General features: G+C 41.0%; 18 protein-coding genes and 3 long non-coding RNA genes across 125 annotated transcripts; 11 read left to right on the forward strand and 10 right to left on the reverse strand.

Annotated features, from left to right (window-relative positions):
• Nucleotides 1-18,348: 18,348 nt before the first annotated feature.
• Nucleotides 18,349-26,757, reverse strand: PLAU (plasminogen activator, urokinase). 2 transcript variants are annotated; one of them, XM_058841943.1, is made up of 11 exons: nt 26,737-26,757; nt 25,067-25,177; nt 24,450-24,501; nt 24,171-24,275; nt 23,496-23,661; nt 23,142-23,227; nt 22,837-23,026; nt 22,053-22,207; nt 20,975-21,115; nt 20,261-20,409; nt 18,349-19,421 (listed from the first exon to the last, which is right to left on the reverse strand). In XM_058841943.1, exons 2-11 carry the CDS (start codon nt 25,124-25,126, stop codon nt 19,227-19,229), a joined length of 1,299 nt encoding a protein of 432 aa, XP_058697926.1. In that variant the 5' UTR covers nt 25,127-25,177; nt 26,737-26,757; the 3' UTR covers nt 18,349-19,226. The 2 variants fall into 2 exon arrangements, with proteins under 2 accessions (XP_058697926.1, XP_058697925.1); XM_058841942.1 differs by lacking the exon at nt 26,737-26,757 and adding an exon at nt 26,599-26,710.
• Nucleotides 26,758-68,884: 42,127 nt separating this feature from the next.
• LOC131580575 (uncharacterized) lies at nt 68,885-83,967 on the forward strand. Its single transcript, XR_009277895.1, has 3 exons — nt 68,885-69,030; nt 82,070-82,233; nt 83,737-83,967. It is a non-coding gene; the product is annotated as an uncharacterized LOC131580575 (long non-coding RNA).
• Nucleotides 83,968-98,732: 14,765 nt separating this feature from the next.
• Nucleotides 98,733-217,831, forward strand: CAMK2G (calcium/calmodulin dependent protein kinase II gamma). 12 transcript variants are annotated; one of them, XM_058842104.1, is made up of 23 exons: nt 98,733-98,943; nt 100,782-100,876; nt 151,803-151,862; nt 166,950-167,004; nt 167,571-167,636; nt 170,443-170,515; nt 173,706-173,808; nt 174,681-174,764; nt 175,629-175,723; nt 178,270-178,392; nt 180,637-180,720; nt 181,371-181,413; nt 189,175-189,215; nt 197,857-197,889; nt 201,871-201,939; nt 203,560-203,604; nt 204,235-204,283; nt 206,314-206,427; nt 208,045-208,170; nt 210,615-210,690; nt 211,174-211,268; nt 212,346-212,591; nt 215,112-217,831. In XM_058842104.1, exons 1-22 carry the CDS (start codon nt 98,879-98,881, stop codon nt 212,576-212,578), a joined length of 1,827 nt encoding a protein of 608 aa, XP_058698087.1. In that variant the 5' UTR covers nt 98,733-98,878; the 3' UTR covers nt 212,579-212,591; nt 215,112-217,831. The 12 variants fall into 12 exon arrangements, with proteins under 12 accessions (XP_058698087.1, XP_058698091.1, XP_058698089.1 ...); XM_058842108.1 differs by lacking the exon at nt 208,045-208,170; XM_058842106.1 differs by lacking the exon at nt 201,871-201,939.
• A 5,194-nt stretch (nt 217,832-223,025) lies between these two features.
• NDST2 (N-deacetylase and N-sulfotransferase 2) lies at nt 223,026-354,961 on the forward strand. Of its 5 annotated transcripts, none has more exons than XM_058842071.1 (17): nt 223,026-223,208; nt 247,811-247,907; nt 250,690-250,768; nt 303,357-303,416; nt 329,115-330,507; nt 337,560-337,647; nt 337,827-337,981; nt 339,486-339,671; nt 340,069-340,197; nt 345,589-345,771; nt 346,578-346,674; nt 347,864-347,987; nt 349,423-349,597; nt 349,827-349,997; nt 351,341-351,450; nt 352,899-353,001; nt 353,156-354,961. In XM_058842071.1, exons 5-17 carry the CDS (start codon nt 329,515-329,517, stop codon nt 353,279-353,281), a joined length of 2,640 nt encoding a protein of 879 aa, XP_058698054.1. In that variant the 5' UTR covers nt 223,026-223,208; nt 247,811-247,907; nt 250,690-250,768; nt 303,357-303,416; nt 329,115-329,514; the 3' UTR covers nt 353,282-354,961. The 5 variants fall into 5 exon arrangements, with proteins under 5 accessions (XP_058698054.1, XP_058698053.1, XP_058698052.1 ...); XM_058842070.1 differs by lacking the exon at nt 247,811-247,907 and adding an exon at nt 316,517-316,603; XM_058842069.1 differs by lacking the exon at nt 247,811-247,907.
• A 4,782-nt stretch (nt 354,962-359,743) lies between these two features.
• On the reverse strand, nt 359,744-416,378 carry ZSWIM8 (zinc finger SWIM-type containing 8). Of its 4 annotated transcripts, none has more exons than XM_058842066.1 (26): nt 415,716-416,377; nt 395,053-395,206; nt 393,791-393,885; nt 388,886-389,058; nt 387,059-387,166; nt 384,206-384,287; nt 383,470-383,590; nt 382,923-383,124; nt 381,868-382,043; nt 378,513-379,521; nt 377,586-377,717; nt 376,883-377,062; nt 375,408-375,591; nt 374,748-374,846; nt 373,704-373,828; nt 372,223-372,454; nt 371,808-371,960; nt 370,617-370,839; nt 370,141-370,430; nt 369,189-369,412; nt 368,406-368,888; nt 367,650-367,818; nt 365,231-365,314; nt 363,713-363,832; nt 362,586-362,764; nt 359,744-361,411 (listed from the first exon to the last, which is right to left on the reverse strand). In XM_058842066.1, exons 1-26 carry the CDS (start codon nt 415,891-415,893, stop codon nt 361,208-361,210), a joined length of 5,379 nt encoding a protein of 1,792 aa, XP_058698049.1. In that variant the 5' UTR covers nt 415,894-416,377; the 3' UTR covers nt 359,744-361,207. The 4 variants fall into 4 exon arrangements, with proteins under 4 accessions (XP_058698049.1, XP_058698048.1, XP_058698050.1 ...); XM_058842065.1 differs by having other exon boundaries at nt 365,231-365,404; nt 415,716-416,376; XM_058842067.1 differs by lacking the exon at nt 365,231-365,314.
• A 646-nt stretch (nt 416,379-417,024) lies between these two features.
• Nucleotides 417,025-425,106, forward strand: LOC131580439 (uncharacterized). The gene is made up of 3 exons (XR_009277872.1): nt 417,025-417,507; nt 419,452-419,661; nt 424,461-425,106. It is a non-coding gene; the product is annotated as an uncharacterized LOC131580439 (long non-coding RNA).
• A 1,373-nt stretch (nt 425,107-426,479) lies between these two features.
• LOC131580438 (neurotrypsin-like) lies at nt 426,480-445,199 on the reverse strand. Of its 2 annotated transcripts, none has more exons than XM_058841626.1 (17): nt 445,025-445,199; nt 444,602-444,792; nt 442,524-442,569; nt 441,079-441,315; nt 439,700-439,823; nt 438,812-438,987; nt 438,324-438,471; nt 437,317-437,495; nt 436,790-436,931; nt 435,532-435,734; nt 434,421-434,562; nt 433,972-434,177; nt 433,336-433,414; nt 432,970-433,092; nt 432,150-432,430; nt 429,239-430,637; nt 426,480-427,687 (listed from the first exon to the last, which is right to left on the reverse strand). In XM_058841626.1, exons 2-16 carry the CDS (start codon nt 444,671-444,673, stop codon nt 430,327-430,329), a joined length of 2,469 nt encoding a protein of 822 aa, XP_058697609.1. In that variant the 5' UTR covers nt 444,674-444,792; nt 445,025-445,199; the 3' UTR covers nt 426,480-427,687; nt 429,239-430,326. The 2 variants fall into 2 exon arrangements, with proteins under 2 accessions (XP_058697609.1, XP_058697610.1); XM_058841627.1 differs by having other exon boundaries at nt 444,602-444,895.
• Nucleotides 445,200-448,782: 3,583 nt separating this feature from the next.
• On the reverse strand, nt 448,783-451,417 carry CHCHD1 (coiled-coil-helix-coiled-coil-helix domain containing 1). Its single transcript, XM_058842006.1, has 3 exons — nt 451,231-451,417; nt 450,613-450,731; nt 448,783-449,465 (listed from the first exon to the last, which is right to left on the reverse strand). Exons 1-3 carry the CDS (start codon nt 451,370-451,372, stop codon nt 449,355-449,357), a joined length of 372 nt encoding a protein of 123 aa, XP_058697989.1. The 5' UTR covers nt 451,373-451,417; the 3' UTR covers nt 448,783-449,354.
• Nucleotides 451,418-458,894: 7,477 nt separating this feature from the next.
• Nucleotides 458,895-468,046, reverse strand: FUT11 (fucosyltransferase 11). 3 transcript variants are annotated; one of them, XM_058840846.1, is made up of 4 exons: nt 465,738-468,046; nt 463,831-464,456; nt 462,473-462,602; nt 459,990-460,127 (listed from the first exon to the last, which is right to left on the reverse strand). In XM_058840846.1, the coding sequence occupies exons 1-3, from the start codon at nt 466,800-466,802 to the stop codon at nt 462,521-462,523; spliced, it is 1,773 nt and encodes a 590-aa protein (XP_058696829.1). In that variant the 5' UTR covers nt 466,803-468,046; the 3' UTR covers nt 459,990-460,127; nt 462,473-462,520. The 3 variants fall into 3 exon arrangements, with proteins under 3 accessions (XP_058696828.1, XP_058696829.1, XP_058696830.1); XM_058840845.1 differs by lacking the exon at nt 462,473-462,602 and having other exon boundaries at nt 458,895-460,127; nt 465,738-466,849; XM_058840847.1 differs by lacking the exons at nt 459,990-460,127; nt 462,473-462,602 and adding an exon at nt 460,174-460,778.
• A 150-nt stretch (nt 468,047-468,196) lies between these two features.
• SEC24C (SEC24 homolog C, COPII coat complex component) lies at nt 468,197-506,634 on the reverse strand. Of its 5 annotated transcripts, none has more exons than XM_058840840.1 (25): nt 506,532-506,634; nt 498,816-499,018; nt 495,777-495,860; nt 493,250-493,391; nt 492,234-492,412; nt 490,556-490,795; nt 489,124-489,254; nt 487,866-487,934; nt 486,092-486,203; nt 485,143-485,270; nt 482,444-482,582; nt 480,425-480,540; nt 479,025-479,149; nt 478,576-478,767; nt 477,431-477,524; nt 475,677-475,793; nt 475,036-475,206; nt 474,553-474,649; nt 474,144-474,289; nt 473,616-473,754; nt 472,678-472,796; nt 472,115-472,294; nt 471,286-471,477; nt 470,776-470,865; nt 468,197-470,337 (listed from the first exon to the last, which is right to left on the reverse strand). In XM_058840840.1, the coding sequence occupies exons 2-25, from the start codon at nt 498,988-498,990 to the stop codon at nt 470,197-470,199; spliced, it is 3,318 nt and encodes a 1,105-aa protein (XP_058696823.1). In that variant the 5' UTR covers nt 498,991-499,018; nt 506,532-506,634; the 3' UTR covers nt 468,197-470,196. The 5 variants fall into 5 exon arrangements, with proteins under 5 accessions (XP_058696823.1, XP_058696822.1, XP_058696825.1 ...); XM_058840839.1 differs by lacking the exon at nt 506,532-506,634 and adding an exon at nt 506,069-506,201; XM_058840842.1 differs by lacking the exons at nt 495,777-495,860; nt 506,532-506,634 and adding an exon at nt 506,069-506,201.
• Nucleotides 506,635-508,972: 2,338 nt separating this feature from the next.
• Nucleotides 508,973-547,859, forward strand: SYNPO2L (synaptopodin 2 like). The gene is made up of 4 exons (XM_058841235.1): nt 508,973-509,292; nt 522,910-523,061; nt 525,571-526,232; nt 541,267-547,859. The coding sequence occupies exons 1-4, from the start codon at nt 509,188-509,190 to the stop codon at nt 543,600-543,602; spliced, it is 3,255 nt and encodes a 1,084-aa protein (XP_058697218.1). The 5' UTR covers nt 508,973-509,187; the 3' UTR covers nt 543,603-547,859.
• On the reverse strand, nt 514,225-521,264 carry LOC131580236 (uncharacterized). Of its 2 annotated transcripts, XR_009277834.1 has the most exons (4): nt 521,156-521,264; nt 514,900-514,980; nt 514,671-514,774; nt 514,225-514,314 (listed from the first exon to the last, which is right to left on the reverse strand). It is a non-coding gene; the product is annotated as an uncharacterized LOC131580236 (long non-coding RNA). The 2 variants fall into 2 exon arrangements; XR_009277835.1 differs by lacking the exon at nt 514,671-514,774 and having other exon boundaries at nt 514,228-514,314.
• Nucleotides 547,860-553,719: 5,860 nt separating the features above from the next.
• On the forward strand, nt 553,720-569,458 carry MYOZ1 (myozenin 1). Of its 2 annotated transcripts, XM_058841609.1 has the most exons (6): nt 553,720-553,909; nt 556,017-556,118; nt 557,028-557,209; nt 565,547-565,781; nt 567,902-568,061; nt 568,889-569,458. In XM_058841609.1, the coding sequence occupies exons 2-6, from the start codon at nt 556,043-556,045 to the stop codon at nt 569,118-569,120; spliced, it is 885 nt and encodes a 294-aa protein (XP_058697592.1). In that variant the 5' UTR covers nt 553,720-553,909; nt 556,017-556,042; the 3' UTR covers nt 569,121-569,458. The 2 variants fall into 2 exon arrangements, with proteins under 2 accessions (XP_058697592.1, XP_058697593.1); XM_058841610.1 differs by lacking the exon at nt 556,017-556,118.
• Nucleotides 569,459-575,242: 5,784 nt separating this feature from the next.
• On the forward strand, nt 575,243-668,600 carry USP54 (ubiquitin specific peptidase 54). 6 transcript variants are annotated; one of them, XM_058841474.1, is made up of 24 exons: nt 575,243-575,601; nt 577,704-577,802; nt 624,997-625,089; nt 627,922-628,023; nt 634,561-634,695; nt 635,804-635,917; nt 636,080-636,162; nt 638,040-638,145; nt 640,428-640,574; nt 641,901-642,050; nt 643,323-643,491; nt 644,733-644,903; nt 648,856-648,987; nt 649,295-649,675; nt 650,709-650,943; nt 651,687-651,826; nt 652,855-653,028; nt 656,007-656,126; nt 657,271-657,463; nt 659,711-661,158; nt 663,419-663,537; nt 664,648-664,788; nt 666,278-666,464; nt 667,177-668,600. In XM_058841474.1, the coding sequence occupies exons 4-24, from the start codon at nt 627,991-627,993 to the stop codon at nt 667,833-667,835; spliced, it is 5,037 nt and encodes a 1,678-aa protein (XP_058697457.1). In that variant the 5' UTR covers nt 575,243-575,601; nt 577,704-577,802; nt 624,997-625,089; nt 627,922-627,990; the 3' UTR covers nt 667,836-668,600. The 6 variants fall into 6 exon arrangements, with proteins under 6 accessions (XP_058697457.1, XP_058697455.1, XP_058697456.1 ...); XM_058841472.1 differs by lacking the exons at nt 577,704-577,802; nt 627,922-628,023 and adding an exon at nt 621,771-622,595; XM_058841471.1 differs by lacking the exons at nt 575,243-575,601; nt 577,704-577,802; nt 627,922-628,023 and adding exons at nt 598,219-598,354; nt 621,771-622,595.
• A 9,115-nt stretch (nt 668,601-677,715) lies between these two features.
• On the forward strand, nt 677,716-725,099 carry PPP3CB (protein phosphatase 3 catalytic subunit beta). 8 transcript variants are annotated; one of them, XR_009277917.1, is made up of 18 exons: nt 677,717-678,114; nt 688,650-688,850; nt 691,200-691,324; nt 693,390-693,501; nt 694,359-694,504; nt 699,814-699,953; nt 700,047-700,124; nt 700,224-700,318; nt 701,797-701,922; nt 703,897-703,974; nt 705,486-705,512; nt 708,437-708,521; nt 709,369-709,466; nt 714,919-714,948; nt 716,599-717,156; nt 718,834-718,892; nt 719,507-719,578; nt 724,731-725,099. XR_009277917.1 is itself a non-coding variant. In XM_058842092.1 (15 exons), exons 1-15 carry the CDS (start codon nt 678,045-678,047, stop codon nt 716,775-716,777), a joined length of 1,590 nt encoding a protein of 529 aa, XP_058698075.1. In that variant the 5' UTR covers nt 677,717-678,044; the 3' UTR covers nt 716,778-718,310. The 8 variants fall into 8 exon arrangements, 6 of the variants coding, with proteins under 6 accessions (XP_058698075.1, XP_058698078.1, XP_058698076.1 ...); XR_009277918.1 differs by lacking the exons at nt 714,919-714,948; nt 716,599-717,156 and having other exon boundaries at nt 677,716-678,114; XM_058842092.1 differs by lacking the exons at nt 718,834-718,892; nt 719,507-719,578; nt 724,731-725,099 and having other exon boundaries at nt 716,599-718,310.
• ANXA7 (annexin A7) lies at nt 721,819-734,860 on the reverse strand. 2 transcript variants are annotated; one of them, XM_058842098.1, is made up of 13 exons: nt 734,783-734,860; nt 733,230-733,287; nt 730,317-730,533; nt 729,892-729,993; nt 728,768-728,808; nt 728,421-728,523; nt 728,045-728,139; nt 727,258-727,371; nt 725,846-726,016; nt 724,209-724,379; nt 724,025-724,100; nt 722,688-722,800; nt 721,819-722,176 (listed from the first exon to the last, which is right to left on the reverse strand). In XM_058842098.1, exons 2-13 carry the CDS (start codon nt 733,284-733,286, stop codon nt 722,054-722,056), a joined length of 1,383 nt encoding a protein of 460 aa, XP_058698081.1. In that variant the 5' UTR covers nt 733,287; nt 734,783-734,860; the 3' UTR covers nt 721,819-722,053. The 2 variants fall into 2 exon arrangements, with proteins under 2 accessions (XP_058698081.1, XP_058698082.1); XM_058842099.1 differs by lacking the exon at nt 734,783-734,860 and adding an exon at nt 734,499-734,610.
• Nucleotides 733,553-762,091, forward strand: LOC131580667 (myb-related transcription factor, partner of profilin-like). 13 transcript variants are annotated; one of them, XR_009277920.1, is made up of 5 exons: nt 733,553-733,642; nt 733,691-734,189; nt 746,246-746,346; nt 752,419-752,485; nt 761,730-762,091. XR_009277920.1 is itself a non-coding variant. In XM_058842102.1 (2 exons), the coding sequence occupies exons 1-2, from the start codon at nt 734,834-734,836 to the stop codon at nt 761,745-761,747; spliced, it is 234 nt and encodes a 77-aa protein (XP_058698085.1). In that variant the 3' UTR covers nt 761,748-762,091. The 13 variants fall into 13 exon arrangements, 1 of the variants encoding a protein (XP_058698085.1); XR_009277922.1 differs by lacking the exons at nt 733,553-733,642; nt 733,691-734,189; nt 746,246-746,346 and adding exons at nt 734,917-735,049; nt 757,294-757,410; nt 759,264-759,539; XR_009277927.1 differs by lacking the exons at nt 733,553-733,642; nt 733,691-734,189; nt 746,246-746,346 and adding exons at nt 750,931-751,024; nt 757,294-757,410; nt 759,264-759,539.
• Nucleotides 739,877-745,075, reverse strand: EIF3F (eukaryotic translation initiation factor 3 subunit F). Its single transcript, XM_058842101.1, has 8 exons — nt 744,771-745,075; nt 744,607-744,677; nt 744,407-744,486; nt 743,187-743,324; nt 742,016-742,107; nt 741,677-741,813; nt 741,426-741,539; nt 739,877-740,664 (listed from the first exon to the last, which is right to left on the reverse strand). The coding sequence occupies exons 1-8, from the start codon at nt 745,048-745,050 to the stop codon at nt 740,587-740,589; spliced, it is 990 nt and encodes a 329-aa protein (XP_058698084.1). The 5' UTR covers nt 745,051-745,075; the 3' UTR covers nt 739,877-740,586.
• A 44,768-nt stretch (nt 762,092-806,859) lies between the features above and the next one.
• SORBS1 (sorbin and SH3 domain containing 1) lies at nt 806,860-967,940 on the forward strand. Of its 50 annotated transcripts, none has more exons than XM_058841498.1 (38): nt 806,860-806,958; nt 847,439-847,497; nt 887,045-887,151; nt 903,479-903,534; nt 904,351-904,416; nt 904,654-904,709; nt 906,392-906,487; nt 909,439-909,558; nt 911,056-911,082; nt 911,253-911,368; nt 913,609-914,415; nt 915,005-915,376; nt 918,269-918,410; nt 923,137-923,166; nt 924,397-924,572; nt 925,341-925,404; nt 926,539-926,613; nt 926,937-926,999; nt 929,891-929,938; nt 930,050-930,173; nt 932,139-932,253; nt 935,432-935,515; nt 938,196-938,261; nt 938,838-938,939; nt 940,268-940,317; nt 943,198-943,373; nt 947,237-947,322; nt 948,867-949,034; nt 950,472-950,518; nt 952,012-952,126; nt 952,230-952,355; nt 953,386-953,580; nt 955,508-956,236; nt 957,553-957,669; nt 962,836-962,895; nt 963,530-963,720; nt 964,863-964,975; nt 965,777-967,940. In XM_058841498.1, the coding sequence occupies exons 8-38, from the start codon at nt 909,441-909,443 to the stop codon at nt 965,842-965,844; spliced, it is 4,770 nt and encodes a 1,589-aa protein (XP_058697481.1). In that variant the 5' UTR covers nt 806,860-806,958; nt 847,439-847,497; nt 887,045-887,151; nt 903,479-903,534; nt 904,351-904,416; nt 904,654-904,709; nt 906,392-906,487; nt 909,439-909,440; the 3' UTR covers nt 965,845-967,940. The 50 variants fall into 50 exon arrangements, with proteins under 50 accessions (XP_058697481.1, XP_058697465.1, XP_058697478.1 ...); XM_058841483.1 differs by lacking the exon at nt 904,654-904,709 and adding an exon at nt 840,499-840,559 and having other exon boundaries at nt 806,870-806,958; XM_058841482.1 differs by lacking the exon at nt 904,654-904,709.
• Nucleotides 967,941-970,304: 2,364 nt separating this feature from the next.
• PDLIM1 (PDZ and LIM domain 1) lies at nt 970,305-1,013,266 on the forward strand. Its single transcript, XM_058841531.1, has 7 exons — nt 970,305-970,469; nt 982,300-982,451; nt 992,212-992,296; nt 1,002,275-1,002,465; nt 1,008,012-1,008,166; nt 1,011,017-1,011,134; nt 1,012,733-1,013,266. Exons 1-7 carry the CDS (start codon nt 970,374-970,376, stop codon nt 1,012,917-1,012,919), a joined length of 984 nt encoding a protein of 327 aa, XP_058697514.1. The 5' UTR covers nt 970,305-970,373; the 3' UTR covers nt 1,012,920-1,013,266.
• A 2,001-nt stretch (nt 1,013,267-1,015,267) lies between these two features.
• HELLS (helicase, lymphoid specific) lies at nt 1,015,268-1,039,875 on the reverse strand. Of its 3 annotated transcripts, none has more exons than XM_058841736.1 (22): nt 1,039,779-1,039,875; nt 1,039,587-1,039,708; nt 1,035,873-1,035,995; nt 1,034,488-1,034,547; nt 1,033,960-1,033,996; nt 1,033,803-1,033,867; nt 1,033,292-1,033,333; nt 1,032,228-1,032,452; nt 1,030,617-1,030,799; nt 1,030,219-1,030,362; nt 1,029,445-1,029,641; nt 1,028,680-1,028,776; nt 1,027,587-1,027,748; nt 1,026,935-1,027,077; nt 1,025,618-1,025,756; nt 1,024,143-1,024,226; nt 1,023,936-1,024,055; nt 1,023,482-1,023,598; nt 1,022,425-1,022,584; nt 1,020,090-1,020,186; nt 1,019,815-1,019,891; nt 1,015,268-1,015,481 (listed from the first exon to the last, which is right to left on the reverse strand). In XM_058841736.1, exons 1-22 carry the CDS (start codon nt 1,039,807-1,039,809, stop codon nt 1,015,453-1,015,455), a joined length of 2,454 nt encoding a protein of 817 aa, XP_058697719.1. In that variant the 5' UTR covers nt 1,039,810-1,039,875; the 3' UTR covers nt 1,015,268-1,015,452. The 3 variants fall into 3 exon arrangements, with proteins under 3 accessions (XP_058697719.1, XP_058697717.1, XP_058697720.1); XM_058841734.1 differs by lacking the exon at nt 1,015,268-1,015,481 and adding an exon at nt 1,017,646-1,018,173; XM_058841737.1 differs by lacking the exons at nt 1,015,268-1,015,481; nt 1,025,618-1,025,756; nt 1,026,935-1,027,077 and adding an exon at nt 1,017,646-1,018,173.
• Between the last annotated feature and the right edge of the window lie 18,824 nt (nt 1,039,876-1,058,699).

Here is a 1,058,699-nt window from a genome sequence, read left to right on the forward strand (position 1 = left end):
AGGTTTGAGTCACACCACATTGACAAAATTACTTGCTCATCTCAGTGGTTCAGCTGCTGTTATGTCTGATTTTGAGTGTGCATGTGTTGCAATGTTTAATTTAGGGCGAGAAAAAAACATTATACTCACTTATGTATAGAAAATTATTTATGAGGTAATGATACTATGTAGCCTGATTTGAGCTTTCGGGAACTCTGACTTCAAGGACTACAAGCATTTGCAAATGTAGTTAATAAAAATTATTTAGAAACATAGATGGCAAGGAGACAAAGAAGCAGTATAAAATTTACTCCAAATCAAGATTCTACCTCTGAATTTGCTAAGACTCTCCTTACATCTACGTCCATGGAATTGATTTTGTCTCTCTCCTAGGGATCTTCAGCAATCCCAAGGGATTACTTCAGGGTGAGCTAAAAAATGTTCTTGCATTATTTACCAATGACTCATTTGTAACCATCTGCCACTCCTCTTCCTTGAGTAAATATTGGCAAATGTTATTGCTGCAAAAACAAAAGTCAGCTTTACATCACAGCTTTCTCCAATACTGGCACAATGGCTGTGCCAGGATAAGGCGAAGTGCTTTTCTGAAAGCTGTAAAAAACATCTGGGGCTTTCTCACATAATGCCAGTAAGAGTAACCCTAAAACTGCCATCTGATGAGGGGAAAATCAGGGCTGAGGTCAGGCAATCACAAAGAATCTATTCCTCAGTTGTTGCAGTTGTGCCAGAGGACTTGATCGTTCCACCTTGGCAAGGAACAGTTTTATGGCTGGAAGAATAGAGCACAGACAGATGATGGTTCTGTGAAATTCATTTAGGTTCTCATCTCTGAGAGAAGTTTTTGGAGGCTAATGATGCCAAGTGTTCTTGTTTTCTTTCTTTTCAATGCCATGAAAGAGGAAAGGCCCCTCATGTACATTGCTTTCATGCTGTGAGATGCAGCTGCATTTAATTTCTATGTTTTCAGCTTCTACTTATTCTTCATTGTAGAATTGTGAAATCCTCTGTGACCTGATGTTGTATATAAATTACTCAAAAAGTGGCATCTAGGTATAAAACAGCAGACAGTACTTTTTTCCTGGGTTCTAAAAATTGGCCTGTTTCTTTCAAAAATGACTACAATATTTTTGCTGCATTCTTACACAGTGATCTAAAATTATATCTTCATTGATTTGGCACTTACCAGCTTTCCTAAATAAGACATTACAAGATCCTTAATGGATGTACTTTTGTGGCTCAGTAGCGGACTGGCTGCTGCTGTTTGCTTTCAAGGTAACCTTTCATGTTTGCTACATTTTCTGAATACTTTGACTGTGTGCCCAAAACCACCAAAGACATTCATCCTGCCCCATCTAACTGCAAAGGCTATTTCAGCCACTCTGAAGCAATGATGAACAACTTGATGAGCAAGTGAGGTTGTCAGAAGAGGAAGATTTGTCTAAGTGGGTTTTTTTCTCTCTAAACTGGTACTTACTCAATGCACACCAAATTCTGTGCTTTGTTGTGTAGAGGTGACCTGCTAAACCTGGGCAATTTAGCTTGGCTACTAGAAGCAGTGCAGTTATATGAGTGTGTGTGTGTCTTCACCCTGGCTAAAATTCTTAGCTTTCTGTTCAGACTGGTCATTCTGAATAGAGTGTCAGTCAAGTGAAATGCTGCCTAGCCAGCAAGAGGAAAGAAAATACATTACTCTTTCGTATTTTCATGTGTTATCCTGGTGGATTCTGGAAATCGGGTATTAGGTCCTTCTAAGCTGGTTTTGGCTTTTCAGTGAAGAGGAAATCACTGATGTGGAAGTGTACTATATCCTCCTTGCTACATACAAGCCTAGAAAATAAGCTTTACTTCTAAGACTTAAAACATGCTTCCACATGAAGAAAAAAGGTTCTTAAGAGACAGAGGTAATATTGCTGGGTAATATGTAGACCTACTTTGTGGAAATTAGTTCTTTAGTACAATTACTGGTTAATGAGAAAATTCTTAGGAATAGGCAGGAGATATTTAAAGACTGAATTATAGCCTGTGGTTGACTACAGCTTGAAAAGTAGGGCTACAGACATGGTGTGTGAAAAAGTCCATTTAAAACCATGCTCTACCATATTTAGAATCATGTAGGATGAAAATTCACAGTAAATATTCATAATCTATATTCAAGTATTAGAGCAGGAATTTAGATTGTCCTGAAACCTAGTGTTGTTACGGAAGTATGGGAATTATTTTCCTGCTTTCATTGCAGAGGGAAAATAACACTAATTTTGGGAGCTTGAAAGATTCTGCAAGGCAGAATTAAGTATGCTGGTCTAGTTCTGTGATTCTTTCGTTTTGGTCAGCATGTGAAAGTGAAATGCAAATGTTAGCAATCTTAGAGCCACTCAAATTTGTCTTCTGTTCAGTTTGCTTAGGCTTCCCTGTGGATGATCTTTAAAATACATTGCATCACAAATACAGTTATACAGGATTCAAGTATGGTAATATTGCGTGCAAATTCCTCCTCTCCCCCACCATCCTGTAAAATCATGGGATTTTTTTGTGTGATCCAGGTTTTTTTCATTTATTTCTTTGTGTTGTTTAAGGAAACACCTGAGGCATGATTTTACTTTTTCTCTCCAACCATGAGGAATACAATTTTTCTTGTGAGTGAAAGCTTAAATCCTTTGACTCTGGGCTCTGAGCTTAACAACAATTATTGTTACAAGTTCTCATAGCTTTTCTTACTCCATTTTGGATGAATGTTATTATTTCTAATTGAAGACACCAATAATACCAATGGTATTAAATACCATTGGTAATTCACAAAAAGCCTATTTAGATTGTTTTGCAATACAGGATTCTTGTTGACTAGGCTGCTTGTTTTCAATCAAGTCTTATCTCTGGCCATGAAAGAGATGCTGAGGTGAAGGAAGACAACATTGCAGGTTCAAAATGGGGACCTAATTTTATTTTCTATATTTGACACACAAGCACCAAGTGGGAAACACAATTCAGTTGATTTAATTGCTGTGCCATGATCTTTCCCAGTATGATAATAAGCACTTAGCAGGTTGGTGGCACACTCACGAAATTATGTTAGTATGTACTCTGAGGTTTCCTTTGCTGGGATCTGGGATGCAGAAGCACCCTTTCACCTCTGTACACAGAGAATAGAAAAAAAACCCCAAAACCTCATGTTTGCTGCATATCATCTTCTGGCATCAACATTTGCCTTCCTGTTGTCATGCAGGTTTGCATCAGAGGATTTCCCTAAGCTGTCGTTATCCTAGGTCCTTTGAGATCAATGTCTGCTGAAGGAAAGTAAAGACAGCTTTCACACTCAGATCTTGCTTTGATTGTTGGTATAAAGTCTTGTAGCCCCTACACAAGAATTACCACTCATGAAATCTACATACCTCATTCCTTTTGGTTTATATAGGGTTTTAGCTGCTTTTTTTTAATTAAAAAAATATTACTAATGGCTAACTGTGAATGTCAGAATATCTTTATATGAACATCTATCTTCACAACCAGTATGCCATTTTTAATGCATTAACTTCCCTTACAGATTCCAAAGGAGGACTCCTCTCCCTGTGCATTTCCTTTGTGTTGGAATCACCTGTTTTAGTGAGTTTTCTGTCTTCATCCACCATTAAGCTTAGCTTCCTTCTGAACATGTAAGCAACTAGCTAGGTACAGAATACATGACATTTTAATATTGTTCACTTCAATTAGTTGTGTAGCTTTTGCAGAAAATTCAATCAAGGCATCAATTTTAGGCTGTGGTGATGATAATAAATTCCCTATTTAACAGAATTTATGCTTTCATGCTTTTCGACATGACATTTTAATTAATCAGTATAAGTGCTAATGAAATAATGAAGTGGTTTGAGCCATAGAAGATAGCTATCATCTGCTAAATACTATGTGAGAGACAATAGCAGGACTTACCAGATGGATGCATAAATTAATGTGGCTTCCCTGAGTTTATGGTTCTCAGCTTTTTTTATTTTGTATTTCCATTTGTCCCAGGAATGTGTCATAAAATGAAGTAACATACAGCATGAAAGTCCAGTGCAGAAAGTTAATGCTTAAATTGTGTAATTACAGTCAGCAAAGGATGTGATTTATAAGTATAATTAGTTCTTACTGAATAGTCTTCCACTATGCATTGAAATGGGAGTCTAGTCCACACAAGAATACAGATCAGAACCTACACAAGGTGTAGCTCTTTGATTCACCCATGGCCTTGATAAACAGAGGAGATGAATAATCTGGCTTTTCATGATGTGCAGGGCTTCCAGTCTCAGTCTGAGAAGCAAAGCTGGAACCGCAGGCATTCCTCCCTCAGTCAGTGATTGAGCTCCATTTGTTGCTTGGAGCAGAGGAAAGTTGCAGTCAAGTTGGTGACCCGTTAGCAGTCCCCCTGAATCTGGCAGTGTTGGCTGTTTGCTTCTGGTAGGCTCCACTTGGGTGCAAGCACTGTCTAATTAGTCATGAAGAGATTTGTTGAATTATATTCCCTTTGCTCTCTTGGTCAATGCACTGAGCAGGAATCTTTTAGCAGATATTGACGCTGACTCATGGGACTTCAGCTGATGAGGGAGAAGTCTGTGCATCTGGCGCGCTCAAGGTCATGTCCTGGGTTCATGTGTTTGTGGGAAAGCACAGAGCTGCAGGCAGCTGCCTGGAAAATGTGCACTGCTGCCACGTCCGCTCCTTCTGATACACCACGGACAAGGCACAGCAAAGATCCAGAGGAGAATCCCAGCACTGCAAATACATGGAATGCAGACTGAGGCAGAGGTGTGAAAGTGCATAAGCTGAGGCCTGATTGAGTGAGTCATGGAGTCAGAGCAATGAGACTTGACAGGTCTAAGTGAGGAAAGGCCCGGAGGGGCTCTTCAGAGAAAGAGCACGATTGCTACCATAGCACAGTTCCTTGTCAGCCTCTTGCTAGAGCTGCAGCCTAGCCTTGAAACTATGACTTGCAAATGTTTGCAAAATATAAACTGCATAAGAAATTCGGACTTGGGCATTTTGTAGTTCTGAATCTCTTGACAGAGGGTTGTCTTTGCAGGACTTTGATTATACTGCAGTATATTTATTTCACAGCTAACTGGACTTTAGGGTAAAAGCAAGTTGCCAGATTCTGCCTCTGGAATGAGTGCAATGGTGCCTGTCAGATTTTTGGGAGCTGCTGGTGTTGAGGTGAGGGCTGAATATTTGGGCTTGATCCCGAAAAACAATTTCAAGTCCTGCTATTTTATTCATTAGGTCATAATCTAGACAAACAGGGTTTGCAAAAGATTTTATTTTTTATTTTTTGCGAGATTCTTCAGGATGTATTTTATATTTTGTAAAATAGTTGTTTGAAAAATGATGTGCAACATAAATACTATTTATGAATTTGACTCCAGCTGAGGAAGACACATGCAGAGGAGATAGAAAAAGATGCATAATGAGAAATCTGATCTTAACCTACTCCTTTGATGGGTTCATGCTCTTTAACTCAAGAGATACCCGTAAGTAATAGAATTTTTAAAACATTTAACTCACATTTTTTAGACACTTAACCTAAATCACCAATGCATTTGAATAAATATGTTTAGCCATTTCTTTGTAACTAACATCTGCCATAGTGTTTGGTTCCCCAGCATTGCTGTTAAAGCAATTGCAGGGTAATTTATTCTACACCTACTTGAGTCTTGTCAGTTCTGAGTAGTCAAGCAAGTCGACAGCTTAGTTTTTATTCCTTTCCTGTCACAGAGGCAGAGAAATAGCCCTGCTGCTGGGCTTGTTCAAAGATGAAATTGCTCTGGAGTCTCATTAATATAGCAAATCAATATGTTCTCCTGAACTGGAATGTTTTATGTACTTTGTCTCTCCTCCCTAGGAAGACACTATTATTTAGGAATCAAATTTAACCAGCAAACTAAAATTAAGTAATTTTCCCCCTCTCTTTATATATTTCTCTAGCTAAAAAGTATTCCAAGCAGTATTCTAAATTATTCAAAACTCTGTAGTCTGTGGAATTTTCAATCTGATGGAAACAGCTGAAAAATAAAAACCACATGCTCCACTGGCTCTGCATACAAGAGTCTGCATTTTAATCCAGAGCTGCTGCATACACTGTGGCATGTGCCCCTATCGTTTGGTGTTGACATCTGCATTATGATGAGGGGAATTATTCAAAGGCAAATTACTATTCAGGGTGGTAGTGTGAAACAATGAAAATGAGATTGCCAGAGGGGAAAATATATGCAACAGTTTGTATAGTTAGGGAAGAAAATTGGATTCATTTGCTGAAGCACTGCTTTCCTCTTTAGCAGAGTTTAACTCCTTTACAACAGCTAGAATAAAGCTGTGACATGTTTCATGACAAAATTCAAATACTTTTTCAACTGATATAGTTGTAATGTTTATGGACCTAATCAGAAAATGTCCTATAAGTAGGAAATACTTCGTTTAGAAACACATCTACACTTTGTTGGAACAGTGGAAATAATTTGCATCAAAAAGTAAAATACTAAAAGAATTACCACTTTTATTAAGCTGTAAATGCACCAATTTTCCTTTTTTGTTGTTGCAAATGGAAAAGCTTTTCTTTCAATGAATACATGTGGATCTTTAGTGAACTGGACCCATTCACATGCATTGTGAATATTCTGCCATGTCCTGTGTTGGTGAACTTCATAGCTCAGGATATTTATTTCTGTCCCTAAAATAATTTTCTTCCTTAGCTAACCAAGACAGTCTGACTAATAAACATTGAAACACAGTATAGACATAGAGGTTGGTTTCTACAAGTTTGTGCTGTTCTACACCTCTTTTAGAAGTAGAGTCCCAACATTCTTCAGCTACCCAACCATTAAGACATCCTAATAAAACTTTCGGAAAGTTGTCCTTGCTGTGTATTCTGCTTCTGCAGAGAGGTTATGGATTTCTTCCTATGTTTAAAAATTATCTACAATAGCCATAAAATTAAAGAGTTTCTCTGTAATTTTTGGTCAGAATCCCAGTTTTTCCCATCACATCTCACAAAACAAGATATTTAGAGCACACCATTTTTTTATAACTCCTTGGCAGAGCAAATTTCCACCCATTTTTGAAAGATTTATGGTAAAATGTAGCTCTATCCTAATTGCTGCTTCTGAGTCCCGCTTCCTTTTTCTTACATTGTCTGTCCAGGTATTTTACAAGGGACTTCAGTACCTTCAGTACAGCGTTCCCATTTAATTTATTTACTTCTTGAACAATGTGCCAGACCAAACACTGGCATATGGACACATTTCAACTGGTTGCTAAATAAGCAATAGACACGTGTCTCTCTCCTTGAGGGCTGTTTGCTTACCTGCAGTTTAACTTCACTTACGTGTTTTCTAACTGGTCGCAGTAACATCCTTCAGGTGTGATTACAAGAGCTCACAAAATCCCTTATTGACCACAGAGATAAATTTAAAGACACAAAAAAGAACTGGAAATTCAAATTTATGACCTGGGACAAACTGAATAATGGTTATAAGGCTGATTTTACTTTTATTAATGTTAGACGCGTTAATGTTTTGAGTCTTCATTTATACAAACAAAACACCCTGGACTGAATTGTTTCTTTTCCAGCAAGAATGATGGGTTTTATCAATGTACATTTTCAACAGAAGAAATAAAGTAATTGTTACAATTTTATGATTACTTGAGAAAGAGTAAGATACTGGGGGGTGGGGAGAGAGGAGTGCTGGGCTGTGATAAAAAGAAAAGGCAATAAATAACCAGATTTTTTTAAATCTTCTATTCATGCTGTATAGCACCTTTTCTTCTAGTGGAATTGTGCACTTTCTTTGCAATTTTGCAGCTTTCTTGCAAGGGGAAGCAGAAGGACAGGCACTGATCTCTTCTCTCTGGCTGCCAGTGATGAGACCCGAGGCAGTGGCATGATACTGTGTCAAGGGAGGTTTGGGTAGGGTTTTAGGAAAAGGTTCTTCACCCAGAGGGTGGTTGGGCTCTGGAACAGCTCCCCAGGGCAGTGGTCACAGCACCAAACCTGCTAAAGTTCAAGAAGCGCTTAGACAGTGCTAAGGGCATGTGGTGTGATTGTTGGTGCTTTCCTGTGCAGGATCAGGACTTGGACTTTGATGATCCTTTTAGGTCCCTTGCAATTCAAGATCTTCTGTGATCCTATGATTATAGTAAGAAAATCTGTTCTATATATATATGCATGATATGCCTCTTAATGTAAGGTAGACATACTTACCCAGTGAATAGAGAAATGTTGCAACTGTTAAAACCTATTTCTAGATATGGATAAGCACAGAAACAGGAAGGGAACACACAAGTTAGAGTAGGTTCTGTGGTGAAAAGACCAGGAGTACACCCCAAAGTGTGCAGGAAATACATCCCTGGCTCTTGCAGTGTCCATAACTACTCTTAGACTGAACATCTGATGCTGAGATTTGAGAACTGAATGTTTGATAGCTGAAGAGTGATGTATCTACACTGTGTTCCAAAAGATCTGAAGAAGTTATGTTCATGCTTTGAAAGGCCCAATAAGCTTTGATGTCAGAGAGTTAAAAAATCAGGAGCTGTCCATGATGAAAGACACTGGTAAAACAATTAACTTATGTAAGCCAATAAGGGTGTTTGCACTAAGGTACAGAATTCTGTTTTCATACATATGCTAGAAGATACCAGTTCTCTGGACTGTGTTCATCCCAACATCAAGCAACATACATTAAATATCTCCCTTTGCTGTGGCTTTAGTAACCTTCCTGCAGATGCTGGAAGGCTGCCACACAGAGTAGGCACAGCCCAGGCAGTAAGAGTAGGAGCTTCTTCAGCAGGGCCTGGGAATGATGGCTACTTAACTCCCATCTTTGGCGTGAGAGATCTTTCCTGTGCAATCTTGAGTTTGTGTAGCACATGTTAAAAGGTCATATGAATCTTGTTGAAGAAATTGATTACTTGAAGACTGTTAGCTTTCATTTAATTCTGAATAACTGAATGCTCTATAAGGACTTCTATGCTGAATTATCTTCACATTCTTAGATAAAATTTGTTCTTTAGGGAAAAAAACAACCTATTTACTTATCCTTGGAATTTAAATCACCAATTTTTGCAAAACATATCAATTCTAGACATAATTTTTGAAATCATTGAAGATTATGACAATTATTTGTCTCTAACTTCTGAATCAATACCAGTTGCCACAGCTTGGTCACATTTGCTGTCAAAACACAGTCCATCATATATCTCTAGCAGAAATAACTCTAAAAGGAATGGACAATTTGGCATAATTTTAGAACTTAAGTGATGCATAAGAAAGATCAACAGTAACCTAAAAACTGGGTGATTTTTATGTGCTGTGCTCTTGTAGTGGTCTAACAGAGTAAATAACAAACCTATTTAAATGTTACAAAATCTGTTTCTAATGAGGGTGAGTAATTTGTGAGAAATGCAGAATATCTCAGCATTCATGTTTGTTTGTATCTGCAGAATGAGATGAAATAAGTCTTAAGTTTTGTTCATTTGCTTCTTTAAGCAATATTGAGTTCTGTTCATGTATGAAGAAGAAAATGATCTTTAAAGTAATCTTTAATGGAATGATGAATTAGGGTTCTTTATCATTGCTATAAGTCTCATATTTCTTACAAATATGTTAATTTGGTAATTCAGAGCCTGAAACAGTTTCTTAATCATACCATTTTCTAGTCATGGATGCTTTAACAGTTTCTTGTTTCCAAGAATGATGATGTTTGGGTCATGGTCTTCCTAAAATTTGTTGACAAGTAATAACACAAATCAGACAACTGTAGCAAAGGGGTGTGCAGACTTAATTATTAAACACATTCAAGTATTCTCTGGCTGGATGTTCAGCTAATCTTTGTGTTACACCTATTTTGATATTGTAATGCCATTTTTACTTTCAGAATGGGACAACTTCTTGAACAAATTGATAAGATTTGTCATTTTTGCTATGCATTGATTCCTGAATAGATCACAATAATTAGTCAATGCAAGATCAGTTGGGTTCTGAAAATGTTGATGCAGCTTCTGGTGGCAGCACGTTTTCAGAAATCACTCGACTGTATTTTGCTTCCCTGCCTGAACATGCCAGATGTGAGGACCCATGAAAAGTAAACTGTAAACAAATTTTGCCTATTATCTGAGTGTGTTTGCATTACCTTAAGAAAACAGAAAGTAGAAACTTTTCTTTTTTAAGTAGAAACTTTGTGGGTGTTGTCTTGACGTCCAAAAATCCAAGAGATTAAACCAATTTAAAGCAAATTGCGCTATGTTGTTCTAACTTGGGGACAGCTAAGTGCTTGTCACTGTGTGTAGCAGGTGACAGAAGCGGTCTGGAGAAGAGTCAGCATCTCTCAGGCCAGAGCAGCGAGTTGGTTCCTACTTAGACGTGGCCACACGGGCTGAAGTTAATATTCTTATAACAACATGGGAATCACTACTTTCATAAGCGGGGCTTACAGCCTCGCACCAGTGCGGGTGCCCGGGGTGTCTCTTGGGGAAGGCACCATCCCCTCCCCATGGCATTTGTAAAGCAACACGCACGGCCGCCACAGCCTGGGCCGCTCGGCTGTGTCCTCGCACGCCTCGCTGGCCGGGGGCTTCCTGCCACCGCTGTCCCTATCCCCCGTCCCGGTCCCTCCGTCCCTGTCCCTCCGTGCCTGTCCCTCCGTCCCGGTCCCTCCGTCCCTGTCCCTCCGTCCCGGTCCCTCCGTCCCTGTCCCTCCGTCCCTGTCCCTCCGTCCCGATCCCTCCGTGCCGGTCCCTCCGTCCCGGTCCCTCCGTCCCTGTCCCTCCGTCCCGGTCCCTCCGTCCCTGTCCCTCCGTCCCGGTCCCTCCGTCCCGGTGCCGCGGCCGCGAGGCGCGGGCGCCCCCAGCGGAGCCGGCAGCCCGGGCGCGGCGGGAGATGCTCCCGGCCAATGCTCTCAAGCGGCAGCAGTTGGCGGGCGCGTTTAATGATCCAGCGCTTTAGAGCGGCTCAGGGAGGATCACTGTCAGCGCTCCCATTTAACACAATTATAACTGTTACTCTTCTTAGGTAAGATTTAGTATTGCAGCCTTTGCTTGTGTTTTGTGTGCCAGATTATCTTTGCCTGTTTCTGTCGAACTCGTGCTTTCTCGGAGGAAAATGGTTTTGTGGTGTAGCACGCTTTTGCAGGTTCTTCTTAAACACTTTTCCTGCTGTTTCCATGCCTTCCACGACTTCCTGTGAATGTGACACGAAATAACTTGCTTTTGTTTGCTTTTGTTTGGTTTTGGTTTTGGTTGTTGGGGCTTCTTGGTTTGGTTTTTTTCCCGTTTGTTTGTTTATGTTTTGTTCAGGAAATAACTGTCTTTGTTGTGGCAAGGGGTTCTCATAAGGACAGCGCTCTGGCCATTCTGCTGCTGTAAAAGGTGCTAGCATTACCTGAACTCTAGACAGATCAGGAAAATGCAGGATCAGAAATGTCAGTGAGGAATCACGGACTCGTCTGGCAGGATCGCAGTTTGAAGTGCCGGGTTATGCACGTAAATGACTGAGTAACTACTGTTTGCCCCATGCTCACCTTTTTATAAGTACTGAGGTGGAAGGGGGGGCAAAGGTTATGTTATAAATAAAACCACTTCTCTGTGATTTACGTGCTCAATGAATTGGCTGTGCATTGGCTGCGAGCGACAGCGTCTCCTTTTCCGAGGCTGTTCCCCCATCTAGCGGCAGGTCTGTACCTTGGCTGCCGGGACACGGATGGAGATGCTCGAGCCTCGCTGCCCGCCTTGGGCACAAAGCTCACTCATGGACTCGAACAACAGCAAGTGCGGCCCATCAGAGTTGGAGTCTATCAATAAAATAGAGTTGGAGACCAATCAATAAAAGATATACTTATTTTTTTCTGCAGATGTTCATAAAAGTTTTAATAGAGAAGAGTGTGATTTAAAGTCAGGGAAAATGCCTTGTCTGCTGGAGCTTTATAAGTGTGAGATTATTTCATATAAAATCAGAGATGAGGCTGACCCAAACACTTAGTACTAAATCTGGAGATAAGAACTCGATCACTCTTGTAGGTCATTCAGTATTAAATGATAAGTGCTATATTTACATTCTCCTTTTAAAACATTATTTCTCTAATAGCTCACAAATCTCCAAATTGATCTGATTACCTGTAGCTTTGAGCTGAACACTTTTACACTTCTTTTATCTAAAGCTTAATGTATAAACCCTGTCTTAATCTTTATTTCCATACCAAGACTCTGTTATTAAAAATACAAGACTAAAAGTTCAGTTTGGCAGTGGGTTTGTTATTAATAAAAATTAACCATTGGTTCCAGTGCAGTGTGGTTGGGTTACTGGTAACCTTCTATGAGAGAAAGCTCCTACAGAAATGCTCATTTGCCTGGAGACTGTAATGTTAATTGTAGTCTCCAGGCAAGTTTAACAGATACCAAAGAAAACCCAATAATTAAATAGAATCTGGTCCTGATTGTTCCTATAGAAACTAGAATATACCAGCAGAAATAGCTGTTTTCTCATTCAGGTTGAATGCAGGAGCTTAGCTGCTGGAGATTTGTAGGATTCTTTGTGATTAAGTCAGTAAAATACATTAGATATATATAAAAACTCCAGCCTTTGACATGAATGTTTAGTAGGAAAAAGTATTTGTGAAATCTTAACTTTGTTACCACAGTCTTTGTAGCTGTAAAATTGTCCCATCAGGCAAAGATAATTAACTTATTTAAACTGATGTAGTGAAAACTAATAGTTCATTATACATCTATACTTGTTTCGTTATTTATACTGACATGAAGTCTATCAGTGTAAATGCCAGCACAGGTATGTATGGCCTGGCCGTGCAGTCTTGCATATTTTCATTGAGAGCCTGTATCTGGTTCCAGAGAATTCTTCAAACATTGCTGCTTTGTGGCATTTTCAATTATTAATAATGCATCTTTTTATTATTATTGCAGGTTTGTTGATATAAAGGACTGCTGACATAGATCACTGTCAGGTGACAAGCTTTGTTTTTAAGCTTTGCAGTTTTCAAAACGCTTATAAACTAGCATCCTTGGAGGCTGAAATCCACTGTTTCTTTTTTCTTCTTTCACCATTTATCATCTTGTATGTTTGACAGCTCTGTTGCCTCTCAACAGTCAGCATTTTTCTTGGCTATATGATTATTTTCATGCTTGAGGAGGACATATGTGTATTTTATATCTAGAATAGGACTGTAAAAATAAAAACTGTTCCAAATTTTTAAGAGTAAAGCTAGTGGCTGATATAATTTTCCCTCTGAATGTTCTAAAATCCCTTTAATGTAGTTTTAAGGCTGAGTTGAGTTGACTGTCAGAAAACATTTCTGTAGCCTGTTTCAGGTACAGAATGAAAAATTCTCTGATTTGTCTCTCCAGTTAATAAACAAAAGATCTCTTGATGCTGTGTGTATTAAAACAAGCCCATTGTAAATAGATGATACAGTTAATGTAAGACAGAGTTTTCTTAGAGGGCAAAAGATTTAATATGTAAAAAATAAATAAAAAAATCTAATGGCAGTTATTTTAGATTGAACTGGGTTGTTCTGGAAAAATATTTTTAATTTATCTGTGTATGTCTAATTTGAAACTAAATTAGCAGTTGTTTGTTCTTCAAGAGGATACATAAAACGTGATGTCTTTAATCAAATACACCTGATCCCAAATGGAAGGTGTCTAAGGGAAATAATTTCTGAGGTAAATCTATTCAATTTTGAATGGCAGCTACTTAAACCCCCTTGCTGTCCTGCAATGTTGGCTCAGGTACCATGCAGCAAGTTCTAGAGCAAAATTTGAGATGGTCACAGGCAATTGTTTAAGGCAGTCCTTCATGTGGCTGGGGCTTCTGTTAACATAGCACGTAAGAACGTTTAAAAATAAAAATATTATTCAACCACACAAATTTGCAATGTGTCAGACTTTGCAGGTGCATTTGAAGATGAAGGAGTTGGAACATCACTGAAGAATTTTTATCATGGGTGCTAACATGATGTAGTAATGCCAAGTACATGCTGTGATCTTCATGGGACAGCTGCAATTTCAACAGCTGTAGTGATGTTCTGGTTTATGTCACTTGGGGATGCTTTGTTTTAATTTAGGCTAAAGTTTTGTGCCACAAGGCAAGAAAATTTAGGGAAGAATTAGTGGTAAGTAATTCTTAACTACAACTGTTGATGTTATGAATTTACTGCACTTAGAACATCCCAACTGTGACTAGCAGAGATACTTTGGTTCATTTCTAAAAAATGTGAGACTGCCCGTGGATGTGTAAATGTGTCCATCTGGTCTCTGAAATTAGACTGTAACCAAATCCCAAAATGCATGTCTGTGACTGGCAAAGTCTCGTGGTTGCCTGTAATTTTCTTCTTCTTCCATGATTGCCTCTTACAATACTACTGAGCTTTGGGAGATTTTATCACACACCCAGAGGCCTCTAGCTCAAAGCATAATGAGGTAATTCATGTGCATGATGCCAAGTCATAGCATTACATACAAACCACTTTTCAGTCACTCAGTAGAAAAAATAACATTTCCACTATCCAATGGGGGATAATAATTTTACTCTCTTGCCAGTTGCACATGTTATTAATTGACATTATTTTGTCCAGTGGGACATGGAAACAATTCATTTGATTCTAGTCCTTTCTAGAATATTATTTTGTTAAGGGTCACTGAAAGTTTTGCTCAAAACTCTTTATGGTTATTAGTCTACCATTAAGAGGTTTGTCTTTAATTGTTAATTCAGAAATCCAGACTATTTTGTCTCATAGGACCCATTTCTTAAAGTCACTTTTTAAAAAGATGGGTAAATTGTGTTATCTTATTTCTAAATTTCCCTGCAATGTCTGTATTTTCATGTGGTCACCTTAGTCACTGAGCATGTTCATTGATGTCATAATAAAGCAGTGAACCTGAAGTTAGATGATTTCTCGAAATACCTTTCAGTTGCATTGCAAGAGCCCAAACCAACAATTTTATTTCTGTTGAATTTTTTCTGGAAAAATTACAGTGGATGAGGCTCAACACCACTCAATTCCATTTATTTCATGCTTCACTACTCTTACCAGTTAAGTAATTTCATAATATTTCAGTTCAATTTCCCTTCCTGCAACCAAGATTATTGCTTTTAACCCCATCTCTGGAAGACAGAGAAAACAGTTTATTCCCTTCTCTGCGTCAGCCTTTCCCCTTTTGGAGAAAATGTTCCTTATAGGTTTTGCTTCTCTAGATAAAATAAACTAAATATTTTCAGTCTTTTCTCCTTGCCATGTTCTGGACCACCGATTACTGTTGTCTTCTCATCAAGAAGAATGACACTCAAAACAAAACACAGCTGAGTGTTTGCCTTGTCCTGAGGTTTACAAACTGTGCTGTGGAGTATGTGTCAGGATGTTTACAGTGTTTTACTCAATGCTGTTGACTTAAATCCAGCCTGTGGTCTGCAATGCCTTCTGGATCTGTTTTAATACCAATCATCACTAATCTACTTCTGTGTGCTTGGTTATTCCTGTTCATCTTCATGATCTTGTTAATTTTCAATGACTCTGGACTGCTGAATTCACTCTGGATTCTGTTTGGATGCTGGTATTCTCACAGTCCTTTCCAGCTTCAACAATCATTAGTGGATCCTACCAGGCAGATGCTGCCCAAATCTGAATGAGTCAACTTGTTGGCTGTAGCTATGGAACTGCACACAGGAACTGAGCTTACTGCTCAGGTGGGTCTGCATGTGTTTTCATGCTTTTGGGTCTACATCTCATTTTGCTTTACATTATGTACACAGTCCTTATTCCTTCAAATTCATGCATTTCCACTTCTCATAGTTCTATTTCATTCACTTGCCAAAAGGTTAAACAGCACAATCAAAATTCTGTTCAGATCGTCCACTTATGTACTGCATGAGATGTGATGGATTTGAAAGGGTTATGCCAGACCAAGTTTGAACCCAGATTATTTTATTCAATGAATATGTAGTGTTATAAATATGTAATTTTTTTTACTTCAGTTTAAGATGGAGATATCTGAAACTTGAAATTACAAGAGTAATGGATGCAGAAAGATTTGATTCTCTTTTTATGGATAAATTCTGTACTTGTTAGGCCTAAACAAGAGCTGTGGATAAGTGTCAGAAGCGAGCCAAAGGCTTAGTGACCAAATAGTCATTTTGGAATTTTAGTTCAGGTTTCAATATGCACAAACAAAATCCTCTCATGCACACAATTCCACATGGAAGTGATGTAACGAATAGGTGACAATGTACTACATTTCCTCATCCCTTAGTTTATTTAAAATAGATTCTATTTTTAAGTGCTTTGAGTCACAGTTTCACTTCCATGAAGAAAGCTTCAGCTATATAAGGTTAAGTGGTCTGCTCATTCAGGATGCATCATTTCCTTCTAAGAGCTGACAGGTTCAACAAGCTTCCTCTGTGCTCTGGCCACATCGGATACTGCTTTGTCCTCTTTATTTGATATGTTTTTTCTGTGGCAGGATTGAAGATAAGTAGGAACTTGAGATCATTTTAGTCATGCTTCTAAGGCTTCCGAGAGTATGATCTCTTCACTTGGGCTGATGCCCACCTCTGAGCTGTTTCTAAGTATTTGTTGGACTCCTAACCTGCTCCTCTCTATTGCCAGCAAATACCTGGAAGCAATTAACCCATATATTAATTAAGAGTAGCTTTATGATCTCAGATTTTGTCTTGCATATATATTTGTACCCAGCAGATATCTAATATCTTCCAAAACCATTCTCCTTCCATTCATGCTCTTGTCATTCTGCAGGGGTGTTTGCCAGCCTCCATGCACAGTTCTCTAGGCTTTCTCTCCATCTTCAGCAGCACCTCAACCTGGATCAACACCTGCTCAGTCTCTCTGACATGAAAAGACAATAGTTCCTGTGGATGCTGTTGCAGAAAGAGGAAGTTTTGCAAATCTGTGCTTGCATCTTTGCCCTTCATTTTTCCAGGCTCTAATAACTAGCCAGGTATCTGAGACTGTGGGGCCAGAGCATGCAGAGAACATTAAAAGAGACTTATATAAAATGGGATAGCAGACAGTGCAGAGCTGTATGTATAGTGTATGTTCATCTAAAGAGTTATTTTTGGTTAGAATAACTTACCCAATATAAACTAAAGAACAAATAAGATTGCACACCCAAACAGCTGCTTTCAAGATCCTGTCTTTATTTATACTTTGCCTAGACTTCAAACTGAAGGAGTATCTAAATGCACATTCTATTTATCACTCCTTTTTCATTCGTAATGATGCAAATAAGTTGAAATTCAAATTATATCTCTGTATAGAAAGACCATAGAGAAGTTGATGACAAATGTGCTGTTCATTGTAATGAAAATCATATGCAATTGCCATGAAGGTACTTATAAGTCTCCACCTGTTGGGGATTCACCGAGTTAAGTAATTTAATAAATATTAAAGTAGAATACTGAAGTAAGAAATTTGTAGCATGCCAAAAGATGCTTAAATCCTAATATATTTTTGTCTAAAACAGTATTACCCATTGCTTACTTTGGGCATGAAGGAAGTATTCTCTGCCAGCACTGGTCAATCAGTCCTGGTACTTGCTGTCAAAAGAAGCAGTAAAGAGGTGTTTTCTTCTCTGTCTCCAGGTCTCTCGCATGTGATCTCTTAACTCATTCCCCAGAAAAAGTGCAATTGTAACTAACTCCCTGCACAAACTTTAATCAGGAGTCCACAAACTTTCCCCAAATAGCTCTACCACAGGCAGAGGTTGACTCTCCTAAAAAATTTGTTTGCAGACCCCAACTACAAAATGGTTTGCAATCCAGCAATCATCACATGTTTCAGTAGTGCTTGATGTCCCTGTCCAGCACCGGCATGTCAGGGCATTAGTCACAGTACAGTCACACAGTTGTTAACTCTCACTCCTGTCAACTCTGCCAGGCAGAGCTGTGGGAAAAGGGAAGTACTGCCCCACCCATTTTATAGAAAGGGGACTGAAGTATAAGGGCACATGACTTAATAGCACTACACAGAGTGGAGGTGTTACCTAGTTCAGTCTTAAGTCTCAAGGACCAGACTTCATCAAGATTCTTCTTCCTATAATTCCATCACCAGTGTAACCAGATTACACCAAGCTACAACTGTAGTATTCTTTTCACAAACACCTGTGTGCTTTTTGAAAAAAGCATTTACCTTATGCATGTCAAATACTTCACTAATCAGGAAGTTCAAATATTTATGTTTTACTAAGGAAGATTACAGTCAGATTAGGACTTAATAATGACAATCCTCTTGAGTCATACCCTTCTATTTTTTAAGAGAAGAGAAACAACACATAAGAAGTTTTTTTTTTAATGATATTTAACATCCGTAATACAAACAATAAATTAAACACAGTAAAAATAATTAAATAAAGCTTGAGGTTCCAGCCCTCATACAAATAATTCAAATCTACAAAACAAAGACAAGTTTAAAAATAAACCCAGACTAAGTCCTGGAGACAAAAAAAAAAAATCACTTCCATATAATCTCAGTAAAATGAATGGAAAGAAATTTCTGACTTTTGATGCCTGCAGCATTCAACAAATGCAAAGTCCTTAAATCTTCTCCAGGGTGCATAGGTACATGTAGACAGGTTGCATAATCAGACTTCCCAGGGGACCTACACACCTTCACATGTGACCTGAAGTCCAGCAAGTTTCCAATTTGCCTTCTTGCAGCACAGTTCTTAAGTGAAATACATTAAGAGTTTGTAATGCTGACTCAGCTACTACTTTTTTTTCCACTTCTTGGTGCCAAGTCTGATCACTCCCTCAGTACTGGTCTTAACAGCTTAGGTCTGTGGGACTTGAGAGTTAGTATTATTCAGTACAACAAGGGGAGATTTTAGACTCAGTTTATGTAGAAAATGAATGCTTGAGTTTAGTAAGTTGAAACTGTATCAATATTTCCAGAGCAAATGCTGGTTCATAAATGAAATAGACAGCTAACTTGCTATGCATAGTATTGTGTATGGGAATACTCATTTAAATGTTAAATATTTTAGCTTCCCACTGAGTGGTTTACAGGAAATTCAGAGTAGTAAGATAATATATCAACCATCTCTCTGCCTCATGCCTCAGGAGCACTGATGTGAGTGACTGAACACACACGCATTCAAAATGAAAGCCTCTTATGACATTCAGGTCCTCACTGTCCTGGTGTCAGTTTAGGCTGAATTTTGTTCATTTCAGTCCAGCTGTAGAAAAAAGGTCACTTTGGTTCAGGAAGAAAACGACTCTTGGCAACTAACCCATTCATGCTGGAGTCAATCCAGTTAAGGTATTGAGTAACTCTGGTGTAAACACCAGGCTTGTTTTCCTTTGCACAGCCATCTCCCCAGCTGACAATCCCATAAACCATCATCCTGCCATTGTGCTCACAGACCATGGGGCCACCGGAATCTCCCTGACAACAGAAAGAGAACATATTAGGTCATTTTCTACAGATGGAGCCTGTGATTATTGCTTTTCTAGAGTTAAGCAAGCTAGTAAGAACCTGTGAGCTAAAGCTTAGATCTTTGAGAACATTGCTTAGATGGAACAGAAGGTTTGGCATTTGCTGTGACTTGAACACTCTAAAGCTGAGGAGTTCTCTACTTCCCCCTATTAGGATACCAGGAAAATAGTAACATTGGAAAACAACCCTCCATCCCCACCCTAACTTTATAAGCACAGATATTAGACTAGTGCTACAAGGTGAAGGCCAGCATGCCCAATTCTTCATCACAGAATCAACTGTCTCCCTGTGCATAAGGTACTTTTACACTTGAGGACACTTGTTCTTTTCAGTGGCTCCTATGGCCACCCTGCCCATTAAGGTACAGGGAAATAAATCTAGTTTTGATGAACCTGGAGGAGCTCAGTGTCCCCTGTAATCTATGCTTGCAAAGCCACAGTTAATTGTGCAAGCTGAGATTAGAACAGTTGCTATACAGCTCTGATGGATATCTGTTGGTTATTGCTTGAATAGACTGAAAATAAGGCCTTGAGGAAAAACAGTGGCTAAGATACTGCATTTCTTGCACCTCCAAAGGAAGGCCTGGAGAGGGCAAAACCTAACTCTGGGTCCCAACTTTATTCCAGATGTCCAGCCACACTACAGGTCATTACTATATCCACCTGACACAGTAATTTCCAGTTACATTACATACTCTTGTGATTAGTAGAATTTTAAAATGCCGCTGACTGATCCATGTAGTAGTATGCATGTATTAGAAATTTTAAAATAAACCAAACCAATTTTACCTTGCAGGCATCAATCTGCCACATGGGATCCCCAGCACAGACCATGTTGTCAGTAACTCTAACATTGTCATAGTATTCATATTTGCATTTTCTCTGTGATATTAAGTTCACAGTGGCTGACATCAGTCTTTGAGCATAGAAGATGTCATCTGCAAAAAAGAGTATTTCATTATTTTCATCCTCCAAGACACAAAAAGAAGCAAGAAACCCTCCATAACAATCTCTGCATTTAAATTAGCTTAACCATTTCAATTCTCCATTGAGGTTCTTACTTCCACCTTATGAAGTATTGATTTACTTTTACTGTTAATAAGTTTCAAAGAGAAAAACAAATGTTCCAAATACAAAACAGTTTCATTTTTAGAGAGGAAGAATTCAGTAATTTTTGATGGAAATTCTGCACAAATACAATCCTTTACTAATCCTCCCACATGGCTTTAATTTTTTTCTGCTCCTCATCACATCAGGAATGATAAAAATTGTGGTCTACATCTTGGCTTACTTTGTATGGTTGACGAGTGAGAGAAGCATCAGATAGGAAATTCCATAGACAACTAGAGAAGATGATAGCAAAGGCCATCTTCAAGAGATTCACATGGAGTACATACAATAGAGAGGAATCTTTTTTCAATACTTCAATGATCATGGTATAAAAATCATCATATTCCCACCATTGTGGAAGATCAACTTTGGGAAGAGAAGTCATTCACTTACAAAAATCTTGTTTTCCATAGCCAGCTATTTCACAGTGGGTATTCTCCTTCAAGTAAAGGTTCCTCTCTGGCAAGCAGACTGTTTTGACATACTTGGATTCTCTTGCACACTGTCCAGAAGTTGTCCTTATCCTTATCAAAGCTATGAACCAAGTCAGAAAAGATATAGTTAGATATGTAAAGCAAGTTTTTATTCTCAAGTTCTGACAATAGAAGTATTTGGTATAGTTAATGGGAATAGTTGCAATTATATTTACTTCTGCTTACACAAGGCTCCCCTCATTGCTTTTGGAATGAATCATTACTTAAGAACAACAACATAAGTTTCTCAACACTAAAACTGACAAATGTTCCAACTTGAACTTGCTTCCTCAAAGGATAGGGGCTGATAGCTCAGGCAAAAGAGTCTTCTGCAAGAGTATCTTTAGATGTTTTAAAACATCAATTTTCTGACTGGCTGTAGAGGGTGGCACCCACTACCCTGAATGGCTCACAAAGATATTCTTGGATATTCTTTATTTTAGCAGCAGAAGGACTAATCTGGAAGGGGTGATAGAGTTCTAAAAGTCAAGTGCAAGAGTGGCAAGTCTGTTCTGTGCAAGTTGAAAAAAAAACATCTCTGAAGTAGTTGCTTTAGGAATAGGCTTGTGAAACCCAGACTTTTATAAATAAAGTCTGAATTAATTCAGGATAACCTTCAGCTAATGAGGAGCCTGATATGACATTCCCATGCTATATGATAAAACCTACACTGCATGCATTTTTTTCATCAGTTACTATACATACAGTGTGATCTCTAGACACATAATAAAACAGCAGAAATGGAACACTGCCACCAGCACTTATGGAAAAGCCGTATCTTCCACAGGTCCTGAGACTGCGTGCCAGGTAATGCATCTGGTATGTACCACAACCAAAACTTATACAAGTGCAAAAACTGTCAGCATAGGCCTAGTTTTCAGGCTGTTCCTGTTCCCCTTCTTCCCATCTCTGGGTCTACTTCTTTTAGATGTATACCACGATTATGGAGCCTTCACCTTTCCCAGTGTTTTAAAAGCTCTTATTAAGATGACACTTACCAATATCATTCTCATTGCCACCTGTGTCATCTGTAAAGTCAGGGTGAGAGATGATCTCATCAACCATGAATACTTGTTCCTTATCATCAGTGACATTCAGTATGGACTTTCCAAGGAAGACTTTGTAGACAGATTTGTTTATTGGTCTTTTTGACCTGAGTGAGAATAGAGAGATTGATGAAGACCAGTGATTTCTGAGAGTAAAGTCAACAGCTGAGATCCAGTCCCAGTTCTGTTTCATATTTATATTGATGCTGATAAGTAAAATTTAGTCAGCTTTGAAAGTTGATCCAATATTCTGAAGGAATGCATCCTGATCTTCCATTTGAAGGGATTAAGACAGATGTTCAGACATTTCAAAACATGGGTAACTAGCAGCTACTAATGCAAGGCGTTGGCATTAAGAATCCTCTGCAGGATGCCAAAAGGATCAGCTTTCCACAGAAAAGTCAACAAAACCCACTCATAGATGTATTGCACAGCTCATCACCCTCTGTACAATTGTGAAGCTTGGGGAATGGCTAATAAGGTAAAAATGAAAACCTAGCACCAATATACACTAAGTTGTTTCAACTTCATCCCACCCAACTGTCCACATCTTGCTAGCTCCTTCTTCTAGATATGGGCTCCCAGAGGTTTAATGTTTCTTTTGCCGCTCTTGTTTTGTTCAATCAAAGGGACATTCTTACTGTGGTGCATTCCAATGGGCTGCTCAGGGAGCATTGCACCAAGAAATCAGTTGAATAAAGTTGCAAATAAGTAGCCCATGGAGCTGGAAACTCACGGAGTGTGGAAACAGTGCGCTGCTGTGAGCACCCAGCAAGGGTCGATGAGGCTGCCGCCGCACAGGAAGTGGTCCATTCCCCTTATGGTTTGGAAGATGCCAGCTATCCAAGGCTGAGACTCAACCTCTGCCCGACTACCACCAACAATCTTGAAGCTCTTGCTGATACTCCTTTGACCACATGTAGGCCCTGTGAAAAGAAAAGTTTTGTTCAGATGTTCTTACAAATATAGTCCAACCTTGTGCTATTACAAATAAAATTAAACAAACAAACCACCAATTGTGTTGAAACTAATATCACTTACCACACTTCTCTATGTTGCAAGGTGTTTCTTGAATGACAGATCCCCTTTTGGTGTAACACCAGGGCTTGTTCCTTCCATTTGGGTTCCTAAAAGGAAAAAAAGGTGGTGTTTTCATAAAGACAGTTCTAAAAAGTCACAGTATCTTAAAATTTCAGGTCTTCTGAAAAAAAACCAAAATATTTTGTTGCAAGATATGCCAGGGGAAAAAGGTGCTTTGGAAAGTCACTTTTCAAATTTTTAATCAATCATTCAGCTCCATAATGTTATTTTTTAAAAACATGCTTCTCACTGAAGCACCTCCAGTTCTAGAATATAGAATAGAATTTATCACAGGAGGAATGATGCTTTCCTTACCTGCAGTAGCTGTGCTTGCCCAGCCCAAGCTGCAAAGCATTCTCTGAGTAAGCATGGTAATGACCCCTCCTGATTAGTGAGGGCAGGTTCCATGGCAGACATTTGTCTTCTGTTGCCATCCCTCTGTAGTCCTCTCCATTTTCAGTATAGCATGTGCTGTCAGTGTCTGAGAAAATATATATTTTATTAGCAGCATGTTCATGTTTATAATTGTTCTGTGACAGACATGAACAAATCCTTCCAATGAAAAAAGTTCTTGCATTACACTCAAAAAGAGATGCAAAATCTAGACTGACTAGATATTGTTATTAAATTTGCTCTGTATGGATTTTGAACATCAGGTATCTTATACTTTAAAGTGCACATATTAATTCTTTAACAGTTTAAGTGAACTTCAACATCTGATAAGTTCTTCTGCTTCTGAACACTCAAACTAGTTAATTTTTTCCACCCCAAACTAAAAAGTAAGGTTTAGGAGGCAGGGACAAGAACTAGAGATCGCGGCACCAACATTTACTTGCTTCTCCTCATTTAGTCTGTTAGCATAAACTGCTGAAGACTATCCAGTCATGTTTCTAGGCAATACTTTCACTTGGCATTGCATATTAATTCTTTGACTATCTTTTAGACCTTTCCAATCAATTTAGTTAGCATTAAGGAAGACAGATACTCTACCTAGCTCACAGTGAATCCCAGTGTATCCATCTGGACATATGCAACGACCAATTCCACTAAAGAGGTAATAGGTAATGCACGTTCCTCCATTCAAACAAGAGCATTCTGTAAGTAAAAGACATCACTAATTATAGGCAGAACATATGAATGCAGATATGAAATGTAATTGAAATTTAAGTTTTAGGTGTTTCAGTGTCATTAAGGGTCTTCCTTCTTGTATGAAAGCAAAAGTACAGGATAAGTTCTTTTCAGGTTCAAATAGAACAGGCAAATGCTTACCCTTGTGTTCTGATCTGCGTTTATATAGCTTGTAGTACTTCCAGCTATAAATCTACAGGAAAAGAAAAAAAGGATTTATAAGGAGGCAGCTCCTTTTATGTGGTTTGATCACCTTTTCCCTACTCTGTTCCCTACTGCATACCTACAACAGTTTAAGTTTTTGCATGTAGCTACCTGCTGAACCTGCTCTGTGGAATCTGGATATGAATGAGAAGTGGAACCCTAAGCAAAACAGAATGGGGAAGGAAAACCAATCCCATGTCATGCAAACTAAAAACTACCAAAAAAACCCAAGCTCAGGAAAGCCCCACTGAGCTGTGCCACTGCATCAGGTCAACAATGCAATTATTTATGCTGTAAGAACCTAAGCAGCTCTTAATGGTCACTGTTCCTAAAACAAGGAAGGCAACCTCACCCTCTACACCAAGCAGTGCAGCAAAGAAAACATTCATTTTGGTGACCTTGGTGCTTCACATTTGTGCCACAGAACAAAACCCAGAAAATTTATTCAGCAATTGATTCTTGTTCTGTCCTTCAAGATATCCCCTCTGCTTTGTAGACTGGGTATGCCATTCTCCATGAAATAAAATTAGGCTTCTGATATACTGAAAACTTACAGACTCTAGTCCCGTGACAAGTGTGCCCAAGGTTATGGTGATGAAGAGGAGTAACTTCATGCTGTTAGTTAACTTCTCCCTTTGTTCTTCTTCTATCTGAATTACTTGATTCTGAAAATAAAAGAGGAATTTAGTGTCATGCTGTAGCTTGCAGCATCAGCTTTCTTGCTTCTATTGTCTTCAGCTGGTTTCAGAATAAATTACAACAGAACTTGTTGAAGAGTTAAGCATTTACTTGCAGCAGGATATGTGCTTATTGTTTATATATATTAAATCAGAGGTTATACTTTAAAGCCTTTTTGTACAGGCAGCAATACAACCTGATCTTTTTTTAAGAGTGTAAACGAAGCAGGGAAAGAAGTTGGAAAAATCAGAATTCCACTTTTGCAGTATGGGCTGAAAGTTGGAAATTGGCAGATGTATTTAGCTGCTGCCTAACTGTCTGTACCTATTTAACTGACCATTACTACCTTCAAGGAAAGCATTGAGCATGCAACTTCAGGGTCTGAAAGAGAAAGCTCCTTTTTTCAGTACCTCTGTAGTTATCAGCTACATCTTAGCACTCCAGTACATCTGGCTACCTGACCGAGTGCCTCTGACCACTGCCAACTCTTTGAAGTCTGCCAGTGATGTTGCCTCACTAATTTACAGTATTAGAGGCTTACAACATATTCTGTCTTGATTTCTTATATGCAGCTGGATCCTGTGGCCAAGCATGTATAGCAATCTTGCAATCAATGGCAAATAATTTTCTTGCAATAACAATGGGGGTACAATAAAATCCCATATATCTTTTTCTCTTTTCTAAATTGCAATGTAAGTCATGAGAATATTTTTAAGCATTCTCACTTTTAGGAAACTGTAAAACTTGATTTTTAAAAGATTCCATGGAAATCTCAGTTACATTTGCAATAGCAAAAAAAAAAAAAAAAAAAAAGCAATGCAGTAGAAGAGGATGTACAGAACTGAGCTGGTGCTCAAGACCTGCTCCACACTGTACCTGCTTCAGGTTTCTATAATGGACTAATTCCAGTTTTGGTCCTGCAGACTGAGTACCTACTGATATGTGGATTGCACCTTCCAGTTTGACTTTATATAGAAGAAATGGAGTACAAGTGCTCTATAACTCATTACTGAACACCCCAAACACACATTAAGTTCACACACTCAGTGGTGTGAACCAAAACACTGTATGGAGAAGATCTCTAGATTCTTTTGGAAAATAGACATTATACAAATGAAAATGCTAATGCAGATGCAACATTTGCTTGTAAGCAGGTGTCATAATGCAAACAAGCAAATCATGCCTCAGGTACCTGGCTGTGCATGCTTTTCAGATTCAGATGAAATTTCAGCAGATATACTTCCCTTAAGTATTATTATGGCAATTATTTTTAGCATTTTCGGCAGCAATGCAAGTAATTAATTCTCTGGTACGACAGTTAGTTTCCCAGGCCCAGCCTGCACACCACAAACAGCAGTACTGCTGATTCCTTTAAAAATTCTGACATACTGTGGCAACTAGAACTGACCTTCCCCGCTACTGCAGCGCAATAGCTTTTTTTAAAATTTCAATGTAATTTTAAGGAGCAATCGCTTCGTCCCGATCGATTTAGAGGCGGCAGCGATGGCTGCAGCTGCCGAGAGGCTCTCAAAGGCACGGCACTTACCGGCGGGGCTGGCGGAGCTGCGGCGGCTGCCGGGGCGCAGCGCGGCCCGGGCTCTATAAAGGCCGAGCCGGGGCGGGGCCGCCGCCGCTGCCGCCCCGGGGAGGCTCCGCACCGCCCCTCGGCCCCACCGCGCCGCAAACAAAGCTGACTCAAGGAGGAAAAGGTTTATGCCGCTTTTTGGTTTCGGGGAAGGGGGGTACGGTCACGCGAACAAGCGGCTTTGTACGGGGCAAGATTTCTGAAAGGGGCTCCTTGGTTTCCCCGCGGCGCTCAGCAATTCCTTAGGGACATTTATAAAAACAAAAGAGAAATATGAGTGAGAGCTATGAAAGGAATGACTAGGAACGTGCCTGGAGATATGACAGAATGATAACAGTGACAACCTGTATGTATATATGCATTAGGAATAAACACAGAATGAAGCATGCCTGGAGATACGAGCAAATGTGTATTTTATTCATATGGTGCTACCCATAATGAGAGAAGCGCAAGTGATCTCTTAATTAATAGAGGATTAAATTCTTTCAGGTGTGGGTTAAACACAGCCCGCTGGGAGGGAGTATTGGGTCAGAATGTGTGCTTGAAGCGCTGGGTGTGTTTGCAGAGAGCTGTCTGCAGCTGAAACGCAGGGCACTGGGGCGAGTAGGGTGCACTTCTCGGGCCAGCTGGAATCTGTAGGGACACGGGGCTTACGGCGGGGGCTAAACTCATCTCCTCCAAATTGCTTACGGTCCCTTGGCCCTGAGCAATCTTCTGTCTGTGAGAAAGTGGTAGTGGTTTTCCTAGAATTTCTGTCTCCCAAAGAAGTATTCAAAGCAGCTGATTTCATGAGGTCAGGATGGAGATTTGAAGTGACAGATGTCTAAGAATGCAGACCCAGCACAACAGATAGCCTTTCCTGGCCCAGTTAAATGTGATTTTGTTCACATTTATGCAATGTTATAGCAATGCAGTGAATAACAGCAAACCAGTATATAATATTTGTGGGTGTATTCATAGGGTTTAGCTTCAGGTAGTGCAGGTGACTAAGTTGAGGTAGGTCTCCACAGGCTGTGTAGCTCATGAAGAGCAGTTTCTTTAGAGGTCAGGTCAGAGAAGGAGTTGACCTGAAATTCCCTCAAGAGAAATGTTTTCATAGCTTGACAATTCAGAGCTTAAGGAGACGACCTACTATGTTTGCCATGTAACAACTGGTGTGAGTATGGCTCAACTTTCTTCTTCCCTCCCCATTTTCTACCTCTGTCAAGTCTGAAGTATAACCATGCTTTTATTTAGGTACTGTCTGCTTACATTATCTATTCCCTTCTGTTCAGATCTTCAGTCTCACATCAGAACAAATATCATGTTTGCAGAAAGCACACCGAGTTCACTGAATGGCAGGAACTGAGCCAAGAGAAACAGCTCAAGCTGGAAGTCCATAAGTGAATGTAGGTAAGGCATAAGCCTTTCTGAATTTCAGGAGAGAGATTTGTCTCACATTCTGTGGTGACTTACTGTATCGACATCACAAGTAATTAGACCCTCTAAGAAAAAGGGCAGAAAGTATCAGGGTAGAATTGCCATGGCACTCTCTTCATTTCAGAGGAGTGGCTATCAACTAAACTTATCCTAAGGAATCAATTCTGCAGAGGGGGAAATAATCCAGATTTTGAAAGCAGTCTGGAACATTTACTCAATTAATTTTAATAGACCAACCTTACACATAGTAAATGAAGAATTATGTCATGGTTTGATTCAGCAAGGAGAGCAAGGAAGAGCCTGGATGCAGGAAGAGGAGGGGTCCTCCGGCCTGGACAGCAGCTCTCCTTCCGCCTTCATGTTCCCAAGGAAGAGTCTCTAGGCCTTCCACAAACTGTCCTTCTGGGGAAAAAACCCTAGAGCAACTGTGTTTCCTCTTTTATATTTTTGATTCCTGAGAAATGTGATCACTTATCCTCTCCCTGAACCTTTGACCAAACTATGCAGATGTCCCTGTTCCTCGTTTTCTCCCTAAAACCTGCAGGTTCGCACTTGTTTTCCAGATCCAAGAACCAAACACTTTTGTTGTCTTCACTCTGACACAAGATACAGCAGGATTCAGATCTCCCTTTTTCTACCTTTTGTCATATACTCAGATTTTACTTAAATGCTGCACTTCTTAAGTGCATCTAGAAGGCCCCCAGGAGAAGTGACTTGGGCTGCAGTGTCACTCTGTTTCAATCAGACTGGTGACAGCTATGGATTAGAAATTCTGATGTGCTTGCAGTGCTGCTTTAAGGCTATCAAATTCCTGTAGTCTAAATATTTGTGCTACCTGGATAGGTAAATGAGTTATAGTTAACACTGGACTGGACTGAACTGAAAATGTAGTTTAGAAGAAAGATATCCAAGCCAGCTGCAAATAAGTTTGTTTTGGTGTTCCAAGTAACCTCACAGCTGCATTGTCTCTCTGAGCATTAAATGACTCTTAGGGAAGTAGAAATGCCTGAGATAATTTCCAGTGCCTAGATTCACTGAGCTGGCCGATGGCTGGCACAACAAGAGGTGAAGTTTCATGTAAAAATAAATCCTTGGAACCTTGTTATGTGCCCTGCCTTAAGGCAGAAACCTTGGAAAATATGTGGCATGGCACTTCTGCCATGTCCTCCACCTGACCTCAAAGCTGGACCTGCCAGCACAGATGGGAAATTCACATGCTCAGGGAGTGGGAGGGATGAAACAGGACCGGTTCTGCTACCAAGGGATTTTTGGTAGCTTCAGGGTCAGCATTTGTTCTCTATTGCATGTCTCAAGAGTTTAGAAGGGCCTGGTTATAGGCCATGTCTTCTCTCCAGGATAAGATTGTGATGGGACAGAGGAAAAGCATATCTTTATAACTCAAAACCAAAGTTGTTTGGATAGAACAGTGAATAAAGTTAAATGCCTACTGCAAGACTCTCAGTGGAAGTGGAACTTACTTGCCCAGTAGATATTGATTATGAGAAATCATGAGGCCTAAGAGAAAAACAGTTGTACAGACTGATGAACAAATTTTGTGTTTTGAAAGCCACATTGTGCTTTCCACAGTTTATTTCCTTTCTTTTTACATGTCTGTGGTTTCATCACTTTAGTCTCTTATCAAAATTTGGCAGAGGTGTAGGCAGGATGGAAGGAAGAAAGACTTGGGGAAAAAAAAGAGGTGGTAAAGGAAGTGCTAGAGTGACCTTGAAGAAGGCACTTTACCTGCTCAGTAGGAGTACAGCATCCACATGAGAAACTACTACTCACAAAATCTCAAGTCATTCGCTCATTTTTGTTAAAAAAAGGGCTTTAAAAATAGGGCTGTTAAAAATAGGGCTTTATATACTTCTCTCGTTTGCACCTGGATTATATCACAGAGTAAAGAAAATTTATACACCTATATGAGCTCCGAATGTGAATCTGTAGTCATATAGAACTTCCATAAAATAGAAGTCAGATGCAGTGGATCTAACCCTGAAGGGCAAGTAGTATCAGACCCACAGCCAGGGTTACTGTGATTTTGTGTTTGAGTTTTCAGTTCCAAATAAAAATCTTGCTGATTCTTTTAATTTATTGTTGAAGTAACTTGAATGTTTCAGACTAATCGGCCAGCCTGACTTAGCAAATTTAGGAAAGATAACATTCCATTCCAGCTAGATGAGAACACTGACCCTCAGAGAAATACAGGGGTTTTATCTCATGGTGTTGCACTGAAAGAGATTGTGAGGTTTGCATTGTTCTGCAGAAGTTGCTGGGGTGGAGGTATTATTGGTTACAGTGTTCATTTTCACAGCTGCTGATGAAATATTAAAACTCAAGAGAAATACCATTCAATACATTGACTGGTGGTCCACCAGTAAACCCCAAAAGGCTAGAACTCTCAGGGAGATAAATAACTCTATAAGTATTAGTAGCAAGAACTGCTTCAGAAGTGCTGTTCTACAAGGTAAATATAGGCCTGAGGCTTTATATTGCCTGAAGTCTGGTGGTCATGTGGTACAGGTTCTAGTTTCTATCCAGTGTAAGCAACATCAGAATTAGTCCTTTGACTAGGAAAAGTGTGGTTTGACGACACGAATTTCAAGTCCTCTCTACTCATGGTACATTATGAATGGAGAAATTTAAATTTGCATATGAGCAGTAATGTGTGCTTTCACCTCTGTCATCTCAAATGAAAGAGCAGGGTTAAGCCATACATTGATTATTTGCTTTGTGAATAAGAATACCAAAGCTAAGAAAACACCTAGAAGTCATGCCAAAAGATTGACGTGACTTGTCATCTCTAAAATGATAATAGCTTCTTGTTGTCAGTTTCGTTAAAGAAATTAGTTTGTCATTGAATTAAGTAGCCCAGCTATGGGTATAGAATTAAAAAAACATAGTTATATTTACCATTGCTTTGTGTATTGGAATGTAGTTTCGAACTCAAACTGTATTTGGTTACAGTTTATTTGGGATTAGGGTAGAAAGGATTTTAAGTCAGTCAGAAGGTGTGTTACAAGTTGAAGGGAAATTTTCCAGTATAAAGTTGATTTAGATTATTTTGTCTTCATCTTGAAAAACATGGGTACTTTTACAGTAAAACATTTTGTATTCTCTCTCTGATGTCATCCAAGTTAAATTTTTTAATCAGTTTACTTCTAGCTCTTGAGATAATAACTGGAATTACTGAATAAACCATTAGATTTTGAAATGTAAACAAATAGATTTCAAATGTTACATTATCACTATTCATAAAGTTAAAAATATAAAGCTAACTCTTTAATCTTATTTTCTCAAATTACTATTTATATGAGTCCCAGGAATTTCCAGAGTAGCTGATTTTAAGTTGAATGTGATTCATAAAAATTCTTGTACTTTAATGACTCTTGATTACTTGTCAGTTGTTTGTGGTTGGAATCTGAAGCAAATGGTGATCTCATTTCCTTTAGGTACAATTCAGCTACTCAGGTTTCTTTATTTAATTTTATTTTTCCTTTTCCTTGCTGCCTGCTGCTTTTCCTCTTATCTGTGTTATCTGTGTGCCAAGCAGAGCAGAGCATTCTCACTCGAGGGCCACTGGACTGTCTCAGATGCCTGTGGGCACTGCTTGTGGCTTTGCAGGCGGTGGGAGTAGCCAGGCTTTATCTCTGAGCTAAGCCAGTGTCACCTTGAGCGCCTGTGAAATCCCCGGCCACGGGCCTCCTTCATTCATGCGTAGAGAGCAGCTGCCACACGAGTGTTCTTGCTCTTGTATACAGTGATTTGTTTTCTCAGTGAGCTGTCCGGATACGGATACTTTTCAGAACAGCGATGATCACATCTGAGGGTTTCTTCATCAGCTTGATGCGCACCTGCTTTTCAACTATGTTTTTCATTTAGCATTTATGAAAATTCATTGATTATGAAAATCATCAATCTTTGACATTTGATCAAATTGCTCATTTGAGACAGCTAATACGTAAAATTCAAAGATTAGTTGAGCTACATATCTTGCATCCAGATCATAAATACTTGAGAAATATGTTTGTGTTTAGGTCTAGGCCTGTCTTTAGTTGAAATCAAAGTGCTGATAGTCCAGGGGGAAACATGAAAAAGTCTGAATGTAGAGGGCAGAAAACAGTAACAAGGATATTTAGGGATTCAGTTGTGTTTCATTTGCTGATCTTAAATCCTGAAGTAGAATATTTTTCAAAAGAATCCTTTTTCTACCCTGCCATTTACTGATCTGGAATAGCACATTAAAATCTTACATTGGAAATTTACAGAAACATCTGATTTTGGACTATTATTTCTGCAGTGCGTCAGTCAATCAGATGCACATTCCACAGGAAACCCAAGAAACTGAAAGCATGCCAGTTAGCATATTTCTGGAGAAAAAAGATTTGCTAAAATCTTGGAAGAAAGCAAATTCTGGGGATTGACCTCTGCAAGCTGTGTCCCAGTGATGGTGTATCCAAGGAAGCAACATACCCTAAATCCCCTGTGCAATACAGCCCAGGCGAGAAAACTGGCACTGTTCATCTCTGGGAAAGGCTGCCTGGGAAGATCATTTAGGATTCCACTCCCTCTAAAGCATTAATTATCTAAATAAATACAAGATACAGGAAAAATAACTCCTAAATCTTGACATTAATGACATTAGTAAAGGACTGTTCTGAAGAAACTCTTAGAAGAAAAAGGCAGTTCTGTGAATATATAGTTGAAGGAAAAGGTTACTAAATGCAGAAAAATGGTAGAGCCCATAAAGCAGTACTGCTCTGTTTGTCAGGCAGTCTCAATAGACTTGCAAGTGAACAGCTGTTAAACAATTCAGAGGACAGAGTTTTAAGGAGAAAAAATAAGTTGCTTCCTGGGTGCTGTTGAATAACTGCATTTTTCCTGCACAAGCTCATAAAGAAACTGTGCTGAGAAGAAAGGAGAAACAGAATTAACTTGGGTACTCTTGGGTAATAACAGTGTGTATATCGGGTGCTCTAATAATAGTACTTATCTTCCCCCACCACCACTCCTTTGGATGTTTTGGCTGCATTCTTCCTTTTTTTTTTTAGTTAGTTTCCTGTAACTTATTTCTAGTATGGACACTGTGATATTCTCCCTAATCTTTGTTTGCTGATTGTTGTTTCAAGTTTATAGGCTTTAAGTAAATACATCTCTGAAGAAAGCTGTGTTTGCTCCCCTTATCCTGTCTATAGCAGTTGCAGATTTTATGGACAAACAGGGTGGACAAAAAAGAAAAAAAAAAAAGCCTTCTCATATATCGTAAGCCCAAAATAAAAACAAAACTTTAAAAAATAGATTTTGTTTGCATATTTCTTTTTTCTTCTTTGTGCAAAGTCTTCCAGAGGGAGGTTCTGGCGTAGTGACCTATTATCAGTACCAGCAGGAGTATTCCTGCCAGAAAACAGAAATACTTTCTGTCTCTCCCCTCTGTCTCCATGGCTTTTACTTGGCAGTACCCACTACTTGTGCCATTCTGTGATTTCGGTTAGAATGGTTGGAAATGACAATGTTTTCTTTCTTCTGAAACATAAGTGGGTTATTGACCAAAATATCTCAAGATACAACAAAGTCTCCATCGTGTGTCTTCCCATTGTTCCCCAAGAGTTGCCAGGAGCGTGTTCGCTTCTTTCTGTGGAGCAACCAGTGAGGGAGACCATCATTTACAGGGGAGATGAAGGCAAGGTGGAGAGCAGACTCCATGCTAATAAATCTGTGAGGCTCAGCATCTTGGGCTGCAGGCTGATACTGTTGTAGTCATGATCAGAAAGGTAGGGAGGGAAGTGGGGAGATGGGGCAGAGGCAGTGTTAAATGTTACTTGCAGGGACAAGGGTAAGACAAAGATGTTATTGCCAGAAATGGAAGAACACACTGCTGCAAAAAGTTGAAAGATACTTATCCATGGACGTAATATCAGAAAAATTACTGTGTGGACAGCGCAGGTTGGCCACACATGTTATTCAGGAGGACTCAGCATCCAAAGGATGAGTGTGAGAGGGTAGGCCTAGAGGATAGGTCATGAGGTGCCCTGAGAGTGAAAAGAAATTACGTATCATTGACTCAGTGAAGAACAGGCATTAGATACAGGATGACTTGATCGAAGAGAATTCCACAGGAGATGCCTTTGCAGGAGCTTGTCTGAGCACAGACAAGAGAAGCATAATTGCAATTTACAAGGCTTCTGTCAGGCAGAAAAGTTGCATTGCTTTCAATGACAGCCAAAGAAAGTGGAAGATGGTTGTTTTGGACCCAAAAGCACAAAAAGATGGAGCTCTGTTATAACTGAGTTAGATCTTATGAAAGGTCTTACAAAAAGGTACTACCAGAGAGATGTTTGAATTTACTCTTTGACAGAGTTTACAGAAAGTTTACTGTAGAGATGTAACATTACCCACATAGAGATGGCAAATCAGTTTTTGTTTCCAAGTGAAAAAAAAAAGGGGAACCAGAAGAGAGCATTTCAAAGCAAAAAATTCTGTGTTAGTTGAGTATGAAGGGATTCAGTGAAGAAGAGAAATGTGGAATGTGGCCAGCGATATGTAAAGGAAGCTTCCAAAGCCCAAAAAAACAAGGACAGAACTCTGCCTCTGAGCAGTTCTGCGAGAATAGTTTGAATTCCATGCAAGAAGAAGATTGGAGGAAGCCTAAGCTGGAGTTGGAGAAGGAACTCCACTTATAACTTTGATAAGCTCTAAGGAGATCACCATATGAAGGAGTTGCAAGTGTACAGTGGGATATTGTTAAGGTAAGATTTAGTGTAGGAAAGAACTGGATTTTCCCTCATGGCACCTGGTGATGAACATTCATATTGCCATCCAATAGGAAAGCTTTTGTAGCCCATATGAATTCCCCTGAGATAAATGGAAATTCCTAACAAAGTCTGTGTAATACAATTCATTATATGGAACTACTTCTATGAATAAGCATTACTCAGTGGTGTAAGGAATGTCAGGACAAATCCTAGGCTACTGTACTATGCTGTACTGAATATTACTTAAAATCACCTTGCACTGCACTGAATATTATTTAAAAGAAAAATATCTTAGGTAGGTGCTCATTTTCTGTTCATTTAAATGGAATAGGTCCAGAATACCTCCTAAATGAGAGACATGAGCTCTCTTCTGAAACACATTTATAAGCTCAATTGCTCCATAGCATTTTTATACTACTCTAACAGTGGTCAGCATTTGGCCTGTAATAACTCATTACTGTTTTCTTGTATCCACCAAATTACAGAAAAAGCACACTGTAGAACATATATTCCATTGGAACAGCTTTTCCTGAAAGCTATCAGTTGTCTCTTGGGCCTCAGATCTATTTCTCTCTCAGCAGGGTCTCATCAGGAAAAGGTGGAGATTGGCTCCGGTTCTAGACCAGCCCTTCCACAAAAGATGGAAATTCATGCCTTAGACTGACAAGAGCCTGGAATCCAAATCTTTCCTTTCAGGGTAACTGCAAAAAGTCAGTGCTGCTGCTGCTGTCTCTTTTGTCAAGCTCCTGCTCTTAGAAGATAACTTCACATGCCTTGAGAAGGAAGGGTGCTTCTAGTGCAGGTACTGAATGAAATGATTCTACAAAAATACCAAAGGACCTATTGAATGTTTTTAGAGGGTGCTCTAAATGGGACATAAGGACATCAAATAACTACTTTAGGCATTCTGAACCAGGTCAAGCAACGTTTTTTAAATTTTTCTGTGCCTCAGTTTGGTACATATGGAAATTAAGCTGGTGCGAGTGATGATTTTCAAGCTAAATTCCAATAAAGGCAATGTAGGCTACTAGGTCACTTGCTTCAGATAGTTTTAGGTGATTAATTGCTATTCCTCTGCCTTTCATTCTTGCTCCTGTGTGATTCATAATGAAAGAGGGATTTATCTTGTCTTTCACGGTGTGGTGATATATTAGTAGGTGATTCCACAATAGTATTCAGTGCCAGGCAGAGGTGTTTCCCTTGATCCACAAAGCATGTCACCACATTAACATAAGATCATTCCTCAAAGAGAGGTTCATTAAACTCACTCTGCTGCCCAGTTACAGTTTCACAGCTCTCAGTTCCGGAGCAAGATAATTGGCACACTTGGACCTCTGTGTTTCTGTGCATTGACTTCTATAGGCATGTGTGACATTTTCTCCCTAGCTGCAGAGAGTGATTCCTAAAAAAGAATGAAAAAAAAAATACAAAAGAGGAAAGACACACTCATTTAAGGAACATAAGAAAACCACAGTCAGAGCATGTGACATTGAAGTCTGTGCACACATATATCAAGAACTAAAAATTGAGACAATTTGTGTAAGTAACTTCAGACTAGACGATAGCAAACTTTACGTTTAGCATCTTCACTAAAACCCTATTCTATGCAATTATTCAATTCTATTTAACAATTAGAATATATGTATAAGCTCTACTACATATATATGTAGTATTGACAATTCAAAAAGCAAGAAAAATAGTGTAAGCTGTGTTTTGGTTGTTAACAAATGACATGGACATTTTACAGCAATTTCATGAAATGAAAATAAGAGTAGATACCTAAACATCTGGTGTGACTCATTTATGAGATGATTTCTTCAGATGTTAACTGGACCAATGCTATTAGAGCCAGCAGAGTCCGGGAGCTGATACTCATCAGAAATGCTGAGAAACCCTTGATTTGACAGGTAGTTCTCTGAATCATGTCATGAAACCTTCTTTAAAACATGATTACTTTCTGAAACAATGGTAATGCTTCTTTTAAAGAAGTCTTTCTAGGAGAAGAAGGAGGCAAAAATCTGGGCAGCTGGAAGTCAACATCTTGTTTTCTTTTTAGCTCTTGATGAAAAAAAAAGGTATTTATAAGCACTACTTTTAAACAGGTAATTAACAATAGGAGTGTGTACGTATCTACTACTCTTATTTCAAAGCCCTGGAATGGTAGATCTTGTGAATGGCTGAAGGAAACAGTGAACTCCTGAGTTCTTGTAAAGTATGATTGTCATCTCATCCCTACATGTATTTCACAGCAGGGCAATTATTTGCAGCACAATGTTAGATTGTGGCTATGGGAAATAAATAAATACTTAGTAATACTTAGAAGATGCAGTTTCAGATGTATAGTAATATTGAGAATGCTGTGATCTATTTGGGCTGCCTGTATAAGCTAAAATTCTATTAAATGCAAAAGATTGGGTTCAACTCTTAGTGTCTGGCACATATGCAGCCCACCTTAGGTCATCTCAGAATTTCTGATTTGAATTTTTGAGTTTGCCAGTAGTTCCTACTTTCGTCATTCAGGTGTGGAATAGGGTGTCATTGCTGTTACTCTACTGGCAAAAATAATGTCCTAATTTTTTGACCACAAAATCTCAGAGTAATTTGAATGTTTTAGCAATTCATGGTTAGGCTTATACATTTGCCTTCTCATTCCACTATTCTCCTTTCAGACAAGCTTCTTCAAAAATCTAGTAGTCAATTGAGGCTCGAGACTAGTAATGTCTTTCAGAAGGAAAAGTGACTTACTGCCAATTAAAGAAGATATGAAATATTGGCTACTTTGGCAGACATGCAAGTAGTCAGATATATTTTAAATAAGCCCTCAAAGGAGAACTTAGAACTGGGCTAACAATGAGTAATCTAAACAGAATTACCTATTACTTACTTAATCAGCCTGATTTAATGCATATTCCTAGGACTTGACAAACATCTAAGCACAGCTTGCCAAAACTTTTGCTAATGGAAATCATAGCAGGGTAGTCACAAAACTGTAGGAGAGTGCCTAGGCTTGGCAGGGTTGCAGAAACAGCTCTGCTGTCCCTTGTACAGCTGAGGTGGTTTGGACTGGCATGCAGGCATGACCTCATGATAAACTGACTGATCCTCACTAGGAATTAATCATTTGGCTACTTGCAGCCAGCACTCTACCACCAAGGGGAAGACGCTGCTGTCTTCCTTTTGCGTATCATAAGGGCAAGTACATTTATCAGCACTGTTGACCAGAGACTTTGCAATGAATTTATGAGCTGATTTCTGTAATTTCTGATAATTGTACCATGTAAAATTTCCCCACTAGTAATTTATTTGTTTTAAAGATTTGTAATATTACAGTGACCTAAGAGTTGCTTGTTTTGGTTTTGTCTCTTTCTCAAAGTGTTGTTCAGCCAAAGATATGGAACTCTGACTCTCAGAAAGTTTGAGCTATCATGGCTTCCTGGTAAGGAAAAATTATCCCAATCAATAGATGTCCATTCTCATGAATTGTTATTCATTCTATCCATAACAAAATCCTTTGCTGTGCCATTGAAGGAGGACATAAAGCACAAGAAACATAAAGATGGACATGTTTTCTCAGTTTTCTCTTAAAATAAAACCCTTATTTTATCTTCCTAAGAAAAAAAACCATATAACACTTATGAAATGTTACTGCATTTGAATAACCTCATTTAAAGACTATGGGATGGAATAGTGCATTTTGAACAAATATTACACAAATTGTGTGTTCTGAGATGTTCTTAAGTTGTGACTTTCAGCTAACCAGCCAAGCAGTCCTTGGAAATACTACAGACACCAAGAGTCCCGCAGGAAGTGGTATTTGTGATTCAGTCAGCGGCACCTTGCCCACTGAGTCAGTGTTGAGCCAAGGTCCAAATGCATTTCTAGAGTGTGGAATAAAATCTGAAGTCATGACTGCTGCAGCCACTGGGAAATTCACTAAACTATTGACGAGAACAGGGACATTAACCGCAACATCCCAGATTCCAGACAGGGATAATTGCAACTTTCCCCCACTTCACTGGGAGAATAATTCTTCTAATTTTCTCTAAGCCTTGTACTTTTTTTTCTGCACTTAACAGATCACCATCCTCTAGGTATGTTGGAAGGGTGAGATGTGCAGCCTGTCTTTCTGTGGGCTATGCTGGAAATGCCAGGTGTGGCACCTGCAGCTTTGCAATTCCATGACTTATCCCACTTGGAGATGTCAGTGGACACCATCGTTGTAACCTACCTGAGCTTTTCCAGCTAGTTCACTTTTGCAGCTGAAGGGATGTGCTGAGGCATTTGCAGTATGTTTCCTCTCCAGGCTCATGACCCACTAGATGTGCACAGTGACTCAGAATAGCCTTTTCTAAACAAAGTCTTAATTCATGGGTAGGAATTGAACAGATCTCAGTGAAGTTTTAACCAAAGATGCTCCACATATATGATCTTTCCTATTGGCTTTCACATGTCCAGTGCAGAATTCTTGTCTACTCATTAGGTTTTCTGGTGCTTTCTCTTTTTTTTAACCCAGTTGTTATATATACTTTAAAATTTAACAAAAAAAAGTCTTCAAAACAGATGTTTAATGTCATTCATTCACACACTAATTTACATGAAGGTTTATGGCAGTAAATTCTGGCATCCAGATTTTCAAAATAATGCCAGAAGTTTCTGTGAAAAATCACAACTGCAAATCTGAAGTTGTCCAACAGGCAGTCTAAGTGCTGTGACCTTGCATGTAGCTGATGACACAGTGCTTAGAATTGTAAATATTTTTCATGTCCATTGTTCACAGAAATATTTTTATCCTTTTCCCAATTTTAATTTTTTGTAATTGTGAAATTATATCTACCTGCATTTGACTTAAATTTAGAGAAAAATTAGTAAGACTTCTGGCAATGCTTGTTTAGGACTGCTAACATTTTGATTAGTGTCATTGCTAGCTACATATAAATGGATCAAATTTTGTAGCAGGTTGATGTGGTTTGGAACATTTAGTTCAACTCTGTATGTAGTGGCTAAATGATTTCTAGGGTTATGGAACATATTAAATATTAGGTAGCTAATTTAGCAGGGAGATAAGTTTGTTGACATGTGAGTTTCTCTATTAATGTTGGGAATGTGTTTAAATGTTACATCATCTTGGCTAGAGGGGGCTTATCAGCAGGTAATGCAGTAGCTTCCACAGCAGACTACAAGACATAAAGATGTCACTTCCCTAGATTCACTTCCCTAGACACAGCAGTACTACCTCTGGGCACAGCTGGATCTGAACTTGCAGGTCCAAGCTTCTGTTCTTCATTCCATTGGAGTGAGGAATAAAGAATTATTCAGTGTGAGAAACAGTGACAAGATTTCACTCTGAAACATATCAAGAAGTTCTCATGCTGTCATATGAAGAACACAGGGATTATGCACAGCACACCAGTCAATCCTGGTCTCTCCCCTTCTCCTTCCTTTACCTTTCCTCCACCCTTCAATACAAAAGTTTCCGCTTGGTCATGGAGGAAGTGAGGGAGCCTGGATGCCACCACAGGAGAGAAAGCTAGAGGAAGGGCTGGGTGACTTAGTCAAGCAAAGGGGAGGAGAAGGAAATGGGCATTGAAAAACAAGGTTCTAAATACAGGGCTTTGGATGAGAAATATGTGGAAACATTTCTTTAGAAGTGAGGAATGGGAATAATATATGCAAAACAGTTAAATCATGTGTATTTAGTAAATGGAGATTTCAAGGCCCAGGGCCTTGTGTGAGACCAACTGCCAGCAATAAGAATTTAGGGCGTCAATTCTCACTATGTATTGTAGCAGAAATGCCTACTTGTATGGAACACCTGGTACCACTTTGCTCTACAGTCCACCCACATGACAGTCTGGTTGACCATAACTCCATTTTGATCGGAATCCTTGCTGATGCCTTCATCTGTCATATCCTGCCTGTTGCAGCACCTTTCTTTGTGGCTTCTCTCTCTCAGATATGATGATTTAGGCTGTCTGCATTCTATCACTTAAAAAAACCACAACACAAGAAACTGATCATGTCATATCCAGTTACCATATTGGTGTACTTTGCGTGTGTCTATTAGTATCTGTTTAGTTAGAAAACCAAGCAATTGTTGGTATTTATACTGTGCTAACCTGCATCAATGTATTTCGTGTTAGCCCATCCTAAGGTTTTTTTCCCTCTTTTTCAGATCTTGGCGTAAGTGTTGTTTTTAAGGTATTTCTTCAACTAGCACTTCTCCCATAGTTTCAGACAGAAATGCTGGTATCTTACACCTGTATTGCCATAGCCCGGAAGCTCACAGGGTGCAGGTGATGAGTTGGGTCAGTTGGAAGAGCTGTGTGATCACAGAGGGTGGAGCCCCTTTGCAAGCACAAAGGCTTCCTGAAACATTCTGCTCTTAGGGGCTGGCAGAAAAGAACGGAAAAAATAGTAACAGCATTACATTTTATGACCTGACTACCTCTTTCCTGTCCTGAGCTTCCTTTTGGATATTCTTTCACATCCTGGGCTGTATCAAAAGCAGTTTGGCAAGAAGTTGAGGGATGTGATTACCCTCCTCTAGTCCACTCTGGGGAGACTCCACCTGGAGTTCTATGTCCAGTTCTGGGGTCCCCAGCAAAGAAAGGACATGGACCTGTTGGAACAAGTCCAGAGGAGGGACACCAAGGTCATCAGAGAGATGAAGTGTCTATGAGGCAAGGCAAGAGAGATTTGGGATTGTTTAGCCTCAAAAAGAGAAGACTTTGGGATAACCTAATTGTGGCCTTCCAGTGCTTGAAGGGGGTACATAAGAAATAGGGAGAGAGACTGACTTTTTCAAGAGTACATAGTCACAGAACAAAGGGGAATGGCTTAAAGCTGAAAGAGAGTAGGTTTAAATTACATGGTAGGAAGAAATATTTTTCTGGGAGGGTGGTGAGGTGCTGGAACAGGTTGCTCTGAGAAGTTGTGGAAGCCCCATTTCTGACAGTGTTCAAGGCCAGTTTGGATGGGGCTCTGAGCGACCTGGTCTAGTGATGTGTGTCCCAACCCACAGATGGAGTTGGAACAAGATGATCTTTAAGGTCCTTTCCAACCCAAACCATTCTATGATTCCTAGCCTTTGGGGAGCTGTGAAGATGCCAATACATGATGAAGTACTTAGTTCAAGTTGCAAGGAAGAGTTAGTAGTTGAAGACTTACTGGAAAGATCTTGTGTTGCCAAGTAGCTAAGGCAGCTAAATCACTTTAAGAAGAATTTTTTACAGTGTATCAGTGAAAAGTCATTGAGTGAATTGAGTTTCTTGTAGTAGGCCAGGTTCAAGAATAAGATTTTTTGCCCCTTCCTGCACTCCGCTGTTTCTGAGCCTCTTGGTATTGTGAACAGGCAAATGTTATCTACTTAAGAATTAGAAGAGAAGAATTATTTCACCTTCTCCTTGGAAAAGCAGGTTGAAGATAAAATGGTTAGAGTATATAAGATGAACAGCTGGCACTACTCCTTGATGGCTGTTTACATTGTGCTTATATATCACTTACTTACAGTGGACCTCTTTGCTTTATCCAGCCTGATCAGCAAAGAAAAATTAGGTGCTGTCTCCCCTAACTTCAAGCTTATTAACCAGGATACACACTACTCTCTGGAATGAAGATTAAGAGACTGAAAGTCAAATATTGAAGAGAAATGTGTCTCTTACCCACAGATTTTTTTTTTAGGTATATCAGGGCCACTTCCCCATTTCCTTCAGACACATAAACAAGAACACCATATTTAGTACCACAGGAAATTTCTGTTTCTTTCACTTCCTGGGAAAGTACTTTTCTTAATTCTTTTTTTCCTGTAGTAAAAAAAGCTCTGCTAGCAGATTCTTCTCCAGTGGTTTAGCCTGCTGACAGATGATTGTCAGTTCATTCCCTGAAAGCAGCTAATGGGCTTGTTTCCGGATGCAGGAAGATGTTACATTTTCACAGGTCCCTTTTTAGACATGAGATTTCTTTCTGAATGTGTGGCAGTAGGCATAGCCTCCAGATGAAGACTGCTGTCAGATGCAGGCCTCAATACCTGCATATTACTTGTCTGCTGAAGATGCTCATACAGAAGCATCTTGCCTGTCTCTGCCTCACATATTCATTTACCTTAACTTCTTATCTATAAGTGCAGGGGAAAAGGAAAGCAAATTTTTCAAGGTCATAAGCATTCAGATTGAAGAGTAGGACAGAGACCTGCCCATTATTCTAGTGCTTGAATTTTAAGCCTGAGGTTTCCCCAACTGTTGCCTGAAGAGATCTAGGTTATTATTTGGTACAAGTTCTCATTTTGCTGTTTCCAGTGATCTTAAAAAAACCCACAAAACCCTAACTTTTTGACACCTAGCAATGTTAGGAAAAGATAAGCTCAACCATCTCCCCTCCAGCCTTCCAGGGAGAAATAAAGTAACTTTCAGGCCCACTGGGTCAATGTACCCATCTGCAATTTTCAGGAGTACCACAGACAGCAAAGACTGGTGCTGGAACCATCTGCTGGAAACAACCATATCTTTACCATTACAGCCATTTATTCATACCAATGACTGCACTTCTCTACTTCTTTTTTGAGTTTCCATGGCTTGCTAGGGAGGTCATGAATGTAGATGAGAGGTGTGCATATGTTTTCAGCTATGAATCAAAGTAATGTAGGGCAAGCTCCTGCTGAGGTGTGATTCACTTGATCAGGATATTTCTGAAGAGATTTTTGTCTGCTTCATGGACAGAAAGTCAAATACTTTAGAATGGATGATATTAAGGTCATTGTCTCTGATGGAACTTCATACAAATTGAGTTCCTTTTCCTTGTTCTTGTTACAAAATAAAATGGTAGAAATGAAAGTCCAGGTTTAACTCTTTTGCTCTTGACAGAATTGGGTTCTGTTTCCAAGTTGTGTTTTTAAATGCTTATGAACCATCAGCTTCAAAACATGAGAACAAAAAGTTGATAGTTTTGACCTTACAAGAACTAGGATGTACCAGACATCCTGAAACCTGTTCCATTTTTGAGGTAATGAGACAGGAATGAGTTTCATATTGTGAAATTAGTCTGCTTCAATTCTCTCAACTAGTAAAATGAATTATTTTGCCCGCACAATTAATAAATTTGATTTCTGTAATTAAAACATCATTAATCCTTTCATGGAAATAATCTCATGAAGGCCTTGTAAGGAAAATAATTTTTTTAATGCAGCTGCTTGCCTCAAAAAGTAGCAAAATGTTCCACAAAGTATTCTTCCATGAAGATCAAAAGTATCTGCCACACCTGGAAAAGATGTAAAGAGAAAGAGTTTCATGGAGGAAGTCTAGAGATCATCTTTCCACTGCACTGGGCTGGTAGAATGGGAACTAAACCTATTGCCAGTAGGATATTTTTGGGAGGAAGCACCTTTCTTGGAGTTCCAGGCTGATCAATAAACCAGTTTTCACCTGAAAGTAAGGTGCAGCTGGGTATTTTCACTCAAGCAGCAATAAATGAAAGAAGTTTATATTTCCCATATTAATTCTAGAGTTTATCTGACATGATAGAATGACAGGTTGAAATGACATCATGTTCTCACTAGGAAAAAATTGTGTTGCTCCAAAGATATGCAGGAAGCACGGTTTCTGTAATATGTTTAAAAGTAGTCTGTGATAACAGAATGAAAGAAATTGTCAAACTCTAAAGCAAGGGGCTTAATTATGTTGTATTGAAAAGCAAGGTGTACTGCATATTATTTTCTGTCCTTTTATGGAAACTGTTTATTTTCACTATTCCAAACGAACCAAAATTTGCAAATACATATATTTCAGGGAATGCTCACAACATGAGTTTCTCAATAAAATGCCTTGTGTGCTCTTACTGCTAATCTGCAACATCTCAGAACTCACCAGTGCATCCTGCTGCGTGACATAGCGTGGGCATTTGGTCACGTTGTGTTTGAACTGATTTGGGATAAACAAGAGGGGGCTGTACAGTTTTGTTTAGATTTTCAAGATTTTTAAAGTATGATAAGAATAGCCCAGTGTGTTGAAATAAATGCCTTGTAGAGTTCAAAGTCATTGTTGGTTTATCTTGTAATCTAGAATTAATCCTGACAAGAAGTATGTAAACACAGCTGAAATTGATTAAGATATCTTCTTGGGTAAAAAAAAAGAAAGAACGAGGTTTGGGCTGGCTTCTTTTTAATATATGTTTTTGAAATAAAATAGTAGCTAACGAAATCGTTCTTAAAATTATTTAATTAGTACTTGAATTACCAAAGTGACCATTTAAATATAGAAAGATTGACCAGGTAAATTCTTTATTATTGTGACAAATAATAAAACAAGCAGGCTTTTGAAGAAAGATTTGTAGCTGTCATATACCATGTACAGTTCTTGCTAGATTTGACACAGTTTAAGGAACATAGTTATTTTAGGGCACAACCTAAAAAGAACTAGTTAACTCCCTGCAAACTGTATCTGGAACATCCTGCAATCCAGATGGGAAGCACAGTTGACATAGGTAATCCTGAGGCAGCTTTACACTTGCTAGTTTAGCTCCATCTAGAGCTGCAGAGGCATGGAGGTTCCAGTGTTAGGCCTGGATGCCCTTCTGGCCATGCAGAGCTCAAGCTGCCCCAGCTGTGCTGTCAGCAGTGAAGAACTTGTGCTTAAAGCTTTTGGGATATGTTCAGACAAGTTGTATTGCCACTGGATTGCCTTGTAGACAGATCAAGGGTGAAGCCCACTCAAATCTCTGCTGCACAGCCAGCCCAAGTTACAAGCAAGCTGCTTGTCTGTGGAGTCGACCACTGTTTCAAATCCATAGAGCAAGTCTCATCGATCTCCAGTTCTCTTGCAACTCTCTTTTGCCAAGGCTCACAGACAGATCCTCTGAGCAGCACTGTCCTGCTGCCTGCTCAAGTGCCAACTCCATGATGATCCAGACTCCAGGCATAAAGGCAGTGGGATAAATTATATTCTCACCTAAAAAGCGTGTGTTTCCGTGTCCTACATAATTTTTGTATCTCAGTTCTGAAATCAGTGAAGCTGTATGAGCTTCTGCCATTCAGTTTGCTGAGGTGCGTGAAACATACTGTACTGAGGAGGTTTGTCATAAAATTACTTGTTGACTTTGGAGTGCAGGAAGCTCTTCATTGAATCACTAACCTAGAAGAGGAAAAGCAAGGTAGTATGAGCAAAGTAGCTGACTGATGAAGGACTATGAATTAGTCATATTTACTGTAGAATGTCATATTTACAGTAGGTTGTGTTCCTAAGATAGATGAGGGTACTCTGAGAAATTTGTGTGAAAGGTATCAATGACTTGTCCATTTTCCTCCTACCTCTGTCCTGTGCACTATCTTACCATGTTCAACTATTTTCCCCAGCTATCTCATGATGGGCAATCTTTCCCTGAGCAGGCCAGAATATCCTCCCACAAAGCAACCCTTGTACCATCAGAGGCGTGTCCAGCGGAAACCATTAACCCAACTCCTCTTCCATCAGCTCCCCTCTCCTCTTATGGTTTTTGTTTGCCTCCTCTCATCAGATTGTTTGCTGTTTGCTGCTTGAGCCAGTCATGTTGTTATTGAAATAGATTGTTTTTCTGGTCTGACTGCCGTGTGGAGTTGTTGGACTGGAAAGTTGTGTCACTCCACAAAGATGGGGCAAAAAAGGAAAATATCCTTTACTTATTATCTAGCTGTATGTTAAATGCTGCTGATTCAACTATGTGACCCACCAATTTATTCACAGTAGAGAGAGTCTACAAGAGTGAGGGGATCACGAATTGCAAGGCTAGACCTTTCAGCCTGGTTTTGTAAGTCAAGTTACTATTTTCTCCTAAATTGCGAAAGAATTTGAAAATTAAGTCTTCCTATTCATCTTGGTTCCCATCTATGTCTGAGCATTTCTATCTGATGATAACCCCGCAGTCAATAACCAGTGTAGTTCTCTCAAAGACATACTGTAAAACCTCTTGCAGCTGTTTTTTAACTGCTGAAGTAGAGGTGGAACTCAGAAATTGATCACATTACCAGCTGGGCTGAAAACTCAGGCACATTAAAGTACCGAGTCCCCAGACAGGATTTCAGTGAAAAATCAGTATTCACAGATGGACTAAAGAAACTGTCACATAGTCCTCACTCTCAAATTCTTTCATAGACTCAAGGAAAACTTGTGATTAAAAGTACATTAGCAGCTTGCCATTTTAACTTTCAGGGATTCCAAAAAGAACTCAGGCTGTTATATCTGCAATCTCCTGCTTATTGTTTCCCATGGGCAAAGATATAGCCTAGGGCTGTGCAATCTTGACAGCTGATGCCAATTTTGGAAAGATACTGTGGTACAGATATTGTGCTCGTCACACTGTGTTTTAAAAGTAAACTATTCAGTGCATATAGGAAGAAATCAGCCTTGCATTTTTGTTACTAATGTATGAATATTACTTAAATAATTAGAAAAATTCCTTAAAAGTTGTAAACATCTTACACTGTAATGAAATAGCTCAGTTTCGGACTGGTCATTAGACTGATCATTTACAAATAGTGAGTCAAAATATGTCCCAAGCCACACCCTTACAATGCCACTGACGTCACAGTTACTGACCTTCGAGCAGTTGTATTCACTGTTCTCAATGATGCAATTAGGAAATGTAATGATGGTGGTATTGTATGCTACTTTTACAGAATCAATAGTTGTAATAGTGAGAGCTCTGGTACAATTAGTAGGAGGAAGTAGCACTAATAGTCACAGCAAGCAAATACTTCTCTGTGTTCCTTTTGCTCAATTTTTCTTTTTGTCTTTTGTTTTTTTTCTTTTTGATAAGGAAGAGGGCCAACTGTTTTTAGTCACTTGACTACTGGGGAAAAGGGCATCCAATTTCAAGCCAGCTTTCCCTCAGTCCACTATAAAATTCTTACTAAAAATAGAAGAAGAATTTTATTTGCCTTTCTCATTAAACAAAATTTGGAGTATTTAAAGGCTTCCTAGCTAACAGGTCAGCCCTTTTTAAGAAGAAAAGACAAAATTAAACCCATGTCCATAAAACTGTCATATACAGTTTAAAAATGGAAGAGAGACTAGCTTGCTGTTTTTTCCTGTTCTCCAGTGTAGGTGAGAGGTGGAAGGAAAGCTGTGGCAGCCAGCTACAGCTAAGGGTATAGATTCCACTGATTGCCAGCTGGAGCTGTCATCTCCCACACCCTGATCCTTCCTGTAAAGACAATCACAGGAGCACATTTGATTTCTTGCAGCTCTGGTCATTACTCATTTCCAGTTGTGCCCTGGAAATCACCTGCTCTACACAACTGCTGGCGCTTTACCTGCACTGAAACCAATCCCACTCAGAAATGTAAGACAGAATCTCCTTGCAAAGTTTTAAAGTTCCCCTGAATAGTCTCAGGGTTAAATTTCCATTACACATGATCCACACTAAAAAGCCTAATAAATGTACTCTCTTTCTGGGGAAGACCAGTTGCAAACTGCGTCTGATATTCTGCATACATGAATGCATAAATAAATGGTTTAGCTGCAGCAGGAGGCACCTAAAGTTTAAATTACATGGTTTATAGGTCAGTGGAATAACAGGGTACAAATTTAAGTCTTGAGTTCCATTCCAGGGCTCAATTTAGATATCTTCAGTCAAATCATGTGAGCACTGAAGTGCCCTGAGGGCCGTGTGTGTGACTATGCATGATGCTTTTTGGTTTCATTATTTCCATTTTTAATGGTTCCACAGTGATAAATCCCCTCAACTACTATTTCTGAAAATATTAAGAAAAGTAGTAGCCTCCTGTTATAGAAAACACAAGGTAGTTATGAAAAAAATCATCAATAACAGCAGAACCCTTTGAAATTAAGAGCTTTTCTGATACCCATATTTCTCTGACTCGTATACCAGATTTTCCTTGAAAATTTCAACCTTATAATTTAAAACAAACTATAAATATTTGTATTTTTATGTTGTGGCACATTCCACATTCTTTCTTAGCATTTAATGTGTTCCATTTTGTAAATACAAGCTATTACAGGAATCCTTAGTACTTACTAATTGGAACAGCTTTGTTTATTCATTGAGTTTGAAATAAAGTGGCCTGTCAGCCAAAGTATACAGTTCTTCCCCCAGCACTTGGGACGTTGCATTTGCTCGCGCCCCTGCTCACTCTAATGGAGTCAGGAGCTCTGGGTCATACATGGTACATTAGTTTAGTTTGGGTGTGGAGTAATTTTTAAGATTACATAAAGGACCTCAATATGTGTGTTCTATATTTAGAAATAAAAAACCTAGCGAGAGTCATGTGCCATGCCAACAGGGGAGTCATGTCCATAAGGTGCATGGAATTACCTTGAGTGCATTGAAGTGCTGAGGGGTTTTTTGAAATGTGGCTACTTCAGTTCACCTTGTGAACAATTTTTTGCAGTTGGCACTTCAATTTGATTTTTACTCAAGTATCTTAAGCTGATCACCCTAAAACTTTGTTTTCAGGTATTTTTTGAAAGCTCTTGCAATCTATAAATATTTTCTTTATTAGTCCTTCAAAAGCCTACAATAGAATAAGATTTTGTGGTTTTAAGTATTTTATAGATGCATAGAAAGTCATGCTTTAAAAAAAATCACAACTCAACTAATACACCATTATTTGGTAGGAAAGAAAATGAGAAACTAAGTTATGGGAAGTTCAGCTGGCAGAGCGAGGTAATAAAACTGAAATATAGAAAAAGGAATCAGTGACACTAAAATGAAGATTTCCCAAATAATTACCATCAGCTACAAAGTCAGTTTCTGTGTCTGTCATCTCAACTCACAGAAATTTGCCCACCTAAGAGATATCACAAATATTAACAAATTGCAATCTTCAGTCTTAAAGATGACATGTCCATCACAAGCAGACTTTGCTATGGTATGCCATGGAGGTAAATTTTGTGAAGATTAGAGGTTTGTGTTTGATTGAGTTTCTCCATTTGAGAAACAGTAAATCAGGAGTTGTTTACTTTCCACTGATACATGGTATTGGCATTCTGACTGGAATGTTTACTGGCTGCCAAAAATGTGTTTATATGCTAGTTCTTTACAGAACAGAACACTTGAGAAGTGAAACTTCAGACTTTTAAAAACAATATGTGCATACTTAACAGCACCAGTCACATCTGCTTCTTCCCAGCTTTAGCACTATTATCAGCCATCATCTGTCAGCTCCTGGAATTAGTTTCTCCACCAGAAGAAAATCTGGATTATTGTTCTTTGAACTATCATCAGTCAGTACTGATAATGTTACACTTTTCTAAGTCAGATATTTTACAGATCCTGCATTTTTTAAGCAAAATGTTGTTCAATTTAAGTTGAAGTGTCCCAAAAAAAGAATCCTGTAAGGAAAAACAGCTTCCTATGCGGAAGACAGAGTCCAGCAGCTGCTAATGGTAACAGTGTCTTAATCTGATCACTGTGAAATAAGGAACAAATCTGAAACTGTAACTATTTGGAAGAAAGACTGCCACAGAATACAGATGTTAGAGTAACCGAGGCCCATTTTTTTTTAAAGTAAATGACAAGTGTCTTCATGTGCTGCTTTATGATGATAGATATTGTGAGTCAGTAGCAAAAAACCCTGAACTTCTGTGGAATTCCTGCCCCTGAACTGGAAACATGGTTAAAAAACTTCCTGCATATAAGTTTCTATCATTACACCCTTAAACTTATATTCAGTTAATTCAACAAAGATCTCTCATGTATCCAAAGGAATGGATAAATTTCAACAATTCTTCTGCCATCAGTCCCTTATTTTCATTTTGATATGTCTTGGAACAGAAGGAGAAAAGGCTAAAGATCTGCTTGTCTTTCTCTTTCCCTCAAAGTGTTAATGACTGAAGATTGCCCTTTATCTAATTTGATACTAATAGGAAATTCTAAATGACCTTCAACCTGTTTTTCTTTGAGAAGGAAACACACTTCTCCAGGCACCTAACAAGGGTAATACAAGGATAATTAGGAGATATAAAGTAAGCAGTTTTCCTCTGCTCTACATACACAAAGACTTCTCAAATTCAGTGGGGATTAAGATGGGAATATTGGAAAAGGCAAATATCATCCTGCTGGACAAATGAGGTACAATAGAGATGCTAGTGCCTGCTAGAAAGAGTAGAGAAGAGTAGAGGCCCAGGGGCCTGCTGGGAAGAAGCAGTTTAATTTAAATAAAAACAGCATCATTCTGAACTCTGGATGAATATTCAGAGTTTTTTGGACCATGGGTGTTAAGTACTAACTTTCAGAATCTTTATGATTTTGCCAGGGTTAAGTTAAACATAAATTGAAATTATGGCATCTGCTTTCCTCAGTGGTTAAAAGTGTACTTGCTTTTTTTCCACAATGAACTGCTTGCTCTGGTACCACCCATTAAATCACAGAACCATAGAATCACATGTTGGAAGGAACCTTAAAGATCATCTTATTCCAAGCCCATCTGCCATGGGCCTGAACTTTCACTAGACCACATTGCTCAGAGCCCTGTCCAACCTGGCCTTGAACATTTCCATGGATGGGGCACCCACAGCATCTCTGGCCAACTTTTTCTAGTGCCTCACCATCCTCACAGTAAATAATTTCTTTCTAATATCTATTCTAAATCTGCTCCCTTTCAGTCTGAAGCCATTCCCCCTTTTTCTGTCACTACATGCCCTTGTAAAATGTCTCTGTCCCACTTTCTTGTGGACTCCCTTCAAGTACTGGAGGGACATAATTAGGTAACCCCGAAGTTTTCTCTTTTCCAGGCTGAACAGTCTCAATTCTCTCAGCCTTGCAGCAGAGCTACTCCATTCCTCTGACCATCTTGGCGGCCTCTTCTGGACTTGTTCCAACAGGTCCCTGTCCTTCCTGAGCTGGGTGCTCCAGAGCTGGATGCTGTGCTGCAGGTGGGGTCTCACCAGAGTGCAACAGAGGAGAGAATCACCTGCCTCAGCTTCCTGCCCATGCTGCTTTAGATGCAGCCAGGATACTCTCGGTTTTCTGGGCTGCAAGTTCTCATTTCCAGGTCTCCCACTGCCTCTTGTGTAAGACTCCTTTCCCCTTTCTCTCAGTGTTCTGCTGTTCATTATTCTATCCTTAGCCCTCTTCAATTCTAGCATAGTAATACTACCACAAAGATTTATACTAGTATAGAGATATTATGAAATATTTCTACTTGCTTACCATTGGTAAATCTTTCTAATGGAACCTGAAAATTTCTTCTAATCTGAAATTTTGAAAAGTTAAAATTGTTAAGTCTTACAGATATGTTCCAAAGTTGTACATAATAGTGATCCTCTTGCAACTCTCAGGGAAGAATAGTGGACAGGTGCTCTTAATTTGTATATTTCATAGCTTTTTTCATCACCAAGAACACAGGATTTAGGTATGTTAAAACTTCTTGGTTTCTGAGAACAATCAATGCTAATTAAACTTGAACCACTTATTTGATGCCCCAGAAATTTCCTTCTGACAGACTTGAGCATAATGAATTCCTGTATTGCTTGGAGCTCTGTGTTCTGCCCATGCAACAGACCTGTCTCTTCTCTTTAACAATATTAAAATCCTGTGTGCTTTACTGTCCTTGTCAGGTTCTAATCTATAGGATTACTTAGTTGTTGCTGACATGCACGCATAGAATCTGACACTTGCAGCCACACGGCTCTGTGAAGTTTACCCACCCAAAAGCTTTCAAGGGATAGATTCTTGTTCTTAAATGCATACATTAAAATCTGCATTTGAGTTAATTGTGTATAAAACAGGCAGAACTAAGTTCTGAGAGTCAGTCATATAAATTAGGGAAAGAAGAAAAGTATTTAGATGAACTTCTTGCATTAATTTCTTTTGAAGTTTCATAGATATCTAAATGTATAGTGAGGGTCTGCTATGCATCATCTTTTAGTACCAGTGCTTCTGCTGATGCCAAGAAATACATAAATCAGATCTTAAAGTGCCTGTATTAACAATAGACTTCATGGTACACCTGATCTGGATAAGAAGATTGGATATAACACCATGCAAGTACAGCTCTCTAAGCAGCCTTCCCCATGTTTGTGGGCCAAGTGATGGTAAAATTCAAGGCATATAGTGATGTACATCTTTTGACAGTACTGGTGCCAGAGCAAGCACTGACTGAGTTTTCCATCCAGTTATCAAAATATTCAAAGTCTGAGTTTTACAGGAATTAGATATTGATTTAGTTGTACCAAACACAGGGTCTGAAAAATAAGGTTCCCCTTGAAGTACTTCTTGACATTTCTAATGTATAAGAAACAGCACGGCTCTCCTGAAGCATGTTAGTGTTCCTCCTTAGAAGCCATAGCATATGGCTTCTTCTCAGGTGTCACCTTATCTGAACTGGAGGCCACACAGCAGTATAGGCCACATGCTTGCAACCCATATGATTCATTCCTCAGATCCAACATAAAAGTAAGCTTTCTTTGCATGTTCAGTTCTTCTGATGGCAAGGAAAAATTTTTAGATATATCTGCCCCTTTGTGACTTTGCTGATCTCCACAGGAGCAAAAGATTGCAATAGCATGAGCAAGAGGACTGCATAACATCAGTCAGGTTTTCAACATATTTTTCAGCTGCTTCCTTTATTTACGCTATTGTAAATAAGTTTATGCAATCGTGACTTGACGCTAAGTCTCTCTTGCTTTACATAACTGTGGGCTGCCTTTCCTAACAAAGTAGGATGTGACTTAAGTAGCCTTTTAGACTGTCAGCCTTGTAGGGTCATCTTTATTCATTTCCTCTGCACAGATACTTCATTCCGTACATTGAGGCCTCTCTTGGTCTGTTATGTGCAGTTTGTTAGTGACTACTAACCCCCAGCCAAGTTGCATTTTCTCTTTCCTTTGAATTTACATCTCAGGTCTTGACTCATCTATCCACATTCCTTCACAAACTTTGTGATTTTGTTTCAGAATTTTTCCCTCTGGCCTGTCTTTTTTGGTGCCCCACTTTTGTGGCATTGAAGACTTATTATTTGACACTTGTGCTGCTTCAAAGAGTCACTGCATTGGTAGGATGGATCGTGTTTGATCCTGTATCCATGTATACTCAATTTCAGTTAGTTTAAATTCCTTTAAGAGGAAGTGGAGCAAAATACAGAAGTTTGAAAAAACATTTTCTCCATTGAGTTCCAAATAATTGTTTTGGCTACATGGTGAGTTTTGAAAACTCATTAAAGCCACACAGAACCCTTTGATGGATGAAATAAATAAATAAACTGAAATACAATTTTTTTAAGGGATGAAGAGGTAAAATATTACAAATAATTCAGAAAAGGGTTAATGCTGTAAAATCAAATAAAAGAATCATGTACCAGCTTAAGTTTATTGGGAAAGAGAAGACAATGACTGATTTGGTTAGCTTAGAGGATCACAAGATGTTAAGAATCATGAGGAAATGTAGACAATTGCTGTGGCTGCAAACCAACTTTCTGTATCTATCTTGTCTATTAATTTTGGAGATGCACCTGTCTTAGACATGCTTTCTCCTTGTAATGTACATTAAAAGAAGAGATATCAAAAAGAGGGGTGCCTGATCAAACCAGTAGTTTGGAATGAGCTAGTGCTGTTAGGAGGTAAGCAGCATCTCAAACTTCTGAATTAACTTTAGTATGAAGTAGAGGAATGTTAAAAACTATGCTGCTCCTCAATTAAAATTGCTGCAGATGGGGATCATAATTAGTAAGTAGTGCTCTTGTGTTGAAAAATATTGCAAGGTTAACTCAGTATTTTATACCACAAAACCTTAACTTTATTCCCAACAATTTTTTGAAACTGTAGCTCCAGTAGAGAGAACGTTGAAAGATGATATTCTCAAAGTATGAAAGAAAACAGGTTTTACAAGGGTAAATGTTGCTTCTCTTATTTGACCATGTCAATAGAATAAGGAATGAATATGAATGAGATTATATAGTTCTGTTCTGGAATTTTGATTTTAATATGCTAAAGAAATTGAATAATCTTGTGGTAAGAACCAAAAAAAAATTTGGAATGGAATAAAATAAGTAACTTTTTTGACCTTCTGTTGTTTTTCCCACATATTGGCATGGCTACTCTGATGGCATTGATGTGGAACTAAACCATGATTATACTGGTTTGCTCTGTAATGGAAATAGTCTTTCAGATCTGCTTCAGCTGTTGGTTTTTCTGTTAATTGCTTATGGGATTCATGGCAAAGCTGCATAATTCAGGGACATGTTCAGAGACCTAGCCAAACCTACGAAATAAAATAATCTTCCTGTAAGTTATGAGTATATGGAGACAGCTGTCACATTGTTTTCTTGACTAGTTTTAAAAGCTCAATAGTATTTATCTGACAGGATTTTCTCTTTTTTTGTATTACATACAGTGTGATAGTTTGAAGTACCTTGAGTGCAGTTCTGGCACTATGCAATGTAAATGTATCACCATAACAATATGCTAGAGAAAAAATATGTTGAAAAGGACAAATGGAGTTTGGTGAATCAATATTGCAAGTACTGTAACACCTAGAAGCTCAGTAGTTAGTGAGATTTCATGCAAATAATTTTCAGGTACTTGTGAAAATGCTATGATATGTTCACATGACCCAGTGACTAGGTATGAAGAAATTAGAAGTGACTCATGAAATATTTGCAAACCAGAAAAACCTTCAGTGTGAGTGTTAAAACCAAACCCATGTACAGTGCAGTCTTTCCTTTACAGGGCTATACCAGACTTTTTGTTGTATGCAGAAGCATGGGATTTTTGGGGTAGACATTGTTACCATTCCTGTGATAAACACCCTATAGCATCTTTTGTTTCCAGATACCAGTGATATACTGGAAAAATAGATGTTTCAGAAACATCTTTTCCATTGAAAGAAGCATTCAGGAGTACTCTGTTGAAAGCTAAGGTATGTTCTTAAAATTCTGAGATTAATCTGAATTTTACTAGTTGAATTCCTGTGCAAGTGAAGCAACTTTTCCTTGCCTTTATCAAATGAGCATGGGTTAAGTGAATCTTGAGAGGCACAAATGCCCTACTGGGATGAAGCTGGCATGTTTATAAGTTACCTGTCTTCATCTTAGTTCAGCCACGTTAACCAGTGGAGTTCTATATTTTCTAAACTCAGTTACTTGTTGTCTGAGATCGGCCAAGAAACATTTGAAGGGGTTTTATAAAAAGGGATGTTAAAATCTCCAAGTCTGTCTTTTCTCCAGGATGTACTACAGATGTGCAGTAGTTTACTCAGGATTTTAAAGAGCTCTCCATGAGTCAATGTCCCCAGTATTGTTCTTGGCCCTTTTTTCAGAGCTGAGGTTGCTGGGTCCATCCTCTGTAACCTCTGGTTTTCTGTGTTTTATTACTTTGGAGGCCTCATTAAAAAACCATTCCTGTTTGACAATTTGTCTGTTAATATGTTTGCCTTTAAGAACATAGAATATCTTTGGAATTTCTTGCGTGTTAACGAATTCTGTCAGATCAGAAGAGGCAGATAGGAAAGTTCATTCAGAGTGGTTATTACAGATGCAGAAAGGTGAGCAAAAGCCATCATGTTACCACACCAGTATTTTGTGTCTTACCAGTGTCTTCATCAAATTGAATGAAGGGTAACTCTCCTTTCAGACAGATTTTTACAGGCAGTAAAAGCTCTGTGCCAGTTGTCTCTCTTATCCAGCCAAGAACCCAAGATTTCCCTGGCTGCGGGATTATGTCCATGTTCCCTGTCAGAATCCAAGTTCTCCTACTGCTTGTAGTGCTTGCACTGTGTAAATCTAGTTCCTCAGCAGATGGTGGGAATGTCTATTTTTTCCTCTTCTGCAGCCTGCTCTTTGCAGGATTGTAATCAGGAAATGAGGTTCAATCCATTGATCCCAGAACTCTGAGTATGGAAGAGATTTATGCACACTTTATTTCTCTCTTATTTTGAATCCTCAGTCAGCATAAAAATGCTCTTATAAGGATTTTCATTGTAGTAATACTTCCACCTGTGAAAATGGGTCTTTAATTTTAGATGTTCTCATGAAGAAAATGTATTTTTGGAATCTAAATATCTCTTACTTTATGGAAGTCATTGAAGATCTTTTATCCATTATAGATCTTTTATCCATTACATTTACATTTTTAAAAATGAAAGGAAATGAGGATTGTGTTTTTCCCGGTTTTCAGATATTTTTGAGATTTTATGTCAACTGGAGACATCTTCCAAATAATACCAAAATAAAATATTAATAAAATACTGTTAATTTTAAAATCTGTGTGTAACAGGATTAGCTTATATGCTTTCTAGACAACATACTACTTAACCAAGTACCTATTTTTTATGTATTGACAAGGAAAATAAAGTTTTGAGTATATTGTGATATATCTGTTTAGTGACTTTTCTTTGATAGTCATGGTTTTAAGGTTCAATATTCCCAGGAAATAAGGACTGAAACTTAGGGAAATTAAATAAACCTGCAGTCATAGCAAATTCTAATTCCTAGGTTTCTGAAGGCAGTGTGTCTCACTGAGGCTTTGGGCTGTGTAATGGATTATAGTGTTAGGCAAGGAATTAATTTATGGAAGGAATGTTTGTTAGAAAGATTTGAGGTTAGTGTGTCAAAGACTTAACCATTTCCATAATAGGCACAAACCAGAGAATATACTTTTTTTATTGCTGGACAGAGAAGGAACTTGTGTTAAAGAGGAAGAGAATGATTTCCTTGAGGTTCTTTTTTTCCCCATGTTAGTATTTTTGCTTCGCATATCATAACATAACAGGAATTGGTAACATTCACATCCACATGGTCTTGTGAGAAGGATGTCATCTGAGAGGCAGAGAGTTGTACATAAATTTTTAGATTTGTTTTGTTTTATTGTCTGAAGTTCAGGAATGATCCAGCTGCAATAAATTGTTGAATGATAAAAATTAATTCCATTAAATTATAAAAATCATATTCAAAGAAACCTTGGGTTCATCCCTCTATCCAAAAGCAGGGCCATTCTATCTGTGGCATTGTTTCACCTGCTTTAAAAAATGATGATAATATTTGATATTCCTCATCAGTTTTTTCTGATGAAAACAGGCACTCTAACTGAAATCCATTATTTGTTGTCCTGTCTACCATGGGCATTTAAACATTTTATTTCTAAGCTCCTCATGTACTGTAAGGTTTGTATGACATCGCACCTCTTGCCTGTGCCTGTGAGCGGTGTGTCTGATCTCTGTTCTTTCCTGAACCCCTGAATGCATCAGCTGGGCTCCTTCTGTCCCCTGCTGCTGTGTGCCCTTCTTGGCACTTAGAGCCAGCTCAGTGTTTCAGCTTTACAAGTGCCCGAGTGAATAGTAAAGTAGGATTATTTCCTGTGTTGATCAGGCCATATTCCCATGCAGACAATCAGTACAATCCCTGCTGTTTTCACAACACCATGATGTTGTTGACTCATCTGTGAATGATTATAACCCTGGGATCTCTTCCCACAGACCTGCTGCTGGGTCAGTAGGATCCCAACTAGTGCCTCCTTCTCATTGAAGTTCTTTTTCTTGTATTTGCCAAAAAAAATTAGCATTTTTTAAAAGTTGTTTTTATAGTTTGCTAAAAATTCCAAAATTATAACCTGACCTTCACCAGTATTTGAGCCTGCATGTTGAATAATAATAATTTCTATTCTACCCTTCTTGGTGTTTTGAAAATATTGAACAGTTCTGGGTCAAAGGCAAACTAGTTTTTAAAACCCCACCCAGTGAAACCCCAACCCATATCAACTCTGGCAATTAAAACAAAAAAAAAAAAAAAAAAAACAAACCAGGTTTCTCTTGTTTACTCTGAAGAACATTTAGTGTGCCAGGATAAGAAATCTGGTACTTGACTGTGCAGGCCAGCCTGCAGAGGCTGTGCTGTTGGTGGCCCAGGAAAGGAATGTGATGAGCAGCCTCCCTGCACAAAAGGGAATTGAGGTTTGGTTCTAGATGGCTGCTGTGATGGCCCTGCTCTTCACACTGGGCAGGCTGAGTTACAAAGGTTGACACAGAGGAGCCACATATTCTTTCACAAGTCTACAGGCACCACAAAGGAATAAGAGAAAGGCAGTCTCACATTCTCTATCCATAATCCCTATTTAAAAAGTGAGACTATTTAGCATTGCTACTATAGTTCATCTCATGCTCAGTACCATTAAGTTGCCAGTCTTAACAATCAATATATGAGGGATAAAAAGGAGGAGGAAGCTGGGAGTTTCCTTGATAGTTTTGGGAATGCATACCAATTTGCTCAGTTCTGTGTGCAAACTGGGGTTTTCTTATAGAAAGAAATTGAAATCCAATGTTCTGTGCTCTCTCTTGGCTCTTTCTAGACTCTCTCTCAGTTTAGGGAAGTTAATTCTTCTGTGTTTGTGTTTTCCTATATGACTAAAATGATCCCGAAATGTGAAAATGAAAGGGAGGCTTGAGAGGTCAGGTAACCTCCCCACTGAGGTATCATTAGTTATAAATAGTTATTCCTGGGACATATTTGTGTTCAAACCTCTGGTGAATGGAACTTAAAATCTCCACAGCTAACTTCTTCAAGAACTCTTTTTCCTTAGTAATGCAGTGTTTGTTCTAGCCCCCACATATTATACTTACGTCTTGTTTTCCCTGCCATTAAAGATGGGGAGAAGTGCATCGCTATTCTTTTAATAACATCTTTATCTTACAAACCTTAGACCTTGCTTTTTCCTCATGGTCCTTCATGGTTGTATCTTTCCCAGAAGCTGTCACCCAAATTTCTTCAACCTTTTATTTTAGGCCATGCTTTTTAGTTGAGTCAGCATTCATGTTGCCCTTCTCTGGTCTTTGTCCAGTTTGCCTTCATCTTTATTTTGCTTGTATTCAAAACAATACCTGTTGTTCTTCACCAGCATTCACAATGTGTCTAATCCACAATGAAACTGTACATTTAGAATAAGTTGAGATGTACCATTTTTATAGCCATCTTGATGTAACTACTTTATAATCATTTCAGTATGGTAGGAGAGCACTGCGTAATTAAAATGCAAATTGTGTTGAATTCAAGAAACCATTTCTTACAGACCTTTCTGTAAGTCACATGTGTTGGAAATGAAAAATCTGCTTAAATACATTTCTTAACCAGAGTTTATGCATTTGAAGTATTTTAACTGGAAGAAAAAAAAATCTGTGGTGTTTATACTTCATCATGATGCTGTGTAACCCTTGCAGTTTTTGGAACTTCTCAAATTCTTGTTTATCACATATTGACTGTGGTAGACTGGAAATAATTTCTTTATTTTTAGCAGCTTGCCTACACAATCATGCAAATCTAGAGGATACAGTTGTCAAAACTTCTAAACATAAATACCATGGAGTTGATTCTGCAACTGATGGAAAAGTGCCGGAACTGGCACTGACATGAGGGCAGCTTGACATTCAAGGTGAAAGTAATTTATTGTAGAGTGGTTACAATGTACTGAACAGAGGGTTTGCATTGGGGAAATTGGTGTTGCCTTCTTCTATATTTCCCTCTCACAGCCATGACAGCTAAGCAAAAACTGGAGGTGAGACAATAAAACAGCTTAATGAAGGATGGATAAGATTTTTCTGGTTTATGTTCATGTTCAAGGTTTTTTATTCATAGGTCACATTTAAAAAAAACACTTTTCACTTTCCCACCACCCTTTCTTTTGAGAATAGACATTGTATCATCAATGACTTATTTCCAAATATTGCCCCACCACCTTTTCACAGTGGACATTGTCTATTTCTTGATTTCATTAGTCACAGGCTGTCACTTCTTTTCACAGAAATGGGGAAGAAGACATCAAATCACAACACATTTGAACCCCCTCCCCATCCCCCAAGGACATATTTTTACAAAAAGAGCTGGCAGCATTTCAGAGTTTGTAGAATTTTTCCTTTCCCTATGGGTTGAATCAGACCTTGGCCAAGAAAACCCAGTCATTAAAAACAAACCATTGTAATAGCAATGCAGCTGTCAGATGTAACATTAGGCTGTGAGTGGTATTGTAGGCGGTGCCTCTAAGTAATTGTTTTGTAATTTCATTGTTAGCGAAGAGCTTAGGGATAAGGCTGAGAGAACATGACCCTTTAGAGACCATGTGTCCTCCCATGTTCAAGTCTGTTCCATTTGCCCAGAGAACGTGCCAAATCTGCTTGCGCTAAGTTGTGTCATCCAAACCATGATGCAGCCACTCACTATTGGTCACTGGTAGCTCTGACATCACTGCTGCTGAGAGGAATCCACGTCCTGCAGACATCGCGCCAGACGCGGTGCGGAGATGTGTTAATGCTGCCCTCGCCCCTCGGTGGGGTAACAGTGTGCTGGTGCACAAACTGATGCACAACCTGTTACCAACTAATGCAGGCAACTCAGAGTACATCCAAAGGATGTTGCATTTTAATGCTTTGTGGGGCTTTGGCTTTTTCTTTCCAGAAGTGAATCTTACAGTGATGGACCTATCTTAGTGCAGGTAATTTGCCTGGGGAGCAGATAGAGCGGTTAAAACGGAGAAGAGCAGCATGGCAGAGCAGGATATTGAAGAGCTCTGATGTCAAGAGGAAGTGTTCCATCCCACAGTCTGCCCAAGTGCGCTCCAAACAAAGCACGTGTCTCTCAGACACCATTTCCTGGTGTTAATAAGTTAATAAGTGGAAGTGGTCTGCAGAGGAAGTGATGTGTCTGTCACAAGTTTGAAAGTACAAGGATTTGAGGACAGCTGTAAGGACTGCAGCTGTCAGTTCAGAACTATTTTATAAAATTTGATTTCTAATTCACCACATTGCTCAGAAAGACCTTTTTTGCTGTTGTTGAGTTTTCTTTTGTTTGTTTGGTTTGTTTTGTTTTTGCTCTTTACCTTCTGAACATGTCATAATTTTTACTTGCATAAGAAAGTTGGAGGTGCTGAACCCAAACCCACTTACAAGGCACTAGTTAAGGGAGTAAACAAATTAAATCAGCCACAGTCAAGTCATGCAAGCCACTCCTTTCTCCTGAGGCTGAATATAAGGAATTTGAAGAACTCCTTAAGTTAGTTGCCCAGCAATGTTGCACCTGCACCTCCACCCCTACAGCACAGATTCAGGGAACACAACAAGGAGGAAAAACCTATTTTCATTTCAGAAATTACGAAAGTTTCAATACAGAAAGCAAAAAAATTCAAGAGTTTTGAGTTCATGCTGGTCATGTTTAATAAAGTCATGGAAACATTTGAGGTGTTACATAGAGACCATGTCACGAAGTGGACCCAAAGGAGTCTGTGTAATAACTCAGTTTCCTTGCCTGGCTGGGTGCTCCTATGAGCTAATTATAAGGGAGCTGCAAGCCACCCTCGTTTGTCAGTATTGCCAAGTTTCACAATTTCATGGCAACAACAGTTGCTATAATACTTCAAGGTTTCTTGGTGTATCAAAGCAGTGGAGAATGTCAGTTACCTTTTTTTACCTTCCTGATTATTGGAAAGAAGAATTGAAGTATGGGACCATGGATTTCATACAGGAAATCATAGGACCCACTAAATATTGTACTTTGCAAATGTCATTAATTGAAGCAAAATATTTCTTTAAAGCATCTGAGGTTATAATTTATCTCCTTGCAGTCATTATCAGGCTCCAGATTGATGTGATACACTATATTACAGCTGGATAATGCCATGTTGTGGTAAAGAAATGGTGCAAACTCTTGCCAACTGAAGATTTCAAGCTTGCAGTGATGACTTGTCTTCCTCTCCTGGCCACTCATCAATAGAGCCAAAAAAATGAGTTGACAGGGATGAATCTGCTTTTCTATGGATTTTGGTTTATTTTTGTATATTCCATTTCAAGTTTAAAACCACCAGCTTCATGTAACAACTGTATGTTGTGTGGAGTCCTGGCCTCTGCATCAAAGTTTTTAAAGAACAGGCATCCAGTGAAATATTTATAATCAGCAGGCCCTGTAGTGAGTCACCAGTATGAGTCACTGACCCAGTTGTAGTGCACGGGATTGTGAAAATGGGGTCAGATTTCCCTCTGCCACACGCAGAGGGTACACTCAGACTGGCATCTGCACTGTGCCAAAGTGAGGATGTGGCCCTGGATGGTGGGTACTGGTGTGACCACAGAGCGTGTCTTCAGAAGTTTCTCCACAGGGTGAAGTTAAATGAGATGCCACATGAACTTGAAATTAGAGATTGCCACCAGCAGCAACAGAATCTTTACAGTCCTGAGCACACTGACCAGTGCTCTATCACCACCAACAGCATTATCATGATGTTTTCCAGGGACAGTTATGAACACAGCCAAAGGGGGCTGTCAGGCAGGTTGCACGGTGGTGGTTCCACCACCTGTCCATCTACTGAGCTCTTAGTGTTCCCACACAGTGAGGGACAGAGCACCCTAGGTCAGCTATTGAAATGGCAAGCTTGCCCTTATGTATGGCCACCTTCTGCCTTACCTATCACTGCCCCTTGTAAATATTTCTGAAATGATGGACACACATTTTGTCAGTTGCAGACATATGTTTGGTTTTGGTAGAAGTTTGATGTAAACCAGAAGGTTGTTAGGAAGGCTTGATTACATTCTGTTTACTCATATCCAAGCTCATTTCCCACTGGGAACTGGGTGAAATGTATTTCACAAACACTGTGGAAAGATCAGTTTCAGGCATCTTTCCATGAAAACGTTCAGTGAAAAAGAGCACTGTGGAAATTTACAGTGAGAATGTATGCACTTCACAGGTGATGTACCAGGAGCTGCACAGCACCCTGGTGTGGGAGAGACTGTGAAAAGAGATGAGACTGGCCAGTAGCAAGAGCCTTACAGAAAGGAAGAGACTGCAAAAGAAAGGGCTTAGTTGCAAAACCAGTCCAAGGGTGAATGTTATGGTGTGGTGCCCATTCACAGAGCAGCTGCCCTCAGCTTGACCACCAAATTGCTAGACAGTGAACTCAGTGAATCTCAGTTGATTGGACCAACCAGATGTCATAATAATTAATTCCTACTGTCCAGTAATTGAAAACAGCATAGAGACAGCAATTTCTTGTTGACAACATTAATACAAAATCATCTTTAGCTGGAAAAGCCTTGGGTTTTATAGTTTTGAATAATGCAAAAGGAAAGAATAAAATTCTGGATTTTAAGATAGGCTTTGCTATTAGTGTTCTCATCTCTCAGAAGGGACTCGCTCAGCAGCCATAATTCTAAAATACCCCTTTGAAAGCTGGTGTCTGTGTGTAAGGCAGGGCTTCTTCACAGGTATTTATCTGTCCATTAAGAAGAAATAATTTCAAATCATATTTCACAAAATACTTTGAAATTTTATAAAGTATTTCCACAAACTTTACCATAGGAGTGCTTTGCTTCTTTTTGTGTCAGTTCTAACTTTACTACATAATGTAGTATAAGTTATCCTTGAGGTAAATTATCCTTAGGCTGATTTTTTTCTTATTTAAATATGATATTTTAATGTGTATTTTTGTCTGTTTGGCTATTTAAATGCCCAAATTGCACTGAAATGCTTTAGGATCAGAGCACACAGCTCCTGTAGAAACTGTTGCCTCTGCTGGTAATTCCATCGTTCAAAAGATCCAAAGTGAAGATTCTTGTCTGCATATTCCGGTTCTGTTTCTCATTTTATTTGAAGGATGTTAAAAATGAGGAAGGCAAGGATTGTGGTTGTTGATATGCATAACAATGCATGAAGAGTGCTGCATCTTCCCTTTTTTAGGATAAAAGCCTTTCTGTAAAGTAATATGGCAGTCATTTGCATCTGATCTGTAATGTTCAGGTCTTTTAATTGACTAGTAAAGTATGGTCCTCAGGATACCACAGGAATTTAATTAAGAAGAGCTACTTTGTTTACATGGTGCAAATGGGAGCAAAATTTACCTGCAGCTGAGACACCACTGAGATTTATGTTTTTCATCAGAAAAATAATACTATCACTTCTAAGATTTTCTATATATTTATTTAAGAACACTATCACTTCTAAGATTTTTATGTTTTTAATTGTAGATAGTTTAAGAAATTGTTCATTAAAGAATTCACATATAATTGTTGCAATTACACTTTTTTATCCTGCCTTGCACTTTAAATGGAAATCCCAGAACTTGGTTTTACAGTTCTTTGTTTGCCACAAGAATGTAGGGAAATGGAACAGACAAATAATTAAGGCTTTAGCTTTAATGGGAACTTAGGAGTTTGGTTAATTGGTTTTTTTCAGTACAATTGATACTTAGTATTATTAAAAAACCAAAACACACAAGAACAAACCAGCCAAAACCAACCAAAAAAATGCAAACATCTAGCACTTAGTGTCTTAAATGCAATAACAAATATTTCTACAGTTCAGCACTTGTGAGCAACCCTAGAATAGCAAACCTGTGCAAACAACTCAGATCTTCTGAGAAACTTTGAAGTAAAAAGTTATTTTGTACAAAACTCAGCACTTTGTGACCATTAAAATAATGGCAAACCAATGTTCTCATCTCAGCACTTGCCTGCTCCTCTGCAATAATATGCCAGTGTGAATGTATGACAGAAAAAAAAACCCAAAAACAAAAAACCCAAACACTTAAAGATTTCCAAGTTCATATGAAGTGAGTAAAAATAGATTTGGTCATTTATAAGTGCATTTTATTATATACAGAATCAAGTGCAAAAGGTTATACCTGGGATTTTGATATGCTGGAATACTTCTAGTTAGTACAGGAAAATGTGATTTTTTTTTTTTTTCTCCTTACCAGAATTCTGAAACAACATTAAATAAAGAAGGGTGAGCTAGGTTGGGATAACTGAAAAGCTGAGATTAAGAATTTGTTCCTTTCCAAAGCAACTTCAGGGTGTAATTCTGTTCACCAGCGCCCTGATGCTTCCAGGGTGCCTTTCTGGCTTTTAGCTGCCTGGTGCAGGAAACCATTTCAGTGGAAACCTGTGCACTGTGTGTAGCAGTGTGGCAGGGACAGCTGGACAAACTGCTCCAGTCTACAGAGCAGGCTTCCCTCCCCATTCTTCCTGGTCTGAAGCATGACTGCCCCTTTCCCATGTTCCCTCTCCCTATTTCTGACTCATTCACTATTTTTTTTTTTATATGTGGAAAGGAATTGTGCAGGAGAGGTCAGAGCTGCTTCTGCAACCCTGTGCTGCTCACACAAAGGCGGTATCTGGATACCCCTCACTCACACAGTGCTCTGCAGACCTGGGGGACAAAAGTATCTGGCTCACAGCAGACTTTTTTCCTACAATATTCAGCTCCTCTCTATGTCTCATCTCCTGGTGGCACTGGAGGAGGGGAAGGAGAACAGAGCAGCTGGATTGGCATTCATCACGTGGCGACAAAAATAGAAAATCACCATTGTAATTTTGGTTTGAGTTCTATGAGATTCAAGGGTTTTTTTCATGATGCTTATGAAAGTGACCTTTAACAAATGTTTTGTGGTCAAATAAACATAGAACTTATGGAAAAGTAAAGTCCAATTGTGTACAGAATGTTCTCAACTCTTACATAGAAGTGGGAATCTAACAATTAGATTACTGATGAACCATCGTAGTCAGAAAGTGTTTCACAAACTGAAGTTAGTCTGTGGAGTATTTATCAGGGATTTAATCAGAAAAAGTCTGGAAATTCATCTGGAACACAAGCAGCCTTTGTTCAGCAAACTGCTGACTTATTCCTTCAGGCAAATTTTTCCTTTGGCTGGATTAGTTAAGCAAATAACTATGCAGAGTGCTTAGTCCTGGGTTTGCAATTCTGAAGGAAATTTATCTCCTTTACAGGTGCACTGCATATGGAGTATGCAAAAGCAAGATCAAAGTCACAGTCTTTGGGACTATGCTGTGATTCAGTAAAGCTCAGGTCCTTTGAAACAAAGGAGAACTCTGGTTCTGAGTTAGCACAACTGCTGGTGGTCATCACCAGGTGGTTAAGAAACACTTTCGGTACCACTGAAGTCCTATTCATATTTTTCTGCCCTTTTAAACAAGGAAACAAGATTGAAATCTGGTATTCTGATTCTAGACTCCTGAGGCAAGGTGCTAGCAAGCTAGAGGGCATTTTGCTGTACCAAGTAATTCATGAATACACAAGAGTTGTCCCTTAACTGTAAGATAATGGCCAATTAAAAATATGGTTTTGGAAAGCCCTGTAATAGTAAAAGATCTTTTAACAGACAATGAATTCAGAGGAAGAGGACTGTGTGTGCAAGTGCTTGGCAGTGAGCTAGCTCCTGTACAGACAGAGTTAAAAAAGCCAAATACTTTTCTTGGGGAAAATAATGTAATTCTCTCTGTATGCCTTTTAGGAGTCTGCAAGGGAATGTCAACATCAGAAGAGATGATGTAAACATTCTCCTGAAATATCTTATTATGTTACTAGCACTACCTGAGAGATCAGTTTTGTCCAAAGGTGTCCAGTGGTGTCTTTACCCAAGTAAGTCTTAAAGTACAGTCCGCAAGTATTTGTCAAATGGTTAGAATATGTTTTTCTTTCTTGGCAAAAATTCATATTTTCATTTAACCCAAGATGTTGCATTAATTTTTTAATGACTGCCACTCTGCTACAGAGACTTTTTCAATGATGTACCAACTGTGTACTCTTTGTCTGAAAGTGTCCTGTGTACTGGATTTTTTTTCTCACAAACTTTCACAGACCCATTAACTCAATCCCACCTCCTTTGCCATTAAGATATTTGAAATACCATGCTGTGACCACTACAGACTTGCCTGCAGCTGATTTTGGACTTGGGCAACACCCAGTTGTTGTTCATAGGCCTGAGTGATGCTCTGACTTGACTGGGCCTGTGTCTTGTTCTGCAACATGCATTGTATTGTGCAGCTCATTGCACCACTTTACTTCCCCTGAATTCCCTTCCCCATTGCCTTTCCTGGCTGAGTGGCAGAACTGAAGTCAATGAGACTGTCTAAAGAAGGAACTGGTCACATCTGCCTTTCCTGTTGAGCTTTTCCCTTTTATAGTTTGAGTAGCCCATGAACACATTAAGGAAAGCTGGGGAGCCGTTTGCTACTACAGAGTACTTGATGCACTGTAGTGGAGATGTCTCCTAGCACTCCCTCCCTGAGGGCAGAATGGAAATGTGGAAGCATGCCTGGGTCTTACGAGGGGGTCTGAGCATCACAAGTCAAAGCCCACATTAAGGTAGACAGCGGATAAAGATGCCAGACCTTTCAGAAACCATTTTGAAAACTATGAGCAAAACAGAAAAGCAAACAGTAAGATAATGATACACACTAATGCAGACATGCCCTGCACCCAGGTGAGAGGAGTTAACAAAAAGCTAGGGTGAGCTTCCAGGAAGGACTACTCAAAGGCTCTGTGTGGGGTCTGAAGAGGTTTGGGAGTCTGGAGACATCCTGAGAGCATGAACAGAGGAAAGTGTAGATCATATCTTCAGTTAAGGCTGGAGGGACTGGGAGCTCTTTGGAAAGAAAATGGGCTGTGATGGAAGCAGAGTTTGGTGTTGCATACATGAAACAGGACTGAGGTTTGCAGAAAGCTTCTCATGCGGTTTTGGATAAAAACACACCAGCCAGCCCCCTGAGGAGAATGTGGAGAGACAGGGGTCTGCCTGCCAGCTTTCCCCATCAAAAAGGGAAATGGTCTTAGCCTGTCTTGCTCTAGAGACCCTTCAGTAGATTTTCCAGTTTATTGTGCCTCATGTATTCTGCCTTTCAGGAGCTCCCATGTCCTTCTCAGTTGTATGGAAGGATCATGCAGACAAGGTTTGGCTGAAGGGAAAACAAATGAGCCAGGATTCATAGCCAAGAGAGAGGAAGTTCACCTTCCTCTATTTCTGTGTCATATCTTACTCTTTTACACCTGTTCTTCAATGGTTTTGTTTCCTGCTGAATGTTAGCTCTTCCCCAGCTGCAGCTGCCTTTTGGCAGATCTCTCTCAGATGGCCACATTGCTCAGTCTGTTTGGCCAAGGTGATATTTGATAGTGACAACATCCAAGCCAGCACTTTTAATATAAGTTACTCACTATCTTTAGCTGTATCTCTGTGATGAGAACTGAGATTACAGGGTTGTGGGAGAGAAGAAAATGGCAACATAATGGAAATTAGACAGAATTCCCACCTTCTTTCCTGAAACATCTTGACAACCTGTTGGGATTGTAGCCCTTCCAGCTCTGGCTGTCTGTGGAAGGCACCCCAGCAAAGATAAGGTAGTTCTGACTTTTTGGCTGTCTGCCTTGTGTCCTGAAATCTTGCTAAAGGAAAAGCCTTATAATCTGATTTCCTTTGGCAGTGTATAGTATTGCAGTTCTTCGGGGAACATTTGTTTCTTTCCTTTGGTTATTGGAGGTTTATTGGCTGTTTCGTTGAGAAAAGCCCAAACGAGCAGATGTGTTAAGGTGGGTGTCATTATTTCATTTAATGCACAGGCTTTTCTAACAAAAAAGAAAAACTGTTGAGGACTGGCCTTCTTGTTAAACTTTTGAGACAGTAGAAGCTGTCTGGCTTGACTCATGGGTTTGACAGAGGAGTTAGTAAGTTTACATGAGGACATTCTGAAACATCATGAGACTGGTAGTAGCTAAATATAAGACAAGTCTGTTGGTGCCACCCTGGGAAACAGAACTCATGGGTGTGTGGCACAGAGACAGCAGAGCCTGCTGTGCAGAGGCAGACAGACTGTCCCACTGAACTCTTGCAAGCAGTCCAGGCAGTCAGACTCAGAGTTGTAGAGCTGTGGCTGGACCTAACATCCAGTACCTGCAGGACTTTAGGGAGGGAAGAGGAAATTATAAAAAAACTTAAGAATTAGTAGGAAAAGGAGTACAGATAACTAAAAACTGAGCATTTAAAGGGATTCCAGATTCTAGGGTTTTGCAGCTTTGAACCTGGAAGGATTCTCACCTAAACTAAACATAGATCAAAACAGACAGAAAATAGGCATTTGCTGCTTTTCTTTTGACTGCATACTGATTTGACTTGCTACCCTATAGCGACTCTACTGTAATACACACAAGCCCAGATATTTTCTGATAATAAAACTGTAGCTTGCTAATGCTTAAGGAGGTCTTAAGGATGCTGGTCTTCTTCAGGAAGAGAATGGTGTGTCCTGCTTAATGCAGCTGGACAGAGTTAACCAACCAGAGTATTTGCTGTACAGAACAAGCCAGTCTCACCACCAAACAGCAGTCTCCAACCCCGGGTACGGTATTAAGCTTCTCTTTGTCACAGGTATAAGAGATGTGTTCTGATTTTAACCTGCCTCAGAACTGGCTTTCAGTTATGGATGTAGAAGGACTGTTTTGGAATTTGACTACCCTACAGGTAGCTCTCTCTCACTGAATAGTTTGAGAATTTAACTAGATTATCTTCCTCTGACAGTCTTGCTTGTGCGTGTACCTGTGTGTGTACCTCTTGAAACTTAATGTCTTCTCAAGCTGATTCTCAGCTATCCAATCAGGCTACCAGGCTACTTCCTTTTACCCACTACTTTCTTTACTTTTTCTTTCTTCCTAAGAACCTGAAATCTTTGTGGTTTATATTCTTAGGGCATAGCACTTCAGCTTCTCATTAGTACTTCCAAAACTTAAGGGAAGAAACAGAAACAGGAGCATGTGTGTGGGTACAAGCCCATCGTCAGTAAGAGTCACATAGCAAGTTTCCTCTTTCAGTGACTCCAGAAAAAGCATGACCATCACAGTTTGCAGGTGGGGACTGTTACAAAAAGAGAATGAGAATTAAATTGTGCCTCGTATTTCTAGCACCTGATCGCTGAGCTGTATGAAAAAGTCGCAAAGAAAGCAGCTGCCATAGTGGAAGTTAAAACATACTAACTTCCAAGATCTGAAAAACATAGGCTTTATTATATTTTGGTCCAGACTTGAACTAGGGGGGATATATTGAAAAGAAGTTAAAAAATCAACCATGTGTCTCAAGGATCATGTGACATATATTTTCAGCAAGCAGCCAGAGGGTGGGGAAACTCCCAAGTTAGCAATCCCATGAAAATTACCATATTCAATTGGAAGCACCCACAGAATGTCCATCTCCCTGTAGAAACTGGTTTTGCTGCTACAAGCACATTCATGCTTAGATCATTATCTACTCAACAGTTCTTGATTACTTGTACTTCAGAGGAAATGCTGTGTGTGTTTTGAAGGTGGATGGCAGAGAATGTGAAGACTTGCTTTATGTTCAAGTAATTTAAAACAATATTGCACATCTATTTTAAACTAAAACATCAGTAGATTTCATATATACCGTCTTATGCCAGAATCACTCTCCCTAGCCCTTCAAGATTTAAAAGAATATTACAGACATAAAAGATAAAATTAAACTCTTCTATAATTTTTCTATATTTCTATGATAGAAATAAATATTTTAGAACAACTTATTCAGGACTAGTCATATCTATGGACTTTTTTTTCTCTCCAGATCTTGTTATGTGAATAACAGTCCCAAGTGTTTCTGTTTTGGGTACAAACATGTTTCAAAGATGTTTTCAGCCTATAGTTCCAGGTATCATTGTATTTACAGCTTCATTCTGCCTGACCACTTCCAAACAACTTGTTTAGAAGAGAGCTGTAATTTTTTGTTAGTACAAAGAAAAATTTACTTATGTATCTAGAGGACAAGAGTCACAGAGGGAGGACATAACAATAAAAGGCCAGCATGCAAATTATTCTAATAAGTGCTTAGCAACTTCCTTGCACTGAAGCAGACACACAAGTGTCACTACTCACAGGGAAGCAAAATTTCAGTTCATGCCTCTCCTACTCTGGACAGATCCTCAAAAATTCTATTCACAATTGCATATCCTGTGGTGCTGTTCCACTGCAAATATGTGAGGCCTCTGACACCTGTTTTGGTACCAATTATGTGACATTTCTTACTTTTTTCCAGGTACATATATGAAACCCCATTAGATGTAACTCTTAGCCCCCTGCAAGCAATGCAGTAGCCATCAAACAGGCAAGGCAGTCAGATAATGATCACTGCTAGCATCCAGGTGCTTTACAGGGAAGTTGCAGCAAAGTTCATTATCTCTTGCATTACCTTTAAGGTCTTGCCTGGAGGCCAGTACTGAAATCAGACTTCCAGCCTGCCAGAAAATTCACAAGTACTTGCTAAGTCACCCTCCCTGCCCTGAAGACTTTCTATTCTAAAAAGTCCCTTTTCTATAGATAGAAAGGTGATGCATAAACCAAATCCAGACTCACATTTTGCAGCAGGTTGACACTGATTTTCTTGATGTCTTACCGTGAGAGAATCAGGAGTATTTTCTGCCCTGAGTTTCAGCCCTGTGTCTTTCCTCACCAACCTCTTTTACAGGCCAGAAAGACACACGGTGTGCGACTGAAGTATTTAAGTCACCCTATTCAATGGGGAACTAGTGGTTATGAAAAACATCCAAAATTGCAGATAAAATGGATATGCAGAACCCCACTCAGTTCCTATAAAAATGATTATTCTCCCAAATATCATGTTTTCAACAGAGATCAGATTGGGGCTAGTTCTTTTCTTTTCTTTTCTTTTCTTTTTCTTTTCTTTTCTTTTCTTTTCTTTTCTTTTCTTTTCTTTTCTTTTCTTTTCTTTTCTTTTCTTTTCTTTTCTTTTCTTTTCTTTTCTTTTCTTTTCTTTTCTTTTCTTTTCTTTTCTTTTCTTTTCTTTTCTTTTCTTTTCTTCTCTTCTCTTCTCTTCTCTTCTCTTCTCTTCTCTTCTCTTCTCTTCTCTTCTCTTCTCTTCTCTTCTCTTCTCTTCTCTTCTCTTCTCTTCTCTTCTCTTCTCTTCTCTTCTCTTCTCTTCTCTTCTCTTCTCTTCTCTTCTCTTCTCTTCTCTTCTCTTCTCTTCTCTTCTCTTTCCTTTTCTCATGGAAAATCATGCAGTTTATTTCATCTGTGTGAGAAAGGGCAGGATGTTTTGCTGGTTTTTTCATCATGTGTGAAAAATAAAATGTTGCCAAAACCTACATTGAACATACTTCCTTAAGAAAAGCAGGTTAAATTACATTAAGCCTCAAGGGGTTTTAGTCACTGTAGAAAAGTCAGTCTGTAGTTTCTACTATACCAGCAGGTTGGAATGCCCATACTTGCCCAGAATATCACTTCTGTATTATACTGCCTTCTGAATTTTATTTAACATATTAATCTCTAACTACAATTTCTTTTTCTATATGTGAGATTTTGGAAACTCATACAAAATCCTTTGAGACAACATTTTATCTTTCTCTCTACATATATCAAAGCTTGAGCCAGAATTCCTTAAATCTGAAGTATCTGTACATGAAAGGAACAGATAGTGTTGAACTGGAAAAATGCAGAAGTCTGATAGCATCTCAATTAGGTCTCATATCTTTATGTTGCTGGGACATGAAACATGAAACTACACTTAAAAGGAAAAGTTAGGCAATGAAGGTGATCCCTGATTGCCACTCAAGTTGTTTAAAGCTTTTATCAGCTCACTGAATGACTGTTTAAGAGATGTAACTGCTCATCTTGCAGTCAATGATATGTTGTCCTCAGTAAACGTACTTAGCATAGAAGAACGGTGCTTGCTTCTGCACACATCTGTGTAAGTTATACACATGCTTTCACAGCAGATTTTCATGAAGCACCTGCATGAAAAAAGGTTATTAGAATCAGTCTTTAATTCCTCAATGCATTTTCACATTTTTTTAGGATTTCGCAGGGTGTAAAAGGCTCTAAAAACAAATATAAGTAAGTCATCAGTAGTGAAATGTGGCAGTTGCAAGTTTTATTATTTGAACGCTGACAGGTCATTTCCCCTTTGCCTCTTGCATAGACTGTAATAGTATCACCAGTCAGCGCCAGCCATCTGGCTTGTCAGCAGAAGGGCAGGGAAATCACACAGTAGGCAGGGAAAGCTTCTTCTTTCCTTTCCCAGGGAAGTCCATGACAGGAAACAAAGGAAGAAATTATAAACCATGATCAAATAAGATAGAATCATCCACTCAGGAATTTTGTTCTCCTTTCATTGGCTGATGAGAACAAAAGGCTCAATGTTTAGCTGCTCTGACCTCGAGAAAGCCCAGTCAGTTCTGTGAGCACTGAGGCTTTAATGGTGACTAAAAGTAAAGGCAGAGAATGGTTATGTTCCAAGGGACTCCATAAGTACAGTATGTTGGGGATGGACAGCACTTCTACCAGCTGTGAAAGACTATTGAAGAATCCATCTTTGCAGAAAAATTATATTGCCTAGAAATTTGGCTTTTTTCTTGGTGCACATCAGTCTGACCCATGAAACAATGTGCAGCATTTCAAATACACAAATATGTCACCAGACCTCAACAAAGCCCTTAATTATACAGTGGTTAGGGAATTACTACATTGCTAGGAGCATGAAATGATCAGTAATATCCCACAGCTGTCTGAAGAAACCTTTGTGCTGCTGCCAAATAGTTTGTGGGGACATTAAAACAAATAGTGAATTCTCAGCAAAAAATTAGATTGAGCTCCATTACTTACAGAGAACAGCAGTGTTTCTGGGCTCCAAATTTGGGCAATCCTACCTTGGTCCCTATTCCACTAGGAAAAAAGGGCACTTAAAACCTTTTCTCTGTTCCAGGGATGTTGATACCTCTTTTATCCCTGCTTTTTATTGGTGTATCTTGGCTGTTTACAGTGTGTCTTGTCAATTTGTCTCTTCTGCCTTTCAAATACTTTTAGCATGCTTGAGTCCTTTTAGAGTCAGACATCAATAGCTAGAATGAAGACCCTAAGGGAGTGATAAGTTACCAGATGCAAGGAATAGGTCCTCCTTGGATGTGATTTTACAATTTTGTTGAAAGCTTGAAACTAGTGGAGAAATGCAAACTTGTGACATCCAAAATTTTTTTTGAAACATACATTTTTTAATACCAGGAGGCCCGTTATTTCCAGCCTGGTCAGTGTAGAATGGGAAGATATTACAGGTATGGAATGAAGAGAGTTATTTTTGGAAGCAGAGTTGAAGAGTTCTAATAGTTAACCTAAAAGAGTAACATCAAACAACGTAGAAAAATGTTATGTAGAGCTGCATTATTTGCTATAATCTTCTTTTGTTGCTTTAGGTGAGTCAGAGTTTTTCAGGTTCTTACTGACATTTCCACTTAGTGGACTATAAACCTGAGTTACTGCCTAGACATGCTGTGCAGTTTGACTAATGACTATGTGAGAAGCATGCTGCTGTCCAAGATAGAAGATCTTACAGATATGAAAAGCCAAAAGTGTTTTTAACAGATGAGAGTCTGAACATCCACAGTACTATGGCTTGCTTTTGTTCGCTTTGTAAATCTTCTCGACAAATATGCAGACCTTCAGTCAGCCATTCTCTGAAATAATTCAGAACCAAATCTAGCAATTCAGGGGCCAAATTTTGTAATGAAATATCCTGACACTTGTGTTAATAGCACTATCAATTACTAAGCATCAGTCCTGGGAAGGTCAGGTGGTGTTTCCTCAGGGGTCCTGTTGCACAGGATTAAAAAAAAAAAAAAGAAGAAGAAGGAAAAAAAGAAGAGTTCTGTTGTAGGAAAATAGGCTTTTATTATATGCCTCTATGCCATTTTGGCTTCATAAAGTCTTTTTCAGGCTTGCCACTCCTTGCTGACACATTACCAGGTCACCTCCGCTTCCGTCCTTTTGCTCCGTTTTTCCCAGGCAGGCCACCCGCCAGGTCTTTCTGGACAAGTGCCATGCAGTGAGCTAAAGGAGGTCTCCTCTGCAGACCAAGGATTCTTCAGACCAGATAGAAATTTATTAAAGCTGCTGGATTTTTTTAACTGCTTTTATGGGCCATCAATACTACTTGTTCATATCCTTTTGTGGAACAATACATATGGCTTCTTGTGAGTCAGAATGAATTTTCTTGGCAACCAGCAATGTTCAGGAGGTGAATTTGCCAAACCCTAAGTTATTCAGTGGACTTCTGTCTCTGGGGCATTTTAATCTCTGCAGCCATGAGGTTCTTGAAGAGTTTGTGTCGGGCAGCACCCTCATTGCACAGGAAGATGGCTTTTCCGCCTGCCAGTTCTCAGTGCATTTCCTGCTCAATTCTCTGTCACTGCTTACAGAAAAAATTAGTAAAGTGGCCTTACCTTGCTTGCATAGGTTTCTGTTGTCTGTGGCATGAGTACTGCTAAGAAAAGAAGTACCAAAATGCAGATGTATCTTTGGAAATTTTCTTCCAACTTTTCAAATACCTTTGCCTTCAGTTTATTTTCTATAAAGACTTTGCATGAGTTCCCAAGGGAACAGCAGGAGTTGGTCTCACCTTGTAATGTGACAGATAATGACACTCTCAGCATCTGGAAATGTGCAGCATGGTGAATGTGTGTGTGGTTTTAGGAGGAAATGGATCCTCGTTTCCTTTCACACTGCTTTCCAACAGGATGATCTTTTCTTTCCTTCATTGTATTTATTATTAATTACAGACATCCTTTATAGGATGGCTTATCTCCTTCCTCCCTGGGATAATGTTAAACCTTCAAGGAGCTAGTTTCTTGCAAATAGTGAAGTACATTCCTTTTCAGGGCATCATGAATATAGAGTAGCAGTATATCATAATATGCTGAAAACCTGGGAATTCTCATTCTGTTCTGTGGATGGAAAACAACCAGAAGAGCAGTTCTACTCTCACCTGCTGGAAAGAATGCTGGTGGGGCATGTAATTGATTCTATTCCTGCAAACTGTTGATGGAGAAATTCAGACACATCATCACTCTTTGTGCTTTAGCATGTCTGAAATTGAAATTTGAGCCTGAATGTTATAAGGGACATTTCTCATTTCTAATGAGAAAAGCAATGAATGATTCATTTTCTTCTACAAAGACTAAGAAACTCTGGCTGCAGGCTAGCACCTTTGTACACCACTGTCTGTGTACAGGTGAACATGTTTGAAGGTGCTGATTCACATGCTATGTGACACTGCATTACAGTTTTGTTACTGACAGTGGCTTGGGTAAGTGATCCTAGAGAAACCACAATCCCCTCTGATCAATGGATCAGCTACTTACAGCTTTATTTACTTAATTAATTTATCCTTACACTCGTTTTCAGGCCTTGTGTTTGTGGTGAGGGTTAGTGCATTTCTATAGAACTAATGAAAGGTTATGGGCTGCTGTAAAAAAGTTGCATTTAGAAGACATTTTAGTGTGATCAAGTAATTTTTCATACCATACCAGCTTTTGAGAAGGAATCCCTACTTATTTGACCAACCACACATGGATCATTTTCTTAAAACAAATGAATAATTGAAGTGCTTTAATGTGTAGTGAATTGTGAGGGATTTTTCAGTTCTATTTTCTTTTCCTAAGGCAGAAATGCCTTACAACATGGGTATGTGAAGAATATGCTCACTGCCTTCAGTCACTTTAAATTTATGGTGCTTCACTTTATTGCAGGGTATGTGTATTGGAGAAGGTTGGTAACCAGAAAGGTACAATTAGCTTACCTTAATGATGAACCTACGAATAAAGCTGCTGCAGCTGCAAGTGTAAATGGATTAAGCCACTTTAAATCTGATTTATACAGAGTTAGCTTATACCTACAAGTAGCAGTTTAGCCTATACTTAGACAAAACACAGGGACATGGATCCTATTGGTAACCTCAGAGTGGACATTAAAAATTACCCTTCAAGCTTCCTGCTTGAATCTATTCCTTTCTTACTTGGTACATGATAATTGGGAAAGCAAGGCAAGTACACACTCCCTGAGTGGTGTTGGGGGAAGGACCTTGTATGCAAAAAGCTACATGACAAGTGTTCTCATTTCTTTCCCAATTCATTAAGCAATGCTGTGCTTTTTGTTGTGTCTGCTTTCCTGCTCTCTCATGTATCAGTGAGGGGTTTTCCTTCTCTTCAAGCTAAGACAAGACTGAGGGAATGCTGAGGAGCTCATAAAAATATTGCTTTTGAACAACTGGGAAATTCACTGATAATTATAAGTGATGACCTATTTGAGTTGCCTCAATAACAAGGACAAACTAGTCCGCTACAGAATCTGTTAATACAGTTATATATTTCACATGCTTTTAGCAATGTCAGCATAGATAGATACTTGATCTATCCAGTTTGGCATCCTGCCTTTTGACCTGGCTGTTAACTGAGAGCTTGGTGAGTAGCACAGTTTCCAGTCTCTTCTCTCACTCTGAAAATGCACATAAGCTGCTTTACTGTAGTAGCCAGTTTTGTGCCTTGGAGAGACCCTGGATTAATGAGTTGCAAAGCTAAGTTTTAGTACCAGCTCTGTCACTGACTCACACATTGGCTGTAAGAACCTTCACTGCTGTTGGATTATTTAAAATGTCCAGCTCATTCATTTAAAGCTTGTCTTTTCTTAGGATTCTTGGGATCTTTTGCAGAGTTATTGTTTATTTTCAGTTCAAATCAAATCTGTTCAAATACATTAAAATTAACTCCCTGAACCAACATCTTAAAACACGTCCTTTAGCTGCAAGTGTCTGCAAATGCTGTGGATAGTCAGAAAGTCAGCTGTCTGTCAGGCTCAGCAAGTGTCAATCTGTTGAGTTGAAGATCTGCTCCTTGGCTGAACTCTGCTTGTGTGCCATGTCATCTGCATCCTCACCTCTAGGAGATGAGGATGAAAGCATAGTGTACCAGTGAAGGATGGAAGAAGGCAGCTTTCCTTCCCTTGCACATGGCTGATGTATCTGCTAACACTGTATGTTACACAGACAAAAAGCTAATAAATACAGACACAAGACCAGAGGGTCCAAGGGAACAAAAAGCAGTAAGCAGTAAGTACATACAGGTGAGTCTGTAGGAAGCTGGGCACCCAAGGAGTGGAGGGTGTAATACTATTTGAAGAGATCTGGAGAATTATTAAGGGCACAGAGATGACCAGATGAAAATGATACATGTCTCCATTGGCATTTACATGACAGAAGCTATTTATGAAAGAAGTGTCACTTAAGGGAATCCCTGGAACAGACTGTTCAGATTGTGTCCAGTGGTTTTAAGTATGTTTAGGCTGGAAATTGAAATTCTGTGACTATCACAGCTATATTGGTCTGGGGCACCTTCCCAAATGATGAAATGAGGCAAAAAGCATGTTGCTTTTTCACAGATAAGATCAGTCATTTTAAGAAACAGGATGTTTTGAAGTGGCTTCCTTCAAAATCCAAGGCTCAGCATGTCCCCTCATCTGATATTCTTAATATTTGTTCTCTAGCAAATTAAAACTTTACTTTTCTAAGGATCCTTGTACTGGGTTCTTATATGTTTGCTTTTGAGCATCTGTGTTTGGATAATTTAATCTTTGTTTTCATCTCTGTCACTGGACTTCTTCAAGGAAACCAAAATATTTTTTAGAAAGAAAAACAGTGCTATTAGGCACAGGCTGAAGACATAAAGGAAATACACCATGCAGTGTAATCTGCTTTTAATTGGTCATATCATTCAACTATTGCTAGTTAGAGAAAATGCTGGAAACAACATGTTTGGCCTCAGAAAAACAAAAATGTGTTATAAAAAAGTAAATATAGAAAATTGATAAATCAGAGTGAAACTAATCATATGGAAAATCTCAGCAAGCAATCATCATGCAATGGCTAGAATAATTTCAAGTGTATTAGAGGTACAAATGGGCTTAAAATAACATGGTGCTTTTTGCTTTGAGTTACAGCATTAATATGATAAAGCTTTGATTCTTTACTGCTGTATTTACCCAAAAGAAAGACTAGCTTTTTTTAAAGTTAAACTACTTAGGAAAAGTAATTTTCAGATTCTGTCATTCTCCCTTTAGGTCAATGTGGTAATTAATATCTGCTTTTTAAAACAGAGCAACTATTCAAAAGCTTTCTTTTTTTCATTCATTATGTAGTGTGTAGCCACAGCACAAAACCATCTCGTTGCAAAAAACTAATTTTGCTTCTACTTTTCTTTCAAAGTTGTTTTCTTTGTCATATTGTTAGTTTGTGCTGTGACAACCAGTTAGGCTACCTGCCAGTTATACTGGGAAATTTTCTGATATCCCTTAAATGCCTCAGCTATTAAATGGCTGTAGGAATATAAGTTATAGATCAAAGCCCCATTATGTTAAGGAACGGCACAAACACAAGGAGAGGATCCAATACTTTGCCTTAAAAAGCACAGGCTAAGTGGAGTAACATTTTAAGTGCCTGTGTCTAGTTGGTCAGCTGGTAGCACATTTGTTTTGCATCTTACCTCTATGCAGGATAGTGGCAATGTGTATCGCTGAGCCAGCGGGCCACTGAAGAGGCTTTTCTGCCTGTCTTTTTTTCTTCAGATAGCATATAATAATGCATTGGCTACAACACTGAGCTACACTTTTGCTTTCTCACCCAGGATTGATTTCTGGGGTTGTATGACACAAGGTGAATGTGGTTGGTGTTTGCTACCATTGCTCCATGCCCCTCAGCAAAGGCAGGCCAACGTGGCCCAGATGCCAGGGTGGTGTGTTCATCACCCCAGCCCTGCCAGTGGCACAGGCAAGGCAGGCTTGTTTCAGACAGAGCTGATCTCTCTGGGTGACTCAGGGTTGTGCACTCTGCACCTCCATAGATCTCTACAGAATTGGCAGCCTCTGTGTGTGTGGTGAGGAGCTGGTGATATGTGCATGTGCTGAAAGCACTCAGCAATTTCCATTTTAGATTATAGGAAGTTTGGGGGTGCATTTTCCAGATACAGTTGGTTCATTTGTGAGTCCCAGCTAGGCACTTGTCCTGTAAGAGCAGAGTTTCCAGGAAAGCTTTCCATCCAAACAGGTTTTTTGATTAATTCACAATGAAAATTAAAGCTAGGTCACTATAGGCACAGAAATATGAAGGGACTTCTGCTTACCCAAAGCAATCAAATAAATTATAATTTTTCATCCAGCATAAAGAAATATAATAAGGAGACCTTTCTTTTTCACCTTTGTGAGAAAGGGAGAGGGCTGCCAGGGAGCAGCAGTGGCAGGTGCTCGGCAGGGAAGGTGAGCTGGAGCGCAGTCGGTGAGCAGGGAAGGCTCAGCGCCAGTGTCCAGCCCCAGCCAGCACAGCTGCCAGCTGAGCACGGAGTGGCACGGCTGAGGTCAGGCCGGGAGAGCAGCGGGGCAGGGAGGTAGAGACCAGACACGTCCCTTGACACAGCCTGGGCAAGGGTCGAGGCTGAGGGTTTTAGCTTCAGCACACTCCTCAGCAGTTGCCTGGAATAAAACTGCAGGTCCCGGTTTCCTAATCTGAATCCAGATTACAGTCGAACACGATCAGCACAGACCTGGAGCACAGGCACAGAAACCCTGGGGCAGGGGAGGTGTAGGCAGGGTTCTGGCAGGTAGAACTTGCACAGTGCCGTGTTGCCCTGGCTCCAAGGACTGGGTGGTGAAGGTATGGACTTGCCTCCATTTGCTTAGACCTGTTCCCTGTTTATGCAAGAAAATCTGAAGTGCCTGTTTATTTGCAGACATTGTTCGTATCAGTAAGGTATGGCTTTGGCTTTGATTTTAACAACGTATGTAAGTGCAAGTGTTTGGGGTTTTCACTTATTTGTCAAATTAACAGTTCAAAACCCAAAATCTTTAGAAGAGTTTAAATTACCAATTTGCCTATTTCTGATGTGTGGAGAGCAATTAATCGTATCTACTACTTGCACAGCATTATTCAGATGAATTTTAGGGAGAGATATCATTGTTGTGTATATAATCCAGAGGAGGAAAACAGGTCTCAGTGAGGTGAAACAAGAAGTGAGCCTAGCATGTGTGAGATCAGTCTTCCAAGAATCAATATTTGGCACATGAAAACAACCAGGGGTCTCTTAATTTCATTTTTCCCCAGAGATACTGAACATCCAGAGCTTGCTTTGAAATTGCCAGGACCTCAAGCATTCCTGAAAAACAGTTCATACTTGTCACTCACTTCTAAATAGAAATGGTAACTTCTGGTACTGCAGTTTGAGCCAAGCAATATGCATACAGAGAATTCATACCTAGCTCTTCTGGATTAGAAACTGGGATCCATGATTGAAAATCATGTTTACAACCAGGTTTATTGTAAAGTTTGTGGGTATTTTGGTGTGACAGGATGAGAGCAGTAGCTTTGCTCCATTACTGTGTTTGAATCTGCCAGTTTGCACTGTAAACTTGCTGATGGTTTCTTCCTCATTTTCTGAATTTTCCAGCTCACAGCTGCAAAAGAAAAGCTACACAATGGAGTCTATACAATACAGCTTTGCTGAGGCAAATCTTCTTAACCTTCCAACATGCCATTCTCTTTTGGCTCGTCTCTTTCTAGTGAAAAACGCACTCTGCATTTGAGGCTGAGGCTCTACACAAGCCCCAGGAAGTGTATGCTCTTGGACTCCAAGGGGCTGGATGAAGCAAAATGAACCATTTCCCATCACACAGGAGCACCCAGCTGTAACCAGCACCCACACTGCACCTCCAACCCATTTCTAGGTGAGTCAGTGTCACAGAATACCAATTGCCTAGTGGACTGAAGCAAAGAATTTCCTTTATACATCACCAGCTGAGACCAGGGGCTGAAACCTTTTTGGAGCTGCTTCTAGAGGGACATTATCCTGGAACTGGAGTGCTCCCAAATATATGAGGAACCCCTCTGACCCTTCAACCAAGGTGTCTTGCTGGCTACCCATTTCTAACCCAAGTACTATGTTACTAATTTCCAAGATGGTTCTTGTTGGACCAAATAACTTGTGTCAAATCTGATGTTCAGTTTTGCTTTTACAATAAGAATTCATTAATTAATATCACCACAGCTCTGTGGCTATAGCTGGCTGCTTTCTGTAGGGTCTTCTAAGGAAGGGCTTAGGCTTCTGTGGATACAGATCCAAGATAAGCAGTGAATCAGGCTCACTTCTTTGGCTGGATAGGGCACATCTAAGATCCTTCCTTTTCTTCCTCTCTCCCCAAGATACTGACAAAATTTTGCAGAGATGCCTGCAAAGCACATTGTGAACTAGATCTGCTGCACAGCACAGCTTATTAGTGCAGCTTGCCAGTCTCTTCCAAATATCACAGTTGTCTTCACATTTTGAAAAGCAATTAAAATCAACAGCACATAACAGATTACAGCTGTAGTAAACATTTCCCTTGGCCATGGCAAACAGCCCTGGGAACTCTAAACTGCAAACAACAGCCCCTCCTCCTGTTTGCAATGGGGATGCACATTTAGGTTCAACTGCAAAAACCGTTTTTCTCCCAAACTTTTGTTTGTCCTTTGTAAGCCACCTGGGGAGCCATAACCTCCAGAGCACTACATTTACAAAAATTAAGTTTCCTGTGCAAACTGGGGCTCATTATTCTGGAGTTTATGAAAAGCACAGACTCTAGTAGAAACAAGTATTAATCATGGATTGCTGAGAGGGATGCACACCCTACATAGTATTCATTTCTCACTGTCTAGTGAGAAACTCACAGGTTTATCTGGTTAATCCCACACACTGATATTCATTAGCTAAATGAATACACCCACAGCCAAACAGCATGAATTTGCGGGGTTGTTAGTTGGCATAACTTCAGTGACTGTTAACAAGCCTTCATTCTTTATATACCAGTTGTCAGTCAGAGCCCTGTTTGTGATTAATAGGAGAGATAACTGCTATCACATCTTGCAAATAAAGAGATAAAAGGAAAAAAACCATCGGGCTTTTCTGAGGCTACTGTGGAGCCAGTGACTTAAAATATGACAGCTCCAGGTCTATATTTGCAAATGTGAATTTTCTGATGGCATTGACCTTTCCTTACTGGTCACAACTCCTGTGAGGTGCCTTAGGCCATAAACAGAGCCTGTATTTGAAAATAATTTTTCAAGAATAATGAGCTCTCAGAGCCTGCGTTAATTTTAAACTAGATGTTGCCACCAAAGCGTGTCATATTTCACGATGTATTATCCTTTTGCTCTTTGATCAATTCCTCCTTCTTGTTTGGTTTACAATTAAGTGTCTTGCCGGAGATTTCCGATTTTGATTGGATTTGCTGATTACCTGTCGGGGCATTGCAGGAATTAAGAGTGCAGGAGGGTGATTTGTCGGAGGAGGGCGAGCAGCACCCGCAGGCGTTCCCTCACACACCTCAGAGCCACAGCGGCCCTAGCCGGGCGGTGAGCGCTCAGTTTCATCCCCCGTGCTACGGGCTGGGCTTGGGGCTGAGAGGGACAGAGCTTCGCTTGGAAATCTACAGGAATCTTCAGTTGCTGCTCAGGTAGCCAAAAATCCAAACAAAGGCGATTCCTACATCCTGAATAAACCCGTTGATTTATTTGAAATTTGTACGTCAGTGTAAATTTTTGAAGAAGTTTGAACGGGTTGTGTATTTTAAATCTTTAAGTCAAATTTTAGAGACTACTAAGGACACAAAGTACGGCTCAAAAAACCCCCAATCTCATCCGTGTCACATTCTGAACACCTTACGGATAAACCTAAATGCTGTTGTGTCTTCGGCCGCAGGCGGGCAGCGGGCGGGACCGGGATAGGCCGGGATACTCTGGGATAACCCGGAATAGCCCGGGATACTCTGGGATAGCCCGGGATACTCTGGGATAACCCGGAATAGCCCGGGATACTCTGGGATAGCCCGGGATACTCTGGGATAACCCGGAATAGCCCGGGATACTCTGGGATAGCCCGGGATACTCTGGGATAACCCGGAATAGCCCGGGATACTCTGGGATAGCCCGGGATACTCTGGGATAGCCCGGGATACTCTGGGATAACCCGGGATAGTCCGGGATACTCTGGGATAGCCCGGGATACTCTGGGATAGCCCGGGATACTCTGGGATAACCCGGAATAGCCCGGGATACTCTGGGATAGGCCGGGATACTCTGGGATAGCCCGGGATACTCTGGGATAACCCGGAATAGCCCGGGATACTCTGGGATAGCCCGGGATACTCTGGTTTAGGCCGTGCCCACAGAGGGGCCGCGGCGCTGTCCGGGGGCGCCCCCTGGCGTCCGCCGCCGCCCGTCCCGGCCGCGGGCCCCGCCGCGTTGCCCTCCCCGGTGTCAGCGAGTGTTTCCATCGCTCTTCCCAGGTACACGGAATGGTCTTGCTGTCGCGAGTTCAGTACCCTCGGATTGCTCTAGTCTTCATCTCGCCCGGTTTACCTGTGCCGGGCATCCCTGTGGATCCCTCCCCTCTGCGGTTCTAGGAGTGCTGCTTGTGCTGTTTCTGAACAGGTGATTTGTGAAAGCATAAATTTCACTTCGTTTACAGCAAAATGTCTTGTGGGACCAGAATTTAATATTTTAACCCTGTTAGGAAATTATAAAGGGAATTACATTACTGTAGCTGTGCGTGTGTGTGTTGTGCAAAGGGGAAGTTTGGAAAAGGCATTAAAGCTCTTTCAGGCGTTGGAGGAAAAGAGTATCTCAATAAATATAAACAAAGTTAGAAGACTGTGCAAGAAATTGCTCTGAAGGTGGCAGCCACTTAGGTATCCTTGGCTCTCCCAAGGGCTGCATACCCCTGCTCAGGGTTCTGATCTATTTGTGCAGGCCCGGATGACAGCTGGAGGGAGCATTCAGAACCTTGCTTGGGATTGAGAGATTTTACCCAATTCCTTCAGAAAGTACCAGCTCAGTTCTGTCCAGTCCATGACAAGGCTCAGGCCGTGGGGTAGGAGGGTGTTTCTGACTGGCCCTTTGGGGAGCACAGGATGGCAGCAGCATTGTGAGGAACTCTGTAGGACCATGTCACCCTGTTGTTCTGAGGCCTGCTAGCCTGATACTCACCTAGCAAGCCTAAGGCTACCTGGCTTGGTGAATTCCAGGGGACAATACCAGGACTAGCTACTTAATGGAAATGTTTACAGCACTTATCAGTTTCTTTCTCTTCTTTCTTTCTTTCTCTGAATCCCCATGTTATTTTATATGCAAGTTTCACATCACTTTAATTTGTTACCTTTCTAATTTGAAGACTCCTAGTTTACTTAATGTTCCCTGTAAGAGTGGTGTTCCATGTATTTAACTATTCTTGGTGCCCTTCTTACTTATGAATAGCAATGATCAGCTCAGAGTTCATAATTTCATACATGAAGCTGGAATTTTTTTCTCCTCAAGCATCACTTGACATTTAACTGCAGTAAATAGTGCAGGCAAGTGAGAGGGAGCAGAAAAAAGCAACATGAGTAGAAAAGTGTGGGATGCTGCCTTCTGGGGGCAGTGTGTGCTTGTGTAATTACAGTAACTGTGATCAACTTCATTTCTCAACTGCAAACACATGGTGGTTGTTTGAGAAATTCCTCTTATGCTCGAACTACCTCCCCACAGGGTCTAGTCTGGCTCTTTGTACCTCCTGTGCTCATTCACAGTGGGGCCATTACTTGAGTAATTAAGTAAATCCTTCCCCTTCCTGCAACCTCTACTTCCCAAAGTTTTGTCTCTTTTTACTTTAACTGTCTTTGGAGTAATTTTTTTTTCACAATAGCTAGGCATGTTGATTTTCCCTTATTCCCTACTCCAACAGAGGGCTATTTAAGGGGTACTACAGGGATATCTTTTGTGGAAGCTAGAGTTTCAGTAAAGATTGTCTCAGCAAGCTGCTAAATCCAGTGATCAGAGGTTCTTCTGCCTGTTGTGTGATAGAAGCAAGTGGCATCTTCAGCCTGGAAAATCCTAATTCACATTAAACTGGCTGCTGAAAGGTAGACTTTGGGGTCTTTGATGTCTCCTGTTACAGCATATATGCAATACATAGCATCATTAATTTCTGAAAAGCACAAGAAATTTATAATCGACATAGATTTGATTATTGTAGTACAGTGCTTAGAAATGTCTTGCAGTAGCTGCTGTCTGAGATAAATACAAAAGAAAGTAGTACCTCATAGCTAGCCCAGCCTGATGTTAAATCTGTAATAATTTTCAGGGAAAATTACTTAAGTGAATTATGATGGCATCATGGGGTATGCTTCTGCATTTGTTCTTGTGCTTTCCCCACTCCTTTTTATATGTAGTATTAAATGGCTGTTTAAAACAGGTTCTTAGAAATTAAATTTGTATATATGTACTTGGCTATTTTGTATAAATCAGGTATTCTCCTCAAATAGTTTAGTGGATATTTGTCATTTCTCCTCTAAATAGTTAAAAAATACCAAGCGATAATTTCCTAATGGCCAAAAATCCTTTTAACCTGGTAAACCAAATCTAAATAATGGTTTCTGATTTCATCATTGAGGTAAATGACACAGAAAAGGGAGAGAGAAATTTCTTCTCAGTCCCTTCTCTAAACACTCTTTTGCCTTGATTAGGAGTTCTGCCTCTGTAATGATGTCCAGTCATGACTTACTAATGCAACTCTCTTATTATCTCGTTGTATTGTTGTATATCACTATGTAAATACTTGCTGACCTGTGCAACCAAGAAGCCCATCTCCAAAGAGCTCTGTTTGTCACTAAGAAGGCACAAAAACTGTTCAGGGGAAGAAATTGTTTATTATAAGAAAGCAGGATTATCTGCTTCAAGATCTGTGGTAAGGTTTGATTTTAACAAGGAAACACTGGCAAATGGGCACAAAGAGTTTTACAGAAGCAGAGGACAACAAAAGGAGAAGCTGTGGTGTCGAAAGCTGCACAGAGCGCTGAGGCTGATTGAAGGGAATGTAGCTTTGCCACGAGGGTAATTCACAACTCCTTAAACTGGAAGCGTTTTCTTACCTAATTAAACCGCAGGGTTGAAATGACTCTTGTAGATGTGGTTTTCGTCCTCTGGCAGTTTAGGGGTATTGACAGCTGGGGTCTCTACAGCTGGGCGAGGTCTGTGTGCGGCTCGGGTCCCGCAGCCGCCGCTGTTGCCGCACTCGAGGTCAGGCTCGGGAGCGGCTCTGCAGGGCGGGCGCTGCCGCGAGGGGTCTCCCCACGGTGCTTTCCTGAGCATCTCGAGTGCCTGCCCGGGGATCAGAACTCCTCCAGCGCAGCACGCAGCTCAGCCGATGCTCTCCTCCTTTTCTACTAACATTTTTGACTGTTAAGGAAGAAATTTGAAACTATTTGGTTTGGACTGTTTTTCATGACATTATGTACTGTGATCTCCTGATGGTTTTCACTGTCTGTAGGTCTTGAGATCTTGCCATGTTATGCTTGTTCTATAAACACTAAATTGCATGGGCAATGGATCGCAATTTTTCCCACAGTGGCCTCTTTATTGCTTGAATCAGTGGTAGTAGGACTGTTCCAATAGTCACTGACACTTTTTTTCTTCCTCACCCTTCACTCAGATGTCCCACATCCCACAGATGTTTATACAACCTGTATCTTTTCCCCTGCTGCTTCTTTAATATTTACTGCTAGGAAATGTCCCCATACAATACGCATGGAATAAGTACTCAGCAGTGCTTCCCTTCCCTCTCAGTTGTCCTGGTGGACTTACATGAGAATGGGTCCCTGCAAGCACCAATCCCAAAGGACATGCCTGCTTCCAAGGTGGAGCTGAAAGCCACAGATCAGAATCCTGAATGTCACTTGTCACTTGTGCTCCTGTTCCCAAAACAGTTTCAGAAGCAAAAATAGTCCCAGAAGCAACACACATGGTCAGGGTGGCACACAAGCCCAGCATGTGTGGCATGTTATTCACTGAGCCTGTGCTGGCAATTGGAGAAGTTATGCTGCAAACTTGAATTGTGAATGTCACTGTTGCTTGGGCTTGGGTTTGAGCAAAGCTCAACCACTCATAATCTTTATCCTTTTCACTTAATACAACATTTGCTATTGCTCTGGCTATATGCTTTATAACGAACAAAGTTCTAGCTGGAGAAAGGTGTTGGAAATAGAGGGGGCTAGGTTCTAATCTCTAGCATTGAGATGATTTCTGTAAATTTGACTTATTAGCAGGTGGACAGAGACAAAGAAATAATTAATTTAATGCTCAAAGTGTGCATGGTGTCCGTAAGACCTCATCTCTAAATCAGTTGGATGGTAATCATAGCTCAAAACTGCATCCATGACAATGTTTCACATACAGAAAAGAGCTGCTGATCTAGGCAGTCACCTTTGTGATATCAGTCTTGGTAAATATGCTTTACAAAATTATAAAGAAAGTTTCAGCTATCAAGAAGTGCATACCATCCCAAGAAAGCAAGAGGATTAGACCCTTGAGACAAAAGGGTGAAAGTATAGATTTAAATAAATAGGCAATATTTAGGTTTAGAAAACATCTAAGTTGTTGACAGAAAAATATAAATATGATACAAAGCTCTCCTAAAGCAAGAGAAATGGAATCTCAAACATTTTGTGTGTTCCTGTAAAACTCTTTAGTTTCACTCTGAAATGGTAATTCTGTATCATAATTAGTGACATGCAAAACAGCTAAGTTTTTAACTCTCCTGTTCTCTCTTGCCAAAGGGAATTGTGGGCTAGGAGTAGGACTTTCAAATTCTCAACTGGCATCATTCATATGTCAAATTAATTACCCCGGCTCCTGGACTTGAGGACCATCCAGTGCAGTCAGGGACAGTCCAGGTTGTGCTTTCACCTACCCCTGTGCATATCTAGGAATATAGACAGATGCCAAAGTGAGACAGATGTTAGTTCTGTGAATTTTAACTATAGCCAGCAGGTGTGATTTCCACAGGGAGCTTGCTCTTCCCATAAGAATGACAACCAAATGTTACAGCTGTGTGGGATCACTGAGTGCACATCCTCTTCCAGACTCACTCAGAAGCAAAAACTAAATGGAGTTTGGCTCTTAATTGTATTGACAGCATTTATTTCCTCATGTAAACATCAAATGCTTTGTCACGCTCTCTCTCTGACACACCCTAGCCTATCCTTGTTTGCCGCATGGAGCTCACTCTAAGTCAGTTCCTCCCTATTGTTTCTGGATCCTTGGCTTTTACACATATTGTGTGTCTTGGAATATATATGTGAAAACACCTTTCATCTTTCTTTGCAGTTTATGGTATCTCTGCTTTTGTTCCCATTTGTGGGACTGCAGTACCTACATCCACCTGGCCTGTGCACCATCCAGTCACATGTACACGAGCACACCTCAGCATGAGTCGCCTTATCCACATCTCCGTGACAAGGAGCACGGTTCTGCTTCATGCGCTTGCACACACTTCTGTGATTTGCAAGTATTCAAGAAACAAACAGCCATGAGCTAGCATCTTATTCTCTTGCTGGGATGTATTTTTTCACTGGTACTTCTCAAATGTAACATAAGGTCATTAAACATAGAAACAACACCCTCCTCTGCAGTATAGAAATTAGATACTTGAGGGCTTTTGAATGTGCAAATATTTGTGTTTCCGCACAGTCAGGTGTGTTTGCCTACTGCCCTTCAAAGGCAGGAAGTCTGTGTCACTGCAGACTCACAGTAGTGGATTCTTAATGGGGATCCCAACCTAAACTGACAGATGTTGGGTGTAATTTTTTTAACCTGTCAAGAACCATCTTTTTTTCTTTTGCATTTTACTCTTATTTACAAGATACAATGAACAAAGTGCACTCAGAAGGAGGTGTAGAAAGCAGTAGCAGTCACAGCCACTCCATAGAAAAGAGACACAGGAACATAAGGAAGGTTTAGTGAGTTTTTAATTGTTAATGGCACTCCATGCCAAGGCATAATTTCTGGGAGAAATCTGATGAGAGCTGCATGTTTAATTCAGAGTGGCACCACTGCATTACCTTCACCCAAAATCAAGATCCACAGGAAAACGTTTGTATACGTTCATGTTGGAGGAGCAACCTGAATTCTGCCTTCCCATAACAGATGCACTCCCATGAGGTCATGAGAGAGTCACTGTCCCACTCTCTGGCTCATTTCCCTCACTGTAAAACGTGATTTACTTCACTTATCCTCACAGGTTTTGTGGCTCTAATGGGGAGTGTAAATCATTATTTTACTTTTGCTCTGGCTGGGAAATCAGGCTTTTCTCACTGTGTGTTCCCTATTTGTTACACACAGGCAGAAATGAAACCTGGAGAAACCGGAGTCCAGCTGCTAGGTGGAGGTTTTGCTGCGGTTCTCAAATACCCTCTTGCTGCTCTTGTTGGCTCAGGCTGTATTTGTAAACATTCACAGGCCCTCTCCTTTGGATTGTTCCTTGGAGCCAGATTTTCTTTTGATGTGAAACAGGATGTGTGTGTTAATTAATTTATTTTACTCAGGGTAGAAAATCACTGCCAATGTTCTTTGAAGAGTCCTGTGAGCCATCTCTCCCATTGTGTAAACATTCAGGCAATTTTGGTTAAAATGTTTATTTTTTTAAAATGATGCATAAATGTTAAACTGGCTGTTTTACAGTGGAGAGGTTTTACAGGCTCTTTTAAAAATGTCAAGGTCATCTTTAAACTGTTACTGTTTAAACTGAGGATGTGAAACACTGGACCAAGAGGATTCAAAGATGAAAAAAGGAAAACCAGTATTTTCTGCTAACAGGTGTTATTTGAGAGTTTTGTGCTGGTGAAAGTGATGGTGAAATACTCTGGAGACATTGCTTCTGCATCTACTCCTTTTTGACTACTGTGGACATTGTTAGGCAAAATACACCCTTCCTGCCTTAGTCCTAAATTTGAAAGGACTTCTGCCTGGTGATGACAGGAAAGCACAGGCTCTGTAAATGTTGACTTCCTGAGACTGCCAGGAGGGGCCAGTTCACGCCAATTTTGGCAGTGACGTTTGTGCTGTGGAAGTACACTACTTCATGGCTTATAATGGACCAGGAGCTTTGATGATTAAATGTTGCTTGTAATGTCTCCAGATTCGGAGTAATCTCTCAGGATAAAAGGGTTTGTGAATCCCAGTGCTGGATAATTCTGTCATGTTACATACTCAGCACTCCCATGAGGGCAAGGAGCACAGAGTGTTCTTTCTCAAAACCAAAAACTTTCAAGCTGCAAGTTTAACAAAATTAATAATAAACCTCTGTATTTTTAAATAGCTTTCTATTCTTTTGTGTTAATGTTAAATAACTCCAGTCACAGTTTGATGTTTAGTTGGTAGGGTGCTATGATTTGAGAGTTTAAAACTGATCAATGACATGCTACCTGACATACACAGTATTTTACCAAACAAGACCAGACAGGTGCCTTGTTCTGAATAGACTGCAGTTGGAGATTGATCCGTCAATATACTATTTGACAGCAAATTCCCCAAGGGAATGATTTGGTCTCTTTGTAATCTCAAGAGTCTGCACACACTTCAAGGTATCTTTGGTGTTTAGCATTTTTATTCTGAGACAATAATTCACATTTAAATCAAGATCTAATAGAAAACTCAATGGAAGAAGTTTAGTATCTCTCCAAGGACTGTGCCATAAGCTCAACTGAGATGACAAGATGGCAAAATGGATAGTGTGAGATACATTAGTTTATCTTAATTTGAATAGAATTCAAATAGAGCTAGTAAAAGCCAAATATTTTGATGACTTTGGTTGTGAGAGTTAAACTGGAGGTTTTCTCAGCACTCTGTGCTCCATTTTAAAAAGCAAAAAAATAAAATTTGTTGCAGCTGGCACTAAATGGAAGTCTTTTCTTTCAGCAGTAGCAATAGATTGCATTGACTGATCACTGGAAACCAAACTGCTCATTTCTCATTCCTTTTGGTTATGGGTGAACCCCAGCAATGAGGGAGTTACTTGTTCATATTCTTCTCAAAACTCTGAAAGGCAGCATTCAGCTCTTGTGGCCTGTCCATCCATCATCTTTTTTGCAATATTAGCCTTTCCTTTGACAGCGACCTTAATTTAAAAAGAGGGAGACCCCATTCCAGCATGTGGCATTAGTTTTGAGTATCCATTCAGTAATCAATACCATTCAGCATGGTATATGTATAATTCCATACAATGTTTTAAGTTGGTGGAGATATCTGGGATATAGGGAGAAATCTGTGTTCATCCTTTACGTAACAGTCATTGAGTCATGCCATCTTGTTTAAACAAACAGTGTGAATCTTAAAATAGCCCTTGAACATTCCACTGCGATGGCCATATTCAAATGAATGTTCAAGATGTTTCCCCACTATCGTATACCCACAGAGTAACCCTTCAGTGACAGCAGAGCTGCCTGGAGTCACTATTAAGCTAAACTGGGCACTGGTCGCATGGATCTGTTCACTTCCTCTGGTGAAGCAGGAAAATCTGTTTCTCTGTCATCCATCCACCAAGGGAGGCAACAGAAATTAAATGTTTTGAGGCTAACCTCATCTGAGAGTGATTTTAGCGTACCAGTAACTGTTACTGGATAGTTATTAAAGGAGCTTGTGGAACATGACTTTGTTGCCATATAAGTGGTGGGAAACACTGCTCTTCACCTGATTAACTGTTGATATTGGCCAGTTTCAAGAAGATAAAAATGAAAACTTGGGAGTTTTTTAATGCATTGTTATTAATATTCTTATAGATACAGAACTAGAGGAAGTTCTTGTTGCTCACATTATTTGTCTGACTTTCATAATCCTTTCTGTTTTCTATAGGCCCCTATGGATAAATTTCAAAGGATAATTTAGATGTGATAAAAGCATAATATGTTGTAAAACTGATCAGTTAAGAGAGCAGCCAGTAGACATTGCAGCTCAGCATTCAAAAATTGTTTAGTTACATTTCTCTAGCAAAGGAAGTTTCCAAGAGGAATCTGGAAATGTGAGTTCTGGAGCTCACTCAGTTTCTGACCTAGAGCTCATGCTAGTGTTGAAGGGACTTGAATTTTCACGAGACGAGAAACACAAAATCAGGCTGCTGTAGCCCCTTCTATATGTTTTGTGGATAAGTACTGAGCTCTTCCAGACCATTCATGTGTTATCTTCCATTAGGTTTTGCCTATATCATATGTAGTTGTGCAGGAATCCAGAACAGCTTGTGAAATCTGTCAATAAACCTGATATTGATCCCTTATTAATGTAGGATAAGGCTGTGGAGAAAAGATAGTGTGGAGTGACCTTTTGCCAGTTAAATATGCTGAATGTGGAGCAAATGCTTCCCTTTCCTAATTAGGGACCTAGTCCATGCTTCTGAAATCCAAAGTTGCAAGCTCTTCAAGCTGAGAGGAAAACACCTTGTGTCTAGGTGACTTGGAAAAATCCCAGTGAAAGACATGTGCCCCCATGGCTCACTAGGGAGGCTGGGGAAGCAGGCAGGCTGCTAGCTGGTACACAGAGCCTGATGCACCCAGGCACTGAGACCCTGCCAGACACAGCTGCCCCCTCCTTGCTCTGAGCTCCTGGGGCAGTGACCCCCAGCACTAAAGAGCAGGGATGTACAGAACAGGGCTGGCTGCTTGCTCACACTACCTACTGACCCTGTCTCGTAACAGTAGAAAGCACACAGAGACATTAAAATAGAACAAATTTGCAATGAGATCAGGTTATATGTTTTATGAGCCATATAATTAACATGCGACACTCAGAGCCATGGGATATTATTGACTTAAATAGCTTAGTAACTATCAAAAAGGATTAGGCGTTGACATGAAACAGAATAGCATGTGCACTGACACAAGCTAGGATCAAAATTACAGGGGCTACCAATCCTGGTGCTTCAGGGCATATTTTGATCATTAGCTTGGGGTCAGGAGGAAAGCCACTCTCTAATCAAGAAGCATGCAATATGCACGTGGGTCATATTACACAGATTTCTTTATTGGCCTGCTTTGATTCCTTTCCCTTTTCTGTCTTCCTTTCATACCCTTCTCTTCCTCCTCCCTTACATTTATCATCTGGAATAGGTCACTACTCAAGACAAGACACTAAACTAGATGGATGGCTGAATAGTCTCTACTAATAGGGTAATTTAATATTTGCTTCTCTCCAGAACTCTATCGTTTATTTCAAATATAAATTTTATATTCATTCACTAAAAAGTTCCTTTCTTTCCAATCTTCTTTCTATGCATGCTACCTTTTATTTTTATCAGCCTCATTTATAAGTCCTCAGAGACAGCAAACGAATGTCAGTTTGGGAGAAGGAAGAGAACAACCAGGCACATTAAAGAAAATTGATTTTCTTGGTAGATACTCAACAATGTAAGTAAAAAAAAATAAATTAAAAAAAAAATTGAGATTTTGTATAATCAACATGAATAATCACCTAAGAAAATAAGGGGGCTTTCTTCTGTGAACATGAATGTGAGTCTATGAACAGTAATGATAAAATGATGCTTCATTTAGGTAACTCTCATATTTCTTTGTAGATTCAAAAGCAAGAGAATAATTAATAATTTCAAAACTTTTCCTCACCTGCCAAAAAATTGCTCATTTTGAGATGATGGAATATTTCACACAATTTTAGATGTTTGGATATTTTGTTTTGTATTTTCCTTTGTTACTATACTGAACTAGTGTCAGGAAGCCCAAACAATATAACAGGGCAGATTGAATTTTATGCCCTGTAACATCTCTGTGAGAGATAAGGCCTACCTGGAGCTACTCACTTTAAAGAGGCAGGCTGGAGAGCAGAGGCATAGAGATAAAAATTGGCTGATTCTTTGCAGGACCCCCAAGTTAATAGCAGAAACCAAGAAATGTATGTTTAAAAAATATGCCTACTCATTTTCTTTATTCCAGGTTTCTTTTTTGCTACTTGCTTTCAACCTCCCAGACTGATTTCTAACTCCACCCATTCTTACCTTACCCTTTACTTTTGCTAACACCATTTCTTCCTATCTGGTACTAGCCAGCACTGCTCCACTTAGCACACTGATACATGCTGCCCTTGGGCTTGTTCAACCTTGCTGGAAAGATGCTACCATGCATTTTCTCCAGCATCCTTCTCATTTTCCACAGTAGTTTGAATTCCAGTTAGTTTCTGTGAAATATTTTTTAGTCCTTCACTCTGCTTCCCTAAAGACCAAGTCTTTTGTGTTATTGTCTTCCCACAGACATTCTTCAACATACCAAAGCTGACCTTAGGCTCCATGGACAGATGGGGCCTGATCCGAAGTCCATTAACATCAGAGGAAATGTCCATTTACGCCCATGGGCTTTGCATTAAATCCTTTGCATTTTACTTACTTTCTTTAGTGCCTCTTACTCAGCTCCAGTTATTAAAATCAGATTATTACCTCACAGATCCCTGACAGTTCAGAGTACTGTATAAGCCAAACTGTGCTACTTCAAAGATAGAGACCAAAACTGCCACTCTGATAATGTGAAATCTGCAGCTGGCTCGTACCAGAAGCAAAGCATTACTTCCAGATTTCAATCCTGCATATAACTCAGGTCAGGATCTCGCTTACTGTTCATTAGCTGAATCTCCCATTACTAGTGCACAAGCTCTCAAAACCATTTTTTACTGTTCAGGTATTTTCTGGTCCCTGCAACAATATTCTGACCAGGCACCATCCAGATTCACCTCTGTTTGCAGTTTTGCTCTCAGTACAAGTAGACTGGAATGTCAGCCAGAACATCAATATTTCTTTCTGTTGACACAATACTCTCTTATCCATATTGCCACCCCTCCTCCTGCTTCATTTTGTCTACATTCCTTTTAAAAACTCTACTCCCATAATTTAGTCTCCCACTCAGTACTTGGTTTAATCAAGTCTGTCACTCAATTTATATCCCACTTCTCACTTAACACAAGTTTCTCAGTTAGCAATCTGTTTCTGTAGCACTTGCTATGCAGAACACATGGTTAGCTTTTCTTTACACACTTACTCCTCTGTTCCCTTTCTAATTGCCAGACCTCACTTTTCCTTGTAGCACTTGAAGATGAGAAATGTCCTCTTCTGTCTCCCTCTTTTTACATTCCTTGTGTATTTTTATAGGACCACTGCTATCAGAGCTTCTCAAATATCATGGGGTGGTTTGTGTAGAGCACAGAACACTTCTTGAGTCCAGTTAAAACAGTCTTCAACTTCAGAATAGCTCTCAGTTTAATACATAGCTTTAGGTAAACCTCTCCTGTTGCTGTACTTTTTGGTCATGGCTCAGCTGCTTTCCTCTGCTAAGATTCACTCCCTCTAGCTGCTTATTCACTACAGCATGATAAAATTTGGTCCTTATCCTCCACTCTCAGTTTTGTGTTGTTGGAACAGAGCCCTGTTCCAGTTCCTCTGTACATTTTAGCATTGGGGAAGGGGTTGCATATTTCCTGATGACATCGCCTAGCGCAACCACAGCACAAACTTAACAGCTCACTTTTGCTGCACAAAGGACGTTTAATGTCATTTTGGGTGGTGGAAATGCAGTGCAGGTTGTGTATCAGCAACATTGTCCACCTCTGTATATATAATCTCCCACTTGAATTTTGTGTTATCAGCCAATTCCCCTGGTAAGGACCATGGGTTGTCAAACTGCTTTCCTCCTTGGCTGCAACTGTTCTGTTAAAGAAACTGGTGGACCACCAAATGAGGCTGTTGGAACAGTTTTATCTTGGCAGGAGCCCGATCAACTGATACCTGTTGGATAGATCATTTGTTGGTTCTCTGAATTATCCAGCTGTGTCAGCAGGTTTCCAGGTTTAAATGCTGGCATGGTGTAAGATGCAGAATGCTGTTGTTTCATAATCACCTTCTAGAGGTATTGCTTTGTTGTAATGCTACTGTTATGTTGTCCTACTTTTGCTATCTACTTTCTGCATAGGAGGAGGGAATTTTTGCCCACTGCATCACTTTGGTGTAGTCTTTGCAGCAATGGGCTGGCTGCATTTAACCTGGAGACAGGGAGCAGGGGGGGATTTGCAAGTGGCTGCTGTCACTGCTTTTCATATGATTGAATAAGATGATGATTTCATAGTCCAGACACGGCACAGAAATATATGGTACTTACACAGTACTCTTAATTTTCAGATCAGTTTAATGCTACTCCTGGCTTATGGTACACTCATCTGTCTCTCTGAATGTTCTTAACACAGCTTGCACTCCCAGTCACGCAGGAGAGGCCAGTGCAGCCCTTCCCTCTCTGGCTGGATCAGCGACTGCCCTATATAAATCTGCATATTAAGCAGATTTGGCAATTGTTCAGACAGAGACAGACTCACTTAAGTAAAAGGAGAAAACAAACTTGCTTATGAAGGCACTGCAGCAGCCCTCTCAGATGCTGTGCTAGTAGAGACAGCACAGTGACTGGTTTGTTTTCTTTTGTAGTTGGGAGACTGATGATTTCTGTTTGTCTTCTCCGTCCAAGTTCCATCAGCATAAACCACGCGTGTGCTCGAATGCCGGTTCTCACTCTCTAACAGTTTCAAGCCATTTCGCGTGTTACCGCTTTACCTCTGCACCAGATGGTTCATTTCCTCGGGGACTTCCACACGCGTCCCCAAGGTCGGGCAGCCTGACAGCGCTCGGGAGCACAGGGCCCAACTTTGAGGTGGATCCGCAGAAGGGCTTGAGGCCCCGCTTCCCCCGGTCGCGGGCGGCAGCGCAGCGGGCCGGGTTCCCTACGCTGTGCGCCGGGCTCTGACCGCGGTCGGGACGGGCGGCGGCGGCCGGGAGCAGCGGCCTCTCCCTCCCCGCGCACGGAGCGGCCGGAGCGAGCCGGGCGGCTGCCGCCGGCGGGCCGCGACACGCAGGGGCCGGGTGGCCCGGTGCTAGCCCCGCTGACGTGCGCCCGGGGGAGGGCGGCGGCGGCGGCGGCGGCTCCCTCTTCCCTCCCCTCTCGCCGCACGCAGGAAGCCTATCCGGCCGCGGCTGGCCCGGCGCCCCTCGCGCGGGGAATTAAGAGAAATACCCGCGGTGCCCCCGGCCGGGGTCTGCTCCGGCCGCCTGCGGAGCGCGTGGGGAGGGGGCGAGCCCGCCGCAGTCCGCCCGCCCTTGGCGCGGGGCGGGGGCGCTCACTGCAGTGCCCGCTCCGCGCCCGCGGGCGGGGGGAGCGGCCGCGCCCCGGCTGCAGCCCCCGGCGGGCGACGGCGCTGCGGGCGCCCCGGGAGCGCCCCCGGCGGCCACACCCCGCGGCGGGCCGGGGCCGGCGGAGGGAGGGGGCCGGCGCGGGGTGTCTCCGAGCCAGTTCTCGCGGTGCTGGCCAGGCTCAGCCTCCTTCCCCTCCCCGGCGAGCGGTGACTGTGCACGGCGGAGCGGGGAGCGCCGAGCCGGGCGCCGGGCGAGCCCGCGCCGCCCCGCCGAGCCAGGAGGAAGGCCGCCGAGCAGCGCGCCCGCCCGGCCCGTCCCCGCCGCCCTGCCCCATGCCCCAGCGACGCTGAGCCTCCCGCAGCCCGAACATGGCCACCACGGCAACGTGCACCCGCTTCACCGACGAGTACCAGCTCTACGAGGAGCTTGGCAAGTACGGAGCCTGCTGCGCGCCCCGCGCCGCGCCCCGCCGCTCGCCCCGGCCCCGGGACCCACCGGCGCTGCCGGGAGCACTGTGCCGGCGACCCGGCTCTCCCGGGAGCTGGAGGAGGATTAGCTGTCGCGCTGTAATCCTGTTCTCCAGCCCCCTGTCCACCCCAGCGGCACAGCCGCCGGAGGGAAAGGTGTTCCTGCCCTCCTGGGTCGCCCCGCCGCAGCGGGTGTCCCTGCAGCCTGTCTCGGGCTGCGCGCTCCTGTTGCACCCCGAGATTTCCTCTCTTCCCTCCTTTCCTTCCTCAGAACCTGACTGCCCCGTTCTCCTTCCCGCATCGTCTCCCAGCTACACGTTGCCGTTCCCTGCAACTGTTTCTGCGCTGGGACGCGCGACACTGTTACAGCCACTCCGCGATGCTTCAGTACCCACTTCCTTGTCCCTGTGCAAGGACCAGGTGCTGCTGCACCGCGCTTCTCCTCCCTCCCCGCTTCCTCGCTTCTTCCCTCCCTCTCTCCGCACTTGTCTCCGCATTGGCAGACTTGCTGCTGCACCCTAGGACAGGGCTTTGCAGGGGAGCGCAGTTGGGCAGGGAAGCAGCGCAGAAAGGGCCAGGGTAGGATTATGGGGACAGTGCTTTCGTGGGTGCTGCTGCTCGCTCCCTCCCTTCCTGCAGCAACTGCTGGGCTCTGCTGCATCTCTTCTCTCCAGCCCGGTGTCCCTGTCCCTCCCCACACTGCTGCAGCTGTGTGTCACCAAGCCCGGGCCCGAGTGCTGCTGCTCACCTTGATGCTCATTGGTTTGTATGTAGAGGTTGAGGAAGGGGATAAAAAGGCAGGACTCCGCAGTATTGGACGATTCAAGCTATTTTAGGCTCCCTGTAGGACTAACTGTATGTGGGGCCCTTGTGCAGCTTCTGTTCCCCTCTCTCATAGTTGAAATGTGGACATTTGTCCCTAGACATGCGTTTGCATTCCTGATCTGAAGGACTTGGAATTCTCTGCTAGTTTTCTCATTTGTCCTTTCCACTTTTCACATCTTTCCTGTAAAGCTAGTTGTTCTTCTTTACCCACCATATTTTTTTGTTGTTTTTAAAAAATAAGGGGCTGTTTCCAAGTGCTAGTTGTGTAGTCCTGATTTTCAGTCTCTATCTTTTCACCTTGGTCTCTGTTGTATTCACTCTTTTTCCTCACAGAAATCCTTCCCCCTCTCTCAGACCTCTTCTGCAAGAATAATTCTCTTTGGAATAGTTGTACTAATACTAATAGTTTCAACTTGAGAAAATGTAGAAAACCTTGTAGTTTTCTACTCACTTCATTAATAGCTACCTGCTTATCCCCATTTTGCAGGTGGGTTGAGGGATATAAGAGAACTAGTAACTTCGGCAAAGTGTTGCAGTGATTTTGTGAGTGAGTTTGCACTTGAGCATGGGAGACATGAGTCCTGGTTTTGTGCTGTGACTGCTGGGGGTGCCGTCTCTGGGAGATGGACTTACCAGCTAGTGTTTGCAGTGCTGTTCAGGGCTGTTTGTCTCCTGTTTATTAATCCCTTCATGTCCTGTTTCTGTGCCTCTGTGGTGTCTCTCTCCCCACTCTGTGCTCTTCCTACTGAGCTGTCTGTGAGGGGTTTTGAGGAGTCCTTAGGAGGCTTGAGTACCGTATAGACTTAAGTTTTTTCTGATCAGACAGCATGCATTGTTCATCAGATTCTCTGGTGCTGTGTCCCTCCTCTGCATGTCTTCTGCCCTGTCCTTAATCTGGTCCACTCTGGGGACAGGATTAATCACTATTATATTCTCATTTTCGGTTTCATAGCACCTACCCTCTTTATTTTTCTTCCAGGGGAGCCTTCTCTGTGGTCCGCAGATGTGTAAAGAAAAATTCTTCACAAGAATATGCTGCAAAAATCATCAACACCAAAAAACTGTCAGCCAGAGGTTAGTGTCTCTATCTACCTTTTTTCCCTATATAGTAGAAAAATACTTCACTGGAGTTGAGGCTGTTATACATTCAAGGGATCTGGAGTTGCTTATTTCAGTCATTATTTAGGCCTTTCAAAATAATTGAGTTGTGTGGCAAAGAAGAGATTGAAAGAAGGTAGTGTGGGATGATAGAAAAATTCCTCTGTCTGGAAATGGATACTCTGTAAAGTGATGTTGTCTTTTTTCTTCTTGAGATCTTCTTCTTCAAGCTGAGCTAGAGGTAGATTCATCTATGTGTATGTGTGTACCAATCACTCATAATAAAAAGAGGTGTTGCAGACTTATTTTGCTGAATGTCTTTTTTACCTGGGAGATCTGTCTTACCAGAACAGATGTGATTATTTTTTTGAAAGATAGATGCTCTATGACTTGCTTCTTTCATGTTCTCATTAAAGGTGGTGTGTTTAGAAGCTAAAAAGTCTGCCTTCAAAAGCAGAAATAGGTTGGATGGAGAAATCTTGCCAATTTGACTTCTCAGCATATTAGAACAAGGGGCTTGTGCTTTCATTACTCCTGGAGACTTGTAAAACCTGGAATGAGACTGTAGTGTTATGAAAAGAGAAAAAATCTAACTCTTCCAAGCTGTAAGTCTTCTGCTTTCCAGGGATGTATGTATGTATAAAGGGTAGTAGACCATATAGTATGAAAGGAATATGTATCTTAATGTGTAGGGAATCACTACAGGGATTAAAGTTGCCCTGTGGTTGGGGTAAATGAGAGAAACTGAACTGCAATGAAAGATACTGAAAACAGGGAGTGCGACAAGTTGAGATGCCAGAGGCAACTCTCTCTGGAAAAGGTGAACAAGAAGAGTTGTAAGTCTATAGAGGCCTTTCAGACTTCACAAAATTAATGTATGAAGCCCTTGACTATCTTGCTAGTTGAGTTGAGGGCTTAGTAGGGGGGTTGACTGAGAAATAAAAGAGAAAAGCGTGAGGAGAAAGCAAATGATATTGAGAAATTATTTAGAAGTGAATAATGTTTTGCCTATTCCTTATAAAAAAGAAAAATAGAATATATCTTCTCCTTTTTGCCAGAATATGAAATGTGATGATAAGAGCAGAAGGCAGCTTGAAGAATATGAAAAATTTCCATTTACTGTAGTTTGTATGGTTTGTATGAAAAAGTAGTGTCCGTGGTAGTGTGCTGTGAAGCAGTGATTTTTAATTTTTTTTTTTTTTACTTCTGGAAGCAAGCATATGTGCTAAGGTGTTCGGTATTTAGCCTGAGTGAGGTCGTTTTGGGGCCCATCCTGTGGAGCCCTGGATTGTTAACAAGGTGGCTGCAGATCTTTTGAGAATCAGTGTCCACTCAATGGTCACATGCAGTGCCTGCTGATGTAGGTGGGATATCCAATCTCTTGAGTTCAAAATTAGTTCAACTTAATATGGGAGAGGTTTGAAGAGTGGCTTTGCTTTGCTGATGGCCATTAGTGCCGTGTTTGCTCCGCAGACTTCCCTGTCCATCCTGTGGTGAAGACTGAAGCTCAGGAGAGCCATTTTTCAGATGTTAGTGAACACCAGGCTTCTTGGAGGAGGGAGGGGGCGGTTTGATGAACTGATCACAAAGGGTAAACTGTTATAGTACGAAGGACAGGGTATTGCAGTTAACTCTGGAAATAAGAAAAATGGGAAAAATGCAGGCTGAACACAGTTGAAAATCCAAAAATATATTAGCTGAAGTCCAAAACTCGCAGAAAAATTGATTCAGTTTTTAAGTGTTTGGTCATTTAATGAGTTACAGAGGGAGAAATGTATAGATTCTAATTTTTTTTCATAGTAAGGTGATGACAGTTTAATGACCCAACAAGTAGGAAAAGTATGGGTGAATATAGGCCATGTTTTGATCTGTACTTAACTGTTTAGATTTCATACCTTCCTATAAATAAAATACATTGAGGCTGCTAGCCTGGTCTTCAGCTAGTTAACTTGAGGCAGCTGGGAATGATATGCTTAAAAACATACTGGTTAGGTAGGGTAAGCGTGGGACGAACCAAGAATGAAAATGTATGTTTCTGCTACTACAGAAGAGATCAGAAATTATGGACTGATCAGGTTGTGTTGAAGTTTTAACTGAGGATTGAGGAATCTGAAAAGTGGATGGTGACTTCAGCTGAATATGTAGGTTCCTCAGTTATTCCAGCTGTGCTTGCTGAGAGCTCAAGGGACAAGTACAGAAAGTACTTATAGTAAAAGACTTGAGTATTTTGATAGGAAGTTAGTGAATTCACCTTGGAATAGGTTTTTAAAGCACTGAAGGAAAAATGTGTGCTATTTAGACATTGCAGCTGTAAATCAGTGATTAGAGAGATTCAATTCAGCAACCTGAAAATGAAAGTCTTGCGAAAAGGCATTTTAGAAAGCTATCTCCCTGAGGAGCAGAATTATGGTGTTAATTCTGCAGCATCCTGGATATGTGTTGCCTGCTGTGTCCTTTCCCCAAGCTGGCACTTCTTGGGCTGTCCATGTCTCTGCCCATCAGTACCTCTCTCCTGGGCACCCAGCTGCATGATGTCCACTGTGCAGGGTAACCCATCCTCCTGATCTGCCTCCCATGCTGATGGTTTTCTTCTAGGCATGGTCACAGATTTAGAATATGCCCTTATGTGGGGAAAGCCAGCCCCTCTCCAACTAAAGCATAGCTACATTTAACATATTTTACTATCTTTAGCAGAATTTGAACCTGTATGGACACCTGATGCAGTATCAGCTACTTCAGGAGTCAGCATCTTGCCGCTGCTGTAAAGTATAGCCCATTGCTCCTTCACAGAAGTTTTGCCTGCTGTAGTGCTTTCCTTGATTCTGTTCAAGGCAATGGTAGCAGAGCCTTGCTCTCCTCCTGCAGTATTTCTTGTTTTTCAGTTTTTCATTCAGTGTTTTTCAAGACTTGTGATGAATACTAGATAGCTAACTGGGAAGTGCTGAAAAGCTTACTGTACGTGTCTGAAAAGGAGGAAGAGAAATGCTTCAGGGTGAATTATATGCAATGAAAGAGTAAAGACTTGAAGAGGCATGGTGTTTTACAAGGCTTCTCTGTGAAAGCAGGGAGGATGGACAGGGTGTTGGTCCAGCTTCAGTCTAATAAACTTGACCCTTCATAAAATACCAAGTCAGCTGTTGGAGTCTCTTTTTCATATTGTCTGTGATTTTTGGATGCCTGTTCTCTCTTTTAATAAGTTTTGTCAGTAAGAGCTGGTCTAAATTAAAATTAGTATTTTGGCTTTGGTGAAGTATTTGTTATTATTCATATTGTGTTGATGATTAAGACTGCCCAGTGAAGATCATGTCAAGAAGTTTAATGTTAAATAGGGCCCAAATGCTTGTGGAAAAGGAGAAGAAACAGACTTCACCTTAGTCAGTGTTCAGCTGACATATAAGAGCAGCAGTTATTACACATGGAGGAAATACAATGCTTCAGTCATCTGAAATTCCTATGGGATTGAATACACAGACTTTTACCAGCGCTATGAGTAGAGGGAAGTAATAACTGTAATTTTTTGAAAGTTGTCTTGGGGCTTTCACCAGAATACTTTTTGAACATAGAAATTCATAGCAAGTACTGCTACAGTGGAGTTCAAATAAAGTAAAATTACTTGCAGTGATCAAAAGATCAAGAGAGAAGCAGCAGCTTTAGTAACAGTAGGGAGATATCCCAAATTTGACTTGCCAGCATATACTTCAAGAGAGAGTCTGGCTTTTGAAAGAGGTAGGCAGAGCTTTAGGATTTGATAATTTTTAGGATGTTTTTTATACCAAATATTATTTAGTGATCCAGCCACCATCTGTAGTATTTCTGCCCTTTTTTTTATGTACAGAAGGAAAAACCTCTGTGCATTACTTCTATTGTTAAATTTAATTTGCTATTGAAAATCTGTACCTTTTAACTCTTGCAAGTGACGTCTCATGATGAAAGAATTAAAAACAGCTGTCTTGTAAATTAGTCCACTTCACTGTGCTGTCCTTACTGTGGCTTTGCTTTTGACTGTGAAATAGATGTGGCCTCTCTCCCTGCTTTTCATCTTTCCAAATTTGTAAACCAGATACGAATTTGCAGTCTACCGAGTTATTTTGTTGTTGTTCCTGTAGGAGATTATGTGGATTGTGGGAGGAGCAGGGAATTACTTCTGTGTATCAAACCCCAACAGAAAAAAAACACTCTTTATGCTTCCAGTTCTGCCTTTTTTTCCCACACCATTATTGTCCTGGCTTTTGGTACTGTAGTGGTTGCTGATTTGGGCTTTACAGTATGCTGTGTCGAAAGCATCAGCAGTAGTTTCCCTGGCCACTAAAAAGTTGAGCTTGAATGCTGCAGAGGAAGTTTAGCAGCATCAGTCTCTAACATCTCTCTTGATCTGTTCTGTACGTGTTCATAGCTGCTGCTTGCATTAAGACTCCCTTGGACTGCTCTTGAGGCTGCCAGGTTTCGAGTCTCTGTGGGGCACCGCACACCGCTGGAACTGGCTGTGTGCAGGCTGCTGCACTGCAGCGGGGCCGCCAGCTCTGCGAGGGCAGGCAAACCCGACAGCTGATCACAGGGGGCTCAAATGCAAAGCCAGACTCGCATAAAAGTGTCCTGTCATAGATGTCCTCTATGTGTTCTTGTGTTTGCAGGTTGAGGACAGATGTCCTTAATGCAGAGGACGAGAAATCAAACAGTGTCTGCTCAGCCAAATCAGGTCCAGTCATTTGTTTTGGGAGAGAAGCTGCCCTTCCTGCAGCATGGGCTGGGTGAAGAGCTTCCCTGTGCCCCAGCTCCACCCTGTACCTCCCCTTTGCTGCCTGCAGAAGTCTGAGGGATGCTGTGATTAGGAAGCATATAGAGCAGACCAGCTGCAGTGGGTTGGAAATGTTTTGGAGGTCTTTGCACTCATGGAAGGAATCAGAGAGCAGAGCAGAGTGCTGCACATCCCCCAGAGCAGTGTACGAGGCTGGGAACCGCCTGGTGGAGTGACTGTAAGAGGCTGGGTGCTGGGGAATGGGGGCTGCAGGGGAGCAGTCTGTTCGTGGAGTGTGCTTGTGGGTAGCAAGGGGCTGAACTCTTCACTCTGCACCACAGCACACGAGTGCAGCAGGGGCTGGTGGTGAGGCTGCTCAGCTGAGGTCAGAAACAGCAACCCTCTATCTCCCACCAGCAGCCTGCCTCCCCCTCTTCTTCCTACCTGCCTCTGCTTGCAGTCCCCTGCATAGGGGAAGAGGGGTTCAAAGAGTATATATCTACATATATATATACCAGTAGTGAAATTTCATTGGAAAAGTTGTTTGGAGAAGAGGAGGGCTTGTGCAAAAGAAGAGACCCTGACCTTGGAGGAGAGGCTGGAGCTTAGTGGGGGGCTGCTGATGGTTGGCTTGGCTTTTTGCCTGTCCCAACATACCAGTACAGGCAGGAAAATGCCCTGGTGTGAGAGCCAGCAGAGATTGTGGGGGTGGCAAGTGGTGGAAGCCATGCTTTACTGTGGCTCGCTATGGCCAGAAGCTGGCTTCCTCTCACTGTGGACGTTAGTGATGGTTGGGGTTACCCCAGGTTGCCTCTCAGTTTACGCTGTATATTTTATAAAGGAGCTGGAACAGAGCAGACAGGATTTCAGCTTGTGTCTGTCTTCTCAGTGGTCACATTGAGTATTAAATTTCCGGCATTAACAATGACGAGGCGGGGGGGAAGTGGGCACACAGATTGGGCAGGAATTCCTACTGCCTCGAGGTTAGAGAAAGGAGCTTGGTGAGAGAGTCAGGTTTCTTGTTTTCCCAATATAAACTGGATTTGTGTATGGCAGAAATGTGATTAGACTAACTCCTGCACGTGTCCCAAAGCCCTTGGCTCTAGAGCATTTACTCTGATCAGCCAGCCATGGTTGAAATATTTGTAGGTATCCCTGCAGTGAAGAGTAAGATGCTGAGCAGCCTGTAGATATTTGGGGCAAAGAGGGCTACTTCAATTTCTTGTAAGAAGGATCCAGTGAAAAAACTGTGTGCTTTTTTTGTTGGTTTTGTGGTATAGCACAGAGAATTTGTCTCCAAATTTATTCCTTCTCTAGACAGTAGCAAAATCATCACTAGCAGAGGGGGATTCATCTGTGGATCATAAAAAAATTTTTAAAGAGTGCCCTCCTCCTCCCCAACAATGGGTTAGCACCACTGTTTCACTGTTTTAAGAGAGGACTACTACTACTACCGTGCCCTTCAAGCATTCTAATTGTTCTGGCCCCCCAGATTGAGTGAAGACAAAGAAGGGGAAGCATGCTAGTGCAAAAATTTCTCTCCACTGTGCTGTCTGTGAGCACAACCCTGACAATGAAGGCACCACCCCCCACTTTTTCTGATCTGTCACCTATTTTGGTATTTGAGGTGTTTCATTTTGTTTCCTCTGTTGGACTCTCTTGAAAACTCCTGATTTTTACCAACATAACAGATGTAAAAAAACCCCACATTCATTTGCCAGTGTTTGACTATAGGGTGAGCTATTGCTGTTGGCTTAGTTGGGCAAAGAGGACAATATTGCCTGGCACCAGGGTCACCAGCACAGGAATGAAGCCTGGAATGCTGTAAAAAAGAAATGTGGAGTATCTCACATCATTGTGTGTTTGCCTGCAACTGATGTGATGTCAATGCTCAGGGTTACCCTCTTTGAGAAAATAGAGGTGCACTGATTTCTGATGGGCAAATGCATCCTTAAAATTTTGAGTTGCTTACTAGATGTTCTGGGGTTTTTTTTAGTGTATGGAGGAAATGTGACCCTGTAACTTCAACTGCTGTAGTTGCTGCTGATCCTTACAACAATAAGCTTAATGCTTCAAAAATTTGGGCCCTATGAATTAGGCTGACATCATGTTTCTTTTCATACCTTATTAAATACCACTTTATACTTCGATAGTATCTCCCCAAACATTCTGGTATTGCTGCTTGCATGATTTTTGGAGAACGGTTGCTGAATACCTCTGAAGAAGTGGGCTAGCAGTATCTTAGAAGTAAGCTTTCTGAACACTGAGGGTAGCCAAAATAAGTGGGGCTTGGATTTAACTTTCTGCTGAAACGGAGTCTGTAGTTGTTAGATTTTGATTCCTTGTAGCTTTTTTCACCTATTACTCTCCATCTGCCTTTCTTTCCTTTTTAATTTTGAGTTTGTTTTGAATGTTCATTTGTTTCTCATGGATCAGTTACTTTAACCCATCATTATATTAATTTATAATGCTTTGATTGAAAATAGCCCTTTAGTAATGCTGCTTTACTCTCCTTCCCTCCCAGAAAATATTGCACAATTTCTGTTGCTCCCACAATTTATATGAGCAGAGTGGGAAGTTGGCTGTTGGTGCAAGTGGCTGATTACTGGTGTCTGAGACTAATACAGTGATGCCAGGAGAGCTGGTTAGTGTTGTATCTTGCCTTTTTATGATGGAATCAGGAGAGGAGGAGACGACGGTGGTGGCTTTACTGCTGGCATCAGGATCTGTCTTGCTTCTGGCAGAGTCAGAGGGAGAATTCCCCGTCTCTGAGATGTGAGTTGAGTAAATGTGATGACCTTTCAGAGAACGTGTGCGTACATCTAACTTTCACGTTATGTTCCTGAGATCATGAGTTACATATCTCTCTGGTGATCCCCTGTCCTGCTGCTCCTGCCCAAATTTCCCATCCTGAGTTAGCTGTTGTCCAAGCATCCACAGCCATGAGCCCTTGTGGCTGGGGTGTGCTTACCTGTGACATTGGGACAAGTCCAAGTCAGTGTGGTGCTTCAGAGAAGCTTGCTAGCTAATCTTTTCTCTTTGCTAGAAGCCACAGGTGATTTCAGTGTTAAACACAAAACTTTTCTTTCTGAGACAGCAAAGGTGGCATCTCTTTCTGCAATGCTGTTGTTTGTGTGATTCTGTCAGAGTCACAAAAATTGAGCTGAGAATTGTCTCAGTAGGCATTGTGGGAATGAAGACACAGTTAATTTTAAAGAAAAACAAACACCATGTAAACTTATCTCTGAGGGAGGTATATGCTTGTGAAGATGAGCCTGGGAGTGGCCGCAGCTCTTTGTAGGCCTACGAGCCAAAGGCTAAATGGCAGATCAGGCAGGGAGTGGCAGCCTGCCTGCTGTGGCAGAGCTGCTGGGTTATCTCTGGGGGCTGTTGCCATGATGACAGTGGCAAATAGGGACTAAAAAATTTACCAGATGTATGTGAGCCAAAGGATTAAACTTTCTCATAGAAGAGAAGGGAGGGGAGGAGGGTGGGTGATGATGTATTAACAAAGGACAGTATCCTAGTGAGAAATACCAGGCTCACTCTCCTATAGCTCCTGGGATGGCAGGGGGGAATGCAGACTGGCATTCCTCCTCCAGTCTAAACTCTGAGAAACACTGCTCTGATAGATTTCCTCATTGAAGAGAGGGTTAGTGCACCCTGCTTCCACTGCATAAGTCATTGGGATTTGTGTTGCTTAGGCAGGTAGAAAGGGAGAAATGGGAAAAGATGGTCTCTCTTCTTTAGTATTTTTTTTTCCCTATATCTACAAGTAACTCTAGTTCTTTACTTTGTGCTTAGCGATTTTCTGCACTAGAGTTCATGCAAATCAAGTTTCAGTGTTGCCTGAAGGTTGCAGACTATCAAACATGGTTCTAACCAGCCTGCACTACTGTCATCAATAGCACAAGACTACTGTCATTGACAATGTCTGATGCAAAACCATGCCACCACTACTAGGGCTAGGAGCGGTCTTGACCCTGCATATGCTTTTGTTCCCTTCCCAGAGCTGGGGCAGTATCCCTGCATATCAGAGTTGATAGCGTGGTGGGCAGGCAGTGCATGAGAGGCTAAGCTTGGCAGCTTTCCCTCCACTGAGGGAGTCTGAGGAAGTCCTATTACTACCCTGTGCTGCAGCGTCCTTTGTGGAGGTTGACCACGATAAGGACAGGTCCTCGGAGAATCAGTGATTTGCAGCTGCCTGAGGAGCACGGAGCTGGTGAGGGGGAGACTGCACTCAGTGCCCAAAATCTTAGTGCTCCACAGTAAAAGGTGGTATCACTTGGTTGTTTGCAGTACTGAAAATTACCACATTACCTTCTGACAGGCAGCTTCAGGAATGACCTACCTGGTTGTGCCTGGGAAATTTCTGAACAGCAATATACTGGTATAGAATGTTTGTCTGAAGGCTTAGTAAGATAGAATTGTGGTAATAAAAACTAGTTTCATTCTAGAAGGGCTTCTTCAACTTAAAACATTTATTTACTAAATGAGACATTAATATCTATGGAAATTACTGATATAGTTCCCACCAGGCCAAATCCCAGTGGACTTTTTAAGCTCCTGTGGATACAGGCCATATGTGAGAGCAAGGATTTTAAGCCTCCAAAGCCAGTTCCTGAACGCCTATAGAAAGGATTCTTCCCTTTCCTTTCCTTCACTTCTACTCCTCTTCTAGGTACCTGAGTTAGCTGGTGTAGGCTGCAGCTTGTCTTGTGGAGTAACTCCGTGTTTGGATGTGCTTTATCTTCTGCAGTTACTGTGTCATCTCTGATAAGTCAGTTAGTGTAGACTGTGGTAAGTGATAGCTGTGAAGACAGAAATGTCATTTCTTGATGTTGAAGACAACTCTTTTTTGAAAGAGGTTTTCTCAGTCCCAGGGGAGCAGTGAGAAAAGGAGAAGTGGTCTGACATAGCCTGACGTCTGAGGTGAAAAAAAGGAGATTGAAGAACTAAATCCTTAAACTTAAGCATACTTCCTCTGTTCCCTGTTCTTTTACAGGGACCTCTTTTTCACAAGGGGTCTCCTTGCTTGTGCAGCAGAATATAGTCTGTGTAAAGTTTCCTGCAGCTCTGGAGATGAGTGAGATGTGTGTGTTTATCCAGCTCTGTTTGCTGCTAGAGACCTGATCTCATACACCTGACTTGAAATGTGACTTCATAGGGGACAGTCCAGTGCTTTCTCTGGGATGCACTTTCTAGATACACATTTCAAATTACATGGGTACCCTGGAAGCTTTTCCGGGGAAAACAGCTTCTTAAAACTCATCCTATATTGGTCTCCAGTGCCTGCCAAATAAACTTTGTGTTTCTACTGTATTAGAACAGCTGCCATTCTGAAAACGTCCATGTGTATCTTGGTGTGGTTTTTTAAAAAAAAATACTTATTTCATCATATTCCTTTATGTCAAAACACATAACATTTCATGAGTAATGGGCCAAGAAATTGCCCATTGGCTGGAGGAAAAAATAGATGTAGAAGGAGGAACTTGTCTTTACTGGCCCTTGTAACCCACAGGGACTTGCTGGAACATTTTTCTTGGAGGCTACTGGAGAGTATAGCCTGGTGGTGCCAAGCAGGACTTTTCTGTTGTTTGCCAAAAGAACTGCTGTGCTCTTCATTTTAATTTTGCCTGTCTCAGGTCCAGTCCATGTAAGCTTTGGGTATCAAATGTCCTCTGTTGAGATTGTGTCAGAGAGATTAGGAACATTGAAGTTGCACAGCTTTATTTTATAACTGGTGCCTGTGCAAAAACAAAGCTTGATTGTGATGATGTGTTTCTTCACTGCAAGTTAAAGTAGTGATTCATAGCTCCTGCATTACTTTAAATATTCCTGATTTTTGGATTGCAGATTGAAAAGTGGCTTTCAGCTCTGCCCATTTTTGTTTGACTCGTGTGTCATCTGGCGTAGAATCTGCCAGCTCTGCAGATTAGGATATTGTGTTGTGTCTGCTGCTTGTTATGAAGTTGCCTGGATTAAAATTTTCAGTGCAGAGCAATGATCCACAGCCTTCTCTGTCTGTCTGAATTGCTCTTGCACTTAATAAGGATGATGTAGAGGAGTGAAGTGTTGGTCAGCTTGTCCTTTGTGTGAAAGCGCTTCTACAACAGTAGACTGGGAGTTGAGCTCTCATAACACATTCATCTTCTCCAGACGGCCAAGTTCAGCATCAGAGATATGAAAAAAGAGACACAAGGCAGTTGGGTTTTTTTACTAATGATTATCAAATATTCCTAATAAGCTCAGGTGACTAGTTGCTTCTAGCAGTTTGTTGCTGCAGACCTGGTTACAGTTTTAAGGAAGCACATTATGCCTTGTTAACTCTTTGTGACTATGTACATTTAGTTTCTTCAGTAATCCTGAAGCTGAGCTTAAAATTAACTCTTTGTGACTATGTACATTTAGTTTCTTCAGTAGTCCTGAAGCTGAGCTTAAAAAGCTTTCCCTTCTACCACCTCCCAAATAGTCAAGAAGTTTCTTATGTTCCCTGATGACTTAAGAAATGTTAATTTCACTTCAAAAAGTTTTTTCTCGTTTTTTTCACACAGCCAAAATTTCTTCCCTGTATTGGAAACAAAAACTTGGGTCTCATGGTTGCAGTTACCTTATCTGAAGGGGTGGCAGGGGCTGGCTGAGGAACAAGGCAACATGCATCTCGACTGAGCCAGAAGAACTTAAATTCTTCCTTCTGCATCTTTGAATTCCTAGATCCTGCATTGCAGTGAGTTGACACTGCTGAGATCTGCCTCCCCGTCACACTGTTACCTTGTCTGCTAACCAGCAGTAGTCTGATACTTACTGAGCTGGTTCATCCAAAACCACCGACACTTGATGTGATCAGCTGATGGGGACAAGGGAACTTATGTCCAGAAGTAAGCTCACTTGGTGTGGTTTCTCTTTGTTAGGCTGTGTTCTTCAGGATTCTCTGTGCCTAGTGGGTTTCAGACAGAGCTGCTGGAGTTCTTGCACAGGTACAGTTGCTGTGTATGCAGCAGAGAAGGTGCTGATACGGCTGTGCTGCCTTTGGAGCAGCTCTGTGTCCTACTGTCTCACTTACTGCATGTCCACTTTAAGAGAGTTCATCTGCAATGCAGCTGTTAGCAGGGAAGTTCTGTAAATCAAGAGGGAGTGAGTGCAAGTGAGCCTAGTGTCTGCAGTTGTGGCTGGATCCTCCCCACAGCATGGGAAAACTTGTTCAGAAAAGACTTTTTGCAGGAGGAGAAAGGGATGGCAGCACAGTGCTGATGGTAGGAGCCCCTCCCTTCTGTGCCTGTGTATGTATCAGCTGCTCAGGAGCAGGAAAACACAGAAAAGCACAGTGTGACAGCAATCCTGGAACTGGAAAATCCTGTCATGCTTATCCCCTTCTCACTCTGCCACAGTCTAACCAGGTGTTTGCTTAGGGCCAGTCCTGTCAGAATGTCTTTATAGCACACTCCCTTCTTACACAGGATGTCCTGTTAGAATTTGGAGCTTGTTGTGAGCTTCTGTACGTCACTCAGAAGTGCACAGAGGCCCCATGGGTTGCAGGTTTATGACTGTGTTGTCCTTCATTGCATGGCTGTCAGAGGGACCATGTGCTGGTCCAAAGGGATGATGCCAGGGAGAAAGCCCACAGCTGGAGTCAGTTGGAGTGCCCTGGCTGTTCAGGTGTTGCACCTGGCACCTGGCACTGCTGCTGACTTGGAGGAGGATGAGAAGAGCCATGTGTGCAGTAGGCCTGCTACAAGTGGGGTAGATGAACCAACTGAGGGGAACTCTGTGAGGACTGCAGCCCCACTAACACATGTCAGGGAGCCTGGCTGGGGAGCTTGTGGTTTTAAGCATGTGGCTGAGGAGTGGATGACTTGTTCTGCTCTTCCTCTGCCTCTCTTCTGCTTCTCCAGCAAGTAGAAGCTCCTTGAAAGACTGCCTGGCTATCAGCCATGAGAGGAGCACTTGTGCAATTGCTTCCTGGTTCCCCATCCACAAGTTTCCGAGGATATTCTGGTGAAGAAATTCCTCTGTAGCTCACAGGGATCCATGGAGATACCTAGGGTCCTGTGGGCCGTTGCTGGAGGAGAGGACGCCAGAGGACCTTCCTTCAAGGTGGCTGCAGCTTAAGGGGAGTACATAATGCTTTTCATTCTGGTGCTTAGCAGGCAAGGCTTCCTCCTTCACTGTATTTAAAAATCTTCTGGGCAGACTTGGTTCCAGATTTCTATTTCAATTTCTGTATTTCCACTTGGGAAAGCATTTTCAATTGGCAGTCATTGGTGATGCAGAAAAATTTGATGTATGATTCACCACCCACTTTTCCTCTTCTGTTTCCTTTCTGCTCTCCTGTTTTCTGGGCATTTGTTGTCCCTTTCTTAATAACCAAATTGTGCTAACTGTGTGTAAGCAATGTTCCCTCCCCTTTTGCTGAGGGACTGTCTGACTCCTTGTAAGAAGTTATTTTTAGGGTTTGCTTCCTGGGATATTCTACCCGTGGCCAGTTATGGTGATGAAAATGTCACTGAGATGCAGAAAGGACTCCCAATTCATTGATAGCATGCCTGATCTTTCTCTTGTAAGGGTGCCCATGGAGATCATGAGTTCCTTACAACTACATTGCCAGTGCTCAGGGACACAGCCCCAGTGACTGTGCAGCATAACTGCCTGTTAAAAGCACAATGGGCTTCTGAATTAGCCCAGGGGAAAAGAAGAAAACAAGAAAAAATAAATTAAAAATAAGTAAAGCCTTTCTTTGGTTGCAGTGGAGTTTGTTTCTGCCCTTTTTTTTTGTGTATAGGGATGTCAGTGCTGCAGAGCTGTGTGTCAGTGTACCGGGCAGTCCCTCTCAGGCAATTTGCTCCTTGTACTGGATGTATTATGTTGCACTGGGTTGCTGCCAAATGGCTGGTACCGGCTAGAGGAGAAGGTGTGTGCTTATTCTTTTGAAACACCTCTCCCACCCCATGTCTGTGGCTTGCAGCACCCAAAAAAGTTGATCTTTATGGCAGCTATAGCTAACTAAGCATGAATGTAATACAGGAAAATTACAAATCTCAACTGACCAAGGCCATGGGCTGACAAAATACAGTCCCTGGTGTCAGTGTTGGTTTAAGGAGCACCTGTGTCTTTCTCTGAAGATGGCTGTTCCCTCTGTATTGCAACATATTTCCTTTTCAGTCCCATGCCTTGGACCAGGAAAACAAGTTCAGAAGAACCATTCAGTAAGGAATTACAGAATTCCTTGCTTCCTGTGGTAGGGCTGGGCAGTTATTAGCCCTCCAGGTAGATTGGAGACCTATTTAGATCTTCGTATTTTTTGGAGCAACCGTAGAAGGGGTTGCTTTAGTGTAGCTCTGGAAACCAGGATCTTCTGCAGCTGGGTCAGAGAAAAACACATGTGGAGTGTTATGTTAGTGATGTGGAGATGTGGAAATAGCCTTCGTACACCTGTATCGTACTCCTAGAAAAGCAGAGCCCCTTGAGTAGCTTTGGATCAAGGCAACAGAGAAGTTTAACTTTGTTTTCAGGCCTGATGCTGTTGGGATCAGGAAGCCGTGTGGCTGCAGTGCAGGGATGGCGACAGCAGTCTCGAGTACATGAGTGCTGTGCCTGTGCAACACAGAGACTTGTGAGCTGCCCACAAAAAAATCCAGTTACAGAAGGACTGGGGAGACTCCTGATTAGATAGCATCTTCAGAGTTATCAGTGCTTAGAAACTCCTCTTATGCTTTTACATTCGAAGAGTTTATTTCCATGTGTGTAACATACACACATAACCCTGTGTAAATTTTTATGTAATTCTGACATTTGAAGTTGTTTTATCGAGTGATAACTTTTATTATGTCTTCTTGCTGTCTTGCTTTCATACAATACCTTGAAGTGTCTGAGCATTTTATATGCACAGGATGAAGTTCTTGGACTCTTCAGGAGCCGGAGGCAACTACACTGTCTCTTTCCCTGCTACCCTATGTTCCTGACTGCCATGTGGATTTACTGAGGTTTGCTCTTTGGTACAGAAGTATTTTGGTGGCTCTGCTACAGGTGGTATCTGGCGTGGCACATGTGTGCATTTTTAAGTCTTCTCTCATTGAAATGCCCGGTTAGCTGCTATGTATTTACAGCTTGCTCTGCTTAATTTAAAGTTCTTCTTGCATCGCTAGGGGAACTTAGCCTTAAAATAGATGGTTTGACCTTTTTTTTTTACATTATTCTAATCCCCTGAGGCTTGATGTTCCTTCTTGTCAGAAGAGTGTATTTTAACAGAGGTATTATCTTATTTGGAGAGAAGTCATTCAGCACTGGGATGCAGTGCCATTCATCTGTGCCTTTAAGAAGATTTTCTATTTAGTTTACTTCCCTCATTCATGTCTCTCAAATGTCAAATCAAGGCAGCATTTCCAGCATCCTTCCTTTTCCCAACTGGCTGGAATGGCTAAAAAAGAAGCAATGTATATAAACTTGGTGTTGCATGAACACAGGCTCCACATCATCTCCTGTAGTGAAGGATGGCATTATGCAGTGAAGAATGATGGTCTGCTGCATACCAGTATTAGGAGTATACAGAAATTCTGAGGTTTTGGCTCCCTCCTGAACATCTCTCATTTTTGTTCAAGCATAAATTTCCTTGGTTCATTCAAAAGAAATCCAGCTGTTTGGTGACCAATGGCTGCATTATCATCTAGCATTTTATTCAAGAGCCACACTGTACAGACATATTATGAGAAAACTGGGGCTGGATGCAGTAGGTCTGCAGGCTTGGACAGCCCTGACAGTGATGGCTGAATTAGAGTGCATTGGGTTTGAGAAGGAGCTTGTGTAGCCCCTTGTGCACAGGGACAGCATTATGGTTTGTGTTCATATGTTGGTAAAGGTGGAGTCAATGCCAGGAACTTCCCCTTCCAAGTAGGGTTTTTCCCAGGGTTTTGTTAATGTGCTTTCACCTGTGGATGTTTAGTCTTGTTTTCCAGGAGCTTGGTTCTCTTTGCCCCTGCTGCTTTGTCCTTCCAAAATTTGTATTCCCCTACCTGAAGGAGTGTTATCATTCCACCACAATGTGCTCCTCTGCACCACCAGGAAAGTGTTCCTGAAGCATTTTCTTAACCGTGTACCTTTGGTCTTGCTTTGTTGTTCTCCCTGTCAGCTATGTAATGCATCAACAGGTTTCATTAAGCATCCTTTATCCTCCCAGTACTACTACTGGGCAGGGAAGTATTAGCCCTGTTTTACACTTGGAAATACTGAGAAAGATGTAAATTTTCAAGTGCTTTCCAGAACACTTGGCAATGAGCCATGATGAGTTAGGAAAAGAGTCCAAGTCATATTCTTTGCTGTAACAGTGATAGGAAGAGTGTAGGTAGGAAAAAAATCTGTGGGCATTTGGCAGAAAATAACGTGGGCTAGAGCATGTAGTAGTACAAGGAGTTGTGGTCTAGTTTGCTGGTTATAGGAATAATATTTTGATGTGTTTTCTGTACTACTTTTCACTCTGATTTGCTTACTGTTTGTGTAATACAGCTCCAAAATATGTTATATTTGGTATGCCTTTGGACTCTCTCCCTTTCTGTGATTTTTCTAGGTGAAGAGGATTGAAAACTCAATCAGAAGTAACTGCTGTTGGTACAGAAGGCACTTACATGACAATAAACACACAATGGTTTGGTGTTTGTGTATTTGAAGACCAATCAGAAAAAATTAAAGGAGGTCACTTAGATGTAAAATTGTTTCTGAGTATTAGTCATAACTGCAGGGACAGTAACATCTGCAATAGTTTGTTTTCTGAAGTGTGTAAAAGTAAAGTGGCAAAAATGAAAACTTAAATCTCTACGATAAGCAACTGTATCTAAGAGTTGAGAAAACTCCAATTTCATGACAAGAATTTAGGTAAACTCTAAAATTATCAGCATTTTGAGATCTAAGTAATTGATTCAGTTGTGAAAATTCGGATTATGGAATGCTGTCAGGCAATTGTTCCTGCCCCACTCTTGCTGTGTCTTTTTGGCTAATAATCTGTTAGTGCAAAGGTTTCTGCCTTCCTGGAGAATTTGGAAACATCCATATTAATACGTAGTTAAGGCACTGGAAGTCTTTCTGCAGGAAACAGCTGTAAGTACACAAGGTATACCGCTGCGAGCCCTCTTGACCATATGATAATGTCAAACTAATATGAAGTCTTCAAGAGCAGAACATCCTTTACCACCCAGGAGGAATAAAATCTTGTGTGTGTTTAAGAAGATTACTGTTAGCTCAACGGAAGGAATAATGAGAAGTTATGGGACAGAGCTGAAGACCTGTCATTAACTGAAGGCCAGTCCAGGGGAAAGAATAAAAACCGTGAGGGAATGACCAGAAAGCTATTCTGCACTTAACAATATGTGTGCTGGGGATACTGCTTACTTTTCAAGTAGTGTGATTCAGGTTTTGTTTAGAAGAGAGTTAGAAACCAAACTGTGGCAGTGCTGCAAGGAATAGCCATATAAGAGGGAGAGTAGAGGGAAATAGTAGGGAGAGGTGGAATGTGATTAAGGTTAATTAAAGTACTGTGAAAACTAGTTAGACGCGCTGGTCTGCCCTTTCTGTAATAAAAACAAACATGGTTATGCAACAAATTGAAAATTTATCTTTTCAATAATTTATTTCAAATTTATTGCTTTTAGACAAATATTGTAGATTAGAAAAAATAATTAAAAACTTGTGTGTAATTTAAGTCAGCGTATTTAAGAGGAATGCTTTTTAAAAAGGCCTTACAGACTTATTTCTTTAGGTTTTTTGTTTTTTGCACTGCGAGATTAGTCTCTTCTTTGTTTTGTACAGGGTGACTGGGATCATCCTGAAACATAGAGAAGTGTCTTTTTCTTTTAATTTACAGTTGTTTTCTTCATAAGTTCAGCAAAGAATACAGGCTTCGCTTTGGAGAGGAAAGTGCTCTCCTAGAACCAGAGCAAGAGAGTGAAAGATGGAGGAACGGGTGCATATTCGACTCCAGCATTGGGAATGATTCATCCTGTGTCTTGATACAAAAAAACCCAAACAAGCAGGAGAAACCACGAAAACCAAACAAAATGAAACAATAACAACAAAAAAAAGCAGCAAAGGACATCCAGACGCTATCCTTTTTCAGTCTGTCTTTTCTGCCATCTGGCTGTCCTAATGTTCCAGCATGTTGCAAGTTGAGTTGTTGCTATCCTACCTGAATTAGCAGGTTTCAGACACCATTGGTAACAGAACACGAGGCAAAATGAATTAGAGGTCTGGCAATGAGTGTATATTAAATTTAGGAGCTGACAGTACTGCCTATCATGACTTGACTTTCTCTACTTTTGGAAATTGTATTTCTCTTTTTGTGCTTGAGCTTTGTTTTCATCTTTAGCAGGTTTGCATAGTGTATAATGCTGCTGAGGACTAATGCTCATGCATGGACCTATGCTAGCACTATTGTGCATAATGTTTTGGCCTCCAGGTTGCAAAGAATTTTTCTGCTAGTTTGTTGGGTTTTGGTTTGGTGGTTTTTTTTTTTGTTTTTTTTTTTTTTTTTTTTTGTTGTTGTTGTTGTTGTTGTTGTTTTTTGATGAGGGACAGAGGAGAAAAGGAAAGTCTCAAAAAATGTAGCAGTCCATGATGTTGTTTTTAGAAATTCTGTGTGGTGCAGGTTTATATAGAAGACACTGAAGAAGCATTACCCTGCCACCCCCAGTTTTTTACCTCCTATGAATAAAATAATGTTAATACTGTGAAGGAGGATATGAAGCACTGTTCTTCCAGGCTCAGTCCTGTGAGCAACCTCAGTGTGGTGCATGGTTGAGCATAACTTTTCACACTGGAGCTATAAACATTGTTCTGCTTCTCTCTGTGGATGATATGCTGGCCACCTCCAAACAAACAGGGTGTCTGTTCATGACTGGAAATTCACTTTGAATTAAGCAATATTTGAATTGAAAGCTTGAAGAGTATGATGTCAAGCCTTCTTAATGAAAAATGATATTAAAATTTGCTAGCTGTTTCAATGCACAAGTTGTAGTGGTGTCAGCTGTATTACCGACTGAAAGCCCTGGTGATTCTACAAGTTTTGTGAAGCACTGAAACATTGCAACAAGTGGGGAAGGTACTTCTCTGAGTCTTGAGTGGATTTTAATTTTCATGGAATCCCAGAGTCATAGAATGGCCTGGGTTGGAAAGGACCTTAAAGATCATCTAGTTCTAGCCCACTTACCATGGACAGAGACATCTTTCAGAAGTCCAGGTTGCTCAGAGCCCCATCCAACCTGGCCTCAAACACTCCCAGGGATGGGACAGGCACAGCTTCTCTGGGCAACTAGTGGCAATCCCTCACCACCCTTACAAGGAAGAATTTCTCCTTAAATCTAATCTAAACCTCTTTCAGTTTGAAGACATTCCCCCTCATCCTGTTACTACATGCCCTTGTAAATAGTCCCTCTCCATCTTTCTTGTGGGCTCCCTTCAGGTACTGGAAGGTTGCAGTTAGGTCACCCTGAAACTTTCTCCAGCATGAACAATCTCAGCTCTCCCAGCCTTTCCTCACAGGAGAAGTTGATTAGATCCCTCCAACCAACTTGGTGTCCCTCCTATGGACTCATTCCAACAGATCGATGTCCTTCCTGTGCTGTGGGCTCCAGAGCTGAAGGCAGCACTCCAGGTGCACGTTGTTGGCTCGTGTCCAGTGTCTCATCCACCTGCACCTCCAAGTTCTTAGCAGAGCTGCTCTGGATTGGTTCATGCCCCAGCCTGGATTGATACCTGGGGTTGCCCCAGCCAGGTGCAGCACCTTGCACTTGGTCTTGTTAAATGTAATGAGATTCCCATGGGCCCACTTAGTGAACTTGTCCACATCCCTCTGAACATCAGCCTGGGCTGACTCTTCTAGGAAGAAGCCAACTTTCCCTGTGCTCAGTAGTTCTGTAGCTTCATAAAAGTGAAATTCTTGTTCAGGCTTCTCTTTGGGCTTCCAAATATACACGTTATTTCAGACTTTCAGCAGAAGTGAGAGTTCACTCTTCAGTCTGTATGTGTGAGTGGGGCAGGGGGGAAATATGTACTTATTTCTTTAAGTTGCTTATGTGCCTGAAATTTGAGGGTGTGGTTGCATATCTTTATAAATCCATGATGTGATTTCTAGCCCCAGAAAGGTCTGAAAGTTTGACTTGAGTAAAGCTTCTGTTTTAAAATGAAGTGTTGTTCATTTTTAAGTCATGAGGTATAGCTTAATTGCAAACTGGAGATCTTTAAAACCATCCTTCTCTTAACTGTCTACTAATTTGAAGTAACTGTGAGCCCAAATGAAGGGCAAATAGTGTTTGGTTTTGAATTATTGGTATTTATGGAAAGGCAAACTGTTTCCTTCCCTCCTGCCCTTGCCACAATAAGGGCATTGCTTTTGTGCAGTGTAAACTGCATTTAGTAATGGTCTTGTGCTTAAGAGCTTCTGGTTAATGAGACCTATTAACAATAATGAAAAATGGCATCCTTAAAGTGCAGAGCTAGTCAGAAAAATAATTCTCCAAGAATGACTGGATGGCTGTGTACTCTTTCTTGGCTTATTTAATTTAAGGGGTGGGGGAGGAGCACAGTCTTGGCTCTGAAACTAATTATTCTCCTACAAATGTGCCTGTGATCTGCAGTTCCCGCTGGGGATTTGCAGAGCTGGGGCTTCTAGAGCTGAAGAGCTACTAAAGACTGAGCCTAGCTGAGACTGGGGCATGTAGGCTTGGCTTTGCTTTCCCAAGCCTCAGTGGGAGCTACAGTAGTAAAACCCCTTTTTTTGTCTGTTCAAATGAGCACATCTGAGTCAACAGCACAGAGCAGTTGCACGGAGTAGAAAAGTGATTTTTTTCATAATTATTCATCTGGCTATGTTTATATTTTAGTGTGTTGCCACCTCCACATCATGTGCTGTTTTAGTTAGACAGGATATGCATTGCTTTTCAATATGTGATTAATCCTGCTTAAGGACAGGGGAGGATTGGCAATGATTTTGTTGAATTTGAAATACAAAAACCCCTACATTCCTGCTTAGGAAAGGACAGGAGGAGACTAGCTGGATGATGGCTGTTCATATGAATAAATAGTAAGGCATTACAGGGAAAGTCTAGAGAAGTGGAAGTTACCTGTGTCTCTGCCTTGGTGTCCTCCCAGTCAGTACTGCACTCCCATTTAGTGGGAAATTTTAGTAATTTCCTTTTCAGCTAGGACAGCCTGTCATGTCAGCCAGCAGACTTAGAATAACTTCACTTAGTATGGGACCACCTTGTCCATCTTCACTGAGAAGGATTTCTCTGGTTGTTCTGTTACTGCTCTGTTTGTGCTAATTACAGCTCTTCGTGGTTATAGGTGTTCTGTATATTGGGAGAACTTCCATCCTGTGGGACAAAGTGGGTACATTTTAGGACAAGGGAGAGATTTTCATGTAAAAGGATGTTTTTTCTCCCACCAGCACTGATTGGTGAAGACAGACTTAATTTGTTGGTTCTGTACCTTGGCTGCCAACTCAAGCTAATGGTACCACACCCTTCAGGGTTTTAATTGAGCTTCATCTTCTAAGAAGGCACCATCCTATTAAGTGCAATCTGTGGCAGGATCACGTGCTCAAAGCAGTCTTAGATGGATGGATAGACAGTGGCGATTCTTCGGGCTCTTTATCCTCTGGTGCTAAGCAGAAAGGTGTCAGTGTCTGCTCACAGAGAAGCTCTTTTTGTGCTATAAAGAGAGCATTTCAAACCACTTAGTCCTTGCCTCTAGCAGGTTTTGGGAGGTTAATGTAATCTTTCGGGATATATTATATGCTAACATGTGTGTCCTTTGTGGAAGAGAAGAGTTGGAGTGTTTGCCACTGAGCGCTCAACCCCTACTGTAGGGACTGTTGAGCCATCTGTGGGAGACAATCACCTTCATGAAAAGAAAACAGGCTTCTGAAGCTGTTTCTGTGGAAATTGGAATCCAGTGGATACCTAGGGCATGCAGGAGCATTGGCTAGCAGCTTCCTTTAAAATGGAGCCAAGAAAGATGCTGCATGGTGAGCTGCTGCATCCCCAGGGGAGCTGTAAGATTGTTAGACAGGAAACAGGCCAGTGCATGGAGACGGAGGTGGCTGACAGTGAAGAGGGGAGCAGAGCACTGATGAGGGTGTGCACAGCAGAGTGCTGCTGTGTAGGTGAGAGAGAAATTAGTTCTTGGTGCAAAGTGTTTTATGGCCTGATGGCCAAAGCCACTCACCAGTGCCAGTTTTGTGTGCACATTTGGCCAGATTTTCTTCTCCAAGTCTTGCTCTCTCCTGCTGTACACTGCCACAAGTCCAAGATTTGTGAGTTTGACCCAGAATTGCAAGGATATGCCTCTGCTCTGTTTTCTTAGACTGGTGTGTTTGAAAAGATTGGGATTTCCTTACTGAAAAATCTAAACAGAGATGATTTCCCCTAGAATTTCATATCTTCTAATAAGGTGCTAACAGGAGGAGAGGAAAAAGTAATTCAGCAAACCTGAATACCATGATGTAAGCTTGTGCTAAAGCTTGCTCTTTATTAATTGCCTTTTGCTCTCCTTAGCTTGTCTGTTTTTGAGGTGGAAGCACTGAGCACCCATGCATCCACTGGGCATAATTTATCTTGACATTCTCATTGTCAAGCACTCCTTGAGATCAAACATCTAATCATGCATTCTCTAATCATATCTACGATGTGGCTTCATTACTAATTTGCATAGACAATGTTAATTCTGCTATTTTTTTAACTTCTAGGTATTTTGGAACAGAACTTAAGTATTCCATTTTTAAAAATGTGTTGTGCCCACTGGATCTATATAAATGTTCTTCCTCTTTCTCTTAATTGACTTGGTCATTCAGTACTGCAGTCCAATGTTTTATTATTCATACTCCTGGGTTAACTGTTGGCTGGTAGGGAAGGAAGGCTTTTACATCTATGAATCCTTTGCTAAGAGATAGTGTCTTTTGCAGTAGCTGCTACTTCTCCTTCTATCTCCCTTTCTATGACTTGTGAAAAGTATGCAGAAGAGCATGGAGAACAAAGACACAGTTTGTCACAATCTGCCATTGCTTCCAAGATGTCTAGAATGTTTATTGACTACGGTCAATCGGGATAAATGCCTGGGTGCCACTTCAAAGTGCATTTAATTTTTGGATATTACAGCATTGTTTCTGTGTAGCTGGTATGGAAGAGGAGACACCAAGAAGTGTCCTTTATTAGAAGCACCTACATCAAATGGGTGTCTCTGGGGCTATATTGCCCTTTTCCTTAAAAACCTTACTTCATAACTTGTGTAATAAGGTGATAAGGAAGTCATTGCATTTCTGTGTCTGCTGAGGCTTGGTATTAAATTCAGACAGAAAGCCCAATATCCCCGCTTTCTTTCTTTCTTTTTTCTTTTTTTTTTCCTTTTCCCTCCTGTCTGTCTCCATTCTTTTAGGAGTAGCTAATGTCTGGTCAAAGCAAGTCAGATTGTTGGTCAGGCATCATCTGTGGAAAAGCAGTGAGTCCTACTGGGCCTCAGCTTTTTAGAATGCAGACAGTCTTGGATTGTATTTCTGTAAAATGGTGTATTCTGTTATGGCTGGAGCTATTAGGCTAAATTAATTGTTGTTTAAAGCATCTGAAAATCCAGTGCTAGAAGTTGTCATAAGGAAATGCTAGGTGTTCTTTTTGTAGAGAATATGAAATGCTAAATCCGTATTTTGTTAGAAGGGTGTTTCAAATTCTTCTTGATGCTTAGTCATGACCTGGCTATATGTTAACATGCATTTTCTACATAGTAAATGCAGATTTGAACAATTTATGTGCTGAGCAGAAGGATCTTTCCTAAAACATGAAATATTCGCTAATAAGCTGTCATGTTTTGGGTGACTCTGGTCTACTGAGGTAGATGATTAGAGCTGGTCTAGTGATGCCCTTAGAGCTTTGCTAATCAGAATCTTATGAACTGAATCAAGAGCAAATACTTTATCTTTGTAATAAAATTTCATAAGCTGAGGGATCTCAAAGTGCATTCCAAGCTCATAGTGGTAATAGGACTACTGAATTGCAGTCATAGGCTGGGGAATCACAGAAAGAAGCTGTACCTTAAATTGGAGCTGAATCTGAATTCTCCTATTGCATAACTCAGAAATGATAAAGACAGTTAACATGTTGGGAACATGATGGTTCAGCATAAAATCAGAAGAAATAATAAAGCTTTTTTCTTGGAGGTGGGGAGTGGTGATCGTTATTGCTCTTTTAAAAGTGTGAGGATCAGTGGGAAGCAGCCTTGCACTGATGAACGCAGGAAGATGCAAAATAAAGATCTGGTGTATTTTTGCCAAAATATGACTCATTGTTTCTCTTGTCCGAATTATATTCCTGGGAGCATCTGATCACCAGAGAGTTGCAAAGTGATTTTGCCCAGTGGTTAAGACTAAAGGATGCATCTTGTTATCATGAAGGAAACCAGAAGTTCCTAAGGACAGTCATACATAGTCTTATATTTTGCCTTATATAGAGCAAAATATATTTACTCAGCAGAAGGCAGAGAAGACTAGAAAAGCACCTTAGAGCAGCAGACATTTGGTTTTCTGAGATACGTTGCCCTCTTTCAGCTCTGATGTTCAGAAAGCAAATTGCCCCAAGTCCTCCTATATGAGGACCTGCTTATTTGATAAACAAAGCAAACTCTTCAAAATCCACTCTTTTCCTGGTAAAATGGGTGTTTTCCCTCTCTGGACTCTGCTTATCTTGTCTTCCCTGCGCTGCAGATCAGAGAGGCCAAGACAGGTTTATCTTAGCCCACAGCAGTGCAGCCTGCCATCAGTGTGTCTGGCACAGCGCTTCCTGCCAGCCACAGCTCTTGTTTCTGAAATGCCTTCCTCTCACACCTGCCTGGGCAATTTGGTAGCTGCTTTCCCCAGACACGTCTTCACTTTCTTGTTCCTGTGGAGCCATCTTCATGGTTTTTCTCTTAGTGTGAAGAATTATGTATAGGCTATAATAAAGAAGAGCTTCTCACATAAGCAGTCACTGATGTGCTTTTCTGGATAAGTTGCTGTCCCCTTGAAATTTCCATTTCTTTTAATTGCAGAGTCAAGTGTCCTATTTCTCTAATATTTGAATAATTCTTGATGTGCGGCTCCATTCTGTTCTTGTAGGGCAAACTGGGAAGCTTTGACTCTCTCCAGTTTTAACTTTGGATGCTGTAAATGCCTCAGTGCTCTGACCTGGTGGTTTCCTGATCAGGTAGAGCTAGGGAGAGAATTGCTCTATGTGCTTATAGACATAGGAGAAGATGCTGCTCCTTTCAAGTTCTCCAGTATATAGAATGAATGAGAGGGAGCTAAGTGCAGATTTAGGAGTTGGTACACTCTAGTTTTGGCTGTTCTTGTTAAAGAGCAGTAGGCAACCTGGGGGACATCAGGCAGTGTCTGTTCTCATGGGAGAGGTCCTCGGTTCTGGCTGCAAGCAGCCAACTGAATAATTGCTTCTTGGGAAATCGCTGTGTTTCACTGACTGCTGAACAGCCCATCTCTAAACACTGCTGTCTCAATAGCAATGTCCTATTTGCCTCAATACAATCCAGATCACATGGGATATCCTGATAGTCTATGGATGAGGTTTTATTTCTTTCTTTTAGGTGCAGGATCTGACTCCTTGCAAATTTCAAATAAATTGCTGTATTCCCACTTTACTTTTTTGATCTCCAGAACTGAGTATTTTTCTTCAGTAAATGATGAGGGGATGGTAAAATAGATATTCCCTATGTACTTATAAAAATGATGGCCTCTTTATGAGTGCCAGAAGTTATGAAGGGAGAAGATCAGGGGAGCTCTGAACAGTTTTCTCTTATGATGGATCAGAAACTAGGGGTAATTCAGTCAGAAGACTAGAACATCTTATGGTCTGACATGAACTGTATGTGAGCAGTATCTTGGAATGTCACAGCAAAGGGTAGTTGAATTGTCCCCCATAGCAACATGAGCAGTCTCATCCAGCATGAGCTCTGCTGCTGCTGAAAGAGGCAGCCTTTCTTCTGACAGTTCCTTCCTTGCACTAGCACAAATTCTTTATATAGGTGTGTGGTGAACCAGGTTAATGATGGATCAGTTCAGTTATCCAGTTCAGTGCGCTGCTGCACAAGTGCTTGCGTCAGCATCAGAAGTAAAGAGGATACAGGGCCATTAGCGAGAGGCAGGGGAAGGATGTGACTGCAGTGACTGCCAGCTTTGCAACAAGGCAAAGTTGTCCTGAACCTGCTGTTGGACAAATCTGCACCACACACAGTGCCAGAAGAGTGATCTCTTTTTTTCATAGAGATACTAAAAAAATAAATCTGTTTTTATCTTAGCTCTGACCTTTCAGGGGAGGAAGTCAGGGTACTACATCAGTGCTATAGTGGGTTGTTAGCTTCTTCAGCTGTGCCACTGAAACCCTCAATTCCAGTAGCTTACCTAAGGAATCAGAGATGCTGTTGTATCTCTATGCAGCTGAACTACTAAAATGCTATCTAATGTGTGTATGGGCTTTTTTGGAGGAAGGGTGAGGTTCTTGAGGCTTGTCTTGCTGTGGTGCTAGCTTTGCTGTTCGCTAGCCTTTGCTGAAGGAACTCTTCTAATGCAACATCCTGGAATTGCTATGCCTATGAAATTTATTTACTGGTAGACGTGATCCAGACAGCAAGGAAGACCAGCAGAGGTTAGTATCACCTTTAGCAAGGAATTTTAATGTTCTGGAAGTGTAGTCTTGATGGCGTTTTCTATCCCCTCAAACCTCCATATCAGGTGCTGAACCCAAAATTTGGGTCTGAGGTTGGTCTTGTTATCTATTTAAAGCTACTTGCATGGTTGAAGAGAATGTCATACAGTCTTAAGATCACTTGAATGAAGAGATCTCTATGCAGTGTCTCCTTTGTCTCTGTGGGAAGTCATTTCATACAATTCAAGAGCTGGGCTCCAGGAGTGGGAGCGGTTATCTACGTGATCCCTCGCAGTGTCATTGCCCACACGGTGAGTCACTGGTAATGCCTGAGTTCTTATTTTTAGTCCTGTTGCTGCCATCGCGCTGAAACCATTGGCCGGTAAGAGACTTAAGCGAGGAGATAAACATGTTAATCTCCCTAGACCTTCCCCCTCAGCTGCTGCCTCTCTGCCTTTGTGCATCTCAAGATGCAGCCTTTCCTGGACCATTGGGCAGAATGATGTCCCCTGTGTACCCTGGTGGGACGTCACGCAAACCTTTTTTTCATGATTAAGAGCTGGAGCTGGGAGGAATGCCCTCCATGCACGTGGGTTTGCATGTGCAGGCAGGGCAGTGTGCTTTGTCAGCGAGTAATGCAAGCTGGGCAGGCTGTCACTGTTCACCCAAGCACCTTTGCCATCGGGGCTTTACAGGGAACATCCACTCTTTCCTCGGGTCCTGTCACCCGAGTGCCTTTCCCTCAGTTCCCTTGGGAAGAGTTCTAAAACAAGCTAACAGGATTATTTTGTAAAAGCTTGCTGTACTTGTAAGCAAGTATGTTCCTTTTGGTGAGTTTTTAAAGTGTCCAGTTAAATTCTTGGGTGAGGCTTCTGATCTCTCTGATATATTATTTTACTCCAATAACTGTTTTGCATTTATTCTTATGCTTTCTGTTTTACTAGCTTTCTTGACATGACAAGATAGAGGATATGGGAGTACTAGTGAGTGCTTCTTTGCCCAGTAGTGGGCTGGTAAAGATGTAGACTGAATAGAGTGTTTTCTTCTGCCCTGTCCTTTATGTGCTCTCTTTCCTAGATACTTCTGATCCTGCAAAATTAACTACTTTGCAGATCCCTAGTGTTCCAGCTAGTTGTTTTCTGTGGTTAATTTTGTTAGCATGTGTGCCTCCATCTTTGGGGACTCTTAAACAGATTTACACTGTGTGAATTTTAAGGGAAGAAAGGAGTGTGTTCAGCTCTTCTACGGTTTTGTTAGCAGGGTTGATTATTTTCTTAAATTATGTATTTTGAGGGTTTTGCTTGGTGAAGAGAAATGAAGGAAATACAATCAGCTGGTGGGGATTTGTTCTTGTTCCAGCAATAACCTGAGCCCTTGTGGACCTCATTGTTCCAGAACTCCCAAAACACACATCCATAGCTAGTAGCACTGTGTGTTTATGGGTGATCTAGTTTCTTTGGCTCAGTGGCCTCGGGTAGCCAGCTGTAACTCGTAATTTGAGTATGGTTCAGACTTCTGAACTCCTGGCAGCATGCTGGTGGTACAACAACCACATGCTTAACTGGGATGGAGTTCAGTCCTGTTGATGATGGCTCAGTTGTTGTCATTCTTCTGACCTTCCTGGTCCAAAGCCTCTTTCAGTTCTGTATCCTCATTTTTGTTCCTGTCTATGTGCCTTTGAGGGTGGCCCAATCTTTTTAAAATTCAGAATGATAATTTTGGAAACCTCTTTTCTTTCTGATGCCTACCTTTTGGAGGGAAAATAATGAAGTGCTGGATGATTGAGGCCTGGCCTCTTTTTTGTTTGTTTGTTTACAATCACTTCTGCCTGTCAGACCTGGGAGAACATTAACTCAACCTAAGAATAGCACACTCAAGTATAGAGTTGAGCCATAAGTTGAACACAGTATGAACAACAGTACTGCCCCATCCTGCTGGGTGATGTGGTGTAAAAAGGCAAGTGAAGGAAGTGATCACAGTTTTGTATGAGGAAGTAGTGCTGCCAGCATGCTGAGGTGGGGGACCAATCCTGTGTGTGACTGAACTCACCTGAATCTTTTCTGTTCATTGCGCTGAAAATGAAATTGATTGTGGACAGTGGAGTTCTGAGAGAGGAAGTGTAATCACCCACATGTGCTGTGAGCTCCTGGAGCTGTTCTTCATGTGTCTCTCCCTTTCAATGTGTTTTTCTGTTGTTAGTATTATTGTTGTAAAATTTTGTTTCTGGATGTGTTCAGTGTTTGAGGGTGAAAATGCACAGGACTGGACAAGCAAAGCATAATTGTGTATGCACTGAGTGCATAATTACACTCACTGAGTGTATTCTCCCTCTCACTGTCTCTCTCTCTTTGTCTCTCCAGTCATTTTACTGTGCTACTCCTAGTCTAAACCCAAGTACTAAGCATCTGAAGCTGATGAAGAGAGCTGAATCTCTGCTGGTAGTGTAGCAGAAGGTGTGATTGCAGCATGAAGGACATAGCTCACTAACTTTATTCTCAGTGGTATAGAGATAATAGTATTGAGGTCCCAGTGATGTGGGTTTCAGTGGAGCCTAGCAGCTTAGGCACATATGTAAGTCCCCAGCAGGCCTGTACAATTTGTGTTCAAGTCTATGAACCCCACTATTACTACTCCTGTAGTAATAGTGAGGTGTAGTGCTAACATGGATATGTCTGTTCATGCTGTGATTAAACCTTTGATTGTGGAGTAGACATCTCCATAACGATTTGAGCTCTTTTGCAAGGACAGAAGGTGCCCAGCAGGAACAATATCAGAAGCTGGGTGTCTGTCTCCTGCTCATCAATGCCAGTTCCAGAGGAAACTGTTATGCAGTTTGCTTTTCACTTCAGTTTTACACCATCTCTCTCTCTGCTTTTAAAGTGAAGGTCTTGGCTTATCAGAGGACAGCTGCTCATGATATCCCCTTGCACAGGGTCTCGTTCACTGAAGTGTGAGTTCCCAGCCTCCTGGAACTTTTCCTCCCTCTAACCCTATGGAGAAAAATCTGTGTGATCACTGGAGTCCTTATAGGCAACAGCTTGTCCACGATGCTGGATTCATCATCATCAGATCCAAGGGATGGCTGATTTCTGTCCCTTAGTTGAGGTGAGGAGGCAGATGGATGGAAGACACTTCAAGAGCCGTCCATCTGTCCATTCATGGCAGAGCAAAAAGAGGGTTCTTGAAAGCCAAAGGATTTTGATAGCCTGAGTCTGTGCTAGCTGTGGTGTGTTAGGGGTGCTGGTGTTTTTAATGTCCTGGAGGTTATGAAAATTAGTACCATGGCTGTAGTGTGCATGGGGAATTACCATTACTCTCATGGCTTATGAAATGTGAAAATGTTTGCTTTGCTCCTCCACTCACCTTTCCTGCCAAATGAATGAAAATGCAACCGTGGGAATTACTAGCTATGTTGGTGTCTTAAGTTTCAGCAGTGGGATTGTTGGGTTGTGGTTTGTCTCAGGGATTTTGGTTTGAAGAGGCCTTGGTTTTTGTTGGGATTTTGTTGTTTTTTTTTCCCTCCCCATAAAGCTCCAGAGAAAAATGTTCTTGGAAAGGTGACTCAACTCTGCCCCATGGATGTGTCAGCCCTGCAGCTCCCCAGGGCAGATGCCTTGAGCGCTGCAGAAAATAGGGGAGAACTATGGGAATATTAAGGCTGAGACCAAGATCACCTGATTCTTGAAATCAAAATAAGAGATACCTGCTGCTTCCCTGCATGTTCTGGGTGATCTGTTAGATCTTGTGATAGGTTCTGAGAATTTAATTTTTCTGGTGCTTGGCTCTTGACACAAAGTTCACCAGCAGTATTGACTGTGATCATTGCAGTCATGGCCATGCAGAAGTTACCCTTGTGTCCCTACCAGAGACCTTTCCCTGCCACCTGGGTTTGTGTCTGCTATATGCTTCCTCCAGTTTGCCAAGCAATTTTCAGAATCTTTCCTCCTGTTCACTTGGAATCTCTCCAGCTGTAGATCTATCAAGACCCTCTTCTGAATCAAAGGTGTTTCCCCACTCTAGGTATCACTGTGGCTTCATGGATTTATTCAAGGCTGCTGTTAGCATCTTGGACTCTGTTGAAGCAGGAAATGGACAGTGAGGGCCATTTATCATTTCTGGATGGGATGCAACTTTCCTGTTGCATCCATAAGTGTGGTCAAGTAATCACTGTGAAAATCCTTGCTGACCTGTTCTTCAGGACTTGTGCAGCCTCTTTTTCTGGATTAGACAGAGACTCACCCAGGAGAAGGAAACAGCTTGCATGCAAACTGATGGCTCAGCCACCTTCTGTTGCTCCTTTGCAGTAGCCTCAGCTCCATTTGAACAGCTGCTTCTGCTGGGCACTAGAGTGAAATCCTGTCCCTCATGGTGCAGTTCCCTCCCCTGCTGACTATTCCACAGGCAGACATCCACAGATGTTCTATGCTGACCATGCCATGGACTGCCACTCTGAGCATTCAGTTTTTTAGTGTTCCTCAGTTGGACACAGCTCTGGATATGCTGCCTGTGTTTTCCTTCTTTGTTGTGCTTTACAGCTAGTGCTGTGCTCTGAACCTCTCTTGTACTGATGCAAGGAGTTCCTGTCTCTGTTCCTGTGAAGCTCTGCAGCAGGAGATGAGAATTATCATCCAGCTTTTGAATGAGGGTACAGCCAGAAGGGAATTAGCCTCTGACGTATGGTTGAAGGGACAGTGAACGCACATCACTGATGGCATGTGGGCATAGGTTAAGAAGGTCAGGATAGCAAAGCAACATGTACGTAATCCCCTTGCTGTTTTGTGTGAAGATGAATGAGTGGCTGGGCAGGGGAAGGAGGCAGAAAAATCACTGTTAACAGGGCAGACTAGTGTGATTACAGGTTTGATTTTTGTGGATTTTTTTAACAGGAATGAACAGGTTTTTAGTAAAACATGCACCAAGCTGGCAGCCCTCTTCTCAGGCATTTGTGAACTTCCTAGAATTGCTCATATGAACTGAAGGCAGATTCCCCACAGCTCAGAAACTCTTGAAAAGTTGATAACAGCTCAGCATTTGAAGGGACAGCATACTTACTCTGTGACTACTCTTGCATTCCTCAGCCTGCCTGACCTTCCAGCCCTCTGGAATGCTAAAGTCTCTGCAGGTGCTGGTAGAAGCACAGCAGCAGCATTTCCTTGGTGCTTCCTTCATTCTGAGGGGCCGGTCCTTCTTGCTGCAGCTTTTCCTGTTGGCTGTAGCCAACACAGAACAAGGAGGTGTGCGGGAAGAGATGATTCCTGTCGAACCGCTGGGGATGAGGTGTGCTCAGAAAGCTGGAGCAGGTATAGAAGCCAGGCAGAAATACAGTGTAGTCCCAACACTTCAAACTGCCCTGGCTAGGGGAGAGTCTCTGTGTATTTTGGGCTTTCTGCAGCATGCTGCAATTTTAGGGAGGAAAAGAGGAGTGGCTGTGTTTTCAAAACCTCTGAATTGCTTGCCTTGCACTCTTCCTTTGTGGATGAGCTTTCATGAGAACAGTGACAGCTACTAGAGAAGCTGCAGCCTCAGGATTTTCCTGCATCTTCCTCCCACCAGAGCTGGTGGTACTGTTTTGATGTATGTTTAATAGACCAAGCCTTGAGACAGTGTGGGCCAATGCCAACTGGAAGGATCCATTTTCCAGCTGCATCTTCCTAGTCAGTGTCTGTCAGGGAGCAGAAGACAGTGCTTAGGTGGAGGGATATGGAGACCCTGTGCCATTATGAGCACTTTCTGGAAGGAAATGTGCAGCAGCTGCACTTTGGAGTATGGAGGCCTTGTCTCCCATGGAAGCTGGGAAGATAGAGCCCTCCTCAGCTTCCTTTGGAAAAAACACAGTGGATGACTAATGCACTCTTTGTAAATACAACTTATCCTATCAGTCCTATCAGTGACTAATGAAGGCTTTTTTCTCCCTTCCTCTCCTGTCTTACTAATATAAATGCAGTTGCTCAAAGCTCTCCTTTCTCTTGTTTTATTTTATTCTTATCAGTGGCGTAGCGGGTGATGCAGGTCATTTACAAAAAGCAGCTCATTGCCCCTTTTTCTCATGTGAAGCTTAATTCTAGATGATAATTTGTGTATTCTTATTTTTAATGAGGGTCATGGTGCACTCCTAAAGTGATTTTCTATTCCATATGCTGATCTTTGTTTCATGTAGTGGAACCTGTGTCATGTCTACAACGCAGGAGAATCAACCCTTGCTTAGATTTTTTTGGTTAGACGTGTGACAGTATGCAGTTTGTCCTGTACATTTGGACTGTGCTCAGACACTTGCTCCTGAATGCACACCTAATCCTTGTGAAGAGGCATCCTATTTTTTTCCTGGCATTCTACTAACAGACAGCTGCCAGCCTGCAGGTTAGGAAGCCTGTGGGTTCGCTAAAAGCTCTTGGAGAAAGCTCACTATGCTAGTGCCATGCTGTCTGGCCCTCACAGGTACACACAGTATGCTAACAAGCATAAAGAACCAGAAACAATATTCACCAAGATTTCTGAGGAGATACAACTCATGTGGTAAGCACATTATTAAAAAGAAGGACTTGTAATTCAATAGTAAGCTTAGTTTTAGGTGGAAACGGTATATCAAATAGAAAAATTGCACACAGGAGTTCTCTGAACCCTACTCTGAATTGTCTCCATGTTATCAAAGGTTATTCATTATTGGAGACAGATCTGTAAGAGACTTGGAACAATACTGCTCTTGAGTGCTGTCTTGGTTTGGCAAGCAGATTCCATAAAAGTCTATCTGACCTTCTCACATTGACCTTTTCTGAAAAGAAATCTAGAAAACTGCTTGTAATTTGGGTCAGGTTGTTTTGCACGTCAGATATATTTCTATTTTCAAGGCAGCAAGGACAGGAAAAGATGCTGTCAAATACTGTCCTTCCAGCTCTGCCTTGTGAACTTTCTGGAGGGATCAAAGAAGAGCAGTACTTGACCATACGTCTTCTTTTGAGAAGGCCATCAAGTCCATCTTCCTCCTTTCTGCTCTGTGCAAACCAGCCTGTGTAACATTCCTCTGGCAGTTCTACGTTGCTAGAGCAGTAGTTCACATGTCACTGCAGTATTACAAAGGAGAATTTTTCAGAATTTGCTCTGTTCTGTTTTGTCCTTTGTCAGGCAGGATCATGCCTCATTTTTTCTCTGTTTTGCTCTGCAGCTCCCATCCTGCCCTTCCCTTCATCAAATCATGACTTGTTCTCTTTGGTTGCTCTCTCTGTCTGTCCTGGTATGACACCAAGTCTTCACTGTGGCCTTTCCCCACCCCCTCTTTATATCCAGCTTATCACTGACCTCAGTTGCTGCTCTTGTGGCAGGGTAGCTGCTTGCTCTTGCCCACAGCTGTACTCGCAAGTCTCTGGAGTGCTTCTAGAAGTGAATCATAGAATCACCAAATATCCTGAGCTGGAAGGGACCCACAAGGATCATTGCAGTCCAGCTCCTGGCACTGAACAGGACCATCCCCAAGAGTCTCACCAGGTCTCATTGAGAGACCTCATGGAGCATTGTCCAAACACTCCTCGAACTCTGTCAGGCTGGTACTGTGACCACTTCCCTTGGGAGCCTGTTCCAGGGTCCAACCACCTGCTAGGTGCAGAACCTTTTCCTATCCAACATAAACCTCCCCTCAGCTTCAGGTCATTTCCTCAGGTCCTGTCACTGGTCACCAGAGGAAAGATCAATACCTGCCCCTTTGCTTCCCTTCACACGGAAGTTGTGGGTTGCAATGAGGTCTCTCCTCAGTCTCCTCCAGATTGAACAGACCAAGTGACCTCAGCCTTTCCTCACAAGCCTTCCCCTCAAGGTCCTTTGCCATCCTCACAGTGCTTCTTTGGATGATCTTTATATGTTTCTTAAATTATGGTGCCCAAAATTACCCCCAGCACTCAAGGTGAGGCCCCAGAGCAGAGCAGGACAATTCCCTCCTTTGCCTGGCTGCTGATGCTGGCCCTGATGCCCCCCAGGACACCCTTGGCTCTCCTGGCTGCCAGGGCACTGCTGACCCATGTTCAGCTTGCCATTGACCAGGACCCTCAGATCTCTTTCTGCAGGGCTGCTCTCCAGCATCTCTTCATCCAGCCTGTACACAGGTTCAGCAATCCCAGTGACTTTCTCCTCCCACAGACCTTTTATCTCTGAATACTTGGTCTCCTTGACAGCTCAGTGAGCAGTCTCTTGCCCTAGGCTTCAGAGTTAGGCTAAAGAAATGCCACTCTTAAATGTGACAAAGTGTGATTGATTGCACAAGCAGGACCTGAGCCAGTTGTTATGAATCTGCCTCTATCACAGATGTATAAGCAGTGGGGCACGTGGCGTATGTTCTGTGCTCAGGAGCCAGATGCTTAGGGAAGTTAAGCAGAGATTAGATTTTAGAGTGGTATTGGATGGACCAAGCTGACCGATAGAAGAAAATAAAGAAGTATTCCCAGGTCTCTAAGTCCACTGATTGATTTGTCCATTGCTGTATTTTTACATGAGCTCAGTATAGTGGGAAGATGCTTTTCTCTGACTCTTCACAGTTCATTTAGTCCCTGGACCATTTTCTTCTAAAACAGGGATTTGCTGTTTTAGGATACCTTTGCTAGAGCTGGGTGGAACACAGAACTTTTTAGGGCAGGACATTTTTGCATTTTCAGGAGACTTTAGAAGTCCCATGAATACATCATTATCTTGGGCTAGCCTGCTTTTTTGGCACATTGGCATTGCTAGCCAGATGTTTTCTTGGAACAGGCAGCAGCATTGGGTGCCTCAGAAGAGCCAGTGAGCTGGAGTACCCAGCTGGAGACTGGACAGAGTGCTTGTGACTAGTGTAAGTCAGTTTGCTTTGCCTGTCTTAGGGTATAATATGCAGCATTTTGTGTTTTGACCACTCTTGTTTTATTTATTCTCTTGCTGTTTCTCAGTGTATGCTGTGTTGGTCTGAAGGCTGTAGAAATTATCTCTTTCCTCTTCACTTTTTATGCAGTAAAGGAGCTCAGATACGCTTGTTTAGGTTGCAGTTTCTTTAGAGAAACCTGGCATCAAAGCTTTCAAGCAATTCCACCTGCATAGGAAGCTGTATAAAGACTGCACAAGTAGTTTAATCCATTGACCTTTTGTCAATATTAAGTTATATCAGTGACCCTTTATGAAGCTATTGCATGTAGGCGTACTCGGTAGGATTTGTTGTTACCATGCTCTGGGTGCCCTGTGCAGCACCTTACTTGCTGCCTTGTTCTGCTCTCTCTTCTTCGTATATTCCTTGATTTTAACCGTGTGTGGCAACACTGTAATCCTCCCATCATGTGTTAAAAGTTACAGGCCAGGAAGTTTTACAGGTTCATCTAAAACGATGGGGGTTTTTGGGGCGGGGAGTGTGAAAGTCACTGTAAGATAAATCTTCAGGCCAGAGGGAAAGGTGGATTAGACGAAGGATATTCTTTTATTTCTTTGGATTATCTGAAATACTTGTGATAATGATCTGGAGGATATTCCTGTGCAGTCTTGGTCAGTTTAAACTGTGAGTACAACTGTGTTTTGCCCATTTGTTTTGCAATTTCACAACCAAGAGTCATGAGGGAAGTTTTCAGAACTGTGTGACACAGAAAGCAGAATTTAGAAAATTGAAAAACATAGCATTGTTAGTCTGAAACTTGGAGTTTGTGGCCTGACCTTTTCTTCTTGGAATGAGCTAGCCAGCTTCTGTTTCTGAAATCCTTAGCATCCAGCATGTACACCAGTGTTGTAGATGCAGCTAATTAAGACTCTGTTCCTTTGAGATTCTTATCCTTTTCTTGCCCTGTTCCTTCTGGTGTATTTGTACACTTGGGAAATCAGAGTAAAGAAATCTGTCACATTCTCAGGGGGTGAGGACAGTAAAACTTCAGTAGCTCTCCCACAGGGATTGCATTGGGCACAGGACTTGCTAAACTCCTTCACTGAATGACTTGACTGCAGGATTTGCAGCTGTGGTGCCTCAGTATTACAGAGTTTGAGGCTTTGTCTCACAGAGATCTAGCTAGCTGCAGTGTCTGTTTTAGACAAGTTCTGTGTCCTTGGTGCATCTCTAGTGGACATGTTACACATGGTATAGCCTTGATAGGATTTGCTCTTAATTCTGATGCATTTTGTGCTTTGGGTAATTCTGCCTGCATCCTAAAGTTCTGCATCAAGGTAAGGCAGACCTGATGTGATCTCTCAGGACTTGTTGCTCAGATGGTACAAGCGAGCAGCCTGCACTGTAAGCAAACTAATGCCAGTGCAGGGACTCAAAGCAACTTCCTACACAGTGTCTTTATTACTATTTTTATTATCTATTTGCTTTCACACTTTTTTCAGCGTTTTGTGTTTTCCTTGCCTAAATGGGTGAGATTTATAATGCATCCCCACCTGCCTGGGATCTCAGCCCTTGAGGGACAATTCCTGAGAGCAGGAACAAGGGCAAGAAGAGATTTAAAAGTTGATGACAGCCAAATGGGAACCCTCTGAGCCCTAGTGGTGATTGTGACTAGCTCTCTTGCTTGCCCACTCGCACAAGGATGGTGTTGCTCAGTGCAGGCTTTGTGCCCACCAGCAGATGAGCAGTGGGGATGCTGCGGGCATAAGAGTTGGTTTGCAGCACCCATCATCGACTGGCAGCAGCATTTATCTAGGCCAGCAGGGATGCAGGGAGTGAGTGACTCACTCGAGGATTCATGCGCGCTTTCCCCCTCTCCTCCCCCCGGCGCAGCTGTGGCTTGGTCATCAGCCATTTGGGAACTAGCAGCTTTATTTGGTTGCTGTTTGCAGTGGGCAGTTTCTGTTAGGGTTGTTAATTTTATCAACTGCTTTCAAAGCTGACTGACTTCAGAGAAGACTTAGAATTGCCTTTGCTGCTCTCCTCTCTTTCCCTGCTCATAGGGCTGTCACCCAAACAGCTGATCTGGCACTGAACTTGGCTGAGGAGGTGAGAACAAGCAAATGGGCTGGAGGCAGAAACTTCCTAAGCTTATCCGCCAACAGCATGGTCACAGTTTTGGATGGTGGCTGTTGTGGTTAGGCTGAGTGCCCTCTCCAGGCACTTCCTTGGCTGTGGGGACTGGAGGGTCTTACGGCTTTGCTCCAGCTGTACAGAGAAACATGTTTCAGTGTGGTGGAGGAGTGAATACGGGTACAGTGTGAAGAATGGGAAATTGTTTAAATAATTGTAAAATGAAAAACGGATTAGCTTGTGATGATAACAGTTGCTAAACTAATCAGAAGTAGTCAGACTTAGTTTCTGTTGAACTGTGGGTGACATGGTCAGTAAGGCTGCTGAGGGTTATGGCCCATGAAGAACAGCAGCCTGCCTGGGACAGCCACTGTGCTGCCCTTTGCTCCCGTTCACCAAGGCCAACAAGTCTCATCTCTGAGCTGGGATTTCTCATCTCATATGATCCCGCTTTCCTTATGCTGCCCCTTTTGGTGGGTTCTCTGTCCTTCCCATGCTCCATACATGTGGCTTTGTCTTCCCTCTGGACACTTCTTTAGTTGTCTTTGTCTCCTGTCTCTCTTCCTGTCTACAAGTGCCGTTAATGTTTTTCTTTTAGAAGCACATTTTATGCTTGCCTTTCCCAGGGCCCGGAGGACATGCTTTCTAGGCCTTCCTGCCCTCTGGCTGCTGTCACTTCAGATCCTGGCTGTGTTAGATGTAAGCAGCTTGGGAGACTTGCTGTCCCCAAGTCCTGAACAGTGCTGCTTGCTCTGCCACTGCTCCCCTCCTCTGCTGGGTCACAGAACCCAGGAACCTCTTTTTCTGCAGAGACCAGTCCTACAGCACAGGTGGATATTTAGCCAGTTATTTATTTTAGGTAACGGGCCATACTGCTTTTTTCCATGCTCCTCAGCTGTCTGTGAGCTTGTGAGTTATGTATTTCTGTGCTGGGGCTGCAGCAGTATCTTCGCAGAATACCTGTAGTCATCCTCTGCCTGCTGTGCTGAAGGACTGCGCTGTTTGGACACACTGCTTGACAGAAGAACTGCAGAAAAGGAGTGAGGCTTAGGAAGGGGCAGGGATCACCCTTGCTAGCGTTCCCCTTGAAATGAAGATAGCAGTTTTAGTGATACTTTGAGCGAGGTCCCAAGTCTTATTTTGCTAGACTAGCTATTCAGGTAGAGATAATAAAAAAAGTAAACATAACAAAAAAAGTAAGCATAAGGACACATTTTTTTACTGTGCTGTCTGCTGTGAATGGTGTCTGTTCAGAAGCTTCTTCTACCAGGGAGTGCTGCAGTCTACAGCCCACCTTTGTGCTCCACAGAGCTCATACTGGACTGTGAAGGCTCCCTGGGCACTGGCCATAGGAGAGACCATGCTTTGCTGTCTTTTTTTGATTTGAAATTCAACCCCTTTGTCAAGATAACATTTGTATGGCAGAAGTGTTCCTTTTAGGTCAAAGCTGAGGCTGCCTGGTGGGTAGTGTGGAGAAGTTTTTTTCTCCCACTCTTCTCACTTGTGTGTTCTGTAGACAAAGGAGGGTTTAGTCTTCAGACATGTTGGCTCGACATCTTAACCGCCACCTCATTAAAACTGAATCTCAGCAGAGAAAGTTCCTTTGTAGCCATCAGTGCTAGTACTTTAATAACTGTTTCACTGCGTTTCCTTTCTCCATCTGACACACCACCCTTTCCCCTCTCATTTTTTGCCTCAGATGGGCAGCAATTTACGGAGCTGTGTACTCTGAGATAGCATGAGGGCTACGGTTTCAACCCCTCATCTTCAGTCTTTCTTTGTGGTGAGGTGGACTTCATCAGTGAGAATGTTCTGGGTGTGTTGTCTGTTAATCAGTAAATCTGACCATCTCTTGAGATTTGCTAAGTGTCTATTGACTCGATGTGGTGCTGTGCAATTGAATTCCAAAATGAACCACATAATTTAGATCCAAATCACAGCAAAAGGCTTGGTAGATGTAGATGACCTTAAAATTAGTATTACGGTAATGTAGCAGCATTAAATGCCTCCAGGCAAAGAAGATCCAAACTGATCTAGCCAGGAGCATTAAACACTGATCAAAACAAGAAATTAACTTAGCCAGAAAATAAATCAAAACTGTGGCATAACAGCTGCTTTTTTGGAAAAAGGTGCAAGTCAGGTGCCTCATTCCCTGAGAATCTGAAAGCAGGCATGGTAATGGAACAGGGTGACCACTTTAAAGCTGTTGTGCACACCAGATTGTCCAAATCTGGAGCTTTCATGTGAAGGAAGCTATTTTCAGGCTGTGCTCTTGTCAAATGCAATGTAGTCTTTGTTGGGTGGCAGTTCCCAAAGAGACTAAATATGGGGGTTTTTTAAAAAGAAAAATATTTTTTCCAATTCTGAACACCAGAACTCATAATAAAAATTCCTTAGGTCCTAGCATGCCATTGAAGTCAGATTTTGTGCTTCTCAGAGTGAGACATGATGAGGTATCACAGCAGTACTAATGCTGCCCCTATCAATTTTTGCTTTGAGTGTTCAAAATCCATTAGATCTGAACTGCATTGTTTTTATCTTCATTTCTCTTTCTGCAGAGGGATGAAAAACAAGGTAGTGAAAGACTCAGATTCCAAAGATCTGAATTTGCTCACAGACTTGTCACTGACATGTTCTCTGGTTAGATACCTCTACTTTTCTTCTCCAGCTCTTTAAAGGTAGGGAAAGAAACCTTGTTCTTCAAGGGTTTTGTGGCCTTACAAGTAAATATTTGTTAGACACCTAGAGATTCTCCAAAAAAAAGGTACCATGGAAGTAGTTGTTCATTTATGAGCATATTTTGTTTGTTTTCTAACATATTTTTTCCACCATTTAATTATCTGTCTTTTAGAAATTGCCAAAAATTCTATTTTCCCAAATCTCTGCTTGTGCTGTATAAGTCTAGGGGCAATTCAAGAGAGGTCTCCAGAGGGCACCTAAGGAAATATATTATTGTACAACTCTGTGTGAGCTAAGAGATGCTGCCATGCATATTATCCTGTCCATATCATTGCAGAAAGCATATAGAACCCACCCAAATTTTAAACTGTGTATTTCTTTAAAAAAACACTTGTCCCCTCCCAATGTTTCTGTGAGAGCATGTTGGGATGCTCTTTATTTAAGCATGCATCCTGCAGCCAGCCTCTTGGATCTGAAACACTCCCCTCAACTTTCTAACCGAAATATTGTGGTGTGTTTGTGTAAGTTAGCATTGTTACTGCAGCCTCCTGCCTCAGCATCTCCTAACCCACAACTTCTCCCTTTCTCTGGGGGAGCCGTAGCCTTTGTAGGAGAGATGAGCTCCTTGAATGTATGCCTTCAGTGGGTCTGCTGGGATGCAAAGCTGGTGCCACACCTGTTTTTGGACATGATAGTTGGCTGTAGGTATGTGAGTTGCCAGATTCTCCTGTTGTGCATTTGCTCTGCACCTCTGCTGTGAGAGTGTCTGGGGGCAGGGGCTGTGGTGAAGGAGGGGTGTTGGTGGAGGATCTGCTCTTGGTCTCAGTGAAGTTTCTGGTAAGCTGGTCACATGAAACAAAAAATACATCGGCTCCCTTCCCCCATACACCGGCGTGTTTCTTGGCTCTGAACCCAAACTAGCAGCTGAGCACGTGATTTACTTGTAAAATGCAGTTAAAAAAGAAATAAATGGTGCCCTTGCAGATGGGAAACTGGGGATGGGAGAGCAGGACTGGGGCTGCCATCAAAAGGAAGAGGGATGTCTCCGTCTCTCCCTGAGTTGTTAAAACTGGGAGGATGTGGGGCTGCAGAGGAGAGTGCAAGCTAAGGGAGGCACAATGGAGGAAAATGTGCTGAACCACACAGCCTTAGCAGGGGAAGGAGATGTGCGTGCTGCCTGTGGGGCAGGGACAAGGGAAGGCAGGGCTCTGTTGCACACAGTGTGGGGGGCTGTGCTTTGAGAGTTGGGCTACACAGCTACTCCGAACTGAAGGTTTTCTTGCAAGATACAGAGTCTGAAATGACCGTGACAGAGTTGTAGTCATTTTGTTCTGGTTTGGTGCAGGAAAGGGGAAGCTGTTTGATCATTCACAGCTGGGCAGCTCAGCATCTTCTGTTTGAAAACTCCATTCATTTTGCTAGTTGTGTTTGTACCCCACGGTAATATGCCCAAGAAGAGCTAAAATAAGCTGTTACACTCACCACACACTTAGTGGGAACCTTCAAGCAAATGTCCCCAACGTGCCAGGCTGGCCAGCAGGGCAATTGCACCATTCCAAGGGGGTGTGCAATTACACCATGTTTCTTCCTCTGTCGGGGTTGTGATGGGTACACTAATGCCTCCTGGCCACAGCAGATAAAATAAAATAATTTGTGCCCTTTGCTGTGCTTCTGTCAGCCTGACAGCATTTGTGGTTGATGATCTCCATTGCTTCAGATTAGGAGGAAGGTGGCTACATTTTTGTTCTTGTCAGCTGGAGGATGTATTCCTTCAGAGGGGAGCTACAATCTGCTGCCGCAGGAATTGTTGCCAGTACCTCCCACTGCAGCACTGAATTTCCTTGTGTTCCATCCCACCTTGAGCAAGGAAGAAATTTGTAAAGCAAGAAATGGCATTCTTTGCAGTAGCCAATAGAAGTGGTGGAGTTGGTGAGTGATGGGTAATTTTAATGGTCACTTTGTAGAACTCTTAATTATTGCAGTGGACTGTAGAGCCCAACTTCGTGGCTGTAGGTGTTAATCTAGCACACAGCTTTGCAGGCAACCTCTGAGGTGAAACATTTCCATCCTACTCATTCACCATCAAACCTGGAAGGATACTTCCTCCTATGACTTGCCTCCATCATAGTGGCGTGAAATAAACTGATGGTTAGCAGGGAAAAAGAGGGGGAATGAAATTCAAGTCAGAGGCTCTTGGAAATTCTTCATTGTTTTTTAGCAACTAAAGTAAATATTTGATGGGAAAAGCAGATAATAATAAAGCAGAATAAAGCAGAGTTGACACAGGCTTTGTATATCCCATTGGCAGCATGGGAAAGATGACTGGAGAGATGGAGAGATGTTTATCTTGCCAGCAAGAGGGACTGATAAGCCCTGAGAAATGTGGACCACAAACAGGACTCACACATGAGATAGCATGCATGTCATGTCAGATTTTATTGAACACTCTGACTGGGGCCTCAGTGGTGCTTTGGCCTCTTTGGTCAGTTGTTCTGTAGGCAGGTATCCTCCACTCTCCTAGTGCAGTCATGCTGCTGGCTAATTTCTCAGTGCCTGCATTGACACCAGGGCTTCCAGCTGAGTCCACTGGGCTCTACTTGGCTCATTGCACTTCGCTGAGTAAGACTGGGAAGAGGAAAGTTTTTAAAACAGCCTGAAGAGCAGGGGATGCAGGAGCCTGTGGCTCGTGGGGAGGGGCCAGTGTGTATTGTGGAGGGATGTCTCATGAAGGGGTTTACAAAACTTCTCTGGGTGCTGTAGCAAGGTCAGAAGGAGTTCCCTTTAGCGAATTCTGAGTTTAGCTCAAGTTTGAAGCCAAGGACTATGTCTGCAGTGGATGGCTGGGGTGCTTGCTCCTTCTGCTTCCTGAATGCCCATGTGGTTGTATTTCATGTTGCTTTGCAGTGCTGGCTGTGGTCAAACTTAGGCAAGAACCTCAGCAAATGGTTAACATTCTCTCTGAGATAAAGAAAACACACAATATGTCTTTATCTGTGCCTTTGTAGGCAAAGAATAGCATGTTAGGCTTAAGCACACTTAGTCTGCTCACATCATTAATTGCGACAGAGATTGCTCTCACCTATAGCAGTGAGCCTGTGCTGATTCACTAATTTGACCTCCTTTGACTCTTGAAGTTCCTGGAAAGTTGCTGGTGGCTGTGAGAGCGCAAGCTCCCCACTTCCTCTTGGTGTGCACATTGGTGTGCTGCTGGTTTGCTTTATAAGGTGTACAGTAGGTACTACTCAATGCATGTGCTCTTACTAAAAACAAGTGGATAGGAATTCTCTTTCCCTTACCAGGTCCACCTGCTGGATAATTCAGAGAAAATTTTTGGACAAGTTGTTAGCTGATAAACTGAAAAATATACATGTGAATAGAAAAGGCAGCTTTGAGTGACAACAGGTGTAGAAAGTACAATGTCAAAAGGTGCACACTATGACTTTTTTTTTAAAAATTCCTCTCTTCTAGGTATTTTTAATAACTGTTTTTCTTGGTTTTTGCCATTGTTGTATACATATTAATATCTGCCTTCAATCAGATTATCTTTGCAAGGTAAGTACAAGGTAATGAAATGCAGGAAAAGAGAATAAATTGCCTTGGCCCACTCTTCAGGGTGCTCATTTGAGATACAAATAGAATTACTTAAACCATCTTGACTTCTACTCTGTGGTGTTCAAAGTCTAATTTCTGCATTACTTGAACAGAAGAGTGGAGACTGTGCTAAGTTTATGTAGATTGTTCCATTTAATTTGTTTGTTTTTGTTTTCCAGTATAGTAATACCAAGGGGTTCACAGATGCTAATGTGTGTAAACTAGTGTGTGTGACCAACTGTGTGGACTTCAGGTTGTCTTTAAGATCAGTGTGCATATGTACTGTTAGGGGTCGTATTACACTTTTACACATGGAGCTGTTTGTTTCTGCGAAGTTGTGAGAGCATGGGAAAAGGCTGTTACAAGGTGTTATGTTAGTGGTTTTACTGGAGGAGAGGCTTTCAGAAAATATGTTTGCCAGCATTTCTTGAAAGAAATCATATATTTGTTTATTGTGTCATGTTGTCACTTGAATCTCCTCCTTCTGTCTGTTGCTGAAGGCAAGTGATGAGGATTTTGCCACTGTCTTATTTCTCTAGCTGTCAATGGCTGAGAAAAGTGGAGCTTGGCTCTTTCATCTTTACATGCTGGCTCCAGACGTGTCTTCCCCTCGGTGACTTTGTGGTGCTTGCACAGTTGCTACAGCAGAGATGCTGGAGGAGCTGTTTGGGTGGGGGAGCCCGTCTGCCCTCGCACCTGGGACATCGTGGCACTGGGATCATTCTGCACTGAGAGGCTGGAAAACAGACTCTGGCTTTCAGAAATGTTGCCTGCAGTGGCAGTAGTATGCTTCTACAGATTTATTAATTTTAGCTGGTCTTTGAGATGGCAATGTAGAAACACTGAAATGGGAGGGAGGGATCATTATATGCTTATTTTCTTTGCATTTTTCCTTAGGCATCTGCTCTTGGCTCTTGTCAGAAAGGATATACTGAATCGATGGGGACCTCTGGTCATTCCTAAGGCCTAGGATGATTTTTTATATTTGTTTGTACTAATTCTGCAGATGGGGAAGTGGTGTCAGTGTGAGACTTGCTGGTATTCCTGTTTAAGGTGGTTGTGTGGTATGGCATACTGTCCTCTGCTACCCTGTTGCAAATGCTGAGACATCTCAGTTGTTCTGTAGTACAGTCTTGCTGGAAAAAATAAGAGAATATGGGGAAAAGTCTGTGTCTTGAAGTGCAGGATAAGAGAACTAGCTCTCTTTTGCTGGGAATGTTTCAGAGAGGAAATTTAAATTTAAACAAGCATGAAGGAACCTGAAGGTTCACACTAGTCTCGCACTACAAAATGTATTTGATGTAAATTCGATTTCTGTCTTGAAGCAACTCAAATGATATCCTAGCAGCTGGCACCAATTGACTATCTCCCGGAATTGGCATGATGACAGCAATCAAACTGAATTTATTGCTTTGAGTTTGATTCTTCTTCCGGACTCTTCCCTTTCTCAGAAATGTAATCTAGAATTCGTTCCCACAGGAATGATAGTTGCAAGCCTCCTTTAACAGCAAGGACAGAGCATGGTTCTAATGCAGGTTGAAGACAGGTGGACTGCAGAATTGAGCAGCCAGATTGTATATTCCAGTTGAGAATAGGAAGATTATGCATTTGTAAAGGGAGGAACACTGTTTTTTATTTCATGACATAGATTCTTATTACAGAGCTGATTCACATCTAAGTGTTAGTTTTCTTGATGCTTCTTTTTACTGCTTTAGGAAAGAATCTGCCTTTTCATTGAAGTGGCTAAAATTTAGGCTGCTAAAAATTATCCCGCTCTCCTTTTCCTTTTTCCTTTCTTAAGGGAGGTGTACTAAGTAAAGAGTGAGCCTCAGCCACAAGACCTCAGTATAACTGCAGTTTGGTAAAGTAAACCAGTAAATGCTGCAGTAGATGTAGTCCTTTGCACAGGGAACTATTTTGAAACAGTGCTGTGTTTCTGATTCTTGTTGAAGAAAGTATGTTAGAATTAAGTTTTTTACACTTTGTTTTCTGGTAGGTGTGAAATTAATCACTTTTACTGATGCATCTTTGTTTATGTCAATAATTGTTGTGTCTGGTATTTCAGTTAGTTTTTAATGCTGGCTTCTACGTCCTCTTGTCAGAAGAGGGAATAACCTGAAATAGGTGTGCTTTTGCTCACATTTGTTCCTAGAGCAATTTCAGTGTTCCTTGGGCAGGTGGAGGGGATGGGATTCACAAAGGGCACTTCTCTTTGAGCCTCCCTGGCCAGTGATCCATAAGTGGAGCTTATGGCAAAGCTGTGGCTGGAGAATGTTCACATGGCAGCTGCCCATAGCTGCAAGAGGACCCCTCTGTGCATCTCTTGGGAGCAGGAGTCACTCAGGGCATCACACCTCTGTCAGAAGTCGGGGGATCTTGTGCTGTGCTGCCAGTGCAGGGTGGCAGTGTTGGCTCCTGACACCTAACCAGCTCCTCCTGCTCTCTGCCTCGGGTTTGGCCCTCACCCCGCCTACTTGGGACTAATCTCCTATTTGGGTTTGTGGTAGGAGTCATTCTCCAGGCTCTGCCTCTCATAAGCATACCTCAGCTCCATGCAGACAGGTTTCCCTGTGCTCACCTGGCAGCCCCTTGTCCTCAAACAGTTTCCTAACAGGCTGATTAGGCACAGTGAACTTTTTCTTCATCTTTTTGTTGTTGTTGTTATGTAAATGTTCTCACTTTGCAGCTCTAGATGACGGGGATTTGTAGATATCCTCTACCCTGTCAGTGTCTGAAAATGTTCTCCAGGTGTTGGGTACCCTTGTTAGGAGAAAGACCTGGTGAGGATGAGCTGGGAACTATTTCCTTGGAGAAAAATGGAGCCCAGAAATTTGGTCTCATGTTATTCATACATCTCTGCCACCACATCCTTGGGATATCAGACAGAACTAGTCAGACAATAAAATTACTTTCTTAGCAAAGAGTAAGAAATGTGCATCAATATAAAACCAGTCATATTCCACACTCTGCTGGAAATTTCCAGGTGTTTGTGAATTTTATTTCTGTTGGGTACACCTTTCTTTAGCATCAAGTTATCCTGAGTATCTGGTGAAGTTTGATGCATTGTGGAAGATTGGGACAAACTATGATGGTATTGGTCAGCTGCCTTCTGTACTCAGGCAGGGTTGTTGGTTTAACCTTCCCAGTTAGTTTCTTACAGCAGTGACTTTACTGATTGTGCACAGCTGTTTCTGTCCACCCATTGTGCATGAAGAGTCCTGCCTCAGTGAGTAGACTGCATGTTTGTGTAAAATGCAGCAGTTTCATTTTTATAGGTCCTTAACTCTTACAGATTATGCTAATACAGCCACTCTCGTTTTCTGTTTAAGTAAATTCCTAGCCAAATCAAAACCCATCCCAAAGAAATCTCAGTTCTTTTAAAAGACATTTTCTCATCATGTATGTTCTAAAGAAACCCAGCAGTAATGTCACTAGAGTGACAGTGCTATGTTTGCAGAGCAATGATGTTAAAGGTACTTGGGTTAAATGTAGGTTTACATGCTAAACAGAGATACAAAAATCATATTGTATAAAGGACTGATAAAGATAAATAGATATTCACACCTTAGTTTGTGTATCAAAAATGAGCAAGTTTTCTCTTGTTTTTAATCACCATCTTCCCAAGTGTTTACATTTGAAGTTTTGCTACAAAAGAGATTCATAGACTGCACTTTCCTGTCTGTGTAGATACTCATTGCTTCAGACTGCAGATAGAATAATTTTCCAAATAGCAAGATTTTTTTTTTTTTTTTGGCTGGAAAACAGTAAATGAATATTAGATGAGTGTTTGTAATATCCTGTACTTAAGTTTTAAGCATCAGCTATTGTTCAGAGCTAGACAGCTCTGTAACATAGCAGGAAAAGAGCTTAATGAAATCCAATATTTGGAAGCAGAAGGTAGATGAATTCAGACTTGGAACAGCAGTGCCGACTTTTAACAGGAAGGATAGCTAACATTTGGAGTAATTTCTGTGGGTGTATGACTTTATTTATCACTTGAAGTCTTGAATGTGAACCCTTATGTTTTCTAGAGGATATACTTTGTTTTAGGCAAATTATGGAAATTACTGGTTGAATTTCACAGTTTTGTGAAAGGTGGGAAATAGGCCCAATGTCCCAGGCCTAGAATCCTGTAAGGTAGGTCAGATGTGTTGTGTTCCTGTTAGCTATGAGGTATTGTTCCACTGTGCATTAGGAATAAACACCTCCACTCCGTAAATGACTTGCAGAAATAAGTTTTATCTTTAGGGCAGAGGGAGGAGAAATTATTTCTTTGCAAGCTCTTGGTACGGAAGGGATCTTTTCATTGTTATTTTAATACACTTAAGACTACTTTGCATTTTAAAGTTTAGAGAGACCCTGTATAAAAAAAGTGTTAAAACAAACACAGTTACTTCTCTGCTGGACTTTAAAAATTTGGATGTTTTGTCTCCTACTGGAAACAAACCTTTGTTAGACCAGAGTAAGGTAGAAAATTGAGATTCTGTTTTTATTCCTTATGCATTTAGGTACCAGGCTGTTCCCCACAACTACCAAATTGACTCTGGTGCTGATTTGATAAAAGTCGAACGTTTAGACCGTGCCAAAGGCCACTGGGTGATGAAGACCTTTGGGGATGGGGGAGCATTTATCAAGGCACTGCTTGGGCTGTGTGCTGGTGCTGCCTGGAACAGGACGAATGATCCTGCAGGAACAGGAGCTGTGATCCTCTAGGACTCGCGGCAGGAAACCCGCCCAGCCTGACCTTTCGCTGCTCTCAGTTGTGGCGGCTGACTGCTGCGGGCTGGTGCTCCCGGGGCTGGAGTGTGCTTTTTCTCTGGGAGTTGTGCTTGAGTTAGCCTGTTTTGTTGCCCTGGAGACAGAAGAGTATGGTATGCTTTCCCCCCGACCAGAAATAGTTTCCTGTACCTTGTGACCGGAGTGCTGTACTCCTCCTCTGGTCTCTGGCCAGGCTGTGTGGTGCTGGAGGGATGGGGTGTGGGGTGGTGACCTCTTGTCACAAGCTCTGGTGTGGCTGCTGCCCATGAACACTAGCTGCCCTGCCAGCTCCCCTCCCTCTGCACGATGGTGTAGGATTTCAGGGGAGCAATTGCTCTTGATTTACATCTCCCATGGCATTTTGATGGTTATGTCATTTTGTTTGAGCCTTGCTCCTGTCAGCTGTCTGTCCTGACTGTCAGGACTTGGTAGCTGAGTAGCACGTGGTGAGCTCTTGCCTCTTCTTCCCCCTTTGCTCAGCTGTTTTTGCTGTCTGCTTCTCTGTGTCCTTGTACTTGGGAACAGATTCTCAGCAAGTATAGCTGTGCACGAGGGCAACGTGATCTGGGTGGATGAAGGATCCCCTTCTGTGGGAGTTCCAAGTAGAGCTGAGGGGGAAAGTGGGGAATTTGCAAGGCTGAAGCATACTAGCAGGCTGTGGATATTTTATCTTAAACTGTTGTCCTGCGGTGAGAATCTATCCTGAGTGCAGAGTGTGCAGCACGGTCTGTTACTTTGCAACTGTGTTTTGCAAAACTTCATTTGTGAGAGATGCTGCTAAAAGGGAAGCAAAGACACCCCCACCCCTCCCAACCAATGCAGATGAAAAAGTGCTTGCACTGCACCAAGGCCTCAGGAGCATGGAAGCTCTCCAGGCTTTCTTGCTGCCTGGTATTTTATTGGAGAGTGGTTCTGGCATAGAACTCTAAAATATATGCAACAACAACAATAATTTTCAGGACTGAGAAGGAAGGAGAGATGAAAGGAGTAATTTACCTTCCCCCATCCCTGAACAATAGCAGATGAGGATGTAAGCACATCTCAGCCCTATAAAGTATTAATTGGGACATTTTCTATAGTTCAGCAGTGGAAAAGAAGACAGGAATCGTGCAATGCCCTGAGCTTCTATTCCCAGCCTGGGAGAGAAAAGTGTTCTGTGCTGAGATTTGGCTCAGTCTCTGTCTTCTGCTCATGGGGAAGAGAACAATTGCCCAAAGCCTTCTTTATAGAGGGAAGGGAGGATGATGCATATACCAAGGAGCTGAACTGGCAATTTTCAGGTAGAGTAGTGCAGTGCAGTTGTGTTGATATGGATCTCTAGTAGGGTTCCTATAAATCAAAGGGTGCTGCATTCCTACCAGTGATCTATTTGAGTAGTCCAACCAGCCAAGGGTCCTGCTTACTCCTGAAGGTCTGTGTGTCACAGGGAGGCAGAGTCACACCTGTGCTGAAGGTATGCTAGAGAGAAAATGTCAAGAGTGGGCAGGGGCTGCTACTTCCCTTTGCTATGTTCTTCAGATGGCTGGAATGGGAAATCCAAGGACAGGATGTTCTTGTCTTGTTCTAGGCATCTGCATCCACAAAAGTCTAGATTTTAGCAGCTGCCATGGCTGCCTAAAAGATTTTTGTCTCCCTCAGTTCCTTTCAGTCAATCTGTGCTTGTCCAGGGTGAGCATTTCACAGGAGAAGATGGGGGTGTTGTGGTGTAAATTCAGGAGTCAACCACTGCTGTAGTGAAAAGTCTCAGGGGCTAGAAAGCCCCCTGCTTCTTGGCTGAGAAAGGCAGAGTTGCTCCAACTTCTCCTTTCCTTGAACTCACGCATTTTTTACTCTCCTTGATATTTTTCTTTAATCCAGATGAATGTCGTGCTTGAACTGATGTTGCCTTTGGGCTGGAATAAGCAAACTTAGCATTTGAGCAGAACTTCTTGCCTGGAGATTTCTAAGTGCATGATCAGCATTTCACCAGTGAGTCTGTCCATGGGTTCTGAAGTATGGTTACCTTTACAGTTCACTGAAGCTGGCAGAGTTCCCTACTTCATGTGCTGGCTGTGCAGTAGCAGGAGCTGTGTATTTCTCCCTCCTACTCTGCCCTTCTTTCGCAGTGTTTCTTTGGAGTGGAAGCAGTTCCTTGTCCCATTTCATGTGTGTTATTTCTTCTGAGACTTTTTCTCCTGGTGTCCAGCACTGGAGAAAGGATTTCTCCCTGAAGGGGTCTCACTGGAAGTGGCTTTGCATATTTGGGAAGCTGATGGAAGAGTGGTGCCTTTCATTCTGCAGCTAGTCACTTTGAATCAATGCAATACCAGTTTAGTGCTGGCTTTGATGTGGGAGCAGTAGTCCTTGTGCAGCCTCAGCTACATAGCCCTCACCTGAAATGGTTGTGAAGTTTTGGGAGACAGACATATTCCAGCTGTTCCCAGCCTTTGGGATGTCTGCTGGGTCACTGTATTCCTCTCTGTTGAATATGAGCAAGAGCTTAATTAAGGCAGAGTTGTGGTGCCTAACACCTTGTTTTTTATTCTCTTTCAGATCACCAGAAACTGGAACGTGAAGCCCGAATTTGCCGACTTCTAAAGCATCCAAATATTGGTAAACTTCCTTGAGCTCAGAGGGGTGGGGGTGGGACAGGAGTAGCAATGTGTCTCAGCTAGCGTGCTGTAAGAGAGCAGATGTATTCAGAATGTTCATAACAGCTCATCAAAGTTGCCTGTTGAAGTCACCTCAGTAGTTTATCTCTTAGACAAATTCTGCATCCAACCATGTCCCATTCCTTAGCAAACCCATTCCTTAGCATCCTGACCCAGTCGTTCACAAAGAGTATTGTGTTCCCGCCTGCTCACCCCTGCAGAGCTGTCCCTGCTCTTTGGGTGATGCATGGCCCTTGTCTGCTCATCTGACATTCCACAGTGGGAGTGAGGTGTTGTGTTTGTTTCCCCTACATCTGTCTTCTGTTTGTTCTCCTTGGGCCTTACTGACATGCCAGTTTAAATGCTGTATTCAGAGACATGCCTGAAGTTAAAGGGAGGTGGGCTAATACTTCAGCTCCTCTCATTGCAGTGGCCGCATACTCTGAAAACAAGAGACCAAAACTGAATTGCCCATATTGAAGGGGGGGAAAAAAAGAGTACTGGAGCAAAGGGAATAGTTTGTCTAAAAATACAGAGGGAGGCAAAATAAGGCATAACATAAAAAACCTAGCTTATTTACTGAAGTGTAGAGAGAGGGCATGGATTTTTATCTAGTTCCAAAGCACCATGGAAGCTTGGACCATTAATAATCCTCTTTTTAGCTTTTTAAAATAAATAAAGCCTCTAGGATCCTAGCTACAATCTGATTTGAGCTAATTTATTTAAGAAAACATTAAGAAATACCAAACTGCCACTTTTAACCAAACCACAGTTAAATATCCATTCCTGGGAAGACTATGATGTATTACTTTGTATTACTTTTGCATAACTCAGTCAGTGGAGATAATACTTTAAGGGCATCTCTCTGGTCTTCTGCCTTTCAGCTTTGTAATCATTTGCTCCTGTCCTCTGAAGGTCTGGGAGAGGAAAGGTGCCTTAGACCATACCCCATGGACTGGCATCTGTACTCTGTTCCGTGTGTGATGAACACGCAATTTCCACAAGCTCAGGACCTCACAAAGTTCCTTAGCAGCAGCTTTTAATCAGAAAGAGCTTTCTTGCATCTGAGTGTAGCTGTGGTATGGCTTGAGAGGACCAGGGGCCACCTTCTGCAGGAATTTGCACTAATGAATATATTAGCCAGTAAATGTATTTCTCGGCAGTATTCAGAGTGACTGAAACTCTAGTTTTTGCACTTTATTTGCTCTGTAAGACTTGCTATACTTTGTTTAGTAGGTGATCTCACTTTATTTTGACCTTCACTTGCATCATCTCTCCTTTTCATAATTTCTTACATCTTTTCTTTCCAAACCTCTCACAGAGTATATCTTACACACGTAAGAAAAACCACTCTTATAAGTAAACAGCATGGATAGAGAAATGTATCACATTCCTGGTTCAATTCTACACTTGTAACAAGTGGCAGTGCTTGTCTCCTGTTCTGTTGTGGAAAAACACTGTTTGGGGGAATGTCAGTGGTCCTTGCATTTTCTACAGAGACTTTCTTGTCTTCCTAGAAAGAGCAGTTTTTCTATTAAGAAAAGGAACTAGTCATTGTAAACTCACTGAGTGCTCACAAATAAAAATAAAGGAGTTAATTTTTATGCCTACAACACAGAACCAAAGTGTGTTGAATAAGACCTCAAGAAGACATACGGTTCTTTCAGCAGTCCTGTGAAAATCTTTTATACCTGGCTGGTTCCAGGCGTGTTTGTACTTAAAAACCTTTAATCCTTTCACAGCCTCTGGTGGCAGTATTTCAAATGTTTAATTTTTCTGTCAGTTAAACATTAAAAACATAATTTGCCTTTCTCTTAGCTTGTTGTTTCTAGTTTTATCTGGAGTATCTGTGGAAAGTAGCTTTTCTTTCTTATAACAATCTTCTACATATTTGAAGACTGTTATAATGTCTCTTCTTAGTCTTTTTCTTCAGACTAAACAAACCTAGTTCTTTCAATCTTTTCTCATATGTCATATTTTCTAGACCTCCAGAACTTTTTTTCCTTTTCCCCCTCCTCCTTCTCTGGACTCTCTCCAGTTGCTTCATATCTTTCTAGAAATGTGATGCCCAAAACTGGACATGACAGAGGTCGTGTCACTGCTATCCAGAGGGGAAAGAATTGCACCTGAAAGCAATTTATCTGTCCCACCCAAGATGTTTGTTTTGTACAACAACCTTTGAAGCTTTTCATTTAAATATATTGTTTATACATTTGTTTTCTGACACATTATTGGTCCGGACTACTTTCTGCACAACTTCTGGCAAACAAATAATTTTTCCATCTTGCATAAATGAGGATCCCTATTGAACTGTATATTAATTTTGTCTTTATTAAAAAAGACACAAAGAAATCCAGTCTGTGGGATCCCCCCTCCACATTTGTCAAAACCATTTTGATTTATCTTCTGGTAGTTTAAAAGGGTTGCAGCTCCCACAGTAACATGCTCTATAACAGCAATGCCATATATTGAATCATGTAGATAGTTAAAAACAGCGTTGAATACTGTTGGACTCCAGTCAAGCTCTTGAAGATATCACTTGATACATTGTTCCAGTTTGACAACGATCAATTCTGAGTATTTTTCAATGAGTTGTATATACTGTTGTCAGCTAGTTTTGAATACACATTTTTTTCTTAATTGCTTGTGGAAAGAGCATGTAAGATGCTGTCAGAAGCCTTGCTGAAGTCCAGATGCTACATGCAGTGCTGCTTCCATGTGCCCTGGGCTTGTTATGTTGTCATAGAAGTGAAACATGTTGTTCTGATATAGTGGGTTTTTTTCCTTGAAATGTGTATTAGCAGTTAGTAATCACCTAGTTACTGGCATTCCATGCTGTAAACTCTTGTGGGTGAGTACTTAGTGTGTTGCCTCAGTGTGAGCTATGTGATTAACACTGCACAAACCATAAAGAATTCTGCAGCTTTTGCACTTGCTTTCCATTTCAAGTTTTGTTGTTACTGGTTTTGTTGCAAACTGTGTTGCAACAAATCACGGTCTTCTGTGGTGACTGGAGCCTGTAGTGAGTGAGTCTGGGGCAGAAGACTGAAAGTTAGAACTCTATGAGGCAGACTGCTTTTCTCTCTTGCCTGTATACAGGATATAAAGCAAACCTCTTGTTGAATTTGTGGTCTTATACATCTACTGCCAGACAGTTGATTCTGGACTGCGATGCACTGACTGTAACACTGCTACTCTGATAAAATTCTCTGATACTCTGATAAAATAAAGATTTCTGTAGATACAAAGTAGCAGTGATATTTCCATTTGCTATTGCCTCCTGAAATGAGTGCTTTCCAAGTTATTCTAACATGCCTTCATCAAATATCAGCTCTAATTACAGCTTTGGCTCTGTAGTTGGGTATTTGCCTTGTCTTTAGATGCACATTATGGCCAAGGTAATCACAGTGGAGTAATCCTCCTAAAAGCTTGGTTGCAATAAGGTTTTTTTTATCTAGACAAAAGAAAGTTGACTTGAGGCTATTTTCTTCTGTTTTCCAATTTATGGTGTGTGTGATATGGAATGTGTCATTATAGCTGGTCATACTTCAGTAGAGGAAGGACTTCTTTCCCTAAATTTCAGTTTGTTCTTTGTCCTTCTGACAGCTTCTAGAGAACTTAGCATTCTGGCCCAGAGAGCCATTTGCCAGCCATGGTCATCAGATACAGCAGAATTGGACAGAGATTAGTCAGTGATCTGTTCTTTTCAAAAAAGGCACCCATTACTGAGGATATGGGTATGTAAAAGAGGCAGAAGACAACATCATTAAAACCCCACTGTCCATAAAGAGATAAAGTGCCTGTGGAAGTTGGCAAGAGTTATGGCTCTGTGGGAAATTCCACTTCTAGAACAATTTAGTGCTCCATTGATTCACTTACGTGTAGTTCTTGTGACATTAGACATGGACGTATTCGTGAACATGTAAAAGAGAATGATACAGCTGCTTCTCCCTTGACCCCTGTTTTCCTGGAAAGAGGCAGATTTCTATAAGAACACTCATGGCCCTGACATTTCATTTGCAGATGCTATGCTGACTGTGCTGCTGAAACTTGTGCAATTGCTAAGATCAGACCTAAACTTAAAATGTCTTGAATATCAACTCTTGCTTACAGGAATAGCTCTTTTGGTCTCTTGCTTAGTTGAAAACTTTAGTCAGGCTGAAAATCTGAATTTGATTTTTAAGTCCTATAGTTCATCCACTAAAGACACTGTCTTGTGGAACATTCATTTTTTTCCCATGCTTCCTGCTACCCATCAAATGTTTAAAGCAGTGACAGAGCTGGGAACCCTAGAATCTTTCTACAGGTTTGTTCAGTGCAGATGTGAAGTTCAGAAAAGTGTTAAATGTGACCTTTCCTGTCTTAGGATTCCCAAAGCAATAATGATGCAAAATTTCATCAAAATCATCATTCATAGCTTTGGAAAGTCTTTTCTAGCCTTGTCCTACAAAGGTAAGGCTGTGGCTTGTTCAGTGTACAGAGCAGAAGTCTGTTCTGTGTATGGATTTTGTCTACAGTGTGTACTAGGTGTTAGCCTTCTCCTAAATTTTTTTTGTTATGGCAGTCTAAATATGAGCCTCTTCTCTGGATTTGTCACCACTTGATCTGTACTCTTTCTTAGGTATTTTTCATCCAACTGTACAAAAGTAGTTCTTGAATATCTTTTGTTCATAGTTGGAACCAAGCACTTCTGGTTGGTCATTGTGCCCCAGCTCATGGCAGGCCATTGCTGTGAAGAACTGCATGCACTTAGGTCTAGAATAATAAAAACACATCTTTTAAGAGAGGTTGGTAGTAGCCCAAGAGCTAGCACCAAATAATTTTTCTGATTTCTGCCTTTGTGTCCTCTGCTGAACTGCTTCAGAGTTAATTTCTTTGAGGGAGTTTATAGCAGTGGTGAAATGCTGTCCTCAGCATCTATCAGAATTATTGCTTTTTCAGGTTTTTCCTACTTCAGACTTCTTCTCCAAAATATACTTGCACCTGAATTCTTCTTATTTTAACTTCTATCCGTTGGCTTTTCTCAGCATAAAACCCCAATTTTGGATGTGTCCTTATTTAAAATGGGGAGGAAATGGTATAGAAATCTCCTGTGAATTAGAAGAATTTCTTTTGACCCAGTTGAGTTTAATTTCCTTTGACAAGTGGTCTGTCCTCCCAGTACCTCTGAGCTGTGGGAGCGATTTTGATGGATGTGTAAAAGAAAAGGGCTCCAGTTTGTGTGCCCTTAAATGACGATTACAATTGAGGTGTGATGTGGAGCAAAGACAGAAAGAAGGATGCTGTGCTTCTGTGTACAGCCCAGCTGGAGAATCCCACCATGCTCATTATGAACCTTTGTGGGAAACAGGGTGCATGGGTCACGTCTGCAGACTTAATACTGGGTTTGTTGTCTTGATGGTATCAGCCAGAACTTCAGGTTCACTCATTCCTCATTTTAAGATACTAGTCTTGATAACAAAACCCTCAGTATTTCCCCCGACTGCCATTTGAAATGTTTTCTTATCACCTTTTCATTAACAAGAGATTTGAACTGCTTCCTTAGTGAACAAGAAAAAAAAAAAACGTAGGCTGTGTTTTGCTGTAAACAGCAGATTTCCTTGTTTTCATTCGGCTGCAGGCATCCAGACTGCCTTTGCAGTTGGGACAGAAAAGATGTGATGTGCAAAGAATAGTTAAAATGTTGGGGGTTCTCCAGTGTTTTGGCCATGATTGCTGCCCTATGAATACTCAGGGGTATCCAAGTGGGATGCTCCCATGCATGGCTGGCTGTTTAAATCTACTGCCCTGTGATTTCTGTTGCTGGGGGACTGCTTCTGGTGCAGAGGGGATGGTATGGGGAGGGTGGAGTAGGGGAAAAATAAACCTTGTAGGAAGAGTTACGCTTTGGAACTTTCTCAGTTACTGAGCAGCTTTTCCTTGGAAGTGTCATAGGGCTGTCTGAGAGGACAGCAAGTTGCTGAGCTTCCTAAGAGGTCAAACAATAATATTCTTGGACTTATGCCTTTATCCTGCTCGCCTCCTACCTTGCCAAAAGGAAAACAAAAAAAAAAACCAAACACCAACAAACACTCAAAAATCCCTCAAACAGACTATCAGCTGAAGTGAGCTCCTGCTAGAAAGTTTGAACCTTTGAGCTGCAAGTTATCATTTGTTATTTCCAGTCTCTGCACTGTTAGAGACTTAGGTAAGTGCCCATGCATGTTTGCCTGATAGAATGCTTCCCAAAACCCCAGGCAGTCTACCTTTTAATTTCTCATTCTGATTTTCACAGTTAATTTCACTATTATTTGCCTCTGTTTTCTTCTTTTACTGCCACCTCTTCCTACACCTTTTCCTGTAGTTTTAAGAAAACCATTTCTCCATAATCCATCTCAATGTGGGAATGGAGTAATGATTGCATTTTTTTCCTTGCCAGGGGATATATTTATTCTGTACGTCTCTCTGGTCTGTACTAGAGACATATTTGGATTCCATTTTTCATCTATTTAGCTGTGAGATTTATCTGTATGCAAGCAATCCCTTAAAAAACTAAATAGTGGGACAAGGGCCAGATTCTATGCACTCAAATGTACTGCAAAAATCAGAGGAGGATTCCCCTACTTCCTCCCTTCCTCCCCAGCCTGAGGAATGGAGGGAGCCTCCTTTGGGTTCCCTCTGCCCGAGGGCTGCTCGGGCAGGGGGTGGCTGCACTCTGGTGAAATCCTGCGGCCTTTGGAGCAGAGCCCACACCTGTGCCAAGGGGGCACGGCCATCCTGGGCAGTGCGAGGCACGACTTGAGAACATCAGCTTCACACAGCAAGGTTTGGGGATGGCAGGCAGAGCACCTGCCTGCATGGATTCATCCCTGATGTCAGGAATGCCAAGATGCAAAGCATTGTATGAGAGATCCAAAATTTGTCGTGGCCACTATCTGTATTTTATTAATTTTAATAAAGTGGGTGTTCTCTGCATATTTTTTTCGAGACACCAGTGTAGCTGGCTTGTTATTATTTTGGGTGTTTTTAGAAAAAGCTTTCATGTAATACTAGTGGTTATCAGAAGTACTTTGCTTATCTGCTATGTGGCTAATAGGAAATTATTAATAACAATTCTGGATGGTTGTGATTGCACTGTTATCAGGAGAGCAGGAAATATTCCTGTGAATGCACTCTTTTGGCTCATCTAATGTTTAAGTAGGGCATTCTAAGTGTTATGTATCATGTGCTGAACTTAGCTTTTCAACACAGACATTGTAAAATCAAAGGAAAAATAACATTTACTTGGCACTGCAATGTTTTTTAAAAATACTTTGTGCGGGATTTTTTCTTTTTACTTTTGCTTTTTACCTCTGCAGAAAGACAGGTTTCTTAACAGGAAAGGTACTGTTCTTCCTTCAGCTCCTTCTATGCTGTCAATTTCTGTGCATAAGGGAATTTCCCAACTGGGCACTGTCTTAGCCTCATTTTTTGGGGCTGGAGAGTTAAAAAGGTTACAGTGAGAACAATGGTGAGGGGGACAGGAAACCCACCTCTGTGCTTGTGGGCCTTCTCGTACTTCCTTAGCACTGTTCCTTGTTTTTCTTTGCAAAGCCTGCAGCAGCTTGGTTCTGCCTGAACCTCAGCAGGGTGTTAACACATCCTCCTTCTCTTCCATTTTCCGAAGCCTTGGAACTGCAGTTGGTGTGAAATGCAGTGTGTTTGGGGAGTTTACAGAGAGCTGGTATATGTCCAGCATACTGTGACCTCGCTGTGCCAGGTTTGGGAGAGGAGGGAAGAAGAGCACGTTTCTGAGGGGCTGGTGAAGAGCAGCCCGCTGTGTCCTGTTAGCTAACTGTCCTGCTGCTGCTGGTTACTGCTCTGGCCATTAGCTGCTGGGACAGATGATTTCTAGAGGATTATTTCCATTACACAATTTAATGCTTTTTAATAGCAAATTTTTAATTAAAATGAGAGTCCTTTTGGAAGCAGCCTGAGCAGCTGCAGCTGAATTCTGCGTGTTAAATGTAATTAGAGAAACAGCTGGGGTGGGAGCTGAGCACTCAGCTCACAGGCAGTCACAGGTTGGTGGCGGCTCCTCGCGGGACAGACATCCTGAGTGATGTGAACCATGCAGGAAGTGTCCTGGCACACAGCCAGGCTTGGAGATGGTGGGACAGTTCCCGTCTTGGCTGCCCAGGCTGGTGAGCAGCTGGGGAAGCAGAGAGTGTGGGTGGTAGCCATCTGCGTCAGTTCCCTTGTCACTTGTGCTGCCACGGACGATAGTGCTCAGTTTGCAGTCTGTCGGGCCGTGTGTATTTGTATCTATAGTTTCAGCACCTCCTGGCACATTGCAGAGTATCAATGGAAGAGGACATCAGGTGGGTTTTACCCTTCAGTTTTATTCTGCTTCTTCTGGTATGCAGAGTTTCTCGAAATATACCCTTGCAGTGTTTCTTACCTCGTCCATTTCTCCATGATACAGGCAAATGTCTGATGTCTGGTTGAAAATTACTGAAAAGTGAAATTGTGATTGTTCCTAATGAGTGGCTGATGTTTAAATGTTGTGGTTCAGTCCAGAAGATCCCAGAGCACTTTTGAGTTTGCAATACTAAGGCTGCATGGAAGAGTTCCTGTGTTGCCATTACCATGACCCAGGAGACAACCATAAACCTCTGCATTGTCTTGTATTGGCTCTGCAACACCGGGAACTTAATTTGAGAGCCCTAAATATTGCATAAACACAGCACTAAGATGTGTGTGGGTGCAGAGGTAGTTGGCTGATATCAAAATGCTTTACACTTAGGAGCACCAGAGAACCTAGATTTAGCAGACATGATTACCTGTAGCTTGAACACTTTCCCTAAGGACAGGCAAAGACCACTGATATGTAGGAGCAAGCAGATTTCAGCCCATGTTACCTTCTCCTAAGCAGAGATGAGTGATTGCTGAATGAAGATACTGGGAATTGTCCTGTGAAATTCTGCTTCTGTACTTGCTTTTTGTTGCAACTTTGGAAACTTCTTTGCTATAAGACACTTATTTGCACCAGGTTGCCAGAAATCACCCTGTCTTAACAAGAGCCTGCCTGCCCCAACCATGGGCTAAGCTCCTGTACAGCTCTGCTCCACTATTTCCTGTGGATATGGGATACAGGAAATTTTCATCCTGGGGCTTATTGGCAGGCATAAATACCCCTGGCCTGTTGTGCTTGATGTAAGAGTAAAAAGATAATAATATTCAGCACACTAGACAGAGTGAAAGGGAGATGTGGGTCAAAGCTAGGCTAGGCATATTCTGTGTTTGTGTGACCCCCAATACCAATTAGCATATTAGATGACCTTTTCAAGCCTGTTGCTTTTCAAGGTCTTATGTTCTTGTAGTTTGAGTGAATTTTTATAAAATTTGATAGCTCTTTTCTGATTTCTTCATGATTCACTTCAACTTTTGCATTCACAGAGCCTTGCTTTGCGTGACTCAGCAGTAATTTGCATTTGTTGTTAGGCTGGTGCAGTTTGTTATGAAAAAGATTTTCCTCTTATGTTCAGTTGGTTTGTATCACACTCAGGCATCAGAGAGCTGAGTCTGTCTGAACAGGGTCACTTTATTCAGGCATGGAATGCAAACCATATGGCATGACTGTTAATGCATTGCTGTTTTTCACTAAAATGCCTTATTTTCTCTCATTAATATAATAGCTTATCAGTATTATTTCTTTCTAAAATAAAAATTATAAGTGACAAGGATTTTGAAACACTTTGATGCAGCAGCTTTAAGTTCTGCTCTTGAGGCAGGATTTCCAGTGAGATTCTGAAGACAGCAGGCAGGGAAAAGTGATATTCACAGCAGATGTTCTTAGAAAGTGCTTGAACTCCTGGCACACAGCTGCTGTTAGGTTCAGTAACTGCAGCACATCCCCTTGAGCCACTCAGTGTGGTATCAGGCTCTTTGCAAATGTTCTGTATTGAGTTAGGGCCTTAGACCTTACACACACAAGACAGAAAAAACTTGGCCTAACTTGCATCAGGGTGTGCTGAAGATCTGAGTTTTTTGGGGATAGGGAGCCATTTGGTCACGCTGTTTTTGTTGTTATTTGCTTTTCCAAAAGACCAGTGTTGTGGGACATGCTCCCTGTACAGGTAAAATCAGTTTACATAGGATAAGGCTAGAGAGGAGACTGAGAGAAGAAAAGGATGCTTAAACCAGTTAGCTAGGTTGTGTCTTTTGTGTTGTGATGCCTTACAGCTCTTTAACAGTGCAGTTACATATGTGCATTTAAAATTGGAGGGACAGCTTTGAGTAGCAGACGCATCACCCTTGGTGGAGTACCACTGCAGTACCAGATTCGGGAGAAAAAAACATTAGGCTTTCCTTGTGGCTTGCTGAAAACATGGTTTCATCAAGATGCTGTATTGAAACCACTGCTTATTCCTCCCAGAATCTATGTGCTTCTTGGAGGTATCATCCAAGTGGTGATGCACACTTTCTGCTGACTGAGCAGCTGGTTGTGTTGGAAAGGTTTCTACCTACCAGTCTGTAATTGATACTGCTCTTTTGCACAGCATTTGTTCTGGCAGTGCTTACCAGTGCTCTGGGGTTTTAGGTTTTATTTCAAAAGTTATCTGTAAGACTTGTCAGTCTTACAAAATTAGATGTGCACGTGAACTCTATAAAACCCCTTTTTTTGTGGGTGTGGTTGGGACCTTGGTTTTTTTCCTGAATAAAACTTTGGGTGAAGTCTTTCCCCATATCCTGTAGTTGATTTAGTGCCTTGTTGTCTGACTTGCTTCTGTTTTCTTTCTTACTCCCCTCTCTGTTCTTGTCAACCTAACCATTGTAGTACATCCATTAGAGATCTTTGAATGGGAGGAGTCATCAGGTGACTCCAGCTGTGAGTGGTGTTGGCAGGGTCTAATTTCCTACATCCGTAAGAATTCCCATGTTAAAACGGTTTGAATTGCTGCTTCTGGGTAACAGAATCAGCTAATAGAAATAATCCACCTCATCTTCTGGTGAATAGAGTGAGATGAGCTTCCTTGGCAAATACTGATCTCTTTTTAGTTTGGTTGTATTTTGAAAGACACTCTGTTACTGTTGTGCAGTTTCCCTCTTGCTGTGACTTAAGATGCTTTCTGTGATGTGTGCATTTGTCTAGACTGCCATGCTAGACACATGCATCACTGGTCCCCTGATGAGAGGAAAAAAAAAATAGTACTGTATTATTTTTTGAAGAAAAGTTTAACTGGATTAATACTTTTGTTTTTATTTCTCTGTTTTTCTTATTATGGATAATCAGGTTTTGGGAGTACTTTGCCCTGCAGCATCTCCATATAATTATATTTTTCATTCTCTCATAACCTCTGTCAACAGATTATACAGATATGAGCAGCTTTTGTGGGCTCTGCTCAACCACTGTGTTAAAGCTGAACTCGTGGTAATAAAGGAGCTGTCAGATGGTGTGTCAGGACCAGGAGCTTGTGGAAGAAATGGGATCCTTTTTTCATGGGAAGATGTCTGAGACAGAGGACAGCCCAGCATTTGAGTTTTGCTCTTGGAACTGGCTGTTCAGGAACCTGTGTTCTGCCTTCAGGTGGAGGACATTTGCACAGGTTATCTTTAAGCAGAGAGGGCTATATTGTCTGGACACTGAAGGTATCAGATGTTTTCTGATGTTTGTTTATCTTCACAGTGAATACTCACACAAATTGTATCATATTTTTGAACCACTAAAGTGGAGACGAGGCACAGAAACTTTTAAAATGCTTTTTATCATTCAGTTATTTCTGAATATATGCCATTTCATGGACTAGCTAAATAGTTTTGGAAAAGGCAGATCATGTTTTTAAGCTAATCATCTCTTAATTAGGGATGTCAGCACTGTAGTAGAAAGCAGGGCATTTTAAATTTGCATGTCAGCAGAGTGAACCATGACCTCAGAGCTGTCCATTGCAGTCTCCTTGTTAGTCAGGAATGCTCTTGTGACTCTGCAGGAGGGTAGGTAAGCAAAACTTTAGTGTGAAAGGACACAGGTTTTATTTCTGTTCTGCTACTGGATATCGCTTTTGTTTCTTTGCATCAGTAGCAAGTTAGGGCTGGAACTGAGATTCACAAGAGTTTTGGTATATTCAGACTTTCTTTTATCCTTTCTGACTCCCCTCATTGCTGTCCCCCCTCCACACTTAAAGCCTACTCTTCTGAGCTGTCATTAATTATTCTGTGCAAGGTGGTGATGCCCAGTGTAATTTTTCTTACAGCTTTTCTGGATTTCACTATTCTACCGTTACTCCCTGAGCTGTTACCTCAGCTGATAAAATCCCAGGCAGATTTTGTTCCAGCATCATTGTAAGCTGTTGTGAGGAGGCAGCTCCCTAGTTAATGACCTGTGTCCTGCCTTGAAGGCCTTCTTTTACTATGCAGCCCTAGGGTGGTGCACAACATCAGTATTTATGAACTGTCTCTGTTGTCCTGTCATGGTTCCTCACCTAAGGATGCAAGTGGTGTTTTACTGTCCTTGAAGGCTCTTTTTGCTGCCTCTGCCAGTCTCTGCCAGCTGAATTGCTACTTCCTTCCCTTTTCATAATGTAGCTGACAAAATTGCCTTCCTCAGGACAAAGGAATAGCACAAATCAGCTCATTTGTGTTTTATTTTCTGATGTAATTTGCTGCCCAAATCTTTGAGTCAAAGTTTCTTACTTCTACCTGCTGACATGTTTGCATGTCTTTTTCAAGGCTGCTGTTCTCAGCATGCTGGTGGCTGTACTCCTCCATCAGGATATCACTCATGCCAATCTCCTCTGTGTTAGGTGTTTCTTGCAGTGCTTTGGTGACCAGTCAGGTGCCAGAGGAAGGAGAATGCTTTTTCATGCCCACTGAGCATCACCAAACATTACCTTGTTAGTACATTCAGCTTTCCTTGAAGCTTCTCCATCTGTTCATAAGGTCTCTCCGCAGACTTTTGCCTGTGTTCTGGACTTCAGCTCTTGTTGATATGCTTTAGTCCTGCTTTCACCTCAAGCAGTCTTCACTGGAGTGAAAACTGCCCTGCACTGGAAAGCCAAGTGTCTTTTTCAGCTGCTTTCTGTCCTGTTCCTAGTCGTGAATGGAAATCTTCTCTCCTAGGAAATACCTTTCTTCTCGCTTGTATTTTTGTAATGCCACCTCTGCTGGTTTCTGCCAAGTGCTTGGGATGCAAGTTTTCTTGTAAACACAAATTTGTGTTGCAACAAAGTTATTACAAACCCAACTAAAACTGCTCACTTGGAAGAATTTTTTGTTAGCAGCATGATTTACAGGACATGGTTTGTCAGGGTGATGTGCCTGTTCTCAAGTGTTAGGAACAGCGTGTTGCACCTGAATGCCATTCTGGCTTGTTTGCATCATTTTGCTGAATGGAGTGCTCCTCCCAAACCCTTGCAGTTAGATATGCAGTAGAAATGCTAAGGAAAGCAAACTGGCCAAGGGACCAGGTCTGAGAACTTGTAGATGAAGGGAGGAAAAATATGGGAATCAACAGGCAAAAAGAACAAGGAAAGAATTAGATCCTCTGAGGAAGGGTACTGGCAGTGGTCCCTGCACATCTGTGCTACTCTCTCTTCTGGGTTTGAGTGTGCTTGCATCCATGTGGAAGGGTGCCTTAACAAAGGAGAGTTGCAAGGAGTAGAGAAGAGCACTGACAACATGTGCAAAAGCTGTTCCATACGTGCTAAGTGCTAGTTTGAAACATTCCCAAGACAGTGATGGTAGCTGACTTCATGCACTGATAAGAGGTGCAAACTGACTTCTTGATACTGACAGAGAGAAAATCATGATGCTGGGAAAATCAGGACAGGTCGTCTGCATTGTATGTGGAAGAGAATGGAAGATAGGGAAGAGAGGCAAAGGTACCATTGAAGTGACAGAGCAGGATAATGAGATTTTTCTTGTAACAATGAGAACCATCAACGCTACTTTGGTCAATACTCAATTACAAGGTGTTAAAGTGACTGAGACCCAGTCTTGTCTCAGCTAGTTACTTTACTTGGGTGAATCAATAGGCAAAACCTATAGATGGTCATGTGAAGAAGACATCTTGTTGTATTCAGGATGTGAAGGTTTAGGAACTGGGTCAAAGAGAATTGCTAACTTGTGACTGATTGGCAGGGAAAAGAGTGAAGTTCTGCAGCAAAGGAAAAAAGCAAAAAGTAGGGTTTATGTAGCCCTATAAAGTTTCTCCTCTTGGGTTACAATAGGGCCTAGGTATCCAAGAATGGTCAAAGAAATGGAGATTTTGATTCAGACAAGAGAAATGTACTATGCTGAATGCATAGATAAAAAAGCTATTGCCTGTGTGTAACATGGGGGAAGGAGAACAGAACCTCAGAGATCCCAAAATATCAGGGGTTAGTGGCCCGTCATGGGCCTGAGACATGGAACAGTAAAAGATGAAAGTTAATTTAGGCAATAGGAGCAGAGTTAAGGAGGGATAGCTGAAGGTGGAGGAAATTTTGAGAATGTGATCAAATATGTCTTTAGAAACAAGCAGGTCAGAAAATGAGACAAGAAACTGGTTCTGAATTTTGGGTAAGGATTTGCAGTGTAAGTCAGAATGAAGTGAGGAAAAACAAGTAACAGAAGAGAACATTGTTGGGCCTTACATATAAATGGCAGAAAGGAGACCAATGGTAATGACATGCAGGTAGGGTCAGAAGTCAATTTATGGATTGAAGGCTTGTTTTGGGATTCGAGAAAAGGTTTGTTTTAGGAAATAATGGTTTGGGAGAAATGCCAAAATATGAGCATGTAGGAAAAAGTTGGCAGATGTGAAAGGAAGATACTGAAACATTAGAGAGGAAGAAGGAACAGGAGGTCAAAGATACTCAGAGCTTGTTTTGACGCTGGAGAGGGGTGAATGCATGTGCAGGACACCCATCTGCTCCTTTGAGATAACAGAAGGAAATAGGTCACTAAGGGAGCACACAGAGTATAGGGCATGGGGAATTAATAGACTGAGTGTGTTGAGGGAGAACTTGGTTGTTTGCATGAGTTTGATTTGTGAAGTGTCATATTTGCTACATACTCTGTAAATCTCCAATTCTTGATTATGTTTTTGCAGTGCGACTCCATGACAGTATTTCAGAAGAAGGTTTCCATTACCTCGTCTTTGATCTGTAAGTGTCTGTCTCTGATACTTCACCAGTGATGCAGGCATGATGGTGGTTGACTAAGAGTGGAATAAAAAGAACCTGCATTAGTATAATTCCCCCTTTCTCTTTTGAGACCTGTAAACACCTCTGGTGCATTTGACAAAAATCCATTGTGTGATGGGGACAGACCAGGAAGGCTCCTGGCACCAGGTGTAAGTGTGGGACGGCAAAGAATGTCTAGCCTGTGTATGGAGACTGCTTGATTTTTGTCTCTGAGGCAGCCCAACATAGGTCAGAGGAGGGCTGTCCTTCCCAAGCTCAGCATACACTAAGCTCAGCAGAGGTGTGTGGGCAATTCATGCACAGTGTGTCAGCAGTGTCCTGTATACACTGCCGGTGAAAAGGCAGTCCAAGGGCTCAGATATACCAGTGCTGGTGCCATGTGGTGGAGCTCTGCTCTGGCTCCCCTGTAACGCAGTTTCCCCCTCAGGCTGTGGCAAAGGCCCAGGTGGGTGGCCATATACATCCTGTGCAGCCTTTAACTGCACAAGCATGGGCTCTGTAACATCCTTGGTTCTTTTGCACTCCAGGGTTACTGGTGGGGAGCTCTTTGAGGATATTGTTGCTAGAGAATACTACAGTGAAGCAGATGCCAGGTAAGACTGTTTCCAGACCATTCCATGCATGTACAAGGGGAATGAGTTTCCTGACTGCTGATGTGAATGTGGCTTTTTTCTAACACTCATCCCCCTTGTCTGGGTGAAGCAGATCCTCTTTCTTCTATTAGCATGAACTGATTGTCACCAGACAGTCTGACTCAGTACAGCTCTAGCCCCTGGCCACTTGCAGACATTGCTGTCTCTGCCCCCTGCAGATGCTGTGTTCTTTGCTGGGAGAGCCACTGTTAGCAGCTTTGTCTACCTGGCCTTTTTGGTGGCTGGTCGCAGTGTGTCCTTAGTGAACAAACATAATGGAGAGCTGTGAGGGTGCTGCCTGCTTGGCCTTCTTCTAGCAGGGTTTCCAGTGATGTGCCACTGCTGTTGGGCAGATCCATTCAATTTGCCTGTGTCTAGGTAATGGTTCACAGGGCAGTGAGGAGAGGGGGCTTTGAAGGCTGTGTTTCTGTGGAAGCCCTCTCTCTCTGACTGTCAGCTGGTCAGTGCAGTGACAGAATATGAGAGAGCAACCTTCATATTTTAGTGTTAAAAAGATTTAGAGTTATGCCCTTCTGTTCCTGAATGTGTCCCCTCTCTGCCACGTGTGAGTTTCCTGAAGTGGCACGTGCTTGTCCCTGTTTATACAGGGTGGATGTTATGTGCAGCAGGAGCTGAGGATGTTGTCTGATCCATCCGTCTGCTGGACATGCAGCATCTGGAATCAAAGCCGGGATTAGGCCACTCCTGTTCTGCTTTTGTATGGCCTGGGAGTGGCCAATGGTGACATTTCACCCTGCTTATTCTGCAGTCATGTTCTTATCCCATAATAACCCTTGCTGAAGCAGAAATCCAGGGAGCCATGAGAAGAGAGGAGTAAGAAGGAAGTAGTGGATACTGTGGCAGGTTGAGCTTGGTAGGCAGTACTATGAGGAAGATGATACTGAGTGCAAGGAAGGAAAGCAAGCATGACCTGGAGTGTTGGTGTAGGTACTGCTAATGGAGTCTGCAAGCACTGATTTTCTTTCCCCGTGGTTCATTTACATCCTCTGTCTTCTGGGCATTACAGGCTTTCAAATGAGACACTGCCCTGCGTGCTCTGCCAGGAGCCATCTGGTGATTGGGAAGGCCAGTGAACTCATCAGCTCTGCTGGAGCTCCTGGCAGAGAGGTCTGAGAGCCCCGTAGATGTTTTCAGTGGGGTGTACAGATCTTGTAGGCACAGCATCTCAGATGGATACACAGTCAATCATGCTGCTCTGCCTTGAAGTTGGGAAGTTTTGAGGTTATCAATCATAATCCTTCCCCTGTTCCTCTAGCCAGTGCATGTTCCCTGAAGTGCTCAAAAGCTGTCAGTGACTGACACTGCTCAGGAAAATTATGGCAGGGTTAGGGGAAAAGGAGGACTGTCTGTTGCTCTGTGAGCCCTCCTTAGGGTGCTCAGCCCTCTGAGTGTCAGCTGGTCAGGTCTCCAAGTGCCCACAAGATGACAGAGTGAAACTCCTCCCTTTCTCTCCCCATGCTGCGCTGAATTCCAGAGCAGTCTGAGAGAGCGAGGGAGCGAGGTCTGTGCCAATCTGCCGTGTTTGGCTCGCCTGGGACACCTCACACTTTTGCCATTTTTGGCCAGAAAATCTCTCTTGCTCAGACTCAGCTCTGTTCTAATTATACATTTTTGTTTTGGGAGCAGGGAGATTTTCATGGATTCCGACCCTGAGGATCATACTGCCAGCTACAGAGGGGTGGGGGTAGCAAATACACAGTGCTGCACCTCCTCTCCTCTTCCTCTCCTCACCCTCTTCCCATCTTTTCCTGTAGCCTTTTATTCTTCCCTCAAATATTTTTCTCATTTCAAATTTGTTCCTCTGAGATTTGTAGAAGTCAGCGAAGGGTCTGAGAGATCCTACAGTGAGAACATAGACCTCTCTAAGTTGTCCACATCTGCATGCTTACTGCCCAGCCATAGTTGTCAAAATCCCTATTCCATTCCACATTCACCCTTGGGAGCCAAGTTAAATATGTAGTGGAAGAGATCGTTCCAACCTGGAATCTCACCCATGGGTGGATTGTGCTGTCGTTATGCGACAGGTGTAAATAACATCTTGTTTTTGTCCCTGTGGTTTACAGCAGTGGGAATGGCAGAGACAGGGTTTTCTGTGAGCTGGGGGAGTGCAGCATGCTGTACTTAATGGAATGAGTCTGCTTTTCAGATTACTAACCCCTTAAGTGGGATCTGTACTTAAAAGGCACCCAGCAAGCGGGTGTGTGTGCACATTGTGTATATAAAGTGCTTGAGATGCTGCTCTGAAAGCTTTGCAAACTGGCAGGCACCCAGGCGTCGTCATCTTGAATTTGCTGGGGGAGGCTGCTGCTCTCCCAAAGTTTATTCTTTGCTCAGGACTAGCCCAGTGGAATGTTTCCTGGAGTGATTTGGTCTTGCTTGCATAATTTTGGCTGCTGTTTGAAGACACTTTGCCTTGGCTGTTCTGTATGGGGTGGGCACTGTTGGCTGAAGGAACAAGTGAGAAGTTTAGTATGATGGGAAGGGAAGGAGGGAAATGATGGGAGGTAGGAGAGAGGTTTTGTGGTCCTGCTAGAGAAAAGATGTTTGGCATCCTGTTGCTGGGGGGGACTGGGGTTGTTCAGCTGTGATGGTGCTGAGCTGTGGCATCCAATGATCATGATGAAGAGATTCAGCATGAGATCTTGAATGCCCCCTAGTATAAATATAAAAGTTAGAGAAATAGTTCTGGGATGAGATGTTAAATGTGTGTGCATAACTTGGTGTGTCTCTCCCTTTTATCTTGCAGCCACTGTATTCATCAGATACTGGAGAGTGTGAATCACATTCACCAGCATGATATTGTGCACAGGGACTTGAAGGTAATGTTTCCTCTGTGCTGTGGTCTGAGGAGAGCAGCCAGGGGATCATTGGAAGAGGGAAGACAGGAATATTGTGTTGCCAGCTGGCAGGGATTTTTGTGTGGGTTTTCTTGGGTTTGGTTTTGTTTTGATTTTTGTTTTGTTTTTTGGGTTGGTATTTTTTGTTGTTGTTGTTGTTTTTTGGTGGTTTTTTTGTTTTCTTTTTAATTTGAACTGGGTTCAGGGGTTTCTGAAGCACAAATTTGCTTCTTCAGAGTTTTCAGGAGGGCTAGAGGGTGTGCTGAACTCCCAAGGAAGTTTTCAGTCTTTGTGAATCTTGCCAGCTCTCAGCCTCTCTGAGGCAGCTCCAGGATGGAGTAATTGTGAATCTTGGAGAGAAGTATGCTTCCAGAGAAACTTGGGTAGGATTCATTATAATGAAGGACACTTTCTAGTTTTTGATTGAAGAGATCTCTAGAGACCTGGAGCAATCTTTGTTCAATCTGCCAGGATGAGTTTGTCTGCGCAGAGCATGTGTATTTTTATTCTGCACTGTTGCCAAACGCATGCCACTGAGCTAGGGCAGAGATGTTCAACAAGATTTTTTTGGAGTTATTTCTTTCTTCTCTCATCAGTAGAAGCACTTTTAATCTAAAACCAAAACTGCTGGCCAGTTAAGGACTGATGAATCAATCATTTGACACATTATAACACATTTATAGCCCCTAAGCCTCTGTAGTGGAGTCACCTAAACTCCCCATACTGGGCTCCAGAATGAAGAGATATGTGGGGAAAGTCTGTGTGCCCTGGAGCCTTCTCTGTCTAAAGTGGGAATGGTGATGGTCACCAGCAGTCCAGTTAAATTAATGCAGGATGACACCTGCTACTAGTATTGGTTTGGGCTTGTTAAACAATATTCAAGAGGGAGAGTAGAAAAATATTTTGCAGAGAGCAAAGTAAAAGCACACTGCAAGCTTAGTGGCAGTGTTCCTGTGGTGTTTTGATCTAGTGGAGGGTCCTTTGTGTTTCTGACAAACTCCCATGCAACATTTTTGACCTTTTAATTCACTACACTGTGAAAAAACGCAAGTTATCTACTGTGGACTGTGGCTGATCCTGATTAGACCCAACACCAGTTCCCGAGAAAGCAATATCCAAGAGGCACTGCTGCCCAAAATTAGGAAGTATATGAAAAACAATAATGTTTTCTTGTACGGAAGTTTTCCTTGTGTTCAAATATAATCTCGTTTCCTTTCAAGAGTTTTGTTTGTAGGAAAGCGAGCAATTTGTTCAGAATTTATCAGCTGCTAGACACTCCCTGCTGCAGCTAATATGTTTCTTCTGTTGCTTGCTCTGGTTGACTGAAACCATCCAGGCCTGAGGAGTGACCATTCCTTTTAGCAATGAAAATTCCTATGCTTTTTATTTAATATTTAGCTTCTTTCCAAAAGCTTGGCCTTCAGAGTAAGTGTGTAATCACTGCAGAGCCTGCTTCAAGTAAAGTTTTGTCTTTTGCACCTCACTCTCATAAGCCTGTCTTTTGGCTGACATGCTATTATTAAAGAATGTCAAATGTTGAGCTGCCCATAGGGGCTATAAGAAATTAGGGAGTGCATTCACATCCTCAGCAAAAGGTATGTGAAACCTGAGACAACCCATATGTTGGCAAACATGCACATGGATAAGCAACATTAGCCTTAAGTTGTTTGCTTCTAAAACAGAGCTACAAAGTACTTAACTAGCACAAGTCTGTCTTAAATGTTGCTCTTTTTTAGTCAAACTAAGCCCAGGTGTGATCTGGAGTTGGGAGGGTTTTTCAGAAAATTTCATTGATCTTCTGTTTTAGGGTCTTATTTATAGTGATGAATTTTCACTAGAGTAGCTTGATTACCACAATCTTTTCTTCTGGCTGTATAGTGGAGAGCCAGTGGCATCCAAATGTTTTGAGACCCGGTTGTCTTTCCTTCCCTGCTGCTTGTGGCAAGGACTGTGTTGAGGAAGGCTTTTCTCCTTTCATTCAAAGCAGAAGCAGGCACTTGCCCAGTACTTTAAGACAGATGAGTGAGCAAAGCATCTTGGTCTGTCAGGCAGAACAAGGATAAAGAGCTGTTATGGGGTGAAAATAGTGAGTCGGCTGTAAAAAAGACCTTTATCAGATTTGTGAAACTGAGACAAGCCCCTGTTTCTGGATTTCCAGGCTTCCATCCTGCTCAGTTAAAAAATCAACTTGATATGAATTGCACAAAAGATAAGAAGGGGACAGGATGTTATCTACGTTTGACCTGCCCATCTTCAAGTTGATTTTCCTGCAAAGCCAGAATAGCCATCACCTTAAAGGCTTTGGGGTCTCAAGGGGTCCCATGTAGCTAACTGCTCTGGTGCTTCAGAGGAAGCTGCCAATTCTCAGTCCAGTTTCTGGAGTTTTGTAAAGCCTTGTGCTGAAGTCCTCTGCTGGAACACAACAGAATTATGGTTTGAGTGAGATTCGTTCAGGGTGGAAGTGTGAGGGTCTCCCATTCCTGGCACATGGAAAAAGTGACATGGCTGCTTCTTGTATAGGTGATGGCAGCAGTAGCAAGACAGAATATTTTATTCTATTGTAAATGTGTAGCATGAAAAAATTGCTTACAAGAATACTCACTGTTGTGCTGCTTATGCCACTTTGATGCCGAGACTTCTTCTGTAAGGGATGAAAACTACTGCCTAGCCAGATGATGCCTTCCCACATTACAGCAGTGTGTTTGGCAGCCCTTATTAGCATCATATTTACTTTTTAAGTGCCTTGGGGACTGTCTAATGTTCAAGGGGAGAAACATCACTGCAGATTGTATCTCCTGCATTGTCTCTCCCCTCCCCTTTCCCCTCCCCCCAGTTATCCTCTTTGAGGAGGGCAGAATCGAATTTTGGCTTAAGTGCTGCAGGAACTGTACTGCCAGTGCCCTCTGGTGTCAGCATGTAATGTATGGGCTGGGTTGGAAGAGGCTCTGGCTCCCACAGAGGAGCCAGGGGATTTGTGTTAGACTTGACAATTTTCTGCCACTCTAGGTCAAGGCCATTCATTGCTGTTGCTGTATCTTCACCGGAACAGGTTTAGTACTGCATGCTAAATTCAGTCAGCAGGTGCAACTGAGTGATGTGACTACTAGGTGAGAGGTTTTAACAAGGATGTCAGTCTTTCATTCTTACTCTCTTTTTTCTTTCTTCTCCTCAGCCTGAGAATTTACTACTAGCGAGTAAATGTAAGGGCGCTGCTGTCAAACTGGCTGACTTCGGACTGGCTATAGAAGTCCAGGGAGAGCAGCAGGCCTGGTTTGGTAAGACTGTTTGAGCTTTCCCAGCTTTGCTCTGCTGTTTTCTGCTGGCTGGTTGAGTTGCATCCTCCTGAGTATTTTCTCTCAGCTCTTCCAGCACACTTCTCTGTATTTGGCTGTTTCTTTTTCAAGCATGACAGCTTCTGGGTCTTAGGCACAAGCCTAGGTGAAATAGGGGAAAAAATTATAAATAAAGACAGAAAAAATGGCTATGTGTTTCTCTATTTTTCTTCTCAGTTTACAGTAGATGCTAATGTCAGAGATGAATGCAGCTGCTAAGTTTAGACCCTGATCTGAACTTTCCTACTGCTCAGAAGTGTAGACATCTGGAATTTTGTTTGGTCACTTTACAGAAACGCATTTGACCTGGCCTTCCTCAGGCACATTTGGATTTGACCCTATCTTTGTTTAGTTAAAACATAATTAGAAATGAGACCTTTTCAGGCTAAAAATCAGCTCTGAGACTCTGCAATGCTGCAGAGATTCTGGGAAAATGACTTCTCCTGGTCTCCCCATACCACTTGGCAATTGGATGTGTTCCATCTGTGTCTTGTGTTTTCAAACTCCAAGTCATTATATGTAACAATGATATAAAGCCTGGCATACAAGTTTGTGCCCAGCTGGTTGACATGGTCCCTCTTGTCTGTTTTTCTTGCAATACACAGGCACTGGATCCCATCTGATTTTCTGCTTTATTTTGGGGTTTTTTGCCTCTTTTTGTTGGTTTACCAAGAGACAGCTCGAGCAAATATGAGATAAATGATGGGAGAGGAAGGTTTTGGAATTTGTTCGTTTCCACTAGTGGATTTTGTGATATGGCAAGATCTCTTCTGCTTGAGTACTCTAAGTACTTCATGTCATCCATTTTCTGGCAGGGTTTGCTGGTACTCCAGGCTACCTCTCCCCTGAAGTCTTAAGAAAAGATCCTTATGGAAAACCAGTGGATATATGGGCATGTGGTAAGATTCTGACAAAATATTTTACACTTAAACAACATCATTCCGTGTAAAAGAGCAATTCCTTGTAGCCTGTTTCTGGGAGGGTGCACAGTGCTCCTTCTTACTGGGTGGAGACATGAAGGCACAATTGAGGATAAGGACCTTGTGTCGATGGAATGAGTACTGGAGCCTTATTTGATTCTGGCTCCTAATCTTTTCCTCGGGCCATCTATCAGATGTTTGAAACTCAGGAGATTCGACCTGTCTATGCTTTGCAGAGTCAGTAGTTTAGATAACTATAGCAATTTCCTATTATACTAACTATGTAGAAGATGAAATACTGAAGAGGGGTGATTTTTTGAAAAAGAAAAGAAGTGTAAATGTATCTGGGACTGATAAGTTTAAAGATTTATGATACCAGTGTTGCCTGACATGGACTAAATGGTTCACTGCAGGCCAGGAGTGTCAGCTTTGTCAGTGTCATTTTTGTCTCAACACCATGCATAGCAAGCATCTAAAAACAGAGTCCTTCCTAAAATGTTCCTTGCTGCCCAGGAACCCTAGGAGATGTGGCTTCATCTTACTCAGAGCAGCTGGGAGTTGTGACTTGCCAGCCATGGTAGCCAGAGAAGGGTGGAAGGACATCGTGCGGCTCGTTCTAGCTCCTGGCACTGGCGTTAAGAGCTGAACATGAAGTGCCAGGGTGAGGTTCAGCAGATGACAGATTTGTACTGTGTTTTGCTATCTCAGAAGGCTAAATATGATGGCAAATGAAGATATGGAGCAATCATTGCCTTGGGGACTGTCAAGAGGGAAGGAAGAGGGGCTGAAGGAATAAATGGCGTATTAGCCTAACCATAGTGTATCTGTGTCTCTCCCTCCCAGGAGTGATTCTGTACATATTACTAGTGGGGTACCCTCCCTTTTGGGATGAAGATCAGCACAAACTCTATCAGCAGATCAAAGCCGGAGCCTATGACGTAAGGGCACTTTCTTGCTGAGTACCTGCATGGGTGTAGAAGCCATCCAAAACATGGCACTATCTTACCTGGCGTCCAGCAGCAGGCCCCAAGCTTCTGTGCAAAGTGACGTTTGACGTGCTCGTACACCTCGTTGTCTTCACTGCCTGGGATGCAGTCCTGTCTGAGGCTACTGAAGGGATACGTGGAAAGCGTCACAGTGGGCACTAGAACGCTGACACTTGTTAGGGCAATGGTCTCTTCTGGTAATGCTAATGTTTTCAGTGGAGTAGAGGGAAGATAGAATGAAGGAGCTTGTCTTTGTCAAGGCCTAATAAAAAGTATGGGGATGTATTCTGTAGAATAATAGCTTAAATTATGGTCTTTTACTCCTCTGTGCCATAGTCCATGGAAAGCATGGAGCCCAGTGAGAAGACTGAATGGTGGGGACCACTGGAGTGCTGGCTTTGTGGTGGGGATCATCATGGTGGATTGGGTTGGAGGCTCTGGTAAAAAGCCTAGCAGATCACGGAACACTTCTTTAGAGCAGAACAAAACTGAGTTGTAAAAAGTGCCTGAAAGTGGAATAGCAAGGGAGTTAGTACTGAGGGAAGCAAATGTGATATAAAATGTAGTTTGGGTATCACAGCTGTAATGTTTGACATAAATTCTTCCATGTAAGGAAAGGCTTGAGAGGGAAGAAGGAACTCCTGGAAATCCTAGCTCAAAGCCTGTGAGCATGAATATCAAGAGGAAGTTGGGAATTCATTTTCTAGGCTGCCCTGTGGTTTGCATTAAACAAAAATTAAAACCCCAAAAGGTGAGGGTTCTGCTGGACTCTTCCTGCCAGTTACCTCCCAGCTTCTGTGCTTGAGACCATGAGAGCAGCTGTACTGGTGAGAACAAAGGTCTGCCTATGTCCTCAGTGGCTTTCTGAGTGAAAGCAAAGTGATGTCTTTGTACTTGATAGCATTAAATGGATTTGTGTTCTCCTCTTGCCTTGCTGCCCCTCTAGTTTTTGTGTTGTTTGTTCTTATTTGAAGTGTTTTTGAATTAATTATATCAATGGTGATTTTCAAAGCACTTCAGGGATTAAATACGTCTTTGTGTAAGTCATGAAGAGTGAAGTACCTAATCCCTCCATATCTATCTATGGTTTTTGAATACTTATCTATAGTGAACAAATTTCAGTAGATTTTTCCCTCATTTTGCCTCATAGAAAACTGCTGCATTTTACTGGTGCACCTTACCCAGCACCAAGGGGCCAGTATGCACAGGACCAGTCCGTTGTTTTCCCTTGACCAGAGAGGAAATGGCAACAATGAAAACAGTGATTTTTTTTTTTTTCCTTTGTGCTGTTGGGTAGGGTTTTGCAAGACATTACAATAAATTTCAGAGTTCAGGTGTGAGGAAAGTGTCCTTGCTTGAAACTTCAGTATCATGATTTTTGAGTATCCTCTTGCAATGTTTGCAGAACAAATTGTATAATGCCTTAGTGATGCCTGTGAATGCAGAAAGGAGATTATATGCAAATCAAATATGGCAGGTATGTTATATGTTATGACCCAACTGAATAAAGTGATAAAAAAATATGAGAAAAAAAGATGGAATAAACTTTTTCTAAATTTTGTAGTACTGTAAGGAAATGTTTTCAGAATAAATCCATTTTTTTCTCACACTTAAAGACAGGGAGCTTTACCCCAACAGCATATTTGTGTTCTGAAGTTCACCTGTATTTGTACAGTAGATTCATAGGATTTAATCTCAGCATGCTGTCATCCATACCACATACAAACCTCTGCAGGATGGTGTACATATCTCATCTTTATCATTACTGGAATTATAGAAGAAAACCGTTACCCCTAATGGATGGTCACCAGCTGAAATACTTTAAGTTCTTTTCTTTGTGTTCATACTTCTGTATTCCCATGCACTGTAACATCTCTCTTGCCCCTCAAGTAACGATCTTGGTATGGTAGGTGGTTGCTAACAACTTGCTGGTGGGTTGCTACACCTAAGTGGCTGGCATTGTTCCAGGATACTGTGTTTTATGGTGGGAAAAGTGCACCTGATGGGATGTTCTCTGTTAGTGGGTTTTGTTTTTGTGCAGTTTTGCTGTAGTTAAGTGTTTGTGATTTTCCACAAGTTGTTAGAGCTTTTAGCATGCTGGAGAAAGAGACAGGTGGGGTAAAAAAAGACAGTGCCTGTGTTTTTCATATAAGAGCTTAGTTTAAAAGATCTGTGACTTTACTTTTTTGACTGTAGAGTGTGAAAGAAATTCAAAGGTCTGAGTGATTCCTAAAAGGCTTTTAAACTCTTAATCTTCTTGCTTATGTCTGGTGAATGGTACAGGTGTGTCCTGCTCTCTGGTACCATTCATTTGCTGGATTCTGGATGATTTTTGTTCAGAATGGGTTTTCACAAAAATCGGTGGGTTTTGCAAATGTGTTAGCCCTGGTATCAAAAGGGCAAAGGCTGGAATTTAACTGTGTAGCAGGGGAGAATCTCTTCTGCTAGTAAAAGATATTTCTATTCAGTTCATCATCTGTTCCTTCTTCCTCTTTTAGTTCCCATCACCTGAGTGGGACACTGTGACTCCTGAAGCCAAGAATTTGATCAACCAGATGCTGACGATAAACCCAGCAAAGCGTATCACAGCTGACCAGGCTCTCAAACACCCATGGGTTTGTGTAAGTGTTCTCCTTATTACAGGTTGATTTGTGATTTACCTTGAATGGACATGCCAGGAAGACTTGAAGGACCCAGTATATTTCAGATTATGTTTTTTTTTTGGATACTGACCTTCAGCAAGCCAACTTTGTCATGCTGTGGTGCTTTTATTGCCACAGTAGTAAAAAATATTTCCTTATTCTTTTAGAATTTTGTCAGTGTCCATAGTTTCTGGTTTTTTTCCCCCCACATCTTTTCCAATCCACAGCATCCTAAAATATCAAATGGAGTTTGGCATTAGACAAAAAAATTAGGACCATTTTGTTCTTCATCTCTGCTTCAGTTCATGGCATAGCATCTTCGCAGTATTTGAGGCATTTCTGCTATGCTGCAGCTTAACTGGCTGTAAACTTGAAATCAGCAAAAAATCTTTTGCTGTTCTGTGTATGTGATTTCTGCCTTGCCAGACCTCACACATAAGTATTTTTCATCTTTTGCAAAGTTGGCAAGGAAATCCCAGAGCACAGCTGGGTGTGGGTGTAGGGGAGGGCAGCAGTGATGTGCTTTTATCTCTGCAGGATGAAATACTTTCACGTAAGTCTAACCAGATGCTCTGGTTAATACCACAGCATACTTCTGGGATGGGTCTAGTGTGCTCCTTTGCTCATTTGTTCTTGAGAAACTGTGGTGGTTGTGTCCTTATCCACAAATTAACAGATAGCAATTTAAAGTTACTTATGTGAACATCTGTCTAACAGGAGTGTCTGCTGTAAAATGATGCAAGTTCCTTGGAAGTCAAAACTTCACACTAGCTGAGGATTTCATCCTTGCATGCTTGTAATCAATTGCAGTCCCTGTGTATTAAACTTTCCTCCCAATGCCTGTAGCCAAAGTTATATTATGATAGCCCACTCCCTGTGGCAACTTTCCTTCTCTGAGCTAAGGAGAGTCTGATTTCACTTCCCAGCCATGTCAGCCTCTTGCTGAAACTGCCTCCCATTGAGTCTGTTGTTTCCCTTTGCTTTGCAGTCCCTGTGTACACAACATATGTTTCCTTTCTGGATGTGTATGGCTCCTCTAAAGTAAATGTTGTAGGAAATCTAAAAAAGTTCAAAAATTTATCTGAGATACTGAGTGTCTTAGCATCACTGAACTTCTGAGTTATGTGTCCTGATTCTTGTAAGTGCACATTGAACAACTGGACATCACTGTCTCCCCTGAAGAGGCTGGAGGAACAGTGACCACCAGAGCTGTTTGAGGACACTTCGGCTACATTCTCCCCACTCACTGCCATGTGTACTACAGTAGGTGACCAGCTTTGACAAGAGGATCAAAGCAGAGACTTCCCATGAAGCTAGCTGAATATACACACAGTTTACAGTTCTTTTGGGTATTGCAGAATTTTTTCCAAGCAAGAGAAAGTTAGTGGAGACTTTGTTCACAGTTATCTGCCAGTTTAGAAATTCACCCATTATCCTTGTAAAGGGAATTCAGGCTTGTGGTTCTCTGCAAGAGTAACAGCTACTTTGGCATCAGTCATTGGCTTCCTCATGTGCTCTAAATGCTTGGCAGTATCAGTCTCTGACTTCCTCTTGTGGTCTTAATGGCTGCAACACTTCTGGGAAGTTGTCTTTTTGCAACTGACGGGATTCCAGTCTGCTGTGGATGACAGATGTGCACCACTGCATAGAGATTATGCTCATTTTTTTTACATTGGTACAACAGAAATACATGATCTTTGCTCTTACATGCTGAGAATCTGTTTCTTCAGTACTGATACAAAAATGCCAAGGCTTTTGCTAGTCAACCTCTTACATTTGGGGGGTTGCCATGTCCAGGTAGGCTGTTGCTCACAGGTATTCTCTTACTGCTTGAAATTTCCCTTTCAAGCTGTAACTAATGCAGCCAAGGTCTTTTCTGTAGTGCCTCTAACTAGGTTCCCCATGGGTATGCTTGTTAATTTGATTTTGTCTTCATACTATCTTAAATCCTGTGTGTGCCTGAAAGGCAGGGAGCACTGATTCTGAGCTGTACCTCAGTCATAAATTTCTTGGGTCCAGTCCTGTCATAGCCCAGCTCGATTTGTCTCGATGTGTCTTGATGGAAGTTCTCAGGTTATGAATTAGTTGAAGTATTTTGCAGCCAGGCGGTGGTGAGAGGCTTGGCCATGTCAGCCTGAATGTCTTGATTGTGTGCAAGTGGAATGAACTTCCCTGGCTGATTTGGTATGGGTATGTTCTTGATCTTCTGTTCCTGTTTTTCAGCAACGATCCACTGTTGCATCAATGATGCACAGGCAGGAGACTGTGGAATGCTTGAGAAAGTTCAATGCTAGAAGGAAGCTAAAGGTAAGTACATCTTAATTTACCTTAAGTTTGGTTTTAGCTCTCTGAATTTGAGGTTAGTGCCTTCCTAGCAACAATACTTTCTTTCATGACTAGCACAGTGTTAGAGAAACACCTTATGTGATCCTCCAGTACAGGGCACTGAAGTAGTGTACTGAGGAGCTGTGTAATTTCTTTCTGTAAGCTCTAAGCTTCCCATGCCTCTTCTGCTACATATTCACCCCTTGTACTTTCTGCCAGTGAGTTGAAATAGTGCAGCTACTTCTGGGACTTTTAGTTCTGAGCACTCTGCATCTTCCAGTACTAGTGTTACCAGTTGCCTGCAGCTGGGGCAAAGCCTCTGGCCTGTGCACAAAGCAGCTCTCTTCTGTGTGAAATCTAGGAAGCAGCTATGTGTTTAATTCTTAGTGCCATTTTAGATTTCCTCAGCTATCCTGCCTGGCATCTAGCTGCTGCTCTAAAAAGTCAGGACTGTGAGTGGTCCCATGTCAGGCCTAACAGCCACACATGGGAATCCTGGATACACTAGGGTTCTTCAGGGTAGCAGTGGTATCCCTCAGCATTGATAACTGATGCATTGTGTTCTCTGTGGGTCAGCCCAACCCCTTTCTCAAGTAGCATTTTCTGTTATCCCTGCTTTGTCTTCCCCACAGGGTGCAATCCTTACGACAATGCTTGTGTCTCGGAATTTTTCAGGTAAGTCCTCAATGTTCCCATCCCTTCCTTGGTTTTGTTTTGTGTGAGTGAGCTGGAGACTATTTTAGCCATTTTGGGATCAAGTAGGAGGGGAGAAAACATTCTTTCAGTTCATCATGGTGATCACTTTGTCTGAGCTGTTGACCAGTGTGAAATAGGAAATTATTTATTTGGAGAGGAGCACATGGTATTGTAGTCTGGTACAAAAAATAAAGTCAGCTTCCATAATTGTCTCATGATATTTTACTAGCAAATTACTTGTGAGAAATTCTAGCTGGTATCATTAGCTTTCCCATCATAAACCAGGAGTGAAGAGCTCTTATTAGGTAGGAGTGTTTCCTTTAGGCAGGGACAGGGAAGTAATATTGGTCAGAATAGGGACAGGACCTATTTGGGTATTGTATTACTTTGACTCATCAAAAATGGGTCTGAAGTGTCTAGCTATTAGTTTTCCTTCTTGGAGTCTCAGAAGTGGTTTTCATCCTTTTAAATTTAATGGCTGGTAGTCTGGCTCCCACCCAACTGCATTACGTAGTGCATTTACTGAAAATGCAAATCTCAACATGTAAATCCATGCTTTTTGGAAGATTATTGTCTTGGCTCAGCATACCTAGGTGACGCAGTCTTATCTGTGTTCATTTTCATTTGGGTAGAAAACCTCTATTTGTAAGTGCCTTTGGTTTATGGGACCTTTATTTTCTTAACCCTCTTTGTAATTTTCTTTCTCTTTTAAAAGAGCAATCATTGAATGCATGAGTCAGATTTTTATTGCACCTGACTACAGCTGCTTTCAAGTAGAAGTCTGCTATATGGATTAAATTATGATAGAAGTGTATTCATTTCATCTGGCCATTTACTAATGGTGGATACCAATACTTATATTCTGGATGTTTTTACAATAAACTTGTAATTGGAATGAAAACCTCTGTGAAATGATCATCCCAGCATACAAAGTGCACATTCATGCACACATTCTTTTGTGAACTCAAGAAAGTGTTTTTAACCTTCTGTATGGTGATATGAAAAAAAAAAAAATAAAATAGGTGAAACCATGCTACAATTTAGGGCCAACCCTCAGCAACATCCAGACATTTTTTTCTTGGTTCTTGTTTTCAGGTAGACCTGTGCCAATATGTCAGCATTACTTGTGGCTACAGCAATTTCTTTTTACTGCATTTCTCATAGTTAGGCCTTAGAGGGACAGAGTGATTGTATCCATTCATCTGTCCCACAATTGTGCTATTACAGGACTTAAAAATTCTGTACTGTTTTCTAAGATTGATTCTGAAATAACTGTGTGAGGGGCTGTGGCACAATGATAGGACTTCTGCAGGTCTGTTCAGAGCTAAACATTTTCTTGGGCCTTCTGCTGGTGTTTACACAGCTCATTTTTATTTCACTTAATTGATGATTCTGAAATAGACAGGGGCTTTATTCTTTTTTTTATAACAGAAGTTTTAGATTAATTTTTGGTCTGCAAATGTTGTCACTTCTAATGAAGCTGCAGAAGTGCTTGGGTAAGCAAATCTCTTATGGCTAATATTTTGACCAGGTGAAATGCCAGCAAGAAGGGTTCTCCTTAGTAGTGTGTGACCTATAGAGCCACTTAATCCCTGAGCTAGTACTGAGGAGGAAAAAGCTTGCTCTACTCATTCTTCTGTGTGTCAAGGACTGAAGCTGCTGTATCCACTTCAGTTAACAGCTGAAGGAAAGGAAATCCTAGGTGGCCCATAGTGAGTGCAAGGTTTGCAGTGTCACTGAGTTCTGCTTTGAATATAAACCGTGATGCCAAGAGTGAGACACTCAGAAAAACTGTCCAGAAAGAGATGTTGTGGATTTAGATGCAAAGCCTCTGTTGAGAGTAGCAATTTCTTACATTTTTATGTGTTTTCAGAGGGGTGAGATCATCTACTCCTGTTTTCTTTACAGGACTTTGTGTAATATGAGCTTGACTTTTTTTTAAATTGTAATTATTTTTTAATTTACTTAGGTTTTCTAGTTGGCTGCAGTTAAGTAGATACATCTGCTGGAATTAAAGAATAAATACGTGCGAACTGAAAGTAATAAGTTAAAAAACTTGTGTGGGAACCTTGGGTAGAGCTCAGACTTCTTACCATGATAGGCATCTAACTGCACTGAAGAGTTCTGCAATAATATTTGTTTCTTTCCCTAACCCCTTAAGGGGTTTTTATTTTCTCTAATTGGGTGACACTATTTTGTGGGTTTTTAAAAGTCCCATTCCCAGCAGACAGGGAACTAGATTTATGAAGAGAGAAGCTTCTTCCTGCCTGGGGATGAGATCTCCTAAAAGCTTCTTTCACAGATGTTTTATAAAAAGAGGAAAATGAAGGCTCATGTGACCCCAGTATCAATTAATTAGGCATGATTGTACTATCTGCAGGAAATATGAGAAGACTCCTTTAATCTTGTAGTCATTACTATCTCCTATGTCACATTTTGTAATATGGAGTTCCTTCACTGTGTAGGCCTGTGACAAATTGTATTCCTAAAGAATCTCTAGCAGTACTCTTTCTTTTTAGCCCACCAAAAATTCTTGGTTTTTACAAAGGAAAAAAAAAAAGTTTCTGTTCTTTTGAGAGTAATTTGTTGCTTGCTATGTGCCTTGTGCCCCAGGCCAGTTAAGTTAAAGGGTATCTGGTTTCTTTCCCCAGTTATGATATATTCAGCCATTTAATGTTGGCTGTTTGTGGTTCTTTTTAGAAGATTACATCTCAGGCCAGCTGTAGGCTATTCATTAAAAGCAGGTAGTTGCACTCCTTTCAGTATAAGTCAGGAAGTTGGTTACAATAAGGGATTTATAGCTTCTCACTACACTCTGGTAGGTGTTAATTCAGCTGCAAGAGAGAACAATGCAATCTAAATTTTGCTGTAGGATTGTCAGGGTCACACATAGGGTGATCACTTGGATGTTCACTTGGGTGTTCACTTGGAGTTTCTGATATTCAGATGATCTAAGCAAATGCTGCTGTGATCTGCATTCACTTACTGAATACAGAAGTGCAGTCAGGTAAATCAACAGATTAGGTCATGTGCAAGAAACTCCTAAATCATCTTCTGAGAAGTAAATGTAAATGTATTACTAGAAGAGAGTTGGCAAGGCTTTTAGAGATTCCTGCAATATTTAAGGATGCCTGGACTAATTTGTGTAGATGAAACTCTAAATAAGCTTGCTGTAAGCTGAGTGAAAGGATGGGGAAAAAATGGTTTTCATCTTAGGAGCAGCCATCTTCACAAAATGCTGAGAAGTGGCTTTTCTCCGTAAGCTGATTTTTATGCACAACTTACAAGTGGCCTATGTGAAATTCTTAGTACTGTTTTCCTAAATGGATTGCAACTGTTTATTTGGGGAGCTGTTCAACAAGCTTTCACACTGTGAAATTCATTTCTAGCACATGGTTCAGCACAAGTCCTGTGTTCAAAATAGATCCTAACGCAAACATTGCAGGTAATTAAGCCTGAAACCTCTATTTTTAACTGATGTTGAGCTTTTTTCTAGGTTATTGTCACTTGCTCAAGTCTGTTTTGTGAGGGAGTTACTGTGGCAGAGTGTGACAGGAACTTGTTACATCTCTCCAATGTGCAGGTTTGGGTTTTTGACTAGATAGGTGAGGCTCAGAGAGGCTGGAGGCAGATTCAAGGAGCAGAGTTCTTTCTAACTAAGTAAAGAAGGCCCAAATATGCCTGTGCATATTTATAGAGTAACCTGTACAGAGACATTTTTTAGCTGACTAAAGAGCAAGAAGGAGGAAATAATACAAATACTGAAGTGGTACTGAAATAATTTGCTGTTTTGTTATACCTCCCTTCCAGAAGCATGAAACTGAATTTTTGCTGTGTGGTTTGTTTTTTGGGTTTGTTTTTTTTTTGTGTATATATATGCATATACATACATATCTACATCTACACTCAGGATGAAAATTGAGTTATTTTCTTTAACTGAAATAAGTATGTGAAGTTTCTAAAGTGCTATGTTAGGTAGATATTGATTCAGGACCAGAAATTTGTATTTCCTGGTAGGAATCCAAAGGTATGAAAATATGGAGAGGGAAAGAATTATGAGGTATTTTTAGAGATTTGATTAAATAAGTGTAAAATCACTGGAAACCACATTTCCCAAGCAGAAGATGTAGTCACATTTAATGAAAAATTAAGTTGTTTTTAAGTGTTTTCTCTGTGTGGACCTGCCAAACTTCCATTTGCAACTTCCTAAAGTGACATGGATTTCATTACTGCATGTGTTTATCACTATAGTCAGAGAGTCTGATTTATCATCAAAAATGGATGTAAATGATTAGAATAATTTCTTCTACTTCTAGAAGTTCCTCTCTCTAAAGTTCAGGAAAGTTCTGTGAATACTTTTTACTGTGGTGTTTGTCCTTAATAAATGGATATTCTTGAATTTACACTGCATTCATGGGCATTGTGTGATGGTAGCCAGAAGTGCCTCTTGTGACTGTACACTGACTGTTGGCTCCCTTGTGGTGACCCCAGAAGTGGCATCAAATTGAGAAACAGTTAATATGATTTTCTTTGAACTGAGAATATGATAATGACAAGCTGCAACTCTGTGTCATTGGGAAGTCTGTGTTGGTATGATATAATTTTTATTTTATCGAGTCTCAATAAAGTCCAGAATTCTTCAGGTAAAAGTGCTTGTGTTTAGAAACCAGAACTCAGCTTGTTTGTTGGACTAGCATCATAAGTTAGTCAAACTTAATAAAAGCAGCCTCAGCGTTCTTCCTGCATCACAAAAATAGAACTCTCTGGAAGCGTAACTGAAGTGAGAAATGTAACTGAGTTTTGGTAGCTGAGGACAGGGCAAACCAAGGCACAGGCTGGATGAAGGGCTGCTCTCTCTGGAAGAGGAGGAGTGGGGCTGGCACTGGGAAAGGCACTATCCGTGTCTGTCTTTGGAGTGAGTATTTCCTCTTCAGTCCCCCCTTGGCCCTGGTGCATCCAGAGTGTCTGGTGTTTATTGCTGATGAGTTCAGCATTTGGGATTTCTGTTTCTGCCAGGAGCACGGTCTAGAGCCCAGGCTGTTTAATATGGAGGCCAGAACTGAGAAATGTGGGGAGAGGGAGGGGTATGTGCAGGAGATGCCTTTTGTGTTTCTCTTCAGAGATTAATTGAAGAGTGTCTTGTTAAGTCAGGAACAGAACTGTTTATAATTTACAGGGTTAGCAGCATGTGCTTTCATGTTCCTTTATTCTAGAAAAACTTTTTACTTCTAGAAGTTAAGAGAAGAGGGAATTGAATCCCTTTAACATATAGAGGAAATGGGAAAGACAGAAAAAATTAATATTAGCATCCATGCCTGGAAAACCGTAGAGCATTGCTACAAGATCATTTCAGGAACAGCAAAGAATCTGCCTGCATGTGTCTTTGGATTTTTCCCCTCCTGTTGTCTCTTTGCAAATCTGCCTGTCTTCTAAAAGGATTATTATTACAGAAAATCTCATCTATTGCTTATGCAGAAATTCCTCTTGCATCCCTTTTATTTCTGTCTTGTAACTTGTACAGGCTGATCTCTGGGTAGACCTGCATGCTTCCCTGTTCTCTGAGGTGTCTGAGTTATCTTTGTGTGTAAATTTCACACATTTCACAGGCTCTCCAGCTGTCTTTATAAACCACAGTATGATGCATGAACCAAATACACCACAGACCAAGTTTCTTTCTACAGTGCTGGGATGCTGTCAGGCCTGTGGGAGAGCAGTGTGTGTCATGCAGAGGTACAATCAGGGAAGGAGGCTGGACAGGCAGGCTGCACCAGGGAACACAGATCAACATTACGTAGTGCTGGGCTGGACAAAGGCACTCTCAGCTGAATTTGCTTTGATATTGTAGAACATGATTTTAGCTGTCTCCTGTCCACAAAGACAAATGTGAGGTTGTGGGAAAACTGCAGAAAGTGTGAAAAATGTTTCTTCCCTCCTTGTCTCTAGGATGTGCCCAGAACATATGTTGGTACTATTTTGCTTCTCTGATGGTGGTTTTGTTTGGTTTTTTTTCACTTCAAGGATGTCCCATTTGGCATATTTGTTATATTGCAGAATCCTTTACTCCTTCTGAAGTGTTGTAAGACTGTAACAGTCTCTTGTTTTCTGAAGTTGTTGTGTGAGATGCCTTGATGCATGTGTGGTATGAATGCTGGACCTCTTTTGACCCCATAGTCACATTGGTCTCTTCCTCACTTGCAGGTAGAATCAAGTCAGCCTTTGTCATGCCTTGAAGGTGGCAAGAACTTTTGCCTTGCAGTCTTACAATGTTTTAATATGTGTACACTCAGAAAAGAGACTGTTGCAGGGCAGATGAATTGCTTTGCCCACCTCCATGTGTGCACATTGGAACATTGTGTTTTGACACATCACATTCAGAAAACCTCTGCATGAGGTTCTCCCAATGTTCTTGGTTTCTGAGAGCTGGAATGAAAACAAAATTGTAATCTAGCTTTATACTTGCATTAGAGAGTAGAATTAGAAAACCAAAGATTCTAGTAAGCTTATATGGAGTGCCACCTCTTTGTTGGGAGGAGATGCTCTAGTCATTTGCACCAACTCAGCTAAAATTGTGTAGTTAATCCATGTCTGTAGGGTCTTGTAGGGAAGGCAGGGTGGAAAATGACATAAAATTTGAACAGTTGCTTAGGTATTGCAAAAACCTTCTTTGCCTAACATCGCTGCTTCTAGAGGGACTGAGCACTCTGTGGAAGCTGATCAGTATGTCTTTGGAAATTGAACACTTCAACAGTCATGTGAGCATTGTCTTAGGTCTTGCCTTTTCTCTAGGCCTTATCTTTGCTGCACCTAAAACCCAGGTGCCCAGACACATAAGTTTCCCAGCAGCTGCTTAGGAGAGTATGTGTTGGTCCAGGAGCTGTCTTGCATGCTGTTTACAGAAGTTGATACATTCTTCATAAGTAGACAAGAAATGGTTTCTATCTGTTGAAGTTGTAGATGGGGTCTTGCTGTTGAAAGTCATTGTTAATGTACCACTTTGCTGTAATAGATGGAGCATCTCCTTCATCACTCCCAAGTGTTGCTTCTGCCAGGCATTTGTTGTGGGCTCTCTGTGTGTGCTTATCATTCTCTGTTTCACTGGTTGTTCAAGTTGAGCACAGCAGAGAATCTTTACCTTTCAATGAAGAAATTCAGCCTTGTTCCCAGACTCTTGCCATTCTTCCTTTTTGAAACGATTTTCAGGTGCTTCCTTTTGCACTTTTTCACCCCCTTTCATTTAGCTATCCAGCTATCCCCAGAGAAACTGTGAATAAAAGTAATTAGAAGGCTTCTGTGTTATCAGCAGCCCCTTTATAAACCAGGTCTGTTTTGTGAATGGATGCACTTACAGGTGCAGCCTTGATCCTGTTGTAAAAATCAGACAGGTTTCTTAAGCTTTTCCCCCTGTAACTGCTGACACTTCTGGGTGGGGTTGCAGTGTGTGAGTGGAGGATTGACAGAGAAGCTCTGAATTACCACTTCAGATGTGGTCTTCTTGAGGTGGTGGAAGTGTAGTATTTTGCCTGAATAAGTGAACAATAGTTAGGATAGATGACCCTCTGCTATCGGGATGAATTTGATCAGTGACGTGTCCTGTTTTCCAGGTCTCTTGCTGCCAGTGAGGAATTAGCAGGATGGTTGTCCTTCTGTAGTTTTGTGCATTTTTGAGGGATGTGGCAGAGAGAGAGAGAGAGAAGATAGTCTTGAAACCAAAATCTGACCTACTTCTGCTTCTCTCCACAGCTGCCAAAAGCCTGCTGAATAAGAAGTCAGATGGAGTGAAGGTAAGTTCTTGCCTTGCCATTTCACTGTCTCTCCCACCACCTGAACAGAAGGCAGCCTTTCTCTCTGGTGCCTGTCCCCTTCCAGGGTAAAACCACAGCCCTGTCCTGTGGCTGGGATTGCTATAAACAGCATCTTGTTATGGAACCCTGGGTGGGATCTTAGTGTTCCTTATATGCATAAGTAGCTAAGTGCACTGTTGCAGCAGCAGGAATTCCTTTTCCCCTTTCTGTGATGTATGGAGAACTGGTCAGCACTGGATTACAAAGACCAAGGACTTGCTCAGTTGTGACACATGCCTCTGACTAGTCTGTTCTGTTCAGTGCTTTGGACTGTGAAAATTGCACATACCAATTGTGAGTGACTGATGATATACCCAGCAGACCCCATGGAAGTTTCTTGGTCTACTCACTTGGACAGATGCTGAAAGTTGAGCAAGAAGGGTGGGGAAGGAGGAGCCTCCAAATGTTCATGTTTGGCCCAACCAGAAACTGAGGATTGTGTCAAAGTTCAGCTCATGTGCCTGAAGTTGAGACACTCTCCTGTTCCCTTCTGAAGAAATTTTTTTTTCCCCACTTCAATGTCACTGTCTGTGTTGCATGGTCATCATTTAATTCTGGAGGTTACAGGCCAAGGCTCTGTTGTTGCAGGCAGCAGCCCTTTACCATCTGATACTGCAGGAAACACGATTATAAGCTAGAGCATGGTCCTCCCCTAACTGTTCTGAAGGATAATTGTCCTCCACATGGAAAAGAAGAGTTGGGCTTATTTACTTGCATTTTCCTTTGAACTCCAAACCTTTCTCCACAGCTGTTAGGTGGAACAGTTCATCTCCTGGCTTAGCACTGTGGGCAGTCTTCATTCTTTCTGTGCTGGGGGCTGACATTCACACTGTAGGACCAGCACACTTGTACTCTCCTGCTCTCTGAGCCCTTCTCTGTTTCAATGAGGCTTTGTTCCCAGAGGGCTCACAGTACAAGCAGGCTGCTGGAAAAAGAGGTGTTTATAGAAGAGTTGTGTTTGTTTTGGAGACTGCTCTAATAAAACATGCATCCTTACAGTTCTGTGGTATTCTTTCCTATTGACATCCAGGTTTTGGGGTTTGTTTATTTTTTGATCAAAATACTCTGTGAAAATGCTCTTCCTGCCATAGGATTCTTGTCTTTGAAATGTGCCTGCAAGAGTGAGCTTTTGGCCTTTGCACCAGCCTGCCTCTTGTACAGACATGCAATGAACACATGCACACTAATGCAGCAAGTGTGTTAGAGTTGTTGCATCTGTTGATATTTAAAACATTACAGTAAAATTCCGGTAGAATAAGAGTAGATTATCCCAAATGTTGTGAAATGAGAACCAACAGGTGCTTGCTTCAAAATCCCAATGAGACAGGGGAGAAGTAATTGGAAAAATAGCAGGTATCAACATCCCTACATAGTTTTGTTACTTATCTAGACAAGAAAAGACTTTCTTTTAGGATTCTTGATTTCTAACAAGCTTTCAGGGAGTATCATACCTTGGATTAAAATATTTTAAAAATTGACAAAGAATGTACATATAAATCTCGAAGAACCACTTCCTGGTAATGTAGTTACAAGGAGACCCTGTACAATAGAACCTTCCAGCTCCACAGAAAGCTTGTGCTGTTTGGTTCATGGAGTACATGATGTCTTCCTCTGTGAAAAGGATAATTCTGGATTTACTTTTCTTCAGCCCTTTGCTGTATATGTTGTTTCTCGTATGTGTAATTGAATACTTTGATAAAGTGGAGGTTATATTAGGGAGCATAGCATTCTCTGTTCATGGTGAATGAGATTGTCCTCTAGAAACCACTGCTTCTGTAGGACACTGGAGACCTGCAGTCTCCAAGTCTGCAAGCAGCTTCCTCCCTCCAAAGGGTTATAGCAGACTGGCTTTGCAGTGTGAACTGCAGTGTTGTCCATTGCTCATGGTCACCCTGGGCTGAGGGCCCCCAGGAGGGGTGTTGAAGCTTCCCATTTTTCCTAAATGGTGTCTATCTTCAGGTGTGGATTTTGAGTCCTCATTTCTGTAAGTGTCAAAACTCAGAAATAAGTAATGTATTTCTTATGAAAGCTCCTGTTAAAGTAACTGTCTTCAGTTATTCTTCTGCTCAGTAATACAGACTTTTAAAAGTCAAAGTTGTTTTCCCCCAGTGCTAAGCTTGGACAAGACAGTGAGTGCATAACGGTCTCTGTGTGTTTGTAGGACATCCTTAACACTTCTGTTGTAGGATTTCGGTGTCTACATGCTTATCTCTTTCCTTGCCCTCCTGTAATGGGTGCTGCATCCCATTAGAAGTGTAGCTTTTTACCATGTCCATTTGCTTGTTGGAGCAGTACTGGCCCATTGGCTGCTGGAGACAGTCTTTGTGCTGGTCACTGTCTGCTTGGTGGCCTCACCATTGTGACCAGCATACTTGTCATGTGTTGCTCCTTATGCAGGAAACTTGGAATTTTAGCTCCACTCACTTTCTCACCCTGTACAGTTCTGACAAACAACTTGTGGCAGTGTCTGATTGAGGTAAGAGCATCTGGTCTTACTTGTGGCAAATGATTATTTTCTGCCCATTGCAGTAGTGCAGAGCACAAATACTGTGGCTTGAACACCAACCAGGTTTTCAGCTTTGTGGTATCCTTTTCACTCCCACTTCCTATATAAATTATTCTACATCAGACGTAGGTTTAGAACAAACACTGCATGCTGTAGTTTTAACTGTAGTCTGCTGCTGACCACATGCCATCTGGTTAGGCTGTTTCTCATGTTTCCTCCAGATAAGAAGACTGGTTTAGAATGTTGAGTTTTCTGTTTGTTTGTCTCTTACAACCTTCTTGGAAATCAACTCTTTATGGATATTTGAGAGAAAATATGTTTCAGTTTCTTCATTGGTTTTATCTGATCCAGGGTGACTATGCACCATAAGACTGTTGTCACAGGTATCCACAAAGTAGATAAGAATGGAAAGAGTATTTCTTCCACTAATAGATTATTACACTAGTGTAAAACTTAATGGCTTTAAAGACATTGAGAAAAAAGTACCACCAGTTCATGTTAATTTACTTTCTGTTCAAAGTAACTTCCCCTTTTTTTTTGGCTGGTATTTAGAGCTGTCTGTGCTACAATCCTGCATTGTTTGACAAGGATAGTAGGAATTTTTATTACATAGTATTACACAAGCTTGAGTGAGACATATACATCTTTCTCATGCTTTATTCCCAATAACTTCATGAAAATGTGCATTGGTGAATTTCTGATGCAAACTACAGCATGTATGTCCTGACTTAGCATAAATGAGAGAGGAATGATTTAATAGTCATATGTGGTGATATGAGCATTTAGTGTGAATTGTGTTGAGCTGATACATTAAAAAAAAAAGGGCACAAATATGTTTCTCTAGCAATAGACTCAAATCCTTCACTGAAGAAAGTTTAGGACTAAAGCAATGAGGGTGCATGCATTTTACTTGGATCAGACCATTTTAGAAGGCACTGGGAGAAGCTTAAATCAGGAAGGGAAGACGAGAAAGAAACTTTTTTTTAAAATTCCAATACTAGTGTGTCCACACTGGGGTTGTTTTGATAAATTTCCATGGATATGACCCTCCCCTCTAGCAAATTCCTTTCCAAATTTTATTTGAAGCTTTCCTGGTTTTAATTTTGCACTGTTGCTTCTATTTCAAGTACTAATTCTGCTAATTGGTAGATATTTCATCAGCTTGGCACTTGAGAACTTTTCCATTATCTTAAATAATGAATGATTTAAACTGCCTTGAATCTTAAATTCTGCCTGCTCACCAAACCTTTGTAGTGCTGCATTTACTTTCTTCAAGCACAGTTTGGATCCAAGCTGTTGGAGTAGCTGCAGGATGGCCCAAGTTTTATCCCCAAGGAATATGGTTTGCTGATTTCAGTTCCAGAAAGTGAGGCTAGAAGATACTGAGTGACGAGTTGTCCCTCTAACATACCACATATCTTGTGGTCATCACTGTAGGTCCCAGGTATTTTTTTAAGATTCTAAATTTATGAGCAACATTGTGCATCTACCATTTTATAATTGACTTTAGATAGTTTCAAAACAAATTTACTTGTTTTCTTATTCCCCTTTCTTACTGTATTCTGGAGTTGCCATCTACTGCAAGGTGAGAGAGGGGATTAAGGAGTGGGCTGGGGCAAACACCTGGATGAAGATTAAGGACACTTTATGCAGAGTGTCCTTCCTATAAGCTTGTCAGGGTCTGGGCTCCCTGTCGTTAGTGTTACAGTCCTACTGCTGATTTTTTTTAAAATTTGTTTGTTTGTGGTTTTTTTTGTTTTTGGGTAGCACTTCAAAGAGTTATATTCTCTTTTTTCCAAAGGGGTATTGCACTTCCTGCTGTTGTGAGAGGTGTTGTGTGTTTCGCAGGGCCTGTAAGACCTGTTTCTATAAGCAGAATTTTTTCATGCACAAAGTATTATTTTCAGTTAAGCATGTAATTGTAATTGTTTTTAAATTGGTCCTTCTCTAAACTCTTTGTCAGTTTCTTTTTTTCTTTTTTGTTTACTTCTGACCACTTGGGTTTGTGACTAGAATTTACAAAATTATATCAGTAATGTTCTTCAGGCCCACTGTAACACTATGTAGATAGTAAATTGTGGAGCATGCTGTGGGATGCAGGAAATTTTAACAGCATTCACTTGCAATGCTCTGCCAAGTCTGATGATTTTCTACCTTGTCTTTCTGCCACATGCACTCTGTTTTCTTTCCCTGTAAAAGCTGAATAGCACAGCTGAAAGGAGAATTCAACTGAAAGTGGAAAAATCCATTTATTTGGTATAACAAGGTTAATGTTCTAAAATCTGCTCTATATATTACATAACTGCAAAGAGGCACCAAATACCATTTGTTCTGCTGTTTGAAAGGAATATTGCAGTAAGTGTACATTTTATGCCTGATGTATACCAGCTTTCCCTGCCCTTTGCCCAGTAAAGAGTATGTGGGGAAGGAAGTATGCTCTGGCATCCTCTGTAAACTGGCATGGCTGCTGGGAAGCAGCTGGTCAAAGCATGCCTTAAACAGAGAAGGCACAATAGAAAGGTGAAGCAACCTATGAAATCTGCAAGGGTCAAGTAACATTCATACCATGACTAGTGGGAGTTAATGTTCCTATCTCTGCATCTGGACTTGTTATAATCTTAAAGCCATACTGCTTAAACATTCTTTATTGTAAAGCTGAACAGGAAGAACCCAAGTTCATCTGAACAGCAGAGTTTTGTGCTGAACTGTGTTATGCAAGACACCTAGGGAATGCTTCAGATCTGTTTAAGTGCTGACATCCAGTAGCACATTATATCCACCTTTGATGCATTCAGTTTTCTCACTGCATTGTTGTAATGCCTAGAAACACCAACTGAGATCAAGGGTCCAGTGTGCTTAGCTAGTGGTGGCTAAGCAGAAAATCCCTGCCTCTTAGCTTACAATTTAAATAGACAAGCTGACAAAAGGGCGAGAGAAGATGGTTTGACAAAGATTAAATTATTTGCTCAGCATCACACAAAAGGGCTAAAGCAGAAGGAGAAATAGGACGTCAAATTTGCTGGTTCAAGATGACTCTCACTATGATGATCTGCTTTTAGTTCAACATTTTTTTCCTATCTTAAGTTCTGAAATTACTATACTCTCCATAGGAATATGAGTTGCTGCAAGCATGATATTTTATCGAAAATACTGTCACTATCAGGCTGGGGGAGAACTGTATGTAGAAGACAGAAACACAAAAAGCTGTCATAAATAAAATAGCCATGTTAAGTTCCCAGGACTGTGAATGGGACCTTGCTTGGAATCACTCTATTTCTTACAGTATGTTTTAGTATGTGTTATGGAATGATTCATGCTCACCATTTCTAGTATTTTTTTCTGCCATGCTGAACAGACTGATTCTTCAGGTTGTCTTCTGTCACCTGCTGACTTCTGTTGGTTGTTACCTAAAGCAAGTCTCTTCCTTAAGTTTCACTGTAGAGAATCTGCTCCTCTTTCAAGACGAACACCTAAAATTCACACACGTAATAAAAATAGAACTGTAGCAAACATTCATCCCTAGGTTTGTTGTCTGTACTGCTTTGGGAGAATGTTTTGTCACTCGAGTGTAGGGAAACCCTTAAAGTGATCAGTGAGGTACTTTACCATAGGCTGTTTCTGCCTTTAATAATTTTTTTTCATTCCCTGGGACATCTCTGCACTGCCTAGAAGCTCTTAGAGATGTATCTGTGTTATGGAAGGGAAAGAGAAGTCTATGACTAAACTTCTGTTCTCTTATTTACTTTGCTAAGTTGCAGTCACATTACAAGAAGAACAAAAAGCTTTGCTCACTCAGCTAGTCACCTTGGGAAGGTAACAATAGATGGTTCTGATGCAGCTGTTAAGATTTATTGGGAGGTTGATCTGGTTTTAGTAACTTCCTTGTATATGATTTGACTGAATAAGTTTTGAGGCTTTAGCACTTACTGCCAGTGCCTTATGTTGGCATTTTCTAACCTGTCTTGTGTTTTAGTAGTATTTTCATGCTCTGTCATAACACAGACCTCACTCCTCGCCCTTTTCACACTGCCAACCTAGCTTTTCTTCCCTGTGTTATTATAGTAGCCTGTAATAATGTGCTTTCTGGGATTTCTACACTATATCATTCCCTGTAATAGACTAACACTGTTTTAAATTTAGCTTGTACTCTAATTAAGTTCTGATCTGCAGAGGGTTCTGTTTCCTCCTGTGTCAGTGTTACTTGTGCTTCTATGTAGGATGATGTTTGTTTTCTGCATGGTTTGGTTGATTCTTTTCATATTGAACCTTTTGCTTGTATCTTAACATTTTCTGTCCCTTTTTTCTCTTTTGTAACTTACTGGAAGTCTGTATGAATTTCAAATGATTTTGTCTTTCTTAGAGACAGGTTTACCTTGGTATCCATATAGTCTCCTTTTGTCTGCTGCAACTTACAGGATACATTAAAAGTAAAAACTGAAGTTTTCCATTTGTGTGAATTTCCAGTTTTCCCAGTTAAAAATTCCCTGTTGTGATGGGGTACAAGGATTTCTCTGGGTTGATGGCAGTCTAAGCATTATATTCATGCACTGGTAGTACATGCTATTTTAGCTCTAGCTTGAGAAGCCTGTGGAGAAGCTAAATTGTCCCGAAAGAAATGAGAGGAAACACAAATTTGTAAACCATGTAATGGCAAGCCCTATGTTGTGCCTCCATGAAGTGGAAGATTTGTGAACCAAATGCTGAACAGATTAGAGCCTGTACTGGAATTAAAGAACAGATGGAGGCAGAAGCTTTGCTGGTTTGAGTCTGCTCATGCAGCGGCTATGTGACTGTGGACTGTATGGTGTGATTAGGAATGTGGTTCTGCGTGTGAGGTGAACATAGGCACTTCTGCTTTCAAAGACATGCCAGCCTGCATGTGTGCTTGAGCTCTGATATGAGGATAGCCGGATGAAGGCAATATTCAAGGTAAGAGCTGCGAAGGCTCAGTAAGTGTATGAAGTGGGGAGCTCCAACTCCATGGCCTGTTCTGCACTCACAGGCTGCTCCAGGGGGTGCTGTGGTAGCGTGCAGGAGTCCAGAGCTGCAGAACTGTGCCCAGTCCATTGTGGGTTTTGACTGACGTGAGGTGTGCTGTCCTATACCACTCTGTGGGCTAGACCATGGTAAGCAGCAGAGCAATAGCCTGGATAGTACCAAAGGGGAAGGGCAGGTGGAAAATGTACATGGAGACAGCAAGGGGAAGGCGTAGCATTGTAATGCTGAAACACCTGCAAGGGTCAGCTTGAACTAGATGGCACTCAAAGTTTAGTGAAAGAGGAAGGAAGTGCATGCTGAGCCTCATTTACTGGAGAGTGCAGTTTGGTGTGAAGGTGTCTTTGAAGATGACTGAAGATGCCATTGAACAAGAGTAGAGTCCAAGAAGGTTGAGTAGTTTGAACCTGTTCGTTCTTCTCCCAATGCCTGAGAGTGCAAAGTGTTCTGGCTGTTGAGTGCTTCTGTCTTTCTTGTTTGAACATCAGTCTACCTTACCTCTCCAATCAACCCCAAATTCTATGTGAGGGAACCTTTCTCCTCCCCATGCTATGCACACAAGTTCCCTCTTCTTTCTTTAGCCTCTGCGTGTGCCTTTCTGTTGTGGCCTCCTCCCTATCCTCTAATTTGAGTTGCAAACACACCTGCATCCTCCAAATGTGGACACACAGGGGGTTTCTGCCTACCTCTCAATTTGGCTGGGGAAGCTGCCCCATTTTCTGACGTGGGAGAACACAGAGAGACACCCCCTTGTATCCCACATCTTCTGCATATATATTGCTCTCCTTCTCTCCTTATATCAGTGTGTGGGGCACCTATATTCTGACCTCAGTGTTTGAGGGGATGGGGGTCTTCAGCCCTGCCCTTTCCCCTGGTGTGCAGTCGTGTGCTTTAATGGTGATTTCTCTCTCTGTTCCTTTTTTCCGTGTCTGTGCATTTCTGCTGGTGCTTATACCTGCCTCAGGGGAGCATTATTGGCAGGGGGGCCCTTGCTGGCACACTAATGTGTGAATAGTTTCTGTGCTTTTCTTCTCATCTCCTCTCTTCCCTTCTCTTTCCCTCTCTCAATGATGTGTCCAGAAAAGGAAGTCGAGCTCCAGTGTGCATTTGATGGTGAGCACCTCCCGTAAGCTGCCTGCGATTCATGCCTCCGCCATTTTCCATGCCATGCACGCTCGGCTTGTGCTCATCACCCTACATAGCATGTCCGTGCAGGGGGGTGGCAGGGGGGATCAGTGTGCACTCAAGGGTCCATGTCCTCACAAAAAGGGCTCTGTGATCCTCTGGCCACATACAGCTCCCATTTTGTGCAGAAAATCCAACTACTGGCAACAGTTTGACTTTTCCTGCTCTGAGTGTGAAACAAAAAAAGACAGTGGTTCTCTTGGGCTCGGCAGAGCAGGTGTGTGCCTCATCTGGACACGAGGCTTTGTCATTCTGTTACAGAGGTGCCAAAAAAAGGAACAGGTGCTTTGCCTGGTGTTGGTGCTGTCATCCTTGATAGGAGCACTGCAGTGTAGAACAAACTGGGAGTCGCTCCAAATGTGGCAGAGACTGATGGGGCTCCACTGTTCAGATGAAATGTGTGGGCACAGCACCACTGGGCAGCTCAGAGCTGCCGGTCACTTCTTTTTTTAGCATACTTACTGAAAAGGTTTGTCAGAGCCTTTATAATCCAAAATTTCCTTTTGTCCTGACCTTGTTTATGTATCCCAGCATGACCAAATACCCAGTAACTGCCTCCCGTGTCTTGTACATTTCCTTTTTCATCCATCAAGGTGTTTGACATTTATAGAATTTGTCAAAAAAAGTAGTCAAATCCACTCTCAAGGGTCCAAAGAGGAAATTGGCCAGTGTCATATTGTCAGAAGTCATACACAGCCCCACTGACATACTTCAACACCAAGATATGAACTGTAACTAAAGTACAAAAATTATTGTATTATCTCCTATGCACAGAAAAGTAACAGAAAAATATTTCTCCCCTGTTTCAGATAGAAGTGGGAATGTTACAGTACCAAGAAAGCAAAATAATGTTATTTCATTACTGCCTGGAAGATATTTCTCCTCTTCCTCCTTCAATGATACATTAAAACTGTGTAAAAAAAACCCACAAAAAAAGTAATCCCAAAGTACTGCTTTGAAAATCTGAAGTGACTCACTTTTCACCAGCCCTGCCTTTTTGCAGGGCAGAAGTTTACTGTGCCTTTCTTACTCTTCCTTTTTGCCCACTGCCAACAATACTTAAATTGCCTTTGCATATTGTTTTAAAGCAGCTGGGATATGTAAGCCATGTAAGCATCAGCTTCTGAAAACATGAAAGCAGTGAAAGTAGCTGAAAAACCAGAGACAGCCCATGTGTTGGTAGATCCTTTCTTTTAGTCAGCTACATGTGTGTGTCCCTACGATATGAGCGCTGGTCTGTTTTCTTTCTCTTGCACCCTCTGTGTTGTTCATGCCTGTCTGTCTGTCTCTTGTCAGGAAATGTTGCCAACTGCTGTGCCAAAACTAATCGTGTTACAGACCTTAAGAAGGGCCTAGCACCTTTTTAGGTGAATTGGCCTCTTTCAACTTGATTTGTACAGAATTACCAAGGATTGTACCCTGGCCAGTGAGTGATGTTGGCTGGCAGCAGGGAGGAAGGAGGGGTAAGAGTTGGCTGTGCTGCCTGCATTTCTGGGAAGGGAAGGCTAGCTTTTTCCAGGGAAGAGCAGTTGGCTAGATGGCCACATGACATGAGTGTGTGCAGGAAGCTCAATATGTCAGATACCTTCCCCCACCTGAGAAAGAGATGTGAAAAAAGTGTAGGCTAAGCTGCCTCTAATTTCATTGGGACACTATCCTGTAGTAAAATGCTATCCAGTTCTGGACTAGCAAACATGATACATGATCATCTTCAGCCCACTGGCTGGGGAAGAATATCATGGGTGAGCTGGGTGCTCAGCGCAGACTGGAAGGCAGGCTGTGTGCTTTGGGTGTGAGGGGGTTTGCAACTTTGTAAGGCAACATAACACTCCTAACAGGCTCTAGTCAGCTTTTTCTTGGAATGGTGGCTTCCTGGATGTTTGTTTAGGTTTTGGTTGGTTTTTTTGTGTTGTTTTTTTTGTTTGTTTGGTTGGTTTTGGGGTTTTTTGGGTTGGTGGGGTCTTTTGTTGGTTTTGGGGGGTTTTTGTTAGTTGGTTGGGTTTTTTTTGGTTTTTTTTTTAGCTTAGTTTTGTTTAGGGTTTTTTTTTTCTCATTTGGTTTTAGTTATAAAGCCTTCCAAAACACTGGAATTATTTTTGAATAGCTTCTTTCATACTAATTTTATCTTCTTATCCCAGTGGACTAAGAAAAATGGGTTACATTCCTCTAACTGGAAGGGGTTTGGAAGATAGATCTCTGCATTAGGATCACTGTTTCTGAAGAAGTACAAGAGCCTCAGTGCTGTGTGGAGAAGTGGACCATTGTCAGAAGTTTGATTGTTTTTGTACCACAAAATAGCTTGAGATTAATTTTTTCAGGTTGATCTGCTCCTCTTTTACATCCACAGTGACCTGTCATCTCTTCTACCATCAGGCTGGAAATACATGCATGAAAAAAACTCTTGAAAGGCCAGAGTCTTAGGACAATGCAGGGATGTCTAGAAAGAGGCAGCAAAATGTAATTTCTGTTGTATTTCTCCTTTCTTAGGTTGGAGTTTGAGTGTATATGTTCTTTTTTCTCCATGGATTTCTAAAGAGTTCATTCCTGCCTCTCTCTCTCTCTTCTACTTTCTCCCCTCTCCACCTGCCCCATCTTCATCTTTTGTTTCTCCTCTCTCCCTCTCCAAAAGGGATAGTTAAGCTAAGACATGTTGCTTGTGAAGAAAAACCGAATTGTTAGTAGGTGTTTGTTAAGTCTTGGTCTTATAAGATCTGTCACTGGTTGACATAATTACACCTTTGGTAGATGTTTTCCAGCTTAGCATTTGACTTTCCATTCTTTGTGGTGTTTGTGGTGTGGTGATGAGGGCCTGATGTTTTGCAGTATGAGTTTGCACTCCCTGAGTGGGATAGAGAGCCTCTGCAACGAGGGCACACTACTGTGAGCTCCCATCAGGTACCCTGAGCTGTAAACTAAGGAGTGTGAGCGAGGCTCCTGCAGTGCCAATTTTGACCTTGCTGCTGGTGTCTAGCAGCAAAAGAGACGTAGCCTGGTGTGGGAGTCACACGTGGGCTGGATTTGTGGGCTAGGAACTCTATACTTATGGACACAGATTTGTCTTCCTACAAACAGACTTGGCTCATTCCTGGTGTACATGACTCAGTGGGATGGTTCTTTTCAGCAAGCTGGTGATGGCTTCACTGTTGTGCTGTATGAATGCAAGAAACAGAGATTTTATTCTTCTACTGCAGCTACAAGAGAGTCTGAAGAGGGGAAAGATGAAAAGCTGCTGGGCACCATCCAGAGAACTTCCTACTTGGGGAACTATATGGCCTTTTCCTTACGTCCCAATCCCGTTCCTTTCAATATTTTGGTCCTGAAGTCTCTTTGTTCAGGTCACAGCAGGGATACTACATATCATACATTACCTTTTCTCTACCTTTTCTAGGGCTGATCACACTTTTACTTGGATCAATAGATTCCCTGGAATTCTCAGCATTATCACATCCCTAGAACTGTTTCTGTACACTTTGGGCCACCTCAGACTTGACTCTCATTTTTGCCCCGTTTGAGACCATGACTATTGTGTCTCTCATTCTGTAGTCTCTTCCTCTCAGGACAGCTGCCATCTCTCATTTTCCTTCACCAGATATTTTTGTTAGTGCTCATTGCAGGATTCTCTCCACCCCTTTGGGCTGCTGCCTTTTTGCCTTCTGTTTTCCTTCCTTATAGCTCTAGCAGTCCATTCATATTTGGATTTTGGTACATCCCTTACAACTTCTATTGCCTCTGGGGGAAGGATGATGTCCAGCAACCCAGGCAGCACTCCTCCTTCCTCCATCTTCTTGGTGACTGAGCCTGTGGGGAGGGTTGGGTCTGAGGCGATGGTTGGGGTTGAATCAATACTGTCATTTTCTTGCTGCCTCTGCTGCCCAGCAGGGAAACTAAAACCATGTTTTTCTGTCTCAGCCACAGAGCAACAACAAAACCAGTATAGTAAGCACTGCAAAAGAAACACCCCCAGTGCAGACGTCCATGGTATCTTCCCCAACCGCTATTTTTTTTCCTGTTTGTTTAATTTTGATTCTGTCCTCTCCCCTTCTTCTCCCAAACCCTTTCCCGAGTGCTGCTTGTGCCACTCTGTTTCAGCTTATGTTTTGGCTTCGTTCTGTCTGTGTCCCTGTGCTGCTGTGGGGCCTGATCACAGCCTCACAGGCTTTGGGATGGGGGTGCTGAGCAGAGCTGTAGTTGGGTGTGGGGATCGCAGCTTGCCTGGACTTCCCCGTGTGCCACCCCTGTATAGTTCTGTGTGTCCCGTTCAACTGTTCCTGCTGGCTTTGGGGAGGATGGTTTCAAAGAAGAGAGTGTCAAGCTCCATCCACTCTCCAGCACTCAGGAAAAGGAGGATGGACTTCAGGACACCAGGGAAGAAAGGACATACAAAGGGTTTTTAGAAGAATCCTTTGCTGGCCTATTTGGCCTTCTCAGTTGAGTGGCTGATCTCCTGTAGCTCACTGACTTGCTGGGCTGGCATTTTCTGTTTGGCCTGTGTGCAAGTTCTGCAGTACCAGTACAGTGCCAGTGCCAAGTACATTGAACAGCACAGCTTGGGTGTGTGGCCTGCCTCAGTACCCATGGAAGATCAGGCAGTGCAGTGGGTGGCAGAGGCAGATGGGTGAGTGTACAGCACTGCCCAGCAGCCCTGATGCCCTTGCTGAGCCACCCAGCAAGAATGACAGCAGTGGGAGGAGATGGTGCAGGATCCTGAAGTCTTTTCCTGGTAATGAAGGGATGAGTGCAGGAGCTACTTAGTACCAATAGGCCTGGTAGCTGCTCTTCGTTGTCTGTCTCTGGAGAGTTGGATTTGGCATTTTTGGGGGCACAGGAGGGTGGGATTTGGTGTTGGGTTTTTTGTTGTAGGATGAAGGATTCTTGGGACACTTCATAATTTTCTGCTTTCTTTTCACTAGCTTTGTTCATGATGTTTTTGATATTGAGAGAGCCTTTCTAAATTATTAAATATGGTTATTATTGAGATTGGAGCTCATTTCAGAGACTTTTATAAAAATGTGCCTTTTTCACAGTTCCTCAGCAACTCCTCTCTGAGAGGCATTGAGGTGGTCTGGCTCATCCTTTTTTTATTATGAAAATTATGAATGTCCCTTTTTTAGGGTAAAATACCCTGCAACCTTTCCAAAAAACTGGGAGACAAAGGCCCCAGCCCAGTTATCCTTTCTTCAGCTATCCCATTATCCTTTCTTCCCCCTCTCCTCTTCTGAAGCATTTTCCAGTGAGGACACTGTTGAGGGGTCATTACTTCATGAATGGCTGCAGAGGGTGCAGACTGGCTGCTTGGTTGCCCCCTGGTGTCTGTGCCAGCCTAGTTCACTGGAAGCGAATTAGGAATTAGGGGCAGTTGCAGGGAAGCTGGGGGCTTTGTCTCCTTGTGACTTTAGCTTTTAGTGCAGCCTATCTCTTAATGAAACCTGTGCAGGAAGTGTGCGCGCATGCACGCAGGCACATGTGTGCTGTTTGGAGTTTGTGATTTGATTTGGTTTTTTTAATGTCAGCCACCTTTTTTTCCACTTGCTGGGGAGTGAAAGTAAATGAGAGAATGCTTTGGAACTAGAGTTTAATGATTCTTCCATCCTTTCCTAGGAGCCTCAAACAACTGTTGTCCATAATGCTACAGATGGCATAAAGGTAAGGGATGGAAGTGTTGCCAGAGAAACCTCTGCTTCTCTCTTGTTCTTGTCTTCGTGTACCTTAATTCAGTTCCTACCTTTCCAATGTCTGGTTTGTAGCATGCTCCTGAATACTGCTGACAATAGACTAGAAGGGTTGTGTTATATGGCTGTGGATCTCTGAAGCAGGCTGAGTAAAGACAACTGTTCAGATATTAACACATCTTTCCTATTGTAGTGTATAATCACCACTCTCTTTCGTATGTGGGATGGAAGAGGAGGTATAGGCACTTTTTTTTCTTCTGCAAATGGACACTTCTTCTGAGAAATGAGGAAGCCTAGGAGCCCTTCTTTAGCTTCTTGTGGCTATTCTTCCAAGCAGAAGCAACTCTCATTAGATTTCATTTGACAGAGTTTGGTAGCTTCCACACTTGTAAAAGTTAATGGCTCGAACATGCAAAAGCTGAGCAGAGATGCTGTTATGTTTTGTATTTGGCCTGCTTACATCCAAATCTTCCTTGTATCATCCTCTCCCTTCCATCCCTGCCAACGTTTTTGTGCTTTTCCCCATCTTTCTTCGCAAAGAAATCAAACTATTTGCTCATGCTCCAACTGCTGATGCCTGGTAATGCTCTGTTCTGCTGTGCAGGGTTCCACAGAGAGCTGTAACACCACAACTGAAGATGAGGATCTGAAAGGTAGGTATTTTGCCTGTAATTTCTAATACAGTTAAGTGTAGGCAAGGGATTCTAGAGATTCAGTCATTGCCTTGAGCTAGCTTCCCAGATTTCTGTCTGACTCAGTTCATAAATTCGCCATGACGCTGTCATTCCTGTCACAGTGGGACCGTGCATTGGGGAACGGTCTGACTTGGCCTCTGTGGTATATAAACACTGAGCTAATTTGTTTTTGTCTCAGAGTTGGAATTCTTTTCTTGCATATATCATAATCTGTTCATCTCCAGTCCATTTCTAGGTGTGGAAAATCCCTACCAGTCCCTTGAGGTTTGGTCTCTGCTTGTGTTTTTGTGCTTCCCTGTAGATTACAGGGAGTTGAAACCTCTCTGTTACTACTCAGTCTCCCTTTTCACCCCTTTCTGGGAATCTTTCTTGTGATATGCAAAGACTTCCCTTGTTATTTTTTCTCTTTGGGTTTATTTTTTTTCTAAGATGAAGATCAGTCTCAGCCTGTTGTCCTTGACTGAGATATCAGTAGAGGGAGAGGCTGAGATTTCATGCCTTTCAGTGACCATATCATGAATATTCTGTGCTTGTAAAACTCTTTAAATGAAGGAGCTCCAAGTTCCATATCTGCTTGTGTTGTTTGAGCAGCTATCTTTTGCGTAACCTCCCTAATGAAGGATGAGCAGACATTTTCCTGAACAAGCAAGTTTGGGATGGATGAAGGTAGTTTGCATTCTGAGACAAATGTGTTAATAACTTGCATTTTGAGGCAGAGGTATTCTCATGCTCCCTGTAGTTAATCTGATTTACATATCCAGGGAAAAATCAGTGCTGACCCTGTGATGTAGCAGCATTGTCACCTCTGTCAGTGGGGTAGTTCCTGATGCTTTTCCCATGGCTTGTCACAAGCTGCTGGCTCCTCTTCTGAGGAATCACAGGGAGCAGAAACACATGCCAGTGAGTGAATGAGCTCTGCAATACAGATTGTTTCAGATAAGACCTGGCCTCATTACAGGACAGTGTTCTAGCTCCTACCTTTTTGCCAAAGAGTAATCCATGCCTTAAGAACCTAGCTTTGAGGGACGGGAACTGGATGGGTTTCATAGTGTGGTAATGAATTTGATTTATCATCTCTTCTGGATAGCCATCCAGAACAGGTATTTGTCCAGAACCTTGTCTCCTGTGGCACTTTCTATTCTGGAGAGGTCCCATGGCTGAGCTAGCAGAGCCAATGGGTGCTGTAAGTCAGGAATACAAATGCTGTGAGGAAAAGAAGTCTAGAACTGGAACAGAAGGTGGGGAGGAAGGAAGGAAGCTGGTCAGTGTATAGAGTTTTATAGGACTACATTGCTACAGATCAAAACTGTGTTTTGGGTTTTTTGTCAGAGGTTAGAAAATTTTGTTATGATTTTAGTAAAAGGGAACATTTGAATGGTGATTGGGAGGGAAAGAGTTTTCACAGTAGTGGTTTGTGCTGTGGCCAGCTCCGGTAATTTTAGTCCTCCAGTTTTAAGTGTAGCTGTGTTCACCAGCGTTCCTTTTCCATTCCTGCCCTTACACATTTTAAGATAAGCAAGCACTTGAGCAAAACTAAGTAGACCAAAAGGTTTGGGAGTGTTGGAGTTCTCAGTGTTCTGCATAGCCATGGCTCTCTGAAAAGGGAAGTGTTTGTGCAGTTCCTCTGCCAACTTCTTGTTTTAAATAGACACCAGGATACACAGATGAGCTCTGCTGTGCTGTAGGAGACATTGTCTTTATCCATCAGCCACAGTTGCCTCAGGGATTTGTTGTTTCCACTGGGGTGGGGCTAAAGGCACTGTGTGTTGTCGTTCTTCCTCTGCCCCCCTGCCCTTGTGTCATTCTAAATTGCACAGCAGGTTCATGTTGTAGAGCTGTCTACTTGGCTTTGCCCTGGAGGATACTCCTGCATGTTTTGTGCCCAGCATTGTGGTTTCTTTAATGTTCTCCTATTTCCTTTCTCTTTTTTTATTTACTGAACTTGAGTGTTTTGTTTGTGTTTGTGTTTTAATTCCCTGCCATGCTAGCTCCCCCTCTCTCCACCGGGGACGGCAGCTCAGTGCTTGAAGGACGGAGGCACAGTGAGAGCAAAACACAGACTGAGTCCATGCAGTCCCAGCTTTCTCTCTGTTTCTCAGCCAGTAAGTCCAGGGGTGCAGTGCTTCACAGCATCTTCTTCCCACCCCTTCCTTCATCCTTCCCATTTCTCCTTACCTAAGATTTTTCCTTTCCTCAACTTCCTTCCAAAATGTTGATTTTTCATTTCCAGTACTCCAGAATAAAAAGAAATCATCTCCCTTCCTGCAAAATACCCTCCTTTGCACACTGAATTTTTCCAAACATTTCCTTCCCTTTCTGAAAAAAAAAACCAACAAAATCCAGAGCCTCATCCTAGCTAATTTCATTCACTTGCTTTCATCTGGGTGAGATGTGGAGCTCTCTGTAGAGACACTGCCTTTTGGGGTTTCCTTAGGCAAGTCACTGCATTTCTCAGTTTTCCCTGTGGTAAATGGGGTCAGTGGTGCAGGTCTGCTTATGGAGGGGATGGACTGAATTCAATCTCACTTGTCAGAACTTCTGAGCACCTCAGACATGGATGGTGCTCAGAAGTACCAAAGGAACAAACAGTTTTTTCAGACTACTTTAAGGTGCTTTGAAAGGGAGGCTGTGGCTCCTGGAAGACCCCAAAGCATTTTTTAATCCATTATCAGGTGCTTTGAGTGAAAATCCTGTGATAATGCTCTGAAGAGCATTTGTCTGTCATGAGCTTCACCTTGTGTGTTTGTGTTGCTAGCACAGTTAAGTGTTACCATGGTTAGTCTATGAATTATAGGAAGTTCTGCCTGATATCTCCTGAACTTGCTGGCTCTGTTGAGGACCCTGTGGCTGAAAAACTCTGAAAATGCATATGAAAAAAGCTATAAGGTTAGAGAAAATCTAGGTGGAATTCATAGCCTTTCTCCTACACAGGCATTCTGTACTAGCTGCCTGACTATTTAAAACAATAGTACAAGGATTTTTAGTGTGAGCTGGGAACATCTTGGAGTATTTGATTTTGTTCAGGTCAGTCTAGGAAGGAAGAATGAGGTCTGTTCCTGTCGTATTTCCCTGGTTTTCTGTACACAGCATATGATGCAGCAGTTGGAACATCTCTGTTACCTGTTTTTGAAGTGGCTCAAAGGATTTCAGACTGCTGGTTTGTAAGGTGTAATGGGAAAGGTGTTTTGCCTAGCCAGAATGGAAGGGAAATGATCTCTTCTGAAGTCCTTTTTGCTGTGAGCTGTGCACCACTGCTGTCTTCTTAATTCCTTGCTCTTAGCAAGGCTCTGCTTGGTACACTGAGGAGTGCCGAATTGCTTCTCTGCTAAGGGCATCAGTGTTCTCCCACTTTGCTTCCCTCCAAGCTGAGGTTTGCAGTGATTTGGATATCACTACTTTCTTGAACCCCACCTTGTACTTGCCCTTGTGCTGCTCTGTCACTACTCGGATCACTGTTTTAGGTCACCCTCAAACTTCCTCCATCATTAGTGTAATTCTGGCTGTGCTTTTTGCACCAGTGCCCGGGTGGCCCCTGCCAAACAGTGTCGGGCCAAGTGATGTGACAGAGGCAGGAGAGCAGGTAGAAGTTACTGGGATATGGATGTGTCTGTGTGCCGACCGGGGCTGGGGCTGTGTGTGTCTTTACTTCTTTGTTGGTTTTTATTTTACTTTCTAATTTTTGTTTGTTTATCATTTTAACGCTTACATTTGTTTTGCAGCTACACAGTCTTGTGAAGAGAAGCTCCATGCCTGGGACAGCCCAGGGCAGACATTGGAGTTAGAGCGTGCTCGGTCGGAGCCTTTGCTAACTCCAGTAGTTCCCTTTGTACTTAACCGAGCACCGTGTAAGTTAGCAGCTGGGTAGCAGTAGTGGAGTAGTGCGATTCACGCTAGTTTCCCTAGATGTAAAGCTCCCTCCTCTCTGCTCCCCTGCCCCTCTCCCCGTCCGTCCGAGTGTGGCCGGGGCTGGGCGCTCCGAGCTGGCGCGATCGCTCCCGCGGGGGCGCGGCCGCAGGAGCCGGCTGCGGGAGCGGCGGCGGCCGCTGGGGGGCGCCACTCGCAGGGGAGGGGAGCGGGGCCGCCCTCAGCCCGGCCCGCCCCGGCCCGGGGGGAGAGAGAGCCGGGCCGAGCGCTGCCCCGGCCTCGAGCGGAGCCCGCTACACCGCGCTCCCCGGCCGGCGGTGTAACTGCGGCGGGGCTGCCTCCTGGGCTCGCACAAAGCAGGGTGGAGCAGCCGCGGGCCATGCTGGATGTCCGTGCTGGTGCATGTCGCCTCTCGCTTGTGCCTCTGCCGTGCCAGTTCGGAGGCCCCGCGGATTCACCGGGAGCGGCAGGCGCGAGTGCCGTCCCCCTGACATCCCGAGGCTCTCTGTCCTTCGGACAGTGTGGTCACCTCCCGTGTGCTGGTTCTAGCCGGGACATGAAGTGAAAGCCAGGAGATGAGCAGTCTGATGGGATGGACAGGCCTGATGGCACTGCATGAAGGCACCTTGGAAGGACATGGAGATGTCCTTAAGATGAGCCAGCATGCCATGACTGTGGTCTGTAGACTCCCTCACTCACCCCAAATGCAGCCTTTCCCATGGACTCCATCTTCTAGATATTGGTGGTGCATGTTTGGAGGTCCAATAAGTAGACCTTCTTCATGTGAGAGTAATCCCAGACAACTTGCTTGTAAGGACATTTTTCAAAACAGACATAGCCCACTGTGTCATTTTGACCCATTCCCTGTGTATCTCTGTGGAATATGTAGAAGTGTATACAGCCTGCATAGCAAAACCAGCCACCTTATTGTTATGAGCCAGATGTTCCTTTTGGCTCAGTAGTAAAACTCTCTTAACTGATTCCCAGAGTGGGTATGGACAACTTGCATAGCCAGTGAGATTATCTTGCTGCTGTTTGGCTGCACTTACCAATGGTAGGATGAGGTGCACGTGTGGATGAAAGCTTATGGGCAAGGGGGAGAGCAGTTCAGAGTTGTATCTTCTGGCATTTAGAATGGAATTCAGCTTCTCTCACTTGAATATCTAAAGATGGTAGGTTGGATTTAAACACCATCCTCCTAATGTCAGGCATCTAAGATGCCTACATGAGACTTCCAGAAGTCCCAATTTCTTTCAAGGCCCAAAGGCATAACAGTCAGGGGACTGGTTCCATTTCAGACACCTAGATTTTAGATGCTGAAGGGCACGAGAATAGCACTTCAAGTGGTAGGAATTGTATATTATCTGACAACATTGAACAGAATGCTAGACAAACCTCTTAAATGTCTGTATAATGTGCAGAAGAGTCTACCTACAGGTGTGGGGAAGGTTGAAGAGATGTGAGATTGTGCATATAGGCTCAGACAGAAGTATGGTGCATATAGCAGTCATAGAATTCTGTTGTTTAACAGACCTGATTGAAACTTTGTAAATCTTATGAATTCTTGAGGCCAGCATGGATGATGGAACACTGCAGAGGGGATGGGGCCTGGGCAATCTGCTGTGGGGAACCAAGAGAAGAGAGTACAGAGGTGCTGGCCACATGGGGGCCAAACAACAGTAGACAGACAGCCCTTGTCTTCATTCATCTTGAAATCCAGTGTGCTGGGCTGACTTAAGGGCAACGCTGTCAGAGTGCTGTAAAGAATTGTGCCATAGGGATTGGCAGAAGATAACTGCCTGAGGAACAGTGTGCGCACTCAGACATAGCTAGCACCTGCTCATCCAAACCATCCATCCTGCTGCCATTGTCTTCCTAGCTTGCAGAAGCCATCCTTACATGTCCCAGTTGCTTGTTTGCAGCATTCACAATAGCTGAGGTATTGATGATGGTGATAGGCAAGTTGTTGGGAGACTCTTTCCAATTGGCTTGATCTGTGTGGTGGCCATTTGTATGTGGCTACTGTGGTGAGGGTTTTCCACATCTTATGCTGCCAGACAAGTACTTCACATGGGCAGGGTCACTGGCATTCATTGACTTCCCAGACTCCCCCAAAGCAGCTCAGGCTATCATTAAGGAGACACCTCTGGTGCCTTAGACCTTTCTAGAAGAAAAAATTGGTATATGGTTTCTTTATTTCCTTTTTTCCTGCATTATGGGATCACCATTTCCCTTTCATACCACTGCCCCCCTACTCTCATGTGGATGACTGTCTGTGCTGCATATCTCCAGAATGCAGGGAGCAGCATCCTATGAGATTTAGACTAATGGTGCTCTACAAATTGCTTGTAGGAAGCACCCACTAGCCTCATATTTCTACTGAACTCTTCAGCACAGCTAAATTGCTCTTTCTGCTTGTTCACAGTGCGTAAGCAAGAGATCATTAAGATAACAGAGCAGCTGATAGAGGCCATCAACAATGGAGATTTTGAGGCTTATACGTAAGTAGAGATGCTTTCTGACAAGTTGTTTATCAGTTGGTGTGCAAGTAATGCTCTGGCTCCTGAGTATGAGGAGCTGTCATGCAATCAGGAATGGTAAAAGGTTTTATCCTTCTTAGCCTACATCAGTTAGGAGTAAGGGATGTAGTAGAGCTCTAAATGAATATCAAGTCAGGTATCAAACAGCAACAAGAACAATAGGAAAATGTCCTGGGTTTGTAAGAAAAGTACAGGGGAGGGCATCGAGAAGAACAGAAAGAGAATAAAAGAAAGGTCAGTAACCTAGAGGTTTATTTCATATGAAATGCCATCTAGTTGGCTCCTCGAGTTACAGTAGGGCTGAGTCTTCAGGAACTAACTTCTTGGAGTAGGGAGATGTAATTAGGTGGACACAGGGTGTGAGTCAAATGGCATACCATTGACTGTGTGAATAGCTCTTGGGCTGAAATGCAAACTGTAAACCAGTGCTGCTTTTCTTTGCAGAAAAATCTGTGATCCTGGCTTGACCTCATTTGAACCTGAAGCACTGGGGAACCTGGTTGAAGGAATGGATTTCCATAAGTTTTACTTTGAAAACTGTGAGTGGGTAGATTTGGTGACTCTGCTCTTCCTTTATGTGACATCTAGGGGGGAAAATTCGCCTTGTTTTTACCAGTTATCAGAATAAGCAGGAACTTGATTGTGCTTGGGTTATGATGCATTCGTGAAAGCTGGTAGCCTTTTGCCAAAAAGCCTGATCAGCAACAATTTCAATTCTGTCTCCCACATCCTTTCACTCTAGGCATACAGTCTGCCAGGTGGAAATGTTTTGTACCTGGCACGGACTGCAGGAGCTTTAAAAGTTTGAGGCACTGGACTTCTTATTGATATGAAAATGGAAAAAAGGATCATATTTTGGTGGAATCAACATGTACATTTGGGGTAGACATACTGAATGGTCAGGCATAAAGATGTTTTCGCTTTGAGTTTTCCCTGGATGGTTTGAGATGAACACCAAATGAACCTTTCACATAGACATAAGGGTCACCTTGTCAGCCTGGGGCAGGAAACAGTTGGGAGAAATGCTATCATTTATACTATGGGATTTGTCTCCCTTCCTGGATGTCTCAACAGGGTGAGATAATTGAAATTTAATTCCTGAGCTGTTCAGTCTGTTTTGTTTTGGGGGTTAGTCAAGGTCTTTAGTATGGGCAATATGTAGTTCTTTAAGTATGCAGAGACTTTGTCTCTCTCAGCAACCTATTAGGGAGTGATTTTAACACTTCTCCGAGGTTTGCTTATATTTAATGCTGCCCTGGCTTCAAGATCTCCTGATTACTGACTCCTTTGCAATGATATTCTGTAAGTGAAAGGTCTTTTCCCATAACTGAAGAGATCGCAGTGCTGATATTGAAATGGTGGCGAGTATGCTTTGCAGAGGAAGTGGGGGCAAATGGGCCAGGGGACTCCTGGCAGTAAGTGTGCAGTTCCTAAGGAGTACAACAGGTGATAGGGGAAAGAATTGCTTGGATTTTGCCTTAAAATTTGCAGGAGCAATTTTTTTGGCATTTCAGAATCCAGTGGAAGGTAAGTAGAATATAGAAGATGTTGGAGAATGTGGGACGCTGTTCCTTCTTAGTTGTAAAATGAATCTGATGTTTTGCGTGTCCTGCCAGTACTGTCGAAGAACAGCAAGCCAATCCACACGACCATCCTGAACCCCCATGTCCACGTCATCGGGGAGGACGCCGCCTGCATCGCGTACATCCGCCTGACGCAGTACATCGACGGCCAAGGCCGGCCCCGCACCACGCAGTCAGAGGAGACCCGTGTCTGGCACCGCCGAGATGGCAAGTGGCTCAATGTCCACTACCACTGCTCTGGAGCTCCTGCAGCACCTCTCCAGTGAGGATCAAATACGGGTATGGATTCTCAGGGCAGCAGTACATCACACACACAGCTGAGGCTGCTGTGTGTGAGAATTCAGCATTCAAGGCTGTTTACCTGGCTGTGAGATAACCATATTTAGTTGTCTGTAGGCTGAAAACTTCAGCTTTTAGATGGTGTTCCTTTAAGTCCTGTCCTCTGGACTTAGTATGGTTATCTGCTATTCCTGGCAAATGGGAGTCATGTGCCAGACAGCTGTTCCTGGGCATAGGTATCCTTGTAGCACCTGTGCTTCCTCCCAGGTGCCCAGGTCTGTGCTTGGACAAACGCCTAATCCGGGGCACAGTGGAAGAGTGTCTCATGCTGTGCACAGGGTGGCCCTTTCACATCTACCTTTCCATGGGGGTCATTTCAGAGGATTTTTTTTTTTATTATGTCATCTTCTAGAAAGGATATTGTAGAATTCATACAGGGCAATATCTGTGCCATAAAGAGTAAGAGTTTATTCATATAAATTTTATCACTGATTTTCTGATATACAAAAGCTATTTAATGTACCATGTTGAGAAAACTCAGAGGGGAAAATAATCTAAACAAATGATAATATCAGAGGATTTAAAATATCCCCCAGTTAACTTGCCACAATTCAGCATTGGAAGAAACATGACTCTAAAATATGTCATGAAGAAATGATTGTTTCTTGCTTGCTCCTGAAGGACATCAGATCCATTTACTTCTTCAGCATTATGGCATTCTGGTTTATTGCCTTAGTGGTTTCTTTTAATTAGATGTACAAAGTCTTTCTGCATCCTTTTGTTTTATGTGAAATATGTCACATTCATTTTATAGACCAAAGTTTCCTAATCTTAGGACCTTTTAACTAAATATTTTCTATTTAAAGGCAAACACAGCAAATATCTACAACTGGGAAGCAGCCTTTTTTTAATGTGGTCATTTAAGGATGAACCAACCACTCAATTATAGTTGCTACTTGAGTCCTAGTTCAGTGAACAATCTGGGACTAAGCCAAGAGCAGTTTGTATTCAAGTGTTGTGAGGTATTCAACCCTACTGAAGGCAGTGGGAAGGAATGTGAACTATCACAAGCAAGCTGCAGAGGTCACAGATGGAATTTGAAAAGCAAAAGCCAGTTGGGGGCACCAGAAGCAGGGAAGCTTTCAAGAAAGCTGGAAAATCAGCTGAATTTCCAGGGAGTAAGGCAGAGAGAAGGATAAAGCCTTTGCAGTAAAACAAAAAAAACTTGCATCGGATTTCATCACAGAAATGTTGAGGGAGATGTCTATCCAAAAAAAGATGCAGAAGAAATTATTAAATTAAAGGTCAGTGTGGCTCAGTGACTATGCCTAGGAGTTCTAAGGAAATTTAGAAATGGAAAGTCTGCTGCAGTAAGAGGTGTGTTTCTTGGCTGTGGAAATGCTGAAGCCCTCCAAAAGTATGTGCTGGAGGGTTTCTGAAAACTGCAGAGCAGAAGCTATTTCCAAACCACAAAATGTTGGTTAAAACAATATTTAAAAATACCCTGTAAGCTACTAGAAGTTGAAGTATTTGCATGCATTTCTGGGTTCTGAAGGAAGTGTACCCACAAGCAATTACAAATGGGGTCAGTGTGGGCAGCCCCCATCTGAATGTACTGAATCATTTTGAAGCAGTGTTATCCCATGTGCAGTGAAAGCTAAGGATGAAGAATGAATGAGGTGAGTAAGAATGCTTAAAGAGAAATTAGTGGTTTCTTCTCACCTGGAAAGCAGAGTTCAGTTCTGGGTAAATCATCTCAAAAGGAAACTGCAGCCAGAAAAGAAGTTTGATGTTAATCAGAGGACTTTTGAGTAAGGAGAGAGTGGGAACCAAGAAGGAAAAATACTAATAAGGGAGAATCTACAAAGATTTGCAAACTGAGAAATGGTAGAAAGAAGGGTTTGGCTATACTTTCTTGACAAGATAATGCTAAACAGATGCAAAAAAAAAAAAAAATTTAAAATTTATCTAAATAAATCCAGTAATTTGGCACATGAAGGTTAACTAGGAAGGACCTTTGCTAAAAGCAGTCACTAGGGTTACAACTTCACAAAGCTGCAGAAAAGCTCATACATTTGTTTAAATATTAAGAAAGTTCAGAGACAAAATTACTGAAGATTTGAAAAATAAAAACCCTAAGAAAAATAGAATTATCTTTCAGTTCAAGGCAAAAGCCAATGCAAAGTGAAGCTTCAGTGGAAACTTCTTCAACTTCTGGGTTGTGGCTATAAGAGAGTGCGCCCAGGGCTGCTCCAAAGCAATAATACATTTTAGCAATTAGTTGATTTTCATTGGCACACTCAGCCACCTGGAAGAGGAAGTGAGTGCCTCTTATCTTTAGAGGTCTCCTCATGAGCCCCAGTTTGTGTTGTGTTAGGGGCTTCTATCTACACCAGATAATTAGCCTGTAGAAAACTTGTTTTTTTAATTGTGTACAGCTAACGTATGGCTTTATTTCCTTCCATCTTCCATCCTGTTCTCCCCTCTCCTTTCTGGGTGGACACCTCTTCCTGACTGCAGCAACTTGTGGAGATACTCAGCTGGAGGGCAATATCTTCTTAGCAAGCAGCTCTGGAGTGCCTGAGTGACAGCAACGGTCATGTCTGTTTTGACGTTAAAAAAATAAATACAAATTACAAACAGGCAGCAGCCAAATGCACGAAACCCTGCATGCATCTGATGCTCCGGGCACTGCCTTTCTGTTGTTTTCCATGGATCCATCGTGTCTGTTTCTGCTGTACGAAGGTGTTTTTAAATCTAAAAAAAAGGACATGTTGTTTGTATAAAATAATAAAAAACAGGAATAATGCTAAATAAATGACAGATTATCCAACATGCCCCTTCCCCCAGGGCTAAGAAAGTGGCAGCAGCCGGAACATCTTTCAGAAATGAAGTGAGGGGGAAAGCAAAAGTGAAGGAGAGAGAGAGGGAGAGCAAGAAAAGGAGGCAGCTTGAACAGCGGATGGTTGAACTGTGCTCCGCAAAGCGATGGTGGAAGTTAATACCGCATTCGGGCTGTGCTGCAACCACAGTCGGTGAGAGGTGACAAGGAGACCCCAGAGGAGCCAGTGTGAAGACTGGGGTTCAAGGGAGAGGAGGTGCTTCTCTTCCTCTTGCCCAGCAGTCTGACTTCAGCCTGTTTCTTCTTCGATTTCTGCACAGCAAGAACGCTATGGAAACCTGGTTGCTCGGCTGCTGGATCCCAAATCAGACTTTTCTTTTTTTTTTTTCTTTTTTTTCTTTTTTTTTTAAGAAATAAAACAAAATGGAATGTTGATTTAAAACTAAAGATGGAAGTAGGGATTTAAAAATGGGTTTAAGTGAATATAACTTGAATAGAAGCTCGCTCTTTAGTGATTCTGGTTTTAGAAACAGCCACTACCTGGACAAACATGGAGTTTTGAAACCAGCTTATTTAATTTAACAAAACAAAAAAACATTTCATTAAGAGCAGAGATTTTAGAGGAAGAGGGTATTTGTATGGGATTTTCTATTTTTTTCCTTTTTAGTAGCATAGTTGGGATCCACAGTGCTGCAGAACACGTGTTCCTTAGGAAGCAGACAAAAAACTTAGTGTTATGTTCTTCATGAAAACTTGCACATACACTCCTATATGAGGCATAAATAGCGTGTGTTTTTTATACTGAAATATATGCACCCGTAGAATTAAAGGGGTTGCCTGGCCTCCTGTTTGATTTGTTGGTCTCCAGTAAAATAGCAGTGGGAGCCAGTAGCCCCAGCCAGGTGCTTCTCCCCACCACTAACCCATCTGATGTTTGTAAGTGTCATGTTTCCTAGTGTTTATTTGGGTAATTTTTCTATTTTTTACAGTGATGTTGTAACAGAGAAAACTATCAGATCAGAACCTCAAAAGCTGTAGCTGAAGGAATCCAGGCCACCCCCCGCCCCATGTTGCCTCTGGGTGTTAGAGGATACCTCATGAAGCAGAGGGGAAAGGGAATGAGCACGTGATCTGATGTTCGTCCTTTGGGCCAATTCATCTTCCTTTCTTTTCTTTGCTGCAAAAGGAGTTCAGTTCCTTTCTTTATTCATTGGGTGGGAGATGTGGAAGTGTTTTGTTGACCTTACCAAGGAGGGAGCCTAGCCCTAAGAAGAAAATAGCCTTTCTGGCAGACCTGACGGGATTTGTCGTGACCAAGGGAAGGCATCACTTGCAGAAGTTGGAATGGGCTTCTACCTGAATTTATTTACCCCTAATCATTTTTTTGATCTCTAGAGGAAGTTAAAATGGTTGCCTTGACAGCATACTAAGTGTGTGGCAATCCTTTAGGAGACTGTAAAAGAAAGACAATTTGGAATTTGAATCCTTATTCAATAAAATGCAGAAAATAAAAGCTGTTGCACAAAGTGGAGCTGTCACTTTGCAGGAGATAGCTGCAAAGCTCTGTTCCCTTTGTTGGAGAGGTGCTATCCCATACCAGGTTTAGATCAGCTAACCACTGATGAAGGAAAAGACCATTCATACTTCCCAGGTTTGTTTGAACAAACACCCTTTTCTTACTCCCTCTGCTATCCCAGGGGAAGAGTGAGGAGGGGATTGAACCCATGGGGGGGCAAACACTAGATTTCATTATTTCAAAACATTTTTAAGACAGCTCTAAGCCAGTGAGTGAAGTGGAAAAGTAAAAAGCCTTGATATTTCATTCAGAATTTTTTTTTAAGCCACAGAGCAAACTGATTACAACTATGCCATTTAAAAAAGGTAAATACAAAACATTATGCATGCCTTCTTTCGGTCTGATCTTCCTTGTCTCTTTACCTGATGATTATTAATAGTTAAAAAAGAGAACCCTCTGTATTAAGTATATGCATCTTTCAGAGAAAATTTTAAAAGAACAGAACTGTTGGGATTTTTGTTTTTGCACAGTCTTGGAGACAAACTGTTTTGGATTATTTTTTTTCGTTTGTTTGTTTTGTTTCCTTTTAAGTTAATGAGAACCTTAGCTTGGTATGGCCATTATCAAACACAGCTGTACACCTTTAGCATTCTTAATGTTCTCTTATGGGGCTAATGTAAGCATCTATATAATATATATTATAAATATCACATTTTAAACAGGAAATGGAAGGCATTTGATGCAGAATTTTTGCATGATATAGAAACAATTAAAGTTAGCTAGTGTTTGTTTGTTTGGTCTGAATGTTGGTAGAACCTTCATAGCTTTGTTACAATGAAACCTTGAACTGAAGATATTTAATAAAATAACATTTAAACAGTGTAAAGTTTGGATTGTCACATTTTTCTCCTAAACCATGGAACAATATGAAGTTGGTATCAAGATACCAATTGGGATAAGAATAAATTGACAGAGGAGCTTTTTTTCCCTGTGTTATTTAAAAATGTGATGTTTAAGTGGTACCATCCCTAAAAGGGTGGAGGGGAGAATACTAGCATTAAAAACAGCAGGATGACAGAACCTGTTAAAATGACCTTGATGGCATTTCCCTGGCAGACCAGGGATAATAGGGAATTTCTGCTTTTGTTCCCAATAGCCTGATCCTTGGCAAATCTATGCTGTTACTTCCCTTCCTGGTCCTTGTTTTCTTCACCAATATTTAAGACCCCTTGTGGGAGAAGCTATTTTGCTATTTGGTTTGCCTGATGAAAACATGCTGATCTCGAGTTGTGTCACATAGTTATTTATCAACTGGTGTATTTTGTATCCTAGCTGGGATGCTCCTGCAGAGGCACAGAACTCTTCAGGTCCAGCACTGTAAGCATCATTTCTTAAGAAGTTAAAAGCTAGTTGGATTTAATTTGTTTTGTTTTTATACTGCCTCTTGTTATTAGCATTTCACATATGCCCTATTGAGTAGACTTTGTTCCACTCAGGCCTTTGCTGCTTTGCCGTTTCTCTGTTATTTGCCACCTTGCAGCTCTCACCTGCTCTGCTCAGGTGGCTGAGCCGTGAGGCTGCAGCAGGTGCTGCCCTCGCCCTGTGCCAAGCCCCTGCCCTGCGCGGCTGGGTGGGACAGACAGGCTCAGGGCTTCCCACTGTGCTACCCCCGGCACAGGGACTGCGGGACTGCGCGGGGGACGCGCATCTCTTTGGCACTGCCTGCAGCTAAGGCTGAGGGGCTCTAGCCAGCATGTGCCCCCCATTTGGCTGGCCCGGCTGGCCTCCATTCCCCTGAGCTCTTCCCAGGTGTGTCTGGGAAGCGCCGCAAAGGGGAGGGGATGGCTTTGCCTTATCACCGAAAGCGAGTTCATTGTGCTTAATCCCCTTTAACTGCAGCAATTACCCAGTAAATAGGTGTCAGCTGTTGCTGCTTAAAGAGATGATTACTTTTGCTGCCTGATGAAACAGGAGGAAAAGAATCGTCCTTAGTGTTTAAAAGGAGAAGGTAAGAGTTTTATAGTCCATTTTACTGGGACTGAAGGCAATCTGTTCGTGCCCAGAAGAAATGGCTCCTGCTATTTCGGGAGCAAAGAGACGTTCTGCTCTCATTTCTGACATACGAGGCAGGAGCATTCATCAGGTAAGGTTTCTCCTGAAGCAATTAATCCTGTCTTAATGATCTTTGAAGAAATGTTGCAGTATGATCCGATAAGCGCTAGGAAGGTAATTATAAAATTAGTGATGATCTCCCGTGTTTTTAGTAGCTCTTTTAACCAGGATAAAAGTAATTTAAACACTTACTGAAAGCGAAATAGTCAGACTAACACTCGGGTCAAGAATATTTATTGTAGCATATATATGGGGCCTGTTTTATGTCTTACGTTTTAGCTGACAGCAGGGATTTGGAATGGTACTTCCCTGCATTGTAAATAGCTCCAGTATTGAGCTATCAAAGAGGGATATTCCTAGAACCTTATTTCCCAGTATGCTATAGCTGGTTAAAATCTCTTCATCCTATTAGATGAAGTTTTGCCATCTTCCTCCCAAAAACAAGTGTCTGAGCATGGTTTTTAAGTTCCCTCCTACCTTATGCACGTGGATGATTGTATACATAGGGGGGTTACTCAGGGGGAGGCCTGTAATTGGTAGCTTTTATTTATGCCCAAGTAGATTTCCCTTTAAACTAGAATTACTCTGCTCCCACTTGCTGGGCTAGTGGTACAAAGGCCTGGCAGGATGCTCCTATGCTTATAGTATCTATGAGATGTGGAGGGAAGTGTGAAAAGAACTGGACCCTGAATGTCAATATCCTTTCCATTTTATTATGAAAATTGTTACTTCTTATTTATGTGCAATTGATAACGTAGAAAAACAAGCAGAGCATTTGACTAATGATTGGGTTTGCTGTGGCCTTGCAGGATGACTGCAGATAAGCCAGCTGTGTGCTCTCTGCTTCAGCGTTCCCATTTCTCCATGCAGATGATAAGCCTGACCTCTGTAGAAACCCCTGTAAGAGACTGATGAACAGTGCTGCAGAGCAGCTAGGTGGTATTGCTGCTACACATAACAGATGATTTCTTTTGCCTGAAAATTTGAAAGGTTTGGGACTGCAGATTAATGCACCTGGAATGCTTGTTTATTTGGGTTTGGTATACATTTATTTAAGAGTAGAGAAAGGTGATCCTTTGGGGGCACTTAAAGCAGCTTGAGTGGAGGATTATGAATTTTTCCCTTGAGATCCTTAGTGCCTGAGAGCTCCTCACCTGCCAGAATGTCCTCTTTGCCTGCTGGTAAGGAATAGGAATTAACTGGTTGGTGTGTAGCACACTGAAGAATTTTAAGCCAATTTCTTACGTACTTCATAAGTATTAGAAAACAAAAACGCATATGTTCATGATTTTTAAGGCAGACTGGCTACAAGGAAAGGATGGATATAATTAATAAAATCTCATTCTGAAAGTTTCTTTTGCTATAGGAGGGTCCTCTAAAGCACTGGTGGGTGGTGGAAAGGTGGTTGTGCCTAATCTGTGGTAATTTATATCATTTTACCATAATTACCCATGAATGGATGGGCAGGATGACATTTATTCACAGAAAACCATTTTGTTAATGCATCATATGACTGTGTGTTGGCAGACTTGGGATTTGGCCAGTACTTGCAATGAAATACTGTCTCATCATGGTTTATTTCTCCTTCACGCTTCTGTGGGAAAGAGTAGTGCTCATACCAACAGAGGACAGCCTGCAAAAATGGCACCAGGGCTCTGCTTCAGAGGCTTGTTTACATTGGAACGTGCTATAGGTTACATCAGTAGTCAGAGCAGTGCTGCTGCCTTATGGTTGTTCCTGAAAGCGTTTGTTTCTTACTAAATGTCTAGAAGTCCAAAATAAAGTGAAAAAATTACTTATACGAAAAAAAGATATGTTCTACTAAAGTGACAGTTGAAATTCATTGCTTTAGATTCAGCATATTTTTCTTGTATAAAAAAGGCCCAAACTTGGCACAGATAGTCTTAAATGTTTTTAAGAATTGTAAATAGATTTCAGTCTTGTTCATTCCAAAGCAGTATTAATGCTGAAATTCTTTTATATATGGTAAATTAGCAAGTTTTAACACTTTCTAATCTGTTAGAATATCAGTAAAAATCTTCCATACCTGTTATGAAGACTGGGTTGAGCCTCAACAGAAACATCTTCAACTTTCCCTTTAGGAAGAAACCTGCCTGAGCCATTAAATAGAATATCCAGGGAAAGACAGTTTATGTAACCTTAAGAAAGAAAAAATGCTTCAGTGAAGTGCAATGTTACCAGGGATAGCACATGCTAAGTGAGGTAGGCACAGAGCAATATGATGACCTGGAAGATGGCAAACCAAGCACTCAGAGTGGTTTGGAGTGTGAGGAAGCTGGTGCGGGGAAGAGAGCGGAGGTGCAAGATGGGGCTAAAGGTGTCTTGCAAGTGAGTGGAAGATGTTATACATGAGGTAGCCAGAAAGGCAGTGAGGACAGTGGGATGGAAAGTTTTGTAGTGAAATGAGAAGGAAAGCAGGTGAACTCTGCTGATGGTTTGAGGAGGGATTTGGAGACATGGGGCATATTCTGGGGTAGTTTCTTCTGTGGTGCATTTAAGTGGAGTTTTAAGCTAATACTTTTGCACCTGTTTAGCAAACTATAGTGTACAACATACCCTCCTGTCACTGATTTCCCTCCCTCACTGTAACTGAGATAGGCTGGACTGAGGAGGAGATGGGAACTACCAAAAAACTTTTTTTTTTTTCTACCAGAACACCAAATCGTGCTTTGAAATGGTAAAGCCCATTTCACAGAATGTAGTACAGGATGATAAATGCTACAAGCACATGACACAAAGTGCTGAGCTGCCACGTCGTCCCTCTGTTGGCTCAGATTTGATCAGCTGTTTTGGAAAGTGCAAGGTTTGTGGTAGACTGGGCATCACCTGTTGCTGCCAGACTAGCTCTGGGATGGCTGCCGGCAGGGGAACGATATTAATCTGATGTGAGCACTGTGGCATGTGTTTGGATTAACTCAACAGAAATGCAATCACGTGTTAAAATATGTGCTGATGGGTATTTTGGCAGCACAGACCTGTGTGATGGGACTGCAGGTGGTGGGAGCAGCTGCCTCATCAACCTCTGCTGAGGTGGGGTGCTGTCAGCCAGAGGCAGAACAGGCTTTTGAAGCATGCTAGGATGTGACTGCTCATAGCTTTGTCTGCTTTTCTTCAGTCTTTATAATTCCCCTGCTAACATGGGCTTAACAGGCTCGCAGAAGGCTGGTCAGTGCTTCAGGTGCAAATTGATTAGCTGAAGATTGAAAGCCCTCTATAAATGTGTCTGTAAACCATAACTTTTGAGCTTTTAAAACTTTTCAATAGAGGAGCAGGTTCCTGTACAGCAAATCTACATATTGCATTACGTTTTGGAGGGTTTTCTGAGAATTATTCACAAGGTGCCAGCAATCCTCTGACAGCAGGATGGGAAGCAGTACTTTGCCAACATGAGGCCTTATTCCCTGAGCACTTGCTTCTCCTTTGCTTGCTCCTCTTCTGTCGCTTTTGACCGCTGCAGGACCCAGTAGCGTTAACCTGTCCCAAATGTTCGCTCTCTGCAGCGCGATGGGTTCTTCCTCCGCAGCAGATCCAAAATCAGGACCGTGCGACAGCACTCCCAGACTACTGTCCACTCTCCAGCCTCCCCTGAGAATAAATGTTTCTGTGATGTGGCTTCACATCCCATTCTGGCTTCCTACTACAATTTCCTCCACCTCTTCAACGTAGCAAATTGCACCGTGCTTGTTGGTGTTTCTTGGGAGGCTGCTGCCGGCGCTGTCACAGCAGTGTCAACCCCTACCTACCGCTTTCCTGGGCATCTCACGCCTCCCGACCGTGCCGGGCAGCAGCGGGCCGCGGCCGCCCCCGGTCCCCGCTCCCGCGGCCGCCACGTGTTTCCTTCCGTGCGGGGCGCGGCTGCGGCGGCCGGGCTGCGGGACCCCGGCCCGACCCTCCCCGGCGGGCGGGGCCCCGCGCCCCTCCCTCGCCGCGTCCCTCCCTCCCCGCGGAAGATGGCGGCCGGGCGGCGCGGCGGCCGCGGCTCCCCCAGCGGCCGGACGGACGCGCAGCGCCCCGGAGCCGGCGGGCCGCGACCGGCCTGAGCTCTGCTCGTGGCGCCGGGGGACGCCCGGCCGCTCTCCCTCCGGGACCCGTGTCCTGCCCGCTCGGCGGGGCCTCCTTGCGGCAGGTGAGGTGGAGGAGGAGGAGGGCAGCGCGGTGGCGGCGGCCCGGCCCGGTCCGGCTCGGAGGGCGGCGGGGCAGAGCGAGCGGCGCTGGCGGGGCCGGGGGAAGTTGTGCCGGCCGGGGGCGATGGTCACGGGTGGGGGCGGTCTGTGAGGGGCGGCCGGTGCGTGGGAGGAGGAGGCGGGGGGGGCCGGGCCGAGGCGGGCGGTGAGGAGGGCGCAGCCCCCCGCCCCGGAGCCACCTGTGCGGCCGGGGGGCCCCGCCGGGAGCCCGGGAGCTCCGGGGGGCCCGTGCCCCAGCACGCTGCTCCGTTGCCGACCGTGCCCGGGCCGAAGGTTTCGCAGCCCTGGCCGGCTGCTTTTGGCCGACGCCGGGCCCCCGACACGGGGCTGGGAGCGGCAGCCTCTGCCCCATCGCGGCTGCCGCCCCTCGGAGCCCCCTGTGCTCCGGCCGCCGGCGGGGAGCGGGGCCCGGGGCCGGAGCTGCGCTCCCGGCCTCGCTGCAGCTTTGTTTACCCCACGGCGTCGTGTTGCGGGCGGCGAGGTTGCCGAGTACGGCGGGACCGGCGCCGAAGTAGTCGGCGTGCACTGGGGCAAGGGATGCTCCTGTCCCCGTGGTGAGGCTGCGGCTGCACCGCCTGTGCTGCACACGCTGCTGTCTGGGGGCTGCGCTCGCAGCAGGCCAACCGTCGGTACAGCTGTGGTACTATAAAGACACAACAAAAATTGCGTAAAGAAAGCTGATGGAACGTGAGGAATCGTTCCTGTAGTATTTCCCATCGTCTTTTAGTTGTTAAAAGATTTTTGCAGAGGTGAAGTGATAAATAAAAGCATGAGACATCCCTGTTTGCTTATGCAAGAGTGAGTAAACTGTGTTGCCTGAATTAGAAGTGAGCAAATGTCACACATCTGAATTCAGCCACAAGTTATACTGCTCCACACTGGGATCCTTTGTGACCAATTTTGCCAGAGAAGTATTCAGAGTTGTTAATTGTATGTGCATTTCTCATTAGGAAATGTAACTTTGTCCTTCGTGGAAGAGGTAAACTAGAAACTTTTGATAAATTGTTCAGGTTATGTGCAGACAGTTATCTGTGGTAATTGGGCTGGGAAATTTTGGCTGATGGTAATATGGAGGGACACATCATGTACAAAAACACCCAAAAAGACAGAAAAACGTTAGAAGCTTAGCATCAGCCCCAAGAGTTTGTTGGCCTGGGTGTCCACACGTGCTGACATTGCCCGTGTGAGCTGGCTCTGCACCTGCACAGTCATCCCAAAGCCAAGCCCTGTAGAGCTGCTGCACAGACACCTGAGGTGCTCTGTCCACAGTTGGGTTTGTGCAGGGTTTCTGTGTTTGACTTCTCAGTGCAGCTGTTCTCATGGCACTGAGATCACTGATCTGCTGACAGAATGGACATAGAAAGGCATTTTAGTTGGTTCTTCACCCTGCACAAAAGTGATTGTGGTGTGTTGAGATTGTTGGTTCCAAAAACAGCCTGACTCCAGTAAACCAGTTTTGAGCCACTGGAAGATCTCGGTGCTTGAATCTGGCAAGCACCATAAAATGGTCTAAAACCTTTCTGGCTGTCAGCAGCTGTGAAAATGTACATATCTCTTACAGTTATTATCTTGTCTGGTTGCTGCTTTCTTCCTAAATTTTTCTTCCTTACCCCAAACTCCTCTTTCTGTTTGTTCTTTCCTTTTCGTTTTTGTTCTCCCCTAAGCACATGCTACTGTGTTTAGGGGAGAATAAAACTTCTTGAACGTGGTTTCCTAATGGGTCTTCTCTTTTTCTGTTACAGTATTTCTTCAGCCTTTGTAAAACTGAATTTTTGCATGTATATGTGAACTATGTAAAACTTGAATTTTCAAAAAAGGATACAGCTCAGAATGAGTTGAGAGCAAGGGCACAGAGCAGGAGTAGTGGTACATCTGTCCATGTCAAATTTTTTGCTCCAACTGCAGAAATGACTTTTGCTTGTGGGTATGGGTTCTCAGAGTGGGGACCCAATCTGGCAGCAAAATGAGGTTGTGATACAGAAAAATTGAGAGTCAGTGTTTTGAGGTATGGTGTAATGTGCGATTGTTTATCAGGATGTGTGTGTGTTCCTGGGTAAGCTGTGTCTCCCAGCAGCATCTAGTATTGCAGTGATGATGGGATCTGCTGCATGGATTTTGCATAAAGCATGTCTCACTGTTGTGCCTAACCTTCAGTCTGATCTGCATCAGAATTCGTGTAGGGGTCTGGTAAAAATAGCGTGAACCTACTTTTGTATTTACATTTCTAATTCCATGTTTGTTTTTAAAAAAATGGGGGAAGGGGAAATAACCAAATGCAGCTGAGATTTCAATATGTCGTGAACCACAACCTATCTCCCCATCACTCAGCCTTGTTTCAGAGGATGGAATGACTGTCTCAGATCTCTCCGTGGTATATCTGGAATATGTGGTGATTGTCTGAGCAGAGCTGCACAGATAAGATAATCCATTTCATTTTAATTGGCAGAGTTGTTTACACATGATCTCTTGCTCATTTTCCTCTTTTAAAGGAATGCATATCTATCCCTGATTACAGCTCAGGTCAAAATCCCTCAGCACTTGTAGCAAATCTCCTTTAATTGGTCTCATTTAGCTCTCATAAGGTTGTGCTTTAATTCTCGCTCTTCTGAATCCTTTTCCCCAATCTGTAATGTAATTTATTACAGGATATTTTATAGACAAGGGAGCAGCCTCTGGCTGTCAGCAACCTTTGCAGTGTATCAAATTTCCAGCTCAACAGGCAGCTGCAGTGGAGTTTGTGGGTGCAAGGCAGTGATGCTGCAGCAGCAGCACACAGGCAGTCAGTGGTGGTGGCACCGGGAATGGGTGCAGGGTTTGTCCTGGATTCTGGAGATAATTGGGGTGAATGCTCCTGTTTGTTCTCTCTGCTTCTCTAGTCTTATTCTTGCTTTGCTGATGCAGGGGTCTTTGAGTTCAATTTTTTCCTTTCTAGCTGTCTTTCAAATCTGTTTCAAGGCAAATACATCCAAGTTGCTGCTGTTTTCTGATGACAGGCTTTAAGCAGCACAGGAGTGATGGAAGGCAAGTACTGGGAGCATATTTTAGAAGGCCCAAAACAACATTAGCTGTCTTTAGAAAATTCACTGTGACTTTGCTGAACACAGTTGCTTTGGTTAATTGAACATAATGCAAAGAGGTGAAACTGCATTTCATTATGCCTGTGCTGAGGCACTTCACCTCTGGCCTGTAACAGCACAGTCTGCAGGCACCCTGCGCTGGTGCAGCTCCTGCCTGATCTCTGGGTGTTCTGACATCAGCTCTGAAAGTCTCAAAGTCTGGGTTTTGTTTTTCTTTTTTCTCTCTGCCTTTACACTGGCAATTTTCCCACTACAGCAAAATCAGGAGGGACCATGTTCCTCTGCTTCAGCTGCTGGAGATGGCAGGCTGTGTGGCGCAAGCAGTGAAGGTACAGACAGACCTTTTGCTTTGCTGATCCTGTTCCAGAAGCAGGAATCTCCAGTAGAGCTGTGGAGCACAGTTGTCTTAAATCACCACTGAAAGATTTAGTGGAGTGTACAGATGAGAGCCCTACCTGTTCTTCCTGCATAGTGATATTTAAAGGTCTTTGTCCTCTGGCAGTTGCTGTTTGGGAACTGTTTTCGATATAGACTCATATGCTGAAAGGAAATTATATAGATCACTGGACTCAATCCATATGTGCTCTGTTAGAAATGCAGAAGAACTCTCTAGACAAGAGTGATGAATTAATCTTCTGCAACAGGAAGACGCCCTCCATCACGTTCTCGCCTGCTCTAATATTTTTAGTAAGCTAACTGATTTAGCAGTGAATGTGAGGGTTTTGGTAAGATTGTAAGTGCAGTTTGGACCTTCTCAAAATATTTGTGGCTTATGCTGGGCAGTGCAACAAGATCTGTTTTCACAGAAGTGGGATTTGCTGTTTGCTTGTTTTTTAAAGCTGCCCGAAGTCTTCAAACGAGGAGAAGGGTGGGCACACTTTCCCTATATAGACTCAGTGTGCTATTAAATTTGTCAAGTAAAATGAATAGCACAAAATAAGAAAGGACAGCTTCATGCAGCAGTTGCTTATGTACTAGCAGCACCAAGAAGATGTTTGGAAGTACCTGTCTCTTCCAAATGTGTTTGTAGCTGTGTGTAACCACAGCTGTTCTTCCTGCTGGGGTTGCAGATGTGGAGTATCAACAGTGCTTGCAGCTCTTCTCAGGCTGAATGTTACCACCTTAACTTAGTCTATGATAATGCCATCTTCTTTCCATTAAGTGAATTTTATATTTGTCATTAAATAGAAATTATGAAGTTATGCATTGCAAGTAACTGTTCAGCTACCAACATTGATATTTTTTTCTCCAAAGTCAAAGGAAGTTGAAAAAGGAGAGATATGTTTTGTCCTTTGCTCAGTGTACAAAACTTGTGCAGATCCTAGTGCTGGTGGTCCTTGTGCTTTGTGTGTCCCACACTGCACTTAACATCTACAGCATTTTGTCACACGTTTTGAGTGGGGAGTGGAAGTGAGGGAGTGTGGGATACAGTTGTACTGCACTAGCCTGATCTGTTTTCTCTCAACACTGTAGTGCATTATTCTGAATTTTTTTATTTTTTTTTTCCCTTTAGAAATATTTCCATTAGTAGAAAAGATTGTCCAGGGCATTCTCTCTAAAGCAAGAGAGAGCAGGGTCTGTCCCCTCCTCTCCTACCTTCCCATCCTTGTACAGTAGCTCACAAGAGGAGTATGCCTTCTCAGGAAGGGCTTCCACAGTGGGAGAGAGAATAGGTCATAAAGCTGCATGTGTTAGATGGCACACCAAGGCACAGCCCTCTCTATAGTCAGAGATCACTGCTGCTTTTATTTATTGATGTATGTTTTTTCTCTGTATTCAGTTGTTAGATTGGGAGCTGGGTTGGCATAACTGATGCAAGAGGGAAGGAGGAAAGAGGGACAGCAAAATGACAATTTTATCCCTTCTTAATCTCTTTTTGCAGTTCTGGTCTGCCATCTGGTCAGTCTCTTTGAAAGCATACAACCCCAGCACCCTGTCCTTACTCTTCTCTTTGTTTCTCCATTCTCCTACATCCTTCAGTTCCACATTAGGAACTCTCCAAGAATATTGCGCTCCTCTGAGTGGTTTGTGTTGGGAGGCTCCTGTGTCAGGACCATTAGATTAGGTGATGGAGCAACTTGTTTTCCTTTGATCGTGTTTCATTTTACGGTTCCAGATGATTCCATTAGCCTAATATTTTATTGGTCTTTAAGCTTGTCTCTAATTAATGCTAATTTACTTGGCAGTACTTCTGAAGTAAAATCAGAGCTTGCACGTGGGTTTTTAGAGCTCTTCAGCAGTTCTTAACTCTTGCATTTTCAATCACTTTGGTATTAATTCCTCAAAGGAAATGGTGGAATGATTTGCCTTAGCTGTGCTACATTGTGAGTAGTAGAGCTCAATTTAGAAAAGCAGAGAAACTTGAGATTTACTTCAGAAAGGTTAGAAGAACCACAGAACATTTACAAATGTCTATTTTTGTTTTAAGAATCTCTTATTGAATGACTTTGCATTTGTTCCCTAGCCCTTACTGGTGCTTTAGAATGAATGGAAAATTTTATATCACAAAGGGCTTTAAAGCAGTCAGATCTGGCTTCTCTTGGATGATGAGAGTTGGACTCATCTGATTAATGTGAAGAATACAGCTCAATTGTCCACATCTGAGCCAGGCACTTTAAGTTCCCTTTATGTTAAGGGTATGTTAGGGCACTGTTCATTTCTAAATCTCCCCTAAACTGGATGTCCACATTTGTTGAGGTGAATCACTTGCTGGAAGCGTTTTTTTTGGGGGGGGATTTTAATTTTTTTTTTAATATATTAAAAACTGAGAATGTCATTCCAGATGTAGAGAATGTCAGCAGCGTAAGTATCTGAGCAGAAGCTGAGTTGAACACCTTCCAGAGTGACAAAGTTGCTCCTAATCCTGGACTGCTTTTCAGTGTAGCATTTTTAGTATCTTCACCATTAATTATGTAAAATTGTCTCTTCTGATCTTAACTACCTTTCCCATATTTAGAACATTCTTTTCTGTACATTTTTCTTTTTAAGCTAATGCTGATGTGGGGATTCTGTGCCACTCATGCTTTATTCTAAAAGCTTTTGCAAGTGCTGACTGTTATGGCTTGTTCTGCAGATGTCCATTGTCTGTGCCCTTGCCTCTGTGGTTAAGTTGTTCAACAGCCAGGGTTCCATTGGAAGTCACAGCCAGGACCTTAATGTGGTCTTGGACAGCCATGCCTGTCCCAGAGAAGTCCAACCAAATCCTGGGTGTGTCTTTGATTCAAAATCTAGCTGCAGATATTATAGTTGACTCAAAGCAAAGAGAATGTCAACATGTCAGGTAATGGCCTATGATTTTTTTTCTGTAAAGAGACCAGTTTCTTTCCTGCACAGTCCATGTTTTGCACTGCTGGTAGCTTAACTTTGAACAAATGGTAAGGTCAGGTTTGGAGTGGCCCAGCACAGTGACCACATTGCATGACTGAGATGAATAATGTAATTTCACAGCAAGCTGAATACCTCTTAATATTTAATGGCCCAAGATGAACAAGGAGCACAGCAAGACTGGGAACTCTTGTGCAATCTAATAAAAGGCAGAAATTTCAGTGGAGAAAAGTTTGGTGTTTTCCCTGACCCCTTAAAATATCATCCTCTTGAATCCGTTATCACCCATGTTTTGTTTGTGTTTCTTTTCTGGACATCACCTGTGTGTAGGTCAGTTTAAAGTATAGAGATGTCTTTGAAGTGACATCCTTTGTCTCAGCAATGGAGCTATAGAACAGAAAGCAAGATCACCTAACTGTTGGAAAACTGTTTGTCCTCCAATTGTTGAGGGCTGCAGAGGTATTAAAAAAAGCAGACAGAAACTAGTGTAGACCTTGCATCGATCAACACAGAGTGTCTGTGTGTGAAGACTGCTGCAGCTCCCTGTTTCATCAGCTATGTGAATCCACTTTCAGGAGAATGCTGTGACCTATTGTAGTGTTAAACCTGCTTTTTCAGTGGGATAAAGTGGCATCCTGGCCCAGTCTAGCAGTTGTAAAGAGGCAGATTCATTTCAGCATTGAAGCCTGGCATAAATTGCTAGTCTCCGTATCTGATCTATTGTCCAGAACAGCTTTGAAACATTCAGCTTTCCTCTGCCCCCCATTTTGGTTACAAATAATGTATTTAATTTGTTATTTGTAATTTCATTGGTTTTATTTTTAATTAAATGCCTGAATTCATTCAGTGATACTGAAGCTCAAAATGCATGTGCTTTACTTACGGCTGAGTCATAATCATCTTCCTCGTAAGAAGAGATCTGTCACTGTCTCCTGACTTAGTTTTGTCTGGAGACTTCCATCCATATCCTTCCTTTATGTTTCTTTTTCTGATCTGGTCACTTGTATCAAAGCATGATGTGAATAAGCCTACTTTCCTGAGTCAAGGCTACCATGAAAGTGTGCTGTTATCATGTGCTAGCATCTATATTTTGGTATCCTGTAACTGTGCATGGAACAGGGTGTGTTTCCATGGCCCAAGTCCATGTAAACATACAAACACAAAGCTTTCTGCAGGAAAACTTGCTTTGCCTCAAACAAAATATTGATGTTTGCCTTTCCCAGCATTACTTATAAATCCAAATTCCTCACTAACCACACACGATGCTACAGTGCCTGTGGTAGCAGGCAGAGCTGGAAAGTTCTTTTTGGTCTTGTGTTGTGTATGTGGGCAGGTTAAGAGTAAACTGGTGTTCAGGAATTGTCATAATTGCAGTTGGTGTTGAACATAATGTTTCTCTGAGGTTGTTAACTCACTTGTGTGTAGTAGAGCTATGGTATAATTATTTTTATGTTAGTCCTAGTATTTTCCTGTTGCTAAATGAAAACAGGGTGAGGATGCCCCTTGAACATACTCTTCTTGGTTTGCATTTAAACTGATACTACTGCTGAGGAAAGCAATCCAATTCTATAGTGGCGCATCTCTGTATTGGCGCAAGAACTCAGCAAGGAGGACCAGGAAACTCACGTGGAAATTAAAATAACAGAACAAAACCAACCTCCTTTTTTGCTATGTTACCATTCTCCAGGAGGGAAAATATAACTTATCACTAAGAAACCCAGTCAGGCTCAAATGCTCGTGTAGGTGCACACCACAGAGTACCTTGAGGATAAGATGAATTGATGGCATGCCAGGGCCCCTGTCTTTGGAGGAGAGGAGTCACCACCTAAAGATGTGCCAGATGTGTCACCTCAGTTCAGTTTCACTTGGGGTAAGAAGAAGAGGAGTCTTGTGCTACTTCTCTCTGTATCAGTCCTGCAAAGTTTTTAAATCTAGGTTAGCCTTAACTAACAGCGCTCATGAGAAGCTCTGAAACAAGCAGCATGATAACAACCAAGCTCTATGCTCAGTGGACTGAGAGCCAGGAACTGCACTCCTTCATTGCTCCTGTTCTTTTCCACTTCTAATTGGACACTGGATTCATTTTTATTTTTCTTATTTCTTGTAAGGGGTAAGATTAAAGAAGTAATAGCAACAGTAGTTTCTGATGGAAATGAGCCCTGGGGAAGAGAAAAGTAGTAATTTTGATCAAGGTGCAGACCAGTCCTGAGTTCACAGGTTCTGCACTTTATTTTTATTTGCATCTACCCCAAGACTTCCCAGCTTCTCTGATGAGCAGTACTGCATTCTTTATGGTCCTGTGCAGTTTACCAGAAAGATGTGACACATTATGTCAGAAAACTAGTTATGTTTCTATGGAATTGTTCTTGGGCTTGTTTTTTCCATATCTTGTTAAAAAAAAACAAAAAACCACAACAAACAAACCAAAACCAAAGAAAGAACAAATCAACCAAACAAAAGCAATGTTTCTGTGTTTTCCTCAAGAATTTCTCTTAGCACCCCTGCACAGGCAGTATGTCCCATGATACTATTCTGGACAGATCTTTGAGGACTGAAATTGTTGGGAGTGCTCAGGCCCCTTCCCCTTCCTGCAATTATATCTTCCTGAAATACATCCTGTGCAAGGGTGAGGATCAGCTCCAGGCAGTGCTGGGAGACAGGGCAGTGGAAATTGATACAGTGTCTGCACTGGAGGCAGGGTTGTTCTTGAAGGGTATGTCTGCGAACGTGTTAGTCTTAAAGTATCTGGGTACTTCTAAAAATGAGCCAACTTAAGAAATAACAAAAATTCAGCCAAACACATCATCATACAGCTCTAGGGTGTAAACCACAAATGCAAAATTCTGGTTTTCTCTGTTGTTAGGCTTTATCTGGAGAGAGCATTTGGTGGGTGTACAGATGTTGTTCGGTCTTCATGGGTTAGTGATTTAGAAGCCTCATGCTTGATCTTCTAGGATGGGATGGGTAACACCAAGCCTGAAAATGAGTGGAGAGCGCTGCTTAGTTTGTCCTGTCTTCACAGCTCTTTCACACTGGTGTTTATACAGTCTCTGCTAGCTGCTCTCTGTTGGGATACTGTAACTTTTCCTGGGGCTCTGTGGAGTTCCATCCTCATTTGCAGTCATGACCTTTTACCCTGGTGTCTTCCAGTGTAGCTATGAATCTGCTGGCAGAGCTGGAGAAGTGGTTGCAGCGCTTGTGAACACAAATGCCAGGACTTTCATGATAGCCAGAATAACATGAGGGAGCTCTCAGCCAAGTGAAATAGGAATGACCTTGTATGCACAGACATGAGGATATAACGCTCAAGTCTTAAAATCTAAATTTCCTAAAATTAATTACCCTTAGGTAATACTTCTTAGAAAATCTTACCTAGCTTGATTCCATCTGTCTTGGAGGAAAAGAAGGGAGATGCAGAAAGAAATGTGGGTTGAGGGGGTTTTTTTGTGGAAAGTTATGGGAACAAGCTGGCTACTGCAGTGAAATTCATCCTGAGAATGTGAGGAGACTTCTTATCCCTTTTTTCTGCTTGTAAGGCTGGCTTCACTGAGACTGCAGAAATCAGTGTGGAATACAAGAAAAAAGTAGAAACTAGTTTTGTCTGATACTGATCTGAATCTAGCTTTGAGTTGGTAATGCTGGTGCAAAAGATTCTTGGTCCTATCACTGTCACACAAGATCATCTTAAACAGTGATGAGAAAGTGTCACACAAAAATTCTTAGAAATGTTTGTTAATTTTTATTTGGTTTGGAAATGACAAATTCTAGGAAGCAGTACTTGAGAGCAGTGAGTGCGGTGTTTTCCCCTGTCGCAGTTGCTCAGATATATTGTCTCTCTCCTGGGGAGCAAGTCATACAATGCATTTTTTTGGCTTGGCAAGCTTCTTGCAGGAGGTCAGCATTGCCATTACACTGCTAGCACAGCATAGTCATGCTTTAAATGTACTAGCTGCAGAGGTTGTACATAACTACTGACTTTTTTGAGTGGTACAATATTAAGTATTCAGCTTGAGGCCTTTTATGAAAGGGGGCCTCATTGGCAGTGCCACGTGCTGTAAAAATTCTGTTCCTATTTAATGTAGCTCATATTGGGTATAACTAATTACTGCTAGGGCTTAAAACCTTTGGTGTATGGTGCATCTGGGAGCAGGTAGCTATAAGACTGGGCAGAGGAATCGCCTTTCTTTTCCTTCTTCAGTAAAAGCTCTTTCTTAGTATAAAGGTCCAGTTGCTGCTATTTCTTGTATAGTGTGCAAAGCACAGCAGTATGTGGGCAGCAAACTAATGCAGAGTGTTCTCTTGTCTAGTGTTTCATTGTTCTTTCTGCCTGAGGCTTTGCAACCTTGGTCTTTTTTAGTTAAAATCTTTAAACAATGGATTATCTGTTTTCTCAGGCTTTAGAGGATTTGAAATAGTAGTCACCCTTAGGCATTTGGCTCAAGATTACAGCAATAAATACATTCATCAGAGCCCCCTGGCCCTTCCAAGAGCCAGGCAGTTATAAGATTACCTCTACCATATTCGTCTGCTTCTAACTCCAGTGAAGTGTGTCACCCTGTTAAGAATTCGAGGTAAGCCCTGCTCTCCCTGAGCCTTTGCACTCAGATGGTTTGTAAGAACAGGAGGGACTGTGTGTGCTGAGGTTGAGAGCACCTACAACAGGCAGACTTCATTCTTGCTGCAATGTTGGCTTTTACAGCATTACCAATTTGTATTTTCCAGGAGATCAGAAACCTTTTTGGAAAGCCAGCTTTGCTTCTTTTCCCCCAAGGTCCAGCAGTCTGAAAATTTCATATGGCTTTAAAATTTTGACATTGGAATGTAATTTTAATCAATATTGACATTTCTGATCTTTGTGTGCCAGCTGCTATTTTTCTGAATGGTTCTGGGACTGGAGGGCCCTGTGCCAGAGATTACAAACCAGTTGCCACCCAGTTGTGATATTTGATGGGGCAATTTCTGTAAGAGTGCTTCCTGATTGCACTGTTTAAAGAGTCAAGTGTAATGTTTTTCTTCTGTTACTATGAGATCCAAGGTAGTTTACAAATATTGGACATTCTGCTGAGGAGAAAGCATTGCTTTGGAGAAAGATGTCAGCTGTCAGAAGGAGACCCAAAAGTTAGTTTCAGCAAAAAGCTACGTTTTCTAAAGGAGTTTATTTCTGGGTAGAAGAGCTGTTGTGTGAATTTGCTTGGTCAGTGCTTTGCACAGCGGGGCTTACCTCTTCTAAAGAGAAGCTTTATCTCAGGAAAGTTCATTGCATACAGAGATCTGGGATGTCTGTATATCTGTGAAGATTCTGCGCTTAACAGCTGCTATTAATTTTCACCAAGTGCAATTTCTCAGCCTTCTGAGCTGTTGTTATCACACCACATCACGTTGCTCATCACAATTAAATAACTTGTGCTGGTTGGCCACTGGCTTTATCAAAAGACTTTCCCAACACAGGTAGGCTAATTGGAAAAAGAGAAAATTAGATTCTCTTTGGCTTTTGTACTTTTCTTCATTTTATTTCTTCTTTCCAGCAAGAAAGTAATGATAAACATTTATTAAACTACACCGTGTATTTTCAAAGTATATAACACACATTACCTTTGCCTTGGAAAACTTCCGTCTTATTTTCAGCTAAAGGTAACAGTATTTAAAGTGTTTGTAAATAGAACAAGTCATCTTTAGCACTTTGTCACATAAATTTGTATCAGAAGATGGTGGAAGCACAGGGTCTTTTTGGGGATTAGCCATGCAATGTTTGCAGCATTTCTTTACTGTAGTTTTAGTCTTTACCACCATTCCTTAATTTGCTTTCCAGGGAAAAAGTATTATCACTTTTTTTTTGAGTAGGTAGATAAGAATTGGTAACTTAGCTGAGCAGTGTAGCAGGTTTGTTTTTGCTGTGGAGAGTCTTGGTATGGCAGCTGGGGTATTTTTTTAATATAGATAGTGAATATAAACTATTGCAAAAATGCATATCTGTTACTATAGTTTTGACTCTCAGATAGAAGTATATATACAACATAGATGTAGTATGTGGTTAGTGATATTGGCATCACACCTAGAATGCTCTGTGTTCCCATGAGAATTAACCTAGAGATGCAATGTCAAGTGAAGAGCTATATCTTTAGCATGTTTAAGACTTTGTAGGGCTAGTTAGAAATGCTGAAGGTGCCAGCACCACTGGGCATGTGTGAGCCTGGGCCTGAGCCTGATATCTCCCCTGGATTGCAGATCCATGCCTGTGGGTATGGTCAGCACTGGAGCAGCAGCAGAAGTGAGAAGCAGTCCTGTAGCCTGGGCTCTGCAGTTTCTGTATGGAGGGGGGAGGAGGGAGCTCCTGTACTGGGACATCCCAGAGCTGTGAGCTGGAGCAGGCCAGCATACAGACTGATGGTTAAAGGAGATGGAAGCTGAAGCTTCTAGGTTTGTGGGAACTATGGCTGTTGAAAAAGGATTCCAGAAACACGAAATAGTGAGTTGGAAGGAACCCACAGGGATCACTCACTTAAGTGAGTGACCTATACAGGGATTACAACCTTGTTAGTGTCATGCTCCAACAAACTGAACTAATCTCAGTCTGATTTGAGGATATGAATGGGGTCCATAGAAATGGCAGATGTGCTTAGGTGCTACTAGGCTTTTGGGTGCTAATGAAACAGAAAATAGTGTGTCAGGAGGGTACTGCATCTGTCACCTTGTGTTGCCGAAAGAGGAATGTTAGGGAATGCACAGATGACCAGTGAGGACGGGCAAGTGTGGCATGAGGAATCTGAGAAGGTTAGAAGGAAAAGACAAGTTTTGGAGGAGAAAGGAAGATGAAATTGCTAAGACAGATAGCAGAAGTAGATACAAAGCTTTGTAGCATCTGCCTGTGCCTTTGATGGAATCTAGGCCTCTGAATCTGAAGATCTGGCTGTCAAAGAATACCGAAAATATTTTGGCAATGCTGCTTCAGTTCTGTAGTTCTTCCACCCTGAGAACAACCACTTATGCTTGCTATAACTTAAACTTAGCTCAAGATACCCCTGTAGCTTATCAGATGATTGCTCAGCCCGTGTGATACCAGCGGGATGCTTGTGGAGTTTGTAATTTAGGATTTTGCTTTAGTGTAGGAATTGTAGACAGGAGAAGGAACACACGTGGAGGCATGTGTATGGATGTATTCTACCACATTCAGAAGGTGTATGAACCTTGTAAGATAGAACATTTCAGAATTAATTTTGTTTGAGCAACTTTGATATGTCCCTCTTAAACAAAACAAGTTCTAACTTGTATGAATCATAAAAATACAGTGAAAAAAATCAATTTTTAAAATTTGTTCATTTAATGCTACCATCTATATGTGCTGTATTGTAATTAAGATAGAAAGTATGCTACAGATTGAGGGTTATTTTCTATCTCCTGGTATTAATTGACCTTTTGGAACCAAACTGTGTGACTAAGCATTGTTTATCTATTACTTCTTGCTGGTGTTTAAGAGTGTTATGTGCAGTTTACAGCTTTGAAATACTCAATCTTGGGAGCTGAGCTTGCTCAGACTTTTTTCTCTGTCTTTGGGGAACAATGAGTTGGGAAAAAAAACCCCATACCTTGAATTACTTCCTGTATGTTGTCCTTTGGTCTTCCCTTCTCTGACAACAGCATTAGTGTCTCGGCCTAAATGATAATTAGGCTTTGCTAGCATATGGGGAGAAAAATAAAGTAAGAACTTTTAAGGGAAAAAGGAAGTGGGGAGGTTGAGGGTGGGTGAAGCACTTAATATAGAGCTATGAGTCAGCAATTTCCTTTGCAGTCATCTTGGCCAGATGGGGTATTTTCTTTTACCTTATCAAGCCAGCCTCTTTTTTCTGTCCCGTTTCTTTAAGGGAAAAAAGCATGCGAGAATAACATGTAGTGACACAGGTGATTTCTTTAGGCCATGGAACTCAGAGCCAGGTGACAGGCAAGAATCCACAGTGGGAAAGCAGATGGTAGGATAAGTGATGGTTGGATCCCTCTCCTAATCTGTCTCCGTTTCCTAACAGCCCAGATCACTGAGCACCTTGTGTTTGTGTTGCCCGTGAAGAAGAAGCTCTAACATATTCTAACATAATAACTAACGTGCAAAGTCTTTAGACAAGTTACTGTGAGTGATTGAGAGGAAATCCTTTTAGACTCAAGACTGAAGCAATTGTTGAGGTATGGCTCCCTTTTCATCCTAGTGCCATATTATCAGAAAGTAATTTCACTAGTTACACTGTTTAAAGTTTCCTTTAGAGGGGAAAAGACTATCACTGTATTATTGCTTTCTACATCAAGAATTCAACGTTATTTTCCAGGAGAATTGCTTCGTTTGTAATTTATATATGTAGATATTTAAAATCTGGGTGCTCTTAGTAGAGTTACTGTTTTTTCTGTAGACCTGAGTATCTGGTTACATTCATCTTTGTTTTGCACTTGATGTAGTTGAGCACTCTCCTGTGGTCTGGTACTTCATTCTTAAGCAGTTCTGAACAAAAATATCTGTGTGATCAGTGGTTCTAGATACTATAACTAAAGCAGACCCATTTTTCCATATTACCTAGTTAAAATCCACATCTTCATATGGAAGAGACTAGAGAAGTTAACACTAAGTTGAAGCATTTTTTTTGTTGTTTTAACATATTGATCAACTCTGTGCCATTACAAGGCCACATTATTGTAACACTACTGCTGACAACCTGCATGCAAATTTTGAGGTGTCTGCCTCTTTGGTAACTTTGTTGAAAGTGTTTGTTTGGAGTAGTCAGCCTACAGATTGAATAAGAAGTATAGGATGCAGCAAACGCTGGTGTTACTGCCCGTTTACCTGTGGCTGGTGTGGGCTTCATTTCCGAGGGCTCTGCAGGGCTGGTTGTGAGCCACCTGCCCTTAGGGATGGAAAGAGGGCTGGTGGTAGAGTGGGCATTAGATCTCCCAGAGCAGAAAGTTGGGGCAGGAGACAGTCACAGACTTGGCTGATGGATTTAAAAAAAACAAATTGCAAGTCAGTCACCTTCCTCTACCTCTTCAGCAGCACTCAAAATGAAAACGTTGCTGCCTACATTTTTCTATATTAAAGGACAAACTCATTATGCCAGGTGTTGAGGATTGGAAGAGAAACTTATGCAAAAAAGGGAAAATAAATGCAGAAAGCTCCTTTTTAAAGTGTTTTTAAAAGGAGATCTTGATTTATGATTGACCTTTTCATTTTGCACCCAGTGTTGAATTCGTCTGTTTTGAAGTTCTGGGTAGTTTGTGCTAGAAGTAATTATTTGGGATCAAATGAAAAATGGCATTTGCTTAAGGACTTATTGTGGAGTGCTCTTGCCTTTTATTTCATCTGCATAACATACACTGATGGAAGGTGTCTGTGGTATCTAGTACCCTGCTTCTTGGCTCCTTAATTTGCAAGGAAGTATTTTTATTAATTTGTCAGTACTATTTCAAGGAAAGGTAAAAACAGGTGAATTCAGTAGAGCACAGATTACTGTGGAAATAGTTAAACTGAGTTTCTCATGATGGAAGGAAAGAAACAGGAGAGCAGTTGCTTATCTACACAACAGATCTTTGTCCTTTCAGTGTTTGTGGGTCGATTATGTATTGTTTGTTTTCAAACAAGAGCTGCTAAAACGATGGTTCCCCAAGTATGTGTCTCTGAATTGTCACGAATTCACTGGGAGCATGTGTGCAGTGCAAGGGAAGCAGTAGATGTAATGTCTGTGTCTGCTGCAGCAGAGGGAATAGTCAAGCATATCTTCACTTACAGCCGGAGTTGACAAGGAGGAGCTCAGTATCTATCATATTTAACTTCTTAGCATTAGATAAACATGCCAAAAATGCTGTTTCACTGACATTTTGTTGTATGAACACTTTGAATGTCTCTGACTCATCCAGGCCGAACATTCTTTGTCATAACCTCTCTCTAAAGAGACTGTTTTTTGTATAACTTAAAAGCACAATATCATCTCTACTTGGTTGTTGCCAGCATCAAATGACTTGAAACCATTGCATAAGCTTTTGTCATTTCAGAGTTAGTGGTGATTTCATCATTTCATCATCAGAAACATCCTTTAATTTGAAAACTGTTGAAGCATCTAGAATTGTTCTTCTAATAAATGGAGAGATTATTTGCCCTAAGTAAAACCCTGATGGCTAACATCAGGGAGATGGTACTAGATGTCTTTAGCAGTACTTAGATATCCATCCATGTTTTTGAATTGTCAATACAAGAAAAGCTGAAATCAAGTTAAGAGTACCTTTGAAGATGGACAGCAAGTTATTTAATCTATTTCAGGGACACTGTTAATTGCAAGAGATAAATTAATAGCTATGTGAGGCATTTTACCAGGGGAGAGGGTCACACAGTTCCTGTCCAGGTTTTCAGATGATGGAGAGGAAGCCAGCCAGTGCACTGATGAGGTTTGGCTTTTGCTGTTCTAAGTAGTTCTGGCCAGATCAGGACAGAAGATCCCGTTCATGACAGTCAAAAGTATAAGAAAATGCTTTACTCAGCTGTTTTAACCGTTTGTGATGGATGAAGAGATGAAATTACTGTATTGGAATCTCAAGTGAGTTGTTCATTGTATTTCTTTCTTCCTGTCAATTAGTTGAGTAATCTCAATAATTTTTATGTACTGTTTGACTGTTTTTTTGTATATGCTACCTCAGATTTCTGTAAAATGGCATCATGAGGACACCAGCTGCTTCAAACTTGACATTCTGCAGGTAGGAATCAAACATAAAGGCAAGTTCAAAAGAACAGCACTCCAGTGAATGGCTAATTCATGCAGCTGTTCCAACTGTCAAGGGAGGCATGAATCTTTCTGGTATACCACAGCTCTGCTGACATGTTCAGAAAGCTTCATATTTATCATCCTTTCTCGTGATAATGGTATTGCTGGTCCTGTTGTTCCTAGGCCTGGGTGTTGAGCTGTGAGGAAGATGCTCTGAGCTCTGCCCTTCCAGCCTTAGTGCAGGGGCATATAAAGGGTAATCCTGCTGTTGGGAAACATAGGCAGAGAATGTGCAGTGCATTGTCAGTATCTTTCATACTGATTGCAGCATCTTCATGAATTACTGTGATTGCAGAGTCATTTCTATTTGTGAAATCGTTTCTCTGTAAAAAATATCTTGTAAAAGGGATATTGATGATATTTTGTTTGATGTAATGGCTTAGTTAGAGATACCTTGCAGATCAGAAAGGGGAACTGTCAATGATACTGGAAAGTAACAAATGCAGTTCTGGCCAAAGGAAATATATTTCAGTACACAAATTAGTGTGTGGAGTGTATTGCTAAAGTACATTATTTAGGTTAAAAATGTGTAGGGTCAAAAGTAATCTGATATTTATGTGTCAGTTATATAGACAAATCCTGCAAGTGAAAACAAACTTTTTAAGGTCTTCTGGACAGCTTCCTTGAGCTCAAGGTATCCGTAAGTGTAAACAATAATAAGAAGGAGTACTTTTCCTTATCCCCATTTTGCAAATTTGTCTCCAAGGCTTTTTTCTGCTCATCTTTGAAGGAACTGGACAGTACAGATTGTAGGAACTGATGTGGGTGAGTTTTAGGCCAAATTCAGAATGAGTTTATGTCCTGTATTTTTGAAGTGTTTTAAATAGCTATGATTCTTGTCAGTTCACAAAACAATTACAAATATCCCATTAAAAAAAGGTGTTAAATTCAGATTATTATACTGGTGATAAAGTATTTGGTAGAAATGTATTCTGCATTGCAGATAAACACTAAAAATAAATGCAGAGTTTTGACAGAATTGAGGAAAAATGTTGTTCAAGGGCAGCCCGGTTTCCCTTTTTTTTGTGATATGCTCAAGATCTATAGCATGGAGTATACATATAACAGAGAGTAGGCCTGGTTGTTACTTGGATGGGTCAGGCAATGGCACATCTTGTTCTCCCACCATGTTCAACTTAAACCAAGTCCAGTGTTAGCACATTTTGGACAGAAGTGCATGTGCTGTTGTGTTTGTCTAAACCTTTGTCCTTGTTGAGAAACTGAGGAGAGGTTACAGGCCTGAGCCAGTGCTCAACCCTTGCTCCACAGGAGTGTGATTTGTATGTGGGCAGTTTCTGTGCTTGTCACAAACACAAAAGTATTTCCAAAGCAGTTGCTACCTCTCCTAAATGATTAGTCTTCTCTTTGGGTTTTTGGGGGGCAAAAAGGTAATATTCAGATCCTTATTGGTGTATTTGTCACAGTTTTTAAAAAAATCATTTGCTTCATGTATTTGGAAACTGCAGTTTATGAACAGAAGGTCAACTCTGTAGTTGAAGGTCAAATTACTGGTACTGTATATGGGAGTTGTTTGCTATCCATTCAATCATCAAGTGCCTGTAAATTAATGACACCAGTGTGTACCACTGTTATAGCACGTTATCTTATGGCTGTATAAAATTAGGAAGACTTGTCAGCAATAGAAGATCTGAAAAGAAGCTGTTTAAAACAATACAAGCATTATAGTTTTGTATTTGTGGGCCTGGCTTATGCTTTTTCACCTATATGCTGAAGTTTCTTGGCTTGATCTCTGTGCCTTTTTTGTTGTGGTGTTAGATACTGGCCTCTCAGACAGGCATGACTGACCTGATGTGCTATCACAGCTTATAAATAGCCCTAGAAAATTAGGGTGTACTCCCAGTTAGGGCTGAGCTCTGTATGTTGGAATTGTAGTGGTGGGTCAGGACTGGCATGGTAAGGTGCTGCTGCCAGGACCTGAGTGAGGTGTGTTGGGAGGGGTTCTTGGTCTCAGGCTTGGAATAGTAGATAAGGGAGTGGGAATGCATAAAATGTGCATTTTAACTGATGTTTTCTGGTTTTTAGTTTTCCTTACTTAAAAATTCACTCAGTGTGTGTTGATTAGTTTAGATTCTTTACTACTGCCTTGACTTGTATTATTTCAAAGTCCCAATGGTTTGATATGTTAAAATATTTCTGTATACAGACTGCTGGAAGTACACAGTGCAAACAGGGAAAAGAGAAGCCTTTTCATAGAAGGGTGCAAACAGAATACATTTAGATGCCAAAGGCACCTTTGTGTAACAAGTGTTATTTAAGAATGATGTTCTTTTTATTATAATCCACTGGAGAGCAGCTAATACTATTGAAAACGTACTGTTTTGTATAGATGTATGATATTTTCTTGTCTCTCCTCTTTCAGCATATGGTCATTGTGCACAGTGCTTTATTGCCATTTCTTCTTGTCCCACTATTTTCTTTCATATCCTGATTTTCCTTCTCAGTGCTGAAGTCAAAATATATATTGCTAAAACTAGAGTTTCTCCTTTTTTGTATCTTGGAGAATAAATTTATTTTTGGAATTGTTTTCATCCAAGCTGAAATTCTTTCTGCTTTCCTGCAATTTCTTGGATACCACAGTTGAAAGGATATTGGCCGTGTATTAGTGCATATGTGGCTGAAAAGGATACGTGGAAGCGAAAGTCAAAAGCTGGTATTTTCTTTCCTTCTGTTTTTTAAGACAGAAACTAAATATAGTGAATATTAAACAGATGGCTATGTTGTCACATAATAAATATTTGAAGAAAATTAAATTGTGTCCTGCTTGTTTGCTGACGACAGTTCCAGCCCCCATAGTAACAGCAGTAATAATAATAATAGGAGGATTTACAGTGTATTTATGTTTTAATTCTCAAAGTGAGCTACCTAGCAAGGTCACTTAAGGAGATATTTTTTAATGTGGGAAAGATAAGAGATGTACTTGAGGTCATCCAGCATGTCAGAGAGTCTCTTCAAAGAGCACACAGGGTCCCCTTGACTTCCAGACTGTATGTTTCCATTTTAAACCATGCTGACTTGCAAATACTTACTCAAATACTTCCAACAGAACTTTGGGCTTTGATGTGTTTATTTTTTTCCTTAATTCCAACCTAGTTGTTCATAAATGTGAAGTTGCCAGGAGGAGGTAATAAAACCAGACTTGCATTCCTGTCCAGTGTACTCGAGCAAAAAAAACCCTGCTCTGCAGGTCCTCCTGAGAGTTTTGTTGTGAAGAGACTGTGGTGGATGCCAGAGAGATGACGAAGACTTAGCTGAAATGAGGGGTTTTATTTATACAGCTGAGTTTCATCTTGTGATATTAATAGCATACAGGCATTTCTTTTGGAGAGAGGGGATGGATACTGTATTTAGCAGAGGTCGGTGTGCTACTCTTTCTGCCATGAGCCAGAAAATCCCATTGCCTTTAATTGTTCACATGCATTACCTGTCTTTACTGGTAGGAGTCTTGTAAATCATTCTGATGTTGCAAGTTTGAAAGCTCTGTAAGAGATACAGGATGAGGACAAGAGATGTAATATTTCACGTAAAGGTGAGAAGGCTGGATAGAAGATCAGGTTCATGGCAGCAACAAAGTTCATCTGGCCTATGATCCTCCTCCTTTTCTCAGGATTCTGCAGATGTGTTGGGGAGCAGCTGGAGGAGTTTATGGATTGTCTCAATTACCCATTTCCTGCTAACTTTTATTGATACTTTTCCATCCTCTGCAAGTAAGTATATCACATAATAGCAGTGGAACTGGTACTTATCACATGGTAATTTGCATGATGGGAGTAGTTTGCTGCTGTATTGCAGCAGAGCATATAATCTGGGGGGTGAGTGGGATGGTTTCTGGATTTGGGGGTGGGTTTTTTCCAGTTGGTGGGGAAACAAGGCCTGGAATTCTTTACTGCCTCTGTAAAAATTTGTCATCTGCTCCAGCTTAAAAATATATTAATAGTATCCTGAGCTCTTACATGCATGGTTGGTCCTGTTGCCTGGATACGAACATAAAGTGATTAGAAAGATATCATTAATATGAAGTGAACAAAATAGGTCATAAAAGTACCCAGTTATATGTTTTTCCTAAGTGCCTACCATGTGTGTAGGTACTTGACTCTTTTGCTTGCTTGTTGCAGATTGTGCTTTGCTGTAATGCTGCATTAGGCTTTTCACTAAGCTGCAAGTGTAACCTGTGTGATATTTTCTGCCAGCTCTTTCTCTGTGGTTTCTTCCCTGTTCTTTGAAATACACCCTTTTCAGTTTTTCTCACATCATTTGTGCCCTTCTGTGGTCTGTTACCTTTGTGTGTCTGATCAAATGCTGTTGTGTCTCCTGAACTTCTTTCAATATGCAATTGTACTTTTAGTTTCTGCATGCTGCATTACTCTTCTTGGTAATATATGCACTGTGTCACATAAAAAGTGTTAAAAATGCTACAAAAGCTCCTTGTATTTTAACATCTCCCTAGGGTCTTGTGATGGATTTGTTAGGGCTCTGGGGAGCTGTCCCTTTCTAACCTAGTTTCTGGTTTTAGCTGTTTGCTTTTCCATCATTTCCTGCAGCATTTCCGATTTTCTTCATAAAAACGTCTAAAAATTCATTATACCAGTCTTAGCTTTTTTTGCATGCTTTTTTCCAAGTGTAGATGAAAATATCTGTGGCTGGCTTGCTTTTTTTTTTTTTTCAGTTACTCCTTTATTTCTTAAAGTCTGCACGCTAACTTAAGGTGTGTTTTTTTTCTTTCCAGCTGTTCTAGTGTAGCACTCCATCATACTGTAGTTTTAAGAGTGAAGAAACTAAAGCAATTTTTTAGTTCTCCTGATTTAACAACAGCTGCTGGAGGTGTACTGCAGTGACAGTTCCTAGTTTCCTTCAGCTGTGAGATGAGGTGTTTGCTTAAACCCTACTTTTGTAGGCCTTTGGTAGGAGCTGGCATGAACTTAGGAGAAGAATGAAAATAGTGCTATTGGCTTCCTAAATGCAGGATGGTAAAGAAAGAAAATATTTCCTGCTTTCTTTTGGAGAATTGTTGCATGTTGTTTGACCTCCACTATTACTGTGAATGAGTGTTAGGTGCAGGCATCATATGTGTATGTTATTTGGTGATAAGGGAGAGGACAGGAGGATTGTTTTGTGATTAATGAGCTGTAACTGTGATTGGAAAATTGGATCTGGGCCCCTTGCTCTGCTTTTCATGCGAGCTTTGGTAGTTCACTTCATTGCTGTCTCAGTTTTATTTGTGCAAAATTTGGATAATACTTCTGTTCTACTTGTATGCTGTATCCATTTCTTTTGAAAAGGGTGTGGTACATATGCTGTACCACATTTTGTTAGGCATGCAGAAATCTGATTCCATATACACATACTGTTGGAATCTTCGAATGGTTTTGGTTGGAAGAGACCTTACCTAGTTAGTAGCCCTCCTGCCATGACCAGGGACACCTTTCCACTAGCCTAGGTTGCTCAAAGCCAATCCAACCTGGCTAAAACACTTCCAGGATGGGGCATCTGCAGCTCCTCTGGATGACATGCATTACCACCCCCATATCCTGAATGAAACCTGCCCTCTTTCATTCTAAAGCCTTTCCTCCAAGTCCTGTTACTACAGGCCCTTGTAAAAGGGGCAGCTGTGTATTTGTAGATACATAATATGCAACAGTCCAAACCTTGGCTGGAGCCTTTTTGCGTGTGCTGCAATGTAACTAGAAGTGACAATATAGCTGAAACAAATGATACAAAGTTTTCTCAACAATTTGGTCACAAAATACCATTTCCTGTTTTTTAGGGTAGGTGACATTTTTAAGTGTTGTCATAATTACTGTGTGAGGCTTTCAGATGTCATATATCCATGCACATATATAGCAAAGAAAGATTGCTGTCTGTCATTTCATTACTTTGTTTCTTTGATGTCACTATCATTTTATTTTAACAGCCAGTCTCCTTTCTGGTTTACTTTGAGGCATAGAATGCACTGATAAGAAATAAAAAAGGAGAAAGAGAATGCTGTATCCAGCCATAGAAGCTACATGTCTAATACGGTGTTCTGTTCTTAGTACCTAATCAGTTGTTTTGGAGGAAGTGATAGAATTTTTTTTTTTTTTGTATTACAGAAAGTTGATCAATGGAAGAAACCAACCAAGAAATTACTCCAGTCTGAGCTCAGATCATGTAGGACTGTTGTAGTCTTTCTCTCTTCTGTGTTCTGGAACAATTGACTGCTGCAGATATTTTTGCACACCATATTTTAGGAAGGATGAGGGCCAACTGAAAGTAGCTCAGGAGAAAGTAAAGAAAGAAAGAAAGTAGAGAAAGAAAGAAAACATGACCTACCAGGAGAGAATGGAACAATCAGGATTATTCAGGTTGGAGAAGCTACAATAATTGAAAAAATTTTAAGTGTGCTGTGTAGAGAAGAAAAAAATTGTCTCCTATGTTCACACAGCCCAGAAGTAAAGGGTATAAATTGTATAATTAGAATTCAGGAAAAGCTTTCCAACAGCACAAGCAGTTAAGCAGTAGACTGGATTGCCTAGAAACCAGGCATACTCTGTCCTGGAGGATACTAGCAGAGATTACAGGCAAATGTGTTGGAAGTGCTTTAGGTGTTACTGATTCCATGCCTGTTGTCTGTGATTTCAAGGGTGCTGAAATTGTTTCTGTATAGTTTCCCTTCAATTTTAGGTGTATTCTTTACCCTGATAATTTTCATTTAATTTTCTTGAGGATTTTTCTTTCTGCTAAATATTGCTTCAGTCAAGCTGGACTTAAATACATTAAAGGTGAAGGTATAGGTTTAGAAAGTGTATGCTAGAGAATGCTAATATATATAATGTTATTTTTTTTTTCCTAAACATCTTGTTACTTTTTTTACAATGCTGATCACTGTTGATGACTCTTTTCACTGACAGACAATGTAAATTCTTACAGAGTAATGACAGGAAATTTATAGCTCATAATTAAAAATATCTCTTTGGTGTTTATATCTTTCTCATTTTCTTTCTTGCTATGGTCTCAGACTTGTGAGTTCTTCTCTGTTAGAATTTCCTTAGATAATACACATTGTTCTGTGTATTCAACCCACCTCACTCAAAGTTGTGTCCAGACAAAGTTTTACTTAGTTTTTGCTTTCTTTTGAAATTATTTAATTACACCCTGAAAAAAGAAAGTTCCAATAAACAATGTGTTCTTGTATTCCTTTATGCCATCAAGTTTATTTTCTAATCCTTGAAAGAATTCAGCTCCTTGACAGATCTACCTTGTGTTCAATTCATCTTGTCCCCTCAGCTATGCAGAAATCATTCACATGGTCTTAAGGATTCTCCTTCTTTTTGTTTCTGAGAAGTGTTTGGGTTTTTGCAGACTTCCCAGTTACAGGATTTCGGGCTTGCTTTCTGACGCGAAGGTGATGCTTGCCAGTGGGAATTCAGCACAGGACCTGATGGACATTTGCCGTGGTGTAAGTTCTCACACGGCCCTACTCTTCTGCCTCTGCATTATCTGTGCAGAGTGCCATTATACAAGTATTTGTGCAGATGCACAGTGCATTGAATGTAAAATAGAAAAATAACCTGTCTCACCATAGGGCAGCGGCGGCACGACAAAGGCAATGCGCAGCTCGTTAATTTGCGGGGAAGGGAAGAGAGGCTCCCACCTTCTAACAGCACTGCTGGCGTAACTGTATATCATAACTGCCTTAAGAGACATCAGTTTGTGTGGTTTAGTCTTTTGCATTAGATCATTTAGGCTGAGAGTAGGAATTTCTCAACAGGAAGCCACAGAAATGTAAACGTAGTAGTGCTGAAAAATACTCTAGCCATGTGGAGTCCTTGTGTTGTTGTATCTTACTGAAAAATGTAAGGTTTTACATCTTTGTTACAGGCTGGGGTCTTTCTAAACTTGTAAGATGCTGAATGTTAGAAATGAGTTAACTATGAAAACACTAATAGAGGAACTAGAGATAGTAGGACTAATCAGAGAATATCAAAATTAAGTGGGAAGGAACTGGGGAGAATTCAGTCAAAAAGATTTAACCAGAAATGTGTTTGTGTGCTCCAGGGAAGGAGTGGAACTGGAAAAACACTAGTGTTTTCAAGCACCAGAAACATTTCAAGCGAATAGCTGCGCAGGAGATAAATCAGTTTACAGGTGTGTCACAGTAGCAAGAGGTAAATTCATCTGGTTTTGAGTTACAAAAATTAAAGAGAAGTTCCTTCTGGAGCAACTGTGAGAGTTAACTTGAAAGTTGTACAGGCCCAAACTTCTTGTTTTTAGATAGATTTAAATGAACTGAAGAACTTGGAGGGACAAATGGCAAAGGAGTATAGACCATGGGACCCAGAGGCACACATGTTTTCTTGGGCTATATGATGACCAGAAGTGTAGCTGAGAGATGTGGTAAGAGTTTACAGATATTCGAAAAGCACATACTTAAAGGATAGAAACTAATTAAATGGGTAGAGTGAGAAGGGTCATAACTAGAAAGAAGGGAATAAGGTTATAAAATAAAGTATGGAATAGTCTGCCCAAAGCAAAGATTGCAAGAACAAATATATATAAAATATATATAAAAACAAATATATAATACAGAAGACTGGTAGAAATATTCAGGAAATACTCTAACATCAAAGAGTCAGTTTTGTAATGAAAATAGATTAAATAATTTGGAAATCTCTTTTACCCATTTAATTTATGTTTGCTTTTGAGGGATTAGGGCAAGTTGGCAGCCACTCTTAACTCTTTAATATTGCCTCCCTTAATGCTTCCTGCTGATTCAAATCTACATTATTGCATACCAATCTTAGATACTGCCTTTCTTCAGGAAAAAAAGTGTTTTAAAAAGGAGCAGTTGGGCAAACAGTATGGAAAAATATAAGGGGAGAAGAAAGGTAAGTTTCAGGAATGATTTTTCAAGAATGGCATCTTGCTACATTCTGCTTAAAAGCCGTAGCTGCAGATAAGTGGGAGCAAACTAATAGCAGATATAGAAGTCTAATTGCACTGGTTTGTTCCTGTTTTGCACCTAGTGGGGAAGGTCAAGGGAGTTCCTGGACTGTGGATTGCTATTTGTGTTATGTGTGGCCAGCCTGCACACAGTGGGATGGTATGAACAGGATTGAAACCTTTTCAATGTAGAGGAAGGCAGCAGAGAGTTTTTTGATAATGAAATAAAGAGCATCTTAAAAGGCCATTCAGAAAGTCAATTTGGCTGCATCTGAATGGATAGGGAGCAACCCTAGCTGCTCTGTTTGGCTGGTGCCATAGGGTAAATAGTAAAGTTCAGGTTCATTGCTCCCCTCAGTAACTTCTTTGGGTAGGTGCCACGTGCCTGCTGGGCTCAGGTGTCGTGGAGGTGGCAATGAGGAGTCATCACATGGAGCCCCTGCCCCAGATCCTGACCTGGGGGAGAAAGGACTCTCCTGGCCTTGGCATTTGCTATGTGATTTCTGTAGGCTGGAAGGCAGCCTTGGAATTCATCTGAGGAGATTATTTAAAGAATTTTGAAAGTGTACCGGTCTGGGGATGTCCCTTTGCAAAGCAAAACACCCTGGATCTTTGTTTTCAAACACGACTATGAGACAGCAATGTATAGTGTTCCATTTAATTTCTATAGGTGGTTTCTGGATAGCCCCAAGATCAGCTCAGGTGGTCAGAGCATGGTGCTAATAACACCAAGGCTGTGGGATTGATCCCTGTATGGGCCATTCACTTAAGAATTCGACTCGACCATCCTTGTGGATCTCTTCCAACTCAGAATATTCTGTGATTCTGCTGTTACGAAGTTTGCACAAGAATTTCAGTTGCTGCCTGAGCTCTGGTATTGAGGACTTCCTATGAGGGCATGTTTTATCTTTCTCGTTACATCTCAATACAGATGTATTTATGTGAAATTTAAAGCCAAGTTCTCTGGCAGTTATAGTCAAGGAAGTTGGAACTCCCTTGCCTGGTGGACTGTCAACTCTCAAACCAAGGGGTTCTTAGCATATTCTTACTCTTCCTGCTTTTCCTTCTATATACTTGGGGATTGGTTTCAGTGGTTGAGAAATACTGCATTTGCTGTCACTTGACATGTTTTTAGGGAGTCACAATAGTGTGTTGTTGAATATTTTCTGTTTAGAACAAAGTGGTTGGTTTGCAGCCTGTGTGCAATGCTCTTCATACGTGTATAAAATAAAGTACTCTTTGATCTTTCTTTCCTGTGTTATCTCTAATCTAGACCCATTCTGCTTTTTTTCCCCCAGCTGGAGGGTGTGCTTGTGAGCCAGGCATTGTTGACTTTGCTCTGTGTGTTGGCTTCTGAACAAAGGCACTGCTGAAAAGGTGAGTGCTTAACTTCCATCCTCTTTGATGCAGGTTTATGTTCAGAGGAACTGATAAATTCAGATTTGCCAAACCTGTCACCTTAAACTGTATATAGGTTTGCAATGGAGAAAGTCTGATCTACCAGCTCATAAAATTGCAAGCGTCAGCCATCAAAACACTGTGAGACTCTAGTTTAGTGTAAATTGTGTGGCATTTTGCAGCACTGGAGACCAGAGAAGCTGAAAGGTAGGCATGTTTCATCTCTTGAACAGATCTGAATTTAGAGCTAGAGAAATCTCTGAGACCCTGAAAATAAGTGATAAAAATACAATACTCTGCCCCTAATCTACACGGGAAGGGGTGGCTGAGGGGCACGCATGACTACCTGTTTCCTATGCAGTTGTGTGAATTTCTCATAAAATTTTATTTTTACCACATCAACTGTATTCTGAAAGCAGCTGAGGTACCTGAGCATTAACTGAACAGGCTTTTATCAAATTGACAAGACTGTTTGTAAGATGGGGAATAAATTCAATGGCATTGCTTTGCTGTGAGTACTTACCAGGAGTTTTTCAAAACCTTCCCCTTCAGTCAGTGAAATACCGAGTGTGCTAGGCATGTAAAAGTGCAGTGACTAAGGGGAGTATCAAACTTAAATTATAGGAAATAAACAAAACTTTGTTTATAGGAAGTTATTAGTTCTGCAAAGAAGGGTAGATGAGAGTAAATATATTATATTGTAATGCCTCTATTCGTCTGTTGTCCATGAGACTGCATTAGCCATCAACATGCTAAATTTCAGGGTGTATCTTTGAGACCATGAAAGGCAAGGCAGGATTCTCCTCCTTGTTTTGTGTATAGATAAATCTGTCTGGTACAGCAAGATCTTGTTCTGTGTTTCCCTTGCTCTGTGATTTCAATGAGAAGAATCTGACCAAGGACTCTTAAAATCTCCCTACTGAAGGACACTGCAATCAGTAGTCTACTGCATGCAGCTCCAGAAGTAGTTCTGTGTATCAGAAATGTGTCCCTGGCTGACATTTGACACAACAGTATGCATTGAATTTAAAATTCCATTTGGTTTGGCATGTTTCCTCTATGGGTAAGTGGTGAGGTGCAGTCATGAGGAATACAGTATGAGGAAAGATTAGCAAGCAGTCAAGGAAGAAGTTTAGAGGTGGCAGGTAGATGGAAGGATCCATCCTGGAAGAGGTTACAGTTATGAAATTGTAATTTTATTAAATAATCATAAAGAATAATTCTCTGTACCTGGGGGGTTGTAGAGAATAATCATTTCTAATAAGGTTGAGTTGAGCAATTACCATGGTACTCTTGAGGCTAAGCATTTTTGGTCTTTCTACTGTTAGTGGCTAAGTCATGTGAGACTTAGTGATACAACTGAACTGAGTTGGAAATAGCGTTTTGGGTTTTTTCTTCTAAAGCTTGCTTTTGTAGACAAGGCCCTAAAAGCAAGTAAATTGAATATGTTGAAAACTTTAAGGGCAGTTACTGATGAGCTGTGTGTTTTTGTGCTTGTCATCTAGAAAATATGGATTCCTTAAAAAGAGGCAAATTTCCCCCCATCCCAAGCAAACTCCCTTATTTTCCAATGTGATGCTTTTACAAAATATGTAGTCTAAGGAATCTGCATTAAGTTGCTTCTTTACTCTTGTCATTTCTCTCACCCTTCTAAATGAGTTACTCTTTGCCCTCTGCCATATCCATGTAACTGGCTGAACTGGAGACGTGCAGTGACTTTGTGCAGGTACAAAAGCAATATATAATACACAAGCCAGGCTTTTTAATTAGACAGGCTGATGAGACCAGAGATACAAACATTGCTGGATTTAGCGATGTGGTTTTAGGTGTCGAAAGAAGCTGGTTGCTGATCCCTCCTGTTCAGTGGTATCTGTTTCTTTGTGCTTTGATTCATGATGCAAGAAAGCTTGAATATCTTTTTTGATACATGTAGAATCTGTAGAGGGATCTTTGGAGTTCTTAATTAGCATACTGCATTTTCACTTCCTTTTCTGTACCAAGAGAACTGATGATTTGGAAGTGGTTGTAGGTACATAGGTTTACTGTAGGAAAACTTTCTAAGATTCTTTTTAAGATCCTTACTTACAGTAGAAATCCAAGTGCGGGACAAAGTTTTGAACCTCTGTGTTGGAAACAGATTTGAACTTGGAGTTCTATTCTGCTGAGAGCTCTGGGCATGTAGGGCTGTATTATCAGCAACTGCCTGAAGCAGATCCTTCCTGCTGAGGAATCTTTTTCAACATCTCCCTCTCCAGTAAGCGGTAGTATCCTTGTGATTCCTTTCAGATGAGCTGGCCATTGTGGACTCGAGTGTATGAGGGTGGATATTGCGCTGAATTTGGTGTCTCTCCCAAGTTGGCAGGATTGTTCCCAGCTGTCAGTGACTCACAGTAGCCGAGTTGCTGTCTCAGAGTTCAAGTTAATGGAATCTGCAGTTCAGTTCCCCTTGATTTGTTTGGCAGAGATGAAATTTCCCATGAACTAGGAAGAGCAGGAGGGAGATTCCACAAAGTAGTGGCTTTGAATATGTGTTGGGTCTGAAAAATTGTTGAGGAGTGCTGTTCTTACTTCCTCAGCTCTTCCTTGGGAATAACTCCTTGCCAACAGTCATGCTTTCAGGTGTTTCCTTTTGTTTTGTATAGCTTCTTACACGGTACTTATTGCCAACAATCTCCAATTTCCAGAACTGCATTAAATATGTGATAAATGTATGCCACATGTTTGTCATCTTATTCTTTCTCTGAATGGATTGCAAACTTCATTTGGATTTAGAGCTTCTGTTTTCTCAGCAAGGTAACTACTTTATTTATGTCATAGAAGAAGAGCACAAATGTCATCAATGCAGTTAATTCATAGAATTAATTTATTTACTGAGTGAAAAGTTATACTTTATCCTGTCTTTTTTGCCACTTGACATTTTTACCAAGCAGGTTATCTTATGGTAATATGAAAGGATATTTGAAATAACTGGGGTGTACCACATACAATGGGGACTTGGTTTTATGTGTTGATTTTGATAGTTGTTCTGGTAGTGTGTGATTGCTCTAGAGAGCCTGCTGGACTCTGACAGAGCTGTGTTTGGATGTAGGCAGTATTAAGTGCTGCTGAACAGCACTGATTCTTCCTGAAGGATCAGTAGGAATCAGTAGGAACCTTTAAATTTTGTTTATTTTCTTTGAAGAGAACTCTTAGGTGACTGAGAATCACTGTCAGTTTCGAAAATAAATAGGTCTTCTGAAGCTTACTCACCTCTTGTTTCTCTGTTACAGAGTATCAGGATATTGGAAGCAAGCTGAGTCTGAACACTTGTAGCTCAATTGTACTGCATGTAATCCGTGGGCATGTGTATGAAGAGTATTTTTTAGTTCAGGGTGCAGTTAGGAAATGCATGAAACTCTGAGAAAATAGCAGATGTTTGCTATTCAATGTTGTGGCTTTTCTATTTGTTTCTTTTGTCTACCCTTTTATAAGCAACAATCCTGTCTTTTTCAGTGGAATCACAGATAGCGTGATCTCTGTTTCTATGTAGCACAGGTTTGCCACTTCGAGCTTATAGTGCATGGTGTTTGTAGTGAGGTTAAGGACCCTTGCAGGATACTTTTCTCCATTAATACGAAGTACTTGTTTTACTGTCTGGTAAAACCAGATTTTATTATTGTTGTATTTCCACCATCACAGGGAAATATTGAAATAGTTTTCCTGCCCCAGACTTTTTCTCAAGACATGTGGAGGGCAAGAGTTTCACATGTTGACTGCTGAAGACTTGTTTGCATGAAAACATTGAGAAAAGGCAAAATCAACTTTTTACAGCTAGGAAGTCAGTATGTAGTAAACTCAAGTACCTTAAATCATGGTGTAGGTCTCTTATTCAGAAAAAGTGTTTACCTGGGTTTGCTGTGTCTTTAGCTTTCTTTCTAAATACCTGAAGAATAAAAGCTCTGTGTATGACAAGGGATTTTGTAATGATCTCCCCTACTGATGTCAGTCACATATTCAGTTCTGTAGAAGTCATGCAGTACATGCAAAAGTTCTTTATGTTTATCACTTGGATTTTTTCACTTTGGTGTTGTGGCACTGACTTTGGTGGTTGTCCAGAGTCCTAAGAGCAGTCTTTGCTAGAGGACATGTTATAATTAATATCAGACTGATTGGAGTTACCTATTTATGGTCTTAGAAATGTACTAGAAATTGTGCTTAGAAATGTGCAATAGGTGATAATACTGAAAAGATCATGTAGATACTGTTTGTTACCCTGACTTCAACATGCAGCATTTTTTAGTCACTTTAAAGCCTAGTAAAGGATACAAGAGAAGTGGGGGCAGAGAGCTACATACACAAATGAGAAGTACCACAGTACCAGAAAAATATGATTCTAACTTTTTTAAAGTGTTGAATACTTGAGCACATGTTATTTAGGACCCATCAGGCATGCACAGCTGATGGGAAAGAGGAAAAAGAGAGCCAGATAGAAAGCAGATATCAACCTGCACAATTGTCCAATATTTAAGCAAAATGAACTCCAGCTCTGAATTGTCCTCTGTAGTATCATATAGTTTCCTGTTTTTGTGAACTAATATAATTAACTGCAGGGAAACTGCATCAAAATTCACTGTTTCTAGAAGCAGCTTTTTGTGGAAGGGGATATCCCACAAAAGACTTACTAAATTTATCTTGCTTTGTCCTCTGCTCTACCTTATCACTCAGTTATGTAGTTTATAACATTTGTTCTTCCTTGCCCTCTCGATAATTCAGAATTCCAAATCCTTCAGTCATTCTCTCCTTGCAGCTGCTATCTGAATTCATTCCATCTGACTTATGCAGATTGTTTCCATAGACTAATAGAGGACATCTTAGACAAAGCATGTCATCTCATGTTTTGGAAATTAGGAATCAAAAGCATATGTTTCAAGTGAGGAAGGGACTGTCTCCATCTCAGAGTACCTGAATTGCTGTCCTAAGTGGCTCGTCATGTGTCAAAAAGTGAATAATCTGATAAATTTCCAACTGTCATCAAGATAGCCAGTCAAAAAAAGCTTTTAAGACAAGAATACTGTAGACTGTTTCTTTTACTGAGCCACTTGAGCAACTTTGAATGTAAGGGACTTTGCTGTATGTGCACATAGCATCAAAGGCAGTAAATGTGCAGATGTCCTTCAGCCAAGTCCTAAGGGCAGCAAGCAGTCTCAGGGTCAGCTGTGCAGCACTGACTAGTTGGCAAGTTGTTCTTCCAGCCTGAAATGGCACATGGAGCTTACCGTTTGCCATGTCATTATTAAGAAAAGTACACATTTATTATTTTGGGTTCATGATGTTTTGAAAGCAGTTTACAGCTTCATATCTGTTCTCTCTTCTCCTAGTGCTCTGTGACTCTTAACTTGTGTTTGAGCTGTTTTCTTGTTCTCTTTTCTTGATCTGAAATATTTTCCCTTGTCATAAAAAGAGGTCCCTCTTGCTTTTGTTGTCTGTATTGTAACTTCAGTAGCTGAATTTGAGGTACGGTAGTTGCTTTCATTCCAAGGCAGTAGAGGTGAGGAAAAGCAGCAGTGTGAAGTGGGTAGGTGCATCAGTGTAACATGAGAGAATAGTGCGATGATGAAAGGCAATGAACTTCTAACTAAGCACAGGGAGAATGTGTGTGTGTGGTAGAGAGGGAGGTGTCTCAAAAAGCTGTGTTCTCTTGAGGCTCCTGAGTGCTATAATTGAGTCAACATGTCAAAGTGAAGTATGTGCTGAGCTTTGGGAGCAGGGGAAAACTGCATCTTCTGCACGTACGGGTTTGGATGAACCCCATCTTACAGCAATAATAAGCACTCTGCATTTGCACTGCTGAAACTACAACTCAGTGGAATAGCTGCCCAACCAGCCTCTCTAACTGATGTTTCTCTACAAACTGCTTTAAGTCTTTGGTTGGGAAGCTATGAGTAATTTGCTTCTGATTTGCAGATGTGAACAAAGGTGATGAGCAGAAGGGAGTATGACTGAATGCACTATTGAGATACAGGCAAAACAAACTGAAAGGGGTCTTCCTTAATGTATTTCTAAGTCTCAGAGAAACAAGTATCTGTATGTCTTGCCATATTTCTTACGTTGGTGTAATGTTTTGAGGATATACTGACTTTTCTTTACTGTTGGATTTTTGTGTTTTAAATGGATTGAAAAAGGTTGATTACAACCCTTTGTCCTGGCGGTTTGTTGCAGCCTTTGGCTGTGTGACTTCATGCATGATGCTGCACTGGCAGCTCTCTCCTTGGTTGTAGCTCACTGCAGCATTGCTCTAGGAAATCATATGAAATTGAAAGTTTTTTAAAGCCAAAGTTTCCTTGCTAACACACTAATTTTGTCTTGATTGGGTTTTATGTAGAATATCTACCTTTGGTGCTTTTGTATTTTATAAATCGTCCTCACTGACATATCTGATGTTCTGATTGTTTCCATAGTGACAGCAATGGCAGAAACCTGAAAAAGGAAGGTGACAGCACTGTATTTTTAAGATGAACTGTTTTACAGAGGAATGGTTTGAGGGGGTGGGAATACAGTAGCTTTTTTCAAGCAGTAACAGGATATATTTTTTCAAGCAGTAGTACTTAGTTGGAGGTCAGAGGGGAAAGATTTGGTTTGGTATTTTGGCATTTATTTGTGTGGGGAGCACACAATTTAGTTATTTGTGAGCACAAGGTTAATCTGGATAATATGAGATGTTTTCAGCAATGTCTCCTTTCCTGCTGCTCCAAAAGATGATAAAATCTTCAAATGCAGAAAGCTGAAATGTGCAGATAATCTTCACAGGAAAAGTAGAAGTCAATATGCCTGTGAGAAAATGTGTTACATACTTTCATTTCATAATTTCTCTTCCAAATTCATAAACTGAGTGCAGGAGGCTTTTAGCATTAAAAATCAGGCACAAGTCATTAGTGAGAGCTTCAACCTTCTTTTCTCCTTTGGTAAATTCAGTCTGTTGTCTTATTTTATTTTCTGGGAACAAGGCTTTATTCCCTTTCATTACACATCATATTATTTGCATTTGAAAGTAAGATACCTTGAGAGAATATAGGTATTTGTTTAGAGTCCATGCAAACAGAGAGGGTTTTTTTAAAAGCATTTTGTAGGACACACAAACATCCCTAACATTCCCTTTTGTTGTTGGTGTTGATGATTCTTCCTGTGATGCAGTCACTTGAAGCAATTGCCTGAGATATAAATGTATGCCCACTGTTCTTATATCAGCATGGACAAGCGAGAGGAGATAATGTGAGAGATGCTTTTAAATTATGTCAAATATTTTCATTCAGGGGCTAACTTTTTCTCTGAAGCATTGGTTAGCATTCCAGTTGAGTCACCATACCTGGAGATATTTAGAAGATGTGTAGATATGGCACCTAGGGAGTCACTTAGGGACTGCCAAGTCCACCACTTGGTTTGATTTAGGTGTACCTAACAGTGCCAGGTTAATGGTAGGACTGCATCTTAAAGACCTTTTCCAACCAAATGCTTTTGTGATTCAAAGCATGCTTCTCCTGCCCACCCTATCGCAGTGCTTAGGATCTGCGGTCAGGCTGGGGACCTTGTGTCCAGATAGTTCTAGAAAGAGTAAGTCAGGCTGTGCTGCCCATCTCCAGGTGGCAGACATCCTCCAGCCCTGGGGAAATCAAGCAGCCTGGTAGTAAGACACAAGTGCTACACTCCAATTTAACACATTGTTAAATTCGTATCTCTTATGCCTTCCAGCCAAAATATGGCATCATACTGTAAACTGAATATGTGGTACATCTTATTACACTGGGGAAGAGAAGCTGGCAGCTGGGAGTTTGTGTTGCTTTTTAAGCCACACAGGTTAGTTGGTTATCTGTGCCTGAGGCCTCTTAGGTCACATCTGCATTTGTACCTCAGCTGGTTCTTCTATCATTTCGGTGTCTTGGGAGTAGGGTGCATAAAAATGTGATTTATGGTTCTTCTTGATATTTATCTGCAGTGTTCTGGTCAGCTTGTTGAAAAGTGTTGGATTCTGGTTTTCCATTGACCTGAAGGAAGGGGAAGTTTCCCTGTTTTTTACAACTGGGATCACTGTGTAAAACAGGGAAATAGTTTAGAAATCATGGGAGCAGTTAGTTGTAGCAGAAAGGCTGAAGAAAATTGTCATCTGTTCTAAATAATGTCCTCTTATTTGCAGAATGATACTCTTAGGAGGCAGGTTCACTTATAGATACTTGAGTTGTTGAAATGCTGACTTAGAGGGGGAAAAAAGATTGGTTAGTTGGTGTTATCTCTATGTCCCCACTGCTCCCCATCCAAAAAAATCCCCAGCCCATTGTTTTTGTATTATTTACACTGATGGAGATTTAGGGCATTGCTTAGTGCTTTGTCTTAAGTAGCGTCCTGTGTCCCAAGCACATGTTGGACATCACTTGTATTTCAGTAGCATTATAAAATGTAGACATTTAGACATAACTCTGTCATGTGAAACATATTTAATTTCTTCATCCGTGAAGTTTACAGGTTTAAATGCACAGCTTCTTCTGATCCCCATTGGAATGAAGGGGTAGTGTTTTTTCTTTTTTGCACTGCTAGTGATAGCAGTTTGTACTGATTCATTGGTATTGACCCCTCTGCTGCTTGTTAACAGATAGCTTTATTTGCAGAGGTATCACAGTGAGCTTAATTTGGCTTGCTGCATCTTTGTAGCTGTTTTAATCTTATATAAAGTAGATTAAATCCAAAAGGAAATTGGGAACGAAAAGAAAACTCCAAACCTAAACTAACTATTCACATGTAAATGTACCCATTAAAGCTATAGACTGTGTAGATTTAGATAGTATTATATTAATTTCTTGAAGTAGAACTTTCCCTTAAATCTTGGGAAAACATCTGCAAGGATGAAGGCATCTCTTACACATCTTTTGCTCCTGGTTCCAATTACAGGCAGCTGTCTGATTTATATTCGGTGAAAACTGCTAATTGTGCCCTTGTAAACTCTTTTAGTTTAGAGGAAAATGTATTTATTTGCATGAAAATGTTGGCATGTGAAATACTGAAACCCTTTCCTGCAGATAAAAAAATTTAGAATTCAAAAGAAATAAGCCTCTAATGGTCTCCAAAAGCTGTTCCTTCCCTAGCCGGTGGCTTTTACCTTGCCATGTGTCATTAACGTTTACTGCTATTGCAAGTTCTTGGATAGCAGATTGAGGTGACTTTGTGTGCTGGTTTAGATGGCATTTGCCAAACATTGTTAGGAATCTTACAGTCATTTGCTCTTTGTCTCTTATGAAACATGAAACTCTAGTGATGCAAAGGATTTTGCTTTTATTCTTTTTGTTTCTAAAGTAGTAGAGAGTTTCTGTTTTATGAAAAGTTTTTAAAACACTGACCAATAAAACAAAATTAACCTCAAGTAGGTTAAAATTCCAGTCATTACCTCTGATGAATAATGCTGATTCTTTTGAAGAGCTTTTTATTAAAGTCTTATCTTTGATTAATTTTGTGGCACACTTGAAAATAGGAAACAATTGGATTAGTATCATTTTGCTTATTAGAGAAATACGTTTGGATAAAATTACATGCATGAAGTCTACCTCTCCTGTTTTGGGGTGGTGTGTCTGCAGTGGGAAATGCCTGGTAATTCAGTGGCACGGTTGTGTTCTTTACTCATGACACACACAGTGTCATCAGGTCAGCTCTGTGTATTCTGTCTGTACTCATTCCTACCTTGAAATCACTTGTATTGAGAATAGCTCAGAGATATTTCAGCCGTGATTGTCAATTTAAACCAAGATGCTTTGGCTTTCCCAAGTGCTGCTCTCAGAATTTTTTGAGGTCTGGATGATTTTTGTGTGCTTTCCAATCATGTTTTTTTAGCCTTTTTTATTCCCAGAAATTATTTTAATGTATGTTTTTGAAAATTCATGTGCGGGTTTTTTTTTTTTGTTTTTTTGGTTTGTTTGGTTGGTTTTTTTTGTTTTTGTTTTTGCTTTGTCTTCTGAATCTTTATTATTGAGTATCTGTCTTTATCTGATTGACTGAGCTTCCCTCAGGTCTAGGAGTGGGAATGAGAAAGAATTTGGTCTCCACCATTTCTTCATTTCAGGTGAGTCAGTCTGGGACTGGAGCATCTCTCTGGTGTTTTAAAACACCTTTAAAGTTATCTTCTCTGGGAATTGTAAATTCTGGCTCCATCTTGGCTGTGTGGAACAGTGGATGAATACTTAACTCAAAATGTGACACATTTGCTAGAATTTAATGCATCTATTTTCTTTTTTAATGTAGAATGGGCTTGCTCATTTCGCTGTTTTAATGTGGTACTTCAGGGAATAGCTGTAGAAAGCATTCTGCTGAAAGTCATAGCACCTGGGAGCCTTGGGCAGAGCACTGCCAGCAGCGATCAGAGCAGGGAGGTGATCCTGCCCCTCTACTCAGTCCTTGTGAAGCCACATTTGGAGGGCTGTGCCCATTTCTGGGCTCCCCAGGACACGAGAGACAGGGAGCTCCTGGAGCAGGCCCAGCAGAGGGTGGCAAGGAGGATAAGGGGGCTGGAGCATCTGTTTTGTGGGGCAAGGCAGATGGAGCTGGGTGTTGTTCAGCCTCAAGAGGAAATGAGAGGGGATCTCATCCATATCTGTAAATATCTGAAGGGAGGGTGTGAAGGATGGATCCAGGCTCTTCTCAGTAATGCCAGGCAATAGATGTGAGAGGCAGCAGGCACAGGATGTTCCACGGAAAGATGCACAGGAAGTTCTGCCTGAACATGAAGAAAGAACTCCTTTATTGTGCAGGTTATCAAGCACTAGAATGGGTTGCTCACAGGCTGTGGAGTCTCCCTCAGTGGAGATGTTCCAGAGCCATCTGGATGCAATCCCATGCAGTGTGTTCTAGAATGACCCTGCCAGTGCAGGTAAGTGGGACCAGATGACCCACTGTGGTTCCTTCCCAACCTTACCCATTCTGTGGTTCTGTGAAGTCATGTCACATCTTAGTTTTCTTGGTAGGCATGGCAAAGTTTTCAGAGCATCTACTTGAAGAGGGTGAACTTAGCTGTGGGCTCACAGCTGTGGCAGCAGCAGATCTGTTTGTTACCTGGGCAGGAGCAGTTCAGGACACGATGATGTAGCGCTGCCAGTGCTGTCCCAGTGAGGATCACCACTGGTTCACTTCTCTGTACAATCGCTGTCAGTGGAGATGGTAACTTTTGTAGTGCCAGAGTTATGTGGAGACCACCAAACTTGATCAGAACTCAAGTCAGTTTTGTTCTCAGTCAGCCTGAAGCTATTGATGCATTTCAGCTTTTATTATTGCCTGGCAGGCACACATGATGGGCAGTCCTTTGAATCTTGGCTGTACTGTACTGTTTATTCTTCTGTTATAGAAGCTGGATTGAGGTCTTGATTCTGTGTGGGCATGCTTCACCCCTCACTTCAGTATCTCTCAGTAGGGTGCCTTTTGAGATACTAGTTTTGGCTAATTCATAGTAGATTTGCTTCCAAAATGTGTATCTTGGTGTATACTCTTGGTGAGATGCATCAGCATTTCCCTTCTGGTGGCTGAAAGGGAGCACACAGTAGGCACTGTGGTTGGTACGACTCTGTGCTCTTGGACTGGTTTTTGTCACATTTCTGAACATTGGTAACGCTGTCAGTGTCTTCTTTCTCGCCTAAAGCATGCTGCTAGAATAGATTTGGGAAAGCTCTTCATTTCTAAGGGTATAGTTTTTGAATCATAGAAAGACAAGTGGATAATGTTAATAGATGGCAACTCTTTGAAGTACATTAGAATCAACTTCAGAGAGAAAGAAAATCCCTTCCCTGAGCTCCAGATAAACAACAATGCTTTCGAACCTTCAAGAGGATCAAGGTGAAATGCAGTGAACAGCAAGTGCAGGGAAGATGAGTCTGCTTTTATGGCGATTGGCAAAAATACATTCTTTCCTCTTTGTTCTCCTGTAACAAAGCAAAATAACAAAGTACTCTGAGATTGTTCTATGAAAAGAACACAAAAAGCTTTCTATGTTAAATATACTCATCTTAATAGATGGGGGTAGAATATATTTTAAATGGGCTGGAAAAATCTCCTTGGAATTCTGAAATACCTTCAAAACTAGCTGAAAAGAACTGAATTCATCTGATCATGCAGGTGCATTTATTTGCTTAGGCAGAGTTGTGGGAGACTGACATCTTCCAGCTGAGGTGTGTGTCACTCCCACTTTAGTTGGCTGGGAAAGAGTGAATGGAGCAGTCTCATTTCTCATTTTCTTGTTAAAGTCTTTGGGGAAAAAAGGGAAAATCATTCTAAGCCATGGACTTGAAGTGCATTTCAGGAAAAATATGGAAAAATATGCCCTCCTTTGCTAAGGAAAAGACTGTCTCAGGAAGTTAAGTTGGAGAACAAGCAGCAAGTGACTGTAGTATTGTTCCTGCTGAGGTTCTGTTTTGGTTTTTCCAAGAGTCAGCCTTGGAAGAGAAAAGAAAACAATTTTTTTTTCAAAGGGGGAAAGTGATTTTCACAAGCAAGAATGTATTCATGTGGCTTTGAAATGATTGGTGTGAATAAAGGCTGAAATTCAGTGGGCAGGGTTGTGCATTAACATGCCTTATGGGTTGCAATGTCATGAATGGTAAAGACCTATGTGAGAAACTGAAAGCTGCCTATCCAAAATTCAAATGAGTACAATGAAGAAAAATTAATAGTTTTTTAAAAACTATGATCTTCAATATAGATCTTCAATATATTTGTTTATAGATAAGGACTACTGGAAGAACTCAAAACAATTCTCCGGGCCACCTTGAACAAAAAGCTCTTTGTATAAATCATAAGTTATAAAAAAAGTATCACACCAACAACATGTCCCATATGCAATACAAAACTGAGAACAAACTCCAAATTGAGAGGTGGTGGCTTTGGATGGGGGAGGGAGGTTGAAATGTGTTCTTCAGGAAAGAATCAGTGTAAAGAACTGAGAAAAAATAAGATGGCAGCAGCCAGGATTTGCAGAGCTTTTCAGTCCTTTGTTGGGTTATCTTGCATAAGTGCTTTAGCCAGAGACTCTTTTCAGTAGCTGCATGGGGCCAGCTTGGAACACAAACGTGCATGAATCCAAATGTAATTTCCCTGTTGTGCACATTCTGGCTGTGACAGCTCAAGTTATGAATGTAAAATAGCAGGAAAAAAGTTCAGAAGATGGCCAGGCCTGAAATGTTAATAAGAACTGACTTACCATGAGATCCCTTGAGGCTGGCAAAGGTGCTGCCCGAATTTTAAGTTTGTCTGCTTCCATGCTTCATTTTGGTGTGTCTTGGAAAAGAGTAAGTAAATGCCTTGTTTTTATCTGTGTGTCTAAGTGGTTCAGCATAACAGAAGTCATAAACATTTTCTTCCATGTAAGATGCAAAGCAAGCAAAGAGAGTGATGTTAATCCTCCAGTCTGGTTTGTGGTCAGCGCTGGCACACAGACTGAATCGGCATCAATGGCTTTGATCTGTAGACAAGAAGTCCTGTACAGGCAATGACAGTATCTTTTCTCTTTCAGACAGTTCTTTTTTCTGAAGGGCAATAATTTGCAGTTCTCCCAAATTTCTAGTGTTCAGAAGGCATTTGCCTTTCCTCTGGGTAGGATTGGTGCAGGATAAGGGATTTCCTCCCTCCAAATCAATACACTGCTCACAGAACGGAACACCTCATCGTGGCCACGGGACACGCTTGTCTCAGACTGTGCAGGCAAGGAAAGGGCTTTTCTCTCTTCTGCATGCAACTTGCACAGCAAAGAGAAATTGCAAAGTTTGCAAGTTTCCCTGCGTCTTCAACATCGGATTTTCCTGGTCTGTACTCTCGCTCTTTTTTTTTCCCCAACCTCCTTCCATCTCTTGTTACCATGGAGAATGAAATGCCTGTTCCATTCAAGTTGTCGGCTGAATAGGTTTTGAGGTTGATGGATGGTGAGAATCTCTTATCCCTCCTTCTCCAAACACCGCCCCTGCCTGGTTCTTGACATTTCACTTGCCAGAGACTGGCAATCAGTGAGTGGGAGCTGAAAAGGAGGCTGGCAGTGTCCTGCTGAGATGCTCTTTCAGTTTGTGGATGAAATCAGCAGCCGTGAGAAGGTCTTAAGGGCTTCAGTGCAGAGCCTTGTCCTCAAGCTGACTGAGGCATGAATGCTCACTTGAGTGCATGTTCTTGCTTCCCCAGTGCACCCAGGGAAAAAAGAATTCATATGTGAAACCTGTTGCTGCTTATGACTGTGTTTCAAGGGGTGAGGTAACCTCTGCAATGTAAAGGGAAAGGTAAGGAATGAACGAATAGCATAAATGCTCTGGCATAATCTGTTCCTCTCATATATACTTCTTTATCTGAGTCCGTGTCACACCAGAAGTGGAATTTCTTTGCTGCAGTCTGACTTGGGTGGTTTCCTGGCTGTGATGCTGAAGTGAGCAGGAGACTCTGTTTAGTGGGATTCCAGCAGTCCCTGTATGTACTGACTGTGTACGCATGGCATCAGTAACACAGTGTCAAAACAGATTTCTGAATAAGGTACCTTTTAATAACAAATATGTGGAACTGTGGATATTGACAGGCCTGGGGTTGAAATATGAGTTTGGGGATACTGTTGATCTGCAAGAAAGGGAGCTGCAAAGCAGAAAAATTAAAATGATATCTCTGTAAAATTATACAGAAAATATTTGTTTTGTTGTTATTTATTACTTTTCATACAAGACAACTATAGTTTTAGAGGGTATCAGAAAAATTTTTAGCCTATGCTTAAAGGCCTGTCCTTTTTAAGGAGGGGTTGTTTTGACTGGTGACCACTTAGTAGTGATGGTTTGGAAGAAGTGAATACTTGGCATTGTTTAATGTGTAGATTTTGCATCTGGAAGTAAAAGTAAGTGTTATGGCTTTAAATTCTGACATTGTTTCCAAGTAGAAGCATTCCACAAACATGTTGTTGTTGAGAGAAGATATTTGTGTGAGTTTTCTGCTAAAACCTGCTGTTGTCAGGACTGTTAGTGGGTGGCATTTCAGTGTTTTTGAGATCATATGTGAAAATTTGTCCTGGGTGATTTTGACCAGCTGTGTTTGATAAGTGACTGTGAACTTTCTTTCAATACATCTTTTCAGCACCTTGCACTGATAAATATTTCCACACCTTCTATGTATTCCTAAAGTTGCTAACCAATACATCTCTCCACACTACCACCAACAGCTTTTGCATCTGTCTTAGCTCCTCAAGAGTTCATTTTCCATTTGATCCTTTATGTCCTGTTTGTTGTTGGATTGTTGTCTCCCTGCTGGAGTTTTCCTACTGTGCAATTGCTTTTCCTGTTGTGCAAGCTGCTTCCAAAATGCTGGAGTGTTAGATGTTTGGCCACCGGTGTGTTAGAAGGCAGTTTTTAATTCCTGCATCAGAAAGACCTATGTGTATGAAATACATAGGAATATACCATCCAGTTCTTTAAGTAGTTTATTGGAGAGATTGTAGTAGTATTTTTGTTCTCAGAGCTTGGGATTTCCTAGAGGGATGCGAACACAGAGGATTTGACTGCCTGTGACCTTCAGTCATACAAGATAATATATGATAATATGCAGGGCTTTGATTTCCTGTTTGGCTGGGCTACTGTAGGAAAAAATAGATTTTCAAAAACACTGAAGCAGCTTTTTTCTACCATAAATACATTACACATGTCGGGTGGAGTTGAGATAAAGTGTTACAGAGAGGAAAAAAGGGGGAAGTCCATTGGGACAGAGAATGTAGTTTGGGATTAGCTTCCTGATAGGAATTCAGCTTCAAGTTACCATTTGTAAGGGATGGGGAAAGAGTGAGCATCTGTTTTAACATGGTGATTTTGAGTGAGCAGCATCAGCATCAAAGCTTACATGTGTATTTCCATTTATTCTGTTAACCTGCTGGAGTTTTTTGATCCAGTATTATCTTCTTTATGAAAAAAATATACTCCTAGCAGCTTATGGGTTTGCATGAGATAAAATCCCAAATCTTTCTCTCACACTCTGTGAGGATTGTTATGCTAATAATTTTAGAGATTGTCAAAATTTTTTCTGAGTATTACTGACAGGATTCAATCTCTGAAAAAAGATCTTCCCGTTTTCAACATGGATGTATTTAAATTCACTTTGCCTTCTAAGATGCCTCATCTTCCCATTACCAAGATCAACCTTTACTTGATTGGGGTCTTTTGATTTTTATGATTTCTCTGAGGAGAATTTGACTGACTTAATAAACCTGTAATTAGGACATATCGCTGCTTCATTCCATCTGGTCTTTGGTTAAATTATTCTTTGAAAAATTCTCATGTCCCACTCATTTTAGATTCAGGGTTGTTTGATTCCTTTTTCCTGTCCTCCTTTTTTATCTGAATGGTAGCCAGAGCTTGTAATATTTTTATCTTGTCCTTGATATTTAGATGTGGGCAGCTGAAGAACAATCCATCTCTAAACCTCTTTCTGCTTGCTAGATGTTTTATTTCACCTTTTCTTTAGTGATCAGTGCCTGGGTTTCTCTCCAGAGCTTTCCCAGGCAGTGCAGCATGGAACTGGCCTCCTTTGCTTCAGCTCCACTCCTGTCCCTGCTGCCTGGTGCCCCAGGCAGTGAGGATGGGCGCAGCTTTGTTCAGGGCAGCTGGGGAAAAAAGCCTGATTGAGTAGCAGGCTGAAGCTGTCTGTCCATGGGTTTACAAAGACAGGTCTTTGCTGATTGGTACTTTACAAGTTACCTTTATAACCTTAAAATCTGGAAAATTAATTTTAGTTTAGCTTTTGCCAAGGTTTCCTACCTGTTCTGTTTGAGTGAATTTTTAAGCCCTTTATAATAGGCCAGTACAGATGCAAAGAATGAGCATTGTGCTCTCCAGTAACTCATTCTCTTATCTCAAGTGTCATTTACTGGAATCTCCTTACCTTTTGCCTCTTGTAAAATGTAAACTAAATTACAGGCATATAATTAAATCAGCATATTAAGTGTGTGAGGAATGAGAGGCAGTGGGAATTTTGATGGCTATATCCACAGTAAGAACATTAAAATCTAAATCATCAGGTATCTAAAGTATTTTCTAGTGTACTGAGAGCACTGGTTGTAAAAGAACAATTTCCAAGTGGATGAAATGTGTTTCTGTGCTAGGTCAGCACGACAGGCTATCATTTCTCCTCACCTGGCAGAGCGGCTGCTTCATAAACCACGTGGCTGCTAGCTAAAAGACTCAGATGTGCAATATTAGTGCTCATCAAAGAGGGGGACATTTGAATAATTGCTAATTCGTTGTGAGGTTTTGACTGGGGCAAAAAGTGACAGTTTCAGGTACTGATGTATTTGCTTGTGCCTGTAATCCATGTTCAAGTCACTTTGTTGCATATGGCATACCTCATACTTAAAACTATCATCGTCAGTGTCTGAGACTGATTTTCTGCCTCAGTTTTTTTGTCCTTAAGCATCAAGCACATAGTGTTGGTGCTGGCATTATCTAAAGATTCTTTAAGAGCCTTTGCTTCTCAGAAATGAGACTTTTAAATTTATTTTATTTACTTTATATTATGCATAGCAATTCAAGTTCCTGTTATCTTGCCATAACCCAAATTTTGAACACAAAATTAAAATGAAAAACTACAAAACAAAGTACAGAAGGCATGACAAGAAGTGTGATTGATCTTTTTAATGTAAATAGTATTTTCTCTAACCTTAGATTTCTGAATAAGTGTTGATGTCAGTTTACTGTGAAGACTAGGAATAGCAAACTGTTTTGTGAGATGGAGTCAAATTTGGGTGCAACATGAGAGATGCTCCTTGTATTTGAGTGGATTTGTGTAGAGTGTGCCTCACAGCCAGCTGCTGGCTCTTTCAGATTTGTCCCTGTGAAATCCTCTCCTTTAGTCTTGTTCCAGAGCTGTAGCACTTGACTCCAATACATCCCTTTCCAGCCAGTGTGGTTATCTTCTGTTGGCTCTGCAGTGCTCTTCCCTGGCTGTGATACTGGATTGTTATTCTATTAGGAGAGCAGAAGGATAGGAAAGAAGCAGGGGAAGGGATATCTGAAACTAGTATTGGCTGCTGTTTTAAATGAAAATTAACATTTTTCATAGCAGAGAGATACTGTAGGAGAAAGAGGAGAGCATGCTAGGGAGAACTCTTGAAAATGCTGTTTGTGTTTCAGTCTTGTTCATGGTTTTGACTCCTAAGACACATTCAAAGTTTGTTGCCAGTTTAGAGTTCAGAAGTCTGTACAGAAATAACCAGTGTTTCGATTCCATAGTGATTCTTGAGATACAGAACAAGACACACACATGAAAAATGATTGTCTAATTGACTAGGACATTCATGAGCCAGCCTTTTTAACTCCTGCCTTCTCCTTTAGTCTATATAATAAAGATATTGGTTTATGAAAGGTGATCTCAGACTGTGCTTCTCCCAGAAAGCTCAGTGTTGCTCTCATCTGCCGCAGTTACAGCATTCCTGTCCTCAGCACCTGGAATCAGGGAGCTGTAGAGTGCATTTGATAAGCTCCTAAGTCTGACTGATTGATAATAATTTTTTGGTGGATTAGTTATTTGGATAAGCATGCTATAAATAGCTGGGGATATGGGTCCACCTCTTTTGCTGGCAGCCACTAACATTGCTTTATGCTCCTTGCAGAGCTGTTCCCTGAAGCTCTTAACCCTCCACTTTTGGATAACTGAGTACAGCCTAGCCCTAACCCAGTATTATGTTGCAGATGAGTACAGACAAGCTGCAGCATATAAGCAATATCTTGATGTAGTACAAGAACTGTGTGTATTGAGTTATGATGTGAGGAGTTTTCAGACTCAGCTGGGCTAAGTATCATCTGCAGGAGATGATCAGATCAACCCTGGGCCAAGCTGGGAAAACCATAGGTGGAAGCACACTTTTGTTCCATCCTCTTCTGTCTTCTCTCATTATTGGCTCTCTCTTAGGCTTTGCCCCCTAGGACTGACTACCTCTTCCTATTTTGTGGAATCTCAAACTTGAGTTTCCATCTGTGTTTTGCAACCCCACAAATCAGGCATTGCTTGAGGTTAATCACAAACACTAAACCTGTGCTCCCCTGTGACATTCTGCACTGCCTCTGTTCCTGTGCAGCACTGAGCAGCAGAAGCTGCCTGTACACAAACCAGATGTTAGTGACCTCAGCCAGAAAACATTAACTGCTTTGGCAGGGGTGCTGGCCCCATGTTCAGATGAGAACCAACAAGATGTCATCAGGAGTTGCTCTCGTGCCCTAACTTGGAAATTGTTGTTGAGACACTCTGCTTTAGCAGTTGATCTTCCATTACCTTCACCCGAATGTGTTTTTTCTTGATTTATGGTGAATAAGTGGATTTATACAGTAAAGGAGGTTGCTTCTAGTCCCATCTTCCATATTTCCATGTTTTATCCAATAGTTGCTTCAGTTGTTTAAAGTACATGAGTTTGTTACTCTGGATCATGGATATAAATAAATGCCAGAAGGATGAGGCCTTATCAGCTGTGAGCAGCTGTTCTTGCCTTTTCATTCTAAATCTAGACACTTGAAGTGCAGATAAACAACAAAACTAGTTTTTCTGTCAGGTAAAACTTTAAAATTTGTTGGAGTTTGTTGAAGGCTGTTGCATCTCTACTTAAAGTAAACTAGCCATTAGGATTTTTGGGGAAGGCTCTGACCTCCTTGTTAGAGCTCAGAGTTACAGTTCAGGGTAGTGAGTATTAATGTTTGTAGTGGTGTGGTTTTGTAAATGCTGTCTATGTATGGACATATGTCATGCTTAACCTAGTATATTGCTTGCATATATTGGACAGCCTAGAGAATCAAGTCTGATTTCCTTGAAGCTATCATCTTTATGTACTCTTCACAGAAGTGGCTCTTGGGAAATGCCTGAGGGTGCTGGCAAGTGAAGAGGAATAAACTCAGGCAAAGCTTTAGAGGACAGGATTTTAAACACCGTATGGGAAATGCTGCAAATAACCTTTGTTAGCTTGATAGGTTAATTTTTGACCTCAGAATTACTTTGTGGACCCAGAAATTTGCTTTTCTTCTATTTAATTTTTGCAGCTAATGTTGTATTTTCAATGGATACATTATTGAGGTAACAAGTTATCCATACTGAAATCCTGGGCTCAGACCTGGAAGCAGTACATAGGTTTATGTGTGGCTCAGACCCTGAGCTAGTTCACCCGCTGAGCCCTTGCCAGCTTTGCTCAGAGCTACTGCTGCTGTCTCTGTTTTGTGCTTCTGAAATACGGGATGCTGGGAATCTGGCTTTGAAGGTGGTGGAGGAGCATTCAGGAGCTAGCTAGGCTCCACAAGTCACAGATTTCGACTAAAGCTCTGGCTCTGCGCCACTTAGAGCCATGGAGCTGATGATAGCAGCAGGAGGGGTAACTGGTGGAAGAGTACCATGTATGTCCTGTGATCCCTTCTGCTTGGAGACATTTGTCAGATGGGGTTTCTTATGGGGCTGCCTTTTACCTCAGCTGAATTGTCCAAGAACCTGGGGTGCTGCAAAACACGATGCAAGGGCACAGGGCTTTGGCCTCTGTGCAGCAGGGTTTGTGTGTTCAGCCTTTCCAGTTGGCTATTCCCATCCATCACTATTCTTGGATAGTGGACAGCCAAGTTAGCATGCTAGTGCTGGATTGAAGGCTCTATCAAGTGCTGTCTGACCAAGGTTAGAATAAAGTGTTCACTTATAATTTAATCTTTACGCTTTATTTATTGTGTTACTTTTGAAATGTCGTAAAGTACAAGTAGTTCAAACTGAATAGTGACTCTTTAGGTATTCAGGGCTGTATACTCTTAGAAATTACTTTTTTCCCTATTGGTATTGACACTGAGTTATGAAAGTGTTAGAATATGTGCTGGGTACCTAGCCTATGTACTGTATAATAGTACTATAGTGAAGTACATCATTATATACATAGATATATATTTTCAGATGAAAATACTGAGACCCAGATTGCAATTAAGGGTTTACTTGTCTGGCTCTTGGGCAGAATCCTGGGTAGGAAAGGATATAATGTCCTCATGTATGCTGTAGATACTAGTATATTAGGTCTAAGGGTTTTTCTTTTTAGCTTTTTTGTTTTGTCCAGTATGCTCTTCAAAGATCAAAATTTTGTAGTGCAATTATTCAAGGAGTACCTGAGTATGATGATATTCAGGGGATACAAAGATGAAGCAGTAACCTTCTCCAGAGTTCACCTGTAGTTATTTTTGGCACTAGCTTGCTGTACTTTCAAAAGCAGAAACGTTCATTTTGCTTCAAGTGATTTTATCCCCTGGAGCTCAGTGGGAGGATTCTGCACAAGATAGGGAGCTGTCACAAGTTCCATGCTGTGGGTTGCTTTGATGTTGGGAGCTGGTGCAAACTCTACCGTTTCAGAACAATATTTTTCTCGTCATCATCATCACCTTCTGGGAACAGTGGTAATAAGAGCTTATGACTTCTTGTCTCCCAAGTATTCCCTCAAACACGTATCCCTGCTAACTCTTTCTCAGCTGCTCTGCAGGGCTCTCTCTGGCACCAGAAAGCACACATCTTCCAACCCTTTGGCAAGTGCTCATTTCATGTTTTGGTGTGTCTCTCCGGTTAATAAAGTTGTTTTGGAAGGGGGAATTTTGAAAGGAGGAGTGGTCACACTTTCTGGGTTTGATTTCTTTGTTTAATGTGACTACCTGTTTCTGGGCTGGGGCTGGCCACTGAAATGTGCTCCTTGTAACAGAGGAGTGTTGCATCACCTCGGACAGTGCAGAGCTCACTGCAATTCAGCTGATACAGTTTTACACAAGATGAGGGTATCTATGTTAAAATGCAAAGTTTTGTGTTAAACCTGATGTTACATTTCAGCAGAGGAAGACTCTAATCTTGTTACCATGCCCAGGGGGGTTGCAGGGACAGTAACATCTGTGCTTGCTGTATAAGGCTCACAGCTGTTTCAGGGGTCAGTTGGTCCTTCTGTCCAGTGTCTCTGAATAGCACAGGGAATGTGGGCCCTGCACCTTCCTGCAGGAGGCTTTACAGGATGGCAGCAAGTACTGGCATTGCTATGTGCTGAACCATGGTGCTCCATCACTTGACTTTGACTTTTGAATACTTCTGAGATCCAGAGCACTCCAGAAAAATTAGGAGGCCTGTTGGTTGCAAGTGACGGAAAATGAACATTCAAACAAACCCTGATCTTGGTAGGTGGCCATAGATGACTGAAGAGATTGAATCAGGGCTTTAGTGACTGAATATGGAATGGATAATCTGCTTCAGGGAGTATCTTGGAGATCCCTCAGCCTCAACCTTTCTACAGAATTACCATGTTGAGAGTAAGGGAGCATGATTTCCCCTGACTCTCTCTCTTTGTTTCTGTGCTACTTCCTTTTTGCTTATAATTATTCTTTAAAGAAATAACATAAAAACCCCTTACAATTTCCATAATTAAGAAACTCCCCCAACAACAACAACCAAAAAACACCCCAACAAACATAAGAGAGGTGTACAGGAGCCTCATTCATCACCTTTTGTCACCAGACTTGATTTGACATCTGAGACTACAGAGAAAGTTTGGCAAGTACAATGATTTCCCGTGTGGGGGTAATAAGAGAGAAAAAACCTGTCAGTTGAAAACAGCAGGAGCTGCATTAGCAAATATAAATTAAACAGATGGCTAAGATACTGCAGCTGTCACATAGAAGCTCCAGGAAGATTTTTAGCTTAGAGCTGCAGGAGGCTATTTTAAAAGGAAAGATGAAAACAACAACAAAGCAAACTTTTGCATGACGAAAGAGACAGTAGAACCATTCAGATTATTATATGAAATCTATCCAGGATTGTGGTGGTGTTGCGGTTTTTTTGTATTTTTTTTTTTTTAATTTATGTTTTCAAATCTTAGGATTCTGAAATTAAGTTAGTATCAGCTGTTAGATCATGTTCAGATTTTGGTATCATGGGTTTGCTTGTTTAGAAATACTCTTCTGTAGGAGACACTGGCTCTGACATGCTCTGGGAAGTAGGGAGACATGGAACACAAATCATGGCATTTCGATCTTCAACTGTTTGTTATACAGCTATTTCAAGAAAAACTTCTTATGAAAGAATTTTTAAATAAAATGTTTTGGAAAAGCAGTATGGAAACTGTTAACATTTTGGTGGAGGAAGCACCTGCATTTTAATATCTTGCATGTTCAGTCTTAAGGTAACTTTTTTCTGACTCATTTTCAGCTGAGAAGCAACTATTCCTTTGTGAAAGAAGTGCTAGAACAGCACCCAAGTTTATGTTAAAGCACAGACATACGCTAAAATGAGGACAAGTTGGAAATTCTGTGCTGTTTCTCAGACACCAAAAGGCAATTAATTTTCTAAATGTTGTGTCTTAAAGTATTTTCGTCAATTGGGACTGATGGTTTGTTGTAGATTATTTGTGCATAAGCAGAGATTGTTATGCTGCCTTTATAGTTAAAGGGTGATGTGAGTTACGGAGTAAGTTCACCTGCATCTGAAGCCTGTGTTTTACATTCAAAGAAACAGAGTGCACAAATGGATTCCTAGGCAGGCTGAGTGACTACCCAGAGTTCTGCTCTTTGTTTGCTTTCTTTACTGCAAATCTCATGTATTTGTGGCTGACTTTTTAAATCATACTTACTATGCAAGAACTTCTGGATTTTGATTGTACTTCAGCCCTTTGTGCAAAAATATGATGTCTTCAGTTCTGCCTGTTGTTGTGCATTTCTTTACAATAAATATCTTTATGTACTGTTGAATCTAATTCTAAACAACTTCTGTATGGATTATTTGAGAGCTACAAAATCTACATATCAAAAAATTAAATCTTTTTTCCCTCTGTGGTTATCCTTCCTGCCATCATCCCCATAAAGTTTGAGTACAGAAGCCCCAGCATGCTCTGAAAGCTGGTGAACTTCCATTCTATTAGAAATGTGAAGTTCATCACTGAGATATGCCTGCTTTTTACTGGCTAAATCTTTAACCGGTCCTAGACTTTTTCCCATTCTTAGTGGTTCAGGACACAAACATGACAGACGTTGAAGGTCAAAAGCAACAGCTTGGGCTTGTTTATGCGAGCTGGATGAAAATGTATACCCTCAGCCTTCCCATACTGTTCAGGCTGCTTTGGCTGTCTCAGTAGAAGTGATTTCCTCATCATTTAACTGCATTTCTTTTGTGGTTGTGGCTTCATGCGTAAGTATAGGAAAGAACAGCTGGTCATGCTAACTGTTGTTTCTACCCTTCAGAAACTTTGCAGCACTTAAAAAGTCCAGAAAACTAGGAAGGGAAAAGCCTCAGCCTGAGTGTATTTATTTTCTTCCATTTTTGCTTAAGAGAAATGAAGCTGACCTTGAATTGTACTTGAACTTGAGAATTGTAAGTGTGGAGTATCTTTGTCAGGGACAGAGGGATGTTTCAGAGTAGGTGAGCTTTCAGTGGGACGCCTGGCCTCAGCCTCTACATAGTTGCTCCTAGGCTTTAGCTCCCAATGCTTTAGCTAAACTGTGCTGTCAGGATATACACAGCAAGGGAGCAGCTGTCTAGGCAGGACCCAAGGCATACAGGAAGATTCTGCACTGAAACCTGCAAGTTCCCCCTGACTTCTCCTCCTGGGAAGAAACACAGGGATCAGTCAGTGTGATCAGAGGCTCAAGAGAGCTGACAATTAAGAATGGATGGGAAAGAGTTAAAACAGAGAAGTGAGTTGGATGGGAAGAAACAGAGGGGCAAGATAGCCTTGTCCTGAAAGATGGTTAACCTTAAATTTTCCTGCTGAATATCCCAAAGGCAAGAATGAACTTTTCCAGCTGGAAGTGTAATTACTGTCTAATGGCTATATTGTCTTCATCTTCATGCAAGCCTTCTAAAGCACATAGGGCTGCATGGTTATTTTGCTGTAGGTACAGCAAATTGAGTGCTGTCTGACCTATGGCACAGAGCTGATGAAAATGTCTTTTTAGTTTTTGAAACAAGTCTGTGACAAAAATTTTTTGTCATATGAAATGTTAATATTAAACTCTCACTGATTAGGATCAGCTACTTACATGCAAAATATATGATAGTGGAGAAAGAAAATGTCATCCAGCTTTTTTTTAATGCTCTCATGACAGGAAAGTGTATTTTAACTTGCAAGCGAGCCCAGCCTTTTGGTGCTCTAGCTTTGGTGTACAGCTTAGCCAATCTGCAAAAAGATTGAACCTTGATCGTTTTAACCCTAGTCCAGAATTGCCAAGCCTGTTTTTTTAGGTCAGTGTTGTTCTTATGCTATATAGGCAGCTGCATCAGTGACTGAAAGAATATGTAGCAATTATAAATTGCTGCTTATTATCATGCTTATAATTTCAGACATCACATAATTGAAACCTGGGTGGAATAAAACAGCACATCATGTAGTCCTGCTACGTGAGCTGTGTATTCTACAGTGCTATGTCAGTAAATAATGGGTTACTGATTCTTTCACAGTAGTTACAGTAGTCTTTTCTAATTCGTCTCAATAGCAGAAGACTTAGTTTTGTTTTAAAGTAGTTTTAGCTTTACTTTTCAGTGGAAAGCAGTTGAAGAGAACTGCTTAAATTTTGGTACTGAAACCATCCTTCATACGCAAAATAAATATTGTCAAATATGGCAGTTTCTGTCTTTGGATTTTGATCCCCTTTCCAGATTTGAACATGTCTTATCCAGATTAGTTTGTGGAATAATGTTTAGCCAGTTTGTAACCCAGTTTTGAAATATGACTGCCGAAGTCTTACACTTTAGTGCATTGCTTTGGTCTGTTGGATGTTGGAAGATTGCATGCTACTCAGATGGATACGGAGTGACACCTTTCTAAAATTAATACAGGTATCTACCAGAGAAGAGCCTTCCAGAGATGTGAAACAGATGAGTTTCCTTTCCCCATGTAAGGAAGCCCTTAGGTGATAAGGTCTGCTATAGGCTTCTAGCAAGAAGAGGAAATGTTGAAAGGCAAAATGCAGATGCACTACTGCTGATAGCTATAGGTTGCCACCCTAAGCAGCTCAGAATAAGGCCAAGCATGTCTAGAAAAATGGCAAGTAGTCATTAGGGGACCTGCCATAATAGTGCCTCTCCACCTTCGTTAGGAGACAAATAACAGTTTGATATTTGGCATTGTTTTAAACTTGAGTGAGAAAACTGGGGGTTTGAATGGACAGTAATAATAACAGCATAGTTCAAAAGGACCATCGCATGAATTAATTTCTTGTACTGCAGTCTTTCTTCTTTGCAGTTGTATAAGTCGTTTCTAGGCATTCATTCTACTGCTGTTAATACTCTCTTCTGTTTGGCAGAATATATCTCACCAAAGCTTTGTCTTTATTCCTTCAACTATTTTGTATAAAAGAGTAAAGTCATATACATTTGCTGCTAATGGGATCTGTTTACAGAGGACGTTGCTTCTAGCTTGTTCACATGAATAAATGAACACAGATGCTTGGTAGTGTGAAAGTAATAAATACACACCCTTCATTTGCACTCTCCGAAATATGTTGGTCAGAACTACCCCTCAGGATTCTTCAGCATAACTTTTTTTTAAGATTGTGCAGAAATCACCCTTAGTTGACATACAGAATTCTATGCTACGTTCAGTTAGATACCACCAAAAGTGTGTATCTGCCAGTTTAGCATGCTTTTTTCAGGCAACTGGTATTAGCTGTTCCATCAAAATAACTTTTTTGCCTGTGTAAACCACATCTTGACTAGGCAGATTTGCTAGTATAGCTGTTTTAGCAAAGCCCTTCTACTGTAGGAAAGACCTTATTGATAATACTGTGAGGTTCCCACAGTAGATGAAAGGCACAATACAAAGGGCTTTACAAACATGAATTAAGCCTCATGACACTCTTGTGAAATAAATCATTATTCTAGCTTGCCAATGGTCTAGTTTCTTTTAATATGAGGTATTTTGCAAGGATGAGAAGGGAAGGTAGAGGATGCGGTTGGGGAGATTAATGTCTGGTAGCATTACAGTGTTTATAAACAAATTTCTAACCTGTTCCAGTTCCCTGTTTTCTTTGTCTGGTGTTTAAAATGTCCTTGCAAAATCAGTGGTTGAGACTATCAAATTGCTTCTGATTGCTGGTTTCACTGATCTTTGGTAATACCAGGAGTTTGGTTACTGACACCTGACAATTTCTCACTTCTTGAAAACCTAGAGGGCTTTTGTGTATGTGATGTTCTCATTAACGCTGTTTTTAACTACATTGCTCTCTCTGATTTGCATTAGGCTCTTGCATTCTCACTGTTCATGTAGTAGTCCAGTTCAGCAACTGCAAAGGGGGTGGAGAGAGGAAAAAAACTACAGGTTTATACACATGAACGATTTTAAATTCCAGTCACTCAGAGTAGTCTGATATTGTGCTCATCCACATGGTCTTAGTTTAGACATTTTTGTATGTTAATTATCATGTAATCTTTAATTACATGATCACATTCTATTTATTCCCTTTCATTTCTTAGGGAACAAGGAACAGAAGAATTCTGCTGGGGTGTATATTTATTTTCTTCTCTTCCATTCATCAGCATTGCTTTTGAATTCAGCCTGTAAACCTTTGGATCAGGCCCAAGCATTTCTGCAGTTCTCTGTTAAAAACCGTATCCTATATTCTCTATTAATACATCTCTCAAGAATTTAAGAAGGCTATGCAATTTATTCACTTCCCAGTTTAGGGCCTTCAGATGGTGGTAATAGTTTTCACCAAGTATAGCAAGGAACTCATGCTTGAAAAGCTATTCCAGATCTGAAATCTGGGTGATGGTGGAGACATCCAGCCTGACTGGGTTCCCTGTCCTAACTTTTCACACATGCTGGGTAAGTTCCTCTAACTGTTCAGTGGCGTGCCTGGTCCTCCAAGAGGTACTTGATCTAATGGGAGTGTTTCTGTGCTCTCATACTGTTTCCACAGCAACAGCACACTTTCCTTTTTTTCTCCCTCTCAAGGTGACTGTTGCCTTGAGAATTAGACATGTGGAAAAGCTTGGCCCTCTTGTTCTCTACTGAGATTTTGGTTTACACAGGTGAAGAGTGGAAGGAGTAGGATGGGGGAAGAGTGTGACTCTTGGCAGAGGCAGTGTAATTATGAAGTGACAGTGAAAGTAATGAGTCTTACTTAACTGTGGCTTTAGTGTTGATAATGTGATTGTTTTGAAAGTCACAGCTTTTTCTAAACTCTGCATATGAAAGGTCTGGGTCATTAGTGACTGTCATCAAAGCCCTTTGCATGTGGTCTTGTAATCATTTAGAACCCACTTCCACTTCGTGCATGTGTTCCTGTGCAGTATGAAACCATGTGTTCATTCTCCTGTCCCCCTGCCCACAGATACTTTACCATGTGCATGTCACACTAAAAATGCTGTTCTTCTGTCACAGCACTGTGACAGGAGTCATTAGAAGACAGAAGTCACAGACACACTAGTGTGTCCTAGCACTGTGGGGAAGAGATTTAATTGCTCCACTGCAGTAGGAGGTAGATGTTTTGCCACCTCTTGGGTATGGTACTTGCTGTGGGTATTGAGACACTTCCTTTCAAACAAGTACACATGCCTGTCTCAACATCTGCTGCAGTGTGGAGGACTGAGAAACTCAGTTTTTGAAATAATTCCATAGATTAATCCTTTTTTGTACTATTTACAGGTGGGTGATAACAGAAGCATGTAGCTTGATACCAATCTCTTGCTGGGGTTGGCTTTTTTTGCCAGTTAAGAAAGCAGTCTCCTCTTACATAGTGCCTAACACAACACTAAAACAATTGTTTTATTTTTTTTCAACTGTTTTATTTTGCCTCTTTTTCAGTATCCTTGTCCTAAAAAGTAAGCTGTCATATTTTCCTGCAGAACATACAATTTGTGGTGCTGAGCTGTTCCCTGTGTTGGTTTTTTTTTCCTTCCTTTACTTCTCTTCCCTTTCTTAGGAACTGCATGTTCTAGGGAGCAGTGCTGTAAGTGCTGTTCTGCTTTTTAACACACTCACTAATGCCTTATATCATGGAATATTTTAAAATTTGGACAAGTCAGTTATATTAATAATATTGGATTTGGGAATCTCCATTCTTTTAAGAGTGATTGTCTTAAGCAATATCTGTCACTATGTTATGGCTTTTGCAGTAGAGACTTCTACTTGATATGTGTGGTGGTTCTTTGCCATCAGTATTTTAGTGCCTAACAGTTTTGAGTCAGGATGCCAGAACTTTTTGTTATTTTTCTCTGACAAACAGTAAGTGAATGTGTTGACTGGGAAAACAAACAGCTAAAGTATGAAACCACATGGTCTGGGGTTATCTTGGAAAGGCACATTGTTTATAGCTAATCTTTACAGTTCTAAGGCCAGAAATGCACTTACCCATATAATGCTTATCCATCTAAAATGTTAGAAGCTGTTCAGGATTAAGTGTCCAAATCAGAAATGTCATATACATATAAAAGCTAGAAATTAATAAAAAGACCTTTTATTACTTTCTCCTTGTAAGCACATCTGGATGTACTTCTGTTAAAAATCTTACATTTAGTTCAAAGATAAAGAGCATTCCAGTACTGAACCTTTTTAAAATTGAAAATAAGTTTATGATTGCAGGTCTTGCATTGCTTCACTTCAGTTCTTTTTGGTCGCATCTAGCTCTTTTTGACTGAACACTGAAGAAAGTGTACATTTTAGTTTACTCAAGAATTTGCTTATTAAAAGACCAGAGTAAAAAATTCCGTGTCTGTTTAACATTCAGTAATTTCCTATTAAGCTACTTGACACAAGTTAAAATTTATGTTAATACTGTCTTGATTAAACAGCACTCATTATCACGCACTCTGATTTGGCTAAATTGGTTTCCTAGCAGATGTCTCAATAAAGGAACTCACTCTAACATGAGCTCACTCTTGACATGAGATGCTGGAGCATGTCCAAATTAAGTTACTGTATTGCAGTAACGTTTGGCACTTGCATAGCATCTTTCATTTCAAAGCATTTCACACAGTTGTGTATGATATTGGGAAAATGTGTTAGATAATACAATGGCCAAAGGAAATTTATAGATTTTAAAGAGCTAGAGGACATTTAATAATCCCAGCAGATGTCTGGTATTACAATTTTTAGTGTTAAGCACAGAGTCTAGTGGTTTCTAACACGAAACTCAGTTTCCGTAGCTTGCAGACGAAGGTTTGAGTTAACCCTCTGGAGGTCTCTATATATAAAAGTACTTTAAGTCACAGCTTCAAACTACTTTTTGAGTAATGCTTTTCCTCCAGTCTTAGAATCATCAGTGCTCTTCAATCCTCTTTTCTTTCATTTTCTTTTAAAATTATAACCACAGAAAATACTTGTGATTTCTCATCTTTACCTTCAGTTGTTCTTTGGTGACTGCTTGCAGCATCACTAAAGTCTCCTGTCATGTAGGCTTAACCAAACACTGAAGTCCAGAGGACATTTTTTTCCATGTGCAGTGTTACTTCATAGCTATGCATTAAGACATTCCTCCTTTAGTCCTCACAGTTTGTTTTTGTGTATTTTGTTACTTCAGTTTATGTGTGCAGGAAAAGCTAATACAAATAATAATTGCACATACGCAAATTAAGGATTTTTCTGTGTTCAAATTGTTTGCCTATAATGTGCTTTTCCAACTCCCATTTTCCAGCCTTTTCAATGTTTGGAAATTGGATTATAGTTGTATTGTAGTGCAAAGCAGATATCTGACACATGAGACCCAACAAGTACCTGCCTAATTTTTTCTGCTTAAGAATTAGACTTACTACATTTTGCATTTCCTTAATGGTTATGTTTATCGATTGTATTTTACAGATAGTGTAACTGAGTGCAGACACTGAAAGCAATTTGCCTAATATTCCAGTATTTCCTGTAATTCTGGTTCTGTTTTCCTGATTTGATTTGGAATGATTCAATTATGAACTATATGTAATTTCATAGATGTGTGATGTATCAAGTTCGTGGCTCATCAGATAACATTCAGATTCGCCTTTCCCCCCCTGCATTTGCCTCTCTGGACGTTCCTGTAACCACAACTCATTTTATTGTCAAATTTTCCCAAGTTTAATGTTTCATGGGTCATCTTGTAAGGTGGATGTCTATGTTATGTTACAAGGTGAATGCTCCACTTGGATTTCAGCCATCTTCAAAAGCAAAGAGTACATTTTCCAAATATGAAAATGATTTCTTGCATTTTTTAGGTTTCCCTGTAACTCAAAGGCAGATTAAGTGGTTTTGCTTAAATGGAGGATTAATATTCCAGTGCTGAAGGCAAAAGTTAAATCTGAGGAGCCATTAACAACAGGCTGAGAAGGTGGAGGAGCCAGGTGGCACAGCCAGGAGGCTGTGGGGCCAGCCCTCCTGGCCCCCGCTTTGACCCTGAAGCCTCTGTGATCTGTTAGCTGCATTGCTGGTGGGGAGGTGCTAAATGTTGGAGCTCGTTCGATTTAACACTGGTACTGTAACATTTAAAGGAAATGAAGGATATGGCAAGTGAGAACTGAACTGTGAGATCTAGTGAAGCTCTCTGAGGCATTAGGGGTCCTCCCATCGGAGTTCTCTTATATTATTCACGGCCTTTAAGCTTTTAGCCAAGCTGAGCACTCTGCACTCAAGTGTAGTAGTAGAAGGTAAAAGGAAGTTAACCCTATAGTGATACATTGTAAGTTTCTTGCCAAGGCAATCATTTTCACAGTGTGGTGAGGGGATAGGAGCATGTCTGAGAGAGTGAAAAACTAGTTTCAGCTCAGAAAGTGCTCAAGCAGGAGTATTCTGCAATAAACCAGTAGGAAGACCACTTGAACCTATATGCAAGCCCTGGGGTCCCTTCCTGCCTTAGCCTTCCTCATCAAAGTACCTCTTGGAAGTTTCAAAAGAACATATATCTTCAAGCTGTGAGATAAACTAGTACTCAAGTATTTCCAATGATATTATGGAAAGATTTGCGGTAGCAGGTTTCTGTGTGTGTTAAGGCTGACAGAAATAGCCAAGACTTCTCAATGATTCTATCAGGTACCAGAAAACTGTATCTGAATTCTGGCTTGAGTCTGTAGATTTTACTGTGCTTATGATTGTTCATTTGAACACATTTACATTTTCTTGGATCAACTCCTTATGCTTTGGATTTTTTTTTCTTCTTCCTCTCCTTCCTACCATTTTTTATCCCATCATTATGTACATTAGGACTGCATGCTCAAGGGGGCTTTTAGAAAGGGTTCAGAAACAGGAGATTTTTAATGCAGTGGATCGATATTGGTAATTGATCTGGGGTATTAGTGCTGGAGTGGTCTCTTGTATCCAGCTTTTACTCCCTGTCTATTCCCTTGCTCTTCTGAGGTTTCACAGCAAGCATGCAGAATGCAGAACAGATTGTTGCAGACTAGTGGAGAATGACCTCACTAAAAGACTAAGAGTTACACTGGGGGAAGAGTGCAGAAGGTAGCAGTATACAGAAGTCCTTTGCTGGTGCATAAACTTTAAGATGTGTAATTTCAATCTACCGTATGTACCTTCTGTTGATAGGACTAAAATATATTATTTTGGAGGCAGGGAAGATGACATATGGAAAAATGCAATACTTATGCCAAGCACTGGTTAATTTATGAGCACAGAATACCTATTTCCCCGTGTCCTCACACAATCTTTAAATCTAGAGTCCTTCTTTTTCCTTTCGTCCTTAAAGAAAGCTGTGTTGAAGAGTAATATTTTTGAAAGCAGATTATTACTTAGAAGCACAAAGTCTGAGGCTTTTAGTTAAAAGTCAGTTCTGAAAATTTTGCCTTGGAACATATTTGTTTTCTAGGCTGGAGAGAGTAGGTTTTGTTGAAGCCAAGAATTTAATGCATTTGCCACTTGACATAAGTCTTAAAAATAATTTGATTAGAAGACTGGGTTTTGGAGTCCAGCAGTCTGGAATAAAAGGTCTCTCTGAACAGTGTTTGTCTCTATGCTCTGGTTCTCAGGAAAAACTAAAAACATTTGAGCCACAGCAATAAGGACCAAGGGGAAAATGATAGAGTACACAGTGATTAGTTCTAGTTTGAGTATCATAACTGCACCCAGGACCCTTCCTTAAAAGACAGGAAGGAGAAGAGTTTAAAAAACAAAACAACATTCTTGTGAAGATTGCTGCTCTGGGATTGTGCTCTCGATTTTGCAGCCTCATAGCTGCATCTGAAACGAGATGTTGTGATTTTACCCCTTGGACGATTTTCAGGCTATGAAACACTTCTTGCCAGCAGATACCAGCAGAATGTTCTGGAGATCCAAATGTTACTAATGGCAGCTTTCAAGTGATGATTGAGAAACTGTGTTGAAAGTTCTGTTCAAAGTATGTTAAGCATTTGATAGTTAAGCAGTTAAACTCTTTCTGACATTGGTTCAACTATGGCATTTCCTTATAATCACTGCTGATGGCAGATAATTTTCTTGATGTGATGTTGTTGCTCCAGTGTCCTTCAAGACACAGGATCAATAACAAATGCAGTGGAAAAGATGCTGGAAGTTCCAGGAAGTCTGTGTTGAAGATCTTTAGCAGACCAGGCTTTCCTGCTGCTTGGCTGTCGTCTTGAGACACAAGCTTTTACAGGAGCTCTAGTTAATTTTGTGAATGATTGAATGATTGCAAAAATTCCAGTGTTGCTTTGTCCTTCTGTAGGAAATACTTTAATATTCCTTGTATGTTTCTTACTTAAAGAAAGCTCTGTAGTGTTACAGCCTCTGTAATGGCACAAGCAGGTGGACTCCCTGGGGACCTTCCTGCTCAGTCAGTCGTAGCAGGGGCTCTCTGTTCACCTGCCAAGTGTACAGCAGGAGAGCCATGCTGGAATCTCAGTTCAGCCTTTGGTTCCTCCCCATCTTTGAAAGATTACCTGCAGAGCCACTGGGGCAAGGGTGAAAACCTCTCACTTGAAACAATCTCTGTGCTAGTCTCCACTGCAGTTAGCAAAAAGGGAATCTGTTGGGTTTTTATGGCATGGTTCTGGTAGTGGGGAAACTACAGGGCTGGCTTCTGTGATGAGGTATTACAAGCTTCCCCAGAATCTGATGGATCCAATACCAGCTGGTACTAAGATGGACCTGCTACTGGCCAAAGCTGAGCCCATCAGAGATGGTGGTAGCACCTCTGGGGTAAAGTAGTTAAGAGGAGGGAAAAGTTGCTCTGTGCAGCAGCAGTAGCAGCCAGTGAGAGGAGTGATGAGAGGAACAAGTCTGTAGATATCAGAGCCCATGCACAAGGAGGGGCAGGAGGTGCTCCAGCTACTGGGGCAGAGATTCCCCCGCAGCCCCAGGTGAAGACCATGCTGAGGCAGCTGTCCCCCCCAGCCTGTGGATGTCCATGGTGGAGCAGACATGCACCTGCAGCCCCTGGAGAACCCCACAGTGGAGCAGGTGGGTGTGTGCAAAGCAGGCTGTGGCCCCGAGGGAAGCCTGTGCTGCAGCAGCCTCCTGGCAGGGCCTGTGGGCTGTGGGGAGGAGCCCATGCTGGAGCAGCTTTGCTGGCAGGACTTGGGACCCCACAGGGAACCCCTCTGTTCCTGAAGGACTGCGCTCCCTGGAAGGGACCCACGGCGGAGCAGTTCATGACCTGCAGCCTGTGGGAAGGATTCACCTTGGAGAAGTTTGTAGAGGACTGTCTCAAGTGAGGGAACCCCACGCTGGAGCAGGGGAAGAGTGTGAGGAGTCCTCCCATGAGGAGGAGGGAGCAGCAGAGGCGATGTGTGATGCACTGACTGCAACCCCCATTCCTCTTCACTGTGTGCTGCTGGGGGGATGTAGAGAAAATCAGGAATAAAGTGAAACCTGGAAAAAAAAGGTGTTTTTAAGATAAGGTTTTATTTCTCATTATCCAACTCTTGATTTGATTGGTAATAAATGAAACTAATTTTTTCTCCAAGTTGAATCAGTTTTGCCCATGACAGTAACTGATGAGTGATTGCCCTGTCCTTATCTTGACCCATAGGCCTTTCATTATGTTTCCTTTCCCAGTTCAGCTGAGGAGGGGAGTGATAGAATAGTTTTGGATAGAGCAGTTTTGGTGGGCACCTGGCATCAGCCAGAGTCAGCCCATGGCAGGGAAATAAAAAGCAGTAGTCCAAGGGTAACAGAGCAGGGAAACACCATTGCTGTCAGTCAGAAATGTAACAGGAAAGTCCTGCTCTGGAGAACAGGTAAGCTTAGCTTGGGAAATAAGGGGGAGGAACTGCAGAAGCTGGATTTCACATGCAGCATGCTGGCTCCATTTGAGTGTGCAGCATGTCTGCTATGCTTAAGAATGTTGGTATGTAAATAGTTTTAAGCAGGCTTTGAAGTTGGAGCCATGTTGAGTTAAGGTAGAGGTCAGCGTGTAGTAACTGTTGGCTGAACATTGCTAACAGCTTTGCGTACTTTTACATTTTTAAGCTATTTGACAAAAAACATTAGGTGTATGGTTTTTAATAGTAAGTTAGTTTGCAGTTTTATGTGGCAAACCCCAACAAATCACAGAAGACTGTTATTTTTTTGCATCCACAGTACCTTTCTTCATGGCCTAATTGAATGTGTGAAGTGATACCTTTGGGCCCAGATTTTCCCTCCAACATGTAGAGAAGCCTGTATTTACAGTTATAAATTTTAAACTGTGCTTATCAAGGGTTTTAAAGCAAGGAAATCCCAGGAAAGAAAGGAATGGGTATCTCCCATTCAAAGTGGCATAGAGGCGTAATAAAGGCTGTGTCTGGGAAGCTGGTACAGAGCGGCGCTTCACGCGGCAGCCCCTGCGGGCACTGGCAGCAGTGAAACACAGGAAATTTTAAAGAAGAGTATCGATGTAGACAAGCCCAGTGCTGCTCATGTGGAAGGAATTAGTCCACAAGATTTTATCTTCTCTTTAGGTTTGCTATTCTCTGCTCATGTCATACCTCCTCATTCTTCTCTTTCTGACTTCCAGGAGTGCCTTCTTTTGCAGGTGAGGCTCCCCTTCCCTGAGCTGTGTTTGAAGAGGGTGTTAGAGACATTAGCAGAGCCTTGAAGAAGGGTGTGCAGCTGTATTGCCAAGAGCGTTTAGAACACTTGGGATGGTGATTGCTGGGGGCAAAATGCTGCTTCAGACCTTTTAAGATACAGTTGAGTGGAGACTGCACTGGTATAAAGAGGCCAGTATGGGTTGAATGAGCAATTACAGGAGAGCACTCCAGTGCAGGTGAAGTGGGAAAGAAGTATTTCCCAAGTCCCCACACCTCCCATCCTCCCCCACCCTCTTTGGTGGGAATATATTTACGTAATTTGTAAGAAAACTGCTCTCAAATATCTGTAATTTTATATATATATATATTAATATATATATATTTATATATTTTTATATATATATATATATATATATATATTCCCAGGAGTAAAAAAACTCTCAGAGATCTGTAATTTTATGTATATTCCCGTGGGGACAGTAGAATGTGAACCCTTGATCTTTGTCATATCATCTGTCTGTTCCTTCAGATGTCCTTAGTCATTTCTTGCACTCAGAGCTTGCAGAAAGCAACCAATGTCCTGAAGAACTTTTTTCCGGCCCTCTACCTGTGCCCTTGTTTACCTGGGAATTCAGGGATTGCCTTCAGCTCAAGCCTCAGCCTTCAGTCCCAGCCTGAGTGTCATGGCAGGTATGGCTGCCTCCTCTTTTGTCTCCAGCCTTGGATGAGCAAGCCCAGGTCTTGTTCAGTCCTTGACTCCATCTCCTTTTGCTATGAACTGAATGCTTGGGTGACCCTTAGACCTGTTCTGTCACTCTCCTTGCTTGGGATTGTCATGGACCTTGTCACCAACACAGAGCTCTGCCCACCATGTTCAGATATGGTGGGAATGTGGCCCGTAAGTGTCCTGGGGTCTCCACTCTTTCTCTGTTGGAGTAGCCAGCCCTTGAGGTACCCTGACACCATAAGACATGGTGCCAACTTAGTTATTTTAGGTGAGAAAAGTAACCACAAGTGATGGAGCAAACTACCTGCAAGATCACTTTGTCTTTATGAAGCTGGAATAGTTGCAAAGATGAAAACATGAAAGCAGAGGGTTAGAATGTTTATTTTCTTGCTGGTGGTATTTCAGTGGCTTTTTTTTTTTTTTTTTTTAAGCTGTTCCTGCCTGACACAAGCCACCCACACTACTGATAAACAGCATGTGGCACACACAAAAAAAATTCTGTTTTCTCTCTCATCATATTTGCTGCAGGACCAACAGTGGTCTGTCCCTCATATTTAAGGGTCTTGATCCTTAAACCGTATTTGAAAGATCTCTAGAAATGCTCAAAATGCCTACAAAACCCCCTTGATATTAAACATTTTGGCCCAGTATTGTTGATTTATTATCTTACCTTCTGTTACAGTTTTGACTGTATGTCCTTCTGTTGTCTTTTTTTAAGCTTAAACTAGAAGCTCTTTCTTCTGCCTTTCTGTGGCACATTTCATAAGACTTTTTATCACTCTAGCTACAGTGATGTAATTTATATGATCTTTTCTGCAGATGAAACTGCTGCTAGTATGTCTTTTCCATTTTCGTTAGTGGATCAGAGCATCTGTCCATCAAGATTCCAAGTCTTTCCTTTGTCAACAGTAGCTCTGTTTAAGAAAAAACTTCTGTAGAAAATTATTATATTACATTTCTCCTAGATGTTTACTGTTACATTTTTCCTTGGGATGGAAGTGTTTCTGTTTTTTCTGATGGATGTTTATTGTTCTAATTCAAATATTCTACTTACGAATATTAATATTTTATAATTTCCTTAACATCAGTGTAATGCCACAGTAAGTGCTACAGGATAATGGTGTATGATGTGTAACTATGTAATCTCAAATTACCCACGTTTTTGTCTGTGAGTTGCATTATATATTCCCTTGGTCTTTTATTAGGAAACCAAATTAATAGTTCTTAATCTGACCAGCCTCTCCTCTTGACTGTTGAGGATTTTTTCATGTGCTTCTTAAACTGCTTGTAGGATTTTAGAAAATAAAGCAAACAAAAAAACAACAGACTTCAGATGGTTTTCTGTGTTTTTGACAATTAGCAATTTCAATCCATTACTTCAAAGTTCTTCTGTTGTTTTAGCATCGACTGGTCTGAACTGAACAGTGTTTCACAGTGGAATGCACATGTTAGTTCTTGTACTACTCATCTCTTAGTTTCTTACACATCTTAATATAACTTAATGTACAGTTTTATTGTTGCTTTTTATCGAGCACACAGTGGGCCTTCATTAAGGTGTCTAGTTTTTCCTCATTTTTTGAGGTAGTAATTTATTTATGACCCTGTTCAATGAGAAGTATGAGTGGTTATAATTTTCACTGTTTAATACTTTGCTTAAATATAATGTGTTCTCATTTTTCCTCTTCATAATTTAATTCTTCTGAGAGGAATACATGTATATATGAAATTACCGTTTGGATTACAGTTTGTTTGTATTGCCGAAGTGCACAGAGTCCTCCACAGGTCAGGTGCTAGCTGTTTTGGATGCTCCATGAATACAACACAAAAGCCCAAATCCTTCATTTGAACCCATTTGTAAGCTACAGAAATCAGATTTATTAAGCAAAAACTCATTGCACCATTATGTCTATAAGTATCTTTAAAGTACAGCATTTGTGACTTCAAATCTTTGAAATCTTTTTCTACTGTTACGTTTGATTAGTTCAAATAGTTGTATTTTCTGTTCATCAGTATTGTGATTTTATCAAATAGCTTGTTTTACGTCAGTGTTACATGCCATTCTTTCTGAATTTCTGTTCTATATTTTGTACCATGATTTGTATGATATGAAAGCTGTTTCCATATGAATTAGATTCTGTTTTTCTCCTAATAGAAAATGTTTTTATTAGACTCTCTGTAATCCTCTGCATATGACAAATCTTTTCCTACCTTATTAGTGTGATGTATTCTGCTTTGTAGCCCACTGTGATCGCAGCCTGTTGACTTCTGTCATTCTACTGCATTTCAGTTCTGCTTGTTAGGTTGTTCTCTTCTTACATGGCAGAGTAATTTTCTCTCTCTTTTATATCATTCTTCATCCTACATCAGCCTCTTGAGCCACAGATGTTACTGGTCTAAAAATGGGACAGAAATTAACCCTGAACTCAGAAGGCCTCAAAAACTCACTTTTACCGTTTTTGCAGTCTACCATGTATGAATGCATCTTATGTCTCTCACAGGGAGAACATTTTGAAAGGGGTCAGGGCTATTTCACAGACTGTGATTTCCACTTCCCTCAGCTGTGAGGGATACCTGGAGTAACGATGGGCTGCACAGATAAACCAGTTATCAAGATTCTCCAGCTGTGTTTCCCCCACCCTTTTCCTTTGCCCCCTGCCTTGTGGGCACTGTCCAGTGCTGTTGTGTCCATAGGCAGCCTGTACTGGTAGTTATCTGCTACAGACTTGGGGCTTATCATCCACTTGTCAGCAATTGCATGTTATTTCATACCACCGCTTCAAAATCTGTCCTTGTGTTCAGAGCTCCAGACAGACCTTGCTTTCTCACATTACCTTGGTTATAGAGCTGCCCTGTGCTACAGAGGGTGCTGGTCAGTGGGGGAAAGGAGGGGCTGCTGGCGGAAGATCCTTGAGAGGAAAATACTGGGCAGAGTTCTTCCCTAGAGAGTGCAAAGTCTGCATTTCTATTTCTGCCAGGATTCTAAGTAGTGAAAATTAATGTGCTGTGTGTTTGGGCATTTTCTGATGTTTCCTGTAGCAGGAAGCCATAGGATGGCTCCTGTGCTTGCAGCAGCAAGGTGAGTGGTGACATATGTGGGGACCTGATTCCGCTGGCGCTCGGTGCCCGTAGACCTCGTTTGTCAGCACAGCCAGTGCAGGGTCTGCGCAGTCCTCCTCAGTTCCTCCGGTTCAGGGAGCTGTTCCCTGCATCCCTGAGCTTTGCTGGGGTTAGGGGAAGTCTAGACCATGAGACTTTACTTTTTTATTTGTGCAGGGGATGGGGAAAGGGCTGCCTGTCTTGTAAGAACTCTGTTGTGCTGGATTCACTTTCCTCCTGCGTGATTGCACATGGCACATCCAGAGGAGATTGTGGAGGGCCCAGCACCCGAGCAGGGCCATCAAAGGCTCTGTGTGGGCAGGGGGTGGCGAGGCCTCCTCCAGGGCCTGGGGTGTCAGGGCTCATGTGCTGGCTCGTGTGCTCTCGCTTCCCAAGGAACACAGCCCTTCCCCTGTCCTCCTGACAGCTCCACTGGGTCCCCAGTGAACCTCAGCGGGAAAAGACCAAATTCTGTTCATGAATAGCTTCACAGTCCCCTTTCTCCCGCCTACCCTGCTCTCTGCCCTGGGAATGTGCTGCCCACACAGTGACCAGAGAGGAATTTGGAGACATTTGCAATATAATGCCATATCAAATGTTCTGTTCTCACACTTTGTTCTTGAATTTTTCAAAACTGTTTACTATGTATTTCCTTTCAGTTTTCATGAATAAACATACTTCTCTCAGACTAAAAATGGGGAAATGCATTCCTAAATGTGTGAAGCCATGCAACTGTAATAAATTGCTTTAATTATGAATGGTGTGGTTAGTTTCAGTTAGTTTCTGGAAGCCTATTGTGCATTTCTGCCTGCAACAAGTAGCTTTTCCTGTTTGCTTGCTGTTGTTTATCAGACTGGCTGTCCTCCCAAAGTAATCCTTATCCAAATTCTTCACTTAACAAATGCTCACCAAGAGCCTTTTTGATCTTTAAATTCTCAGTGTCACCATGGTTGTTGCTCTGACAGCCAGCAGAAGGTAGAGTCTAGATTTCCTCATTAGGAATTTGGTGTCTTACAATGTTTTTAAGACATGTTTTTCATCTGGTTTATGAGGTTTCTAGAAAAATATAAAGTTTCAGCTCAAGGGAAAGTAAATACAGGTTCAGGCATCTAGTAATCACAGGTAGAGGTCATTATATAATCTTCCTCAGCTCCTGGGAACTTAAGCAATGATCTTGCATGCTCTTCTGTAGTTACTGTTTTTCCTGGTAGGTGCCAAATTCTTTACTTTTTTCCCTTTCCTTCAGTATTTGGGAAGATTGGGGAAATGTGCTATCAAAGTGTTTTGGCTTCCTTATTTTTTGAATGACAATAGATACAGAAGGATAAAATTATCTTATTTTTACTCCTGGCTAACAAATATTTCTTACTTCTTTTTTTTTTCCTTGTCCACTACTGCCTGCATTTGACCTATTTGGTTTTGTTTCACTTGAAAATGATCAAGCTTTTTAACTCTTTCACCTTTTGTAACATAGATAGTTTTGGAGTTACTAAGCTGAAGTTATTCCGTATGACAATCAGTGACTTAAGGTGTTAGGAGGTTTGAGTAAAGGTCTTGCTTTGAAGATTTTTGACTTGAAGTTGATAAGGAGGTAGCAAAGATTAAAGGGAAGCTTTTCTACTTTGTATTAGAGGATTTTCCCTATTTGCAGTGTGGAAAAACTATTCAGAACTGTTGGGATTAAATGCAGAGAAGAACTGACAATAAAGTTTTTCTCTTCTTCTCTAAATAAATGGTTTTTTAGAAGGTTTGGAGTCAATTTTGAGAACTAAAACAACCCTTCACATTATGGTGACCTGTCTGTGCCCACCATATCCCTCATCTTCTCTGTGGGGCTCCAGCAGAGCCATCTTCAGTGATCCTAAGTGTCTAGAAATATCCTTTGTGCAGCCCTTCCCACATCTGGGAAACTGATAGCGTTCATTTATGTGTCTGTGTGTGCAGAAGGGAGATATTTGCTCTTCCTTCCTGAAGCTTTCTCTGCAGAAGTTGCCTTGCTCTCAGGATACAATGACCATATTAATGAATTCATCAATCACAATAATTTGATTAAATTGATGGGGGAGAGGGAGCCAGCAGATGAAACAAACAGATTATTTTAAGATATATGAGATGCCCAATTAGTAACTGACTCGGCATTTAAGTGAAAGTGTTGCTCAAGAGATTTCCTGGTAACCAATGTAATAAATTACATTGTGGCTTTTCATCTTTGAGAAGGGCTCATGCACTGTTATTAGGAACCTGTAAATAAAGCAGTAAGAAGGTGTTGCACATACAAAATATCAGTTATATATTACTTATATAAATCCTTTTTTCTTTTTTTTATGTGCATTTCACTAAGAAATGGACTAGGCTATGGGCAGTATCATGGACAGAAAAATATGGATTTTAAGTCTTGTACAGGTACTTCAGCCATGACCTGGTGAATGTGTGTTCAGGCATATGGGAAACTGAGACTTGAGTAGGAAGCGAGATGCTTTGTGTCACTGAGGTTTTGGGGGCACCCCCCTAGAGTACAGAGATAATGGGAGGGAAGCTCTCTGTCAGGGAGCATATGTTTTTGTGGCGATTACACTGTCTATAGATTAGGACTTCTGGGAGGGAGGGAATGGGAAAATGTGCTTGGAACATAGGACCATCTGCCAGTACCTTGGCATAGTCATTTCATTAATGGGAAGCTTATTAGCTTGAGTCCTGCAGAGATACAGACAGCAAAGGGAGTGAAAGAGACAGAAAACTCATCCAGCTGCCATTGAAAATGGGAAAAGATGGCTCTGATGACCTCTAAAATCTGATTTTATTAGAACTACTTGTGTTCTTCTAGGTAAGAAGGTATCAGTCTTATTATTGTTGCAGAAATTTTTTTTTTCTAAATTTTGTGATGCAGTGTGGGATGTTGTTTGGTAGGAAAAATATTAAAACAGAGGGTGAGCTGGAACAGGAAAGAAGGTGCTAGGAAAAAAAAAAAAGAAGGAACTATAATTTTTAGTGGGAAGTTGGTTTTTTTCATCAAAATCTGCCTTTTCCCTTACGCTTGAGGTGACCTACATTAAATGTTGGATATTTAATATTTGTGGTGATACAGGATGGCACCTGGAAGATACAACCCTGAGAGCATCACCTAGCCCTGGCCTATGCCAGGAACCTTGGAGAGCACACAGTCTGGCCTGTGTTCCCTGTGAGGCAGGAAATTAGGGAAATGCTCTGGTTGGTCACAAAATAGTGTTCAAGAGGCAAAAAGGCAATGGTTAGAGCCTGTGAACTCTCTTCCTGTGCCCTCAGGTACCCAGGTCTTGTGCTGACATGGTGAGTGTCTGAGCTTGTGCTCTCTTCCTCAGTTTTGCTGTCCTGTAGATCAGAAAAACTCTACTTAGCTTGTTTCAGGGAAAGCTCTGCTATTCTGTTGACAGAAGGGTTAAATGCTGTTGTGTTTAAACAGCTCTATTTTTCTTTTGACAGTTGAGCCAGAGTGAGGGTGGTGCAGAGGTGGTGAGGAGCCAGACCCTTGAGTCTGGGTGAGGGTGAGATGGCAGAGCCTTTGCCTGGTGAGAATGGTGGTTGGAACTACAAAGTGATTTGAGCGCTGGCATTTGGGAAATTACTTTCTTTTGGTTTATGCAATTCAAATTAGACTGGTAGTTAAGATGAAGGGAAGGAGTGAGAAAAAAAAACAAACTGTTTCTCATGAAAAGCCTTATAATTGCAGGTGCCTTAGTTCATGGGAGCGCGGATGTGTTCAGGACAGTGTGAGGGTTATGCAGTTCACCAGCAAGATGGTCTGTTAAATAAGGCTGGACATGTTTGCACTGCTAGGGTGGAAAAGACAGTTTCCCCTGATGTTTTTGCTGATTTATGAGGTAACTCAAATGGAGCATTGTCTCTGACTTTGTCTTTTGTAAATCTAGGGAAACAAAAGGAATATGCATTTTCAAAAAAATGAGTAGAAAAATACAGCTTAGGAGTGTCAAAACACCTAAGCAAGAGTGATGCTTAACTGAAAGGAGGTTGGTTAGTCATCCACTTTGCAAATTCTCTTTTTGTATTGAGGATGGAAGAAGATTAGTGAGATGAAAATCTATGTTATTACAGAGATAAGAATGGGTTATGGCTGTGTCCCAAAGGAGAAAGAATTTTTTAATATTATTAAAAAAAACCAAACCCTTTGCTGTGATTCATGTGTAATGCTTAGACAATTACATGCAAAAAACTTATGATAGTAGTGTACAGCATGGTGCTTATATCTGTAAATGTATGTTCAAATACTGACGTAACATAAATTTAGATCCTGACTCTGTGCTTGTTGAATTCAGTGGAAATACTTCTGATGGTTCTGACAAGCATTTGATCAGATTCTCACACCGACACTTGAATGTGTTCTGAAACTCAAACCAAATCCTCTACTTATGAATATTTTTTCTAACTGCCTTAAAATGGAGCAGAGTTGATTCAAAGTCTTTAAAAATATTTGCCCTGCACATGGGACCTTTCTGTGTTTTATCTACTGAAAAAATGATAGTATCATACAGTGATAATACTTACTTATAATGTCACATGACTTTTGCACAGAATCATAGAACCGTAAAATCGCAGAATATGCTGACTTGGAGGGGACCCATCAGGATCAAGGAGTCCAATTCCTGTCTTTGTGCAGGACACCCCAAGAATCCCACCATGTGCTTGAGTGCATTGTCCAAATTGACAGTTCATGTACTTTTTCTCTCAAGTAGTGGAAGAATGTTGTTGGCCCCACAAGGGCATGGTAGGTCAAGGTTTTGGCTCAGTCTACAAGTCTAAAAGGCTTTTCACTTAGTGAAGCCATAAAGAAACCTCCAGCTGGCTGGATGCCTCTCTTAAAAAAACAAGCATGGCCTTATTCCGAAATGATGCTCAGGGAAAGTTGGGCATGCCTCAATGTCTTGGGATGAGAGGAGTGGGAGGGGGGCTTTTGCTGAGATTCCAGTGAAGCCAGCAAAGTCAGATGTTCACATGAAAACACAGGGAATTTAATCTGATTGACTCAGAATTACTGTGAAAGGATAGAGTAAGACAGGGGAAGAGAAAGAATGATGGCAGCAGAGAGCTTTTAACTTGAGTATGAAAGAAAATTAAGAAGGTGAGCAGAAATTTTCATTTCATTGCAAGCACAAAAGCTCCTTTAGCTGTTTATGTGAACTATGAAATTGTGGAGCTTCATGCAGTGTTTCCCTTCCAGCAGAAGAGCACAGAGCTGAGTGCTGCCGGCATTGGGAGTGTTATGTACAGCTTTACTTTAGTGCCTTTCTGGGTCAGTGGCTCTCAAACAATGCCACACAGAGCTGCTTGAGTCGCGCTTCCATGAGTCAATCTGTAAGTACTGACACTTCTCCCTGATCATAACCCAGTGTCCCAGAGAATCTGCAGGCTTTTCTGACTGCTAATCTCAAAGCATTTATGTGCTCCTTGAACTCAGGTTGGTTGATCATGTGTACCTTTTTTCAGATGCCATTCTTCCTTACAATTCAACCACAGTCAGATTGTTGACTTCAAAGTAAAAGTATGCAGCCAAGTCCTTGCACCTTTAGCATTCAAAGAATTGATAATGCTCTCCTCAAATTGTTCTGGCACTGCTCTCTCAATAGCCATAATCTGTATTATTGTCTCATGGCAAATAAAGAAAATTAAAGATTTATGCAAAGATTTTTTTTTTCTGGGCATAATGTACAATAGGATCAAGCAACTGCATAATTTGTAGTCTTTCAAAATAGGTGTGTGCAGCAGATTCTTTTACCTCTGCACACCAGAAAACATAAAGGAAGAGGGATGATGGAGTAAAATAGTGTATTTAAATATACTTCCAAACAGGCATATATGGTAGTGGAGACTTCTCTGGGTGGATCAGGTGTCTGTGTCCATTTGTGAGAAGGTTAGGTGATGGTTTGAGCCTTTGTATAGTCAACCTCAGTGACAGTTGGGAGCCCTGAGGGAGGAGGGAACAGTCTGTTCAACATTCCTCATTGACTGACTGCACCTGCAGTCTTTATCATCAGCAATTAGGTATTTGGGCATTTTGGAAAGTAGTAGCAGTGAGAGCAGAGCTTGAGAAGACTCTGTGGAAAGAGGGTTATCATACCTGAAGTGTGAGGAAAATCCTGAGGATATGTTTGTTTCTGAGCATTGGCTAAGCTGGATTTGGGGCTGAATATTAAGCAAACATGTAAAAAGTAATTGGGTAGGAAGTCTTGATTTTGTGTTTCCCTTCACTCCCCTAAAAGCATGATTTTTTTTTAAAATCTGTTTTCTTTGTTCCATGTATGGAAATAAAACAGGTGTGGATACAGGCAAACTACAATAAGTCTTGCCCAATTTGACTTCAAGATATTATACTTATTCTTCCAAATTTGGATTTCATTCAGGTCTGTGTGTTTGTATCCAGGAAAACTATCTATAAATTTTTACTTGGTTTATTTGATTGAGTATCTCTTTTCATTATATATTCCTTTCTGTGCAGCCAGCTGTGGCATGGCCACTTTTTGGGTATCTTCAAGATTACTACTATGAACCTCAAAGTGCATATGAAGAAAGTTGCTTAAACAGCAGATTTAAATTGAATTGTGGGCAAAAGTCCATTTTCTTTATTGCAGCATGTCTTTACCGTCATATCAAATGTGGTTTTTATAAAAAAATAAAAAAAAATCCTTTATAAAAATGAACAATGTTAATTCTAGTTTTAATGAATTCCTTAGTGGGGGTGTGTTGTAATTTAGAATTGCAGATTCGTATCATTATAGGCCCATGTGTGAGATTAAACAAGGAGCTGTTTATACTTTTTTTCCCAACAGCATCTGAGATATTGGAGGAATCTGCTCTGCAATGTAGAGTGCACATCATTTATGGTATAAGGCAGAGGTAAAAGTAAGCATAAGGAGCCTGAAGAGGCAGCACTGTCCAGATGAAATATTGACAGTGATAAAAGAAAAACACGAAGTTGGCAGGCTTCTGACTTAGTTTTCTTTATTTAATGGAAGAATAAAACGAGAGAAGCAAATTACCCTCTTCCTCTTCAAATTCTCCATGGTAGCTGTCAGCTTCACTGGGCGTCCCCATTTAGGCACAAAACCTTTACATAGCTTTTGGTTGACATGAAGTTCATTCCTGTGGGATTTGGGCACCTGGGTGTTTTCAGGCTGTATGGAAACATAACACATGATTGCCTTTCATGAATCTGGTTATTTGTTAGCTGCTTTTTTTTTAATGCTATTTTTCTTAGGCAATGACTTTGTGACAGATGCAGAGGGACAAGGTATTGCTTTGACCATGTAAGCCATGGTTTACTAGGACCAGGGAAAGACTAGTACCAGACTAGGTGTCTTTAGTTCTTTTGGGTACTCTTAATTTGGTATGCTTTGAGGAGGATTAGCCTAAACAAGCCATTAGCAGAATTGTTTAAATTATCTGAATGGGGTGAAAGGTTTAAATACAGTGCTCTACTACTTTAACCCAGTAATTCAGAGAATACTCAATGCTATCAACTTAATTACAGCATTGCTGCCAGGAGGCAGTGGCTCTGTGGCAGGATGGAAACTGACAGTCATTCAAGATTTATCTATCTAATACATAAATAATAGTTGTTCCTTCTTCAAGACTCTTTTTTGCTCATTAAGGAACAGTCACAAAGGGTGGGAGTGGAGAGGAAGAGAGAATAGTAGCAATGGAACTTAATCAGCTGAGAAGGCTGCTTCATTCCTACAACCTAAGGAAAGCAAAAACAAACGAGAACTAGGAGAGATCTTTTCGTAATATTGTAGTCATTCCCCCTTTCTTTACAAATTTCTTCTCACAAAGGTAACATGACTTTAGCTGCTAGGTTGGAGCACTGGGAAGAAGGTTACTGATAGCTTTTTCCCCATTGACCTTGATTGCAGTTGGTTTGCTTTTTTTGTTTGTCCTGTGACATACAGCTAAGCTGATAGCAGGAGAGAAAAGGGCAGAGGCAAAGACAGCATTACTCTTTTAACACTTCACTGCTTGCATTGGCCTTTCTGAAAATCAGACAGCTGAAGAAGTCAGGGTCGTGGGCATTTCAGAGCAGCAAGTTTGCAAGCAAGCACAGTCATGCTGATGGCAGACAGGGCCTGGGCCACCTGCCCTTCATGCCCTGAATAGGCTTATTGGGAGGAATCCTTTCTTTTGTACAGGCCAGGCAATGCTCCATAAGGACTTGCAAGATCTGAAGTTGGGTATTGGGTGAATGATGAACTGTACTAAGCCCTTTGCTTTACATTATCAAAGTGATCATAAAACCTTAGAATATTCTGAGTTGGAGGGGACCCACAAGTATAGTCAAACTCTGACTCTGCACAGGAGAGCCCCAAGAATCACATCATGGGGCCTGAGAATGTTAGCCAGACACTTCTTGAACTCTGGAAGGCTGGGTGCTTTGACTTTGATGCTTCTCCTTTATCAGATGAGTCTGCTGTTTCTGTTGTGAAAAATTTGCTGGTGAATTACATGGAAGACAACCCCTCATACAAGAGGGAGAGGAGGAATTTAAGAGATCAGTTCTAGAACTTTGAAAATTAAACCGCTTTCTCTTACGAAAAATACAAGCTCACTTGAGAGCTTCAGTGTGTCTCAGAAAACATTTCCCTTTGTAAACCAATTCTGCTGGATGGTAATAAAATTCTGATGAATGGGTAATAAAGGAACTGTCATCGAATCACAGAATGGGAAGGACCTCAAAGATCATCTCATTCCAACCCCTCTGCCATGGACAGGGACCCCTTCCACCTAGACCAGGTTGCTCAGGGCCTCGTCCAACCTGGCCTTGAACACTTCCAAGGATGGGACATCCCCAACTTCTCTGAGCAACCTGTTCCAGTGCCTCACCACTCTCACAGTAAAGAATTTCTTTATACTATCTAATCTAAACCTGCTCTCAGTTTGAAGCTATTCTCCCTTGTCTTGTCATTACATGCCCTTGTAAGTAGTCTCTGTGTTTCTTACAGACTTCCTTCAGGCACTGGAAGGCCACAATCAGGTCATCCCAAAGTCTTCTCTTTTCCAGAAAGAGATTGTTCCAGGCTGAACAATCCCAATTCTTTTAGTTTTTCCTCGCAGCAAAGTGATCCATCCTTATAATCACCTTGGTGGTCTCCCACCTTTTGGACTTGCTCCCACAGGTTGATGTCCTTCCTGTGCTGAGTATTCCAGAGCTGGATGCAGTATTTCAGGTGTAGTCTCAAATAAATATGTTAAGGTAAATGTATTCATGTGTTTTGATGTCCAATGTCCTTAATTAACCACTTCAAGTATATCCTTGCTGCCTAGTTTCCATTTCTTTCACTTGTTTGGAGATTCTGGCAGTGAATGCAGTTTTCTGTGTTCCTTTTCTTGAGTATTTGCAGTTTCTGACAGTAGCATTTTCTGATAATTGTTCCTGGGTTTCACTCATTCCCAGATAGCTTTGTCTTTCCTTTTCTCTATGTATATTTTCCTTTTTTCCAGTTTGATTGCTGCAATCCCTTCATACTGCCTATATCCACTAGAAAGCCAACTCTGTCTTTGCTTATCTTTGTGCAGCTTTGAACTGTGAAACTGCACAATTCTATATAAAGTATCTGTTGAAGAAATACAGACCTCAGGTGGCTGTGGTTTTTATTCTGTATTATATTTTTTGCAAAAATTAACTAAAATTTCCACCATTTGGTAAGCAGGGCTTTAGATTCTGTTTCCTACTCTCTATTTCTGTATTTCTTTCTATTGTCATATTTCTGAAAATGCTTGGATATTTTGACTATATCAAGCTACATTCTCTTTTCCCCATGTATGCTTTATCATTATATATTTTCACTGTGCTTCTAATTTGGGCTTTTAAAATGATTAATATTTTTAAAGTAAGGACAGTCATGTTTCTTTGGTGTAATTACTACAGAGATAGGCAGGGTAGAACTGTTGTATGTCTAGTGTGACTTGGATTGTTTGCCCAGACTGAGGATAAGATCTTCATGGGAAAATAGTTCTGCCTGGTTGGGCTCCCGTGTGAATACTATTCTTCTGACTAAGAGGGCCCTGTTGTATTTGATTAGTGTAAATATTAAGGTTTTTATGCTTAAAAAACTCAAGCATCCTTCTCATTTTCCTGAAAGCTGTTTTATCTCATAATGGTGAAGGGGACCACACACGTGCTCTCATATGTGTCCTGGGATTTCCAGACAGCATTTGTTATACTGAGATTTGGCCTTTATTCTGGAGTGAAAAGTAAAGTGAAACTTCCAGTGTGACTGGTGTTTGAAGAAATAAAACTGTCAGGAATACAAATGTCACTGCTTATTGAGTCTCTGTACAGTGCACACCCTGACTAACAGGAGCTCCTGCAGGAGCCTGCCTGGCTGGCACACAAGCTCCTGAGCTTTCCCACTCCACTGTTATGGCTGGTAAATTTGCAAGTAAATAAAAACATGGGAAAAGATACGATGCTTCTAGAGTTAATGGCATCCTTCCAAAATCACTTAAGTGTGTTCTAGGCAGAGTTTCGTTTCCATTAGTGAATGCTTTGATGCCTAGAGATGAAATGTGGGGTTGCCTCTTCTGTTAAGCATTTGGGAGCTGGTATTAAGCAGCTGTTGATAATGGTGGTAATGTACACTTTGTGCTGAGGGCTTTGCAAACATTCAAATCTGTTTGCTTCTCAGGGATAACATAGGCACAACAGTAGGTATGGAGGAGGGAAATGGGAAATCGTTTGCCACCTCAGTTGGCTTTCTGTGGAAATGACAACAGCGTCATCCCTTTTGTGTTGCTTTAAACCGCTCCTTTAATTTGAGGTTCTGTAAAATAAAATCCTGTAGTGAAATCAGATTTGGCCAATTCCAGCCTCATTCTACTGATAGATTTTTCTGTCTGATTGATGGTATTGCTCTGTTCTTTGTGCTTAATCACTGGCAGCTTAGTAATTATTGCATTCAGTTTAAATTCCCTGTTACCCCATTCAGCTGGCATTAAATTCTGTCCCCTTCTTATCAGGCTCTGTTGCATTTCTACTTGTATCTGTTTTGACATGCCTTAATGGAAAACTGTGGCATAAAGAGCAGTTTCTTCACCTCACTGCTATAACAGTTTTCTGAGTTTCTGTAAGTAGGAGTAAGTTGCATTTTTAAAAGCTGAAGACAAAATTATTTGAAGCTTGCATTCCTCTCTGAGTGTCTCCCCTTCATTTGCTATCTGCTAGTCCTTTTGGGTTTTTTCAAGTTTTCTGTATTCTGGAAAGTAAAACCAACTAGATCAGGGTGATACTCTATCTTGTCCCAAATCAGCACTTTGGTAATAGTTTACATCAGAGAGTGCAAGAGCCAGCCCCTATGGGAAACTTGTATTAAACACTAGTAGTTGGTGTATCTGCTAGTGTGGGTCTTACTGACTACCGTGAGTGTAGAATTTTATAAATTCTGATAATAATTAACTTCCTAATTTGACTGTTTTTCTCAATGACTCTCACTGGATTGTTCTGTGAAAAAAAAAACATTTCTTTAGTTGTCTGTTCTTTTTACAGTGAAATCAAACATTCACATCTTCTGTAGTTCAGTTGTTTCGTGGTTGCATCTGGCTGTTCTGATGTTTACCTGGTGTTTTGGGATCTGTGGAGGCCAGGCATGCTGGGCTTCTTATTCTGCCTTCTCAAACTATTTAGTGAAGGAAGATAAGAATTATGAATCAAAAGAGAAGAGAAAAAATGTGTCCTGCAGAAGGATAGGTTTTTTTTTTACTAAATTAATCTTTATCTAACCAGGAAAAAGTATAAACTTTTGCTCTTGTAATTATGTGAGGAAGGCAGAGAGCTGGGTGTGCTTTACTATATTTACAGGCAGAGCAAGTGTGGTTCTTGTTTAGTAATTGGCTGTGGAGGTACTAAAGATTATTGGAAACTCAAAGGTCAGAATTTTTGCTGAATCAGGGTCTGTGTGAACGGGAAGGCTACAGAGCTGCCTGTGTATCTGTGGCACAACTGATGGGAAAGAGCTGGCTTCAGAGGCTGTCCAACAGGTATAGTGAAATTACAGCAGTCTAGTCTGTGCCATCCCTTGGGGTGATGGTGACTCTTGAGACGCCCTCCCTGGCGAGCGGCTCGGTGTGCCTGTCTCCGTGTGTGTGTACACACGTTCCCTGAGCCCCAGTTGGCTTCATAAAGTACTTCCATCCCTGTGATCGCCAGCCAGGCAGAGGCGTGGAGAAGGGTGTGACTCCCTCCTTGGGGGAGGTTTGTTTTTGTTTCACAGTATACCTAATTGTAAAGGCTTTGGGGAATAGACTACATAGACTTTGTCACACCATTAAAGTTTTACTGAACTGATTTAGCTGTGGCCAAGACAAAAGAAGGTAATATCTTATAGTTTACTTTGTTGGTTGTTTCAAAGACAACAGTATTAATAGGCAGGTGTGAGAAATCCCATTTGGATTGTGCTGGCATTTCCAGTTCTCTCAGCTCATAATGAATTTGCTTGTTCTGTGAACTTTCTTTTTCCTTTGTGGTTCTAAATCCAGGCTCCTGCTTTGTTGACTGGGGGGACCTTCCCCCAGTGCATTTGTCATTGCTCATCTTGCCCCACTCTTTCTGATTCTTGCACAGTTGAGTTTGCTGCAGTGCAGCCCTGTGTCGTTGTCTAGTCATTGCCAACACGGCTGTTGTCATGGCCTCAGTGTGTCCTCATGCCCTGTTTAGTGTAATGTAATCATTACCTTGGCTGTGGAGAGCCAAGGTGCGCCTGCTAAGTAAATGTTTACCAACACTGCTGACGGCTAACGCTGGGGAAGAGAGAGGGAGGGAAAGATTGTTTTAAGTCTTGTTTTATCTCTTTTTTATTTATTTTAAAACAGAACCTTGTTCCTGAGTGAAGCAACTGATGAGTATTTTCCTTCACCAGACTGTGATCAAAGGTAGGTGCACAATCTTTTGCATTTTTATGGACTGATATATCCAGATTTGGTGAGGGGAAGACCTCAAGTCCTGAGCAGTGTCATGTCAGAAAAGAGGCATGGTATTAGATGGAGGATAAGGCTAGACTTTTTTGTTGCAGTGTGAAGTTGCACTCCTCCATCATCCCACTATAAAGAGTTGCAGAGCAAAGAATTTCATGTCTGTTCTTCAGTTGTACAGTTGTCAGCATAAAGTGGCAGATGAGTTAATTTAGATCAAGAAGGAATTTCTGATATAGTTTTGGGATGTGATCGGACTGGGTGGTTGCTTACTGCTAAATATTACTTTATGTAGATGGAGTTACTACTTCCATACCTTCTGGGCAAAATTTGGGGCAATGTTGTTCATTATCCATTAACTCTGCCTTTGAAAAGAAATAGGAAAGATGTGGGCTAAAAAGCTTTTAAAGTTTCAGATTTTGAGTTTCACAGAATCTCTGACCCATGCATAACATCTGTAAGATCCCTTTGGGAATAACTATTTATGTTGCTCCCAGCATACTGGAACTGCATTCATGACTTATACCCACAGGAAATAGCATAAATGTAATTAAAAAATTAAAAATAGAAATACTGGATTGGTCAAAATTCTGTGCTGAAGGAAAGGAGTCCTACTTGCCCTCCCCTCCCCTGCCTTGTTTCTGTCTGGATGAGCAGAGAGAGAAGGTTATTCTTGTGGAGTTTATTTAGTATATATGTTCGAATACTGCACTCTAATGTAGCAAAAAAAAAGCACTGTTCTGACGAGATGTCTGACAGAAAACTTACAGAAATCTAGACTCCTGTGATATTTATAATTTTCAGGTGCTAATATACTTACAAAAGTGTTAATCCTGTTTTAGGATTGGAAGTTCCTACAATCAGTGCAGTAGAAAGAGGAATGCTGTGGTCCAGTGAAAGGTTCTTAGATTTTTTTTTCTTTGAAAGAACAGAGATGATGTAGTTCTGTATGTGTGCTGAACAAATCTGGTTGAAATACTTTTTCATGCCTTAAAGGGTGCTGTATGGATTTCTCAGATTGCTTTAGATGAGTAGACCACTACAGCTTCAAGTGTGCAGAAAATCTGGGGGCAGGGAAGGGAGGATGGAACAGCTCATGACTTAGGCAGGTAGCCTGGGTTTATAGAAAGGAGATTGCAGGAGCTGGTGCTTAGTGCTGCATTCCAGTGTACAGTAGCTGAGGTGGTGAGGAAAGGTGGATATGCTGAAACAAGGACTTTGGGCTCTTTGAACCCTATACATGCTACAATTCTAAATTCCTTTGTATGTCAACCAGAAGCTGAACTTTACCCTAGCTTTTCTGCAATGGCTCTGATTATGTTGCCCAAATGAAAGATTTTTTTCCAGGGCTGATTTCCACACAGCTCCCACTTTCTTTTGGCAGCCACTCATGCTGCAGCTTTATGCTTTTTCACAACCCAACCCTAACCCCGAGTTTTCTAGAGACAAGAGTCCTTGGGCCTTGGTTAGATAAAAGGGTTTTGGAAGAGAGGTATGACCTATGTCATTGGTGTGGCCCTGTTATCATAGCTGATTCCAGTGTGATTCAAATACTGAATCTTGTCTCCTATGAACTTTTTATAGGTGTTGCAGGTAACATTTGCAGAGAGACTAGTAAAGAAACAAAAATAACTCAAAATGTGTGATACATGTTTTTATACTTGCAGTACATTCTTGTGAAGAGTAAAGTGGTAGAAGAAGCTGCAGCTAATTTTGCAAACTCAAGATTTTAAAAAGAGTAAATTACACAAAAATTTGAGATGCAGTAGGATGAGTGTAGTGACTACATTAGCATTCTATTCAGCTTGAGTAGTGGTGTACTTCCAGAGACATGGTGTAATTTTCATGTGTGAAATTGATAAATATTTATAATAAGTGAAATAGTCAAAATATTAATGGAATACTTCATGCATTCTACTAGTGTCAATGTATATGTGGCATCATAGCTAGAAGAGCAAAGGGAGAGCTATGTTTGACTTCAGCTACAGCCACAGTAAATTGCTACTGCACCACACTGATTTCATTGACACAAAGGGTAGAAAATTGGGAAAGACAGCAAAAATGTAGAAATTATAGGAGATGAAAAGGGGATCATGCAATTAGAATATACAGCCAGGTAGTCCATGCAGAATCCATTTCACTCTATATGAGGGCAGAGTTATTGGAAAATTTAAGTTATTATTATTAATTTAAAAGTGGAATTTAGGCTTTCCTTGTGCTAATCTTAAGACTAATGTCTTAATGTTTCCTGCCTATGCCTTCAATATCCCACAGTTAAATTACAGAAAGTGAGTCCCAAAATGCCTGTAGCTTACTTTTCAAAAAACGTTTATTTTCCCAAAAGTCTCTATTTTCCTGTGAGATATCTCAACTCTGTTCAGTTATAGCAGAAATGGAGGGGAAATAACTTCTTTTCTCTTCTATTATATTTTAACTTTTTCTGGTTCTTTACTGTGTCTGTTTTGTTAGTGAGTTCTAATAGGTATTTGTCTGCCAGGTATTCCTTTGCAGTCACCATGTCTGGAGAAGGTTACAGTAAACCAGTTACTCTGAAACTTGTAGAATTTACCTAATATTTTCATTGAGGTCCTGTCATTGAAGCATCTCCAGAGGTGTGCTAATTTGTTTAAATGGTTTGTCTTTATGGCATCATGCCACATTTATGCAATAGGGATGAATTCTAGTGCTTGGACGGGATTTGGTTTTAAACATTTTAATTAGCTTATTGGTCTGAAGTTTGAGAACTGGCACATTCTTGGTGGATTTTTGCCAGTTACGGTTTACATCATTTTAAAGGATTGGCTGTTGCTGAAGATGAGCCTGTTGAGTATTAAAGATGAATACAAAAATGAATTAGCTATCTGAAATTGTAGACACTATGAAGTGTAAAGACCATGTAAGACTAGCAACACCTACTAACCTCATTATCCTTTCCTCCACATAAGCACACTTTGTCCCCAAGTGGGCTTTGGAGATCTGTGAAATAGGAAATGTGAGCACAGCTGAACAGAGACAAAAATTAATTACAAAGCAGAAGGGCATGACTTAGGGGCACTTTCCTCCCTTCTGGGTGTATCATCTGTTTGTCAATTGAGTGGCTTAACTCTGACCCTTTTCACCCTATTCATCATGCATTTTAAATGAATATCATGGTTGGGGAATGCTGCGTTCAATACATAAAGAGCTTCCCCCCCTCCATTAACATGGAAGAGGAAAACACATTATTGTTAGGTTTTCTTCTATAAATGCAGACACATAGTCTTCCCTTCTTTCACCTTCTTTGACAAAATGATTCATGTGCTTAATATATTACAAAACCCTGTTAGTCTCTCAGATTATATTTACTGTATCTGGTATTAAAGTTGTTGATACAAGGCCCACACCAAATTGCCAAGGTCTGTCTGAAGGCCATGCTTAAAGGCTTCAGAAATCAACTTAGGGTTTGATTATGGACAACTTGGAGGGCTTCCCAGAAAAGGCCTGTACAGTTGACAGTTACAAGAGATGAATATTGTTTCCATTGATTTTTAAATTTGTTCCTGCAACCGCTATGCACCAGCCTCTTGTGAGGGTAGAGCAAGAGCTGGGAGCTGAGGCAAATCAGAAGGCAAGGATGACCCCAGTGCAGCAGTGCCACCACTGATGGTTCCACAGGGTCTGAGCATGGCAGGCAGAGCTGGGTCCTGGTGATGACAGGGTTTGTTGACACTCCCAGGCAAGATGGAGCAGCGAGGTTCCATCCAGGAGCTTAAGACAGGGCTGGGGACAAAGCAGCAGCTTTGGGTCTGAAGGCCACCCAGGAGATGGAGCCAAAGACAGAACTGGGTACAAACTACACCAAATATGAGGGCTCTTTCCAGAAGAAAAACTTCCTACAGTATGAGTCAGTTCAGGAGATGAAGCCAGAAACAGGGCTGCAGACAGGTATACCTGCAGCAGAGTTCAGGCAGAAAGCAGGGGGTCAGGCCCAGCCTTAAACCAGGGTGCAGAGGAAGTGCATGGAGGTCCACTAGAGAGTAGTCCATGTCATCAAAGGCTGGCGATGCCCTCAGGTACTTTTAGTTCCTCCATGGGATGAAGGGCTGCTTGCTCCCTCTACTGCCATCTCACACTGATTTTAACAGATGATATAACAGGTACCAATAAAAAAGCCTCTTTGTTTCACTGAAGAGAAAGGAAAGTGTTTTCACTCACGTGTTTATTCTGACTTAAGAAATTGTTGTCTCCCTGGATATGCCCTTCATTCCAAATGGGGTGGATATGGGATGGATAGTGGTTCACTTGTCTCCTGCTCCTAGAGACAGAGGTGTTTTTAGGATACAAAACTTTTACTCTTTGTTTGTTTGTTTTGCCTTGTTTTGTTTCCCCTCTTAATTGCAACATCAACTACAACCAGAGTGGCAAGAGGGACCTTTTCAAGAACCACTCTTGTTTTCTCTTTCAGTGCCAGGAGACAAAAAAAAAAGAATAATATGACATAGCTGTCTTTGATTGAATTTCAGGTAGGGTAGATTTCACCAGTGATTACATGAACATTTAAACCAGCTAGAAATTTACCAAAATATGTGCAAATAAAATGAGTTTATTGAAGCTGAGAAGATTCTACTTACCCAAGACTCCACAGCTGATCTCCTTTCTCAGCACAACCCCAGCCTCCATTATGGCAGTGTTCACATAGCTTGTTAAGACAATAAGCTCTTGTTGGGTTTAACTGTAGTCTTCCTTGTGCTTTGGGGTGGATCTCTGTTATCCTTAGTTATAGAGGAAATTCAGGAGATGAAACTGTTTTTCTGTTAGCAAGCGCATATTGGCTGGGTTAAATGCATCCTTAAATCTTCTGTCCCTTCCACAGCTGCTGAAGTGCATGAGAAGTTTTACCTTCTCCCTTGGTGATCCCTAGAAAATCTGACTTGTGCCCAAGTATCTTTTTTCAAAGAGCTAAGGTAATATATATTGTGTCAATATTTGAGTGAGGAAGGATGGAGGAACTCCAAAGAAATAAATTTTTTTTCAGCTAGTAAGTGCAATATTTAAGTACCTCATTAGTAATCTATCTTTGCTGGTATTTTTTCAGGGAAATTTATGTACAAATATGTTTGGTCTTCGCTGGCTTCAGTGAGAATTTCAGGATTTATGGGACTGGCTACATTATAAACTGTAGCACATGTCTTCCTGTGTCTTTGTAGCCAGAACCATTTAGGCCTTGACTGTTTTTCAAGTGTAATCAGTGTAAAAAGCATCATAAGCCTGAGGTATTTTGAAAAACATGTAACAGAAAAACATAACCTTTGTGCATGGCAAGGCATGAAAAATGTGTTTTGTCCAGCTGTTTAAAGTCTTCATGAAAATTCAAGTTAACATTGTAGTATAGCTCAATAAATGAGAGTCATCAGCAAGGATTATCAAGTGTCTTGCTTTATGAAGTTAGCATTTCAGTATGTCTGTTAGCAGATTTGTTGACAGTCAGATTTTGCTATTTTTTATATTTAATGTTTCAGTGTTGGGTTATTTACAAACTAAGGCCCCTTAGTTGAAACATATTGACCTTGGTATCACTTACTCTTTTAAGCTATTGCTACAAAACACAGCAAGAGGTTTAAGTTTTATGAACATCTTAGAAATTATGCCATTGCACAGTATAACCCTGCTGAGGAGGAAATACTGCAAACACTGTTAATGTTTTTGTAAAAACCATGATTCTTTCTTAAGGTGTAGGGACTCTAAAGGACACCTTTCTTTCTGTCAGTTGTTGGTTCTGATTTTTATATAAATTTTCCAGATTATTGGTATTAGAAGTAGAGGAAAGATACTGGCTGGTCCAGAAATACTGCAGCAGGCACAATTTCAGCCAGTGACAGAAGAGAGACTTTTATCTGAATCTTGACTAGATGTTTAGAGTTTGTTTTCATTTTTCTGGGCATTGCCCTCAGAAGAATTACTTTTTAAATCTGTTTTATTCACAGAGCTAAAAAAAATTACCTAATAAAGACATTGACAACTTTACAGTGAACTAAAACTTCTGAGGATTGGCTTGGTTTTCCTTGTAACCTTTTCTTGGACCCCTCAGCAATGGTCTGCTGATTCTGGTGGAGACCCTCTGCTCTGGTACTGTTTAATTCTGCAGTTGTGCCTCTGCTGTCACTATGTGATTAAAATTGAGTAGAGAATATGAAGACCATGCAGGAGTGTCAGAAAGACCTGGTTGTATATCACAGCCAGCACAGGGCATGTTATTGAAAGACCTATGGGGTTATCCCAATGACTGGGAAGCTGTTTGGGAAGGGGAGACTGTCCTCAAATTGAGCAACAGTAGAGATGGTTTTTTAACGGGAAGCAATATCCATCTTTTCCCCATTTATTTCCAGGGCTCTTTGGAAACAATCACCACAAACTGACACTCTGCAGAGCCACGTTACTGTGTTATGGCAGGGTAATTAGGACCGAAGTGTTTAAAAAAATACGACTGAAATCTCACCATAATTACCTGCTAGCATGAGGACATAGTTCACTTGCCCCTAAATGGTGCTTAACATCAGTTGGGCTCAATTATTCCCCTACTTGCCATTGATCTGGGGACACAGTGGAATAGTTGTGGGAGTTGGCAGGGCATGAGAAAGGGCAGGAGGTTTGGTTAAAGAGGATGAAGAAGAGGAAATCTAGCCTTTGAGAGAAATACTGAAGTTGTGACTTTAGGCACTGAGCAAAGTTAATTGTCTTCCTATATATGGAGCAGCAGTAATTCTTCTTTCTAATATTTTCTAAATAAAAAGATTACCAGCAAGTGTCCAGTAAGCCTGAATCTCTGTAAAACACTGGAGAGTGAAGAAAGATGTATTAAGTGTATGGTGGAAGCCTGTCATGAAAATCTTGGCTATTCTAAAAATTGGTTCTTTGTTGTGTGGAGTCAGAATCTTCTGTCATCTTTCTGATTAGTGGAGTATCAAGAGATTTCCAACATCTGCTGTTTGTATACTGTAGCTTGAATGGAAAGGGTTTGTTTACTGGCTTAGGCGGGAGTTGGAAGCTAAAAAATTTAATGGTTTTAGGTTATGATTCTATGATTTTTTTTTTTGTCAGCATCAGCCATCTGCAGTTCACAAAGAGGCTTGCAGATTTGCAGTGCTGCATTGTAGCATGACATCTATGTGAGAAGTTGTCTTTTTTTAATGAGACAAAATAGAGAAATGTCTCCTCTCTTAGATGTGGAAACAATATTTTTCAAAGGTGCTCAACTTCCATTTAACTTTCATTGATTGATTAGGACAGCAGCTCTAGTTTTATGTGTGTAATCCTTATCCCTCAGCACCTCATCTTTTATTTGCCACTTAGCAATAAATATCTTTGTGTCTATGTGCTTTTCTTTCTGAAAGACTTCAGTGCTTTTTTCAGTTTTCATATTAAATAAATGAATGAAGAATTTGTGCTTTTTTTTGTAATGTATCTTCTAGGATTAAAAAACAATGAGCAAGTCATTGTACCATTATAAGACAGAAAGAATACAAAATCATGTGCCTATTCAGAATGAGTTTTATTGTTAATTGGAAAAGAAAGTAATTTACTCTTAATAAACATTTTAAAACATTTTCTACCTTAGCTTCCCGGGATTTTTTTTTTCTGTCCTGTCAAAGCAATGAGACAGTCAGAAATTTCTTTGAGGCTGACCTTAAAGCTGGACATTCTACAAAAGCAGGTTATATCATAGTAGGTAAACCCAAGAGCCTCTTACTTGACCCTTGTTTTTGATTTTAGTGTTTAGTATGTTACAGACAGGATAAAATTTTAAAGAGGTGCTTTTTTCACTTTATAACAGAGATGGCATCTGATGCATCAGTGAGATTCAGGCCTTTTCCAGAGTGCTCCCTAATACCCTGTAACATTCCATTGCATTAAGCTCTCCCTGTCTTACTGCAGAAGTGTTTGCTGTGCACTGTCAGCTCCTGTTAAAAGAATTCCTCTAGAGATGTGTGCTAGTGTGTCATCCTGTCTGAAAACTCTCTACTCCCAAACCCTGACTGGGAAAGGATGTAATTTTGAGCATACCTGGGGTGTTGCATCTTTGAAGAGCAGAGTATGCTGCTGTGGTCAGAAGTGCCTCCTTTCCTGCCTGTCTCTGCTCTCTATGACACCATTTACTGTTAGGTTTTGAAGTAGAGAGCTGCTCTTGTGCCAGGTTTTCAGGAGTTTAGCTCCTGCGCCACCTCCCAGCCACTGCTACCAAAAATGCTAACGTAGGGGCACAGCATAATCTGAGATTTATGTATTTGTTCTTTTAACATGTTAATTTTTTATTAGTGGTGCACAAGAAGGTGATTTTTCTTTGTCCCTCTGCAGATTTATCCCTGTCTCCAGATTCCAATAATAGCGTCTGAATATACATAGTTGATTTGCTCCCTGCACCGCCCCAAATGAGATCAGTTCCCTGAGTGAAGCTGCAAACCACATTAGGGCAAGAGAAGCAATTTACTGCTGCTGAATATATTTTTCTGAGTGTAGTTTTCCTCATCTTGTCAGCTTGTCAGTCTAGAGGCATCCATAAACCTGTGACAGCTTCAGAAGATGAACTCTGGCAGCAGGCTGTCAGGGTGCCAGGCACTGCTGTCTCTGGGCTCCCTTTTTTTGCTCTTCCCCTTTGCCTGCCTGCTTGCTCTCCCTCTGTCTGCCAGCCTCTCTTTTCTGTCTCACCCTCCCTCCTCTTCCCCCACTCACTCCCCACCTCCCTCTACCTTACTGATGTGGGTTTAGGTGCTGCTGTTCTTGGTGGTGGTACCTTTTCTGTTTCCTTCTTGATCCTCATGCCACTGCAACAAAAGGAGGACTGGCTGCCCATGGTGCAGCACCTGCCTTTGCAGCCTGAGTAGTGAAAGGGAGGAAAGTGGGGCGCTCTGCATCCTCGCCTGCCTGCGCCAGCAGTGAGCTTGTTCAGTCACTTCGCTATAAATGCCTTTGAACTGCTGCCAGATCCCATTGTCTGCCGTGCAAATGGAGTTCAACGCCCTAGCGTGATTAGATGCACAGTGTGTAAGAGGAGGAAGGAATGGAGCCATTCCCACCCTGACGGAGCACCTTGAATCTGCCGTGTGCCATGATAAGATGAGCACTGGACCATGCCTTCCTTTGCACACCGTCATCCTTACCTTCCTCTCCTTGTTCCTGAGATTTCAGGGAGTGACATGGAAGCTTTTCAGAGAGGAGCTGCAAGGCAAGATAGTTTCTGGGGGGAAGGGAGCTGTGCTTTTGGACTGTTTATGTGGGACTGTGCTTTGCCCACCACCTACCTGTAGCTGCAGTATGGTATAGCAGCTAGTCTTTAATGGTGCTTATACTCAGCACTAATGTGCTCTTTTTAATAGCATAAATTTATTTACATTTTTCCATTTGCCTGTGCTTAAAATTGCAGCATCCTTAGGTTCACAAAATTATGTGAGAGATTTTGGCAACACTGAGTAAAGGGAAGGCAGCCACTGCTACTAATGGTTTATCCATTTACCAACTGTGCAGCCCAGCTGCCCTTCTCCAGAAAGGCCAGCTCATTGTATGATTTTTGTGAAGACCAGCTCTCAGGCTTTCTTACTTTCCATTTGGCTCCATGTCTTTCCTTGGGTTGCTGACTGTCTGACCCCTTTGGATAAAGTAACCACATGTAAGGATTTCACTTTTAAAGGTAGGAATTTGAATCTTTGTGCCTATCTTCTCTATTCCTTGTCTAAGTGCTACCTAGATTGTTACAAGAAAACACTGTTTTCTTTCATGCCTTGCTGTTTGACTGCTTGTTAACCAGTCATTATCTGCAAGGACAATGCTTTGAGAGGAGGATGGAGGAGCTGCTATTCAGTGACTGTATTAGGCAGTGCACTAAGTGGAGTTGGCAGGGCTTGTATCTCATACTGATATGCCTGCTATAGTTCCTTGCTCATTAAGCTCTTTGTTAGTTCCTTCTCCTCTTCCTCCCCCTGCTCTCCATTTCCCTCCAGAAATCTAACCTTTCTGCTGGGTTAAATTCAGATTCTGAAATGTGCTGGAGGAGGATGAAATCTGGCCTGTGATGAACTGCTGGCTCATTAATGCGCTTGAGTAGCACAGGGAAGGTGCTTGTAGCTGTGCATGCCTTTGCCTAGGCTGCTGCTCTTGATGCACTATAAATAGACACCCCCTTGAACCTTCATTGTCACTTTGTCTTTGGTACCAGACTGGTAGATGGAGAGATATCAGCAATACTGGTAATTGATGAAATCACTGTAAAAATCAGAGCCATGACAGAGAACATTTTAAAAATCAGTTCATACCTTATATGTTTCCTGAGGACTAAACCGCAATTGCTAGTGTTTTGTCACACAGCAATCTGAATTCTTGTTTGCATCTCAAGAGCAAAGCTAGTTCTGCTTAGTTAATATTTAGCAAGATGAAAGCTTAGAAATGGAAATTTTTATAGATAGTCTTTTTTCTTTCACCACAGACTAGTAAATGATGATCCTTTGGTTAATAGTGTATTTGATTTCTGTTTTTTTTTGTTTCTTGGGAAAAAAGATTCACTTGGAACATTGAGGATTTTTCTCATCATTAAAAACTTCTTGATCCTTGAGCTGACATGTAGCTGTCATTCTTCTGGTCAAGGCACATTAAACAGAATTTGGGTCTTTGAAAGTATTCTTTTATTAACCAGTCACGTTCATGTCAATAGTACAGATGCTTCTGAAATTTGGCCAGACACTGCAGATATAGAAAGCAAGAGCATGGCCTGGAGCATAGACTTGAGACTTTTCACAAGGCCTGTTTTCTTAATGGTCTCTGATTTTTACATCTTAAAGTAATGAATATAAGCTAGGTGGTTAGCCTGCATTGTAAGCAGCGGTGTAGATGTAGCTCTTGCTATCTAAAATCTGCCCTCTGAAATGTGGCTATATGGAAGAGATGACACAGTTTTCAGTTACCTTCTCTGCTCTTCCCCTTCATTCCCCAAATTCAGCTCATAAAGGATGAGGAAGGGTGATGGTCTCTGTTTAAATGATGTCATGTATTTCAGGTTAGCTAAAATTGCAGTGAATTTTTTCAGTGTAGTTTTAGGATTTGGCCTTCCTATAAGCCATCCAATTCAAGAATCCCAAAGATATAAATAAAAGGTATATTTTGATAGGTGTGCTTAACCAAAAGAGAGCCAAAGAACCCTGTTGGATGTTGGCTTGCTGCTAACTCCAAAAATCTTGGCTCTTACTTCACTGCCAGATTCGTCAGACAGCCTCCCATGTGGCTTTTCAGCTTTGATGATTTGAAGGAAATTACTAAAAAATACAAATGATCTTTCAATATAAACATTCTCTACTTTTCTAAACCCTTTGGAATGCTGTGTTAACTGTTCACCTTAGATGAAGTATAACAGAAAGTTGTTAACCCTGCTGCTGTCCTTCACTGTGGAAGAACCATGTTAGACACAGTAAAATGCTGCAGTGTGTCAGAGGTGTTTGGGGAATGCAGCAGCTGTTTGCCTCTAGGCACAGTTAAGCTCTTTGCAAGGCCTCTGTTTTGGTGTTACCACTTGGGTATATATAGACATGTCCCTGTTGTTGTACCTGCTTTCACACACCTGGACCTTGCTGAATTTTTCTTCCAGCAGGGTGAAGTGCCAGTTGTAGAGCAGAGCTGGACAGGAGCATGTATTAGAGTAGTTATTACTCTGTGGGGCACCGGTTTTCTGATGCTTTGTGAGGGAGTCACCTGGTGCAGTAAAGGCATTCAGTTGTGTTTGAAGGCTGGGAACTTTGTCTTATTCTCTGCAACATGCTAAAGAAGGTGATGGTTTCAATAACCTTGTTTCAAAAGAGACAATTGATAGTGTTCATTTGTAAAAAATGTTGGGTTGCTGGAAAGTAGGAGGAGGAAGATGTAAGGAAGGAAGGTCTGCAGACTAAGCCTGCTTGCACGCACAGATGAGCCCAGGCATGAAGTGAAAGGAAAACTGAGCTCTTCATTATCTAATGCTCCCTTAGGGCAATAACAAACTCACTATAAAGTCAGCAAGCCCAGCCCAGGGGCTTGTGGAGAGGGAGCACATATTGTTAGAATATGGCTGGTGCTGGAATATTTCACTGCAAGTATAAAGCCATTTTTAATGCAAAATATTCCTCAAAGGAATTTGGTTTTGTAGCTTGCTATTCAAGAAGCTGCTTTCAGTCAATGTTCTGCCTTCTTCCAAGCAAAAGGCTGTGAAGTTAGATATTGTATGAACATAGTACAGTCTTTATTTTTCATACCTCTTACATGAGCTGAGATTATGCAGAGACCCTCCTTTTTGGAACTGAAAAAACACAAATGGAGAAGTTTACATCTCTCTGCTTTAGTATGTTGTAGCTTTTTAGCCTTTCTGTGGTGCTTAGTGACCACTCTATATCGGGTACTTCATTGTGGAATAAGTAAATAATTTTTATACTGAAAATTCAAATGCAGAATATATTTGTGTAAAAGCCAAATGATCTTCCTGGGACAAGGGATGGGGGATGTGGGAAAGCACATAATACAAACCTCCAGTGTCTCCCACTGATAGATTGGTTAGTATTTCTATAAGGAGCAGGGCTAGAAGATAAGGTGTTACTTCTGAGGTGGAAGCATTCATGGCATTGATTCAGCCTGCAGATGTTACATCAGTTGGTGGACTACTGTTTAGCATTGTGCAGGGAAGTGGAACTTTCCCATAAAAATAGAGGACTCATATCTCTCCTCTTTATTTGTATTCTTAGCATTTGCAGAGTCCAAGGTGATTCTTCATATAAGCAGTTTGACCTAAAATAAACTCTGTCTTCCACCTTTTCAATAAATTAAATGTCACTGCCAGTAGTTTAACCTCCAAGGTGGCTCTTGTTGAATGAATCTGATACCCGTTTTGATGCAAATAGCAGCAGTGAAGGAAAAGAAATATATGAGAGCCTGGAAAATGCAGTGGAGGGGAAGAAAATTTTCACCCCTTCCATGGAGCAGCCTTTATGTTTATGTTGTCAGCAAACCAAGCTGAGTTACAATCCTTCTGCTAATTGAGAATTGATGGAGAATTTTTGACTTTTTGTCTGTCTCAGATCTGGTTCTCTGGAGTGTTTGCAGTAGAGCAGCAAGTGGTGCAAATCCCATCCTTATCACTGTTTTGAAGTTTGTGTTTTACCCAGGTAAGACCAGGGTACCAATTCATTCTGATACATTCACAAAGTGCTGTAGAGGCATTGATGCTCAGCATCTTTGTGTAACGTGATTCCCGTTTTCCGGATGGAGTTCTGGAAATGTGTAACCACATCAAGGTAAAAGTGCAGTAAAGGACTGCAGTCAGCCTTACCCTTGAATTCCTTAGCTTTTAGGATGATGTCTGGCTCCCTCCCACAGAGTACATGAAGCACTCTCACTGTCTCAGAGATTCTTTGAACCCATTTCTGCTGCTTGTGGACCAATGCACAAAGAGGATGTTTAAGATTTTAATGTCCCACCCTGTCTCATCTCCTGTGGTAATGCTGCTTGTCCTTTTGTTCTTCTAACCCTGCAAGAACAGAAAGACGAAAACCAAACGGGGCACTGAAGTTGCTCTGGCAGCTTCTAATGTTGGTCTCCTGAACACAGAATCTTCAACTATAGCTCATCTGTAGAGTTTTTCTCTCTGAATGCTTTGGGAAATTGGCATTTGGGTGAGAGGACAAAATGGGGTCTCTAGTGTTTATGTGTTCAGAAATGAGTTAGAAAACAGTCACCTTGTTTTAACTCTGGAGGAGCTGAGTGAGTGTAGCAGAAAACTTGATAACCCTTACACACGCCCTGTGGCACTGCTGCCCAGGACAGTCTGACTGAGCACAGGAACACCAGGGCTTGAGCCCAAGCGCCACATCCCTGGGTTTTCCTGAGACTGAAATGCCGATGCATTTGTCAGACTGTCACCTTGTGTGGCTGAGGAAGAGATTGATGTTCAGGTCTGCTTTCCTGGGTGGTGTGGGGGCGATGCTGGTGAATTTGCACGCTTGTCCATGCCTCTCTCAGCCGAGAGAGAGGTCAGGCAGCAAAGCCAGCACCTGGCAAGCAGAGAGGAGGCTGGGTTGCATCCAGTGGCAGGCAGCTGCCCCACGATGCTGCCTGGTTGTGTCAACTAAATTGGTTGGAAAAATACGGGCAGGCAGTGGGGAATATGGGCAAAAATAAACATGAAACCACTGGGGTAAGATTCTTGCTATAGGTACCAAAATGTCAGCAGGTCCTCTGAATGTGCTTTCTTTTAACACTTGCAATCACAGATATTCTGCAAGTCATTTAGCACTTCATGGGAGAGTGGGGACAAAGTCAAAGCGTTTCAAATTACTGCAGAAACACTAACCCAGATTCATAATGAAGACTGAATTTTACGGGCTTCATTTCTTTGTTGTATAAGAAAACAGCATGTCTTCCAAAAAACTGTAGTCTTTGTATTTCAGCTACCAAATGAATTATGTGAGAGTTAAGTAGACCAAATCATTAGAGCTAAAATTAATTTCTGTATTTAACTTCTAAATTTAACGTCCAAAATTTTAAAATATGTTTATCATTATATATTTTTAGTAACATAGCTCTTCAAAGTTGCTGTCTAGCTAAAATTTATTTAATTCTTGTGTTTTATCTGCAATGGAGAAGGCAAGGAACTTTGGAGCTGGGATCCAGACTGCCTTTTTTCTCTTATTTGCAGCACTGTTGAGTAGGAAAAGGAGGAAAGCATCATGTCCGGAAGTATAGTGTTAATCTAATCTGAGGCTACAGAAAAGCATAAATTATTTAGTTACAGTGTTGCTGCAAAGTCGAGTTTGACTTACTTGAATGCTAAATGCAGTTGTTTCTCTCCCATCACATCCCTGCACAAGATGTAGTGTAAAGTGATCTGAAAACTATTAAGTATCTATTACTTCAGTGAGATCAATTAGCACGTTTGAACTTGGGATTTCAGCATTAATGATAAAACTTCAGCATTTATAATGTTTCTTGGCATTATTCTTTAATGTAGGTAATCTAAACTATCAGCTAGCTAATACCACTTTTGTCTCTGTGTGGGACACAGTTCACAATTGAAAGGGCAGAAAGCAGTATAGGAATGTAGCTGAAGCATCTTTACTGCCTTATTGTAGCTCTTGCCTTCCATTGCTCCAGAATACTTTGCTCTGGACAGAGGAAAGGGATGAATGCAGTGAGTACAGCAAGCGTGTTACATTTTCACAAGCAAACCAGTAGTGCCTTTAGTCAGGATATGGATGCAATAGTGTTGCAGTGTGTCTGGAATATTGTGTGACATGGTGAATTTCAGAGGTCCAGTCTGTATGAGCCCCCTTCTGTCAGCATTAAATACATAAGCTGTAAGCATGCTGGTCTGTTTCTGGTGGAATTTGTCTTTGAAGATGAGTTGTTAAGCCGTTTAGACCATGGTTTTTTGGTTATCAGAGAACCTACGTTTTTTAAATGTAGGCAAGCTAGACCTAATGTCTTAGGAAAATTCTGTCTTTAGGCACTACTTTTCTGCCTCCTTAAGCAATGTGAGCTGTCATTTTCTCTTACTCCCCTCTGACTTGCTGTGTACTCCTCCATTTATCTCTTCCTCCTACTCTCCACTTTGCATTTTGTTTCATGCTGCCTCCTATTCCTGGAACAGTCTCCCAGGCTCTGCTGCCAAATCCTCCCTCCCTTTCTCTGCTCTTGCGAACTGATTTCTTCCAGCAATCATTCCCAAGTTTACTTGACTAATTGTCTCTCTTTTGTAGCCTTTCTTTCTTACACCTGCTGTTCAGGTAATGTTTCTTAATGTGAGATAGTGCATATGGCAAGATAAAGGAGTGTATTTGCCACTATTTTGTTGAGCACTTTGTTTGCATTAGATCTTCATACAATAAAAAGTAATAAATTCCTGTTCTCATTTTGAGTGCAGAATTTTACACATAGTTCGCTATTTTCTGTATACTGTTAAAGAGCAGCCACATTTTATCTTAAAGTAGTTTCTAGGTTGTGGAGAATTAATGTCTGTATTACAGCAAGTGTTATCAGCTAGCCTGTCTGTATAGGCAAAGTTAAGTTGTGTTGATCAACCTGCATGAAATGAAAATAGAAAATGCTGGGCAAATCTGGTGGTGCTCAGTACCCCTGTCATCGCACAGCTGCAGTGCTGATTATGCCATGGCTGCTATCCCCCAGCATGGAAAAGCTCACAGAGGCAGGCACAAGATGGATCTCCTTGATGTTTCTAAACCAGTTTGTGTCTGTTTCTTTGTGGAACAAGTCTTTCCACAAAAACAAGCATAAGACCCACCATATTAATAGCACTGTGTTGGTAAGTGATTATGTTGTTGTATACAAGTGGTGCATCAAGTTACTGTGCTTTTTTGCAATGCATTTTACCAATTGAATACCTTGTACCAGGCTAAACCAAAAGAAATGTGCTCTCTGTCCTACTGAAGACCTCACCAGACAGGCAGATGCACATTTCTACTTGGAGAGAATTTTGCTTTTCTGGCAGTTCTCTTCTTTCTGTTCCAACTGAGATAATGCAATTGAATCACTGATTTAAAAAAAATAAATTATTGGGATTTCCTGTTTTCAGTTCACTTATTTGAACTAAACTGAAGGTTTATTAAGAAAGCCAAAAAATCCCTGAAAACATTAGTGTTGCATTAGACTAAGTTTCATAATAAACTGTGTTCTGAATGCTTTTTTTTTCTAAAGTCCTGCTTCTGATATCACCTGTCCTTGTCTCTTACTGCTACGTGTGAAACAGAAATAGTTTCATAATTGTTTTATCCTGTAAATACTTACAAAAGCTTGTAAAATGGCACAGACTATTATCTTGACTCAAAGGTTAAGCATGTTTTTTCATTATCAGAACCTACAAGTGAAGTTAATATTAAATTTCTTAATTGAAAAAAAATTTCATGCTTCAACACATGAACAGTTTCCATGTAAATAATAATAATAATAATAAAAATCAGTTTTAAGTAGTTGATTGAATTTCATTGGTCATTTTACTACTACCTGTAAATTTGGGAGAAGAGTCCCCAAGACAGCAGAGTTAATCTCCAAAACCTGTAACTGGGCACCTTGCAGTTTTCAATATGCAGATCAGTTTAACTTCAGCTGCAGTCCAAAACAGATTTTTTTAAAAATTTTGCTCAAAACTCTTGAGCTTTCCTGACAAAACTTCAGTTTTATCGGTGGGTAGATTTGATTGCAAATATGGCAGCTTTTTTTCCTGAGTTGTCCTGGGTACTGTTAATTAGGATGTTAATGAGGTCCTGGGCTTAATTCTGCATGAATAAATATTTTCAAGATGCAGTGTTTGGTAGCAGAAAAAATCCTACTTGTAAACAGTTGACAAATTAAAAATGTAAGAATATAGCACCCACTCTAGTAATTAAGTCTAGAAAAAGGGAGAGAAATAACCTAGTGGCATATAATTACAGTGCATCTAAAAATTAATATATTTGAGATATATCTCTTTTGAAGAGTTGTGTTTCTGTGAGTTGCTTATCTAGAAACAAGGGGAAACAGAAGGTTCAGGGTTGAAATTGTTTGTGTAGTGAGCATGACATAGTGTAAAGTGTGGAAATAAGTGTGTGTTGCCTGCGATTTTGTAGCAATTGCAAACACAGATGGTTTGAGAGAAAATTAAATAATTCCACCCACACGAAGACAGGGAAGTCTAACAATAGGCACAACACGCTGTTTCTCTAGCAGTCCCTGTCCTCCTGTCGCTTACACATCTTCTGTCTGTGGAAAGAAACAGTGTGTGAAGCTGCTGTGGGGTCCATCAAGGCCATAAGGACCACATGAGGCTGGAGCTGCCTTGCCCCACCGTGCAGGGACCTCCATCCACCCTCTGCTGGCACAGGCAGCATCCCCAGCAACAGCACCCAAACAGCACCACTGCAGAGGCAGGCAGTGATAGGTACCAGGGTCAGCCTGGAGTGCCATCACCAGGTGAGTGCACAGGGACCAGTCAGCTCAGCGAGGCAGAACATACTTGTGGCATGCCTTGGGTCTGACCTGAGCTCAGGTGCAGCTCACAGCTCAGGAGGTGGAGGCTGGTCAGGGCATTCAGAGGCTCTTGGTGGGTGCAGCACCCCCATTGAGATCTATTTGAGATCATACTGCTTGTGAAAAAGCAAATAATGACTTTTCATTGCACAGATGGTTGTGAAGGCTTGGAGAGGGCAAAAGAGCACTTTGGACTTGCTCCTGTCTTGTAAAAACCAGGCCTCCAAACCATTGTCTCTCCCAGCCTGTGTAATCTCCAACAACCTCAATTCATGCCTTTTCCACTCATTTTACTTTTCTTCCCATTGCTTGTTTTTACTCTTTTTGCCTGGCCAGTTTTACAGCTTCCTTATATCACTTTTGTCTCTCTCTCTCTTTCTTTTTTTTTTTTTTACAGGAGTTTGCATTGTGTTAAAAGCTGTTTTGCAATAGCCAAGCCAGCAGAAATGTGAATATTTTGTTTTCTGAGTCCAGGAGATTTACTTATTTCAATCACACCAAGATAATAAAGACTTGGATAATTATATACTGCAAAGGCTGGGAGATACACTGTCAATGTTCCACTGGGTGGAAGTCTTGTGAGTAGAACATCTCAGTTGAAGGCAGGTAGGAGGGAGCTGCTGTACACAGCTGGGGAACATCTTCTTTTACAAGCCCAGCAGATTCTGACCCTGAATTTTAATGCAAGTAAAATTCACCAGAACAGGTGAGCACAAGAGCTTTTCTGAGGTTTTAAGATTTGCTAGAGTGTGCTTACAGTTTTCTGGTGTCAGTTTGAACAAACTTTCAGTGTAATGGTATTAAACCTGTTCCCTACTGTAATATGTTCCTAGATAAAACAGTTTGTAAAATATTATCTCCTATGTGTTATCTGACAGGAGGAAGCAACTGAATATAGAAGATCAGCCTCTTGTTAATTAAGGTGAAATTTTCTAAGTCCTCATAGGAAGAATGGTTAGGCTGCTTTCATAACCATTACAGATAAACTTTCATAATATACATTCTATAGTACGACACTTCAGCTCTGATTGAGACTGAATTTTCTTGGTTTTGCCACAGTTTGACTGCATTTCCCCCACTTGATTAAGTTACTTAGGAGATATCGCCAGAGAAGACATTTTGCTTTCTTCAGCAGAATAGTTGGTCTGAATTGTGATAAGCAGGGAGAATGAGAGAATGGAAATGAGATTCTTGTCCATATCTAATGCGGAAGGAACTGCATCTATTTCCTGTTCCCACAGTTGAGTTGGAGATGTTCTGCCATGATAGAGCTTAAGTGTTGATTCCTGGTGAAAGGAGGAAGCTGAAGATGGTGTATTCCCTCCCTTTGGGGTGACTGAAAAATTCACTTTCCACCTGGGGGGGATTGCCTTTGTGTTGCAAGGCTCTAGCCTGCACTGCCTCTGGCTCTGTCCCACAGCTCCATGTGCCTGGGTGCAGAGAGGAGCTGCTGTCTCATTATCCTCTGGTGTGGGAAAAGGGTTGGGGTCAGCAGGCTCAGTCCTGTGTGTCAGGAAAGACACAAAACAGAAGGAGAGGTATGGCCAGAAGGAAACTGCTGTTCTTGTGGTGGCCTGATCCCTAGATTTTGAAGGCTCAGTACCACGTGAAATGAAGGAAAGGAAATGTCCCTTCAGTTATCTCTGAGAAAAGTGTCTCCTTTCTCTCCTATGAGCAGTTGCATTACAGAGACCTGTGCGTCCCTAGAGCAGTTACATCCCCTCAGCTGGTAGAAAGCTCTGACTTGTGTGAGTGCTTCCACTGCTACAATACTTGTAGTCTTTCCTTTTCATTTCAGCAGAGGTGTGCAGCTGCCAAGCTACATATTATTTTTATCAAGCAGCATCAGTAACTGCTGAAGGCTGAAATTTTATTTGTTTGATTTTTAAACAATTCTTCAGGTTCCTTATTTGCAGATCTGCTTCTTAAGCGGGCTGAAAGTACAAGACAACAAACTGTTTTCCCTTCCCAAATTTGTCCTATACTGAGGTTGTGAAACTTGTTGAGGCTTGTGCTTCTGACATTTAACTTGAGGGAATACCTCAGTGTAAAAGTTTGAAATTCCCTTGCATTGGAAAATGAGTCAGGTCAGTTGTAATGACCCTAAGCAGTGAGTGTATTATGATGTGGAGAAGGCAGGGAGCTGAAAACCAGATTTCCTGGAAGCTTTTATGAGGAGGACCTTTTTGTTTTCAGGGGATTGTATTGGTTCATGTTGCTAACAGGCAGTGCTGGGCCATACCTCTATCAACTGGCATGGGAAGAAGTAAACATATTGTTTATTTTTTTGTAATATAAAAGAGCAAGAGAACAAAGGTGTGCTGCAAACGAAGGTATCCATCATGTATCCACATACCAAGTACCTTGCAGGAGTTACTGGATCTCTGTGCAGCCCTCTGCAAAGCTGGCCTGGAGCCGGTCTCTGTGAGATCTCTGCCTTCATGTTGTCTTCAGACTTCACTGCACTGGCACAAGGGTCGATTCAAGGCTGGAGCTGGGTTTCCATTAGGCTGGGATGAGAGGAGCACGCAGATCTGTTTGTTGCTTTTGCAGAAGGTGTGACGTTGCATACCTGTCTAAGGGTGATAATAAAAGAATTAAAGTAATTATTACTTCATTGCACAGGTCCTCTCTTATATCAGACTGTCACATTTCAAGCCTGCTGGCCAGCTGGCAGCTTTCTGGCTCAGCACGGCTCTGTACTGAGAGGCTTTCCCTGCATGGGGACTTGCCCAAGCAAAACACAGAGCTGGCTGGAGGCTGCAGCCCTGTCTGTCAGAGCAGCATGGGCACCATTAGTGTTTCTTGCCTCTTTGATCTGAATTTTGTATTCCTTAGGCAGTCTCTCATGGCAGGATTCGACTGGCAGTGGATGTTAGCTGAAACACATGGCCAGAGCCCAAAAATGAGCATGGCAATTTCATTGCAATGTGGCTGTAATTTCCACAATATTTTTTTTACCCAACATGTGAAATAAAAGCAGCATTCATTCTCCTGAGCTTTCTACTAATTCTTTTGCTGTGTGGCTTGCTGTGTTTTGTTGACACTAACCAGGTTCCCCATCTTTGTGAGAGAGGGGCTGTACCTGGGGGCCTGGCACACAAATACCACCACAGACAAAGAGGGGGCTGTGGTATCTCAGAATGGAGCAGACTAATGAGGAATTTTGTGTCATGATGACACCATTAAAGTGGAATGGGTTGGAAAATCAATCAGATTCCTTCTCTGATTACTGTGTAACTCAATTACTGGAGTCTCCCTAGGGCCCAAGGCAACAACCATCTCACAGGAAGTGCAGAAGAAAGGCCTCTGAAATAGAGCTATTGTGGACTAAGGCAAGATCTTGCTGCTGTGCATTCCAGATGGAGAGATTATATTATGAATAATGAAAAGGGCTGGGGATGTGTACTGGTGACACTGGGGTTTGGGTGGTGAGACCTTCTGTAGCTCAGCTAGGAATGCAGTGACAGTTCTTGATAAAGGTGTCAGATGATACCCAGTATCTTCCATGTGCCTTGGCAAGAATGTACCAGCAGCCCCAAATACTTACATTCTGGTCAGTGGTTTTGGATAAGTGCTGGTCCTGAGCGTTTGTACTGATCTCCCACAATCATTTCCAAGCACTGGAAATATCTGGAGATCAGATGTTAAAACCACAGGGTTGGGCTTGTTGTCTTGCTTTCATATCACATCATTTGCCATGTGGCTTAGCAGCTGATAATTCACAAAGCAGTTTATGTTTCACATTAACACTGTGTATCATTAGGAAACAGAACATCTAAGTTTGATGAAGCCTTTGTCTTAATGCTGGTGATCTGTAGGATAGCTGACCTTACAGCTGTGATGCTCTCTGGTCTAGAGATGCTTTTCTGGCAGGACAGGTGCCTGCTGAGCCTGTGTCCTTGGACCTCTGAACACTTCATTCTTGCTGTGCATTCTGACTGCTGTATCCCACAATTCATACTAAGGCAATCCTGGCAGGATTTCAGACTGGACCTCAATTTATCTAGAAACCTGGTTTTTTTGTGGTGCTATATTCCCAGGAGTTTGATGTCAAAAGAGGACACAGGTATTTTCTTTTCCTTTAAGAGGGAATAATTTACACTGTAATTCTTTTTTTTCCTTTCTTTCTCCAGTATAGATATTTCTCAGCTTTTCTGGTATGACTGGTTTCTGACAGCTCTCTTGCCTTTTAATATAAATTTTGTTCAGTTTATTTGTTTGTTGCCTTTTTTTTCTCTTTTCGTTTGAACCTAAACCAGCTGATGCAGTCCCCAAAGAAAGAAATGCATCCCGTGCCAGCTGGCATGCCCTCTGGCTGTGAAGCCTTGTTAAAGAGATGGGAGCTGACAGATTCTTGAGCAGCAATCTGATACAGGCCTTTTTTTTTTAATTTGTTTTTTTGAGCTCACCCATGTAACAAATGGGGGCTTGTTTGGGAGCTTCGCTAGAGGCTTGAATGGAATCATTGTTATCAAAACACTGCTGTGATTCAGAAGTGCCCAGCAAAGGGGGTTCTTCTCCCTAGTGCCCCTCAGCTGGGCACTGCAGGTGTGGCAGCCTAGCTTAAACTCTGGTTTCATTCTTATTCTACAGAATAATCCAGTTGTCCTGTGATTTGCATCTTTAAACTGATAACTGGGAAACTGAAACTACTTCTTTACAAAACAGAGTCAGTTCAAAAGTAAAAATTAAGTTGGAAAAATTAATGAGTGCAACCAGGGAAGAAAAGTGTTTTCCATGTTGATGCTTTGGGGATAATGAATTGTAAAAGTAGAACCTTGCCAGGCTTTTGCATAAGTTAACATCTTGATTTTCTTACTATTACCCTGGTGTTTAGATTACAAATTCTACTCCAGAAACTTGTTTGGAAATTCGTAGAAGTAACACTTGGACTCCTGAGTTCCTCTTCACATTATTTTCTACTGCAAAAACAACTTTATGTCTAATGCATGTTAAGATAGTGAATCTTTAAATCCAAAATAGGTTTGATTTTTCTATTTTATTTAGTGGGATTGAAAAGCAAAAGGAAGTGAGTTATTTTGGAAGGTAACAACTTGGAATTCTCAGGTTTCTCAAACAAAATTGACTATTATTGGAATGTGAGTGAAGTGTTCAGAATGAATTTGTTACACAGGAGTAGAATGAAGATCACTTCTCATATATGTAGCATTGTGATATGCATGGAGCTGTGTATTACTGTTTTACAAGGAATTAATCTCATAAAAAAGATACAGAATTTTTTGTATGTTTCTATTTTACCTCTCTCTGGCCTGCTGAATTCTGTCTCTGCTGGCTTCTGCCTCTCTGCAGCTTTGGAGCTGTAATGCCAAGCAGGAAGGTGGTAACATTGGGGTCTTCCTTGCAGAGTCAGTACGATGGGAAGGGCTTGTTGTGGGGGTGGAAAGGCTATTTTCCTGGTTGCTTTTGGAAGGTGGCACATGTTTTTGGATACTGTGCTGATACAGTGGAATTCCTGGTGTATTACAGGTACTCGAGATGTTCTATGCTCTGTCTAGGGAATCATATATTCAAAATCAGTAGCAAGAAAAATCTATACAAGTTCTGTTTTTCACATCTTTGTATAGTTATTTCTCACTTTTTCTCCCCTGTCCTTTTTTCCAGTAAAAAGTTAATAGTATATAGAGACAAAACTGAAAGATGATCAGTTGTCTGTGATGAAGAAAACACATCTTGTTGTTGCTGACTGAGGTGAATTTCCAAAGCCAGCTCTGTCATTACAGAGGACCATTTGAGAATGGAGACCCAATCCATTTGGAATCTTCGGAACAGGAATAATTCTACTAAAAATCCAGGAATAAATCTACTAAAAATTCTACTAAAAATCCATCTGCTGTGTTGCAGTGCAACCTTCAATAAGTTTTGCTGTGTCTCAGTTTCTCCAGTGGAAAATTATATGTGTGATATATTTTACATTGACAGTCTACAGCTATTCTGAAAACCTCATCAGGGCTAAGGTTTCATTGTGCACTACACAAACCAGTCCCTGCTCTGCTGGGCTTCTAGCAGAGGAGTTGTTTGAGATAATACTTAATGATCATCGTAAGGCTTGTGTAAACGGCACTCTGACTCTCTTCTGTCTGCTATCATAAAGTTAGCAGTATTACATCTCTTCATATAAAATCTTTGTGGTTTTTGTCTCTGCTTCAAGATGCACCAACAGTTTGGAAAACAGCCTGGTGGGAGTCTTTAGAGTGGGACTTTTTGGCCTCATCTATGAGCTGATAGTTTTCCTGACTCAGAAGGATTTTTTTTCTGTCTAGTAATACATATTACAAAATAAGCATCTGTCTCACAAGTAGTTCCTTTCCTGATGGAGCTAACTGTTAGAAACCCCTGGCTTTATTATAGAAAAGAACCTTATGCATGCCTTAAACTCATAGACAAGCTAGTCTTCTCATATTCTTTGTTTTATCAGGATGGTAGTAACAGAAAAGCTTAAAAATGAGAGGAATGGAGAAAGGATGAAGATACTTCCATTAGTATTATTTGCTATTGCTTTTCTGTGCCTCCTGTTGTTGTAAGTTGTGCCAGTTGAGCAGGTGGTTAGAGGGTCTGTATGTGGTGGAGCACATCTGCAGGAGTTGGGGGGTGACTAAAAAGGCTTTTTAAAGAAAAAAGGTGGTTTAATTTTTACACAGAGCTCATCGTGAGCATGACTGACTTGGTGAGTAATGTCTGGCATTGAGGGTATTCTTGTATTGTTCTGGGGGAGACAGTAGGTGTGCCCCAAAAATGTGCTCATATCCCAGGTAAGGCATCAGGATATTGCTGTGGGTAAGTCACACTGCTGGTAAGGGAGAGAAGACTCTTCTGAGTTTTACTTTATTTTTAAACCAAGGAGAAGTTTAGTTAGTTTCTCTGGTGTTTGTTTTGGATTGTTTGGTATTTGTTGGCTTTGTTGGTGTTTTTTCCTGGAAAAATAACAACATATGGTGAAATAGTCTGCTGCCATGAACACAAAGCAGGAGGTGAGAGAGCTTCGTAACAAGAGGCTTTCATGTATTTGAGACCAACCCAAGTTTGTGTCGTGCTGCTGGTGATTTAAAACTGGCTTCATGTTCTTCAGTGTCATATGAGAGAAGGCGATGAAGGTTTCAGGAGATGTTTCATCTCCAACTGCCACTGAATCAGTTGGCAACCATTAAGTGTACGTGGGAGCCTGTGCCCCCCGCCCTCTGCCTGAGGAATGATGCTGCTCCAGAGCTGTATTTTGAGACCTTTGGAAGAAAGTGAGTTCCCAGGACAAATGGGGCAGCCTTGCAGAAAGCGCTCTCTCCTCCTCTTGTTAGCTTTGAAATATAGGCTAGAATAAAAAGGGTTTCATGTTTTCTGTTCAGTGGCTTGCAGAAAGCTGGGGGAAGGCCAGGTACTTGGCTCTGTTTGCTTTAGTGTGTGAGAATCTCACCCAAGGTGAATGTTGAGTTGCTGTGCACTGTCGGGACCTTTCTTCCAAAGGCCATTGTGGTTGTTCTGTCAAGCTCCCACACAAATGGGGTGTGACACTTCCCAGGGAACGGACCTGCTGATGGGCGAGTGATGCTGCCCACCTATCCCCTGCTAGTCCTGCTATTTCGTCTCAAACCAGTTAAATACTAAAGTCATACTGAGAATTTACTTTTTCTTTTTAAATTGCAGGATGCAAAGAGAAGCTGCCATGATGTGAATGTGAAACAGCTAAATGAGAAACAGGACACCTGGGAAGGCTGAGCTGAAACTGCTTGTGCACAGAATGACAGACTGATTTGCTGTTGGAGACGAGATTCTGGAAACCTTGCTCCTCCAAAGATTTCTGAGTGAGAGGAGAGGAGCCCGAGGAAGCACACAGAAGAGCGATGGGAATTGAGGGCCATGGTTACCTGAGATAAATGGCAGATCTCTGGGAGTCTCGCCTTGTAGCTGTTTGCTTTAGCTTTTTCCCTCTCTGCAGCTGCACTTCGTTTGTGAGCTGCTGCTGGGTACTGCCACGGCGGCACTGGAGATTCCAAGCGCGACGTGGGTCCAGCGTGTGAGGAGGGGGTGAGCCGCCCGCCTCACCATGATTCAGCTGTGGAAAGTGGTGCGGCACGTGCGACAGCTGGAGCTCCACAGATTGATCCTGCTGCTCATTGCCTTCAGCCTCATCTCCATGTGCATCCTGGCTTATTACGTCACTAACAGTCCCAAAATCAAGGAGCCACCACCCCTGCCCTTCAGTGACTGCAGCAACCAGCACCGCATTCTGATCCCACCGCAGGCCAGCTGGAGGCTCACGAAATCTGTGGACACCTCACGCACAGACCCTGTGGTGCTCGTCTTTGTGGAAAGCATTTACTCCCAGCTGGGGCAGGAAATAGTGGCCATCCTGGAATCCAGCCGCTTTAAATACAGGACAGAGATCGCCCCTGGCAAAGGGGATATGCCCACCCTGACTGACAAAGATAGAGGACGCTATGCTCTAATTATCTATGAGAACATCCTTAAATATGTGAATCTAGATGCTTGGAACCGAGAGCTGCTAGACAAATACTGTGTAGAGTATGGAGTGGGAATTATAGGCTTTTTCAAAGCTAATGAGAACAGCCTGCTCAGTGCACAGCTCAAGGGTTTCCCCCTTTTCCTACATTCCAACTTGGGGCTGCGGGACTATCACATCAATCCTAGTGCTCCGCTGCTCTACGTCACCCGGGCTAACGAGGTGGAGCAGGGTCCTCTGCCTGGTGATGACTGGACTGTGTTTCAGTCAAACCACAGCACCTATGAGCCAGTGCTGTTGGCCAGCACAAAATCCTCGGAGTCCATTCCTCACCTGGCTACTCACAAAGCATTACATGCCACAGTGATGCAGGACCTGGGTCTGCATGATGGGATCCAGCGGGTTCTCTTCGGCAATAACCTCAATTTTTGGCTGCACAAACTCATTTTCGTGGATGCCATTGCCTACTTGACTGGCAAACGCCTCTGTCTCACGCTTGATCGCTATATCCTTGTTGACATCGATGATATATTTGTGGGAAAAGAGGGCACTCGCATGAAAGTGTCTGATGTAGAGGTAAAATGCTAGAGTAGATACCTCCAGAAGTTCTGGACAGATTTTGTGTGTGCGTGGTATACCGGGAAAGTCAAGGTGGCATTTAATTTGAGGGAAAGCATTGATTGCTGCAGTCATACAGAGAATTAGCCTGCAAAGATGCTGAGGCACCATGTGTGATGCTCTCAACATTTGCAGGTTTAAATGGAGCACTTTAGGAGCTGGCCTCTCTCAGTTTAAGAGGAAGATGCCTGTGGTAGTATATCCTGTCTCCTCTTTAATGTAAGGACCAAGTATATGCAGGTTTCCTATGCCAACCTATTTGTAGCTGTAAATTCTGCTGTTCAAAAGGAAAAGGCAAGTTGTGTTAGAACAGAAGAATGTATTAATAATATTATTATTATTATTACTAGTGATATGTATAAGCTGTATATATTATATTGCAAAAGCGTAGGCCAGGCCATCCAAACTGATGTAGCCTATATTTTAGCCATCTAGTTTTTCAGCACACAACTAAATTGGGAAAGGAAGAGTTTTCTCTTACCCTTTGCATTCTTCTCATGTCTGCCACCAGCAACCCTCATCCCTGAGCAGGGAATATCAACAAATTCACCAGAGAAACATGATCAGACCAAGCCTTCATGAGAACCATCTCTGTGGCCTCATGATTGAGAAAGAGAGATGCCAGCTTTGTGGTTTGCTTTCCTTGGCAGTTCCTGGAATAATACAGTGACCTATTAGGAAAGGTTATAGGTAAGAGACAGACTTTGTGGAGGAGAGGGAACTAAGACAGGCAAAGATAAAAATAAGTTGGCAAAAGGTAACAGGCTTAAGTGCTCCTGAATCTCTGTGACCTTGAAAGAACGTGATAGTGTTCTGCTAAGTCTGATCCATGTGCATGTGATGCTTCATGGAGCCAAGCGCCCTTTGTATCTCGCCCATCAGTTGTGGTTTGTAGCCATTGAGGCAGGTGCACTGCCTGTTTCTCAGGTGTGCTGAGGTTGTTCATAGGTGCATACTCTGGATTCCCATTCAGAACTTGCCCTCAGGTGAGTCCTGGACGGTACCAGCCATGATGATGGTATGTGACAGCAACTGCTTTAGCATGTTCCCAAAACATCTTCAAGGTGAAGCACCCTTTAAATTTACATCCAAGGCACAAAATATTTGAGGCAAAGGTGTAAGAAGAATACTGTTGTACAAGTTTGGCCCCTTACCTGAACCTTGTCTGTTGAATATTCCCAAGAGTCCTCTTCCACGTAGGACTTCCCTAGGACTCTTACCACCTTTCCTACATGTTTTATGCATCTGTGCAGGGTATGTCTTAGCTCATCTCCAAAGTTTTAGGACTTCAAGGTTTTATGTTGTATTTCTTTAAGGAAAATGCTAACATTTTCTTAATTTCACTGTAGTGTCCCTGTGTTTTGAAGTGCTGAAATGTTCTAAAAGAGCTTTTTTTCTTCTTTTGTGAAGAATCACAATCTTATCTTGGTCATGAGCAGGCCCTACACCCAGTAGTCCAAACCAGCAGAGATTCTCACCTCTGTAGTGTTTGTGCAGGTTACAGACCCATGTGGGAAGACAGGATAGGTGGCCAAAGCTCGTGGGAACAAAGGCTTCTCTACTAATGTTAAAAACAAACACAGACAAGATTATTCCAAAAGATGCTTTGTTTGGGTTTTAACAGGGTGAAATGGAGGAATAATCTGTGATCAGTAAGCAGAGAATCTCAGGCAAAGCAGATAAAACCCAGATTTATCCATTTAAAAGAAGCTCTGATTGCAGAGCCATGCGAGGTTAATGAATTTTTATTTTTTAAAAGCGAGAAATAACTACATGGATTTGTTGATAGTCTCTCACCGTGGGGAGAGAAGGGGATATAATAGTAACGGAACAGCTGGCATTTTCTTTGGCCTTTTATATGAAAGCTCTGTTTCAGGGCTGATATCTCGACACACAGCTCCTTATCTCAAAGCTTAGATTACAGTGGTCAGGGTAGTGGTTTGAAGACTGGATGTTGTGTGAAGGTATAAAATTGACTCTGCTGTCCCATTGAGCCTCTTTGCCATATGCAGGTCCACGTTCAGAGACCTTCCCAGACAAAATGACTATTGAAAGAAAGCACTGAATATAATTTGATCTAATGCATGCCTACAGTATGTGTCTTACACAAGATAAATGTTTTTATTTGTGATGCTTAAAGGAAAGCTGAATAGCTTTCTTCTTTAACAAGAAAAAAGGAATTGTGCTTGCTTTTACTTTAAAGATGATAACCCTTGAGCTCCTGTTTCTGCTGAAGGGCTGCAGCAGGAGCTTGCAGTCCCTCAATAGAAGTGGAACAGTTGGAAGTTGCACAAAGAAAATGTTTTTCCTTTGTAGAGTTTACCAGAGATTTGAGCTGCACATAATTAACAAAACAAAATCTCAGAGAATCCCTTCTCTTTTCAATTTATTCCACATTCAGTCTCTTCTAAAATCATAATCCTTGGAATTTACCAAACCTCCATGGAACTGGCCAACAAAGACAAGCCATTTCTAATGCAAAAGGATCTGGCTTTTGTGATCCTTTCTGGTCATCTTTAGGTATGAGGAAAGAAGATTAAGTAGATGAGGTTTTGCCTCTTTTGCTGGTAATCTCTGCAAGGGCATAAATAGTGAGCAATCATTGCAAGTGAGTCTGAGAGCAAGCTAAGTGAAAATCAAGGGCAGTATTTAATTTTGGATTATGAATGGTGAGGGTGCAGAAGAGAGCCTAGCGAGGGTGACTGTCAGCCAGCTCTTGCCTTTCTGAGTTGTAGAGAACAATCTTACTTGGAATTAAAGTACTCAGCACTTTTTAATTCCCTGATTCTAACACTGCAGGGGAGGTAGACATACCAGTACCACAAGAGCTTTCTTTTTTGCCAGTGTTGTTTTGAGCTCTGCCAGTGCCACTAGTGAGTGGTAAGGAAACGGCAGGAGCTCCTCTCAAGAACACACTGCCTGGGGCAGTATCTGCCAAGACCGTGTTTCTGCCACATGTTCCTAGTATGGTTTGCATGAGCATTGAGAAGAGACTGCAAAAGCACTCGGCTTTCTCCATTTTTTTATCATCTTTTTCTCTTTGTTTGGCCATGTACTATTTTCTTGGAGTCATGTTTTTCTCTTTTCCCAACATCTAACTCTCAGCCTTATTTCCCCCTTTTCTTTTGCCTCTTATTAGAGGGAGCTGAAATAGATAATGTTTAGGGTTTGTGTGGAATACCTAAATTCTCTGAAAACACTTCTGGAAGTTAAAAAATTTTGTAGCTTAAAAAGTAGGGTTGCATTAAGATTTAGCACTATATTATTACTCCAATGCCAAGGACACCTTGTTATCTTAGAAAAGGATTAGGTCTTAAAGAAGCTCTCAATAAAGTCAGAGTGCTGTGGCTTTCCCTGATTTCTTACTCACTCCTGGAATAAGTAGTTTTTATTTTCCCTGGATGACATCAAGAGCTTGGAGTGACTGTTGAGGAAATCTTTGCAGATCTGCCAGTGAGATACAGATTTTAAATGTACTGCAACAAAAGGCACAATTTTAAATGGTTTTCCCCTAACATTTGCTTAGAAGTAAATATTTATCATAATTTGGTATTATTAAAAAGCCTTTTTTAAAATGATGGGCATTGAACATCAGAGAGCAGCTTAGACGTTTTTACCATTGTGTCCAGAAATGTGCTTTGGAATGTGATTTTCTGTCACTTGGGTCTGCAGCATGGCTACCACAGTTAAGTACTAAGGACCTCCAAAAATACAGGTTTGTGCATGGCAGTGAATGCTCTGATAGACTGTGACAAGCGTGTAGCTGGTCTTGCCTTGACGTGGCTTAAGAATTCCTGTGGCCAGTGCTGGGAATCTCTTTGGAGACCCCATCAGTGCCTTGCTGGGGTGAGCCCTGCAGAGCTTCCAGCAGGGAGCGTAGCTGGGACAGGGGCCTTCCTAGCTAGTTAGTGGGCAGGTTTGTATCTTGGAAGGCTTTTTGAAATAAAAGATAATAGAATATAAAAAGAGACAAAAAATATAAAAAGAGATACTTGGATGGATTGAGGGGCAGTTTTCTAGGAATATGAAGTCTACCTTTTAGAGGTGGGGCGTGGTAGCTAAAATGCTAGCCCTTTCTCATACCATGTGAGCAACTAAACTTCTTAAATATGCACATGAAGATCTGTTCACATCTGGCTGCCTGTTTTCTCTCTTAAGGGGTAGCCTGCTCCTCATTTCTTGATTTCCTTTTGTTTAAGAGTCTCAGAGCATGTTATGGATACAAATGAAATGCCACTTGAGTCACCTGTTAAGATATGATTAGTACTATCATATTCATCTTACTTTATGAAAGACAGTGCAGAGAGAAGTGCCATCTTCCAGCCTGTTCCCACACCTGCATTATTGCACCTTACTACAGCTTACAGATGTCTTGGAACCAGTGTGGAATGGGGAACACAGAATGCATAATGTGTTGAAACAAATGTCCAGATATTGGCACCTTAGTCCTCTTCATTGTTTTCAGGGAGACATTTCTTCAGACCTGTGCTGTGCCACCTTACAGCTGTGACTGTGACAAGGACCCAGCATCAGCAGAGGGATGGCACATGATTAGCAATAAACCTGCCAGGAAAGCAGGACTTCATAGGACTCTGTAGTCTCTGAATTTCTGTGGCCCCCGTAGTTCCTCCTTGGTCCCTCCCCAGACACAAAGGATTGCAGCCTGCTGGAGCAGAGCTTTTTGGGATTTATTATCAGACAGATGTGTTGTCATGGTAACCCCAGCCAGGCTTTAAATCTCTTTCTGTGCAGAGGAATGCTAAGCCTCTTAACCGCTGTCTTTCCTCCCACCACTTTCCTACCCAAGCCTGGGGAACCGGATGTGCCTTTCAGGGCAGCAGAGAGAAATGTTGGGGCTTGGGACAGCTCTGGAGAAAGAAAAGAAAGTGGCACTTCCCTGTCTGAGTTACTGGGTCATGTGTTCAAGGTGCTGGTCCCAAATTTGAAGTGATCTTGTACCCACCATCTGGACAGACAGACTCTTCTGAGGAGACATGCAAAGCTCTTAGTCTGTGCTCCCTGATGTGTGGGGTGAGTCCCAGTGTTGGCTGGGCTACATAAGGAGAACTTAACCTCCCACTGCCTGTTCTGGATCTTGTACTGCAAAGGAGGCTTCAGCCATCAGTGTTGCTGGCATGTCACTTTTTAAAAGCACTGCCTGTGTTTGTGGTAGGTTCTGGAGGTGTCACATGCCTTGCATTTATCAAATTACTGCTCTTGGGTGGGGACTGAGGTAAAGATGTGGTAAGCAAGTGGCCATAGAAAAGCTGAAATCTTTGAAATTTGTCCCAGGCATTTGGTGTCACTTAGGTGTTGTGTGGATGTGGGAATGAGGAGCAGGCAATGAAATGTGTCTGTAGGGAAATGTCTGAAAGCTTGGTTCCTTCACAGAGAGCATTGAGAGTGTCTTGTAGCACTGCACATGTAATCTGTGTCTTCCCACCTTGCCATGGTCATGGGCTGCCTGCCTTGAGTGTGAAACTGCTCAGCATATATTTGAGGTGAATGGGTGATTGAAGTGAATTATAGAAGCCATTTTAAAATTATTGTGATGACCAGTGTTTGATTAGCACTGGTTTGATATATCAGTGACAGCAGTGATTTGTCAGGTTATCCATAAAATGTTGGTGTCAAGGCACCTCCATGGAATGAGTGCAGATTCACTGCTGAGGGAGTGGTGCAGCCAAACAGTGCCTTTGGAGTGTGAGCTATGTGTGAGGGCACCTTGCAGTGCTGTTTTGTGCTCCTTGGGGCTGGGGAAGGGCAGCTTGTGCAGGAAGATCTGTCTGTCTTCTCTACACAGTTTGATAGCTCTGTGTGCTTTCCCCAGAGGTATATTCCATGTTTCCTGTGTGATTACATCCAGCCAAAGTCTGCTGTTGAGAGGTCATCACCTTCACCTTGGTGCAGCCACAGATCCTTTCTGAGAAAAGCTATTAAAATCTAAATAGCCCAGACAAGACCGTGTCTGTCACCTGCCAACAGCCCTCCTGCCACTCTGTTTGAGAATTCTCCCACAAGGAGATACACCAGTGACATTTTCCCAAAGCACACAGGTAGTGGCAGAGTGTTCATCTCAAGGCTTCTCTCTTTTTATCATTTTCCAGCAGAAGAAATTTGACTAGAATTAGTTTCTGTCTTACTTGCCTGTGACACACTGAGCCTCTGGGGTTTGTTTTTTGGTTTGTTTTTTTTCTGTCAAGGCTGTGTGCTGTCTTACTCTGTACACTGCTGGACCCTGAGGGTGGTGGCACAAGGCACCTTCCCTTTGGTTAAAGCAATTACTTTGGACATTTAAAGTAATCACAAGGGAGCACGAGAGAACCTGTAGGAGATGTGAGGATTGTGAATGTTGGCTTTCCCAGATTTTCTTCCCAGAATCCAGGAAACTTTTTCTGCTACAAAATTTTGGCACTTTCAAGGGAACGCAAAGTCAGGGATACCTCTCTGCTGTGGCAGGACTCATTGCATGGGTAGTTCTAAGAATCCACCTTTCCTCTCCAAATAAAAGCCCCCTCCCTTTGGATCTCTTAGTTACTGTTCATGATATTATTGACTTCTTTTCCATCATCTGTGTACCATAGGCTGCCACATCCTCCTTTTCATTAGCACATAGACTGAGAAGGGGCAGAGTTTCATTAGCAAAATCCCAGCCAAACATGGGTGAGGAAGGGAGCATTGAGACTGAACCTATAAATAAATCTGTTGCTTTCAAGTGAGATTTATTGTCCTTTTGCCTTAGCACAGACACTCTGGGTCCCTCACATTGAAGTGGAGAGCATGATCTGACTGTGGTTTTAAAGTGGCGTCATTTAGTGCAGTAGAGCTACTTCAAGTAAAGGCTGTGTATGAGGAGCACTTACCTGCTCTGCTGCACTCCAAGGGAAACAATGCCTAAGCCCCAGCTCCTGTGTACCTCTTCAGAATCAACTGGGCACCAGCAGAACAGAGACATGTTACAGAGGAAAAAGTATGAATATGAACATTTCTTTTTCCTTTTGTTCATACAGGCTTTACTGAGCACCCAGAATAAGCTGAGAACTTTAGTCCCAAATTTCACCTTCAACCTGGGCTTCTCAGGGAAATTCTACCACACAGGTAAGCCCCTGACACTCCTTTGTCCCAGCACCTGCACACAGCCCCCACCTTGGGATGTGTGTCCTGTGTGATGCAGTAGAGAGAGCCTGACTCTGTTGGAAGGGGATTAGCCACTGCTTTTAAACGTTGAGCCCCTCTTCTGCTCTTTGATTTTGCACTTCCTTTTCTGCTTTCTGTAGGTACCGATGAGGAAGATGAAGGGGATGACATGCTGCTCAAGCACAGGAAGGAGTTCTGGTGGTTCCCTCACATGTGGAGTCACATGCAGCCTCATCTTTTCCACAATGTCACTGTGTTGGCTGAGCAGATGAAGCTCAACAAGCAGTTTGCTGTGGTAGGGAGCATTGCAGCTTATTTACTTTACAGTGCTAATCCTTAGACATTTTTCTCCTGGGACAGCTTTTTGGACCCCAGTGAACCCAAATACTAGTCTAGAAATTCAGCTGCATTTAAGCAAGGCAGTTCTGGAAGTTCAAATTGATGTGTGGCTTCTGCTGTCTTGAGGGAAGAAACACCATTCACATGCTTGCCTGTTCGATGGGAAATGTTTCCCAGCACCTGCATGGCCCCAGGCAGCTCTGCTGCTTTCCAGGGTGCAAATCCCAAAGTTCTTGTTTCCTGAGGTGTGAACTTGTAGCATTACCATCCAAATGCAATTAATTTACAAACTCTGGCAGTGAGAAAGCATTTCCTTTTCCATCCTTATTCAGTGAGGTTCTGTAAGGAGCTACCTGGTCCTTAGTATAAAATACTCTGTCTCCTAACAGCCCCTCTTCTGGCCTTCCAGACAATGTTGAAGGAAATTACTTATCTAAGAAGCACAGAGGAAATTCTCTGAGTTTTGGCAGAGGAGGGGGAAGCCTTGAACATCCTGCATTGATAGAACAATGTCTGTTTGGTTCTTACAGCTCAGAGTTGAATATAGCATACATGAATACATCGCTGAAAAGAAATGTCCTCTTCACCTCTAGTTGGTTCTTTTGATGGTAATCCCCTTGGGAATAACAGGCTGCTGTCTTGTGTTCCTGTGACACATAGATTAGGAATGATCTTGAATGCAGAGCACAGTCACAGCATTATAGAAACAGTTTAGGCTCCTCCTTTTCCTGGTTAAATAACAGTGCAGTCTTTTGCAAAGAGAGACAAAGCACAGAACACAATTACACATATTTAACATAAAACAGGCTAGCAGTCAGAGAAGGTTGTTGCTTCATTTGGGGGCTCTGGTTTTATCATGCACCACCAGGGCACAGCTGTCATCATTGATGTTGTTACCAGAACCATACAGTGGAATTAAAACCCAAGAAATTCAGAAGTTTCCTGTCATTTTAATGTAGCTCCAGGCTCCATATCTTCACCCACAATAGTCTCATACTCCATGTCTGCTTTTCTTTGAATTGCTAGAGACAATACAGGTCCCAGTCATCTTCCTTTCCTCTATATCAGTTAAGGGAATTTTGTTTTCCTTCTCTAGTGACTCACATCTGGGCATTGTGGGAGTGAGATGTGTCACTAAACAGCATTGATTAATTTGTAGTAACCAGGGAGCCTGACCTGAGGGTTCTGAAATTAATCTGATCTGTCACAGCTGCAAGCTACATGACCGTTCTTACAGTGGCTGTTACCAGTGCTGAATATCCTTGTTGGTACAAAATTGCCCTTATGTTTCTACAGATGCACAAAACAAGAAGTACAAGCAGTATTTCAAGTTTCCCAATCCAGAGAATTTTCATGGTCCTCTGTCATCTTGCTCCAGCTTGGATGCTGTTGCTGAATGTGATTCTTATTAAGGCTATTAGTTAAATACCGAATTATCAAGCTGTGTATTCTGCTTCCAGGAGCATGGGATTCCCACAGACTTGGGCTATGCTGTAGCCCCCCATCATTCTGGTGTTTATCCTGTTCACACACAACTCTATGAGGCATGGAAATCTGTTTGGAGCATCCAAGTAACGAGCACAGAGGAATACCCACACCTACGGCCTGCACGGTACCGGCGTGGATTCATCCATAATGGAATCATGGTGAGCACAGCAGTGGCCACTTGCCTGCCCAGGACAGGTCTTCTCATGACCTGCATCAGAGACCTTAATCTTAATATCACCAGTGTTTCCAAAATCATTAACTGAGGCAAAGAAAAGATACTTGGCTAAAGCCAGTTCTGTGTTTCTCAGAACAATTCAGGGGTCAATACTGAATGGAGAGCAAAACAAAGCCTGTCAAGACTAAACTGAAATCCCAGTGGCTTGTTAGCAGTGATGAGTTAAGTGGTTGAAAGGAGTAGCAAGAGTCCTCTGCACCTATGTCACTTACACCCCTTACACTTTATATTGATCCATAAAGTGCTGCACTGACTCATTCTCATGCAGATGCTGCTGCATCTGCCTCTTATCTAACTTTGACTTTTTCTGATATTGCCAGGTTTTGCCTCGACAGACCTGTGGTCTTTTTACTCACACTATCTTCTATAATGAATATCCTGGTGGCTCCAAGGAGTTGGACAAGAGCATTCGTGGTGGTGAGCTCTTCCTGACAGTGCTTCTGAACCCAGTAAGTTCATCTGAAAGGGGAATTTGTGCACAGCTGTCCCAGCTTATGTGCCTGATATGAGAAAGGACTAGATCTAGTCCTAGATTTGTTGGAGATTCAGTGTCACCCAATCACAGTGTGGGTATCTCCAGTGTTTTGCTAAGGAGATGTGAAATGGAGGGCCAAGGAATTACTTGCTTGTTAATGGTGCTTTGCTTTACACACTGCCAAGGGAGCATCAGGATTGAGTGTGTCGGGAGGTGCAGCACTGAGCAGACAGAAACCAGCCAGGGTGACATGCTGACCATGGGCCACGGCACAGGGGGTGCTCTGTCTTCATGAATCACAAGTGAGATGTGCCTTGGCTCCTTCTGTTCCGTGAGCATCTACTGCCTGCTGGCTTCTCCCCTGGCTTACTGATGAGTTTTGTTCACAATAATTGCTTTTGCTGGGCTTTCTTTATGAAGTATTCTCCCCTTTCTTTCAGTATTTCACTTGAAATTATTTCTGTGTCCTGTTTTTGTGATACAGCTGTTACACTCACGCTTTTTTGTGAGATATGGGTCTAACAGAGGTATTGCCTTCTCTTTCAATACTTGACAATTCTGTTAAGCCACTAAGCAAATGTAGTACCTTCAACACCCTGCAGTCCCTTCTCAGAGCCGTGGATGGCAATCACATGAGTTTCTCACTTTCCACTGAGGCTGGGATGGTGTACTAGGAGGCAAGAGACACAAAAAACCCTGGTCATTTTTAGAAATTCTGAATGGGTAGAATCAAGAGATGAAACTTGGTAGCCCTTTCCAATCACAGATCACAATCTAAAGGGGGAAATGATGCCTTAAGTTTTAGCTTTCACATTTTTTGGATTCCCTGCTGCCTAAGTGTGTAGTTTTGAGCTTCATATTAAGTGTTAGTGAGCTCTCTTCACACAGTAGGTAGACAAAACAATTCTTTTTCTAGCTTGATACCAAGGACAATTGTTACAAGTTTCAGGCCCAAAAGCGTAAACAGTGGAGAGAAGAGAGAAAACAAGAAGGATGGGACTTCATAACCTGAAGCTGTAACTGAACAATTAATTACAATATGCAGATGGAACAAAACTTATAAAAATGTGAGACTTTGTGACCATTTTTAGGTCCATCTTGGGTGTAGCCCTGGCCAGGCCCTTGTACTGCCCAAGGTGTATCCTTTAAGCCTTTCAGTAAATACCTACTTTATCCTTAACTCTGTCTAGCCTCTGTTCTAGGTTGGCCTTCTCAAGGCATCACCTCCTTGTTCTGCTTGTTGGCTGCAGTAGGAAGACATGCTGCTGTTTTTGTTTGTACAATAACTTTCTCAGTTCCCCACCTGAATTTCTTTCTTACTAAAGCTGATTTGACCCACAGTTGCTTGTCCTCAATTTCTCTGAATAGACATTGCCCTGCAAAGTTTAGACAATCATTTTAGAATGTCTATCTTTGTAGTTATTCCTGAATATAATAATGCTTAATCTCTTCTTATGACTTCCACATTTCTACCACCTTCCTTCTCTTTATACATCTTGTCCATATTCAGGCACTGGTGGAAAAGGAGCCATGCAGGCAGATCTGAGAGAAAGTATATTGGTTCTGGCTGGTTTCCTAGGGGAGAACCCTTGAGTACTTGTTTGTGGGATTTTTTTTCATGCAACACCAGTGGCTCTGTTCACTATGTTTTCTTTCATTCCCTCTTTCTTTTGCACCTTGATTGCAGTGTTGAATATGCAGCTTTAGCCACTTTTGATTTGGGTTGTAAAAGACCAACAAATTAGAAAATCAACCTTTTTCCATCAGTGACCTTAATTGTTCCTTTGTCTCTTGCTTTTTCTAGTGTTTAGTAGAACTGATAGGGAAAAGACCCTCACAGTGTGCCCTGGGTGCACCACACAGACAGGCTGTAGTGACAAACAGGCCTGCTGGTACTGAAGGTTAGCCTGTGACCAGCTCTGGCTTGTGTAGGATCTGCAGAAGCTGTGGGTCTATGACAGCCCCAGCTAAAAAGCTGTAAGAGTTTATACTTCCAGGCCTGGAAGCCAGCCTTCTGTCCCTATTGCCCGAGACAGAATTGTTTTCTTTACACACCACAACCAAACCTTCCTGCTTGTTAAAAGTCTGGAGTAAGGAGGAGGTTGTTCTTTGCATTACGCATGGAGTGATCAGTCAGAAGGAAAGAAACTGCTTTTTTCTCTTGACAATTTCTTTTCTGGGCTTGTGCTCCCATATGCTGGGTGAATTGCACCTTGCCCCACTTTGTAACTGTCAAATCTTGAAGCATGCAGAAACAGCCTCTGTGAAAGTAAAGGCTATAGATTTCTCTTGGAAAACCAGTTGCTAGGCTGTAATCCAGAGATCTTTACTGATCTAGGAGGCTGTGCCAAAGAATTAATAGAAACATAGTATCTAGAACTACCCATTAAAATTTGCTGATAAAATGTGATGGTCAAAGTAGCTTGCAGTAATCTGTGATCCAAAAACATTTGGGAAAATTGTGTTCTGGTACAGGATGAGCTTATTTGCCAGATTTACTGTTGGCTCTTCATGGTGACTTAAAACTCTTTCAGACACCTTCGGATGCTTCCCATGTTTACACTTCTGCTTCCTGTTGGCAGTGTAGCATTTCTCTCTGTCAGAGCAGAGTGCTGTGCTCTAAGCTCCTCTCTGTTTGCACAGTGACTCAGACTTTGCATTCCCCTTACTGATAGAGCCATCTCAGGGGCCTGATAGAAAGCTGGCCAGCTCTGCAGCCCCAGCAGTGATCCGCAGCAGACTTGGACCAGGCTCTTTCAGTCCTTTCTGGTGTTTTCAGCTCCTGTTAAGTGACATGGAAGAGTCTCCAAGCCTGTATGTGTATGCTTAACTCCGCAGTGCAAACAGAAGATGTTTGATCTTCTGACTAGTGAACAAGGTCTGATGTCAGAATAGCTGTTGATCCTGAGCACAGGCTGATTGCGTCTCACAAACATTCTGCTCACGTTGCACAGGCCAGTAACTGCTGTGCCCACAGCTGCTGTTATTGCAAGGGTCCTCATGCCCTTCTGTTTCTGTGTGCTAGGCTCTCTGGGACCTTTGCTCTCATTTTTCCTCATTTTGAAAGAAGGGAAATCATAGCCCACTGACAGTAGAAAGGAGGTGAGAGGAGGGGGGTGTTATTTCCAAGTCAGTCTGCAGTCAGTGGGTGTGGATGGGAGGGAGGGTGATGGCCCTTGAGTGTAGCTTATGTCAGAAGTAGTGCTTGGAGCTGCTCTGGCAGCAGCAGCTGTGATGGGGCAGAGCAGGCTGCCAGGCCTTGTTAAACAGTGCACATGTTACAGGCCATGACTGCACGCTCACAAGTCCAGGGAAATGGCTGGGTTTGTCTTCTTCCAAACTCAGTTGCGTGGGACTGTTTGCAGGTGGCAGCATTACCTGTGTGAGTGTTGTCAGTCTTGAGACACAGTTGTTATGTGGGCTGTTTTTTTTATTCTGGAAATCTTGAAGGGGTCCCAGGTGGTCTCCTCTGTCCTCCCTGCTGCAGTATTTGATTTGTGCCAGTGAGCTAGACTTTCATGCAGCAAATTTTTCCTCTGTGTATTTCAGCAGCAAGTCAAAAGGATGAGGCACATTTTACTGTCACAGAACCTTCCTGGTGTCTCCCAGAAAGGGGCAAAATACAACATGTGGTACATCCTTTTGCCACCATGCCTTGCAGTTACACAGATCTTCCTGTCCTCTGCTCTGTGTTGTATTTAGCATATCCTTCTTACATAACAGCGCCGAGCACACGCTGCTCTTTGAAGTGTAGGTGCCAGAGCCTGTCTGGCAGGGCCTCTCTTTCAGTTAAGTAGGGAACCAGAAATGAAAAACTCACAGGCAGACAAAAGTTATAAATCTTGATCTCTACTTACTTTCCATGTGTCCCAGAATCCTACCAGTGTTTTCTGTTGCCTACCCAAAGATTTTGGGTTGTGAGCACCTTATGGACAGAATTAAATTGGTTTCATACTGTCTTGGGGGTGGCTCAGGCACAAAGAGCTACTATCTATAAGTATCTGTTCTCTCACTGAGACCAGCCTATGGTGACACTGGGCAGAAAACTGAATTCAGACTTTCTCAGTGCCAGCAAATGTCTTCATCCCAAGACCATCTGTCTCCTGCTTCCCCTTTTTGCTTTTTTCCTCCTGTGAGTGGGAAAGCCATTCCTGCTCCCTGCCAGGGAAGCGTGTCATTGCCTCCTGACCTTACCTGGTGTCACCAGAACTGAACCCCAGACTATACAGCAGTGGGTGCCCCTGCTGTGGCTGAGGTCATTTTCCCTCCCTCCACTTGCAGACACTGGGCAAGGAGTGCTAAATCAGCCATTCCTTTACTGGCCTCAGTGTTCTGCTTTTGTTTTCTAACTTCTAGCCATGGTGTGGTTTATGTCTAGCAAAGTGCTGTTGTGCTATGGGCACTGGGATGCTGAATTCCATGGGACATATCAAAGCCACACACTGCAGTCAAGCTGACAAGAGTCCTTTGCACTCTTTTCCAAAAGTTAAAATAGTGAAAAACTGACAGGAGGAAAATGCATCTGCTTGAGGGAAGAGATGGCTTGGCAAGACAGGGATAGTGCACAACCTCCTTGAGCACTGCAGTGCTGAGGCAGCTGCCATGCCTGTTGAGTGCCACTTTGCCCATGGATGTTACAGCTTGGCAGGACATTTTTCAGGGGCTGCCTGTGCTGAAGATTCTTGCAGGCTAAAACTTACCAGCTGGTGTCTGTTTCTAGGGCAATATCCTAGTGCCATGTGCCTTTGCAGAGACACTGTTCAGATCCCCACATACATCTGTTTATATTTTAAAGTGGGAGTTGCCACTTTTTTGAGACGTCAGCTCCAAAGAGAATGAAACCTGATGGGCTGTGGGGGCAGGAAGAACTCCTGTGACAACTGTCCTTGTGCTGTGTGGCCTGGCCTGCAGTGTGGTGCCTCCTCCCTGGCCTGCTGCCCTGCTGTAGCAGACTCTGCAGCTCAAGAGGTTGCCCTGGTTGTGCCTTGGGGGGAGGAAGGGAAGCTCCTGTTTTCCCATGATGGAGGCTTTGCAAGGTTTTTGACTAGTAGGGAGTTACTGAGTAAGCCTTGTTCAACTAAATGTCCTAGAGCCACTTGAATAGGATTTTGAAACTGTTCTGGACTTACATCCAGGGTGCAGTTATCGTGCCCCTGCACCATTCCTAGGGATTACTGTGAGGTCTGTGACCCTCCTTTCCCGAGTTCTTGTCTTGCAAGAGCTGTTTCCTTGCAGATGGATGTTTGTCAGCCAAGACAGCCATGGCAGTCTGAGTTGTGAACAGCCTCTTCTGACCATGAATCAAGCTAGGCAGAGACAGTTCTGTTACCTGATTTACCAGTGTCCATGTCTTTTTTCTTTTCAGATCAGCATCTTCATGACCCACCTGTCCAACTATGGGAATGACCGTCTGGGGCTGTACACTTTTGAGAGCCTGGTCAAGTTTGTGCAGTGCTGGACCAACCTTCGCCTGCAAACATTGCCTCCAGTCCAACTTGCAAAAAAGTACTTTGAAATCTTCCCGCAGGAGAAGAATCCCTTGTGGCAGGTGAGAAGGGAGCTTTTACCACTCCTAGTGATTTTCTAAGAGGTGAATCCCACATTTGAAGTGTAGCAAGACTGCTGATCCAGAGTGCAGAGGGGTAAAGCATAAACCTTTTAGGTTTCATTTTTGTGACTTCAGGCTGCCGGTGGCTAATGGCAAGGTGGAAGGGATGGGGGAGTAGGAGCAGTAGGACACAGTCATAGTGTAAACTTAGGGACTGGAATGACTGTCACACATGACCAGGGGCCAGCTTGCAGGCATTTGGGTCATTAAAGGGCTTGTATTAGAGCAAGCTGCTGTGAAATGTAAAGTGTGCAAGCATGAGCCCTGTTTGGTCCTGAAGGAGCTTGCAGGCATGTTAATGTGATTAATCTCAAAGTAATTTCACACTGCAGAATTCATGTTCATTAAATAAAAACACGCTTATTCCATTTTATCCCAGTGCAGCAGCTCTCTGCATGGTAATGAGCAGATGAAATTAACTGAAGGTGATAGAGTTGTCTGTCTGCCAGAAGTTCACAGATGCTGAGCTGTGCTGTCATGGTGGCCCAGCCCAGTGTGGCTACATAGGGCAAGGCCTGTGGTTAACACTCTCAGAGGGACTTTGGATCCCATGTTGCTGGAGCTTTTGAAAACAGTCCCCAGTGTTTTTACTTAACACTTCTTGATGCCTGGCAGAATAGCAGTGTGGCTCTGAAGCGTTCTTCATATGCTAATAGCATTTTCCCCAGAGGACTGTCCCTTCCAGCTTTTCCTCCCCTTGCCATTACCTTCTGTGGTAATGCTTAATCTTATCACTTGTGCTACAGAATCCCTGTGATGATAAAAGGCACAAGGATATCTGGTCCAAAGAGAAAACATGTGATCGACTCCCCAAGTTCCTCATCGTGGGACCTCAGAAAACTGGTAATGTGAATACTGTTATATAGATTGTGGCTTCCAAATCACTCTCAGAGAGAGATGGAAAGGTCCATGCTGTAGATCTGTATGGCTGCCCTTTGTGCAAGCTGCCAAATGGCCACAGAGGACATTTCAGACAATCTCAGATACGTTCTAACCTAAATCTGACCAAGTCTGTCAGTACTTTTTCCCCCTGACACTGTGCTTGGCTTGCCCTACCTGTTTTGGTAAGCTCAGAGAACCTGTGACCTTAGTGTGTCACACAGGCTGTCAGTAGGACTAAGTACACACACCTAGTAAAGGTTAAAATGGATGCCCCCTAGTGCTTTTGTTGCTGCAGATCTGTGTACCCACTGCATGCTCCATGTCACTGTCATTAGGAGGGAGAGAAAGTCCTTAGTCTGATCTCTGTCACCACCTTTTAACTGCTGTGGCATTGTGGTTGGCACTGACATAGCTGCATGTACTGTCCAGATGAGTTCCCTTCTAGGCTGAAGAGAGCAAAATCTCTTCAGCTAAGACCGGGTCTTCAAGCCTTGGCTTTCTGTGTAGTGCAGTGCAACAGCAGTACCAACTATCCACAGCAAATGGTGATCCTGGACTTGCAATAAAGCTTGTCCCAGGCAAGCTGCTGTCCCCTGGCTGTGTCACTGGAAGCTCTGATGGTGTGTGCGCAGCATGAGCCCTTCTGTATCATGACCCAGGCTGGTTGCAGGTGGCTCAGTAAGAAAACCCTTCCTTTGGCTGATTCTTTGTCCTGCTGGAGGCCCACAGCCCTGTGCTGAGTGGGGTAAGGGGAAACAACTACAGCAAAGACAGGCCAAGGCATCTCTGGCAGGACACTGATGTTGTTCCTAGCACATCTCCCGCCCAGGCCACCTCTCATGTGGCAGGTTTGGGTTCTGCCACGTGACACTGTGGCTGCACCACCAGCATGGGAGTAGCTGACATGGGTGTAGCTGTCTTACAAAGGAGGCAGTTCAAATCAACTGCATGAGTTAAAATGTGGATTGAACTTGACTGAGCAGTGCTTGGTGTCACTGCTGTTGTAACTTGCATGAGCTATGGGCTTGGTCAGCTACACAGGAGAGGAATGTGCCCATCTGGGAACTGTTTATTGCAGTGTAGGTAAAACCTTTCATTCAGCCAAAACGTGATGTGTGACCCAGGTCCCATTAACTGGTTCCTGTTGCAGGCACAACAGCTGTGCACTTCTTCTTGACCATGCATCCAGCTGTCACCAGTAACTTCCCAAGTCCATCCACCTTTGAAGAGATCCAGTTTTTTAATGGCCCCAATTATCACAAAGGAATCGATTGGTAAGAAACCTGACACCTGTTCTTCTGTGATGTGGTGCACCCATGTTGCCTTCTCCTAAGTCTCTCTGTATGTCCCCCTCATCCCCCTTAGCGGCTTCTCTGTTTCTGGACAGCTGTTTTCCTTGCTGTTGTTCAGTGCATGTTTTCTGTTTTCCTGGTACCTCAACTGTGTAGTCCCAGGAGCAGCAGAGGTAGTTTCTCATTTTACTGACTCCTCACCAGGAGAGTTGAATGCACTGCTGTCATGAAGTTACTTTTACTTTGACATGCAAAACAGAGGGCATTACAAAGAGTTAAAAACATGTCATTTCAGAGTTAAAACATGTAATATTGGAGGGGACAACCTCCCTGCTATTGTTCTCAGGCCTTGACACTTAGAGCCACCACTGTGTTCTTTGTGCTGGCTCCAGTGTCCATATGCATACCTTGGTGTTTACCTGTAGAAGTTTCCACCTGGCAGGGAAATTCTAGCATCAGCATGGAATTATTATGCCACTGTGTTTCCAGGGAGAGAAAGTTTAAAGGTGTTTCTTACTCAAAGCAGTAGCTTTGGCTGACAGTGGCACTGGCCTTCCTCTGAGGGATGGCTGTGTGGCACTAAGGCACTCTGCTGTGGGATTTCTCCCACAGGTTGTGCGAGATTGACTTCTTTAATCATTTAGAGGACTGTTGAAAAGATTCTGGAAGATGGTTAGTGCTTGAGCAGAGCTCACAGGAGTCAAGCACTAGAGAGTAGTTGCACTAGTGACAGGTTAGAAAGTGAAGGCTTTTACGTGCATCTCCTACAAAAGTCCTCCAGATGGATCTGAGTATAGCATCACATGCAAGGGGAGAATCTTTGTATTTAACACAGAATTTGTGTTTGTTGCACAGCTTAGATTTGAGCACAGATCAGCCTTCCAGTGCTTCAGTCCCCAGCCCCCTTTACCCTCTTACCCTGTTAATCACATATCTTACAGTTCCCATGTTACTACTTTGACAAGCTCCTGGGAGGCAGGACAGAGCTCTTTACCCTGCACCTCAGCTACGGACTGAGGTACAAAGAAACAAATGCTTTAGACACATTTAAGCAAGTGGTTTGTGACAAGGCAGGCAGATGATTCTGATTTTACTCCTGGACAAAATGTCTTTCCTGCTAAAGCCTGCAACTGGGACCTTACCCTCAGGTCTTTCCTTCCACTGCCAGGGACTCATAGACTCTCAGCAAAGTACTTTCTTACCTTTGTATCATTTCTCAACTTTCTTTACCATGTGCCACCACCCCTTTTTGAGTCATGCCTCTTCCAGATCTCCTCTCCTTTGCCCATTCCCTGCGTTTCTGGGGAGGTGCAGTTGTGCTGCAGCTGTGTCTGTTGAAGAGGAGTAAGGACATCGTGGGGACTGTTCCTTTTCTTCTTTTCTTCTGCTGCTCACCAGTCTCCCATCTGTTTGGCAGGTACATGGAATTCTTCCCCATTCCCTCCAATGCCAGCACAGACTTCATGTTTGAGAAGAGTGCCAATTACTTTGACACAGAGGTGGTACCAAAACGTGGTGCAGCCCTGCTGCCTCGAGCCAAAATCATTACTGTTCTCATCAACCCTGCTGACCGAGCCTATTCATGGTATCAGGTAAGTTTGCTGCACTGTGCTGGGGGTAAGGGCCACAGAAGTATTTCAGTGGGGGCAGGTAGAAAGCCAATGGATGTGCTTCCCTAGAGGAGGCAGGATCCCTGCAGGGTGTGGACAGGTTCACTTACAGAGGCACTGGTGGGTGGCTGTGCTGAGTCATCAGGGTCTGCACTGAGAAGTGGAAGGCGGAATCGTGTTCCTGCTCCTGAATCCAGCTTGTGTTTTTCAGCACCAGCGTGCTCACAACGACCCCGTGGCGCTCAATTACACCTTCTACCAAGTGATCTCTGCGAAATCCCAGGCCCCTCAGGAACTGCGCAACCTGCAGAGCCGATGCCTGTTCCCTGGCTGGTATTCCACCCACCTGGAGCGCTGGCTGACGTACTATCCCTCTGGGCAGGTAGGAGACCAGTCAGTAGAGGTTCTTGTGGAGCCCCTTGCAGGTTTAGTGTAGAGGAGAGGGGAACAAACTGATTCATGCACATGTGCTCCCCCCATAATTTTAATTTCGCCTCCTTTCTCGTCTTTTGGAACTAAAGTCACTACTTCCTTTCTCCTATTACGAGCGGGTAAGAAATCAGGCTTGAATGCTCTAATTTTGTACTTTATTGTATTTGTAAAAGGAAACGAGTGCAGGAGGATACTGTGATCTCCCAGAAAGCTCCACAGTACTGGGAATTTCAGCAAGAACAGCAGTGTTAGCACTTGGCAGTCTGCAGTCCAGGGACACTCTGCCTCTTGTTAGTTCCCACGTTGTGAAGCTGTCTGCTGAAGGGAAAGTTCACTGCAGAGATGTCAGGATTCAGTGTTTTGTATACAAATTTGCAAAAAGGCAAATTAATAGACAGGGTAGGCTATTTCAGTCTTAATTCCCAAGAAGTTTCTAAACTATCTATGATAGATATATAGATATCTATTTATCTCTCTCTCTCAAGATAAACATCTATATATATATATATATATATATATATATATATACATATATATACATGTGATTGCTGCGAGTCAGGATATGTTTTTTTCCAAGTTCTTTCTGCTGCTGGGTTTATTCTTAAGACAGTCTGTAATCCAGCAGAGGTTTGTAATGTCCATTTGGTCTCTTATTCTCTGCCAAAACAGCAGAGCCTGAACTGTACGTGACATATCTGCCAAGACTAAAAGAGAGATGGTAAAACATTCTTAGGCTTGTATCTCATTGCCTTACTATTCCTGGAGGTTATTGCTGTGAGGAATGATGGAGCCAAACACACACTTCCTTGTTCTTACTGCAGGTTAGTCTTCAGTTCATGTGACTATTGCTCTGTTCTGTTCTTTGGAGTAGGTAATTTATTAGCACAAATGTTCATTTCCTATGAGACATGTAACAGGAGAATAATTATAGGTCATAGAAGAATACCGAGCACAATGGCTGCTGACATCCAAAAAAAAAAAATATTTCCAGAGACAATCTCTACATGCTGCTCCTGGGGCCTTATTGCTTAGCTACAGGGCATTTGGCCCAAAGACAACTTTATTAAGCAAAGCCTGTCATGATTTACTGCTTTATGGTACTTGTGGCCTATATCATAACTTCTCTATCTGTGGTGACAAATGGGCCACAACCCCCCACTGTGTTGTTCTAGAACAGACAGATTTTGGCTGCCTAAAGTAAACTCACAGGCTGGGGCAGTTGGAGATGGAGGAAGCTCACAGGTGTCAGTCAGCACAAGCTGGCAGAGGCTAAGGCAGCTGTTCTCTTTCCAGCTTCTCATTGTGGATGGTCAGGAGCTGAGACACAACCCTGCCTCTGTAATGGACAACATCCAGAAGTTCTTGGGAGTTACACCGCTCTTCAACTACACCCAGGCCCTCAGGTAGGGAAATAACTCAGTTTTGGGAGGATGCTTTCTCAGCCAGGAAGCCCTTGAGTGAAAGAATACTTCTTGTCTTTGATCACAAGACCTGCCAAGTTATTCCTAACCCTAAAATTAGATTTAGATAGCATGAGATGCTTTGTGGAGACTGGAAACACACCTTGGTGTTTCCTGAAATTACAGGGGAAGGACAAGGTTTTGCCACTGTTGTGGAGAAGTATGAAGTTGTTTACAGCAGTAACCATGATGTTATCTCCATTTGATCTTTGTATTTCAGAAAAGGTGCTGGAATTATTAGCACTCCTTAATGCTTTTTGTTATACCTGTATCTGACAAAAAGTAGAGGTATGATACAAAATGTGTGAGAATCCGCTCATATGGATACCCAGATGGAGATTAGGGCCACACTGCACAGTTTTGAGGTAAAGAGCCTGTTATTAGAGATGATGTGGATTTCACAGGTGCCCAGAGGTGTCTGAGGGAGCATTAGCAGAGGCACCACCTCACTGCTACAGTTAAAGGATGTTACTCAGCCGTGCCTGTGACCTTGCCCACACTGCATGTACAGTTAATCTGAACACATTAAGTGCTGTTGAAAGTGTACTGTGGTCATGCCAGTGCTCACTGGAAATTCTGCAAGCCCACTGAAGATGCTGAATATTATTCTTTGCAGCTGAAACCTGGTTTCACATCTTCTCTGCTGTCGTAGCCTATGCCAGCTGAGGATGGTGGGTGGGGATGCATGCATGTAGGCTTAGAACAATTGTCCTTTCCTTTCACAGTAAAGAGAGGGCAACTAATTCAGTTCTCCCCCTACAGCTGTTTCCAAAGTGGTGGCACATGGCTCCCCAGGGGAGAACAGATTGAGAGAAATGTCAGGTTACTTGAAAGCTTTACTTGCTGCAACACACGTGCTGATGGTGAATGGTGTATCTGTGGCAGTTGTACTGGCTGGTACCACTCAGCCAGGGTCAGAAAATACATGGGATTGGTCAGCTTGCCTCACATTTCTTCAGGGGACTTGCTCAAACCTCAAGCTCACCTTTGGCCAGCTGAAGGGACAGACCAGGCCAGATCCAGACATGGTTCCCAGCACGCCTGTGTTTTAGCAAGAAAAGAATCACTTGACTCTTTATAAACAGGGGATTCTCTAATACTCAACTATAGCAAGGAGATTTACATACACTAAAAAACTGATTATTATCTTTCCCTCCATCTGAACAAACAGTGTATCCATGTTACCTCTGAAATTTGCATAACGCTGAAACAGTCATGTTTGTAATGGATTTCTTGTCAAAGTAGTCCAGTGCTAAAAAAATCCAAGGAACCAATATCACACAATAAATAGGTAAAGCACTGAAATAGGAAATAACTATGGAGTTACTTGATTTCTGCTGCTGCTAATTGGGTATGTGGCTGTATTTTTCAAAGATAAATGTCTTTTTCAGATTTGATGAAGCAAAAGGATTTTGGTGCCAGCTGCTAGATGGAGGAAAGACTAAATGCCTAGGAAAGAGTAAAGGAAGGAAATACCCTGATATGGATTCCTTGGTGAGTAGCTGTCTCAAACCTCTTGGCAACAAGAGATGTAGAAACATCCCAGCAAACCCACATGGCTTTTCCTCCCATCTCTCCTATATGACCTGTGGAGCATGTGCTGAGAGTAACATCTTTCATGCTCATGTGGTTTGTTTCTTCCACACAGTCACGGCTCTTTCTAAGAGACTTCTACCGGGAGCACAACATTGAATTATCCAAGCTGATGAACAGACTTGGGCAGCCCCTTCCAACCTGGCTCCGAGAAGAACTGCAAAACTCCAGCTGGAGCTGAGAGGGACTCCCTTGTCCCCAGTGCCATTGGGATGTGTGGTGCTCCAACGTGTGCTATGATGCCATCTCTTGTCAAGCCAAAACAACTGGACAAAGGAGCAAAAGCAGAGAATGTGCATGTGGAGCCTTGCCCCACCCTTGGAAAGGGCTGCTGCCCCTGACACTGCCTTGGGGCACAGAGTGCAAGTCACATTCTTGAGTATTAATGGTGTACTACTACAATTTGACTTTTACTTACAGGAAGGATTTGGAATGCCTGCCCTACTTCAAGCAGGGGAGAGAGCAGAGTTAACACTTTGTGTGTTTTTAAATTACTTTTCTCAGTCTATGAAACAGGCACGAGGTGGAGTTAATGTTTTACTCCTCTAAGCCCAGAAGTAAAGGCTGAAGAGGGGAAACAATTGAGCCCACTGCTGAGAAAAGAGCAGCAGCTTAATAAAAGGGGAATCTAGTGCAGTGAAGCCCAGCTTTTATCCGTAGTGTATTTGGCACAGCGAGGCCCAAGAACACCTTGTTCCTGCCCATTGCTTACAGTGCCGCTGCGTGGGGATGGTGGGGACTGCACCTGCGGGCACAGGAAGAGACAGATAACCTTGTCTCTCCTTTGCTGCAGTGCTTTGGGTGTCATACAGTGGCTGGTGACTGGTCAATGAATTGCTTTGTTATCTTAGAGAAAAGGTTTGCCACATGTCGCAATGTCTAAAGTCTCTGCAGGGACTTCAGACAATTCAAAAGATAACCAAGGAGCAGTAACGTTCCTGTAGAGCACTTGGGAGCTGGTGTAAGTGCAGCACAGCAGCAGGGGAGGAAGCTCAGGTATTGTAAGAGAAGCCTGATGATACAGCTGAAAGCAGGCAATTCAGTTCCCTGTGTCTGATCAGCTTAAAAAAAATCCCTTTCCAACAGCCCCAGTGCCCCTACCATATAGTCTGGTTTTCATCTTCTTGCACTCCAGCAATCCAAGGAGAAAAGCAAAAAAAAACAGTTAAAAATAAGTCTTGTTCAGATATAAATGGAAGACTTTGCACCAGAAGTGGTTTCCTATGCCCAAAAGAGGCTTCTGCATATGGTAAAGTAAGTACAATAAGGTACTTAGCCTCCTCCTGCAGTTGCTGGATAATTATTCTCAGAGGAAATCCTCCATCATGGTTGTATATATTTTCTTTGAGCCATGGGCTTCTGGAATGGCATGGGCCATTCCCTCCTTCCCAGGCACAGGTGGTCCTTGGAGAGTGCTGCAGAGGGGCAGGATCCACGTTTTGTGGATCAAGAGGTTATGGAAACTTCCACAACTGTCATGAGCCACTTCTCTCCCAGCCAGAGAGAAGTTGCTTCAACTGAGCTTTTCCATTGAGCCTTAGGTATTGTGTATTTCTGAATGAATGGTGCATTTACCGTTGTATGTAAATGTATATAGTATGCAATAGAGTATTTTATTTCATGTGCCCTTGGAAAGGGTTATTTTGTGCAGCCAAAAAATGGATGGAAGGACTAGAAACCCCTCTCTCATTCCTGTCAGAGAGAAAAGCGCAACTTCCTGCACTTGATTCATGTATAGCATCATTCACATTGAATGATAATGAAGAAATTCCTGGCTCTCGAAGCTGAGCACATGTGTCTGAATAAAGGTTAGAAGTAGTAGTAAGTGGAGATTCAATAAATGTACTACTTATTTTTCTTCTTTGTGCTGATTTGGAGTGGTATCATGGACCCTAAGCTGGTACAAGGGTAAGAAAAACTGAAAATCCTCCTCCACCCCTTAGAGCTGCTATGTTTAACTTATGTTTGAAACAACATTGAAGCAGTGTGCTAAAGCTTGCAGCCAGCCTGGAGTTTGAGACTCATTCTCACAGGTTTGCAAGAGTGGTGACTTTGGGGCCAGTCCTGGCTACTGCAAGTGGTTTCCAGCTGCTGTGGCTGCCATAGCAGAGCATAGCAGGTCCCTCCTGTCCAGATGTGCCTGGCACATCAGCCCTTACAGTAAAAACTGGAAGGAAAACATCGTTTGAATAGTCACAGTTGTGAGAGCATTGTGAAACAGTCGTACAGCTCTCCCTCCACCAGACACTTCACAAATAACCCTGGCCAGCAGCAAGGCAGCTGTTTTCACATGCTGCTACAGGAGGTGGAGGATCCCAGGACCAATGATTAAGGGAGCAGCACAAACATTTTCCTGCTCTTAATTCATTATAGGTTGTCACACAATCTCTTCATGCTTTACCTCAGACTGTGGCACATCTTGGAGGAGATGCCCAGTAAAAATAAACATGGTATGAAGAATAAATGTTGGGAGGGGCTCAGTAAGTATCAGTGTTACTTTACTGGTAATAGTGTGTCACGCAAGGCAGACAAGACACAGAAGGACAATGTGCAGTCTCATGATCTATTCCTTCCCTCTCCTAGTTGCTTAATTTCTACACTGCACTAGTTCTTACTGCTTATGCTAATGATGAACAAAGCACCTGCTGTGGTCAGCTCCAAATACAGGATGTCCTTACCTGATGAAGAGCTGTTTGCAAATGTGCTACTGCTGTCTGACAGCAAATGGATGCAAAAATCTCGTGTCATATCAGATGTTCTGTGACACCAAAAAGCCAACAAACCCCATCTTTTTTAGTGAGAGACACTGTGTACTAGATACTGACCTATTTGGTACTAAAACATTCCAGACCTTCACACTTCCATAGTGGAAACAAACCTCACCTCCTTGCCTCACTGCTTCACAGCAGAAGTTTATGGTAACCAGTTCACTTCTAAGATGAGGAAAATGATAAGCACAGGACCTTAAGGGGGTTTTTTGGTAATGTATTAAAAAGTATTTCTTTAGTCGCATGCAACTGACCCATTTAAAAAGGGAGTAAATTGACCCAGGGACCAGAAGGTCAAGTGATTCTAATAGCCAGGTGCATGAAAGGTGAGAATTGGCAAAACAACAATAGGAAACTCTCTGGAACTTGTGTTTGCACACCACTTCAGGAATTCAATCAGGAAGATACTACAGAAGTTGTTTGCTGCCTCCTAGTCAGTATAACTGATTAGAAAAAAAAAAAAAAAAAAAAAAAAAGAAAAAAAGAAAGAGCTGATCACTGAAAGTTGCAATTTTCATTTGATGACAGCACTGCAAAGACAAAAATTCCTGACAGAAGCCTGCACCTCCTGGAAGTCAGAATGACAGACAGGAATCTAACAAGTCACTTGATCAATGTCATCCTTTTGTTTTTCAGCCCTTACATGCAGTTAGAAAGAAAATCTTTTGATTCCTTGCTGATCATTTTGCTGTATCAGTAGTAATATGGCCAGAAAATGAATGACAAACAGGTCTGAACATGCCAAATGAATCAAATCTGCTCAGCCCCCTTGCTGAATCCTGAGAATCCTGGTTTAACTGTGCAGCTGCACACAAGACACCACCACAGGAGCAGCCAACACATGAAAGTGTTTTCAGGCTGCCTCAAGCCAGGAATCCCATCACACAGAAATCCCAGAACAAGGATGCAGCATTGGTACCTACTCTCCATTTATCTGTTTGGTTTTTTTCTTAAAAGCTGTGGGGATTAAAAAACAAACCAAGTAATACTAACCTCTGAAACACTTGGCAGGCTGGTTTTGCTACATAAAGTATTCCTGACACTCATCGCGCCACTGTTCTATGTAGAAAGAAATAACCTATTTTTAGCTTTAAAAAGTGGTTTTCTTCCAAGACTTGGTTTCTCACCTTTCTCATCTCCTTTGTCAGCTCTTGCATCTCTCCACAATGCTTGTAAACCAGCAGGGCCATAGTGGTGACACCATCCCAGCAGTCAGAATCCAGCTCATGGTTACGTCACAGTAACAGGATCATAAATCAGGCTGGGCCATAACCCCTCAGGTCACTGGAAAAGTGCTTTTCAGGACTCAGAGAAAAAGTTCCTGTCTGACTTAAATGAGGCAATGTAAATATAACATGGAAGGAAATGTCAGGGAGCCAGGCCCTGTTTACAATGCACACTATGCACGTATACCAGATACGGACTGGATTTAATGCATCTCCACCATTTTCCCCTTACAGCTCACAATCCCCTTCATGGCAAAAAAGGAATTGTGCAGTGCTGCCTGGACAGCACTAAGTAGTTAGGAATACTCTAACTGGGAGTAGACAATGCCCTCAAGATAAAAAGTCACTTGTTTACAGAGCAGTCAGTCTTTACAAGAAGCAGAAACACTACTCAGTAATGGCAGCTCCTGCCAGCACATGAGGCTCATCTGCATGGTGCCCTCAGGGAAAGCACTCAAATCCTCAGCTCAAATGAAAACCCTCACCCAGAACAGCTCCAAGCTGCACTTCCAGCTTCCACAGATTAATGCTACTTTGGGAGAGGGTGCCTCTACCACTCTACCCCAAGTGCAAATACCTTTAAAATGGAAACAGGAAGCAGAAATGAGTTCAAATGCCACACTTGAATTATTCTGGGGGCAAGGGGATAGTGAGGGGGAGGCAGTTTAAAAAAAACAAAACCACCAACCAAAAGACCCTGCCTTCACCATAATCATGTCAATGGCACTTAAATTCAGGCACAGAAACACAAAATATTTTAAATAAACTGTAGTTGAAAGCCATTCAGTCTATGGCTTAAAAGGACTTGAAAGAAAAGTCATACAACAGTCATGGTAAGCACAAATGCTGAAAAGTCCTGACGGCCCAACTTGCTCTTTTATTTTCTGCGCCTCAGTAAAAAAGTCAGTGGTAGCAGACAGTGAGAACACATTTCTCTTTTGGCATATTCTCTTCCCAGTTACATCCTGAAAAATTCATTTTTTATATCCTTCCCATCTCTTAATGTCTAGGTAAGAAAACAACAACTTTTCTGCCTCTTATAGAAAACTATTTTAAATTTATGCCATGTTGTTACAGCTGACAACTTTGACCGAGAGGTGGTGAAGAACTTCGTGGGTAGTTCAATGGTTACCCCATTTCCAGTGACTGAGATTTGCAAGGCAGTTCAGAGCATTGAGCACTGCATAGCAGTAGCCAAGCTGGTGCTAAATAAGCTGGGAAAGTAAAAGCTGTATTCTGCTCCAAAATACCACAGTTCCAGGCTTGATAAAAACCAAACCCAAGCAAAACTGTTAAACTTTAGTTTCAACAACTCTCCAGAAGGCTAGATCTGAATGGGCTCTCTAAAAACCAAAATACAAATCACAAATAATTAGTAAGGACTGTAAACAAAACTAGACAGAGGGGGGCTTTTCAGCTAATTCCAGCCATACCTGTTGCCAGGCATGGCATTTCATTACAGGACATTACAGCTCCAACTTATCTTGTTCATGGGCTGTAAAGACACGGAAATCCAAAGGCAAATACTGTTCTGCTAACTCATAGTCCCAGAAAGGACCTTCAAAAGAAAATTTTCATGGGCAAGAAAGATGGTAATAGGTGAACATGTCCAGAGACAGAGCCACTTCCTGTGTTGCTGGAAAAGTCCTGGAGAACATTTACTCCAAGTGAAAAAAACACGTGTTAACTGAAAATCAAAGGAAATTCGAGTTGTCTGCAAACTCTTTTACAGCTCTTCTGCTGAAATGTCTTTTCAGAATTTCTAAGCCTATGTATTTTTCCCACTCCTGGAATACCAACCAAACTAACAAGACTGCAGTGGGTAATAACGGGTCTGTTTTAACAGGAAATCAATGCCTCTGGGGCCATCAGGGCTCAATGCCATCTCTTATAAAGCAAAAATACCTCAATAACCTCACAGCCACATGACAAGTAAAAACAATCATCTCCTTCCTCACTTTCTTCTGTCCTTGCTTAGATATATTTCATGGGATGTGTCTCAGGAACAGCAACATATTAATAGACACAGTGGTCTGAAAGCTTGCTTGCTCAGGGTCTAAGTGTATCTTTCCAATCAGTATCACAGATCAGGCTCTGACATTTCATTTCCTTATTCAATCCAAATCCTTAATGCTATATGTCACTTCTGCTCCTGGTACTTAACATTTGGGTCTTTACCCATTTCCCTCCTGCTTCTTTTCTCCTAAAATATGCTCCTTGCTCTTCCACAGATTTTCTCCTATAGCATTAGAAAGGAAAAGATTAGACTTTATTAGACAACTCATTTTTCTCTAAGCTCCTTTCACAGTTCTGAACATGCAAAAACCAGAACACCAGAAAGTATTCTAGGAACCCAAACCTTCACACATCAGACTGTGCTCTCCAGTCAAATCCAAATGTTATTGAGCAAGGTTTGCCCAATAACAGGCAGCTCATAATCAACACAGACTTAATTTTAAAAACCACAAAACTTGACCCATTATCATGATCATCTGCATTTCTAGTTAGCAGGTAACTAAACACCTTACAGAGGAATACAAGGAGCTATAAGAGATCTTTAAATAATTACTGTTGCACAATCAGAACTAGAGGAACCTCAGTCATACTCTGTGGCCCATGCAAAACACAAAGCCAAACCAAAAAAGCCTGTTCATCTCTTTTGCCCTATGCCTATGAGTTACTTTATTCTTTAAGACTACCATTGAAAATAGCAATCAGGCACATATTTCTAACTTGAAGAAACTAAAGCTCATTGGCTAAACCCCAGTAAGAAGCAAAATACATTATTACTGAGAAATTGGATTCTTAACATCCATGAGTCATCTAACTTCCACTTTTAAAAGCCCTGACATTTACGTGCTTATACACTTAAGCTATCTATAATGCATTTTCTGCAATTCTGTCCCTACTAGGTATCTTTCACAGTCCACCAAATACCTGTCTAAATATGTGGGAGCACCTGCTGTTCTGCACAATACTTGGGAAATACAAGGCTCTGCATTACCACACAGTATCAAGGCTAGGAAAGAAACCCAGTGACTGACAGAACTGTAGGCAGAACATCCCAGGTTTACCAGCAACTCTCCCAACACCCATCAGACACGTACCTCAGCCTCTGCAGAGGCACGTCATTCTCAGAGCAGTACCAGGCAAGAAACCTTTGGGCCCCAGAGCAAAAAAAAAAAAATCCAGCTTGTGCTGGATTGCTGCTCCCCAGAGCACAGCAGCCAGGGCTCACAGGAGCTCCCACTGACACACAGCTGGCCAGCTCCTTCGGACTGCCAACATCATAGCAGAGAGAAGAGAGAGTCAGTCTAAGAAAACAAGTGTTTAATCAGGAAACAAGAAGAGACCAGGGATAAGAAACTGATTACAGGAGAGTAATACCCCAGGCCAAAAGAAACAGGATTGTACAACTTGTAACAACCAAGATCAAAACATTCTATGAGCTAGCAGTGCCCAGTGAGGGACACTCCTGAGAAAGAGCCCAAGCACTTCTGGCAGTCTCCAGGCAGCTCAAGCTCCAGCCTCTGTCCTCAGCTGCTGCAGAAAGCTGCAGAGGTGGCCCTGGCCCTGCTACTCCAGTCTCAGCTTCTCTCAACCAGGAGTTGCTGAAAGGGATGGAAGGGAGCACTCACTGTGCACAGCAGTTCCAGCCACTCCCCAACATGGTGTGTGTGGAGTATGAGAAGCCCATTAAAAAAAAAAAAAAAAGTTTACATATTTATAAATGCCAAAATAAATATTTAAGACAGAATCCCCAACCCCCTCTAACACGTGCGTAATCACCCTGCAAACTGCTCGCAGGACAGCCTCCCGGGGCTCAGGGAAAAAAGCGGTGACTACACCACAGGGCAGCCAGCTCAACTTCCTTCTCATTTCCTGATGCTTCTAAAGCCTGCAGCCCACTGAGAAGGAGGAGGAAGAGCGAGCAAAGCAGAGCGCCAACACACAACAGTGCTGGAGAGGAATGTCATGGTATAAATACATCAGATCAGTGGTTTCCAACAAGTTAAAACTAAAATAAAAAAGACACCAGAAGGAAGGATGGTGTAAATGGAACTACAACTATGTTGGGCAAAGGGTTGTGTGTCCGTGCAGCTGCACCCGATGTCATGGTGAGAAGGTGGTCATTTCCAGGGAGACCCTTTGCCACAGCTCCTTCGTCTGCTTGCTGCGCTTTAGGTTCTGGAGAATATCATTGAACTGCATCATGCCCATGGGAGTCAGGCAGAAGGCGCTTCTGGCGCTGCGGATGGCATTCACAAAGTCATCGTAGTCAGCTGGGGTGAGATGGATCAGCCGATGATGGATGTACTGGATGGGAACAGGAAAGAGCCTTAAGGCATTTGCTCACCACCCTCCTGCTGGTAAAACTCAGAAGATTGAGCTCCCAGGGCAGCAGGTCACATAGTCCAGTTACCCACCGGTGGCCCCAAGACTCACAGCTCTGACAGAGAAGAGTATCTCAAAAGCAGCAGTGCTGTATCCTACACCCCAGCACACCCAAGGGCAGTGCTCCCTCAGAGCACCAAAATGCAGCACACAGCATCAGCAAATGCCCTCTATGTCATGAGCACCAAACTGGGCTGTAATACAGCACTCAAGGGCCCGGTAACATTCTACCCCACCAGCACCCAACCCTCACAACCTTCCTTTCTGCAGGCTACACCCAGCCTCGTCCCTGTACACCTCCTTTGCTAAGGGACATGGACTGAGTAAAGTTTACACTAAATTGCTACAAAATATCTCTAGGCTAACACTGTCACTTCTATCAGCCTCTCAAAGAAGGCCCCAAACCAGCAGCTTTGGAGGTCAAATGAAGAAGGTGTCAATTCTCAAAAATAGCATCTAGGGTGACAGAACAGCTAAGCCAAGCTGGACAATATGGCTACAGAATTGCCCTTTGGTCATTTATTCAAGAGAAGCAGGTATATGCGAGGTGTCCTGAGTGCACTGCTTAAAAGAACAGGCAGCTTTGGTATTCCAGCTGGCTTACTGAAACACTGCTTTCAACAAAGCCTGGAATATCTGTACTGGTAGCTGAACAAGCCATTTCCACTGTTGGTGTCAGCACTGGCACACCAGACAGTCATGCCAGGCCTTCGTGAGGAGGGGAAAACACACTACTCCCAACAAGGAAAGTAAAAAGAATGGGCTAGGGACAGGGGGCTTGAAAACACAGCAAAGAAAGTTCAAAAGTTAAAAGGTACATGTAGCATTTGGAGTGAGGAAGACACAACCGCCCCAGCCTTTGTGGAAGAGCACAGGGGGCAGAAGGCCTTGGCAGAAGCAGTACAGTGAGTTCCTTTGCATGCAGCCCCCATACAGGCAAGTGCTGCCTGTTCCAGTCCCTGCTGAGGGAGAAGGACGCATCAGGAAATGGACCGCTTCAGCTCCTTCCCCTCTGCACATGTACACACAGGCAGCACCTGCAAGGCAGGCAATGGCCTGGCAGCTCTGACAGGCAGGAAGATCACCCACACTTTACCTGCATATAAGCTTGCTGGCATCTCTGCACCAGCTGGTGGAAGGCTGGGGTGCGCAGGTGGTTGTGCACATGCGCGGGGTTGAGCCTCTGTAGAGCTTCCATGATGATCTCCTGGAGCACAAAAGGGCTCAGCACCCCCTTGGCTGCACCAACGCAAAACTGATGCACATAGTTTACACCTGCACAGGAGGAAGTCAGAACAACAGTGTTAAGATAACAGACCCACAAGAAACCACATTCCACAGCAAGAACCTGGATCTGGAGCACCTTTTCTGTGTAATGCATCATCCAAGCAGGCTTGGGGGAGACAGTCTAGCAAACTCATGGGGACAGAGAAGATTCTGCTATATCCATCAGGTCTGAGGAGAGACCAGGTACCACACACCTCAGCTACTGGTGTTCCCAAATTCATCTTTCTTTAAAGGAGATGTGAAAGAAAACTAATGTGGCAAGGTAACTAGAAAGGCAAGGATAACACTGTACCTTCTTCATTGTTCCCTGACTTCCCATCAAGTAAGCACCTAGATACTCAGCACTCAGGCTTTAAGGAGGCTGTAGACATAAGTCAAGCTCCCCACCACTTCCTACAGTGGAGGTCTGCCAGCAGGAGCAGCAGAAGCTGTGCCACTAAACAGGCTGTTTTAAAAGGTTTTTTTTAATTTCTTACTGCCTATGAAAGGATTTAAAAAGCTGACAAAAAAGATCCAAGAGCAAAATGGAGATAAAAACAAACAACTCCCCCACAAATAGGTGGCTTGAGCACCTATTGCTATAAACAGTCTTCACTGAAGGTATAAATATACATAAGAAAGAGGAATACCTACAACATAGTGGAAATGGAAAAGAAAGTATAGATATTATAGAATGGAAGAGATACAAGCTCTGAACCCTGTCCAATCTCATGTACTTCATCCAGTGCCTCAAAATTCAACAGCATGCCTATAGAACCCAAAAATGGGACAAATAAGTGGATGAAAGAGCAGCAGGAATCTTCTGAAATGCTCTCAGGAATGGAATCAGTATCAGGCTTGCCCAGTCTTTGAAGTTTCACTCCTTCAAGAGCTTTTTCCCACCACAGCCCAAATCCCAGCAAGTGGATTTCTCTTAAGTACTGCTCTGAGCCTTACCTAACTTTGCAGCTAACCCAAGGAGCCATTTTACATCCTCAGTGTAGGGTGGGCTGCGGGAGAAGTTGTTGGGATGGTCGTTGTGAGCTCTTCGGCCAAGCATCTCCAGAGCCAGCATCCCTGTGAGAAAGGGGCAGCCACAGTCAAGCAGCACTTCTTGCCCAGTAAGGCTTAGTCTAGCATTTTATTCACTGCAACAAAACCTGACTGGCCTGCCCTTCAACAGAAAATTCCACAGCTGCAAAGAGTCCAGACAGAAACTGAAGGGCAATCTTGGAGCCTGCCAGCACAGGAACTATCTGCAAGAACATCTGGATCTGCTGCTCCAGGCTGGGAAACCTGCACAGCCATCACTTACTAGAGCTGCAAAGAGACATTCAAGCACCCACAGCAGCGTCAAGCAGAGAGCCCCAAAGGCTGCACTACAAGAGGTGTCCTGAAAGCAAAGCTTTTGATCTAAATTTTGCAACAGAGAAGCAACCCAAACCAACCTGCTCTGCTGCAAAGACAACAGGCCATCACTGAACTGCCATATTGCCAATCTGCAAATATTTCACTTATGCCATTACAGTTCTTCAGACAAATCCACCCATTTAAACAATATTCAAATACCAATATGTGCCATGTCTTGATCTTCCAGACCATCTTCCCTGCCTGTGCCTCTCTCTTATTCAGGCTATTAAACATCATACATGGCTTGCCATGTACTACTGTGGTATTTTAAATGATATCTGCAACCCCTTGTAGCTAACAAGTACTCTATTCTAGCTTTCAGAAAAAAAGTCAAGCTTTCCTTCCATTTTGTTGCTGTTTCTCTTCCTTTGCTCATTTTAGAGGCTTCCTTCTCCTACACCAAGTATCCACTGTGCCGGACCATGAGTACATACAAGTAGCTTACTGCTATCTAAGCTTAGTCCCAAACCCTAAGACTGATATCCTTGTATCAATTGGTATCTTTGGCAATTCAGGCAGAGACTTTTATTTTCTCATAACCAACGTGACTGGGAAAGGAATGCTAATTACATACCTGCTCTTCACTAAATATAAGTTCCCTCTGCATCCATCTTCAACAAATTAATTGGAGAGGCACAGGGCACTTCCCTTTGTGCATCTGAAGACTCGGATAGTATTAAACTAGAGGCGTGCCCTCACTATCCATGAGCAGCAGGAGCCAAATACCATTTTATCGTATAGTCACAACTTGCACAGTCACATCATTGGAGCCCTGTTCAGGCTCCTTTATATACATTTGCTGAAAGGCAAGATTCTTCCCATTTCTAACCCATTTAGCTCTCCTTTCTGCTCTGATGGTCCTGAAAAGCAATTGTTCAATCTTACAATGCTTGGCCTTCATTTTTAGACTCCATATCTGATCATCAACTTGCTTTTCCCATGTCCCTCAGGTGCATTCACCCCCAACAGGTGCAGTAGCAAATTGCCAAATTGAAAGTGAAAACCTGCAGCCTTTCCCTGAATCCCTCTCAAGGGGGCTACAGAAACCCACTTGGCCGTCCTTACCAACTCGGTATGCAGAGTGGAGGTAGTGCAGACCCTGGGGGCTCACAGGCTGACTGTGCTGCTCATCCTCGGCAGGAAAGCCCCCTGTAACAAGGGAGTTGGGCTGTGAGGACAGAGTTGTCAAGGAAGCACCCTGAATCGCTGGGAACGTTGATCCTGCATGGACACTGCCTACTGAAGAGAGCAAAACAGCAGCATTAGGACCCAGCAGCAGCCTAAAAGAAGGTTTACTTGGGACATCATCTTCACCTGACTGCACCTTGCCAGTGTAGGGTTGTGGTCCCCTAAACAGAACAACACAGCAACCAAAACCCACAGGCTTACAACTGAAATGCAATGGGCCAGGAATAGCTCTATTCTGTTTGCAAGGTGGGCCTGACAGGGTCAGTTACATGTGTCCATTTCTTCTGCAGTATCTCGTGAACATGCACAAAAGCCATGTTTTACTTGTAAATGTGTGTGCTGATTCAAAGGCCTTTGCTATTATTAAATAAGACATTTGATTCTGATTTCTTGTCCAAGGAAACAATCATCTGTATGTCTACACCTGATGAGAAACTGCTAAGAAAACTACTGAGCAGGAACAGAATTAAGTTACTCAAAGATCAAGTCCAACAATATGAGGTTCTTCTATTTCAGCTGTACAACAGCTGTCACTCCATTCAGGAAGGCTGTTACTGGAGGCTGGTCTCCAATCCCTCCTTGGAAAGAACAGTCACTGCAGACACTGGCAGCATGTATCAACAGTAAAAACAGCAAGGAGACTTGAGAAGTTGTCACCTTCAGACACTTAAGTAGTATGAGCAAACTCAAAGGAAATGACAGGTTTCAAATGCAAATCCATTGCATTGTACTACCTAAACTTGTACCACAGCACTTCACAATGAGTCACTAAGCTGCACTCTGACAAGACTCAAATTTATCTGTCTCTCTCAAGAAAGGTACAAAGAGTAAAAAGCAAGGTTTGCTTGAGAACTCCAGAGCACAGATGCCATCAGCTGTGTGCAAACTGTTGCCCTTATTTCACGGCTTCTCTGTGATGCTACTACATCAGCTTGAGCAATGCTCTAAGTTCCCTTTTTCCCCCCTCCATGTTTGCTGCTGAATAGTTGAATACTTGAGAACAATGTCTCCAAGGAAAGATCTGTCTGACCTCCTCAACCAAGGAGACATAGGGCGCCAAACAATGCACGAAGTGGGTCAAAATTCATACAGCATTTGAAGTCTGGCCAAGGAGAATAACCCGTAAGAATGAGCTAAATTATTGCCAGAGCCCAAGCATCACCACATGATTCTGTACTTCAGGAACAGTGAGAAAATATTGTAAGAAATGAAAATAAGTTTATAGAAGCTGTAAACAATGGCAACTGGAAGGGGTGGGGTTGTTTTCTCCTTTCAGTATTTTAAGTGTTCTAGGATGAATTAGCACTTCTGGAAGATTCATAACTCTTTGGAGGAGTACAGAAATGGTTTCTCCCAAAGAAAAGTCACAGCATCAGACTGTGACTAAGGCTGGCAACTATCAGATCCTAAGGCCTTCAAGACTGTTTTATTTGCTTTTGTGGTGGCTTTTTAGGATCAAAATACAGGATAAAATATAACTGAAATGATTCTCCTGATACTCTGAATATGAAGGAGGCCAACACAACTCTTAAGTATTTTTCCACATACCAGTCTTCCAGCACCTGGTGAGTTGCAACACACCGTAGAAACAGGGAAATATTACAGCCTCTCCAATGAGGGGTTAGCAGGGATTGGGGTCAAGCATGATCCACTGGTGCAAAACTCCATGGCAATAACAGCATATCCACAATCCAGTTAACATCTGTCATCCCAGTGCTACACACTACTTGATGGGTTTTCACCATCACTTGAGCCCTAGCATAACACATGAGCAACCATTCCAAATGCTATTGACATGACTGACAAAACATCTGTCATCTCTGATAGTTCCATGTTTGGACACTGGCTGACTCCAATCCTTTCAGGCAGGAAAGGACAGTTAGTAGTGCTTCTGCAGCAGGAGTCTGCCTGCTTCCTGCACTCTGTTCATCTGACCCAACAGAATTGCATCAGTCTGCTCAAGATCATGTATGCTCACCTTGCCCAAAGGAGAGCAGGAATAAAGCTTTTATAGGTTAAAAGTCAGAAAGGCCACAGGGGCTCCAAACATGATTAAGTTTTGAGGCCAAAATAATCTCATATTGGAAATTCAGCTGAACAGAAGTTTCTCTCTGCTAGCTGTATCAGGCCCTCTTGGGAATCACAGTACCCCTTTAAAATGGCGTGCATTTGGCCAGAATTTTTCAGTGCAAGAACCCTCATTCCACCTGTAAGGAATGAGGAACAGGACCTCACTGGGGAACAGCTAAGAGACAGTAAAGAAACCTCTGCTACCCAGCCCAGAGCTGTGACTTACGCGCTACATTGGAAGACAGCGACAGTCCCGTCTCACTGTGATAGGGATGCACCGCGATCTGTGTCATGGAGGGGACGGGCACGCCAGGGAAGGACACTGCTGTAGCTGCCAGTGACGGTGCCGTTACTGAGTAAGGGTATTGCGCCCCTATGAATGCTGGATGGACACCCTACAACAGAAGGTATGGAAGAGTCATGTCTACTTCGCCTGACCACTTAGAAGTAATTCAAAACATCACATCCCCACAAAAGCCCCAGAGCTTGAAAAGTCCAGTCTGAAGGAAGCAAAGGAAGAACCTTGCACCATATGAGCACTACATCTGCTTGCTCCTCTTCCTTTAAAAAACTTAATCAGTTTGCAGAAAAACACCCTTGAGACCTTCAAAAATAGGCAAAGGTTGAAATAACCTTTGTTTTCCCAGTGTAGTCTCTATTTAGCCTGCAAGCTCTCAAGAAGACAAGCTTTCTGTCCAGTGCCTTCTAAGAACCTAGAGAGCAACAGAAATTAAAAACTCTGATGTATTATATTTTATATTCCCTTGAGATTTTAAATGCAGCCACAGAAGGCTCCTTATTGTGTAGATGCTGAGCTGTAGGGCCAAAGTAAGTGTCACCAAACAGGCAAGTGGGAGCAGAAGCTTGATCTCAAGTCATGACACATCTGAATCCCATGCTCTCCCTCCCCACTCCAACATACTCCTCCTGGAAGCAGCCACGCAAGGTCACAGTGAATGAACAAGGAACAGCCAAAACTCACCTGTGGATACGCCGAACCAGGGACCGGGAAGACAGCTGGGCGCGGCATGTGCTGGATAGTGTGTCCAATATACTGGGGATTACAGGGGATGTGAGTCTGAAGGGTGGTGTAAGGGTGAAGACCCTGCGTGTGTGTGTGTGCCATTGCTGGCCCTGCCACCGTGTGCTGCTGGTACATGGTTGACCCCACAGAGATCACTGGCATGACGGTTGCTGCCGCAGTTACTGCAGCTGCCACTGTCACCGTGGTCGGCTCTGAGGTCACCCGGCTGTCTGCCAAGCCACGTGCTGCTTCAGACGCGGCCCGCGCACCACCGGCACTGCAGCCGGTGGCACCTTCTCTCTGGGCTGGCGTGCCACCAACAGTCTGTTCGTAAAGCCAGTACCACTGATGAGCTACTTCAAAGAGGACTTCTGGGTACACACCACCTCCTTTGGCTGCCTCTTCTACTGCCATGCAGGCCTTTTCCAGCATCAGGTTGTCCTGGGAGCAGTAAAACAAAAAAGTTTTACTTTTTTTTACTTTTACAAGAATGTAAAATGAGAAACACAAGAAGGAAAAACTACAAGAGGGGAGAAGTATGAAGCACTCTAAAATGACTAACACTAACACAGCCAGATGTCTGTTGCAGCAGAACAACCAGTGTTATTCATGAAACATAAGAAATCCAGAAAACTGGGATTAAGGCTGGGCAGTAGCAAAGGAGCCAACCCCACAGGTAACAGCAACACATCCTTGATGCCAGAAATCAGCCTCCACTAGCAGCTTCCATATGATGCTCACCTGTTCCTTACACTGCACCAGAGCCCTCTGGATCTCATTTGGGTTCAGGGCATGGGCATGAGGCAGGCAGCTGAGTGCCAGTTCAGCAGCTGCCCGCACCATGTTGGAGTCTCTGGCCCGTGAAGCTCTGTCTGCCAATGATGCCACCTCTGGGGGAGTTAGATGTCCATCCCAACACTCCACCAAGATGTTCAAGGCTGCGCTACCAATCTCCATGGCCTGCCCTAAGAGGAAGAGTGAGAGAGACTCTCACACCACTGTATGCCCAGCACAGTTACAGACAGCTTTCTCTCAACAGCACTCTTCACCTCCCTCAGGAGAAGTGACACAAGCCAGTTGCTTTCCTTAAGGTTCACACCAATTTAGGTTCTTCCTCCCAAAACACAGAACAAACAAGAGCCCTCAATGAACAAACGGTGAGGACACCATTACCTAAGCTAAGCTAAAATGCATTGGAAATTGCAAAAAGTACTCACACTATAGCTGACTGGAGTACCCACAAACCAGTCTGGACTGTCAGTCTATTTCATCATGTCAGGAAAACATGAATTTTCAAAGGTGTGGTTTTTAGGCCTCTAGAAGCCATATGGATAAGCAGTAGGTATGGGTGCAATCAGGACAAGGAAAGTGAAAACTGAATGCATCCAAAGAGCATATTCAGACTTGACAAATGTCTGTCTCTTCAGCATACCTCTGAAGTAGAGGTAAAGACCAGTCTCTATGAGAACTGGACTTTTTAGACTGAAGCATGTTGCAGTACAAACAAGAAAGAGGTCACAAGAATTTTCCAGGCCAAAGTAAGCACCACTGCTGATGAGCAACTACTGCAGCTGTGTGAGATGCTTAGATGGCTCCTACAGCACATCAGCATCACTGTTTTCAAGAGCAAGCTTGCCTCCCTACCCCACTTCCTGCCCAAAAAGTAAGCCTCCCAATAAAGCTTTGCTGTAACCTGTGATCCAAGAGACATGGGAGGAGTAAGTTCGAGAGAGCCAGTTGGGAGACACGAAGTTGTGCAGCCCTAGTGCATACAGCCCAATCTCAAAGGCGCAGAGGTGAAGGTTGCGGTGTGGTCCCTGGTGCCCACCACTGGAGGAAGGGTGGGTGAAGATCGAGGTACTGCTGTTTCCACCTGCTTTGATAAGGACTGTCTTGGCCAATTCAAAGTAGAAGTGCGCAGCTGCCTCTGAGGGCTGGTTTGGGACATGAGGAGCATGGCTCTCCAGCCGCCTCCCTTTATACCTAGAGAAGACAGACAGAGGGATCTTTCACAGACAAGTACCCCAAGTTTGGCAGCTGGAACTCCTGTCTTTAGGGTCCAGAAGAAACAAAGCAAATTTTCCCCATAAAGTATTTCCCAATGCATACGTGCCAGGTCTCCGACATCAGGCCTAGAGGTTGCCTCTGTGCATTAGTATTATTCATTACCTGCCAACTTCCACAGTCTTTGCACGGGCTCCCCCACTGGCTCTCCTACTGCCACTGGAAGAGGAAGATCCTAGTGAATCACTTGAAGAACTGCTGATGCTGTCACTGTCCTGTCCTCTGCCCCAGGATGTTGTTGCCCAGCCCCCACGTAGGGGACGCCGACTGAGCGTTGGAGAACTGTCAGAGGTGGTTTCAGGAGCACTGCTGTCAATACTAGCCATGCCTAAAACACCAGAACCAACACAGAAATGTCACCAGGTCTGGTGAATGCAATGCAGACAGATAAACTACGAACCATATAAGATCAGTTATGTCGGTGACTGCCTTAGGGCTGACAGGAATTCACTGTAAATTAAGAGATATTAAATTAAATCAAATCAGTTTGGTCATAGACATTAGTGTCATTTTGTAGTTCTTGGATTAAAATGCAGAAGAGTCCAAGAAGAAGGTATCTTTATTTCCCCCTTCACACCATCACAGCCCCTCACTCCACCTGCCGAGCTTTGTAGCAAAATATAACAACAAGAAGCAAATATACATACAAAGTCAAGTTCCACAGATTATATGAATAGGAAGAAAACACTTCAGATATATGCTGTACAACCTTCACATCCTCTGCTTCTAACTTATACCCTTCTCAAGAGAAGTGTAGAGAGGCAGCAGCTTCTCCGAATTTGTTTCTAGATCCAGGGGCACAGTGCTGCACTCCCAGAATCAGCAGTCATTCACCTCCAGGTATTTAATCCATCACACAGAACATAACTGGTGCAAGACAGGCATGGTAACTTGCATATAGAAAGGGGCAGGAAATTTATGGAGCAAATCTTATCTGTCCATGTCAAACACCTCAGAGACACTCAGAGACATGCTTCTGCTGTACAGGAAAGGCTGACAAGTAAAATCCCAGAGTCATAGAACAGGTTGCTCAAAGCCCCATCCAACCTGGTCTTGAACACTCCCAGGGATGGGGCATCCACCACCTCTCTTTCTGTGCAACCTGTTCAGAGTGTAACAATAAAGAACTTTATCCTAATGTCCAATCTAAATCTCTCCTCTTTCAGTTTAAAGCAGTTATCCTTTTTCATATCACTACATGTCCTCATAAAAAAGTTCTTGTCTGGCTTTCTTGGGTACACCCCAGCAGACTGACTGACAGAGCACTAGATGCTGTATGAGCTAGTCCATTCCCACCTGTGTGCTTCTTCTTCTGCCTGACAGGTGAACCCCAGCATCTCCCATTGTATCCACCTCGGTTTCCAAGGGCCAGCCGACTGGGGACCTTTCCCTCTTGTTTCAAAACAGTGGCCTCTGCAGCTGGCTCACAGGGGGACCTCTGAGAGCTCTCTGCACAAACAGAACAGTGACAAGGTAAACATCATCTTGTTTCTGTATCTCTAAAACCAGACATGGCCATTTAAAATATACAAATATTAAAAGATAAAGGATTTTTATAAAATAAATGGTATTTATATGAGCAGGATTGTCTTGGTTTTCTTTCAGTTATAAAGATTATCTGACACTAGACCAAGATGATTTAATGCAAGATTTGGAAAATAGGCTGTAACTATGGAAAATTTTAGCACAGCTGTTACAAAGCACTTCTTACCCTGTGTACTCTTCTCCACAAAGTTCTCAGGACTGCTCTGGACTGCAGTGCTTACTGCAGCTTGCTGAGTGACAGAAGTCCCTGGAAGCTGTTGGATAGCTGCAGCAGACTGGGCAGCATGTTTGGAAGGAGATTTTTGACTTGCAACTGTAGGCTTGCTGGATGAGTAGAAGGAACTCAGCGTCTGTGGTTTGTGGGTTTGACTCTCTCTGTCCAGGAGTTTGTCTAAAATCTTTTGCAACAAGGAGAGAAAACAAAAAGGCACTCAGCAGAAGAGTAAGAGACCAGGCATTACCCTAAGACAAAGAGGGAAAATACCAAATCAACTTCTTGTTGTTGTGGAAACTTGGGGACAACAAATTTCATTTGTTGGAAAAAAAAGAAAATGCTTATTTTCTAGAAAATATGCATCACCTTTCTGAACCCACAATGCAATCCACAGTAGAGAGCCATGTGGTCTGCATTACTTGAGGCAGAAAAGACTCAGTGATATCACATTTTCACTTGAAACAGCCATTCTCTTTACTTGAAAAGCACCCAAAACTCAAAAAAAAAAAAAGCAATAATAGTATATCAAGGACAGAATTTCTAACTTTAGTTCTGCCTGATATTGTTGTATAAATCACAAAAATTCCATATTCACCCTTCAGAAAATTCTGTCATACATTACAGAGAAACTGGCAAAGCCACTAGAGAAACTGCTTTATACTGGCCTACAGTAACATTTCCTTGTTCTAATTTATTATGTAATTGGGGAACAATTCATCACCACATTCTAAGAGTTTGTCCACTTCTACTGTTTGTTCTCCATATTTAATCAACACCACAAGTCTGACAGACCATTTATGCGAAGATGATTAATATCACAGTGTTCTTGTTATTCCCTGGAGGAGAGCATAGCAAAAATGCTTCTCTTTTAGGAGACAAAAGACACTAATAATGTAGTTCTTGCAGTGTAGAATTTCTGAACATAAAAGATTAATAAAACCCTTTCTGAAGCTTCAGCATTTTTTCATACTTTTTCTTCCTTTGGGGTGGGCAAGCAGTGCTTTACTCTCTCTCTTGCATAGGAAATTAAGACACAGGTATACTGAACTAGTATATCAAAGAGGTGAGAGGTTAAGAAACAGAGGCTTTGCTAGCTATACTGCTCTGCAAGTCAATATCCCTGCAGCAAAACATATGCAATTCCTGGACCACACACAGACTGCACACCAAAAACCCTTAGGAGTGGACTTGTCTTAGCAATGAAAGCAGTGACAATCTTAAGAAACCTGTGGAAAGAGTGCCTCTCCCAGGGCAATGCACTCCATACAGTCAGGTTTTGCAGCAGTGGATGAATATAAATACCACAACATAGCTTGTAAGACATCAGCATGTGACACAGCAACTTATACTCACTGTCAAAACTACCAAATCCACCAAAACCCAAACATGGTTTTGCTTTCTTTCTCCCTCTCCCCTTTCAAAGGGAAACTCACCTTCTTCAGCTTAGACTGATCATCCTTGTACATAATCATCAGGGCTAGAGCCAGATCCCCTTTCTCCCTTCGTGTGCCCTCACACAACAGAGGATGTTCTGCTTCACTGACAGTTGTTTTCATACCTGCAGCCCATAAAAGAGAGGATGAAGAGACAAGTGAGCTCATGGGACTACACTACATCCTAAGTACCGTCTATACCTCAGGGCTGTTTTATTCGCCTCACTGTTAAAGGCAAAATAAGATTTTTTTCCCCCATTTTCCTGTTAACTTCAGAAATAGGCCATGAATAAACAGAAGCTGCAGTCTGTCCTTAGAATACTAAGCTTGCCACAACTGTCAGAACAACCAGATACTAAAAGGCCACAGGAAGAGTCCAGGCAAGCCTACAACCCTTTCTTGAAACAAGCCTTTTGGTTTCTGCAGATGCTACAAACCAACATTCCAACACCATAAAAAAACCCTCATCTTCTTTCTTTCTTTCAGAAATGAGGTAACAGAACAGGCCTTGTCTAATCCATTTTATTCCTTTTTATGTACTGCTTTAAAACACACTTCCCATACTGTCAACGTAACACTTATATTATCATTGCTTTGTTGTGAAGCAAATAAGGCAAGAATTCAGTATTATGCTAAGATCCTGAATTATATGATAATGCTTGAGAGTACTTCTCTTTCACTACCATTGTCTAATCTCTTCAGAAATGATTATTTTTTTGTTCCCTGAAACTGTCCATTTCCATTGAAGTCCAGGCAATACATATTTCAAGACAAAAGAGCAAGCAGAAAGCTAAAAATTCACGTTACTACCTAAACACTGAGTTCTTGTTCTGTGCTCTCCTTCCGTGTTCTCCTTCCCTTTTTCACAGCTTCACAAGGAGACCTCGACCTTGGCATGGGGAATCCTGCATCTGATTCTGTCAAACTCAGCAAACATTTCTATTTCTGCACCAAACTGGAATGAACTACTAACTCTCACCATTCAAAATGGGAAAGTATGCAGAATATGGATGAAGGCAGACCTCTCTAGTAAAAGATTCTTACCAAGAGCAGCAACAGCTGCCTCAAAACCAAGCTCTTCATCTCCAGGCATTTCATTATTCCAGTTACGGCTTGGGGGCCTGGAGCCTGTAGGAGAAACCACTGAAAGAAGACAACAGAATTAGTGTTCATCTTTCAAAACTAAGACTTCAAAGCAAAATACATTTTCTGAGAGCTTCCTGAATTTGCAGAGCTTTGGTTCTGTTCTTAACCTCATACCAGTTTCAACACCGCAGCACCTTATGGGTTTTTTTTTCCATTTCTCTCTAATCTCAGAAGGCTCCAAATGAGGTATAGTGCCAAGTCAGTCTTCTAATCCCAGGTTACTGCGCTCGTTTTAAATTCTAGATTTAGATTAGCTTCCTCTGAATATAACCAGCATAAAAGCAGAAAAGTCAATCATTTATAACTATTTTACAAATATACATAGAGTGCTGGAATGTGTTAAGTGTGCAGTTGTTTTCAAATGCAGGCAGAAGGTGAAACAGTTCTACTGGGGAACAAAGTATCTTTAAAGCAAGGTAGAGGCAAGTGCAAGCAACATCACATGAAGAATCAAACTTTGTTCATTCTTATACAGAAGACAGTTTCTCTTTGAAAATCCCTCAAGACCTGGCGTCTCAGAATATGCCCTGCACACACTCAGGCCAATGCAATCAGTACCTGGAGTGCACAGGACATCAAATATAAAGCTTGCCAACATCAGAGGCAGGACAGGACGGTAATCACACAATGTTCCTTCTCGCAGTTCCTCAGCTCTTCCCCTAATAGTGTTCATCTCATTGGTGCCCAAGGGAATCTTCTTCAAGAGGGCTGCAATCTCAGATTCCTGATAAGCCAGCTTCACCTGGTAGTATCCACAAGGAAACAGAAAAAAATCTGTCAACAGCACAGTCCCCTGTAGGGAGCAGACCATTTTTCCTTCTCCATAAAGCACAGCAATAGTTTTCATTAGTTTATTAAATTATAGCAATTCTATACAGATAGCCACCTTTACCATTCCCTCCACAATGAAAATAGGTTTTCAAATCTAGTAACAGTCTTGCTTCATACTTATACACAGATTTGTTTTAACTCAAATGATCATTCTTCAGTTGCATACAGAAAAAATGCATCAGCTCTCAAAAGAACATCAGCAGAAGTATCTGACTGGATTAGGCCAGTGGAAAAGGTGGTTACTCATAACTGCAGGAAGAAAGGATGCTAAGTGATACACCCATTTGAGACACCAGAGACTGATTAGCAGAAGAACGGGTACAGCATGGCAGCACACGTGCCATCAGGATGAAGACATTCCACTACTCTGTGCCTGTATTCTCTCTATTCTTGGTGAAAGTAGTAGTTTTCTTTTAGGTAGCAAGTGACTGCCAAACTCAAAATCATCTTATCAGACCATAAGAAGTACAGATAATTAGTGTAATAATTGTAGTTGGTGGATAACTGGCAATGACACACACTCTATGGAACTGAACAACCCTGCAGTGATGAAAAGCAAGGCAGCTGTAAATCACACAGAGGACACTTCTTTTTCAAAACAGGAATCCTCGGAGTAGGAGGATTCCAAGGAGCGTCCAAAATAATGTGCTTGCACAGTGCATATGCTTGTTTGTCAGTGAATGAGATATCAGCAAAAGCAACAATTTTCAAACACATAACAATCACAACAATTCACCCTAAGGAATAACTTTCAAACCATTTCACCATTAAAAATATGGATATTTACAAGTTACTTTGTCTTCCCCCAGATGAGTGAAGTGAAATGAAAAATATTTAAGATAAGAAGTAGGGTGTTCTAATCAAAATAATACATTAATAAAAGATTTTGTACTTATTTAAATATTTTCAGGCCTATAGCTTCATGTGAAATCTAAGACCTGTTGGCACATAAGGCCTGAGCTTCCTATCAGAGAAGGTAACAACAGGTGATGTGATACTGCTAAACATCTTTTTAGCAGATCAACATGTGCTAATGGGATGCATACTCAGTTAATTTAGTTCCACTGCAATCCATTTTAAGAAAACATATAAAAGCACAACCAAACTTCTGAAATTTAAATGCTGAAATTTAAACCATGTGAGCAAACACATTCCAACAGAACAACATTTATGGATACTGTCTTTTTGAGATATTTTATTACCTCCAGAGCCTTGGTAGAGGCAGGTGGTCTCTGCAGCTCCAGAGCAAACATTCCTATTCGGAATGCCAGGTTGTGGTACTCCAGCCGCTCACTCAAGACAGTCAGCAAGAAAGCAGCTTTAGACAAGGTGTTGGTTGCCATCCATGTCTGCTTGCTGGTTGACACCTTGTTCTTTTTGCCCTGTTTGAGGAAGAATTTGTCACTGGACACTTTCCTAAATATCCTAAATGACTCTGTACTTGTCCTCTTATCATTTGCAATAATTATAGACAGGAGAAAGAATAAAATACATTTAGATTTTATTCCTTTTGCTGAGGAATCTCAAATTTCAGTGCTTACCACTGAACATCATTGCCTCCCCTATTTCACCCCAGCACAAAACAGTGGAAGAGCTGGCCTGTGGACAAGACACGTCCCCTGTTGGACTGATGCTGTGCAGGCAGATGCCACACGCCTGTCCCTTCCAAGGGAACCCTTCTGTACAACAAACACTGCTTAGCGTCACAACAACTGAGTTTCCAGAACTTTATGCTTATTTCCTGTCCAACCCTCTTATCCTGAAACAGCAAAACTACTAACATTTCCAGTGATGTACACTATGAAATAGGAGGCTAAGGTTTTGGAGAGAATCACAAGAAACAGGGTCACGTGCACAGAGCTTCAGTAAAATCAAGACTACTGATGGTTGCTGCCATCTCTCTACCTTAGCTGGTGGCTGCTCCACTTTGAGATCTGGAGGGTTGGCCAGTAGGTCTCTAGCAAGCTCTACAGTCAAGCGGCAAGCCTCACTACTGTATCCATGTGCATACAGTGCCTCTGCACAGGCAAACAGGATCTGCAAGAAGGAACAAATGGTCATGTTCAAACCACACTACCCCAGACTGGAGTCAGCCCACTCAAACCACTTGTCACAAAGACTACAAGCACAATTCACGACTAACTTCAGATAAGCAGATATTCTCGGAGTCATTCTTGCCTAGTCTTTCACCACCACTCCTTGAAGCATTCCCCTAAAAAGCCTTTTCTTACATGATTAAGTCCCATCCTCTCTCCAAGTGCTATGAGATCAGAGAAAAGCTCAAAAAAACCTAAACCTCAAACTATCACTATTTCCATGCATTGCCATTTGGCTGCTTGGTTATATAGTTGCAACATGTAAACACGTTTTGTGGTTATTACAGGAATGAGACAGTTTATTTAGACTGCCTCTCCTTTCCAAAGAATTTCTGCTTAAATGGTTGGATTTAAATTTTTCTTGCTGAGCATATCTCAGCCTCATTTTTAATTTCAGATAATTCTTGCCACTTCCAAGGGTGAGACTAGATGAAAATCACATACTGTTTCTCCTACGTTTGTAAACCCTGGAGTGTGAGATGGGACTAACTAAAACTGGGACACACTTGCAGTTAGCACAGAAATAGGGAATCAAGCTTGTGGGAAACAGATGTATGCTACCTACTGCATTAGGCTTGTAGATACCTTATAATACAGTTGGTTATCACAACATTGTAATTAAGCACTTGATTTAACAACATCCTAGGTTCAGGATAACAGCTATGAGGGTGGTGAGACCATGATTTATACAACACATAAAACTGCAAAACAGCATCTTGAACTAGATTCAGCTCACCTCCATCCGGTTCTCCTGTTCCAGAGGCTTTATACCAGCAAATATATCCTGCTCCTCATCAATTCCCCCTTCAGCTTTGTCATCATCTTCCTTGGCTACCTCTTGTGGATTCAAATAGTACACCTGGTAATCATCTTCATCTTCTCCATCATCCCCTCCCCCTGCTGCACCATTCTCTCCCACTTCTTCTGGCTTCAGACTCATGCCACCAGAGTTCTCATCCGCGGAAGGCAGGTCATCGTCGCCACTACCCATCTCACCCACAGGATCCTTGGGGGATTTCTTGGCCATGGAACTGCTCCTGACAGTGGGCTCAGGTCCCTCCGAGAAGTACACTCCACCATCCTCTTCAAAGGCATCCCTGTAGCTCCTGCTCAGTGGACTTTCTGTAAAACTAAAGGTATTGCTGGCTTCTGCCCCCAGTGCCAAGCTGCTGTCATCCAGGCTCATCTCTGCCAAGTCTGGCTCCAGAGAGCTGTCCTCACTGCTCATACGGCGTTTCCCACTATGTTTACTGGTCAAGCCTTTGCTCACTGGCAACTTTGCTTTGCTCACTGCAGTCTTGTAGACAGCTTTATCCCCTTCTGCCGAGAGCCGTCTCAGAACCCTCTGGGGCGTTTCAGAGACAACTTTCCGCTTCCCAGTAAGTTCCTTGGGACGAACCGCCGGCTCCTGGGGAGAAGGCCGCAGCCTGTCCCCGGGCTGCAGACATGGTCCCCCAAGCTCCTGGCTATGGGTCCTACCAGCCTCACAGGCACTTTCTGCACACTGTAACCGGCAGCTCCTCTGCTGGATGGCCTTTACCCAACAGAATGAGTTCTTCTTGTCAGTGCTGCTATATGTAATCCCAGGAATGGGATAAGCTTCCTCCCAGTTGAAGTAACAGGCTTCTACAGCTGGCTTGAAACCTTGGAAGAGCTTTTCTAGGGACTTCTTGTGCTGACCCCTCTTAACATTATCTATGACTTTCAGCTGCCACTGTCTGAGCTGTGAGCAAAGATCCCTGCGCCTAAGAGAAAAAAGAGGACAGGTTAGGAAGCAGACACAAAAAGCACCTGCAACAAACTACTACTTAACCCACAGAACACTTCCTTGCTTTGGCCAGAAACATCATCTGCTGAATTAAGTTAAAGCTAAACACAGACAGCACTAACAAGACAAGCTGAAAAAAGCAAACAGGTATATTAACAACTGGGTTCTAGACAGGTTCATGATCCAGAAACAAAATGTGAACACCACCAACATGAAAGTACAATACAAACCGTGAAGTTGAAAATAAAACACTATCTTCCCTGTTTGCTTGTCTGCCCCTAAATAAGGTGTTAGTGATTTGAGTCTTAGCAGTCTCAGATGAGTGAGTACCATGGGGAACTGCCCTTGGAGACACTCGTAAAACAGTTTGCAGCAGCTGTGAAACAACCCTGTGAATAACCCCAGTTAAGACATTCACAAGCACAGCCTAAATAGCCTACCCAGGGAAGCACAATGACAGATAGGACCACCTAATCTCACTCCCAGGCATTTACCTCTTCAACCTAATGTGCCTATATAGAGGCCAACAATTTAATTTAAGCTTTAACAGGCTGTCCTCAGGAGAACAAGCTGTTGCAAACCATAGGGACAGCCGTAATTGATGTTCAAATAACTCGGAAGAAGCAGCAAGCTGGCAGGACTACACAGACTCACGTTACACAGTTAGCTCCCTGCCCCATATTAACTATGGCAAGAACAAAACAGTTCTTCACTTTCCAGCTCCAAATCTCACATAGGGCCTACGCACTTGAGCAAAATAGTCTAAATGGTGATCTTATTCAAGAAAAAAAGACATTTCTAGAAATTTCACCAGGTGTCTCAATCAACTGCCATTCTGTTTCTGCCACACATTTCTGATGTATAATCCCAATGCTTCAAAAAGTAAAAGAACAAGAAAACAAAACAAAAATTGAGGAGAACCAATTTAGGTGCAAAGGGTATTAGGACAAAAGGGACTAAACAAAATGGACTACTTATATTTGTCCCCTCAAGAAATTAACCAGGAAACATACTGGTAGAGCTTAATCAAAGAGAAGATTTTCAGAAGGAAAAAGGAGCAGGAACTAGTTTGGAAGAGTAACATGAGGACGAGAATATGTGAAGTCTCCTTATGATTCACTCTAAGGATTGGGAAGCACATGTAGAAGAGGGTCCTTGGAGACTATTCAAACACCAAGAGAATAGGTAATCAAGCAGGAGCATTTCAATTATTCATTAGCTCAAGTAGGAGATCTGAGCAAATCTGAACTGCATCAAATAACTCAAATGTGAATACATAGCACAACTTCATGCGTTATTAATGGCCAAAATACTTTATGCTTTTTCTATGTGATTTGATTGATGTTTGTGTTTATTTTAAGCCTCATTCCCAGTTTCCTACATTTTTAAATTTGTCTTCAACTCCTATATTTAGCTACTTCATATTAAACTATACAAGACAGAAACTACATCCATTTTGTCCTGATATGGCTTTCATAGGGCATTTTATTAATATTACACAATTCAGAGAAAGCAAATCCTGTTAATGTGTAACTGTTCTGAAATTACCATCCTGTTTTCATTTGTTCTGAGAAACTTCTGAGAATTTATAGCACATTAAACTAATGCAATACATTTTACACACCACACTTTGTAGACAAGATGTACAAAACAAACTATTACAATGTCAACCACAGTATCTCAACAGGAGCTCTCAGTACCTCCTCTGCTATTCAACTGCTGCTAAATAAAGACGCTGCTAAATAAAGAGGGCAGTGATTTACCATAGCACAATATGGTTTAGAAACCCGCAGAAGCCGCACAATTTTTTCTCACACAATTGAAAACACTGACTGAAAATCATATGCTGGTGACACTGTTTACCAATACACTGCAAAGAACAAATTCCCTAAGAGCACAGAAAGTAAGAACTGGCTCATCTTGAAATACACAAGAGTGAATGTTCTGGGCTAAACAGAATTCCATTAAACTGCTGAATGGTTAAATACAGAAACCTTTAAAATTAATTGATAGCTGGCGCTATCATTCAAATAAACGTTCTCCACTGGGATACTAAAATGTAGAATTACACTCATATGTGTAAGAAAGGACTCTCAGAAAACAAGCTAGTCCTGATACTTGAAGTTGCTGAAAGTACACAGTGATAGCAATTAAAGTAATTATAGTGTTTTGAATGTTACATAGCATATAGTCCAGAAGGACTAATGGTTGAACAGGTACTGACATAACGATACAAATGCAAGAAATCTACAGGATGAAAGTCTTTAGTGTAGTTGAGTATCACAGAAATTAAAGAGAGACAGGAACTGATTCTTGAGCTCACCTCTGTGGACTAATAGTTGGGTCAAGGACAGCCAGCCTCCAAAGAACCACCATCTCATCACACATGCTTGCACAAGCATGAGCAGCTACTTCTGACTGGCCATTGCTGCGCCCTGTGTGCCCACTAGCACTGCTGTGTGAAGCAGATGTTCGCACGCTGTACCACCAGCCGGTTATCTGCAGAAGAAAACGTTCCATGGAGCTGTGCTGTGGCCAACATCTCATCCCCTGCTCTCACTTTATCTCATAATCCCAAGGAAACAGGATTATCTGTTAATATCAGGTTTTCATTTGACTCCAAAATAACTATGACCATTAAAGCAGTATTGGTTTGTGAGAACTAAGGGACTCAAAATTTCTCTGGTTAGAAAGCACAAGCCCAAAGAACAAAACATTCACAAGGTGTTCACTTCCTAGAGGCCTTCACACTTGGAGAGAAAAAGTGAACAAATGTGATAAATGAAGCATTTCCTTACTTGCTCAAAGTCGAGGTATGGGATGGAGCAATAAGGAAACTTACACCACAATTTACATTACAGACTGAGGTCAAAGTCCTGAACTGTCAAAGGAAATTTTTTTTTCTAATATTATTTTAACAAAATTTTTAAAAGTATTGCTTCAATCCACCAAAATATATCTTCCCTAAAGATAACAAAAGAATCTGACATTGTATCACACAACATATGTATTTAGTTTTTATCAAAATGTCAGCTCATACACGACGTGTTTTGTTTAAAAAAAAAAAACAGAAACAAAACAACAGCAAAATAAATCGCCTTGATTGGGAAGAAATCTAATCAAATACGTTGAACAAAAGAAATCAGACTCTACATACTCATGTTAGATGAACTGAGTTATTACAGTATTACTAGGACACCATTAAATCAGAAGAAGAGCAAATTGTAGCATCCTTTCAGTGTGGAGAAGCACATGCATACAACACACATAAGCTACTAAAATAATTGTATTCAGCCATGGGTTGTACAGACACAAAGCACCAGTTACTGGCTCTGCCTGGCTCCTCAAAACATGCCCCCACTCCAAGTAAAGAGATACCTGCTCATAGTTGAGACACTGGTCAGTCAGAATCTCCAGCAAAGGAGCTGCATTGCTATCCCGTCTCTTAAACATCTCCCGCACGATGGAAAGCAAGTTCCAGATTCCTTCAGGTTCTCTTCCTCGCAGGGGACGCAGCAGACAAGCCCACTCAGCAGCAGCTGGTGGCTCAGTGGAAGACAGATACATTGAATTCACATCACTGTACATAAAGCAGAAGAATAAGGAGAAAAAAATTAAATCAAGCAGTCATACAAACTCCTGATTATAATCTGTATCCAGAAATATATTTGTCCTTCAATGGCACAGACACGAGTAACCTAAAAGACAGAATGCATAACAACCTCAAGAACACCACACGAGCAAAATAGTGTACAAACACAGTCTGCTCTACTGAAATAACACTGCAGAAGCTACACAAAAGTACAGTCCAGAAGAGTAACCATGAAACTGAGCATCCTTCAGTCCAAGGCATACAGAGTATATGGTGAATGAATTTACACATCACATGAATGTCCCATTTTCCCTTCAATGGCAAACAGCTTACCTGAAAACAACAGGAGAGGGTCCACAGAATTTATGAAGGGTTTTCTTTATGTTATCACTCAAAGTAGATTCATCTAAGTACCAGGTGCTTTGATCTGAGGCAGAAGGTCCAGCAGTGGGATCTTACAAAAGAAAAACACATTTACAGTCTGTGAGCTTTGAAGATATTTTACTCTATGCGCCCAACCACAGAGCACACAGGCAGTGCTACCCAAGTTATTTCACCCATTGCTGAACACCCTACTCAGAATTATCTTAAAATGCTACCATTAAATTACTTTCAACATTAACAACATTAAGTTAGCAGCTTCTTCTTGACCAGAAGAGTAATGCAGAACTAAAATAGGAATGTTCTAACATCTCTGGTAACCAACAGTTAGTTGGGTGACCACAAGTCACAGCTAACCCAGTCTAGTGTTGCAAACAGTCCAGTTCTAAGCAGGAACTTGGGAGAGGTCCCCTCCAATTAACATTTCCAGGAGTCTCTATTTAATACCAAATTTAAAAGAAAAACACTTTGTTAGAAAGTGCATTGCCTGATGCTCCCTTCCTCTGCAAGCACTCTGAGGTGCCTGTTGTGCCACATATACATGTAAACACCAATACTCATCCCTTTTCCTTGATTTCCATCTGCAATCCAAGCTACAGGCTAACAAATCAGAAACCTGAAGCAATGGAATCATCATTCTCTTCCTGTCTGTGATACTGATTGCTGAAATAAGATCTATTAAAGTTACCTGGGGCCCCACATACTGTGTTGATGGCAGTAGACTGGGAAGATAATAACTCGTCCAGCAAGCGCTGAGCCGTTGGAAGAATCTGAAAACATGCAGCAAATTTTCAATATACACAGTACTTCTTATCCTGCTACACCCAGCCAAAGACTGTGACTGAAGCACTCCAGCAATTTGAGGAGTATGGAATGTAGAGCTACGTTTTTCAGAAAGGACGACAGAGGGTGCTAAAGATCACACAATGGCTACCAGCTGTCACACCTCTCACAGCTCACGCAAGGCTCACTTTCTGCAGTCACACCCTAAGAAGTAAACAAAAGCGTCACAGTTTATTAGCTCCTTTCTCATTTCTTGAGGAATAGGAGCCCACAGAAAGTGATACTACAACTAGTTTTGAAATTTAGGGAAGCCACTGCTGCCAAGATCACCATTTTCCTGCACTTTGAAAGATCTTTACTTCTTGTTCGTAAATAATTTCTCTAAAACCCAAGCAAATGGGAACAGGGGAGCAAACTATAAAATACATCTACACATAATTTTTGGGGCAGACTTTAGCTTATTTACCATCCAGTTAGCAAAGGGATTCAGTAGTAAATGAATGCAGTTTCAGCACTAAACTAATCATAGCTTCTGGACTAGCTCAGAGCATAGCAGAAAAGGTTCACGCTGATTGTAAAATCCTATGTAGATATACCCTTAACATTCTATTTTTGAAAGAAAAACACACAGTAGAAAGAGATTTTTCCCCTCACTAAGTCTGGGCTGAAAGTGTAGGTCCATTTAGCCTTTAGTATGTATGCACAGAACAGGCAAATTATTAACCTACATCATCAGGATTTAAATGACTCGCAACAGAAAGTCTGATATTCCCCACCTCTCTCTGTATAACAGCAGATGTAAAAGATCACTCTTACTGTAAAGAAAGGCACATTCAGTACACCTGTATCTGCAAATAATACAGATACATCTCAAACAGACAGAAAGAAAAAAGCTTCAGAAGGATAGTTTGCATTTCAGTCACCGAAAGAAACAAATTCAGCACTAAGCTATTTTGTACCTTTTTTCCATTACTACATATTTTAAGAAAATTCACAGGTCTCGGCAGTGTCACACCTTAAGGCTGAAGCACCAGGGACCTGCAGTGACTCTCCATCTTTTTTGTTACGACATTCGTGTTTAATTGGAATAGGAATACGAGCTTCATAAGGGGAAACAGTGCTTGGACGAAGAAGTAAGTAATGACTTCCAGCTGCTTTCCCATGATTTTCATAGATACAGAAAACACTTTCAACAGAGATTCTGAAAAACATCTAGCTGCATTTCTATGGATCATCATTCCCTTACACATGAAAGTAATTCAGCATTATAATATTGTACCATGTCATTCACAAACTGGAAATAAGGATAAAATAGAACACATGTACAGCCAACTCTAATTCTACATCATGTAGTCAAAATATGGGGTTCCAAGGAATTAGTGTATCTATCTCCACCCAGAAATCTTGAAGACCAGGAATAAGACTGTTGAAAGAATTTGGGGTGTGCCTTGCCTTTTCAAAGGAATTACACAACTTAGGTTAAGACATCTTTCCCAATAATCACTTAATTTTAGTGTTGGCCAGCATGCATCAGATTATCCAGCAAAATTGTAATAATTAATTCATCCAGATGTTCCTGATGCACAGCTGGTACACGTGATCGAAGGAGAAATAAACCCTGCAGAAAGGAGCACACGCAGAGTGTGCAAACGACTCACATGCCATTCAGGAAACAACTACTACCACTACTAGCCTGTCGAAGCTCTTCCCTATTAAGCACCAGATGTGCCATAAAGCTTAGTCTGAGGAGAGAAGAAAAGCTTTGTCTGTGACATAATGCAGCAAGAAGCACACACTGCTGGTGCTCATCTCTCAGCAACAAAAAAGCAGTATTTTTATATCACTTTCATATTATACAATTCCTCTACTTCCTCTCAGAAGAAGGTTAGTATTTCTTATAGGATGTTTTAGCAATAGAATATCTTCATGTCCTGAGCACAGCACCATAATATGAATTTTAGGCACATGCTGCCAGTAATCTACCTCCTACTTAAGAGGAGTGTGTTACAAATGCACTGCTGAAATGTGACAGATACCCACGCAGGTCAGTTTTTCTCAATCTCCTTTAGCTGAACAAGCATAAAAAAGCTGCCAAGCCCTTTTACCTTTAAAGCAGACATTTCACAATCACTTGGGTACTCTTGTGTATTTTGTGCAAACATTTTAGGCAGATGATATAAATGACCTGACCCTGAACAACACAGATATTTAAAGAATAAGAGAGCAGACTTTGCCTTTGACTAAAAAAATGTCATGTCTATTACACTGAATGATTTTTATGAATCACCAAAAAGCTACACTGGAGGAAGTCAAAAGGTTACCAGTTAGCATAGCAGGTGCATTAGCAAGTGCCCACTTAAGGCACATACAGTACTTTACCTGGGTAATTCTCTCCACTTAACTAATCATACACACAAAAAAGAAACAAGCTGATTTGGGCTGACCTAGGTTTTCAACAATCATGAACTGATTTACTGTGTTAGAACTTTCATAAGCTCAGCATATATTCATGCTGATATGAATAGCCACCACTCTTCTTTCTCCTTTTAAGACACTTCTAATCTTTTACTTGGCATTAGACAATTGTAGAAAAATAGAATAGAAAAACTGAAAAGAGCAAGACCTGAATGCCTTCCCAGCAGCTCACAATTGAATATCATATCTGGTTATTTTCCAACAAAAGACATCATATAAATTGACCCAGAATAAAGGTAATTGAATTTAACAAGTCGTCAGTCAGATGATGGTCCCCACTTACCTGTTGTGGAAGTTCGCTGATTAGGTACTGAGCAAATTTTTGCAACTGGTCTCTTTGTAGCCGAGACAAAGACTCAGAAACAGGTGCTCGTAAGCACACTGCAGATGCCTGAAAAAAGAAAAGGAGACACAAACTACCATTAATGAAGCTGTGTCCAGCAAACTGATGAAGTGTCACAAACATTTACTGTGCCGATGCATGCCACGCTTGGTCTTGATAGCCAATTTTTTTTCTCTGAAATTATGTAGTGTGTTCCAGATAAGATGCAAATAAGCTGTCTAGACTTTATAAAAACTGGTTTTAAGAGTATTTTTTCAAGGAAACTGATGTAACAGCTGTGCTTAAGATCTGTTGTTGCTAGCAATTGCACAAATACTGGCAGAGATTTCACAAACAAACCTCTGAAATAGGACATTATCCCTTAAGCTTCTGGCAAACGAACCAGCTCTGTGGGGGACTGTTTCACAGAATCACAACCATCCCATTTATCTCATTAGAGTTTCTTAATTCAGTCTTAAAATCTCTTTCCATATCTTAGAACAAATTAGATTATAAAAAACCTCACCACTAGCTTCTTAACCTTTTTCACTCTACATAACAAAAATGTCCTGCTTAAAATTTAACCTGTACACAGTCAAGAGCAGTTTCATAATAAAGACACTTCTGATATTTCTTGTCTACATAGAGCAATATACCTTGGCTTGTAACTTGCTAGTGTCAGAAGTCAGTTTATACAAACATAAAGATTCTTTCACTATCACTTTTAAGTGGAAAAAAGATTGGAGACAAAAGAATGCTTTTTATCTTACACAGGGTCCAAAATTTCTGAGTGTAAATAATAAAAATGATGATTTGTTTTCTAGCCTCACTCTCCATACCCATCTTTTAAAACTCAAACTAAGAATTCAAAGCAGAACCCACTTTTTTGCCAGCTCTCCAGTCCTAAGTACAGAAAGTATACTAATATTCTCATTATTTCACAATAGTATAAATTTAAGCCAATTACACTTGTCCATTGTGAAATGCTAACAAGCTTCAGCAGATTATTAGAACTTATTTAAGGATCTGGAGTTGACCATAAGCATGTTAGCTGTAAAATGTTCTGTGACAGCAGAAAATCTTCAGTTCCTTTCAATCATCAAAACTTAATCCTCTGTGTTTCTCAGCTCCCCAAAGCAGAGGAAATTCAACTGTATGCAAGACCAAACCCTCAACTGGCGTGTTTCATATTCATTCTACATATTTTCAGCTTAGGTTGGTTATGATATAAAATGCCTACTTTTTGCTCTATGGAAGGCCACATAGAATAAAAGCAGTCAAATAAAAACATAAACCTGACTTCTTGAAATCTACAAGTCAAAATAACAGTTACCTCAGTAAGTGTTAAAACAAGCTGGTGAACATAAAGGCCAACAGTGATCAAAATTACTTGCCTTCTGCCCTCTGATCAGACAACATAAAAAATGAGCTAAATCCTGTACTTACAAAGACTTTTAATAAAAGACTAACTATTGGTGACCTTCCACTCTTTTCAGAGATGAAGAAATAATGGGTGATTTTAGCATTTAAATGAGAAACAGGAAGGGGCCAAAAGCATTCAGTATCCATCCTTAGGAATCTACACATTACCAAAGGACAGTCTGGAGTTTAGGACCTCAGACAACTCAGCCTGCAGACCGCAACCGTGCGTAGACATTTGCACAATCTGTAACCAAAAGGAGCATCAAGAACCATTTCCTTAAAGAGAGTGTGTGTTGCATAGAACTGTACTGAGGAGAGACAGGGAGGAGGCTCCCAGGGGAGAGCAGAGCTGTGCTAGATGCCTACATTGTGGATGCGGAAGAGACAGAGCGCCACGACGTGAGCACACCACTTGGCCCCGGCCCCGCAGGTGCAGCTGCACGACGTGATCCGGCACCGGTCAAACATCACCGCCACGTTGTACGCGCCCTTGGGGGGCACCATCTGTGGGGGCACCACAGTGGCACTCAGGTGGAAACCTGTGGAAATTCACAAGTCCAAAGTTACTCTTCGGATGTTTGGGGAAAAGGTTCAGCCAGCACAGAAATACAGGTATATGCCATTTAAACACTGAAACAATATGTCTGGCAACAACATCCATATAAGAACGGACATGGATCTAGAGTCTCCAGTACTTTTTTCTTCCCAACCAACTATGGCCTAAACATTAGCAGAGAAGCATAATGTGTTATTACCAACATACCAGCTCTTAATACATTAACTTATTTATTTATTTTATTCTCTAACAGAGAAAAGCAGAACTGGATAAAATCATCCCTGGAAAGTGTCAGGTTTTGTTTACAGGGTCAAAGCTAGACTATACACATTTTAGGCATAACTTCTGTGCTAACTCGCAGCAGCGCAGAATGGGCCAGGTGACTTCTTCAAAATTATTTCCAAGTCAATCAATTTTCACAATTTCACAGTCAACTAAAGAAGGCAGCACTTAACCTGAACATTTCCTTCCACTTTATGGCTTCAAAAACTACCCATTTGTCATAAATTATGCACCACCTTTGCAATTTTGTTAATATCCCTTTTTTACAAATCATGAACTCAGAAAGACATGCAAAACCTCTTGCTTAGACTAAAAACAATGGAGAGAAGAAATTTTAGAAATAACACCTGAATTAATCTAGCCCCATTAATCAGTGACCATAAGCAAAAAAATTACGACAAAGGACTTTAACAAGGCTTAGTTCCATGTAAACTCATGTACAGTGCATATGAGTTGTACTCATAATGCAGCTTCCTCTAGAGATGTTGCTCATCCAGAGGGACACATATGATCAGAAGGCCAGCAGGAGCATGAATCCCTGCCTGTCTTGAAGGTGCCTCTCAGCAGTTAGTCATCTTCTACAGCAATGAGTATCAGCCTCAGAACCTTTTTGCTAATCTGGAATTCAATTTTAGTGAAGCACAGAAAGCACCGGGGCATCAAAGTCATATCCAAACTTCAGTCCAACAGCCTACCTTAAATAGAAAAATATGGCTTGGGACAGATGATAGCTTCTCCATCATGAAGACAAGGAAGTAAATTATAAATCCACACCACTAAGTTTTTATTATGATATCGTGAGATCATAAAAATGATGGTGTTCAGGAATGCATTTGACCTACTAAATTTATTTCATTTAAAATAATGTGCATAATTTCCTCTTTAAAATATAAATATAAAATATAATCCCTACATATGTATTTATATATCTTAATATATATTAAATATTTAATATATATTAAAATATATAATCCAAATACCAATACAAATTTGCCCTTACCTTGCTTAACCTATCTTTTCCGTTCACCACAATTCAAATCCTCTCCCTAATGTGAGTGATTATTTTGATTAGTGCACATAATGCCACGCAAATTCTTCAGCCATTTTAGCAATTGGAACAGAATCAAAACAAAAGAAGGCATTCACACAAAATTACTGTGCTGCTTATTACCAGATACAGTTCTAATTTATGCTCCACATTTGGTTAATACAACCCAAACAGTTCAGCTAGTCCTTCTGTTATACCAAAAGCATCTCAGAGTAATGCTCTGACTTTCAAATAAGCAAATTAAGCATTTCACAAATTGGAATTACAGCAATTCTGTTTCACTCCAAAAAAGGAAATATACAAAAGGTGTTAGAGAAGACAATTCCAGCTACAACCTCTTGCCAAGCCCCTACACCATGACATTCTTCTTTGTTTATGAACACAGTTAACTGGTAATGCAACAAGGGAAGAACACTTATAAAAAGAGACAAAATTTAAGGAGTTTAACATGACATATTACAAGCTCCAAATCAATTTGCTGCTTGACAAACATGTCTGACACTTAGAATACTAATTCAAGCAGCACTGCCCAGTTAATTCTTTTGCAACAGCAATCTTGCTGTACTGAACAATTGTTTGTGGGATGGTACAGGAAACTACATGAGGAAAGCAATCTGGATTATAATTAATGGTTTCTTTTACCAGGAAAAATTAAAGAATCACAAAATTTTGACGTTGGAAAAGAACCCTAGGATCATCTACCCTAAGCATTAACCAGGCACTGCACTATTCACCACTAAATCATGTCCCAGGTTCCACATCAACTCATTCAACATGCCTTTCTCCATTGCTATTTTGTTACTGTTGTACGGACAGTTCTGATGCCCCTACAACAGTAACAGAAAACACATCTCTGCTTAGTTAAGGCATTTTTTTTAAAAAAGGGGAAAGCAAGAGCTGAACAAAAGCTTTTACACAGAAGTACAAAGCAAGGCAATTTTGGACGGGTGTTTGTTTTAAGCCAAGACAGGAGAACCTCTAAAAAGTGGAGACACTATTGAAGGAGGTGCCAAGTTAGAATCCAAACTGAACCTGCTGCTGCCTTCCTCAGCTATTAAAAAGAAACCAAGACTATGACAGAAAAGAAGTCCCTGAAATCTAAACACACCCACTTAATAACAGCGATAATGTCTTCAATGCAATGATATGGGTATGTGACAGCTACAAAGAGAATGGAGGGAGAAGGTCTACAAAAGCCAATCCCATGTGAATATACAGTAGAAAGCTGTTAAAAATTTGGGGTTTGGAATGTAGTGAAGAGGCGCTACTGTTCAGAAATCATGGATATGGATATGCATGTGGACAAAATTACTAAGATTATGCATGGTTAAAAAATAAATCTACAAAGGGAAATGGGACAAAAAGAGCACAAAGCACAAGTCAAGATTTGTCCAACTGAACACAGTATCACAATGCACTGCTCAATCCCTCCTCTCCAAATCAATTCCCCGCTCAAGGGCTGCTTCATTTCCTGTGTTTCTTCTCCCATTTGTCAGTGTATGAAACTCAATATAGCAACTACACACCTTAAAATCATTCAGAGTGGACAACTGAAAATATATTCACCCCATTTCTGCTGCTCCATTTCTGGGCCGCTGTTCATGGAAAACAAATCCCCACAATTAGATACAGTTCCTCTACTAAGGGCAAGGCAACCTTACTATTTAAACAAAGTTTCTTCCCTTTCTTCCACACACATAATCCTTTGTCAAGGATCACAGTTGTTTTTATGTGCACTTGAGAAGTTTTTCCCTTGTATCACTCACCATCTCTTCTTCCTTACTCTTCTGTTCCCCCAGTCACAAGCTTTGCAATAATATTCCTAGCCTTTGTTCATGTACATTGCTTTATACCTCCTCATCTTTTTAATGCATTACTGAAACAAGTGCTGACCACAGTCTTTTACTGTCTATCAAATACTTTGCTCTTTTCCACTGTCTAAGTCCCAGGAATTACTAAATTTCAGCAAGCTGCTTTTTAACTCATTTTCTCGCTCTCAAACATTTGGCTCCTGAAGTTTAGCAGATTGCTTTAGAGGTTTCTCTCAGCACTTCAGTCATGACATTGGAAGATTATAAATGCCCTCAAGAGTCAGTTTAATCCTATTTAGCAAAATTTCCAAATCAATGTTGACATTCCAAAATTACTATCCGGTCCTACTGACAGCTCACTGACATTATAACAAGGTAGTTTTAACTCAGTCTGACTTATGTATGAGTACTGACTTATGTATGAAATCTTATTCTTCGTACATAAGTCACTTCCATTCCCACTTTCACTTCTATTCCCAAAAATTCTTGCTATTGCTATTACAATAGACACTGCACCAGGTAATACCCTTTCAGAAGCTTTACCCTATATTCAGATAACAGTTCATCAGTGTCCTGCAGTTTGCATATTGCAAACTCCCTCTTTCTCTTTTTGTTCTCTCCAAATCTCTATAGTACATGTCCCTTTTATTCACTTTCTAAGGGTTCTTTACCTAAATTTATTCATTTCACTCATCACTGAGGGTTAAGTATTGCTGGTTCTAATAACTAAACAGGCTCACAGAAGTCTCTATCCCCCATCACATGAAAATATAAGAAATTTCCTCCTTAACATTATACAATTTTTTATACTATCATTTTTATTATTACAATAGGCTCACTTCCCACATGCCAAATAATATTCTGATTCTGAAGCTTACACTTGCAGGAAAAAAACAACTGTGTGGGATTGACACCTCAACATACCAGTAGTACCTTTATTTTACATAATACCTTCTGGTCAAACAGCTGTCACTGAAAAAGCTATCACAATATTCTTCTTTGCTTCAAAGGATTTAATGAAAAAAAACAGAGTCCAACTCTTTGTATAGATAAGATTAGCTTCTGTAGTCAAAAAGCATAAAAAGAACAAGATAGGAGAAGCTATAAAACCCACTGTCCAACAAGAAGGATTTCCGTCTGCCAAAATGCTATATTAATAACTGTACTATTAATAAAACTCTTTTGCTACAAGAATAAACCTTCCTCTGTGCCATACAGGCACTTTAGGCATTGATCATTTGATCAGATAGCTAGAAAGTCAAGCTCTCTTTAGCAATGATGAATTTAAGCATTACAGAGAAAAAGGTATCCTATACAGTTTTTTGCAAAATCCTAAAACAGATTAAGGGTCAGAACATTTCTGACCTTTTAGTCCATTTCACAGCTGAGCTGACTGAGGCCAAAATAAAACACAGCATTTAGCTCAAGACATTACAAAGAACACATTTGGAAGGGAGTTTCAGCTAGGATGCCAGAAAACCTTTTTTTGAGACATGGTCATAGCACTGTTGTCCCATTGCAGATGATTTTGGGACTCTGAAGTATCTAGAGACATGAAGCTCCACTCTTCTTACCTATCTGGAGAGGGTCTTTGACAGCCCTCACCCGGAAGAGCTGTTCCCCTCGCTGGAACTCATCTGCACTGCCATTCGCCAGGCATGAGTACAACCTGTAAGACATAAACAGAACGTGTCAGGATCGCTCTGGTTCTGAGAAACTTCACAGTATTATCCTCTTTGCTGACATGGCTTTGAAAAACCCTTGTTATCTTGAATACAAAGTCTAGGTCTCTCCTGCCATTTTGACATTACAATTCAACCATAAAAATCGTTAGTCTCTTTCTAACTGAGTTTGTGTATAGCCACTAGCAGTTTTAGGAATTTCCACCTAAGGCTCTGAAATACAAATTCATTCATAGTCTAAAACTAAGCCTTTATATAGTGAAGTATAGTTCAAGGTCTAACATTAGCATGTCACAGTAAAAACTCCTTCTAGACTAATTATCTGTGTGCTCTTGTGGGGTTTCTTTATATCTGTGTTCATCAGAACAATGAGCATATACTACCAGTTGGCTTCCTCTATTCCTTAGCAGATGATCTTACATCAGCACTTCTGACAGACATTACCTCCCCCACCTGATACCTGAACCTTAGACAAACATACCCAAGAACTTTCAGCAAGACTCTTTCTAAAAGAGTATAGTACCACTACTTTGGAACAAAATTCTGAATGCATAGTTACATGGGTAGACCTCCTATAATATAAAAGCTTCAGCAAAGCTTAGAAATAGATCTAAAACCAGAAAATCTTTGAATATATAGTCACACAGTTAACGTGGAAACATAAGAAATATACTAATCTGACTACATCAGCTCTGATCACTGATGTATTCAGCAAATTTTGATTCTCCTATTTACACGAACAAAAGGCTTGCACAGCACACTCAGCAAGCCCTCTTTGGCAATTTCTGAACCCAGTTAAAGCTCTGACTCCAGCAACCAGTTGAAACTGGAAAGGTGACTTCATAAGACTAATATAAGGACAAAACTCTACAAGCTGGCCCACTGTTAGTCAAACTAAAGGGTGCATTTATTTTGCTATCTTTTACAGACAGAACCTAGATGTTTATGTGGTTTTCCTGGCACATATGCAAGGCAGCTCACCCCAGAATAAAGCCCCATATCACAGCACATCACACAGTAATCTATCCATGTATTACAAAAGGCACGTGAGAGCCACAGAAGCACCAATACTGGACATTAAAAGGACAGTGATTCTCCTCAAGTGAACAGAACCTTTTCTTAAGCATCAGTGAAAAATAAATAGTATTTGTTACCTGATATCCTCCTCATTTTCTGGGAAGCTCCAGAAGGCGATTCGAAGTTGCAGTTGTTCAGGCACTGGAGGATAAACTTTCTCCACCACCTCAAATGGAATGTGAAATGCAACCTGTTTTGCAGAGAGTTCCACCAATGGGATCACCAGCCCATCTTGCAAGAAAAGAAACAAAACACAATTAGCCATTCAGAGAATAAAACTTGTGAGAGGCTAAAGACGTCAAAGCAGGGAGCTCTTCCACTTTCTCTTTTATCTCACCACGTTAAAGACCATTTTTGATGGATAGTAAAAGTCAGCACAGAAATCTCTTGAAGAGTTGTCTCTCAACTCCACATTTGTTTTCAGTCACTCAGGGCGTGGGCACACATCCCAAAAAAATCAGTCCTTGGCCTGAAGAGCTGCATCAGCCTAGCAGTTTTCCTCCTGACAAAACTGACCTCGTTTAGCAAGACTTAAGGTAACCAAGTATTTTTCACCCATTTTGGTTACAACAAGGCAGCAACATTCTGCGAATTCCAGTAGTTTACACAAAGAACTAATACAACATACGTGAACAAATAGCAATGGAATGGTTATATCCAGGAACCTTAGTGTTGACTTTTTTTGACAATATTCTGCATTCAGCTATTTACAAGGTTTTAATTTCAATTAGTATTTGTTGGTTTATTCCCTTCACCTCCATCTTTCATATGATACCTGTCTTTATACTTGGAGTTCTTTAGAGAAGCAACTGGGAATTCATGTGTCAGTGCAGTGCTGACTACACTAGGCTCATGAAGATCTTAACTGAAGGCAATAAGAGCTTTTATATAATACATTTAAGCATCACCTTTCTACCAAACTAACTCCACGTTTTAAGTTTTTATCTGCAGATTAAGATTTCTTATCATCAGGCTATAGAACCCTTATGTTTCTGCTTTGCTCTGACCTAGATTACACTTTATACAAAATGCTAGACTTGTCTTATCTGCAAGTACATCCCTGCTTTACTGAGATCACCTCCTGACCCATCACTACAGCAGCCTTCATTCCCCCATCTTCCAAGCCCCTCATTAATTCAGTTTCAGATATTCAATGTTAAGTCTCTTCACCTCCCTCACCAGGCTCTAAAACACCACTGGAAGCCAGGATGCAAACCAATCTGGCCCTCAGCTTTCCCTCCACACCAGCCTCCAGGCAGTATATCAAAGGAAAACTTAAGCCCTGATGTCAGTAAGCACTTTCTCACCCTCTGCCTAGAGACACCCTCCAGTCCCAAGAGCTGGGAAAGATCACATAAGGAGAGGGCTTTCAAAGTGCACGCACACAGCAAAGCAGCCAACATCTCCCCCAGCACTGAGCAGACCTGACAAATGAAAGGACTACACAAATATGGAAAAATCCCCAGTTTTCAAACATCCACATTTATGTTTGGTTTTTTTTAGTGAAATTAGATTCATTAGCTACTATTCCCTTCTCCCAGACAGAATCAATTTTTACCATCAGGGTTGTTTCTCTACAACCAGTAATTTTTACTCTGTTACAGATCCAGTCTCTGTTTTACAGTGCTAGAATCCCATTCACAAATGTGAAAGAAGCAGATTATAAAATGAACGACATGGCAAAAGGATGTGCCCCTTTCTCTACAGCTAACAGATAAACAAGCTTATAGCAGAAAAGTAATTTCATTTACACTTTTGACAACCAAAACAGGTGTAAAGCTTTCATCAAGTCACTAAAAATGTACTGCTTTTAATTAGTTTCTAAATGTGTACTGTTTTTAATTAGTGAAACATAGTCAAATTAATATCATTCCTGCTGCTACAATAGTAGTAGATGCCACAGAATTGAGTCCAAATTGAGGCACTTCTATACTTGAAATTACTCTGAGCAATGAGAGTTATTTTGCATGGTTTAAAATGCAGTTATTCTACAGAGGTACTCTATTCAGTTATCTCATTATACAATACTAGAAAAGAGGTAACACCTAAACAACCTCTACAAAGTAAAAGACCCAAAAAACTACTTCAGTACTGATTGAAACACCTGCACATTAGTCTGAGAGCTGCAAGCCTTCAGCCTGAATAGTATTCCTTTTTACCATTTCTTTTTATAAAGATCTGGTGCTAGGTATGAAGGTTAGATTAGAAATGCTACAACATGAGACCTCCTCACCTGCTCTAGCAGAAGTCTAGCACAAGTCAGCCAGCTTGATTTTAATAACTGTAGACAGTGAAGTAAGGTAAGGCTGACTTTGCACTGAACCCATTAACTGATTCATCAGCTGTACTGTGTTAGTAGTAATGAACAAAAAACAGGTGGCCAATTATGTGGCATAACTCAGAGCACACAGCTGAAACATCTTCAGAATAAGGCAGTAAAAACAAAATAAAGCAGTAAAACCTGGAGAGGAAAAAAACAAGTCTTACTTATAAAACCATGCACTGTTCTAAAGCAAAAAGAGAGATGGAAAAAAATAGTAGAAATTAACTGAAAAGCAGAAAATACTCCAAGGTGAGTGTATTCACAGTAGCTACCCTGGTACACATGTAAATGCTAAAACTAAGAAGTTAAACTGCCCCAAGTTTCAAGCGGGTAGTTGCCTACTGTAGCCAAGGTGAGACAATCCTACCTGCAATATGGCTCAGAGCAGCATTAGAGGGTCTTTTCCCTTTTTGCTTCTGTAAAGTCAGCTAGATAGTTCTACTTTGGTGGTAAAACTAGACTTTGAATAAAGTCATCCGAGCCCCAAGAGGAGATCTATTCAAAAGGTTTATTTCTGGATACACAAATCCTAGGTTGGTGGATTTATATACTTGTATATAAGTACACTTTATATACTTACATACTTGTAGATAGACTCATACACACTTGTATCAAGAGGTATTATCAATAAAACAGACAAAAGGTACTCTCAGGTTCTATAACAAATATTTTTAGCCAGGAAGTAAAAAGGAAGTCTGTTAAAAAAGTCAAGGAGAAAGCACCACAGCCTTTGCTCAGAAAGCAAAGATAGGTATAGGAAGGAAGACTTCAAATTTAATATTAAAAAAATTATACAGCAGTGAACTCATTCTTGAGATAAAATTATCCAAGGGAGAAGATAATTTTAAATTGTGGAGCAAAACTAGCAAGAATCCCTATTTGCTCTTGGGAAGCAGACACGATCCAAGCAGAATAAAAAGTACATTTCAAGTCTTGGAAGAATAGAGTCACAAGTAGAGCATAAGCAACCTGAAACAATTCTCACAGGTTAAATGACTGAGAAAACCCAGGTCTGGAAGGGATTCTGAGAAGCCATCTAATCTATATCTCCTACCTAAAATGCAAGATCAAGCATATCTGAACCATTCTGAATAAATCACACTTCATAATTTATTCCTACTGCCAGACAGAACATGCAGCTTTGATGAGGACTATCCTGGCTTTTTGCTACTGCTTTACATGAATTACAGGTTTGATTTTTATAGCCATTTTGTAACAGCTAAAACTTTAGCATAGATGCAATTATTCCTGCTGGAGCAACAACAACAAAACACCTGACCCCAAAACAGCCAACACAAGCTGCGCACACAAACCTGCATTTTCACTAACAGAACAACTTCTGTGCCAGCAGGACTTACCACACAGAGATGAATGTGTAGCAGTTGCTTAACCTTTCCTATTACAGGGTAGGCTGTAATAAGTTGCAGCCAACAATTACTCATAAAAACAGATCATGTTCAAAATGAGCTAGCAGTATTCCTTCAGCACAGTAACTGAAAAACAGAGAAGAAATGGCTTGAATAATCAGCAGAACAGGGACCATGAGAATACCAAAGAGCTATTAAAACACAACAAAGTAAAAACAACTGGGCTAAACACTGAATTTATCTATTATAAGGTTATTCCCATTGAGTTACTTTCATTTGACACACATCCTTAAAGTAAACTATACATACAAGTAAATGAATACAAATGCAAGTGAACAAAATTCACAGCAAGAGAAAAGACACGGTACAAAGATAGGACACATTGCTTTCCCTATTCATAACTTTAGAAAAATAGCATGTTAGGCTGCATTATCTTTTCAGAGAGGAGTCTACAGCTTTGATTTTATAGTAATCCCTGGTCCCCATCTGACTTTTCCCCTCACCTTTCTCACTGGCTTCAGTCCTAAATGTAACAGAGAGTAACAAAGTAATATAACTACAGACAAAACAAGATGAAGAAAATTAATTGAATCACCTCTGATATCAAAAGCTAAAGTGAGAAGGCCAGTAAAACCAAGAGGAAATATGCAGAGTTCAATCTTGACTGGTGAAGGAGGTATGAGGGGTGTTACAAAACCTGTTTTACAAAAATCCAGAAAGTGCTGATAATTCTCAAACAGGCAAGCAGAGGAAGCACTGCATTTAATCATAACATACCTAAACCAGGTCCTTAAAAGGATTTGTTTTCTTACTGTTTTCTGTACATTTCCTTCTAAAATTCTGCTGTTGGTTTTAGTTTATTCTCTTGTGAGTTTTTTTACTTTCTAGAAATTTATTCTGAGTTGATGTCTTTAAGAAATAGGTGCCAGGGAAATAGACTTCTTCAGGGCTCAAGCTCGGCAAGAAATATCAGAAAACTTCACATTTGTCTTTAACTCCGTAATACTTGAGAGTGAATGCTGTGAATGTACTTTTAAAACAGTTTCCCAAGGTGAACAGTGCAAAATGAAACATAAGCCTTTTAATTAACAATGTACTTGTTATTTCAAATAAATTATATCCAAGGCATTTAGGCCATTGCTCATACTTTGTTTTCTTCTTCCATTTTACCATATAATCAACATCTTATAAAAAGCAACATGTCTATTAAATATAGACAAAATCCACCTCTGAACTGAGGATAAACCACATGGTATGCACCAGAAGCATTTTGCAAAAGTCTAAAAATGAGATACTTTCTCTTCCTTCACAGGTATTTCTCATGGAAAGCTCCATCTATGAGGCACATGAATTTTAGTTCCATATTCAGAGGTGCTAATTACAAGCAGAACAGATTAAATGGGTCACAGATACAGCACCATCAGTTGATTTTCTATCACACTAACATTTTGCCTCGTTAAGTCCCAGCCCTACAAAGTCAACAAAAAGGGAGCATCAGAAGAGTTGAACTAATATCCTTGCAGCCTACATAAGCAGTAAGGGTCACAAGACACATTTGTGCCTGCTTGCTGCTCTGTGGCTTTCAAGCAGACTTCTGAAATGAGTAGTGAATACTTACACAAAATTTCCAAAAATTTTAGGCAATATTATTAAAAACCATAGCCCATCTATAATGCACTAGTACATAATACAGAGAGATGATGGAATAGTAAGACCATCCTTGAATAGTCTTGGGATTACAATTCTGGGAGTAAATCAGACTGCATACAATTAAATTAATTCATGGTCCAGTCACAAGCAGGACAGCTATGTTTTCAAAGAGATAAAGGAAAAGTTCTCCACCTAGGTGGAAGAGATTTTTCAGCTACTCTGTGCCTGTAGGACTTAGAACATATGGTGGTACTGAACCACAACCACCAAGCTCCGGAAGAAAACTAAATACTTAACATAAAAATGCAACTGAAATAACCAACATAAATTTAACCATATAAAATAAAGAGAGGTAACATACAAGCACTTAAAACAATTGAACTATTCACCTGTAAACACCCATACCAAAATGGGTCAAAGTAAGGGGAAAGAGGATTTGTAATAAAAGAGCGCAACCAGATTGAACAGCATGAGAAATTTCCATTGTAAAGGCTCACAGATGAACTGCTGGAACAGTTCTGAAGCTCTATCATATAGCAAAAGACAGATCAGCTACACATATGCTGAGAGTACACCATCCAAAGAAGCACACTAGATAATGAACAAAAACCTCAGTCAAGATGCCCTCTTTCAGACCAGTATTCAGTTGCTTACAATTAGGGATTAATTTGCCTTCAAAAGATCTCTCAGCTGCATATGATCTCTTCAAATCACACAGCTGGGTCTCAGTGATGTTCAAAGTGAACACACATCACCGGCTGCTTCAGTTCAGCTGGAGCTGAAGCTCTTAGAGCAGCCCAGTGGACACAACGACTGAGCAGACACCAAGAACAGCTACCACTTGTCCCAAATACAACACAAGGGAACAAAACCAGCAGGCAAGTTGAGGGGTGAAGACCCCGAAGCTGAAGCAAGACCCTCCTACATCAGAGCCTGGCAGCTGAACGGACACAGGGAGCTGCATCTGCACCCAGTCATAGTCTAGCTTGACTACAGGCAGAATGAAGCATCTGAAAACCAGAAGACACAATGCAATATTCAAATACTGACTCACAGCTGTCTTCAATTAAAAGCTGTTTTCAATTCCCCTGCTTCAGATTAATAATTCCATGCCATTTTGTATAAAGGGAAAAAACCCACAATGTTCCTTGTAAGAAAAACCAAGCAAACCACAGTATTGCTAAAAAGTAGAAGATTTTCTCCTACAGGTTACAGAAGCTAATGTGAAGATACAGGTTCCTGATTCCCCAACTATTTGTGTAGCATCAATCTTAAGAAAATAAGCAACTCCTTCACACTGAAATACTTGCTGTACCAAGCTACAATAAAGTTTCAGCTATTTGTTTCTCAGGTACTATACACTCCAAACCGATTCCCTGCAAAACACCTCAGCATTCACAAATGGACAGTTGCAACAACAAATGGAGAATAACAGCCTTTGGTGGAATTAATCTGCATGAGTTTTTCACAACTGTAACAGATCAAGAGGGTTTGACAAGACAAGAACAGAGATCAGGTGATGGAGATAGGACACTACAAATGCTACTGCTGATTTACTCTTAATCAAGCATGCTTAGAACACAGACAAGAGAGAACAGTCTGACCTGAGAGCTCCCTTGCTTTTGTTTTCTCTTAAAGTTTCTGTACTTTTTAAATATCCACATACTCATGACAAGCAAGCACAACTAAATAAACTACCTACCAAAAGCAGCAAGGACAGGACACTGTAATGAAACCATCAAGTATTTCAGGCAATCAGCCACAGGAAAAACTGTAAAAATATGTTTTTATCCAAGAGGCTTGTATAGCAGGGTGATATTCTTATCATGGAAGAATGAAAGTATTTATATACACACACATATACACTTTTAATAATCATATTCCTAGCAAGAACTAAGTGTTCAACAAATTAGCAAAATGCTCCAGAGAACAAGGCAAGATTCACTCTGAATCACAGGTATGCTAATTTGTTCACAAAAAATCCCAAACAAAAAGCTATCAGGATTATTTGGTTTTATTTTTCTGTCTATGCAATTCACTCATTAAATATGCACATTAGCCTTCTTCCTGCCTGTAAATAGTGCAGAACTCTCAACTAAAAATCTGAGGTTTGTTCAAATTTAGGAACAAATCTGCTTCTCTTCTTTGCTTTTATCTGTCTCCTTTCTCAATTGCTACTACCCCCGCAACGTTACTAACAGCACTAAAACCCTAATGGGATCTGTGTTTACAAGGCGTTCTTATACCTCTTATTTCCTCAGCGAGAGTTATGCAACTCTATCTGATCACATAAACATTTTGCAGCAGTGAAATGACATTGAAAGTTATGTCAATGAGTTGCAAATGCAGAGATATAAGACCACATTGAAAGCAAAAGGAATTTGGGGGAGGCCTACATCAGCCCTAAGCCACACAATGACATTTTTATGTACAAAACACTTGAAAAGATGAATAAGCAACATAAATTTTTCATTAGCGTTTACTGGATAAGATTGGTGAGATTCATAGCCACAAACCATTAAAAATACAGATCCCAGATGGGCAGATTACAGTCCAGAGCTGGAAACTTCACACTTAACTGACAAACAGCAGCAACTATTACTACACAAATTCCATTACAGACATCACAATGTTTTAAGAATGGCACTTTTTTTAACTCAATGCAAAAAGGGTCATTTTATCACAGGAGGGTGTCCAATTCACCCACAAAGTATCTGACACCTGCAGCAAAAGCCATAGTAGAGTCAAATTTAATCTGAATTCAATTTCTGAAAACTGCTTAACACTACATCACAAGCAGCTCGTATATGTAAGTCAAAATATTTCATGGCTCAAATTATCTTTGGTTGCTGGATTTTGATTTCCCTTCAAAATGAGAGAAGTATGTTATTTGGCTGATGGCATATACGTATGTCCTGGCATCATGACTTCTGCTTCCAAGATCAAGATCATTTAGGAAGCTATAATCAGCTCCTTCTATAAGGCAGGCCTCAATATGCATTAAAATAGCAGAAAAACAATACTTCTATTTTATTTGCACACAAACCCTGTAGAATTGCAGAATATAAATGACCGCAGAGCATAAGTGGGTGGGTTTTTTTTTTTCAAGTGTCAGTAGTTTTAAACCTGTTAAGGCTTACAGTTCCCTTCTGCACATTTCTGACAAACTATTTCACTATAGTTTTCTACATTCACTCTCTGGATGCATACAGAGTTAAAAAAAAACCCACAACTGAAAACCAACTGACTTAACTTTGCTCATCTGTAGGGAAATGACATTACCACTGTTCTAACATCAGTTAGAGAGACTGCACCTCAAAACATTTTGCTAATGAACCTGAGCACCTAACAGAGGAAGAACACCACACTCAGCACAACTCCTGCTGTTTTAATATTAGACTGAGTTAAAACTATTTTATCTTTAGCTTGTTATTTTTAAAGTTAACGTTTTTAAGCATTCCAGCGTCACGCCAACTCCCAGTAACACCTTCACTTGACTTCATGAGACAAAAAAGCCCTAGAAAAAAGAAAGCTGGTGAGGTTTTACAAAGGTAAGCAATAATTGACCAGAGAACTAAAACTCAGAAGATGTACAATGTGTGTTTAAGGTCCAAGATTTCTAACACAAAAATTAATTAAAAATTTAAAGAGGTGCACATCTAAAAACTTTTTGCACTCTGAAGATCAGCTGGCTGAAGAATAGATTTTTCTCTTACAAAAACTCTCTTCCTTATGTACTTAAAGCATCAAAACTACAACATTCTTACTATATCAGAAACCAGATCTCTACAAAGAAGACCACCTTAATAACGTCTTCAGAAGTACAGTTTAAGGAAAATGTAGAACGCTACAAGTGACATTTGGTAACAAAGAATATGTTTGATGAGGGAGGGGGGAAAAAAATGCATGATTTGGTTCCATGACTTCAGGACAGAAACACCAGCACTTTCCTCCATCACTAACTTGAGGTCCTAAGATCTTACTCACCTGTGTTTTGCCTAATGGTTTAAGATTTTGTTGCAAAGGTGTACAGTGCACCCATAGAAAACATCTGCTCTGAGAAAACGTAAGGACCCCTTCAGACACAACTCAAATCTAGACCAGAAAGATGTTTTTTCCATTTAATTCTATTGCTAATCCTATGCAATAACTCTGAAATTCTGCACAAGGCTGTGCTGATGAAACTGAAATATTCTATGGCCTTTTTTTCAACTCTCTACTCTAACATGACTGAGATCCCAAAACTCTGATACCTCTGATTAGGCAGGTAAAGCAGCATTCACAACTTGACAATCTCCTCTAAAAATTCAGACAAGAAAATTCTTATTTCAAACCTTTCCATTTCCTTCCCTAAAAAAATAAATTCATTTCATAAAAAGAGCAGCCTGGGCAAGCAACCGACAGCTGTTAGAAATCCTAAAATAAACAACAGATTTTTGTAAAGCAAGACAGACAGTGCTACAAAACACTGCATTCATGCCAGTGCTGGCCAAGGTTTCATGACAAATTGGGCAGCTTGCATTCAAAATAACTCTACAGCTGATGAATCAGATTAGCTTCAGGCAAGTCATTTCCCCTGCACTGTTACTCCTTGCTCTCTCACCCTGTGCAGAAAGAATTCTGCAAAACCAGGATTGTGCATTCAGAGCACAGAAATCAAACAGCTCCTGCCTCCTGAAAGCAAGGCTTGGTATTACCAGTTATTCCCACTCTGCCCCAGACAAGGAATTTTAAAAGCTCAGCATTTAAAATTCTCCCCAGTGGCCTATGCCCAAAAAAAACGTACAAAGACCAACACAGACCAAATGTTTTTCTGAATGTAGATTATGGAACACGAATATAAATAAAAAGTCTGACTTCACCACAGCTGAGAATCAGTCTCTATCAAGAAGTATTGATATGTTTTCAGACACAAAAGGAAGTCATACAAAACACCATGCAATCTCCGCTATTTCTTGTGCTGTTCTCTACAGCACTATCCTTAGTAACCATCCTTAAGTATAACATGCAAAATTAACCTCTAACCAGCTTTTTTCTTATGTCTAAATAAATGCCACAACAGTATCACTTGCCCTTTAAACAAATGCACTAGTAAACACTGAAAAGCTACATTTACTGAATGTATCAGCAGGACATGAGGCTGATGGGAAAGTTATTGTCTGAAAAGAATAAAGGATAAGGCATTCTCACCTCTAGAGTAAAAAAAATAATTAAACAACTGCAAGGAAGTAGAAGAATGTATCACCTCTTAGTATCACCAACTAGAAACCAAGAGAGGCTAAAATACGTATTTCATAAATGCAAGTAAAAAGAAGTTAAATATCTAAATGCTTTCGAAAAAAATCTTACCTGACTCCTTTTTCTCTCCTTTGGTTTTGTAAAAATCTCCCCAAATCTAACCTCAGTTCTATGGCTTTACACGAGGTCACAGAGCCCTGTCAGTAACATCCTTCAATTCCAGGTTCTCCCATGGCAGTTCCAAGGTGCAGCAGAGCAGCCCCCAGCCAGCCCAAACCCTCCTGCCAGACATAAGCTTCCAATGCTGGCAGTACCCAGCCAGCCTTAAGCCCTCAGCCCCTAGCGATTACATTTTCTCCTACTCAAGATAAAGTATTCATCTGATCATTTGTTAATAACCCACACCTGGAGAAAGTCCCTCTTCTAACAAGAAATAAACTCAGTTCCATTTTCCTCACATCACCTGTAGGAAGAGCAAAATAGGAAAAACAAAACTGGGTACAAAGGCACATATGAAGCAAACAGACATCTATAGAAAATTTACAGAGGGAGGGTTACTTGCAAGCATGTCTATTATTTTCACTGAACCTAAAGCATCCCTGGAAAACTGTGAGGCACTGATTAACTGAAATCCATTACATGAATTTGGCTAGGCAAATGAGTAATATCTCCCAAGATCTGCCCAACATCCCAAGACTGAAGCAAAGTCAACCATCTTCTGAAAAAGTACACAGAATACAGTTCCTACTACTTACTAGACAGGCAAAACTAGCTCCCTGTCCTTGAGAAGGATAAGCAGCTTAGCTGACCCCATGCACTACTGCTTTAAATGCAAGCAAGTTGTCAATGAAACTTTGAGACATTTTAGGTTAAATACAACCTTCTCTGCAAGACTTGCATAAAAGGCCTAAGTTGCAAATATTTTCACCTAGAGCTCTGGTAAACAAACTTACCAGCTACATTTTGTTTTTCCTCCCATCTCAGCATTCACTGACCTAAATATGAGGTAAGAAATGAAATTGCATGCAATATACAACAGGAACTGTAAAGCGCTCTGGAGAATTGCTAAGTGATGCCCTATAGACTTCCCAAATGTATTAGCTTCTCAGAAAAATGGTAATTTAATTTGTACACTTATTAATTACATTCTACCTGCAGGAGTATCATGAAGCTTCAATGTCAAACCCTGACCAAGTATTTTTACCTTACTAATCAATTCCTAAAAGCATGGAACTTGGGCACTGAAGCCATCATCAAGCTATTCAACTAGCCTCAAGCATGGATTAACAAGACTTCATGTTGCTGCACTCTCCAAAGGATGAGACAGATGTGATTTTACCACATAAGAATTCCAGTACAGAGATATTGAAAAGAAAATAAAAATACTAAAGAATCAGTCTTAAGAATCACAGCCGGTGATACACAAAGTCAGGCAAATGGGAACATATGCAGAGAACAGTAAACCTGAAACAAGACATGGACAGACTCTATAAGGCCCAATACTCACAGGTTCAGAAACTTTTCTGTACCTCAACCAAGAATCTCATTTTCTCATACACACTGACAAGATGCCATCAAGAAAGGCTCTAATGCACACAGGCATTATTTTAAATGAATATCTCTAAGAAAGAGTCTAGATGGTATCTTGACTACTTTAGTTTAAGGTCAACTCACTTTTTCTTTCCTTCTGACTGGGGAGACATGCTCAAAGTATTGTCTTTAGAGATCTCAAGTCTAATGAACAGAAAATTCACAATTATCTTTTTCCACTACTTTATCTGTGGGGGGCTTGGGGGGGGTAGGAGCAATACTAATTGCAATTTAAAACATTGGTGTTTTCACGTTCAGGTCTCCATCAATTAATTACTCATGTAATTCTCCAGTATTTCTGGATAGCAAAGAATGATGACCATCTGCTTACATTTTTCATCTCTCAGAACAGAGAAAGAAGCCAGAATCAGTGGCCCAGGTGTTCCCCTGCCCACTGCTGCACTAAGTCACCACGTAAATGTCTTAACCTGGGAGAAAAAAGTACTCCTGGATGCCTCCCTGTAAAGACTTACTGCTTGCAAATAAATTCAGGGTAATATTTCTTTTATCATGCAACCTAATTATATTTTTGTAAAAAAATATAGACTTCTTTTTTATATAGTTTTTGGTTTCTGAGGTCCCTCTTGTTCATTCTGTCAACTATGTTCTCCCCTCCAGCATCCAGCTTTTCTCCCACAAAGGGACAGGATTTCTTCTGAGGACAGATATTTTCTTCTTCCATCCATCTTATCAATTTATTCTTTCCCTTTCTTTCACATGCCAATATTTATCCCACAAGAAAACGAAGCTGGAAATCCCTACTGTCTCACAGTCACAAGATAAACCTAGAAGACAGTAGAAAGGCAAAAAAGTCACTGAGACATCAAGAAATAATACTCAGGTCTCCCTACTTGCAGCAGCTGAATGAGAATGTTAAGATTTTGTTTAAAGACACTTCTCTGCAATACTTTCAGGTTTTCTCCTTCAATGGAAAGAGAATGTCTTAACTTCCAATTTTTTTCTCACACCAACAGAGATTTAGGTTAATACAAAAAAAACATAAGCTTTTTCCAGCTTAAACACGTTCAGCTTTTACCTAATTGATACTGGTAAATACTGACATCTTAATTTTTCTTACTTTTGTTCCTCTGGCAATCTAGAAACACTAATAATGATTCATTGTAGAAGGAATATTTTATTAAAACCAGGTACTTTTCACAGTATCACTTTTCTCAAAATACACAATTCCAGAAGATTTTAATAGGTATATTGCAAGCTGACAGAGCTCCTTTGTTTCACTCTTGTCAAGGACAGTATGTTTCCAGCTCTATGGAAGCAAATATAGATGAACTAAAAATAATCAAAACAGCAAAGTTTCCACAAGTCTTGCCCATAATGTTTAAAGCACGTGGGGAAATGTGGTCAAAGACATCGCTTACAGTCTTTTCTGTTAAAAATGCTACACAACTACCCACAGTCTTGCCAGAAATAAAGAGGAAACAAAGAAGAAAAGATGCATCAAAGAATGCACAATCTCTGAGAAGAATGAGAATTTTCTGATTGGCAATCTTACACTTAACTGCTTGAGACTACACAGCTTCAGAGCAGGCAATTTAAAAATGTGTCATATGGAATTTTGAAATTAGAACCACTACTTCAAGTATTTTGTACATTACGCACCACTGCTGTTTAACATTTAAAAAAATAAAATCCTAAATGCAGTATTTTAGCTAGTTGACATATGTACTTTGAATTTTACATCTGGAGAGTTTAGAAGGATGTTACAAAACAGGAGGAAGGTGGAAAGTGCTTAGTACAGATAAAGGGCATTAAAATAAAGTCGAAAAAAATAACTTCTAGCCCTGACACTGTTTTATATTAGTCTTATAACTACTTTACAGTCTTACACTTAGATAACTAATACAAAAAGTTGTTGGTTTAAAAGGAGCAATGAAATTTTAAAGAAATTATTCAACTTTACGAACCAAAGAATAAATAGGTTTTGACTCTTTGTAAAGTTTCTCATACAAAAATAAACAAAAGCTTCCAAATCAATTATTGATATCCTAAACAGACAAACATTTACTCTAGAAGTTCATTAAAGTATGTAAACATCTTTTGAAAATGTGCATTCATTTTTTTCCTCCAGAACAAAGTACTATATATTACCTAGGACACAGAATAATTAAGAGGAAATGCTCTTTGCTCCTGGTTTATAATGGCATAAGAGACACTGTTTAAATCACTGATATCCATTTCTGTTCCCTCAAAGGTATTTCTGGGGGAGGGAGGAAAGAGGGGTTCTGTGTGTTTGTTTAAAAGACTACAAAACAGAGGTTGACTTCAGAGAGCGGAAAAAAGGGGTCTGGCCACAAGTCAACATGTGAGTTCTGCTCCCACATATCCTGAATTATTTTTACTTTGACTGTATTAATACCTCTAAACAGACTTTCCTAAGTTTGATCAGCTGACTTCTCATTTCTTCCTTCCTCACTAAAGAAATAGAGACTGTACAGAGGGTGCTATTTTTCTGCATATAGGTTATGCTATGGATTTGTTGCTGTTCCTCAAACTGAAATGGAACTCTAAAAATGTAAACTTGCATATTAAATCACACTTAACTTGGGGGTGGGTCTTTCAAACATACAGATCATTTCACCATACAACTAGAAGCAACACCAAACCAGAGCAAGTGGAACACAGACTGCACAAGAGCCCAAGACAATTCTTGAAGCTAGGAGCACAATTGCACCTATTGAACAAGGCTCCCTGGCTTCCTGAAACTTCCCATCACTTTGTGAACTCATCTACTCAGGGAAAAAAAAAATCCCTAACAGGAAAAGGGGGGGGAAAAGAAAGGGATAGGAAACAAAGGCAGAGCACAATTCAGAGTCTAGATCAAACCTGAAGCCTTATCCTTGCTCCCCCAGAGGTAAACATACCACGGAAAAGAATAACCCCTGTAGCTTCAGTAAGCCTGAAGCTCTTATGAACAGAGCCTCTGTAATCTCTGGTCATTGCACAACATGCGGATCTGCACAAGGTGAATGGAAAGAGAAATAAACACAAAAAGAAAAATCCATGGAAGTCAAGAAGATGAGACAAAAGAAAATGAAAAATTTCCTCACAGAAAGGCAAGACATTAAAATAGGCAAAGAACATGCAAGACTTTTTGGGAGGGGGAAAAGAAATTTAACTAAAGGGAAAGGCCAAAAGACCACAGGAGAGATAAAACTGGAGCGGCAATTTAAAATCTCAGTAGTAAAAAATATATTTTCTGATAGCTTCTTGATGTGGTTCCTTCAGTAGCCATTTCTGAAGAGAAGGATACACACATTCAATTATCTCAGAAAATGCAAATGAAGAGACAAATGTGTGAGAATCATTCTCAATTTGTCCACCTTCCAAAAGACAGATGTATTAATACATTGTGAAACCACCTTTTTTTAGAGACAGCTTCTGAAATCTTCATCCCAGGTCCAACACCAGGCACTTAATCATGCCTATCAGTCTTGACAAACCACTGTCTATGCAGCTTCTCTGCAGTGTCTTCAGCAACAACGAACCAATGTTCCCTTTACACCTTGTATTTATTACAAGGCAGTAAGTCCCTTCCTCAACTTGAAGTTTTGCTTCTGCTCCAAATCAACATCATCACTACCTATGGATTAAAGTACAAAAGTAGGTGAAATCCATTTACTAGAGTGAGAAAATATAGAGGAACTTATCTTCTGCTAGCAGCTAAGCCCTAACTTTCACATTACCTTTGCTCTTTGGACAGCTGATCTCTGCTTATTTTTTATCTTCCCTCTTTTATGATCTCATCAACATTAGAATTCTGTTGCTTCTATAAAGAAACTCACTAGGGAGCCATATAATCCCTTTGCTCAACAGTTACTGTCTTGGCATTTTACCAATGAAGTTGGATATACTATAACAGATATTTGAGCTAGAACAGATTTGTCATGTGTTGTATTCAATTAGAAAACACAACCAACAAGAAATATTACACCTGTACCTCCCAGAAATGTGAGTTGACCCCATAATCTCCCTCTTAACAGCAGAAGCACAAATAAAGCAGAAAAAAAAAATACAGTAGTGGCCAGTAACAAAGCAGCAGCAAACCACAGTCTCCATTTCAAGCTTTGGTAGGCTCAAAGAGTGGACACACTTTGGGATGAAACCAGCATTTTTCCCTAATAATACCAAGAGTCTGAAGAGCACAGTATGGATTTGAAAGAGACTAAATATTCCTCCCGCTGTTTTCTTTCTGAAGTTACTTCTTGGACAAGGGTTTACATGAATTTCTTAGTCACTGGCAATCCTGAGGAAGAAACAGTGCTCTCTATGCCATTTATTCTTTGAAAATCAGTCACTGTTCTTTTACCAGCACAGACACTGCTCAGACTCTGATCTCTAAACTGATCATATATTCACCTCAGGCTCTGTATATTCTCTCCCAATTATTTTCTCTATACAACTTGTAGTTCTGAGGCACTGTGCCCAAAACTTCATATTGGAGCACTACCTGCATCATTTCTTAGTCAAGCCTGGGAGGGAGAGAGAGGGAGGGAGAGGGAGGGAGAGGGAGGGAGAGGGAGGGAGAGGGAGGGAGAGGGAGGGAGAGGGAGGGAGAGGGAGGGAGAGGGAGGGAGAGGGAGGGAGAGGGAGGGAGAGGGAGGGAGAGGGAGGGAGAGGGAGGGAGAGGGAGGGAGAGGGAGGGAGAGGGAGGGAGAGGGAGGGAGAGGGAGGGAGAGGGAAAAAGTTTTCTCACTAGCTGCCTACTGAATACAGATTCAACACTCATCAGCACACTTCCAACCAAATCCACAGTGAATAAATAAATACGAAATGAGTAAATATATTGTGAAGGCACTATTTAACAATCCTACAGTATTAATGACAGCTTCTAATGTTTGGTAAATATTTATGCTTCAGAAACTGTGAAACGAAGTACTAAGGGTGGGAAAGAGCTTCGAAGCTTTCAGGAAGAAACAAAGGCACAGTGGGTTTGAAGAGATAATGAATGTGCTTGAACACTTATTCTTCAGAATTCTATCACAAAAATGCTTATGTGAAGATAACAGATGATAAAACACTTGCAGAAAGACTACACTTACTTAAATTACCAATGAAAAATACAACTACTTGAGAAAGTGAGAAAGGCATGAGAAGATCATAATGGCTCCTGGGAAAGAACCGACTGTCCAGAAAAGTGGAGAAAAGGCAGGTGGGTACATTTGTTAGCAGATGGGTAACAAATCAGTGGAATGTAATTTGATATGTAAGAAAAAGACTTAGAGTTACAAACCAGCTCTAAGAATCAGATAGTTCTAAACACATTGCAAGGACATTGTATTTCCAAATATCCATTCACCCTAACTTCAGAGCAGAATCCTCCATTTGCTTGTGCAGTGAAAGCCTCTAATCAATGATGTATACAGGTAATGACTGGCCAAATATCAGTTAGAAGCATGACACCACTCAAAATTAAAAACACAAGGGATAAAGCAAGCAATCAAGGCAATTAACAAGAGAACAAGGCATTTGTAAAACAAACATTCAAAATCATCACAGGACTCCCAATACTCACAAAACTGACAGGTTTCCTCCAGGATTTCAGTGCAGGTGAATTAGTGGAGATTAAGAGTAGTTTCAAAACCTAAGGGCATCCATGAAGTGGACACAATGCATTCCTTCTTCACGTTGGCAATTCTACACTTAAGGAGACAATTCCTTTCAAGAGTGTAATATAGGAAGACTGTAAGAGGACTTTACCACAATAGAAATTAAATGCGAGAAAAATCAACCAATTACAATTCTATTTTTCTGATGTAACTACTCAAGATACCTGATTTTATAAAAAAATCAGTTCCAAGGATTACATTTCTGAAACTCCAACATTCCTCTCCCCCTTCCATCATCTTTCTAGCAAACCAGTGGGGTGATTCACAAACAAGTGAATAATTAATTTTTTTGGAAACCCTCTGTAGTGAATACCATATATATTTGCAACAAGCTACCCCAAGCCTTATTATGAAATTTCCAGTAAGCACGACAGTAATAGTAAAGATACCCAAAGAGAAAATAAAAACTTGAAAAAAAGTAAGAAAGTCATAACTGGTGTGTGTGCAGGTAGTTTGTTTGTTTGTTTAAGAGACAGCTAACAGCACCTCCATCAGTCTTAGGGGGATTCTCTTTGAACCAATTAATGAGGAATTAGACACTTACAAGGACAAACGGAAAACAATTGAAAAAGCTAGAAATCCTTTCTATTACATAACTTGTCTGACTAATTCCACACCAAAACACAGGCTTTTCTGGAGAAAAAGACTAACAGAATATAGTTCCTCTTGTTTCCTCTTAGCATTTAACAGAAGAACCTAGTGTCTAACCTCGCTTTTTGTTTGCATAGGCAACAGCAAAATGGCAAACTGTGGAAATAAAAACACACAACTCAATTTTGAATTATCACATTTGAAATTACTCACTACAATTGACAACCTCAGGACCCAGCAAGTTCTGTGTTTTCTGACTTCAAAACACTATCAATAACAGGTATTAAAACCAACAAAATTGGTACAGGAGTTGTGAAATCCAAGGAGATTCCAGACAATGACAGATCACACGTCAGACCAGACTTACTGGCAACACAACTGTGTACAGTAAAGTACCTGCAAGTGTTCCATATTGGTAGTATCACATGTGACTTCACAGCGTGAATAAATAATTATTTAGGCCACAAATCCACATCCACATTGTTCTCAAAATAACTCTGACCAGAGCCTGGGAATTGCCAACAAGGGCCTTAAAGGAGGCAACAGTATCCTTTCAAAATGTCCCTCCTGTTAAAATAAGACCCTCATACAAAGGAATTAGGTGTCTACAGATAAAACCTGAAATATATGAACCCAGTATAAGGAATAAAAGCCTATGCAAGTCTGCAGAACTCAGAACAGCAACATCTCAATATGGTGTAAATAATTACAATTATCACAGCAATGTTAGCTATTGTGTTTCACACGTGAGAATAGAACCCAAAGACTGCAAATATGTACGATCTACTGAAGTGTCTTTTCCTTTCAGTGCAACAAGTGGGTGCAGCAGAGAGAGCAACTGCTGCTTGATTTAATTCGGTCAAGAGAGCTCAAGGAACTAGGTCAAGACCCAGAAGAACAAGCACTCATACACTGAACCAGTGGAGAAAAGTTGGCTAAAAGCATCTAGAAGTTGGGGAAAAAAAAATCACCTTTGCAAACATGTCTGACTTGCAAAGCCATACAAACCAATTCCATACATCTCTGCCAAGCTAAAGATGTCTTGATTTCCACACCAGTACGTTTTTAAAAATTCAGCTCCTTTCCAGCAAGCTAACACGTGCAACAAGACTTGATGCACAGCATGAGATAAATACATATATGTGTATGCTTTGCCCTATGCACAATGCTTATTTCTACATCCTAGGACTCAAAGCTTTTAAAAATGCCAACACAGTTCCCTTTCTTTACAGCAGTACAATCTAAAACTTAATCTGTTCTGGAAAGCCTATGGTTAATGCAAAGTGTACTTTCTGGTACTAAACCAGTGAAAACTCAACATTTGTCCATAGCACAACATGGTCAATCTCAACTCAATTCAATATAAACTGCATTTTCTGTACATGAAAGGGCAATATTCAGAAGAGAATAAAGTTTTTCAGCTCCAGATAGGGAAATATCAATGAGGCAGGTGATGGTTACAAAGATCTGCAATAACAGGAAAAGTACTGACACTGACCTGACGAAACAGGAGATAAAAGGAAAAGTAGAAAGATTTTGTGTAATTTATGTTAACTGTGTATCTGGCTCTGCTTAGTGCAAACATCACCTGAATTCCAGGGTCATGATGTAGTAGAATAATAGAGAAACCAAGTTTTGTTAAAAGAAGGAAAAAAAAAAAAAATCAAGCAAAGAGCTAATAGCTATATGTTAATTAAAAATAAAATTCAATTGCTAATGTTTCCTATTTTGCTGTCTGCTATTAAATATAAATTACTATCAGCAGAAAAGAAATAACTCTTGAAGCAGGCACACTGCTGTTTGCCGACTTCTTTGTGACAGTGTTATAGCCCTCTTGCTTCACTATTGCAAAAGAAAGAGCCAATTTACTAGAAAAAATAGAAATGCCAAGAATCAGACAAGGAAAATGGACTGCCCTATACAATGATGGCTTACATGGCTTTACATGAGTAGCTTTATAGAGGTAACAAAACCCTCTTTGAAACCTTAGTGTACTTCAATCAAAGCATGTGGGAACCTATGCAGTTGTCCCCAGCCAAGTCTGCAATTTGTTTATAGAAAACAGTTTTCAGATTTCCAAGAGCAATCCCACAGAATCTACTCAGAAGAGCAGCACCACAATACTATGAGTGCATCCAGGTGAAAACTCACCTAAAATACAGCTTCGTCTTAAGAACCCTGGTGAATTTACAGTTTCAATCTTTGGCCAAAAATTGTCCCGACAATGAATCCTACATAGGAGTTCTCTCTGCTGCTCTGACTTTCCTTCTGCAGATCTCCTCACTTACCACCCTCTCTTGCCCCACAACTTCCACGAATCCAAAGAGCATCCCAATGAAACCGGGTGACCTCACCTTTCATTTTGACAGTGGGGGAATTGGGTCCAGCCGATTGCTTCCTCCATCCTCTCCAGTTCTGGCAAAGGCTCTCTGCCTCAGAGATGAAGGAACAAAGAGAGTCTTCTTCAAAGCGATCGGAGTCTTCAAATGAAAACCTCTCCCCGTCCTCCCACTCTGCGAACATGAGTTCCATCACATCCGACAGGCGACGTGGGGAAAAAGAAGAAAGACAGGAACAGCACTGCTCACTTTTAACAGGTGGAGGGCTCTCGCAATACTTAAAATCTCCGTTTTGATTTGATCCCCATACTACAGTACCAGGAAAAAACAAAGTCAGCGCTGTCTGAGATGGGAGAAGCAGGAAATAACTAAGGGGCAGCTGGTAAAAATTCCATGGGGAAAAAAAAAGTTCTTAAAAAAGTTAAAAAATGTTTATGTCCACAGAATGTACTTGAGTGGAGGGAGCTGGTTAGTCCATGAGAGCTGCCTCCAGGCGGGACAGGTGCCTGCCGGGCACTCGGAAGGTCCGAAGGCTCCCGGCGCTGCAGGACGAAGGAAGGGGCCGGCTTCCTCCTCCGGGGCTGCCGTGGCGGGGGGCCGCCGGTGTCTGTGCGCAGGGCCGGGTCTCCCTGAGGTTGTGCTTGTCTCACTCCCGGCGCAGGAACCGAGGGGAGGGCGGGCGGGGGCACCGGCGGGGGCTGGGGGGAAACAACTTCCCTGCCGGTCGCGGGGGCTTAAAAACGGCCCGGTGGGGCCGGAGCGCCCGCGGAGGGGCGGCGCGACCTCCCGGCTGCTGGTCACGGGCACCGGCACCGGCAGCGGCGCGGGCGGGCAAGCGGCGGCTCCGGCCTCACGGGGGCGCGGCCGGCGGCCGGCGGGGAGCGCCCGGCGCTGGTCCCGGCGGGCAAGGCGGGGGCAGCCCGTCGCCGCTCCGGTCGCGGTGGCCCCGCGTTGTCTCTATGAGCCCATGGCCGGCGGACGCCCCCGAGCCCGGCGCGGCCCCGGCGGTTCGCGGCCCCGGCGGGTCCCGTCCCTGCCCGGCGCGGGCACCAAGATGGCTCCGCGCTTCCCAGCTTCACCTGCGACACCCCCCGCCAGCTGAGCGCCGCTTCCGCCGCCGCGCTTCCGGCTTCCGCCGCGCGGGGCATGCCGGGCCGGGGCGATGCCGGGGCAGGAGCCCGGCTGTCCCCCGGGATGGGCCGGGGCTCGGCCGCCGCTCGCCAGCGGGCCGCTCGGAGCCGCCGTGTGTGTTGTGCCTGCCTGCCGCCGCTCGCCAGCGGGCCGCTCGGAGCCGCCGTGTGTGTTCTGCCTGCCTGCCGCCGCACGCCAGCGGGCCGCTCGGAGCCGCCGTGTGTGTTGTGCCTGCCCGCACCGCCGCTCGGCAGCGGGCCGCTCGGAGCCGCCGTGTGTGTTGTGCCTGCCTGCCGCCGCACGCCAGCGGGCGAGCGTTAGTTGTGCTAAAATGTGAGGGTTACCCCTCACGCACCGAAAATGAGTTGCATGAGGTAGAAATCACTCAGCCGTGGTTATCTGATTGGAGGTGAAAGAAATATACGAGTTCTCAGTAACATTTTCTGTTAGGAGAAAAACAGCAAGAAAGAAGATCAAGGGGAATAAAGGAAAGAGGGGACCGTGGCTCGAGTAAGTCCTGTTCAAGTGCAGTGACTGCTTTCCTTCGGCCGAGAGAGCCCCTCGCCCTCAGGGGCCGAAGGGAAGGAGGGGTCTGAGGAGCTGCTCGGGTCTGAACAACTCCAAAATTCAAACAGAAGAGATAACTAACCTGCCAGGTCCATGAGGAATTGCACAGGTTAGTTAAGGTCTTCCTAACCTACCCTTTCCTATCCGAAAGCAGCAAAGGTGACATTCTTTTATTTTATTTTTTTTTCTATAATTCTATTCCTCGGAGTTCTAGGTCGTTGCTCCATTAGAGAGTTCACTGGTAAAATACCAAAGGATAAGTTTGCTGTTTGAGTACATGTCAGCCAAACAGCTGGACCTACACCTCCGTCCCTGTGTTTGTACAGAGGGGAAAAGCAAATTACAGAAAAAAAAAAAACAAAAAAAACCAAACAAACAAAAAAAATAATTACGTACTAAGAAATGGTAAATGTAGAGCTGAGGAAAAGTGAAATGCATCTGGGAACACCACTAGCACTTTCATCTCACTCTAGTCCTTGATCCAAAAGAATCATATTCATTGATGTGTCCTCACAAAAGGTCCTAAGCAGTGCGCCTTGGATCTTAAAGGAAGCTTCCGACATGGTTTGTCCTTACAAATGAAATGCTTCCCAGTTTAAGATTTTGAACATAAAGATGCATTACTGCAGTGTCCATCAGCTGTAAGAGGTATGGTCACTCATTGAAATGTCAAATCCTTCAGTGCCGCCAGGGCAGACATCCCGCAGGTGCACTGGGCAGGGAGGCACGACACCGGGTGAGCCAGCTCAGGGCGATGTGCCATTGCACGGCATGCCAAATTCTGGCTCCTGTGCTGCCTAATCCTACATGAAAGTTGTCCTGTGCTGATGCCTGCCTCTATCAAATCTGTACTGCCAAATAACCTGTCAGTGCACCATGCCAGCAGTAATTCAGGAGAGAGACACACCTGTCTGATAATGGGAATCCTGGCGGGTTACATCAATACCACTCTGAGTCAAGGGCATTGCAGAGAATCTCTGCCACGTGAGAAAGCAAAGATGTACAAAGACACTATAATACTTGGTGCAGTGTTGCATTAAAGAAGGATTTCACCTTAGGGAAAGGTGTTTCCCTAGCAAGAAAAAAGCATTTAGAAGACTGTAGAAATTTCAAAGAATAAAACAATGCAGCTGAAATTTTGAAAAGGATTTTCACGGGGGGGAAAAAGATTAAATGCATTTAATTTATTAAATGTGTCCAAGGAGTGAAGAGGTAACTACAGGTGAAATTCAGCACCCTGACTCAGATGTTGTGGCACTTGAAATGACAGAAATGGGCAGGGAAACACAGTGATGCCATAAGGCTGATGCTGCTCACCAATACCTTCTGACAACAGTATGTGCAACACTGCACTGTTAGATTTTACCTAAATCCAATAGAGAATACATATTACATCAAGAAGGGGCAGAGTAGAGGAGGAATATTAGACAGTGCTAATTATAAGGAAGCTTCAGTATCTTTTGTTTGATTCCATTAAATTGTAACAATTCTCATTGTTACATTCCTTCTTCTTCCAGCTTTGGGATACCACAAGTTACAGAGATTTCCAGAGAAATCTTGCTTTCACTTTCTTAAACATCACAGGCTGAAAGCATAGAAGAGGTGATGAAAACAAGGAGACAAACAAAGCAGAGTGAACATTTGCACTTTCATCTTAAAGTGCATTTCAAGACCCTGTAAAAATGTGTCTTCTGGCTTGTGCAGACCAGGCCTGGGTGTGTTGTTGCCCTGGCCAACATGAGAGAGTGCAGGTGTGAGTGCTTTGCTTCTCCTTGTCCTCATGGCTTGGAAAGGCAGACAAGTTCATAAACACTCATCCATTTTTTTCCCCAGCCAACTTATTGCATGAGACAGGCATGTATTTTCCCTTGTGGATCTTCCAGCAGACAAAAACTAGAGACTGTGAAAAATAGTATCCAACAATTTCAGCAGTATTCTGATAGGAAGGAAGAAAGAAATTCAGTAAGAAATCCTGCAGAAATTTCAAGGTTTCCAGTAAGATGCTTTTTCACCTACAGGGATGTATTTTTTTTCTTTTTCTTTCTTGTTTCAGAAAAATGAAATTGCTGCTCAGAATTCCTCTGTCGCCAGTGCAGACAATTTTCAGAATGTGGCATTCCATATGAGAGACACATATGAGTGCACATGCATACCCTAAAGCAGAATTGCAACATTTACATTTGTTTCCTGTCCTAAGCTCTTGCTGGGGACTAAAAATCAATGAGGGTCTGCATTGCACCCCAGAAGTGCCTGCTTTTCACTGGTGAGTGACTACAAGTCATATCCAGCACGTTTTTTATTTCTGATTGCATGGAAAGTAAAACACATCCTTGCTATGGCTTGAACCTAATACAGAGTCAATAACAAAATACAGCACTCTAGAGATTTTCACTGCAAGTGCAGTGGGACCCAGCTGTTCAGCTCCATTCTGACTCAACAAAGGTTTCATTGTCTCTTTGCATGCAATAATGCACTCAGAAATGCCAAGCAAAGGCAAATTCTTAAAGCACACATATGGCTTTGTGTCTAAGTAATATATTGGATGTGCAGAATAATGGTTTTTTGTGCTCTAGAACTATGGCACTATGGCAAGGTGCCAAAAGTTCCTGTTCCTCCTAGATGATTACTGTTTCATGCTATACCGATCACTTAATAATAATAATTAATAACAGATATTAAACATCTCCACAGACATAACAACCAACCACCATTATTTATTTCAAAACACTAGGTCAGTACAACAGATGGAGCAAATAACTGTTTTCGCACAAAAGAAGGGACAGCACACTCATTGCTCTTTGCTCTGCTTCCAACTAGGCAAATGGCTGTACAAGCTGCACAGAGCTTTTCCAGACAATGCATACTAGGAAGCTGAAAGCAAAGCTGTCCTGAGGTATTATAAGCTAAATTTCCCCCATTTGGATTGAGCATTTTCCAATGTGTGACTAATCCTTGCCACAGAAGACTTTCAGCTGATGTTGTCCAAGGTTCTTTCTCTGGGATCTTAGAGAATATGAACATATGACTGATTAAAGCCTTATTCAAAACTAAATTCACCATTTGTGAGATAAGTGACTGGTACATACATACATATGTGGAAAATGGAGTCAGAAGGGAAACACTATGCAGCAGCTGCTAAAATTACTGTTATACAGCAGGAGACAACAGTTATGGCTAAGACCTCATGCATGAACATAACTGCTACTCTTCAGAAAGAGAAGATGGCATTTACAGATAATATTGCCTGCAAGGATTACTGAGCATATGTTGTCTGGCATCTTGTATTTCACAGGATACGAGTACATTTTCCTCTTCCCTTCACACCAACCTGCAGGAGCGTTTGTTTTTGTTTTCACACTTTCTTCTGCCATTACCAAAGCTGAGAGTCTGGCAGGGCCTAATATGCACTATACATTCACAGATAAAGGCACCAAGCTCTCCATTTTGCAGAGGGGAAAGAAAACTGTTACACTGCAAGTCCTCTTTTCTCTCAGTCAGTATCACATTTGGACATTTCCTCAGCCAGTGTGAAAAGATTGTGGAAGCAGTATAACAATTCTCTCCTTTGTCTAGAGAGCAGGTTAGATACATCATTTGTGGAAACTCAGCAACTGATAACTCAGTTTGTCTAGAGAGTGTATTACCCTATCTAGCAATGTTATATCGTTGAAAGCTTCCTAAGTACTCCAAGAAGCCTCTTTTGATGCAGGCAAAACATAGGTTCCTTAATTTATTTTCAGTTCACCAAAAAATAATCAAGGAAAATTGCTAAATGTGACACTCCTTCTCTATCAATCTAAAACTTCAGAAATCAAAAATGATAATTAAAAATAGCAAGTGCTGCAGTAGCTGACCCTTAACACTTTTGCTGCAGAAAACAGGTTTCTGTATTTGTTTTTGAGGGTACAGTCAGCTGGTAAGTGAAGAAGAACTGTCAGGGAATATAGGAAGCCCATTTGTTCATGTCAAGGCCAACAAACACTGCTCTGCAATGTATGCAAGCAGATCTCACCTAAGTGAAGTGATGCTCTGCTATATTTACATGCTTCTCATATCTTCAGGAGCAGAAGCTTTTCCCCATGCTATGGAACCTGCTCCTTCAGATGAAACTCGCCATAACAAAATTGCCCTAAAGCTGCTTCTTAGCAATGAAGTCCTTCAAAATAGAAATAAAAGGTACATTAGTACTTAAATATAGGGATAAAAGATTGCTAAGAAAAGGTGATTCTAAAATGCAAGAACAAGAGTGTACAAAATTATGGACAGTAAAATGGTATGTATTCTCCACAACCTTTTTCTAGAAAAATAATCTAACCATGGAGTTAGGGATGTAAGGGTTTTTATTTTAAAAATTGAGTTTGTGCTACCTCTCATCAGATCCCAATGGGAAGTTCAATCATCAGTTAAATTGTCAATCTAACATAAGGTTCTCTCACAAATAATGTGGTTGCTACAACCACGCAACAACACTTCTTTTAAGAAAACACACCTGGCAAGTTTTGTGTGCATGAGTGTGGGCAAGGGTCAGTGCTGTTCCAGTTACGTATGTTTGACTGGCCTCTTTTGTGTAAGAAAGAGGAGACACTAACAAAGATATTGTGCATATCATGATGACTGAAAAGTACCTGGGCTGCTAGATACAGAGATACTGAGACAACACCTCATCACTTTTCTTTTTCTGTAATAAGTGATGGGAAATTTTTTTTTCCTAGACCTACTGACTTGAGCAAGTAAGATTTATTGCAGGGTGCTCTGTAAAACAAATCAATCAAGCCTTAAAATTATCTGAATGCTTATTGGTAAAGAGCGTTCACCTATTCTACCCGCAAATCTCATATTCCTGGTGTATTCAGGAGGCAAGCTCTTTCAACAGGATTCTCCTTTATGAGACTTAGCGATTCTCGGATTAAATCCACTGCTTCTATTTTCTTCTCTCTTCTCTAGGCAGGTGATCAACCCTTAGCAGGTACTGGCAGCTGGTTGTTTTGTGCACTGCCTCAAAGGCTATCAGCTTTTTAAGTTAGATCTTCATTTTCAGCCATGTTCCTGAAAAATGCTATGACAAGGTCCTATAAGACTTACTGTCCAAAACTTAAATGCATTTCCCAATATATTTATTTCACATATCTTCTTGGGGGAAAGTAACTAGAATTGTGTAATTCTATCATCACCTTGAGTGTTAAATCTAGCAAACTGTATTTATTTAGGATGGTTAAATGTAATAGTGGTAGGAATTTAGTGAGTAGTGGCACACTCTTTGCTTATTTCTTCAGGAATCTTGTGTGTGGACACTCTTGACTCTTCTAAACAGAGACATCTGATTCAAATAGTGCATCATCCCTAAGTTTCAACCACAAAGTTACATCAGTTTAACCAAATTGTTAAACCCTTGTAACTGTGAAGACAAACATTGCAGGAAAATATAGATTCTCAAGTCTTAATCAACCTAACTGTGGCTTAAACATGTGAGTAGTTAAAAGGCTTTCTGTTGAGACTTCAGCATAATTGTGCTGTGTAACAGACTCTTCTTAGTCTTGCAAGAGATAACAAAATGGTAAACCTGAAGCAAAGGAGCTTTCCTCTGGTGTGTTTGGTTACTGATTCTAGAATCCCACAATCAGAGGTTATAATCCTACTTTACCTCCAGCAAGCCTGTACATGTGAGTGGGGAGGGGGGAAAAGAGTAAGGAACGAACTAAGCTTTAGAAGCACATGTTCTTTTCATACAGCTCTGGTTTACACAGAACAGATTGCAAAGAAAAGGGTTTTGTTGTTTGAAGTGGTTCTGTCCTGCTTTCAAGAAGAAAGTGACAGAAAAGTATAAACTTTTGCAGTGGTTTCAGCTTAGTTGTCCACCTACATTGCCACAGTAAATCGCCCCACACTCCCAGTCTGCAGTGACGAGGGCACTGTCCAGGCTGGCAGGTGGGCAAACAGGAGAGCATGCTTGAGCTGCTGCAGGAGAGCAGTTGAGCTGCTGCACAACTTCTCCTCACAGAAACCCTTGGCAGTATCTGCTGCTGGCTTCTGAGCCACAGAGCTGCCAGGGGCTGGGAACCAAAACATCCTCAGCAAATATTTCTCAACAGGATTAACTTGCTGAAATTTTAATTCCTGCCAGCCTTTTTCTTCTGTTGGGCAGCAACTGAACACGAGCCCAGCAGTGAGTTCCACCTGTTCCCAGCTCAGCCCTTAGCTGCCCTGATGCGTGCTTGAAAGCCACTGCAGATATAAAGGGACAGGAAAAACAAGGTCTTTTGCTTAGCGACACAGAGAGACACAGCTTCACAGCTTCTCATTAGTAAAGCTGATCCAAAGAAGTTGGTTCTTCCTTTCAGGTGACAGGCTAGTTTTGAAAATCTGCAAAGAGAAAGGCACTGCCTTTTTATTTCTGGCAGAAAGTGTGGGATTTGAAAAGCAGGGAGGAGAAAACCAAGTGGTGCTCTGGGGTCTCACCAATTTGTTTGAATTTGTCTGTCCTACACCTGTCCTCCATCAACACATCTTAAATCCAAAGGTTTTTCTAAACATAAATTACTCCAGCTGGACCATCCATATACTTAAAGATTCATTTTGCTGCGTCTGCTTCCTCTTTTCATTTTTGCATATGAACATAATTCCACAGAAACCTCCTACCAATGCCAGGAACCCCTTCTAGAACAGGCCAGTTAAAAAGTAGCACAAGACAGCCCAGCAAACCAAGGCAATTCGAGCAGGATCCTGTCTCCCTCCACTAGAAAGAGGAAATGGTACCCAAGTAAGAATTTTTTTAATGTTAGTGGTGATACCTGAAGGCCCTTCTTCCTCACCCAATGAACAGGGTAGCTATCCTAGTTAGAAAACCATGTGAAGTAAAGCTCAGTTTTCTCCTCATTCATATTTCAGTTTCAAAATATAAAGCTATCTTAGAGTGGCCAAGCTGAAATGAGTAAGGTCATGCCATACGCTCCTCTCAAGCCTTTTCACCACAGGAAGACGGCAGTCAAGTGCTTTAATACAAAATGACTTTTGACAGACTTGTAACCTTAACCAAAGCTTCAACATTGTTTCTTTTCCCAGCAGCAACTACAGAGGAGCACTGCAGGACTGATGGGATGAAACGGTGCCTGCTGACCCATGGAAGGCCAGCTAAAATGCCTGAACTCCGCTTCCCAGTTTTGCACAAGCATAAAGGGAAATGCAGATAGGTGTAGAAAATCCCAAAGGCAGACATGAAGTGAGGGAAGTGTTAACTGCAAGCAGTTCTTTCTTCATTAAGTGCATATTGGTTTCCAACAGCAGGCTGGAGTCAGTACATGCAAAAACTTACACACTGTAATTCTTGGAGTCTGCAGGCATCAGCTACAGCAAGCTCCAGTCCAACCCTAATGACTTGGAAAAGTCAAAATACCTTGCAAGGAGCTGGGCCATGTTTCAAAACAGACTTTTTTAACAGAAATTCATGTTTCAGTGGTGGGGCAGCATGAGTGAAGTATAACAGTGTTCTTGAACCAATGGCTCACTCAAATTGAATTTCCCTTATCCTACTTCCACTTTTCCAGAGGCTGGCTTTGACTCTTAAGAGTGACGACACATGAATTTTAGACTACAAGGAGACTAAGTCATGCCAAACAAGTTTGTATAGAAAGATCACCTTTAACAACAAATTAGACAGCTGATGTATTAAAACCTCTTAACTTTTTTAATTTAATGAGATGACCTGCTCTTTAGCTGTTCCAAATGGCAAAAAATCTGACATTTGAAGATCTGTTGCCTTTCACTGTAATGGTAGCTAATGTGATGCTGACTTTGTGACATGCTTTAGCATGTTGAAGCTTCTCTAAAAATAATGTTAATAGAGAAATTTAATTAACTTAACTCAGTGCTGAAAAAAATCCTAAAATCTGCCCTTGGAACAGATTCCTTTATTAAAAATAAGACAGAGCCCCACACAGTCACAGTATAATCCATTTATTAGCATACCTTGTGAGCCATTGGTGTTGATCCAGGGGACATGACAGCCTTGGCACTTGACTGATTTCAGAGGTACTCAGCCCTTAGTAGAAAAGGATTTTAATAGGACTTGAGTGGGCTACTACACAAAGTTTCTGATGTGGAAAATTAAGTATTCTTCCAAACAAGTGAAAATGCAGCCCTGAAGATGTGTATTAGTGCAGGTCACAGTGCCTTGTTCTACAAGGAATAGTCCCAACTTGGTTACCACCAGAGGTGATTCTGTTCTCCCTAGCTGTATGAAACTCCCTCTGAGTCTATCAAGATATGTTAAATACCACAGTGTAGTTTCATCTCGCCAAAGTTTTCATCTGATTGCTGAACATATACATAAAAATCTGTCTTCAAGTGGTCGATGAATCACTGCAGTTCCTTTGAGGTGGAGGACTCCAGGATACAGGCTTCAGAAAGAAAGGAAAACAGACAAAAGGCAGATCTACCTCTGTTACTCCTGAGATAGCAAATACCCACTTTCCTGGTTCCTCACCAATGACTCCACTGATATCTTTGAGAAACTGATCTGTTATTTTCTGCTACAAGTTTACAGAGATTACAAGGATAATTGACATTCTGTCCAGGTTAATAAACGCTGCCTGATTAATTATAGCATAGAACATAATTCATATAAACCATCAGGACAGTGTTCAGCCACAAGAAAGTCATAAATCTTTAATTCAGCTTCAGGTGGCCAAAGTGTGAACAGGTTTGATAGTACCACTGCAGGCACTGCAGGTCAGGAAGACCCCAGTACTGGGGCAGCCTTTGGAGCACTGGGGTATTCTCAAAGAGGGATAGGAGCAGCACTAAGAGCTGCTCCTTAAATCCTTACCATGGCCATGTTTCTACTCCTGCCAATGCTCCTAGCCACTCACAGTGATGTTCCCTTTCTCACACAACCACGATGTGCCACTCTGCTATGGGAATTTCTCTGAGAGCATCCATGTGGCACAGTGCAGCCACCAGGAACACTGACTGAGCTCTCAGTTCTTGGAAGGAGTGCACATGCATCAGCTTTATCATATGGACTAATGCTGTGAGGGTGGACTGTCTCAGCCTTCCAGGTATGTCAGCACAGGCAAAAGTCCACACAGCTCTCCACGTGCTCCCTGCTCAGAGTTCCCCAGACAGACCTACAGCAATTTCTGTGAGCTCAGTGGGACTGCTGCACCTACCTGAGACACAGGGAGAACTAACCTCAGTGGGTTTTCATTCCCCTGTAGCAAGGCTGCCACCAAGACCACACTAGCAAGTTTAAAACAAGCTCCAGTATACAGACACAGCACTGAAATGACTTACAGAATTGCCTGCTATAGAAAATTTAACTCAAATAATCAGCAGGGGATACAGCCTCCCCTGGCAAACTGCATTCAGTTGTTTACCAAAGTTTAAAGATCCATCAGAAAGAGAAAACACAGAGAGACAGTTAGCATGTTATAAGACACCTAGACAGTTTGGATTGAAGAGAGATAGAGGAAGCCACAGTCTTAGAAAAGGAACTATCTCTAGAATAATGCATAACAGAGAATGTAAAGCCAGGCCCCTTATTTTCTCTCGTGGCTGAGAACACAAGGACAGATGGTACTCGATGAAAACAAAAGGCAATTAATTCGGGAACCATAAAAAGAAATTATGTGCGATGGAGAATAAAATTATAATGGTTTTCATTGCCAGAAAATACTGGAATTGAGAGCTTAGTTAGATTAAAAATAAAAAGTTTAAACATTTATATGGAAGATGAAGGCTGATACATTAAATAGTTTTTAAAAGTTAGGGACATAAACTCTTTAGGGGAAAAAAATTACAAAAGGATAGCGCACAGAGTGTGTACAACACCTAGAGGATCAAGTATTTGTATTTCCATTTTTAATGATGATAATAATAATTCAAGTAATTAATTTAAATGGGTCAAGAACAAAATTCCCCAAAAGGAAAGTTTGTTAAAACTTGTTCAGCACAACACACACATACTATCTTTTGAAACATCTGCTGCTGTCCAATATTACAAAATACAGTCCTAGGGTTACTGAGTGCTGCTCATCTAACTAGGCAGTTCTAGTAAGCCTCATGCACATGAGTTTGATTTGGGACACAGTCCCAGGTTAAACAGTGAAGAGCAACAGCTGTATCCTGAAACAGGCCATGTCAACGTAGGAGAGCACTGACAGGCTTGCCTACAGCACCAGTAAGGTATAAACACAGGCAAAGGAGATTGGATGCTTCCTTCCTTCCTCCTGGCTCATGCAGGACTTGAAGGGTGTTAATTACAAGGATTCTCACAGCCTTCATAGTGATAAGATCTAGGAGAAAGAAATATTTTTAACTAGAACATGGGAATTTCAGAAGATAATGCCAGGCCTGCATCTCACTTGTGCTACATGGCAATTTATGCAAACTCCTGAATGGCCACTCACTAAGTAAGCTTAGGGAAATCACCTCACAGTGTCATCCTTCGGTGTTTCTATGCCTGTTGGGGTTATGGGTATAAACTGAAAGATCAAACCAGGTTAAACTAGAGATGTGACAGCACCCAAGGCACAGAAAGTCCATTTGAGCTGCTGTAGCATGCTAGCTTAGGGGAGGCTGAAGGTAAAACTCAAATCCCTCCATGCTTCCCAGACAGGTACTGCTCCTGCCAGTGTAGAACTTGTCATTTAATCCATCACAAGATGAGAGGTCTGTGACATAATTGCCCTTGGTCCTCCTGGCATTTTAATTCCAGGAAGATAAGGAGCAGTCTGAAGCTTGCATTTTAGAGACTCTGCCAGGAGCCATAGGACAACATGGCCAGCATGGAGCCGAGCACAGTGCTGCCAAAGGATCAAGTCTGGCATTTTAAACAGGACTATCAGCACAAAGCTGTGTTGAAGACATTCAGCACCTCAAGAAGAGGCACAAATGGATCAGGTTTGTTTCAAAGACCAGTTTGCAAGGGTCCTGACATTGCATATTTTAAAGATTCCAACAATTCTTCATTAAAATAAAGTTTGCAAGCAGGATTTTAGAACAGTCCATTGCAACAGTGGACTAACTATCCTATAATATCTGGAAAGGTAAATGAAACTTTCGTTTAGCCTTCACACACAAAAATCAGCCACCTAGTCAAGTCAGCACCTCTACATTAAGCTAATTTATAGAAGACAAATTAAAGCTTTAGGCAATCGCTACTTCTTGAACCCAAGGCAATTTCTAGGATCCTGTCACTACATGCCCTGTAATATGACATTGCTAAGCCACAGACTGTGCTCTGCCTTCTGTTCTTGCATTGGTAATACCCAATGCCGGGAGTGCAAACCTTCCAGACAGCAGGTCAGTGCCCGACCTAGTTACTGCCTACCCAAAACATGCACATTTGGTACAAGTTCCACGTGTCTCATCCTGTACTAATCCTCCACATTCAAGCCCTTGGTTATACATCAAAGGTTTTTGCTCCTGCTCCTGCACAGACCTGTCTGCTCTCTGCCTTATCTGTACACAGTGAGAAGATGCTGCACTGCACAACTGTTAAGGCACTTAGCTCTTCTGTCTATTTCTTTACTACTCAAGAATAATATATTAACTTTAAAAAGTGCTTAAGGCATAAGAGGGAACTCTGTTCATTTGTTTGGATGAGACAGAAGGAAGAAATTGTAATATTCAATAACCCCTGCTTTCTCTCAGCATTATATCTGTTCAGGCTGAGAACTACAGCTTGATGACAGTGCTTGCATAGCCTCAAGTTAACCTCAGTTTACTCCCTATGAGTTTACTCCCAAAGAGTGCAAAGAAAAGAAAAAAGAAAGCATGGCACAAAGGTATCAAGAATAGGACAAACTTCACAAAAGCTGGAAGGTGTTTTGCATCACACTTACTGTTTTTCACAGGGAGTCAGTAATTTGCTTGAGGTGTATCTATACCCCAGGAGTAATTCCATGTTTCATAGAAAACTGTGAACACAGAGATATTAAAGACTAGCGGCACAAAGGGCAGCTAATAACTATGATGAATAATAAGGGACCAGTAGGAAGTCCTCACAGTGCTGTTAAATCATGATTCAACACCTGAATGTTTGAGATTAACATTACATTTGGATTTAAAGAAAAATAACATGTCTATTCAGCTACTTAAGGTCCGATTTTAAGTTCTTCATAGTAATCATGAGGGCAAGAAAGCTACTGCCTCTCACACCAACAACTGATTCTAGAAGATGCTACATTAAGGAAACAAAAAAAAAGCCCAACCACACGCACAAACTACTATAGCAAAAAAGCAGCAATAAAACTATAGCATCTGGCAGCTGAAAATGTGTGACAGAGGATTACAGAAGGAGGGTCAAGGATCTCTTAGTCCAGGCAGACACTTGAAAGGGATCCTATGGGAGCAGACCTACTATTCAGAAGAGAAAAGGTTCCCCCTAGAGACATAACAGGGAAGCTAAAAAACCCAACAGCTGGCGTGTTCCTCAACTCGGGTCAAATCTTCTGATTCCTGGAACTCAAGAGAGCGGTAATGAAAAAATATCTGAAGATTTCCACTATGCCAGCACCTGGTGCCATCTTCCAAGCATCTCACCTCTTCTTTCAGCATGTTTCAACTGTCCAAACATACAGTCATGAAAAGATTTACAGCAGTAGGTATGTCTCTACTTCTAACATTTCTGTGTGCCAGGGCAAAGGAATAGGTGTGATTGCATTAAATGATTCAGATATTTAGAGCAATGTATACTGATCATTGTTACCACTGTGTACCTGCTTTCTCTGCTTACAGATTACAGACTAAAATGAAACCAAAGACTTTAAAGAATCAGTCATAACTGTTTTCCTTGCAGATCTACATGAAAGTCTTTTGCCAGTGTCCAATGAGAAAATAAATCTCCATCAGTCACAGACCAGAAGCCACATCCTTCTGCTGCTTCAGGGCAAAAGGACCACATGCTGAAATTCCTAGAGATCAGTTATTTTTATTTTAGCTTGGTCACTTTCTTGATCCAGGGTACGAATTTGCTGACCTTTGTGTACACACCGGGCGAATCCTTCCGACCACAGCCATACCCCCAGGAAGTGATGCCCAAAATGATCCAGCGTCCATTTGATCTCTGACACATGAGTGGCCCTCCACTGTCACCCTGACAGCTGTCCACCCGTTTATCTTCAGAGAGGTTCCCAGCACAAATCATGCGGTTGGTGAACTTCCGCCCGTAACGGGCCTCACAGTCTTCCCGTGGGAGAAGGGGGACCACCCCCTGCAGCAGGGTTCTGGAATAGGACTTCCCTGGAATAAAACAGACCAGCCAGACTCATTCACATACAGGCACCCATAGAGACCTGGTGCAACAGTGCTCCCTACAAAAACAGGCACTTACACATTTCATGCCAACTCTGCAGCAAGGAAATAGGCTGAGCTCAGCATCTCTGAACCACAAGAACTTCAGAAAACAGTGATGCCAAGCCAGACCACAAAAAAAAGAGCTGTAAGATCAAAGATGTGGGGAAGCAGGTTGCAGAAAAAGGTTAGATCAAAGGATGAGTCTTACTCCTGATTCTGTCAGCAAGAAACTTGAACCTTGTTCAATTCATCTCACCTCTCCCAATCTCCGTTTCCTGTTCAGTAAAGCAAGGACAGTGTTTTTTTCAAGAGAATAAATGCAGTAGTATCTGTTAAGTGCTCAGTCCTCAGAGAAATTTTAGAAGATGTTTCAGAGGCATTCAAATGTTATTCAAAGGGAATTCACTTCATCTTTGGCCAGACTTGAGTCTATCTGGCCAAATCTCTTTATTACTCCAGTGTTGCTTAGAACACAAGGCTAATAAGCTATATTAGAGTATGACCTTTCTGTTTATGTAAGTTCACAAGGTAGTAGGTAACTGCTCCTCATTGAGAAAGCTGGGTTTGGTGCGTGGGAAGGATTCTAGCCACTAAGCTCCAGTACAGCTTAAGGCAGTTACATGGCTAAGTTGCTCCTTGATCCACCCCAAACGTCCTGAAGTGACACGTGCAACTGGCACAACTGACTCCAAAGGCAAATAGGTAGTGGCAGTTAAAAAGCTGCGGTAACAGCTGAGAAAGACGAGCAAGTCCAAAATCAACAGCTGAGCTCCTGGGTCTTTTGGCAGGAAGTCTTTCTAAACATATGGCTTTTCTCCAGTCATAGCAGCCCCAGAAAGGCCTCCATGTTCCCTTTTACTTAGGAAGCTTTACAGCAATATGCTCAAAGAGGACAGGTCCAGGCTGCCTTGAACCAAGGGCAGAAACCAGACTCAGAGTCCATCTGTCTTTGCCGAAATACACAGGGAGATTAAGCAAGGTAGCCTGAGAGATATTTCTCTCTGAGGGCTCCTTCCACCTCTAAGCCCTCACCTCACTGTGACAGTATCATGAAGAAGGCAGGTCATGGAAACAGGGGGGCCTGCCACAGGCCTGGTATAGTGGTTCAGCACAGGCTGCTCCCTTAGGGGTCTGCTGTGGGCAAACACATGTGTAGAAATGGGAAGAAAGAGAGGACTGTGGCCAGATGGCAGCATTTGTCTCTCCCACAGCTTCAGAGAGATGGTATGGAAACCAAAGCTTTCATCAATATTGAGCAGACTCAATAAGCCTCAAAATCAGATGAAAACACAATAGCACAAAACCCACCTCATCTCCCCATTCCTTAGCACCATGTGCTGGCACAGACAATGGAAGCAGTGAGAACATAGCCTAGAGTTGACATAAATTAATGGCCTATGTAGGCTTCTGAAAGCAGACTTCCTCCTCTCTCCTGCCTCTCAAAGCCCTACCACTCACCTGTGTCTCCCCAGCCAGAGATGATGCAGGCTTGCCGGTTGATGTCAGACCTCTCTCTCCTGTCAGGCAGGCAGACGGGCAGAACGTGATGATTGAAGGAGAGACAGTGCCCTTCTCTGCCCCGCATCCGGACCAGGGCTATGTCATTATCATTGCTGCCAGCCCAGTAGTTCCTGTGGAGGACAATCCGCTCCACAGGCAGCTCCCTCTCAAACTCATCCTTCACAGCTGTGTGGTAATCACCCACCCGCAGGAGGTAGCGCCGTACATCAACACCAAACCTGGAGAAAAACAGACTCAAGATCTCGATACTCCTACAAAGAGGAAAGCAGAATCACACAAGTCTCAGTTGCTATAAGACTGAACTACCTCCTCACACCACAGTGGTAAAACAGTTCCAGCTGCAGGACTGTGGGACCTCTTTAGCAGATATGATCATGCCAGCTGTTGCAGATTTAGTGTCCCAAATCACGATCTACTATGCACAGGACTTTTTTTCTATAAAAATTATTATTATAGTTGCGACAGGCTTGTGAACTGACCTGTTCACAGTTCTTTAAGCACTTAAAATGGCAAAATGCTGGTTCCCTTTACACTGTAAAGCCTCAGAGTTAAGAGGCCAGGTGTAAGCAATGAAGGACAAAGCAAGTCTATATTGAGTCATCCACATAAGCACTCCAAGATTGCACAGATCATAACCTGAAGGTCTTGATTTAGAAACTTTGCTCATGTGGTTCTGCTGGGCTACGAGGATAAACTTGTATGAGGTTATCTTGTCCATCGTTGAGTATCCCTTGGGCCTCCTCACTCCCAAACACACCTTTTGAAGCAGTGGGCTGCAGTCACCACCCAGCAGCTGCTGATCAGCGTTGCTCCACACAGCAGACGAGTATCTTGATGAAAACCCTTCAGCCGCAGTGAGGCCTGCCATGGCCAGCTGCCTCTGAAGAAGAAACAGGAATAAGAGGTGTCACACATGTGGGAGCCATTTTGCTCTTTCCCATCCACTCTGTCTCATCTGGGCTCAGCCAGCTTGCATTCTTTCCTGGACAGCACACTGGTTCAAACCAAGTTCAAAAATCAGCAGTGAAAATGCATTGATTTTCAGTAAACATCTGCCAGGCTATTTCCAGAGCCCAAAGGAAAGCTGGAACCAGTCTGGCTCTCAGCAATTACAGGGTAGTACCTCAGAGACTTGTTTCCACCTATGATCCTTTTCTTGCGACGGTGAAGCAGGCGCATCCCACACACACCAGACTCTGCACCTGCGTGGCAAAGTTAGAGCAGTTGGGTAGGAACCTTCACCTTAAGTATCAACAGTGCTGTCACAGAGCCAAATACCATTCACCTTTTCTGAGGGCATTAATCCTCAAGATAATCAATTGTGTTGCGTTGTGCATATGGAATTCATAGAACATTTGATCCCACAGGTTTCCTTAATTTCACTGGAGGTGCTTACCTGAAGTCTCTCTAGTCTTATGCCAGGAGCGGGACCTATACTTATACTTCCTCAGTACTCTAAACCCCAAAGGTTGCTTATGGTTGCTGTTCTAAGGAAGAGTATGGTGACTTGGCTGTGGGGAAATCCTGCAGGCTCAAGGGCCTGACATGGGCGGGGCTCCTCAGACTAATCTGGAATGCTTTGTGCTGCTAAGGAGATACACTGAAAACGAGAAAAATGTAGGAGGTGCAGGACAGGACATGCTTATTTTGTAGGTGAAGTTTCAGCCAAACACAAGAATGACAGGGAAAAACCACAAAAGCATGCAGAGGTCCTACAACCAGAGCTCCAGATCCTGCATAGAAGAAATGGGAATGTCACCTGTTCTCCTGCTATCTTGGACCTTTTCTTCCACATAGTCACAGATCACCCCTGCATCCTCACGGTGCCAGCAGCTGTGAGTCCTGGTGTCCGGCGTGGCACATTGCCCCAGGGTGTGCTCCATGCCACTGCATTCTATGTTGTCCAGATGGATGGGCCCATGTCCTTCGCCAAAATAAGCCATTGCCCTGGCTTTTGCTGTACCACTGTAATTAGAGAGAGGGTGGCTAATCTGCAGTGAGCAGGAGCCAACTGAACCTGAGGCACCAGTGCATTTTAAGTGGAATATTTGTCACTCAACACACAGACAGTAGTACAGTGAGAAGACCAACCTACTCCTTCAAGCATATGTGGGTGTGCCAAAACTAAAACTAAGCCCCCAGAAACAAATCCAGAAGTGCTCCTGAGAGCTGTTTCTATCTGTAAGATGCCTGTACCACAGCTCTTACCTGAATCCCAGTTGCCTGCAAACCACTGCAGCATCTCTGTCTGTCCAGTCATCATCACAGACACTGCCCCACTGCCCATTCAGCAATATCTCAACCCGGCCCTCCTTGGTGCTTTCTCCATCCACCAGCCGCACGGGAGGCCCTGAAGGAGAAAATGCATGGGTTGCTGCAAGCAAAAACACCAGAGGGGTCAGCTGTCCAAAACTTAGAAAAAGATGAATCCCAGACATCAGTAAGCTTCAAACAAAAAGAAAAAGAAAAAAAAAAAGAAAAAAAGAAAGAAGTGCATCTATATTAAGACATTTTACCTCTGTGCTGAAGCAGAAGACTATATACATACTAATCTATTTAATACATACTGGAAATGATCAGTGGATCATACTCTGAAAGCTGAGTAAAGAGGAGAACAGAAAGAAAGTTATTAACTCCTGAGCCAAGAGTTAGACAAGCTTAAACATGCCTGGGAAAAAAAATCCATTGAATTGTATAACTATTACATGGTTCTAAGCAAGAGAAGAGTTCTACATCCAAGAAAAACAAAAATGTTGGATGCCAACTATTTCAATAACAAATGTCTGACAAACTGGAAAGTCTCCTGTAGCAAGGAAAGGGGAGAGTATCAGGTATTATATAAATGAGGGAATCATGCTAATTTGAAATACTTTCACAATTTTAATTAGAAATGTGTCATCCACACAAGGGAGTGCAAACAACAACCCCTTGCATCTGAAGTCCTCCTGTCTTGGCAAGGTGTGGCACTAACGTAACCACACCTAAGTTTGCTAAAAGGTCTAGTTAAAGGCTTCCCTTGAGCAATGGCACATTAAGGCAGTCACTGTCCCTCAGCCCCTCAGGTTTGTTTTGGTTTTTTTTTTGAGACTGCCAATACAACTCACTCCCGTTTCTATTTATCTGCTGGTCTGATAGCAGGTCTGGTGGAGCTACAGATTTGTGGCTCTGCCCCAGTTCAGCCAGGGCTCCTTCCTCCTCAAAAAGCAGACCCCTTGTTGAACCAGCACAGGGAAAATTCCCACATCTGCCAGAGCTTCCAAGGGAATAGACGAGAAGGTGAAATTTCCCCACTGTTCAGGGCAAGAACAAGGTGAGTTACCCAGGCTGCCATCCATGACCGTGTTGCTTTCTGGGGAACAGCGGACACCCAGATCCTCAGCATGGGAGCAGTCATGCTGCCCCCAGTTGCTGTGGGGACAGTCCAGGAGAGACAGCTCTGTCCCCACACATGCCACATCATCCAGTAAGATGAAGCCTTGACCAGCAGCATAGTCTCCTTCAGAGGCCAGGGCAGCAGGACCACTAGAGGAAGAAAACAGAAAATAACATTGAAACTCTAAATTCCACAGAAGGACCCAAGCTCAGATCTAAAGAGAAACGCCCCTGCTTCACTATGGTACTGGTGGCTTCTTGACCTAAACCACTCAATGGACACACAGGATGGCAATGAAGCACCCTGACATCTCACCAGCTCAATTTTTCAGGGAGGCCTCCTGAGACCAGTCCATTTTCTAGAGTCTGGTCAAAGGCACATTCAAAGGCACAGAGAGCCAGCAGGGGCTGCTTTTCAGATATGGCAGATACATCGATTTGGGGAGGGGCTGGCAGAGGAGGTATCAAAAATGTCAACATTCAAGTAATTCTACTTCTTTTTATAGGAAACAACTACCTGGAATTGAACTGCAGAAAGCTGCGAACTTTCAGGCAGTAAAAGAGATGGCAAACGCAGTATGCAGCTGAACTCAAAGGGAAGAATTTAGTTTAGTTTTCTTTTTCATCTATAATGTTGAAATTTTAGGAGACCCTAATCATGTTTTAAAAATCCCCAAAGCTCAAAGGCAACAGTATCCTGATTTTAAATCTTTCCCAAACTCCTACCTGAAGGGATGACAGCTCAGAAATGAGCTGAAAATTCCTATTACTATTCTTTTTTGCCCTGATGGTCTTTGTTCAGCTACTGAAGGTGATACGTACGGAGCAGATAGGTGATATCCTTTTACTGATAGAGCAGACGTGGCACCTAAGGTGTCACTTAATATTCACAAATATTTCACTTAAGTGAAAACTTAAGGACCATTAAAGAAAATTTTCTGACTTTGCTGAGGGGTTCATAAGGACAGTATTAAGCCTGTTATCTGCTTTCAAAACAGGCTGAGGCAAGAGATAATAGATTTATTTTTGCCCCTTGGAAGGGATGTGGATACCTATTAATCTTTCCTTAATAAGTTGTATAATGGTAATAAGCCTTCTAACAAAGACAGCATTGAAGGATTAAGGTCCAGCCTATCCTAGTGAAGGGTGATGGAATCTAATCCTTGAAACTAGGAAGTACAGACACTAAACACTCTCAGTCCTACCTGAAGCCCAACTGCCTGCAGACCACCTGGGCACCGAGGTCTGTCCAGCCATCATCGCACACTGTGCCCCAGTCTCCATTGTAATAAACTTCCACCCTGCCTTCGCTGGGGCTGCGGCCGCCAGCCAGCCGGACAGTGCCCTCTGCAAGGGGTGGGAGAAGGAGAGGACAGCACTCAGCAGGGGAGAAAAGAAACAGCCTGTGCACCACTGCTAGGTCTCTGTACTGCCCATGAGCAAAAGAAACAAAAGACACAGATGTCTGTGGATACTCAAAATACAAATGTTCATTACCCATCTGTCAGAGGAGGATTCACTTCAGCCTTTCCACACCACCTGAGCAAAACTGGGAACACCACCGAGTCTGCCTCTGATCCATTCCCTTAGTCTCTGCCTCCACATCTGGCAGCCCTTGTGGGAGCCATATATGGAAGCTGTGCAGGACCTGAACTAGGGGGCTTAGCTGCTGAGCAAGCCAAGTAATGTGGGGGACTGACCACATCTAACTGGCAGAGCTGTACATCTGTACCTGTGAAAGGGTTACAGGAGACCCCAGCGTCTTCAATGTGGTCACAGTTTTGCTGTCCCCAGTCACTCTTCTTGCACTGATCAAGGGAGAGTTCATTCCCTGAGCACTGTACTTCATCCAGCAGGATTGGGCCAGATCCCTGCCCATAGTGAGCCCATGACAAGGCTTTTGGGGTCCCACTGTAAACATTAGAGATATATATGCTCAGTAAGGAAGGCCACCGTCTTGTGTCCTCAAATTCTGCCTTGCACAGGAACTCTCCTGTGCTGGTCACTGTCCTCCCATAGATCATCTGTATTTTTGACACAGTGGAGTTGCCAACTGTTAATTGAAATGTTATTGGAATGTTTGTAATAGCTCTTCCAGCAAATAACAAAAATGTTACTACAACACAAACAGTTCAGACACACAGAGACTTCTACAGACAACGATGTAACATCAGTCTCAATTACAATCACATAACAGGCAAAACTCCCAAAGACTGAGGGATCCCAAATTTGAACAATCTATTTTAAATAATCCTGTACTGATGTGATTTTCAAGAATGCTCAGTATGCAACAGCTCCCGTGTTAAGCACTGAATGGCACACAGGAGAATGAGGTGGTCGTCTCTCTTGCTTTCCTGTCTGAAGAGGATAAGGGAAACTATAGGTGTTTAAACTTAACCGAGCAAGCAACTGCAGTTCACATATGGAAATCATCATGACAAGTTACAAGATATGTACTAGGACGTATGCAAAAATGATGAAAAGGGGTAAACACAAACAATCCTTAGACAGGAATGTACATTGTTTTTGGTTTTTTTTTTTTACACAGCACAAACCATAAAATTGACAAGAATGGGATACAAAATCACTTCATAGGATGATCAGTCCAGAACTATGTTTCCCAGGGTTTCTGTATAGCTCCTATAGGAAGGGCTGGTAGTATAGTGAAGGGACATGCTCTCATATTATTCATTCTACCTACTTCTATTACTATTCCGTGACATACAGCAAGGAAATTACCTGAGTCCCAGCTGTCTACAGACTACTTCAGCATCCCGGTCGTCCCACTGGTCATCACAGATGGTTCCCCACTTGCCATCATGGTAAACCTCCACTCGCCCTTCAAAGCTCTCCTTCCCCCCAACAATACGGAGTGGGGCACCTACACCTGTGCTTCAAGAAAGGGAAAGAGAGCACAACAGAACAAGACAGAAACAAAGCACATCCAGCAGTTCAGGGTGTAGAACCATTCTCTAGCCAGGGGAGCTCTTGTGATGCTCTTTTACTTCACCCTCCTCTCTAGACACCCCCCACAAGCACCCATGATCACAGCCCCCAGAGTGGGGTAGTGCTGGTCCAGAGATGGCTCTTTAATTGGCTGTGGTGGTGACCAGGAGTTTTCTGCCTGCAGACAAAATCCTGGCTTGACAAGAAGGGGATGTAGGCATAAGCATCAGCCATGTTCATCAGCATCATTTGGTGATTGAGATCATTCCCTGGAGATTTACCTTCTGGAGGAACACAAGTTACCACAGCACTCCCCTGGTTACAAGCTCCTGACATAGCTTCCTGATAGCCACACTGCAGCAGGGCTTCCTCATCTCCATGGCAGTTTGCTGACTGCAGATGCAGGGGAACAGGCCATGGTCTGGGATGATTCTTCTTCCCAGCTGTGCCGATCTCACTAGTACAGAGGATGCAACAGAGCAATGAAATGCCACAGACCAGCTTGACTTACAAGTTCCCTCAGTTGTTGTGACTCTCCAGTCCAGTTGTGACATTTCATGTCCCAGTGTGTCCAGTTAATTGGAAATGCATAAAGGGGTGACCATTAACAGTCTAATGGGAAAGCACAAGCAAGCACAAAGCACTTCCTAATCCTTTTGTGTGCCTACCTAATGCAGAGGAGTTGGTGTAGTCAGAAATGGCACTCTCGTTTGAAAGCAATGAACAAACCCATCAACAGACTCAAGCACCAAACTATCTGAATCACCTTTCCTCTCTGTGGACCTTATCTCCTTGCTATTTGGAAGTTTGAATGCTCAAATCCCCAAAACCCAAAGAGAGTTCATACTCCTAAAATTTCTGTTAGATCGCTATAATAACTCCAGCTGATGACCATAAAAAGGGAATGTGATCTCACAGCTCACTTTTCACAGCCTGAAGCATGAAGCAGAATCTATTGTTTTAAAAAATTCTTGCAAATGCTGATTGGGTTGGGGGTAGCCACAGGAAGAAAACAGTACAAAAGGACCCTGGTAAGTGGGTAATTAGCTCACAAAACAAACTCCATTCTGCCAGCCAACACACTGTGCCAGAGGGACTGTAACCACAGAGGCTGCTCTTTCAAAAGCCACACAAGCATGTACCTCTCCCAGTCAGACTGAGGTTCCCACCTGAGACCTAGCTGCCTGCAGACAACGCTGGCATCCCAGTCAGTCCAGTGGTCAGCACAGATGGTACCCCAGAGTCCATTGAAGTACAGCTCCACACTACTGTCTTCAGCCAACCGCACAGCACCTTCCAAAATAGAATAAAACCAACCAAAAACCAGCTGCTATCTGCTGATGGAAGTTTCAGACCAGCAAGTCTTGGACTTGCATGTAGCTGAGCTGAACTGCACTTGGCTTCTTTCATCCCGGTTTTGCCTTTGCTGGCACTAAAGTGATATGCATGAAAGAGTATGGGATGTGCACCTTCCCAGTCCCAGCAATGGCTGCTTGGGAGGATGGTTGGTGTTATGGTCTTTTCAAATCCATGGTAACACCAGCAGGAAATTTGGCTTCTGCCAAATCTCCTGGATTCCTCTTCTGTGGAATGGGGATGATTTTACATGCTATCTTGAAAGGGTGTGTGAAAATGGCAGCCTATCCTGACACTACTCCTGACACTCCAGTGATCTATTTCCATCACCCACTTCACCTGCAAGACTCTGTTGCTACAGTAAGACGTTTAGCAACAGCAGATGAATCCTCTTTAATTTCTCTTAGAAAAAGAAATGTAAATGCCAGTGTAAATGCCCTTTCAATTCCCATCCCACCAAAAATTTTACCAGCACATCTCCTCGCTCAGTTATGTACTTGCAGAAGGACACACCTGTCCGCAGTACCTCAATGCAGGCACACAGCACCACTACACATATCCTTCCTTTAATGGAAGTGCATTCTTTGCTTTCTTTGAAAGCATATCCGCTGGCAAGGGAAAAGACTGTCATTTATTAAATTGGTGTTTATTAAACTGTTCTGCAAAATGCAGGAAAAGCAAGGATGATCAGAAAACAGGACATTTTCAAGAATGCTGCACAGCAGTCAATGCATTGAGAGAGCTCAGCTCCTTGCTTGCCTCAAAGTATGCAGTAGTCCTTGTGCCAGCACTGAGGAAGTTTAACACAAGCCTATGACCCACCTCGTCACAGATTTCTTTCTTGTTATATTTGAACTGCTACACTTACATGAGGAATGCTCTGATATGGACCCTAAAGGAGCAGAAGTGGGTTGTTTTCTACATAACTGAAACTGTTTTCTAAGTGGCATAAGCTAGCAGTAGGAAAAAAAGAAGTCTCCTTGTATGAGAATAAAACATCTATACAGGGCATTACAGCTACAGCAGTTTAAATCCACCCCCTACTATATACAAACGTTTTTCTCCCACACAGGCTAGCCTCTAGTATTATTTCAACAATTGGGAACAGTCTTTGTACTGTGCTTCTTTCACAGGCTGTTCCACCTGCCACTTGCAAATCTGTGCAGCACACATTTCTGCCTTGAGCCCTTACCTTGGTTACAGTCACAGTTGGCCCAGCCGATGGCCCCTGACACAAGCCTGTAGAAGCACCAGGGCGTCGTTCCCCCGTCTGGGTTCCTGCAGTAGTTGTGGTCCCCCAGGCCACGGTCTGGGTACTGCTGAACATAATCAGGGAACTCTGCCCAGTTGAGACACTCTGCTCCGGCCGCGGTGACCGCCAGGGAGCCATTGTAATAGCCGAGAGGTCCCACAGCACACACGCTGGCCGCTAGGCACAGGAAAGGAGTGTTAGCGACACCTAAGGCATCACACACTGAAGCTCAGACAACATGGGAGACACCAGCTGGTTATGAGAAATACCCCTCGTGTCTGCAGTCTCAGCTGCTGCTTGCTTGATTCCAACTCTATCACTCTTGAAGGTGCTGCTCAAAGAATATTTATAATACTCACTGTCCAAACCACAAACTGATCTGAAGCAATGAACTACCCAGACAGACCTTTGAAAAGTGCTAACTTAGGGCCCAAACATGACAATTTGAACTGGTTCCCATTACTGTATATGCAATACATGTACTCACTTTGGAGCAGCACTGTACAAAGCAGGAGAGTGGGAAATGACACAGTTTCATTGCATTATGTTGCCTATACACATCAGCAGGTCACCTGGCTCATCTGAACTTGGCTAATATATTGGAAGGGAAAGGGAGCTTGTTTTGGGGGAAATGCAGGTGCCCATGTGAAATATCCAGTGTAAAAATACCCAACAATTAATTTATTATGGCCCTTAAAAAAAGGAAAAAACTCTCCATTCATGACCCTGAAATAACAAAGTGGGAAAAAAACCCCCAGATTTTGTGGGCTTTATAGAGTCCATAACATGGGAAGATTAGACTGAGAAGGGGACAACATTTACAGTTCCAGTCACTAAGTAAACAAAAAGAAACCAACACTTTCAGGAAACTCTCCTGCATGTGGGGCAAAGATCAAGGCCACAAAGAAACTTTGCATCATGTCATTTGCCTTCCAGCCACTGCCAAGCCCAGAGGGGGTAAGTGACGGCTGAAGGTTAAATGCAAGGTACAGAAATGAGAAGCAGTTGAAGTCAATATCTGGAAAACAAATCATATGCGTGGCATCAACTGGGACACTCAGAGAGGTTATCTGAGAATTCAGAAGTTATTAGAGCAGAGGAAAGGTAAGCATGCAAAAAAGACCAAGGCAGAGAAAGAGATTAAAGGAAAAGGAAAAGGAGGAACAGGGAACTGCAAGAGCATTCAACATGAAGAAACAGAAACAGTGTGGCCATGTTGGTGAGGGAGATAAGCAGGCAATGGGGCAAGAGAAAAGACTGAAGAAGTGATGAAAAGAAAGGAGGAAGAAGACCAGGTAACAGTGGTTCATCATGCCAGTGGTGTCTCAGATCACCACAGCAGGAAAGTCTGCCCAATGACTGAATTAATAACTTCTTGTTCTTACCTGCACTCTGCAAGTGGTTTTGGTTGGGCTTAGATCCCAGGAAAGCCTGTGGAAAGAAACACAGCAAAAGCAGAGATGATTATCCAATGAAATAAACATGGGCATGTCCTAGAAGCAGCTCAGCTTTAGGCAAATACACCCTAGTAACCAGCCTCTTCCCTGGTCTCCCCATTGCTCCTCTTCAAATACAACCATAGCTCTGTCCACTGACAACAAAATGAATAATTACTGGCCTACAGAGATTTACCCTTGTTCTAAGCACTACATTACAGAGCGCTACGTGTTTTTTTTCCAACAGAGTTGAAAGCCTGAATGAGATACCCGTGGAAAGAAAATCTGGAAGAAAATCATTATTATGTAAGAAAAATAATAACTACTCATTTTCTCTCTGTTTATAGGGCAAGTCATCTACAGCCACAGCAGCAGAGATTTAGCTACTTGAGTGACAGGATGATGCCCCCAGAATACCTGTTAAAATAGTAATAAACATCCATGTATAAAGTGGAAACACCCAAGGAAGAAAATCCAAGGCTTTTTGAGGATTTTAATACTTGAAAATATGATATGGCCTATGGTGTTATTATCCAAATGGGGTTAAATATCTAAAAACAAAAAATATGAAACAAAGTCTTCAGAATTCTTGCATGCTGTCTGGCCCCCAAATTGCATTTCCTCTTATAGGCAATGTTTTTTGTGGGTGTAACTTGATTACAGGCTGAGAGATAGAGATCTCCACTCAACACCACTACATGGTGTGCAAGCAAGTGCAAGACCTTCACAGACTCGGAGTGAAAAGAAGAAACTGTACATGCTTCTGCTAGCTCCTTGTAATTTAATTAGTTTCTAAACATTCTAAATTAACATTTCTAATACTTTTATACAAACAAAGAGTTGCAATTCACAGAGCAGAGGTGTGCAGCTGAAGGATACTAGCTTGGTAATGGTTTTCTTCAAAATGCAGTAATTTTGCCGCTCTCAGCTTCACCTCTTCCTGGAAAATGGGAAAAGTTAAATTTGGAATTAAACCAAATCCACTTCTGGAATAAGCAGAGGTAATTCCCACAGAAACCTGACAAGAGCAACACCTACTCATGTCAGACATAATTTTCAAATCAAGCTTATGATTATGGTCCAGAAGGTCCTGACAATCATGGCCAATCTCCATCATCATCCTCCAGAAGTCAAAAGGGGATACTGCATAAGGAAGATGAATTCCTGATGTGGTTCAGAAGTAGATCAGATCTCAGCTGCATATGCACAAAGGGATGCACAGATAAACCCTTTTCAGGCAAAAATCCATCCATCTGCATGTATCAGGCTGTTGCAAGCCCACATAAGGGTTTCTGGACAAACAATACTGAAGGACTTGAGGATCTCAAAGCTCTTTGCAGAGTAGAAAGTGAGCTAAGCTGTACTTTTGTGACTGCACCACAATCCAGGTCCCTCAATCCCTAGCTTTTTGTGTACACCTGCAGATACCTGTAAGCCTGCCGGTGATACAAGGATGGATCAAACTAATAACAGGATATATATGAGAGACTGAACCCGCTCTTCTTGGAGCTGGACCATAAACAAAACTACTGCAGTCCAAGTAATAAGCTTCCCTTCTAATGAAAGTTTAGTTGCTGCCAGTTTCTGTAGCAGTTTCCAAAATACCCCAACACTAACCAACAACATCATCAATTAAATTCAATGCAAACAGCCTATGCTTCAGGCATTGCCCTAGGTCTGTGCAGCTATAAATCATCTGACCACAACAGCAAGAGAGACAATCAGCAAAGAACAGAAACAAAGGATCTCTCCTGCCAGGGTCACTGCAGTGCCTGAGAAACACTGGAAACCCAAGCCAAGGCATCTGCAAGCCGTTGTGCACCCTGCTTTCCTGGTTTGTTTCTTTTCTGAATTTATATGCACGATGAAACAAATCCCTCCCCAAGCCACCAGTCCTTCCTAGAGACCACAAATGCCTAAATGCTCTAGAAAACATATCCAAGTGATAACAAGATCCAATTACAGTGGGGATATTAAAAGAGCCATGTGACTTCTTACCGGCAGATAGAAAAATAACCTTTTCTTACCTCCATACATCTGAGACAGGATAACAGACTTGACAGCTCTACCAGGAGCCCGAGTATTTTGGAGATTTCCATCCCTCGTGTAAAAAGTGAGCAGAAGGTTCTTCAAGCATCACATTCTCGTTCAGCTGCCAGGGTCTGCTTTCCCACATTAGCCACTCCCCACCGGAGGGAGTGGGGTGACTTTTCCATTTCTGTGCAGGGAAAGGGATGTGAGGAGAGGGATTAAAGCTCCCAGCAGCATCTTAGAATTTCACTTTCCCGTTCCTCTCCCCATCTCCTCTCCTTGATTCTTCTCTTCAGAAAGGGGAAGAAGAGAGGAGAGAAGTAAGAGAACAGAACATGCCCCCGAATTTCTCTAGCACATTCGAAGACGGGCGGAGGCTAGCACAAGCGGTGGGGCAGAGCCCTCAGCCCGCTCCTCACCCCGCTGTCCCCCCGCTCCGCCGTGCTCAGGTACGCGCTGCTCCCAGTGCCAGCCTCCGCCTCCCCGCCCCTTCTGCCCAGCGGCGGGGCCAGCCGCCCGCTCCGCTCCTGCAGCGCTCCTTCCCCAGCTGCCTTTTCCTCCTCCACCCGAGGAAGCAGCACGGCAAGGAGCTGGGGCAGTGTCCTATTGCAAAGCCCCCAGCAACAACTGGGAAAGGCAACGGCGTGTGCGCACACATTTGCCAGAGATTAGACTTCTTGGAAGGAATCTGGACTTTATCCCCCCCCACCGCTGCCTCCTCGATTAGCAGCTTGCAGCTTCCCGAGGTCAGCTCTCCTCAGATTTGAACCCAGGTAAACGGGACCCAGAAAACTTTATGTTAAGCAGCTTCCAGATCTCTCCCGGTAAAGCCCTCTCCAGGGTGCCTTCCCAATTTTCGGCCCTGTATTGCCATCATGGGTATTGCCAGCAGAGAATTTTGCCATCGAGTGTCTCCTTGACCTTGGCCTATATCTTCCCTCAATTGGTTAGGATGCTTTCCAGAGGGTTAATCATTATTGTATTGCCATGAACAATCCCATCCCATGGGGGGTTTTAGTGTTTCCAGCTTGGTAGTCCTTCATATAAATTAGGGTTCAAGGCTACAAGCTTTAAACACTATTAAATCTAAGAAGGCAACTGGTTCATTTGAAGCTGTTCAGTCTTGGAAATCTTTGTTTTACCTGTTCCTTGTGCTGCTTCTCAGCTCAGTCTAATGGGAATTTCCTATACTTGTATTCTGATTTTGGAGCAATGAACTCATGGTGTTCTACAGCATGAAACATGAAGGTCACCTTAAGAAATGAGCTCACTTCTGGCTAAGTCTGCTGAGTAGCACTTCCAAAGACATCTTCAGCATAAAAACAAGGAACAGACTACTAAAAATCTACTGACTTGACAAAAAGCCTCTTTTTTTTCTTCCTTCACTTTTGCCCATTACTCACTTGATGTGACAGTTTTGTGTTGCCTCATCCTCAGTCACTTATCAAAGGCAAGAAATTTCCCTACATGCTGGATCTTTTACAGGAGTCGCTAAGTGGTAGAAAGAAGCTGTTTCTGGAGTGGATTTGGTCAAGAATTACACTCAGTTAATTAGAAGCAAATCTCCTATATCCTCATAGTCAGGGAGGCAGACCATCAGGGCAGCAGAGGATGGAAATAGCTTAGATACTACATCACACTGTAACTCTCAGGCAACAGTAGCACAAAGGAGAACAAAATAAAAATATGGGGCTGTGTTAGAACCACTTAACTCCACTGAACACACAAGGAAAGGATATACTGGAAACAGGATCAGAAATTCTATTAGCATTCAGAGAAATTAGCTCCTTACTAGAGGTTGTTGATGCTCATTCAGAATTCCATCCCATGAGACACTCCCTGTTCAGGCCTCTGATGCACAAGGTTTAACACCTCTAGCAGAAGCCTGCACTGGATTTCTCTCACAGTATTTTCTAAGTTGCCTCTCTCTCAAGGCAAAGTTTTCTACATAAAGTGATATAATAATATAAATCAAGTAATTTTAAAGGAAACACAGACCAGCACACCAAAAGCAATACAAGTCCAAGTATTCACTTAAAATTCTATTATTCTATTCACAACAGAAGTCCTGTATTCACTTTCTGGAAGAATGATGAACTGGGAAGATAGAGTGGGTTTTGCAGCTGTCTCCTCTCTGGCAGGTCCTGTTTTGGAACTATTTCCTTCTTAGCAAGACTCCCATTTTTCTCACACATTCCTTGAGAGAGGTGGATCTCAGATTCTCAAGTGTTTCTCATGACTACTCTCCAAGGTGAAGAGGAAAACCTAAAAGGGAATTCTATCAATATAACTACCGCAGTTTAGATCAGTAATATATCTACAGATAGGGTAAAATATCCTGAACTTTCTTATATGGGCAAATTTGAAGTAGTTGCAAATATCTAAATCTGCCACTTATCAGTAATCACTTTCTCACCCCGATATATGCATAGTTCTATTACAGTAAATCTATGATTCCCTACAGAGTCTGTCTTGATTTTGCCAGATTTTTCTGTATTGACCCTTCTGAACAAGAAATGTCATCTTCTAAAATGTCCCTGGCTCTCTGGAATGCAACCTGTTTTTCCTGAATTGGCAGGACAACTATTCATCAGGACCAGATGAAATATTAATGCTACCTCCACAGTAAAAGCCTAACAGGAGTAGCTAACAGCAATCATACTCAGAGCTGATATAATAGTCAAGCTATAAGGTAGAGGAATAAGATCAAGGAATTCCAGCAGATCTGCTTAAATCCTGTAAATCCGACTTAGGAGGGTAGAACAGCTAGTCAGCTTTTGTTTAATTCTTTCCTCACCACGCAATCACACAGAGGTCTCTGCAGCAATGTTCTTAACCAGTGTGCTCAACAAAAGAACAGAAGTTTCTTTACCCTCCAGCATCAAACACCAACTCAGAAAGAACAGTACCCTGTGGGTACACACATGAACTATTAATGGAGTGATCCTCAATATGAGCATGTCACAGAATGCATTTAAACACCCAATATGAGCTTAATGGTGAGATACAGGAAAATGGCCAGCAGCTGAAATTGCCAAGGATAATCAGTAACTGGAGGGTTTTTGGTTACAACAAAAGAAACAAAATAATTGCTAAAGTACTTTTAAAGGAAGCACGGTAAAACCTGGGTGCACCTGAAAAGCAGTTTCCTTCCTCTCAATAAATAAAAGGATTGGAAAACTTTAGCAGCATAATTTCAAGCTTACAGTAGACATATAAAAGGTTAGACCAAACCCCAAACAACTGAATTTGTTAAGCTCACCATGAAGCAGTATAATGCAAAAATAGCTGTTCAGATTAGTGGGAGCTGTGCAAAATTTCAGAAGTAAAAATAGAAAAAGGTATTAAGCGTCTCTGTTACAGCCTCTTATGTAAGACTGTTCTTTGCAGACACTAGAAATTGGTACATTCAGCACAGGTGCTACATTAAGAGATGCATAAATACTTCTATTCCAAGTTTTAGTACAAAGAAAAATCATCATCAACAAAGGTGAATCAGTTCCTCACTTACAATCTACCTTGCATCCTTCAGAAATGAAGGAATAGCAAGTAGCATAGTATTCCTTTTCATAGTGTCTTCTGGACAGAAAATGCAAAATGTCACAGAACCAGTGTTTTCCCAAACTCTGATGTTGATATTGTGTTCTTACTGACCCCAAGTCCTCTGAAAGACTCAATTATGCCATAATAGCAACAAAAGAATAAGCTACCCTGTGGATAATCCACTAATGAGCCACTGTAATTAACAGCTAAGTGAATGTTGCTTCAGTAACTTAAAAGCCTTTAACCTGACCAAAATCTTTGTGATGAACAGGTATCAGCCTGGGGTTCCAGAGGACTCAGATCCAGCAAACTCTACAGCCACCTGTGGCTAATCACACAGTATGTGTGTGCCTGACTCCCCTCTTATTTTGCTTTTTCTACACACCCAAAAGAATCACTGATATAAATGTTCTAACATTAATCCTCTGAGACACTGTGTTCTTCCCACCAATTAGGTACTGGTCCCAAGTTATAGTTTTGTGGTACTTTAGTGGTAATTGTCCCCTCCCCCCTCAAATCAAAACTAAAAATTAATTACATGATTTCAATCATCAGTCCATGCTTGAACTTGCTCTCCCCCTTTTAGTTTTTTACCCAAAAACAATGGAACATTTTGTTGTAGGTTATGAATTGCCCAAGTCAACACCAGTCTTGCTTTATTACAGTACAGACAAAATCAAACTTACATGGCACCATACCTGTCCCATCTGCCAATCACAGGGTCTTAATCACAAACTTCCAGGTTAAAGTTATATTTGATACTTACCAAGCTGCACCAGATTGTGTATACACCCACATAAGAGTACAAACCATCATACCATCATTACTATCAATTCTAACTAAGCTCAGTGTTTGAACTCACTCACTTTTTGATAGCAGCTCCAGAGCTGGGCAAGAAGCTTGCACGTGAAGAAGTCATCCCCTGTTAGGATATGCATTTAGATGTATGCCTAGAAGGTTTTATTTAACAGTGAGGACCTGAGTAGGCTAGTTGAACACCACTCTGCAGAAATCCTAACACTGCAAAACGCAAGAGTCTCATGAACAAAATCAATGATACTCAAAATGGGTGGGTTTTGGTCTGGAATCAAAAGCAGGGTCAAGACCCACACACCACTTGACATCAAAAAAATTACTCGACTTTCCTCCTTTTTGATCAAGACCCCAACTTTAATTGCTTGTCCATAGTCCCTTTTGTAAAGTACATCATACATAACGCGTGATCTGAGGAAACCTCTTCAGGAGCTTGTTCACTTTGCTTGAAGGCAAATTTCCCCTGGATGACAGGGTGTCCTCATTTTGATTCTTGCGCTCCTTCTGAAAGAGAAAAAAACTCCTCAAAATATTTACCACAGCTTATTTGCAGAGCTGATGCTCATTCCCAGAGACTACTACTAATTGTATGGGGGCATTTCTTTCAGAAAAATACTGTTTCTTTAAGGAACACTTACCATAGCACCTGGCTCAATAATCACAGGCTGATACCTTTAAATGATGCGATTAATGACTGACATCTTGTAAAGGTTATACCCTTCCATATTCTTAGTTAACAATGCTACACACTTCTGGCAACAATGCAGATTTTTTCTTTTTACTTTTCGTTATTCTTTGATCTTTGATTGATTCTTTGTCATCTACCAAATAAACTATGGATAATTTTTCACTTATGCTATCAAGCAGCAACAGTAAACAACTATTTAAATTGTGACACTGTTACTGAAAGAAAATGGAAACCTGAAACCAGTTTAAGGACACATTTAGTACATATACTTACCTTTAGTCTATTTTCAAAATTATTTTATTTCAAGCTTATAATATAGTATTATTATAATACATTAATATATAATACACAATAAAAAAATTCTAATTCTCAAGAAGTCTGAAATTTATTTTTCAAAAATGTCTAGCCTTCAAAGACAGAAACAAGTTGGAAAAGACCTCCAAGATCATTGAGTCCAACCTTTGACCAATGGCCACCTTGCCAACTAGACCATGGCACAAAGTGACACATCCAGTCACTTCATGAACGCCACCAGGGATGGTGACTCCACCATCTCCCAGGCCAGCCTGTTTCAATGCTTCAGCACCCTTTCAGTGAAAAAGTTCTTCCTGATGTCCAGCCTGAACCTCCCCTGGCACAGCTAGAGGTCATGTCCTCTTGTCACATCACCAGTTGTCTGGAAGAGGCTGACCCTCAGCTGGCTACAGCATCTTTTCAGGTGGTTGTAAAGAGCAGTAAGGTCTCCCCTGAGCCTCTTCTCCAGACTAAACAACCCTAGCTCCCTCACCCCTCCCTGCAGGAGCCTCTAGATCCTTCTTCATCAGCTTCATTGCTCTTAGTTGCTCAAATGGGTCACAATCAAATTGTTCAGAGAACATTATTCTTACTGGCGCACAAAAATGACTGGAGGCTTCCTCCTTTCCTACTACTAGCCTTTTAGAATACAAAAGAGGCCTTAATTACTTCTGCCTTTGCCACGCAGTCATAGAACGTCCTGATCTCCTCGGCACAAGGTGCGTCGTTGAAGTCATTCTGTTTCCAGCAGGCCATCATTACTGACATTTCCGTAATGCACGTTGCCTCTAGAAGGGAAAGACATAACCAGAAATCTCAGGTGCTTGGGATTTTATGCTAACAACCTTCATACTGCATAAATCTCCAAGGAAGTTTAGTACATAAAACTCCAAGGAGTTTTAAAGTTTACCTTTACCCTCAAAGGGTAGGGGCAGGTGAGAAAATGCACAACTAAAGATCTCAGCTTTGCTTTGGGCAGCGAAATTGTGCTAACAGAAAGTGAACCGCTGCAGCCATCCAGCATCTGACTGAATTTTTAAGATAAAGGCAATGTTACGCCAAAACGTGTTTGACTCGCATGCGACACAAACTTAAGGGTCGCAGTGCGAGGAAGCGATCCTTCGCACGGAACCCCCGCGCCGACTGCACGGCGCAGACCGGCCCCCCGCTCTTGTCCTGCGGAGCACAAGGCGCCGCCGAGCTCTGCCAGCAGCGCGGCCCCTCCCGGGGCACAGCGGCGGCTCCCGGCCTTCCCCTCGCCACCGCTCTCCGCCGCCGGGAGCTCACCTGTCGGCTGCTCCCGGCGGTTCGCCACCTTGTCGGCCAGCGCCAGCGTCCGGGGCGGGCGGAGCGCCGGGGGCCGCTTCTTGTTCCGCCACTGCCCGGACACCCAGCGCGTCACCCAGGCCGGGTAGGCGGGCGCCGCCATGTCCGGGCGCGGGCAGCCTGAGGGCGGGGCGGGGCCGCCCGGAGCGGGGAGCGGCCCCGCGCAGGCGCCTGCCCGCCCCAGCCCGCCCGGCAGGCCAGGGATAGGCCCTGCAGCTGAGCCACTCCCCGGAACCGCTCCAGCCCAAACCTCCTCCTGCGGCAACGGTGACCAATGAAGGAGAAACACACTTCAGCCAGAGCAGCGGGAATCGTAATTGTTTCAAGTAATTCAGATGGAATTAAAGGAGTCACAGAATGGGACTGGAAAGGAGCACAGTGGGTCATCTGGTCCAACCTCCCTGCTCAAGCAGGGTCCCAGAGCACACTGCACAGGATTGCATCCGGACACTTATAGAATATCTCCAACGAGGGAGACTCCACAGCCTCTCTGGCAAAGAAGCTGTTCACGCGTTCAGGTGGAACCCCCTGTGCATCAGTTTCTGCCCATTGCCTCTGCCCTACTGCACAGCACCACAGAGAATTCCTGAATTCCTCCATCCTTTTGACGCTCTCCCCTCAGATACAATAGACAGGGATGAGGTTCCTCTCACTCGTCTCTTCTCAAATTCTTCTACAACTGCATAGAAACTCTTCTTGGTGTCTCAAATTCGCATCACATAGTTCTCAGCCCCTCATTTCTCTCCATTACATTACAGCTGGATCTCCTCTGCATTGTTCCTACTGCTCCTTTCAGGAAGATACTGAAACTGCTGCTGCTGAACTACGAAATGGTAGCTCACATCGTTCCCACAGCCCCATACTCAGTGGTGAAAAAAAACTCTTGCTCCCAGAAGTTTCCTCCCTAGGTCCTAGAAGTCCTCAACTCATCTGGCAGGTTCTGGAGTGCCTATGTCCCCAGCTGAAAAAGGCAGGCAATACAGAAGGCACAGGAACATCCCAAGGGCTGGGATACAAACAAGCCTCTGCACAGCAGGAGGGACAAGGTAGATGCAGAAAACTGAGGAGTTGGACAGGAACACTGGGGACACAAAACTCTCAGGTCCTTGTCATGGAGCAGTTCCTGAATATGCCATTTTACCACTGTATCAGGAACAGCTGGAGTCCTCTGACCATATACAGAAGACTAAATAAAAAACACTTTTCTTTGCAATTTTTTTTTTTCAATAGGACACTGATTTGGATTAAAATATATTCAACCTCCTATACATAAAACCCAAAGCACTCCCCTTTGCCTAGTAAAGGAAGTTAACAAGACTTTAGAAATTCTGTTAACTTGAGCTAAACATCACTGGACCTGTACCACAATATTCTCAATAAGGTTACTAGAATTTACTGTATCTGCTGACAATAAATCCTGGTATATCCAATTTTATAATTATTTTTGTGTTACTTTTAAAATAGTATATACTTAGAGTCCAAATTAAAGAGTATGAGAAGGCACGTTTAAATAAACAAAAGGTTTTTTTTAGTTCTCTTCTGGGAGTAAATTTTCATCTCTTCAGGTCCAATCCAATTCCAAACACTTTCTGGAAATTCTGAAACATTTTGGTTAAAAGGATGTTTCTCTATTTCAAATTTTTTTCTGAAAAGACACAAGCTATCCTTTGAGCTTGACTGCCAGTAGAAAAGAAAGAAAACAGGGTGACACCTTCAAATTAGGCCAGAGGGCTTGCAGTGTGCAACTCTGAACAATGGAGATTTTGAAAATCTAAGACAGGGACATGAAATACATTTCAGTATTCTAAGTTCACGTGAGGTTCAGCTACTCTTGGTTTTGCATGTTCTAGCTACCCTTCTTACCTACTGCTAGCTACCCACCTTCCTGCGCTGCATTTGCCTCCTGCATGCCTAACTAGATCAGCACAGAAACAGTAACAAGGAAAGGCAAAAGTACTAGGAGGTAAGAAAAGCTGAACTGCACTCCTTGTAAATCAACTCCCTTTTTCCAAATTACATTAGCTAATGGTGGCAGCATCTTCACGTCCTTTCACCTTCAAAAGCTAATCTCTCATTTAAGTAATTCCAAGAAACATGAGGTGGGGGAGGAGTGGAGGCTGAGAAATAGAAAGGCAAACTTACACAAGGAGAATTTTAATAGCTTCCTGTAAGTTACTGCTGTCTGCATTAGAGCTAATTTTTTGGCATCAGTCTGGTATTGGAGCATCAGCCTTAGAGATTCCTAAGCAGACAGAACAAGGTACATGGCGGTGTCTGCACACACCATGCAGAGATGTCTGAAGCAGGACACAGTTTTACTATTAAACATTATTTTTTAATATTACATATTAATTTTAAGGGAGAATGTGGAACTACAAAAGGGCTGTGTTACTCAATAGCCAAATGTCTCTACAGCCTGTATTTTGTATAGCTGATATCACCAAGTCACTAATGGATGGGACAGAAGTGTTGACTTTACAGGGACAGTCAGAAACCAGATTTCCTCAACAGTGAACCTGAGATGTTTTACTGTGAATGCTGCAGGAACAGCTATAAAAACCATGTGAAACTTTAACTTGCACTAATTAGCATTTACAGCTTTTTTTACTGCATCAACACATTTAAAGCTGAATCCCAGCTTACATTTCAGCTGGTCAAAACCAAAATGAACCACAGAGCTTAAACTATTAATACTAGATTTGAAAAGAATATATATCACAACTGAATAAAGGCCACATGTGGTAATATGGTAAATGCTGTGCCACAATTAAATACAAAGCTAACAATGCTGTGATAAAATGCACCCTTTAAAATGAGACTGTTATCTTAGATACTTTTTTAAGAGATGAGAAATTCTTCACATATTTTTCACTTTCTAGTGTAGTTATGTAAAACCTCCAGATACTGCCTAAAACTCAGGGGATGAAGCTAAGAAATCAGTTGTATTGGGAAAAAAGAATGGAGTTGATATCCATGTCTTTCAGGTAAATTCCAGTATATTCACACAAATTTATCCTGAATACAAGATCCTGAACAGTCCTTCTCATACCAGTTCATAATGCCCTCACCTACCACACTATTCTCATCTGTCTCACCCTGACCTCTCTAAACCAATTTAATTAGAGATGCCTTAAAACTTAAAGCACTTCCACTTTAACTTTAGTAGTGAAACTAACCAGTTTGCTAAGATTCCAGATGCATCAGACTGAACTCCTGCCTCCTGAGCTATTGTGTTTGGACAGTATTAGCACTTAATGCTCTTATTAGCACAATGCATTCGTGCACTCACAGCATGCCTCACCCCATCCTAACTCCCAAACCAGCCCTTATCCTGTGCTATCTCAATCAGATCAGCTGTCCTGCATTTTTCTGTCAACCTGAGTACTTCTGAGCTGCCATCCCTAATCCCTAATTCCCAGGATCTAGGAAATTCAGCCCATTTCCACTGCAAATTACCTGTGCCTCCTTATTTGCTCAAAGATGCCACAAAGTATTATCATCTGCTCTGATCCATTCCAAGATCCCCAGAACCATCTCTAGCTGAGACACTTGCACATTAAATTGGTCTTTTCTGCAGTAAAAAATGTATTTAACAGCACACAAATGCTAGTGGTGTCAGAGCTCTGGAAGAAATCCTGCAGCTCCATTCCTCTCCATCCTTCCTAATCTCTCTGTAGGGCCATAGATCTCTCACTGCCAGCCCTGAGATAATGAACCATAAAGAGAAGTACAGTTTGTTAAAGCCTGATGCAGGCTTTGGCTCAGTTGGTCTATCACTAAAAGGATTTTGTCTCTGATTAATTTCAACCTGTCAGTAGAGGTCTCTGGGCAGAATGAAGGAACCTGCCACCCTGTATATTTCCAATTAATATAACTTCCCAGAAGGTGCCTGGACTTCCATCAATAACCTTAATTAAGTACAACCAAATAGATGACAACTAATGATTAAGGGAGTGGCTCTCTTGGGACCATGGCAGAAAAGTGTCTATGGCAGGAGAGTAAATGAGGCAGATGGCTGCTTGTCTTACACAGCAGTGCCTGTTAAAACTCTGATGTCTCTGACAGCTGAGCTCCAATTCAATTTATCCTGTTCCCAGTCATTTAGAAGTTGTTCTTCCACACCACCTAAAACTACCCTCAGTCAAAGTGCAAGAGGGGCATTTCTGCTGATTCTCCAGCTGCTGCTGCAATTTGCAGACCGTTTCCAGAGAAAGCAGCTCATTCTCCTTTCCCTCTAAACATATACATCCACTGTTGCTTGGGTTTCATTCTACTTATCATTAGAGAGGATCCAGAGATCTTTCGGTCTGAAAATTACTACAGTGACTGAAATAAGAAAAGACAATTCTTTCTGAACGCCTTCTGAATTCTAGAAATCATGTTAGGTATCAAATCAATATTCTTCAGTGAGGTTATGTGCTTCCTACAAATTGCAGTTCGTGCTAAAGGACAGAAAACACAGACTACTAGTTCAATAAATAAAATAACTGGCTTCTAACAGGAAAAATAGGCGGCACGTGGTATTACAGTTTTGGCAGAAGAATAAGAACTGTGGCTTGTCCAATCAATGCAATGCATTGGACTGCTAGATTTTTAACCTTCAGTCAGCTATTTGTTTCTCATCTCTCACCTCTCAGAGGGCATAAATTTATTCTAGCTTGTCAAGTCAATTCTGAGACACAGCATCAATAGAATCTACTGCTGTTTCATGTGAGCAGTAATGAGGAGATATTTATTTTTAGAACATTAATGCTAGTGAATAAAGCTATCCTGACAGCTTTGAAAGCCTCCCTCTAGTCACATAGTAAACAGGCACAATGTATGACAAGCACTGAAGCCACTCACTCTATTCTGTAGGATCCTGCCAAAGTGTTTATACAGGTAATCATCTTCAATATTTGATATTTTTGATAAATTCCTGATTAGTCTCAGTTTTTATGAATATGGGTACCTGCACTGTAAGAACATGATTAAGATAAATGCTGAATCTATTATGTTCAGTCTGAGTATCACACAGCCTTCCAGTAGTCACAATATGAGTGATGACATTAAGCCACCATCTTGCTGGTTTGGATTTAAAGCAGAGAGAGATCCAGTTAGCAGCCAAGAACATAGATCAGGAACCTTTTTCCAAAATAATAATGCTGTAGTGACTTTCTTCCTTGCATTAGTAGAAACACAGCCAGGAGGGTAAATTGAATTCACTTTGGCTACGACTGGCAGTACACATTGGCACTGTACAGCAGTCCTTTCCAATGCATTATTAAGTAAATTAATTGCAAACTCTTCAAGGGTATAAGACCCAGCTTCTCCTCCTGTCTCCTCCAAATTACAGGAGAGAATGAAAACAGAGCCATGGCAAAATGTTTACTCAACATTTTGTAGTCCTTGCTGTGCAGAGCAGTTGATGCTGTGAAGGTCGGTCAGCAGCCTCGAACACAACTGCAATCACAACTCTTTATCCAGCTGGGCAGGATTCCCACCTCTCCTGTCCCTGCAGAGTTTGCCTGGCAGCTACACAAAATATTCACACCATGCACTGAATAAATATTCCAGCCTTAGTTCTTGCACACCATACATAAAAAGTGAAATAAATTCACTGTACTAATAGAGGCAATGGACACACGGTTTATAAATCACAGAAGTATTGTGACACAGAGGAGATGAAAGCTAGTATGACCTATTACTACAGAAAAAAACACTGCAGATACAAAAGAAACAAGGCTTGGGTGAGCTTTACAGCTAAGAGTCGTAGCTAATACTCACTACCTTTTGAGAAGCTCACCACCTCTAAGACTGTAAAAAATAGGTAAACCTAGGAAGACACTAAAAACTCAGAAAAGAAAGAGTCAAATGACTTGACTCAACTACAAACTGGAAGTTTGAAAACCAGACAAAACCCACAGAGTATCTGTAATGAAGTTACTTTCAGATCTGTACTCTTTTCATACCCACTTTAAGAAGAGAAACGACAATCAGAAATACTCATGCTTGGCAACAGTCATCAAGCTCAAAGGAACAGCCTCCTGTAGTACAGACACAGAGCAAAGCAACAAAGAAACTCTGCAGGACTAACAAAATAACCTTGTTGGCTGTTGATTGCAGCATATGGAATACAGGAAGAAATAGTTGTGAATTGGCAAATGAACAAAGCAGGGCCCCAAGGAAGAAGCTTTTACCTACTTTGCTAGCTACTCTTCAGCTTGTACCACCATATCTTCAATGCTACTGTTAGCTGAGAAAAATGCTCATGTTGCTGAGCAGGAAGACAAAATGGGGCTTTGGACATCACTCATCAAGGACTAAGCAGGTGCTGATGAATGTATTTATACTGGTACTTCCTCCTGTTACTCCTGTAGGGACAGTGCATTAAATGTAGCATGTCTAATTTTGGCAACAGCAGGTAAATTATAACAAAGACCTGGAAAATACTATAAAAGCTGCACTTCTGAAAAATCTACTTAAATTACAGGATAAAATAGTAAAAGCAGCATGTGCTAGTACCTGGTTCTTATTTTTTACGTTTAGCACAAAAAGCAAGATCACAATTTCTCCTCCTGGCTATTCTACCAAACACTTGAATAAGAAAGTGTTTCGAGATATACCTAATTAAGAGACTGCAGTTAAAGAAGACAATTATTTTCTGTACAGAAATATGAAATGAACTAACTGAAGGCATTAATTCAAAAAATTTACTTAAATTTCATTAACTTGTTTAGTAGAAGTCAATATTCAGAATTAAAGCAGTCTTAATTTGCTTTATCTTAATTTACTTCTCAAGCAACTGGCTTCTTCAATCCCAAATACATATCTGTAATTTTTAATCTGATTTGAATAATCCAGTTTACCAGCTAACTCAGATATATTGTCTTAGGTATTCACATCTCCTGAATAACTGAAAAAAGGAACTTAAACTGATAAATGCATTTTAGCTGAAGAATCACTTGTTACTTTGAGAAGAGACATAAAAACCCATTCTTCTTGTAAAATCAATTAGGTACAGTGCATGCATTTTCTACATTTATAAAAATCCAGTGATTGTCATGGATCTGAAGTCTTTTCTGTCAAGGTGCCCAGATTTTAACATGACAATATTGTTATGTCACCTGAGAGGCAAACATTGAGATGATCATTACCTGTACTGGCATTATACCTGTAATACCATATCTATAACATTATGAAGGGGAATTTAAGGGGAAAGAAAAAGATATTAAGTGACCCATACAGCACTAAGCAATAGACAGTGATGTAATTACAGAGAGAATGTAGAGTCACTACTTTTACTACGCCTAACTTTTACTGACAGACATCAGACTTTGCACAGCAATGCATAAACTGCCTTAAAAAACCAAACTACACAACAGACTGTAGACTTTCATCACCAACAATCTGTCTTAAGCACAGATAAACTCTGGCTCTTTAGGCAATAGTTAAGTTCTGAAGAAGGAGGGGAAATGGAGAAAGAAAGTAGCAATATTCCATTAGAAACATGACTGCAGTGTGACCATATTTGCCTGTGCTTTTGAACCTGTGACAATGAATTAATTAGTTTCCTTCCACTGCAAGATCAACTATTTCAAAAAGATACCCACAATGGCAGGGGACAGTGGAGTTTACTTATACCTGTAAGCAATACAGGCTATGCAGCAAGGAAGATCTATCCACATGCTGTCACTTAAGAACTCTGGTCACACACAAGGATCACAATGTGTTAAGATTGGTAGAGATACAAAACCACCCCAGTGCACCTGGTTCAGCATACAAAGACTTCAAGACTTGTATCCAAACTGCAGAGACCACTGGAAAGGCACCATTGTCAAATTGTATTTGTCTTTGCAGAAAGCTGCACATACTCAAAAGGAAAAAATCCAAGGCCTCTGAATTGCTAGCATTAAAGAGATAACAATAAGTCAAAATTACAGATTTCTGATGCGATAGAACCTTAAAAGAACCAAAGCATAGAATTTTATTTTGTTCTACACAATACCATGTAATACACTTTATGGTGTGAAATACTTTGTTGAAAGTTGCAGCTTAAATAATTTGTTCTCCCATCCCACTGTACATATGTTCTCCTAGGTCATCAAAACAGGAAAATTAGCAGAGAGTTAAGTGACCTGCCCATAGTTATTCAGTTACCTTGTAAAGGAGGAGTATTTGAGGCATGTTACTTGGGGAGAAGAGACTTTATTGCAGCAATTTCATAAGGCACGACTGCTCTTCACAGATGTGTCTTTTCTAATTCCTTCACTGGAAAAGCCATTTGTTAATAGCAGCTAAAAGTACATCTTAATGAAGAGAATATATGATTGATGATAAAATACTTTAAAAAAACAGCTAATATTCTGAAGACTTAAAAAATCCCTGAAATAACTTAGGGCACTTGAGCAAGAGCCTGAAGTCATGTAAGACACAAGATAAGTATAGCAAATGCAAAAGGAGAGTAAATTCCCCTTTTGCACCACATGTTGACACCTGCATGTCAGGAGTGGCTTCACACCACAGAGCTGAAACCCAAATCAAAGCAGTTGCTAATATTTCCACTGCCGAAATCCAATCACAACAGAAACTTACTCACTTCCTGCACCAGAAAAAATTGTCTCTGTGAGAGGTTTTTTGGTTTTTATCAAGGCAAACATTTGAAGTGAGGTAAGAATTCACAGACTCAACTTTCAATGCAATTTTCGAATCAAGCTTTTACAAAGATAGGTCAGTGTTGCCTCGTCCTCTTGAGAAAAATCTCATGCATGTAGTCCCAAAATCTTCCCTGATGAGACTCATTGCGGTGAATCATAGCAGTGAGGGCCTCACCCTGATCAAGGCTTTGCCAATAATCCTGCAGCCACATTTCTTTCCAACTGAAACAAAAAAAGAGACACCATCACAAACAATTAAAAAAACCAAATTAGTCTGCAGCTGTAATAGCACTGAAACCATATTTTTCTTTCCCTTAAGACAAAAATAGGCCCAGAGATGGTAATAACAAAGTATATTGTTAGTGCCACTGTGCTCCAAGTAATTTAAAGAAAATTGCTGTGAAAATTCTCTATAGCAAATGTAAGCTCTCACTATCATGCTAACCACAGAGACTAAATTACCAATTGTAAACTTACGTTAAAATAAGATCTATCTCAGAGTCCTGATATTGAGAGTAGCTTTCCCTGGCCAGTATGCATATAACAGCCTAAAAATCAGTTTGTTTTTTTTCAGATAATCCATTTAAACAACTACAAACTCAGGTTACACATGACAGAGACAAAAATCATTATAGTCCTTAACACAGATTCTATTCTTTATCTCCAGACTACATGGTCAAGTATGGGCTGTCTCTTGTTCAGTGCATACAGTCTCAAACTTTGCATAGTACAGACTGCATCACTGCAAATTTCAGCAATTCTTTTCCACTTTGTGACCATGTGGACTACTTCTCTCACTTGTGTTATATCAAGGCATGCCAAATATTTACCTCTTCTCCATTACTTCTGCTACCCAGAAACAAATCACAAATCCTGGAAAAAAGGACCAAACATGTTGCTCTTTTTAACATGTCCATATAAATTACCCAATACTTGTAAACTTATATACAGAATTTTTTGCTTCTTCTCCATCTAAATCACAGAAATAAGTACAGTGTCTCCTGCCTGCCCTCTGTACACCGTACACTGAGTCCAGTGTGACTGCAGTGCCTGGAAGCAGCTCTCACCCACCACTTCAGGAAGGCTGCAAGAAACGCACAAAACATCCCAGCACCTGTCTTGCAGAATGGCAGCCTGTACACCACAGGAACTCAGCTTCTGTGGCCAACAGCATCACCTCTGATGGCACATTCCTGCAGAGTGCACCAACACAGGCCACAAAACAAAGCTTTTAACAGATTCCAATGTGAAGGATCATAGACAGAGGCTTCCTTCTGCTTTAAAAAATAAATATCTTCCAAAAGGTTCCTTTGCACCACATGGACGCACTGTGAGATCACATTGCCTACAAGCTAAACTCATTATCCTTTGTTCAAAGACTGCCAACTTGAATTACTTACTTTTAGCAGCACTGAATAAGGGCACATGTTTGGAAAACGAGCCTACTTGCATAAAGCATTACACCCAAGATTAAGTGTCAGAAAGGAACAGAAAAAAAGAAAACATTTGCAAGATGAGCTCTATGGAAACAACACCAAAAGGAATTCCAATATCCAAGTGAAGACTTTATCAAAAGGAATTTTAAATTGCTGTTATTCTTCTTTCTTTTAAGAAAATAATTTCACTCTAATTCTGTAAATTGGGAAAAATCAGTATCCTAGGATGAACAGGACTATACAAATCACCAGAAACTACCAATTACATACACCTGAAACATTTTTATTATGAGATACAGATTTATCCTTCATCCTGGATGATTATGGGATTCTATTGCAAGGGCCATCCTACACCTGGAAAATCAGATACACTGTTAACATTTTTTCTCATCAAAAATAAACTGTGACGTAAATATAAAATAGAACCAGCAAAACCACGATGGTTTCACAATTCCTTTATCAAAGGAATACTGGTTTCTCTTTTCCTATGCCACCACAGACGAAAACTTTTGGTAACTGAAAAGAAACTGTCACTCAGTGATCTTACAGTTACATTCTCAAACATCCTATTTTTGGAAAATGAGCCCTTATCAATGATACAAGCCAAACACTTCTCTTACAAAGATGGGAGTTTGAGACTAACTGGAGATTCTGGTTTCCCCATGATAGATACTGTACTCAGCAGCAGCTGCACTGCAGCGCAGAGTTTTCTGTACAAAGCATCTAAGAATTCAATAGATTATAGTGACTGACCACAGCCTGATACATACAACTGCTTGTTCTACAGTTTTTTTCTTAAGCTCACTTGGGTGTGAAACCCAGCAGTCCAAATACAAGTGTGGCTGCAAGCATAAGGATTTAGAAACCACATCTCCACACATACAGCTAAAGGTGTAACTGTGCTCCAGCTACACATACCTTCACAGAGAGATTCTGACTGCAGCAGCATTCTGGCAATTCAGCATATCTATTGACCCTAAAAACAAATTACATCTGGGAATAAGGGTTACAGAGCATGCAAATGTGTAGTGTAACCTTCCTGTAACTGGGTATATGCTCTAGCATAAACTCCTTTCTAGTCCTCTGAGTTCAGAAGGCTCCAGAACCACAAATCACAGTGTGTTTACAGACCTTGCATGATGCATGTAGTCCATCACTTGTATCCCCACTGGATCTGTTTCATTCTTCCACAATAATATTTTCTAAAGTACCAGAACACTCCATTGACTGGCCCAGGAGGCAATCATCTGAATTGATCACACTATTAAATAACATTACTGTCAAACTCAGACAAAATATGGTCATGCTTAGCTAATGCTTCGATGTCAATTTTATGCTATTGTCACATCAGTTGGAATTATAAGTAATCATGTCCCATTTTGCAAATAAAAATGGTTAAAACTTAGATTCTTATCAGATAGAAACCACTGTATTTTACAGGAGATGTCCACGATCATGCCTTGGAAACTATGGATGCATGACTTTATTAAGTAAGTAGCACTGAATGTAAAAAAGCTATTTAAAAAAAAAAATGTAAAAGCTTTCCTGGAACTATTTTTCCAGACACATCTCGTGCCTAGAAATGTGGAGAATAATAATGGGTACTGTAGCTTGAATTATGCACCAGCTATTCAAAACTCCCTACTGACGACCCCTGTGAAGAATGATGGAAGCACCTGAGCTTGCAAGTGGCACTGGCAGCAACTCTGTGTGCCTTCACAGGTACTTCTCTACTGCCACCTGATGCTCAAACAGAAAACCTATGGAAAAGCAGGAATATTTCTACAGAGTAGGGTGCTGCACAGCACACTACAAAGAAAAAAAACATTTTGCTACCAAGACTGAGAAAAGGCATTACTATGAAAAAAGTCCAGTAAATCAGTCAACCAACAGAAAACAAGGGACAAGAAGCTACTCAGTCTATTCTCTGTTCTGCACAGTCCCTCTCCTAAATAAGTGGGATGGCATCCTTGAACATAGCCAGCATTTTGTCACGCAAAACAGCATTAACTCCTGTATTCTGGGTGAGCCTAATTTCTGCTCTGAAGTCTACAGGAGTCAACCAGGCCTGCAGTGAACACTGGCACCCCCATTCTTAATGCATTACTTTGTAAGAAGGTATAGAGCTGCTTTTGCCTCGGGGCTGCCAAGTGCTTTACCATCACTGTACTGGAAAACATCCATCCCTCAAGCAAAGAGTCTAAGATACACAGAGGATAGTCCTATTGCCTGAGGTAACAGAGCATTTTAACAGAATATTTTGAGTTTCTCACACTCGTCTTTCAACTGCTGACACCACTGCACAAGCCTCTTGTTCAGCCTGAGAGTTACACAGGATTAGCAGGACTCCTACACCACCCATAAAATATATTACAGAATGTAACTGGAGACATAACAAGAGCTTCTTTAAGTACAAAGCATTATTAAAGTTACATCTCCTGCTATTTGAAGCTTTTTTTCCTTCAAAAAGCATAATATTGGCACATTACCTGTCTCCCTCAGAGAGATCTTCAACACTTCCAAACCCAGGGGTTGGCATAGGACATCCCATGTGCTTGAACTGAGCTATATGAGGTTTGGGAGCCGGAATTTTTCCACGAGACTTCTTGTGTTTCTGCTCCTCTTTGACCCGGGTGTTCTCCTTGTCACAGATGAAACACTCAAAGCCATTCAGGTAATTGGGCAGAGTCATGTCATTCACACCCCACTCCCGCTTCTCCAAGCTCTCTAGCAAGAACTGGTTTTTGATTCCACCAACGTTTTTATACTCTAGATACTTCAAATATTCCTCTCCATTCTTGTCCAGGAAATCAAGGTACTTTGCCAACTCTCGGGGGCTGTCAAAATCATCTATAAGAATGATGGAGAGGTTGTTTGGCATCCAGTCCCGCACAGCTGGGGAGCCTCGGTACACTGGGACAGCACCCAAGTGCATGGGACGCCACAGCTTCTCTGTCATGTAGTCGTCACATATGGCATTCTCCAAGGCCAGATGAAATTTGTACCTGGCAATAAAAGTCATAAATTCAGAATCTTCTGTAGTGGCTGTAGAAGTGTCTCTAAGTCGTTCACTGGGGAGCTCACGGTTATGCAGGCATTTCCCATAGGAGTCAACCTAGAAGAGCAAACAGCATCTTTACAAAGTGATTTGTTCCCCTGGAACCTGCTTTCAGACCTTGTAGTTCTTGTAAAATTCCTAACTTGGATCAGTTCTCAGCTATGCTAATTTAGCTTCATTTTCACCCCAAGTTCTTTCCCTTGAGACTATTCCTAGAGCCCCAGTTCTATGAGCTTTAGAGAAAACCAAGTGCTGAGTTTCAGAAGCAACATTAGCCACACTACAGACTGAGGGGGGAGGGACCGTATGGATGCCACCCAAAAATGTAGTTATTACCAGATAAATCAGAAACTGACAAGTAAGGAAGAGTATTTAACTCTATGTCAATTTAAACATCCTTTTTCCACTTAAGAGACCCAGTGCTTTTCCAAACAGTTGTTACACAGAGTTCCAGCCAGTCTCAGCAAGCTGACAGAATTTTCTGTTTGTTAGACTGAGAAAAATTGATGCAGGGAGCTAAAAGGATACTGTCTAAAAATACAAGACAACATGCTCGAGCTGGAACCAGCACCATACTTTGAGAAGACAGTCATTTTTAAAAATTCTTTTGCCTTTGCTTCACTACTTAGTATATGATGACCTTACACAATAACTGAATCGTGACCAATAGAAACAACAGAAACCACCAGAAAAACAAGTCCCTGGCAAAGTCTAAAACCAGATTTTTATTTTTTTTTTTAATCAATCTAATATCCTTCACAATTTTTAAGAGAAAAAATGCAGCATGCTTTTCTCCTGCTTGGAAGAAACTACATTATTCTACTTTATGAAGCTACTTAATATCAGCTGTACAAGACATAACAGAAACAACATAGTCCTACCACAATACAGGCAAGGAGCAGATTCTCTCAACAGAGCAACCTGCCTTTTAACTTCACTCCTGTACCTCCTAACAGGAGTGAGGCTTGTAAAGGGACAGCCTTCCTGTATGCTAACTTCCAAGTCTGGAGATTTCAGCAACTTCTAGCACTTGATCCCCAAGAACGAGCTTATTCAGGCTTTGCCCAGCTTTTCACTGATCCCGAGTGCGGCCAACTCCACATCTAACATCTGCATCAGTCCTACCTACTGACATGCGGTGTAGTCTAGATCACGCTTTGGGAAGGAATACAACTAGTTTTTCTGTCCAGCTTGTAGTCAGCATGCATCCCGTTATGATTCGTGTCTTGGCTAAAAACAAGGACAAACAAACCCCATTAAAGGAGGCGGCAGAGTGGGGCAGCCGGGTGTTCCCAGCTCCGAGAGCAGCAGCACGCCACAGCTTCCCCGCGCACCTACCTGGATGTACTTCATGAGCTCCTGCACGTAGCGGTCCCTGTCCGAGGGCACATCGCAGTGGGACTGCATGTACAGCACCGGGCCGTAGCCCTTCCGCCGCCACGCGTCCTTCTCGGCCAGGGCCAGGGCCGGGGCCCGCAGGTACCCGGTGCCGGGCAGCCACTGCAGCGTGAGCGGGTAGTCGGACTCCCGGCGGAAGGTGGCCGTGTAGTTGAAGAGCCGAATGCCGGGCGAGTGCGAGAGCATGTAGTTGTTCATGGGGGACTCCTCGTGGAAGAGCGCCCAGGTCTGGTGGGGCAGGCGGGGCAGCGGCGCCTCGTACGCCCTGAAGTCAGTGCCGTAGAAGATGAGCGCCTTGGTGCGGCGGTGCCGGGCCACCCGCCGGCTCCGGGTGACGAGGCAGGAGCCGCGGGGACAGTCGATGCGCTCCGTGTCGCCGGGGAAGTGCGGGAAGAGGCTCCCGCTCCACCACAGCAGGATGGGCAGCGCCTTGTTGCTCCGCGTGTCGTTGTTGCCGGGCCCGCGGTAAGACGCGGCGGCGACGAAGGCCGCGCCCGGAGGGACGGCGTCCTGCGCCCACCCCTCCGCCCCGCAGGGCTCGGCCGGCCCCTCCGCGGCCAGAGCAGCTCCCGCGCTCCAGAACAGCGCCAGCGTCACCCACAGGCCCGCGGACCCCCGGCCCAGGCCGGCGCCCCCCATGCCCGGCCCGCCGCCCCAGGAAGCGGCGCCGGGCCCCGCCCGCGGTGGTGCCGTCACGGGGCGGGGAAGGCCCGGGGCCGGGCGGGAGCGGCGCCGCCTGCCCCGCCTCTCTCCGTCAATGCACCTCTGAAGCGGTCCGGAGGGACAGCGACACGTACCTCCACTCAGGCGACAGCTGAGCCTTGCTGCAGCGGCTCGACGAGGTGAGCTATTCGCAGCTCTCTCCCAACCCCAGTGTACAGCGGCTGAAGCCGCTGTAAACCTCTCTGCCTGTACCGCTCCTGCAGCCGTCTGTGCTACCGCCAGCCCCCGCAGTACCTGCAGCTGACAGCGACAAAGCCGAGCTGGTCCCCGGAGGCACAGCATGCCGCGACTGAACGCACCTGCAGAGAGACGGCTCCTGGACCAAGCAAGCTGTCAGCTCTTACAAGAAAGAACACCCAGCTCAGCTCCTGCTGCAGACCATAAAGGGAAGGAACAGAAAACACCTTTTACTAACAAATCTTCTGTTTGGTTTTTGGGTTTTTTTTAATATCTACAGATAGTTTTAAAGCTCCCTTGAAAGCTGCTTTTCTATACCAACCTTGAATAATTCCTACAGTATTAAAATACTATGTAAATGGGAGAGTGGTTTGGGCTACACTACGTAAATCCAACAGACATATTCTAGAATTACCACTCAGTTGCTCAGTTACACAATTGCTAAAAGCTTCACATTAACTTCTTAAGAGGTAATATAATATTAATGAATTACCAGTTATAATACAGGACATTAGGGACACAAGGCAAACATGTATTCTTCAGCTGTGTTAGAAACAAGTTAAAGAGGGAATAGTTTTCCTTTCCTTTGTAACGTTAGGTGTAGACACTGCTTGGGCCTGCTCCAACAGCACCACGGCATCCTCTACTTGGGCTCAGAGAGAAGGTAACAGACATGGGCTCTCCAAGGAATATTTCCACAAGCATCAGAATGTGCTGCACAATTTACTCCAAACGATTAATGTACAAGATCCACAAGGCCCATCACTATCACACCAGTTCTGTGGCAGATACTGGACATAATGTACATTCTACAGGAGAGGAATCTCAAAAATATTCTACAGCAAATTTAGTATTATTGGATATTTAGCAATGATTGTCTTGTGCTTTCATACAGATTTGTTATAAGGTTATCAGCAAACTGTACAACAGCAATATTCACAGGTACAGTCAAGATAACACTGCCAGTTCACTCTGAACTTTATTTTTGCAATTAGCAACACTCCCAGAAAAAAAACCCCACAACCCAACACTCCAAAAAACCTAACACCCCCACCCCCCAAAAAAACCCAACAGAAAAAAAAAACCCACCCAACCAATTCAGCCAGGTACCCTTAACTCTGAAATACGAACTCTTTCTTTTAAGATTACAGAAGTCATTAACTTGACATTGTCACAAGGCAAGGGCAATATTTGCCTAAGTAGGCCAAAAAACCCCCACCCAATCAATGACTCAAGCTGTGTTAGCAAAAAAGGCCATTTCTTTGTAAAATGGAAGTTCAGACAGGGCAGACAGTCAAAAACCAATCACCTAAATAAAGGAACACCGAGATTAAACAGTACCTTTTGTCTGTTGACTCTTGTTGAATTTCTTATCATTCAGTGCGAATAACGACAATAAAAAGGAAGACTGAACTTGGTTAGTAGAAGATTGGATTGTAAAGGATCAATGAGCTAGACTTGCAGCCCTTCCCATTTCCCCCCTCCCGCAAAATACAGGGTTTGGAAAAATAAGCAGTGTTTATTTACTAACAATGACATAAAATACATCTTAATATATTTTTATTTCTTTACAAATTAAAAGATGCATTGGAAAAACAAGTGAAGAAAATGAAAGTTTCATTCATGATTTCATTTCCACCCCCACACCCCCCAATATTAATACTATAAATTAGTATTTGTGGAAGTCTGTGGTTGCTGTGCATTATATTCCTGGGAAGCTCTTTTTCCCCCTCTGATTAAAAATCCTCTAGATTTTTGGTTGGAGGCAGTACGTGGAGTAAAGTCAGCCACATTCATACAAAAACGCTGAAAGTTCTGTCAACTACATCTTGAAAGAATTTCTCCATTACAATTTTCATGTTCCCCTTTCTGTGTAGTGATGGGAGGGAAGACAAACTAGCAGCATTAGAAGAAAAATGGATTTATATACATGCTACAGGATATGGAACTAAAACCACAGCCAAATATTTTTCTGATATTAACAAGGACTTTCCTATGAGATATTAAACCCAAATAACATGTTCTCTAATCCATCCACATTCTTCCTTTCACTTTTAGTGCTATTGGTAGCTTAAACTCCTGGGTATTGGAAGAACACCTGTTAAGTGTTCAAGTTAAAATATACAAGCCCCCTTTCAAAAGTGAATAAACTAAGCCCTTAGAATTCTGAATTTGATTACACTAGCTCCCTCTTCACAGGAGTCTTCTCATCCACCCTTGCAAAATGGAGCAGCAGAGCAGCCAAAGTGGATGGATTAATCTATCTGAGGTATTTTAGTTTAACAAACAGGCTTATAAAAGGTTTTGTGCAAGATGATCAGTAGATAGAATGTGGAGGGTACAAACATCCAGTAATGAAACTCTTTGCTATGGCCCAGGTGCTGTCAATAACCTAAATCAGGTACTTGCAATACCTATTACAGTACAGTCTAAATCTTATGCTTTTGTATCCCATTCCTTGTATTCCAGGGTACAAAGCAATATCAAATTCACGTCAGTATAAATCAAATTTCTGCTGGTTTGCTATGATTCACAAAAATATGGTTGAAAATGGCCACTTCCTTATTATCCAATTCCTACACAGTCTTCCATCACCTTGTTAAAAGTATTTTCTGCTTAAGGTTAAGAAGCTTTTGTTCCCACCACCATCTGACAGACAGGTAAACCCTGAAGGAGAGGTCATGGAACATGGATTGGCTAGGACAATACAGAGCTGTGCAATGAGAAGGAAAGGAGTCACCACACATGTCAACAGGAAGTACCGTCTCTACCCCTACACTGCTCAGAAGCTGTTGATTTTTGCCCACTTAACTATCGATTACTCCATGACAGTTCTGCAGAGCAACTTACAGTATGAGGAAGATTGCAGAGAGAAGTTTGCCCTGCTGCCTCCTGGCTTACCACTCGTTTCATTTTTCATGGCTTTCTGGTTCAGATAGCCACATGATAGATCTGTGCTCTGACAGATCATGTTTCCCTCTTTAGAGGACACACAAAATGTTTGGCTGCTCCAGCTCCCATCACCTGACCTGCCTCTTGTCCTCCCCACCTGTGCATCCTCTTCACACTTGGAGCATGCACACACACCCACGCAAATGCACAGCAGCTACCAGAATTTTGAAGAGTTATCGCTTTTTCACCCAATGTTGAATCATGTACAGTGAACTGAAAAAAACCCTACATTCATTACAACAGGATTAGCGAGCATGGGGTGGGGTGGGGGGTGAACTCCTGCCAAGCACAGGAAACAATTTAAATGCAAATAAAAGACCTGGTATCAAAGGCCTTTTTTTTTTGTTTTAGCCCTCACCAGGAAAATATTTCATCTCTCATATGGGATTGGGAAAGGTTGAAAGGATTTCTGCTTATGCAATGTGTATTAAAAATTATGGAATTGTACAGATTTCTATGTTGTCCTTTCTGAGGGCGCTGGGCCTTCTGATCAGGTCATTAGTGGAGACTGAAATGTCACTGCCGAGTTCTAGCACCACTCACTCCTCTAGCTCAGTAGCTGCCGAATCTCCTTGTGCATGTGACACAGGAAGTCCACATATGAAGCCCCCCCACTCAGGCTCTTGTCCTCCACTAGAAAGTGTTTGAACAGCATTTCCAGCTTATCTTCTTGCTTCACAATTATCAACTACAAAAAACCAAACAAAACAAGAGCAAAACCAACAGTGAGTAGCTATTAGAATTAATCTTCATGGGGAAAAATAGAGGAAAAAGCTAAATGCTCAAAACCCCAAAGACAGCCAGAATCACAGCACATATAGCTTATATGCTTCAACTTGTGTAACTCTGCTGAGTTAAGCCTCAGTCCTTTCTAAACAGAAGGAAAATACCATATATGTGGTTTATATAGTAATATATTGTAATAGGTCTGAAAAAAGAAAAGTTTTAGAACTATGGTAAGCAAAGAACTCCAAATCTAGTGAAATTTGTTTTCAAATTCTTGAAAATTTTGAACAACATTTATGAGGTTGGGAAGAAAAAGCTCAGGACTGCAGCATTACCAGGCATCACTTGACTCTACTAAGAGGGAAGGGGATTTAAAGCTGTAAATGGGGGACATTTTTACCTTCATGTAGCGGGATCTCTGCCCTTGAATCATATCAACAATAGATCGCACTTTCTTTGAAAAGGGGTTTTCCAAGACTGGCAGGGTACTCTGGAATGAAAGATCCAATCCCCATTAGTCTCGGGAAGTAGAGCAATGTTAAAGAAGTCAGCAGTTTTGCCATACTGTATAAGGATAGAGAAATATCTACACCCATTAGCATACAATTTCTTTGACTTCAACTGCTTAAAAGAGAATATAACATGAAATCAGAATTAAAGGTCAATTATTTTTTCCATTTAGATATCAACGATTCTCTTCACTATTAATGGTATGATTTGTCAAATAAACCTAGGTTAAAGCATGCCTGACATGCCCAGACTATCAACATTTCTGCTAGTTTCACACACCTGTGCTTCTCTCATTTCGATTATGAAAAATGAGATGCTATCTTTTCTACTGGCTTCCTCATGGTTTTAGATTTTGGGTGACTATCACAGATTCTATCTCCCACACTGTCATCCAGCTCACCAAGGCATTGCTAATTTGACTGAAGGATGAAACTCCGAAGAGGTTCTGGATCAGGCCTTGCTGCACACTGACTCCCACCCACACAAAGACGTTCAGCCCATTCTCCAGCAGGTAGATGTCACCCTTGGAGAGACGCTCCTCAGAGTTCCGAATGGCTGCTGGCAAGGAATCACTGTCAACATCTGCTTTGGTCTGTTTTACAGGGAAATAAAAATTAAAGTAAAATAAAGGTTATAAAACAAGAACATCTTATGAAGTCCTGAAGATTTCTTCCATGAAGACCTCAATGATTTTCTCATTTCTAGGTCTCTCAAGACTGCAATAATTGTGATTGAAGTAGCATCTTCTTACTCAAAGTGACAAAGAAACAGTTCAGAGACTCTTGGTCAGCAAAAGAGAACATAAGGCTTCTGTGAAAAGACTCAAGTTCAAGTATTACCTCCTGGAGTAGGCATGCAATTAGTTTTTAGTATTATTCCAGCAACTATGGTAATGAAAACTCAGAATAGTACATGGAATTGCCTTGCAATGACAAAAATTACTACAAAAAGTTATAAGCTTTGGGACTTTTTAAAAAGACTGTGAAATGGTCAAAAGTGTCTTCTTTGCCACTAGTCATATGCTTACAGCTCAGGAAAAACGTATCCCCCAAGAAATTCACAAGATGCAGTAATGCTGAACAAAATTAAGTGAAATATCCCAACACATGGCAGATCCCCAAATACTTCTCAAACCACTTTCCCTTGCTAAAATATAAATGCCAATCCTTAAGATGAGTCAATGAGACAACAATAAGCCTTAAGTGCTAAGAAGATCTTGAATTACTCACCAGGGGCAAAAGCCTGGGATAAAAGAAAACATTTGTTTCAGCCACATCCATGGATGTCACTAACTGACGGATGTAGGCACGGTCATCCGTTGTGACCTCTGGGCCAGGCTGAAGTACGTCACTCTTCAACACACAGTTCAAGTACACAGGAAGCAGCTTCATGCATTCAGGGAGGATGAGCTAAAATTCACAAGCAGATAGAAGCTGGTCAGCTGTCTTGCTGAATAAGCTTATGTTTGACAATATGAGGCTTGCATGAACCAACAAAGTGTGGTACAGCCCTGAAGAGTGAAACTTGATAGTCTACTTATATCATGGACTGCAAAAGAAACATAAAACCTTCCCCTGAAGCAGGCAGTGCTCCCTGGGCTCCAGACAGGTCTCCAAGAAGCCTTTCTCAACTATGGTTTTACTTGTAGTAGTGTATTTACTTTCCTGAGTCCCCTCTTTCCAAATTTCTGCTGAGGAAAGGAATTGACTTTTTGAGCAGTCTAAGTAAGAAAAAGCCGTCATCAGTTTTTAATTTCCAAGCCTGAGATTCAAGTGAAAGCATTGGAGTTTACCTGGCCAGCAGAAGAGGGACTAGCACAGTTCTTTCGATAGCAGGCTAGTATCTGGGCACACTGGTTGATCAGTGCATCTCGTACAGTCTTCACTGGACTATTCAGGACTCCACGATATGCTGCACAGAGAGAGGAAGGAAATGGACTGCTGTCATTACTCATGAACAGCAAACCCCCAACAATGCTTCTACAAAGGAAATCCAAACAACTATTGTTTATGGAAACCTCTATTCTTCCCGCTTCAAACTTGTAGGAAAACGACAATATACTTCTATTGAAAACCTGAAGAAGCTCATGTACTAAATTTTATTACATAATCTTAAACTCTCTATCTCCTATGTACTTAAAATATACTTATCATAATTGAAAATATGGGGTTCTATAAAAACTCCTTTTATAGAGTTGGCCATCTTCCATTAATGTCCTGAAAACGGACTTTCTTTCACTTTAATGGTAATAAAAATACACAACTCTCAATCTCTGTTGGATTTCTAAGCTTTTACTGCAAGCTAGAAAGGGTAAATAGGGTACAGTGTGTAAGTGTATGACATGTAATCCATATCTATGAACAAGGGCCACCATTTCCCATTGCCAGAGCAAAATTCTGCAACAATTAAGGAATTAACTAAAACAGCCCAAAAATAAATACAAGGAAGAATTCAGACAGCTGGCAATACAAACTGTGACTAAAAACATTTAGGAAAGAATTTGTATGAAGAATAAGCCAAAGAATAAGCCTACACCCTCCATCTGTACCTCCCATCCTAAGCAGCAATACAATCATCACAGCTTTATGCTCTTTCCCATAACTGACTGAAGTATCAAAACTGCCACCTGACATTTGAAGCAGGAAGAATAAACAAGTGTTATTGGGTGACAAAACAGGCATTTTAGCAGCAGTTAAAGGCTGCAATTCTCGTTTCCACAGTCACCCTTACCATACTTAGCCAAGTAATTGATGAGGGTGTCAGTCTCACAGTTCCGATACAGGTCAGCAAGCTGCGTGCAGCAGTTTAAGGAGAGGTTGTGAATGCGGAGTCGTCGCTGTCCTGCACAGCTTGTATACAGCAGAGCACACTGCAGGAGACAAAAAGGCCAGGAGACAGAGAAATGAGGTCCTGCTACAATGACAAGGGCAGGGTTAGAATATACTTCATTAGAAGCTAGGACTCAGATGCATAAACAAAAAAAGTAACTACATAAAAGACTTGGACAATAAGCTAAAAGTACATGCTAAGAATCAGGATCAATGAAAGGTAACAAGCAGCAATTTTAGCTGTTGTGTTAAGGGACCTGGTCTTAGAAAATAGGACTGTAGTTCAAAGCAGTCTAGGTCACTCTCAGAGCAAGTATGCTGGAAGGGTACGGTAAGATGCAGAAAGAAAGAACAAACAATTCTTTGAAGAAGTGTCTAATAATTCAGTTCAATTGTCAACTCATTTCTTCTACAAAGCCTCCCCCCTCACCTGAAGCAGTGCACCACTGTCTTCACTCAATTTATCATCATGCTTGAATTCCACTGTGATTGTTTTATCACAGTCCAAACCTGCCATCTCTACATCAGTTGTGTTGCTCATATAGAAAGCTCCAAAAAAGTCAGTTGCTCTAATACCTAAAAGACGGAAAAACCCAACATGAGCCACCATTTTCAACAGGATACAAAGACAGCCACCCTTCTGACCCTGACACCAAGTTATCCTGACAGATTTCAGCAGGGATCTTTGCAGTCTCAACAAAAGTCTTAGAATTACCAAAGCATTAGCAGAACTTTTGTGATAGCCTAGTCACCATGTGTTTTAAATGACAGGAAAATTTCTTTCTTTCCCTGAGACATGCTTGGTCAATTTATTAAGATTCCTCCACGCTAACACCCACCTGTGCTTGTGCGCACTCTCATGACAGCATCAAATCCCACTTCTTTCTGGACATCCCTTCTCAAGTCATTCAGGAACCTGTACTGGTCTGTCTCCAGCTAGAAGGCAAACAGTAACTGAAGTCTCACACTTCCATAAATCAGACAGGCTTCATAAACCATACAGCAATTTAAAACCAGATACTACCTCCTGCAGTCTTACTTTAAAAGTCAGCCACGATATCAGGCTTAGTGTCCTGTTAATAAAATATTGTGCTAAGAGGTGACAGCCTAGCTCTTCCTGTTGGATTTTGTTATCAACAGAGATGTTTGTATAAAGACACAAAGCTACCAAATAATTTTGCTGATTATCTTGAAATTTAAGTAGCCGTTTACTTCCAGACAAGTACTACTTCACTATGGTTCCCACTATGAGAAAAGAACTCTCAGCTAAACAATAATTCTTACTTGGATCAGACACCAGTCTGAGTCAATGTCACTCCTACCTGGAAATACGCATACTTATAAATGGAGCCTCCCGTCTGGTAAGGTACCACACCCAGTGTTGCCACATCCAAATACTGGTTTGGAAACAGGAATAGATCCACACAGCAGCCTTGGGCCACACAGTCCTTGGCCAAGTTGTTGTAAAAGCTCGTCTGTGGTTGAAATAAAGTCTAAGAAAGGAAATCAGAGATGACATCAGAAGTTTGTGCAGGAAAAGGAAAGTGAGATCTTGTTTATAATGCCAGTCAATACTCTTTTATACTTTAAGTCTCTCTTCATGGAAAGTAGAATCATCTAAGTTCTCCCTGACTCTGCCTTTGAAGAACTGTTAATCATTAAGAAAATTGCAACATATTTTGTTTTAATTGTAAACTCAGCACATTTACTTTAACCCAGATTTGGTATTTTACCCTGTGTAATAACCTAGAGCTAACTCTTCTTGTCCTCAGTCTAGAGCTGTCCTTATGATGTCAAGTCTCCACAGCCCTGCTTGGGAACAGAAGATAATGTTAAAAGATATTAGCTGGGACAGTTACAGTATGTGCTATCCTTGAAATTTTTTCAATGCTGTTTCAGTTATTTTATTCCACAAAGAGCATAATATACACCCTAATGTAAGGATTATGCAAACCATTATTACCTTCTCTTTATCTGTGTTGATCAGTTTCCTATCATCCCTGTTCTTTAACTTCCCTGGAGCTTCTGCAATGGGCAGAGAGGTGTGGAAAATGAAGAGCTTGCCAGCACACTCAGCTGCCTGCAGGAAAATGAGTGCAATAACAGATGTTAGAAACATTTACAAAAATTGTAAGGGAAGCTGTGATTCAAGAACAAACATTCAAACAACCTCATCACCCTTTTAATGTCAGGGTGACTAGCAGACACGCAGGCTCACTGTCACCTGGTTAGGTGACTGGTGTCCAATGGAAGGAGCACAAATTACTGCATTTGTGCCAATTCCACAGCAGGGAGAAAAGGACCTTCTCTAAGGAGACAGAACAGTAAGCAGGATCCAGACACAAAAGGTTTTGTGCAAACATGTTGCACTGTCTTCTTCTCTCATTTGCAGCTACTGAATTTGTAGAAAAAAGTCACAGAAATGCCAAAGAACAGTAATTTTAAATCAACACCCCATACCAACACTAGCTAATGTTTAATAGGTTATCTTCTCTGACACATGCAGTATGTAAAAAGTCAATTAGCAATTTTCACTATGTATTGATTGAACAATTGTAATGAAAACTGATCTTAAGAGAGACTTTTAAAGACCATTTTCCCTGCACTCAGCTCTGGTGGAGCTACACACTGACGTTTTGAGCCCTTCACTACAAGGACACTGAGATGCTGTAGCATGTTCAGAGAAGGGCTACGGAGCTGGTTAAGAGTCTGGAGCACAATTCTTGCTTGAGGAGTGAGTGAGGGAACTTGGGTTGTCCAGCCTGGAGAAAAGAGAGGCTCAGAGGAGATCTTAGTCTCTACAACTGCCTGAAAGGAGGTTGTAGTCAACTGGGAGTCAGCTTCTTCTCCCATGTAATATGAGATAGGATATGAGGAAATGGCTTCCAGTGGCAGCAGTAGAGCTTTAGATTAGATATTGGGAAAAACTTCATGGAAAGGGCTGTCAAGCACTAGAACAGGCTTCCCAGGGAAGTGGTAGAGTTACCATCCCTGGAGGTATTTAAAGGATGTGTAGAAGTGTCACTTAGGAATGTGGTTTAGTGGAGGACTTGGCAGTACTGGGTTAAAAGCTGGGCTTATCGTAAAAGTCTTTTCCAACTAAAATGATTCTCTGACTGATGGGACAGACAAATAGAACTGTGTCAACAGTTTGGGGTGAAATCATACAGGCAATCAATTTGATCAGAGTCAGAGTTAAACCATGCACATAGTTATGTCTGGATGAAGTACTAGAATGGAAGGACTTCAGGAAAAGTTTACTTGGTTACCACATTCTTGCAGGCAACTTCAACAGATGATATTCTCTCCTTTTATTTAAGATTCTACCAAAGAACGGGATTAAAAAGACATTAAACTACAGAACACCTCCATGAGATTTAACAGACTTCAGCACCTGTTTTTTTAATGCTGGAGGGTCTTTTTTTCCTAGGTAGGTTCTGTAAACTGTTTGAAGCAAAACCCAGACAGATAACTGAGAGTAAGCCATGTCCTTGCATAAAAAAAATATTTAAAAATAATTAGGTAAAGAACATATAAATAGCTGCATGCAGAAGGTTCATGCACTTTAAGAATGAGATAAGTACTCCCTACATGTAGTGCATCTACTACAAGGAGCTTGCAAAATCTTTAGAATTGTCTTATTAGTGTGTTTTAGCAGAATATGAACTTCAGAGTATTTTGCTGAAAACAATTTAGCATAAATATGCATTTACTGACCTTCAGTGCCTCCAGCCCTGCTTGAATCACAGGTGCAAAAACAGTTTCTGTTTCTCTTGTGTCTGCAAACATTTCTGGAATCTGATCCAGCAAACTAGCAAAGGACAAGGGAAAAAAAAAGAGGAATTCAGGATCCCATTTAATAAGAAAAGTCACACAGTTGTAGTTGATGATTTGTAAGAGTGAGGTGGTTTAAAGAGAAGTCCCTAGCACGTCTATAAATTTGCATAACTTTTACAGTATTTGGCATCTCATCTGTGAAAAAAAATACTGTATCATTCTTCATTGGCTTCTCTTATCCCTATCCTCAGCGCCTTCTGTACAGCCTCAACTGATGCCAACTTCACAGCTCTTCTGTATTTCTTCTCTTTTAATGTATTCCAACACACATAGGTAAGTAAATTCTTAGGAAATAGTAGTGACATTCGGCCTCTGTTTGCCGAGCATCTTGTGTACTACTCAAAGATTAATCCACAGTTTTGTATTTAGGCTTGATTAATGCATTAAAAAGCAGGCTGGAAATTTTCTCTAAAAACATGCAATTCCAGGTCTATTTCCCCAAATGTAGTTAGCTGTACACCACAGATTAATTACAGCTCAAGTACTATGGTAAATAGTTTGCCAAAACTTTGCAAACTTCTTTTTTTCCCAGATTTTATCTTCTCTATCCCACTTATTCTGTTTTCTCCACAGATCAAAACTAGACACCTCTGTTGTCTTGGTTTGCAGTTATTTAAGCAGCTGACTTAAAAATAGTGATTCAGTATTCTTACAGCTTTCACTCTGCATCATCCTAGATGTGTTTTGTTGTGGCTTTATTTTAGGTGGGGATTTTTTTCAGCTTGGATTTTGTTTGTTTTTTATTTTATTTCTCCCCAGAAATGTCCTTCTGCACTAATTCCCCTTATATACAGTTTCTGCCAAGCTGGACTATGAGCCAAATCATCCCTTAGCTCTTCAATTTCCCCATCCTACTGTGCCAGCTTAATGTCAAAGAGTATACAGTAAGTTAAAATACATGGAGTGACTTAACATGACAATTAAGCACACAGCATTTGAATCTACCAAACAAGTATTTTACTACATACATTATAAATCTGTAAATTGTAAATTTGTAAATTGTAAAAAAAAAAATTTTATAATACCTGGCAATAACTGTCCTGGACTCATTCACATTCACCAGAAAACCATCAAGGAGTGGCACAAACATATCTGCCACATCTGAGACCACCATCATTTGTGGCTGTGCCAGTGAGCTCTTCACGTTATAGAAGTGTAACACTTTGTTGTAGGTGACAAAGCCTACTCGAATGGCTGATTCCTCCATGTTCCCCTCCCTGGAAGAGATATATTTGTCTTCAACATTCAAGACAGATAAACCATTACATCTAACCAACACATTAAGGGAAAACTGAAAGGAAGTAAAATTTATTTTCACCTAGAAGAGTATCAAGAAAAATGTTCTGCTTGGCCTTTTTCTGAAGAAAAGCTTGACAGGATTATCAAATAATTTTTAAATTTCTAGCATTTTTAAAGAGAAAAAGTAACAGCATCCCCCATTTCCATTGACTACAGTAGTTCACAATATACCTACCTAGGCAGATAATCTAGGAGCGACTTTAATTCTTCACATATTAGCCTCACTAAGCCACTCTTCACAGCATTGTAAGACACATCAATCATAAAAATGAAAGCAGGTGGACTAGGAAACTTGTTATTCTGTGGGAGAGAGAGAAGAAACCACACTTTTGTCATATAATGCAGCTCACACAACAGCTCCCTAACACAGACAAATCAATGGTGGTCAAAACTTAGTTGCTTCCGTGTTCCTCTGTAAGCATGAGCAGCAGTTGTTTCTTCAGCTCACTCCCCTATCCTTTTCCAACTAACAGACATGTAATTCTTACTATGCTTGAAATGGACTCGTATTAAATGCATTAGACTGACTTTACCACTGATCAGAGAAGAACAGTTCTAACTAAATAATTCATTTACATGACTAAGCTAGTTTGGAAAAGTAGACAGGGAAGACTTTTGCCAGTTCTCAAGACTTTGGAACCTGACCAGACTTGTCGTAGGTGATTCCATCAATATAAAGTAGAAGATTTTCCTCTCCAAGGATTACAACCTTTTCCTTCTTAAAAATCAGGCTTTCTTTGGGAATGAAAAACTTGTTTTAGTCAACAGTTTTCTGAAGTCTATAGGTCATACTGGAACAAGCACTCAGAACAAAAGCAAAACAGAAGAACTTTCAAAACAGTTGTGAAAATTGCATCTTGTTTGACTCAAAATTCTTATGCTGTTAGAAAATAATTGGACTTTCTGTCTTAAGGCAAAGTAAAGCAGAGGCACTAGAAGGCAACCACTATCAACTCGCAACATTTAGGCATCTATTTTCTCAGCATAATATTTCAGCAGAAATATAAGCTGCTTTAATAACTACCTTGCACATACTTTCCCTATTCCTTAAAAGTTAATTATTATTTAAATTTTTAATTTAAAAACAAAAAAGCTTTGAAATATACGTTTCCACACTATTCTTATGCTTTTAATCACTATGGCTATATCTGAAATTGAAGTTCAATAGGTAAGTTCTGCCTTAGGGAACAACTGGCACATTGCATAGCTACTATTGTACTTGCATTGAACCTCTCCTACAATTCCCTTTTCTGCCAAGGACTACTGCAAAAGAATCCCTTCTGCAGAATTCCTAAAGTAAGCACAGCTATAGCTGCTTATATAGCTCCAGAAAAAAAATTGCAGAGACAGCTATTAAATTATATTATGTCATGTGTGATCAGCACCTCCACTGGTTTTCTAAGTAAGCAAACAAGCATGTTATTTCACACAATAAAGTGGGCTAGATTAGCACTGTTCATTACCTCTGCCAGCTAGAAATCAGCCCCAGACAACTCATGTCCTTCTTACCGTCAAGAAAATAGCCTTTTTACTTAAAAGAAAATTAAATAAAGCAATAAAAACGTACTACTGTACCTTGCAATAGTCAACTGTTGCTAGAAACTCATACGATCCCAGTGATAACTCAGGTCGGTCATAGAAATCTACTCGCTTTCCAGTATGATCCAAATGTTGGAAGTAGTGAGGTGGCACTGGGAAAGGAAGAAATCATTAAGCTCAGTGATATGCCCATAATATACACTATGACTCGAGAGCCAACATGACAACAGCTGTTTCAAACAAAAGTCCAGAAAAGAGAACTAGCACTCTGGGCTAGCGCACAAATACTGAAAATATTAACGCAATTGAAGACTATCATTAAAGCAAAAAAATAGAAACTTTTTCCAGTTTGTCTCATGCACCAGACAGTGCACAGTATAGTTACTGTTATACTCTTCTTGAACCTCCTTTCCATTCTCATTTTACATTTCATATCAGAAACATCACTACAATATGCTCTTAGGATTATTCTGAAGGATCTAATCCGAAGGAAAAATATAACCATCCCATATAAGTAGTAACAAATTACTTAAAAGAGAGTTTGAGGCAAACAACAGGCTACAACATCATTACTGACTCCAGTCAGGCTTACTAAAATACTGAGCTCCTTATTTTGCTATATAAGTTAATTTTTCCTTCCCTTCCTGTGCTGCACAAGAGTAAAGCCTCCAGACACTCTCGCGTGCAGAGACTCCCATAATCTTTTTATCAGAATAGACAGAGTACTTACAGCGGATTAAGAAGGAGGAATAGAAATGCAGCCACATGCCTTGCACCCAGTACTTTTGTGCTGGTACAAGGTATCAGAAAATAAAAAGGCAGTTACCCTAAATTTTTGCCTACAAAAGTCAGCTGCAGAAACAAAGTATTTCCCTTGTGCCCCAAGAACTACCATAAGACACTCCGCTCCTGCAGAACTGCTTGGGCAAAAAAAATTATTCTAGTTATAGCTGTCTATATAGATCTATATAGCTGTCTATACAGCTCCAGGAGAGATTAAAATGAGATTACTTGGAATTACTTTATTCACCGCATTTAAATTATTCTAAACATTCCAAGTTTCAAAAGAAAAAAAAACCAACAGAGTGATATCACTAAGACTATATGCAAGCATCTACCACTCTATTCTCCATGTACACATCCCATACAAGCTAATTGCCTGATGGTATTTGCAAAGAAACCAAAAATTGTTCTCAAGTTTTAGGTACAACTACATTGTGAAAGCAACACAGTGTTGCTTTCATCAGCAGTCTCTCAGCATCCCTCCCTTTTCTGCCTCTGCTCAGTTGTTACAGGTACAGCTCTTCATACAGCTGCTGAGTGAGCAGGACAGGGAGTGCATGCAGGCAGAAAATCACCAGACAAAATCGCCATTTTAGTTAGTACAAACAGTTGTACAGCGTAACAGAGGTGGTTAGAACAGTCCATTAAAAGCTATCAGTGCTACCAAATGGAACACTGAAAACACCATCATAAGGTTTGTTGTACCTTACATTGCACTGTGCCTTCAGAACAAATCTACAAATGTCATGCTATGAGGAGCTCATTGTGACTTCTGCTTAAAAGGAAGCATGTTTTGTTCTAATTTAGAAGAGCAACTAATATCAACTAGCCTGTACTAAACACTCTTTTTCAGTTGTAGCAGATTTAACTGCAATCTCATCTCTAAGGAGTGTTAGTGAGACAAAAAAAGGCTTTGTGAGAAAAAAAAAATCCTAACACATGCTACTGACTAAATCTATATCTCAGTCTGTTAAAAACCCCTGTACTTTTGAAATATCCTAAGAAAATGCAATACCTTTTAAACCACCAGGCATTATGCTACAAATATCTCATATTAAAAATTTCCTACAATACTACTATGCATAAGCACCTTTTTGACACAATTTCAGAACAATGAACATGCCTTCCAATAATTTTTTACAAGACTAGATACATACTAAATCACAGCATTAATTATAAATTATCATAACATGATAAATATTTATTTGCCTGCATCTTGCTCAAAGACCTTTCCAGAAGAGCCCAGAGAGGGATTTCCAGAAGAAACCTTACCCTCAGTGACACAGCTGCAGAAACAACACTGGAACCTCCTTCCACCTTCAATGAATTGCATAAAAGGGCACATGTAAGCTTTGCACCTATTACATCGGACAGGACCAGATTCTCCATGGTCTACCAAGTAAGGAAGGGTCTGTGGAAGCAAGAGAAAAAAACATGAAAAGAAAGGTCACATGATGATGAGAAAGTTTTAAACTCTGCATTGTGTGGTCATTTCTATCTTCCTGTACATGGCATAGGATTTAGCATTTGGCAGCTGTGGGAGAGAGTGCAGGGGACGTGGGAAGCCTGAACAAATATTTAAGTGCTTTTCAATTCAAGCTCTAGCACAGCAGTATTTTAAGGGCTAGTTATTAATGGGCTATCCCACCTAGCCAGTAATTGCTCGAAGAACACAACCACATTGCACCACCAGATGTATCCCAAGTGAACACAAAAGACTGAAAGTGACTCTTCACCTCTTATCTCTTCCCCCTGTAAAAAGCAAGCTTTTTGACAAAAGCAAAGCCAGTCATTGCATTCCATATATTCAAGACTATAGAGTATCTACCTTAAAAAATTCCATCTGGTAAGACTTATTTTTGAACTCCATTCAGAAATACATTATAACCACAAGCTCTTACTGTCTTGACCCCACTGTACAGCAAGTCCTCAAAACTGTTATTTAGTGACACAATTTTTGAACTATTACTTATAATGTTCTTTTCACACACAAACCACAACAAGATGCTTGGCACCTTCTGCAGCTTCTCAATATCAGAACAAGCTGGAAGTGCTTTAAAATTATTGAGATAGAACTCATGCAAGTTATAAGCTGCATTCATTCATAGTACAAAGCACCTTTTGTAACTAAGAACTTAGCTCAAATATCTAACTACTTGTTTTTAAATTTTCTGCCAGTAAAGGTCCTAATTCTCTCAGTTACCCTAAATCTATGATCATGTTTAAGAGACAATATTCATTGAACAGAAGATGAGCAAATACTTCAGTCACTTTCCTTTTCATGCTACAGATGTGCTATGTTTTTTCATTTAACCCCACTAATCATTTAATGGCAGTACAATGGTTTTGCAGCCAGCATTTCTCATTTCCTATAATCCAGGCTGACTTCTTCAAAGGAAACAAATTTTCAAGTTTTCTGATTGGCAGGCAATGTTGGTATTGTACTTCAAGACAATTTACACAGTTTTCTTTTCCTCAGCTTCTCCCTCTGTAACCTGTAAACAAACTGCAAGGGTGCTAGAAACGGGCAGCACTGTAAGTAACTTGTCATTAACCACTTACTCCCAGAAGTGAGATACAGAAGAGAGAGATACTTCCTTCCAAAGCCTCAAGCCTTGGTTTTCTGAACAGTGCATAACATTAGGCAAAGGTCCTGGATTTGGCAACCAGGCTGGATTATGGCTGAATTTTTATATAGCCTAAATTTATCTGAATGCTTTAGTTGCATAAGATATTATTTTCATGAAACATTTATCCTTTCATTGCTTGTATGTAAGGCTTTAGCTCTATTTACAGTCTTGTTGCTCTGAACAGCTGAGTCTTCATCTGTTGGAAAGGCCCCTCCACAGTTCACCCTTGCCATGAAGAAATTCCAAACACTAGAAGCTGACTGGTCTCCAGGGCAACTTTCCAATCCTAGCCGTTTTTTTTCTGGACACCACAAGTGTTTGTTCAAAGCATAAACACACCAGGAGACCAAACAACTCTTATTTGTAAAGTTTCTCTGAAAATGTGTAACTCCACATGCCTCCAAGTTTCTCAAGTAAGACCCTATTCTCCTATTGTGTTCCTTTTAAACTTCAGCCACAGATTGGTTTTATCATAGAACAGTTTTTAAAATTCAAACCATAGTTTAGGAACCCTAATGAAATGCAACAGGAGAAAAACACCCTTAAAAGACCAGAGGAAATTGCTTTCCTCAGCAGGTGCTACACTTAGGTTTAACAGGGCACAGAACACTGCAGGCCTATGTACTCAAATTTAACAAGCCTGTTTGTCTTCATGCCACTGCTCCAAGCAGGCTAACACCACACAGTAGCCAGAGTATTTAGACTACTTAAAAAAACATCAAACTCTGTTAAAGTCTCTGAGCTTTCATGTTCTCAGCAACCAGACACAAGAGGGTAAGAGGCTCAACAACCACACATTACACCTAGAAGGAAGTAAGTGCTGCAGAGAGAAAGGGCAGAAATACAAGTGCAGCTCAGCAGTGCTAAGTACTCAGCGTTGTGCTGTCATCCCACACAGTGCTGTGCATGCACATGCATATTAGACAGCTAAACCATTGATGTTTCATACATTCTCATCCAATTTCACAACCTGGCATTCTAGAAAAGACTTAACACCTGTGATTAGCAAACATTTAAATACTTTAGACGAAGAAAGAACCTGAGATCAGCTGGAAGTGTATGCCTTTGTGACCATCCCAGTATTTTGGTCATTTAGTCACAGTGCTTGACAGGTACTGCAAAAAAGCTGAAATTATCATAGCAGTCAAAATATTAAATGTTTTGAACACAACATTCTTTTGCTTTACAGATAACTATTGCACACCTGTTGGAGAATCCATGTTTACGTGGTCTTCATTACCTCAAAATGCCTTTTAAACATATCTGTTAAATGCTGACACCTGAGAGCATTCTCCTGCCAAGTGTGCACACAGCACACGTAACTCTATGCACAGTTCTCACCTCCTCCGGTGGCAGAGTGGCCAGTGGCTTTATGACAGCAGCCAGGGGAACTTGGGATTGTTTGGCCATGTCAGAAGTGCAGGGAATATTGTAAGATGTGCATCTGATGTAGCGAGGGCTTGCATTACCTGGGGAACAAACAAAAAAGCTCCACAAATTTCAGCACAAATTAAGTTTATATTCAAGAACAGAAACAGAGATACCTTAAGTCATGTCATTAAGCCACAAACACTAAGGGCATAGCTAAATATACAGTTTTAATCTATGGAAAATTTGAATGCCAAATAAAATACGTCTTCATGATTAACTACATGTAATAAAAGACCTTAAAACAAATGAACTTGACTCCCTGCCAACCTAAACCCATAAAAAGGCATTTCTGTTTCATGTATTCACAGACTAAAACATAACGTAGACAGAAAACTCTACTCAAACATTTCTACTGTTTTGTTTTGTAATTTTGGCTGAAGAGTAAAATACTTGATTGTAGAATCAGATTCTGAAGTTTTTTCTGGAACTTTAAAACTCAAAAAAAGTGTCAGCAATTAAAAGGAGGAAGTACCTTTTCTCTACAGAGCCCTCAGACCGATTTACATCCCTCTTAATTTAAAAAAATACAGTTGCCAGTCCAATTCCAATGATGCTGCTAGTAGATTTCAGTTTTTAAATGTTTTTTTATAAAGCTCTACAGAAGAGGCTTCATTTGCTGCTTTCTGATATCTTTACTAATGCTGGTCCCCTAGGTATCTGCCTTGGAAAACATTTTTTACCTGCAAACTGGTTATAGCTACCAAACAATCAGGAGAATCTAAACTGAGATCAAATCAACACAGAACCTAAAACTAAGCTTCTGTTGGTAAAATATGTTTCCTTTAAAGACACGGTGCTGTCACTGACTCTTTGGGATTTGTGTTTTGTTTGTTTCTTTAGGAAAAGAAAAATAGTTTACCTTGATCCTTGACCAAGAAATTCGTAGTAACAAGAGGTGGGACCTGCCCTCTCACTCCAGTGACAAATGGTTCTGACCCACGGTTATTTCTGTCATCCTCAATCACTTGAATCTGTGATAGAAAATACCATGTTATTATGTGGAGGCTTGGTTTCAAAGTACTGTAAAATACAAAATCTCTAAGGCAGTGAAAAGGGGACCTGAGGCAAACATTACTATCTCTACAAATAGGAAGAGCAAGTAAATTTTGTCAAGCAGTCACCTCTCAGTTTGATTTCAAATAGTACTTAATGACTAACAATAAATTACAAGCTGCAAATAGTATTTTTCCCCAAGTATTCTTAGCAGTAGCACATTTTGTTTTAAAATCTGATCTGAACTCCTAAAAGGCAAACTCAGATCAAGAAAGGAATTTTTGGCAGTATTCCCCTGTACAGTTCTAGTAAAATAAGAATTAGAAGCTTCTGTAAGCCTCAAGCTGAAGTCCTATAGGTAACCTGGTTTTTTCTTTCTTTTATGGTCCAACTGTTTTCATAGTATGCCTTTATTTCTAACCACTGTAACTCTGGCCTAAAGACAGATGGCTTGCAAGCTCAGGTGGAAGTCTTCATTACTTTGTGGTGCTCAGGGGTTTGTGATCTGAATTCTGGGAATGTGGAAAGTGAAATTTTAATAACTTGTCAATGAATCAAATTCTTCACAACTGCTAATTTGCTTAAGGTAATAGAAATGTATTAGTTTTACTTAACTAAAACGTTCACTGACCTTTGTAGTTGTACACAGTTCAAACTATATTTCCATAGTGATGACTGAATGAAAGAATTAAAGCTAGCAATCATTCTTCTCTTATTTTGCCATCAAACACACCTGCCCTTGCCTAGAGTAAATTCTGAAATGCAGAAGTTTGTATGGCAGAACTTCCACCTTCTCACTATAGATTGCAAGCTGACAGCAGAGAGCCTCCCATAGCTTTAGTGGCTACTCTACAATAATTCTATTTCAAGAGTCTACAGGGTGACTGACATTGGTGATCTCACCACTGGTGCCTGTTAAATGATGAACTTTGACTACATGAGGAAGAAGTGACACAGGGTAACAAAAACCCAGAAGTTTTTTTTGTCTTTCAATCCAAAAGGTAGCTGCTTTTTTCTTTCTTTAGATAAGATTCTCCAACATAAACATTAAATTTTCGAATTCAAAATTTAATGGTTATGCATGAGCACAGATAATGAGAGAATGTTTGTAGCTCCCCATGCCTCATACTGGAATATTTGTATCAGGAATTAACATTAAAAAACTCCAGTTCATCTGCAATTTTAGAACTTCAGAGCACTGGCCCAGTACTGGTATATAAACATGAACAGTAATCAGATTCTGATCAAAACATGGCGGAAAACATGGCTATAACAGGTCATGCTGTGTGCATGCTGACATGAGACACATGTTGTATGAGCAACTATACTACTGGCTTACACTGAAAATGCCAGCTGGAATCTGATGAAGGCAATATCCTAAAGATCAGACATAGTGAAGGGGAGACATTCTTCATGATCTGTTTCTGAAACACTGCTTTCTATTGCCTTACCATTCATCACAGAAGATTTTAGCAACCTCATGTGGTGTAATGTTACTCATTTTGATAAGGCAAGCAGAAGACAGCAAGGAAATGGTAAAAGATTAATGATGGAGGGTTAGCAAGGTGAAGTTCAGGTTTCAGGCATGCACAGATGGTCACCAACACAGAGACTACAATTGACATATATACAGCACTTACTGGACTAGGAATTGCATCTGGGTCTATTCTGTGCCTGGGTTTCTGCTGGGGTGGCAGCTCATTAAGTTGCTTTTTTTAAAAAATAAGAGTGCCACCAAAAAATAAAAAAAAGAAGAAAAAAAAAGAAAAGAAAAGAAAAGAGAATAATAAACCAAAAAGTAACAGTGTTACTTCTCTCTACCCAAACCTGTAGCACTGGAATTAGATACATTTAGATTCTGGTTCATGCAACAGGACACATCAGCTTCTGCAGCATACACTGACCCCAAAACCAGTCTTGCCAGGATATTGGGCTTGGCTCTGAACACCTTGCTAATGGAAGTAGTGGCTCACCTGCTCATTTTGGTTAGAAACTAAAGATTTATGCTTTAAGAACATGCTAACATAAAGGCAGCTGACACAAGCCATTTGAGATTTCATTTAGTGGAAGAGAAGAGAGGCAGACAAGCAATTAAAGACTTATATACTATGAAAAAAAATACAGTAGTAAGCTTTACATAAACCTGAAATCTAAAGAGGTAATATTTTTTAAATAGAAGTACCTTCTGAATAATGTCAATTCCAATCTAACTCAAGACCATATTATTTTCATAGTTTTGATGTAGAGAAACAGCATCAAGAACAGTGGAAGGAACAGCACAGTAGACTAGTGGCAATAATATCACCAGGCTTAATATTACTCATCGTTGCTAATCATTACATGTAACTGCTTATCCTGTCTCACAACCTCCACTCTGAAAGACAGTCCCAAAAGCTGTCCATATTTGACTGATGTAGCATTGTGACTTCATGACCCAAAAAACCACAAACCAGCTTTTGACAGATTATAGGAAAAGCACTACAATCACCTCCTACTAACCATACTTTAAACATAGATCACACAGTTCACAGACTGTCACCTCAAAACCTGAAATTAGTTCACCTTGGGAAGTTATGATGCAAGAATCCAGAAATGGAGCAACAAGTTTAATCAAAGTCCTCAAGGATTCTCAATAGATAACACAGTACAAAAAAAGACCTGAGGAATTAGAGCAGTGATTTCAATATGCAGTGCCTTTCTTTAGTCACCGAGAAAAATACTGCCTCTGGGCTTATTCATCACAAAAAAATGAAGCTGGATAGAAGACAGAAACATAACCAGGAAAACAGACTGATGTTCCTTGGAATGAGAAACCTGTTTTCAGCTTCCATCTTTGTCAGTTGTTTTATTCAAAGACACTATGGAAGAGCTGAAATTGCTAAGAACAAGTAAGCTTACAGGGCTAGGAATGGAATCTGGATCCAAGCGTTTTGGTGGAGGTGGGGGTCCAGGTGGACTTCCATAATTTGGGGCTCCTGGATAGGCTCCTCCATAGTTTGGCTGGGGACCCCTCATCTGTCCAAAGGAACCTTAACAAGAAAAGAACATAACAATTCCAACAGTAGCTTAATACTAGGCATTTCCTCATTTGGCACTTGTCACATTTCCTGCTATTATATAAAAAAAGGCCAACAAACTCTCAAGAAAAATAAAATCATATGCTTTTCAATTAACTACAATTAAACCTATTTATCACAGTGTCTCTATCAACAATCCAGTAAACTGATAGATACTAGTCCTCAAAACTAGACTTAAGGAAACAGAGGTTTTCAGTCTGAACTCTGTTAGCTCTACCTCAGCCCAAAGCAGCACACTGCTGTAAGTGGTATTAGAGTCTGCAAATGTTGATTACAATGCACATTAAGATCATGCACTATGAACATTTACCTGCAGAATTGTCTAATGGAAAGTGCACACAGAACAGCCAAGCAAGCTGGTTTCCCCAATTATTCAAATTAAAGAGATGCAAGGAGCTCCCTTGGGCAGTTTTGGCTTGTTTGAAATTACAGTAATAGGCTAATATGTGATTTTCTCTTTTGTTTTGTAACTACCTGAAGCTATTTCATTATTGTTTTAGACAATTCCAGTCACTTACAGACTAATAGCATGATTTAACCCATTAATATTTTTACAGTTCACAGGAATTTGAACAGATATTTTTAATTAATTTACCTGTCCAGCTGTGCAAAGCTGCATGGGGGATGGGATTCTCAGTCCTAACATTTGCACGATTACTTTATCCCAGCTATCTGTAAGTGTTACTGATTAAAAACCAGCCAAAACTGGTGTTAATTCATAAAGCTTAATTGGTCTTACTTTCAAGTACATTTAAGATGTGCAAGCTTCTACAAGGGAGAAAAATACATTTATGCAAATGAAAGGAGAAAACATAGCAACTCCTTTTTCAATGTTTAACAACTCCTTTTATACATATTGCATATGCACAGTGGCCACAAATTTAAAAAAATATAAAATAAGGCCTTTCAGTACTTCCAGTGTCTATTTTTGGACAGGTGAGGCTGCAGACATTAAATCAGAGTCCATAATAAAATTCTGATCACAAATTCTGGTAGTATTATGGCACTAATTGCTAAACACATTTTTGGCCAAGTAAGCTAAAATTTCTTTACTTCCATTAATCTGATTAAAACCTGTACTATAAAATATCTTAGAATTACATATGATATTATCTCAGACATGAGCACAGGGAAACAAGAGAGAAGTCTTAATGTGCAGCCAGGACCCCACAAGTGACAACACGAAATCTAGTGCTCAGTTTGCAGCATACCAAAAATATGTAACTTAAAATTCCTGTACTAAGAATACTCACCATTCTGCTGCATTTGGTATCCTGGCTGAGGAGGATGAGTGGGAGGAGGTGGTCCATGAAGACCACTCATGGGAGTCCCAGGGTGCAGCCCTGCCATACTTGATGGAGGTGGTGGTGAGGATACATGATTAGGCTGGGATGATGGTGGTCCAGCAACTGTCTGCCCTGTCAGTGGTGGGCCTGGCATAGCAGGTGGCCTTGGAGCACCCGTGGTAGGAGGGTAAGAGGAAGGTCCAACCCCTGTAGAAGGAGGAGGTGGGGTAAAACCAGGAACTTGAGTAGGTAGGCGCTGACTTGATATTGTCTGACCAGGAAACGGAGGCTGTGCCGAAGGAAGACCCTGAGACACACTGGTAGGAGGGGGTCCTTGGCTCGCACTGTAAGGTGTGTAGAGACCAGATCCTGTTGCACTAAAGCTTTCTGAAACTGGGGGAACCAGTAAAAAAAAAAAAAGATACAACATCATTTTCTTCTGTCCTCAAGACAATTAAGATGTAAGAAAAACCCATTCGCTCCAGATCACCTGAGTAAATCTATCACTCTCTCAACTTCAGATGAACTTACCAATACTAGCAGAGACAAATATTAAGTGACCATTCTCCTAGATTGATCAGAGAGCTGAAATTCCTTCAGGGGATCTGAAACTTGATCGTTCCTTCACTGCCTTCTCTCTCAAAGTCTGAGCTGTTTATTTTACATAATCAAAATACATTTCAGGATTCAGGGCCAGAAAAAAAAGGGCAAAGCCAGGAATATGCAAAACATGAACCACCACAAATCTATCCATAGATTTCTTGAACTAAGTTTCTGTCTTAAACTCCACACCCAGTTGGAGCCTGTAGATCAAGAATGGTTTTGAGCTTTGTGGTTTTAATAGCATGAAACTAGCACCATCTGTATGTAGCCCTATACTATTTCTCAGAAGAATTTTTGACAAACATGCTGCCAAAATGCCAAGGAAATCTGTATCCCCTACCTGCTCCTAATTTTTCTATAAAATCTGTCTTACTCTTGTTTAAAAGTATTTTAGTAAAACAATTTTTAAATAGTCAGACCACCTTACACATCACAAAGACAAAATTCTAGTCTTCAGTTTAACTCTAGTCTTTCACTTTAAAAAGTCCTCTGATTAACAGAAATGAGACTTTAGAACTGACACCATAGAACGAAGTATCTAAATTCAGTTTCTACTGTTAATTCTGTTTCTACTGTTTAAGCAAGTGTCTTCTTGACTTTCAGCAGAACCCTACACACAATCATTCAGAGTATTTTCAGCCCTTTGTGATTTACATTTACAAGGCACTTCTTCCTTTTTTTTTTTTTTTTTTTGACTGGGCTTCTGCACAACAGTGGCAAGACATGTAGACTCTCCAACAGGTGACTTAGGGGTAGACTCTTCTGTGTTTCACAAGATTCACCTAGTCAAGGACCAATGATGTTATTCTCCTTTGTTATTCATGCCCAGCAGTGCCAGCACTGTCCCCTACAATAGTCTCAGTTCTGTTTTCCCCAATTATGACCTTATTAGTTAAGAAAACTACTGTTTACTATGGCAGTTGACAACACCCAGAGAATTCCCATAACCATATGGTAATGAATCACTGAAAAGAAAAACTCTTACGAAATTACCAGCAAAAATGAAAATCAGTAGCACACATCTGTAGCCAAGAAACCTTACCATAGCCCAGTCCAGCTGGGGGAGGAGCAGAGGCTGCAGTACTGCCAATTGTCATCCCTGCCATGTGATTCCTGAGCTGCTGCACGCTGGCTGGGGGAGGCCCATATTGCTGGAACGTAGATATCTGGCTGACAGGCGTGGGTGCTGAGCCTGGCAGAAATGGCTGAGAAGCAGGTGGCCTGAGAGGGAAGATGACAAACTGAACTGATTCCTCATTATAGAAGAAGTTACAATTCTCTGTGCCTTTTAAATTTGTTCTAGCACATAAACACTATCTGGGTCTCAGATATTTACATGAAACACTGTAACTAGTTCTGGAAAAATAATCCCTTTTACCAAACAAAAAAAAATCTATTAGCTCTTAAAATACAAATTCTATATTTTTGTTAATTCCATTTCAGTTATTGCAGCAAATCAGAAATGCTGCATAGTGTCTACAGGATGAGCAACAACAAGGCCTGCACAGCTATATAAGAATCTTCTGCCACTCAAAATATTAGAACTCTCCAGGACTATTGCCACTTTCACCACAGAGGTAACGGCAGTATCTTTCTGGAAGATGTTGAAGAACCTTAGATGACAGTAACTCAGGGATCCATAAGGGACAGAAGAGGGCCCAGAATCAATACTAAGAAATTATTCAGTAAAGACTGCCACATGCTCCAGAGATCATTTCACACTGCCAAGGAACAAATACTACAGTTGTGTGGATGCGACTAAATTTTTGGGGGGAAAATGAACACCACAAAGAACGTGTTAGGACGAGAAGAGGTTTTCATCAGTCATTGACATCTGCTCACACCCTTTCACAAGTTTTTCATCTCCAGATATACTCACTGTCTAACAAATACTCCTGTGGCAAAACGTTGCTCCAAAACAATAATAAAGCAATGAAAAAAAAATATATCCACCAAAAATTCCTGAAGTACTTAGTTTGATTTAAATCTAAAAAGCCTAGACCTAGCACAAGTCTACCAAGGTGAGATTTTGTTACAATTCATTCTTCTTGTATGCACCTCTGCATCGGAGCTGCTGAGGCTGGAATTCCATTCTGCACATCTCCATGTTCAAACGGACTGTATGCCAAGTGGCCAGAAGGATGAGATGCTCCAGAGGCTGGAGGGGGAGCTCCAGATGTTGGCGGGGCTCTTAATGAACCTATAAACATAAGGAAAAAAAAAATTAAAATATCACAAATTATAGAAACAAGGGCTTGAACCAACTACCATGAAAAATTCAAGTGCAGAATTGTTATAACAATACTCCACGAGCAACAAATAATTTATGCACAAATATTTTTAGCAAATGTCACTAGTTACCATCTCCACACAGATCAAGCAGAAAATATGTTCTGTGGAAGGTTTTCAAAAGACAACTTAATCTTTTATGAAGAAAAACAAATTATCTTGTCAGTAAGGTACTGAATCCTTTCCCCTCCAAGTCCAACTATTTTTATCTAAACCAAGAGTATTCAGTGGAATCTAATGTTTATTACAGGTCACTTTTCCCGACCTCAAAGGTAAGCAGGCTATGCAAGCAGATTCCATTTTCAAAAACTACATGACTTACTGCACTTATATATAACATAATGGGGGCCACCACAGACTGTTCCTTCCAGCCTCTCAAGCTTGGAGGCTAACACAAATACTCTCCCATCTTTCAGACTGAGCTGGTTCGGTCACAGCCCAAATATATTTGCCTCATAAACCAGTCTTTCCACAGACCACAAAATGTTGGATACAGTACTAGTAGATCAACTGCAGTTTTTACTTCCAAAAAAGAGAATATAAACTTCTCTTTTAATAATACTGTATTAACAATGCTGGTAATTAGAACAACTGTATGACCATGCCTGTTAACCACAAGGGAACCTATTCATGTATGGGGTATCATTAAGTACAGATGACTAAAACTGCCCCATGAGACCAGGCCCACACATGCAAACTGTTGTGTCATTCTGACAGTGACTGGCATGGCAAGTTTCAAAGGGATCCTGAAATCTTCTTGTGAGGAATCATTACAAAATAGGAAATAAGGGGAGCCATTTTTCAATTCTACAGTATAATTTATACCTTAAAGCACGAGGTTTCAACTCACATATTTTATCTGCTACATCCAATCCTTAGCAAACCTGGGGATGTAAAGTCAAGGAAGGAATTAACTAGACCTTGTATGAATAACTGATGATTTCTTGGGTTTCCTTTATTACTAAACTTCCTCCTGTTCTTCATTTTGAAACAGGATTTAATTACTCCTAGAGACATTTATTATTTTTATATACTTTCATCTCATTAATCTTGTCTTTTCTAAATTACTGTTACAGCACCTTCATCTTACTGCTCCTCTGGCTAAGCATTTCCAGATCTCTTACTATTTGCATGTTATTTCTTTTTAATTTCTTTTGTGATACCTCACATCTATTTTCCAATGTCTTTCCTTTGATAGTACATGTAAACTGTTTGGCCTTCTTATCATTTGTCTTTGAAGCCATATTTAATCCAATTTCTGGAGGCACCCTACATACTTTTTTTATTAAGTTAAATTCCTTCACTCCCAAATTTAACAGGCATACCATTTGATAAATATGCGCTTACTTCAGAAAAAGCTTTGTAAGTAATTTTTTGGTAGATCTCATCACAAATATACTTCTGTCACCCCTACTACAGACTGCTCAAACAGTCACTGAAAAAGAAATTACTAGAACAGGTATAGGTATCTAGTGGTTTATTACCCTAAGATTCATTATTCAACATCTTTGCAATATTCTTACTCATACAGATCTCACAATGGAGGTAGCTTACAGCAAAATGGAAAATGCCTATTATTTTCCTCAAAGCTCTGAGCCTATACGGTTGTCTTCTGACACCCTAATCTTCTAAACAAATCAACACCTCCAGAAATAGCTCTTCCAAAATACCACTAGTTCAAAAAAAGGAAAAGTACAATATGGTTTCTTGCAGCATTTATAATTCTTACACTTTGATTGCTAGTTGTGAAAAGACGTTTCCTTCTTCAAGTCACAGCTTTTGGAAAAATAATTATTCCTAAGACATACTTGGATTCTAAGCATAGCAAAGAAAGTTAAAAATTTGTTTTTTCCCCTTAAACAAAAGCACAAGCTACACAAATCTCATGAGTTTCAGTAACAATCTCCTGGTGGTTTGCGGAGATTTTCCATTTCTTTGCAATGCTATCACCTCACCTTCCCTCTCAAGAGTGAGATCAAGTTGTTTTAAACTAAGGATTGTACCTACCAGAATCTGAATGGGCCATTCAGGTTTTGAAATCAGACTTCAGAACACATTAGTCACAAGTCAAGTTTTATCTATGAATCTGCATGCATAAGGGATTTCTATTAGGGTTATTTCTTCATATCCTATTTATGCTTCTGGAATGCAGCCTACAAATAGATTGGGAAATGTCCCACCCACCTCTGCCTGAACAATCAGGTACCCAACCTTTGAGATAGGTATCCATATTAAATGGGAACTTGGCACAGGAGTGACACAGCATGCACGCTCCCAAAGAAAGGACACAATTTACCTATGAAATTAGGTGCAAGAGAAGTGTCAGAGTTGAGAGATACAGGAGAGCCCTTCGAAGGAAACCCCAAGGAAGGAAAGTAACCTGGAAAGACAGAATACACCAATAAATCAAGCCTGAGAGAAAGCACTGAGAGACAGCCTTTCCAATGCTGAGAACAGTCTGCAGTGCAGAAAATACCTCATACACAAAATTCGTGTCATCTACCACCTTGTTGCTTAAGCTATACTCCCTCTCTTCTGCCATGCACAACATATTACAAATGTAGTCTTTACACTAATTTAAGTGTTAACATTTTCATAAAGCAAGCCTATGTAAAATGATCTACAGTCTAATTGTTACTGGTATTCAGATAATTGCGTTTGCACTTTCAACTGCATGACCTCATCTGAAGGAAACCAATGGACTGACTAAAGGACTGAGGAAAAATTGTCCTGTTGTTTCAATATTCTCATAGCAGCTATTTTCAGCTAGCACCACAGCACTCTACTTCTGGTCCTCAAAAGGACTATCATCACTGCTATGGCACTCCCATGATTCCAGTTAGTTAGAGTCAGGGTTTGTCACATAAATCAGATGCAAAACACTCCATGACTATGGATGGCATTGGCTCCCAACATTTCTCCACTCAGTCTCCAAGCAGTTTCACTGTTTTTTTAAAAATAAATCCCTAAGACAACTGCTTTGAAATTACAAGAAAACATTGGCAGTTTTCCCTTTATTCCTCAGTGTTTCCTAAATTCCTGCCTCTGAAATTAATTCTCTTTTCTCTATATTATGCAGCTACAATAGGTCTTGCCACAAAGACTAGCAGTAAACAAGGTGTTGGAGGTAGTGGCATAAAGGACAACTGTCACTGTTTTTACTATCACCTGTCTGCTGTCTCTGATAACGTGTTGTTTGTTTGACTCCCGCTTTCACACTCAGCAGTCACTGACAGGTCAACCTCTGGCTGTTGTGTAAGGCTCTGAATTTTACACTTCTTTCTTCTAAACATAGGAATCCTAAACAGCAGGTCCAAAATGCACAGCTTGACAACCAAGATTTCCTTAATACAGTCTGCTAAATCCAGGAATGATGGTCTCAGAAAAAAAAAAGATAGAAAAAAAGTCCCCACAAAAGAACAGCCTTTGCCTGATAATAAAGTACATGAGACACTACTTGAGTAGTGAAACACAGTGATGTTGTTCAAGTGACACTACTTGAGCAGTGCAATACAGTTTTGTTGTTCAAATGAGACCATTTGTTGTTCAAATGCTGCCCTTAGTGTCACACCATCTTTCTATCATTACTGACACAAAATCTGTATTTTTAATCTGCACAAGTTTTTATGAATGTTATCAAGGTATCTAGGTTTGTTTTTACTGAGCAGTCCCAAAATTAAAAAAGGCAAACTAGAAATAATCTAGGTGAAAAATATTAATTCCCTTAAAAAGCAACACTTTCCAGGCTTGTGAAATCTGAAAATTTTTGAAGTATTTGATAGAAGATGCTCATCAGTTTCTTTTCACAAACACCCTAATCATTCCTCACATTGCTAACGGCTAAAACCTCTTTTCTATAAATAGCTGCACTGATGCAACTTTTCCAAATCTGTGGTAATTTTTGTTTTTGAATCCCCCGTCTCTCCCTCATTAAGGCAAGTCCAACTTCTCCCCATTCCTTCCACTGGACAGAAAACATGATTTAGTCCCTGGCTATAGTGAGCTGTCAAACAGCTCTCAATGGCTGAGCTCTGCCTCTGTTCTCCCAGGAAGCAGGGTTTCTTTCCTCCACTCAGAGATAATTTTCATTACTTTCACAGGAATTCAAACCCCTTGTGAAATTAGTTCAAAACTCTCAGCTTAAAAGTGCTGTTAGAAGAGATTTAGTGAAAACATGGGAGGAAGAGGATTAAGGAAAGAAAATGAAGATGGAGCACTTGAATAACCTATTCTTTACCACACCACACTCAACTCTTTTACTATGTTACTCAACTAACTCTAGACAAAAATCCAACAGTGCAATAATTCAGCACCCAAATTTCAGCTCCTCACTTCTTTAGCTTCAAGACAACTAGAGGCACTTTGATTGTTCTATCCTTCTCCTTGAGTGTGAGTTAAAATTCAAGAAGTTGCAAAAGATTGAAGATGTACTTGAAGGGGGGAATCGTACAGAGACAATTAGCTTGACCAGCACAGTCCTAATTACCTTAGAACACCCCTCTGAAACCTAAACAAATATTTTTAAGTTCATGTTGTGCTAATTTTGGCAAAACTGAATTCATCGCTGTGATCTGAAAAGGCAGACTTTTCAGTACTTGCATGCAAAGCAATAGTATTTTCTCCTCTACATTTCAAATGTTCGAGTCACTATTGATTTCCCAAGTGCAATTCACATACTTGAAAACCAAGACTCACAAAGTTATTAAAGTCAGCCTTCCTTTTGAAAACAGGAAAACAAAAGTTGAGTTACTTTTATTTTTTTTACCAGACAAAAATAATAAGAGATATGATGATCCTGCAGAATCAGTGAAATTCTGGACTATATTAGCTTGCCAAATGTCCACAAAGGTTTTACTGAATTTAAAGACATTAGAGAAAATAGCTCCAAATACGCTTTCTACCTAGAGCTGTATGTCTTAATCTTGCAGGATGGAGTGCAGATCTTTCTATACAATAATGTAAGGCAGTCTCAATTATAAATCTGTTACAGTCCCTAACTGCTGCCTCTCAACATAACCTCATCAGGAAAACTCTTCTATTCAGGTGCTTCAGTAACATAGGGATATGAACATAGACAAAAAAACCAGTCTGTTTCTCAGCATGTTAATTTTATGACCTACCAAAAGAATAAGCCCTACCAAGCTGGAAAAGAGACAGCAGAATAACCTCAGAATATGAGATGACATTATTTTTAGCATTATGCAAATTACATAGAGAAAAACAGATAATCACTACCACAAAAACCCGAAGACTTACAATAGGAAGTATACAGCAAAAATCCCATGTGCACCATAATTCACAGGTTATCAATCATTAGGCAATGACCAAGCAGTACCTTGTGGAGGGACTGGCTGTTGATATCCTGGCATCGGCCCATTATAAGCTCCATACTGCGACTGAGGAACCCCTGGCAGTGACTGTCCTCCGTAGGCAGGCTGCTGGTATCCCTGATATCCAGGCTGAGGTTGCCCGTAAGGAGGCCCCGTGTGAGCTTGCTGGTTTACACTCATTGTATTCACATCCCCAAACTAACCTCACCTGCAAAAAGGGGGGGAAAAATTACTTTTATTAGATATTAAATTGAACTGGTCAGCTTTCCTACTGTTCTCAAATAAGCAAGAGGTAAGATACTTTGGAAGCTAAAACATTAATGGTAACTTACTCTTGCACAGCAATTTTTTCAAATAAGATAAATGCTTTACAAGAGCTATTTAAAACAGTATCTTCAGAAATTATATTTTCTAATCAACTTAGTCAGCATTTAATCCTGGTGAGATCTGTGATCATCACCTTAGATAAAATACCATCATTTGCCATTCCACAGCAGATTTTTACCAAGCTTCCTGAGATACCTTTCAAACTACTTCCACCTCACAGAATCAAATCAACAGAAAATAGGTTTCATGGTATAGATGAGTGACTCCTTAACATAACACTTCAGTAACACTGAACAAGTTCAGCTGTCACCTCTGTGTTATTTTACTTCATCATGTTTCCCTGTTACAAGCAGCCTGCTTCACCATCCACAAAGGCAGCTGCTTGAAGAGTTTGATAAATCTAGAACAGGACCAGCATCCAGGGCTACAGCCCTTTCTTGTTTAGCAATAGATGAATTAAAGTCCTTGCTACGTACATACATTTCAGAAAACAAAGATATTCCAAAAGCAAAATTTTCACCTAGAAAAGGTGTTCAAAATGAAAAATAATTACAGGCAAAGATGGCACTAAAGTTTAAGACTGGAAACAGAGTGTCAGAGACAGGACAGACATTTCTTAGCAAACTTTTGCAAGAAATCTTGCTCAACAGTCATCCCCAACTCCCCTAACTAACTGTATAAAGAGACCGACTATCTTTTATAGCTGGAAAAGCAGAACTGTAAGACCCCAAACCAAGCAGGCAATTCTTACAACAGCAAGCAGGCAGATAACCCACAATGCCTTTCATTTGCAGAGAACCAAGGAGATTGCATCAGGGGCAGGAGATTCCCTCATGGTGTGTTTCTCGTAAGAATATTTTGCATCCCCTGTACTTCTTCGGACACTCCATGTCACTGTTACCCTCTTCAGCGAATACTTACCTACACTAACACTAAAGAAACATGTTTGGGGCAATAAAATTATTTACTAAAAAACATCAGTTTATATAAAAATGCAAAGTAAAGGTAAAATAAATAACTAATGTTGTCATCATATTTTTCTCCAAACTCTTTAATGAACTTGTGTGTTGAAGATTCAAAGCAAATCTTAACACAGAGGAGGAAGAGGTGCAACAGCCACCAGAAGCAAAGCCTGACCAGGAATCTGTAGCTTAATCAGGTATCAAAGCCCCAAGCTGGTTTGCCTACACTCTGATTAGCACATGCCAAAAAATGCTAAGGTTGGTTCTTCACATTAACAAAAATATGATGCCCAAGAATTATTTCAGCAACTGACACCACAGCTGTACAGCAAAGCTACTGGAAGAACTACAGGTCTATAAGAATAATTCACATGAAGAAATTCTTTCATACATACAGTAAAGGGAAAATACATGTATCACAATACAGAGATGTAATTACTTACAAAAGAAAGCTAGCACAAAACATAAATACTACATTTCACCCCCTATAGCAAGTATACATGACAAATGTCAATACTAAGATAACTAATACTTACTCTGAAATTAGATTTTAAACTTTTATAAAAGGAAATAAATGAAGTTTTATACTTTTATTCTCTAAGCTGTATGAAGGCAAAGATAGGGCTTTTTTTTAGAAAAAGATCACCTCTAAAATATTTAAAGGTAATTTGTTCCTGAAAGTTAAAATGTCATTTGCAACAGCTTACAAGAGCATAACAGAATTTTTCACCAGCCTGCAGTGGTTTTAAATATGATTACTCTCTTGCTATCACTTTTATAATGTAATCTCTAAAAATTCTGTTTCCCACACTACCTTTGGCTTAGTTCTGCAAAACAGTCTAACCTGAGCAGCCATATAGCCAGGAAGTCTGGACTTTGGGACCTGCTCCCTTCCCAAGTTCCCTGAAAGGTTAACCTCTTACTGCCCAGGCAGGCAATCAGTGTCACCACACTGAGTAGTAGATCACAGATCTACTCTCAGCCACCTCCTGCTCTGTACAAACAGTAAAGCAAGAGAGTGCCTCATGCAAAGGTGGGAGTACAGGGAAGGAAGAACACATCGAGAGGACTCCTCTACCTGCACATCTTGGAACATCTGGGCAGGGTTTTCTGACAAGGAAGGAGGGTTGTGTTCTGTTCTTCCTGCCCCTGCTTATTGGATAGCACATGAGGAACCTGGCTCCTGCAAACAGGTCTTTCCACCAGGAAGAGCTGCAGAGTAGCAGAATTCCACAGGGCAGCTCCTGAGCCATAACCACTAAGACACTTTTCACAAGTTAGACCAACAGAAATCCCTGAACAGATCTAATGTTTGAGCTAGGAATTACTATATGGCAGAAGATAAATCTTTCAAGCTTTTTCTCTTGTTTTTCTAAAGCACAATGGGACAAGAACTCAAGCATGACCCTTGTAAACCTCTTCTGAATTACTGCTGTGAGTGTATACTCTGTAAGTGATCTTACTTACATATTTTACTATTCCCTTTTCAGCCTTCCCTCCCTCACGTGAATATCAATATTTCCTGCCTGAACAGGTGATATCTGTCAGCTTGTTGCTCTCTCCACAATACCAAAACTGCGAGGTAAGCTGATTCAATGCACATCTTACAGAGAAAAGGAGTTCTGAGATAATCTCTTACATTTTTGTGGAAAAGTAGCTACACAAACAAGATGGTTCTAACCCAATGTCCCAACTGAAAGACAGATAGATACACCTCAGACCTTTAGCTAGCCCATGTGCCAGCCAGCACAGGTTCATCACCACCACAGCACAAGCTCATGCTTGCTCTATACTGGCAGAGGGTCAAGGAGGGAAACTTAAGAACAAGTCAGTGTTGAAACTGCAGACAAGGCTGCTTCATTATTTTTGTGTCCATCTTGCTCTGAACACGAGGCTTGTGGCACACTTGCTCATCACTGATGAGAAATACCATAAGGCATACAAGAGTATTTGCCTCTGAGGAGGTGGAAGACTGTTGTCACTAAGTCTGTTTTCCCTCTTCCCCAGTACAAGTTATTTGTATCAAACATTCATTTTGTTTCCACTCAAAAAACATCTCTGTCTAAATTAGAACCCGGTCACTTGAAGAGATATGGAGAAAGGGATAATTTTGTGCTCTGTCGTATAACATGAAGGTTGGCTGGGGTATGGAGAATGACAGAAATAATACATATACCAGATAGGAAGAAATGGAGGTAACAGGCCACTTCACTGGATAAAAATGCTGAGGATACTCCTTTGCACATAGTAACACATTGCCAAAACTAAGCCAAACATAATACTGACACATGGCGTTGAACATCGTATTACTACTCAGCAGTTACAATACACAAACCTCAAATAAGCAAGAAAAAAATCTTATGACAAGTGGTCATTACCATAAACAACAATTTTCCCACAAAGCAGGAAGCAGTCACTTTATACCATTTTCTGTTCCTCTACATAAAGGCAGCTGACCATGAAGTTTTGATCAACACAAGTACAAAGCTACAATTACACCAGAAGGCTGTTGTACAAAACAGACAACCAGTGAAGATCAGTCTGATCTGATGGGAGGAAGATATACAGGAGTAATGTAGGGAGTGCAGAATATTTGAATTTTTACAATAGCTTCAAGATTTCTTAGTATCCAAACAAATCAGAGCACAAAGTTTTTATGACATGCTTAAAAAAACCTGGTGATTTATATGAGCTCATTTCAATGAGCAAATCTCCCAAATGACTGAAAACATCATATTCATCTTTTTTAATAGTCTGCATTAACTCCCTTTTGAAACTGAAAAACCTGATCTCATCAGTTCTTGTTTGCTTTCTAAAGGAAAGGCACACAGCAAAATTACTTTCCTTTAGAAAGGTGCTAGTACCTTTTTTACTGGTCACAGAGAAAGAAAAAGCCTGTTTGTTTCAACTTCTGAAAAAACTGATACTTTTAAAAAAAACCAAACCTACGACAACAAAAAAATCCCACACACAACCCAAGACAACCACATGGTCACCTATGTTATCCTGAAACTGAAGGAAATGTATCTATTTAATTTAACACAAAAATCAAAACTATTTCCAAAAGATGGGACAGAAGAAGAGCACCAGTAATTCAGAATATTGCCTACAGTACTTTTAATGTTTTTGTTCTGCAACTTTCTGGAAGCAGCTATGTTTTGCTATTCTTACAAAGACCTAGACTCTGGAGCTAAGAACACTCTTTGAAAAGGGAAATGTCCTTGCTTTTCTTACATTGACAGCTTGACTAAGTCTTCTACAAGCATTCATGGAACACTTGGTTCTTTTCAGATACAGAAAATTACTGGGTTGTTTTTTTTTTTTTCCCCTACAGAAAATCCTGGAAAAGAAACTCATGTCCTAGAAGTCAGAAACTGTCAACTAATCTTTAAGCTCGCAGGCCATTTAACAAATGCCTCCCCACACATTTGTCCAAATCAACCCCAAAGGCAATATTGGAATCAACTCCAATCTGGTTGTAATATGTGGCACTCTTTTGCCTGTGCAGATTCTCAACTTGTTACACCACAGGTAACATTTTCTTCATCTATGCATTTTGAGTTACTGCCAGAAACATTGTTTTAACAGTTAATGGAAAGCATAAGGCACAGTTTTCCAAGTGACTCTGAGGTGCAATCACTTCTATATTCTTCTAAAGAAGGCCACAGTGAACTCAATTTTTTGTTAGGCTGATTCATCATCCTGGGCAAAGTACAACACAGCATACAAGTTACAAGAGTGAAAGTGATTAAAAACTGAATACAAAAAAGCCCAGCTTAGTCTTGACCTAACCTTAAAACTACCACTACTTTCAACCCCTGCCATCATGACCAGATTTCTACTTCAATAACATTTTATACACTGTTGACTCAAATCTCCTGGTGGGACTGATTCACATCTCTATCACTGTAATAAAGCTCTAGAAAAATATTTGAAAAACTTCTGCTATCAGCATGGCTTCTGAAGAGCAACCCCATGGAGGCAAAAGTCACTGACAATACCACATCAACAAAATCACAGTGAAAGACCTCCCTGTTTCCTAGCTACCTCCAAATATGTGTGGACATATATGTTACAAAATCCAAATAATTTCTGTGAATCTTGCACAAGCATAATTGATTAGAAAAAGTTACATGAGTAGTTTCAAATTTAGGGAAGAGGACAGACAGAGGAAAGGAAGAGCAGGAATATATGGAGTAAGCCTAAAAAACAAATTTTCTTCACATACATTGTAACACTGGCCATTTCTGTGCTCTGACTTCCTCTACACAAATACACATTACACAATTTCCATCACTTCAAGAAACAAAAAAAGGTCAGAATTAGCTTTTCCTAAATCCTACTGCCAGTTTATACTGCCTTTTAGTGCTTTCTATGTTAACAATGAATCTTGCTGAACATATAAAAACAAGCTCTGTCTTCACAATTTATCCCTAACGCAGCTTTTCAAACCAAAAGAACAAGAACATCCACCTCTCTTCTGCAGAGACCTTGTTGCTGATTACTGTTGGTGACTCTTTGTACCTTGCCCCTCCTTAGCCAACCATCAATTCTTCCTTGGATTTTTGACCCTCCTTCTGATAGTAAGTGTTACAGGAAGATAAGACAGTCCTACCATAGCAGGAAAAAGCATTCAAAGAAGTACAAGCACCAAACCACTCATCAAAGAAATAATCCTTTAAATATCTGTTCACTGCTATAAGTCAGCTTTCAGTCATGAAGTTAGAACCTGGAGTGTCACAGCATATTAAGAAGCAATTATATATTCTTTATATTGATGTCCACTTCATAGTCTGTCTACAACAATAAAAGAATGCTGAATGGCACAGCTTCAAGCCAAAAAGGGTAGTTCCATTAGCAAGAACCTGTTCCACAAGAAAATGGGTATAAATGTTTATGTTTTCGCAGACTGTATGTATGTGATTGAAAGTGTCCTTTAAAGAGGAAAGGTTGGAAGTTTTAGGCTACATATATTTCTATCCATCCCATAACTGGAACACCTACTCCAGGAGAAGATTGCAGGAAAAAAAAAAAGATAATATTAAAGCCAGAGTTCCCTAAATTTACTCAGGAAAACTTCACATTAATAGCGAGCAAAGACTTTAGTACAAAATCAGTAATCACCTCTCATTTCAGTGATGTGAATTTACACTGCTTGTAAAAAACAACAAAAAAGAATTTGCATGTTATGTCTCAGATAGTAACTTCTGTCCAACACACCTCGCAACATTTGGTAAAGTTGACTACAGAATCCTGTAACAGAAATGGATCTAGAAATATTTTTAAGGAATTATCACATTAATAGCTAACAATCAACTGAGTATCAAACAACAACAACAACAAAAAATCTGTATTTTCAATGAGAGTGCAAACATTAAATCCTATGGATAACTTCTGACATAGGTGCAAGCAATCCTCTTATGTCCCAGCAATCACTTCTATTAGCCAGTAAGTTTAAAAAGAACTTCAACTACAGCCCAGTTTGGATGGTTTTGCAGTCTCAGTGATCAGTACATCCAAAAAAAACCCAAAACAAACAAAAAACCCAACCAACCAAAAAAACCACAACTAAAGGAAACTAAGCTTCACTGTACTCCATCAAAAGCATTTCCCAGAAAGAGTGAAAGCAAATTCCAACAACAGAAAATAAAACACATTTAAAGCACCATTTACATAGAAAGCAAGAGTCCTATCTTGCATAACCACCTTTTCAAGACTACACTTGTATTTCGATCGTGCCATCTCCTTTACTTTCCTTCCTTTTTTCACAGCCACAGACAAGCAAACACTAAGTTTTACTACCAAATCCAACCAATGTCGGCCGCCAGATATCCGCAAGGGACGACCATCCTTTGCAAAGCTCGAATGAATGAAAGCTTGAACAGCACGGCACAAACGCCAGGGGAAGGATCCGCGGATTACAGGAGATTAGGGAGGCTGGAGAGGGGGGTATCGGACTGGCGGCGCACCCCGGCCAAAAAGAAGCACTCGGTTCTCCGTGCCGGACCGACGGCCCGACTCACAGCCGCCGGGTGTCGCCGCACCACACCGGGGCACCGACGGCTCTCTCGGGGCAGCCCAGGCACTGGAAGTGCAGGCCCCACCGACAGCCGGCCCGGCCCCGCAGGCCGGTGGCACCGACCGGGCCGCGGGCGATGCGGACACTCACGCCCGGCCGCGTTCCGGGGAGTCCCGGGGCTCTGTAGAGCCTCCCGTGGCGCGCAGCACGGTGGGCCCAACGCGTCACCCGACCGGGTGCCAGAGGGCCTCGGCGGAGGAGGAAGAGGTAGCGGCGGCAGCGCCTCGGGTCCGGACCGCGGCCGGACCGCCGGGCGCGGTGCCGGCACCGATGCCGCCCACCCGCCCGCAGCGGGCACCGCACGGCCCCGCCGGTGGGCCCAGCCACCCGGAGCCCCCTCAGGCCTCACTCACCACCGCAGCCGCTGCCACCGCCACTGCCGGGCCCGCTTCCGGCTCCCGCCCCGCCGCTCCCCGCCCGCCGCTGCCACGTCCGCGCTCCGCCCGCCGGGGCCCGGATGCGGCGCAGGCGCTCGGAGGCCCCGGCCGCTGACGTCCCGGCTGGGGCGGGCGGCGGCTGCGGGAAGGGCCTTGGGGCTGATCCTCGCGGAGCCCCAAGCAGCGCTGTCCGCACGGGCAGCTGAGGCGTAAGCAGGGCACGGCCGAAAGCTGTTGAGCCTCGGCCACCATTGGCCACGGTGCCCTTGGCCGCCTGTCCCGCCAGCGGCCTGTGAAAGACCGCGACAGGGGAGCAGGCAGGGCCGGTTCTGCGCCAAGGTGCAAAGAGTTGTTCACTCCCTACTAACAACAGCGGAGTCGTCCCTCCGTACTCGCCGCTGGTGTGGCCACACGTCAAGTACTGCCTTCAGTAGGCCCTACCGACCCCCTTTCTCCAGAAAGGGCATTGAGGTGCTGGAGCATGTCCAGAGAAGAGTAGCAAGGCTCGTGAAAGGTCTAGAAGACTGACTGGAATGGGTGAGGGACCCGGGATAGTTTCGTCTCGAGAAGAGTAGGCTCGTGGGGGATCTCATCGCCCCCTACAACTGCCCAAAATGTGATTGCAGTGAAGTGAGGGCTGGTCTCTTGTGTGGCTGCAGAGAGGACAAGAGGAAATGGCCTAGAGCTGAGACAAGGGAGACTCAGATTAGATGTTACAAAAATTTTTCACTGTCAGGGTGGTCAAGCATTGGAATAGATTGACCAGGAACGTGGTGGAGTCACTACCCTGGAGGTGTTTAAGAGGCATCAGGCTCTGGTGCTGGGTGATGCGGTTTAGGGGTTACAGTGGTAGCGCTGGGTGGATGGTTGGGCTCAATGATCTCAAAGGTCTCTTCCAGCATTGATGATTCTGTGATTATGTTGGTGTGTGCCCACCAGCAATATGCAACATGCACCAGATGAGTGGTGCTGTAGTGCTGGCAATGGAGTAGTCAACCAAGCAATGGCATTACAGCAAAAGGACATCCTCTGGATGTTACGGTACTAGGCTATTTGTCATTGAGATCTAAGCATATGCAGGATGAGGAAGCGGTAAAGGGTAAGCTTGTCCTCAGAACCTTAACAGAAAATTATTTTTCAAACCTTGTAGGAAAGGGGGAACATGGACTTTAGTTCTTTTATAGGTCCCTGGCTTGGGGTGGCTAGGAGGTCTTGTCTGTCATGGTCCTAAAGAAAAAACACTGAAAGATTCTGCTCCGCTCTAGTGAGACCCCTTCTGGAGACCTGTGTCCAGTTCTGAGGTCCTCAGCACAGGAAAGGCATAAATCCATTGGAGCAGGTCCAGAGGGAGGCCAAGAAAATTATCAGAGGAGAGATGGCGGCTTCTCTTACTAATAAAAGCTGAGAGGGTTGTTCAGCCTGAAGATTTTGAGGAGACCTTATTGTGGTCTTTCAATACTTAAAGGAGCTTTTAAGAAAGCTGGAAACAGATTTTTTTAGTAGGGCTTATAGTTACAAGACAAGGGATAATGGTTTTAAATAGAAAGAGTATAGATTTAGACAAGATATAGGGAAAAAAATTTCTGCTATGAGGCTGGTGAAGCACTAACAGGCTGCCCAGAGTGGTGGCAGATGCCCCATCCTTGGAAACACTAAAGGTCACGTTGGACAGGGCTCTGAGCAATCCGATAAGAGTTGAAAAAGTCCCTGCTCATTGCAGGTGGGTTGGGCTAGATGGTCCTTGGAAGTTCCTTCCAGCCCAAAGTATTCTCTGGTTCTATGATTCTATGACCTGATTGGGCTGTCTTGGCCATTGAGTCTATGTAAGCAGTGCCCTGCAGAGAACTGTTTGAATCCTGTGTGTGTAGCTAATCCCAGCTATTCTGGTCCCAGTGTCTAGTGTTACGAGTGGATGTAGGGGATGTCAGAGAGCAGCACGCTGCAGAGGGTGCACAGAGAGTACATCTATACACTGCCCATGGCTTTCAGGGCAGGCACACAGTGCTGCTGCATAATAACGCTAGCTGCATGGAGAAAGTAGAAGTGGAGAGCACATTAATTGCAAGCTGGTTTTGTTCAATTCATAGGGTCAGGTGCTATCGCCTGATTTGTACAAGTTTGTGCCTGTGACACATCCTTACCTGAAACTCATACTAATGGATCCTGAATACTGAGTGACTCTAAGATTTGCATTTGGAATGCAAAGTGGAAATAAAATTTTTACTGAAATGCTTCCAGCTTTAAGAGTGTCAGACAAAGCTCTGGAGAGACAGGAGGTGTGCTATTTTCAGCCACGTTCCGGTGAGAGATCCATCGTGTATGCGGGGGGGCACAGAGGGTGAGATTGACGTGACACGTGTGTAGGACAACTCTGGCCCCTTACCAAGGGCAGAATCAAATGTCTAATCATAGGCAGAGCAGCAGCTGAGAGTCCAGAAGAGCAGTGAAGTCTGGGCTTGGCAGTCTCAGCTCTTGTGTGTGTGTGAACTTCAAGGAGAAAGTGAGAAGAGGGCCTTGTGGGGACTGGAGAGTGGTGGTGTGAATTGTGAATATGGGAATAGAAGAGTCTGCCTGTTAAGAACTGGAGTCTCTACTGAAGTTGTGAAGACAAAATATCTAAAGTACAGAAATCATGGGAGCTGAAGAAGAAATGCTCATCACTCTGTCTGGAGGTGCCCCCTGGGGCTTCCGCCTGCAAGGGGGTTCAGAGCAGAAAAGACCCCTTCAAGTATCAAAGGTAGGACCTTGAGGTGCAAACTGTGAGAGCAAAGTTGTTCTGCTGAACTCAGATATCCCTGCTGAGTCAGGCATCTTTCGCTACTGTTAAGGAATACAGGAACTCTTTACCATGGCAGCAGATCTTAAAAGGAAAACTTGTGTGGTGTGCTCAAGCAGGGTGTGAGGTGGGCTGCGGGTCCTGGAATAGATGCTGTTGAGGTAGAGACAAGTGTCAGGTGGAGATCTGCTTCAGTGCAGGTCTGTACAGCTCAGACACTTTGTAGGCTGTACAGCTCTCCTGAGTTGTCAGCAGAGCTATAACCATAGTGACAGTGCAGGGAAAAGGGCTCAAATATGGAAACTTCAGTACTCATGTAAGACATCCAACTAAAGAAAAAATAAATGGAAGCCGTAGAAGTCATATTTTTAATTCAGTTGTCCCTAACATTTCATTACTATATTCCAGCTTTCAAAATAGATGCACATTTCTTAGTGCCTCTTCTGTTGATGAAAATTTTTCAGTGCTGTCTGAAGTGAATATTTGTGGTGCTCTAAGCAGCAAATACTGGTTTAATTTCAAGAATTAAAGAAAAACAGTTGTTTGGATGTGAGATAAAACAATGGAATAAACATGAACCTTGTGTTACACTACTTTTGATAAACAGCTGTTACTGTTGTCTTTTCAGAAAGATTACTGAATAGATTGAAAACTAGTGGAAAAAATGGTCCTCTTTATTAAGCTCATAACAGCTGCATTAGCCTTAACACAATGATATCTTGGGGTATCTCACTGGAAGGCACCCAGCAGCAGAAATGAAAAAATGCTCTGCCCAGCTCCTTCTGTTTCCTTAAGCAGACCATGCCTCTGACAGAATTTTGAAATTAAATGTTCTGTGTCACTTGGCTCACCTCAGATCACGGAGTGTTTGTCTGTAACTTCTGCCAAATGTTTTGGAATCCCATAGCTTGGCCTTGAGGTGAATGTTTCTTATGCAGAGAAGGATGATTTTTCTCCAGAAAAACAACTCCTGCACAATCTCATAGAGATTCAGGTGTTAAAAAGAAAGAATGAATATGCTTGCAACAGGTGTCTGGCATCAGTGGTTCTTAGGAAAATGGAATTTTCAGGGGCCACATTAACTCTGCATGGTCTAAGCTGATTTTGACTCTTGTTTTTCCCTCAGTAGACAAGAAACTGGGACTGGAGAGGGCGGAGATTGTGAGTGTCTGTAAAGATTACTCAGGATTGAACATCAGCAAGAACTAGTCATTACCCAGGCTAAGTTGCACCTTAAGGTGAATGGAATGTTGCTCAAGGATTAGTAGCACTTTCAGAAAGGTATTAACTAGAAGCAGCTCTCACCCAGAACTGGGTGCTATACTTTAAGTCTAGCAATACAAATATATATAATTTTACAATACTTGGATATTGCATTAAAAATAATTAGTGAAAATATAATAGATACAAATAAATTTAGGCTCAAAGTAGACATCATTCTTTAGGCAAGATTTTCAGTTTACAATTATCTTTTTTGTCTATTATTGCCCAGAATTTAATAGCATCCAGTGACCCTACATACTGTCTTGAAGGCAACACCATTTAAATAGTCTCCAAAGAATGGATTTTTAGGTCCTTACCATGTAGCCAGGAAGATCATATCTGAATGTAACCTGCTTAGAAGAGAATGAACTGTCAGATGTCATGTGATAGAACATACAGACATGAATAGCTGATAGGTGCCAAGAGATAACTGAGTGGATACTGTTTGTGTCTCAGAGATTCCAGTGCTGTCATTTTAGGTAATTTCAACTTTTAGGCTAGAAAAGTCATAGTAGTAACACTAAAGAAAGATGCTTACCTTTGGATACTGAGTCAAATTATAAATAAGTGATGAAAAATTAATTTAGGAAATTAATCATGTATAACAAGTACATTATACATAAATGATACATGTACTTTGGCAGAGATGCTGGAATTGCTAAGTCAGACTAGGTTAAGAGTTACCTCTTGTCCTGCTGCCCTGCTTCCTTTGTGTTTCCTGCAAGTATTTCAGGGGAAGTTTTAAGTTTCTCCAATGCATCTCATTTTTGCCTAATGCAGTGTGGAGGGAAATCCTTTCCCCTTAGGTAGTTATCAGCATGCCCTGGGAAGTATCTAAGAATTGGTAGTCTTAGTGGTTTACCCTACAGATAAACAGAAAATTGTTTCTGAACAACTAGGACCTTATCTGTCGAAGTCTTATGTGATTTCCTAATGAAGACTTGGTAACAGCAAAGACTAAATGTTGCACTAAGTGAGATTTCCTGCTTGAGTCGCTCTTGTTGTATTACAGAGCCCTTCATAATTCCTCATTTTACATGATCAGTGTACACAGTTTATCGTCTTCTTGCCTTTATGCTTTCTAAAGTTTACATCACCATCATCTCTTAATTGTTACAGTTTCTCTTTAGGGAGATTATGGTAAAATTACTCACTGATTGCTGTTCTTGCTTTTTTTTTTTTCCTGAAAAATTTTTGGGCATGCTGTATGGTTTCCCTTCCCTTCCCTTCCCTTCCCTTCCCTTCCCTTCCCTTCCCTTCCCTTCCCTTCCCTTCCCTTCCCTTCCCTTCCCTTCCCTTCCCTTCCCTTCCCTTCCCTTCCCTTCCCTTCCCTTCCCTTCCCTTCCCTTCCCTTCCCTTCCCTTCCCTTCCCTTCCCTTCCCTTCCCTTCCCTTCCCTTCCCTTCCCTTCCCTTCCCTTCCCTTCCCTTCCCTTCCCTTCCCTTCCCTTCCCTTCCCTTCCCTTCCCTTCCCTTCCCTTCCCTTCCCTTCCCTTCCCTTCCCTTCCCTTCCCTTCCCTTCCCTTCCCTTCCCTTCCCTTCCCTTCCCTTCCCTTCCCTTCCCTTCCCTTCCCTTCCCTTCCCTTCCCTTCCCTTCCCTTCCCTTCCCTTCCCTTCCCTTCCCTTCCCTTCCCTTCCCTTCCCTTCCCTTCCCTTCCCTTCCCTTCCCTTCCCTTCCCTTCCCTTCCCTTCCCTTCCCTTCCCTTCCCTTCCCTTCCCTTCCCTTCCCTTCCCTTCCCTTCCCTTCCCTTCCCTTCCCTTCCCTTCCCTTCCCTTCCCTTCCCTTCCCTTCCCTTCCCTTCCCTTCCCTTCCCTTCCCTTCCCTTCCCTTCCCTTCCCTTCCCTTCCCTTCCCTTCCCTTCCCTTCCCTTCCCTTCCCTTCACCTTCCCTTCCCTTCACCTTCCCTTCCCTTCCCTTCCCTTCCCTTCCCTTCCCTTCCCTTCCCTTCCCTTCCCTTCCCTTCCCTTCCCTTCCCTTCCCTTCCCTTCCCTTCCCTTCCCTTCCCTTCCCTTCCCTTCCCTTCCCTTCCCTTCCCTTCCCTTCCCTTCCCTTCCCTTCCCTTCCCTTCCCTTCCCTTCCCTTCCCTTCCCTTCCCTTCCCTTCCCTTCCCTTCCCTTCCCTTCCCTTCCCTTCCCTTCCCTTCCCTTCCCTTCCCATTGGTGGGCCTCAAATTGGTTGTTCTCTCATAAGGTGTTCACAAGGATGGCTTAAATTATTGGCTTTTTTCAAATTGCAGTTAACTTGAAATGTACAGTGAATACATGCATTTGAAACTGTTTTTTAGTGCAAAGTATTCAACTGGCTATAACAAAATAAAGTACATGAAGATGTTGGAAGTGGGGTGTGAACCCATTTTTCTACAAATGAAAAGAATGTACAGCTGTAGTTTAAACTGCTTCTCCCAGCAAGGGGTCAATTCTAAACCTCAGTCCAGCTGACACAAAGACACAGAAAAGCAGCTGTGTCTTCACATGCCGGATCCAGCTGCCACAGAGCTTCTGTGCCATTCATTAACTTCCTGTGGGTTATGGGTTCAGGGACACACCTGGAGAAAGATGCTGGAATTACATACTTGTGGACAGTCTCTTGGGTTGTACATAACTTGTCATGAGCCCATTGTGTGCCCTGACAGCCCAGAAGGCCAACAGCATCCTGAGCTTCATCAAAAGAGGAGTGGCCAGCAGGTGGAGGGAGGTGATTCTGCCCCTCTGCCCACGTGGAGCACTGCATTAACCTCTGGGATCCTCAGTGCGGGAAAGACGTGGACTTCCTAGGGTCTAGAGGATCTAGGTGATCCAATGGATGGAGCATCTCTCCTGTGAAGACAGGTTGAAAGACTTGGGATTGTTCAGCCTGGAAAAGAAAAGGCTCTGGGGAGACCTCATTGTGGCCTTCCAGTATCTGAAGGGAAATTATAAAAAAGAGGGAGAGAAATGTTTTCAATGGATAGATAGTGATAGGATAAGGGGGAATTATCTTAAACTAAAAGAGATTTAGATTAGATGTAGTGAGGCACTGGAATAGGTTGCCCAGAGATGCTGTGGGTGACCCATTCCTGGAAGTGTTCAAGGCCAGGTTGGATGGGGCTCTGAGCAGCCTGGTCTAGTGAAAGGTGTCCCTGCCCATGGCAGGAGGGGTGGAACAAGATGATGATTCTAATGATAACTAATTCTGTGTTCAAGTAAACTTACGGAGCCAAACAAGATGTGCCTGCCTTGGGATCAGAACATTGCTTCTTCCAGCAGTGCCCAGTGGATACTGAGGAAAAAGCACGAATTTAAGTAAAACAAGAAAGATTGAAATGCTAGCATTAACACCAATTAATTATATGGTTCCAGATCTGTAACTGCAAATTCCTATTCCTTTCATCTTAAACTTGTCTACAAGAGCACATACTGACTCTTTTGTTCCACCAATACAATAATTTGCAGTGTCCAGGTACTAAAATTGCCTAATGTGAATCTGAAGACTACCATATTGATGTGTATTTGAAAAGCATACCATTAGTAATTCAGCTCATAAAAACAGATACTGGAAGAGTAGGGAGTGAGACCAAAAAACAAACACACGAAAACTTTTAAGTGTCTGGGAAAGCAGGAGAGCAAACATAAACACAAGAAGGAAAAAGGATCCATAGATGGCAATATTTTATTTTAGAAAGGCTGAGGGAAAGTTCATGGTCCTCAGATGTAGCTGTAACTGATGAGAAGGCTTACCCATTCTGAAAAGAGAGTAAAAGAGAACAATACCGTCAGGTTCCTGGAGGATTTCTTTGCAGCAAGGATATGTGCATCAAATGCTTTCAAAACAAAACAAAATGTAAAATAGCTAGTCTGAGAAAAGCTGTAAGCACTAATGCCATTAATCAACTAAAGTAGAAACCTAACATGAAATTATATTATGGAAATAATTTTTATCAAGATGAACAGGACAGGATGATGCAAGTGCATGCAAACCTGCCTTTAGGGATCCTGCTGCAAAACAATTCAATTATTCAATGAGGGGAAACCACAGTTACTTTCTATAAAAAGTAAGGAAGGTGCTTCTACCTCCAGCCCAAGTACAAGTAATACTGACATGACAGAAGAAACTGAGTCTTTACAGCTGGTACTGATAGTAGAAGCAAAGGACCTGGGCATATTAGTGCATCACCAATAATAAGCCAGCAAAATTTTTAATCTCTGAAAAAAAAAAAAGGCAAATGTATACAAATGAGCCTCAGGGAGACATGTCTAACAGAGATATGAAGGCATTGATATTGTTGTCTAATGCACAAGGGGGAATTCACTGGAAATACCATACTTACAGAATCAGCACCTTTCAAGGAAAATAAATGTAGGGTAGAGCAGCCATAGAAAAAGAGGGGAGGAGAGAAGGCTTCTTTCACCTAGCAAAATATTGAAAGAGGTGACTGCAATTTACAAATAGATGTTGAGCAAATACCTGTTGCAGCTGGATCTGGGAAATATAGGTGACAGCATTGACAGCACAGAGCAACTAACTAGGAAGGTTCAGCAATGACATTCCAAACTAGAAAAAGAATTGAAAATCTTTTGAGTCAGTTTATGGACCAGAGTAAAAAACATGGCCTCTGAAAAGTACAGAGGATTGGCCCTGGAGCTCAAGAGACTCCTTTCAGTTGGCTGTTCTGTACAAATACTCTGTAGTAGTGTTAGGGGAAGCTGTAACACAAGATTTTATTGGTTCTAAAACAAAAAATTGTTTTGCTAAGAGCAGTTCATCACAACCTCCTTTTTAGCTCTTTCCCACATATTCCTACTTTTTCCTGTATGGTTCTCTGCTGATAACTGTTTCTATTATCTCCTCTGCAAGGTATCTTCGCTGCCTGTTTGCCATGTCCCTGCTCCCTGTGACACACAGCCTGGCTGCTCTGTGTCATTCTCCTTTGGTCATGTGACATTATTCCTGCAGGAGGTGCCAGCTCTAACCCAAATAGGTTTGATGGCTTCTAGATTTGAAAGCATCTTCTCCGCTTTTCAGGGGTCAGCCTGTTCTTTTTCTGTTTTCGCAAATGTTTACTGTCACACCAAAAAATGCACTGCTACTCTGTAGCAGTCACTAATACTGGTTTTGGCATGCCTGAAGCTGCTTTGGGAGTGCTCCTGGACATATTTTATGGCCTGTTGGCTCTTAGGCAGGTGCTACACTTGGCTGCTAATGAGGGAGCACATGTTGTGGCACCAGTGGAACTTTCCGAGGACCTGGAAGAATCTCTTGATGAGAAGTTGCAGTGAAACTGTACATGCTCCATCTATACCTGGTGCATTAAATATACCTGGGACCATTCTCTGGCTCATATGCCAGCTGTTACAGAGTGTAATGAAGCCCAGCAATTAACATTTTCTATTCTTCCAAACAAAATGGCCACATGCCCACAGGCAGTGGCTCTGGAAATGGTCTGTTCTAGCTCCCAAACTGTGCCTGGGAATTGTTCTGGACAGTAACAGTCAATCTGAGCCAAAGATGTGCCAAGGATCATTTCAACAGTTTAATGCTACAATAGTTGTGGTCCAGAGCTCAGGTTCATTCGCTGACATTAATCAGCCTGCTACTGACTAGAACTACTGAATATATGTGGGGAGGCTGAGCCTGATTTCTGTACATTCATACCTACAAGATGTCTACAAAGATGTCGCAAGGCACGGGAAGCTCTCTGTACCTAAGTGCCCTAGATCCCTCAGGTGAATGGGGTACTTCTCTAATCCATACTTGTGGCTGATCCTGTCCTTGCTGCCGCAGAGCAACGGTGCTTATCCTCCTCAGACTATTGCTGAGAGGCTGCCTTTGGGTTAGTGAGTGCTGTCTTCTGGTGCAGCAACCCACTCTTGCAATATTATGAATGCTGTGTTCAATATTTTTTTGCAAACAAAAGTGACCCTCATTCTATCAAAATAATAGCAGGTATGTCTTCTTATTTGTCCTCTCTCAGCATGAATACTGTTGCTGCTTAACAATTAGTAGCAGCTGAAAAGAGCCTTCTGTTTTGACAAGGGTTTTTATTCAGGGCTTGCAAATGCTCACGGCCCCTTCGAGCACAGTATCACCATTCAGTGCAAAGGCTGGGAACACCTTGTTCTGAAGGACTGAAGCCATATCTCTGGATAACTCTGTCCTGTGTTCAAGAGTCTTTCCCTCCTTCTGTCCCAGTTCAGTGCCTGTACCTGCAAAAAGACATTTTAGTTCCTAGATTTGCTTATTAGCTTCAAGTCCATTAGGTGCCATAAAAGATTCTAAAATTTTTTATGGCACAGGAGCCAGGCTGAGCCTCTAGGAAAAGGTCTTACATGGGACACATATAAGCATGTTTTTTCTGAACATTTAGTTGTTTTTCCCACAGCTCCTAAATGTGCGACCCGTTACAGATTTTTGACAAACATATCTGTTCCTTCTGAATACTTGCTTCATATAAAAAACACCTGTTATCCTGCTGCTTACTCTGTTGAGGGTAAAATGTTTATCAAATAATATTAGTATCTATTCTGGTACATGTAGCATTATTCTTTGTCATTGATATTACATTTCAATCACTTTTCAGCTAATCTGCCATCAAGTAACAAATAATTAAGGTGATAAAACCTCTTTTTATCTACCTGGGGCCACCTCTGGCTAGAAACTTGCTCCCCACAATGACACCTGTGCTAAATTTTTTACTTAGAAAAAGAAAGTGGTTTGAGGTTGTTTTTCTCTTCCCTCTCTTGTATAACCACAACAAAAAACTCAGTTTAAGGCACTTCATTTCAGTAAGAGAAAACCAACAGAGAGAGAAAACTAACAATCCCTGATTAAGGTTGTTTTATATCAGCTTGTATCCCCCGGTACAAGTCAGAATTAAATCTAGTGCACATACAAATTCGTTCTCTCATTCCTGCAGCAGTACACTCTAGGCAGTAACATATTTTACAGTATTCTGACATGTACTTAGCTAACTGACCAGCACTAGCATCCTCTTCCACTACCAGCTCTCATTGCTAAATCCCTTGCCCAGAAGGAACCCAAGTCTGTCCTGCCACTTAAGATACGTCTTTTCATCACTCTCCCTTGCTGTGTCCATTCCACAAAGTATGTATTCTCTTCCCTCTTTCTTTATATAAGAAATTATGCTTCACTTGAATTAAGCTTCACCATGGATGGCCTGTGAAGTAGGTCTGCAGAGACACTGGACCTACTTTACCAGGAGGCAAGTCCTCAGGTATTACCTCTTAAGAAGGAATATGATGTTTCATCAGGAAATTACTGGAACTAACTTCCTGTGCAGTTGTAATGCTTAGTGTAATTATAGCAGATATTCTCCTGTAAAATTGCTTCCAATAAAAACATGGCATTGACATGAGGATGTGATGTTATTTGCTACTTCATAGATAAGGTGTAGAGAAAATATCTCACAGGATCTCTGTGTTCAGGTGAGCAACTGAGATAAAGAAAGACTGTTGAAAAAGGGCTTGGTTTCAGGCTCCTGCCTTTTATTGCTCACAGTCTGAGTGTTTTATCCTAGGTCACACAAAAAATAATCCAGGTCTTCTGAATCCCACTCTAGCCACCTCCTTGCTCCAGTCACAGGAGTATTCTTCCTTGCACAAAAAAGAGTAAATACTGGCCCTGGACAAAAGCCAAACTGGCCCAATAACCAAAATTATATAAATACACATTTTCAGAAAGAAGAGATGCAGGGTGTTTGTTTCTGCTTTTGCGTCTAGCAACTGCTCTGTTTGTGGTTCAGCTGAGCAGGAAGTTCTGGGAGGAGCAGACCCACATGCTGATTGGCTTTTGCCATTCATTTTTGTCATTCCATTTTGGTAATGCTTTATACCATAAAAGTAATTTCTTACCTCTCCATGAGAAACCTGTGACAGGATTGCATTTCACATAAGTCTGGGAATGAAATTTAAACACTGCCAGATTGTTTGGAGTGTTGGACCCCATGGCATTGTAGCTTCTCGGGGAAGGGGACGGCTATGTGTTGAGAGGTGCAGAGTGGAGACGCATTGGGTGGGAAGATGGATTGTATTCAGCATAAAACTCTGTCTTGGACTGAGGCTGCTAGGTTTCTGCTGAAAAGATTGCAGGAGAGTAGGTGACGACTGATAATAAATTTTATCTTCCTACCTTATAGGCTGAGCTCTCCCAGTGAGAGGAAGTGGGAGGTGGCTTGGGGAGGCAAGGGGAGAGATGGATGACATGAGGCTACATTGCAAACCACTTCTATTTATCCACAGCCTACTTCATTACGAAGAAGTGGTACTGGCCGGCAGGGAGAGTGGTTGCGAAGTTTCAGGACAGGTTCCCTGGGCTGTACTGAGGCAAGATGTGAAGCCACTAAGTTACTATCGGGATTACTCTATTCTTAACATCCCAGCATGTGTTCAGCCCCTACATACCACTATCTAAATATAGTCCCTGCTGAAGGACAGATGCTGCCAAGTTGCATCTGACCCCTCCTCTCTTGCATTCTGTTCCTGAAAGCTAGGCTGAATTCCCCAAGACATGTCAACAGTCAGCATGTTCTTTTGTCTGCCTAGGGCTGTACAAGGAAACTTGTACTGTACTGTTAAAGCCTGATCTCAGCCCTGGTCTTCCTGGCCCCTCCTAGCACTGAACTTCCTTTCAACACCTTTTCTTATTCCTTTCCTCCTCAGTTATTGCCTTACTCTTTTTCTTTTTTTTTTTTTTTTTTTTGTATCCGCTGCCTCTGTTCTTTCCCTTCTGTCAGACTGAACATGATCAATGGGAAGAAGCAAAGTAATGAAAGAAAACGTGTGTGTATGTACATGTACATAGCTACTGCAGACACCCAAACCTCTCTGACAAGTGCTCTTTTGTTGCTCCAGATCTCCTGCTGAGAGAGCAGGGACATGGACAATTTTCTGAGTAAATGTGTTCCAGTTTTTCACATTGATTTGTATTTCTGGTAACATAAATCCCTAAGATTCTGAAACTGGGATTTCCTAAACCCATCTGAAATCTAAACAGGACATACCTTTACATGAGTATGGCATGGGAGAGTGTTATCACTGAGGCATGGAATGGAAACTCTAACAGCCAGTTACAAGAGGCTCACAGAATTTTTAGGGCTGCTCACACAAAAGTAGAGGTCAGTCTTTGCCAGTATGTGCTAGAAGGTCGGACAGTGCAATCCCCAAGGCCAGGTCTGGGGCCAACGCTGACCACTTGTCAGAGTCTATCAGTGCTGCTTCTCATTTGCACAAGAAAGCTCTCCAGGTATATGTTACAGAAAGCAGAGAAGTTTTCTCTTTGAAACACCACTTTTTCCAACTTTTCCCACCTCTTCGGAACAGCTGTTGGGTGACACCTTCCAAGCTTTCTGCAGCTTAAGAAGAAACTTCTTGTTAGTGACACTTCATGTGGCTCACTGGGTGCCCAGGAGAGGGCATCTTTTGGACAGGAGGAGCAAGTGGCTGATCCTGAGGGCAGCCTGACCTTCAGGATGGGCAGGGAGCCTGGCTTTTGGACTGGGCAGCCACCCTGGCCTGGGGCCTCAAAGGCTCGGTGCTGCCCTCGCTGTACTCAGGATGAGCAGGTTATGGTTTGTCATTAAATTCTCTACAGCACAGAGCTGGCAGTCACATAAAAACTGGCAGGCTTGTGTTGGTCTATGTCCAGAGGCTCTGCAGCCTCCATCACACTGCACCCTGATGTCGTGGCTGTGGATTAAGTCCTGTCCTGTCCATCTTTCTCTGCACAATCATCTTCTATGTTTAACCCCTTTGCCTTCCTCCCTGGCAAATGCAGTGGGGTGGGGGTTCAGTGTAAAAATGAAGCTGTTCATTTCCCTCTGATCCCAGAAAGCAAATTCATAAACTTCCAGAGAGTGTTTATAAATCGGTGGAAGACTGAGCCAGACACATGCTATTTTCAGACTGTATAGGTCTCTTCCTGCACTGGAAGAGACCTGGTCCTATTTTCCCAGAAAGGAATGGAGACATGGAAAAATTCCTCTCGGATTGTAGAGCTCTGAAGTACCAATAGTTGCTTTAGTGCATGTGCTTTGAAGTTCAGTGAAATTTGAGCACAGACCAAGCCAAACCCAGCATCCTCACTAACCATGAGAAAAATGCATTGCCTGCTCATGATTATCAGTCCACATGACCTGCTTGAGTCCCACCAACCTTCTCTGCTATAAAGGTACCTGAAACAGCATCAGGCAGTGTTGGGAGCACAGCCTGATCCTTCCTGCCTGAGAACCCCAAACAAAAGGTTCACAAAGACTTGAAGTACTGAGGAAGTTTACTGCTGTTTTTCTGGCTGGTCACCAGCTTACATCCTTGGTTTCAGTGAGCAGGGAGGAATACCATAGGATGTGAGGAATGCTCTGAGCACTGGCTGACAGACTTTAACCCCCAGTCCCCTTGCTTCACAACTGGGAGAGATACTCAGCAAGTATCTTCCCATCCAGTACTTGGCTATGGAGCAGCAATTGGACTTTTGGGGAATACTGGGAAACCCTCCTTTAACCTCTTTTAAGCTTCATAACTATTTTCATTAGTTGCTATGTCAGCAAACAGCACTGGAAAATGTGTCTTTACCTTCTCAGTTGACAGCTGCATCTGGAGGAAGTATCAGGAAGTAGCATTTATACTGTAACAGTGGTTCTTCAGCAGTAGTTCATTACAAACCTACACATGCTCATTCCAGGCTTATATTAACAAGGAGGGAGATAAAGGACTAAAATGACAGAGGCTGATGGATGTGGCAGCTGGGATGAGACAGTCCCTATTTTAAGCATGCAGGCAAGATTTGGGGTCAAGTTGGAAAGGCTACAGAGTGATAAAGTACCAGTGAGCACAAAAACAACTTGAAGCATAACCCTCCTCTTTCCATCTTCTTCCCCAACACCTCTCAGTCCTGCTGACAGGCTGGCCTGGGAGGAGTGTTGCTCTTGTCTGCTCAACACAGGCCAGCAGGGTCAAACCCAAGGCACTCACACACCCCATGGGTGCAGGGGTCCTGGGCCCTAAGACCAGCCAATCATGCCATGGGACTTCCTTAGGGCTCCAGCTCTCCCATCTCCTGCTCCTCTACTGCTCCTGCAAGAACAATGACAGAGCAGGAATCCTCCCACATTCACTTCTCTTTCCTGAAGCTGCCATGGGACTGTGGGCAAAGTAGCTCTGTGGTGTTATAGGTGAGTCTGGTAGCTCAAGCAGCAAGGCTGTGAGATATGGGCAAAGGTGCCCTGTTGAGTATTACTTCTCTGCAGGGATCTGACAGTCTGTTCACTGCACCCTCTCCTAAACAGCTGTGCACTGATTTGTCTTTCATTTAACTGCAAGATCTGAAGAAATATTCTAGAAGAATCTACAAATAGAATGTAATACTACCTTGGTCCTGACTTGCTCTGACCCACTGATTTTACCTTGCTATTATGTGCAAAATGAGTACATTATGGGTGCTAAGATGTCCTACAAGACTATCCCCACTACTTGCCTATATGGGAGAGGTCTGTGGTTTTTGGCTGAGTGGGCATTTGGTTTTCTTGCTTGCTTATCCCAGCAGAAAGGCTAGGCTGAGTTGGTAAGAAGTTTAACTGATGGATAATTGAATGAAAGGGAGAGGGAACACTTGGTGCAAGATGGCCATGAGAGGCCAGATCTAGGAGCTTGCCTGGAACCAGTGACTCCGACTCCCTTCTCAGATATAGCAATGCATATCTTGCACAACTCCTGTTAAGGCTAAAGATTTATTCCAAGTTTACACTTGTGTAACAGGACACCATACGGCCTGATGCAGATGTCCAGAAATACACTGACCAAAGCCATTGGAGCAGGAACGCTTAACAACAGAATATGCCTCAGAACTGCCACCTCTCCCCAGTGTCAGCTTCCCTGAGGATGGTACTTGCAGAGGCTCTGCCTGAGTCAGGGATCATACCAAGGAAGTACAGTAGGGGCGTGCAGAAGGACACATGGTCATGTGCAGGCATAGTCTATTCCCTCTCTGAAACACAGACTCCCTAACCAAGGAGACAGGGAACAAGAGGAGAAGAGCATGTAGATATTCTTGAGTCTTTCATCTGCACTAAAGAACTTGAACAGGGTTGGTGATCAGGTCAGGCCTATGCTCAGCAGAGTGGTTCTTGGAATTAACAGGAACAGAGGCCAAAAGGCACAGCCAGGGCTCATTCAAGAGGATTAGTGCTCCACTCTGTCAGCACAGTTGTCTTAGGCCTTATTTTATTCTGTGAGGAATGGAGCAATAGAAGGGCCAGCAAGAGACAAACAACTGAACTAAATAGCTTTTGTTCTTCCCTTCATCCTTATCCTCTCTCCTGCTTTTTCAGATTCGAAAGAGAAGCAAAGCGTGCCGTGGAGGCCTGTGGGAAAATGATGTTCTAGTATCTATCAATGGGAAGTCATGTGCTGGCCTGTCCCATGCTAATGCCATGCAGATCATCGATTCCTCCAATGGCATGCTCAACATCCGCGTGAAAAGGTAACCTGCTCCCAAGTGCCAGTGCTGTGACAGTGCAGGCAGTAGGGTGGTTTCATCCAGTACAGAAGCTGTCCACATCCAGCAAAAACAAGGCAGGCAGGAAGCCTTTGGTTTCATCACAGTGCAAGGTGTACTAGGAGGACTTACCCATGTCCTAACATGTGGACTTCTCAATGTTTTGCCCTGTCTTATAGTGGGCTGTTGTGGTCCAACAGTCTGTATACTGACTTCCACAAAGATTAGAGGTGTGTGACTAAGCCCCCTTTTTATGGGAAGAAATATCTCTGCTGGTCTCTAGTTCAAGAGAATACTGGAGATCAGACTAAATTTATGGACAAAAAGTAGTGTCAGTAACGTTCCTCATCCTCCTGTGCTAAGTTAACCTGGTGCATCAGTGCCTGCTGATTATTCATTTATAGCCGCCCAAGCTATAAATGAATAATCCTATAAATGAAGGCAGCAAAGCTTTGTGAGGTCCTAAGCAGTCCATGCTACTGCCTAAACAGAAGTCACCCTCAGAAAATCAGGCCCTGGTGAATGGGGCTGGGAGATGTTATCTTCTACAGCCTTGAAATGACAGGGAGAGCACTGTGAGCAGTAGGGAGGGACAGCCATGCTGGTTGCTGTCGTCCATAAAGCAGGAGCAGAGGTGGGCAGTGCTCAGAGAAGGAAAGCCTGAGCATGCAAGATCTTCCCCTTGGCTTCAGAGAAAGTGCCGGTGCCTTCTGATGTGCTTGCTCTATACCCTAGCTGTGATTAAGTGGGATGAGTAAGTTCTATGCAAGGTGTCCAGAATAGCTCCTGGTCCCTTGCCAAGGCCTTATCTCACACTGTTGGAACCTATCTGTAGCCAGCAGGTGCCTGGGCAAATTCTAATCGGTCAAAATCAGCACACTTTGAATTCAATTTGAAACACACATTTGACTTTGTCACAACAAAGTGAAAAAGGCAGGCTTCTTGCAGCCCTCTGGATGGAGCCAACTCTGGATGGTTTGGAAATAATGTAATCAGTTGGCCCCATTTGGAGTAGTGGAGAAATCACCAAATGTTGCTTTCTTGATCACATGTCTATTCCCACTTAATCTTTACCTGCCCAGAGAAAACACCAATCATTCCTGTTCAGAAAGGAGAGGTAGCTGGATGACTCTGGAGTATGTGTATTTCAGAAAAAGAGGAAAGGAGAGACACTGACAGTCTCCCAGAGACCTGACAGTACAGAACAAGAGAAACTGGCTTACAAGCAGTTACTGGCTGTTCAGTTACCTGGTCAAGTGTTTAAAGAAGAGGAGGAACTGTTCTGTTTTGCTTGTGAAATGTTGAGGTTGTTCCCCAGTGAGATTTCATAATGGCAAATAGTATTAAAAAATAAACTGCCAGAGAAATTCTTAACTTCCACAAAAGCATTTGATATAAATATAATTTTTCACAGTTTAGAATTGGGATCCAAGTCATGAGTTCCACAGCTTTACAGAGGCAATGCTGTCTGCCTGGCTTCATGATATGCGTGTTCAGAAAGCAAATATTTAGGACTCCTTTATAACTCTTATAAACCCTGGTGAGTCTGACAAGACAAGAAGCAAGTTCCCAGCTCCATCTGTGTGGGCTGGAGTCAAGCTGCTATTGAAATCCAGACTCACTCTTGAGGAGAGGGAAGACAGAATGGGCTCTTTTCCTGTCAGCACAGCCAACTCTCCTTACCTCTGGAAGTCAGCAGTAGGGTTGACTGCCCCAGTCTGCCCAGCACCTACTCCAGTCATCCTTCCAGATGTCTTAGAGGTTTGAAATTGCTATGTCTAAGCCAAAGGCAAATGCCACCATGGATTATGGCCAGCATAACTGCATATGGTGGCCCATACCCAGGTATTGATAATTAGCTTGTGAAGCAGTCCCACAGTGAGCAGGCTAAATATTATAGAGGTCTCCTACCACCGGATACCACAGTCCTATCCCCAAAAAACCCTTGGGCCTTTACATCTTGAGGATTTGCTATTTACTCCCATGTAGAAGTCAGAGGAAACAGGGGGCAGGAGGTCAGAGGACTTCTTGGGAGCTCAGTCTGAACTAAAGTGGTTTGGGGGTGCCAGGATCTGCAGATCTGACAGTCTCAGCTGCAGGAGCAGCTGGAGTGCAGTGGGATAGCTGAGCTCCAGTCATTCTCTGCTGACAAGCCGCCAGCTGAAAGGGTATGTCCTGGGGAATGCTTGCTATGCAGGAATTCATATCTCCAGGAGAAATGCCTGGGGAGCTGATTAAGCTTGGTAGATTTTCATGGTTTTAGGGCATTCTGATTTTTGAGTGTTTAACACCTGGTTTCCATAGAGCTGTGAAGCAGAAAATCAGAATGAGAGCACGTAGTTGATGTCAGGGACAAGTCTGTTCTGGGTGTCTGTACCACCTGAAAAACATCTTTAACACTGTCCCAATCCATAGCCCTCTCTCACACCAGGGTTTCCTTCCAGTTTAGCTACACAAACCAGACCTCGCTCACCACTTTTCCTTCTCCCCACAGGATAGTTGGTGGGGACCAGACTGGCCCGAGGCTCCAGCGTTCCCCTTCTCCAGGGCAGCAGGTGCTCTCTCCATCGTCTGTGCTCAGCCCCCCGGCACAGTTACTGAGCTCTGAACCAGCAGGAGCTCCAGCCACCACACAGCCCTCACAGCCATGGAGGTCGCAGAGGCACCTGGAGAGCCTCACGTCCCCACCAGACAGCGAGGCCTACTATGGTGAGACAGACAGCGATGCTGACAATGTGGCACAGGAGAAGCACCGCCGGGCTCGCAAGAAGAGCCCACGCTCCCCACCTGAGAGCACCACCAGCAGGGCAGACGCACCTCAGGATGAGGTGTCCCTGTCTGAACAGAGTGGCTACGAGAGCATGCCGGAGGCTGCTGCACAGGGGGGAGCAGAGCTGGCCAGCTCCAACAGGGTGGCCAAGAGGGAGATTGTCTGCCTGCCTGGCAGTCGCACAGACACTCCATTCTCAGACAGCGAGGGACAGTTGCGGCCACCGTCAACAGAGGGACGGGAGCCCTCTCCAGAGGCAATGCTCCTGCCCCATGCCACCAAAGCTATCCGAGCGGAACGCCATCTCATCCCCATGGTGGGGCCAGTGGAACATCCGATTGATGAAGACCTAACCACCACGTATACAGAGAAAGCCAAGCAGGCCAGTAAGTCCTCTAAACTGCCATTCACCCATGCCTTTTCCTTGTGCTGGATTCTCCTTCCAAAAGCCTGATTCCTGTAAATGTCAGGTGGGTTAGTTCCTCCAGCTTACAAAGGAGCACTAGTCAAATCAGACCTGCAGAGACCAGAGCTTTCTGCTGCAGCTTTGGCACTGGGGTCTACCTCACCCAAGACATCCTAAGAAACAGATAAGAGAAGGAGTCTGGGGTCTGGGAGTCACTCACAGAGGCTGCAGCCATTCACCAGATGTGCTCTAGTACCTCTGCATGCTGGAAAAAGGATGGATGTCATTGGTTTCTTCAACACTTCGGGATTAGAGGACTCAGGAGACATAATGGTGTCAGGAAAGAACTTGGAGGTTAAATTTCTCTGGCTTTCCAGAGATCTTATGGCAGCTTAGTTTTCTCCTTCGCTACCTGTGTGTTAAGCACAGAACCCTCATTTCAAGAGGCTCCCAAGGAGCCCTCTCTTCAGTTCAGCTTTCCATGGCAGTGTAGAGTGTCCAGAGGCATGCAGTATTATACAATTAAGGATGATGAGAGATAATTTGCAGACAGCATAGTCCAAAAGAGACTTCTCAGTAACTGATTTATTTCTTTCACCCTATCCAGCTCAGGGAGGGACTCTTCTACATAAACTTTATCTGCAGGCACTCACTCCAGCAAGGATGCCCATGTCTGGCAGCAGCTGGTGAGTTCAGGTAGAATTTATAATTTTTTAGGTGCTGGAAGTGGAGGGTTGCCAGCAAGGACAGCTGGTAAATCAGCTCTTGAAGCAGGTCCTTGTAGTGCCATCCCTGATTGTCAAGACCTTTCCATGTGGAATAAAGTACTGAAAGATGTAGTGTAGTATATGGGTGATAGACCTGAAGTGACCTTAATTGTAAATATCTTTCCTAGTTTCTGCTACACATGAAGTATTTCAAGCCCAAACATGGGGGCAGAACAAAACTGATTTCACAGTTTTGATCTATCTAGTAATATTAAAACCAAAGTAATCATACACTGATTTTCATATATGTACCTCAGTGTGTCGTATAACTGACTGCTTTACATTTCTCTGAGCCTGGAAATAAAGCGGATCTTTAAAAAAGTGACTTTAAAAAAGTGGCAGAATGGAAAACAAAGACACAGAAAAGTTACTAGACTGTGGACCTGATTTTCTCAGAGCCTGAGAGAATTACAGCCTGTCAGTAGCTGATCTGTTTCCAAGGGGAAGTTTCTTGGGAGCTCTCTCGATCAAGGACAACATTTGTAAACCATTTTACTTTCTCAAAACAGTTGTGTATAGCTGCAGATAGTGTGTTTTTCTCTTGTCCCAACAATGGGACAAGAGGTAGTGTTCCCTTAACCAATCATGTTAAACCTCTAACATAAGACCCTATAAAAACTGAAAAATTCAGAAAATAAAAACCCTTTTCCTAACAACTCGTTCTAGTGTGTGCTGTGAATCCACACTTCTACATCGTGTCAAACAGTGACAACTAGACTGAATCAGAAAGAAAACATGTGGATTCCAACTTCTGATCCTCTGCTTCAAATGCTAGACATTTTACCCAGGACATATAATACTGCAAGGCAATTATTAAACCTCTATTTTCTCTTTTTCTTGCGCTAAATATTCTTTTATCTGTTCTGCCTAAAGAGTTCTATAGAGGTAACTTTCCAACCTAGGTTCTTCCTTCAGTCCTAGTGCTCCTTCCACTGTTAAGATGGGAGGCTCAGTTGGGTCCCTTATGTCTTGCTCTGCTGGGCAGTGCACCTGATGCCTTGTTCTATTTCTTCCAAGACTTTAGCTCTCATTTTCCTTAGGACAGGAAAGAAATCAGCAATTTCAGCCACTCTGAAGATGAAGTTATCTTTCCCCCCTTTGAATAATGTACAAGCATGAGTTGAATGTTGAGAAAGGCATGTTCAGCTGCTCCCTGCCACCTGATAGTCCCAGCAGCAGAAGAGCAATTGCTTTACATCAAGACTTATTTCCATGGACGACATCAGTACAGAGGGATCCCAGAAAAGCTATGTATTTAATTCAGAGCATTTCTGATGGCAAGATAATATCCCATGGCAGGACATGATGCAACAATATTGCCAGCTGGAATTAGGGTTCCCAGAAGCAGACTGAGGTAATATTTTATTCTCCTATTACTCCTTCACTGCTCACCCTCTTTTTGGTTTATGTTTGGCCATGGGTGTCCTTCTGTAGGAGTTACTCTGCCAGGGATGGTAACTGACATCATCTTTTCTTGCATTAGAGATCTTGTCAGTAAATGAGAAGGCAAAATACTACATCCTGATCATACTGGAGCACAGCAGCCATTAAAACAAAAGTCCAGTTCGGAAGCTAGTGACTGTGAGGGAAGGAAACAAGTAAGGAAGAGGGATGGAAGGAGTTCATTATGTGGTGAATAGAGCTAAAGAGCACCTATATGATAAACAGGGGTATAAACACAGCTGGAGGATAGGGGACTGCTGAGCTGCACTGGCCCCATGGGAGGCTGCTTGCAGAGAAGCTATGGACTAGCATGGGAGAAAATGGTAGAGCATCTCTTGCCAGAAAGGTGTAGCCTTTGCAAGGATGTCATTGCTCCAGCTCCTACTGCTGCTCTAGGCTCCCATGGAGACAGCAGCATTTAAAGCTCTGTTCCTCTGCCTTTCCTTTACAATACGTACAGCACAGTGGCCTACTCTGGGACACAGACACTCCTGGGTTTTGCTGAACAGGAATGTGAAATCATGGTTTAGAAGTTAGGCAGGGTTTTAAAACCTGAGTTAGCTCCAGAAAGTGACTTGGACTATCAGCTGTGAGAGCCTAAGTATTGATATACAGGCAGGAGACATTTAAGGGCCAGTGAATTCCTAAGCAGATGGCTGCCTTTTGAAGCACTATCTAAATATATTCCCAGTGCACCTACTAACACACCCTCCTTGCCCTGCCACAGCCTTCTTCAACTCCCACCACTGCACCATAAGAATGTGAAAAACTGCTTTTTGTTTTGTTGGGACTGTTCCCTGGATGGTTCCTTATTCTTTCTTCCACAGCCTTCCTGTACTACTTTGTTATGTCTGCTCTGATGTTCACTTCAGTTTTGGGGTATTTCTCTTGTCCTTTGTTTAAATTCTTTCTAACTTTTCACTGTCATTTTTAAGCTCCAGAGACTGTCTCCCTTTCCCACTTGTCCCTGCACCTCAAGAAAACAGAATTGCAGGTACATTATTTCTAGATGAGTATATAGAAACATCAAACCTCTACATGAGTATGAATAACTGAAACCCCAGAAAAAGAACAAAGACACATAATAATTCTTTTGCACACCACCAAGAGTAACAACTGACATTCTTCACTGCTCTATTGCCCTGCAAGGATTTCAGTAATACTGCTACAGCTGTCAGCTCTTGGGGTTTTCTATAGGTTTGTTCTTTATTTCCTATCTCTAGAACTTTTATAGACTTTTGTAGTCATTGTGTGTGCTCCAGAGCTCAGAGCTTTCTGGATTATAGGCCAGTAGATTCAGCTCCCCTGTCTCCCCTTTCCTGTATGATTTTCCTTTGTTTTTGATGGTGTTAGAAAATCTGATCTGTGCTGACTCTATATTGTCCTCAAGATCATCAATGAAATGACGAACTGCTTTCTGTATTCCCTCACCACCTTTCCCAGTTGTACCAGGATGGGTGATCAGTCTTTATGTTCTGGTTGTTACTGAGGAATTTTCTCTTAATTTTCATCTGATAAACATTTTTCCAGTACATGAAATTTTTCGCAGAAGCTCCACCAACACCTAGGAAGTACAACTGCTTTCCCTGCTTTTGCTTAGAGGATATAAATCACGTGGTAATTGATGGAGGTGATGCTGCTGATTGACACCTGCTTTGCATCACAGTAACACGGGAGCAAATGGAGCCCCCTTATTTATGCTAAGCAGGGCTTTGACTCCAGGAGCAGAACAGAGTGTGGTGGCAAGTACCAACAGCTCAAGATCAGGATGTGGCAGCAGCTGATGGTGCCACCTTATGATGTCCTGCATGTCATTAGCTGCTGAGCTGTGCTTTTTCTTTCCCAGCAAAGACACAAGGTCTTAGAGCTCATTAGAGAGCCAACAGCCCCTGCAATGAGGTTTGGGCCTCTCTCCTTCCAAAGTTCATGATCTATTTGCACATTGGTATTGGCTCATTTTTTTCAACCTGTGGGATAAGCATGTATGTCATCCCAGTTCTCCACAGGACACATGACTTGGATGTGCCTGCTTAAAACCCATTCAAATAAGACTACTGGGGCGCTGTGGGGGGCCACACATCACTCAAATGCAGGGGAACTTGCCCTACAAGTAAAAAACTTACGTTTTTTCAGTCTGCATCACTACCCAGTGGCTTCTATGCACCCTGGTGTTTTGCCCAGTGGGATGAGAGAGCAGCCAGCAAACAGGGACTCTGCCACATTTTAAATGAACTATCAATCAGTTATGTTTGTGAACAGCCAGTATTTTGCCTAATCTGTAGGGAAAAAAAGTATGAATTCGTTTCCTTCCCACTAAAAATGTAAATTGCTCTTCTTAGAGGTGATTAATCCCTGGGGAAACTGGGGATCTTTAGGCCCTCAGCTTGTCATCACTGTAAAGGGCCAAGCAAAGTCCCTTCCTGAGATGATTTATGTGCAACTTGCACAGTGAAGAACAAAAGAAAGAGACAGAAAGTCAGAAAATACAAATTAAAAAATCGAAATCAGTTTCAGGAGTTTAACAGAAAGCAGGAGCTTGTGGCAAAGAGAATCAGACAATAGTTGTCACAAGTAATTGCAAGTGAGGTTTTTTGGTTCCCCATAGCTTCCAGTGTCCTTCTCTTCTCACCCCACCTTCAGAAGCTTGGGATCCATCTGTAGCCAGGGTTGCTTCTTCTCAGCCACCTGAGGTGCACTGTATTTTCACTCCCATCCTAAACCATCTCACAGGACAAAAGGCTCAGCCTTTCTCACAACTGGAAATAGGATAGACATACCAGGACAGCAGTCTATTCCTAACTTGCTATCACACTGTGTCAGTGCTAGAAGTGCTTCAAAATATCTTAATTTAAACTTATCTGCTGGACTATTTTTAGTTCCTAGCATTCAAGAGCCTCTCCATGTATGGTAGAGGAAGGGAGGGAAAACTGGGTGGGGAAATTTCCTCCTCTGCTTTATATGGGCCTGGCTGCCTGTGCAGAGTCATCAAAGTTAATACATTCCATATCAGAAAAGGAAATCCTTCTTGTTTAAAGCGGATGTACAGCAGCATCACTTGAAAAGATAGAATGCTTATAAATAAGTGGCCTATTCATTGGCAGGTCATAGAGATTACCTCTTCTAAGAGTGACTGCAGTCACATTTCTCTGCAGAGAGGATGAGTGCAGCAAGCCATCTCTCAGCTTGTTACAACTGGTATAGGCCACAGGGGCTGTGAACAAGATGAAGTGTCTGAATGGCAGTTTGAAGTTACTGCACCACATTTTCTATTTGGATTTCAGCTTTGACAGTTGTAACTCTAATGATCACAGTTATGTGACTGTTAGACTAACTTACTGGTTTTGTCATTCACTGCAGTCTAAGAGACCAATAGGTTTAGGATAGTAGCCTACAACTACTACATTCTACATGCCTTAAAGTAAAATAGAAGAGCATTCTGCTTAGGCCAGGAGATTAAAATTAATTGCCTGAACTATTGATCTTACAGAAGTGTGTTCCTAGTAGTGTGAAGCCATGCTGAATCACCCTTGGCCCTTGCCACTCAATGAGCAGCCAGCCATTCAGAAAACAAGGACAACAGCTTCTATGGTTGAATCACAGATGGAGAGACTGATCTCATTTCAGCATGCATGAAACTGGAAATTGCTTCTGCTTGGGAAATCAGTTTCTATACACTGCAGCAGCAGTCTAGTACAACTAGACTGTGTTTGTTTGTTTGTTTAACAAAGCAAATGTTATGTGTTTATTTAAAAAACCCCACTTAATAACTGTCATTCATCTTTGAATTCTCTGCCACTTGGAAGGCATTTATTAATGTGTGAGATAAACACAGTGAGATAAACACCAGGCATCTAGAGCCTTCTTTCTCCATCTTTAGGCTTGAGTACAACATTTGAACTTATTCCTTCAGTTTATGTCCTTCCATGGAAAGCAGAGGTGATATTTTCAGGCTGATATATTAACGGGGCAGAAGCCAGATTATAAACTACTGTTGTCTGTCTTGGCTAGTGTGGATGAATTTTTCCCTTCTTTCTTAAGTCATCTCATAATTGTCACAAGTAATTTGCCATCTTCCTCAGGTATTCTTACTGGAGACCTCCAGCATCATTCCCTCAGGCATCACTCTTATCCAGCATTTTAGTGAGGATATTGTGGTTTGCAGAACTGGAAGTAAGGCTGATAGAGCTCTGCTCGGCTCCACCTTTGTACCACACTGCAATCCTGCTGCCCCTAATAGAGACACGAATTTAGCTGAACGTGTGCTAGCTCAAGATAAATCTAGCTGCAGATTATATTCTCTGGGAGGAGATAGATCTTTAGCATTTGAAGATGTATGGAGGAAAACTATGGGATCCCTGAAATGAAAAGGTATATACTCTCATTTGTTCTAGTATTTCTACTATATGAGATATCATTTGAAGCATCTTTTTTTAAACTATCAGTTACTCAGACATTATTTCTATGTTATTATTCTCAGCACAGGGACTCTGACTCTGGGTTATGGTTCCTCAGACATGATCAGAGGTCATTCATCATCCTGCTGCTGGTGAAGCAGTGTCAGAATTCGCTTTGAAACTGACACTTCCATGGTCTTTGCAGAGCCCCAGTTAGTGATTTTTCAGACTATGTTGTCCCATATGTTAACACAGCCTGGCCTTGCACATGCACTTCTACTCTGACTTGGGATGTTTAAGGCTGATGGGGAACAATGTCATTAAACCAAAATGTTGCCAATAGTTCAGATTGCAAAGGTGATTAGAGCAATAATCACACTGAAACAGCTATACACATAACCCCTTATAACATATAACCTACGACTATCTTAACCAAGCTGATAGTTTTAGATTCCGGGTTTTGAGATCTGAGTTGAAAGAAATTCTAATGCAAACAGACAACAGGAATCCCTTTCCCCATCCAGTTGTTTCCATCAGTTCTGAAAGAGATATGGGACAAGGTTGCTGACAAGGTAGGGACAAGTCTGCCTAGGGACAACACTGAAATTGTTTTGAGACAAAGTGATAGTGATGGATAAGTGAGAGATTTAAAAGGATGAGGCATAAAAGGACTTTGACAAGGAGTGATTAAACAACAGCCATTAGTTAAGAAAAGTGAGAGAAAATTATAGCTAGGAAGGAGAAAGCTGTCAACCTGGCAAATACTTGTTCTTCAGTTTCACTTAAACTCATCAGTTTGTTTGGAAATGTGTAAAGCTTTACTTTCATCAGTATCTACCATTTACATTAACTAAGAATCTCACTCTTTGCAGAAAGAAACAGGAGCAGAAATGGGGGTGAGTAGATTCAGCATATCTTCATACACTGACTGTACTGAAAGGACAAGGCTGAGTCAGCTTCTCTGTTGAGGTCAAATATAAGGAATTAATGAAACTTGTATCAGAATGGTCCTCAGTCCTTGCCAAGTACCTTGGAATAATAAGAATGGTCTCAGGGAAAAAGACCAAGAATATACCCTTCTAGTAGACAGGGACTCTGATGATAAGAAAAAAAAAATCATTTCGCTTCAATTAGGTGCATGAAGTAGTTCTTTTGTGCATATTTGCAGAAAACAAAATGAACAGTAAAATCAACATGGACTAATAAAAAGTAGAAAAGGTCTTTGACCTGCTCAGTAAGGTAAGACTTCATGGCTTAAGGAATAATATGAATATATTATTATTATATATAATATGAACACAGTTCACATATTATTGGCTTCCATAAGAAGCCTTCCACATGACTTTTCCAATGAGAGAAATATGGATGAGATAGGACTACCATAAGGTGACTGCACAATTGGCTAAGAATAGAACAGAAAACATAACTATTAATGGTTCATGATGTCAGATGAGCTAACTGGCTAAGTTGGTAGTAGTGTTTCACTGGTCTTCTGAATCTAACAGGACTACCTCTATATTTTCACCCACAGAGCTTTAAACACTAACGTCAATCAAAGGTCCTCTCCACCTCAATGTTATATGACTGGCAAGGAGACAGATGATAAAAAATCCCAACCCTCTTCTCTTCTGTCAGTGGATCTTATCCTCTGGCTGCATCTAGATGGGACAAGCAGCATGTGCTGTGGGACACACCGCAGCCCCAAAACTGCTGTTATTCAGATCTGGAACCTAGCTGAGACACCTTGCAGATTTTCTCTGGTTTTTCTTCCTAGAGAAACCCAGGTGTGTGGGGGACAAAGGGGAGGGAGGGGGGTTACCTGGACTGAGGAGCTCAAAAGTGTTCCCAGGTACACCACTATTGTCTTCCTCTCTGCTTTTTCAGATGCTAATTCCTGCTGTTGAAGCTTTGTAAATGTGGCTTGTTTCTCCTGGGTGTTGTACCTGGCAAGCAGTAACAGGAAATAGCAATAATACCATTTTCAGTGCATGTCCTGGGGATTCAGTGGAGATTGCTGTGTATTAATTGGCAGATGACATAACACATGGAAGGTATACAGTTGTCTTGTGAAAGGCTAGAATTTCTAATGTAGCAGGAGCTTGAATAGTTGCAGGAAAGGACTAAAATCAACTGGTTCATGATACTATATGGCAAGTGCTAGAGGATTAATCAAGTCCACGTAGTGAGATGGTAAGCATATACTTGTCTGTATTACTGGAGTAGATGTTGGAAAGACTGAAAGACAAAGATGTGATCAATCAGTGCTATCTGCTGTCAGACATCAAGCAATTTTGTAAGCAGCAGAATTAGCAGATCCTGGCATCCTTTTAATTTATGTTTTGTATTTGATATCTCATTCTCTCATGTCTAGTAAATGCAAATCTGTATGATGTCTGTCTCTCACATTCAAAATGAGAAAGCATGGGTGTGTGTGTGTGTTCTTCAGTTTCTGATGCCTAATTAACACTGCACTCAGGCTTCTCCCTTCCTATGGTGGGGTCTCTCTCCTCTGTTAAGCCTCCTATTTCCATGTAAACTTGTAGGAGCTTTGTATCTTTGTGACTTTAGACTCTTAAAATTAGCAAATAGACTCAAAAGCTATTAGCATGAAATGGGTAAGATCAAAAGATGTGCAGCACTGTCTGCATAAGCCTTTCATAGGAAATTGTGCTGAAACCACGAAAGACAGATTCACTAGTGCATTCAACAGGTGCTGTCCTGGCAAAAGAAAGTTCTCCTTTGGGAGAAGACTATGTAGGGAATATTTAGGGCCCAGGTGTGAGTTGTCAGCACAGAAAAACTGGCCATGCTACCTTTTGCACTGAGGACACTTTTCAGCTCAGGAAGAAAGGCAAACTGTCACCCAGATGAGAGATTTTTCTGAATGAACAAGCTATTTGAGTCTCCAGCAGGATACCATGAGACTAAGATGCTGCAGCCATGAACAGTGATGTCTCTACACCTTCTCTGCCTAACAAGAGCTTTCCAACAGCAGTATGGCTAAGAATGGTCAAAAATCTACAAAATGACCAATCTACATTCCAATGGCATGTTTTTTCCCCTGGGCTGTTAACTTACCTTCAGAAAAGCCTATCTCTTTCTGTTTTTCCAAAACGAGGAGATTAGTCGGGCAGTGTCTCACTGGCACACTTAAAATCACTAGCCATTTAAGAAGAAACACTGGTTTGACAAGTATTTAAACTGTTCAACCTCAGATATACGCTAAAGCGTTGCAGATTTGAGAAGGACTGTAGCATTTGTCTGTAGCATCATAAATTTGAGCTGAAACCATATCTGTGTTTTATATTATGCGCAGGTTATGTGATGGAAGTGTGCAAATATCCAAGAACAACAAATATTTCATATCCCAAGAGTTTTACCTTTACTTTGAAGTGAAAGAATATATACTCCTCTGCTTAACTGCTTGCAATTTAAATACTGATCAAAGCTTTAAAGGTTGAAACTTTCAACAGGGTAATTCTTAGAAGGTCAATATAACCCATGTAAATCTTATTTTGAAAGGATCTCAGGTATGTAAAGTATGAGATGTCTGTAGCCTCTAATGACTTACTGAGATATTTGCAACCTTAGCCATGGAAAAATGACTTTGTCTAACATAAATAGCTGGAAGAACAAAATTCGAGGTGACCCCATCTGAAAAAAGCAGTTGACAAGTAGCATTTCATCACAGAGGAACAGTGATCTTTATCTCTGGAAGCAGCAGAGCACCTTATTTTCTATAGTAATGGCTTTTCTAGAATTCGATCTCCATAATAAAATTTATCATTGTTTGTTTCCTAGAGAACATGAACAGTATCTAACCTCATGTAAGCCTGCTTGCTCAGTAGCTTGCCTGGGCATACATTAAAATGCTTTCTTTTAATAAAGCCTGATCTTGAAAATATTTATACTTTTTACACTTCTTTTCACTGTAATTAGTAACAAAAATCATGTCACATCAATGAAATTTACTTAAGAGGAAAATCTTCATAGGCTTTGCTTAATAGATATTTTTCCATTTTGTGTATTTTTTCCAAGAGAATTCAGTGTGTACATGAAATAAGTGCTTTAGAAGTTAACAAAAAGTTTTCTATAGAAATCATTCACCACACCAACAGAATTTATGAGATTTTTATAACCCTTCCTTTTACTCTTTAATCTATTCCATTTGAATGTTCTTACGAGAGACAGAGCTGTATTTTCATTCCAATGGCATGTATCAATATTACAGGATTTCCCCAAAGAGACATATATCCCTATATGTGGAATTATTCATCAAAGAAGAGACTGAACCACATTCATTGTTCTTTCTCTAAGAACCTCTGTATGAGACATGACAGGTCTCTCTACAGCAGTGTTCCCTTGTGGGGGTTGTCTTCTTGGTGTGCAGTGATGGCTGCTGGATTTCAGCATGTGTGGTCAGACCTTCATTTTTCCAGACTCTAACATTGGTGATGGTCTGCCAAGGCTACAGAATTGTTAAGGCTGGGGCTGCTGGGTGGGAGAATCATGGGAGAGTGTCCCTTGGCCATGGCTCTGGGATTGTCTCACTATTGCTCGAGTACAGCAAGGAGCAGTAAGACAGGACCCAGACAAAGTGTGAAGTGATGCTGAGCAGGCCACAACTGCAGAGATTTGCAAACTTCCAGCACCATCTATTCTCTTCCCATCCACCACAGTTCTCACTATCAGCATCTCATTTTTCAACACCTCTCAGTCTCCAGTGCTGGATCTCTGAATGGTGCTGCCAAAACACCACTCCCTGGTTTCCAAACACTCCATCACCCTCTCTGGGCACAGCCATGCTTTCAGTGTAGGTAACAGCCTCTGGAGTTTTAATTCAGCTAAACAACTTCACTGCAGGAATCCAGGATCCTAATGCTCCTCTATTAAATGTTCCTCAGTCATGTATACACAGAAACCTGAATCATGACTGGCTCTCCTCAGACATGGAAGAAAATTGATATACACAGGAAAGCCTCTGCTCTCTCTTTTCTTTCTCATTACCTGAGCTGAATGCTCTCTGAGAGTTTCAGGCAAGGAGTTATTTTCTTCCTGTGCAGGTTTCTTCTGCCTCTCCATATTGTATATACACACTGTTAGTTTCATCTCTTTGAAGGGCTCTTTGGCACAGAAATTCTGGACATTGAGACATTGGTAACACTAACTTGAAGCTTACACCTTTCTAACCTGAAACTTGTACCACAGAAGTTGTGATAATATATAGTATATTTTCTTATTTAAAAATAAAAAAGAGGAGTTTCTCTTTACAAGGAGTACAGGGTTGGGGAAAGAATAAGGGTGTTTAAGTGCCAGGTGACAATGTCCATCACACTGTTCAGTGATGAAGCTATGAAGACAAAAATAGACAAAGTGACCTCATGGCTTTCAGCAGCAATGCCTACGAGACAAAAGAGAGGCTTTAAAAGGCTTGTGGACTGATAGCAAAGACCTTGGACATCTCAGAGTTTTGGTTCTGCTCCAGAAGGGGACTGCTTTGCTCCTCTCTCATTCTCTTTCTGTTTATGGGGAGTTGTGAATTAAACGGGCTTTGTGACATGCCCAGTTCTCCAGGTCTGGACTCTACTTTCTCAAGCTTGGATCAGCCTTATGCAGGTACAAATGTCTCTTTTCCTTTTCTTTTCTTTGTTCTTTTTCTTTTCTCCTTTTCTTTTCTCTTTTTCTTTTCTCCTTTTCTTTTATTTTCTTTTCCTTTTCTCTTTTCATTTTCTTTTCTCTTTTTCTTTTCTCTTTTCCCTTTTCTTTCCCTCTTCTCCTCTTCTTCTCTCCTCTCCTCTCCTCCTTTCCTTTCCTCTCCTTTTTTTAAGTCTACTCTCCTTACCCTATTCTTTTGCCTATTCTGATTTAATTCATGCTCTTTACATTCTACAAGTCATCTTAGGAAAATTTCTTTTCCTGATTTTTCTTAAACTGTTTTGGAAGATTTTAGCTTGAATAGCATGACCATTTTTCTTTTGGGAGGACTGGTGTAATTAGTCATGTGCTTTAGCCTTGGATGAGGAGAAAGGTAGGAAGGAGAAAATCGGGAGGTGAGAAGCAGATCCCAGAGGGTCCTATTTGCCAGTTCCTTCAGGGCACAGGACAGTTCAGAGCAGCTTTCTAAGGAAGTTTTACATGGATCCTAATGCAGAGCCAGAACTACAAGCTGGTGGAGTTAAAGCCAAGACCATCTTCTGTTACATTTTCTCTGACAGTATTTGCTAGCCCAGACTTTAAAGCTGGTACTTCTATGGTAGTCTGCTGTCAGAAAGGGCTGTGCAGACATCACTGAATGGTGTCGCTCCCTATCTGTTGCTAGAAATCCTGATGCTAGAAATCCTCCTGTGAGTCACTCAGGCCAGTTTACATATTCTGCACATTACTGAGATTCTGTGGTGCTGCTCTTTCTCCTTGTAAATTTAGAAGCAAAATACCTCCAGGTGAGGTGTAGTAGCTTGTAAGTTGCTTGTTTGAAGCAACTTCCCTTATTTTCTCCATTGTCAACAACCCCTAGAGACACAGACATGCAGATTTGTAATTGAAGTGGGCAGACCTTCAGGGACTGTAGCTTGTTTTCATCATGAGAGCAGGTCTTTGAGGGCAAGTCTGTGACTTCCCTGAAGAATACTAAATCTACACAAAAACCTGGACACAACTTCAGTCTTGGTTCACTAAGGCGGAGTCATTCTGTAAGGAAAATTTTGCAAAGAGCCTTCACTTTGCAAATGCAAATACAAATAATGAGCCATTTCAGCAGTGCTTTTCCTGTTTCTAGTTCTGGGAGAAAGGAGCAAAGGAGAGGAATGGACTGTGCAACCACATGAAGTGATCTCAAATCACAGAAGTCCCCTTGCTGAAATCCCAAAGCAGCAACATGAGCTATGGAATGGCTACAAACTTTGAGAGCTTCCTGGAAGGATGACTGCTTTGCAAATCAACACTTTATTTTCAGCATGGGGTGGGAGAGGGAAGCTCTTTCTGCTGTGGTTACACTGATGCAGTATGGAATGATGACACTTGACACAATTGTGTAGCCCAGAAAGGTTTTGGGAGACTTCAGCCCTCAGGAAACTTCTTAACTAAGCTCATTGTCCCTCTCTGCAGGTGACTATGCCACATTAACATGTTCACATTGAATGAATGCTTTGTGATAAAATGATCAGAAGTGAGATCCTGAGAGGACTGAGCAGTTTCCATCATCTCTTGAGCTAACACCATCCCTCAGCATTGCCTTGCAGTTCTCCTCTCCCTTTCTCTTCCTTCAGCAGACCATAATTTATTACATCTCTCTTGGGAATGTCAGAGCTGGACAAAAGTCTTTTGACAAATTATTAGATGCGTACATTGGATGGTTGTTTCATCTTTGCTATCATGCTGGGGAAAAGACAATGGAAAAGGGTGAAATGAAAGACATCACAAATTAGTCTGTGGTTTAGGTATGTGGGGCTTTTTTTCTGTGCAAGGTTAGTGCTGACTTCTGTCACTTCAACAGTGATTCAAGGCATGTCCACGCTTTCCTTAGAGCAGACAAGTTTGGTTTTACTATTGAATCTTGTTCACCACCTGTTTTCCCTGCACACAAAGACAGAGGACACAACGTTCCTCCCTGGAGCTTTACTGAGCAGGTGGGAAATGATTATCCCACACTTCATGCCAGTGTCCTAACAGGTGTTGTCTTTTCCAAGCAAGCCTGTCTAAGTGGATTTCCTTCTGGTCTGGCTGATCTGTTGTGGGGATCTGGGATTCGTGCTCAGGAGCAAATACTCTTCTTCCTTGCCAGGCATGGAGCACAGGGAAGGGACTGCAGGAAGGAGGAAATCATGCTTCCTTTGCCTCCTGCAGCAGCAGGGCTGCTGCAGAGCAGCAAACAGCCCCACACACAGTGCTACTGCACAACACTGACTGTAGCTGACATTGCAGGGCTCAGATCAGCAGCAGTCCTACTGTGCCTGTGGAATACCTCTCCTTTTGCACTCATGCAATCTTCTGTATGGTAGGAGGAACATCTACAGAAAGCAGGGCTCCACCTTCAGGGTGATAAATAAATGGTAAATATTTCCACAAGCAAGGACAAGCACTGTGAAAACATCAGGGACTCTTGGCCACATGCATCAGAAAAAGGAAATCCCAGGTCTGATAGGAAACTTAAATCAGCCATCAGAGTGGGAGGAGTTCCCTCCCTACACCTGCATCAACTTCTATTGTGTTACACATGGAAGGAGAAAACTGCTCCTGATTTTCTATCAACAGTTTATAAAGAAACCATCATCACCAAAAGTGGAATGAAAAAGAAGGGCAAGGGGTGTACTTGTTCTCATGTGCATTAGAACACCTGTAGCCATTTCACTGTCCACCTTTGCCCATCCAACCTTTTCTGATCTCTGAGACTGCCTCTTTCTATCTCTTTCAGAGCTCCACCGCCACGAAAGCATCCAGGAGAAGAACGTGAAAGAAGCTAAAACCAAGTGCAGAACCATTGCATCCCTGCTGACAGATGCACCCAACCCCCACTCCAAGGGGGTGCTGATGTTTAAGAAACGCAGGCAGAGGGCTAAGAAGTATACATTGGTAAGTTTTGGGAGTGTTGATGAAGACCGCTCCTACGAGGAGGAAGACGGAGTTTTTCCAACTAGTGAATCTGAATTTGATGAGGAAGGTTTCTCTGATGCCCGAAGCCTAACTAATCACTCAGACTGGGACAACACTTACCTAGACATTGAAAAATCCAAATCTGACTCTGAACAGAAGGAGGAGAAGCAAAAAGGTTTGACTGAGGCCTCAGGTAAAGGAGCACGATTATTTGAGCAGCAGAGGGAACGGGCTGGGAAGTACACAGTTGAGAAAACTCCGGTGCAGAAGAGTCCAGAGCTTGCCCCGGCTGCCCAGCCAAAGCAGGGCACAGTGAACGGAGATATGCCTGTGCCAGAGAAGGCAGACAACATGCCCCTCAGCATCCATCTGGAAGGTGTGCAAATGCCCAGCAAGCAGCCAGCCACCATCCCCACTCAGCTCCTGACTGCCCCCAGCCCCACTTTCTTCCCACCTCCCCCAAGCACCCCCGACCCCTTCTCTGCAAGTTCAACAAGCATGTTCAACAGGTCTGCACGGCCCTTTACTCCTGGCTTTTCTGGCCAACGTCCAGCAACATCTTCTGTCATCTTTAGGCCATCTGCACCCAAAAAACCCACTGAAAGTCTGAGTGGGCAAAGCACGGGGGCTCCCCCTTTCTCAGCTCTGGTTCCAGGAACACCTGCCAATGCACCAGTGCCAACACAGCGTGGTCCAGTGAGCTCCTCCACATCTCTGTATATTCCTGCACCAGGAAGACCAACATCACCACTGGAGTCACAGCCAAAAGGGGGAGGAAGCACTTCAGAGATCAAGCCTTCTGCCAACACTGCCCGGACATCCACCACCTCTATCTTTCTGTCAAATCCCTCAAAGCCAGGAGGGGATATGGCCTCCACAGCATCCCAGCCACGAGTCCCCGGAACAGCCTCTTCTTCATTGTATATTAGTCCAGCACCATCACAGCACATGAGAAGCAGCTCCCCTCTGCCAAAGCAGCCTTCTCCTGCTATCACTCCAGCAATGCCACGACCCCCTTCGGATCCCTTAACCTCCAGGGAGCAGAGGATTTCTGTGCCAGCTCCCCGCACAGGCATCTTGCAGGAGGCTCGCCGACGGGGCAACAAGAAACCCATGTTTAGTAAAATTGAGGAGAAGAAGAAGAATTCACCCAACCCTGAGCTCCTGTCTCTGGTGCAGAACCTGGATGAGAAGCCAAAAGGTGACCACCCTGGGGCAGGCTTTGAGTCTGGGCCTGAGGAGGATTTCCTCAGCCTGGGTGCTGAGGCCTGCAACTTCATGCAGTCCTCAGGCCGCAAGTTCAAGACCCCACCTCCAGTGGCCCCCAAGCCTCAGCAAGATGCTGGATTAGTAAATGGGGCACAGGACATGCCTCAGCTTAAAGGCAAGGGGGCAGAGCTCTTTGCCAAACGTCAGAGCCGCATGGACAAATTTGTGGTGGAAACAACACCGAAGCAAGAGCACAAGCCCAGGACCCCCTCTCCATCCCCTTCTCTACCCTCATGCTGGAAATACTCACCCAACATCCGGGCTCCCCCTCCAATAGCTTACAACCCAATGCATTCCCCTTTCTATCCCCTGGCAGCTAGCAAATCTCAGGCTAGCAAAGCAGAGAGCAAAGTGAAAAAGGCACCTGGCCAGAAATCAGGGATCAAGGTCATTGATTTAATGCGCCACCAGCCCTATCAATTAAAGTCAGCCATGTTCTGTTTTGGGGATCCCCCAAGCCCCAGCACTCAGAATACTCCTGGTCAGCCAACCCCACAGGCTAGCTCATCCTTCATGGCAGCCAAGCAGGTCCCTGTGAAAATAGCCAAGACCCAGGAGATTCGTCGCTTCTCCACGCCGGCTCCCATGCCGGCCTCCAGCAACCTGGCACCCACTGTGCTTTTGCCCCGCTCAGCCACCACGCTGGACGAGCCATTGTGGAGAACAGAAATGGCCTCTTCTGCCCCTACTACACCAGCACCCTTCCAGGTGGAGCTCAGCCCCTCCCCTAAGCCATATCAGAGCTCCCCAGAGCCTGGACAGGTGGGACAGGCACCTCCTCCAAACTCAGCCAATGCCTCTCGGTTTCAGGTGGCCAGGCCCAAATTCTCTGCAGCAAGAACAGGCATGCAGGCCAATGTGTGGAGGCCAAGTTTTGGCCATCACTGAGGCAGGTACCCCTCCCATCCTGTCTGTGGCTCCTCAGAGATAGCGCTTGTTTTGTCTTTCATGTCAGCTCAAGTACATTGGGATGAGTGATGCAAAATGAAGAAAAAAACCTCAAAAAATTACTGCCCTTTGGCACCACCCCCTTCCCCAGCCTCCCCTTGGTCTCAGAGGAGATACTTCCTGGAAAGGCTTGCTGGCTGTGGCTGCAGCAGGAGGAAGAATGAGGAGAGAGGGCACATGTGTGGTAGAGAGACTGGGAACTTGTACACAGCAGCAAAACCCTCCTCCAGAGGGGGTTAACTCACATGGAGACACACATGAAGCAGTAGTTTTCCTTTCCCAAGGGCTTTGGAGTCACCCCTGCATGGAAGAAAACTAGGAGGCAAGAGCTTTCCAGGAAGAGAGGGTGTGAGGTTGGAATACAGAAGAGAAGCCCCAGCTTTCCCATTAGATTGTTCTCTGATCCTCCCAGTCTGCACATGTTCACCTGTGCACACACACATGCACACAGCAATACTCATCAGGGAGTGAAAGAGCAAGTGGGGCCTCACCTGGGACATTTCTCCCAGACTTCCCTCTGTGGGAGCATGGGAAAGAAGGCAAGAGAGCAGAGCAAGCAGTGGTGTTTGCCCATGCACATGTGGGCAGTGTGGCCTGTGCCTGAGTGCTACGTGTGCCTGTTCCTCCAGTCACCAGTGCTGGGGGTAAAAGGCAGAGTCATCCTAGCTGGATGGTCTGGAATTAGTTTGCCAAAGAGGGGCTTTGAGGGAATTTGATGGGGCTATCACCAGCTGTGGGAGCTACAGAAGGAAGTATCCATTTTAAAGGATACACAAAGTCAAAGCTAAGCTCAGGCAGTGTCTGGTTGGCACCAAGAAAGGCCCTGCAGCATCTGTCCCACAGAACAGGATATGGGTACTGTAAGTAGAAAGGTGGATTGCACGGGAGAAGGTAGAGTTGGCTTTAAAATGAGACAGGACTGAATATGCATTTGTACATGATCTTTTTGCTTCCTTTAGGACAGAAATGTGACTAGATTAGAAATGGGTCACAACATAAAACTTGCTGAAAGCTTTGTGATGAGAGGAAAATGGAGGGCCTTTACAGACATTCTCAGCATGGAAGTGGAGGCCAGAAAACCAGAAAGTCACAAGTAAAATTTCATACTAAATTACTTAGGTATTGTGGGGCCTATTTGGTAAAAACTAAAGTGCTCTGAGAATCCCAGAGGATCTGCACTCCTACACATATACAGAGTTCAATTTGCTGGTGAAGCTGGAGAAACAACTGGTTATTCCTTGAGTGTCCCAGGCTAGCCTCCAACTTAATCCCTACACTACAGGTATACAGGAAAAAAACCACTGCCTTCCCAAGGAAGAATTCAGCATATTAGTAGAGGCTGTGCATGTGTGTGTGCATGTCATCTATTCTCTGGTTTATACACCCCCAGCCATTTACTTTCTGCTTGTGGTCCTCCTTTGCTAGCAGCCACTTTTCCAGTGTGATCCCACACGTACACCAAGAAAGCATTGCACCTGAAACACTGCTTCCAAACACAGCAGATGCCCCAGCTGCAGGGAAGGGGTTTGCCACCTCTTTCTGGGTCAGGGTTGCCCAGCCTTTTGCTAAACCCTTAGGAATGGGTACAGGAGACAGAATGAGGGTCTCATAGCCCTCTCTCCTTGGGACAAGTCTCCCTTCCATTAGACTTGCTCCTCTCTTTCAAGCAGTAGCCATTCTCTGACTGGACTGAGCAGAAACTTTGGATATACAAAAATGTAGGTTCTGGGAGGAAAAAAAGGGAATGCAAGTGGGTCTGAAGCAGTCTGTAGGCAGTTCAGCTATTGTTGTTTCATACTAAATCTAAGCCAACCTTTCTCTCCACAGCAGGAGCTTATGATGTGTAGCTTTTTCATAACTGGTGCTCTACTTTTTCTTAGCGGCTTGAAAGTCTTTCTTTGTGAGCACCTGGAGATTTTTCATGTATGTTATCCTATGAAGAAAAAGAAGGCTGTAAAACTTATCTAGACAACTTTGGGAGGGATATAATGAGAGAAAAGGAGAATACACAATTCTGCCTTTGAATCCTTCACACTCTGGTTGGACTTTTTTGCAAGCCTATATTTGCAGTGCACATTCCTTCTGGCCCTGAAACATACAATGAACGTGCTGGGGAGAGAGGATGACAAAACTTACACCTCACTTGGCACACTATCAACCATGGGAGAGGATTGTAAGAAAAGCTATGGGAATACCTTGAGTTAATGGACGAAGGTGAGGCTGAGTCAGAAGAGATGCTGCATCTGGTTGTGACATAGGAGCAGCCAGCATGAATTGATGAGGAGATTATGTCCCTGAAAAGCCCCAGAGAGAATGTCTTAGGAGAAATCATCACCGCAGAGTTAATTCAGATCACCAGAATCCACTTAGCTCCAGTGAAGGGAAGCAGCCATGCTACAAAACCCATCTCAGATGATTGCTTTCTCACTCATCCTGTACTGCATTGCATTGCCAGTGTTTCTGAAAAAAAAAAAGAAAAAAAGAAAAAAAAAAAGAAAAAAAAAAAAGTACCTGTGTGCAAACTGAAGCTCTGTGACTCTTCCCAAACATGGAGGGAGGAATCTTCTATTTTATCTAGGAAAGCTGTACTAAGGAACTCAAGAAGTAGCAGTTCTCCAAAAGCTTTGTCTCTCATCTCCTTGTGGAGTGTTGTCTATCCCTGGCTAGTGATTTAAGCCATTAGCCTTAGACAGACAAGCTAGCCCAGGCTGAAAGCATTACTGAACTCAGGTGTAGAGAGGGGTTGTGTGGACCAGAGGAAGGGTGCTCAACATAATTCTGCAGTCAAGAAATAACCTCAGAAAGTCTGAATCTTACTCCAGTATCCCTTTCCCTCAGACCCCTAAAGTTAAGTGCTCTCAGGGCCTGAAAGTCTCAGGAAATTAATTTTGCCACTGGAAAAATAGAGAAGTCTGGCCTTAGTATGTAAGGGAGATTGCATGGGTTTAGTATTTTGGTGATCCCACTCCAGATTTCCGGGAGACAATGATTTCTGCTGAGGAGTGATTGCCAAACACCATTCAATGTTACGTATCATGATTGAAGTGAGTGGAATAATTGCATTTTCCCCATAATTTCGGATAATGTAATGGCAGGAAATGGAAAAATTTGGGTTTGATTGGAGAACAAATATTAAATATAGGAGCAAGGAAAATAACTAGGAGGCTGGGAATCCTGCATTTTACTTACACCCTTGCTTCAATGCTATGTTTAGAAGCAAAACTGAAGTAGTTTAATGGATTTCAGCCCCTCACAAACTTTTCTGCATCCTATGCTGACACAGGATTTGATCTGCAGAAGCAGAGGCTGTTGCTGATGAGGCCTGCAGTGCTCAGTGTATCCCAAGTAAGGCCTGTACCTGCAAGTAGCATGAGATGAGAAATAATACTGAGATGCATCTGTTAAGTTGTAAGGAAGAACTACTGCTGGCTTTAAGCAGCTCTGCTGATGTCTGCTCATGAAAATGCTGTGGTTGGCCTGTTAGAAAGGTCACAGGTGAGGTTACAAGGAATACTTTTGGAACATGTAAGCTTATCTTGAGCCTCTCCATGTCTAATTCCTCAGCTGTTGAACAAGCACAGACATAAACAGTTGTTTGACAAGTTTTAGCTCCCACCTGCTAAGTTATAAGCTGCAGTGGTAGGCCAAACCCCAGTGTTCCCTCGTTAAGTATTTGAAGATGTCTTCATGGGCTCTGATTTAAAATTGCCCATCATCCCTCCTCTCTAGCATGCTGCAGGCTACACATTGCAGCTATGGCAATTCAGGGGTTTTATCTTTGCTTCAGAAGTAACAGTCCCTTCCCTCTCAATATATGGGAACACTTACCAGAGATAACCTCAAGATCCTGCAGCACCTGGGAGGAAACATCTCAGAAGAGACTGGTGTGATGAGGAGTCACTGATACCAGACATGAGCACAGTGTGAGGCAAGATTGTTCCTCGTAAAGAATATCCCTTTCTGCTAAAATTGCACCCCCTACTAGACCCTTTTCCTAGAAGAGACCCATCAGTGCTCCAAAAATGGGAGCCCAGCAGCAGTGCTCTGTCTGGTGAAAGATGTGACCCCAGATGAACAGAGTTGGCATCTTTGTTTATGGAAATACCTTTTTTCCTTTTCTGTTTTGTCTTTTTATTTTTCCCAATTTAAAATCACTTTCTATTTGTTTGTGCAGAAAAATAAACTTGTGATATGCACTTTAAATGTGTCATTTTGTCACTTTCTTTGCTTAACACCTTATTCTAAGAATTCTTCTTAGAAGAATTTCTATGTGTACACCACATGCATTTAACACTACCTACTACAAACTGCTAAGGACAAGAGAATATAAGGAGTTCAAAAAAGGTTGGGATATCTCAGCAACAAAAACACCTAGGTTGGACTTAAAGCTTCTATACATTAAAAAAGTGCTATGCAAGCAAACACTTAAGTGAGATCCAAAACTTTGGTACTACAGACTATAAAACACTCACTGACAGGCTGAAGACATTTGTGGGCCAGCCTGAGCTGGCCTGCCCCAGCAGTGCCCCTCAGCCTGTTCTAACCTAAACCCTACCCTCTTCTTGTAAATCCAGTATCCGTGAAAGATGGTAAGCTCTGATTAAAAAAAAAAAAAATAAACTCGCACTGAACAATTCAATTTAATACTAACCAAGATAAATGAAAAACAAGTCAGTTAGAAAATCAAATATATCCCATTGTATTCTCAGGCTCCAAATCAAATCCTAACTCTAAACATAATTCATATTAAAGTCTACTCAGTTTCTGGATCCTGAGAGGTTCATGGTGTACAGTTTAGGACAAGTGTTAGCAGGTTGCTTTTCCCAGACATATCTCACTCACAGATAGCAATTCCTAAGACACTGAGATCAGCTGTAGGGTTAGACTGCAGGCTAAGGACATTTGTCTAAGTATAATTTTGTGGATGTTTGTCAGATTAATAGCAAGGAGGGCTTCCTTTTGCAGTGGTCTGGAGGTAGGTTTTAGGACTATCCAGCATATTTCTGATTGACTTGCCATCAGAAAATACAGAAAGGGGCAGCAACGTTTGCTGATGCCAAACCTAAGCTTCTTTCCAACCAGAAGCACAGCTCCCAAAAAAGTAAGTATACAGATGCACAGGCTGCAGATTAGGACTGCATCTTGTTTTGCCTAATAAATCTGACATAGTAGGATTATGAGCTACTCCAGATGGTTTGACACATTGCAGGACAGTTGCTGTATCTAGGACTCTTAATTAAATTCCCTGTTAACCTCTACAACCTTCTCAAGTGAGAGTCATTTCCTCTCAGAGAAGATCATGTCTGAAGGAGCCGGGCAAACAGACTTTGAAAAGTGGAACAGGAGCCTGCCAAGCCAAAGGATTTCTAAACAGCTATATAGCAGGCTAGCGATTAACTTGGCCTTCAGTACCCACCTTAGAGAGAAGTTTAAAACCAGAAAATAGTAAAGATAGATGGAGACATCTACCCCCAAGCAATCATACCCGCTGGAAGGAGAATGTGCAGCAAAGAGCACAGCAGGGAAGTGTGCGGCATGCAGGAAAGACAAGGCTATTCCCCGACAGTACAGACCTATAGCTTCAATGGCCACTAGATGTTGCCACTGTTCTCCTCTGAGTTACCTGGGGCTTTGGCATTCGCCTGATGTGGTGTTAAGTCTAGAGGGTTTAAAATCTTAGGAAGTCCTTTCTTTCTAATCTGTCCTCTTTTGACGTTCACATATGGTGTTGCTCAGTCCCACATACCAGAGGAGAAGGTCAGGCTCATACCAGGGAGTTTTGGCAGCAGGGGGCTTGCTGCAGCTTGGAGGGGATTCCTGGGTCACGCAAACAGGCTGCCCAGCAAGTAACACACCATGGGAATGGCAGCAATTTCCACACACACTCCAGCTCTGTGGTCAAATCCTACATATTTCGCAGTCCTACGTCTTATTGTGCATTAAGCCCACTTAGCGGCACTAGAGAGCCTGGCATTTACTGTTTCTCCTATTTTGGTGTTATGAAGTACTGAAAAGTTTCCCTCATGTCTGTGTAAACTGACATGAAAGAAGAATATCCATGAAGAATACATTAAATACTTTACAATAACAAAAATTATATTCATCATCATCACCTTAACAATAACCAGAAAAAAGTGCCAAATCAAGAGTTTTGCAATTTTTTTTCCAGAACAGATTGAATCATGTTGGAATCTGCTGTTTATGAATACTTGAAATATAGATCAGTCCTGGGCAACAGGGAAAAAGGAGAGCAAGAGCAAGGCTTAATTCTCAATCTTTGAAAAGTTATAGTGGTGAAGACTGATGCTGTTTTCCTGACTTCTACATGACCAAAATGTGCTCTGGAGACAGCTCTGCTGCTGATGCGTCTTTGAAGTACTGCTTGTGTCCATCTAGCAGCGTAATAAGGCAGATTTCATGTGCTAATCTTGAAATGAGTTTGTAGGCATCGACAACCTGAAGTTGGACCATTTAAAATTAGGTGTACAAGAATGCAGTGCAAAAATAAATCAATTTTGAAGATACATGTCAGAGAAAGGAAAGCTTTGTTTAGGCTGTTCTCAGGCCACTATAATGAAAGGTATATTTGGAAAGAGGGAGGTGGTCACAGTGACAGAAAGACAGTTTCTTGTATGATTATAAACTCTCTGAAGTGCTAAAAAGTCCTACAGGCAGCACATGTACAACCCTACTGTCATTTATGGAAATTCTATGTACTTAAGCAAGGATTGAATTATGCCACCAAACCACACCACAGTCCAGGTAAATGCTTCCACCATAAGCAAAACTAAACCACCTCAAGCACAGCTTGTAGTGATTTAAAACCATTAGCACTGACTAGTATGAGTGGGTAGGATAACAGAAAAATCACCGATACCTTCTTCTCAATTCATTGCATTATTTATGGTAGGGGTAGAAGATAGGTAGAATATTACCAGGGCAAAAAAGCCACTGACCTGCTGAACCTGGCACTGTGGCAGGACACAAGTGAAGTCTCTGCTAGATCTACAATTGACATTTATAGACTTGTGAACTAGACATTCCTATGTCACAGGAGAAACCGTGTATAGAAAGGAGCAGGATTTAGTTCACAGTGTGGTAACTAAAAATAAAGACATATAATTTCATTTAAACATAGCATAGGAGGCAAGAGACTCAGTTTAAGGTGTGGCTTGGTGCTTAAGTGTCAGACACAAGAGTGCTTTATACAAATCACTCTAGAAATCCTAGTGCCACACAAATAGATTCAAGGCTCAGGCTCTGTTGAGTTCATTCCAGATGCACTCCTAGGTCCCATAGCTCACCTGGTATATGTATTCTTCTCACATGAGACTTTGACTAGGCAAACAAGTGCTTTGTTGCCATCAGACCATGGTTCCTATCACTTCTTAAATATGGGCTTCAGCATCCTTGTTCTTGACCCTATCGCTGCTTGCCTCTTGCCCTTTGGGCTGGGGATCCACAGCAGAATCTTGTCTCCTGGAGCTGGCTCACCCTGAAGTGTCAGTGCCTTGTTTATGGTCCTAATTGCAGGGCATGCCTGCTCCTAGTCTGATGAGATCCTCACACACCATGCTAGACATGCCTTCTCTTCATCTTGCTATTGCTTTTCTCTACTCTCTCTTGAGTTTTATAAGAGGGATCACACCTGTTTCCTGCTCACTTCCAATTACCATGGGGATCTCTGCTCCCTTCCAGCATGCTCAGCTTCTCTGTCTCTGCAGCTGCCTGGGGTGGGAGAAAGCAGAGGCACACCAGGTGTGACAGGGAAGAGCAACCACATCAGGGAAGAGCAATCATCTTTTTGGAGCTACACCTTGCCCCAAAATCCATCAGGTTCCCAAATGATATACAGCTGGCATGAACTGTTCCCCTAAGGTGTAATTTGTACTCAGGAATGCACAGGAGATGACTGAAGACGTAAAACAACAGCTATAAAGTGGTCTGAAAACAGCTGCTGGAAGCAAGTAGAGAGGAGGCAGAGTTTAGCATCAGTCTAGTTACTGCAAAAGGTGCCATATAATGGTAGCTGCATTTCTCAACTTCTCACCTGATGATATAAATCACATTAATTTCTCAGATGATTATCAAAACAGAGCTAGAAACTTCTTTAATTTAGATGTAACTCTACCTCATGCCTTTGGGAAAGGAGAGGCAAAGGGCTCTGATTTTAAGCAATAAAGCAGCACATTGTGTTTGTTCTCACTCTGGCCCTCCATATGCCACCACCTTGTATCAGGCAGAATCTCCCATGATGAATGATGAACGGGTGTTTAGAGCAAAGGGAATTTGAATAGGAGAGCAGCATCTCAAGGAGCACAACTGGAAGTCACAGCAGACATTGGGCACTCTGGCCAAATGTCAAGCACACTGCTAAACCAATCCAGAAGAATTAATGTGGTGAGAACAACACTCCTTGTACAATCTGCAGTGAGCAGGGCTTGGCAACACCAAGACACCCGCTCCTCTGTGGCCACCTGCACTTGTGCAGAGTGGGTGTGACATATGGACAGATGGTCAGCTGTGACAGTAGCATTTGACACCTTCCAGCTTTGTGCAGATGTAAATGCCTTCGCTAGGCATGAAGCTCTGTGGTGGTGCCCCGAGCAGGCAGTGGGTGTTTACAATTTAATTGTGCTTATTTTACACTGGAACTGCTCCAGGGATTTGCTCCTGAATCACTGGCATAGTAGTGTGAGGACAGGATCTGGGCTGGACATCACTCCGGTGTATCATCCCAGCTCAGTGAAGGATGCAGGGCTCTTGTGGGCAGTGGAAAGCATAGGTCGTGCTGTTACACAAATGAGGGAGAACAAGAGCTGTGAAATAGGCACAGTGCAAGGTATACATTGTGGTTACATGGATGAAAGCAAGAGGAAAATGGGAAACTTTAGGCCAGGAGAATGCCATATGTGCCCTAACTCCAAGCAGGATATAAGGACTGTTTAATGCCCATAGGAATGTTACAGCAGTCTTCTACAGGACCTTCCTAACAGTACTGGGGATTAACACTTAGTGCTTTCAACCCAGTTATCACACTGCAAAGTTTTATATACATTTGGTGCAGGAAAAAACAACAGCAAAGTCTAGGGAAAAAGGAAAGTGGCTATCTCCTGATGTTCCTTCATTTCAACTTTGCTTGCAATTCTCTGTGCAGATGATTTTCTACTGTCATCACAACTGTGTTTTGGGATTTTTCTTCTTCTCACTATACTCTAGGATTATTCAGTGGACAACATGATTTTGATCCAATAGGGATTTAATCTTCCAACATAAAATAGAAGGACAATGTTTTCTGGAGGATTTTTGCCTTATTCAGAAGCTGAAAGGTATGTGCATCTTTGAATACTCCAGTAAAATGAGATATTTTCCTTCATCCTAAAACCAAAACCCAATTGGGTGGACAGGAAAAAGGAGAGTCACCTCATAATGAACAGGAGTTAAGGAGAGTTATTTGCATGTACAAAGCTGCACCAAATGCAGGCTATCAACCGTATTTCTGTCATTAATCAGGAAATTCATTTCCTTGCTCCTTGATTCAGTTGGGTTTCCCATACACATGAAATATCTACTTCCTAGAATTCTGTAAATATCTTTCCAGACTGTGGTTTTTCCTACTACTTGTTTCATGCATACCATTATTTTGCTTCTGTATTTTCTGAAGCATTTTAGGAAATATGTATGACATAGCCTAGAGGACACTGGGATGAATAATTAAGAAGGGGCAGAAGGAGGGTGTAAAACAGAGCAAGACCCAAGAGCTTTTGAAGCATTACTGACAAACAGGGTATTGAGAAGGTTTTATTAATTTCATCAAAAAGCAATAGAAGGAAGAAGAGGAACTGCATGTTTATTTGAACCAAGAGGAAGAAGTGAGCCACCTATGGGGTGCTTGGTCTTCCTGGACATTGAGACAGTGACTGCAGGAGACCTGAGGTGCAACCTTTTATTTTCCCCCTCTCCTCAGGGATGATAGCAGTGCTATCTGAGACTCTGCCCTCTGGGCTTTTGGCTATTAATAACCACAGGATGCCTGTGTGAGCAGCCTTCAGGAGTCAAATTCACAGCACTTTGCATCAGCACTTTGTGCTGGGCAGAGCTTCCCTGCACCCAGGCACCCTGGGAGAGTGGGGCTGCTGGACAAGCCTCCCCAGGCAGCACCCAGAGACAGGCTGGGAGGGAGCAGCCACTGCTGAGCTCTGGGGCAGGTGTGTGAGCTGGTCTGAGCCTGGCACTGCAAGCCTGAGGTGAGTTGACTGGGCAGCAAAATAGTGCAGGTGCTGGAGAAGTAGACTGGTTTGGCTTGCAGCACCAATGACTGCTGCAAAGATCAATGCACAAAAAGACAGAGAAGTTGAACCAGGTGACAGAGCTGAGGGAGAAAAGCCCTGACTTTATGTATGAGATAGTGAGGAGGATGGGGTCAGGGTCCAGCAGCTTCTGGGAGGGCTGAGAGAGCAGTAGTACGGTGTAACTCTGGACCCTGTCCATAGTGAGAGACTGCTGTCCCTTTCCTTATGCTAGACCAATTGCATGCCGTGGGCTTTTCAGTCTTCAGTCCTACTGGATTAGTAAAGAAGGACAGCAGAATGGGATGGACTTGTCCTCATCGCTGCTTGGGAATTAGTGTGAGGAGCACAGCTCCCCACCATGGCCGTCCCTTTCTGCCTTGGCCCAGGGAATCCATGTTTGTGGCAAACAGATTATTTCTCTCTGTTTTGCCAATTTTAGGACCCATCAGATGGGCCATAATCTCTCACCTCTGCTGTCTCCTGGCAGCATTGCCCCTTTCCTGTCAAGCAGGGCCTGCTTCTTTTATACAGCCAAGCAGATGTCTGGCTGCTTGAAGAGAATGTGCAGCGCGTGCGTCACGGCTGCACCTGCTCACACTTGCTTTGGGAATACCCCAGGATGGGCTCGTTTATGATGTGAACTCCACAGGCAGCATCTCAGAAAAAGGAAAAGGAAAAGCTTGCAAATCTGAAAGAAAAACTAATCCAAGGGAGTATATGCCAAAGTGATTGGCACTGCTTTGCTGTGGTTTGGCTTCTTTAAACAGTTATCACCACTCCATCAGATAAAAACCATGTTGCAAAAGAACTAATGGTGAAATGATACTTCAGAATACACAGGAGATAAAAATGTCTTGATCAGAAGGGTAGTATATAAACTCCTAGTTACAGCTGGTCGCTTGCTAGTTTTAAAATATAACTCCTAGTTCAAAGTTTTTCATTTCTGAAATCTTAAGCAAGTACAAAGAATCACAAGGACAGAGGTGGTTAGTTATTGCTGCTGCTGAAGCTAATGGGTCTTTTCCCATTTTTCTTTATAATGTATTGTGTTGTATTAGGTGGGGATCTGTCCCCTATATGCTGTTGCTTGGGAATGGATAGTGCTGAAGTGAAGGCAAGACATTTGCTCTACTTACATTATGTGTTATAACCCCTAAGAAGGATTCTCAGAAGCTGCCTGAAATGGAATTGCTGAGATTACTTGTGATTTTCCCTGGCTTTGCAGTTCAGATCTCTCATCCTATATGGGGAAAAAGATGGGGAACACTGTACCAGAAAAATGTCCCTCTTCTCCTCTTTCCCCCTCCAAAATGGTATGGGATAAGATCAACATATAAGATACAGATGCAAGTGACTTCAAACAAATTGGGTTAACAGCTTTAACAGTTTTTCCCATGCCTTTCTCCTCCAGCCTTTCTGTAACAAAACAGTAGCAGTCATAAAAGACAGAACTACTTGGAATTTTGCTTAGTTTCTTTTTTTTTTTTTTTTTTTCCTTCCAAACATGCAGTCTGGTGACTTTCTGAATACTGATTCTAATTCTAAAAGTACTACCTAAATACCCAAACCAAAACCACACATGATGCAAAGTGCTCCAAATAACTCATGGACAGACCTGAAATCTTTATCCAAAAATATATATTATCATCTAATGATAACTGCTTGTTGTTATAACATTGCATCATAGAGCAAATTTTCAAAGTGACATCCTGTTACTGCAGCACAAGATGATAACAGAGTATCCCTACAGCACACATGGATTCCGGGAGACTGCCTTGTTGCAATTAAATTGCCTCTTTTGGATAACAGTGCTATGTGGCACCTTGGCAATGCTTCTGCTGGAATCTGCTACCATATTTTGTCAGAATTCTGAGTCTCCAGAGAACCCCAGAATGGCCTGCTGATGGGATGATACCTTCCACTAGCTTCATCATGGGGAAGGGATAGAAAAGAACTTACCTGTGAAATGAAGGCTGTGTATCTTTTACCTATGGATGGCAACTAAAAGAGAGGCAAGAAATACATTTCCAGTGTTTCATTCTCCATTTCCTTGTGTGTTTAGAGCAAAGCAGAGAACCCTTTGTGGGAATGCCCCTTGCAGGGACTCCTGCTCCTGTTAAAAGGAAAAAGTCCACTAAACTCATTGGGAAGCTGACACATGAAGGTAAGATATGCAAAACTGCACATGTAAGAATTGTTTGGATTTCAACCTGAATTTTGGCCTTTAGAATATCACCTTGTCTGACTGAACTCCCAAAGCAAAACACGCAGTGAACATACCAGGAGACAGAACCACAAATTTTACTGAAGCCCAGCCTTCAACCACATCACCTTTCCTATCTTACAGCTGAAAAGCATTGCACACACCCAGGTCAAAAGTCGACCTAGATTGCACTCTGTAAACCTGTATTCTCCTGCAGCACTAATTTGGATGCACACCAGTGTAAATGGACAGAAAACATGATCTTTTACAGGTGTCAATACTACAGTGCCTAGATAGATTCTATGTTGTTCTCTCTTTTATAACCTTCATCTCATACTTGTTTTCTCACTGTGTAAAAGAGTTTCTTTGATGCCAGCACTCATTAGCTGAAAAAGACAAAGTCTCTCAGAGAAGTTAATAGAGCAGGAAGAATGTAGCCTGGAACATTTTTCTTTCTAAAGAATATGTGTGTATTGGGTAGGGTAACTTTTAAATAGCTGTGATGTCCTTTTCTTTACTTCTGACAGAATGAGGAAGGTTTTAGAGTTTTGGAAAAGTAGTCATTTGAGGCAGTACCAAGAAATCCTGCTGCACTGACTGAAATGCTTCAGATGTGGGAGACACCCATCTAATTCCACCCCTCTGCAACTTCTCTCTGCAGATTTGCTTTGATTGCAATCCAGAGTAAATCCCAAACATCTATATCCAAAGTGTCATCAATGTAAAAACTTGATGCATAGATAATTTCCTAAAATCTTAATTTAGAAGATAATTTGGGTGCTTTGAAGTCACTACTGGTGCTAGGAAGCAATAGACAAAAGACATGGACCAGAGTACTTCCTAAAGTGTCCCACTGTATGTGTTTTGTAGCTATGCCACAAGAGGTGTCCAAGCTGAACCTGGGGAAGAAGATCAGCATCCCCAGAGATGTGATGCTAGAAGAGCTTTCTCTCCTCACTAACAAAGGATCCAAGATGTTCAAATTACGTCAGCTGAGAGTGGAGAAGTTCATTTATGAGAATAACCCTGATGCCTTCACTGACAATTCTGTGGTAAGTTGAATATTAAGACTAAAATGCTACTCCATACACTCAGGGAAAGAAGGAATGGAGTGTGCCCAAGCTCTCTTCTATTTTAATGTGGGTGGGTGGGGGGTAGTGGGACGTCTACTAGCAAAGAAGTGAAGGAAGAAAACCAAATTACATAAATACTCAAGTTTTATTGCCTTTTGGCAGCAGCGTTAGTTTCCTCTGGCAAATATTTGTTATCACACATATAGAAGCATGACAAAATTCAGTACTGAGTGATGAAGGAAGGCTGCATGTTTGGCAGGTGTTCAGACCTCAGGGCAGGGCTAATTATTTTTGTATCCATTCCATTTCTTCTTTGCATTATGGCAATGATCCATCCAGGTCTGACTTGAGCTCCAGTAGATGCAGTTCTATTTTTAGTCTAAGATACTTTTATGCTTCCTGCTGGACAGAGTCCTCTGCTAATATCTGCAAGTTCCACAAGTGAAACTTCTAACCTGACTCTGAAATATTTTCAGTTAATTTGCTAGAAGCCGTTTGTCCTCTTCCAAAACATTTTCTTTTCAGATATGATGTATAAATACAGACATTCATTTTCTTTTCCCTTTCCCCTGCATTAGTACTGTTACTTAAACTTCTTTCTACAGCTAGTTGCAGTTCTAAAGTCTTTTGAAGACACCTAAACTTTTTTAAATGAAACTCTCTATTAACATGATTATCAGCATTCAGTAAAACAAATATAAAATGTTTAAGGCTTATGTGCATTTGAATGTACCACCTCACCTTCTGATGTTCTTCAAAGTTGGTTTGGTGACATCTCTTTATGGCATATACTTTCCAGTCCAAGGAAACTCAAGGAAAACATTAAAAGTTAAGCTGAAGAAAATGTTTTGCCAAACAAAAACACACTATCTTTTAGTACTCTGATGCTTTCAAAAGTAGCAATAAGAAAATACCTGTGATTCACGTCTAAAAATGACAGAATGCAGAAAGATGCCTAACTAATAAAAATGAAAATAAAATTACAACAGTAAAATTACAGATGAGGGATGACAGACCAGAGATAGAGCAAGCATATCTTGTGATGTTAAACTTTGGGCAGTCTCGTCATCTCTTTTTGCCTTAGGCAGTTCATTTCTTCAGAGAATTATCTCCTAGAAAGAATGTGAGAATGAATGGTATGTTGAACTTCAGACTCCACAGATAAATATCCTAGAGAAATGCATTCTGTTTTTATAAATACTCAGAAATTTCAGACATATTAAAACATATGAGGGCCAAGTTCATACGTGAGAATCTGGTGCAGTGAGGAGTGAGAAAATAATAAATTGATGGAATAAAAAGGCTAAAGTCCAAAGTCTCAAAAATTTTCAGGGTGTCCAAATCAAATCCAAAACAAATAAGTTGTGACAAACTGATTCAAGACTGGACATGCACAGTCACTCCATGACTGACATTACAAATGCTGATGACAATTGCTTCTCTTTTGTTAGCTGCTTTTCCTACTTTGTTTATTCATCTGTGCCTGACCTTCACTCCACACCCTATCTGTAGTGAATCTTTCTCTCTCTTTTGTAAGAACACATCTGCTCCCAAGATCTTTTAGCATAACTGTTAAGATCCTGTGCCATGGAGAAATGTAGCTGGGGGTTAGAAAATACTCTAAAAGCCTAGGATTTTCGTTATGGCTTTGCTGTATGAGAACCATGGCATGGTCTCCAAACAGCAGCTGGCATTCTGCTTAAAATCCTCCGTGATTTGCCTACAAGTCTTGCCTCCACATCCATGGTACAGATAACAAAACTCCATTGGTCAGTGCAGGAAGACTTTGGTCTGCCCTACAGCGCTCGCTCGGGGTCAGTTTAGCAAGATCAAAACGTAATTGTTACAGTTTTCTGATCGCTCCATGTGCTCACTGGTTGATCCAATAGTTGCCCTTGCAGGTAACTATTGTCACCACTGCAGGCAGCACGAGTGAGCAGCCTTGCTGCAGTCAGACTTAAGAAAAGCTGAGCAATCTCAGCAACTGAGTCATTGTCTCAGAGAGCTGGGTGCTCTTGAGCAGGTAAAGGCAACAGATCTGTAGCCTGTTATCTTCCAAACCATCAGGACAGAGCCTGACCTTAGCACCAAATAACTTCCATCAAAAAAGCCCTTTTAATTGCAGTATCTGTTTAGCTTTCTTTTCCTTTCTTTTCCTGCTCCTCTATCTGCTCAAAGGCAGATGCAGAAATGAAAGCTTAAACAAAAGATGACTGTGAAGAAGATAGTGTCAGAGTAAGAAGTCCTACTGCTACACCCAGTTACTTCCTCCTCACAATTAACTTCCACGTCCTTTGCTCCCCATCCCAAATAAGTTATTGTGTCTTTGAGGTTGTGGGACAGAGAAGAAATTTGAAGCTGGTGGTGTGTTTTCTGCTTTTATATCATAGATTTCTTAACTGTCCTGTCTTAAAATATTCTCAGAACACACTGAAGAAAGCAGGGCAAGGCAGGTCTGGGATGGAGTATGTATTGTTTCTTTCCCACAAAAGAAGTTTACCAGCAAGATAATGTAATATAAAACACACACAAAGAGAAAGGTTATTAAAAATAAATCCAGACCATATAAGGGGTTCCAGAATAGCCTGTACTGTAGCCATAAACCTTCCACACAAGGGAGAAGATCTCAGCAGTCATGTGTCATTGACCCACCCTTCTGCTTCTCTCCTCCTCCTTTTCCTCCAGCCAAAAATCCACACTGGACAATCAGATCAGTCTCCCTACTTGTAGCAGAGGAAACGTATCTATTGTGTGTACATGAATGTCAGACAGCTCCATGCAAAAGTGAAAACCCACCACTCTCTGTCACTGCTGCAGCTCTACACACCCAGTTAAAGGCAAACAGTAGCTAAACCCCCAGTCAAAAGGACTGACCATTCCCAACATGAGTAAAATGAAATGCACTACCTACTGTGGAGCTGTTTCCAATACTGTGACTCTCTCTGCTTGCAAATATACAGTACAAGAGGAAGGTTTTAGAGAGGGGTGAGTTTGACACCAATATCCTGCCAAACAGGGAGAATTTGGGCAACATCCTCCTTGTTTGGTGCTGTGCTGGAAAAGCTGGGTTCTTCTGAACCCTGTCCAGTAAACCATATGTAGGATTTCTTCTCCTCACCCCAGGCTGTGCCACCCACAGGAACTGTGATTCTCTCCATGTCTCAGAGGATATTTTCACTTCATTGTGGAGCTGCAAGATATAATTTATTACTGACTAAAGACCATGATGAAACCCTATCTTGCTATGTGGTCTAGTGCTGTATCATCTGGCCGACTAGAGAATGAGGGAAATCACTACATTTATTTTTTAGTGGTGAAACTGAACCATGGGATAGATTAATGAGTCACCCAAAACCACAGACAGGGTCTCAGCCTTGTTTTTGGATCTCCTAAATCCCACTTCATGGTTCAGCAGTTAATAGATCAGCAGGTCACAAACCTTTCCTTCATAATGCTAAATGTGTTTGGCCTCAAACACATTAAGATCATGTGAAACAATATTTCTTAGCCCTCCAGCCTCCCTCATTATTGCCCGAACTTCTTTCGAGATCCCACCTCTGCTTTTGAACCTCAGTGTAAGACCTTGCTGTCAAGTGGAAACTTTATAACACTTCGCTGCCAGGCATTAAGGGGAAACTGAAAACAAAGCCATAGTTATATGTCTCGGATGTTGCCATCACTGTTTTCTTCCAGTAAGAATCCTTACATATAGTCCTTCTGCTAGTCAAAACCTGTGGCTTGATTTGGGTTATATGAAGAAGAACTTCATTTTTCTCCCTCCTTTTTATATTTTATTATCAGATCTTAAATTAAAACAAAAAACAGTATCTAAATAGACAATTATGAGCAGTAGTACCTCAAAAACCACACCAACCCACAACCAAAATCCCCATCTTGGTTGTTTCTTACACTCATCCACAAGTTATATAATAAATGCAGCTTCCAATCATGGCAAAGCTTGTATGAAAACAAACAGATGTGTTGGCAATTTCTGCTGGACTTCAGGTCAAGAGGTCTCTTTTAAGCTGATGCCAACTGTGGAACAAAATCTAAGAAGTCAAAAGATTTGGAAGACTGCTCTTCTGGATAATGGTAGGAGTTAGTACTCTTTTTGGTGCTGAACAAGAACTCAGAGCAGGCAGAAGTAGCAGGAAGAAAATGGAAGTGATTATGTTACAAACTAAAAGTGATGCTTCACAGCAGACAGCAGTACACAATCAACCTGCCTCAGAGATTTTCCATGATAAATAGCCAGGCATGTTACAGTGTCTGAAGGAAAACAATGATGGAGAAACAAAGATATTAACATGCAGCTGGTTGGTTTATTACAGAGGCATGCACTGATGGCTCTGTATGCCCCTTAATGTATTTAGATGAATTCCAATCAAGATCAGTGGAGGTAAGCTTAAAGGGGAAATGTTAGGAAAGTATCTTTTTCTAGGAGTTCTGATCTGCATGGAATGTTAAACCTCTTGATCAAATATTACAGGATAATTACAGGCTAAGATACAAGTCTCAGGTTATGACCTAAGTGGAGCAAGCCAGGTGAGATTGTAACTTGTATAACAAAATGAACCTTGCTGCACTGGAGCTGGATTGTTGCAGAAGACTTAGAGGTCCCATTATACCCAAAGCTGTGTTAGAGTGAACATGGAGTCTGATGCATTCAAGAAGTGACTGGTGTGGGAAAAGCAGAGTAACAGAAAAAAAAGAGCCTTTTGTTTTCCACAGCAATTTGTTGGACCACTATGAGAAAACTCCGAACCAAAATTCTGAAACACTATTTCTTTCATCCACAAAGAAAATGTGGCAAAGATGATATAAAATATACAAATAAGATATATCTAAGTTTGGGTAGCATTAGGTAAAAATTACTTTTATTTAGATGGGTAAATTCAGGCACAGAGGCAAAAATTATTTTGCCTAAGATGAAACAGCAAGTCAGAAATGGACCTGGACATAGAAAGCAGGAGCTCAACCTGCTGTACCTCTTGGGGTAACAAGTTTAAAAAATAATAGTGTAAGATGCTTCAACAGCTTCTTTTTTCATCCTTTTTTAAAAAGTGAGTCATAGGTTTAAGACTATGCAATTCCAAATGAAGGATTGAGGCCCACGCTTTGATAAAAACAGCAGACAGTCTATGAGACTCTCCAAGTCTGAATTTTAAATCTCCCATCCCACCATTAAGGAGCATTTGAGTGGCTGCCTGGAGACAACACAGTCCAGTAACTTCAGAAGTGTTAGTAACTACATAGGCATCAAATATTTGGGGAGCTCTTTATCAGTGAGGTGGAAATAGAAACACATTTGGTGGCCTCAATCATTTTCTTTAGGACACAGCAAGGAGCTGAAAGGGAGCACACAGTGTCTCTCCTGGGGACTGCCTGCAGTGACGTCAGGGCCTTGAGATACATAGAGATCTCAGCTCCATTAGGTGGATCATCTTTCATTATCTGGTTTTTATTAGGCACATGCTCTAGAGAATTCAGAATTTGTCCATCTAAGCACTCAGCCTGCAGGAGTAGGCTCTTGCTAGCACTAAGGACTTCAAAGACATGAGCCAAATTTGTTTAGCCAACCCAGGGGACCCACCACGTGAACTTGCAACAAACGTTCTCTTATTAGAGTGGATTTAGGGATGCCCAGGGACTGATAATACTCACACTCTCCAACAATCCACAGACAGGAGGAGCTGTGCGATCTGTCCCCAGATCCAACAGGAGAAGGCTGCCAGCCATCTCAATTGACATTCCTGGACTTCCCTCCTGGAACTCCCACCAACACAGTCAATCAAGAGAGGCTGGTTTTATAATGTGAATATGCATATATGTAAAAGTTCCACATGGTGTTAGCAGTATCCCAAGACATGCATTCTCCTCAAGTGTGAGCTCTAAAACTCCACTTTAAAACTCTGACCAGACGTGTGATCCCTGTACTGGAGACAAAGCTGTACCTACGCAGCTTTGACTATGTTGAGACTCCTGCTTGAGGCTGTCATTCCTGAGCTCCGCTGTCTTGGAAAATCTTTCAAAAAGATCAATTTCCCTTTGCCTCATGTTAATTTGAGCTAAGACAAACAATTGTGGTGGCCAAAACTAAAGAAAATTATATTTTTGTTCTAGTGAGTAGACTGGGGTGTTGCATGTCTTTCCTATCTGAATGGAGTTGCCTACTTTTAGCAGATCAGATGTTTTCCCAGCAGGCCCATGAAGAATCATGAACTAGCTTATGGCAAATAAAGCTAATTTAATTTGCAGCTAAATAAGATTTAGGAGTGGCTTTCCTGAGACAGACCTTCTGTTTCAGAGAAACTTCATTCCTACATAGTGATAATACTGCAATTTAAAATAACACCAGATGACAATGATGCCCCTCCCTAGTCACATCAAATACTGCTGTGAGCGGAAACAAAACAGCCCTTTTTACTGCAGCTCATGTTATGCTGATGCTTTGTGACTTTTTTTTCTGTTGCAGAAAAAGCATGTAAGAGAAATAAGCATTTAATTCTCAGAAGAGGCACACAGCACGGGTAAAACTTGAAGGAAAACAGATACAAATTCTATTTTGAAAGTAGTGAGCAAATCATTTAGAAGCATTACCCTTGCATATATATTAACATTTTGAAAATAACCTCATTCTGACCCCTAACACTCAAAATACCCTTTTTCAGTTTGCCTTTTTGCAGCTACATAGCTGCCATGCATAATTGAGCAGATTGCCCTGTTAGCTCCTGTGTACAGTTTAATGCTCACAATCCTCTCCCCACACAGTGCTTCCTGACATTCACGGGAACATTACCTCCTCTGTTCCTAAGAAGGGAATTCCCTGCAGCTAGGAGAAGGACAGACAGTCCCTAAAGGCCCTGGGGGCACCAGCTCTGCCACTTCAGCCTGCAGCTGGCTGCCTGCCTGGGTTGCAGCCTGGTGACCTGCTGTGAAACCCTGGACACTGTTGTGGGAGACACAGGGAGCAGAGGGTTAGCTAATTCTGCCTTGAGCCTTGTGGGGTTTTCACTTCTCGACTATTTTTAGCTGACTGAACAGCTGGCCTTGGAAGCCTGTTTACAGCCTGGAAAGCTTCTTTTTGCTAAACTGTGCTAGGTGTAAGAGCCCTGAGAAAGCCTTAACTCTCTGAGAGCCATCTCTGAGGCTGCTTGAGATGAATTTATACAGGTAGAATCGCAGCATGAGGAATGACAGATTCATTCAATGTCATTCACGTGTATTTGTTACATCTTTGTGCATTTAATAGCCAATTTCCTAGTTCAACAGGAAAGACTATATGTGATATATAACCCAGGTTACTTGTATTATATAGCTGTGTGGGCTGTACTACACAAGAGATACCTTTTTAAGTCTGACAGGAGTCAAGTTTTGATGTCACTTAATACCAATATGTAAAATATTTTTCTGAACATACTATATCAGTTTCTATTCCACACAATTTTCTATGTGCAAAGACAGGATATTACACCAAAGTATATACCACAAGGTCTATAAATCCTGCATGGATTGTTTGCTCTTTTACTACATACCGCAGAGATTGTCCCTTCTAGCCTAGACAAGAGAGAGTGAATGGTCTGCAAAATAAGAACAACTTAATTTTACTGATGGATACAACTTTCTTTCTCACCCTGTTGGTTAGATTTGGTTTGCTAATTCACATACTGCTACAAACAAAATTCTTCCTTTTTGTCATTTCCCCCTTGTGGTTTCCAGGAAATATTTTCTGTTTTTCCAGGCTGCTTTCTCTTCAGTTTTTCACAACATCTAAATACTCCTCCCCAGGCAAACCTTCATATAAACGGAAAGCAGGCAAAAAGGCAGACATCTCCCTGGCGTTTATGTTGTCACAAATACCCCGCTGTTCTGGTGACCTGTAACACCTCATTCCCACAGCGTAATCGAGCTGGGGTTATGTTAGTTTTGACATGAAAACACTTCCTTTTTCTTTCCCAGCTTGCTTTCTCACAGGTTAGCCAGGTTATCTCTGTTTGGACTTTTACCTGCTCTGACAAAAGCTAAATTTCCTTTCCCCTCCTCCTCTATTTCATAGTTATAATTGTTAGGGACAACAACACCTTGATCACATAAATGACTGAGATATGTGTACTTCCATTGCCACTTCTGCTGTTCCACAGCAGCTCCTATACTGAATAAAGGAAATAACTCACATGAAGTTCTGTCACTGGCTTTGTAATGGAGACACAGAACTGGTCAGATCACAGAGACTCAGGAGTTCACGACCCAACCCTGCAAACATGAATAGACCATGTCCTGTAACAGATTCAGCCATACTATTTTCTCCTCCCCTAGGATCACTTTCAGAAGTTCATCCCACCAGGAGGGCATTATGGAGAAGATGCTCAAGGCTATGCCCATGGGCGGATGGTAGGAGGAATGCCAGCTGGGCAGCATGGCTCCAGTACGCAGCAGCATCCTGGTGTCCCTCCTAGGCTTGGAAGCAGAGGAGGCACCAGAGATGGTGAAGAGGAGCATGCAGGGAAATCATCTGGAAGTGGTGGAGAAGGAGGCGATGGTACTGGCAAAGGCAAGTATCCTGCTGCAAGAGCAAGAAACTAAAGCTATCAGACCACATGCCAAGCCTACTCTTCAGGACAAGCAAATTAATCTAACACCTGGGTTCTTCCAAAGTTCCAGTATAAATTCTAGAAGAGTTGAACTGCTTTTATCCTGATGGTTTTGTTTGTATGCTTCTATGTTACTCAACCAAAGGCAGGAGGCAGAAATACCTTCCTTGACTGGACCACAGAAATGACAGGAAACTTATCTGCTGAGCTCCTACGGTTGATAGAGCAGTAGGCCAGTACAGCTATGCCATGCCAGTGTGGCACTCCTTCCTTCCTTCCAAGGGTTCCCACTGACCACTGCTGGAGAGAGTGCTATTAGCTCTTTAGACCAGTAGTCTGATCTGAATATCAGACTTGAATATCTGAGCCCTGATTTCAAATCAAAGCTTCTACATACACAAAGAACACTTTCCAGATAATCTTCAGAAAGGAGCAGCAATATTTATAAAAGTTATTAGATAACCATCACTGGGCCACTGAGGCAATATCAGGCAATAACTTTATGAGTAAAAGTAGTTTTAGTTCAATTTAGTCTTTGCCTGATTTTATCCTTTGTTTAATTTGACTAGAAATCTCTAGAAACAAATACCTAGTACAAGAATCATCAGATGAAATCATAACTTTAACAGTCTCTATAGGACTGAAAAAAAAATAAAAAAATTGCTTTGGAAGCAGGAATAACTGCCTTGAGTAACCAAATGAATGACTTGTAAAATCCAAGTTTTTTCATTTACATTCTGGAATAATGTGCATTTTATATCAAAATCAGCTTTTACATTTCCTGTGAAAAAGCAATCTGTATAGACTCTTATAGTCTTCTTACAGGAGATTTTTCTTCATTGTTATCCTGTGTGTTGGGAGAAGGAGGATTAATATCATCCTATAGCTTTCACTGCAGAGACAGATCCCAGCTGCTTTTATGTTTTGACCCTAGCAATCAATTTGCTGGTAAACTGCTTAGTTTAAATACGCCACCAAGAAAGAGGGGAGTAGTTGTTTTTATTTTTTTTTAATGAAAATGAGATTCTTGTAAGTGTCTGCAATGCTCTGAAAGCAAGGAAACCCCAGGACTTGGCATGGTTTGAAATAAGCATGAGAAATAAAGGAGGTGTGATAAAGAAGAAAGGTTCATATAATAGTCTTCATTCTTTGCCACTTACTTCATAAGGATTTGTTTTCTACACGAAATGTAGCACCATGAAAGCACCAGAATGTCTCTCTCCATTAACCTATTATTCTCATCTGCCCTAATCAAGCTAAGTAGATGTCATTGCTCAGAAGTTTAAAGGTTTTTGAAGGATGAAAATATTATAAGTGTGCTACATATCAATACAAAGCTTATGCTATTACTAGCAAGGTGGTATTATACACAGCTGGGGGAAGGGTAATGCGGAATGAAATCCCTTGTCTAAACTAATTTGCTTAATGAAGCAGCTAGAAGCTAATCTAAATTTTCTAGCAATCAAGTGTCTGACTTTACAACAAAGTGCAGCTCCAGTCACCAACAGGATTTTAATGTCCAGTGAGATACCACATAATATTTACAAACTGCTTTTATCCATCCTGAGGTGATTGAGACAGACTTGTCTTTAACATCCCAGTTCAGAAGAGGAAAAAGATGAATGTCTGTTCATGTAATCACAAAGAAAACACTAGGTAATGTCTGCTATGATCTGACAGAAAATAAAGAAAAGTAAATTAAGAAATTCTATAGCATCTTTCCTCATATAAAGTTTCCCCCCTGTTAGTGGAAGAGATGATGAGGTGAGGACTTTAGTTCTTTCTATAAAAGCAACCAAAAAAAAAAGAAAAAAAAATAAGCTTTCAAATATATGCTTTAATGCAAATTCCAGGATGAGTGGCTCTTAGACTATGGTACTATCTGCTTTTGTAGATAAGGACAGAAGCAGTGTATGATCATCCTTTTAAAACAGAAATCTAACCATAAAAGCTTGTATTGATGTAGGAGTCACAGAATCTGGAAATAAAGCTGGTGCCTCAACTTCAGAAGCACAATACAGAAGCACAATGCAGTCAGAGTGCCATCTAACTAGACTGCTTTTCCTTTCTCTGTTTACAGATGGAAAGTCAGGAGGCAAAAAAGTTACTATATTTAAAACTTATATTTCCCCTTGGGAACGAGCAATGGGTATCAGCCCTGAGGACAAAAGTCAGTTCTCCACGGACTTACTGTCATACAGCCCTAAAGCTGATTTTCCCCATTACAAGTCTTTTAACCGGTAAGTCTTCTTAGATATTCAATGCAGTTTATTTAGCAAGAGAAAACACAATAATGCTGACCATAGCCATAGTGTACTGTAAATAAGTTTTAGTTGCATGTCATTTTGCTTAGCCCAGTCTCCGGTGGACAAAATGTTTGGAAGACTACAAAGCCAAAATACATTAAGAGCTAGAGATTTTTAATTCAGATTATGCACAGAAAACCTATGCAGTTGGATAAGAGGACTTTAATCCTATTTGCCTTTCTTTCCCCATTTTACCAGGAGATGTAGTTTGCTACTGTTTTTTACTGCAACCCTTTGAAGTTGAAGAGGTCAGAAAAAATACTTATGAGCAGCAGCCATATTCTTCACAGCACTTAATATACAGATCAGGATGTTACTGCTGTTACTGATAAGAACTGAAAGTTTTACAAATATTTTTAGGGCAGCAAAAATTTTCTGTTAGCCTCTCTGTACAATTTTGCCACCCACCTTCATAGCTTCAGGACATCAGTACCAAGGACAAACCCACATCCCACTCATTTCTGCAATAATGTAGCCTCTGCCTGCTACACATACAGAATACTAACAGGTGTGAAAGGTGTATGGTTTGATGGAGATTGATGCAGCAAGCGTGAAAGAAGTGCACTGCAGCATATGTGTATGTTTACATAATTTTTAGTACATGTGCAACAGATACATCTATGTTCTCATGAAGGATTTGTTGGCCAGTCAATTGCAGCAGTAGCAAAATTTAGAATATTGATAACTTTGAGTATTTATTTTATAAATCCTGTTGTTTACCTATGCTCTGTTTGCTAACTCCATGTATTCCCCTATGCCAGGACTGCCATGCCTTATGGGGGTTATGAAAAAGCAGCCAAACGGATGACCTTCAAAGTGCCTCAGTTTGATATCTGCCCTTTGCTCCCAGAATCTCTCATGATCTATAATCAAAATTTCAGCAAAAGACCCTCCTTCAACAGAACCCCAATACCTTGGATGCCTTCAGGAGACTTCTCAGAGTACCAGACTACAGTCAATGTGCCAGTGTGTGGTGAAACAGAAGAGCTGTAAATCCCCACTGCCAAGACCTTCCCTTTTTTCTCAGCCCTTTCTCTTTGCAAGTTGATAGTAAGGAGCGGAAAAGTGCAACTCTAGTTCTGCCAGCTCTTCCTTTCTTTTGCCCGCAGCCAAGACAAGTCCCTAGCAGGTTTTAAACTTCTCTTCACTATATTGTTAATCTAAATCACACACAGTTTGAGGAAAAGGAGCTTTTTATTCACTAGCACATTAGAGGCCAAGACTAAGGAAGTGTTTTTCTGTTTAGCAATGCTACATGCTGCCTGTCTGATTGATAATGAACCTGTTTTGTCATATATTAACAAAAAAATAAAACACCAAGATGAAAAATAGCTTTTGTGTTTTCTCCTTAAAAAGTGTTGCTGAAAGAATTTGGGGATTAGCAACAACTAAAGTTTCAATCTCAGAATGAGACTATTAGCCAGGGAAGAAAGATCAGGGACTGACAGGGATGGTCGTAAGATTTAAATATATCCAAGTGGCTTGGAAAAATACCGCCAAAGTGATGGGGAAGAATGATGACTTTGAGAGGAAATTAGAAAAACATCAGAGATGAACTAGCAAGTCAGCCTGTCAGCAAAACAGACAGCTTAAAGTATTTCATTGTCACATAAGATTCCCCAGCTTTCCAGAGTATAAACTAGGTGACAGCTTAAGCAATTTTTTGGTGTTGGTTTTTAGGGTTTTTTTCTTTTTTTTTTTTTTTTTTTTTTTTTTTAATAAGAGAGATGATAAAGTTGATAAGTTGGGAAGCAACAGAGGCACACCACAGTAGGATGGCTTGCCCATAATTACAGAGCAAGAAAACAAATGCTTTAATAATAACAGAGCTAATTTGACACCTACCACAGTGCATTAGTTATTCAAATAAACACCATCAAAGTCTATTCCATTTCTTGCAGCAGTTTCAGCAATGCCACACAAATAGGAAGAAAGGCAGGCACTGTGGAAAACCAATAAAGAATTCCTGCTTGGGGACTGGTTTGGAATTCTGTTCTTGTGCCTCCACATTTCCTCCTGTAAGCAGGGCTGAACAGCTTATTCATGGGGATAGCTTCCACTGAAGTGCTTTTAATTTAGGAGTTTTTCCTCCTTGTCTAGAAATTCCTGCAGCCATGTATTTGTTTTTTATTCTGTTGGGAGTTATGTGGTTGGCTTTATTACATGCCTCAATAAGGCTACTGACAGGGCTACTGTGAGATCTGTTTAAAATTATGCTAATAATATCAAGCTGCAAAAATAATTAATGAGTAGTTTCCTAACCTTTCTGCTGCAATGGCTAAAGAACATTTATTATATATCCCATTAAATTATTAAGAAGTATCCATAACTCAGTTCTGTGACTAAACTTAGAAATATTAAGGTGGTACTTTGATCTGAAGAACATTTCAACAAAAATGAAGCTCTGTTTGAGCTCTGTTTGGAAAGAAGGTTGCTGTTTTCCAATATTTTAAATCAATCTAGCTTTTAAATTGCATTGTAATTAAGGAAGATGGATTTCTTTTGCAATTCAAAAGCACTTTAATACAAGAACCTACAATGACAAGGCTAGAAATTCAGAAAGTCAGAGGAAAACAAGGTGACAAGAAGCAAAATATTCTCCCACTAAGTAAGCCATTTATTGCCTTTCCTTTTCAGACACAGATTTTAGCCTACTGCAATATAGAATTACATGATTAAAAAAAAAAAGTGGAATACATTAGACTTTCATGGTAAATATGTCAGGAATGGCAGAAACGAGATTGTTTGGTAGCCACATGTAACAATCTATTTTCAGTAGCAGGTATTCCAGATCATGGGCCAGCTAAGGAATGTCAAGGTGCAGAGAGAACTGGCTGCTCTGAGGAGGGGCTGCCCCAGATAGTCACAGCACAGGTCTCAGGTCCACCCAGGACACAAGAGTGCAGGCCAGCACCTTTGCAACATTGCTCACACAAAGGACCCCAGGTCTGGGTCTGAGCTAAAAAAAAGAGATTTCTGGGCCACAAGTGGGGTGAAGGTCCCAGATGAGGTTAGTTCAAGGAAGAGCTGCACACAGGATGCATACAGGACAATGACAGCAAAATGTTTGGGAATTCCAGTCAAATCACAACAACCACTTGAGTTCTATTCACAGAAAAACAGACTGAATAAAATAGGTCCTTAAACACGCAGACAGGTAAGGAATGCATGCAGAAATAGCACAGTGCTCTCTGGTGGCCTAGTCTCAAAGCTCCCAGGTACAAGGAAAGCAGCACCATCCTGCAGGTAGCTAAAGGGCTGGGCACGTACCCAAAGCTCTCTCTGGTTCACAATATACTGTTGGACAAGGGGTCTTGTCAACACACTCCATTAACCCAAACCCCAAATGGGGGTAGAAGTTGCAATGTCCTTGGAATTAGTACTGTATCACTGAAAATTGTTAATAATATTGCTGTAATTCATACTTGCAAGCCGTTTCCTTGGTATTGGTACATTTGCTTAATAAGGCACATAGCTCGTCTTTTGCCAGTGCACTTTCAAATCCTGTCAAGCAGGATTTATGTGCTTTTGTTTCTAGTACAAAATGAGAAAAACAACACTACATGTTGTAGAACAATTCAGACAACTATTGTCTTGTTGTTTGCACAGCCTAAATGACATGCTAGTTTAGTCATTATGCAAAGTAATGGTACAAGTGAGAGAAAAATCAGTAATCCAAATTCTGTCTCAAAAATAATTACTTTGAGTAAGGCTTTCAGCTACTGTTAATCAGGGCAGAAGTTTGTCCATAAAGATCAAATATTTAAAAGGAAGTAAGAAAGAGCTCCTGTTCTTTGTTTTCCTTGGGCTGTGATGCAGACTCAGGGGAATTGCCTATGTCAGAGAAGTGTTTATATTGGGAATTAGAGGATTTTATTAGATTTAATTACAGTGGATTTTGTCCCACATAGTAGAAGCTACAGAATGGAAAGTCAGTCATCTGCTTTTAAGCAGGATCATCATAGTTAGAGATAAAAAAGAACAAATTATTGAGCTCATCCTCTTGAAAAGGCTACAGTTCCCTTATACAGGATATACTGGATATTGAGCTTGTACTCCATGGAACAACAGCTAAAAATCCACTTAATAGAGAGGGGCTGACCCGTGAAAAATGGATTGCATAGAATTTTGTGACATCCAGATCTTTAATTCAAAACAAAATGCTCTCACATTTTTAGTTATTTACATTGTCATTTCTAGGAATATTATTTTACAGTTTCCAAGCTTTGAAATGTTTCTCTCATGAAGACAAATTCTATGATAAAGAATCCAAGCCATGCTAAAAATGCATTCAAAAATAGTACTCACATTTTAATGCAAAAGAAAAGCATTTCAAAGAAATCTCAGCAATATTATCCAGAAATATCGTCTCAGATGTTTTAAAACTTTGCCTGAAGTTATAGATGATGGCATAAATATGTTATTAATTATATTAATTATGATCATATATCTACTAATAAATGTCTCTTCAGTTAATGTAATTAATTAGCAGTGCCTTTATGTTTTTGCTCTCTATGTATTTAACACACAGTAAGTGTTATCTCTGACAATCATCTGCTTGCAGTACAACTTACATGAAGCTTTAAGGAGTGCAAGTACTTGCTCAGATATATTTTGTGCTAATTAACACATGCAGTAAAGGGAAGAGAACTACATAAACAACCCCGAAGCAGTGCTTTTAAAATGCAACCTAAACTTCAGTCAGCTTAATAAACAAATTCTCAAATAAAAACTCTTACTTTGATTTTCAATTATATTTTTTTTAGAAACATTATTTACATCAAAACTTTTAATGCATTTTGTCCAACTACTTTTAAGAAAACCTGCAGGGTTCTTTTTTGTGTGTTTATTTTGATATTTTGATTAACAATATAAGAAACACAAAATGTTTTTTGCAAAGAGTTTTAATTTTAAAAGTCTGTTTCTCATTTAAACAAAATGTCATGTGAAATATTTCAGAGAGAACTGAAGAGATACAAATAAATTTGGAGACAAGGGACCATTACCCTTTAAGAAAAAGTTAGGTATAGCTCAAGCCAGAACAATAACTAATATTTGCCTTTCAAAAATCCAGAGTGAACAAATAAACACATAAATTGAGATTAATTTATGGTTTTAAGTTCTTCAGGTGCCAAAAAGAAACAGTTATTCTTCCTGGTTCTTGTAACAAGCTTTACTGAGAGTAAACGAATTTTTTTGTGGAAATTCAGACAGAGACAGTGCAATTGTACTACAGAAGGATGACAAAGATCTCAACTCTTCCTAGGCTCAGACATCATTGTTTTGCTCCAGGTTCCTGCATTTACAGCTAGGGAGAAGAAAAGCATATAAGGAAGACACAAAGAGCTGTGAAAAAGCTGGCCACTAAGCAAAGCTGCGCTCGTGCTCCAAAACATCCCTCTACACAAAAGGGTAAATAAGGACTCCGTGGACTTCTTCTTACTGGGAGAAGTTCCTGCTTTAAGCAACAATCCCATCATACATCATTCACTGCGGGGAAAACAAAGTGGTCCCTGGAAGGAGGGCCAAACATACGAGAAACTTTCTGCTGGCCTGCCTGAGGCCACCCTCTGGGCCTCGTGGCACCGGACCTCTCCTGCTCACAGATGCTATACAAATTCAATTACACTGAGGAGCGCCTCAGTCAAACCCCACAGTGCCTGCCTCAGACATGCAATTAGTTCCATCTTCCATTACAAAACCAGCCATACTTTCATGGGCCTCAAGCTAGCACATATTCAGGGCTTCATTATATATCTACTCTCTCTAAATGTTTCTCTTAATTATCTTTGGTCCCTAAGAGAGGCTTGAGGCCTTCCTCATTTGTTCTTTTTTCCACTATGGTTGGTTTAATTCCCAAAGCAAGAGACTGAAATGGGATGGGAAGATACAAGTAAACAAATATTCTTCCAAATGCACAAACTTTTTTTTTTATTTCTAGCGGTGTTAGAAATGCCGTATTAACAGCAGCAGTATGAACACTATTGCAGATGCATATCCACAGACTCTTATGCTTTGTTTGCTCTAGGCAGAACAAACAACAGTCCCAGGCCCCCAGGCACATTCTGTGCATCTGGTACACCACCAACAGGATACCTGAATTATCAGAAGCTGGAAATTCTGGCATACATCTTTTAGATACAGAACACCATGCATCAACTCACTTCTCTTACGTAAAAACAGGCTCAACAATTAAATAAAAAAAACTTCCTGTACACTTACAGAGGTGGTGGCACTTCTTTAAGAATTGTTACAAAACTGAATCTCTCAGATGCAAGGAACAATGGAAATAAAGAAGCAGGAAAGAAACTGTATTAACCCTCATGTCTTCATGTTTCAGTCTGAGTAATTATTATTATTGTTGTTTATCCAGGTATCACTGAGATACCAACTGGTCATGGAAATGGTGGTTGCCATAGCTATCCTCACATTCTCTCTACACGTATGATCCTGAATTCATAGGGAAGCACCCATATATTTCAGTGGGCTAGAAAAGTGCTTCTTGGGTGCCACCAAGAATAGTGTTACACCAGAGTTAATATTGCCCTCAGTGTGCACTGGTGACAAGAAAATCAGACTGCAGCGCACAGCTTCTACAACTGACACAGTTCAAGGAATGTGAGTTGTTTTTATAATGTTTTTATAGTAATTTTATAATTTTATAATGTTTTTATAGTAATTTTACATGCTGTCTAGTATTCAAAAAATCACACTACAAATTTCTAAAAGACATTAGTCAATTTTCCCTCATCCTGGGATGGTCTAATTCACACCTGAAGTATGCATGGTGTTGAACGCACCATGTCCTGGCTCTAACCTGTCAGCTAACTCAGCTCACGTGAACTACAGACAAACTTTCGCTAGACGTGAGCGTGTCTGTTTCCTCCAGCCGTGTTTCGCAGCTACCAGTGCCCAGGCTCGGCAGTCGCTAGCAGTCCGATCGCGCCGCGTCTGAGGCCGCTGTGCTCCGGCACGCCCGGCCCGGCCCCAGCAGCAGCGCCGCCGCCCCGCCCCGCCCCGCGCTCCCTCAGCCCTCTCGCCAGAGGAGGCGCCCGCCGCCGGCGCAGCCCGCGGCTCTCGCGGGAAGATGGCGGCTCTCGCGAGAGGCGGGCGGCGCGGCTGCCCGTAGCTATGGCAGCGGGGGATGAGAGCGCCCGGCGGGAGCCGCGCGCGGGGACAGGTAGGGACTGAAACCGCTCCCGGAGTACTCGGGATCCCTCTCCTCCTGTCCTGTCCCCTCAGGAGAAACCGCGGCCAGACCCAGCTGTTCACTGAATGCTTGACAGTGTGCCCGGAGCCTCGCCGGTGGCGACCCCCGTGTGTGCAGTGGCGCAGCCCCCGCCCGCCTCGGCCGGGCCGCAGCGGGGTCCGTGCGGGGCTCGGCCGGGCCCGAATCCCGGCCCGATCTCCGGCGGGACTGTGAGTGAAGGGCCCCTCTGCTCTGCACGCCCGCAGAAGAAAAAAAGAGTAACAGGTACGAGAAAAAGCGAGTGCTAGAGGCTAAAAAGATATTCTGTTTGCGGGGGTCTTTGAAATAATAAGCGATGTTGCATTATCTTGGTTACTAAGCCAGGCGTGATCAGCTGCCGTCAAAAGTTAAATTTGCATGGGAGCTGCTGTTGGTTAGAAGAAACTCCTCAGTACGTAATTTACGATGTTTGTCTAAGGTAGGCAAACCATGTGCTTTTTCTCCCCCCTCTTTTAAAAGAAAGCAGAAGCTCTTTGCTTTTCCAGAGTCGGATTTCGCTTGAAACCTTTCTTTCAGTAGAAGGATTATGAGTGGACATTCATGAGGATTACAGCCATAAATAGAAACCATAACAATGCACACCCTCTGCTTTCAAAAAGTTGCGGCACAATGGCTTTCTGGTCTTTCAGCTATGTGAACTTCTTCTGGGTATTGTAATGGCTGATCTTGTGTGTTAAAAAAATTCAAAAAGCTTTTCAGATTTCAGAAAAAAAATCTGAGTATTTCAATCATGGGAAAAAGATGCATCTAAAAAGGAAGGGGAAATAGTTGTGTACTTCTCTTGCAACTTGAAAGAAAGACATATGTACTGAAAAAAATACTCTAAGCTTGTGCTGCTTTTCAGACTTGAAAAGAGATTTACAACTGAAAGATTTTTGTGCTGCAGTATACTTGACACTGAGTAGCAGTTTTGGAAAACAATAGGAACATAGATAGTCTTGTTTGCTTCAAGAAGGAAGGAAAGTACTGCTGTGCTGAGAACTCAACGGGTGAGATAACACATGACTTGAATATGACAGTTTTTAAAAATAATTAGAAAAAATTATTATGGGCTGAAAAAAATCTGTCAGCCTGTTGAAATCTGTTCTCATTTAGGAAGTGATAGGAGTAATAACAGTTTAGATAGAATACTCTGTAAGTTCTATTTCATCACCTAATCAAAACTATATCTAATCAACCATGCTGCATTCTCATTCAGACTGGATTAAATAGGAGCTTTATTTTTTTGTTCATTTGTTTCCTCTTTACCTGGTAATGTCACCTAGGAAATCTTTTGCCACACTGTTCTTGGGGTGCTGTGAGGAGTAAGGGTGTGCCTGATTTGTCCAGTGCAGACAAACTTATAGTTATCCCAGAGAATTTAGGAATTTTTGAGTTTTGTTTTTTTGTTTTTGGGTTTTTTTTTATGCTAGTAACAGCTCTAGAATGTTTCAGTTCATTTCTTTCAGGCACTGTAGGTAAGAAATATTCCAGTTTTTCTCTCAATTCTGGGTTAAGTGTCTATTTTGAGACTGTAGTCACAAGTTCGTTAAAAAGGATAATGGGAATTTAAATCCTTCTCTATCTAGTCCTGGAGATGTTATTAGGGATTAAGCCTTCTTAGGCGAATTTTCATGGACAGTACATAGAAGAGAAAGTGTTTATTTCCCAGTTTGTGGAGGTTCAAAAAGTTTGTTACCTTGAAAGACTCATTGAGTCTGAGGACTCTGTAAACATACCTATGTGAAGAATGGTTATGGCTGTCCAGAATCACTTTTAGTCCAACTGTGCAAATTGAAACAGATGATAAAGAAAAAAAAAACTAAGGTAAGAGGATGAAAGAATAATAAGAAGTAACAGTTATTGTTTGTTTTTTGGGTTTTTTAAAATCTGCTGACCTAACTTCAAAACCAACAAAACTGTCTTATAATTAAAATACCTGTTGATACCTCTAGAATATACTGATCTTTTCATTTTTTCTCATGCAGCCTGAGTACTGTATACATCCTTAAGTTTCCTGACATATGTTCCACACACATTTATTCAAACAGTTTAATTTAATTTGTTCTCTGAAAGACTTCTTGTTTGCTTTTTAATTTCTTTATCTTCTGTCAGTGGTCGCTGCAGGCACAATTCCAAAACCATTTTATAATCTGTCACTGAAGGTGATTCTCTAGAAAAGATATGCAGTGCTTGATGGCAGAGAGGAACAGAATGAAATTTTATTACTGACTGTCAAAGAGTTTTGATTGGCTTGCTTGGATCTTTCTGTTGGTTGTGTTAACTGCAAGTCAAGTAATAGGCAATCCCAAATCCTTAAGATTTTGCCTTCTTCCCATCATCTGTAGGCAGCCTCATTCCCTGGGCTTATGCTCTGTGTGTGAAACTGCTGGGAGGAACCATCTTGTAGTGTAGTCCAGACACTTTCTAAGACAAACAACCCAGTGGTAGGTCTCTTATTGTATCTCTTGACATAAATTAAATGCAAGTTTAGTGTGCAGTTAATTTCTTATTTTTTCTGTTATATCACTTGATGCATGGGGTTTCTTGTTCTGGGGCTGAGGAAAGTTTGGTTTGGGTGCATCTCTCCAGCCACTGTCTATGGGACATGGGTCTAGTGTTTGGCCAGACTAGGCTATGATTTGGCTATGCTACTCTGGTTTTATAGCAATAAACCATCTCGATTACTCAGCTTGCAGAACTTAGGTACAGTCACTCAGCTGGGAAGTTAACCTGTTGTGCCTTTCCTAAAGTTACAGTAAGTGTTTTATATCTGGAGTTATTGGAAAGGGAAGGAAAAACTTGAGTTTATAAGCACCTTAGTAAAAACCAAGCAACCTGCAAAGAGGACAAGAGGTTCTTACTTTATTGATACTTTCCAAGATTTGTAAGTTGTATGTGTTCTGTTGTAGTCTTAAATATTAGGAGTAACATTTCATGTTCATGGAGTGTAAAACTTTCAGTAGATTTTGTTGTCTAGTACCCTAAGTTTGTGAAGTAAAGGTGATCTTAGAGGTACTGCATTAAAAGTTGGTGTGTCTATTTACTCCTGTAGCAGTGATTGCTTAGTAAAATGGAGAACTGTGGTACCTGCTGAGTGTTTACTGTGATTGCTCCCAAACTAGTAAGAGAAAGGGCTTAAGCAAACTAGCAAAGGAAAGGGCTGGATGTGGTTTTGAGGCTTAAAACCATTTTTGTTCAAATTATGAAGACATGGAAAATTATGTACTGTTATGGCATAATCTGTACTTTTTCTGTCTAACATAATTTTGAAGAAATACTGTAAAAATACATCTCCTCTAGTATCATTAATGATAACTTGTAAATAAATCCATTTCTGAATTAAAACTATCTGCAAGTAATAGGATACAATATTGCTGCTGCAAGTGGTGTTTAAACATTTTGACTATAAATACATCATAACAACTTGGAACGTAAATTTGATATTCCTTTTATAAAGTACAGTGACCGTTTTCTTAAGAACCTTCAACCTGAAGAAACATACCTTTGAACAAGGCATCTGAAGAGGTCTTTAAGCAGGACTTTGAAATTTCAGCTTTAAGACCTGCATATTGGTGTCTCTTCTTTCTTGTCTTTTCTTTATTAATAAAACCTCTGAAAGCTTTGTACTTGTACAGAAGAAATTATTATTGGGTATCTAACAGTCAGAAGTAACTTTTATCCACAGAATGATGTGTTGTGCTACTAGTGGTATAATTTTCACTGTTCCTCTGGCACTCTACAGAGACTCTGGTCTGGAAATGGTACCTGAGGAGGAAGAGATTACTTCTGTTTCTTCATTTTTTTTGTTATGTTGCTTGGCTTGTTTTCAGAAATGCAAATTGTCATTTTGAGTTTGATGAGAACAGGACTGAGCCTGACAAATCAATTTGTAAAGGCCAGGGCTGTCAGATGATAATAGCTTGCCTTCATTACCAACCAGTTTAGATCTGAACCAATGACCTAGAGGTGAAAAGCTCAGTGTTGTATTACGAATCCTCTGATCTATCCATATGTTCTCTTGTTTAACATCCCTGTAGTCCTCTTAAACAGAACATGCAGTAAATATTGAGCATCATTTGCATTTATAAATATTAGAACAGTGTCCATTCCAGTTGTCTGCTGTGCGTGTGAGGACACTGCAGTTAAATATAGAAACAAGTTCTTACACTCTTTGGCTTTTCATGAGAAACCCTCATACAAATCCAACCATATGGCAAAACCCAGCATTATCCTAAAACCATTAACAAAGAACCTTTTGGTTCCATTAATGGGAAAATGAATCTACAGCTCTAAGTAGCCTACTGGGAGTTATTAATAACATCAGACTACTGCTAAGAAAAAAATGAACTTAAATAAAATATCATTAGGCGCTGAGTCATCCCACCAACACTTTGCACGTTATATCGAAGTTGGTATTTACCTATGAAAGCCTTTTCAGAGTACATTATCTTTATTACTCCTTTACTTTATTCTTCATTGAGTATCTGTAATGGTGTAAAAAAGAGTAATGGAAAACCAATTGCATGGTTTTCATAAAATAGATTTAAAGATTGTTTGAAATGATCAGACAGCCTCATAAACTATTTTCCCATTTGTTCTGAGGTAAGATGTTCCTAGGCAACCTACTGAGCAGGAGGAGGTCAAGAAATGTAAATACTTGGGCAAGTGAATCTTCATTTCTGAGGCTATTAATTTACTGTCTACAGGTCATAGTTTCTGTGAGCTACAGAAATAATAAAATTAACATCTGTATGTATTTGGATTGTCTTTTTATCTCCTTCTCCCTTCTCCTCCAGTCCTTATCTCATTCAGCTTCATATCAACAGACACTGCTGTGTCTGTACGATTGATCTGCTGCCAAATCAAATACAAAGAGGTGAGTTTGCTACTTTCCCCTCACTATGAGAGTAAATTAGGTCTTTTTCCTCTACCTGACCATTAATTTTCATGTAGCTGATAGGAACATAATTTATTTTTGAGACCTCTGGGGGTTTTACTTTAAAATGTTGAAAATTGGCTAACTGATTCAAAAGGTGTTGGTAGGAAACCTATCTTGGTCAGATGATTCTGTGGGAAAAAAAAAAAAAAGGCAAAAAAAAAATTACTGACAACTTACTAGTGAAACAAGGCATATGATTATGCTGTCTGATGTATCCTTTGTCCAATTTGTTTTCTCCCCCTAGAGAGCATCAGCTAGAGCATCCCTCTTGGGGCAGAATTTTCCTTTTTACGTAGCATTTCTAGTAGATGGGATGTGAGCTGTATCTCTTGTAATTTTTTTTCCCCCACTCCTTTGATGGCACTGCACTTATCTTCCAGGAGTTCTGTCATTGAAAGCAAAATATCTGAATCCTTGGAGGTTTTTGAGAACTTGAGAAATCAGGGTTTTAAAACTCATAGATACAATTTATGAATGTTTCCCTCTTTCAAATATCTCTCCAAAGCTGAAACTATTTTGTTTTGTTTTATTTTGTATCTTTTTTTTAAAATGCAGATAAGACTTCACTGAATTGTGATTCTCTGTAAAAGTGTGACAGAACAGGAACCCTGGTGATCTATTAATTATTTTGCAATAGACTCTAGCTTGTTACATTCTGCCATAATTGATTTGATGTGTGCATTTGATCAAGCATGCGGGGCTAGAAGTCTGGTTTTTGGAATTACTTTCCCCTTTTGTCTTTTACAGCTCTGATAATTCTGGCAGTTAAACTTCAGCTGCTTTCCCATCCTATTTAAATTGAAGCAGTGAATGTTGGTTTATTGTAGATACCTGTTTTTAGAATGTAATCAAGTTTGTTAGCTTGTATAAACAATTTAGTCCCATAAACTGTCACAAAAGAAAGGGTTTGAATATATGCTTTACAAATAAGCAGTAGTTAACTACTGGTTCAGAGGTAGAAGCAAGTATGAACTGTCATAATCAATGGTCACACATCTTGAGTAGAATGCTTTTTTCATAGGATAGTTTGGCTCACCAAAATTCATGCAGAGGTGCATGCTGCGTGTCTTGTGTGTGTGGGAACAGCTCACATATGAGAAGCCTGCAGGGAATCAAGGGCAAATTAGGTTTGGTTGTTGTTTTTTTTTTATCCTATCTGCTTGCTTATTTCTCATACTTAGTAAATGTAAATCAGTATTTGTAGCAGATAATGTTTGTGGATGTGATTCATATGGTTTCATTTTTAAAAAGGGGTATGTGGTTTATTATGTTTTGAATTCTGAAAATAATGAATGGACTAAAAATATGTAAGAGTGATTCAGACGTGGGAGACTGTTTGAAGAGGAGGAATATTCTGTATTTCCACAAAACATGGAAATAAATGTATTCTGGGAAATAGTTAATTAGTAGTGTGTCACAAAGCAGAGGATAGCAAAAGATTTTATAATCCTCCAGTTTGTATTCCCAGTACAGTGAACTTATAAATGGATCAATAAGCAACAGCTAATGCATCTGAGCATGTTGGTACATGAGCTGTTACTGTGACATGGAAACAGGTTAATGTCCTCAGTAGATCTGCATGTTATTCAAGAAAATAGGTCATAGTGTAGGGGAAAGGGAGGGAAAATTAAAGAGAAAAAAGTTGTGGTTTTTTTTTTTTCTCTTCCTTTTCATTAAAACTTTTTCTTTATGCTAAATCTGAAGTGTGCTAATGAATAGATAGCCAAACTTCATAAACATTGTGATAATAAACTACAGCACTGTCTCTGATGTCTGTTATGGACACTGTTATCACAACAATCTATGCAGTACTTGTAACAGATGATATCTGGGGAGTTTTTGTAAATACTTTTGAAGTATGTTTAAAAAAAAAGACATTGCCAGAAAAAAACTTGAGGTTTCTTTGATTATGGATGCTTGATTGATTTTAAATAGAGATTTATTTATTTTTCTCAAAGTGAATCGGGGAAAAAATGCTATGGTGTGAGTTTGGCTATGTTGCAGTTTTCATTTAAGTGCTGTTTTTGTGGTTTTCCTAATTTGTTTAAATTCTTGAAGACAGACGACTTCCACAGATTTTTCAGGGAAGCTTTTTAAAACTTCACTTTAGATACTTCTCTTAAAATGTATTGCTTCAGGAGAGGATGCAGGAGAGAATCTTTCTTTCTGTTAGCAAAAACTAGCTGGGTTTAAGACTAGTTTTATTACAGAAATAGCTGTCTTTTAAGAAATATCTTCTGTTGTGCAAATGTGTTTTCTTTAAGGGCTCTTCATTTTTGGGAGATATAGAAAGGTAGTTTAATTAATTTAGTAATGTATTTCTTCAATCAGTCCAACAACTAACACTTGTTAATAATTGTAGCAGTCATATTCAGCTGTATAATTATCACATAAATTAAGATTTTCCATTATTTTCTTCTGTTCACTTTCTGCATGTGATGGATTCTTCTCTGCCTGTTTATCTGATATTGCAGCTGCAGCCTGGAAAGGTACCTGGGCAATTCCACTGTATTCAATTCTTGCCTGGTAGGAACCAGCAGTGATCACAGGCAGAAGATGGTAGAATCTTGTTATCTCCACTAGAACAGAGTCTTTTTCAGGCTCAGGGATAAAGAGGGACATTTTCAAATTGAAGTTGCTTTTTCTGATGGCATTGCTCCAGAAACATTTCTAAACAAAAGCAGCAGTACTGGGAAAATCTTATTTTTCAGGATTATTCTGCAAAGGAATACTTGAGATTTTGGTAGGTTTTGGAAGAGAAAACAGGGAAAATGTATGACTGTTGAAGTGTCATGTTCAACTAAATTGCTTAATCCTGCTCTGAAATAGAGTAGTATAGTACAAGTATCAATTACAAATTTATTTTGTTCTTTTTCTTCTGATAAGGGATGCATGTACTGTTTGTACAGGAGTTAGAATTGATATATCATTTGTCAGTGAACTTTAACCTTTGATATGTTTTATATCATGTATGCATCATAAATAATTTTTTAAGTTGTTTGAACAAGAGTCCAAAGCCTAAAATTAGACTTCTAATTAATCCTAAACTGTTTAAAAATATTTGGATTTTTTAAATTTGTATTTTCTTAGCAGAAAACATCAAATACTAACTTGTTTTAATATTGTTTTACTTCAAATAGCTGTCTCTGGTAGGTCTGAAAATAGTTGTGTTGTAGCACTTCTCTCATATCTCTACCATCCTGCTTTAGGTTAATGATATCAGTAAAAACGTGCAACAATATTCCATGTTGTTCCTTGGCTTTCTTCTTGCAGGAGAAAACCTTTCTTCTTTCCAGCTTATCAGGAGTTAATTTGAGTAATGACATATATACTAAATGCCAGAGCCCATGTTCTTATCCAAAGTTATGAATAAATCATGATATTCATCTTTGGCTGTACTTGGGAATGGTCTGGAGTATTAATATAGCACTCAAATTTTGATTGTTACTTCAATAAAACAATTGAGATTTGTTCTTGAGGTGAATTCTGAGAATTCTCAGTGGCAATTTTTTGTTTTTGGAATACTTAATTTTCAATCCTTCTGTGTAATGCCAGCTTATCGAGCAGATATGTGATTTCCAATATGTCTCTGCTTTAAATAGGACATAAATATGTCTTCACTTGTCCAGTCAAACTAATGTTCTCATTTGGTTTGTGAAAATCACTCATAAATATGACATAGGAACTTTCCTCAGGAAGCATGTGAAGTACATTATCAATTTATGGACATAAATTAAAGCAGGAAAGGTTCTGACTGGTGGTAAGGAAGATATTTTTCCCCACTCCATTGACAGCTGTGCGTTTGAGTGAGAGGCAATCTAGTCTACATCCTTAGAGGATTTTAAGTCCCAACTGGATAAAGCCCAGATCAACCTGATCCAACCTCTTATTCATGCTTCCGGTGTGAGGTTAGGCGACAGACCTCCTCTGGGATCCTCTCTAGCTTCAGTTATTCTGTGGCTCTGATTTACTTGTTGTTCACACTCATTTTCAGCATTCTTTCTTCCTAATTGCGTGAGCTGTTCATTTGGAGTGTTCAGTAAATTCCTTTGGTAAGAATGGCATCACATGAGACTGGAGACTTTGAGGTAGCAGCAGGGGGAAGGGGAGTGCAGACAAATTGTTGTCCAACTGTCTTGATAAGCAGCTGTGGCTGTGCACAGATTAACTCCTGCTTTGAAGAATATTTCTGTGAAGATTTAGTCTAGATTAAGCCATTTTCCTAAGAGAACTTAACCAAACTATGAAATTCTTTGTTCTAAATTTTAATAAATTATGCACGACTTATACTAAACAAACATTAATTTTTGTACAAGAAACAGATGATTCTCACACATTATATAAGATTCAGAACAAGCTCTAATTGTGAGTAGGACATAGCATTACTTGGATATTATGCAGGCAAGAAGAAATAGAGCAAGGGAGCCAGCACATTTTTTCTTCTAATAAAACAGACAAAATTTCAGAAGTGCCAGAAGAGTTTAGTAGGGTTCCTAAGCAGGAAGTCACCAAGGCATTGTATAATGTGTTTGTTGCTGAGATAGTTGCAGCACTAAATTTGTTTAGTTTTCTTTTAAATTTTTTTTGTTACTGATATAAATAAAGAAGGAGGCCAAAAAGAAAGTTTGTTAAATTGCAGTCAGCTGTTAAGCAGACTGAACTGCATAAATGTTTTTGAAGAATAGCACTGTCACTTTTGATTCTTTGTTAAGACAGAAAAGATGCATTTAGTTTCAAAAAAGAATCTCTGTGGGGGATTTTTTTGAGACTATAAAAAATCCTTTTGTCTTCAGAATCAGAGTTGTCATGAGATAGGAAAAATTATAGAAACATTCATAATTTATGCTTATAACTAATAGCATTTTATGAAGAGGTTAATAACTGATTAAGGTTACGATGGGGAGGAAGAAGTCTTATTTATCTAGTAGTAATATTTTTTTGATAAAATTTGCCCTAGACTGAAATCAGGTTACTTTTGTTTTAAATACCCAGTTTTGATCCTAATGTTATCTTTTGGTATGGGATGGAGATGAAATAGTTGATTTCCACGTGCATATCTTTAAGGAGAGCTCCAGAATGAGGGCCTGCCTGCCCCAGCAGAGCTGCTGGCGCTGTGCGGGGATGTTCTGCATTGCCGGCCTGCTTTGCCAAATTACTTTGATAGAAGGAGGTGATGGCAGTGCCTTCTGGTGTGAATGCCAAAGTCACATCCAGCTGCTTGTTTTGGACTGCATACAGGTGCTACAGTCTGAAAAACAGTTAAAAAATATCTTGCCCATTACCTTCCCCAATAATGATCCGATATCTGTCCTCCCACATGATGACTATAAGCAATAAATAGATTTTTAGCACGTAAATTAGTATTTGAATTTTTCTTCCTCTGCCCACTCCCATTATTTAGGTGTATAGTCATGCAATTTTAAAGCTGCCAACATTCATTCTTAAAAAAAAATAAAAATCCAAACAGCTACTGAATATGAGGAAAATGGTGTTAAATGAAACAAAGAATCTTCAATTCTCCCTCTTTTTATGAATATCAACCGGTTTGTTTTGTGTGGGTTTTAAAATATGTTTAATTTGTCAGGGTGGGGAGAAGTTGGCTTGGCTGCTTACCAAAGGAATTTTCCATTGACTGATAATATTACCACATAAATGAGAAGCAGTGGTCATGATTTTGAATCTGTTAAGAACTAATGAAGGCCAACTCTGGGCTGCTCTAAAGAGGTTGTGGAAAAATTCTTGATTTTGAAAAACCCTCAGTCTTTTTTAATAAAGGTCAGCATTTTTAAGTTATTATCCATGGGTGCCCTAACTCAGGACAGCATGAAGACTCATAGTTACCAGTGCTGTCCTTAGTAGTGCTGTCCTTAACTCTTCCTCTCATGAGCAGTTTACCTCCTTAGAAGGTGTTTCAGAAGAAATAGAAAAAGTAGCACAATGTACTCCTTGAACAACAAGTGTGTTTGCAACAGTAGCTGGTAATGTAGGTCCTTCTGTGGTTTTCCAGTCAGCTTTCACAAAGGATTTTATTATTGATCTGACAAAAACATAATACTACTAATGGAACACTACATAGATCAGTCTAGACAAAGCCAATCGCTTGAATTCTGGCTTTTGAATCATGGACACTTGTAACTTTTTGTATTAGTCAGAACTTCCCAAAAAAGCTAATGGGTCAAACAGGTGTTTGTGTCAATTTTTTTCTCCTATTTGGGCTTAACAAAATAAATGGCACACCTGCAAAGTCTAATTACTTAGTAGTTCCTTGAAGTGTTCAGCACTACTTGCAGGGTATAATTATCCAGCTGACTTTAGAGAGGGAAAATAATGTTCTCCTGCCTCGAAGGCATTCACTTAAATGTCTTGGTTTCTGAATTTGGGGGCAGAGGGTGAAGCATGTGGATGTGTTTGCCTGTCATCTGCATGTTCTTTGGGAAATGCAATACCAAATCCAGTCCCTTCCTCTACGCTTACCTGGACTTAATGTCACAACTTATCCCATTAGCAGATTGACATCTTTGAAATCATGGTTTCGAAAATGAAAGTTAAAGTAGGAAAACTATTGCTGCCAAAAATCCATTTGGCATTTTTATAAAGAAACCTATGCTGGAGGAAATACTTTCTGGATTTTTCAGGACAGAATTGTTTTGGAGATTCTTTAAAAGGATCATTAGGGATTTTTTTTCCTCCACTGCGCTAAGATGTTTTAAATGCATACTGGTGCATTCCAAAATTATTTAGAATTTTGACTAAGATAATGAAGAGCAGGATTTGTCTCCTTTTTAATGATGTCAGTTCTGCTTCCCCAACTAGAGTAGCCTCTTTCTTGCAGACAGAAGTTTCTACCGGGAGGGAATTCCTGTAATTTCAGTGGCTGTTGCTGCCTTAGGCAACAATGACTAGAACTGCAGACATCTTTACAGCTGGAATCAGTCCTGCTTTCTTAGGTTGTTTAAATAAAATGTTTTTATTCCCATTGAATGGCATAATAGGAAGTTATGTTTACTGGTACCTTCAGATTTTGGGATGCAGCCAGGATACCAACACTGAAAGCTTTGTGTTATGAATGACAAAGGTTTTACATGTCATTTGATTGCATATTTAGTTATGTTTTAATTAGAAATATAACTCTACCTAGTACATAATCAAGTAAAATTGCTAGGCAAAGTATCAGAATGCATGTTTAAAATGGTTAAATTTGCAAGATGTAATAATGAAGAGCAACAATATCTGTTATGTAAGTAATTGGGAGATAAATTGATGTGCATTGCATCTTTACACTTTATGCAATTTCTGCCTCTTTTATAAAGTCCAGTGATATCACTTGCTTACTCAGCTCTTCTGTATCCTTTGCAGTAAGGATAATTAAAATACAAAGGAAAATTCAGAAGAACTTGAGCCAGGTGTTTTGATTTCAGACATTTGTGAGCCTTAATACTGAGTTTGCTGGTTGCATTTTTGCAACCATTTTTTTTTAAGTTGCAAAGCTGTTCATCTATTAAAGGGCAAGTAAATATAAATGGGAGGAGGTTGGTGGACTGGTAAATACTTAAGAAAGGAGTATGCACAATTTATTTTGCTTCAGTAATGTCTTTATGTTTAGCTAATCCATTTAAATAGTAACATGGCTGATACCATAGAAAAAGATGATGGCAGTTAAAATTTTAGAGCAATGAGAAGTGGGCCACTATGGCATTGGTTTCCACTTGGTACTTAATACATCAGCATCCGTTCCAGCCTTCCCTGTCCATTGTATGTAGCTGTTACCCACACATGATAATAATGCATGTGTTGTAGTCAGGGTCAGCTGCTTTATATGGCGCCACTCCCTTGCTGCTTGTGAGGGATGTCCACAAATGAGGCTTCCTCTGACAAGCAAGGAGTTGAAGATCTATTTCTTGTCTTTGCTACATAAGCAGGCAGAATTCTTTTTACTGTTTGAAAATTCAAATTAATCCTGGTGAACTCAGTTCTGGACATGTTTTTTAGCTTTTCTTTTTTACTGGAATTCTGTTTCAAGTCTTTCAATACAGATATTTCAACAAAATTAACTCTGGCATCATATCAAGTAGCCAGAATTGATGGGCACAGAGGCTTGGCTTGTCAGAAGATGTTAGCGTAGAACTCGGAATAAAATTTGGGTGTTCTGGCTGTTCCAGTGCTGTCACATCCCCAGTTCAGTGAGAAGAGGAACCAGATCTTGAACTGTCTGTCTTCTTACAGAAATAGTTCTAAAACCTGTTACAATCTACTGGGGTGGAAATTCTTGGAGGAGATGTGAAGGAGCATAATGAAACATTACAATGAATTCTTTTGAGTTAGCAATGATTTTGCTAATGTAACTTGTGTGCATATCTATACACAGGAGACAAAACTTAGATTTAATTACAAAGATCACCTTCACAGAACAGTCTTTCTCTGAACAGTAATCGGCAGTAATTATTTCTTATTATGGGTCCTGACCATATAGACAGGATGCAACTGAGCTTGCAGCTAAAACTGAGCATAAACAAGCATTGTGAATTCAGACTGTACTAACTGGTCAAATTATGTTAGAGAATTATTAAGCTAAATACGTGTATGTATTGAATTCCGGTGTGGTTGTGAATAGGGCAGATGTGTTGTTATGTACATGTTATCATGTAGCAGGCAGTGAACTAAATAGGAGAGAGTTCTTCCTTCTTTCCAAGTTTAAAAGTAATGTTAGGAGCCTGCATCAATATGATTTTTTTGTATCAATAGCTGTCCACGTGTGTGAGGCAGCAGTATAAAGTCTGCAAGGTGATGTGCCTCTTATCACGCAAATTTTCCTAAACACATTAAGTTATTGAGCTCTGAGTTGAAATTATTGTTATGGGAACTAGTGATCAATCTACTTCATGTAAAAGGAAAATCAAACATTATTTCATATCTGTTCCAAAATATACTGAATGCCAGCCCACTTCAAATTGGCCAATAAAATGCTATCTCATTAATGATTTAGTTGTGATTAGTGATTAATATTAGTGTTCAAGATTAATGTGATTTGTAACATTTTTACTACCTTCCAAACATTAATCTATTAGTGTGCCTATAGCAAAAAAGCAAATAAGCAAATAAACAAAATCCTCCTCCAAAATCCCACCAGATGAAGCCTAAATATTTGTCCTTGTAAATGACTTTGTCTCATCAGGAAAAATGCGATAAGATGTAAATTAGTGACTGACCAATTTCAATGTAAATTTTCTTTGGTTATATTGTGTGAGATTTCACTGAGTAAATATAGTTAATTCACTAACTGGTTTATACTAACTTGTTTTGCTTCTCAGGGTAATTGGACTAGAAATGCATTAGTCAGTTAATGCAGTTCAGCTGGTGGTCAGTATCTTTTTAAGTCATGATAAATCAGTGTTTTAGCCTTTTCCTTCTGAGGGAGATAAGGTAGGCATGTCTGCAGTGGTGTTATTTTATCGTTCAAAAACATTAGTTTTTGTACTTTTAATTAAATAAATTAAAAGTACAAAACAGCCAAGCATTCATTTACTATGTTTATCTACATAAATAGTATTTTTATTCTTTTTCTTCTAATGTTAAACTTGTTGGATTTTGCTCTGCTATTTTATGAATTATTGCCATAAAATTATACGTGTCAGATAAATTTTAGATAATCTTAGGGGAGCTAGTTAATTTTGTAGATACTTTTGCATCCTAACTATTTTTATTAATTTATAGTTGCATCACACTGTCTTACTTCTTTTGGTCTCTGATATTTTTGGGAAGATTAAACTTCAATGAAGGGAAGGGCTAGAAGGCTATGAATAGGCTTAGTGTACACGAAAGATAATGAACAGTTTTTCAGTTTTGTATAATCGTTGTATAATTCTTGTGTAAAGGAAATAAACAATTTGGGTGCATGGTGAGTAACCTACAATACACTTAAGAAAACATAGCTATTAGTTATCTTTAACTCATGTATTTAAAACTTTTTTCTTCCTGTTCTTTGTTTCTATTTTAAAATAATGTAATCAAACATTTACATCTTAAACTGCCATATACACATGTACTATAATAAGGGTATTATTATGCAGTTTAATTTTGAGCAAAGACAGCAAGTTACTAACGTTTTAAAAGTAATAGTACAACAGTGCAGGAATGTATAGAAGGGTTGCTGGATTCGTGTCCTGTACTATCAACACAGAGCCGTCCTATCTGCAGGATCATTTGTGTCAGGCTTAATGCTGGCTTTGATCTGCAATCCCTTGTTGAGTGTACATGCATTAATTTTGTGAACAAAGTACTGTGTGTGTGTCCCATCCAAGGCAGCTCCATCTGCCTGCCTGGGTGCAGAGACACATTTCATAATTGACACAGAAGCGACGCTAATACGCTGCAAACGATCTGGTAATTGGTCTCCCCTTGCTGGTGTGATTGTTGAGTGGGTTGCAGAGCTGTGCTTCTGGTCCTGTCTCAGTGCAGCTCTCCTGGGTTGGTGTTGCCCTGGGATGGCTGCCCCAGTGGGAAGTGCCCCTTCCTTCTGCAGGGCCTGGGGCAGCCCTGAGCGCCGCTGCCCGCTGAGCTGTGCCCGCCGCAGTGTCCTCCTAGCAGAGCCAGGGCTCTGAAATGGGGGCGTTTGGTGGGCAGCGTGGCTTTGGAATATGGACTAGAAGTAAGAACTATGAAAAATATCCTTAAAACATTAGCAGAAGAGGAGTATAAATGAGCAACAGTTTGCACAAGGGGGAAATAAAATGCATACTTTTTAGTATGCAACACCTACAGGGTTAGGTTATTTATAAGGTTGGATCCTGATGACATTCACCCTTTGACTGGTTAAGGAAACAAAAAGTGATGGAAGCTATTTTAGTACAACTATCAGCAGTCCTTTGAGATTCTGGAGTACTTGAAAATGTAAAGTGAGGAAAGGTCTATAATTTCCTGTCTCCTGTCTTCCACATTTTGAACAAATTCTTGCAGAAAATGTAAGCCTCAGGGGGACAACAGGCACAAGCACGATGAATTGAGGAAGAGTAAATAGTCATGCCAGTCTAATTTTCTTCTGTAACATGACAATAAGGCCAGTGAATTGACAAGAAAAGTGTGACTGTTAGTATTTTTCATTGGCAGTGTTTCTTGCTGTAATACTGCAAACAAGGAAAGAAATGTGACCTGAAAGAAACTCTTGTAGAGTAGGAGCAAGACTTGGTGGATGACTGTGCCTAGTAGGTGGTTACTAATGATCGTCTGTCAGAATGAAATGGTGTATTGAATGTGGATCTGCCACGGTCTGTTGGGTCTATACTCGTTCTGCTTCATTTCAATCTTCTTGTTAATGACCTTGATGATAAAATAGAGAGTGTGCTTACAAAATTGATTCTCTAAAAATGCCCCTTGAACTTAGAGGGAATGTATACATAGGACACAAAATGATTTTGAGAAAATTAAGAAAATCTTAGTAAATAAATAGCGAGAGATTGAAGTTCTACACTTAACAGAAATCATGAATACACAATTAGACTCTAGGGAACAAGTAATTAGATGATAATTCACCAGAATTCCTGATGTAAAAGGGCAAATGTTACAGGAGGGATAAAAAGATACAGAATAGTATTTTTTTTTTTCTTTATCCATGAGTAAGTACTCTGTTGAAGTGTTGCATCTCACCAGGGCAAATGCCCTAGGGAAATAGAGCTCACCTGAGCAGAGTTTGAGAGAAGAGTAATCAAACAATTTGAGGTCTAGAAAATGAGGCTTAATTGAAAAGACTGAAATAATTTGAACTGGGAAGAGGAGTGAGTATGCAAGTGCCAAAAAGAGAACCAGAAGGCATAGTTCTGTGTGTATGTGATAGGCAATTTCAGGAAGGTAGGAAGTTGTTTGGTATAAAACCCGTCCATGAGAAAAAGGGAAAGATAAATTATCTGAAAATGTTGCAAAAAATGTAGTTTAGGTCTCATCACAAACAAAGGACCAGTTGTTAAGATAGCTGACTGTTCTTTCTCCTAAAGAATTTTATTTAGCTGTTTTTTGAACAACAACTTTATTTTAAGATTGATGAACAGTACATAGACTTTTTGGAATGTTACTGAGTGAAAAATGAACATTTCATACATGGAGAAAATTTACCCTGAGACAGTATCCACTTGACAGAATGGTGATGCAATCAGTCTCCATATTGCCAGTCCTTTGAATCCTAACATCCTCTCAGTAGCCTCACCTTTTTTTTTGTTGATATCTCACTATTTGTAACTTTTCTCTAAAAAAATCCTTTTTCTCTTTCTCTGATTCTGCTTCATTTCTTCTGTATTTTTCTTTCTCTTCCTGGATTTCTCAGCCTCCTTTGGGCTGACTTCTTTTGGGATTCTCTCTCATGGGGAGCCCTGCTTATCTCAGTTCTTATGATTTGAAGAAAACTCCCAAGCTCGTTAGAATCTTGTTTCTCGTGTTTATTAGAAGGTCATCACAAAACTTGGCAGGTCTCTCCAGACTAACTGCACAAGTCTAAATCACTATAATCTGGTACATTTCTTTCTTCTGATGGTACAACAAGGCCTTGTGGCTCACCTTTTTTCTGAAGCACAAAATGGCCCTGAATTACGCAGAGCTTTTATCTTTATACCTATTTTTACCCAATTAACAATAGACACGTATGTTATTTTTCTTAATGACCTAATGACCCATCCTCTGTATGCTGCACTGCGGCCTTTTTTAACCAATCACTTACTATTACCCAAAAACCTCTAGGAGAAGAGCATGAAGAAGAAAGACAAGAGACGACACCCTAAATCCTCCATCTTTTCTTCTGTTCTCTAAACTAGCTTTTTCACCCAATGACTTAAGAAAGCTTTCTAATCTACACACGCTTTTAGCTTTTTCTATCTAACTTTAACAGTTGTTTTCATGTATCACCATGAAAACATGCTCATGAATTTCATGTTATATGAAATTCAGTGTTTTTCTGGATCTTAGAACTAAGTATCAGAAACAAGAGCACACACTGAATCCCAGACTCCAACACTATTCAAGTAAGAGTTGTACAATACAAGATTTTCATCTCTTTTTTTCCTTTTCAGGGGCCCTTAACAAGCCTGTTAGTAGTGAACTTTTATTTCTTTCTCATTTTCATAATTATTTCAGTTGTTTCTCCAGTACTCTGGTACTGAATGTATTATTAGCATATTAAAACAAGGAGTGTAGTGTTGGTAATTGTTTTGTTTATAAAATCTTTCCCAGTTTTCATTGTCTATTTCTCCACTAAGAAATGAATACAAGCTTCAGTTACCTGGGGGTGTAACATATGTTGATAGTGTATTTCGAGTCTCTATTTGCATTGTTATACCCTAGAATATGTCTTTAATCATCGCAGTTGGAAATTACCTTACTTAGCATTTTTAGTTTCTGTTTGCTCAGAGAGATTTTGTGAGTCAAAGCCAACAGCCTGTACACAATGTAGCCAGCCAAACCTGAATTTTGTGCCTGAGAATGGAATTTGTCACAGCTCCAAGCACTTTTTAATGGAGCTTTTTGTTTAAGTAAATGTGAAGGAAATTCCATCTTTTCAGTATTCCTTCTCTCTAAGAGCAGCTTTCAATTTATGTTTTTGCCTAATATTTCCCTTCTTTTCTCCCATGGGCAGTCTTTAAACACAGGGCAGATGTCTGATATTGGAGCATTATGAGTCCAGCACCCTGCAGGGAAACACTCTGGAGCTTTTAAGAAGTGAAGGTTTTTGCACATTACAGAAAGGATCAGGGTGACTTGAAAATAATTGTTTTGGCTCTGAGGAGATCATTTGAACTCCTCTCTCTCTGCTACTATTTTGTTTCTCTGTCACATAGAGAATTTGGGCTAAATGTTGTAAATTCTGTTATTTTTCCTTTATCATGTACCTTGCTTTCCTAGATGGATGTTTGTGTTCATATTATCTGCAAGAAAAGTTACTGTTGACATTAATTATTTAAATATTGATAGTTAGCTTTCAAATTCCCAGACAAAGCTGTGTGGAAAACTCACAGGTTGGTACTTTTTCAAGCTCTGGCCATATTTTAATGGTATTATTTTAACCACCAGAGCCAAAAACTCCTGCTTTAAAGTAGAAAATGTGGAGTTAGCTGTGTGAATCCAGTAGGTGATATAGATACTAGGAATAAATAGGAAGACCCTTACTGTAGTGGAATGCAAAGTAAGACAGTTATTGTCCATGAACACTCCACAATAAAATAATCTTTGAAAAATATGCCCCAAATACTAAGTCTCAAAGAGAATGCCAATAGCATCTGCCACTGGAACTGGAGGGTAAGTAAGACTGCTACGTAGGAGGAATGTATAATAAAGAGATGCCATAGTATAGAACTTGCAGGATGTTGCAGCCTCATCAACCAGCTCTAAGTACTGGGTGTAGGAGGGCAAACCAGCATTTGGTGTGATTCAGATGATATACTTAAGAAGGCCTGGGGTTTGGGAGTGCTGTGATGCTGCTGAGCTGGGAGCTGAGCTCATGCCAGTGCCCGAGGTTAGGACACTAGAGCTGCTTTTGCCTTGCGTGGTTGGAGTGAAATTTACAGCAGCAACCGGCTGCTCATCAGTGGATAATTTCATGTTGTATCTTACCTATTGCTTTTGAAAGCCATAGGTAGATCAGAAAACTCCTGGCTTTATTTTTTTTTTAGACCTGGAATGTACATGCCTTAAATGATTTAGGTTTCTGGAACTGGAGTTCCTTGTTTAGCTGCATTTGCAAATCTACTGAGGAAACACAGACCTGTCTTACCAACTGTTTATGCTGCATTGTGTTGTACTTTCTGTGCTTGACTTAATGAAGATAATTAACTTTGGACCAATAAAAATTATTTTTGCTTTGCTTTATTTGATAGAGGAAGAATGCTGCTCATTGTGGAATGCTGGATTAGGCTATTGGATGTCATGGCACCTAGTATTTATCTGACTCTTTGTTGAATAACATTAAAAAGTATAATAGAAGTTTAAGCTATAAGCATAAAGTGTAGTATTATGAAGACTGTTAGCAGAATTACAATCCCGACTTGAATTTTAATAAGAGGGCTGCAGCCCCTTTCACTGTAAAGTGGAGTTTGAATTATCTTGTTGCAACAGAAGTAAATGATCTTAATGTTACATTAGAAACTTAGTAGCTAAGTGCTTCTTAGTGGCATCAATTTATTTAGAGCTAAAGGTACACTGAATTTATTTAAGCTACTGATAAAAATCCAGCGTTCCATACATAAAATAAAGTTCAGAAGTGATTTTGTCGTGATTTCACTATGCAAGACAGAACTGAGCTGTAATTTTATTTATTAAGTCTTGCTTATTCAACACTGTTAGTGGGATAGCTGTGTTGGGTGGTAATAGCTGTAAATATGTTGGTTTAATTTAATAGTTCTAGGGGAAGGCAACAGGAAGGCAACACAATAGTCTGGACAAGCAATAGCACTGCAAACATGTCACAGACAATAGTCGATCTGTCAGCTGTGAAGAGCTGACTTCCAGGCTCCAATTGAAGTTGCGCACACTTCTCTCTAAGGGTGGGAGCTCAGTGATCAAAAAGACACCAAAGAGGATGGATAACAACCAAACAAGGGATTATTTTTTTTTTTTAATATGACATTTTAAACTGATTGAAACTACTTTTATTTAGGGAAAAGTGTATTTAAATATATTTAAATTCAACATTTATTGTTATCAATATTTAAGATAGTCTGTTCTGAATATACTTTAAAATAAAATCCCACTATGTGTTTGCCACTAAAATTTTAGCAAATGAGGTGCTGAATTGAAACTTGCACTAATGAACTGACAACCTAGCTTTTGACAATAAGTAGGGTTTTTTAGTTATAGTGTAGTATAATTGTTTGGATTGTTCCATACACTTCCTCACCTTAGAATGAAGCAAAAAATTTTCATGTTTCAGTAATAGCCTAGGGAACTGAGGGGATGAGGTGCCTTAGTTCTAGAAGCATTAAGCATTTACTTTTTTTTTAAGTACCTAAATAAAATAAGATTATATAACTTTTGTCCCCCATGCAATCTGAGATTAGTATGAAGGTGAAATTCTGTTTTAGAAAACATGCTGTATCACATTCATCATTTTCTGGAAAATAGTCCGGATTATTTAGTATAGTAATCTTAGGCAACTAAGCTCACTAAAGCAGAAACACAGATTTTGTAAGTACTCAGGGAAATGAGGGGAGGGAAAAAGGGGGTCTAAACATAACGTTTTGAACATCTGTGTGCCTACAAATGTCACTGGAGGGGGGAAGCTCTAATCTCAATAAGGAAAAATAAGAGTTGAATGGAATTGAAGTATCTGATTACATCTGTATTTATGGTCTCTCCTAATTAACAAAGAAAGAAGCAGAAGCTTATGTATGAGGTTGTAATATATTGTGTTAATAAAGTACAATTCAGCCTGTTCCATATGCATGGCAGAATTTTGTCTGTTCTCTTTTATGAATGCTGCACTTCCAATGGCCAGCACTGTTCTTGGTGACTGCTGGTATAATTGATGGTGGAACCCATGCATAGAAACAAAGAGAAAAAGGGGAACTTCTGCAGAATCAAATAATTATTTGGAAACAGCTGTAGAAAGCTACATAAAAGCTTTTTGGTACTAGTTGGAGGATGAGTGACACTCTGCTTTATTATTACTTCATCTTTGTTATCTAAAAGGAGGAAGTATCCCTGCAAGCATGCATTAGAATTAGGATAGTAAGTGTCATTTGTCCATTTTACAGATGAGGAATTGGAGCAGACAGAGATGAATTCATTTGCATGAAGTCGCCCTGAAAGCTGGAAGACGTGATGGTTAATCCTGGTAGTCTGTCTAGACTGATGGCTGATAACAGTAGTGAGATTAAATTTAAAAAGTGCCTGCACCTTGAGAATTCCCAGCAACCTCCTTGAGGTTTAGGTGAGAGTGATGTATTTTCATGTCTGGCTATGTAAGAATAGTATTTTTCTGTATGGATTAGATATAAATAGGCTATAAATAGATAGATGTGGGTAGATAGAAATAAGAAGGATGACAGTATAGAAACTGTCATGTTTCTGTTCAAATTTGCTTTTTGAATAGGAACTTTTAGTGTTTGTATCTTCCATTTCATTATCCTCTCTTCCCCATTTCATCTTATTTGCCTGTCTTGAGTTGAAGTGATGCAGATACTGATTTAAAGGTCTCTTGTCCTCCAGCACATTTCCTTAGTAGAGAGGATCACTGAGCAGGGTAAGAGGACAATTGATTTGGATTAAGGAGGAGGATAGTGATAAGTTTGATTTGACCCAATTGCATTTTGAGTGTGTCTTATTTGTTGATACAAACTAGGTGGTTATCAGTTTTGTGCCATTGGCTGGTTTCTTTTGGCAGAAATACAGCAGGTTTTGTTCAGTATCTTGTTCTGAACATGGCACTGAGAATGGTCAAGCTGTCCTTTACCAATGGGCAGACTGACATTGAGGTTCTGGGGTAAAATAGGGAAGCTGTGGCCTTCTGGTTCTTAAAACTGTAGCTGTTTGTATTCTTGGATGGGAAGAATCAGAGAGGCACATACTGCTGTGGCCACGGCATCCTCTTAAAAAGAGCTGTAGAAAGAATGGGAAGGGATTTGAAGTGCGTCCCTAAAATCCACCAGGTGAGTGGTTTGCTTGCCCAAATTATTTACATAATCGGCACCCTGGGATAGTTCTTTCCGGGGAGGAGGGCTGCAGGCGTCCGAGGGCAGGGCGCGGCTGAAGGGTCTCTCGGCGGTGCCGAAAGGCGGCGGCGAGGCGCTGGCAGTCGAGGGGCGGCACAGCGCATCCTGCGGGGGAATCTGGCTGTTACCCGAGCGCGGCCGCTGCCGGCCTCCCCAGCGGGGGCTGCGGCCGCTGCGGCCCCTTTAAGGCGCGACCTGCCGGGGATCAGGTGCGCGGCCGGAGCGATGACGTCATGGGGCGGGGCCGCGGCTCCCGCTCGCGCTGCCCGCGCCGCGGGACGGGGCGGCGGCGGCTGCGCACGTGCGCGGGGCGGCGGAGAGCGCGCGGAGCCGGGAGGCGGCGGGAAGGCGTCTGAGTGCGGGGCCGCTGCAGCAGGTGTCGGCTTGTTTTGTGTGGGGCTGCCTGCCGTATAAGCACATGAAAGGTTTTCTCCCTCAGCAGGCTAGACGGGAAAAATGTGCTGTGTGCAGGGTGTTCAATTATTTGCAAACTTAATCGTTACCTTTATTTTTTTTTTTTTTCTGTAATACAGCCATCTATCATGTTGTATGTTTCATTTGTATTTGCTTGTTTAAACTGTTGCTTAGATAGTAAGTGAGCATCAGATACTGCCTTAGTTGATTCTGTTTTCCATGGCGATGAATTGTGCTGTGTACCTACTGTCCTTGATAGAAAGTGCTGCGTGAAATTTAACTCTTAATACTTGGGTAAATCAGGCAATTCCAAACGCTCAGGTTTGGATTAGAGGAAGGATGTCAGATGGCTTAGAGCTGCTTTTCCTTGCCAATGGAAGATTATATCGCACCTGCATGGAAAGGAGACTAGACCTTTTGCCAGTTACGTTGCAATGTGTAAGCATGTGTGGAATCTACACCACCTAAATGTTTGTATGCACAGGAATTATGTTTGCTGGTTCTGGAGAAGAAAGGCAATGGATTGCTTGTGGCATCGGTTGGGGCTTTTAGTTTTGTATGTTTTATTGGTTGGTTGGGATTTCTTTTCTTCATAAGGTGAGTGGAGGCATTGAAATCTTTCTTTGAACATTCATTTAATCTTCATGATGAATAGACTTCTATATTTGTAGTTCTATTTTCTGGCTAATATGTTCACTTTTCACCAGATAAGTTAAAATTGGCAGAAATAAAGAAAAAAATTCCCTGCTCAAGGGAATTGTCCTGTGAAGTTAAAGTTGGCACGAGGACCTCTGTAATTTTCTGGGTAGCAGAAAGATGTGACCAAGTAAAACATGGCTTTAGCAGGCTTGGTTCTTTAGACTAGACAAAAGTCTCTTGGGCATTCTTATGCTAAAAATGTAGGCTAAGACTTCCCTTTGAAGTCCTGGTTTGGAAATGCCCATCTCTACCACATCTAATTTTTTGCATTAGATTCCAAAGTGGATTTAGTCTCTTCTCATCTGCAGAGCAGGGTTCTGGAGTAAGTCTTTGTTTAAATAAACAAAAATACTTTTATGAATGTATGTGTATGTTAAGATATGTGCTATTTTTGGTTTTGAGTGCACACCTCTGAATCCATCATTCTGCAGGTTTCTTTTTTCTATTGCATTGATAGCATTTCAGTCTAATCAGTATGCAGTGGGTGATGTTTTTGCTCTCTAAATTTAGCTGCTGATGTTCACATACTACTTGGTATTCTGTATTGGTCTTTGTAGTGGGCATCCTGCATAGATAGATCAGCCCTGATGGCCTTTGTCCTGGAAAGTGCATCATCCCAAATGACATGTTAACAGTGGGCTTTTTAATGGGATAAAGTATGTTAATCTACCATGCTTTAAGGCTGGTGGAGTCTTTAGATGTATTAATGTATACTTGTTCTTTATGTATGCCTCACACCTCAGGGAGAAGAAACGGAGTGAATGTCACATTATGCTAGTGTTTACTACTATTTTTCCTTTTTTTTTTTTTTCTTCCATATTTATGCAGAGAGTATGGGTGTTGTGTTAGAAGCAGGTTTGTAGCCCAGTGGGATGTTCCAGCGTTAGGACACCAGGCTAAGGTGAACAGGTAAGGTAATCCAGGTCATACCAGGATTAGTCCACAGGGTGAAATCTGGTCAATTACTTTTCTACCTGAAAATCTCTTTAATTTTTAAGTGTATTTTTTCATTACAGCACCTATTACTGTGACAGATGTGACTTTCCATAGATTTTTATCAAGTGGCTTACTGTTTTCTCTGGATGTCATCACCTATTTCTTACCCTTCTTGTTCATATTTAGCATCTTAAGCCAGTTTGATTTCACTGGCTGTGAAATAAACAATAGCCATCACAAGATGTGATTGTGTATACTGTTGAAAAAGTCACTGAATTGCAAGCATCTGCAACTGCTTCCGTAGGTACATGAAATTTTAAGAAATAATGACTGTTCTAATGAAATTATTTGAAAATATTTAAAGGTGAAAAGAAAGCCGATTCAAGAACTGCTGTTGCTCCCCCACTTCTTTCTAATGGCACATTTTCATAGAGGACTTAGTTTTATGAATTGAAAATAAAAGTTTGTTTTAAAATACTAATTCCCCCATAGTGATTGGGAGGATTCCTGGATTCACGTGTGGCACTGACTTTTGTTTTCAACTTTTCAGTATTGTGGCATGGATTTAAATGCTCTTGGGGAGTTTCATGCTATATGTACATGCTGGTTGCACATCAGTCTGCCAAGGTTCAGTCATAGGACAAAAATAGAACAGAAAAGAATTAATGCAGGATGTGAAATTGTGTAAGAGAATATTTTATGAGTTTCATTACGTTCTCTATTACTATGGCTTTGTGATCTTGTTTTTTTTCTGTTAAATTAAGTGATGCAGAAGTAATGCAGCCAAGATTACTTTCATTTGGGTTTCAATGATGCAAGTTAGTTTCCAAAGTGAATCTTACACCTTCAAGCTGTTACCTCCTTTTTATGTGAGATAAGAGGCTGAAAAGCATTGGTTTTATTTGATGCAGGCAGGTGAAACAAACTTGCACAATTTTCTTTCTCAAGACTTCTTGCAAATCTCGTCAAGGACCACAGCATTGCTAAGATTCAAGGTTTACAGGTTGTGTGCTGTAATTTAGGGTCCCAAAATCATGTAAGTTCTTGATAAGTGTAGGAAAAATGGATACAGATTTATCACTCTAGTTATGCTGGTTCTGTGCCATATGTGTGCTTTATGTAGGAAAAGTTGTTTCCTGATTCCTAACTTAGTCAAACTATAAATTAGTTCCTCAGTAACCTGAGATCATATTTAAACCACAGGAAATTCTGTTTTCTACAGGAAAATGATTTTGTACCATGCCTCTTAAGGCATAAAATTCTGTGTGTGTGGGTGTGTTTTTCCCAGCTGCAGAGGTGACGGGAGACTTGTCTTTGGCTTTGGACACAGCATGGCATCACAGTCACTCAAAGAATGTGCTCATGCTTTGACCAAGAAATTTAATTTAGTGCTTTGCTTGATTAACAGGCATCTAAAACCTAGTGTCTTACTTGCAGTCAAGAAGACCTTTTGCCTTCTCTTTTTGATAGGATATTTATAAAACATTCTTTTGGCTTGGGTCCACTTACTGAGGTGGAAGTTACAAAAAGCAGGATGGATTAAATGCAGTGCTCTGTGTTTGGCAGTCACTGGGAGTAAGTATGCAATGGAATTGCTTCTCTTGTTTTTGTGGTGGTTTTAGGAGGGTAGTAGAAACAAGAAGTGCAGTTATTTGTGGTATTTGTGGTGTTACCTCTGTGGTAAAGAGTGGTATTTAAAGTCTTGCTTGTCTTTAGTAACTTTTAAACCCTGGCTTTTGTAGTCTCTGAAACTTCCCAATGCTACAGGTAAAACTAGTTTGAGTCACTGTTAAGAGTTCCTAGATGCAGAAAGTCAAATTGCTAGCAGGATGTGTTCATAGTAATGTGTTCAGGGTATTGGCACTTGGTTTTTCTCCCAGTATTTATTTTTGTTTGAAAAGAAAGACTGGCTTCAATGAGGAGCACTTTGCCTTGTAGCACATATACATAAGAAATAAAATAGCTTTTGTCAATTAAGTGGAAAATATTGAGTGTATATACAAGCTTTTTACTCTTAAAATTATAAATGATCCAGATCTGTTTGTGAAATATAAGGTTTGGAATGGAATTATGACAACAGTACTCTTCACCTATGAAGGAATTGTTTCCACTTCATTGCTCCCAAGCTTGTTTTTAAAGCTAGTTTAGATTTTATTTGAACAGATGTAGTCTAAACTAATTTAACTGGTACTAGCACCCCAAGTCATTCCATAGCTTGTGGAGGCTGTGTAGGGAATATTGAGGAGCAGATCTGACTTCAAACTACCCTAGCCTGTCTTTCCACCTGGCTGCTGTTTACCCTGACCAGGTTGTTGTGTTGCCATGTTGAAAGGTTGCACAAGGATGAGAATGAGCAGTTGGGAGGCTGAAGGAAAGTGGGGGCATAAAAACTCTGTCCTCATGTTAGTCAGTATCTGAATAGTCTTGAAAAATATTTCTCATTCTCTTTTGTAACTACCAAAACAGCACTATGCTTGGTTTGATTATTCTTTTATATGAAAAAGGCAAAAAAAAAAAAAAATTTTTGCTCATCTTGTAATTTACAAGCTATTTGAATAGCTCTGTTCTTTATGTATGCCTGACACCTCAAAAAGTAACTTGGATTGTAAGAGAAAACAGTAACTTGGATTGTAAGAGAAAACAGAATGGATTATTATTTTTTTTTAATTGGCGTCCATTTGATTCTAAGTATATGTTGATGAAGTAAAAGCAAGATTTTGCTGTGCCTCCCCACTCCAGACCTTAATTAAACAGTTGTCTTGCCACGTGGAAAAGGTCAGCTAAGTACAGCATATGTGTTTGCCCAATATGTTGGAACACATTGCCATAAAGTTTGTTAGACTGTTGTTTGATTTTTTTTATTGGCTTTTTTTCATCCTCTTGAAAATTGCACTGTTGATGTGGGAACATGAGCTTTTCTTTCTTAACCTACCTTCTTCACCCTCCTCAGACCCCAAAAAAGAAATTGTTGATGGTCACTGCTTTCTATCCACAGAATTAACTTTTCTGACCTCAGATTTTCAGTGAAGAGGGCAAACATCTGTTTTCAGACTTCTTAAAAGTCTGGGGGATGCATTCTCCGAGTTAAAAACTAGTGTCCTAGAAGAATGTATTTACTTAGAGAGGCTTGAAAACATTAACCAGGGGGTTTAATTTATATCAGTTATTTTGAACTGATCTTTCCTGGAGTGCAGTTTCACTGTAGCTGCTTAAGGACAGAGCAGAGGGGGTAGCTGGGTCTTGACAGGATGCTCCTGCTCTCTCCCTGTTCAGCTCTTGGTTGAAGTGGCTCCTGCAAGTGGCTCACAGCTCGATGCAGTGCTTGGAAGCAGTGGGAATTAGGGAAAACACACAGCCTGACACAGTCTGCTGTTTCCCTCGGTTAAATGAAACTGCACCTTCAGTCTGTGTTCCCAATTGCTGCACAGCCATCTGACTGCAGATGGAGGGGCAGCTTTGTTATCTCGGTAGGAGGATCTAACTTCAGGCCACTGTCAAGAAGCATTGTTCACCCGGCCTACTTTCCTGCTTTTGAGTGAGAAAGCTAATGAAAAAATAAAATTTCCATTGGTAGAGCTGTTTTTTGCCAACTGTTTTTTGCCACCCTGTTATACGTCATTTTGCAAATGTACCAGTGTTAGCATAAGGGGAGCGGAAGGGGCACATGATGGTGAACAGATCCACCCTGGTAGCAGCTGTCAGCTTGGCACAGCTGCATCATAAAGCATACTGGAAGTTACCTGTGCTAGAAATAAGGGGATTGACTAGTACATCTACATGGTGTCTTGACTTCGGTGGCAAAGCTCATAAAGAAGCTGTTGTAACTCTCTGCTCCTGTACCCCTCTAATTTGCTGGTCTATGTTGTGCCAATTACAAGTGCATACTGCAGGACTGCTCTGTATTCTGAATAACAAATTGTAAAACTAACACACTTTATACTTTTATTTTCTGATTATTTTTTATTTTATAAATATTTAAATATTTATCACATTATTTTTATGAGGCAATTTGTAATGTGGTCCTACACTGGTTGCCACCTGCAGAACAAGAGCGTCAGATGAGAATAGTAAGAACTGATCTGTGAAAGGTGGGCAGGAACTTCTGCAACCAGCTTCTTTGTTGGAAGTCAAAGAACTCCATCTTTACCACATTGCATTTATTCCTGACTTCACCATGTAGACAAACTTACAATATTTAAACTGTACTAAGTGTGCTGACATTTACAGCTCTGTGAGTGGGAGTGCTGTGGTGGATAATTATATGAAGGTGAAGGGAAGGGCTAGCATAGCCTTTGCTAGGTAGGAAGCTAAAAGATCTGCAAATGCAGAAGGAAGCCACAATCATATGACTCTGCTGACATTTGGAAAAGAACTGTTTTCAGTCTTAAGAGAATGGTTGTTTCAACTCTGTCATCTATACTATATTTCTTCAGGTTTTTTTTTAAACTTATGCTTTTGTAATTTTTCTTGGCTATCTCTTTTTATCTTGCCAGCCAATTGCACTCATGCCATTCTGTTGGCATGAGTGCTTTTAATAGATGGGGTTATTTGCAAATACATTTGCTTCAGATTGCTGGACCAAAGCAAAAAAGCAAGGAAGACAGAGAGAGATTTTGGGCTTCTCTCTGTTGGTTCAGTTTGTCTGGTTTTCCTGCCTCATTTCTGTCTGAGGTTACTGTGTGGATGGATGTATAATTGCTAGCATTGCTGTCCCAGTTGCCCTAGGGTTGCAGTACTTGACCAGAACAGTTTGAGGGTTGCTGTGCTCCTCTAATTTAGATGAAATGTTAGAAATTATTTTTTCCTCCCGCCTTTCTTCCTGTTCTGTGCAGAAATGTGGTAATTGCTCTGAATTCTTTCTTAGTTTGGTGGCAGTGAGTCAGATTCTTAGCTGATATGTTTGGCAAAGCTCTCTTTTGTGAGTGCAGTAGTACTGTTGTTCTTCAGCTGGAGACCTGTCCTCCTGCTTCTGTTAAAGGCATGGAGCACTGCATGCTGTTTGAACTCTCTGACCCTCACCAGCACAGAGTGAACTCTTATTTTCTGTTTAGTACAGAGGGATTTGTTTTAGTAGTAAAACACTTACTTGTTCTTTGCTGCTGTATGATTCTAAAAAGTTTTAATTTTAGGTGTGATGGAAGCAGAACTGATCTTGCTTTCAAGAGAGCATTTAGAAATAATTTTCATGCTTTGTTCATGCACTAAAGTATTGAAGAACTTGTTATTGTTTAGACAGGTAATAGTCTCCACTATCCACATGCTGAGAGATTGTGCAAAATTATGTCAGAGCAGGTGTTTGAAAATGTCCACAATTCGATCCATATTTCTAGCAGTTCCTCAAGTATGTGTGGACACCTGAAGCACTTCATCAAAAAGCTGAAAAAGAGTTCCAAAATTATGGAAACTGAGGCTGAAGCAAACAGGAATTTGCAGTCTTCAGTACCACAAAACTCTTGATGTTACTGATTTAGATGCTCCTGCCCTTTTGTGAGCATTGGCTGGCATCACCTCAGCAAGGAAGTCAGTGGAGTCATGGGGGATGTATATGGTGTTTGTGTCTGAGGAGGAAAGGCAAAATGCTTTGTCCTTTGGAAGGAAGAGGACTAAAGGAGTGTAGAGACTGGTATTTTCTCTGTAAGAGTGCTTACCATCCTTGGGTCATTGTGTTGTGGAAATAATGCCACTTGAGCATATGGACTTGCTACCTCTTGGTGAAATTCTACAAGTATTTGAGAGTAAATATGCAGATCCAAGTAATAGTGTGAGACGCCTAGAAGACTTGGTCGCTCTTTCTGTATGCTAAAAATGAGATTTGGCATATCGCTTTTACCTGGAAAAAGTCTGTGTTGGTGTTGCAAATGGTGTTCTTAAGTGATTTGGCTTCCTTGAAACAAGCTGCTTGAGGAAGGAGTACTACAGTTAACTCGCTGCTTTGACCACGCACAGCTGTGGAGGAGGTTTTGAGCCCAGCACAATTACTGAACATTGGACTGTTTTTTGTTCACAATTATGGCACTGTCAGTGCACTTTAGAAAATTAATTTATTTGAAATTTGCTCACACTAAATCTTAAAAAAATAGCTGTGTAGAAGCATCATGAGGTAAAACTGCTTAGAATATTTTGCCTTTGCTGGTTTTTTTCCTTTCTTGTTCTCCTATTTTTGTCCCTCCAAAAGTCTATCATTATGGAAAGATATGGTTAAAACTTGGCTCAGCCCCTTCTATCCTGCAAGACTAAATTGTTCTTGAGGCAAACCACTTTAATTGTATTCCAAATGCTTCCTTTTTGCATTGTTTGGTTCTGTTAGGTAAATGGTCCCTGTGGGGATAGTATCTTCCATTCCTTGTATGGTCCAAAGCATTACTATGTTTCAATCCGAGTCTGTTAGCATTATATTGTGCTGGGGCGGCAAGACAGTGGTGTGCATTGGTTTGAGGCTTTTTTTGTAACATAACCAGAGTTTTCTTTACAGCTGTTTTGGTCTTGGATATACAGTAATTCTCCCTGTCTGTGCTCTAGAACAAGAAATGTTAGAAGAAGAAATTGATGTTGAATGCAGATGGCACCCGTGTCCTGGAACTGTACTGTAGGAGTGTCTGGGAATAATCATGTAGTAATGCTACTGCTGAGCTTATGGGAGGTTTTGGGGATAGGAAGCCGTTTTTCTAACAAACTTCTTTTTTTCCGTGATCTGTATCACTGGCTTTGAACCACGGGGGATAGTTCCAGGAAGTGTCCTGCAATAATTGTTCTTTGAAAAGCTGCTTTTAAGTTTGTATTGCAACTGCAGGGCTGTAAACTGAGGGACCAAAACTGAAGCCATCTTTTGAGTAGTTTCCATTTTTTCTGTTAAATGGTGACATGTTGCTCCTGGTTATCAATTTCTCCTATGAGAAAACAATCCTTGACATTTAACTGCAGTCTGCAGGAACCTCTCCACTTCACTTGTTACACTGAGGGGAGCCGTGCCTTGCACTGGCAGGCTGCTGCTGTAAAATGAAGTCATCTCTAGCAGCCCTATCTCCCCCTCCCCTGCCCCCAGTCTGGTCTCTTTTATAAAAGAGTTTGGAAAACCTTCCTCCCCCTTGCCTGGCACTGTGTCCAAGGGGAGTTGTCGGTAAGCAGGGCTGGGCCTCTGGCCTTATCTCTGTTGTCAGAGCTGCCTGCTTGGTAGGTGGCAGTAGGGGCAATGCTTTTTGAATGAGACTTTCCTGTGCTTAGGGAGGCCCTTGTTTTTTTGTTTTAACAGCTTCCTATTGTTTGAAACAGCAGGTTATCCCCTCCCATGCTATTCTAGCTCTTTCCTCCTCCCTTAAATATTTTTTCTGTGCAAGTATTACTCAGACCAGTTACTCTCACAGTGAGTCCTCAGTTTTCCCAACTTGCTCTGATCTCCAGCTTCTGTTGTGATACCAGTGTGGAATCCACACAATAAATAGAAAGCAGCTTCTGAAGGTAGGTTTTTCTGATTTTTAAGTCAGCATTGCCACCACTGTGACATGACTGTTTTGATTGAATTAAGGTTGTCATAAGATTTCTCTCCTACATATGGTAGTGAAAGAGAAAATTCTGCTTTTCAATGTGGCTGGCTTTTGTTTCTAAGATACAAAGAAAGAGTATTGCTTGAATTTGTTAAATAGTTTGCTTCTCAGGATTCCAGTCCTGCTAGCTATTGGTGTTTCATGTGTACTCTTTATTTATGATGTTCTACCTCTGTGAAAGGTACTTTCTAAGACATAAGGTGCCTCTGGTCCACCATAGCATAACTTTTTCTGTCTAATAGTATCCATGATAAATCTGAAGATGAAACCAGTCAGTTCTTACCATGTCAGTTGTTACAGCTGGAAGAGATGTTGGCAATTCATTTTCCATCTTACTTACTTTGCAGTCTAAGAATTACCTAGTCAGAAGTGCTCCAGACTGCTTTCTTGCTAAGTTAGTGTGTTTTTCCTTCCCTCTACTTGTTGAATTGTGTAAGAAAGTTGATAATGAAATGAGGTACTAAACATCTGTAGAGCTTTTCTTGTATTTTAATGTGCTGATTTATAAAAGTCAACTCGCTTTATCTGTTTGCCTGATCCCCTGCCTTCTATCAAGTGTCTTGTTTCCAAAATTAGTAATAATTTTGTGATTGAAGTCTGTCACTACTGTTTCATACTTTTTGCAGTTCAGCTTAGTAAAAAGTATGTATTTGTTTAACTTTCTAGATCTGAAAAAAAAAAACCCAACCAAAACATTCACTATTTTGATATGTTTGATAACACTAAGCAGAAGTTCTAATTCCACAAAATGATAAATCCTGTTCTAGACTTTGTCATCAGAGAGGGTGAAGGAGGGGGAATAATCTATGTATCAGTTCCAGTGCTTGATATTCAATATAATAAACATTCTACCTGTTCTAATGCATTTCAGATTTTTTTGAAGGAATAACTTCTCAGTCAGCCTAAAGCAGACAAGAATTACAAAAACATTGATTATGGTCTTCAGAGGCAGGATTCATCTCATCCATACCTGGAAGATGAAGTCCCAATGTCCTTGCCCTAACTATAATTTCTTGATAAGCTAATTCAGGTTACTAACCTAGTAGGAAATAAAGCAAGCCCCTTCCTCTCCTCTTGCCATCCCTCCAAAAGTGCTAATTTTGTGAGCTGAATTTGTTTCTGTGAGCCTAACTGTGAATTGCCTGCCCCAGAGCACTCATGTGGAGGGAGAAGTGCCCTCTTCACACTACTCTGGTGGCCAAGATTTTGGCCTCATTTGGTTATTTAATAACGTTCCTCTCAAAGGTTGTCTGAGATGATACATCCTCTTCCTAGAACACAGTATTTCGTGGGAGTTAGAGAAGCTGTAGGCTTTTTTATTACCATTATTATAACTGACAGTTCAGAAGCCTCTTGGGGTTTTTTCACAGTGAAGTGCTGTAGTGGACATATAGTAGTTTGTGTTTTCTGAAGTTGTTAATTAATAATGTAGTTATGTCTACAGGTTATGACAGAGGCCTCAAGAGTTTTAGGTGTCTTAAAAACCCAAGCAGGATGATTCCAGGTTAAAGAGTTCTGTGTTTAAGGCCAGAGGAACATGACAAACAGCCTGAGGAGTGAAGGAAGCAGACTGTGGTGGCTGTCAGGATGAACAATGGTTTTGGCACACCTGCTGCTTTGCTGCTGAGCCTCTCCGTGCTTGGCAGGAAAGGAGTGATTTGGAGGATAACCAGATAGTTTTGTAGATGTTTTTGGTATGTTTCCATCTTCTCTGAGGGAGAGAAAACAGAAGCACTTAGTTTATAATGTAACTAATGGCTGGTTGAAGACTGGGACCATAAACTTTTGGGGAAGGATTTAATAATGCACTTAGAAATGTGGAAGTCAATATTATGCTAGACTCGACAGCCCTTAGAAGGGAGTGCAGGGAGACTGATTTACCATGGGAAGGAGGAATAGATGGATATAATCAAAACAATATTTTAGAGAAATTTATGCTCATATTGCCCCTCTGAGTAGATACAAACATAATCAAGAAACAAAATTAAGAGAGCTGAAACAAATACATTTGGAAGATGCTTTTTTCAGTATGACAGTTTTTTAACTCCACCATGATCCAACTGATATTATTCCCTTGATGCTTCTTCCAGAAGTTGACACAGATATAAGATGTGAGACCAGATTATCAGATTACAATCATATTAATAGTCTTTTTAAGTGATGCGTAATGCCATACATATTTATACACATTTTGTCTGAAGCATCTCATGTACTTGATTTCACAAGAAGATATTGCTGTCCTAAATTGTTGAGTACCTAGGTCACCAGAGTATGTTGGAGTTGGAGAACTTAGGTGTACTGGGAAAAAATAAGAATGCTAAAAATCTGTAGAAACTTCATTTTAGTCTAGCAAAGAACATGCCTCTAATACTGTACTTTTTGGCTCAAGCTTAGAGCAGTTTAACTTCAAATGGAGTGAGTTCAGTTCTGATTGATGAGAAATGTAAGATTTTTCCAGATCATCCACTTATTTGCACATGTGCACACACACGTGTGCATAATTTATTTTCTTAATCACAGAGGAAGGATGCATATTCTTAATCTAGATAAAATATTCTTATTTTTTCCTGTTTCCCTTACAGGTGTGTATATAAGGAAGTGTTGTATAAGACTTGTAATGCTGGTTAAGCAATGGATAATAATTATAGTAACAGTGTGTCTGAATGCTTTTGTCTAGTGTTGAAGGAAAACTTTGTAAATGATTCTTCCAAAAAGCATTTATCATGGTGTAATGACATGACTGAAAATACTATTGTGGTGTGGCAACCCTTCTGGATAAGGGTAGCTGTTACAGATGTTGCTTTCCCAGATGTCAGGTGCTTGTTCCTTGAAGCCTGGTTATACTGAGGAGAGGGGAGTTTTAAACAGGACAGTGTTTGGCTTTGTCCTTTTATTGCCTTGCTGGTGTTCTGGATCTGAAATTTTTTCTGCACCAAGTTGCTAATGCAACAATTGCATCTCTTCAGCAGCTTCTTGTGTTGCCAGCATATTATCTTGGGAATTCTGGGAAAAACAAGTTCTATTGTACAGCGTTACAATGCTTGTAGACTTGAGCCTGGAGCAGTATCAGCTGGTCTTGCACTAACAGGATTTGGCAAGAGAAGGTGTGGGCAACATGTGACTGCTTTGCAACTGGAAGGTGAAGATTCTGTCCTGTGGCCAGTTCTAGGGGATCTCAGTGTAGGGAGTGGTGGCTGTGTAACCTGTACAGGAGTCTGCAGAAAGAACCAAGCCTTAGGGACCATTTTGGATTGCCATGGCAGGATATGGAGTCCTCCACAGTTTTTGAGATGAATGTGCCTAGCCCATCTGCTGTGGTGAGTTTCCAAAAGACTGAAGGGATTTTAACATCAAAAAAGCTGTATTTTCTTTAAATAGTAATAGAAATGTTACTTTTTTAAAAAAAGGAAAATTAAAAAGAAAATCTAAGGAAGACAAAATGAAAATAGGCTTGTGTGCAAGATTCCTGTTAGCAGCTATGTCTCACCTTCCCAGCCTGTCAGTCACTGTGCGGTCCCAAATGTCTTACTGGAAATTTTGTGCTAAGAACAGCCATACCACACAATCTCTGGAGCTTTCATCTTTGAACACCCTTGGTATCTCCCCAAGAGCACAGGATGGGACTGTACCCCTGCCCCCAGGGGTGCTACACCGCACAGTCACACTCTTAAAGAATTGCACCCATAATTAGAAGCCAGAAACCAAATGCTTACATAAATGTTATCATCCTGAGACCCAGTTACTTTCCTGTTCCCTACTGTGTGTGATGGAGTGGAAGAACCCCTAAAGCTGCTGTTGTCTCTTGCCTGAGACCTTTCCCCAAAGCTTCTCTGTGCTCCAGTGCTGTTCCCCGAGGCACTTTGCTTAAGGAGTGACACACATCATTGTAGGCTGGGCATTTTTTCTCTGTGGGGGAAGAAAACAGATGAACCAAGTACACAGAATATAAGATAAAAGTTTAGGAAGCTGTGCTTTCTAAATTTCATGTGTTCTGTGCTGGACTAAGCCAGAAGCTGCTTAATCCTTTGTGCTTAACATTGGAGCACTCCTGGGAGTCCCTATTTAAAGGCTATGTGGGTTGTGTTGAGTTTCGCAAGTGATTTCAGCCAGTGCAGGATCGGATTTGGGAGAGTAGCAGAAGTAGCTGCTTGCTTTTCTGTAGTGCTCAGACCCTCAGAAGCATTGAAAAAGTTAAATTGCTGCTGAACGGAATTAAACTGAATCTCTAAGCATACTTTTATATTTTTTTTACTGTGCAGGCTGAAATCCTATTGTCTGATTTTGAGCTAGACTACAGTTTTCTCTAGGTACTCTTTCAGTGTTGAAATTAGTGGCTCTAACATCTGTTGTTGGCTGGTACTTCACAGTCCTGTCAGGACAGGCCTCCTTTTTGTATATGAAAGCATATGTACATATCCTTAAATTTGCTCCTTGTCAGTCTGCTTTAAAATAACAATAGCAACAAGTTTAATTAGGGGTGTTTTCCTTTCCACATGTACTAGTTGGTTAAATGTATTATAACTTTCTTGGGCACATTCAGAATTTGTTTTAATTTTATCTTAATAGGTTTCTTTGTTTGCTAAGAGAAAACTCTTGCGACCTACCTCTTCATGATATTTTTCTGCCAATGAGCAACCCACAAATAATGTGGAAAGGCCCCTTTCAGGGTATATACTTCCTCTTGAGTGCTTCCTGGGGCTTGGGTTTTTTCCTGGCTGGGAGATGTTTTGGTTTTTGAGGAAAGTAAGGGGGTTTGGGTTTTTTGTTTAAATAGGTTTGGGATTTTTTGGTGGGTTTTTTTATTTTTTCATAGGGAGCTTCTGGTACTACTCAGTTGGGCCATTTTATTGGTAGGCAGAGAAAAAAAATCAAAGCTGTTGACATCATTCTTCTTTTTTGCACCCCAACACCCAACTGGTCTGTTTAGCTTGTATTATACTGCTTTTGCACAGCTTCTGCTTCTGTGACCCATTAGGACAGAGCCTGCTTGTGCTTAACAAGAGTCTCTTTCATGCTTTCTGGATCTCTCCAGGACACAGCAGGACACAAAATAATCCCTTTTGCATTTGGTAGTTTCACGGTACTTTTCTGGTGAAGATAAAATAACATTTCTGAATGAAAACAATAGCATCATCTCCATAAGCCTGGTTTTGATAGAAGGAAATTGTGTCATTGTTTCTGCATCTTATAAATTGAACAGCAGTTTGGGTTTTTCTTTCCCAGCAGATTACTTACAGATTTTAATATTTTAAAATCTTGGGAAGAGTGTTCTAAGTTTTTAAAATCAGTATGTAGTTAGTTTCTCATCGTAGTATCTGTTAAGACTTAGGGAACCAGTTTTTTTGAATCATAACTTAAAAATTTGAATTTGTATTTTGAATTTGATGAGGCCAGAGTTTTGTGAAAGTTCATATGCAACCTCATGGCTTCACCATATTATTAGTTCTAACAAAATATCTGTATTTCAGAAAACGTGTTTGTACAACAATCTGCACACATGAAGCTTTCATTTTTGTATACTAGGTGTGTTCTCTAATGTTTGAGTTTCTGAAATGTTTGACAAAGTAACTGTGTATGACAAGAAAAGTATCCTTTGCCTGTTTTAGCCATTTATTCCAACTTTCACATTGTGAGATCAGTTAAACTTGGCTTTAAGGCTTTTTTTATAATCTTTCAGAAGATGTTTTATACCAGAAGAATTCAAGCAATTTATGTATTTGTAAGGGGCTTCTCAATGAAAGTAAAATTTCAAGTAATGGAGGTAGCTGAACATCCTGTTATACAAGGGCTCCTTTCCTATGTTTGCAGGAACCATTTCATGACTTTGCCTATATTTGATGTTCAGCTGTGAGCTCAGGATTGTTGTGCATGAAGCTATAATCCTCTTTATTTAAAACTCACAGAGGCTTGCAGAATGGCTCTTTGCTTCATAAGGTCCTATGATGGACTGCAGCTGGGGAGGGGCACAGTATGTCCACGGCTGTCAGCTGAGCCAGCAATGGAGCAGTTGGCCAGGTCTAGGGTCCTAGGTCGTGGGCTTGCAGGAGCCACAGTGCCTTGGCAGCATATTGCAAGCACTTTGTTTGGGTTGTAAAGGCTTGAGGTATGGTCATGTCTATTTTCTTCATATTTAGAAAAGGACAGGATTCAGCTCATCAGCTTGCAGACACAATCTTTTCTTCTGATTTCCCTAAATGCATTGATCAGATGTTTTCTTCTGCTGGCCTCCTACTTGTATAGTTCTACTACCCCTGCTTGTCTGTTCAAGTTTCTTCATGAGGTGTATGGTGTCATGGCATGTTTTCCCCAACCTGTTTGTTTTACTCTTCCATATGCTATTAACTGCTGTTGGATACGGGATTAAGTAAGCTTTTCCTTTAGATGCCTGCAAGTGTTTTTCCTACTCAAGTTCTGAAGTCTTCAGTGGGTTTCCCAGCAAATGCTTCGTCTATACAAAGCCAAATGAAGCAAAAATGAGTTTTCCTGTTCATATTAGTTATACTTATTCCTCTAAAACTACATAGTAATGATCTTAAACTCAGCTTATGTATGTGTGTGTGCACTCGTGATTCTGCTGAAATGTTATTTATAGCTATACAGCACAGATGATTGCTTAAAAAAGGAATAATCAGCATGTTGTGGATGCTGGGAGCATTTGCTTTATATTTTTCTGTGAAGTATGAATCTATATAATGTTCTGCAGTGCAGCAGTGTTCCTTCTGCTTGTCAGTTTTAGCAAAACAGGAAAAAATTATGTAAGCATTTAATACTGGGACCCAATAAAGGCATCATAAACTGTGGCTCACTCAGCCTTTACTCTCTGTTTTTGCGAGTTCCTCTATCCTGCTTTAATTTTGCACCTTGATGTGTTATTAGTCTGTCAAGAAACCTGAGAGTTACAATCTGTCTTGGTATGTGGTAATTGTGGTATAGCTAAAAGACAAAATACAATGAACTAATACTTTAATCTAGAACTATTATTTTAATACCAAATACTGTCCTGAGCAAAGGGGAAGGGAATAAATGCCTTTATGGTAATAATAAACACATTATCTGTCTGCAGCCGTTGATCACAAGGGAGGTGGGAATTGTCTGCCCACCTCTGTGGCAGTTTTCACTAGCCAGTGTTATATGTGCATGTGTTGAGGAAAGTGATTTCTGCCCTGGATGTCATCTTTCCCCTTGAGCACTACTGGGAGAGAACATTCCATTGCAGTATTTGACTGAGATTCTTAGCACATCAACAGAAAGGCCTATTTTTTCACCCAAACGCTGTCCATCTGTTTGATCAAAGTTGTTGCTACTCTCCATGTGTTGCTGCCTTTGCTTAATCTTTGCTGTGCTTCCTTTGAAATCAAAAGTACTAATGGAGCTGGACGTCTTCTCTTTGCCTGTTTTCCTGCAAAATCTATTTCTTGTGTTGTTATTCTACATGGATGTGTATGTATTTCCACATTCAAATGTATCAGAAATCACTGGTTTTATAGAGAGTTTAATGACACAGAGGGGGTTGTGGTGCTCTAATGTGATCAGCTTATGATTTGGGAGTTGATTGCTACTGTTTTCTGTTTTGAATAAAGAAAGGGGTCTGAAGATTGATAGGAGATCTCACAGTTATAACAAGGTAGCTGTTAAAGACAAGGAAAAATTTTTCTGTTCAGCAGTGAAAATTTGCAAGGTCAGGAAAAGAATGGCAGCAGGATTTTAGTATTTAGAAAGTTAGCAGTCATTAAGCAGTATGTCGCTGAATACTGCTGACTACTTTTGAAATCTTTTAGGCCTCTTAAGTCATTGTTGGGCTGGAATTCACAAGCCAGAGTACAAATACCTTGGTTTTTTGGATCAGTGGTGTTACCAGTGAAAGAGAGATTAGATCATTTGTTAATAAGGTGCCATATGAAAATGAGCCTTGAAACCTTTTGGCAATGGCTGTAAAATACTGAATTTTGCAATCAAAATGTTTATCTGGGGACTGAATCAAATGCTAAATTCATCTTGAAGCTCCACTTTGGAAAGTCAAGGTAAAGATTTGGAAAGGGAATAACTGGTAGCAGGAGGCAGGCTGAGCTTTTGCCTGAGTCAAACCAGAACCTTCCATTTAACCATAGGGTTGACAGCTGCCTCTTTTTCATTTTCATGCCTATTGTCGTATTTTCCTTTGTTAAATAGGATTGATTAGTGATGTTTAACTGCTTTTGAGCAATTGCATATCATTTGAAGCTGCTGTGTTTATCCCATTTATCCAAACTCTACAAGTTCCATGTATAGTGGGATGAAAAGCTGGTTTTACCCTACTCTTCTTCCTTGAGAAATGTCCAGCACCAGCCTGGGGTAAGGTAGAGTGTTTTTTATATATGGGCTTTGGAGAATAAACTTAGATTTCATAGAGAAAGTAATAGAAAACTTGAGGATAAGCACTTTGGAAATCCAGGTGAATTAAAATGTAGGCTCTTATTATCATGTACAGCAGTTTTGAACAACTGTGAAGGGTAGGTCTGAACGGAGTGCAGATGGTTTTGAAGGGATTTGAATTTACTTACGACTGGGCAGACTTTCTTAATTTTATATATAGTCCTTGCCTCTCCAACTGTCAGTGAAAAGTTGCTGAGATAACAGGGCTGTGTAACATGATGGCTGCTGCTTCCAAAGAATTTTGGAACTAGGACCAGTGGGCTTGTATGCCTTCATTCCCAGCAAATGCATGTGCTGAAAGTTCTATGATGCATCAGATCAGTGGCTATTAATATAATGTTTTTTCTATCAGTAGAGCCTTTATCTGGGGAGCAAAATGTGTTTTGGCAATAAGCCCCACAGAAATTAAATTATGTGGCATTTGCATTTCTAGCTCTGACCTCCACTCTCATTGTCTGTCTTTGAACAGAAGCCCTTTATTGCTCAATTATTTTACACTGTACTTCTATCAGTTGTAGTCTTTAAGAAGATATGCTTTACTTTAGAAACTTCTAGATCATTTTGCAGGTTAAATGATTGCTGATCAGAAAAGGCTGTAATGCTGTCTTTAGAGATTGAGCGTTGTGTTTGGACTTTTTATTTATTTTTTAGTTATAATTTGCCTTTGAATACTTGTCATTTTGTACTGGAGCTCCTTACCAGATGGGTTTTAATAGCTTTTCTCATTGTTTGAGAGGCAGCTGCATATTTTGAGTCGTCTTAACTGTTCTATGAAAGTTTGGACACAGCTACCTTACTGTCTCAATAGCTATGTAGGATAAATGACATACTTTTCCATTTTCCTGAATAGAAGTCTGTGTGGTGGTCAGTTAGCACAGAACACAGGTGTTTATCACCTTATGTCCTTATTGCAGAAAAGGCTGCAGAAAAGACTGCTGAGACTGTAACCCTGGAGGAGAATCTTCTGCATTACAAAGCCAATGGCTTTCTGCTCACTTTTGGTTTTTTGGGGATTTTTTTTGGGTTTGGTTTTTTTGGTTTTTTTTAACTGTGAAAGATGCTCTTTAAATAGATTTGGCTGACTGTCAGGCTTAAAATCAAATGATTCAGATTAGGTAAGTGTTTGTAGGATTTCATTACACTGCTTTAAGAGGCAGTCCACCAGAGTTTTATAAAACCTACAAGCATTTTGGGTGAGGAAGTTGGAGAATGTTTTGCTATAAAGTGTATTTTCATGCAGTATAAAACAATACTTGACCCCAGCAGTTTACAGAGTCTCACTTTGGAATGTTTCTGCAGAATGTGGTCTCCCTATGCTTCTTGTTGGTCTTGCCAGTTAACAGGAATGTGGAGTGGGTTGGTTTTCTTGTTTAATGGTTTATTGGTTGTTGGTTTGAAAAGTTGGTATAAAAACATTCTTCATAAAATTGTTCTGGTTTTTTTCCTTCCTATGACTGTAGAAGCATTAGGTTATCTATAGAAATGGCACATTGCCACATTGTGGAAATGCATTCCTAACAGGTGATTGACCCATCAGTATTTTGACTGCAGTTTCTTCTATTGATTGATAGGCTGTATAAATACAGTGGTAGTGACCAATGCTGGTTTTGCTTGCTGTTCTGTCTAGTCTTTTCCATTTTTGTTTGCATTATCTTGAGGTGATCTCTCAGAGATGGCCTTCACTGTGTCCTCTGGGGAAACCTGTAGTGTTTGATGGGGCTTGCTGTATCTGTACTCTCTGAAGAAGTACATCCATGGATTTGGGGAAATGTGTTTTTAGTCTTCACCCCAAGACTATTTTGATGGTGTTTATTGGCAACTTTTAGCCTGACCTTTGGAAAATTTGCTTCCAGTAAAAAAAGAAGGATTTCTCTGGTATTTGAAAGAGTATTTATCATAACCTTAGCAAACTCTGTTTTCCAAAAAGGCTCTGGGAAGTTAGCCTAAGGTCTCTGGTACTCAAAACTTTGTCTTTACAAAACTTCAGGGACTGCGAATTGTGCAATAGCGCATGGAAAACAAGGAAGACCAGTATGAGTCTTCTGGGCACCAGTGGCACTGTGAGGTGCTGTCAGTTCCTGGTTCCACCCAGTAGGCACAAGTAGCACAGAGCCAGGTAATCAGGTTGTTCATTTAAGAGGAAGACTGACAAATGTGTGCAAGCTTGGCAGCAGAAGCATTACAGACTCCTCCCTACTCCTTTCTTCCAGCAGAGCCATCAAGGCTGAGAAATGCATGCATAAAGCAGAAATTTTTTTTCCTCTCTCTTGTCCCATTTGTACTGTGAAACAATTCTTGGCAACAGAGATGATGTAAATCTTGTATTTTGTAGTTGGACTTTATGGTCTAGGTGAGCAAATAAATCTGTCTCTTATTTCTGTCTAGCTAAGAATATCAAAAAGAGGAGACATCCTCAAGAGGAGGAAATCATCTTTTGTTTGTCAGGTCACTGCCCTCTTCACTCTTTTCTTCATCCAGCCTCATGGTTAATTTGGTATTGGGAAGTTTCTCCACACCTCTACTTTATTTCATTACCTTGAAGATGAAATTTAAACTGATTTGCAAAGCTGACTATCTTTTGGGATGTCTAAACTAAATGAAGACTGTAATATTGATATATCTGCAATTAAATATAATTTAATCTATGCAGAAATTCACAAATACTTTCGTCATTGTGGATACATGGAGAAAGTGTATTCTCAAGCCTCTGTTTCTACAAACTTTCCATCTAGCTGAGAACAGCCATGGGATTATGCTTGTGCCTCTTCACTGAAAGAGTCAAACTCAGGAGCCATCTGTGTGAAAACTTTCAACAAAATGCATGATCTCTCTTTTTTTTATTATCAAAAAGATCTTAATTTCAAAGCTGTTTCTCAGCTCTTTAGGTTTCAGAGGTGTTGCAGCATGTGAAGGCATGAATTTGCCCTCAACACCATTAATTTACTCCCTACCATTAGAATAGGTGGTGGGGTACTGGGGTAAAGGAGTCTCTTCTCTGAAATCAGACACATTCACACATTGAAGCATTTACTTTGTTCTGCGTTTTGAAAGTTTTTTCAGAAATATAAGTAATAAACACTAAATTCTAGACCTTTGTTTTTATTTAATAGCTATATGGAAGCATCTTTGTTCTTAAACAGGGTTTTTCTAATTCAGCTTGAATTGGGGGTTCAATCAATAGCCTGTAATGTTTGGATAAATGAGATTGTGGTGAGAGGGGTGTTACAGTCCACACACCCCTCCTCCTCGCCCCCCAAAATGAACAGTGATAGTGAGACCTTGCCAGAGAATAAAGGATGCAAATTGAGACGTTTTGTTTCTGTGTGATTGATTTAGCAAGGGAATATGGGGATAAACAGGGTCTTGAAATCTTCTGTGGTACATCTTGTAGAGTGTTGTGCTCTGCTGTCAAAGGACAGACTCTGGTTTCTTCAGGCCAGAAGTATGTGCTGAACCATGGCCAGCTTTGCTCTGGGGTTGAGTTGCTGGAGTGATGCCCCATGCCTCTCATCTGCTGAGCCTGTGTCTGAGGCTGGGAGCCCTCCTGCCTTCCCAAAGGAAGCTGCTACAAAGCAGCAGGAAGATCTAGAATGTTGGGTTTGCTTTTTTTATTATATGTTCTTTATCTGTTTTTAATACTTTATTTATTCCTTATTAAAACATTTGTATAATGTTTATTTTATACAAGTTGTTGTATTTCATTGGTAAGATTTTAGAGGTTGGCACAGTGCAAAGCTGTGATCTGATTTTCCTGACTGGGTGGTTACCAGCTTAAGTGCTTTTTGCTTGTTCTTAGCTTTGCAAAGGCCGTGTAGCCAAATGAGCAAACTGAATATGCTTCTGTGAGCAGTCATGGTGGTAAGAAGTCAGTTCTGCTAAGGCTGTGCAGAAGCAGTGCAGGTTCTAAGCTTACTGTGAGGGTTTGGGCCAGTTTGAAATAGTCTTGCTGCAGTGGCAGCTAAACTGCAAAGCCTGTAGTCTTGAATTTTGTTCCAAAATAATAAAAATAAGCTAAAAAAAATTAACTTACTTTGTAAGTTAATTACTTTGTATGTGATGTAGCTTTGCTCAAAAAGTGTTCAAAAGTTAGTTTTACTGCCCATTTTGAGAGCAGTGAGAGCAGAGTCTTGTTTTGAACTTGAAGTCTACTGAATAGGTGCAGCTCTCAGCTGGCATGTTTTGGATTGTATTTTTCTTTGTTTGTAGGTGCTGTGGAAAGAAGACCGAGTGGTTTTGAGTGGCTCAGTGGTTTTTGTGAGGCAGCACAGAGCCTGCCTGTCTCTGTTACACACAGCACTCTGCTCTGTCTGTGACACACTGGCCACTGCACCTATTGCAAATGGTGTTGCTTTACAGAGATCCCTAAATTTTTCCCTAAATAGCTCACACAGTATGATTGGCTCACGGTTCAGTAAGGGGTTGAGCAAAGAAAGGGGGCTGAGGCTGAAATTGCTTTGAAATGACTCCTGTATAAGTTCAACACTCAGGAATGTTGTGCGACAGGCACGGTAATGGTCTGTGTCTGCAGGCTTGCAAGCGTGTCTGAAATTTTGCATGGCACACTGGCAGCCAGGAGGACTACTCATCTGTGAGTAGATATTTGCCTGCCATTCAGCAATGCTGAGACTTCATTAATATTTGTTTAACAGAAGTACAAATGAAGTATTGCTAGAAGGGAATGTGTTAGGCTGCTGTAACACATTTGCAGGTATTTAGAAAGTTCTTTGTGTTTTGACAGATGAAGAATTTCTAATTGTGTGGAAGGTGAAGAACATGCCTTCACAGATACCCAGGGTATCTTTGTAAAGTATTATACTCTCAGTTAATTTTCCTGAGGTACAAACCATACATAAATCTATTTTGTAGTGACTTCATGCTGCAATTAATACTTAAATACTTTTGGATTAGAGTTGTCTTGCTCATACTGGCCATAATAGGTAATTTCAGTTGTTATTATGTGTATCAAAAGTGGTATAATTCTAGATGTCATTGTGAATGTACCTAGAAAATACTATGCAAGTTTCTGTAAATACAGGTGGACAACCCTTAAAAGAACTTAAAAAAAAGTGTTGCTATGAATCTTGTCATTCCCTTTTCTAGGAATTGCTTCAATATTTTTTTTGCAGTTTCTTGTAAGTGAGGGAAAAAGTGAACTTGTGGTGGGAAGAGCACTTTCTGTTCAATAATTGTCTGGTTTCTTCAGAAGTTTCTATGCCTTTTATATGACATCATAGATCCCATGTGCCTAGATTAAATAGCATTTTAGAGGTACACATAGTTTCTGATGAAGGAAAATTGAAGACTTTTTTTTCTGGAGAGTGCACTGGGTTGCTGAGTCAGGGATGAGCCTTGTGCCTTCCACATTCAGTGCAAAATCCCAGTTCTAGGGTGGAGAATGTGCTAGCATGTATTCATAGAACCACAAATCCTCATGTAACTGAATGAATAAGATATCTTTAAAAAAAAATAACACTACAAGATTGTAAAGCATATGTTTGACTACTACCATGAGGTTCATTTGAATGTTGTGGTTTATTTTTTTAATCCAGTTTCCTTCTTAACCTTTCCAACATACTCCAAGCCTCCTTGCTCTTACATGCTTTTCTCAGAATCCTCTGTTCTTTTCCATATTATTTTGGTTTTTGGGTGGAGGAATGTTTAGATTTTTTGCTTTGTCTCTGAAGATTCAGTGTATTGTGGGAGGTGAGGCAACACTGGTCTTGGCAGAACACCACAAAACCAAGAGAGTAATTAAATGACGCAAGCCTTTGATTATTTTTTTCTCTCAAGCTTTCTGGCACGGCTGGGCATTCCTATTGCAAAAGGAGGATCGGGAGAAGAAATTTCTAAAGATCGCATGCAGAATTAGAAGAACTGTATCGGAGACTTCTTGCTCCTTTAAAGCTCTTCGCTCTCAAGTTCTGGAGTTACTTCTTTTTCTCCTGTGAGGATAATGTCTCTTTCATCACCCAAGATACATGTAACTGAAAGGGAGCTGCCAAGGTTGTGTTTTGGTTTCTTTGCTCCTTTACTAATTGGATTTTTCCCATCTTCTTCAGAAGGATTATAGAAGGATTGCAGAAGCTGTGGGAGGAAGTTGTTTTTCTTGAGTCTGGGACCTCCTTGATTTTCCATTTGTTCTCTGAAGTTACTGCCTGTTTGGAAAAGGGAGAAGCAGCATAACATGAACTTGAACAACTGTGGATTCCTTCCCTTCGCAAATGTTCTATGTGGCTGCTTTTAAAGGAGGTTTTTGCATGCATAAGCAGCAAATGAAGAATAGCATCCCAGGCTGGATTTAAAAGAAGCAAACTCCTTGAGTCCTGGCAAAAGGATAAATACTGTTTAAACTATAGTTTAAGGAAGACTGGTTGTTGTTACAGTTTAAAATTTTTTGAAAGGAAGCATCTGATCAAGTCAAGTATTCTGCCAACCTAAACCTGCATTTTCTACAGCTGAAACTGGAAGATGTCTTGGAAAAGAAATTACTTTTCTGTGGGTCGGGGGAATGTACAGGGCATGTTTACTCCACGAAATACAACCTCAATAGCACCCAGTAAAGGTCTCAGCAATGAACCAGGACAGAACAGTTGCTTCCTGAATAGTGCACTACAGGTAAGAGCACAAAATAAAGAATGTTTCTGGTTTTGCCCTCTGTCTGTTGCAGTATTTTCCTAAGCACCGTGCAACAAATATAGCCAAACCTGAGAACATAATTATTGTTGGGCCTGGATAGAATAAAGCTACATTTGGAAGAGCAGACTGAGTTATTGAACAGCTTTATAATTTTCAGGTTTTCCTGGTGAATTCAACAGCATTTACACAGTCATCATTTACTGTACTTGAATGTCTTGTTTGTGCAAGCTTGTAGAATGTCAACCAAAGCTAAAAATACACATAGAAAATTTATTTTAAAATAATAGGATATTGCATAGCTTGCAGAATGCATACTTCTTAAAAGTAAATTTAACTTTTGTTGAATCAGTCAAGGTCAAGATTTGATAATAACTATACAAGATCCATTTTATGTAGTTCAGTTTTCTTTCTGGCTGCTGCTTTGTAGCTTAGTTTAAATGACTGAATGTTTACTGTTTGATTTAGAAGAAAAACCTTTTCTGGTGCCAAATTCAGTGGAATGGTATGGCTGCTGTAGAGGTGTTGTCATCATTTAGATGCCTTGAATGTCTGATGGTTGAGATTTAGTCATTTTGGCAGCAGGGCTTGAAGTACCTTCACATCAGTTTCCATCCCTTCATATGACTTGTCTGTGCAGCACAGACTGTATCGCTATGGGTTTGACTTCTGCTTGGTTTTTTTTCACAGGCACAATCAGGTTCTCAACTAACTTCAGGCTTTCATGTAGCCCCAGTGCAAATAATACAAATACGTATACCTATGACCCTCAATAGGCTTAATATGTTAGGAATTACAGGGCAAAGAGAAATTTCCAGTGATGTTTTGTATCAATTACCTTTATTAAGCTTTAAGGTGTAATGACCAGCTGCTTCCTAATACTGAGTTAGTGAACCTAGGTCTGGACTAAATAGATCCTAATACCAGCTGCATGCCATACATGAAGATGAAAGTATATGACCTGGTCTTTAACCTGCTACAGAAACTCTTTTCTTCTAAAGCTGAAGAGAGGTCAGATACTGAAAGTATTTACAATCAAAGCTGAATTAAAAAAAAAAAAAAAGGCAAGATGGTAATCTTTTCATAACATACATACTTCTGGGGTTTATCCTAATTTTTTAGCATGTAGTCTGAAATGCTCTTGAATGTTTGTTGCTCCTTGCTCTTACTAATTTCTATTAACATTCAGTCTAAACTCCAAAGGAGATTACATTAAAAAATAGGACTCATTCCTAAACGTAATTTTTTTGTCCTTTTGTAAAATCTGCAGTAGTTCTTCAGGAATGTTTTCAAGGCTTATGTTGCCTCCCAGGCCTTTAAGTTTGAGTAGAAACATAGCCATGGCAATTATGAAGTTTCGGGAAACTTACAGATTATATTTCAAAAAACTGAATATTACATATTGCTATCATTTAAATAACAAATCATTCCAGTTGAAAACACTTCTTGAAACCAGCACAAATTTTGCCAGGGTGGTAAATTTTTTCTAGCCAGTTGCTCTAGGCAAATTCAACAGAAATAAGAAGTTTGGTTCCTCTGTTTGTGCTAATGAAGCATTTAGCCAGTCACATGTCAGCCTGGACCTTGCTGCTCTGTCCGGAACCTGGTAGGACGTGATTTAGGTCAGGGCTTCTTTCATTGCAGACTTCTGCCTTCAGAAAGGCTGGTGACTGAGGTTTGCAGGAAAGTCCAGTTACTGCTAGTTTGAGCTGAAATAGCCAGTGCTGGCCATATTTGTACATAAAGAGTTGTACAGACTGTAGAACACCTCAGAGATGGGTATTGTTGCTATTTTACAGGTACGAATTTGAATAATTTCCCAAGGGTGCACAGATTTAGTGATAAAACTGAAAAAACATGGTGCTGTTAGAGCAAATGTCACCTCTCACTCTTGCTAGCAGAACATGTAAAAGCCTGCTTGCTTTTCTGTGCTGTGGCCCTACCTAGTCACACAGCTGTTATTACCACCATACCTGTCCTGAGAGAAAGGTATAACTGCCCTGACAGGGTAGGGATAGTAATCATGGCCTGTGAGGACACTTAGCAATGATAAAATTGGGCATAACGGATTTTAGTATTCTACTGTTTTCACTTGCATGAACTTGTTAATGTATATGCTATTGGTGCTTCATTTTCCAGCATTTGGGCTTTCTAAAAGCACATGGCAGGAAATTCAGGGGAAGGGCATACTGTAAATTAGCATGTGAAGGTTACAGCTAAAGAACGTTGAAAATGTCAACTTGCAGTTAGATAAAAGGCATCCATTTTAAAGGTGATCATTGATGGCATTGGATTATTCAGCATATGCAGTTTAATCATAAGCTTATGCAATATTTTATTTTATATATTCATAAAATTGGCTGTGCCCCCTTTTCTGTTTCAGGTTCTCTGGCACCTGGACATTTTTCGCCGCAGTTTCCGGCAGATCACGACGCACAAATGTATGGGTGATTCTTGCATCTTCTGTGCTCTTAAGGTAAAAGTTAGAAATGCATTGAAAACCATTCTTTAAAAATTTTAACAGAAGTAGTTATGATATTTAATTAATATTTATAATTAAATTTGCACATGAAAATATGTGAGAACAAGGTAAACGTGATAGCTAGTGGTCCAAGATCCAGTTTCTAAAATGTGTTCAAAAAATTGAGAAAATGCTGCTGGTAAAGCTTCAGTTACAAGGACTCCTTGTAATGGTGTGCAGGTCATTGTCAGTCTCCATTAGTTCAGACAGTAAAACACAAGTTTGCTTTGTTTTTTCCAGTTTATCATTTCATGTACAAATATACACAGTCAGTATGCTCATCAACATTTACCTTTCCCTTCAGAGCTACTTTAAAAGTCAGGATGGGGAATGCCATTTAGCTAAGCCTTTCTGTTCAAAACTGTTGATTATGTAAGCCTAAAAGGCTATTTTCTACTGTAAATATTGATGTCTGCATTAAATGGCTCTGCTCTTTGTAGTCTCTGTTTTAAAAAACATCAATTCTGTTTGTAGCTGCACATGCAATAACTGACTGTCATAGAAGCTGCTTGGACAGTAAGATCCAGATGCTGTCTCTGATTTTGAGTACTGCTACGTACTTAAAGTAAATTGTGCAATCCTGTGTCTCTGTTTGTCTCTATCAATTAATTTGTTGCACTTCTGGGGTTTTTTTGTGGCCTTCTTTCTGAATTTTGCTAGCTCAAATCCCTGGCTTCTTGTGGGAGAGGTGGACATGGTGCAAACATGATGAAAATACCAACTTTAATCTTCCTGAGCAGTGATTTTCCTTTCTGAAACTGAGACTTAGACATTTCCTTTGATCACAAATGTATTGTAAAATCCACCTAAATATATAAACTAATAGTGGGAGAATTTGTGTCATGAATTGTATGTACAGTAATGAAAATGGCAGACAGAATGTCTTATAAAAATGGCAAAATAGAGAGTGCAGTTTAAATTAAGATCATTTGACATTCCCAGGCAATATTTATGGTATAACAGCTGTCTTGCTCCTGTTAAGTAACATCACAGGTACTCTGGTAGAGAGAGGCTTGAAATGAATTATCTAGTGAGCTTTTGGGCTGTTGTTGAGGAGTTTTCCCTGCCAAATGAACAGCAAAGGCGAGACTGTTAAGGCATGAAGTAAGAAAATTTATCTTTTCTTGAAGGGAAATTTGTCTCAATACTAATCTGTTGAAATGATGAGACAGGATGATATTTACAGCAGTATCATCAGAAGAGAATGTTGTAAAGGGTTAGGAGCAAGGTTGTGCATCCAAAGTGAGATACATCTCTTCAGACACAGAAAAGATGGAGTATTCAATATATCCCCTTCCTTAAAGGGGATAACAAGACTTTCTCGTGATCTGGTTTGAGTTCATTAAAAAAAGGAGAGGATGAACCTTTGTGGAACTGGTCTTGAAAGATCAACTGCAGACAAAGATGCATATGGATTAGCAGTACCAGTATGAGAGGGAAAGCACTGCAGGAAAACTGGAAGATGACAGGATCTCTGGAATATATGTATTAAAAGCAGACATTGGGTCAAAGAATGTTTAGTTTTGGTAAAATCCTTGTTTTTGATGTCTTGAAGTGTGTAGTGTGCTATTATAAACTTGGAAATGACAGGTGGTATGGCAGAATTCACAAGTTCTATGCCTGCAGCCATATGTTTATTTTTTAAATTAAGCAGCTTTTGAAAAATTTGCTGCTCTCTCTTTTTACTCTCAGTTATCTGCTAACATTTTTTGTGTGTGTGTGTGTTATTGGTTTTGTTTGGCTTTTTCTGCCTGAAGTTCTTAGCAATAACGTTCATAGCTCGGAGTTGTTAAAACCCTTAATTTCTAATAAATTAATAATATTGCACCAAATCCTCTACTAGTTTTGCACATTTTGAGAAACTTCTGTCTGGTTGTGTGCAGAATTCCTAGAGCTTACAAAAGCTCTAAAGAACACATAAGCAAATAAAGAATTATCTAGACAAGTATTTATGAATGTGGGCAGTAACCAAAACTTGAAAAGGTAAATAAATTCCAACTGGATCCAAATCAAAAAGTTAGCATTTATTCTATCTGCAGTCTGTTCTTCATGGGAGATGGCTGTGTGTCCTACCAAAGCCTGTTCCAGAAACTCTTTCTCTGGGTGGTATTGTGCCAAGCTTTCACTTTTATTATCTTGTGTAAAATGTTGATGTGTGCATGTAAGTATTGGAAAGTTTCTCCCTCCCCCTTTTTGTGTTGTTTTCAAGTTAAATACTATTATAAAGGTGAGTTATAAGGGCTGTCACTAGACTCTAAGTGAAATTGGGGGTGCAAACCTCCCCTTAACCTCTAATAAAACCTCTGGGCACCAGAAACATAAGCTGTCTTGCTTGAATGCAGCTGAAAAGGAAGGGGTATTCACAAGGGACAGCCCCAAACTGTGGAGATGGTCACATTCATCTTATACTCCTTCAGCAGGCAGTAGAAGGGGAGAAATGACTCCTCAAGGTATTTACTCGTTCTCTGCTGCCCTCTGGATCAGTGTTTTCAAATTCCTCTATTTTCTTCCTCCTGTAAAAGTCTGTCTGTCTGGTACATGTTATGTATAAACTTCTGTATGAGAAATGGGGTTATGTGCTTAATGTGCACCTAAAACTGCAAGCATCTAAAAGAGCATGTTTTGTGTCCCAGGGCAGCAGGGTCATCCCCTCCCTTCTGTACTCATCTCTTCCCCTGCCCCAGCTCTCCTTTCTGCTCTGGAAGCCTTTAACTGTTGTCCTGCCAGAGTAATGCTGGATTAGCCTCCAGGTCTTTGACATCCTCTTTTTCTTGAATCTTGCCTTAGGCTTTGCTAAGATGAGGGAGAAGAAGTGGCTGGATCCAGTGGGAACACCAGAATTTGGAGCTCTATACCATGCGAAAATCTCCTATTAGGGTCTGGGGAGAGGTAATTAGCCTTGCATGCTGTCAGGTGGATCTGCCCAAAATACTTGTCCAGACCAAGCAAAGTGGAGACAGGACATGTTTACTCTTCTTCAGAGCACGCTGGCATGTTCAAATTCCAGCCTGGCCTGGGAAAAGGACAGTATTTGTGGGGAGGAGCCTATGTCATGTTCCCCCACTTCAGGGTCCCTTCACAGCATAGGTGACACCATCTCTGTTGTGCAGAGAGGCTTCATGCTCTTCTGCTCTGAAATGTTGCTTTGAAGGTGACATCCTCTTCCTTTTGACTCTAGAGGAAGATAGTCTTCTCTAAGCTAAATTTAGCCTGGAATAACACTGAAGAGGTTGTATTTTTTCCACACTTTTTTGGCTCATTGCAGCTGTTTCTAGGGATTGGGATGTCATGCACAGTATTTACTGTAAATGCTCAGTTAGCTCTCTAAGTATTACTTGTAATTTCAAATATGGGATCACAGGACAGTGATGTCATACCTGATCCAATCACATTTTATTTTTGTACCACATTGAAGATTTCCATTTCACAAATTCTTGAAGTAATTTTAAAACTTGATGTGCTACCTGACTGTGTTTATGTGCCTAGAAAATGAACCTTCAAATCATTGCAGATACGCGTTCCTTGGTTATTTGGAAGGAACCTTGCATCAACAGCTATAAAAAGGGAGAGCTACAGACTCTCTGTTGGAATCCCAAACACTGCTCCTTAAGATGTGGCATTATTTAATTTTTTTTTTCAATACACAAGCTGTCCTTACCACTATGTGGTTTGCCTACCATAACACTGGAACAGCTTTTTGATTTATTATTTATGCTGAAGTCTACTATGATTTGGTTTATTTTCCTTTTTTTTTCAGCATGACTTTGCTTTGGTGTTTATCACAGCTGGAAGAGGGTAGGAAGGGGGAAATCCGCCCACTGTACTGAGCATGCCACAGAGAGTTTGTTCTCTTTCCAGGGATTGTACTGGGAGCTCCATAGTGCCAGGATACAGGACAGAGTGTTTTTTGTAGGTCACAAAGAAGAATGTTCTATTGATTGATAAATTCTAATAGGGTTGGTCTTTTCTGTTGTTTTGTCATGTGCAACAAAAGCAGGAAGAATGTGTATTTTCTATGTAGAAATGATGTTGTTTAAGATGAAAGTGAAGAACAGTAGGGTTTTATATTGCTTTAAAAAAGTGGAATGACTATAGTTGGTTCTGATAAGCCACTTGCTTGAAATGGAGTGATTTATTATCAAATGTTCATCATGTTGAGACCATATAGGTTGGTTGCAAAGATTTCATCCTCTTGTTTTTATGCTTTTTTCCAAATGACAGTAGTAGTTCAGGGTATAACAATAGCCAAAATACGTAAAGTAATTACTTTTATTGTTTGAACTTTTTTCATCAGTTGGCACTTGCAAATAACTGTCTGCCAAATAAACTAGTGGAAAGTACAGTTCCCTGAGTTAATAAACTGGTAATTGAAGCTTCCAAATAGCAACTGGCTGTTTTGATCTTGATCAAGCAGTTAATGAATTGTTATCTAGTAGATGTGTACTTTCTATGATTTGAATTTCTTTTCCTGCCACCTTCCCACATAACACTTTTGGAAAGTATTATTTTTATTTGATTTTGGTAGCAGCCAGGAGTGCCTGACTTGGCAGTCTGTACTGGGGACCTGATCTTAATATTCAGGATACAGTGTGAGTACAAATGGAAAAGACATAAAGAGAAAGGAATAAATGGAAATCTAGGTTCATTGTTGTCAGACTTGGAGGTTTGAAAAGAGATCAAAACCAAATAGACCTAAAATTTGTTGCAACCTTGAAGGTGAATATAACATGAGGAAATGTGAGAAAGAAATGTGATCTAGTGGAAATACTGGGTAGAGGCTGATGTGCTTGGATAGGAGAAAAGTGATTTTTGGTGGCCATTTAAAACAGGTTGTTAAAACAGTTCAAACTGAGTGTGAGGCTTCACTGGGAGAGTGTGATGTTCTGAATGAGAGACTAGGTACTACAAGCAAGAAAAAAAGATCTAATGATTTGAACAGGGTAAGAAGGGCATGCTGTTGAAATGGAGAGAAAGCTTAAAAAAGTTACATGAACAAAATCCCATCACCAAAACCCCGAAGCAATTGATTAGTAGAGGGAATACTAAAACATTTGAGGGGAACATGTTTTGTTCTTTGAAATATCATACCACTGGAGCTGCAGTGATATCCCTATACAGAAGAAACTTCTGTGTAATTCTGGAAGGGAATAGTTCTCAGAAATCTGCCAAGGACACAACTCAAAATTACAGTGCATGAACACTGCTCTGATTCAGTAGCTGTTCCCTATTGTCTTCACCCATCAATTTATTCTTATGTCAGCCTAGTTTTGCGTGCTTGATTAAAAAGTCACATGTGAATGTATATCAAGTTTGATTTGTTTCATCAGTATGGTAAGTTACACACTGCAGAAGTCAGTTTACCACAAATAAATGGAATACTTCTTTCCTAGGGAGGAAGTTGATTCCAAACAGTATTAAAGATAATTGGGAGCAGATCTTGTAAACTATGGGGGGGTTTTCCACAGTTATTGCAACTGTCAGATCTTTAAAAGAATTCCCAAGAATGCATGTCAATCCCATGAGTTACCCAAAAGAATACTTGCTATCTTTATTCTCTAAACCAGGTGACAAAAACTTAGTTTATGATCATGCATGTGAATTTTAGTGTTCTGTAACATCTTCAAGGTTTCTTGAAAAGTTGTGTGATAAATGTACCTTGACTCAAAACTTAGGCTGTTTTCCTTTATTTGATCCTTGATCAATATAAACCTAGAAAGTTCATACTGATCCTGACACCCACGCTTCCCAAAGTGGAGGACATTATTTTGGAAGCCCACTGACTCTGCAAGGCTTTGTTCTGATGTGTCAGAGGCCCAGCTGTGTAGTAGTAGAAAGCCTTCAGTTAAAAAACCATGAAAAAGTCTTCTGAATAGTAAAAAATTGATTGTTTGAGATGGTTAAGGATGTTCCAGGTCTGGACCCATCTGGTGAAAGATAACGATGTAATCAGAGTTGATCTTAGTATTTGGGGAAGAACTATGTGCAAGTAGGTGGACTTTGCAAATTTATTGGTCTTAAAGAACACATGCAGTTGCTAATTTTATTCTCTGCTACCCTGTCCAGACTTTTGAAGAGCTGTAGGGAAGGGGATGTGAAGGGAGATGGGCTTCTTTTCCATACAGACCTCTCACAGGAATGCAGTATAACCAGAACACAGACTTCCTATCTGAAAAATCCCTCACTCACACTCTTCTGTCTTAGCTTGTAGACTGACTGACATGCCAAGAAGATGTCTTCAGTGTAGGAATCAAAGTACTACTATTAATGTAATATTAGTAGTTCCTAGATTTTATGTTAAGCTAATACTTTTCTTTTGGTCTGCATCCTTGATGTTAGTTACTGAAAACAGGTAAAATAGAAGAAACTTTGCATTTTTATGGGTCTTTTAGCAGTGTCCATTCGTATTGTTGCCACTGTTAGGGACACACTCATTTGCGTAGGAATGTAGCCATTGAAAGAGATCATCAGTGTACTCTGGTGGGATTTCCACCATCTTCAGTTTCAGAAGAAGCTGAAGAAGTTTTTGGAGGAGAATGAAGTTTGAATGTTTCATATATAAAGCTCTCATGTTCCATAAAGCCTTGGAAGGAAGGTGCTGTGAGAATTCCTCAGGCAGAATCAGGAGTGCTTTCCTGGTCTGCACCCAGCTGGCTTTCATACCTGTGTACAGAACCAATGTTTGAGCAATTAACAGTATCGCTCACAGGCAAGACCTTAAATTAAGGAGGGAGAACTGACTTAGATAATGTAAAGTGATGAAATTGCAGGAAATGCCACACCTGTCCATCTAAGGTTGAGAGACAAGAAAGACTTGTTCTGAAGAGGAGAAAAGAACCTCTCTTTAAAAAGAAAGGGCAATTAAACCAAACAACCCCATGTCCCACCCCACTATACCCCAACCAAACCCCACTGACTGAAACCTAAGGAAAACCAAACTCTCCTGCGTTCAAAGTGCTTTTGACTCCATTTGAGTTGCTTTTGGGACTTCCTACAGGCACCAGGTTTCAACATGCCCTAAAGTGCACTGTGCAATGACAGAATAAGATTTGATCTTTAGTAGATTAAAATGCACAATTACTCACTAGTTTTAAGATTTTTTTTCTCTTATAATCTAAATAAGACTATATACCATTGTGTGCTGTGTCATTACAAATTTGAGGAGGCATTCTTCCGTGTAATATTGGGATCGGTTACATTTTGATTTTTGCATTCTTCACAGAATTGACATTGCTTAGTTATTTTTTGTTCTGTGGCAAATATACTGTTTCTTTAAAGGTGGAAGTTTAAAAGAAGAGTTCCAGTTTCCTTGTTTGCCTCTTCCTTTACCTAGTTGAGAGCCTGCATTGTTTCTCACTCCTCAGGAGTGCAAAGTCATTTCAGGGCTCTCAATGAAGCAAACCAGGTCTTGCCCATCAGCTCACGGCAGTGAGGTTGTGGACCAGTTGCTTGACAAGTGTCTCAGATCTATGAAGTGAGGTTGAACAAACACATTTTTTAATGTTGTGAATATTTTGAAGTGCTCTTAAATGATTCAATATAAAATGTGAAGTGGGATGGAGTTATGTTTCACTGCCTTTTTTTTTTTTTTGAGGGTCACTGAAATGAGAAAATTCACTAATGAAACATGAAACTCGCTCTTTTTCAGAGTGACAGAAATGGTGATCAAGTTTAAGTGCAGAGACTTTGTCATTCTTTCTGTTTTATGTATGTATATATAAAAGATAACTGAGGGGGGGTATTGTCTGTGGTTCATGAAGTATGATGCTGCCTCACAGCTTTCTCTTCATTACCCTTTTCTCATGATTCTGTGATACTCTAATAAAGGCAATAGTAGAAGAGCTGTTGGCTTCAGCACATTGGGCTGTTATCCATGAATGAGCATCTTGAGGACCACCAAAATAAAAGTTGCAGTACAGAGATATAGGCATATTTCATCTATTTTAGATTATGTCAATGCTATAAATTGTACCATTCCTATGGGCAGAAATGGCTGGGGCATGGAGGTTGGTTTGCTGCCTGTGCAGTGACAGCCGTGCTCTGCACGTTTTCCAGCTTCCTCAAAACAGACAAGATTGTATAATTTGGCAAACCTTCCAGTTTACCTTCTCATTTCCTGATAAGAAACAATTAAAAATAGTTAAAGGAGAGAGAGAGATTTAGATTATTACCATTTAATGCACGTCCTTAGTATGTTGGGGAGAAGGTTTCCATAGTTAAAGGAAGAAGTGCTATGTGCATTGTGAATTACTGCAGATTAGTATAGATTTGAAAGAAAATCAAACAGGCAAACCAGTTTGATTTTCTCCTCATTTTAATAAGTTTAAATGGCAGAAAAGCAGATTGGTGCACAAAGGTGAAGGTGATCCCTTTCTTTTCTCTTGCATTGAATTGAGCTTTTCCACAGTCTTTAGAGAAATTGTGAGGAAAGTTTTATAGGAAAGGACAAGCAGAATTTTGAGATTGACACTGATGAAGATGGTTGCTTGTCATATGAAATGAGGTAGAAAGTAGAGCACAGTGGTAATGGAGAGTTGTCTTGTATTAAAATAAGGACTAGAAGTTTGTTACTTAGACTGAGGATCTTGCACGCAGAATCATGTTCTTGTTTTTGTAGGAAGGGCACAGTTAAAGTTAACTGTTCAGATGATGTTTTGGGTATTTCACACACATGTGTGCACAAGCACACAAAGTAAATGTGGCTGTTCAATCAGTTGGGAATATGTACAGAACTTCCATGCATATAACCAATACTTCAGACAATAATGTGTCTTTTTAGAACTACTCATCCTTGCGAATGGTTGTTACCCAGGTGATGTGTGAGTTAGTTATGAAAATGAAGCTTTCTGGCAGCAAGTGAACAGCTGGCTATACATAGGAGCTGCCATTCCTATTCACATCATGCCTTTTCTCTCCTGCATGCTGATACAAAAATCATCTAATTCTTACTCACTTGGACTTAGGAAAGGTAAATTTCTTCAAGTGTGCAAGTATCGAGTTGTGGCTGTTTAAGGGACAGATGTTTGCAAAGAGTTGCTTAAAAGAGGGAGCAAGGTGGCATGGGTAAGCTGGAAGTGAGAAAGTTAAATTGAGAGATGGGAATCCAAACTGTGGAGTTTTGGTATTCACTGTATTTGCTTCAGGAGTCAGATTTGAAAGAAAAGTAGATCCAAGGGGATTGATATGGAGGGAAATTTCATCCTAAACTCCTAATCCTCCCATGTATATGTGAGCGGAAAAGAAGAAATACACAAAGGTGCATATAATTTCAAAGGAGGAACTTTTAGGATTTTCTCTTGTAGTCTGTGTACTGTACAAGTATCTGTGTGTTGCAGGGTCCAAGCAAGTTAAATGTTTGCTGTTTGTTTTCAGATAAATTGAGTCATATTTTGAAAAAACACGATAACTATCATTTTGGTTTTTTACTAGGGTATATTCAACCAGTTTCAGTGTAGCAGTGAGAAGGTACTGCCTTCTGATGCCCTGCGCACTGCTCTTGCAAAGACATTTCAGGATGAGCAACGCTTCCAGCTGGGCATCATGGATGATGCTGCTGAATGTTTTGTGAGTATAACTGCAAGGTGGTTTGACAGGCAGATGTGGCCCACCACTACCCAATCTTCCCTGATTTTTTTTCCCCTCAATTTCTTCTTTCCCCAAATAGCAACAGACCTTGCATGTCTGGCCTGGAAAAGTGCACAGAGAGATTCCCAAACTAATGATTTGGAAATGGTACTATCATTGGTAACTGTTTTTACAGTTTCTTTTGCATAAGTACTGCTTCCCCCCTCTAGTGTGCATTAGATGTGAATTATGAAAAAATTGCTCTAAAAATATGATCTAGGATTCTGGTTTTAAGGATCACCTTGAAAGGGGGAAAGGACATTTTGTTTTCCAGTTACTCTGAAATTGTGGTTTCACAGGAAAACTTTTCAAGGGAAACTATACCATGTCACAGCTGTTTTGTCAAATGATTAATCTGGACCTGTTTATTGCAGGCCTATAAACCAGCCAGGCAGTTAGTAGGGTTAGTGAAAAGGGTTCTGCTGGAAGAGTTACCAAGAGATTTCTGGCACCCACAGATTAATATTGGCAACAGCAAGAGGAGATAAGGTCTTGGGACAAGAACTCCTGGGAACTTTAAAACAGATGTAGCTGTATGAATTAATATATAGGAAATGTTCAGTCCTTTTGTTTCATACAGAATTTAGTCTGCCTCTTCATTTATTAGTTCTCCCCCTTTTTGATAGAATGTAGTTGATGTGGCATATTTCAGAGCTCTCATGGAATGTAGAAGTTGATTAGTTTTGTATTGATGAGAAGTTAGTGTCAATCCAGTGCTTTTTAAAACTGCATAGGTACTCTGTTACATTTGATCGTATCCATGGATGCTTGAGAACTGGACAGAAAATTCAGCAGCAGAGTCTTCAGCACTGCTAGTAAATAAAATTAATGGTTACCTGATCCAGCATTTCAAATCAGAAGTGGAGGGCATTTTCTTTTTTTATCCAAGAAATACCAACTTCTTTGTTTTTGAAGCAACTTTTACAAATTTGCATGAGCCTTCTGTCTGTAACATTATTGCACCTGGCATGCTTTTGTGATTTATATCTTAACTTTTGTCTGCAATTGAAATTATCTAATACATTTTTTCCTTTTTTCCTTTGGCTAGGAAAACCTGTTAATGCGAATTCACTTCCACATTGCAGATGAGACAAAGGAAGATATTTGCACTGCACCGCATTGTGTTTCCCACCAGAAGTTTGCAATGACTTTATTTGAGCAGGTGAGGTAACTTTATGTGCTTAATACCAAAGGCCAGTTCTCAAGTTTTATATTTTCATTCCCAAAACATGCATTGCCACAATAAGGAAATGTACAGGCAGAAGTGTTGCAGTGGAAATACCTGTTTTATCTTGTCAATGTATTATATTTTCTTTCTTTTTAGTGTGTTTGTACCAGTTGTGGTGCCACTTCTGACCCGTTACCTTTCATCCAGATGGTACATTATATTTCCACAACCTCACTCTGGTGAGTAGAGTTTTTCACAGAGCACCTCCCTCCCCTCTTTTTTTCCCCCCTCCCTTTTTTTTCTTCCCCCCCCCCCCCCCATACTAGTATTGCAGTTGGATCTTTATGATCTTTATTGATCAAATGTCTAAAACATGGTTTGTTCAAAGTTGGCAGAGGTTTGATAACTGTGATAAAGAATATGAGGATTTAGTGAAGCAGAAGATGGCAGTTTAAGCATGGATCAGTATGTCTGCTTGTTTATGATTCTGAGTCTTGACAACTGTAGTAGCAAGGACTCATGTACATTTTGAAAGACTTTAATGTGTGAGCAAGTGATTTAAGAAGATAGATAAGAAAAACAACAAAAAATTTCATTGAAAAGGACTTTTGGAGATCTACTCCATCCTCCTGTTTAAAGCAGGGCTAATTTCAGAGCTAAATCAACTGCTTGGAGTTGTGTGTAGCTGAGTTTTGAAAGTGATTAAAGGACAAAAATTCTGTGGCTTCTCTGGGCTGCCTGTTCCACTTGTGAACTGGAGGGTTTTTTTCTTCCATCATGGTGACCAGGGCAGTTCTCTGATAACTAGGGGAAGATACAGAACGAGAAACTCGCACTGGAGGTCAGACATGGTTTGCCCTTGATAAATCTGCCCTGACTGCTCTGACTTGCCTTATCCTTCACGTGCATGGGGTTGATTTCCAAGGAGATTGATTTGGTCTGTCATGGCCCCAGGTGGTGGAGTGAGACTGACCAGCCCATAGTTCCTCAAATCCTCTTTTCTTTGACGTGTATATATAGCTCTTGTTTAATCTAGTTATGGGGAAACAACCCTGGTCACTGTGACCTTTCATCAAAGGCGGTACACAGAGCATGAGCACTAGGTCTGTAGCAGATTGTTTGAACTAATGCTGGAGAAGTCTTTGAGTAGATGGCTGCTCATTTAAAAGCTTTTAAAATCTGATTGAGGCAGGAATCTTTTATTTGTTTCTGTCTTGAAATTTTTATTGGCGTTAGAACTTCTCTTTGTTTTATGTCCAGCATAAACATGTGAGTTATGTAGTTAGAGCCTGAAAAAATTGTCATGAAAACTGCTAGTTGCCCTTCACATGCAGACCTTTTAAAAGGTACCACTTTACAAACTGTGTAGCAAGAGTACTGTAAAGCATCCCCCTTGTGGCTTCTGCCTGCTGTTCCATCAAGCTGTAGATTTTTATTAGGTTTCAGCAGACACTGTATATCGGAATATTTTTTTATTATAAAAAGGAGAAAATAGTTATGTAAATGGTATTCAATATTTTTTAGGAAATACCACAATAGATCTTAAGTCATGCATTATTTTAGAAATGCCGATACATACTACTGTATTTATTTACCTCTGAAACCATTTTAAGCTTGAGCATGCTTTAAGCTTCTAGTACTCTTTTTTACATATTGTCATCTTCCTTTCAACTTGGACAGTGAAATGAATTAGGTACTGTGCTATTTTTTGTTTGTAATATTATTCAGAATGTTCCTTTCTGTACTACTTTAGTATAATTGTGCTTATTGAAGGGGGCGCATTTTGAAGCAAATATTTAATTTCGAAACCAAGTACTTATCAAAATGCTTAACTTTTCTTTTAAGATGCAAATTTTAAGCCAAACAATCTATTTCTATTTTGAGTTTTACTTGTTTTCTTTATGCAGTATTTTTGTGGACAATATAGTAATTCACAATTAATGATGTAGTTTTTTTCTGTACCACAATATTAAATATAAAAAGTCTTGTGTATTTTAAGTTCCTTAACTTCAAAAAAAAATTAGGTGAAAAGGTGAAATGTATGCTAGATTAGTGTGGGTTTGTGTTTTTATTTTATTGTTAAACTTTCGTTTTCCATACCTTGTCTATACTGAAGCAATCAAGCTATTTGTATGCTGGAGAGGCGGGAGAAACCAACTCCAGATATGTTTGGAGAGCTCCTGCAGAATGCCAGCACTATGGGGGATCTGCGAAACTGTCCAGTGAGTAGCCTTACTTTTCTTTGGGTGTGAATTCAGCATTTCACAGTCACTCAATGAAGGAAGGGAAACCTTAGTGATTATGTGTGCTTCTTTGACTAGCCACAAGTATTAAAAACAGGAATAGATGCTTATTTTTTATGTACTTAAAATGAAACGTAGATTTCTAAAGTAAGAGTTCAGTATCTTGTTCTGACTTTTAATAAATATGCAAAAAGAGTGATCATCAAACTTATTTTACATATTGATTAATAAGGAGGGCAGGAAACAGCTGCAGAGTTGCTGGTTCATGTAATGCTACTGTTAGGTGCATTAGCTTAAACAGGAGGGTTTGTGTACCTGGGTCCAGTGTAAGTATTCCCATTTTATACCTGGCTTCCCTCTCTATAACTCTGCAACCTTCAGTAAAAAGTTCAGTAGAATACTTCAGTCTCCACTGAAATATATACTTTTTAATATTGGCAAATAGTGGCTTACTTATCTAAGTAAAAGAAATTAAGATACTTTATTTTCATTTAAAAGATGCATATGAGTCCAGCTATTTAATGACCAAAGAATGTGAAATTTAATAGAAATACATTCTTGGTCAGGGCAAACTGCTATTTGACTGTGAAATAATCATGATAAAATTGCATATCAGCATTTGCTGCCCCTTTCTTTTTATACTCAAAAAATTTGCTATTGAGGTTTAGCTGAGTGCGGCCTCAAAGTTATGCAAAGGAAGCTTTTTATCAGGATGCAGTGCTCCTGCTCTCATGCTGAAAATGCTGAAGCAAAGACAATTTGAGAGATAGGTTGGGAGGTAATAAACAGAATTGCTTGTATTTTAAATGACCCTTTCAAAATATGTGTGAATAAAGTCATCTTAATATTAAAACCTCATATCTACATTTAAGCATCAGAGTCTGTCGCTCTATTAAGGAACGGCTGGGAAGAGACGACACAGACTCTCATGGAGTCAGAACAGGATAATATTTCTAGTTTATTGCTTCAGGTCTCTTTATAGACCGATACGTGGAAAGTACAGAAAGGAAACTCTCATTGGTTAGTAAACCACTACATCACCATCATTGGTCAGTGGGGCACAACACCCTCTGACTTTCTCTTGCAAAGAAAACAAGGGATAGAAAACAACACCTGCAAGGCTGTCCTCTGTCCCTGAGGATTGTTTTAATTCTTTCTCATGTTTTTCCCAGGCTAGCTTCTCAGGCCTGCAGTTTCACAGGCACTTTGCTGCCTGATCCAGAGCTAACATCCACAAGAGTCCTCTTACAGTTTCTCTTTGCTTTTATAATTTTTTGTTTTTGTCTCTCCCTGATGGTTGGGACTGAAGTTCTGGTTAAATTTTCTAGATTGCTGTGAGGAAGAGACGCTTTGCGATCTCTTCCCTGGTTTTAGAGTCAGAAATTATTATATCCAATTGTGAAACTGGACTCTGTAGACATAAGAAACAATTCTTGGTATGAAAATGTGGGGTTTTTTTCCTGCACTCTGGTAGGGGTACCTTTGTGATGTGCCTCAGGGAAAAATGAATGTTGCAAATGGCCTTTGTCGTAGTATTTGTCATGTCCTCCCCACTCTGTTGCATCATTGACACCCCCCTCCCCTGCAAAATGCACTGGTACTTATTTAAAAAGTAAAAAAGGGGAAGAAAAATCAAAACGGGAAATAAATATTGTAGAACTCCTATGAGTTACTAAAACACCTCTTATTCTCCTTATTTTCCAGCTGTTCTCATATTTATACAAATACTGACCTAACTATACTGTCTAAGATGGAATGTTTGAGGTGCCATGTAGAAACACTCAAATTTAACAGCAAAGCAGGACTTCTGCTTTTTCAGCAAGGCAGAAAACTTTTCTGACACTGTCATATAAGGCATTGGTCTCTGTACATACTATTTTTAATCTGGGATTCTGATCAAAAGTGACTTTTCCATCCAATTCCTAAGAATTACTATCCCAGAGTTACTGGGATCTTTCATGTAAGTTTGCTTGTCTTTTTTTAAAGAAGCTTTTTTTGTGCTCTGTGTTTTAATCATTATCAATAGCAGGAGGAAGAATTGGCAGTGTTCACTTTTAAGCTTGAGAAGGCAGGATAGTCCTGATAGCACATCTCATCTATGATGTGAGAAGCTCCTACCTTGGCACTGAGCATATCTGCTATGTTTCACCACCTCCCCTTTGGAGGCTGTACTTCTGAGACTTAGATTTGTTAGTGCCTTGCCCTAACATTATAATAAGCACAGAATTATATTCAGTGTCTTGCTTTATTTATATGCTCAGAGTAACTGTGGGGAGAAGATCCGTATTCGTCGTGTGCTGATGAACTCGCCACAGATCATCACCATTGGCTTGGTTTGGGACTCAGACCACTCTGATCTGGCTGAGGATGTGATTCACAGTCTGGGAACATGCCTTAAACTGGGAGATGTGAGTTTTTTTAATTTTGACACTACTTACAAAGTCAGTCTTTTTCATGGTAGTCTACAGTATAAAATGGAGAAAAATATACAGTCACCACCTTTACCTTTTTGCTGTCCATAAAAAGAGGAATAGAGGGCAGAACCAAGGATCTGAAAGCCTTAGAAAAAGCAGTGAACTGTATATTCTTGAGTTTTTGAAATATCTGAGACTTCAAAAATACTTCTAAGTGAAAGAAAATTCTGATTTAGAGTTGTGCTATTTCTATGAAAATACATATGTGCTCTTTCATTTTAAAGAACAGAAATTTATTTCTTTTGAAGACAAAATGTAGTTTAGTGGTCTTTGGGGTTGTTTGGTTGTTTTTCTTTTATCATTAGCTCCTCTTTTTGGTGAAATGTGTGGTCATAACACTGAAGAGCTATTTGTGACTGAGCAGTCTCTAAGAGGTGGCTTGCACAGTGTGATTGAATGATAGACTGAATTAAATAGGATCCATATATTTGCCCCCTGGAGGATTCACTTACTCTACATTAACTGATGCTTTAGAGCTGAATTGTTGGTATACCAAACTATAGCTTTGTCTTATTGCAGCATTGAGATACTACATAAAATAGTGAATATATATACACAGTAAAAAAAATGCGTTGTCCAGTTCACAGTGTACCAGAATCAGTGTGAGCCAATGGAAATGTGGTTATGAAAGAGTGCGGTCGTTGTGTAGTAAAGTAGTAATGCATTAAACATGAGACCTGTCCATTTTAAATTAATAAATTAAATTAAATAGAAAACTTTTTCTTTTCTGTGTCCTGAATTCTTTTGACCTACTGATATCTGCAGTTGATTTTTTTGTGTTAGCATCACAAACTGGTCCATGCTAAATTCTGGATAGCCCTTGCTAAGGTCAGAATAAATGCCATCTGTTTACTGTCCAAACCATTTTGTTTCTGCAAAAAGGAATTAATCTTTTAAAGAGTATCTGATATAATCAGCAAGCATGACACAGAATACAAATTGTTGAAATAGAACCACATTCAAATTATGTAACAGGTATTTTATCATTGATGTAAATGTCTTCCTTCAAGTAGGCACATACTCCATGTCCAGCTCAATTTATGAGCTTCTAGTGAGTTAGAATCCATTTCTGGTCTGTGTCTCTGGGTTTGCTTAAACATTGCATGATTACTTATTTATTGTGTTTTTTTGGCTGTGGTTTGAAGTAAAAGCCGGACACCTCTCTATAATACTTTTAGGTCTTTGAACATAAAGCAGTATGTAAACTTCCGAACACTTTATTAATTTCTCCTTCCGTTTCTCTTACATCCCTTCTTGAAGCTCTTCTTCAGAGTAACTGATGACAGAGCAAAACACTCAGAGTTGTATTTGGTGGGAATGATCTGTTACTATGGAAAACATTATTCAACCTTCTTCTTCCAAACTAAAATTCGCAAGTGGATGTACTTTGATGATGCTCATGTCAAAGAGGTGAGAAAAAAATGTTCAGGAAAATACTCTGTTGGAAATTTGTTAGCTGCTTGTGTGTAAATCCATATGTTTTCTACATATGATTTGAGACTTTGAGAGGTTTTTTGCTGGTTTTCCACTCAGGATCCACAAATTTTTTACTCCTTTTTTTCTCAGCAAAGTGAAGTATTTTCAAAAAAACATACCAGAAATCTCAAAAGCCCTATTCTTTAGTTCTATTCTTTTGGCTTCCAGTCTCGTTTTTATGCTGTTTGGAAATGTACAGTTTGCTTGTGTATGCAGCTAACACCCCTCTCTTTCCCTTGCTGACAAGCAGTATAGCTATTTAGTGCCTCTTGTTGAACTCTGCTTGAGTGTCTACATGCCAGTCTTCCCTAGTGCTTGCTGCCAACAACAGATTTTCCACTCTTCTGTTAGTGCTTTTTATAACCTTTTCACCAAGCATGAGGTCCTTGACATTAAAGACACCAGTGCTGAGATCTTGGCATGACATTATAACCCATTAGATTGTTTGGCATTATTTCATACCACTCTCCTTTTTTTCCTTCTAGTCATGGAATCACAAAGATAAGAGTGGAAAATTTTCTCCTGTAGTCATGCCAAACACAGTCTTAGGGAGGAGTAAAAACTCTTAATGCATTTGTTCAGTCATACTACTTAGCTGGAAAATTTGGCAAATTTTGGTACTGCATTTCTTTAGTAGAATACTCACATACGGAGCAAATTTGTTGGGGTAAATGTTCAGTGTATCAGGTGAAACCTGTATTAGTACATGGGGAAGATTTGTGAGATTAGTATTATGATGTGAATTAATTGCCTGGCCTATCAGTGCTTGCAGAGGTTCTGTCACAGCAGGATTCACACACTTGAAGTATTTTAGCTTTGACTTGAATTTACTGTCCTGGTATCTTTTATTGTTAATTTTATTCATTAACAAATTCTTCTGCTTTTTTGGTTGATACAAAGTGAGAAGATCTCAGAGGATGAAAATTTTTTTATGGAAAAACATCTGAAAGGGGATGATTATTTTTGTAGTTGTATTTTTAGCAGGAATTGTAATCAATTTAGCCATAGGATGATGAATACCTGGATTTTAATTAGGTTGGTTCCAGAGCTTTCTTGCTGAGTCCAGGTCAGTGCTGGCTGTAGAGTTTGTCAGTGGAAAATCAAACTCTGAAAGAATTCTGATGGGGGGTGGAAAGAGAACTTATTCTAGAAAAATTATGACAGAAAACCTTGATTTTTTTTCGTTTTTTCTGGTTGTCAATTCAGATTGGTCCAAAATGGAAAGATGTTGTGACAAAGTGCATTAAGGGTCACTATCAGCCTTTGCTGCTGCTCTATGCAGATCCAAGAGGAACTCCAGTGTCAACGCAAGATTTGCCCCCTCAGGTGGATTTACAGCAATATAGCAGGACTTGCTATGACAGCGAAGATTCAGGTAAGCAATGTGGGTGCTGTGCCTTGTACCTTTATGCTTAAGTGCAGCATGTGAAATGTTTTCCTTCTTTGGAGCATATTATTGTCAGCAGGGGTCCTTGTTGCTTGCTAAAGCTGATCAAGAATTCTGAAGAGGATTTCCAGTATTTAATCTGTGAACCTCTGTCGTGGTCTAAGATTGTTGATTATTTGGATAGCAATCTTTTCCAAAAAAGTTTTGAGAAAGAGATTGGGAGATAGGGGAAGTGAAGGACCTGGTGTGGTGTGGATGTAGAGAGGAACACTAACTAATGACTTCAGTAACTGAAGTTTCTGACTTCAAAAGATCTAAATCATCCTTAAATAGGACATGTACTGCAAGACTTGTTCTCACCAAAAATACAAAGTGCCCTCAAGGTCAGTGTTTGCAGTTAAACATAAGAATGACTTCCTTCACTATTATATTTTTTTCTTCTTTAGTTTCTCCGCTAAGAAATGAGTATGAAACTAATATCCTGTGTATTAAGGATACATATATATATATATATACATATAGATCACATATGTAAAATAGCCAACAGTCTTCAAACTGTTCAGATTTTTTACTTTCACTTACTGAAAGTGCAGGGAGGAGATTGCCCTTTTCACCTCTTCCAACGAGTTCAAGTATTACTCTACTGAAACTGAATCATGATGCTTCATACTTTTCAGTAGGGGATCAATGCTGGCTTCTTGAGAAGGAGCAGGTTACTTTGCTTTAGATCAAAGTATTTCAGTACAAAGTTTATACCAGATAAGCTTTTGATTTGTAAGAGATGAAACCTGTTAATTATTATAACACGATGTTCTTGTTACCCATATTAATATTTCATACTTGAGTAATTTTTTTTTACTTTCCCCAAAGCAGTGTTTCATATTGTTGAAAATGAACAAAAATTTTAGTATGGTACTAATGTGTACTTTCAGTCCAATGGATGTAGTTTAATTATGTATGTTAAAAAGATTTGATAAACTTGCACTCGCCAAAGAGGAAGAAAGAAAAAATTTTCAGAAGGAATGACACTCTTCCTACCTCCAAAGCAGCAGACTTTTCCCATAATCTCTGGTGTTCTTGAATCTGAGTGGGTATCTTAGGTATTCAGGTTTTCTGTTAACTTCTCTATAGTTGTCCCTGCGCTCTTGTCTTAGCTTTTCTTGACTTTTATAATAGCTGAAAAAGATTGAAATTTGACATTGCTTCCTTGACATTTTTTTCTTCCCTAGGGAGAGAACCTTCCATCTCGAGTGATACCCGGACAGATTCCTCTACAGACAGCTATGCTTATAAACAGGCACACCATGAGTCTGTGGTCAGTCACTTCTCCTCTGACTCTCAGGGGACAGTCATCTACAATGTGGAGAATGATGCAGCTTCACAAAGCAGCAGAGACACAGGTAGCAGATACCATTACATCTGTGTGTGATCATTGTCATTAGATAAGACGACTGCAGTGGATTCCAGTCTATATATACACACAATCTTTAACAGAGTAGTGAGCAGTATTTAATACATTGGATTTTTGATTTGTAATGAACTGTTTTCATTCACCAACAAAAACAGTTCGAAAAGTCTTGGCTTCTATAGACCTGTGTCTGGCCAGGCAAACATTTACCGATTTGTTTTTCTGTTATCCACAATACTGCCTGCTCTGTTATATAATTCTGTGAGTTGAGTTTGCACAGTTCTGTTGTAGGGTTTGGTAAGTGTTGTGTGTGCTACTTACTCAATTTCAGGAGTTGCAGCTATCCCAAAAAGGCGCTTTCATCACCAGGGTCCCTCATACTTGGAAACTAAGGACTTTCTGTGCAAGTGAGTGTGGGTAGTATTTACTGCACCAGTGAGAAGCATAAGACAGTTTCTTGCCTGTGCCATGGAAGCAAGTTAAGGTGGAATATCCAGTGAAAAGACAGTCTGTATGTGTGTTCCTTTGGGCAGCTGAACAGTCTGCCTGAACACTCTTTAGTTGAAAAGAGGTTAACTGGAAGTCTAAAGACTTGATCTCCTCAATTATTCATGGACAGTGTCCACAGTGAGTCTGTTTCTGCATACAGTAACTTCTGACATCACTTCTAAAAATGTTGTGCAAAAGTTAAGGTCAGACTTCTGTAGCATCAGAAAGGATCTGCTATTTCTGTTTGAAAAGTTATTTTATTGTGCCATAAATAGATTTTCTAAGAAGACCTAAGAGTAGAATCGGCAGCTGTTAGGTTGCACCAGTGTCAAAGCTGTCAGACTGCTTTTTTTCCTTTTATTTGTAAAATTGTTCCTCTTTTGTATCATAACTGGCTCATTTGTAACAATCTATGGTACATCAAAATCTGAAGAAAATGCTTCAAGTTGATTTTTTTTACTATTCTTTCATTTTTCATCAGAGGTCCAAGTAACTGTAATAGACAGGTTAAGATAGCCCAACAGTCCTTCCAGTGTTTTGGCAAATACTTAATGCTGTAGGGATCAGTCACAGTCTTACTTAGAGTGTGAGAAAGATAAGAAAATTGGAGCGGAAATTGAGTGATGCAGAAACAAGACATATGTTTGTCTTCAGAGTACAAAGAAGACAAAATTGAAAGAGCTAGTGGTATGCTATTTAAATAGTCTGCAAAAATGGCACAGAGTTTATTGGATTCGGTTCCTGCCTGCAAAACTTGCCATGCAGAAATTGGCAGAAAAGGAGAGTAAGGGGGATGGTCGCAAACATTAAAGCATGAAGTTCAGCATGTAACCTTTTGTTCTGTCATTTTTAGTGACTTTATCCTTTTCTTTTTCTTTCTTCTCCTATTGATTCTATCCTGTGTTATTCCCTTCAGCTTAGCCCAGTTCTCCACCTAAATTCAGTTGTCCTTATCTTCCCTGATTCAGCCTTAGTTATGGTCAGTCTGTCCCCTTAGCTAGCCACTTGTCTGGGCATTTCCCCTATTTTTTTACCTACCCACTACCTTTCCAAAAAAAGTCAGTCTGCCAACTAATACAACTGTTCTGTCATCAAATGGTGATCGGTGGGGCTATAAAGAAGCCATCCACACTGACCTGTCAACTGAATCCTTCTGGGCAAGAGCAGGATTCTTCATTTAATGGCCATTTACCCACTACTCCAGCCCAGAAAGTTATGGATCCTATCCCACATCATCCTCCGGGGAAGGACCACCATTGGGGTGTATGACCTCAGGCTCCTGGGTACTTCAGAATGGGGGCAGAAGAGTGGCTGCATAAGCCCTCTTTGCTCCTACCCACCTGTGCTGCTGAGAAAAATGTGCGTATTCTGGCTGCCCTATTCAACTGAGATTTCAGGGGGAGGGAGTAGAGGGTGTTCTGTCTTAACCCATTTGATTTAATTTTCCTCTCTAACATGCTCTTAGACACACAAACTCCTACAAAACCAAACTTTTCCTTTGAATATTGCTGTTTGCTTGTGAAGCCATCCCAGGTCTGGAGGATGAGGTATTTAAGTGATGCATTCATCAAGAGTCACCTTTTAAGCATATTGTTAGGCACTCACAAGTCCTGGCTTGTTATTGTAGTGAATTTTTAAAAGTGAATGTTAAGTGTTAGCTAATATTCTTGCGATTTTAATTCCTATATTCATGCATTATGTTGGATTTAGTCTTTCTTTCAGAGTGTCCAAGTAAAGACAACAAGGCCTTTGTCCTGTGGACTTCTGATTCTTGACATCTCCTCCGTAGCTATTGTCTAAAGACAATGGGACAATATTTTCTGTCTTTGAAAGGAGGAGAAAATATTAATGCAAAGTTAGCAGCCCTCATTCTAAAAGACTGAGCTGGTTTTTATTCAATGCAAACCCTCAGCTAGTGTTAATAGCACTAAAATACTGTCAAATATTTTCTCTTACAGTAGTTAAGGATGCTAACCAAGCATTTCTATCAGGTTGGAAAGTTTAACTAGAGACGTTGTGCATGCTGAAGGGAAACATAAGTCTCTTCTGTCTTGAGGGGATGCACTACAAGGATAATACTGTTCTTGCAGTTCCAAACAAGATACGTGGCAGTCCATGCTGTGAAGGGGAAAAAAATCCATCAAAGCACAGACTTGTGTTCAGTCACCAAAATACTGCACATCTTTTATCTTCATTACCAACATTTCTGTTTTGCTTCCTTAATTTTTTTTCCTTTTATGTAGTCTGCTTGTTTCTAAAAAATTTGGCCACAAAATCATTCTTTGCTTTGTGAATGAAAAGGGAGCCTTGTGTAGCTTGCTTTTTATTGTTTGGATTCCTTCCTACTCATTTATTGTAATATCTTTGTAGCAACTGTAGCAGTGAATTAGTTTTGTAACTGTTGAAGGTACAATTTTATTTTATATGTAAAATCTGCTTTTAATGTTATTGATTTTTATGCTGATCTCTAGAGCAATGAGAAGGCTCAGGCGGGCCAGCTATGTAGTCTGGGGGCTGTTAGACCACTATTTGCTATTAGGAATTTTCCATTCCTCTCATCTTATGCGAGGTAAAAGTTTGTGATATAAAGGCTAGAAAAAAGTCTTTGTAGCTTATCATAAATTCCCTTCTTATCCTGCATCTCTGCTTGGGACTACTCACGTGAGTAAAGCCATGCGTGTGTTTGTGCTTGCAGGTTTAGGACTGTGGCTGTGTGAGAACCATACAATTAAGCAAAAGCAGTACAGAAAATGTGTGGTGTCAAATAGTCTTAATTCCCCTTTGATGTGAGGAAATAGGGAGTAAATTGTGTTCAAGAGAAAATACTGGCACTCAGACACATAAGCTGTAGTAAGGGAATGTTGCGTGTCAGCTGATCTATGTTCATGATTTGTGCGTGTGCTCTTCGCTTGTGGCAGATGTGAATTAGCTAGCTTGGCCCTTGAGAGCCAAGTGAGGCTTCTTCACTGTAGACTAGGCTAACTCAGATTACGTAGTGTTTGCTACAGGCAAAGAGTATAGATGAATAGTTAGTCCAGAGCAGCTGATGATGTGCAGTAATTTATTATCAGATGGTAACTTGTTCATGTGTTTGAGTCTTTAGTCAACAGAGTAATGTCTGGCAAGCTGTTCTCAGGAGTTTCATGTTCATGATCATTAAAACTGACAGCAAGAAAATGGTGTCCTTAGACTATTAGAAAACAAAGCAGAGTCAGTCTTTTCCTTGGCCCATGGATAAGCTGTCATTAACCAGAGTTATTGGAGGGGCTGTATTGTTCTTTTATGATCTTAAAAATGGAACATCCTCTCCTAGACAGAACCAAAAACTTACCTAAACTTGCCAGTTAGTGTCGGAGTGTCTGCAGTTCCTAAGGAGTGAGAGTCCTGCTGCTCCTAGCACAGTGAATACTTGATCTGAAGGCTCTTGTCATCTCTGCTGTTCTTCCTGCTTCCAGGCCACCTGACTGACAGTGAGTGCAATCAGAGGCATGTTTCAAAGAAGGGCTCGCTGGCAGACCGCAAGAGGAGTTCTAGCCGGTCTAGGCGGAAAGGAGATGAGGCTCAATCATCAGGATACCATAGTGAAGGCAAGAGATGTTACTTTATTTTAAATATCAGTATCTTTCTGAATGTTTTTAGTCTTCTCAGTGTGTACGTACGTTTCCCTCATTGTTTCTTCCATCTTCGTCTTTATTTGGTCCTCTCTTTGCTTTTTGATGTTTAGTTCTGTTTTGGTTAGATGTTTCTTTGTTTGTTTGGGGACTGTTGGTTTATGTGTTATAATTTTGTTGTTCTGGATTGCACTTTTCAAAGTCTGCATGAAGATTTTGTAAGTAGGGCAGCTAGTTTAATTGAAGTTATTTTTGTGGCTTTTGCTGTCTCCACAAACTGCAGGAGAAACCTTGAAGGAGAAACAAGCCCCCAGAACTGCCCCCAAACCATCCAGCAGCACCAGCAGGCTGAAGGAATTTAAAGAGACAGTGAGCAATATGATCCACAGCAGACCACAGCAGATTTCCCAAACCGTCCAGAATTCGCCTCGCGGAGGGAATGGTGTGGATCAGGCAGAAACACGACCGTCAAAAAGCCTGTCTGCACACGCTCGAGACTGGGAAGTGGAGAGTACCAGTAGTGAGTCTAAATCCAGTTCGTCTAGCAGGTACCGGCCAACGTGGAGACCCAAAAGAGAGGCTCTGAATATAGACAGCATCTTCAGTAAAGACAAGAGGAAACATTGTGGCTACACTCAGCTTAGCCCTTTCTCTGAAGAAGCAGGTAAGAGTTTGAGAAGATTTATTTCACAATGCATGGGAAATTAAATTTTGAACGTGGAATTCCAGTCAGTGGTGAGTCATTTTTGTGAAGACTAAATCCTGTGTGGGTATTCATATTGCATGTATGGTAATTCTGGTTGATTTCTGTGTGCTACATTTCCTGTCTAAGGAAAAATTAAGGGAAACAATACCATCTACCCTGCTTAAATGGACACAAGCTATGTTACTAAGTGTCCAAAGTTCATCCTTTGGAGTGAGCTTTTGTATCACTCTGGTTTTTCCTCTGGCTTATCATGGTATTTTTTACTTGATGGCTCAGAGTATGGTACAGAAAGTACCTTGTATATCAGTGTAGAGTTCTTGCGAGGAAAAAAGTCTGGAAGCCAGTGATGATTTATCTGGGAGGATTTTACAGCTATGAAGCTTGCACATGGAGAGTTCGCTGGTTTTGGCAGTTGAAAAGAATTGGAAAGCATAATGGAATATGTAAAGGGAACATGAAGGGGAAGAGAACACACCTCATGGGAAGGAAGAGAAGCAAACAAGAATTGAGTGGAAAGACAGTGAAATGTATAAGGGAGAATTAAAAAAATCCAAGTTTTCCTGTCCACTGTACAAGCCACAACAAATCATAAATGGCAAAATAAACAATGTAAAAAATGAGAGCATCTGAAATAGATTTGACAGAGTATTGGAAATGTAATTGGATATACTATAACATTATCTTGTACAAATAAAAATTATTATGGGGAAGAAAATATTTTCATTCCAGACTTAACTATTACGTCAGGGGGAATATGGTAGGTTATACTGAAGGGGAAAGATTCAGAGATAAATTTGTGAACAGGTTTTTGCTTAAAATTGCTAGGAAAGCTGTAAAAGTATTGCATTTTTCTTGCTTAATATTGCAGGTTTTACACAAAATTAAGGATGGTGCTTCTGATTTAAACATAGTTGAGAAGCTAATGTATATGGATGTTTTGCTGGTATTGAAGCTTAGGTCTTCTACCAAGCTATATTGTTTATCTTGGCAGGTAAAGAACTTCCTGAGAATGACGTGAAGGAACACAGTGTTCATGAAACAAGGTCAAGCCAGTCAAATGTGAGATACAAGCGTGGTGTGCTGGGCCGGGGCACCCAGCACCATATGGTGGATCAACATCCTCATCTAATACAGAGGATGGAGTCTGGCTACGAAAGCAGCGAGCGCAACAGCAACAGCCCAGTTAGTCTGGACATGCCCTTGTCTGAAAGCTCAAGCACCCACAGGTAGATTTCAACAAAATTCGTGTTAGGAATGATTGAAGACTCGATTTCTTTTTGTAGTTACATAATGGTGTAGAATATTTTGCAAAACAGTGGTTCTAGTTTTACATACAGCTTTATTGGGACAGGGGAGAAATAGTAGGGAAATGGGAAACTCTTCTTCTCAGTATATTGATAACTTACTGCTAGTGAGAAGAGAACGGGGCTTGAATACGTGAGAAATACGGTCTGAAATGATGTATCTGAAATAGCTGTACCCTTAGTCTGTGATTTAAAGGCTTGTACTTGGAGTAGCTCATAGTCCCTTTTGTTTCAGTAAACCATTGATTCATAGACACATGTACAAAATGAGAAATCAATAACCTTGTATAGAAATCTTTGTTTTCAAACACACTTGAAATATTTGTATGTAAAAATAAAAATAGCACAATGTATTTCTTTCCTTGACTTAGGAAGCTTCAGGTAACCACAAACTGGCAGTGTTCATGGCCAGAATATGTAAGAATTTGTTCTGAACAACTCCTGGACCACAGTTTTAATATGAATTGCATAATCTTATGGAGGAGAATAGAATTACTGTCCTCCTTATTAACTTCCTCTTCCCCTGTTTCTCCCAAGATTTTCTTATGGTAGACTTCTTTTAAAATTAAATTAAAATGCAAGTGTTTGTGTGAATACAAAAAAAAACAGATACAATTTATTCTGGAGAGATTAAATGGTAAACTGTAATTGCTCTCTTATTGGAGGGATGTTCATATGAAGCGAGCAGGTGGATTTGTTCCCGCTTGGCGTAACATCCCAAAGTCTCACAGTAGCAGCATTTTGGAAGTGGAGTCAGCTTCATCAATTGGGAGCTGGACAAACAGCCCACACACCATGGGAAATGGTAAGATACACTTTGTAGGGGTGGTTATGCAAGGTAAATTGTATTGGAGTTTTTCTTTACTTTCTGGATGTTTATGTTCACAGGGAAACTATAAGGAAAGGGAAAAGTAACTTTGAGGAACAAAACAGTTTTACAAGACATAATTGTAAGATTTACCAAAAGGGATTGCAAAAAATTTTGTTGGAATATTCCTCTGATCATCCTTCTCTGGCATGTCTTTTGTGTATTGACTTAACTGATAAAATAAAGCTATTTTTCCTATTCTTTCTTATAACTCAATATTCTGCCATCAGTCAAAAATACTTTCCCAACCATAACTCATAACTTAGTAGAGTCCTGAAACCAAGCTTGTAATTCTGTACAAAATTCAAAACTGTCAAAATGGTGAATGTTTTTTGTTTTTTGTTTTTGTTTTTTGAACTGTTGGGGCTGAGGCTAAGCTTTTCTGCTTTTATATCATTCTAAGCAAATACTCCATTCAAGTGAGGGAAGGGAAAGGCAGCAGGGGAGACACTTTCTGACTATCAGTAATAGTTGAACTGAGAATGAGAACTGATGGATTTCTGTTGTGTAGGATATTGAGGTGCTTTATTTTCCTTCCATTTTCATCCACTTTATGCAGTTAGATGAAAAAATCTCTCTTGGAATCCATTTAACTTCCACAAGCTAGTGATCTGGCTAATTTGACATAGCATTATTTACAAGTTATAAACACAGTAAGAACCCTCAAGATTTCATCATCAGTTTAGGGTTATTTCTGCCAGTGAATTCTCTCTGTTCTATATGCTTTTTTCACGAGTCAGTGAATCCATAGGCTGTACTGCAGGGGAGCTTGAAGCACTACTGTAGTGGGTGGGCTTTTATAAGTAAAATTTAACAAAACAAAATTTATGTTCTACAGTTCTGTGGTCTCAGACTGTTATTACCTGATGTTAATTTTCTTCTCCAGTAGTATGTCCTTGTTTTTTAAGGGATGCTTTAATAGATGTAGCTGCCAAAAATGGTTGGTTTGTTTGTTTGTTTTGAAGGTGGAGACATCTTTGTTCCTTTAAAGAGTGAGCTGGATGAACTACAAGAAGAGGTGGCAAGGAGAGCACATGAGCAAGAACTGCGCAGAAAAAGAGAAAAGGAAATGGAGGCAGCAATGGGCTTTAATCCCCGTCCCAGCAGGTTCATGGATCTAGATGAACTGCAGAATCAGGGTAACCTTTGAATGCAGTATATTTTGCAAGATGGTAGTGCTGAAGTTTTTTGAACCTTGGAAAGTAATTTCCTGTTTTAATTGCTTATTTGTGTCTCTCACCACATCCACCTCCCATCACAGTTTTCACCTTCATGTAGTGAAATACTGTCCATTTCAAACCTTTAGAAAGTGAAAAACCTGTTTCATATTTTGACCAAATTTCTTCTTAAATGAGAAAGCAAAGTAATGTAGAGATATTTTTAATATATCTACCTTTTCCCATTTTTTTCAGTGATATACACTGTTAATAGTTTTGATACCTAAATTTAGCTGTAAGCCTTTAACCAGCATCTTGGAATGAGCAGGGCTGTTTGTACCTTTCAGGCACCTCAGCTCCACCTGCGGCAGAGGTGGTTCATATAACCCATGGTTCTGTTTCTGCTTGATTTTAGTACCTCTGCAGCCCTAAGCAATTCTGCTTGTTCCTGCCCTTGTGCTTTCCAGTCTTTCTCCCTGCCTGGCTGTGCACCCACAGCACAGGTGTGGGGATAACTTTGCTGGATCTAATTGAAAATATGAGCTGGGTTTAGGTTGCTTATCTTTTCTAGGGAAAAAGAATTTAAAAAAAAAATTAAAAACCAAATACTAAGTTTGATTGTCTTTTCCATGACTCCTCATCTTTCTGGCAGAAGATGGCAGCAAAACAGGTTTTATTGGAAGGATGCAGCTGGAGCAGAGGGAACATAACAGGATTCACATGTAATAACTTTGTTTTAGCCCTGAATCTCCATCAGCCAGTAAGAGGATTCAGGAGAAAGGTGGGATAAAGTGCACTGACCCAGTCAAGAGCGACCCTTGAAACCTGCTGGAACACTTTAACTGGGGGTTGTTGGAGGGTGAGCAGAGCCAAGAAGGGTGAACACCTGGGCTCTGGTCCAACAAATGTATGTATGATCAGGGTGATCCTACTGTGGTATCCTGTGTTGCCAGGCCTCCTGGCATCCCTGTGCTGCAGCCTCCAACCTGATGTAGAAAAGAGTTGAGGTTGCTGGTTTGCTGCTCAAGGAGAGGAAGGAGAGGGACAGCCCACAGCAGTGCCAGTTCTGGATGCAATCCCAACTGTGCTGTGCAACCTATAGCCATGCCAACTGCTCCGCAGGCAGAATGATACTGTGCCAATGGCAGCTGAACAATATGATCTCCATGAGAATGTCTGACTGGGAATGTTTGTTTAATTTTTGCTGACCACCAGTTATCCTTTACAGTTCTACTATGGCCTCCTGGTAACCAGGTGAAAAATTCTGATATACCAGAGTGGATGGATATATTTTTCTATTAGTATAGTGTTTACTTTTGTAACATAAATGCCAGTGATTTAAAAATAGAAAAGCAAACCTCTATTGCTGAGCATGTTGTCTTCTCTGCTTCTCCTGCATGAAGGAAAATAGCATATTCTCCAATACTTTACCCCTCTTTTTGATCTATTCTATTAGTTGATGGAAGTAAAGATTGCTTAGCTTTTCTTTGTTAAAAAGAAAGTAAGGTAGACTAATACTTAATCAAAAAAGAATTTAGTACAATGTTTGTGGAGTTCAGATGCATTGACCTGAGATCTAGGAAAGTCTTTTATTCCTTTGAAGTCTTTCCCCACCCCAGTCAGAGATTTAATAGCTTAACAGACTGCTGGACTACCTGGAAGGCTTGCTTGTATGCAGAACTCCAGAACATTTGTGACTCATTTTCCCCTCAAGTAAACTGCTAAATTCATGCAAAGAAAACTAACTTTAGTATTCTGCCCTTGATTACAAGCCTCAGTTGCTTTGATTTTGAAACTGAATGTGCTGCTTGATTAAGTTACTGCTCTAACAAGTCTCACTTCTCTCTCCAGTACTAGCTTTTAATGGAAGTTCTTTGGGGTTTATGGTAAAAGAGTTTCTATTTACATCTGTGCACAACGGTGTTGGGGAGCAGGTCAGGCGACAGCATGTGTCATGCAGATTGAGAGAATGTAATTTATTGTAGGCTGATAAAGGTACTCACATTCTCTTCCACAATGACAGAGATGTTCCATTAAAAAGACCCACCCCTTAACAGAGTAAAAGTCAAGTTTTATTTTCTGTTTTCCCTGCCTCATTTGAATATTTACATTTTAGTATATAATTTATATAATGCCTAATAGGTGACACAAAATAGTTTGGGTATTTCTTCCTCTCAGAAATGGATGTTATGATGCCAGGACGCAGTTTCTTTATTGTGTCCAAAATGATTTATCCTTCTCTTCTCCAGCACTGTTTTCTAAATCATTGCAAAAGGAATTCTTGACAGTTGTCCCTTTCTTCTCAGCTTCCACCACCTTGTTTTTCAAGTTGCAGGACTGTTGGGTTTTTATATTCTGTATGTTACTTACAGCAGTTAAGTGTATGCACTAGATTTGTTTGTAGAAGTATTTCATGAAGGCATTTATGTTCATGCTCAACTCTGAGTTTTCTTCCCTAGACGTGTTAGTTGTTTCAGTTTGTTTCCATTCTGATGAAGAAGAGATGGATGGATTTTGTCAGGAAACTTAACATACAATGAAAAAACCCTAATCTGCTGTATTTCTTTCACTGATACATTTTGGTTTAGATTTGGTTCTAAATTTAATTTAATTTCCTTCTTGACAGAAGTCATTTGAATTGACTCTGTTCTATGTCTGTACCATCTTTTATACTGATCTGAAGTGTTGAAAATAGTAGAATAAGCCAGTACAACTCTCTCAACTAAAGAAAACTTGAGGGAAAAAATCCATTTCACGTTGTTTTATTGTTTGGATGTCAAGCATATCAGGGTGCTCAAGATGTACTTCTGCTTAGGGAAGGTTAGGTGGTACAGTCTGGGATATGCGCAGCCTCTGCAAGAATCCGTGTGTGGAAGGATTTGGTGCTCACAAATGGGATGAGGGTAAGTGAGGGTTCTGCAATGAATGAAACCAAAATGAAGGGTGCTGCCCATTTGCAGGGAGGAGTGAAGGCTTTGAGAAGTCGATGCAGGAGGCAGACTCAATCTTTGAAGAGTCGCTGAATCAGGAGCAGAAGGGGGATTGTGCTGCAGCTTTGGCTCTCTGTAATGAAGCTATATGTAAGTAACCTTAACCGCCTGAGCTACTGCGCTTTGACTGTTTACTAATCTGAAATAGAGTCTGAAACACTACCTCACATTAAGTGGTCAGGTAGTAGTGTGAGGGTCCAGCTGCGCTTTAGGAACACGCAGATAGAAAGAATTTTTTATTTTTATAAGCTTTCCCATTTGGGGGTTTAAGTCCTATTCCTCTTCATCTCTGTTTTTTCATGTTTGCATTCATTTTGTTGTTCTCTCCAGTATAAGGTACTAGCAGCACTGGGGTGCTGATGTGCCCTTTTTGGTGCTGACTGGTGTGTTTCAGCAAGCACCTGGTAGGTGGTTCCCCTTGCCACTCAGTCCTCACAATTTTTAGCCGTTGTCAGGCCAAATTGCAAAGGCCATTAAGCTCCCCTGTTTTTCATGGAGGGTGTAGCATAGGAAGAAAATGGTAGCCCACTCTTGAGTCTTCTGGATTAGCAGAAGTGAACTATGCTGTACTTTAATTTCCATGAAGAAAAGAGCATTAGGACATTGAAGTGCTTAAATGCATTGTGACCTTTGAGAATGTGTGCTGCGTGATTTCATTTTATTTTTGGTGTTTTTCCATTATGACTGGCTGGCTGTCTCACCCCATGCTCCCCTCTGTCTGTGTAGAATGGCTGCAGACAGGGTGAGTAGCTCCTGTGCTGTTGCATTTAGAAACTGGCTTTTATGGACTGCAGAATAAAGGGTGCAGCATACAGCTGTGGTGACAGCTCTATCAGCTTTCATTCCAGCAAGGACTCTCAAATCCCAGCTGGGTATTCGTGCACACGAAGGGAGTCCAACATATGGAGGATGCAGGAGAAGAGTACATGACAGAATGAAGCATCATTGTAGTAGGACTGGAAAGAGCCTGTGTGAAGAGATGAGAAATTGGGCTAAAACAAGGATATTGTTTTTTTTTTTTTATTTTGGTTTAGTTTCAATTAATGTGTTTGTACACCTGGCTAAGCTGAATGTGCATTAATGGAAACAATAGCATCCTTGTGAGTTCTTTTGTGGCAGTATTTGCATGGTCCATGTTTTTTGTTCCTGCTGCATCTTTTTTCTTTTTTTTTTCTTTTTCAATTTTATTCCTTTTTTCTGTTTGTTTTCTGCTATGTTTTCTTTTGCATTTTAGCTAAACTAAGACTTGCCATGCATGATGCCAGCGCTAGCACTCACAGCAGAGCCCTAGTCGATAAGAAGCTGCAAATCAGTATCCGAAAAGCCCGGAGCCTCCAGGATCGCATGCAGCACCAACAGCCACCGCAGCCGCTGCCTCCGCCAGCCTGCCACCCACCCCAGGGCGGCACCATGGCCCAGTCTACAAGGTAGTGCGAGTACCATGCCTAGGCATGGACCTGGGCTGCATCTGTGAGCAGTGCAGTCTGGAAAGAAATAGCAAACTATGTATATATTGCCCGGATAGTCCAAGTCCTACTGTGTTACACCTATTCCTTTCTTCTCTAGGTCAAATCCTATTATAAAACAGTCAACTACCCCATTTTTCCCCCTCCCCACCACCCTTTCTCCCAGTCTTTCTAGAATAGTCCAATGTGCATGTGTTCAAAATGTGATCTGTGACAGAGAATTGTAGCAGTCAGTGCCTGGCAGCATTGATGTCTCATGCACCAAGGGAAAAAATACAATAGACAATAATCTGGCTAAAAAAAGTGGGGATACGTTAGGATGAAATGTGACTGTTTATAACCAGGAGCAGTTTCAGGACTCAGTAAAAGACTCTACTGCAGTCAAATTTTTGCTGTATTTGCTTTTATGTTGGTAATATCAGCCAGAGTATTTAGTGTTCTGTAGTTTGAAAAAGGTCAAGTAGACTGATCTTTTCTTTCTACTCCACTTCTCTAGTGGTGCACTGGTACAACTCTTGAATCCAGATCCTAATCCTGTCACCTTGACTACTCCATCGTTCTTCATTTTCTTTCTGTGCTTCCCAGCATCCTGTAGCCTGGCTTACCAGCCCTCCTCAGTGTCTTTTCATGATTCTTTCTTCCATACTGACTTTAACTACAGCATAATTAACTCTCTGCTATAACTGATCCTTTCTTCCTACCCTCTTTAGCATGCAGCTTAATCCTTCTTTCTTCCCATGCCATTCCCTCCTAGCACTAGACCATCCCTATAGACAATTTCTTGAACTGTTATTTTTTTCCCCTCTCCCCTTTCTTACATGTTATATTACCAGGAGCATAGATGAAATCTCAGATGAGAATCCATTTTCTGTTCCTTTATGTAAAATGCTGGGTACAGCTATATACAAACCCAGTTAATTTACACATCTGCCAGACTGTAGTTCATAACTTTCTTTTCTTTTCCTGCAGTACCTGAATTACATGTAATGAAAGCTGATCTTGTTGTCAATCAGGGGTCCATTATATTCTCTCGTACAGGAGAAATGCAGAGCTCAAATTAGGCATTTTGGCAGATTCTAAGAAAATGAAAGGCACTTTCTTAGCTAGTTTTGCTAATGCTAAACTCAGTCACTGCTGCTCTCTGAAAAGTGTTACTTTTGCAAAAAGTTATATCCAACCAAATGTTAGTATTTCAGTCAAAGAAAAAGAAACCCAATTCATAGCCAGAATTCTGTACTCCAGCTTTGATTTAAATAACATTGTAGACAGTACAAAGTTTGCGATTCCTCACAAATAATATTCTATTGCTACACACAGTAACTAGGTCTTCATGATAACTTTCATTCCATGCATCTCAAGGAGGAAACAAAGCAGTGATTTTACAGTTGCTCTAAGTTTTCTGCTGGAGCTAATGTAGCCTGTCATTTTCTCATAGGCGCTGGACTTAGTACTGTTAGTTCTATCTGTATATTAAAATGCTATCTAAATGCAGAAAAATGCCAGGGACATGTATGACCCAAGAATATTATTGTCTTGCATTGATACTTAAAGGAATAAACATTATTTGCTAGAAGTATGCTTGGGATACAAATTACTGCAGAATAATAGTTATGTATTTAGCCTGAACTTTATTTAACATTTTGGATAAATATCTCAAAAAATGAGAATATGAAGATGACATGAGAAAAATTTCAACATGTTCTTCCATTTGTCAAGTCATTCTTCATGAAGTTGACTGGAGACAGGGGACCTTACGGAAATACTGTCAGTTCATGTTCACATCACACACATGTCCAAAGTATTTTAAAAGATACTCAAGATGTTACTGTTGAAAACAGTTATTTTAATTTATTTTATTTTATATAAATGCTATTCTTACTCTTCTTAGTTATCCCTACTCACATACTCAGTGTACTGGTTGAAATGCCTCTGGTGCTGTACGAGAGTACTTCATATAGTATTTTTTTCTAATTGTAGCAAAATACTCTTAAAAATAAGAAATGGATTCAGTTAGATTGTTAGAGTAGGAAAACAAAGTTAGATGCAAAGAACTAACATGAATGTGTCTATTGAATGAATGCAAAGTCTTCATCAGAATACAGTGAGCAAAGTGTGTTGAGTTGTGTGTCACCTAGTGCAAGGTCTGTACCCTAGGAATAAACATAAGCAATGACTACTGCTAATCATTTACTCTTCTGTGTGTTTTAGTGAACAGACTGGCCCGCTCCAAGTACTGCTGAGCCAGGAGGTACCACTGGAACCCAACAAAGAAGTGGAATTTGGGTCCAGTTCTTTCTTCCACCCACCTGCTTCCTGCCATGAATTGCACTCATCATTATATCCAGAGTCTTCCTCCTTGCCCCCTTCTGAAAGCAATCCATCCAACAGGATCTCTCCAAACTTCCAGTCTGCTTCTGCTGATTTTCATGACCAAGTTCCCTCTTTTCCCTATAGGCAAGGGTTGGCAGAGAGGTCTGCAAGAACTGAGAATGATGCCCACAAGAGTGGGGAATTTGCTGACACGCCAGCCACAGGGCTAAAAGACTATAGGGATTGCTGCAGTAGCAGCAAGTTAGAAGAGGTTCATAACATAATGCCTGTTCTCACACTTCAGTATCAATCCAAGGCTAACACAGTAAACTCTGGGTCTTTGCCTACACTGTTTCCCTGTCCACATCCACCACAAGCAGCTGAAAAGGACAGCCAGCAAAGTCCTTGTTCCAAACTTGCAAGCTCTCCAGTGCGGCCCAGCATTGATCACTTAGGGGCCTATCATACAATGACCCCTGCAACTTCATCCCCTACACAGCAGTGCTCCTCGGATCCTTTTCAGAAAAATAAGTACTACAGAGCAAACAGCCAGGAGATTTTATTACCCTCACAGGGTGAATATGGCTCGGCAGACGGTTGTAAATCTGAGGCTTTTAGTACAAAGGGACATGTTCGCTCCTTGGCAGAGCAGTTTCAGAAAATGCATGCAGTCTCCCAGAGAAAAGGTACTCGTGAAAAAGACTGGATTACTGCAGTGTGTCAGGATGAGAAGTCTCCAAAGTTAACACAAAAATCTTTCATCAACCACTCATCTTCCGGTTACAGACAGCTAATCCATCAAAACCAAGAAAACAAAAACCAGTCTTCTGAAAAATTACACTCAACTGTGGATATTAGGGATGGGGTAGTTTCTTTGAAAGGTTTTAGTGCCCAACATGTTGCTTCTATGAGTTTTTGTTCTCGCAGTGAAGAACTGTGTAGAAGAGGTGGACAGAATATAGCAGACCCTGTACCCTACGTGGAAAGGCACTGTCATGATGGAGGAATGAAAGAGGTGGATGATGGAGCTGCTAGTAGCGTGGTTGCCTCTATGCCTGTGGACCATTGGGTGAATAATGTTACTAGGTATTACAGTTCTCAGAAGGCTAATAAGAATACTGAATGGCTTCCTGTACCTGGGAGGAGTCCACTCCTTTCTGATCAGAGAGCAGTTGGAGATGACTTGAGCAGGATCCCAGTACACCTGCATCCACAGTGGAATCAAGACACAGAACAGGAGCTCTCAGAACTGGAATCCCTCTATCAGACTAGTCTGCAGGCATCTCAGGCCACTAGGCCTTTCTTGGGAAGACAGGACAGTGCTAGGTATCCATTTGACCAATCAGGTAAGAATGATGCAGTTGTATTTCTTGGTTGACCTGCTGTGTACTCCAGTGTAGGTAAAGATGCATTTTCCAGTCAATTTAGTTAAATGGGTATTAATTTGTGCACAGATGCAGAAAAATTCAGGTTGTAGACTCTGAAAACATTCCAGCTAACTAGGAAAAGCAGTGTGATAGCACTGCCTGCAGAGTAGCTGTTATCATGGCAAACATCTGTTAAGAGTAAGATAGAAATAATTGATCCTGTTTTCAAGTCAGTGAAGCTGTCTTGAAGGGAGCTAGCTGCTTATGTCAGGCTAATGAATTTTGCTGTTTGAAAGTCCTACATTCCCTCTGGAATTTATTAAACTATTGCTATGCCTGATGTTAATGTTCTCCACATTGGTGAATTTTAACTGATTGTATTGTAGTTGAGAATTTGATCTGTATCTGGTTAATGGAAATAACTTTTACAAGTTTATCAAGATCTGAGAGTTGAACCTATGTTTGCTAAAGGCTGCCTAAGTTCTGGAAAATTACTTGTGAAAGCAGCACTGAGGTTACATGAGGAGCCATGAGACTTTGTGGATTAGTTGGTGCTGAGAGAAAATGAATAGATTCCATGGATGGGGACATCCAGCTTTTACTGGAGATGTTCAGTTAGAGTCTGATGACAGCAGTCCAGTTCCACTTAAGTTGATCTGATCTCCTGCCTGAGACAAGGCAACCTTGTTTCTCTGCTTCACAAGCGAAGCAAATTTCTTTATAACCTGTGTCAGAGCATTAAAGCTATGAATTTTCTGAAATTGGATGAGTACCAAAGTGACACAGATATAGCTGTACACATATGATATATATTGCAGTACATACACAAGACAAATTTTCCCCTGCCCTGCACCCATGGAGGTGGAGCCTCCATCATTCCTGACAGTGTCAGACCTGGCTGTGACCAGAGCAAGTACGGTAGTAAAGTCTTGAACAGGTTTTTGTTAAACAGCTTGAGTTTTCTCTGGAACTCTTGTGTCTTGCAGTCCACTCACAGCCCAGTTAAGACGTCAAAATGTGGCCATTTACCATTTGTTGTCCTTTTGGTTTACTTTCAGAATTAGGCAGGATCTGACTTCACAACTTTGCAGATAATGTCTTGCATGGGCTTGAATCAGAAGGTCTTATGTGTTCCTACTTAGATGACTGATTTTGGAAATTCTTTCTGGAAATCTACCAGCATAAAGCCCAGTTCCTTTAGTGGTAGCTGGAGTTTCAGAGTTCTGTCATCAAATGACCCATTTCTTATGCTGACTTTTTTCACCTATTTTCCCATCACATATATGATATGAGATATGGATGTTCTTCTTAAATGAAGTTTGTATTTGAGATCTTCTGGTTTTCTATAACTCTCAGTTGTTTCTTCCCGAGTTCTGCGAATTCTGTATAACACTGAAAGGTTTGAACCAGTGCATCTATTGTGATGAACTGAATGAAAATCACCTGAGTTTGGTCTAGGACTGCTCTTTCTTTCTTTTAACTTGGATTACCTATTCATTTTCAAATGCTGTTGAAGCTTTGACCCATATCAACTGGTTTTGTCAGACCTTTGCATTCATAATCATCGTGAAAATGCCTCTGTTTCATTAGAGGGGCTTTACAGCACAGTTGAAGACAAGACTTGCTCTCCAAATGCAACCACCTCAATGCAGAAGAGGTGTTGTTATCAGCATATCACCTTTCTTCCTTTATAGAGGAGCTCCCTGTGGCCGATTTAATTAGGCCATTGGTCTGTCTATTCCATGAGAAATTTTAGTATTGTAATGGGGATTGCCCTGAAGTAATTGTAGCAATCCTAGTTAAAAAATAACACCTATAACTATTTAACCAGGACAACAAATGGCTGAGAAACTGTAGCATTGAATGGGAAGGAGTAGGTGAAAGCTGACTTGTTTATCCCAAGTAACTTCCTTCTGGTAGCTGATTTTCTAGCTTTTTGGGCCCTCTAAACAATCTTACCTCTGTATTAGACAAGTGTTGGTATGCAGTTAATCGTTTAAATCTTAAATAGTTCAATTAACTGCTCCCCTGAAGTAGCAGGGAAGTAGGCATAGTATCCTGATAGACTGTCTCCCCTCAAAATGTTGGGTGTTAGCTGATGTATTCATGTTCCAAGGATCTGTGACTTCTTGTTCTGTGTGTATAGTCCCTCTGTCTTCACTAGTCAGATCTGAAGTATTCAGAAATGTGTCATAACATGCAATCAGGTGTTGAATTTAATCAGTGTTTTCCTTCCCAGTCTCTGTGAACCTGAGTGTGAGGAAGCTGCCTGCTACAGCTGGCATGGGTCTGTCGAAAACCCCAACAGCGGAGATCGAGCGCAGTCTGTGTGGATCCACTGTTTCTTCTGTCTCCAAGGTGACATTTTGGTACTTAAGATGTACTAAAGGGGGAAGGGCTCACCCTGTGCAAGAAGGAATTTACAGAGGGATAATTGAAGTACATTATGAAAAAGATACTGGGGTCACTGATATTAATGTTAGAATTTTAAGTGCAGTCTAGCTCAGGATTAGCTAGCTAAAATACAAGGGACTCATGCTACATGCAGTCAAATTATCTAAATGCTGGTTTGGAGGAACACACGCCTGAAAACATTAAGATCTAGACTCTGAACTTAGTGGCATGAATTCCCTTGCATCACAAGTGATGATAACTGCTTCTTAATTTTATCACTTGCAGGTGCACAGGCTCTTTTTTTCACCGTGTCACTACGTATTTTTAAAGTGGGCGATAATTTGGTATTTGCTACAGTTGGTAGTTAGTCACCTCAGAGTGGGAGAAGATTCTTTCTCATTTTTTACTGGGAAGAAACTGTTTAAATAACTGCCAGTTACATATCAATGCCTGTATATGAAGACATGAAAGTATTTTCAGGGGGAAATGACACTTCCTGTAATATTTCTATACTTGTTAAAGGGAGCTCAAAATCTGTTCCTTTATAAAACAAAAGAAAGATGGAGTAAACATTTCCTTTGCTAGCATAAGATTAACAAGCTTCCAGCATTCCTCAAATAACCCTAGATTTTTTGTTGTTGTTGTTATGAGAAGACTGTAACACTTTATTGTAAGATGACTGTCAGATGCAGCCATGATTATCTCTCCAGGGGCAGTGATGCCTGTTGCAGCAGTCAGTCCTATAGGTAGACTCATCCCACTAAAGATTTTTTTGTCATGGCTTTAGATACTTATAAACGAACATGTCTCATTTAGACAAATCAATCTGTATATATTTACTAAGGGAAGAAAGACTATAAGGAATAATATTTTTAATCAGCAGATCCAAACAGACCCATTTATTTTAAGTTTTCAAAGTAGTACCTGAATGAAGTATTTCAGGAAGAAAAGGTCATTAAATATCATTGAAGTATGCTCCATTATATTTCTATTCATCTGTTGCCTATAATTATACAAAATTGATATTATGATAATATGAAAAGCCTTGTCTGAAATGTGTGATATTGTCTGCAGGTCACATACACCAGAGAACGTAGCAGGGAACCAGAAGAGGAGGAAATATACAGTGCAGAGAATTTCCGTCGCATTGCTCGCAGTCTCAGTGGGACAGTTATCTCAAACAGAGAAGAGACTTTGGTCTCTTCTCACAGTTTTGTAAGTAGAATGATGTGCAGCTTTCCAAAGAGCTATCATCTGTTTGTAAGGTTGCTGTTTTCTCTGTCTGCATTTAGTAGTTAACAAACAAGACAGAAGACAACTCAATAATAAGCCATGTTAAAAGCCTGTCTTTTTTCTTCTGTCTTTGGAAGAAGAATGAACTTTTATATAAGTAGCAAAGCCATCTTCTTCAGGTGTCATTGCAGAGTAGTGGCTGCTGCAGCTGGTAGGTATGTCAACTAACATTACTTGCTGAATGCAGTATGCAGAAACAAGCAGTATAAACATTTTTTTCAGTTGACTTAAACTGTTTTCAAGAAAACTTCTCATACACCTATAATTTAAAAAAAACCCACCAGTACCAATATGAAAGGTTCTTCTCTCTTGCAAGTTTATTAACTAAGCAGCATTTTTAAAGAGTAAAAGTAAACATTGAAGGGGAAGCAATTCAAGACTTGGTGCAGACAGTTACACAGAGAAAATAACTACAAGTAAGGGGATTGATTTTTCCTTTGTCCTCTCTGTTAAGTAGTCTTAGACTTAAAAGTGTCAGAAAAACAGTAACAGTAACAATGTTAGCATATTTAACATAGCTAGATATATTGTCGAGTTTTGGCTTGGACTGAATTTTTTGCAAACTCAACTTAAGCTTTTGTTTGAAACCAATGTGTAATGGGTGTATAAGAGTCTCAGTTGAAAAATCAGTTATTTGGACAGGTTGGTCCAATTACACCTCTCTACTCTAAACTAAGTGTATGTCAACTTTGAAGAGTTTGCTCCTCGGCGTACTTTAGGTAACGGCTCTGACATACCTGGAAGTGCTGGCAGAAGCAATTAAAAACCTCTAGCTGTCCAAGAGATGCTCTCTCTGCTAAGGCTATATCCCCACAACACAAGCAGCCAATAGGATGATTGTGTCTTACTGCTCTTCAAGTAAGGCACTCTGCTCAAGTCTGTGATGGTTTGTTGTTGTGCCATTCAGCCATCCCTGCTTTTTGGGGTAGGTATCTTCTAACAGAGGGAAATGGTACATCACACGTAAATACTTCAGCTGTGACAGGTAAATCCGTTCACAGTCTGGAATCAGAGCTTTCAGTAAAGGCTGCTAGAAAATAGAAAGGAAGAATTAACAATACTCTTTCATGGATTGCATAGTATAACATTTCCAATGCTGACTGGCCTGACATTGTTTTGTGTATTCAGTTTGTCAGCCAAACCTCCAGGAGTGGTTTGTGTTTGTTTTGGCTTTTTCTTTTTGGTGTAATTCCAGTCTAATGATCCTAAGTAGCCCACCACTTCAGTAAGAGCCTTACTGGATTGATGCAATTTTTATTTGTCTGTCTCTTTCACATACAGATGCATGTTTTTGTTCCAGTGACTCATCCCTTACTTCCTTGGATCAACACCACCTTTGCTTGTTTCAACCCAACTCTGTGTTTACTCATCATTTTATGTTCTGTTCTTCTCCTTTCTCATTTTATAAAAGGAAGCACCAAATACGAGGAAAATGCCAGTGGACACCAGCCACCGTTCTTCCAGCTCCACTTCCCTTCCTTTCCCCCATGATCCTCCTGTATTTCCCTTTGATCCCCAGCACAACCCAAACCAGGTGCAGCACCCACCCCATGATGTACTGATGCCCAGCATGGTGGGCAAGGCACGTAAACTGTCAGGTAATAATCACAGGACTTTTCATCCTTCTTCGTGATCAGAAATATTGCTGAAGTACAGCTTCTCAGTTCTTGTCTCTCATAATGGAGTTTCACCATCTGCCTGAATTCCTCCAGAAATCTGGAAGGACAAATCACGTTTCTTCTTCTCTGCCCTTCAGAATTTTTCTGTGGTTCTGTGCTAAATGTACATAACCAAAGCCAATAACCTTTATGGAAACATTATGATGGCTTTATATAAAATCTTATCTATATTTTTGTCAGTTATTTTCTTTAATATAAAAGTAGCAGTAAGACCCACCACCTTGTTGCCAGGTATTAGAGTACTTCCACAAGTTACTAATTCCCACAAATCACACATATGCCAGTGGAAATAACTACTTCCTGCATGAGAATTATTTTCCTGTGACAGCATCAAAACCAGTTTGTTCTACCAGCCTTGGAATACTTTGTTGGGCTCCTCTGTGATGAAACAAGGGGCTAGTAAAGAAATCTGTGACAGCAGCTGCAGTAGGATAAGGAGAGGAAATGCAGTGAGGAAAATAAATGCTGGAAAAGGTACAGCTAGGTTTTATTCAGAATTGCATGTCAGCCAATAACTGGATGTACTAGTGATTTCATTGTTCTTCTGTCACCTGCTGGCCACAGCTGATAGTTCAGAGAGGATGAAATAAAAAATTATAACTAAGGAAACTTCTTTAAAAATTTATTTCAGGAGATCAGAAGAACATCATCCAGAAACTTCTGGTTATGCCTGACAGGGGTGAAGCTTTCCAAGGTGAAGACTACCCAGGTGTGGCACTGAGCTGTGGGAGTCTCCCTTGTGTACCCAAAGGCACCCTCTCCCAGGGACAAAAGCCTCTTGTTAATTTGCATTTAGGAGGTGGAGCATCAAGTGTCTCTGGCCGTTTGCTGAACACAAGTTATACCGCCGGGCAAACAGCCACATTACCAGATAAGCGAACAATGCTCTGGGGGAAACATGCTGGCCAGCCAGGCAAGAGTTTACAGGAAGGCTTCCTCCAGCAGCCTTCACAACATCCCACACATGAATCTCACACCATCGGTTGCAGACTACCGGCCAGCACAGACTACAGCACTTTAAGAATACCACGTGAGCCTTCTTGGGATCCCGGTGCTTCTCAAGGTTGTCCTGTGCCCCCCTCTTGTGTTAAGGCCCCGGGTCCAAGGAGGGTTGATATGCCTCCAGAAGAAGACTGGCGAGAGAACAGCTACACCCCTCAGCCTGGCAGAAGGCGAATGCTGCCAATGCATGCGATAGATGGGACTGTTTCTTCTGCTTCTGAGGCACACAGAAATATGCTGGCTCGAGCAGCAGCAGCTACTGGCACCATGCAAAATAATGGCTGGTGAGATCCCATCCTCTCCATGTGCCCCAGCACACCACTCTGTGGACTGTGGTTGTTGCCAGAGTGTGGATTGCATGGAGACAGGAAACTTTCAATCAGTATCTGTGCCAGTTTTGTCTTAAAATGTAGCTATACAGTATGTGGAAACTAATTGCACTGTATTTTGTTTCTGACACTACTGAACTGCTGTCTGGATGGGGAATCTTAAGTATTCTAGTCCTGGCCTCTCCTAGCAAACAAGTGCTATAGGAATGGTAATTGGCTTACGGGTAAGTTCAGAAGCATGTGCACGTTTTGAAGGAAGATGGCAACTAACAAAAGGACATTTTTAAGGACTCTTTTTCATGAAATGTAGCTTTGGTAAATTCTTCACAAAAAGAAACCAATCCTTTTGTTTTCTTCTCCTTCATCTCTCCTGTTCCTTCCTAGGGGAAAAAAACTGACCCACCTTCCAGGTTCCAGTAAACTGTACTGGACAGGTGGCAGTTAGTAAAGCAAGCACAGTTTTCAGTGTTTTGAGATCTCATACAGAGATCACAGCTGTAGTAGCTGCAGAGGAAGTGACAGGGAGACATTGTTCATTAGTAAACCCCAATTTTCTCCACTTCTTTAAAGGAAACTAACAATGCTTCAAACAGAAAAGACTGTTAATGCTGCACGCTTAACTACACCAATGTAAACACAGAATAAGTTTAACTATTTTAGTGTCAAGCATACTTGCTTTTGTAAGTATTTTTCAAATAAATCTATGAAAATAGTTCTATTTACTTGTCTGCGTTTGAGCTTTCTTTTCTGTTTAGCTTTACTCTTCAGTTGGCTGGAAACTTCTGATTAATTTTCTTACATATGAACAAACATAACTAAGTTGTTTATTCTAGTTCATTAACAAAGCTCATTATATCAAGACTTAGATTGGGAGGACATGCCTAATTTTGACTCAGGACTTGATGTATTTGATTACTACCCAGCACTTAAATTTCTCTTCATAATGGAAAATAAGTGTCCTTTGAAAAGTATTTTGAGACTGACTTGTTTTAAGGGAAACTACTACATCTATACAGGATGGTGGTGTATGCAGGTATACAGAAAAATCATTAGAAATCATTGGTGTGGTGAGAAATGTTATTTTAAACACACTTGCACTCCTGGTCCTGCAGATCCTTTCAGGTGTGGTGGTTCCTAGGTGTTCAGAAGCATGGGGGGGGGTTCTGTTCCATGCTTGTCCTGGTCCGTGGTTCTGTTGGGAGCAGGGCTGGAGCTTTGGCAGTGCCAATGCTGGTGGAATGCCTGCTCTGCCCTGCCCCATCTCTGCCTTGTCATTCTCAGTGCTCCTGCTCCATGATCAAAGGGCTTCGCTCTCATTTCATGCTTGGCTTGATGGAATCCCATCAGTTATTGCAGTTTAGCCTGAGATTGAGCCTCATTCATTTCACTTAGTGTAATTTGTCAGTTTCTTGTTCCTAAATTACCACTATTGCTCCTGTTGTTGTTGCAGTCTCCTGTAACTACATTTTACATTTGGGATTATGTTGCACACTTCTTTGTACTTAACTGCTCCACTAGCAATGGTTACCAGAACGAAACACTCTGTTCTCCCACCCCTCTATTCCAAAAAAACCTTTATGATTTTTGGTTTTTTTACATAATAGTTTTGCCAGCTTTACTAATTTTCTGAATATGACCAAATGGAGTTTATATTTTACTTGAAACAACTGATTGAGCTTTCCCAACAGATACAGAATTGCTAGTCCCTCATAGCACAGCCACCTCTGTTTTCAGCTTTTTGATACCTTCAGCGGTTGGTGAAAGCTGCAGTAGCCCAGGACGGAAATGAGGACATGGTTAAGTATTCGACACTTTGCTTGACAACTTTATTCTTACAACTGTAAGAATTCAGATTGCAGACTGAGACTTAATAGTCTTGATAATCTAAAAAAAACAAGCTGCCAAAGTAAAGTACAAAGTAATCACTTCAAGAATCAATATAAAATACGAAACTTGCAACTGAAGACAACATGCATGCTTAGCTTTCTTATGTCCTAGCTACCAGGAAAGAATGGAAATATACTTACATAAAGCTCTGCAGAATAGTTCTGAGTTGATGGCATTTATTAAAATAATCCATTTATTAAGAGAACTGTTGTGTTTCTTCCATTACAGTTCTACCTACCAGGTTTCAAAACTGGTTTTTAAGTGTTCTTTGTGTATCGGTTGCTTTCTGTGAAGTTAACCAGAGGCCTGAATTACGTTCAGCAATATCTTTAATGTGGGAGAGAACATGAGACTGGAAAAATAGTGTTGCTTTAGCTTGTGCCTGCAAATTTTAGTAAGGGGTCAGTAAGATAATATTTACTTTATAATTCATTTGACTAAGTTGTCTTTTCAGTGATATTTATACCATACAAAAATCAATTATGTAGTAGTTTAATAGCTTGTTAAAGTTCACTGTTGCCTATAGGAAGGGTGAGGAGGGGATTCCCACAGGAATTCAGCAGCTATTTAGGATTCTTAAGAGTTAACAGTTTGTAAGCTTTGATGCAATATAACCTTTTCTTAGTCCCTGGCTGAGGAGTATGTTACTGGATGGAATGAAATGAAAAGAATGCCATATACACTTAAATGCACCTTTTTTAAATAAGTGAATATCAGTTCTGCTAAAAATAAAATTCTTACTCATTATATTTCTATGATCTCTTACGGTGTTCATAATATGCATTTAGACCTGTGTAGGGAGCAAAAGAAGGCAATAATAAAATGAAAGATGACTTGGTGTCCTAGCAGTAGCAAAATTGTGTAAGTATGATCCTTCTGTGTTTGGAAAAGGATCTACCTAGTACAGTTACTTCTCTCAAAGGCACCAAAGTTTGTACCCGCTCTTTGTGGAAATCATATTCAGACCTGCTGAGCAGCACATGTGATCAAATGGAGTGTGCCTGTTTCTTTTTAACCAGGGCTACTGTACCCACATTAAGATGGGTGGATTTAGGAAGAGGGAAGGAACTGCCTTACTGATAATTTCCCCTGATTGCTAACATTGCTGGAATGGATTTACCAGTGATGGTTGGGTTGAAAGGTACAGGCAAGATTCCAGAATACTGGAATTCATGCAGGTTTTGCATCTAATGTGATGTAGGAGAGGGGAAGGGCAGAGGTGTAAGGAGAAGGAGGAAAGCAAAAGAAAAGGATGGATTTGAATAGGAAGGAACAGATGGATAGGTGACAAAGGCAGAATGAAAGGAAATGTGTGCATATCTTCGCTCAGATGTGTCTCTTTTCAAGGAACACTCAGTAATCAGTCTAAATTTTCCTGCCTTCTTTCAGTGGATAGATTCCTGCACAGAGATGGTCCTCAGCAGTAATGGGGTGCTGAAGCTTTTGAGAAGGGAAGATTAACTGATGGAGAAAGTAGGCAATGTTCTGTGTAGCAGTCTTTGGTTATGTTCCTGCTGTGGTAAATGAAACTGTGCAGAAGCACTTACATACTGCTGCTATATGTATAAATAGACATTGGACAAACAGTGTAGGTTCAGTCGGTGTTTGTGCCAGCTTGGGCAAAGATAAAAACGTGCTTGGGATTTGCAAACACTTCACTAAAGTTAGATGTGTTCTGGAGTCTCCTACCACTGTGCTGTCTCCTGTTCAGTGCTGTGCCTGGTAAAAAGCAAAAGTATATTTTCATCCATCTGTCCTTGCTGCCTCTAGCATTTTATCACTGCATAGTCCAGAATCTTGTCAAGTCTAGTTATGTATCCATAAGGCTTTTTTAAGGCTAATTCTTCACCATTATTATCGCTGATGGAATTACCTTTAAGGTTTCATAAAATGTTTTAGAAAAAGCATGTTAGATCAATAATTTTTTAATTCTCTTGCTAGCTGTATCATTCTTCTATAGAATAAATATTTTTTTTAATAAAAAGTAGAATTTTTTTTTTTATCCTTTAAAACCAAAATAATATAACTTGGAAATGTTTTAAAGATTGCTTTTTCATTAATGGAAAAATACTAAGACCAGCTATACAGTCATTTGAGAGCGCTGATATTTTCACTAGCATATTTGTGGAAGCAGATGCAAATGTGTTTCTTCTTCTGAAGAAACACAAACTTCCTTACTGGCATCAATAGAATTGTTTTAATATTAATTCTTGAGTGAGTAAAAACTGAATAACTTATACTCATGAATAAGGTCAAGTGTCTGTTTGTAAACTAACTTACATTAGGTTTGTTGAAGGAGGATTATCTTAAGGTTTGGCTGTCCCAGTCCCAGATGGTGCACCAGTTAATCATAGGCTTGACAAGTTTCATGTGTGCATATATCACTAATCAAAATAATTTTAAATAGGAACACATGAGAAAAATGAGTACAATAAGCTATACTTCAGTAATAACCGAAAGAATCATTTAATGTTGCTAGATTTTAGCCTCTTTTCAACTCGGGGAAAATTATTTTGATGGCAGTCTGGGGTTATCTATCATTCTAGGGTTTTACTCAAAATTTATACTAGTTACTATGTGACTGTCAATTGAGGGAGCTCCAAGCATAGAACTCTTGCTGCTTACAAAAATAAATAAATAAATAAAACTATTCAAGGTTGTCTTAAATTGATGAGAGCATCATAAAGTACAGGCATGTTAACAGCAAGTATCTCTGTGAAGGTTCAAACTGACTTTTGTTCAAGATCTAAAACATGTCAATCAAATTGAAGTCAATATGATATTACAGTTAAGTCAGTTACAAGTTTTCAGAAATCGTCTAATTTTAAAGTACATTTAAGAAGAAATGACCAGTTGTTCATGGAACTATGTATTAATGGTTCCTAATAAGATTCCCTTTCTTTTGTTAATTCAGTTGGTTTCTTCAGATAGATTAAAAAATCTCAGTTGACATTAAATAACCATTTCAGTGCTGTAGACTGTTTTTGGATAACTGCCCTTAGAGGCATAAAAGAAGCTATTTAATGTAGAAGATGTATGAAGCCAGGTTTTTGACACCATATGCATCTGAAGAGAGAGTAGAAGGTATGTGTGTGGGAGTCTTGACTGATCAGGAAGCTACTGATTTGAACACAAGGTTGTAATTTGTGGGAAGAGTTTAGTGGTACAGATAACAAAATAAAATTGTAATGACTTCTTATGGTGGGTTGGGGGGAAGCCCACATCTCTCCAGTGGTTTCAAAATTGTCTATTGGCATACAAATTTACTGGAACAAAATACATAGTGGAAGAGTTTTTAAATGTTTATGTGGATTATTTTGATATCCTTGAGCTATCCATTTCTGCATTCATTTCTTGTGACCTCAGAGTTGCCCAGTTATGAAGGTTATTTTTTTGTTCAACCCTTTCTTCAACCCCATCCAGTCTTAATGTAACAGTTAATTCATACTAGTTCTTCACGGTGTTTGGTCTCAGGAGCTTGGGAGAAGGATGCAGAGAAGTAAGCCAAAAGCATAGTTGCACTTTCACCACATAGTCAGGATGGCCAGATGTGTTAATGAGAAAAGAGTGTGTGAACTCTTCAGCAACTGAGTTGTCAAATCTCCTTTTTGTGGGTTTGTTGCCCGGACATTTTCCTTTAAAACGGATTAATGGGATTTCTCCGATCTGTAGGACATTGTGTTCATGGATCACCAAAGTTAAAAAAGTAGTAAAACGTATCACACTGTTTTCTATCATAGTTTTCCTGTTACAGAGCAGTAGTAAGTTTGGGGGATTTTTGCACGGACCTATACATAGACCTGCTTACTTTGAGTACTTTGTCAGTTAAGTCTCTTGCTTGTGGAGGCGCTGAGGAAGCAAGAGAACACAAAGGAGGGCAGCAAAAAGCAAAGTGAACTCAATTTTTAAAGTGAGTAGAGGTGACTATTAATAGTCTATTAATATCATTAAGGTAGTAAGATAAATGAAGAGAGGGAATTGGTTGGTCTCAGATGGTAGAAGAAAGAGCAATTGCTTAAGGCTAAGGAAGGAAAAGTTTGAACTAGATAATAAGGGCAGGGGAAGGAATGCTTTAATCAGAGAAAGTGATGTTTTGAGGAACCTAAAGAAGTATTTGAGGTACCATCACTCTAGAGGTGTGAAATTTAAATCAAATAAGTGTCTGGTACGGTTTGGTATGTAAAAGTTACCTGAAATTAGTTACCTGAGATTACCTGAGTAAGGTTGGGTTGCTTTAGCCTGTTTTTTACAGTTCTGGTATGTTGCAAGTAATGCCTGTGGCCTTGACTAACTTTTTTAATGTAGTTTGTTCTTCCTCAGCTTGTTCACAGTGTTTATCAGTCAGTGAAGGAAATGTGTGCAGGAGGGGAGTGGGACAGGGTACTCTGTAATAGTAAAGTAGCTTGTCATTTTATACCAGCAACTATCTAATAATTTGGTTTTGGTTTTTCTCTTTTGAAGTCAGTGCGGCTTCTCAGTACTGGATGACATTGGGAGCTGGAGTATTTCAGTGATAATGACTGTAATGCTGGAGAAAACGGTTTAAGACAATGCTTTCAACCTTTCTGAAAAATGCCTCTGTGTTACAGATAATGAGGTTTGTTATAAAATAGCTGACTTTGGACAGCAGGGAAATCTTGTGCCCTCTTAAAAGAAAGCTTTCAAGTATTGATATTGAAACTCAGTGCAGCAGTATGTCAAGATGTATATAATACATGCTTTGTTTTGAAGCAGTCCTACAGTTTATACCAACCTCAGTACAATTTCTGGCGTTTTGGAAAGGACAGCTTCATACAGTCATTAGTGAGAGTCGATGAAATGGAACAGCTTCTTAAAAGTTTTGTCTTCATCTTACTCTCCTGCTCATATCACGTCTTCCCCTCTCAGACCTGGTTTATCTTTGCAAGATTTGTTCTGTGCATCTTTCTCTTGGGATCTGGAATATATCTCTCTCTCCTGTGAATCAATTTCCTTCTTAGTTTTCAAAAAGTTCTTGTTGGGTAATTAGATGATTCTGGGACATTGTGCCAGTTTTTAAGGTATGTCGCGGTTAGAGTCAGAAGAGGCTGTTCTGATATCTGCCCTGCTGCAAGAGATGGCTACAATATTTCACATAATCATTTTTATGTCTGACTTCTTTCTGTTTGAGATTCAATAAACAGCACTTGTCTGGGACAGTGATTAACTAAAATGTAGTTGCTACTATACCTTGTAGCCCACCATCATGGGCTACAAAAAAGTCTAGATTTTAACATTACACCTTTTTGTTTAAATGGCTCTTGCACGCTGCTTCAGCAGGTACTGCCTTGAGATGGAGCAGAAGGAAATCAGCTATCCATCATCAAACCAATCCATATTCTTCTGTACCATTCCCCATGGTACAGAAGATGGATTGGTTTGGTTATTCCATGTGCTTCTCCTGCTGAACTGTTTCTTCATTATGAAAGCAGTTGTTCAGAAAGAAGTCCAGTGCTAGCAGCTAGGTAATGGTTTGGAATATTCGGAATAGGAACTTACCAGATTTCTCTTTGGCCACTTGGTGGCAAAGCTGAACAGGAAGTAAAACATGACTCTGCTTTTCAGCTTTGTCTGGTGCTTGTCTATTACAATAAAAATGGTAAATGTTTTTTAAAAATGTTTTTAGGATGTATGATTTTTAGGGAGACATAATACCATTTTTCATATCAACCTGATGTATTGGGGGAGCAAACCCAGCAAGATTACATCCATATGAGCCTTTTCTTCAGGTAATACCTGGATATAACTAAAAGTGTTTCAGCACGCAGGGCACTAGGTATGCTGCCTAGAAGCTGATGATGTCTCCTTCTGACACAGCATCATAACAAAATAGTATTATGCTGTGCTTTTTCCTCAAGTGAGCATTCTGACTGCATCAGCCCCCTTCACACCTCAGGAAACATGGCTGCAGGCTCCTGGGAGAAGAGAACAATTCAAGTAAGTAAGGTATCTCTCTCGCAACTGCACTTCAGGTGAGGTGGAGATTCCTGACAACACTCAGCAAGGTCTCTGCCTCCCTATGTGTTTGGAAATGTATGGACAAATGAATTTCTTTATAATATGGGACTCTCTGCTGTTTCATGCTGCCAGGAGTTCAAACTGCATTTATTACTGGGCTCCTCTTGATTTTAAATACAAGACTGATTTCATTCCCCCTGCTCCTTGTTTCAGCAGATTTACATTAAGCTAATGTATGAATCAGTAGGAGCGACATTTACTTACTGCCCTTCCTGTCCTGTGCTCTCCCTGCATACTCTGAATTGATACACATCCTTGCTATTGAAGGAAATGAGCTTTTTGTCCTATTTAAAAAAACAGGCCCTTTAAATTGATTGTACAATGATAGACATTTGCAGAACATGTGGTATAAAGTAATTTCTGCTGCTGCAAAGCTTAGCAATTAAATCCAAAATAGTTATCCAGGATTTTATTCCCTGATACTCTAACATATCCCAGCTCTCTTTTTGCATGCATGCATGCACACATTTTACTTGTGGGCATGAAATGACTAGAATTTTGTTTTTCCAAAACTTTGGAGTCTTGCAAATGGTACTAATAATTACCTCAAGAGTTTATAATTCTTATTCCCTTAAAATTTTCATTTGCTTCCTTGAATATTTTTATGTGATGTTTTATTCAGAGTTTCTTGCTGTACTGTCTTGGCTTGACAATAAAAAAAGCAAGGTTAACCCAAGCACTTGTGTAACGGGTCAATTTCAGTGTCCTTTTGGTTAAGCCAAAGAGTTTTTCATGCTCAGCTTGGCAGATCCTCACCTCAGGTGTCATCCTTTTCCCTTGGACCTGAGTGGGGCAAGAACCAAGATCTTGCTGGAAACCAGTACTTCTGAATGGCTTTGCTTTCTTAAATTCCTAGTTTATTGTATGGAATAGATTGCACAGCTCAGTACAGATTATGCATATGAGCTTTGTTGTTTGCTGGGATGCAAAGCAACAATTTTTTAGATAACCAAATTTAATCAAATGCAGTATATATGTATATGTTTAGATGTTTGCTAGATCTGGCTGGTGTGTTGGCTGATATTTAAGTGATGTCAAATCAGAAGATTATTGGTTGGCTGATTGTTGTTTGTGTTTGGTTTGCTTTGCTTTGTGGGTTTTGTTTGGTTTAAACACAGCTCATTTCTGTGATCTCAAGTACAGTGCTAGTCCTACAGCCAACCTCCACTAGTACAACTGAGACGGCAATAAATCAGAGGAGAGAGGATAACAGCTGCTACAAAGGAAAACAGGAATTAAGCTTTCTTTCATCAGCAAAGTTAATATGGAGTAGTCATAATGGCCAGATTGCCTTAGATGTAGGAGAGTTGTAACAACTTTTTAGTCATGGCAAAGCCTTGTCTTATATCCTGCATCTGTCTGGACCTACTGCTCTGCACAACATTCACACGGTTTGTATAGAACATAAGGGCTGTGATGTGCTGCCTTTGTCCAGACCGGGCCGTGGTGCAGCCTCTGCCCCCCTGTCAGCCTGCGCAGCCTTGGGGGATGAGAGGGGCAGCTCCTGCCGCCGCACCCAGGGCCATCCGCGCTCTTTGGTCCACTCCTGTTCAGCTCCAGGGAGAAGGCAGAGACGTTTGGCTGAATAGTCTGCTCCAAGTTCTGCCCAGGTTCTCACAGAGGGGGAACTTCTCTTTCCTTCTCCCTCTCCTGCCAGGTGAGGCTCTGGGCCCTTTCCTGTCCCCCGGCCCCTCGCTCTGTGCTGGTTTCCGCGGAGGCAGTGAGGGCTTCGCTAGCCGCAACACCGCTCCCCCAGCTGTGCCTCCCCACGGAGCTCTCCATGGTGGCCGCCGGCCCTCGCCCGAGCGGGGTCCCCGGGGGCCGGGCCACCCACCGCACCGCCCCCTCAGCCCCGGCCTGGCGCCCGCCCGTCCCGGGGCGGGGGCGTTCCGGCCGCCTCACCCGCCTCCCCCTGCTGTCCGGGCCGCGCCGGGCCGCATTCCCCGCCCCGCCCCGGGTCGGGCGGGAATCTCGCCGTGGTCCCGGTCGGGGCCGGGAGCTCCGCGCGCTCCCGCGGTGCCCGGCGGGCGGCGGCGCGGTGCATGCCGGGCCCGGGGCGGACCGTCCCCGCGCTGCGCCAGGAGCCGCGAGCCGCGCCCGCCGCCATGTTCCGCCGGGCCGCCGCCGCCCGGCGCCTGTAGCCGCCCCCGCCCGCCCCGCCGCGCCCCGCCAGCCGCCGGCGGAGGGGCGGACGAAGGCGCTGCCGCGCCCAGCAGCCGCCGCCGGAGCCCGGCAGCGCCCAGCGATGTCCGCCAAGGAGGGGAGCAAGGTGCTGCTGCTGACGCCTCACGCCTCCAGCGAACGCGCCGTCAAGGGTGAGCGTTCCTCTGTCCCGCAGAGGGAACATGGCTGCGCGGCGGGGCCGTGACCCCCGCCCGAGTGCCGGGGCCTGGCTGGGCGCGGAGGGGCGGCCGTGGGGAGCGGTGCCCTCCATGTGCGGGCCGGGCTGCCCTGCCCGCAGATGGGGACGGGAGGACAGCTCGGCACCGTGCGGGGGCGTGGGATGCCCGCACGGGCTCGGGGTACCCGGGGTCGGCACTGCTGGAGCGGGGGGATGGAGCTGGGCGCGGGCGGCCCGTGAGGGCGGCGGGGCTGCGGGTGGAAGCGGTGGCTGGGGCCTGCGGGCCTGGCGCGTCCCGGCCGGATGCGCTGCCCGGAGCGTGTGCGGGGCTGAGCGGGGGCACCGCCGCGCTCCGGCCCCTCCGCTCCCCGGCCTCTCCGCGCCCCGGCTCTGCGGGGCTTTTCCGCTGGCTGCGCAGGAGAGAGCCCTGTAATTGCAGTCCCTGACAGCTCCGCGGAAGAGTGAGTGGGAAGGTGCTGCCGCCCGTTCTATTGGCTGCTGTTCTCAGGTTCCAGTTCTGATGGAGGAAATTCACCTTGATCTATTTCTTTGTGGCCTTCCTTGGTAATCTCGTGGGGAGCTGTGAAAAGTCAAACGTTACACTTATTAGAAGAAAAAGTAAAGCATTTTATAGTAGATACATCCACTGAAAACTAGGATGGCTTAGCGACCAAAATGATATAAAATAGTTCTTTTCTCTGAACCTCACGAAGTGTGTCCTTTTGGTTTCTGTGAGAATAATCCTTTCCTACTAGAGCATCTTGAAATATGTGTGTTAAACCTAAATTGATAGATAAGGGTAGAGCACAGGTAGTGCTTCAAAGAATTTCCAGATTGTGTTTACTCAAGTTGCACATCATTTTATTTTGATCCCAGTGGTTTTCATATTGCACTGTTTTTGGTGGTGTCAGCCTGGACAATTGTTATGTCAGGCCTGGCCTGTTGGAAATCACAGGTGTGCACAAGCAGTCTGCTTTTAAGATTGACATTCCTAGGAACACAGGGTCTGACTGAGTTTGAAGGGGTGCAGATCTGGTTGTTTAACTTTTTATGTAACAGGGGCCTTGAGAAATTAAAAGGATGCATTTGTCCTTAGTAGACATTAATTAAAGCCTTGGAATCCCATTGGATATTTTGGACATCAGCATGTTCTCTATTAAACTGGGAAGCTTTACTTGCAATAAGTTGTTACTCATTTTGAATTGCTTAACCTGTTGGTTTGTTTGAACAAATTATAAGGGTAAAAGCAGAAAATGCTAAAACCAGTCTATTGGAAACCTGTACTACTTAATGCTTCTTCAGTGTGTGGTGTTTAGACCTGCTGAATTTTTGTACCTCTTCTGCAATTTGTGGTAAGATGTTAAGTTCTTCAAACAATATAAAAGAATTCATAGTAAGTGATCAGATACTTTTGAGCACAGTGGAAACCCTGCTATTTCCAATAACTTAGTAATTCAGCTTGTAAAATGTGACCTACACATCTGTTTGTTTAAAACTGTAGTTAAGACTTGCTTCATTCTAAGCAGAATTACTGACTGAGTTTGTAGTATTTCCTTGAACCTGGATGTTAGGATGCAGAATTATTGTAAAGGTAATCAGTCTTTGATGGCTTCATCTGACATAGTTACAACCAGTTCATATAGCAGCATTTTTCTATACCTTCTGTTGACCTGTCCTATCCATCCCTATCATGCTGAATCACTGGCTTCTGGAGAAAGCCTGGCCAGTTGTGCCAAGCTGTCTGTGTTATTGATACGAAGGACAGGGTAGTTTGGTTTCTGCTCCCCCATTAGGTGCAGTGCAGTTGGAAATGTTTTTTTTAGACAGTGACCCCAGAAGTGCAAGATTGCAGGTTATGTCAGTCCTAAGTGGGAGTAGCTATGCGATTTGTTGAAACCATGCTGAAGTGTGACAACTGTGTCACATCCCTCGTCACAAACAGATGCATTGCCTCTCACATACCAAGAAACATTCACCATACTCTTTCCTATTATACAATGAATAGGTCTTTTATAATGCCTCAGATTCTTCAGAAAAGCCACAGAGAAAATGTAGTAATATTATCTTGTATATTTGTATATTGTTCCATATTTCAGCTTTCATGCTCTCTATATACTGTGTCTTTTGGGGAGAAAATTTGATTTCAGGACCTAAAGCTTGCTGTTATTTGCATTGTTTATCTTGATTTTATTTAATTTTTATTTTCTTCCTCTGCATCACTGGAAGAGGGGGATAAGGAACAGAATCCATTAAATTCCATAGGCTGTGAGAAATTGAATTCTTTACAAAATATCTGTTAGCAGAAGTGGGCTAGGGATGTTCACTCAAGAGGAAATGATAGAATTACTATATCATCAGTAGCTGATTTTTTCTAATAAGGTAGGATAATGATCAGGATGTGTCCCCCTTCATATTTTGACTTGTATATTTAGCAGTTGATGGGAACTACAAATATGTGAAGCATCTGAAAGGCTATAATGTATTATGTCATATCAGATAGATATATAAAATAAACATAATAGTAGTTTTAAATATGCAGTCTAGCTGTTTTGTCTAGCCAAGTATGAATTGTTTCACCAAAGGTCATTGATTGCTTTTAAAGTGTATAAAAAGCTCAAATTTTCTTTTACCTGGCTTAGTTAAATTGCCTAAGTAATTTGTACTTAGAGAGTTTCCTGTAAATTAATGGTTAGCTATGGAACTGTCTAAAGTCAGTTTTTGGCATTTGGTTCACAAAAGATGTCTTGTGATGAGGCTTTTGTTACTGCTTTTTTTTTTTTTTTTTTTTTTTTCCAAATAGGGATGAGAAAATGTACCTGTTGTTCTGATTCATTGTTTTCTAAGACACCCTCTCCATCTTTCAAGGATACTTAGTGTTTTACTGTCTTGAGGAACAAAGCAGTTCCTTTAGTTATGGTCTGTCAATAACATTTTTTCTATAAACTGCTCTTGATACTTAAATGCTTTATGTGGTTCTTTGGATTTGCCTTTCTTTTTGGATGACAGCTGGCTGACTTCAGTCAGCTCACCTCACCTTTCAGTGCACCTGACTTTCAAATTTAAATTTGTCAAAAAATCTTTTCTCCTTAAACAACTGTTCCACTGCCTCGAAGTAAAGGAGCTTCCCCTGGCAGGGACGAAGAAGCACTTGGAAGCTAACACTGGTAGAGTGGCCCTGAGCATGGCAGGGATGAGCCTTCATTGCCTTTTCTTTGAGGGCAAAGCATCAAGGCTTCTCTGACTCATTTGTGGGTGGTTCCACCCCAGAGTTGTACTTGGAAGTTCCTCTCGTCCCAGCATTACACTTTGTCCACTGTGCATGTTGCAAGGCCTTGGGATGCAATCCACGGGACCTTGTCATGCTGACCTAATGCTAAATTTGGAGATTATGTGTGTTCTTCTGGAAATGGAAAGATTTTGGTATTCCTTTGTTTTGGATAAAAGTCATGTTACAATCTGATTGGCAGACAATCATTTTAGTATTAAATGGAAGCTTATTAAAACAAACCTTTAGAGAAACCCAAAGAAACGTAACTCATATCCTTGAGCAAGCAGACTCCTAAATTAAGGCTCTAATAGCTACTTTTGAACAATTCCACCCATGTGAGGAGAAAAAGAAATCATTGCAGTATTTAAATTTATAATTCCAAGTCTGGTTTTAAAAAAAGGTAAAAGGTTAAAAGTTGACAGGCAGCATGAAGCCTGTTTTAAAAATTTTGTAAGGCATTTATGCTGCCAGCTAGAAATTATTCTAAGATGATCCAGAAAAGCAGCAGTGTAAAGAGAGTATTAAAGGGTGATATTAAAAAACCCCCACAAAAACAACAAACTAAAAATCACAGTTTTCTTCTGGGGGAGAGGCAATGGAATGGAACTGAATTCTGACAAGTAAGTGTTTACTGGTCTTTTTCTGTTCCAGGGGATGTTTAGAGTGGATAAATCTTGAAATAACAACAACAAAACCCAAAAAAATCCACCCAAAAATGGAAGCCTGCTTCAATTTCAGTAGGGCAAATTGGCAGTTGAGGGCTGGGAAGGTAAAACCAGAGCACAAAAATCCGGCAGCTGCTCACATGTGTGTTTATTGTTTAAGGAACTAAAGACTCTTTTGCACATGAGTCAGTTCCTATTGCTGAATGGATCAAAGAATTCTCTCATTGAAATGTAAGTGGTTTCAAAATGTATCAACAAAAGAAATGTTCCCAAAAAGTATCCCAGGATCAGAAGATATTTGTTTGGTGGCTGTAAAGGAATTCTTTGGGGGTTTTGTGTACAAAATTGTGAGTTTATTTTCCATAGCCTGTGGCATAACTCATCTTCTGAGTCTGAAAGATGGAGCATGGCAGCATTTTTTAAAAAAATTCTAGATTTAACTGGACAGCTGTATCTGGACAGATCAATAAATTTAATTTAAACAGATTTATAGCACTTATAAAAAAGAGTGGCTTAACTATATCCCCGGGAAATACAGTGTTTAAGAGGACAGTTTTCTTAGATGAAAATCAAGAAAAATAGTTAGAATATTTTGAAGAAGCCAGTTAGCTTGTTGATGCAGGCAAAAGTATTCATCATGTTTCTTCCCTGAAGTGTTTAAAGTAAGCAGAAGAGGCAATATCCTTGTCTGGATCAAAATTATTTAGGAGAGAAAGGATGTTAATGGGTGATAAACTTCCATGGTGGAGGGAGGTTAACATCTGTCATCTATGCTCTTTAAATGTGTTGACAAGTTCTTTAGAAAACCGAGTGAATGGCAAATAGTAACACTTACCCAGGACAGCAGAGATGCTTCAGTAAGCTCTTGTTAGACTGAGTGCCTCATAAAGAAGTTGTAGGAGATGCTCTTAAGAGAAAGAGCAGACCCTACAAAGGACAGAACAATTATTTTTTAAATATAGAAGGCAGTGAAGTTGGGAAAGAAATACTAGAATCTGTATGGATAATATTCTGAAAATGTTAGTGCAGTGGCAGTCAGTGGTGTGATAAGAATTCAGGGAATATTAGATGAGCAATTTAGAAAAAAGAGATTGCATCATCATGCCATTATATTTATGTTATGTTATGCTATGTTATGTTATGCTGTGTTATGTTATATGTGCATCTTGAACAACAGCACCTAGTTTTGTTCCATCTTCCTGATTTTTTTTCTTTATCTAAAGATATGTTCAGAAGTACAGTGTGGCTTTTGGGCGAGGTGGAATGACAAAGATGACAAGTCTGTGACTTGGAAAAGGCATGGTTGAATAGAGTTATGTATTTCTTACATTATGAATTGTATTTAATAGAAAAGTTGAACAGGAAGCAACTGTAATACTTGTCTGCCTGTGAAAAAGAGAAATGCAGTACCAAACAAAATAGAAAATTGAAATACCTTTTCACATAACATGTAATTCAAATTGTGGAATTTGTAGCGATAAGGTGCAGTAGAGACAAAAACTATGAAAGTGTCTATTCAGAATCTGGACAAAATATTGGAAAATAATTCTAGCAGTGCTCATAAACATGGTGGTCTGGATGAAACTCTAGAGAAAATCCATAAACCACCCTGTTTCAAAAACAGAGTACGGAGAGGGAAGGATCTATGCATCCATCATTGCCAGAAGTGCATTTAAGCACTAAGTAATCTTTTGGCATAACACAGTATGGCCATTTTAATGGCAGGAGTACCTTTAAATACTTTTCAAACAAATAATTGTATTTTTCCTGTGAGGAACTTCCAAAATCATGAACCAAGTTAATTGAAAAACTGCACAGTATAAAAGATGAATGAATGCACCATGGCATACAAGATATATGTTTTATTTGAGATTTAAAATTCTATGAAACTTTTGAGGCTACCAGTACATGATAAGTGAGGATAAAATAAATAGTACCTTTAGTGGGGTTGCTGGGTTTCAAGGTTTGCAGGACCATTTTTCCTTGCTTCTAGAATGCTGGCAAAATTTGCTAATTTGCACATTGCTGGATCTGTGGTTTTTGGCTTGAGATGAATAGGGTAACTTGTGGTTTTTGTCAGCTTTTGATTGTAGCTTTCTGATTCCAGTAGATGTGGCTGTCTATTTGCGCTTATCTTAGTATTTTCAAGGTTGCTGGTCCACAGACCATCTGTGATGCCTTTATGCTGTTTCTTTTCAAATTTGTTCTGCCAATGCAGAAGAATAATTGGATATATTCTGTCCTCAGAGCAGTTATGGGTGCTGCATCTTTTACTTCTGTAGAGATGTTGGCACAGGTGTGAAAACTCCAGGGACCAACAGAAAGATGTAAGTAGGGGTTAGGCTTTGTGATTCCCCTGAGGCATTGCATTTATAAAACTAAAGGACCACAAAAGGTGACTAAACAGCAGAAAATACCCAGACCATTTTCATATCATGGTAATAAACCTGCTGAGAAAATGAAGGAATTTGGCCTTCCTTTTCACAGAACATCATGCTTGTATTGCTACATTATACACTTAGTGGAGACAAGCATTATATATATTGTTTCATTTATACCTATCACCAAAACAACAAATTCCTTGCAAACAGAATGTCTGTAGTATCTTAGTAACCTTAGTAATGTGAGGTGAGACTTTATCTGTGAAATCAAAAACATTCGTGAAATAGAAAATGCAATCTGTGATATTGAGTGGATTTTAATGGCCAAAATTAAATTAATGAAACATACCATGGGCTCCTGATGATAGAAGAGGAATGGCTAATTTTCTTTCACTATGAAAAAGAGAAAAAGAATAATTTAAGTTTTACAGTCATAAGAACAGAAACAATTTTGCACGTGTAAGTAGAATACCTTGTATGGTTGATCCCTGATGCTTTTTCTTACATTAGTCTGGAGGCTTTGATCACGTCTTGTTTCATGAGCGTGTTCCAACAGCGTGTCTCCTGATACAAGCCAGATTTAACTGAGGTTATTGCAATGGGCATATATATCAGTGTGGTTTAAATTTACAGTATCTACTGGAAGATTTTATTAGCTACTATTGTATTTAGTTACTAAGCAATGTGAGATCTGCTCTGGGTCTGGAAGTAGCGTGTTTGTATTAGTTACCATATTGCACCTCTCGGCAGGGTTTATTATATTGGGTAAAGTGCCACACTAGTGTAGTTTTTCTCCTTTGAACTTCTTACTACATCCTGGGAATTTATCCCTTCAGATTGGTGCTAACCTTTGAATCTCTACAGCATGCTTTATTGTAAGGTATTGATGTACCCAGAGGCTTGTAGAAAGTCAGTGTAGAACTGGGCTTAGAGGTTTTGCTTTCTATATCTCTTATTAGTACTGCAGTAGAAAGGAAAGGTGTTTTTTTTCTCTTTGTTAATGTTTATTCAATTAGTAATAAAAAGCCATCAAAATATTTTCATTAACAAGTCCCAAAAGTTACTCACTGTTTTCTTCCTCAGCACTACTGTTTACATTTTTTGATCAATATATTAAAATTGTATCATCTGTATGTATTTTTAGAGTGAAATTGATTAATTTTGACTAGTAAGCAATGGTTTGTTTTAGAAAATCTTGTCTGTGGTTGTAAATCATGTGTTAACATTTGTGTTACATTTGTTATTAACATCTATACTTTTACTAATAAGATATAATCTGTTATTTTGTACTGCAGTGTGTATTACTTTAGAGATTCATCTGTAGATACTTCGCTATTGTTTATCTTGGCTGGGAATGGAAGAAGAGAATCCTTTAGTGCCCAACACCATGTTATTTCCTTAGGGTAATTCCTCTTAATTACCATTCTGTTACAGTCCCGAGAGCACAGGTTGTGCACAAAGACTTTGAAACATGGATTATATTTGTGTCTTGGAACACATCATGCTGCAATTCTTTCTCCTTAGGCTATAACATTCTATGACTACTTCATCAAAGTTTTAATTAAACCCATTAGTTTGCAGAAATTGTCTACATGCTTCAAAAATCATGGTGCTTAACCTATTAAAAGCAGTTACAATATATTACAAAGGTATGCACTCTAATACAGTGTTAACTTTTGCTAGAGCAAAAAGTATAAAATGGAAAGAAACAGTTTTTCTAAAATGTGTTACTTTTTATTTACTGGGTGACGCAGATCATGACTAAAATCTTTAGCCATATTTTATTCTGCCTTCTCTGAAAATTATGCTTAAGAAATCATTCTTGAGCAATGGGAAAACACACGTATTGTGTGAAAAGGATTTTTTGTTAAACTCTGAGGAACTAGTCTCAAGACTCCATTTTTTCATGAAGCAAATACAACTTAAGAGATGCTTAATTACTTCTCATACCACAGTTGGGGGTTTTGGGCATTATGGATAACAAACCCTGGATAGAGATGTGTAAATCTGAGTCTTTGTAGGTATATTAATTCAAATAATTTGAGACAGATCTTGACACTGGAGTAAAACAGCTGATTTTTTAGCCTCCCAGAGAATATAATTTGATAGACAAAGCTTTATTTTGTTAGTAGATATAAGAACTTTATTAATAGAAGACAATTTCATTCACCATGGACTTAGAACCCCTGAAATACCTGAACTGCCAGAAGGAAGCTGTCTTCTTGAATTCTGAAGCCACTGGTAGTTGTAGTAAGGTAGTAATGATTTGCACTTAAGAGAATGAAGCACAGCACCTCAACAGACCATTCTCTGCCACACCCTGCATTTACCAAAAAAAACCTCAAAAAAGAACAAAACAGTTATCTTTCACCTAAGTAGATCTGCATAATACTAGAATTAATGAAGCACAGTTCTTACAAAACAGTGTTTTGGAGGTGACTGACTTTGGTTCTGGGAAAGTGTGTGAGATCTTTAATGCCTCTGAAGGAATTCAAGCAGGAGAAGTCTTTGTGAGTTGTCTGGTCTCTCCTATAAAGATGAGCTCAGCTTTGAATTGCTGAAGGCAGTTGTGGGCCCACAAATAATGTATTAAAAAAATTGGGGCAAGAAAGAGCCTAAAACTAATTCACATACAAATTGATATAAACTTCCAAATAATGCAAAAAATAATATTAAGAGAATCTGAGGGTTGGAAAGTTAAGTTCAGAAAAGCAGTGAATATTAGAATTGATGCTTGTGTGGTCATAATTAAGTGCTTTTAAAAATTAGATAAATTTATTTTGTCAGAATAATTAATTCCTATTTTCAGAGCCAGATTTTTGTTTTTAAATAGTTGTGCATGGAACAGAATTGATTGTCTTTTGATATCTTAAATAAGTTAAGTTTAGTAACATTTAGACTAAATGGAAATTTAACATTCCTGAGTGAAACTTGAATTACTGATAGAGGAGGCTGAAGGAAAGGCATATAATTTCCCTTTTGTTAAGCAAATGCTTTATGTTCACAAAAAAGTGGTGAATTCATTCTACACTATATAGAGGCACATTTTGCAGCTTCTTCCTACCTAGAAACTTTTATAAGGAATAGTAGACCTATCTCTAGTTTATTTTCTAAAATAATTTAATCTCAGTGAACAATATGTATGATTTATACATCAGGTGTTTTATTGATAGATGTTTACTACTTCATAAAACAGAATGATAGCAATGTGTAATCTAGAAATCTATTTAAATGAAGTCAGGGAATCTTTGAGTATCTAAGCATTGATTTTTGGAATGTAAAGTTTAACTTCAGAGGGTAAGAAAATAAATATGAATAGTTTGTCTACAAGTCTATTCATGCTACTAGTTCTTATCGTCAAATAGATGTGCTCCTCCCATTTTTCTGTTTTAGCATTCAGTATTTAAATGGTGAGAAACACAATGTTTTTGCTTCTGTTTAGGTCATTCTTTCAACAGTAGTATGCTTGAGGAGAGAACAGGCTCAGATTAGTTTTATTTCCTGTAACATTCTGAGTGCCATGACATTGCTTAGTGGCAATTTTGAAGTATCCTCTTTTTTCATGGCTCACATCTGTACTTCACTTGTGCAGTAACTGAACCGCTGCAGACTGCCAAATGTGCTGTCTGGGCAGTTGCTGAGCCTGCTTTGGCCCCAACCACTTCTTACTGACTCCTTTTATTTCTAGTCTTTCAAACAGTATTGAATCATTTTCTTGCAAACTTGGCATTCGTTTTGTTGGGGTTTTTTTGTTTGGTTGAGGTTTTTTGGTGTTTTTTTTTTTGGTTTGAGATAATTTTAAATGTTTTTCAAAGTCTAAGTGGCTATTTAATGGATAATCCTGCATCACCAGCACTTCATGAGTCCTTCAGGGAATGGTAGTATATTGGAGAAAGATTATTTACCTTTGCAAAGTCAGTTTTGACTTTTCCAGGTATTGTACATATTACTATGCCTTCTTCCTCTGTTTTATAATGTCTACAACCTTGCATAGTATAGATATTTATTTTTTTTTAATTCATAAACAGATAGCACTATTCTGTCCAGATTTTAACAACGTCATAAAATTGCTTGGTGAAACAACAAGTTTGTTAATTGGGATAGCAGCTATTCCATAACAGATCCCCATTTCTAGATGAATTCTATTTTTCACATAGCAGTGTCATGACTACTGTTTCTTCTTTTTTAATTTTAGCTGTCCCTTTTCCACCAACGCATCGCTTGACATCTGAAGAAGTGTTTGACACAGATGGAAGACCAAGGGTTGACATTTTGAAGAACCACTTGATAAAGGAAGGTCGAGTGGATGAAGAAATTGCACTTAGAATCATCAATGAGGGTGCTGCAATATTACGGAGGGAAAAAACTATGATAGAAGTTGAAGCTCCAATCACAGGTAATATTTCTAGGTAATTTCATACATAATTAAATTTGAAAAAGCCAGATTTTTTCAGTAGTAGAATTTGTCTTAAAATTACTAGACTAAAATTTCTCTGTTAGTCCTACTCACAACTGCATTTGCTTAACAGTCTGCACATTGTTTTGCAAAATGAAGGCATTAAACCAATTGAAAAAGCTAGTAGGAATGGTATTAAAATTGGGAAAAAAAGAAGGAAGTAGTTAAATGCAGTTGAAATGCGGATTTCTAATTCCTTCAATATAAGAAAGGCATCTACCTGAACTCAGGATAATTTTGAAACCTAAATATGTGAAGAGAAGCTAATTATTGTGGCTTGAAACACATCCTGTGAGCTGAGATTCTTAGTGAAAAATACACCTTTATCTTGGTCTGTAAGTGAGACTGGTGTCTGCATGTAAAACCACCTTCTTGTGAGAGCAGTGGTACTGATAAAGATTGTTTTAGCATCTTTGACACTAGGGACAGAGCCCCTGGGATACAAAATTGACTTTCAGGGTTTTCTTGAGTATTTTTATAGTTTGAACAGTTCTGTTTCTGTTTTACCTGGTGAAAGTTGGAACTGATGTCCTTTAATACTTTTATTTATAGATAATATAGACTTATAGAAAGTAGTTATGTTGCATGTCTGTTATTTATAATAATGAAAGTAGATTTGCTTTTTATGTTCAAATCAGATTTTCTTTAATCTGAACATGTTTTTCTTCTAAATGGACTTATAAAATTAGTGTCTGAAAGCTTCTTTTAGGGCATCAGCTTGTTATTTGTTAGTATTAGGTAAAGGAAAACTTTACATCAATGCATCACTATTATTGTTGACATATTAAAAAAAAGAAAAATATTTAAATGGTGGAAACTACTAAGTGGCTGACTGTCCTCTGGCTCAGAGTCCTTTCCAGATAAAATCAAAATTAAAGTTTGTTTAGTTTTTTTGTATTTCTGTATATACAGGTAATTGTTGTATTGGCAACTTAAAAAGGAGGGAAGTTCTTTCAGTGTTTGAATAGAAATCTTAAAGAGAGAGACATAAAAGTGTGCACATATGTCGCCCTGAAAACTCAGCTTCTGAGCTTGCTAACATAGTTTTCTAAAGACTTTCCCAAGACAGTAACTGTAAACATAGATATGTGTACATTCTTTCTGTTACACGTCTTGTGATGGACATCTCTCATGGCCAGTGCTGTGAGAAAGTGTTATCCTGACCATCCAATCTCTGGCCGTGGTCAGAAACCTATAAATCCTGGAGGGAAAAATAAACTCCTCTCTTCTCTTCACCACACCTCGACCTGTGTCCGTGTGATCTATTCATCTTCAGCGGCAACACACATTCTGTTTAATCTCATTTTATAGGTTGTGATAACAAAGGGTGTTCTCTAAGGGAATAGCAACCAAAAATGTGGTGTGCCATATCCAATATTTCTTTCCAAAATTAGGACAACTTTTTTCCCCAAAGATTTTACTGATAAACTCTAAGAAGTCAGAAGATGCTATCTGTCAGTTGATCGGTGACATTTTGCATCAATGAAAGGCATAGTCTCTCAAATTCCTTAATTGTTACCTGTGACATCTTATGCACTTATGAAGTGAGAAGGTGGCTCCTGACTTCCATTGAATTGGGAACTTGTGTGGGAAAGAGAAGATAGGAGCAGTTGTCCCTTCCACATATTTTTTAATTACTTTTTTAAAGTTGTAAGGTGACCTGGTTTTGCTGTGTGCTCCCTAAAGACTTCCCATCTACTGCTATCTTTGGCACTTCTGCCTTTGATTGCTGACCACTGGTCTTGTCCCTTTTCATATTTTAAAAGCACAGGAAAAGTCCACTGTTGAAATAATGAACATGGTTATTTGAAGGAGAAAAGTAACTGAGCAAGGAGAAGATAGGATTTTATTAAAAAGTATGTTAGTCTGACTCAGAAACAAAGCTACACTCCCTGCTTTTTTGAAGTTCACATGGACTCAGTAAGTTATTGTGAAGCAGCAAGCATTTTCAAATACACATACCAAGGAGAATTTGCCAAGATGCTTAAGGAGTTGGTGAGGACATTAAAGAGGTGCTGACAGCTTTCAAGACCTCAGTGCTCAGTGCATTAAATGTGTTGGAAAAATATCCTCCAATCTCCTGGATTCAGGGCTATCATCAGTACTGTCACAGGTAGTGGAGTCAACACCTTAATGAAAAGCAAAGGGGGAACTTCGAAAAATTTCTATTATTCCTGCTTTATACCTGCCTTTCTTCTTACTTACAAGTACTTTGTGTCTGTTAACTATAACAATAACTTTTCCATTAGATATTCTAAAAATTAATTTGAATAAAATTTTTGCTTGCAGTGTGTGGTGATATTCATGGCCAGTTCTTTGATCTAATGAAGCTGTTTGAAGTGGGAGGATCACCTGCTAACACAAGATACCTCTTCCTTGGTGACTATGTAGACAGAGGTTATTTTAGTATAGAGGTAAAGGAATATATTAATCTGTTCTGTCCTAGTTTTTTTATAAGCACACTTTCACTTAGGTTTTCAAATGAAATTTCAGGTCTGCTTTAACATTTGAATGTGTTCTTCGTTGATGTGCCTTCTTCTATGATAAAGGCCTGTTTACAGGAGGATGTTAGCCAGTCATTTAGACTGTCCTGTTGAAATGCCAGTCTTACTCATTTTGTCTCCTCTTTCTTTAGCTAGTTTTCTAAAAGTTGAATTGTGTTACATTATTATACATACTACTGCTTGTCTGGTGATGTCTTTTTATGTTTATGGAGAGTGGGTTAGTCATGACTGCAAGGTCTTTTAATTATTTGTGATATTATTATCTGTTTAATATTTTATCTGTTTATTTTTATAAAAGAAATTATTTTTATTTAGATAATAAAATGGTTTTTAATAATTATTAATATTTTTCTCTACAAACATTGTTAGAGCAAATACAGATATTCCCTAAGGATGACCTGTGTTTCTGCCTTTAATTTTTCAATTACTTTGAATTCAAATAATTTTTTAATTTTCAGCATGTTTCTTAAATGTGCTGCATTTCAAAGATATTCACTTATTCACATCAATTAGTTTCAGAGCATGGTTTTTAAGTTAAGTGTTCTTCTGGAACCAGCCTGGGAAGTGCCTCAGCTTGGAATCTCTTCATAAATTCCAAATCTAATGAATGGCATACCATTTGAAATAATGTCTTGCAAGTCACAATGTATGTTTTTTCATTTCTGTATTAAAGTGTTGCAGTTCTAATAGTGTGTGGGTGTGTGCTGTGAAAAGCATGCACAATGCATTTTGGGGCTGTTGGAGACGGTAGACAAACAGGAGATGCAGCAAGAGCAATTGCCTCCAAGTCATCTTTAAGGAAAAATTTCAATAGACATTCCCTATTTATTAATTTTATCTTCTTTGCCTGTTTGTGATGATTACAAATAATGTAATTGTCCTTGAAAAAGGCATTTACATATCAATTCTATATGTTAATATGTCAAAACCTGCTATGAAAGCTTTTCAACTGTTACACTTAAAAAAACTTCTGAACAAAGATTGGTTTTGCATATTTTCACTAAGGAGATAAAAATTCAGTAATTAGTTTAGCTAAACTTCACATTAAAAGTTTTTGATGTGTTTCTCAATGTTTGCAGTGTTTTTTTAAAAATGTCCATTTGTTTTCTTTCTTCCTTTCATGTACTCTGCTTTTCTATGCGAAATAACTTTGAGGAATGGTAGCTTCAGGGTATCAGTATTGATTAAGAACAGCGATAATAATAGCTTGCATGTGACTTCAATGAACTCCAAAACTTGTGGGGTTTTGAGATGTCTGTGCTCAGTTAAAAATACAAGAATTAGATTTGAAATTTATGAAATAGATTTTGGGCATTCAGAACTGCTGGATAGTAACAGATTCTAAACTGAAAAAATTGTGCATGTTCTTAGCTCTTTTTGAGGGTTTGCTGCTGATGTTGCAGTAATAATGATAGATGGAAAATTACTGTAATTCTTTGACTTTGCTGCTTGTACACTGAAAAAGCAATTAGCTTCCCCAGTGTTTGGGGAAAGGATAATTTACTCTGTCCATTTGTAGTTTAAAAATTGTATCCAAATGATGTATCTAACCTTAAGGGAAATTATTTTGTCAGGGCTTTTTTTTCCAGTCTCTGTTAATAAATGTCTGCTTTTCTTCTTATGCCAATGTTTAGAATCATAAATTATACCAGATTTTAGGCAGAAACACAGAGTATTTGTCTAGATGAAAGAATTTTACAGTTTAATTCTGCTGTGTTTGTTTTATTATTGAATATCCAGCAAACACAAATATTTTTTCAGCATTGTGTGTGGCTATTATTAGGAAAAGTAATACGAAATTTGCATAACTCATGTCCAGAACTGGACTTGGGGAAATAATGCTATTTTAAAATGGCACATTAAGCAGTACCTGCTTTTTGAAACTGTTAACATCCTTACTCAGTGTTTCTTAGTAATAATTTTTAAAGTTCACATAGACTACTGTATTTTACTTGTTATCCTGTTTTCTCAACAGTGTGTGCTCTACTTATGGGTCCTGAAAATTCTTTACCCAAGCACATTGTTTCTTTTGAGAGGCAACCATGAATGCAGACACCTAACAGAGTATTTTACCTTTAAGCAAGAATGTAAGTACTGTCTAAGAAAGTAAAATTAGTTACTTCCAACCTGCTGATCTATAGTCTGTCATTGTTCTTGAAAGATGTTTGTCTATTAGTTTAATTAAGGCCTTACAAACATCTGGAGGCCCTATTGACTTCTGTAGAATTGCTTGCAATTCTACAATGTGGCCTTGGAGTGCAAGAGGAGAGCTGGCTGTAAATATATATTGTGGAGTAAATTTTGATGTAACAATCTTGATTTTCAAGTCCTAGAGAGTACGATAATTTTGCTGTAGTCTGGAGTGCAGAGTAACTTGCAGAGCAGCGTTATGAAGCAAGCAAAAAGTCCCTATTGAGGAGTAATTTTTCCATTTGGAGGATAGATTTCAGCTATACTAGTAAGATAACTCTGGTGGTGTAAGCTACCTCTCCATATGGAGATTGGTATAGGTATTGATCCTGTGATAAATGGATCATTTGGCCTGGTAAAGCCTTCTTTGATGTAGATAAAAATGATGTAATCTGTAATCAGTTCCTAATTTTTCACTGTAAATTCACAAATTTCTTAGTAGTATTTTATACTGAAGTATGCTGTCTAATTTTATAAAAATATTAAATAATTCAGAAATTTTTTTAAACAAAAATAGTTTATTCACACTTGAGATAACAGAAGAAGTGAAAACGGTTTATAGTTCTGGAAGAAAATAGGTCTTAGAAACGTGCTTGCTGTTGAGGTGTTTGGAAAACCTCATTTAAACCCCAAAATACTCCTTGTTTTGGGTTTTTTTAAGCATTCACTTTGATATATGTTCTTATAACCATGATCCACTAGATTACTTCATATATGACAGATTTTTTAATGATTTCTATTTTCTTTCCTGCAGGTAAAATAAAGTACTCTGAAAGAGTCTATGACGCTTGTATGGAAGCTTTTGATTGTCTCCCTCTTGCTGCTCTCTTAAATCAACAATTTCTTTGTGTTCATGGTGGACTTTCACCAGAAATTAATACACTAGATGACATTAGGAGAGTGAGTATTTTGTGTATTTGAAAATAAGCAGAAATAGAGATATTTATATGATGCTATACAAAGTCATCTTTATGAATTTGTCAGTACATTTTCTGTTCTTGTCTCTTGTTGAAGTGTAAATCAGGAACTGAAATGTAGGCTAAGCAGTATCATAATTAAAATCTCATGGATTATCTAGTGCATTTTCCATTCATAGGCTTCATTGGCATAGCTGGGACTGTTAAAAAACACAGACAAAAAAGAGCCCTCAAAATCCCCACGTAGTGTTTTGAGACAGGTGGTACATGTGAAGAGTTTCAAATCCAATCAAAATAATACATTGTATTTCTTTCTAGATAAGAGCTAGTGTTCTCATGGCTTCCAGGAGAAAAGTTGTTGAAATGAATTGTAGTTTTAAAATTGTTTACTATTTCTAACTTTATTTCAGTTATTCTCAAATTTCTTTGAAAATTTTTTACTGTCTTAAATATGTGGGTTTTAGTTTTGACAAAGTGAGATATTGCAATATTTAATAGAAATTCAGATTGCTATTTAAAATGGCAAATTTAGTAGGTATTTGAGTAGCAGTTGAGGAAGTACTTCTCACTGTATTCAGTGTGCTGAGTATATTAATAGTAAGAATTTAAAAGGTTTTTTTTAAATCATACAATAGAAACCCTAAATAGTGGTGTGCAATTTACAGGGCAGAAGACTGTGATGACATGAGGTATCTGTTTCTAATAACGTGGTTTCTACTTTCATGGATGACTCGTCACCTGGAGATTGTATCAGATAGGAATTTTCAAAGGCCATTGCTTTCCTTTTTGCATATTTCTTTAGACTTTTTGAAGTTAACTTAGTTGACATCTGCTGCACTTGGAAATCAAAACCATTCCTGTTATGATTAGGCACAGCTAAAATGTAGATGATTTCATCTTAAAATATATGTCGATGGTTTTAAGAAAGCTTTGGGATTATAGGTAAGGATGGAAGAAAGAACGTGGTTTATCCACACATGGAAGAAGATACATGGGGGCCTGTTTGTAAAAAGATGTCAATGTCACAGAGAAAGTAAAAGCATGCTTCTAAATTGCTTTTATAGTATATAAAAGTATGTATTGCAGCCTATTTTGTCCTTTTATCTTTGTTAATTACATTTCTCATTTTCTTAGAATTTTCACCTTTATTTGTGTTTCATTTTTCTTTTTTACCCCTCCTTAAATTTATAGGCAGTGTAGTTGAATCTCAAATTTTAATTCACTGTATTTATTCACTAGGGATTTTTTGACCATTTTAGAGCCTCAAATTTCAGTTTATTTCACTTACAGATATTACACTGCCAAGCAGAATGATATGAGAGGAGAAGAAAATGGTAGAAACAGAGAGGAAGTATATTTACAAGATCAGTGTAAGTGGGAAAATGTACTGAGGCACATTGCATTGTCAAAGCAAATACTAACGTTACAGAAATCCAAATGCATTGTGCAGAGAAAGGGAAGTAAGAAAGCTAAGAGACTAAACAGTGTCATTCTCACAAAGCCTTAACACTTTTCACTATACAGATGAAAAGAAGCATGGCCAAAGCTTTTTGGAAAGGAATGTAAAGAAAACATATTCTGGAAAAACACTTTGGAAAGCCACTGTCATAACAGGATTGTGATTCATTTTTCTGTTAGTCTCAGTCTTGCAGTTAATCAGGTTTCAAAGTGTCAAGTAAATTTAAGTGAAAGGTAATCTCTTGTCTTGGCCTGTACTTTCAGATGTGCTTTTGTAATGTTACAGGCTACATTAGGGTGAAATGTTTATATGCATATATAAAAATCTGCATTGTATTTTGTTCTGATGAAAAACACATCTGTAAATGTAAGGCAATATTACTAGAACTGTTCCTTGGGCCTTTTCTGTTTTTAAAGAATCATCTGATAACCTGAAAAAGGCGCTAGTCGTGGATTGGCAGCAGCTTCAATAGCTGCATTAGAGTCTGACACACACTGATATTTTAAATGTATTCAAACTAAATGAGTGATGTGAAAGGCTTATTTTATATCTAGGAAAAAATCATATACTTGGCGTACAAGTGTGGTGTGTGAAATTACTTCTGTAAGCAATCAAGACAACTGTATAATATTCCAGGCCTTCTGGTTTATTAGCAGAAGTTCTTACTAAGGAGGGGTCTTTGCTGCAAGGACATAATTATCTGGCATAAAAGGGAAATCAAAGCTCTATAAATAGTGCAGGAATCACCTTAGAAAAAAAAAGAACAATTCTGTGCAAGGTGCAATTTCTTCTGGATGAAGTCTTTCATCAGTATTGACATGCAGGAATGTGATTAAACTATACGATTTATATTATTATTTTTGCTGTCATAAATTTACTTCCAGAAAAGGACAGCTATCATTCTAGACATGACAGTGAATCCTAACTGGAAAGGTTGTTCTAGGTACTTCATATTTCTGCCAAAATGGAAGTTTGTGAAACTTGCAGTGGTTTGATTTTGATTTTATTAATAACAATTCCACGAATGTTCTGATTGTCTTGGTAAAGAGTGTCTCTTTCAGACACATGTCAATCAACTTAGAGATGATGTTTAGTTGACTTCATTTACACTGCCAAGACTTCTCCTAAAACAAAATGCCAGGAATTGTGCTTTTTAAACCTAGCGTTTTAGAAAGAAGGAAGTATCCGGGTAAGATTATGGGAACACTAAAAAAGAGACAAAGAATTTTTTTCCTCATTTACAACAGGTGGTCCCTCTTTTGTTTAGCTTTTAGTGGTACTAGGACTTGGTCACCAAATTGCCTTGAAGTATATGGCAGCAGAACTGGCAATCTGTCTTTGTAATACCTTGCTTCCTTTCTGTGGCCTGCTGAAATTTCCTTTTGTTCAGTAATAAGTAAGATAACTGCCACTCTTCACTGGCCTTCATGTTGTTCTTTAGGCTTTATTAGGTGATAGTTCTCAAAAAAATTAGGACAGATTAATTAAAACTGGTGTCTGTGTGTGAAACTTCTGTGAAGGTCTTTTGCCTCTAAAGTAAAATTGTTTTAATTTGCTGTACCTTAATCTGTCTCTCAGGTTTTGGTACTTCTGAATTGGAACATCCATGTGGAGGTATAATGCATGTCAATTTAGTTGTACTGACTGCATAGTACCTAGAAAATAATTTAGATTTAAATGTTTTACAAAAAACATATTTTAAATTTATATTTATATATTAAAAATTTTATTAATGTATTTTTAAAATATACTGCCTAGTTTTGTTTCAACAGGAGGCATATTGATTCCTACTCTTGAAAATTGTCTTTCTCAGTTACCTTAAGTCATATTTAGAAAAATGTTGAGCCGGTTCGTATTGAGATGCTGTTTCGCTATAGTCAAAGCGCATTCAAAAATAGTTAAATCAGTAACAAGTATTTTGAATTTACTCGTGTCCTTTAACTTTCTTGCTGTGCCAATAAAACCCTTAAACTGATAATTCTGATTTGATATATGCAGTCTGGGTTGAGTAGCTTGAAGTGACATTTCCTTAAATTTTGAGATATCTTGAGAACCGTGCCAGTTAATACACTGTCTAGTGAAGAAGAAACTGATTTGGTGTGTATGTAAGTATATGTAGTATATGTATAAGTGTATGTAAGTATATTTATTTTTTACAAACTGATCTTACTTCAGGAAATAGCTGCATTATTGTTTTAATGCTATGAAAAATTGGTTTGGGAGAGAGGTGTGTTTATTGCAGGCAGCCAAAACTTATATTTATAATGTTTCTATTTGGCTAAAGTCATAAGGAAAATCCTTGAAGAGTAAAGAAAAATTTTTAGAAATGTTTTCTAGACTTTCAGCCTTCTGTATTGCAGGAAACATCAATCAGCAAACAGTTGAAACTTCCTTGTCTGAATGCCTCTGTTAGCTCCTGGACCCAAATTTATTGCTGGACGTTTAAAAACTTGATGGTTTAATCTACAGAAATTCAGGTACTTGTAGAAGTTGATGGACTGACTTCTTCAATCTGGAAGAAATACTCCATACCAGGTTTATCATCCAGTGTGGGAAATGTTAAACCACAGGATTTTTAATATTGAATAAATTCCAACAACAACTTCAGTTAATACCTGCCTTACCATTATCTGGCAGGAATCTGTAAAGATCTGGACCTCTCCACTTATGTTACAGGTGGCAGCCTCGGGAGCTCTGATTTTCCAGGGCATGAGAGAGCTTGGCACTACTGCTGATTCCATATTTGAATGGATTCCTATGGAGCGTTAGACTCAAATTCACCAGGTGCTCACCAAACCTCCCTTCGAGCCTGTCATGAAGAGTTAAGTGTTCTCTAGTACCATCAAAGTCATCTTCTTTGGTATGGGAAGTGAAGTGAGATAAATGCACTGTCCATCAAAGAACCGTTCCTACATTTCTTGGATAAAATCATCTTGTGAACAAACTCCAGCTACATAAAGACCAAATAAACTTTACATTGAACCTGGGATATCTACTTTCATTTCTGGGACATCAGACAGATTGATTGCCTGTAACTTACTTAAGCAGGGTATTTTCCTTTTACGTTAACAAATGCACTTAACTCCTTAACTTCTGCACTTTTGACTGTGGTTACTAGGAAAGTTGCAGGCTCCTAAAATAGGTGTTTCAGGTGAAAATCGGTAAAGAAGCAACAAGATAGAAAATGCAGATGTCTCCCAAAATTCTTATGGCCCATTACATCAGGGATAGAGCTGAAAAATAAAGCTTGTATGGAAAAAGTCTTGGACAGCTGGGCCAGTCTCATCTTCATTACATTGTTAAATGATCCATTATGGAGACGGGTGTTTCAGGGTTTTGTTTTTTTTTTTTTTTCTTTTGTTGGTTTGGATTTTTAGGGGTGTTTCTTAATATATATTTAGTCTCTTCTAGTTGGTGCTAATTATTCATGCTTTTCTTTTATAATTCCTGTTTTCTGTACTGTTTCTCTTTTCTAATTCCTAGTAGTGTCTCCAGATTGGTAGATGTGGCATGTGCATGAAAAAGGACCATTTTGTTCCTTGTTTGTATCTTGACCTTGTATTACACATATCCATCAGTCTGGAAGTTATCTCCCTTCTTTTTACAACTAATAAATCTTATTGCTCTTAACAGGTTTGGTTCTTTTGGCATGCCTGTGCCTTATTTCATGAGGAGGAGAGGAAAAACTATACAGAAACTACTTCTCTTTGATATGGTTGGGATTTATTCTAAAAGTTCTTGGTATTGATGGATATGTAGGTTAACAAATATGTAAAACCTAATAATTTAATATTTAAAGAATATTTGTGCTGTTGCCTTTTCTTTCAAAACAGTTAGATAGATTCAAAGAGCCTCCAGCATTTGGACCAATGTGTGACTTATTGTGGTCGGATCCTTCAGAAGATTTTGGAAATGAAAATTCACCAGAGCATTTCAGTCATAATACAGTCAGAGGATGCTCATACTTTTATAGGTGAGAATGCTATGATCTAGTTGGCTGTTTTAGTACTGACTCCTGAATATTTTAAGAGGGCATATTTTACTCATAATTGTTTTCATTTCACAGCTATCCAGCAGTTTGTGAATTTTTGCAAAATAATAATTTGTTGTCAATCATTAGAGCACATGAAGCACAAGATGCAGGGTGAGTACTTTGTATCTTTCAAGGAAATAGTCACAATGTGAAATAAAAATTAATTGTTTATTTTCTGTAAGATGTAATATAATTTGTTTGGTTTTGCAGTTACAGAATGTACAGGAAAAGTCAAACTACAGGGTTCCCATCTTTAATAACAATTTTTTCAGCACCTAATTACCTGGATGTCTACAATAATAAAGGTAAGAGCTTGTTATTAATAATCGTATGTTGTAATAAAATAAAATTGTCTAACTAGATAATTTAATATCAACAGCTTTTTTGCCAGTTAAGAAACTAAAGGACAAAAAAATCTATTAATGAAAGTTATAAAGAGGAACAATAAATGGCAACCTCCTGTAAGAGGAGTACCGTGAAGTATAAGTGTGGTCAGAGGTTTCCATTGTGAAAGTTGTTGCTATTTAGTACTTGTGATTAAATCTACTGATACTGTCCAGTCATGCAAGGTTTCCCTGTGCTATGAGTTTTTGCTCCTCTGATTGTCTTTAGTGGGCAAGGAAGGTGGTTTGCATTGTGTATTGTGGCATCTGAGTGTCCTAATTGTGATTATAGTGCCCATAATGGCCACATATGGGAAATCAAGAAAGAGCAAGTATTGATCAAAATACTGATCACCATTGGAAATATTAAGAAGGGGGTATAAAACAAGAAATCCATTTTTTTTCCATCCTCTGCTGAGGTAGTATGAGGAGAAGTATGTTTAATAGTGTGGAGAAGGATTTACAAGTCAGAATTACAGAGAAGACCTTAGCTGTGAATTAGTATTATTCACAGATGAGAATTAAATTAAAAGAAATTAGAGATAAAGCCTGCTGAAATTCAAGTATGATGTTAAAGGAAGGCATTTCAAATATGTGATGAATGAATGATCTCCAAATTTTCAAATAGTGTTCCTTTGAAACCAACACCTTTTTTCTATTAAATGCATTTTCTTCCACCCACTTATAAAGAACCACCCCCAGCCCATACCACTTCTGTAGGGTGAATAACTGTACACAGGAAAAGATGAGCTGTTGTTACTTCCACTGATTGCGAAGTAAGGGGGAAGTAAAAATATCTTCAACTGGCTTTTAAAGTTTTTTCACTATCTCTATGGATACTGTATTCATAGAACCCTTTTTCACATGAGCTATTCCCAGTCTGATGAAAGTGTAAGTATAGAAAAATGTAGTCAACTGCTTGTTTAGCTTTAGAATGCTTCTGTTTTTCTGGCTTTTTTCTTTATGTTTTCTCTTTTCCTTCATCTTCTAGATGTCTATGGTTTTACTCCAGGCTTATAGCAGGGAAGACACTCAGAAAGAATAAAACCTGAGTTTGCATATTCTGAATATACTTCTGTTCTGAATTAGCTTTGTTAAAGTTACTGAAATTGTATCTTTTCAGGACCTGTAAAAGTCTTTATTGATTGTAGACCTAAAATAGGATAATACAGACCTATATTGACATGTACCCAGTACCTTAAAGTGAAACATACACAGTAAAAATCCAAAAGTGCTCCATTAGTTACCTGTCTGTAAATACTTTAAAAGAAAGAGACTGGAATACCTCTGGGATTATGTAGTCTACAGTATAAATGGACCTAAGCCATGCCTTTGACTTTACATTTGAGGTACTCACAAGTTTTAAACATTCTTTTTGAAATGTCTGAATTTCATTTTAGCTGCTGTATTAAAATATGAAAACAATGTGATGAATATTCGTCAGTTCAATTGTTCTCCTCATCCTTACTGGCTACCAAATTTTATGGATGTTTTCACATGGTCTTTGCCATTTGTTGGAGAAAAAGGTTAGTAGATATTATGCATCAACTAATATCCTTATTCCTCCCAGACTGATATTGGGAAGACTTTTGTTTTTTAAAATATATTTACCAATGAAAGGTGGATTGCATGATTGCATTCTTTTTGTGTTGTTTTCTTGTTTAAATCAAGGCAGTTAGAACTGCATCTAATATAGCTAAGATGTTAACAGTAATTATCATTTCCATTGAGGGTGTACATCTGCATTGTTCAGTAGTATCTTTGAACTGCATTTGAAATTAATATTTAAATTGTTCATATTCTACAAAATGCTATGTTGTATACATTATTAATCCTGTGTAGTTTAGGTGTAAATTTATATTGAGATTTTCGTGTAAAATGTTAACTTTCCTATATGGATATAACAGATTGACCTTCACTAAAGATAAGTTTTTCAGTCATAATTTTTCCTGTAAAAAAGATAATTTAGCACAGATCCTCCTTTTTTTTTTTTTTTTTTTCTTTTCCCTCTAGAGATGATAACTCTGAATCTAGGACACTGGGGCCCCAAGTAGTCCTCAGTTGACAAGCAACGAGGTTAGAGGCTATTTGGGTCTGTTTAAAATCCTTCCATGGCAGAAACTGCTCTTTTCATAAAAAGGGATCTAGAGAGCTCTTTACATTGCTTTGAAAATTTCGTTCTAATTTAGTTTAAATTTAATTAAAATAAAATAAATTTAAATAAATTTAAATAAATTTTAGGTTTCTTGCAGTTATATTTTTAAGGACATAAGCAAATCTAGAATCCTAGGTTTTTATGTTGTCTTTAGTAAGCAGTTTAATGCAAATAGTTTGGACACTTCTTACTGTGGTTAACCCACTCAACAATTTTTTTTATGTTTAAATGGAGGGACTTGACATTTGAAAGATTTTGTTTATATATCTATCTTGCCTGATGAGGCAGTAGATAATGTTTTCAACAACAAAGGGTTGATACTGTGTATTTTGCTTTTGTTGTGTTACTGGTAATGACATCCAGCAGCTTATTTAACAGTGTTTGAATGTTTCATTGCCCTGCTCAGTGCTTCAGACTGCTAGAGTCATGGCCCTTGTAGGTAGCCTTGCCTTTGGACAAATGCATGCTTCCACTTTTGGTGAAGGATTTAGTGTCAATATTGTCTGATCTGCATTTATCAGATCAAAATCATAATAATTTGGTTGAGTTTTTCTTTTACAATAGAGAGTAACTTTTTCCCCAAGAATGAAGGATATAACCATAGCAGATAACATAGGGGTTGTATGAATTAGTCATTAATAAATGTAGGCAGCAGTTTACAGGGTTTTTAACCAATTGTCTTTTGTGTAGGTTTCTGAATACTCTTAAGTAGAGGAAGGTTTGAATATTTTAAGAAAGAATCTGCTATATGTCTGAAAGATTGAGTGGCAGAACAAGAATATTCCTGGCGAAAAATAATAAACAAGCTTGTCTCAAAAGGCTTTTATCCACTATGTTGATATCTTTAAGGGGAGTTTGAAAAAACAAACTCCCATATTTATGTTCTAATACTTTTCTGCTTGAGTACTTCTGCTACATGCCTGCAGGTGTCAGAAGTAGAATAGCTTTTTCAATTCAAGCCTGAATTTGAGCAGTCAAAATCTTTCACATTTAAGTACAGTTTGCATAAAAACTAGTTCAAATACTTGACTTTTAACGTAAAATTACTAATTTACAAGAAAAGTCTTCTTACCTAAAAGAGTTCCTTGTAAGAGAGGAGTATTCTTCATGTTGTTTGTTTAGTGTTTAGTTGTATAACTTATAGCCGCTTGTTTTTCTGAGCTTTTTAAATTCTGTGGCATCTCACATCAAGAAACAGTTATTTTGAAATGAGGTTACTGAGCAATGGCTGTGGTGTGAGAAGTTCATTCAATAGAGTTGCTTGTGACTAGCTATATCTTGTGAGCATGGAAATATTTTAAATTCTACACAGAATGAATTAAGGTTTATTTTTTTTCCTATACAGTAACAGAAATGTTGGTGAATGTTTTGAGCATTTGCTCTGATGATGAGCTGATGACAGAGGGAGAAGATCAATTTGACGGTAGGGTTTACTTTAAGATATGTAAATTTTCCTAATGGTAATAACTTGTAAACAACAGTTAACTTAGATTGGTGTCATATTGCCTGGCATTTGAACAAAACTGCCTTCAGATTTTTCTGTAGAAAACAATGTTTTGGTGGGGCAGAAAAGGGAATTGCGTTTGTGTTTGTGATGAAGAAGCCATAATAGTAACCTTTGCAAATCCTCATATGTGATTTTTATTTACAACAAGCTTTTTGCAAGTACTCATATCTGATTTCAATATAAAACAAACTTTGAGTGGGAAATTCTCCAAATATATTGGTACTTAAAATTTGAAACATACTAATTTATTTTGCTACTGTTTAGAGTAAATGTGTTATAGTACACTAAATTTCTTAATTATTGCCCTTCAATAGCAGTTGATGCAGGCGAACATTAGATACAATATTTTTTATGGCAAAACACTATAAAGCCTGAAATGCAAGTTTAAGTCTGCGTTTGAGTTTAAAGGACTTGTATAGGTACATTGTATTACGTGTGTTCATGTAATGAATTATAACATCTTGTCTCTTAAACTGTGATACAGTAGATTGCTAAGAGAGGTTTGTAGCATGATGATTAGGAAGCAACATTTGAGGTGAAGACCTAGCATATCACACTTTGTTTTGTTGGGCTTTTTACAGAAGTGCTTAATGTCACACCTAAACGTTTCTCAGACTTGCTTCATTTCATCCAATAACAACTGGTCTGGTGAATTGTTGTTGATAGGAGAGGAGGACAAAAACTTTCAGCAGCCTTTAAGGAACATGAAAGGATCATTTATAAAGACATTAGACACAACCTCTTTCTTAGCATTTGATAACTACTGTGTTCAAATTGTGTTGTGCTAAGCAGCTGTGTGTTTTCCATTGGAGTGCACTGGCTCTGAGCCACTTCAACTTTGCTGCTATTTAGATGATTGCCAGAAATGTGAAAACGTGGAAGAGGTCTCCAAAGTGATCCTGCCAACAGTCAATTCCTGGGTTTTATTCAATTAACTCTACTACACTGAACATAAAGCACTTGCACCAAGCAGGGTTAGCTGGTATTCTGAGGTGTTAGGATTTATGTTTTCCAGAGTAGTTGCAGTTGTCAGTTGATTGCATATGCCCTGTCTGTAGTTTCCTAATTTGAATTATTTTATTCTTCTGTCTCCTTTAAAAATTTCTTTGCTTAATGTATCTCTTATGCCACCTAGGTACTGTCTATGCTTTATCTTTCTATGTGGTTGGATTTTTTTTTTTTAACTGTTGACTTTCAAGCTTTCACTTGTTATTTGTCGAATTTTAAATATTCTCAACAGTTCCACTTCTTGTTTGATGTATGCATTTTCAAGTGTTGCAATTTTCCATTTTATTTTTTTCACATTTCTTCTCCATTCCTTCTTTATTACCACTGCCAAGTTAAATATATATTTTATTTTTTTTTTTGTCTCACTCACCTTTTTCTCCATCGTTCACTTCCTTTTTTTCTGGACTCTCCATCTGAAGAGCGACTCATATATGGCAATAAAAAAGGTACAGACCAGACAGAGTAGGAATGTTTTGAAATATGACTTCACAGAACCTGACAGTATAAAGTATTAATGAGAAAATACCTTTCTATTGAGAGTTATTATGTAGTATTTTATGATTATTAACCATTTTAATAGGAATTTTATAAAGACTTGTGTATTTTGTTATCAGAAGTCATACTTCAAGACATCTGTCTTTCTGTGCATGAATTTTTTTCCTCCTTTCTTCATTCCTTTTTTTGTAGAACTTCATTCTTTTACCTACTTCTCAAATTTTATCTTTGGTCCTGCATGTGTAGGGAGCTTTCAGTTGTCTGTCTTGCTCTTTAATACTTTCCTCATGGGCTGTTTTTTAAGGTGGTGCATGGAATGTGTTTATAAAATGTTCTAAAATCTGGTTTGTGTAGTACATTTTGTCTTCTTAACTGAGATGTCATAAAAGTACTTTTTGATTCTGTGCTATTTTGAAGATGGCCAGATGTAAATCATAAAAAAAAGCCTACTTACTAACTTAAATTCATGGTCCATCACTTGTTTTTCAGAAATCACAGGGTAGATAGTTCTGTACAGAGAGATTCTTCTGGCTACTACTTGCCTAATAATGATTTTTCTCTCTGTATAAGTTTGTTGGTTCCAGAGAATATTTCTAATACTTATGCATTAGATTATTACTAATGCATTAGATTATAGATATGTTTCCAGAAGTTATGTTTGGGGCATAATATGTCAGCGTTTCAGAATTTGTTTCTTGTGCAGGCATTGGGAATGGGAAATACGGAATTGGGAAAGTTCTTTGTTATATCTCGTATAATTTAGGGTGTAATCAAGACATTCTTCTGCAAGCACATGTCATTCTCTTAAGTAACCAGGATTCAGTGGCCCCATTAGTGCAGTGCTGCAGCCTGGAGTCATGAATTCGGCTTTTTTGCCTTGGCTGTGTTGCTTCTGGAGGGCCAGGACAATGAGAAATCATCTTTAAAAAGAAAAATCCCAACAAGCAAACAAAATCCCCTCAAACATTCCAAACACCCCAAAGCAACTTTTCTCATTTTAAAGCACAGGGCTTAGCACTGCCTGAAGTTTTTCCAGTTGGCACATTACAGCTTGGCATCAGTGAAGCCTGCAAACTGGTGTGGCTAGAAGGAAAATTGAGGAACTTAGAGAAATACTTTATTTCCTTCTTAGCCCTGATCATTTCAAACTCTAAAAGACTCTCCTCCTCATTCCAGATTGTCAAGTGGCTACTCAGTAGTGTTCAAAAGGGGAAAGCAAAAATTTCTAGAACTTTAAAAATTAAAAGTTAAGATTTCAAGGAAATTGTTTTCAGTAAAAATTGAATGTTTCATACTATCCTACTCCAAGTTTTTCTTGTTTTGTCACTTTTGCCACCTGTTTTGTCACTTTTTTCGTTTGCTGTCTGTTAAAATTGTAACTTTGTCTAAAAAAAACTTTACTCAGCAGTCCCTGGCTTTTTCATTTCATTTATGTGAACTGGCAGGTATTTGTCATACCCCAAGATTCTGCCATTGTGTTCTTACGAAGGTTGTCTCTTGCCTGTGTTTTCAATTTGTCATTACACCTTTTCTGTCTTGTGTGGTGTTGGTGTTGTTGTTTGCCCCTACGTGCTTTATCTTCTGTGTTTTATTTGATTTGATGTTCAGGGTGGAAAGTCTCCCCACTCTCGTGCCACAGAAGGCCTTGTGTCCTTGCAGCTGTGGCTGTTGTGTCTGAACCCTCAGGGGGAAGCCCCATGCTATGAGCAGGGATGGAAAACAGCTTCTTTCACAGCTCCTTTTTTGAATGCAAGTACGCGAGTTTTGAACACGTGGCTCTTCTGCCCGCTTCTGTGGTCCTCTCTTCTACATTCTTGCAGTTTAGTTGGCAACTTCTTATCATTTACTTTTCTCCCACGACTGAGCAACACCGTACATGGAAGTTCTGGAATACCTAACAGACCTGTCTGAGCGTGTTCACTCTTGGTTCCCTGTGGTTCAATTCACAGTATGACTGAGTTACCTTGGTGTGATTATTGCCCTCCTTTCCCAATGGCTGAGGAGAAGTAAGGATTTTGGTTTTGGTACCTCCTCATCTGCCTCTACTGTTTTAATGAAATTGAGGGGTTGGCAAAGGGAAAATAAGATGAAGGGAAGGATCACTTTTATACATTGGAACAAACCAGCAACACTTAGTGTTGGAGAAAGGTGCTTCAGTTTTCATGTCAAGGCAGGCAAAGCTGGCTCTCCTTCCCAATCACAAGCCTCTTTTCAGAGTTTTGTCTTCACTTTTGTCTGTCACAAGTGGTATCACTCTACCCTGTGGAGTGTGCAGTATTTACTCCAGATCTTTGGTATTTTTAATTTCTGCAAATGATGCAAACCTAAGATGACGTGGAACAGAGTTAAGTGGCAAGAAAGGTACCACTGCAATTTTTTGCTTGTTTATTTTCTGGGGATTTCTCATGGAGTTGTGTTTTGTGTAGCTGACATAAAAACAAAGACACCACTGTTTTCTCTTGAATAGCTGTGTAATAATTAGAAAATCTTTATTTTTTGTGGCTTTAGTATCTCTTTGGCTTCTGTATTGGGTTGCTTGCCTACATCTTGATATACATGTCAGTACAAGTGTAAAATTTAGGCAAATGAGTTATGATAGTTGCTACACTGTAGTAGTCATAGTTCAGATGTTTACTAGGTTCAGAAATCATTGATCAGTCTAAACTTTTTTGTGTGTGTTTTGTGGACACAGGTGATGGTGGTTTTACAGGCATTCTGAAGATCTAATTTGATAACACTGTGCCCTTAATTGTTTGGGTACTGACCTCCTGTGAAGAGTACTGAACTTAAACAGTTGTGTTAAATTTGATACACTTTAAAAAATGACCTTCTAAATACTCATGAGCTTGAGACTCTTTTCTATTTCTATTGAAAGTAGGTACAGCTGCCGCACGGAAAGAAATAATCAGAAACAAAATTCGTGCAATTGGCAAGATGGCTAGAGTCTTCTCTGTTCTCAGGTACTTGCATGATTTCTGCATTCCTAGATCCCTGTTACATATGCAAGGTAAACATCTCTATTTCAGCGTAATGAATGCCAAATATTTTTCAGGGAGATCATGGTGCATCAGAATCTTGTTTGGCATATTGGTGCACCCTGTTGATGTTGGAATTTTTGGTTAAAGAATATTTTCAAGTTATTTTTGCAGCATGTTTCAAGAAATTAAAGAACACAATCTTTAGTTTATGTGCTGTTTGTCCAGCTGTTGACTAAGAGTGTTGGAAAGGCAATGCCAGATAGACTGAAATCAAGTGTGTAATGGAGGACGTCAGGACTGATTCTGAAAATTTCTGATGTACCAGGAGCTTGAGGAGTAGAGGGGTTTTGTTTCCAGTTTTGATTTGTTTCTGTTCAGCTATTTAAAAAATACCCCATCCTCTTTAAATGTAGAGGTGTCGTCATCCTATTTACCCAATATATCTGTTTTTCCACAGAACATCATTGCTCAAATAGGGATGATTTTTTAAAGTTGTTATTTCCCAAAGTAGAAACATTCAAAATTAGAGTTTGTTTTATGGTAGTGAGATATTTTCAGTACCTCATGAGGCATTCAGTGCTCATTTCAAAGCTAATAAACCTGCGTGTGAATAACTGCTCAGAATTATAACTCCTAGGTAGAGGAAAGACAGGCATGGAACAGAATTATTTTCGCCTTTTAAATTGTTGGAATTTGAATTTACATTCAGTCTTGACATGCCTAAAACACAGCAAAACTAGGCTCTCTTTTTCCCCATCTATTATTTTACTTCAGTGCAAGTTTTCATGCACAGATATTTAAGGTTTTGTTACTGTTTTTTTTCACACAGGGAGGAGAGTGAAAGTGTGCTGACACTCAAGGGTTTGACTCCCACTGGAATGTTACCTAGTGGAGTGTTGGCTGGAGGACGACAGACCCTGCAAAGTGGTAATGATGTTATGCAACTTGCTGTGCCTCAGATGGACTGGGGCACTTCTCACTCTTTTGCTAACACCACACATAATGCATGCAGGGAATTTCTTATGCTTTTCAGTTCTTGTCTTAGCGGCTGATACAAGCATAGTGTTACGTGTTAATCAGGCAATGTGAAATGGATACTTAACCAGGGTATAAAACTAAAAGCCAATTAGTTCAGCAGTGTCAGGCTGTTTTTCAGACTCTGAGCTTCCTTTACAGTTTTTCAGGTGGCGTGACCTTATAGATCTTGTATTGAGGCATTTAATCATTACAGATACAAAAATGGCAGTGTAATTTTGCATCATTACCTGTGTGCTCTCCATTAAAATGGTTTCCTTATAGCCGTGTTAGTATTTTCATTGACAATGCCAAATACTTGTTGATATTAATATTAACAAACAGCTACAGACTGCATAGTTCTATATTACACTCCATTGACAGATTGGAATGTGCTACGTTTTGTACCCTGGTAATTAATGCCAAAGTTTGTTCTCTATGTTGTTTGTCAAATGTTCTATGTATAATTGACCTCCCTGAATTGTCCTTGTAACATGCTGTTTCCTTCCTCTGCAGATGTAGCTGCTTTCTTAGATCTGTCTGTCTCTCTCTAGGTATAGATGTATGTCTGTATAAGTGTTAAAATTAAACCACTATCCCAGACACTTGTCTGTCTCTTGATGTAGAAGCAATGTTGTAGCACCTTGTTTTTGAGGTTTGCTGCATTTGCTGCTGCACATTGTCTGTGCATTCTGAACAATACTGTACTTGAAAAATATTCCATCATTTGTTATAAAATCAGTTGAGAATAAAGGGATTGAATTTAAAACTTGTAAATAAATCAAAATAAAGGGGTGTTATTAAGTGTGCATATATATTTTTTTGCATGAAAATAAAAAGAACTCTATACAATATACCTGTAATCTGGCTCATTGAATATTTTGTAAAAGGTTTTTATTCTTTTTTTTAGTTTGTTGAATCATTGGATCATATTTTTCACAAGGCCCATTATGATTAAGTAGGATTAGGGAGGATGCTATGAGCTTGTACCAAGTGTATTAAAAGAATGAAGTCCACGTTTTCTGTTCACAGTGGTGAATAACTGAAAAACACCAGTCGGAAACTGGACTTCATATCAGCAGCACTCTTAACATATTGGCCACCTTCAGGCTTTACTAGGAAGTATAAAACTTTAGCATGGGAACACTGAATTTTATAACTATTGAAAGATTGTGATATGTGAATACCACTTTTTACACAATCTATTTTCCAAGAGTAGCTGCTTTTCTCATTTCATTATTTGGTCTGTTTATTTGAATTCCTTGTATTTTCTATGTAGTTTTTTGAAAGCCTTTCACTACATTTTCTATTAAACTATCAAAGCTTGTTTTTAATAGCTTTGAAACACAAATGTCACATTTTAAATCATTTTTCAGTGGACATATAATGTCTGCAAGTAAGTTTATATGTCCAGTGTATGTATGTGATTGTTTTGTGAATGTCTATAACAAGAAATGGTGTATGTTTCCTAATCCATTCAACTATTCCAAAAGCATATGTTTTACCTTTAACTTTCATTGTTTAATGAGAAATTTTATTATGCTTAAAAAATGAGTCTGCATTCCTCTCACTCATTTAACAAATTTTTATCCATGTTGCATTACAAATACCAGAGAGGATCAAACTGACTAGAAAATCTTTTTCACATAAAGCATATGACTTTCTACCATTACTGAAAATGTGGGACATTTGGAAAATATGCAAAATCCATTCTGTTTTTTTGTGGGTGTGGGTTTTTTCTTGACTAAAATGTTTGATGGCAATATTCCCTGATGCACTGCATTAATATACCTCATTTGTTTTAGTTATGTTGACTGTTCAGAAAAATCATGCCAATTGTTAGTTCTTAAACGGAAGTAACTTCTTTTTACTAATAAGCATGTTACTGTTTCAGTCTTAAAAGAGTAGTTTTCAAATTATAATGCTCAATTGCAAAGGTAGAAGTAAAGCAAAAATAAAATAAAACTTCACTAACTGACCATTTTCTAAACCATTGTAGTATCAGAGAATTTACATTCTTGACAACAGTACGGTCACTGGTAGTATAGTAGGATTCTTACTACAAATATTTAATTATTCTTTGAAGTATTTTGTACTATGTTGATCAGTATATTATCAATAATTTAAACTAGCTTGCAAAAATAAAAGGATGTAATATTAATTGAAGTAAATTTTTTATTCTGTTGTTTTGTTGGCTTAAAAATACACAGAATTGACCAGTATGCCCTAGGTTTTAGTCTTAAAAATGCTCATTTTTCAATGGCACACTGGTTGCTGCCAAATCTATAAGCAGCTTTGAAAGTTATAAGAAATTGGAGTGTATATCTACATTTCTCTAGAGAGGTGGGCTGAAATTATTTTATCAGGGCAAATAGATATACACACATATGCAATTTTTGCATATGTACCTATTATAGCTCTTAATGTCATTAACATTTTCCATACCGGATCTTAGCAAATGCCACTGTGCTGTCCGGATTTTGTTGAGTCCAGCTGCTGTGTTTGTGAGCTGCTGGCTCTTCTCCTCCTCCTCCTCCTCCTCCTCCTTCTTGGAGCAGTGGTGCCCAGTGGCTTTGCCATCCCCGGGCAGCACTGGGCCAGATCCTCACTGCAGCACGGGGGGAATGGCAAATGCAGACCACAGTGAAGGGCTTAAACAAAGACACTTAAACTCAGGCTTAAACTCAGTTCAAAAGCATAATTCTGGAGAAAAATGCAAGCCTACATCCTATGGGAGATGTCATTGTATGGGTTTTTTTTCTTTTTCATGAATATCTGGATATATTTTTTAAAAATGAATCATAGCTTACTTTCGGATTGCTTTAATGTTGTTAGGATAAAAAAAGACCTTGGGAAATCACGGTCGTTTTATATTTCTAAATTTTTTTTAAGGTAAATTTGGTTTTTATTATTTTTGTTGCTTGCCTTATAGTAGCTAAAATAATAAAAATCATATTAAGAACTGTTATGTAAAATAACATTTCCTAATGACATATTTTGTGAATTGAACTCAAGAAAATTAGCTTCCAAATTGAGCCAACATCTAAATAACATGCTAAAAACTGACCAAACACCTAGAGCTTTATTCAGTAACATACTAAACACAAGTCTAAATTAAAAATTTTAGCTACTTCCATGGGCATCAGTTGAACTACTGCCCCTGCTATTAGTCAGAAAGAAGTTAAGGTAGTTTTTTGTATTTATGTTGAAAATTGACAAGGATTTTCTATCACATCGATCCATTAGGTCGAGAGGAGAGAGGTGAAATTAAGAATGGAAATGCCATTGAAACCTCTTGCTTGAAATCAGCTCTCAATTGAGAATTTTCAGAGCAAAATATCGGAATTACCTGTTAATATGACTCAATATTTATTTGAGGTTTATCAAAGTCTATAAAGAATAAAGTTTCAATTTAGATATACCTGCAAAAGAGAATTCAACAGAATTATTTTCCAAATTGAGTCTCTACAGGTTTTTTAAGTGTTTGTATTTTCCAGTCAGTTTGTTCTTTCATGTCAAGTTGAAAATTATCTTCTCCTTAACTGTGATGAATATTCCACGGTCTTTTTGGAATAGTAATACTACAAGTAGTGTAAACTAGGAGTAAATTTTGAAATTTGTGTTTATGACCAAGCTACATAAATTGCAGAGATAAATCAGTATTCATGATCTTTTCAGGAAAAGATTGAAAACAAAGACTCCACAGGTAACAGGAAATGGTGGAAAGAGGTGGTTTTTTTACATAGTTTCATATTTGTATGGCAAATTAATTATAGCTTGAAAGTATGTATTTGATGACTTTCTAAAACAATTCTTAAGGTAATTCATTTTTAGAAGCAGAGAAAGTTTCTTTCCCTTAAGGTAAACATAAATAATCATCCATTCAAGTGGCTTTTTGATATGGTTCTGGAATTGCCCTTGTCTCTGTAAATTTAATTGCAGAATTGTCTTAACATTTTTTTCATTTTTTGTTCCATGGAAAGTGCAGTATATGAAATTCAAATTGCTGCATTTTTCTTAAGTATTTAATATTATTTTATGAATAATATTAATGAAATAAAATTTGTGAAATAAAATTTTATGAAAATTTTATTAAATAAAATAGTATTTATTGGATACTTAATGCAAGTATCCAATTTTTTTTACACTATCTCAGTAAAAATTAAAATCTTATGCAACAGTGAGCTTAAAACACAGTGTAGGCAATTCATACATAACATAGTATAGGCATAGTGTAGGTGATTTGTTTTGTTGGATTGGAAATAAGAAGTAATAAATATTTTTAAAGAATTCTATTCTCATCTAATGCCCTATTTTCTTATAGAGCTATTTTCCCCAGCACTTGCTTGAATATTCTGCCATGATTTTTGTTGTTAACAGTATGAAGCACTACACAAGTAGGTTTACCACCATGTAAGCTACTTTTTTCAATATTTCTGAAATTGTGGTATTAGAGGCATGGCAAATAGTAGAGGAGGTAAAAATTTGTTACCATGATTGACTTAGCTACAGTTCAGGTTGTAATAATAATAACCTTACGTTAAAGCTTAGCCAGCTAGAGCTAAAAAATATAAGGAACTATATTTCTTACACATAAGAAATCAAAGCAGTTGTCATAGTTATTTACTTAGAAGAACAGCTAGTGAGCTGAATGTTCTTCATATTCACTGGAATATTCACACTAAGACTGTGTTAAATCCAGACCTCTTCCTGCTGTCGACTTTGTTGTTGATTCAGCTAAACAATTTACAAGACTTTGTAAATATGACTTTTTAGATTTGTCTTCTTTGGCTTAAATTTCACAATTTAGTTCTCAGAGATGCCCATTTTAGCTTAAAATGTTGTGGGAAATTGAAGTACTAGTTAAACGTCAAGGAGCTAAAGAGAAAAATAATTTTTTATTATTATTAAAATGCTGGTAGTGTTATTTTCATAGTGTCCTTCCTGGTAATTTAATGAAGCTCACTAATGCGTTTTAATCTTCATAGTCTCAAATAGATTTTTAGTGTTTTTTTAAACCATACCGCAGGTTTAGCATCAGGTGAAGTTTTCTGTTGCTATCTTAAAAAAAAAAACAAAACAAAAATCACAACAAAAAGTTACAGAAATGTATAGAGAACAACATCAGTTCATTAGTGTTACTTTGACAGGCTTTTAGTTGATAAACTTTCTTAGTTTAAATTTAGGAAAAGTTTCACTTATACTTAAAAACAATCCCCCAAAAATTTAATTGTCATTTTAACTAATTGTAATCTAATCTGGCGTAGCATACTATATTAAATTGATCATTGCCTTTTCTGCTATGCGATATTACACTCTTCATCTTTCTCATTCATTTTGCATGCATCTGCTCACTTCTGTACAGCCACTGTAGAGGCAATTGAGGCTGAAAAAGGTATGATCAGAGTCTTTGCCCTTGGCAGAGATCTGTGGTGTCTGGGAGGGAATTCAAAAGTACTCTGTGTGGGTGTGTTTTATTTTCAACTTGCACAAGCAGAGATGAATCAACTGCATTGATTCATCTATTTTACATGTAACATTCATTTCTGGTGTTAGGATGATGATTATCTTTAATATTTTAGGGAAATTCTTGGGGGTTTTTGGTCTTCTTTTGGTTTTGGTTTTTTTTTTACAGAATATGCTGTAGGTTTTTGTATAATAGCATGTTGTGACGTGATGTTGTCTTGAAGTTCTTAAAAATAGAAGTGTTTAGTGTTTTTTTTCTGCATTCAACTGAAGGTTTTGTTTGATTGTGGGGAGGGGATGTTATATGTGGAAGGAGGGTTGTTTATGCATGCCTTTTCTCTTAAAATATATTTAATGGCTTTGAACTTTTTTTTAACTTTCTGTGATGTCTGGTAGTGCAAGACATAACTTTTTTTCTATAGATTTTGAATATAATATATTGATCAAATTTATTTCTACTATGAGACAAATTCAATTAATTCAATGGATTATTAGTGCTTCTGTGCTAAATTTGTATATACATCCTCTGTTAGTGGTATTGAGCAAAATGCCATCAAATTGTTTGGTTCAGAGTATTCAACTTCAGATTGTTTCTTTTTAGAGAGACTTTAATTTCTTCTTGCTCAGAATTCAATGAAGTGAATGACAAACAGGATAGCCATTGATAGAGCTGCCTTCGGGGTTTTTCAGATTTAGTTGCAAAGCACCATTTAATGACCCTATTCTTTGTTTTTTTAATTAAGGAAGTCAGATCTCCAAAAATATAAACAAGTGCCATATTCTGTTCTCACACACACCTGCAAGAGGTCCTGTTGTTGTGAGTGGAAAGCTGTACTTAAATCTCCAAAGAATTATTTCGTCCCAAAGACTTCAGTCTTATTATGTGGTCAGCCATTTTCAGGTGTAAATTCAACTACAGACCTCATTCATTCAAAATAATCAGTAGCAAAATAGTACCTATTTTCTATACTTACTTTAAATACATCTGTATTTAAATGATACCATTCTTGAAGCACAGTGCTAACTTGGTGATTGCAGTTGTGTCCATTTCCATCATCCACATGATTAGCACAGTGTGAACCACATCCTGCAGTTTTGCCTGCATGAAAACCGCAGGATCAGGCCATTGGTGCGTGTGCAGGATGTCAATCTGCCACTACTTTTTGTAACCCTTTGCTGCTTTGCCTCCACTGCACTTGCTGTGCTGCTTAGATCTTACTGACATTGCCCTGAAGAGAAGGGGGATGTTAAGATTAGCCCGATGAGCTGGGCAGCAAAAGCACAGCGGTGATAGTTGGCCCCACCAGGAACACGCAGAAGCAATCAAGTGGGCTTAAACCCCTTGATTCCTATTTGCAGAATATTTGCCATACTTTGTTCTTTTTGTAATGAACTGAAATCATGATTGCTGTGAACATTTCAGGAAAGCAGGTTAGAGAATCTTTTAGCAATACAGTTGCAGGGCCATAAGTTTCTTTGGCTGATTTTTTATCTTATTTTAAACATCATTTGTTAGAAAAAGTATATGCTTTCAACTTATTTTTCCATTACTGACATATCAAATTTGCATTTTGTTAAGCAATACGAGGATTCTCTCCGCAACATAAAATCTGCAGTTTTGAAGAAGCAAAAGGTTTGGATAGGATCAATGAGAGAATGCCACCAAGAAAAGATGCTCTTCAGCAAGATGGTATTAATACTATAAACACAGCAAATGCCAATGGAAACAATGGAACTGGCAACAACAATGCACAGTGACCACATCAGCTTCTGGTTTACTCACTCATGTCCTGCCTGAGAATTCCTAGATAACTGCTTTTTGATGTGACAACAAATTAAATAGGGGGATCACTTGAAGTGACTACTTAACACGAGATGGAAAACCATCTGACTTGATCCCACTGAAGAGAGACCATCATGCTTTTGAGACAACAGCCCCTCTCTTACACGGTGACCCAACCTCCTGGGAGTGTGTGCCTCACCCTTTCACACAAAGTCCATCACTGGCTGCTGCAGCTTCAGAAGAGATCTGGGGAAAGGATCGGACTGTTCTCACTAAAGCACACCTAGACTAGCATCTTATGCTTGTGTTGTCAACACTTTTAAGTTTACAAATGGGATTTTTCTTTCAGTAGAGGTAGTTTGTTTGTTTGTTTGTTTGTTTTTTTAAATCAGACTTTCAGATACAACCCTAAGAGCTAACTATTTATTAATGGATGTTGGTTTCATTATATGTCTTTAAAATTATAGATTAGAATGGTCTTAAAATATCTGAGGCTGCAAAAACTGTATTTTAAATAACAGAAAAAATGCCAAAACATTTCACTTGGTCATTCTGTAAAATGCTGACCTCAGGTTTACTCCTTTAGATGTTGCTAATTCTATATTGTATTCCCTGTATTTTTTAGTTACAGCTTATCAGAAGATTTCTATGTAGGAATGTTTATTACTTGAACACAGATTTTAAAAAAATATTTAATTTAGAAACTTTTTTGCCCAGCTTTTTCAAGACTTTTCCCCACCTTGAATTAAAAAAAAAAAATTATATATACTAATTTTAAAAGTAAGAAAAATATGGAAGTGTTAATTTTAAGGTACTTTTAATTGAACTTTGTACATTGTTTAAGTAAATTTTGATTCATATCAAGTCTGTAAAGCTTGGCATTGTATTTTGTGTATGCATGTTTTCATTTTGCAAATATTTAATATATAGACCTATGATGTACATCTATAGGTTACCTAGATGTTATGGGCACTTTTAGTTTATTGTGAGTATTACGGTTGCATAAATAGCTAATAATCACTGGGCTGAATAGCTGCAAGCTTTTTATTATTTTTAAATCTGTAAAGGAAACTGAACCTGTATCAGACATATTTTTTGTTTAAGCAAAGCAGCGCGTAAGCAATTGCTCTGTTCAACTGCTAAGGCATTAGTGAAAGTGTAAACTTGAGACTGCATGTATTTTGGTATCTACAGGACTGCTTGGTTAAAATAAAAATTGAAGCCCTGTGCTAATTTGTTCACAAATAATGGACTGTTCTGATTGCCAGTGTACTTTGTTATATATTTTGACATTTGCTACATGTCTTTCTCATCCCCTGGAACACAACTTGAAACTTATGTCACTAGAGTTCATCTCTTTTTTTTCTTTTTTTCTTTTTTTGTTTGTTTGCCATAAACTACAATCTGTACATACCCCTAAGTTGGAAATTTTATGCATGTTCTGAACTATTCAAGTATTTTATAAACGGTAGCACACAATAAATTTTGTGCATGGGCTGCGGCTCCTATCACTGTGTACTGGTTTTATTTGGCATACATAGGTCTAATCTGACCTCGCAAATTGTTTAGAAATAGTCTTCAATATTGAAGCCATTCAAAAATATAATACAGAATGTCAGATTTAGCTTGCAGAGAACTAGTTGAATGTAAACACTATGTTATTTAAATTTTATTCCTGCTGCATTATTTTTGCTTTTGAGTTCTCTCTTGGAAATATTTTGTGTATGGTAAGCCAGACATCCACTTTTGGCTTGTCAGAGCTGGGTTAGTGGAGTCTAGAAAAGACTTTTATACATAGTTGCATTTCATATGTTGGTTTGAATGAAACATTCAATTACTGAAGTGTGTTGGGGCTGCTTTTTGGGCAGAGGGAGAAAATTGTTTGTTTTGGCACTCTGTACAGACACACGAATTAGCTTTTTGGCATATTCTTTTTAAACTAAGGACAAGCTGCTGAACAGGATGAGAATTAGGATAAGTGACATACTGTTGGTAAGAGGAGTTTTAATACTCAATTTTACTTTATTGCAGATGCATTCTAATTGGAAATTCTTCTCAGAGTTTGAGTCCAGAAGATCAAGTTAAAAGTGGTAAGTTTTTTGGCTTTTTTATGAAACACTCCTATCGCTGTGAGCTGTACAGTCTGCATATGGTGACATATTAGAGCAGAACAGAAACCTATTACGAAGTACAGCTGAAATTTCATTATGAACATGATGACAGTACCTTTCTCCCTGTAAGTGGTAGTAGAAAATGTCACAACCCCACAAGAAACTATTTGTCCTGATTTGATACTCAGATCCTGGTTGTGATGAAGATTTCAAATAGCTGGAATTGTATATATGAAGAAAATACAATATATGTGTGGAAAGGCCTCACTGTAATTGGAGAGAACTGGTTCTGATACTTGTATGGCAGTAAGTGCCCAGCAGCAATGATGTTCACTTCTGTGAGGATTCCTTTGCAGTATTTGTTTTGCTGCTGTAAGGACTCCCTTGCAGTATCCATTGTCTGTAATAGTTTTTGCCAGATATGAAGGCATGTCTGCAGCATAGGAAAATACACTGGGTAGTGGTTGGCCTGATTTCTCATGCTGTGTTTCTCCTGTCACCCTTTAGGCAAGTAGTCAGGTAACAGGGTTGTGTCTGGGGGTGTTCCTGTTTGTAAAGTAGGCACTCATTTTTTGCTACTGTGTTTCTGTAAGGTGGAGTCTGGAGCTGTCTCTAATTCTTATATTGTTTGGGAGAAGAAATTATTTCCTTACTCCCAGAAAACTGTAAGTAGTTTGCATTACTTGTTTCATGCTTTCAGCATTTTAAGGAGGGGAAGATAAAAAGAAGTCACCTTTATGTCCTTAGTCTGTTCTTGGGTAGGGAGGGGAGAAGGCATGGCTTTGACAGCCAGAGGAGACAGGCAGCAAGAGCTGTGAGTCACTTCTTCCCTGAGCCGAGGGGTGGGACCATCATCTGTGGTGTGCTTACCTGCAGGGCACCATCAGCGAAGATTCAGAGGTGGGCTGGGGTCTCTGACTGCCCCAAGGAGTGTAGCTGTGTGTTGGTGGAACTCAGAAGCAGAAGTACAGACCAAGCTGGGTCAGGTTTTGGGGGGTTATTTTCCAGCAGAGCCATGTGCTGTCAGGCAATGTGCTGCCATTTGTTGAGCCAAACGGGGAAGAGCAGCCAAGTTCACAACCTACCTGTATCCAGTTCCATGGCAAACAAACACCTTCACCTCCCAAAATTATAGTGTGAAACAGCATTCCTTTTAAAGCTTATTAAATTCAATTGTGAAATTTTGCTCTAGTCTTATGCCTTGAATTGTGAAGATTGGCCCCCTTGCAAAAAGCCAGATGGTTGGGACTGAGGATGGTTTTCTCTTAGAAAGAGAGGTCTCTTCTGGTGTGAGTCACACTTTTGGAGGGCAGACTTTCATACCAGCTTGCTTTTTTTTTCTAAGTGCTTCTGAAAGCACTATGACATAAGTTAGATAGAAAATTAAGGTTTTTTCAGAGGCAAGATAGACAGTGTCTGTTTAGTCTTTCCTTGCCTATTTTTTGCTAAAATGTCATTATCAATCATTCGGTTCTTGATATCCATCTAACAATTCTTTGTTGCTAGCATGTAATGAAAATATTTTTGCCATAAAATAGGTAAAATGTATTTACATAGAATAGAACATAGAAGCCTATTTATCTGCTCATTTTCTTTTATAGTATGTATGAGCCAGATTTAATCAATATTCTGCTTTGAATGACAAAGGAAGTGGTAGGGATTTTTGGTCACATATAAAAATGCATATGTACTAATATGCTTTAATTAGTAAGTGTTAAGGTGCTTCACTTGTAAGGAAGTTTGTTCAATAATTTCAAATAAATGAGAACCAAAACTTAAAAGAATCTTGGTCAAGCTTGGAAAGCTGCTGACAGGGTAGATATCTATGTACATACACATATATCTAGCTCAGTAAAGATGCAGTAAAGATGACCAAAGCAGTGCAGAGTAGAATGTCTTCTAGTCTCTCCAAATCAACTTCCATCTATTCTGTATTTGAAATAATTAATCTGACCCAGCTGAACTATTTCTCAGTATGAAAAAAAGTTTGTAGTCTAAAATCAGATTTAGGTTGCAGACCAGTGATATAAATAAAATACATAAGCTTTTTTTGGTATGATACACTTGATATTGTTCTTGCTGTGCAAAAACCTCTATGTTCATGCTGTGCAGAGTGAAAGGTTTGTCCTGTTGGAACTGGCTCTAGCAGCCCTAGTGATTTTTGTCTGAGAGATACTATAAATGGATTTTTTGCTGTTTGTGTGAGGATGTCCTGTAATACAACTGTTACTTGTTAAAGCATTGATGAAGGAACACACTGCTTATTACTGCTGGACTTAAAGCTTCTCTTAAATTTATGGCTGGGGACTGCTTCAGTGCAGCTTTCTAAAAAAGCCAAATGTGCTGTTCAAAGGTGTTCTCTTTAAATCCTTTGAAAACATCCACATAGCCATTTATATTGTGTAGGTCACAACTGCTTTGGGTTGGATTTACAGGTTAGCATTAAAGAAACGCTTTTTCTCTGCTTGGTCAGCTGCTCTATAACTTACTCCTTTACAAGGAGGGACTTCAGAATCGGATCCAAGATGATTTTATCCTTTCCATTGCTGCCTTAAGCATAACAATAACTAACCACTAATTTGAGGAAGTTAACAGGGGTGGACAGTCAGATTCTGCCAAGGCCCCTAAATTGTGTATTGTGTAAACAGTGTCTTGTACTTAAACTGAGCACTTGGATGTTTTTCAACATTATGATGGAAACACATTAAAAGGGGTTGGGGTGTGAAATGCTTTACATCACAGCCTCAGGCTTTGTTTGTCTTCTACATTGAGCTCAGCAATTTAGGTATTTCAGAAAACTTGAGTGCTGGAGATTCATTTCACTGAAACAGTTGACTCCCACAGAGACACATGCAAGAATCCAGTAGAGGGGAAGTGGTTTTGTCTGGGTCAAGAAGACTAAGGCTTAAGGTCTAATAGATAAGATATATATTTTATTATACAATAAAGAATATTATGTGCTGTAAATTAAGGCATTGTAAGTGCAAAAGCTTACTGAATCATCAAGAAGGCATATCTGATTATGCAACCTTTAAAAATTATTCTTTTACAAGGATAGTTAGTATCTACTTAAAGCATGTTTCATGTCCTCCAGTTTGTTTCAAAAAAAAAAACAAACCAAAAAACCAGATAATCCTCTTCTATTGCCCAACAATTGCCAGCAGCAACTTCCGGTAATCACCACTCGTATCACTTGCTATCATTGTAGCCAATGTCTTCTGATACATTTGTGTGAACATCTGTTTAATTTGCACAAGGTCAATCTATGCAAAGACAAAAAAAAGCAGGAAACTCAACCACAGTGTATGCTTTAAATCTTAGAGAGTCACCCCACATCTCTTCCCTTTTGAACTAGAGAACACATGCCAAGGATGAGATGTGCAATGATTAACCCTGTGCAATGGACAAGCCTCCAAGGATGGAGGAGCAGCTCCCAAAGTAGAATGCAGCAGTTGTTCCGTGCTTTGTTAAGATTTTGCTCTCCTAACTCTGAACAGCTGAACTTCTCACCTGGAGGTGTTCACTTGCTACATAGACAGGCAACAACAGTTAAAAAGGAAAACAAGCAGTTACTTCTATCTAGGCAGAGTTAATTAAATTACTACATGAAAGCTGGCTTCAAAACTAATTAACACATGCATCTAAATGTGAGCCCCATAAAAACTTCATGCAGTACATGATATTACACCTGTGAAAGGAGGACTAAGTGACAAGCTGCTTTGGGTAGGTGGCTTTCTGCTGCATGTGACTGGTACACAGCAGAAAAATTCTTACCTCACTGCGAGTGACTACAATTCTGATGAGGGTAGAATCATCTGTGCCAGCTCCCTTCATAGAATAATAAAGTCTTTCTGCAAAAAATGCTGGACGATTTAAAGCACATTGCACTGCAATAAAGTATATTGTTAGGATTAGTTCCAGTAAGATATCCTTGTATAGTGATACTTGGTAGGATTTTTGCTGTAGACAGCTGAAGGTTGGTCCTAATGAAGATCCAGTTACTGTGAATAACAGGACCTGTTTATAGAGCTAAGCTTATTTTCAAGTTGACCAAATAAGTTATGCCTTCACACAAAAACTTATGGTTAGTAGCAGTTAACGCCTCTGAATGTGCTTTTCAAAACTCTCTGAAATCTTAATTCTCAAACAGGTAATTCAAAAAAAGATATTCTCCTTGGATAGCCGGTATTGGGACACAAGGTATTTTACTCATGTTCCATTGGTAGAATCTCACTAAGAAAATTACAAATGCAGAAGGTTCTCTAGTACTTCTGTAACTCTTGTAGTTACAGAATAGATCTAGTTTCAAGTAGATTGTTCACACCTAGAGATGAGGCATTATTCTTCTACCTGATCCTCAGACCTGAATTTTTTCCATTAAACTCTTGAGTAGAACATACTCTGGGAAGTTTTTGCTTATCCATTATGGCTACAGAATGGCTGGCATTTGCATAAGCACTGATATGACTGGTGTCCCCAGATTTACTACTAAATACTAAATATGATTTTCACTATAATTTAATTGTGCTGAATTCTGTTGAACTGCTTTACTATAACAAGTCAGTAGGAAAAAGTTCATTCAAAACAACATCTTCTATTTTGCTAAACTTGTCCTTAGCCACAGCTGAATTTTTTGGGGTAGATGGTGGTGGGGAACTGTGCCTTCAGTAGGTTCATGTTGGCTCTGAGGTTATCTGTGTGGGTGGCTCAGCTGTCTCTGCTGAGGAGCTGCACACCCAGTCATGGCTCTGTGACACTGCTACCCCCTCTTCCAGAATTCTGAATTATACAGCTACAATCACTAACCAGTGAGCCTTGGTTCTGTACACTTGCCTGCCTTCCCAGAGAAGTGACAAGTAGTTTCTACATGGCCTTTTCTTATCTGAAACTGTCTTCTTCATGATGGATGCTTATTTTCTTCACTTAAATGAATATTTTCTTCATTTAAGTGCAAGATGAGCCATTTAAATAAATGAAGCTACTTCTGTTCTAGCAGAGTCTCTGATTATGTGATCATTTGCCATATGGCCCATGCTGAATTAGATTTTTCTTTGGTTACATTTAGGTTTGATTCCTAAAGTAAAAGGCGGGGAGGGAAGAATATAACTTACCAATAGTCTTCAAACCACGTTCCACATTTCCAGAAAATTCTCGGTCAATGCTGCTTAATAAATCACGATTAGCAATCTACAAATAAATGAGATTAATATGTGGATGATGAAATGTAGTAGCAACTGGAACCCTAATTTAAAATACATTAACCAAGCTCATTTGAAATCAGTGAAGAACTCTTACCCTGGAGTATGCCTCAACTGTTGCTTTCAGTTGGGGAAAACTTCTGCTTGCCAGAACCATATTAAAGCAAGATTCATCAGTCCCAAGTTTTCCTTCACCCGCTTGATACAGACGCTGAGCATCTTCTTGAGCTTTTTGATAATCCACAGTTTGATTCTCATCACGATTACCCTTAATGCAAAGACAACAGATTTCAAATGAAATTTCACAGAGAAAGCTATGCTTTAACTGCCTGCAGTGTACATAGACCCCAAGCAGGTATCTTCAAAGCTTGAAGCAGAAAGAGAAATTAGTTTGAAATACATTACATTGCTTTAAAACATCTCTGTGGTTTAATATTCTTTATATGAAACAAATACAAAAGTGGCTCAAAATCCTGTCTGTAGGACATGCATTAAACTGCAGATAAACTGATTCAGATAACTTCACCTCTACAAGCCATCTCATAGTTCTCATTAAGTACTGTACTTAATTCTCTTTTACTTAATAACGTAAGCTTTCTCTTGATTTGTTTGTTTCTAGGCTTCAAGTTGCAAAGACTCTTCCCAAATGAACTAATGAATTATCTTACTGAATATGCACACCTGAAATATCTCAGGTTTCCCTCCTATTTTGTTTAGAAGTTGCTTATTTCAAGTAAGAATGTCTTCAGAAAGCACTCACTACATTTGTGTCAGTAGGGCTTATATGACATTTTATGTGCTTTGGTGGTTGTTTTGGCATTTTGCTGCCCAGTGCATGGACGGATACTGCTAAACATACTGGCTGAGAAGGCTGAATACATTCTCTCCAATACCGTTGTATCTATAGAGGTTAATATGCTATTTAAATAATGTGATTGTCAGTTGTTGTAAACTACTGGATTTATCAAAATAAAAATTAGCAGCATGAGCTTCTCCAGGTTTGCTTTCTTGTGGATTTTGACTTTTAACCAAATATCTAGAGCATAGCTGAACTCTCACAAAGGTAGAAGCCAATGAGATAGGGAAGTGGCGTAGAAATTCTAACAGAAATAGGCAAATTAATCAAAGAAATGTGAAAAGTTGCATTAGTTACATATTTCTTCCTAAATATGAGTGATTGTAAGTTACTGTTCATCAACACAAAATGAGCCCTAGTAACTGATACCAGATAAACAAGCTCCAGTGTTGATATAAAGGGAAGGCAGACTATGGAGTAACTTGGGGGGGAAGTGTTGCCCTGTGGCATATTTTACCTTGTTTGTAGGGATTTTCACAGGCATTCTACATACCACAGAGGTTATCCACTCAGCTTCACCCAAATTACTTCGTTAACGTAGGCAAAAAATAAAAAGCATCTTGCTCTAATAGCTGTGTAGAGCACTGTTTTAGGGAACCATTTGGATGCATCTGCACAGTATTTCCATGTAACTTCTGATATTAATTGAAGGTGCTAAATTAGGTCACACAATTCATCATGGATTTGTAGATAAGAAGTATCTCTTGAGAAGGAACTGAAGTGTCATATCTTAGGGAATAAATCGATGACCACGGGCTAATTTCTTAAAAACCTGCCTCTTGCTAAGCACACACAGGCTATTTATGGAGCCATTATGACTAAACACATCAGACTGTACACTGTTATCTTATTAAAAAAAAGTAAAAATTAAAGCTCACCTGGCACATAGATATAAGTAATCGTTCAAAGTGTCCTGAAGTGTCTGATCTGATGTCTTGTTCAATGTCCCTTCCAAATTCTGATTTATAGCAGTTCACTATTTCACGGATTTCCTGGTTTGTCCTTGTGCAAAGGATCTCAATCAACACGCTCTCCTGAGTGCCTGCTCCCTGCAGGCAGAGAAAACAAAGGCATAACTACAGAGCACTACCTGTGCAGTTTTCTTCAACTGTGAAATACGGCAGACATCTGTTATTTCAAAACCCAATACAATCTAGATTGTAAGAACAGTAGCCCTGCAGTGTGAAAGCACCAAGCCTGCTGTATACTTAAAATGGAATGAAGATTCCTCAAACATGTAATTCTGCACCAGTTCAGAGAAATACACTAAAACTATACATCCATATCAGTGACATTGTTCAAAGTTAAATAGAAAATGGTTTAGGAAGGAAAATCTTTGGCAACCTTAATCTGGAAACTTACCAAAGGAAGGTAGAGCCTTATGATAATCATTAAAGTCAAAGACACGCATGTAAATTCTGTTTTGGTCAGTACACAAGTGTATTCCCTGTCCAAATGTGGCTGCTTCTGCAATGTGGAACTTTTTATAGATGCTCTCCTCCCCCCAGAATAGAAGTTAATTGTGCTTTCTGTGTACAGGGGGCTCTTACTGGCATGAGCATCTCAATTCAGGGAAGGATTAGATAGACGCATGTGAGACTTCTAGGTAATCTTACATTATGAACTTTTGAAACTCATAATAGTTGAGTGGCTATTCCCCATTGAAGGCAGATCTTCATTTAGGCTCCGTGTTCTCCAGAAGATGTACATTCATACATGGGTTGGATTACTCATTTCCACTATCAGCCACCTGCTAGCTGCTGCAGCTCAAGCAAGACATTCCAGTAAACTGTGGATGTACCAGTTTACCTCAGTTAAAAGTTTAAACCAACTAGCTCACCTAATCTCTAAATGCTGTCTTTATATTTCAACAGATACATCCATCATCTGATTTTAAGAAATTATTTTCTCATTGTCTTTTTTGGGGGAAAAAATGGATAATCCAAAAACAACTTTCAGTAACAAAGGTTTGTTCCTAGTAAGAAAAGGCATATACCTTTAGTTTAAGCATTGGTTATGGTTTTAACAGCACCCTGGCCCTTTCTAGGTTCTAGCAAAAATGATGCCCAAGTGGTAGATAAGAGGTTCTGTCCTGCAGCCTTTCCTCTTCTACTGAATGGACATCTGCTCTGAATTGGCTAATCCTGCAGAAATTGTCTGGAAGTGGGGGACACGGCAGAAAAGAATTTTGAGCCCTGCAATCACAATTTTCAACAGTGCTGGAACCAGGTATTCTTAGATGAGCATTTTAAAATAGTTTTAAACTGTTTCCTTCTCAGGAACACCATACCTTCATTGCATGACGTAAACTCCAGGCGTCATAGTAGGTACTAGGCATGAAGAGGGCTAGAATCAATTCTTCCACATTACCACTTAACTCAGACTTCAGATCTTTAATTAAGTCCTGTTCAATTATAAACACAAAAAGGGCTTTGAAATGTGTTAATATTTGTATTATATACTGAAGAAAGATCAAATTAGAACTTATTTTTATGACTTATTTCTAACTTTCTACCTTTGTGTTTTACCTGTAAAACTTTGTTTTATTTCTTATTTAGAACTTCCCTCAGTTCAAATCTCCAGCAGCTCAGCTTTTCTCCATTATCTCCTCACTAATGCCACAACTACAAAATTTCACTTTAGGTTGCAAAAATGACAGGGAAGAAATTAAATTAACCTGGAATTTTATTTACTATCAAATCCTGTCATTTCTCAGTTTGTTTCTTGGGGAGAAGAAGATTTCAGTGCTGGTTTGTGTGCATAAAAAACTTAGTAGTTTAAGACATTAATACAAGGGCTGTTTAAGCTTGATTATTTTCTGTCAAGCATTAGAGAAACTTCTTGTGTGGTCAAGGACAGAGACAGCCTCCAGCCTTTGCCCACCCCTCCTTCTGCCAGGTATCAGGACAATCCTATGTCAAATACCAGATGTCTCCCAATACATAAGGAATTTAACCAAAAGAAATGCATTTTTAAAAGGCCCAAATCATTTCTCAGGGCTAAAATGCAACCAGGCAGTTAAAGCAGCAGCTGAAAGTTTGGGTTTGTTTCCCAGTTCAAAGGACTAGTGAACATACCTTGCCATACATAGTCTTGAAAGCTGCCTTAATTTTTTGCCTTTGATCATTGGAGCGGTTAGCAACAACATTTATGATGGCCTGCTCATCAGTTCCTTGGAAAAAGAAAGGCAATGTCATGTAAGAATATCCAAAACTGTGCATTTTATACTGTTGAATTTTTACAAATAAAATAGTTACATAATAAGAGGCTGCTATTTAAGTCTACCAAATTTTCTGTGTAACATCATCTACTAAGTAGCCCAGGCCATTTTGAAAATGTAACTTTTCAAAAGCTTGTGCGGGGGAGGTACAGTTAAATAAAAACTGAAGAAAACAACAAATTGGTATTAAGAAGTTAGATCAATAAGAACTAAAGCTTATATTGCTTACTTACCAAAACCCTTCATAGCTTTGCGTAGAATTTCTGCATCCCTTCCAGCATCGAAGTTTGGAGCAGCTTGAATTGTACCCTGGGTACACTGAACCACTGCAGCAGGCTGAAAAATAAGAGTCACATGTAACTAGATATCTACACAATAAAAATTCAAATTAAAATCACAACTCTATAATCAGTACTTCAGAAGGAGTTGTCCATCTTCCTCTAATACAGAATCAGGGCAACATTACTCTGAGGGTAGATGGAAACTCCTGATGCAGACCACAATCAAAACCTTTGGAAATCAAACATTAAAACTACAGAAGCCACATAAGATTAATTATATAAGAATAAACAGCACATACCGGACCAGGCATTGGGGATGGTACTTGTCCACCAGGAAATCCTAGTGAAAATAAAGAACAAGGTAGGAGAAATTAATTAGGTCTCCTCTTGTTATGGAAATGCCATCTAATCTCAATATAAAGCCAGACCTACCACTGCACACAACCTGTTTCCTAACCATACCTACCACAGTCAGTAACTGAATTTCTTCCCTTGGGGATAAGGGGAGGAAGCAATCACAGATGCGTTTTGGTACATACACTAGCAAGGCAATTCTAAAAATACTAAACTTACTGGTGCTCTGGGAACTGGAAGGATCTCTCATTATGAACTTCTGCTGTTTTTGACAGAAGCCAAGACAGCCCAAACAAATGAAGAATGTGTGTTACATGATGTCTTTAAAAGCTGTTATATACACTTTAAAATACCTAGCATATAAACAATAAATATTCAGGATTCATTGCTGCAAAAAGGACTGAAGTATTCTTATTTTGTGATCAAAAGCACTGGTAATACAAAAGCTAAAACTATTTTTTTGTACTGGAATTTTTTTTTATTCATAATATGCATGCACATTCCTTATCATTTTAATAGCAACTTAGTACCAGAGGTAACAGAGCAATCATAAAACAAAAAGATTTTGCTGCCTTGAATTTCTTTAAAACACAGCTGATACATTCCAGGACAAAAATCACCTCTATAGTTACTGACCACTCAAATCATTACAAACACTGCACTGCTTTTAAGCAAATGTGTGCATTCTCCTTTCCTCTCTCCAGTGTGTCAGGAGTCACTGTGAACACACAGATCTGAAAAATGCAATTGAGATTAACAGAACTAATAGATACCCATTGAATGTCAACTCTGGATTTCACAGTTCTCATCAGATACTTGCAGTTTGAAAAACAGTAAGCACTAAACCACATCATGACCATTATTCAGGGACAGCCATCCCTCTTGGATGTAGCACCTCCAGAGATGGTTCTCATCAGCCCTTCAGTGGCCTGGTCAAGAAATGTGGCAGGAGGTGCACAGCGTACAAACAGCTGCAAGTAACAAAGGTAAGGGCCCTAATTTGTTACTACCTATCCTGGGGTCTCTTGGTATAACCTCGGATGCTTGAAGTTTCTTACATATGACATACCTGGAATTTGTGCTGGTCCACCTCCAGCATAGCTTTGGGCAGGAGGCTGCTGTGGATAGCCACCAAAGCCAGGCCCCGTAGGAGGCACAGCAAAACCAGAGCCTGGAGGAGCCAGGGGGAAAAAAAAAATCCAGACTTTAGCACAGTTAGTATTTTGTACTTGACTTCTTGCCACAACAGGAGCCAGTTTATTGAGCAGAGCTATGTAAGAGACCAGTTTTTCCATGTCTGTGCAGTGACCCAGAACCACCAAGGCTCTGCCATCAGCATGCAGGTATTTACTGCTGGATGGCAACCTGGCTGCCTGCCTGTGTGCTGCTGCCTGAACCAATCACAAAGCTGCTTTTCTTTACTATTTCTAATGAGCACAGGGAATGGTTACACTGGAAATCACTCCTGACTGGTACTCTAACAAAGGATCTTACCTCCAGGATAAGGTGGCATTCCTCCAGCCTGGGGAGCTCCAGGGTAGCCCCCTGAAGCAGGGTAGCCCCCTGGTGCAGGATATCCTGCTGCCCCTGGAAACCCAGCATTCGGTGGTGCTGCAGGATAGGTCCCTCCTCCTGATGGAGGGAATCCTCCAGGAACAGCAGGATAGGCATACTGACCAGCTGGTGGATAGACAGACTCCTGACCTGTCGGCTGAAACACAAAAATGGGATGTCTGTATGCCTGTTAACAGCACATTAGAGTAAAAACTCCCAAGCTGCCAAAATGTCCATTTGTATAATCGCAACATGAATTAGCTGTAGGGCTTGAAGCAGCAGAAGTCCTGAAGCCTGGATGGGATCCTCCTGGTTGGGTGTCTCCTATGTTGACACAGAGAGTGCTGCAGGCTGGAGGTCACCTCTGGATGGCCTGTGATCCCATCCACTCTCAAAGCAGGGCCAGCTTTGGAGTTGGGTGAGCTCATGCAAGGCCTGATAGTTTTCAGTATATACAAGGAATGGCAAATTCACAGCCTCTCTGGGTCCCTGTTTCAGTGTTTGACTACACTTCTGGAGAAAAATATTTTCCCCAAACCAAATTGCAGCTGCAACCTGTATTTGCTAGCTGCCCTTTCACTGTGTACCTCTTGGCTCCAATGTCTCTATTGCTCCTTCTCACCCAGCAGAAGACTGAACAGATCTGTGCTTAGCCTACTCTTCTACAGGCAAGCAGCCTTCCCTGGACATGCTCCTCTTTGCCTCTGTCTTTGTTGTACTTGGAGGTCACAACCAGACACCGTATCCCAGAGGTGCCTGGTGTGTCATTAGCCTTCCTCCCTGAGGACTTGCAGTGCTGAGCCACACTCCACTTGTCAGCCACTGGGACTCCTGGTCCTTTACTGGAAAGCTGCTCTTTCTATCCCACACAAGCAGGAGGTGAGCTCAGCTCAGCTTGCCTTCTATGAAGCATTAGGAGCTCACCCCCTGTTGAAAGACTTCTAAGAGCACAGTAGCTTTGAAACTTCTGCCTCTCTTGCACAAACAGTACTTTGAAATGTTACAGGGTAAGAACTTTCGGGTTTGGTTTTTTTTCCCATTTCCTTTGAAATCAAGGTTATAAAGCATGGACATTCAATGATTAAATCTGGATCACTGAGTCAGATTGAACACCTATACAGGTTTTAAATAAAAAGAACAAGTCCAACAGCTTTATATTTGTTTTGCTACATGTAGGATTTACCAGCTATACCACAAAGGTTGCTATTAGCATTAAGATATATTAGAAACATTTACTTGAAAGATCTGGATCTCTAAGGGAAAGTTCTGTAAGGTAAAAGTCATTATACGTGATCTTAGAAATCAGGCATTCAAAATCAGCTTCAAGATGAATGGACCCATTACTCACTTTCTGGCAATCATCTTTACTGACTAGCTTCAGAAATACAAGTCACACATTACATACAGTACACATTCATTCTGGACCCCTGGAAACAGAAATAAAGTGCAGAGCAGTAAATCCTAGCTCAAATGTTCTCCTCAGGTGTGGCTGCCCGAAGATTTCTACCCCCAGATTCCTGTGCCCAGGCTATACAATATTATTTTCCTCAGAGGTACAGTCTAACATTTCTCTGCCTGACTCAACAAAAGATTTTATTGGAATTTAGATTCATAAATCCAAATTAGGATACTCAAAAGCCCTGCTCAGATAACTACCAGTGCTGCAGAAAAAAAATTCATGTATGTTTTTTGAATTGGTTATCACATTGGGCATCATCAATGAGACTAGGAAATCATGATAACAAGTCTAAAAGGTCTTTTAAATTAATTCATTGGAGCTGGCTATTTTTTAGATTTTTTAAAGATTTTTTTTTAAGAAAAAATATATTTTCATATGTAGTTAAAAATAAACTACAGCTAAAATCATGAGGGTTCAGAAGAACCCTGAGGGAAGAAAAAACATCCTGGAGTTAATAGTCTTGTTCCTAACATGTTTGTCTTTAGTTTGACTAACTTGAGTGTTTCAGAACAAGTAAGGGTAGATTGTAAAGCAAAATCATCAAAGAATTTATTGCATATGTTTATATGTATATATTTATATCTTGCACATATTTGTAGCTTTTCACTATCTTAAAGGCATTCAGGCTGAGATCCATGCTTAAGCCTAGATCTGTACTACACAGAACACAGGTAAAATTCCCATAATTACAGTATGACAAGTGCCATGGAAGTGTTATGAGTGCCATGTTCAGTGCCAATAAAAGCAGAGCTTTGAAAAATATTGCAGGCATATCAAAAAGACTGCAGTATCAGCCATATATATTTCAGCCTTCCATTAAGCTTCCTTCAAATTTTTAGTCCATTCAGCTGTGAGCTGAAGATGGAACAGTGCTGTGGACAGGGTAGTCAAGATACAAGTCCTCTATCCTCAGAAAAATATTTATTTGGTGTTATATAAAAGCTGGGCTACTTGAGTGAAGTGTTCCAAGCTCTTTCTGACATCTGTGACCACTGAAGCTTGTTCAAAATCTCTGTAAATCCTGGGATATGGTAATATGAGTATTTGTTACAGATTGGTTCAGAGATTACCTCTAACTCTACATGTAAAGAGCCTCCTATTTACAGAGGAAACTTTAAAAAATAAAAAAGAAGAAAAAGAATTGTTGAGATGAGACAGCTATATTTAATAAATTAAACTCACAAGAAAAAGATAAAATAAAACAAGACCAAAGACCTTTTTGGAACAATGGGCATCATTAAAAGAAAGTAAGCTTCCTTGGAAGTCTTGTGTGACAGCTGTAAAGTCAGGGTACATGAACTGACAGCTACTATTTATAGACACATGGAGCACATTAAGAAGGGGTATTCACAGAATACAAATGTATTAGGAACACATTCAAAAGCCATACTTACAGGATAACCAGGGAAAGCAGGGTAGCCATCAGAAGGGGGATAACCTGGGTATGACATTCTGGGGGGGAAAAAAAAAAAAAAGGTATCTTCACTGTGAAGCACTATATATGAGTTTGTAGTAGGTATTTGTTTGCTAATTACCTGTTAAATCCCTTGAATAATCTGCTAGTAACCCACATAGCTTTTCTCTCCTGACCATAGCAATCAGAATTCAGAAGAGAAGCATCTTCAATTTCATAATTAACTGACATTCTTATTTATGGTCAGACAGATATTTAAGCATAGTAAGAGGCTCAAACCTCCAGAAAGCTCTGAAATATAGTATATACTCTGAGGTATCCAGCCAGCAGGAGGGAGCTGAACCCTTTGCCAGGACAGAAACCATGCAGGTTTCCCGACTACACCAAGCACCTGTAATCATCATCCTGCACTGCTCTGCTCACAGGGGTAGCTCCTGGGAGAAGAGCAGCACCCTAGCTGTCCCATGTAAAATGGTAATTTGATAATTACCATTAATAATGCTGCAATCCCTCAGCATTACTTCATTTATGGAACAAATTTCTACTTCCTGACAGTAACTGTTCATTTTAGTCACATTTTTAACAGAGGGACTTGGGGAGTAGGGGTAGAGATCATCCCACCTTACATGTTGCCAACCAGCTGGGCAGGGAGATTCGAGACCACTAGCCAAGTTATGAAGCATTTAATGACAGGGGGAAAAAATGGGCTTTAATTTTGGCACAAGCATCCTCAAGTTGAACAGCGGCACTGACGTCACTACTTTTATAACCAAAACAACAACAGATTTTTTTCCGCCAGACTGTCGTTTGTCCCCGCTGTCCCCGGATGGGCACGGAGCGGGTCAAGCCGGGGGCCGGGTGTGAGTCAGCTGCGGCACCGGCCCGCGGTGAAACATCAGCGGGCGCGCCGCGCTCCGGGTGTCGGCCGGGAGCTCCGCCGGTGAACACGGAGAAGTGTCCCCGCTGTGGCTGCTCCGCCGGGAGCACCGGCCCGGCCCGGCCCCGCACCCGAGGCGGCACCGGGAGGGGGCACCGGGAGGGGGCACCGCCCGATCTCTCCGCCAGCACCGCGCCCGCCCCCGCCGCCTTTAAGGGCCCCGCCTGCCGCTGCCCCGCTCCGCTCAGGGCAGTCACGCATCGCCCCAGGCTCCTCCCGCTCCCTCAGCCGCCAGCCGCGGGCCGGCCCGGCGAATCCTCCGGCGAGGTGGAGCTGCGGGCGGAGGCAAGTATCCGCTGTCCCGGTACCTACTTCTCCCGAGGCCACCGGGCAGCCCCCGCTGGCTCCCTGGGGCAGGTGGCACCTCCCTCGGCCGGACACCTGCCGAGCCCCGAGCCGGGGGCGGCCGCGGCTCCGGGAGCTCTGCCCAGGGCTCCATCCAGTACGGCCGCCCCCCGGGGCTGGGCCCGAAGCCCCGGGCGATGTGTGAGCAGAGCCGGGGCTGCGGCCCAGCCCCCGGGCAGTGCGAGCGGGGCCGGGCCGGGAGCACGCGAGTCGCGGCCGGCCGGCTCCTCCCTCCCCCCCAGCCCCCTCACCTGAGGGAAACTTGCGGAGCCTCCGGCCTCTCTCCGCAGCCACACCGCAAAATGGAGCCTGTGCGGCCGGCGATGCCCGCCCCGCCCCCGGCACCGAGCCCGCCCCGCCCGGCCCACGGGCCGCGCTCCCCGCGGGCAGGGACACCGCGCCCGGTGCCGGTAGTGACGGCCCTGCCAACACAGACCCCTTTGCTGTCTGGGCGGGTTGGCCCCGTCTCGCTGAAGGAAAGCTGTGAGATGCCCGGCTGTCCCTCGGGACGGACAGAGGTAAGCTCACAGGCGCAAGTGCCACAAACGCAGAGCCGCTCGGCAGTGGAGCTGTGTCAGGGGAAGCGGTCACACAGGAACTGCCCGGAGATGCTATCCCACGGGAGCCTTTTGCCACCCCCTAGGAAAGGGAGAGAAAGGTCCAGGCTGCAGTTTCCCTGTAGCATCACTGCAATGGAGTTCAGTCCTAATGAGTGTAGTTCCAAATCTGTAATCCAGTAACACATGAGTCTTTAGATCAAGATCATAGTTCAGTAATTGTCAGGGAGTCCATCAAGTCACCCAGGCCACCAGAACTGCATGTAACAGGCCAAGAACATAAAAGACCTAAGTGCATGGAGTTGGAGGAGCTGCTCCTTTTGCTGTAGTTACTGAAGACCAGGATCTAGGTCCCAAGAGGACATAAAGGTAAGATTGACTGACTACTACATACATTTTTCTATAAAGAAATCTTAATTATAGTTATTTGTATGTAATTATGGGGAGTACGCTTACTGTTTTGTTTCTGTCTGTTTATTCATATTATGTTTTGAATAGACATTACACACATAGTCCTCCCTTTACCTATGGTTATTCATAAGACATTCTAACAAACAAGATACAATTTATGAAGGATTCACCTATGATACTATGCTCCAGTTACTTGAGGTTATTCAAAATATCCTCTTTTTTGTTTATGGCAAACATGCTAGCAGTTTAGAGACCATTCCAATGCAAACAGCTTTGGTTGTTTCCTATAACCTGGTACAGCTCTAGATGAAATAACAACTGTTCTATTTGTCCGTAAAGCAGTGTGAAGTGCAGGCAGCAGAAGATAGGTGGGTAATAATTTACCATACTTGCTTGCTTCAAATGAAGAGCACCTAAAGCCACATAAATCTAATACGTTACCTATCCAGAAAAATTGGGCTTGTCCTCTCTTGTTTGCCCAGAACACATGAGGAGTGGCGTTAAGAATTTAATCCTCACAGAATTCTTCAGCTGACATTCTGAGTGCATGTCTACTTTATTTCATTTGTTAAGCAAATTTCTTTCAGGACAGGTATATATTTTAATCCTTGTTTCCATGGGAACCAAGTACATTTGTAAAATACACAATTCTTTATCTTTTTCATTTAGTGGACTGTTTTGATTTGAGCTACTCAAGAAAATAACAATTTGTTTTAAAAACAAGTGTAAGAGGAAGAAGAGAATATTTTTAACAAAATTGCATGTGTCTGAAGAATCTTAAATGCATTGAATGTTTATGTATCAATGAGAATGTTTGGAAGTACTTTTTTAAAGGATGCAATGGGACTATTGTGGTCATCTAAATTTCACTGTCTGTATTTAGGACAATCCCTTGGCTTGTTACTATACCTAGAGTCCACACATTTAGAAAAGCTTCTAAAAACCCGTGCAGAGTCAAAGCAACTTCTCGCTATTAGAAAATTCAAGTTTAGTGGAGAGACAAATTTTTGTTCTTCTCTTTTGTAATATTCTTGCATCTGATCCTAAGACATGGTACTGAATAGAATTCTGGTCTGGAGTGACTTGGCTCAACTGCATTGTTGTGCTGAGTGCTGTCAAAAGAGCTGAAACAAAACTTTTTTTTCAAAAATTCCAGAGGAATTTATTGTTGGTGATGTGGGTGACTAAAGCATTTCTGCTTCTCTGTTCCATGTGTCCTGGTTGGAACAGTGTTTCCCACTTAAGTAATATAAAGTCTTACTTTTGGTGCTCTACTCCAGCCAATATAGTTAAATTAAAAAGAAAAACTTTTCCCAAGTTTGTTGGAAGAACTGGTCAGCTTTGAACCATAGGTCAAAGTGTAACAAACTCACAGGATGCTGCAGTGGTCTAAGTCTACATTATGTCCTAAAAATACTTCTCCTGTTAGACTGCCTTGTGACTGCAGTTATTAAAATGCATAGTCCCAGTAAGGTGTTGAGTTAACCTCTGCTGTGTGCAGGGAGCTGAGCGAGTTCAGCTCATTTCAGGAGGAGCTGTGTGTTTGCTTAGCTGCTCAAGGGAGCCACTGCCCAGTGAGTCATGTCAGAGCTCCACCCGCCGTGCTCTGAGCATCAGGGTTTCGCACAGCCCTTACAACTGAGTTGCCAAACAGTCTCTAGTTCCATTGTGAGGAAATTGAAGCTTCACGCTTCCTCAAAGCACAGGAGAACAGCGACTTGTTCTGCTTAACTGCTCTAGAAGGGTTGTGTGTCTAACATTTTCACATCAACCTTTTAATCCTTAGGATTAAACTCGTGAATTTCAGGTATAGGTGGCATCTATCCACAGGTTCACAAAATTACACACCAAAACACTGCCTCCTCTTTGCAGCAGGTCTAAGTGCTCTGTCAGGAGATTGAAGTGACTCAACTAAAAAGGCAAATTTAGTGACCTTCATCCCAGTACATGGAAATAATTACCAAATTAAGTTGCTATTCTAGCAGCAAGGATTTAAGTTTCAAATTGCAGATGACAAAATAAGGTTTGTTATCCCACCAATATAGAACCTTTTTCTGGTGAATCTCATTGGTTAAAAAATAGTGGACCATTACCACTTCCTCCTGAATTTTGACGAAGGCATTCCATAAATACAAATTATAAATATTTATTTCTCCTGTAAGTATTAATTTTGATAAGATGGATGGATTTGATACATTCAATTGTAACATTGAACTCTGAATATTATCTGTTCTGAATATTATTATGTATATTGAGGAGAAGAACTGTTCAAGAACTTCATGCTGAGGTAAAAACCCAAGATGAGCTCAACTAAGCCAGGATTAAAAAAAAAAATCTAAAGATGTTAAACATTTTAACATTCTTAATAATTTACATCTTTTGAGCCATTAAATACTTGAATGCTGGCAGCTGGTAAAATAGTTGTTTGAACAAGGTATTCTAAAGCCTAATATTTCCCAGGAAAATATGTATTCTGCCACAAATAAATGTAATGCAGTAATGACCATGAATTTATACTCATTTAGAGAAGTCATCTAGGAAAGGAAAATGCTGAATGCATCACAGAGGATGGAAGTTTTTTATTGTATAAGTGAGATCACTAATATGACTAAATATAATATACAGAAGGATAACAGAGAATTATCTATCTCGACTGTGTAAAACTAACTTGTCAATTATTTGCAGCAACACATTCTGAAGAAACAAACAAACAAAAAAAAAAAAAAGGAGGAAGTTCTTTAATAAATTCTTGCCATTTACAAATCAATACAGAGTTAAAGCTTGAAATCCTTGGTGGTATTTCCTGACTCCCAAGCTTTTCCCACCAGATTTTCTATTGAACTTTAAATTTTTAGACAGAGTGCCGTAGAGTGGAACAATGCCTTTAGTAATTCCTGTCAGCATTTTACAACTCTAGAGAAGGAATGCATTCTAGGTAACAGCACAGCTCAGGCTTTAAAATTAAGCAAAATGAGGCATTACACTGTTGTGTGCCATGTTGTCCTTTGTAAAAGTGGTCACTGAAATTTGAAATCAGACGTTCAAAACTCCGGAGTCAAAGTACAGATCACCATGGACAGAATGGCATCAGACAGTTTTTAAAAAGAAAACTCTTCTCCTGCTCCTCTTCCAAGCATTTGGCAATGTCTTGTCTTGCAAAGGCCTAAATGCATGGATTTTGGTCACTTAAGACACACCTCTGCTTTGCAGTGAATCTTTCTACCTAGGAAGACATAACCTCAGTCCCGTATCACATATCTTCATTAGTCTTCAGGTACTTGCAAGGACTGGCAAATTCCACAATGATTACAAGCTGTTCTTGGAACTTGGCAGTTTGTGCACACCAGCTTATAAAACAACATAGATTTTTAACACTCTAAAAGCTGAATAGCTTTCTTTTTATGTTTTCTCTCTATTCCAAACAGGGAATGGCAAAAAGTTTCCTGCAGAGAGATCAGCGAAAGAATATTTTGCTTCCCTCCCTACAACTTCTTTGCAGTAATTAAGAGACTTATCCACCTTTGTAGCTTCCTTTTTTCTTCCATTCATGTCAAAACACTCTTCAAAAACCCCTTGATCTGAAAATTTTGAAACATTAAATGGCTGAATTTAAGAATATTACATTTAAAGTAGAGAAAGCAAAACATTTTTATTCAGACTAATTAAAAACCAGAGTTGAGTTCTAATACTTACTTAAAATTCACAAATAACATTTTCAATGAGATGAGGATCTTTGCTGGACTTTCAGTTTTCACATACATTGACCTTGCAATTAGGACTTAGAATTTAGCATTGAGTCACTGGGGGAACGCTCTAGATTGGAACAACCAATACAGGATCTATAGATTTGTAATCTGAGTCTTATTCTTGGATTTAGTTGGCAAATGACCAGAATTATTTTGGAGAACACTTTCTTTGCCTACTTCAATTTCAAATTCATTCACCAAACTAGATTAGTAAGGTGGGAACTCTTTTTTTTTAGGGTGGGAACAGTTTTGTTGTAGAAGAGGGATGCTTTAACTTTGTTAAAGTACCCCCTCATCACAGCTGAACTGTAGGACAGCCTTCTGAAGGTAATGTTATTGGTAGAGATGGTTACAGCTTATATTTGTATTGGCTTTCTTCCAGCTGGAACTCAGTTAACATGAAACATGTCTTGGGGAGAAAATGGGGTTTCTCTTCACATCATTTTAGCAGCAGTACAGTGTAATTTATGTGTTATGAAATAGAAAATTCCTATTTGGCAACACCCAACTTTTAACCTCAAATCTCATGGATTGTCATTTTGCTGTCTTTTTCTTCTTTGGCAAAGATGGAAACTCCAGTATCCAAGGTTGTTTAGCTACAAATGCTTTTCAAACTCTTTTTACCATGAACTCAGTTGCTGGCTTTTCTCTGCACTCCCCCTTTATGAGGGGCTAATGCTGTCGACCTTGACTTCCTTTCCCAAACAATCAGAAAACAATTTCATGCACAGAAGTGATACCATAAACTGAATTACTGTCTCGTAGTCTGTCAGTACCCTGCTGAAGGGATATACACAGCACCACTAATAAACCAGAGACCATTTTGCAGTCCTTCAGGGTAAAGTATATCATATACAACACAAATACCCACACTTTCAATGTGATTTAACAGTTGGAAAAAAAACAAAAACCTGCATAGAACTGGAGTTCACTCACACCCGCTCTTTCTTTCCTGATGCCATCTTACCCTCCCCCTTTCAAAAATGGATTCATTACACAATAAATGAGGAAGTTTTTTTTCTGGACAGAAGCCGTTGTTGCCACTGCAATGGAACTTTTATTCCAAATACATTCTTACAATAAAGCTGTATTTTGTTATACAAGTAGACAAATCCAGGAGACAAAAGATTTTCATATTCCATTTTAAAATACCAGGCTCAATGGAACTACAGCCATTCCCATTCATTTCCTAAAGCATGTTAGGGATTTTTCAGAGCAATGGAAATGTAAACCAAGTCATGTAGGTAATTAAATTACAGTCCAAGGAAATTTCTAACACCACAGAAAAGTGTATCTGCTCATTCTTCAGGCTCCTTGAAGTGTAAGGTGGCAAAAGTTTCTTTATAAACTCAGAAGTTTTTCGTTGAGGGCAATCTGTGACTGTGTGAGATTTGCCAAGTAGGTTACCATCAGTAGGTCCTGAAAGGGAAGGGAAAAAAAACAGTGATCAGAAATATTAACAAATCATAGCTTATTAGAGAGCTGAATTTTTAACAACTGTAAAGCATTTTACAATCAGCTACAAGAAATATTGTTAGTCCTGAATGTCCTACCCTGAGGAATGCTTCCCTTGCAGGAAGCTTTTGGTATTCCTGGAATATGAAACAGTGCTTGTAAAATTTTAACTCTGAGTTCACCCATGTTAACCAGACAAGTCAAAGGGTATAAGCAAAATTAAAAATTAGTCCTGGTCTTACAGACTGTGGGTGAACAACACATTTAGAAACTTAAGTTTTCTAAAAATCCGTTACAGAAGTCAGGTAGCATGCTAAAACCTTATTCATGTATTATGAGCATAGTATTTGCATAAGTATTATGAAAAGAGAACTCCAACTCAGGCAAAAAAATCTGGCAAGTGACCAGTTATCATTGAAACAAAAATTATTTACGTTTGGTAATTCATATTTTCCAATCAATATGAAATAATTAGTACTTGTTTTCAGATGACTTGTAAAATTCCTAAGTCCTTAAAAATTAATACTTTTATCTGCAGTTGCTTGCAAGATTATGGTGAGCTTCTTTATCCACCCTCAGCCCTTAAAACACCAAATTACTGACAATAAAAAGCTGTATTTGCTATTAGCATGTTTGTATGGAAAGATACATCACAAATTTATGTCTGTGTGACAAATTTTCAAAATTGCTAGCACCGCACAGAAAAAAATTAATTATGATCTTACATTGATATTGCTGTTCAACATGGTCTCAAAGTCCTCTGGTGAAATCTTTGGCACCTGGTTAATAAGATCCATCAGGAAGCGCCCGACAGTGTTGTCAGCAGCCACTTTGCCAGACTAAGCATAAGAAACACACACTTCAGCATAAGTGGAACTCAAAGTTTATGGCCCAGAAAGAGAAATAATAAAGAGAAAACCAAGATGCACAAGTTAACATCAGAGTTTTTTTCTGGCTGATAAAAAGCTGGCCGTACCAACACGTCCTCAGCATACTGCAGCACCATGGTCAGGGTATCCTGGATCCTGGCTGAGGCTGACCCCACCTGCTGCAAGTCACTGGACAAGCCAATCACTCGATTGGGGCTAAAGCAGGTCTTCATTATAAGATCCACTGAAAGCAAAAGGAGGATCAGTGAAAAAAACCTCACTGCCACAGAAACCAGTTTAAACCCTTGCTGAAGATCTGTTAGGTTAGCTTCAGCAAGACAGTCTGATTAGCATTAAAATCCCCAGAATGGCAGTTTTACCAGGGTAAAAGATGCATTTTAACATTGTCACAATGGTTAAAAACAAAATAGGAAGAAAGCTTTCACCTCCTATCCGTTCTGTATCATAATAAACATATTTCACTGTTAGGGGTGTGAACATCACGCCCATAGTTTTACCAGGGACTCCCATTGGGGCACTAGAAAAAAAAAGAGAACAACAAAACATTTTCAGCATGGACATATATAAGGGGGGAAGGAAGAGATTTCCATCTCAATGTCTGTTAACACTAAAGTGTGAACACCCGTATGTTACTCATTCTCACCAAAATCAGCAATTTTAAGACCCAAGGATAACTGAGGACAGGAAATCAGTTCTGGCATGCTATTAATTGCTCTTTTTTGTCCAAGAATACTCCTAGCTGGTTTGACGTCAGCATGAATGCATGAAGAACTAAGTACTATCATCTTAGCCAAAGTTCCTTCTTGCTTTTAGAGAAGGTGCTCTTCTATCCTGAAATACTTCATGCTTTAAGAATTGACTGAAACAAGCAGTATGACAAAATTGAACTACAAAGCACTCTCAACACCTTTATTATACCTATTCAAAGTACTTTATTATACCTTCAAAGTACTTGACGTCCATTTATGCTTTAAGGAATGTCATGGAACAGCTCCCATTTTAAAGATGCACAGTCAAGAAACAGTACTTTCTCTACAAAGAAAAGGGTTTTTTCCTTACAGACCAGAGCTCTTCAGCCAACACTGGGAGGAATTCAGTGAGGTGGAAGTTTAATTTCTCAATAATTAATCTCCATTAACTGATAAGAATGATGGGGGGGTTAAGTGGAAGAAACACCCATCAAGAAGAGGCTGTCTGAGATGTTTTAACCACACTAATCCTCCGACCTGTATAGATGCACTGCTGAGCAATAAAGCCCTATGGCTACAGGCAAGCATTCAGTCAGCGTGATGGAAGTTACTGACATTACTGCTAGCTGTGTGACCCATGTGAAATGTCCCAAAGATGTTCTGAAAATTGTTAATTAGGTCACAATTCCCCATCCCAATGAAATTCCAGTTAATGAAGTCTTTCAGCCTACATACAAATAGTCAAGGCATTCCAATGAGAAGTAAGCCATGATCCCTGGCTCACCACTATGTTCAACTACTGCACAATATTGTCCAAAAGAGGACACTGAACCCCACTACATTTCTTGTTATCCTGATGGGGCATCTCTCAGTAATTCCCTCCCAGAAATGCAGCCTTCCAGAGTACCTGACATAGGCTTTAATGCTCATGCGTGAATTCTGGAGACTTGTGTCCACAGTGAGGTGGATGGGATTGTGTGCTTCCCGGCTGTAATACTCATGGATCAGGACTGAGTGCTCCGTGATGTCATGACCTGTTGCATACCTTCAAAAGAACACATGTTGAAGAACCATTCTTCCAACATTCAAGCACCCAGTGTTTTGTATTGTTGGTATTTAACAGATCTGTATCCTAAAACACCAATTTTCAAACACTGACCTGTAGCACTGTACTAAACATAAGTGTTTTAACTAAAGATTTTTTATAGTTTATGGCCACTTGTCCCTAAAATTGTAGGAATCACAAGCTGAGCACACCCACGCCCAAAATATGCACAGGGACAGTGTTGTAGTACCAGCCATAAAACATCAGTAAATTGACATCAGACACCCAATATTCAGTTACCTGTTACTGTGTTCTAGAACAGCTTTTTCCATCTATGCAAGTCAAACCAAACCAAACCAACTTGGACAAATTTTATCTTCTACAAATCACACATCCCTCTGCAGGAGGTCTAACTTGTTAATCTAGCTCTTTTAAATGCTCTACAATTAACATCTCACATCCTCAGGGAAACTCCTGTCACTGGAACTGCACTCTGCTGTGCCATTAGAAGGCTGTTGAGGAAGCTTGCTCCAGAGGACGAAAATGAAGCCATTTTGTAGGATCAGAGATGAGTAAAAAGAGTGATAACACACTGTGCTACACACTCAGACACAGACTCTGTTCCCATAATACTGTACTGATCTTGCTTCACATCCCACACACATGTACCCCCAGCAGAGAACTAAGTACACAAGCTGGTATCAGCGATTCCTTCCTGATGCCTTTGACACATTAAAAACTCTTTTGTATTCTCCCTTCTTTCTAACCAGTGAACTTCCATGGTTCAGGTTGTATTACAGCTAGTACGTTCTTCTAACAAAGCTGTATGTGCGTTCTCTAACACATCACTCCTGTCTGATACCTTGCTAGACATAAAACCAAACCCTTTTATGTCTCCAATATGTCTCTTCTTTTCATGAGCTGCAGGAGTTTAACCACTGACTGTGTAACAAGAGTTGCAAGATCTGAATGTCACAGACATTACTTCTTCTGCTTCTCCATCTGTGATAAAGTGAATTATGTATTTAAAGTAGTTTAAGGAATCAACAGAACTACTTCCAGGTTCCTGCAGGAGAACTTACCAGCCCAAGATGATCTCGCTAGGAGACACCTTCTTGTGCAACTCATACATGTTTTTGGCAAATTCCATATCCACAGCCACCTGAGAAACAGGAGAGTGCCGAGACAGCGGGTTACAGGGTGCTTAGCCCGGAGGGCAATACCAGCGCGGGGGTCGCGCCCCGCCGGGAGAACCCCCGTTTCACCCGGGCCGCCTCCGTACCTCATCCTCGGACTCGTTGTGCGGGACGGAGAAGCAGTTGGTGACCTCCACCGAGTGCTTGTCCACGGTCCCTGCGGGGGGAGAGAGGGAGGGCAGCGGGTAAGGGGGGCGCCGCGGGGAGGGCGAGCGGGCAGGGCAGGGCAGGGCAGGGCGGCGGCTCTTACCCAGCAGCGTCCCGATGACCCGCGCCGCGCCCTCGTTGCGCCGCTCGAAGCTGTCCACGATGGAGGCGAGCACAACCGGGTGCAGCCGCACCACGCGGCCGCCGGGGAAAGGGCCCGAGAGCGCGGCTGACAGTGGCGCGGCCGGCGGCGGGGCCGGCGCGGCGGGCGGGGTCGGCGCGGCCGCGGGGGGAGCGCTCCCCGCCGGGGCGGTGGAAGCCGCCGTCGGGCTCTGCGGCGGGGCGGCCGCGGGAGGAGCCGCACCGGGAACTGTGGCCGCCATTTTGCAAGAGAGAGAGGCTGGGTCCTCCGTACCGACAATAATTGGCTGAGCCGAACGTCTGTCATACAACGCTGCCTTTCTATTGGCGAGAGGGGAGAGCTGAGGCCAACCGTGAGCGTGCGATTAGGGGAGACGCTCTGATTGGAGGAAGCTCGCACCGTCTGTGACTGAACCTGACTCTTGTTCCCACCCTCCCGGGGCCGGAAAGTTTCTCAATTGGGCGCTCCCATTCCCTGCCTCCCCATTCTCCGCTCTTCTATTGGTCAGCAGCGGCCCCCCGCCCGTCTTTCCGGCCGTTTATTGGCTGCGGAGATGCCGCTCAGCGCTGCGTAGGGAGGCGGCGGGGTCGCGCCCGGCGCGCGGTGCTGCGCGCTCCCCTGGCGAGCGCCCTCGTGCGGGCGGGCCGGGCACGGCAGGGCCGCTGCCGGGGGCTCCGGGCGCCGTGAGGGCGCCTCACGGCTGGGAGGTGGCGGAGCTGCAAACGCAGCTGTGCGGGCGCGGCGCCCGGGGAAGGTGCTCCAGTAGTGCTCTCTGCAGGACTATACATCCCTTGGGGTCTTGGCCCTGTGAGAAAGGCAAGTGTTGTTAGTTTTTTTGCCTCAGTAGAAGAATAAGTGGTTGTCAAGTATTCTGTTGAGAGGAGGTGCTGGTTACTCCTATCCAAGGTTTAGTGATTACCCACCAAATTCACTAACTGGATGACACTTGCCTGTTCCTTGTAGTGCCCCGCGCGTTCGCTCCCGGGCCACGAAGCTGTGCGGGTGGGGAGGCATCGCTGGGCTGGTGACACCGCATCGCAGTGCGCAGCTTCCTCCTCAGGGGAGGCGGAGGGACAGGCACTGCTGATGTCTGTGGTGACACTGACAGGGGCCAAGGGAATGGCCTGAAGGTGTGTCACGAGAAATTTAGTTTGGATATTAAAAAAAGGCTCTTCACCCAGAGAGTGGGCGGGCACTGGAACACAGGGTCCCCAGGGAAGTGGTCACAGCACCAGCCTGGCAAAGTTCATAAAGTGTTTGGACACTGCTTTCAGGCACATGCTGTGACTTCTAGGGATGTCAGGAGCTGGACCAGTGGTTCCTTTCCACCTGAGGATATTCTGTGAAATGAAACATATATGCTTTCAATAGCTGCTAAGACGACTGGATTCTTTCAGAACCTTGTTTTCCCTTTGTTAACTATTTTTTCATGACAGATGGCTTTTTGAGTTTTCTCTGCTTCATTAGTTGAGGCCGGAGCACCATCAGTGAATAAGCAGTTTCAACTATGTCATTGAGGAAGGCTTCTGAGTATAAAGTAAGTGCCTCAATAAAAGGATTACAAATTCTGCCTATGTGGAAGCAGTTTGCTTCTCTTACATAAGTGGGGAACACCTTTCAAAACCACAAAGAAGAGCTAATGCATGGGAGCATGAACAGATTTTATCTCTTCATAAAAGCATTTCCAGGTCTGTGTACCAGTAAAAACTAGAACTCCTATTCTTAGGCTTTCTCTGTGCAGCTTTCATTTCTTGTAGGTGTGGCTGGATCAAATTGCATAAAGCTTTAAAACGTTTCTGTTCCCGGAACTTTGATGTCCCTGTCCCGGGCTTTGATGTGTCATTGAGAAGTCTAATGTGTGAGGTGTTCTTGTTAGAGAGTAGTTGTTTGATCTCATTCTTGTTTGCATCAAACTGGGCTTGGTGCTTAATTTGACATAGTCAGCCGTGGAGTCATGTGGAGCAAGCAAGGCTCTACAAGAGCACATTACACTTCCATGTTTTCACCTTAAAAATTGGGCAACTTAATATGAAGCAGCAGTTGTGCTTCAAAACTGGCAACTGTGATAACCTTCTTTTAATACTTTGATGTCAAGTTGCTGCACAGGCTGCTGGAGAGTGTATGTAGTGAGTGAAGATGGATAGCCTGTATCTCAAAAGTCAAGGATCAGTGGATGGCTCATACAAAACCCACTTAATACAAAGACTGTAGAAATCTAATGATAAGAAAATCAATCATGTGATCATGCCTGGAGCAGATGTGTCCAAGCTACAAAATTGTTTTTTCCTTGCTAAACAACTGCTGAAAAATGAAGACCTTTATAATTAATATTGTTTCACAGAGTATCAGTTTAGTTTTAGAGGAGGGACACTTATCAATGGTGCCTATTGATGAAAACTTGACAGCCATCTACTGATATGGTTAAGATGTTCAGATACTACCCCACTGCAGGAGAATCTGTCTGCCTAGAGGGACACAGAAAACACATTCTCATGTGTACACGGATCAGCATGGTAACTCAGGGCCTCCTGATTTTAGTTTCCCTTGCTAGGCTTCCCTGCATCAAATTACAATGATGAATATAATTATCTCCAAGCTCTGCTCTTGTATAATTTCTCTTTATAGTCCTTGATTGTGACTGAGTCATTATTATTGCATTTGCTGTCATGTCAGCTGCATTTTCACTGATGATGTGCAATTTCTTTATCAGTAGCCATCTTCTTATCTTGTTTGTACTACTAGAATTAACATAATTTCTTGCTCTAGGGGATATTTGTTACATTGCATTACAGGTAAAATAAAATATCTAAAAGTTGATTTGATTCATCATTTCAGGATGTAGTTTTATCTGGTTAGTTTCATGGGATGGAATATGATATTTTTATTCCTTTATTATACGAAAGGTTTCCCATTGTACATTTTGTCTCCAAGGCTGGAAGAAGACACAGGTGATCCAAATTGACCAAAGGGATACTCCAGACCATACGACATCATGCTCAGTATGTAAACTGAGAGAAGAAGGAAGAAGTGGGGGATGTTGGGAGTGATGTTTTTTTTTCTTCCCAAGTAATGGGTATAGGTCATGGGGTCCTGCTTTCCTAGAGGTGGCTGAACACCTGCCTGTTGCATATAGGTAAAACCTTATAAAATAAGGGCCTTGTTACTCTTGTAAAATCATGGCTCAGGCATGCTACTTTGGCAAAGTAGAAGAGGGCTATGGGAAAGGGACTCAGCTGAACTGGAGTTAGAAAAACAAGTTATATAACCATTACACATTCACGTCGTGGTTTGTGGCAGTTGGTTGGATTTCATTTGTTGTGTTTCAATGGAATATACCTGATAACTAGTTAACTACTTAAAAAGGCCTGTTTTATTGCTTTATTTTGCAATAAAGTGCTCTCTCTTGCACCTGCCCAGGGACTCTGAATTACCCAGCTTCAAAACACTTGCCTGTCCATGGGCAGCAGTGAATTAATTCCTTGTTTTGTTTTGCTTGTGTGTGTGGCTTTTGCTTTCCCTATTAAACTGTATCTGAACCCATGAGTTTTCCAGCTTTTACCCTTCTGATTCTCTCCCCAGTCATGCTGGTGGAGCTGTGAGTGAGTGGCAACCATGCAAGGATCCATTAGTTCTGCCTTCTATCCAGGACTTTTATATGATGCAGTCATGGGCAAGGGCTTCAGGTTTTGGGTTGTGAGGGGTTGGTTTGTTTGTTTGGGGGGCTGTCTTGGTTTTTTTCCTGTTAAAGAAGATAGTAGTTCCCTTATTTAGTCTTCTTCACACATCTTAGATACTCAGGCATTTGGGATTGCCAGTAGATGAAGGACAGTTGTTGACAGTCACCAGCTCCAGGCACAATGCATCAGCAGACTCAGCAGCATCATTTCAGCAAAAATGATCCAAGCCCTTCCCTGCTTTTGTGTAATATTTTATGGGGCTACCTTAATTATCAGAGAAATAACACTGACACATAGGACTACTATGTCACTACTATATTACTACCCTAATGCTTAGAGTGAGAATCCAAATATCACCTAAAAATAATGAGGCATAGTGTCAATTATATACATGTTGATAAAAGAATATTCCTTTGCTAAAGTTAGAATGGCAATGGAAGTTTTCATTAGGTGATCAAAAATAGCACACTGAGGGCTGCCTGGTGCTTTTTAGTCACTGTATAGAAATATGGAGATCCAAGCTGAAGTAAAAGTACACAATAAAACTTGCAGTGAAAACTAATGGAGAGCAATGGCCACAGGCTGGCATGCATAGGGCAACAGATACTTTCATGGTCAGAGTTTTATACTCACTGAGGAAGGGAAAATGGAAACATATAGTCAATAAAGAATGACTGTGGAAATAAAGAAGTATCCTAAACCCCAGGCAAACCCCAAATAGTATGAATGTTTGGCTCAGAGAACTGTTGAAATTTTTAAATTGTTGAAATATGTCCCCAAACCTATTAATTTAGCTGCTTTTATTTAGTTCTTGCATGTTGAGGTCCGCTGCTTCAAATGACCAGTGAGAGATCAGTCAAAAAAAGATGGGTGAATCTACATTAAACCACTAAGGTATTTTTTGGTGAACTACAAAAAACACAGTAAAAGGCATTTTGATTTGAAAGGCAGATTTTTCATGTTGCAGTGCCATCACCCCTCAGGCTTTAGGGGGAGTGTATCAGTAATAACTTGGAAAAGACTCTTCAAGAAGAGGAGGTGTGTTTGGTGGTGTGCTTTTTTGTTGTAATTTTGTAAATCACTGCACACTGCTGGGATCCATGGCTAGCTGCTTTTATTCCAAAAGTGCAAATAACCTCAAGTTGCACCAGGTTTAGATTGGATATTAGGAAAAATTTACTCACTGAAAGGGTTGTCAAACATTGGAGCAGGGAAGTAGTATGTTTGTTTAGATATGGCAGCTGGGGAAATGGCTTAGTGCTGGAGTTGGTAGTGACGGGTTAACAGCTGAACTCGATCCTCTTAGAGGTCTTTTTCAGCGTAAATGACTCTGAGTCTACGATGCTGTGAAAGAGTCTTGTGCTGTCTCATACCATGCTTCTCCCGTGGTCTGTACGGTCACACGTTCAGCCTATTTTCCTGGGTGTGTTACGTGACTGAGAATGCTAGTCCTAATATTCTATATAAAGGCAGCGGTGTATTTGATGGTGCAGACACCGACAGATCTTACCGAAGGTGCTGCCTGTCATGCCAGTCGCAGCAAAGGTCCTTCCCCGGCGGGAGCGGGCGCTGTGCGGGCGCCCCGGGGCCGGCTCCGCATTCCCGGGGGATGCGCGGCACTCCCCGCCAGGGGGCGCCTGCCGCCCGCCGGGCCCAGCGGGAGCCGGGGGTCACTGCTGGAGCCGGGGGTCACTGCTGGATCTGGGGGTCACTGCTGGATCTGGGGGTCACTGCTGGATCCGGGGGTCACTGCTGGATCTGGGGATCACTGCTGGATCTGGGGGTCACTGCTGGAGCCGGGGGTCACTGCTGGAGCCGGGGGTCACTGCTGGAGCCGGGGATCACTGCTGGATCTGGGGGTCACTGCTGGATCTGGGGGTCACTGCTGGATCTGGGAGTCACTGCTGGATCCGGGGGTCACTGCTGGAGCCGGGGGATCACTGCTGGATCCGGGGGGTCACTGCTGGAGCCGGGGGGTCACTGCTGGAGCCGGGGATCACTGCTGGATCTGGGGGTCACTGCTGGAGCCGGGGATCACTGCTGGATCTGGGGGTCACTGCTGGAGCCGGGGTCACTGCTGGAGCCGGGGTCACTGCTGGAGCTGGGGGTCACTGCTGGAGCCGGGGTCACTGCTGGAGCTGGGGGTCACTGCTGGATCTGGGGGTCACTGCTGGAGCTGGGGGGTCACTGCTGGAGCTGGGGGTCACTGCTGCATCTGGGGGGTCACTGCTGGAGCTGGGAGTCACTGCTGGATCTGGGGGTCACTGCTGGAGCCGGGGGTCACTGCTGGAGCCGGGGGTCACTGCTGGATCCGGGGGTCACTGCTGGAGCCGGGGGTCACTGCTGGATCCGGGGGTCACTGCTGGAGGCGGGGGGTCACTGCTGGAGGCGGGGATCACTGCGGGAGCCGGGGGGTCACTGCGGGAGCCGGGGGGTCACTGCTGGATCTGGGGGTCACTGCTGGAGCCGGGGGTCACTGCTGGAGCCAGGGGTCACTGCTGGCACTGCGGCTAAGGTCGCCTCTGGCACCAGCGCGCTGTAAGGGCTGCCAGCACACCATAGCCTGGTAACCACTTAGTGCTAATTAATTGCTGACTTCACTCTGCTGGCTTTGAAGTGAGTAGCATAAGTGGGAATTTGTGCATACAGCTTTTCCCACCAGTGTTTATTACATGTATTTCACACAGCAGGTGAAAAGACTTAAGAAAGGTATTTCTTAAGTTTGGTATATTAAGATTGAATCAATGAGGTAGAATTTGTTAATTTTACTGTAATTCTACCTTAATTCCTCATAATTAATAAAATCCTACCTTAATTTCCCATAAGAATGTCATGGAGAAATTTACTTATGGATGTTAAGACTATGCAAACTTAAGATGTGATAATATGGTAGTATAACCCCAAATTTTACTGAAATATGTGGAGATGAAAGGTGGTTTGGATTTTGATAAGAGCATGAACTCCCCAATCTCTCAAGACATTCCTGCTTATTTTGTACTTTTCACTCAAGTCATGGACAGAGACAGCTTTTGAATGAGAGGCATTTTATATACTACTTGTAGTTATAACTGAGATAGCCTGTGCTTGCACTGACCTAGCAAAGTAGTTAGGTGCAGTACTCTGAAGATCAAACCTTGTGTCTTTATATGATGTTCTTCCTTCCTACCCCATGCAGTGAGAACTGAAGAAAACCTAGAGATGACTCTTGGCTTTTTTTCTTCCCCAAGGAATATGGGGTAGAAATGTGGCAGCACTTCTGTCCTTTCCATGTAATTAACTTGAATAAATAATCTCTGGCAGGCAGCCTTAAACACGATGTTCCTTTGTCTGGTAACTTGCTGCTACTGTGTTTGGCTTTAAAAGCATTTGTAACAGAGAGGAGCTGTATCCCTGAATCCCTGACATCCAAATAAAATTAAGTGTAATGCCACTGATAACAGGTAAGTGTGAAAGTTCTTGTGCGGGCAGATCTCAAATGTTAAAAATGTATAATACTTCTAACAACTAATGTGCTATTTTTTTGGGAAGTTATCTTTTTCCAGTCCCTTGCTCTTATACAATCACTTTCCAGCTTTACTTCTTCTGTCAGTAAGCATGTCCTTTTCCTCGGTGTCCTTCACGGCGTGGGTCAAAATGACCATTGTCTGTACATTTCAGCCCAGACCAAAATTGCATATGTCCTTAAAAGTGTATGACAAGACTTTTGGGACTGGCAATGTTTGCTGTATCATTTAGCACAAACATTTGCTTTGGTGTTTTGAGACAAACTCTGCATGCAGAAGTGAAGTAACTAGAATGGAAAATACATATTTCATTTGATGCTAGAGGGAGACCTGCCAAGATATGGAATGGCAAAAATGTTGTTTTGTGAACTCCAAGAATTATACTATTTTTATATCATCAGGGTCTGACAGTGTTTTCTGTCCCTGCAGGTTTTTTCCAGTTTGAGACAGCTGCATCATTATGTGTTGGATGAATAAATGGGCAGTGAGGAAGAAGGTAAGATAATGATTTACATATAGAAATAGGAGCTGGAAAGGCATGGTGGCAATAAAATCTAGAGGACAGTTTCTGTGTAGGAGCCTGGGAGACCTGAGGGCCCAATGCATTTCTGTTACTGGCATTTGGTTGAGGTTAAGGCAAGGCATCCATATAACTAGAAAAATGTCAGAGACATGCTTTGGGTAGTGCTTTAGCTCTTACAATGTGAAGTGTTTGATAACAATTACAGTAGTATTATCCTCCTGACTGACTTCAGGGGAGTCATTTAACCTTTAGATCTCAGTTTTCCACTTCTGCAAAATATGACTGATCATACTGTAGAGGATAGATTTATATGTAGGATATGCACAGACAATTTACTGAGGGAAGGTAGGAAAGATCTTACCCTTTGAGGAAACAGCTTTGAGAGGAAGCTGAAGAGGGCATTTCCTGACCCAGAGACTGTGCACTTTGAAAAGGGAGGAAGTCTTCAACTAGCTGAAGGAGAACGGTATTGTGTCCATACTGTTTCCCAATAATAAATAATTCTTCATCTGAGATGAGTTCATGCTGCTGAGATCTCAGGTGCAGCAGCAAAATTTGATTTCATCTTGTATCAAACCTTGCAAGGATTGCTCTTTGCTAAATGCTGTCCTAACCAATCTGTCTAGATTTGAAATACCATGAGCACTGACATATGAATTCACCTTCTATATTCTGATTGCCAATTTGCCTTCCTGCATGAGAAAGCATGATACAGCATTGGCTGGGTGAACTGCATCAGGCTGTTTGGACTGGTCTGCACAAATGAAGAGCTGATTCCAACTGCCCAGCTGAATCACAGGTCTTCACAGCACTGTGCAACTCAGGTTACTGTGGCAGAGACGGGAGTACACAAACACACTTAATTAGACTGTTCAAGCCCATTTTGGAAAGTCAAATTTCTATTTTCAGCTACAACTTCACAGCTTTTAAAATTTGACATGAGAAGTTCAGAATTTCCATAGTTGTTTTTAGATTTTCTGTGGATTTTCTGTTCTAATTCTCTCAAACATTTGGCATTTGCTATTCTGAATGACATCCCTTTGCATATCTTTTTTTTTTTTTTTTTTTTTGCATTGGAATAAAAAACAAGCTGATCCATCACCAAAATATCGTCCCAGTCATTTGTTTCTGTCATTACCAGCAAGGCTGCCTTCTGCCTGTGGCACATTTATGGGAGATATCCCTCACCATGCCCTGTCACCTTCCCTTATCTAGCTCTGCCTAGAAATCCTCCTCTTTTGTTTTTCTGAGACTAGTATTATATGTGACCTTTCAGCAGTGTTTAAATTCACTCTCTTGAAAAGAAAAGCAAAGCATCTCTCTTTGTGGTGCTGCTTGTTGTTTCCCAGTTTGAAATCAACTAGCAGAACCCCAGAGGGTTTCTCAAACAGCTAACCATTAAACGCAGTCTGGAACAAAGATCAATTGAAAACACATTTAGAATTAAGCTTCCTGGCCTTTTAATTTCTTCAAGTCAGCATTGGGAGTTATTACTATGATCAGTCTGGCCTTTTATTGTCATATGGCTTAGTCATATAAACTATCAACTTTGGGAATGCCCAATTGCTTTCTGGTTGGGTTGTGGGTTGGTTTTTTTCTTGTTTAATATCTTCAAATATTCCCAAAGTTATTAAAGGATTATGGGTTTAAATGCAGAAGGCATTAAATAGAATCATGTTATTGAAAACAGAACTATATTTATGAGTCTAGAGGGAGTTTGCAAGAAACTCACTTTGCAAGCAGAATTTGGGTCATGGCACCTTAAAGCTTCAGTAGCTTTCTTGAGTCTGGGAACTGGATTTCTAACAGACTGGAATATTATTTCTGTTCAGATACAGCTATACAGACACAAAAGGATATATAGCTCCAAAGGGTTTACAGTTCAGATAGAAATCATGAATAGTCAGTGGTTTGGCTCAGGTTACCCATGCCTTTAGGGGATAGAAGAGGGATCACTAAATGTAGGTTGTAGCAAGCTCTGGGCATTAAAATGACTGAAGCACCTGCAGTTCTGTTCACAGCTGTCCTGAGCCCTGAACTCTTGTGTCAGGCGCCATGCTACTGTCTTGCCATCAGAGGTATGATGCCAAGCACATGATTTTGTTGCAAATCTTGCAATAATTCCTGTATTTGGCTTTAGATTCTGTTTATTTTTTTCTTCTTTTTCCTTCTTTTTTTTTTTTTTTTCTTTCTGGCTTTTCTTTTTTGGCTTTCAAGACAAGCTTCTGTGATCTGCTTTTACAGTTGAGGGGATTGTTAGGATATTTGAGTGTTAAAAGCTGATGGCAATATAGCATGACTGTCACACACCCCCATCAGAGATCTCAGGGTTTGAGTCAGTATGCTGAATCTTTTTAAGGGAATAACATTAGTGATAGCTTCAATATACAACAGGGTATTCATTAGGAATAATGGTAGCCTAGAGCCAGCTAATTATATTTGCAGGGTGGTTTCCCTAAAAAGCAGATGTTGGACAGATGGTGGTCAGATGATCAGTCACGCTGCAATCTACGGTAAATCTGAGGGCTGTGGGGAAAAAGGTAATGTGTGGAACATACTTCTCATTTCTGTGGGGACCTTGTACTCTTTTACAGGTACATAAAGGCTCACAGAAATGTATGAGCCGTTGGTTAAGAACTGTAGAGCTGCTGGTGTTTGGCTACAGCAAGTTAGCAAAACTTTACTTTGAAATGCTTGTTACCCTTGCGTGACTATGAATCCTATAACAGAACTCTCCAAAGGTGATGAGACTGCATGTCAGCCAGAGTTTTGCAGAAACCTTATTTTAGACTGGAACACTTGTTCCTTCTTTTTTTATTCATTTACCTTGAAAACTTTTATATACTTTTTTTTTCAGTCTGGTTTCTCATGGCAGCTCTCTATGCTGTTGTGTTGAATGTCAATATAATGGGAAGAATATTTCAATATTCTGTTGCAGATGAGGTATGCAAGCAGATACATCTGTCTGCGTAGTGACTTGGAGCACAGTCCATTATTCAACATGGCTTATGTTAGGTAGTGTTCAGTCTTTATCATCTTTGTTCAGCATGGAAAATAGGATTGTGTTTCCTGCAAGCCTTTCCTAAGTCGTAATTCCTACTGTGGGTTTATAGCAGTACTGATTTTAATGTATCATAGTTGTTGCTAAATATATTTCTGTTGTCAGCTGAAGTCAAATTACAGGACACATGCTGTGCAAAGAGAACATGGTGCTTAATTGTTTTAAGCAATGTCCAGTTTGTGTCACCACAAGTTCTGGGTTTTGGGGTAGAACTTCTGCAAAGGCTCAAGGACTCCTCCATTAAGATGAAATCTTTGGTTTCCATTGCCCTTTAATCAAATGAAAACCAGAGCTTCCAGGAATTGTAACAATGTATCAGGCTGAATTCGGCTCTTTTGCAGCCCATCAAAAGAAGTTGTCCTTGACAAAAACAATATTTTAAATATCTGCTCACAAGCACCAGAGCCAAAAGGTTTCTATTTAATTTGGCAAAATACCTTCCCAAGAGCAAGACTGTGACCTGAAGCAGAGCCAAAGTAAGCTTTAACAGATGCTTAGCCTAGAAATCACTAGACTGAATGGCTAAAATTGTTAAAGAGTGTATAGGAAAAGGGAAGGACAGCTACCTAGTTCTGCTTCTGACTTGCTCTGTGGACAAGCTGCACGCCTTCTCTTCTAGTGCTCTGCCAACTAGAGGACCCATCTCCTCTGTCTGCCACCTCACTTCAGCTTCTGGGCCTTAATCCATTTCTGGCTGTGAGGGCTGCTGTAGTCAACAACAGAGCATCTTCTGTTCATAATAGCAGAGGAGTCTAATTTTGTCCTTTCCCAATAGACTCTATATAGCTTGAACAGTGAAAACTCTTCCAGAGACTTTGCTCTGACCTTCCATTCACACTCTACATACCACATCTAATACTTGCAATTGAGAAAATGTTTCAGATGCTCATAAAATTTGAGAATTACAAAGTCTGTGCTCCTATGATGAGTGAAGTTGATCTAATTTGCCACACATTTCTCCTTGCCTTTCCATTTGCTGGTTCTGGCCTTTATCTGTCCTCATATAGTGCCATCTTTGCTCTGAGATCTGGTGAGAAAGTTAATAGTTCTTGGTGTCAGTTCTGCTAGTGCAAAGAAGGGGTGTGGCACTCTGAGGCAAGGACAGAGCAGGACTCTGCTGGCCAGCAGTTTGGATTGGTTTAGGCTGTATTAAAAGTACAGCCTGATGATGCTGTTCCATAACAGTTTCTGTGAAACTGCAGCTTAAACACTTGGTCATTCTCCAGATCCTGACAGTAAGAAGAGGTGAGGATAAAAAAACTAAACAACTTTCCTAGGGTACAGAGATGCCTGATCCATTACTAGAATTGATATGATGGGTTCTTAAGTCTGACTGTAATCACAGAAATCACAAGGATATGAGCACCTATTTGCTGCTTTTCTGGAGACAGTCAATCAGTCTGGACAGTTTTGTTCAAGGTAAGAAATACCAAGTGTCAGTGCTGAAGAGAATAACTAAATAAATGCTCGTGCTGCAGTAGAGGTTGGGGCAGATTCTTCTCTCATTGACTGTGATGTATGCCTGGGTAGGCCTTCTATCCAGTGTAATTGATACCAGGGTGTCTTGTTGAATTAAAACTTTCTAGAGCTTCAGGCAGAGAGAAGAGCAAGCGGCAAGGATACCAACCCTGTTCATACATCTCTAAATTCAAAGAAGCAGGTATTTGTATATGTTACTTTATTTACTTGGACTGGCTTTGACACTGGGTTTCTTCCACAGCAAAGTTCAGAAGGAACTCTGCCTTTGCTGCTCCCATGAAACCTGTGCCCATGGAAATAACACAATATGATTGATCTCCTTTGCATAAACTCCAGCATGGCTGAATCCAAGGAACAGGTAATCTCATTCCTTAATGGTTGCCATCTGAAATCCAAAATCCCAGTGAACAACAGTGGTGAAGAAAAATAGCTGAAAAAGAAGAGTCAGTAAAAATACTCAGCATATGCTTTCTCAGAAGCATGCTGTGATGTGATATATATTAAACTAAGTTAACATTAGGTGCCACAGAGCACTCCTAATGAACAGGAGATGTCCTGTGTTTCTGAAGGTGTTTCTTCACTGCTTTTTCAATATCTTCTCTTTGGGCTTCCAAAAGCCCCGACTTGGGCTTGTCACAATCCTGGTAAATTATTATCCTGATGTTACTCTAATGAGGTGGTATGAGCATGGTGATAGCAGACAAAGCTTTTGGAGATTAGGATCCAGGGGAAGCCATTGAAAATCTCAGCTTGATTAAGAGCATCTGATTCTTCCTAGAAGTCTGACATTGTGCTAAATATGCATCAGCACTGTGTTACCAAGAATGCATCCTGGGAAAGAGCACTGCCACAAAAATCTCTTTCCCAGTATTTCCTAGGATTCAGTTTGGCCATATCTTGAATAAGATCACCACATTGCCAACTGCTTGGTTTCTATGGCTTGGCTAGAGCTGCTTTTGGGAGACATTTGAGCTTTAATTTGCTTACTGCTCCAGACCTTGTGAGGTCTGGTAGAAGAGGAGGCTTTCTTCATCCTATATTTAAAGAAGCCTCAGTGGGTTGCTCTAAATAACTGGGGTATTGGCTCCAGTTTCAAGTTAGTGAAACCATAGCAACATGCTGTGGGATGCAGCAGCTGATGGGCTGTATAGTTGTTCAGTCCCTGAAAGTGAGAGTAAGCCTCCAATACCTGATTTTAAACAACTCCTACAAGTTTGGTTAAGACTTTGCATTTAACAGTGAGGGGCCTAGGACTTAAACAAGCTATTGAGATTTCATCTAGCTGAAGCTACTTGTCTTAATGTAACTGTAAGGAACTTTGTCCTCATAGAGGGACTAAGCATAATCTGACACCAGTTGTCTGTCTATAAACATACACAAAATCACAACAAGCAAGACGTGCTGATTATTGGCTAGAAAATGCCATGAAAAGTTAGGTGGTTCAAGGAGCAGAGGCATGTTACTCTTTAATGAGGCAATTTCTTTTTCAGTCTGGTTTGACCTCAGATTGTATTCTTCATTCCCTTATCAGAATTGGAAAACTGTAAATCCAGGACACTATCTTTTAAATAATGGCTGTATCATTTATTACAGTTTTTCTCTCCATCTCTGGCATTGTGAAACATTTCAACTCAACAAAACCTAAATTACTGAGGTCAACCTCTTTTCTGTACTTGTAGGGTGTTTAAGTGCTACCCTTAAGAAGCTATTTGCAATGCCACAAACACTGATGCTGCAACAAACCAAATTACAAACAGTGTTTATTCTTGAGCATTAACTTGAAGTATTTCTGGCTCATAGGAAATCCTAGCTCAAATCTATCCCAATTCAGAATAAAACCAGTGTTCACAGATATCTGCAAATCAGAAATTTTTATGTAATCCCTTGGAAATGGCAACTGCTACATGAAATCATGTGTTTGCTTATTACACAAGGAAGGGTTGAGCAAGCCAGGACAGCTAATTAGAACTGGGAACCTTTGAGATTCCCAGCCCAGAGCTTCTGCTTTGAGGAGGAATACTGGAAGCCCAGAAGGTCTGTGCTTTGCCTCAAATTCTCTAGGTTCTAGGTTACCTTGTAAAAGAAGAGTAAGGGTCTTTACTGCCTGTAGTCTTGGTTAGTGCACTAAATTACTGGATTAGTCAGACTAGACTAGAAATTAAACTATATAGGGCTTGAGCTAACTTGAGTTCCTTTTAATTTTTTGTCCAGATCTACCAGTGAGATCCTACCTGCTTTTAGTCTTCTAGCAACTGCAAAACAGAAGAATTGTGTGTATATAGAATCGTAACAAGATGTGTTTTTACATGAAGAGCTACTTGGGTTTCTCAGTCCTGAGACTGGGTTGAAATTTAGCACAGAGAAGTGCACTGGCAACTAGAAAAGAATTAAGCACAGCAATGCACCAGACTTGGGTTGCATGCTTGCACTAGGAATCTGTGATCCTGTTCTACTCTGGTTTTGATGTGTGATTCAGGAGTGAGGAGGGTAAGAACACTGATACGTAAACAAATAATAAGAGTTGCAGCTCATAGCAAGGTGGAGTGTGCTTAAAATGTCTAGTATGACACAAATAAACCACTTTGTTTTTCCATTAAAGAGAAGCTAATGTGCTTATAAGCAAATTTTTCTGACTATCTTCTTGCAGTTTATGTCTGTAGAGTGGGACATACCTGCATAATGTTAGATACTGTGTTCTGAATTGGACAATGTGTTTTAGGGTAGTGAACTGCCAGGTGTTCTTGGTCCAGTCAAGTTTCAGCTGCTTTGGTTGATCTAAGACTTGCCTGTTGTATAAAAACTTCTTGTGATTCAGTCTCCTAAACCTTACTTCTGAAGTACTGTATTCCAGTATAAGGATTTTTGAAGGCCTGGGTTCATTCATTTGAATCTTCTAAAGCATTGGTGTCAGGCTGTTCAACATGTTCCTTGAGCACTAATTTAGTCAAAAGTGTACAAGTGTTCTTTATGTAAAAATCTAAGAGTGTTTCCCTGAAAAGCCATTGTAACTCCACCTGGCTATATGAATCACCAGGATTAGTCAGCTGGATTTACATGGCATTACATGGAATAAAAAAGCAGTTTCTTACCTAGGAGTAACTTGTCTTTAAAGCTTTGGCACTGGTTTTTTTGTGTTTTTTTGTTTTTGTTTTTTTTTTTTAATAGCAGTGTTTGTATTGCATTTTAAAAAAATTGTGTTTTACTGACGTTTCCTGTTTTCAGTTTTGCTGATGCACTTCAGTGTAATTTCTGTATATAGGGAGGACAGAAAGGAGTTAATCTTCCTTTATGTTTTAAGTAAATGATCTAATGTGGTGGGACTTTTAAGTCCCTGTTATTTGTAGCAGGAAAATAATGAGGATTATATATCAACTCTCTAGATACCTGCCCATATCACTGAATGAGTTGAAAATTGATGACGTCGTTTTATAGTAATTTTGAGAACTTTATTTGGGCAAGTGACTTTTCTGGGGGGGTTCCTGAAATCTGGCAACCATATACAAAGCAAGCAAGTGAAAATGAACTGCCACATTTGGTTGGTTTTGGTTTACAGGCCAGCCAGTAATCCATATTTGCAATTCCTTCTCTGCTACCGCAAGGGATGTGAAGATAACTCTGCACCATAAAAGTGTCTTCCCAAAGGAATAAAACCCTGTTATCTAAAGTATCAAAACTAATTGTAAATAACACATTCCCTGTTATGTCATCTGTGACCTTTTCAAACTGAGAGATGCAGACTGAGGACTGGTTTCTTGAACATCTGAAGAACTGATAGATCCACCCTCAATCCAAACATCTCTGGGTGGTTCTCATTTCCCCAGAGGAAGGGAACTGATTCTAGAAGGACACTCCCTAGCCTGTTAAACAACTCAAGCATGCAGGCACTCATATAGGTGATCTTGATATTTTCAACTCCCTAAAGAGACTGACCTTTTTGCCTCCACTTTCAGGAACTCTGGCTGCCTTCTCTATGTGTCAGGGAGGGCAATGGGAGTGGCTTCTAATCTCTCCACAAAGCAGTGTGGAACATCATAGTGTGTGGCATTGTTGAGGCCTCACAAGAAGGGCAGAGCTGGCAGATGCAATGATGAGCCAGAGGTACTGCAAGGTTCAATGCACAGCTTAGGGAGAACCTTGTAAGTTGTGTTTTATGTGAGGCTTTGAGTTTGTGTTTATTGAGGTTTGTGTAAGGCTATGCTGTTTATACACATTTTATGGGACTTGTTTTTATCCATAGCAAGCTCTGTTAGCAATATTTAGACAGATCTTCAAAACATCATCAGATGGCTGAAACCAACAGTCAGGTCCAGTTTTGAGATGGTAATTGATACTAAGAAAAATCAACACATGAGGGCTTTTAGAGTAGAGGACACAGTTGCACAATAGCGAAGTAGGATATTGGAGTCTGTTGACTTCATATCTTCAAGCCATTGATTTGAAGAGATATATTGTAATTTTGATTCCTAGAAGGCCATTTCTCTTCTCAGTATGGAGAAGGGCCAAAATGGATTCCTGGAGAGCTGGGTGCTAGGAGCAAGCTGGGAATTGGAGTGTGTCCATTATAATGGATAACTGAGGTAGCTGTGGTGGTAGTAGTGTAAAGACATCAAAATCCTGGGGATTTGTCTGCAAAATGTCTGAATATATTTGGTGAGAAAGCTTTCGTCTTGGTTTCAGTGGAGACCCAGGTGCTGAGGAAAAAGGAAGAGACTAAGAAAAGAAATGGAAGAACTCATAAGCAAGATTGCTCATGTTGGATTCTGGATGAACAGCAAGATCCAGTTTTCACTGCTGCTGGAAATTTTTAAACAGCAAGAATATAAATCTGTGAAGAGGGAAACATACAAAGCTACAAGATGGAGGATATAAGAATTCTTGACATAGCTTAGAAACACAAAGTTGGTCTTAGTTTATCTGTTTGGTAAATCCTGTATTAAAATTCTTGCTATTCCTCAGAAAATTCTGCAGACTTGTAAACCAGCTGTTTATTTCCTTCAGTCCTAATCTTATGTTTGCAATAAAAGCATTTGGAAACTTGACCTTAGGCTGAATCATCTTTCCATTCCTTCAGATCGTGGTCACAGAAGCTTGTTCTGATGCTCATTACAAGTTAACCATGATATCTGAACTGCTGAATTTGTCTGCAATTTGTTCTGTTACTGAGTACTGTTGGACTTGAGAAAGGAAATGTCCAGCAAAATAATATGAACAATTGTGTTGGGTTAAATATGTGGGTCCAACCACCAATTCCTTGTGATTGTATTGTAACTGTGTGTCTTCATTTTCTACCTATAAAATGTGACAAATGATTTCTTCTTCCCATCATATATAAAATTATATGCTCTTTAGGATGGTGACTTTTCCATTCACAACATTCAGATGAGCCTTTGAGTCCCTTAAGCACCAAATGCTGTTACCAAGAAAATGTTCCTAAGTCTTTAGCCACTGGTTCATTATCCAAGCCAAGCAGAATGATCAGAGTCTGCACTCACAGAGACTGTATACAAAATTAAGTCTTGGTGTAAAAAAAAGCTATTTCATGGTAGTCTTGACATCACCTGTTCATCTTGATATCATGATGTTTCAGGTGGTTTTTTGGTTGTTTTTCTTTTTTGCAGCCAATCTGATTTTGAAGGGTGGGAAGAGGGATGTTCTCTCTATTGTGTGCTTCTTCATGGAGTATTATGTTGCATTAATAAGTTAAAAAAAGAAAAATGGGAAAAATGAAGAGCCTATCTAGACTAGCTCAAATGTAATATTTTGGGAATACAAGTTTCACTGGCAGAGTTAACAGCCTTCCAAAAGAAAACTATTACTAGGAATCTACAGTTCTGTTTTAACATTGTATATGTCTAGCATTATATATTTATCTAAAAGGTAATTGATTAAATTAAAGTAGCTCAAAACCAGCTCCAGCTGCAAAAACACAGCATTTATACAATATAACCCTTGGGAAGCTTTGATTTGTGTCTTTTGTATCAAATTGCTTTTCAAAGTTGGAGATGACTTTTGAATTTTGGACCCTCTTTCATGAGTTTAACCTGTGATCAAAAGGGCAAATTTGGCATCCAGATTCCCTGTGTCTGCTGGTTCAGAATATATTGGTAGGGATTCTTATAAGAATCAATTCAATGTAATCTTTGGAAAATAACAATATGTGTTAATAGAATGTTATGCAATGAGTGATTCTGCAGTAGACTTCTGAAGTGTGTCCCCAGAGATGAGTTTTCATACAATTGCCTCTGTGCGAAAGAAACTGCCAAGAGAGGGAATTGGCCAAGTGTTCTTTGTCATGATACCCATCTGGAAAAGGTCATAGACAGTTGTGGTGAGATGTGGAATATCTCCAGTATAAATACCGGTAGAAATACCAGCAGATACTGCAAAGCTTGTTGGGCACACTGCCAGGAACTGCATGGTTAGGTATGTACCACTGAGCACAAAATTCTTCAGAAAATCAAAGCAATAGCCACAGAATGGAAAGCTGCTAAATAAGTGCACTGCAGAACACACAAGGGAACAGCTTAGAATCTAGCCCTTCCCTTCGTTCCTCATTTAATCTTCCCTTAGGGTAAGTACCAGTAAAGATCAGCTTAAGTCATGAGTCCTAAATTTGTCAAAAGTACTTGAATATTTGTTCAGTAAAGACAGGTCACCTGGAAGACAGAGAAGATGGTTTGTGATGGGCAAGTGAGAGATCATGCTATGCAATATTGTCATGCATTCATGGTATTTGAGGCTGACCTTTCTCTTTTGGCAGTGAGGAATATTTTCCAAAATAGGCACAAACCAGTACGTTCTGACTTGAGAACTCTCTGAGCTGTGAATCTGTTCCTAGCAAGGGTTAGGATTTAAGCATCCATCCTTAAATTGTCTTGAAATACAACTCCTTACTCTTCCCACACAGAGTGGTGTTATACTCTTGTAGCAAATTAAAATTATCTGGACAGAGTGCTATTTTATATATTTAAATTTTATGAGTTCTGAAGTTTATTGCTAATTTAATAAATTGTCTTTTTCCTTCCTCCCCAGTTACCATCACATTCCACACCCCCTAAACCCCACCCCTAAAGCATTCACATTTTATTTTGATCATTGTTTACCTAAAACCTCTCTAGGCATGATTCTGGAAACACTAAATATAGCTGATTACACTACTAAACTCTGTAACAAATCTTTCCCCAGCCCAGTTAGGGCTAAAACATGCAATGCAGTGGCCATAGCAATCATTTTGCATGTTTGAGAACTACAGAGCGTCATTTTGGTACCCTGGCTTACAGTAGGACCAAGAGTTAACTTTGTTGGAATAACTGAAAACCAGTGGGGCTGGAGATCCACACGGTGGCAATCTCTCTGTTTCTGAAGAGGGTTATACTGAGCTGTTGAAGGGTCTGGAGCAAAAGTGTTACAAGGAGCAGATGAGGGAGCTGGAGTTGTATAGCCTGGAGAAAAGGAGGCTCAGAGGAGACATTGCTCTCTACAACTGTCTGAAAGGAAGCTGTAGTAAGGTGGGAGTCAGTCTCTTCTCCGAGGTAGCAAGTGACAGTACAAGAGAAAATGGCCTCAAGTTGCACCAGGGAAGGTTTACATTGGATATTAGGAAAAATTGCTTCACTTACAAGGTGGTGAAGCATCGGAACATGCTGCCCTGGGATGTGGATGAATTCACCCAGAAGTGTTCAATAAGGCCGTGTGGCACTTGGGGATATGGTTTAATGTTGAACATGTTGGTACTGGGCTAATGGCTGGACTAGATCATCCTAGAAGTGTTTTCTGACCTTTGAACCTATGATCCTCTTAAGTTTTTGTATGCTGCATTTGCAGAAAAGGTAGCAGTGTGCCCAGAGAAGCAGTAGTTTGATGCTTCCTATGATGTGGAAGATCTGTGTACAGCCTACTTTCATGAAATAACATAGAAGCAGAAAGAAGATGGTTTTCAGTGTTTATTTGCTGCTTTATGTCACAGTGGTCTGTGGTTCGTTTTGGTAGCATAGTGTGTTACAGGGCACAAGACCAGAATGTTCTCTGCTGCTTCCTGGAAACATGATAGCCTATATTATTAACTTGCTAGTGCTTTATTCCTTCTTTACTATGTTGAGTTTTCAAAACCGTTAATTCCTTTGCTTTCTGCCGGAAGATGATATGTTCCTCCAGGCAGTTGAGAGAATAATCTGTAAGTATTGTGGTTTTGGCTACTGTATCAGGAATGCTGGCTCAGGCCAGGCTGCTCAGATGGGCATTCCCGAGGCTGCAGAACAGTTGTTATAACTGAAGTCAAAGGACAGTAGCTAGAGATCTGGAAGTTCTTACCCTCCGTGCATTTTTAGGGCTCAGTATGAGCTGGTCTTTTTTTTGGAGGAAGTAGTGTGTGTGTTGTTGGATAGAGCTGTCTTTATGGAAATGAAGAAAGACTTTACAGAAGACTTCAGGAAGCATCACAGCAAACCCAGAACACCATATTCACTGAGTGTTCACCAGATTTTTTTAAGGTCTTTTTGGAAGACAGTTTCAGTGACCTGCATGTGCTGCACAAAAGGAGCTGGAAACCATCCGGCATCAGTACATATCTGCACTGTCCTTCTGCAGGCCCAGTGTGAAGAAAGTGGTTATCTGGGGTAGTTGATAACAGCATGATCTTAAGAAAGATCTTGAGTTGCCAAGATATAACGCTGAAATAACTTAAGTGGTATTTTGTTCTTGCTTTTGCTTTTAATTTCTTTTACCTTTATAGTTTCCCTCATTGACCTTATCCCAGGAGACCAGAAGAAAGGAATGAGAAAGAAATGCAGGAAAAGAGGCTAGGAATTGAATGCTGACTGGTGTCAGCCTTACAGATATCTATGCTTGCTTAGCACAGTCTGAACTTTGCAAGGGTGCTGTGTTCTTTGTAATTTGGGGGGTAGGTTTATGTTACACCTTGCATAAGATTGATTATAATATAATATTATATTGATTATATATAATTAATATTGATTAGAATATAATCACATAATATGATACTCAGGTACTACAATTTGAGGAAACTCTGGTAGAATGATGATTCTACTTATGAGCTACCAGAGTCCAACAAGATTTTTCTATTTAACACTTTCCAGAAGTTGAATTCTCTTAGAAACTGAATTATTTCAGAAAAAGTCATACAACCTGTGGATTTTTTTTAATCCTTTGCCTTTCCCCTTTTAGAAAAGGGAAAGTATCTGGGAATACAAGAACACTTATTACATTTAGTTACTGGTATTTAAAATCTCCAATTCCCAGAAATGATGCTTCCAAACTTTTCAAGCAACATGTATTTCATCTGCTGGTAAGCACAGAGTTGCCTGGTTGCCCTATAACAGAGAAAACCTTCTATTTTGTGATTTTTATTGTTACTAGGGCTTCAGGTATTTTTCACAGATTGAAGAGAGAGTCTACAGAGCACTAAATTACTTGTTTTCTTTTTCATTCAAGGATCAAATGCTTGTCTTCAGTGGGTAATTGTATGTCAAGAAAAAATTGAAGGGAAAGGAGGAGAAATATAAACTGAAAATATTTGCTGTGAAACATCCAAAATTATACCAAGACTTAGTAACCTACTGTCCATTCTAAATTATGAATGCCATTATTTTTCTAATGTGGTTGATAAGGTGCTAAAGTATTGTCTTGTTGTGTCTGCTGGCAACTGTAGGATAATATCACAACACAAAAGCACAGATGAGTGGTTGACACAACAAAACTGATTTTCAAATTCTGTAGCTGTGTTGAAAAGCAATCTGTGAAATCTTTTTCCTTTTCTTTCCCTCTCCAGCTCTTCAGAACATTTTTTCCATTTCTGCCGTGTGATTCAGGTTTTAGTATTTAAATGACTGATACTGCATGAAAAAATCTGAGCACAGAAATGTTGCTTTTGGAAGAATATTGTAATTGAAATTGGAGAGGCATTGAACTAAACGAGCTATGGCTGTCTAGGAAGGAACAGAAATACTGAACCTTGGATTTGTTAGTGTAGTTTCCACTCCATGAAAACAGAACTGTCCCAGAAACTGAACTACTGTTTTGGACAGACCTCATAATGGATCTCCACAGTTTTTTAGCTTGCCTGCATGAAAATTCCTATATTATAAGAGATATTCTTTATTCACATGCTAAATTAATTAATTAGATGTTCAGTAGCTTGCTCTCTGCAAACTAAGAAATGCAGTTATTGACCATCTGAAAAGGCTTATCTTTGATCTTAATAGAACTGTGCTAGGTTCAAGTATTCCTCTTCTGTTGTCTAAAGATTTCCCTTAAAATAGTAGAAATTGTGTATGGGTAATAAATTATGGATATAATTTAGATTTTTACATTGAAATTACAGGCCAGGGCAAAACCACGTCTTGTACTTGTGACCCAGAGAAAAAAAAATCACATACTGTGTACAAACTTCTAAAAAGGCTCTTTGATGAGTACGTAAACAGCATGTAGGCAGATATGTCTTAAATCTTTCAGCTGATATTGTGTCCAGAATAACAGAGCTTGTTGGAAGCACGGTTTTGTAGTAACTCATAGGACTGGGACAGAGTTTCTAGGTAGAAGTCTTGTGGAAATCCTTGGCTGGGTCCAAAGGCTGTGACAGAGGAAAACGTTACGTCTGGGGGACTTATTGGTGTGATGCTGATAATAAATGGCCTGAGGAAAATGTTCAGGGTTAAGTGATAGAACTGGAAAATGAAATTGCTTCCTCCAAAACTGGGCTGAGAATGTTCAGAGAGACAGGACTCCTGTAGGTTTCAGAATGATGTAAGTACCAAACACTAAATACTTTCTGAATGCCTCTCTGAAGGCACTAGCCTGTGATGTCACATTATACTTTGTTTTGCAGGCTTTGTATTTTTTGTAATGATACATGTTTGTTACCTTCATCCTCTCTTCTTCCCCACATCCATGAGGATCTTTTAAAGTCTGTGTCTGAAGAGATTCTGTATGTTTGCCACTGGTTGGAAACATTCTTGTACACTGAATAAGGGCTCTCTATTTGTAGCTAAGCTCTTACTGATTACTGAAATTATAGACAAACTATAATTATGGTACAAATACTAATTATTGAAAAAATGGAACAAGTCCTAATTTTAGGACTGCTAAATATTCAAAACTGTTAAATACTGTTTTGTTCTTTTTTCAAGTCTGAGCTTCAAATTAACTTCTTTTCATTTAAGCAGTGTTATGGAATTGCTAATAGTTTTGAATGTTAAAACTGGTGAGTTTTAATTGTTCAAAATAATTTATAGTTGGAAGTAGATAAAGGCATTTAAAAAGGGAGAAATAACCACATTCCTTAAAGGGAGTGCACTTGCTATAAATATTCCTTAAGGGAGATGTAGCACCTATTATTTTTAAAGAAATCTTCTTTTACTAGAACAGCTTGTAGAGACTGACCTTGGTATGAAGCCAGGCCCTGGTGAGCTCGGCGTGTCCTTTGCTATTCTGTTTTCAGTCCCACACTTCTATAACCCATTGGCATTGCTGGCTGGGAGCTGGAGCCTCAGCAGGTTGTTGTGAGTGGGCAGCAAGTCCTGCCCACTAATGCCCATGCAAGAAGAAATGTGTGGGGAAAGTAACACAGAGGACTTTTAGGCACTCAGTATCACAGATATTGAGCCTGTTTGCTTATTTTAATTTGAACTTCAATGCATTAGTGAAGTTGTGCTTAAAATATCTGTGTTTTCATATTTGTGATTAAAAAAAGTGGTGTATAAAAATACAAAGCCAATGTAATCCCTGCAACCCAGCAAATGGGACTTTATATCCCCAAACGTGTAATCAATTAGCCATAAGTTGAGAGCTTGTGGCATTTGCCAAATGTGATCTGTAGCATGAATTGCAATAAAAACCATGTGGATTAACAATTCAGTTGTCATAGAAACTTCTGTAACTGGAACTGAAATCTGCTGAAGAACACAGCTCATGACATTTTGGTATGTCTAAGCCTTTATATGGAATATCAGCTGTAACAATAGCTATGTGCGTGGTTTCTTTTTTTGGCCTCCTAACTCCCATGAACACTGGAAATGGGTTCTTTATGGTTAACTCTGTGGTTGCTCTGGTTGTTCTTGCTTCTAGGGCTCACTACACACAGGTGATCACTCCAACTTCTGATGTTGCAGGTATTATGTAGAGAATAATACGCTGAAATTATGTATTTAGTATTTGCATCCAGGTGATTTTGGCAGTCACAGACCAGTTTCAGGAATGTGCATGTACCTAGGAGTTATACTCCTATATATACTGCTCACTCTTTAAAAGCTCTATATAGCTGAATTCACCAGCTTCTACAACTCAGCTCCTGGACTGGATCTAGAATGACCTTCTATGCAATAACATTTAGCTGATTCAAAGGGTAGAGGACAGCAGGTGGACCTTCCATTTCTAGAACAGTGTTTTAAATCTCAGTGTCCTCTCCTTGCTCTGACTCCTGGATTTGTTCAGCTCAGTGCATCTGCAAAGCAGACATCTATATCTTTTGAGAGAGATTACCATTACAGTTTGCAGAGAAACATATTGGTGAAGTTGCAGTCAGCATTTATATAAAATCCACATTTATAGCCACCAGTTGGATCATGGTTAGGTAAATGAAAGGCTGCTCCTCTGTTACATGCTCTTTGTTGCCTGATCTTTTGTCTTTAGAGCTGTTAGTCCAATACTTGTACTAAAATCACTTGAAATAGAGACCTTTGAAATTACTGAAAGAGGAAATGTCAAATCCTCATTCAACTGAAAGTAAAGGGATAAAAGGCAAGGGTTTTAATCCAGGCTTTTAAGTACACTAAAAATCAAGGGACATCCTTAGCCCTAACCTTGTTCAACATTATATTCAGCACTTTTGTCCTGGAGAAAGCTGAGACTTGGCATGACAAGAGACCACAAAAATCTTTAAATGATGACAAGACAGGCAGGCCTGGCTACTCCAGATAGCTTTTAAAGCCCTTATTAGATTAATAGAAAAGCCTACACTGTTGACCTATTGGTTTGCTTACACTTTAAGTCTTTGGATACCTTGATATCTGGATAAGGTATCCATGAATTATTGAGGTCTCTGCGTAGTAACTGCTGACTGAATCCCTCCAACTTTTAGCCTGGTATTACCATTTATTTACAATTTCTCAGTGCTCTCTCTTTGAGCAAAATGTGACACATACTCATTGCTATTAATCAAAGCAGAATCATATTTGAAACAGTATTGTTTTGTGCACCCTGGTTCTTCAGTTACTGATTACTGTAACTCTGTATTACTCCATTTTCAGCCCTTTTACATCCTATAAGATTTAGCATCTTGCTGCCATTTTTCAATCTGTTCTTCTTGTAGGAATGTTGTTTAGATTTTAACTATTTATAAGGCCCCTGCAATGTACATTTTGGCTTTTCTTACCTCTTAGTGGAAATTGAGACTGGAGTATTATAAAAACATAACTGGTGCGCACAGTCTTGGGCTTCATTCCAAAGTAAAGAAGGGATTGGGGGCAGAGGGAGGTAGGAGTAATGGGAATGGAAAAGGTCATATTCTCATAAGAAGTGACTGCTCCTTGGCATAACTTTGGAAATCACATCTGTTTAATCTAGTGATGAATTTGGCATAAAGTAGTTACCACTTCTCTTCAGTCTAGAACTTGGTTTTGCAGCCCTTCTGAATGTGGAATTTTAGTTTTGATCCACTGTGTCTTGTTTCCTATTTCTCTGAAGTTCATGGATTAATAATGTTAGTTGGCCAGGTCAGAAAATTTTAAAATTTATTTGTGCATTTAAAGGGGCTGAAATCCTAAAGACTCCTAAAATTAATGCAGTTATAGTATAGTCTTTACAAAAGATTAAAATAACAATCCTTTTAAAATTCACTGAAGCTGTAGTTAATGGATATAGTGGGCAGAGATATCAGGTTTTTTTGCGGCCATAGGTTCATCTAGAACATGAATCCAAAAGACAAAACTGGGCTGTGCTATATAAATAGTTGATGCTGTTGAGTCTTTGATTCTTTGCGGAGCCTTGCAGAAGACATGCAGTTTGCAGGGGTGGGACATTGCATTTTACTATTTTCATGGATCTGATAATCTGCATAGCAGTAACAGTGAGCAATTCTGCTGCTGGAGTTAGTGGGTCTGGACTAGTTACTATTGTTGTGATATAATGTGGCTGTATCAACAGCAGAAGATTCAAAAACCTTTATTTTACTGCAGTTGGGGTTTGTTTGCAGTTGCTTGTTTGTTTCAAGCTGTTCAATTGACAGCCAGCTGGCTACCATGCAATTAAAGGAAACGTAATTCCTTAGTACCTGAAAGCTAGAGAATTGTTTCTAGAGTTTATAAAGTCTATTTATAGTCTTCTGCAGTAGTGGAATCAGGGCTGGGGGAGAGTGTGGAGAATTATATAACTGCAAAACCAAGTATAATTGGAGGGACATTTTATGAAATTGTGGAATAGGCCAATGGAAAATTAGAGATTAAAAATGACAGGAAATGTACACAAAACCTGATTCTGTGGATTTCTACAGCCTTCCTTTTTTGATACCATGTAAAGGGCCAGATCCTCAGCTGGTGTTAGTTATGTCTCAGATGAGACATAAGAACTTCACTGATTGCTGGTCTAGGCTTTGAGACAGCCTGGCTGACTTACAGCTCGCACTTGGGCATCTGGGTATACCTGTATTGGTGTAGGACATAAACATATGTATGGCAGAAATAGGAAAATGCTACAACTTTTTCTTCCACAAGAATAAAGGCTGGCAAACAGCTGCAAATTCCCAACAACCAACCAAACAACCCACCTGACAACCCTTGAATCCTACCATTTTCTGTTAATATTTGTCCATGCAAACTTTTCCTTATAAGAACATTCCTAGAAAGAGAAAACTAAAATCTTTGCAGGAAGTGTTTGCATCAGTACTTGTGCATGATTTTGTGTGGTGACTGTGATTTGAGTCATGCAGTGAGCCACAGATTGATACCATGGAGTATAGGGGAATGAACATGGATGGTGGGTGATTTGTGTAAAACAGCCTTGAGATAACTGGCATAAGCCTGTCAATTTATTCATACTTTTGGGAGTTAAAACAATGACTATGGAACATAATCCTGAGTTTAAAGTCTGGTCAAATATTTTTCTTAAAAAAAAGGTAAATATTAGTTGAATATTTCTGTTTTCATGAGCAATTATGTAATTGTTTTGCAAAATTTTTTAGAGTCATGACTTTGTAGAAGAACATAGTTGAAAATTTGTATTAAAACAACTTTTGCAAATAGATTTTTACTCTATTAATGTTCTTCACGTGGTTGGCTTTGCTTTCAGGAAGGGTTCTCTGAATTCAACAGGATGATTTATAGAATAATGAATATAGGGTCTAATTCTGAGACTTCAGTATGAAAATGTTTCAAATGCTGTAGCTAAACACAGGTGTGCAACATCAGGCTGAAACGTGTGTTGCAGATATAAAGGGGTGTGGATTCGCTGTGATCATTGCATCCTCTATACTGAATACAATTTATTATAAACTCTTTTGGTTCTGTCCATGCTTTTAATGTGAATCACCCTGTAACAGTAACATTACAGGTTTGCTGCTACTTTGTCTTAGGATTTTGCTTCTCAACTTTAAGAATTGACCTTATTTTCTCTAAAGCTGAATACTAAGAAGCACAGATGTCTATCTTTACCTGGTCATAAAATATCTGTGCCCGAGAGTGATGTAGAAGCTCGAAGAAAAATCTTTCTTACCTGCTTCATTGAGATTCCCTGCATGTCATTTGTTAGTAACTTTTTGCAGCTATGAATAGGAAGCCTAAAAACAGAGTCATGTGCTCAGCTGCAGAGGCAAAAATTATTTCACAAGAGATGCCCTGTGAAAAAATCAGTCTTTCTTGCACAAGTAGGTGTAAGTTCAACAGAAGAATTTATATGGGAGACTAAAAAACCCATAGGCTTCCTATAGTGCTACCTAATACACACAAACTGGCAGTCACAGAACACTTTTACAGTCATGTTGTTGCATTGCTCCAGCATCTTCAAAGTGTATTGATCCAGCGCTGCTCATGGTTTTGCAATGTCATCCTTTGCATGATCTTGGACAAAGTGTGGCCAGCTGTGTAGGATGATACATATGTTGCCTAGTAACATCAATGCACTAAATAATTATCAGACTATTCTCGGTAGGGAATACTTGCTTAAGGCCTACCACATTCAGGGAACACTTAAAATGCATATTTTTAAAAATACGTGACTACATTAGCATGCTTACTCCTACTTTAATATCTAACGTGAGGTAATGCTGAGATGCTGATAACACTGAGATTGGCCTGAATATCTGCAATATGCCTCTCAGACTGGGTCAGTGCATCTAGTCACTACATCATGATCTGCAATAAGGGTAAAACAATGGCCATTTTTGATTTTGCCTTTTATTTACAAAGATGTTCAGCCAGCACTACAGATGTGAATGTTTCATTCTTGTCTTGTAGAAATCACACAGTGCAATAGATGAATATTTTCTTGCCTTTTGTAATGTTTCAAACAGAAATTCCATTGCCTGTTATATGTGTTTCTGAGCATTTGAAACATTGAAAAACAGTTTGAGAATAAAATCCTAAATATGAAGCAACTTAGATGATCAGGTTCCTTTTTGTCTAGAAAGCCATGATGATCACCATGTACTCAAAATCTATCTCTCAGGAAGAAAATGGACTTAAACATGTTGCCTTCACTGAGTTACTAAGACCTAGCAAGTCATGTGTAACTGTGTTAAACTGCACTTTGGGTAAAGCTTCAAAGTTGACCATGCTGATTACTTTAATTTAAAGAAAAATGCAAACCAAATTAAAGTCTCTTACTGGTATGATGAAGATATAACTGATAATTCAAAAGATTAAGTAGAAAGTTTGAAGGGTAAATGATGACTAGACAAGGTCACCATATTAAAAAAAACACCCCACAACTATAACACTACACTGTGCATGGGGTTATGGAGTCACTAATGTTTTCTAATCTAATGCTCTTATCAGAACTGAATTTGTTTGTAGCCATTCAATATCCTTCAGGGGGAATTATGAAAGTGCAGTCTCTGAAATAAGCCAGACCTTGGTTTCTATCTTGTTCATGCAGCTGAATTTACCCCTGATAACAAAAAACCCACAGTTGCTTTTCAGCTATCTGTTTGGCTTCCTAGCAATTGCTATTACAAATAAAATGAACTGAACATGACTTTCTCAGTAAGGCTCTGAAATCTGATGCAATTTTCATGATGAAATATGCTTGGGGTTCATGGTTTTAGCTAAAGTTAGCATAGTGAAATATCTCACAAAGGTAAAGCAACCTAGGTGGCTCAGGTTAAAGCACAGTGAGATAATTGTGGTAAATGGAAGTTGGCAAATTTAAGATAGAAATGATAGGTGAACTGTTAATGCTGCGGATAAGTGAATAATTGCAAAATGTGCCTAGAACACAGTGGGCTTCATGTAGTTTGACATCCTTATATCAAAACTGGCTTTCACTCGAAAGTTTTCCAATAGCTCATTTTTGTCTTCTTCTTACAGGAAATGCATGTTCTTGTGTTCCAGTCATGGAACTCTGACCCCTGGAAAACAGTGGTACAATCAGCATTAAGGGACTGGAGGAAGGTGAACCCTTGAAAGATTAAATATTGGATCATGGTATACCAAAGCAGTGTTGTGACTTGGTTCTGGTAATTTTTTATTTACCTAAATTTATGTTAGCCATGAAAAACTGTGCAGTAGTCTTCCCATTCAAGTGTGTTTTTTGTCTCTATCTACCTGGCCTGTGATCACCTCACCTGCAGGTACAGATGTTCTGCAGTTTGAGGTAGAGGAATGTTGTATACCTTTGGGGGACTGTTTAGTGTTTTCGTGTGACTTATGTGCACTCTCGGAGCCTTGGCTGCCAGCTGTAAATAGTGGTTTGTAACCAAAACACAGATCAGAGGGATCAGAGTCCTAAATGAGGAATGTCAGGGCCTGATGCAAGCCCTTGCATGGGGGGAAGCTGTCTAGGCAAGGTAAACTCAGTGCCAACCTCAGACTGCACTGTACAGTTGCATTTAGATGTGCATTGTGGGGAGGTTGCAATGTGTTATAGTAATAGGTTTCGTTTTTCTGGCTCTAGTGGGAGCAGGCTGAACCCTCTGATGATAAGGATGTTGAACTGATTTCTTGCCTTCTCAAGCAGTGAGCTCTGACTCTCACCCTCACTGAGGCCTTTTTTACAAGTTCAGCCTGTTGAAACAGATTACATTTAGGCTACTAGAAGTAAGACTTTGCTGTTGTCACTATGTTTTGACCACCATGAATTCTGTCCTGAATGGAGCACAAATCCCCTTTTGTTATGTCTTCTCTGAAGCAAGATTACCTTTGCTTCACCCTTGAGTGAAGAACCTGGCTCTTTTAATAGCTGATGCTAACACCGACTGTGTCCCTTAGCCTTTCAGCATCTTTAGCCATGCCATTCACTACATGCCATGCACATGGATTTATTAATGTACTGAAGATGCTAAATTTACTTGTGGAGCTATTTTCAGCCCAGATCACAGTACTGCTCTGATTTGCTGATGGCCCTCTGTATTTCTTTGCCAACATTCCTGCATGTATCCTGGTTCTTATTTATTTATTCTCTAATGTCAGTTTCCTCTCATTAATTACTCTAAACCTACACAAATATGATTTTCTCATATTACAAAAAATCTCTTACAGGGCATGGACCTTAAGTTACTTCCTGAATATTATAATATCTTAATTAGGCTATGTATTAACTAGCAAAATACTTGATTAGGTCACTTACTATTTCTGTCTATTGCAAACTAATATCTGCAAGCTTAGCCCTAGAGGCTGGTTCTGTTTAATCATATAGTTTAGAAATCATGAGTGGCCTTGAAGCAAGCAGCTTTGAAATGCCTCAGTCTCTCAGCCTTCCTAGGAGTCTTCCCCAGAAGACAATTCAACACCTGGTTATTGATTATGAAAAGACAGATGTATATAAAGCCTCCCTCTTACTGAGCATAAAATGAGGTGGCTAACTCTGATTTTTGAGAACCTGGTCTGGGACTAAAATAAGATTGGGTTTTTTTAGCACTAGGTGACTGAAATACATAAAGCAATCCCTGCAGCAGAAATACATGTCAGTTATAATTAAGCATCATCTATATGTGTGTGGGGGAAGAGGATGATTTAGGAGCAAGTTCCTCCTACACTGCATCTCCTAGTGAGAACAGGAGTGAGCCTTGCTGCACTGCAGTACCTTTCACATCTCTTCTGTTTCTGAGAATCTGAAAAGTGGTCAGAAAACAAGTGAATGCCTAAAAGAGGGGGGATTATAGGGAAAGAATCTAAAGCATATTTATCAAACTCAATATATCTGTGTCAGCCTGTAAAGTTTGGGACAATTGTGTGTTGGGAGGATGGTTGCTGGAATTTCAGGAACCAGCCCTTGTCGAAGAGGAAAGTGATTTTTCATGCCAAATTACATTGTCTGGTTATTAGTCATACAACCCTTTTTGAGGTTCATGCAAGCAAGTTTGGGAGTAAAATGAAGTTACTTTTAAAATGCATCTTCTTATACTGGAAGAGCAGTTACTTTTGGAAGGCTGAAAGAGGAATACTGGGGGAAGGATCAATCTAATTCCCTTCATATAGCCTTCAGCACGCCTTTGGGTTGTACCTGGTGAACTCTGTGCACTGCTATTGAGTATGCCCAGTACAGCTTTCAGGAACAGAGAATAATCACTTTCAGCAAATTTACTCAGGAGAAGCTTGTCTGCCAAGTGGAGCCACCTCCCTCCTGGGTTGTGTTTATAAAAACATTGTTTAAATGCGGAAAAACAAGAGAAGAGCAAACAGATTCCTCGACCCACCCAGCACTTCTCTCTGCAGCACAGCCACTCCTCCTGTGTGGGATCCATCACATGACAGGGAAATGCTTCTGGGAGCTGTTATTTTAAAATATTGGCAGCACATCTTTGGGTGGGACTGCTCTATCTCGTATCTTCTTACATTCTCCTACCAGCTACTTCTCCTGTTTTTTATGTTGCTCTGGCTGTATCAGCTATAACAACGTAATTCTTGTTTGTCTTCTGTGTGACTTTTTCATATGCTTTGAATGAGGGTTGTTCTGTTGATGATGTGCCAAAGATCAGTCACCAAATCTAACACTTGTGTTTCTCTGGAACCCCAGTGAGGAAACAGTGATCTCCAAATGGCACAGATGGCCTTTGGTGCTGTATTAATGTACCAGCATAGGCCAGAGTGTGTCTGTGCTCAGATGCATAGAGAGGCAGTGCTACCCCAAACTCAGATTATCTGTACAAGGCGTGATAATTGTCCCTGCATGTTCTTGCTCCCTGGTGCAGTAGCGAAGCCTGAACTTCAGTATGACTGCAGGTTCCTCCTGAGCATTTTGCAGCAGCTTGTGTTTAACTCTGATCCTGGCTTCAGGAGGTCCTGCGTTGCAATATCCTTTCCATTCACTATACAACAACCTCCTGCCCTTTTATTGTTTGGGACAGTTGGGCATGGAGAGTGCAAAAAGCATATAAGCATATGTAAGCCCTCACATTGTTTTTCACTGTCTTGCTGTTTTGAATAATAGCTAATGATATTTGTAAAGCTTCTTGCTGTCACACAGGTTTGTTCCATTCCAGTGAGGGACACCCTTTGCTTCTTGCTGGGTGTTCAGAAACAAAGGACCAGTCACAAAAGGATTTTGCTTTAGCAGTTGTTTCTGTTGGCTGGGCTACTTCTGATAACATCTCCTCCTGCTGTGTACAAAGAGTGCTTGAGCTGAGGGCTTTAATGTCTTGCATTGTCAACGTTTTGTTTTAAAGGGTGTAGTAGTTTATTTTTGGAAGGAACTCTGAGGAGCAGCCACATAGCATTGAGCTCTCCTATCCTGTTTATCACCTCCAAGTCCAGCCCTTCTCCCAGAATGGGTTTTCAAGGTTCAGCACTGTGCTGAACTCTAAGGTAAGATTTGGCAGTGAGTTTTCTGCTTTTGGCAAAGTGTTAGTTGGCACAGGAGTTTGAAAATTGCTTGGGGATAAACTACTTAGGCTAATTCACACCTAGAATAATCTCACACACAAGTGGAGTTCCTTTAAAAGTGAATTTGTTCTATTTTCCCCATGTGTTATCTTAAATCTGCTGGAACACAAGTTCCATAGCCACCATGGAAAGGCTGATTAAATCAAGAAAGGCTAATACAAAAATGACTAATACTAATGGCTAATGATTTCTTAGCTGAAAACACTGTTTAAGAAATCAAATTCCTGAGTTTTCTTGTCTTATGTATCTTCTGTTTTGCTTGTGCTCTTGAAAGAGTCCTGCACTGGGCCTTTTCTGCACTGCAGGCAGTGTGGGAGAAGAAGGTAGAGGGAAAATTATTACTTAAGAGACTTGTTTAAGATAGATGGATGGAAACCAGCAATCCTAATTTGCAGACACTTGGAGTTCCAAATAATCTAATTTAGCTGTCTGAGGATAATTTTGCTAGACTTCCAGTTGAGTGTTCCAGAAGCATGACTAGACAGAAGCAGCAAGAGCTCTGATGTGCCTAAATGCATTACTCGTATAGTTGCTTGACTGAATGCTGATAAGCAAAGCTTCAGCTGCCCATGTGCTTAGATCTGTTGACTTTGAGACATGAGGCCCTTCTTCTCAAGTGCCTTTCGTGAATTGTGTCTGTCTACTCCAGTACTTCCAAGGAAATTGTATCCAAGTCAAGATTACTAAGAAAGCTCAAACTGAGCTAAGACTCATAACTAGACTTGATTAAGGGGATGTGTTGAATGTTCATATTTAAGTGATGGGCATGAGATAAAGAGTACACAAGACTCTAGAGTGTTCCCTATTGCTTAAATGCATCTTTAAAAACATTACCAAAATCTTCTATCACTTTGACTAATTACAAGTAATAGGGCAAGCCTTTTTTTTTAGTGTGTCATCTAGACAAGATATCATGGCTTCTCTTTGTACAGGATGCTACAGATGCTTATCTACAGGGCTTGAAATGAATTTTCCACTTTTAGAAGAAAACCATGAATTTAAATCACGTTCTGCTTCCCTTCTGCAGTAGATCTCAGCATATGCATCTCAAGTGGTAGTCGAGCAAAGAGCTCTGTGCCAGCCCCTGGAACAGTGAGCAGATTAGCAAGGCTCTGAATTAATTGGAAACACCAGCTTCCTGGAAGACTTGCATCATACAAGGCTTGTTTTTTCAAATGTAATTAACCACTGAACGTGGATGGAAATAGAGTTGGAAACAAGGTTAGGGGGTGCAGTGAACCACTAATTTCTCAGATTTTGTGACAAACTGTGCTAAACATATCCAAACCAAATTTGTCAGTTCATACCTTTTTCTAAAAGTTATAAGTTATATATGGGCTGGCACATTATTCCAGAAGCTGGTAACAGAGGAGCTGTTGCTGACCAGGCCTTGCTAACTTTTCCAGCTGCATTTTCTATAGCAGGAGGGGAAGAAGGAACAGCTGCAATTTCCTTACGCTACAAAAGGATTCCCTCTCACAGGAGAAATTCCCTGCTGAGTGGATTCAGTAGGTTTTGAGTCTGCTTCATGCAGAGTGTCACACATAGGGCAGCTTTAACAGCTACAGAATTCTGTCATTCAAAGATAAGGGTAGATATAGAACAGATGATTTCTGGGAAGCGGTGTTCGGTGGCTTTTCTGATGTTGCCTTCTCATGGATTTCAGTACATATTGTGTGTTCTGTTAGGAACTGTATATGTGCCTTACAGTTATCTCAAGTTAACCCCTAACTGTGAGACTTCTGTGTCTTGTAAATAGTACTTTCTCTGTCAGTAATTGTCTACTATCCTCCAGCAAGGATTTATCCTCCTGAGTACTGTATGAATCTGTAAGCTCTTGCTGAAGTTCATCTAAATGTAAACAGTCTCATTCCATAACCTAAAGTATTGCCTTTGCCTTCTCTAGGTCCTGTGTGACCGTCTTATTCCTAACAGTTACACAAGTAGATATCCACATGCACCACTTAGGTATTTCACCTTAGTCTCTCCTTCCATCAATCTCAGTGATCTCTTCTTTATTAAGAACAAATAATATTGACTGTGTCTGTCTCACAAAGAATTAGAAAGATTAGCGTCAGGAAATAAATGCAGAAGCAGTTGCTTTTTCTTCAAGAGGTCAATATGACTTGTTCAAAGTGAGAAGCCTCTAGCAGTACCTCTACATAAAAAGTCTTTCATGTTTCTGGAGACTTTGCTTGGAAAGCAGTAGTAAAACCTCAGTGCAAGCCACAGAACTATTGTAGTAGTAAACTGTAATATGATGCTCACACATTTTCTGGTATTTGATTCCTGTAAGCTTTTATGAAACACTTAATAATGTAGATCAATCCATGCTAGTGACAGCACATGTAGCTATAAACAGTGCAGTGAATGGAGTCCTGATGACAACACTAGCATGCACTTGAAACTGTACTGGCCTTGCACAGTGTTTCTGGTGACTTCATCTGAGAGATGCTGTGCTGGGCCAGGTCCACCTTGAAGGTCATTAGGACAGTAATTTTCATCCCATTCTCCTTCCTGTGAACTATGGAAGAGAAATGAGCATGGGGAAAAGAGACTTGCCTATAACTAAAATGCAATTCAGTGACAACAGGGCACTGCTGGTGGTGGGAGGAATGCAGTGGATCACCACTGGTGCTAGCTTTTCCTCAACATCCTTCATGACTGGAAGGGAGAAGATGGCATTGCTACAAAAGCACTGCCCCATTCCCAGAGCCAGGCAGCTGAAGCAGAATGAGGCAACGTTTGGCTAATGCTGCTGCAGGAGCACACACCAATAGTACAGGCAAGCTCCCAGCACACCCATTTGAAAGGCAGGTAAGTATTGCTTTTGCAGCCTTTATTTTAAGCTGTGTCTGTGCTAGCAAAAGAGAAGGGCTTGTTTCTCTTTTAAAATAGCCCAGCTAGGACTCCAGGAGTTGTTATCACCAGGGTATCTATCATTATTTTCATATCAGTGTTGCTAAAGGCAACACAAAACAAATTGCCTGCGGTTTGAACTCTTATCATTGTTGAGCAGACCCAGGGTCATCTTTGCTGGGGAAAGCCATTCTCTGCAGCCTCCTGGGACACGCTGCAATAGGAAGAGATTTGGTCTCTGGAATTCCCATAAAAGAGATTTGGCTGACACCTCTTCATCAATGCTAGCAGTCTCATGCTGCAGTGATTTACTGCTTGGAAACCTTCAGATGATTTTAAGCTGAGATTGGATGTATTTATGAGCAAAATTATATAAACTGTAGTGGAAAAATTCATGGCATCTATGCTATGACTTTAATTACTGCTGAGGCTGCTTATGTGAGGACTGATTCCTAGAAGATCTATAAATAGTACAGCTCTCAATGGGATAGAGCTGATTTAGAGTCCCTAGGATTTGCTTGGTTTTGTCTGGAAGACACAAGGCTGTAACATTTCTGTTGGAGAGGAGGTCTCTGGCAGCTGTGCTGGCTGGAACACTAGAAACTGAGACATCTAGTAGACCCTTGAGTATGTGGAAGAAGCATTCACTAAGAGGAAAACCCAGAATCTGCCAGACCAGTACCATTCACTTAGATGCACTTGAACCTCCACTGTGCAGCCTCCCCTCCAGAGCTGGTGCTGCAGCATCAACATCACACCAGTGATGCACTGACTTGGGAGACAAGTTTCCTTCCAGTGCTGGTTCTGACACAGATTGTGAAAGTTCATTCAAGTCCTACTGCTCTCATTCAGGTTGGGAAATTCACATAACCTTGTCACAAAGTTTGCACAAAACCAGCAGTTGGAGAGTAAGATCTTTGTTGGATGTTGTGCTAAGTGTGGGTCAGCACAAAGCAAATAGATTTGTCATTCATCTGCCCCTTGTTGCAATTACTTGAAAAGGAAGTTTATGCTTATTGTGAGAAACCATATGCAAGATATGACAGCTAAAAACAATTACTCTTGCACCTGTATAGTCCAGTCTTTAGGTGGTATTTGGGATATAAAAACATTGCATAACAGCTCCCTTTCCCACTCCTATTATATTATATTTGACAGACTGTAAGTCTTGGTGTAGTAATTATCTGAGTGAAAACAAGTTATACATCTGGGAGACAAGGGGTGTGGTATGTGCTACTGGATGACTTTGCCTTTGATATATAACTTTAACATTAATTTCAAATATGAGTAGGTGAAAATGAGTTTGCAATTATTTTCCTAGATTTTTCTCAGCATTTACCATAAATCCAAAGATGGTTCTCTGAGACATACACTCTGCTTTGTGATCAAATGACACCTCTGGGGAAACTTCAATATTCTCCTTATGCTACAGATTTATGTAAAGTGACCTGAAGGCTGTGACAAGGAAATACTGCGCTCTGACACCACCAGCCAGGGCTTTTGATGCTAAGAGAAATTAATTCCCGAGGTATGTTTTAGCAGCTGCCTTGAAACAGAAGAATCTGTCAACAGAATACTGTGTGAGATGGGTGGAGAGAAGAAAAATGTTTCCACCCAATTGTTACAGAGGAGGAATAAATTTCAGCCAGCACTATGCAGGGAAAGGAGCTGAATCAGAGAAGGCCTTTTCTATTGTCACCCAGAAGTCAGTGACAGGTCAGCTTCATTTTCCCATTCTGTGTTAGCTGTGCGGAACCCATCCTTGGTTTGTTTTATGGCTACTTAGTTACATAATCAGGGAAACCAGAATGTCATTGAGCTCCAATTAAGTAATTCTTCTTTGTCAGAAAAATGAAAGAAATGAAAGAAATTGCTGAAAATGGCTCCACTGATGTTAGAATTGAAAAAAAGAATGCTAATGTTTGAATGAATCCTCCTCCCTCATATATTTAAATTGAAATCCATGTAACCTAAAAACTGTTTTCAAAAATGCTGAATACTGCAGATATTCAGCACTTGTGAGGGAGAAAGTACAGACACAAGTAAATTCAAATTGGGCACCTGCAGTCAGCAATCATTTAAAACAATTTTCACTCTCTTTGCTGCTCTCCTCTCTGGCCTTTCTGCTTTTCCTTACCTAGTGCAGCTCTGTTCTGAACTACCATGCTACTGCATTCCTAATGTCATGTAAAAAATGCTACAGGACATGTTTCTACCTCCCCAGATTTAATTTATTTGACATTTATGTCACCAAGATACTTGAGCAGTGCATTCAGGGTGTCAGCTTTATATAAACATCTCTTATTTTAATACTTTGTGGAAAGTTGTGAGTGTTGTAAAGGACCTCAGTCACCAGCACTGATTTTTGGAAAACACAGTCATTGAATTATCCTAATACACAGTTTTTGAGAAAGAGAGGCCATTATGAGCCATGTTTTTTGCAAAATAAGGTTATAATCACATTTGGTTACAGTTTGCACCTGCGTATGCTGGTCTGCAGCTCAGACAAACCAGAGCCTACACACCAGAGTGTATAAATATGGGGATGTGCAGAAAATTTGGTTTAAAACGATGCTTTTTAGGAAATAGAGCAGCAGTACTTTCCAAATTAATTTTCTGATTTGCTGATGAGCATTAACAGATTATGAGAGACCAGAAATATGAATTATTAGTATAGTCTGATATGTTGCTAGAAAGTTTAATAATAATAATATTATAATATTAATAATATTTACCATAATAACATAATATATTAAATGATACTGTCACCATGCTGCATAACACCTCCCACTAAATGTACTAGTGACAGCCCCACCTTTTCATGGCTTAGTAGCTTTGGATAAGCATACACATTCTGCAACTGTGTCCAGACCTTTACATGAAGTAACAGAACTGGTTTGCCAAGACTTTTCACGTGGTTTAGATGGCTCTAGTTTCCTTGTTTCTGTCAGGGATAAAACAAGAAAGTGACATTTGAATTTTGTAAGCTTTTGGTGAGATTTGGGTCAGGATTTTGTGGACATTATGAACCATGACATTAGCTGCTTTTTGATCCCAATAAAAGAGCTCTGCTCTCAAATGATCCCTGGATTTTATAGCCTACAATTAGAAAAAGCATTAGCCATGTCCAAACTTCTGTCTGACACAAACTCAAAATAGCTGAGACAGGTGGATTGCATGAGAAGTTTTGGTCTTGTTCCAGCCTGTCTGTGAACCTTGCACAGCATTTGTGAAGTGCTCAGCATCAGTTGGGACACACCAAGTGGAAGAGAGATCCCCTGGATATGGGATCCTGTGGCTCAGCACACTCCTGGGGAGCTCCTGCTTCCTCCCACTCCCAGCAGACCAATGCAATGATCCCTAGCTCATCCCCCACATGGAAAGCGCTGAAGTTAGGCTTGGTCATTAAGTAGCAACACCAGATACCTGTTAGTGTAAGAGTCCTAACCAGGTCACTGATGGTTAGGCACTTTCTCCAATTCAGTTTGCTGTTGGCTTTTTCTTCAGTAACCTTATACAGCTGTACACTCAGTCTCTAAACAGCCACCTTCCCAAATCAGATACATGCCCAGAATCTTTCTCTTGCAAAGAAAGAGTTGGTTCTGTATATTAGCGTAAATAATAGAAGTCAATGGACCACTGCGTGGCTCCTGAAACTGTAATGTTTTATGTTTGGATGCTTGCCTTCTATACAAGTCACTAAGGAGGGTATGAAATTTCTCTTTGCTTTCCAAGAAATTTAAGGAAATTGGTGAAGTTTTGGGTTTGAGTTTGTTTTTCTCTCCTCTTTCTCTTTTGATATACAGAGAAACTGAATAATGGTTTCCAAGATCTTCAATAATTGAATGGTCTTTGCAATTGCTCTCTCCCTTCAATCACTCCCAGATGCCAATGAAAGCCACGGGCTCTGTCAGGACCCAAACAGGATGGCATCCAGGCTTGCAAATTTGCTCTAGAATTATGTTTATTTGGAACTTCAAATTTAGACTCCTCAGTTTGTTTCTGTTGTAGTTTAGGGCCTGGCGATGCGGAAGAATTCGGGATGTTACGGAAAGTTATCCGACCCCCTCTGTTAGGATAGCTAGGCCTCTAGCAATTAGCCAATAGCACTTAGGTGTGACGTATGCAGATGGGAGTAACACAGTGAACCCCAGACTATAAAATGTTAAGTTTCCCTGCAATAAATCGCCATATTTGCCATCCATCACATTGATGCAGTGGGATATGGACCGCGCGGCTGAGGATAGCCGCCCGTGCTGGTTCCAGCCAGGGTATCAGCCTTGCTTGGACACCCACATATGGTGCCAGAAACCCGGGAGGAAGAAAAGTGGGACAAGAAGAAAGCAAGGATACCCTGAGTCAAGGAACAGCGGTCAAGATAGTGAGTCTATTCTTGACGGAAGAGCCTGGGCCCAGAAGGATGATGGAATCATCGAAAAAGGTTAGATTGTAAGTTGTAAATTAATTAAGTTGTAAACCTAATTCGCTTGTTATTACAAGGCTTTGGGTTGTTGAAGTCGTAAATCGGCTTGTAAGGTTTATCCACCCTAAGGTGTGGGACAGATGTACTAAAACGCTTGCCAAAGAGATCTGGGGAACAACAAGGAACTGTATGCTGGCAACCCTGAAATTCAGGGTCAGAGCTTTTACAGCCCCCAGACGGGAGAAGCTCAACTGAGCTGGGAGGGGGGCCGGGAGTCCCCTCAGTCCCTAAATTCTTATCTGCTCTCAGAGAAACAGCGAAGAGCAGAAGATTTTTGGAAAAAGTTAACAGAAATAGCCAGAGGTGTGGCAGAAAAAATAAGAAGAAAACATCCCTCCAAAGACATAAAGATGGCACAGAGAAAGAAGTTGTACCGCGGGAAAAATATGTCTCTAACAAAGAAAGAGGAACGTGGTCGGGGGGATGGGAAAGGAAAAGAATGTGAAGAAGAAAGATAAGGAATGTGAAAGAGATAAGACACGAGAGGCACAGGGATTGGAATGCAGGAGAGGAGAGAGGGGGGAGCAGAAGGTGGAAGGAAAGGTGGGATGGAGGCGGAGTGGAACCAGGGGGAAGGGAACAGCCTGCCCACGGGGGTGGTAGCGAGGCCGGGGCCCGAGAAAAGGCACGGCAAACAGGAAGTAACCGACCAGTTTGACTCTGACTGAGACACGAGCGATTCACACCCCCCCCCCCCCCCCCCCACTCCCTCTCTGAGAAGCGGCGGGATAACACCGAGTTTGTTACAAAGTCATAATTTACTGAGTTTTTAAAAGGTGTTTATGTACCCCTTTGGAGTTAATTTTGTGTTTTAAGTAATTATGAGTTTATGCAGTTGGAGTTTTCAGAGTTTTTCTCAGATTTAAAAAGTAGCCCGGCACGGCCCAGTTCAGGAAAACACACGGCAGAACGCTGTCGCCATGGCAACCACCGCTGAAACAAGTAACAGCTACTTCAATGAAACCGCGGAAAGTAAAACTACAAAACAAAAGAAGAACAACAGAAAGCTGGACATTTTTGAGAAGGATAAGAAAAAGAGAGAGTTTTAATTAGATAATTTAAAAATTAGAAGCTTTGTAAATTGTATTGCTTATAAATTAGCAAATTGTTGTAATTAAAATTGAGATTTAAAAATAAGTTTCTATTGAATGAAGTGCCTTTAAAAATAGATTTAAAAGTTTAAATGTTGTACTTTTGCAGCCTAAGAAACTTAAAAGATTCTTGTTTTGTTTTAGTAATTTTAAAGTTATGTTAATCATATATCACCCATTTGCTGAGTTTTTGACAATTTTAATAAGGAAATTTTAATGTAAATTTTTTTGTTATATAAAATACATATAACTGCATATATTAATTTGGATTTTGGATTTTAGTTTAAAAATTGGACTTGATATTTTTGAGAAGTGCTACAAAAGCTAAATGACAACTTGCCCAATCCTGTATTGTGGCTTTTTTCTTTGGAAAGGCTGCACTTTGGAGTTTTAGCTAATTTGAGCATATACTAGGCAAATTCTTATTGTGAATGAGTGTTTTTAGTAACATTTGCAGTTATTATGGGTTATTCTCAAAGCTAGATGACATGGAATTGTGATGTATTTGTTAAATTTTTATAATTTTATAGTAAATCCATGTTACCGTTGGCTTAAATGTTTTCAAGTTAAGCTGTATAACTTGGATATTCTTTTAAAGTTAGGTTTTGTTATTTCCTTTTGTTATAAATAATTATTGTAAAGTTTAAATTTTGTTTAATTTGAATTGTTTTATGTTTTATTGAAGACACTTGTTTAAATTGCAAAGTATAGTTATTTTTTTAGAAATATGAAGACAGCTACAACTGAAGCAACTGTGATAAACCACTGATGAACACCTGCTTGTGGACAGAAATGAATGCAGACTGTGACACCCTAGACTTCATTGAGAGTTCTATTCAGTTGTTGCAATTTTTGCAGTTTCGTTTGCTGTAACTTTTTTATTTTTCAGTGTTTTCAGAATTTTAAGATGTACCATTGCTGAAGATCAGCTGTCATAAAAGAAGCTTCAAATTAAACCAACTGCTGAATGATTTAATTAGTCTGGTACCTAAGGTTTTTAATTATTTACTTTGTACAAATGCATTTTAACAGTTTGCTGTACTGTAAGCATCTCATAGCTGTTGCTATTAAAAACCTTGTTTTAGAAATGAGTTAAGAGGCATCTTTCCAGTTTAAAGCCAGGCCCTGGCCAAGCCTTGACTTTACCTGGGTGGAATGTTTGCCAACAGATCCAGATGTTTTCTGTCCCAAATCAGTATTTGAGTCATTTTTTGACTTTGCAATTTGACCCTATTAGTACGACAGCTGGATCAATTTTAAAGTGAGCTTGGAGAATCATTTCCGGAGATGATGATCCAATCCTTCACTGATGATTTTTAGTTTTGTTTGTTTGTTAACTATGAGATGCTGGTGCAGTGTTTTAATAATTAACAGTATTTTTATATTAATTAATTTTTAACTGTTATAGGTTTTTACTAATTGTATATAAGGTTTTGTGTTAATTTTGAACAGAAATACATCTCATTTTTATTTTTTAGAAAACGGGGGAAATTGATTCCCTAAAAGCAATTTGATTAGTGTATTTCATTAACTTTAAGGAGAGAAGTGCCTGTGTTTTGTTGGCAGATTCAGAAAAGTCACCTGTCCATCTGACCAGACTGTCTGCCTCTGAACACATGAGATCCAGTGAACAGAGATGTCATCACACAGCCTTGGTACTCCAGACTTGGATCAGAAGTGGACCTGTCAGGACACAGTTGTGTCTGAACACTACACAGACAGTGGCCAACAGAAATTTTATGTTGTTATTATGATGTGGTGTTTCTATTAATTTTTCAGTTGTCCTTTGTTTTAAGATTTAGAAGGGTTTGAGGAACAACTTGAACATCAAAGCCCTCAGTCACCGATCAGCTGCCAGCTGACATCACAGGAGCAGTGAACGTTACAAGACTGAATCGTGTTGGAGAAATTCTGTAGAAGATTTGGGAGGTGTAGAGACTCCATTTAACTATATATAAAGCAAATTGTAATTGTGTGTTTATCCTTTTAGCAAATTGCTTTCACGCTTAGACTACATATATATAGAGCACGTGTGTTAAAAGTAGTTAGATAATAGTTTAAGATAAAGTGTTTAGCCTGTGTAATAATTGTTATGTTAGTATAAAATATAAGTATTTTCCTTTAAGAGGTAGTGTAAGCATCTTTAAAGGTTCATTTACGTTAAAGTTTTAGCTGTAAGTTTATAAGTATGATGTCATTTACATGGTAAACTGTTTATAGTAATTGTGTTGTTTATAGTTATAACACCTGAAGCAGTGAGCCCCAATTTTGTGGTACAAACTGAAAACCCATGATCTAATAGTCAAGCCCTTGCATTTGCACCCAAAGCTTTAACTCCTCTGCTGACTTTTGTGTGTATTAGCCGTTATCATCCCCAGAGTCCTGTACCACCTGGATGAAGAGTTGAGCCTGCAAGTGGAGAGACTCACCGGGCTTCAGAAAAGAGAAGTGGTGACAGGTGTAACCATAGCGATGCTGCTTAACCTGAGAGCAACTGGTACTGCCACAGGTGTCTCTGTCATCGTGACCCAACAACAGAGACTGTTTTAGCTACAGATGACTGTAGATGAAGATCTACAGAGAATTGAGAAATCCATATCCTTTCTAGAAAAATCAGTCTCCTCACTCTCTGAAGTTGTTTTGCAGAACAAGTGAGGTCTCGAACTTTTGTTCATGCAGCAAAGAGGCCTCTGCATCACCCTGAACGAAGAATGCTGCTTCTACGCTGACCACACCGGAGTAGTGAGAGACACCATGGCAGAACTACAAGACAGGCTGTCTCAACGAAAAGCAGAGAGAGAAGCCCAGCAAAGCTGGTGCCAATCCTGGTTCGATCAGTCTTCGTGGCTAACCACCCTGGTGGCTACCCTAATTAGACCAGTTGTAATGATTTTACTTGTGTTAATCTTTGAACTCAATTTTATATTATCCATTTTTAAAAAAACTTTTATAATATAGATAAGTTAGATGAAGTGTTAAAAATACGTATATAACAAATAACATTAGAATTTTTGAGACTAATATACCTTATGTTTTAGCAAATTAGTTATTCATAGAGAGAGGGGATATGTTGTAGTTTAGGGCCTGGCGATGCGGAAGAATTCGGGATGTTACGGAAAGTTATCCGACCCCCTCTGTTAGGATAGCTAGGCCTCTAGCAATTAGCCAATAGCACTTAGGTGTGACGTATGCAGATGGGAGTAACACAGTGAACCCCAGACTATAAAATGTTAAGTTTCCCTGCAATAAATCGCCATATTTGCCATCCATCACATTGATGCAGTGGGATATGGACCGCGCGGCTGAGGATAGCCGCCCGTGCTGGTTCCAGCCAGGGTATCAGCCTTGCTTGGACACCCACAGTTTCTTGTCTGAACATGTCCATGTCTTACTCAAGACTGTGTTATTCTCTATATTTACAGTGCTAGCAAGTTAAATGGCATATTCAGATGTTTGTGTCAGGGGGTCAGAGAAGGTAAATCTACAGGGAATGATGGAGTGTTTCTGTCAAAGGCTTAGGAAACCGACAGTACAGAAGCTTGTCTGTTTTTTCTCAACTGTATCAGTTAATTTTGGAAGAATTATTACCTTTGCCTACAAAATTTGCCCTCAAAGATTTTACTAGTACCATTACAAGTAGTTATGATTCCAAAAGAGCTCCCAAACATGATATAGGTGAGCAGGGATACAAAGTTGTGTTTGTTATATCAGATTGATTTTGTGTGTACCTTGTTTCTTAACAATATACTAATAGACTTGGCCTCTCACCAGTGTTCCAGTGAAAACTCTTAATATTTTCAAAACATGGGTTGGCACTATTTTTTCCAAGTGGAAAAAGACCAAACAAACTTGTTAGTATAAGCTTGTAATAGAAGCTGGACAATTAAAACCAAACCAAAAATCATGTTTTATTTAAAAAAATACCAGATTTGGTACTTATAACAAAGCCAAAGGAACAGTTTCTGTTTCATTGCTAAGACTTCCTTCACTATTTAATGGAATACCTGATTTTCTCTGCCTTTGCTTTTTTCCGCTAACATTTATCTCTTTATTTGTCCACCTTTTTCCATTTAGACACCTTCTGTAAAATCTTCTGCCAAGCTTCAGCTGCTCCCTGACTGTCTTCCAAAACCCCCTTCAAGGCCTGTCTTTGCTGCACTGCCTACAAATCACTGTCACCTGGAAGTCTTGAGGCTGGAGGCCATCTGTGACCATGGTGACTTCTGATTTATGTGAGCACACCCATCTTCATTGTTATTCATGCCACCTTCTTTCATACTTTTTTCCCTTAGTCACTCCATTTCTTGTCTTGGGAACATGGAGTGCAAGGACTCTGGGGTAGGAGCTGCCTAAAATAATGAATATAAGGTGCAAAACAGATGTACAACTTTGTGGAAAATATGTCAGGAAATAATAATATGTTTGAACTGCATATTTGTGAAAACAAGATTGTATCAAATTAATTACGGAGGAGGATATCTCTCCCAAAATATGCAGGCCAGAATCACTGATCCAGCCAAAGACTGGGAGGGTTTTGGTGACTTAAATATCTCATAAACTTCAGGCCTTAACACACCTAACATCTAACTCAGAGTAACATTGAATCTTTTCTGAATTTTTGTGTCTTTCACACCTCTCAGGGTGCACCAGACCTTTGACAATTTTGGAACATGTCTTCTTTCGTATGGTTAAAGCCCCAGCACTAGTGGCAGAGACCAGGGAGTGGTATGACAGAGAATTTTCTGGTAGATCTATCCCATGTGGAACTCTGCCTCAAAGACTTCTCAGGAGACACATTAGGAAACCTTTTTGGCTGCCATGTATCTCTGGAAAGAGACTGAATGTTTACCCTTTCATAAAACCATATTAAGGCAAGATAGGAAAATATGTAAGTGGAAAACAAATCTGTGCAAAGAAAACTGTGCAATATCTGTGCAAAAAATCAGAAGAGACACTGTTTGGGAAAACCTGTGTCAAGTGATCATGAAATTAATTTAGTGGTAGTTTAAACATCGTAGAGGAACATGCTATATTTGACAACAGGGACCCAATCCTGGCTGTGCTGAAGCAATAGTAGTGCTGAAAGTAGTTGCAACAGAATTTGTGTAAGTGAAGGTAATTTATTTTCCATATCCATGGATGATGTGTAATTTTTTACATTAAACACAACTACATTGCCCCTATCCTGCCTCTGTACATTTTCACATGCCCTAGCAACAATCTGAGATGATTTTGGAGAAAGCTGGCTTATCTGTGCACAGAGATGTGCTGCAGAATCAGCATAGCCTTTTTTATTTATTTTTCAGAGCTCTTCTGCATGGTTTCTGTCTTGATTTTCTTGTCAACTTGATTTAGTGCAAATCTCTGGGGATGCATTGTGTATTATGTGAAACTGGTATTGGCGTTGTTGAAGCAGACTTGAGCAAAGACCTTCTGTTTGTGGAACTGTTTTATGTTACATACATTAAAAATGTCAAACTTCTGAAGAAAAATCTTTTGTAGCAACCTAAAGCTGACTCTGTAGTGCAATCTCTTCACTCTTCCCTGTAGTTTGTTTTTTTTTCCTCTATTCCTTGCTTCCCCTGATGAACTGTTTTTGCTTTGAGACTCGGCTTCATGTCAGTGCTCTAATTTGAGCCTGATTTGCCAGCAAGGTGCTGAGCACGTTTGTTGAGTCAGTGGGAGTGGCTGGTATTCAGCACTTTTCCAAACCAGGACACTTACTTCAGTGCCTCAGTATGGGTTTAGGAGCCTGATTTAGGCTCCTATTTTTATTAATCAGAGTAATGGCATCCAAATATATTAACTGGTGTGTTCTTTGAATAACTGCAGTTAGTATTTAAAAAAAAACCACCATGAAGTCACAACCAATTTTTAATGGGAATTGTATGTCCAGTGCCCTGAGCTTTTCTGAAAATCCTTACTTGACCCTTTTGTTCAGCATAACTCTGGGCCAGGAGGTATGTATTTCTTCTGTGTATCAGCTTTGCTAAATATATATTTGGTTCTTCTGCTTGCTTGAAACTGCCATGCCAGTGCAACTGTGACATGGTGAATGCCCTAAAATGTGGGGACAGTCAAGAATGCATAGATTACTATAACTTTGATTTTAGTACCTCAGTGTACAGAATGTGTTTGGGGCTCTAAAGGGTCAACAAGGAAGTAACAATGGGTCTTCACGTTCAGCATTTCTCCAAAACGTCCTGTGAGTCTTTGGTCCTACTGAATTTCTCATCACATAAATTGACTCAATGAACATGTCAGATCCTGAAACATAGCATGCTTTTGCAGGTGGTATTTGAGGTGAGCTGCAAAACAAGACAGCCTTTGATAAGTGTATGAATTTGTATAAATGTATGAGGAATTGTTCACATAAATCCCTCTGCTGCCACAGTGATTTATTACATGTGCAAAGCTCATGATATCCAAATGGAACTGTAGCTGTGCTGCCTAGCAGCTGGACTTGGAATGAATTAATGCAATATTCAGTAAAGGAGCTCTGCTCATGTCACAGAATCAAAGAGCAGCATATGAGTGTTTTATCAGCCTAGAAGTGACCTGAGAATATATTTACACAAGTATGTAGTATGTATTGCTCTTCTATTCATTATCTTATGCATTAAGTTATTATTTCTGTGGTATCATATTCAGATTTAGCCAAAGGAACCAAAGATATAAAAATGTATAGCTAACTGAAAATGTTAATAGGAAAAAAACATAGAAAACAGCTCTTACTTTGACCATTTCCTTTGACTTTTATATTCTTTCCTATCTGAATTGATCAATGCACATGGTCAAATGAATGAGTCTCCTTCTCAGCTAAGCATTAGGGAAGCTGCACATGGTGGATTAAATACACACAAACTCAAATTGAATGGCTCAAATCCTGGAACTGGATAGCCTCATCCTTCTTATAACAGCCAGTAGCAGAGATGGTGGTGTAGGCTGTGATGCACTGAGAACCTTACCTGTAATATATATTACTCATGGACATTGCCGTAGAGAGATTTTTAGCAGAAAAAACACAAAACCCCAGGTTATGTGAAAGCTTGCTTGCTTGTTTCAGGTTTGTTGAAGTTTTGCTCCCTAAGAAGGCAGCCTGCTTCAGAGAGGTTTATGATTCCATCTCTCCTGAGACTCATCAGAGCATTGGATGGGTATCTGAATGGTGCCTTGTGCCCCCATGATAGAGAAAATTGTGGAATCAGGTGGAAATTACCCAGTATTTTGGACTTGGTCTGGCCAAACATAGATGATAGTCTGATCTGCATAGAAGAAGAGGTATTTCAAAAATATTTCCTTCTGTTTTAAGGAAGCCTAGAGACAGGCCAGCAGCATTCAATGATTTTTTTGGAGTATTTTTAAGATACTTTTTTTTTTTTCTCTAGACTTGAGGGCATTGTGTGGGTTGCTAGTGCCACAGGGCCGGGCTGCATTGCACTATTAGCAGCATGGCAACTTAATCCAGCAGGTGTGAAATCTCATCCTTTCCCCCTTCCATATGCACAGATAAAAATGATGTCTGCCAAGAAATGAAAAAGGAGCATGGCAGGAAGAAAAAGACCATGGTCAAGACAACTTGAAGACACCTGATCTCCAGTGTTTGGCCTGGGCTATTGTATTATTTTGTCCCATATTTGCCTTATAAGGCTGCTGGCATTTTGAGCAACTTCAGTTCCTTCTAGCCTGATCCTGGAGAAAGGGCCAATACACAAGTACCAACACAAAAGTACGCCTGAATCCCATGTATCTTGTCAACTGTGACATTCATATCACAGCAGATATTTCTATGTGCAGCTCTGTGTTCTCATACATGCATTTCACATACAATTTGTAGGTATTTACAGATGAAAGGTGCAATCTGCAAAGTAACAACACAGAACTCCCTAGGTTAATATAAGGAATACCATTTTTCTTGCTCTCCCCTTGATTTATATCATCTGCTGTTTGAAACTACCTCTAATAGTCCCGTAGTCCTGCTGCCTGTTTCAGAACTGCCAGGAAGCTGGTGCCTTCATTATGATCTTTCCAGATATGATATTCTTAATTTTTATTGTGTTATAAATCCTGGTTCAGAATGTGTCCACCTAATTTGTTTTCTCTTGCTTCTAGGTGCAGGCACTATCTCGTCATTTGCTCTTACAGTTGGTTATGAATTCATTATCAAACTCAAGGGATGCTTTGTTCTCCTCCATTCTGTGCCACTTTCAAAGTCCCCCCCACAACTTATTTATTTACTTCTCAGCCCCATCAATCATTGCCATATGTGCCCCTCTTTGCAGAGATTCTCTGGGCCACTTATGGCTGTTGAACAAATGTAGAAGATGCACATGAGTTGCTGGTCATACTCTACAGAGAGAAAGACCACACACAGACACAAGCTCCAGAGACTGAGAAGTCAAAAGCACACGTTAATTTAATATGGACCAGCTTTTTACAGCTGGAGACAGGGGGAGAGGAAACACTGACTTCTGTTTTTGCATAGCAACTGATTACATGGTGATTATTTTAAAGGGCGATTAGGTCAGATTTCTGTTGATAATACATCCCAAGGAATTTATTTTAGTATGTGTCCAATTTGAGGTTAATATCATGAGTTAAATTGGAATTCACAAGACAGAGAGATTTGTTCTATTGTTCATTAAATAAAATATGCTTCATATAGGATATATAAATCTGTTTGCACATTCCAGGACGTGTAGTTGCTTTGAGCTGTTCAGCTGGTTCCAACATCCAAGTTGCTTAATTCCATGGTTCCTTAAGGTATGTGTCTGGCTGCTGCAGAAAAGGTGGAGCAACAACAATAAGATGCAGAGAAGCATGCTGATGTAGCTATAAAGGAAATATTTTTTCACACAGCAATAATTTATAATAATTAGGGAGCAGAGCCTACTGTTGATGAATGTCAGTGAGACTAAGGGCTTAGCAAGATTTGAAGTGACACTGGATCTTTATAGGCTCTACTATGATTGCTCTGCCTAAGCACAATAAAGAAAAATAACCCAGAACTTATGAAAAGTTCTTGAGTTCGTTGATGAAGCCTGAAGATTGCAACAGTTTTAGGATGTCAGCTAGTAATTTCTGCTAATTTCTGCTAGACCTTTCCCTGCTGCAGATGGTGGTTTGCCTAAAATCTGAGTCCTAATGTCTCAGTACCGTTTATCCTGTTAACACATCCCAGTTACTTTTTGGTTTTTATATGCTCATATTCCTGTCTAAGGGTTCCTGAAAGCTAAAGCAATGAATTACAGTGGAATAAGTTTCTGTAAAAATTCTAGAGTTGTGTCGTGTGTCGCCAATGCATTTTTTGCTAAATAATGATAAGTTGACTGTTCTTTCTCTTTCCTAATAGTGACTCAGGTTGGTATATGTGTACTTACTACATATTGCTGTGTTTTAGGAATATATAGAACTTTATAAGCATTTAGAAATTATAGGAAAAGAAAATTAAAGAAGTGGGCAGCATAAAATCAATAAAACCTCAATAAAATCTTACCTATTTCAGCATATGCTTTTCATGTCCCATTAGGGCCCTAGGGCAATGCAATTCAGTGTTGTCATATACTTACTTTTGGAGGGATTTTCTCTCAGTGTCCTCTCAACCTATTCAAGTTCTGTGAGTGAAGGAAACTCGGCTGCCAACACCATGTGCATAAACCCATCAGGGTCTTGTTCAGCATATAACTCCTGTAATGTGTTTCCCCAGAGCTTTTGTTGGCTTGGTGTTAGACCTTTGGAAAACCTTTTGGTTCCCTTTCTTTTCCTGCTTCTCATCTGAGACTTGAGACTTTTGTCAGCACAAACAGCTTAGCCTACAGGCCTGCTTCTCTGGCTCGAAGGTATGGCAAAACTTTTCAGAGCATAATCATTAAGTGGGTTGTTGCTAGCATCAGATTTCAACATGTTAATAAATATTGCTCCATCAAAAATGTTGGCAATAATGATAGCAGTCTTATCTTGAGGCTGAAGGTTGTCTTGACAGTAGACCACCATTTCTTTTGTCAAGGTGATGCTGTTGCATTGCAATTTCTTCTATGAATTTTTGAAGATTTATCTCATAAAACCCAAAGTAGCATGATTTCAGTCATTGACAATAATTCTTCTTCTAAATTGTTACCATCTAGTCTAGTAATTTGTTTATATGAAAAGGGTATTCAAATTAACATCTGACATTTCCTGCAAACAATATAAACCATATTTCTGGCCCTGCTGCAGTAGTCCTTAATGCACTGTTGTCCTGACACAGACTGTATTTAAATGGGATGCAGAGGGATACATGTGTTTGCATGGAGTACAGAGGTATGGGATGACTCCTCTGATGTACCCAACTCATAAAGGGATGTGTGTCTCTATTATTTTGAAGTATTAGGAAGCTATTAATAATCTTGCTCTACTATATACAGTTAATTTTCTATAGCCACCAAGCACCTTTTACAGACTCAAGTTGCAATGAAGTAATAGAGAAATGGGCAGCTAACATTTAGGCAAATTAATGCCCACTGGAAGGGAGAGGAATTTCTTTAATCTGTGCAGCTTCAAGCATCACCAGATGATGATGCTACAAAATATAGAGATTTTCACATAATGCATTGTGTGGCATGGGAATGAGAATATTCATATATATGTACATACATACATGGGTTTTCAAACAAGAATGTACCTGGCAGGATTATATATGTACATACCTTGGACTGTGTTTTTTTCTGACTATCAAAATTGCTACTGAATGGGTCCTTCAATCAATTACAGTGAAGTTCTTGTTGGAAGAAAAACACAGAGATTTTCTCTTCTTGTATGCAGTGTGATAAAATGGCATGTGGCAATGTCCTTAAAATGGTTGCTACAGCCAATAAAGCTGGAATGGTCTTGATGCAATATCCAAATTTATTTATTAAGGTCAAGATGTATGACTGATAGTTTTAAGGCTTGTTATATTTGCATATATTCCCTTAGTTAGCATGCTGAGGACGAAAATCTGTCCCCAAGCTTCTGGGTAATAACGGCAATCAGACTGAGTTGGGACAGGAGATTCATCATTGCAGTTCAGTATCTAAATCAGTAGTCTCAGGCTTTGCCCTGGAGGTCCCCACTGTTGTTATCCTCTCATCACTCTGAAGTGTGTGTGACAAATGATACTCAGTCTCTTTTCCTTTGTCCACCCCATCAGGGTCAGTCAAGCAAGGTACAAGCTAAATAAGCAAAGTGCTTATTTCTTAGAAATGGTCTCTAACCAGTATAAGCATGAAGACAGTATTGTAAATACCCCAGTAATCACAACCTGTGTTTCTATTTAATGCAATGAGGTTTAACATTGATAATCCTTAGGTGGAAGCTCGTATCTCCCTACTTCAGCTGAACCATGTTACCCATTTTAAATGTTTATTGATTTGTTATAGATATGGTTTCTATTGATAAATGTTCTCAGACAAAGGCTTGTGTACAGATAGGTTTCCTAAAATACTATGCTATCCCAGAGGAAAGCATAGTTTCACACCTAATAGAAGTGCTGCAATGACAAAATAAAACTGCAACTGTTTTAATGGCTTGGAGATAATGAAGAGAGTTTTCAGTGTAATTCGTGGGTAGGAAATGACAGATTCCTTAATTTGTGTTAAGAGAAATTACATCTTGCAGCCAGTGTCCTGTGATGGGAATGTGTGGTGTACAGGACCTCAGATGGGAGTCATAACAGCAGGACTTCTGTCCTGGATTCACAGCCTGGTGTTTGTCATTTAATTTTCAGTCTTGGACATTTAAGGTTATCCCAAATTAAACAGCAGTGTTTCTGTATGCCTATATGTCACATATATATGTGATATTTGGTGTTTTCAACATAAAACACTGACGTTCCCAGAGCGGAGCAGTTTATTCAGCAGACAAGTGACAGCAAAAGCTGTGTGACTCAGGGTATGTCTTTCAGAAATTCTCTGTAATTTGTATGTTTATTTAAAACAGATTCTACAAATGACTTGTTATTATGTAACATTTCAGAACCTTAGGGATTCTGTATATACAGCTTACTTCTCCCTCACCAGTTTTAACCCTCAGACTGAGGCAGACATAGACTATGCAGCAAAACACAAATGTGAGGACTCAAGGGTTTTGGTTGACTAGTTGTGATAACTTTTAAAACAATACTGTCATCAGTTTTCCTTTTTGGCCCTTTATTGAAATTAAACATCGTGTCAAAGGGGCAGCACAGCAGCACTGTCCTAAGACTTTAATACTGGTATCTTGCTTAAGCTTCTTGGTAGATTGGTTATTGGGAAGCAGGTCCATGTCTAAAGTTTGTGCACAGCACTTAATTTACCACAGTTGGATGGTGGCTACTCAGAAAACTAGAAAATTATGTTTTTCAGAGTGTGGATTACATTGGTAGTTTTGGTATTTGAAAGAGACAGGGGACAACAAGGGATTACGCTTGAATTTGCCACGAAGGATAGTGAGGCCTAGAACTAAACTGGTACTGAAAGCAGGTTACCCAGTCCAGGCTGGGACTCAGCAGGAGCTAATATATTCTCAGCTGCCAGTAGATTGGTCAAAGGACAAATACCTGGGACATACTACTTTACTCTGTCTCTGGCATTATACAGGTTTTGTGTAAAATGCCCACCCATTAGCATAAGAGACTACACTGGTGGGAAGTGAGATTTTGGGGAGTTTGTGAATAGAGAACAACTCTGCAGCCTTAAACAGGTCACCTAGAGGATGTTCTGAGTTGGGTTATTGACTGAAGCCTTCCAGATTATTTTAGCTTAAATTTTAAGGCTAAGAGGGGGACTGTATATCATATTACTTAATGCGTTAACAAAAAAAGAGATTTGGAAAAAAAAACCCTGTCTGTATACTGGCCAAACTGGGAATATTAGTTTAATAATAGTTCCAAAATTCCTTCCAAGCCTTTAATGGCAATGAAGATTATGATGACTGCTATTATTTCAAAATCTGGGTGTTAGGCTTACCATTATTTACTATTATTCCTTATGCAAGAGAGGTCAGAACTTATATCTAACATCTACAAACTTAAATCTTCTTCATGCCGGAGAGATGAAGGAATCTACATTTTTTTAAAAAAAATCAATCTTTTCCTGGTTTTGTTTATGTTTGTTTCTCTTTAATGTTGCTGTGCTCAGATCCTTCACATTGCAAAAGTTTTAGGCTTGCTGTGGGTAGATAAAGATTCCCTCACGGCTGACAGAATAAAGACAGAAAGCAAATTAAATCCCAGCAGAGAATAAGTGATTTGCTCTTCTCCCAAACTGCTTTCAAGACTTCAGTTTTACAAGTGAAAATACTGAGAAACAAACTTAACTTCCAGTGGTGCTAAGTAAGAATCCACAGGTCAGAGATTTCATGATGGGCTTTGGTCTAAAGTATTACAAGCTTAGGTTCTTTTGCTTTATGTTCCTATGTCCCCTAAGATCCTTGTTTCCAGGTAATTTTAGATTTAGCACATCTCCAGGTTGTGCTATCTATTTATCTGTTGCGTAAAAACAGGAAGAAAGTAATGCAAAGAAGGAATTTCAGAACTTTTCCAGAGCTACTCTGCTCAATTTGCTTTATAAATTAAAAATTAGGCTAAGGAAGATGTATTGTTATTTCATCCAAAGCAATCAGTTTTAAGTAGTTCTACATGAAGAAAAAAACCAATCATTACCTGTACTTTTGCTCTCCCATTTGTCTGTGTAAACTGTTAAATCTGTCTCTAACCCTACACTGTTTCAGCAATTTCACTTTTAAAATCTGTCCCCAACAACACAGCTCACCTTCTCCTGCAGGTTTTTAATTTCTTTTAAATTTCAACACTCCCCCTTTCCAGGGTGGATGGGGCAAGAATGGGCAGAAGAGCCCACTCAATTGTTTCATGAACGGAAGGGATGAAAATGTCCTGAGACAGAGACTATTTCTGCTCTTTTAAGGTAGAAATAATAGCAAATCCTGAAAAGTGGGATTACAGAAAAGGCATCCAATCTGGTGAGTATATTGGTACAGCTGGTGTGGATGTTGCACACTCTTAGCGATTGCTTAGCATTTTCCTCACCACTTACTTGTGAGACCTGGCACACTTTATGCATTTCGCTGGGTTATGTTTCTCTTTCCAGCTAAATAAAGGTATTTTTCTATCTGTAGAGATAGAAGGGAGAATTCTCCCTACTGCTGAAGCTTCTTTTTCCCTCTGTCAGATCTGATCCCTTTTTAGGATGGGATGTCCCTAAGATTAGAGATGAGAATTTATCAATGAAAGTAAACATAAATTGAAAATTGTTCAAACCAAAATCTGAAATGTGCTTGGACTCTGTCTATACCCTCTTAAAGTTGTTGTTGTTTACTTGTGTCCATACTATTAATCACAACAAAAAGTGGAAGTAGCATTATAATGCATTTATGGAAATAATTTCAGGTTCAGAAATTTTTTATATTTTTATGGAAAATCTTATTCTAAGCATTACCTATACCTTGCTAGAGAGCACAATGTTCCCTATTGAAATTGTGAGCTGTGTTTACCTAGCAAAGATGGCTGTGTGTTTTTTGTGTGAACATGTGTATATGTGCACGTATGTACTAACAGATGTGAATTAACCTGCATAGCCTGCCAAAGAAGAATTGGTTATTGAAATCATTTAATGATTAATTAGGCCAAGCAGAAACATATGCCCACACACCCTGTCACAACTGAACAGCAAGGCATTCCCTTTGAGGAAGCATGGATTTCTTGCACATATGGTCTGCAATAGACTTAGACAATTCAAAACTTCCTTGACTTTCTGTGTTAGGGACAAAGAACATGTATGTGGACACTGGTAGGTGTGGCAGCTGCTACTTGAATTGAAAGGGCTGGAAATACAAGCAATGCAAGAGAGTGGATAAGTGTTTCGTAGGAGGCTGCATGCAGTAGTTGGCAAAGCTGGAAACAGAGCCGGGTCTCTGAATGATTTAATCTAAACATACTCCTCTATACTACCCTGTCTACCAGACAGTGAAGGAATAGGCTGTGGTGGAAGGCAGGGAAAGAAAAGTCAAACTGTATCTCTGCTCAGAAAAACACTGTGTTTGTTTGCAGAATCTGCTTGTTCCTATTGCATTGTTCCCAGCAAGAGAAGTGTTAAACCAGCATTCAGAGTCCTCATTTCTCCTGGGATTTGGAACATAACAGCAGACGCCAAGGTTACCTTTGTCCTGTCTCTCCAGTGAGGCTCTAGTGCAGGCACAAACAGAATGCTGCTCTTCTTCCCTTCCTACTATCAACACCAACAATAATCATGGTTTCTTACAATGATTCCATTTAAATTATAAAGAATGAAGGTAGAGGGACTGGCTAGTTTAAAAGTAACACAGAGTCTTTTGAAGACAAATGAAGACTGGTCACTGAGTTAAAATCTTTTTTTCTAAAGGATTTCCAGAAAACAATGCTGTCCTGACCCCTCTCATACCAGGTAGGGGTCAGCAGCCTTTACCACAACCAAGGTTGAAAGCCATGACACAAAATTGCTGAGCTGTTCAAGATCACCTCGTGGCTGAGCCATTCCACACTGTAGTTTCTCTGCTTCCCTTGTTTGTCAGTGACAAGTTGGTATAAATCACCATAATCCTGGTTTAATAATTTGTAATAATTTTGATGCAAAAACAAGGCAGTGCTGCCTAGTGGATAGATGATGAAATTAGGACTAAGAAGGCCTGAAATCTCTAAAATTGCACCGATTTGTGGGGTGATCGTGGTCAGATTGCCATTCTCTGCCTCAGTTTTCTCCTGTAAATTGGAGGCAATTTGTTCACTTTGCATTTGCCCACCATGGATATGAATGGTGGTCTGTGATGTAAATAAGGTGGATTCTGGTTTTTAATTTTTTATCACTATTTTTGACCCTCGTCCTTGACAGCTTTGTACTTTGTGCCATCATTTTCACTCTGCACTTTTCATACAAGACTAAATGGGACGGGACTTTCCTTTATGGTAGCTCACCTGCAGTAGTCAAGATACAATATTGACAGAAAAAAGCAGGGAGATGAAGTTCCAGACCACTCATTCTGACAGATGACAGCAGAAACAAATGTGTCTCACTTTCGTCCTACTATTTACTCAAGCAGAAAACAAAACAATAGAGATGGGAAAAGATCTGAAAGAGCTGTCACAGAACAAGTGCACCATGCCAATAATTTGAAGGATTAAGGACCCCAAGCCATATGTCCTGACACAATAGATAGGGCCATCCTGTTCACTGGGTTCATGGATTAGAGGGATGTTTCATATGATTCTGTTTTTCTTTTCAACTCTGGTTGAACAAACATAGCCTGTGTGCTTGCAAATCCCTTGTTAGCAATGCAAAAGGTCAATACAATTTCCCTTTCACTACACTCTATGATTTTGCCTTTGGAAAATGTTGCAGTTGGTCTGTCTGGATGCCTTCACAGAATCAGCATGACTTTGTGTCTGGTTTAAATGGTGTGATGAAGAATGGTGGGAAGCCCAAAGAAAGGGCCTGAAGTCAGTACACCTGCATTGAGTCGGAGACACTGGGAGACTGACCTGAGACACACTTGATCTTCTTGTTTAAGCACTTTTGTTCAGGCTGTGGCAATGGAAATGGCAGGATTTGGATCAGTGATGTCACAGATTTTATTTTAATGACTTCTCTATTTTATAAATTAAAAGCTAGTGTTGCTTTAATGCTGTGAAAAGTTTATCTGGGTTTGAGCCAAGCAGGGATATTTCTTCTCACATCACTGCCAGCAGGCTGTTAAGAAGCTGTCCCATCCAGTTCCTGTGTCACCTCAGGTAGGGGATTGCCATTCTGGCACTAAATATATGCCTCCTTTAACATAATCTAGAGGCAGAATTTAGGAATTTCATAGTCAATGAGATAAATTCTCATCATCAGCAAAGATGATGATGATGATGAGAAGTCCCACAAACTTCAGTGAGGAGTATTTATGCCCATGTACTTACTACCTATGAATGTTTGTCATTAAGAATCTAAAAAGTTATGTAGTTTGAGGGAGCACAGAAAAATTTCATGAGAGGTATCACAGCTCCTGGGACCAGCATACTCCCTGTCTAATGAAGTCACTTGTCTTTCAACCTCACAGTTCAGCATTTGCATGGGAAGGGATGGGAGTGGAGAGCAAATGTGCAGTGTAGCCAGAGTCTTCCTACTAAGAAGGTTTCTGATATATGTTTGAGTGCTTTTTGTCTGTGTTGCCCCATAATCCATTTATCTCTGTTTTTTCATACCAGTTATTTAGCCATTACATTTATCTTGTTTCAGTGATTTTACTTAGATTAGATTTACTTAGTGTTTTACTTAGATTAGCATTAAAATTCCAATGCACCTGGGTCATGTCTCAGAGTTGTAAGTGTAATGCAGTCTTTGTGCACACAGGACAAACCCCTGAAAGAGAGACATGTCTGTCAATTGATGTTACTGTGAAGGCTGTTGGTTGCGCTTATGGGCCCCTACCTGAAGTATCAGCACTGTTAGTTTCCTCCTGGTACTTGTCCCTGAGAGACACTCCTCAAGAGAAAAATGAGCTTGCTCTGGGGCAGTTTGCTGAGGATGCAGTAGCAGTAGGGAATATTCATTCATGCAGCCTGAGATATCTCTGCATTGGATTCAAAGCAGTAACTTTGTGATGAAAGATGTTCTCCCTCTGCTAACATAGCTCTTTGCAAGAAGGGCTGAGTTCACTTCCTAATGAAACCATTGCCCTACTACACAATTTAAGCTCTCATGTTCATGTGTCATCTTAGGCTGACTGCTGTTATTAGTTTGGCTGCTAGTAAGATAACAGTCCATTACATGCTTTGCTTTAATACAGCCTGGACACAAGCAGGAAGACAGACTTCCTGCTTTAGAGAGAAGCAGGAAGATGGGGCATTTCAGGAGACAAATGTTTGTTATTTACAAAATGTGTAGCAGATGGGCAGCTGTAAAGACACCTGCTGACAGCAGTGAGGTACAAAGCTCTCTCCTGTTTCAGAGGAAATTCTGGTTTCTCACAGATAGCCCAAGTAAGGTTTGAAGGGTTTTTATCTGTATCAGCTACATGGGGCTTGGCGTTTGAGCATATTTTGAAAAATATCTGCTCTTACATAGGTGAATTTTCAGGAAAGTTCAACAGCTTTTGAAAATTGGGTCATGTATACAAGTGGGCTTTCACTTAAAATCATCATTTCTCCATGCAAATGGAGACTTGCAATTGCCTGCTGCTGTGGGTGGAACGAGTGTGGTGGCCATGCCAGTGCTGAGGTTTTAACAGACTCCTCTGTTGCCAGCGGAAAACACCTACATTTGTACATTCCTTGTGATATTGTCAACTCATTTTTACTGTTCTACTGTGTCCATAAGCAATTGTATAATCTAAGGATAGCAGGAGTGGTATTTCAACGGTGCAGATAAAAAATACAGTCCAGAACTTCTTGCACTGAGAATGCATTCTAATTCATTAGAGAGGCAAAACCAGGTTTACTTTGTGCTGCTGGTGGATCTGCCTGGAGAGTGAACCTAAGCAGCTATCTGCCTTCCCCACATAAAAACCTGGAACAGAATAGCTCTTCTAGATTTGTGGATTGACATTCCTGGGCTCAGAGATGAGCCAGCAAGTCCCCAATCTAATTGAAGGTACTTGAACTGGTTTTCAGAAGCACTGTTTCAGGGGCAGAGACAGGCCAACAGTGCTTGCAGACCCTGAACAGACCAGGGGAGAATAAGGTTACAATGTTTAACTATCTATATATCTACCTACAACACTCCTGGCTTCTGCCTCTTTTGCATGGAGATGTACATACAGACTTGCACACACTTGGCACTTCAGTAAGTTTCTAAATTAAAATGAGCATTTCTACTATTAGGCCAATCCCAGGCCTTGCTTTCAATTATTCTTAAATATAGCTATTCTTATAATTTTTTTTTTTTTTTTGGTAGGGGTGGGAATATCAGTGAATAAAATGTCAATACTTTTTTCTTCTTGATGCTATTAAGCCTGGATAATATGAGGTTTTGTGCCTAAGTGGGTTCAATGGCTTTGGCAGGATGCCACAAATTTTATCACCCTTCTTTCCATCGGATGAGAGAGAAACAGACATCTATTTTCTGCCCTAGCTGGATTTCAGATTTGAGATTTCCCGGCTGTCCGTTCTACTCTGAGATGATGGTCACGTTCCTCTCTCCTGGGGATTTCAAGAAGCAGAGGGCTGCTGGGGATCATCACTGCAAACTTCCTGTCCCCATCTGGAAGGCAGCAAGCCTGCCTTTTGTATTTATTCATCTCTCTGAAATGAAGGCGATTACTCCAGCTGCCCTTGAGAGGTTAGTGTGCTTCTAGAGGGAACAAAGTTTGGGGTTAAACTTCCTTTGTGTCTTCTGGCCACTGAAAACAAAACATGTTTGATCTTGTTTTCAAACAAATTTACAGATTGAGATCTAATTTATTTATTTTGGCATTTGGTTTGAATTGTTTGGTGATTTTTTGATTCATGCACAGTATTCAAGTAGAGACAAACCACATTCTTATGGCTGTCAGTATATTAAAGTCAACAGGAGCTTTGAAGGTGAAAAAGAAAGAAAACACAATGATAAACTCTGAATATTAAAAAAAGTCCACATGATGTGCCATGTTAACTTAAGAAGGATGAAATTGCCTGTGTGTCCATGGTGTTTCTTCCTTACACAGAGGCAGCACAGTCAGGCCATCTGTGGATTGGTACCTTCACATGTTTTGTCTGTATGCTCTTGAGTCTGGACCGCCTTTCCGCCACTTTTGTGGAGTATGCAAGCTGATCTGGGAGTCGTGCCCTAAGCATAAATGAAACCAAAATAGTAGTATTAATACAGTGAAAATTGATTGATTTGTGAATGAGACAGGGATTTCCCTTCCCCTCTATTTGATCTTTTTTCCCCCAGATGGAGCATTTAGTGATTTACTAGAGTCCTCTTCCTCATTCTTCGCTGACTTGTGTTGCACCCAATCGCGACACCGACGGCTGCATTGAAAGCTCCTTGCTCAGCCGTGTACCCACCCGCACGGGTGCACGGCTTCCCCAGCGCTCAGTCCTCAGCCAGTTTCACCCCCCAGGCACCCACAGCGACCGATACGCGCAACAGGTCGGGCAGGGGCCGCCTCGCCCCCCCGTTCCCGGGCTGCAGCTCGGCGGCCTCCGCGCTGCTCCCGCCTGCCTCCGCCTCGGCTTGCGCTCGCTTTCCCGGCTGGGAAGCGCAGGCCCTCTTTCCCGCTGCTCCCCGGCAGGGGCTCGCTCCGTGCCGGCGCCGAGCGGGTGGTTCTCGCCGCTGCCGCCGGGCGGGCGGGGGGCGGCGCCCATCGCGGCCGCCGCCTGCCGGGGAGCCGGGGAGCCGCGGGCGGCTGGGCTCGGCTGGGCTCGGCTCGGCTGCGGCGTCCCGTCCGGGCGGGCACGGAGGCTGCCGTGCCGCTCCGAGGTAAGCTCCTCTGCGCGGGTAACTTCGCGGGCCGGCCGGGGTTTCGCAGCTGTGGCAGCTGGTCATTGCCCTCCGTCTGCGTTGGAAATCGCCTTGGCTCCATTTTATTCTTGAGATTATTTATACCCATAAGGACTAGTCGCTCTTTAAAGGGCCATTATGCTGTGGGATATTAGCGCCTCTCTGTTTTCCCTAGTACCCAGAGACGGTGCCGGTGTTACACCACGATTTTTGCGAGCCTTTATTCAAGCCTTATTATTTGCAGGTAGAATAGGTTGCAGATGCAGAGAAGTAGGTTTGGGAATGAGCTTCTGGTGCTTGTAAATAGAAGTGCTGTATTTCTATCGGGGGGAAGGGGGAGCAGATTGCAACATTGCTTTTAAAATGAGAGGGAATGCACACGGGCATTTTCCGTATACCTTCGGACTCAGCAAACTGAGTGAATCTGGTGTGGGGAGTGTGTGTCTGCTTGTCCCGAGAGAGCTAAAGCCAGGATGTATGCATTACGGTTGTTCATTCATCAGCGGCTGCAGATAATGCAATTACCAAGTCAGCGGCGCATGGATGCTGCCCTGCGTGCGACATGCTGAGAATACTGTACTTTAGGAAGCCAACGCTTGCTGTAGTTTGGATAAAACAGAAGCTGGGAATGGCAGGGTATGAAACCGTTGTGTCTTTAAGTGGAAAGGAGGCTACTGGTTAGTCTTACTCTATTGTTTCTGAAGATTTGTATTTTGTGTGCTTCTCTGCAGAGGCGTAAATACCTTTTGCAAGCAGTTCATAAGGAATTCAGGAGTGAAAAATAATTGGCGGCAGCTTCAGGTATCACCAGGGCCTGATGATTGGTGGGTGGTTTAAATGTCTGAGAATACGCAGTAGTTTTAGTCAAATCCTTTCATAGAAGGGGCTTCATTTAGCTCTCAGTTTTTTATTTACAGATGAGATTCTGAAGCTGGGGTATGGCTACCTCACTCCTGAGGTGTCTTGGAAAGGAAGGAGAAAAAAATCAGCAGCGTGATTGCCATGGACACAACTATTCCTTATTTATTTATTAGGCTATTAGGGTAATGAAGAAAAGCCATGCCTGCCCTGCTGCGCAGATCTCATTTCAGCAAAACTGCCTGGGCTCCTGCTGTTACCCTTGTTTGATTTTTAACCAGTAGGTGCTCTGCGCTCTTCTCAGTGCTGTGGTTGTTACTCCTTTATGTATGGCTTCAGTAAAGGAGCCCCCAAATCAAGGGCATCTGAGTGGAACCCAGATGGTTGACAGTGGGGTTTGTTCTAAGTGGAATCTTTTCTTCACTCTTCTGCCCAAAGATCAGTGTTTCTTTACTTGTAGTTGTTGCTTTTATATTCTGCATTGTATTGCTATTACTGCTGCTGCTTTGGGTAAATATTTGGTATATTTGTATTTAATTTTTATGGATTATGCCACTTGAAGATTGTTCTCTCCTGTATGTCTTGATACTCTGTCATAAAAATACATCTGTCCCAAATGATTCTCTCTCTAAGACATCCGGCAAGGCAAGGGGTGGTTTAACTTACACAAGGTTACTAGCCAATTGGTGTCTCTTGGCTTCTAAAGGCTGCACCACATTGGTTCTGCTACATGGATAGACATACCAAAAACATGTAAGTATCACATTGATTTCCCTAATGAATCCCATTTATTTTTCTTTTGCACTCCCCTTTTCTTGTTCAGTAGGCATACTTATTATCTTTAAATAGGAATAGTTATTTTAAAAGATGGTCCTGTTCTGTAAAGCCAGTGTAGATTCATAATGATCTATAAAGTCGTGATATAAATAGTGATATTTATAGAGTTAAAACACAGCACGTGTGCCTTTTTTTGAATATATCAGGTATTTTGTAAACAGACACAGAAACACACACATACACACAAGCTCACACCTAAGAAGAAAGGAAGAAACAGTGCCTAATAAATTTCACATGCCCAAGAGGCTAATCTAAAAGTCAGGAAGGTAAGAATTATGTGCTACATGTGAATATTATTAGCAGCTTCCTTTTTCTTTGATACATAAGTGATTCAAAGAGTACAAATGCAAGGATTCCTCCAAAGGAAGATCATGTGATAAACAGGTCTCTTCTTGTGTTTTCTGTTTGTAGGGGAGGGAAAATATTTGGAGTAGGGGGAAAGGAGAACTCAGAGAAACTTGGAAGCACTCTGCAAATGTTGGATTACAAGTTTGCTGTTTCTGCAAAGGTTGAATCTGGGGGAGAACCAGGAATGTTAAACCTTTGTGAAAATTACATGTCTTATTTTGAAGAATGAGCTCTGTGTATGTTGGTGTAGTGTATGTGTGCATGCACTCAGGTCACTATTAAGACATGGCAGTAGATGTTCACAGAATTTACATATACTGATGTGTTACTGTATACAGTGTACTAATTAATTGATGAACCTACTACAGAATGCTTTGTCTCAATGGTATTCTGCAGTAGAGAGCTACACTGGTTCATTCTCTATGAATAGTATTCCTCTATGTTTCTTTGGTGTTATTTTTCAGTTTTTTGTACCTTGACTTTGCTAAATGCTCCTTTTGGTCTTACGGCAGCGCAGTGCAGATGGGGAGATCAAAACAGTGTCCTTGCTGGTTCTGTTTCCTTTAAACAAAAACTATTTTATATATATATATATATATATATATATATATATATATATATATATATATATCCTAAGAGGGATGAACAATCATGATATTTTCTCTCTCTGCAGAGTCTTTTGCAATGAGCCACAGAAGTTCTATTGGTCTGATCCTGAAGTCTTCAATCTCTCCCATAATCCCATTATCTGCTGTGGTGCTATATATGTGAATGAGCATTAAGGAATTAGGCTGTACTGTGTGTGTTGTTTGTGGTGCAAGTTAAGACAGGGTCAGCACTTTCATTGCTTAGGTGTAATTTATATCAGAGCAGAGGCTACCTATAGGATTATGGAAACAGCTGTGCCTTTAAGAACAGGCAAGTTTTCAGCTGAGAAGCTTTTTTTTTTTTTTTTTTTTTTTTTTTTTGTGAAATATTTGATTTGGATTTATTCAGCATTGGGAAATGCTCTGGCAGCATGGATAAAGTTCAGTGTTCTTTGAAAATTGTTTTTACTTCAGGCCTTTGAAGTTCTCAGTCATGGGTAGGTTGTTTTAGTCTTTGCTCTTGTTGTGTAAAAGACTATGCCAGGGCTTTTACTAGCTGCTTAGGATCTCTGAAGTAAGAACATAAAAGCCTGGGTTTGCAACAATGCTGGATACCCAGATGCTTTCCTTCACTTTTTCCCTTTCCTTGGGTGACTGACACTTCATCTGTATATCTAAATAGGGCTTTATGAGCCTGACCTTAGACTTTAGCATGATTTCAGGCCTCTGCTCCTTTGCAGACTGTGTTGTGACCCTTCTGCTTGTCACAGTATAAGCAGGTTTTGGACTCAGTATTTGGATCAGTTAAAGGAGAGGGTTTGGGAAGTGATGCTGTCATGTCTTCACACTCAGCCAAGAGAGTGCTTACCCAAGCATGACAGTAAAGGCAAATGTGCTACTGTAGGTGTCTTTCAAAGAAGGTGTCATACTGATGCCATACGTGCTTGGGTTTGTCAGCAGTTCTGAATTCTTTCTGCATGAAAATTGATCCATGCCAAACTGCTTGGGCAGTGGTGGTCAGACACTTGGTGATAGCTCTGCCAACTAGATACAGTCATGCCTCACTCTCATTAAGGTTGCTAAAAGAGACACTACATGCCATCACAGAGAGAAATACTATTTAAATACTGAAAGAAATAGCACTTCTGTATATCCTTTTTCATGGTTTCACTAAGATATAATGAAGCATGATTAGGTAATTTTGTATTCTTGCATCATGGATGCTGTTCTTTGGAATGTATTTAGGAAAACAAATAGTATTAGATGAGAATAATGAGGTAGAAAAACTGGTTTGTGATCAGACACTTTGTATTGGAATTTGGGTGTGTGAATGCCTGTATGTCAGTTGGTATTTTTCTCGCTTCCTTTACATCTTGACATCTATCTAATGTGTACAGTGTAAGTCTGGATATTTGGGTTTCTTACCTATTGAGAGCACGAGGAGATGATCTGGACTGATTTTTGGGCAAGTTTGTGCCATATCCTCTGTTAAGCCTGTCTAACCACAGAATGAGAGTGTAGCACTAAATCTGTTTCTTATCTACAAATGCCAGCATAGCAGGCAACTCTGCAATCACTTTCCAGTTGAAGGAAATGAGACGTGGAGAGGTAAAGCAATTTCTAAAAAAATTTATCTTTTATATCCATAGCCAGTCTTGTAACAGTTTATTGATGTTTGCCCTCTTCATAAACAATAAAAACTTTGAAGTGAATGACCTTATCTTAGAAAGCAAACTGTTGCTAAAATTATTCTTTGCTAGGAAAACTTCTGAAATAATTCTACTTCCTCTTACACTGAGAACTAAGAGAAGAGTATTTGGTACTGTAACAGCTGGGGGTTTTCAATGCCTCCATCAAAATGGGTAAAAAGGAAATGGCAGCATGCAGGAAAATGTAGTTTGTCTACAGAATTGATTTGTAGCTATAATGGTCTTTCAAAGAATCAATTATTTGTATATAATAACAATATTAATGTAAGAAGGCTATTCTGGTCTTGAATAAACACTGCAACCCTCATCCACATAAGGAATAGAAATTATATTTTCCTTAGAGCAGAATGAACATAATTAGAATGAAGATGACTGTTGGAAAAGGAGATTGATACCAGAATATGAGTTCATTTTCCTTTTTTCTATGTCTGTATTTATCCTATAATTTAAGAGTCAGAAGTAGTGGTTGATGAATTGTTATTATAAGCTTTGTGAGTTTGTGACCAGTCTCCAGTGTTGCCATTACAAGAGACACACCAGTGATGCCAGGAAAGCCAAATCTAGTGGTCCTTGCAGTCAAATGCCTTTTTATAATCACAGGCATGGTTTTTTTGAGTTAGGCAGGGTGAATTAGTTGTGTGAGGCCCTAAGAGAGAAAGGCCAGATTTAGGGACAGATTTACTTAGACTTTTGTCCAGCTACATCAATAGCAGTAATGACATGTGAGGTAGCGTTAGCCCTCAATTAGATCAAGCCCACAGTTTAGAAGAGCTAAGAAAAAGCAATGAGCCCTGCATCAGCACAGAATCTTGTTTGACATAATCTGGAGTTATAGCTGGTGCTGTCTTAAAAATACTCATATCCATTCTTCTGAAATTTGTACAGCATTCATGGTAGATAAAGATATCATTACAAAAACAGTCTAGGTGAATTTATAGGTATTTATCCTTTTGTCATTGGTGTTACTTATGCGAGAAAAAGTACAGGATTAAACTATGTCTGTTTCCTACTCTGTCTATTCTCTTGTGATGTGCTCTGAGTTCTTTAAATACTGGGAAAACCTCTTTGTTCAAGTGAGACATGTCTTTGCAGTGGTGGTACTTGTAACTTCCTTCTGTTGGCCGATTTTGTAGAATTTTATGGAATGAAGTGTTGGTTTTACACACATTTTCCTGAAAACTTGGCTGAAATTTATTTGCATGTGAAGTACCTTGAATCATCATGGAAAACCATTCTTCTGTTTTGGGGACAAGCAAGTCACAAAATATAAGCTGCATTGAGAGAGTTGCCAGTCATACAGCACTGAGCTCCGCAGACACTTGTTGGATATTAAAGTGTGGTTGGCAGTCTTTTGCTTAACTCCAAACTGAGTTTTGTATGGTCATGACAGGAGGCAGACAAGCCTGTGCTTGGCAGGGGAAAAGACCCCAGGGAGATTAATGTGACCTGTTGGTGTCTACATTGTGCCTTGGAGGGTGACCCAGGTCCTAGATGCTGGGTAACACACTGGCACCTGGGGTCTGACTTCATACTGCTCCTAGCAAAAAGTCTGAACTGTGTGAGTTGAGGCTGCCTAAAAAGGCCATGAGTCCTTGCAGCAGATACTGTGAGACTGTGGACTATTCTCAGATGATTCCCACCTCATCTTGCCCATCTGAAATTGTCACTGCAAAGGTAGAATACTTGACTAGAGGCTGTACTGTGAAGAGTCTCCTCATTGTGTCTAAGTTTTCTCTGGGAATACCATCAGGGCCACTGAATGCTCATCCTGAGGTTCCTTCCAGAAGTAAATGAATTCAGTGCTCCACACAGTTGTGAGGGTACAATCTCTGTCTTCAGAAGCCTTAGAGAAGATCTTTGTGTGAAGTTTCCTCCTTCATGTAGTGTGAGAGATATATGACATATGGTATTCAGTGTATTAACTTAGAATTATCAGTCAAGTCCTTTGTTGCAAAAAACATTGCAATGAATTTCTGCTCACTGCCCTGTGCCAGTATAATGTGTTTCAAGAAGATATCTTTTCATAAATATGTTGAGAACAAGTCTGCAAAACTGGAAAAGAATATATCACATACATAAACATGTTGGGGGGGGGCAATTAAAAGCTATATATGCCCCAGAGTTGCAGCTTCCAGAAAAAATCATTAGATATCACAGTTTCTCTTGATGCAGTGTGACATTTGAAGAGCTAGAAATAGTACTCTTATTACACATTTTAATAGGTGACTAGATACTTAATTTTGTTTCTTGTCTTGAAAGTCTGTTTGTGCTGTCAGTACAACTAGACTTAAAGCTTTTAAAAGGCTGATTAATTATTAAAATAACCCACTAAATATTTTACATGTTTTAATTTTTTTTATCTATTGATACTTTTCTTCAAAGAGATTACACTATCAGAGGAAAACCTTACTACAATATGTGCTAAGAATTTATATCAATTCCTATAAAAGATTAACAAGTGTGAAGGTTGTGTAAATATTCATTTCCTCACTGTATCTTTGCTTCAGTTTCTTCTCTCTCTCCTATACCTCTCTGAATCTTTTAGTTGGGTAAGTAACCAAATAACTGTTTCTTTTTTGAGAACTTATATGTCCAGCAGATGTATGCTCCCCTCATGTAAGATGATATAGGAATGTACAATAAATGCAAATCCATGTGGCAGAAAGTTTGCCTTTTAGAAGGTAGGATGTGCCAAGCAACAGTGCTGTTGTAAGACTGAGATGGACGCACAGTCGTGGAGAACACTTGGTTTGTGTCCTACCTTGCCATGTTATTAGGCACCATCTCTTAACATATCTGTGAGTTGTGAGTCTTTATGGCCAGCTGTATAAGTGTACAAAAAATCATAGAATCAGAGACTCCAAATCTGGAAATCACATTTCCTCAGACACTGAAGACACTTGGATTTGAATTTAATATCTTGAGAAAGGCAAGAAAATATTTTACTTGCTATTTCTAACATCTAGATGTTTCAAAGACCTGTACAAATTGTGTTGTGGTTCTCCTAAAAGTGGTGCTTAGGTAGATGTATGGAGGTACACATACGTGCACACAAACGATGTATTATTGTTCTGGACCTTTTTTTCTATTTTACTGATTGGATTCAGAGGGCACTGGCACCAGCTAAGATCAAAGTCCTCGTAAGAACAGGCTTGTGCAAATACACCAGAGACAGCATCAACCCAGAGTGCTTTTGGACTAAGGAAGTGAAAAGACTGGGAAAGGGAGGACTGGGAGAAGGATGAAAAGGCAGTGGGGCATAGTGCTGTTGACATGGACTCTTGCATGAGGAATGAGATGGGGCCTGGAGGGCTCCACCTTTTCCTTTCCTTAGTTGTTTGGCTTTGGTCTGTGATCTGGTATTACTGGGGAGTTTGCATATTTGGTAGCGAGTTCTTTTCTGCCTCAGACAGATATGAGGTAGCAGAAAAAGCCAGCAGAAAAAGCCTCACTGACATTCCAATCTCTCTTTCCTAGCAGTTCACATAGTTTTGTGAGACTTCCTTTGTGAGGACTTTCATAAGTAATACACTGCTTATTCAATTGTGAGATATATTATCCATTAAAAAATGCCTGAAAGTGCTTGGAAAGAAAAGAAACTTCACAACGGCTTCACAGAGGGATTTCGGTCTTACTGGATATATGACATACTCGTGACAGAACAGATCTTCAAGCCTGGGTATACTTATTAACAGTGAGCTTTTAATGAAAATGTTCTTAAAATATGTATTTATTGCTTTAGTTTGCTACGTGGTCTCTAGAACACTGCTCTAAAAATATCTGTGTTTTAATCACAAGACTGTGCTTGTTTTCTTAAAAGTTATTTATACTTAAAAAAGGGAAACAAAGCTCTCAAAGACCATTTCCTATTACAATTTCTGGGTCACTGCACCCCATTGTATAACAAATGAATATGAATAGGGTAAATGACTAGCCATTTGACAGTCTTTGTGTTTATGGTGTTGAACAAATAATTATTAGACTTAAATCATGTCACTCATGTTTTATTTCTAATTAGCTGAGAGATGTGATATATCTTTACATGATTGTTGTGATCTTTTATAAAAACACTAGTTGGTATCTGTATGGGTGCTAAAACCAAACAGTAAGAGCTCCAAGAGAAAGGGTTTATCAAGCAGGTAAATTAGGTGGGGATCCTTGGGTTAGCAGCCATGGAGGGACAGAAGGGAATAGCGTTACTTAGCTCTGAAGGGCGGAAAGTGGGATAGGCTTAGAGCAGTCAGACGTTCCACATAAAATCACTCTGTTCAGTGCAGGAAATGAATGAGGCAGAGGTGTTCCTTCTCCCTACAGCTGGCTTTAACTCATGGCACTCCTGCCAAGAAGTCTTTTTCCTCAATGCACGTATTTTGTGTGGCTGTTTCTCTTTGGGTGGAATTTTGATTAAAAAGAATCCAAGTCTCTTGTTTTGCAATCAGTTTGCTACAGGAGTAAAAGCACCTCAGTATCTCACCTCATCTCCTTCAGCTTCTCCCTTCAGGATGGGGTTTTACAGAGTCTTAATATGTGCATTTGTAAGATTGGGAGACAGCATCTGGAGAATCACCTGCTATGTTGTGAGGCCTCATTAAAGAGAGAACAAAACAACAACAACAACAACCCTTTGCCATCTCACAGCCTTCACTTTTGTTCTTTCTTGCTGTCTTGCATTGTTTTTTACTAGAACAAACAAGCTATGAGAGCACTCAGATGTGCGTTATTTGTGCCCAGTGAAAACCATCATGTCAGGCATGTGCTCATTGTGTTGATCTGAACAAACGTCCTGCTGCTGATACTGCTCTCACTAGAGCTCAGACACTGTGTGAGCTGTGGTATTTTGTGACTCATGCTTCATCAAGCCGTAACTGTTAGTTGTGTTCTAGCCTTTACCAGCGCAAGGGATTTAACATCTGATCCAAACTTATTGGACTTGATGAAACAATCTCATTGCCTTCCATCAGCTACATTCATCCGTAAGGATTTTGGGCTGAGCTGTCAGGATAGGATGTTAAATAATTTCTCCCTTTTGATTTTTAAATTTCAGTGTGTTGGTCTGGATTTAACAGAGAGTGAGAGAGACTGTGGAAATGCTGCAGTGGCATGGTAGTTGCCTTTGAACAACATTTGAGACTCAGTAGATGGTATAGCCTGTTACTGCCATACCACCATTGACATGTTTCACAGCAGATGACAAAAACACCTCTTGAACACCACATTGTTTAGCCCGTGATTCTGTCCACCACTGCAGAAATTCCCTGCTGTGAAGAAAAGATGTTTGCAATTTCCAGAGGTCAGCCCAAGGGGAAGGTCCAGTCATGGGGGGTTCAGTGCTCCCTGTGGCTCTAGGGCTTGTATAGATTCCTCAAAGAGAGTTGATAGAGGAGCTCTGGAGAGTGCCACAGATACTACCAGCTGACAGGCCAGTAAGAAAAGACAATGTGTGCATCTCTATCTCTCTCTTCCAACACAGAAAATTCCCCAATCATAATGTGTTTAAATGAACATTTTAATTTACTTATTGTTGTCACTGGAGCTGTGTAAGTTTTCTTTTTATTGAATGTGACATCTCTCTTCCTTTTTCTCAAACAATGTCTTGCTGCCTTTTTAGATGAAGTACTGTGTTGTGTTGTTTGTTCTTTGTTTTTTGTTTTTAAAAACAATATAATCTAATTTACATAGTCTGGTATTTATAAAGGCTTGTAGTTCAGCCCTGTGAAATCCTGTGACTAGTTCATGATATCTCCTTGTTCTGTTATGAAAGTTTACAAGCCTTTGGGTAAGATAGATATGATAGATATTTCATAGATAGTTTCATTTCTTTTACAGGAAAACTAAAATTTTATGATGAATGATTTCATGCCTATCATAAGTTTTATGCCTCTGCTAGTATTTTTCAGTACAGTAACATCACAATGACCACGAGGTCTTCCACCTTTCTGAAGATTGGAGAAGTCTATAGGAATTTCAGGCTGATTACAGGCTTTAAGACCCATGTGCTCTAGTACATTCCCTGCTACACAAACTAAAGCAAAATCATTGTTAGTGCATACTAGCTCAGTGCTCAGCAATTGGATCCCATCCAGATTATGGCCTCATATAAGTTAATTCGGTGAAGCTTTTTGAAGTGAAATCTACTTTTGAATTAAAAAAAAAAAAAAATCAACCATAATAATTGTATATAGACACATGACCTTCAAAAATATTATGTTGCTTCTCTGGCACATCAGTTAGTAAGAAATCAGTCACCTGGCAACAGAATTAATTTGTGAGTCCTGAGTACAAGGACACCCCAAAGTCTCTGCCTCGTTGCATTGAGTGACAAGAAATCCTCGCTACTTGAGCTGCTGGATATCACAGATCTTGTCTTGGGTGACTCCGTACTGAACTAGCCTTTAGTTGACAGTTAGCTCCTCAGACAGAGCTTAATCCTGTGAAAAGTCTGTTTTACATGGCATTTTGCCAAGCCATGGCCTGTCCTGTATAATTCAGATTTAATTAATTAATTCTGTTTCTAATGGCTTAATAAACTAAGGCCAAGTCTGAGAATGCAACTAATTCTGTGTTTGGAAAGGCTACCGTTGAAATGAAGACCATTTTGCTTCAATAAAGAGCATTGGGATCACTGCTTTTCATTATTAAGGCTCTATTAGAATTGAGCCAGTGTCATGTTACCTCCTGCTGTCATCACATACATGCATAGGTACAGGTGATAAAAATTCACCTTCTGCAAGCTGGTGACTGAATACAGGGTAGATACAGTGGAAAGTGTTCAACAGCAAGCTTAACTGAGCCTGTCTCAGCACTCATCCTTGCCTCCCTGCGATGTTATGCCCACGTTCTAGTTGACACATGCTTTGGAACAGGGCTCTCTGAAGCACCTGTCACGCCTCTTGATGTGGTGTCTAAGAGGGGAGGTTTCTATTTCCAGTTCTGTTACTGATATAGTGCAGGGTGACACGTAAATTACACAATGTTCTTTTATGCTTCCACTCTGTCCTCTCTGATGTGGCTGAAGGATCCAGCCCAGTTAGGGTAGCCTTCTACTGTACAGTAGGAGCCCTGGTTTATTTGTGCTAAGGTCCAAGATGATTTTGGGACAGTAGAGGGATATTCTGCCCACATCTAATAAGTGAACTTACATGAAAACATAAATTCTGTGGGAAGCAATGGTGATGGCTCAGTGCAAGGCAGTCCCTGCTAGGTGCATACTGATTGTGGTACCATCAGTACCACAGCAAGTAATTGTTTTGATGTGAGCAAGAGATGTGGTTGTCTTTACATGGCATTTTTTAAATGTAGAGAGCCATTAACTCTGGCAACATCCACTAATTTTGGATATGCCATAGAGTCACAGTTTTAAGCATCTGTTGTATTCTACCCCAGAAGCATCTGTGCTCCCTGTAGTGAGTACAGGAACTTTCACCATATGTGGTCTATGGGAGTGACTTTTGAGTCATTGTGAGTGGAAAGTACAATAGAACTGTGAGACGCTATCTTTGGGGGAAAAAAAGTCATTGCTGGAGTTGATTTAATCACCTTCCCTTTCATGAGCTTCCACTCTAAATGCTGGAGCTTTCTACATTTCCTTTTGTTTGGTCAGTCCTTTGTGCAAATCTGCTAGTGACAAGATTTTCAGAAGCAGTGTATGTTATCTTTCTATTTTGCTTTGCCCTCTACGAAATGTTGAGATAAACACTTTTCTAGACACTGAGTGGTTGTGGACCATATGTTCCTGTAAAAGCTGTAATTTCCTACTGAGGTCTTCTGTTTCCATTAAGCAGTTCTGTGTGTACTGCGTGCTGTAAGACACACTGACTTGAGGAACTGCATTGTAACCCAGCTGGATACAGTGCTGATGCCGCAACCTGAACCCAAAGCATAGCTCGAGTATTTGGAGCCTAACCTAATGCCAGATCTGAGTGTGGGTGAGAAAAATTTCTTTTTTAGTTGTATGCAACAGAGAACATATGTAGAAAGTGTCCTGGTATGATCAAGAGTAGAAGACTGTTGTTTATGCTCACACAACAGTGATAGCACAGGGAGACTGAGCCAAATGGACCATGTAATAGAGGAGCAGCTATTCAATCACTAATCACACAGTTCAATTCACTGTATACCCCAGCATTAAAATAACTAAAATAAGATTGTCACTTTCCCCAACCATTCTATACCTCAGACACTCACTTCATATGTGAAGGTAAAGTTAACAAGTGCCGTGGATCTTCCCAGGGTCCCTGATGGTTCCTACAGAGGAACCACTGTTGCTTGAATTTCAGACTGGATGATGCTGAATTCACTCAGCATTCCACTGTATTCACATCTGTGAGTGTGAATGACATGTTCAAGGCCTCTTAAAATACTTATGTAAGTTTACTCCTTTTTTGTTAACATTATTAAGGTTGACCAGCCAGTGACTAGAGAGTATTTGGGTCCATCATTTTGCATCTAGCTCTTTTTTTCTTTTTTTTTGTAAAGGCCAAATCCAAATCAATCAGGGACATGGACGTGGCAGAATTAGCTTTTGTTGTGACAGCTGGCCTAGCACATGTCACAGATGAGGGCTCATGGTGAAAGAGGGACTGTGCACAAAGTTCACTGCAGCTATAAAAATAAGGTGGCCAGTCTCCCTGCTGGGTGTTGGGCTCTTGAGCCTTGAGCTCCCGAGTGTGGAGCAGGAGACCCTTGTGCTCTGTGCTGACCCAGCCAGAATAAGAGGGCATGGGTAAGGAACAGCAGAATGATCAATTGTGCGGCTTTCTTATTTCATCGTAGCCTTCTCTAGTTACTGAACCATTAGTTATCCAACTTCATTTACTATAGAAAGCATCTACAGGATTAGTCCTTGCTTAAGTTTTGGATGTCCAAATTAGGAAAGCTGGAAGCACAAAGGAGCACAAGGAAACAGAAAACAAATACAGTTAACTAAAGGAAGAAAAGATTCAGCACATGAATTCCTCTCAGCTGGACTCTTATGAGCAACTGTTTTTCTGCCTTTATCTTAAAAATCCTTCTTAAATTTTATTTTTCTTAATCCAAAGCAATTCTGTTTATTATGCAAATCTCAGTACAACTTCCCTTTCTGCCACTTTAATAAGAAAATATAATTTTGGATCTAAAATTGTGTGTGTGATATACCTGCAGAGTAGCTAGCTGCTTGCTAGATGGTTGTCCACCACCAGAGGGTTGTTAATTTCTATGACCCCCTGATATTTAGGATGCACTAAATGTATGAAATATTTAATGTTTTTTCTGGGGACTTCTGCAAGCTATCATTAAGTAATCTATGTAAGATAAAAAGTGCGCTTGTGATTTATTATGGGTTTTTTTTTCCTGTTTTATACAAGAAAGGCCCAAAGGGTCCCTTTTTTTTGTTTGTACCTCTGGGTTTCTTTTAGAGAAAAGCATGTCCATTTCCTTTTATTTCCCTTTTTAAAAAAAATAATTTCTTCCAGAGTATATGCATTATTGATGATCTGGTAGAATTATCTCAGGGTTATTATATGAATAGAAGCTGACTAACTGTCCAGGGAAGAAATATTTTAATTTTGATTGCTTAAAAGCTTAAAACAAGCAAATAAAGTCTCCAAGCTTTTGAACACCTGTATAAATATTTGGGAGAAAAGTTGCTGTTTGCCAGAATGTAACAGCTTGCTCAGATAGATAGCTGAAGGAGCTTTAAGTCTCTGTCTTAGACATCTAAGCAGACTGCAGAATAAGAAAAGTGATATTTTAAATTAAATGAGCAAGTGGTAAAAAAAAAGAAAATCTGAACACCTCTCCCTCCCATTTTAAGGTTTTCAGGCCTTTATGGATTAAAAAAAAAAAAAAAGAGGGCACAGAACTGAAAAGGTCATCTTTTATGGATTTTACCTTGGAAGTCTGTGTTATATATATTAGACTGATAAGCAAGACAGAATTTATGGTAGTAAATATTGACTAATTTGTTGAACACGTATTTTTGTATGAAGTTGGCCAGGCGGCCACTGTTTCCTGGAAGTAAAAAAATCTCTGAGTTGCAACTTTTTATCCCCTCACCAGCTGTACAGATATCTTCATAATTTCTGTTCCACAGAACATGGAGGAGTTTGGAAAACATCTTTTTTTGCTGTTATTGATGATTAGTAATTTCTCTGGTTTTAGCGAATTATTCCATTTCTTTCTGCCAGAGGATTTTGGTTTTTATCAGGTGTTAGTCAAGCCACTGTGTCTTGCTGTGTAAAACCTGACTTTGATAAAGGATTAGTGTTTATATGAGTGTGTTACTGGGGGTGATGCAGATGCACAGGGCTGAAGTAGAGGGAAGGGCTGAGAATGCTGCTAGGTGGAATCTGTCTGGCAGTACAGGCCAGGATTGTCCTCCTGTCTAGGAAACAAGGTAACTCATAAAGTCACACCCTGTCCTTCAGTTCCAGACAGAAAACAAACTCTAGACTCCTGCTTCTGTGTTGCTTAACTCCATGAATTTGGTTCATACTATGTTTGTGGGTATGTAATATATTCTGGGAACTGTTTATCAATTACCTCAACATAGCTAGCCAGTTTAATTGATTGGTTCCCTGAGAAGCTTAGAGCAGTATAAAAATTAGATCTTTTTTCTTAAACTTAAATTTATAGAACAGAAAGCATTTTCCCTTAGATGTTTTTGGGGATTGTAAAGTAATCTACTAGTGCTTTGTGATGGGCTGGATTTTGGTTGATTTGTATGTCTAGGTACTCAGTGCTTCATAGGATAAATGGTAGCTTTGAACTGTGAGAATTATCTGGAGTCCTCTGCTGCCTTTGGAGTAGCTATTGGAGATTGTTGAAAATCATTATCTGCTTGTTAAGGGATTTGTACTTTTGGGGCAAGAGCATGTGCCTGCTGTCCTTGCTGAAGAACTGCGGATGACGTGAGTCCCGTGCCATCAGTGAAGCCACAGGTAACTCACATGTTGTTTCCATAGTTAAGAACCTTGCATAGTCTTAATGCAGGTAGCTACTCCTTTGCACAACTCGTGGTTCATAAATCCTATATAAATACCATGGGGAACACGTCTCTCAAGTGCTGCTTTATGAGAGAGAACAACCATGAGAAGACATTGAGGAGAATGCAAGAATAGAAGAGGAGAAATGTGAATCTTTACAGCCTCAGCTCTTCCTCACATTGTTGCTGCTATCTTTAGGAAATGGATGAGAGGATGACACTTTTTTCCTGTACTGGTTTACATTATTCAGGCCTAAGTTCAGGCAAGATTAGAAGTAGAAGTTCGCTGGATTTCAGCAAATTGCTGTCACTAGAGGTGCATTTGATTATTCCAGTGCAACCTTTCAGATCTGTGGTTCTGGTTAACGCTGACACTAAACTGGGGAAAACAAAAGTTAATGTAAAAGGACGGTAATGCCTTCTCTGCATGAAACTCATCATACCAGCATGCCGTGAAGGAAGCGCTATGGTGGGTACCATGTTTTTGGGTACTGTTTAGGCTGGTAACTGACTAGGAAGCTGTCTTCCTGGGTACTTGAAGATAGCTCAGAATTCCAGATCCCTCTTTTTTTAAGAAGAACAGGAACAGGAGAAGAATTTTGTGAGTTTAGTTCAGTTGGTTGTTTTTGGCCTTAAGGGCCATCATCATTGTGAATTTGGAATGATCACTGAAGTGTGTTTTCCACAGATTAGTGACTGTCCATTTTCTTTGAGGGAAAATGCCCTCAGTTACTTTTAGCTCCTGCTTCAAGGAACCTGACTATTCTATATAGAAATTAAATTTTGTTCTTTCTATTTCTGAGCCAACTCAGAGCGGCAAAAGCCCATCTTATGCCTGGGCAGCTCATATTCCGATCCTTGTCACTGATTTTCTAATGCAAGTTCAGATGATGCTGCATGAAGCTCCCATGAAAATGCCTGCATGGAGAAGTTCAGTCGCAGTAATTATATCCCGGTAGGAGTGCTGCTATAATTGTAATTGCAATATGTAATTAAGGTGATATAGAACCGCATTACTCACATGGGCCATTTTTTTTCATTATAAATGTGTGATTCTATTTAAATTCTCAGGTGACCTAATCTAATATAGTCACTGATGCCTGCAACTGAGGCAGAAATGCCAATGTAGTCATAAAGACCTTTACACTTGGTTCACTGAACCTGACACCATTTCACTCTAACTTGTCTTTCAATCTAATCAGTCTATACTAGAATTTAAATTCAGCATTTTTTAATATATTGCCATGGTTTCTGTCTAGAGCATTAGACACTGGTCTTATTATTTTCTTTCCCAAGCAGCATGATGGCAACCAGTAAAGAGGCCAGTGACAATATGAGTTTGTTTAATGACAGACAAAAACATCTACAAAAATTCTGTGACTTTCATATGTGGATATCTCTACAGCTGATCCCTCCTGTCCTCCAAAATAGTATCTGAGTAATGTGAGTGTTCTCAGAATTCTTTTTTGTTTTCCTATTCTTTCATGAATAAGGTCTGAACCCAGAATCTGAGCATCCTTTAAGATTATATATATATCTAGTATTTTAAAATTGAGATAAAATTGGATAGCTTAGGCTCAGATTTAAATTAATTTATTAATTATTGGTGCTTTTCAGGCACTTAAAATTATTTATGAAGTACTTCAGATGATTAGGTATGAGCTCTTGTCTCCTTTCCAACCTCCTTCTTAACATGCTTGGAAAAGGAAAAGTGAAGAGTTATTTTCATTACAATACTGAGGTGTCCTATTGCAGGATTATTGTTTCTCTGGAAAACAACAGAAGGAATTTTCAGGGGGAAGCATTAAAATGGGATTTCTAAAAGCTCTGAACCAAAAAAGAAAAAACAATATTCAAAATGTCTAATATATGAGGTTATCTGAAAAATGAAGCAAAACATTGATTAAAACAAAATTCTTGAGTTGAGAAAGGCAGCTGCCCTGATTTGTGAATGTTTAGTCATACTCTGGTTTCAAAGTTGTCATGTAAACTCAGCTTTAATTGCATAAAGATAAATTGCATAAAGATTTTAAGATAGCCAAATTCTGCAGTTTGAAACCCAGAATTACTTGTGCCACAAAAAACCTTAATTCAGAGCTCATTGTTGCACCTCTTGTATCTCTAATGAGCTATAGTGCAAGTCCAAAAAGCAGGTAGTGCTCTGAGTGGCTGTTGTGAGACACAAAAATCATCCATTAAAGTTGTCTAATGATAATGATAAAAATGTGTATGAGACCCAGGCTGGTCAGGACCTGAGATTGCAATTTCTTTACCCAAATGTTCTGGGTGAAATTTCTCCTTTAAACTATTACAGTTGTGTTTCCTCATCCATGGGCTTAAAATCAAAATTTCCTGTTTCTGTAATTCTTTGTTGGCAGTGCTGCTATTCTGAAATTTTATCTGAAGTAACACTTAGCAACTCTTTCTTGCTGGTTTTGCTACAGTCCTGCTAAACTTAGGCATTCTGTTTTTCCTAAACACTCTTCTACCCTAGTTTAACATAAAGCCATCTGCTTATTTTTCTCTTTTGTCACTATTATTCTGATTTCTTTTTCAGTCAGGCTTTTCATTCTCTTAGCAATTATTTTGATGCATCAGAGATTCAGGTTACTGAGTAGCTTCTCCCCAGCTTGCCTGGGCTGGCTGGCACCCCTTGTAACCCCATGCTCCTGTTGATGTCTGCCCACCACTTTATGCCTTCATAAATTCACGTGTGACATGGGGAGGAGTGGATGTCACACCAGTTCCACCTCCTCACATGTATCATGGATTGAAACATGCTTTGATAAATGTTTCTGATGATGCCTCACCAGGACACAATGAGGAGAGAGATGTGTTTGGGTCCTGGGAAGGGGTCAGGTGTAGGGAGCAGGCCCTGCCAAAGGCTGTGTTTCAGCTGGGTTTGTAACACCTTCCACACAGACATTTTTATCCTTCAGTTTCTGTGTAAATCCACATTAGGCTTTACTTATAAACATTCAGACTTGTCAACTGGAACTAAAAGGTGAAATTTACGCTTTGTCATAATGCTGTGTGCTGCTGCTGAGCCTTTTTCTCTTGTTCCTCCCCTGTGTTCCCAGACAAAATGAGAATGGTTGTACGCAGTGTCCTAGGAAGTTGTGAGGGTTAATGACTCATGCCACCATGCTCCGAACATTATAGAGCACTTGGAAGGGATTCTTGTCTCTGTAAAAAGACTCTGCTTTTCTGCTATAAGTTGAAGGGTTCAAGTAAATATTTTGAAAAACATCTCCTTGTATCTAAGTCATGTATTCCAAGAGTTTTTTGTGGCTATTGTTGCGAAGTTTATTGGAAAAGTAGTGGGAGGACTGTCTGTGTTTAAGTTGCCTGAGTGGCAGAAAGGGCAAAGCTTACGGTGTTTTCAGATGAGTACAGCCAAAATTTTGCCACTTGACTTGGACCTGCTTTTGTTTGGTGAAATTGCAGATAGAATATGAAAATGTTTGTTGTGAAAGATAAATTTGTAGGAGTTGTTGTATTTGATACTTTTCCTTTTTAAGTAGAAACAATATAAAGAGCTTAATTCAGAATAGAATAAATCTCAGTGCTGTTGCCGTGATTGTATAAAATGACACTGCTCTGCTCTACATTTGCCTTGAAACTGTTTATAATAGTTAAAATGTCATTCCAGAAGAGAGTTTGGCTTAGGACTTCTTTTCTTAGGCAGAGAAAGCCATTTTATTCCATGTATGGACCTGGTCTCTGAAAGCTATTTTAGTGAGTAGCTAGAAAATATTTTTTAGTGAGGCATGATTTCCTTTGTGTTTACATGCATTGGCCAATTTAATGAGGGAGCTACATTGTTCTGCAATTCTGCTTTGCATTTTTTCAGGGAAAGAACAGGAATTTTTAGGTGCAGGGTGGAATATGTGTTTTTTAAACACTTTTAAAAAAGCCACATATTGAAATCACTGTATTCTCTGTTTAGCTACTGAAGAATGAAACCCTTCTGTGCCTAGAGGAGACTAAAAAAAAGTTACATCCCCAGTTGGTGTTAATCAACATTGCCTTTAACAGAACCAAGCCATTTTTAAACCATTGCAGACACTGATTCCAGCTTTCACATTTCAGTCTTCCAAAAAGCATTAATTTCTCTTGTTAGAGCACCGTGACAGGAGGGTAAGGAAGATCTGCTGCTTCTACAGTGGAATCTAAAACCTTTCTTTAAGCTTTCATCTTTTGGACTATATTATGGCAGATCTGCAAAAATCTGATGTAAGGAGATGGGATAGAACTACTCTGGGAATGGCAGCTGGGTATTTGCTCCCAGGACAGCTTCCCAAAGGGTGGTAAGGAAACAATATGTTTGACTATATCTATATTTTGGCACTATTCAATGCTTAAGGAATAATTTTTAGTATTTTTCTGTTTGAGGCACTGTTCAATCTTTGTTTAGAATCCTCCCTAGTAATAATTGATATGATGTGATCTATTAACTTGGAGGAAATGTTATAAAATGGTGTTTATGTATATTAATACTAGATATAATTAGAAATAGTAGTCTTTTATGCCATTCAATACTCCTTTGAAAGTTCAGAATCTGTAAGCAGCAAATGGTTATGCTAATAAGGCTGCCCAGTCTCCTGTGTAAATATTCTAGAAAGTCCTTTATTCTTCTTTCAGGGGATTTGTCTCTGGAATTAAAGGGCAAATTGCACCTCTGACAAGACATGCAGCCTTTGTGTTGAGTCTACTGACTGCTGACATGTATTGTTATAATCTTTATACTCTAAGTGACCTGGAGTCAGATTTTCAAGGTATTTATTTGCTTAAGAGCCATTAGACTCTAAATGGGATTTCAGAATTGCCTAAGTAAATTAGAATCCTAATTCACACTGTAGATCTTATTAGGAGACTTCATGTATCTCCAGGTGCCTAAATACCTTTGTATAGCTGCCTGTTGGATACTGGGAACTAGCCTGGAAGCATCCCTCAAGGCCTTGGCAAAACAACAGCCAAAGCACAACAGTTTTTAGCACTTTTGAAATTAGTAATTGAATTCAAATTACTGAAGAAGAGGCGAAAGGCTTTGAATTTGTTATTGATGTTTGTTTTCACTGCTGTGAGTCACCAGTTTGTGAGCCTGTGTTTCAGTGCTGGGCTGGAGTGGATGTGAGGCTGATAGGATACATTTGTAGCTTGTGCCAGTTCAGCACCAGCTGGGCTTAGCCTGGAGCGTACAGTACTTCTTCTATTGGTATGAATAAAGACTTAGATTACAAGAGACGTTAGCAACTGTCAGAGAAATCCATGGTTGATATCTCATCAGCTTGAACCTTAGTATCTCCTCAAAACATGGCCATTCCTTGGATTACTTTTGTTCAGCTTAGGGGTCATGCAAGTTTGTTTTTTGGGCACATGTTCAGTAGACAGTCCTGTAGGCACTTCTGTTTGTTTCTGAAGAAGTTTCTTGAAATTTTTTTTAAATTATTCTTTAAACTTACTACTTAGCTTCATCTTTCTCCTAGCAGAGAAATGAGAAAACATGCAAAAACTTCAGAAACTGCAGAATTGGGTCCTGTAAATACTCAATAGGTCTTCAGAAATTCAGCTGTGCAGAAGTGTGATTTTTAGACATTTTGATATTTAGAACTTTGGAGACATTTAGGTATATGATGATTATTGATTTTATATATCTCAGAGAATTGGCACTAAGTTCTTAACAGTCAATTGAGAAGGTTCTTCCTTGAGGGAGAAGTTTGCTTTCAAGCATGTGGTTAAATTCAGGTAACTTTTAAATTCATCTGTCCTTGATTTTCGTGTCATGTCCACTTATATAAGAATTAAAATTTATACAGATTATATGTGTTGAGAATCTTATGACCCCTTGGGATATCACTTCGGGCTCTGTTCAAATACCAGTGATAGGTGTGCATTATAGACATTATGTTTACTCTCCTCCATTGGTGGTGTAAGAAGCCAGGCTTTTCTTGACTTTTAGGTAGTCTAAAGTGTTTATTGTGATCTTGAACTAAAATGCACGGTAGTCAACACCAGAATTGGGCACATAAGGGGCAGTCTGTGCAATGCCATGTATCTCAAGGCTGCTGAACAAATTTGAGAGAGTCTGATCTATCTCTGGTTCATGTATTGACCATCAACAAGGTTGTTTAAAGTGAGCAGTGAATTCCAAGGGGAATGTTTTGGTTGGCCTATGTGGATCTTACATCTTCTAGCATCACACAGTGGTCATTTTTTCATTCTCTCTTAAGACTTCTTTGAAGATTAATGCAAGGCAATTTCTCAGAAACACTGCAAAGCAATTTCTCAGAAACCCTGTTGAGAAGAATTTTTCTGTTATTTACTTCTAAATGTCAAATATTTGTTTTTCTCTGTAACTCTTGGAAATTCCTACATTGTGAAATACACCTGGAATTTACTGGATGCTGAGGAACACTTTTCATTAAAAGTGGTAAAGGTAGAGAAGTCAGAGGAAACTGTATTAGCATACAACAATGCCATGGTAGAGTAGCTCTCAGTAATAAAAGGTAGCTCTATATACCCCAGGGCTGGACCACATGGTACAGTTTTTTGTATTTGTTATGTTCTTAGAACTGATGGGCAAAGTCTTTTAATCTGAAGCAGCAGAAGTTCGTATTTCTAAGTTAAAGTGTTTTGTCTGAGAATGGTATTCCTAGTATATTTTCTTAGGGCAAAGGAGGATAATCAGTAGCAAAACACAATGAAATTTTATTGGTTAGGCACATTGGTGTTGAGAGAAGTACACCATGTCATACAATTTAAGCCCCAAATTCCAAAGAGCTATTTTGTGTCAAAAGCTAAATTTGAAATGTCAAGACAAATTCCCTTGTTTATTTTACTGGGGATTTCACAGGTGCTGAAAGGCATGAGACACTTAATAACAGTTGGGTTCCCAAATACCTTGGTCCTCTCTGAATATCCTGAGTAGAAAAAGTCAATAACACTCTTCTGAGCATGTACCACATGGAGAGGGCAAAACACCTGTTTTTGAGCAGTGGTTAGCAAAGGCTGTAAATACAACTGGGAAAATATTACTGTATTCATAGTTGTAATGCCATGCTGCTGTCACTTGAAAATGCTGAAGCTCTGAAGTAAGCTATTAAGTGGAAGTCCATTAATATCCCCTTTAAGGTTTTTCATTCCAGGTTCTTGAATATGTCTGCCTCCTTTTTTGCTACAATAGGCAGTTTTGTTTTCTCCTCACTTGTATACCAAGTACTGCTAGTGAATATTTAATTTCTGTTTATGCAGAGACTCTTGCTGTATAGGAAAACATATTGTACAAGAAAAGTTTCAGACCCATTCTCACACTAAAAATGAAAGTCTGGATATTTATTGTAAGCCTGCTTCTGGAAATGTTGCAGTTTATTCTAGATTAAGTAACCTTTGAAATGGTTAGATGTGGAAGCTCCATGTTTACTGGGTTTTTATGGTGACTGTTATGAGGCAAAGTAGTCATAGGTTATTGAGCATGATAAATGGGGAAGAAACAAATATAATGGAAAGGGTTGTGATGGAAATCGGTGATGACTGATTCCTAGACTTTAAGTCTTTAAGACAGTGTTTTTTAGGGGCTACAATAGATTCCAGCTTTTATTACTGCCTAGAGTCATGTGGAGGCAGGAGATGAACCAAGTATTAAAAGTATTATTAGAAATAAATATGAGCAGAAATTAAGATTGTGTAGTATCTGATGCAAGTACAGGTGGATGAAGGGTAAACAAACCATCAGAAATATGCGAGTGTATCTTTAATGCCTAAGCCCTCAGATGAATGTGTCCTTCAAGATGGTTTCTAGATGGTTTCTGTTTTGTATGAACAAAAGGTTGTGCTGTGGTGTAAGCAGTCCAGTTCACTGTGTATCAGGCATCAGGTTGCTTGTTGGTAGGGATCTTGAATTAGTCCAAAGTCTTCACAAATAAGATATTCGATTCTCAGACAAAGAAAGTATTTTGGTAAATGACATTGCAGCTTGAGAGCAGAATAACTCCTGTGTGTGTCTGCTAGGTTAGGTGATACGTGCAGTGTTGCAATCTGTCCATTTGATAGCATGCTTTGAGTGATCTAAATATTATGTTTATTTGTTTGACAGGCATTATGCTATCCTGTTGAGAGCTCAAATGATTCACTGGCAGTAGCAATTAATCTATAATAATCTACCTTGAGCATTTTTTTTTCATTAAACATGAACTAAAATGATTTGTTGGAGAATCAGAATGAAAAGCCTTTTGGATTTTAAACACTTAAACCAAAATAGCTTTTTACACAAGATCCTTTGCAACGTCTTTCTCTTTTCAGCACTTTTTGTAGCACTATTCCCAGAGATGAACTCACTAACAAGAGACAGGCACTGTAAGATAAGAGTCTAAAACCTGATCAGATACCTCAGTGTGAACTGTGGGAAATGTGTGTATCATGGAAAAAACAGCTTCTAAAAAGAACACCACCACCAATTAAAAAAGCCCTATTGTTGTGAAGATCTGTGGATATTATTCTTTATGTAGTGCCAAGAACAAGATCCAGAGTCAGGAAGTGGTATTTAACTTTATTTGTTGTCTTAAAGTCCACGATATCTTCTCTGTAGAGACAAAGTCAAAGGAAAAGAGGCTAATTTTCTCAGAAACTTACAGACTTCCTCAAGACCTGTTTTCCCCAAGTCATTTAACTTAACTGCTCTATGACTGCTAAAAGTGAAATGATAAACTGTCTTTTACTGCAGCCTGGGTGTCTACAGAGGGTGGTGGGGATGAAAGGATGTTGTATCTCCTATTTCCATATAGCTACATTTGATGGATGTGGCACCTCATAGTTAGGAAGAAAGGAGACAATTATTTTATTGTACTATTCGTATTACAGTAGTGCTGGTAGGACACAGGACTGCAGCCTCCATTTTTCAGGCTCTAGACAAAAGTAAAATTAGTTTTTGCCCCCAAAAGCTTACATTTCAAATAAATGTTGTAGTCTAGAAACATTTTATCAGTGGTTAAAATATCTTTTTTTTATCTGCCTCATTGAAGGATCATGTAATGAAGTGTAAGCTTGAGAAGAAGTGGAAAGCAATTTTCACTGAGCCTAAAACAGTGCTGTGTAATTCTTCTTTATGACACTACTGAGTGGTTTCTTGTACTCTCAAGCTGTAGCAACTGAATGTCAGTTTTTCAGGTCTGTTCCAATTCATTTATTCTCACTTTTTTTGACATCTGCATCCTAGATCCACATTTATGTACATGTTAACCATCCACAGCAGAGGTGTTCTTAAAGTAATATGTTGTATCAGTTCAGCAGTGTACTGGATGTATTATGGGTTTGGGGGAAAAAAAAAAAAAAAAGAAGGAAAAAACCTCAACCCCAAACCCTCTGAAACAACTTGATTTGGGAGTCTTTCCTCATCTTGTTGTGGTGGTTCAATTTGTATACATGAGCATACATGTTACAGTGTATGTGGAGCCACAGGACAGATAAAATTACGAGCTGAAATATGGTTGTCCTTCTAGAGTCAATCTTGCACTGCATTTTTCAGTGTCTCATTTTGTATATATTTTAGTGACTTGTGCAAGTTATTCAGAAAGCTTCCTTCTAAGGAAGCCGAACTCCACTCTTCACCACAGGGTCTCCCAACTTACCTTTGTATTTGTGACAAGTATGGCCTGTGGCATTGCACCTTCCATCATCTTGCTGCCAGTAGTCTCTGTTTATTTGATGGTCTCTTCAGCTATAATTGAAATGATCATGTTGTAAAATGGAATCACCTTCTTTACATTTGAAGGCTGGCTCCAGGTGCCCATGTGGGTGTGATGATAAGGGTTTGGGAGGTGGTATGAACTGTAACTAAATTAGAAGCTCTGTTCCTGTGTTTCTTCATCTATAAAAATAGGGAACTTGTTATATGCTTTGGTTCAGTCAAAAAATGGAGCATGTGGGCGCAGTAGGAAAAGCTTATATTTTCTTAGCTTCTGAACTAAAAAATTGTAAGCTTTACCTCTTTTTTATTGTTGTGTGTCTTATTTAGCTTTAACATAGCATGGCAGAACAAGGAAACATGCAGTGTAGTGGTTGGCCTAATCTACAGTAGCTTTCCCTTCCCTAAGGTGCTCTCGTGCTCACAGTGATGATAGATAGCTATTGGTATTTTAATTGGTGTTTAGTGTCCTCTCACTGTCACTGTGCCTGAGTTTTTTGGTTGTCCCATCTGGTGGCTGTGAGCACTAGGGTTAATAGGAATGCAGGCATAGCTGCTCTGGGTCAAATCCCTCCATGCTTTAGTTTGTTAAAATTTCTGATGGCCTCCAGGACGTGACAGAAAGGACATAGCACTTAAAGGTATCTTTCACTATCATGGACTAAATTAGAGCTGTCCTAACTTCCTGAGGGAATATGTAATGATACCAAATAGTCACAGAAGATTGAAACCAGGCAGAAGTTAGAGGAGAAAATGTACTTCTTTCTGCTCCTCTGTTCTTTAGCTCCTTCTTCTATCTTAATGAACTGTAATCTGGATGAAAAACAAAGCTTGGGGGGTAAAAAAGGAAAAACACTCTCCATTCTCTTGAGCCTTTACACTTAGCTCCTCCAGGAGACTAGCAGTGTTTCCTTTCTCACTGTAGAAGTGTGACTACGTGGCAGCCTTCCTTTTTCAAATTTTGAGATTTTTTTTCCTCCTTTTCTCTCTTAATTTTTGTTTTATTTCTCACTTGCATCACTGAGTCTGGCGCTATTTTGCCTGCATCTCTAAAATGAAAATGGGCTTTGTGCTCATGAACTTCTATTTAGAAGTGATGACAAGTCCTTGATTGGGGCACCATTGCCCTTGTCCTCATTAAATATTTTATCCTTTCTGATATCATTGAACATGCAACTGTAATAAAGGCCAAGTTTTTTCACTGGATATGTGTAGAGGTTGATGCCTTTTATGTTTGTGTGGGAACAACTCACAGTGATATCTGAACATGGTTTTCTCCATTTCACGGGAATAAAATGATGCTTGTGCCTTATTAAAAGGGCCTAGAAAGATTGCTGGGAAGAGACTGTGAAATGCAGTACATAATAATATTTATGTAATTAATGTGCTCGGATTCGAATGAAAAATACTGCTTTTGTAACCATAATTTTCAGTTTCTGGCAGCCTCAGAGTAACAAGGAAACTGTAAATTGCATTCTAATGTCCCTAAGGTGTTGTCTCTGATAGGAAAAATTGACAATTTTGCCTGTCTTAAAGTGATGATTAGCTGGGATCTAAGTATTATATTAGCATAGAATCATGTTCAAATGTAATGACATTAGTGTGTACTTCCAAGGATGACATGTGGCAAGAAACCTACTTTATTTTCCCCACTTTTTTATTTGAGAAAAGATGAAGGATATTCAGAAAAGAAGCCAGAAGAGAAACAAACTATGTGTATCCTCTGACTTCCCCCTATGCCCCTCCTATGACCCTATCCAGGTCAGATAGCAGGTCAGGTACCAAGCACTCTGAATGTCTTGAGCTTTCATTGTACTTCTCAGTGTGGACTACCAGACTTTTTTGAGTTGTCAGTGGCTGCACTGCTGTCCATAGCTGTGCTAGGAAAGTAGTCAATAAAGGGGTCATGTACCTACAACTCCCTATTCTTCAACCATCTGAAATGTAATATACAAGCACATTGTACTGATGGAATTGCAGCCCCTTCTGAAAACCCTATCCCTTTGTGGGGGACATAGTTTGTCCTTTCCATAACAGGGTTGAACTGATCATAGTACCCCTGACCTGGTTTAGTTACACTATTGTGAAACAACTGAATAAAGTTCAGTCCATCTGTCCTCCAAATCCAACACCACCAAAAGTCTACGTTTCTGTGATGCTCAAAGACTAGCAAAATAATCTTCATTCTGTAGCGTGTCCCTGGTGCAGAACTCCCAGCCCTATCCAGCAGCCTGAACATGGTGTGTGTTCCTACTGTGCTGTTTCCTCAGAGCTGGGTTCATGTATGGGGAAACGAACATGAGCTGGAATGGTCTCTGTGATAGTAAATGACAGTTTGCAGTTATCTCCTAAGAGAGTCCTTTGGCTTCCTTACAGAAAAGATGGGAAGATGAGGGGAAGAGCTAGTTGTTGGTGACCTAGTTGGGTAGTCAGGGTTCTCTGGAAATGGGCTGTGTGGACTACAGGCTGATAGAGCCAGAGCAGCCAGCTTAAGAGAGTTGCTGCCAGGTAGGATGTAAGATGTGAAGGTTTATTTCAGTGGAGACTGGTATGAAATCCTAAGCAGACTTGTCTAGAGAATCTTTACAGGTCTTAAGCTATGCCTTGTACAGAATGATTACTTTTCAAATGTTCTCTGCAGTCCAGTTCAGGCTATTTTTCCTTCAGACCATATTTTCAGGGGGATTGCATTCCATACAGTGATAATAGACAGTCCTTTTGGCCCCAAGAGATTTTCTGGGAGAGTTTCTCAAGTGAGTGATTTACTGTCTCCTGCCCTGTTCCTTCTCCAACAGAGCAGAAATTTTATGACCTCAAAGCTAATGTACTTCAGTGTCTCTGGATGGAGACAGCAACATTTTTGCCAATGTAGTTTTGGACCATTATTCTCCCTTTAATTTCTAACATTTTTTTTTGGATGCTTCTAACAGAAATCATGACCCTAAAAGCATCTGCTGGAAACTAGTCACTCCAGACACAATGGAAAGATGAATTTTTCTCTTCATGCCATGGTACCCTCCCTCTGTGAAGTTGGACCTGTTTCTTATATGTAAATAAATGGAGAGCCGGTCATCCTTTGGCTTAACATGAACCTTTATCAGAGGAGTTTATAAGATTTAAACTTTATAAGATTGTCTTCATCAGACCACTGAAGTTCTTTTATTTATTAAATTGTCTCCTAATCAGTGGCTACTGTTATATATCAAAAGATTTAGGAAAAAATTTCACATGTCATTTCATATCTGAAACTTCCAAAAATTCTCTTATAGTGAAAAAAAATTTGACTTATTTCTTTACATTACTGTATTACTGTAGTTTTTTCTTCACCACTCTCTTGTTTATATGAATATAAAATTTCTCTGTTGAATATCCTAGTGTTGTGAATGTAAGGACTCCATTATTTTGGCATCTAATTCATAGAATTTGTATGAGTGACAAATGATTGACTCTGTACTGAGATGGACAAAAGAAGGTGTCAGTTCTTGGCATTGTTACATTTCCATTGCATGGAGTAAAGAGTCAAATCTGCAAATGTAAAATCTAGATTATGTGGGCTGTACTCCTGTGGTACATTTGTATTGAAAATTGTTTTACCTGAAACAATTTAAGGAATTATAGAAATTACAATACTTAAGGTATTAATGATATTACATTCTTAATAAGTCTTAAAAATTAAGTTGATGCACCTGATGGATAGGTGACCCACTTGGTGGGTGAGGGGAAGGCTTTGGACGTTGTCTACCTGGACTTCAGCAGAGCCTTTGACATCATCTCCTGGAAAAGCTGGCAGCCGTGGCTTGGACCCTTTGCTGGGTCAAGAACTGGCTGGATGGCCAGGCCCAGGAGTGGTGGAGAATGGTGCTACAGCCAGCTGGTGGCCAGTCACTGGTGGCATTCCTCAGGGATCAGCTTTGGGCACAGTCATGTTTAACATCTTCATTGATGAGCTGGATGAGGGGATTGAGTCCACCATTAGCAAATTTGCAAATGACACCAAGTTTCAAGGGGAGTGTTGATCTGCTGAAGGGTAGGAGAACTCTGCAGAGGGGTCTGGACAGGCTGGGTAGATGGGCCTAATTTAGTGATACAAGGTTTAACAGGACCAAAGTGGCAGGTATTGCACTTTGGCCACAAGAACCCCATGCAGTGCTACAGGCCGGGGACAGAGTGGCTGGACAGCAGCCAAGCAGAAAGGGACCTGGGGGTTCTGCTTGACAGCTGCCTGAACATGGCCCAGCAGTGTGCCCACGTGGCCAAGAAGGCCAATGGCATCCTGACCTGTATCAGGAATAGTGTGGCCAGAAGGACTAGGAAGTGAGTCTTCCCCTAGACTTGGCACTGGTGAGACCCCACCTTGAGTGCTGTGTCCTGTTCTGGGCCTCTCAGTTTAGGAAGGATGTTGTGATGCTGGAGTGAGTCCATAGAAGGGCAACAAGGCTGGTAAAGGGTCTGGAACACAAATCCTGTGAGGAGTGGGTGGGGGAGCTGGGGTTGTTTAGCCTGGAGAAAAGGGGCCTCATGGGAGACCTCATCATTCTCTACAACTTCCTGAGAGGAGGCTGTAGCCCATGGAGGTTGGTCTCTTCTCCCAGGCAACCAGTGACAGGACAAGAAGACACGGCCTTAAGCTATGCCAGGGCAGCGTTAGGCCAGACATTAGGAAGAATTTCTTCACAGAAGGAGTGAATGGGCATTGCAATGGGTTGCCTAGGTGGTGGAGTCACCATCCCTGGAGGTCTTTAAGAAGACTGGATGTGGCACTCAGTGCTATGGTCTAGTTGGCAAGGTGATACATCATAGGTTAGATTTGATGATCTCAAAGGTCTTTTCCAACCTAGCTGATTCTGTGATTTTGTGTAATGACACTAAGTTTAGAGCAATACTATTTAGAGGGAAGGTACTGGATGCACTATAATGAAGTTTAGAAGCTTGTATGGGATCTATAGCCAAGAGATGTATTTCAAGGTTGAAATTCTTGTGTTGGCAAGTAAAAACAAAGAGGAGAAGTAAAACTATGTGCTAGTATTGTTATTATGGTGTAATGTTATAAACTGGTGAGTATGACTGAAGGAGGTACTCTAACTGTACTTGTTGAGAATTCAGTCTTTTGAGCCTATACGTACTCCAATTAATGCTGTTAATATCATAATAAGTTATCTTAATTACTTTTGAAAATGTTCTCCTAGTTTTCCAGATGGTACCCCAGATATGATGGGAACTTCCCCAGGGAATTTTGCCTTCCATGGGCTGATAAGTATCTGTTTGTTAAAGGTTTTTAATCCTCTCCTTTTATATTCATGTTCTGCTTTGGCCTTGTTTATTCACAAATGAATACTTCTGATTATTTTAGCTGTCGTGTGTTCAGTATTTGATGCTTTGCATAGTAGAACTGGAATAAACTGTGCTATAAGATGTTCAGTGTGTACTTAAGACAATGACCACTTAGCTGTCTCATTTCCTTAGCAATATTTTAAAGATTAATCATAGAGAGCACTGTAAGCCAAGAAAAATACAGCTGAAATAGATTTTTCTTCATGGTGTTTTGCTTGGACTCAATATTTTGATAACTTGGTGCAGGATACACAACAACCAGAATGGCTTGTTCATTTGACTGAAATTTGGATGAGCAGCAATAGAGCAATTCTTAAATATGCAAGGCTAAATTTGTTGAGCCTGTTTCATGGCCTTTGATGAGATTGCAGTAAACAGATGTTTAATACCAGTGGCAGAATTGCGCATGCTTCCCTTGGGATTGGAGGGGTGGTCACTCATTTGATAAACCCTAGGCAGAGGCAAAGGTATAGACTTCCAAACAGCTGAAACAATGGCCTCTGTGTCAGGGAAATTACCAAGTTACTGGTCTCTTTCTGAAATAATATATTGGTATGTTTTGTTTTGTTTTGGCTTCATTTGTTTTTTTTCTGACAGGCAATCAGTCAGTCTTAACTGAGAATAATTCAATTAGCTGTGAATGAATGAGTCATGGGATCAACTAAACATGAAGATGAGCATTTGTTATTTGTAGTTTGTTTGAATAATTAGTAATACAGCAGGGAAGGACTGGGGGAATTTTGATTTTACCTGGTGTGGATTTGACTGGGTTTTGGGGAGAGCCAGCATGTCACATGCATGCTGGCTGCTTGTACATTTTAAATGCTTGAACACTATGCATTTAAACCCTGGATGGGTGAGATGCCTGGGAGAGAAGACTCTGAAGCTCACTGAGGCTGGATTGCCTGTGTGCAAATTAAGACAAATCCTTAGCAAGGTTACCTAGTCACTGCACAGACCTTTGCCAGGCTGTATTTCTCAACAGTTATGCCTCAGCTGAGTAAATACACCCTTTGAACAAGGATCATATTTGACAACGGAAATACTGTTTGTCATGCTTTCAGGCTCAAGCACAAACCAAAGCCCTAAAACCTGCGTCTGAGATGTCACCAGTCAGTCTTGTTTCCTAAATGAATGGGGTTTGTGTTCTGTGCTGTTACAGCTCTTCAAGTATCCTCTATATCTCCTTTGCTCCATATACATTTTTTTGTTACCTTCTTGGACCTTTTTTCTTACTGCTTGGTCTTTTCTACATCAGGATGAAAAGAATATTGAATTCTGCCACTCTGATGTGGTGTAATTTCCATCTTTAATTACACAAACTCTTTGCATAGGATTGTTCAATTATTTGTATTGTGGTAGTGTCTTAGATTAGTCTGAAGGTCTGCATGGATTTTCACAAATGCAAAAACGTGTATTGCCAATAAGAAAGACCTCAGACCTACTTTGGCCAATCTTGCTTTTCATGTAGAATGAATATCAGATTCATATACACACGCGCACACGCACACACACACACACACACATATATATATGGTACAGTTCCATTGGTTTTGAAAGCAGATTATAGTGCATCAGAGAATCAGAGAAGGCATAAAGCCTGTTTGCTTCACTAAGTTATTCAATACTGCAGCTGGAGATGGGGAGGCCATATGCAGTATGCTGTCCCTGCATGATACAAAAGATTTCATTTGGCTGGGGCTGCCTCAAGCTATCACAGGTGTTCTTCTTTCATTTACAATAGCTCCATTAAAATATAAATGACTGCATTTATTACATCAGCTCTTTTTCCTTCTTTGGAATACCCCAGCTAAAGTTACATTACACATAACAAATGTTCTTGCTCCCTTGAGAATTAGTTTAATTACTGATGTAGGTGGGTAAAAGATCTATTGCGTCTGAGATGTTAATTTTATCATGCTTTAATTAAGAGGTCAAGTGTGAAAGGCTGCAGAATACCTCCCACTTAAAGATGCTGAATAGAGTGGTGGGGGTAGAAGACACTGGTATGATGAGGCTTTTACTGTCTGTAGGAGTATTAACTTTCCCTGTGTATCTCATTACAATGAGGTGGGCATCTGGAAATACATGCCAATTTCTATTTGCTCGTTATGTTTTCTACCATTAAAGGTGTTTTCCATCTGGAGTTTTTGAAGCTTCAAAACATCTTGTCTCTTAAAGATGCTGGTCACTCCTCCATCACTCACCACCAGTTTCCATAGGAAATGTCAAAACTGTGTTCTCTTGTCCAGTGTGTTTGAAGAACAGGACTGCAAGTATCCTATGTCCCTGTGCTCTTGTACAAGAGGGGATGTGGGGCTTGTGTTCACCAGAGGACCTCAGGTGCGACCATCTCTGATTATGCAGCTGTTCCTTGCTTATGTCTCACTGTGGGCGTGGGCAGATTCCTTCTGGCATTTGGTTTGAAAGTCTGGTTCCTGGCTAACTCCAAAAACAAGGAAATGGTCTTGGAAAGCACTCAGGGAAAAAGTGGGCAGGCAGAAGGGGGTGTCTCATAACAAGATTAGAGAGAACAAGACTGTAGGAATTCCTTCAAGTAGGGCATCTGGGACATTTTCCACTGAGCTTGTTATGTCTGCTCCAGCAGCTGGAGCAGCAATGGCATAGATAAGAGCAGGTGTTCCCTTGGCTAATGTTTGAAGATTTTCTTGAGACTGACTTACTGCACTTTCAGAAAGACTGAGTGACCAAGTGAAGCACTACTGTTGCTCTCTGAGCAGCTTTAAGTATGAAGTTAATGCCTTTTAGTAACTCCTTTCTCATTGCTCATTGTCTATGTGAATTGCTGATTCATTGATGTGTTCTGTGATGTGTGATATGGAAAGTATCTTTTCAGAAAATTTCTTCTTGGATTTTTTGCTGCTGTTTTTCCTTTTTAGTGGTGGTCACTTTTCTTGCTTTTAAAGGATAATAGCAGCTATGCCACTGACTTCTCTGCATCCCTGGATAAAGATTGGTGTAATACTGGAAAAACACAGAGTTAAATATTAACATTCACTGCTGAATGTTCCCACTGAAAAAATCAGGAACGTTTCCAAGCAGTGAAAGCAGACTTTCCTTTCCTGTAGTCTTGTTTTGCTGCTTAACTTTTAAAACTACAGCTTGCTTGGTAATTGTAGGTAGTTAAAAACTAGAATCCTCTGTTTTTTAAGAGCTCTCACCCAGGCTGCTTCTTGCTTCCAGGTGATAGGGAGGAATCTCATGCGGTGAATTAGTGCTGAAATATGTAATAAGTTTTTTCAAGGTAAGAGACTTTTTTTGGGTTTTTTCCCTTCCCTCTGTACTTTATGTTGCAAATAGAAGTTCCATTCTTGCTCTTTTGGTCAGAAATATCATTCTAATAAATGTTGTGATTTGAGATTGATGATACAGTGACTCCTTAAGGCAGAAAGCATACTCAGAATTGGCATTCCTCTTGGAATTAATGCTATGAATACACATAGCTGCTCCAATTTGTACTAGCTGAGGATCTAATCAGCTAAGGCCACAAATTCAGCATTTCCTCCTGCTGACTTGAAATGTCACCACCAGTCTCTACTGAGATAAAAAATGTGCACAAAGGAAATAGTTTTAAGGAAGAGGAGGATTCTTGCACTTTTAAGTGTTTAATGTGTTTAGAACACGTATTTATTCTGTCTTGCTGGTTGTGTCAGGTGTCAAGACTTCTGCCTCAGGACACTGGGAATCCCTGCTCAGTGTTCTCAAGGTGTTGAAGCTTTAATCATTGTAGAGAGCTCAGGTATCAGCTGTGGTAAAGCAAGAGCAGTAAAGCCCAGAAAGGGCTAGATTGGTTTATGTAATGTTTGTAGGTGCTGCTGAAGCTTCTTTCTGTATATGTAATAACTATGCTTGATGATAAGGACCTAATCCTTCAGAAATAAAATCATGCTTTTTGTTTTAAGTCTGATTCACTTCAATTTATGCAATAGCATCCCAAAGCAAGAGTGCTCTTGGCATTTGCATGAGGCACATGCTTCTGCCCACAAACAGCCAGTAAGATAAGTCAATAAAAATAAGCCATGCAAGGCATGAATTGCTTAGAGATGGAAGAGACCTATTAGGCTATCTAGCCCTCCTGCGTGCCAGTGAGGAATTGCTTCAACTGGATTTGCTTTAAAGGGCAGATGAATAGCTGAGTAAAACACAGGATCCCATTTTCTATATGATATGGCTTTTGTGCTTCTGGCTTTACATGTACGTCTAGCTTTGAACCTTATGAGCAGCAATATTCCAGAGAAATTTTTTCCAGGCTCTTTTATTTAAAGTGTAACAGTGGTCTGAACAGAAATTGTTCTGAATGCACAGATGTGCAGTTTTTCTTTGTGGAGTGATTTTTACCTCATCAAAGGAGAACAAGAAGAAAGGCAAAAATCTGTGAGTATGGCTGTCTATGAGAGCATGTGTGCATGTGTGTATTTGACAGAGTGAGAAGTCTGTCTGTGTTAGATCAATTGTGAGAATAAATTCTACTACTCTGCCTGGCCTTAGGAGGATATTTGACAAAGGCAACCCATTGGGGAGAGAACAAAGGCCTCGCTGCATTGTGGCTGTGCGTGACACGCTGGTAACGCTAAAGCCAGCTCCCATTTCCTATTAAAGAAGTGTCTCGCATGTTCATGAAACACAGGCAGTGATGCAGCGTGATTCAGCTTATTGGGAGCTGATGCATCCAGTCCTGACACAGAGAGAGAAGATCTCTCTCTGTGGTCAAAAAGGCAGAAAAACATGTTGGTGCTGCTGTTCTAAGGAGCTTCATCTGGAGACAGGACAGAGAATTGCAGGCACATTTGTTTCATTGCTTTAATTTTTTTGCATTATTCCCCTTTTGTCTTTTATTGGTTTTTTACCAGTATTTGAATAGAAGAAGAGTTCTGTGGTAAATTATGCCTGTGCCCCATTTCTTTCCAGAGCTGACATGTTTATATATACAAAGAATTATGGAAGAATTAAAGAGCGGACCAAAGAAGCTCAGGAATTCTTTCGTAAAGCTTGCCACATTTTTAATAAATGGGCATATAGCAGAGGGAGTGAAATCTGTTGCTCAATACCATAATAGGCAGTGCAATGCTTTTGCCTCTCTCTGTCATCCTTAACAGACAAATTTATTTTTGGTAATGAGACATTTATCTCTTTTGCATCTATTAAAAGTCAGTTCTAGTGTCAAAAATCAGTTGGAAATAGCAGGAAGAAGTTTAATGGTGAAATGTGTTTCTTTTGGATGCTTGTTGCAGCTCCATCAAATCCTGGGGATCCTTTTTCACTTTGTTTTGGTGTATTTTGTCTTTCTGCAATGTATGTTTCCAGATAATTTAGCTGTTTTTCTGAAGCACTATATAGTAGTGTGACTATTTAGACTATGTAAAGAAGCTTAAAAAAATTGCTTTCAGGACAATAATTAACATACCATCATTTTAAATAATTGTTTTCCAACACTTTTCTGTGTGTGGATCCTTTAGGAGTTTTTGTTAGAGGCAGAGCCCTCCCTGTCTTACAAATCTACTGAAAGCAGACTTGCCTTTCTTCATGGTCATCCTTGAGCAGTCCACAAAAAACACATATAACTAGCAGCCTAGTTGTACTCCTCCGGTGCCATAGAGAAGGAGTCCATGTAGAAGTAGTTGTGGTAAAATAGCACTATTAGTCAGAAAATACGCGCTCTGTATGTATTTCTGGTCCTGACACAATTCAGTGAAGAAAGTATTTTCACAATTGTGGACTGAGTATTTACTTTATTTACTTATGAAGGTGAACAAGCAGACCACTTTCCTTAATCTGTCTGTAGAGAAGCTTGTGTGGGTGCTAGATGAATGCAATGGGACTTTTGTAGACATTTTTTTGAATCCAGTGGGATTTATTAGGTGCCTTTTAATGGGCTTTCAAAATGTTGTATAGCATTCTGAAGGTGGAATGTAATTTTCCTAGTGAATCCTGAAGTACTTGACAACTGGTGAAAAAAAAACTCCGTCCTTTTAGGTTTGTAAGTAGGATTCATTAAAGAAGCTGTCTGGTGCCTTTATGCACCTCCATCTTGTTAGCTATAAAAGAGGGGGAATGGCCAGGATATCAGAAAGCCTTGCTGATGTGAAGTGACCCTGAAGCTTATTCCAGGAAGTTTATTTTCAGAAAGTGTTGATTATTCATACTTTGAGAACCCTTTAAAGTATTTATGATTCATACCAGACACTCCTTTCAGTCTTAATTGACACCCAACTCATTAAGGTGACATAAGACTAAATACATTGATGCAAGGAATGTTTTGACTTTTTAGCTGATAAAGTGCTAATTATAAGAACCGCAACCTGTCTAGTAACAGAACTACAGATAACAAACATTGGAAGGTTACTATTCCAGAGGAGTTACGTCAGCTAGCTCCATGGATGAAACATTTTTTCCGTGGAAGAAATTGCATCCTACATGGAAGGGATTCTCTTCTGTACTGTACAAATCCTACAATTGTCTTTACCTACCCATTTCCTTTCACCCTTCCGTTCTTGCACAGAAGTTATTTTCCTCATTTGGCCCCTGCTGTACTATAAACAATGCTATCCTTTCTTCCCCCTATCGTCCTACACCCACTTTTGAAAAACTATGGTTGTTGAGATTACAGTCCTCAGAAGGCTAGAGGGGGAGGAAGAAGTGTTCCTTCATCTTCAGCTTCCTTTAGGGATCTTCTCTTGTTCTTTGCAGTACATAAGTAATTTTTTCCAAAGGCATGTTCGTGTTTGTTTTAAGGCCTTTCAACAGCAACACTACTGCTGTGCTTCTTGATGCTCTTCCTAGCTTTTTGTTTAAAAAGGTATTGAAAGTTAGGGATTAAGTTGGGGAAAATTATTTATTCTCATTGTATACTCTGAGTAAAACCTTCAGTACCTTGTTCAGGGACTGCTTTGTGATGAAAAGGTCTAAGTCTCCAAAATGGTAGAGGCAGTGACACTGCCCTGTTCTGTCCCCTTCCTCCCTTCTCCCCAGAACTCAGGTTTTACAGACATGGATGCTGACTCTGATGCATCAGATGCACTGCAGAACCAGGCACATGTGTCTTTCACAGGCAGTGTGACGAAAATGACAGCCATCACATTATTTCAAGTGGTACAGCAGTCATCCTTTGATGTGCCAAACTACTTTTTGCAGGCAAGAATTGGCCCTGTGTTAGACTCTTGTGGGTAGAAGGATGGATATACATGCTCTTTGTTTTCTAATAAGTGTGTGATTCTGTATAGTGTGTGTGGTGGGGGGTTGTTTGGTTTTGTTGGTTTCTTTTAAGCGTGTATGAACTATGGAGTTCAGCTCCATGAACTTCTAGTGATTATTCCATTATGGGCTCTCACCATGTCTTATCCAGCTTTGTCAAATATATTCTCTTTGCCAGGTCTTCTACCTGGTTTATGCTTGAATATTTAACAGCTGTCATCTGTGCTTAACAGAAGTATCATCTGGGAGGTTGAACAGTGCACAAGGAAGAAGTGAAAAGCTCACATTGAACAGTAATTAGGAAGTACAGCAAAGGATAATTTGATAGTTATGAATGAGGTTTCTTCATGAGATGCAGGGAAGGTTGCCCAGAATATCTCCTCCTACCTCCAGCAACTTCCAGTACTGTAACATCTTTAGTGATGATATTTAGGATATGTACTTTTGCTGCTTCAGCCTGGATATCCAAACATTTCACATTTCTAAGTAATTTAGCAAATTTGCTTGAAAATTCTGCATACTCCTTATTTTAAAAGTTAATAATTTGGATACTGTACTCTAATCTTGCTCAAGCTGTTTGGAAGCTGCATGGTTGCCACCTAACCAAAAAGACTATTGCACTTGCCAGAAAGGAAATATCTGCTTATTTTGCCCTCACCAGATCCTTTTGCAGGGAATGGGTGGCATCCTGGATACTGTTTCTTCAAGCTGTAAATCAGTTTAAAAGCAGAATTTCATTTTGCTGCTGCTGCCTTTCTCACTGTTTGGAATGTAGTTGCAATGTGTGTCTGATCTTCAGGGATATCCGTAGGAAGTATGTGTTGCTGATTGAACTTAATTAGACTTTGAATTTCTCCTTCATTGCAGACCAATGGAAAGAACAGTCCTTTGCCACTCTGAATTAACATTAGATAAGAACAGTTCGTGTCGGAGTTACTTATCTAATGGCAACACCTACTGTTGCTGCTATTCATAATAATGTTTGCTCCAGTATACTTAGGCTTTTGGCTGTTTTGCAGTGCTTGGAAAATCCATGATTTTCCTTGAGCAATTCCTGCTGGAATTGGTATATGTGTCTCACTGTTCTCGGCCTTTGACTCTACGTTCTAGCAAAAGCCATCCAGGACTTTATTTTTTCAAGAGGTCTGAATTTTTTTTGCCTTGTTTTGTTTCTATTTCCAGAGGCAATTATTTGTGTGGCTGAGAGTAGGGCATGACTTGGGTTTAAAAGCTTTTGTGCAAGTAAACAATCTGTTTGTCACATTATAGTCAACCTGTAGTCAGCATTTGCCCTCAAAAATTAATACAGGGTGGGGGTGAAACTGTATTTTCCATAACCGCACTGGCATTAGAGGGTAAGATAGACTTGGATAGATCTGATCTAGAGTAATTATAGGACAGAAATGGAAAATACAACCATTGGTAGTGTGCCTCTCTTTTTTCATTATTAGAGTTCCTTTACAGTGAGTCCAGTGCATCAGTTTGGGTAGAACAGGGTTAGTCTTCCCACTTTACTGACAGTAAGTGAGAAATAAAGAACTGAATGACACAGGAAAACCTGTGGGAATCCAAGCAGCCAGTCTGGGCAAGCAGGCAAAATGTGTGCTGGTGAAAGGGGCTTTAGGGTGTCAGTGGTACCACATGATAGCACATGATTGGTGTGCCCAATGGTGTTATGGCATGGCTGTGGGTTACACTCTCCAGAGTGGTGGGGTTTATCTATTTACTCTTGAGGAAAACAAGGATCAGAATCTGAGGACATAGAGTGAAGAGGGATGAGGTGCTCTAGCCCTAGTCCTTACTTCTGGATGCCAGGAGGCAGTGATGCATGTTGCTTTCTGACAGGGAGGAAGAGGTAGGAAAGTTGAAGGGCATTTTACTCCCTGTAGCAGCATTGTGACAGGGAGGGAAAATTCTTCACTGACTGGGGTACCAGTAAGAACATATCAACACATGCATAAGTCTTGTGATTGAAAAAAGGACCAGTAGGTTAGTAAATCTTAGAATCCTAGAATGGTTTGGTTGGAAGGGACCCTGAAGATTGCCTGGTTCTGAGCCCCACACCATGGGCAGGGACACCTTCCACTGAAGCCCTGGCACACCTGCTGTATCTGCACATACAGCTATCCACAGGCTGTGCCCTTGGCAAGTGGGCATCTGACTAAATAGTAAAGGCTGAAGTTCTGAGGCAGATTTCTTTGCATATGAGAACTTTTATACTAGTCCTGCCTCTCACGTAACTTTGAATTAAACACAACATAGTAAAAGTAATATTAGAACATTCATATACATCAATCATGCTGTCATTTTTGTGGCAAGCTTGGAGAATTTAGCTATTTGCAGATTTCTATGGTATTTTTAGCAAGTTTAGAACAGTCTTGAAAAAATTCGAATATAATGAGTAGAAGTTACTCTGCATAAGTTGCACACAGATTGTTTTCATATTTGTCTCTATTTTAACCTGTTGTGGAATCTAGTGCCTTCTTGACACCAAGTGAATCTGTGGAGGGTGTATTAGATCAAAACATATTCTTGTCTCCAAATGCTAACAGCAGCACATTCAGTTCTCTGGATTTCAGCAGCTAAAGTAGGTGTTGCAGAATTTTGGCACTGCTTCACTTTACAGAATGATAAACACAAATGATATTGCCTTGGGTTTCATATAGATATGGAGGACCTTGTCTTATGAGAGCTGATTCACAGACAAATGGTGAATCTCAGCTTTAAAAGATAACAAGGCTTGTTGAACTGATCAGGTAGAAATAATTGTCAAATTTTCTTGCTTACTCCAGGGTGGTGATTTCTTTTTTTTTTAAACTGAGAGAGCAATTTATTGTTATTTTGTTTTTTGGTTTTGTTTTGTTTTTTTATTCCTAACAGCTGCACTAAATTATTGTATTCTATAACACTTACTGGTTTGTTTTTTTCCCAGGAGGAGTCCAGAACATACCTGTAGAGCCGCAGCTTCTCGTTCTCTGAGCTCTGCCAGAGGTATGTAAATGTATGTTAGGCGCTGTTATTCTCCTCTGTGTTCATCTAAATTGCACTATGGAAATTTCCAGAAAAGTGACATTCAGATCTATTGGCAGGAGATGACTACTTCCTTGATTTTTGAATGTAGTATTTCAAACACAATTCAAAGGTCTTCTCCAGAGAGTTGCATTGAATCAGAACTAATCTTGAGAATCCTACTTGTACGCTGTTGCAAGTGGTGTTCAAGTTTAGGCAGCCTGATAATAGATGATAGGTGTTTCAGAGGCTGAAGAACAAGAATGGAGCTATTTAAAACAGGTGGACACTGGTTTCAAAGTGCCTGTTAATTAACGATTCCCCATATAATACTCTAACCCCTAGCAAAAAACGTGGCATGAGGGAGGCACTGTCTCCTTCCCTTGCCAAGTCTGGGAGTCTTCCTTGCTCTCTGTAAAAAGTCTGGATTTCTAATTGGGCACTCTATCAATTGTGCTGTTCCTCCTCAGCAGCTTGGTACCTGAAAGAGTTTTACCAGAACTGCCTGACACAGAGAAAGTGGTTTCAGCAAATGTGTAAAGGTTCGACCTAAAAATAGGATAATATGGTAAATAAGAACCCGATGTTCAAAGGTTCAAAGCTGTCTTTGCTGTCTAGTTGGTTGTATAACTTGGAAGAATTGAAATAGCTTTTGTGGTTATAATTATTAACATATGATTGCAGAGTTAAGAGTAAAGAATAGTGTTTTTCTATAAATATCACTGTAAAAGCCCATAATACAGCATGATATCTTTTTTTTTTTAAACAAATGTAAAGAACCATGTAGCCTAATGATTAATTTATGTATATATATATATGTGTGTGTATATATATATATATAAGTGCAAAATTCCCAAGTAAAATTGTAATTTCTAATTAATTGTACAAGTCAGCTTGACAGTGCCTGCCTAGTAACAGAAAGCAATGTATTATGAGGAACAGTGGGACTGTTTTTTGTGTTTAGTGGTATTTTGGGGGTTTTTTCTTCCTTTTAACAGAGGGTGGGAAGTGGTTCCTTTGAACTGTTGTACCACATAAGCTTTGACTGCAATTTTTACTCCTCCCTGTACCTTTTAAGTATACACCACGCTCTTGTAGCTGGAGCTAGTGGTGACCCGGGTTCTCAATGAGCCATAGGCAGGGAAGGTGCTGGTTCTCTCTTTCAGTGGTACAGGAAATGTGAGCATTTTCTAGCTCTGCATTTACAATGCCAGATATTTCCTGACCCTGTGTGAACTCAGCAATGCTTTTCTGCCTCCATAAACCCCTCTTTTCAGTGTGGAAGAAAGCACTGAGAATGAGTTGGAATTAATTTCCACAAAGTTTTCCCAAGTAATTCTCAGCCACCCATGGGTTTTCCTGGAAGACTGGTATACAATAGGCCTTTGTCTCCAAATGGATTTATTTATTATTTTTCAATCTAAATGCCTAGTTTGACCCCAATTTTAAAGGGCTTCTTAGTCTCCAGGGCTTACCAGTTCATCTTTAAAACAAACCTTTTGAAGACTCTTCTGTGAATACACAAGGCGTCATAATTCGGTTCACACCAGAATGAACGCAAACTAGTCAAATCATATCTGAGTCCAAACTGGTTACATTTTAAAGGTACCAGAGACAAAGCAAAACATCTGTGAAAGCAGTTTCATGGTTTCTACAGAAATCAACAGGTTCAGAGTTTCTACAAGCTGTGAGTTCTGAATTGATCATGTAAGATTAATTGCTCAGTTTTCTCTTCGTTTAATTATTTAATTGGGTACTTGAAACTGTGTTCTTTAGAGGCAACAGAAAACAACAAGCAGATCTCCATTTTCTTCTCTTTCTTTCAAATTAATTTGCATTAAGCAAACTAAAGACATTGTCCAGCTCATGATGCAACAGTTAATATTATTTGAAAATAATGTTCCTCAAACAATGAGGGCTTCAACAAAATATTTACATTCACCAAAATATTTACATTCTCCTGTGAAAATCCTCTCACATGTGAGCTCTCATATTTGATGAGCTGGACCGTTCATGAAAAATATTACATCTTTAGGAGAAATGTTCCTGAAACCAGTTACAGCAGGTAGAGAGCTGGGGACAGGTTTTGGTGCAAGTGCTGAACATTTGTGACTGGGTGGGAATTTCTGTAAAGAGATCAGCTTTCAGTGATATAGGGGCAGATTTTCTAAAGTGTTTCTGTTCTGATCTTCTTAAAAGTCTCTGTCCCTAACTCATTTACAAGAAGCAGCCTTTCTCCTCCCTGCCCCTTCCTTTAGATCTGTAATAATCATCACTTGATGAATCATGCACACCTTTCTTCCCAAGCAGATTGTAATTTACACCAAATCTGAACTCTGAAAATTATGTTGGTTACAGGTAAATAGCTGTTGACTAGTACAGAAATCTCGTTGTACATAATCTTGAACAGAAGAGAAAAGATAGTTTATTAGCTCATCTGTTCTACTGCCATGCTGATGTAGCTGTGGCCCTGCGATGTATTTCTGTACTGCTTGGTCCAGTCTCCTTTTAAAGACTGGAGTGGTGGCATATGTTTTATGCCACAGAAGAAACTGTTTAAAGTCCAACAGATTTCACTGCTATGGGATTTTTTCTAATAGAATTGTCTTTTGCTTGGACTGGCTTCTACCAGATGTCGCTATTTTTCTTTCCTGATGCACACTGCCAGTTGGGAAAACCTTCTCAATTCATCTCTTGGTCAAAATCTTTCAAGGCTAAGACATCAAGAGTACTATTATTGAAGCTATATTAAAATTAACAGGAACCTGATCCTAGGATGCAGTGTTGGAAGTGGGTGGCTGGATGGGCACCACCCAGCACTCCTCATTTCAGAGCCCCTACAAACACGCCACAACAGTGATTCTTTATATCCTTGGATTTCATGGCAACAGGGCACAAATGGTTAACATTATGGGATACGAACAGTCGCACCATTAAGGACAACTTGACATAAAAACAACAAACCCCCATGTTTTTCTTTCACACAAACTGTGGAAATTTGTGGTGTGGTTTGTCTACATGAGTTTAAGCATGAGACTTGACATGTAGGCCTGACACTTCTGCTGTCCTTGCATTTTCTCCATTAGCATCACTATTCATTGGCCCTGAGGCCAAGACATCATTCATTCCCTGTTTGCTTGAGCAGTTGCTGCTTGTGTATCGTGCTTCAGTTGATGAATCACTCAGCTCCTGTTTGATGCTTGAAATAAAAACTATGCATCTTATCTGCCACTGGGGTTTCTATTTCACAATTAATTCTACACAGGATGTGATACAGTAAAGCCCACAGGAAAATCATGCCAAGACCAGTTTGAAAAGAGGACAAGATCGTTCTGTGCTCTTCAGCCAACATTAAGGAGAAAGCAAAGATATGAAAGATTTGTTTAAAATAGTGTGACCTTGGAGGTCTGGAGATAGGTAACATAGAGAAGATAAGGTACAGTGGCTGTAGCTGAAATCAACATTACATCCATAGTGCTAAGCTTTCAAACTCTATCCTGTTTCAAGCATGGAAAGAGTAGATAAGGCCATTTCTGGTACTGTGATGGTTCACTATACTACAGCTGTTGGATCTGTTAGCTTTGAAACTGCAGTGTCACCAAAAAAATGCATTTTTTTTTTATTCCAGAAGCTTCTGACAGTCAGCAAGGATTGTATCCAAACAGTCCACTGAGTATTAGCACACAGCTTCTTCCAGCAAATGCATTAGTACCTATTAAACATTTACACAGCAGCATAAAGTTAGACAAGGATTCACAAACATAAATAAGACCTGTTCTTTGCACTGTAGAGTCACCAGTCTCAATCCAGCCCAGATAATAACAGAGAGAACAGCTGCTTATAGGAGGAAGGGTGAGAAATGTTTGAAGGAAAAGTGATTTCTGAGAAGATAGTGACTAAAGAAGGGGATATGCAGGTCTAGGAACTAACAAATCAAAAGGTGTAAAAAGAGTAAATGAGTGAAAATGGGAAATGAAGCAAGATAACGAGTTTAGGAGGTAGTAAAGAATGGAAAGGAAGTTGTTAACTATGAGATAAGCTTGAATATGAAATGGCCAGGAATGCATAGGAGAATTTTCTCTTGCTGCTTTTTAACATTCAAGCAATGTGTTCAGTTTGCAGATCTGATAGAAAGTGACTTGCAGGTATTGAGGATGGGACAGAATGGAATAAAGTCTTTGTCTTTAAATCTGGGACGTATAGTTTCTTTGGTCTGTCATGATCAAAATGCAAGTGTTCTTTATTACCTTTTGGTCTTTGGAACTCTACACTTTTTTTCTCTTCTCTGTACTCTACCTGGGAAGCTTCTTTTATTGTTTGGTGCTTCCAGAACTGAATTTCTTTTCCTTAGGTTAATACTGAATTCTTGAGACTTTTTGCAGGCTTTTTTTTTTTTTTTTTTTTTTTTTTAACAGCAGTATCAAGGAATTGAAAACCAAAGAGTGGTACAGATATTTTTATGCTAGCAATGTGTTCTATATGGGAGCTACAGGAAACAGTGCATAATCAGCTTCCAGCTGAATGGAATTTCAGTAAATCTCTAAGTCTAATGAGCTGTATAGGAAGAGAGAACTAGTAATGTTATAACATGAGCAGGCACTGAGCAGAACTGTCTAGAGCACTAGATAGCCCCAAAAAAATCAAACCAAAACAAAAATCCCCCAAGAAACCACAAAAACCCAAGAAGTAACAAAAAAACACTCTCAAAACCCCTGATGTCCTTTCTGCCCTTTAAAACCAAAACTGTCCAAGTGGAGGTGTACATGAAGCAGTGAGATAGTTGGTGCTGAGAAATAATCACCATCACTTGCTGCTTTCCTCCTTGCTGTCTCTTGGCAGTATTGGGAGCAGCAGGACTCCCCAGCAATTTTGACACTGCCAGGCTCATCATTAAAATACATACAATCTTGACCATCTTTCTGAGAAGCTTTTCACCTATTGAAACGAATGAGTCCAAGTTCGTAGTAGTTCATAAAAAAAAATCATGTCAGTGCCACAAAATTAGGCAGATTTCTGCCAATTCTGATTGGTGATGCCTTGAAATTTCATCTGAGATCTGGGCATAGTGAGACTGAGTATACAACCTTAAAAATAACATAGCATTAATGTAAACTTTTGCCTGTTTATGAAATATCAGGAAATGAAGTGACACAGCTCAAGTCCTGGAGAGAGACTCTGGGTAATGCAGAAAATGAAATACAGGACTTTGCCTACGGCTTTTCAGTGCCTACGCACCCATTTTGTTCCTGCAATAAATCTGCATGTGGCATTTGGAAAGCAAAATTTTTCTTCCGCCAATGCTCCACTTAATATTCTCAGACTATTACACTTCTTTTTGCTCTCCCTCACCCCCACAGTAATTTTTAATATACGGATATCAGAGGAGTACTAAACATTTGGCTGAATGCAACAGCTTTTATTGGAGCCCTTGTGGTATGTGGGAAATCACATGCTGGAGAGCTACTTTCACAGAGACAGCAAATTCAGGAGTGATGCTGTCAGAAAAGGGATGTCCTGCCACCAGCTTTTGTTCTCTGGCACGGATGCCAGTGAAGCGAGGGGGCTGCTCACCCTGTCTGCCCTGTTCCCTCTCGCCATTTGTGAGGGACAAGCGCCCCGGCCGCAGGGCAGAAACAGCCGCTGGCTGCTCCCTGCTCGTGACTTGACCAGAGTCTGGACTTCAAAGAATGAAACCCCTATAGACAAGTATTTTGTGGACTGTCTGTGCTTTAGACAAAATCTGCACGACTTTAGTTTCTAGTTTCAGGTTTGTAGGTGCTTGGGTGCTAATCTATCTCTAGGCAGCTTTGGCACTGTGTGTTCTGATGCTCACCCACTCCTTGTGGCAGGGCTGGCCCACTGGCCTGTGGGATGTGGTTACTGCTCCTTTGGTACAGTGATGACTGTGTTCAGGACTTGGCCTAAAGTGAATATTCCTGCTCAGAGAAACATACCATTGCACAGGAGGGGATGGAAACGCTGCACCCATCCCTTTCTTGCAAAACCATATCTATATATGAATGACTGGAAGTTGTAGTACCTGAAAAGTGGGTGTTGCAGTACTGGTCCAGCTGGAGTTTATTGGTTTAGGTCTGACCTACTGTTAACATAAACTTGTGAAACTAGCTTGAATTGGGCTGATATCAAAACCGATTTTTGAGAGATGAAGCAGAGTGATGGTAATTTGTATAAATGTCTACTGCCACTGCAGGCACTGGTGCCAAGGAAAGACAGATGGAGAGTGGGAAATGTCACAGAGAAGGGGGATGGGGCCTATGAAGTCCCTGTAAACTTAAGATTTGTACCTGTAAATAAGCCTTCAGTGTCAGCTAATAAACAAAAGGATGATTAGAAGGAAAAGTGGCAAGTGATACAGATGTTACTTGTGCTTAAAAAAATATTTCCAAGAAATAAAATTTAATCAAGAAAGAAAGCCAAAAAAAAAATATCAGTCAAAGCTGATCATCTGAAGGTGAAATGGAAACTAAAGGCAGTGCCAAGGTTAAGGATTATTTTTGTCTCCTGCCCATGTATTATCATGGAGGAAAAAGCAGAGATTTTTTTTTGCCTGTCTCAGAACCAAGCTGGACAAGTTGATTAAGGGATACTTTAGGATCTGAAGGATCAAGGAGGTAGATTTTTACTTGCCTTGGAAGAGGTGGGGGTGGGGAAAAAATAGAGAGTGAAACACGTGGAAAACATCTGGTCCAAGGAGGCATTTTAGAGTTAGCTTAGGCAGGAGGGAAGGAGGAGCAGCTGTGCAGCATGCAGGGACCACCAGGGCTGTAGTGATAAACAGGAGAGAAAAGGAGGCAGAGCCAGGGTAAGGCTTCAGCAGAGGGAGGAACCAGACTGCAACTTTGTGACCAAGAGATCTCTCTGGTCCAGAATGAAAGTGTTAACTTGGAGTGTCTGTGGGTAGTGCACTGCCTTTGAGTTAGACTCATCCCAGGGAAAGGAACAGGGTGTTTTCTTTGGATTTGTGCTGAAAGTAGGGTAGATGGTAAACATACAGAACCTTTTATCAGAAGTGGTGCATGCTTCATGGAGGGGGAGATACCACCCAGTAATCAAGAGGAAAATGATGTGTCTGGAGAACATAAAGCCAACTAAAGAGGAATGGTGCTAGGTTAGGGCTTCCATACCTTCCTCTCTTACTTGGGAGTCAGTTCAGATCTTTGTTTCTTGCTCTTTAGAAGGGCCAAGTGTATTGCTCTGGAAGTACAAGCTTACTTGCTCCCAAATACCTGATTTCTTGAACCTGAGTTATTCTCTTGGCTTTTACTTTGTTGCACTAAACTGTAAAACATCTTCTAAGTTCTTCTGTGGATCTGTGGTTTCAGGACTGGTGTAAGCTGATCCAAGTCCTGGCTGCTACTGAAAGAATATGGCCTTATCCCAAGTTCACCCTTACTTTGTGTTAGCTCTAGCACTGATGTGGCATGATCAGGTGAACTGAGAACGAATCCAGCTGAAAACTTACCCAGCAAAGACAAAATGGTGCCTCACAGACATGGGGAAGCTACTATGTGCCTTTGTCAAACAGGAGGAATACCCAGCTGCTGGAGGAATTCCCAGAATTGCTGATTGTTTTTTTGTATATGACCCTGAGGCTTCTGGTACTGATAAAAGCTTTTGCATTATGTAAATCAGTGATCTGATAATATGTGGCATCTCCCAGCTCCTATTTTTCTGGAAAGTAAATTTTTCCTCCACATACATTGCTGAAATTACACTGTCCTTGTTTCTCTTGTTGTCTGACTTCATATCTTTTACATGGCACTCATGGGAGATTGATCCAAAGCTCGTTGAAAGCAGTAACATGATACATGTTACTGATAGCAGACTTTGGATCAGAAATAAATCCGTTCATTATGCCTTACGGTTGTACTGTTAATACCCACAGCTCAGTTTCTGTATCCCATGGTGTATCATTAAAGACAAGTTAAAATAAAATTCATCCTATGCAGCCCATTGCCTCTATTACGCTTGAATTTATTGGTAGTTCTTCCTGTACTTAGAGGACCCCTAGAATTGATCTAATCCCTGTTTTCCTTTTTTTGGATGAAGGCATCTGAAAGTGCTTGTACAATAACTATACTCAATTCCAGTACAACTCATTCCATGGTTGTGCTACACCACCATTATTATAATGAGACACAAGAAATTGCAGTTGTGGGATTGCTTCCTTGCAAGTTGAAAAGAACTGTCCACAGATGGGCAGTTATTATACTGGGTTTTGGTTGGGACTAATGTCTTTTTCCAGCCTAGGTGGGCTGGAGAAAGAAAACCAGCTAAACTTTCCATGAACCACATTAAAAGAAAGTTTCGCTTCCCTGGTGAGAAAAGCCACTCCCAAAGCAGAGTGCTTTCAGGCTGGGTGGGGAAGGGAGCTGGAAGGGAGAGGCTTCACATCCAGTGAACAGATTGAGAGTGTTGAGGTTCTGCTCAGCATCTAAAATGCTTGTTCACATTGCATCAGCAGGCCAGTTTTCCAAGTTAAGTCAATCTCAGTTTGGTTCCATAAAGTATGTGCATTTTTTTTAATGATTCTGAGAAATGTGAACCTTCTTTGCTCAGGGAAGGTATTAAAATATCCCATGAAATTTCAGATTAAACCTTGCAGTTTGTGGTGACCTCAGTCAAAATGAACCTTATCTTCCATGATCATGTAAAATGCTGGGCATGGACAACTTGCTGCTCTCTGTTGAGAGAGTGCTTGTTTCTTCAGAAAATAGCACTGCTGAGGAACGTTAGGACGTGTTAGGCTGAAAGTGGGAATCAAGAGTTTATCCAAAAGTATTGCAGTTAGAATCTAGGGTTGTGTCTGATTTCTGAGGTCCACTACTTAACCTGCAGATATCCTTTACCACTTTTTAGGGATTTGTGATGTGAGACCAGGATAGATGTTGTTCATGGACAGTTTTCAGTGATCTTTTTCTCTGTGGAAACACAAAGCTGTTTTTCAAGGCAGACTATAGAAATGGCTTGAACAAGTCAAATGTGCCAGAATTTGGGAAAGATTCCATGAACACCTTGATTATGCCATTAGACATTGGTCTAAAGCCAAAGTTAATAATCTTATGTATCTTAAGTTAATAATTACAGGTATTAATAAAATCACTGTGAATTTTCCAGAGATAATAGCGTCATTAGTAATACAGTTCATGCCATTCCAGAACCAAAAGTTTAAGGCTGTTGTTTTGATGCATTTGGCTATCTAGTCCATTTACAGTTCAACTCCCCTTTCCCTCTCAGTATGGAATTTGAATAATTGTGAATGTTTCCAGAAGGAAACAATTGATGATGTAAACAGTGTAACAAAATGTGGCAAAAGAAGATCTTCTGTTTTAATGTCGGGAATAACTTCATTATGTTTCCAGAATGAGATAGAAAGTTTTCACTTTTCAGCTTTGAAATCCCTTAATTTCCTTGAAAATGTGTTCTCCTTCCTTCTGTTTCCTATTTCTTGATCTAAATAGTGTTCTTCTCCTTTCCTTTTAATCTCTTTGCTCCACCCAATGGAAAAGAGGGTAAAGAGAAAAGAGAATTGGGAAAAATTCACTGGTATCCCAAACTTGATTTATTACTTTAAAATAATACGAATTTTTTTAATGAGACAAGATGAAAACTCTGAGGAGCTGTGCAAAAAATCTTGTTGGACTGCAGTTGCTGCAAAAATTCGTTATGCTGTTTCAGCTCGTAACACAGGTGTAACTCTCCTCAACTGGGCCTGCTAAAGGTTATCCATTTGCACCTCCAAACATGACAGCAACTTTCCTGATCTGTAAAAACACTTGTGTTTGAAGGTTTTGTGCTAAGGTACTTGTTCAGAGGAAAACAGCATTTACTGAATGACCATTTTCCTCTGTAACACCTTAGGGCCTTCCTGTCCAGCTATTGAATTGTCAGAAGTCTATTTGTTCTAGGGGATTTTAGTAAAGTTGCCTTATGAAGAGGCAAGCCTGTGCATACAGAAGCATCCCAGAATATGTCCCATTGGTATTGATCTCTCATTCATCTACTGAACAGAATGTATGATTGCCCCTTGGCTGTTGTTTTGATAACCAGCATTCCACTGAGTTGCACCTACTGCACTTAACTCCATCAGTCATTCCTTTAATGTCTTCTTATATGAGAGTGTAGTTGCAGCTAAAGGAAATAATAAGATCTGCTCTAAGCCCCTCTGGATTCCTCTTGATTTACCACACAACTTTTAATTAAAGGAGGGAAAGAAGGGGAGAGGAAGAGAGATCTCATCAATTTTAGTCAAGTCATGAAATAGGGAAGATAAGACTGCATCTAGGAAATTGTAATTATCCCAAAGTTACTTTTAATTCTGTTGGTTCTCTAGCAGTAGGTACATAAGAGAGTGAAAAGGAGAAAGGATGGACCTTTCAGGAATAGGAAACTCAGAATCAAAGCTTCCTGCCACAAATGGATCAAAGATCAGGACATGAAGATTATTGATTAAGGTCTGTGCAGGAGGAAGGAGAACATCTATTCTTGTTCTATCATCCTCTACCCTTCCAGGGAGGGGATGGCACTTACCCTTCAGTTTGGGTGACATGAGAGAGGGGATAGGAGTAAAAGTGAGCCCTTCTTTACATTTGTGTCTTCACCATTTTTGAACCTGTTAGCACTGGAACACTCAGATTTTTTTTCCAAAAGGCTGTTTCAGCATAGGGCGAAGCCTTACACAGGAAACGGGCATTTTCCCAGGTAGACCAAAAAGTCTGTGTTTCACTTCTGGTGACTACACATCTTGTGCAAGCATTGACCAGCCTAGGTTTTAGAAAACAGCTTTCCCTTTGTGAAACTCTTCTGCAGCTTAAAGGATGTATCTGTCAGTGATGGCATCAGAACTTTTTTTTTAACATGAAGACAAAATCCTGACCAAGAGAGCAGGGTCAGACAATAACCTGGATTACTAAGACAAGAAGTAACTGAAAATGGGCAACGTCTGTATTTTACAATGTGGACAGAAAGCAGTAAATATTTATCTGTCCTTTCCTTCCCTTTGAAATAAACACTTAAGACTCTGCTGTCATTCAGATAATCTGTTTCTATACTAACCCCTCTCTTTAAGGGAGACATCTACTTCCTATTACAACCATATAGAGGCCCTGAACTAAAATATTTTGCATGCCTTTGCAGGCCTCCAGGAAACATTAAACACACTGAGGCAGACAAAAAGCTATGAAGCCCCTGTTTAAAATTAGGAGCAGAGAAGGGAAACAGGGTTTTTGTCTGCTTTTCTCAGACCTGATGTGAAGAGAATGTCAAGTCAATTTACTTATTTTGCATAAAAGTATCTTGTTTCTCAGTATTAATTCAGACAAGCTGCTGTACCAGCAAGGCCAGTGGGCAAGTTACCCTTTTACCACATGATGGCCACTCTGAGAGTATTTTTAAAATATGTCTCTTATTTAAAAAAAAAAAAAGCAAACAATAAAACAACAACCTTGATTGCACAATCTGTTTTCTAGTTGCTGCTCTAAGAACAGCCAGCTTGCCTTGCACCAAGAAATGCTATTTAATAATACATAAAAAGCACATATGTATTTAAAATAGGTTTTCTGCTATAAGATTTCACTATCAGAATGCATTAGTTTTTGCAATGGTAGGCAGAGAGAGAGGAGAAAATAGAAGTAATTGCTGCTGAAATCGTTGTGGAAAAGCTCCTGTTGCTAGATAACTTTGCCCATGAAAGTAGATACTGGAGTAGGTGTACTGGAGTGAATGGGGAACAGTCACAGGAGCAGAGGTTTGGAAGGGTGCTGCCCTTTAGAAGTAGAAAGTCACTTCAGGATGACTTTTAAGGATAGTACCTAACTTCTGAATTGTGGTTACCAGTTGAAATTTCCAAAGAGTTGTGCTACTCCTGGCCTTGATGTACATAGTTAATTCCCTATCAGTGGAAAGGACCTAATAATACAGACAATTTCTTCTTAGGGAGCGTTGTGAAAACTAGATAAATGGGAGGATGAAAATGGGCACAGTTGTGGCTCAAAAGATCCTTCTAATGTAGACTGCTGCTTTGGCAGTGGTCAGTGTCATTGATTTAGGGGAAGGATTGATGTAGAGGGGGAAATTCAAATTGTTACCACACCTGAAATATCCACACCTTGTAGTAATTTGTGGTTGCTAGCTTCCCAAGCCAAAAGTTCTAGAATTAGAGAGGTTCTTTCATTTTTTTTAATTTAATTTTTTGAGTTTGCTCACAGAGTGAACTTCCACAAGATCGTGAGCAGCAAGCTCTGCAGTCCTTCTATGAATGATGTGAAAAATAACTTCCTTTTGTTTGTTTTAAAACTTCTGCCTAAATATTGGGTTCAGTGCCCCTTAGTTCTTGTTACCAGAAGGAATGGGCTGCTATTCCCAGATTAGCATTTTTGGTGCTTTTCATGATTTAATAGAACACTCTTTCATCTCCCTTCTGCCAACTCTTTCTCAGTCTGAAGAATCCTTGTTTATTTATCCAGTGTCTCCCAGTAAACACTTGTGGAGCTTTCATTGTTTTTACCTCCTTCCTCTGTTCTTTATCTAATTTTAACTTTGAGGTGCTAATCTGTAAGAGACATGCTAGCAATTCTAAATGTTGCTATCAGTGAGCTCGTATTTGTTGTTTGCTTGGGACTTCTAGATGGGAAGTCATTCAAGATTAATATTACATTGTGTGAAGACCTAAGTGTTATAAAGCACATGTGTACTTGTACTAGAGCTTGCACAGTGGAGAGGGAGATCTGTTAGGGATCTGTTTTCCCCCAGTGAGATGTAATGATTTTGAAAATGGAGACCTGACTATCCACTGTTATTTTTATTATTAAGTGGCACTAGAGTCGCTTTCTTAAAGAGAAATGCCAGAGGAAGAGTGAAATTCAGAAGAAAAAATATTTTTCTTACTGAGACTCCAGAATGAAATAAGTTTACACCTAAGAAAGTTAGCAAAAAATTGCTTGGACATCCTCTTCCTTTCTACAGCAGCTGTTTTCACTCTATATTTTAATGAGTGGGCTGAACTAAAGTCTTTGGGGAAGGGCTTTCCCCTCCCTCCCCCCTCTTTGGTATCCCTATGTAAAAGACTGCACTACAGTATCACGCTCTGTGCTTCTGTTGAATGAATAAATGCCTGTGGCTGGACAGTCCAAAGGAAAGGCTACGTTATGTTCTCATCTAGTCAAGCTCCTTAATGAAATATTTTAAAAATTTTCCTGGATATTCCATTGATGTGATTTTGGCTGCAAGAAGTAAGTATTTAAAACTATAGAAGATTTAAGACCTTTATAGTCTCCTAAATTTTCTGCTATAAATAACTTGTGGAGTATCTGCTGGTTTTGGAGGTAGATTTTGTTTCAATTACTTCATTTTATATTTCCTGTTAACTGTTTGTGTATGTTCTGAATGATTTTTAATTTCCTTTAAGTTGCATACTGAGATTCTTGGAGGAAAGTAACTCAAATCATGCTGTCTATGAAGTGTAGCAGAAAGTATTGATTACCTTTTACTGTTTAACAAAATCAGACTGACTTATCATTACAGATGTTATTTCCAAACTACTTTTTGAGTCCCCTATTTCTTGATTCATCTCTGCCTGCTGAGTCGCTTTGCTTTTTTCATTCTGGTTGTGTAGTTTTATTCAGAGTCCAATCAGCCCCTCTTATGTGTGCTGAGAACATCTGCTTTGCAAGCTTCTGTGTATTTCACAGCAATACAATATTTTTTCTGTCTTTTATATGATTTCTCGTACAAAGCGGAACTTAGAAAATGGTGAAAGCAGCGGCATTTTTTTTTTTTTCCTTCTGCACTAGATTATGTTCACTAAACTCAGCAAATAGCAGAATTCCCCCTGGAGTACCGGGAAACAGCCCAAACTCACTACAGTTGCATTTTGCTAGACTATTCTTGTAGTAGGCTTTTATTTTTTTCTTCTTCTCTTTTATGGTCTGCTGAAATTCTTTCTGCTGTAACTGCATTCCTGATCAATTCCATTCTTAGATAGGCATCTCTTGCCTGTTAAATTTCTCCAAATAAATATCCTGAAATAAAAGTAAGAGATGCCATGCTTAAACTGAAAATTCAAGTTGAGATTTTTTTTTTTTTACAAAAACTAAAGTAAGATGGGCTCATTTTCCAGCCTGCTTAATGATTTAATTAATTTGTGGCTCAAATTATTGTCTTAATTTAACAGAAAGTCAAGGCTGACCTTAAGCCTTTGATACTTAAAGTTTGGGTTTGATTCTAGATTTCTCAGTTGCAGCTGGAACAATTTAGGGCCAGGCTCAAACCTGATGATTTGACTCAATAATTAGTAGCACATTTTAAAAATTTGAATTAGACCTAGGGTTAGGTCTTTCTCAGTTTTTCTGGCATAAATATGGGAGAATTTCTTTCATTACAAAAGTTTGAGTGTCTCTGAGCATGCAGATGCTTGGACTTTAAGACAAGCGTTGTGGTTGATATCAGGGCAGGTTCTTCACTCTTGTTTTCCAATTTTATTCTACTCCAGTAATCACCTGCATCTGTCCTTGCAATATTCACCTCACCTGAGATTGGCCTGACAGCATGGCCACAAGTAGCCTATGTTGTGGAGAGAGCCCAGCAACTGCTCTTGGGCACTGGAGTTCTTCCACATGCTCTGGTTTAAGAAATTAAAACTTCAGCTAATGTGGATTTCATTCTGGCATAGCTCCAGGCTATGAGCAGCCTCTCTGTTCTAGTTGGGAAAACCAAGATTAAATTAAGCAGAGAGAGGTTATAGTAAATTAAGGATCATTTAAGAACCACCTTGATGTAGGTAGATTTGGGTGATAACTGAAGATAGTAACCCTGTCTCTTTCTCATGATTGACTCTACATCATCTTGCTTAGTAATTTATGGTCATTCTGAAAGGCTGGAGATACATTATATATTGTTGCACGTAAGGGCTGCCTGCCTGCTGCTGCTCCCAAGTGGAGTCCCACTCTGCAGCATCCGTAAGTGCTTTCCCAGTTCTCCCATCAGTGACTTGAGATGGCTGTTAATGGTCTGAACACCATGATTCAGCTTTCTGTTAAGGTTTTCCAGAATATTTTCTTGACATTTAAATGACAAAGTTTGTTATTCTGCAACTTCCTAAGGCATAGTCTAACAGAGGCAGTCATTTAGAGGAAGAGCCAGAACCCAGAATGTGGCTAATAGCTTTTAAAGCACCCTGTAGAGAGCTTACTGCCTGCTCTGCAGGAAAGATTTCCATTGAGACTCCTTTGAGGTGACTGGATGGTCTCCCTTTATGTAAAATATCCTCTCTACATGGCCATCATATGATGATTTACTGTCTCGCACCTACATCCTGTGGCCAACAAGTGAGAGAAATAACTATACACAGGCATAACTGGGCACAGCAGCCTTGTCCAGCCTCCCCTGTGGCAGCTGAAAATGAGCTTTGGCAGTGAACTGAGGCTAACTAAGAGGAGCAAGTTTAATACATAACTCTGTGTGATCTCTAGCATTTTATTTCATCTGTCTTCATTAGATTTCCCTACCTATGAATGATAGGTAGTAATGATGCTTCATTTGTCTGTATTGGTTGTAAACTAGTCTGATAAGGTGCCTAGTCTTATACGCACCTAGCACATTAGGGATAGGATTTCACTGGACCTTTAGGTAATGCTGTGATAAAAAATACTGCAATATTTTTGCAGTATATTTTTGCAAAAAAACCTTTCAGGTAACTGCTTTGTCTACATCCATATAAAAGGCATGTGCTGAATTAAAGAATTGCTGAAAGCTTTATTAGAAAAGAGTCATATCTGTCACACAGAGCATGTCTGTTTTTCTTCAATCAATACACAGAAATGAGAGATTGGTCTCTTATTTTTGATTTTAATTTCTGGTAGCATCTGAAGGGAGGGAAGCATAGATTTATATATTGATGTCCCTTACTGTGCACACTGCAGTAATGTTTAGGACATGATCATTTGTTAATATAACTTTTAAAATTATTTTTAGATTTCATTAAAATCTGTTGGTTCTGTATGTGGTAGGCTCCCCAGGATTAAAAGCACATAACTCAGGGTTGTCCTGTTGTATAAGAAATCCCATCCAGACCCTGAGTTGATTAGTTTTTGAATTCCCAGAGTTGTATGTTCTGAGCAACCAAGACTTCAATAGGCTCTGAAGTCTGGGGTTTTTTGTCTATGTTTCATAATTTTTCCAGGTTATGAGAAGCTTTTAGCACTTAAATATTTTCTAATCTGTTATGCAGCTTGCTCTCACACATCTCTTCAGAGTTTTCATCCTGACCCAGTGGCCTAATATGTTCTATGTGACAAAATAATTCTCAACTCTGCTGATTCTGATGTTGATGTAAAAAAGTTGAAGAAAAATGGGTAAACAGCAAGTTTGTGTCCTCATTAATGAGTAATGGACAGGGGGCAAAATAGTAAAAGATCTATGGACAGTATTACTTAAATATGATTTGCTACTTCATGTAGAAGTGATACTTTAAAGATTTCATGAAAGGAATGAATTGATGAGTAGAATGCACAGAAAGGCTGTCATTCATGAAGTAAGAAAAAGGTACAGGTGCATTTTTCTTTCAATGTACACAGTATTCTTATTCTTCCCAAATTATTCATATCACAAAATCAGGATGGCTGGGGTAGGAGAGAAGGTGGGGTTCTTAGAAGTAAAGGAATCATCAATGATGCTGTCAGAAGTCAAATGGCAGTGGGAATCACTTAGGACCTATACTTTTCTGTTGCACTTCATAAATTATTTTGTGATTGGACAGACCAAGGCACACTTTCTGTTTGGGATCTGTATGGCTGCAAGAAGTGGCATAGATCAGATTCCATGAGGAGGGCCTTGACTCTACAGCAATAGAACCAAGACCTGGACTAACAGCATTTGAAAGCAAGTATTCTGGGTTGATACAGCAGTAAGTCTCTGCTCTTGAATCATGACTCTGTGGTGGAATTGATACAAAAACATTTATATCTGAAATATTCCAAGAGAGTATGAAAAATAATTGTCAAAACCTGGTTGGTTTCAGGTGGAGACTGAGTACTTAACGCAGTGATAGAGGTGTAAAACTTTTATAAGGTGTTGATCAAGTTTTTATCAAGTTTGAAAAGGAGACTGGCAGTTTTATTTCTGTTTTTTACTTGAGAAAATTAGATGCTGCTTTCTAGTGCAGTGACTGCAGAGGGCTGGGAATAAAGTTTAGATTTCCTGAATTTCAGTTCATTAATGAGCTCTGTAAGAATTTGAGTCCCCCTGAATTATCTTCAGAGAGGGGTTACCACACTGAATTGTGATTACTTAGCAGCTCTCTGAATTGGAACATCCTAAAAGGTTTGAAAGGGAGCATTATCAGAAAATCTGTTTTTCTAAAGGCAGATCTGGTAGTCTTCTAAAATATGGAGTATGGGGGGAAACATTTCCATTAATTCTTTTTGCACCTTACAGTATTACCAGGGGCAGGATGTTGTCCATGGTAAATTCCACATGCTTCTGAGTAATGTCTTATCATTGTGTAAGCTTCTATACAATGTTTCCTGTATCCTGGATTTTTTTCTTAGTGTTGTGTTGGATTTTTTTTTTTCTTTGTTAAATGCCTGTTTCTTATAGAGAAGAGGAAGACAGCTGTAATATTCTCCCCATAAATTGTGCTGGGAGAGGAGATGTGTTAGAGGTTTTCTTGAGACCAGCGACTCTTAAAAATGGCAGAACATCACTGTTTCATGCACACTAGTGGGTTGTAAATAAGAAATTGTCCAAGAATAACCATAGTTTTTGGCATGTACAAAAGTACTTGGCAGAAAGCTTGTCTGTGGATAACACACAGCACTACTAAAGTGTTGGGGTATAGTTTTTTTGTGTTTGTGTAGCTGTTTGTTTATCTTGTTGTTCTAAATAAGATCAAAATATTTCTTGCAGGTTTTGATGTGCTGATCTGTATTTGAATGGTTTTGGGGGCACATTGTGTGTAGTTAAGTTTATAGACTTGTCCATAACTTCAGATCGTGACCTCCTATACAGAATTGGCAGCATAATTATCACACTTTCAGTAGCAAGGGGAAGCAGACTGTCTCAGAGCAATTTAAATTGCTTTTATTTCATATTTGCCAAGTTCTTCTATTCTCTGTAGGTTTTAATGGCTCAGACCTCTGGAAACTCTTCCATACATGGTTAAAGTGCAACCACTGATGGCGTGGAGAGGGTGGGGGGGAAGGGGGAGGGTGGAGGGAACAACCTACTGAGCTGATAGAATTTTAAACAAACTTGGGTGGTTTTCTTGAGACAGCATTTCAGCTCCAAGTCATACACATATATTCACATTCAGGGCATTTCTCAGTCTTAGTCATTGTGGAAGCTAGAGGAATTAAGTATCCATATGGAGTGAATCCAGCAAGGGTAGGTAGCCCCAGTGCTCCCTCCATTCCGGCCCATTTTCTTAGCCAGGATCCTTTCTGGAATCTTATTTCTATAAGATTCCTTCAGCCTTTCTGCCTTTGTCCATCTTTTACACACATTATTGAAATAACTAGGTTGATATTACTGTCTTTTAATGGTGGGAACCCTTTGCATATCTATCTTGTTCTCCCCTTAAAGTAGCTTGTCATGGACAGCCCTTACTTTTGAGCAGCTTGGTAATAGGTCATTAGCATTGGATCAAATTATGTATACCATTTCTTTTTTAAATATGTGCTTTAAAATAATTTAAAGATTACTGTGTAACTGAAACCCTCTGCCAAGCTAGAAACATACTGAGGGACTGATTTGGTCTAGTGCTCACTAGTATCAGATGAACTGAGTTGTTCTACTGTCTCTCACAAGCCTTTTGTGTCATATTGATCAAATAATCTGTTTGTTTTGGGTAGAATTTTCAAAAGCACACAGCAGTTATGTAAATCTATTCCTATTCAAGCTGATGGAGGCCTAATTCTTATTTCCACTAAGGCTCCATTACGCTGCCTGGCAGGGTCAAGATACTTAAAACTAGGCTTCTTGCCCTACCACAGGAATATAAAGGGATCCCATGGAAATGCAAATCTGACTGACAGTTTTTCCATTGACTTCAGTGGAAACAAGATTAAACAAACAGAACTGCTTTTTAATAATTTCAGCCTTGGCTTCTGTGTTTTGCTAATATAAAAATAAGCCTAATATCATCTACCTATTTGATGTATCTGCAAATGCAGCAAAGCTAATTTAATGTTTGTCCAGCTGTTTGAAGGTGTCTGGGGCTGCCTAAGTATCCACTTGCATTATTAATATGAACTGTTTCACCAGTGAAAATTTTGTATTGTATTTTATCTTGATGAGAAATATCCCTAAATCCAAGTAGTTCAGTTTAGTAAGACAATGCGTTGTTCATGAATTTAAGAGCCTGACATGTGATGAGGACTTCTGCTGTGCAGAACTGTATCATGGCAGGAGGGTGCTGGGTCCCTGTTAACCACGCTGCAGATCACAAGACTCTTGGTGGGAGCCAATTTGTTTCTGTCCCAACGCTACAAGAATCTATCAGTTTCTAGTGGCATTTTGTAACAGAGCCTTGCAAAAGTTCGAAAGGATATGAGAATCACTGTCTTCTAAATGTCATGTGTATTTTGCAGAATGATAATGAAGCATTTTGTTACCACGATGAACTGCCTTTTCTTCTCCTGCTGACATTCTAGAGCTCAAATTAATACCACTCTGTAGCTTAGAATCACATTGCTCAATTTATACTAAAACTGTTAACAGGAATAAAAATTAAAATATGGTTTAAGTGTTATTGTTACATGTGCTGAAATAGTTGTTATCTAAGTTCATATACTACAATAGTAAGCATTCAATTTAATTGGAACATACAAACGTGTACTAACAGATGCCTAAAAACCCTTGCCTGAAAGGAATCTCTGCCTACATGAACAACTGCCTTGCAGTCAGTGGACTTGCTTGGAAAAGGCTGTTTGTGTACAAAATTGCAAAATCATATCCTAAACAAAGAATGCAGCATAGTTATTCTGTACAAATGTGGGGTTGCTTTGTGACACAGGGTTTTTGCTATCTCTTTAAATAGATGAGTATCGTGCAAAAAAGGTCATGGTCTAAAATGTTATTCAGGAAACACCTCATTCCGTTTCCATTCTGTAATATTGTCTCTGAATTTACATGATCAATAATGTACATAAAACTTTCATGGACATAATCTATATTTCTTTCTTTTGGTCTTGTATTTTTTAATCTGTTGACATCAGAACCTGACAACAGGATCTGCCAGAACAGCCTATTAAATGCAGCTGATATTGACTGTTCCTGGAATGCAACCTGATTTTACAATTAGTGAAGGCTACCTTTGGTTTGTTAGCACAGGAGCAGTAAAGCAGGTTGGAAATGAGTAAATCTGCACTTTTCTGGTAACTGTGTAGCCAGCTGAGAGGACTCCTTACCATCTCTGGTGCAACATATGTTAAGCAATTAATGTTCAAATGCATTAAATTTTATTAGCTACACTACTACAATTTGTACAGCTGTCCTGATCTCCCAGTACTCCAAAGGTGTATCCAGAGACCACCAGAGGTAAATCCTTAGGTCTGTGGCTGAAGCCAGGGTGCAGATTTTTTCCTCTGAGGGATATAGACCCTAACACAGCTTTTATGAGATGGGCCCTGACCTCATCTCTATCAGAGCACAGAGGGGTGCCAGAATTTTAGTTAATTTGAATGCACAGCCACACAGCCCCCATGGGAACTTTGGGAAGTTGAAAGGGTGAAACTGTTATGAAACTGCTGTTTTTCCATTCCAGACCTTCCACTTTCACCAAGGAACTGTTCAGTTTGCCATTTGGTTAGTTATCTTAATGCCACGGGATTCTGAATATTCCAGCATAGCCTGGTCTGTATTTAAGTACAACCATATTTCCAGTCTGAAACCAACCCCTTTAGCTGTGGTATTTCCTCCAGATATGGTTGGCTTGAAATGTTTTCAGTGCTAACACAAACCACAATTTTAAAACTCACACATTTAAGTCGATTACACGCCGATGCTACCCAGCTCTGTATATACTGTTCTGATGGGAGAAGAGATCTGTGTGGCTGTTCAGTGCCAGTTGTTCCCTTTCTTTCTACAAAGGATTAAGTGTTTCCATGTAGCAGGGAATGAGAACAGCCCTGCAGATGGGGGCTGCTGCCTGTGTGCTGTGATCCACATCTAGCTTGATGTCATGATCTTGGCTACTGCCACCTGAGGCTGTGAGAGATTTTATTGCTGTGATTCCTAGGGGTAATTCACGCCTCTGTTAAAAAACCCTAGGTTTCCAGGCTCTTTCCATAATGAGTAGAGAAAGAAAAGCACTGGCATTTGGTGATTTGTTCCAGTTTATGTATTTATTGTAGGACAGGATTACTTGTCCCTTCCAAGCCCTTGTTGCTCACCATTGACTGCAGAGGCAACTGTCTACATGCCTGACATTTTTCTAATTCCAGTTAGGTGAAGTGGATCCTACCATTACTATTTGTCTCTCGTGTTTGTTCATGTGAAATGTCCATGTTTAGAATCAGTAGCATCTTGAATGAGGATTTATGAATGTCCTGTATGTGTGTGTGCTGATTTGCAAGCCACACTTTGGCAACATGGGATTTTTTGAGATTTCTCACTGTGGAAAAGCAAATAATAGATGGTCACGTTGGTAAATAGAAAGTACTTGGTCATGAAGAGATAATGAAAACTACAGCTCTCTGCAAGATGTAAAGTTTCTGAGAATTTAAAAATACTAGATTTTTTGTATTACAAATGCTTTGAATGCATGATATTTTCAGTGTTTATTTAGACCTGAGTGGAATTTCACCTTTTAGCATATGTAACGCTGTTAATTAGGAAGGGGCAGTTCTGCTCTGAACACATCACATAATAATTGGGAAAACTTATCATTATGAATTTTCAAAATATGTAAGTATCCAGAGCAAGCCGGACTAAAGTTAAATCCATTTAGTAAGGTCCATTGGCACTTGCATGAGGGGTGTCCTCCTTCAGAAGCCCATAATTGTAGCTGTTTACATCCTTAAAATTACAGTACTACTTAATTCTCTTCAGTGAAAGAGATCATGGACACAGAGCTAAATAGTTGCAGGGATAAATTCTTGGTTTTCAGCTTTTTGAAACCAGTACCTGCTGGTATCTAAGCCATACTGTGTTTTCCTTAACACACAGGATGTCAGGAGACCATATTTACCATTCCATCAGGAGGGCTCTGTTCTGTTTATATTAACTTACTGTGGGGTGGGAAGAAGGTGTGGAATTAAGATACAGTGTCCTTGTCTAGTAGGAGTGGTGGATTTCACTGGGTCGCCTGCTGAATTACTTCACTGATGTGACCTGAGCTGTTTCCTGGTAGGGACTCTTTGGATCGAAGGTGCTTCTATGAGTGTATGATGAGTTCCTCTTCACAAGACACTGGGCATATAACTTCATTCACACAGTCCAATAAAGATGTGATATAGAGACTTCTGCTCACTCCTGGACTGGCTTCAAGATCCTGTTGTCATAGAGCAGTTATTGTGTAGAGAGCAATTCTCTTCAGAGTCATCTAATTTCTTCATTAGGTTGTTGACGTGCTCCTCTAGTCACGCTCGTGAAGTGTGTCTGTTGAAGGGAGTCAACACTTCGCTGTATAAGCATGTTAATTAACTCCTATTATCTTTATTGTAGACATGAAACCCCAAATCACTTTGATTATTTAGAGAAGCAGAGCCTGGAGAGGGTTTGCTGTATTATTAAGGATGCCCTTTGTCATTCCAGGAGTCTACTGACAATTGAGTGCACTGTAGACTCAGTTCATTGGGCTGCTTGTGGTTTCCTTTGGGACTTGAGACAAAACATCCTGCTGGTGCTTCAAATTTCTCCATTGTCAGAGCAAGGACAACTGTTGCTTAGTCACAGAAAGGGGGACTTTCAGCTGAGAGTTGCTATGTAGTTGTTGAGATGACATATGTTAGAGAAATGTATCATTTTGCTCAGACTGAAATGCAGCATTGCCCTTCTTCTTGTAATAATCTTTAAGAAGAGAGTTCCAGGACTTCAGCACTTACAGCAGTTCACTTACCACATCTCTGTGGAAGTTCTTGCTGTTTGTAATGGAATAGTTTCCATTTGTCATGACAGACTATTTCTAAGCTTTGCTCATTAGTTAGGACTGGAATATATCACTTTATTTGTTTCTGTAGATGCTTTCATCAGAAACCAAGTCCAGATGTAGCAGGTTGGCAGTGGATCAGGCTGAACTACCGAGGTTTTGCTGAGACTAAATAAGGCTTAAATATTTTCATTCTGTTTCCTCTTCACCTTACTTATCATGCTGGCATTGACAGAAGCAAGACTGCTTTCCTGAGTGCTGATCACCCCTTTGCATCATCAGTAAGTGCTGTTAGCAGTGTTTAAAATACAAGAGACTTGTTGGTGCAAGAGAGAGACAGGGGTTTGAATAGCTAATGCTTCTTGTTTTGGCAAACCTATTAAGATGTCAAGTGGCTCCTACAGTGGACAGGATTCTGAGACCTGCAGTAGCACAGTCCTGACATTTGGAGCTGGCAGCCAGCCCTGAAGGTGACAGTGCACTCAGTCTGTTTTCACAGTGCTTCTCCTCACAGGTCTATATCTGGTAATAGGCTGCCTGCCGCTGGCAATTTGCATGGCAGTCCCCACTAATTGCCAACAGTGTTTTCACCTGTCAGGAGCAATTCCTAATCAAGCACTGCCTCTCTGCAATGCTGGGCAATTACCATGTGTGTTACAAGATGTAGTATAATGTATGGTCATTGGTAAGCCACAGCATTATACTGACTTTTGCCTTCTGCAGCCCAAAGAGTGCTGCTGGAAGGCAAGACGCTGCAACATGGCTACTTTTCTGTGTGCAGGAGCCAAGAGTGAGCAGTGCTTTACACTTGGAGTGAAGTGTGTGACAAAATACCGCTTCAAGGCCGCTGATGCCATCAAAAGGACCTCACAGTGAGATAATTAACTTTAAGTTGCCTTCTCAGAATAAAAGACACAATGTCCAGTTCCTCAAACTAAGGTCTTGGAGCGATGTGGGCTTTATGGAAAGTGCTGTTCTAATTTTCAGCAGCTGAGTTAGTAGAACAGCATGACTTGGCATCTAGTTATAGAAAACGTTGGGGAAGGATATTGCTTGCCAAATATGCAAAGCATTTGTGTGATTTACTTCAGCAAAGACGTGAAATACATCCTACTCAGTCTGAGCTAAGGAGGAACCCTGGGGCTAGGAAAGCACTAGAGTTCTGAATGGCAAATGGAGAGTGGAAAGGCTGTGAACTCCCAAGGAGGTGCCTATTGCCAGGCTGTGGGGGTGACCGACCTACCTAGGACAGATCCAGGACCTACCTAGATCGACCTCCTAGGACAGTTCTCTGTGTGACACAGTGAGATGATAATATTTGGTAGAAGATGAAAGTGAGTTTAGGCTTCTGTTTCAGAAGAGCTCCTGCAGTGTTTTGTGGAACACAGAGTGCTGTTGGAGCTTCCAACTACTAATTAACTGCAGATACTATTTTAGTTACCAGTATCAAATCTTTTGAATCATCTGTGTATGGAGTTTTGACTTCTGAAAGCTCTAAATTAGAATTTATCCTTTTCTTGACTGGGGATAGGCTTCTTGAATGCTTTCCCTTGAATTATGCTGATGATGAAGAAAACAAAACAGGCCAGAATATATCCAAATTTGGTTCACAGAAGTACTAGAGTAGAAATTGTTTGCATTGTAGAATTTTATCTTCTTTCAGAGAATGCAGAGACCTCAGTGAATCTATGGAAGTTCCCATTCTGTACAACTGAGATAACTCACTCTGAGATATGTCATCTAAACTGCATTAAAATATGTGAAATCACCCTTCTCTTCACAAAGTACATGCAGCATTCCTCTTTCCTTCTTGCTGCATGATGGTTTCCTGATAGCAAAGCAAGAGAGGATTAATTTGTACAGTGTCAGGTCCACGAGAAGAACATTTAATTGGTATGCTGTGACAGAAATGTGTGCATGCTGTGAATGTAAGTTAAGGGAAAACTGCACCTTCTGGAAACAGATCATTCTAAAAAGAAACAGCAGGATCCCAGAGCATGGCTATAACTGCACTGACACAACCTTGGTAAAGTTAGTAATGGATCATATTTCATACCAGTTCCTCAGCAGATCAGCTTTCATTTCATCAGCTCCTTCCTTTTTCAAGACCCTTGATCTTATCCCTGTTAAAGACAGAGCTGCTGCTTTATTACTTTTGAAATGGGGCTTAAGAATTTGCTTACATAAAAATGCCTTGGAATCAATGGATGTTTTGCCATAGAGCATGGCCATGTTCATCTCCTGCACACAAAAGGTTTCTTGTCACTACATCATCAATTAGACAAAGAGGTGTGGTAATTGCTGGCTCATGGGGCTGTGGAAATCTGTGGACTTGGTTAAGAAATTCCTCCAGTGTGGAGGTGATTTTAGGGTGAAGCTAAGGCTCAACAGACAGAGATTGTTCATGCAGCTATCTCCATGGCATGCATGTAAATGGATGGTCTAAGCCACTTCTAACTGTTACAGAGACTCCTAAGACTATTGTTTCACCCCCACTCAAAAAACACAAGAAGTGTCTGGATCAATAAAAGGTGAGAAATTAAGATAAAGTTTTTAATTATTGTGAAAATTAATCCAGCTTCTTTTGGCATGTAATAAAGCTGGGACTCTATAATATATATGAGCTATGGGGAATTTTGAATGAAATAGTTATTCTTGTAAACTTTGAACTTGTTTCAAAAGTATCTTACCATGAGCACACATTACAAATGACAGCATAACAGTTCATCACAGTCACCTTCACTGTGTACAGGCCTCACAGATTTTAGCTGTCAAGAAACAAACAACTGAGCCTGTTATACTCTGTGGCTCTTGATACTGATCTTCAGAATTGGGATATCTTCCTAATTCATTCCACTCCTGTCATGATGGGAGCAGTTCTGTGTACTCTAATTACAGGGAAATGTGATGAAAGTGCTGGCTTATGCTTGCTGTGAACAGGAGTACAGTGCAGTGGAAGTTCCCAAGATCCTGGCTTAGCAATTGGATGCTGCATGTCTTTGTTAGTGTTTGAACATCTGTTCAGTGACTGCCCCCAAAACAAGTGAATAACTTGCTCTTTTCAGGACAAATCTAATAATGTTTGAACAACTTGTTGAAAATGTTTTGGCCCAGCATTATAGCTAGCTGAGCTGTGCTCTACAAGCCAAGCTCTGTGTTATCTGAACGAGTGGATAGAAAAAAAAAATAATCTTATATTATAGCCAAATAGAAAGCAGATGAGTTACTGGTCTTCCAAAATGTGGGTCACTTTTACTATGAAGTCAGGTTCCAAAGGGCTTTTCAGCCCTTACCATCCAGAGGAAATTGTCTGCTTGAGCCAAAGCATTCTCTGCTTCTGAATGCACAGCCAAGCTCTGCTGAGCAGCCCCTTTGCTAGGGCAGGTGAGCTGCTTACATGGGGAATGTCTGCTAAATTCTCAGCCGGTGTTAAAGAAGAGTAGGTGTGATAGATGACAGATGGATGAAAGGACACTTGATTTTCCACAGCACTGATTAGGTCTATGCAGTGAAGTTAAATTTCATTTCCAGAGTCTGAAAGGAGAAGAGGCTCTGTGTAAAATCAAACACAGGGTTAATAGAAAATTCATCTAACCAGGATGCAGTTCTAAAAATGGCAACACTATCTAAGGCTGAAGTTTTGACTTGTATTAAATATATAAATATTTGCAGAGACATCAGTAAGAGTAACTAGAATCTTACCCAGCACTAAATAAGAAACAAGCTGAGTTTGATCTGGATGTCTAATACCGAAAGAGTTACTCATGTACTTCTCTCAGGTTTTAATATTTTTCTGATTTTTAAATGTGAAAAAATGGAGTAATGTCACCTCAGGGCCATTTTAAAAATCACCAGGGTATTGGATATTCTTTCCTTAGTCAGTCTTCCAAATAGTATTCCTTTTCCATTTCAAAGTTCTGCAACCATATTTGACAGCTCTGTCTGTGCTATCCTGGATATCTTTGCTGCTCTCATCAGGCACAGGCCTTAGTTGCGTCTTGGCGCCAGTTTGTAATCTGCCATATCTTTTGACTCTAACTTTTTTTAATGAGAAGTCTAAAGAGTTTATAGTTCATTTGGGTTTTTGTGAGGTGTCCTCATCTCTTAGATATTTAGTGACCATATTAGGGAACCTCGGAAAGCCCAGAAATTCTAGTTTATATGATTAACTCTGAAAGTTTAGTATGATTACAGAATTTGCAAAACAACTTGACTTGATGGCCTTGCGTTTTATGCAAATCTGTAAACAAGAGGAGAGTAATCAAAGCTTGGCTTGTCCACAGATATGAACTTTCATATTATCTCACGGGAAAGACAAGAAAAGGCCACTTACTCAGATTCAAGGATAGCATCTATTTTGGCAAGAAACTCTTGGAGTATGTACAAAGATACCTAGAAAGTAGGTCATGCTGTTGTTGTACCCTTTGACCATCTAAAATGTAAAGGGGCCAACATGCCAGTGCAGGACAAGGAAGCACTGATGTTCATGTGGACAGAGAAATTCTAAGGGTTGTTCTGTACATTCTGAGCAGACATGCTCCATTCTTAACTAATCATTATATCTCACATTTTGTGAGATATTTAGATATGAAGTGTATGTTTCTCTGCATTTTGATAGAATCCCAATGGATAAAAGGACTTTCAATGCAATAGCAAGGTTGTTGTGTGTAATGTTACTAGGTATGTGATTTTTTAATAGTACCAGGATCTTTCTGTGCCATTTTGGTTTTTTATTTCCTCTGAGTTTTTGATAATTTTTTCAAACATTTTGTGTAGTCACAAAGAAAACTGAGGTTCTTAAATATTTATACAGTCCACTAATTAAAAAGAAAAATTTATTATTAGTCCTTATGGAGGATGGCTATATCCACTCTGCAAGAGGATGGAGCCATTGCAGCTATTCTGCAGTAGAAGCACAGCGCTCACTTTGGCAGAAAGTCCAGATAGTTATTGGCTCTGAAGGATGATGCCCAGCCTGGGCCTTCAGAGGCAACAAAAAGGGTCTTTGAAGGGAAGTCGGCCTGTATGAATGTAAGAGGCAAAAGCTGCCTAGGCCAGGTGTAGATTTACACAGGAAATACCCGTGTGAAACACTTAACTGATCTCAGCTGGGGCTAGCAGCAGCCTCCCTTGTGCCCAGGAGCATGGTGCTGCTGTAGCCAGTTAGCAGCTAGCTCAGAGCTTGCTCATGAGTCTTTGTATAACCCCATGTTGTGCAGAGTAGTCATTCCCAGACCTTGGTTTTTTGTTTAGTTGAAACCTAAGATTCCTGGTTACTGCATGAGATGCAGATTTTGCAGAAAAATGCAGATATTGTGGGAATCAGTCAAGGCACAAGAGCTGGCATGTTTTCACCTTCTGCATTCAGTCCACATTTGACCTGCTATGGGTTAGTATCCTCTGACTTCACAGGGAAGGAAACCCTCCTGTGAGGCAGGATTCTGTTTCATGCCTGCCACAGAGTAAACTGTGAAAGGAGCTGGACCAGGGAGAACTAATTCTTTGACACTTATGCCTCTTTTTGCTGAACTCAACATCCCATTCTCATGTTTCTCTGGCTGACAAAGACACATCCTCCTGCATCAGGGGAAGACAGAATTTCTCATCAAGTATATTCATGAAGGACAGATGGGAAAGCAAGTGTCGCTTGTGAGGATTCAACTCTTCCTTCTCTTGAGCTGTTGAAATTACTCTGAACAGCACAGGCTCAGTACTAAGAGGCTGAAGAAAACCTCTGATTTTGTTCAGGTTGGGCTTTTTCCAGCTATGCTGAACACCTGGCAGGATGTAGCAGCAGTCTGACGTGTTTGCTGCTCTGGCTCTCAGTGTGCACAGGCAGAAGTGACTGAGCTCTGCTGAGGGATCCTCAGCTGAGTACATTGCCTTGTCCCAGCACCCAGAGCACTCAGGTGGTGGTCAAAGGAAGGCAGTGGACTTCTGAGAAACGTCACCAAGTATTTAGCTTTTTAGCATTTTAGCTTCTTTTTGACTTTCCCCTCTTTTGTCCTTTGTATTGTAGGCCTGTGTCTAAAGTAGGATATGTATTTCCCAAGAGTGAATGCCTGGAGGGCCGTGTGAAGATCTGTGTTCATGGTATTGCTTCTTCAGATGTTCTTGAATCAGAATGTGGGTTGCCCCATCCCAAATTAAACTATCTCTGTTTGTTATGTAAGAATATATATTAGAATTACTTTTCTTTGCCTTCTTGTTCTGATCTTTCCTGGTTCTCTAAGTTTTTTTTCTTCACCATGAGTTTTTTAATTCATCTTAGATGAAAGCTGAGATCTCTCTCATGCAATCTCTCATTTCCATCATGTGTGACTGTATGAAAGCATCACACATTGCAGGAGCTGACAAAACCATACTAGATGTGCAGTGCCCAACAGTGCTATCAGACTGGGAGGTGGCACTTTGTGCTGTGTCCATTCTGAGCTAACTGGGAGATTGCATATGGTTTAGAACAAGTCTTTGAGGGCAATTCTGAATGGGTTCAAGCTTCAAGAGTTCCCCAGGAGACTCTTGATTAGACTGAACGTTGTTACCCAACTAGAGCTATGTGTGAAGAATTCAGTATTTTTGCAGTGACATTTTGGAATTATTTCAGTTATTGGAAGAGCAGATTTTATAAATCTGGGCTGTTTTTTAGCCTGGGGACTTTGTTGAAGACAGGGTGAATTTTAAGGTCGTTATATGTGAAATGAATCTGTCAAATCTTGTGGACTTCAGGGAGGTCTGAGTATGAGGACCAAAGATGGGTTTTTTTGGCGCTCATCTTCATTCACAAGAGCAGACTGAGTCACAGCTAGGCCAGACTTTAGTGGTAGGATGCTTGAGCTAAAGTAAGCAACTTGTTGCTGTGCTCATTAGCTTTCCAGCTCACTAAAGGAGTAGAATTACCAGTCCTTCTACCAGAAAAAGCTTCAGCCTTGCTTACTTGGCATTGGCACGTCCCAAAACTATTGAGAATCCGAACCCATGGTTCAAGCATCCATCACACACGAAACCATGTAGGGGCCAAATAGGAATTTTACAACCTGTTTAATTCCAGCAATGGCTCAGAAAGAGCAGACCTTGCCTTCAAGGCACAAGTACAGGGCTGCAAATGGAAGAGAGAGATGCCTTTGGGTTGATTATTCTTGTAGCTCTTCATGTAGCCCTGCCAGTTGTAGCTATTATTTATGTTAATATAATTGTCTAATCATTTCTGAAAGCCAGTAGAGATTTCTCTACAGTGTTCCCTTCTTGCCCTATGGTAATAAATTCTTCAGGCTGATTTTCATGCCACCTTTCAAAATTTATTTTTATAAAATAATATCTATTATGCCTAGTGCCTTCTTCTAGGATGGAGCAGGATAAATCAGTGTGTCCCAGTTTTGCTTCACAATTATTAATTCATTACTTAACTTGCAGCCTGAAATTAATTGGCTTTTCTTCTATGCTTCCATCTTTTTCAGCTAAATGTTCCTTTAATCCTTCTTTGTAACCTCAATGTATACTTGTCAGCTTTTCTCTTAAGCATTGATTTGATTCAGTTGTCTGATCTTACAAGGTTCCTTGGTATTATTTAATTATACATTGGTTAATGTGCCAGGTTTTCTGGGCTGCAGCTTCAAGAATCTGCCTGATTCTTACTGTGGGTTTTGCCTGGATCATTATGAATCCCAGCTCAGGTAATGGTGTGGTCCCTGGACTTCCACATACCTGGTTGAGGCTGCTCCTTGCATTATTCCTTTCCTGTGCTTAAGACAAGGAGGAATTGTCTTAAATAATGTTTGTAAGACCCTGCTACCCTAGGCAGGGTGGTGCCTTATCCAACAGAAATAGCAGCCTTGAGATTGTCTCCTGTGTTCTCCCTTCAGCATCCTGTAGCAATACCCTGCAGTGTGAAGTAGCTGTGCCATGCCCAAACACTGACCCTCTGAGAGCTGATGATTGATTAAGGGTTAGACTTCAGAAAGGCTGTCTAAGCAGAAGATGTTTCTTTGTTACTTGTTTTCACCCATTTTAAGGATGCCTTACTATTGGCGTTGCCACAATCATACCTGATGTAACTTTGCCACCTACTTGGTCACTTGCACTGTTCAGGCATAAAATACAGAATTGGAAGGGAATCTGATGAGAATTTGTCTTACAGTGTTTACAATCAATTTTCATTTCTTCTGTTATGTATAAAGACATCAAAACAACATGAAGCTTAAAGAAATACGAAACATTAATTTGTTCTTTAGAACAGGAAGTATTATTCTTTTCCTGTAGACCTGATCAAGAGTTTTTGCCTTTTGTTTTGCCAAGAATAGACCATGTTTTCATTAATTACAAGAGCAAGAAAAAGAACTCCATTTTTAAAGTCTCAGCCGAAAAATAAAATAAGCATGTGTGCAAACACAGGGGGCAGTGGTGTGTAAACACATTGGCAGACAGGGATAGAAACAAGAAATGTGACTTGCTTCCATGAGACACACCTGCAGTTTCATTGCAACATGGAGCCAATGTACAGAGAAAGCAGAGAAGCCTTTCACATCTATTACACAGCTCATGGACTGTGTGTCTTGTAGCTTTCCTGTGAACTGATAGTGACCCCATGCAGTGCATTGTTCCTTTTCTCCTTTCCATCTGTTCAGTGTTTCAGCTTCTCAGCTCACTAGAGGCCTGCTATTGATTTTTAGATGTGTCCTAAGTTTGCCATAAATTTTATATAGTGACCTCATACTGCCAGAAAGCAAAACTGACACATGTTCACCCCAAAATACACTCTTAAACAAATGGAAAATCATGACAATCTGTTTATAGCCCTCTGGGAATGCCTGAGGTGAAAGAGAATCATCATCACCTTGGTAGTTTTTGATCCCTGCAAGGTAGATCTTTCTTTCATGGGAGGTTTCAGCCACTTTACTCTTCTACAAAATGTATTTTGGTATATGTTCATCTCTGTTTTGGTATATGCATGGCAGCACCAAATATTAACAGTTGTGTCTGTCTTTGCCCAGCATGTTTTGATTTCATTCCCAGTGTTAGATGAGACAGATTCTGCTCTGGCAATGGTACATCTGCCTGACATGCCCCATTGCTCCTGCAATCTATGGCTGAATCCTCTTTGTCATTCCACTGTTTCATTTCTCATTTCCATCTGTTCGTCGTTCCAGAGTTTCTTGAATAATGGAGATGCAGTGATTGCTTTTGAGATGTGTCATAAGCTTGTCGTAAGCATTTTCTTTCCTTTATTTCTTTTTTTAGTAGTCCCCTTTGGCAGGCAGTGCAGTTGGAGGATACAGTAAGGGGAATTGACAACTAATTCCAGCTATTCAGCTGAAGCAAATACCAGTGGCTCTTCTGCGTGTTTCCCTGCTTGCTGTCCACATTGAATTTCTATTATTCTTGGCAAAAATAGGGAAATAGGCTTTTTTTAGCCACTGGAATTTAAGGGGAACCTCATTGCTTGAAGTCTTTGACCAAGAGAGATTAGGGAGATGAGAACAAGTGCTTTTACTTTAAAGGATTATTGATATAAAATCTAAGGCAAGAAATTTACTCCTGTTCTCAATTTTGCATGCTTCACCCTTTCTGTGTTCATTCAGGTAAAATTCATTACCATAGTTGCTAGCTGTGAAAAATTATATTCACTATGGAGTTAACTCATGTGGCTGGATTTAAAGTCCCAGCTTTATTTACAACTTCCTAAAGTTTTCTTCAAGCTGTGATAAAGATCTTATAATGGAGAGCCAAATCCAAGTGATTTGCAGGGAGGTCAGGTGGAAATAAAATGCCGTTTTCTGGTGGACTGTCATGAGATGCAGAGGGAGGATAGGAATGCAAAAGGCACCTGCTTTCCATGGGAGTGTCAGGTAGCCCTGAAGGGATGGAGCACAGCAGTGCTGTGACCAGACAAGGCTGGGATCCCTGCAGCCCCCTCACAGTGTAGAGCAGCTCTCTCCTTCCTGTGTCTGCCTCGCAGTGGGTGGAGAGCTACAGTCTGAGGGAAGCATTTTCATCCTTGTATGAAGCCCTTCATGAGCGGCATTGCAGGCTGAGAAGTCTTTCATTGCTTTCTGTTTCTCTCTCCCTTCCCTGCTGGTGCTTCATTTTTCTAGTCAGTTTTGTAGTTCTCAGGCTCTTTGAACCAAACCCAGTGAGCATGAGATCTTGGTGAGATTTTGTTGCGTTATTTTTCCCTCTCCCTGGAATGAGGGGCTATTGTTTCCTCCTAGAAGTGTAATCAATGCAGTGCCTGAAGGCCGGGTCACTGTGTTTAACCCTTTGCTTTGGTCACTGACCCACATTTCATTCAAACACGTTGGTAAATAGTGGCACTTCTTATGTCTCTGAGATTTATGTAACAGACAGGGAAAGATTAGAATTGGAGATATCTCTTACTATTCTGGGGACCTGGGCTGCCAGCCAGTTTTACTTCTTGAGAAGCAAGTGTGTGGTTCTGTGAGTATGAAGGTGTGACTCATTCTCCTCCTTGACATACTTTTAAAACATGCACTGAGTGGTGATTTACATGAGGATGCATTGAGCTGCTTGAGCTGACAGCGCTTGGTGCTCTTTAATCTTACATGTGGATAGAGGAAATGAGTTAATCTGTGGTTAAATATAGAGGTGGTGAAAGAGGTGGGAAGGGGAGGGGTTGACTCTAATCTCACTTAGGTTGGGGTCAGTTGAGAGTAACCTCTGTATCTGGATGGTATTACTCTGGGGGAAGTCATATCTCACCTCTCTGGAGCTGACAGTATTAGCTAATGGAAAACGGCGACAAAGTGAGAATGTGCCCTGAGCTCTGGCATCACTGCAGTGTTGTTCTTTCTGATCACCATCTATATGTTGGTGACACCTTTTTTTTTCCTTTCAAGAGGTATCAAGTGAATTGTAGGGATAATCAAATGTGTGTTGCTGAAATTTCATCTTAAGGACCTGAGAGTGGATCAGTGTTATCTACAAGCTTGGTTCTCTGTGATTGTTGAGATTTGGCATGAGCTTGTTTCTTTGTATGTTTGTTTTCTGTTTATTCCTGACCTCAGTTTTGAGATGGGGATGTAGAAGAAACAGGGATGCCTGCTCTGCAGATACCCACTTCTCACTTTGTGTGCAGATGTGCTCTTAAATTCTGTTAGACTGAGAGCTGCCACTTTACCATTCTCTCCAGCTTCCTGCATGCCTGAATGGGTATCTTTTGGAGAGAAGCCTGTATTAATGGTTTGTAAGTGTTAGCTGCTTCTCGGCAGTTTTTCTTCTGCAAAGTGCTGCTGGAATGCTGCCTGCTGGTGTACCCAAGCAGAAAGAGCCACACCTGAGCAGACAGAGGTGCTTTGCACCAGGCTGGCCCTGCTGCCTGTACCATGGAGGTGTATGCTGCCTGAATTGTATTGGAGAAGATGTGAAATGGATTTTGCTGACTCATTTGGACAGGTAAAAGCAGTCTTTTGGGCATGGACTGAACAAACCTGAAAGAGGAATTTTGGCAGCAGCCTCTTCTGTGGAGGCAGCTCGAGCTAATCTGTTATGTGCTGGCAGTTTTTCTCAAAAGAGTTGAACCCAAGTAGTCCATGCAAGGAATTTGCATTTGGAGGTCACATACTATATAGGTCATGTTTGTTGAGCAGTGGGTGAAGAATGCAACTGGTTTACTTAAGCTCACTAAAATGAAATGTCTGCCAGGCAGAAAAGTTCATTTTTATATTGGAGAAAATCTAAGCCAATTTTGAGAAATCAGGATCTACCCTGAATCGTACTTGTGTCTCTTTTGTTGACTTCACTGAAAATTACATGCTTTAGCAGGATTTGGCCTTGCATGTTTAGTAACAGCATCACTGTAGTGTTTAGTATTTCTGTTATCCCAAAGTAATATTCTTTGAGTCATTCTAGTCTGTAGGGACAGGCTGAGCTCTGGCCATCTGTCCCTAAGCAGTCCATATTCATAGCATATAAGCAGTTTGTTTTGTAAAATCTAATAAACTGTCCAAAAACCAAAGATATTAGAGATGGCTTATCAGTAAGTTCGATGATGATTATTATTACTACTACTATTATTATTATTAATAATAATTTTAGTTACAAAAATATTATCAGAATTTGGTCTTTGCTGCACTAGCTGAGGATGGCATTTTTCTTGCATTTTGATACTTATTAAGCTAGAGCTGTTGTGATGGAGTGGCTCAGGTAAGAAATTTTCAGAAGATTTGTTGATATCTCCTCTGACCTGAATGACAACTCTTAAAACTTCTAGGGTGGAATGGCATAACTATATCTGAGACCAAGGATAAGCATCAAAATGTTGCTCAGGTTGAAGACAGGGACCCTTGTCTTCCCTTCAACACTGCTTCTTTACCAATACTGATGGTTGGCCTCACTTGCAGCTTTGCCAACTAAAGGGTGCAAGTGAGCACTGTGTGATCAGCATTGAGAAAATAGACCAACATAATTTATTGTCACTCATTGTTCAGTTTAACTTGGTGAATTCAGCCTTCTGTGGATTATAAAATGCTCACTTGGACACCTCTGCTGGAGCACTGCAGGGAGTTGTAAGCTCCAGCAGGTGGGATAGTGACAAGCAGTTTTCAGTGAAAATGCTTTCAAAAGGTGGGTGTCAATTTTCAGCCTTAGAGGCAGTATAGACCATGAAAAGAGCATTGTGCTAGGAAAGTTGGAGTCACAGTTTGTTCCTGGCACTGATTCTGGTATGATCAGGTCAAATCACTCCTCATCCATGCATCTTTTTCCTCCCTCATGTGTCTTGTCCATTTAAATTCCTTGAAAAGGGGCTGCCTGTTCTTATGTAGACAATGGCAAAATATAATATTTTTATCCTAGTAGTCTCACAGAGCTACTTGAATTTGTTGTTTTCTAAATGGCCTTTAGATCTGAGTATTGTTTGTTGATCTTAGTTTCCAGCTCCTTGCTTTTCCATTGCAAAGCTGGTCCCACACTGAAGTGTTTGATTATATTTTCATTGCCTTTGTACTTGCTTTGATTTTGCAGCTCACTGCACAAAGCATAGGGCACTGTATAAACAGCATGATGAAATCAAGCAGGGTCAGGCCCTTTCTCTTTTTACCTTGAAAACAATGTGAGATTCCTATGTTTCTTTTGCTTGGCACCTCCAGTTCTTGAGCTGGAGGCTGTGTGTGTGTGTGTGTGTGTGTGTACCCTCCTGTTGTGTTCAGGTGTGAGATCACTTGGAGAGTGTTTTCCATTGCTGCCTAAGGGGGTACTGGAAGCTGTGCTGTCTGCTTGGTTGTGTGTGAGCTCAGACTGTGAAGTGTGGAAAATTACTGCAAGAATAGTAACATGCTGAGCAGATGTTTGTGTCTACAGTGGGTTAGTTGGGACTAGGTGTCCTTGTCAGGGTCATAAGTGTATTCATGGACTTGCCCTGCTGGATCATGCCTGGCCAATGTCTGCAACAAGAAATTTTCTCCTGTTTCTCACCTCTCCTTTTCATTCCTTCCTCCATAGGGATGTGGTTTGAGTGTGGCATTTGTCCAACTCTTAAAAGAGGCTGAAAAAGCGAGAAGAAGTGAGAGAGCTTGATTCTGCACTATCATGGTTTTGTCAGCCAGTGTATCAGTCCTTATCATGGAATAAAACAACCTCCAGAAACATCTGTAACACTGTAGACCTTGTTACTTTTGTACTTCAGTCTCATCTCCATGGTGTTCCTGCTATTCCCTTCCCGTGTCATTCTGCAAAGTTTCTTATACCAGGTTTGGGTACCAGGACAGACTGAGGCTGTTGCTCAATGCATCAGAACCACACAATCTGCAGTTTTCTCTAAGCCACAGTGATTTATTTGTTTTAAACTCAAGATGTGTCTAGAGGTAGGGAAACCCTTAGTTATAATAATTAAGGGGGGTGGGGGGGGAAAGGAAGGAGGAAAACTCTAAACTCTTCAAGGAAACCTCTATCAGCAGTGTGGTGAGATTTTGGGTTGGTTTGGTTTTGTGGGTTTTTTTCTTTTTTTCTCTCCATTTGCTTAATTTACTCACCTGCTGCATTCATTCAAAGTTTCTGTGTGGAAGTTGCTTCTTGTAGCTCACTGGGCAGCTCAGTTACCCTTGGTGCCAGTTGCTGGCTTCTTGTGCAGGCAGTATCTAAGTACCTTTTGCATTATTAGAAACTCTTTCATCAGACTTTTCTTTTATGGTGGAAATCAAACTCTTAAGAACAGATAAAGCCAGCATGCAGCTGACTACTAACAGAATTAGAATTAAAACATGTTGAAAACTTCTCAGTATGGTGTCTTTTCTCTCTGACACTCTCAGCTCCCTAATTTTGCTGTCACTGACAGAAAGTGAAATACTCCAACAGCAGTGGGTATCAAGTTTGTCTAAACTGAATCTTTCTGTAAGTCCTGCATAGATTTTTGAGCAAAAATAGCTTCTCATGGTGGTCCTTCAGGAGCTAAACTGGGGCATATTTCCAAGTGGAAAGTTGGAACATTTTGGTGTTACTTCTAGACTGGGGCACAGACCAGTTAAAACCTTCCTCTGTATTCTCTTGTCTTGCTGAGCTCCCCGGCTATCTGCCAGGTTAGAGCCTTACTTGTAACAATTTTCAGCACCAGAGAAGTTTCTATCGGTTGGGTTTTGTGCCATTTACTCTCTCCTCCCCCTCTCAGTCTTGCTCTTAGTCCTTGTGATAACAGTTCTATGCTTTGGGCAGCTTTTGGTAGTTGGGACTCTGGCCAACTTCAGCCTTTTGCCAACTCACAAGGACAAGGCAGGTTGAGAAAGCAAACAAGCTGCAGCCAATGCTAGCAGGGCAGCTTCTTGTGTTGCAGGAAAACCAGGGCTTGACCTTGCCACTGGAATATTAACTCTCTCTTGGTGCATACTCTGGACATCTTTATAGGAAATTTTCTTTCCAGTACTAGCAATAGGCCTTTCAAATGTGTGTCCTTTAACTGATCCCTTTCTGCTTCTTGGAGATGGAGAAGCTATTAGACTATCCTCAACAGAAAGCTCTAATTTGTTTGAGCTTGTGTTTTCTTAGGACTATTTTAGTTTTATTGAAAAACTATCCTGGTTCTTCTAGGATCATTGCTTGGTATCTTCATGGGTCTCAAAAGAAGTCTTTAGGGTTGTGAAAACATCACATTATTGGAGCTTTGTAAATGTGGTCTGAGATGGCTCCTATGCAAGGTCCTTGATAATCCTTATGAGTGTTCTTCTATCTCTGGGCATCACCTGCTTTCTCTATGTTGTGTTTTTGACCCATGTGCACTGCCATGAGAATATCTAACTGGTGAGGCTTACTGGCTGACAGGCTGGTTGTACAAGGCCCTTGGAGGTCCTGGTCCTGCTTGTTGAAAGAAACGTGACTTCACTCCCCTCAGTGCTTGAATAAAACACATGAGGATTTGTTCAGTCATCCAGCACAGGTATCAAACTTTGCTAGTTGGTCTATTCAACCTCTTCTTAAAGTTCTTGAATACAGAGAAGTATGAAGAAGATAGTGTAGAGAAAAGTTGCACTGCCTTCTGGAAGAATCCCTCTCTCCACTCAGTACAGCAGGAGCTCAGGGTGACTGGCTGACTAATTCAGCCTGATAAATGACATGATTAAAAATGAGGGGTGTCAATACTTAGTGTATAAGTCAAACTGCAAAGGCAGTTTGCAAAGGCCAGCAGACTGCTGTTAATGTTATTGAGTGAAACAATAAAGGTGCACAGCCATCTATCAAATCTATGTCAGGTCTTTCCATTTAGACTTAATATTGGACTGGAGTTAAATAATTTCATTTAGTAACCATCAGTGCATGCAAAAACCCACAATTTTTCTGTGTGAGTTCTGCCTCTGTGTCTGTCTAGTTGTGTATCCTAAGGAATTTGTCTGAAGACAACTTAAAGTATATGTTTCTTAAAATACATTTACTACCTACCCTTCCTTCTTTATTTCTGGCAGTGGGGAGTTACATTTCATGGTTGTTGTTACCCCTAGTTCCCAGCCCAGGCTCTATATCAGATGAGCCTATTCACACATCAGGGATAGCAGCATAGATGTGCATTTACTTCTTTTTGCATTTTGCACACTAGTATACTAAATGAGGCTGAAATCAACAGTGATTTACATTGGCAAACAGACTGTAGATTGTAAGGAGTTATGAATATTTGTGCCATTCAGCTTTCCTTGCTGCTTGAGGGGGAATCTCTAACAGAAAGGCAGGAAAACGGATGTGGTTTCTGCCTTCCCTGGAGACAACCATGAATATTGGTTCTCACACAGAGGATGCTAGGATGCAGATCTGGGCAGACTGATGTTTATACTAACTATGCTATACTTCCTACATGGTAAGCAGAGGTAATTGTTTCATCTAAAATAGCATTATTTCTATGAGTGACTTCATGCTTATTAGTGCCTTTAGTCCTGCTGTCCAACACATCTACAGAGAGGGCTGTACCAAAGCAATTTCTTTCTCTGACTTTTGTAGGTATGAGCTGTTATGTAGCAGTTGCATGTGAAGAGAAGACAGAGTACAAGTCGTCGTCAGAAGATCCTGTCCTAAGTTGGGCCTGAAAGTTCATCCAGCTGTCTGGTGTGAGTAGCCTGAAATTCTTTTTGGCTACTTCTTCATTTACCTGATGTTTGTCTTTATGCCAGAGTCACATCCATACTGACATTATGATTCTCAAGGGTTGCTTATGTCTATCTCCTTTGGGGATACACAAACATTCCAGTGAGGCTGCATCAGTCTCTTGCATGCTGAACATGCAGAGGCTGTTGTTAGCTGATGGTGATGTCTTTTATTAATTACTTCTCTCTAAGGAATTAAAGTTCAAGCTGTTGGATAGGAAGCTGGAGGAACTTTTGGGATGTATCAAGCCAAATTTTATGTCATTCTCCTACTACTGCCTTATAAGCAAAATCACATTGACCCCACTGTTGAACTGGCACAATGGACTGTTTTACACCCGGCCTGAATATGAGCCTGTCCTTTGGCTGCAAAAGGGATGGAAGCTCCCTCCGCTCAGTTTAACTGCTTTAGAGGGAAGAGAATGTGATACTTGGTTCTCTTCCAGGCAGAAATATGCAGTCAGGCATTGATCTGGAAAAAGACCATCTCCATGAAGCCTTGATTCTCAGAGACATGCCTGGGAGTCACTGTGCCTCATGCTTGTGCTATGGCTGACCTGTGTTATCAGCCAAGAGATGACATCTGCATTTCCTTCTTCCTTATTTGTGAAGCCTGCTCAGCCCTACTGGCTGTTGTGTGACATCAAGGCATAGCATTGTTCTTCAGGGACTTCATAGCATTGGGTACCAGGGCCTGCATAGCTCATATGGGAGTCTGAAGGAGAACAACTTACTCTTTAGCCTCTGTTCCAGCTTAGGTGGAACCCTAAATGGCCCTTTTTGCATTACCTTTTTTATATGAGAGAAAAATACCTACTACATCAATGCAGTATGCATTGATCTGCTATGCAAAACAGCTCCAGGCCTGTCAAGATGGACCAAAGTCACAGAAGGGGAAGGAAAATATCTACCCAGGGGAAGGAAAAAACTACCCAGTGCACCAGGAAACAAAGTTAATCTGTGAAACCACAGTGGTATAAATTGACTGAATCTTTTGTTGTCATAGGTGAGGGAAAAGTGTGGAAAATGCTACAGTAGGTCCAAGGCTCAGTAACTGAGAAAAAATGCCCTTAGTGTACACAGAACTGTTAGAGAGTTGCTAAAGAGTTAAGGATTCTCTTACTGACAGCCCGATTTCCCAGAGTCTGCTGGTCAATAGCTGCTGCCTTATTCAGTTCTGGAATTTGTTGATTTGGGTGAATGCTGAATGTTATTCAGACAAGCTGCTGTAAGGTCTTTCCCTTGGGTCAGAGCAGAATGTCTTCTAGAGGAAGGTGTTTCCCAGAATGTGATTTTGGTTCCAACTGGTTGGTCACACCACCTCCACACTGGCTCTGCCCATCAGAGACTGTAATAGAGGTTTAAACGATGCAGCACTGCGCCAGAAACCAGAGAAGTAACAGTGAGTTTAAAGAAATCAGGAAAATGGAGTTTTCATTTTTTCCATTGAATTTTTGGGAACAGATGGAGCGTCGATGAGGCAGAGATTCTGGAAGGGACAGTGTGTTTCAAACGTTTTCCTTAATGTCTTCCCAATCTGCTCATACATTCATAGCTCCTGCCTATTTGGCACAGGGCAGTTAGTTTAGGATGTGAAAATTTCAACACCCCCGAGTTTCCAGAGGTGGATGTTCCCCAAGGCCTGTTTAGCTGTGTTTTTTGTGCTATGGAACTTTTGATGCAAAGGACCGTGGGAGCAGCTCATGGCCTGATGGGCAATGTCTTTGTTTATTTCATTCCAAGTCACTGAAGTGAAGGATCTGGTCTTTCTGGACAGAGACAATGACCCTGGAGCATCTTAACTGAGCACTGTGCTGATCCTATTAGGATCAGTCCTGCCTTTTCAAAATGGTCAATGTGTTTTCTTTGGGGTTTTGTTTCTCGGGGCTTTTTTAAAACCTGGTTAGAGGCCAAGAAGAATCTAATCAGAGCCCAGCAGTGCACTGAGCAGCAGTCATTATCATTACTTAGTCATCCAGTTGCTGTTTCTTTGCTGTGACAGGAAGTGTTTGTGTAGTTGGGAGCAGGGGGATGAAGGAAGATCAGCTTTTCTCTTTTGCCCTTGGAGAGGTTCAAGCACTTTTCTTCTCAATACACCTGTAGCAAAATGTTGCCCTTTGAAGACAGATTTAAAGTAAGGCCTTCAAAACTGTGACAGCCATAGTTTGTGGGAGAGAAATCAAAAAGAAGAGGTGATTTAAACCATCATTAACTCCTAAAGGAAATTACTTTCAGCTGTGAACTGTGAAATATGATTACTCTCTCATTAGCTTTCATAGTTATAAATGTAACTGGTTAATAATTCTAGCCAGCTGGCCAAATTAGGATCCAATTTCTCCTCAGCCTGGTGTTTTGGGCTGGATTTTTGCTTATTAATGACACACATAGCAAATACATTGGACAGAACTGCTGGGACTTAGTTTCTATGAATGCCCAGGCTTGTCTGCTGGAAGGCATGTTGCTTCTTTTGGCTCTGTAGTTCTGTTCCTGGAGAACAGAAGATCAGCTGTGGGTAGCCTGATTTGATATTCATTTGTCCTTAGCATTTAAGGTGCAGGAAACAACATTGCAAGAAAATACTGAAATGGAGAGAAAGTACAGTTTGAAATTTCTTTTCTGCTTCTAAAAGTTCCTTTCTTTACTGAGCTCCTATGTCTTGTTTTTTACTCTCAGCAACTTAGCAAATCACTGTCAGTGGAAGAGGCAGTAAACTCAGATGCTTGCACAGAGGTTATGCTAATATCTGAGTATTTTGGGTCTAAAGAAAAACTAGAGAATTTTGCAAAAATGCACAAGGAAGCTGATAATTTAGGAGGTGATTTTTGCCCTGGCACTACCTTAAGGCTAATTTAAGCTCTACAGCACCACAAAGGTTAAGAGCAGTGGTAAACAGCTGATGCCTTTACAGAAGCTTTTAATATTGACTGGGATGTATTCTGTTACCTTCATGGTCAGCAGTGCCTTCCATTGACTGAGGTGTTGGTTGGATCAGTAAACAAAGCTCTGGCCTTAGCTAAACTTATGAAGTGCCTTTGTCCTTTTGTGGTGGAGGAACTCAAGCCTGGGTTCTCCTGCCACAAGCAATCCAGTGATCACTGAGTATAATCCTTATGTCCCACACCCCAGTTTGGCACATATGCCACAAATCCCAGCATGCAAGTATTGCTTTCATTTTGCCTGAGAGCACAGGGTACAAGGGGCTGGAGATGCTTATGTGTAGGTGAGGATGCACACTTTGTCAGTCACATTCTGTGACTGCCATTCATTCCCTAGGGCTTTCCTTCGAGTGAACATAGCTGAGCCCCAAGTTTTTCCCCTATGGCATTGCAGTTAGCAGGTCCTGAATTCCACAAAATTGCTTGGACCAGGGTCAGCAACTGTTCTAGCTAGAGGAGCAAGGTTATGCTTTTATGCATGGGAGTTAAAATAGGTCAGCAGATCAGTAGGAGCTGGGGAAAAAGTGCTACTCAGGTGCCTGCTAAACAGCTGATCACTCCCAGCTTGTGCTGGTGTAAGACAGTCTGTCCAGCTCCCATGGAGTTCTGTAGTCAGCGGACTCCAGACAACAGCAGCAGATACCATGCCTCTCACTGAAGTTTCCCTTAAATGCTGTAGATCCTGAGTTCAGGTAAACTGTGATCCTACCAGGTAGTATTTCATTCAGTTTTAAATGAGGGATCACCGGTCTCCAGTACAGCCCTCATTTTCAGCAGTCAAAAGGGACACTTAGGGCAGTTCTTCAATCTTCAGCAAGGAAGACAAATTCTGCATTTGCTTTTCTCAGCCATTTGAGAAAAATTTTAGCATTTTGTCTTGTGCTCTGCTCTTCTCCCCCTATGCTTAGCAGGTTATGTGCTTTCACTGGATTAGTACATACCTTGTTGTTTCACGGACCTCTTTCTGGTGTTTAACTTCTGTCCCAAAGACTTGCTCCTACTGATGGATCAAGTTCCTATCTAGAGCTCTTAAAAGACCTGTATACGTCTTTGCAAAGAATTTTGCTTATTCTCTGGTGATAGTCTGAACCCCTCATGCCATGCAGACTCAGCTGGAAGTGCTTCCTGAGTCCTTGTGCAGTTGGAAGGAGCAGCCTGGCAGATTTTAGGGGCTGCTGATAACAGTATTTCCTTCTGTGGTGGTGCTGCTATGCTTGGATTTCAGCTGGGCAGGATTGAGCTGCAGAATTCAGGCTCAGGTCAAGGGGATCTGCGAGTTGGGAGCTTTGGGGCAAGGTAGGGCTCACCCTTCATAGCAGGGAGGGTGCTGTAATACTATCCTAACCAGAACCTGGGTGCTGTTTCGTAACAAAGCAGGGCGAGGATGCTGGGTGAATGAGTTTGTGCTCATTGATGGTACTGGGTGGAACTCTGGCAGCAACGTGTTATTTTGGCTGAGTTTTGTTTTGCAATTCAAACCCTGGAACTGAACTAAAAACACTAGCATGATGTAAGTTTGCTTGCCTTCCTCCTCCATCTGCAGAATGAAGTAACTTCAATCACTTTTGTTTAGCATTTCCCAGATCTATCAAAAGTACCTCCTTTTCTAAACTGCATGTCACAGCACTTCCACCTTCTTCTGGTAGCTGGAAAGCCCAGTTCCATAGCATATTGGGGTGGCATAAAAGAACTAGTATAGCTGTGTGATATTTATCAAAATAAAAAAACCTGTATGCATTGTGCAACAAAACTTTCCGGAGTAGCTTATAATTGGTAAAATTACTCCCTCCGGTGAAAGGCAGGTTTGTCCAGTAGCTGCTAGAGCAGGCATCCAGAATATCCTAGAACCAGCATCTGCTTCTGTTATGCCAAAGACTTCCTTTGTTGAGAAAATTAATTTGTTCCTTTTTGCTATTTTCTTCAGACACCATGATGAAGTTACCTTTCACAAAGACGTGGTATTATGGGGAAAAACACAGCTGAGATTGTGCAGCAGCAGATGCCAGGAAAATTGTAGTGCATAGTACATTTGTACAGTGGGTTGACGGTAAAACATCAACATTTCATAAAGCTTTTAATTCTGCACTCAAGGTTGACTTTAGAAACAGCCAAGCTCTGTGGCTCTGCAGCCAGGCAAAGCTTGCTGCTCTTCACCCAAGTGGAATTCTGTGAAAATTCTGTTTTTCATTCAAGTGGTGATCTGTAACAGAAACTCCTCCCTCCTTGCCAAGCTGTTTGAAGGTCCTCTGAGCTGGTTTCTGCAAAGACTGGGAATGTTTCAAACCTCATCTTGACCTGACCTTCCTAACTTTGGATGTGAGCCAACTTCTGGATCTTCCCTCACTTTGCCTCTCCCTCGGTGCCATGCTTTCATTCACTAGCTGTTATTTTTACACTATATTTTTAAATTTTTTTTTTCACTATAATTTTTTTATTAATTAATTAATTTTTGTTACCTGAAGGTGAACTATCAGGGGCTTGTTTATAAACCCCTGCTACACAGCAAATAGGGCTTTTAACTGACCTGCCCTCAGGTGGTCCAGGCTCCACAAAAGAATTGAAGGAGATCAAGGAGGTCTTTGGGTTGTGAGGGGTATCTCCTGTTGCATACTGTGTAAACTGTGTTTCATGTTGTGTAAATAAGTATGTTTCAAATAATTTGAGCTGGTGATGACTGCACAGATTACTTTGGACAATGTAGGGGTTTTTGTTGGCTTTTCTGGTTTGTTTTTGAGAGCCACATGGGGTTAGGTTTTTTTGTTTGGTTGATTGGTTTGCTTTTTTTTTAAAGAGAGTAGGATCTGACAACTCAAAACATACATATTGTTTGCCATCACCCTTTATTCTGACTGTTGATATGTCTGAAATAACTCTCTTCCTCCTCCACCCAAACCAAACACCCCTCAAATGCAAAGAGACTAGACTCTAAACCTAGATCCAGGCATGAGTTTTGCTAATAGTGTCTGGTATCTGCTGTGGTAGATGAAATCAAAAGCCCAGGTATAAATTTCCCAACATTAATCTTTGGGATGTGGTAGTAAATATGGGCTCCAGAGGCCTTTGTTTAACCTAATTAGAACTACCAGTGCCATGTTCACACTGAGGTTTGGGATTGGTCTTAAGTAAAATAGAGCAACATTTCCCAGCTCTTTTTTGGCTCCTTAGCCAATGTACCAAGTCAGGGTTGTGGCTATTTTGGTTTACAATTAAATGCTTCGTTTGGTGGGAGGTAAGTATTGAGATGCTAAAGGATGTATTGGGGAGGAAAAGGGCAAGGTTGTGTTGCAGACTGAACTTGAGTCAGCATTTGACAGTATGGGGTTATATGTGTTGGTATTTGGAGACCTTTGTTCTGTGTCCTTTGCTAACATTTTACTAAAATAATCAGTAGTGTAAGCTTTGACCTACAAAGTCAACTTTGCTCTATGCCCTTCTGCAATCAGCAACTCTTGCCATCTGTGTTGCTTTCTAGGTCTCATTTGAATGAGACACTCGTCTTGCAATAATTTTCAGTACATTTTATCAGTCTGTAAGTTTGGCAGCAGATCAATGCCCGTACGTGTGTATTTGAGGAACCAAAATCCAGAGACAGGCTGCAAATAGAGACACAGTGGAGTGTCAGTTAGGAAAGCCAGTGCTGGATAGAATAGTCAAGAGGCTTAGGGACCTCCTTCAAATTATTTCCACTATTAAATTACCACTTGGTCTGGCATGATCCAGCCTCCAAGGTCTGAGTTGGGGAAGTCTTTGTCCCAGCTGTTTGTGTTGTAGACATTGGCTGTGGAGGCAAGGGTGATTCTGTGCTGCAGTTCACCTTCCTCACCAATGGCTGCCCAGGCCTGGGGATGTGAGTATATCCTTGCTCTCCTAAAATCTGGCATCACCTCCACTCCAGGGCAAGTTTTAGGTTGCCAAGCTGCAATGTGCTGGGGACATTCCACTCTAGGGAGACCCTAGTATAGCTGAGGGCTCAGAAGCCTCTTTGATACCTGTTAAAATGCTCATGGAGTGGGCATATAATACATAATAGCCATACAAACAGTTCGTTTCCCTTGTATCATGTCAGGTATTCATGCTACAAATCTCAACTGCCAAGAGAAGAAACTTTAGCTGCCCCTTCAGCTCCTAGCCATTGAAATAGGATCTGCCATGTCCAGTGCTAATGAAAATTTTCCTTCCTTGACAAGTGGATGCTGCCTGATTTAAAAAAAAAGTGCTTTTTCAAGTATTTTCCCTGTAATTTAACATCCCATCAAGGTCCTTCTGTCACTTCTCAAGTGCATTCCTTACCAATGCTACCCTGGAGTGTCACCTCCAGCCTTTTTCTCTTTCCCTTCCCCAGCTCCAGAGCTGCAGGAAGAGAGAGTGTCCTTCGTGATGACAGTGGCAGGGGAGTGAAAGGCAGGCTGGGTGGGGGTGGCTGTTGGTGAGCAAGCCTAGTGACAGGATGGGGTGACTAAGAACCAGCTGGCTAATTAAAGCACAGCAGTAGGAGGAGCAAAGTATTTAAGGGTGCCAGAGAGAAAGAGAGATGCTTCCACAAATTTCTTACACTTCAGCAGCCAAGTGGCTGGGTGACACAGTGAAAGGTTTTCTTAACTCTTTTGTGCCTCTCATGGAGTGAAATCAAGAGACTAAGAAAATGGCTCCATTGACTGAAAAGCCTGAATTGAGGTAAGGACACCAGTATGGTTTTTAGTCACAGTTAGTCACATCTACCTCTGCTAGACCTGCTGTGACCTGAGCACCCAGGACTTTATTTGATTTTGGCATATGGTAATATACCCTGAGTGGGTAGTTCTGGTGGGCAGTGCACACTGGTTTTAAGAATGCTGCTTTCATTTGGATAGGTATTTCCAGTTGCTCACTGAAAAGAGGCAGTTCCAAAGTAGTCATTACATAGGTTTGTATTCTCATTAAGGGAAATAGTCATGTCCTTGCCTCCTTACCCTAGTGACTGGATCTTTCTCCAAATTATTTTTATGGGAAGGAGAGATTGAAAGGAGTTTCTGAATGCAGATTCTGAGGCAGTTACTAAGAGGAAAGTGAAGAGAATGGATGTGGAATTCTCAGCAATGTATGAATTTGTCACCTGAGGCTGGAGGAGTCAGAGGGAAGAGAAAGACTGGCTTCTGGAATGTAACTTTCTGCTATTTCTGGAAACACTTGGAATGTCAGACTGTTGCTTCACCCATCAGTTTGGTTTTCTGTGAGTGTTTTCAGCAGTGACCAGAGAAGCAGTCACTGTGTCCTTCCTTCTAGCACGTAGGTGACTCTAGAGACCGCACAGTCCATCAGGACTAGCAAGCCAGTGCCCCAGCCTGAATTCCTTGGCAGACACAAGTTTGTCTGGCTTTGGATGTGTGACAGTGGCTAGCCTTCTAAGTTTCGCTGAGACCATTTTATGTCTGATATCCAGGCAGATGAATTAGTCCCTTGGCAATTTTACTAGCATAGCAGTGCTTCCAGGTTGGAAAAGACTAAAGAAAATGACCCTGTCTGATTTCAGCTTGCTTACAACTAGGTTTGTCAGAGACAATGTTGGCAGTATTGTATGCCTGGCTCCCTGTGTGCTTTGGTTAGACTTAGCTCTGTGTGGTTCTCTGGAGGTTGTTGCAGTTGTGTGTAAATGAGACCAACTCTCAAACTGATTTTTCTTGTTTTGAAGCAATAAAAAGCAACCTGTGACTGATAGCTGTAAGGCCCTGTTACACTATTCCAGATCAGCTAGTTTTGGATGTTGCATAGGATAGGGGCCCAAATCTTCTATCTTGATATAAAACAAAACTATTGCCTATATGTCTTTAAAAGTATTAGCTGTTGCTTAGTGAGTGTTTGTACAGAGCTTCAGAACAGCTAGTGCTAGAAGAGGTTGTAATTAAGAATTAACATTTGGTATGATTGCCGCAGAGAGCGCTCATTCAGGCCTGCACAATTCCTCTGCCTTACACAACTGGGAATTTCAGGAGGTGTCTGGAATGGTATAAGCTGGTCTATAACTTTGAAGTATCTAAAGCTTCTGCTTTATATGTCAAAGGTGCATCAGAGTCTTCTGTCTACCCTAAGTTTTGTGAAATGTTTGTAAACTGGATTTGAACTTTGAGACACTAGTCATTCTCTAATTAGTATTTCTGCTTAATGCAACTTCCTCTTATTTACTACTTTTCTGTCTGAGAGTGTGTGATAGAGGTGAAGACAGCCTTTGTAGTCTTTGTTACACAAAATCGTGCAAGCGAAGCTGCTGGACGTTGTTTAGATGATCTAATTGATTTGTATTTATAGAATGCCATTCACTGTAGTAAATGCAATGCAGTGTTTGTGTCCCTCAATCCTGCAGTCAGCTGAATGGATTCATTGTTATACATAATTAGGGCTTCTGGAATTTGGGTCTATTTATTTACAGCAATTGTTCTGCTGAGGCACAAGTGGCCCCATATCAGAGGTCTACAGAGAGTTAGGTGCAGTACCCAGAGCACCCCAGCTGCACAGCTCTTACAAATAGTCTCACAACAGCTTGAACTCAATGAATCCTCCATTTCTTTCAGCTGAAGTATGAAACCAGCATCCTCTTGGATTGGTGTGGTCATTGCAGGTTGAAAGGTTTTCCTTTTGCAACAAAGGTAAATCGGGTGTCATGGAGCGAATTACCCTGTACCTGTAAATAAATTCCAGTTTCAGTAGTTGTGTGCTCCTTGCCCCAGTTCCTATGTGAGTCTCAGTTAAGTGTCCTGAACAGTCCCAGGTTGAGGTATGCTGTTAAGTGGTTTACAGCTTTCCCTGGAACTGGCAGCCTGAGAGGTGTGCCCAGTGAACTCCCTTTTATAGGATGTGCATCAGCTCGTTTGTAAAGTGCTTCCATCTATGAGATGTGATCATACATATTGCAGATAAATCTGAACAGAAATCTCAACTTCTGCTGCTGTCAAGTGCTATGCTTTTGTGTCTTCTGTTAAGATGGAGATGAGATTTTATTTAAAATATCCTGGAAAATTTTGTTTTTCTTTCTGAAGTTTCAAAATGTTCCTGTGAGTTGCTTGGGTGTATGGGTGTGGCAGAAAGGCATTTGTTTCTTCAGCTGACACCCATGATACATGGGCCAGGGCTACTGTCACCATATCTCAGCCATCAAATACTGAAGACAGAGGGCAGCCATGACAGACTCAGGAGGAAGTCAAAGCTCACTTACAATGTATTTAGAGTTTGTTGTCAGGAGAATAAATGTTTTTTGACTGTGAGGCTGGGATGTGAGCAGTTACTTATCCAGAGGGACCTGGTGGTAAACCACATGTCGAGTCTGCTGTGAGCCAATCAACCTCGTGAATGGCTGCTTTTCAAGCCCTGGGTCTGCAGCAGAGCAGGAGGTTGATGGCTCAAGCAGGAGCCACCTTTCATCCACACAGTCTTCCAAGTACAAGTCAGTGTTGTTTAATGAAGGTTTAGTGGCTAGTATGAATTTTTTCCAGTCTGTTTCTTTGCAGGGAGGTTCCTATAGACATCAAATGATTATCTGAACTAGCACTAATCATGGAATTCATTTTAGTGTACAGGTCAGAGTTAGAACGTACAAAAAGAGATGTTTTACCTTTCAACCTTGCTGCTCAGCTGTTGGGCATGTTGGCTGTAGGCTTTGCTTGCTGACTTTGTGATGTTAAGTGGAGTTTAGACTTTGGCCTGCCAACCTTTTAAAGTCTTTCACTATTTGCCAGATTTTAATGAGATGGGTGACAGCATGCCAGCCAATTTCTTTGGGAATGCTTGTTTACAGACTTGCAAAAGGAAGACTCAGAGGTGCAATTGCTTTCTAAAAATGCAAGGGTAGGGTTGAGTACAAGGAGGAAGACCTCCTTAAACAGAAAAATTGTGTTGGTACAAAACAATTTAGCTGTAGCTGCTCATGAATTTAATTTAGGTCACAAATGAGAAACAGCATTCATGCCATAAGAGGAATGAGTTCTGGAGCAGGCTTCCAGGAAGAGCAGTGGAGGTGGGAAACTTTAGCAGTTTTAAGCTGGAATGTGAAGTGTTCTTGCACAGGGTTGTATGACACAGTTGCCTGCAATAGCAGGGGAGTAGGCTGGATGACCCAGGAGATTCTTTTCTGCCCCCTGCTCTACAAGTGGTGACCTTGAACTGAGTTAACTCAGGTTGCAGTAAACTGTTTACTCTGAAGTTGATGACTGTATGATGACTTAGTTCAAAAGCATCTCTGAGTTCTTAAAGCTGTATCTCCTAGTTTACATTTCCTATTTAACTTTTATTATTAAGAGAGGCACATTCCTTATATATTGCACAGAAACTGGCACCTATGCCCCAGATAACTTAAATTTGCCAATTTGGAAGGCAACAGACACTACATTTAAAGAAAAAAAGGAAGCAGTATTGCATTTGAAATGTGCTGTGTTTATTTATTGTAACAGCTGTAAGTTCAATTATTTATAAGAACACCTTATCCAAGCTGGTGTGTAATGATGCCATTTGTTTCATTTAATGAGCTTTCAGTGCTCTCTCTCTGCTGTCTTAACACTTGCTGAAGAGTGTGTGGAAGCTGTTGTCTTGTACAGAATGGATGTAATTATTCTATGTGCACTGCTTGCTTACTCATAGTCTTTTCATAACTTTTATTCTTAGGAGCATAATGTCTTCTGAAAGAATGACAGGATGTACTTTGACCCATAAAATAAAAATGACAGACAACGTATTTCAGTATTCCAGATTAAAAGAATAATGATAGTTGAAGAGAGAACTGATTGCCTGGGTTAACCTGAACTGCCTGCTCCATTCTAAGTTGTTTTTTTTTTCTTGTCACGTTTTATGTGATGCAAGGTGAGAAGTGCACAGGAGATGTGTTTTCCAGCAAGTTTCTTTAAGCAGAGGAACCTGCTGGTGGGAGGCACTGACTGCAGTGCAGCTTTTTGCCCACTTTCCAGATTTGGGGCTTCATATTGCTGACATGCTGAAGAGGAGCATTGGGGTCAGGGACACCGATGGCATTGTGAGAAAGGGTCTAAGCCAGGGTGAAACAAAGGAGTGCTGTCAGTGATGTGTAAGACCTGACCTGGTGAAAAGTAAGTTTTGTGATTGCTGATCATTCTTTCAGTTTGAAAGCTTACAATTTTTCCTGATAGCCTCAACTTCTTCTTTATACTAGTATAAATAAGAATTGGATTTTCCATTTAAATGCAGCCACAAAACACTTAAAGCTCTTGTATTTAGAGGGAAAACTTTGAAAATGTAAAAAACTTGAAACTGAGAAAAATAAAGGCATCTACATCTCAGGAATATAAAGGACCAGCACAATAAGTTTTGAATATTCATCTCATGTCTAGCAATTGTTTCAAAATCCTATGTGAGTCACTGAAGCTGTCAATAATAGCAAGGGAAGAAAGGAAGTTTCTTTTCCCCACACTCACATTATACCACCAAAAATAACCACTGCCTGCAACTCTTAGCTGAGATACCAGTGACTTAAGAGCATGTGTCCTTGCTCAGAACTATTAATGAGCTGTTTGTTACCCCCTGCCTTTGTAGGGGGAGTATTCAAACCTTTAGAGCATGTGAGATAATCCAGACAGGCTGTACAGAAGTGGTTGCCACTTATCTGCATTCCTCCTAAATAGGCTTCTGAACACACTGCTCTCTTTTCCACACCAAGTAGGGAAGGGACTGCAGCCTTGGAGAAATGTGCTGGGGGTGGAAGGGAGGAAGGAGAAGTTAAACATCTCTCTAGAGGTAGAACTGAACTGACAAGGAGTTGGTGGGTGTTACATATGGACATTGGCATGTTCAGGGTTATAGCTGCTGGCTTATGCCATGAGGAATTCGTTACCTTTCATTGTGTTTTGCATGTGTGAAGTTTTGAGGCCTTTGTTGCTATGTCTGTCGCGTTTCAGGATAGACACTAATTCCAGTCTAGCGAGGACACACTGGTTAGCTGGTTGGAGCTGGAAGGAGACACGTGGCTATTTTGCTTTGGAGTACTTTTTCTAGTATTTTTCTCTTTTTCTTTGCCTGAACTGGCAATAGGGAATTCTCTGTTTTTAACACTGACATGGGGGACCTAATTCTTGGTTCCCTTTGAAACGCTCCCTTTTGAAGTACTGCTGTGCATACTGCATGTGTCTACAGGAATGGCTTGGCCATGTTTACAGAAAGTTGTTGGGGGGAGCTGGGAGCAGCAAATGATTCCAGACCCACCTGTTTCCAGGAACAACCTGTCTGCCCAACCTGACAGGGACTAATCTGCCTAAGGATGTACCATCCAAATTTCCATAGCACACTGGCTTACAGCATGTGCCTTCCCAACTGTTACAGGCCAACGCTTGGCTGCACCAGCGCCATGGAGCCAGATGTGTTCTCTGGCTGGACTGTCCATCCGGTCCCAAGAGCAGTCTTAGGACTGAGATAGGCCTAATAGGACTTCAGTCTGTGATTTGGGTCAAGTATATGGAATACAGGTAGAATAACTCTGTAGCCCTGATGCAATAAGTTGCCAAAGCATGTTCTCAACTCCAAACGTGCACCTTAATTTTGTCGATCTAAACAGGAGTTATTTCTGCTTGCATGCAGCAGATCTGTGTGCAGATTCTCAACTGCTCAAAATCAACTTTTAAATGGAGTTTCTGGAGTTTGACCAACACGAGGATGCAGGATTAGTTACTCTCACCCTCAGCATGCTGAATCTATTCTGTGTATGGGAACTTGCACTAAGCACGTGTTTGAGTGCTTGAAGGAAGCTGATTAGTTTCACAGTAAGTTAACACTGGATGCTTGTTATTTTAATTGAATTCCATAATTGCTAGTAAGTGTGGAGCTATGTGGAAAAGTAATTTTTCCAGATCCAATCTAGATCAAATGAGTTTGTACACATCTTTCATTTAATTTTAGCAATCTTCTTTAATTATCACTTTATTTTTATCCTCAAATCACTTGTTTGTAAAAAGTAATTTAATCTATTAGTGCTCAATAATGATGCTTCTTTTTTGTGTGAATTCTTCCCTAAGTGCTTTTCTTAATGCAGTGAAGGTCAGCACTTCACGCTGTAAGCAATGTCAAGACTTGAATCAAAAAGACATCACTGAAATCAGAGTTTTGTGGCAGTTGTGAGGTCAGTGTTTCTGAACAGATGAGACTTAAAAAGGATGAAGCATGTGGTCACAAATTTAGTTGCTCAGATACTGCCATTGTGGGAGGGGAAGTGTTGCTCTGGCATTGCAGCAAGTGGACCCTGCCTTTGCCCAGCCATTATAGCCAGTAAATCTTCTTTCTTCTCCTAAAAAGGTAATAGACTGAATTATTTTTTCCCACTCCTTTTTACTCTTGTATACCAGAGGAAAGCATTGCAACCTCTTGGGGATGTTTGGAGTGGAAGAAATTTTGTGTTGACTTGCATGAAGCCCATGGGGAAGGCCAGTGCTGGGTTAAAACATCTGGATATCAGCACCCTCCTGAACTTCAGAGAGAGGTTGATCCTAAAGCTGAGTTGATATTTACTGCAGTACTGCCCCTTCTTGTGGTTTTCTCCTGGCCCCATGGAAGGACTGGTATTTATCCCAGTGAGTTTAATAGGTAACATTTTTCTATGTGTAGAAGAGCATGATATTGCTACAAATCTCCCTAGGCTGGATAACATAATTTTAGACTATTTCTTTTCGATTTGCTTGAACTAAGGCATCTTTCTGGAACGGAAACGTACAGAGATCAGAAGGAGCATTATTACAAAGTATGTTTGTCTACATTTTCAGGCTGTGTCAACCATTACTATTTTAGGGACTCACTTCTAGTATGAAATGGTAGAAACAAAAAGCAGATAGTGTATGGGCAAGCAAAATCGAGCAGCCAACCTTTCAAGTTTGCCTCAGCTTTTGTTGTTGACTGGTTTTATACTGTACCCTCCACTTTACATTGTATTTTACTGGGATCAACTTGGAGCTAGGCTGAATCCTGCTGAGCCTTCATAAACCCACAATATGTATCTTATGTGGGTATTTTATTGAAGGAAATATTTAAACAACTAAGTGTTGGCAGCTTTTCCTAGGGTGGCTTGTTGGCGAGCCCAGATATTGTCTCATTTTATAAATTCATCTTCACTATACTTGCTAGTTGGGTTTTCTTTCCTTTTGAGTGTCTGTTGAATATGCTTATTACATTCTGGCTGGCATTAAACAAATGCTGGTTAAGAAGGGGACGCTTGAGGCAGGAGAACAAATTCAATTCCCTGAAGGGAATTTTCACTTCTTACAATGTTCCACTGCTGCTTCCAGTTCATGTAAAAGGAAAAGTATTTCCAACTCTGTTGTTTAGTTTCTTGCTTCCTGTACTTCTCAGGCTAGGGTTCTTGGTTTTGCATGATCTTGTGATTTCAGATGCATATTTCTATTTGTGTCACAAAAGCCATTAATTGTCTGGAGCTACACTTGATCTCACTTTCTTTGGGGCTAACTTCTTGGCAGAGAGAGGCGGGGATTGGAACACAAAATTAAAGGACTTTTAATTTAACCTAGGACTTTAGAGACTTGAGAAATCTTGTCAAGCATACATTTTTTTTATTTTTGTAGAAATGTTCTTTGGCTATTTAAACCAACATCTGTGACATTGAAACCTGTTTGCTGCAGGTATCAAGTCCACAGGAGTGAGGACAGATAGGTGTCACAGTTGTCCTCCACAGACTGGCATCACCATGAAAACTGACTTCTTCTTTTGATCCCCATCTGGTATTTTTTCTCTTGAGTTGGCAATTTCTCTGCCTTTGGTACCAGGAGAATTAAAGCTTCCAGCTTTCATGTTTCACTTACTGCAGACTGGTCCTGAAAATATCAGCAGCATCGCACTGGAAGTGATTGGTGCAGAAGTTATAATATGCATTTTAACAAGTGCATCTCTTCTGTATTGTTATATCTTTCAAAGGCAAGACTAGCTTTGATATGAGCAGCAGATTGCCTTGAAATATGGAAAAGCTCTAATTTGAGGGTTTTAGTTTAGCTTTTAGTGTTGCTTTGATTTTTTTTAATTCTCATAAAGGTGATGCACATTTTATATATTAGAAACTAGTCAGACTTGCACTTTGCCCTTAATAGACTCTTAGACTTAAATGACTGTCTTTCAATTTTGTATGAAGATTAATCTTAAAGTCTGGAAGCAGTGCTTATATTGGGTAGAAATAATCTTTAATTTCTGATAATTGTCAGCAAAAAATGTATCTGGTGCTTGGCATGAATCCACTTGGCACTTGAAAGTAATTTTTTTAAGAAACTATGAATGTTACCTTGACTCTTGTGGTGCATGTTCAGCATTGTGTCCAGTACTGTCTGGGCAGACATGAAACATCATGTCATCATTCTGCCTTTCCCTTTAAACAGACATAAACAAAATCCAGAAGTGAAAAAGGCAAATCCTTCTGCTACAATGAGCTCTGGTAAGTGTGTTGTTTTCTACTTGCACTCATTTGCCTTCCTTTTTCTTCCTACTAATATTCCTGTCTGTTTCTGATTCAATTATTCACATTTGTTGCTTGAATTTTAGCCCAAAAAGTAGCTAGAAACATATTGGACTGGAGTAGGTCCTTCAGCTTATTTCAGTGTCAAATATAAGAATTCAAAATTACTGATAACCTAAAAAAAAAATCAGAATTTGATATATTTTAGTAGAGATTAAAACATAATTTGACATTTGGATAGGAAAAATCAGCTGTTCAAAGGAAAACAAGGGACCAGGAAGAGGAAAACTTCTGGGCTTGTCTGGGTAACAGGCTAAATCAGAGTGAAAAATAAAGCAGATTCCAGACTTGAAGTGCCCTATGTAAGATCTGTAGACTGGTATTCCCACTTAATTTTACATCTTAGCAAGTCTCAGCTGGGGTATCATGTCCTGGTTTTGGTACAATGTTTTGAGAAAAATGTGAACTATTTGAAGAGAGTCCAGAAAAACATGACCTGGGAATTCAGTGTGAGCACTGATAAGCTTACCAGCTGGGAAGCACTGGAATGGGTTGCATTAGGGTGGTGCTGGAAGTTTGTAAGAACTTGTTAGGCAAACATTTGTCAGGAGTGACAGAGGTAGGTTTGTTTCATTCATGGTTCAGAAACAGGGCTTTAGATGACCTTTGGAGCTTTTTTCTAGCACTGTCTCCTGTGTTTCCCTGAATTTACAAGAGCTGGTTTTATTCCTGTCAGCTGAAGACCTTGTAGACATGCAGAAATCTTTATTGAAAACCACTTCATTTGTCTTTCAGAGCATGAAGAAATTGATGTTGCAAAAACTGTTGTCAATGGGCTGAGCAGCAATGGACAAGAAAAAGGTGGGTTAAGATCTCCAGGGACACCTCCACAGCTCCTCCCGCATGTCAGCTGGTGATGTGCTTGGTTTTCCCGGCAATTCACTACTGCGGGGGCTTCCAAATTTAGTTCACTTGGCGACTGACACAAGAAAAGCCTTGTACTGCACCATGCTAGTAGCAGCAGCATTTCTTAGCTCAACAAGTGTTCTTTGTCTCATTAAAGTGGCAGGCTGGACTTGCTTCTTTGTATATTTTTAGTGCTGTTTTGAGGAAAGCTGTACACTACTTGTGAGCACCTGCGAATCAGTATCTTAGTGAGTTGAGACAGCATGGGTTTGTGGTGCCTGTGTGTGAACTGGGTTAACTTAAGGGAGAGGTGAGGGTTAGAGTCTGGGATTAAAGGGCAGGAACTAACCATTTAAGTGATGAAAAAACATCTAAACAATCTTAACAGTCTTCATGTTAACATCAGCTGGTTTGCAGTGTGCTTTTATAGCATTCAGTTTTGTAGAGTGCCTGTGTCTGTTTTGGCAGGGTGAAAGTATGTGGGTATGGGTTGATTTTCTGTTGGTTTAATTTCCTTTCTTTTCCTTTGATGCCTTTTTATAGCGGTTAGTATTTTGACTGCATTGGGCATGGATGAATTCAGTCAGTTTCAAAGCAGAACAGAATCACGATTGTTTCCTAAGCCACAGACTGTTTGATTTGAGATCTGTTGTATTCACAGGGCCTCTGCTCAGGAAGAACGGAAAACAGGGTTTGATTTCAGTTCCTCTTTTAGAAAAATAAAATTAAACAATCCTATCAAATTAAAAACTAAGGATTTTTTTAATTTTTCAAAAATTCTGTCAGGCTCTTTGCCCAGGCTTTTGCTGCTTGAGACTCATTTTCTAGGTTGTGAAATCTGTGCCTTCTAGTTCTGCTGAGTATCAGAAAGATCTGCCACAAGAGGGGGTGTACACACCACCCTGATGTCAATGCCTCTCTCAAGCTGGCCCAGTGCTCAGTGTTAGTCTGTAAAGTATTAGAAATGCGGTTCCTCTTACTCCTGATTTTACAGGCATGAGAGAGATGGCAGGAATGTGACAAGACATCTATAATTTTCCAGCTAATACATACAGGCAACAGGTTTAATAGAAGAAAATCCTGGCTCTGCAGAAATCAAGACCACTACTCAAATTATGCTGGTAGAGTCATGATATACAAGGTGTTTATCTTGGCAGCTCCTGTTGAGCTTCACCTCTGAATAGAACTGCCTTTTTCACAATGACCCCTCTTTGTACCCATTGATTTGAACAGTTTTGTAACAATTGCTAGAATTTTGCATAGTGCTATGTATGGTTTTCCCCAATTTTACCACATGTAGTATAGTTAGTGTGCTAGCTGATGAAGTCAGGTAGAAATCTCTTCAATTTACTGTTTATATGGATGGATTTTTTTTTTCTGAAATGGCTATATGGATGCTACCCTTTAGCATGGGACCTTTTTCAATATTATTTCACTTCCTTCTGTTGTTGAACTTGTAAAAAATAAGCCATAAAATTCAGAATTTATGTAATGTTTAATATTCTTTTAGTTGAATAGTCTTCTCTCAGCCTTTCAGTACTTGAGGTTTTTTTCACTTTATTTTGTTTTCACTGAACCATATTAATGTTTTACTTAACATTTTTATTTTTGCATGTAGTGTACCTCAGTTAAATGATTACACTAAAATTTTTGTATGCCTTCTAAAAACTAAAAACTATGCCTGCAGCATAGTGGCAGTTAGCATTAGTCCATTCACTAAGCAGTTCTGTGTGCTGCATAAAACAGACACATCCTGAATTAGGGCAAATGAAGGGATATTTTTAACAGTTGCATCATTGCTCTCTAGACTGCTTTTGTATTTGAATTTCCTCCTATTGTGTCTCTAAATACGTTAGAAAATTTTGTGGCATGCATCCCAAACTCTGTTCTTTCCTTTTTGGATGTGCCATTTACACTTTTGTGTTTGCAGCTGTTGACGTCCCTTTATGTACACGTTCTATTTCTGCCGTTAAAATAATCCCTGTGAAGAAAGTGAAAAGTTCTCCTCACCTAGTGCTGCCTACAGGTATCTTCTTTCCTCCCCTGCCATGTGTTAGTTAGCCATCATTGTCTCTCTTCTCTGTATCATTGTCTCTCTGCTTCACCCACATGCTTTGGCTAATTCTCAGCTTCGTTCTCCTCTCAGTCCTCCCAGAGCTGCAGATTTCATCAGTAGGTAATGCAGTTAGCTCTTGATGGCACAATACACTGTTCTCAATTATGCTGCTCTTCTGCAGACATAATTGTGTCTGCTTGAATCTGGGATCATTGTAAGCTCTTCTACTAATGCTCGAGTATGAAAAATACTGTTATTATTATTATTATAGACTCATTTTGAACCAAACTTCTGAAGAACCAAAGAATGTTTCCTCATATCTTTGGTCTTTATGAAAACAAATGGTTCAACCATAGTTCAACATTGGTGGTATGGTTTCGTTTTTCTGTACATGCACTGAATTTAATCCACATGTGAGTAAGTAACAATGTTAGGCTGTCTGTCACCCTCTCCCCAGGCTCATGCTTCCCCACTAGAAGTACAAGATTGTGCTTGTACTTTGCTGGATTTGGACAGTCAGACTAGTGTAGCTGATACTGCTTGTCTCTCCTAATCTGTCACACATGTGCTTTGTTGGACTAGTACACTGCTAATGTCCTGTTTATTACTAGCTGCTGGATTTCTATACTGAGAGATTCAGATTCTTATTTTCTATCATTTGTGAGGGAATTCATCATTCTAGACATGTTTTCACCACCCAAGGTGAGACAGTCTGTCAAGATTTTATTTTCAAGTATTTTCAAAGCATTTTAATTTATTTTTTTTTTTAGTTCAGAACATTATTTTAGGGACTCTTATTCTTTTGGTTCAGTATACAGGTTTAATCTGTTGTATGGAGAATAAAAAAAATGCATTGATTCCCAAATTTGATTCTTCTCCAATATCATGAAAGTATTGTTTTGACATGTCATAGATGTTGAGTTCTGTTTCCATTTCTCTCCAGTGCCTGTGAAGCAAATGTAGGCATAGGGTCATAGGAGGACAGGTACCCTTCACACTTTGTGGATGTTTATATCAGGCCCAGTGACTCTCAGCTTCGTGTCTGTGATTTACAGTTACAGCACTCTTAAAATTGGAGTCTCAGAGCTCAAATCTTTGTCCTGTGGTTTGAAAGTCAGTTCATAGAGTCCTTGGGTTCTATGTTGTGCTGTGCAGATGTGAATGACAGCCAGAACTGCAGTCTTGGGCAAAAGGAATCCTGGCCCTACCTGAACCATGCAAAAATCAGTCAGAGAAGTCAGCTTCTATTTCACCGGGAATGTGTGTGACCTTAAGTTGCAATCAGGTGTGGTATATTTAAGGATGAAACAGCTTTTGATATGTGTGGATAGTCTTTTCCCTCACAGATGCTGCCTCAATTTTGCCTCAGTTAGCTAAAGGCTGAACTATAGGAAAGTATCCTCTGCTTTCTTACTTACTCCATCCTTTTTATTAAGTATGGATCTGAAACTGCTTTTTGTGAAATCCCTAAAGTATTGGAAACCCATGTAAGTAAGGGCTTCAGCAGTGGAGATTCCAGCACAGAGGGCTTTCAGTGAGAGATAGGACCTTGGTATTCATTGAATTTCTCCTCTTACTGCCATTGTCCATCTGGCATATTGATGTTTCCCCACACTGTGGCCTCACTGGCTGTGGTTTGCAACCTTAGGGTGTTACCATGGTCTGTAGGCACTGTACTGGTATGGATTTGGTGAGGCTGAAGTCAGCCAGGGAATACTGATCTGCACAAATGTGGGCTGTTGTCTTGATAAGGAACAACAGCCTTTGCCCCCTCTGTCCAGCATGAAGGCATCATTTTTGTTATCATAGCAGTTCCTGGAGAAGAGCTGCATCCTTCCCCATGCATAGATATCATGATCCTCAACCCATAAAGATAAAAATTATTGTGTTGTCAATTGTGTAATGGAGCCTGCACTCAGTATTTCTTCCCACTCCCTGTGCAGTCATGGTGGGGCTGGTACCTCTGTGTAGGTAAGTGAAGTCTGATGGCAGCTGCAGGGTCCCTAATAGTGCATGAGAAGAGGAGGTGATGTGTGTGGAAGTAGCCTAGAGAAACAAGACACTTTTCAGGCTTATACTTTCCAGAGGTATCTTAAGAGAAACAGCTCTCTAGAAATATTTTAAGTAGGGGAAGAAAGAGAGGTAGCTTTGAAGTACTGGTTTGTTATTACTTAATAGGATGACAGGAGGAGAAAACCCAGATCGTGGACTGAAATACACAAAGGTAAGCCTGCACAGAAGCTGTGCTGAACTGTGCCTCAGCAAGGACACTGGCATGATCTGCTATCTGGCTCACAGGTTGATCTTAATAGGCATGTGTTAAATCTCCTTCTACTTTCTAAGATTTGGGTTCCTTTGTCAGAAGGTGAAACACTGAAATGAAACGGGGAGATCACAGAGAGATGCCTTGCAGTGCCTTGCCTTTAGATTGTATTCAGCATCGTTACGAGATTTTATCTTCCAGTGGTCAGAAGTCTATTTTTTTTTTTTCCTCTTTCAGTCCTCCGCAAAAGGCATTTTTAAGCTTTGGCACACAAAGTGTGTGCACTGTGTCACTGGAATGTCTCTATAGCAGAGCCACAGGTGTAATGGTAGACTGTCCTTGCTAGCACAGTATCTCTGTAAAAAGTAGAACAAATAAAGTAAATGGACCTGTGACCTTTGGTTCACTCTTTTTCCCCCTTTTTTCTCAGCTCTGTTGCAATAACTCAGACCTTAACCGCTACATTCATCGATTACATGAATATAAAACTGCTTTGATTTCTCAATGCTTTAAATACAGAGCTAATCTTCATCTGCACAGACATTACTAGATTGATTCACCTGGAGGCAGCCATGCTAAAATTACTCTAGAGCTCTGATAGCTATGATAGCATCATCCCTTTCTATGTGTTTCTTCTGTGCATGTGCATTTCCTGTAGAAATGGATCCCACGAAAGTCTGCAGTGGAAAAGGAGCTGTAACCCTCCGTGCAACTCCATCCTATGAAGGGAATCGAAATATCACTTCACCATGTCCTCAGGATGTTGAGCAACCTGAAAGTAAGTTGTGGAAAGTTAACTGGAATCTGTTACTCGCAGTAACCTCAAGACAGGTCAGTCCAGGGTCGTGGGCTTACGTTATAATTATGATTTAAAGCCCAGAATTCCATAGCATAGTTGGAAACCTCTTGAAAGGACCAGACCAGTAGAGAGACTGACTCCTAGCGCAGGTTTCATGACCACTCAGTCATTGACTGAAGTTTGTCAGGAGCACCAAAAACTCTCAGTCCTTTTCTTTCTTCCTCGCCCACCCCCACTGCCCCCAGGGCAGCCTGTGTCACCTCCTTTTATCCCAGGCATGAGGTGGAACAGAAAGTTGAGTGGTGCTACTGCCACTGCAGCATTCAGCTGGGTTGTCAGGGAAGCGGAGATAGCGTCTCCCCAGATGGACAGCGTCCCCACGGAGCTCTGCCGTCTTTCAGTAGCAGACGTGTAATTACTTAATTGTAGGAGACAGGCAAAGCATAACAAACCTGGCCAGTGTCGTGGGTTTGGCAAAGAGGATGAACTCCCAAAGGCAAGATGCCGTTAAGGGGGAGGGGGTAAAACATGCTACTGAAAGGAAAGCATACATCGTTTCTGACTGTATTGTTGGGAAAAGTGCAATTCCATTAATCCTAGCCCTAATGTGCCACTTTCTGCTCTGTCTTCTCCCGTTCTGCTCCACCCATGACCTACCCTCTTTTTATTCTTGCCTTTCTCTGTTTCTTCACTCCTACCCCCTACTGTTGCCTCTCTCCTTTCTGTTGATGGCTTCATAAATTTCCAACAGCTTGAATGGCAATGGACCCATTACTATGGAAATCAGTTCATTAATACTTCTTTTCCTTTCTCTCTCAATCGCTTTATGAAATGTACTTTGGAGCTGGAAGAGCTTTGTGCATATAACTTAAACAGCAAAATGGGTACAGGGTGGGGAGGAGCCCAGTGGGAAGTGGGTAAAAATATGTGATGAGACCACTGCCTGTAGCTGCAGGGACTGGGTTGTAAAGTGATGTTATATCTTTTAACTCCCTTTGTGCACTTAGTCTGCAAAACTTGATCTATTTGTTGGCAATCCTTTATCTCAATCACATGTGGTGATGTTGTTAAGGATAGATATGTCTTCATAATCTGAATGCAGGGTCCCTACATTTCCAGTAATTTGTGGTGTCTGGATGTCAAGCTGCAGCTTTAGAAAGTAGCTAGCTGGGCAGCCTTTTTGCCTCTGAAATAAGAATGTCAATGAACAATTGTTTCTTCATTGCTCTGAATGAATTGCCTTGTGTTTACAAAGGTCAGAAACAAGGAGGACATCATGTTTAGGGCCAGTCTCTATGGTAATTACACAGCCCTGTCAGAAAGCATTTTATGTGTGAAATGAAGTAGCTTGACTCGTAACTTCAATTGGTACATGTTTTCTGGAAATGTAATGGTTTATTTTTTTCCCCTTTCTTTTCCTCTATGCCTATCCTCCACCCCCAACTCCTCTGTCCTTCCTTTCTGTGAAACACTTAGGTCTGGAGCCAGAAAACTCAGAAACAGGTATAAACATTGGCTGCGTCTGTTGTTACTTCCGTTGCTTTATTGGAATTATTTCTTGTTGCCTGGGGGAAAAAAAAGAAAGGGTGGGGGAAGGAAGAAAAAAGTCCCCTCTTTTGACTTGTCCTGCAACTGGGGGGAATCTGTGATCTGAGTTTTCTTTCCCCTCGCAGACGATTGGAGGTCGTCGTCTAACACTGATGCCAATGGGGATGCCCAGCCGTCTTCTCTGGCTGCCAAGGGTTATCGGAGTGTGCGTCCAAACCTTTCTTCAGACAGCAAGCCACAGGTAAGCCTTTCTTCTGTGACCCTGAGGGTGATCATCTGGGTTCAAGCACTGGATTTGTGATCAGGAGTCCTGGGCTGAACTCCAAACTTGGCGGCAGATGGGTAAGTTGCTGTGCCTCAGCATTTTCTAACTTTAAAATGGGGGCAACACTAATGTCAGCAAAGTGTTGTGGAGCTCATGTATTCAGGCACACCACAGTGTTTCGTGCGTGGATGAAGGAAGAGGAAATCGCTATTTGCAAGAAAAAAGGTGAAGTAATCATCTGTAATTATTTTGTATTTTATGCTGGTTTATTTCCTAGAAATTGCTGTAGGTTGAAATCAGAGTTGCACCCTACATTAAAAATAAAATACTGGGGAAATGCCTTTTAGTTTTAACACTGTAACTGATAGAAGCCAACAAGAGAAAGGTTATTTGTACCTGAAGGTAAATTGTTGGAGTCAGTCTGCTAAGAGAAGTAGAGAAGTGCAATTTTTAAATTTTTTTTTTGGGTGCTCAGTCTGCACAGAAGCAGTCTGGAAGCTGGTAAGGAAACCCTTCATTAGAAGCTGGATTCTTGTGTGGAACAGAGTCCCTTTAAAGCCTAGTCCCCTATCAGCATGACTACTCCCATCACCAGGGTCCCTTTAGTAATGCTACAGGCCAGGTACCATAGGTGAGAGTGGAAGAAGGAATAGCTCCAGTGAAGGTGTGGGAAGGAGCAGCACCCTGAAGAGAGACCCATTTCTGCTCAGTACTTAGAGGTATAGTCCTTTCCTGATCTTGCTGATGAACAGAGAGAGCACTGATGCACATAGTATTTGTTACAGAATATAATAGAATTTGTTACAGTATTTGTCAGCTGAAATGGAAGAAATTCCAAAAGGGATGAACCTGTTCAGAGGCAGAAGCCCTTTACAACAGCACTAACCAACCCACCTTTCCACTCCCTTATGGTTCAGGGAAGGGTGGAAGGGGCAGAGGGGCAGCATGAGGACAGCAGATTTTGGAACAGCAAAATTTAATTTTATGAAACTTTTCTACATCTGTATCCATGTAACAAGAATAGGTGCTTGCCACAACTTGTCATATGTGGATGACTTTTAAAGGATATCTCTTTCCAGATTTGAATGTTGCAAGCTTTTAAGGCGTCTTCATTCTCTGGTTTTGACATTTATAGCAGTGGTTTAGACAGCCTTTGCCCATAAAGATATGACAACAGGGTGTTTGTAAAACCAACTTTCACAGTCTCCAAAGGGTTAATTTGCAAACATCCAGGGAGCCGCTGTTCACCAGGTGGGTATTGTCTTTTTTCCAGTAGATCATGGTTTTCAGCTACTGGCAAAAAAGCAATAAATCAAATGAAACCTCTGTATTGCTACTTTATCTCAAAAGTTTGGCTTTCAAAAAAATTCACTGTAATTTGAGTTGCAGTAGGCAGGTGATTTGGAGTTAGCAAGCTATATATTGCCAAGTACTAAAACCAGTAAAGTTTTCTTATTATTTACTGGAAGCAGGATTTCTCTCTTGGGGACCTTAATTCTGGAGGCAAATTCTCATGATCTCCATTCCTCAAGAAACTTTAAATTATTCTGGTCTTCCTGAAAGCATTTTCAGGATGGAAAAATCCTAAAGAGACTTGAGGAGCTGGCCTTTAGAATGAAGAAAAATGCTGACTTTTTACTTGACCAGCTGTGGTAGGTTACAGCACTCACATGATGTCTGCTTTCATTAGCAATGGTGAAACTTGGCAATGTTCACTTTTCAGCAGTGCACTTAACATGCAGAGATGGCCTAGAACTCTGAATTGGGCTTTGCAGTTCAAATGTCCTTAGTGCTGAGAAGTGTTTAGTTACACAAGCATGAGACTGAATTAAATTAGCCATGATGTTAAATCTTGACTGAGGCTTTCCCAGGGGCATGGTGGGTGTTACTGTGCAGTCCTCTTGAAACAATACAGTAGTGAGAATTATTGAGCACAGAGAAAGAAACATGTAGGCAGGTACTTGAGGGCTGGGTTAAGTTTGTGTGCTTCATTGAGCTGTGCTAAGAAAGAATGTGTGAGATGATGGATGTGAATGAGTTCTGCACTGGCCTTCCAGATACTGTATTTGCTTTTTATTCTTGCTGTATTAAAACCTGCTTAACCCAAGTCTAATGATCAAATTCATTCTGAGAATTTAATTTTTTTTCCTTCCTTTTTCCTTTCATTTGATGCTGCTTCCTCTCTCCTTCCTACCTTCTTGACTCTGCCTGATCAGGCCCTTGCTCCTCCCCGTCCTCCGCTTCCCAAAGAGGAAAGCTTTGCATGGCGTCCTCGCACTGACACTAAAGTGACCAACCTGTTGCCAGTGCCCATCATGGACTGTGTGTACCTGAATGCACCCAAGCCTTACACACAGCGTGCATCACCAAACACCAGTGCACGCTGTTATTTGTCATCACCTACCCCCTATGGGGCCATCCCCAGTGGGAAGCAAGGCTTGCCAGCAGGGCGTTCTCCCTCTTCAGGCCCCAAAGATGAGGTGCATGCTGGGCAGCCGCTCTTGGAAAGTCACTCCTCATCGGGTGCATCATCCATACAACGCAACCCTGACAGGGCAGGTCCCAGTAGTAAGGCTGGAACGAATTCCAGTCATGAGACGAAGGCGGATAAAAAGGTCAGCAAACTATATGTAGCTTGTTTATCTAACAGCACTTGCTCAGGCGCATCTCAAAATTCCACTGGCACCACACATGACACAGCAGCCAGCACCAGTTTGGGCGCTGAGCTCACTCAGGCACCAGCCACCAACATTGTTTCCTCTGTAACAGACACTGAAAAGTCTCTTCCTGCTGCTCCTCCTCCTCCTATTCCTCCCAGGCCGTACTTTTACATTGTCCTCAGCAAAGACGCAGTTAGTTATGGTGCAGGCCAGCCCTCCCGGACTCAGTCATCACCTCCGCAAGCTGTGAGGGACAGAGTGCTAGAGCCCCAGAGCACAGCTGCCACAGAGGACAGGATGAGAAAAGAGCCTTACCTTACTCAGCAGCGACAGCCACCATACAAGGCAATGGGACGCAGCATGGTACATGTTTTCTCCATAACCTTGTTTTCTTTCAGCCGAGCGAACAGTTCTTTATTTCATTACAATGTTCCTATAAAGCTTTATTCCCCTCCTACCTCAATTTCTCAGCACTTATTGTGCCTCCCTGAGTCTTGTGGTCTTTTACTTGATAATATTTAACACCCCATGTGTGTCCCCTCAGTGTTGATCTCTGTGTTTGTGTGTGTGTGTGTGTGTTGTTTGTAGGGAGTTGGGTTGGACTGGTGAGGATCTCTATTTTAGGGAGACGTTAAAGAAGCAAGCTCTCTAATGTGTAATGTTTAGAGCTTCTCAAGTGATGGTGAATGCTGAGCTGTTCTTTGGTTTGATTTAGCCTTGCTACACAGAACTGGAGAAGAGGGGTGGTGAGGGGGAATAAGGATTTTTGTGAAAAAACATTGTGTTCATAGAGGCCAGGGCTGCAAGCCTGAAGAAGTGTGTCTCTTTAAGGAAAGATGATCTTCTGGGGCTTTGTATCATTTTGGGTACATTCCTTGCATGACACCATATGGCTGCATTAGACTAAAGTAACATTCTTCCCCAGTGCATAACAACACCTTGTTTCCTACAGGATGCCACTGCCACCACCTCAGCTCAGCCTGGAGTTATAGTAGTCCCCCTCCTCCAGGTTAATCCAGACAGACAACAAGAAGGCAGCTCCAGCACTCCACCACCGCCTCTGGTTCCTTTCGGGCAAGGCTCCGTATTCCCTGAGATTGTTTCTCCTGGCTCACCCTTGACTTTTCCAACTCTAGACGATTTCATTCCCCCACATCTCCAGAGGGGTTCCCACCATAACCAAGCACCCTCCACATCTGGCACATTACCCTCTGTTTACCCGAAACTGCCATTCTTCTCATCACCACCTTCACTTGTCCCCCCAGTCACGGGGGCTTTGCACAGGGACTTGAAGCCTGAAATCACTGGAGTCATCTCACATACAGTAAGCTTGCCAAGTACCCTCCTCGCCCTTTTCCTAAATTTGTATTCCTGGATTAAAATTACTTTCTCCTTGCAATACTAAACTTGAGGGAGGAGTGATGACTCATTCCCTGCCAGCAGCATGACAACTGAAACCTTGTTTGCGTCCTGTGCTAGTGCATGCAGTTTGCCTGCCTTGTGCAGCTTTGAACTTTGACTTCTCAAAACATTTGACTGTCTCCCTTTGTGCCCATTCTGCTGGGTGATGTACACCTTAAGTCTTCACAGGATTTGCTCAGAATAATGAATTCTGCATAAACTGAATAGCTGCAACTAACTGATCTTTTCAGGCTCTTTTTATAGCATCCTTAATTGTGTTTGAATAACTTTTAAAGTAACAACAGCAGGCCAGTTAAAGGTTAGGTCTGGCTTTCTGTTCCACTTGGAGCCACAAGAACATATGGTCTCCACACAAATCCCTGATAAAATCAGTGTAAGATTCCTGCCAGTATCCAGTGACCTACAAGTTATAAGATCAGTTACTGTACAAAGAGTCCTCCATGCACAGAGGTGCTATGTGATAGGTTAGGCAGAGAGTTTCTCTTCATTTTGGAATTGCTTGTCTTTGAAAATTTTGAATAATTCAGTCCGCAAGAGTTTGAACTTGGAATTTACTGTGTTCTTCTTGAGTTTTGTTTCTCTTTAAGCTCATCACCTATTTTAAAAAGTCCCTGAGGACAAGGAGGAAAAGTAGCTCTCAGTTAAAATTGCATAGGAAGCAAAAAGTACCCTACCCTCCTTGTTTTGAAAGTTCCATGGCCACCTTTTTTTATGCTTGCTTGTGAGGACAGGGAAGAAGTTCGGCAGAAACTGCATTCTCTCATGATGTTCATGATGAAAAAAAAAAAAACAACCAAGGATAATAATTTCAAAAGTTCTCAGCATTGGCCTTTCTACCTTTATTAAAATTGGTAGGGTTTTTATTGCAGACAGCAATGAATGTAAGTTTGGATTTGGTGTTTTAGTTTTACTTTGTTTTTTGTTTGTTTGGTGTTCTTTGTTTGTTTGTGTTTTGGAGGGGGTTTTGGGTTGTTTTGTGTTTGGTTTTTTTTTTAATGGAGTCTATCTGCAGAGTCCAGAAAAAAAGCCCAGGAGGTATCCAAATCATAGAGGAGCAGTGGAAATTTTGCTGTACCTGACTTTCTTGAGATAAGAGTTGAAACATTTTTGGACATGCCTACTTCAGACATGTAGTGACCGGGCTGTTTTCCACAATGATTTAAATGGCTCTTTGGTGACTTCACTGGGGCTGCTGAGCCTATCCTGATCCACCATCCTTCTTCTTTGAGGGATTCTCATTTGTATTTTAATTATCAAAGTGAATCTCAAAGCCAATTCTCACACTTTCCCCTGACTCTTCCTCCTTTTTACTAATTGCATTATTTGGAATATTGTTGCAGTCAGCAAAATGGGGCTGGTCTCTCTCTAGGGGACATCTCTTCCTGAAGACCATTGATTCTTTTCTGTCCCTATGAAATGTCTATGCCCTGACCAGCTGCTGCTTGAAGCAAGATCACCTTTATCCAACAGAATGAGATTGTTCTTCCCTATTTCCCCTCCAGGCTGGAGAAGCTGTAGGTGCTTGTTTTGATTATGGCCAATTGTCACTATGATTTATTTCTGAGTTCTGGTGCCAGGCCTCACTTTGGCCCTTGTTCAGTCCCCTGCCCCATGCTGTAAGTCCTTTGGTCTGATGCTGGTGTGTATGAAGGGCACTGAGTTGCAGTTGCACTTAGCCAAAAAAGCTGGAAGTAGGGATTTTTCTGGAGCAATATTTTGGGCATATTCAGGGTTTCTTTTAATAATATAAAATACTCTTGAATGCTCAGCTGATTTTACTGATCAGTGGCTTGCAGCATTTGAGTCTGACAGTGGAGCAGCGGGAGTGCAGGAATTTGGTTTGCTGTCCCATATTCTCTTTGTTTTGATGCTCAGTCCCCATGAAGGGTAATTTTGTGTCCAAATTCCTGAAGAAGCTTTGAAAAATCTCAGTCTAAACTGATGCACACAAAGTCTTCAGTTATCATCCCTTCTTTATCTTAGCCACCTTACCACCACCAGAAGTCAAATATCCAGGGACTGAGGCTTTTCAAAGGTGAGCTAGTTTCAAAGTCTCCCTGCTGACACAGCCTGTATTTCTACAGAGCAGCCAGAGCTGTGATGATTCCAGAGGTGGGTTTGAAATAAGCAAATAATGGAGATGGATGCTTTAGGAGAGCAAGAGCTGCTTGGTATCTGTGCTTCAGCAGCAAAACTGTCTTCCTTACTAGAGTCCTACTTGTTACCCTCTGTCAGTTTTGGGGCCTTTTTATGTCATTACTTTAATCAGGTAGGTATCACATTGTCTCCTCAGTGACAGTGCTAACTTTATTCCTTAGACTTTTCTTATCAAACCAGCTGCAGTAATACTGTTTCCTTCCAGAACTGCATGAGTTTTGCATGTCTGACTTGCTATGAAAGGAGAGTACTCTTGGAACAAATGTTTGTATGTGGATGTATCAGGGGAAAGATACGTGCATCTTTCCTCCCTCCCCCAACCAGATTTGCTCATTTCTGACACCTTGTGTTTGCTCCAAAGTGTCTGCTAGATTAATTTAGTGCCCTCTTTTGGGGTTGGAGTTGTGAAACCCAACACCAAATAACTATAGTACTGCCTTAGCAAACTAATTTCATTAACAATGAGCAGGGTATGTACAAGGAGCAGGATAATACTTGTGCTTATGCCTTTTTTACTAAAATTTGTTGTGATTATGCTTTTCATTCAGCCTAAAATGTTGTTGTTTTTTTTTCTCCAGATTTTCCCAGTCTAGCACCCATCTGCGTACTGCTAATGATGTGTTGCTCTTCTTTTCAGGACCCAGGTCCTGTGCTAAATGAAGTGCCCCAGCCTGGCACTGACTATCCAACCTCCATCACTTCCATCAGCAAATCTGCCTCTGCCTATCCTTCTACCACAATCGTCAATCCCACTATTGTCCTCTTGCAGCACAATCGAGGTAAGGAGACTTGCATATAGATAATTTTGGCTCAAAATGAGCAAGCTGTTACTCTACTAGTAGCTGGAGAATGTGTGTGCTGTTGATAATTAGGTTCAGATTACTAAGAACTAACGAAGTTGCCTCAAAAAAATCTTAGTGACTGGAACATACAACAGGCAAGTGAGAGTGGTAAGTTTTTTCTAATTAAAACCTGTGGACCAGAAGCTCTTTAAGGCTGTGGAGACGTTTTTAACTGAGCTGTGGGCATAGGAATAAGCTATTGTAAGGTAACAGCAGTTAGGTGTCTTGTGGTGGAAAAGGTTGTGTGCTCCCTTATATCTGTCTGTATAAACAAGGTAGCTTGAGGTAGCTTGAAACAGTGATATGTTACTTCTCAGCTACTGCAGTGTGAAAGCAGCTGTATTTTCTATTACTATAGGAGAGATTTGACCTCTGAATCTGTAGCAGAATTTGCCCAATAGTTAATGATTTACTTGCCCACAAGTTTGATCTTGGCAATTTTTTTCCTCTATCAGTAACTCACTTATATTGCAGTAATCCTTGAGCTCTGAATTTGCCAATGGGTAAAACAGCCTTATTTGAGAACTCCCAGGAATCAAAACCTTTGTCACACAAGCTGAATGGATAGTTCTATCTCTAGCTCTGGATTTGGAGGGGAAATTTGCTTCTCTCTTTTAGTTCTGATGGCTGGCATTATCACAGCTTCCCAATTCGTTGTGCGTCACTTAAGACCATAGCTTGTAACAGGCCACAGAGATGCAGTCTGGTTTTCCTGGATTTCTAGTGGAGTTGGGAAGCTCCAGGCCACTGTTGCTAATAGCCACTATTGCTGTGGCTTACCTTTTTAAAGAAAAAAATACCAGAAAATAGGTTCAAGGCCTTCACTCTCATACTGCAGCCATTTTAATTACAGCATTGCTGCGCTCCTTTGCAGTCCCTCGTGAGATTTTTTTCAGTGCCTTTTAAAACAGGCTTCAGTCTTTGATCTTTAAGAGAGAGTTCTCACTATAGCCCAGCAGATTAAAGGGGTAATGAGTGGATTATCTCCTCCTTTTTGCTAGCATCTGAAACAGTTTTACTTCTGAATGAGAATGTCTGGATTCCTCAGCTGCATCAAGAAGAGAAAATCTGATTTGAGGCAGCCTTTTTAAATCCCAAAGCTTTTTGTAGACTTTCTTGAGGTGGGATATGCTTTTGGTCTCTTTTTTTCCCCCCCACATTTGGAATATTTGAACACAAGGATATTTCCCCCTGTAGACTTCAGGAGCATGAGAGACAAAGTTGTATCATGTGATGATACATGCATGCTGGTTCTGAGAGAACTGATGGGAAATTATTCTGTTTATTAATTACCTTCATGGTAAGCAATATTCAGACAGGACAAACTATTTTGACCATTAGCACTCATGATACTTTGCCCTGATAGATTGAAGAGCCTTCTCTCATGTTTTTTCTGTGATATAGATCATGGCCAGATATACCATTTGATCATGTCTGTGAAGTATATCATTCTATCCCATATATTATATAAATAAATAAATAAGTCACACTTGTAATTTGCATGCATCATGTTGGTTTGACAAGGCATCATAGTCACAAATTTGTATTGATTGACATTGTATCAGACACTGACATTGTGTCAGATACATATTTATTAGAAGATCCCATGTAAATCATTTTTATGGCATTATTGCTTACTTGACAGACACATGTCCCAACCATCAAACTAATCATTTTTGAAGGTTGTCACAACATTTGTTTTCTTCCTTGTCCTGTGGAGTTTCCTTTGTGTTCCAAGACATTCCGAGGATGAATGGTCCAACCTCCAGAACTGCTCCCTTTAGAGCAGAAAACTGCTCTGAAATTTTTACTGTTTATATGAATATGCTTGTTTTTATCTGACCTCAGTTGATGTCCTTCAGCATAGTCCTTAGTTACTGTTATGCTGGAAAGTATTTATCCGTCAGGCAAAGTAAGGAATCTTTTTTTTTCTGCTTTTTTTTTCAAATGCAGAATGGAAATACTAATCAGATGTGTCATCTTTCCTGCCCTTTTATTACTATTGTACCTACTTTGTAAAAGAACAAGATCATTGCTAGTTTCTCTTTATTCTTCTTGTGCCTCAAACCTGGTTTTGAGTTTGAGACATTCTGTTAATGCTTTTATTCCACTGTAATTTTCTTTCATTTCCCAGCATATGTTGCCTTGTGCACATTTCCCATCTTTTTTTTTTTGTGTAGAGGGTTTTCTGCAGTTCCCTATTTCCTTATGCTTCCATTCCTGTATGGGATTTATCCCAGAATAACATTAAGATTTCTTTCTTCTAACTTAGTATTTTTAAATGGTTCTCAGATCTTACTTATCTATTGAATTTCCATCCTGGCAGACATGATTCATATTTGGTTCCATCTTTATGAACTTTATCTGTTCAAAACTAGGTTGCTCTCATGGCACATATCAAATTATTACTAAGTTAAGTTCCACCTTCTCCTGAATGGTTAATTATGTTTTGTGCTGAAATCAATTCCTTCATGTCAAGATGATATTTAGTAAAAATTCCTTTTGTGTGCTCTGACAATTTTACCCTGTAAATTAGAAATTTCAAGGTCATTTTAATGCAGGAAGTCCAGTAGGTTAGTCTTCCAGATGGATAATGTGACTTTCTTTCTCCTCAGTGGATTATTGATTGCTTTTTAAGGAGTTAGCTCTCTTATTCTCTGAAGTGACTGTTGTACCAGACATCATCTACTTCATGAAAATGACCTAAGTAATTTCAGATCCTCTTGTTTATTTCTAGCAAATTTTCTTTTCAATACCTTTATTTTGCACCAAATATGTTCTCAAATACTTGTTTCCTCTTTCCTTTTTTTTTTTTTAAGTCTTTTTCAAGTCTTAGTCTCCTCTGGGAGGCTCCTCTCCCTCTGGGACATTTCTGAGGGAATCTATGATCATTCCTTCACTGTTGCCAGCAGTTTTATCCCTCTGCTTTACCCTTTCTCTGAAAATCCTGCAAGTTTTTGGCCTTTGCTTACAGTCCCAGAATACAAGATTTAGAGTGAAAGCCTCATTAAGCTGGTGTGTGTCTGGGGCTATAGTCTGGCTCTGGTCAGGCAGGAGAGTGAAATAACAGACACCTCCTGCTCCTTCTGCTTCTATCCATCAGCTGCTCCCTTTCCTACACAGAGATACAAGGGAAAAGGAAATCTCCCCTTCATATAAAAAGTAGTTTTGAGGTTTTTAATTGACAGTCTTATTAATTAATGGTATCCTCTCCTCTGTGGAAAAGAGATAGGAAAAAACTCTCAAGTATTGACTCCTTAAGCTACGTGTTCTTGTCAGAAGAGCTCAGTGATTCAATACAGTTATCCTTGGTGCTTACATTTTTTCCTCCCAAGTTCCAGAGATGAGCATTGTTGCATTTCTCACTTGCAGTTTCCTATCAACCTATTCCTGGTGGCCTGGTGCTCACCCCAGTGAACCCTGTAGCAGGTGGTTCCCATTCATTCTTCTGGCTCAGAGTACTGACCCTTCCTTTTACCCAGTGCATGTAGGGTTTTTTCCCCTATGTTGGCAGCTATCATGTGAGCATGCACAGGAGCAGCTTGCCATCAGTGGTCAGCAGAGCAGACCTGAGGCTAAAGATCAGAGTTCAGATGTATTGATGAGGGAGCTGCACTGAGGGTGCAGTCTTCCTTGCTGAGATGATCCACTTAGTACAAATACCTAGTGAAGGTGGGCTCCTCTAGAAAACAGCACACGCCTGGAGGTTTGTTACTAAGGCAGACTTACTTGGCAAGTGTTCTATGCCACCCCAAAGCACAGTTACTTTCTGTGCAGGCATTGCATGGCATGATTTATCCTAAATATATAACAAGTGTGTTTAATATATTAAAGTTTTTTAATCTTTGCTCTAACAATATGAGCTTTCAAAAGTATTTGTGCTTTTTGTATCAGTAAAATATTTTATTATTTTCAAATGGCTTTCATGCTTTAAAGAAAAGAATTAATTGCTAGGGAATAAAACAAATAGACAACAGAGTGCTAAGAATTCTTGGCTTATCCCAGCTGTGACTTGGGTAAGTCATTTGGACATTCTTTTAGAAAGCACTAACTTTAGGGTAGTCAAACCTGCTGAGAGATACCACAGATACCCCAGTCTAGGAACTCTTTAAGAAAAAGCCTCTAACCAAGGGGATTGTTTTGAGAATCAAAGCCTTCCAGCTGTGTGTGTGCACAAATCACTGAATCTGTGGCTCAGTAACAGGTGATGAGACTCTGCAAGCACCAGCAATGACCTTGTCCTTTCCTATGTCCTTTTGAAATGCTACAGCAGGATTATTTCAAAATGTACTTCATGATAATGGTTAATGTTAGTTGTCAAGTGGCTTGACTCTGTGAATTTTTACTGGTTTTCTAATTGCCTCCAATGTTTTATTCTCCAATGTTATGAAAAAAATGAAAATTTAAATAAAAGTGCTCTTTGCAAATGTGTTGGTCACTGCATTGTAAGATTTATGTTATCCCACGAGGCTGCTATGTGGAGAAGGGACTGTGGGCTGTCACTTTGGCAGGGTATTTGAAAGCAGATTCTCTCCAGCAGCTGCTATCATTCTACAGTGTATTTCTTGCCTGTCAGAAATGCAGCACCAGAGCACTTGCTGTTTATGTCTCACACATTTGTTCTGTATTTTTTTGTTTTGTTTTGTTTCTTCCTTTACCACAGAACAGCAAAAAAGGCTTAGTAGCCTGGCAGGTATGATGTGAAAGGTCTGCTACCCCCCCAGTTGCTGCCTCTGCTGGAGCAAAGCTGCTGCTTTGATAGCTTGTGGGGTGCCTTTAGCAAACACACTGCCCAAGAACTGCAGAGAAATATACCAAACACCTAAATTGCTCATCTGTTTGTCCTAAGTCATAAAATTTACTAACCTTTTAAATACAAATCCTTTAGTTCCGAGTTTTGCAGGGCAGAATTGTGTTTGCTCATGGTACCAACAGATCAATGCATTGCTATGCACGAGCCTTTCCTCCGCTGTCCGCCCCTGTCAGATCTCTACACATTTAATGGCTTTGGGCAGGATGATGATGTGCATGAGAATAAACATATCTTTCTCTCTTCAATGCATGCAGTGATGTAAAAATTATAGGATTTGCAAAAGTCTTGATGAGGCAGACTAAAATTGCAGGTGTTTCCTCTGCAGGAAATCCACATAGGAAAAAAATCCTTCACTGAGTCTAAGGGCTGCTGTGCTGCAGCTCTGCAGAGCAGAGTAGAGCAGAGCTTCAGAACAACCTGAAGTCCCTTGGTGATGCCTGCTGCTACCTCTGGGTGTCAGTTGGGCAGTGTCAAGGAATTCCAGTTTGGAAGCAAGGCAGTCTGAAGAAATTAGTTATTTCCCTCCGTCTTTATGTAGACTCCTCTGCAATCATGTCATATTTATGCTTAAACAACATTTGTTTAACACTCTAATTAGGGCATGGAAATTAATTGGAAACATCATATACTGTCTGCAACAAATGGGATTGTCAGACAGGTGAATGTAATCTGTTAAAAAGTAGTGACCACTACCACATACCATGCTCCTTTAGGTTGAAATCGGCAGAAAAAGATGTACAGGAGACTGTATTACTGGTGCTTTTTGATGAATACTGACACTGTAGAGTTACTAATTATTCAAAAGAAGCAAAAAAACCCAAAATTTTCTTTTGTTTCAAGAAAATTCTTGAGGCCAAAATTGTTCTCTTTTATGTCAGCTGAGACTGTCATGAGAAGTGTGATGGTAACTACCTGAGAAATGCTTGCCTGCTTTTGCTGGCATCAGGCATTTTCTTGGGAGATTTCCTTCAGTCTAGCTGCTAATCACAACCAGAGTGACACAGTCTGTCTCATCAACTACTTGCTAGAATTTTTGCCATAAAGCAGCGGAATATGGTGATGTTGTGAAATGCTGGGATGAGGTAAAAATCCCCCCATTGTCATTTCCAGATTCAGTGCCAGACAGATTAGTTTCTGATAAAGTTGACTCAGCACTTCTACGGGACAAGCCAGTTCAGGAGACTGTGCCAAGTGAGAAGAGGGCAGTGGAAGAAAAGAGAAGCACTGTCAAGAGCCCTCACCACATGGCTGATACCTCTGTTGATGATATCGGAATTCCACTGAGGGTAAGACAGCATTGAGCATGTGGTTGATGTGCAAAACCTGGGCTAGATTCTGCCTGCTTTAGGACTGAGGTAATTTACTAAAGCTGCAGAGATTTAAGGAAAGACAGAATTCTATTTACAGTGTATTTTTTGATTAATTACTCCATTTGCTATCTGTCACCTGTTTCAGCTGCTTCAGGGGAAAGAAAATGAAAAATTAGTATTTCTTCTCATAATAGCTGAAAATAATGTTTGCTGCTCCTCTGTTTCCTTCCCATCTAGCAGCTGAAGGAGAATTTTGTCTCATTTTAGCCATCTTAGACGCAGATACCTCTTTTATATGTGATTACATTCATTCAGTGTTCAGGGGAAATTGTGAAAGGAATTATTAATGTATTCTCACAACTAGTTTCTGGAATGACTTAAACACTCTGTGTTTCTAATTGTCCACTGAATACTTAGGAAATTGGTATGTATGACTAAAACAGGCAAGTTGTTTAAATTTAGATGTCAAACCAGATTAATAAACAAAATAATTCATACAATCTGCAGTTCCAGAGAGGTTACAACCTGCCTCTGCAAAGCTTTTACATTATTACTTTCTTGAGTGAAACATCATACGAGATGATATATCTGAGTGAAATAATTCATATTGTAGAATACTAATATACAGCTTTCACATAGCAGAGTGTAGTTTTTTTTCATTGCCGGAAGATTTGTAATAACTTGGAAAGGCTGGTAAAGTCGCTGTTATTTACTTTAATTACTGTATATTTATTTTTCCAACAGAATACAGACAGATCGAAGGACTGGTACAAGACTATGTTCAAGCAGATCCACAAGCTAAACAGAGGTACTGTAGCTCAGATGGTTTTTATTTACTTTAAAAGACCACCTTGATGACATTTTGTTTCATTCATATGAAGAATTGTACTGGATGTTAAATAAAAGCATTCTATGTTAATTAGTCTTTGCTCTGCACCACAGAACTCAAGCAATGCATTTGAAATCTTTGAAGTCAAAGGTAGGAGAACAGTGAAGGCCAAAGAAATGTCTGAGTTGTTCTGAAAGGTGAACTGCAGTGCCCTCATGAAATCAACTATACTCTTTGAGACCAGAAAAGCTGATAATAATTCCATACTAAGAGAAAATAGATCCCTGAACTCCAGCTTTACCAGCTAACCCAATCCACACACTTTTAAAATACAGTAGGTTATCCTTGAAATTTCTCTGTGCATAAGAGAAACTTTTTACATTGTTAAGCTTTAGTACCTGCACAACACAAAGCATGATTTGAGGTTCACTGAAACCAGTGTAAAGGTTTCCATTAAATTTTGGTGAGTTCAGAATCTGAACTCCGCTTTTTGAAGACCCTAATCTTTCTCCTTTGAAAACCTAGAATTGTGGTGAGCACTTACAAACTTCACAGTGGTGAGCTCTCAGGGAATTCTCACCTTGGGGCACTTCTATGCCTGATTGCTGATACATTCACATTTTTCTTATGTGTGAGAAATGGCTGCAGTAGCATTTGCAAACTGATCTCTGAACAGCCTGACACGCAGGCAAGCGCAGCTCAGATCTGTGCTTCTGTAACAAAATGTAGAGCATGCAAAACTGGAGCTGTATTTGCTGCTGCAGGTGCTGTCCTGATGAGCTTTATGCAAAGATAAATGCTGTGCTGTAGTGGATGGAATGAGGAGGAGTTGAATTATTTCCTAATTCTACTGTTCCTGACAGGTTATTTAGCTCAGCTAAAGCCCATGCTCAGATGGAGGAGAATGAGTTTAGTCCCCTTGGCTACCAGGATCTCTCACAAGGCCCAGACATGCAAGGCAGCAATGAACAAAGAGGCATTCTAGGTTGTGTCATGCTAAAATATCAGCATGAGAGGGACTGTAGTCAGCTTGAATGAATTCTTGGCTCGCCCTTCTTCCCCTTTAAATCTGTCCTCTCTGTTCTTTTTTGCAAATCATGTTCCTCTCCTTAGACAATCCTGAAGAAAACCCTTATTGCCCTACCTACACATTTCCTGAACTTCCTGAAATCCAGCAAAAAACTGAAGGTACCAGAAGTTTAGTCAGAGTATCTGTTGTCTTGTGCTTTGACTTAACTGTTCTATAGTGCCCTAATAGTAACTAGATTCAGGTTCTAGTTTTCTGTTACACTGCCTGGAAATTCAGTTATACCCAGTATACCTTCTTGTGTGATGCATAAAATAACTAAATCTTTGCTAATTCATTAATCTTTTTTTGAAGTATGATACCATTTACCCTAGTGTTATTAAAGTAGGGAATAAAATCACATGGTGATAGAAGCTGGGGGATGAAGCAGAACCTCCACTTCATTGTGGATAGTCTCAAAATCCACTGCTTTTCTCTGCTGCAGAAGACAATCCTTATTCTCCTACATACCAGTTTCCTGCGTCTACTCCTAGTCCTATCTCTGAAGGTAATAATAAAGGTCCATATATATTTTTTCTGCACAAATGCTGCCTTATTAATTTATTTTCTTCCTGGAGTTTTTTCTAGTTGCTGAGCATTATGCTGCCTCATAATGATTTGCTGCACTCTAAGCATTGCCTTGACTGTATGGTGCCTTTTTAGCTTTGCAGTGCTCCTCTGGCTTTGTAACTAGTATTTGACTAATGCTGCAAACTTGGGGTTTGCTTGGTTTTATGCACTTATCAGTTGCGTGTGCAGTGATTATTTAACATGTCTAGATTGCTGACTTTGTGTAAAGATAGGTTTAACTGAGATTTCTTCCCCCCCTTTCAAATCAATAAATTTCAATAATTATTTGCTTCTGGTTTTTAACATTAACATAGTATTAGGGCCAGACCCAGAATGCCACTGAAGCACATTAGTAAAAAGGCTGCTTGCTTCAGTGGGTTTTGGATCAGTCCCTCAGTGTAGTCTTATAAAATAAAAATAACTTGGTAACATAGGTTCAGGGCTGGTCTTAGGTGCACTTGGCATATCTAGGCAAGGACAGAGTTTGGTCTCATGAGCACATCTTGCAACTTGAAATAACACTGTCTTTACCTTACCTGTGCTCAGCAGATTCCTTTAAACTTCATATTAAAATCAGAATACTTTGCAGTCATATTTCAGAGGTGGTGAAACAGCACCTGTTGCAGTGATAATGATGTGACCATGCAAAATATTTTTATATGAGAAACACTGGATTCTGCTGCGCACATTGGGTGTAGAGACATTTCCTGATTGTAAAGTTGCTCGTGACAGCCTTGTTGACTTGGTGCTTTCATGACACTTTAGATCCTGCAATCTAGGAACTTGCCTACTTAGCCTGTGCCTCAAGCCAACCCTGGTGAGACTATTAATTAACCATTTATTCAATGTTTGTATTAAACATCTGGTGGGTATCGTGTAAGAAGAAAGCATGCAATATGAGCTAAGGTACTCAAAGAAGGCAAGGAAATGTAAGGTGTATTTCACTGTTAAAATTAATGTGGATGAAGTTTCATACAGGTATCTAAGATACTTGATAATTTCTTAGTGAAATATATTAGGTGAAGAGTCCTGTCTTGCAAATCATAATGCAGGTAAGTTATTTCCTCTTTGCAGAATGGTATGTGGGAATGGGTGAGAGAGAAAAAGTTTCAGTAATTAATGGATGAAAGAATTTTTCAGAGAATATTTTCTTGTTCACAATGAGGTTTAAAAATCCATTTTACTCATCTGGACTAGTATAGTTTGCAAACCTCATGATGACAATATATTAAAGAGTCTGTTCTCCTATGTCTCCTATTCACTTAGAAATGTGCATATGAAAGTCATTTGATGGCTTATATGGCTGAAATTTTTTTGGACTAAACACTAATTTTTATTCTCAATATATTGGGAAATATTTCTCTAATATTTGATTAGATTCTTTTCTTGGTAAGAAATACAAAACAAAAGTTTGTCAATAGTTTTGTCAATAGTGTAATATAAATATTTGGTTTTCATCATAAAGGTTTAAAACATGGGAATTGGCCTTCTTAAGCTGAAGGTTATGATATGCATACCAAGACTCAACAACCATCTTTTTGGCGCTTTAAACTTCTAATTCATTCACCAAAATATCTAAAGCAGATAGGCTAGAAGTTTAGACTATCTTGAGCCTTCCTCAAAGGTTCAGTGAGTGAAGGCTTGAGTGCAACTTGACGTCAGCTGTGTTAGCCAAATTGTTTTTTTCCAGCAGATGAGTTGGGTGTAGCATCTGATGGATGTCCTCCTTGAAAGAAAATTTAGACATTATTTCAAGCTGTTGATTGTCATCACTAAATTCACATAACACTTTTAATTATTTTTTTTAATCTAGTTTATTCTAGCTTCATTTTCTTTGTTTTTATGTCTTTTTATGTTCCTTTTTTATGGAGAGGTATTAGTAATACTTTTGCTCGCAATTCTCTTTGCAGTCACAGAATTACAGAATATTCTGAGTTGGAGGGGACCCACAAGGATCATCAAAGTCCAATTCCTGACCATGCACAGGAAACCCCTAAGAGTCACACCATGTGCCTGAAAGCATTGTCCAGACACTTCCTGAAACTCTGTCAGGCTGCGGCTCCCCACTTCCCTGGGGAGCTGTTCCAGTGCCCAAACACCCTCTGGGTGAAGAAGCTTTTTCTGATACTCAGTCTAAATCACCCCTGACTCAACTTCAGGCCATTCTGTTGTGTCCTGTCACCATCACCACAGAGCAGAGATCAGTGCCTGCACCTCCTCTTCCTCTCATGAGGAAGTTGTAGCTGCACTGAGATCTCCCCACAGTCTCCTCTTGGCCAGGCTGAGCAGCCCAAGTGACCTCAGCCGCTTCTCTTAGAGTTTCACCTCTAGGCTCTTCACCATCTTCATTGCCCTCCTTTGGATGCTCTCTAATAGCTAAATGTAAGAATAATATGTGATTGTCAGCAGGATTCCTCAGCTGTATTATTGTGTCTAGCACCTAATGAGTTATTTTGATCATATACTATGGCTTTTGGATCCTCTATTTAAATATCCTCTGTTATCTCAGCTTTTGATACCATGGATCTATAACCCTTGCTGTGGAGGAGTTTTATGGTAAAAAGGGATTATTTTCTAAAGTACTTTGAGAGCCTGGAGAATGGTATTAGTGTAAGTAGTATATTAATATTTGTATCTAATCTAGGAATTATTTTCAAATGCAATTTAAACCTCATTAGAATTTTATTTTCTAGGATCCTCTCCCTGTGGTAAGTGTTGGGGATATCACTCAAATTATGGTGAATACATTAGTAGAAGAAATTAAAGGGTCTCTGGTGCTTCTTCTTTGGGGCTTTTTCAACTCACTTGCAAAATGCTTTTGTCTTTCAGATGAAGATTCTGATTCATGCTCTCCTCGTTATTCCTATTCTGAGGACAGTAAGTAATTCTTTCTTGTTTAATCTGTCAAACAGAAAGGGCATGTAAAGCATGTATTTATTTGCTTCCTATCCAGTTCACCAATATTCCTATATGTGATTTATCCTACAGGCAGAGCCCAAGTTCCCCGCTCCAAGAGTGAGATGGACAATATTGATTCAGAAAAGGTTGTGAAGAGGTCTGCCACTCTGCCGCTGCCAAACCGTACTTCATCGCTGAAATCAAGCCCGGAAAGGTGACCTCAACTAAGTTGTATATTGATCAGTTCTGAAAGCTGTCAGTAGGAGGGGGATAAAAGTAGAGGCCTTAGGTCCATGAGTCCAGTTAAACTTTTTTGGAAGCTGGGTATGTAGTTTTTACTCCGAGTCTTTTAGTGGGTGGCAGTGGACTCCTTCATTGTCACAGCCCAGTCCCCCATTCTGTCTGTTGTTTTTTATCAAGCATCACACAGTCTGTTGCATAGTCTCCTGCCCGGGTAAAGAGTTTGGTCTCATGCTTAAACAGTGCCTACCACACAGGCACAGTGGAAACCCTTGGCTCAGCGTGACACTGTAAAGGCACCTCAGAATACAAGCAAGTAGTAAGAATTGTGGAAAAGCAGAATTTATGTTGAGTCTTGGTAAAGCCTTAGTTACATTTTCCATCTCTGAGGATTCTTACCTATATGAACTTTCTTGCAAGTAGGTTGTAGTCAGCAGTGTCATTTCTGATCTTTAGGATGACTTCCCTCCTGGTTTTTTTATTTATTACCACGTGTTTTAAACTTCTTTGTAACAGTAAGGAATACATTTACCAAACACATGGGAAAGCAGAATGAGCAAAGAATATTTTATGTCCTGCTGAATTTTCCCAGCTCTTGAACTATTCCTCCCCCTTTACCACCTTCTACATGCTCTTAGTGTTTTTCACTTGCTGCCTCAAATGAGCAAAGCTGTAATTTGACATTGCTGCTTTAGGGAGCATCTCAGGTGACTGGATCAGGAGACAAGGTTTACTGATAGAAAGTGTCTTCCTTATGCAGGAATTGAAGGCGTAGTGTATTTGCCCTCTGAGAAAACTCTTGCAAGTGAAAAGATTACCATAATAAATGCTTCCTATTATCTAGTGGCAAACCAATGCTAGAATCTTCACCAGAAAATTCACCAGAATTTTCTCTGTGGTTGGAGTCTTAAGCAGACAAGTTAGTCTGGATAGGAAAGATCATCCTTGTTGAAATTAGTACACTGTTTGTATGCCAATCATATTGGCTGTCATCTTGCCTTTAGAAAGAAAAAAAATAGTCTGTCTCTTCTCAGCCAGTGGGGAGAATTTAGGCAGTTCAGTGGTTTGTTTCTGTCCTAACCAGATCAGAAGGGTAAGGGAGAGCAAACCTGGAGCAGCAGTTTTGGATAGATGCCTCACTTTTGTTTGGTGAATTCTGGGTGACATGAATCCACGTACACATTGCCCATCAAAGAAAACATGCCAAGAGCAAAACCAGAATTAGTTTATCATCTTAAAAGGGCTGCTTCCTCATTTGAAGAGCATTTGTTATTCTGCATTAGGTGTTTGATTGTATCAATTTTGAGACCAGCAGGACCTTGTAGGATATGGATCTTGAATGTTTTGTAACTGTTGTTTCACCTCTGTTGGTATAGGCACTGCACAAAATTATAGGTTTGGACAGTCAATGGACTGCTTTTAGCCATATTAAGATAAAGCAGCCTGAAATAAATCATTCATGTCTCTAGAAAAAAACCTCCTCTTGGAATCCAGAGTGCCCTCAGAATCCAGAACAATGGTAGTCAGGTAATCAGTGATGCGGCTAAAAGGCAGAAGTTTAGCAGAAGGAAGTTAATCTGAGTTCTGCTCAAAGTTTGGACATGTTTATATTTGTGAGCTTAATTGAAGCCCATCATTAAGCTGTTTCCAATGGGGAAAGATTTAGAAGTCTGGAAGTTTACTGAAAGTTCTTAGAATAAGTCCCCTCTGCTCCAATTGTTTCAGCAGCTGAGCTCTATCCAGCTCTGCCTGCAACAGATGAACAAATGCATGTCCCGAGCCCTATCTGAACTGTTCCTCTTGTAGCAGTCGCCTTTCCTAGGTTAAAAAAAGTACCCTGATTAAACCATAATTAATGGGGTAAAGTATCTGTCAAAATGGAGTGTTTGTCTCCACAGAAACGACAGTATTTTGGGTTAATTGATCTTTCTTTCCTTAGGACTGACTGGGAGCCTCCAGACAAGAAGGTGGACACCAGGAAATACCGTGCAGAACCCAAGAGCATTTATGACTATCAGCCAGGGAAGTCCTCAGTTCTGAACAACGAAAAGATGGTAATGTTTGATTTATCCTAGTTTGTGGTTTTATCCTATGATTATGAAATACTCTCTAAATGCTTGTGTGGTTCTGTTTGGATGGGATTCCTTATGCTTACACTGCAGTGCTTGTGTGATGTTTTTTGAAAACTGCTCTGCATAACTTCCTAACTTTTTTGTTCTCTCTAAAGCAAGATCCAGGGAGATTAAGAGGCTTCTTTCCTTTTGGACATGTTGTTTTCCGTGTTAAGTATGGATCACTAACCCCAGTTTTTAATCCATGTTTGACACTGACCTGTTCAGCAGCTGTTTTGCCAGCTGTGCTTTTTCTAGGGCACAGCAGGAGGGTTGAAGGCATTATGAAACAGAGAAGGCAGGTTTGGTTTCTGTGTTCCTCTGATGCTTTAAACACTGAACTAGTTTTCAGAGTGCCTTTAGTGTGCCTCAGTGGATGCCTTTGAGGTGCTTTAGGATATAGCCATCTTCCCTGGGCTGCTTTTTTCCTCAGCTGGATCTCACCACTTCTGTGGCAGAGGTGGCAGGACTGAATGTGAGCTCTCCAGCTATGGTGGAATGTAACCTGGCATAGTAAGTGAGCTGTTAGCAATTTCAGTCTGAATTAGTAAGCAATGCTGTGAATTGTGACAGCTGGGGACATACAAAAGTCTCTTTCTTCAGCCTTGGCTGAGAATACTTGACAAGAGACAGGCAGAGAGGTGATGCTAACCTCATCAGCCAGTCCTGTGTAAATCACCACAGATCACCTAAGGTGTCCTTCCATGGTGCAAGTGTGACACTGCAACTGCTAGAAAATACTGAATGATGTTAATAGTGTACAAAGATAGTGCTTAAAGATATAATTGTTCTATAAAGGCATTAATTTGAAGGGTTCAATTAGAAGTGCTAATTGCATGTGAGTTTCCAAATGTAAACTGGACTTTGTACCTTAACAGCTCAGACATTGATTCGTGCATGGAATAAGTAAAGGAATGCTCCTGAAAAACCTGCCAAAGATTTTACACAAGAGTGAATAGCAATTTAAATCAATAGAAATGTAAGAATCAAGTCTGATGTGGGACCTGATGCTTCTCTTTAGTATTTTGGTGGGTTTTCTTTTTTCCTTCAAGTGTAATCAAGGTCCATCACTTTTTGAAGATCCTGCAGCCAGCTTCTTTTCACACCCGTGTCCCTTCATTGACTTCAACAAAGTTGCTCCTGATGGGAGCATGATCCTAGTCTCTATTGCAATGGGCGGTGGATGACTCCCTCTTGATACTACTGGGTGTTGGCTCAGCCCATTAGAGAAGTGCCAGTGAGGAGTGGTTTGAACATGGTATGACACCTCCATTCCTGCAGTCCACCCTGGAGCCAGATTTCTGCTGACTTAAACATCAATTTTGTCTCACGGTAAACAGACAAGATTAAAACTTGTGGCAAAAGGCCGGCTTCATCTGTGTACTTTAGCATTTGCAAAAGGTCTGTCATCACCAGTGGCACTGTTTACATGTTGAGACTTCATCAGGTTCTGAACTGAGCTGTGGTATCAGAGTCTAAAAGCCACAAGCAGAGCCATCATCAGTATAATTGAAAAAAAATTTTATGTACAGAGCGCATCAAAACCAAGATGAAGATGATAGCTGTGTTACTTCCAATGCTGTTTTATGAGCTTTAATTTGAAGCCATAGACCAGAGAAGAAAGAAGGCCTTGGAATAGTAGCTTCACAGTCTCCATCAGTCTCATTAAATATTACACTACTATAGTGGTTAGTGACTGCCTCTTTCAGAGAGGTGCAGGAGATTTGTGAATATCTCCTGGAATCACACCCACAGCTGTGACAATCAGAATTGCAATCCAAAACTATTTCAGAGCAATGAATAGCCTCCTGTTGACATCAGTGGGTTTTGTTTTAATGTAAAAACAGTTATATGAGTACTTTTAGTTGGAGTACAGTAAATAAAAAATAGAGGTATTGATTCCTTTGTTCCTTTAAAAGGTAGCCAAATCATTCTCCAGGCCATCAGGCATTAAACATGACGTAACTATTTATTTTGCATTGCCTCTCATTCAGCATCAATCCTGAGCTCTTTTCCTAGAGATTTTTTTTTGTGATGATAAAGGCTATGGCAGAATCTGGGACACCCGAGTCCAGCACTGTTGTCAACTGCCTCAGTAACCCCATCACAAAATTATTTCCATGAGGACACTGTGCGTCTGTGTGGCTCCTTCTTCCTTGAGATGGAGCACTTGGGATCATACTGGCACAGTAGACATAATGTACTTATATTTTTAATGCACTGAGATCCACTCTGTCTTAGACCAGGTATACTGAAATTCAAGAATTAGCTAGATATCTTTTGGGGAGTGGTACCTCAGAAGCTTTAGCAATGGACTTTTATTCTCTTACCCCACCAGCAGTGTTTTCAAACAGTTTAATTATTTCAATTTTTTTTTTATTTTTTTTTTTTTGCTTCACTAAGACAGATGGTATGAATGAAAGGGAGTTTCCTTTTCAGCTGTACTGTTTTCTGTCCTGTCTGATTTTCCTTCATTGTAGTTTCGTCTGGTACTCTAACATTTATTTGTGAAGAAACATGTAATATTGTCGCTCTATCCATCCTTTCAGAGATCTTTCAGGATGCGCTCTCTCTGACATGTGTCTCGTATGATTTAGAAAACCACCTTCCACTCTGTTTGCAGTGTATAGAACAGGGTTTCTCACATGTTCATGTGCTGTTAAAGATGCAGTATTTGATTCAGATCTTACTGAGTCTCTCTTTTTCTTAAAGAAATTAAGATTAAAAAAAATAAATAAAGTACATGCAGCTTTGGACTTGATAAAAGTGTCTGACAGTAAGACTGAGGGACTGCTTGACTCTCAGCTCTTGCACTGAGTCTCCCTTTGACTCTGGGCAAGCTGCAAAGTCTCTCTCTCTGTGTGGGTCTTCTGACCTGTAAAATGCAATTCATTCATATTCATGTTGCTCACAATGATGCTATTTGGCTTAACTGATGTTTCCAAAGCAGTTCATGGCCTTTATGAGAAACATGTTATAGAAATTCCAAATTATAAGGCTAAATATCTACATTTTAGAATGGAAGCCATGAGATCTGCATCTCTAACAGTCCCTTTCTGTGTATTCTTTGCATAATGTTATCCTTCTCTTTCTTCCATTCCCCTATCACCAACTCCTTTAGACTCGGGATATAAGCCCAGAAGAGATAGATTTAAAGAATGAACCTTGGTATAAATTCTTTTCGGAATTGGAGTTTGGGAAACCGGTAAGTTTGATAGTTGCAATGACCAATGAAGTCAACCTGCCTTTTTTTTTTTAATTTATTTTTTTTTATGATTGTCACATCTCTTTCCTAGGCCCTAAATCTGAAACAGCTGCCTTACTCATTTAAAGATGTGATTGTACATTATGTCATCCTGGTACTAACATAAAGCAGCTGTTCTGTGGCCACTTTTAGTGTTTTGAAGCCATTTACAAACATTCCCCACCTTCCAGCACTATGTATCAACAAGGTAATATTTTTTCACACACCATAGTTCAGACTGCATTTTTGTTGTTTCATGTTAGAAATAATACCCTGCTCTCATTCTTAAAAGTCCTTATTCAAAGCCCTTATTCTCCTTCTGACAAGATCTAGGGTGGATGATAGGTAGCTTTGAGTCAAGGAGAATTATTTATTCCTGTCCCTGGCTTGTAAACTATAGGTCAGTAATTTCCAGCTTTCCATAAACAGATCATGACCTTGTTTCCTGCTTATTTCCTCATGCATGTAGTTGCCCATTGCATAAAGATGGGGGGCATTAGCCTGTGTTGAATAGCCCTTGCCCTTCCCTGAAACCAAAGGAGTCTGAGAACAGTGTTCTTTCTTTTCAAATGGAGCTGTGTTGCTATGTGTGGAGAGAAAAAAAAAACAGCCTTGATTTTCCCTCTGGAAAAAGATGAACTAAAGCTTAATTACTCAATAGGACAAAGAACATTTTGATGGAGGGAACACATCAGTGGTCATGGCTACTGGAAAAAAATGTGACTTTAAAGTGTTTTATGGCCTGGTTCTTACTGATTAAACACTATTAACTTAGTTATTAAATACTGTTTTGTAAGCTACTCTCACTGCACCAGAGGGTCAGTATCAGTCTCTCACATGCATTCAAACATAGTGATCATTTGTCATTTCTGCTTTCCCCTTGAGGTCACTAGTCAAATGCCCATGCACAAAATTTTTGAGTGCTACTGAGATTCCATGTGCGTACAACAAAGGTTTAAGGTTCAGTACAGTCTTCAGAGGGAACTGCACATGGACATTAGAGATCAGGTTTCTTTTAAATCTAGTCTTTGTTCTGGCAGAAGTGACGAAGTTCCTCTGCAGAGAATGTAGCTACCTGGAGTTGTGTTCTCACTCTGATCACATAATAAAAATAGTTTAATTTCTGCTTAAAAGAAAGGGTGTACAGTGATCGAGTAGTCCAGTCTTTCACAGAAAACTATGTTTTATAGCTGTGGATCTTCCATCCTAAGCTAAAGAAGTTTCAGCAGCATTTGAGATGAGACCTCCTAATGTTTAGGCAGTAAAAGTCAGGTAAATCTTACCTCACTGAGGCTTTAAAGTATTGTTAATTTAACTCTTCACAACTTGTCATAGTTTAATGTTTCCACAGTGAGAGGAAACCTGTTTATCTTTTCTGTCATGTAATTAACAGCCATCTACTTTTGCAATGAGTGAAGGTTTGTCATCTCTGTGGTTCTTCAAGTTAGTGTGAGTTAATGGAAAATTTGTCAAAGAAAGAAGAGGATTTATGCCCTTGGCCCTTTCTACATATGGGGGGTCTACCTGTTCTTTAGAAGTGTGGATTTGTGCTTTTAGTCATGTAGCCTTATTCCAGAAGAGGGTATCTCAGGGCAATCTGTCTCTGATGAGTTCCCCACCTTGCTCAGGGCACTTTTGTTAAGTGCTGCTCTCTTGTAAGGCTTGCCTTGAACTTGCTTCAGTTCCAAAGCCATGCAGCCATGCTCCCCAAGAGCTATGCCAGTCCCTGAATGTGGACATCCATCAGTAGTGCTTCAGTGTCAGGCACTCAAATTCAGGATGCCATCTCAGACTTTTGTAGCTGGCAAAGCCTTCTCTGAGCTTTGTTGCCGCAGCCCAAAGAACATGGTTTTTGTAGCTTTGCTCACTCCAGTCTTGGGAGTCTAGTCTGGTCTTCTGCTCCAGATAATCCTTCCTGATACTTACATGTGCATCTGAACAGGAAAGAAATTCATTTTGAAATTGACACTTTCAGCTGTAGAATGATTTTTAAATAACTAGTTCCCAAACTTTCTTGTGTCCCAGTCTGTCCACCAAACATTCCCACAAACGAACCCCCTAAACAGTGAAATAAAAAATAACACAGCATTCTCATTGCCCCACAATGCCACCACGGGAAAATCAGCAATCTGTTCACATGGTATGTATTCATACGCTGATGGAAGTGAGAAAGATTTTCTCTTTTCTTTATCAAAGGCCCTTGTTTTACCCTTTCATTTTGAAAAGAAGAATGAGCAAAACAAATGCTTTTTATGACTGTGTGGTTTTTCCCCCATTTGTTTTTGTTTTTTTGTTAAGAATGCTTTAGCCAACAGCTGTGGGCATCCTCTAGAGAGTCCAAAATCCCTTAGAGCGCCTTGCAAAAAAAATTTCCAAAAACATTACTGAAAACAGCCCCTTCCACAATGCATGTATGTTCCCTTTTGCCCCCCATGATTTCTTGATATTTATGCTATAGCAAATTTATCCCTCTTTCTCTCTCTCTTTCTCTGTTGTGGTTTGTTGTTATTTTATAATTTCTTTTCAGTGTTGATGCAAATTCCCTGTTGTATTTCCCCTCTGTTCTAATCCAATTTCCATATTCTCTGTGATGTCTTTCCTTATCTTCATTTCCTCATTTCCTTCCTCTGCTTTCCATCAGCCTCCAAAAAAGATTTGGGATTATACTCCTGGAGATTGCTCTATCCTTACTAGAGAGGATAGAAAGGTAATTGTGTCTCACGTATGTTGCACTACAGCATCTAGCGCGTATATATGTGTGTATGTGGTTTTTGGTTTATTTTCTTGTAGCATTGCTTGGGTTTTGTGTGCTTGTGAGTGATTATTTTTTTTTTAATTGGGCTTCAGCTCATTAGCCTAACAATTAAGTAGCTAGTAAATTGATTTAATAAACAATTCTTAAATCATAATCAGCCATAATTTAGAGTGGTTGTTTTGCTATCTTCACTTGCAATGATAATTATACTAACAGCATATTGCATATTATTACAGTATCTTTTTTTTTTTTCTTTACAGGTGGGTTTTATAACTTTATGGTTTGTAGAAATAGATTCTAGCAGGCCTGTGCATCTCTTGATTTTAATGTTAATTGCCTAAAACTATTTCCTCTATAATGATTGAAACATGATTAATTGCTAGTGATTTTCTATGTATTTTCCATACCACCTTCCTCTTTTTTCAATTAAAAAGGCTCTCTTTTTTTTTTTTTTCAAAATTAACATTCCTTTGGTTTCCCCTAACCCTAAGCATTGTTTTCCCATTCTTCTTCTCCTTCTTTAACCAGAGTGATCTAGAAAAAGACCTCTACCTCTACCAGACTGAGTTAGAGGCAGATTTAGAAAAAATGGAGAAGCTTTATAAAGCACCACATAAAAAGACACAGAAGGTATTTCCTATTCTTTTCATGCTGCCAATCCCCGTTTCCAAACTCTCTGCTCTAATCTATTCACTGCTGGATGATTATTAAATGAGGTTGGGATAAATAATGGTCCTGAGCATTCTGACTGCATGGCTTGCTGTGTTGCTGTCAGAAATAATAGAATGTGATGCTGAGAATCCAGCTTGAAATCCATTTCAGATACAGTGATTTCCTCTCTCACCCCACCACCATGTTCGCATTCAGCTGCCCCCACCCCCATCCCAGTCCCCATTTCAGATTTAGAGTTCAGTGTCTGCAAAAAAAACCCTCTATTTTTCACATGAATAGGCAGCAGCAGCAATCAGCTTAAAATTCTTGGTTGGCGTGTCACGTCATCATCTCGTGCCTTTCAAGCGTGTTGCCATCTACTCTCTCTTCATACAAGCCCTGCTCTCTGCTTGGAGCTCACACCTATCCAAGATTTTGGATATTCCTGAGAGATTTTACACTATTTTCTTTATGCTGCACCCTGCCTTGGTCTTCTAGGGCAGGTCAGCTGCTGCTGCTTCGAGGGTCTGCAGGACTCGAACCATGAAATGACAGATTAATTGGTAACACGCTGTTTTTTCTTTTTTTTTTTTCTGTTGCTGATTTTTTTGAAGCTGCGGCATTTCACCAGGACTTGGAAAAGCTCCTTTTTCAAACCCAAGATTTGCTTTTTCTTCCTAGATACAAATCCTCACATAGATGAGGGTACACCAAATATAGAATTGCTCCTAAAATTGCCTTGAATTTTTAAATAACATGTCTAAGCAGCGTTAGATGGATTTAAAGCAAGCGGCTAAGAACTGGCTTTTGCTATTGAACCTGTGCAGCTGGCATTGCTTCTCTTAAGTAAGGAAACTGAACTGAAACATCGCTTTTCTTTTTAGAGCTTTGATATTTTTTGAACGCTGAGGAATGTATTGTGCTGCAGAAATGCAATACACCTTTAAAGCGAAGGCGGGCAGTGACCGGTTGGGGGAAAGCTTGGGGAAATAATTATGAGCATGTGTCTCCTGGTCATGGCCCAGCTGGTTATCTCTTCTTGCTTTTGGCTTCATTCACAATGACTCATTTGCAGAGAAAAGAATAGGCACTGCACTGTGCTAAAAACCTGTCACTGCCCTGAAGGAACTCACGAAAATTGTTGCTTTTCTGCGAAGACATTGACAGCTTAAATTGCATTTAGATTTAAAACCTCAATGTCTCCTGTGGGCTAATATTGAAGCAATAGATGGAAAATTACTTAAGCAAGCCTTTTTCTTCTCACATGTAAGTGCATATCAGTGACTCCTTTGTTTGGACTTTTGCAGAATACAGCAGGTGTTACTCCTCTGGAAACTTCCACAGACCATTCTTCCTAGTAAGTTTTTCAATTGCTTGTTGATGTCTCTTTTACAATCTGAGGTCAGGTAGGACAGGATGCTGGGCACTGGAAATGCTTTGGCTTTTGGGGGGATGGATATAGACAAATGCATGTACCATAAGAATTCTGTGTGTGCTTTAGGTGAGTCCTGGTACATTGTCTGCTTTTTGATCCAGAATGAATTTTGAAGTGATTACATGAGTGATTGCATTGTCTAAATAAGATTTGCTGATTGTGCTAGTCAGTGGCATTAGGAAAAACAACAGACCTTTAACTTCATCTGATAAATTTTGCAAATTAATTGTATCTTCATGCAAGATGAATGTTACTGTGTAGAATACACAAAATTGTTTGTTACACATGTGTGATAGATTAGTTGCTGCTAGACATTCCATGTTAAATGCACCAGATCAGATGGATGACACTGATGAAAGGCAGTAATTTTCCAGCCTACAGGAAGGGAGCAGTGGTAGGAGTAAAAATATATCTCAAAGATCTGTTGGGCACCACTTTTTCAGCGGAATATGTAATGAACAGTATATTCTGTGTAAATGAGTTGTACATGTTTGTTTCAGAAGAACACCTGTACACGAAATCCAGAGCAAGATGTTGAGCTGTGTTGAGTTACTTGAGTCATCCTGAGTTATTTGAGCCACAGAGCCAGCCCCTACTGTGAGCCTGCTGCTCCTTGTAATTTTACTGAATACTCACAGGCACAGTGATCCCCTCTAAGAGGATGGTTTGTTAAAACAGGCAGGTTCTCCTCCAGATGTCCATTAATACCATGTGTGTTCACTGCCCCTCTGAGGGCCTTAGAGGTCTCCTGTACTTCTTTCAACACAGTTTCCTTCTGTCTGTGGTCATTCTGCTGGGAAGCCCACACAGCCACTGCAACTGTTTTGTTTTGATAGGAAGAGAGCAATAAATTAAATGTAAATCTCAGAGACTGGCATAAATATCTTACATTTGCAAGCAACTGGTAAGGTTTCTGCTCATGGCAGCACTATCTGTGCCACACAAAGCATTCAGGAATGCCAGTGGAGAGGAAACAAGCTGAATATGCTGGGAATGGGACACAAGAGTGAGGCCCAATGGAGTTGCATGATTTTCCCTGCTGTTAGAGAGCAGAGAGAACAGATAGCCAGAGTTTATTGTTTTGGGGGTTTTTTTGCAGCGTTGCTCTCCCTTCATTCACCTGATGTTGCAGGCTGCTTTGACTCTAATACAGTGCTGCTTCCTGGCCTGAATAAAGGAGCAGGTAATAAAGAGGTTCTGCCAAATTGCTGCTCTATCTCCCCCAGGTTTAGTCCCAAAGGAGGATTTACCCTTTCTTTTTTAACAGCTAGGCTAACAACTAACCTCAGGGCAGGTTATTATTCCCTGCAGCAACTGGCTGGGTTTCCTCAGATACCTGACAAAGAGGTGCACTCTTTATCAAAGAGATAACCCTGATAAACAATGGCTTTGTAGCTATGTGTCTGTTTGGGCATTGTCTAGATTGAAAAACTGACAGTATTCCCTTTCTCTTTCATGGTGCTTTTCCTGAGCTTTTCCTTCAGAAAGTAATTTATGTGGATTTCATATGACCTGTCTGGAAACTAAATTCATCTTTGTCATCCAGACATGGTGTAATTCCACCTCCAAAGCCAGTCCTCTGATGTGTTTAAAGCTTTCTCTTTACCCCAGAAATACAACATCTGTTCAAAATAAACAGATACATGTATGATTTTATCTGCAACAAACAGATACAACCACAAACATTTCCAAATTCTCATAAATTTGAATCACTCTTTGACATCAGGATGTCAAATATTTTTATTAATTGGAAAATCTGTATATTTTTATTTTTTCAAATTTTCCAGCAATCATGCTTTGGCCCCAGTATAGCTTTGTGCAAGACTCCATCTTATTCTGAAGAGCCTGGTTGAGCACGAGACCTGGTATCCGATTAGCTTAGCTTTTAGGAAAACAATCTGCCTGATTGCTTAGTAAGTTTTTTGCACCTGGAAAGGCCATTTATACCATGGCATTTTCAGTTATTCTTTTGGAGAGAAAACAGGGAAATCTAGAAATCAGATGTGTGAGCATACTTGTGCTTAAGTTCATGACTAGAAAAGGGATTTGCAATAAATTTCCAGTCTTTAAAAACCTAAGATATTAAAATTGTACTAATTTTAACAGCATTCTATTTATATATATTTATATATATATATATATATATATATTTATATGCATTGTAGACCTAGAGTCCAGGATTTTTTATTCCTTGTAGTAGAAGCCTCTGGCAAAGCTGAACAGAACTGTGTGCATCTGGGAATTTCTCTGGTAATTAGAACAGGATAGAATCCATTGCCCTTTACTATTGCTTCTCTGCACAGGCCCTCACTGATGGGCTTCAGAAACTGCTCGGGGAATCTTGAGCTGTAATGTGTTGACTGGGAGGCTGAGCTGGGTGAGATGACCTCCTGAACAGCTGTGCTTTGTAAGCATTGGACAGGTGTGGCTAGTGTTTAAGGAGAGAGAGCTGGAAGCTGGAAGGTTTTGTGTACTTCCATCTAGCCAATGAATTTCATTGTGTCTGCAGGGAAATCATACATCAGCTCTGTGACTGTTGTTTTATCTGTAAAACAGGAGTGCTTTTCTGCTGCCTGCTTCCCAGGGGACTAAGACTGGAGAGTTCCCTCAAGTGGAGGATGCTTTGGTAGTCCCAAATGCAGAACACTATTGCAATGTATTAATAACCTCTTAATCAGTGCCAGTTGTTAATACACAGTCTATTCTGCATTCACAAGCGCAGTTTTCTCTTACTTAATATGAAGCTCTCAGCAAGAAGGTGTGACCTCCTGGTGTCCCTCTCCTTTTTTTTGTGTATTCTAGCTCCACTTATTCACCCAACTACCATGCAGTGAAGAGAGAGTCAGAGCTAGCTCTGGGGGACCCTGCTGCCTTGGAGAATGAAAGGCAGATTTATAAGAGTGTGCTGGAAGGTGGAGATATCCCATTCCAGGGGCTGAGTGGTCTCAAGCGACCTTCGAGCTCTGCTTCCACAAAAGGTAGGTGGTTAGAACATTAACCTCTTCTCTGTTCTGCACAGTGTCAAAAGCCAGATGATATGGGCAAACTGTTGCAAGGTTTAGAGCCAGTTCAAGCCAGTTGAGATTTATGCTGTCCTTCTTCTTTGCCATCCCCAGTGTTCCCTCCTTTTTTCTCTCAGACCACAATGGCCAAGATTTTTAATGATGCCTTTAACTGATCCAGGTTCCTCTTCTCAAGAAAGACCAGCTCCCTCCATTGGGCACCTCAGCCACAGCCCACACCCTCATGTTCTTCTTTAAGGCTGCTTAGGCTGGCCTTGCTATCCGTCTGCTCCCACTGCCTTGCCATTCTAGAGCCCTTCCCTGCCTTTTCTGTTCTTCCCACAGCAGAATCTCAGCAGGCTACACCAGTCTGCTGGCCTGGCTACCCTGGTGTAGCTGGTGCCCTGTACTCCACAGCCTCCTGCCTGCCAGGGTTGTGCAGAGAATGCACTGACACTGAACCTGCTGACACTGAACCAGCAATTGCTGGCTGAACCAGCTCTGCAGGCTCCAGGAATGCGAGCCAGAAGAGACCAATCTCCTTCTCTTCCCTCCCCCTTGTCTCTCTAAAAGAGACAAGGAAGAGCATGACTCCCATCAGGGAATTGTACTGGGGAATGTATCTCTGAGCCAACTTCAACCTAAAAATGGCTTGAGATGGGGAGAGGACTGGAGAAGGAATGTGCTGGGTTTCTGAGCTGCTATCCCTAAAAATAGTACATCATACCAAAAAGGTCTCTCTGTCTCCATCTTCCAGCTGTTTTTCAGCATTTTGTCAGGCCTGTAGGGCAGGGAGTCAAACTGGATCTGAACAAAAAAATCTGTTCAAACAGTTCCCCAAGCTGCAATTCAACCTGAATGGTTATTTTGACATTTGAATTTGAACTCAAATCGGAAACAGACCTAAAAACTGCAGTCTATGCTGAAACCAGACTGAATCCTGTTGAAAAAAAAAAAAAATGTCCTGATCTGACTCCATGGATTTTAAAGCAACAAGCAACCATGGCCAACCACATTGTCTGAAGGATACTCAGCTTATTCCTAGTATGGGGAATGTCTAAGCAGTCATCTCTTGGGTGAGGTCTGCTGATGTGGTGTGCTTGTGCTAGCACAGTCAGCCTCTGACTGTTTTCTCCCTCCCAGGAATAAAATGTTTGGCAAGCACTGTGGTGAGACCATAGTAGGTGTGATTACAGGCTTGGTGTTAAGCCGTTTTTGCAATGTTAGTGTCTCTGCATTCTTGCTGACACCCTGATCCTGCCCAGAGTTCAGCTGCCCTTTTCCATGGTGCCACAGCTTCCCTGGAAGCTCATGATGCTTAGCACTTTTTAGGAGGATACCTTAAAAGTGCTCCAGATTTGCTTCTGGCCAAGCCTCTCATTTTAGAAACATTAGCAGCACTTTACCTATTCCTGTAAGCGTGGCTTGTTTTGCAGTTTCTTCCTGCTTTTCTTTATGTTTTGGAATTTTGTTTCTTTAAGGTGCATTTTATGAAATCCAAGCATGTTCTTTCTCCTTTCTCAATAGCTTTCTAGCACTTAAGCTAACAGGTTGTATTTATTTTATTCTGCATGCTTACCAGTGGATCGTAAAGGTGGGAATGCTCATATGACTGCACCCTCTTCAGTTAATAGCCGAACCTTTAACGCTAGTCATACCGGTATGTTAGGGCACGCATGTAAACATAAGAAGCCCTTATCAGCTGCCAAAGCCTGCATTACTGAAATCCTCCCTTCTAAATTCAAACCCAAACTAGCAGCTCCAGCTGTTCTTGTGCAGGACCAGACGGGTATCTTGCTGTCTCACGAGAAAGCTCAAAGCTGCGAAAACCTTCGTAGCTCCACTGCCTTGTTTGATAATAAAAAGGCTTTCATGGTAGATATAGGGGAAAGCATAGAAAACATCTTGATGAAGTCAAAGCAAGAGTATGCCGTCAAATCTGGCAGTACCATGAGTCTGCAGGAGTATGGTACCAACTCTAGGAAAGGCTACCTGTTTGCTGCCTCCAGAAAGAGTGGGATGGAGTTCACAACGCTCTATAAGGACATGCACCAGATCAACCGGTCCAGGATCCATTTGGACACAGTCTCCTCCTGCAGCGTGAAGGATATTGCATCTCAGTTTGAGAATGAAGCAAAGGACAGGATGGAGCACAGCCTTAGTCGAGAGGATTCAGAGCAGATTCCCAAAGACACCGTTTCCTCCCGTATCAGTGCCTTTGAGCAGCTGATCCAGAGATCCCGATCAATGCCCTCACTTGACTTTTCCATTGCGCAAAACAAACCTACCACTTCTCTTCAGTCTAAAACTTGTCTGAGTGCTGCATACTCTGCAGAGATTCTTCTGGATTTGTCAAAAGCACACCAAGAAGAGAAGGATGTTGCCAGCTTTGCAGAGAAATCCTCCCGCTCCTGCAGTAATGTGGAGGACACGGCTTCGGATGTCAGTGATGTCATCCCCATGGACACACTTTCAGCTTGCACTGATGAGATAGATCTTCTCTCAAATGCCTCTAATGACAGTGGCAGCAGCAGCAGCAACCTGAATGGGCCTCAGAAGCATAAAATCAACAGATGCAAAGGCACATGCCCAGCTTCCTATACCAGGTTCACTACTATCCGAAGGCATGAACAGCAGCAGGTCTCCAGGAACCCTGACTCCAAAGGGGATGTCTTTGGGGACAGACACATGCTCCCCAGAAATGTGTACCTAATGAGCCCACTCCCATTCCGATTGAAAAAGCCCTTCCAACACAAATCCTGCAGAACTCCACCCCCAGACTGCCTAGCCAGCCTGGCAGTGCCCAGCCCTGAGAACCCAGACGACCCCATACAGCTGCAGGGGAGTGTAGGAAACAAGAGTCACCACTCCCAGCACCAGCTTTGCTCCAGAAGCGGGCCTCTTGCTCCCAGGCGCCTGTCCTCCTTTGACATTGTGGAGAGGCTTAGCTACTTCCCCACCATGGGATCTAGCCGGGATAGCTTCGTGGGCCGGGCTGACACTCCTGACTCCTTAAACAATGGGAACCCTGTTTCATATGCCCTCTACCACAGCCTGGACACAAACAACAACCCGCAAAGTGAACTTGGGACGTACCTAGGAGGTGGTTTTTGTGTTCTTTACCGGTGTCCCTTTATCTGTCTTCTTTCTTCCATTCTCCTCCTCTTTTCTTCCACAACCCTTGCATTTTTACGTCCCACCTTTACATCTTCTGACTCTCTGGTTTTTTTTCCCCTAGTGTGTCTAATGTCCTTTTGCGTGTCTTGTTGAGCAGTTTTGTTCAGGGCTTGTTAACAGCTGCACTTCTGAGAAACGATTTCCGCTGCGTTTCTAATCACATCAGGTTCAGTTTATCTCTCAAGCAGCTCTGGGGATGCAAGAATCTCAACATGAGATATTTCTAGTCCTGTATCATTTACACACATGGGAATTATAAACCAAACCCAGATGATTTGCTTTAAGGAGTAGTTTCTCAAGGTCTAGTTGTGTGTGTGTGTGAGCATGTGTGTGTGTATTAAACTTTTCTCAACAGTAAAATGCCAAATCATACTTTGATGGCAGTGAATCTTTTCTTCACAAAGTCCTTCTATGTCTTTACTCTTTCCTGTATCATTATTTTCTCCCCGTTCTTGGATCTTTGTTCACATGTACAGCCCAAAAGGGAAAAAAATGAAAATGGATAAATTATCAACATCTGATTGGCAATTTGGTCAATGGCAATTGAGAATTCTTACTGTCATAATGGAAACAAATTGTTTAAAAATATTTATTTTTTTCCTTTCTGGTTATGCTAGATAAATCCATGTGTATTATAACTTCCTTATGTTGTTTTAAAGTAGATTCAGAATCACCAAGGCATTTTGCACCAGTTGATTACATGGAAACTCCAGAAGAAATTCTCCGCAGGCGGCATGATGATAAAGAGGTAATGCCCTCCTTTATGGCCTTATAACAGTAGTAGCAGTTCCACATACAAGAAATACTGTATTCAGCCTTATATAAGAACAGCTTTCATGTCCCTGGCTATGTGTCCTGGAAGTTAGAGTAACAAGCAGTAACTGGTATTTTTTACTTTCAATACTCTCTGCCACTGATACAGCCACTGCTGTATAATGTGTGTGGTCTAGTTCAGCTTGTTTCAAATAAACCTGATAGTTCTTATCAATTGCAAAAAATTACAAATAGGGGCTTTAAGTAATATAAAAAGGTTGGAAATGTATGTGAGAAGTGCTACAACACCCTAGTACTTGCAGAAAAAGATTGGAAATCTATAATTGTTTTTCATGCAAGCCACTTGAGTCAGTATTAATCAAACTGGTGAAAACACTATTTTTCCTGTGGGTGTCCTCAAGTTTCAAACAGTGAGTGTAAGATATTTTAAGCTATCAGAAAGTGGTAAGTTTTCCCCCAGTGCAAACTAGAATTCTTTATGGTGTCTGAAGTTGTTGTTAACAGAATGTAACAGTCCTTTTTGAAATGTCTGGATAACAGTGGGACAAGCTGAAATAATAGGAAAGCCACATGGTCTTTTCAGCATTGAGTGTATTCAAGCTGAGTTATAGAAGTTGTAAAGTGCTTGCTTTCCTGGAAGATGGAATTAATTTCCCCTGCCTGGGGGGGAAAAAAAGTTCTGCTTTTTGCATTAACTTTCTGAGTTCAGATAATGTTTATATGTGCTTTGAAATACAGCAAAATCTTCTCTTAATTCCTATGTGAAAAATGTTTTTTTGCTGTCTTCTCCTGCGAAATTTAGTAATTCCCCTGCTTCCAAAATCCAGCAGGAAAACTCCCATAAGATCAAAACCTGAATTCAGTAAGACCTTCTGGGTTCAAAGGAGTTAGAGCACAGCTGAACTCTTCGGCCTGTATGTGGACAAATCCTTCTGCACAATACACAAGAATGTGTGTTTTGATTTTATGTGCCAGAGACTTTAGAAATCAAAAATAATTCTTAGGTGTTTATTTACTTTATTTTACAAAGTGTGTTACATGAGCCCAAAAGAAGTATGGGGGAATCTGAATGTGGTTAGGCACTCTCCTAGGCTTCTTGCAAGGCGTAGGAGAATTTGGTGTCTCGGAAGGCAATGGGGCTGTTTCAAGTCTCTTGGAAGTCAGTGAGAGTTACTTTTTGGTTGAAGGGGGTTTGGATCAGGTCTCTGCATTATCAGCAATCTTCTTAGAAGCTCCTAAGAACTGCCCAAAACTTAGAAAAACTCCTCATTGACTTCCATCAACTTTGGATCAGATCCTGGGTATGAGCTAGATTTCAGTTATGCTGTAATGATGATGTACCTTCTGTGTTTGTGAAATAAAAGAGTATTGTTTATTTAGTAGAAACAATATTTGATACTGAACTGTAAAGCCCCAGCTATTTGCAGGGACCTCAGGAATCTTAAGTCACATTTATGGCAGTTTTTGAATGCCTTTAACTAGATTATTTATTGCCCATTTTATGCAATTTTATGGCAGAAACTTTTAGAGGACCAGAGACGGCTTAAACGTGAGCAAGAAGAAGCTGATATTGCCGCTAGAAGGCACACAGGGGTTATTCCAACGCACCATCAGTTTATCACTAATGAACGATTTGGGGACCTCCTAAATGTAGACGATACAGCAAAGAGGAAATCTGGGTCAGAGGTCTGTTTTAGTTACCTCAGTCTGCTGCTTGACCCAAAGCAATAATTGCCTCTCACAATGTTGTGCTTAAGGCCGACATTAGCTCTTCAGAGAATGTTGTTTGCTGTTTTTTTTTTCCACCTTCCCCTTTCCCATTCTGGCTTCATTTAGATCTGCTTTGGCGTTTATGCCTGGTAAATTAATTGATATCCCTATACCAAGCTGCATATATTAAAGCATGCCTGCTGAGAATTGCTGGTGCACACCTGTGATGCATGCCTTTAAATATCAGCTACTTAGTCAATCAAAGGTGTTCTACATCTTTTGCATCATATTGCTACATTGCCTTCTTGTCTGTGCCTTATGCTTAGAAACTTCATGTCTTGTTGATCCTGGCCATGCGGCTGTCACATAGATTTTTTTAGAAATACATTATTTCTTATCTTGAAATTTGCTTAATGCGCTTTAGAAACAATCAGAAAAAAGTCTCAGCATGTTTCACTGCGTACAGCCTGGTTGGACTCTGAAAGAGACAAAGGAGGAGGAACATATTTTTTTCCATGAGCCTAAGGCACTTTTCTGAAAGGCTGGATGTTGTGTCCAGGTGTTATGGCCAAATGCCTTTCCTGCCTCATGTGGATTTCTGCTGGGCTCTTGACAGTAGCTCTGTTTCCCCAGAGGTGCTGCACTGCAGTGGTGGGTGAGGTGCTCAACATGTGGATGGAGTTCATCTGTCTGCCCTTTAGTTTCAAATGCTCTGGAGTCTGATCGATGTGACTGTTTTGTATTTCATGCTCTATTATCAAAATGACTTTAAAATTGTCTGAATATTTTGTGGTCATTAGAAAATCTCCCAAGTAAACCTTTAGAGCCTAGTCCTGCTGTCAACGTCCATTTTGGCTCTTTAGCCACTGAAGACTTGTTAAACGTCCTTAATATATTCATATTTCCTCTTCACCTTTGTCTCTTTCCTACCAATTGATACAGAGTACATGGGTCACAGTGCAGTATTCAGCAGGGGCAGGTAATAATCAATAAGAACCATATCAAATAATATCCTACTGTTTTTCCCAGCTATCACATTTTGCTTTTCCGTTTAAATGCCAAGAGAAATTTGGTCCTGGAGCCCCAGTAACTGTAGTTACTGGAGCAGCTTTCATTCTTCAGGTTTAGTCACATTTAAAAGTTGACTGCTGTTAAATCCATTTCCTGTAGAGCTCCTAATTACTGCTATACCAGAAGTTGGCACTTTGTGTCCTGGTGAGAGATGCCCATCCAGCATATTTGGACTGTAATACCAGTTGCACGCAAGCTTGTAGCAGAATACCTGCATTCAATTTCCTCCCCATGCTAACCTTAGCTGTAGAAGAGTTTGGGTGATTTTCCTCAGAAGTGGGTTGAAAACTTAATTATTATTTTAATGTATTGATTTTTTTTATTATTTTTTTTAATCTCTAGATGAGACCTGCTAGAGCCAAGTTTGACTTTAAAGCACAGACACTAAAGTGAGTACAGCTTGTTGCTTCTACCTGGAGTGTTCCTCCTCGGCCTTTTCCCCTAGGATGCAGCATTTTTGAAGTGTCATGGAATTTGATTTATGTTTTAGGGTATCTTTCCAATTCTCAAAGTAAAGTCCATAGTAAGGCAGGGAAAAGTAATATGAACCTTGCAGGTCATAACATGTAAAGGACCTTTAAGAAAATGTCTTCTTTCTTAGTGCATCTCTATCCCACATGATTTTTAGGACAAACCTGCATTCTTTACTGCAACAAGTAAGTGCTCTGCTCTGAGGATGGGTGGGACCACAGGAGAGGAACATCCTTTTCACTGTGCAAATGATAGACCATGGGCAGAAGTTTAACAGATGCCATCATCATTTTAAGCCCACATTTAAGCATGTGGGTCTCTGACTTGGCATTTTCTTGATTCAGGACGTGGAAGTGTGCAGAGTAGTCACTGCTCTCCTGGCATCTATGGATACATCAGCGGATGTTTCAGATGTCACTGTTGTATCTCCAGGCCCTGTTGTGGTCATTTGGGTGAATCCCATAGCACTATTTGGTTTTTTTAGGGAAGACTGCTGTGCAGAGAAGGCCTGGAAGGCCCCTCAGCATGAGCTTGGAGAAGCTCTCATTTTAACATTTGTAGGGAGGGAAGAAGGAAGAACAGAATTCAGTGAAGGACCTGCTGGTTTTGTCTCATGAGCTAATGTCCCGACAGTATTTTTATATGTTTTATAGGTGATTATTTGTAATAACTTAAATAGCATCTCCCCAGCACCTATAGTAAAACTGAGGCAGATTAGTGTATCTGTTGTGTCCCTTGAGTAGAACATACCAGGGTGCCGGATAAATGTAAAAATCATCTTAGAAAAGGCTGTGTTGTTTATTTTCCTCTGGGGACCCAAATAGTAAGTTTATGAGCCTAGTACAAGCTGGCCACAGTTCTTCAAGCTACAGGCTTTAATAATTTTAGCACTGAAGCCTGTGGATTGAAATTCCAATTTTTAGCCCAGTTGAGGTCAGTGATTGCACAACCACAGGCTGATCGTCAGTGTAATCATTGCAAGATCAACTTCACCATGTGAGTATGTTAATCTAATCAGCAAACTAGCTCAGATTAAAATCATGTGTCTCTTTGGAAGGCGCTTGTGACAGGACTGTTTCTAAACAGGAATTGAGTACTACTCATTATATCCAACATGGAAAGTAGCCAGTGTCGTATTTGGCTTGAGCTTTACCCCATTGCTTCTGGAGAGTATGTGGTTATCAGACCCCTCAAAGGCCAACTTTTTTGACAGAGTGCCCAAAGAACAAGCGAAGTTGCACATCACAATATGAATAGAGTAATCCTCAACATTTAGCTTGTGCTTTGGGTGGAGCATGATGGGTATCAACATGCTGATGCACACCTTGGTACCTTGGGATTGCTGGACAGAAAAAAAACACATCTGTTCTCCTCCAGTGATGTTCTGATGGAGTGCTTGTGTTGTTAACAGGGAACTTCCTCTGCAAAAAGGAGATATTGTTTACATTTACAAGCAGATTGACCAGAACTGGTTTGAAGGTGAACACCATGGCAGAGTTGGCATCTTCCCACGATCATACATAGAGGTAGCTGCTTTCCTTGCAGGTGTTCTCTTTGTCCACTCCCTTTCTGCCAGAGACCAGTTTATGGGCTTCGTGTATGAGATCTGATTCTGTTTGTTCATTGTAGCTCCTTCCACCAGCTGAGAAGGCTCAACCAAAAAAGCCATTACCATTGCAAGTATTGGAATATGGAGATGCTATTGCTAAGTTCAATTTCAATGGGGATACTCAAGTGGAAATGTCCTTCAGAAAGGTAGGACTTCTGTGTTGATAAATTGATCCAGACATGATGATGTTTTTTAGCACTGGTAACTTGCAATTTCCAAATGAAAGCTCCAATAAAATGAGCTCTGTATTCAGGAAGGATTCCTCCTCATCACCCATGTTTTTATCCACAGTCATTAAACTGCATTGCGGTTTTTGTTGGAGGTAGGCTAAATCAAGAAGTGTCAATAGTTTCCTTAGGTGGAACTGAGAAGATACTTTCTACACAAGTGCTGGAAACCTGTCTCTTCCAGGCAAATTAGATACTTGGTGACAGGTCTTTCCAGGCTGATTAGATTCAGTGGAGGCTCACACAGTTACATTGTAATGGTGATTTAGAAAAGAAGGAAACTGGATTCGCCTTCCCCATGCTGCAAGCCAAATCATTGAGCAGGCCAGGTTCTGTGGTATTGAAGTGACTGGTTAGACCTGACTGCAGTGAAGGTATGGGAAAGGGTTGTGTAATGGCTGTTCAGAGCAAAGTCAGTCACATTTAGATTAAGTAGCAGAATTTCTCCATCTTGACCAGCCTTCTGTTTTGACGCTCAGATTAGATCTTCTCTGCCTTCTCTTTTAATTATATATGATGGTGAGGTTTGCCGTGTATATTAAGGATCTGGAAATCACTTTGTCAGCAAAACTGGAGAGCCCATAGAGAGACCTAGATTAAACTGCAGACCTGTGCATACTTTCTGTACATCTCATATGCCTGAGAGTCTCATGGCCAGCCTGAAACTGCTGATTCCCATTTTTAACTGTCTTTAGCAAGTAAGGTCTTGAAAATGTGAGCATAATTGAGTCTGCAGACAGACCAAGTCAGCACCAGAAGGTCTACAATTTTTTTCTTTCTCTGAACTGAAAAATGTAATTCCCACCCAGAGTTTAGGGTTAGAATAATTGGAAATAGGCTGAAAACTACCAATTATTTTAGGTCAGCTGCACCAAGATTGAAAATGTAATCTGCTTTGGAATGATGAAACATGTTAAAACCAGAACTACATTGCTATTCCTTCCCACAGGGTGAAAGGATCACGTTGATTCGACGAGTGGATGAGAACTGGTATGAAGGAAGAATCTCTGGCACCAGTCGCCAAGGCATCTTTCCCGTCACTTACGTGGAGGTGCTCAAACGGCCAGTGGTCAAGAATGCCATTGACTATCCTGACCCACCAGTGTCCCTCTCCCCCAGCCGCAGCATGACAGCTTCACCACAGGTACTGGGACTAGATGCAGCCAGGTTCAGCACCTTGCAAAACAGAGGGATATTGCCATTCTTGTGCAAGAAGCAATAGCTGAAAGAAAGCTGTATTTAAGACAAGAATTTTGTGCCATAAAGCCACGTGCTCCCTGCAGTAAGCTTCAACTGCAGGAAAAGGTTCTTTCATTTACCAGAAAGGTTAATGAACGGATCATTTGGGGATTTGGAGACTCAGCTTTTTATCTCTGATATGTAGCTTGAATCCATACCAGGTTGAAAGGGCTGCAGTTCACAGCTGTTTGATTAAATTTCACTGCCAGAGATGGAATGAATTAGTGATCCAGCTTCTCCTGATTATGTGTTTACTCTTCACGCACCTTTACTGTGATGAGGGGAATTTTATATTATGACAATTAGAAGTGCCATAGTCTGTAAGGTTTTAAGAAGTTCTGTAGTTTGTGAGGGTCATTATATTGATCCCAGTCAGCTTGAATTAAGCTGTATACTTGCCCCTGTAGGATCTTACTCATGACCAAGGTTTTTGGAGACAGGGTCAGGAGAACACCTTGTTGTATTACTTGGAGCTACTGCTAAATGAACTCAGGTTTTGAGAGCAGGTCAGTCTGGGATCTTCCTTGAATATTAAATTCACTATAAATCATACTGCAGTTCAAAGCAGAAATCAAAATGGCAGCAGGTGACATTATATGGGGATCCCAGTTTGCCATGGCAAACTTATCAGGGACATAGTGAGTCTCTAAATCCCTTTGTTTCACTCCCGTCCTGCAAATACTCATGCCAGAGGAAGGTCAGCATACATGTCTGGGTCATGGCCATCACCAAGGTTCTGGTACATCTCCTTCTCAGCCATAGGATCAAAACAAAGTCAAGACTACAAGAAACATATGTGGAGAATTGGGATTGGGAGGAAAGGATATGTGGTACAGAAAGGACAGGAAAAAAGATGCCATGACTCATGCCTGTTGTCTGTCTGGATCTTTCCTAAAAAGAGTGTTTTTAGTTTTAGCTACTGTGTAAAAAGAAAAGGAAAAACTTGTTGCTTGTTTGGGATTCTCAGTCAAAGTGGACATTCAACTGAGCTTTTCTGTGAGCTTGGCAACCTCTCCATAGCTCTGGCCTATCTTTCACAAGCTCCTTGCAAGCTTCTCCCTTTGATGGGAGGGATCATATCCACCTATTTTTAGTTTCCTTTCCTATTCTTTTGAGTTCTCCCCTACAAAGTCAGTATTTCCCTTAGTTTTTTGCCTGGCTTGGCTGAGAGCTGAGAAACAGTCTGACCAGTGCTAATGTAGGTGTTCTTACTGATGCTGCTGGTGATAAAAGCTAAGGGCAGGACCTGGTAGTGTGTTCTGCCCTTATAAACACAGGACCTATTTTAGTGACCTGAAGAGCAAATAGCCACAGCTGGCTTTTTTGATCCCTTTCTCCTGTGCAGCTTCTGCAGTGCATATTTCCTGAGGAACAGGCATTGCTTATGCTAGAGTTGGATGTAGTCAAAGTTCATTGCAGCAGTGAATTCTGGCTGGATCCACAGTGTGAGTTGTTGGGGCCCTAGCTATTGCTGCCAAGGCAGTCAAATGCTGCATTCTGCCATCTTGGCGGTGCCTTCAGCTGCCCCTGAGGAACTTAGGGCTTATGGTATGAAGTCAGAGGCCACAAGGTGTTTTGTGTCTGGGATCCTGGCAAAGGCTGGAGAAGGATATTAACAGCGCAGATACAGGCCAGACTCTGTGATTGGAGTAGCTGTGGACAGCATGTTCTCCAACACAGTGCACCATGCGTAGAAAACTTGTGCATGTGGTCACAGATCTGCTTCTCTCCACACTTGCCCTTTCTCTTTTTACTTTTGCTTGGTTTTGTATTTCCTTTATTATTTTTTGTTCATTTCTTTCTTTTTCTCTCCTGCTTTTGTCTCCTTCAAGTCTCCCAGCTCTGAGCTGCTCCATACTCCAACTCCTCCGCCTTTGCCTTTTGCGCGCCGCGCTTTGTCTCCAGAGGTGCAGGCGGTCACATCCGAGTGGATTGCTCTGACCGTGGGAGTGTCTCCCAGCACCACTCCTGCCATAACTCCTCCATTGCCTCCTCCGCCTGAAGCCTCCCTCTCTCACACTGACTATCTCTCGCCTTCTGCTGCAGCCAGCCCTTCCCCCACAGTCAGCCTCCACCATTCTCATCTCTCTGGCTCCTCGACTCCCAGGTCCACTAAATCCCCATTGCCCTCTTCCTCATCCAGACCTCAATCCTCTGCCCGCAGTTTCTACCAGGCCACTCCACAAAATGAAGAAAAGTTTGTTGACTCCCCTTCTCCCAGCGTGACTTACTCTAACTCCTCTCGCTGGGCAGTGGAGAGCCCCGAAAGCATCCTCGCAGAGCAGCGTGACACCACTGCCAGCCCAGCCTGGCTCCAAAAGACAGGAGAGGGCAGCAGCCACCCTGAGCAGAGTGCTCATGCTGTCCCCAAGATCTCTGTTGAGCGCTGCCTGAAACCATCCCAGCTAGACATGCGTGCCAGCCCAGAAAGGAGACCTGTGGGTTCCTCTGAGGACAACCAGTTGTGTCAGGAGCTAATGGCTATTGTTCAGGGAGGTAAAACAGAGAAAAGAGACATGAGGAAAGGTGATACGGGAAAGTTTCAAAGCGGGGAAAAGAAGGTACTTCTGCATGTGTGTGTGCTGCTCTGAACCGCTGATTTTTGTTTAACTGGTGGGTTGAGGTTTGTGCTGCTCTGCTGGCAAAGCAGAGCCAGTGGTTGCCACATGTCATTTTGATGATCCTAAGACATTTTTTAGGGGGTCACCAGTGGCATTCACTCAATAGCAGATCAAAAGGTTTTGGAAGAGGGCTCAAGAGCAGTGCAGGGAATATTATTTTAGAATAGATAACACAGGACTGACACAATCAGTCATATATAATGAGGTGATTATCCCAGATAGTTGCTATTACCAGATGTGTCAGATGAAAGCATCACACAGGCCCACTCTGTAATTACCTGCAGAATACAGGCAATTTCTTGCTAATCAGAGATTTTACAGTGTGCAGTGAATCATTTCTGGTTATAGAATTTGTTTGTTTTTCCTAAAGCCAAGGACCAAAAAGCATTTTAAACATAAGCCAGGCTCCTAGAATCACAAAAGGTGTCCCCTGTTGATCCTGGAGCCTATGTGGTTTAGTGAACCTTAGTCTGGGATGTGCATGACTAAGGGAGTCTTGATTGTTGTCTGTGTATTGAGAGGAAGTTACTACCTTTGCATTTCTAAAATGGTATGAAAGGCTCTAGCCACAAATGAGAATTGTGATTGTGGCTAATTGTGGGCTAGTGATGCTTTCCCCTAAGAGTTTTTAGCTATATGTAGCTGTATGTTCCAATTAAGGGAAACACAGAGGGAACTCTCCAGTAGCTTCTACCACATATCTTCAGCCCTCAGTCTTTGTGTAGGATATACGCTTTTCTTTGCAGCTCTCTGTTGCCTTGGGGCCTGTTGTGGGGTACAGCCAGCCCAATTATATTACAGTACCCCAATGAGTGTAGGTTTGGAGAATTTGAAATCATAGAATTCTAAATACTGTCTTGGATGCACTGCAATAGCCTCCATGACATACCCTATCTAGCCAACATTAAATAATGAGAAACCAGGGTTTCCAAGATGACATGTTTCACACTGGGAAAACTTATGACAAATAATTTGATTTCTGCTTGAATCATAACTAGAACTCTACTGGGAGCTGTGTCAAACCTGTACTGTTTACCATCCAGATATATTTTACTAGCATTTTTTAACCTGCATGTTTAAAACAGAGTGAGATGGTCAGCTCAGACAAACCAACTGGAAACTGCACTTGTCCTTGCATGGAGTTACTGTTGCTGTGTGTGCTTCAAATTTACTAGATAGTAAATGCTCTTATCACTAGCAGTGGTTGTGATAAGAGAGTATGTGCCAAGCTGACCAATTTTTCTTTTCTTCAAAAGACTGCAGACTCAAAAGTATTCTCTTCATCTACTCCTCTCTCTTCCTCTACCCTCTCTTCCTCTACTGTCACAACACAGCCACCTCCCAGACTTACACGCAGAGTCAATAAGCCACAGGTAATCATCTTTGCTGATTACTCTTCCATTACTTAGAGCTGTTTCCATGCCATGCCATTGTTTTGTCATGTGCTTATTTAGCCACTCATTGATTACACAGGTGAGATAATTTTCCTCTAATTCAGAATTTTTATTAAAAAAAAAAATTCTTTCCAGGCTGTGCAGAAGGGCTGGTATGGGCAAAATCTTCAGCTGCTGAAAATCTACATAGATCAAGTCCAGATTTCTGCTTGTTTGTACCAGCTGAGGATCTGTTTATCAGCTCCTCCAAAAGATTAACTCAGGGCTTACTTAGTTCTGACCTTGAGCTCCTACAACTTGATTGCATGATAAGGCAGCGTTGGTGGGCTTCTTAGTAGGAATGGTGTAGCGTAAGAAAATTTGGTTCAGGTATTGTTTAACCACCTAAGATCAGAATTTAAGGTTTGAGCATCTCAGAGCTGGGGATAAGGCATACCCAACTTGGTATCCACAATGCTAGGGGTCTGCTCTGATCTTCTCTGGTAGGATTCAGAGGTTCTAAGCGGTATTGCTGAGAGCTACAAACGTTTTTAAAGAGGAATGCAGTAAGATCTGTGCAGCATGGCTCAGCCTCAGCACTGTCTGGGGTGCCCAAAGTCTGGGAATGAGCAGTGCTTGCATCAGTGCCTCATCGGTCCTTCAAGGCAACTTCCACAAGATGGCAATATTTGAAACAGAAAGTTCACAATTAGCAAAAACTGGATTGAGTTTGTAATGATGGGTATTGGGGCAGCAATCTTTGGCAAGTTGCTCCTGCAGGATGAATGTGGGAAATAGTTGCCAATATTACTTACTTTCCTGATTAGATTAAGAGAGAGAGACAGCTAAAACCCTGAAATTTTCCTGTTTACTCATTTTCTTCCACCTGAGGCTTACACAACCTTTTACTGAACAACCACCTCCAGCTTCCCTTTCACTTTCAATATCTGAGTCCAATAGAATACATATTCTGCTTCATGTTAAAAATCTATAGAAGTTTTCTGTGTTGGCCTTTCTTCTGAGTTCTGATCTGCTTGGCCTGCTGGTGCTTGCACTGGATATATGTGATCCAAAAGAGCAGGAGCAAAGAGCCATACTTAGACAAAAATGTTTCTCTCCAGTGATGATTAGCACACAGGTCTATTTTGGGTGCTCCACCCTGTGGCCTTTCTTTGGAGTCAAAGTCAAGCCAATATTTATATTTTATATGGCTTGACAATCAGAGCATTGTCAGTGTGACATTAGCAGTAGTCTTGACCTCCTTTTCAGCTCTGGGTCTACAGTTGTTTAGTGAGCAGGAGTGTAATTTATATGTGCAAATGGCTTCTCATTATCTGTGCGATCCATACAGAGGCTGATGTTTTCAGCAGACCTTCAGATAATATCCTGGAGGCTTTTCAAAAATCTGCACCTCTCAACTAATTTTAATCAAATGAGAAAAGCACTTAGCAGACATGGAAATGAGTCATTACTTTTGGGTTTTCCTTCTATTAGTGTCCATCCCTGGTGTTTGAGGTACTTAATGATTTTGAATTTTAGTTTTCTTTCTCATTATGGATAACCTCTCCAGTTATGAAATTCTGACCCAGGGTTATGTGCAAGTTAAAGACCCTTTGGTATAGGACTGGTGTAAGGACTGTGTTCTTATCTGTTACGTTAAGTAAAAATATTAATTGCATTGGCTCTTTAAACTGTTCTGAAGTTCCCTTTTGTTTGCTCTCACAGTCCAAACTAGAAAAAAAAAAAAATTACCTCACAGCATGTGAAGGTATTTAAAGTATAATTTACAGATAACTTGTTTCAGTATTCTACTAAAATATGTTATTAAGGAGTAACATAATCTATCAATTTATTTCAGGGAATCTGCAGGAATTTTCTGCTCTCATTCCTGTTCTACCCTGAGATCCTATTAGCACAGTGTGACAGTCAGCAGTGGTGCCAGCAAGTGTGTGAGCAGTGTGGTGGCTTTGGCCCTGGGACTGGACTGTGGCTTTGGGGTGGGAAAGGCAGGACTGGCAGGACAAGGGTTCCTGTATCAGCAACATGAGGGATGCTGGTGGGGACCCATCTGCTCCTTTGCACTTGTACAGAACCACTCTGGCAGAGTGCTAATTTCACCTGCTTTTGGCTGGTAGGGAGGGGAGCATATGAAGTGGATGTTCAGACCCCATGTTCTCCAGCACAGACCAACTACCCTTAGTATGTTCCTTGCTTTACACCATGTTCAAGGTAAACTTTTTCCTCCTCCAGAGGTTTTCTGTTACTCCACAGACACAGCACAGCAATTTTTCTGCCAAGTGCTTGCTGTCCAAGACAGAGCTGCCCAGCCTGCAGCAGTACCTCTTTTCCAAGGGAAGTGCCTTTTTCTGCTGTAGACACAGCCCTCAACTTCTGATCCAGAGTCCAGGGGAGTCTTTCCACTGATTTTGACAGCCTTCAGGTCAGGCTGCTCCACTCTGCAGCCTTTTCAGTGTCTTTTGTGAGAGCTCTTCCGCCAGATTTCCATTTGCTTTCACCAGAGCTGGGCTTGGTGTGTGCAGGGTGTTTCCTTTTGTTTTGCCTGGGTTGGGGAGGCCTCCTTGCTCTTGGTTCTTCATTCACATGTGGGAGCATCACTGCTGATAAGTGCCCTCCTCTGAGGGAACACCAATTTGTCTGTCTGTCTTGTGTGTCTATTAGTCTGTTCTGTTTACCTTTGTCTTTGCTTATGTTGTTCTTTAGCTCCACCTGAAATGGATGGAAGACACATAAACAAGAGCTGCAATGGATAGATGCACTGATGACACTGGACTTCACTCAGGGCAGGGGGAGTCCCAGCATCTTTCTTCCTAACATTTAAAACCTGCCTTAGGGCTTTTCTAGGCTCTTAATATAGAACCATTATCTGGTAATTTTACCAACTTGTGGAGCTCTTTAGATCCATCCCCAAACTCCATATGAGGTGGAAACTGGTCACCTGTACTTTATGACTGACTGTACTGCATATTTGTGTACACAATCTGTAGACATGGAGGCATAGAGACTTAAGCACTTGCTTAAATTAATTCACTTAGTCTTAAAAAAGCACATAGTGTGGCTGAGTGGGTAGAAGTTGAGATGTCCTCACAGGTTACAAATACTTGGTCACTTTTAAGGCCTTCAGCTTACCCTCAGCAGTTACAGGGCTGGCTCGTGTTTTGGGGGAAGTCTTTTATACTTCAAAGCTGTACCAAACACTTCCCGACCCTTCAGCCACCTCAGGCACAAGGGAACCACCATTATAGGTAGTACATGGACTGTCTAGACTCATGTTTGAAGAGCATTTGGACATGTAACACTTTCTTTCCCTTTAATCTCTTCCTTCCCTTAATTCATATATATTAATGCTTTTAGGAGGAAAAGCTGCTCAGGGAGGTTGCAAGTAGTCAATGGGAAATGGACCATGTGGTCTTAGGAGCTCATGGAGCAATTTCAGCAGTCAATTTACTGGTATGGAACAGAGAAGCACTTTCTTGAATTAAAAAAAAAAAAACACCCCAAAACATTCTTACAGCTGCCTCAGCTTGGAAATTGGTTTTTCCAGCTACTTGACCACCTGAGTTAGCTCTGGTCTCATCAGATTTGATGCACTATATTCAGTTGGTCTGCACAATATTAGCTATAAATTTGTTATTTTTTCATTTGCCTTTCAGAGCTGATGATAGGCAGGAGGGATTTCCAGAAGTCCTGTGAGGATTTCAGGCTCCAGAGTAAATGCTTTGAATGCAAATTCCACTACAATTAGTACATTGAACTTACATTTAAATCTCTTTCTCTAGAAATATACATGGTAACAGAGCATTGTTTCATAGGGCAGTGATCCCAGATTCCAGTGCCAAACAGTAAAGCTGAGTACAAAGGAGTTGCTGTGGGGCTGAATTGACCTAGAATGGGTCACAATCCTTGAGAAAAGGGATGGTTTGCTTTAATACAGTGATGGGCACAGCTCCAGAGGTCCAAGATGTGGTTCAGTGGAGCTTGGAGAGGAATGAGCTCATCACCCTGCACTTTTCTTAAGTCTTTGAGTATGCTTGTGGTGAAGGTGTCACAGACCTCTACTCTCTGCTTCTGCTCTCAGTGTGCCATGAAAAAGTAAGCTTTTTACTGGAGGGCACTGCTGAGGTGAACAAAGAGGAAGACAGCTTAAAATTGAGGCCTGTGGAATTTAGTTTGAAAATTTTTGTGTTGAATGATCTCAGAGCATGGCCATGATCTGTACCTCAATCCACTTTGACGTGCAGCCCTGCAGGCAGTACACTAGCTCAGACATTCCATTTGCTCATCTTGCTCACCAAGCTTGCTTTTGGTGGGTGTTTGAATATGCAGAACTGTGCAAAACCAGGCTGTGGACACCTGTATGGCTTTTTCAGTGATCTTCTCCTTCCCCATAAACCTCCAGCCTCAAAATACCGATTTCTCTTTATGTGTCTTGGGACACACAGTCTCTATGAAGAGTTGTGGCTGGGGAGTGAGGCAGGGCAGAGTCCAGCAGCTTCGCTGGTGGTGGTGTTTGGAGCTGGGTTTTTCAGTCAGAGCCTCCTCTGACCTGAAGTTCTGCCTTGTTGCGGTGATTAATAGAACTTTTCAGATCCTTGCTTGGTACAGGGTAGGATGAATTTGTTGGAGCTACATGGCATTGTGCCTTCTGAGGACCTGAGCTGTTGGGTTTTTTTAAAAAACAAAGCAAGTTGATGCTTTTTTCTGTGTCAAAGTCATTGAGGACTTTTCTAAAAACGGCAACAGATGCTTTCCAGCATGCTTTTGGCCTTTCAGTTTTGATGCTCCTAAGTATGTGTTCCTGTCCATGTTCTTTTTCCCTTACAGGAATGCAGTATGATACTATTGTACCATTTCTGGCTGTAGCAGTGTCCATAACTTTCCACTCTTATTCCCTTCCCTGATTTCTGTTTTGCTGTCATGTTTCCCTTGCAGCATTCTGTGTGCTGTAGTGCTGTTGTGTTACTGTAGCCTTAATGTCTCTTGTGTAAATGACGGATCTTGCTGTCCAAAAAGTATGGTCCTGGGGTGGGGAGGGGAAGAGTTGTTAATTTGCTTTTGTTGTCTGCACTCCATTTACATTTTTTTAATTCTGACCAATATAACATCTGCTAAAATGTCTTCCTTATCATTTGCTTGGTGATCACACAGCCTTCCCACCATTCATTGAGAGCTGGACCAGATCTCACAGAGTCTGAAAAGAGCTATGTGGTAAGGCCCCTGTTTAACTCAGATGTGTAGTCCTAGACACTCTTCACCCCGACAGTAACACCTCAGTAAGAGATAAAATGCCAGCACTATTTTTAGCTGCAAAGTAGGTACATATTTATCTCTTTGCATATATTGGTTGCTTGCAACAGAAGAAAGGGAATTTAACAATTAGAGAAACTGCCACAGCCATGAGAATTTGGGCTAATTGTGCTGCCAGATCTTGGGTATAAGTTAAATGAAGCCAAGTGCATGAATGGAGCAGCCCAACCTCACCTTGCATTCTTGAACTGACTTCATAGCGTTTGGAATGGTGCCACAGCATAACTAATTGCAACCTCTTATGTTGCTGCTTTTAAAAATATATGTAAATGTATTTGTTACAAATCTTCAAACTAAATGCCAAATTCTTCTGTATCTTGCCTGTTTTTCCATGCTTACACCTGGATCCCTTCTGCACTCCACTACCTGGATATTTACCTGGATCTACAACTCTTTTTTTGTTTTTGGTTTTTTTTACTGGACTTATATGCTGCAACTGGAATGTCCCATCTCTTCTTATCTATATTTTCCCCTCCCTTCCCCCTGCTGACTGTCCTTTGGGTGTTCTTGGATATCAATGCTGCCTACCACACAGGAAGCTGTTTGCAGTGAAATCATAAACATTGCAGAAAAGTCTGTTCATTACTGCAGTACTATTTCTCAGCCTCTTGACTCTCGCCACAAGGTGACCTCTAATGACCATAAATCATCTCTCATCATTTCTCAGCAACCTCAAGCACAGCAGCAAGGAGCCAGCCCTGAACGAAGTCAAACACCACGAGACATGTAAGTTCTTTTGGTTCCCATCTCTTCCAGGGCCCTTATTTCTGACTGGTGGTGAATACAGGGAGGTATGAGAGCTTTCAGTGTTTCAGAAGATAAATTAGATAAATATCAGCTTTGCTTTAAAGAACAAAAGTAGCCACATATCATCATAATGTGTTTCAGACTGTGCCCTTTCTGCCTGTATAACACCTGAAGCAATGACCTCATGATCCTGGACTGGGTCTCCATTACAGAGACTGTCTCAGCATCTTTGTATCTTGAAGCTGGCAGCAAATTAATATCCACTGGCTATACCTGATCATATGACATGGATCAGTGTATTCAACCCTGTTGTTAGTGTCTCAGAGTACAGTGGGAATCCCAACACCAGTGCCACTCGGTGCATTGCTGACCAGGTGAATTGGTAGTTGAGAGACCAAGACTGAGATTTTCAAAACTGTTCAGTGGAGCTGCCACTAAGCTTGGTGGGCCCTTACACTGATGGTTTTGAGAACAGCAGCCTGCATTGTTGTGTGCTGGGGACTGATGCTCACAGAAGCTGCTTGTGAAAGGAGCCTTTGCTTTATGCAGAGCAGGAACATCTCACATCAGCTCTGTTTTCATGCTCCATAGGCAGGGGACCTAAGCCTCCCCAAATTTGCCCAAAGATTGTTTCCTCTCCATAAGGATCTTTTCTAATTAATACAGAGTGTCTGTGGTACAAATGATGTTTCAGGGCAGAATTCAGCCTTGGGTTTTGTTTCTACCATATCTACTCAGCCATGATTTATCCAGCAACCTTAGTGCAGTAGAGTAGGCAATATCTTTTTCTAATGTCCTTTGCTCTGCCATTTGGTCAGTTATGGCTCTGCCTATGTGCCTGGGCAAGGGAACAGCTGTTTCATTCAGTCCAGGAATGAGTATATCCAGGTTTGGCTTGCACTTGATAGGGTGTCTGCAGTGTAGGCATGACACTTTTTACCACCATGACCTTTTGACAGCAGCGAGTTCAATGCAGTTGGCTTCCACCTCTCAAAAGGCAAACACAGGTCCAGATTGCATTCAACAATGTGTAATAGGAATTAGGGGAAGGGGAGCATCTCTTCCTGAAGGGACATCAGAGAAATCCAATGGCTAACATGTAGTATCCTTCTGGTTTTTAGAGTTAGCTACCAAGCCCTCTACAGCTATACTCCTCAGAATGATGATGAGCTGGAACTGAGGGACGGTGACATTGTTGATGTCATGGAGAAATGTGATGATGGCTGGTTTGTGGGTGAGTGTGACACTTTTCTGTCAGCAGAACTTTTGGGATGAGAAGTTTTGCAGAGTCTGGAAGTTGCTTTCATTTGTTGGGTCAAAATGGTGAAAAAAAACTGACTTAAATTTTTCCAGTTTCCCATCTTTTCCCACTAAGAACATTAAAATTAGGCTGCAAGACGATGGAGCTTTGTTTTCCTTGCTAGGTCTCTAGTACTTTCTTTTTTATCTTCTTAGTATTTCCATTCCTCTCTTTGTCCTGATCCTTCTTGTGTACACAGATGGCAGAGCAACAGAGGGAACCAAGAAAAACGGATTTCTGTAGCATTTCCAAAGCTTGAGGGAGCCATGACTAGTTACAGAAAGTGGCAAGTAGGGGGTGAAGACAACACATGGATAGGAGTTGCAGTCCCTGAAAATCCAGCCTCAAGTGCATGTTTAGCAAAATCCTTTACATTCAAGGAGTGCAAGTCTGGACAGTGTTCTCCATCTCAACATTTGAAATCTAGGCTTGCTATCTCTTCTTAAGGGAGATTAACTCATTTACACTGAGAGGAGTTTGACCTCTAACCTATAGGCCCAGGAGCTTTCACCAGCACTTTATTAATTGTTAAAGGGGGTGACCAAAGATTATTAGTAGCAGAACTAGTTGTGATCTAGTTTGTACCAAAAGGCTCTTTGACTAGAGCTCCTATTTAGTATCAGGAATCAATGCCTGCAGGCAGAAGAGGTTGCCACCTGTATCTTTTTAAACCCTGAAGCCTTCCTTGCATGTCTCCTTCTTACTCTGTCTTCCTTGTGTTTTATTTTGTAACAGGTACATCCAGAAGAACAAGGCAATTTGGGACCTTCCCAGGCAACTACGTGAAGCTTCTGTACCTGTAAAATAACAGTGATCCCTCCATGACAAGGATGGGATTCCTTTCCAGATGGTGTTTTTAAACAGTGAAGAAACGGACAATTTATGAATGTAATAGACAAGAGATGAGAAGTGTTAGGAGGACGTGGTTATGTGGTACACTATTCAGTTGAATGTGTAGCCCTGCTTCCATGGAGTCAGGGTGTGATTTGTTTGCTGAAGAAGAGACAGTTTCTAGTTTACAGTGCTGCCTTTGTGTATTCCTCTCCCTTCCCCAGTAAGAGTTTTGATGATAATCTTAATTTGTACGGAGTACTTACCTCTGAGAAGGCTTCAGGGAAGCACATGGTATAGGTTTTGTTTGTGTTGAGATAGGGTAATGCTTAGGGGCAGTACTCAGCCCCATGGCTGCTCACATTCATTGGCACAGTTCAGGAGGCCAGGCTTGCTGCCCAGTTTCTGCCTTGCTGAAGACTCACTTCTCTCTGCCTTCCGTATCCATAGATAACCCTTCCTTCACATCATGCCTCTTAAGACCCAGCAGAGGCAGAGGACAGCTGATACAGTTAAATTGCAGAGCTCTGTGTGGAAAAGGAGTTTGGGACTTGTGGCTTAATCCAGAGAGGTCAGCCAAAGCATAATGCAAATGCACAAAACTCCCAAACCCTTTAATAATGTATTACTGATCTCTGCAGGGTTTTTTCTTTAGTGCAGGGTGTGTGTGTGAGTGTATTGTGTGAAAAATTAACTGAGTCCTGTTTTTTTAAAAAGAAGTCAGCCTAGCTTTGACATATATCTGCACAAAGAATAGAACCAATAAACAGAACATCCGTGAGGGCAAATCCTGTTTGGGTCCTACGGCTGTTCACTTTCTCTGCTCCTCTTGCCCTGTTGCTGGCCCTAAAGGATCACACACCTTTTCCTGTATATGCTTTGGGATGAAGACTTTACTTCTTTCCCAGCATTAAATCTTAGAGGCTCTGATAAATCCGAGCAATGTATCACTGAGGGTGCCTTTTGTTTTGTTTTTTTCATTTTTGGTTACAGTGTTGATGGTCAGTCAAATAAATACGTGCATTTTGACTGCCTCTTAGCCATACAAAAAAGTCCAATCAATTTGGAAAACTGTTCCCAGCAGTTATTACCAGTTACATAGATTTGTATTTCCTTGAGGAAAAAAAAAAAAAAAACATGGCTTGGCTGTATGTTTGCCTGGAAATCCAAATGAATAATCTTTTGATAGACTTTTTGTTATTAAGAAAAAGCATAAACAAAACCAGTTCTATCAGACTCTGCTTCCTACAATTACCGTACAAATAGCAAAGGGTTAGATTGCTATTTTGTCATAAGTCGTATTTAATAATATAAAATGCCTATTTTTATGCTGATGCTTTTATACAGATTTATTAAGAGTAAACTACAACTAACTGTTAGCACGACTTGCAATGTTTTGATAAACTAGCCATGCTCCTGGGTTTGAAATCAAGTAGGCTTGTCTTCCGTCTCGTTCAGCGGAAGAGAAGACTGTGTCTCAGAAGTTTGACTGTAAATATGTATATTTAACTTTGTACAGACAATGTACTTACCTTGTATAGAGAAATAATTTAAACACATTGAGTGAAGGGAGGGAAAAAAAGGCAGTTGTGAAAGGCTGGGATTTTTTTCCACTTTTATTTAAGTGATAGAATTCCATGTATGTTCACATAAAGAGTTTTAGCACAAAATATTCATTATGAAAGGGTTTCAGATATGACACAAAGCACCACTGTTTATTTTCTCCAGGAGATATCTTGAATCCTGCATCTTATTTATGGGTTTGTTGTTCTGCTTTGGGTTTGCCCTCCAGTTATTTGCAACAATGTTTAGGCCTGTTGGTAAGGTTGGATAACACCAAATAAATCTATCCAGCAAAGTAACATGTTGATATTGATTGTATATAACATACTCATTTAAAGGTTAATCTTCTGTTCTTGCTCTTGCCAGTTTAAGTTAAACACAAACACACAAACACACACACAACACACATATCCACACAAACCGCAACTTATTTTTGTGTTGATTTTTTGTTTCTTATTGCAGTGGATTACTATTTGACAATTAATAAATGGAATTATTGAATTACTATTGTGTTCCTTGTACAAATTATTAAATAAAATCTACTCTGGTTGTTCCTGTAGCAATGCACTTTTGTACTAGTGCCCTGCTGTGGCTTTGTATCCATACTGACCTGGGGATGTCTGCCGTGGGCTTCTCCACTGTCCTGCACCTGAGGATCCTGCTTGTGATTTGGCTTGAACTCACCAGTTCTTCTTGAACTGTAGGCTGGCTGTGACTTTTGCTTAAAGAAACCAAGGTGTAAAATCAGAGGAAATGCTGTTTTGCACACAGATCTCACCATAACATGGTGTCAGGGTACAGTTGCTGTGGCATGCACGCAGACCTGGGAGGTGAGGAGTACACCCCAGTCCACTGGTTTACAAAGGGTCTTATGACCTCAGATGAAAAGACCACCCAGGTTAAGTCAGACAAGAAACTCCAACTCTACACAGCCTGTGTAGGAAGGGATGTCAGTTGATTGTGGTCTTACACGTGCTTACATTTTTAACCCTGACTTGGGTCAAAAGCTTTAGAACTCTGCCATCTGGTAGCTGCACCCTGACAGGGCAGGTATGGCTACACCATTAACTCATGGGGTTTGTGCAAGGTCTGTAGTGATCATGTTATATCTCCCAGCCCTGCAGCAATACACCTAGCTAGGACTTTTTGGGTGTGCCCTGTGTTTCACATGGAGTTGTAACTAATTGGAGACCTCCATCTCAGACTAACCCAAAATTGGACAGCACATTCTGTGGCTCTGTGATGATATGACCAGATGGCCAGGCAGACAGATAAACATCATAGCTTCACTCACAATGATTTTAGGAAGTCAAACTATAAACAAGCCAATCCTAAAACCAGACTACCAGGCAAAAGCCTAAGGCTACTTTACATGTTTTTAGAAAGCAGACAGACACCTTCTTTCACAGGTCGCTTTATATAAAAGCTAAGGGGCAGCCTTGGCTTTGCTGCAATGACAAGCACCGCTTGCCTTTGCTTTACAGCACTGAACAAGGGAGGTGATCAGTGTCTGCTGAACATTGGTATTTACTGATGTCACTCTAACCTAAAGTAAGGTAAGGAAGCTAGAGGTGCTAGTGACTGCAGAAGCTGGGCAAGCAGAGAGGGAAAGGTGACCCAGCAGTGTGCAACAGCCCTCTGGCAATCCCACACACTACTGGGGCAAAGGAGCTCTTGGTGTCGCTTTCTTCACTGCCACGAGTGCCACACCAATGATGTGGTGGAAGAATTGCTCCTCTCTGCTAGAGATGAGATTAATAGTCTGGGCACATAGACTCTGGAAATAAATAACTTGTGAAAAGACAAGCTAATGCAGAAAAAAGGGCATGGCCACAATAGGGGACTGTAGGAACAAGGGTGTGCCTTGCAGTGGGATCATTTGTGGCCATGTCTTGTAGGACATGGATGACCTGCATCATCCTTACTAGCTGCCTACTCCATGCTTCCCAGCTGTGGCTGAATCCCAGCTTCAGCTGCAGCTCTCTGATATTGTGCTTATGGGTGAACTGTATTCATTAATCCTTGCATTCGAGTTGTAAATGCCAGTGCCTTTGCTGTGACCAACCTCTCCCACTTGTCCGCCATCAGATTACTGAGGGCTTTTTCCAGTTGCATAAATGGAGTAACTATTTTTCCTGAATCACAGCTAAGAAGGTTGGCTGAAAATCTGTACAGAAGAATTATTTTTGTTGGTGGTACCGTGGTTAAGGGGCTAGAGATAATCAAAACGCTGTCTAAATCAGTGAGCCTGGGATAAATTAGCAGAGCTAATACCCTTCCCAGGCTCTGCCCTCACTCATCCGATCCTGGCGGGGAACTGCAGGCAGAGCCGCTTATTTCCATTGCCCCCGTTAGGTTTCAGAGTTAACATTGCTCCAGGCTGGAGAGTATTTGCCTGGGCGATGCCGCGCCAGGACACTCCTGCGTGCGGCTGCCTGCCGGAGGCTGGTCTTGCTTGCCAGCGGGGAGCGGGTGAGGGGGGCCGGGATTCCCGATCCCGGCAGCCGCCCTCCCTTGGGAGGGCCAGACCCCGAGGCGGGGGAGGATGGAGCGGCTCCTACCCGGGAAGGCGGCGGAGAGCGGGCACTGCTACCGGGGGGCGAGCCGGGGCTGGGCCGGGGCTGGGCCGGGCTGGGGCCGGGCCGGGGCTGGGGCTGGGCCGGGGCTGGGCCGGGCCGGGGGCGGGCCGGGGGCGGGCCGGGCCGGGCCGGGGCTGGGGCCGGGCCGGGGCTGGGGCTGGGCCGGGCCGGGGGCGGGCCGGGGCCGGGCCGGGGCTGGGGCTGGGCCGGGGCCGGGCCGGGCCGGGGGCGGGCCGGGGGCGGGCCGGGCCGGGGCTGGGGCTGGGCCGGGGGCGGGCCGGGCCGGGCCGGGGGCGGGCCGGGCCGGGCCGGTGCGAGCGGCGGGGCTGCCGGAGCCAGCCGCGAGGTGCAGCGCGCACATGGGGACGCACCGCATCGTGCTCTCGGGCCCCGGGCCCTGGGGCTTCCGCCTGGTGGGCGGCCGCGACTTCGAGCAGCCCCTCGCCATCTCCCGGGTAGGGTGGGCGGTGCTGGGGGGGCCGGGGTCGGCTCGGGCTGGCAGGTGGCACAGGGCGGGGGGTGGGATTGTCTTTTTCTCCCTCCTGTTTTTTAGTTGGGTTTTTTTTATGTTTACGGAGAAATAAGTGGTGGCACACGCAGCCCCTTTACCTGTAGCAGACCGGGGTCTGTGCTTCCCACCGGACCTCCCTCCTCACCGTGTCCATAGGGACCCTGCAGGCAGCAGGAATCCCCTCAGACCCTGGTTCGGGTTTGGCAGCCCACCCTGTGGGAACCCGTCTCACCCAGGTGGGCTGAATGCTCGCCTGCCTTTGCTTGCCCTGTATAGTTAAAAGCCTTTGTTTACAGAAGCCAAGTTAAGGTGTATTTAGTGCCTCTGCCCGTCTCTGTTCGAAGTCCTTCTTGCCCCCCTGAAAGAGAAATTAGTTAGGAAATGGCAAAAATTTTGCATCGAAGGAATTTTGGCGTTGTACATGGCTTTTCCCTCCTCTGCCCCACCGCTTGCCCGTGAGACGCCGGTGCTCGCTGCCTCGCTGTCCGCTCCTGTCCCCACCTGCACCCACGGGTGCTCGGCACGGCCCGGAGCTGCAGGCGACCCCGAACCCCAAACTCCTGTTCCCGCAGGGCTTCGCGAGGGGTGCAGTGCACAGACTCCTGTCGGGGCTGGCTGCAGGCCTCCCCTATGGGAAAAGGAATGAAGGAATTGCTCCTCTTTCCAGCAATCCCTCGGTAAAACAGAGCTATCCAGCGAGCTGCTGTTAGCCTTGGGCGCTGCCAGCATTGCACAATTTTGAAGTGCCCGCATGCTCCAGATGAGGAAGGGCTGCTGAAAGTGGAATATGCCAGAACTTGAACTCATGTGAACTGCCCTTAAAGAAGAGCAGGTTGATCAGACTTGTGAATTTTTATAAACATCTCCTGCCATGGGGTCCCACTGCCTGAAGGAGCCCAGGTGCCACGGGGGAAGCTGCCAGCTTCAGGAAGGGCAGAGTTCACAAGTGCTGTTAAACCCACGGACGTGGGGGATGAGTTATTAGTTTTCTGTGTCATCTCTTTCAATTACAGTAATAATGCCTCATTTTTCCTAAAGTATTTTTGGGACATGCACCAAAGCACCTTTACTGTAAGGGAAGTGATATTTACTTCATTGTAATGGTAATTATTGCCATTTCCTTCCAGCAAAAGACTCTTGGGCAGAAGGGTGTCTAAAGCCCTACCTCACTGCTCTTACCTCTTGGTCGCTTTTGTCAATGCTTATAAGCACATACCAAAGGACGTAGATCAGCAAAGCGGCAAAAACAACCACCTCATGAGAAACTGTGACCCTGGAGACTAAAATGTAATGAAATAGCCTCTCTGATGGTGGTGACGTAAATGCTGACAATTAGCAGCTCTTATCAGGGCTTTCTCTTGTGACCCCTCTGACACTTTTAATTTCCCCTCCCAGACTTCAAGTCATTAATCTTTCCTGTGGTTTGCTTGTAAGGCTGCTGGACTTCTCTCCTGGGCTCACGAGTGAAATTCTTGGCAAGTCTTCCTCTTACCATGTAAAAAAGGATCTGGTCCAGTTTTGACCTGTTTTAAAAAGTTTTTTCCTCCTTGTGTGATGACTTTACAGGGCTATAACTTCAATATTTTTTCTTATTTTACTTGGTACCTGTGTTTTTCCCAGAGACCTTTCTGGGAATGGAGCCCTCCTTCCCTCACAGGATGGGGTGAGCTCTGGCTGTAGGACTGACATCTGCCAGGGGTTGTGAGGGCCTTGGTTCCACTGTGGTATGAGATAGGGGGGCTACCTGAGGCCAGTGAGAGGATGAGGAGGCTGTAACCTGTGATAAGAGCATTACCCTGGGAGCATGGGAGGTTGCAGCTCTCCCTCCTCAGCACTTCTGTGTTTGCTTTGTGCTGCAAGCAGGTGGGAGGTGGGTGGGTGCACAGATGTGCTCATGGGGAGCGCTGTTAGCAGGGGTGCACAGGGCTGGGCTGCCTGACCTGGGTGTGGGGCAGCTCCTGACACTGAGAGCACTGCAATTTGGGTGTGCTGTGTATGGGGTCAGTGCTGTCCCATGTGGCCAGTGAAGCCTGTCCCAGTGATGCACTAGTGGGATCAGCATGCTGTGCCATGTGCTGGCATGGTGGGATGCCAGGAGAGACATCCATCCAGGCATAGACCTGAACTGGGTGTCTTGCAGCTCTCTTTGAACCAGGTGCCTAAATTCAGCCTGCATTGCCTGCGAGGAGCTCATGTTTGGCTTCTGGCACCATCATCCTTGTGCTGTTAAGCTTTAGAGCTTATCTTGGTATTTATGGCCCTCATCACCACTGTGCCTCAGCTTCTTGCTGGTGGCTTTTGGCTTCTCAAGCTCCCAGTCAGCTAGGGAGCAGCTGTACTTGAATGTAGTCGTGTTGGTGGGAGGCAGCACCGTTTGAGTTGTTCTCTGGAGGAAGTCTTTGAAGCTTGGTGTTGCAGTCTTGGGTCCAAGAAGGATGAGAAGCACTGGTACCATGAGCATGGGAGCCACCAGAGCAGCCTGGCCAAGGGCTTCTGGCTGACAGCATCTGCATGGTACCAATGTCTGGTTGTGCCTTAGAGGAGCAGCAGATGAAATATTGCCATATATGAAATATCCTCAACTGCTCTTACTTTGTCTTTTGTCACTGCCCTACCTCACTTTCCACTTGAAATATGTGTTCAAAACTGCTTCAGGCTCAAATACATCACGAACATCTTGTTGTGAGAACAGTTCTGGTTTCTTGGTTCTGTTGGACTGGTCTTTCTGGTGAAAGCTGAGTATGGGGATTTCACAACTGTTGCTCGTGAGACTTCGTTGAGGAGTTTCCCATCTCTTTAGGATGGATGCTCCACAGATGTTTCTGGCTTACTTTTTTTTTTAAAACTGTAGAGTTCTGGTGGACACTTTATTGCAGTCTTTGCTCAGAACAAACAAACAAACAAACTTGTGTTGGTCAGTGTAATGAACCCTGGGCCAAAGCCTGCTGGATTACCCTACAGGAGTAGGAAAGGCCCTTGTCTTTACTGCTCTTTGTGTGGTATTCTGCAGTGAGTCAGGGGGATAGAATTTGAGAAAAAGTTCTTTCTGAGATGTGAATGGGCACAATACATACAGGATAATAGATTCTGTAGAGCTGACCTATGCACAGGGTAGTTCCCAGTTCAATCCCATTGAGGCTGGGAGCTGATGGAGGAAGCAGCACGTTGTATAAGCAGACACTGATGAAATGAAGCTGTCTGAAAAGCAGTGCAGTTGACAGAACCCATCCCCCTCCATTCCTCAGGTAACATGAGCTGTTGCCTGTTTGGTTGCATTTGATTTTGATAAACACTGAGGCTTTTTGTTTGCAGCTGCATATATGGAACTGCCTGATAAATCGTGTTATTGAGATGATTCTTGTGGTTTGTGGCAGTGATCTTGAACATCTGACCCAAAATATGGGCAGAGCAGATGTTTGCAGTTTTGTCATGTCAAAAACCTAATTTTTGACATTTTGACAAAGCAACCCTATTAAGGATGGGTGTCTCTTAGAGTCTGTAAAATTGGACATTTTCTTATAAAACAAATTTTCCAATGAAAAAATGGTTTCAAGACAGACCAGTTATGCAAATACATTACAAAGATGAAATCCCAACATGATGCTTCTTGCTGATTTTGACCACTGTAACATTAATTCATCCCTGCTTAGTCTGATATTTTATCTGTTTGTGCTATTTTTAAAACTCAGAATTTATATAAAATACAGAATTGGATCATAATTTGGTGTTTGAGTGTGTTGGTTTTCTTTTAAGTGTGGCCATCTGAGCCAGCTTTATAAATTTAAAGCTATTTATTTAAAGCTATTGATTTAGTCATAAAACTGGACTTGGTGGTCTGAAGTTTAGCATGGGAGTGGTGTGACCACATCCTGTGGTGTGAAAAGATATCAGGTTTAGCTTTGGTACCAGCTGATGTCCTTACCCTGCCAGCCAGTCACCCTTGTAGGAAGAAGCTGAGCCATCTCAGCTGAGACATCTCAGAGCCAGTGGTGAGGGAGAGCCCTGGTGGTAATGGGCACCCTGCTAATGGGCATCCCTTGATGGCATGGGTGGAGCCTGTCCTCCCTCTGCTGCATGCCAGGGCTCAGCCGAGTGGCACAAGGGACTGCCCTGGGAGCTGGGCTCCAGCCTCTTCCCCACGTGGAAGAAGACTCTGGCTGCAGGTTATTTTTTTGAGACAGGAGGAGAGCTGGGGCTTTCCAGGCGGCCCTCTGCCCCCAGAGTGGAACCCTTTGACCTTCTGTCTGCCAAAGGAAACATGAGGTGTGGTGGATGTGATAGGATTTGGGGTTGGGCTGGCTTTCCTCCTCAGCCTGGAAAGCCTTGGCTGGTCCCCACTGTGCAGTTCCTCTGCCACGCAGTCCAGCTCTCTGTGACTGCCAATCTCAGCATTGTGCTGGGGTCTTGTTCTGAGGCTGTCTGGGCAGAGGGAGGCAGCTGGGGAAAGCTGCTGGACTTTCCAGGAAGGTGAAGGTTGCTTTATGTTTCCTGCTGGGATGTTTACCTGGCTGCAGGAGGGGTGGGGGCTGTGGCAGCACCGCTGTGCCCTGCCAGGCAGAGCTGCTCCAGAGCTGCACAGCTGATAAGAGCCTGTGGAACACTGGTCATTAGTGTCACCTGCCAAGTGCTTGTGGCCCTGCAGAAGTGGCTGGGTTGGTGTTTAGAGGCTGGCAGGATGCCTTGTGCCTTAGCTTGGAGGGAATCCTGTCTGCTCTGTCAGAGCACACCAGGTGTGACAAGCACAGGTTGTGCCCCTGTGACTTTGAAGTCAGCATCAATCCTAGCAGCTGCTGGAAAATCCCGTGCTTCAAAGATACAAATGGCTGCTGAGAAGAGGAAAAGACTTTTCTGATCTCCCTGACTGCCAGGGTTTGGCTAAAAGTCCAAAGAAGTCTTCCTTAGTTGTAGCAAGGGCAAAGCAGCAAATTTTCTTGGGGTAAAGGCAAAGTGCTTTGGGGCACAGGATAGGTTTGATCTTTTCCAGTCTGGTTTCCTGGGTCTGAGGGAGCACTTTTACCTTGAAAAAAACTTTTACCATTTTTGGGATAGTAGTCAAATGCCTTCTACCAGAGCTACATTCAAGAGCAGTACTCTTGTCTTTCCTAGGAGCTGGGGCTGTCTTTTCCTCAGTTCACATATTTAGACTAATTTGGCATTGGTTATGCAGCAGCTTGATGTCCCCCAAACTCTGGAGTTCCCTTTTCCTTGTTCCTCTTCTTTGCGAATGGTATAATCATTTTGATGATGTCTGACCCACCTTGTTCTGGGCAAGTTCCCCGAAGAGCCTAAAGCGAGAATTCTACATTTGGAGTGAATTTACCAGCCTCAACACTGTGTGAGAACTTTAATCCCTAGAACTTTAGGACACCTAAAATCAAATGTTGGACTTCTTGGGAGAAAGAAAGTTCCTTTTTTTCCCAGATGTCAAGTTGTGTATGGCTGCAGGCTCTTTGGTACCTTTCACCCTCAAAAATCACTTTGTCCATCAAGAAATGTATACAGTATGTAAAATGATTTGGATTTGAAGGGTGCAGCATCAAAATAACAGGAGAAATTTATTTATTTATTTTTCAGTATAAACAGGGAAATGACAGGAGCCCTGTGAACTGCATAAATAATTGATAGTGTTCTGGACTACAGTATCTTAGACGGTTGCTGATTACTGGATGTGTTGATTTATTTAGAGGATGAAATAAACCATCAAGAAAGAGTCAGCTGTTTTTGAGGCCTTGTAAAAAATCTCGTTTGTTTGTTTGTTTTAATATAAGACATGTTAGCAAAAGAAGCTGTGAGGCTGAGTAACTCCTTGACCACCATTTGAGCATCTGTCTGAGCAAATCCTCTCACCCATGATGGTATAAAATACCATCTTAGTGAGGTCAGCCCTCTCTGTGCAGTGTCCGATGCCTTCCCCTTTCTGTGTTAACAGAGCTCCTCTGGCTGTCAGGGTAGGGCATGAAGGCAGGCAGGAGGGTGAGGTCTGGGCTGCCAGAGGAGCTGTGGAAGCCCAGGCCCCAGCGAGGTGGGCTGATGCTCAGGGGTTTCACTGGCCAGAGGTATGACCCCCTTCTTCTCCTTGTCTCCTGGTGATGGTGTGATCTGGGCCAGCAGAGAGCAGCCAGTGGGGTTTGGGCTGCAGCCTTGCCAGACTGTAATGATACAGAGAACTGGAGCAGCATTGAAGGGAACTCTTCTGGAGCCAGTTGTAAGGCATATCCTTCCCACTCCCCTAAAGAGAAGGGGTGGGGAATGTGCTTGTCTGAATTTTCTCATAGCCTCTGATCTCTGCTGACCCAGCTGCATGCTTTTGCTGGGAGAAACTTCAACTGCTTAGCATAATACTCCAGTGCTGAGGACATTACTCATGGTAAAAGAGCAGTGTGTGTGGGTGGGGAGGATTAAACTGAATGTCAGAGATGTCTGGTTGTCACTGGTGGCTGTGGAAGTATGTTCCTTTGTGTTTGTCCTTTCCACCAACAACCCAGCTGCGTTTTCCTCTCAAACACACTTAGGTACAGTTTCTCCAGATCTTTTTCTTGGCTGATATTAATTTTCTCATTTCTTATCTCTTCATCACTTCTTGCAATGTGTTTAGGTGTGGAGTGATGAGTGATGCCGGAGGCTGCAGCGTCTGAGAAACTGTGAAGAGCTGACAGAGTGAGCATATAGGGTGCCAGAATGGATGAGGGGAGAAGGCCAGAAAAAATTGAATGAATTTTAGACCCACCCATCTATTTTGACTCACATGGAGCTGAGTTATGCTGATTTTCATAAAAATGCTTCCCACCCTTCCTCCCTCTCATTTGCTGTGGGCAGCAGCTTCCCTCAGTATACCCACTGCTGCCTCTTGGATCCTTGCCTGCAAGAGGAAAAAAGGCACCATATACCCCAGTTCAGGGACTACAGAGCTTGTTAGGTAGCATGTATAGAGGGAATTACATCAAATATAAAATGTGGTTGTGTTTGGCAAGCTCTGGGACAGACAGAAGTTTTATGAAGAGGTCCTGGGAGTTGAATAAGCAGTCAAATGTTTCTCCTGCTGCTAAATCAAAGTGTTTTCTATTGTAAATGCACTTGCCCAAAGACTTTCTGAAGACTTGCTATTTCATAGCGCTTTCTTTGCTGCTTGGCCACCAGTGGAAGCAGATAATAGCAAGCAAACTTCCTGGGAGGTGGTCATCTGACCTTTGCAAAGTCCTGGTGGTGTTGGCAAGGTGGAGCCCAAAGTGTGTGTGTAAGGGAGCACATGTGCACAAAGCTTCACTTTGTAGTATAGGAAAGTAATGTAGTTTTTTCTTCTGTCCAAACCAATCCTGAATCTTTTTTTTTTTTAAAAAAAAAGAGGTCCAAGCCTATAACTGGTCTGCACTGCTATCTACTACATTGAGTTTTGCATGAATAGAGAGTGCACAGTCAAACCAACAGATTATGGGGATTATTTGTTTCTTCCATATGTGTCTGAGCTGGTATCAAGGACATAGTTTCATGTGTCTGGTTGTAAGTATCTAGATTATTTCTATAGTAGCCCAGATTTCTTACACAGAGCACAACCCAAACAAAGCATCACCATAAGCACACTCTGAGACCTATTTTGGACACAGTAGGAATCAGTGCTGCTCTGTCTATCTCAGCATTGTCTGTTCAACAGCAAAATGACCTAATGGTAGTGTTACTCAGTTGTCTGGGAACAATCATCTCAAGGCAGGGCATGGCTCCTTTCCAAAGGAAGTAAAATGATGTTACAAGGTGTGCTGAACTTTATTCACCCAACCATGGTGTCTCTGGAACTGGGAGGTGCCCGGTGCCTAGTGAGTCTGCCCATGTTCCCATCTGCTCAGCCCCAGTGGAGGAAGTCCAAACCAAGTCAGGGAGCTCTTTTGAAGGACATGAGAGACTGTGCCTTTGTACAAGCTGTGACTTGTGCAAGGTTGTGTTTGCTGGTTTTGTTCTTTGCAGTGTCTTTCTTGCTTATCGATGCAAAAAGTGCAGCTCCATCCTCAATACTGTGTAACCCACCTGTACAAGGTGTACAAAGCACTGCCTGCTGTTCCCTTGGCTCGTGCTGGTCTCTGCTCCATGCTCAGTCAAGAGGGAAAGGTAAGAGAGGCTGGGGCAAGGCTTTAGATCATCTGAGAGCAGGAGCAAAGCAGTTTCAGATACAAAATTTACTGGATCCCTGCCTGAAAAAAAGCCTGAAGCTTTTGCTCATTTTTGGAGTCCTTTTGTGTAAGCTGGCAGATAGCTGGCAGTGCTCTGAGCACCTCTGCCTGCTTTCCCCCAGCCACATGCCTGCCCCTGCTGCTTCCCATGGACCAGGCAGGGATGTGACAAAAATAAAAGCAGGAAAACGTCACAGTGGCAGCTCTGTGCTCCTCACTTAATAACAGAAACGCCTTTTGCTTGACAGCACTGAGATAAGCCCAAACCTTACTTTGAGGGGGAAGGGAACGTTATTAGTAGCTATAAATCATCCTAAAAGGATGGGGGATGGGTTGATTCCATACCCTGCCCGTGTGCAGACATGTTTGCTGTGAGCACTCCTGGCAGACAGTATGAGCTGGATAGATGTTGTAGGCAGCAGTTTGTGAAAGGTTACATTTCAGGGCAAGTTATTTCCAGACCTGAAGAAGCTGGATTTTGAAACATGTTTACTTTTGTCAGATACAGTTCTCATTTTTATTTTTGTGCAACCTTATAGCTTGTGTTTACGGGAGAGGATTATGTGAGTACCTGAGTGGATGGAATAACCCTTGTGTGACCAGTGACTCTTATCTGATGGAGAGCACTCACATTTCAAATTCTTCTAGACACAGGAGGGAACTGACACCACAAGCACTGGCAATGCACTGAGATGTCACTGTCAATGCCAGCTGCTCTTCCTGGTGGCTCTTGAGGGTTCTTCAGAAGGCTTCAATATTTCAGTGTCCCTGGCTGCTGTGGCTTAGCTGTTCCTGGTGATACAGGATCATTTCTACCAGCCTATCACATATTGTATAATTATCAGTCTTGAAATGCAAGCTGCATGGTTGAGTCTCCAGCAGTGTTCCAGTGCTGGCGTTAATCCACTGTTGTTTTTGACCCTTTGGCAGCTTATCTGATTGAAAATGAATCATGGTAACAGAGTACTGAGCTTGGTGTTCCTTCCAGGGGTGAGTAATGTGCCTCTCTCCCTCCTTTGGTAGCAGAGGAAATTAAAGCCCCAAGAAACCAAGTGACTAAGTTAAGGTCCAGAGACCAGGAGAAGACCCACACTGTGTTTCCTGCAGGCTCCTTTTGTTTTAATGATATCCTTAGGGATGGGTCTTATGGTTTTTATAATGATAGCTCCCAAATCTGGTGGGACTATAGGCAGCTATCAGTGCTCAAGATTTCTTCAGAGCTGCAAACTGTCCCTATGTGCAGGTTTTGGTTGGGGTAGAATTGTTCATAGTGGCTGGTAAGGGCTGTGTTTTGGATTTGTGCTGAGCACAGGGTTGATAATACAAAGTTGTTTTTGTTACTGCTGAGCAGGGCTTACACAGAGCCAAAGTCTTTTCTGCTTTTTGCACTGCCATGCTGGTGAGGAGTCTGGAGATGCATGGGAGGCTGAGAGGAGACACAGCTGGGACAGTTGACTCCAACTGACCAAAGGGATATTCCAGACCACATGACATCATTCCCAGTATGTAAAGAGGGGGAGGAAGGGGAGATGTTTGGAGTGATGTTGTTTGTCTTCCCAAATAACCATTATGCACGATGGAGCCCTGTTCTCCTGGGAATGGCTGAACACCTGCCTGCCCATGGGAAGGAGTAAATTAATTCCTTGTTTTATCTTGTTTGCATGTGTGCCTTTTTCTTTTCCTATTAAACTGTCTTTATCTCAGCCCAGGAGCTTTTTCACTTCTACTTTCCCAATTCTCTTCCTGGTCCTGCAGGTGGGGGAGTGAGTGAGCAGCTGAATGGGGCTTGGCTGCAGGCTGGGTTGAACCATGACACCCTGTCACAAGGTTTACAGGAGGTTACTCTCAAGGCAGTGAATGCAATGGAGTGGCTGCAGATCGCACTCAATGGCCTCGACTGGTCACCAGTCAGCTGAGGGCTGCAGCTTGGCAGGTGATGATCTTCACATTTGAATCAGATTTTCTGTATCCATTTGGTGCTTGGTCTGGTATTTTCATCTGCACTCCTCTGTCAATTCAGAGACTGCTTGCAGTATTCAAAGTGCTGTGCAGGTAGACATTCACTATTGGTTGACCCATGTGAAGCTCTTTAGATTAATGTTGAGCACCTTGGTCAGCTTAGACAACTGTGAACTATGTCTATGTCCTTCCTTTTTCCATGAAACACTTTCCTAGTAGAGAGGTGAAAAAAGCATCTTGTGATTTTTCTTCTGGTTGGGGAAAATAGCCCATTACAGTTGTGAGAAGATACACTGAACAGCTTCAGATTTGACCCAGGGAAAACAGTGATTGCTGCTAATGTGTGACACCTCTAGAAGGAGAATGTTTCCCTGGGGGCAATGATTTGCCAACCAAACCCTAGTTAAGAGGCATCTCTAAATCTTGTGAATGGTATTTATGTCTGAAAGCTCTGCTGGGTTTGCTCAGCTGCTTTCCAGCATGCTGAAACCTAGCATGAATGTATAGAATGAATACCAGTTGCAGTGGACTCATAAATGAGGTATGTCTCAGCTGCAAGGCATGTTTTAATCTGTACTCATGTCTGGGAGCAGTCCACCCTTCTCATTTCCTCTGCCTATTAAATAATGGACAAAAGCCCACAGAAGTCATTACACTCCTTTCACAAACTCATTAAAACTGCACAAAATCTTATGTAGTATTTGCAAAGGCACAAACACAATGTTACTCACCCTCTGCACAGGCAATAATTTTAGCCCAAAGAGGTCTCAGTTGTTAAGAGGATACCTCTTTAAAAGAAATAGGGTAAAATGAAGAAGCCATTTAGTTGATTTGCTTGAAAATGCCAAGTTTTAGCTGGGACCTTTTTCATGAGGAATGTCATATTGATGGCATTGCTGCATAGTGCCTTCTGTCTGGGACCACATGAGAGGAAAGGGAGATGCAATATGGCAGAAGTTATCAGGGTGAGCTGTGGTCAGGCAGGGGGGCTGGTGCTTCTGCCTGTTTGGACACTATTGACAGCTTGTGGTTTAAAGATGAAGTTTCTGATGCCTATCTCTCTTCCAGTCTGCGTAGAGCACACACTGCTTTGGGATTGATCTTGCTGAAGTCAGTAAATGTGTGTTGCTGGGTAAAAAGCATATTATTACAACTAAAGAAACAATGCAAAATCTTGAGCCCAAATCTTTCCTTCAAGGAAGAAAACAAATGAGATTGTAATGCCGGCAAAGCTGTTCGTGATTGGCATTGGTACTGCAATGACTCTGATACTCTCTTCTGTCACCTCTGTTCTTAGAGACTTGGACTTCTGCCTGTCCTCAGCACCTTCTGTTTCAGAGAGCACTTCTCTGTCCAGAAAAGAACAGAGTTGCTTTCTGTATGATCTTGCTCTCTTAGCATTGTCTTGAGTGAAAATACTATTTCTGTTATCTACCTGTTGTCCTCTCTCCAGATTTCTATCTGTGGGTGCCAAAAGAAAATTCCTTATCTAAAAGACCTAGATAGATTTCTGCTGAGAATGTACTTTCATTAATTTTAACTTCCTTATTTCCAGGTACCAGTGAGAAAAAACAGAACTTCTACAACTCATTTTCAGATGTTGTTATGGAAAGCTCCTCCCTGGAAAGTCCATTCACTCTTTTTGTTTTCTCTTAGGTGACTCCAGGCAGCAAAGCTGCCATAGCCAACTTGTGTATAGGAGACCAGATCATAGCCATTGATGGAGTGAACACAGATAACATGACGCACCTTGAGGCACAAAACAAAATCAAGGGGTGCACAGATGAACTGACTCTGACAGTCAGCAGGTACGTAGCTGAGCAAGATTGGGGCTGGAGAGGGGGAGGGTTGCAAGGTGGGCAGTAGCTTGTGTTTTGGTTTGACAGTACACCTCTCTGGCTGGTTTAATTTGACCTCTTAGTGCTTTGTCTGACAGGTGCTAGCTAGCAAGAAGGAACTGCATTTCATCCTTTAATCCTAATGCTGCTTGCATTTGCTGCACTTTGACCTTATGAAAATAATAAATTGCATTTGCTGCTAATTTATGGCAGGGTCTGTCAACTTACTCTGTAGCTCCTGACAGCAAGAAACCAAAGATGGTCTCATGAAAACTTCACTCATAGCAGAGGAGGTGCAACCAGAGATGACCTTCCTTCCTGTTGCTCATTTAGCAGTTAAAATATAAGCTTATGTGTTGTTCCAAGCGATTAAGTGCCTGGCTTCTGCCAAGCACAGACTCAGAAATGTATATTTTGAAAACCTCTTGATCAAACAGCACTGTCAATCTTAAACAGTGATGACCCAGGGTGCAGCGAAGTTCCTCTTAGACATCAGTCTCTCCAAATCCTGAAAAGCTAAAGGCAGGTGACAGCTGAGCCACAGTTTTCATCACTAGTGTAGAGCATAGGCTGGCTTCAGCTTTCCCACCATCTTGAACTGTGGAGCAATGGACAACTTCATTCCTTTCCCCAGCCATGCTTTGTTCTTGGGCCATCTTTGTACAGAGAGAAAAATGGAGATGGGAAGGCAGGGCTGTGCTTTGCATTGACCTGCTGCTACTTAAAAGAACTGGAGCCTGGTTTTTTTGAGAGTGCTGGGGATTTATCCTTCCTTTGCTGTGAATTGCAGCTGCAGGTACTGGTGCTTTTAAAAGTCAGATGGTAGATGCAGTGTGGCATTTCTAGTTGCTCTGGAGCAGGTTTTTCCTGCGCTTGCCTTCCCTCAGAGTGATCATCCATCAGTTTCAGGGCAGATGCAGGGGAAGTGCTTTCAAAAGGAGCGCAAAAGCATGACTTAAATGACACAGTGGTTCAGTTGTTCAGGGCTTTTCTGTGATAAACAGAAGTCTTAACCATGGCTCAGACAATGCCAGGAGTTCAGCAGGCATTTCCCAGTTCAGGAAAAAGTGATAGGTCTTGGCCAAAAAAAATGCCTGAGAGTTCATTAAGGGAATTCACAGATGGAAGAAGGGAGCATAGTGCAGGCAGTGTGAATGGGTAGTGAGCATTGTAGCAGCCTGTTAACCCCAGAGTTTCTCATACTGGCCTTGAACTTAGCAGTGTGTAATCTTCCTGCAAAGGAGTGTTCCTTTTCCTCTCCAAAATCCAGCTGCTTGACTTGGCAAACCAGTGCCATGTGGTTCTGTCTGGGAAAGAGGAAGGGAGGCAAGGGCTCTTTCAGCCTGCAGGCCAGTTCACCCTTACAGATCGTTGAGTCTGTAAAATGTGTTTGCTAATGTTAATTACAAAGTCGTTAAGTTTATAGCTGCCCTATGCACATTTCATCTGCCTTGGGCGTAGAAGCTGCCCAGGGAGAGATTTCTAGCTGGATCTGCAGCTGTGCAAAATTGTGCAGGGCCTTTCAGTTTACACAGCTCAACTCTTTCAAGATTCCCTTTCAATGAGGTAGCATGAGTGTGTCTTGGATGCTTCTGCTGCTGTACTGATCACTGAGTTCTGCTGACAGAAGGCCAAGAGTGTCAAAAACACAAAGATGTGAAAGCATTGATCTGACTTCTTACCACTTTAGAGTTTGATATTGCTACCCATTGCGCTATAGAAAATCTGTGTGCATCATGTTGTCTTTTCTGGTTGTAGTCTGTTGAGAATATTTTATCCCTAATGCCCAGTGTCTCCTTCTGGGCCCCCATAATTGTGTTGGTCTAAATGCAGCTGTACTCAGTGCTCAGAAGTGCTGCAAAGTCTTTATTGCTGAGGCAGGAGCACTTCTTTACTTTGCAATCTAACGCCTTAAAATGAAGGGTCTTGAGGGGATGCCTAGAGAGGTGACAGAGAAAGCATTTTAAGACTTGGAGCCATGCTTCCTCTTCCCTCTCAACTTAAAGCTAGGGAAAGGGGTGAGGAAAGCAGACTGTGTGGTGGTGGTGAGCCTTCCTCTGTGAAGAAGGGAAGGGCATTGCCACAGAGGTGGAGAGGTTGGAAGGCTCTTGTGGAAAATGAGTGCCACTGGCCAAGAGGTATGGCTTGGGCTTCCTGAGCTTTGGTGGGCACAGCTCTGTCACTAAGGCTTGACCATACTGTTGGTGAGGAAGGCTCACAATACTATCAGGTCAGAGCTGGAATTTTTTTCTCTGTCAAAGTAGCTCTGTAAGTAGCTGGCTGAGTTTGAAAAGGAGTGTATATCATTTGCACTGCAACACCACCAACCCTTGGGTCTGGTCTCCACTCTGTGCAGTTGTAGCTCATTAGCTGAATCAGATGTACCAAGGAGCTGTGCTGGCACATGTCATTGCTCTGACAGAGCAGCACCTCTGTGAGTTGGAACATCACACACCTGGTGTGAGGATGTGCCCAGCTGTGCTAGGTTTTCTGGAGTGAGAAGTCTTCCAGTCCCTTTCTACTCACTATTGGAGAAATGTCTTGCCAAAGCATAAATTCTTAATGATTCTTAAATTGCTAGCTGATGAATTTTTTAATGATTACTTATTCAAATGTTTGCCCATATGAAATATTCTCTGACTTGCATTCAGTGTGGCAACAAGGTTGTGCCAGGTGGATTTCAGACACAGGTCTGAGCTCACACCAGGTGTTTCAGTTTCACCAAAGGATCATTTCGCCATTGCAACAGTGGAGACTTCATTTGTGACTGTGCTGTAAACGTGATGAGTGTATGTGGTTTGAAGAGCCTAGTGGGTGAATTAGTGCAAGACAAATCTTTGAAGGATAATATATACAGTGGAGGTATGTCTGCTGCAGAAAGCCTTTAAGCTGCAAGTAACTGGAAGCTAGGAGAGTGTTTCATGGAAGTATTATGCTTCTTTTTTTCATGTGCTCTTCTGTGAACCAAAACAATATATATACATGTGTATTCTTCAAATAGGCAACTCTCTTCTCTTTTAATGATAGCCAAGCAGTTAAGATGTCTTCATGTTTGGCTTACTAATGATTATTTAAGAGAAGTGTAAATATAGAGAGTTGAAAGGACTTAAACACTTCTGGTAAAGGAAATGCTGTTTGCACTGTATGCTTGATTGTGTATATCAACAGCATTCCAATGTTTCCTGTTTCGCTATTTTTCTTAGCAATGGTAGCAGTCCAAAAATATTTCAGATCAGATTGTAGGCAGGAAATCTCATCTAACAAAAGTCACCATTAAAAACATATCAACTTTCTAGCTGAAGAAAACATGCCTGGTCTGCTTTTTCACCCAAGGGGCAAATCTCTTAATTTCCTAGGATTTAAAAGCCAGCCACAAATTGCTTTCTCTGAATACCCTTTTCTAAGTGGCACTGCCAGGTGCTTTGCTGTTTGACTTGTGAACAGAGTTGGAAAGGTCTGTCTTCTGCCTCGAAAGTGGCAATGTTGCCATAGAAAACAAATTCCCACTGAACTCACTGTGTCTAACAGCTCCTGCTCTTTTCTGAGTCTCTGCTTGTTCATTCATTTTGCTTTTTCTTTCAAGAGAAATGTAGCTACCAAGAAACTAAAGTAAGAGTTCCATTGTCTGCAGCAGTACAAAGTCAAGCTCAAGTCAGTGCTTAAGTCAACTGAAACCTACCTGGTTGCTGAACTGAGAAATTTACAGGGAGATTTTTGAGTCTCTCCATAGGAAAAATGAAGTTTTGAATCTTTGAAAGGAGCTACGCTTCTTTTTTCCTGGTGACTTTTTTTTTTTTTTTCAAATTAGGGTGTGAACATCACTGCACTGACATGTTAGGGTTGAGCAAAGCCTCGCCTGGGGCTGCTCTCCATTAATGGGGATAAGCAGCAAGATGTGTCTGACAAATTGGAGACAACTATCAGCTTTCTTTGGAAATTTAGTATATTTTGAGTAAGATGTTTCCCCCGACAAAGAACATTCAAAGCAAGATACAGGAGGAACAAATACTCCAACCACAAAATTCACATGATAGTCAGACGATCCAGGCATCACCCATGTCTGTGGAAGTGCTCAATTTGACAACACAGCTTTGTTGTAGCTGCAGATGTACAAAAGCAGACAAATGTTCATTGCAGCACAGGTGAAAATTATTTCTAAAACAAATGTCTCTTTGCCTGTGGCTATAGTCACCAGATGGTTGGTAGGACTGTGCAGCCCTGAGCAACTCAAAGGTAAAGTGTATATTTATATAGGCATTTTTTTTCAATAAAGAAAGTGTTCCTGTAGTGAGGCTGTCCTTCCCTTTATGTCTGCTGGCAGTTTGAGGGTGGTAGAGGGTTAATATTTGTGGAAAGGGGTTGAAAATAGGTAATGTCTTGTTCTGCTCCTCAAATTTCAAGCTGCTTTTCTACCGTTTTGCTGCCAGCTTATAATACATTAACGCACCTTCTTTGTTTGCAAAATAGTCTTTCAATTTGTTGAAAGTGCTGCCAAGGAGCAAAGCTATTCTATTCTATTTATTCTTTGAAAAGTGCTAGGATCAGGGAAGTCCTATCTGCTACCAACACCTGCTAAATGGATTGTCAGAAAGGATCATGTGTAGATGCTTTTGAAGAAGAGAGCCCATGTATCATGTCCTCTGCATTTTACGTAGTAGGTTTGGTTGCACTCTTGCTTGCTCCATGTGTTCCCAGGCCTGAGCTGTGGGGAATAGTTGCACAAAGCCACAATAGGCTTGGATTTCTGTTCTAGGAAGTTGGTGGAATCCGTTGACTCATTTAGGTTTGCTTTTTTGCTTCCCTGCCAAGAAGAGTTTTCCAGTTCTGTCATCTTACTAATAATTCCTTTGGCCCTGGGAAAGGCCAGCTGCTCAGTGTGCAGCTATATAAGGCCATGCAGGTTGCCTGGCCAGTGTGGCCGCTCCCAACCTCTCCAGTTGTGGTGCTTCCAGCCCTCATGGGTGCATGCCAGCAGCTTTTACTAACAACAGACACATTAAAAGTCATTTTGGCAAATCAAGATTGGCATTTGTTGTGATTTTACAGCCTCTGTGGCAAGGCAATAACAGTTAACTGCAGCTGGCAAGTGCAAGAACAGTGTAAGTCTGAGTAGTCAAGTGTGTCTTAAGCTTTGTAGTGTCCTGAACCTGCTCCAGATACACAGAAGTAGCAACAGAAGTTCAACTGGAGTTGTCTTTTTGGTTTTAGTGGTTATATGAAGAGACACCTGAAATGCAAGAGGGCTATGCATGGAGAAATACATTTGGGGTCTCCTGTCTCTAGGAAGTTGGGACTGTCATTGCTGTTTGAATTGACAGGAGGCTGTATGCAGCCTGAGTACAGTTCTGCTTGCCAAACTGAATATGTCCATTAATGGATGTTTGTTAAAAGTGACTACTCATGTTTAAAGCCAAGAGCCTGTATTTAACAGCTGTTGCAGCTAAAAGGCTGATTAAAAGGTAGCCTGTGAGCTTTCGTAGTTAGTTTATAAACATTATTAAAATGCCTGTGGAAAACTCTGGTGAGAGGATTGTGAAAGAGAAATTCTTTAGGTCTTTCCTCATTTTTCAGCTAAAAAACTTCGTGCTGTGCAAGAAACTTTTCAGTCTTTTGAGGTTTATTTGCTACTTGGTATCTTAGTTGTGTCCATCCCAGCGTTTGAAATGAGATGTGAATGAATGTAGATGTGCCTTTCTTCTTTATGGAAATTACACGGTTCCTGGCACAAAGAATTAGACCCTCATTTTCCAGCTCTGAATTTTCCCTTGAAGCTATGGCCCAACTTTGCATGCAAAGCACTGGTAGCAAAATCTGAGCTCTTGTAATGTTTATATTACATCATGTTCAAGCCAAGCTGCTCAAAAAGTGTTGTTTCATAAATACCTCTCTATATTCCTGCCTTGACTTGCGTGTGGCTTCCTTCCTTCTTTTCCTGCTAGTACCTCTGCACCAGAACTAGTATTAGAAAAATTTCTTTCTAATCTTGGATTTTGCTTTCTGCCTGGATGAAACAGGAGATGCATGGCTCATTCCCTGGCACTGTCTTAGTTACTCTCTATCCTGTAGTGAAAAAAACAACATGGAAATGTAAACTGCAAAAATGATGAGGTTTGTATATACATGTCCCTGCAGTTAATTTGCCTGACCCTCATTCTCAGACTTGTTTGTGTCATATTTTTGTCTCCTGCACCATTTGAATGTTGCTCTCTGATGGAGTCTCATTTGAAAGAATATGCATTAGAAACCATATTATAAAATAAATATTCATCAGTTTATCAGGAGTTTCTGAGATCTGATAAGGATGCCAAAGCCTCTGGCTTTCACCAGACAGGGGGGGATTCCACAGCAGGCTGTTGGACATCCAGCCCCTCCACCAGTGGAGAAGCAGGTCTGGCAGTTCTGCTAGCATGACCATGCTCACTGGCAGGGGTACGGCCTTGCTGAGGGGAACATGGAGGTGTTTTTTTGGCTGGGAGCCTTCTCCCTCAAATTTGGGGAACAAATCCTCCAGAAAGCCATTACCAGCAGCAGCCTGATGTGAACTGAAGGCACTGTTACCAAGGCTGGGTTTAGCTGTCTGCTCTGACGCCTGTTCCCTCCTTCATATAACTAAGATGTGAAAATATATGGATAAGATACAAACATGGTGAGTCTAATCTGCTCTGCTGTCTGTGCCTAGTGCCCACACTTCCCAACACTGCAGAAAGTAAGCCCTGGGCTAGTAGTGAGTGAACTTTTAAGTGGTATTTTTCTTCCTCCTTCAGTAGAATTACAGGCACTGACACAAGAAGCAGAGCCAGGAAACCCTTCCCAAGAGCTGGGACCATCGTGGTCCTACCTAGGACCCACAGACCGTGGGCTCCACAGGCAGTGCAGTGGGACGGGGCACATGCCTTTAAAGATCTACTGGGTAAAGCCAGGGAGACCAAAGCTGTGTTCTTTTTTGTCACTTCACTGGGGATATAAATGGGCTGCTGAGAGTGACTGAGGGGCTCTTCTGCAGCTGTTGTGAAGACAAAGGGAAGCTTTATCTTCCCTGCCTTAGAGGAACAGATGCATGGCCTATTTAACATTTCTGTTTGGATAACTTCTAGACTGGATTGAAAGTAAAGCTTGGAGTGACCTTGCTGCTTCCATTTATATCCAGTGACAGAGCAGAATGGCAGCAGACTGGGGAACAAACTTGAGCTATTTGCCTTGCTTATAAATGAAGGAGAAAAATCTAGTCAAAGCCCCTGTGGGCTGCAGTGGTTGGCCATAATTGCCTCCCCTCCTCTGGAGATCAATGTGTTTTGTCACCAGACCTCAAACACATTGAAGGGCAGTGGGATGAAAACAAGTGTCTGAGGGGAAGTTTCCGTTCTGTTCCGTTTCATACACTGGCCTGCTTTAGGCTTAAATTTTTCAGTGTGAATAAAGCCTCCTCGTGCTTCTGAAAGCTTGTAATAAACTGCTGTAAAAGAAAATGCTACCTCAAAAGAGTTCTTGGATCATTGCTGCGAGAACTGGCACAGGGATGCCTCATGCTAGAAATCAGCTGAAATGTTTAATGCTCTCTGAACTGCTCTTTCATCTCCAGCCAACGTTCCTTTGCTTATGGCCTGGCTGGCTGGGTGTCTCATTTCCATACATTTTGCTGTGTCCCCTGTTTCCCCTGAGGAGATGAAACTTGGTCATACATAATCTCCAAACACTTTCAAGGAATAAGGCTTTGTATTAGTCAGTAGGCTGCTCCTCCCCTATGTGCAAACAATCTTCAGGTGTGGAAAATAACAGCCATCCTGGAAATGGGTGTGACTTTGTGAGGCTTGATAGCCATAATTTGGGTGAAATTGCTCATTCCTCAGGTACCTTAAAGCACAGATTGCCAGAAGCAAGGAGAGAATGGTTGTTTTGTATTCACCTGAGGCATGTTGGACCTCCAGTAACAGCAACTGTTGTGACAAGATGATGATCAGATTGGTGTGGATCTGGTACCACACAGCTGTTACAGTCATACTTGCCTGCATCTGCCCCAGCTTGCCAGACAGCAGCATTTGAGTGGCATGGGTTATCAGCTATCAGCTGGGCTTGCAAGATGCAATAACCAAGAGTCAAAGGTTTGCTGTACCTGAATATCCATAACGGATATCAGGTGTGACCTGTTTGTTTGTACTTTTCCTGTGAAAGGTGGTACAGCACAGCAGACTTCATTCAGGTTTCTTCTGTGTAAAGTCCACAGTGCAGTAAAGGGAATAGCAGGTCAATAAAACTCTTCCTCTTTCCTGACTGAGAATGCTGCCTCCCATCTCCTCCCACTGAGCTGCCTTCTGGTTGCAAATATTAAAATACTATTTATGCAGCAAATATCTGGGATGTATATGTGCATCTCATCTAAGTTTGGCTGTTTTAAAAATATTGTGACTTTGGAGGGTTTTTAGAGGAATGGTGCACACCAGAGTGAATGTGTTGTGGGTAGCTCTGTACCCTGTTTCTCCATTCTTATCAGTTTTAAAAGCCTTTTCTTTTTCTAGTCTCTTCCTCCTTCTTTCCCTGGAAAATCTCTTTCCAGTTATCCAGTTAATTCTCAGTGGAAGCATTCCTGTTTGGCTAACTAAGTACTTAAATTATAGCTAGTCCTTGACCCACAAATACCTAGGAAGTACATCTATTTGCAGTTCCAGTTTCCAGAAAGGGCTCCTGTCAACAGGACAGGACATGGTTTTCAGACCTCATCCTAAGAGTTTATCAGCCATCTGGTTGCTGCATGATGCAATGTTTAGCACTGAACAGCAGTTTTCACTCAAGAATACTGCAGTCATTCATTCCCTACTATCAAAAAGTTTGGGAAAACTGGCACTGTTTAATCTGACTGAGATGCTAACTACTGTCTTTGCTTCTGAGAAATGTAGGTACATTATGTTTCCCACAACGTATTTCAAGCAAATCCAAGCACTCCACTTCTTCCTCACCACTCATTTGTCATTATTTGGGACATAGCAAAATTCCACAATGATGATGGTAAAAGCAGTTGGTTTCAGTTGTAGATCTTGACTTGTGTTTCTGATTACTGTGAGTAATTGGGTCAGACCACAGACCAGTAAAGGTTACATAGACTTTCTCTGTCGCATTAGGTCGTCTCAGTTTTTAGTCCCATTTCAGGCTGGGATTTTTTTTTTTTTTTCATCATTCCCAAAAGCTTCTGTTTGTTCAACATGGATACCACTATAAATAAGAAGAAAATTCTGGAGACACAGATGAAAAAGTATTTCTAGCTTATCTCCAAGGCAGTCCAACCTCAAGAACAAAATGTTGTCTGTATAGTCAATACAGACAAGAATCATTCTTCTTCCTGGCTACCCAGAAAAACTGAAACACATAGCAATCTGAATTGTCCCATTTAATTAAGGGATTTGCATCTGAGGGATATCTTCAGCTTCTGCTTTTGGGTAACCCCCAGCTTGGCAGCCTGGGTGGGAGCCCATACCTGATGTGTTGCCTGTGGAGACACAAAGGGTAAGTCAGGAGAGTCACTGCTGAGATCTTGTCTTGCTCCAAGGACCTCATTTTTCTAAGCCACCTATGTTGTGTATCTAAAATGACGCTGTCTAGATTCCTCTTGATGTGGATTGTAGTGTATATGAGAGACTCTAGAAATGTTTGAGAAATGGATGAACTTTGAGTCTTTTAATAACGGTAATGGTGCTCACTGATGAAAACAGATTAATTATGCAAAATTTGTATGTTGCAGAACGGAGTCAAAAGTCTGGTCACCGCTTGTAAGCGAGGAGGGAAAGACACATCCTTATAAGATGAATCTGGCCTCTGAGCCACAGGTAAGTCCTGGAATAGTTGTCTGCTCTTGTTCCCTCTTACTCCTGTGAGAGAAGTTCCAGGCCTGATCCTCCAAGGAGCTGAGCATATGCCATTCTGTTAATCATGTTGGGGGTACCATCATGCCCCATACTGTCAAGAGATCACATGTCCCTTGGAGGCCTTGAGAGACAGACTCCCTCCCTCGTGGTGAGAAGCTTGCTGCTGTGGAGAGCTAATTGGGTGCTTGGGTCAGAGGTGCCTCCTGCCATCTGCATGCTCACACCTACCACAGGGCACAGAAGGCACTCTAGAGATGTGGCTCAGTAAATTATTGGTTTATTGATTGCTAAGCCAGTTGGTTTTCGTAGATAGAAAAGACTTGAGGGGTGAGGAATATTATTCACTTGGTGTTTTCTGTTGGTTTAGTTTGGATTTTTTGCTCTTACTCAGTAAGCTCTTAGCAGTTTAACTCTGGTGAAAGTGGAAGAGAAATACACCAGCATCTTTTTATCTGTGTGGCAGATCATGCAGCCTCTGTCTAGGAAATTTGTTTTGTAACCTGTTGGCAGCCTTGCTTCATTGGTCTGCTGCCTCTGTGTAGTAAATGTAGTAATAACAGAAATCTGTGCAAGGGCATCGCCTGGGCTAGATTTAGAGGATTACACTGCAAAAAAATCTATAATAACTACACTAAAATCAGTGGCATTCCTCTGGATTTTCACTGGAGCAGTGACATGGCCCCAGTGGATTCTGGCCCAAGCACACATCCCATAAGTATATTATAAAACTAATTTGACTCTGCAATTAATTAAGCACTAACATGGCTGTTTCAGTTGGAAAGGACCTGAGACTAAAGCAGCACACATGCAACAACACCCTGCTCAGACCTTGGCCTGAGATCTGTCCGTGTTCTCTTTCACATCAAACTTCTCTGTGTTACTTGGGCCAAGAATTAATTGTGGCATTCTCCAGGTATTTCATAACCCTGCCAAGGCATAGTGTGAGACTGAGCCATTTGGACTTAGTTTGAGCTGGAGCCATGTGGTGACACCTGTCTGTGACACTGTTGAGCTGAGGTTTGGTCTGTGTCTTCTGCTGCCCAGGTTTTTGAAAGCTTCTGCTTCAACCTGGAGACTTGGGAGCTATCTCTTGCCAAAGGAGTGGGGCAGAGTCTGCACTGAGGCTTTGCTGCAAGGATGCAGAGAGCTGTCATTTAATTCAGCAGGAGACTCAATCCTAGAGACCCATTTCCCACTACAGCCATTAGCAAGAATTGAACTAAATGCCATAAAATTAAACATACGGTACAACACATGCCCTAAGTGGGATTTTAAAGTAGCTCACTAATTTTAGTTAACTGCAGCAAGGAACCTGCTGCTGCAACCTCCCTGTAACTCACTGCCCCACCACATTTTTCTCCCCAGTCCCAGTCTGCATAGATAGTCAGGATTTAGCAGTAATGCTGGTGATGGAAAACATCCCTTCCTAAAGCCTAACCTCAGTCTTAGTCCTTCTTCTAGCTCTGGCCACTGGATAGATACCCTGTTACTGCTAGTTTATAAGTATAGTTCAACTGAATTTATTGGTAGCAACCTGTAACTGACTTGAGCGGGAGAATTTGATGTACGGCTGAGTGTGGAGAAATCAATGTTACAGAGCTTATTTCTGAGCAGTGAGTTTTAATCTTGTACTAATAATCAATGTTTGCCTGAAAATTAGGCTTTCACCCCTTTGATGCCTGTTGCTAGAAGAGTTATTTCCTGGTGTGAAAGGAACATTTAACATCACACAAGTCTTGCCTTTTCTTATTCCCTTCCTTTAAATTAAAGCAGGTTAAATCATTCGCAGTTGTGTATGTGAATGGGGCTTGCTGCAGACTCAAACAGGAATTCAGCAGTCTGAGGGGAGATACATCATGTCTCCAAACCACAAGCTCCTATTTACTCTTAAGGCATAACAGTGCCTGAACATCCTAATCCATTGTGCCAAAGTGTCAGGAATACCATCAAGTTGTGAGGTTGTGGGTTTCTTTCTTTGGTGGATTGTTTGGGGGTTTTTTGCCCATTTCCTTTTTTCAATAGCTGACTACAGCAAGTAAGTTTTGTAGTGAGGTCTTTCTGCTTGGAGCATAAAATCAGAAGAGCAGGCTGAGTCCTGCCAGAGCATATGGCAAGTGTTGGCCAAGTTGCTCTGGGGCTGTGTCTTCGCAGCATTATCAGGGGTTTTGGCTAGGCCTGCTACAAATCAGCAGTAGGAGAGTGCAGAAAATGCTATGTATACCAATATGAATGTATACCAACATGGCAAACTGCTATGAATTTTACTGTAAAGATGCCAATATCATTTTTCCAGCAGGACTGGTTGAAGCTGTGAGTAGAGTTGAATCTTCGAAGGCAAAGCTGAGCTGTTTAGGTTTTTTTAACTTGCTAGCCAGTGAAAACAGTATCTTTGCTTTTCTTGGCAACAGTCTAGTGCAGAACACTTATTAATTCACTTACCAAAGAAAATAGGACATGCTGAGTCCAAGTGGTTTGTTTAAGTCCTGGTCCAGGGTCCTTTGACAATGGTTCTCCTTGGCTTTGCACATAGCCCTTAGAATGCAGACATAAAATCATACATGTGAGTAGCCTTACTTCAGGCTCAAAAAAAAAGTCTTTAAAACCCTTGCTGTAGAAATTGACTTATTCAGATATATTGCCATCTTTCTTAGAATTAGCTGTTAGATGTTGCCTTTCCTACATTTGGTATCTCAGAAATTTTTCACACTTGTCCACCTTCTCTTTGTCTCCTATTTTACTGATGTAGCTGCTAGATCTTTGCAAAATATCTTGCAAAATAGTTTAGTTTTCAATTTGTCTCAGGAACCAGTGCTTAAGAGCTTGTCTATGACTAGCTAAATATTTTAAGATCCCTGCTTACACATTTTTTACCCCATTAGAAGTGGACTGTTTGTTTACTGTTGGTTTATAATCCTTTTGGAGGCTGATATTTGGTGACATGCTGTGGCATGCCTGTGGAAGTGTTTTCCCTTACTAGGAATGTACGTTTAAAATACTTTTATTTGCCTTTGGAAAATGAAAAAGGCATTCTACAACCTCCCATTCATTCCCCAAAGTCCTGAGTCCAAAGACTGACTTCATTGTCTAAGCTGATCTTTACCCATGAAAGAGCTACAGACTTATTATTTCATTGCCATTATCCTTATCATTCTAAATTAATTTAAACTGAGGCAAGAGTGATGACAAAATTGCATTTCATCAAAAGGTACAGCAGCTTGTTGGTGTTGATGGCTCAGCAGCTGACCTAGCTTTGTTTTGGTGCCCATGGCAACATTAGAGGAAGGAAATAACAGTCGTCTTAGCATATTTACTCAGTTAGTTCACTTGCACTTCTAACCAGATCCTAAAGCTGATTGCTCAGTGGCATTTTCCCATCAAGATCTTTTCCTCACAACAGTGGGAAAGACTAAAATAACATGTCTGCCTCTCCCTTCTGCTTAATGTCTCTTGAAAAAAGTGGTCACAGCAAGAGAGAACAAGTTACTTGGTGACTAATTTAATTTTAATGCTTTTGATATTGAGCAGAGACCAGCATAGCTTCAAGTCAGCTGTGCCCTCTGGTGATCGTGAACCACGCAGTAAGATCTGTACCCCGAGGGGCTATATTGTCTCTTGGTAAAATAAGCAATAAAACTCCATATCCTATGACTGTGCCAGGTCTTGTCAGACCTGGGGTCTGTTTTGGTTTTTTGCTTGTTTGGGTATTTTTGTTTGGTTTGGGGTTTTTTTGTAAGACACAGATGCCAGTGGGGTCCAGGTCTCTGTTTTTGTTGAGTGAGGTAATGTAGAGAAAGAGCTGAGAGAGTCCAGCTTCAAGGGCAGTTGGCACCCAGACTGTCTCCAAAAACTTGTCCGGCTCCCTGAAGGCTATATATCCCCTTTGCAGTAAGGCACAAATATTAATATCAGACCTTGAGAATATCAATGAAAACTCTTGCTTCGAGATGGGTAGTTCAGCTCTTCTTAATTACAAAAAGTAAGGGCTTTCAAACACAAGGATTTTTATTTTTTTTTAATAAAAATAATCTTCAGACAGAGGTTATAGCAGCTGGAGGAGCTCCAAGGCTGAATAAGAGTATTTTTAGGATGAGAGAAACATCCACTTCTGTCTTCCCAAAGCTTCTTAAAAGTGTCTGTCCTGTGCTCATCCTTATTCTTGCAGAGTGATGTCATTGTTTCCATCTTGTGTATTTTATTTCCTTGGATACGAAGCAGGCGGGGGCTATAGAAACTGGGTGTGTGGCTGGCTTGGCCTTTGATAAGGCTGTGCATGTGTGGGCAATGCATGAAGCAATATGTATATAAAGTAACAACACTGAGACTGGGAACTGTGCTGGCATATCGCGACCTGCTGGTTTTGGTTAAAAGGCGTTACTGCATGGGTGTGGAATGTGTCAGGGACATGGAAGGAGAGGATGTGGGAAGCTAGTCTTGTTGTTTTACCCCCCTACAATAATAAAACCCCAAACCCTTCCTAATTTTTAATCAGATTTCAAAGCATTGCAAAAGATCTTTCCATAGCTGAAAAACCCCAAACAATAACAGAAAGAGAGGTAAAAGTGAAGGCATTTCTCAATACTTGTGATCGCAGCTGATGAAACATAGCATGGGGTAGAGCTTGCCGTGAAGATGTCCTCTCCTGAGCTGTTGCAGCGTGTTTGGCACAAGCAGCCTCCCCTCAGACACGCCAGCTGGTCATGAGTATGGCCTTTGCTCCCTGGGTGGCTTTGCAAGGGCAAAGATGGAGCTGGGGGTTTGCCTGCTGGTCTCTGCTCTCCTTCATTGCCTGCAGGACCAGAGTGCTCTCACTCTCTGAGGTTTGGTCAGGGGCCCGTTTTCTTAGAGCTGAGTAAACATTTGTACTGAGAAATGTTTCATCTTGTTTCCTTTTGGCGTGGTTCTGGAGGTGTGCAATCCAGCACTGCCTGCCCTGAGCTTCTGGGCTCTGACTTGGGATGCAAAAACATCCCACGTTTCTGAGGCCCTGTGAGGCAGCAAGTTTTGCTGGCTTGCTTGGCTGCTCCAGGTGCCTGTGGTGGCTTTTGTTTCTCCCTGCAGCTGCAATGTCTGGGTGCTGGGTGTCTTTGTTGTTGTTGTTTTTTTTTTTAATTTTGTTTTTTAATTTATTATTTTAGTTTGTGACGAGAGGTCAGAGTGAATCCCCTGACTCCAAGACCTGGCCAGTCTGTAAATGACTACTGCACACCTGAAACTAGTTTTTGGCTTCAAGCAGCCCCTTGTTCCATATTTGACCTCTCTTTCCTCCAGAGACTGCAGAGAGGTGGCCTGGGAAGGGGCAGGCAGGGCAGTGAGGGTGCTGTAGGTGCAGTGGCAGGCATTAGCCAGCACCTAGGAGGCCTAGCCCAGCTGATGCCTGTGGGAGAGGAAAACCCCACTTAACGGGAGAGGCTGTTTGACCCCTCATATCTTTGTTTAGTTTATTTAGTGAGTACAAAAAGCCTCCAGGTTTTTCCTGCTTCTGGTGGTGGTGGGGTCAGTGCAGGCCTTGCACAGGATGGCCTTGGCCACATCACTGCAGGGTGGAAGAGTCCCAAGAGCCCACGGTCACCCCGGTCTGCTCCCGACTTACTCGAGGGTACGAGGCCGTGGAGGTGACAGATGGCTTTATGCCACTGGTACATAGGATGAGTCCCAGCCCAGCTGATAGAGGTGGCTCACCCTGGGCTGGCTGTCTGTCTCCCTGCTTCACTGACAGCTGGGAATTTCCCTGAAGCCGCATGCTCCCATTCCCAATGGTGGAAATGGGTCCTATGGTGCAAGTGTTGGTGAGGAGGAAGCAGACGCCCATGCCACGCGCCACTGGCTGGCCCCAGGCACAGACGTGACAGCTGATGTAGCTGTGGGGATTTCACAGCCTAGACGCCAGTGTCGCTGAGGATGGCCTCATATGAGAGGGAGGAAGAGGCCATTGTTCTCCCTGATAATTCCCCATGACGCAGCCTGCAGCTGGTGCAGTAGGAAATGCTGATCTGCTTCCTGTCCTGGCACAGGGATATTTTTCCCATCCTCACAGGCTGGCAGCTCTGTGCTGGGCAGGCTGCCGTGGTGGTGGTGGGACCCCCTTAGCACCCAGCTAGAGTGGCTGTGTTGCACACGGCTGTGTCCCATCTGCCCCTGGCGAGGGCTGCAGCCAGTGACAACTAGCACCCAGAAACCTCATCTGGCAGAAGATTTGCATGTCTGACCTGAAGCTAGGGTCCCACAAATGTTGTTTGCCCGTGGGATTGAAAAATAGCTTTTTTCTGTGAGATGGAGACATTTGCAGTAGGAGCACATGGGGTGGTGCTCCAAAGCCACTTGGAGATTCTTCTTATTGAGGGCATAGTTTCAGATAGAGAGGGGGCTGTTGAGGGAATCACTTCAATTTCTAAGCAAAGCTAGGGTTCAGAAGCAGCTGGCAGAGAAGTCTATGCAGTTGCTAATCTAGTTTAGCTTGGTCTAGTCACTCTGCTGGGCCCTCTGGAAACATAACCCCTGCAAAGGAAGGAGGGGAACGAGGCCGATGTCAGTGCAGACAAAGCAATAATGATCTCAGTTTATAGTGGTGAGATAGTGCTCTTGAATATCCTACCTGGTATCTTGGGAGCTTTCATTCCCCAGCTTCAGACCAAAATAACCACTGCTGGTATCCCTGCTCACTGCTGACAGGGCTGCTGTAAGGAGACCGAGGTAGTGCCACAGCTTGAAGGGAGAGTGAGCAAGTGCTTCCAGTTCTGCCTGCAGGTGCTGACAGAAGGTGTCTCTGAAGAGATCCAACATTAATCACCCTCCTCTGTACTACTCTCAAAGAAAGAGCAGGTCATGTCCTGACTGGATAAGATCATGTCCTTTTAGCTGACTGCCAGTTCTTCCTCTGCCAACAGACCATTGCTTACCACTCTTGCAGTCTGCTCCAGCCAGGGATGCTGTTTAATACTATTTTCCCCTTTTTCCTTGTGTTGGTCCTGGGATTGCCACAGCATTAGAAATGCTGCAAACCTTAGGCATTTCAAATGCATAAACCAGGTGCTGTCCCTACACATATGCACAGCGTAGCTGGGTTTTTGCACTAATGTTTTCCACTTGCCTGCTGGTGGACAGGTTTTTGGAAGTGTCACTTACCTGATTTTTTTCCAGTATTAAATGAGAGACTATCACATAAACATGATTTCAGGAGCTGGGGCTTTAACAAAACTGCTGCACAGCACAGGCCCTAGGTTGGCAGCTCTGGAAAATCCCTACATAAATATATTTGACAGTGCGAACACATTATCTTTTGATCTTGGGATCATGAAGGCACTTGTTCTTTGCAAATTCCTTCCACAGCTCGAGCAGAAAGAACAGCATGGTGTAACAGGAAGTGCTGGAGAATTTGGATTATCCAAATGGCCTTTATAATGCTACTGCTCTTGTAATACTTGTCTGTAGACTCTTGGGTTATTCACCTTCTGTGCTGTTCTCCAGATGGGATTTTTCTAATCTTCAGACACCAGCTTCTGCACCAATTTCTCTATTTAACTGTTATAAACTCTGTTATAGTCAGCAACCTCTGTATACTTGAGAGCGCCTGGAGATGTCCCAACACTTTTGAAAACTTGACTTTTGGTCTTGGTGTTACTACACAGCAGAAAACCTACCTGGTGGCCAAAAGTAGGACAAAAGCTCCTATGTGGATTCTGTGCTGGAATGTGTGTTGCAGTTCTTGGAGTCAAGACACTAATGTCATGTCAGTCTCTCTTCTCCGTGTAGCTGCCCTGTTTTCTCAACACTTGCAGGAAGATAAGAATCCTTGAGGCCTCCATCACTGCCAAACTGAATTCAGCTTGGATGGCACATTCAGATTCAACATGCCCATGTGCATGTTGAGTATGTAATTGAGACACCTTACTTTCTTAGGAAACCAGACTGTAAATTACTTCCCTTCATTTAATTCTTGGTTAATGCTTAAATGTTTCCTCAATGCATGTTGTGATGTGCTCTCAACTTGGAGCCTGTTTGACCTAAGAATATAACCCCCTTAGCCTAAACCTTCTGCCTCAGTCTTTCACTGACTATTTATGTGCACATCTGTAACCCTCTCCCACTCATGGCCTCTGAATGGTGGGCTGCCATGTGTATTTAATGCTGATATAACTCTTCCCCATGGTTTGATATACAGGCTAAAGTAAATTTTTCTTTGCTAAAATCCACACTTTTGCCATGGGAAAGACTATTTTCACAAGTCCTGTTATGTGATTTGAATGAGATTGCAACAAAGGGAGATTAGCTAATTATTCCAGGGTCGTTTCTCCTTTGGTGTGTGGGAAAGCTTCATGGCTAACATCTATATATATGGGCCAGAAAGCTGTGGGAGAGCAGCCTCGTCACTCCACACCTGAACATCTTAAGCTACCCCACTGATTTCAAATGACTTGTAACTCACGAAGGCGTTTGGATCCACGCCGCTCTTCTCTGAGGGATTCTATGCTCTGCTTGATGCCATAAATAGCATTTGAATGCCTTGTAGTGAGATGACTCCCATCTGTCAGTCTGGGAAGGCTAGCCAGCTGCCTAAGGAAGTCTGGAGACAAAAAAGTGATTTAAAGAAAAATCTGTAGGGGGATTTAAGTCATACTTTTTTCTAATGAGTGTTTATCTTGTAACTATATCTCTATCAAACAAACGCTGTGAGATGTTCGTAGGTCAGTAAAAGCTCACGTCATTGCTGTAGAAATCAGTGCCTGTTTAGAGTGGGAGTGGGAACTAGTTGTGTTAATTAGAGCTGGGACCCATGGGCCCAGCATGATGAGAAGTGCCCCTTTCATCCTGTGCCATTGGCTGTAAGCCCTGTATTGAAGCCATGCCCAGTCTCTATGGCTGGCTGAAACATTTCAAAAATTATGTTTTGGTGCCATCTCTTAGCCCTTGATATCTTAGCCACCTCTGTGGCTGTTACTTCTTTCTTATGCCTGTTCTAGTGAGGCACCATAATACTTTCTCTATGCTTTAGTCAAGCATCTTCTCTGGGGAGAAATAAGCCCTGGATGTTGTTATCTCTGCCACAAGGCTGCTAATTCCCAGCCTGCTGAACAGATGATGTGGCTTATAAATGTCTTCATTTTTGTTAGCACTGCCTGCAATTAAGAAGAGTCTTAGCTCAAGTCTTATTTAACTTGGATTTGCCCCTTTTCTTATTCGACTGTAGCCTGTGTGTCTAAGTATACACTACTACTGTTGGAAGTCTCCAGTCTGCAGGAAATGCAGAACATCAGGGTGGTAGTTTGTACTTCCAACACTGAAGAAGTTGCTGAAAGTTAGCTGTCACTGCCTGTGGACAATCTTTTGTATTAACAGTGGTCATCTTCACACCTTTGCTGTGGATTTTCTCGTCCAGAAATTCCAAAGTTGTTCATCAAAGACAGCCATGAACCCTGGTCTTAGCTGAAGGAGCAGAGATGCTCAGAGCACTTGGACTAATGACAAATCCCTTCTTTTTGGGTTATCTTATCTAAAGGAAGCCAAACAGATGCCATTGAGAAGTGCTCCTCTTTCTGCCCCTCATCTTCACTTTTCCATGGAAATCAACCATGGTCTCAGGAGTTGCAAGGAATGTTTAGAATCTCTAGTCTTGCAAGAGAAGGTTGGTGGTGTAGCTTACCGCAGGCTTGCAGGAGCTCCCAGGTGTGTGGCACCTTGAGCTAATAGCTCTGGCAGTGTTTCTGAGCTCTTATGTTCCCAGTATGTCAACTCTGAAATGTTCTGAAGGTCATCCTGAAGCTATCCAGGATGGGCCCTCAGGCCATGTGGAGGATGCTCACTTGCTTTGGTGGTTGTGACCACCTGCTCCTCAGCTGAGACCATACATGAAGGCCACCACTGCAGTGGCTATGGGGCTGCCCTGTCACATCCACCTGCATGCCTGAGCATCTCTGATTGTTGCCTCTGCTCCTTTGCATGCAGGAAATAAAGCACATAGGAAGTGCACACAATCGGAGTGCAGTGCCCTTCACTGCTGCCACAGCTTCTGCCCCCAGGGTGATCACTGCTCAGTACAACAGCCCAGCAGGCCTCTACTCCTCAGAGAACATCCAGACCTTCAACAGTGCGGTGGAGACAAAAACATCACCTGGGGCCCAGGAGCCTACCAAGCCGTAAGTACCTCCCTCACCTCCCCTCCCTGTTCAGGACACATGAGTTCACTGTGAAGGTACCGGTTTGTTAAACCAAGAGAAACTCTCTTTCAGAACAATGGAAGTAGAAGAGGCACAAGCGTGGATGTTGTTCCCAGGGACAGGGCTTGGAGGCATGGGGAATGTTTCATGAGGTGCAGACATGAAATTAATGCTGTTGTGTTTCTTTGTTTAGCAGAGACCGACGCAGTTTCCGCGTGCGTTCAGCATGACATACCAGCCCGCTGGTCTGAACAGGTGCCTGATAGCTTGTTACAAGCACTTCCTAAAGTTAGTGTTTTGTGCCAGCTTCACTGCAACGCTGGGCAGGAAAGGCACCAGCTAGTGCAGGAAGCACACCCATCGCTGTTCCTGGCCTGGGATTCATAGACAGGCTCTATTTGGATATTTCTGTGTTTTATTATCAAACTTTGCTTTTCACAGGAGTTTTAAAAAGTAGCTGAAATATTCATTCCTGTCTGAGGGGCTTTATGTATGAGATTGGAAAGGGTCCCAAACTTAAAAGGCCGTGTTCATCTTTGTGTTTGCAACTGAGCCTCACCAAAGGCATTATTTTATCCTAGATTTTCAAAGTTCCCCTTTTTTCCATTGGAGGTAATAAAGGAGCTATCTGGAAGTTTTCTGGCTGTGACAGTCAGGTTGCTTAACTGCTTTAAGTCTCTGCATAGCAATATCAAGCTGCCTAAGAAGGCTTCGGCTATTTTGATAATAAAAGCTGGAAGACCAGTGCTTTTGGTAATACTTGACTAAATTTCTTATTTGAGAATGGGGGGGCAAAAGTAACTTCAGCCTCTGCTGTTGCAGGGTACAAAGACCTGATTGTGGTTTACCACAAGCCTGACAACTTCCCATGAGTGAAACCAGCTCCTTTCATTGGCAGCCCAGTCTGCAGCATGGTCCCTTCTATGCAGTTACAGTGCTGCAGCTGGCAGATGAGGTGACAGATTGTTCTTCATTTGCTTCTGGTAGACTCAGCAGCCTCATTCAGGGGCTGGGCAAGGACAAGGAAAATCTGACTTTGCATTAACCTGACAGGACCATCTGGCAGTGAGATAACATTGCTGGTCTAGTGTGGCGTCCCCTCCATGTGAGAGCTCTCCCTGGAAGCCAGGTAGTTTTGGCTGGAAAATTGTAGCTGATCCCTTTCTCCTGCAGGGACCAGGAAAGAGGTGGGTTCCTTCTAGAGCTGTGGCTCACTCTGCTCCTCCTAGCAGGAGCATCCATTGCCAGCCCTGCTCCATCTTGGATATATGGCATCTCTTTCATCTTTTCCTTGCTGGAACAACAGCAAGTTGTGAAGGAATGCTGGGAAAACTGTGGATGAGGCTTTGACGCCAATATGCTTTTGTTTAGAGAGTCATAAAAAGCAAATGAATTACTGCTGGTTTTCAATGAGAGCCAGGGACCTCAGCCTGCCATTAAAAACCCACCGTAGTCTCCCCAGTGCACAAACACAGGATGTCGAGGTTCTCCCTTCATACACCCTTACAGCTGCCCTTAAATTCCTGCCCATCTGGTTTTGCTGAATTATTTGGTACATGCCTGACCTTGCTCTGGGTTTATTGGCATTTATCTGCATCCCCATCCTGCACCCTGCAGATACACAGCCTATCTGAACCCAGCACTTGATCCTGCCACTGCACATGGTGATGTGACTGAAGAGCTAGTCCATGCTTCATCCTTAGAGAGTGTGTGGTATAAATGCAGGGCTGTAGTACATATAGAAATAAAAGCAAAGATCTCCACTGGATTTGATGTCACAAAGCAGGTGAGGATGGAGAAGCCCCACTGCTGAGCACATCTGGTTTGGCATGGGAGGTGAGATTACTCCTCAGTAGGATGCCAAGGCTAGCTTTGAGAAGAGCAGCAGTGAAGATGGCATTTTTTGTCTGGACAGTGGGACCACAAGTGTGTGCACAGGGAGTTAGTGTATAATGAAACCCCTTCTGCCACTTCTTCTTTGCTTTTACACCCCATATATTTGCTTATCAGTGGAGTGCTTGCTTTTTAGTTTTTGTGTGGACACACCTGGAGTGTGAGACCAGAGGCATAGCATTAGCCAGAAGCCTGTAAAGTTGTGTATCCAGTGGTGTGTCTTTCAGACAGTATTCTGCAGCTGCTTGATGGCTTGAAGTATTTATTTGGCTTTGTCCTTCATTAATTTCTTTCTTCTTTCTTCCTCCTCTGCATTTTCCCCTCAATTTGGCAATGTAAACCCCAAATAAACCTTAAACAACCGCACCTCCCACTGCCTGTGTGGATGCGTGGGCTGGCAGCCGCCTGTCGCCGGTGGGTGCGATGCAGGCTCCCATCGCCTCCGTGTATGACCCTCTGCAGAGCTCCGAGCTGCGGCGCAGGCACAGCACCTCCTCCAGCCCCAGCCAGGTCCGAGTGGGGCCTGAGCAGCTGAAGCACGTGGCCCAGGTCTGCCCCAACAGCCCTGTGGAAGTGGAGGTGCCGGGACTCAAAGTGCTGCATGTGCAGTTCAATTCTCCCCTGCAGCTCTATTCGCAGAGCAACATCATGGACACCCTGCAGGGGCAGATCTCTTCTGTTAGCCCTGATTTCCCCAGGTAACCTGCCCACAGCCTCTCAGCTCAGCACATCTGCTTGTCTGCATTTCAGTGTCCACGAGTGCCTCGTCCCCGTCTGTGGCTCATGGCATTGTCCGGTCACAAAAACAGCATTTACATTTCACCTGTCCAGTGTTAGTGCATGAATCTTCAAAGGAGCTTTCTCTGCCTTGTGTCTGTGCCCAGCACCATGGCAAACACCAAGACATGTTTTTATCGCGTCAGTATGTCCATTGCCCCCTGCACACCCACACAGCAGGACCTGACAGCAGCTGCTGGCTTTTCTGGAGGAGGTGTCTGCAGCAGCTGGGTTTGCTGAGGGTAGGGGAGTGCATTATCCTGAAAGCTGGTATTTTTCCTGCACTTGAAATTACTTTTGTTGTTTGTGACTGACAGGTGCTGCCAGTCTTTGTTCTTTTGTTTCATCGGCCATGGGTGTGTGCTGAGCATTTCAGGCTGAAGCAGGTAACTGTGCTCTCCGGCTGATAACACTCATGAGTTTGGAGCAGCCTGGCAGGCACCAGGCACAAGGAGGGACACTGTGTTCCCACCCCTGCCCACTTTTCTGCAGAGGTTGCTGCAGCACAGGCTTCCTCTGCCCAAAGGAGCGGAGGATGCTCAGCATGCTCTGAAGTCTGCAGGACCTGTGGTGAGCCTCAGCATCACAAGGCTTGGGTGCTGTTTGATGTCTTCTTTGTGGTACTTGGAAACCCCCTGGCCTGTGCCTCCAAGTGACAGCCTCTGGGTCTCTGGGTTTTACAGGGAGGGCTTTAGTGTCAGGAGAGGTGAAAGGAGAAAGCATGTTTATCTGTCTCACAGGAGGAGTCCAGTCAAGGATGAATTGTGAACCTTCTGCTATGTGACCAAGCAGTTTGCAGCTGTGTGACATGTGGCTCAGGACAGTGGTCACTCCTAGGGCTTCCATGGGGCAGAACAGGACACAGCCAGATCTCATGGCTCCTGGACTGCTCACAGTGCCCTTCTGGGAACCATATACTTCAAAGCAGAAAAGCTGGTGTCCTCACCCCTGGACCCACACAGACAAGCTTTGCCATGTGCCAGGAACCAAATGATAGTGGGAGGCTGAGGATTTACTCCTGCCTTGTTACTCAGTGCAGTTACTTGCTCTAAGTCGGTGCTCTGGCTTGTAGTCAGTACCATGCACACCAGAAGAGGTCACACTGCCAGCTCTCTGTGCTGGCCTGGTGAGCTGATAGTGCTCACAAAGGTGCTTCAGATATCAGCAATTGTTTAATGGCAAAAGGGAGTGCTGCAAGCACTGGGCCTTCCTGTAGTCTTGAGACCCTTGTAAGCTTTGCAAAACAGGCTGACATAAAATAGTAAAATAACATTAGTAAAAAATAAGCTGTGCTGTTTGAAGATTCTGTTCAAGGCTGTGTCTTCATGGTTTTTATTACTATCTTCTTGCCAATATTTAATGCTCAGTGACCCAGTATTAGTCAGTCAGTGTTGCAAGTTGCCATCAATGAGATCCAGTAGTGGTTGTGTAAGTCTAAGACCTGATGAATGTTGTTGGGGTTGTTCCTTACAAAGTTCCTGTATGAGGGATCTCATGTGCATGGAAAAGGACACCAGTTGCTGGTGATTGCTGCAGATAAAGTACCTGTGCAGCAGGAAGTGCCAAAAATCAGCTGGCATACAGAGACTCAGTATCTTGCAAGTACAATTTCTGTGCCTGTGGCATTACCCTTTCAAAAGATACATTCACATTTTGGAGATGCTTTTTAATTTAAGCAGCATAGCCTTCTGCCCTGGCTGTTTGAGGTGTTTTACTCTGCTGGTACAAAGCTGGGTTTGATGATTTTTATAGCCATTTGGAAATCTTGTATATGCAAGTGGACATAAAGATTGCATACCTGGGAGAGCTGATCTGTATGTTTCACACTGCCACAATGCATGGTTGAAATGCGATGGCTTTGTTTTACTCCAATGCTTTTTAAGATGATTTAGCCTCTGCTTTTTGGATGCATGTTATTGAAACATTCTTAGTATGCAAACTGCAATGAAAGGCCTCTTACATAATGTTTTTACGGGTGGATAGAGCATTGGGAGTGTATGAGTTTACATGAGATGAATGTAATGTGCAGCACGGGACATCTTCTGTCTAATAGAAGGCACATAATTATTTTATTTTGGGTAAGAAGTTTCAGTAACTGAGATTCAAGCTTCAAAGGTTCAACTGTTTGCATGTCGAATGTGCTTCCTGCTCCACTGAAAATTGCTAAAGATGGAAACATTTTATGAAATTCTTTTTATGGAAATAGCATTTTATAACTCATGTGATGATGTTACTTCTGATGTTTGAGGAGTTTATTATGTAGAGTAACTCCCAGATGACTCAATTGGTCATTGGCCTGGAAAGTATGCAGTTGCTTCCTCAAGAAAAAGATTCTCCTCTGCAATTTAGTCTGAACCTCAGGATGTTTATGCACTTTTTATGCAATCACAGGGTGCAAGAATGGTGAAACTGAGTAGACCATTTACATATATAAGACTACATTATAGAATTGAGCTATTAGAGGAAATTTGTCAGCTATTTCATTTTATGGATGTTTTATACATGTTTTACTGCAACTACAGAACACATGACAGGCAGGAACTTCCTGTGTCCTTCAGTCCATCCCTTAGTCCAGCATTTGGCAATTTAAACCACTGATTTAAGTAATTTCCACTGTATGTTTTCCCGGACTATTTTCAAATCCTTTGCTTTGGAGGTTCCTCCTGACAGCGGCGCGGGCAGACAGCCCAGCGTGCCAGTCCCACCCGGAGCACATCCAGCACCTCTGTGTCCGTGGGCTCCTGTCATGCGTGTGCTTTGCACATTCATTCTTCAGTCATACGATCATCATTGTGCTAGAGGGATTTGCTTTATTTTCCTCTGTTTAACAAGAGGATTCTCTGTTCCTTCCTCAGTTTAGATCAGCATAACCAGACCCCAGGCAACATTGCCATAGACAGACAATCTGAGGTGTACAAGATGCTGCAGGAGAATCAAGAGTCAAATGAGCCACCCAGACAGTCTGCTTCATTTCTTGTGTTGCAAGAGATCTTGGAGTCAGAGGAGAAAGGTGAGTACTTACTACACACCTCATCTTAGTGTACTCTTTCCCTCTGCTGTTCTTTGGGCTGAGTAATATTTAAAACTTTATTTTCCATTTAGCTGTTGATTGTTCAAGATGTGTAGGTAACCTCTACAGAAACCTGTAGACCCTGTCACTAATTTTATTCCTTCATATTCTCTCATTGATTAGTTTTAATATCTGTAGGCCCATATAATTTCTTAATCATTGAGTGAGTGCTCCAGAAAGAAACCCTTGTAACATTTAGTTATCATGAAGGAATTTTTAAAGTTACAAAACCTCCTATAGTTTCTAAAGTTTTTCCCCCTTTAAGATAGTATTCACTGATTAAAGACCATCTTAGATTCAAGACTTTGGGTGGTATTACAAAATAGTGCTGTTCAGTGAGTCCTAGTGCTGCTGAACTCCATCCCCCTACACAAGAAAAAGTATCCCCTTCTGCAGCTGAATGTAAAAATATAGAAGCTGAGTTACAGTGAGCAGTTCATAGCTTTTAGCCTCTGAAAATTCGCTCTTCTTGGTATTCTTGGTCTGACATCTGGACTTGTACAATTCAGAGCTATAGAGTTCAAGATAAAAAAGACAATTAACTTATTTGGGGGCTAAATCATGCTCTCTTCTCCCCTTAAATAAAATTAAATAAACAAATGAATGGGAAAAGAATTCAAAGAATGACCTTTTTTTTGTCCTTAGGCCAGTCTTTTGTGTTATTAGCTTGGCAGTGGTATGTTCAGTTTAATCCAAAAAAAACCTGGTGGTGAGATATTCGCCACAAAGAGAAACAGATTAGCTAAGTGCTGGTAGGTCTGAGGGATCTGTAGGGAAACAGCAAAATTAAGGAAATAAGGAAACAATAGGAAAAAAGAAACCAGGATCATGGAGTCTTTAATATGCTGTTAAAATACCTACCTGAAAGAATCTTTTAAATACTAAGTGTTTGCAGCTCGCCCTCCAGGGTTCAGCTCCTGCATGGAAGGAGTAGCCCGGACTTCTCAGGAAGCCGAGGTCCTCCCCTGTGCTTAGTAGTGGTGAAGAAGATAAGAAGCAAAAGCATCTCTGTTTTATCTTTCTTTGAAGATTTGCAGCATTGTCGGGATTCTCTGGCACAAGGTTTGCCTGCCCGATCACGGGCCGGGATAGGCTCTGGCAATATTCCACAGTGAGCTGATAATGTCCCACGGCCCAGCCTGCCGTGCTACTCGGCCAGCATCAAACACACACTGCTGCGATCAGATCAGATCGTTCCGTGTGATAAATGGCACATTGGACGGCGCCTTCTCCCAGCCTGGCTCCAGGCAATGGCTTGTGAAAGGCAGCTTGAGCCATCGCCCCAGCTGGGACAAGGCCCCTGGGGCATCGCTGACTCTGGGCTGCGCTTACACCAGCTGAGAGCCTGGGCCAGGCACAGGGGGTTTGGAAGCACCTCAACTGGTATTTTAAGACCCGACCCTGTACTCAGAAGTGGAGAGGGCTCCACTGGTGGAACATACCACATTTCCTGTGGGTGTTTGATTAGGAGAGATTTAAAAATGTCTTGTCAGTGTTGCTGATAAGAGCAAAGTGCTGGTTGAGGCAAAGGGAGTGAACAGAAGTGATAGGGAAGAGTCTGAAAATGTGATTGCTGCTGCTTGCTTCCCAGTGAAGGTCACTTGCAACTGCTCTCGGAGGGCAGGTGGCTGATGCTGCGTTTGGAGGGCTAGGGTACTTTCACCTCTGAACCAGCGTCTGCACAGAGCTGGGTGCAAATCTCTGAGCTGAAGGCTACCCTAAAGGCAGACCAGTGCAGCATCACCTGCCCCATAGCTGATGTAGGCAGTTCCCCCCTTTTTCCTTCAGCTCTTCTAACAGTGATGCTGCCTGGGGCTGTGGTGAGACCCTGACATTGCTGGTCACCAGGGTGTGTCTTTGGAGGGCTTTTCCACCCCTTGCACACATTTTAAGTGTGCTCTTGGTTTGACACTGGCCAGAAGGGTTTCATCATTGTCCCTCACAGCCCAAGGTGTTTCTGGTGAAATATCATGGGAGACTCAGCAGCCTCCTTCTCTTGTTAAAGGGTGTAGAGCCCCTTGGAAAAGTCATATATATAAGATTAGTCCCATCATTGGTGTTATTTTATAAAAGGCTCCTTTTTCCCTGCAGATATTTAAAGGCTTGCCTCGTATCCTGCATCTAGGATCCACTGCTGGTTTAGGCATCCAGGTCAGCACAATGCCTCCTGCAAAGGCCCTGCAGGAATTCCCTGCCCTAGAGAAGTTGCAGTAGGGAGACACCTGGAGCATGCTATGCAACAGTAGGGGAGTGCAAGGTTATCCCCAATGCCCCAGGGCTCTGCAATAAGGAGTTTGTTAACCAAATCTTCCAGGAGTCTTGGAAGCTGTAAAACAGACAGCAGACTGGAAAAGGGCTTTGACAGTTCTCCCAAACCTGCCAGAACACCCATCTCTTTCTGAGCTCAGATCTGGGAATCAGCTTGACCCTGAGTGTGTGATCAGGACACATCAGGCAGACTCCAGTGCTGCCAAGGCTGGGGCTTTGCTTTGCTTTGTGCATCTCTGCATGTGAGACACATCAGCTGAAGTCTGATGGGTTTTTAAGATGAGAAAAATCATCTGATTGCCCACCATCTCAAGCCCTCACATTTCCAGGGTGAGGTTCAGCTAGCTGTGTCCCTCCTCGCTCCCCACACATCCCTAAATCCCTGCCCACTTTCCATGCATGAATCCCTGCCCCAGAGCTGGGGTTAAAGAATATCAGGCCCCCAGCAGTGCATCTGTTTGGGAGCAACAGCCTCAAGCCACGCATCTCACATGCTCTGAAGCACTCTCCTTCCACCCCCAGGAGACCCTACCAAGCCATCTGGATTTAGGAGTGTCAAAGCCCCTACCACAAAGGTGGCCTCATCGATTGGGAATGCCCAGAAGCTGCCCATGTGCGACAAGTGTGGATCTGGCATTGTGTAAGTAAGCCTGTCCCTGGGGTTGCAGGTGAGCAGCCCATGCCTGTGCTGAGGTACTGCACCCAAACAATTTCACTTACCCACATCCAGTGCATCCAGGAGACTCAAGGCATCAGCTTTAATAATGCCAACTCTGCAGTTCCCTGCCATAAGGCAGGAGTTGGGTGTCCATCTACAGATCCATATCAGTGGAAACCAGAGCAAGTCTCTGAGTCAAACCTTGAGGCAGTGTTTGCTGCAGCGTTTTTCTTACCTGAAATGCATTTACAGCATTTGGAAACAAAAGAACCTTTACGTTCATGGCCTGTGGTTTAATGCATTTCTTGTCTTGGTGCTCCCAGGCATGGCACGGAGACTTGCCTTGGTGCTCAGAGGCAGTGGGGACTGCAGAGCTGCATTCTGCTCCCCACTCTCCTGTTGGACCTCACACCTCCACTGTGTCTATGCAGACTTTTTTTTTTTCTTTATGTGGGTAAAATCCAACTCCAGCAGACCTGGGGTTTGGGTTTGATGCAGAGCTACTGTAATGTGTGATCACATGGGGGACCCAGCATTGAAAACCCATGCCTTCCAGTTGCTCAGTTTTTCAACCTCAAATTCTTCCCTGCAGCCCCCTTAACTTAAGAATTGACTATACAGCAGTCAAGTACTGGTAGCCAAACCTGCCTTGTCATGGAAGAATTCTGATTTTTCAGATGCTGCCCACCACAGGCTATCACACTGTTGCTGAGACCCACCACACTGTGATTGCATGGTCCTGGCATGCCTGGAGCATCTGGACCAGCAGATTCATTACAGAGGCAATTCATACCCTATAAAATATGAATCAGAGACAAACCCTGTAATTATTCAACCAGCTGGGTAGGTCTGGAGAGAAAGCACAAGGCCTTGAATAACACTCAAAATTAATGAATTACAGAAAATCAAGATGGCTGCTGGAACAAAATAATACTGGAAAATTGTTGAGGCTGATGGTAGTTAGCAATTTGCTGTGTTTTTGTAGTTTTCCTAGTCACCTGTTGGGTTAAGCTGTGAAGTCTTCCATTAAGAGCTGGCCCATATTTGTCTGGATCTGTTCACTGCAGCTCCCAAGCAGCCATGTCTGAGATGAAAACCAGGATCCGGTCTCTGTGCTTCTCCCACGTCAGTCACTAGCATAAGGGCAGTACTGGCTGTGCAGCCTTCATCCTTGCATTTGTGCATTTGTTTTGCCAGTTGGCTTGTACCTGGATTTTGCTTCCCCAGATGGTAAAGTTACTGCCTGCCATTTGATCCTGGGCATTTAAATGCTTTGTGCTGTCTGCAGCCACAGATGCCATCACAGTCATTCTTGTCACCACAGGTGATAGGACTGTCCCTGTGTAAAATACGCAGGTCAGTGCTGGGAAACACTTTCTAGAGGAGAGTTGCCATGCTATGTTTGGCTTCTAAAGTGCTGTTAACACCTGCCTGACCAGAGGTAGGGCCTATACTTCAACTTGTCAGGAGCAGAAGAAAATTGTTCACCTTTGGGACTGGTTTGTGTCTGGGCTGGGTGGGAGGTGGCTGGGGAGGAGGGAGACAGTGGTGGGCACTGAGGAGTGCTGCTTCCTCCCCAGAGGGATGTTCGTGAAGATCCGGGACAAGCAGCGTCACCCCGAGTGCTACGTGTGCAGCGACTGTGGCACCAATCTCAAGCAGAAAGGACACTTCTTTGTGGAAGACCAAATCTACTGCGAGAAGCACGCGCGGGAACGGGTGATTCCCCCGGAGGGCTACGAGGTGGTCACTGTGTTCCCAAAGTAAACTGTGCTGCTCACAAAGCAAGTGTGGATGATTTATCTCTGCTGCTTTTCCTTGGAGAGCATTTTCCCTACCCCCTGCAGAATCTTGTTTGCAATAAGGAATGCTAGGCATGGCTTTGAATTTCCCTGTCATTATTAATCCTCCATCTGTTCACATGAGATGTCACTAATTGTTCAACATTCTTCTCATCCTCTCTTTCACTTTTTTTTAATACACAGATTTTTTTTTCCCCTTCATTGTGCTGTCAATCACACAGGAAAATCAGAGGCCAAAGTCAGATTACAACTTTTCTGTGTTCTAGTTATTTTGCCGTTTGTTTGCCTTCAATAAATGGGGTGAATCCACAAGGCAGAAGTGGGTTTTTTCTGCTGTTTTCCTTGTGCACTGGATTGTGGTTCCCTGGGCAGCAGAAGAGGTGCCCAGTGCATGGCAGTGTTTATCCTGGAGAATAGTGGGAGGCATTTACAAAGTTGAGTCAGACTGGTCTCGCTGCCAGCTGAGCTGTGAGCAGCTGCCTGCTGGCACCCAGCAAGGGGCAAGTGGGCACAGCCAAGCCTCAGAGCAGACTGGTGGCCTGTGCCCAGTGCAAGGCAGCCGAGAGCTGCTTCCTTTGTGTCCAGCACTGCTTCATGATGATGGGACTGGGCATGTCAGGGTTTCCTGCTACTGCATCACCACAGATGCCCCTGTGTTCCCCACAGTCCCAAACTGAGCTTTATGAGAAAAATGATCGCATGATGCTTGCTGGAAACCAGGGAACCTGAGAGTGAAGAGGATAAGGTTTGAGCAGCCACAGTCTCTGTTCTGGCTCTCCCTGGGGGGAACCACATGTGGCTGCCCAAGGCATCGCCCTGCTCCTAGTGCTGCTGCTGTGCACAGCTGCTGGAGGGTGCCTTTGGGGAGTGATGTGGGGAGGGGGGAACATGCCTCTTGTGCCCTGGACAAAGGGCTAACGGTGCCTGAGAAGCAGAACCTCGACCCGTGTAAAGCAGAGAGGAGGCCTGCAGTGGTTATTTCTCTCACACCTCTAAATGAGATGCTGGCTGTTCTTAATCATGTAAAAATAAACTGTTTCTAAGATGTGACATCTTTCATTTAAAATTAATTGCTGGTGGTTGAAATCAGCAGGGTGGGTTTCTATGTGCACACAAGCCCTGTGTGACTGGCACAGGACCCCCGGAGTTAGTGGGTACAGCTGCAACAGCTACAGACAGGGTCATGTCCCTGCCGTGGAAAGTCCTGTCTGTGTTCAGCAATGCTGTACTGCTGCGCCCTGTTTCCTCTCCTTCACAATGAATCAACACAGCACAGCTGCATTGTAAAAAAACAAAAAAAACCCCCAAAGAAACCAAAACAGCCAAGCTCAAATCACAACCCCAAACCAAATCCTTATCTGAGGAAAAGCTGATCTGACACCAAGGCTATAAGCTTTCTGCTGCTCAGATAAACTGTGCAGCTTTTGGGCAAGTTGGGCAGGGGACTAATTCACCAACCGAGCTGAATTTAGTTCGTCCTCTCAGGCTCCCTCTATGGGCAGAGACAAGCAAGTGAGGCTGCCATAGGTCAAACAGCAAACTTGGGATCATCTCTGGGAAAAGCGTGGCTTCTCTGGGCCGCTGGCACACATCAGCACAAACTCCAGATAGTAACACAAGCAGCTCTTTTTCAAGGTGAGAGTGGAGGCATGTTTTTTCCTGCTGGGATGATGTCTCCCCACACTACTGCTTTTGGGGGTTAATCCTCTCCTCTCCACAGCACACTTCCATAAAAAAAAATTGGCAGGAGGGACTGCACAATAGGCCAGTGCAGTAGTGGGAAGCAGAGACCTGCGGGGGTGGAGTGACCTTGTAGGCACAAAGTGCTCTGGCAGTATTGTGAACCAAGTCTCCTCCCCTGTGGTGGGACTGTGGCTGCTCCACACCACCAGCTTTCTCAGCAGGCTGGGGGCTCAGGGCTCCCCCAGGAAAATGCCAGCTGCTGAGGCGATCTGGAGTACTGTGTCTAGCCCCAGAGCCTGGGATCAGCCCATCAGTGCCTACAAAGTCACTACATTATTTTGTACATAAACATCTGTCAGCAAAAACAGTGCTCATTCCAGAAAACCTCTTGATTTTGGGGGCAAAGGCATTAGAGCCTGACCCACTCCTGACATTTCCCTGCCCTCCCACCCAGTGCTGTGCTGCAAAGGGGTGACAAGCCCTGCTTTGTGCAGGGCCACGTGCTCTGCCCGAGCTCCTGCAGCCAGGCTAGCAGCATAGCTGGGAAAACTGACTGCAAAGGGCTTGACACAGAAGTTGGGGACAAGAATAGATTTGTGGAGTAGTCTGGAAGTGTAGGTTTCTAATGTGGATACCAGAGTTGATCCAATTTATTCACGAGGGAATGGATTAGGTGAGGAAGTTCCTATTTGTTATTGAGGACTTTGATCACTCTGCTGTGGCTGGCTGAGAAAAAGAATGTCTTTATCTTTTATGATGCAAGGCAAAATATTTGACAACTGCAGTGTTCACTGTAGTCTGACTTTCCAGATTCCTCAGGAGTTAAACAGTTGGCATCTGCAATCTGTCAACAATAACAAAATAGGTTAAACAGTGTCACTCATGCCTTGCAACCACACTGAGCTGCCTGCTTTAGAAGTTATCAATAATGTAAGAGCACATAAAAGGTTCCAATGTGAAGCGTGTTGGGCAGTTTGAGTGGGTGAGTGTCCTGCCAGAGGGACTCTCATGAAGATGGGCAGTGCAGCACAAAGCACAATCTGTCACTTTTAACAACAATTACTTTGATTTTGCACCATATTGAAGGTTAAGCAAGGTAGATCAGTCTTCAAAAGTTATGTAGGCTGTGTGGGAGCATCTGTCACTTATTATTAAGTCTTTAACAAGATTAGGTTGACATACAGACAGTTTAATAGGGAAAGCAAAAGCCACACACACAAGCAAAGCAAAGCAAGGAATTAATTCACTGCTTCCCATGGGCAGGCAGGTGTTCAGCCATCTCCAGGAGAGCAGGGCCCCATCGTGCACAATGGTTATTTGGGAAGACAAACAACATCACTCCAAACATCTCCCCTTTCTCCTTCCTTCACAGTGACCATGGTGCTATCTGGTCTGGAATATCCCTTTGGCCAGTTCAGGCCATCTGTCCTGGCTTGTGTCTCCTCGCAGTCCCCCATGCACCCCCAGACTCCTCAGTGGTGTGGAGAAGCAAAAAAGCCTTGGCTCTGTGTAAGCCCTGCTCAGCAGTAACAAGAATAACTCTGTATTATCAACCCTGTGCTCAGCACAAATTCAAAACACAGCCCTTACCAGACACTGGGAAGAAAACTAACTCTGCCCCAGCCAAAACCAGCACAATCATTGATTACTAAATCTTGTAGCTCTTCACTAGAATTAAAGGATGCATGAAGTGAAGCACAGTGTGAACGTAACATGGAGACAGCACATGCTGGACTTTGCATTACTCAGTCTAATAAGTAACTGAAGAGAAAAGTTTTAAACTTTTGTCTTCAGCAATTGCCAACAAAATGGAGCTTTCACCAGGCAAAGGTCAAAGCCAGCTTACTCATTAACAGATTTATCTGTTCCCTTAGAGGTAAGTATAAACATCTCTTGCTACTATAAGATTCCCCTCTCTATATCAGGCCAACAGAGTAATAATGATCATAAAGTGAATGGAAACTGGTTTCTAAAGTCTGAGTTGGTAGATGGGGGTTTTCTGTTATCTATGCCATGTCAATGAGCACAACTGCAACTGTGACAGCTCCAGCTGCAATTCCATGACTGCAGCTTTTAAATGACACCTAAAAGACATTTTCACAAACCACAGCTGAAACTTTAAAAGCTGCCTGATTCATCCAGTGCTGTGTCCAGTGAAGTAATGAAGGTAACTGAGTGTTCTGGAAGGGGAAAGTGCAGAATGTCCATGTGGGTGTGTGAATTCCAAGGAGTACTTTGTGGGAAGAGAAGGGCAGTCAAGAGGTAAAGCATAATGCATGTATATTTAACCTATAGGAGTGAGTTGTCAGCAAAGGCTTTCAACTTAAAATCATAAAATAATTTCATTGGGAAAGACTTTTGAGACAGAGTCCAACCATTAGCATGGCACTGCTGAATCTACCACTATACTGTGTCCTCAAATGCCACATCCACATCTTTTAAATACTTCCAGGGATAGCAACTCCAGCGCTTCCCTGGGCAGCCTGTTTCAGTACTTGACTTTTTTGGTGAAGAAACTTCCTAATATACAATCTCAGCCTTTCCTAATGCAACCTGAGGCTATTTCCTCTTGTCCTATTGCTTGTTACTTGGGAGAAGGGACCAACACATTACAACCTCCTTTCATGTAGTTGTAGAGTGATAAGGTCTCCCTTCTCCAGGCTAACCACCTTCAACTCCCTCAGTCACTCCTAGGACTTCTGCTCCAGACTCTTCATCAGCTTTGTAGCTCCCTGCACCTGCTTCAAATGAGCAGCTCAGCTGACCAGCAGTCAATACAGAAGTAATGTCTGCACCAGAAAGATTTAGGCTATTTTAGGCTCATTGCTTTTTGGTTTCTCTTTTTTTTGTTCAGTTTGTGTGTGGGTGTTTTTCTGCTGTTGTGTGGGGTTAGTTTGTTTTTCTTTAAATGTATGACATTCACTAATGTGCTAAATGAGTAGGAAACTGAATTAACGGACACAAGATTAGCTTTGCTTGTTTAAGAAGCCAAAATCCACAGACTTTTAGAACAAACCAGATATTTATTTAACCAAAATAATTTGCAAAAATTAAAAACAGAAGCTACACAAATGGCTTTAACAAAGGCGCACGTTCTCCCCCAAATAAAACTATAATTGACACCATACTTTAAAAAAACAACCAAAAAAGGGGTTTAGGACTTCCACAGGAAGATTTTTTAAACAAATTTGCCAGTTTATACCACTGAGCACAAGAACTAGCTGCAAATGTGAAACATGCTCATTTCCTTACTTCTTTATGAAAGCCTACTAAAGCTACAACTATTCACCTGCATTACACTCTAAAACATGTTAAAATTCACTGGAAGAACACAAGGGATTTGAACAAGGCCTTAAGGAAAGTCAGCATCAAGGACCAGTAAGCGTAAGTGACATCTCTGAAAGATCTGAAAGACTACTTAGAGGCCACATTTGCACATTAAAACACACATTCTGCATTGGACTCTGATGACTCTTCTAGGACTTTGAAGACACCCATTTTTTCCTTTTTCATTTTTTCAGAGGTCTTCATTTGATCTAAGATTTAAACAAATCAAAGGTCAACAATAACAGGTATAGTAGAAAAGAGATTTGAAAAAAACATTTGCAGACTTATCATGCTCCTTCATTCACCATATTGCTTCAAACAGCTGGCTACTAGAAGTTTGTGCTTGAAAATATTTTTCATCTGTATGCTTTTAGAAAAAAATTCCAACGTCTCTGGCTAAATGTGAATGAAGAAAAGCAGTTTTAAAAGCTGCCTGAACTAGTCTCATTTTCCTGAAAAAAAATACCCAGAAAACCTATTTAGTGAAATTACCAGGAGAAATAAAAAGTTACAGCTCTAGTAAGTAATATTCTTTCCAAAAATTCAAAGACCTGAAAACTTGTTTTCCTGGCAATTGCAATCACTTTGTTGCCCTTCCAGTGAATAGAGCTAATGAAAAAGTATTATATTTATATAAATAATTTTGGCTTACCAGAGTGGGAGCTGGCATTTTGGTTTCTAAAGCACTAACTGCAGTTAGCTACAGCAAATATTCAGTATATGATGCCAGACTAGTATCTTTGTATTAATATTTTTTGACAACTTTGTTATATTAATTTTGATTAGCACAGCAAAGGAAAAAAAGAGCAACCACAATAAATATGTTGCACACTACTAGCACAAGATAAAACAGTACCTTCTTCAACTTGGAAAGAGAAATCAGATTGTTTCACAGCCTGAACTTGTAAAGATATAGGCCTTGTTACCCATTCATCAGGAATAATTTTCTCTATTATCAGTCAGTTAACTGAAATAAGCAGTTTTATAGAACAATGCCTTAATATTTTTTTCCTAAGTTATCTAAAATATAGGAAAAGTTTCATAAGGCCAATTCATTTTTACACAAACTACACACAGCATACTTATTTAAGGCTAAAATTTTTACTTCTTAATTCTGTACTGACTGGGGTTTCTTTTCCTGTATCTATGCTTGGAGTCTTGTTTTGCTAAAGATCCTAAGGGAAACAAGGCATTCTAAATCTACTTAACATACAAAAGCATTCTAGATCTATGAACTGGACAAGATTTTTTCCTCTCTGGAAAGTTAAGGGCTTTTTTCAATAACATCTTGGTCTGATCAAGCACTAGAATTTGCAGACAACCTCAAAAAAGAGTTGTGGTTTGATTGGGGTTTGCTAAATAGTTGATCCACTGACAAGCCATGGGAACTCTGACAAGCTTGATTTCTTTCTTCCAAATGTTAGACTTGAATTCTTTCCCCAAAAAATGTTAGACAATGTTAGATAAATGTATTTTGAATTATGACAGTATCAAAGTATGCTTTTAAGCTTTCTGGAAAATATCTTTCCTGAGAAAATTTTTTATTTTGATCAATTACAGCAACTCTCCCTGAAAGGTGCTTTGCAGAACACCTCCTAATCTATGCTTGTCATTCACAGTATGCTCAGGGCAGAGCATGCCTGAATGTGGTTTTCTGGAATACTTTTGTCTAAGTTTTTTATTTCTTCTCCAGCAAACGATATTGAAAATACCAACCAAAGGGTCCTTTGTCAAATGGATAACACTGTAGGAAAATTGAAAGCTGTGGCAGCTTTCAACATACAAAGACTCTTACCAAACATGAATTTACTGTTGAACAGAATAAAGAAAACATGAAAACTCAGACTTACCAATAAGATCACTTCTATCCAAAAGTAACTCTAGATCTTTATCACTGATTACTTTCTCTTTAGATCCTTTAATCTCCCTGTTAAAGAACAAATAATCTCTCAATACAGATAAAAGCATGCCCATATTGCATTGAAGTCAGTTTTCCCATGTAGCAGAATCCCTAGGACATTCTTTCCTCTATGAAGATCCACATAGTATTTCATAAAACAAGAGCATTTGACAGCTGCTTGCAAGTTACAAACTCATGGTCCAAGAAAATATGAAATCTGCATACCTCTCATAGTCTCTGGATTTCAGTAATTCTATTAATTCCTGAGGGTCCAGGCAGCTTTTTGACTGTGCTAGACCAGATTTTCCACCTTTAAACTGATCTGTAGAAAGAATAAATTTTAAGAAAGCGCACAGAGACTGGAACAAATTACTGCTGAATATCAAAACTAATGCTAGGTTTCATTGTTTTAGCCCTCAGATAAACACACCTTACACTAAGAGAGACAGACTCAGAGATACATGAAGGTTTGCATGCAAGCCTTTCACTTTCTATAATGTGCATGTATGTAGATATATATATGTAGTGTGCAGAAGAACTGACTGAAATACCAATTCAACATGCCCACATGCACACAGAGCACAAAAGCCATTAGTTCTACTTACAGTAAAAGCATTGTAAATAAAGTTAGATGGTGGATGCTGAAGTTTGTTCCCTTTGTATTGTAAGCTGGTTAAAACAAAGTAAGTAGTATTAACCACAAGACAGGTAAAATGTGAAAGATGTGGTCTGCAGAGAGAACAGCCTCAGTTTAATGAAACAGACAGACATGACAAAATAGTACCCTTGACACAGGCTGCTTTTTTGAGACTATGCTAGCACCTATTTACAGCAAATCTGGATGTCAGTCCAGCTGTAAAAAATATTACACAAGATTATTACTTAATCAAAGCTGAGCATGGATGAAGTCAAGCTCAGTCTTACACATTTCAAGGAGACTGGCAAGACTTGCTGTTCTGTGCCAAATTTCCTAAGTTTTTATCAACATATGCACCCATTTTATTAATGTGTCTTCACTGATTCCTTTCATCACACTGATCTTCCTTCCTGTATCTTGGTTTCAGAAATCCTCCCTACATCCTTTGCCATCTCCCTTTGAGAACTGTGAGTTTGTCTGTGAAGAGCAAATCAGATTCAAGTTCCAGAGTAGTCTGAGCTATAGGATTCTCTCCCCCATTAACATCTACAGCAGTGACACACATGTTCCAGGTCCCTTCATGCATTATTAGTGATGTTGTCTCTCCCTTTTAGCTTTCAGAGTTTTACAAACCATATGGTATTAAATTAGTGCTGTGCAGGTCTCAAGTTGCCATAATAGTGATACAAGAAAAATACAGCTTCCTAAGCAACTTTCTTCAATGTAACAGAAGCACAAGATGGAAAGCCAAAAAAATCACTGTTGTAACAAATTCCAGTTCTTAAATTCTAGTATTTGTACTGTATATACCCTACATGGTTAGTTCTGTGATATTCCTTCCTCGTTTACTTCTCCAAAGTTCCAACACATTTTAGATATTCACAGTAACAGGTTCCATAACATCAGCTTTACATTTACACAATAAATCCAAAGGTTCCTGTAGTGACACCCCTACCTAAGCTGCAAGATTTACATTTAATACACCAACAGATGCCAAGATAAATATTGAACTTATTGCAAAACTGAAGGCATTGACACTTAGCTTCCTCCCAGTACAAGTAGTCCCAGTCTCCAGTGCTGCCTTAGTACATAGCAGTCATCTATTAGAGCCCATTCTGTGCTCATCTCACTGCTTTGGGTTTTAACTTCAGTTTGGACCATTACCAAATCATTAAGAAAACCAAACCAAACCAAACCAAGAAAGTATACTGGTCAATAACATGCCTATAAAGAAACAGCCCTGGCAGTCACACTAAGACAGCAGTGCAAAAACATTACAAAGAAAAAGGCTAATGCTAGAATAAAATAATTACTTATTATATAAATAAATATAATTAATGATTAGCTAACAGGGGCAAACCACTGCTTAGGCTTGACTGTGCAGTAGACAGAGGTGTGGCCTCTTTGCCACTTTATGCCCTCACAAAAAGGCTTTTTCCCCCTCAATATGAGTATACAAGAATGATGAGAAGTTTCTAATCTCCTCAGAAGTTTAATATAAAACTAGCTATTGTTCAGAAGCCAAGTTATAAGAATTGCAGTTCTGTTTGGAAATTGCTATATATAAGGAGCTACAGTCCAAATGTCACCAACAGAATTAGCTATAGAAGCAAAACAGTATTCCTATTGGATCTGTACAAAAAAAACTCATCCCTGAAAGGGACACTTCAAAGCAATCACATTCTAAGAACTTTTGAGTATGACAAGCCATATAATCAAGAACACCACAAGAATCACCATTGTTCTGTACATAAACCCAAGGACTATTGTTCCATTTAGCAATGGCCAGTTTTTCAAATAGGACTGGACTTCTGTGGTTATAACACACTGGACAGAGGCAAACAGGGTACTGAAATCTGTTACAGCTTGAGATTTAAAGAAGCAACACATGTTGACATGAAGTCCTAAGAGAAAGATACTAACTTTTATGGATAATCAGCTTCTCCAGCTTCCTCTTGGCAGCAGCTCTCTCCACAATCTTCTGGTCAATAGTATTTGCTGTCACAAGACGATAAACAACTACTGGCTTTGTCTGACCAATTCTGTGACACCTGTCTTGGGCCTGTAAGTCTGACTGGGGGTTCTAAGCAGATAAAGAAATAAATCAGTAACAATTTAGTTATGCCATTATCCTTTTTTTAAAGGACATAGCACAGATGTAGCATTTTTAATGGGGAGCTCAGACTCAGCGCAGAAGCAGAAGAGACGCGCTATAATAGAACTCTACCCCTCTTGACTCTTAAGCTTATCCATGGCAAGCTCTGCTGCTGTAGCTGCACAGGCAGAGAAACCCAACCAGCCTGGACTGCTTCTGCACCATGTGCTGCAGGTTTTCTACAGATGGACATGGCTAATATGACAGATTGAGGTGATCATTTTGCTTGTAGGTTTGTGTTGGGTTTATTTCTTAGAGGATAAGGAAAAGTATTTTAAAGGTTTTCAGCCATTTCTAAAGTTGAAAACAGCAGCACTGTCTACTAAAATAAAGTGAAAATGCAGAGGGTTCTCAGTCATTTCCTTCCACACCTCTCTTTTCCCAGCCTCCACACTTAAAGGAGCACCAGAATCCTAGCTAGCTAAAATACATGTGGCATGTCACAGAGGAAATTCATGGAGCTGGTACTAACATGGCAGCTGTTGTAAACAGGGAACCCATAAAAGGTCCAGCTACACTCAAACATAAGTAATAAAAAGAAGGAAATATATTAACAACACCAAAAAAAAAATCCTACTTTTGGTAACTTGGGGGCAAACTCAGAAATCAACTCTAATGCTGTATTCAGTAACCCAGGACTTTTCAAATGAGGCTGTATTATTTCACACACAAAATGTTTGCACATGCTACTATTACCTTCATGTAACAACTCATTAAAGTTATAGGATTGGTGTATACCATAATGGGTTTGTAAATTATTATCAAAAGCAGCAAGAGAAAGCATTTTTTGACACATATCACTAGGTTAACAATCTGTCAACATACCCAGTCACTGTCATATATGATAACTGTGTCTGCCGCAGTTAAGTTAATGCCCAGGCCTCCAGCTCTTGTACTCACTAAGAACAGGAAGACTTCAGGGTCAACATTAAATTGATGCATCTGGAAGAGATTTAATCTATTAAAAAAAGTAGATGGACCAAACAGAACATGGCTAATGTTTTATTTTGAGAGACCTGTTTAAAAAGATGAACACAGAAAATACAACACAAGCTGTCAGAGGTTTTAAGAAGCACTGCATTTTAGGCATACCTCAAGGTAATACGCAGCAGCACACTTTACTGCTTCAGTATTTCTGAGCCACAGATACTAAGGCAGTTTACAGCATAGAGGTAAAGCATTGCTTATTAAAGGCAAAGTGCTGTGCAAAATCATATCCCAGTGTCACAGCAAAAGCAGAATTTGCTGGAGTGCTCACAGGGCATGTCCATCTACTTACATTTTCTTCTCTCTCTGAGTAGGACATAGAGCCATCCAATCGACTGAATTTGAAGTTTCTCAGGTAACAGTAATCCATCAAAATGTCAAGCATCATAGTCATTTGTGAAAACAACAAGACCTACAAAACCAGAAAAACTCCTTAATAACATTTTTTGTTCATAAGAACATGACTGCATCTCATCCCTCCAATAATCTTCAACGTTACCTTATGTCCTCTCTTTTTAAGTTCTGGAAGCATTCGGTCCAAGAGTAGAAACTTGCCTGAATTCTTTACTAGATCTTCATCAACCTTGGAACAGGAAAGAGGGGATCATATATTAGGATGGAAGGAGACCAATGGCTTCCCCAACTCAGAAACATCAACAAAAACTGTCTGAAATCTCATTAAAACAAGTATGCACTGTTTTCTTAACTAAAAGACATAATATTGGAAGTAATGTTAATTTTAGCAAACAACATTGAATCACTTAAATCATAATGAAACTAAATCAGACCCCACCATTTCATATGCCCAAATAATTATTTTTTAAAACTAATTAGTTTTCACCCTACTTCTGGAATGAGAACCCTCATGCTGTTAATTTTTCCTCATGGAATAATGCTGCTGTTTCTTTCTCAGCTTGCAATTAGGCACAAGGCTTCCACCTACTGGACACAGAGAGGCACCACTGAACAAGTCATTAACACATCAGCCAAACAGTAAGTTTACAGCAAGTTTTCACACTGCTGCCTTAAACCTCTTTTCAAGAGAGCTTGTTAGATCTAATTCACACCATGGGCTAGGAACAGTGATATAGAAGCTTCTAAGTTTTGAAACATACAGTAGCCACTGTGGTAATTATGAATACATTTTCCTGGGCAAGCACTAACTCCTGTGGGTGGTGTCAGCTGTTAAACAATCTCAATTTTCTACACATTAATTTTCTCTCACCTCCCTGACTGGGGAATCTGTTCTCTATGCACTGACTTTACACTGATACACTTCAACATTATACTCTGGAGTACACCAGGCTCTGTTATCACTTGCCAAATAGGAAACATGACTACACATACCTACAAATCTACATTGACATTTAGAATGTGCAAACAACTTCCAGTTCTTCAAGATTCTTTCAATTCAAATTATTTCATACTTTCCTGTATTTCCATCTGCTGTGTGTAGATTAAACTACCAGATGGTCTTTGTGATATAACTTGTATTTTTTTCCCTTTGGAGGAAGGATGCTGTATTCTCTGAGCAGATGACTCTGTTGTACTTGGTTCAGTTCTTCAACAACTCACACTTAAATGTTACCATTGCACCTCCTGCAGCATGTACAATTTACTTCATGAACAGTTCACCAAGGTTGGTGAAGAGACCTTGAGGCAGCCCCTAAAGCACCTGGAGTCAATGGAAACCAGTGACTCTTTGAATGAGTAACTTCACCAGTGGAAGAGCACTGTCACAATGAGGAGCAGCACGGCACCACTGTGCAAAGGCTGAATGGGCACAGCAGCTGAACAGGTCCCTGCAACTGCTGCTGCAGGAAACTTCACATAATGATTCAGTATACTGCTGGAATTCAATAGGAGGTGTATGCTAAACACATGGAAAAGGTCATTCTTTACTGCCATCAGCTCCCAGTCTGTTGCTTTTTAATGCCTGGAATAAATTTTCTCTAATGCTTTTAAAATGTGTACCTTGAATTGTTGTGTCGCAGGATCCAAAGGATACTCAATAAGATAGGGGTGATTACAACATTTCCTCAATAACATCATGATATTCTGCAGTTTAAGGTTCACCTCAGAATCCATGGGAATGCTCATGTCTACCACTGGCCTTGAAAAGATACAACATCTTATCAGTACTGAAAGTGTCCCCTTTTTATACTACAAATATTTCAGAGAAAAAAACCCTACAACAAAATCAAGCAATGGAATCACATGCTGTGACATGTGACGTCCTCAAAATCCCTTAGAGTTTGTAAAGCTATTACCAGACAAAACTTTCTTAGAGTGCCACACTTGGCAATGAAGGCATAACTGTTTGCCATTATTTATGTAAAATATAAAAGAGCAGTCAGTAGTAATAAGTAGCAGAACTGTACTTGTACAAGTCACCCAGCAGAAAAGGGAACAGAAGCAAGCCCTCACCAGACCACATGGTCATACTTCCTGGGGAGCAATACCCAAGATGTTCCAGAATCAGCTCTCTGCCTATCCCAATTTGGCCACATTGCAGGAATCACTATGAATACAGCTAGTTAGCTCTTCTACATGAACTAGAGCATAAGTACTGTCTCCAACATCCATGATACCATATGATCCTTGCATACCATAAATCTAACCCATAGATTTAATTGTCTGTTCTCACAGGCTACACCGGACTAGAATAAAAATCTAGCAAGACAAGCACTTTTCAACTTGAAGATTTTCCTTATGCCCAAGGGACTTTCAACCAATTTAGAGCCACCAACAGAAGGATGAAGTGGACGACATTTGGAGTGATGGTGTTTTGTCTTTCCAAGCAACTGTTATGTGTGATGGGGCCCCTGCTCTCCTGCTGATTGCTGAACACCTGCCTGCCCATGGGAAGCAGCCAATTAATTCCTTGTTTTGCTTTGCTTCATATGCAGCTTTTGCCTTCCCTATAAAACTGTCTTTATCTCAAACCACAGGTTTTCCAGCTTTTACCCTTCTGATTCTCTCCCCAACACCACTGCTGGAGCTCTGAGTGAGCAGCTGTGCGGTGCTTGGCTGCTGCTTGGGGTTAAACCACAACAGTGTCCTGAAGTTAACTGTAACACTAAGGAGCCAGTGAGTCACTGTCCAATAATCATTGCTATCAAGGCTCAGTGAATACCAAGTAACATCAAAGAAACAAACCATGAAGCTACAACGATAGTAAATAACTAAATGCCATTCTTCCTGATCAATTTCAGTAAGCAAACCTCTGGAAGCAAATTAAGAGGGAGATAGACACTACATGGAAAACCAAAAATCTTTCAAGACAGGCACCTCTCTTGTTCTACTTCCTCTTGCATTTTGCTGATTAATTTTTCCAAGTCATCAGGTGAACAATTATGTTCTTCACAATAATCAACCACTTTCCGACTACGGCGTTTCGGTCGGCCTGTAGAGCTCAATTCAACTACTTCTTCCTGGGGAATGAGAACACTGCCATCAACAGGAGCCAGCTTCAGAATCAAAGGTCTGAACCCACAAATTCTCAAAACTGAAAAGAGGCCTCAGTAACGTGCACCATGCAACACTTATTTAGAGACAGCAGCGTAAATTTTGGCTATGTAGACTATGCAGCCAAATTGTAAAGGTCTGCAACTGTATAGTTTGAAATTTTCAGTTTGATTTTAAAAAGCTACATTCATATATTCATACCAGTTCTAAGCTGAAACTGTCAACTCTGAAAACAGTGTTTTTTCCCTCCCACGCTGCAAGTAATCAAGAATATGTTTACACTTCTATTGTTTCAGTTCTGTGCCACAGGCCTATCACAGTAACTGCCACTGAAATAGGTAACAAATAGATCAGACTAAAAATTTAAGAATAAAAGCAGGTTTAGCTACAACAGCAATGAAGCAGTACCAATATGGTTTTCCATACACAAACAATTAAAAGCAAGCACATTTCTAACATTCTTATGAATAGATACCTCATTATTTCCAAGCAGCTTCCTAATGGTGCGATTGACAATGGCAGTATAGAAAGTTTCCTGCTTTTTTGCCAGTGGTGCATATACCACAACTTCTCGTTTAGGAGGAACCTCAAGAGCAACATCTGATTTCAGCCTTCTCAGTAAGAAAGGCGTCAGAATCTGAAATTATGAGCAGATGCTACAATTACTCAAAGCTGTCAACACAGCTAGTTTAAAAAAAGAAAACAGGACAACAACACAGAAGCAGGCCTACTACGTAATGTTACTTTGCCAATTTAAAGAAACAGAGTTAACTTGCACATTTTAGTGGTTTAATATGCATGCCTACTAAACATTTTCATGCACATACTGGTTCTAAGATGTGCTGAAACAACACACCCACTGACATTTTTAAAATTCTGAAGTGCTTAGTAGGAGTGCAGTACTAATTATGTTACAGACCTTTCTTACAAATTCCAGTAACTCAAAGTAATCTTATTACAAAACTGATCATTTTGTTTGTTGTACTCCTTAAATCAATTCTTAATTCAATTCTGAGTATGCACAAAAACTTTAATCAAAATAAAAAAATTGTCATCAACAATTATACATGGAAGATGCAGTTTAGATCCCTCACCAGTAGCTTATAATGGAAGAATGTGTCTGTAAGCATTTACTTCCACACAATCTCAAAAAAAGAGCTTTAAGTGCAAATTTGAAGACAGCCATATTATGTAACTAAAAAAACACTATGTCAAAAAGTGTTCTGCTCAACACTTAAAAGTTACATAAGTTCCCTCAAAGTTATCTTTTAACAAAATAAATACACTGATTAAATCTTTTGATGAATGGAAGTCTGTAGCTACAATTAAGTTTGACTAGACTAAATTCAGTTCTAAGTGGCTATCAAAGAGATATATTGTTACTTTAGCATTTCTAAGTGCTGTAAAGATTGAAAAAACACCCCACAAGTCTAAATCCAGAAGTGTCATAATAAAATCCTCAGACCAGAATTCAGCATCACAAACAAGATTTTGACAGACTTCATGGCATGAATAATCAATGTTACAACTATATAATGAAAAATACAAAATGAAGGATAAATGAAAACCTGATGCAGCATATGCAGGATGTTTTGCTCCCTTTCTTTAGCAATAATATCTTCAGCAGTTTCTGTAATGCTGGTAATATCAAACCAGGATTCAAAGCTGTAAAAACAAAGCAAGGGAAAAAAACAGCTTACTTAATAGCTATTACTCTTCATTATTTCAGCACCTATTCTTCTCTTTCCTGTGATTAAAAAAAAAATAAAGCATGCACATCCATCACCATGAACAGAAGGTGTACAGGAGGAATTTCTGAAATATACCGGTCAATTCAGAAGCTTGAGGGTTTATGTGATTTGTAAAAGTACTTGTACTACCTGGAATATTTATTATCATATATTATATTCCACCTAGGTTATAGCTTTTTCCAAAAATTAGTCTAAACACTGTTTTGGAAATGCCACCTGACCACCTACTGCTGCAGAAAAGGATTTATGGGTCCTGTGCCTGCCAGCCTCACATAGCTTCATCCAGCATCTTTGAGAATCAAAAAGCAGCACCAGGCATTTGTGATAAAACATCTCTCATGGCAAATGTTCATGCCTTAGCTCACAGCTGAGCTTCCAGTATACAGGGAGATAAGAATTTCCTTTCTGAAACAACAAAGCATGAGGCAAGACACATTTCAAAGCCTTTGCCACCAAATTATCATACTGAATTACAACCAGGCCATAAAACAGCTCTTCACACGCTAAGTTCAATTATGAAAGAGTCATAATAATACTCAAACAGAACAAACAGAAAGTTTCCACCATCACATTGCAACCTACCTTTTCAAATCATCAAACACATCTGGCAACAGGAAGTTAAGCAGTGACCAAAGCTCTGCCAAGTTGTTTTGCAGAGGAGTGCCAGTCAACAGGAGCTTATTGTCTGCATTAAATCGTTTCAATTCTCTGATAAGGCGGCAGTTCATATTTTTAATCCTGTGACCTTCATCTACGATCAGGTATTTCCAGTAGCAGCTCTACAAAAATAAAGGATATTTCAGTAAATTTTAGCTTAATACCATCAAAACAGGTGTCAGATTAATTAAGAAGCACTAATGAGACTGTTTGATACTGAGTGCCTGTTACAAAAGTTCTATTTATTGTTTTTCAATTTGCCAGACTAATAGAGCTAAGCCCAAACAGTTAATGCCACACATCTGCTTCATAGTGACTGCCTTTTAGAAAGCTTTTGTTAGAAAACAAAACTTCCACAAGAAGTTCATCTTGCTGAAACAACCATTGTGATGTTAACCACAATATTTATACACTAAGTATAGCTTTCACTCTAAACATCCTTAACCATCATCTACAGGAAGGTAACAGAAAGAGCAGGAATGCTCTAACTATCTGCTTTTAGAATAATGGTGTTGAAAGAACTTAAACATTAAAATGCAGAGCTACTACTACCAAGGAAACAGAAGTGAATGCCAATATACATGCTACCGTATGAAACTTACTGTGCAGGCAGCATGTGGGGTTTTTTTACCGTGTTCAAAAGCACCGCTATCAGTACTGAGGCACAACACTGTCCTAGGGCTAAGAGAACTTGTGTACCTGCAGGGCATTTCTGTCTCGCATTGCTATTTCAAAGGAAGTAATGACCACAGGATAAATTTGCAGCGATCCTTGTCTTCTGTGAATTTTATGAACCAGTTTACGACGCTCCTGCTGAGCTCCATGATAGAGCATTAGAGGAATCTGTGAAAAAAGAGGTTACAAGTCAGGACTACAATGCCCATTTTAAGCTAATGGGGAGACAGTAGAAATACTGAGATCTCTCACAAGAAGGCTGTAAATACATTGCAAATCATGGCACAATTTGTAGTAATCACACAAATAACTACAGTTAAAATCATGTTCTATATAAAGTTTCAAGGCAAATAATTAGAATAGAAATTAAACATTTTGTGCTTTTAAACCTAAGGAAGAAGAAAAGTCTCCATTTCTTTTACCTCTGGAGTAAACCTCTTGAATTCAGACATCCAATTTGGAAGAGTAGACAAAGGACCACATACTAAGAATGGACCAGGGACCCCACGCTCCACCATCAGTGCTATTGTTGCAATACACTGAATTGTCTTCCCCAGCCCCATTTCATCAGCTAAAATGCCATTAATACCATTTTCCCAAAGCATCTGCGTATTAAAAAAAAGAAAAAAAAAAAAGAAAAAAAATGTAAATGCAAAATAATCAACACACATTTGGAAAAATCTTTATGAATGTAACACTTGTGGAAACTCTCTACTAGGCCCATTTTATATTACAAATAAAGATGATTCTATTATAGAAATAAATAGAAGCATCTTGCAAATGCCGGATATTCTCATGTAGATGTATGCATCCCTAGCCAACTAAGTGCCTGACTAGGGCACAAAAACCAGCACAGTATCAAAGGAATTTAGTGCTGCATCAGAAGGAACTTAAACTGCAGGTACAGCTCGTATTACCCAAGGTTTTACTCATCCCAGCTCCAAAATTTTGCTTAGCTCTGCTCTCCAAAAGACCAAATGACTGTGGTGACATTTCAGTATTATCTAATCAAAGAGCTTCTGTAGGCATGTTGCTCCTGTAGCTACCTCACCATGAGAAAAAGGTGAACTTCCTGGCCAACACAGCCACCTGCTCCAGCCAATTCTTTGCGCAGACTTCCTACTCTGACAAATAACAGAGAAACCTCTCAAAAGAACAGAAAGACACGGAAGTGCTCTTTGGCCACTCTCTACTATTCAATAAAGATACATAAAAAGGTTATTATAACAGAGGGCCCAACTAAGGAAGCTGGTTTTACCTCCAGAAGAGGCCTGTCTTCACCAAGCACTTTCCAGTAACAGAAAAGAGTAAGCAGGTATAGTGGCACTTACTTGAGGGGTGAGTCTAAGCCTGTTGAAACAGACTGTTTGTGCTTGTAGGGAGGAAAAACAGAAAGGAAAAATCTAATAGAAATATGAGATCAGTAGCAGAATTAGAATTAGTTTTGACTCATGAATTTTTTAATTTGGCTTGCATGCTGAAACAGGTAGAAACTAGAAGTGTATGTGGGTAATTTTGATGGCAAGTTCTATCATTTCTTATTTCAGAGGCTAAAGATGTAAGATTTTTAACATAGTGTGTTAATATTATTTGTTAAGACTCCAAGATACAGAGAATGAAAATTCATCTATGTCAAGCCTACAAAGGTAACAGGCCTTTGGGCTAGGTATTGAAGCCCTGGAGAGAGAAAAATAAGACTGTTTCTCAGTAGGATGCACAGTCCTCCTGCTTTCACAACCTCTTGTAAGGAGAGGTTGAGTTGAACAAGAAAATAGATGGAAAAAGAGAAGATGGAGAACATCAGCCAGAAAGTCTAAAGAAAGTCTTAGAAACATCAATATACTTCCCACACCAAAACATTTGCTGTTTGACAGCTTTCTCATAACACCATTCTTGTACCATGAAAGATCAAAAATAATCTCTCCTGTTCACCTTCCCCATATCAGCTATGACCACAGACATCTAATGTCTCTTCCCCTTCAAGCCTGTTTTTAATCAGCAGCAATTCTGATCAAATTAAATTGCGTCCATACCCTTAGCCACTCCATGCCTTCCACTTGGTACCACCTCATTACACCACCAGTAAAAATCTTTGGCTGCTGGAAAGGCACTGGTTGCCCATTAAATTTTCGCACTGGATCAAGAAATTGCTTGGCACTGTGTCGTACAGCTTGACACAATCTGTCCTTAATGACACTATTTGAGTCTCCATTTTTCTGCAGGTCTTCTGGATGCAGGTTGTCAGTAGAGCTTTCATCCTGAAGAAGGAAGATCAAGGAACGTGTCACAAGTGGAATGCAGATCAAAGCCTGCTAAGACATACCTCTTCCCAATTTACACCAGCCTTAATGTGCAGTGAAGTATTCAGTCTCTGACAGAGACCTCTTCTGAGTTAACTGTCAACTCAAGAGTAGACTTTATAGATTCTTTTCTTTAGAATTCAAGGGCAGTGACATTTAGCAAATTATTTGGCTAATAATTTTCTACCCATAAAAGTAAATAGACTTAAAACCTTCGTCAGAGAAGCTGGCATTCAATGTAGCTATTTCCCTTCTGTAGGCAAAAGGGCTTTCTTTTCTGTGAGCTGTTCTAATGTTAGGAAGCAATTCACACTGTGCATGCAGCTCTTGAACTACAGAAGCAAAAAAGCTCACCTATTATCTCTGCATTGACTGCTTAAAAATTACTGCCTTAAGGTCTTAAACACCAACACAAATGTTTTTTAATAAATTCCTATTTCCTTTATTTCTGAAGCTACTAGCAATCTATAAATACCTTCAAACTCAGTTTTTAAAAAAAAGTAATTTAAAAGTTTGGATTTCTGAGATAAGTACTTAAGTGCATTCATTTATATCACCTTTCTAAACATTAATTCAGAACTCCAATAACTAGTAAATAATAAATAAGAATTGATTATTTATATATATAAATTATATAATATATATTATTTTTATATTACTACATAACATTTCTATATAATAATAAATAACTGTTTGTTTACAGAAAGTAAAGTTTAGAGATACAATACAAAGTATAAAAAGCCCTCCCTCCCTTTGGGCTTAGCACTCTTAAACTGTAATAATATGTGTCAACATACCTGATTTTCCACTTTACTTTTTTTTGCCACTGATAATATTTCCTGGAAACAAATGAGGAAAAAAAACATGCTTATGTGCTTTTCAACCTTAAAAGCTACTGTAATTTGTATTTCATGTAATCTCTTCATTCATCTTTCAGTCTGGATATATTTTAAAAAGATTTCCATACAATATCACTAATCATACAAGTGACTCTAAAACAAGACCACACACCAGGTAATACATTTCAATTACAAAGGGTAGCTGAAAATTTAACTGGCAATGTACACTCTTCACAGCTTGCCCCCCTAAAGACTTGAGTATCCAACAAAAAACAAGAGTATCCAACCTTTATAGCTGTGACAACACTGTTTGTTACATAGATCTTTGGTCACAGAGTACTGATGGCTAATATCTGGTAGTAACATATGAGAATGGAGTGCTCTAAAATACAGATGTCACAGAAATTGGCTCACCCGTTAAAAGTTGTGCTACAAAAATCCAGGCAACCTATGTACAGTTAGGGCATACCTCTTTGGACATAATTTCTGATATGTTGTATGTTCCATCTTCTCTTCCTCTCTTCTTTTTTGCACCTATAAGATAATATTTGGGTTTATACAATGAATAAAATATTAAGGAAATAAAACCCACCAGTACTGAAAAAAGGCAAAGCCTAATACATTACCAGATTTCTCCTCTTTGCCATCAACTGAGTTTTGACCCTAGAAAATAACCATAGGAAGAGGTTCATCATCTCATGCATCTCTAACTACCATGACAGATAAAAAGATGTAATCAGACTCCAACCATTACCTTTGAAAGCTTCTTGAAACATTTCTACTATTAAACAGTTCCCAGAAACACAGAAAAAAAATTTTCCTCCTTGTTTTTTCTTGTTACTTTTTCACTATTTTGGCTGAACAAAGCAATTATTGCTAAAACAAAAAACTCCTCAAGACAAATTGAAACCATTTTCTCTAATAATAACTAGTCAAAAACCAGTCAATCCCCTAAAAAATACTGTCATGGTATACTATTTTTAACTGCTTTCAAACAGCCCGACTACAGTTAAAATAAACATGGTATATTAGATAGATTCTGCAAGTCAAATACTGGACAATCAAACTTATTTTACTTACCTTGATCAAAACTAACATTGTAATTTCTCAGACTTTTATTTAGAAAGTGTCATAAAGTAGCCACTTAATCTTACCTTGGCAGATTTTAACATCATCTCTCTCTTTTTTTCTAACTTCTCTTTCCTCTTCTGTTCCTAAATAAAATAAAAACCACACATGCAATTCTTATCTTTCCATAATACCCACAAGAGTGCTCTGCGCTACAAAAGTGATAGACTACATTGCCAATACCAAGTTCCATGTATTCTATACTTTGGTTTTGCAACTGCACTAAGTTTGTTCCGATGTAGTTTAAAACAATAAAGCAGAATTTGGACAAGAAAGTGCCACTGCTCTAAATTGCTTGTCAGTAAATACTTTAAACACTTAAATAAAGTAATTTATAAAGATTTTTAAAATATTCCAAATTGCCAACTCCTTAAGATTACATCTACTGCAGTAAGTTCTCTATTTATCCAACTTCTACATACTACATATTCACTGTAGAACAGACAGCAATCTAAGTAGCCTACAATGCCTTTAACAAAGAAGTGCTTTCATATCTTGAAGAACTTAAGATTTTCATTCAATCTATTTTTACTTTCCGGAAGCAAAAGGATCCTGAAGAAAAAGACCTTGGTATTTATCAGATGGTGCAAGCTTTAGTACTGAAACACACATTCTAGCAATACAATAACATGAATTCGAGCTGATAGTTCAACTAGAGAAGTATTTTGGAGAGGAGGTTCCTGCAGTCTGTCAGCATCCTTTCTCAGAAAATGCTGTTGTTCTTTAATGCTTTTTGTTTTATGCTTTTTTTTTTTGTTTTATGCTTTTCCCTCTCAAGCATAAAATCTTGCAAGCTTGCCCATAAAGGTACCGTTAAGAAAGACAAGACAAAGCTAGGCATGAACTCAGCAGCCCAGGAAGCCCATGATAAAAAGAAGACACGTAACACTGGTTTATGGAAGCTCTTGTTTGGGAACTGCATGACCTCAGATCACTATAATTTACCAATTTGTTTGAGGGAGGCCTAAGTTAGCCTCTTGAAGGTACATCCCATCTGCAGCTTTCAGTTAGTAACACAAACAGGCTACTCAACTTCCTACCTATCAGTTCTTTGCACTTTATATCCTCCCTCCATGTTTTCTAGCTCCCTTAAACTTCAGTTCTCATTTGAAATACTTATTCTACTTTCTTTGCACTCAGGCCAAAAGAAGTGTAAAGGCATCAGTGACACCTTTACCCTGTGACTTTAAATTATAACTAATGTTCTTCCATGTCTGATTAATCTTTCAGTTTATAGAACAAATTCTGAGCACTATGTAAAGCATCATGTCATTCCTGTGCAGTAGGTACCAGTAGATTTTAACATTACAAATGCAATCTTAAAAACATTTTTACTTCAAACAGGTGGATGGAAAAAAACCCAAACAGACAGCACCTTAAGAATCTCCACTGTTGACAAGAACACACCTACCTCTAGCTGCTGCTGTTCCATTTTGGTTAACAAGAATTTGGAATAGATGTTGCTTTTCTCAAGCAGATGTTGAAGCCTCTTATAGCGCATTTCACTTGATTCCCTGTCCCAAGAAGTGCGAGCCTGGCCAACAAAAAGAGATGTCAAGCATTTACAGATATAATTGTAATTATACTGAAAAACCATTCTTTGTGTTAAAAGCATTAACTCTGAAGTGCCTCCCACAGAGCCTTCTCCTTCCAGCTGTCATACATCTATGATTTGTGACTGTCTGGACTCACACACAGCTATGATGTGCTATAAGATCAAAGTAACTGAGGGTTGCCTTCACTTGCATATGCACCATAGACACCCCCAGTATAGCAGCATATAGCATTCAAGAGCTCAAAGATACCTCAATTCCATTTCATAGATTTAGAGCAAAATGAAATCTCAGTTTATTTGTAGTCTGCAAAATTTGTGAGGAAAAATACCCTACCTGGCAAATTTCAGGACAGCTTCCCTAGTTATATCCCTTCACACACATTTACACCAAGTTAGTTTCTCATGAAGAACAAGATATACAGACAGCTACAAAACTATCACAGTTTTACAGAGCTCAAGTCAACTCCCAGTATGAAAACAGTAATTTCTGCTCACTTTGCTAACAAAATCCACATATGCTTTTCAAAGAAACTGCTGCTGAGTTAGTGTCAGGGCTGTGCATTTAGAAGTTTGCAAATTACTCTTTAAAACTTGGATCAAGACACCCCTAAAAAGTAAAAACCATTCACCCTTCTGCACTCATCTAACACTGCTTGCAAAACCGAGATACCAAACAAGTCACAGAATCATTTAGTCTGGAAAAGACCCAAGATTATCGAGTCCAAGCATTAATCAGCACTGCCAAGTTAACACTAAATCACTAAACTAAAGATGCCTCTGAAGTGCAACATCTACACACTTTTTGAGCCCTCCTTCCCTGCTTCTCCAGGTAGAGTGTATCAGTGCTTGATCACCCCTTTAGTAAGAAAATTTTCCAAGAATGTCCTATCTAAAATTCCCCTGGCTCAATTGAGGACGTTTCCTCTTGTCTTATTGCTTGTTACCTGGAAGAAAACACCAACCCCCCCACCTGTCTACAGCAGTTGTAGAGTGAAACGTTTTAAATTAGCATCTCCAAAAGAAACCCAGAGAGTCAAGATGCAGAGCTTTACAAGATGCTTATCTACTTGCTGCCTTCAAAACAAACACGGGGGAAGGGCCCGCTAAGACACAGAAAAAAACAAGGGAGTCTTCTGAAACTAAATTCACTGGTAGGCAGGGAAATGGGATATTTCCTGAATCATGGGACAAACTGTGAGACACTGAAAAGGTGGAGAATGTCTGTGCCCCCAGAAATCAAAACTTGGTTTTCTCCAAGTAATTCCAAACAGGTAGCAATCACCTTGTTCTTTTAAGAGAGGACGATCTATCCCCACAATTACTCTGCGGGAAGAGATTGCATTCTCGTGATTTCCTTTGCTTCTGTTTTCCCCAGTCCAGGTTTTTACCTTCAGATGACAAGTACCTGAGCTCAGGAAGATCAACTCTTGATGGCAATGCCAGGAGAGAATATAAGTACAGCTAACCTACTTTTTCAGCAAATTGCTATTGCTCACTTTTTATTGGAGTGAACACAGCATTTTTATTCGGTCAAACTGAAGAACTGTTTCCTTGACCAACTTCAAAAATTTCAAGCAGAAAAAAGAAAACTCAAAGATGAACAGCACTTAACTCTAATGATATCTCACTATGCCTTTTGACTCAAGCCTTCAAGCCTTATGACAGCAGGTTTTTCCCCTTTTTGACTGAAAAGGTAAAAACGTGCCACTCTTTGTCACCACTTTATATTCACACTATTTGCACAGTGGTATTTCACCATTAACCCTCAAAAAGAACTGGCAACCTCTTTGCTGAACTGCTGTACAAATCACCTGGCAGGAGGTTTGCTGAAGTGACAAGCGTAAGACAGAAGCTGCCCCTCAGTAGACCTGTGGTAACTACAGGAGTAAATCCCCTTGGTCTGACTGGCCCCCAGTTGCACAGGGAAAAGGTGATAAAGCATACAGGACAATGGAGCTATATCCTTGCTAGAGGCAAGTCCTGCGGATTCTCAAGAAATGGAAAATACAAAAAAACTCACATTACAGCATCATTACAGAAGTAGTTGTTGTGAAAGAAATTAAGATTTTAAGTCTTTTTCTCAATAATTCCTGTGCAATGAGAAAATCTGCTCTACAAGTTTCCTCCTTACCTTCCTGAAGTATTACCTCCAAATTTTTAGTTCCTAGTCTAATCAAGGAATACCTGAAGTTCTGACAGGCTACATCATCACTTACTGTTTGCAACATAGAGACTTCTGGGAAAACTGATACTCCTTTCTAAATACAGTATCACAAAACAATGCATCATCAAAACATACCTTTATAAATTCTAACTTGACTTGGAGAAAGGAAAAAGAGTAATCAAAATTAGTTCCAGGCCTTAGAGACTGGTATTTTTTAGTCTCTTAGAATAATGTATCAAGACTTAACACAGGGAAAAAATCCCCTCACCTAATTCCTCTATTATACCGAGTAATAGCATTAGTTCCTTGAACAAGATCTTTAAGGTCCCTTCCAACTCAAACACGGTGTGATTCCTTAAAATACAATTCCCCAAAAAGCATTTAAGAGAACAGTTCTTCTAAGCTTATATTTCCTTATGTCTGAAACACCATACAAATTATCATGTTATCAGAATACTATACAAGGGATCAGCACAGGTCTAGAAGCATCACACTCCCATGTTCTCACTCCAAAACAGTCTGGTTAGTATCAACCAGTGCTTCACACCAAGGTTTGAAAACATTCTCAGCAAGAGGGAAATGAAGCATAGTAATGATTACATCACTTGCGGTGGGGATGCACCACTTTCCCGAAGCAGCCTATTTCCTGTAACAGGGGCAAACCGAGGACGTACACAAACAAACATGCCTCAGTTTGAGCACATGCAGGCCTCTCCTGGCAGCAATGCCAGGTCACGGGCAGCTCCCGCACTACTGTGTGTGGGGAAAAGCAGGAGTGCCGACCAAGCCAGTGACTGGCACAACCCGATCATTGTTAGCTGGGCTTTCTCAGCTAGACTTCATCAGCTCTGCTAAACTATAGCTGCTACTAAAACACATAACCAGGCTTAATTCTGGAAAGGATCTGCAGAACTCTATTCAAGCCCCCTTTGTTTGGTGAGGGTTTTTTTAACCAAGATAGGAAAGAAGTGTTATGTACACTTTGAGAAACAAAACCATTAGTTTTCTCTTTAATGTTTCAGACAAAAATTCAAAAGAATGCGTACGAACTTACTACCCTTTTTGAAATCAGCTCACTTTGTAGGCATTACACTTCACATTTTTAGGCTCAGAACAAGAAAAGCAAAGATGTAGTCTTCTCACTGCAAATTTCAATGCGTATAAAATGCAGCAGGCTTCCCCCTAAGTGCAAGAGCTCACTGCTAGCCTTTAAAACAAAAACAAAAATTAAGGCGCCCAGTGGATGATCAAAAGGCACTTATACACCACAGCACGGCCTTTATCAGCCCCTCACGTTTGTTTTGAAACCCAAGGAGCTGCACAGCCCCGGCCCACAGGCACCCTGACAAATCCCGCGGAGACCCCTGCCGCCGGGCGGGGCCGGCCGCCCCCGGGCCGCCCCTCACCTTCTCCAGCATCTGCCGCTCCTGCTCCAGCCCCGCCGCCTCCAGCTGCTCCTCTTCCTTCAGCATGGCCGGCGTGATCACCGTTGCCTCTGCCTGTTCACCCATCTCGGTTCCCAGCGGTTCTGCAACGAGCGCACGGTTACTCACGGTTACTCACGGTCTCCCCGGCCGTGCCCCGCGGCCGCCCCTCACCGCCGCCGCTGCCCGAGTTGCGGGCGGGCATTGCCCGGCCACGGCCCCGCTCCCGCGCGCGCCGCCTCACCGCCCGCCTCGCGAGAGCAAAAACCGCGCGCTGCCCAAGGCTCGCGAGAGGTGACGCTGTTCTCGCGAGGCCCGCGCGGGGCCGGCTCGGCTCCGGGCACAGGTGGGCTGGCGTGGCGCGCGCGTGCGCTCCCGTTGGAACGGGCTGCTGAGGGAGCTGGCGGAGTGAGTCCCTGCAGGTGCTTACGGAAAGACTGGATCTGGCGCTTGGTGGCGTGGTCTAGCTGACAGGGTGGTATTGGCTCACAGGTTGGACTCGATGATCCCAGAGACTTCTCCAGGCTGATGGGTTCTGTGGCTGTGTCCCGCTCCCCTCCGCCGTCGCTGCAGCTGGCGAGCGGGACACGGCGCGGGTCGGGGCGCTCCAGCCCTGGCACTGCTGCGTGTGCCACGAGAGGGCAGCGGAACCCTGGAAACCCGGACGGGAGCGCAAACCTGTCCCAAAACAGGCACTACGTTAGAATAAATATTTCCAGTGTTCAGAGCACAAACACTTTGCCTCCACCTAAATAACAAGCTGTCAAAATAACAGGGCTTATCGCTTCAGATGCTGTGCTGGTAATTGTCTACGCCTAGTTGTCAAACGAATCACTATTTTAAACTTGCTCCACGCACACGACGACCTGTGCCAGGAGACCTGGGAAGGGGGAGGGAAAAAGCAGCAAAGAAAGGCAAACAAGTCTAGTAACAACTGAGGTGGATGGCATTCTTCTCATTCCCAAGGCCTGACAGGCCGATTCTGGATAATGTGGTTTGTGGAAAAGTCATTCTGTTCTCCAAGGCATAGTTCAGAGGTTAACTGGAGATGGTTCTGCATCCATTTGAGGGAATGTTAGCAGGAAGTAATGTTATTAATCCCAAATAAAGTTACTTTATAGGCATGGGGGCAATCAAATGCACTTTTTTCAAGCCTCTGTTTCACTTGCAAATATTCTCAAGACACCATAGTGAGTAAACAACCCCTTATTTTCTACGACACCTTTCATTCTGTAAAACCTAAAGTGCTTTCAAAACTATACTATTAAAGTAGAAAAATCAACTAAATGACCAGTGAAAGGCATCCAAGCAGGAACATGGTGGTGACTGCGTGGTTCTCGACACTGTTGCAGGCAGGAAGCAGGTATGAAGATGCCCCTAGAATTTAAGGAGCACTTTGGAAAATTGCAAAGATTTTGTCTGAGATATAAATGATAACACCTTTACTGCTTCAAAGAAAAACCACCATTAAGTCTTTCCTTCCCATAAATGGTTCTTATCCAAAGAGAATAAACCTCTCCGTAAAATAGGTAGCAGAATACAAATGTTTCATCTCGCATGCCCATACACGCTATTTTGTAACATCATTTAAACAATTTTTAGAACTGTGAGACACATATACTCCACTTTACCTCAGATTATCACTTAAATGAGATGGCTTTGTTTCAGTCATTTCCTGCTCTGCCCAACACTTTGTCTGCAAGCAATTTGGGATGGGAAGGGATTTGCCTTGGGTAGTGGCATTGTGGCTCCCTGTGGGTGGCTCAGCATCACGATTGCCATTCATTTTTGCAGGGAGAGGCTGTGCTGCTGTGCAGGGGCTCTCATCCTCCGTCCCATCACAGCTTCCATGGCTGCATCCACATCCATATCCCATGGAACCCCCGCTATGCGCTGCAGCAGGAGAGGGGCTCTGAGCTTCTAGGAAAGTATTTATTTGTCCCTGTGTGCAGTGTGTTTCTGTGTTAAGAATTGTTGTAATTTAGATCTAGAATATTATTTTCCTTGTTTATTGGTAAAAGTCATCAGGAAAAAATTGATTGAAAGGTAATTAGCCATCTCTTTTGTGACATTCTTATATCCAACACCCACAAAACATGATGCAATTAAAGCTTTGTAAAACATGCGTTTTAAAAAAATACTTTAGATAAATGCTACCAGATCAATCAGTTGTGGTTGAAACCTGTTGGACACATACCATCGTCTGTTTTTAACATCCCACAGACAGACAGACATGTAGAAGGGGAGTGTGCAAAAAGATTCATGTCCAGTCTTGCAGACAAGGGCAATTAGCCTGGCTTAGCACACGTAAGGTGCTGTCAACAAACATCCTCCTCCAGAAACACCAGATTCCAATACTGTGGAGTGAGTATGTGCTGCTTGTCACTGCTCCTCTCCAACTGCTCTCAAAACTGAGACATCAGTATTTAATATTAAAAGCCTGAGGTAACAATGCGTCTAAGGCAGTCCTTATGTAAATTGTTCATGGGGTAGGTTCTTAGGAATTTGGAGTATGTCGCCCTGAAAACTCAGCTTCTGAGCTTGCTGACATAGTTTTCTAAAGACCTTCCCAGGACAGTAACCGTAAACATAGATATGTGTACGTTCTTTCTGTTGCATGTCTTGTGATGGACATCTCTCATGGCCAGTGCAGTGGGAAAGTGTTATCTTGACCATCCAATCCCTGGCTGTGGTCAGAAACCTATAAATCCTGGGAGGAAAAATAAACTTTCTCTTCCTTTCACCACACCTCGACCTGTGTCCGTGTGATCTATTCAGCACCAGCGGCAACAGGAGTAGGGCTATTTCTCCAGCAAAAGATATTAAATGGGCAGAGCTGAGAGCACCTTCCACAAGTGTGCTGGGATCCAAAAATTTATGTCTCCATTGCATAAATCTCCATTCACTGCTTAGCCCAAGCAAAGGAGTTTTAACATGTAGCTTCTATCCAGAAGCAATTTATTTACCTCATTAATCAATGACATATTACTGCAGTGCAGAACATCACTGGTCCATCAGCTTTTGTTTCAGAAGATGAAAGTCCCTCATAACACACCTGGATGCCTCTATAGTCCAATGCAAGGTGCAGAGAAAGATGAACCTTGTGGCATAGAGGGGGCTGGGGGAAATTACAGTGCAAGAGAGCAGATAAGAGTTGGAAAAATGCAGACTGTAAACAAAGACGTTTCTGTTCTCAGGTTGGCCAAGTGGTTGATGCTAAGTCACAATAACCCTGGGTTGTCACCTTTGAATTTTACTTGTCATTCTGGTATGCAATACAAGAATGTATGTTGTTTCATCATGCTCCTTGCCTGCACAGGTTACCTAATTAATTTACTGCAAACTATAAAAGTAATTCCTTGTACTAATTGCCTTGTCTGCTGCATGACTGAAGAGGAAGCTGGGACTTTGAAACAAGGTGGTTTTCTTTAGATGAGAAAAGTGAGACATACAAAGCCAGGCTATTTTGTCTTTGTCTTATTCCCTCGCAATATATGTACAAAGCTTTCCTACTCCTGATAAAATGAGGAAGTCTCAAAAACACTACAGCAGATAGCAGTAGATCCCTGACATCTGCTCACTGATGTTCAAATTTAAATGTTGGGTTTTTTTTGTCTTTTTTTCCGTTGTTATTGTCGGTTGTTCCCTTAAGAATTAAAGACTGCTTAAACACAGTAGTAGAAGCCAAGAGGACCAGTTGCTCTTCTTCATAGTAACAAACATTGTTGTTATGAGTAAAAGAAATACTATAGCAGGATCCTGTTCTCCATCCACAAGCACAGTCTTCAGGTGGTCAGAAATTTCAGAGATCGAGTCCAGTGGATTGGGAAATTCAACTAAAACTCTTGTAACTAAAAGTTATACATCAAGTGTGTTGTTATATGTGTTATACATATGTGTAGGAAAAAAGTAGGGGAGTGTCGGGTTTTGGCAAGTAACCAGAATGCTGTATATACAACAACACTAGATGGCTGCAGCGTCTCTAAGAAACTGCTGGCGTCTGCAAGTTTGATTTTGCAGCTTGTGCACCTGAAATACACACAGTGTGATGTGTTGATCAGTGGAATGTGTTTGTGTGCCAGCCCCTCTCTGTTAGTTGGCAATCCAGTTCTCTGATCCTGCAGGCAGAGCTATAGGATGGGCATTTGCTGACATCTGGACTTAAGCATCCCACCAAATGACATGAATATCATGCTGTGGTGGGGCAGCCTTCCTCCAGATTTGTTATGTCCCTGTCACCAGGAGCTGAATCACATGTGAAGCAACTCCTGAGACACTAATTTCTGACCTGGCCTTTTGAGAAACCTGATATCCCCATAACTGCCAGGCAAAGGGTGGAGTATGCAGAGGGAGGCAGAAACCTCTGTGGCCATTCAGCTTTAATCAGCCATATTTATTTGTTTACAAGGATGTCTAAATAATACCACCCACCATTCTGTTTATCAACATCCAAAAGGCTTCCAGCATACAGTTCTCAGGTTTCTAGCTCCTGTTGCAACATGCAGCCTGGACCAGACAGAGCAGGATTTGGGGTGTCAGGGAAAAGGATTGATAGTGGGATGTTACGCTTCAGCAGGTAATCTGTTCTCTTGAGAAGTAGGATCCTTCCTTAAAAGATGCTGCAAAAGTGACAAAATAATTACCATGTAAGTCTGACAGTTTCAGTGAGCTCTTAAACTGGTGTTTGAATACACATCTTTTATTTATATATTAGATGAATGATTGCTTGTGTCTTCTCACCATGACCAGGTCGGGATGTTTCAGCATCACTGTTTGTAACTGATAATACATCTGCTGAGAAATGTCAATTTAATCAGCTCATCACCCAGTCCAAATCTTTCAAGTATAATTTATGTCAGCAATGTGTTCCCTGGCTTAGTTTGGGTGTCACAAAATCCCCTTCTAGTTTCTCTGCCCATAATTGTTTGGCTCTTTGCAATATTTTGTGGCTGTGCATCCATGCAGGCATCAAATTCATGTGCAATGAGACCCAATACTTTCTGCTTCAAAATTACATTCTGCTCTCCACTGACACGTATTCATACTAGGATCAGAGCTTACAACTTCATTTCAAGGCACCCCAGGAATGTCAGGTGGAACCAAACCCTGGAAGGCACCTAACCATGTAGTAAAAAGCTCCTGCCTGGTACATAAAGCACCTTTTTGCTTGTGGCTGCAAGAAATTAAAATGTTACTGTTAAGGCAGAGAGGAAGAGCACAGAAATTCTTCTGTGCTTTAGTTTGCTGCCCATCACTCTTGTCAATTTGCCAGTGAAGCCTGGAGATCCTAACATCCCACCAACTGCAGCCTGTGACCCACTGGATGTTGAGAATTCACAAACTAAGGGATCCGGAAAAGCTGATCACAGGATGCAGCTTTGCATGTGCTGCACAGCAACCCACAGAGGTGTGAGCTCAGGGAGTCCTCACCTTGGTTTGAGCATGCCAACTCCCTGCTTCTCCTCACAATCAGAGTCAGCTCTAACCAGGAATGATTACATTTTTGAGCGTCACATGAGACAAGGACCTCTGAACAAGTCACACTGAACAAAACCCACCCCTTGTGAAATTTTTGCTGTCAGGCTAAGGAAGGGCACAAACATCTGTGAGCTCAATGTATACCAAACATGCATGTTGAAATCTTAGTACAGGTTGAGAGCACAGAGTGGGGAGAGGTATATGCACAGGCAAACACAGTACTGATGACACAAGAGTGATAGAAGTACCACAACGTTCACAAAACCATGCATGGGTAATAAATCAGATCCTTTTGTGGGTTTTGATTGCAGGGATTCAGCTGGATCTGATGACAGCTGGTTTGCATGAGACAATCAGTCTTGCCTTTGGTAATACCTTCAGAACTGGGCTAGCTACAGTATTTATCACCAGCTAATGTTTTTTATTCATTTCATCATCATTACAAATATCAGGAAATGCTGCACAATTAGCAAACCCATGTTTTAACCCCTGTAAAGAGGAGGGCCAGATTCACATTCACATTGCCTTCTCAAAGGTTTCTAGAACCACAGCCATGGTGGTGAAGGATCTGTCAGTGCCATTAAGAATTTTTTTTCCCAGAGATAGTCAACACCACTAATAAGCTTAAATTGTCTCCAGGGGAACGTGCTTGGTACAAGGTTGCCGCAATTCTACTAACTAATGTGATTTATTTGTGTTTTGCAATATAGGAGCCAAAATTCACTTACTTCACAGCACACAGACAGTAAAATCACCATCTCACTTAAAATACCATTCCTTTTGATTCATCCATGATTAGTTTTTGCTGACCCACAAGCAACTTCTACTATGCAAGAGTATGTTGATCTTCAGCAACAGGTAACAGCATACATAGACACAGAGTCTGCAGCCTGGTAAGTCTAGCATGTGTCAGAAATGTGGGATCAGGCAGCCACAAATGTCTCTCTGCGTCCTTGGCGGGGTGGAGAACACAGACCTTAATACATGCTTCTAGCATATCTGCTGAGAAGTGAAACTCCCTTCCCTCACACTCACCACAGCACAAAGGTATTTTGAATCCTACAAAAGGCATGCCAAAAATCAGATTTTTCCATCAACAGAGAAAATGAGGAATGTGTGTATCTGGTCTGTTGGGCTCAAAGGGGGAGATGATTAATCACCAGCAAGGGAGGATGAGTGTAGATGGCAAGTCAGCATCTCTAAGTATTTTGTTTTTCCTCCCATATCTCTTTCTCCTTTTAAAATGAATCCTAAGAGATTGTTTACAGTAAAGTCCCCTCTGCATGCTTTGGCATCTTGTCTGAAGTCACATTCTTTCTGCCAGCATTCAGAAAACACTGGTCCAGAAAACAGGACCTACCTTAAAGACAAACCAAGAAGTACAGTGTTTCAGGAATAGCTGTAGGTGAAGCCTTGGAGAGGGACTAAGATGGCCTGTTAAGGGCAAGTGAATGGAATCCCAGCCTCAGTGAACCCACTGATTATTTTGCCCCATCACAGTATATTCTTTCCTCACCAAATTTCTGTCAAAATTCTCAGGATTTCACCAGAAATTTTTTGCACCTCTAGAGTCTGCTGTTGATGAGAGCTTCTGCTGTGATCCACTCAGGCTGTACAGTCCAAGGAGGAATGACTCAGTGTAAGGGATGAGCAGAAGACAAGCCATGGTAAGTGGTGGCCTAGTGATGCTGTGCTTTTTAACCCCGAAGTCACAGAAAGTACTACAGTACAAACCATATTTGTTGGAAACAACACAGGATAAACTACAAGACCTGTGCTGGTGAGATACTGCACTTGGATTTAAACGCAAAACTGAAGTTTTTATGCAACTACAGTCACTAAGAGTCACTTAGTATTCACTGAATAATAGTCACTAGTGTTTGCACCCAGAAAAAATTCTTGCTCAGATCAGTTCCTGCCCTATGGTTTCACTTGAACACACTGTTTTCCATTTTTTCTTAAAGTCTTGACTGGAAGTGAGGTATTTCCTTTAATACTGCTATATTAAGACCAACATCTACATCATTTATAAAGAATTCCAGATTCACAGGGAATAGGAAACACTACAAAAGTGTGAAAGAGCAGCCTTTTCCTCTTTCTTTCAGGTTATAGAAGAGGCAAAACCCAATAAGCTTCTTTCTGAAGATTTTATGCTGTAGTTTTGATCCTGAATGGGCAGAAATTCTTACACAGCCAGTGATTTTCCTCCAAAGGAAAGTTTTAAAGTGTTTTTGATGAAAAGTGTACATACAACTGGTTCTCTAGTACAAACCTGTTCTTTAACCTTAGTGCTAGGTACATGGGGAGAACACCCACATAAATCTGATTAATACAGACATGGCAGAAGGGAGAGGTGCTAGGTAAGAGGTGGCCCACTATAGATCAAGGGAGCTCACCCTAGGTGCATCCTAAGGTGTGGTGCAAAGTAACACAGGCACTGCAGGGCTAGCACTGACCTTTCTTTCTTCCAGAAACACTAAACATTGGCTGTAGGACCTAAGCAGGAATAACCAGGAATCACAAACAATTGGGTCACTACTGGGAAAGTCGTATGAGTGCAGCTTATCAGTCACTATAGTAGTGCTCATGTGGAAACAACCCCACAGCAGTAAATCTGGCTTACAACAAAAAGACAAAGAAATCTGAGCATTGGGGACTGACATAAGTAGGTGCCAGTAGGAGGGTTCAGGACATGTTGTGCAGGCTATTTGTAGAGACATGTTTCTGGCATTCTGGGTCCATAAATAATGTTTACGAAAAGGTATTGGGTACCTTTCCCAAGGGCTGCTAGAAAAAAGGAATAAACAGACCAGAAGGTGCTTAGGCACATTCCAGTTTGGGGAGGAGAAAGAGGCTGCAAAGACATCTCTAGCAAACTTATTATGGTATCTTTATGAAACATTTGCCTTTTTTACCCAGAGGGCAGGGGTGATGGAAATATGATTCCTTGCTCTGACAATAGTAGAGATCAAATGCTGTATCTGGATGGACTGCACTCTCTTGTCTTGGAGCCACTCCTGCAAAGGTGTCCTAAGCCAGACTGACAGCAGCCAGAGGGGTTTCTGGCAGCTGCTCATATCCCAGAGAAATGGCAGGTATATAAATCGATCTCATCAAGCTTTGGAAAAATCGGGGAATGAGGAAAATACTTGGATTTGCACAGACAAATCTTGCCTTGCTCCATTCTTATTTACAAGGTTGTTTCAGGACAAAACATCACCTCTTTAACCCAAACAAAGCAGCACCATGCAGAGAGCACTGCAGGTCTGCTGATGTCCTTGCTGTGAACTCACTGGGCCTTCGAAGTGCACTCACATTTTAAAGAAATGGATTACGATGATAAAAGAGAATTATCTTTGCTTTACTCTCATATGCTTAGTAAACTCCCATGAAAACTTAGCAAATTCCTCCTGCTGCTTCCCCAAATGTCTTTCCCTCAGGCCCAAACTCAGTTATTCCTTTAATCCTGTGCAGGAGATCCAAGATCAAAGTTGGTGGGACTTTGTTTCATCGCAGCTATTCCCAGCACCATCCCTGGAATTCAGACAGCTGCTGGTTTTCATTCTTCAGCCATGGGCTAGCCAGATCTGACACTTCAGTGTTAACCCTTGGTTTTGGCATGAATTATGAACTGGGGTCTTGTCTCCTGAAAACTCCCCTGCTCTGCAGCAGATGACTCACCTTCACTGTGGTACCCCATGGGAATAAATTACTTACTGGTGTTTTCTTCATGGGTACCAATATTCCCGAGGCAAAAGAAGGGATCCCTGTGGAATCTAGGATCTTCTGAGATGGAAGGTGATCTATCCATTATATTATCCCTGGGAGAGGAGGAAAAGAATTGAAAACATGAAACATTTACTGGAAAAAACAAGACCAGCCCTGTATTTAATCAAAAAATTTTGTTTTGTTCCACTTGTAATTATTTCCATCCAATGAAAAAATACTTGAACAAAGAAAATGACAGTTCCCTTCCATGGGCAAACAAAATAAGAAGTCATGTCAGTTCCTGTACAATGCTACAATGAAGGCAACATATTTTTAATGCTGTGTTGAAATTGTCTTTACTTGTATTGCAGTAATACTGAATATATCAATTTAGGTTTAATGATCTAATTTCAGTGTTTGTTAGGCTAGTGGTGAGAAAACCAAAGATTTTTAGGGAAAAAAGCTGAAGTGACACTTAATTTCCCCTGAAACTCGTGAGAATGTGAATATGAACACTGATTACACCCACATGATTGACTAGGGCAGAGGTTCCAAAAAGATTAAGACTAACCTGAAAGCCCAGGGAATTATTGCCATTGCCAGCTATGCTAGCACCTTGCTTCTTTTTTGCTTCCTTTTCTTTTTTTTTTTTTTTTTTTTTTTTTTTAATTGGGAAGCCTAGTTTTCACATGGTGGAAAGAGGTAAACAAGAAAAAAAAAATACCCATTCTTGTACAAGACTCACTTTTACACTCAAATGACTGTCTCATAATCAAGGCAATAAATTACAGGTATCTCGGTTGTAGTTTATTGAGATCCCATGCCAGGCAAAGGCTCTCTGTATATTTACTTTAATTATCATGTTCCTAAAGAAAGTAAAAGTTTATGCAGGTTTACTACGATGCCTGACTGCCCTCCCTTCCCTGTGCCTCAGGTACCTGAAGTTTGTATTCCCTACAGAATAGTGGAAATAACCTTGGAGACTTCTTCAAAACTGCTTCAAAACACATTGAGATCTACTGGTGAAACAGCAGTAGGAAAATATTGTCACTTCCATATGCTGGATTTTTTTCCCAGTGCTCTCAGACATTCAGCATCACAGTTACATTTTCCTGCCTAGAACAGGCTAACCATTTTCTCTTCAATATCGTCTGACTTCAGTGTCCAGGTGAAAAGTCATGGACATCGCTACTTGCTTTTAAATGATTTTTTACCCAAGAGCATTATGCTGGTTTCTGCATTGCCTTGGTATAAGTCCTGCTTCCTGGCACTATCTCTGCACCTCACCCATCCAACTCAACAGGTATATTTTCATACCCTCTGGCAACAGATACTTTGTGGAGGAGTTAGTGTCTGCCAAGTGTGGTTCAATACTAATTAATTCAGGCTCCTTGCCATTTTCTCCTCCAACTCAAAACCAACAGCACACCAATCACATATATTTTTCAGCAGCATGTCATCTGACTGCATCAAAATATGCCACTGAGATCCATCTGCATGGCCCCTTGCTGCAGCACAAATACAATTCAGCCGCCTACTTCTCAGACAGGTGGGACATTTCAAGGACCCACCCAACACTGACTTAAACCCCTGTCAGTGTGTTTTGCAGCAGAGAGCATGGCTAGTTTTTAAGTGGCATGAAGTCAGCATCTGTTCTGAGGAAAAGGATGGTTTTGAAAAGGTAGAAGTTGCCCAAAATGTGCCTACTAAACACAGGGAGAGATGTCTGGGGAGCACCACTGTAAGAATTAGGAGGCTGACCTGCTGGGTGGCTTGTGGGGCAGACTGAGAACAGGGATGTAAAGCTCTCCCTTGCAGGAGGCCAGCATTTTTGTAACAGGGGAAGGAAGACTATTCCTTTCTTTTTGTGAGAAGAAAGCAGGGTGCCCAGGTCTTCACCAAAATACCAGGATGAAATCACAAATTTTATCTGAGGCACTTAAACTGGCTGGTACCAAACCCCATATTACTCATGGAGAGCTCCACCTCCTTCCTCTGGGTAATACTGACATTGCAAAATCTTTTGCTAACCACAATTCTTTCCACATAATATTTTCTGCGCCAGCAGAGAAGTCTGATCTGCTCTGGGAGGTCAGCACCCCTTCTAGAGCTTTCAGCTACAAGTATTATGGTTTGCAAGAAACCAGCACTTAAAACTGATCAATTAACCATTAAAGTTTATCTCTATGACAAAGAATATCCTAACAAAACCCCACAGTCAGCTACTAACTAGAACTGTCTACCTTGTCTAGCTTTGTCTGTCTTATTACCCCCCTTTCTCCACTCATGGCTTTAGGTTTGCCTCTCTTTCTCCTAGAACATTCTCAAAGGACTAATGAGGTACACGATTCAAGCCTGTATTAAATCTCTGAAAATGTTTAGTTGTTCAGGTATAGGGCTTGGGTTATGTTCATATATCAAAATTGCCAGATCATTAGCTCTTATGTGTTAGGATAGGAAGTGAGTTACAAAACTCATGCATACATGTGCCATGATGGATTTTCTCTAAGTGCCTTTTTCTGAATTCTGATGATTGTGAGTCATTCCAGGCAGGAATTTATATAGCCAGAAAGGTTAAATATAAATATATCACTCTATTGTCCACCAATAGAGACTAGTATATGAAGAGAAAGGCCAGGGATGTTCAGAGTTAAGGAATATTTCTATTCTAAGTGGACAAACATGTAATGATACCTGCAAGTCTTGCTGATAAGAATGTGCAGACACTTGGGTTAGTGCTGGAGCCAGGAACATTACACCAAATCTGATGCAGAGTGAGGGTGCACTGCTGTGGCTGCTCTGCCCTCAGTGCTCAGGAACACCCTGGCCACCCAGCACAGCTCAGCAGCTTCCCAGCATAACCACTTGTGATCCCCCCGAGCTTTTTTCTGTGCTGTGGAATTACACTGTTTCACTTTTTCAAAAAGCGAGGGTTCTCCATTAGGAAAAAATCCTCTACAGTAGGATCCTGCAGACCTGTTCTGTCTTCATAGAAATATCCACAGCAGTTTAGGGATTCCCACTGACTTTTGTCTCTGCTTGGGCCAAGTCACCTACAAATACCAGGACAATGACAACAGTCTTGCTATTTCTGAGGTTCCTGGTGGCCAGGGTGAGTGATTGCTGGCAGCTCACTGTCCCCCATTCCCACCATCAGGGATAGGTGAAAGGACACTAGTCAGGGTATCTGCTGCATCCATAAGATTGGTAGGGACATCCCTCGGTACAGCAGTTCCCTGTTGCTTCAGCTGAAGGTCCCAAACCTGCCTTCAGCATGGGGAAACAGGGAGGCAGTGGAAAGGGGCACTCCTGGCTTCCCACACCCCCTCCTTTCCCTGCTCATTCCCTTACTGAATCCTCCCCCAGCCTTATCACATTCCCTCCATTCCTCTCATCACCCTCTGAGCTTTGCTCTGAAATGCTGAGCCTGTGCTGCTGTCATCCACGGGCTTCCAGATCCCCTCTCTCAGACCTGTTCCATGGGGTTCCTGGCCACTGCAGTGAGAAGGGTGGGGGAACCCTCACCTCCCACTCATTGTCTTCTGCCACAGCTCTAAAAAATACGTATTCACTCCCTATCCACCTCTGCTCTCAACAGCACCACACAAACCCCCCTTCTTCTTGATGCTATCTATTTACAATAACTCAGTTTCCATAAAATCTCCTCCACTTATTCTTTTCTGAAGCACTCTTATCTTATCTTGCAAACCTGACTTGACATCAGGCAGTTTGGTGTTTATATGAAAAAAAGGTTTGGCTTTTAATACAGTCCAGCAGCCACAAACAGAACTAGGTCTTCAGAATAGCTTAGCCTGCATTTTTAGGCACTAAAATGAGAAGCCAGCTCTTACAAGAGAGCTCTGTTGTAATGGTGTGCATTGAAAATATTACTTTAAATATCCCTGAAACAGTTAGATGTGAAGTCTTTGTTGGAAAGTCAGACTCTAGCTTGGTGCAGCCTAACTCACCTGAAATCTGCTCTGCAGCCTTTTGCAGTTCTTATGAGCCCTTCCCTGGTTTCCTGCTGCCTCCTCAGCCTGCACAACGCAGGTTATCAGGCCAAGGGGTAAGGCTGGACCCTGCTAATTCTGAAAGACTGGAACTTGATTCATTCAGTTTGCAAACTTGGGACAATACTTTGCTGTGTCTTTGCCTGTTGCTTTACATTGAAACTTTCTTGGGAGCAAGCAAATTGTGCTACCAGACGTTAATTCACCAAGTTTCAAAGTTGGGTCATCTGGAGGTCAGGGTGCGTTTGTTTTGGGTTGGGTTTTTTTTGAGAGCACTACCAAGAACTCTGGAGAAGGTACCAGCGAAAGCTCTCTTTATACAAAACCACAAAAAAATACATATGCCCGTTATTTTCACTTGGCATGGAAACTTGTGTGTCAGTTCAATTGTATTGGCTTTCAAAAAGAATAGCTGTGCAGTGACTGTTCTGGTGTACAACAGTTTGGTGACATCTGTCCTCCATCCCATGAGTTGCGGAACACCACAAAGTTCCGCATTAAATGATCTATCACAAACCTCCTGTTATTTCAGGATACGGAAATATCTCCCAAGTGCTGTATATAGACTACGGATTCATCATGAGCCAACCTGGAAATTTCAGTCTGAGTAGCAGTCTTAAATTAGTAAGTGCAGGGAAGTCTGCAGTAAAACAGCAGACTGTCTCCAGTCATCCCACACTAAACAAGCATACAAACAGAAGTAGAATTTTATAGCTAAAAGCACAAATAGCACTGCTAAGATAAAAATCACAAAGGTCCCAACCCCTGAAAGTCCTTGGTAGTATTTAATTTTTTACTGTGGGCTTTGATCAGATCTGAACAGAGGGAATATGAATATATTACTGGCATTTCCCATCTGGACCTAGAAGAGCCCTGCTTTGGGGTTGGTTTGGAAGGGAAGAAATGTCTCTTCATGACAAACTTGCTTTAGTTACTCTGGGAAGCCATGGTCACTTACTGCTCATAGAAACAGTTTAATACAGACTTGTAGCTTCAATGTTCAGGCAGCTTTACAAAAGAGAAACAGGGTTTTTTCCTCATTTTTCTCAGCTAGGGACACGAAAAGCAAAGAACACTGAACCAATGTGCTGAGGAGGGAGAGCACCTCAGTGCTAGTGTCATATCTGAGTTCCTGTGCCCATTCTGTCACAAGAAGAGGTGCCAGATGTGGGGACACACTGCAGCAGTCACCTGGTGCTGCATGGAGTTGTACACAGACTGTGATGTAAGATCCACAGTCATGTTACCAACCTCAGTTCACAAACAGTGGAGCCACAGATATCCTCCGGGATGTCCAGAGGAAATACACACCCAAGAACTGGATATCAGAGTTGTACACAAATGAAAGAGCATTGATTTGGCTTCAGCAAGAGATTTTTTAAATAACAGGTTTTTCAGAAACACATGCTATTTGTCAAGTACATCCTGAGGCCATCCAGACAGGTCCTTGACTACTGAACCTATCTGCTCATCAAGGACAGTTGTTTTCTACATTTTTCAGCTCGGGAAGCCCCTGTATACTTTACCAGTGGAGGTCAGGTAACAGTCAGCCTGCTTTCCTCAGTTACTCCTCCTTAGTACTGGAGCAGCCAGATCCATAGGAACTGACAACCACTGCTCAAGGCCAAGTTCACAGTATCTTTTTTTTTTGTGAGATCCCATGTGGCAACTCTTAGTGCTTCTGTTGAATCCTGGGATAAGTGAGCTCCATCATTTCACTGAATGGGGGAAATCCAGGCTCTGATATTGCATGTCAGCAGTCCTCTGTTCCCATTTTTTTTAGAAGGTGTGCAACAATGTATACCCCCTCCAAGCAGGAAACAGTAAATTCTGTAATCAAACTGTGAAAGAGCAATTATGAGTGCAATTAAGGTGAAATATAGCTCTATTGAAGTTGGTGGGAGTTTTATTATTAACTAAAGTTTCACCCCTGTGTTTCGGGTGGATAGTTATCCTGTTCAAGCAAAGAAGCCATTATTTAATCAAAATGACATTTATAATGCAGTATTACTTTCGTATTCAAACATTCAAAACACGTTTACTTTAATCAGTTCTAATTAAATTGTTATACAGGAAAAAGATTTAGTTCTACTGGTGAGTGCACATATATTCAGGAGAAAAGCAATGCAAATTGTCCAACATCTCATTAAGTGCTATTTGTACTTCTTAAACTCTGTGATGTTTTAGCAAGTCACATACAACTCTTCTGTTCTACTCTTCTGAAACCAATTGTCCTAAAATGTGAGCGCTTCTGAACTGAAGCAACCGCAGCATTTACAATGATGCAGCTTTTGCAACAAAGTAAATGAAGCAGTGATTGCCAAACCTTCGGCCCCACTCATTGCAAGGTTTAAGCAGCACTTTCACAGCCACTGAGATTCTCCAGGCATTAAAAGCAAGGAAGCAAAGATGTTGAGGGATGCTCTGGATACTCTCACACCCCATCTCTGGGCCAGGATACAGGGTTGGCACATGCCTGGCAGGCCCTGTTCAGCCTGGCTTCTTCCCAGCAACAGATCAAGAGAGGGTGGAGGTTACCCATTTTCCTGCATTGGGCAGAGTCATGATGGGGATAGAAAACCAGGTCAACCCCAGGCCTGGCTGTAGCTTTGCAGGCCTGCTAATACCTCAGAGAGTAAAAAGGGAGGCCCAGGTCAACAGAAGCACTCTTTTGAGTTCCTCCTCATCACCTTTTCACACAATTTCATGGTGGAAAACTCCTTGACCCTTCCCTCATACCTTCTATCTATTTTATCACAGTCCCTTGGATTACCATCTAGTTTTACAAGTCTCCTCATGACAAAGCAGAACATGAAAGTATCCTGCCCTTCCAGCGTGACCCTGATCATGACTTGTCCTTTGTCAGGGCCACAGAAGCAACCCCCTGGCACCCCCAGGACATCAAGGTCCGAGCAGAAGAGTAAGGCACCTCCCCCTCACACCCAGCTCAGCTTGCTTCCTTCCTTCCTTGTTGGCACTGGTCCTTGAGCACCTCTACTACCTTTCCTGCTCCTCATCAGCTCTCCAGCATCACTCCTGTCTCCTCCTCCACTCACACTTGACTGCCTCACCAGTGTATGGCCCCAAGGTGCTTACCACTGCTCTGCTGCCCATCACATCCCAAACCAGGCACTGTCCTCTCTTGGCTGAGACCTGGTGCATACTGTCTCAGACACTTAAAACCACTGGTGGAGAGGCATGCAGGTGTTGTGGGGTGAGGAGCTGCTGATGGGGACCCCCTCTGTGCCTGCATTGCCACCATCCAGCCTGAAGCATCACAGAAGGAAAACAGAGGGTCTGGGTTGTGCCATAACTCAGAAAGCAGCCGGCACAGCACAGTACAATGCAGCTCAGCCTGCCTTGGGGAGGTGTTGATGAAGTATGCCAGCTTGTCTCTTGGCTGAGAAAAGTGTGGACCCTGAGGGCAGGTAGTCCACAGGAAAGCAAGCGAATATGTCCTGGCTTTGGAGGCCTAGAGAGCGGTGACTGAGTTTAAGCACTTGGTAAAACATCTTTTGAAGTCAGCCCTTCAGCCCAACTCAGTGAGCACAAAGGTGCTTCCATTGTGCACCAGAGGAAGTAGTGTGCCTGGCAAGCCACTGGGCCCGACTTCCCAGGACAGAGTTCTGGGCAGCTGCTTCCCGTGTGGTTCACCAGGGCTCCTTTCACAGCAGGGTGGAGTGGGGACCTCATACCTGCTCCAGGATCCAAATACACCAGGCATTTGAGCCTTCTCTGCTCTTAGAGGGCTAGTGGACACACCAACAAGCAGAACTGGTGCTGAGCTAGGTGGCAGCTTTTTCTCCTGCTCTGTGTTTGGGGAATTACCTGGGGCAGCAGCTTCCTTAAGAGAGGCAGAGAAGGTACAGAGTGGTTTTGATTATATAGGCAGTGTTTGCTCATTTTGAGAATTAGGTGTTAATAAGTGCTAATTATATGAAGGAAGAGTAAAAACTGAAATGTATTTAGGCTATGACAAGTGTCTAGAACAAGACATAAGATTTGCAAGAGTTAACACATTACCTCTAACAGAGTCAAAATCTCTTCATTACATCAAAAAGCTAATTTTTGCACCATGAGTGGACTGCAGTGAAACAACTTCCTCCTATGTGACCCCAAACCTTCACCTGGACAAGCTGTACACATGCAGGCCACCACCAAGTTAGCAAGAGAACCATTACACAGGAAGCTGGAGTCTTCTGGAAACTTCCGTTTACAGGAATGCAAATATGCAATTCCTCTTTGAACCCACACATCTCTTTTTTTCCCTTTGACCTGTCCCTGCTGTGAGGGGCTGCTGGCTGAGGCAGCGTGGGCTTGCTGGAGCCATGCCCACCGACACCCTGCCTAGCACCCGGCTCAGCAAGGCAACAGCCCCACGATACCCCCAGGCTGGCACTGACACCCCCATGCAAAGGTGCTGCAAGTCCTCACCTAAATGACATAATACTGCACGTCTGGCATGGCAGATCAGGCAAAAGTAGCTAAAAACCTAAAAAAGAAAAAACCCCATATAGTCACCCAGGTCCAAGCCAACACTGATGGATGCTGCACAGAATATACCCTCCCTGTCCTTTCTTGGCTGCTGGTGAGTACCCCCATAACACAGCATCAAATCTGCCCCTTTTCCCACTCTCTCACACAGAAATCCAGTGTCTCTCCACCTGCTACATCCCAAAACCTTACTTGTACCAGAGTGAATATTAAAGTCAAGAAGGTGATTGCATTGTGTCAATGTGCCATGCTGCAGGTGTACAAAACAAACCAGGAGGCAATCAAGCAATCTGTCCAGATCCAGCCTTCAACTAAGGGGTCAGGGAACGGGATGGAGAACAAGGTCTAATGTGTATGTATGATGAAAGGTCGACAGTTATTTCATTGTGTGCATCAGTGTGAAAACCACAGTGACAATGATACTGGAATGTGTTTTTCATCACCATGAATACTTCATGCCAGGTGGAGAGACCTTTTACATGCATGAGAAATCCTGTGCTTTGGGGGCTGCACAACTTAAAGAAGATGGGCCCTGAAACCACTTGCAAAAATCCTGTTCTCCCAGACAAGCTGTGGCAGAAAGAGATGAAGTTATTTTCATGTGAGACATGCCTAAAGCCAAACAGCAGAGGAGCACCTCTCCCAGCCTCACCTCACCTGTGCAGAGCTGCACCTGCTCAGGGATCTGCCCTGCTACTGCATATTATGGCTCCTGGGGAGTTTTTTGAAACAAAGCTCACATTTGACAGACATCCTTTGCAACTGCAGAGCATCTCAGTGAACCCTGTAGCAGTAATTTTTATGGGAAATCTGGGATTGCACAGTAGTAACTGGGGCATGAGGGAACAACATAATGGCCCAAACAACACAATAGTTTTGAGGAGTCACCACTAAATGTATCTCTCTTGCTTTCTAGGCTTCTAACTTAGGAATTGTAGTACAGATAGACCTTGCCCAACTCCCTCACCCACTCTCCTAGGTGCAAAGGAGCTCCCTGTGAGCTCGTGCTTGACTTCTCCGCAGTAGAGAAGTACCCTCTGCTCTGAAGATGATTCCCACAAGCTCCAAGTTGACAGAGATGATAAGAAACATAGGATGCAGCTGTACACCCAGGGGATCCAGAGACACAACAGCTTTCGACATTTGTAGACTTCTTTGGGTGGAGAGTTTTCTCATGACTGAGGAAATTGATGCATCCATCAAAAACTAAGCTGATGCTGACTCAGAGTTTTTTTCTCTTCCTGTTACATCCTCTGCAGCTCAAGAGGGAATTTCCTGCCCAGTTAAGATTTGGAGAACACACTCCGCACTCTCAGCATATGGGTGAATGGGAAGGAGGCCCAGCACAAGGACTGGCACCTGCAGGGAAAGGGCAGATGTAGTGTGGGCCAAAAGCCACAGTAGC

The sequence above is a fragment of the Poecile atricapillus genome, chromosome 6 (assembly GCF_030490865.1).
Source record: "Poecile atricapillus isolate bPoeAtr1 chromosome 6, bPoeAtr1.hap1, whole genome shotgun sequence".
Lineage (NCBI taxonomy): Eukaryota > Metazoa > Chordata > Aves > Passeriformes > Paridae > Poecile > Poecile atricapillus.

Bases quoted from the DNA above. Each gene is read 5' to 3' on its own strand.
- LOC131580667 (XM_058842102.1), top strand. From the start codon at position 734,834: ATGGAGCCTGTGCGGCCGGCGATGCCCGCCCCGCCCCCGGCACCGAGC.
- LOC131580438 (XM_058841626.1), bottom strand. From the start codon at position 444,673: ATGGAAATCTCCAAAATACTCGGGCTCCTGGTAGAGCTGTCAAGTCTG. The intron at 438,472-438,811 runs GTAAATCTCCAG...CTTGAAGCACAG, and splicing joins AACTTGTGTTCCTCCAGAAG to GTGTAGGTGCCCCACTCCGT. The intron at 430,638-432,149 runs GTGAGTGGTAGG...GTTTTATTCCAG, and splicing joins CTCTGGCTGGGGAGACACAG to GGAAGTCCTATTCCAGAACC.
- SORBS1 (XM_058841477.1), top strand. From the start codon at position 894,766: ATGGCTCCATTGACTGAAAAGCCTGAATTGAG. The intron at 904,417-906,391 runs GTGGGTTAAGAT...TTGTGTTTGCAG, and splicing joins CAGCAATGGACAAGAAAAAG to CTGTTGACGTCCCTTTATGT. The intron at 940,318-943,197 runs GTAAGTTTTTCA...TGTGTATTCTAG, and splicing joins TCCACAGACCATTCTTCCTA to CTCCACTTATTCACCCAACT.
- PDLIM1 (XM_058841531.1), top strand. From the start codon at position 970,374: ATGGGGACGCACCGCATCGTGCTCTCGGGCCCCGGGCCCTGGGGCTTC. The intron at 982,452-992,211 runs GTACGTAGCTGA...TGTATGTTGCAG, and splicing joins CTGACTCTGACAGTCAGCAG to AACGGAGTCAAAAGTCTGGT. The intron at 992,297-1,002,274 runs GTAAGTCCTGGA...CTTTGCATGCAG, and splicing joins ATCTGGCCTCTGAGCCACAG to GAAATAAAGCACATAGGAAG.
- SEC24C (XM_058840840.1), bottom strand. From the start codon at position 498,990: ATGAGTGTAAACCAGCAAGCTCACACGGGGCCTCCTTACGGGCAACCT. The intron at 474,290-474,552 runs GTGGGTGTTAGC...TCCGTCTTTTAG, and splicing joins GAGAGTGCGCACAAGCACAG to GTATTAGAGCAACTGACTTT. The intron at 472,797-473,615 runs GTAAGGGTGACT...CTCTCTGTGCAG, and splicing joins CAATTACTTGGCTAAGTATG to CATATCGTGGAGTCCTGAAT.
- SYNPO2L (XM_058841235.1), top strand. From the start codon at position 509,188: ATGGGAGCTGAAGAAGAAATGCTCATCACTCTGTCTGGAGGTGCCCCC. The intron at 509,293-522,909 runs GTAGGACCTTGA...CTGCTTTTTCAG, and splicing joins GACCCCTTCAAGTATCAAAG to ATTCGAAAGAGAAGCAAAGC. The intron at 523,062-525,570 runs GTAACCTGCTCC...TTCTCCCCACAG, and splicing joins CTCAACATCCGCGTGAAAAG to GATAGTTGGTGGGGACCAGA.
- PLAU (XM_058841943.1), bottom strand. From the start codon at position 25,126: ATGAAGTTACTCCTCTTCATCACCATAACCTTGGGCACACTTGTCACG. The intron at 23,228-23,495 runs GTAAGGAAAGCA...TTTTCCTTTTAG, and splicing joins GGCAAGCACAGCTACTGCAG to GAACCCAAATGGAAGGAACA. The intron at 20,410-20,974 runs GTAAGTGAATGA...TCTTTTTTGCAG, and splicing joins CTATGGAAAACAAGATTTTT to ATGACATCTTCTATGCTCAA.
- CHCHD1 (XM_058842006.1), bottom strand. From the start codon at position 451,372: ATGGCGGCGCCCGCCTACCCGGCCTGGGTGACGCGCTGGGTGTCCGGG. The intron at 450,732-451,230 runs GTGAGCTCCCGG...TTTCCCTTCTAG, and splicing joins CCGCCGGGAGCAGCCGACAG to AGGCAACGTGCATTACGGAA. The intron at 449,466-450,612 runs GTAATTAAGGCC...TTTCTCTTTCAG, and splicing joins ACTGCGTGGCAAAGGCAGAA to AAGGAGCGCAAGAATCAAAA.
- HELLS (XM_058841734.1), bottom strand. From the start codon at position 1,039,809: ATGCCCGCCCGCAACTCGGGCAGCGGCGGCG. The intron at 1,034,548-1,035,872 runs GTAGGTGTGTTC...TATTTTATTTAG, and splicing joins TGGAACAGCAGCAGCTAGAG to GAACAGAAGAGGAAAGAGAA. The intron at 1,028,777-1,029,444 runs GTAGGTTGCAAT...TTGTTTTTACAG, and splicing joins GTGTTTGATGATTTGAAAAG to CTTTGAATCCTGGTTTGATA.
- FUT11 (XM_058840845.1), bottom strand. From the start codon at position 466,802: ATGCTGTGCCTCCGGGGACCAGCTCGGCTTTGTCGCTGTCAGCTGCAG. The intron at 464,457-465,737 runs GTAGGTGCGCGG...TTGCTCTTCTAG, and splicing joins AGCTCATGAAGTACATCCAG to GTTGACTCCTATGGGAAATG. The intron at 460,128-463,830 runs GTAATGTGCCAA...TTTTTGTTTCAG, and splicing joins GATCTCTCTGAGGGAGACAG to TTGGAAAGAAATGTGGCTGC.
- CAMK2G (XM_058842104.1), top strand. From the start codon at position 98,879: ATGGCCACCACGGCAACGTGCACCCGCTTCACCGACGAGTACCAGCTC. The intron at 203,605-204,234 runs GTAAGGGATGGA...TCTGCTGTGCAG, and splicing joins ATGCTACAGATGGCATAAAG to GGTTCCACAGAGAGCTGTAA. The intron at 204,284-206,313 runs GTAGGTATTTTG...CTGCCATGCTAG, and splicing joins TGAAGATGAGGATCTGAAAG to CTCCCCCTCTCTCCACCGGG.
- ZSWIM8 (XM_058842065.1), bottom strand. From the start codon at position 415,893: ATGGAACTCATGTTCGCAGAGTGGGAGGACGGGGAGAGGTTTTCATTT. The intron at 371,961-372,222 runs GTAAGAAGTGCT...CTGTTTGTGCAG, and splicing joins TGTGGAGAAGAGTACACAGG to AGAGCTCTCAGAGGTCCCCC. The intron at 368,889-369,188 runs GTGAGCATCATA...TACTGCTCCCAG, and splicing joins TGGTGCAGTGTAAGGAACAG to GACAACCTGATGCTGGAAAA.
- NDST2 (XM_058842071.1), top strand. From the start codon at position 329,515: ATGATTCAGCTGTGGAAAGTGGTGCGGCACGTGCGACAGCTGGAGCTC. The intron at 337,648-337,826 runs GTAAGCCCCTGA...TGCTTTCTGTAG, and splicing joins AGGGAAATTCTACCACACAG to GTACCGATGAGGAAGATGAA. The intron at 347,988-349,422 runs GTAAGAAACCTG...TCTGTTTGGCAG, and splicing joins TATCACAAAGGAATCGATTG to GTACATGGAATTCTTCCCCA.
- USP54 (XM_058841472.1), top strand. From the start codon at position 622,449: ATGTCTTGGAAAAGAAATTACTTTTCTGTGGGTCGGGGGAATGTACAG. The intron at 636,163-638,039 runs GTGAGTAGAGTT...TCTATACTGAAG, and splicing joins ATTTCCACAACCTCACTCTG to CAATCAAGCTATTTGTATGC. The intron at 653,029-656,006 runs GTAACCTTTGAA...GCCCATTTGCAG, and splicing joins AGATGAACTGCAGAATCAGG to GGAGGAGTGAAGGCTTTGAG.
- EIF3F (XM_058842101.1), bottom strand. From the start codon at position 745,050: ATGGCGGCCACAGTTCCCGGTGCGGCTCCTCCCGCGGCCGCCCCGCCG. The intron at 744,487-744,606 runs GTACGGAGGCGG...CCTGTTTCTCAG, and splicing joins ACAACGAGTCCGAGGATGAG to GTGGCTGTGGATATGGAATT. The intron at 740,665-741,425 runs GTAAGATCATAA...CTTCCCTTTCAG, and splicing joins TGTTGAACAGCAATATCAAT to GACCTACTGATGGTAACCTA.
- ANXA7 (XM_058842098.1), bottom strand. From the start codon at position 733,286: ATGTCATACCCAGGTTATCCCCCTTCTGATGGCTACCCTGCTTTCCCT. The intron at 722,801-724,024 runs GTAAGTTATATT...ACTTTATTGCAG, and splicing joins ACGTGGTTTGAAGACTATTG to TGCAATGTGCTTTAAATCGT. The intron at 722,177-722,687 runs GTAAGAATTTTT...GTCTTTGCATAG, and splicing joins TTGTAGTCACTCGCAGTGAG to ATTGACCTTGTGCAAATTAA.
- PPP3CB (XM_058842092.1), top strand. From the start codon at position 678,045: ATGTCCGCCAAGGAGGGGAGCAAGGTGCTGCTGCTGACGCCTCACGCC. The intron at 678,115-688,649 runs GTGAGCGTTCCT...TTTTAATTTTAG, and splicing joins CAGCGAACGCGCCGTCAAGG to CTGTCCCTTTTCCACCAACG. The intron at 691,325-693,389 runs GTAAAGGAATAT...TTTTCTCAACAG, and splicing joins GAGGTTATTTTAGTATAGAG to TGTGTGCTCTACTTATGGGT.
- MYOZ1 (XM_058841609.1), top strand. From the start codon at position 556,043: ATGCCCCTTGCAGGGACTCCTGCTCCTGTTAAAAGGAAAAAGTCCACT. The intron at 565,782-567,901 runs GCAAGTATCCTG...CTCTGTTTACAG, and splicing joins AGGCGATGGTACTGGCAAAG to ATGGAAAGTCAGGAGGCAAA. The intron at 568,062-568,888 runs GTAAGTCTTCTT...CCCCTATGCCAG, and splicing joins CATTACAAGTCTTTTAACCG to GACTGCCATGCCTTATGGGG.